Source organism: Linderina pennispora, assembly GCF_002104995.1.
Source record: "Linderina pennispora strain ATCC 12442 chromosome Unknown DL89scaffold_6, whole genome shotgun sequence".
In the NCBI taxonomy this organism is placed as follows: domain Eukaryota; kingdom Fungi; phylum Kickxellomycota; class Kickxellomycetes; order Kickxellales; family Kickxellaceae; genus Linderina; species Linderina pennispora.
Genome location: NW_024468254.1, coordinates 1 through 1005402, shown reverse-complemented (window position 1 = coordinate 1005402; position 1005402 = coordinate 1). Strand labels below are relative to the sequence as shown.

General features: G+C 55.4%; 448 protein-coding genes and 4 non-coding genes across 452 annotated transcripts in view; 233 read left to right on the top strand and 219 right to left on the bottom strand.

Moving 5' to 3' along the window:
- Window positions 1-471, bottom strand: part of DL89DRAFT_267516 (uncharacterized protein) — a 1100-nt gene extending 629 nt beyond the window's left edge. Inside the window, exon 1 of the mRNA XM_040887531.1 lies at window positions 1-471. This exon is cut by the window's left edge and continues 629 nt beyond it. Coding sequence (XP_040743940.1) covers window positions 1-444 — 444 coding nt within the window. The 5' untranslated portion in view covers window positions 445-471.
- On the bottom strand, window positions 439-1719 carry DL89DRAFT_267514 (geranylgeranyl pyrophosphate synthase). The gene is made up of 3 exons (XM_040887530.1): window positions 1629-1719; window positions 1391-1545; window positions 439-1264 (listed from the first exon to the last, which is right to left on the bottom strand). Exons 1-3 carry the CDS (start codon window positions 1665-1667, stop codon window positions 559-561), a joined length of 900 nt encoding a protein of 299 aa, XP_040743939.1. The 5' UTR covers window positions 1668-1719; the 3' UTR covers window positions 439-558.
- A 152-nt stretch (window positions 1720-1871) lies between these two features.
- On the bottom strand, window positions 1872-3445 carry DL89DRAFT_267513 (pseudouridine synthase). The gene has a single exon (XM_040887529.1). It carries the CDS (start codon window positions 3322-3324, stop codon window positions 1912-1914), a length of 1413 nt encoding a protein of 470 aa, XP_040743938.1. The 5' UTR covers window positions 3325-3445; the 3' UTR covers window positions 1872-1911.
- A 147-nt stretch (window positions 3446-3592) lies between these two features.
- DL89DRAFT_155130 (deoxyribose-phosphate aldolase) lies at window positions 3593-4652 on the top strand. Its single transcript, XM_040883610.1, has one exon. The coding sequence runs from the start codon at window positions 3809-3811 to the stop codon at window positions 4535-4537; it is 729 nt and encodes a 242-aa protein (XP_040743937.1). The 5' UTR covers window positions 3593-3808; the 3' UTR covers window positions 4538-4652.
- A 292-nt stretch (window positions 4653-4944) lies between these two features.
- On the top strand, window positions 4945-5847 carry DL89DRAFT_204730 (uncharacterized protein; the record flags this gene model as incomplete). Its single annotated transcript, XM_040884055.1, has 1 exon — window positions 4945-5847. A coding segment is annotated over one exon (903 nt), but the record flags the coding sequence as incomplete, so codon positions are not given.
- Window positions 5848-6083: 236 nt separating this feature from the next.
- Window positions 6084-6574, top strand: DL89DRAFT_267511 (uncharacterized protein). The gene has a single exon (XM_040887528.1). It carries the CDS (start codon window positions 6101-6103, stop codon window positions 6458-6460), a length of 360 nt encoding a protein of 119 aa, XP_040743935.1. The 5' UTR covers window positions 6084-6100; the 3' UTR covers window positions 6461-6574.
- Window positions 6575-8169: 1595 nt separating this feature from the next.
- DL89DRAFT_267510 (uncharacterized protein) lies at window positions 8170-10906 on the bottom strand. Its single transcript, XM_040887527.1, has 2 exons — window positions 10581-10906; window positions 8170-10503 (listed from the first exon to the last, which is right to left on the bottom strand). Exons 1-2 carry the CDS (start codon window positions 10846-10848, stop codon window positions 8186-8188), a joined length of 2586 nt encoding a protein of 861 aa, XP_040743934.1. The 5' UTR covers window positions 10849-10906; the 3' UTR covers window positions 8170-8185.
- A 39-nt stretch (window positions 10907-10945) lies between these two features.
- DL89DRAFT_155121 (uncharacterized protein) lies at window positions 10946-11585 on the top strand. Its single transcript, XM_040883609.1, has one exon. It carries the CDS (start codon window positions 11157-11159, stop codon window positions 11544-11546), a length of 390 nt encoding a protein of 129 aa, XP_040743933.1. The 5' UTR covers window positions 10946-11156; the 3' UTR covers window positions 11547-11585.
- Window positions 11572-14241, bottom strand: DL89DRAFT_267509 (uncharacterized protein). Its single transcript, XM_040887526.1, has 2 exons — window positions 13941-14241; window positions 11572-13853 (listed from the first exon to the last, which is right to left on the bottom strand). The coding sequence occupies exons 1-2, from the start codon at window positions 14170-14172 to the stop codon at window positions 11626-11628; spliced, it is 2460 nt and encodes an 819-aa protein (XP_040743932.1). The 5' UTR covers window positions 14173-14241; the 3' UTR covers window positions 11572-11625.
- A 474-nt stretch (window positions 14242-14715) lies between these two features.
- Window positions 14716-16749, bottom strand: DL89DRAFT_222924 (phosphoserine phosphatase serb; the record flags this gene model as incomplete). The annotated part of the gene is made up of 2 exons (XM_040884611.1): window positions 14716-16116; window positions 16168-16749. The coding sequence occupies 2 exons, from the start codon at window positions 16747-16749 to the stop codon at window positions 14716-14718; spliced, it is 1983 nt and encodes a 660-aa protein (XP_040743931.1).
- Window positions 16750-18688: 1939 nt separating this feature from the next.
- On the top strand, window positions 18689-23101 carry DL89DRAFT_155059 (DNA/RNA polymerase). The gene is made up of 4 exons (XM_040883607.1): window positions 18689-19023; window positions 19214-19234; window positions 19599-19701; window positions 19864-23101. The coding sequence occupies exons 1-4, from the start codon at window positions 18945-18947 to the stop codon at window positions 22934-22936; spliced, it is 3276 nt and encodes a 1091-aa protein (XP_040743930.1). The 5' UTR covers window positions 18689-18944; the 3' UTR covers window positions 22937-23101.
- A 554-nt stretch (window positions 23102-23655) lies between these two features.
- Window positions 23656-25874, top strand: DL89DRAFT_267506 (uncharacterized protein). Its single transcript, XM_040887525.1, has one exon. The coding sequence runs from the start codon at window positions 23819-23821 to the stop codon at window positions 25766-25768; it is 1950 nt and encodes a 649-aa protein (XP_040743929.1). The 5' UTR covers window positions 23656-23818; the 3' UTR covers window positions 25769-25874.
- Window positions 25875-25986: 112 nt separating this feature from the next.
- On the top strand, window positions 25987-27047 carry DL89DRAFT_316421 (uncharacterized protein). The gene has a single exon (XM_040891067.1). The coding sequence runs from the start codon at window positions 26132-26134 to the stop codon at window positions 27002-27004; it is 873 nt and encodes a 290-aa protein (XP_040743928.1). The 5' UTR covers window positions 25987-26131; the 3' UTR covers window positions 27005-27047.
- A 38-nt stretch (window positions 27048-27085) lies between these two features.
- DL89DRAFT_154925 (actin-related protein 6) lies at window positions 27086-28591 on the top strand. Its single transcript, XM_040883605.1, has one exon. The coding sequence runs from the start codon at window positions 27150-27152 to the stop codon at window positions 28383-28385; it is 1236 nt and encodes a 411-aa protein (XP_040743927.1). The 5' UTR covers window positions 27086-27149; the 3' UTR covers window positions 28386-28591.
- A 205-nt stretch (window positions 28592-28796) lies between these two features.
- Window positions 28797-30245, top strand: DL89DRAFT_222800 (WD40 repeat-like protein; the record flags this gene model as incomplete). The annotated part of the gene is made up of 3 exons (XM_040884603.1): window positions 28797-28929; window positions 29049-29184; window positions 29567-30245. 3 exons carry the CDS (start codon window positions 28797-28799, stop codon window positions 30243-30245), a joined length of 948 nt encoding a protein of 315 aa, XP_040743926.1.
- Window positions 30246-30482: 237 nt separating this feature from the next.
- On the top strand, window positions 30483-31213 carry DL89DRAFT_223385 (protein-tyrosine phosphatase; the record flags this gene model as incomplete). Its single annotated transcript, XM_040884637.1, has 2 exons — window positions 30483-30893; window positions 31004-31213. 2 exons carry the CDS (start codon window positions 30483-30485, stop codon window positions 31211-31213), a joined length of 621 nt encoding a protein of 206 aa, XP_040743925.1.
- An 835-nt stretch (window positions 31214-32048) lies between these two features.
- DL89DRAFT_292933 (uncharacterized protein) lies at window positions 32049-33448 on the top strand (the record flags this gene model as incomplete). The annotated part of the gene is made up of 2 exons (XM_040890353.1): window positions 32049-32226; window positions 32709-33448. 2 exons carry the CDS (start codon window positions 32049-32051, stop codon window positions 33446-33448), a joined length of 918 nt encoding a protein of 305 aa, XP_040743924.1.
- A 1080-nt stretch (window positions 33449-34528) lies between these two features.
- On the bottom strand, window positions 34529-34684 carry DL89DRAFT_217960 (uncharacterized protein; the record flags this gene model as incomplete). The annotated part of the gene is made up of 1 exon (XM_040884342.1): window positions 34529-34684. A coding segment is annotated over one exon (156 nt), but the record flags the coding sequence as incomplete, so codon positions are not given.
- Window positions 34685-36255: 1571 nt separating this feature from the next.
- DL89DRAFT_267500 (uncharacterized protein) lies at window positions 36256-37314 on the top strand. Its single transcript, XM_040887524.1, has one exon. The coding sequence runs from the start codon at window positions 36380-36382 to the stop codon at window positions 37124-37126; it is 747 nt and encodes a 248-aa protein (XP_040743922.1). The 5' UTR covers window positions 36256-36379; the 3' UTR covers window positions 37127-37314.
- Window positions 37315-38933: 1619 nt separating this feature from the next.
- DL89DRAFT_154847 (uncharacterized protein) lies at window positions 38934-39601 on the top strand. Its single transcript, XM_040883603.1, has one exon. The coding sequence runs from the start codon at window positions 39190-39192 to the stop codon at window positions 39535-39537; it is 348 nt and encodes a 115-aa protein (XP_040743921.1). The 5' UTR covers window positions 38934-39189; the 3' UTR covers window positions 39538-39601.
- Window positions 39602-39623: 22 nt separating this feature from the next.
- On the bottom strand, window positions 39624-40423 carry DL89DRAFT_267499 (DUF602-domain-containing protein). Its single transcript, XM_040887523.1, has one exon. It carries the CDS (start codon window positions 40381-40383, stop codon window positions 39667-39669), a length of 717 nt encoding a protein of 238 aa, XP_040743920.1. The 5' UTR covers window positions 40384-40423; the 3' UTR covers window positions 39624-39666.
- A 79-nt stretch (window positions 40424-40502) lies between these two features.
- On the bottom strand, window positions 40503-42428 carry DL89DRAFT_154871 (GMP synthase). Its single transcript, XM_040883604.1, has one exon. The coding sequence runs from the start codon at window positions 42234-42236 to the stop codon at window positions 40623-40625; it is 1614 nt and encodes a 537-aa protein (XP_040743919.1). The 5' UTR covers window positions 42237-42428; the 3' UTR covers window positions 40503-40622.
- Window positions 42429-42601: 173 nt separating this feature from the next.
- DL89DRAFT_274891 (Frataxin) lies at window positions 42602-43231 on the bottom strand (the record flags this gene model as incomplete). Its single annotated transcript, XM_040889239.1, has 2 exons — window positions 42602-42939; window positions 43219-43231. 2 exons carry the CDS (start codon window positions 43229-43231, stop codon window positions 42602-42604), a joined length of 351 nt encoding a protein of 116 aa, XP_040743918.1.
- Window positions 43232-43308: 77 nt separating this feature from the next.
- On the top strand, window positions 43309-45518 carry DL89DRAFT_267497 (PXA-domain-containing protein). The gene has a single exon (XM_040887522.1). It carries the CDS (start codon window positions 43494-43496, stop codon window positions 45474-45476), a length of 1983 nt encoding a protein of 660 aa, XP_040743917.1. The 5' UTR covers window positions 43309-43493; the 3' UTR covers window positions 45477-45518.
- A 3874-nt stretch (window positions 45519-49392) lies between these two features.
- Window positions 49393-50769, bottom strand: DL89DRAFT_154836 (uncharacterized protein). The gene has a single exon (XM_040883602.1). The coding sequence runs from the start codon at window positions 50536-50538 to the stop codon at window positions 49462-49464; it is 1077 nt and encodes a 358-aa protein (XP_040743916.1). The 5' UTR covers window positions 50539-50769; the 3' UTR covers window positions 49393-49461.
- A 1277-nt stretch (window positions 50770-52046) lies between these two features.
- DL89DRAFT_292926 (uncharacterized protein) lies at window positions 52047-54887 on the top strand (the record flags this gene model as incomplete). Its single annotated transcript, XM_040890352.1, has 4 exons — window positions 52047-52136; window positions 53083-53268; window positions 53346-53447; window positions 53577-54887. The coding sequence occupies 4 exons, from the start codon at window positions 52047-52049 to the stop codon at window positions 54885-54887; spliced, it is 1689 nt and encodes a 562-aa protein (XP_040743915.1).
- A 242-nt stretch (window positions 54888-55129) lies between these two features.
- Window positions 55130-56038, top strand: DL89DRAFT_257532 (D-aminoacid aminotransferase-like PLP-dependent enzyme; the record flags this gene model as incomplete). The annotated part of the gene is made up of 1 exon (XM_040885538.1): window positions 55130-56038. One exon carries the CDS (start codon window positions 55130-55132, stop codon window positions 56036-56038), a length of 909 nt encoding a protein of 302 aa, XP_040743914.1.
- Window positions 56039-56211: 173 nt separating this feature from the next.
- Window positions 56212-57661, top strand: DL89DRAFT_267491 (uncharacterized protein). Its single transcript, XM_040887521.1, has one exon. The coding sequence runs from the start codon at window positions 56321-56323 to the stop codon at window positions 57485-57487; it is 1167 nt and encodes a 388-aa protein (XP_040743913.1). The 5' UTR covers window positions 56212-56320; the 3' UTR covers window positions 57488-57661.
- A 417-nt stretch (window positions 57662-58078) lies between these two features.
- On the top strand, window positions 58079-58604 carry DL89DRAFT_267490 (uncharacterized protein). Its single transcript, XM_040887520.1, has one exon. It carries the CDS (start codon window positions 58093-58095, stop codon window positions 58333-58335), a length of 243 nt encoding a protein of 80 aa, XP_040743912.1. The 5' UTR covers window positions 58079-58092; the 3' UTR covers window positions 58336-58604.
- Window positions 58605-60615: 2011 nt separating this feature from the next.
- On the bottom strand, window positions 60616-61862 carry DL89DRAFT_267489 (uncharacterized protein). Its single transcript, XM_040887519.1, has one exon. The coding sequence runs from the start codon at window positions 61757-61759 to the stop codon at window positions 60668-60670; it is 1092 nt and encodes a 363-aa protein (XP_040743911.1). The 5' UTR covers window positions 61760-61862; the 3' UTR covers window positions 60616-60667.
- Window positions 61863-62604: 742 nt separating this feature from the next.
- Window positions 62605-63486, top strand: DL89DRAFT_267488 (uncharacterized protein). The gene has a single exon (XM_040887518.1). It carries the CDS (start codon window positions 62689-62691, stop codon window positions 63469-63471), a length of 783 nt encoding a protein of 260 aa, XP_040743910.1. The 5' UTR covers window positions 62605-62688; the 3' UTR covers window positions 63472-63486.
- Window positions 63486-65411, bottom strand: DL89DRAFT_267487 (alpha/beta-hydrolase). Its single transcript, XM_040887517.1, has 2 exons — window positions 65240-65411; window positions 63486-65147 (listed from the first exon to the last, which is right to left on the bottom strand). The coding sequence occupies exons 1-2, from the start codon at window positions 65329-65331 to the stop codon at window positions 63545-63547; spliced, it is 1695 nt and encodes a 564-aa protein (XP_040743909.1). The 5' UTR covers window positions 65332-65411; the 3' UTR covers window positions 63486-63544.
- Window positions 65355-67255, bottom strand: DL89DRAFT_267486 (alpha/beta-hydrolase). The gene has a single exon (XM_040887516.1). It carries the CDS (start codon window positions 67224-67226, stop codon window positions 65565-65567), a length of 1662 nt encoding a protein of 553 aa, XP_040743908.1. The 5' UTR covers window positions 67227-67255; the 3' UTR covers window positions 65355-65564.
- Window positions 67256-68512: 1257 nt separating this feature from the next.
- DL89DRAFT_257526 (uncharacterized protein) lies at window positions 68513-70411 on the top strand (the record flags this gene model as incomplete). Its single annotated transcript, XM_040885537.1, has 1 exon — window positions 68513-70411. The coding sequence occupies one exon, from the start codon at window positions 68513-68515 to the stop codon at window positions 70409-70411; it is 1899 nt and encodes a 632-aa protein (XP_040743907.1).
- Window positions 70412-70685: 274 nt separating this feature from the next.
- Window positions 70686-71863, top strand: DL89DRAFT_322661 (L domain-like protein; the record flags this gene model as incomplete). Its single annotated transcript, XM_040891349.1, has 3 exons — window positions 70686-71372; window positions 71430-71507; window positions 71536-71863. 3 exons carry the CDS (start codon window positions 70686-70688, stop codon window positions 71596-71598), a joined length of 828 nt encoding a protein of 275 aa, XP_040743906.1. The 3' UTR covers window positions 71599-71863.
- A 2-nt stretch (window positions 71864-71865) lies between these two features.
- DL89DRAFT_267484 (uncharacterized protein) lies at window positions 71866-72764 on the bottom strand. Its single transcript, XM_040887515.1, has one exon. The coding sequence runs from the start codon at window positions 72726-72728 to the stop codon at window positions 71958-71960; it is 771 nt and encodes a 256-aa protein (XP_040743905.1). The 5' UTR covers window positions 72729-72764; the 3' UTR covers window positions 71866-71957.
- A 2769-nt stretch (window positions 72765-75533) lies between these two features.
- On the top strand, window positions 75534-76140 carry DL89DRAFT_267483 (uncharacterized protein). Its single transcript, XM_040887514.1, has one exon. The coding sequence runs from the start codon at window positions 75580-75582 to the stop codon at window positions 76111-76113; it is 534 nt and encodes a 177-aa protein (XP_040743904.1). The 5' UTR covers window positions 75534-75579; the 3' UTR covers window positions 76114-76140.
- Window positions 76141-76952: 812 nt separating this feature from the next.
- On the top strand, window positions 76953-79750 carry DL89DRAFT_283829 (uncharacterized protein). The gene is made up of 2 exons (XM_040889755.1): window positions 76953-77271; window positions 77352-79750. The coding sequence occupies exons 1-2, from the start codon at window positions 77004-77006 to the stop codon at window positions 79709-79711; spliced, it is 2628 nt and encodes an 875-aa protein (XP_040743903.1). The 5' UTR covers window positions 76953-77003; the 3' UTR covers window positions 79712-79750.
- A 415-nt stretch (window positions 79751-80165) lies between these two features.
- DL89DRAFT_235195 (Brix-domain-containing protein) lies at window positions 80166-81376 on the top strand. Its single transcript, XM_040884958.1, has 2 exons — window positions 80166-80222; window positions 80294-81376. Exons 1-2 carry the CDS (start codon window positions 80209-80211, stop codon window positions 81195-81197), a joined length of 918 nt encoding a protein of 305 aa, XP_040743902.1. The 5' UTR covers window positions 80166-80208; the 3' UTR covers window positions 81198-81376.
- A 245-nt stretch (window positions 81377-81621) lies between these two features.
- DL89DRAFT_222897 (uroporphyrin-III C-m) lies at window positions 81622-83151 on the top strand (the record flags this gene model as incomplete). The annotated part of the gene is made up of 2 exons (XM_040884608.1): window positions 81622-82302; window positions 82336-83151. 2 exons carry the CDS (start codon window positions 81622-81624, stop codon window positions 83149-83151), a joined length of 1497 nt encoding a protein of 498 aa, XP_040743901.1.
- Window positions 83152-83427: 276 nt separating this feature from the next.
- Window positions 83428-84390, top strand: DL89DRAFT_257519 (uncharacterized protein; the record flags this gene model as incomplete). The annotated part of the gene is made up of 1 exon (XM_040885536.1): window positions 83428-84390. The coding sequence occupies one exon, from the start codon at window positions 83428-83430 to the stop codon at window positions 84388-84390; it is 963 nt and encodes a 320-aa protein (XP_040743900.1).
- A 186-nt stretch (window positions 84391-84576) lies between these two features.
- On the top strand, window positions 84577-85029 carry DL89DRAFT_292914 (uncharacterized protein; the record flags this gene model as incomplete). The annotated part of the gene is made up of 1 exon (XM_040890351.1): window positions 84577-85029. The coding sequence occupies one exon, from the start codon at window positions 84577-84579 to the stop codon at window positions 85027-85029; it is 453 nt and encodes a 150-aa protein (XP_040743899.1).
- A 79-nt stretch (window positions 85030-85108) lies between these two features.
- On the top strand, window positions 85109-85637 carry DL89DRAFT_154619 (uncharacterized protein). Its single transcript, XM_040883600.1, has one exon. The coding sequence runs from the start codon at window positions 85149-85151 to the stop codon at window positions 85464-85466; it is 318 nt and encodes a 105-aa protein (XP_040743898.1). The 5' UTR covers window positions 85109-85148; the 3' UTR covers window positions 85467-85637.
- Window positions 85638-85807: 170 nt separating this feature from the next.
- DL89DRAFT_283825 (L-aminoadipate-semialdehyde dehydrogenase) lies at window positions 85808-90423 on the top strand (the record flags this gene model as incomplete). The annotated part of the gene is made up of 1 exon (XM_040889754.1): window positions 85808-90423. The coding sequence occupies one exon, from the start codon at window positions 85808-85810 to the stop codon at window positions 90023-90025; it is 4218 nt and encodes a 1405-aa protein (XP_040743897.1). The 3' UTR covers window positions 90026-90423.
- On the bottom strand, window positions 89884-90423 carry DL89DRAFT_267480 (uncharacterized protein). Its single transcript, XM_040887513.1, has one exon. The coding sequence runs from the start codon at window positions 90316-90318 to the stop codon at window positions 90055-90057; it is 264 nt and encodes an 87-aa protein (XP_040743896.1). The 5' UTR covers window positions 90319-90423; the 3' UTR covers window positions 89884-90054.
- An 899-nt stretch (window positions 90424-91322) lies between these two features.
- Window positions 91323-91850, top strand: DL89DRAFT_267479 (uncharacterized protein; the record flags this gene model as incomplete). The annotated part of the gene is made up of 1 exon (XM_040887512.1): window positions 91323-91850. A coding segment is annotated over exon 1 (278 nt), but the record flags the coding sequence as incomplete, so codon positions are not given.
- Window positions 91851-92993: 1143 nt separating this feature from the next.
- DL89DRAFT_235181 (P-loop containing nucleoside triphosphate hydrolase protein) lies at window positions 92994-95252 on the bottom strand. Its single transcript, XM_040884957.1, has one exon. The coding sequence runs from the start codon at window positions 95166-95168 to the stop codon at window positions 93171-93173; it is 1998 nt and encodes a 665-aa protein (XP_040743894.1). The 5' UTR covers window positions 95169-95252; the 3' UTR covers window positions 92994-93170.
- Window positions 95253-95590: 338 nt separating this feature from the next.
- On the top strand, window positions 95591-97480 carry DL89DRAFT_267477 (PIN domain-like protein). Its single transcript, XM_040887511.1, has 2 exons — window positions 95591-97297; window positions 97365-97480. Exons 1-2 carry the CDS (start codon window positions 95664-95666, stop codon window positions 97369-97371), a joined length of 1641 nt encoding a protein of 546 aa, XP_040743893.1. The 5' UTR covers window positions 95591-95663; the 3' UTR covers window positions 97372-97480.
- Window positions 97481-97580: 100 nt separating this feature from the next.
- Window positions 97581-102498, top strand: DL89DRAFT_154588 (uncharacterized protein). Its single transcript, XM_040883599.1, has one exon. It carries the CDS (start codon window positions 97860-97862, stop codon window positions 102447-102449), a length of 4590 nt encoding a protein of 1529 aa, XP_040743892.1. The 5' UTR covers window positions 97581-97859; the 3' UTR covers window positions 102450-102498.
- DL89DRAFT_267475 (uncharacterized protein) lies at window positions 102466-103353 on the bottom strand. The gene has a single exon (XM_040887510.1). The coding sequence runs from the start codon at window positions 103315-103317 to the stop codon at window positions 102547-102549; it is 771 nt and encodes a 256-aa protein (XP_040743891.1). The 5' UTR covers window positions 103318-103353; the 3' UTR covers window positions 102466-102546.
- Window positions 103354-107420: 4067 nt separating this feature from the next.
- DL89DRAFT_154556 (uncharacterized protein) lies at window positions 107421-108497 on the bottom strand. Its single transcript, XM_040883598.1, has one exon. It carries the CDS (start codon window positions 108326-108328, stop codon window positions 107567-107569), a length of 762 nt encoding a protein of 253 aa, XP_040743890.1. The 5' UTR covers window positions 108329-108497; the 3' UTR covers window positions 107421-107566.
- Window positions 108003-108954, top strand: DL89DRAFT_267472 (uncharacterized protein). The gene has a single exon (XM_040887509.1). The coding sequence runs from the start codon at window positions 108374-108376 to the stop codon at window positions 108929-108931; it is 558 nt and encodes a 185-aa protein (XP_040743889.1). The 5' UTR covers window positions 108003-108373; the 3' UTR covers window positions 108932-108954.
- Window positions 108955-109128: 174 nt separating this feature from the next.
- Window positions 109129-109838, bottom strand: DL89DRAFT_267471 (uncharacterized protein; the record flags this gene model as incomplete). The annotated part of the gene is made up of 1 exon (XM_040887508.1): window positions 109129-109838. The coding sequence occupies exon 1, from the start codon at window positions 109796-109798 to the stop codon at window positions 109130-109132; it is 669 nt and encodes a 222-aa protein (XP_040743888.1). The 5' UTR covers window positions 109799-109838.
- Window positions 109839-110330: 492 nt separating this feature from the next.
- On the bottom strand, window positions 110331-113211 carry DL89DRAFT_267470 (uncharacterized protein). The gene has a single exon (XM_040887507.1). It carries the CDS (start codon window positions 113178-113180, stop codon window positions 110358-110360), a length of 2823 nt encoding a protein of 940 aa, XP_040743887.1. The 5' UTR covers window positions 113181-113211; the 3' UTR covers window positions 110331-110357.
- Window positions 113212-114326: 1115 nt separating this feature from the next.
- Window positions 114327-115027, top strand: DL89DRAFT_267469 (RING/U-box). The gene has a single exon (XM_040887506.1). The coding sequence runs from the start codon at window positions 114583-114585 to the stop codon at window positions 114910-114912; it is 330 nt and encodes a 109-aa protein (XP_040743886.1). The 5' UTR covers window positions 114327-114582; the 3' UTR covers window positions 114913-115027.
- Window positions 115003-116394, bottom strand: DL89DRAFT_257509 (zf-C2HC5-domain-containing protein; the record flags this gene model as incomplete). The annotated part of the gene is made up of 1 exon (XM_040885535.1): window positions 115003-116394. The coding sequence occupies one exon, from the start codon at window positions 116392-116394 to the stop codon at window positions 115003-115005; it is 1392 nt and encodes a 463-aa protein (XP_040743885.1).
- Window positions 116395-116553: 159 nt separating this feature from the next.
- On the bottom strand, window positions 116554-117579 carry DL89DRAFT_257508 (uncharacterized protein; the record flags this gene model as incomplete). Its single annotated transcript, XM_040885534.1, has 1 exon — window positions 116554-117579. One exon carries the CDS (start codon window positions 117577-117579, stop codon window positions 116554-116556), a length of 1026 nt encoding a protein of 341 aa, XP_040743884.1.
- Window positions 117580-117988: 409 nt separating this feature from the next.
- DL89DRAFT_267467 (histidyl-tRNA synthetase) lies at window positions 117989-119514 on the top strand. Its single transcript, XM_040887505.1, has one exon. The coding sequence runs from the start codon at window positions 118026-118028 to the stop codon at window positions 119445-119447; it is 1422 nt and encodes a 473-aa protein (XP_040743883.1). The 5' UTR covers window positions 117989-118025; the 3' UTR covers window positions 119448-119514.
- A 24-nt stretch (window positions 119515-119538) lies between these two features.
- DL89DRAFT_267466 (uncharacterized protein) lies at window positions 119539-120350 on the bottom strand. The gene has a single exon (XM_040887504.1). The coding sequence runs from the start codon at window positions 120312-120314 to the stop codon at window positions 119544-119546; it is 771 nt and encodes a 256-aa protein (XP_040743882.1). The 5' UTR covers window positions 120315-120350; the 3' UTR covers window positions 119539-119543.
- Window positions 120351-123896: 3546 nt separating this feature from the next.
- DL89DRAFT_154512 (uncharacterized protein) lies at window positions 123897-124408 on the bottom strand. The gene has a single exon (XM_040883597.1). It carries the CDS (start codon window positions 124355-124357, stop codon window positions 124025-124027), a length of 333 nt encoding a protein of 110 aa, XP_040743881.1. The 5' UTR covers window positions 124358-124408; the 3' UTR covers window positions 123897-124024.
- Window positions 124409-124950: 542 nt separating this feature from the next.
- DL89DRAFT_154507 (uncharacterized protein) lies at window positions 124951-127576 on the top strand. The gene has a single exon (XM_040883596.1). The coding sequence runs from the start codon at window positions 124991-124993 to the stop codon at window positions 127289-127291; it is 2301 nt and encodes a 766-aa protein (XP_040743880.1). The 5' UTR covers window positions 124951-124990; the 3' UTR covers window positions 127292-127576.
- A 548-nt stretch (window positions 127577-128124) lies between these two features.
- On the top strand, window positions 128125-129076 carry DL89DRAFT_267465 (uncharacterized protein). Its single transcript, XM_040887503.1, has one exon. It carries the CDS (start codon window positions 128496-128498, stop codon window positions 129051-129053), a length of 558 nt encoding a protein of 185 aa, XP_040743879.1. The 5' UTR covers window positions 128125-128495; the 3' UTR covers window positions 129054-129076.
- Window positions 129076-130518, bottom strand: DL89DRAFT_267464 (AAA-domain-containing protein; the record flags this gene model as incomplete). Its single annotated transcript, XM_040887502.1, has 1 exon — window positions 129076-130518. The coding sequence occupies exon 1, from the start codon at window positions 130491-130493 to the stop codon at window positions 129078-129080; it is 1416 nt and encodes a 471-aa protein (XP_040743878.1). The 5' UTR covers window positions 130494-130518.
- Window positions 130519-130772: 254 nt separating this feature from the next.
- Window positions 130773-132072, top strand: DL89DRAFT_267463 (NAD(P)-binding protein). Its single transcript, XM_040887501.1, has one exon. It carries the CDS (start codon window positions 130931-130933, stop codon window positions 131867-131869), a length of 939 nt encoding a protein of 312 aa, XP_040743877.1. The 5' UTR covers window positions 130773-130930; the 3' UTR covers window positions 131870-132072.
- DL89DRAFT_223470 (phosphatidylserine decarboxylase) lies at window positions 131936-133228 on the bottom strand (the record flags this gene model as incomplete). The annotated part of the gene is made up of 1 exon (XM_040884639.1): window positions 131936-133228. The coding sequence occupies one exon, from the start codon at window positions 133226-133228 to the stop codon at window positions 131936-131938; it is 1293 nt and encodes a 430-aa protein (XP_040743876.1).
- Window positions 133229-133641: 413 nt separating this feature from the next.
- DL89DRAFT_154260 (ARM repeat-containing protein) lies at window positions 133642-136855 on the top strand. Its single transcript, XM_040883593.1, has 2 exons — window positions 133642-134075; window positions 134157-136855. The coding sequence occupies exons 1-2, from the start codon at window positions 134021-134023 to the stop codon at window positions 136565-136567; spliced, it is 2466 nt and encodes an 821-aa protein (XP_040743875.1). The 5' UTR covers window positions 133642-134020; the 3' UTR covers window positions 136568-136855.
- Window position 136856: 1 nt separating this feature from the next.
- On the top strand, window positions 136857-138872 carry DL89DRAFT_154449 (tryptophan synthase beta subunit-like PLP-dependent enzyme). The gene has a single exon (XM_040883595.1). The coding sequence runs from the start codon at window positions 136937-136939 to the stop codon at window positions 138452-138454; it is 1518 nt and encodes a 505-aa protein (XP_040743874.1). The 5' UTR covers window positions 136857-136936; the 3' UTR covers window positions 138455-138872.
- Window positions 138613-138999, bottom strand: DL89DRAFT_267460 (uncharacterized protein; the record flags this gene model as incomplete). Its single annotated transcript, XM_040887500.1, has 2 exons — window positions 138910-138999; window positions 138613-138757 (listed from the first exon to the last, which is right to left on the bottom strand). The coding sequence occupies exons 1-2, from the start codon at window positions 138984-138986 to the stop codon at window positions 138613-138615; spliced, it is 222 nt and encodes a 73-aa protein (XP_040743873.1). The 5' UTR covers window positions 138987-138999.
- A 300-nt stretch (window positions 139000-139299) lies between these two features.
- DL89DRAFT_223075 (carbon-nitrogen hydrolase) lies at window positions 139300-140151 on the top strand (the record flags this gene model as incomplete). The annotated part of the gene is made up of 1 exon (XM_040884621.1): window positions 139300-140151. The coding sequence occupies one exon, from the start codon at window positions 139300-139302 to the stop codon at window positions 140149-140151; it is 852 nt and encodes a 283-aa protein (XP_040743872.1).
- A 136-nt stretch (window positions 140152-140287) lies between these two features.
- Window positions 140288-141133, top strand: DL89DRAFT_292890 (Nit protein 2; the record flags this gene model as incomplete). Its single annotated transcript, XM_040890350.1, has 1 exon — window positions 140288-141133. The coding sequence occupies one exon, from the start codon at window positions 140288-140290 to the stop codon at window positions 141131-141133; it is 846 nt and encodes a 281-aa protein (XP_040743871.1).
- A 137-nt stretch (window positions 141134-141270) lies between these two features.
- DL89DRAFT_292889 (carbon-nitrogen hydrolase) lies at window positions 141271-142158 on the top strand (the record flags this gene model as incomplete). Its single annotated transcript, XM_040890349.1, has 1 exon — window positions 141271-142158. One exon carries the CDS (start codon window positions 141271-141273, stop codon window positions 142156-142158), a length of 888 nt encoding a protein of 295 aa, XP_040743870.1.
- Window positions 142159-142238: 80 nt separating this feature from the next.
- DL89DRAFT_154413 (nucleic acid-binding protein) lies at window positions 142239-143830 on the top strand. Its single transcript, XM_040883594.1, has 2 exons — window positions 142239-142321; window positions 142391-143830. Exons 1-2 carry the CDS (start codon window positions 142315-142317, stop codon window positions 143347-143349), a joined length of 966 nt encoding a protein of 321 aa, XP_040743869.1. The 5' UTR covers window positions 142239-142314; the 3' UTR covers window positions 143350-143830.
- Window positions 143831-143875: 45 nt separating this feature from the next.
- Window positions 143876-144863, top strand: DL89DRAFT_267458 (uncharacterized protein). Its single transcript, XM_040887499.1, has 2 exons — window positions 143876-144112; window positions 144516-144863. The coding sequence occupies exons 1-2, from the start codon at window positions 143968-143970 to the stop codon at window positions 144788-144790; spliced, it is 420 nt and encodes a 139-aa protein (XP_040743868.1). The 5' UTR covers window positions 143876-143967; the 3' UTR covers window positions 144791-144863.
- A 2566-nt stretch (window positions 144864-147429) lies between these two features.
- DL89DRAFT_267454 (glycoside hydrolase) lies at window positions 147430-149035 on the bottom strand. The gene has a single exon (XM_040887498.1). It carries the CDS (start codon window positions 148917-148919, stop codon window positions 147534-147536), a length of 1386 nt encoding a protein of 461 aa, XP_040743867.1. The 5' UTR covers window positions 148920-149035; the 3' UTR covers window positions 147430-147533.
- A 1470-nt stretch (window positions 149036-150505) lies between these two features.
- On the bottom strand, window positions 150506-151612 carry DL89DRAFT_202497 (glycoside hydrolase; the record flags this gene model as incomplete). Its single annotated transcript, XM_040883999.1, has 1 exon — window positions 150506-151612. A coding segment is annotated over one exon (1107 nt), but the record flags the coding sequence as incomplete, so codon positions are not given.
- A 2697-nt stretch (window positions 151613-154309) lies between these two features.
- DL89DRAFT_223381 (glycoside hydrolase) lies at window positions 154310-155197 on the bottom strand (the record flags this gene model as incomplete). The annotated part of the gene is made up of 1 exon (XM_040884636.1): window positions 154310-155197. A coding segment is annotated over one exon (888 nt), but the record flags the coding sequence as incomplete, so codon positions are not given.
- A 943-nt stretch (window positions 155198-156140) lies between these two features.
- On the bottom strand, window positions 156141-158029 carry DL89DRAFT_267453 (glycoside hydrolase). Its single transcript, XM_040887497.1, has one exon. It carries the CDS (start codon window positions 157933-157935, stop codon window positions 156250-156252), a length of 1686 nt encoding a protein of 561 aa, XP_040743864.1. The 5' UTR covers window positions 157936-158029; the 3' UTR covers window positions 156141-156249.
- A 1658-nt stretch (window positions 158030-159687) lies between these two features.
- On the bottom strand, window positions 159688-161337 carry DL89DRAFT_223484 (uncharacterized protein; the record flags this gene model as incomplete). Its single annotated transcript, XM_040884640.1, has 1 exon — window positions 159688-161337. A coding segment is annotated over one exon (1650 nt), but the record flags the coding sequence as incomplete, so codon positions are not given.
- A 291-nt stretch (window positions 161338-161628) lies between these two features.
- On the top strand, window positions 161629-162342 carry DL89DRAFT_154124 (uncharacterized protein). The gene has a single exon (XM_040883592.1). It carries the CDS (start codon window positions 161735-161737, stop codon window positions 162317-162319), a length of 585 nt encoding a protein of 194 aa, XP_040743862.1. The 5' UTR covers window positions 161629-161734; the 3' UTR covers window positions 162320-162342.
- A 659-nt stretch (window positions 162343-163001) lies between these two features.
- DL89DRAFT_283800 (MFS general substrate transporter) lies at window positions 163002-164768 on the top strand (the record flags this gene model as incomplete). The annotated part of the gene is made up of 1 exon (XM_040889753.1): window positions 163002-164768. One exon carries the CDS (start codon window positions 163002-163004, stop codon window positions 164766-164768), a length of 1767 nt encoding a protein of 588 aa, XP_040743861.1.
- A 15-nt stretch (window positions 164769-164783) lies between these two features.
- Window positions 164784-165620, bottom strand: DL89DRAFT_235130 (thiamine pyrophosphokinase). Its single transcript, XM_040884956.1, has one exon. It carries the CDS (start codon window positions 165540-165542, stop codon window positions 164853-164855), a length of 690 nt encoding a protein of 229 aa, XP_040743860.1. The 5' UTR covers window positions 165543-165620; the 3' UTR covers window positions 164784-164852.
- DL89DRAFT_154121 (uncharacterized protein) lies at window positions 165191-168769 on the bottom strand. Its single transcript, XM_040883591.1, has 2 exons — window positions 166117-168769; window positions 165191-165613 (listed from the first exon to the last, which is right to left on the bottom strand). Coding segments are annotated over exons 1-2 (2466 nt in total). The 5' UTR covers window positions 168582-168769; the 3' UTR covers window positions 165191-165612.
- Window positions 168770-170910: 2141 nt separating this feature from the next.
- DL89DRAFT_223027 (chitinase) lies at window positions 170911-171810 on the top strand (the record flags this gene model as incomplete). Its single annotated transcript, XM_040884616.1, has 1 exon — window positions 170911-171810. A coding segment is annotated over one exon (900 nt), but the record flags the coding sequence as incomplete, so codon positions are not given.
- Window positions 171811-172941: 1131 nt separating this feature from the next.
- On the bottom strand, window positions 172942-174205 carry DL89DRAFT_322621 (uncharacterized protein; the record flags this gene model as incomplete). The annotated part of the gene is made up of 3 exons (XM_040891348.1): window positions 174163-174205; window positions 174015-174093; window positions 172942-173933 (listed from the first exon to the last, which is right to left on the bottom strand). Coding segments are annotated over exons 1-3 (1104 nt in total), but the record flags the coding sequence as incomplete, so codon positions are not given.
- Window positions 174206-174603: 398 nt separating this feature from the next.
- Window positions 174604-182038, top strand: DL89DRAFT_267445 (ATP-dependent DNA ligase). Its single transcript, XM_040887496.1, has 12 exons — window positions 174604-174883; window positions 175011-175379; window positions 175533-175589; window positions 175866-175962; window positions 176158-176400; window positions 176522-176598; window positions 176873-176958; window positions 178295-178851; window positions 179231-179375; window positions 180231-180316; window positions 181210-181560; window positions 181639-182038. Exons 1-12 carry the CDS (start codon window positions 174630-174632, stop codon window positions 182002-182004), a joined length of 2688 nt encoding a protein of 895 aa, XP_040743856.1. The 5' UTR covers window positions 174604-174629; the 3' UTR covers window positions 182005-182038.
- Window positions 182039-182771: 733 nt separating this feature from the next.
- Window positions 182772-183383, bottom strand: DL89DRAFT_153959 (uncharacterized protein). The gene has a single exon (XM_040883589.1). It carries the CDS (start codon window positions 183170-183172, stop codon window positions 182831-182833), a length of 342 nt encoding a protein of 113 aa, XP_040743855.1. The 5' UTR covers window positions 183173-183383; the 3' UTR covers window positions 182772-182830.
- Window positions 183384-184860: 1477 nt separating this feature from the next.
- DL89DRAFT_257482 (zinc-coordinating transcription factor SFP1) lies at window positions 184861-186585 on the top strand (the record flags this gene model as incomplete). Its single annotated transcript, XM_040885533.1, has 1 exon — window positions 184861-186585. One exon carries the CDS (start codon window positions 184861-184863, stop codon window positions 186583-186585), a length of 1725 nt encoding a protein of 574 aa, XP_040743854.1.
- A 1788-nt stretch (window positions 186586-188373) lies between these two features.
- Window positions 188374-194990, top strand: DL89DRAFT_235123 (uncharacterized protein). The gene is made up of 9 exons (XM_040884955.1): window positions 188374-188838; window positions 189289-190023; window positions 190093-190176; window positions 190255-190444; window positions 190490-191066; window positions 191202-191496; window positions 191584-191720; window positions 191973-193896; window positions 193951-194990. Exons 1-9 carry the CDS (start codon window positions 188389-188391, stop codon window positions 194578-194580), a joined length of 5022 nt encoding a protein of 1673 aa, XP_040743853.1. The 5' UTR covers window positions 188374-188388; the 3' UTR covers window positions 194581-194990.
- DL89DRAFT_316362 (uncharacterized protein) lies at window positions 194814-195688 on the top strand (the record flags this gene model as incomplete). Its single annotated transcript, XM_040891066.1, has 1 exon — window positions 194814-195688. The coding sequence occupies exon 1, from the start codon at window positions 195107-195109 to the stop codon at window positions 195686-195688; it is 582 nt and encodes a 193-aa protein (XP_040743852.1). The 5' UTR covers window positions 194814-195106.
- Window positions 195689-196015: 327 nt separating this feature from the next.
- DL89DRAFT_316360 (FAD/FMN-binding oxidoreductase) lies at window positions 196016-197245 on the bottom strand (the record flags this gene model as incomplete). The annotated part of the gene is made up of 1 exon (XM_040891065.1): window positions 196016-197245. The coding sequence occupies one exon, from the start codon at window positions 197243-197245 to the stop codon at window positions 196016-196018; it is 1230 nt and encodes a 409-aa protein (XP_040743851.1).
- Window positions 197246-198101: 856 nt separating this feature from the next.
- On the top strand, window positions 198102-198967 carry DL89DRAFT_257478 (uncharacterized protein; the record flags this gene model as incomplete). The annotated part of the gene is made up of 2 exons (XM_040885532.1): window positions 198102-198233; window positions 198326-198967. 2 exons carry the CDS (start codon window positions 198102-198104, stop codon window positions 198965-198967), a joined length of 774 nt encoding a protein of 257 aa, XP_040743850.1.
- Window positions 198968-198981: 14 nt separating this feature from the next.
- DL89DRAFT_153945 (uncharacterized protein) lies at window positions 198982-200198 on the bottom strand. Its single transcript, XM_040883587.1, has one exon. The coding sequence runs from the start codon at window positions 199941-199943 to the stop codon at window positions 199218-199220; it is 726 nt and encodes a 241-aa protein (XP_040743849.1). The 5' UTR covers window positions 199944-200198; the 3' UTR covers window positions 198982-199217.
- Window positions 200199-203851: 3653 nt separating this feature from the next.
- DL89DRAFT_316354 (uncharacterized protein) lies at window positions 203852-205414 on the bottom strand. Its single transcript, XM_040891064.1, has one exon. The coding sequence runs from the start codon at window positions 205041-205043 to the stop codon at window positions 204168-204170; it is 876 nt and encodes a 291-aa protein (XP_040743848.1). The 5' UTR covers window positions 205044-205414; the 3' UTR covers window positions 203852-204167.
- Window positions 205415-205867: 453 nt separating this feature from the next.
- DL89DRAFT_267428 (alpha/beta-hydrolase) lies at window positions 205868-206875 on the bottom strand. Its single transcript, XM_040887495.1, has one exon. It carries the CDS (start codon window positions 206810-206812, stop codon window positions 205985-205987), a length of 828 nt encoding a protein of 275 aa, XP_040743847.1. The 5' UTR covers window positions 206813-206875; the 3' UTR covers window positions 205868-205984.
- Window positions 206876-206897: 22 nt separating this feature from the next.
- On the bottom strand, window positions 206898-208056 carry DL89DRAFT_267427 (alpha/beta-hydrolase). Its single transcript, XM_040887494.1, has one exon. The coding sequence runs from the start codon at window positions 208029-208031 to the stop codon at window positions 207135-207137; it is 897 nt and encodes a 298-aa protein (XP_040743846.1). The 5' UTR covers window positions 208032-208056; the 3' UTR covers window positions 206898-207134.
- A 423-nt stretch (window positions 208057-208479) lies between these two features.
- DL89DRAFT_267426 (carbamoyl-phosphate synth) lies at window positions 208480-216096 on the bottom strand. Its single transcript, XM_040887493.1, has 2 exons — window positions 215532-216096; window positions 208480-215218 (listed from the first exon to the last, which is right to left on the bottom strand). The coding sequence occupies exons 1-2, from the start codon at window positions 215791-215793 to the stop codon at window positions 208533-208535; spliced, it is 6948 nt and encodes a 2315-aa protein (XP_040743845.1). The 5' UTR covers window positions 215794-216096; the 3' UTR covers window positions 208480-208532.
- Window positions 216097-217017: 921 nt separating this feature from the next.
- DL89DRAFT_153715 (hsp60-like protein) lies at window positions 217018-219288 on the bottom strand. The gene is made up of 2 exons (XM_040883583.1): window positions 218688-219288; window positions 217018-218595 (listed from the first exon to the last, which is right to left on the bottom strand). Exons 1-2 carry the CDS (start codon window positions 218975-218977, stop codon window positions 217155-217157), a joined length of 1731 nt encoding a protein of 576 aa, XP_040743844.1. The 5' UTR covers window positions 218978-219288; the 3' UTR covers window positions 217018-217154.
- A 1-nt stretch (window position 219289) lies between these two features.
- Window positions 219290-219854, top strand: DL89DRAFT_153733 (uncharacterized protein). Its single transcript, XM_040883584.1, has one exon. The coding sequence runs from the start codon at window positions 219384-219386 to the stop codon at window positions 219693-219695; it is 312 nt and encodes a 103-aa protein (XP_040743843.1). The 5' UTR covers window positions 219290-219383; the 3' UTR covers window positions 219696-219854.
- Window positions 219342-220482, bottom strand: DL89DRAFT_322613 (RAB18A, member ras oncogene family; the record flags this gene model as incomplete). Its single annotated transcript, XM_040891347.1, has 3 exons — window positions 219342-220142; window positions 220213-220271; window positions 220347-220482. The coding sequence occupies 3 exons, from the start codon at window positions 220480-220482 to the stop codon at window positions 219723-219725; spliced, it is 615 nt and encodes a 204-aa protein (XP_040743842.1). The 3' UTR covers window positions 219342-219722.
- Window positions 220483-220688: 206 nt separating this feature from the next.
- Window positions 220689-221704, bottom strand: DL89DRAFT_153841 (SCO1 protein). The gene has a single exon (XM_040883586.1). It carries the CDS (start codon window positions 221621-221623, stop codon window positions 220730-220732), a length of 894 nt encoding a protein of 297 aa, XP_040743841.1. The 5' UTR covers window positions 221624-221704; the 3' UTR covers window positions 220689-220729.
- DL89DRAFT_153712 (uncharacterized protein) lies at window positions 221704-224145 on the bottom strand. Its single transcript, XM_040883582.1, has one exon. The coding sequence runs from the start codon at window positions 224020-224022 to the stop codon at window positions 221785-221787; it is 2238 nt and encodes a 745-aa protein (XP_040743840.1). The 5' UTR covers window positions 224023-224145; the 3' UTR covers window positions 221704-221784.
- Window positions 224146-227306: 3161 nt separating this feature from the next.
- DL89DRAFT_153704 (uncharacterized protein) lies at window positions 227307-227946 on the bottom strand. The gene has a single exon (XM_040883581.1). The coding sequence runs from the start codon at window positions 227858-227860 to the stop codon at window positions 227510-227512; it is 351 nt and encodes a 116-aa protein (XP_040743839.1). The 5' UTR covers window positions 227861-227946; the 3' UTR covers window positions 227307-227509.
- Window positions 227947-231029: 3083 nt separating this feature from the next.
- DL89DRAFT_267421 (uncharacterized protein) lies at window positions 231030-233496 on the top strand. The gene has a single exon (XM_040887492.1). The coding sequence runs from the start codon at window positions 231452-231454 to the stop codon at window positions 233033-233035; it is 1584 nt and encodes a 527-aa protein (XP_040743838.1). The 5' UTR covers window positions 231030-231451; the 3' UTR covers window positions 233036-233496.
- Window positions 233497-233525: 29 nt separating this feature from the next.
- On the bottom strand, window positions 233526-236843 carry DL89DRAFT_267416 (TIP49-domain-containing protein). The gene is made up of 5 exons (XM_040887491.1): window positions 236772-236843; window positions 236138-236688; window positions 235954-236047; window positions 235547-235765; window positions 233526-234177 (listed from the first exon to the last, which is right to left on the bottom strand). The coding sequence occupies exons 1-5, from the start codon at window positions 236772-236774 to the stop codon at window positions 233623-233625; spliced, it is 1422 nt and encodes a 473-aa protein (XP_040743837.1). The 5' UTR covers window positions 236775-236843; the 3' UTR covers window positions 233526-233622.
- A 309-nt stretch (window positions 236844-237152) lies between these two features.
- DL89DRAFT_292860 (uncharacterized protein) lies at window positions 237153-237734 on the bottom strand (the record flags this gene model as incomplete). The annotated part of the gene is made up of 1 exon (XM_040890348.1): window positions 237153-237734. One exon carries the CDS (start codon window positions 237732-237734, stop codon window positions 237153-237155), a length of 582 nt encoding a protein of 193 aa, XP_040743836.1.
- A 387-nt stretch (window positions 237735-238121) lies between these two features.
- DL89DRAFT_267415 (trypsin-like serine protease) lies at window positions 238122-239161 on the bottom strand. The gene has a single exon (XM_040887490.1). It carries the CDS (start codon window positions 239093-239095, stop codon window positions 238136-238138), a length of 960 nt encoding a protein of 319 aa, XP_040743835.1. The 5' UTR covers window positions 239096-239161; the 3' UTR covers window positions 238122-238135.
- A 498-nt stretch (window positions 239162-239659) lies between these two features.
- Window positions 239660-240758, bottom strand: DL89DRAFT_283780 (ribosomal protein S10). Its single transcript, XM_040889752.1, has 2 exons — window positions 240673-240758; window positions 239660-240563 (listed from the first exon to the last, which is right to left on the bottom strand). Exons 1-2 carry the CDS (start codon window positions 240697-240699, stop codon window positions 239709-239711), a joined length of 882 nt encoding a protein of 293 aa, XP_040743834.1. The 5' UTR covers window positions 240700-240758; the 3' UTR covers window positions 239660-239708.
- A 198-nt stretch (window positions 240759-240956) lies between these two features.
- On the top strand, window positions 240957-244310 carry DL89DRAFT_267413 (CBF-domain-containing protein). The gene is made up of 2 exons (XM_040887489.1): window positions 240957-241061; window positions 241137-244310. The coding sequence occupies exons 1-2, from the start codon at window positions 241029-241031 to the stop codon at window positions 244239-244241; spliced, it is 3138 nt and encodes a 1045-aa protein (XP_040743833.1). The 5' UTR covers window positions 240957-241028; the 3' UTR covers window positions 244242-244310.
- An 8-nt stretch (window positions 244311-244318) lies between these two features.
- On the top strand, window positions 244319-246050 carry DL89DRAFT_267412 (RNA-binding domain-containing protein). Its single transcript, XM_040887488.1, has one exon. The coding sequence runs from the start codon at window positions 244729-244731 to the stop codon at window positions 245788-245790; it is 1062 nt and encodes a 353-aa protein (XP_040743832.1). The 5' UTR covers window positions 244319-244728; the 3' UTR covers window positions 245791-246050.
- An 11-nt stretch (window positions 246051-246061) lies between these two features.
- On the bottom strand, window positions 246062-247839 carry DL89DRAFT_153615 (FAD/FMN-binding oxidoreductase). Its single transcript, XM_040883580.1, has one exon. The coding sequence runs from the start codon at window positions 247760-247762 to the stop codon at window positions 246524-246526; it is 1239 nt and encodes a 412-aa protein (XP_040743831.1). The 5' UTR covers window positions 247763-247839; the 3' UTR covers window positions 246062-246523.
- A 2434-nt stretch (window positions 247840-250273) lies between these two features.
- DL89DRAFT_222930 (uncharacterized protein) lies at window positions 250274-251774 on the bottom strand (the record flags this gene model as incomplete). Its single annotated transcript, XM_040884612.1, has 2 exons — window positions 250274-251434; window positions 251514-251774. Coding segments are annotated over 2 exons (1422 nt in total), but the record flags the coding sequence as incomplete, so codon positions are not given.
- Window positions 251775-251964: 190 nt separating this feature from the next.
- DL89DRAFT_267410 (amidase signature enzyme) lies at window positions 251965-253518 on the bottom strand. The gene has a single exon (XM_040887487.1). It carries the CDS (start codon window positions 253200-253202, stop codon window positions 252036-252038), a length of 1167 nt encoding a protein of 388 aa, XP_040743829.1. The 5' UTR covers window positions 253203-253518; the 3' UTR covers window positions 251965-252035.
- Window positions 253519-253826: 308 nt separating this feature from the next.
- On the top strand, window positions 253827-258704 carry DL89DRAFT_153603 (uncharacterized protein). The gene has a single exon (XM_040883579.1). The coding sequence runs from the start codon at window positions 253881-253883 to the stop codon at window positions 258630-258632; it is 4752 nt and encodes a 1583-aa protein (XP_040743828.1). The 5' UTR covers window positions 253827-253880; the 3' UTR covers window positions 258633-258704.
- A 1017-nt stretch (window positions 258705-259721) lies between these two features.
- On the top strand, window positions 259722-260879 carry DL89DRAFT_274864 (P-loop containing nucleoside triphosphate hydrolase protein; the record flags this gene model as incomplete). Its single annotated transcript, XM_040889238.1, has 1 exon — window positions 259722-260879. The coding sequence occupies one exon, from the start codon at window positions 259722-259724 to the stop codon at window positions 260877-260879; it is 1158 nt and encodes a 385-aa protein (XP_040743827.1).
- A 186-nt stretch (window positions 260880-261065) lies between these two features.
- Window positions 261066-261647, top strand: DL89DRAFT_292850 (uncharacterized protein; the record flags this gene model as incomplete). The annotated part of the gene is made up of 1 exon (XM_040890347.1): window positions 261066-261647. The coding sequence occupies one exon, from the start codon at window positions 261066-261068 to the stop codon at window positions 261645-261647; it is 582 nt and encodes a 193-aa protein (XP_040743826.1).
- Window positions 261648-261974: 327 nt separating this feature from the next.
- DL89DRAFT_316336 (NADH:flavin oxidoreductase/NADH oxidase) lies at window positions 261975-263354 on the bottom strand (the record flags this gene model as incomplete). The annotated part of the gene is made up of 2 exons (XM_040891063.1): window positions 263113-263354; window positions 261975-263091 (listed from the first exon to the last, which is right to left on the bottom strand). The coding sequence occupies exons 1-2, from the start codon at window positions 263211-263213 to the stop codon at window positions 261975-261977; spliced, it is 1218 nt and encodes a 405-aa protein (XP_040743825.1). The 5' UTR covers window positions 263214-263354.
- Window positions 263355-263690: 336 nt separating this feature from the next.
- Window positions 263691-264382, bottom strand: DL89DRAFT_267408 (uncharacterized protein). The gene has a single exon (XM_040887486.1). It carries the CDS (start codon window positions 264145-264147, stop codon window positions 263959-263961), a length of 189 nt encoding a protein of 62 aa, XP_040743824.1. The 5' UTR covers window positions 264148-264382; the 3' UTR covers window positions 263691-263958.
- Window positions 264383-265099: 717 nt separating this feature from the next.
- DL89DRAFT_223277 (mitochondrial carrier) lies at window positions 265100-266498 on the bottom strand (the record flags this gene model as incomplete). Its single annotated transcript, XM_040884632.1, has 3 exons — window positions 265100-265790; window positions 265933-266016; window positions 266347-266498. The coding sequence occupies 3 exons, from the start codon at window positions 266496-266498 to the stop codon at window positions 265100-265102; spliced, it is 927 nt and encodes a 308-aa protein (XP_040743823.1).
- A 531-nt stretch (window positions 266499-267029) lies between these two features.
- DL89DRAFT_292847 (WD40 repeat-like protein) lies at window positions 267030-268463 on the top strand (the record flags this gene model as incomplete). The annotated part of the gene is made up of 1 exon (XM_040890346.1): window positions 267030-268463. The coding sequence occupies one exon, from the start codon at window positions 267030-267032 to the stop codon at window positions 268461-268463; it is 1434 nt and encodes a 477-aa protein (XP_040743822.1).
- A 467-nt stretch (window positions 268464-268930) lies between these two features.
- DL89DRAFT_257453 (uncharacterized protein) lies at window positions 268931-271645 on the top strand (the record flags this gene model as incomplete). The annotated part of the gene is made up of 3 exons (XM_040885531.1): window positions 268931-269090; window positions 269276-269575; window positions 269823-271645. 3 exons carry the CDS (start codon window positions 268931-268933, stop codon window positions 271643-271645), a joined length of 2283 nt encoding a protein of 760 aa, XP_040743821.1.
- A 5113-nt stretch (window positions 271646-276758) lies between these two features.
- On the top strand, window positions 276759-278223 carry DL89DRAFT_153526 (uncharacterized protein). The gene has a single exon (XM_040883578.1). It carries the CDS (start codon window positions 276979-276981, stop codon window positions 278197-278199), a length of 1221 nt encoding a protein of 406 aa, XP_040743820.1. The 5' UTR covers window positions 276759-276978; the 3' UTR covers window positions 278200-278223.
- A 1846-nt stretch (window positions 278224-280069) lies between these two features.
- Window positions 280070-280738, top strand: DL89DRAFT_292844 (uncharacterized protein; the record flags this gene model as incomplete). The annotated part of the gene is made up of 1 exon (XM_040890345.1): window positions 280070-280738. The coding sequence occupies one exon, from the start codon at window positions 280070-280072 to the stop codon at window positions 280736-280738; it is 669 nt and encodes a 222-aa protein (XP_040743819.1).
- Window positions 280739-282977: 2239 nt separating this feature from the next.
- DL89DRAFT_267400 (hydroxyacid oxidase-like protein 1) lies at window positions 282978-284385 on the top strand. Its single transcript, XM_040887485.1, has one exon. It carries the CDS (start codon window positions 283078-283080, stop codon window positions 284275-284277), a length of 1200 nt encoding a protein of 399 aa, XP_040743818.1. The 5' UTR covers window positions 282978-283077; the 3' UTR covers window positions 284278-284385.
- A 1824-nt stretch (window positions 284386-286209) lies between these two features.
- Window positions 286210-286878, bottom strand: DL89DRAFT_292842 (uncharacterized protein; the record flags this gene model as incomplete). The annotated part of the gene is made up of 1 exon (XM_040890344.1): window positions 286210-286878. The coding sequence occupies one exon, from the start codon at window positions 286876-286878 to the stop codon at window positions 286210-286212; it is 669 nt and encodes a 222-aa protein (XP_040743817.1).
- A 966-nt stretch (window positions 286879-287844) lies between these two features.
- Window positions 287845-288450, top strand: DL89DRAFT_223166 (uncharacterized protein; the record flags this gene model as incomplete). The annotated part of the gene is made up of 1 exon (XM_040884626.1): window positions 287845-288450. One exon carries the CDS (start codon window positions 287845-287847, stop codon window positions 288448-288450), a length of 606 nt encoding a protein of 201 aa, XP_040743816.1.
- Window positions 288451-288623: 173 nt separating this feature from the next.
- Window positions 288624-289233, top strand: DL89DRAFT_322593 (uncharacterized protein). Its single transcript, XM_040891346.1, has one exon. The coding sequence runs from the start codon at window positions 288667-288669 to the stop codon at window positions 289204-289206; it is 540 nt and encodes a 179-aa protein (XP_040743815.1). The 5' UTR covers window positions 288624-288666; the 3' UTR covers window positions 289207-289233.
- Window positions 289234-289367: 134 nt separating this feature from the next.
- On the bottom strand, window positions 289368-289793 carry DL89DRAFT_204439 (DUF846-domain-containing protein; the record flags this gene model as incomplete). Its single annotated transcript, XM_040884046.1, has 1 exon — window positions 289368-289793. A coding segment is annotated over one exon (426 nt), but the record flags the coding sequence as incomplete, so codon positions are not given.
- Window positions 289794-290183: 390 nt separating this feature from the next.
- DL89DRAFT_322591 (uncharacterized protein) lies at window positions 290184-291117 on the bottom strand (the record flags this gene model as incomplete). Its single annotated transcript, XM_040891345.1, has 2 exons — window positions 290184-290974; window positions 291074-291117. 2 exons carry the CDS (start codon window positions 291115-291117, stop codon window positions 290206-290208), a joined length of 813 nt encoding a protein of 270 aa, XP_040743813.1. The 3' UTR covers window positions 290184-290205.
- A 1189-nt stretch (window positions 291118-292306) lies between these two features.
- Window positions 292307-294073, top strand: DL89DRAFT_257445 (uncharacterized protein; the record flags this gene model as incomplete). The annotated part of the gene is made up of 1 exon (XM_040885530.1): window positions 292307-294073. The coding sequence occupies one exon, from the start codon at window positions 292307-292309 to the stop codon at window positions 294071-294073; it is 1767 nt and encodes a 588-aa protein (XP_040743812.1).
- DL89DRAFT_267396 (uncharacterized protein) lies at window positions 294057-294606 on the bottom strand. Its single transcript, XM_040887484.1, has one exon. The coding sequence runs from the start codon at window positions 294553-294555 to the stop codon at window positions 294118-294120; it is 438 nt and encodes a 145-aa protein (XP_040743811.1). The 5' UTR covers window positions 294556-294606; the 3' UTR covers window positions 294057-294117.
- A 749-nt stretch (window positions 294607-295355) lies between these two features.
- DL89DRAFT_267395 (uncharacterized protein) lies at window positions 295356-299206 on the top strand. The gene has a single exon (XM_040887483.1). The coding sequence runs from the start codon at window positions 295759-295761 to the stop codon at window positions 298738-298740; it is 2982 nt and encodes a 993-aa protein (XP_040743810.1). The 5' UTR covers window positions 295356-295758; the 3' UTR covers window positions 298741-299206.
- A 2129-nt stretch (window positions 299207-301335) lies between these two features.
- DL89DRAFT_153351 (uncharacterized protein) lies at window positions 301336-301802 on the top strand. The gene has a single exon (XM_040883577.1). The coding sequence runs from the start codon at window positions 301496-301498 to the stop codon at window positions 301769-301771; it is 276 nt and encodes a 91-aa protein (XP_040743809.1). The 5' UTR covers window positions 301336-301495; the 3' UTR covers window positions 301772-301802.
- On the bottom strand, window positions 301426-302527 carry DL89DRAFT_267383 (uncharacterized protein). The gene has a single exon (XM_040887482.1). It carries the CDS (start codon window positions 302520-302522, stop codon window positions 301833-301835), a length of 690 nt encoding a protein of 229 aa, XP_040743808.1. The 5' UTR covers window positions 302523-302527; the 3' UTR covers window positions 301426-301832.
- A 503-nt stretch (window positions 302528-303030) lies between these two features.
- On the bottom strand, window positions 303031-304582 carry DL89DRAFT_267382 (14-3-3 family protein epsilon). The gene is made up of 4 exons (XM_040887481.1): window positions 304515-304582; window positions 304381-304404; window positions 304159-304201; window positions 303031-303788 (listed from the first exon to the last, which is right to left on the bottom strand). Exons 1-4 carry the CDS (start codon window positions 304533-304535, stop codon window positions 303058-303060), a joined length of 819 nt encoding a protein of 272 aa, XP_040743807.1. The 5' UTR covers window positions 304536-304582; the 3' UTR covers window positions 303031-303057.
- Window positions 304583-304825: 243 nt separating this feature from the next.
- Window positions 304826-305364, top strand: DL89DRAFT_267380 (Prefoldin alpha subunit). The gene has a single exon (XM_040887480.1). It carries the CDS (start codon window positions 304842-304844, stop codon window positions 305322-305324), a length of 483 nt encoding a protein of 160 aa, XP_040743806.1. The 5' UTR covers window positions 304826-304841; the 3' UTR covers window positions 305325-305364.
- On the bottom strand, window positions 305305-307184 carry DL89DRAFT_267379 (notchless-like protein). The gene has a single exon (XM_040887479.1). It carries the CDS (start codon window positions 306814-306816, stop codon window positions 305371-305373), a length of 1446 nt encoding a protein of 481 aa, XP_040743805.1. The 5' UTR covers window positions 306817-307184; the 3' UTR covers window positions 305305-305370.
- Window positions 307185-307362: 178 nt separating this feature from the next.
- Window positions 307363-307930, bottom strand: DL89DRAFT_153294 (uncharacterized protein). Its single transcript, XM_040883576.1, has one exon. It carries the CDS (start codon window positions 307734-307736, stop codon window positions 307404-307406), a length of 333 nt encoding a protein of 110 aa, XP_040743804.1. The 5' UTR covers window positions 307737-307930; the 3' UTR covers window positions 307363-307403.
- Window positions 307931-308749: 819 nt separating this feature from the next.
- Window positions 308750-312244, top strand: DL89DRAFT_223047 (splicing factor 3B subunit 1; the record flags this gene model as incomplete). Its single annotated transcript, XM_040884618.1, has 1 exon — window positions 308750-312244. One exon carries the CDS (start codon window positions 308750-308752, stop codon window positions 312242-312244), a length of 3495 nt encoding a protein of 1164 aa, XP_040743803.1.
- A 3015-nt stretch (window positions 312245-315259) lies between these two features.
- Window positions 315260-317381, bottom strand: DL89DRAFT_153286 (uncharacterized protein). Its single transcript, XM_040883575.1, has 3 exons — window positions 317190-317381; window positions 315645-316970; window positions 315260-315571 (listed from the first exon to the last, which is right to left on the bottom strand). The coding sequence occupies exons 1-3, from the start codon at window positions 317190-317192 to the stop codon at window positions 315380-315382; spliced, it is 1521 nt and encodes a 506-aa protein (XP_040743802.1). The 5' UTR covers window positions 317193-317381; the 3' UTR covers window positions 315260-315379.
- Window positions 317368-319497, bottom strand: DL89DRAFT_267378 (P-loop containing nucleoside triphosphate hydrolase protein). The gene has a single exon (XM_040887478.1). It carries the CDS (start codon window positions 319451-319453, stop codon window positions 317528-317530), a length of 1926 nt encoding a protein of 641 aa, XP_040743801.1. The 5' UTR covers window positions 319454-319497; the 3' UTR covers window positions 317368-317527.
- Window positions 319498-320258: 761 nt separating this feature from the next.
- Window positions 320259-322023, bottom strand: DL89DRAFT_267377 (lysyl-tRNA synthetase). Its single transcript, XM_040887477.1, has one exon. It carries the CDS (start codon window positions 321987-321989, stop codon window positions 320376-320378), a length of 1614 nt encoding a protein of 537 aa, XP_040743800.1. The 5' UTR covers window positions 321990-322023; the 3' UTR covers window positions 320259-320375.
- A 407-nt stretch (window positions 322024-322430) lies between these two features.
- DL89DRAFT_153143 (uncharacterized protein) lies at window positions 322431-322875 on the bottom strand. The gene has a single exon (XM_040883572.1). It carries the CDS (start codon window positions 322687-322689, stop codon window positions 322441-322443), a length of 249 nt encoding a protein of 82 aa, XP_040743799.1. The 5' UTR covers window positions 322690-322875; the 3' UTR covers window positions 322431-322440.
- A 514-nt stretch (window positions 322876-323389) lies between these two features.
- On the bottom strand, window positions 323390-324340 carry DL89DRAFT_153188 (uncharacterized protein). The gene is made up of 3 exons (XM_040883573.1): window positions 324058-324340; window positions 323758-323979; window positions 323390-323683 (listed from the first exon to the last, which is right to left on the bottom strand). The coding sequence occupies exons 1-3, from the start codon at window positions 324244-324246 to the stop codon at window positions 323585-323587; spliced, it is 510 nt and encodes a 169-aa protein (XP_040743798.1). The 5' UTR covers window positions 324247-324340; the 3' UTR covers window positions 323390-323584.
- A 767-nt stretch (window positions 324341-325107) lies between these two features.
- DL89DRAFT_153130 (programmed cell death protein 5-like protein) lies at window positions 325108-325981 on the bottom strand. Its single transcript, XM_040883571.1, has 2 exons — window positions 325521-325981; window positions 325108-325451 (listed from the first exon to the last, which is right to left on the bottom strand). Exons 1-2 carry the CDS (start codon window positions 325647-325649, stop codon window positions 325197-325199), a joined length of 384 nt encoding a protein of 127 aa, XP_040743797.1. The 5' UTR covers window positions 325650-325981; the 3' UTR covers window positions 325108-325196.
- On the top strand, window positions 325979-327628 carry DL89DRAFT_267372 (uncharacterized protein). Its single transcript, XM_040887476.1, has one exon. The coding sequence runs from the start codon at window positions 326143-326145 to the stop codon at window positions 327583-327585; it is 1443 nt and encodes a 480-aa protein (XP_040743796.1). The 5' UTR covers window positions 325979-326142; the 3' UTR covers window positions 327586-327628.
- A 1919-nt stretch (window positions 327629-329547) lies between these two features.
- On the top strand, window positions 329548-329871 carry DL89DRAFT_217948 (uncharacterized protein; the record flags this gene model as incomplete). Its single annotated transcript, XM_040884341.1, has 1 exon — window positions 329548-329871. A coding segment is annotated over one exon (324 nt), but the record flags the coding sequence as incomplete, so codon positions are not given.
- A 154-nt stretch (window positions 329872-330025) lies between these two features.
- On the top strand, window positions 330026-331888 carry DL89DRAFT_153124 (uncharacterized protein). The gene is made up of 2 exons (XM_040883570.1): window positions 330026-331616; window positions 331825-331888. Exon 1 carries the CDS (start codon window positions 330144-330146, stop codon window positions 331398-331400), a length of 1257 nt encoding a protein of 418 aa, XP_040743794.1. The 5' UTR covers window positions 330026-330143; the 3' UTR covers window positions 331401-331616; window positions 331825-331888.
- DL89DRAFT_267369 (uncharacterized protein) lies at window positions 331377-332146 on the bottom strand. Its single transcript, XM_040887475.1, has one exon. The coding sequence runs from the start codon at window positions 331866-331868 to the stop codon at window positions 331440-331442; it is 429 nt and encodes a 142-aa protein (XP_040743793.1). The 5' UTR covers window positions 331869-332146; the 3' UTR covers window positions 331377-331439.
- A 458-nt stretch (window positions 332147-332604) lies between these two features.
- DL89DRAFT_267368 (uncharacterized protein) lies at window positions 332605-333731 on the top strand. The gene is made up of 2 exons (XM_040887474.1): window positions 332605-332660; window positions 333178-333731. Exons 1-2 carry the CDS (start codon window positions 332649-332651, stop codon window positions 333622-333624), a joined length of 459 nt encoding a protein of 152 aa, XP_040743792.1. The 5' UTR covers window positions 332605-332648; the 3' UTR covers window positions 333625-333731.
- Window positions 333732-333814: 83 nt separating this feature from the next.
- Window positions 333815-335498, bottom strand: DL89DRAFT_283749 (transcriptional adaptor 2; the record flags this gene model as incomplete). The annotated part of the gene is given in 4 exon segments (XM_040889751.1): window positions 333815-335140; window positions 335160-335183; window positions 335231-335397; window positions 335483-335498. 4 exon segments carry the CDS (start codon window positions 335496-335498, stop codon window positions 333815-333817), a joined length of 1533 nt encoding a protein of 510 aa, XP_040743791.1.
- Window positions 335499-335717: 219 nt separating this feature from the next.
- Window positions 335718-336218, top strand: DL89DRAFT_267367 (4A/4B type thioredoxin-like protein). Its single transcript, XM_040887473.1, has one exon. It carries the CDS (start codon window positions 335746-335748, stop codon window positions 336172-336174), a length of 429 nt encoding a protein of 142 aa, XP_040743790.1. The 5' UTR covers window positions 335718-335745; the 3' UTR covers window positions 336175-336218.
- Window positions 336219-336264: 46 nt separating this feature from the next.
- DL89DRAFT_267366 (uncharacterized protein) lies at window positions 336265-336832 on the top strand. Its single transcript, XM_040887472.1, has 2 exons — window positions 336265-336489; window positions 336562-336832. Exons 1-2 carry the CDS (start codon window positions 336285-336287, stop codon window positions 336783-336785), a joined length of 429 nt encoding a protein of 142 aa, XP_040743789.1. The 5' UTR covers window positions 336265-336284; the 3' UTR covers window positions 336786-336832.
- Window positions 336833-337731: 899 nt separating this feature from the next.
- DL89DRAFT_267365 (uncharacterized protein) lies at window positions 337732-339102 on the top strand. Its single transcript, XM_040887471.1, has one exon. It carries the CDS (start codon window positions 337815-337817, stop codon window positions 339054-339056), a length of 1242 nt encoding a protein of 413 aa, XP_040743788.1. The 5' UTR covers window positions 337732-337814; the 3' UTR covers window positions 339057-339102.
- Window positions 339103-340419: 1317 nt separating this feature from the next.
- On the bottom strand, window positions 340420-343325 carry DL89DRAFT_267362 (uncharacterized protein). The gene has a single exon (XM_040887470.1). It carries the CDS (start codon window positions 342962-342964, stop codon window positions 340787-340789), a length of 2178 nt encoding a protein of 725 aa, XP_040743787.1. The 5' UTR covers window positions 342965-343325; the 3' UTR covers window positions 340420-340786.
- Window positions 343326-343556: 231 nt separating this feature from the next.
- DL89DRAFT_267361 (uncharacterized protein) lies at window positions 343557-346446 on the top strand. The gene has a single exon (XM_040887469.1). It carries the CDS (start codon window positions 343583-343585, stop codon window positions 346298-346300), a length of 2718 nt encoding a protein of 905 aa, XP_040743786.1. The 5' UTR covers window positions 343557-343582; the 3' UTR covers window positions 346301-346446.
- Window positions 346447-346474: 28 nt separating this feature from the next.
- DL89DRAFT_316307 (uncharacterized protein) lies at window positions 346475-348101 on the top strand. The gene has a single exon (XM_040891062.1). The coding sequence runs from the start codon at window positions 346497-346499 to the stop codon at window positions 347859-347861; it is 1365 nt and encodes a 454-aa protein (XP_040743785.1). The 5' UTR covers window positions 346475-346496; the 3' UTR covers window positions 347862-348101.
- Window positions 348102-349771: 1670 nt separating this feature from the next.
- On the top strand, window positions 349772-351973 carry DL89DRAFT_223213 (DNA/RNA polymerase; the record flags this gene model as incomplete). The annotated part of the gene is made up of 2 exons (XM_040884627.1): window positions 349772-351412; window positions 351572-351973. Coding segments are annotated over 2 exons (2043 nt in total), but the record flags the coding sequence as incomplete, so codon positions are not given.
- A 1870-nt stretch (window positions 351974-353843) lies between these two features.
- On the bottom strand, window positions 353844-355847 carry DL89DRAFT_152914 (uncharacterized protein). Its single transcript, XM_040883565.1, has one exon. It carries the CDS (start codon window positions 355737-355739, stop codon window positions 353886-353888), a length of 1854 nt encoding a protein of 617 aa, XP_040743783.1. The 5' UTR covers window positions 355740-355847; the 3' UTR covers window positions 353844-353885.
- A 95-nt stretch (window positions 355848-355942) lies between these two features.
- On the bottom strand, window positions 355943-356655 carry DL89DRAFT_267358 (uncharacterized protein). The gene has a single exon (XM_040887468.1). The coding sequence runs from the start codon at window positions 356342-356344 to the stop codon at window positions 356096-356098; it is 249 nt and encodes an 82-aa protein (XP_040743782.1). The 5' UTR covers window positions 356345-356655; the 3' UTR covers window positions 355943-356095.
- Window positions 356656-357199: 544 nt separating this feature from the next.
- On the top strand, window positions 357200-358659 carry DL89DRAFT_152977 (uncharacterized protein). Its single transcript, XM_040883567.1, has 4 exons — window positions 357200-357628; window positions 357707-358133; window positions 358352-358369; window positions 358470-358659. Exons 1-4 carry the CDS (start codon window positions 357385-357387, stop codon window positions 358546-358548), a joined length of 768 nt encoding a protein of 255 aa, XP_040743781.1. The 5' UTR covers window positions 357200-357384; the 3' UTR covers window positions 358549-358659.
- Window positions 358660-360269: 1610 nt separating this feature from the next.
- Window positions 360270-362355, bottom strand: DL89DRAFT_283738 (uncharacterized protein). The gene has a single exon (XM_040889750.1). It carries the CDS (start codon window positions 362307-362309, stop codon window positions 360354-360356), a length of 1956 nt encoding a protein of 651 aa, XP_040743780.1. The 5' UTR covers window positions 362310-362355; the 3' UTR covers window positions 360270-360353.
- Window positions 362356-363003: 648 nt separating this feature from the next.
- DL89DRAFT_267356 (translation initiation factor eIF2 subunit gamma) lies at window positions 363004-364957 on the top strand. Its single transcript, XM_040887467.1, has 2 exons — window positions 363004-363105; window positions 363473-364957. The coding sequence occupies exon 2, from the start codon at window positions 363501-363503 to the stop codon at window positions 364863-364865; it is 1365 nt and encodes a 454-aa protein (XP_040743779.1). The 5' UTR covers window positions 363004-363105; window positions 363473-363500; the 3' UTR covers window positions 364866-364957.
- A 288-nt stretch (window positions 364958-365245) lies between these two features.
- DL89DRAFT_267355 (uncharacterized protein) lies at window positions 365246-368238 on the top strand. Its single transcript, XM_040887466.1, has one exon. The coding sequence runs from the start codon at window positions 365475-365477 to the stop codon at window positions 368061-368063; it is 2589 nt and encodes an 862-aa protein (XP_040743778.1). The 5' UTR covers window positions 365246-365474; the 3' UTR covers window positions 368064-368238.
- Window positions 368239-368893: 655 nt separating this feature from the next.
- On the top strand, window positions 368894-374065 carry DL89DRAFT_292805 (uncharacterized protein; the record flags this gene model as incomplete). Its single annotated transcript, XM_040890343.1, has 1 exon — window positions 368894-374065. The coding sequence occupies one exon, from the start codon at window positions 368894-368896 to the stop codon at window positions 374063-374065; it is 5172 nt and encodes a 1723-aa protein (XP_040743777.1).
- A 200-nt stretch (window positions 374066-374265) lies between these two features.
- DL89DRAFT_152741 (uncharacterized protein) lies at window positions 374266-375098 on the bottom strand. Its single transcript, XM_040883564.1, has one exon. It carries the CDS (start codon window positions 375033-375035, stop codon window positions 374466-374468), a length of 570 nt encoding a protein of 189 aa, XP_040743776.1. The 5' UTR covers window positions 375036-375098; the 3' UTR covers window positions 374266-374465.
- Window positions 375099-375235: 137 nt separating this feature from the next.
- On the top strand, window positions 375236-379038 carry DL89DRAFT_267353 (uncharacterized protein). Its single transcript, XM_040887465.1, has 2 exons — window positions 375236-375567; window positions 375648-379038. The coding sequence occupies exons 1-2, from the start codon at window positions 375316-375318 to the stop codon at window positions 378555-378557; spliced, it is 3162 nt and encodes a 1053-aa protein (XP_040743775.1). The 5' UTR covers window positions 375236-375315; the 3' UTR covers window positions 378558-379038.
- Window positions 378549-379708, bottom strand: DL89DRAFT_267352 (DUF1226-domain-containing protein). The gene has a single exon (XM_040887464.1). It carries the CDS (start codon window positions 379627-379629, stop codon window positions 378607-378609), a length of 1023 nt encoding a protein of 340 aa, XP_040743774.1. The 5' UTR covers window positions 379630-379708; the 3' UTR covers window positions 378549-378606.
- A 1719-nt stretch (window positions 379709-381427) lies between these two features.
- Window positions 381428-384037, bottom strand: DL89DRAFT_257411 (uncharacterized protein; the record flags this gene model as incomplete). Its single annotated transcript, XM_040885529.1, has 1 exon — window positions 381428-384037. One exon carries the CDS (start codon window positions 384035-384037, stop codon window positions 381428-381430), a length of 2610 nt encoding a protein of 869 aa, XP_040743773.1.
- Window positions 384038-384649: 612 nt separating this feature from the next.
- Window positions 384650-385150, bottom strand: DL89DRAFT_316303 (uncharacterized protein; the record flags this gene model as incomplete). Its single annotated transcript, XM_040891061.1, has 1 exon — window positions 384650-385150. One exon carries the CDS (start codon window positions 385148-385150, stop codon window positions 384650-384652), a length of 501 nt encoding a protein of 166 aa, XP_040743772.1.
- A 671-nt stretch (window positions 385151-385821) lies between these two features.
- DL89DRAFT_267350 (uncharacterized protein) lies at window positions 385822-386555 on the bottom strand. The gene is made up of 2 exons (XM_040887463.1): window positions 386510-386555; window positions 385822-386304 (listed from the first exon to the last, which is right to left on the bottom strand). The coding sequence occupies exon 2, from the start codon at window positions 386296-386298 to the stop codon at window positions 385957-385959; it is 342 nt and encodes a 113-aa protein (XP_040743771.1). The 5' UTR covers window positions 386299-386304; window positions 386510-386555; the 3' UTR covers window positions 385822-385956.
- Window positions 386556-386626: 71 nt separating this feature from the next.
- Window positions 386627-387686, top strand: DL89DRAFT_316301 (uncharacterized protein; the record flags this gene model as incomplete). The annotated part of the gene is made up of 1 exon (XM_040891060.1): window positions 386627-387686. A coding segment is annotated over one exon (870 nt), but the record flags the coding sequence as incomplete, so codon positions are not given.
- Window positions 387687-388377: 691 nt separating this feature from the next.
- DL89DRAFT_152692 (uncharacterized protein) lies at window positions 388378-389672 on the top strand. Its single transcript, XM_040883563.1, has one exon. It carries the CDS (start codon window positions 388641-388643, stop codon window positions 389319-389321), a length of 681 nt encoding a protein of 226 aa, XP_040743769.1. The 5' UTR covers window positions 388378-388640; the 3' UTR covers window positions 389322-389672.
- On the top strand, window positions 389624-391165 carry DL89DRAFT_152665 (elongation of fatty acids protein-like protein). The gene is made up of 2 exons (XM_040883562.1): window positions 389624-390485; window positions 390698-391165. Exons 1-2 carry the CDS (start codon window positions 389925-389927, stop codon window positions 391082-391084), a joined length of 948 nt encoding a protein of 315 aa, XP_040743768.1. The 5' UTR covers window positions 389624-389924; the 3' UTR covers window positions 391085-391165.
- Window positions 391166-397866: 6701 nt separating this feature from the next.
- On the bottom strand, window positions 397867-398342 carry DL89DRAFT_152627 (uncharacterized protein). The gene has a single exon (XM_040883561.1). The coding sequence runs from the start codon at window positions 398187-398189 to the stop codon at window positions 397917-397919; it is 273 nt and encodes a 90-aa protein (XP_040743767.1). The 5' UTR covers window positions 398190-398342; the 3' UTR covers window positions 397867-397916.
- Window positions 398343-399385: 1043 nt separating this feature from the next.
- DL89DRAFT_152577 (Pkinase-domain-containing protein) lies at window positions 399386-403803 on the top strand. Its single transcript, XM_040883560.1, has 5 exons — window positions 399386-400078; window positions 400157-400240; window positions 400486-400704; window positions 401051-401736; window positions 402064-403803. The coding sequence occupies exons 1-5, from the start codon at window positions 399851-399853 to the stop codon at window positions 403796-403798; spliced, it is 2952 nt and encodes a 983-aa protein (XP_040743766.1). The 5' UTR covers window positions 399386-399850; the 3' UTR covers window positions 403799-403803.
- A 2337-nt stretch (window positions 403804-406140) lies between these two features.
- DL89DRAFT_246173 (4-hydroxyphenylpyruvate dioxygenase) lies at window positions 406141-407395 on the top strand (the record flags this gene model as incomplete). The annotated part of the gene is made up of 1 exon (XM_040885105.1): window positions 406141-407395. Exon 1 carries the CDS (start codon window positions 406253-406255, stop codon window positions 407393-407395), a length of 1143 nt encoding a protein of 380 aa, XP_040743765.1. The 5' UTR covers window positions 406141-406252.
- Window positions 407396-408390: 995 nt separating this feature from the next.
- DL89DRAFT_152551 (uncharacterized protein) lies at window positions 408391-409018 on the bottom strand. Its single transcript, XM_040883558.1, has one exon. It carries the CDS (start codon window positions 408852-408854, stop codon window positions 408510-408512), a length of 345 nt encoding a protein of 114 aa, XP_040743764.1. The 5' UTR covers window positions 408855-409018; the 3' UTR covers window positions 408391-408509.
- Window positions 409019-409030: 12 nt separating this feature from the next.
- DL89DRAFT_267345 (uncharacterized protein) lies at window positions 409031-410388 on the top strand. Its single transcript, XM_040887462.1, has one exon. It carries the CDS (start codon window positions 409072-409074, stop codon window positions 410347-410349), a length of 1278 nt encoding a protein of 425 aa, XP_040743763.1. The 5' UTR covers window positions 409031-409071; the 3' UTR covers window positions 410350-410388.
- Window positions 410389-410414: 26 nt separating this feature from the next.
- On the top strand, window positions 410415-411378 carry DL89DRAFT_152558 (uncharacterized protein). The gene has a single exon (XM_040883559.1). It carries the CDS (start codon window positions 410590-410592, stop codon window positions 411358-411360), a length of 771 nt encoding a protein of 256 aa, XP_040743762.1. The 5' UTR covers window positions 410415-410589; the 3' UTR covers window positions 411361-411378.
- On the bottom strand, window positions 411356-412335 carry DL89DRAFT_267344 (chorismate mutase). Its single transcript, XM_040887461.1, has one exon. The coding sequence runs from the start codon at window positions 412242-412244 to the stop codon at window positions 411396-411398; it is 849 nt and encodes a 282-aa protein (XP_040743761.1). The 5' UTR covers window positions 412245-412335; the 3' UTR covers window positions 411356-411395.
- A 429-nt stretch (window positions 412336-412764) lies between these two features.
- Window positions 412765-414168, top strand: DL89DRAFT_267343 (P60-like protein). Its single transcript, XM_040887460.1, has one exon. The coding sequence runs from the start codon at window positions 412814-412816 to the stop codon at window positions 414113-414115; it is 1302 nt and encodes a 433-aa protein (XP_040743760.1). The 5' UTR covers window positions 412765-412813; the 3' UTR covers window positions 414116-414168.
- A 73-nt stretch (window positions 414169-414241) lies between these two features.
- DL89DRAFT_267342 (uncharacterized protein) lies at window positions 414242-415101 on the top strand. The gene is made up of 2 exons (XM_040887459.1): window positions 414242-414478; window positions 414546-415101. The coding sequence occupies exons 1-2, from the start codon at window positions 414289-414291 to the stop codon at window positions 415052-415054; spliced, it is 699 nt and encodes a 232-aa protein (XP_040743759.1). The 5' UTR covers window positions 414242-414288; the 3' UTR covers window positions 415055-415101.
- A 1265-nt stretch (window positions 415102-416366) lies between these two features.
- DL89DRAFT_207586 (CRAL/TRIO domain-containing protein) lies at window positions 416367-417035 on the top strand (the record flags this gene model as incomplete). Its single annotated transcript, XM_040884119.1, has 1 exon — window positions 416367-417035. A coding segment is annotated over one exon (669 nt), but the record flags the coding sequence as incomplete, so codon positions are not given.
- A 56-nt stretch (window positions 417036-417091) lies between these two features.
- On the bottom strand, window positions 417092-419011 carry DL89DRAFT_267341 (kinase-like protein). The gene has a single exon (XM_040887458.1). It carries the CDS (start codon window positions 418967-418969, stop codon window positions 417173-417175), a length of 1797 nt encoding a protein of 598 aa, XP_040743757.1. The 5' UTR covers window positions 418970-419011; the 3' UTR covers window positions 417092-417172.
- A 593-nt stretch (window positions 419012-419604) lies between these two features.
- On the top strand, window positions 419605-420258 carry DL89DRAFT_292786 (uncharacterized protein; the record flags this gene model as incomplete). The annotated part of the gene is made up of 1 exon (XM_040890342.1): window positions 419605-420258. The coding sequence occupies one exon, from the start codon at window positions 419605-419607 to the stop codon at window positions 420256-420258; it is 654 nt and encodes a 217-aa protein (XP_040743756.1).
- Window positions 420259-420268: 10 nt separating this feature from the next.
- On the bottom strand, window positions 420269-422780 carry DL89DRAFT_152405 (uncharacterized protein). Its single transcript, XM_040883556.1, has one exon. It carries the CDS (start codon window positions 422704-422706, stop codon window positions 420280-420282), a length of 2427 nt encoding a protein of 808 aa, XP_040743755.1. The 5' UTR covers window positions 422707-422780; the 3' UTR covers window positions 420269-420279.
- Window positions 422781-423611: 831 nt separating this feature from the next.
- Window positions 423612-425846, bottom strand: DL89DRAFT_152428 (uncharacterized protein). Its single transcript, XM_040883557.1, has one exon. It carries the CDS (start codon window positions 425697-425699, stop codon window positions 423759-423761), a length of 1941 nt encoding a protein of 646 aa, XP_040743754.1. The 5' UTR covers window positions 425700-425846; the 3' UTR covers window positions 423612-423758.
- On the bottom strand, window positions 425826-427866 carry DL89DRAFT_257392 (uncharacterized protein; the record flags this gene model as incomplete). Its single annotated transcript, XM_040885528.1, has 2 exons — window positions 425826-427763; window positions 427861-427866. The coding sequence occupies 2 exons, from the start codon at window positions 427864-427866 to the stop codon at window positions 425826-425828; spliced, it is 1944 nt and encodes a 647-aa protein (XP_040743753.1).
- Window positions 427867-428872: 1006 nt separating this feature from the next.
- Window positions 428873-430121, top strand: DL89DRAFT_283714 (uncharacterized protein). Its single transcript, XM_040889749.1, has one exon. The coding sequence runs from the start codon at window positions 428939-428941 to the stop codon at window positions 430103-430105; it is 1167 nt and encodes a 388-aa protein (XP_040743752.1). The 5' UTR covers window positions 428873-428938; the 3' UTR covers window positions 430106-430121.
- Window positions 430122-430283: 162 nt separating this feature from the next.
- Window positions 430284-432603, bottom strand: DL89DRAFT_267337 (heat shock protein Hsp90:ATP-binding region, ATPase-like protein). The gene has a single exon (XM_040887457.1). The coding sequence runs from the start codon at window positions 432567-432569 to the stop codon at window positions 430497-430499; it is 2073 nt and encodes a 690-aa protein (XP_040743751.1). The 5' UTR covers window positions 432570-432603; the 3' UTR covers window positions 430284-430496.
- Window positions 432604-433964: 1361 nt separating this feature from the next.
- On the top strand, window positions 433965-439359 carry DL89DRAFT_283712 (uncharacterized protein). Its single transcript, XM_040889748.1, has 4 exons — window positions 433965-434336; window positions 434470-434496; window positions 434656-434734; window positions 435115-439359. The coding sequence occupies exons 1-4, from the start codon at window positions 434240-434242 to the stop codon at window positions 439268-439270; spliced, it is 4359 nt and encodes a 1452-aa protein (XP_040743750.1). The 5' UTR covers window positions 433965-434239; the 3' UTR covers window positions 439271-439359.
- Window positions 439360-441829: 2470 nt separating this feature from the next.
- DL89DRAFT_246151 (Aldo/keto reductase) lies at window positions 441830-442896 on the top strand (the record flags this gene model as incomplete). Its single annotated transcript, XM_040885103.1, has 1 exon — window positions 441830-442896. The coding sequence occupies one exon, from the start codon at window positions 441830-441832 to the stop codon at window positions 442748-442750; it is 921 nt and encodes a 306-aa protein (XP_040743749.1). The 3' UTR covers window positions 442751-442896.
- Window positions 442897-443403: 507 nt separating this feature from the next.
- DL89DRAFT_267332 (uncharacterized protein) lies at window positions 443404-446307 on the bottom strand. The gene is made up of 10 exons (XM_040887456.1): window positions 446186-446307; window positions 445924-446097; window positions 445473-445858; window positions 445297-445371; window positions 445192-445207; window positions 445026-445108; window positions 444798-444938; window positions 444474-444706; window positions 443545-444393; window positions 443404-443471 (listed from the first exon to the last, which is right to left on the bottom strand). The coding sequence occupies exons 1-10, from the start codon at window positions 446283-446285 to the stop codon at window positions 443441-443443; spliced, it is 2088 nt and encodes a 695-aa protein (XP_040743748.1). The 5' UTR covers window positions 446286-446307; the 3' UTR covers window positions 443404-443440.
- Window positions 446308-446526: 219 nt separating this feature from the next.
- DL89DRAFT_322535 (uncharacterized protein) lies at window positions 446527-448358 on the top strand. Its single transcript, XM_040891344.1, has 2 exons — window positions 446527-447059; window positions 448008-448358. Exons 1-2 carry the CDS (start codon window positions 446605-446607, stop codon window positions 448306-448308), a joined length of 756 nt encoding a protein of 251 aa, XP_040743747.1. The 5' UTR covers window positions 446527-446604; the 3' UTR covers window positions 448309-448358.
- Window positions 448359-449281: 923 nt separating this feature from the next.
- On the top strand, window positions 449282-451038 carry DL89DRAFT_152225 (regulator of G protein signaling superfamily). The gene is made up of 2 exons (XM_040883553.1): window positions 449282-449817; window positions 449923-451038. Exons 1-2 carry the CDS (start codon window positions 449563-449565, stop codon window positions 450937-450939), a joined length of 1272 nt encoding a protein of 423 aa, XP_040743746.1. The 5' UTR covers window positions 449282-449562; the 3' UTR covers window positions 450940-451038.
- Window positions 451039-451281: 243 nt separating this feature from the next.
- DL89DRAFT_292774 (uncharacterized protein) lies at window positions 451282-452256 on the top strand (the record flags this gene model as incomplete). The annotated part of the gene is made up of 1 exon (XM_040890341.1): window positions 451282-452256. The coding sequence occupies one exon, from the start codon at window positions 451282-451284 to the stop codon at window positions 452254-452256; it is 975 nt and encodes a 324-aa protein (XP_040743745.1).
- Window positions 452257-452591: 335 nt separating this feature from the next.
- On the top strand, window positions 452592-453077 carry DL89DRAFT_292773 (uncharacterized protein; the record flags this gene model as incomplete). Its single annotated transcript, XM_040890340.1, has 1 exon — window positions 452592-453077. The coding sequence occupies one exon, from the start codon at window positions 452592-452594 to the stop codon at window positions 453075-453077; it is 486 nt and encodes a 161-aa protein (XP_040743744.1).
- Window positions 452941-454168, top strand: DL89DRAFT_152245 (uncharacterized protein). Its single transcript, XM_040883555.1, has one exon. It carries the CDS (start codon window positions 453196-453198, stop codon window positions 454093-454095), a length of 900 nt encoding a protein of 299 aa, XP_040743743.1. The 5' UTR covers window positions 452941-453195; the 3' UTR covers window positions 454096-454168.
- A 344-nt stretch (window positions 454169-454512) lies between these two features.
- Window positions 454513-454818, top strand: DL89DRAFT_202851 (sulfhydryl oxidase; the record flags this gene model as incomplete). The annotated part of the gene is made up of 1 exon (XM_040884008.1): window positions 454513-454818. A coding segment is annotated over one exon (306 nt), but the record flags the coding sequence as incomplete, so codon positions are not given.
- Window positions 454819-454880: 62 nt separating this feature from the next.
- On the bottom strand, window positions 454881-455267 carry DL89DRAFT_257381 (peptide methionine sulfoxide reductase B2, chloroplastic; the record flags this gene model as incomplete). Its single annotated transcript, XM_040885527.1, has 1 exon — window positions 454881-455267. One exon carries the CDS (start codon window positions 455265-455267, stop codon window positions 454881-454883), a length of 387 nt encoding a protein of 128 aa, XP_040743741.1.
- Window positions 455268-457295: 2028 nt separating this feature from the next.
- Window positions 457296-458375, top strand: DL89DRAFT_207486 (MFS general substrate transporter; the record flags this gene model as incomplete). The annotated part of the gene is made up of 1 exon (XM_040884117.1): window positions 457296-458375. A coding segment is annotated over one exon (1080 nt), but the record flags the coding sequence as incomplete, so codon positions are not given.
- A 575-nt stretch (window positions 458376-458950) lies between these two features.
- Window positions 458951-460306, top strand: DL89DRAFT_223035 (MFS general substrate transporter; the record flags this gene model as incomplete). Its single annotated transcript, XM_040884617.1, has 1 exon — window positions 458951-460306. One exon carries the CDS (start codon window positions 458951-458953, stop codon window positions 460304-460306), a length of 1356 nt encoding a protein of 451 aa, XP_040743739.1.
- A 220-nt stretch (window positions 460307-460526) lies between these two features.
- DL89DRAFT_267326 (uncharacterized protein) lies at window positions 460527-462602 on the top strand. The gene has a single exon (XM_040887455.1). The coding sequence runs from the start codon at window positions 460556-460558 to the stop codon at window positions 462575-462577; it is 2022 nt and encodes a 673-aa protein (XP_040743738.1). The 5' UTR covers window positions 460527-460555; the 3' UTR covers window positions 462578-462602.
- Window positions 462603-462811: 209 nt separating this feature from the next.
- Window positions 462812-464300, top strand: DL89DRAFT_267324 (flavo-binding protein, variant). Its single transcript, XM_040887454.1, has one exon. It carries the CDS (start codon window positions 462915-462917, stop codon window positions 464241-464243), a length of 1329 nt encoding a protein of 442 aa, XP_040743737.1. The 5' UTR covers window positions 462812-462914; the 3' UTR covers window positions 464244-464300.
- A 138-nt stretch (window positions 464301-464438) lies between these two features.
- DL89DRAFT_267323 (uncharacterized protein) lies at window positions 464439-466892 on the top strand. The gene has a single exon (XM_040887453.1). The coding sequence runs from the start codon at window positions 464465-464467 to the stop codon at window positions 466652-466654; it is 2190 nt and encodes a 729-aa protein (XP_040743736.1). The 5' UTR covers window positions 464439-464464; the 3' UTR covers window positions 466655-466892.
- Window positions 466656-468008, bottom strand: DL89DRAFT_257375 (uncharacterized protein; the record flags this gene model as incomplete). The annotated part of the gene is made up of 1 exon (XM_040885526.1): window positions 466656-468008. The coding sequence occupies one exon, from the start codon at window positions 468006-468008 to the stop codon at window positions 466656-466658; it is 1353 nt and encodes a 450-aa protein (XP_040743735.1).
- A 566-nt stretch (window positions 468009-468574) lies between these two features.
- On the top strand, window positions 468575-469246 carry DL89DRAFT_267322 (uncharacterized protein). The gene has a single exon (XM_040887452.1). The coding sequence runs from the start codon at window positions 468921-468923 to the stop codon at window positions 469089-469091; it is 171 nt and encodes a 56-aa protein (XP_040743734.1). The 5' UTR covers window positions 468575-468920; the 3' UTR covers window positions 469092-469246.
- A 460-nt stretch (window positions 469247-469706) lies between these two features.
- DL89DRAFT_267321 (proteasome subunit beta type-7) lies at window positions 469707-470645 on the top strand. The gene has a single exon (XM_040887451.1). The coding sequence runs from the start codon at window positions 469821-469823 to the stop codon at window positions 470625-470627; it is 807 nt and encodes a 268-aa protein (XP_040743733.1). The 5' UTR covers window positions 469707-469820; the 3' UTR covers window positions 470628-470645.
- Window positions 470646-470849: 204 nt separating this feature from the next.
- On the top strand, window positions 470850-471782 carry DL89DRAFT_257373 (serine/threonine-protein phosphatase 2A activator-like protein; the record flags this gene model as incomplete). The annotated part of the gene is made up of 1 exon (XM_040885525.1): window positions 470850-471782. The coding sequence occupies one exon, from the start codon at window positions 470850-470852 to the stop codon at window positions 471780-471782; it is 933 nt and encodes a 310-aa protein (XP_040743732.1).
- Window positions 471783-472710: 928 nt separating this feature from the next.
- DL89DRAFT_257372 (beta-tubulin) lies at window positions 472711-474190 on the top strand (the record flags this gene model as incomplete). Its single annotated transcript, XM_040885524.1, has 2 exons — window positions 472711-472738; window positions 472830-474190. The coding sequence occupies 2 exons, from the start codon at window positions 472711-472713 to the stop codon at window positions 474188-474190; spliced, it is 1389 nt and encodes a 462-aa protein (XP_040743731.1).
- Window positions 474191-474758: 568 nt separating this feature from the next.
- Window positions 474759-476475, top strand: DL89DRAFT_267318 (PLP-dependent transferase). The gene has a single exon (XM_040887450.1). It carries the CDS (start codon window positions 474872-474874, stop codon window positions 476264-476266), a length of 1395 nt encoding a protein of 464 aa, XP_040743730.1. The 5' UTR covers window positions 474759-474871; the 3' UTR covers window positions 476267-476475.
- DL89DRAFT_152020 (uncharacterized protein) lies at window positions 476451-477724 on the bottom strand. Its single transcript, XM_040883550.1, has one exon. It carries the CDS (start codon window positions 477474-477476, stop codon window positions 476634-476636), a length of 843 nt encoding a protein of 280 aa, XP_040743729.1. The 5' UTR covers window positions 477477-477724; the 3' UTR covers window positions 476451-476633.
- A 1082-nt stretch (window positions 477725-478806) lies between these two features.
- Window positions 478807-480075, bottom strand: DL89DRAFT_202079 (mannosyltransferase; the record flags this gene model as incomplete). The annotated part of the gene is made up of 1 exon (XM_040883993.1): window positions 478807-480075. A coding segment is annotated over one exon (1269 nt), but the record flags the coding sequence as incomplete, so codon positions are not given.
- A 411-nt stretch (window positions 480076-480486) lies between these two features.
- Window positions 480487-480986, top strand: DL89DRAFT_267316 (cytochrome b-c1 complex subunit 8). Its single transcript, XM_040887449.1, has one exon. The coding sequence runs from the start codon at window positions 480646-480648 to the stop codon at window positions 480913-480915; it is 270 nt and encodes an 89-aa protein (XP_040743727.1). The 5' UTR covers window positions 480487-480645; the 3' UTR covers window positions 480916-480986.
- An 88-nt stretch (window positions 480987-481074) lies between these two features.
- Window positions 481075-482144, top strand: DL89DRAFT_267315 (Aldo/keto reductase). Its single transcript, XM_040887448.1, has one exon. It carries the CDS (start codon window positions 481103-481105, stop codon window positions 481997-481999), a length of 897 nt encoding a protein of 298 aa, XP_040743726.1. The 5' UTR covers window positions 481075-481102; the 3' UTR covers window positions 482000-482144.
- A 1460-nt stretch (window positions 482145-483604) lies between these two features.
- Window positions 483605-485270, top strand: DL89DRAFT_267314 (MFS general substrate transporter). The gene has a single exon (XM_040887447.1). It carries the CDS (start codon window positions 483741-483743, stop codon window positions 485226-485228), a length of 1488 nt encoding a protein of 495 aa, XP_040743725.1. The 5' UTR covers window positions 483605-483740; the 3' UTR covers window positions 485229-485270.
- A 292-nt stretch (window positions 485271-485562) lies between these two features.
- On the top strand, window positions 485563-487129 carry DL89DRAFT_267313 (MFS general substrate transporter). Its single transcript, XM_040887446.1, has one exon. It carries the CDS (start codon window positions 485720-485722, stop codon window positions 487085-487087), a length of 1368 nt encoding a protein of 455 aa, XP_040743724.1. The 5' UTR covers window positions 485563-485719; the 3' UTR covers window positions 487088-487129.
- Window positions 487130-488248: 1119 nt separating this feature from the next.
- Window positions 488249-489118, top strand: DL89DRAFT_267312 (MFS general substrate transporter). Its single transcript, XM_040887445.1, has one exon. It carries the CDS (start codon window positions 488353-488355, stop codon window positions 489094-489096), a length of 744 nt encoding a protein of 247 aa, XP_040743723.1. The 5' UTR covers window positions 488249-488352; the 3' UTR covers window positions 489097-489118.
- A 1-nt stretch (window position 489119) lies between these two features.
- Window positions 489120-490489, bottom strand: DL89DRAFT_151989 (uncharacterized protein). The gene has a single exon (XM_040883548.1). The coding sequence runs from the start codon at window positions 490163-490165 to the stop codon at window positions 489143-489145; it is 1023 nt and encodes a 340-aa protein (XP_040743722.1). The 5' UTR covers window positions 490166-490489; the 3' UTR covers window positions 489120-489142.
- A 323-nt stretch (window positions 490490-490812) lies between these two features.
- On the top strand, window positions 490813-493704 carry DL89DRAFT_316283 (uncharacterized protein; the record flags this gene model as incomplete). Its single annotated transcript, XM_040891059.1, has 2 exons — window positions 490813-491051; window positions 491127-493704. The coding sequence occupies 2 exons, from the start codon at window positions 490813-490815 to the stop codon at window positions 493351-493353; spliced, it is 2466 nt and encodes an 821-aa protein (XP_040743721.1). The 3' UTR covers window positions 493354-493704.
- Window positions 493367-494099, bottom strand: DL89DRAFT_267310 (uncharacterized protein). Its single transcript, XM_040887444.1, has 2 exons — window positions 493993-494099; window positions 493367-493914 (listed from the first exon to the last, which is right to left on the bottom strand). The coding sequence occupies exons 1-2, from the start codon at window positions 494058-494060 to the stop codon at window positions 493374-493376; spliced, it is 609 nt and encodes a 202-aa protein (XP_040743720.1). The 5' UTR covers window positions 494061-494099; the 3' UTR covers window positions 493367-493373.
- Window positions 494100-494173: 74 nt separating this feature from the next.
- DL89DRAFT_246104 (acetyl-CoA c-acetyltransferase, cytosolic enzyme) lies at window positions 494174-495534 on the bottom strand (the record flags this gene model as incomplete). The annotated part of the gene is made up of 2 exons (XM_040885102.1): window positions 495495-495534; window positions 494174-495411 (listed from the first exon to the last, which is right to left on the bottom strand). Exons 1-2 carry the CDS (start codon window positions 495514-495516, stop codon window positions 494174-494176), a joined length of 1260 nt encoding a protein of 419 aa, XP_040743719.1. The 5' UTR covers window positions 495517-495534.
- DL89DRAFT_316271 (S-formylglutathione hydrol) lies at window positions 495386-496600 on the bottom strand (the record flags this gene model as incomplete). Its single annotated transcript, XM_040891058.1, has 1 exon — window positions 495386-496600. One exon carries the CDS (start codon window positions 496598-496600, stop codon window positions 495737-495739), a length of 864 nt encoding a protein of 287 aa, XP_040743718.1. The 3' UTR covers window positions 495386-495736.
- DL89DRAFT_267309 (uncharacterized protein) lies at window positions 496382-498209 on the top strand. Its single transcript, XM_040887443.1, has one exon. The coding sequence runs from the start codon at window positions 496805-496807 to the stop codon at window positions 498158-498160; it is 1356 nt and encodes a 451-aa protein (XP_040743717.1). The 5' UTR covers window positions 496382-496804; the 3' UTR covers window positions 498161-498209.
- A 24-nt stretch (window positions 498210-498233) lies between these two features.
- Window positions 498234-499561, bottom strand: DL89DRAFT_151893 (uncharacterized protein). Its single transcript, XM_040883547.1, has one exon. The coding sequence runs from the start codon at window positions 499360-499362 to the stop codon at window positions 498307-498309; it is 1056 nt and encodes a 351-aa protein (XP_040743716.1). The 5' UTR covers window positions 499363-499561; the 3' UTR covers window positions 498234-498306.
- DL89DRAFT_222823 (uncharacterized protein) lies at window positions 499501-501975 on the bottom strand (the record flags this gene model as incomplete). The annotated part of the gene is made up of 1 exon (XM_040884605.1): window positions 499501-501975. The coding sequence occupies one exon, from the start codon at window positions 501973-501975 to the stop codon at window positions 499501-499503; it is 2475 nt and encodes an 824-aa protein (XP_040743715.1).
- A 1737-nt stretch (window positions 501976-503712) lies between these two features.
- Window positions 503713-504272, bottom strand: DL89DRAFT_267307 (uncharacterized protein). The gene has a single exon (XM_040887442.1). It carries the CDS (start codon window positions 504138-504140, stop codon window positions 503844-503846), a length of 297 nt encoding a protein of 98 aa, XP_040743714.1. The 5' UTR covers window positions 504141-504272; the 3' UTR covers window positions 503713-503843.
- A 1602-nt stretch (window positions 504273-505874) lies between these two features.
- Window positions 505875-506347, top strand: DL89DRAFT_212807 (uncharacterized protein; the record flags this gene model as incomplete). The annotated part of the gene is made up of 2 exons (XM_040884233.1): window positions 505875-506030; window positions 506213-506347. Coding segments are annotated over 2 exons (291 nt in total), but the record flags the coding sequence as incomplete, so codon positions are not given.
- Window positions 506348-507010: 663 nt separating this feature from the next.
- On the top strand, window positions 507011-507904 carry DL89DRAFT_222909 (kinase-like protein; the record flags this gene model as incomplete). The annotated part of the gene is made up of 1 exon (XM_040884609.1): window positions 507011-507904. A coding segment is annotated over one exon (894 nt), but the record flags the coding sequence as incomplete, so codon positions are not given.
- Window positions 507905-510106: 2202 nt separating this feature from the next.
- Window positions 510107-512081, top strand: DL89DRAFT_267305 (uncharacterized protein). Its single transcript, XM_040887441.1, has 3 exons — window positions 510107-510178; window positions 510343-510572; window positions 510673-512081. Exons 1-3 carry the CDS (start codon window positions 510118-510120, stop codon window positions 511630-511632), a joined length of 1251 nt encoding a protein of 416 aa, XP_040743711.1. The 5' UTR covers window positions 510107-510117; the 3' UTR covers window positions 511633-512081.
- A 40-nt stretch (window positions 512082-512121) lies between these two features.
- DL89DRAFT_267304 (uncharacterized protein) lies at window positions 512122-515777 on the top strand. Its single transcript, XM_040887440.1, has one exon. It carries the CDS (start codon window positions 512615-512617, stop codon window positions 515612-515614), a length of 3000 nt encoding a protein of 999 aa, XP_040743710.1. The 5' UTR covers window positions 512122-512614; the 3' UTR covers window positions 515615-515777.
- Window positions 515778-516012: 235 nt separating this feature from the next.
- DL89DRAFT_234921 (P-loop containing nucleoside triphosphate hydrolase protein) lies at window positions 516013-518668 on the bottom strand (the record flags this gene model as incomplete). The annotated part of the gene is made up of 2 exons (XM_040884953.1): window positions 516968-518668; window positions 516013-516346 (listed from the first exon to the last, which is right to left on the bottom strand). Coding segments are annotated over exons 1-2 (1758 nt in total), but the record flags the coding sequence as incomplete, so codon positions are not given.
- Window positions 518669-518902: 234 nt separating this feature from the next.
- Window positions 518903-519396, top strand: DL89DRAFT_267302 (putative RING-box protein 1A). The gene has a single exon (XM_040887439.1). The coding sequence runs from the start codon at window positions 518962-518964 to the stop codon at window positions 519301-519303; it is 342 nt and encodes a 113-aa protein (XP_040743708.1). The 5' UTR covers window positions 518903-518961; the 3' UTR covers window positions 519304-519396.
- Window positions 518917-520336, bottom strand: DL89DRAFT_267301 (TPR-like protein). Its single transcript, XM_040887438.1, has one exon. The coding sequence runs from the start codon at window positions 520237-520239 to the stop codon at window positions 519379-519381; it is 861 nt and encodes a 286-aa protein (XP_040743707.1). The 5' UTR covers window positions 520240-520336; the 3' UTR covers window positions 518917-519378.
- A 437-nt stretch (window positions 520337-520773) lies between these two features.
- DL89DRAFT_274823 (putative 5-3 exonuclease) lies at window positions 520774-521672 on the top strand (the record flags this gene model as incomplete). The annotated part of the gene is made up of 2 exons (XM_040889237.1): window positions 520774-521519; window positions 521639-521672. The coding sequence occupies 2 exons, from the start codon at window positions 520774-520776 to the stop codon at window positions 521670-521672; spliced, it is 780 nt and encodes a 259-aa protein (XP_040743706.1).
- A 4394-nt stretch (window positions 521673-526066) lies between these two features.
- Window positions 526067-526757, bottom strand: DL89DRAFT_151758 (uncharacterized protein). The gene has a single exon (XM_040883546.1). The coding sequence runs from the start codon at window positions 526525-526527 to the stop codon at window positions 526162-526164; it is 366 nt and encodes a 121-aa protein (XP_040743705.1). The 5' UTR covers window positions 526528-526757; the 3' UTR covers window positions 526067-526161.
- A 52-nt stretch (window positions 526758-526809) lies between these two features.
- On the top strand, window positions 526810-528535 carry DL89DRAFT_267299 (cytochrome P450). The gene has a single exon (XM_040887437.1). It carries the CDS (start codon window positions 526883-526885, stop codon window positions 528476-528478), a length of 1596 nt encoding a protein of 531 aa, XP_040743704.1. The 5' UTR covers window positions 526810-526882; the 3' UTR covers window positions 528479-528535.
- A 598-nt stretch (window positions 528536-529133) lies between these two features.
- On the top strand, window positions 529134-530130 carry DL89DRAFT_267298 (uncharacterized protein; the record flags this gene model as incomplete). Its single annotated transcript, XM_040887436.1, has 2 exons — window positions 529134-529416; window positions 529781-530130. Coding segments are annotated over exons 1-2 (323 nt in total), but the record flags the coding sequence as incomplete, so codon positions are not given.
- A 2757-nt stretch (window positions 530131-532887) lies between these two features.
- On the top strand, window positions 532888-536284 carry DL89DRAFT_246079 (heavy metal translocatin; the record flags this gene model as incomplete). Its single annotated transcript, XM_040885101.1, has 3 exons — window positions 532888-534867; window positions 534916-535794; window positions 535888-536284. Exons 1-3 carry the CDS (start codon window positions 533297-533299, stop codon window positions 536282-536284), a joined length of 2847 nt encoding a protein of 948 aa, XP_040743702.1. The 5' UTR covers window positions 532888-533296.
- A 426-nt stretch (window positions 536285-536710) lies between these two features.
- DL89DRAFT_267290 (uncharacterized protein) lies at window positions 536711-537928 on the top strand. The gene has a single exon (XM_040887435.1). It carries the CDS (start codon window positions 536734-536736, stop codon window positions 537865-537867), a length of 1134 nt encoding a protein of 377 aa, XP_040743701.1. The 5' UTR covers window positions 536711-536733; the 3' UTR covers window positions 537868-537928.
- Window positions 537929-538682: 754 nt separating this feature from the next.
- Window positions 538683-541136, bottom strand: DL89DRAFT_283669 (uncharacterized protein). The gene is made up of 2 exons (XM_040889746.1): window positions 541013-541136; window positions 538683-540935 (listed from the first exon to the last, which is right to left on the bottom strand). The coding sequence occupies exon 2, from the start codon at window positions 540901-540903 to the stop codon at window positions 538792-538794; it is 2112 nt and encodes a 703-aa protein (XP_040743700.1). The 5' UTR covers window positions 540904-540935; window positions 541013-541136; the 3' UTR covers window positions 538683-538791.
- On the bottom strand, window positions 540750-541200 carry DL89DRAFT_267289 (uncharacterized protein). Its single transcript, XM_040887434.1, has one exon. The coding sequence runs from the start codon at window positions 541152-541154 to the stop codon at window positions 540936-540938; it is 219 nt and encodes a 72-aa protein (XP_040743699.1). The 5' UTR covers window positions 541155-541200; the 3' UTR covers window positions 540750-540935.
- Window positions 541201-541722: 522 nt separating this feature from the next.
- DL89DRAFT_267288 (Aldo/keto reductase) lies at window positions 541723-542921 on the top strand. The gene has a single exon (XM_040887433.1). It carries the CDS (start codon window positions 541754-541756, stop codon window positions 542672-542674), a length of 921 nt encoding a protein of 306 aa, XP_040743698.1. The 5' UTR covers window positions 541723-541753; the 3' UTR covers window positions 542675-542921.
- Window positions 542922-543006: 85 nt separating this feature from the next.
- On the top strand, window positions 543007-543852 carry DL89DRAFT_292736 (Aldo/keto reductase; the record flags this gene model as incomplete). Its single annotated transcript, XM_040890339.1, has 1 exon — window positions 543007-543852. One exon carries the CDS (start codon window positions 543007-543009, stop codon window positions 543850-543852), a length of 846 nt encoding a protein of 281 aa, XP_040743697.1.
- A 177-nt stretch (window positions 543853-544029) lies between these two features.
- On the top strand, window positions 544030-547416 carry DL89DRAFT_151663 (uncharacterized protein). The gene is made up of 2 exons (XM_040883544.1): window positions 544030-544259; window positions 544334-547416. Exons 1-2 carry the CDS (start codon window positions 544098-544100, stop codon window positions 547346-547348), a joined length of 3177 nt encoding a protein of 1058 aa, XP_040743696.1. The 5' UTR covers window positions 544030-544097; the 3' UTR covers window positions 547349-547416.
- A 259-nt stretch (window positions 547417-547675) lies between these two features.
- DL89DRAFT_292734 (uncharacterized protein) lies at window positions 547676-549076 on the bottom strand (the record flags this gene model as incomplete). The annotated part of the gene is made up of 1 exon (XM_040890338.1): window positions 547676-549076. The coding sequence occupies one exon, from the start codon at window positions 549074-549076 to the stop codon at window positions 547676-547678; it is 1401 nt and encodes a 466-aa protein (XP_040743695.1).
- Window positions 549077-554025: 4949 nt separating this feature from the next.
- DL89DRAFT_257342 (uncharacterized protein) lies at window positions 554026-555996 on the top strand (the record flags this gene model as incomplete). The annotated part of the gene is made up of 1 exon (XM_040885523.1): window positions 554026-555996. One exon carries the CDS (start codon window positions 554026-554028, stop codon window positions 555994-555996), a length of 1971 nt encoding a protein of 656 aa, XP_040743694.1.
- Window positions 555997-556708: 712 nt separating this feature from the next.
- Window positions 556709-558435, top strand: DL89DRAFT_151448 (uncharacterized protein). Its single transcript, XM_040883542.1, has one exon. It carries the CDS (start codon window positions 556810-556812, stop codon window positions 558406-558408), a length of 1599 nt encoding a protein of 532 aa, XP_040743693.1. The 5' UTR covers window positions 556709-556809; the 3' UTR covers window positions 558409-558435.
- A 512-nt stretch (window positions 558436-558947) lies between these two features.
- Window positions 558948-560319, top strand: DL89DRAFT_267283 (uncharacterized protein). The gene has a single exon (XM_040887432.1). It carries the CDS (start codon window positions 559002-559004, stop codon window positions 560223-560225), a length of 1224 nt encoding a protein of 407 aa, XP_040743692.1. The 5' UTR covers window positions 558948-559001; the 3' UTR covers window positions 560226-560319.
- Window positions 560320-561250: 931 nt separating this feature from the next.
- Window positions 561251-562808, top strand: DL89DRAFT_267282 (uncharacterized protein). Its single transcript, XM_040887431.1, has one exon. It carries the CDS (start codon window positions 561501-561503, stop codon window positions 562719-562721), a length of 1221 nt encoding a protein of 406 aa, XP_040743691.1. The 5' UTR covers window positions 561251-561500; the 3' UTR covers window positions 562722-562808.
- Window positions 562809-562878: 70 nt separating this feature from the next.
- Window positions 562879-564115, bottom strand: DL89DRAFT_267281 (aquaporin-like protein). Its single transcript, XM_040887430.1, has one exon. The coding sequence runs from the start codon at window positions 563928-563930 to the stop codon at window positions 562977-562979; it is 954 nt and encodes a 317-aa protein (XP_040743690.1). The 5' UTR covers window positions 563931-564115; the 3' UTR covers window positions 562879-562976.
- Window positions 564116-564750: 635 nt separating this feature from the next.
- DL89DRAFT_203982 (cytochrome b5) lies at window positions 564751-565134 on the bottom strand (the record flags this gene model as incomplete). Its single annotated transcript, XM_040884038.1, has 1 exon — window positions 564751-565134. A coding segment is annotated over one exon (384 nt), but the record flags the coding sequence as incomplete, so codon positions are not given.
- Window positions 565135-565596: 462 nt separating this feature from the next.
- Window positions 565597-567243, top strand: DL89DRAFT_267279 (RuvB-like 1). Its single transcript, XM_040887429.1, has one exon. The coding sequence runs from the start codon at window positions 565674-565676 to the stop codon at window positions 567039-567041; it is 1368 nt and encodes a 455-aa protein (XP_040743688.1). The 5' UTR covers window positions 565597-565673; the 3' UTR covers window positions 567042-567243.
- Window positions 567046-567793, bottom strand: DL89DRAFT_267278 (vacuolar ATP synthase). Its single transcript, XM_040887428.1, has 4 exons — window positions 567666-567793; window positions 567480-567561; window positions 567317-567399; window positions 567046-567243 (listed from the first exon to the last, which is right to left on the bottom strand). The coding sequence occupies exons 1-4, from the start codon at window positions 567717-567719 to the stop codon at window positions 567103-567105; spliced, it is 360 nt and encodes a 119-aa protein (XP_040743687.1). The 5' UTR covers window positions 567720-567793; the 3' UTR covers window positions 567046-567102.
- Window positions 567794-567957: 164 nt separating this feature from the next.
- Window positions 567958-568747, top strand: DL89DRAFT_267277 (haloacid dehalogenase-like hydrolase domain-containing 1). Its single transcript, XM_040887427.1, has one exon. The coding sequence runs from the start codon at window positions 568007-568009 to the stop codon at window positions 568709-568711; it is 705 nt and encodes a 234-aa protein (XP_040743686.1). The 5' UTR covers window positions 567958-568006; the 3' UTR covers window positions 568712-568747.
- An 8-nt stretch (window positions 568748-568755) lies between these two features.
- Window positions 568756-570555, bottom strand: DL89DRAFT_292724 (uncharacterized protein; the record flags this gene model as incomplete). Its single annotated transcript, XM_040890337.1, has 1 exon — window positions 568756-570555. The coding sequence occupies one exon, from the start codon at window positions 570553-570555 to the stop codon at window positions 568756-568758; it is 1800 nt and encodes a 599-aa protein (XP_040743685.1).
- A 532-nt stretch (window positions 570556-571087) lies between these two features.
- Window positions 571088-575527, bottom strand: DL89DRAFT_257332 (uncharacterized protein; the record flags this gene model as incomplete). Its single annotated transcript, XM_040885522.1, has 1 exon — window positions 571088-575527. One exon carries the CDS (start codon window positions 575525-575527, stop codon window positions 571088-571090), a length of 4440 nt encoding a protein of 1479 aa, XP_040743684.1.
- Window positions 575528-575646: 119 nt separating this feature from the next.
- Window positions 575647-580084, bottom strand: DL89DRAFT_151344 (uncharacterized protein). Its single transcript, XM_040883541.1, has 2 exons — window positions 579979-580084; window positions 575647-579868 (listed from the first exon to the last, which is right to left on the bottom strand). The coding sequence occupies exon 2, from the start codon at window positions 579861-579863 to the stop codon at window positions 575766-575768; it is 4098 nt and encodes a 1365-aa protein (XP_040743683.1). The 5' UTR covers window positions 579864-579868; window positions 579979-580084; the 3' UTR covers window positions 575647-575765.
- DL89DRAFT_267274 (uncharacterized protein) lies at window positions 580084-581100 on the bottom strand. The gene has a single exon (XM_040887426.1). It carries the CDS (start codon window positions 580982-580984, stop codon window positions 580196-580198), a length of 789 nt encoding a protein of 262 aa, XP_040743682.1. The 5' UTR covers window positions 580985-581100; the 3' UTR covers window positions 580084-580195.
- A 182-nt stretch (window positions 581101-581282) lies between these two features.
- On the top strand, window positions 581283-582258 carry DL89DRAFT_267273 (30S ribosomal protein S8e). The gene has a single exon (XM_040887425.1). It carries the CDS (start codon window positions 581334-581336, stop codon window positions 582114-582116), a length of 783 nt encoding a protein of 260 aa, XP_040743681.1. The 5' UTR covers window positions 581283-581333; the 3' UTR covers window positions 582117-582258.
- Window positions 582259-583690: 1432 nt separating this feature from the next.
- On the top strand, window positions 583691-584512 carry DL89DRAFT_204051 (L domain-like protein; the record flags this gene model as incomplete). The annotated part of the gene is made up of 2 exons (XM_040884040.1): window positions 583691-584122; window positions 584258-584512. Coding segments are annotated over 2 exons (687 nt in total), but the record flags the coding sequence as incomplete, so codon positions are not given.
- A 534-nt stretch (window positions 584513-585046) lies between these two features.
- Window positions 585047-585688, bottom strand: DL89DRAFT_292719 (uncharacterized protein; the record flags this gene model as incomplete). Its single annotated transcript, XM_040890336.1, has 1 exon — window positions 585047-585688. One exon carries the CDS (start codon window positions 585686-585688, stop codon window positions 585047-585049), a length of 642 nt encoding a protein of 213 aa, XP_040743679.1.
- Window positions 585689-585981: 293 nt separating this feature from the next.
- Window positions 585982-587584, bottom strand: DL89DRAFT_151303 (cell division control protein). Its single transcript, XM_040883540.1, has 2 exons — window positions 586886-587584; window positions 585982-586747 (listed from the first exon to the last, which is right to left on the bottom strand). Exons 1-2 carry the CDS (start codon window positions 587365-587367, stop codon window positions 586045-586047), a joined length of 1185 nt encoding a protein of 394 aa, XP_040743678.1. The 5' UTR covers window positions 587368-587584; the 3' UTR covers window positions 585982-586044.
- Window positions 587585-588407: 823 nt separating this feature from the next.
- DL89DRAFT_267269 (phosphoglycerate mutase-like protein) lies at window positions 588408-589292 on the bottom strand. The gene has a single exon (XM_040887424.1). It carries the CDS (start codon window positions 589251-589253, stop codon window positions 588450-588452), a length of 804 nt encoding a protein of 267 aa, XP_040743677.1. The 5' UTR covers window positions 589254-589292; the 3' UTR covers window positions 588408-588449.
- A 267-nt stretch (window positions 589293-589559) lies between these two features.
- DL89DRAFT_267268 (putative arginine--tRNA ligase, cytoplasmic) lies at window positions 589560-591492 on the top strand. Its single transcript, XM_040887423.1, has one exon. It carries the CDS (start codon window positions 589715-589717, stop codon window positions 591410-591412), a length of 1698 nt encoding a protein of 565 aa, XP_040743676.1. The 5' UTR covers window positions 589560-589714; the 3' UTR covers window positions 591413-591492.
- Window positions 591493-592589: 1097 nt separating this feature from the next.
- DL89DRAFT_267263 (ubiquitin-like protein) lies at window positions 592590-593543 on the bottom strand. Its single transcript, XM_040887422.1, has 2 exons — window positions 593033-593543; window positions 592590-592900 (listed from the first exon to the last, which is right to left on the bottom strand). The coding sequence occupies exons 1-2, from the start codon at window positions 593135-593137 to the stop codon at window positions 592688-592690; spliced, it is 318 nt and encodes a 105-aa protein (XP_040743675.1). The 5' UTR covers window positions 593138-593543; the 3' UTR covers window positions 592590-592687.
- On the bottom strand, window positions 593427-595280 carry DL89DRAFT_151282 (Tudor/PWWP/MBT). Its single transcript, XM_040883537.1, has 3 exons — window positions 595101-595280; window positions 594903-594993; window positions 593427-594729 (listed from the first exon to the last, which is right to left on the bottom strand). Exons 1-3 carry the CDS (start codon window positions 595177-595179, stop codon window positions 593589-593591), a joined length of 1311 nt encoding a protein of 436 aa, XP_040743674.1. The 5' UTR covers window positions 595180-595280; the 3' UTR covers window positions 593427-593588.
- A 670-nt stretch (window positions 595281-595950) lies between these two features.
- DL89DRAFT_267261 (L30e-like protein) lies at window positions 595951-597207 on the top strand. Its single transcript, XM_040887421.1, has 3 exons — window positions 595951-595975; window positions 596535-596640; window positions 596769-597207. The coding sequence occupies exons 1-3, from the start codon at window positions 595955-595957 to the stop codon at window positions 596969-596971; spliced, it is 330 nt and encodes a 109-aa protein (XP_040743673.1). The 5' UTR covers window positions 595951-595954; the 3' UTR covers window positions 596972-597207.
- Window positions 597208-597771: 564 nt separating this feature from the next.
- On the top strand, window positions 597772-600549 carry DL89DRAFT_322473 (Dbl homology domain-containing protein). The gene is made up of 2 exons (XM_040891343.1): window positions 597772-598285; window positions 598480-600549. The coding sequence occupies exons 1-2, from the start codon at window positions 598157-598159 to the stop codon at window positions 600487-600489; spliced, it is 2139 nt and encodes a 712-aa protein (XP_040743672.1). The 5' UTR covers window positions 597772-598156; the 3' UTR covers window positions 600490-600549.
- A 350-nt stretch (window positions 600550-600899) lies between these two features.
- DL89DRAFT_267260 (uncharacterized protein) lies at window positions 600900-602119 on the bottom strand. Its single transcript, XM_040887420.1, has one exon. The coding sequence runs from the start codon at window positions 602067-602069 to the stop codon at window positions 600963-600965; it is 1107 nt and encodes a 368-aa protein (XP_040743671.1). The 5' UTR covers window positions 602070-602119; the 3' UTR covers window positions 600900-600962.
- An 832-nt stretch (window positions 602120-602951) lies between these two features.
- On the bottom strand, window positions 602952-603379 carry DL89DRAFT_151187 (uncharacterized protein). The gene has a single exon (XM_040883535.1). The coding sequence runs from the start codon at window positions 603321-603323 to the stop codon at window positions 603000-603002; it is 324 nt and encodes a 107-aa protein (XP_040743670.1). The 5' UTR covers window positions 603324-603379; the 3' UTR covers window positions 602952-602999.
- A 3292-nt stretch (window positions 603380-606671) lies between these two features.
- On the bottom strand, window positions 606672-607570 carry DL89DRAFT_322471 (uncharacterized protein; the record flags this gene model as incomplete). Its single annotated transcript, XM_040891342.1, has 2 exons — window positions 607386-607570; window positions 606672-607260 (listed from the first exon to the last, which is right to left on the bottom strand). The coding sequence occupies exons 1-2, from the start codon at window positions 607559-607561 to the stop codon at window positions 606672-606674; spliced, it is 765 nt and encodes a 254-aa protein (XP_040743669.1). The 5' UTR covers window positions 607562-607570.
- A 171-nt stretch (window positions 607571-607741) lies between these two features.
- DL89DRAFT_151151 (oxoglutarate dehydrogenase, E1 component) lies at window positions 607742-611305 on the top strand. The gene has a single exon (XM_040883534.1). The coding sequence runs from the start codon at window positions 608022-608024 to the stop codon at window positions 611157-611159; it is 3138 nt and encodes a 1045-aa protein (XP_040743668.1). The 5' UTR covers window positions 607742-608021; the 3' UTR covers window positions 611160-611305.
- DL89DRAFT_151148 (uncharacterized protein) lies at window positions 611230-612396 on the bottom strand. Its single transcript, XM_040883533.1, has 3 exons — window positions 612367-612396; window positions 611455-612202; window positions 611230-611360 (listed from the first exon to the last, which is right to left on the bottom strand). The coding sequence occupies exons 2-3, from the start codon at window positions 612135-612137 to the stop codon at window positions 611300-611302; spliced, it is 744 nt and encodes a 247-aa protein (XP_040743667.1). The 5' UTR covers window positions 612138-612202; window positions 612367-612396; the 3' UTR covers window positions 611230-611299.
- An 86-nt stretch (window positions 612397-612482) lies between these two features.
- On the top strand, window positions 612483-615239 carry DL89DRAFT_292707 (exocyst complex component Sec10; the record flags this gene model as incomplete). The annotated part of the gene is made up of 2 exons (XM_040890335.1): window positions 612483-612498; window positions 612661-615239. 2 exons carry the CDS (start codon window positions 612483-612485, stop codon window positions 615237-615239), a joined length of 2595 nt encoding a protein of 864 aa, XP_040743666.1.
- Window positions 615240-615609: 370 nt separating this feature from the next.
- Window positions 615610-617347, top strand: DL89DRAFT_274804 (putative tubulin beta chain; the record flags this gene model as incomplete). Its single annotated transcript, XM_040889236.1, has 2 exons — window positions 615610-616140; window positions 616490-617347. 2 exons carry the CDS (start codon window positions 615610-615612, stop codon window positions 617345-617347), a joined length of 1389 nt encoding a protein of 462 aa, XP_040743665.1.
- An 892-nt stretch (window positions 617348-618239) lies between these two features.
- On the top strand, window positions 618240-618551 carry DL89DRAFT_222980 (Bromodomain-containing protein; the record flags this gene model as incomplete). Its single annotated transcript, XM_040884615.1, has 1 exon — window positions 618240-618551. A coding segment is annotated over one exon (312 nt), but the record flags the coding sequence as incomplete, so codon positions are not given.
- A 3412-nt stretch (window positions 618552-621963) lies between these two features.
- DL89DRAFT_267255 (3-isopropylmalate dehydrogenase) lies at window positions 621964-625566 on the top strand. Its single transcript, XM_040887419.1, has one exon. The coding sequence runs from the start codon at window positions 622109-622111 to the stop codon at window positions 625388-625390; it is 3282 nt and encodes a 1093-aa protein (XP_040743663.1). The 5' UTR covers window positions 621964-622108; the 3' UTR covers window positions 625391-625566.
- Window positions 625567-626786: 1220 nt separating this feature from the next.
- On the top strand, window positions 626787-631615 carry DL89DRAFT_283636 (uncharacterized protein). Its single transcript, XM_040889745.1, has 2 exons — window positions 626787-627028; window positions 627158-631615. The coding sequence occupies exon 2, from the start codon at window positions 627180-627182 to the stop codon at window positions 631563-631565; it is 4386 nt and encodes a 1461-aa protein (XP_040743662.1). The 5' UTR covers window positions 626787-627028; window positions 627158-627179; the 3' UTR covers window positions 631566-631615.
- A 193-nt stretch (window positions 631616-631808) lies between these two features.
- Window positions 631809-633778, top strand: DL89DRAFT_150781 (peptidyl-prolyl cis-trans isomerase cyp15). Its single transcript, XM_040883530.1, has one exon. It carries the CDS (start codon window positions 631889-631891, stop codon window positions 633755-633757), a length of 1869 nt encoding a protein of 622 aa, XP_040743661.1. The 5' UTR covers window positions 631809-631888; the 3' UTR covers window positions 633758-633778.
- Window positions 633779-633799: 21 nt separating this feature from the next.
- On the bottom strand, window positions 633800-634342 carry DL89DRAFT_292701 (uncharacterized protein; the record flags this gene model as incomplete). Its single annotated transcript, XM_040890334.1, has 1 exon — window positions 633800-634342. One exon carries the CDS (start codon window positions 634340-634342, stop codon window positions 633800-633802), a length of 543 nt encoding a protein of 180 aa, XP_040743660.1.
- Window positions 634343-634483: 141 nt separating this feature from the next.
- Window positions 634484-636969, top strand: DL89DRAFT_150929 (uncharacterized protein). Its single transcript, XM_040883531.1, has 6 exons — window positions 634484-635017; window positions 635171-635435; window positions 635556-635649; window positions 635775-635864; window positions 635979-636044; window positions 636472-636969. Exons 1-6 carry the CDS (start codon window positions 634624-634626, stop codon window positions 636670-636672), a joined length of 1110 nt encoding a protein of 369 aa, XP_040743659.1. The 5' UTR covers window positions 634484-634623; the 3' UTR covers window positions 636673-636969.
- A 2206-nt stretch (window positions 636970-639175) lies between these two features.
- Window positions 639176-639958, top strand: DL89DRAFT_210945 (kinase-like protein; the record flags this gene model as incomplete). The annotated part of the gene is made up of 1 exon (XM_040884195.1): window positions 639176-639958. A coding segment is annotated over one exon (783 nt), but the record flags the coding sequence as incomplete, so codon positions are not given.
- A 1829-nt stretch (window positions 639959-641787) lies between these two features.
- DL89DRAFT_267248 (uncharacterized protein) lies at window positions 641788-642997 on the bottom strand. The gene has a single exon (XM_040887418.1). The coding sequence runs from the start codon at window positions 642963-642965 to the stop codon at window positions 641994-641996; it is 972 nt and encodes a 323-aa protein (XP_040743657.1). The 5' UTR covers window positions 642966-642997; the 3' UTR covers window positions 641788-641993.
- Window positions 642998-643167: 170 nt separating this feature from the next.
- DL89DRAFT_267247 (CRAL/TRIO domain-containing protein) lies at window positions 643168-644577 on the bottom strand. Its single transcript, XM_040887417.1, has one exon. It carries the CDS (start codon window positions 644542-644544, stop codon window positions 643285-643287), a length of 1260 nt encoding a protein of 419 aa, XP_040743656.1. The 5' UTR covers window positions 644545-644577; the 3' UTR covers window positions 643168-643284.
- A 349-nt stretch (window positions 644578-644926) lies between these two features.
- DL89DRAFT_257306 (uncharacterized protein) lies at window positions 644927-648758 on the bottom strand (the record flags this gene model as incomplete). Its single annotated transcript, XM_040885521.1, has 2 exons — window positions 644927-646351; window positions 646380-648758. 2 exons carry the CDS (start codon window positions 648756-648758, stop codon window positions 644927-644929), a joined length of 3804 nt encoding a protein of 1267 aa, XP_040743655.1.
- An 828-nt stretch (window positions 648759-649586) lies between these two features.
- On the top strand, window positions 649587-650975 carry DL89DRAFT_257305 (ArfGap-domain-containing protein; the record flags this gene model as incomplete). The annotated part of the gene is made up of 2 exons (XM_040885520.1): window positions 649587-649646; window positions 649746-650975. 2 exons carry the CDS (start codon window positions 649587-649589, stop codon window positions 650973-650975), a joined length of 1290 nt encoding a protein of 429 aa, XP_040743654.1.
- Window positions 650976-651764: 789 nt separating this feature from the next.
- DL89DRAFT_292694 (uncharacterized protein) lies at window positions 651765-654578 on the bottom strand (the record flags this gene model as incomplete). Its single annotated transcript, XM_040890333.1, has 1 exon — window positions 651765-654578. The coding sequence occupies one exon, from the start codon at window positions 654576-654578 to the stop codon at window positions 651765-651767; it is 2814 nt and encodes a 937-aa protein (XP_040743653.1).
- A 96-nt stretch (window positions 654579-654674) lies between these two features.
- On the top strand, window positions 654675-655539 carry DL89DRAFT_150720 (uncharacterized protein). The gene has a single exon (XM_040883529.1). It carries the CDS (start codon window positions 654772-654774, stop codon window positions 655387-655389), a length of 618 nt encoding a protein of 205 aa, XP_040743652.1. The 5' UTR covers window positions 654675-654771; the 3' UTR covers window positions 655390-655539.
- A 169-nt stretch (window positions 655540-655708) lies between these two features.
- On the top strand, window positions 655709-656359 carry DL89DRAFT_216268 (HsKin17 protein; the record flags this gene model as incomplete). The annotated part of the gene is made up of 1 exon (XM_040884309.1): window positions 655709-656359. A coding segment is annotated over one exon (651 nt), but the record flags the coding sequence as incomplete, so codon positions are not given.
- Window positions 656360-656733: 374 nt separating this feature from the next.
- Window positions 656734-657948, bottom strand: DL89DRAFT_222967 (uncharacterized protein; the record flags this gene model as incomplete). The annotated part of the gene is made up of 2 exons (XM_040884614.1): window positions 656734-656992; window positions 657113-657948. 2 exons carry the CDS (start codon window positions 657946-657948, stop codon window positions 656734-656736), a joined length of 1095 nt encoding a protein of 364 aa, XP_040743650.1.
- On the bottom strand, window positions 657839-659038 carry DL89DRAFT_316235 (Mis12-domain-containing protein; the record flags this gene model as incomplete). The annotated part of the gene is made up of 1 exon (XM_040891057.1): window positions 657839-659038. One exon carries the CDS (start codon window positions 659036-659038, stop codon window positions 658124-658126), a length of 915 nt encoding a protein of 304 aa, XP_040743649.1. The 3' UTR covers window positions 657839-658123.
- A 185-nt stretch (window positions 659039-659223) lies between these two features.
- DL89DRAFT_257300 (uncharacterized protein) lies at window positions 659224-660463 on the bottom strand (the record flags this gene model as incomplete). Its single annotated transcript, XM_040885519.1, has 2 exons — window positions 659224-660260; window positions 660337-660463. 2 exons carry the CDS (start codon window positions 660461-660463, stop codon window positions 659224-659226), a joined length of 1164 nt encoding a protein of 387 aa, XP_040743648.1.
- A 948-nt stretch (window positions 660464-661411) lies between these two features.
- On the top strand, window positions 661412-664430 carry DL89DRAFT_150673 (uncharacterized protein). The gene has a single exon (XM_040883527.1). The coding sequence runs from the start codon at window positions 661492-661494 to the stop codon at window positions 664324-664326; it is 2835 nt and encodes a 944-aa protein (XP_040743647.1). The 5' UTR covers window positions 661412-661491; the 3' UTR covers window positions 664327-664430.
- Window positions 664329-666796, top strand: DL89DRAFT_150690 (uncharacterized protein). The gene has a single exon (XM_040883528.1). It carries the CDS (start codon window positions 664451-664453, stop codon window positions 666737-666739), a length of 2289 nt encoding a protein of 762 aa, XP_040743646.1. The 5' UTR covers window positions 664329-664450; the 3' UTR covers window positions 666740-666796.
- Window positions 666797-667342: 546 nt separating this feature from the next.
- On the top strand, window positions 667343-668175 carry DL89DRAFT_267242 (uncharacterized protein). Its single transcript, XM_040887416.1, has one exon. The coding sequence runs from the start codon at window positions 667451-667453 to the stop codon at window positions 667679-667681; it is 231 nt and encodes a 76-aa protein (XP_040743645.1). The 5' UTR covers window positions 667343-667450; the 3' UTR covers window positions 667682-668175.
- Window positions 668176-669011: 836 nt separating this feature from the next.
- DL89DRAFT_267241 (uncharacterized protein) lies at window positions 669012-671392 on the top strand. The gene is made up of 2 exons (XM_040887415.1): window positions 669012-670138; window positions 670433-671392. Exons 1-2 carry the CDS (start codon window positions 669432-669434, stop codon window positions 671322-671324), a joined length of 1599 nt encoding a protein of 532 aa, XP_040743644.1. The 5' UTR covers window positions 669012-669431; the 3' UTR covers window positions 671325-671392.
- Window positions 671393-671744: 352 nt separating this feature from the next.
- On the top strand, window positions 671745-673241 carry DL89DRAFT_257296 (uncharacterized protein; the record flags this gene model as incomplete). Its single annotated transcript, XM_040885518.1, has 1 exon — window positions 671745-673241. One exon carries the CDS (start codon window positions 671745-671747, stop codon window positions 673239-673241), a length of 1497 nt encoding a protein of 498 aa, XP_040743643.1.
- Window positions 673242-673318: 77 nt separating this feature from the next.
- DL89DRAFT_292685 (uncharacterized protein) lies at window positions 673319-676581 on the bottom strand (the record flags this gene model as incomplete). The annotated part of the gene is made up of 4 exons (XM_040890332.1): window positions 673319-673333; window positions 673378-675138; window positions 675196-675426; window positions 676105-676581. 4 exons carry the CDS (start codon window positions 676579-676581, stop codon window positions 673319-673321), a joined length of 2484 nt encoding a protein of 827 aa, XP_040743642.1.
- Window positions 676582-678150: 1569 nt separating this feature from the next.
- On the top strand, window positions 678151-679470 carry DL89DRAFT_223104 (glycoside hydrolase family 20 protein; the record flags this gene model as incomplete). Its single annotated transcript, XM_040884623.1, has 1 exon — window positions 678151-679470. The coding sequence occupies one exon, from the start codon at window positions 678151-678153 to the stop codon at window positions 679468-679470; it is 1320 nt and encodes a 439-aa protein (XP_040743641.1).
- Window positions 679471-681157: 1687 nt separating this feature from the next.
- Window positions 681158-683045, top strand: DL89DRAFT_267239 (uncharacterized protein). The gene has a single exon (XM_040887414.1). It carries the CDS (start codon window positions 681332-681334, stop codon window positions 682964-682966), a length of 1635 nt encoding a protein of 544 aa, XP_040743640.1. The 5' UTR covers window positions 681158-681331; the 3' UTR covers window positions 682967-683045.
- A 1163-nt stretch (window positions 683046-684208) lies between these two features.
- Window positions 684209-685973, top strand: DL89DRAFT_267238 (uncharacterized protein). Its single transcript, XM_040887413.1, has one exon. The coding sequence runs from the start codon at window positions 684308-684310 to the stop codon at window positions 685940-685942; it is 1635 nt and encodes a 544-aa protein (XP_040743639.1). The 5' UTR covers window positions 684209-684307; the 3' UTR covers window positions 685943-685973.
- A 1384-nt stretch (window positions 685974-687357) lies between these two features.
- DL89DRAFT_267236 (beta-hexosaminidase-like protein) lies at window positions 687358-689016 on the top strand. Its single transcript, XM_040887412.1, has one exon. It carries the CDS (start codon window positions 687378-687380, stop codon window positions 689010-689012), a length of 1635 nt encoding a protein of 544 aa, XP_040743638.1. The 5' UTR covers window positions 687358-687377; the 3' UTR covers window positions 689013-689016.
- A 1390-nt stretch (window positions 689017-690406) lies between these two features.
- On the top strand, window positions 690407-692236 carry DL89DRAFT_234812 (uncharacterized protein). Its single transcript, XM_040884952.1, has one exon. It carries the CDS (start codon window positions 690508-690510, stop codon window positions 692149-692151), a length of 1644 nt encoding a protein of 547 aa, XP_040743637.1. The 5' UTR covers window positions 690407-690507; the 3' UTR covers window positions 692152-692236.
- Window positions 692237-692573: 337 nt separating this feature from the next.
- On the bottom strand, window positions 692574-694853 carry DL89DRAFT_267233 (uncharacterized protein). The gene has a single exon (XM_040887411.1). It carries the CDS (start codon window positions 694420-694422, stop codon window positions 692728-692730), a length of 1695 nt encoding a protein of 564 aa, XP_040743636.1. The 5' UTR covers window positions 694423-694853; the 3' UTR covers window positions 692574-692727.
- Window positions 694854-695338: 485 nt separating this feature from the next.
- On the bottom strand, window positions 695339-696878 carry DL89DRAFT_267232 (uncharacterized protein). The gene has a single exon (XM_040887410.1). The coding sequence runs from the start codon at window positions 696810-696812 to the stop codon at window positions 695346-695348; it is 1467 nt and encodes a 488-aa protein (XP_040743635.1). The 5' UTR covers window positions 696813-696878; the 3' UTR covers window positions 695339-695345.
- Window positions 696879-697114: 236 nt separating this feature from the next.
- Window positions 697115-698926, bottom strand: DL89DRAFT_267231 (NAD(P)-binding protein). The gene is made up of 2 exons (XM_040887409.1): window positions 698299-698926; window positions 697115-698193 (listed from the first exon to the last, which is right to left on the bottom strand). The coding sequence occupies exons 1-2, from the start codon at window positions 698460-698462 to the stop codon at window positions 697266-697268; spliced, it is 1092 nt and encodes a 363-aa protein (XP_040743634.1). The 5' UTR covers window positions 698463-698926; the 3' UTR covers window positions 697115-697265.
- Window positions 698927-699545: 619 nt separating this feature from the next.
- On the top strand, window positions 699546-700721 carry DL89DRAFT_223048 (2-amino-3-ketobutyrate coenzyme A ligase; the record flags this gene model as incomplete). Its single annotated transcript, XM_040884619.1, has 1 exon — window positions 699546-700721. One exon carries the CDS (start codon window positions 699546-699548, stop codon window positions 700719-700721), a length of 1176 nt encoding a protein of 391 aa, XP_040743633.1.
- Window positions 700654-702327, bottom strand: DL89DRAFT_150551 (uncharacterized protein). The gene has a single exon (XM_040883526.1). The coding sequence runs from the start codon at window positions 702180-702182 to the stop codon at window positions 700734-700736; it is 1449 nt and encodes a 482-aa protein (XP_040743632.1). The 5' UTR covers window positions 702183-702327; the 3' UTR covers window positions 700654-700733.
- A 145-nt stretch (window positions 702328-702472) lies between these two features.
- On the bottom strand, window positions 702473-703930 carry DL89DRAFT_292675 (uncharacterized protein; the record flags this gene model as incomplete). The annotated part of the gene is made up of 1 exon (XM_040890331.1): window positions 702473-703930. The coding sequence occupies one exon, from the start codon at window positions 703928-703930 to the stop codon at window positions 702473-702475; it is 1458 nt and encodes a 485-aa protein (XP_040743631.1).
- A 461-nt stretch (window positions 703931-704391) lies between these two features.
- Window positions 704392-705751, bottom strand: DL89DRAFT_267228 (uncharacterized protein). Its single transcript, XM_040887408.1, has one exon. It carries the CDS (start codon window positions 705724-705726, stop codon window positions 704410-704412), a length of 1317 nt encoding a protein of 438 aa, XP_040743630.1. The 5' UTR covers window positions 705727-705751; the 3' UTR covers window positions 704392-704409.
- A 547-nt stretch (window positions 705752-706298) lies between these two features.
- Window positions 706299-709457, bottom strand: DL89DRAFT_234803 (Coatomer, gamma subunit; the record flags this gene model as incomplete). Its single annotated transcript, XM_040884951.1, has 2 exons — window positions 709231-709457; window positions 706299-709117 (listed from the first exon to the last, which is right to left on the bottom strand). The coding sequence occupies exons 1-2, from the start codon at window positions 709256-709258 to the stop codon at window positions 706302-706304; spliced, it is 2844 nt and encodes a 947-aa protein (XP_040743629.1). The 5' UTR covers window positions 709259-709457.
- Window positions 709458-710857: 1400 nt separating this feature from the next.
- DL89DRAFT_267226 (MFS general substrate transporter) lies at window positions 710858-712635 on the bottom strand. Its single transcript, XM_040887407.1, has one exon. The coding sequence runs from the start codon at window positions 712555-712557 to the stop codon at window positions 710932-710934; it is 1626 nt and encodes a 541-aa protein (XP_040743628.1). The 5' UTR covers window positions 712558-712635; the 3' UTR covers window positions 710858-710931.
- Window positions 712636-713824: 1189 nt separating this feature from the next.
- On the bottom strand, window positions 713825-715273 carry DL89DRAFT_292671 (MFS general substrate transporter; the record flags this gene model as incomplete). The annotated part of the gene is made up of 1 exon (XM_040890330.1): window positions 713825-715273. The coding sequence occupies one exon, from the start codon at window positions 715271-715273 to the stop codon at window positions 713825-713827; it is 1449 nt and encodes a 482-aa protein (XP_040743627.1).
- An 892-nt stretch (window positions 715274-716165) lies between these two features.
- On the top strand, window positions 716166-718445 carry DL89DRAFT_257279 (uncharacterized protein; the record flags this gene model as incomplete). The annotated part of the gene is made up of 1 exon (XM_040885517.1): window positions 716166-718445. One exon carries the CDS (start codon window positions 716166-716168, stop codon window positions 718443-718445), a length of 2280 nt encoding a protein of 759 aa, XP_040743626.1.
- Window positions 718446-718451: 6 nt separating this feature from the next.
- Window positions 718452-719234, bottom strand: DL89DRAFT_316225 (N-acetyltransferase 9; the record flags this gene model as incomplete). The annotated part of the gene is made up of 1 exon (XM_040891056.1): window positions 718452-719234. The coding sequence occupies exon 1, from the start codon at window positions 719052-719054 to the stop codon at window positions 718452-718454; it is 603 nt and encodes a 200-aa protein (XP_040743625.1). The 5' UTR covers window positions 719055-719234.
- A 100-nt stretch (window positions 719235-719334) lies between these two features.
- DL89DRAFT_245966 (beta subunit of phenylalanyl-tRNA synthetase) lies at window positions 719335-721154 on the top strand (the record flags this gene model as incomplete). Its single annotated transcript, XM_040885100.1, has 2 exons — window positions 719335-719454; window positions 719532-721154. The coding sequence occupies 2 exons, from the start codon at window positions 719335-719337 to the stop codon at window positions 721152-721154; spliced, it is 1743 nt and encodes a 580-aa protein (XP_040743624.1).
- A 60-nt stretch (window positions 721155-721214) lies between these two features.
- DL89DRAFT_245964 (glycoside hydrolase family 15 protein) lies at window positions 721215-723332 on the bottom strand (the record flags this gene model as incomplete). The annotated part of the gene is made up of 2 exons (XM_040885099.1): window positions 721215-722725; window positions 722885-723332. The coding sequence occupies 2 exons, from the start codon at window positions 723330-723332 to the stop codon at window positions 721215-721217; spliced, it is 1959 nt and encodes a 652-aa protein (XP_040743623.1).
- An 841-nt stretch (window positions 723333-724173) lies between these two features.
- Window positions 724174-726332, bottom strand: DL89DRAFT_267223 (MFS general substrate transporter). The gene has a single exon (XM_040887406.1). It carries the CDS (start codon window positions 726145-726147, stop codon window positions 724219-724221), a length of 1929 nt encoding a protein of 642 aa, XP_040743622.1. The 5' UTR covers window positions 726148-726332; the 3' UTR covers window positions 724174-724218.
- A 916-nt stretch (window positions 726333-727248) lies between these two features.
- On the top strand, window positions 727249-728906 carry DL89DRAFT_267222 (uncharacterized protein). The gene has a single exon (XM_040887405.1). It carries the CDS (start codon window positions 727385-727387, stop codon window positions 728768-728770), a length of 1386 nt encoding a protein of 461 aa, XP_040743621.1. The 5' UTR covers window positions 727249-727384; the 3' UTR covers window positions 728771-728906.
- A 42-nt stretch (window positions 728907-728948) lies between these two features.
- Window positions 728949-731710, top strand: DL89DRAFT_267221 (tRNase Z). Its single transcript, XM_040887404.1, has one exon. The coding sequence runs from the start codon at window positions 729140-729142 to the stop codon at window positions 731633-731635; it is 2496 nt and encodes an 831-aa protein (XP_040743620.1). The 5' UTR covers window positions 728949-729139; the 3' UTR covers window positions 731636-731710.
- A 95-nt stretch (window positions 731711-731805) lies between these two features.
- DL89DRAFT_283601 (uncharacterized protein) lies at window positions 731806-732250 on the top strand (the record flags this gene model as incomplete). Its single annotated transcript, XM_040889744.1, has 1 exon — window positions 731806-732250. A coding segment is annotated over one exon (445 nt), but the record flags the coding sequence as incomplete, so codon positions are not given.
- A 35-nt stretch (window positions 732251-732285) lies between these two features.
- Window positions 732286-732942, bottom strand: DL89DRAFT_223284 (Ribulose-phosphate 3-epimerase; the record flags this gene model as incomplete). The annotated part of the gene is made up of 1 exon (XM_040884633.1): window positions 732286-732942. The coding sequence occupies one exon, from the start codon at window positions 732940-732942 to the stop codon at window positions 732286-732288; it is 657 nt and encodes a 218-aa protein (XP_040743618.1).
- A 631-nt stretch (window positions 732943-733573) lies between these two features.
- On the bottom strand, window positions 733574-734452 carry DL89DRAFT_223265 (eukaryotic type KH-domain (KH-domain type I); the record flags this gene model as incomplete). The annotated part of the gene is made up of 1 exon (XM_040884631.1): window positions 733574-734452. A coding segment is annotated over one exon (879 nt), but the record flags the coding sequence as incomplete, so codon positions are not given.
- Window positions 734453-734785: 333 nt separating this feature from the next.
- Window positions 734786-735118, bottom strand: DL89DRAFT_292660 (uncharacterized protein; the record flags this gene model as incomplete). Its single annotated transcript, XM_040890329.1, has 1 exon — window positions 734786-735118. The coding sequence occupies one exon, from the start codon at window positions 735116-735118 to the stop codon at window positions 734786-734788; it is 333 nt and encodes a 110-aa protein (XP_040743616.1).
- Window positions 735119-738965: 3847 nt separating this feature from the next.
- On the bottom strand, window positions 738966-739229 carry DL89DRAFT_222769 (putative ribosomal protein S25; the record flags this gene model as incomplete). Its single annotated transcript, XM_040884601.1, has 1 exon — window positions 738966-739229. A coding segment is annotated over one exon (264 nt), but the record flags the coding sequence as incomplete, so codon positions are not given.
- A 573-nt stretch (window positions 739230-739802) lies between these two features.
- On the bottom strand, window positions 739803-741985 carry DL89DRAFT_267218 (uncharacterized protein). Its single transcript, XM_040887403.1, has 3 exons — window positions 741747-741985; window positions 741280-741470; window positions 739803-741128 (listed from the first exon to the last, which is right to left on the bottom strand). The coding sequence occupies exons 1-3, from the start codon at window positions 741922-741924 to the stop codon at window positions 739845-739847; spliced, it is 1653 nt and encodes a 550-aa protein (XP_040743614.1). The 5' UTR covers window positions 741925-741985; the 3' UTR covers window positions 739803-739844.
- Window positions 741986-742868: 883 nt separating this feature from the next.
- DL89DRAFT_267217 (WD40 repeat-like protein) lies at window positions 742869-744926 on the top strand. The gene has a single exon (XM_040887402.1). It carries the CDS (start codon window positions 743301-743303, stop codon window positions 744858-744860), a length of 1560 nt encoding a protein of 519 aa, XP_040743613.1. The 5' UTR covers window positions 742869-743300; the 3' UTR covers window positions 744861-744926.
- On the bottom strand, window positions 744926-745231 carry DL89DRAFT_292656 (uncharacterized protein; the record flags this gene model as incomplete). The annotated part of the gene is made up of 1 exon (XM_040890328.1): window positions 744926-745231. The coding sequence occupies one exon, from the start codon at window positions 745229-745231 to the stop codon at window positions 744926-744928; it is 306 nt and encodes a 101-aa protein (XP_040743612.1).
- Window positions 745232-745395: 164 nt separating this feature from the next.
- Window positions 745396-746709, bottom strand: DL89DRAFT_223296 (YVTN repeat-like/Quino protein amine dehydrogenase; the record flags this gene model as incomplete). Its single annotated transcript, XM_040884634.1, has 1 exon — window positions 745396-746709. The coding sequence occupies one exon, from the start codon at window positions 746707-746709 to the stop codon at window positions 745396-745398; it is 1314 nt and encodes a 437-aa protein (XP_040743611.1).
- Window positions 746710-746750: 41 nt separating this feature from the next.
- On the bottom strand, window positions 746751-750451 carry DL89DRAFT_267214 (uncharacterized protein). Its single transcript, XM_040887401.1, has one exon. The coding sequence runs from the start codon at window positions 750299-750301 to the stop codon at window positions 746837-746839; it is 3465 nt and encodes a 1154-aa protein (XP_040743610.1). The 5' UTR covers window positions 750302-750451; the 3' UTR covers window positions 746751-746836.
- Window positions 750452-750967: 516 nt separating this feature from the next.
- On the top strand, window positions 750968-751501 carry DL89DRAFT_267212 (uncharacterized protein). The gene is made up of 2 exons (XM_040887400.1): window positions 750968-751073; window positions 751195-751501. The coding sequence occupies exons 1-2, from the start codon at window positions 751038-751040 to the stop codon at window positions 751435-751437; spliced, it is 279 nt and encodes a 92-aa protein (XP_040743609.1). The 5' UTR covers window positions 750968-751037; the 3' UTR covers window positions 751438-751501.
- Window positions 751502-751531: 30 nt separating this feature from the next.
- DL89DRAFT_257266 (uncharacterized protein) lies at window positions 751532-752239 on the bottom strand (the record flags this gene model as incomplete). The annotated part of the gene is made up of 1 exon (XM_040885516.1): window positions 751532-752239. The coding sequence occupies one exon, from the start codon at window positions 752237-752239 to the stop codon at window positions 751532-751534; it is 708 nt and encodes a 235-aa protein (XP_040743608.1).
- Window positions 752240-752504: 265 nt separating this feature from the next.
- Window positions 752505-753021, top strand: DL89DRAFT_267209 (uncharacterized protein). Its single transcript, XM_040887399.1, has one exon. The coding sequence runs from the start codon at window positions 752612-752614 to the stop codon at window positions 752903-752905; it is 294 nt and encodes a 97-aa protein (XP_040743607.1). The 5' UTR covers window positions 752505-752611; the 3' UTR covers window positions 752906-753021.
- Window positions 752602-754501, bottom strand: DL89DRAFT_267208 (DUF1613-domain-containing protein). Its single transcript, XM_040887398.1, has one exon. The coding sequence runs from the start codon at window positions 754478-754480 to the stop codon at window positions 753014-753016; it is 1467 nt and encodes a 488-aa protein (XP_040743606.1). The 5' UTR covers window positions 754481-754501; the 3' UTR covers window positions 752602-753013.
- Window positions 754502-754630: 129 nt separating this feature from the next.
- DL89DRAFT_267207 (MFS general substrate transporter) lies at window positions 754631-756474 on the bottom strand. The gene has a single exon (XM_040887397.1). The coding sequence runs from the start codon at window positions 756351-756353 to the stop codon at window positions 754734-754736; it is 1620 nt and encodes a 539-aa protein (XP_040743605.1). The 5' UTR covers window positions 756354-756474; the 3' UTR covers window positions 754631-754733.
- Window positions 756475-757031: 557 nt separating this feature from the next.
- Window positions 757032-757708, bottom strand: DL89DRAFT_149753 (uncharacterized protein). The gene has a single exon (XM_040883523.1). The coding sequence runs from the start codon at window positions 757552-757554 to the stop codon at window positions 757168-757170; it is 387 nt and encodes a 128-aa protein (XP_040743604.1). The 5' UTR covers window positions 757555-757708; the 3' UTR covers window positions 757032-757167.
- Window positions 757569-758369, bottom strand: DL89DRAFT_222835 (PhyH-domain-containing protein; the record flags this gene model as incomplete). Its single annotated transcript, XM_040884606.1, has 1 exon — window positions 757569-758369. The coding sequence occupies one exon, from the start codon at window positions 758367-758369 to the stop codon at window positions 757569-757571; it is 801 nt and encodes a 266-aa protein (XP_040743603.1).
- A 938-nt stretch (window positions 758370-759307) lies between these two features.
- DL89DRAFT_267204 (succinate dehydrogenase and fumarate r) lies at window positions 759308-760823 on the top strand. Its single transcript, XM_040887396.1, has 2 exons — window positions 759308-759751; window positions 759931-760823. The coding sequence occupies exons 1-2, from the start codon at window positions 759707-759709 to the stop codon at window positions 760705-760707; spliced, it is 822 nt and encodes a 273-aa protein (XP_040743602.1). The 5' UTR covers window positions 759308-759706; the 3' UTR covers window positions 760708-760823.
- Window positions 760824-760833: 10 nt separating this feature from the next.
- Window positions 760834-766701, bottom strand: DL89DRAFT_257261 (WD40 repeat-like protein; the record flags this gene model as incomplete). Its single annotated transcript, XM_040885515.1, has 4 exons — window positions 760834-761807; window positions 761900-761920; window positions 761950-762002; window positions 762131-766701. The coding sequence occupies 4 exons, from the start codon at window positions 766699-766701 to the stop codon at window positions 760834-760836; spliced, it is 5619 nt and encodes a 1872-aa protein (XP_040743601.1).
- A 540-nt stretch (window positions 766702-767241) lies between these two features.
- On the bottom strand, window positions 767242-767886 carry DL89DRAFT_257260 (nucleotide-diphospho-sugar transferase; the record flags this gene model as incomplete). Its single annotated transcript, XM_040885514.1, has 1 exon — window positions 767242-767886. One exon carries the CDS (start codon window positions 767884-767886, stop codon window positions 767242-767244), a length of 645 nt encoding a protein of 214 aa, XP_040743600.1.
- Window positions 767887-769555: 1669 nt separating this feature from the next.
- Window positions 769556-771040, top strand: DL89DRAFT_283587 (nucleotide-diphospho-sugar transferase; the record flags this gene model as incomplete). Its single annotated transcript, XM_040889743.1, has 3 exons — window positions 769556-770298; window positions 770456-770938; window positions 770976-771040. Exons 1-3 carry the CDS (start codon window positions 769689-769691, stop codon window positions 771038-771040), a joined length of 1158 nt encoding a protein of 385 aa, XP_040743599.1. The 5' UTR covers window positions 769556-769688.
- On the bottom strand, window positions 770996-775274 carry DL89DRAFT_149910 (uncharacterized protein). The gene has a single exon (XM_040883525.1). The coding sequence runs from the start codon at window positions 774808-774810 to the stop codon at window positions 771100-771102; it is 3711 nt and encodes a 1236-aa protein (XP_040743598.1). The 5' UTR covers window positions 774811-775274; the 3' UTR covers window positions 770996-771099.
- Window positions 775275-775959: 685 nt separating this feature from the next.
- Window positions 775960-776301, bottom strand: DL89DRAFT_257257 (uncharacterized protein; the record flags this gene model as incomplete). The annotated part of the gene is made up of 1 exon (XM_040885513.1): window positions 775960-776301. One exon carries the CDS (start codon window positions 776299-776301, stop codon window positions 775960-775962), a length of 342 nt encoding a protein of 113 aa, XP_040743597.1.
- Window positions 776302-778628: 2327 nt separating this feature from the next.
- DL89DRAFT_316187 (uncharacterized protein) lies at window positions 778629-780233 on the bottom strand (the record flags this gene model as incomplete). Its single annotated transcript, XM_040891055.1, has 2 exons — window positions 778629-779852; window positions 779877-780233. 2 exons carry the CDS (start codon window positions 780231-780233, stop codon window positions 778629-778631), a joined length of 1581 nt encoding a protein of 526 aa, XP_040743596.1.
- Window positions 780234-782217: 1984 nt separating this feature from the next.
- DL89DRAFT_149271 (hsp83-like protein) lies at window positions 782218-784628 on the top strand. The gene has a single exon (XM_040883520.1). The coding sequence runs from the start codon at window positions 782395-782397 to the stop codon at window positions 784504-784506; it is 2112 nt and encodes a 703-aa protein (XP_040743595.1). The 5' UTR covers window positions 782218-782394; the 3' UTR covers window positions 784507-784628.
- Window positions 784311-789070, top strand: DL89DRAFT_149562 (WD40 repeat-like protein). Its single transcript, XM_040883521.1, has 2 exons — window positions 784311-785007; window positions 785087-789070. The coding sequence occupies exons 1-2, from the start codon at window positions 784750-784752 to the stop codon at window positions 788819-788821; spliced, it is 3993 nt and encodes a 1330-aa protein (XP_040743594.1). The 5' UTR covers window positions 784311-784749; the 3' UTR covers window positions 788822-789070.
- Window positions 789071-789732: 662 nt separating this feature from the next.
- DL89DRAFT_206780 (asparaginase-domain-containing protein) lies at window positions 789733-791868 on the top strand (the record flags this gene model as incomplete). Its single annotated transcript, XM_040884101.1, has 3 exons — window positions 789733-789972; window positions 790144-791295; window positions 791362-791868. Coding segments are annotated over 3 exons (1899 nt in total), but the record flags the coding sequence as incomplete, so codon positions are not given.
- A 768-nt stretch (window positions 791869-792636) lies between these two features.
- DL89DRAFT_149258 (uncharacterized protein) lies at window positions 792637-793298 on the top strand. The gene has a single exon (XM_040883519.1). The coding sequence runs from the start codon at window positions 792699-792701 to the stop codon at window positions 793182-793184; it is 486 nt and encodes a 161-aa protein (XP_040743592.1). The 5' UTR covers window positions 792637-792698; the 3' UTR covers window positions 793185-793298.
- A 1-nt stretch (window position 793299) lies between these two features.
- DL89DRAFT_149600 (uncharacterized protein) lies at window positions 793300-794283 on the top strand. The gene has a single exon (XM_040883522.1). It carries the CDS (start codon window positions 793364-793366, stop codon window positions 794210-794212), a length of 849 nt encoding a protein of 282 aa, XP_040743591.1. The 5' UTR covers window positions 793300-793363; the 3' UTR covers window positions 794213-794283.
- On the bottom strand, window positions 794284-795924 carry DL89DRAFT_223226 (uncharacterized protein; the record flags this gene model as incomplete). The annotated part of the gene is made up of 1 exon (XM_040884628.1): window positions 794284-795924. The coding sequence occupies one exon, from the start codon at window positions 795922-795924 to the stop codon at window positions 794284-794286; it is 1641 nt and encodes a 546-aa protein (XP_040743590.1).
- Window positions 795925-796200: 276 nt separating this feature from the next.
- DL89DRAFT_267192 (Ap2 clathrin Adaptor core with Cd4 Dileucine peptide Rmeikrllse Q To E mutant) lies at window positions 796201-798560 on the top strand. Its single transcript, XM_040887395.1, has one exon. The coding sequence runs from the start codon at window positions 796606-796608 to the stop codon at window positions 798493-798495; it is 1890 nt and encodes a 629-aa protein (XP_040743589.1). The 5' UTR covers window positions 796201-796605; the 3' UTR covers window positions 798496-798560.
- On the bottom strand, window positions 798411-799859 carry DL89DRAFT_267191 (DNA primase small subunit). Its single transcript, XM_040887394.1, has one exon. The coding sequence runs from the start codon at window positions 799801-799803 to the stop codon at window positions 798559-798561; it is 1245 nt and encodes a 414-aa protein (XP_040743588.1). The 5' UTR covers window positions 799804-799859; the 3' UTR covers window positions 798411-798558.
- A 370-nt stretch (window positions 799860-800229) lies between these two features.
- Window positions 800230-803644, top strand: DL89DRAFT_322402 (uncharacterized protein; the record flags this gene model as incomplete). The annotated part of the gene is made up of 4 exons (XM_040891341.1): window positions 800230-801453; window positions 801778-801918; window positions 803015-803134; window positions 803546-803644. The coding sequence occupies 4 exons, from the start codon at window positions 800230-800232 to the stop codon at window positions 803642-803644; spliced, it is 1584 nt and encodes a 527-aa protein (XP_040743587.1).
- Window positions 803645-804575: 931 nt separating this feature from the next.
- DL89DRAFT_267189 (MFS general substrate transporter) lies at window positions 804576-806311 on the top strand. The gene has a single exon (XM_040887393.1). The coding sequence runs from the start codon at window positions 804623-804625 to the stop codon at window positions 806282-806284; it is 1662 nt and encodes a 553-aa protein (XP_040743586.1). The 5' UTR covers window positions 804576-804622; the 3' UTR covers window positions 806285-806311.
- Window positions 806312-806356: 45 nt separating this feature from the next.
- Window positions 806357-806967, bottom strand: DL89DRAFT_316181 (uncharacterized protein; the record flags this gene model as incomplete). The annotated part of the gene is made up of 1 exon (XM_040891054.1): window positions 806357-806967. The coding sequence occupies one exon, from the start codon at window positions 806965-806967 to the stop codon at window positions 806479-806481; it is 489 nt and encodes a 162-aa protein (XP_040743585.1). The 3' UTR covers window positions 806357-806478.
- An 839-nt stretch (window positions 806968-807806) lies between these two features.
- On the bottom strand, window positions 807807-808627 carry DL89DRAFT_149198 (uncharacterized protein). The gene has a single exon (XM_040883518.1). It carries the CDS (start codon window positions 808527-808529, stop codon window positions 807828-807830), a length of 702 nt encoding a protein of 233 aa, XP_040743584.1. The 5' UTR covers window positions 808530-808627; the 3' UTR covers window positions 807807-807827.
- A 77-nt stretch (window positions 808628-808704) lies between these two features.
- Window positions 808705-811238, bottom strand: DL89DRAFT_267187 (uncharacterized protein). Its single transcript, XM_040887392.1, has one exon. The coding sequence runs from the start codon at window positions 810842-810844 to the stop codon at window positions 808754-808756; it is 2091 nt and encodes a 696-aa protein (XP_040743583.1). The 5' UTR covers window positions 810845-811238; the 3' UTR covers window positions 808705-808753.
- A 1081-nt stretch (window positions 811239-812319) lies between these two features.
- On the top strand, window positions 812320-813402 carry DL89DRAFT_292631 (WD40 repeat-like protein; the record flags this gene model as incomplete). The annotated part of the gene is made up of 1 exon (XM_040890326.1): window positions 812320-813402. One exon carries the CDS (start codon window positions 812320-812322, stop codon window positions 813400-813402), a length of 1083 nt encoding a protein of 360 aa, XP_040743582.1.
- Window positions 813238-815566, bottom strand: DL89DRAFT_149194 (kinase-like protein). Its single transcript, XM_040883517.1, has one exon. The coding sequence runs from the start codon at window positions 815211-815213 to the stop codon at window positions 813438-813440; it is 1776 nt and encodes a 591-aa protein (XP_040743581.1). The 5' UTR covers window positions 815214-815566; the 3' UTR covers window positions 813238-813437.
- Window positions 815475-817412, top strand: DL89DRAFT_267184 (NTF2-domain-containing protein). Its single transcript, XM_040887391.1, has 2 exons — window positions 815475-815555; window positions 815874-817412. Exon 2 carries the CDS (start codon window positions 815920-815922, stop codon window positions 817345-817347), a length of 1428 nt encoding a protein of 475 aa, XP_040743580.1. The 5' UTR covers window positions 815475-815555; window positions 815874-815919; the 3' UTR covers window positions 817348-817412.
- A 200-nt stretch (window positions 817413-817612) lies between these two features.
- DL89DRAFT_149192 (uncharacterized protein) lies at window positions 817613-818369 on the top strand. Its single transcript, XM_040883516.1, has one exon. It carries the CDS (start codon window positions 817879-817881, stop codon window positions 818347-818349), a length of 471 nt encoding a protein of 156 aa, XP_040743579.1. The 5' UTR covers window positions 817613-817878; the 3' UTR covers window positions 818350-818369.
- Window positions 818370-820169: 1800 nt separating this feature from the next.
- Window positions 820170-821595, top strand: DL89DRAFT_283569 (uncharacterized protein; the record flags this gene model as incomplete). Its single annotated transcript, XM_040889742.1, has 2 exons — window positions 820170-820745; window positions 821132-821595. Coding segments are annotated over exons 1-2 (591 nt in total), but the record flags the coding sequence as incomplete, so codon positions are not given.
- A 424-nt stretch (window positions 821596-822019) lies between these two features.
- On the top strand, window positions 822020-822493 carry DL89DRAFT_257238 (uncharacterized protein; the record flags this gene model as incomplete). Its single annotated transcript, XM_040885512.1, has 1 exon — window positions 822020-822493. One exon carries the CDS (start codon window positions 822020-822022, stop codon window positions 822491-822493), a length of 474 nt encoding a protein of 157 aa, XP_040743577.1.
- Window positions 822494-822935: 442 nt separating this feature from the next.
- Window positions 822936-823654, top strand: DL89DRAFT_316175 (uncharacterized protein; the record flags this gene model as incomplete). Its single annotated transcript, XM_040891053.1, has 1 exon — window positions 822936-823654. A coding segment is annotated over one exon (513 nt), but the record flags the coding sequence as incomplete, so codon positions are not given.
- An 865-nt stretch (window positions 823655-824519) lies between these two features.
- On the top strand, window positions 824520-825002 carry DL89DRAFT_257236 (uncharacterized protein; the record flags this gene model as incomplete). Its single annotated transcript, XM_040885511.1, has 1 exon — window positions 824520-825002. One exon carries the CDS (start codon window positions 824520-824522, stop codon window positions 825000-825002), a length of 483 nt encoding a protein of 160 aa, XP_040743575.1.
- A 949-nt stretch (window positions 825003-825951) lies between these two features.
- On the top strand, window positions 825952-827190 carry DL89DRAFT_267178 (uncharacterized protein). Its single transcript, XM_040887390.1, has one exon. The coding sequence runs from the start codon at window positions 826206-826208 to the stop codon at window positions 827001-827003; it is 798 nt and encodes a 265-aa protein (XP_040743574.1). The 5' UTR covers window positions 825952-826205; the 3' UTR covers window positions 827004-827190.
- On the bottom strand, window positions 827151-828817 carry DL89DRAFT_267177 (cell division/GTP binding protein). Its single transcript, XM_040887389.1, has 2 exons — window positions 828537-828817; window positions 827151-828286 (listed from the first exon to the last, which is right to left on the bottom strand). The coding sequence occupies exons 1-2, from the start codon at window positions 828655-828657 to the stop codon at window positions 827418-827420; spliced, it is 990 nt and encodes a 329-aa protein (XP_040743573.1). The 5' UTR covers window positions 828658-828817; the 3' UTR covers window positions 827151-827417.
- A 204-nt stretch (window positions 828818-829021) lies between these two features.
- On the bottom strand, window positions 829022-830260 carry DL89DRAFT_292625 (PIN domain-like protein; the record flags this gene model as incomplete). Its single annotated transcript, XM_040890325.1, has 1 exon — window positions 829022-830260. One exon carries the CDS (start codon window positions 830258-830260, stop codon window positions 829022-829024), a length of 1239 nt encoding a protein of 412 aa, XP_040743572.1.
- Window positions 830261-830814: 554 nt separating this feature from the next.
- On the bottom strand, window positions 830815-831597 carry DL89DRAFT_215484 (uncharacterized protein; the record flags this gene model as incomplete). The annotated part of the gene is made up of 1 exon (XM_040884286.1): window positions 830815-831597. A coding segment is annotated over one exon (783 nt), but the record flags the coding sequence as incomplete, so codon positions are not given.
- Window positions 831598-832198: 601 nt separating this feature from the next.
- Window positions 832199-833266, bottom strand: DL89DRAFT_222950 (Pkinase-domain-containing protein; the record flags this gene model as incomplete). Its single annotated transcript, XM_040884613.1, has 1 exon — window positions 832199-833266. One exon carries the CDS (start codon window positions 833264-833266, stop codon window positions 832199-832201), a length of 1068 nt encoding a protein of 355 aa, XP_040743570.1.
- Window positions 833267-833722: 456 nt separating this feature from the next.
- Window positions 833723-834278, top strand: DL89DRAFT_149113 (uncharacterized protein). Its single transcript, XM_040883515.1, has one exon. It carries the CDS (start codon window positions 833910-833912, stop codon window positions 834192-834194), a length of 285 nt encoding a protein of 94 aa, XP_040743569.1. The 5' UTR covers window positions 833723-833909; the 3' UTR covers window positions 834195-834278.
- A 710-nt stretch (window positions 834279-834988) lies between these two features.
- Window positions 834989-837153, bottom strand: DL89DRAFT_316165 (uncharacterized protein). The gene has a single exon (XM_040891052.1). It carries the CDS (start codon window positions 836718-836720, stop codon window positions 835167-835169), a length of 1554 nt encoding a protein of 517 aa, XP_040743568.1. The 5' UTR covers window positions 836721-837153; the 3' UTR covers window positions 834989-835166.
- A 199-nt stretch (window positions 837154-837352) lies between these two features.
- On the top strand, window positions 837353-837757 carry DL89DRAFT_223311 (40S ribosomal protein S12; the record flags this gene model as incomplete). The annotated part of the gene is made up of 1 exon (XM_040884635.1): window positions 837353-837757. A coding segment is annotated over one exon (405 nt), but the record flags the coding sequence as incomplete, so codon positions are not given.
- A 2-nt stretch (window positions 837758-837759) lies between these two features.
- DL89DRAFT_267172 (anthranilate synthase component I) lies at window positions 837760-839732 on the bottom strand. The gene is made up of 2 exons (XM_040887388.1): window positions 839606-839732; window positions 837760-839502 (listed from the first exon to the last, which is right to left on the bottom strand). The coding sequence occupies exons 1-2, from the start codon at window positions 839615-839617 to the stop codon at window positions 838003-838005; spliced, it is 1512 nt and encodes a 503-aa protein (XP_040743566.1). The 5' UTR covers window positions 839618-839732; the 3' UTR covers window positions 837760-838002.
- Window positions 839733-839937: 205 nt separating this feature from the next.
- Window positions 839938-841343, bottom strand: DL89DRAFT_267171 (Bystin-domain-containing protein). The gene has a single exon (XM_040887387.1). The coding sequence runs from the start codon at window positions 841291-841293 to the stop codon at window positions 839989-839991; it is 1305 nt and encodes a 434-aa protein (XP_040743565.1). The 5' UTR covers window positions 841294-841343; the 3' UTR covers window positions 839938-839988.
- Window positions 841344-841393: 50 nt separating this feature from the next.
- Window positions 841394-843610, bottom strand: DL89DRAFT_267170 (uncharacterized protein). The gene is made up of 3 exons (XM_040887386.1): window positions 843225-843610; window positions 843010-843102; window positions 841394-842624 (listed from the first exon to the last, which is right to left on the bottom strand). Exons 1-3 carry the CDS (start codon window positions 843516-843518, stop codon window positions 841470-841472), a joined length of 1542 nt encoding a protein of 513 aa, XP_040743564.1. The 5' UTR covers window positions 843519-843610; the 3' UTR covers window positions 841394-841469.
- Window positions 843611-843821: 211 nt separating this feature from the next.
- On the top strand, window positions 843822-844439 carry DL89DRAFT_245896 (50S ribosomal protein L13; the record flags this gene model as incomplete). The annotated part of the gene is made up of 2 exons (XM_040885098.1): window positions 843822-843912; window positions 843999-844439. Exons 1-2 carry the CDS (start codon window positions 843892-843894, stop codon window positions 844437-844439), a joined length of 462 nt encoding a protein of 153 aa, XP_040743563.1. The 5' UTR covers window positions 843822-843891.
- A 46-nt stretch (window positions 844440-844485) lies between these two features.
- On the bottom strand, window positions 844486-845208 carry DL89DRAFT_148957 (uncharacterized protein). Its single transcript, XM_040883513.1, has 2 exons — window positions 845025-845208; window positions 844486-844925 (listed from the first exon to the last, which is right to left on the bottom strand). The coding sequence occupies exons 1-2, from the start codon at window positions 845103-845105 to the stop codon at window positions 844533-844535; spliced, it is 474 nt and encodes a 157-aa protein (XP_040743562.1). The 5' UTR covers window positions 845106-845208; the 3' UTR covers window positions 844486-844532.
- Window positions 845209-845311: 103 nt separating this feature from the next.
- On the bottom strand, window positions 845312-848896 carry DL89DRAFT_257222 (uncharacterized protein; the record flags this gene model as incomplete). Its single annotated transcript, XM_040885510.1, has 1 exon — window positions 845312-848896. The coding sequence occupies one exon, from the start codon at window positions 848894-848896 to the stop codon at window positions 845312-845314; it is 3585 nt and encodes a 1194-aa protein (XP_040743561.1).
- Window positions 848897-849320: 424 nt separating this feature from the next.
- DL89DRAFT_257221 (uncharacterized protein) lies at window positions 849321-849626 on the bottom strand (the record flags this gene model as incomplete). The annotated part of the gene is made up of 1 exon (XM_040885509.1): window positions 849321-849626. One exon carries the CDS (start codon window positions 849624-849626, stop codon window positions 849321-849323), a length of 306 nt encoding a protein of 101 aa, XP_040743560.1.
- A 328-nt stretch (window positions 849627-849954) lies between these two features.
- DL89DRAFT_257220 (uncharacterized protein) lies at window positions 849955-850875 on the bottom strand (the record flags this gene model as incomplete). The annotated part of the gene is made up of 1 exon (XM_040885508.1): window positions 849955-850875. The coding sequence occupies one exon, from the start codon at window positions 850873-850875 to the stop codon at window positions 849955-849957; it is 921 nt and encodes a 306-aa protein (XP_040743559.1).
- On the bottom strand, window positions 850782-852123 carry DL89DRAFT_148851 (uncharacterized protein). The gene has a single exon (XM_040883511.1). It carries the CDS (start codon window positions 852053-852055, stop codon window positions 851015-851017), a length of 1041 nt encoding a protein of 346 aa, XP_040743558.1. The 5' UTR covers window positions 852056-852123; the 3' UTR covers window positions 850782-851014.
- Window position 852124: 1 nt separating this feature from the next.
- On the top strand, window positions 852125-853050 carry DL89DRAFT_148862 (30S ribosomal protein S17). Its single transcript, XM_040883512.1, has one exon. It carries the CDS (start codon window positions 852463-852465, stop codon window positions 852739-852741), a length of 279 nt encoding a protein of 92 aa, XP_040743557.1. The 5' UTR covers window positions 852125-852462; the 3' UTR covers window positions 852742-853050.
- A 782-nt stretch (window positions 853051-853832) lies between these two features.
- Window positions 853833-853906, bottom strand: DL89DRAFT_t66. The gene has a single exon. It is a non-coding gene; the product is annotated as a tRNA-Val (tRNA).
- A 754-nt stretch (window positions 853907-854660) lies between these two features.
- On the top strand, window positions 854661-855203 carry DL89DRAFT_148842 (uncharacterized protein). The gene has a single exon (XM_040883510.1). It carries the CDS (start codon window positions 854689-854691, stop codon window positions 855190-855192), a length of 504 nt encoding a protein of 167 aa, XP_040743556.1. The 5' UTR covers window positions 854661-854688; the 3' UTR covers window positions 855193-855203.
- Window positions 855204-856225: 1022 nt separating this feature from the next.
- Window positions 856226-857102, bottom strand: DL89DRAFT_292612 (uncharacterized protein; the record flags this gene model as incomplete). The annotated part of the gene is made up of 2 exons (XM_040890324.1): window positions 856226-856238; window positions 856270-857102. The coding sequence occupies 2 exons, from the start codon at window positions 857100-857102 to the stop codon at window positions 856226-856228; spliced, it is 846 nt and encodes a 281-aa protein (XP_040743555.1).
- Window positions 857103-857183: 81 nt separating this feature from the next.
- On the bottom strand, window positions 857184-858041 carry DL89DRAFT_223236 (diphthine synthase; the record flags this gene model as incomplete). The annotated part of the gene is made up of 1 exon (XM_040884629.1): window positions 857184-858041. One exon carries the CDS (start codon window positions 858039-858041, stop codon window positions 857184-857186), a length of 858 nt encoding a protein of 285 aa, XP_040743554.1.
- Window positions 858042-858222: 181 nt separating this feature from the next.
- On the top strand, window positions 858223-860006 carry DL89DRAFT_267163 (N2,N2-dimethylguanosine tRNA methyltransferase). Its single transcript, XM_040887385.1, has one exon. It carries the CDS (start codon window positions 858321-858323, stop codon window positions 859902-859904), a length of 1584 nt encoding a protein of 527 aa, XP_040743553.1. The 5' UTR covers window positions 858223-858320; the 3' UTR covers window positions 859905-860006.
- Window positions 860007-860026: 20 nt separating this feature from the next.
- Window positions 860027-860985, top strand: DL89DRAFT_292609 (uncharacterized protein; the record flags this gene model as incomplete). Its single annotated transcript, XM_040890323.1, has 2 exons — window positions 860027-860559; window positions 860655-860985. The coding sequence occupies 2 exons, from the start codon at window positions 860027-860029 to the stop codon at window positions 860983-860985; spliced, it is 864 nt and encodes a 287-aa protein (XP_040743552.1).
- DL89DRAFT_267161 (Clavaminate synthase-like protein) lies at window positions 860978-863027 on the bottom strand. The gene has a single exon (XM_040887384.1). The coding sequence runs from the start codon at window positions 862946-862948 to the stop codon at window positions 861002-861004; it is 1947 nt and encodes a 648-aa protein (XP_040743551.1). The 5' UTR covers window positions 862949-863027; the 3' UTR covers window positions 860978-861001.
- A 2290-nt stretch (window positions 863028-865317) lies between these two features.
- Window positions 865318-867912, bottom strand: DL89DRAFT_316153 (uncharacterized protein; the record flags this gene model as incomplete). The annotated part of the gene is made up of 1 exon (XM_040891051.1): window positions 865318-867912. The coding sequence occupies one exon, from the start codon at window positions 867910-867912 to the stop codon at window positions 865318-865320; it is 2595 nt and encodes an 864-aa protein (XP_040743550.1).
- Window positions 867913-868524: 612 nt separating this feature from the next.
- DL89DRAFT_322376 (uncharacterized protein) lies at window positions 868525-869028 on the bottom strand (the record flags this gene model as incomplete). The annotated part of the gene is made up of 1 exon (XM_040891340.1): window positions 868525-869028. The coding sequence occupies one exon, from the start codon at window positions 869026-869028 to the stop codon at window positions 868525-868527; it is 504 nt and encodes a 167-aa protein (XP_040743549.1).
- A 782-nt stretch (window positions 869029-869810) lies between these two features.
- Window positions 869811-869884, top strand: DL89DRAFT_t71. Its single transcript has one exon. It is a non-coding gene; the product is annotated as a tRNA-Val (tRNA).
- Window positions 869885-870426: 542 nt separating this feature from the next.
- DL89DRAFT_283547 (uncharacterized protein) lies at window positions 870427-871189 on the top strand (the record flags this gene model as incomplete). Its single annotated transcript, XM_040889741.1, has 2 exons — window positions 870427-871123; window positions 871185-871189. Exons 1-2 carry the CDS (start codon window positions 870481-870483, stop codon window positions 871187-871189), a joined length of 648 nt encoding a protein of 215 aa, XP_040743548.1. The 5' UTR covers window positions 870427-870480.
- A 146-nt stretch (window positions 871190-871335) lies between these two features.
- Window positions 871336-872559, bottom strand: DL89DRAFT_245876 (putative PEP8-vacuolar protein sorting/targeting protein). Its single transcript, XM_040885097.1, has 3 exons — window positions 872512-872559; window positions 872280-872423; window positions 871336-872208 (listed from the first exon to the last, which is right to left on the bottom strand). The coding sequence occupies exons 1-3, from the start codon at window positions 872521-872523 to the stop codon at window positions 871414-871416; spliced, it is 951 nt and encodes a 316-aa protein (XP_040743547.1). The 5' UTR covers window positions 872524-872559; the 3' UTR covers window positions 871336-871413.
- Window positions 872560-873159: 600 nt separating this feature from the next.
- On the top strand, window positions 873160-875284 carry DL89DRAFT_267159 (uncharacterized protein). The gene is made up of 2 exons (XM_040887383.1): window positions 873160-874133; window positions 874205-875284. Exons 1-2 carry the CDS (start codon window positions 873218-873220, stop codon window positions 875236-875238), a joined length of 1950 nt encoding a protein of 649 aa, XP_040743546.1. The 5' UTR covers window positions 873160-873217; the 3' UTR covers window positions 875239-875284.
- A 437-nt stretch (window positions 875285-875721) lies between these two features.
- DL89DRAFT_267158 (DUF625-domain-containing protein) lies at window positions 875722-879477 on the top strand. Its single transcript, XM_040887382.1, has 5 exons — window positions 875722-876026; window positions 876106-876202; window positions 876399-876480; window positions 876603-876637; window positions 876845-879477. The coding sequence occupies exons 1-5, from the start codon at window positions 875922-875924 to the stop codon at window positions 879415-879417; spliced, it is 2892 nt and encodes a 963-aa protein (XP_040743545.1). The 5' UTR covers window positions 875722-875921; the 3' UTR covers window positions 879418-879477.
- Window positions 879418-881137, bottom strand: DL89DRAFT_267157 (Rft-1-domain-containing protein). Its single transcript, XM_040887381.1, has one exon. The coding sequence runs from the start codon at window positions 881099-881101 to the stop codon at window positions 879473-879475; it is 1629 nt and encodes a 542-aa protein (XP_040743544.1). The 5' UTR covers window positions 881102-881137; the 3' UTR covers window positions 879418-879472.
- Window positions 881138-881357: 220 nt separating this feature from the next.
- On the top strand, window positions 881358-883107 carry DL89DRAFT_234695 (uncharacterized protein; the record flags this gene model as incomplete). The annotated part of the gene is made up of 3 exons (XM_040884950.1): window positions 881358-881794; window positions 881879-882338; window positions 882390-883107. Coding segments are annotated over exons 1-3 (1428 nt in total), but the record flags the coding sequence as incomplete, so codon positions are not given.
- On the bottom strand, window positions 883062-884218 carry DL89DRAFT_267155 (TPR-like protein). The gene has a single exon (XM_040887380.1). The coding sequence runs from the start codon at window positions 884187-884189 to the stop codon at window positions 883401-883403; it is 789 nt and encodes a 262-aa protein (XP_040743542.1). The 5' UTR covers window positions 884190-884218; the 3' UTR covers window positions 883062-883400.
- Window positions 884219-884354: 136 nt separating this feature from the next.
- DL89DRAFT_267154 (RecF/RecN/SMC protein) lies at window positions 884355-888507 on the top strand. The gene is made up of 2 exons (XM_040887379.1): window positions 884355-884666; window positions 884763-888507. The coding sequence occupies exons 1-2, from the start codon at window positions 884430-884432 to the stop codon at window positions 888468-888470; spliced, it is 3945 nt and encodes a 1314-aa protein (XP_040743541.1). The 5' UTR covers window positions 884355-884429; the 3' UTR covers window positions 888471-888507.
- Window positions 888490-889313, bottom strand: DL89DRAFT_148730 (orotate phosphoribosyltransferase). The gene has a single exon (XM_040883509.1). It carries the CDS (start codon window positions 889174-889176, stop codon window positions 888508-888510), a length of 669 nt encoding a protein of 222 aa, XP_040743540.1. The 5' UTR covers window positions 889177-889313; the 3' UTR covers window positions 888490-888507.
- A 136-nt stretch (window positions 889314-889449) lies between these two features.
- On the bottom strand, window positions 889450-890811 carry DL89DRAFT_222923 (MFS general substrate transporter; the record flags this gene model as incomplete). Its single annotated transcript, XM_040884610.1, has 1 exon — window positions 889450-890811. One exon carries the CDS (start codon window positions 890809-890811, stop codon window positions 889450-889452), a length of 1362 nt encoding a protein of 453 aa, XP_040743539.1.
- Window positions 890812-891458: 647 nt separating this feature from the next.
- DL89DRAFT_316151 (MFS general substrate transporter) lies at window positions 891459-892896 on the bottom strand. Its single transcript, XM_040891050.1, has one exon. The coding sequence runs from the start codon at window positions 892885-892887 to the stop codon at window positions 891577-891579; it is 1311 nt and encodes a 436-aa protein (XP_040743538.1). The 5' UTR covers window positions 892888-892896; the 3' UTR covers window positions 891459-891576.
- A 1506-nt stretch (window positions 892897-894402) lies between these two features.
- On the bottom strand, window positions 894403-895327 carry DL89DRAFT_267151 (Aldo/keto reductase; the record flags this gene model as incomplete). The annotated part of the gene is made up of 1 exon (XM_040887378.1): window positions 894403-895327. Exon 1 carries the CDS (start codon window positions 895297-895299, stop codon window positions 894403-894405), a length of 897 nt encoding a protein of 298 aa, XP_040743537.1. The 5' UTR covers window positions 895300-895327.
- Window positions 895328-895415: 88 nt separating this feature from the next.
- On the bottom strand, window positions 895416-895915 carry DL89DRAFT_267150 (cytochrome b-c1 complex subunit 8). The gene has a single exon (XM_040887377.1). The coding sequence runs from the start codon at window positions 895754-895756 to the stop codon at window positions 895487-895489; it is 270 nt and encodes an 89-aa protein (XP_040743536.1). The 5' UTR covers window positions 895757-895915; the 3' UTR covers window positions 895416-895486.
- Window positions 895916-896326: 411 nt separating this feature from the next.
- On the top strand, window positions 896327-897595 carry DL89DRAFT_208920 (mannosyltransferase; the record flags this gene model as incomplete). The annotated part of the gene is made up of 1 exon (XM_040884151.1): window positions 896327-897595. A coding segment is annotated over one exon (1269 nt), but the record flags the coding sequence as incomplete, so codon positions are not given.
- Window positions 897596-898562: 967 nt separating this feature from the next.
- Window positions 898563-899741, top strand: DL89DRAFT_283535 (uncharacterized protein; the record flags this gene model as incomplete). The annotated part of the gene is made up of 2 exons (XM_040889740.1): window positions 898563-898658; window positions 898857-899741. 2 exons carry the CDS (start codon window positions 898563-898565, stop codon window positions 899739-899741), a joined length of 981 nt encoding a protein of 326 aa, XP_040743534.1.
- A 2874-nt stretch (window positions 899742-902615) lies between these two features.
- On the top strand, window positions 902616-902687 carry DL89DRAFT_t72. Its single transcript has one exon. It is a non-coding gene; the product is annotated as a tRNA-Met (tRNA).
- A 1946-nt stretch (window positions 902688-904633) lies between these two features.
- On the top strand, window positions 904634-905553 carry DL89DRAFT_316145 (uncharacterized protein; the record flags this gene model as incomplete). Its single annotated transcript, XM_040891049.1, has 3 exons — window positions 904634-904687; window positions 904871-904988; window positions 905051-905553. 3 exons carry the CDS (start codon window positions 904634-904636, stop codon window positions 905485-905487), a joined length of 609 nt encoding a protein of 202 aa, XP_040743533.1. The 3' UTR covers window positions 905488-905553.
- Window positions 905554-905638: 85 nt separating this feature from the next.
- DL89DRAFT_267139 (CHAP-domain-containing protein) lies at window positions 905639-906517 on the bottom strand. The gene has a single exon (XM_040887376.1). The coding sequence runs from the start codon at window positions 906458-906460 to the stop codon at window positions 905693-905695; it is 768 nt and encodes a 255-aa protein (XP_040743532.1). The 5' UTR covers window positions 906461-906517; the 3' UTR covers window positions 905639-905692.
- A 504-nt stretch (window positions 906518-907021) lies between these two features.
- Window positions 907022-907093, bottom strand: DL89DRAFT_t65. Its single transcript has one exon. It is a non-coding gene; the product is annotated as a tRNA-Trp (tRNA).
- Window positions 907094-909952: 2859 nt separating this feature from the next.
- On the top strand, window positions 909953-911283 carry DL89DRAFT_316141 (uncharacterized protein; the record flags this gene model as incomplete). The annotated part of the gene is made up of 1 exon (XM_040891048.1): window positions 909953-911283. Exon 1 carries the CDS (start codon window positions 910366-910368, stop codon window positions 911281-911283), a length of 918 nt encoding a protein of 305 aa, XP_040743531.1. The 5' UTR covers window positions 909953-910365.
- Window positions 911284-912035: 752 nt separating this feature from the next.
- DL89DRAFT_267125 (nucleoside diphosphate kinase) lies at window positions 912036-912767 on the bottom strand. Its single transcript, XM_040887375.1, has one exon. It carries the CDS (start codon window positions 912722-912724, stop codon window positions 912224-912226), a length of 501 nt encoding a protein of 166 aa, XP_040743530.1. The 5' UTR covers window positions 912725-912767; the 3' UTR covers window positions 912036-912223.
- Window positions 912768-912789: 22 nt separating this feature from the next.
- DL89DRAFT_148670 (uncharacterized protein) lies at window positions 912790-914008 on the bottom strand. Its single transcript, XM_040883508.1, has one exon. The coding sequence runs from the start codon at window positions 913593-913595 to the stop codon at window positions 912858-912860; it is 738 nt and encodes a 245-aa protein (XP_040743529.1). The 5' UTR covers window positions 913596-914008; the 3' UTR covers window positions 912790-912857.
- A 249-nt stretch (window positions 914009-914257) lies between these two features.
- Window positions 914258-919747, bottom strand: DL89DRAFT_223130 (phospholipid-translocating P-type ATPase; the record flags this gene model as incomplete). The annotated part of the gene is made up of 7 exons (XM_040884624.1): window positions 914258-915316; window positions 915374-915544; window positions 916043-916477; window positions 916883-917014; window positions 917096-917480; window positions 917922-918802; window positions 919400-919747. The coding sequence occupies 7 exons, from the start codon at window positions 919745-919747 to the stop codon at window positions 914258-914260; spliced, it is 3411 nt and encodes a 1136-aa protein (XP_040743528.1).
- Window positions 919748-921668: 1921 nt separating this feature from the next.
- On the bottom strand, window positions 921669-922128 carry DL89DRAFT_267122 (uncharacterized protein; the record flags this gene model as incomplete). Its single annotated transcript, XM_040887374.1, has 1 exon — window positions 921669-922128. A coding segment is annotated over one exon (407 nt), but the record flags the coding sequence as incomplete, so codon positions are not given.
- A 384-nt stretch (window positions 922129-922512) lies between these two features.
- On the top strand, window positions 922513-923249 carry DL89DRAFT_267121 (vacuolar-sorting protein SNF8). The gene has a single exon (XM_040887373.1). The coding sequence runs from the start codon at window positions 922532-922534 to the stop codon at window positions 923219-923221; it is 690 nt and encodes a 229-aa protein (XP_040743526.1). The 5' UTR covers window positions 922513-922531; the 3' UTR covers window positions 923222-923249.
- Window positions 923218-924696, bottom strand: DL89DRAFT_267120 (uncharacterized protein). Its single transcript, XM_040887372.1, has one exon. It carries the CDS (start codon window positions 924508-924510, stop codon window positions 923449-923451), a length of 1062 nt encoding a protein of 353 aa, XP_040743525.1. The 5' UTR covers window positions 924511-924696; the 3' UTR covers window positions 923218-923448.
- Window positions 924697-929031: 4335 nt separating this feature from the next.
- On the bottom strand, window positions 929032-929498 carry DL89DRAFT_267114 (uncharacterized protein). The gene has a single exon (XM_040887371.1). The coding sequence runs from the start codon at window positions 929459-929461 to the stop codon at window positions 929132-929134; it is 330 nt and encodes a 109-aa protein (XP_040743524.1). The 5' UTR covers window positions 929462-929498; the 3' UTR covers window positions 929032-929131.
- A 1635-nt stretch (window positions 929499-931133) lies between these two features.
- Window positions 931134-931780, bottom strand: DL89DRAFT_267113 (uncharacterized protein). The gene has a single exon (XM_040887370.1). It carries the CDS (start codon window positions 931712-931714, stop codon window positions 931262-931264), a length of 453 nt encoding a protein of 150 aa, XP_040743523.1. The 5' UTR covers window positions 931715-931780; the 3' UTR covers window positions 931134-931261.
- A 159-nt stretch (window positions 931781-931939) lies between these two features.
- On the bottom strand, window positions 931940-932587 carry DL89DRAFT_148633 (uncharacterized protein). Its single transcript, XM_040883507.1, has one exon. The coding sequence runs from the start codon at window positions 932541-932543 to the stop codon at window positions 932166-932168; it is 378 nt and encodes a 125-aa protein (XP_040743522.1). The 5' UTR covers window positions 932544-932587; the 3' UTR covers window positions 931940-932165.
- Window positions 932588-933061: 474 nt separating this feature from the next.
- Window positions 933062-934314, bottom strand: DL89DRAFT_267112 (uncharacterized protein). The gene has a single exon (XM_040887369.1). It carries the CDS (start codon window positions 934185-934187, stop codon window positions 933144-933146), a length of 1044 nt encoding a protein of 347 aa, XP_040743521.1. The 5' UTR covers window positions 934188-934314; the 3' UTR covers window positions 933062-933143.
- A 436-nt stretch (window positions 934315-934750) lies between these two features.
- DL89DRAFT_245834 (Rpr2-domain-containing protein) lies at window positions 934751-935328 on the top strand. The gene has a single exon (XM_040885096.1). It carries the CDS (start codon window positions 934820-934822, stop codon window positions 935219-935221), a length of 402 nt encoding a protein of 133 aa, XP_040743520.1. The 5' UTR covers window positions 934751-934819; the 3' UTR covers window positions 935222-935328.
- A 398-nt stretch (window positions 935329-935726) lies between these two features.
- On the bottom strand, window positions 935727-936626 carry DL89DRAFT_218875 (FAD/NAD(P)-binding domain-containing protein; the record flags this gene model as incomplete). Its single annotated transcript, XM_040884359.1, has 1 exon — window positions 935727-936626. A coding segment is annotated over one exon (900 nt), but the record flags the coding sequence as incomplete, so codon positions are not given.
- Window positions 936627-938307: 1681 nt separating this feature from the next.
- DL89DRAFT_257185 (uncharacterized protein) lies at window positions 938308-939591 on the bottom strand (the record flags this gene model as incomplete). The annotated part of the gene is made up of 1 exon (XM_040885506.1): window positions 938308-939591. The coding sequence occupies one exon, from the start codon at window positions 939589-939591 to the stop codon at window positions 938308-938310; it is 1284 nt and encodes a 427-aa protein (XP_040743518.1).
- A 2430-nt stretch (window positions 939592-942021) lies between these two features.
- Window positions 942022-945990, top strand: DL89DRAFT_234659 (P-loop containing nucleoside triphosphate hydrolase protein). Its single transcript, XM_040884948.1, has 2 exons — window positions 942022-943918; window positions 944000-945990. The coding sequence occupies exons 1-2, from the start codon at window positions 942067-942069 to the stop codon at window positions 945952-945954; spliced, it is 3807 nt and encodes a 1268-aa protein (XP_040743517.1). The 5' UTR covers window positions 942022-942066; the 3' UTR covers window positions 945955-945990.
- A 238-nt stretch (window positions 945991-946228) lies between these two features.
- On the top strand, window positions 946229-949201 carry DL89DRAFT_267111 (uncharacterized protein). The gene has a single exon (XM_040887368.1). The coding sequence runs from the start codon at window positions 946270-946272 to the stop codon at window positions 949168-949170; it is 2901 nt and encodes a 966-aa protein (XP_040743516.1). The 5' UTR covers window positions 946229-946269; the 3' UTR covers window positions 949171-949201.
- Window positions 949202-949416: 215 nt separating this feature from the next.
- On the top strand, window positions 949417-949906 carry DL89DRAFT_267110 (DNA directed RNA polymerase II polypeptide D-like protein). Its single transcript, XM_040887367.1, has one exon. It carries the CDS (start codon window positions 949457-949459, stop codon window positions 949877-949879), a length of 423 nt encoding a protein of 140 aa, XP_040743515.1. The 5' UTR covers window positions 949417-949456; the 3' UTR covers window positions 949880-949906.
- Window positions 949907-949913: 7 nt separating this feature from the next.
- DL89DRAFT_283520 (glycogen debranching enzyme) lies at window positions 949914-954800 on the bottom strand (the record flags this gene model as incomplete). The annotated part of the gene is made up of 2 exons (XM_040889739.1): window positions 954655-954800; window positions 949914-954539 (listed from the first exon to the last, which is right to left on the bottom strand). Exons 1-2 carry the CDS (start codon window positions 954757-954759, stop codon window positions 949914-949916), a joined length of 4731 nt encoding a protein of 1576 aa, XP_040743514.1. The 5' UTR covers window positions 954760-954800.
- Window positions 954801-955500: 700 nt separating this feature from the next.
- On the top strand, window positions 955501-956397 carry DL89DRAFT_267108 (ribosomal protein L22). Its single transcript, XM_040887366.1, has one exon. The coding sequence runs from the start codon at window positions 955683-955685 to the stop codon at window positions 956352-956354; it is 672 nt and encodes a 223-aa protein (XP_040743513.1). The 5' UTR covers window positions 955501-955682; the 3' UTR covers window positions 956355-956397.
- DL89DRAFT_267107 (pre-mRNA-splicing factor RSE1) lies at window positions 956361-959970 on the bottom strand. The gene has a single exon (XM_040887365.1). The coding sequence runs from the start codon at window positions 959948-959950 to the stop codon at window positions 956375-956377; it is 3576 nt and encodes a 1191-aa protein (XP_040743512.1). The 5' UTR covers window positions 959951-959970; the 3' UTR covers window positions 956361-956374.
- A 191-nt stretch (window positions 959971-960161) lies between these two features.
- DL89DRAFT_245817 (RPB5 subunit of DNA-directed RNA polymerase) lies at window positions 960162-961024 on the top strand. Its single transcript, XM_040885095.1, has 2 exons — window positions 960162-960278; window positions 960376-961024. The coding sequence occupies exons 1-2, from the start codon at window positions 960204-960206 to the stop codon at window positions 960925-960927; spliced, it is 627 nt and encodes a 208-aa protein (XP_040743511.1). The 5' UTR covers window positions 960162-960203; the 3' UTR covers window positions 960928-961024.
- Window positions 960642-962397, bottom strand: DL89DRAFT_148577 (uncharacterized protein). The gene has a single exon (XM_040883506.1). The coding sequence runs from the start codon at window positions 962352-962354 to the stop codon at window positions 960981-960983; it is 1374 nt and encodes a 457-aa protein (XP_040743510.1). The 5' UTR covers window positions 962355-962397; the 3' UTR covers window positions 960642-960980.
- Window positions 962398-967243: 4846 nt separating this feature from the next.
- On the top strand, window positions 967244-968839 carry DL89DRAFT_267105 (uncharacterized protein). Its single transcript, XM_040887364.1, has one exon. It carries the CDS (start codon window positions 967264-967266, stop codon window positions 968776-968778), a length of 1515 nt encoding a protein of 504 aa, XP_040743509.1. The 5' UTR covers window positions 967244-967263; the 3' UTR covers window positions 968779-968839.
- A 4246-nt stretch (window positions 968840-973085) lies between these two features.
- Window positions 973086-973361, bottom strand: DL89DRAFT_218746 (uncharacterized protein; the record flags this gene model as incomplete). Its single annotated transcript, XM_040884355.1, has 1 exon — window positions 973086-973361. A coding segment is annotated over one exon (276 nt), but the record flags the coding sequence as incomplete, so codon positions are not given.
- A 401-nt stretch (window positions 973362-973762) lies between these two features.
- On the top strand, window positions 973763-974651 carry DL89DRAFT_267103 (uncharacterized protein). The gene is made up of 2 exons (XM_040887363.1): window positions 973763-973872; window positions 973983-974651. The coding sequence occupies exons 1-2, from the start codon at window positions 973803-973805 to the stop codon at window positions 974579-974581; spliced, it is 669 nt and encodes a 222-aa protein (XP_040743507.1). The 5' UTR covers window positions 973763-973802; the 3' UTR covers window positions 974582-974651.
- Window positions 974652-974840: 189 nt separating this feature from the next.
- DL89DRAFT_148516 (uncharacterized protein) lies at window positions 974841-976679 on the top strand. Its single transcript, XM_040883504.1, has one exon. It carries the CDS (start codon window positions 974865-974867, stop codon window positions 976632-976634), a length of 1770 nt encoding a protein of 589 aa, XP_040743506.1. The 5' UTR covers window positions 974841-974864; the 3' UTR covers window positions 976635-976679.
- DL89DRAFT_267101 (Endonuclease/exonuclease/phosphatase) lies at window positions 976629-978027 on the bottom strand. Its single transcript, XM_040887362.1, has one exon. The coding sequence runs from the start codon at window positions 977949-977951 to the stop codon at window positions 976725-976727; it is 1227 nt and encodes a 408-aa protein (XP_040743505.1). The 5' UTR covers window positions 977952-978027; the 3' UTR covers window positions 976629-976724.
- A 294-nt stretch (window positions 978028-978321) lies between these two features.
- Window positions 978322-979861, top strand: DL89DRAFT_316115 (L-gulono-gamma-lactone oxidase; the record flags this gene model as incomplete). The annotated part of the gene is made up of 1 exon (XM_040891047.1): window positions 978322-979861. The coding sequence occupies exon 1, from the start codon at window positions 978389-978391 to the stop codon at window positions 979859-979861; it is 1473 nt and encodes a 490-aa protein (XP_040743504.1). The 5' UTR covers window positions 978322-978388.
- Window positions 979808-981905, top strand: DL89DRAFT_148520 (uncharacterized protein). Its single transcript, XM_040883505.1, has one exon. The coding sequence runs from the start codon at window positions 979981-979983 to the stop codon at window positions 981628-981630; it is 1650 nt and encodes a 549-aa protein (XP_040743503.1). The 5' UTR covers window positions 979808-979980; the 3' UTR covers window positions 981631-981905.
- Window positions 981906-981939: 34 nt separating this feature from the next.
- Window positions 981940-982750, top strand: DL89DRAFT_316111 (uncharacterized protein; the record flags this gene model as incomplete). The annotated part of the gene is made up of 2 exons (XM_040891046.1): window positions 981940-982446; window positions 982499-982750. 2 exons carry the CDS (start codon window positions 981940-981942, stop codon window positions 982748-982750), a joined length of 759 nt encoding a protein of 252 aa, XP_040743502.1.
- Window positions 982751-983447: 697 nt separating this feature from the next.
- On the top strand, window positions 983448-985105 carry DL89DRAFT_274761 (uncharacterized protein; the record flags this gene model as incomplete). Its single annotated transcript, XM_040889235.1, has 2 exons — window positions 983448-983546; window positions 983687-985105. 2 exons carry the CDS (start codon window positions 983448-983450, stop codon window positions 985103-985105), a joined length of 1518 nt encoding a protein of 505 aa, XP_040743501.1.
- On the bottom strand, window positions 985080-985979 carry DL89DRAFT_267099 (cob(I)yrinic acid a,c-diamide adenosyltransferase, mitochondrial-like protein). The gene has a single exon (XM_040887361.1). The coding sequence runs from the start codon at window positions 985919-985921 to the stop codon at window positions 985175-985177; it is 747 nt and encodes a 248-aa protein (XP_040743500.1). The 5' UTR covers window positions 985922-985979; the 3' UTR covers window positions 985080-985174.
- Window positions 985980-986153: 174 nt separating this feature from the next.
- Window positions 986154-988129, bottom strand: DL89DRAFT_283507 (ARM repeat-containing protein). Its single transcript, XM_040889738.1, has 5 exons — window positions 987948-988129; window positions 987755-987816; window positions 987425-987685; window positions 987313-987372; window positions 986154-987239 (listed from the first exon to the last, which is right to left on the bottom strand). The coding sequence occupies exons 1-5, from the start codon at window positions 988099-988101 to the stop codon at window positions 986259-986261; spliced, it is 1518 nt and encodes a 505-aa protein (XP_040743499.1). The 5' UTR covers window positions 988102-988129; the 3' UTR covers window positions 986154-986258.
- Window positions 988130-989215: 1086 nt separating this feature from the next.
- DL89DRAFT_322337 (lysozyme-like protein) lies at window positions 989216-990270 on the top strand (the record flags this gene model as incomplete). Its single annotated transcript, XM_040891339.1, has 3 exons — window positions 989216-989224; window positions 989259-989412; window positions 989515-990270. 3 exons carry the CDS (start codon window positions 989216-989218, stop codon window positions 990207-990209), a joined length of 858 nt encoding a protein of 285 aa, XP_040743498.1. The 3' UTR covers window positions 990210-990270.
- Window positions 990271-990382: 112 nt separating this feature from the next.
- Window positions 990383-991236, top strand: DL89DRAFT_267097 (uncharacterized protein). Its single transcript, XM_040887360.1, has one exon. The coding sequence runs from the start codon at window positions 990388-990390 to the stop codon at window positions 991111-991113; it is 726 nt and encodes a 241-aa protein (XP_040743497.1). The 5' UTR covers window positions 990383-990387; the 3' UTR covers window positions 991114-991236.
- DL89DRAFT_148402 (uncharacterized protein) lies at window positions 991120-991971 on the bottom strand. The gene has a single exon (XM_040883503.1). The coding sequence runs from the start codon at window positions 991850-991852 to the stop codon at window positions 991127-991129; it is 726 nt and encodes a 241-aa protein (XP_040743496.1). The 5' UTR covers window positions 991853-991971; the 3' UTR covers window positions 991120-991126.
- A 426-nt stretch (window positions 991972-992397) lies between these two features.
- On the top strand, window positions 992398-993474 carry DL89DRAFT_212590 (Diphthamide synthesis; the record flags this gene model as incomplete). The annotated part of the gene is made up of 1 exon (XM_040884224.1): window positions 992398-993474. A coding segment is annotated over one exon (1077 nt), but the record flags the coding sequence as incomplete, so codon positions are not given.
- Window positions 993475-994194: 720 nt separating this feature from the next.
- DL89DRAFT_257161 (DUF21-domain-containing protein) lies at window positions 994195-996097 on the bottom strand (the record flags this gene model as incomplete). Its single annotated transcript, XM_040885505.1, has 2 exons — window positions 994195-995798; window positions 995896-996097. 2 exons carry the CDS (start codon window positions 996095-996097, stop codon window positions 994195-994197), a joined length of 1806 nt encoding a protein of 601 aa, XP_040743494.1.
- Window positions 996098-999705: 3608 nt separating this feature from the next.
- On the top strand, window positions 999706-1005402 carry DL89DRAFT_267094 (uncharacterized protein; the record flags this gene model as incomplete). Its single annotated transcript, XM_040887359.1, has 1 exon — window positions 999706-1005402. A coding segment is annotated over one exon (5697 nt), but the record flags the coding sequence as incomplete, so codon positions are not given.

The window sequence follows — 1005402 nt, the reverse complement described above, 5'->3', positions numbered from 1 at the left end:
CTCCAGGTATTCTCTTCTGTCCTCACCAGGTCTTAGTTGCTGCAAGTACCGCCTTGCCCACGTGGCTTCAGACCGCGACAAAATGCCCTTGCCAAAGCTACCATGCGTCCACAGCACCGGCTGGTTATTTGCCCATACCCAGAGATCGGTAACTATGTCGCCGTCACGGACTATGTGGATGGTTGCGTTTAGTCGGTACGGCATCTGGCATGGCCAAAGGAGATTGGGTGGCAGTGAGTTGTGTATGCGGTTGGCGAGATGCGACAGGAGAGGCAGCCGCGCAAGCAGCCGCCGGATGAATTGGAATATGCTGCTGGCTCGTGTACCAGCAAAGGCCATCGATAGCTTGCTAATCATGGTGCCAACCCGTGGCAGAATTGCCGGCGCCCTGTGTTCTGGCAGCAGCACAGCCTTGCGTTTCTTCGCCTTCTTCAGTTCAGCCATTGTATATAAGTTATACTAGTAAATTAAAAGGAGAAAGATACCGAGATGCGCACTACCTGCCACCCGCCTTTAAAATTACATGTCTAGCCACATGCCCTATACTATATGGGAAGGTTAGTGGAACGGCGCGCTCAGCTTCTGCATCAGGTCCTCCAGCAGCTGGTTCCCGCCGTGGGCCTTGATCTCCTCTTCGATCTTGTGCTCCAGCTCTATCAAATATTGCTTCGTGTACTCGAACGACCCTGCCTTGTCCATCAGCGACACGGCGTATTTCTTGACATTGTCGTCGTTTGTTTTCTGCCGCAGGATGCTCATCATGATCTCTCCGTCCTCGCCGTGTGTAATGGCATGGACGATGACAAACGAAAACTTGCCCTCGGTCAGGTCCTCGCAGTACCCCTTGTTGTTTGAGTAGTCGGAAGACTGCAGGTTCATGTAGTCATCACGGATCTGGAAATACGCGCCAATGAGGTTCACCAAATCCGTGAAGTCCTTTGGCATGTCGCTGCTCTCTTGCATCAGCTTGACTGCGAGACGGAACAGGCCGCCGGTCTTGTGCGACACCATCTCGAGGTAGTCCGACTCGCTCGGGCACGTCAGTGTGTCGCGCCAGTACAGGTCCATGCCCTGGCCGCGGTGCAGGTTCAAGAGCTCGTCGGTGAATATCTCGACCGCCTTGGGATTCTGCAGCTTCAAAACCTCGGACAGAGCAATAAAGTACACGTAATTGGCCGTATTGATCGCCATTGGCACGCCGTATATCTTGTGTGTCACCGGGACGCCTCGCCGCAGGTCAGAGTTGTCCTCGACGTCATCAATCCTATATAGTGCGGCAGTATTTGTGGTAATGGTGGTAATGGTGGTGGTGATGTGTGGCTGGTTATTAAAAGGCTGTATATCATCTGGCAGTGCGTGGACTGGAATTTCATCTGGTAGTGATACGCACATTAAGCTCGCCGTATGAAGCATTCGCACAATGCTCGAAATCGCCTGCTCCTTGGCTGTGTCCAGATGCAGCCAGCTATTGAACGCCTTGATCATTACCGAGCGAATCTCCTTTCCGGGAACCTGGCTCAGGTATTCGTACGGTGCCAGTAGCGTCTAAAACAAAGCAGTTAGTGCACAGGGTCGTGGAGCTGTGGGGTAGCGGGTGTGGGCTATTTTCGGTACTCTGGGCGCCGTACCTTTTCCATGCTGGAGACCTTTCCGGGTGTGGAGTCCATGAATTGTTGTGGTGAGTGAAATTGTGTGGAATTAGTATAAAATGGAGATGAGCGAAAAAGAAAGACAAGTGACAGAGCACACCCTGCCAAGTCTGTTCGCTAATGGGCGATGCCACGACACACCCTCGCTGCCAGGCGATCACACCTAGCCGATTACTGCATTAATTTCCGTTCGGTATATCACGCGGGCATTTGTGAAATGGATGGCTTGTGCATGCAAATTTATTGCGGGACACTCAAATATTTAACCGTCGTTGGCATCGCCCTCCTCGTCAGACGATTCGCCGCCGTTGCGCGCTCCGGCTCTGTCGCCCTTCCATTTTGTTGCCATGCCCATGTTGTCCGCACCTGGCACAATAACAGCCGACTCGGGAATCGTGCCCTCCTCATTAATGTACGTGAACTGCTCTGGCGACAGCTCAACGTTCTGCACCCAGTTGTCGAACACCATCTCGTCCCGCTCGGTGCGTGTGATGTTGTCGTAGATGAACTTTTGCTTGAATGCGTCAATCTCCTCCTGGTACGGCTCAAACACGATTGGGTCCTTGTACTCCTGCTTCTGCTTGGCCACACGCTGGCTGAACGCATCAAACACTGGCCGCTCCAGCAGCAGGCCGAGTCCTGGCGCCTTCGGCACATTCACGCGTGGTCCGTCAAACAAAGCATCAATAAGCGTCAGCGGCGTGCTGGTCCGGACCATCATGATCACTAGGCCCACCATCTTGCGGATCTGGTGCAGCATGAATGACTGGCCCTGCACCTTCAGGCTGAGCCACTCGCCGCCATCGATGACCATCGGATCCGAGACCGTGAACGACATAATGAAGCGCTTCGAGTTCGACGCCGTGCACCCGCGCGTCACCGTGAAATTGCGGAAGTCGTGTGTGCCCTTGTACTTGGCGAACGCCTGGCGCGTCATCTCCAGCTGCTCGGGCGTGATCCGGTACGCGCGCTTCTCCTCCATCTCCTCCTTGGTCGACTCTATCACCTCGCGCTCACCGTATGCCACAGTCTTTGCAATCTCAGCGTTGCGCGCCGACGGCGGCATAAACACATATGTCGGCAGCAGGTACTCGTAGACGCGCGAGTCGCACATGGTCTTTGCGTTGAACGACCGGATCACCCGCACATACCCCCACACGCGGATCTGCTCCGGCAGCTTCTCATTGACCTTGCTCACGATTTTGGGATCCTCAATAATCATCTTTAGCGATACCACCTGGCCCGCAGCATGCACGCCCTTGTCAGTGCGTGCTGCGCGCTGGAACTGCACCTTCTTCTGGTCGCCAGCGTTATCCGGTGATACAGCGCCGGCATCCACCAGGGCGCGGAACAGGTCACCTTCGATCGTCTTTGCGTTGTGGTTCACCTGCATGCCCTGGTATCCGGTTCCGCAGAAGCCCATCAGCAAAGCGACTTTGCGCTTCGGCTGCCGCGGCTCGCTGCTGGTAGACTGCCGAGGTGCTCCGCTGGCCTCGTACTCGGCGGCGCGGTCGACGCGCACCTTCTTGGCGTACTCGCGCCGGTCTTTGCATGTCTGGGCGCGGTTGTTCTTGCGCTTTGGCGGCTCAGGAGCGTCGACCGAAGGCTGTGCCTCGGGCTGCTCTGCTTCCGTGGGCTGGGCAACGGGATCGGCGGCTGTGGGCGTCTCAGGCATACTGAACAGTGAAGAGTATCTGGCGTGGAATAGTGGTGCGGATCGAGCTGCTGCGAGACGGGGTGTCAGGAGTCCGAGAGAAAACATACAGCCAAATTAGAGAGGGGCTGGGAGAAGAAAAGAAACGGCGCAATGGGCAGTGAAATTCAAACCTCCAAAAAAAACACGGAAAAACCCGTGGCGCTTGATTGGTGGCCTAATCGGAGATTAGCGTGGATCCACATGCAACCGCCGCACCTCAACAGACGACGGATGATGGTCAAGATGCATGTTCAAAACTCCCCACACTCCCCTAGAGGCACCGGGTAGAGCCTAGCCGAACGGCAATCCTGTCTGTAGTCTTGGAGTAGGGGCTGATAGGCATGCTACACAAAAAGAGAAGCTGGCCACGCTCAGACAGCTATAAAAAGGGCCACCCTTCCCGGCCCCCAGGCTGTTGCCCGATGTAACCTTTTTTTCTTTTCTACACCAAGGCTTTTCAACAATGTCGCTGCCCGCCAACCCCACTTTCGACAACCTGACGCCCGAGATGGTGGCCAAGACCATCGACCACGCGCTGCTCAAGCCCGAGATGACTGTCGACGAGGTGCTCGCCGGCTGCCAGCTCTGCGCCAAATACAACACTGCCAGCGTCTGCGTCAAGCCCTGCGACGTCAAGCTGGCCGCCGATGCCCTGCGCGGCACCACCGTGGACGTGGGCACGGTGATCGGCTTCCCGCACGGCAACACGCCCTCCTCTGTGAAGACTTTCGAGGCCCTGCAGGCGATCGAGGACGGCGCTGTCGAGCTCGACATGGTGCTCAACATTGGCCATCTCAAGTCCGGCCGCCACGACGAGATCCGTGACGAGATCCGCAGCCTGACCAGCGCGGCCAAGGCCAAGATGCCCGAGGTTGTGATCAAGGTCATCTTCGAGTGCTCGCTGCTCACCGATGAGGAGAAGGTTGTTGCATGCAAGCTGACGGAGGAGGCTGGTGCCGATTACGTCAAGACGTCCACGGGATTCAGCACTGGCGGTGCGACCATCCCGGATCTGAAGCTGATGCGGGCGAACACGACCAAGGGCAAGACGTTCGTCAAGGCGTCGGGTGGCGTGCGCACGCTGGATTACCTGATCGAGTGCTTGCAGGCTGGTGCTGACCGGATTGGTGCCTCGGCTACTGACCAGATCATCGACGATATGCGGGCACGCAAGGCTGCCGCGCAGCAGTAGCCACGCTTCTAATGTTTGCCATCTAATAAGACCACTCTCTCTTGCACAGGATGCTAGACGCCCCCCTGCAGACGGCGTGAACCCCCTGCAGACGGCGTGGACCCCCTACACAGTTCACTGAGTCAGGTTTTTGAAGAGAACCCCCCCCCGACCAAGCAGAGAATATCGTCCAGAAACCGGATCTCGCTGGTGGGGGTTGAGCTCAGATCGACAGAATAGCTGGGTACGCAATGACCACTTTCCGGGCCATCATTAACGCCAAAACGTGGTCAGCGCAGGGCGAAAAGGTCTCCTCTCCCTGCACTTTCGTGTTTTGTTTTTCTAAAGTCTCTCTCCATCACAATCACACTCATTTTTCACATTTACAGCCCCAAATGTCGACTGCCGCTACCAGCAATTCGCGCATCGATCGCTTCATGAAGAATGTGCGTCAGAGCCTAAAGGAAGCCAACTACTACGAGGGCCACCAGGAGCTGCGTGCTATTGCCAGCCGCCTGGTCAAGCAGAAGAAGCATGAGCGCGCCATACAGCTCCTGTACCTGGGCGCGCTGGAGCTCTGCCAGTACCACCAGTGGGGCAGTGTCGCTGACTTGACCACGTACATGATCAACATCTACATTGACGAGAAGATGCCAGTGACGGTGGAGAGCAAGGAGCGCGTGTACGACATCTTCGAGAAGCTCGCGACAGCAACGGAGTACTACCCGCGCGTGTACGAGACAGCCATCCAGTGGTCGATTGCGGCTGACCGGCAGGCGGGTGTGGCAGAGAGCGTAGGCGACACGCAGATGCACCATTTCCTGGGGTGCATTCTGCGCGGCAATGCGCGGTACACGGACGCCGAGCAACACCTGCTTGTGGGCACACCGGAGAGCCCCGCAGTGCTCGGCAACATGCTGTTTGAGTGGGCGTCGCGCACGTCCTGCGCTGACTATGGGCTGTTTGCTGCCCGCGGAGTGCTGCGCTACTTGGCCATCGGGTGGTATGAGGCCGCGGTGTCGTGCTGGAAGGCATTTGCTGGAAGGCTGGCACAGGCCCTGCCGGATCGCGTCCAGGAGCGCTCGGAGGCGGTGACCAAGATCGGCCCAGTGTACCACGTGCAGGGCCATGAGCTGGCCAACTTTGTGCAGCTCTTGCTGCTGGCAGTCGAGCGGTCGGATGGCAAGCCGTCGTCGCAGGCTGCGCGTGTTCTGGCGGAGCTGCGCCAACAGTACGTGCCGCTATTTGGCGAGAATGCCCAGACTGCCAGCGAGCTGATCGATGCGGTTGCTGCCAAGTTCTTTGGTGTGGTTGTCCAGAAGCAGCAGTCGCTGTTTGACATCGTCAATTCGCTGTTTGCTCCCCCTGCCCCGACGAACCGCGCGGTGACTGGCCCCGAGTCCATGGATCTCGAGTAGACAGGTAGTTAGAAGCCACCCTTGAAGTAACCAACCCTACCCAAAGAATAAATAAACGCCGGCTCTGCAATGCCATAAACCGGTACATTGATGGTGCCAGCAGATGTTGATATTGGGCGCAGCTGCAAAAAAATGTAAGCGCAGCATTTGTATTTTTCTGTCTTCCATGTCCCAAGTCGAGTTTATCTACAGCAAGCACCGGCTGCGCGAGTTCTGCCTAATCGAAACACAGGGCTCTCTTGAAACAGATGCCCCTGCTGGCCTGCGCGCCCAACAGCGGTTTGGCGAAATCCAGCGCAATGCGGACGGCTCTGTGAAGATGGTTATCGGTATCCACCATGCAAACGGCTCGGTCGTCAAGCTAAAGAACCCGTTGGCAGTTGTGCGCAAGAGACCAGCGGAAGAAAATGATGGCTCGGCTGATATCCAGTACGATATTGTGGCAGTGCTCAAGGAGAAGTTTTTGTTCAAGTCGCGGCCCGATGTGGTCTTGCAAAGAGAGATCCTGAACTTGCCGACTGTATGAGGTTTTTGCTGGGTGTCGATATTGCAAAATAAAATATATCACATGTATGCTGCTGCATATACTGGCCATTGTCGTTAGAATATAGCTCATGTGCGCGAATGGGTAACAAGGTATAGCCGGTGGCAACTGTGTGATTTAAAGGGCAATGAAGCAAGTATGTGGAGGAAGCGCTTGTGCTGGGCCATGCCAAGTTCAAATGTCGCCCCTTGAATCGACTGAGGGCGTCTCCCTCACACCTTCAATCTTCAATGGCTGTGAACTCTTTGCATCAGCTGTCATTTTACTTGGCACCAATGCAGAACTCGGGATCCTGAAACCTATCTGTTAATTCGCTCGGCCAATTCTGTAAAGAGCTTTAGAAATCTTCAATAATATCTGAAATGTACTACCCAACACGGGCTGGAGATACTGAAAGAATCTGTATGATGCCGTTTTGTTTTTTCAACCTCGGCATGTGCTTTTTGTTACCACGCAACCATGCCTCTTATACTCATAGCTTGACCGCCTAATCTTCCTGGGCAACAGGTTGATATCAGAGTGTATTTAAGGTTTGATACCATCATCAGCCTGCATGCTTTGCAAAAACTAAGCAACTAGGTATAGTGGGGTTATCCTTTTCCATTCCCTAGCTTTCTTTTTGATTTTGGATATTTCTATATTAGTTGCCCCTTTTAAAAAAAAGCAGATACATCCAAACTTCATTGCTGCACATCGTAAAGCCCTACAGAAAACACCTGTCGACTCGACGTAGCCGAACTGTCAGGCTTGACTTTCACTACAGCAAATGTGCTGCTGTAGTCAATGTCCCACTGAAGTTCAATGCTGTCGAAGGAGCGGTTGTCGCTGACACCCTGTGCGTACAGGCCAATATCAACACGCCGCTGGTCGTCCCTGCCTTGTGGACCAGTGTCAACATTCTTGAAGGGCAAAATGTGACGATAGTCGGCAGACTGCTGCTTTTCGGCCATGCTCTCAGGAACGCACATATAGCTATGGATGTGCTCCACAATGAGCAGGGCCAGCTGCTATATCGGAATGTAGATCCTGGTTACGAGGATCCTACCAGAAGTCAAGTCGCCGATCTAGCCTTTGACACATTTGAATGTATCACTGACCGGGTAACATGCAAATGTTGAAATTATAGGGGCTCTGTTTTGGAATGAGAATAGAGGTTTGACTAAGGATTTCAAATGCAATTAGCACGATAATATATGAAAAAGAGAAGAAAAGCCAGGACTCTTGAGCACTGGCCTCTTGATTCTCTCCAGGTAAAATACTGCAGCATCTGTTTGATAGAAGCGATGTGCTAAAGGGCAGAATGCCACTGTGTGCGTCGGAGATATGAGGTTGTACCCTTATCATCCGCATCTGAGTCACTGCACCTGCTATTATGCACCTGGCTGGGTCCTAGAACATCGGCATGAATCCTTGCACCAATATTCGCTGGCTTGGGCATGCAACACTACATTCATGCTCCTACTTGAGTGCTCTGCTACTGGTATGTGATACCAGATGTTGATATTCAAGCCCAAATCGGTCTCATTCTGACTATATATCTAAACCCCTGTCATTGTTAGCCTTGTAGCTTTCAGAGTGCGCTTGACTGATCACTAGGATTACAGGTTCGAAGTATATCAACATCCGGTCGCTTGACCTTACCCGGTCTCAATGCATAGTACTAATGTAGATTTAGATATCAAAGATAATGTATTAAGTTGAAATTGATTATAGTTTACTCCTTGAACTCTTCCAGGCCTCGGTCATCGTCTTCAACAGTGCTGTGGTGATCTCGCTCTTCTTCTCCAAGCGCTCCTTGAATGGGTTACGCTTTATACCCATTTTTCTATTTATCTGAAGCTCCGAGCCTCTGTAACGACTCCCATCGCACGTGCCATCCTTACGCAGGTTCGCATTTTGGAACAAATCCATATAGAGATCTTCCGCCAGGTTTTGCAGGACATCAATATCCTTGACGAGGTGGAAGTTTTCTGTGATCCTGCCACTGATAGTACTAAGAGTGCGTAAATGGTCCTTTTTGTAATCACCAATATCATCCGCAGATCCAGTACGCCAGCGATTGATTGGTAGTTCCCTCAGTTCCTCAGATGACCGCCTGCTATCTGGAGCAAAGCCTTTTGTAGCGCACCAGCAGATCAGGTATATCAGCGACTCCCAATCGTCCAGAGCAGTTCGCTCCACATCTGATTTGGCAAGGTTGTTGATGCTCATAAATGGGATCGTTCCTCGTGTCTCCAAGTTCGGCCCTTGCGAACCACTCAGATCGAGTGCGCAATCAAAGTCGATGAGCAGTCCGCGCGCCGGTTTGCCCTCCTCACGCACGACAAGAATATTGTTGCTTGAAATGTCCCGGTGGAGGATGTTGCACCGATTCAGCAGCTCCGAGTGGCAGCGCATGGCATCGCCCAGAACAGCAATGAACTCATGTACTGACTCGACCGTGCTGAGCGACTCGCCGATCGGTGACATGGCCAACCGCTTGTGCGCGCGGAACGGAATTGCAGCTCCAGCCGGCATGCGCAATGAAAACAATGGACCCAGTATGCGCTTCATGCTGTCCTCGAAGACCTCGCCATTGGAATCGATATGGACTCTGCCGCCAGCATCAAGCTTGGGATAGACCAAGTCCTCGACATCTGACTGCGCCAGCTCTGTGGTGATCCGGTGCATAATCTGCACCTCGTCTCGCTTGTCATGGACAGGATCCTCCTCTGCCTCCGGCCACGCGTCTTTCAGAACAAACTTGGGTGTGATGCCGCCACCAGTGGGTTTCTCGTCTGTCACCAAATAGCACCTCGTACGCCGTCCAAACATACCATCCGCTGCCAGTAGCACCTTGTCGAAGTAGTACGTTTTTGTTGTTGCAGGGCTCGACGATTTTTCTGCTGCATCAGGACACTCGACGGTCCAGCATTTGTGCTCAGGGTTCCAGAGGATACCTCTGTCATACCCGAGTTGGTCTTTCTCGCACAGTGCAAAGTTAGCCAGCAGCTCGACAAACTGCCGACGACCGGCTGCTGTTGTCATGTCGAGAGCGCTCGATGAAAAAGCCGCGTCGTTGGAAAACAGGCACACTCGCACCTCATTGTCGCACACGGTCAGACCCCAAGCGAAGCGTCTGTTGGGCTGATTCCTGTAGATGCTGCGTGTCCTCTGCATCAGCTGCGCGTAAGCCTTGTCAACTGTGCGCCGGGTCTTGCCGGATCGAGCTTCAATAAGGGCCACCATATTTTTGCTGTGAAAGTCAGTCAGTAGCTCGATACCTGTAAGTGCGTGCTGAAACTTGATGCCTGCCTCAAACTCCGAAGCGTCGGTATTGCCGCTGGACTGGGGTCTAGGACGGGTGCATGGAAGTAGCTGATAGTAACTCTCAAGATATCTGCTGAAAGGGCCCGTATCCAACGCACGAATGAGGGTGTCGATGTGTTGAACGACAAACAGAATGAATGACATGGCTGATTCATGTATCTTCTTCGCCGTGTGTATGTCGTCATCGTCGAGGCTGTCTGTAGATGTAGCCAGTGGTGGGCGAACCCACTCCTCAAACGCTGCAAGAGCGCTGTCTGTTGACCCGCGCTTCTCGTCTTTCGCCTTGTTATATGCTGCAATGTCGAACAGTGTATGTTGCTGCTGCTGCTGGCAGGTGGTGATATCGCAAGCAAGTTCTCTGAGAGTATCCTGGATATCATCGACGCTGCTTGCTGCACTGCCAGTGACTAGGCTGAGCCGGCGCTCCAGCTCCAATGCGACCTGAGTCGACACCAGGTCTGCCAGTTTGCTTGTCATGGTATTCCTCGACTTTACACTGTCAAATACGCCGTTGGCATCACGGATCAGTCGTTCCTTGGCCCAGTGGTCGGCTTCGGTCAACACCTCGTCTTTGTTATTCCACCACTCCATACCTTGGCTCAGCTGGGTGTTCATGTTCGGCGTGTTGCCCCTCATCATGGCCATTATTTTGTCGCTCCAGCTATTTGAGGACTGGTCTAGTGCCCGGACCCAGCGGCCATTAGGGTAAATGGATGCTATACCAGAATCTGCACAGTTAGCAAATGTGCATGTCATAAGCGTACCATAGTAGCAAGGTCCACTATGCGCTTACCTCTTGCGCTCTCACCCTTTTGTGTCTTCTTTGCTGGTGGTTGTGCCGAGTAGTCGTCGTCATCTGATTCAGAGTTCGAGCGCGACCGCTTGGTGCCAATGCAGACTGTGTTGCTAGAGGAGCGTGCCTTCTTTGGTGGCGAGAACTTGCTAACTGGCGATGAAATGGAGCTAGAGAATTTGCGCTTGATACCCGTAGCGGCTGGCTTGCTGGCGGCAGGAGCTGACAGAGTCCAGGAAAGCTCGGCAATATTGTTGCAGGTAGTCATGGTCGACTGATAAATTACAATGCGAATGTGTTCAAATGCAGGAGAATGTGTATGTCTTAATGCAAAGCTAAGAGAAACAAAAGCTGTAGGCAGCAGCTCTGGAGTGGTTTAAGAGCTGGAGCGAGCAATCACCATTGGCTGCAGCGTGTTTACTGCCTGGGGTTTTTCTGCAGAGACTGTTTACGAAAAGGCGCTTGAGCAGATCCGATTTAATCGGCTCCCGCATTTTAAGCACTGCTTCAGAGATTGGGAGTGTGGCGCTGGCTGCATCAGTATGCTTGCATTCAGCGACGGCTCTGCAGATTCGAATGAGGAGCCGGCTCGCAGAAATGCAATGGGTTCTGAGCCAACTACTTCATAACAGGATCAAGACAGTCGGGCGAGACAAGGGAGCGCTTAGGGCTTGTGCTGAGCATGCATGGGCAAAGTTCATATGTGCATGTGAAGGAGGGCACATACTTGTGTCACTACAATGTTCCCTTTCTTCACTTCTAGAGTGTACCAATAACCCATCTATTTTTGACCCATCAATGGCTCATTTGCTGCAAAGTAGGAATTTGGCTGGTGTTTCCTATAAACTAGCGATATGCCCATGCTGTCTAAATGCGATGATCACTCGAAGACCCTTTGAGGCATATCAATATGACGGCCACCTTTTACTTTGGGTCCACAGTGCTATATTGCCGCTTGCTTATTAAATTGCAGCCGTAGTGTAGATGTAGTGTGTTTTATAGTGACAAATGAAGTGATTGAAAATATTTACTTGTTGCCTTGAGACTATGCAATGCAAATGTTCCGTGAGCTCTTCCAGGCTTCGGTCATCGTCTTCAACAGTGCTGTGGTGATCTCGCTCTTCTTCTCCAAGCGCTCCTTGAATGGGTTACGCTTTATACCCATTTTTCTATTTATCTGAAGCTCCGAGCCTCTGTAACGACTCCCATCGCACGTGCCATCCTTACGCAGGTTCGCATTTTGGAACAAATCCATATAGATATCCTCCACCAGGGTTTGCAGGACATCAATATCCTTGACGAGGTGGAAGTATTCAATGATCTTACCGCCGATAGAATTAAGAGTGTCCAAATTATTCCTCTTGGCTTCACCGATTTCCTTAGGAGTTCCGTTTCGCCACTTGCTGATTGCCAAGCCCCTCATACTCGCGGGGTGTCGCCTATCTTTCTTATCCCTGCAAATCCCAATCGTTGCGTACCAGCAGATTAGGTAGACCAGCGACTCCCAGTCGTCCAACTCTGTCTGCTCGACGTCTGACGCAAGCAAGCGGTTGATGCTTGCATATGGGAGCGCACCTGTCTGCTCGCTGCGTACTGGTGCTCGGACCTGTCCGACCTCCAGGGCACTGTCAAAGTCGATGAGTAGCCCGCGCACTGGCTTTCCTTCCTCACGCACTACAAGGATGTTGCTGTCAGTGATGCAACGATGGAGGATGCTGCACCGCTTCAGGATCTCCGAGTGACAGCGCATCGCGTCACCGAGAACCACTATGAGCTCGTGCACTGACTCTACGTGCTTCAGTGGTTTTCCAATGTTGTCCATGATGACACGCGTGTGTACGCGGAACGGAATTGCGCCTCCATCTGGTTTGCGCAGCGAAAACAGCGAGCCCAGTATGTTCTTCACATTGTCCTCGAAGACCTCGCCGTTGGCATCGATGTGGACTCGGTCGCCAGCATGGAGCTTGGGATAGACTAGGTCCTCGACATCCGACTGCGCCAACTCTGTAGCGATATGGTGCATGAACCTGATTTCGCTCCGCTTGTCCTGGGCAGGATCCTCCTCAGCCTCCGGCCACGCATCCTTCAGAATGAACTTGGGTGCAATGCCGTTGCCAGTGGGTTTCTCGTCTGTCACCAAAAAGCATCGCCTGTGCCGACCGAAGAGCTCGTCCGCACTGGACAGGAGCTGCTTGTCAGAGTAGTACGTTTTCACTGTTGTGGTGCCCGACGACTTGCCCGCAGTGTCGGGACCTTCGATGGCCCAGCAATTGTGCTCAGGGCGCCAGCGGATCGTTGGGTCGTAGCCCAGCTGATCAACCTCGCACAGCGAAAAGTTGACGAGAAGCTCGACGAACTGCCGACGACCAGCTGCTGTTGTTATGTCGATGGCACTGGACGAAAAGACGACATCGTTGGAAAACAGACATGTGCGCACCTCATTTCCGCACATTGTGATGCCCCAGATGAAGCGGCGATTTGGCTGCATCGCATATATGTTTCTGCTGTAAAGCAGCAATTGAGCAAGCGCCTGCCGGACCGATGCAGCCAAACTGTCAGGCTTGACTTCAATCACAGCAAATGTGCTGCTGTAGTCAATGTCCTGCTGGACCTCAACGCTGTCAAAGGAGAAGTCGTCGCTGACACCCTGTGCGTACAGGCCAATGTCAACACGCCGCTGGTCGTCCTTGCCTTGTGGACCGGTGTCGACGTTCTTGAAGGGAAGGATTCGGCAATAGTCTTGCAGCAGGCGGCCAAGATCACGGTCCTTCTGACGGTCTTCGACTTGACCGTCGATCTCGCGCATGGAAAACAGTAAGAATTGCTGAATCGGGAAATACGTTTTAGTCTCAGCGACCTTCCCTTTTTTCAGCAGTCTAAGCCAGTTGCTGACTTCCTCCAGGGGGTCCTTTGTCGCATATCTCGGCTGGTGCTGCTGCAAATTCGGCAAGCTGGCAGCAGGAATAGGCTCACCCCCTGCACCACCGGCCGGTCCAGCGCTAAGGCGGTTCTCCAGCTCTGCTGAAACATGTGCAGTGATGTCGCTCGCAACACTACGCAGTGCCACCGAGCGTGGGCGGCAGAATTCGAAAACGCTATCCTCATTCTCGACCACACGACCTTTGGCGAACACCATACTCTCGGTGTCCCTCTCAGCCGTGTGATCCGACTGGACCATGGACATGTTGGAGAAGACAGTCGCGTTTGTTGTCTTCTGAACAAATGGACTGTTCTCCAACACGCCGGTGAGCCTCGCCTTTTTCGACTCTGCATCTATAACGGTTGAGTTACAGTTATTAGGTTAGACTTCATGTGGTTGTTGCCTTGTACCTGCTGCTATGTGTATATATGCACACGTACCTTTGTTCTGGTATCTCCTTTGAAAATACGGCGACTGATCCAATGTTGTTGCCGAAATACCCTCATAAGTATAGGATGCCAATGTCCGTTTACATGTCGGAGTAACAAAGCTGTCCAGAGGAAATGATTTTTGGGTATTGCTCTGCCGAGGTGTTTGCTGCGGACTACTCGGTTGAAGTGTTTGCTGTGGACTGTCTGGTTGAGATGGCTGGTGTTGGCTATCCTCTGTCATCTTTGCCTGAGTAGTGGTCGGTGAAAAATGAGTTTGCGTGGATAGAGAGGAAAAAGGACAGGAAAGAGCGCAGTAAAGACGGTGGGCGGTTCAGGTCAACAAGAGGGAGTGCTGGCATTTGTTCAGCCTGCCTGAACTAAGAAAAACAGTGTTCCATTGTTGCAAATGAGCTGCTCAAGCACCCCTGGGTGGCGTTGGAGTCGTCCAGAGATGGTCAAAACGGCTATATGCGCCGCTGTTGCAAATAAGATTAAATTTAGGGTTAGGAAATCAGCCAAGATGCTGTTTCTACATATCGGAACACACTAGGTGTAACCTTGGTGGGCCTACATGCTAAAAATGATATCCACATGAAGACTTCAGTGCATGTGAATGCCTGCAGTGCTTCTGCATGTCCCTTGGTTTCTTGGTGTTCTTAACTGCGCTTTATGTGTCTGGCACGCCACTGTAGAATACTCTACAGAGCCTTGTGTCCGTCGATATTTCGAGTGTGTATATTAGAGTATTATCGAAAGAAAATAGAAGCTCCACCTATCGCCTTCATTATCCGACCAGCTGGAGTTCGGCAGCCTCACTCTGCGAGTAGCCCATCAGATACAATACATTCGCCAGGCTCTTTTGGTTGATCCGGGCACGTGCTTCCTGCTGCACCTTGGGCTTCGCATTGAACGCAACCCCCAGGCTAGCCTTGCCGAGCATGAGCAGGTCATTGGCACCGTCGCCAACAGCAACAACCTGGTCGATGGCAATGCCTTCGGCCTGGGCAATAACCTCAAGGAGTTCTGACTTCCGGACCGCATCGACAATCGGTCCCACGGTCCGACCCGTCAGCCGCTTCCCGTCAGTGCTGACCTCCAGCTGGTTGGCAAAGGCATAGTCTAATCCGAGCTCGTTCCTGACGTACTTTGCCAGCGGAATGAACCCGCCAGAGATGACCGCCAGCTTGAATCCGGCATTCTTCAGCGCACGGCACAGGTAGTGCGCGCCTTCTGTAAACACCAGCTGCCGCTTGACCTCCTCTAGTGCCTCAATCGGCGTGTCCTTGAGCAGCGCAACCCGACGGCGCAGCGACTCTTTGAAGTCGATCTCTCCACGCATCGCACTCTCAGTAATGGCCGACACCTCCTCTTCGATGCCGGTGGCACGCGCAATCTCGTCAATGACCTCCTGCTGGATCAGCGTCGAGTCCATGTCAAACACGACCAGGCGCTTCTGTCTGCGGAACACATTGTCGGGCTGCAGAGCCACATCAGTCTGGAATCCGGTGCTCAGAGTGAACAGCTCGGCCTTCATCTCCTCCAGCGACAGAGTGTCAGGCACGCTGAGGCGGAACTCGACGCACATCAGCTCCGAGTGCTTGTCCAGCCGGCGCATCTGCTCGACGCTGATCTTCTTCTTCAGCAGCCATTTAAGCCAGGCGCTCAGGAACTCGGGTCCCAGCCCGCGCTCGTTCAGCACTGTGGCAATGTACTTGACACGCTGCGCATACGGAGCCTCGTCCAGCTTGTACTCTGACTGCCCACTCAGCACCGATGCCTTGAGTCGCGCGTTCTGCACATCAAACGTCAGGGTTCCGTCCCACTTTTGCGCAGTCTCGGCCAAGTCGCTGAACAGGTCGACGTCGCCGTTGTGCAGATGCACAAGAACGCCAAACGTCACATCGTGGTGCAGCCGCGAGAGCGAAAAGTCGATGATCTGGCAGTTGTGCTTGGACAGGCAGCCCAGCACTCCGCCAATGATGTCGGTGCCGTGCGGGCCACGCAGCGAGATCATGACTGTCTGCGTTTCATGCAGCAGATCGACCAGTGGGCTGAGCTTGGGCGAGATGTTGATGCCAAACGACGTATTGGGCAGTCCGGACGGCGTTTCGACCCGGGTGGAGGTTGTCGAATCGGTGCGCCCGCCATTGAGGACCGCTGGTAATGTGCCAGGATGTGTCCGAGACTCGACTGCAGCTGCCAGGGCATCAGACGAACTGCCGCCCTCCTGCTCCACCAGCAATGTAGCCAGCTGGTTCATCAGCTCCGGCTTCAGACGCAGCAGGGAAGTGGAAACCACAAACGACAGCTGCGAGGTACGCATCAGGTAGGGCTCGCGGATCTGCAGGCCAGACCACTTGTCGTGCTTCTTCAGCGCCTTGGCAATGGCAGTGAAGTTCAGGAACACAAAGCGCTCCAGCAGCAGCAGGTCCTTCAGCGCATCTTCGCACTCGGCAATTGTTGTCTTCTGCATTGGATCCAGCACCCGGTTGATCCGCTCCTTGGTCGCGTCCTTGATCTTGACAAAGAACGAGTTGATCCGCTCGATGTCGGCATCCAGCATCTTGACAAATGCGGGTGTCAGCTGGGTGACCTTCTCCAGGCGCTGGTGCAGCATGGCGTCGAACGAAGGCTCGGAATCGGAGCCCGGTGACCACTGGAAGACGTGTGTGCGCGGGAACGAGCTTGACAGGTGCACGTTGCAGCCGACCATGCGCGTCTTCAGAAACGCCTTCAGTGCATCGTATTCAATAAAGTGTGGCTGCCACTCGTCCGGGAACGCCGTCTTTTGCTGATTCAGGTAATTGCCGTATTTCATGATAGAGCAGAATAATATGCGTGAAACTGAAGAGAAAGAGTGGAAATAATAAGAATGCTAGCGCTAGGTGCGGGAGAGCTGAGGGAACAGAGATAGGTCCTCCTGTTCTTTATCAGCTGTCTCTCCCCACCACCTGGGCTTGGAGCGGGTGGGCGGGGCGAGTCAACTGGTGCTCTTCGGAGATTAAACCTCGAATAGAACGGCCGGGAGCGAGCTCGTTTTGGTGAGTAATGAAGCCCCTTTGCCCCATTTTCCAGCACTGATCACGCTAGATAACGGGCTGACCGGTATCATTCATTTCGCAAGCCCAGAGAGTTTGCCCAGCATCCAGCAAACAATGAAGCACACATTGGTACCTGCGTTTTGTGTGTGACCAAGCTCGATGGCTCTTTCATCTACATGTCTACAACAGAGCGCCGAGGCAAGTTTTAGTGATCGTTTATAAACCAGCATGCTTAATGCGGCCGCATGCGGGCAGGATGATTCGCAGCCAGCGACAGCAACGATACTGCTGCTGGTAGGCATGTAAACCAGTTCGGAGCTTGGTATGTAAAATGCACACTCGGAGCAGGGTTTCGTTGCCGGATCTACTACATCTATTCGTTCTTTCAGGTTGCCAGATCGACAGCGGTTGTCAGTCACGTTGACATGATCACTATTTCCGATGATCCAGTTAAAGAGCTTGCCAGAGGTGCATCATAGGCGGAGTTGCCGAAGCTGTCTCCAATGCTTTCGACCTGCCCGTCTAAGCCTCAGCACCGCTCAGCCAAAATAAAGCCCACTGCTGTGGAACACACCCCTCAGCGCCGTCCAAACGCCGCGGCTATCCGATCAAGGTAACCCGTACTGCAAGCACCAGAACTTCCCCAGCAGTAGTCTGAGACAACTACCCATCCGACATCCTAGAGAAACTCCATTCTTTTAGACAGAAGTATTCAAGCAGCAACACTTTTCTGTTCGTTTTCTCTATCACACGCAGCTAACTCGCATTTGTTTATGGCTGCATGCTTTTTGATGTGGGTGCTGTCAGGGCTGGCGGGTGTGGGCTAGCTTTCCCTAGAAGATATACGGCAGGCTCTCTATTGGCATCCGGAGAAGGTAGCTCCAGTTTAGCCCCAGGGTCGATAGAGAGGGTTGGTATAGCCGTATTCCCAATGTACTCGGTCAGCAATGGCCAGGATCTGGTTGAGCCACGGCACGTGATGGATCTTTTGGATGTCCTGTATTTGTGGCTGGGTCTCGTCAAAGCTGGCTCAGCTCGCTGCGATCCGCTTCTGGGCCGGATCCAATCGCCGGTACCACTGAAGGTTGTTTTCAGTCTCAGAATTCATCAGACTGCGCCACCATGAATCGGGAGGAAAATGGGTCATTGGGCTGATAACAGCTGTGTGGATTCCGCCCGTGTTCTTTGAAGCCGCTGAGACATATGCCACGCTGGCCATATCGGCCAAAAGTGCCGATTGTTGCTAACTCCCAGCAGCCGCGCCCTTGTTCCCGCTGTATACAATAGCCGGAGTCATAATTGCATGGGTCTATGCCTGGTACCGTGTCTGGCAAGATGTACCACCTCGAAATGATCTACGGCACCATGTCAAGCACATCCAAGGCGGGTGTGTTCTGGCTCCATGTGCTGCTCAGGGTTCGTACTCCGATCAGCTGCTTGTAAAAACTCACAGAGCAAGCGAGGATCTGCCTGCCCTGGTGACTGACCAGAACGGTTGGCGGCCGTGAGTCTAATTTGTGCAGCGCAAGAAACACCCAGCGCAGACCCAATCGGGCAATGCAGTGCCGGAGCCAGAACATCCATCAACCTCAGACACACATGTGTGGGTGTAGCAGGCAGCCCTGGTTGGCAAGCTCGGAAAAGTGCGGTGGACAAAAACTGATCATTTAAAGCGTGCTCCTTTTCCCCCCTTCTCAGCATTTTTTATTTCGGCAGGCTGCACCTTTGGCTAGTTGGTTTTCCTCTCTACAGGCTTGTTTTTCCTACCTAATTGTACAAGGCCCGCCCGAATTCCCTGTTGCTTCTTCGCTGCGCGCTTTTTCTAATTACTCTTTGGTGGCCGACAAAGACGGCGTTTTCCTCCCCATTTTATACACGGGAAGCTTTATTCGTTTAGCTCGGTTATCATAGTACTCCTCCCGGCACACACTCTCAGAGCTCTATCCTGGCGGAACTGAATGCAGAGGCGACAATGACTGTCTCGGCCGCACACCGCCAGCTAATAGTACAGGAGCTGGCACGGCAGCAGGCCATCGTGCACATCGACCTGGGTAAGTCCTAAGCAAGAGACACAAGCTCTCCCCCAGCACATAGGGGGCCCTGGTGCAGAGAGCAAGTGCGACAGCAGCGATTTTTATTTCCAGGAACATACAAAAGCACCACCACCATAGGCGCAAATACTAACGATAACCTTGTTTTCTGTGCATTTTATTCTGTGTTCTCTTTGGGCCTTTTTCATAGACTGTTTCTATTGTCAAGTTGGTAAGTTTCTCCGTCGCCCGCGCCGTTGTATCATCGGGAAAGAATAGGCATGAGTGAGGACAATTTTTTTCGCTTCTCCTCTCCCCATTGCCAGCACAGGTTGCGCCATGCCAGTAGCAAATTTTCCCATCCTTGCTTTTCTGATTTCTGCTGCCTCCTCTCTCCTCTGCATCACCAAGCCGCGATTAAAAACGGCATTTTTGGGCCCTGGCGAGGAAGGTGGAGGGAGGCACACATGCGGGTGGTTATATTGGGGAGGAGAGTCAAGTTCCATTGAGAGTGGGCGCTTTTGAAAGAACATGAGCTGGTGCTAATCGTATGTACATCATCCGCCTCTTTTTATTTTGCTTTTCCACCTTGTTAGAACAGTTGCGGCTGGGGCTGAGTCCGGAAATCCCTCTGGCGGTCCAGCAGTGGCAAGGCCTGATTGCCGTAAACTACCCAGCGCGAGAGCGGGGGGTGCAAAGGTAAGTGGACAACAACACAAACACCACCCATGTTGGGGATGTTGCGTAGTGCCGAACCAGCCCCCGGGCTGTGCTGGTAGACGGGACGCTAGCGCGGTGGAACCCGGTGATGATACTTTCGTGCTCACACAGCGGGTTCGCAGCCCTCTTATCTTTTGGTAGACACGATTCGGCAAGCGATGCGCGCAAAAAATGCCCTGAAATAAAGCTGATACATGTCGCCACGTTCGCCGAGGGTACACAGCCGGCGTACCATCCGAATCCGTCGGTCAGTACACACAAGGTCAGCTTGGACGCATACCGACACGCCAGCCGCGACATCATGGCTATGCTGAAGGAGATGTGTCCAACAATGTCCAAGGCGAGCATTGACGAGGCGTACTTGGATGTGTCAGCGATCGTCCAGGAGCGGATATTACAGGACTTTGATCGCGGGATGATCGAGTGGATGAGGGGAGATGGTACCCCATCTGCAGCGGAGACAGACACAGAAGACGAGCTGCCTTTACCGATACCGGCTGTGCGGTGGACAACTGTGTCGCGCAAAGGCAAGGAGAGGGACACAGAAGGCACAGCAAATGCATCCGGTGCAACAGAGTTTGGCGTGCTAGTTGGAGAGGCAGGGAGCGTCAGCTTTGGATGGAACGACTTGCAGCTCCGGTATGCTGCGGAATTCGCTGGCAACGTGCGCGCCAGGGTGTTCAGGGAGCTTGGATATCGGAGCTCTGCTGGGATTGCTCACAACAAGATGTTGGCCAAAATCGGCAGCGCGCTGCACAAGCCGAACCAGCAAACCGTGCTGCGGGCGTCTCAGATTGCCGAGTTCATGCACACGTTCGAGCTGTCAAAGATCCCATCGATGGGAGGCAAGTTTGGCTCGGTAGTTGGGAGTGTGCTCGATGCACACACTGCTGGTGATGTGCTCACGTACTCGCTGGATCAGCTGGAGCTCAAGCTCGGCAGGGAGCGCGCTGAGCACCTGTACCGGGTTTGCCAAGGAGTCGATGACAGCGAAGTAGCAGAGAACAAAGAGCAGCAGTCGCTGCAGTCAACCAAGAACTTTGGGCGGTTTCCAGTCCGCGACATGGCTCACCTGGAGCGGTGGCTCTCGATGAACGGTATGGAGCTCTGGATGCGTGTCATGGAGGAGTGGGAAACGAACAAGCGCTGGCCCCGGTCGTTGGGCATCAACTATACCACCGTTGGATGCAAGACGCGCTCCAAGACAGTTGGATTCCCGCTACGCCACCTGCAGAGCGCGCAGACCTCGCCGGATGCGGTAGTCAATGCTGCCAGGGCCTGCCTTGTACAGATCGCCAGCCCAGCCCAGGCAAGTGGCGGCAGCGGCGGTATGATGGCTGTTGACACACGGGCTGAGAGCCCAGGTCTGTTTCCGCTCGCCAGCTTCTCCCTGCAAGCCAAGGGGTTCCAGCGCGAGCTGTCAGGGGCGTCTGTCATGGACAAATGGCTGTCGCGGTCAGCTGTTGGTAAGCGCGTGCAGCCAGCTGTTGCGCGCACAGGTCAAATTTGCGGACCCATGTCCAGCACAATATCAAAGAGCTCGCCTCCGACGTCAGAATCTGAGCCGGGTGACGGCGACGAAGGTGACTGGAACAACCCTGGCTATGGCCACTCCGATACCAGCGACAGCGACTCAGATGATCAAGCAAATGACGGGCCCATGATGGCGCTGGCCGGTCACGGATTGCCACAGTTCCAAGCAGTCTCTATGCAAGGAATGATGCTGCCGCCGTCTATGGCTGGCATGCACATTGCACAAACACATAGTAATCTACACCCACATCACCAACCACAGCAGCAGCAGCATCACCAATACCCAATTCACCATCAAGCAGCCATATATGGTGCTGCCGCGCATATGGCCAGCACCGAGGCATCGTCGTCGGCGTCCACTCCCCCACTTGTTCCCAGCCGAAGCTATGGCAACCGCCGGCTCCACGGCGGATCCGATCCCAATCTACCCATGCTGAACCCAGGCAGCCACCATGCGCCGCGGCTTGCAGGACGCCCACCTGGGCTGGCATATGGCGATGTGGCTGAGGATAGCCATGAAAACAGTTCTGGCTATTATTCATCGGAGTCCGATACGTCGTTCCTGAAGACGCCGCCAGAGAGCGGAGACGAGGAAGGAGAAGAAGAAGTTGACGATGTGACCAACGAGCCGGCTGATGGTGAAGCCAATGGTGCTGGCGGCCAAGCAGAGGCAGGTGTGCATGTCCATGAAACCCACAGTGCACCGCTGCGACGGAGGCCGCAGAACCCACCTGCATCCTCCAGCACAGGCAGCAACAGCGTCAGTCAAAGTCGGCGTCCAAGTATTGGTGCACGGCACACAATGCAGAACCAGTCGGCATCCAACTTGTCGACAGCCACAGGGTATACCGCCGACAGTGCCGGGGGCGACAACGAGGGTGGGCCGCCAAGCAGCGGTCGGTCGACAGTGTCATCACGGCGGCGCACAGGTGTATATATTCAGCCACACGTCGACACGTCGAGTGTATCCCGGTATGGCGAAGGCTACCACCACATGGACATTGACAAGAATGAGGACGGCAGCCTCGAGGTTGCTAGGCCCACACCGTCGACGCCATCTCACCAGCATCCAAGCGACCTGCTGATTCCGGCACTGATCTCTGTGTCGCGGCGCAAGCGCGATGTGCAGATCTTCCAGCACTTCAATCCGGTCGACAAGCCCGACGGTATGATCAGGTGGGAGGAGCATGACTCTGGCGCCAGCACCAAGACAAAGAGCGGCCAGGGATCGGGCACTGCCACGCACTCGCGCAACAACAGCGTTTTGCAAGGACCAGCAGAAGCCTCGTTCATGGCCACAGTGCGCAGCCGGCTCGAGCAGACCAAGGCTGCGCAGCAAGATATCGCCGAGGGCGTGCTTGATCTGGCCGCCAATGCCATGAATGACTCGCTGTCGGCGTCGAAGACTGAGATGCGGATCCGGTGCCCGCGGTGTCCGCCGACTGCATCTACCGTGACGCTGTCCGAGTGGGATACGCACGGCGACTGGCATGTAGCGCGCGATCTGCAGGCGCGTGAGCTTCGTAATGAGGATGTATCGGAGGAGTTCCGCCGCGCCTTCAACATGGATAGCGAGTCGGGTAGCGAGAAGCCGCCGCTCAAGCGCACGAAGCGCAGCGCCGAAAGTGCTGCCAGCACAGCAGGCCGGCGCCAGCAGTCGCTGCTGGAGGCGTGGAAGTGAAGTGCTAATTGTGTAAAAAAATTTGTAGGCTTCTTCACTTTTCTCTTTGCTGGCCCGCACGGCACGTTCATCTTGTACCTCAATTGCAAAGCACATTTCCTGCATCTTTAGCCGCATCATCTGAGGTCAGGCGACATGCCTTCAGCATATGTGTGGTGTAAACAATACGCACTTTCTGCCTCGTGTAAAAAGGGGGGACAGGAAGGCGCAGCATGCCCAATACCACGCTGAAATATCGGGCAAAGATTGCGGATTTCGCTCTTTGGGCCACGCACGAGAAGCATTAGCGGATAAGCCATGTCCTGTTGATGCTTCAGAGATACAGCAATTTACAGGGGAGAAGTACTGCTACACGGCATGAAACACCAGCACAATATTGCCAAATGCATTCCACCACCTTGCCCTGCAAAGGTCGAGAAGAATAACTGCCGTGCGTTAAAGTTTACCAGCCATGACCCATTCCTGCAGGGTGCAGATTTGTTTGACATGGCGCTGAGAAAGCAGCCGGGACAAAATGGCATGATAAGCCTGACGGTCCTGGATAGATGTGCCCTTCATCCAATGTGGTTGCAACCTCTCATGGATCATGGTCACAGGTTCGTGCTGTTGGCCTGCTTGTCCATGCCGGTCCCATGGACAGGGAGAGGGACAGTCGCAATCAATTTAAAGAACCGGGTCACACGGACCTTGTATGCAGAGCAGGTATTAAAAGTGCGGATGAGCGGGTGTCGCAAAACAAAAGAGCATTGCAGGAAAAGGCGCAGTTGAAGCGATAGGCAGCGAGGAGAGATAACAGACAGGTACAAAAGCAACATGTGCTGGGCAGCCTTAACAGCAGCTGGCACAACACCGACATTGCCACTGCTTTTCCTTCCATCTACCATGGTTCAACTCTCTATATCATCCATCCTGGCCCTGGCCCTGGCCATGGCACCGGCAGCCATCTCAGTTGCAGCTGGTGGACACTCAGGCATCCAGCTCTTTGCACCATCGCTCAGCGGCAGGCCAACATTCACCGTCTACAGCAACCCTGTCCAAGTCAGTTCATCGGGTTCATCATCTGCCAATATCGGAAGCCTGAATAGCGACCTCAAGTCCAAGGTGACCATTGCCACGGAGTACCTAGCCCAGAAACACAACATCCGCACTTCCTCAATGAGCATCACCGATGCCTACACCGATGGGTCTACCGGAATAACCCATGTCTACCTGCGCCAGGTCATTGGCGGCGCACCTGTAGCAAACGGACTGGCCAATGTCAACATGGATTCTCAAGGGCGTGTCATCTCTTCTGGGCAGTCGTTTGCGGCAGACGATGGAAAATTAATGTCCAGACGCAGTGCAGGATCGCTTGCTGCGCGCGCCTCGGAAACTGCCACGCTTAAGACCGCATTGAAGGGACTAGCCGACTACATCAAGACATCGATCAGCGACACCGATCTGGGGAAGCTATCGATTGCTGCATCGTCCAGTCTAGTGCAGGGCGGATCAGGCTATGTCATCAGCCAGATGCCCAGCTCGGTTTCTTCCACAGGCACGTCTACTGCATCCCGGTCGATGATCCAGAGCCCTGACGGCACGCTCACAAACACATGGCATATTGTCTTGGAGCAGCCCAATCACTGGTGGAGCGCACACGTCAACGCAGCTACGGGCAAGGTCGAAGCAATCAACGACTGGGTTGCTAGCCTGGAGTCCTTCAATGTCTACCCGCGCAACATCAACACCCCAGCCGACGGAGATCGATGTGTGGTAACCAACCCAGCCAACTCTGTTGCTAGTCCCAAGGGGTGGGTGACTGGTGGCACAACAGTTGGCAACAATGTCTGGGCACAGAACAACCCCACTGGCGGCAGCACGTGGAAGAACAACCACCGCCCTAGTGCGCCCAACAACAGCTTCGATTTCCCACTTGACCTGAGCCAGCAGCCCTCCAGCTATGTCGATTCGGCAATCACGCAGCTGTTCTATTCAGTCAACACCATGCACGACCTGGCGTACCTGTATGGATTCGATGAGGCAGCGGGAAATTTCCAGGATGTCAACTTCAGCGGTCAGGGGGCCAGCGGCGACGGCGTCATTGCGAATGCCCAGGATGGGTCGGGTGTCGACAATGCCAATTTTGCTACACCCCCAGATGGCGAGCGCCCTCAGATGCGCATGTACGTGTGGACAGAAACCACGCCTGAGCGCGATGGCGATCTAGAGCAGGACATCGTTGCGCACGAGTTCACCCACGGCATCTCAAATCGCCTAACGGGTGGCCCATCCAACACCGACTGCCTCGGCTGGGGAGAGCCCGGAGGAATGGGTGAGGGGTGGAGCGACACTGTGGCTCTGCTGCTCCGCATCAAGCCTGGACACACTCGCTCGCTTGACATGCTGATGGGCGAATATGTGTACGGCAAAGGCATCCGGAACTACCCGTACTCGACCTCGACCAGCACAAACCCCAACACATTTAACATGCTCAATGATCCAGACTACCAGGAGGTGCACGCTATCGGGGAAGTGTGGGCTGAGATGCTCTACGAGGTCATCTGGAATCTTATCGACGCGAACGGCATTGCCGAGGACCTGTTCTCGCACGATCTGAGCAAAGGCAACTCGGTTGCGCTCCAGATTCTCCTGGATGGCATGAAGCTGCAGCCCTGCAGCCCAACTTTCATTGATGCGCGCAACGCGATAATTCAGGCCGAGAAGAACCTGACCGGTGGCAAGAACATGTGTGCGGTTTGGAAGGGCTTTGCTAAGCGTGGACTCGGCTACCATGCATCTGGTGGGAACGGTGCTACCTATAAAGAGGATTTTACTCTCCCGAGTGGATGCTGAATGCTGATACTAGCCAATTTCGTTTAAACTACCTCTTCCAGATATCTAATCGATAGTATTATTTAAATATTCAACCCCTAGGTAGAACTTGTTTAAAATGAATGCCACCCACAAGATATGGATTTTTAGTGTACTGAGCACTACAGCCACTTAGCTGGGTCTCAAATACATGCTAGCAACTGCTGATAACGCTGTTGCTGGCTACATCGGATATGATATGTGAATCGCATCGATTGGTGATGCTGTCCATGTACTTCTCATCCATCTTGTATCATGTTTGCAAATACAATAAGATGAGGGCATCGTGGCACTCAGTCTACTCTGAACAGCCCCATTTACACACTATTCCAACCCACTACAGACATGATGCCCCCATCTTCGGTTGCCAGGAGCAGTGCAGTTAAAGACAACATCACCATCAAATATCTGAGGCATTTGCTCAACACAAGGCACTCGTTGGACAAGTATCGCCAGGATTTTCTGCCGCACGTCCACCGCGAAATCATGAACCAGTTTGTGGAGGAGAAGACAAGAGGACGGCTGTCAAAAGAAATGACAGAGTCCATCAGCAGAGGCATGGACGAGATCAGCAACTCCATCAGCAACGTTGACGCATCAGCTCAGCGCATCACCGACGAGCTGGCGAGAATCATTGACCTGTTCGCCTCAGCCATCTCGATTCCGACGGTGAACTCAAAGGCAATGGCTGATATCCGTGAGGACTGCGATTTCCTCATGATCAAGAAACAGTCCTTTGACCTGGTGAAATTTGCCATGGATCCGTCGGGGTATATTGAGCGCTTCTTGCCGATGAGTCTGGATGAGATGCTCTCAGAGCACGATCGCTGGCGCACATTTTTATACCATTGCGTTCCGCCCCTGATCAAGTACTTCATTCTAATCGAGCTTGCGACGGTTATTAGCTGGAACAGGGCCAAGGGAAAGTTTGACGCAGCTTTCCGCTGCCCGGTCGCTGCGATTAAGCTATATGAGGAGAGGGTGAGTGCCACCTGTGCTGAGGACTACAGTGAGCTTATGAATTTGTGCGTTACATTTTCGAGCGAAGGGAGCAAAAAGCGCAAGTGCCATCTTCGATACCTCGCTGTAGCCTGCAACAGAAGGCACCAGTCTATGATTGTTGACGGTCTGTGGGAGAAGCAGGTCAAGGACATGTCCACATTCAACTTTCTGGAGCTCAGCTCGACACTGTCGGCTGCATCAGATATGCTTGACTGAATCCCGCCATCGTAGCCCATTTTCTCCTTTTTCGGATCAGTCGTATTAATGGTACACGCTATAATTTCCAGAAACCAACAGTTTTTTTTTGATGTCATGTAATATCGTCGCCTGTCTGTATAGTTTACACTGTTTATTCTGACGTATGAGACGGACACTGGTGCTTGACAACGGGTCGCATGCCATAAAGGGCGGATATGCTAGTAGCGACAGCGATGCTGGCCCGCGAGTGATTCCAAACACAGTGACACGGACGAAGCGAACAAAGCGAGTCTACGTGGCCGATCTAATCGACAAGAGCTCAGACCTGTCGGGACTGTACTACCGCTCGCCGTTTGAGCGCGGGTACCTAGTGCGATGGGACGCTGAGATTGCCGTGTGGGACCGCATATTCAGCAACGATGTGATCGGGTGTACACCGACAGACACCGACCTGATAGTCACCGAACCTGTGTTCAATTTCCGGCCAATCCAGCGGACCATGGACGAGATCCTGTTCGAGGAGTACCGGTTTCCGTCACTGATCCGCACCACAGCGACCAAGCTGGCCACCATTGGGGCAGCCGATGTCATTTATGGCGACACCAAGGAGCCGGACTGCGTGCTGGTAGTTGATGTCGGCCATGCATTCACATATGTGGTCCCGTATGTCAACGGGAAGCAAGTATCGGCAGGGGTGCGGCGGCTAGACATTGGCGGGCGCATCCTGACAAACTACCTGAAAGAAACCGTGTCGTTCCGGTACTGGGACATGATGGATGAGACGTACATCATGAACGCAGTCAAAGAGAAGTGCTGCTTTGTGTCGCAGGATTTCTACCGCGACCTGGAGACGGCGCGCGGGTGCAGTGGTGGACGCGGAGTGCGCAGCAACCCGCTGGGTCTGGAGTACGTGCTCCCCGACTTTACACACTCGAAGCAAGGGTTCATCAGGGGCCGGGGCGGCGACGTCGAGCAGCTCATGAGCGACACGCAGATCCTTCCGCTGTGCAACGAGCGGTTCGCCATTCCTGAAGCGCTCTTCCATCCGGCGGACATTGGGCTTGAGCAGGGCGGGCTTCACGAGACAGTCATCCAGGCGGTCAATGCCTGCCCAGAGGCGACGCGTGGCGTCCTGCTGTCGAACATTCTGCTGGTGGGTGGCACTGCAGCGCTGCCGGGGCTGGAGCAGCGGCTGCAGAGCGAGGTCCAGGCACTGGCTCCGTGCCGGGTCCAGGTGACGGCTCCACAGCACCCGGCGCTGCAGGCGTGGCAGGGCGGACGGGCCCTGGCGCGGGGAACTGCAGCGGCGGCGGGTCGTGGCGATTGGCGATTGACCCGCGAGCAGTACGAGGAGATTGGCCCTGATCGCGCTGTTGCCCATTTCGAAGGCTTCGATTAATTGACAAGAGCGCCCGCTCTATTTGCATCCCGGTCTCGCTCACATCTGGGCAACCACAGCGGGCCGTGGAAAGAGGACGAAAAAGTTTTTCCTGGCAAATCCTCCAAAGAAATCCCTGGGCAAAGGCGCAAGTGCGCGCCCTTCTCTGGAAAATTTTTTTTTGGCATAGTTGCGTCTTCTCTTCTCTTTCTGTCCGCCTTGCCAATTCCCCTCTTCCTTTTTAGAGTCATTTTGACGTCTCCTCTTCATTTAGGCATAACTTCACTTTCTATTTCTCTCTTTTGGCTTTGAACGACTTTATTCATTTACTTTTTTCTCTAACGACCAAACATTCACACTATTATTCCAGCAATACCTTTTCCACACATATTGGCCACCGACACCACCATTGCTACTGCCCTCACCCCAACCATGCCGTCTGCTACTGCGCTCTCTACACAACAGATCCCTCTGACGTGCTCTGGCCACACCCGGCCCGTGGTCCAGCTGAGCTTCTCGGATATCATTCCTGGAAACCACTACATGCTTATCAGCGCTTGCAAAGGTAAGGCAAGCCGGCTTGTGCCTGGCTGACCGAGGAGAGAGACTGCCGCAGCTCATTTCGGCCCGCATATTCACATGAGACAAAGTAACAACCGCATATTCCCCATGGTGCACGCATAGATGGCAAGCCGATCTTGCGCGATGGAGCGACTGGCGACTGGCTCGGCACGTTTGTCGGGCACAAGGGCGCCGTATGGAGCGCAATGCTGAACGCTGACACGTCGCGCGCTGTCACTGCGTCCGCCGACTACACCTCGTAAGTACACTCAATCGCCAGCACTTCTGGGCCAGCGTGGATGCGGGAGCGAATGCAGACCACAGCCCGATCCATTATATTCAGCGTGAAGCATATTCCCCCCAAACATGCTTGAGGCGCCACCCTTTTGGCATCTTAGGCTCCTGGACAGCCTCAGTATCTAGCTGGGATATAGGGGCAACCGTGTGTTCGTGGCATTCGGTTGCGGATGCTGTCACTTGGTGCTATTCAATCCCTCGCACTCACCGAGGGAAGAGGATAGCTGCCTGCCGCTGACCTCTGTTTTGTTGATGCGGAACAATAGCGTTTGCCACAACAACAAAAGGCGACGCCACTCAAACACTGTCACAGCTAACCAGCGAGATCCCCCCCCGCTTTGTAGCAAGGTCTGGAATGCATTCACCGGCGAGGAGATCGTGTCTCTGGCGCACAACCACATTGTGAAGAGCGCCGATTTCGTGGACGCCGGCAACACGGTGGTGACCGGCGGGCAGGACAAGCAGGTGCGGCTCTTTGACCTCGCACGGCCCGACTCCCCGACCGTCGTGGCATCGCACGAGTCGGCGGTGCGCAGTGTGCGGTGGGCCAAGAACCACAGCATGGCTGTCAGTGCCGACGACCGGCATGTGCAGTTCATCGATCTGCGGTCCTCAGCAGTAGTCAGGACCATCGATGTGCCCGACGCCATCGCCAACATCTCACTGACTGGCGACGGAAAGCTGCTGTCGTGCGCTGCTGGCAAGCGCATCCTGGCATGGGACGTCGACTCGCTCAAAGTGGTCAAGGACATCACGGTGGACTATGACGTATCAACCGCGGCTGTCAACCCGCAACGCACGCGGATCGTCACGGGCGGAAAGTCAGACTTGCTGATCCGCAGCTACGATTTTGCGACCGAGAAGCAGCTGGAGACGCACAAGGGCCATCATGGGCCGGTCCATGACGCCTGCTTCAGCCCCGATGGCGAGATCTATGCGACGGGGTCCGAGGACGGAACCGTGCGCCTGTGGCAGTCGAACCCTGGCACCGCCTATGGCCTGTGGCAGCTGAGGAAGATCTGAGCTGGCGGCGAGAGCCTGTCGCAGAAACATAAAATACTAGCTCTTTTGCTTATGTACTCTCATGTCCTTTATTTTAAAAGGATGCAATCTACCTGGCCGCCAGCTTGGGCGTGCTCGCACAACCATAAAACTAGCGCCTTCAGTCTGCTGGTACAAATTTAGAAGCGGTTGACAAATTTGGCTGGCTTTCCCAATCTTTCATCTGACTCTGCACATCCACACATACCACCTTTCCGCATGAAAGAATACCCCGAATACTTTGTCGAGGTGCCCGAGGCCTTCGCAATCGTCGAGGACAGCGTGTACCGCTGCAGCGGGGTGCTGACGCAGAACCAGATAAAGTACCTGGACACGCTGAATCTGAAGACAGTCGTTATTCTGTCGGTCGAGGGCCCATCGCGGCTGTTTGCGCAGTACGTCCGGCGGCGCGGTATCCAAAAGCTGCATCTGGGAATGACCAGGTGGCAATCGAACCTGGGATGGAAACCCGTCAGCGAGGAGCTGATCAAGGAGGCCCTGCAGAGCGTGCTGGACAAAAAAACCCACCCGCTGCTTATCGTGTGCTCCTCGGGGGTCAGGGAAACCGGGACGCTGGTCGGCTGCCTGCGCAAGCTGCAGCACTGGAACTTCAACTCGATTGTCTACGAGGTAAGAGGCGCGAATTGGCAACTGTATGGTCGCTGGGAATTGTCTGCGTTGTATTAATGAGGCGGGTTCGCCCCCTGCCACGTGCGCTTCTTTATCTGTCACATCGGTAGTACCGAAGCTTTGCTGGCGGGAAAGGCAAGTATGCGCAGGAGCTGTTCATTGAGCTGTTCGACACCGACCTGGTGACGCTGCCCAGCGACTTGCCCGACTGGTTCGTGCACGGCCAGCAGATGTGGGAGGATGAGCAGCGCCAGCGCTTTGAGCTCATGCAGGCAGAGGCCCAGGAATGCACTGAGCCAAGCAACTTATTGGCCGGATAATTCAGGGCAGGCGCCTGCTGCAAGTGCATGTCGCGCTCGGCATCCCGCCCACCGCCAGGCCGGCCCACATGCTGTCCGTGGTACGGCGTGAGGCACGCGCCAGCCCTTCCAGATCTCCTGGTCGCCCATCCCTGAGTCCGGCGGTATGCAGAGCCGCAATATGCGCTTATTGGCGGGTGCGGCCGGGGGAGGGTGGCCGAACCCTGTTTCTTCCCAAGCGTCATAGCGCGAATCCGCCATGGTTCTTTGGCTGGGATACTGTTTGGCTCGCACGCCCTCCCGCCGCTTTTTTTGCTGCTATCGCGGGCAAATCAGCTGGTCCAGTCATCGAATGTGCACATGCCGGTGATTGCGGGCTTCACCCCTGGCCGTGCTTGCCTGTGAAGTGCGACGTAAGTGGTAAATTGTTGTGGTTGCATCCCCACGTGGCTGGCCTGGCAGTGCAGAGGGCCGCATAGCAAGCAAGCTCGCAGCACTCGCGTCGCAGCAGCACATCTGGCGGAGGGATTAGCCTTGGCTAGGAGCAGGGGCAGAGGAAGCGAGTGAGGTCATCCAACGATGTAGAATTCTGGTTTCCCAAGAACAGCGGCGCCTTTTCCTGCCCTTTCTCATATAAATGGCCTGGCTGGGCGCTGCGGTCGTGTACGGCGTTTCCCAAAGGTCACGAAGGGACAAACTCTTAGCAATTACTTCAATAGCCTACTTTCTGAACGCAGCCTTTATTGGACGCCATTATTTCTTCGCTAGCTTCTTCTCGCTTCTCGCCTTTTTTGCCTCCAGCTTGAACTCCAAACTTGCCTTACCCAATTCCTTATATACCAACCTTTTGCAGACAATGGCTATCTCCGCAGCTTTCGGTATGGGTGTCGTCGGCGCCAACCACGGCGCTAGTGCGCGCCGCCCGACGTCACTGCTCGGCTCGCCCCGCCCTGGAGCCCACCTGCAGCCGAGCCGCACGAGCCGGCTTGCTGCGGCAGGCATCGGCTCTGACGTTGCAGCCCCTGCGAGCAATGGTAAGCGAGTTTATATCTATTGCGAATTGGCTGCATGCCGACATAGAGCCTTTTCATTGTTCTTCCAATTGTGCAGCCCGCACTGTGAAGCTGCAGAGAGGCGCGGGGACATGACAGGCTTTCGCCTAACGTGCTTCAGTGAGACATAGTGTGTGCACCTTTGTGCACTGCCCGCTCTGAGCTCGTCATGATGATAATGGTGGATGCCGGGGGGTCGCTTTACTACTTTCCTTGCCAATATGTGGTGGTGGCGAGGCCCATCATGGCTTTGCTGTGGCCTATTCCACAAAACAGAGCTGCATTGGCCAGCCGCAATTTTCTCACCTGCTGTCGTCACCTCTGCATTTCGGGACATATCTACAGGGCAACAACTACGTCTCACTCACGCTTCCTTTAGTCGCATTTTTAAACCCAGTACTGCCCTTCATTGATACTTGCACATTACTAAACCCATCTAATGCTCCCGCACACTTCTCCGCTAGATACCGCTGCCGACGACGGCAGCGAATCAGCCAACCCACCGGCCGAGGTTTCCGCCGCATTCACCACCCCATCGGGCTTCCATTTCAAGCACCCACTGGTCTCGTCGATCCTGCAAAACGACGCCATGGCCAAGCAGTGCGAGTTCACGCTTGTCAGCGACGCCAAGGCCAGCGGCCTCAAGGTCCCTGGCACGCCGCCAAAGGCCGGGGGCCAGGCACGCACGCCCAATTCGCCAGCCATCGGCGGGCTGCGGCGGCTAATGAAGCGTGCGCACACACCCGCCGGCCTCGTAACGCACTACGAGGACCGTCTGCGCGCATTCCTGGCGCTGGACGCTGCGCAGGAAAGGCCCGACGACGAGTGCCCGGACGACTGGCAGGTTATTGACCAGGAAGAGGCGATGTTCACTCCAGTTGGCCGTGACCTGCTGCTCGAGGACGACGATATCGTGGTGCTGAATCAGGCGCTGGTGGCTGCGCAGCGGCAGGGAGCGGCACGTCCGTCGCCGGCTATTGCGGCAGGCGTCAGGCACAGCTTGGTTGCCCAGTGGAGGATCCCTGATAGCTTTGCCCGCCTGATTGTCCACACCATGTGCCGGTACTACGGCCTGGTGTCGTTCAGCGAGACCGCTGAGGACGGCGCCAGTGTGCTGCATATCTGCCATCCGCATTTCTTCAAGGACGGCGAGCCGGTTATTGCCCCCGATGCAACCTTTGCTCAGTTTTTGTACAGTCAGTAACTCACCCCCATTCCCACATGTATTTTCTTGCCCCCTTCACATATAACCCCCACATTACCATATAGCAAACGCCGGTATATTTATGTTGCTCTTTCAAGATGCTGCTTTGCCATCCATAGCAGCGCTTGCTTTCCTTTTTGCACTATTTGCAGCCGCAACAAAAAAATAAATAAATAAATGCACAACCAGCGTTGCACGGCCGATGATGCACAACATGGCAATGCCACGTCAGCCATCGCACCGGCCGACAGCAAGAGTAGCTCTGGCGCTGAGCCAACGGAAACATCGAGCAAAGGCCCGCAGTGTCTGTGGGCAAAGCACGCGACAGTCGATCTCTGAAGATACGGGCAAGAGTTAATGCCACGTTTGAGGCTACGCCTGAAGATTATTCTAGACCACTTGGAATCAACTACATGTGTTCCGCTGATATTGTGAGCACTAGACCAGCCGAGAAGGAGGAATCTGTCATAGCGACTGCACGCACTGCCTTTGTTTCCTGAGTTCATGGCGGGTGCCGCGATATCAACAGAGATAAGGGGTGGCATTTCTCATGGCATGGCATTCTCGCTTGTGTTTTTGTAGGGTTTGCCGATTAGACCGCCGTCTGTGCGCGGCAACGATAGTCATACCAGGAGCTGCAGCATTTTCCAGCGTAATGCTCCTAAATTCAGGCTGCTTTAGAGAATAAACAATTTCTTCGTAACAAGCTGTTCTGCAGGCTTTCTGCATAGAGCAGACCTTGAGTAAGCGCAAGACTCGTAGACCTTTAGCTTATCACTATAACCTTCACTGGCTGTGAAGCTGCTGGACGTTCATAACCTATTTACCGTTACAACAAGGAAGGGAACTAATTAGACTCGCTAGACCCGGCTCGGCGTGGGCCGGTCAGCAAGTAGAAAATGGTGGCGCTATAACCTGTCCATGCGGTAGGTGCTCGACGGTCGTGACGCCTGTACCATCACAGAGGAGCGGGAAGTTGTGCGTAGGTGGGGCAAACGGGAACACCGCGTACGGGTGCATGTACACCACATGAGTCTTGGGCTTGCGGTTGTTGCGCGACAATATGTAGCCTTCCTCATGGATCTTCATATGCCGGCGAAGGTTGCTCCGGACTGAAAAGGATTTTCCACATCCAGGGAACACACAGTCATGCGGTTTCTCGCCAGTATGTGTGAACATGTGTGTTCTCAGCGACGACGGGCGAGTAAAGGTCTTCTTGCAAATCTCGCACGGGTAGTTTGATGGCTGAGACGTGAGCGAGGAGTCAGAAGATTCGGCATTCCCAGTCAACGTGGCGTCCGCCCCGTCGTTGTTCGCGGTGTTTACATTGGCCTTGCGCCTTCTCGCCGGCACTTTTTTAACTGCTGGTGCTATTGGCACCCCAGCACTCACGCCAGGAGCGTCATTGATAAATGTCAATGGCGTAGGTGGGAAATCGACGGGCTCGGTAATCGACGACAGCGATGCTGAGGGGACGGGTGCAGGTGGGTACCAGTTGAACATGGCCATGTCGGGAAAGTTTCCAGACACCATGCTGGCTGCGGTGCCAGGGAGCGCAGCACAGTTGATGTCGGGGAGTGGGTCAGTGGCAAGTCCACTGTTTTGCTGTTGCAGCTGTAGCGGCGGCTGCTGTGGTGGCTGCTGCTGCGGTGGCGGCACAGCTGGTGACAGTCCAGGTGTAAATAATGGCATACACGTGCTTGGCACCGACGACTGTGGCCGCATCGTGGGTGCCGATGCGCGACGTAGTAACTCCTTTCCCGGTGCTGCAGATGATGCAGCACCTGAGCCAGGAAAGTCATCGATGATTACCAGCGGCGTGTGCGGGAAATTGGCAACCTCTGTAATCGACGACAGCGATGACGAAGGGACGGGCGCAGGTGGGGACCAGTTGAACATAGCCATGTCCGGAAAGTTTCCAGACACCATGCTGGCTGCGGTGCCAGGGAGCGCAGCACAATTGGTGGCGGCGAGTGAGTCAGCGGCAAGTCCATTATTCTGCTGTTGCAACTGTAGCGGAGGCGGCGGTGGGGGTGGCTGCTGCTGTTGTTGCTGCGGTACAGCTGGTGACAACCCAGGTGTAAACAGTGGCATGCCTGTGCTTGCTATTGATGAGTGCGACGGCACGATGGGTGCCGATGAGCGGCGGAACAAGCTGGCTATCAGTGCTGCCTGCTGGAGTGTGCTTGCGTCACCGATCGCTTGGGAGTCCATGAGAAAATCTACATTGTCCCAGTCGTGTTGGTGCGGTGAGGGCGGTTCCGAGTAGTTGGGATTAGCGTTGTAGTTGGGGAAGATAAGCTTCAGTAGCTCTTCCATTTCGGGTGCCAGGATTTTAGACATGGTATTTACAGTGGTTAGGGCAAATATAAGGCACAGGATGAGACTGGGATGATGCAGGAAAAAACAGGTTGTGTGGTTTCTGAAACTAGAGAATATTGAAAAAGTTGAGATGATGTGCAGCCGAAAGGAAACAGTGGAGGTTCCTGTGCACATTTATGTACACCCCTCCTGCTTCTTGGTATGCTTGATGTCTTTCAAGAACAGCAAATGGCAGCACCCACTAGTGCCAATGGCAGCTATATGACTGCTTGGTGCCAAGTCTATATTTGCGCAAATCTGTTTTCGCCACTTTTTCTGGGAAATTCTTACCTTGATTTCTTTTCAAAGTGCGGGGAGGCGCGGGGGTGTGGGGGAAATTGGTGGTGCCAATGTTGCAGGACGGATCTGGTGACTGTTGGCGCAGAGAAGTCGAGGAGAAAGAGGGACCAGCAACTGTGGAGCCCTCGGTGCCAATCTTGGGGGAGGTGCGGGAAAGGCGGACGGACAGTGCAGATGACAAATGTACACGCTACAATGCATTAGGTCGTACTAAGTTTAGTAGCAAGGATGGCAGGGTTCTATGTCAAGGATTGTCGTCTGGTATAAACAATGGAGCTGCCGCTGGCGAAAGGAGGGGTGTGGCGGATGCAAGTAAGACGGGTTCACTTTCAGCATCCGAGGCGGGGACACGAGCGAACATCAGCAATTATCTGCGGTTGGGCAACTGATGTCGGAACTGTTCAGCGAAGCGGGGAATGCCTGTGCACGCCACGATTCATGGCGCCAAGGCATAGAATATCACACGCATATTGCCAGGCACTCCCTCTGACGAAGGCTGACGCTTCGGCAATGCCGGCAACGGCCAATGTACAATATATCAGCTGCCAGCGATTGAGTCGCCATTCGGAGTTACGATGGCGCGCCATTTGGCAGCCAGCAGCCAGCGGACTATTTTCAACGCCTGCCTTTGGATTGGTGCTTTCCGAGAGACACGATTCAGCAAAGACAGGAGTTGCTGGCTGGATACTCGAAGAGGGTCTCCATCATACTTCAGAGAACACCATCGCTCTTTACAACAAGAACAGCCCTGGCAACTTGCACTTACCTTCAAACCGATGGACTCGGGATACCTTCTGCTCGCAGCACGCCAAGAAAGTGGAAAATAAAAGTAGGGAAGCTATATTTTGGAAAGGCAGGAAAAGTGCAACTGCTAAAATTAGTTTTATTCGGCATCCAGGATTGAAGCAGAGTAGACAAGCCGAGCGAGGATATACGCGGCTTATCAACCTAGACCAGCAGCTGCGGTGCTTTCTGTATTTACCTGGAGGCCGAGAAATACACGGATGTGCCCTTTGATGATGTTGGCGGGTGGCGAACCAAATACAAATAGTGTAGTCTTCCGAGCAAATTTAATGCACGGGGTTTGAATATGGACGGCGGTGAATTCGCTGTGTTCTGCTCCAACAAATACAAGGGGTCCGAAATATTACCACAGGCTCTTTGTACTAGAAATGGACAGTCCAAGTCTGGATGCAAGGGCGGGAAAACAAAAAATAAAATAAAATGGCCACCAGCACTTGCTAAACAGCACTAAGGCAGAGGGTTGTCAACAAGCTACGGGATGAGCAGCTTAAACTGACATGTGTCCGCACAGTCGATAGAGATGACAAAAGATGTATGAAAGACAGCGGGTGAATAAGGCGGTGTTGTGACAAAATAGTGGATATCTGGGAAGCAGCGGGCTTCTGATCTCGCTGTTCACAAAAGGAAGGCAAGAGGTATTGAGTAAATAAGGATTGTGTGGAAGGCGGTTGTAAGGGATAGGGGATAAGAGAATTGGGACCAGTCTCCCCCGAACTGGGAGGGTGCGCGCTGGGGACTTTAAATAGCTCCTTGAATCTCAAACTGCCGCCGTGCTGAATCAGGACTGGAGCGGCAGCGCTGCTCCTTCAGACCAATTGACGCTGCATATACGCACGCTGCTGCTTATTTTATGTTTTCTTAGCGAATCCATTTCCGGAGCGCGTGAGCAAACCACCTGGGTGCAGCTCATATTTTTCTACCAATATCGCCCGCCTTCATCTGCATTGTAGAGACATCCTGCGCGACATGCTCTTATTGTGAAGAGGTGAGGGCCGGCACGGCGCTAGCAGCGCCCACATTAAGCAACGGCTCAAGGGGCTGTGACTGAATAAGGCCCCCGTGCCCAAGCCACAGCTGAGTTTGTTACAAATACCCTATCCCCCTACCCACCGCCATTTGTAGCTCCTGGCGCTGCATCCGAGAGAGCCTTTTGGATCGCACGTATGGCGTTTCCGGATGACAAGGGCTCCTCGCCGGCACTACCAGCCCCTCTCATTCAGGGCTACTCCCGAAGGCTCTATCTAGCTGGAGATGCCCAGATGTCGCTTGCCATCAGCAGGTCCGTGGAACCATGGTGCTGAGCAGGACCAGGGATAGGGGGATTTCATGCCCTGCGCGCCAACAATCGCGCAGGCGGCGGCTTGTGATTCCTCCAGCGGCCTGCCCGACTGGATTAAAGGTGCTCTCAGTGTCTGGTGCTCTCTACAGCAGCCAGCACCCCCTCACCTTCACTCTCCAATCCAGGCAGACACTTTTCGATTTAACCTAATATGGAAGCATCTGCGTTGCCAGCGTGTAGACAGGCGAGAGCGTGCAAGTCACCCGAAACCTCCAATGACAAGGTTGCCAAGCACTTTATGCAGGCTGCGAGCTCAACCCGAGACATGCATAAAGAGGTACACACTGCAGCTATTCTCTCTCCGTTCTCCTGTGCTCAAACTGGAAAAACAAGCACTGCTGGATGGGGCTGAGTCCTTGAGCAAGACTGGGGTCCTGGCTGGCTGTGCTGTGTCTACTTTGGACCTGACTCAAGCCTCTTCTTAGCCCGTTGCTTCTTTGCTGCCATGGGCGCCGGATGCACCAGGACGACTGTTGCGCTGGCCATAGCCGTTATCCGGAGCCGGAGCAGCAGATGGCGATTCCATTCGCGGACTCCCGCCATTGTCAGCTGGACAACATTCTGGTTCCTAGATTGACCTGCGCCTGCACTTGCTGTCGTTGGTTGTCGTTGTGACATGTGGCCCATCCGGATAATGGCCGCGTATGTGATTGTCCTCCAACTCGCACCCACAGTGTGTGCCTTGCAGCCCCAATGGCAGAGCAGCCTTGCGCCAGAAGGACCTGTGTCTACACAGGCAATGCTCTCTGGCTGGCTATCCAGCGTCGATACCGGATGACAATTGGCTCAACGTACCAGCCCGTGCAGTACCAAAAGCCAGACACCCAAATCGCTATGTAAGCAGAGCAGCGAAAGGAATCGTTGGAGGGAGGAAATAAGCAGCCTCGCTTGGACTGCCAACCAACTGTGGACAGACTGCGGCATTAATCGCAAATGCATGGCAAAAACGCGACAGGCTCCTCGGGGCCCGGGTTTGGCGATGCCTGGGTCTTTACCGAGGTACCCGCACCAGCTGCCCGTGTTGTTGGCTTCTCCTTGCCCCGGCCATGTTTGTGCTTGGCAGCTCGATTTTTGTAGCCATTTATGGCCATGTCCGCGAGTATGGTCGGCCCATTGTCTCCACAGAACAAACAAGAGGCGCCGAGATAATTATGCATATCTAGTGTGCCCCTCTTGCCATGAAGCATCCCGTGATGCTTCTAATGATTATCACTGCCAATGTCCATTTGTGACATGTCCATTTTCTGCTGATCCTCTGCTGGTGCTGATGCCACCTGCTGATTGATGTATGCGAAGGGCCCGTAGGACTGGAGCTGCAATGGCCCGCAGATCTGCCCCGTGACAGCTAAGCAGCAGCCCCTACTGCGGCTAGGCACAAAACGATTATATTAAAAAAAACCCACTGGGCAAAGAGCTACGCCTTTGATTTCCGGGCCTTGGCAGCCCTGCTTGCATCCAGCGACAGTCCATTGCCTGGCAGAGCGCCAGTGCCATCATCCAGCACCGCCCGCTTGCGCTTGGATCTATTTTTGGATTTCTTCGCCTTCTCCTCCGACTTGCGCTCCCCCATGCGCTCCCTCAGCGCATCCAGCACGCCCTCATCCAGCGAGTTGACAGGAACCACGTCGCGCTCCACAAACGGCTGTGCGCACACCGGGCACCCAGTCGACTTCCCCGCCATCTCCTTGCGCGCCATAGCAGCGAACACACATCCGCACGTCCAAATGAACTCGAACTGCGTATGCCCGTTCATCTCCTTCATGCTGATCGGACAGACAAACGGTGCTGGCTGCTGTGTGTCAAACGACAAAATCGATGTTTTGGTGGCCTGCTTGCTGGTGGAATTGGGTTTGAGCGTCAGCGTTGCCACGTCTTTCAGGGATTTGATATGGGCGCAGATCGACTGGGTGTCGCCAAATGAGCTCTTGTCGAGGAGGTAATTGAGGACTGCGTCCTTGTTGTACAGGCGGCCGAGGGCGTCGCCAACAATCGGGGTGTTCAGCGGCTGCTTCGAGAGCGCACAGTAGTAGAACATGGCTTGTAGCTGAGCGGCTCTGTCTGCAGTCTCGCTTTTTTGCTTTTCTTTGACCATCTCGCTACGGCGAGGAATGCTGCCGCCGTCGTTTCCCATGATGGAGCTAAGAATACGGTATGCAATGTGCTGTGGATATTCTGATAGGCTGCGCAGCAATTTTGTCTCCTACAGGCCACGTGTCCCCGAATTGGTAGTTACATGTAGCTTGTGGGTAGCCGAGAGAAAAAAACATGCATAGCCTGCCTCTGAAAGTTGTATATTACAATGACGGAAACGTGTATATTTAGAACACTCTTCTCTTCTAAAACGCCAGGACATGGCTCATTATCTGCTATTTACTCGAACTCGATGGTGCTGGGGGGCTTGGAGCTGACGTCATACAGGACGCGGTTGACGCCCTGGACCTCGTTGATGATGCGGTTGCTGATGCGCTTCAGCACGTCATACGGCATCTGGAACCAGTCGGCGGTCATAAAGTCCTGGGACTCGACGGCACGCAGGGCAATGACCTGCTCGTAGGTGCGCTGGTCGCCCATGACACCGACCGAGCGGACAGGGAGCAGAGCGGCGTAGGCCTGCGAGATCTGGCGGTACAGACCGGCCTTCTTGATCTCCTCAATGTAGATGTGGTCGGCGCGGCGGGCAATCTCGACCTGCGACGGGGTAACCTCGCCCAGAACGCGGATGGCAATGCCGGGTCCGGGGAACGGGTGGCGCCAGACCAGATCGTCAGGAATGTCGAGCAGGGAGCCCAGGGCACGGACCTCGTCCTTGAACAGCTCGCGCAGGGGCTCAATGAGCTTCAGGCGCATGTCCTCAAGCAGACCGCCGACATTGTGGTGCGACTTGATCGTGGCCGACGGGCCCTTGAACGAAATGCTCTCGATGACATCGGGGTACAGGGTACCCTGGAGCAGCCACTCGATCGCACCCTCGCCGCGCTCGCGGGTCATGGCGTCAATCTTGTGCGACTCGGCCTCGAACACCTCGATGAAGGTGTTGCCGATGATCTTGCGCTTGCGCTCGGGGTCGGTGACGCCCTTCAGGCGGCCCAGGAACAGATCGGCAGCGTCGGCGACAGTCAGGTTGATGCCAAGGTTGTCGGCCAGGGTCTTCTTGACCTGGGCGCACTCGTTCAGGCGCATAACACCGTTGTCAACCAGGACAGCGTGGAAACGGTCGCCAATGGCGCGCTTCATCAGCACAGCAGCGACAGTCGAGTCAACACCGCCAGAGACAGCGCCGATAACCGAGCCAGTCGGGCCAACAAGAGCGCGGATGCGCTCAAGCTCCTTGTCGATGAACGACGACATGGTCCACGAGGCGTTGCACTGGCAGATGCCAATGACAAAGTTGCGCAGGAGGATGGTTCCGTCGACGCTGTGGGTGACCTCGGGGTGGAACTGGATACCGTAGATCGGGCGGTCCTTGTGGGCGACGGCGGCGTACTCGCTGGTCGCGGTCGAGCCAATGACGACAAAGTCCTGGGGCGGGCTCTCGAGATGGTCGCCGTGGCTCATCCACACGTTGGTCGGCGACGGCATGTCCTTGAGGAGGGCAGTCGAGTGGTGGCCCTCCTGCGGGTGCAGCTGCAGCTCGGCGTGGCCGTACTCGCGCTTGACGGCCAGGCTGGTCTCACCGCCGAGGTTGCGCGCGATCTCCTGCAGACCGTAGCAGATGCCGAGGATGGGGACGCCCAGATCAAAGACGGCCGGGTCGACGTGCGGCGCACCCTCGTCGGTGATCGAGAACGGGCTGCCCGACAGAACAATACCCTTGGGCTTGAACTTGAGATCAGCAATCTTCTGCGTGCACGGAAGCAGCTCGCAGTAGACACCAGCCTCGCGGATGCGGCGGGTAATGAGATGCGAGTACTGCGATCCGAAGTCCAGAATCAGGACGGTATCGTACATGTTAGCGACCTGGGCCGCGACCTCGATAGGAGCCATGGTGAAGGAGTGTCAGAGAAAAAAGAGCGTGGGGTGAGTAAACTCTGCGTAAAGCTGGGCGGGCTTATTCTTACAAAACTTTGCGACCGAAATACAAAGAGTCGAAGCAAAAGAGTACGGGAAATATACGACACAAAGCGCAAGATCAGTAGAATGCAGAGAAGACCTTTGTTACTCCCTGGGAACAATCGCGCCGGGCTTGAATAGTCAACGCTCGAAAAAATTTTTGCGAAAACTGACTCATTTTTTATTCGCAGATAATTCCTGATCCAGCCACCTGTCAATGCGCGGCTCGGCTCATGCAGATCAGCTCAGTCAAGGAAATTGGCGGCCATGGCATACATGGTTGTCAGCAGCTCCTGTTTCTAATTAATCGGAAGCTCTATGTCAATGCCCAGGGCGTCCGACAGCTCCCGTGTGAGCAGGGTGCCCAGGCTCTCGTCCTTGTGTCGGCAGAACCATGCGTCGCTTGTGGCATCGAAATCGTACCGCTCAGGCCCGCTGAATGGCGACGACAGCCAGATCTGCTTGTTGGGCGGCTGCTTGTTGATCACATACGTGCCCTTGTCGCCCAGCCGCAGGGTCAGCACACCGCTCGAGTACTCGACATCGTATTCTGGGAGATCGATCTCGTCCCCAGTATCCTCGAGAAACTCGGTCAGCCTGTCCATAGCGTCGGACGATACGCGGTAGTAGTCGCTATCTGACAGCTCACTACACAGCTCCACAGTATGATTTCTGCTTTAGTAACTCAGGTGGCGCTATGGCGAGCAGCTGGAATGATCTCAACCTATGCATGTCCGGCGCTCTTACCTCATTCTGAAGGCACCAGATGCAAAGCTACTGGTGCTAAAGGTGTGGCGGGTGATTTGTGAGGGCTGGGTACGCGAGATCACTGCTGCTGCAGACGTCGCGGGCACGGTCTGGACCAGACCCCGGCCCCGCCGCACACCAGCAGCAAGAATTCGAGAAATGTGCACACGAGCAAGCGACATGATAAAGTCTGAATTGAAAAAGTGGCGAGAGAAATAATGGCCAGCAAGGAGAAAAGGCGCTGCGACAAGCAGCAAAACAGCTGGCTACGACATATCTATTCGCGCGCAGGCATCACGCAATTGTGGTGGCTGATGATTACTGATCATCACCACCCATGTGTTCTGATTAAAAAGTAATCCAAGGCAGCGCTATAGTGGGGTGTGACGTGCAGTATTTTTCTTTCCTTCACCCTCACCTTGACAATTTCCATTCAGCATTGCAATGTCGCTTGGAACCCGGCAGCGAGCGGCGAGCAGCAGCACTAACAACAACATCATCAGTAGCAACCCAGCGCCAGCAAGCACCGGGAATGTTGGCATTTCGCGCACGCCAACCCACCCGTCGCCACCCAGCACAATAGCCGAGAGTCTGCGCTCATATTGGACCTCCAGACGGGGGCAGCGGCGAGGAACCGACGCTCAGGACCAGCACCTGCTGCGGCAGCTCTACAAGAGTCCCCGCACAGGTACGCGGGCCATGCACAGCGGCAACTCCCGGGTCTATGTGCAGTCCTCCCCGCGTGTCAACGAGTCCGTTGGCAGGCTCTTCGCGCTCATCATCCGCGACTTTGTGCAGGAATGGTATGGAAAAATAACCGACGACCGGGAATTCACCGGCGAGGTTGCCCAGCAGCTGGTTCTGGTTGTCAATGAGATCGAGCGGCGCGTGCGCAAAGTCGACTGGGTGCAGTTTATACTGTTCGAGGTGCCAGATATTGTGAATCTGCATGTGAGCGATGCACACCAGTGTGAAGCGCGCCTGGGGACCGTTTATGCAGGACGTGGGACGTCGATCGAGGAAATGTTTCAGAATATGCAGCCGCACGTTGCGCTGAGCTCGGCAGCCGACTCGGAACTGGCGTACCTGCGACACCTGGCGCAGGAGCTGCTGGGTGTGTTCATGCCGCCGGAAGCGCACAACGACGAGGTTGTGTTCCATCTGCTGCGCGAGATCCTGGCGTGCGCGGTTCTTCGCAATGTTGTCGATGCTGTGTCGGATCCGAGCACGCTGAACGAGGGCATCATTCGGGGTCTTGGGCGGTACTCCAGCAACCCGTACTTTAACCAGGCCGACATGAGCCGGTATGTGACCCAGCCCATGGGTGTCGAGGACGAGTCGCAGCGGCCGCATGGCGAGGGCCGAGATTCGAAGGATGCCCAACTACAGGATCCAAGCTCGCCCAACGCCTCGGTAGAGACGATGCTGCACGATGCCCAGACGTCTGAAATCAAAGCCGCCAGCCCTCGCAGCCCTCGCAATGCGCTGCTGCACCGGAGCAGAGCTGCTGTGCCTGGATCACCGAGGTTGTCAGCGGATGTAGATAGCCGGAGCAGCCTGGATAGCCGCATCCTTGGTTCAGTGGGCTCTGCACCGCAATCGCCACAGGCGACGCCTGCAGAGGCAAGCGAGGGAACGAGCCCAGAGCCTGCAGCGCCTGCGACCATCCCCAGCACAATTGCAGCGACTACGGCAGGTTTGTCGGAGAAGCTGGGCAGCCAGCTGAGCTTTGCATCGCGGTGGCTTCTGCGCGACCTGTTTTCGCAGGTGCGGTGGGAGGGGTGGAAGAACAACACCTTCCGTGGGCTCGTGTACCTGCACCTGATTATCACACAGGCCTTCAGCCGCATGTTCTCGGTGTTCTCCGAGTACACCTTTTCGCTGAACCAGCTGTGGCAGGCCGACACGATCCAGGCCAGCTACCGGGGCGCAATAGAGCCGATCCTAGCGCTGGCAAACACGGTTCTGTGGTTTGACCGGTACAACCACTGGGTGTGGGCGCAGTTTCTGTTTTACATTTTCCCTCTGGTGAACATTCTGGCGGGCGTGGCAATCGACCGGACGCTGGTCAAGGTGGTCGGGCTTCTTATCAGTGAACAGCAGATTGCGATGTACGTGGATCTGCTGGTTGCGAATCTGTGGAAGCCCGAGGAGGGCGGCAAGTTCAAGACTAGCAACAGGCCGTACAAGACGCTGGATCAGCAGGAGATGCTGAAGAAGGATGCTGCTGATCTGGTTGCAGAGCTGATGCCCTATATCGCATCCAGGTTCTTCTACGGCCAGTCGGATGCCGAGCGGCTGCTGGCGGCACAGAGGATCCTGGATCCATTCGAGAACCGCCAGCTCAACAAGCACCTGGTGTACAATATCCTGGACTCGGTCGTGGGCAAGATCGCGCCCGAGCTCAAGGAGAAGCCCACAGTGTGATGCGCTGATAGAAGTAATATTAATGGTAATGCTGAACCCTGTGTGTACTTGTATCGGATCGATAAGCCCAAGCGGGTCATGCCACTTCCGCAGCTGGGCTTTCCATGTGGTCAGGCAGGCGGCGGTGTGCCCGGTCATGCCGATTTCTCCTTCGGGGGTTGGATCCTCGGTGCATTGCTCTGGGCTGCTGGATTGCACTCTTCTCCCGTGCCAGATCGGCTCATACTCGGGCGAGGTGCACGGTTCTCACTACTATATCTCCTGACATGTTGCTCGGGAGGCAGGTACTCTAGAGCGTCTGCCTATGCGCATGTGAGGGCTATTTGTTGGCGAGCCACGCCATTTCTGCCCTATCACCAGCGTCCACAGCAAGAAGCGCAACCATGCAGCATGCCGATTGGAAAGAGAAAAAGAGGCCAATCCTGCACATCTGTAGATGCTTCTTTGCAAGCGATATCCAGCAAACCCTTATATCGTGGGCTTCTGGAAATCGCCAGTGAGGAACACCCTCTCACAGTCCACTACGCCAAATAGTGCAGCTGCCAACAACGCCGGATCAAAGCGTCTTTCCACAGGGGGTTTTGAGCACCCAGGATGTAGAAGAGTCAGAGGTGTCTGCCCAGACAATGGTACCGCGGGAGGGGCTCTACCAGCAGTCGCGGGCATTGTTGCACACGATGCATTCCGGCCTACACCGCCGTTGTTCTGGTTCCCAGGCGGTCAGACGCGCCAGATGCATGGCTGCCGCCGGCACGCGTAAAGTGGTGTTGGGACAGAGTATAGTGATATTAAAAGAAGGTTGGGCATGGGAACGGGGGAGGTAAGGCCAGGGCACCCAGATCTGAGCTCGCACATTGTCGTTTCTAGGTTGCATCCTGCCCACCAACCTGTTTGGCAAAGGACGTTCTGCGAGACAAGCAGCCTGCATGCCCAGAGCCTCACCCCTTCTCGAATCAGCACACACGGCACCCAGCAAAGGTGGAGACAAAAATAATTGCATCTGCTGCATCGAGAGTCCCCGTGATCAGAAAGCTTGCATGGGGGGGAGGATGGCCAAGCGTGGGCCTGTATGAATCGAGGCAGCAGCAAAGAGACAACCCCCCTTTTGCGTTTTATGAGCTCACAGTGGCCGTGCGCAGCTTTGCAGCCGCAAGAGGGAAAACAAGCGGCAAACTGCACAGCAGAGACCGAGTTCGCAGCATCGCCTGCGTGTGCACGCATGATGTCCGCCTCCCCCTCCTCCTTCCACACCACATTGTCGCTGACTTTAATGGGTATTTTTGCAGGTTCCCGGGCTGGAAAATATGCGATCTGTGACCCCCCATCAACCAACATACATGGCCAACACGATGCACAGCGACGCGCTTGCAGTATGCTTTTTTGCTGGGCACTAGCGCGGAGCCCCGGCTATTCATTCCTTGTGCGACCCATGCGCTTAATTCCTCTTTTGTCCAAAGAATCTTCTCGGTCTTTGTAAGCAAATTGGGAAGACACGCCTACCCGCTGATGAGCATCGCGCCTAGCCGTGCGCACACTGCATCCTGCGGCTGCTCGTGCTCGTCCCTATTCTCGCCCGCCATGAGAAAAAGGGCAAGGGCTTGGAGATGATTGACAAACAGGCACGAAGGAAAAAGTGCAGTCGATCTCTCGTATTTTTTGTCCGAAGAGATGGCGAGCATTTTCTGGCGGACACCCCCCTGGTCGTTCGCAGTTGGAATTGTCAAACACAGAATGCCATCGCGCTCTTTACAATTGATGGTGAATTCGTATTGCGCAATAAGGGAGGCGGTAGTTGGATACGCCAGTCACCATTATACACAAAGAACCTGTCGTAGGGCTTTTCCACCAGAGCCATTTCTGATAACTGCCTCGAGAGGGCGTGGGTTCGTGTGCTGCCAAGGAGCCAGGGGGATGCCGGCAGTCAGCGACGTATATTTTTAGCCAAACAATGGCGTTCATTATTTCTCAAACAGATCAGGCCGATGTCTTTCCGGGGGCGATAAAAGGTACACTCAGCATACATATCGGCGCATGTATGCCAGCGGAGACGGCAATAAACAGCGTAAACAAACATATGAATGGATCCCAGCTTTCAGAATTGATGGCCGGATGCCAATTGAGATGCCGGGGACATTATGTCTGTATTCAGGTTACGGAGAATGGGCTTTGTCAAGACCGAATAACCCGGATATTGCGCATTCTCCAGCAAGCCACGCGACTGGAGCCAGCACCACCCTCATTCACTTTTATGAATGCGGGGCGGCACAGACGTAAAGGACCAGCCCAGCCATTCCCGGGAACAAGCCTCGTTCATGGCTGAGCGCAAGTGATGGCCGCTAAGAAATGCATGGCAAATCAGCATTTTAATTCCACAAGGCGCAACTGCCAAAAGAAAAATGGGCTTTTCCCGTTCGCCACATTGTGAATGTGTTCATTAGCGCCATTCGCGCTTCTCTCTCTGGGCGCTCTCTATTAGCCATTGAAAGCAGAGCCCAAATGGCACATTCCAAAAACAAGCCCGCTCCAGTCACACCCGGTACCAGAAACCTGACTTGTTGTTTCCTTCGGCTGGCGCACAGGACACCTCGTTAATGTGTCAGCTGGGACTTGCTTCTGGAGCTCGGGCGGGCAAGAAAACTCGCAGCGCATCCTCATCGATGAGATTGCGTTTTAGGTGATCCTTCTGGCTACAAAAGAAAGAACCTAGTGCCGAGGCGTCCACAAGGGAGAGGAAGGTGGCCGCATGTGATGATTGTCTGGGAGGGGGAGAAGGGCCGTCCGTTTTTCCCAGACTCGCGAAAAGACAAAAACACGGGCTGCGACGGCGACGGGAAGATGGCACTAGGGCGGGATCTGCTGGTGTGAGCGGACCAGTCGGCGGTGTCCTTTTTAGGGGCAGCAGCTCATTCTGCTATCGATGCAAGTCACCATAGGACACATCATGCCGGACGGATCGGGCCGCGCAGGGGGCTATCTGCAGAACAGATCACGGCCCAAACTCAACCCTGCCTATTTTTGTGCAGTCTCACACTACACTGCACTACGTATTGTATGGAGGGAATCACAATGGGTACGAGGCAGGATCAGCGACAGAAAAAGGGCGAGGAGGGCAAGGAGAACCAGCGACGCAGGACACGTTCTTTATCCTGTCCTGAGGGGGTGGGGATCAGCGCAGCACCCCAAGTCTCTCGGCGAGGGCGGAGAAAAGGGGGAATAGTGTGGAGTTGGGACGGTTTCGCGGCTGGCTGCGTATGCTGTGTATCGATTTACTCGACGATAGAGCTGGCAAAAAAAAAAAAGAGGACAAAAAGGCCCCGATCCTTGAGCAAATCGCCGGAATAGCGGCTATAAATGGAAAAGCCCGGTCATGACGACAGCCAAGAACCCCATGACACGATCCACGCTACAGGCCAAGACATGGTGGTTGGGGGTGGTTGCCATAGTCAAAAGCGCATTGTATGTCCGGCACCACCATCGCGCTCCTTGCGCATGTCCAGATCATACCACCCTTGCCCACAGTCGATTCAGTCCCCCCATATCCGCGTCTCAGTCAGCTACATCGTGTCGGCCGTATCCAGGACGAGTATCTGCGTCGATACATTGCTCTTCTCAGAGCATGGCAGCACTTGGGACGGAATGCTTCTCTGCCGCAGGCACCGTTCGGCAGCTGCTGTAGGGGATCCGTCAGGTGCCCTGTGCAGCCCCGGTGGCAGCAGCAGCACCCAGTCCGATCCCGGCGAAAAGAGCAGTAAAAGGGGAGTGCGCTCAGAAAAACTCACACACCATACCTCTACATGTCACGCGGCTACATGCAAAGGTAAGCGGGACTGGGTTGAGCAGTGGTAAAAAAGGACGGAAATAGTATTACATGGAAAAGACAATAAGAAAGGTAAAACAAGCGCCGGGCCGCCTGCAGTCGAGGTGGGGAGGGGTGGCGGGCCAGCAGCACGGACAAGTAAGAAGTACAAGATAAGTGTAAGAGGGGTTATACGTGGCGGAAGTGGGCGGCGGACTGGACGCTGGCCGAGCAGCGCTTGCAGACGACGGCGCCGCCCGTCGCGATCTCGGTCTTCATCGGCACATAGCAGCAGCTGGCGCAGTAGACCTTGCCCTTCTTGTAGCGCAGGCCGCACGAGTTGCAGAGGTTCATGCCGTCGATCCACCCGGGCCGCCAGCACGGGGTCTCCTTGACCCCACATGACACGCAGCACCGCCGCCCGCCGCTGCTATTTGCGCGCTTGGCCGGCGACGTTGCACGCTCCTCGCGCTTGCGCTTGGCAGTCTTGGGCGGCTTGGCAGCCTGCTCAGGCTCTGCCGACCCTTCGATATCAACGACCTCGTCGTCGTGCGCCAGGATCGCCCCCACCGAATGCCGCCGGTGCACTGCTGCCATGCTGGCCAGGCCGGCCACCGCCGCCGCCGCCTCGTGCTCAGACAGCTCCGAGCGCGACCGCCCCGACGTCCTCACCGCCGAGTCGGCCATAGGCGAGCCCGAGGGCGCCCGCAGGCCGGTGCGCTTGGCCTGCTCCGGGCGCGCGGTGCGGCGGGGCGCGCGGATGCGGCGCTCGGCTGGGGGACGCGGCGTGGTCTCGTGCGCATCACTCTCGCTACCCGACTGGCACATTGCCTGCTGGATCAGCGCCAGGTGGTCGCGCAGGTCGCTCAGCAGCTCCGGGTAGTGCAGCACGTTGGTGGCCGACGGCTTGTGCACTGCCGGCTGCTTCACGCTGGCCTCCACGTGCGACGACAGCGGATCGGCTGCCGCTGCCGCCGCAAGCAAAGCTGCTCCCGTGGCCTTGGCGCCGTCGCTCAAGGGCGGCAGCCCCGCAGCCGACGGCCACAGGTCCATTGCCGATGATTCGGCCACCGCCTCAATCGGCGAGCCCGACGCCTGGTGCGGCAAGACAGATGGGTCCTGCAGGGGGACGCTGATCTTGTCGGGGAACCGGAACACCACGCCCGGCGCCTCCAGCATGTCCCGGCGGCACGGCGACCGCATCGGGATCCCCTTGCGCTTGTGCCGTGGTGCGACGGCAAGATGTGTGTATGTGGTAGCCATCATTTATAGCTGTTTGTGTAATGTGTGTCAAGAGGTTATATCGGTAAAAAAAAAAAGCTCAACAAGAAATAACCAAGAGTTTGATGTGGTGTCCTGAAGTATCAAAGAGAGGGAAAGGCTGGTGTGGAGCTAAGGACGATTTGGATATGTAAAAAGAAGCAAAAGCAAGAGTAGAGAAGAGGTAAGAAAGGTCGGCATCAGCTAGAACTCCCCCGAGACCTTTATACTCGCCCATCGGTCAAGAATAAAAAGGGCAGAAAGAAATAAATCCTTCCCGTCCGCACTCACGCATCGCATCAAGCCAAGTGACGAGAAAAATATTCGGATGGCGAACACCACCCCCGGGCAACACACCCAGGGGGCGGGTGACCATCCCCGGCACATAACCGGGAACCCTTTTATTAATGCTTCTGATGTCGTAGCTCGCTCGATCAGCCAATCAGCGCGCAAACGAGAAACACCGCCTTCATGCTGCTTGGGATTTCGATGCCAGCTTTCGCCTCGAGGGAGGGAGGAAATCACAGCCATGCGTTTTTCCCTTTGGCCTGTTCCATGTATGTGCAAAAAGGACGGCCAGGACGGATCAAAGACTGCTCTTCCTGCAAAAGGGATCGCAATTGACGGCAAGGGGAGCACTGAACCACAGCGCGTTCTCGAATATTTTCTCAGTCACAGTACTGCCTTCTCACACCAACCCTTTTCTCTTTCTGATCCAGGCAGTAGAGACGTCAACAGATCAGAACGTGGGCAGGACTTGCCTGGCAGAAGGCGAATCAGACGCGGCCTGTTTAGGCCGTGGTGTTTATGACGCTGATCCGCGCAGCTTCTTGTCCCGGCCTGGCACCCATCGCCTATAGTTTACCAAAGCGGAGGTTTGTGCTAAGGTCCCAGCCACACAACAGCAAACCGACACTGCCCAAAGGAACACAGCGATGGAGGAACGAAAAATAAATGGAAAAAAGGTTCGCATAATTATTGCTGGGATGTGGCGTGACGCCGCAAAAACTCCTTCTCCTCTTCGCACTTCATTTATGTGAGGTAGTAGTAAACGGGCAAAAATAAGGCTTCCCTCAGTGCAGCCCGGGCTGCTACATCTCCTGGATTCAATCCCACTAGCGCATAGTGGGTAGCTCAGTTGTCCAGACGATACCTGGGACTGAACTGCTTGAGAGGAGATCCCCTGTCCCACGGATGTCCTTTTTCGCAGGTTCGGGCCGAGGAGCTCACTTGACGGGGGATTCTGCATGGTACTCTCCAATGATCCCGCATTATCGCCGTTTTGTGTAAACAGTCCGACTAGTGGTTGGGAGCGACAGCGGTCCGCCCAGTTTTTCGCAGGAACGGAGGGGCACATGGCAGCTCCGGTTTATTGTCGCAATTTATGTTTGTTGGCTCCTCAGAAACAGTTGTCGATCGCCTAATAAAACGAACAGGAGACGATCGCAGATTCCATTCGCTGGCTGGCCCTTATTCAATGAACGCTATAGCCATTTCGCATTTGGCTCTACAGAATGAGCAATGCTGGCCGTGGCCAGCTGACCGCAGGCATGTCTCGCGCTGCCTTTGCGCTCCAGAACGGCCAGGAGCAGAGTGCACAGCGTGTAGGATCAATTAGGTAATCTGATTCTGGAAAGCGGGCAGGCAGCTGGCTCGCGGGGAAGGAGGCACGCGCTAGCCGTGCTTTGTCAATATGCAAATACACCATTGTCATGTCCATGTCAGCTGACAAGGTGATGTGCCATGTGCCGGATGCGATCCATCCAGGTAAACACTGGTGTGATATCCGCTTTTGGGCAGGCGCCTGTATGGACTGCTGATGGATGTTGCTACCTCGAGACGGGGGCGGCTAGCAAAGAGCAGGATGTCACATTGGTGGTTCTAGGAGATGGGCACCCAGCCACCCCGGACTATTTCGCGCAGGAGCACTTTTTAGGCACATTCCTATGCTGTGCAACTATCGATAGCAATAGTGGTTAATTGGATATGGTTTTATGTTTACCGTTAATAAAGCGGCGGTTTTGTTGCATTCTGGTGCAACAAGAAGGCAATGGCATTGAGGAAGAAACGCAGATGTACTTGTGAGCTAACTTACTGCACACCTTGTGGTACCCATTGAGCTGGACGAAAGAAAAAACCAACAATTGAGCCAAAGAAGCCTTGTGCATTTTCCTCCTTTTACGAAACAGCATCCCTGAAAAAATCAGCTCTCTTTTTCCACACTTTTCTCTTTTATTCACGATATTTATTTCAGCCTTCGAAAGCCTTTTTCTTTGCATTTCTCGAGACGAAGGAAAAAGGAATTCGACACTTTTTGCGCATTGCAGTCGGGATAGTATTGGTTTGCCCCGTCACTGTAAACGGTCAAAGCGCAGCATAGGCTTGATTTTAGTTGAGCCACACGGTTTGCAGCAGGGGACACACGAGCCATGGGAGGCAAGTAGACAGGCAAAGTCGGCATGGGCAGGGTGCTGCATAATTGGATATGCGCAGCTAAACTGGGGGCGGTTCTTTTGGTTAGGCAAGCATGTCCGACGGAAGGGCCGGCAGCGGAGTCTGTTTTCGATGACCACGGTGAGCGAGTACGAGCTGCTGGATAGCGGCAGGATTCGGACTGGGTTCGACCCAATGCGGCTGTCGCTGGATCCGCCGGTGGGTGATGATGTCAGCAATGAGTCGAAGGACCAGCCAGGGCAGGATGTGCCATCGCTAGAGCTCTTGGCCGAGATGATCAAGGTAGAGAAGGCATATGGGATGTGGCTGTAGACATGCCATGCATTAGCTAAACGCGCTCATTTTGGCAGCCCCAGTAGGAGGAGATTCGGCAGGCATCGGGGCTGAAGCAGGCGCTGGACAAGGTCGGGATTGAGCTGGGTGGAATGGAGGAGCGGGTATTGAATCTGCCAACACCGGATGTAAGTTTCCCGATAGTTTACTGCCAAGGGGTCGAGTGTCGGGTGCAGTTGGGCGTGCGCGAAACAATAGTCTGAACTCATTTTCTACTGTCCTGTTGTGATTAGGCGGCTCGCACACATGGGGGCGAGAAACGTGCAAAACGTGCAAAGAAGCAGGTGCGGTTTACTGTCCCAGACGACGTGCGGTTTCGCTGGCTCGGGATCTTCCAGGCACCCGAAGCAGCGCAGGACCCAGATGAGCAGCAGGAAGTACTGGCGGGGGAAACTACGCCGAGCAACGAGGCAGCAGATGCGAATTCCGAAACCAGCGCACCCGAAGCACGGGGCGATCTGCAGGTGCAGCAAGTGCAGGACGAGGCACCGCCAACAGCCGACTCTCCCCACCGGATCAGGCGGGTTTCTGCCATGGCAGCAGCTACAGTGAGGGAGGCGGGGCGACAGGAGACTAGCAAGGAGGAAACCATGCAGGGAACTGGGCAGTACCCGTTGGCGTCAAATTCGTCAATCGAGGCAGTGTACGGGGGGTCGCGGCCTGATACGCGCGAAGCAGTGGTAGCGGCAGAGGAGCCATCGCACAAGGATACTGCTGCTCTTGACAGTAGCAAGTTTGCGACGATTTCAGGGCGGACTAGCCGCAAGATAAGCGCACATCTGTTTGGCGAGCAGGCGGCAGCGGACGAATCACTGGCCGGGCAGCAGACTGCTGAATCCAGAGTGCACATCCCTAAACGGTACTCGGTATCGCCTGCCCACAAGAGCACAGACAACGGGGCCCAGTTCCCCGTGCAGGCACCAGAGCCCACGGCCCCTGAGCTGCCAATATCGATCCGGCGCAGATCAATTGACGGACCGCTGCGGGACGAGCCGGAAGAAACACGGCAGCGGCGGCGAGCCGAGACAGAGCCGCACAATGAGCACGCGGGGATTTTGCGGCGGGTGACAGTCTCGGCGTCGCACCGGCGGGAGCAGCTGACAGACGGACTGCGCGAGGGCACCAAGGGGTTCCTTCGGACGCATCTGCGGTCGGCGTCGCAGCGGGACGAAGGCCAGCGGATGGACTCGGGGGTGCGGCAGGACTCGCCGCCCATGCCCATGTACAGGCACTCGCGCAGGAGCGACACACGGTCGCTGGAGTCGCGGCCGTCGAGCGACCAGGAGAGTAGCGCTCCATCGTCACTGGGCGAACGGAGCCGCAGCAATGCATCACGTGGGTCGTCGGCGTCGTCGCAGGTGCCGCCGGTGCCGCGCCATGTGCTGGCCAGGATCGGTAGGCGCGGCACCGAGAGTGACGGCGAGTCGCCGCCGATGCCGCGCCTGCCCGAGCCGCCAATGCATGGCCCATATGACGAGGCGGTCGAGTATGGGCGGCGGCGGTCGCGCAAGAGCCGGCGCGCGTCGCTGATGGTCACAATCAACCACATGCTTGGGAAAAGCAAGTGATTTGTGATCCATCACAGCGTGTCTCCCTTGGGTGAGCCGTGGGGAGCCTGTACTACCTGGGTGGGGCTGCGGGCAGGTTGGGCAGGAAAGCGCCCAGTGGCGCGATTCGCCGCGTATTGGTATTTCTTTTACTTGTCAGCCCACTTACTGCCTGAGCCCCTTTGATAGCTTTTTTTCCTCTATATTATTAACCTCGCTCTTCGTTTATGCTTCTCGGTCGCTTGCGTACGTTCCGGCACAACATGGCAATCGCAGCAACACAACTGACGCCCACAGCGGCCGTGCATGGATTGAGCGCAACAGCAGGCGTGCAGTCGCTGGTGGTGACCTACGACTTTGCAAGCCAGCGGGTGACGAGCCACGCGAGTGCCCTCGGCAGCAGGGAATTTATGCTGCGCGGCGGCCACGGCATCTACACAAGCATGCGGACCGTACATCAGCGCCGCGTGTTTCTCTTCGACGACCACCTGAAGCGCCTGGCCAAGTCTGCGCAGAACCTGCACCACTCGGGCCGCTGGGACTCTGGCTTCTGGCAGACGCTGCTGGTGCCCCTGGTGCGTCGCGGGCTGGACGAGTTCTGGGGCACCGGCGAGCGCAAAATCACCGTGCTAATTGACGAGACCCGGGTGGCCTTGCAGGTCGAGCAACTGCACGTACCGCATGGCTCGTGCTCGGTGCAATTCGCCATGGGCAAGCGCAGCAACCCCGAGATCAAGGCCCTCGACTGGGTGCACCAGCGTGCGCGCCTGGAGGCGCTGATTGAGCCGCCGGTCAACGAGGTTGTGTTGGAGGACGGCTCGCGGTTCTACGAGGGGCTGTCGTCCAACTTCTTTGCCACCCGGCCGTGCAGTGAGTCAAGGTTCGGGCTGGAGCTGGTCTCGGCGCCTTTGGACAGTGTTCTGCTGGGCACAGTCATGAAGAGCGTCCTGGATGTATGTAAGCAGGACGGCATTAGTGTTGCTTATGAGCCTGATGTGGAATTGGAGCGGTGGAGCGGCGCCTTTGTGACGTCGACGTCGCGCCTGGTCTTGCCAGTCTCGCGTATTGTCATGCCGGACGGCACCGCTGTGGAGCTGGTCGTGGACCCGCTGGTCGACCACCTGAGGAATCGGATTCTGGAGCTCGCTGTGTCGCGATCCGTCGAGATATGAATGTTATTTTTAGCCTGCTGCATCCTTTATCAACAAGAAACAAGCCTTTCTTCACGCTACGGCCAAACTTATTTTTAAATATACATGATAGATTCTTTTTGATGTTGAAAATCCGCACAGAACCCCATGTCACTCGTGCCGATCTTTCCTGTCAGGCAACCGGCAAACGTCGCCTCTTACCGGCCCTCTTCTGCCTTCTATTCCCCACACTACATTGCTGTTTTTCCCTCTCTTGCAATTATATAGCCTGCACCCTATCACTCTACCCGTAACCACCCAAAAATGATGTTGTCTGAGACTCCATCACCTACCACCGAGCTGACTACGGTGTTCAAGTACGGGGACATGCCGTCAGTCGCACTGAGCACGCGCGCAGTGACTGTCACCACCCACAGCGAAGACTCAATGGACGCCACTACCCGCATAGAAGACGTTCCATCAATCGACCAGGTGCCGCTAAATTCTGATGCGCTAACAGTGAAGCGCACCATCATCTACGACGAAATGGTTGCCTACGAAATGCAGCAGCAGCCGTCGAAAAGCGATGGCCGCCAGATCTACCAGGTGTGCGGCCGCACCATCGAAAACAAGCAAAAGTTTCCGTTCGAGCAGTTCACCAACTGCCTGCGCATCGCAGCCACGTACATGGCGCAGAACATCGCCTACCATGGCGGCCAGGAGCTGGAGAAGTACAGCGACATTGGGTTTTGGTCGCCACGGGTCAAGCTCCTCTATGCCCAGGGCATGGAGGCCTACGAGGCGATATGCAATGATGAGACCAATGCTGACCCGAGCATGCTCAACGACGAGGTTTTTGTGTGCGCCCAAGTGTCGGTGCGGCCCTTCGCCTTCTCCATGCGCTTCTGCTCCTTCCCGTTCTCCGCCATGGCCACCTGCCAGGTGCGCGTCTGCAAGGGCACCCGGCCCGAGTCGTTCCTGCGCGACGTCCAGCTTGCCAACGACACACATGGCCTGGGCCGCCTGATTACCCCACCAATCTCCGATGTCGTGCTTTTGCATCCAGAGACCCAGCGCCTGAGCGAAGGATTGCTGTCCAATTTCTTTGTCACCCGCTACGTGCCGCCTCCGGCCAAGACCCGCGACGGCATGCTGCATGCGGCTGACCGCACCAGGTTTGTCAACTACCATTTGATCTGCGCTCCCCTGGCCACTATCCATCAGGGAAAGATCCTGGATGTTATCTGGAAAATCTGCCAGCGCGATTCGATTCAGGTATCGTTTGGCGCGCCGATCTTGGCCGAGGGACTGGCTGGCAAGTGGTCTGGCGCGTTCATTGTCAATACCACATATGCTCTGCTGCCTATTGACACTATGTACTTGACGGACCGCCGCCATACAAAGGTCGAGTTTGGCACCTGTCCCCTGGTCACGCATCTGCAGACAGCCGTGTTCAAGATGCTCAATGATATCGACCCAGCCTTCCTGTAGCCACTCTCTCTTTTTCGTTCGGGAACTTGTTCATGCCTGCGTCCATGTTCAATATTACTTATATAGAGTGCATGAGCCCGCCGTTACCTCTCAAGGATTTCTATTCATGGACAGACGGACTAGTATTTCAAAATAGCTGAAGATGATTTCCAATGTCTATTTTTTTGCGTATCCTACAAACTTTGAAGCCAAGGATGGTCTTCCAAGACTTTCCGATGATAATATTGACATGCGCTTCGGTGGCCGTGATGGTGCTGACGAGCAAATCTCACAGCAAATCTCATTTTAGAAAACAAACCTTCTGCCAGGTCGTATGTATGTGGGCCTTTATGTTTGTGGCTTGATGCTATGAAGCACTTCTTGGCTATTGATATGACTGGATTGATGGTACAGTATCTAGCTCGATTTTCGACAGAAATGTAAACATGGCCGCAAACATGCAACTTTTGTATACAATACTATTATGTTCTTGAAACCAAACAATACCAAAGAATTAGATTCTAGATGCATGGGGCTGTGGCTGGTTGCAAGGAATCTGCTGCTATACTCCGCTTTTATATTTGATCTGTTCACAATATATACTATTTATTCCTGCCAGACAAGCAATGGCTATTTCTCTTTCTTTTGGTCTACTATATGAAGTGGGAAAAGCAGCCTTCATCCTTGTATCCTTTATTTCTGCTCTTTCGGCAACTATCAAACTGACGGATTGCGAGTACGGCTGTGTGAGGAAAGATTGGAAAGAGGGCCATGGCGATCTTGAAGAAACAATTATACCTTCTCAAGATCAATATACCAACGAGCAGATAGCAAAGATTGCAGCAGTACTATTGAAAGAGATGGGATAGAAAACCACCTTGTTGATGAGCCTAACAAGTCATACGCAGAGGGTACATTTCTCTTCCTTTCAGACTCGGGCCGTAATCGGCTTTTTTTTAGAAGCTGCAGAATGAACAAGCAGCAAAATATTTAATGTTATGCCGCTAGGGTGGTTCCGACTCACCCAAGGCGGATTACTCACTGAAAGTGGCGCAGCTTTATCCAGGGCCGTATGCGGCTTAGATGAGGGCTCAGTATGTGCACTCGGCGCTTGCTTAAATACCCCTTGCTGGCTCCTAGCAGCAGGGATTCCTTCTGGTTTTTCCAATATATTTTTGTGAATGCTTACTTTTGGTTTTATCAGCACATTTATAATCATCACTAGGAGAACACGCTACCTAGTTTCCTCTTCCCTGACATTTGACCTAGGTCGTTTTAGGCACGCACCATATTATTTAAGTATATTTTGTGGGCTATGATGAGTACTGACAGAAGAAAGGCACCTGGCACCACACATATCCCCAAGTACTACCTTGGGCACTTTTGTTTTCAAGTGAACTGTACATATATTGCACACAAAGGTGATTTACACATGCCCTCACCAATCGTTCTGTTATAAACTAAGTCCAGTGCAGTATTGAGAGTATTATGCAATAACATGTATCTTTTCCAGTATGCTTAGAGGCACTGGTGCTGTATCCCACATGTACTTTCATCATGAGACCTGAATTTACAGATGATATATATTTGTGGTGCTAGGTGCCTTTCTTCTGTCAGTACTCATCATAGCCCACAAAATATACTTAAATAATATGGTGCATGCCTAAAACGACCTAGGTCAAATGTCAGGGAAGAGGAAACTAGGTAGCGTGTTCTCCTAGTGATGATTATAAATGTGCTGATAAAACCAAAAGTAAGTGTTCACAAAAATATATTGGAAAAACCAGAAGGAATCCCTGCTGCTAGGAGCCAGCAAGGAGTATTTAAGCAAGCACCAAGTGCACATACTGAGACCTCATCTAAGCCGCGTATGGCCCTGGATAAAGCTGCGCCACTTTCAGTAAGTAATCCGCCTTGGGTGAGTCGGAACCACCCTAGCGGCATGACATATAGATAGACAAAATACTAGTGTAAGAAAGGAATGACGATGGTAGATGAGGAACATATGACAGCCAGTTGAGCTACCTGTATTTATAGCCACAGGACATTCCTATATACAAGGTTTTATATTCTACAACTGCTTGTCTGCCCATCCACTAGAGCGTCCTTGATTGATTGAAAGGCTTCACCCTCTTTTGCACTCCACCACAAGAATGCACGACTTCCTTGCAAGCACACGACACTTTGTTTTCTCATCCAGGCATTTTCTCGCATATACACATTCATCCTTCACATTATGCCAGCACCAAACAGCTTTGGATGCTCAGAAGGACCACCCTCAGAAACCTGTGCAAGAGATATTATGAGAAGGGGGATAGTATGCAATTCAGAGTACAGAAAATTACAGCCAATATCATTCATCATCAGGAACACGACATGTATTAATTCACTCCAAAAATAATATGATCCTTCAATCCAACTCTTCACCCACCCACTTGACTCGAGGCCAGGTTACTTGGCAGCATCACTCCTGCGCTCCTGTTTAGTGTCAGCTTTACCGATCTCTCACATCACTGTGATCCTTCAATACAGTTATCAAATGGCAGCATTTGAAGGGAACTGCTCTTGAAAAAATATCTCACATCTACAAACTACTAAATTCTAGCCAGTGTTGGCAAGTATTTTTCTTCGCAGATGGTGCCTTTGCACGGGCTTTATTAGCCGCTCTTCCTTTCTTTTGTGGGTACTATCATGGCCCCTTCCAAACTAGACCAGCTCTACTGGTGCAAGCTGTGCCGTTAAGGCAGACTGTGGGGTATTGACATATATCTCGGTTCCTATAATTACACCATCACAGGTGACTGCCTGTCTCTCCTCTGACTTCGTGTTGGAGTCAACTAGTAGGCTCGACCACCAAAGTGGCTGGTGTGCTACTAGTTGGATGAAGAGGAGATGTGTTTCCCAAGAAGGCAACATGATTACACATTTTTGATATCATCGTAAAAAAACACCTTTACTATCCCTCGTACTCAATCATCTCGAAATGTGTGAAGCCAAGGAACAACCAGTGTACTCGCGAACTAGATGTTTGGGTTGAAGAAATCCTCACTCTAGCACGTACAATATCTCTGGCAGATGGTATACGTCCTCTGCTTAGTGGCACAAGCCTCTAAAGACACATGCATGACTGTATTCTAGACCCCTAGCATCTCTCGCAGTAATATTGTGTAAGACAGTTTTGTTGTTGCTACAGGACGTTATTTATATAATTTGTCTCGGCCCCTTGTTGCCTGCTGTGATCGAGAACTCAGAGTCAGACATGCTCTCAATGTGCGGATAATAAGCAATATCCATGACTGAACCGATATACTTGGACTCGGAATTGCCGCGGTGGGTTGACTTATCGTCTCCATGGGTAATAGAGTCTGTATCATCGAAACCATACAGCTCTTTGTACCCGCTGCCTGCGTTCATATGCCGTGCTGACAATGACTCCTGGTGAATAAGGTCAATTATTCTGCATAGCGTTTCCTGACGATGGAAGATGTGTCCGTAGATGGGCGGGCCTAGTACCTGCCACATGTAAGCGTTAAAGAATAGCGTATTGCACACTGCCAAGGTAATGCGTGTCCAGGCGAGTGCCATATAGCTGAGCGCCAGCATCGTGATATTGAAGGTCAGCAGCATGGTGAATATCGAGAGCATCCAAAACGAGAGCCTGAACTCGTTGAACGCTTTGGGAATGTGGCGCATCCGGTAGTATAGCGCCCAGGCAACGACAACCAGGGCCATAGCATATGCAAATATGAAGTGCAAATAGGCGGGTACCACCTTGCACACAGCTATGCCATCGCTGGTCGTGGTCAAAGCCGCAATGCTTTTGCTTGATATGGTTTGGCCGACAATGCTAGTCACAAATGCAGGGAGCCAGAGTATCAGCAGCGGCCAGTAAAGGAACACAATGCGCTTGACAGTCGATTCTTTGTATGTGCGCTGATTGCGTGAGACAAATATGCGGTAAAAAATAATCATTCGCATGCATATCAGGGAGAAAAACACGCCAATACCCAGTGTTAGTGTGACCCACGATACCCAGGCAAAGCACTGTGAGAGGATAGGCCCGTCGAACCCAAGCATCCCCAGCGATAGACAGAGGCCGATATTGAGTACCATGCATCCGAAGCCCATCCCGGCACTGAACGCTACCTGTTTGCACCGTATGGGGAGGTATGACCGGTATATCAGGGCGTAGAGCATTAGGGGGACGTTGAGCAGGTTGATTCCGCAGATTACATAAAATACGATGTGCTCAGCCTCAGAGGCGGGCTGGTACTCTTGAGCTCCACGGGCCATTATCGGGTCGTCAAATGTAAAGGGAATATACAAGAGGTATAAATAGGAATGATAGACAATGCGGGATTATTACAGAGAAATGAAGGAGGAATGTAGGTAGTAGGCGACTGGCAGTCGGCAGCATCCATGAATGGTCCGCGTGCCATTTATATATGGTATTTGTCACTCGACGGATGTGTGGGGAGGGGAATAGATTTTCATTAGGCTGAGGAGGGCTGCAGAAAGAATAGAGGGTGGCCCAGAGCTCGCATCACAACATGTCGAAAACAGGATGGCGCTCTGCATTCTACAAAACAACTGCACTAAGAATCCTCCTTCCATCTGTGAATTGAATATCCGGAAAGCGGGGGAGGGAGGAGCGTGAATCCCGCCAAGTTGCTGTGTTCTATTTTCGACATTGAACCCAGGGACATTTCAATACCAGAGACCGCTATGGCACTTAATGACAATCCATACATCCACCCGGTTTCTCAGCGTCGCTGATTTCTTTGTTGCGCGTCTGGGAATGTGTGCCAATGGGCAGATGGTGGGTTTGTCATCTGCAAGAAAGCAGACAGGACTGCCCCTTGTTTGGTAGTGGGACGAGTGTGGGATTGCAGGTACGATCGCTGCAGGCGACTCGTTGCCCCTCGCCATGCGTGGTGTAGCTACTGTGGGCGACATTCATAGAGGCTGCACCGCGCATGTAAGACATGTCGTCAATCGTCACATGAGCATCTTGGTTATTGATCAGATTGGAAAGTAATCGATCATGAACTTCTCGACGTGGACCAATGGCCGCACCCTGAGCCAGGCTAGTGGTGGCGGCGGCAAGAATGGCAGCCAGAAATAGCGTGCTTGAGCTGTGTTTCCTTTTTCCCTTGCGATTCCACAAATCACTTTCAATTTGCAACTCTTCCCATCGCTTCATCAACCAAAGAAACTCAACAATGGCGTCGGGAACCGGAATGCTCCTGGTCTACATCTTCGGCTGGGGAATCGTGTTTGGCACGTTCGTGCACTACTACCACAAGCGCAAGGCGCAGTCGCTGGCGAAGCTCGAGGCCTGGTACCCAACGCACCCGGAGCGCGACATCTTCTACTCGCTGGTGACACTGCGCAAGTCGTCTCCGGAGCAAGTGACGGATGCGGTGCTGAAGTCGGCGCTCCTGCGTCGTGCCATGACGGACATCATGCGGGCAGTCGAGATCCAGACCAACAAGCAGACACTGACGAACCTGGTGAAGTCTGGAGCGATTTCGGAGGAGCTGCAGCACCAATTTACGGCGGCTGAGGCGGAGCTGGAGGCAGAGATGCTGAGCGTGGTGCAGGAGGCCGAGCGGCTGCAGCAGGGGTGGGGGAACGGGATTTTCCAGGCGGCGTCGGAGATGGTCAATAACACGAGGCTCCGGGAGCTGCGCGAGGAGATGACGCGGCTGAACTTTGAGGCAGCGAACTGCCAGCGCAGCATCATGATGGAGGAGATGGGCGAGGAGGAGAGGCAGAAGGCGCTGACGCAGGGCACCCCTGAGAACGAGAAGCTGGTCAAGAACGACGTGCTTTTGAGCAGCATCTTCAATCTGCCGATTGGCGAGGCCATGAATGCGGCGGCAGCGGCGCATGCGCGCAAGGTCAAGGCCGAGGAGGAGGAGGAGGCAGCCAAGAAGGCGGCTGGTGAGGCGAAGGCGGAGGAGAGCCCCAATGAGGCCGAGGCTCCCGCCACTGAGGCATAGAATTTGGGTGATTTGGTCAATGAAAGTTTGTTTTCGTATTTTACCAAGCTTACAGAAATCTGGTGTGGGTGCATCACTGGCGACGGCGGGATGATGGCTCCGCCACGACCGTATCAGCTCTGTCGTCATCGTCGTCAGGGCTCGACGCAGTATCATCGTCCAGCAGTAGCCCCTCGACATCCACGCTCGAGCGGCCTTGCTGCTTGAAGGTGAACTCGCTCATCATAAATGCCTCGTCGAGCTCGTCGTCATGCAGGCGCCGGCCAGTGACCATCGGGTCATCCAGGCGCTGGATCCCGCGGCGCTCATGCCACCAGGCAAACAGCTGCTTGCGGCGCAAAAAGCACAGCGCAAACGACAGCACAGTGAATAGCAGCATGCCGAGGAAGGCCCAGCGCAGGACATGCGAATCCTGGGCGGGCTCGACAGTAGGCAGAGTGACCTTGCCCTCACCGGAGCGGAAGCTGGACTCAAATTGCAGATTGCTGGCCGAAGCATTGGTGAACACGGTGAAGAGATCAAGGATTTCGCGCGGCTTGTCGACGCCCACCATATGCGACGCATTGAGGATGCGGGCGTATGTCAGCCCGCGGTCGGCCCTCACGGTCCCAGCCACGTCCTGCGCCACGGTCCAGTTCGTTGCCTCGGCGGATTTCGAGAACCCCTGGGCGCCGGCCCACGTCAGATTCCCAATCATCCACTCGATGCCAATGTGGTTGCACAGGAAATCCTCGTCGCCGACAAACATCAGCACCGGCACCTTGTCGAGGATGTGCGGCAATAGATCAACAGCTGGCGGCGAATTGTCGTCGCGCAGAACCGTGTTCACCTGCGAATTGCACTCGGTCCACACTGCCGGGGCAGCGCCTTCGCGGATGTTCAGCGCCTTCTGCACGTCCTTGCGGTTCAGGTAGTCGGTATACATGTGGACCTCGGGCGGCCAGTTCATGCCGCACGACGGCTGGGTGTCGGTCAGCCTCAGATCGTACATGTTGTAGCATTGGTCGGCCGCCGGGCCGCCCTCGGTGATGAATATCTCGGGGATCTGCTCGCACATATTGACATGCACGGGCTGCGGCGCCTTGTTATACAGCTTCGTGCACTCGTCCATGCCGGCCAGCATCTTCTTCTGCACATCATTCGTCAGCAGGTGCTTCTCGCGCAGAATGTCCACGTACGACATGTACATGGTGTGCGGATCAACCCACCCGTTGCCTATCATGACTCCGGCCAGCGGCATCTTCTTTTTGATCATTGCCGACGCTAGGTACGGCAGGTATGTGCCGGCCTCGGACTCGCCCGAAATGTACAGCTGCTTGTCCTTGTAGGCCGGGAACACTGTGTAGAATTTGTCGAAGAAGCCAACCAGCGTCTCGGTCGCGTTCTTGAACGACGTCTCGTAGTTGTCGGCTGGCGCTGTGCTGAAGCCTGTGCCGAATGGCTGGTCCACGTACAGAACGTCGAATTGCTGCGACAGGCTGTAGTCGCGGAACTCGAGCTTGTTGGAACCAGCAAACTTATACGGCCCGTTCTCCATGAACACGCCGTCCAGGCTGGTGCACCCGGGCCCGCCGTTGAGCCAGAGGATGAACTTGTCCTTGTTTTGCGTGTTGGTGGTGTTGGTCACGAGCCAAAAGAACATCTGATTCTTGCCGTCGTCACTGAGCGGGAGCTGGCTAAATGGATAAATACCGAGTCTGGTGCTGAGCATTCAGGAACTGCTGCACCCAATTCATGCGTCGCCAAAGGGGGCGGTGAGTGTTCTTACCCGCTGTATTGCTTCAAAGAGTCAAACTCGCGGCCGCTCTGCAGCGGGAGGCCATGCATGACAAAGTCGTCCATTTTCGAGCTGTCGGCCATTTCCTCTGTCCAAATCGCTGCAAGCGTGGATAAAATATAGTGTATTTATAGAAGTAAAAAGGAGGTCACGGAGGAGAGAGGGATGCTGCCAGGAACCCAGAAAACCTGTTCTCCGTAGACACATTAGTGGGGAGAGCGGGAGAATAAAAATGGAGCCAGCAGGCTCTACGGCTTCCCAGCCACAGGATGGGACAAGCACTGTTGATAAAGCCGGAAAAAAGCACATGGGGTGCTCACTGTGGCGTATCGTCGTCTACAAACTTCCACAGCCCGCAGTCGACGCAGTCGCGATCCTCGGGCTCCAGCTCCGGCAGGGTCTCCTCGGGATCATACAGGCCCCACGGCTCGAACACCATGTAGATGACCTCGTTGATGCGGTGGTGGCGGATGTCCAGGCGCCAGTCACGGCGGGCAACCGTGTCAAAGACCATCATGCGGCCGTTGTGGCATTTGGACTCGAGTGCGTATCCGGCATAGTAGCAGCTGGATGTGCGGCCGGTGCACACGCCCATGAACACCGGGTCGGCGGTGTTACCGACATGGAACAGCGGCATGCGCTCCATCACCATGGCTGGCGGCTGCGGAAGGTGCAGGCGCTTCGACGGCATCATGTCGCCGACGGCTTCGAAGCCAACAGCCGGAAGCCCAAAAGTCAGCCCCAGCATGGCTGCAACAGAGCCACCCAGCGAGTGCCCGGTCAGGATGATGTCGGCATCAGGGTAGCGCTGCACCACATCCATGAAAATCTGCGAGGCCGCAAAGAAGTAGTTGTCGGCGACCTCGTCACTCAGATTCTCCTGCAGGCAGTTGGCGTTGCACTTGAACCCCGACATGTGGCAGTCACAGACCGTCGACCATGAAAAGTCGACATACCCGCAGCAGCACGAAAACAGACGGTTGTCGTTGTACTTGTCCTTGGCCGATGTCTCGGAACCGCCACCCAGGAAGAACGTCGACGACGTGCCCTTGAACGAAATCACCACCGTCGAGTTCTTTGCGTCGGCAAACACGTGGCCGCGCAGCCCGTCGCTGGCCCACCCGAACGAGTCGTGAGTATCCCACCGGTCGCCCAGCTGCTCCCACGTATCAGAGGTCGTCGGCTGGTACGCATTCGCCGCCATGCGCGCCAGGCTCAGCAGCGTCGGCTTGTGGGTAATGTTGGGCACGCGCAGCCCGTCTTCCACATAATATTCCCACTTGTCCCTGGCGGGGTCAGGCGGCGGATAATCGTCGTCATCAGAATCATCGTCGCCATTGTCCTGCGCCGCAAAGCGGTTGTTAAAGTAATAATCCTCAAAGGCCACGCCGCGCTCGGGCGTTGCCGACCAGTAGCTGTGCTGCCTGCCATGTGCGCTCGACAAGTACTGATTGCGCAGTCCATTCAGCAGTCGGCCCGTTCCAGTCGCATGCACCTTTTCGCCCACGCCTGCCATCTGCACAATCTTCATTGGCGCCGCCGCCTGCGAGCGTTCGAACGTGATCGCATGCTGTGGCTCCTTGCTCGCCACTCCCAGCATATGCCCCATGTAGCCTGTCGCTGGCTTTGTCCAGCGGGCAAGCCGATGCGGGAACGTGTAGCCGCGGCTATGTGCCTGCGATGCCTGGTCCTCGTACCACGCATGCAACGCCAGGCGACCCTCCTTTGTGCCCTGTGCGTACAGGGATGTCAGCGATGATGGTGGCTGCGGAGTCGACTGCATAAACACTTCGCGCAGCTCAAGCACCGGCTCTGTTGGCTTCGTGGGCTCACTTGGTGTTACCCGAATCGGGTATCCGAGGTACGCGTTCACCAGATACAGCACCAGCCCAGGCACCAGCACCTTGGCCGCCGTCCATGCGCGACTCGGCGGCTTTGGCTGCGCCGGCCCATCCAGGTGTTCGTCGCGTTTGCCCATTTCGTCGTGGAAAAAAGTCTAAAGCGTAGTGGGTCTCCCAAATAAGTGCGGTCAAAAGTACAGAGCACTGGTGTGATGGGAAGAGCTGGAAGCTTGCGTGTGAACGAAAGGTAAAACAGCTTCGTCAGAGCTCGTCACGTGGGTTGGCCAATTTCCGCACACGGCAAACAATTAATTTCATTCGCACCACATTGATTCGCAAATTAAGCTTCGCCAGATCCCGGGCAGGCGGGAGCTGCAGTGCCTTTGGGCCGCTGGTTCACAGTCCGCAACGCGCGCCCGGAACCATGCGGTCCACGAGCATCGCTGTGTGGCCAAATCCCCCTTAGCACAGAAAAGTCGCAGCACATCTCCTCATGGTGCACGGGGATTTGCTGGGCTTCGCTGGTCAGCCAAGAGGATCACACGAAACTGCATTGACCACAAAAAGTCGATGTCCTTTTTTCACAAGCCAAAAGGTGTACTTAAAGAGCAGATGCACAGCCAGGGACTCTCGAGCAAGGGACGAGCTCGACATGAGGGGTTCCAGTTGATAGGGAAAAGGAGAGGATAAGCATGTGCGCTTACATAGGCGCGCGTGTAGAATTTCTGATGGGAATTTTTGTGTGCCCTCGAGGTTGCTTCGCAGGAGCACAGCCGGCGCGGTTGCACAGATTGATTAATGCCGTTCGTCCAGCCATCCTCCCCCTTTCAACGGTAATCAGTAGGGGGACCGTCTTCTATTTTCTAGCATTGCGCTGCCCACACAGCCGATATACACCAGACCGCTATGTGGACCGGACAGAAGGAGCAACAACTACGACGGCCGATTGGCCAAACCAAAATATGGCGAATGTCGAAGACAGATAAGTTTAGAAACCGGCTGTTTCCATTTGATCGCAAAGAGCGCGAAAAAAGCAGGCAAGTCTTGCCGATCCTTGCCTTGGATGCGCGTGAATAGCGGGGAGAGAGCCACTTCACGCAACAGGCCCCCTTCCACCCCCAAAACGGGCCAGGCAACACGATGACTGTATGCGCTAAAATTTTGTTTACGCACGCGCATTTGCTGTGGTTGGCAAAAGCACAGGCAGTGCAGCCAGGTACAGTCAAGGAACTCGGCCCTGCTGGGCGCACCCTCCTCTTCTCTCCTATCACTTATTTCCTCGCCTATTAATTATTCTAACCCTTTCTACCCCTTATTTCATTAACCTTATCATACACCGCCCCTTGAACAACCATCCACCCTATTAGCCCCGTGCTTTGTATTGCTTTCTAACCCGGACCTGCACAAATACCCAATAAAAATCATGTTGCGCACAGACACTGGCGTCGACCGATCATCAGTACGACAGAGCTGGGGCAGCGACGAGCGGTTCCATAGCAGCTCATCGACCAACAGCAGTAATTCGAGCAGCCACAGAGAGTCGCGCGGGCTGTGGGGGCGACTACGTAAAAAGTCGTCCGTTAACTTTGGCAAACGTACAAATGGCTCCAAGGTCAACAGCAGCCCAAGCCACAGCGCATCGTCAGTGAGTTTGACCTCCAGCAAATCGCACGTCTCCAACAGCACGCCCGATAGCGGCCAGGAGACGTGCCACAGTGACGGCGCCCTGACGCCAGTCAACATTGGCCCGCCGACCACGCTGGGCGAAAAAGCCGACACGGCATCAATTATCAACAAGCACTTGTCACTTGGTGGGCCCAGCATCAGTGCGCGGCACCGCAGCATCTCGGCACAGGTCGACCTCCAGCCGGTGCGGACAAACTCGCTTAGCATCAAACGCCCCGGAACAGCCGACCCAACCATGCGGGTCTCTGTAGATGCAGTGCGGAAAACCGGCGGCATGCCCAGCTACAGCATGGACTTGCCGTGGGGCAGCCGCCCAAGTGCAGACACCCTCTACGACGCCGATGTCAGTGCAGAATCGATCCGGCGCACGCTGGGCGCGTACACGGGGAAGAGTGAGAGCAAAAGCAAGCCGTTGTTTCGCACGCTGCTGTTGCGCTCGCAGAAGCCAGCTGCGGCGAATGGCAATGCTGCCGATACCGCCGCGGTCATGGGACTCGAGCGCATATCGGAAGATGAGGGCGAGGATGCCAGATACTCGGCCACCTTCACCGGAAACCTTGGCCCAATAGACGAGCCAGCCATGCAGCAGCGCGCCCGTGGATATTCGCGCCCAACAAAATACACTCCTGCCAGGAGCACGCCAGCTGCGCATGCTGACTCAGGGCCTGCCAGCAAGCGCTTTTCAGAAAACAGCGGGTCAACCTTGTTTAGCAGCGAGACGCTGGCATCTTCGACTGCTGACCAGAACCGCCCAAACGAATCCCAGTCGTTCTGGCCAAAGGGCGACCGCCGCAGCATCGTCAGCATCACCCAGCAGCTGCCGCCGCTCGATACTGTCTCGCGCCCGCCTAGCAGCAGCCACCACCACACAAGGTCCGGACTGGAGTCGTATTCAAACCGCCTCCCATCGCCTACCCGCGAGAACCCGCCCAATCTGATACCGATGGTACATGGGCGCGTCTCAGCGACGATGCAGAATGGCCGGCCAATCGACAACGATATGATGCTTGACCCCGTGGTTTTCCGCAACACCTTCTTCAACGCCCGCGCCGCCAGTGACACCGACAATCTGAAGCGCAAGCTCAAGAGCCGCGTGTCAGCTCTACGCAAAGTGCCGTCAGACGAGTCCCTGTACAACCCCGCTGAGGACCCCGCCAGCAAGGTGCGGTTCGACACCAATGTTGCCTTCTTACCTGACTACGAGTCTGCCGACGACCCTACCGACTCTGGTGTTGTGGAGGACATTGCTTCGCCGACCGTGCCCGACTACGACCCGTCGCCCGAAATAGCTGTGGCAGTTGTGTCAAAACAAAAACATCAGCCAGCGTCGATCGCCATCAATCAACCAGGCAGCCAACCAGACGACAACATGGCGAAGACTGGCCTCCAAATCACAATGTGCCCCGATACGCGGGTTGGCGAGCTAGAGAAGGAGCTACAGGCACTGAAAGCTACTGTTTCGGTGCTGCAGAACCAGAACGATCTGCTAGTCGAGCTCGTCAAGAGAGACCCGATCGATGATACACCAGAGACTGTACGCTTGCATATGCGCACCATTGAGCTTGAGAACCAGTGGCTAAGGCGGGAGCTGTCGCACGCGAGGAGGCTGTGCAAACAGGCGGGGCCTGACAGCTAATTTTATCTTCCCTTCGCACCACCTCTACCATGTCTACGTGGCATGCTCATGTCTATATGACCAAGCAGGGATGCCGGTACATTCCTTTCGCTCTATATTTATGATTCCCCACAACCCCCACGATCCATATGTACCCTCTCTCTCTCTCGACCCGTGTTTTTCAGCCTTTTCGAGTTCCGCTGATTATTTTTTGTCTCTAATAACCTCTGTCTCTACCACCAGTTCCAGCTCTGATACATACATGCTATTTGCACACCTTATATAAAAAGTAAAGATGCAGGCAGACAACCGAGCAGAAAAACGCGAAGTGCAGCGCCACATGTGGTCGCCGTATCCCGAGCACTTCCTAACGCTCTGGGCTATGGCGCCCTCGTCTGATCCGCCGCCCACACACCTCGACAGCATACGCCAGCAGCGCGAAAAGAAGAACAAGCGGCAGCAGCACTGGCAGCTAACCCGCGACTTTACGAAATCGGACTCGGCGCGCGGCAAAACAACGAGCCTGCCAGCCATGCACCGACTGAATCTGGCCAACCAGTCAATCTGCCGCCTGACAATCCCGCGAACTGCGATCCAGTACATGGATTACCTGGTCGAGCTCCGCATGCCACAGAACAATCTGCGCGAACTGCCTGCTGCACTGTTCGACCTGCCATGCCTGGAGACCCTGAACCTGGAGAACAACTGTCTCGAGAATCTCGGCCACCTGTGGCCAAAATTAAAAAACCTGCGTGTGCTGTTCCTAGCAGGGAACTTTATCCGTGCCTTACCAAAGGAGCTCGGGCAGATGGAGAGGCTGTTCTTTTTGGATGTCTCAGATAACTCTGGTCTGGGATTCTTGCCAGGAGACCTGCTGGATGCGCCAGCGCTGCACCGGCTGATAGTCGACAAGTGCAGTTTTGAAATGGCCGACCGGCTCATTGGCGAGGAGGAGTGGATCGGTATAGATGATGCTGTGCGCGTACCGAGCCTCTCTTCACTGTGTATGCAGGCTGTTTGCCGGTGCATTGGTGCTGAGGGCGGGGAGCTCGAATCGCTGGTTGCTGCTCAGTGCGACGAAATCAAATCCCATCCAGCGGCTTATGCTGCCGGCTCCGTTCTTGTCCGCGAGCTCAGCCGTGCAGATGAGCTCCCGAAATGCACAGCATGTGGTGGACCGGTTTATACACAGGCATTTACATACCTAAGATTGGCAAATGGCTGGCCCTTGCCGTTCATTTGGTACTGCTGCTCAGCAAAATGTCAATCAGAAGCACTTGAACAACCGATTCCTAAAAAGCTTGTATACGATAATCTCTCGCTCAAAGAATAGGTGTTTCACTAATGATTGGCACTGACAACTAGATGCGAGTGCCCAATCAACCGGACGCGATAACGACTGTCATCCTCTCAAATGCCAATATTAGCAATAGCGTATCCGTCATCGTGTTCTGGAAGCGAATTAAATAAAAGTGGTCCAATTAAATCACATCAAACTAATTGACTTGCATCGCGGCCATTCTAACTGTGCTACCCCTGTTGCAATTAAAATACAACGAATGTTATGCTATGTTGACTTTTTGCTATCCTCAGGCACTGCTGTGCTATTGTTGAATGTCCACCGGGGAACGCCTGGTGGCAGCTGTGTGTGCGCCGGCAGCCTGAATGGCGGAAACGGCGTGTATGTCTCTGGCGAAATCGGCTCGTCTCCAGACTTGTCGAAGCTGACTCTGTCGTTCCTCAGCAGCTCGACCACCTGCTCGTTCAGGTTCTCTCGGTCCAGGCTCGCAAACTGTGCCTTCTCCTCGTCGGCTAGCAGCGCCTTTGCTCGCCGTGACAGCTCCAGCTGCCGGTCATTCCACGCCTGCACATACTTTGCATACACCTCTCTTGCATCCTGCAGCCGCGCCTCAATCGTCGATCCGCTGCTGTCTGCCAGCGTCGGTGTTGGCAGTGGTCCCAGGTCTGGTGCATTTCTAGTTGGATCCAGGTAATTGTCGGCGACGCTGGCCAGGTATGCCAGGTTGGTCTGCAGCCGGTTCTGGTACATGATCAGCTGCGGGTCGTCCATCAGGCTGTTGTTCTGGTACTCTTGGCAGAGCCTGATCAGCTCGCTGTTGATGTTCAGGACCATCTGGATGATGCTGGTCTTGAGACGCGGCAGGTACGGCTGCTCCTGGCCATCGTCCACCTGCTGCGCTGTTTGCGAACGGGCTTTGGGGGTGAATGTCCGGGTGCTGGTGGGCTGCTGCTGCTGGTCGTCGGAGGAGTTGTCGTCCTCGAGCGTTACCTCGATGTCGCTGTCTTTTCCGGTGTCGCTGTGCAGGTAGCCGTCCATGCCTGGGTTTAAGGTTGTGGTAGTGGTGAGAGATAAAGCGGCTGGCAGACACGCGCTGTGAGAAAGGGTACACAATATATCCCCTGGCGGTGCATGGCAGATTTTGGGCTGTGAGGCATTCGTGTAAACAGATGCTGGAGGAGCCGCATCCCACTCCCATTTTGCAGGCAGCCAGTGGCACGTCTCTCGGGGAGTAGTCGGTAGCATGTTTCGATCTACGCAGATGCTGTAGTGCTTGCTGGATGTGCGATCAGCATATGGAAATACACACGTAAATCGTTGCACGATAGAACTTGCGTTTGCCCAATGCGTCCGGCTGGCACTTGACTGATCGCACAACTCTAACTACACTTGTTGCCGAAGTTGTGCATGTAGCCGCAGCCATGGGCCATTCCAGGACTGCTCCTGCGCCACCCAGCAGCCCTTGATCAGAGCTTTTTGCAACAAGCGAAGGAGCAGCTCTTGTGCCAGAAATCCAGGAATAGTGCGAGCCTTCCTTACTTTTGCAGCTGGCATTTTTACTGAGCTGCGCATTTTCAGAAACTTTTCGTTTATTATATATCGCTGTTACTACTATTATCGATAGTGTAGAACATGCCTTTCGACACACCTCCGCCATCGAAGCGTAGGCAGGAGGTGGCCCCCAGCGCCCCAAAGAAGCGCAAGCCGACAGCTGTGCTGACCGCACAGGACCGCTCACCGGTGCCGCTCAACCTTGGTGACGCATATAGCCGCCATCTCCTCGACGGCACCACTCGCCTGAGCACCATCGCAGAAGACTCGATCCTGGACAGCCCCATTTCGGCATTCCCAGTCAGCGATCCCCGCACGCCTGACCATCACAACAATGCGCACGCTATTGCGGAACACCCGGCTGCCGAAGGTGACATGTCCGCATTACCGGTCTCACAGCTCACCACACCGGTCCGCTCCAGCACGGAGCGCCGTATCGCTGAAAATCCACCTTGCGACAAGAAACCGGCCCTGTTCCACTCGCCGCCTGTCACCAAGCTCACGAAGGCTAAGAAAAGCGGTAAGTGCATTCAAGCGGGTATCGACTTGAGCACCAGAGTTGGCCAGGTACTGACAAACAACATCTATGCCGCTTTTGCCTGTAGATGCGCCAGTGAACCCAGCCATCGTCAAGAACAGCAAGCAGACCCCCGTCAAGTCCACGGCGAACAACTCGACTGTACAGTCGAACAAGGTGATGTCGCCGAGCGATCTCAAGGCAGAGAGGGACAAGGAGGCATCCCTCTGGGTCAGCGAGTGTCTTCTCGGCGACATCGACGCTGTTCTTGGCCTCCTCCACCCCCGTACCAAGGACAAGGCTGACCTGGCAGCCGAGATCACAGACCACATTTCGGCAGAGCTTGAGTGCCACCTCGATGTGGCCAACGACATGGCGGCCAACCGTACAGGCGCAGCAACTGTCCATCCCAGCACGCGGCAGGGGCAGCAGCAGCCACTACCCATCAGCGACTCCCACCCGCCACCAGTGCCAGCACCTAGCCCCGACACTCAGGCTATGGTCGAGTCGCTCAATGAGTGGATATCCTCCACTCATGCAGTCAGATCGACCGCTGGAGCATCAGGCCGCGCAGAGCGGAAGATGTACCTGCCGATCCAGCAGTTCTCGCTATTTGTAGCAAAGAACGAGGACAGTTTTGTCCGCGCACAAGCAGGAAGCAGCGCGAAGTGCGATGCAGTGCATCGTCGGCACATCCTGCCATATCAGATATACGACTGCGCGCCTGTCGGAAAGGACGATGATCGGCGGGTGGATATCGGGCTGGCCACCCGCGAGCTCAGCCACAAGAACAAGGCCGTGGCACTAGTAGAAGATCCTGTCGACTACAGCGACATGCTCGCTGTGGTCGAGGTGAAGCCCGGCAAGACCCCAGCGCTGGTGCGCCAGGCACATGCGCAGCTGCTTCTGTACAGCCGAAACATGTACTCCAGCCAGGACTGGCGCCGCTTCCTCTGGGGCATATCAATCTGCGACACCGAGGTGCGGATATGCCTGTTGTCGAACGACAGGGTCTTTGCATCCAAACCCATTGACGTCGCCACACCAGACGGCCGCACCAAGTTCATCGAGGTGCTGGTGCACTTTTCACTGTGCGATTTCGACCAGCTTGGCTTCGACACGACGATTGACTGGAGCTTCGAGCACAAGTGCTGGATGATCGAGGGCCCGAGCACCAGCGGCAGGTCGTCAGGCAGCGCCACCACAGCCTATTACTGCGACCAGACCCTGTTCAGCGCGGATAATCTGTTTGGGCCACATAGGCGCTGCTTCCTGGCCAGCGACCATCCGCCTGTAAATGGGACTGTTGAGCCAAAGTTCCTTATCAAGGACACATGGCCCGAGGTCGAAGGCGGTCTAGCCAGTGGCCGCAACGAGATCAGAGACGCGGTTACGGATCCGGAAATCATAGTGCCCAGACTCCATGGCTGGTGCAACGTTTGCATCCAGGTGGACGGCAAGGTGCTGGAGGACAACGCGAGAAATGTACTCGGGCCACTATTCAACCACACTGGGCCGGAAGGAAAGCCTATCCCATTCCGCGTTCACACACGGGTGGTGATGAGGGCTGTCGGATTCCCCCTAAAATCGGTCACCTCGGTCCACGACTTCATCGTTGTGTTGGGTGATGCAATGCGCAGCCATGCTGAAATCCTCAATAGGTGCGGCATTCTCCATCGGAACATATGCGATGAGACGATTCTTGCAGTGGCAGATGAAAATGGGCAGTTGCGCGGGCTGCTGTTTGATTTCGACAACGCACTGAAAGTAGAGGAGGAGCGGAGGTTTATACGCAGTGGGCAGATTGGAGTGCTCCCATTTATGAGCATCAACACCCTTTCAGGATTCGATGTGGAGCGGTCAGTGTTGGATGACTGGGAATCGCTGATATATCTCATATGCTGGTTCGCCACCATCGGAATCTGCAGAGAGAAAGCTGACAGGCGATCGTTGGAAGAGCTTGAGGACCTAGAAGTCAGACAATGGAGAAGGGGATCGGCTAAGGAAGTATCAAAAGTAAAGGTGAAACATCTCAGCGAACTCAAAGATTTTGGGTATTATATCCTGGACTACTTCCACTCCGACAATGACATTGAGACACTCCAAGATCTAACCGAGGACCTTTACAAGGCTCTGTTCCAAAATCCGTATCTGCGAAAGGACACTCGGTGCGATGGCAGCCGCTATAAAGGCACCATACCAGTTAGGATCAGAGGTGAGGAGAAGAAATCGGATCCATTCAAGGAGCGGTTAACCAAAAAGAGCGAAATCGCCGCAGCCCTACTTGAGACGATGACACAAGCATGGAAGGATTCGATGAGCACCATTCGCAACCAGCGCAAACCATCACCATAGTATTTTTTCTGCTGTACACTATGCGTCATTACCTATTTCGTACTCGCATAAAGAGTATCATCACAAAACACACATTGCAAGGACAAGGGCAAGCACATGTTGTGCATTTGGCGTAGATGCCAGTAGATATTAGCATGACACCGTTTAATGTGCCTGCTCTGAATATGCAGCCCCAGTATTATATGCACTTAGTGTCAGGCAAGCAGCACACACGCGTAGCAGAAGTAATAGTGGTCAGCATTGGTGCCATCATCAGACAGTCGGCAATGGCAGGCTGCGTGGCCGCAACAGAAAATAATTGACAGTTTCAAGTATGCCGTCACCAAGAGTCTACATGGCAAGCCGGGACATCCGATACAAGGAGAGTGGGATAATGAAGAAGAGGCCGACGAGAGCCTGCTGTTGTGCGCACATCCGCATTCATTCCCATGTGTCCACGCACTTGTTCCATATCAGCCCAGTACGTGCATCGGAGTCCGCTTGCCTCGTCTCGACTGGTGTGTCTGATATCGGTTGTCTCGGGTTTGTAGTGTGCTACTCTGCTCTGCTTTCGCTGTTTGGATAGGATCCGGCTCTCCATGCGAGCCTGTAGAGCCGCCGCTGAATGCAGGCATACTGATGCAGCCAGCGCCACATCCATGATCGGCGATGCGGTGCTTCAGATGCGGGACCCGATCAAATCGGATCTGCTCAAGCGCCTTTTCGTAAACAACAGTTCCAGAGCGCAGAAAAATCCCAGGCAGTAAACACGCTGCAGCCAATGGCGATGGCTCGCCTCAGCCCTTAAACCACTCCAGAGCTGCTGTCCACAGCCCTTGTCTCTCCATTTCGCCTTAGCCCTTCAACCTCCTGCATTTGAGCCCATTCCCCTTGTAATTTATCAGTCGCCCATGACTACCTGCAACATTCCCGCTGAACTTTCTCGGACTCTGCCAGCCCCTACCGCCGGCAAGCCAGCCGCTACGGGCGCCAAGCGCAAGCTCGATAGCTCCATTTCATCGCCAGCTAGCAAGTTCTCGCCGCCAAAGAAGGCACGCTCCTCCAGCAACACAGTCTGCATTGGCACTAAGCGGTCGCGCTCGGATTCTGCGGCAAATACCGATGCCGATGACAGTGTGCCACCGGCAAAGAAGACTAGCTGCATATGCTTTAGTGGATGTAAGTGCCGGGCCAGCATCACCAGAACGGCAGCCAAGCAGCACCGCTACTTACTAACCTGCATTACCTCAACGCTGTAGGTGCCCGGCCTCCTCCAGGATACAAGAGGAAGGTAATGGCACACTCCTCGTATTACTCTTCCGACACAGCGGTCCCACCGGCAAAGAACGCAGGCTCTAGTGCGGGTATTGAGTCGGACGAGCAAACGATTTGGTGGGACAACAAATACGAAGAGCTGGCCGAAGCCGACTACTGGGTCAAGGAGCGACTTATCCGTGACGCCGACGCAGTGTTCGACATTGTAGAGCCGAGAATCACTACGACACGCAGGCTGGCCAGGCTGGTCTCGGCTCAGGTCGCACTGGAGCTGGAGGACCGGCTCAACACAGTCGACAACAGTGCAGCGAGCAGCGTCGACGATATCCAGGATGCTTTCAGAGAACTTGCTTGCGATATAGGCACCTGTCAGCAGCAGCAACAACAAGAGCAGCAGCAGGCGCTATTCGACATTGCAGGATACAGCAGAGCAAAGGACGAGAGCCGTGAGTCAACCGACAGTTCATTCGCGAGCCTTGAGCAGTGGATTTGCCCAACGCCGGCCACGCCTACTGATAGCGCTAATGGGAACAGCACACGTACGGCAGAACAGATACTGGAGTCAGCCATGTCGCTCATCCTATTTGTCTCCCGCCACACTGACACCTTCGTGCGTGCACTGGATACAGACACCTTTGGCAGGCACCTCGAAGACTACCGCCACATACTTCCATGCGTCAGCTCAGATCGCGAGTGCAGCGATGCTGCCGAATTTCTGGCAAGCGAGGCAGGCATCAAGGCGCAAGGCCCACATAGCAGCATCGAACTCGTCAGTGGGTTCAGCTACAGCGACGCACTAGCTCTTATCGTGGCTCGGACTGACAAGACTCGGCGCACGGTTGACAAGGCTTATGCGCAGCTGATGCAGAGCACACGCAACATCTACAAGCGCCACCACTTCAGACGGTTCGCCTGGGGTCTGACCGTGTGTGACAACGAGGTGCGAGTGTGCCTGCTCTCCAATGACGCAGTCTTCTCGTCCATTGTCCTGGACATCACAGCAGCAGCCGGTCGTCGGCAGTTCGTCGAGCTGCTGGTCAACTTTGCACTGTGCGAGGAGGACCAGCTCGGAAGTGACCCGTCCATTTACTGGGATGCTGAAGCCAACTGCTGGGCCATTGACTGTCCCGACACAGCAGACATGGCATCACGCCCTGTAGCCACAAAAACGTACTACTTCGACAAGGTGCTGCTGGGAGCGGACGGCCTGTTTGGCCGGCATACGAGGTGCTATTTGGTGACAGACGAGGAGCCTACTGGCGGCGGAATTACTCCCAAGTTTGTGATAAAGGATGCATGGCCGGAGGCTGAGGAGGACCGTGTCGATGACAAACGGGACGAGGTGTCGCTTCTGCACAGAATCACCACAGAGCTGGCACAATCGGACGTCGAGGACCTGGTCTATCCCAGGCTCGATGCCGGTGGCCGTGTCTACATCGGCACAGGCAGAGGCATGTTTGAGGACCAGTCGAGCCACATCCTGGGCTCGCTGTTCTCGCTGCGCAAGCCGGATGGCACTGCAATACCGTTCCGCGCACACAAGCGGTTGGCCATGTCCCCGATTGGCGACTCGCTCGATACGGTCGAATCAGTGGATGAGTTTATCGTCGTTCTGGGGGATGCCATGCGCTGCCACTCGGAGGTGGTGAGTCGGTGCAGCATCCTCCACCGCGACATTTCAAGCAACAACATCCTTGTCGTGCGCGAGGAAGGCAAACCGGCGCGCGGACTGCTTATCGACTTTGACTGCGCACTCGATCTGAGCGATTCGCGAGGGCCGAACCTGGAGACGCGAGGGACAATCCCGTTTATGAGCATCAACAACCTTCTCCGGTCAGACGTGGAGCGATCAGTGCTGGACGACTGGGAGTCGCTTATCTACCTAATCTGCTGGCACGGCACCATCGGAATCTGCAGAGAGAAAGCTACTAGGCGATCACTGGAAGAGCTTGAGGACCTGGAAGTCGGACGCTGGAGAAGTGGGGCGGCTAAAGAAGCAGGGAGAGAAAAAAAGTTCCATCTAAGCAACTTTAATGGCTTTGATGTCGATATCCTGGACCACTTTCATTCTGACGAAAATATCAGAATCCTTAAAGACCTAACTGAAGACCTTTACAAGGCTCTGTTCCAAAATCCGAATCTGCGAAAGGACACTCGGTGCGATGGCAGCCGCTATAAAGGCACCATACCAGATAGGATCAAAGGAGTGAAGGAAAAGCCAGATCCATTCAAGGAGCGGCTAACCAAAAAGAGTGAAATCACCGCAGCACTACTTGAGGTGATTACAAAAGCATGGAAGGATTCGATGAGCGCCATTCGCAATCAGCATGGCCAGACAATCTAACATTTACATAACATACTCATTCAATATTATATAATTTTGAGGCTTGTTGCTGTTACTAGTCGTATGGGATTACTATATTTACAGTGCAATATTGCATAGTATATATTGGTGACTGGCATCGCTGACTCAACATCAGTATCTAGGTAGGTTCATCCTAACTACAACTTCAGGTATCACAAACAAGCCATGTCTCGTAAGACAATTTTACATGCATAGACAAATGGCATGTATCTGTTGGTAGTTAGACTAATGCATTTCTCTCTGATCACCAAATGGCGCAAGCATGTGTGAATGTATGTAAAAGCATATGGCAATGGCGCATATTGGAGTGCTGTTTCCCACGTGACGAAGTGGTGATCACTGTAATCTATCTAGTCTATGATCACCGCACTTTTTTTTTTGCTTTTTTACAACGATTTTTTCTTGTTCTGGTTTTGCAGAACCACTGTCTTTTCTCAGCTTTCCGTTCCACACAATTCGACATATCCTACACCAAAATGCTCCTGCAACCGTAAGTTGGCAAGGCGACAGTAGCCAGCACACCAAAGAGATATTAACTAAAGAGATATACGCATGTGATAGCAAAGCAAAGAATGCGCGCTCGAAGCGGTTTCTGACGAACCGGGCGCCGAAGGTGGTGGAGAACGCAAAGACGGCGATATTTGTGCGCGGCAGTACAACGAGCCAGGTGATCCTGGACACGCTAAAGGACCTGTACGCGCTGAAGAAGCCCGAGGCGATCAATTTCACAAAGAAGAACGAGATGCATCCGTTTGACGACGAGACGGGGATCGAGTTTTTTGCGCGCAAGAACGACAGCTCGCTGTTCGCCGTGGGCATGCACTCGAAAAAGCGGCCGCACAACCTGATCCTGGGCCGCACGTTCAACTTCCAGATCATGGATATGATCGAGCTGGGCGTGGAGCGGTGCACGCCGATGCGCGAGTTCCGCACGCAAGCGTGCGCTATTGGCATGAAGCCCCTGATGGTGTTCAATGGGGAGGCGTTTGGAACCGACCCGCAGCTGGTGCGGCTGAAGAGCATTCTGCTGGACTTCTTCCGCGGTGAGGACGCAGACATGGTGTCGCTGAAGGGGCTGGAGTACGTGATTACGGTGACGGCTGGGCCGGCGGGCGCCAATGGCGAGACGGGGCTGGTGTTTTTCCGGGCGTACACGACGCAGCTGAAGAAGTCGGGGGTGCGGCAGCCGCGCGTGGAGCTCGAGGAGATGGGCCCGGCGCTGGATCTGCGGGTCAGGCGCGTGCGGCAGCCGGCCGAGGACATGTGGAAGCAGGCGTGCAAGGTGCCCAAGGAGCTGAAGCAGGTCAAGGTCAAGAATATCTCGCGGGACGGACTTGGCGACAAGTACGGGCGGATCCACCTGGGCAAGCAGGACATTAACAAGATCCAGACGCGCAAGGTCAAGGCGCTGAAGAAGAAGCTGGACGACCGCCCGGCCAAGAAGCAGAAGACAGCTGCTGAGTAGGCCTTGTAGGAGGTGATTTCTTAATCAAGCTTCGCATGCATGGACGGATGTCCCACATCCGCGCTGGCATGCGAGGGAGGAGTATTAACAGGTAGCATTCGAAATCTGTTGTGAATCATACCGATGAAGCCCAGGAAAACAGGCCGGAGCTCAACAGAATAAAAAGCGCTCAATCAGCTAGAGATCGCAGGGGGATCCAATGGACGGTGCAGAAGATGGCGCAATACGTGTGATCTTCCAGCTGCGCGGGACAGCAGGCTGCCTTCCGCCATTTTTTTTCACTGATGAGAAATCAGCTTTGACCCTGGTACCTGAGCGTAGCAGATAAAAGGGCCTAGGCGCACCCCCACACAGCGAGCACACCACAACTCTCCTTCCACAGCAACTCAGCAGCAGCGATTCCTTATATCTTACAGCACTAATAATGACAGAATCATTTCGCGATCCCCAGGGCGGCGGCTCCCTGATCCTGGCGTGGCAGGTAAAGAACAAGACAGTGCTGATCGTCGGCGGCGGCGTGGTGGCAGCCGGGCGTGTATTCAATGCACTGGAGGCCGATGCGCGTGTGACGGTGGTGGCACCGGAGCTGAACCCGGAGCTACAGTACCGAGTGGGCAAGTCGCAGATCACATGGCATCAGCGCTCCTTCCAGACGTCGGATCTGGACACAGCCGACATGGTTCTGACGGCAATCGACGACCACGCCGAGTCGCAGCGGATCGTCTCAGAGTGCAAGGCGCGGCGAATTCCAGTGAATGCGGCTGATATCAATGACCTGTGCGATTTCTGGTTCATGTCGACGCACCGCGACCACTCAGTGCAGATCGCGGTGAGCACAAACTCGAAGGCGCCGCGGCTGGCAAACCGGATCCGGCGGCAGATCGCGGCGGCATTGCCAAGGGGCACAGGCAAGGCGGTGGAGCAGATTGGGCGGCTGCGCAAGCGGATCCGCGAGGCAGACCCGGAGCCGCAGAACAGCAAACGGCGGATGACGTGGTTGACGCAGCTATGCGACTACTGGCCGGTGGAGCAGCTGGCACGACTGGATTCGGACAACATCGACAGCCTGCTAGACGCCTACATTGACAACAAGGATCCGACAAGCGTCGGACTATCGCTGCAGCCGCCGTCATCTGAGTCGTCGCGGATCCCCAGCCCAGAATTGCGCACGGGGAGCCAGGGGAAGCTGGTATTGGTGGGTGCGGGCGTCGGCGACCCCGAGCTGCTGACGGTACGGGCGCACCGGGCGCTGAAGGAGGCCGACATCGTGCTGGCTGACAAGCTGATTCCCGAGGCGGTGCTTGGTCTGATCGAGTGCGAAATCTACACGGCGCGCAAGTTCCCGGGCGCTGCCACCGAGGCACAGGAGGACCTGTACCGGCGCGGCGTCGAGGAGCTGGCCAAGGGCAAGAACGTGGTGCGGCTGAAGCAAGGCGATCCGTTCGTGTACGGGCGCGGCGGTGAGGAAGTGCTGTATTTCCGCAAGTGCGGGTACGAGCCCGAGGTGGTGCCAGGATTGACGAGCGCAATCACAGGGCCGGGGCTGTGCGGCATCCCGGTGACGCATCGCGGCGTGGCCGACCAGGTGCTGGTCTTGTCGGGCGCCAACCGCCACGGCGACCTACCGAGCATCCCAGAGTTCCTGGCCACGCGCACGCTGGTGATCCTGATGTCGGTCAAGCGCCTGAAGGACATTGTCGGGTTGCTGGGCAGCGCAGGCTACCCGCAGGATCTGCCGCTGGCAATTGTCGAGCGCGCCGGGTGCTCCGACCAGCGCACGGTACGTGGGACGGTGCAGACGATCGTTGGAATCATCGAGCGCGTGGGGCATAATCCGCCGGGCCTGATTGTGGTCGGTCATGCCGTCAATGTGCTGTCGGATAAGGCGATCGAGGACCGGTTCCTGGATGCGTCGACGCTCGGGCTCTATGCGGACGAGACAGGCAGGCAGTAGAAACACGTGCATCCAATCACACCGCGATCAGATTTTTCGCGTGGATAATTTCACAACGTTTCCTATTGTGCTTTTTGAAAAGCTCCTGTTTCTTCTTCCTTTCGTTGCCGTTTCTCAATTTAAATATTTATTCCTTTTTTCTTCTTTCTGAGCTAATGTAAGCGAGGGGAAGAGCAAAACCAGACGTGCTTCAACACAACACAAAAGCGATAAAAACGAAAGGCAATCCACGTTCTAATCTACATCCCCATTTGACCTGTTGTCGGAAAAACAAAAATGGACCATCCACGTAGGCCGCACGCAGACAGCCCAGGATCCACGGCGGAGCACCGCGACACGTACTCTGGGGATGCGTCGATGCGCGACTCATCGCGCTCGCGCTCACGCAGTCGCTCGTACTCGCGCTCGCGCTCACGTTCGCGTTCACGTTCGCGTTCGCGTTCACGCTCGTATTCGCGTTCGTATTCACCGCCGCCGCCGCGTACGGGCCGGTCGCGCAGCCGCAGCTACACGCCGAGCCGGTCGCCAAGTCGGTCGCGGAGCCGGTCGCGGAGCCGGGCGCGGAGCCAGTCGCGGCAGCGCTCGCCAAGCCGCTCCCCAAGACACTCGGCGAGCCGCTCGCCCTCGCCCTCGCCCTCGCGCTCCGTGCCTCTAGTGGTGGTCTCGGGACTGACAGAGAAGATCACCAAGGAGCACATCCAGGAGCTGTTCAGCGCATACGGTTCCCCCTTGGATGTGCGGATGTGGCGTCGGCAGCGCAAAAGGCATGGACGCCAGGAGCTGCATGCCAAGGCGTTCATTAACTACGCGAAGCTGGAGGAGGCAGTGCTGGCAGCGGAGAAAATGAACGGCGCGGTGATCGACGAGGTTACGGTCGAGGTGCGCCAGGATATGGATGATGGCGGGTGGAAGAAGCGCCAGAATAAGCGCAAGCGCCAGGGGCAGCGCCCGGAGGGCAGACGTAAGCGCGGCGGGCGTAGGCGCGATCGCCGGAGTGGCGCACGCAGGCGGTCGCGGTCGGCTGACCGGTGGCAGCCGGAGCGCAGGTACCGATCCCCGTCGCCGTATCGCAGACGGTCGCGTGGCAGACGGTCGCCGGTCAGGTCGCGGTCGCCGTACGGGCGCCGGGCCGGATCCAGGTACGACCGGTACCACAGCAGGTCGCCTTCTCCCCGGTACAGCAGATACCGCAGCAGCCGGTACTCCCGCAGTCGCTCGGTCTCCCGTGGCAGGAGGTAAGGCGTTAGGCTTTTTTCTGTTTCGTTTCATACTGGTTGCTTAATAAAGGCTTGCAAGCTTTTAATTAGCCACCGCGCACCCTTTTTTACTTTCTTTTTTACCTTTTTTTTTTCGGAGCCCACTATCAGTTTCTGGGCTTTTCCTATCTTTTTCCTCTCTTCAATTTGCAACAAGATTCTTTCCATCATGTTCCTCCGCTCGCTATTGACAAAGTCGCTCACATTGCGCACATTGCAGCCCATGCGCGTGCAGTCGGGCATGCGCTGGTTCTCGCAGACACTTCCGGCACGCTCGATCCCGGGCTTTGACGCCAACAACCCGACGCTGCGCAAGATCCAGCAGAACCCGCGGGTGATGGCGGCAATGGTCGAGGCGATGCAGCTTCTGCAGCAGCGCGGGCTGATTGATCCGACAAACCCGAAGCCGCCTGGGTTCATGAAGCTAATGCAGATCATGGGCGACCCCGAGGTGAAGGCCAAGTTCATGGAGGTGCAGAAGGTGTTGAAGGAAGAGGGGATCCAGTTTTCGCCGTCGGATCTGTCGGCGTTCATGGGTGCGCGCGACCAGTTCATGGCCAAGGAAGAGGCGCCCCAGGAGGGCGTGCTGAAAAAGTTCGCCAGCAAGTTTAGGAAAGAATAAGCGGATTACGATAATATATTTGAACGGCAGCCATAACGTGGTGCATCCGATGCGGGTGAAGGTGCGGGTTCATTGCGTGAGTTTCTTGGGAGGCCGCTGCAAGTTTAGGCTGTATCATAATGGAGTTTCGCGATCGTGACGGGTATTTCCACCAGGATGTGTTTCGGGTGCTTGGGCGGGCCACGGGCTCTGAGCCACATGCACTGACGTATAATGCAATTGGCGGTATGCAGTTTGTGGATGAGGATGGGATTTCGGAAACGTCGTCAGAGACGTCGACCGAGTCGAGTGTGTCGCAGGCGCCGTCGTTTGATCTGGACGCCGAGTGGGAAGACGCCAAGCAGGTGCTGTACACGACGTTTGTTGGATTCATGCTGCCGTTTGTGTTCCGGTACGTGGGCCGGCGGCTAACGTTTGCAGGTAAGCTTGGGAAATAGCCAGCGGGGGTGGTGTTTCAATGTGGGGGCAAGCTGTTGACTAACCTAATTGCCACTTTCGGTAGTGTGGAAGCGCTTTCTGACCGGGTATTTTAAGTGAGTAAACTCCTTTTCCATTTTTGAGGAGTGACTCACAAAATCCCAGGCCGCGCTCCCAGAGGTGTGTCACATTCGTGCAAAAAACTTGGTCCAGGCGCTTAAATCCGGCTAGCGTTTAAAGGTCCGATATGGCAGGACAGTACATCCAGGTGCGCACATTTGTTTAATTTTTTTTCCTCTTTCGCTTTATCTCACTGAAGCCAAAAAATACCATTTCAGTTTTTATTTTGAAAAGTGCAAGCATGCCTATTATCACTACAGTATCAACTCCGGCCACATCACTTGCCAACATCGCTGATCTGCCCGAGCGCCTGACAAGATGGCAGACGCGGCTGTCTAGCCCAACCGAGCTGCAGCTGCCGACCGACTACCCGCGCCCAATGCCGCTCAAGGTCGTTGAGGCAGTGGATACGTTTGAGCTGCCAGCTGCCAGCAGCCTGTCCGTGCTGCAGGTGTCGCTGGGACTGCAGCAGATGCAGGAGGAGAAGGGCGAGAAGCCGACAGCCAGCCCGTTCTCAGTTCTTTTGGCGGCATTTGCAGTGCTGCTGCACCGGTATACTGCTGAGGAGGACATAGTGGTGGGCAGCTCGAGCGAGACGCTGAACCCGCTGGTGCTGCGGTTAGATGTCAAGGCCGAGAATTCGTTTGTAGACGTGCTGCATATGGTGGAGCGCGTGTCGCAGGAGGCAGCGGCCGACGAGGTGCCGTTCCCGGCGCTGATGGCGGCAATGGCAGAAGGCGTGGAGGATGCAAATGCGGCGCCAGCGCTATTCCGCGTGCGGTTCTTCAACCAGGCAGACACGGACTCGGAGACACTGCAGAAGACAATCACGGCGGCCACGGATCTGACGGTCCTGATCCGGCAGAAGACCACGGCGTCGCTGCGGCAGCTGCACCCGGCCATTGAGCTGCAGCTGACGTACAACCAGATCCTGTTCTCTCCGCAGCGCATTGCGCATATGGTCTCGCAGCTGCAGATGGTGCTAGCCACGGCTGCCGATACAGTCGCGCATGCGCAGGCCGGGCATGCACTGCAGTCGGAGCACCAGGTGGGCCGCATGAACATTGTCTCGGAGCTCGACTGCCAAGTGTGTCCCAGCCCGCGCGCTGACCTGCACTGGGGGCAGTTCCCGGGCAGCGTCACCGAGATTTTCGCCCGCAACGCTGCAGCCCACCCGGACCGCCGCTTTGTGGTCGAGAGCGTTTTGCGCGCCGAGGGCGGCAGGGACCGGCTGGTGGCACGTGAGTTCACGTATGCGCAGATTCTGCGCGCAGCCCGCATCCTGAGCCGCACGCTGCGCGACGGCGGCGTCCAGCGCGAGGACGTGGTGATTGTATATGCGTACCGTGGGGTGGATCTGGTGGTGGCCATTCTCGGCGTGCTGATGGCCGGGGCTACCTACAGCGTCGTGGATCCGGCCTATCCGCCCGCGCGCCAGAACATCTACTTGTCGGTGGCCCAGCCGCGTGGGTTGGTAGTGCTGCGCCATGCGGGCGAGCTGCCCGATGAGGTCAAGCAGTATGTGGCCGATGAGCTCGATGTAGTGTGCACCGTACCGGCTCTCGAGCTGCTGGACTCGGGCGACCTGCGCGGCTCTGATGCCATCGAGCAGGCAGCTGCGACAGTCGATGCCTCGGACGACGTCAGTGCCGACATTGTGCCTGTGGGTCACGACTCGATCGGTACGCTGTCGTTCACCAGTGGCAGCACAGGCATCCCCAAGGGCGTGCGCGGGCGGCACTACTCGCTGACGCACTTTTACCCGTGGATGTCGCAGGAGTTCCAGCTGGGCTGTGATGACCGGTTCACGATGCTGTCGGGCATCGCCCATGACCCGATCCAGCGCGACGTGTTCACGCCGGTGTTCTTTGGCGCCGAGCTGCATATCCCCACCAGCGAGGATATCGGGATTCCGGGGCAGCTGGCGCAGTGGATGGCCGACCACGCAATCACCGTCACGCACCTAACGCCGGCCATGGGGCAGCTGCTGTCGGCCAACGCGACTAGCACCATTCCGTCGCTGAAGAATGCGTTCTTTGTCGGCGACCTGCTGACGAAGCGCGACTGCCACCGACTGCAGAGCCTGGCCGACAACTGCCGCATCGTCAACATGTACGGCACTACTGAAACACAGCGTGCTGTGTCGTACTGCCCAATCCCACCACACAGTGCCAGCCCTGGTTTCCTGGCTGCCGCCAAGGATGTCATCCCCGCCGGTCGCGGTATGGCTGACGTGCAGCTGCTGGTGGTCAACAAGCACGGCAGCGGTGGGCTGTGTGCTGTTGGTGAGGTTGGCGAGATCTACGTGCGTAGTGGTGGTTTGGCCGAGGGCTACCTGCGTCTGCCTGATGCTACCGCTGAGAAGTTTGTGCCCAACTGGTTTGCTGCTGCACCGCCAGCTGGAGACGCAGCACCCTTCTACCATGGCGCGCGTGACCGCATGTATCGCACCGGCGATCTTGGGCGGTACCGGCCCGACGGCGACGTCGAGTGCATCGGGCGCATCGACGACCAAGTCAAGATCCGCGGGTTCCGCATCGAGCTGGGCGAGATCAACAACATGCTGTCACAGCACCCGCGCATCCGCGCCAACGTGACGCTGGTGCGTCGCGACAAGTACGAGGAAAAGACGCTGGTGGCCTATATTGTGCCCAGCGAGGACGAGCAGAAGCGCTCCGACGACCCGGGCCGCCACACGCTGATCAAGGACATCCGCGACTACCTCAAGCAGAAGCTGCCCACGTACGCCGTGCCCGCGGTCTTTGTGCCCATGAAGAAGCTGCCACTGACTCCCAACGGCAAGATCGACAAGGCCGCTCTGCCCTTCCCCGACACGCCGCTGTTCCGCACTGGCCCTGCTGACGAGTCGAGCCGCATTGAAATCGCCAATGCCTCGCGCACCGAGCAGGCGCTGGCGCACATCTGGACCGAGCTGCTCGAGCTGCCGCACGAGACCCCGCTGGAGCTCGACTCCAACTTCTTCGACGTCGGCGGCCACTCCATCATGGCCACGCGCATGGTGTTCCGTGTCCGCAAGGAATTCGCCATTGACGCGCCGCTCGGCCTCGTCTTCAAGTGCCCCACGCTACGGGCTATGGCCGCTGCCATTGACAGCCTGCAGGGCGAGCTGCAGCTCGACGACGCTCATGACGAGGGCGCCCCTGAGCAGCCCGACTATGCCGCTGACCTGGCACAGCTTGTGCCTGAGATCCCCAAGCTCACCGGCGACTTTGTCTTCCCGCCGTCGCTAGTCAGCGCCGATGGTGCGCCGACGTTCTTCCTGACCGGCGCCACTGGCTTCCTGGGCGCCTTTGTGCTGGCGGAGCTGCTGCACCGCCATCCGAATTCTCATGTGATATGCCTCACCCGCGCGCGCTCTGCCGACCTCGCCATGGACCGCGTCAAGGCCGCTGCCGTGGCCAACCTCGTCTGGCATGACTCGTGGACAACGCGCGTGCGTGCCGTGGTGGGCGATCTTGGCCAGCCGCGGCTCGGCCTGAGCGACAGCGACTGGGATCTGTGCTGCGAGCAGACCGACGCTATCGTGCATAACGGCGCGCTGGTCCACTGGGTGTATCCGTACGAGAAGCTGCGGGCGCCCAATGTGCTCAGCACTCTGGAGGTCATGAAGTTGGCTGTAGCCCACCACACCAAGCCCACGGTGTTTGTCTCCAGCACATCCGCCTTGGATACCGACCACTACGTGCGTCTGGGTGAGGCCAACTCCGCCGGCGTGCGCGAGTCGGACGATCTCGAGGGCTCGCGCACTGGTCTGACCACCGGTTACGGCCAGTCAAAGTGGGTCAGCGAGAAGCTTCTGATGCAGGCGCGTCTGCAGGGTCTGCCGGTGACCATTGTGCGGCCCGGCTACGTGCTCGGCCACTCCACCACTGGTGCCACCAACACCGACGATTTCATCTGGCGCCTGGCCAAGGGCTGCGTGGAGCTCAAGGAGTCGCCGGTCATGAGCAATGTCGTCAATCTGTGCTCCGTCGACTATGTCGCGCATGTAGTCGTCGAGGCCATTTCGCAGGAGCGCGCGCTCGCCCACATTGTCTACCATGTTTTCAATAACGAGCGCTTCCGCTTCCAGAGCATGTTCGATCTGCTGCGCATCTACGGCTACCAGATCAAGGACGTCGAGTACATGCGCTGGCGCGCGTATTTGATGGAGTACACGCTCTCCAACAATGACTCGGCGCTGTTCCCGCTGCTGCACTATGTCCTGGACGACCTACCCACATCCACCAAGAGCCCCGACCTCGACGACTCGCATACCCAGGAACTGCTCTCTGGCACCGGTGTCGTCTGCAAGAAGATGAGCCACCTGTTTGGCCTCTACATCGCCTACTTGGTCAAGGCCGGCTACTTGCCCGAGCCCAGCGCCGATGCCGAGCGCCCATTGCCCGAGCTCGACATTGAGATCCGCGGCCTGGTCTCGCGCTCCAACCACAACTAAAAATGCTTTCATTCAATATACCCAAAATTCTATTTCACTTTGCGCAGCCTGCTCGCTTGCTCGTACGCGGCCTCCTTTTGCTTCTCCATTGCGCGCAGTTGCTCAAAGTAGTTGGCCCATGAGTCCGGGCAGCGCTTGAACATTGCTTCGCGCAGCTCTTGGCATAGGGTGCCGGCTGTCGCCGGATCCCCGATCTTGTGCTGATCAAGGCATGCCAGGTACTCGTCACGCTTGCTGTGGCATAGCTTGCGCTCTTTGCGTGTCGGAACGGGCGGATTCGAGGAGTCTGACATAATACAGCGAGTAAAAAATGAAGTTGTTTTGTGGAGATAAGAAACGACACTGGTCTTTTTTCGATCTCCGCTGCGGATAGCAAATTGGTATAAACAGTAGTTGTGGGTTCAGTGTGAAGCTATACCAAACGAGCTGTTACATTGCAGCACTCAATCTATATCCTCGCCTTTGCAGTTTTAAATGCTAAAGATATTATGTGTCAATATGTTTAGCCATGAGCCGTATGCCCGTCGGCCCAACTCCAATGATTACCATGCTCGTTTCTTCCTCTATGATTCTTGTTAGCCAGTGAGCCAACAGTACTACCATCTGCTCTTTTATGCAGCTCGGCGTTTCATATTGGCACATTTTTGCTGTTGCTGCGATATGCAATCTGGGTATGTAGTGCTAAGGGTCATTGCGAGGCCTATAGTTAGAGATGGGGATTGCAAAACTTAGCAACAGAAGGGAAATGGGAGAGGGAAGCCACTTGAGAAAAGGAACCGGTCCATCTGGCACAGAATGAACGCATACGACCTTATAAAGGTCCAACTGGATCATACAGGTTCAGCCATGATAGATCTAGAACCAAAGCCATAGCGCCAGTGATATGACATAGAGGGGGAAAGAAGGCAGGCTAGATAGCTGCTGATAAAGAAGCTAGAAAGGTGCCGCCTATGTGGTGGCAATGGCACTACAGTTTATGTGGTGACTCCAGCTGGTTTCACTACGATGTTGTGTTATCCACATCTGCATCTTGCCTGTTAAACCCCTAGGCTACTGAGGCATTCGTAATTCTTTCAACTTGTCTTTATTGTACTCCTAATACCAAACTGATGTGGCTATTAACTACCACGCCAGCTAGTGCTGGGTTGCAGAAATTCAAGCATTAATAGCTACTTTTAGTTTCTTGAAGATATTAGTAAGCTTTTCAATTTCAGCAGCGGGGTGGGATGCGTGTAGTTGCCATAATGTGCTCTGTCGATATTCCACTTCTTGCTGTACGCGTAGCAATAGTATATCAATTTGACATCTTTTCCTTTCATCATGATATTCTGTCCACTGTCGAAAGCACTTTTCCATCAAAGTATTCCGAGACCAGGCCATCGACTATGACTCTGAGGTACTCCTGTGTGTATGCGTGCCTGGGTAGGAATTTCAACCCTACCCCTGCTTCAAGAATGAGAGCCGTCGCCTTATCTCCACTGCAGGCATGTTTCACAAAGACATCTCTCCCTTAGTATTCAGCCTTAAAGGTGAGAGTGCCGTTATGACAACGCAGAAGCTTGTTCTTCAGGTCTTCTTTAATGATGTGATTGCGAATATTTCCCTTGGGGTACCTGTGTTCAATGACGCTCATGACGTATATCTTCAGCATTACAAGCCGGCTGCCAAAGCCAACCATCCTGCCTTCCGAGTCAATTATCGTTCTCATTATGTTAGTCGTGGAAGCGTGTGTCCAGTAGAATATGGGGCGCTGCTAAATGCTGAGTAGTTTGGAGAACAGGGAACGGGAAATAATAAATGTTGTTGGATTAGTAATGAAGACTGGAGAGTTGAAGGCTACCATTCCAAGGAGAGTTCAAACATCAACGACTGGCATAGGTATACTGATCCGGGAAATAAAGTCTTAAGGATTGGCATTCAGCTATGAAGGAATCTCCGTCCAGAGTCCGGGATCCTCGTGGGGGCTGTAGCAACACCCTTACGCTCACCATGTCAAAAACCAGCTGCACCCTGTCGAAGGGCACGTGTAGAAAACTGATTTAGTGGGCATGGCCTACCTTGTCAACGAGGGGTTACAACATGGTAAAAACCAAACGAGCATCTATTGTGAAATTACCGTAAGCTAGTAAGTACCGTCTTAATTGGCGTTTTGCGTCAGACGCAGCACTAACAGAATGATAAGGTACAAAACTGAGAGGAGAAGGAGCAGCAGCAGCAGCAGCAGCAATCGCTGTATGTTGCGCTCATACGCCGTCCACACGCTCTGCACCTGTCAAAGAGCGGGGAGTAGCATTTTCATCTTGCTGGTTGGAGAAGCGAGCACTAGCACTGCATTCTTGATTGTTGACCAAAGATGCTAACACTTGGTTGGCCGCATAAAACAATGCTGATTTCCTCAGCACCGGCAACCAACCGTACATTTCCTTGCCAGAACAGCAACTTCAGCAGAGTAAAGTACCAGGTATAACACGTCCTGCCCTTAAAACGGACACAGAAATCAGGTATCATTCAATTTTTTTTACAACCGAGAAGAATTGGCGACGGAGGTTGCGCACTGAAAGCATCAATGGATCATGAGTGATTACTTTTCACAGGGAGACGAGTGTAAACAAGCCTGTATGGACTGGAATGATAAAAAAGTATGCTAAGGACTTATGATTCTGTGACTGCTCTGGGAACGAATACATATGAATGTTTGGATCCGTTTATGGTGATGCAAGTGTTGTCGATTCCTGGATGCTAACATGTAATATGAAACTGCATATTATGTCACGACATCGAGAGTATCCCACGAATCATCAATGATTTCAGAGGCTCGATGATCTTTATTTATGTTGCATATGTGAATACTGAACACCTATCCGCAAGGCAATCCATGGTCATGTTAGGGCTAACCAACCCACTCCCTATATGCCACCTCTCATATGTGGTGCGCATTGGTGCGTATCGGTGTGTATTGGTGTACATTTGATTGATATGCATTTGCAGTTGTCCTTTTACTGCGCGCTGCTCGCATATACGGTGTCGTTGGAAATGACTGCTTTTGCAAAGACACCCTCATCTACCACCAAGGGTAGTATTGATTTTGGCATGCTTAATATCAATAATCTTGATGTATTTGAAAGCATAGAGATTAATATAGATATCAGTTAAAATCAACACCTTCAATTGACTGGATGTACTCGTCAACACCGTTCTCAAGCAATGTGAGGTTGCCATCAACCAGCGAGTACACATCATCAGCAGTCTCGCGCACAAAGTGACGGTCATGGGAAATCAGAACAACAGCACCCTCGAACTCGTTAATCGCATTGATAAGGCCCTCGACAGCGTACATGTCTAGATGGTTGGTGACCTCATCAAGCAGCAGCAGGTGCGGCCGCGAATACAGCATCAGCGCCATAGCCATGCGAGCGCGCTGGCCACCGCTGAGGGTGCAGATTGGCCGGATAGCCAGGTCGCCGCTGAGCTCAAATGAGCCGAGCCAGCGGCGGATCTCGCCCTCCTTGACCGACGGATTGTCACGCATCAGCATCTTCAGACCCGAGTCCTGGACATTGGTCAGCTCGTCGACGAAGTGCTGTGTGTAGTGGCCAATCCGCAGACGCGCATGCTGCTCGACAGTGCCCTTGGTTGGAGCCAGGTCGCGGGTGATGACATTGACCAGAGTCGATTTTCCGCAGCCGTTAAGACCAAGCACGGCAACGCGCTCGCCCATCAGAATGTTGAGGTTAATGTTGCGGGTAACATCCTTGCTGCCAGCTTTGTAGGCAAATGATACGCTGTTGAGTGTGACCAAGGGCGCCGTGTTTCGCATCGTCTCGGGCTGTGGGATGCTAAAGTCGACCTCTTTCTCAGCCTTATCCAAATCTATGGTCCTCCGCATTGTATCGTGGTATCCAGCCCAGTACGAGATCTTGAAGCGGGTTCCATCTTCGTTCTTGTCTGGACCTAGGCGCTCAAGCTTCTTCTTGCGCGAAGCAACCTGGCCCAGGACCTTGGAGTCGTTGGTTGCACGAGCATGCTTCATAAAGCCCTCGATGGACTTTTCGATCTGCTGGCGGCGCCGGTCCAAGGCGGCGACCTGGCGCTCCTTCTTCTTGCGCAGCTCGCCCTCGGCCATCTCAAACTCATCGTAGTTGCCCGGGTGGTAAGTGAGCTTCTTGTCTTTGAAGCGGATGATCTCCTGCGAGATAGCGTTGAGGAATTCGCGGTCGTGCGACACACATACGATGGTAATGTCGGTCAGCGACTTTAAGTAGTCTTGCAGCCAGGCAATGGCGCCAATGTCCAAATGGTTGGTGCACTCGTCGAGCAGCATGATATCGGGCTCGAGGAACATGGCTTTGGCCAATGCGACACGCATACGCCAACCGCCGGAAAGGAAGCTGACTGGGCTATCTTGCTGCTCTTCTGAAACGTCAAGATCGGCCAGGATGGCACGCGCGCGGGCCTCGGCGGTGCTAGCGCCCATCTCGTCGAGCTCAGCATACAGGGTAGTAAGCACGTCGGCAGCTACATCACTGTCGTTCTTGCCCTTGGTGTAGAGCTGGCTACGGATCTCGCCTAGCATGTTGTGCTCAGCCTTGAGAGCAATCGCGCGGGCAGTTTTACCGCGTTGACCGCTGCGAATAGTTGCAATGGTCTGTGCCTGCGTGATGCGCTCGGTGGCGATACGCGCAATGTACTTGTCCAGTGCTGAGTTTAACCCCACAGGATCAGCAACGGCTGCCTCAAGGGCTTGCACATCATTGACGCGCTTCTGGCGCTCAACGTCGGCTGCCAAAACAGCCTCAAGCACAGTGGTGCTGGTTTCGAGCACATCGAGCTGCTGCACGTAGAGAGTGCGGATGTTCTCTGGGAAGCCGATAAGCGTCTTGTTGCCAATAGCGTTCAGCAGCGTCGACTTTCCGACTCCGTTGCGCCCGATAAAGCCGTAATGGTAGCCAGCCTTGAACCACAGGCGGCTGTCAACCAGCATATCAACGTCGCCAATGGTCAGGTGGACGTTGCGCAGGTCGACGTCCTTGGAAAGCGTCACCACAGTCTCGTTGTGGAACCGCGACTGCTGCGAGTAGGCGCGAACAGGCGGGAACTCGATTGGTTTCCGCCTTTCCTTCTTAATAGGCTTGGTCTGGATCATTCAGAGGGGTAGCGAGGGAATGTACCGGTATAAATGGCAGGGGCGAAAGGGAATCTGGGAGGAAACAGGTATTGCAAGTAGAGGATAAAGCGGAGAGTAGAAGCAGGAGTCGGGTTATGTCTTGGACAGCGTTTTATAGCTGAGGTCTGATTGTTATTGCCGACTGCCGCAGCAGGCAGGATGCCGAAGGTGCAATGGTGCAAGTGCACTAAATGTCAACAAGAGGCGGGTGGTCATATGGACTGCGGCCACTCAGCAGCAGTATCCACAGCACCTTGGTGGTGCCGCTGCTGGCAATATAGCGATCTCCAAATTAGGTGCACGGATCATATGATCATGGATCGCGACACTCGCGACACTCACGACAGCGCGTTCGGCTGAGAAGCATGCGCAGAGGCTCTCCACAGCAATCTAAAGCCACAGTTTTCCCTGCTCTATCTTTGCTCCTCCCTATTTACACTGTCTTGAGAATTTTTTTATAAACACAGGTACGCCATGGGAATATCCGGACTACTGCCGCTGCTGCGCGAAACCCAGGAGAAAGGCCACATCGAGCAGTTCGCTGGGCAGACAGTGGGCATCGACTCTTATATATGGCTATACCGCGGCGCATTTTCGTGCGCAGCAGACCTGGCGCTGGGCAAGCCGACGACCAAGTATATCGCCCACTTTATGAGCCGAGCCAAGATGCTCCGTCACTACAACGTCGAACCTCTGTTTGTGTTTGACGGCGGACTTCTGCCGTCGAAGGAGTGCACAGAGCTGGAGCGGCAGCGGAACCGCAAAGAGCGCCGCGAGAAGGGAATGAAGCTGTGGGGCCAGAGCAAGAAGAAGGCTGCGTTTGATCTGTTTCAGCGGTCACTGGAGGTGACGCCGCAGATGGTGCGGTGTGTGGTTGACGAGCTGAAGAAGCACGGGTTCAAGTATGTGGTGGCGCCATACGAGGCGGATGCGCAGCTGGCGTACTTGGAGTCGCAGGGCGTGATCTCGGCGGCAGTGTCGGAGGACTCGGATCTGATTGTATTTGGGTGCCAGAAGATTATCCTGAAGATGGACCAGTACGGCGATGCAGTGATGTTTGACCGGAGCAAGATGGATGCGGTGACGGCGGTGGACGTGAAGGGCTGGGATAAGGACCGGATCCGCGGGATGTGCATTTTGTCGGGATGCGACTACCTGCCTTCAGTGCCAGGCATTGGACTGAAGAAGGCACACAGGTACATGGCGCGGTCAACAGATCTGGCGATGGCAGTTAGGCTGATGCGCAATGAGGGGTGCAAGGTGCCCGACGGGTACAAAAAGGAGGTGCGTAGAGCCGAACTGACGTTCCTGTACCAGCGCGTGTTCGATCCACGGTCGCGCACTATGGTCCATGTCACCAAAGTTGACGAGAGCACACCGCCGCTGGATGAGATGCCGTTCATCGGCAAGCTGCTTGAGCCTGCTATCGTGCGGGACATAGCTGACTGCTTGATTGATCCGATCTCCCTGGACCGGTTCGCGCAAGGTGCAAAATCGCTCTCTTCTCCGATGGCACCCACAGCAGGATCCACATCGGCCCATTTTGAATCGCTGTCTACGTCCGAAAAGCCGCGGCCTGGCACACTGGTGTCGTTCTGGGCCAATCCAAAGGTGCAAATGACGCCCACGACTCCAGCAACCGCGAGTGCTGCTGGATGCGAGCTGGAGGTGCAGGTCAAGTTCCGTGGCAAAACTGCCGACAATTCGCTGGCGGTGCGCACACAGACGCACAGCAAGTTCTTTGGCAAAAAGACTGAGCCTGCTACGGTGGAACCCCCGGCTGCAGGATCAGAGACAGTGGATCTCACAAAAGACGAGACAGCAGAATTTGTGCAGCCAGAAACGCCCAAGGCAAAGGCTATTGATGAAGAATGTTCGCAGACGCTGACGATCATCGCAGAGACGGCCGACACACCGCAGACATTGCTGCCAGCCGAGTCGCAGGCAACGGAGGTTGAGAGCGCGTCGCAGGAGATGGATGCTGGGTGCCTGGCCAGCTCGCTTTTTGCCAAGTTTGGATACAGAGAGGCGAAAGTGCCGAACCACGCTGTGACGCCAAGATACAGACAAGGTAACGGCAGGCTTTTGAAGCCAAAGAGGCGCAGAAAGTGAGTATGTTGTATATTCTTTTCGCATAGGACTGCATTTGTAGTTTGCTAACAGAGCTGTATATAGGGTCTAAGCGCAATATTGGCGAGCAGCTGTCGGGCCTGCGTCGCGGGCACGCGAGTCGCAGCGCCGGGTCGCCGATCTCGCCGCCGAGCCTGTCGCCACTGGCCATCCAGCAAAAGTCGTCGCTGACGCAGCTGCGCGAGCGCGTGTCGCCGTTCAAGCGCAAGTGCCCGTCCATGCCAGCACACACCACGCCAACGAAGCGGCCTGCGACACTTGTGCAGCCGCTGGTAGACGACATTGTTGATGAATACGAGAGCGACAAGGAGAACCAGGTTGCAGTTCGCGCGTAGAAGCTTGTTGTTTGGTTAGGAATGCCGCTTGGAAATCCACGTTTTTGATCACAAGGCTATGCCGGGCAATTCTTCTGCTGTGCTTCCGCGCCAGTGACGGAATTCGACTTTCAGCACCGCATTGCACATTTTTCACATTCATTTTCCACTAGTTCGCCTTCACTTCCAATTTCCCGAATCCCTTGCTTTCCGCATTCTTTCTGAAATGTCTGAATCGAAGAAGGCGCAGATACGCACAGGACGACGCGGTGCAGGGTTGAATTCCACAGTAGCGCCAGTGGCCCCCAAACCACGGCCAGCACCGAGCAAACCAAACAGCGGTGGGCGGCGTGGCAAGCAAAAGCCAGAGCCTCTGCCAGCTATCCCTGACAGCCCAGGCAGCGCAATGGAGTTTGGGCTACTCCCTAGCAGGTCGCAGTCATCGCGAGCAGACGCGCAGGAATCACAGGCCCTGGCCAATATGCTATCAGACGGCGATATGCCCCTGGTTCTTGTGGCCGATAGCAACTCGCACATGAACCCGGCTGCCGAAGGCACCCATGAGCCCGAGAAGCGGCGGGCGCTGTCTGGTGGAAACGAGCCAGATTCTGTCCAGACGCCAGCCAAGCAGGTGCTAGTACAGCGGCCACGTAGCACAACTACAACACCGTTTGGCGGGCGCAAGAGAGGCATATTCACAAGGCCTGAAGGTGTGCAGCGCGCCGCAACCACACAGACTTACGCACCGCACAGCAGCAGTGTTAGCCCGACGGGCGGTGATACAAGCACATGGCAGCGTAATCACTCGGAGAATGAGCGGCCTGTAGTTACAAGGTCGGTATCTGGTCAGGAGCAGGCTGCGGTTGGTACAGACACACGGGCGGTGCAGTCGGCAACAGCCGCACATTTCCATATTGCCAGTGGCAATGTGCTTAACGACGCACAGAAACGGGTACCACGGCTGTCGAAGCGCGACAGCTCGATGACGGCCAGCACCGTGGAGATCCCCGAGAGCCTTGCGTCAAGCTTATCGACAGATCGATCGATGGCGTCCAACTCAGTAGGCCAGCAAAACTCTCGCTCAGAGGTGTTTTCGCCCACCAGCACGCTGCGTAGGACCGAGAGCGACGTAGTGATACCATCAGAGGGCACCCGGGGCACCCAGGTGAAGCCCAAGGTCTCTTCGTCGGTGTTTTCGCAGTCAAAGGCTGCTGGCCGGTCGAAGCGCGGTGGTAGCGGCGGGGATCTGCGCACCAGCGAGTTCAAAGGGGCAGCGAAGCCAGCAGCCAGCGGAGGCGTGTTTGGCAGCAAACAGCGTGCGAACACAGGCGAGCAGCTGCAGACTTCGGGCCATGACTCGGCCGATTTGGTGATCAACACGTCTCATAGCGGGCCTTCGGAGGCATCGAGTATGTTCTTGTCGCCAGGACCTGACCAGGGCTTTGGTGTTCCGCGAAATCGGCTTGCAGCAACACAGCGCAAGGGCGGACACGGCGCTATGACAGAGAGATCGGCAGAGGACTATCCAGGCCAGAATGGGGCTGACGGAAAGCGGGTATGGCTGTATACACCGCCAACGCAGCCTACAGCCATGGATCTTATTTTGTCAGGTGCAGCTGCCAACAACCCCCGCCAGGGATCGGCTCAGCAGGGCTCAGGTGAAGCCAGATCGGCACGTATGCCTAGTACTCAGAACGACTCACCGAATGAGACTAGCCAGCAGCTTATCAGCAAGCTATCCGGCACATCCGCTACGGCGCAGGGCGCCTCGGCTGGTGGAAAAGTGCATTACCGCCGCGACAGTGCCACGCGACAGTCGTCAGCCATGTCTGGATCAACACTGTTTGGAACCACTGGGCGAGTGACCAGTGCCGGTCGTATCGATCGCGATCACAGCGACCTTGCCGATGCCCACAGCACCGACAGCGCTCAGGCATCCAGCGGAGGGCAGCAGCTGCTCAGTCCCTGGGCGTTCACGCCAACGCGTGGGCACAAGAAGACCTTGGTGTTTGAGCAGCCATGGCGCTGGAACGCGGTAGCCCCGAGTCCCAACAAACAGCCAATCTGCGCAGTGGCTGGGCACGATGGGCTGGTGCTTTTGCGCATGGGCCCCGATCAGATCACGCAGGAGGCGCACATGGCAATGGGCCGCCGGTGGAACATGAGCATGGATTTCAAAGATGTCATTTGGCGGCCGTCAGAGTACATCACCACTGGCTCGAATGACGGAACTGTGACGATCTGGGACCCTGAGCGCCGCACAGACCAGTTTGTGCGCAAATTCTCCGACTACTCGCGTCCCGTCAACCGTCTGACACCGAAACCAGATAACCCGTATTTCGTGTATGCGGCATACAGCGACGGCTATATTGTCGGCTGGGATGTGCGCGCATCTGACCGCAATTCTGGCACCCGGCTGACTGGGTCGCTGACCGCACAGGATATCGATTGTACACCCAGCGACGCGTCAAAGATTGCGGCAATCACGCAAGAGGGACGACTTCTCGTCTGGGATGATCGCAAGCCGACAACGCCGTACCTGAACTTTGATGCGCATCCGGCATACCGTGGGCAGTGCATTGCGTGGCACCCGAACGGCCGATTTATCGGCAGTGGCGGCAGCGACCAAGCAATCAAGGTCTGGGATATCACTACGGCGCCGAAAAAGTTCAGCGTATCCCCGTTCTGCGCAATCCGCACTTTGGCGCATGTGCATAAGCTGCAGTGGCGACCGGGCCACGACACACAGTTGTCGTCGTGTGCACTGTCATCCGATATCCGCTTCCAGGTCTGGGACATGCACAATCCGAACCACAGCTTGATGTTCCATGACCGCCACAAGGGTGCCATCAGCGGGTTTACATGGTACGACGATGACGTTGTATGGTCCAGCACTCGTGAGGGCGATGTCGTTCAGTGTGATATGCAGAACGATGCTGTGTTCACAGCTGGCCTGATGGGCAATACAGTCGCTGAGTTCAGCTCCCAGCACCACTTGGCGGTGGCAACCGGCGAGTTCTTCCAGCGTAGAAGCAGTTGCATTGAGCATATCATGGTCGACGTCTCTGCGACGCAGAAGCGCCAAGGCGTGGTCCAAAAACCCGGCGGCAGCGCCTCGGGACAGTCTACATTTAGCGGTTCAGCCAACCCGTTGCTAGCGGGGATCAAAAACTCGGGCAAAATGTCGTTGGAACTGTTAAAGTACCAGACCAATCTCCCCCAAGCCTTCTTGGATGAACACGTTCTTGACCACAAGCTGACTGGCGAGCCCAATGCAATGGCGTACTTGGCGCGTACATACCGCTTTGACCCGGATGAGTTCTCCGCGTGCTGCGAGCACAACGCCAAAATATCCAGTGCGCGGTTCCCTGAGATCTCAAGGTTCTGGCGCTTTTTGTCTACAATGCTTGGCGATTCACTGCCGCTCAAGCCACGCAAGCGCTCAGGCAAGTCCCGCAAAAAGGGGACCAGCGATCTGCAGTCCGAGCGCCAACTCAGTAGCGTCGGCAGCCAGTCCTCGCGGGTGCGTCGCGCGTGGTTGCGGTCTAATCTCTCCGAGTCTATCAGCCGCGCCAGCTCGAGCGTGTTCCTAAGTCGATCTGTCATTGACAGTTTGCCTGATGGGGGCGACGGATCCAGCGATGGCGAATACCACATGCCCTCGACTTTAATGCCACAGGCGCCTTCGATTTTGCAGTCTGGCAGGACGTCACCAGCATCGTTCTCTGCTCTTTTCCAATCGCCATCCAACAGGAGTATTAGCCGCGGCAGCGAGACACGGTTTAGCGAGATCTCAGAAACATTAAAGCATGCAAAGGCCAACCGCCTGCTGCCCGCAGTTATGTTGCAGAGCGAAGGTAGGGAGACGATGTCCAGATCAATTCCAAATCTGCAGCATATCATGTCTGTCTCGACACGGCCCAGTAACACCCCGTCGCCGCTTGCCCGGCCGCTAGCGCACTCAATGTCTAGCCCCTCTGCAGACGATATGGCGCTGCATATTACGCAAAACAGCAATGCGCTCCGACCGAATAGCGTTGTGCGCAGCAGGACCACCGGCAGCATAGGCTTGCCATCGCGTGCTACCGAACTGTTGCCGCTGACATCGGCTTCAGCGCAACCGCAAGAACGTGCGCAGTTTTTCTTTGCAGACACAGCAGATATCCCATCAGGCGTCGCAACTCCCAATCTTGCCCTTGTCGCTTCTGGCGCTGTTTTGCCAGACGCCGCTCCTACGGTGGCACCAGCAGCCAATGGTGTGCAAACAGCAGCCAAGCTGAATATCCGCACGCAACGGTATGCAACCAAAAAGGAACTTCGGCTTGTTGCAGATTCATGCCAGTACTACGCTGACAAGGGCGACGTGCAAACTGCCGTGACCGTAGCTCTGCTGATGCGCGGCTTTATTCGAATCCACAAATGGCGTGCCGCTGAGAACTGGATGCTGGCGTACATTGACCAGCTCGACCAGCAGCGAGAATTCGAGGCAGCGACCATGATTGCGCTAGAGTCCCCGTTCAAGTCTGTCCGCGATGCCATAGAGACACGCAACACCGTTGGTATCGAATGCTGCCACTGCCGATCCACATTGATGCAGCTACCAGACACGGGCTTGGCACTGTGTGTTGAGTGCAAACGCGCTTCCACTCAGTGTGCGGTGTGCCAGGAACCTGTCATTGGTAGATTCGTGTGGTGTCAAGGATGCGGCCATGGTGGTCATGCAGACCATTTCCATGAGTGGTTTGACGACCTGGATCAGACCGAATGTCCATCTGGATGTGGCCATGCCTGCAATCTGGTCCCAGGCGTTAGCTAAAAATGCGGTCTGGTAGAATCACATCAAACTAATCGACTTGCATCGTGGCCATTCTAACTGTGCTATCCGTCGCAATTAAAATACAACGAATGTTATGCTATGTTGACCTTTTGCTATCCTCAGGCACTGCTGTGCTATTGTTGAATGTCCACCGGGGAACGCCTGGTGGCAGCTGTGTGTGCGCCGGCAGCCTGAATGGCGGAAACGGCGTGTATGTCTCTGGCGAAATCGGCTCGTCTCCAGACTTGTCGAAGCTGACTCTGTCGTTCCTCAGCAGCTCGACCACCTGCTCGTTCAGGTTCTCTCGGTCCAGGCTCGCAAACTGTGCCTTCTCTTCGTCGGCCAGCAGCGCCTTTGCTCGCCGTGACAGCTCCAGCTGCCGGTCATTCCACGCCTGCACATACTTTGCATATACCTCTCTTGCATCCTGCAGCCGCGCCTCAATCGTCGATCTGCTGCTGTCTGCCAGCGTCGGTGTTGGCAGTGGTCCCAGGTCTGGTGCATTTCTGGTTGGATCCAGGTAATTGTCGGCGACGCTGGCCAGGTACGCCAGGTTGGTCTGCAGCCGGTTCTGGTACATGATCAGCTGCGGGTCGTCCATCAGGCTGTTGTTCTGGTACTCTTGGCAGAGCCTGATCAGCTCGCTGTTGATGTTCAGGACCATCTGGATGATGCTGGTCTTGAGACGCGGCAGGTACGGCTGCTCCTGGCCATCGTCCACCTGCTGCGCTGTTTGCGAACGGGCTTTGGGGGTGAATGTCCGGGTGCTGGTGGGCTGCTGCTGCTGGTCGTCGTCGGAGTTGTCATCCTCGAGCGTTACCTCGATGTCGCTGTCTTTTCCGGTGTCGCTGTGCAGGTAGCCGTCCATGTCTGGGTTTAAGGTTGTGGTAGTGGTGAGAGATAAAGCGGCTAGCAGACACGCGCTGTGAGAAAGGGTGCACAATATATCCCCTGGCGGTGCATGGCAGATTTTGGGCTGTGAGGCATTCGTGTAAACAGATGCTGGAGGAGCCGCATCCCACTCCCATTTTGCAGGCAGCCAGTGGCACGCCTCTCGGGGAGTAGTCGGTAGCATGTTTCGATCTACGCAGATGCTGTAGTGCTTGCTGGGTGTGCGATCAGCATATGGAAATACACACGTAAATCGTTGCACGGCAGAACTTGCATTCGCCCAATGTGTCCGGCTGGCACTTGACTGATCGCACAACTCTAACTACACTTGTTGCCGAAGTTGTGCATGTAGCCGCAGCCATGGGCCATTCCAGGACTGCTCCTGCGCCACCCAGCAACCCTTGGGCAGAGCTTTTTGCAACAAGCGAAGGAATGATTCATATTAGCCATATCATGCTCAAGTGTTTTAGGAATCACAACGAACCCAAGATAATAAATACCCAAGCGAACAGAGTTGCGGATAGGATCCTTTTCAGATTCACTATACCTTTGATTTTATAGCCTTAGTTCATTTGATGCACATCTCTCAATCACAGACTAGCTAACAGTCAGAACACCATGTAGTTGCTATTTGGTTACAGCTATGATTTTATTGCTAACAAATACTCCACAAAACCAGGAATAGTGCGGATCCTCCTTGTTTTCACAGTCGACATTTTTACAGAACAGCGCATTTTTAGAGACTTCTCGTTCGAGTTATATACCACTGTTACTACTACTATCGATAGTGTAACACATGCCTTTCAACACACCTCCATCATCGAAGCGTAGGGATGAGGTGCCACTCAGTGCTCCAAAGAAGTGCAAGCCGACAGCTGTGCTGACCGCACACGACTGCTCACCGGTGCCGTTCAACCTTGATGACGCATATAGCCGCCATCTCCTTGACGGCTCCACTTGACTTTTTGTAAATACCGGTTTGGTTGTGAGTAAATAAGAATGGAATATATTTCTGGAATTCTGAAGAAACAAAAGTGGAGAGGACTTGAGAGGCTGCTATAAGCGGCCATCTCTCATCAGAGGTTACAAGTCCTCATCAAAGCTTTCTGTCGATACCAAGGGGTTAGCAGGCTAGGTGTTTGGTGCTTAGACATTGGTTGGCTGTTCCTTGGAATCATCGGAGCTTGCTGTCATCGGCTTGGCTCCACTCGCCTGAGAACAATCGCAGAAGATTCGATCCTGGACAGCCCCATTTCGGCATTCCCAGCCAGCGATCCCCGCACGCCTGACCATCACAACAATGCGCACGCTATTGCGGAACACCCGGCTGCCGAAGGTGACATGTCCGCACTACCGGTCTCACAGCTCACCACACCGGTCCGCTCCAGCACGGAGCGCCGTATCGCTGAAAATCCACCTTGCGACAAGAAACCGGCCCTGTTCCACTCGCCGCCTGTCACCAAGCTCACGAAGGCTAAGAAAAGCGGTAAGTGCATTCAAGCGGATATCGACATGAGCACCAGAGTTGGCCAGGTACTGACAAAAAACATCTATGCCGCTTTTGCCTGTAGATGCGCCAGTGAATCCAACCATTGTCAAGAACAGCAAGCAAACCCCCGTCAAGTCCACGGCGAACAACTCGACTGTACAGTCGAACAAGGTGATGTCGCCGAGCGATCTCAAGGCAGAGAGGGACAAGGAGGCATCCCTCTGGGTCAGCGAGTGTCTTCTCGGCGGCATCGACGCTGTTCTTGGCCTCCTCCACCCCCGCACCAAGGACAAGGCTGACCTGGCAGCCGAGATCACAGACCACATTTCGGCAGAGCTTGAGTGCCACCTCGATGTGGCCAACGACATGGCGGCCAACCGTACAGGCGCAGCAACTGGCCATCCCAGCACGCGGCCTGGGCAGCAGCAGCCACTACCCATCAGCGACTCCCACCCACTACCAGTGCTAACACCTAGCCCCGACACTCAGGCTATGGTCGAGTCGCTCAATGAGTGGATATCCTCCACTCATGCAGCCAGATCGACCGCTGGAGCATCAGGCCGCGCAGAGCGGAAGATGTACCTGCCGATCCAGCAGTTCTCGCTATTCGTAGCAAAGAACGAGGACAGTTTTGTCCGTGCGCAGGCAGGAGACAACGCGAAGTGCGATGCAGTGCATCGTCGGCACATCCTGCCATATCAGATATACGACTGCGCACCTGTCGGAAAGGACGATGACCGGCGGGTGGATATCGGGCTGGCCACTCGCGAGCTCAGCCACAAGAACAAGGCCGTGGCACTAGTAGAAGATCCTGTCGACTACAGCGACATGCTCGCTGTGGTCGAGGTGAAGCCCGGCAAGACCCCAGCGCTGGTGCGCCAGGCACATGCGCAGCTGCTTCTGTGCAGCCGAAACATGTACTCCAGCCAGGACTGGCGCCGCTTCCTCTGGGGCATGTCAGTCTGCGACACCGAGGTGCGGATATGCCTGTTGTCGAACGACAGGGTCTTTGCATCCAAACCCATTGACGTCGCCACACCAGACGGCCGCACCAAGTTCATCGAGGTGCTGGTGCACTTTTCACTGTGCGATTTCGACCAGCTTGGCTTCGACACGACGATTGACTGGTGCTTCGAGCACAAGTGCTGGATGATCGAGGGCCCGAGCACCAGCGGCAGGTCGTCAGGCAGCGCCACCACAACCTATTACTGCGACCAGACCCTGTTCAGCGCGGATAATCTGTTTGGGCCACATAGGCGCTGCTTCCTGGCCAGCGACCATCCGCCTGTAAATGGGACTGTTGAGCCAAAGTTCCTTATCAAGGACGCATGGCCCGAGGTCGAAGGCGGTCTAGCCAGTGGCCGCAGCGAGATCGATTTCCTGAACGAGATCAGAGACGCGGTTACGGATCCGGAAATCATAGTGCCCAGACTCCATGGCTGGTGCAACGTTTGCATCCAGGTGGACGGTAAGGTGCTGGAGGACAACACGAGAAATGTACTCGGGCCACTATTCAACCACACTGGGCCGGAAGGGAAGCCTATCCCATTCCGCGTTCACACACGGGTGGTGATGAGGGCTGTCGGATTCCCCCTAAAGTCTGTCACCTCGGTCCACGACTTCATCGTTGTGTTGGGCGATGCAATGCGCAGCCATGCTGAAATCCTCAATAGGTGCGGCATTCTCCATCGGAACATATGCGATGAGACGATTCTTGCAGTGGCAGATGAAAATGGGCAGATGCGCGGGCTGCTGTTTGATTTCGACAACGCACTGAAAGTAGAGGAGGAGCGGAGGTTTATACGCAGTGGGCAGATTGGAGTGCTCCCATTTATGAGCATCAACACCCTTTCAGGATTCGATGTGGAGCGGTCAGTGCTAGATGACTGGGAGTCGCTGATATATCTCATATGCTGGTTCGCCACCATCGGAATCTGCAGAGAGAAAGCTGACAGGCGATCGTTGGATGAGCTTGAGAATTTGGATATCAGAAACTGGAGAAGGGGATCGGCTAAGGAAGTATCAAAAGTAAAGGAAGACCATATGTTCAGCAGCACTATCCTCGACAACAAAATCCTGGACCACTTCCATTTTGTTGAAGATGTCGGAATCCTTAAAGACCTAACTGAGGACCTTTACATGGACCTGTTCCAAAATCCGAATCTGCGAAAGGACACTCGGTGCGACGGCAGCCGTTATAAAGGCACAATGGATGTAAAGGTCAGAGGTGAGAAGGAAAAGCCAGATCCATTCAAGGAGCGGCTAACCAAAAAGAGCGAAATCGCCGCAGCCCTACTTGAGACGATGACACAGGCATGGAGGACCTCGAAAAGCAAGCTTTAGACATATTCTCTGAAATATAATACATTCATTGTATCCTTCTTCACCCCAGAACGGCAGCCTGCATCTCGTTCATTATAGCCATTTCCGGGTTTACTTGCGAGTACTGCATTTAGATACGAAGGACAAATGCCGATATATGCCGAGTTGGCATGTAAAGGCTCATGGCAGACACTCATTATACACAAACCATGAGTGGATACTTGCAATGACCTGGGAGGGTCACTGACTTGGCACGGCATGTGTGAATGCCACCATGAAAATGCGATGCCGCTTGTTCGCGGCTCGGGGGGTTTGACAGGCTGTTAAAATGCACAAGCATGTTCTTTGCAGAGCAGGCGGATAGCGACTGCTGCCAGTTGCAAGCGGGGAGGGAAAGACAGCCCCGCACATCCTTTTAGCAAGTGCATATTCGGCAAAGCGCCTTCTCCCGAGAAGCACACGGCGGACAGACAAGTATGCACCAGGTGCTTAAACTGATGGTGCACCGTGTATTCTGCGGGTGGGAGGAGAGCAGCATATGCGTCAGCGCTCTTGCAGGGGTGCTCTGAGTACTCTCTGACAGCCAAGAGACACCGTCCTCCTCCTCAGAGCACTTTCTTCTCTCCTTTGTGTATCGATGCGTAGTCCGCTGGTTAGTTCTGGGTAGTGCAGTCTGGATTTGTTCTGTATAGCGCACTGTTCGCCTGTTGTTTGCCGCCTCTCCGCAGATTGCGAGCCAGCTTCCTTCCCTCCAGTGTCGTCTGCCTTCCACTCTGTCGTCACCATTCTGCGAGTAGCTACTGCGGCCATGCTGGCTTTTGTCCTTTTGCAGCGGCTGTATCCTGGGCTGGGTCCCAGATTGTGTCTCGCAGCCACTGGGGTTTGGATATGTAGCGGGTCTCGGTCGAGGTTTACGGTTAGGTCCAGGTGGCCAACGTCCATCTGCGGCTGCAGTGGCTGGTGGCAGTGTGCATGCCGATGGTGGAGCAGGTGAGTGACATCGACCAACACTCGGGGGTAGGGAGATGCTCAAGTGTGTTAGGCTGTCGCAAATGGCGCACGAACAGTGCGCTGTGCAGATGGATAGCGCTACATTGAGTATGGCAATAAATATAGGACCATGCCATCTACATCCGCTGGGGACTGCGAAAACACGCGCCTTGAGACCCGGCTCCATAGTTGGCCGCTTTGTGGTGCTGCTGTAATATTCTGGGCCATATCCATGGGAGCCTCGCAAGGCGCGTTGTATTTCACCCTCGCCTCAGCCATGCCCAACCCCATCGTTTTCTTCGACATCACCATCGGCGGCAAGGACGTCGGGCGGATCAAGATGGAGCTGTTCGCCGACAAGGTGCCCAGGACAGCCGAGAACTTCCGCCAGCTCTGCACCGGCGAGCATCGGGTAAACCACGCTCCGCAGGGGTACAAGGGCAGTCCGTTCCACCGCATCATCAAGGGGTTCATGGCACAGGGTGGCGACTTTGTCAAGGGCAACGGCACGGGGCGCACGTCAATCTACGGCGACAAGTTTGCCGACGAGAGCTTCGAGCTCAAGCACACAGGTCCTGGTCTGCTGTCAATGGCCAACAGCGGCGAAAACACGAACGGGTGCCAGTTCTTCATCACGCTTGCCGAGGCGCCGTGGCTCGATGGCAAGCATGTGGTGGTTGGGAAGCTTGTGGATGGGCTGCTGACGCTGCGCAAGATCGAGAACGTGCCGACTGGACGAGACAACAAGCCCACGCTGCCGGTGCTCATATCAGAGTGCGGTGAGATGTAAACGATATTCCAACTGTAGAGCCGTGTATTTCTTTGGAAAAAATAAAGACACTTGCCAGACTAGTTGCAATAGCCGTACAATCTGACCTTTGAATTCCTGCAATCCACTAGAGATATCCTGAACTAAGAAGGAGTCAAAGCTAATATGGCTACAAAATCAAGATGTATATTGATCCAGTCACAGGATATCTTTGGCTAGTTATTTCTTGTCTTTAGGAGAAGCCGAGCGGCGCTTTTCTGATGGATCTTGGGGGCTAGTACGCGATGTATTTGCTCTAACTGCATCATCAGAGATAACCAAGTTAGCAATATCTGCTGCAGAGGGAGTCCTGGCGATAGTAGGATTTGCTGTCGAGGACTCGACAACAGATTTCGGTTTGGGGCCGCGCTTCTTTTTGGCTCGTCGCTTGCATGTAATTTTCAGCTTCAAACAGTTTTCGCAAGGATTCCCACCGTCACAGCGTGTCCGCGCTATGTGGCAATACTCGCATGCTTGCTTGCATCGTTGCTTACGGAAGTGGCCGAACTTGGGCTGTTGAGTGCGAGATACCAAAGAGTCCTCACTTGATTCCATTGGTGCAATCGGCTTGAGATGCAGGGTTAGCGTTGACTTCACCTGGTCGGCCGAAGTGGTTGAGATACCATATACAAACTTTTTCGATGCGTCTGGCTCTGGCTTTTTCGTTTCACCTTGTCGAAGACGCAGTAGAGCAAGGGCAGCAGTGCTCTTATTCTTAATTCCTGGTGAGCCGGTGTCCTTTGGATTACTCTCTCCTTTTGATCGAGTTCCCAGCGAGGGTTGTAGCAGAGTATCTTCCTGGTCTATGACGGAGCCCCCACGCCTATTTGATGGCTCTTCGTCGCCCATGTGCTGGTGAAAATAATTATAGGCAATTAGAAAGAGAACGCTACCGAAATAAAATTGAAATATAGTAGATAAGGGATATAGTATAAAACAGAGTCTGCAGGTTATCTGGCCACGCAAGCTGGCTAGTCCTCCCCTGCCAGCACCGCCTCTCGTACTCTCAGCTAGCGGTGTCCGATCCGTCGACATTCAAGCAGGACTATTCCAATGGATCCCCCGCCAAGTTTCCCAAGAATCCCCCACCAGCTAGCCGTTCCACAAAAACACGCGCAAATCTTTCCGAATTGCGCTTCCGTTTGCCAGCGGGCCGGGAGACATGTTGTGCTGTTCAGGCTGCGCCAGAGTGAACAACAATGTCCATTTGAAAGGGCAGCAAGTTTGTATATACGCCACAAATGCCATGTCTTGGATACCGCATTGCTGGGGAAAGGTCTTTCTGATGAGGCCGACAATCGCCTCGTTGGTGGCTGTTTAGTTGCCGGGTAGATATTGTGCTGGCAAGTAGATGCCAAAATAATTGCAATTGTGTATCTATCTGGACATAGACGTGCTAAGGTTATTTTTAAATAGTGAGAAACGACAGCTGCTCTGTTGCAACTGCTGCCTCGTCAATGTTCATTAGCTTGAGTGTCTTGATAAGAACGCCAATGTTCCAAACTGCTGTCATTTTTTGCAATGTCGTCCAAAGTATCTTGATGTTTCCTAGCACACGTTTCAGCTCGTTGTCCCATGCCGACAGCAACATCTCTGTATCGTCGGCCTCACCCAGCGCCTTTTTACACCTACGAAGTTGGTGGAGCAGCACGCCTAACGCAACAACAATCCCCAGACCAACCGTCAACTCGAATCGACTATCAGGCACGTCTTTCTCCCGGTCCAGACAGCAGGCAAAATCGTGCGAGCACTCAACGCACTCCCTTATCGAATCCAGCTGGATATCCTCGGCCAACAGCCCCTGGCCCCAGATCTTGCCAAAGGCAATGTTTAGAATCATGCGCAAAATCTTCTCTTGAGGATCAATTGGTGAGCTGAGAGATGGTTCAAGCTCGCTTGGCCGCTCATACTCGTCAAAGAAGGAGCGGCGATTCGACGAATGGAGCGCAACGGTAATCATGCACGCGAGGCTCTTGAGGGAAAGATATCGTGAGCGCAAGACGCATATGCGGTGGTCAGATGTGCCGAATATTTTTGCGCGTTCGATGTCAAAGCTGGTGTCCAGAAGGTGCTGAGGTGTTTCTGCGCGCTTGGACAGCCTCTGCACGTAGTCCGCGTACCTTTTGAATACTGGGTCGTCGGAGATAAGGTGCCCCTTGCGGTCGATCGCATAGACCAAATGGCCGGATTCCGGGATAGGTCCAAGATACTCAATTGCAGGCATGGGTCGTTCAAGGATCGTTTCCAGTCCCTTGCTCTCTGACCGCGCTGTACGCGTATCGTGCAGGAAGTGGGTAACACGTCCAAGGATAATATTGTACTCGCAGAGCAGTGCGAATGAGTGAGAAAGTGCACCGCTGATTACAACCTGGGTTTCTCTCTGCATTGGTATGCTGCCTGCCACATCCATAGTCGCAGACCCAACTGACTTCCCTGCTGCTGGCAGTGCTGCTGCTGCTGCTGCTGCTGCTGATGATGATGATGATGATGATAATGTCGCTTCTGCTGATAAGGTCGCTGCTGCTTCTCCCTCTACCGCGCTTGTCATAGTTGGATCCGCCAAATCCTGCTCCGCGACAGCTTCGTTTTGTTGTTGAGGCGAGGGAGGCGTGAAATCAACGTCAATCCAGTCGGAATCAGCACAAGGGCAGCGCACAGACACAATTGACTCGGGGATACTGGTCCGCCAGCCCTGAAACGAAGAGATGAGAAACTCGTTCTGGTACGCTGACCAGAAAATGCGCCGTTTGGTCTCAACCTCAACCCACTCGTCCCAGGAGGCTGGCCTCCGCGTCCGGTACAAATCTACTTCGTGCCAATCGAACCGGAGCATAAGGCAAGAGAGAGAGGCAAAAATCGCTGCACATGCATCCCTACGCTGGCATGAGACCTCAACTAACGCAAGCAATAGCAAAATCTGCATGGTTTCAATGGTTGGCTCCTGAAGTCTGAACAGGATCTGGGACTTGACGCGAGCCGCTAATGCTTCAACGTCAACGTTCCGTCCATAGTCGGCATTCAAGTAGTTTGACGTTCGCGCTTTGAGAATGTCAATTAGCAAGGGGTCGACTTCGTTCGCTACAATGCCGCGGATAAATGTGGAGGGGTGGAAGATCGGACCGTACGCGTAGAGATATTCAAAGTACGCTAAGACCGCCTCGCGCGTTTCGGGCTCGACCTTGTCGGAGTAAAACTCCTTCATCAGATCGCCCGCCGGCGGTGCGCTGAAGGCAGCGGTGGGTGGCTCCTCAGCAGCATTTGGTGGGTTTGCTGGTGGGACCTCAATAGACTGTGGAATGCCCTCCTCAGGGGATGCCGAGCGACGCAAGCTCACCGACTCGGGTGTGCTGGCTCGCGATATACCAACACTGCTGCCTCCATCTTCGCTGGCCACAATCAAGTTTTGAATGTCAGCTGCCGACCCCGTTCTACTACCGTAACTTAGAGGTGCTGTTGAGTTGCCAGGCGGTTTCTGCTGCTGCTGCTCCGAATCGACTGGTGCTGCTGCTGCCTTGGGTTTTGGTCCACGCTTCTTTTTGGTCCTCCACTGGCAGCGCACGTCCTGCTTGATGCAGTTATCGCATGGGTCGCCACCCTCACACTTGATACGCCTGGTGTGGCAATAGTCACATGCCTGCTTGCGACGCTGCTTCCGATACTGCCCAAAGGTTGGATCATATGCGTGACGCGTCGTCAGAGGGGAGTTTGGCCGCTGGGGAGCAATGGGCGGCAGGAGCTGAGCAGCAGGCCGCAATGGCATGTTGGTTATCCTGTACCTGGATACTGGCCCAAAAGAGTACGGTTGAAATCTATATGCGACCGTTGGGTTGACGTCAAGGCGAACAGGCCTAGCGTCGTATGACTGGCCAGTGCTACTAGCTGCAGGTGATTGCGGCATGCTCGTGCTACGTGGTCCCTGATAAGGAAGCTGCGCCATATCTGGGCGTTGGTCGCCTGGGTGGTCAAGAGTCTCCCGCACACGCTCTCGCCCAGAGTCGTGCTGGCTCTGTCGCAGGTGCAGCAATGCGATTGCCGCGCTGCTATTTGGCCTGGCCATGTGCTCCCCGATCGCGGGTTCGGCTGCTACTGGCGCTGGCACTGATGAAGTGCTTATGCTGCCAGGCGATCCGCCATCGCTCGCACTATTATTCTCCGATGTGCTACGCACCTCTTGACCAGACGCAGTCTTCTCTGCGCCCTGCTCGCCCTGGCGGGGTGTCTCTTTGGCCATTTTGTCGTATGAAAACTAGGAGACAATTGGGAAATACTGTATTGCTGGCGAATATTAAAAATAGACGATGAAAAAGCATAGAGCAGGTGAAAGCGTGCCTTTACTGAAGCCGCTGTATATTCCAAGCGCAATCTCTTTTTTCTTCGTAATATCCTGGACGCACTCTGTCTGTTCCCCCCCACCGGTATACAGCAAAGGATGAACAGTGCCATGGGATTGCCAGTTTGCACGCCCTGAAAGCCGGCCCCAGCCAGTCATTTTGCACAGAAAGCAGGTGGCAATCGTTTCCGAATTGCGCTGCCGGGCCAAAACAGTGAGTGCCAAAAACATGAGCTGGCCAACACTGCGGGCGCGCAGAGTGAGGGGCATTAGGACAAACAAATGTCTATTGACTACCTTGGCTGGCCGCCGAGCGCGCCACAGGATTGTTTGGCCATTATCCCTTTGGCCGGCCAAAGGTAAGGGCATGGCGGTACGAGATGTGCACTGCCCCTTGCCAGCAATGGGTGCTCTTCCGCTGGTAGTGGAGGGTGGGGCAGCCAGCAGTATTAGCAGCGCACGATGCGACTGCAGCGATAAGGGTTTGAACATTCGTTACCGTGTGCAACCCCATTTTTTCCGTATCAGGCGCCCAGGGGTGGCAGGCTCTCTTATGAACTCCTGTGAGCTCTTATGAACTGCCTTCAGCCAGGCTGCCTCTGCAGATCGCAGGCCAATCGCTGGCGGATTGTGCGACGAATATGAAAGAGAACGCTATGCTGACTAAACAAGCTGGACTCTTCATAATTTGCAGTGCTGACATTTGCTATTTTGTCGGGAGCGTGGTAATGTGTATAGATCCACGTTGATATATGCGCCCCAATCATACCCACGCACCCACGTACCAATCACGCAATGTGCATCTGCGCAATAGCTCGATTGATAGCCAAGTGAAATGTCTCTCCGCCATGCTCATGCTGGAGAGCAGGGGTTATCAGACACTACAGCAGCAGGTAGCGCGTGTCAGAAAGATCCATTGCACAGGCTTTGGGTAGGACAATCATACGCGACTTCCCAAACTTCACTAGCTACACCCCAAAAAACCCACAGTAGAATCATGTGTGCCTAACAAAACGATGCCACAGCAAGTCACAGAATACCTGTGTACATGTTCGTATTTTTTGGTCTGATAATTGGAGTGGCATGCTATGCTGGTGCCCATGTCGAATGCTGAAGTGGAGCATACACAGGGGAATGCAGGCTAATGGAAGCAGGCAGAGCAGGTGGGTGCGCTCGCACTCTATTTGGTAAAGGCAGCGAGAGATGGCTAAGTTGTCGTACGAGACTATACAGGAGTCAGGTTAAAAATAGCAGGCTCCGGATCACCGACCCAAATTGGACGCACTAGCCAGTGTGTTTATAAATGGCACAGACACCCAATCAGCGCCCTTTTGGCTCTGCTTCATCGCTCGTTTCCCTTTGCAACATTTTCATCATGAAGGTCAAGATCAAGGACTGGAAGGCAGTCGCTGGATGGAGGTGGGATGTCCCCGACGACGATGTGTGTGGGATCTGCCGCGCTCCGTTTGACGCATGCTGCCCGTCGTGCAAGATCCCTGGGGACGACTGCCCGCTGATCTGGGGTGAATGCACACACGTTTTCCATATGCACTGTTTGCTCAAGTGGCTTGGGACAGAGAGCAGCCAGCAGCAGTGCCCGATGGACCGGCGGCCATGGGTCACTGCCAGCTGACAGCATGCAGCTACTGCAAAGAGGTCGAACCAAGAAAGCATTGACTGGGGTTTGGAAGACGCTATACATGTCTGCATTTCAGAAAATTGTTCAATATATCTCGTCAGTCACGTCGTTCTGGATTCGCATGCTCTGTTTCCGCCGCTCCATCTGCTGGGCAGCAGACAGCGGCTCGGGGACCTTGGCCTGGGGCTTCACACCGCGCCTCCCCTTTTTGCTGGCAGCCTGACCGGCAAATGCCAGAACAAACCTGGGTTCTGCTGCGCCTTGAAGCAGCGGGTTGTGAGCAAACGATCCACCGGTTTTGGCCTCCCTTGGCTTGGAAACGCTAGGTGCGGGTGCCTGAACAGGCGGTTTATCCAACGGGTCCATTCCATGGTCTTCGTTTGCCAGGGTGACAGTGTTGTCGCCAAAGTTGAGGTGCAGAACGCGCATACCGCGGCGCAACCGCGACTCGCGCTCCTGCTGTGCCTCCAGCCTCGCCTGGGCCTGCTTCTCTGCTTCGATTTTCTCCTGTGGCGACATCCACCGGCCAACAGCAAACGGATCAAAGTCTGACGACTGATCTATAAGCCGCGACCGCTGCGCCGCTGTTCTGTCATACTCCAGGAGCCGCTCCTTCCGTCTCATCGCCTTGACCCAGGATTCGGCCTGCCGCTGTGCTACTGGGTCGGCTGCGCTAGCATTGATTCCTAAAGCCTCGAATGCTGCGGCCAGGTACTCCTCCTCTGTCAATGTCTGACCACCAGCTATTGGCGTCTGAGCCATGCTGGCGCTGGCTGCTGCAGGCTTCTTGGTCTCTGTATCCCACAGCATTTCGGCCTCATGTGTGCCTATGCCACCGCCAGCCTTCATGCTGTACAGCATGCCGCGCGAGGGTAGCTTGGGCGCCGACTTGGGCGAATTGCCAGAATCCTCGTCTGCGCCCTGTGCGCGCCGCAGCAGCATCTTCATGTGCTGCTGGAGCTGTTGGTCAGGGCTCTCCACATCGTTGCCGCAGAACATGCACGGACCAGGCCCCTCGAGCTCGCAGATAATATGCCCACAGGACAGGCAGTTGGTAAACAAGGCGTGTTCGGATGCCTGGCATTCGCACTTGGTGCGCTTGCGGTTGGCTAGCTTCTGCTTTCGCTCCTCTTCAGCCTTGCGCTGGCGCTCCTGCTCCTGCCGCTCGCGCTTCAGCTGTCGCCGAGACTTTTGCTCAGGCTCCATACCAGCGGCTGGTGGGAGATCAGGCTCTGGTGTGTTCGTGCCAGCGGTTGCCTGGGCATAATTAACTAGCGGCGCTGGCTCGGGTTCGCCCGGGGGCGCCTTGTCCTCGGCCGGAAATCGCTTGGCAATAAGGTCAAAGGCAAAATCTAGAGCCAGCGGCGATTCGCCAAGCATGTCGAGCAATTGGCCCTGTAGTTCTGCCGGGCTGGCCAGGCCCGCCAAGAACTCCGCCAGCGGTCTAGCATCGCCCTCAGTCGCGCCGATAATCATCGCGACCTGCTTCGCCGCCCACGTAGTCTCTGCGTCTGTCAGTGCATGCGGCATTGTGACCTTGTTTTTTTGAATGAGGCGAGGGAAATTAAATACAAATCGCAATTCAAAAGTGGAAGAAAAAGAGGTCCTGGACCGCTCCTGGCCGCAGCCTGGCACTTACTCCCACAGCAGCTTGACCATATGTGTGCGATCTTCGCGGAAGCGTTTGGCCAGCTTCTTGCCAAAGACCTCGTACATGGCCTGCACAACGAACTCTGGATTCCACTGGCGCTCTCGCGCAAACTCGGTGAGCTGGTTCCGCAGGTCATCCTCTGTGATTGCGCTCTGGTCGCCCTTGCTCTGCGTGTACAGGTAGCACAGCAGCTGCGCCGACAGCACTCGGCCCGATGCCGACATGGCCGCCGCCGACAGCCGCCGACTTGCTCTGCGTGCGTCTAGCGATTCGACATCCTCATTAGCAACACTGTCGATGGTGTTGGCAAACACCTGGTCCAGGTACCCGTTGGTCACGTCCACCGCGTCTGAGTTGCTGATGATCTCGGTCAGCTTGGACACGTATGCATCGCGTATGTCATGCAGCGACGCGTCGTCGCCTTTGACGCCCTCCAGCGCGACCCGCAAGTCATTGGCCATGCGCTCCGAGTGCTCGACTGCCGTCAGCGGCCGCTTCTTGCGGTACATCTCCTTGCGCGTCTCCAGCATCCGCCGCTTGTTGGCAAACTCGGCCGTGAGCTGCTCGAGCTCCTTCCGCTTAGCCTTGAGCTGCGACATCGCTTGCTCCTCGCTCTCCTGACTAACTGCCACCTCCATGCGCAAATACGAGATATCCTTCTCGATCAATTCCAGCCCTGCAGTCTGTTCCTCCGTCTGCTGCTCCATCTCCTGGCGCCGGGCAACGGTGTCATCAAGTTCTTTCTCCAGCTGTGGGATCTTGGTCAGCCGCTGTTTGATCCGCGGTATCACCGCGAGCCTTTTCGCTTCGCTAGCTAGCTCTTCTTTGCGAAGGGCAAAGTCGTGGTAACTATTGGCGACCTGGTTGAGCCGCTCATTGACATCGGGCAGTTGGCACAGGTCGGCCAGGTCCACTGTCTTGTCGTAGAACTCTTCAAACGCCCGTGCGTCTAGCTCCTTGTCGCCCTCGACTCCTAGGTTCGCGTGCTGCACCCCGATACGCGACAGCATATCCTCGTATACCCCCTTGGTGGCCGGCGCGACAAGCTTGGCTTCCTGCGGCTCGGCGTCGCGCACAATAAACGAAGGAAGCGTGTCGGGCTCGAATTTGTGTTGTACACCAAGCGCCGACAAATTGTACCGCGGCCGGGACATGTCAAGCGCACATAGCTCACCAGCAGTCGAATCGAGCTTTCTGATAAGCGAGGACCGAATCGGCATGTTCGTTGAATAGTGTTGAGAATTGAAGGAAAGGTCTGAGCTGTGCACAGCCCGCCCGAAAGTGGCGAGCACAGGCAGAGCTGTGTTTACTTGACGCCTTGTGATTAGGCCATGCCATGTTGGAGATCAGATCACTGGTTGCAGCCATGCAAAAACCACATCACCACTTGCAGCGGTATCTGCGATCGCAGCGTCTCTTCCGCTCCGCAACCAGCTATTTCTAATTTCCAACAGCTATGCAGTCAATTCGGGCGTGGAAGGCAGCGGGTGTCTCGCATGTTGCCTCGTCTATGCGCTACTACTCCATGAGGCGTGATGCCGTCCGCCCAGTACGCGGTATGGTTGATCGACTCGGGCTTGCCTACCGCAAGTACGAGCAGATCACCGATGCTGGACGCAAGGCTGTCGAGTCCTTCGGGTTCCAGCCGATCACAACGCCTATTCTCGAATACTCCTCGATATTCGAGCGGTCTCTGGGGCAGGACTCGGATGTGGTCGGGAAGGAGCTGTACAAGTTCCAGGACTCGAGCAGCGACTGGATGACCATGCGTCCCGAGGGCACAGCAGCCGTGGTGCGCGCTGTGATCCATAATGCGCTGACAGCGAGCTTGCCGCAGAAACTATACTACTCAGGGCCCATGTTCCGCCATGAGCGGCCGCAGAAAGGCCGACTGCGTCAGTTTGAACAGTTCGGGGTAGAGGTGATCGGTATCTCGCATCCGGCTTCTGATGTTGAGTGCATCGAGTCAGCATGGAACTTTTTGAACAGTCTTCCTCTTGCAGGCGACCTGGAGCTGCAGATAAACACCATCGGCGATGCGGAATCGCGAATGGCATACCGCCAAGGACTGACCGCCTATTTGAGCGACTTCAAGGAGGACTTGTCTGAAGACAGCCGGAGGAGGCTCACAACCAATCCGCTCCGGATCTTGGACTCGAAGGACGAGAATGACAAGAAGATTCTGCTCCGTGCACCGAAGCTGGCCACATACATGAGCGACAATTCGCGCGATCACTTTAATTATGTCTGCAGGGGGCTTGAGGCCTTGGGTATTCCGTACAAAGTCAACGACAAGCTCGTGCGCGGCCTCGATTACTACCAGCACACGGTATGGGAGGTGGTCTGCAATTCACAGGGCTTGGGCAAATCGCAGGCAACGATTCTGGCTGGCGGCCGGTATGATGGGCTGGTCGAAACGATGGGTGGACCAAAGCTGCCTGGGATCGGCTGGGCTGCCGGAATTGATCGCCTGGCGCTTCTTGTTGCTGACCAAAAGGTTCAGCTTCCGCCAGCGCCTATCCCCGTCCTGATAATTCGGAATGGCACCCAGACCGAAGGCTCTGAACTGAACAAGCACACCATTGATCAGTCACTGTACAATTATGCTATGAAGGTTGCGCAGGTCATTCGCCAGAAGCACAAATCGTTCGTGTACCATCCCATCATCAATCCTCAAAAGAAGGTCGTGAGCAGCATAGCGTCACACCCACCAGTCTCGAAGCAGTTGGCGCATGTGCTTGGAGCCGATCTTATACCGCAAAAGGTTGTTCTCGTGGGTGGCGATGAAATGGAGAGTTCATCTGTAGTTTTGCGCGACACAGAAACAAAAAAGCAGACCAAGATGAGCCTGGACGAGGTCTTGACTGCTTTGTCGTAGATTTGTCGCTTGATAATAATAATTCAGTCATGTGGTTGGGTCGACATTACAATCAGTGTCAATAAATGCCTACTACTCAGACATATTGACTTTATATTACGCTGACTTTTTGCTATCCTCAGGCACTGCTGTGCTATTGTTGAATGTCCACCGGGGAACGCCTGGTGGCAGCTGTGTGTGCGCCGGCAGCCTGAATGGCGGAAACGGCGTGTATGTCTCTGGCGAAATCGGCTCGTCTCCAGACTTGTCGAAGCTGACTCTGTCGTTCCTCAGCAGCTCGACCACCTGCTCGTTCAGGTTCTCTCGGTCCAGGCTCGCAAACTGTGCCTTCTCTTCGTCGGCCAGCAGCGCCTTTGCTCGCCGTGACAGCTCCAGCTGCCGGTCATTCCACGCCTGCACATACTTTGCATACACCTCTCTTGCATCCTGCAGCCGCGCCTCAATCGTCGATCTGCTGCTGTCTGCCAGCGTCGGTGTTGGCAGTGGTCCCAGGTCTGGTGCATTTCTGGTTGGATCCAGGTAATTGTCGGCGACGCTGGCCAGGTACGCCAGGTTGGTCTGCAGCCGGTTCTGGTACATGATCAGCTGCGGGTCGTCCATCAGGCTGTTGTTCTGGTACTCTTGGCAGAGCCTGATCAGCTCGCTGTTGATGTTCAGGACCATCTGGATGATGCTGGTCTTGAGACGCGGCAGGTACGGCTGCTCCTGGCCATCGTCCACCTGCTGCGCTGTTTGCGAACGGGCTTTGGGGGTGAATGTCCGGGTGCTGGTGGGCTGCTGCTGCTGGTCGTCGGAGGAGTTGTCATCCTCGAGCGTTACCTCGATGTCGCTGTCTTTTCCGGTGTCGCTGTGCAGGTAGCCGTCCATGTCTGGGTTTAAGGTTGTGGTAGTGGTGAGAGATAAAGCGGCTGGCAGACGCGCGCCGGGAGAAAGGGTGCACAATATATCCCCTGGCGGTGCATGGCAGATTTTGGGCTGTGAGGCATTCGTGTAAACAGATGCTGGAGGAGCCGCATCCCACTCCCATTTTGCAGGCAGCCAGTGGCACGTCTCTCGGGGAGTAGTCGGTAGCATGTTTCGATCTACGCAGATGCTGTAGTGCTTGCTGGATGTGCGATCAGCATATGGAAATACACATGTAGATCGTTGCACGGTAGAACTTGCGTTCGCCCAATGCGTCCGGCTGGCATTTGACTGATCACACAACTCTAACTACACTTGTTGCCGAAGTTGTGCATGCAGCCGCAGCCATGGGCCATTCCAGGACTGCTCCTGCGCCACCCAGCAGCTCTTGATCAGAGCTTTTTGCAACAAGCGAAGGAGCAGCTCTTGTGCCAGAAATCCAGGAATAGTGCGAGCCTTCCTTACTTTTGCAGCTGGCATTTTTACTGAGCTGCGCATTTTCAGAAACTTTTCGTTTATTATATATCGCTGTTACTACTATTATCAATAGTGTAGCACATGCCTTTCGACACACCTCCGCCATCGAAGCGTAGGCAGGAGGTGGCTCCCAGCGCCCCAAAGAAGCGCAAGCCGACAGCTGTGCTGACCGCACATGACCGCTCACCGGTGCCGTTCAACCTTGATGACGCATATAGCCGCCATCTCCTCGACGGCACCACTCGCCTGAGCACCATCGCAGAAGACTCGATCCTGGACAGCCCCATTTCGGCATTCCCAGTCAGCGATCCCCGCACGCCTGACCATCACAACAATGCGCACGCTATTGCGGAACACCCGGCTGCCGAAGGTGACATGTCCGCACTACCGGTCTCACAGCTCACCACACCGGTCCGCTCCAGCACGGAGCGCCGTATCGCTGAAAATCCACCTTGCGACAAGAAACCGGCCCTGTTCCACTCGCCGCCTGTCACCAAGCTCACGAAGGCTAAGAAAAGCGGTAAGTGCATTCAAGCGGATATCGACCTGAGCACCAGAGTTGGCCAGGTACTGACAAACAACATCTATGCCGCTTTTGCCTGTAGATGCGCCAGTGAACCCAACCATCGTCAAGAACAGCAAGCAGACCCCCGTCAAGTCCACGGCGAACAACTCGACTGTACAGTCGAACAAGGTGATGTCGCCGAGCGATCTCAAGGCAGAGAGGGACAAGGAGGCATCCCTCTGGGTCAGCGAGTGCCTTCTCGGCGACATCGACGCTGTTCTTGGCCTCCTCCACCCCCGCACCAAGGACAAGGCTGACCTGGCAGCCGAGATCACAGACCACATTTCGGCGGAGCTTGAGTGCCACCTCGGTGTGGCCAACGACATGGCGGCCAACCGCACAGGCGCAGCAACTGGCCATCCCAGCACGCGGCCGGGGCAGCCTCAGCCACCACCCACCAGCGACTCCCACCCGCCACCAGTGCCAGCACCTAGCTCTGACACTCAGGCTATGGTCGAGTCGCTCAATGAGTGGATCTCCTCCACTCATGCAGCCAGATCGACCGCTGGAGCATCAGGCCGCGCAGAGCGGAAGATGTACCTGCCGATCCAGCAGTTCTCGCTATTCGTAGCAAAGAGCGAGGACAGTTTTGTCCGCGCACAAGCAGGAAGCAGCGCGAAGTGCGATGCAGTGCATCGTCGGCACATCCTGCCATATCAGATATACGACTGCGCACCTGTCGGAAAGGACGATGACCGGCGGGTGGATATCGGGCTGGCCACCCGCGAGCTCAGCCACAAGAACAAGGCCGTGGCACTAGTAGAAGATCCTGTCGACTACAGCGACATGCTCGCTGTGGTCGAGGTGAAGCCCGGCAAGACCCCAGCGCTGGTGCGCCAGGCACATGCGCAGCTGCTTCTGTACAGCCGAAACATGTACTCCAGCCAGGACTGGCGCCGCTTCCTCTGGGGCATGTCAATCTGCGACACCGAGGTGCGGATATGCCTGTTGTCGAACGACAGGGTCTTTGCATCCAAGCCCATTGACGTCGCCACACCAGACGGCCGCACCAAGTTCATCGAGGTGCTGGTGCACTTTTCACTGTGCGATTTCGACCAGCTTGGCTTCGACACGACGATTGACTGGAGCTTCGAGCACAAGTGCTGGATGATCGAGGGCCCGAGCACCAGCGGCAGGTCGTCAGGCAGCGCCACCACAGCCTATTACTGCGACCAGACCCTGTTCAGCGCGGATAATCTGTTTGGGCCACATAGGCGCTGCTTCTTGGCCAGCGACCATCCGCCTGTAAATGGGACTGTCGAGCCAAAGTTCCTTATCAAGGACGCATGGCCCGAGGTCGAAGGCGGTCTAGCCAGTGGCCGCAGCGAGATCGATTTCCTGAACGAGATCAGAGACGCGGTTACGGATCCGGAAATCATAGTGCCCAGACTCCATGGCTGGTGCAACGTTTGCATCCAGGTGGACGGTAAGATGCTGGAGGACAACACGAGAAATGTACTCGGGCCACTATTCAACCACACTGGGCCGGAAGGAAAGCCTGTCCCATTCCGCGTTCACACACGGGTGGTGATGAGGGCTGTCGGATTCCCCCTAAAGTCTGTCACCTCGGTCCACGACTTCATCGTTGTGTTGGGCGATGCAATGCGCAGCCATGCTGAAATCCTCAATAGGTGCGGCATTCTCCATCGGAACATATGCGATGAGACGATTCTTGCAGTGGCAGATGAAAATGGGCAGTTGCGCGGGCTGCTGTTTGATTTCGACAACGCACTGAAAGTAGAGGAGGAGCGGAGGTTTATACGCAGTGGGCAGATTGGAGTGCTCCCATTTATGAGCATCAACACCCTTTCAGGATTCGATGTGGAGCGGTCAGTGCTAGATGACTGGGAGTCGCTGATATATCTCATATGCTGGTTCGCCACCATCGGAATCTGCAGAGAGAAAGCTGACAGGCGATCGTTGGATGAGCTTGAGAATTTGGATATCAGAAACTGGAGAAGGGGATCGGCTAAGGAAGTATCAAAAGTAAAGGAAGACCATATGTTCAGCAGCACTATCCTCGACAACAAAATCCTGGACCACTTCCATTTTGTTGAAGATGTCGGAATCCTTAAAGACCTAACTGAGGACCTTTACATGGACCTGTTCCAAAATCCGAATCTGCGAAAGGACACTCGGTGCGACGGCAGCCGTTATAAAGGCACAATGGATGTAAAGGTCAGAGGTGAGAAGAAGAAATCGGATCCATTCAAGGAGCGGCTAACCAAAAAGAGCGAAATCGCCGCAGTACTACTTGAGACGATGACACAGGCATGGAAGGATTCGATGAGCACCATTCGCAACCAGCACAAACCATCACCATAGCATTTTCTCTGCTGTACACTATGCATCATTTTTGATCTTGTACTCGCTTAAAGAGTATCATCACAAAACACACATTGCAAGGACAAGGGCAAGCACATGTTGTGCATTTGGTGTAGATGCCAGTAGATATTAGCATGACACCGTTTAATGTGCCTGCTCTGAATATGCAGCCCCAGTATTATATGCACTTAGTGTCAGGCAAGCAGCACACACGCGTAGCAGAAGCAATAGTGGTCAGCATTGGTGCCATCATCAGACAGTCGGCAATGGCAGGCTGCGTGGCCGCAACAGAAAATAATTGACAGTTTCAAGTATGCCGTCGCCAAGAGTCTACATGGCAAGCCGGGACATCCGATACAAGGAAAATGTGATAATGAAGAAGGGGCCGACGAGAGCTTGCTGTTGTGCGCACATCCGCATTCATTCCCATGTGTCCACGCACTTGTTCCATATCAGCCCAGTACGTGCATCGGAGTCCGCTTGCCTCGTCTCGACTGGTGTGTCTGATATCGGTTGTCTCGGGTTTGTAGTGTGCTGCTCTGCTCTGCTTTCGCTGGTTGGATACGAGCCGGCTCTCCATGCGAGCCTGTAGAGCCGCCGCTGAATGCAGGCGTACCGATGCAGCCAGCGCCACATCCATGATCGGCGATGCGGTGCTTCAGATGCGGGACCCGATCAAATCGGATCTGCTCAAGCGCCTTTTCGTAAACAACAGTTCCAGAGCGCAGAAAAATCCCAGGCAGTAAACACGCTGCAGCCAATGGCGGTGGCTCGCCTCAGCCCTTAAACCACTCCAGAGCTGCTGTCCACAGCCCTTGTCTCTCCATTTCGCCTTAGCCCTTCAACCTCCTGCATTTGAGCCCATTCCCCTTGTAATTTATCAGTCGCCCATGACTACCTGCAACATTCCCGCTGAGCTTTCTCGGACTCTGCCAGCCCCTACCGCCGGCAAGCCAGCCGCTACGGGCGCCAAGCGCAAGCTCGATAGCTCCATTTCATCGCCAGCTGGCAAGTTCTCGCCGCCAAAGAAGGCACGCTCCTCCAGCAACACAGTCTGCATTGGCACTAAGCGGTCGCGCTCGGATTCTGCGGCAAATACCGATGCCGATGACAGTGTGCCACCGGCAAAGAAGACTAGCTGCATATGCTTTAGTGGATGTAAGTGCCGGGCCAGCATCACCAGAACGGCAGCCAAGCAGCACCGCTACTTACTAACCTGCATTACCTCAACGCTGTAGGTGCCCGGCCTCCTCCAGGATACAGGAGGAAGGTAATGGCACACTCCTCGTATTACTCTTCCGACACAGCGGTCCCACCGGCAAAGAACGCAGGCTCTAGTGCGGGTATTGAGTCGGACGAGCAAACGATTTGGTGGGACAACAAATACGAAGAGCTGGCCGAAGCCGACTACTGGGTCAAGGAGCGACTTATCCGTGACGCCGATGCAGTGTTCGACATTGTAGAGCCGAGAATCGCTACGACACGCAGGCTGGCCAGGCTGGTCTCGGCTCAGGTCGCACTGGAGCTGGAGCACCGGCTCAACACAGTCGACAGCAGTGCAGCGAGCAGCGTCGACGATATCCAGGATGCTCTCAGAGAACTTGCTTGCGATATAGGCACCTGTCAGCAGCAGCAACAACAAGAGCAACAGCAGGCGCTATTCGACATTGCAGGATACAGCAGAGCAAAGGACGAGAGCCGTGAGTCAACCGACAGTTCATTCGCGAGCCTTGAGCAGTGGATTCGCCCAACGCCGGCCACGCCTACTGATAGCGCTAATGGGAACAGCACACGTACGGCAGAACAGATACTGAAGTCAGCCATGTCGCTCATCCTATTTGTCTCCCGCCACACTGACACCTTCGTGCGTGCACTGGATACAGACACCTTTGGCAGGCACCTCGAAGACTACCGCCACATACTTCCATGCGTCAGCTCAGATCGCGAGTGCAGCGATGCTGCCGAATGTCTGGCAAGCGAGGCAGGCATCAAGACGCAAGGCCCACATAGCAGCATCGAACTCGTCAGTGGCTTCAGCTACAGCGACGCACTAGCTCTTATCGTGGCTCGGTCTGACAAGACTCGGCGCACGGTTGACAAGGCTTATGCGCAGCTGATGCAGAGCACACGCAACATCTACAAGTGCCACCACTTCAGACGGTTCGCCTGGGGTCTGACCGTGTGTGACAACGAGGTGCGAGTGTGCCTGCTCTCCAATGACGCAGTCTTCTCGTCCAGTGTCCTGGATATCACAGCAGCAGCCGGTCGTCGGCAGTTCGTCGAGCTGCTGGTCAACTTTGCACTGTGCGAGGAGGACCAGCTCGGAAGCGACCCGTCCATTTACTGGGATGCTGAAGCCAACTGCTGGGCCATTGACTGTCCCGACACAGCAGACATGGCATCACGCCCTGTAGCCACAAAAACGTACTACTTCGACAAGGTGCTGCTGGGAGCGGACGGCCTGTTTGGCCGGCATACGAGGTGCTATTTGGTGACAGACGAGGAGCCCACTGGCGGCGGAATTACTCCCAAGTTTGTGATAAAGGATGCATGGCCGGAGGCTGAGGAGGACCGTGTCGATGACAAACGGGACGAGGTGTCGCTTCTGCACAGAATCACCACAGAGCTGGCACAGTCGGACGTCGAGGACCTGGTCTATCCCAGGCTCGATGCCGGTGGCCGTGTCTACATCGGCACAGGCAGAGGCATGTTTGAGGACCAGTCGAGCCACATCCTGGGCTCGCTGTTCTCGCTGCACAAGCCGGATGGCACTGCAATACCGTTCCGCGCGCACAAGCGGTTGGCCATGTCCCCGATTGGCGACTCGCTCGATACGGTCGAGTCAGTGGATGAGTTTATCGTCGTTCTGGGGGATGCCATGCGCTGCCACTCGGAGGTGGTGAGTCGGTGCAGCATCCTCCACCGCGACATTTCAAGCAACAACATCCTTGTCGTGCGCGAGGAAGGCAAACCGGCGCGCGGACTGCTTATCGACTTTGACTGCGCACTCGATCTGAGCGATTCGCGAGGGCCGAACCTGGAGACGCGAGGGACAATCCCGTTTATGAGCATCAACAACCTTCTCCGGTCAGACGTGGAGCGATCAGCGCTGGACGACTGGGAGTCGCTTATCTACCTAATCTGCTGGCACGGCACCATCGGAATCTGCAGAGAGAAAGCTGACAGGCGATCACTGGAAGAACTTGAGGACCTGGAAGTCGGACGCTGGAGAAGTGGGGCAGCTAGAGAAGCAGGTGAAGTAAAGGAGAATCATATGTTCAGCAGCACTATCCTCGACAACAAAATCCTGGACCACTTCCATTTTGTTGAAGATGTCGGAATCCTTAAAGACCTAACTGAGGACCTTTACAAGGCTCTGTTCCAAAATCCGAATCTGCGAAAGGATGCTCGGTGCGACGGCAGCCGTTATAAAGGCACGATGCCAGTTAGGATCAGAGGAGTGAAGGAAAAACCAGATCCATTCAAGGAGCGGCTAACCAAAAAGAGCGAAATCGCCGCAGCCCTACTTGAGACGATGACACAGGCATGGAGGACCTCGAAAAGCAAGCTTTAGACATATTCACTGAAATATATTACATTCATTGCATCCTTCTTCACCCCAGAATGGCAGCCTGCATCTCGTTCATTATAGCCCTTTCCGAGTTTACTTGCGAGTACTGCATTTAGATACGAAGGACAAATGCCGATATATGCCGAGTTGGCATGTAAAGCCTCATGGCAGACACTCAATATACACAAACCATGAGTGGATACTTGCAATGACCTGGCAAGAGGGTCACTGATTTGGCTCGGCATGTGTGAATGCCACCATGAAAATGCGATGCCGCTTGTTCGCGGCTCGGGGGGTTTGACAGGTTGTTAAAATGCACAAGCATGTTCTTTGCAGAGCAGGCGGATGGCGACTGCTGCCAGTTGCAAGCGGGGAGGGAAAGACAGCCCCGCGCATCCTTTTAGCAAGTGTATACTCGGCAAAGCGCCTTCTCCCGAGAAGCACACGGCGGACAGACAAGTATGCACCATGTGCTTAAACTGATGCTGCACCGTGTATTCTGCGGGTGGGAGGAGAGCAGCACATGCGTCAGCGCTCTTGCAGGGGTGCTCTGAGTACTCCCTGACAGCCAATAGATACCGTCCTCCTCCTTAGAGCACTTTCTTCTCTCCTTTTTGTATCGATGCGTAGTCCACTGGTTAGTTCTGGATAGTGCAGCCTGGCTTTGTTCTGTATAGCGCACTGTTCGCCTGTTGTTTGCCGCCTCTCCGCAGATTGCGAGCCAGCTTCCTTCCCTCCAGTGTCGTCTGCCTTCCACTCTGTCGTCACCATTCTGCGAGTAGCTACTGCAGCCATGTTGGCTTTTGTCCTTTTGCAGCGGCTGTATCCTGGGCTGGGTCCCAGATTGTGTCTCGCAGCCACTGGGGTTTGGGTATGTAGCGGGTCTCGGTCGAGGTTTACGGTTAGGTCCAGGTGGGCAACGTCCATCTGCGGCTGCAGTGGCTGGTGGCAGTGTGCATGCCGATGGTGGAGCAGGTGAGTGACATCGACCAACACCCGGGGGTAGGGAGATGCTCAAGTGTGTTAGGCTGTCGCAAATGGCGCACGAACAGTGCGCTGTGCAGATGGATAGCGCTACATTGAGTATGGCAATAAATATAGGACCATGCCATCTACATCCGCTGGGGACTGCGAAAACACGCGCCTTGAGACCCGGCTCCATAGTTGGCCGCTTTGTGGTGCTGCTGTAATATTCTGGGCCATATCCATGGGAGCCTCGCAAGGCGCGTTGTATTTCACCCTCGCCTCAGCCATGCCCAACCCCATCGTTTTCTTCGACATCACCATCGGCGGCAAGGACGTCGGGCGGATCAAGATGGAGCTGTTCGCCGACAAGGTGCCCAGGACAGCCGAGAACTTCCGCCAGCTCTGCACCGGCGAGCATCGGGTAAACCACGCTCCGCAGGGGTACAAGGGCAGTCCGTTCCACCGCATCATCAAGGGGTTCATGGCACAGGGTGGCGACTTTGTCAAGGGCAACGGCACGGGGCGCACGTCAATCTACGGCGACAAGTTTGCCGACGAGAGCTTCGAGCTCAAGCACACAGGTCCTGGTCTGCTGTCAATGGCCAACAGCGGCGAAAACACGAACGGGTGCCAGTTCTTCATCACGCTTGCCGAGGCGCCGTGGCTCGATGGCAAGCATGTGGTGTTTGGGAAGCTTGTGGATGGGCTGCTGACGCTGCGCAAGATCGAGAACGTGCCGACTGGACGAGACAACAAGCCCACGCTGCCGGTGCTCATATCGGAGTGCGGTGAGATGTAAGCCATATTCCAACTGTAGAGCCGTTTATTTCTTTGAAAACAAGATATTTGCTGGATTCATCGCCGAAAGTGATGCCTCAAAGTCTTCTTTGGAAATATCTGCAGACCCTCGCTGGATTGCTGAGTAGCAGGCGCCGCGCACCAGGGCCTTGATCTCTGCACCGCTTAGGCTGTTGTTGGCTAGCCATTCCAGCGTAGTGCTTTTGTTGCTAATTGACAAGTGCCTTGTAGACCGCCTGAGGATATCCAGCCTGCTCGCGTAGTCAGGTCTTGGAATATGAATCTTCTTGTCCAGCCTTCCTGACCTAAGAATAGACGAGTCCATGAGTTCCGGAGCATTCGTCGCCGCTAGAATCATCACATTCGCGTCCTCAGGAATACTATCCAGCTCTAGAAACAGCTGTGAAATCAATTTCTTCCCGACCTCGCCTGCCTGCTCGCGCGACCCGAAGATTGCCTCGATCTCGTCCAGGAACAAAATGCTGGGCATGCGCACCGCGCTCTCAAACACGCTGGCTAGTGCCTTCTCCGACTCGCCCACCTCGCCCTTGATCAAGTCTGGGATGGCCACCAGGATAAAGTTCGCCGACACTTCGTGCGCAATGGCCCGAGCAATCATTGTCTTGCCAGTTCCCGGCGGGCCGTGAAGCAAAACGCCGCGCGGTGGGCGGATCCCGAGACGCCGGAACCGATCGCGGTAGCGCAATGGCCAGATAATCGATTCCTGGATTTCGTTGATCACGTTGCTGAGCCCGCCGATGTCCTCCCAGCGCACGCCTGCGGACTCTACAACGGCCATCGGCAGCTTTCTGTTTTTCTGCATGGCAGACAAATCGGCAAATAGCTCACCAGCGACCTTGCCATGGGTTGCCTCCACGAGCTGGGCAATATCCGCTGGAGGCAGGTTGTGCTTTGCGTACCACTGGCATAGCTGTAGGCGCTCGGTCTTTCCGGGCGGTAATAGCCGGATATGGTCGTCGACAATGCAGCGAAGCGATACTGAGACCCTGTCGGGATAGCGCGATGTCATGGCGACACAGCACATAGGCATGGATTTGGACTTTTGGACAAACGCCTCGACCAAGCACCCGTAGATACCGCAGAATAATTCTGGATCAACGATCCATACCAGCACTGGCTGGGTGTGCGGGACACTAGCGAAGATGCGACGCAGGGCGCTGTGCTGGCCGCCGTGGGCGATTACACGACCAAGGTTAACTTTGATGATTTTGCAGGCTAGCTTTTCGGCAAGAGTTGTGAGCAGAAGCGATTTCCCGATTCCGGACTGACCGGAGAGCAGGACTGAGTGGGAGACGAGCTCACCGGGCACGGTGTTTTCGATTTTGCCGCTGAGGAATTGGAGCAGGCGCTGGCCGCTCTCTCCAAATCCAGCGACCAGGCGCGTTGTGGTATCGTCCAGTGGTTGGGTGGTTGGTGGCATTATAACTGAAAGTAGTTCGAGACTGACGGCTGTTCCTAAAAGGGGAATTAGCACAGCGTGGACTGGCCATGATTGATATGTGGGATGCAAGTTATGGACATCATATTATAGCCAATGCCGCTGATGAACTACATTCCAAGCTACAGCTTATATCACAGCTCGTTGATTGTGCCATTGCAGTGGCTGTCCATTATGCCTCTTCACGGGATACTGGTGTGGTGGTTGTTTGTACACTTGGCATGTGCGAGCCCTGGGTGTAGGGCTGGCATGCATGAGTCGATCCTTTCCTCTTTACAAAGCCTTTCTTTTTGTCAGCGACGTAGGCCATAGATGCTCATGTGGTAGTGTTGGCGAACAGTGAACACCCTGCATTCATAGTCTAGAAAGATAAAAATGACCTTCTTTGCCTCCACTACCACACTGATATACTATTATTCATGGCAACCCACGGAATTAAACGTCTCGCTATCGCCGGTGCCACTGGCACGCTCGGCCAACTCATCATCCAGGAGTTGAGTCAGCGTGCACCGGGGCTCCACACTACGCTACTGGCGCGCGAGGGTAGCGAAGTGCAGGCCCGCTTGCTCACAGCCGGCATGCAACAGTTCTCCGTGCGCACTGTGGACTACGAGTTGGATGGCGAACGCGACCTCATCGCAACCCTCGCCGGCCACGATGCAGTGCTGTCGTTGATAGGCGGCGCAGGACAGGATACCGCACAGGTAGCCCTGATTCACGCGGCAGCTCGGGCCCGTGTCAGGTACTTTTTGCCGTCAGAATTCTGCTTGGACACACGCATAGGCATGAACCTAATTGTCAGTAGCTATGAAGTCAAGCGCAAGATTCGTGATGATCTGATGGTGACCGGAATGAGGAGCATCTTCATTATGTGCGGGTTTTTCACCGATACCTTCCTTTCTGCCGACTTTGGCTGGGATCTTGACAGCCACACCGTACTGGTGCCGGGCGATGGCGAGGGACTATGCTCGTTTATTGACAAGGAGGATGTTGCGAAATACACGGTAGAGGTGATCAAGCGTGCAGAGGCGTTCATGGGTGAGGAGTGGGTCAAGGACCTGCGGTTTGCCACTGCCACGCTCTCCTACAACGATCTTATTCAGATGGGCAATGAGGCCACGGGCAGGGAACTTGCGGTCACTTATGTTTCGCAGGAGGATGTTGAGCACACCTTGATGCGGGACATCCAAAGGACCGGTAGTGGAGCGAATAGCAAGGCCGTGCAGATGCAGTTGGCCATCATGAACGGTTGCGCGCAGCTCGATACTGCAGGTTTTGCGCTATCCAACAGACTGTTTCCGGAGGTGGTGCCGGCGTCAGTCAGCTTGAGCCTCAGGGCGATATTTGCCCGCCAGTAAGCCAGCTTGTCAAGAGGCACAGTTAATGGAATAATAAAAATGGACGATTCAAACTATCGAGCGTATCTAGCTTGTGTATCCCAGGGCCTGGCCCATCTTCACACTCTGGCCAGGAGAGACATTGAAGGTGAAGGACTCGGGGGCCTCAAACACTAACACAACCGTCGAGCCCAGCCTGAACCCGCCGACCTCCTGCCCGCTGGCCAGCGGCACGCCGCCTAGCTTCTGGCTCAGGCCCTTGTAGCTGAGCTGCGAGAAGCTGCCAGGCAGCAGCTTCTGCTCCTTGAGGTTGGTGCGCAGCTCCTTGTCGAAGTTGATGACCACGGAGCCGACATTGGTCGCGCCCACAGCAGTCATAGACATGAACCCGTGGCGCCAGCGGCCAAGCAGCGCGACACGCTCGTTGAGGACAAAGAGGTTCTGGATGGTCCGCGCGATGTAGGGGCTGACCGAGTACAGCTCGCCAGCAAAGTGGCGGCGGGCCTCGACGACCCAGTTGGCGGGCGAGTGGAAGCGGTGGTAGTCGCCGGGCGCCAGGTAGATGACGCAGAAGCACAGTTTGCCGGTAGGGTCGCGGCCCAGCGACTGGGCGGCTGGCACCAGAGCGTCCTTGCTACCAATCATCTCATCCAGCGAGTACGGGATGCCGTTGACCACGGCGAACTGCTCGTCGGTGGCTGCATTGTTGGCGTTGGCATGGTCAGCATCCACCATGGTCTGCTCAGTGATGCCAGCGTGGCCATGCGTAGCCGGCACGTCGGGCGCACCCAGGAACGCATCCAGGCTGTATGTCATGCCCTTGACCTGCTCGACCTTGCGCTGCTCGACCACGCCATAGTGCAGGATCTTGCCATCCGACGGCGACACCACCGCAGCCTGCGCATCCACCGGCCGTGCGCCGTCGCACAGCTCGCGGTAGAAGAATGTGGCCAGGTTCGGGTAGTTGCGCAGCTCCGGATCCTTCATCTCGCCCAGGCTGCAGCCAAACACCCATGCATACAGGCGCAGCAGCGGTGTGCGCAGCGGACCCGGGATCTCCAGCTCGTTGAACGACCCAAACAGCCGCGACATTGCCTTCAGTGGCAGCGCCGAGAGCACGTGCAGCTGCCACGGCCCGGCTACTGCCACACCATGCACTGCCTGCTGCTGGCGCTTCTGGTCCTCAGCCAGATCCGTCTCGATGTGGTACAGGCGCTGGAATGCTATGTATGTGAGGCCGACACCGACCGGGATCCAGTACCATGTCTTGGAGTCGCCCGAGTCCTTCGACTGTTGCTGCCTTGTCGAGTACTGCCGGAGCTGGGCGCTGGCAAACGGCCGCTGCAGAAGCGGTCGCCGCCAAGCGCTGCCAGCCGCCATGCGAAGCGAGCCGCGCGCTAGAACTGAATTCATTGGGCTAATTGAGATTTTCGTTTCCTTCTGTTATCTAAATCACCCAGAGACAAGAGTAGGAGGTCGTGACTGGATCGGATCCCTGAGTGAACGGGAAAATCAGTGGCCCTAGCCCCTCCCGCTTCCAACGCCAGTGTTGCACCGCAATAAAAATGCTTGGTCATTTGTATTTGGTTGAAAAAAAGGGTATGGCGTCTACTGGTTCTTCTTCTGCTTGAGTGTCGGCATGGTCTTTGGCGTCTGGATCGAAGCCATCCACGAGATGCCAACGCTAATGAGCACCACAAACAGGAGCCCGACAATAAGGCCCGAGACGAGTCCGGGCGTCACCCAGTCTGTGAAGAACGTATCCTCGTCGAACGGCGCCTTTGTGACCGAGGTCGATGTGACTGCTGTGGTGGTCGCCGTCGAAACCAGCGACGTCAAGGACAGTGTGCTGCTGCTGCTGCTGGACATGATGTAGGAGGGGGTTAGACACGCAAATTGTAAAGGTGAGCTGTGCTTGGGCAGGTTGGCAGGCAGGCGCTGCTTGGTTCAGGCGCTGCTTGGTTCAGGAGCAGTGTCGCGGACCAGGATCAGCAGCGATCTTATCACCGAATCAGCCAGGCTGAGTTTTCCTGGAAACTTTTCGCTTGTTGACAGCGCTGGCTGCCGTTCCCGCCCTTCTCAGACCTCGCTATTATTTTTCTTCCACATTCACCCCACTCCCCTCTTATTCAAACGCGCGTTCAATTTCAAAACTACTTATTTCACTGCAGTATGGATTTCTCAGGAAGACTCGGAGGCCGCCCGCGTGGACGAGGACCCCGCGGAGGTAAAGTATTGCAGAGACTGCCTGACTTGGCCTGGGCTTTATGTTCTACGTCATACTAAGCTACGCAACCCCCTTTTTTAGACGTTGACGAGTTTGGCCGTGACCGTCGCTCGCGCCCGCACAACAGAAAGCCGTACGAGCGGCCCGGGCGCGGCGGCCGCGGCCATAGCGCTGGGATTCCGATCCAGGACGAGTCGCGGGACATTGAGAAGCGGCTGTCGTCGCTGATCATCAAGGTGGGCGACAAGAACCTGCCGACAATGCAGAACAACCTGGACGCACTGAGCGTGGTGCTGGAGAAGGACTACGTGAAGCACGAGGCGACAGTCATGAAGACGATCCGGCAGTGCATCCTGGAGCTGCCGTGGAAGGTGTCCGTCTACACGACGCTGGTGGGCCTGCTGAACGCGAAGAACAGCGAGACGGGCAAGCGGGTGGTGGCTATGATGCACGGCGTGCTGAAGAAGAACCTGGAGGCGGGCGACTGGGCGTCGGTGAAGGTGCTGATGCGGTTCTTTGCACTGCTGGTGAACACCAATGCAATTGCGCCGGGTACCCTGGTGGCGATGCTCGACGCGTTCCTGCAGCCAGTGATTGAGGCGGGCGGCTCTGGTGTGGTCGTGTCGGCGAGGAACAACTGCTTTGTGTATATCGTCATGTCGACGCTGCTGTGGGCGGGCGGCGCGCTGAAGGAGACAGCAGCCGCTGACCTCGAGCGCATCTCGGCGATTGTCGGCAAGTACGTGGAGCAGTTGAGCGAGAGCAGCAAGAACAACACAATCACGACAGTGCTGCACGATGCGCCGGCCAACGGCACCAACGTGCTGCCATACCTGCTGGATGTGCTGCAGGCTATGGCCAGCAGCAACTGGGAGGTCAGCATTGTGGTCGCGGCATACGAGCCGTTCCTCAACGATTTTTCGTCGGCGACGTCGCACGAGCTGCCGCTGCTGGAGATGCCCGTCGACCTGGCGCCGTCAAAGTACTACACGCCGTCGCAGCTGGTGCAGCTGGTGCCGAGCCCCGCAGAGCAGGCAGTGAACAAGTACCTGCTGCAGGACTTTATCTCGGACACGGTCATGCAGCTGGAGGGCAACCGCAAGGACTGTGCCAAGTACCTGATGCAGATCCACGAGCTGTGCAACGAGGGCGTGGTGACGACGATCACATCGCAGGCATCGCCCGATGAGGCCGACCCGCAGAGCGCGCTGGTGTTTGAGTACCTGGTGTCGGAGGTTCTGTTTAGCTTCCTGCTGCAGCTCCCCACTGGCCTGTACCGCGAGATGTACTACACGTCGCTGGCGATCGAGCTGCGCAAGGCTGAGCCGCAGATCTACCCGGCGGTGTTTAGCACGACAGTGGAGAACGTGTTTGAGCGGCTGGTGAACATGGACGTGGAGTGCCTGAACCGGCTGTCGAACTGGCTGGCAGTGTACATCAGCAACTTTGGGTTCCAGTGGGACTGGGACAAGTGGGAGGCAGTGGCGGAGGACGAGGCAGGCACGCCCAAGCGCTGCTTCCTGGAGGAGACGCTGCTGAAGATCATCCGGCTGTCGTACCTGGACCGCGTCAAGCAGCTGCTGCCCGAGTCATGCCAGACGCTGATCCCAGCGCGGGTGCCGACGCAGAACTTCAAATTCACGGTGCAGGCGATGGACGAGCGCACGCGCGCGGTCTCGGTGGCTGTGGGCGTGTGTCTGAAGAACAAGGGCACGGCGGACCAGGCGCTGGCGATCCTCGACGAGCACTACACGCAGTGGACGGACGTGGACGATGCGGCGCGGCGCTCATTGGCGCGCGAGATGCTGGTGGAGCACGTGCTGCTTTTGGGCAGCAAGACGTTCAGCCACATGCTGAGCGCAATCGAGCGGTTCCTGCCAGCGTTGCAAAAGTTCGGCGACACGGCCGAAGCGAAGCTGCAGATTGCCAAGGTCACCGAGGACTTTTGGCTGCGCAACCACCAGTTCTTCGCCATCACGATCGACAAGCTGTTCAACTACCGTGTGATTGATCCGTCGACGATTGTCGAGCTGGTGTTCGACGCGTCGCACGTGGGCAAGTGGCACCGGTTCCACTACTGGGAGATCCTACAGAACACGGTCAACAAGGTCAACATCCGCATTGCGCAGCTGCAGGACCGCCTGGAGGCTGCGCGCCAGCCGGCCGCGGGCGACGATGGTCTGGCGGGTGACGGCATGGTGGACACCGAGGCCGTGGGGCAGATTGAGGCGTCGCTGGCGCAGATGGTGCAGGAGCAGCGGGACGTGGTGGTGCTGGCGATCCAGCGCTTTGTGCAGCTGCTGGGGTCGGAGCAGGGCACGGCGTCGGCGGTGGACCGGGCGTGGCTGATGGGCCGGTTCAAGGAATTTGTGCGGTCGTACCGCTACCAGGTGGCAGAGGCGGCGACCACGCTGGAGAACATTGTGTTCACGCCGGACGTCAGCGACGAGCTGCGCCAGGTGTACACTGATGTGCGCGCCATCACGCTCTAGCCTGCTTTTCTCTTTCTGGATCACTTTCTCTTTTAAAGGCATCATTCCACCCGCACTGTCTAACCTCAGGGTTCACGATAGCCGCCTCTAATCCTCCCATGCACGCGGCCGGCTGAATCGATCCTACTTGCCGGATCTACTGAGGCCAAAAGGCGCGCGGTTTATCCCCTCCGGTCGCCAATAGGTGAATCATCAGTGCGACACAGCGATAACAGCTGTGACTGAGTGCGACACAGCGCATTCAAACAAAAAAATATTAAAGGCACGAGGCAAAGACATCGGCGATACGGCGGCGCCCACACCAGAATCATTCTTTTTCCTCTTCTTTCCCCCCAAGAATTTCACATTAATCAATTTTTTCAACACAATATGCTGTATCGTTCGACTCGTGGACAGTCCAAGGGCCAGGGCTTCGAGAGCGTCGTTCTCGAGGGCCTCGCCGCTGACGGCGGCCTGTATATTCCCGAGACGCTGCCCTCGCTGCCGTCCGACTGGCAGACGGCGTGGGCGAAGCTGTCATTTTCCGAGCTAGCGACAGAGCTGATCTCGCTGTTTGTCGGCTCTGATATCTCGCGCGCAGAGCTGTCTGATCTGGTGCACCGGTCGTACGCGACCTTCGATACGCCGGAGGTGACGCCGCTGGTGGGCCTTGACGGCAAGACGCACATCCTGGAGCTGTTCCACGGCCCGACGTACGCGTTCAAGGACGTGGCGCTGCAGTTCCTGGGGAACCTGTTTGAGTTCTTCCTTGAGCGGCGCAACGCACAGAAGGCGGCAGGCGAGCCTGACCACAAGATCACGGTGGTGGGCGCGACCAGCGGCGACACGGGCAGTGCGGCGATCTACGGGCTGCGCGGGAAGAAGAACGTGTCGGTGTTTATTCTGCACCCGGAGGGCCGTGTGTCGCCGATCCAGGAGGCGCAGATGACGACGGTGCTGGACGCAAACGTGCACAACGTGTCGATCGCCGGCACGTTCGACGACTGCCAGGACATCGTCAAGCAGCTGTTTGGCCGCGCGGACTTCAAGAAGCAGCACTCGCTGGGCGCCATCAACTCGATCAACTGGGCGCGCATTCTGGCGCAGATCACCTACTACTTCCATGCGTACTTTGCGCTGGTGCGCCAGGGCAATGCTGAGCCCAAGCCGGTGTTCGTCGTGCCGTCAGGCAACTTTGGCGACATCCTGGCTGGCTTCTATGCGCGCTCGCTCGGCCTGCCCGTAGGCAAGCTGGCGATTGCCACGAATGCCAACGACATCCTCGACCGCTTCCTGCGCTCGGGCAAGTACGAGAAGAACAGCGCGCAGGGCGTGCTTGCCACGCCGTCGCCCGCCATGGACATTCTGGTGTCGTCCAACTTTGAGCGCTTCCTGTGGTACCTAGCCCGCGACAACGAGGTTGTTGGTACCGAGGCCGAGCGCGCTGATCTCGCCGGCGCCACCATTGCTCAGTGGATGGATGAGCTGCGGGCATCCGGCAGCTTCGCCGTGTCGCCCAAAGCCCTGGAGGCCGCCCGGGCTGTGTTCTGGTCGGGCCGCTGCAGCGACGCCGACACATACACGACCATCGCCAAGTACTACGCCAAGACGCCGTCCTACCTGCTGGACCCGCATACTGCGGTCGGCGTGTATGTGGCCGAGACGCTGGCCGAGGACATCGCGCAGCTCGGCAGCCCCGATGTCGTCTGTCTGTCCACGGCACACCCGGCCAAGTTCTCCGAGGCCGTGCTCAAGGCCGTCCACGACGACGGCAAGTCGCTGGACTTTGAGTCGATTCTGCCGCCGCCCTTCGTCGGCCTGCTCGGCAAGCCCCGTCGCTGCGAGCACTGCGAGAACTCGGCCGATGCTGTCGCCCAGCTTATTGTCGCCAAGGCTGCCAGCCAGTAATTGAAAAATTCTTTAGAGGGAACAACGCAATCATCACTGGTTTTGAGGTGTCTCACACCACGACCATCTCCATCTATGTAGCATGGCATGCCATGTAGGATAACGAAGCAGAATGCTATTTCGAAAACGAAAAAGGACACGATAAAAGAATGGATAGTTTACTTGGCCTCCTCCTCGACCTTCCAGTACCAGCCGAGGACCGGAGTCTTCTGCAGAATGCTCGACTTGATCGTGGGCACCTGCGACAGAATGAACAGGGCCGTCAGACCAGTGACCGCACCCCAGCGGGCGCTCGAGCCAAGCCTACATCAGAAAAAAGATAGCCGAATAGTTAGCTCCGTGGCTCTCGTTCAGCGCGCGAGTTCGCTTGCTCCCCCGGCCCTCGCAGCTCCGTGTTATCTCCTCTCGCCGCATAGACACCTCAGCCGCTCGATTGTTGCAAACAGAAAACTTACCAGTAGCGGGCAGACTCGGCAGAGTAGCCAGCGACGTTAGCGCGGAACTTGGGCGAAATGGGAGCCGGGCGGACCATGTTTGCTTTGTATGATTGAGGAAAAATATAAAATCGGAATCGAAAAAGAGGACAAAATGCAAAACTGAATTCGAATTATCTTGCCGCGACTACTGTTAGCGCTGCTGGCTGAGACTGAGCCCTCCAAGCGTATGAATAATCGCAAATCTGGGGCTTATCTCGTTGAGATGGTGATTGGGATTTACACCACGAGTATTAGATCAGTTCCGTGTGCGATGCTGCCGACCTGATGCTGAGTTGGCCAAAGGCCAACGTCACGCGCCCTTGCTCTAACTATCTGGTCTGCACTTTACTCTTTAGAATTCACACGCAAATGTCGCTGAAACTCGCCCTTGTCCAGCTCGCGGTCGGCGCGCAGAAGGCGGTCAACCTGGCCAACGCGCGCGCCAAGGTCCTGGAGGCAGCCAAAGCCGGCGCCAACATCGTCGTTCTGCCCGAGTGCTTCAACTCGCCCTACGGGACGCAGTACTTTGCCCAGTACGCCGAGGAGATCGATGCTGCGCAGCCTAGCGAAAGCCTGCAGGAGCTGTCGAAGATGGCCCGCGACGGCAACATCTTCCTGGTGGGCGGCTCGATTCCCGAGCGCGACTCTGGGCATCTGTTCAACACATGCACGGTGTGGAACCCCCAGGGCGAGCTGATCGCCAAGCACCGCAAGGTGCATCTGTTCGACATCGACTTTCCGGGCCGCATCGTGTTCAAGGAGAGCGATGTGCTGAAGCCCGGCAACGCACTGACGGACTTTGCGACGCCCTGGGGCAGGTTTGGTGTTGGCATCTGCTACGACATGCGGTTCCCGGAGCTGGCCATGATTGCGGCGCGTCGCGGCTGCGTGGGCATGATCTACCCAGGTGCCTTCAATATGACCACCGGCCCCATGCACTGGGAGCTGCTTTTGCGCGCACGAGCCATGGACAACCAGGTCTTTGTCGCCGGGTGCTCGCCAGCACGGGATACCAGCGCTACCTACCATGCCTGGGGCCACTCGACCATTGTCGACCCGTTCGCCAGGGTCATTGCTACTACTGAGGACTCGCAGGATATTGTCTATGCCGACCTGGACCTGGAGCTGATCAAGGAGGTGCGCCAGTCGGTTCCCATCTACGCCCAGCGCCGCTTCGACGTCTACAAGGATGTTGCTGCGGCCAAAAAGGAAGTGAGCTGAAAAACATATGTGAACTGACATTTGGCTTGCGTCACTCCCTGATTAGTTTGCTTCCCGCATCCCCGCCAAGCACTGCTTCCTTTTTTTACTGTACTCCAATAGTTCTGCTTCAAGTCCATTCTGTTGCATTTGAGAAATGGTATCTGTAAACATTGCCCTGGCTCAGCTCAGAGTCTCCGATTCCAAGACGTCAAACTTCAAGCGTGCCCGCGAAATGGTCCTTGAGGCTAGCCACAGGGGAGCCCAGATCGTGGTGCTCCCTGAGAGCTTCTATACGCCCATGGGCTCCAGCGACTGCGCAGCCTACGCCGAGCTCATCGACGGCAAGCAGCTGGGCGAAGCCGCACAGGCCCTGTCGGACATGGCCAAGGCAGCCAAGGTGTTTCTGGTGGGCGGGAGCATCTACGAAAAGAGCGCCCAGGGCCCGGCCATCTTCAACACGTGCACGGTGTGGAACCCCGAAGGCGAGCTGATCCTGAAGCACCGCAAGGTCCACCCGTACGCGCAATACCACGACGGCCACTTGACCGGCGAAGTCGACGCAATCACCGCAGGCAGAGATATCAGCGAGTTTGCAACGCCCTGGGGCAAGTTCGGCGTAGCCGTCTGCAATGACGTGCGGTATGCGGAAATGGCCATGGTGTCGGCCCGCAATGGCTGCGTAGGCATGATCTATGCCGCTGCGCATCCGGCCGGCCGGTGGGCGGCGCACTGGGAGATTCTGCTGCGCGCGCGGGCCCTGGACAACCTGGTTTTTGTCGCTGGCTGCAATCCGGCCAAGGATACTAACGCTGGGTTTGTGCCGTGCGGACAGTCGATGGTGGTGAGTCCGGTGGCCGAGACCGTGGCTGCGGCTGGTGATGGCGAGGAGCTGGTGATTGCTGAGATGGACCTGGACCTGATCCAGGCGGCCAGGAACGAATTCCCGCTGTACCGCCAGCGCCGCTTCGACGTCTACAGGGATGTTACTGCGGCCAACTAGTATTCAGAGTGTTTCTTCCCACGACCGCTTCCCATTTCTTGCCTCAACCGACACATGCATTCATTTGTGTTTGCATTGCCCAGCACTATATTGCAGACACTTTTGAATACATATCGCTGGAATTATTTTATGCTACAATGGTATCGGTGAAGCTTGCCCTGGTCCAACTGAGAACGGTCAAGGATAAGACAAAGAACCTTGAGCGCGCACGCGAGCTGGTGCTCCAAGCGGCTTCCCAGGGTGCCCAAATCGTGCTTCTGCCCGAGACCTTCAACATGACATACTGCATCGAGGACTACGAGCAATTTGCCGAGCACATAGACGGCCTCGGCGAAACCACCCAAGCGCTGTCTCGCATGGCAAAAGACGCGCAGCTGTATCTGGTTGGCGGGTCGATTCTTGAGCGCCGCACCAATGCCGACAACACAACCTCCATCTACAACACAGTCACTGTGTGGAATCCCGATGGCCAGCTGGTTGCGAGGCAAAGCAAAATGCACATGTTCGCGGTAGATTACAATGGGCTGTACGAAAACGAGGGCGATATTTTGACCGCTGGAAATGGCATTGGCGAGTTCTCGACGCCCTGGGGGCAGTTTGCCTTTGCCGTGTGCTTTGACTGCAGGTTTGCTGAGCTTGCCATGATTGCTGCGCGCAGGGGCTGCGTGGGCATGCTCTACCCCGCTGCATTCACCAAGGGCAGCGGTGAATTGCATTGGGAGCTCATTATGCGCGCGCGGGCTGTCGACAATCTGTTCTTTGTTGCTGGCTGCAATCCGGCTTTTGACGTCCAGTCGAGCTATCATGCCTGTGGGCACTCCATGGTGATTGATCCGTTCGCAAGAACCGTGGCTGCGGCTGCCTATGGTGAAGAGGTTGTTGTTGCTGACCTGGACCTGGCCCTCATTGACGAGGCACGTCGATCAATACCGGTCTACTCGCAGCGCCGGTTCGACGTGTATCCGGATGTGGCGCAGCAGCCCACCAGCGCTGACGGCCACAGGCTGATCGATCAAGAGCTGTAATTCGGATCAACGCCTCACGGTTTTTTGCTTGCCGGCAACGCGTAGACGCGTGTGGGCAGTGTGTGCCGTAACAAGCCTGCGCAAAGCGCCTACTTCTTTTTCCCTTTTGCTTTTTTTTTTTTCAAACAAATCACACAATCCAGCTGAAGCTAAATTATGTCAGGCAAGTTGCGCAGTCGGCAAGGACCTTTATGCATGAAAGGAGCTGTATGCTAAACTCTTTTACCCATAGGCTTTAACAACCAGTATGGCAATTCGGGCGGGTTCAACAACCCCAGTGGCGACTACAGCTATGGCGGCGGCAGCGGACAGGGCTTCGCTTTCAGCAACACAGACGGCGGCAACAAGGGTGCGGGTTGGATGAGCAGCAACGTTGGCGATGACGACACGAAGACGCGCGGCGGATACCAGAACCAGTCGCTGCGTCCAGTCACGATCAAGCAGCTCCTGGACATCCCGGTGGTCAACACTGACATGCCGATAGTGCTGGACGGCGAGGAGATCAAGCAGGTAACATTTGTAGGCGTGATCCGCACTATCACCCCACAGGCTATCAACATTACCTATGGGATCGAGGACGGCACCGGCCTGATTGACCTGCGCGTGTGGAACAGCGACAATGCCCAGGACGACAACGACGCCGACATGGAGGGCGAGGATGGCGTGCAGACCATGCGTGCCGACCCGAAGCTGGTTATCGGCCACTATGCGCGCGTGTACGGCGAGCTCAAGTTCTTCAACGGCAAGCGCCACGTCAACGTCCACCGCATCCGGCCCGTCACTGACCACAACGAGGTGACCTACCACGGCATGGAGGCCGTGTATGTGCATCTGACCAAGGTCAACGGCCCGCCGCCCGCCCTGGGTGCCGGCCCCGTGAAGCCCGCTGGCCATGGTGGCGTCACGGACTTTATGCAGAACTCGATGTACTCGGCGCCGGGCGCGGCGGGTGGTAGTGGAATGGCCAGCGACATTGGTGGCCTTAACCCGGTTCAGATGGCTATTATTGCATCTATTAAGACCCACAGCACCTCTCCCGATGGCGTGCCGATTCAGACCATCAAGCAGGTGCTGTCGGGCAAGTACCAGCCTCAGCTGGTTGTCCAAGCCATCGATGTGCTTGTCGCCGACGGCCATCTGTACAACACCATCGATGAGACATATGTGCAGGCTACTGACGGCAGCATGTGAGGGTGAAGGTGTCTTTATAGAAAGCGTTTCAGACGTGTGCTGCGCAAAGTAATACATTCTCCACTTTCTGAACTCTCTTTTCAAGACAGCGGCTCCGGCACAGCCGTCTCATTGACATGCCTGCAGAGCCCACTTGGTGGGGGAGTGGAGCTGTGTGCGAGGTGCAAGGTCTGCCAACAGGTGGCTCGCTCAGATTGGTGGGACCACTTTTTGAACCGCCCTCGGTGCAACCACGGCGAAACAATAGCTGCTTCCTGGATGCCCCTTTGCCGCTGTGTCCCGCGACGGTGCCGGACGATGCCGCCCCAGCGCCGTGGACCGCCAGCTGCACGCCGTTTCTACACCACCAGGCTGACTCCCCTCGTTTCGAAGCCTCAGTGGCGCGCTGCACCACAGGGTGAGGGACAATGGATATTTTTGGGCCTACAGCGATCTCAAGGAACTGGCCAGTTTTCCTCCTTTTCATTTTACTAAAGTCGCCAGCACCGATTTTTTTCCCTCTTGCTCTTACCAACTGTCTTGCAATTTCTACTCTTTTTCTTCTCTGACCTTTTTTTGCTGAGCAAAGACAAGCTCCCGTGCTACTTGTTGTATTTATCCTCCCAGCCGATAGCGAATATGGTGCTTATGAAGTTTACGACCCCGGAGCGTGTATGCTACGACGACAGCAACACCGACCGCACATTCTTTGTCGTCGCACGGCCTGGAACCACCTCGCAGTGGCGCACCAAGCCCAGCACCAGCCTTGACGACGTTATTCAGTGTAAGTAGAGCCATCCATGTAGCCCCTGGGTGCTGCTATGTAGGAGAGGTCCTGTCTGGCGCTTGAACATGGGGGTGTAGGCAGGGGTGAAGACAGGTGGTCAATCATGTCTGAGCAGCGTCCTCGTGAGAGTGAATGGGGCCACCAGCATTTTTTCGCACTCTTTTCGGCTATCTTTATAGCGCATGCACCCCCGCCTGCTAAGGCTCGGCTCCGTCTGCCTTTCCCTCTCCCTTTTTTGCGCCATTGTGATTCTGTGTAGAGTCATGCCTGACAAACATTTGCTCGCAGCAGCTTGTTTTTTAACGCAACTGACAAGCAGGGGATGGTGGCTCACTACAATCTCCCTGGGCCTCCAGCATTAATCTACTAAACTGCATTTACGTGGGTTTTGTTTACATAGATCATGATGTGTTCAGCTTCCGGCGCGGCTCGGGCGAGATGGCGCGTGTAGCTTCGAATGACGACCTGCAGCAGGCATTCAAAACCACAGACATCGACACGGTCATTAAGAGCGTTTTGGCGGCTGGCGACGTGAAGTGCAGGGAGTTTGAGCTCGACGTCGACACCCAGGCGACCACCGCTGCGAATGCCGCCACCGCCGCTGCCTCAGCTGCCACTGAGAGCATCAGCAACTACGTATCGTCTATTTGGGGCGGCTGGGGTGCGTCCAAGTAGAAAGCTGAACCGGGGGGGGGTGATATTTCTTCAAGCAAGACTCGGTCTTGCACTCTATCGTTTCTTGCTGTCAAAGTGAATGTTCAAATCAAAATCGACTTTTTTTATCACTTGCTCTAGTAGAAAATGCCAGGAGTATGTGCTAGCGCACGTACAGCTCCACTGCACAAAGCACACAGGCAGGAGATCAGTGCTCCTCATCTCTCTCCCACCCTTGTTTAGGTAGCCTGCAGCCACGCAGAAAACAAATGCTGAATGGTGTTTGCGGATGCCACACGCCCTTCAGAGGTTCTTTATGCGACAATAAGGCACACGGCACGCACAGTTTTATTGAAAACAGTTTTAATGGGCAAAATGAAGAGAAAAACCTGCTTGTTGCATTAATTGCTAGACATGTCAGGCGTTTGCAGAGGAGACACTCAACTCAGGCGGAGCCAAGGAGATGTAAATTAGCGGTGGTATTTTGTTGGCCGTGTGTGAAAGAAAGGAAAGATGATGAGTGAAAGGAATCCAAGCAGCGATACTGTTGCGTATACAAAGGAGAGCTTGGGCGATGGAGACAAATATACATGGCGCCTATGGATCGCTTACTTCTAGTAATGCGGCTGCGTTCCGACCTCCTCGAGGCCACCGTCGGTGGTAACAACTACCACCGAAAAGTCAAACTTGACCATTTTTCACACGAATATATGTTTGTGTGGCGGAAGATGCCAGGCTGATGTTCAGGATAGCTCGACAATTGCAGGCTGTACAAGTGGCTGTGGCGCTGCGCTGACTGTGCGGTGCTTGATCGACGAGTTTTTGTAAACGGAAAATTTGTGGTCAGACCTGAACCGTGTTTATTTGGATATACGGAAACTGCGAGATGAGCGCAATGGAAAGGTTGGAAAATAGCAAGGAAAGAAGAAAAGCTTGTGCGTGTCTAGTTTGGGGAGGTGCGCTGTCCCTGGTCAATTTATACGTTCCTCGACAAGAAAAAGCAAATGACCTTGGGACGTGAAATCGACTATTTCAAATTATTTTTGGTTTTTTGGACATGTCATGCCGTGAACGTTTTATAAGAATCGGAATCTCATGTCATCCCCTCCGCTTGCCTCACCCAATTTGACTCAGTACAAGAGTGACAATGATTTTTATTATAATCGGCTGCAGAATGCCTTGAAGTCCAAACATGAACAATGAGGGGGTGGTTCATGGGGTGGGTCTGAGATGGGCAATAAATTGCTCTTCTTCTTCTCAACGCGCTGCAGCACGTATTTGCTGTTACCAAGCTGCTGGCAATCTGTTGTCAGTTGTCGCTCTTTTTTCTTCGGCTGTATGTTGCTGGCATCAGTTTTTCCTATTAATAAACTCTTTACATTTACATCGTCTACATTGCATCACTTGCTATTCAGCTGACCAGGACAAAATACTGGGGTGTACGTCGACGTATTTCACGTCTGAGCAAGGGAACCGATGTGATTTCTAATCTGAGTCCTGCCAATTCTCGGAATTAGCAGGTTAATGACCCCAGTCAAGCGACAGCTACCAGGGCCCCCATTTTCCACATGCCGGCCCTATTTCCTCCCAACGTACCTCCACATCAAGTGTAGGGAGCTCTTTCGCCAGAGTTTGCTACAAGACCATGGACAGAACAATGAGCGTAAAGGGCGATCACCGAGCAAGTGCTTTTACGCGATGCAAGCCATGGTGTGCTGGCTCGCTGAGGTGGAATGAGTACCGTTTTTTGTCCAGGAGCCAATGGGTCTATGGCACCGGCTGCCGGTCCCAACAGGAGGATTGCCAATAGCACTTGCGAATAGACTGGATATGAATGTGCTGTCCGTCCTTCAGCTGAGTGGATTGGCAATGGGGCAATAAAGAGCCATGTTGGTTTCCTGCAGCTATCCACAATACCAGCATGCCACCATGCCGTCTTCAATAGATGCACACCACGACTTTCGCAGGAGTTTACAAGGCTGCCATACCCGAACCGTACCATGCAGAACAAAGTTGCATCAGTAAATCTTATTTTACAAAATGGAGTGAGGACGCTAGACGCCTATTTCAGTGGGCGAGCGGCTGAGAATATCGAGTAAAGATAGTAGGCAAACGCATTCGTGTTTACAATAGATTATACAGCTCAGGGGTTTACCGCTTTAGAGGCTTGGCTCGCCCAACTCCGCCGGAGTGGTTGGAGCGGAGTTCTAATTTTATTTTGCACTACAAATGAGATTTGTGTTGTGTGCGTCCTCATTAATACAATGAGCTTCGCACAATTAGCAATAGCGCACAATTAATGCATCTCAGAATTGAGCGCTCGCATTCAACGTGCAGCGGCTAGAGACATTATTATCGATCCCCCGAATGCCCAAAAATGGCACAATGTTCTTTTCTAACTCTTTGGGTCAATTGCCAGAATAACATGGCTGTTTACAATTGCTCAATGCATCACTCTTTGTGGGTGTTGGGATTTACTGGCAATACCTTCAGGGCGTGCAGGTCCTGCCCCCTATCCAAGCGGGAGTGGATCTCAAAGTACAAAGGGATTGGCGTGGATGCTGGCTGCAAAAGCTGTTCAGATTTTTGTACAATACATGACAAAGAAGGAGACATAAGCCTTGATTAAAATAAAAAGAGCCTGTCAATATCTCTATTGTGCTCATCAACATTAGGTCTACGTGGACATTGCATGTGGGGTTTGCGTAAGGTATCCTTGCATTATATTATGCCTCTTGTAGATGCTAAGCACTTGCAGGCTACATCAGGTGCTAGTGAACTTGGCTGAGCTGGTATCGGGCAGAGCATAATCGCCAGAGAAAGTACCAGTGATCTTGAAGATCGCTGCCATGTTCTTGGCCTTCTCCGCTGCCGGATCAGACTTGATAGTCACAGTGTTGCCACTGACGCTGACAGTACCACGGCTAGACGAGTCCACGGTCTGACCAGCAGGAAGAGTGAACGAAATCGACCAGTGTCCAGAGAAGGCATTCTGCAGGGTCGCCACCTTGACAACAGTCGAGTACTTGTTGTCAACGATGTCACCAGCGACAAACTCAGCACGAGTAGCCACGTTGCCAGCAGCCTTGACAGGCTTGGGACGCAGATTCGGCTTGGTAATCTTGCTGACCTCTACAGGATCAGCACGTCTCTGCAGAATGTTCATCTCATGATCAAGGAGAGCAAGAGCAGAGCGCTTCATTGCTGATCCACAGCTGCCACCCGAATCCAGCATCGAGCGGATTGAGCCAGCAAGTCCACTAGTACGGGCTTGGCTGACATCCCAGGTCATAATTCCACCAAGGCTCGAGTACTTGCTACGAACGTCGCTGTAGATGGTTTGAAGCGTACCAGCATCCACATAACCTGAGCTGGCAGCAGATGGGCCGCCTGGAGCACCAATATAGATCTTGACATTCTTGTTGACCGACACAGTCTTGGCCCAGTTGTCCCAGTCAGCATAGTTGAACCACGAGGGGTAGGCATTGAGACCGCAGTAGTTGTTGTAGAACTGGACGTAGACCATGTCGAACCAAGCATTGTTCATCACGGAACCAAGGTAGGCATCAGGATACGGGCACTGAGGAGCAGCCGCGATGTAGTACTTCTTGCTTGAGTCAGAGGCATAGTGCGAGCGCATGCGGTCAATGAACGCTTTGTACCCAGTCGCACCACCACCTTCGATATCGAGATCAATGCCATCAAGAACGGCATCATCGAACGGACGCTGAGAATCGGTACCCTTGAAGAACTTGTTCCAGACGGTGTCGGCAAAAGTGGTGGCCTCAGAGTCACTCGAAAATCCATAGGCACCCGAAGCGCCACCCATGGAAAGGACGACAGCCTTCCCCTTGGACTGGCACAGCTTAATATCCTTTGCCATATCGGGACAGTGGAGCAGAGTGCTGTCGGGGAAGGTCGTCTCACAGGCATTGGCAAAGTTGAGGAGGAGGTTAGGGAAGCCGTTCATGAACGACAGAACGATGACATCTTCAGTTGCATCCTGGCAGTAGGTGCCGAGGGACTTTTGGTTGCGTGCAGAGTTCTGGCCGTAGTATGAAGCGTAGTTGCTGTTGCAACTAACATCAAATGCTGCAGCACTTGCAAAGACAGCCGTGATGACCATTAGAATACTGGTAGATAGCCTCATAGTTGAGAAGGACGTAGTCAGACAAGCAATGAAGGATTGATGATGAAGGTAATTTGGAGAAACCGGCTCCGAGGTAATTATCGTAGATAATTTTAATACAAGGTATGAAGAAGAAACAGTACGAGGATGCTGGGAAATACCCGAAGGAGGTGAGGAATCTGCTTCCTTTTATATCCAGATGAAGGTATCGAAAAATATGCTCCATATCCAGCAGATTCATGTTGTTTACAAGGAGAAGACCAGCCTATCACCGCTATGAACCATGTGAATTGCCTTCTCACATGTCAACAGCCTAGCGGCACCACTTTGCCCCTCGATATTAAATTTTGGACCGAACCGCGCATAGGTGGCAATGTGACTTGATAGATGCGCGGACATAGCTGCATAGTTGTCTGCCCGATGTCGTCATAATTGCTGGATATAGTCCCCGCCTCTTCAACCGACATGTTGACCGAGCGCAGGCATACCAATGTCCGAGAAATGCAACCTAAATTGGTGGATCATTCGGCATGGAAATCAAGAGCACATGGACAACGGTTTCCGCAAAAGACTATAGTCCAGCTTCCTAGTGTTCATGTCCACACGTCCATCACTCCTTGGTGGTGCATGCATCCATTGAGTATAGCCTGTAGTAGGGTTTAGAGGCACTAGTACTATAGCGACATATTCTGCTTTATATACCTACGACCCGGCAGCCTTCAAGAATCCTGCCCAGCACACAGATTATTGTCTAGTCATGTGTGGTGCTAATTATACAGTGTCGACAAGCACAGGTGGAAAGCTGGGATCATCGACATATATGCACAGTTTGCATGGTGCATATGGTGGATTTACGTGTAGGACTAGAACTAAGCGTAAATTATGACAGGAATTTCCACGTTAAACGACTCTGAAGGCTGGCAGCAATTGTCTTTCTCTCAAACACTTTGAGCTTGCAAAGTGGAAAACCTCATTTGAATCAATTACTTAATAGGTATAAGGATGCGCTTATAATTAGCAATGGCCCACCTCTTGAGTGGACAGAAAAGGGAGTTGGATATATAGTTGCTCTTAAAGATAACAGATGCAGTGTCAGGCAGCATGTACTAGCCAGAGAACATGCCAGTAAGCTTGATGATAGTGGCCATGTTCTTGGCCTTCTCCGCTGCCGGATCAGACTTGATAGTCACGGTGTTGCCGCTGACGCTGACAGTACCACGGCTGGACGAGTCCACAGTCTGACCAGTAGGAAGAGTGAACGAAATTGACCAGTTTCCAGAGAAGGCATTCTTCAGGGTTGCCACCTTGACAACAGTCGAGTACTTGTTGTCAACGATGTCGCCAGCGACAAACTCAGCACGGGTAGCCACGTTGCCAGCAGCCTTGACAGGCTTGGGACGCAGGTTGGGCTTGGTAATCTTGCTGACCTTGACCAGATCCTGGCGCTTGCGCAGGGTGGTGCCTGATACAGAGCAGCCAGTAGTTGGACGGCCATTAGACCAGTCGCAGGTGGCTGTGTTTCCACTGAGGTAGCAGTAAGTCCCCGAAGCGCATGACCGCACGATCCACTTGCCGTTATCGCAGATAGCAAAACTGGAGCCATTGCACCCTTGCTGGTTACCAGTGCAGGCACCACCATTAACCGGGCATGTCCCAGTGGACGTCGATGTAGGCTGAGCAGACGAAGTGGTGCTGGTAGTTGTGATGGGTGTGGCAGTCGAGGATGTGACTGGGGGCTGAGAGGTGGTTGATGTAGTCGATGTACTAATAGGCGGCAGAGTGGAAGATGTTCCACCACCAGGTGAGCTGCAGGAGCCACCTGAGTTGAGCATCGAGCGAATTGAGCCAGCAAGTCCGCTAGCACGACCCTGGCTGACATCCCAGGTCATAATTCCACCAAGGCTCGAGTACTTGCTACGAACATCGTTGTAAATGGTTTGTAGTGTGCTTGCGCTGACATAACCTGAGCTGGCAGCAGATGGGCCGCCTGGAGCGCCAATGAAGATCTTGACATTCTTGTTGACCGACACAGTCTTGGCCCAGTTGTCCCAGTCAGCATAGTTGAACCACGAGGGGTAGGCATTGAGACCGCAGTAGTTGTTGTAGAACTGGACGTAGACCATGTCGAACCAAGCGTTGTTCATCACGGAACCAAGGTAGGCATCAGGATACGGGCACTGGGGAGCAGCCGCGATGTAATACTGCTTACTCGAGTCAGTTGCATAGTATGAACGCATGCGGTCAATGAACGCTTTGTACCCAGTCGCGCCACCACCCTCGATATCGAGATCAATGCCATCAAGAACAGCATCATCGAACGGACGCTGAGAATCGGTACCCTTGAAGAACTTGTTCCAGACGGTGTCAGCAAAGGCGGTAGCCTGTGCATCGCTGGAAAATCCATAGGCGCCCGAAGCGCCACCCATGGAAAGGACGACAGCCTTACCCTGAGATTGGCAGTACTTGATATCAGCAGCCATGCTAGGGCAATGCAGCAGAGTGCTGCCAGGGAAGGTCGTCTCACAGGCATTGGCAAAGTTGAGGAGGATGTTAGGGAAACCGTTCATGAAGGCAAGAACAATGACATCTTCAGTCGCATCCTGGCAGTAGGTGCCGAGGGACTTCTGGGATCCAGCAGAGTTCTGGCCGTAGTATGAGGCGTAGTTGCTGTTACAGTTGACGTTGAACGCCACAGCGCTAGATGCTAGCGACAACGCGAGTAAGCTGGCTGGAATCTTCATTTAGAAGTAGTTGCAGGCAGGAAAGCGTAATAAGACTGATGGCGGGAAATGGCGATTGAGACCGGCTCAAGATATTAAAATAAGGGAGTTACCAAAGTGCGGTTGATGTTGGAAATAATGATGGAAGCGAAGCCAACAATGATCCGTTTTATAGCATTTCTAGTGGCATTTTTTCCTCTACTTGGAATATATTTCGATGAAGCACCAGCCTGGATAGTAAGGTTGAAGTGTGCTTCGGGGCATTTCTGTTATTTTCTTCATTATTTTGTTTCTTGTTCAAGCTTGTTTTGAACAACCTTAGACCAAACAAATAAGTTGGATTTTAGCCAGATGCTCGAGAGCACGTAAGGAAGGGGAGCATACCTCACCTTCAAGCTTGACGGACCGGAGAAGGTTGATCACAGGGGAACCTGCCTGACCGCGGAGCATGTGCAGTCAGATGACTAGCACACATTTGATTTTGCAAAGCTGGCTTCCAACAGCTTTTGCTGGTATGGTCTTGCAAGTATGCTGCTGCTACTGCTGAATTCTCCATGTACCAGCATTTGTTCCATCAATGCAAATGAGTGAGTAGCGGCAGACGGCGCTTCGGGCTGTCTAGCATTAATAGCATTTATGCAGCAAAGCAATCGATTGAATGTGAAGTATGCTTGGTTCGAGTAGAAGGTGCATGCATCGACCAGGGCACGAGCAAGACTGGAACCAGAACACTGATGGACAGGTCCGTAGTTTGCAAATACGGTTAGTTGATGCAGTTGCAAATGGGACCGAGTAGCATATTTTATGGCTGTTTCCCTCTTGGCTTGTTTGTTTTCTGTCTAGCACTTGGTATAATTCCTTCTCACACGGCTGTGCCGGCCAATATCCTGATTGGTTGGTGTGGCTATTTAATTGAACCAATGAGTAGAGCTACAATGAAAAGGTACTTGCCGCCTTGATTTATGACAAGCGAGGGGAAGCTCTTGCCGGCATCTGCTCTGCTGCCAGCGCTTGCTGTAGCTATAGCATGTCCTTCCAGCCACCACACACTCTCCACCGCATCTCAGTGCCAATTTTGGAATTCGGCAGCACATCATGCAGCAGGTGCAGCCCCAATATGTATGAGTATGCACTTTGTGATGTGCATGTATTAAGTTTAGGTCACACTGCCCACCATGCGGACGGGCATATGCAGATGCCGAGCCATACCAAAAGTTGGTTTGGGATGCATCAAAATGGGCCGCGGTTCGGTGGCTAGTGCATGTGATGCAGAAGATGAGAAAAGTATATATAAATTGATTACAGGAATTTTCAGCTACTGGTAAAGATGGCCGAGGAAGTATCTGGTAGTACATAGTCTCCAGTGAATGACCCGGTAATCTTGAAAGTCGCAGCCATGTTCTTTGGCTCCTCTGCGACTGGATTAGATGTGATTGTCACGGTGCTGTTGGCGACGTTGAGATTGCCACGGCTGGTCCACTCGACGGTCTGGTTGGCAGGCAGTGTGAACGCAATCGACCAATTCCCAGAGAAGGGGCTCCAAAGGGTAGATACCTTTACGACAGTGGAGTATGTGCTGTTTGTGAGATCGCCAGCAACAAACTCGATGCGGGTTGAGACATTGCCTTCGACCAGGAGAGGTTTTGGCAGCAGGTATGGCACAGTAAGTGCTTCCACCTTAGCCTCATCCAAGCGCTTGTGCAAGGGGTTGGATGAGATTGCACAAGTATCTGTAGGACGCCCATTAGCCCAATCACACATCGCAGTGTTACCGTTCATGAAGCAGAAAGTTCCTGAGGCGCACGGGCGAACCGCCCAGCGGCCGTTATCGCAAACAGCAAAGGCCTGTCCACTGCACCCTTGCTGGCCTGCAGAGCACTTACCACCGCTAACAGGACAATCACTGCTGTTTGTAGGTGATGGCTCTGCTGTGGAAGAAGAGCCGGATGTGGCACTGGTGCTGGCGCTGGTACTGCCAGCAGGGATTGATGAAGTTGGCGTCTGGGAAGTAGTCATCGAGGCATCGGGCATCGAAGATGTGATGGAGCTTGCCATAGGTGTAGAGGTTGATGAACTCTGCTGAGTGGGCAACAGCGTGTCATGTGTGATGGTCGATGGTGCCGATGACGATGGGAGCTCGGATGCGGCCGGTGATGTAGTAGATGCAGTAGATTCAGGGGTAGCTGCAGTAGTGGTAGTAAACGCGCCACCCGGCAATTCGCACCTGTCTGTTGGGCGACCATTAGACCAGTCACACATGGCCACACCGCTGTGAAGATAACAGTATGTTCCAGCAACACACGCACGAACCACCCACCTCCCATTGTCACACATGGCATAGTTAGATCCGGCGCATCCTTGCTGGGTTCCGGTGCACGGGGCGCCATTAACAGGGCAATCGCTGCCGATGGTAGGGGATGGGCCAGCTGAGGACGAAGCGGTGGAAGTGGTACTCAGAGCTGAAGACGTTTCAGATTGTGAGGACCCAATAGCCGAACTCTCAGTGAACGACGAAAAGGCAGGAATACTGGAAGTATAAGTAGCAATGGTAGGGCCACTTGATGCAGCTGAGGTAGTAGTCATACTAGCTGTAGCCGAGGTAATGTCCAAGGTGCTGGAGGTGGTGGATCCGCCACCCGGTGAATCGCAGCTTCCACTAGCATCAAGCATAGAGCGAATAGAAGAAGCAATACTGTTAGTACGCGCTTGGCTGATATCCCAGGTCATAATTCCACCAAGGCTTGGGTACTTGCTACGAACGTCGTTGTAGATGGTCTGCAGCGTGCTTGCATCAACATAGCCCGAACCAGCAGCCGAAGGAGATCCAGGGGCACCAATGAAGATTTTGACGTCCTTGTTAACAGCACTGTTCTTGGCCCAGTTGTCCCAGTCGCCAAAGTTGAACCAGGTCGGGTATGCGTTGAGGCCGCAGTAGTTGTTGTAGAATTGCACGAATACCATGTCGAACCAAGCTGAGTTCAAGGCCGATCCGATCCATGCATCAGGGAACGGGCACTGAGGAGCAGCCGCGATGTAATACTCCTTGCTTGGATCTGACGCATAGTGTGAGCGCAGCTGGTTGATGAAAGCTGCATATCCATAGGTGCTACCACCCTCAATATCGAGATCAATGCCATCAAGAACAGCATCATCGAACGGACGCTGAGAATCGGTACCCTTGAAAAACTTGTTCCAGACGGTGTCGGCAAAGGCAGCAGCCTCAGAGTCACTCGAAAATCCGTAGGCACCCGAGGCACCACCCATGGAAAGGACGACAGCCTTACCCTGAGATTGGCAGTACTTGATATCAGCAGCCATGCTAGGGCAATGCAGCAGAGTGCTGCCAGGGAAGGTCGTCTCACAGGCATTGGCAAAGTTGAGGAGGACGTTAGGGAAGCTGTTCATGAACGACAGGACGATGACATCCTCAGTCGCATCCTGGCAGTAGGTGCCGAGGGACTTCTGGGATCCAGCAGAGTTCTGGCCGTAGTATGAAACGTAGTTGCTATTACAGTTGATATTAAAGGCAGCTGCAACTGCTGTGAGGGCAGCAGGAATTATACAAGACGAGACTTTCATTGTGCAGCGAGGTATGTGAGGTGATGGCCAGAAGATAGGGAATATGAAAGTTGTGAGTCCATGATGACATGGAGAATGCAGCAATGCGCGATCAATATATAAGGCGTTTAGGAGCGGATCCATTATCTCCTGGGTGAGTGGCAGTCCACCTGGAACCGGCACGAGTGAGGCTTTCTGGCCTAACATAACTACTAATCAGCACTATGTATTCGACCTCTCCAATTGTAGCAAGACAAGTGCGTTGTTAACCTGTATAGTCTTGCCTGCCCTGTCTTGACCATCGTGGCTCTATCGCTTGTGAGAGGTTTAGAAAGGTGCGATTGTATTCATACCTGGATTCCTAAGACAATAGTCCTGCTGTGATCTGCAATTGTTGTACATGCACTGAGACTAGTCTCCAAACTCTTGCACTCGGGCAGCTAATAGTCGGAAATTGCCAGTCAGCTAACATGAAACCGGATAGGGGTTGCAGATAGATGAGACCGCATAAAATAATCAAGCAGCTTTCCAAAACCTGGTTCCGCTGAACCTATCCCAGACTGCCATTACAAGGTTGCACAGTCCTGATTCCAACACAAATGGTAGGGGGCCGGAGGTGTAGTGCGGAACAGCTTTGAAGTACGCATGGGGAAAATAGCTGCAGAGATAAAGTCCTGCCACCAAATATCCGCAGCCCGTTGTCGCCACTGGTCTAATACATGAATCCTAGTGACCACCCCGAGATCACCCCGTCCTTGGCACAGCCATATGTGTAAACCAATCTTCCACTCTGCTAGGCCAGTATGCAGTCTAATCGCCTCCTCAACCACGCAGCCTGCCTAGCATTACAGCAATGCATTATTCTATTCACAATGTGCCCGTGTGATCAACCTAAATGAATCTGATATCATGTGGAAGGCCATGCACCCACATCAAATATACACGCTTGCTCACGTGCCTCCTCTTATCAGTCACATTCGTGAGCACAAATAATCTTGGCGAGATATATTGAGCAGGAGCCTTGTAAATGTGCAACATTGTTTTCAACGGAAGTTGAGTCGGAAAAAAGGCGCTTAGCTGCTGGTGAACTTGGCCGAGCCGGTGTCGGGCAGAACATAATCGCCAGAGAAAGTACCAGTGATCTTGAAGATCGCTGCCATGTTCTTGGCCTTCTCCGCTGCCGGATCAGACTTGATAGTCACAGTGTTGCCGCTCACGCTGACAGTACCACGGCTGGACGTGTCCACGGTCTGACCAGCAGGAAGAGTGAACGAAATCGACCAGTTTCCAGAGAAGGCATTCTGCAGGGTCGCCACCTTGACAACAGTCGAGTACTTGTTGTCAACGATGTCGCCAGCGACAAACTCAGCACGGGTAGCCACGTTGCCAGCAGCCTTGACAGGCTTGGGACGCAGGTTGGGCTTGGTAATCTTGCTGACCTTGACCAGATCCTGGCGCTTGCGCAGGGTGGTGCCTGATACAGAGCAGCCAGTAGTTGGACGGCCATTAGACCAGTCGCAGGTAGCCGTGTTTCCACTGAGGTAGCAGTAAGTTCCTGAAGCGCACGACTGTACGATCCACTTGCCGTTGTTGCAGATAGCAAAGCTGGAGCCACTGCATCCTTGCTGGTTACCAGTGCAGGGACCGCCATTAACCGGGCATATCGGAAGTGACGTCGATGTAGGCTGAGCAGACGAAGTGGTGCTGGTGCTGGTGCTGGTGCTGGTGCTGGTGCTGGTGCTGGGTGCAGGAGTCGAGGTGGCAGTCTTGGTAGAAGTCGTAGTAGGGGTCAGAGTGGAGGTACCGCCACCAGGCGAGCCACAGGTGCCACCGCTATTGAGGAACGCCCGGATAGCTGGGCCTAGACCACTAGTGCGATGCTGGCTGATATCCCAGGTCATAATTCCACCAAGGCTCGAGTACTTGCTACGAACATCGTTGTAAATGTTCTGTAGCGTGCCTGCGCTGACATAACCTGAGCTGGCACCAGACGGGCCGCCTGGAGCACCAATATAGATCTTGACATTCTTGTTGACCGACACAGTCTTGGCCCAGTTGTCCCAGTCAGCATAGTTGAACCACGAGGGGTAGGCATTGAGACCGCAGTAGTTGTTGTAGAACTGGACGTAGACCATGTCGAACCAAGCGTTGTTCATCACGGAACCAAGGTAGGCATCAGGATACGGGCACTGGGGAGCAGCCGCGATGTAGTACTTCTTGCTTGAGTCAGAGGCATAGTGCGAGCGCATGCGGTCAATGAACGCCTTGTACCCAGTTGCGCCACCACCCTCGATATCGAGATCAATGCCATCAAGAACAGCATCATCGAACGGACGCTGATCGGCTGTACCCTTGAAGAACATATTCCAAACAGTATCAGCAAAGGTGGTAGCCTGTGCATCGCTGGAGAATCCATAGGAACCCGCGGCACCACCCATGGAAAGGACGACAGCCTTCCCCTTGGACTGGCAGTACTTGATATCAGCAGCCATGTTCGGGCAATGCAGCAGAGTGCTGCCAGGGAAGGTCGTCTCACAGGCATTGGCAAAGTTGAGGAGGACGTTAGGGAAACCGTTCATGAAGGCAAGAACGATAAGATCCTCAGTCGCGTCCTGGCAGTAGGTGCCGAGGGACTGCTGGGTGCGCGCAGAGTTCTGACCATAGTATGAAACAAAGTTATTGTTGCAGGTGACGTCAAAGGCTGCGGCGCTCCCGGCTGCAACCGCGATGGTAGCGAGGATTCCAGTTGAGAGCTTCATCCTTATTAAGAGTATGACGGAGGTCTATTAGAGAGCCAGCTCTTTGGATTATAACAGATGTTATCGAAGAAAGTGAGATGGGAATCTAGAGAGGCTTGGTTGTTGTTGGCTGGGAGTTAGTCAGCCCGAGACTGGTGCCTTTTATATCCTGCCGGGATGCGAACGCCGTGGAGGGCGGGAAGAGGCATGACAACGATGTGAAAAACACCAGTATACGTGACGCCCTCTTTCTGCCAACTGCGTTGTAGGATCATTAGCGGCCGGTATGTGACAGGGCACGAGGTATGCCGCCACCTTTCTTTTTTTTTTTTTCAGACACTCCATTCTCCCTAGAATTTGTCCGCATCAAATGTCTTGGCTGCAACGAGTAGCTTGTTGCATCCAGATCAATAAACAGATACATACCAGTTCTTTGTATGTTTCAGCAACTGCGGGAGTAGATCCTAGTGCCGACAGCAAGCGGTCCGGGTTCAGCTGTTGAGATTGGCAACAACGTGATTCAGAATGCATGCAAGAAATAAATGCACGCAAAGCGGTTTATGCTTGTTCGCAATAAGAAAGCGGGTAGTGAATCCCCTCAGGCATGTGTACCTGCTGTTCCACTTTTGGAAAGAGCCAGGAGAATGTTATGAGCCCGAAGGTTTCTTTTAGGGACCGAAGCAGGTTTCGGACCATTTCGTGGACGGACTTGATACGCAGAATGTTCTTGAGTACATGCATGGCGGGGCTCCCGAAATTGCCAACGTGACTACCCCGATGCATAGGTTTTCTAGAATGCTTGGTCTAGCATTAATCAATAGGTAAATAAGCTGCTGGTGCACTTCGCCAAAGCATATAGCGCATGTCCATTTGCGCGCTGCATATCTACATATGCGATTTGAAAGGGAAAGCACGTACTCTTTTTGCCAAGCGTTATGTGAAAAGTATATTGCTGCTGAGCATTCACGCATCCTGGAGCATGTGCTTCGCGCAGCCCGCTCCAAGGAGTACCGAGAAAAGCTGCGAGAAACCAGAATTCAACAAGAAAAGGTAAATCGCTTCCCACGTCTACAAACAAGTCAAACCGTTCTAATCCTCTGTTTAATGTCGGGAAAAGCCTCCACAAACAAGCAATTACCGGTTCTATTGTTATCTCCAATTTGCAGCAGTCTAGTCCATGAACTTGCTCAGACCCGCCTCGAACGCCAGCGTGACAGGAATGACAGACCATCCCTGAGGGCAATTTAGCGGAAGATCCGCATTGTGTTCGCCGAAAACCACCTTGAGCATGGCATTGGACTGCACCGCCTTCGCGTCCTTGGCGACACACAGTGTGATGTGTGGAACTGCATTGATAGCCCGCAGCGTTGTCTCCGAGCCATTGCCCGCGACAATCGCCTTAGGAACAGATGCCTGGGTGGCCATACGCTTGACCCGAAGTGCCATCACATTGCCATCGCACACAATGTAGTCGGCAGTGCACGAAACCGACACGGGCTTCTTCTGAGCAGACAGCTGGTGGTAGGCATCATAAATCTCCTTGCCAGCCCGCTTGGTATCCCCAATATGTGCCAGAGTGATGTGCTTCGGCCGGTCGTGGCCACCAGACTCCAAAAGTTGCCTGCAGAGAGCCCAGTCGGCGCTGGGGTTCTTTTCCATATACCCGTGGAGCCAATCGTCGATATTCACATCGTTCGGGGTCAAGCCAAGGAACACCGGCTTGCGCTCCTTGTTTTTCACCTTACCCACCACCTTTTTCACAGTGGGCTTAAACGTGAGAGCCTCGTTCAGCGCCGCGTCGATTTCATCCTCGCTCGGCCTCTGCAGCATCTCCGGGAACATCTCACACATGGTGTCGATGACTGCGCGCAAATTTGTGCTTGAGTCAGCCATCGGATCCAGCTCAATGACGTGCTCAATCAGTCCGTCCGCCTCAGAATCAGCATCAATGGGTCGGAACTCGCGCACGAAATTTCGCATGATGCTGCGGAACTGCGGCGTACCCTTGGGCGTCAGCGACTGGTGCCCCTCGCCACGCGCAATGACGCGGTTGGATGTGTTTTGCAGAATCCTGTCGGCTGGAGCATCCTCATGGCTCCACTGCATGGCCACGATCCGGCAGTTGGGCAGCTCCTCGCGAATGGCCTCGGTCAGCGACTGGCGCAGCACCGGCATGTGGTTGTTGCGGTCGGCCACCACAAAGTCATGGCTGTCAAACTCGTTCAGGATTGCGCGATGGAAGGCGCCCCGCGCGTTTTTCTTGGCAGTGATGTTGTCGTTCTGCACGTGACCGAATCCGAACAGCCTGGATAGCGCCAGCGACACCGTAGTCTTGCCGCAGCCGATAGTGGCCACGGGCACCAGAAGCACAGACTTTCGGCCGCCCACAGCCTCAAACACATCGGCGTCGGAGCCACCGGATCTGCGGTGAGCCTCGAGGAAGCGTGTGCGCGCAGCAATGATGCCCTGCTGCTTGCCAAAGCTCTCAAACTGCTCCGGATGCTCCTTGATCTGATTTTTGACCCACGCCGCATAGAGCTTGCTTAGGGCATATGAGGTGCGGTACGGCTTGTCATGCAGTATGCGGTTGGTGATCTCGCGCCACTCACGAAACATCAGATATGGCTCGTCGTACTTTATCTTGAACATAAACGGACGCTCGCTGTCATGCATCCTGCACCGCACAACGAATCCCTCGATGGCCCGGCCATCCAGCACCCGGTCGTTGCGCACCTTGTCAGCCATGGCGCGGGCCTCCCCGATAGTGTCGAATACAAAATACTTTGTCTCCATAAACCCAAACTCCCTGGCTACCCTGGTCACCTCCTCGCTGGGCCACGTCCACAGGTCAACAGAGTTGCGGTTGATCCCGTGCAAATACAGCCCGCGCATCCGCTCGGGGTACTCGAGGATATGCTCCTCGAACGAATCGTCGCACAGCTCAAACACCGCGGTCGCGTTGTTCTCGGCCAGGAACGCTGCGAATTCCTCAGGCGTCCGGTTGGCCCGCTCCAGATGCCGGTGCATCCACTGCATGCCAACTTCAGCATGCGGGACGTTGACCGAATGCTTGCTTGTTACCAGCAGGCTTTTGCCGTCGTTAAGCCCGGCGGCAAGGTTCAGGCACCCGTTCTCCTTGACCGTCAGCTCGTACGGTCCGCGCGTGTTCGCCTCGATCCACCCCCACTTTGTCTGTTTCACTTCACCCACATTGAAGAACTTGTTGTACCCGCGCGCAACAATTGTCTTGTTGTCAGTGCCGGTGGTGAATAGGCCGCGCGCCTGCGTTGGCAGGGGACACGGGTCCTTCTTGTACAGGAACTCTGTGCACTTCCAGCTCGCCAGCTCACTGCCCTGATAGTCGTGCTTGGTGCTGCGCACAATACGCTTGGAGGCTGGCGTCACTGAGGCTAGCTCCTCCATCTTTTTCATTAGCTGCCGGACCTCATACTGTTCCTCCTCCAAAGCGAGTCCGAAAATTGTGTCGTCCTTTGTGCGGTCCATGGTGTGTGGGATAGATAGGGAGATAGCGCGTCTAGAGTGTCCAGCTGGCTGTTGTATGGGCTTAAGTAGATGGTGAAATCCTTGCCGCAGCAGCAAACCGCGCATTTACAACAGCGAAAAATGGAATACTATTGAAGAAAACACTGAAAACAGCGAGAAAAAAAAGCTATTCACAAGCAAACCAAAACTGCGGTCCCTTAATTTCTTACTGTCAGCTCGGCTCACTGGTGAGCTAGAACCCGGGATACGTCACCGCTCAGGTCGACGCCAAAGCATTCCTGCTCTGCTCCTTGCCACAATTTAGACACTAGTTACAATGACAACCCCACTGCAGCACACGCAAGAACTACTGAAGCAAAAGGATGCCCTCGAGAGCGAGCTGCGAGACCTCGAGTTACAGCTACGCACCCACGGCGTGACCCGCACAGAAGCACTGGTGGATACGGACGGGTTTCCCCGCGCCGACATCGATGTCACCAGCATCCGGCAGATCCGCACCTCGCTCATATACAAGCAAAACGACCTGAAGGCACTCATGGCCGAAATAGAAGCCTCGCTGCTGGTCCTGCACCAAAACACAAGATCCGAGCCCAGCGAGTCAGCAGATCCCCCACGCCGCCGTGCGTTTGCGCGGGTCAATACAATTGCGCCCAATTCGCCTGCAGCAGATGCCGGACTGAAGGTGGGAGATGCCATTATCAGCTTTGGATCGGCCAATGCACTTAACCATGAGAGGCTGCAGCGGCTCGCGAGAATTTGCTCAGAGAGCGAGGGGCTCGAGGTCGGCGTGCAGGTGGAGAGGGTTGTCGATGGGCGGCCCACCGTGGTGAACCTGATGCTGACGCCCAGGCGCGGGTGGGGCGGCGCCGGCCTTCTTGGCTGCCATGTTGTGCCAATCTAACATTTGATAAAAAGGTCTTGGCAACAACAATGTCTGATATAGGACATTTATATGGAGGCGGAAACTGAATGGTAAAACAGGGCAGGATGCCCAGGTAACAGGTTTTTTTTACATGACTCGCCCTTCATGGCCGTGCTTTTTGGACATGGGGTCAGCAGGGGGTCATTGTATTTGTAAGCCACTGAACGAATTTCCATGCAATTCTCTTGCCCGGTGACTGCATTGCTGGCCAACATCTGCCAGGTGGAGAAGTCCGAGCAGCGAGATTATGCTAACAGCCTAACCGCAGCAGCTCCTCTATAGGAAAATTGGTTTTTCCTGTACGGCTGATCTTCGCTCCATCTCGGTGTTCTACTGCCGAACACAGCTCTACGTCCTTCCGACACGGTATGTGTTCCCAATAAGAGCATGTAGATTTGTAGGCAAGAAGCGCTGGTATTCTCCGCTTTTAGATGCGGTGATAATCATGCTGACCAAGTGTTGGCGGTTCTATTTGTCGACAAGGCAGCATTGCTGGTGTGTGCTCCTCTCGGGAAGATTTCTTGGCAGCAAGCGACTGGTAGCAAACCTGCTGGATCGCGAGGTATAAAAGGTGTGCAGCTTTGTGGCTCTTCTCTGCCATCTGTAGCATCATCCTGAAAGCGGTTCTCCAATTTTAATGTCTATTTTTCAATCCAGCACGATGGCAAGCGCGGAATCAGATGCTCCCAGGGGCCTGGGAGTTGCAAGCAGCTCACACGACCTTACATCGCACACTAGCATCAGCAGCAACGACAGGACTGCAGACAAGGCTGATGCCCCCGAAAAAGAGGAGCTGAACGTAGAAACCACCGTGGATGTCCCAAATGGCTTAGAGAAAGAAGTCAATGAGCGTGGCGAAGACATTTCTGCCAGCGGCAACAAGTCCATGCTGTCGGCGATGCCAAAACAGAGGCAAATCATGACGTTCTTTGCGCTGGCACTGGCTGTTTTCATTGCCTCTCTCGACCAAACCATCGTGGCTAGCTCAATGCCGGCAATCGCCGAGCACTTCAATGCTCTGTCGTCAGTAAACTGGATCGCCACCAGCTTCCTCCTGGCCTCAACCGCACTCCAGCCTCTGTATGGCCGCCTCTCCGACATCTTTGGCCGTATTGAGACACTGATGGTCGGCCTTATGATATTCTTAGTCGGCTCCGCCGTGTCAGGCGCTGCCACCAGCATCAACATGCTCATCGCCGGCCGTGCCGTACAAGGCCTGGGTGCGAGCTCCCTGATCTCCCTTGTCATGGTCATTGTATCCGATATTACGATTGAGCGCGACCGCGGCAAGTTTGCCAGCGTGTTTAGCTCTGTCTGGGCAATTTCGTCTGTGCTCGGCCCAGTACTGGGCGGCGTGTTCACAGAGTCGAGCGCGGGCTGGCGCTGGGTGTTTTATTTCTCGCTGCCTGTCGGAGCTGTTGCCGGCGTCGTTATCTTTGTCTTCTTGAATCTTCCGAGACCACGCGGGTCGCTGATGCAGAAGCTGAAGCGGGTGGATTTTATCGGAATCGTCGTTCTGATCGCTGGTGTTGTGATGTTCCTGCTGGCGCTGAACTTTGGCGGCAAAGACTACCCGTGGGTGTCCGCACCCGTGCTCTGCCTGCTGCTGATCGGTCTGGCTGTCATCGGCGCGTTTGTCGTTGTTGAGTGGAAGCTCCCTGCCGAGCCCATCATGCCAATGCGGTTGTTCCAGAACCGCAACGTTGGCCTTCTGCTCACCCTCAACCTGTTCATGGGCGGTGCATTGTTTGGCCCGACGTTCTACATCCCCATCTACTTTAGCGTGGTTCAGAATGCCGGAGCCATCTCCTCCGGTCTCCACCTGCTGCCATTTATGTTGCCGATCAGCGCCATGTCCATCTCCTGCGGATACTTTACTGCCAAGACTGGCCGGTACCGGGAGCAAATATGGATCGGTAGCGCAATCCTGACGCTTGGTCTCGGGCTGCTGGCGTTGCTTGATGAGCACTCGTCGCTAGGGAAGAGCATCGGCATCCTGATTGTGAGCGGCCTGGGCATTGGCATGTGCATTCAAACATCCATGATAGGCGTGCAGACTGCCACTGAGCCCAGGGACATGGCCACAGCCACCACTATGTTTGTGTCGCTGCGCACGCTCGGGGGCACGATCGGGCTGGCTATTTTCCAGACTGTGCTTCAAAACACACTCAAGTCGCAGATGAAAAAGGTCGCTACTCAGTTCCCAGAGTTTGCCAAGCTCATTGCCGCAGCTGTCGACAACCAGACCGTCATCTACAGCGACAGTGTGCCGGTGGAGCTAAAGCAGGCCATGATCAGTGCATACACACACGCGCTACGACCTGTCTTCTACTCGATGATTCCATTTGGAGCCCTGATGCTCGTCTGCGCACTACTTTGCAAGCATATTCCGCTGAGGACACGCATGACAAAAACCATCTCCGAGTAAATCTCAGGCTTAGAACCACTACGTACATATATGCCACATGATAATTCGTTCCTTCTAAATAGCACTATTCTAAACACCGTATCTCTACATTGGCCTGAACTCTGACGTCCACACGACTGGCCGCGATGTCTCAATATACACCTCTGGATCGTCAATGATGTTGGATGTGCTCATCAGCCCCTCGAACGTTGACGGGAAGTGGTCCAGATTCCACCGCAGACCGCTGGTCGTCAGCACAGCCTCTCCTGCCAACGGCAAGATCCCACACGTTGGGCCGTCGACCTCCTTATTAACCTCGATCTTGCTCTTGCCTTCAGGCAAAACGAACGTGAGGTTCTCAGTCGAAATCACAAGAATGTCGCGGTTCGTGTGCTCGTTCACCAGAACCTTCAAGGCATGCAGCGTGTGGTCAAGCCGCCCATTGATACCGCCAAACACCACAACCACGCATTTCTTTGGATCCTGGCCAGCCCGTAGTCCGGTGTCGAGGTACTTTAGGCTCTTCATGAAGTCGGTCGAGTCCTGGTCACTGTAGTGCTGGATCACGGATCCTTTGCTGGAATAAAACGCCCGCGGCCCTGCTTCCAGCGAATCCAGGTCGCCAACAACTACATCCGGAATATACTTGTCCAGTGTCCCTGTGCGCTTGCCAAAGCTGTACAGCTGGTTGCCGCCACCGTCCACACATAGCTTGTAGGTTGCGCGCTGCCACAGTGCCGGGAACAGGGGCGTGTCGCTGTGTGGGATCGGCTGGTTCAGGATCACGAGTGCCATTTCATCGTAGCCGGCCAGGGCTCCGTCCTTGGGGTAGAGCACGTAGCTGCCCGGAAACTCGCGACATTCGTCTACTGCTGCGGTCATTGTACAAATTGGCAATTCAAAGTGGATTAAAATGAAGGCTGGGGAATGGGGATAAAGAGAAAAGCTAACTGCTTGGATTCCCCGCATATTGCACACCAAATCAGGGAACTGCTTTTAATGCGGTAAAATATGTACGCTTAGAAAGTAACGGGTGTACGAAGAGCGACCCTGGAGGCAGGCCCTATGGCCTTTTATAGCCACATCGGCCGGATGTCGGGAGACCAATAAAGAGAGCCAGAGAGAGAGATATGGACGTCGTAGCGGCAAGACCCCGGATCAGTACTGGAGGCTCGTCGCACGGCCAATGGTTGAGCATGTTGGCACGCTATTTGTAACCTCATCCTTGCCATTTTAGACTGTGGAGGTGGTCAGCAGCGGCACACTTAGCGACTTTGGTACTGCCTGAGCCCACACTTCAGATCGGCTTTCCTGCTGTGCACTTGGAATATCGAATATATATGGACTTTGTACAATATAAATTCCTTACCACTCGTCATCAGCAATAAGCCGCCCAATCTCTTGGTTGATGGCCGTGACCCACTGCTCCATCTCCGCACTCGTGCGCGCCTTATACACCCCAATGCGGCGGCGCATGCTCGACACCATGCCAATTGCACCCATGCGTTTAATCCCGTCATGCCTGTCATCGACATTGACCTTGATGCTATCGCCTACCCGATACGCACCAGGCTTGGTGGTGTCGACAGGCTTGCTAGATTTGCGCGCCGAATCAGCCGACTTGCGCGAGGCCTCGCTTGATTTGCGCGACGTTTCTCCCGATTTGCGCGAGGTCTCGCTCGACATCCTTGATGGTTTCCGCGGGGCACTGTTTGGCGATGACAGCATGGCATCTGCAGATCTCCGGCTCTGGTGTGTTGGACTGCTCGATGATGATGACGGCTGCAGCATCTGATGCAGCTCGTCATCAGACGACATCTCGCTCTCCGTGCTCAGCAACACCTCGGGGACAGCCATAGCGTTCTTGTTGCTGGAGCGCAGGATCCGTGGGATATAGATTGGCCGCCACAAGGTGAAGATACAATCCTGCACTAGCTCATGCGACACGACCCCATCGACAAAGATCCGGTCCGCTAGCCGCAGCCCATTGTGGTTGCCGATGTCGGTCATCACCCACGGCTCGCACATAATGTCATCCGTAGATAGATCGTCCACGAAACGACTCAGCACGTAGCACCGGCGCAGCGACAGAGAGCGCGACTTGGCAAACAGCAGGCGCCCCTTCGAGCTGCGTATCTGAAAATCGTCTTCGGATGGCTCGTCGGCGTCTTCTGCCAGTATCTTCGTGGTCGGCAGCGTGTCTTTGTACAAGTCGACCTGGTTGGGGTTCTCGCTCTTCATCCGGTCCGAAAACAGCGACTGAGCCCCGATGGTGTATGCCTTTGGGAAGTCATATTCGATCAGACGGCCGCGTGTCAGAATACAAAACACCTTGCGCATGCCTTGGTGCCGGTGTCGTTTCCTGTACAATACACCTGCCATGATGACGTCGCGGCACCCCAGAGCAAGACATGCATGCCACACAGCGCGATCAGCCCACGCCTGCTCGTCGTTCCAGTCCGGCATGTCTTTCTCGCGGCTCCGGCGGCCCTGTAGCGCGTAGTTGAGCGTGCACACCTGGCTGCGCACCAATGCATCGGCAAGCCGCCGGTGTAGCCAGTAGTCGCGCAGATCAGTCAGCCGCTTGACCCACTCGTGCATGCATTCCTCGCTGGCTGTCCACAGCACTACTGAGGCGCCCGCCCGGGTCACAATCTTGAATTTGCACGCTGCCTGGCGGGCTCGCTTAGATCGCAGAAACCCAAGCTTCTTGCTCTTCTGCTTGTCGCCAAACTTGCATCGCATCCGGCTGTCCAAAGAGTGCCGGCTTGGTGCCTCGGAGCCTTGACGGGAGCCGCCGGTATTGTCGGTGTCGTCCACATCGTCCTCCTGGTTATACGGTATAATATGTTCGACATCTATGATATCAATCATGTACTTGGCCAGACTGATCTGCTTTGGGCACGACCGCATGTCAGGGTGGTAGTGCCGGACAACTGGCTCGCCCTCGCTGACATTGGACTGCGCCGACATGAACGACTTTGTCGGAATTGTTGTCAGACCAATGTTCTCCTCGTCGTCCACTGCTTGCACAGGGTCATCACAGGCATTGAGCGACACGTCCAGGTACCGCGATGCACGCGGTGCATGGATAAAGAACAGAAAGCTGCTGTGTGATGTCATCAATGTCGGGCGGTACACCACCATTTCGGTTCGCCGCTGCTTATCACGCTTGAGCATCACAAATCCCTCGACTGCCAGTGGCTCGGCAACCCGCGTCTCATCGACATCGACGGAGTCTGGATAATGCTCGAGGATACGCATCTCCAAGGTGTGTGTATCCTCGAGCATCTGCGGGCCAACAACCATCTCATTAGCGGTGCTGGCCAGCGAATCGGCCTGGCCAATTGCGCCGGTACTTGGCATCACCCACTCAAGCCGGTCAAACCGCCGCCACGCCATGCCAATTGTCAGTAAGCCCATGTTCTCTGCATTAATCCACTCGCGTATCCGCAGCCCAACGACCGGATCGTTGAGCAGTGCATTGACCACGTCTCGCCGCACATGCCACACAGTCGTCGTCTCGCACCGCCACTGCCGCTTCAGCGCGTTGTCGTCAATGTCGGCTGTCAGCGACCGAGACAGCTCCGAGTTGTGACGCCCGAGCTTGACCTGCACTTTGATTCCGAGTTCAGGGATATTTACCATGACCGAGTCAGGCGCCGGCTGCGCTGCCAACGATACTGGGCCCAGGAAGCTATAGGGGAACAGTTCGCGACCGATCATCAGCAGCCGGCCAATCTCGCGGTACCAGGCACACGCAATCTGCGGGCTGGGAAACTTGATAACGACCACCCGCACGCTGCCTTCCTTGGAGTCACCATCATCCTCCATATCCTCGTTGGTGGTCCTCTGTGGCGCCTTGGGCTCCTTCGCCCTCTTGCCCTTTGACTTTTTGCGGTCAATCTTTTTCCGGCTGTAGTATGTGATAGCAATAGAAAAGTCCAGCGTCGAGAACAGTGATATGCGCGGCGCCACAGAGATAAACGGCGGAAAGAACACTTGCACAGTCGGCTTCTTCGATGATGTTAGGTAGAACAGCAACCCGCGCTTGGTCAATGCCAACCACATCTCCGTCCACTCTTGCGAACTCTGTCGGTACTTGCGGCACGTTGCCTCGTTGTACTTGCTCGCAAAGGCGCTCGGCGACGCCCGCTCGCGACGCACCACAGCACGCGACGACAGAATCACCGCCGTCTCTGATACCTGTGCATGCTGGTGATAGTACGCCTTGACCTTTGCTGCCATAGCCCGCCCCTGCGCCCACCGCGAAACCCCATGTGATCCATGAGTTGCCTCACGCATCAAGGGTGCGCCTGTCGGCGGCGACACTCCACGATAAACCTCCGCCGCCCTTGACCTCTCGCTGCTCCACAGTGATTCAGGTGGTGCCGGTGCGGTTGTCTCGTCGCCGAGCTGTGACTGCCATGTAACTGACCTCGCACGCTTGGTTACAGCGATCCGACGCAACGATGACGGCCCTAGCGCTCTGGGTGCGGGCTCAGTTGAATGGTGCTTTGCAGCAGCTGATTCGACTTCCTGCGAGTCAGCAGTCGGCGGCGGCGGCTGCGACTCAGTCAGTGACAATCTTGACATGTCTTCATCTGGGACAGGGGGCTATGATCCCTGTCTGCAGTGGCAAGTGCTGCATTGACATGTTCCACTGATGTGTCTGACTGGCTGTGCGAGTGGCGCTTGCGGCGAAACAGACCCTTTATCATACTAAGGCTACCCTTGCGCTGAGTCTTTTCCTCCGGCGACAGAGACGGCGGTGCCGATTGCGCAGGCGCCTGGTATAGTCCAAGGGCATTGACGTTGTTTTGCCTCTGCTGGCGTTGCCTCGGCAGCGAGTCGATGCTGGCGCTCCTCTCGCCGCACTGTGACCCATCGCGCTGCCCGCTGTCAGCCACTATCTCTGACTCTACTTCTGACATTGACCAGACCGACCCGTGCGCATCGCTCGAATCCGAAAGGCTCTCCATCGATGATAGCGACTCTATCGACCTGTTGTTCTTGCGTAGCGACCCAAACATGTTATTGCTGTTGTGGCCAGACCCTGCCGAATGCGTCTGCCGCCGCCTGATCTTCTCCTGCCCGTTGCTCTTGCGTCCTTCTAGTTTGTCTGCTGTCTTTACCCACCACCGCTGGTGCCCCATCATCCAGTTGGTCGCAATCGGCCCGATAAACACCCGCACTGGCCGCCGGCTCTTGTCCGCACTGCAGTGGTTGCTACACGCTAGCTCATAGTCCCGAAACACTGTGTCGCGCGTAGGCTCGTCGGGAAGGCATATGGGCCGAAACGGATGCTTGTGGACAATACCACCCGAGAGCGAGAACGCCCGTCCGTGCGAGTCGACTGTCTGCTCGCGGTGATATTCGTCGATGGCGATGGGGGTCTGACGGTCAAGTTGTGGCGGCGAATGGTTAATTTTGTTGCTCATTCTTCCGCAGAGAAATTAGAACTGGAGTGCCAAAGAAGCCATTAAGCGAGAGTAGAAATTAGAGCAGGGATAGAGTGCTGGAGGGACAGTAGCTGAAGATTACTGGTGTGGAGAGGAGAAAAGCCGCTCTTTTCTTGAACGAAACGGGCCAAACCTGCTGTTTGCGCTGGGGGCAGCCCGGCTTTTTTTTTTGGGTCACCATTTTCGATCACAGGCTGTGGCAGGTTTGTTTACTCATGCCACAGTAGCACGACACCAGGCCAGAGTCGAGACTCCAGCCTCCATTGCTCAAGGCGCCAAAATGCGGGCCGCTCGCCAATGAATTGAAGCTACAGCTCATGTACAATCTGATGCGCAGGTGTCATCGATGTTTGAGGGAGGCGAGCAGAGCTTCCCTTGTGAACTCAGTGGCGGCCCTCTGGATTGATACCCACGCATGCATGCATGTGCAAATGGGACTCTCCAGCCAGTCGTGCATCTCCCTCGCTCGAATGCCAGCATCAGCAGATTGAACCAGACAGGCGCATACTACGCAGCAGCCATCATCTTCGCTACCGCTATTTATGCCAGGCATGCTGTCTGTATATATTCACCCCGGCATTCCTCGCTTCCAAACATTTTCTCCTGACATAAACCACAAGCTGTGCATTCATTTCCCTAGTTTCCATTTTCGCCTTCGCCTGCACAAGTCCACCTGCAATCTACCAGCCGGTCATTAGGTCATGGGGTTTGCCAGGCTAATATACGTAGCGCTTTTCTGTCCATCCCTCATTTCGCCCACCACGGCGTTCGACCTCTCTTGCAACACAAACTATGTATCATACTACGGACAGAATTCAGCGCGCAATCAGAAATCCTTAGGCGCCTACTGCCAAGACGCCATTGAAGATGTCATTGTGCTGTCCTTTATGGATGGCTTTCCAAACATCGACTTGAACTTTGCTAACGCATGCGAGACGACATTCGACAGCAGCCACATTCTGCACTGTCCAAACATGGCTGCTGATATAAAGTCCTGCCAGTCAGGAGGTAAGGTGGTGCTGCTGTCGCTTGGTGGGGCGTCTGGTGCGTACAGTTTCTCGAGCGACGAGGATGGGAGAGGTTTTGCCGAGACTGTCTGGAACAAGTTCTTTAGGGGCTCTGATCCTCAGCGCCCCTTCGATGATGCTGTTCTTGACGGCATTGATCTTGATATTGAAGGCGGCAGCACCACGGGATATGCTGCCTTTATTGAGCAGCTGCGCTCGCACTACAAATCGGATCCAAGCAAGAGATATTACATTGCATCAGCACCACAATGCCCATTCCCAGACGCATATCTTGGCCCCGTTCTAAACTCTGCCTGGTTCGACATGGTGTTTGTCCAGTTCTACAACAACTACTGCAGCCTCAATGCGTTTCCCAACTGGTTCAATTTCAACGACTGGGATAACTGGGCCAAGACCCAGTCTGTGAACAAGGGTGTCAAAGTATTCATTGGCGCCCCCGGTGCATCATCTGCCGCGTCATACGGATATGTCGATGGAGCCACATTGCAGAGAATATACGAGTCTGTGCGAGCAACCTACTCGAGCCTTGGTGGCGTCATGACCTGGGACGTCAGTCAAGCACGCACTAGTGGCCTTGCGGGCTCAATCCGTGCATTCCTTGATAACAGCGGCCACTGCAATACCAGTTTGACAACATCTGAGAGCTCGTTGGCTGATACCAGCTCGGTATATACAGCATCAAGTGAAACTCAGGCTGCACCCCACTCATTGCAGACCAGTCCAGAAACTGAGGTGACAAACACGACAACTGTAAGCAAAACAGCACCTGAGGTCCCATCCACATCCAAAACACGCACCATGACACTCAAGGTGCCCAAGACCAGCGGGTCCTCCACAAGCAGCTCGACAGCATCCACCGAGAACCAGCTAGGCACGACATCTAGCTCAACCAAAAATCATCTGTGGGGATGGTCAAAAGCAACCTCACACAGCAAGACCAGCGCTCAATCATCTACGCCTCTGACTAGCAAGCAGTCCACACATGGTCTTCCGACAGACTCTGTCTCATCAAGCGTGCTCCCAATCAGCACACCAGATGCACCCGCCAGTCCAGCAGACTCGAGCTGCCCAGTCGAAGGCACCCACTGTGACGCCTTCAGCCAAGCATGTACGCTAACAGGCTACGCGCTGTGTGTCCGTGGTAAATGGGCGCTCTATCCCTGTGTCTCGGGAACTGCTTGCTACCTGTTCGGAGCCTCAGCTGCCTGCGATTGGCGTAACACCAATGAAAAGCCAACCTGCACGGTGTCCTCGGCCGAGCAATTTGCACATATCACCAGGCCGAAAGCTCCGCTGGCCAGATCCAAGGCGTGGACGCTGTGGCATTTCCCAGTAGTGGACAAGCAGGGCGTCAAGGCAAGAGTCGAATTCTTGGCCAACCATATTCGCGACGGGCACTACCAGGCACTGATCAAGCTGACGTCACTGGAGGACCCGATCCCAGACAACTGGATGTTACGGTTTGAGCTGCCCTCTGGCCAGACTCTGGAGAATGCCAACGGTGGAGCAGTTTCCACAGCCAACTCGACAGTGACCATACATGCTGATGACAAGTTCAAGTTTAACAGACAGAGCCGAATGTCGGTAGCCATTGGTGTCAGCGGCCAATACAGCGGCGGCTACGTCGTTCCTGATCTGTCAACGGCACTTATTGCCCAGCACCAGCGTACATTTTGATAGTTTTATTTTCTTTATTCAACCAGACTAATCGACGGCACCTTTACATCAGCAGCAGCATCTTCCCTGTTCGGGTTTTGCTTGCTAGCTTCGTCCTCGCTGCGGAATCGTCTCTGCAGCATCGCAACCTCTGCAGCCATGAACTCCCAGGGCTCAGTCTCTGTAGACATCTGCAGCACAACACAGAGCAGAAAAAACACCCGTCGCTCAGCTCTATGAATATGTGCCTTCTTTAGATGGCCCCGATCTACAGAAGGCATGGCCAGTAGAGTGCCTAGGAGAGCATGGGTATCGGACACCATGGAGGCAATGTACCTAGGGCCCAAGTACATGCTGAGCACGTCGTCGAGCATGGCGCATTTCTTGCTGCACGGCATGCCCTCATCGATATTGCAGAGTCCAACAACCAGCGCCTCGTGCGCATTAGTGTAGATATCTGCCTCTTTGCTGGAAAGCAGCGGCGATACCGTTACCAGGTCCTGGAATGCATCAGCGATATTCTTGCCGCGTGAGTCTCCGTTGAGATGGCGCATCATGTACGCATATGCAAGCGCTAGCTGTGCTATCTGGTACAGGACACTGGGGTGGACCTTTTTGGCCAGCGACTGCACAGGCACAGCACATTCTGATATTTCAGGGATAGTGGCAGTAACCTGATAATCGTCTTGGCCAACTTCAACGACACCAGGCTTATCGCTCTGCTGCCACCAAGGAACCCATGCTGGTAGCACGTTCGCCAGATCGCCTTGGTCGACAAGCTTGAGAAACTCCTGTCGCTCGTCCTCACTCATTCGCTTCCAGATATCATCAACCGAGGCATTATCCAAATTCAGTCCTTCCATCCTCTCTGCGATATCCTCCCCCTCCTGCTCGTCGCTGTCTGCGTCCTCCAATGTTCCTTGGTGGTATTGCTGCAAAAGCTCATGCATCTTCTTCTTGACATCGTCGTCTGCCTGGCGGGTCTTGAGCTCGTCGGCAACTTGCGCCTGATAGAACGACTCTGTGCACTCAGAGTGCCTCTAGAATTTGCTGATACATGCTATCGTTAGCCTGATGCTATTACCTAGAGGGGGCTGTAGGATTATGACCATCGCTCTTACCTGGTCGCGGTAACATGCCAGGGAGCAGTAGGCAATGTGGCACTTGGGACAGCTGTATTTTGCGCGTAGTTTTCCGCAGCTACAAGAGTATTAAAGGAACTGAGCAGGCTGTTTCGAGGTCTATATACTTTTGTTAGCGCTCACTTACATTTGGCACCCTTTGCGATCGTGCTTTTGCTCCATGCTTCGATTCTAAACAACTTTTATACAGCCCTTCAAAACAAATACGCCAGTTCAATCGGCCATGCCAAGTTTGGCAGGTTTGGGACCACGATATGGGCATGCTATAGTGAGGCATTTCGGGACTAGGTCATCGCCAATTTCTTTAGTATACCACTTCTAAATTCCAATATTTCACATTGGCTGGAGTCTGCCTCTGGTATAAGGGCCAGCAGCAGCCATCCTGGTTTCTGGGTATCTCCGCAGCCACACACTTTAATCCTCTGATCTGATCTCCGATCTTTAGATAGATGTCGACGCACTGATTTTTACGCAGCACAGCTTCTGCTTGGAAAAAATAAAATCAAGGACCGATTGTATAAGAACTGCCCAGGAACGCGTCTGCGAAATTGCTGTACAGTTCTTTCCTCCAACATTTTGCTTTCAACGTACTTAATGCAACAGCGAATTGGTCGTCTAGCACTCAGCACTTTTTACTTCCGCAGCTACCAAAGCCTAATTACAACTTCACTTGGTTGTCTTTGCCCTCCCTCCATTTGCAGCATTCGCGCGCAGTTTGCTTTCGACTTTCCGCAGCCACAACAACAGCGGCGCCAGTTTTGTATTAGCTCAGCTAATCCCATATTCCTGCAACACCAGTTGTTCTACCCGAGAAATATCCGCAGCATGAAACAGCATAGAGACATCACGTACGTAGAGCACCATCACCTGTTGAACTGCTTCGGCAATCGGTCAAGACACTAGTCTGCATGGCCATGTCTAGATTCGTGGAGTGGTGATGGACATGCCAGGCTAACACCAGTGTTCAGCATGTAGTTCGTTCTTTGGAGGCATGGCCAAGAAGGGCGTCAACAAGAGTAATGTGAAGAAGCCGGAGACCGGTTCTCCAGGGGCGAGCATGGAGCCGGCCTTGGAGCCATCTGACAGCGATGATGTTTCGATGGCTGAGGGCAAGGAGGAGGAGGAGAAATCAGCCAGTTCGCCCAAGCAGGATAGCACCAGGTCCAAGCGCCGGATTGTTGAGTCAGACAGTGACACCGAGATGACTGAGGTCAAGCCCGCAAAGACGAGCAGATCGAACAAACCCACGAAGGCGGCGTCAGGTGGTAGCTCACCGAGCAAGAAGGCGGTCAAGAAAAAGCCCGCAGCTCAGATGGGGCTGATTGCGACCAAGGATGGTGAAATGTAAGTGGGGTGGCAATGACAAGGCTGCGAGTGCTATGACCCGCGCTGTTTATGTATTTGCTGTCACGCCAGCAAGCAGGTGCCACACAAAGATGGCTATGCAGATATCCTGCGATGTTGACTGACTGTATGCATATATGCCGTGCAACGTAGGGTGCCGTTTTCGGAGCTATGCAAGGTCCTGGAAGCGATCGAGGCGGTCTCGGGCAGGTAGGCTTTGTTGTGCATTTCTTCAGTTCGTCCGCCGATTAGCAGGCCGTGACTGGTGCACCGGTGGGGACATTGGGCAATACTGAGTGAGAAATCTCCGATTCGCAGTGTGGATGCGATGCTCACTGAGAGCCACTTTTACTCTGGGGCACGGAGCGGGTGATATTATTTTGGACGTCCGATGTCAGACCACAGGTCTAGAACAGCCTTTGCAATGCCAGAAGCGACTCTATTAGCTAACTGCCACGAAGCACGCGGTTCCGACTGGTCTTGTAGGCTTGAGATTACGGCCAAGCTGAGGGACTTTTTGATCCAAGTCATGGCCGCCGGCGAAGAGCAGCTTTCTCACGTGGTTATGCTCTGTATGGCGAAGGTAAGCTGGCTGTACAGGGGAGTTTGTCGGCGTGGGCCCCTCGCGAGGGACAGGTGGAGACACGCTGGTAATGGTCTGGCTGTGAAGCCGAGAACCACCCCTCCCCCGAGTACGCCGGGAATTCACGTCTTGCATATCCGTCTGCTACTAATTATAGCCGCGTGTGCGTAACCGGTGCATTGGCAGAATATGTAGGTCGCCCCAGACTATGAAGGCATCGAGCTTGGCATCGGCGAATCGATTCTGCTCAAGGCCATTGCCACGGCGACAGGGCGGCAGCTGCCCAAAGTGAAGGAGGACCACAGGAAGCTTGGTGATCTGGGTGCGGTTGTCGTGGCTAGCAAGTCCAACCAGCGGCTCATGTTCAAGCCAAAGCCGCTGACGGTAACCAAGGTGTTCACGTCGTTCAAGGAGATTGCCATGACCAGTGGTGCCAATGTGAGTAGATGCACCCAGAGTGCCCCACCCGCTAATCCCGCTGTGGTTAGAATGGCCCTGCAGTACCCAAACCCATGCGAATGCGTGATGCTGATAAGCGAATGGGTGCTCTGACATGTAGACTGTGCAGAAGAAACAGAGCCAGATCGCCGGTCTGCTGGCGTCGTGCTCCGACATTGAGGGCAAGTTCCTGATCCGGTAAGTACAACAGCGGCAGCTGATGCCCAGCCAATATGCACACAAGCAGACGCCCACGCAGCAGCATCGCTCTGTCTCACTTGGCCGCTCTATGCTCTGCATTGTGTGTGCGGGTTCATTGTAGTGGGTTGTTTGGAATTCCCGTCTGCTGAAACCGGCATTTATTTGCTGGTCCTAGTATTCTAGAATTTAGATTCCAATAATTCTACTCTGGATTGCTTTCAGCTAATGGGCGTTGAGCTGCCCTGGTGTTTTGCTTGATTCCTGCCTATAGGTCGCTCGAAGGAAAGCTTCGCATTGGTCTTGCCGAGAGCACGGTGCAAACTGCGCTGGCGCAGGCGGCCCTCATTTACGAAGAAGGTAAGAAAGCGCTGCCAGCAAGACATGTCATAGCTGCTGCAGCGCATGTGTGCGTGACTGCATAGGTCAAAATATGCCCGATCCGCCACCAACCCCCATATATGCCTGGCGATATGCGCACTGAGACTTTGAAGCAGATGGGCTGTCGCCCCCTGTTTCAGCAGCACACTGTCGCTCTGCAGGAAAAAGAGCAGCATGAGTGTGGCAGAAAATACAGCTGTGGGTTTATTCACCGCGCACACTTCTTGCCAGTCTGCATCTGGCTCCAGTCAGCCCCGGCCACAGGCCAGTTCCGCTCACCATGTGAAGGCATGCCTTTCTGTGCTTTATCGCTGATCTGCCACACGCCTTCCAGCCACCGTATATTGAAACTGTCCTTTCACATGGCCAGTTCCTAGCTGCCAACACATATCTTGACTCGTCGCCGTGGGAGGCTATTGTCGCTGCTTGTCCTACCCTGGCCTTGGTGCTGGGTGCTTTATTTCCACCCCTGCCGAGCTTTTGATTGGCTGACCGGATATCCAGTCTCTGCCGGCCAATCGTAGCATGTTACCACCATCTGTAACCCAAGTTTTAATGACGCCCAAACAAGCAATCAGTGCAACCACTGCGCTGTCAAGTGGAGACACAGCGCCAACATGTACCCCGTGTTGACTACAGCATTGAAGTTGCGTTGCGGTCGGCTATTTTAGGGAGCAACTGCGCGCCGGTAGCATTTGTGCGTCTCGCTACTGCTAGTGCTGGGAGAGATAGTTGCATGTTAGCGCACCGCGCTTGTGTGAGGATGTGGCCGACATTGTAGCTGTGGTGGTATATCAGCTGCATACTGTACCACACCTCTGGTTGTGGGGAGGAGGTCGCTCTGGTCCCAAAAACTGGCGCTTATGATACTCATGTGTTGGCGCTTTTCTTGTCAGTGTGGATGGGAATTGGATCCAATCCGCTGCTTGGCTTGGCGAAGCGACCTGTGTGCCCGATCTTGATTCCGATCCATATTCCCGTTTTGATGCTGTGTGTCACAGAAAACGATGATATTGACACGGTGTACTGAGTGTGCAGAACCATCGCATCTTAGAAAGGTTCCCACTGCGTTGCCTACCAGTGAGCGAACGGGTGCTATAGCGCCACTGATGTGGTTCTCTATATCGACTGTCCCAGTATATGCCTGCGGTACCAGCACCCCACTGCATGCAAGACGGGCGCTTATCAATCTGGCGTATCAATAATCTCCGCAGAGGAGCGGGACAGCATTGCCAAAATGAGCTATTATGAATATCGCCTTTTTTTTTTTTTCGCTTTGCTGACTGTTGGGTGTGCGCATATTTCTTTGTGGTAGGCGAGGACGCGGACTTGACGCCCAGCGATTTCCAGAAAGCGACCGAAAGCCTGAAGCAGGTGCTCAGCGAGTACCCTGTGTACAGCTCTGTGATCTCGGCGATGTACAAGCATGGGATGAGCAACGTGCATAAGCACTGTATGCTGACGCCGATGCTCCCAGTGAAGCCGATGCTGGCCAAGATCGAGAAGGATGCCAGCGACATCCTGGGGCGGTTTGACGGGGTCGCGTTCACCTGCGAGTACAAGTACGATGGCGAGCGTAGCCAGATCCACTACTCGCAGGAGGCGGACTTGGGCCAGTGCATGATCTATAGCCGGAACTCGGAGAACAACACCAACAAGTACATGGACATTGCGGGATCTGCCAAGGAGTTTGCCAATGCGGGCGTCACGTCGTTCATCCTGGACTGCGAGGCCGTGGGGTGGGATCTGGAGACCGGCAAGATTCTGTCGTTCCAGACGCTCAGCTCGCGCAAGCGCAAGGTGGCCGACGAGTCGGAGATCAAGGTCCGCGTGTGCTGCTTCGTGTTTGATTTGCTCTACCTGAACGGCGAGGTAGGTTGGATGAATAGTGGTGCTTGGGATGATGCACTGATTTTTTGTTTGTTTCTTGCATGTGTTGCATGTCGTCGCCCCCAACATATGCACGTCTGCATATGCGGGAATGTTGGAGGCCCGAGCGAGCATAATGCCGGGGGGCATCATGTGTTTAGCCCGTGCATGCGCGAAAAGGGACCGCTGTTTGTGCTGCGTGTTCACCGCACTTTTGCTATGTGAAGAAAAAAGAAAACCTGCCGTGGGTGGGCACCATTGTTGGCCGAGCATCTGTGCGGTAGGGCCATTCTGGGATTCTTATTCTCGTGCAGATTGATCGAGCAAGGCTGGATCTGCCAAGCATGCGCAACAGGCACGCTCAAAAGCACCATTACTGTAGGCCCTGATCCAGCAGCCGCTAAGGCGACGCCGCGAGCTGCTGCTGCTGCACTTTACGCCCGTGGAAAACAAGTTCCAGTTTGCTGTGTCCAAGGACTGCTCGGCGGTTGAAGACATGCAGGAATTCCTGGAGAAGAGCATTGAAGGTATGTAGCACCGCACCTCCGCCCATTGTGGTCGAGGCTGAACTGAAGATTGGCATATGCGCAGCCTCCCCTCCCCTCCCTGTTTTCTGCGCATTTTTCTTGTGACTGGGACTACATGCGGGAACCGCAGTAGACATGGTGAAGAAAGCACCTATGCAACCACCCCCTCCACCCCTCCCCCTTAGACATTGCGTGGGTACTGCGCTTCTATGGCTCTTCATGTGAGCATTTTTCACAACACGTACTGAAGGGCAGTACTGGATATTTGCCCAAACGTTGGCTGATAATTTCATACCGGCCATTCATTTGAACAACGCGCTTTCTTGTGCCGCATCCTAGAAACCAGTTGTTGCTGGAGCGATACTGCCCGGCATCTACAAACATTGTGGAATGCGCATGCAGCAGCGCTACTGCGTGGCCGGGGCGCGTTGGGTGACGGCTGCTTATCATGTCGCGATATGATGGGCGGGCAGCCCTTGGCACGGAAGACCGCATTTCCGGCATAAGCACCGGGCTGGAATTCTCCTTTTGATCTGCTGGTCTCACGCTCTGGGTGCGGTCCACGGTTGGTGTGCCTCCCCCATAGCACCCACAGCCCACAGTCCACACGACAGAACAGCAGCTTATTAATACCCTAGCGTGGATCCGATTGGGGAGAGGCCTTTGACGCATTTCACCCGAGAGGCGCGACTTTACGGTAATGGATGCGTATTTGGAGGATGTCCGCAGATTCGGGGACGACGGGTGGGGAGTCTTGGGAGCTGCCTTGAGCTATTTTTTGGCTGTGCGGACCTTTTTTACCGCGGCAATCGGTACTAATGCTTTTTGGGGCGGGTGATGGTGCACGCACTGTAGATAACTGCGAAGGCCTGATGATAAAATCCCTTGACGGAAACTCTGCGACTTACGAACCGTCGAAGCGGTCGCTGAACTGGCTCAAGGTATGTTGACCGGTGTGATCCGGTATGCAATGCACACGTATGCACAGGCGGTCAATCAGCAAACCGCTGGTCTGTTTTTTTTCCCATCGATCTGTGCATATTTGCCTAGTGCTGGCCCCTTTCTGCGGGGCGCCTTGCTGGCAGTCCAGATGGCGGTCCCCAGTCTCTCGTATTGCAGATTCAACGGACGCCATGCGTTTGTCTGTGCAGAAAGAGCCGATTATCTCAGAAGGCACATTTGCAGCGGCGGCTGAGGTGTCCAGCCACACTCCTACCGCCACGCTTACCCAGCAAAGGATGAGTCGGCGGGTTCTATTTGCTGGTTCATGCGGTGCGGGTGGATTCTGCAAGAAGTTGCACTTTTCCACAGAGGATTGGAGGGGGTGCAAGTCGGGAGGCTGGTGGCGGTTGGGGTGGCCCATGGGATTGGCAGCATATCCATGTCCATCACATTTTTTCGGCGAGCCAGGGGACGTGGGATTTGCAAGCTGGGCAGATCACTTCGTGGAGTCTGTTTTTACCACACAAACATGCTTTTGATGTGGGACGGAGCGAAGTCATCCGCTGCTTTTCTCGGATTGTGCGGCCTCATGCTTTCACGCGGATGGCCATAGCCATGTATCATACATGCCGACATGGCAAATCAGAGATGGACAGCGTCGCCAAATGAAGCTGTGTTTTTGGATAAGCGAGGTGGGGTGCTGCATGCTGCACCTTCCTAATTTGCTCTCCCTTGGAACAGCGACGAGAGGGAGAAAAGTGCTCTGAATAGTGTTGCTGCTTGCCAATCGCGTGTTTAAAGTGCCACTCTCGCAAGCTGCCCAGATGCGAATGAGGTCTGCACTGCATCATGGCCCCCTGCTGAAATTCCCCGATGGTTTTGCTGTGTGTAGCTCAAGAAGGACTACGTGGACGGGCTGGGCGATTCGCTCGATTTGGTGGTGATTGGTGCGTACTACGGCAAGGGCAAGCGTGTGGGTGCGTACGGCGCGTACCTCCTGGCGTGCTACGATCCAGAGCGCGAGGAGTACCAGACCATCTGCAAGATTGGGACCGGGTTCAGCGACGCGGACCTAGAGGCACATAAGGCGCAGCTGGACCAGAACCGGATCGAAGCGCCAAAGTCGTACTATGCGTTTTCGGATAAAACGAAGCCAGACGTGTGGTTCGAGCCGGCGCAGGTGTGGGAGGTGAAGGCAGCCGATCTGTCGCTGTCGCCGATCTACCAGGCAGCATATGGCGAGGCAAGTATAGTGGGGGTTGTTTCGAAGGGGAGAGGGTGGTTTGTGCAGCACGCTAAAAACCGGCTGTTGACTTTCTAGATCAGCGAGAGCAAGGGCATTTCGCTGCGCTTCCCGCGATTCCTCAGAGTGCGCGAGGACAAGGGCCCTGACGCAGCCACGTCGAGCTCTCAGGTAAGTTGTTTGCTATTTTTGCCCAGTGTGGCATGTGGGTTGGGTTGTTTCGGGAAGACGGCAGCATTCATTTCTGAGCACCGCGCATGGCTTCGCGATTGTCTGAGAAATTCTGTTCAGTTTGTTCGTGAGGCTGCCGTCTCGCGGCATTGTCTGGTGGCCGCTGTCAATCACGATGGCAGCAGCTGGGTCAGATGTGCACTGTGCCCGTTATCCCTAACACCGTCCGCTAACCCGCAGCCAGCCCGAAATGCATCCCTCCCTCATTTGTAGGTTGCCGAAATGTACGAGAACCAGAAGATCAACGGGTAGATGGCATGTCCGGTTTGGGAAATAAATAAACCTGGCTGACAGCAGGAATTTGATGTTTGAACTGCATTCATGTGCATAAGTGACTTTCTTCCTAGGCCGCAGTTCTGGCGTCCATATTGTGTGATAGGCCGAACAATTTGCAGACACTCTTTTCCTCCCCCTGGGATTCGCCTTGCCCGAGGTGTGCATGTATTGGATGCCCGGCGTGTTTTGGGGGATGAGGGGATTCTATTAGCAATGCTAGGCAGGGTGGCTTATAACCGCTTCGTGGCATAACCCGGCCATTCCTAAACAGGCAGCAATTTGGCGCTTGCTAGCGGATCTTCACAGTGCAATATATGCATTCTCTGCCTGGCGTGCATAAACGAGGACAAGCAGCGACGCGGGCGACCTCGCGGGCGGGCTGGCTGGATGGCTGACTACCCTGTCCAAAAGCGGGAATGGTGGATTAGGCTATGCATACATTACAAGAACGGGACATATGGAGCAGGTGCTCGTACGACATGTAGCGTTGGGGGAGGGGCGAGTGATGGCATTGGACGGTTGAATTCAGAAATTAAAAGCACATCCCGTCGAGGAGACGCGCACATCGCTGCTCATCCCACACGCCCCGCCATCGCCGTCACCATCGCCGCCGTCCCAGCGGTGGGCGCTAGAAAAAGACGCTAATCGGCTTGTGATATTAGCCCCTGTGCGAAGGTGGAGTTAAGCCCCGAAGCTTGTTTGGATCGTCTCAATTGCCGGGATTGTGTTGGGGGCCTGGCATACCGGGTCTTGAGGATCCCTTCTAGTGTGAACATTTCAGCGTGTGGAGAGGTGGGCCTGGGTGAAATAGGGCTGTGTGGAGAACATGGGGAAGGGCGCCGATTCGGCGAGCGCTGGCTGGAGGACCTGTGCGGGCATGGGAGAGAGGACGCGTGGAGGGGACGGGGCGCACATGCAGCGCATCGAGGGCCATATTCCCCCCGACGCAAAGTGCCCACAGCCGAACAATCTGCCAGCACAAGCTGGTTCGGCAGCTACAGGCTGCAATTGCGAACAGCCTTGGCCAGCGCCTCCCCTGCTGATGCGCAGCACCCCGCCTGCCCAAATGCTCCTGGTGCGGTACCAGAGCTAGCCTAGGCAGCATTCAGTCTTGGCTGCTTATTGCTGGCTCTCCATCCCGGTGTCGCCCCTCCCCCGCATACGCGCACGCAATGCAGCACTGGGCCTGTGTCCCATGCACGGCTTCTTCACCTTGTCGCATAGCTGGCATGTGCTCCTCGCCGCTGTCCCCGCATACGCAGATTCTGCTGGGTGGCCTGTGATGGCACCACTCTTGGCTCACCAGTGGGCCGTTTCTCGAGTCTCGCTTGCTGTGCGTCTGGCCGGCGCTGGCTTGCTCACGGCACAGCGGCCTGCCATGCGATACGGCCCCGACCACTCAGCAGCACCTTGGCAGGAACAGAGACGACAGAGCTTCAGCAGCCAAAAAGAAAAGCCACAGTAGAGTACCTCGCCGGGTCGCCAACCCACCCCCCAGAGGCCAGTAAGAAACACGCAGGGGGGTGTTACTGCCAGTGTTGCAACCCCCCCTCTGCGCGGGCAAGGTCGGCCCTTGTTCTGGTTTTTGTTTTCTGGCGGCGAGCGGGCGTGTGGAGGCAGCCAGGTTTTGGCCCACCCGCCCACCACGATTTCTCGCTGAGGCCTAGATAATGTCGCCTAGCAGGAACGCTAGAAAATATAAAGCCCATGGCTAGCGCGTATCCAGCCCCTTCCGACATCGTTCATTCTACTTCTCTTACTTTTTCCACCTTCTCCCCCTCGCCGCTCGTTTTTGTGTGTTGACCTTTTTTATAACTCCTTTTCTGCGCATACTCCTAATCGCCTCTTCTCTTTGAGCACCTTTTCTCTTTGAGCACGTCCACTTTCGTCCTTGTATCTTATCTTAATCTCTTCCGCCTTTGAACCTGTTGATAGACATAAAACGGCTCTAGTCACAACATGTCCTTGCGAATGTCACAGCACACCACCACATCGCCCTTCACATTTTCGCCGTCTACGGCGTCTGCCGGCGCTTCCCGCCTAGAGTATGTATACCAGCCCTCCCTGTTCCAACATTCTTGCTAGAGCCAGGCCCATCTCTGATGAAAGCCCCATCGCCGGTTTCACATCAGCGACATTGTCGCTGTCTGGTTTTACTGGCTCCTCAGCCCCCGTCGTGGAATAATCGTGTCTGCCTTGCTTGTTTTGTCTGGCGCGCGCTTGGGATCATACAAGGGCCTATGCTCGTCGTCATGGTCGCACACGAAGGCCCGCGATCTTAACTCTTTGTGCTGTCGTCTCACTTCAGCCCTTATGTCAATCAGCTACAAAAAAGCTGTGCGACGTAGCAGCTGGAATATACCGCCGTCTGGGCTTTCCTATTGATTTACTGGCTCGCCGCCCGCTGGGTGTGTCCCCCTCTTCTGCTCTTTGGGATGCGACTCGCTGGTTTGTTTTTGGGGAACGAAATAGAAAAAATGGCCCATAGGGGGATTTGCACTCTTTAGCCAGAGCACTTTTTGGCCGATTTGCCTGCCTGCCACTGCTCCTTAAAAGGCTTGGTGTGGGCGACGGGCCGCCTTCTCCTGCTGATTCTGCAGCTTCATACATCCCAGTCCTCCTCTCCTGCGTGTGCGCTCTTTTATATTCTCCACCTTCGTTTCCCCCCTCCCGGTTTCTACCTGGCTATATTTATTCCCACTTGGATTTTCTCTCACCTTTCCTCCCCCGGCTGTCTCCCTATTACCAACCAACCCATCTGTTTCTAATATCCTCCTTTTCTCCTCTATTACTATGATGGTAAAACAAAATAGGCTTCTTGAGCTTCCCGCAATCGGCGTCCCCTCCACATCTCACATCTCACAGCAGCCACAGCAGCAGCCACCCATGGTCGACGAGGACTTTTACTATCCTCGCGACCTTGAGGCCAGCTTCTGCCGTGACTTCAGCTGCTGCGGCCTTGTGCTCAACGACCTGCACGACCTCCTCCAGCACTACGAGGAGTGTCATGTGCGGTTTGAGGACGACGAGGCTCAGGCCGATCTTGCAGATGACTGCTTCTTTGACGACGAGTGGGCGTCGGCTGACTGCTTGGTTGATGCGCCAGCGGCCACTGATTTGTCAGGTTTCGGGCTGACCCTGGAGCAGCAGCTGATTCTCAATGCTGCGACCACAGCTACAAACACAGCCGTGTGCTCGCCGGCCCTGAGCCCTGTGGCAGCCCCCGGCGACATCTCCTCGATCTCCCCCAAGGTCACCACCGGTGCCTCCCACAGCACAGCCTCGTCGGCCCGCAACACGCCGCCGCTGTCGCCTTCCCACACCGCCTCGTCGTCGGCCATCAGCTCGCCGCAAGAGACCTCGCTGTCGTACCCCTCCATCGATGCCGCCCTGGCTGGCGGACGGAAACGCGGTGCGATCGCTGATAGCGAGTGCACAGCCGCAGGGGCCATGAAGAAGCAGGCCACGCTGGGCGGAGCAAAGCCCGTCACGACGTCTGTGGACCTGTCGTTTGCAAGCACAGCCCTGGGCTTGTACGACGACGACATTATTGCAGCCCTGGCGTCTGCCACCGATCCTCTGTTCCTGTCCTCGGTAGCTGCTGCCGCTGCTGGCCAGGACGACAGCGACAATGCCAAGCACGCAAACAATGCCGCTGCTGCTGCGGTTGCTGCAAGCACCACGCTGGCCCAGGCCGCCAGTGCTGCGGTCGCTGCTGTTGCCTGTGACGACTCTGACGACGAGGTCCACCTGCCGCCCAGCGTCACCGCCGCGATGGCTGGCGCCGTTGCTGCTGCTGCTGCTGCCAAGGCCCACGGTCTGCTGCCGCGCGACGACAAGCCCTACCGGTGTCCGGTATCGGGCTGCGACAAGGCCTACAAGAACCCCAACGGGCTCAAGTACCACAATCTGCACGGCCACTGCAGCATGGGCGAGGAGGCGCTTGGCGTGTCAAAGCCCTACAAGTGCCGTGTGCCCGATTGCTACAAGGCGTACAAGAACCTCAACGGGCTCAAGTACCATGTCCAGCACGCCCACTGCGCCATGATTCCGTCAATCCGGGACCTGCCCCCCAATGCCACGCCCGCTGAGGTTGCTGCCGCTGTCGCTGCTGCTGCTGCCGCTGCTGCTGCTGCCGCATCCAACCACAGCAATGCTGCTCCTGCCCCTGCCGCCCGTCTGCCCCCTGCCAAGCCTGTGGGTGTCCCGGCCCACCACCCGCCTGCGCCCCAGAGACCAGTCCCCAGCACCGTGCGTGGCCCTGCCATGCCCCAGAACGGCTCGCGGCCCGCACCGGTCTTCCGCACCCCCCAGCAGCAGCAGCTGCCGCAGCGCCGGCCCATGGCCACGCCTGCCGGTCCCCGGCCCATGGCCCGCCCGCTGAACTCTGCGCTGCCGCCGCGCGCCCCGGCAATGGCCGCCAAATCGGTGGCTCCGGCCCCTCGTGCTGCTGCCCCACAGCAGCCGCGCCAGCCGCAACAGCAGGTTCGGGCACCCGCTGCGACTGCCTCGTGCTAAGCCATCCGCGGGCTGTGCTTCCTCGCCCGCACTGGCAGCACCCCAAAAAAAGATATCCATCTCTGTACAAAATCTCGTTCCGTTTCCTCTAACCCGAAGGGGGGTCTGGCTCTTGGGCGCGGGCTCTCTTTGTCCCTTGCCCATGGCGAGGAAGAGGACCCGGCCATATCGTGCGCATTTCGGAGGCTAAACAAAATTATTTCTGTTGCTTGGTGTCTTTTTTTTTTTTCTTCACTGTATTTTCACTTCTTTTAGCTTCTCCAAAATATTTCAATTTTTCATTATTATCCTCTATCTGAAAGTTTGGTGCTGTGCACTGTTTCCAGCAGCATGGGGGCGCTGGCCGGGCCAGGCTCTGGAGAGAGTCTCGGAAAGGGATGGCCAGGGCGCGCTCCACGCTACAAATCAGAAAAGGTGCATGACCTCCACACCTGCCTGGCTATGCGGGGGTGGGCAGGCAGCAGGGGCTGGTGCGCACTCCGACAAATAATCAGCTGTAGGGCCGATATTTGCCAACATCCGATAAACAGGAAACCCCTCCTTCTAGTATGCTATGTGAAATTAGGCAGTTACCTATATAGCAGTAGCACGTTTCCCCATATTTCGGCGGCCCTGCTGCTACAAGGGCCAGCGTCAACAACTCAACATCAACAACATACCATTGCCGGCTTCCCGACCTTTGAGCAAAGCAGCATCTCAGCTTTCACGGATCAACCGCAAACTAATCTTCACTCCTGCCTCGTGTAACAGAAACGCAGCCTTTTCCCCGCTGGTAACACTGTTTGAAACTGTCGCGCCTAGACGGCATTCTGCCCGCTTTGGGCCGCTTTGCTGGGGATTTGTTCTGCATTTGTGGGATCACATAATCCACTCTCCGTGGCATGCCCTACACATCTTGGCGTCGTAAGTTACGGGTGCCTGCTACCCGAAGCCCATCCATTTTTCAGTTGCTCTATTGTTTATTTGTACCCCTGTTGCTGCATCTATCTTACACACAATCACTCCTTTACCAATAATATCCGGATTACAAACAGAGCCCTGATGACCGCCGATTTCGATCGTTCCGGCGACCTGGCAGGGCCCGTGCCCACGACACTGCACCTACTACTCTCGGCCATGTATGGCTTCTTCAGGTCGCTGCTGGACGCCCTGGTCCACGCCTGCTTGCGGATATCAATGCCGCCAACTGTCCAGTTCATTGACTCGCCGGCGTTTGGTATTTTCGGTCAGCTAAATGACGCTGGAACCGCCTTCCGCCGGTCCATCTCGCGGTGTGGCTCGTCAATTGCGCGACCCAATGTTAGTGGAATCCCCCGGATCGTGCATGACGAGCATGGGGGCGACGGATGGAGCCAAGTAGTCAGTCAACGGAGGATATCGAAGATGTTCGTTGACCAGTACGCTACCGGCATGATTAGCCAGATTGCAGAGGCAAGGCGGCAGTCGCTGCCTGTGCCGAGCTTGTCACCTGGCAGCAGTCGGCCGAGCAGCCGGGCAAGCAGTGTCGGGTCAAGAGACCGCAGCCTGAGTGTGCAGGAGGAAAACGGGCGGGAGACTAGAGCAAATTTGCTGCTGGTGCCAGAGGCAGCGGCACAGCCAGGCACCCGGAAGCGCGCGCTGGGCGAGGGTGCAGGGCCCACTGGGCTACTGGCGCCAAATACCCCGGCAGTGCCAAGCGAACACGGGTTGGACTCGGACGCAGACTCGGCGCGCTGGGCTCCAGAAGGCATGGCACAGCTCGCGCAGTATTCCCTGGAATGCAAGCCAGGCAGTTCACAGGACTTGGGTCTGCGCGGACACTCCATGGGCATATTCTCGCCGACGAACCTGGTACGTGTCTGGCTGGCACGCTTGTTCTCGCACCGCCTCACCAGCTGTCTAATGACGGCCTTGCTGCTGGCGTATTTTTGCGTGTGCGCGTCCGAGAACCTCGACAGCCCCGAGCCCCACGGCCTGGTCGATTCGTGGCCAAGGGCTATTCGCAGCACCCTGTTTTTTGTGTTCACCATGGAGATGATGGCACGTATCATCGTCACGGGCTTCTTGTTTGACCAACAGCTCACACCGACTGATTTCTACGTTAACATCGTGGGCAAGATACCAGCGGTCAGGTGGCTCTGGAAGCCAAAGGACAAGACTGAGCAGCAAGGCCGGCCCTGTGGGAGGCGGCGGCGCAGACATAGGCGCAGGCAATCGCAGCACAGCAGCAGACCCAGTGCCCCAATGGTGCCACAGAAGCCGCCTAGGCTGCAGGTCCCCGAAAGCCCCAATCAGGCCGACGCTGCCTTGGGAGATCGACAGCAAACCGCTGGCGACGCGGCCACCACTCAGGGAACCCGCCTGTCGCCTAGTGTCATTCCTTCGTCGACATCCCGGTCATCGTATACAGTATCGACAATCTCTGGCATCATCCATGACATTGCCGTGCATCGCACCCCCAACACGCGCATTCGTCGCGAATCGCCAAATCCGTCGACTCCGCCCGGGTCACCTGAGTGGTCTGACGAGGAGCCGGCGCAGAACGGCCATAGGCGGCTTCGGCGCCATCGTGATCGCAGCCCCAGTGTCAGCGATGGGAATGCGAGTCCATATGACGGGTATAGCTCCGGCAGCAACCACCTGTCGCGTCGCCAGTCAATCACCAGCAACGAATCTCTATACGGGTCTACTGGGGTGTTGCGCGAGACACCATGCCAGTACGAGTATAAAGGCAATGCGCATGTATCAGGGCCAATGCGGCCATTTCTCCGGCACACGTACAACCGGCTCGACCTGGTCTCGCTGGTTGCCTTCTGGGTTGCTGCAGCAATCTCGTCCACGCACAGACACAAAGAAGTGATCACGCTTCTTGACGCCCTGGCTGCGATCCGCTTCGTGCGCTTCATGAGCCTGACGCCTGGGTCGTACTCTGTCATCGGTTCGCTCAAGCGTAGTGCGCCAATGCTCGGCAAAGTGTCGCTCTATATGGGCTTTTTCTTCCTGCTGTTCGCATGCTTGGGCGTGACAATCTTCCGCGGCGCATTCTCCCGCCGGTGCATCTCAGCAGCCACGCTGGAGTCGGCCGTGCCGGAGCGCTACTGCTGCAGCTACATGGAGAATGGCCGACGCCAGCCGTATTTGGTCGGTTCCGGTACTCCGACAGTGAATCAGTCGCCGCGCGCATATGCGTGTCCACAGGGCCAGATTTGCATGACCGTTGGCAACCCGTCGAACAGTCTGATGAACTACGACAATATTTTTGCCTCTGCCGTGCAGGTATTTATTGTCGCATCAGCGCAGGGCTGGGCAGACATTATGTACATTGTCATGGACTCGATCTCGTATGTTTCATCCGTCTACTTTGTCTCGTGCGTCATGATCATCCAGCTGTGGCTCATCAACCTGTTCGTCGCTGTCACCAACGAGGCATTTGCAAAGATCCGTGAAGAGGCCGACCGCGTGCGTATCATTGAGGGGCCAAACCCTGTGGCAGGTGTCAAGAGGCTGCTGCAGCCAATCCTGGGGCAGTGCAAGCTCGGGAAGGAGCCCGTGCCTGCGTGGAGACGCCTGACACCCGAGGAAGTTGAGCGTGCAGGTGGATGGCGGAACCGCGTGCGGGCACGATGGATTCGGCTCCGTGCTACGCTGCACAGGTGGATGGTGCCGGTGGCCAAATGGACGGGATTCCAGGGAACCCAGGATTTCTGGTGCTTTCTGGTCATTGTCGACATTTACTACAAGGTTGTCTGGCGTGTCGACAAGTCGGACCACACGGTCGCATCCTACCAGACAATCTCAAAGGTGGCCTCGGCCATGTTTGGCGTCGAAATTGTCGTACGCATGGCGCGCGCATGGCGCATTTGCCCGAAGCCGCGGACCGGTATAAACTACATTTACAACACGCTGATGCTTGACGGCAGGCCAGTGCTCAATATCGTCGACTCCATTATCGCCGTAGCTGATATTATCATGGAGTTTGGCCGCTTTTCGGACTCACAGGCCCACCGCATCATGTACGTGTTTTCGTCACTACGCACGTACCGCCTGATTGAGAACTTTCCAAAGACACGCGCCTTGATGCATAAGATCAAGGGGTCGATACCCGGTCTGCTCAACGTCATGGTGACCATTGGCCTGACAATTTGCCTGGGCGCCGCTATCTCAATGCAGCTGATCGGTGGATATGTGCCGGCAGAAGACGACGACGGCAGTTTTATCCAGATGCGGTACAACACATATCCACACGCACTGCTATCCACATATCAGCTGTTTTCGGGCGCCGACTGGACTGACCTGCTGTGGGAGGCAACTGGCCAGATGCAGGACAAGAATGAGAATTGGCTCGTGGCCATCTACATGTGCGCCTTCTACTACTTCACAAACTACATTCTGCTGAACATGATGATCGCCCTGATCATGGACAACTTTGAGACCAGCGAGAAGGAGAAACGCATTCGCCAGCTCGCAGAGTTCCACAACTCGCTAACCCGCACAACCGCCAGGTACAAGCGCAGCATCGTCAGTCGCTGGAACCCGTACTTGTACATCACGCCCAACTCAGCGTATGCGGATGCCCACAACGTCTCAAAGTCCCTGGCTAAGCCGGCGTCGCACCAGAAGGACAAGGACAAGGACAGCGACGATAACAACGATGATGCTGTGCGGCAGCCAGTCATCGACAAAGGCAAGGGCGTCGACCATGAGGGCTGCGGTACGGGCGTGTCGTCGGAGATCATGATCGATGTCGGCAGCAGTTCCAGCGAATTGCGGTCGCGCGGTGGACGCAGATCTGGCAGCGGGGTTAGTTCTACCGGAGTCTTGCGGTCGCCGCGGATCAGCATTTCACAGAGTGGCAACAGGTTGGAGGTCGGTGGTATGCAGGGCATCTTGTTTGGCAAATCGTCGGCGGAGCAGCGCATTGTCGCACAAGAAGTCAGCGATATCCCCCACTCACCGATCACCCCGGACCAGCGCAGCGTGGATGGTGGCGAGAGTGATTCGGATCGGGCTGCCGCCGAGCGGTGGGAGACTGCCCGGCGTGAATTCGAGTCTGCACACCCGACGTACAACAAGTCGCTGTTTCTGTTTGCGCCTGATAGCATGTTCCGCCAAATATGCTACATGCTGGACACTGGCTTTCGGTTCTCCGAGGATGCGTTTGGTGACGATACAGCATTGTGTGAGGCTTCAAAGTTCAGCACTACCTTTGGGAGTAACTCAGATGCGGTTGACACGACGGGTACACTGTCTAGCCAGGCAGACAAAGAGGATGATGCAGGTGAGAACGAGAAGACCGGCGTGCATGGACCGATCTGCTACCCACCACCACTCAAGCGCTCACACCGGGCAACGACTGTGCCGCGGATGCTATGGCAGCAAAAGGATGGCGCAAACCGCCGTCCTGCAAGCTTCAGAACGACACCTAAATACTGGCGCTGGGCGCACTATGCGTGGGAGGCTCTCGGCTTCGCGGTCACCATTTTATCGATCATGGTTCTGTGTATCGACACACCCATTAGGCGCAAGCATATCATGGACTCGGGTCAGATGGGGCAGTTCTCGTGGTTCTTCTTCACAACCATGGCGCTTGGCATATTCTGCACGATTGAGATTGCCATCAAAGCAGTTGCTCATGGGTTTGTGCTGGCACCGCATGCCTGTATGAAGTCCCCATGGAACATCATTGACTTGCTCGTGTCTGTGTCGCTCTTCGTCAGCCTACACACACTGGTCGGTGGATCCAATATGACGCGGTTTATTCGGTTTCTGCGGTCGCTGCGGTCTCTCCGGCTGATCAGCAAATTCAAGGATGCGCGGGATGCCTTCAACAACCTGCTGGTGGGCAGTGCCGCACGCATCATTGTGGCTCTGTGGATCATGCTGCTGCTCTTGATTCCATGCGCGATCCTGGCGCACAACATGTGGTACGACATGCTGTTTGCCTGCAACGACGACAGCGTTGACGGGCGCGTTGGGTGCATTGGCGAATATTTTGACTCGGACTTGGGAATTCTGATTCCGCGGATCTGGGAAAACCCGCGCAACTACAATTTTGACACATTTGGCAGTGCGCTCAGCATATTGTTCACAGCCATTTCGAACGAGGGCTGGACCGACGTTATGAGCAATACCATGGCAATCCGCGGAATCGACCTGCAGCCGCGCCCAAATCACTCGTGGTGGAATTCGCTCTGGTGGGTTGCATACATATTCTTTGCCACGATATTCATCCTCTACATCTTCATTGGCATAATCGTCGCTAGCTACACGCAGCGCACAGGCACTGCGTTTCTCACTACCGAACAGCGACGCTGGCTTGATCTGAAGATCCAACTGCGCGGAACTCACCCGCCAACACTGCCTCGGACACTGCAGAAAAAGGGATTTCGCCGGTGGTGCTTTATGGCGTCGATCAAGACCAATACCTGGTATTCGCGCACCCTCACAGCTGCCGCGCTGGCAAACTGCGTCGTTCTACTGACAGTGTACCGCGACCGCTCAGCTGAGATAGACAAGGTTCAAAAGTGCTTCAGGTACGCGTCGTACATTGTGTTTGTGCTGGACTTTGGCATCAACATGGTCGGTATGGGCGTGCGCGCAACATTGCGCAATGCAAACTACCAGCTGCTGATTCTGTGTGGGCTCATTATCATACTGTTCGAGTTCATGTTCACGACCCTTGGCGCTGCATCTTTGGGCTCTGTGATGCTGCTCTACAAGCTCATGTTGATTTCCGACACGCTCAACGAGCTGACACGCATGATTATCGGCGGCTTCCGACCGATCCTGATTCTGTTCTGGGTCTGGATGGTTATGACTTTAATCTTCACTCTTTTGACGGTTGAGCTGTGGGGGCTGACGCGCGCTGGGCCGGAGACATCAGCACATGCAAATTTCTGGTCGTTCTTGCCGGCATTCCTGACCCTGCTGCGATTCAGTTACGGCGAGAATTGGAACTACCTGATCACCGACCTGCAGGTTCAGTATCCGCACTGTGTCCAGTCTTATAACGGCAGCTATCTGCAAACGGACTGTGGGCAAACGGGCCTGACATACCTGATCTTCTTCACATACAACCTGGTGTCCATGTACATCTTTGTCAATGTGTTTATTGGCGTGGTCACAGACAACTTCCAGTACTGCTACCAGTCCTCATCGTCATACAAGCTCCTGACCCGCCAAGAGATCCGCCAGTTCCGCGTTACATGGTGGCGGTTCGATCCGGAGGGCACCGGGTATATTCCACGCGAGAAATATGCTGCCTTCTTTAGTAAGCTGAAGCCACCGTTCAATGTTGGCATGTATGGCGATCGGCTTAAACTTAAGCATCTGGTCAAGGCGCTGAAGCGGCCGCCACATGGCAAAGACAAGGTTGTGCACGTCGAGATCGACCGCGTGCGGTACACACACGGCAATTTCGATGCCTACACACATCCCGGCCACGACAACGAGCCCCTACAGTACGACCTGAACATCACTGAGCTTGAGCACTGCCTACAACATGCTGACCCCTACCAGATGATGTTGAATCGGCGTGAGTTCAACCGGATCTACCAAGAGGCGTTGCTGATAGATGACCCGAAGCGTGGCATGGGCTTCACCCAGATGCTGGTATTCCTGGCACGCAAAAAAATGGTTGACCCTGCGACAGCATTTCTGGTCGAAGAGACGCTTCGGTACAACGATCTTGCCGAACAGGTCGACGAGGTTTTGCGTCAAAAGTTTGTTGAGGACGTCATCATTTCATCTGTGCGTCGCCGCAAGTTTCTGACCGCCATGAAGCTGCATCGCAGCCTACAGGGATTGCAGAGCCGCAAGCAGTCGCTGAGAGTCCCGATATCCATGCCTCATCCAACTCTGCACCAAGCCGAAGATGGCCCGCCTATTCCACTTGTCCGTGTACATCAGCCTGAACTGCAGGTGGATACAACGGGAATACAGCGCTCGACTATATCAAACTGTGAGCCACTCTCCCCTCCGGCTGTCTATCTCTTTGTCACCGGACCCGGCACCTGAGAGGCTAGACACGCAGTTCGTAGTCTCCAGATCTACGTCGACTACACTAGAACAGTCAGTAAGGAAGAATGAGTGTGGCTCACAAGCTTCCCATTCGTCGAGTTTGCCAAGCGTCGTGGGCTTGCGGTCAAGTCCTGGGGTTGGCCCAGCAATCGGGTCGCCAGATCTGCTGCCACTTCCTTCATTGACTGGTTATCAAATAGGGAGCCCAGATCAACGACAAGGGCCTCCTTGTCAGCAGCGCGATGATAATACACCACCCCACACTAGATCCCGCAACGGATCCCTTCCCAAGTGACAGAGTACTACGTTTTACCATACACACAATTGTTGATATAAGCTGAGGGTTTAAACATCGAGGGTCCTTATGAAGTCTCATTTACAAGGCAATAAAGAGCGTCTCGTGTCTGCATATAAAAGGAGTGCAATCCAGACAGCCATGGAGAGCCTCAGCATCAGCAAGCACTAGTCCTGCCTTTCTCTCAATATACTTCTCTCTGCTACTCTGTCAATTCTCAACTGCATCATGAAGTTCACTGCCATTGCCTTCCTTGCCTCAGCCGCTCTTGCCCAGCAGCAGCAGGGTCCCGTGCACCGCATGCAGGATGTCCTGCCAACCCCACCTGCCACCAACATTGCCCCGCAGTTCGAGATGCCAGGCATCCAGCCCAACATTCCGGTTCCCAACGTCGAGGCAACTGAGCCCATGCAGTCTGCTGTGGCCCGCCTGGCTTCGTTCTTTGACTTTTCGCACATTTCGGGCGAGAGCACTGACACGCCGACGGTTGTCACCCATGTGTTTGATCCGGCTACGGGCAGGTTCACCCACCTGTCGTACAATGTGGTGCAGAACGGCAACGCGTACTATGTGCCGGTGTGCAGCGTCGACTCGATTGTGCAGGCTGGGTCGTCGGCTGTTCCAGCCAGCGATAGCTGCCAGTACGGCATCCAGCTGATGCCGGTGCCGCGCAATGCGGCCAGCGTGATGCTCAGGGCCATGCGCATGGTACTCAGGCTACTTGCACGCGTTCCGAGACTGCTGCCTGTGATTCTGGGTGGCCAGCCTGGTGCTGGCGAGTACACCTTTGCGGACCAGCCACAGATGTAGGATGTGGGTACTAGCTTTTTACCACATGCTGTTTGGCAGACACTCTGCACTTCCATACTGCCTCAATAAATGTTGTCCCTTGAGATCGCTTATACAAAATAATGCCTGTGCAAAGTATGCGGCTGCTGGCTGGAATTCTAGCCTGCTGCATGGCAGATTACCTATCGAATGAAGCGTATTGAGAACACCGTGCAGTTGCAATCCAAAAAGGCTGATATGGCTATTTTTCTGTGCCGTTTCTCAGAAATACAACAAGTATATGTAAGCCTAGTACCCCAATATATGGCTGAACTGATGTTATCTATTGTATTCAATGATATGCTGAGTTTAAATAAATGAGTAGCGAGTTTTAGGGCGTCCACGCTCGTACTGATCGTTCCACTTGACAAACACACCCAGCCTCTGGGCAGCCTTCAGCGCAAATGTCGGGTCACGGAGGAATTCGCGGCCTGCAAAAATAGCATCAGCCTTGTCCTGCTCCAGGATGTCGTTGGCCTGCTCCCCGTCAGTGATGATACCTACAGCACCGACAAGAACGCCAGGAGCACCATTCTTGACCTCAGTCGCAAGAGGCACCTGGTATCCACGACCGACAGGAATCTTTTGGCGCGTATCATTGCCAGCTGACGAGCAGTCAACAAGGTCAACGCCCTCCTGGTACAGGATCTCAGCTAGCTTAATGCTGTCCTGTGTAGTCCAGCCACCCTCAACCCACTCAGTGGTGGAGAACCGTATAAACAGGGGCTTCTCAGCAGGCCACACCTTGCGCACGCGCTGGACAGTCTCAATTGCAAACCGGGTGCGGTTCTCGAACGAGCCACCGTACTTGTCGGTGCGGTGGTTGGACAGCGGCGAGTTAAAGGAGCTGATCAGGCAGCCGTGAGCACTGTGAATTTCGATAAAATCGAATCCGGCCTTGTCAGCGCGCACAGCAGCATCAGCGAACGCCTGCTGGACAGTTTCGATCTGCCCAAGCGTCATCTCTTTCGGTTCCCAATGGTTATCATCGTAGGCAAGTGCAGATGGACCGTAGACGTCCTCGGGCCAGCCACCCTCGTCGACTGAGGTGCGGAAACTCGGACGCTTGCCATACTGGCTGAGTGGAATGGTGCTGGCCTTGCGGCCAGCGTGCGCTAGCTGGATTCCTACTGCAGCACCAAAGTAGTGCTCGTAGTCGACAATACGCCTGAGGCCGGTGATATGCTCGTCCTTCCAGACACCGAGGCATTTGGGAGTGAGGCGGCCCTCGGGCAGAACTCCTGTAGCTTCAATGAGAACGGCACCCGCGCCGTGCATGGCAAACTGGCCGTAGCGCGCCAGATGGAAGTCGTTGATGAACCCATCCTCTGCAGAATACATGCACATGGGGCTGACCCACAGGCGGTTCTTGAACGTGGTGCTGCGGATTTTCAATGGCTGGAAGAGCTTTGGCAGCGGGTTTGGGCTCGTTTCTGAAGTAGCAAACCCCTGCTTGATCTCCGAAGAGGTAGGCTCAATAGGAGTTCCAGGCGACGGATCCTGGTCAAGTAAGAATGCGACAGTATTCAGAACAGCCATTGCTTAACAGGAGGGGGTTTCAGTTTATGAGCAGAGAACATGGAGAGGAAGCAGGCCGGGCTGTCGTATTGATACCATTCAATGGACTAGCAAATGAGCCGTTCGTCTTTATAAGCGCAGTTCTTGGAGATTCTCTAGTATTTCTACACCTAGGAGTGACATGGATACCAATGGTGTTTGAGGCGGCATCCGATCTATGATTATGACACGGGCGCTGCATGCTGCATAGCTCTCAACTCATGGTATTAAAATGTGGTGGCCCAGGCCGGCTGTAGTCTCACGAGCAAGCCATTGCATCACTAGGTTTCCTGAAGATATAAATATTGCGTTCAGGTAAGGAGGTGCTTTAGGCTCAGCTTTACGCGTCACCAAAGGAGAATGTGATCTGACTGGTACAAAAACCCCATTGAACCAGGCAGATGTGAGGAGTATGCTACGCGGTAGTGACTTTGTTGGCGTTTCTTATCTCAAAAGAGCCAGCACACTGGCCATGTGACCCTGCATTGCACCTGTCCAGCGGCGCTTTGGGCAGGCTGAGCCATGGATAGACAAATGTGGCTGGCCAGCACACCACGCAGAGATCCTGGCCACCGGGTCGACGGTCTACAAGGAATTGCCACACGTGCTCTTCACATATTCTCCGACCTCTCGAAGAGCCACTGCTCCTGATGGCGCAATGACCACCCTGCCGATCCCGGCGAGAAAAAAATTCTTGACTCGGGGATGCATCTGTGCTGCGTTGGGCAGCCACCGGTTCAGCAGAAAAGCATCAAGAGTCGCTGAGACGTTTTGCCTTTCCCTCCACATTTTCACCAGGCTAATTTTCCACTCTATTCCGCATTTCAAGCCTACGGCAATGGTTGCAAACAGCGCTCTCTACGACACGCTTCTTACCCAGCTCTCGCAGCTCAGTCCTCTGCGGGCCTTCGAGGCCGACGCCAAAGTTCCGGCTGGTGCGCGCTATCCGCCTCAGCACTGCGATTTCAAGGTAAGGAACCCACTTAGAAATCACCTTGGAGCGAAATCTTGTCCTGGAAAGAGTCGGCGGCCTACTAATTTTGCAACATATTTTATTTTTAGATGCCTCCTGTTGACGCTGCTGCCACCCTTCCGCCTGAGGAGCGCGAGGACTACTTCTCGCTCACGTTCAAGACACTCAAGGCTCCGGTGCGCAAATTCACCCTGCACACGTCATCGATTCGTACGGTTGCACAGGTGAAGCGCCACCTCTCGCGGGTGTCAAACATCCCTGTCTCGACGATGCGCCTGGTCCTGGGTGGCAAGGGCCTGGTGGACTCGAAGCTCATCGGCGACTATCCGATTCAGAGCGACTCGGTGATCCAGATTATTTCGCGGCCAGCGGGCAGCGCCGATCCAGATGCAGACAAGGCCACTGAGGTGGTAGCAGCCGACGAAGCGAACCCTCTGTCGAGTGTGCTGGAGAAGGAGGACGATGGCTCCCGCTCCCGCCCGACCAGCATCGTTGCCAGCGCCGTTAGCAATAAGCAGACGGTGGAGGCTCAGAGCACCGTCGATGGACACGAAAGCGACGATGAGAGTGACGATGAAGCCGAGGTTATGACAGAGCTGACCAAGGACCGGCTGAAGCAGGACAATGGTGCTTTCAGGAACGAGCTGCGCCAGCTTGTTAGCCGCCAGTTTGGTGCCAGCCAGGCGACATCAGTCAACAGGTTGCTTGACTCGTACTTTGCATCTCTCTAACCATCTTATGCGTTTAGTGGACAGGGTGCGAATGACTTTGTCACTGCCAGCACTTGCAAAGTGCTATGTCCTAGTCTATTCTAGTCGGCCAAGTGTCCATCTCACATAGAACCCAACTAGATCAAAGCCCAGATCCTTCTCAGAGTGGATGTCGTGGTACTTTCCATCTTTGACTTTATTGGATGTTTTGTCCAGGTTCTCTGGCAGATTGTCATGGAGTCTGCGTGTGCCCTCAACGCTTGTAATCACATCAAACTTGGAGTGTACCAAGTAAACTGGTGTGCTGAACCTGCGAGCACCCCCAGATAAGCCTCTGTTCAAACAGGACGACATCAGATACCGTGCCAGCAGTGCAGCTCCAGATGAAATCCTTGCAGGTGTTTGATCTCTTCGATGCGTCCTGGTTGCTGGTCAGCATATGTACTTCATCAGCAATTGGTACTAGGGCGTTTTGTCGAGTCCGCCATCCCAGTACTGCAGCATGGCCTCCGCCATTTCTGCCATGGCATTGCCTAGAGCCATTGACGGTGCCTGAGCAATTACTCCTCTTACCAGCCCATCCTTGTTGTGCCATGCAGTAGTTCAGCAGGTTGTGCCTACCCATGGAGTGTCCAAAGAGAAGGTGTGGGATCCCGCCGATGCTGACAAGTTTGTTGAACTCTTCAATATCATGTGCAACAACACCCATGCCTCTACTATCACCCAGGCCACCGTTGCGCATACCGGTCTTGCCACAGCCACGCTGGTCAAAACCAAACACCTGGATTCCATTTCTAGCAAACTGGTGGGATAGGCTGCTGTACAGCCCAGTGCAACCACCAAGGCCATGGACAATTGTCATCACTGCGAGCGGAGGCTGGATATCAGGCTTGTATACTCGTGTGTAGAACTCGCAACCATTAAACACTACCCAGCTAGAGGATTCTTTTATAGGAGCATCATGCGATATATATTCAGCAGCGCTCTCGAAAACCATGACGGGTGGGGTACACGCAATCAATCTAGTTCAGATGTAAAATGATGAGGCTTGGTTTTTATGAGCCCAACTTCGTGCCTAGCAACTTTTAAAATCCACTACTATATCACATGCGGCCTGGCAATGCGGTAGGAGCATGCGTTTGCCAATGGACCCTAGTATGTTCCTTGTATACATGATGGACAACAGACATTGAAGCTAGTGGATTCATTATAATATTCTGCTGGCAATATTGGCGGTGAAGATTAATGGGATAAACATCTGCTGCTACCTTTGGTTCAAACATTTATTCAAAGTTTTCGATAAGCGGTGAATTTGCGGTGTTTTAATGTTAGGACACGAAATAGGTGTTAGATTGCAATTACTAGTTACTTATTGTTGCACAATATGTGTGTTGGAGGATTCTACAGGCATAGCCACCGTTTGCGCAATTTACTCCATTGCTGCTTTATTATTTAAATTTCAATCTGCCCGATCTGAATGGGCGCTCCGGGAGTCTGTAGATGGTCGTTTTCGTTTCCGTTCTGGAGGTTGTTCATGCTAACATCAAACAGGTCGCCAACAAACTCCTCGAAGGCTTCGATGGCACCAGTGACCTGGCGGACGTGCTTGCTCTTGTTCTTTTTCACATCGGAATGGCCGCTCTTATGGCCGCTATTATGCGGCTGGTGCGCAGTGGGCGTAGGAAGAACTACTAGACCATGTCCCATGCTACCTGAAAAGGACGTACTGGTGGCAAGTGGGTTGCAGCACAGCCACCGGGTGAGTCTATAAATAAGGCCAACTATACCGCTTGCCTCTTGTTTCTAGCTCACAAACTCTGAACGTTCCCCAGCCAATATATTTACGTACTAGAAATATCTGCTCGCGATGCGAGCTCGGCTGCTAGTCAGCATGGGTTGACACGTCGATAAGGGCATCACGGCGAACCGGTCATTTGAACGTGTCGGATGGTTGTTGGTGCAATGTCGATCATGGACATCTCCCATCTTGATGGCCTGCTCAGCGTAGGTGCTTCAGCGCTGGCTCGCTGCTGCTGGCAACAGAATCGCCTGCTGCTGCACGCCTCTTGCGCGGGTTCTTTGTTGCAGGGGTGGTGCCAGAAGTATCGGCAGCAATGGCCGTAAAGCGACGGAACCGTTCAGGAATACTGCCTGAGTCACAGAGTGACTGGAAAATGAGTCTGAAGTTTAGAACTGCTGCGAGGTCGCGGTTCAAGAGCCGAGACGAATAGGCTCGCCTGTATTGTGCCATGGCCCGCTTACATGACTCGCTTGTACAGCGGAGAAGGCCATGGCACTTCACAGTTGGGTTCTTCGATCTCTGGTAGGGCCGCGGATTGGGAACATGCCGGAATGTCTGCAGTGACTTATCGCAGCAGAACGGGCACACCGACGATGTCCGGAATTCGTCGATCAGATAGACTTCAAAGCCATGGTGCTTGAACTTGTCGCGCCATCCCTTGCCACGAATCGGCGCATGGTGCCGGGCCATCGGCGCACTCCAATTGCCCATGATCAGCACTGGGTCTGGACCGAACTTGCTCCGGAGTTTCGCGGCAAGCCTGTGGTCTGCACGGGCCTGGTTCATGAATGAATCAAGGCGCAGCTTGCGGTGAAGCGGGTACACCTTGGGACTGGTCCCGACACCCGGATGGGCCTTCCAGCGCCTCTGATGCTGCTTGTTTGACTTAGTGGGCTGCTGCTCTAGTAGCCTTCGCGCTGTCATCGTGTTGGCATAAAATGGTGCTAGGACACACCGCACAGATGCACGGGCAGCAACGTAGGCACGGAATTTTGCTGGGCTAAGGGTCCGGCAGCAGTGCTTGGAAAGCTCTGCCTCTGCTCTGCGGACAGCATCTTCTGGGACTTGATCCTTTGTAGCCCGACGAATCCTGTCATAGTGGCGCAGCTTGAGCTCCTTATTGTGCTGCTGCCGTGTGTAGCGGTAGAGCATTCTCTCACCCTCTTTCCCATTGCTGCTATTTTCGTGCATCATGTATAGCAAATCGCCCCGACCTGGATCGATGAATACACAGCGGCCTTTCAGATTCTGCAGCTCTGGCTTTGGGATCTGGTGGATATAGCGACAGTCAGCTATAGTACTGCCTCCCACAGCATCACCTCCTGCAACATCGCCTGTAGCATCGCCTGTAGCATCGCCTGTAGCATCGCCTGTAGCATCGCCTCCCACAGAATTGCCTCCCGCAGCATCGCCTCCCGCAGCATCGCCTCCTGCACCATCAGCATCTACTGCACCATCAGCCTTGGATATCTTGTCTTGTAACAGAATGCATATCGTTACACCATCTGTTGTCGCCATTCCGTGGAATTTTCTATCACCATGCGCCTTAAATGGCTTTGATGTTAGATCTGCGACCCGGCCCCATACATCCCACACAGGTTGTGTGATCCCTTGGACCGGGTCGTGTGCACAGACTGGGGGTGCTGATGCATATGCATTGTTAAGTGCTGCAACAGTGTCTGCTGCTGCCGCCGATGCAGCAGCAAGTGAATCAGCCACTACTGCTGCAGTTGCTGCAGTGGCCTCTGTTTCATCTGATGGCATCTTCGCTGCTTCGCGTGCAGCCTTCTTGGCCAATTTTTCGCCCTTTTCTGCTGCTTTCCTTGCCTCTGTTGCTGCCCTCTTTGCTGCGTTGATCTTGGTAACCTCCTCACGTGTTTTCGAAACAAACACCTGCTTGATTATTTGCTTGTCTAAGCGCACATGGCCTGGGATCCATGATGTCTGCAGAGGCAAGCATTGGGGGGAGACTTGCCAAGCTGCTCATTCTCAATAAGCTGGCATAGGCGAATGTATGCATGCAGATGCTTAAGTGGATTTACCTTGGCATCATAGTATCGGCTGTCTTTGGCGAATCTGTACTTGGCATCATAGGCATTAAGGACTGGTGCCAGCTTGTTGTAGATTGCAAGCATCGGTGGGGTGAGCACACTGAGATCAGGGTGCCTAGAGGCAACTGCCTGGCGGAGCTTCTGTGCAGGTGTATAAATACACACTTGGCATGCATTATTGAACTCAGCCTTGGACACATTGCCCATTGTACTGTGCAGTGTGGTTTTGCGGCTGCGAATATCAATCAATTTGGCCAGAATCTGCTGTAGGCAACTGCCATAGTGCAACACAATGTTGCTCTTGTATGCTGTCATCAGCTTGGTATCCACGTATGTTGCTACTTGATTCATGTCGCATATGCCATGTAGCTCGATATCGCCATTATGTAATAGATAATCATAAATATGGTATCTAACTACATCACCGAAATCTGCGCTCGACAGTTCTGACCTGTCCTTCCGGTTGACGAAATCCTCGGCAGATATGACAGTCTTCACCTTCAGGTTGCGATAAATAAATAAATAAATGGAACGAAAAAACCCCTTTTTCACAAATATTGCAGGGTCAAAGGCATCATCGTCAGCTAGTTGATGGAGTAATATCCATCGTGCAAGCATGTATGTATGCTCTTTGATGATATTGACGCTGTGTACAAATTGCTCTAGGCGGGGCAACATAGAATCACGGAAGCCAATACCACCAAGTGATGTCTTTATGACAGTAGTGCTGCGGATAATATCCATTTGAGAAATCCAATAGGCAAAGTAAGAAGAGAAATGATGCTGTTCAGTTTTGCTTTATTGCGTGTGCATAGCATTAAGAACTTTTTATTAAAGATTTTCTGGCTTGCATGGTTCTTGGGGCCCTTAGCACTGATATAGTCTCTTGAATCAGTCTATACATACTGGGTCCGTTGTGACCCAAATACTACCGCTTACGCATGTTCATAAGACAAATTAACTTATAAAATAAACCCACAAATATTGCATAACCACCAGAAGAGCTATATGGCCTTATTCAATAGGTGCTCATGAATGAATATCCTAAGGGTGTTGCGCAGCCGGTGATGACCACCATGATGACGCCATAGAAGTTATCAGGTCGACCGATACTGAGAGCTGCTCTTGCGCTGAACCAATGGAGATATCCAGTAGAGACCTGTGACCACTACAATAACAACTCGTCACCCTGGTTTCACCGGTGAGGTCAGATGCCGCACAAGATCAAAAGGAGTTTACAGAGCAAGTCACTCAAACCCGTGTTGAAGCTTAAGAGTTTTTTTTTTAACCAATTCAAAAGGTTCTAGCGGACGGTCGGACGCTTTTTGGACTATAAAATCTTATATATAGGTAAAGATATTTTCGCATATTACCCCGTGTGATCGGTGAAGAGGAAGCCGTGGCATCCAACACAGTCTTCGCCAATCTGACGAGCCTTCTTGCCCTTTCCGTCTCCCTTTCTATGCTTCTTGCCATGCCTTTTCTTGCCATGCCTTTTCTTGCCATGCCTTTTCTTGCCATGACCCTTCTTGCCCTTGCGGTGCTTCTTGTGTGAGGTAGCTGATGAAGTGGGATCTTCAGTAGCGTTTTCAGGCGTACTCTCAACAGAATCGATGTCAAAGGTATCAGAGGCCATATCCGCCTCGCCAAAGATATCAGAGAAGGATTCAGTATCGACAGGGATATCGGCATCTTCGCTGGCACCTTCAGTCTCGTCCTCGGCAGGCTGAGGAGCCTTCTTGTCATTCCCCTTCTTCTTGCTATGGCCCTTGTCGTGTTTCTTGTCATTCTTTTTGCCGCTCTTGTCATGTTCCTTTTGTGAGGTGGCTGAGGAGGTGGTGTCCTCAACTGAGCCATTGAGAGAATCACCATTGGGGTTGACATTGTCAACAGATGCCATATCATTGCTTTCGATATCATCAGGAAGAGAGTCGGCATCTTGGGTATCCTCAGAGGCATCGGTGCTCATATCATCTTCGGCAATATCATCTTCAGCGACCTGGCGGACATTGATCCTGTTTTGTAAATGGTACGACCAAGGAGTAGGGATAGCGCCGAAATGGCGGTAGGTGGTAGAATACAGATGGTGACCACTAAGGGTAGAAGAATAGGCATAGTGGGGAGCAGACGAGGTGTGGTGGACGACAGGCTGACTTTTCGATTGGTGGTTAGGTGCGTGGTTGATGGGAGCTGCAGCAGCAAGTGCGACACAGAGGACAAGTGGGGCAGAAATGATGGTGCCCATTGTTTTAAATTTGAAAGTTGGTGTTGTGTTTGTGGAGTTGATGCATTTGGTGATTCAGATGCAAGTGTAGACGCTAGAGTGAGATGTAGTTGTTGATGGAAACGGGGAATACTCTGGTGTCGCGTCTAGCTTATTTATACATCGCCTGACATGCGATGCTGGTAGAAACGTCTATCTCGCCTCAAGAGTATCGTGGTGAAGATGGAATTCTGATATCATAAAATGAAAAGATGCACTGCATACCAAAAAGTGCCAATCTTGGCATTGTCGCGATCCTACTTAAGGGTCACGAGCTTCGTCTAATCGTCCAGGCACAAATCAATTAATAGGGGCAATTAATATTATTAAACAAGAAGAGATGGCTCCTACCCGGGTTACCCCTAGAGTGGTCCGGTGTCTACTTTATAGTCCTAACTCTTATGGCCTAGCCTGGGTGATGAATCGGTCTCACCATCTGTGATCGGCTGGGTCGCAAAAGTATTGGCCTTGAGTGACTGTGGTGTGATCACCACAGCATGACTCAGTTTCCTTTGAACTGTTCCATGCTTCGCTGCCTGCCAAGCAAAATGATATCCTCAAATATACAAGAAGGATATCACATGTTGTCTATGTTTAGTTGTCAGGTATGCGCAGAGTCAATCTTGGTGCCAATTTACGCACCAGCAGCCATGTCAATCAGTTCTAAAATTGCAACCAAATGATCCATGGCATCCGCTTGCATGGTCCGAAAATACCCGCCAAGCTGGATCTCTGGACCAAGTCCTAGAAGCATGTTGCGTCAAATCGCCGCTCAAGAAACATCTGCCACAAGCAAGCACCTCTGGTTCTCCTTTGTTGGATGTATTGAAAGTATAGTTGGCTATGCAGGCTATACAGCCCATCTAGCTATCCCTCTCCACGCGCGACAGAATCCACTGTGTGTATTCATCGATTAGCTCTAGCTAAAGTCCAACCGCACAGTTAAGCACATGGAAAGGGCAGTTCTCAATTATCTTGAGCTTCTTGTCAAGATCATCGGGCAGACCAGCAAAGAACTTTCTCGTGGCATTCGGATCCGTGATAGTGTCACCATCCCCATGTATCAGCAGCACTGGCGTGGTGAAATCAGGCGCGCGAGCAGTAATGCGAGGGCCTAAAGTATACATATCGACCAAAGTACCCAAGGCAGAGTAGCCTAAATTGCGGTCGTTGCTTTCCCACCGCTTCAAAGACTCTTGGTTATTACAAAGCGTCTCTGGTGTGGATTTGTAACTTCTCTTGACCTTGCGGTTGGCAGAGTCTACTTCACAGCTCTTGACATCCTCATCACTCGGTAATAGGAACCCCAAACTCTTCAGTCCAGGAACTTGTGATATGATACCGGCGATATGACGATCCTGGTTGTAGAGCAGGCAGTAGTTGAGAACGTGCATGCCTCCCATCGAGATGCCAAACATGAAATGTTTCACACCGTCGATCATAGCAAGGCTGTTCATGGCAGCGATATCCTTGACAACGTTGTCCATACCGCCATTGTCTCCCAAGTCACTGGCCTTGCTCCCAGACTTGCCAAATCCACGCTGGTCGAACCCAAAGAACTGAATTCCAGCACGTGCAAGGTATGAAGCCATTGCTCTGTAGTTGTCAACTTGGTCACCTAATCCATGCATGAACAGCAGGGTGGCCTTGGGTGGCTGGATTGCGGACTTGAATAGGCGAGTATAGAATTGGTAGCCGTTAGCTGTGACCCACTTGGTCTCTTCCTCGACAATTTGTTCTGGGATGACCATAGTTGCAGCAGCTGTTGGATGCTTTTAGACTAGTAAGAAGAAAAATAGAAAAAGTGAAATGTATTTCTACGCAGTATTTGGAGTAGAGAGCGGCTAGCGCAATTGGCCCATGTCCACACACCACCTTGCATTGTTTGCATTGTATTCTCGCAGCCACCTGTTAGGCACAATAGTGCAATATACGGTGTGTGACATTGTTATGTAGGCTAGAAAGTAGACTTGGCTTTTTAGATCCGTGGTGGCATGATACAAGGGACACCGAAAGCGCTGAGGCATGCTCATTCAGCTGCAATTACTAAGGTGTCTATAGCAAACAGGATGCTCAACGCACAGCACCAGAACAGTCAGCATGCGCCAGAATCCACTGTGTATACAGCTCAAACAGCTCTGGTGCGATATCCTCCTGGAACTGGATTTCGTGGAACGGACAGTCCTCGTAGATCTTAATCCTCTTGTCCAGCGCTTCAGGCAGATGTGCAAAGAACGCCTTGGATCCCTGGGCATCGGCGGCGAGATCGCCATCGCCATGGGCAATAAACACCGGAACTTCGAACTTGGGCGCATGTTCGATAACCCGGCGGCCGAAGTTACTGACGTCAGCCATGGTCCCGACAGTGCAAAAATCGATCATATCCGCATCAGTGGCCAGTCTTGCTAACTCCTTCTGGTTGTCGGTCAGGTACTCAGTTTTGATATTAGTCTTGCGGATAACGCTGCGGTCAAAGTCACCCGACCTGAAGGTCTCAATGGCTTCGGGCGCCAGCATCAGCGCCTTCGCAGGCTGCAATGCAGGCGACTGTGCAATCACCGCTGCAACATGCCCGTCATTATTGTGGAACGAGCAAAAGTTCAGCACATTCAGACCGCCCATTGAGTGGCCAAGGAGGAAATGCCTAATGCCATCCACGCTGACAAGACGGTTCATGGCGGCGATATCTGTAGCGACTGTGGCAATTCCAGAGTTGTCGCCTAGGTCGTTATTTCGTTTTCCAGTTTTGCCGAAGCCGCGCTGGTCAAAGCCGAGGACCTGGATCCCGGCGCAAGCGAAATGGCGCGCAAGGTCGGCGTACCGGTCGACGTGCTCTCCCAGCCCGTGCACGATTGTCAGCGTCGCCTTGGGTGGCTGCACTGCAGGCTTGTACAGGTGCGTGTAGAACTGGTAGTTGTTGACCGTGACCCAGTCGACTACCTCATCAACGTGCTGGTGGTTGCTACTCATGGTTGGCTGTGGTGCTGGGAAAGAGGAACTCAGGAAAGATAGTGTAAAAATAACTAGTCTACTATTCCCTAGGTGTGGAGAAGCCTCGTTTTATAGTTACTGCTGGCCACGTGTCTTTTATCAGTCAGCGACACTACAGTGGCTTGCAGTACTACCAGCTGGAGGGCAGGAAAGCGGGGCTGAAACACGGCTGCTCGAGGTTATTGCAGCGCTCCGCACACCAGCCTATGCATTCTGCAAGTCTGTCTGGGTGTCTCCCGTGCGCTGTGGCAGGACAGAACATTCTCTGCTTTCTGGCATGACCACATTCTCCTGAGGACAATCCGCCAGGAGGCAGGCTGCAGCCCATGTACATGCATAGAAAATCACGCACAGCCCTTCTGGCACATGAAAAGGGTGTCTAGAAGCCGGAGACTCGGTAACAAATGCCGTCCACCCCCCTCGGTAATTTAAAAAGTGAAGAAAATCCATTTGAAGAGAAAGAAGAGGCAGAAAAGCAGCTTAGAAGCTCTTGCTCAGAACAAGGGCCAGCAGAGCCATACGCACAAACATGCCATACTGCATCTGGCGGAAGTAGGCAGCGCGCTGGTCGGTGTCGACCTCAGGGGCAATCTCAGTGACACGCGGCAGCGGGTGCATGACAATCATGTTGCGCTTGCACTTGCGCATGACGCTGTTGTCGATGATGAAGGCACTCTTGACAGCGTCGTAGGCAGCCTCGCTCTCGAAGCGCTCCTTCTGCACGCGGGTCACATACAGGACATCGGTCTTGGCCAAAACCTCGTCGGTCAGCTCATTGTACTCGTTCTGGACGACGTAGGGCGCACGCAGGGCAATGTCGCGCTTGATCGACTCGGGCATGCCCAGGGACGCGGGCGAGACGTAGTTGAGGGTGATGTTCTTGTACTGGCTGATGATGCGGGACAGCGAGTGGACAGTGCGGCCATTCTTCAGGTCGCCAACCAGAGTGATGACCAGGCCGTTGACAGTGCCGAGCTCCTCGCGGATCGTGAAGGTGTCGAGCATGGCCTGCGACGGGTGCTCGCCGATACCGTCACCGGCGTTGATCAGCGGCACATTGGCGAAGCGGGCTGCGCCCTGGACCGATCCGGGCTGCGGGTGACGCAGCGTGATGATGTCGGCGTACGAACCAAAGGTGCGGATAGTGTCCTCGAGGGTCTCGCCCTTGGCGACCGATGACGTCTCCGAGTTGGCTGTGAAGACCTGGCCGCCCAGACGCAGCATGGCAGCCTGGAACGACGACGAGGTGCGCGACGAGGGCTCGTAGAACACAGCAGCCATCACGCGGCCCTTGAGGATCGGCAGCTGGCCCGAGCGCTGCACGGCCGTGCGCATCTCCTGGGCCACAGCGAACAGCAGATGGAAGTCTTCACGGGTGAACTGGCGGACGCTCAGCACATGCTTCATGTAGAACGGGTTGACGTTGCCGTGGCGGGCGAGCACGTCGGCAAGACGGTTCTCGCGCAGCGGGCGCTCGATGGCGCCCTTGACCAGAGCCGAGCTGGCCAGGTCGATGGCAGTCGGGGCAGTCGGGCTCAGGGCCTCGGCCTCCTCGCTAGCCTCAGCATCAGCCGGCGCACCAGCAAGGTGCTTGGGGACCGGCGACATCGGCCCAGCAGCGATGTCGCGCGAAGCACCGGCGGTGCTGACAGCGAGCATACCCGCAGACGCACCCTGAGCCAGCTGCTTGCTGCTGGGGCCTGAGCTCATGGTACGCAGGACGTAGCCCAGATCGCGGCCCATGGGCTCGGCAGTGGCGTCGTAGAACTTGCCATCAAGGAACACCGTCTTGCCACGCATGACCACGCGGTGGACCACGCAGCGCACCGGCTTGGTGGCCAGGTCGGCGAACCACTTAAGGTCGTCGGAGGTGGCCGGCACATGGGCCAGGCGGTCCTGGTGGATCTCGACGTAGGTCTCGGGCTGCTCAGGCAGGCCGAAGATGCGGCGCGGCGCCTTGCAGAAGCGCTCAACAATGTCGCTCGACTGGAGCCTGCCCTCGGCAACGGCCGTGTACAGCAGCGGCAGCGCAATCTGGTAGCCAACAGCACCAGCGTTGACGCCCTCAGCACCCAGGGCCTTGAGTACCTGGGCCGGCAGAACGCCGATGGTGAAGCAGTCAATGGCCGACAGCTTGCTCCACAGCGGATCCACATCCTTGGACAGACCCTCGATGGCCGGCAGGCGGTCGGCGAACAGAGCGTAGACCGACATGTCGCAAGTGACGTTCAGACCGCGGGTGCGGCTGAGATCGATCAGCTCCAGGTCGTCGGCCGAGCGCACATCCGTGATGTGGATCTGACGGTTGAACAGCGAGGCCAGTAGCAGAGTCGATGCCAGGTCGTTGCCCGATGCGTTGGTGATGATGGCCGAGCCCTGAGGCCACGACTTGAAGTGCTCCGACACGGTCGCGTACTTGTCGACGTGCGCCGACTGCGACTTGTCAAAGGACACGAACAGGATGGGCGCATCGGCACTCAGAGCAGCAGCGGAGGCCGGGTTCGCGTCGGTGGCAGCAACCTCGACAACGTAGTCGGCGTACGAGTGGCCGCGACCGGCGGTCTTGACCTTGGCGACCTGCTTGTCGCTGGTGGCAGCCGCACCGTCGGCAGTGTGGGCGCTGACGCCCAGCATCGTGAATCCGCCGCAGATCGCTGCGCGAGTGGACTCGGTGATCGCATCGCTAGTGGCGCTGGGCAGCAGGGCAGAGATGTTGACCAGACCCGGCAGCACAGTGGTACGGTGCGAGGTGATGTAGTCGACGTTCTCAATCTCCCACTTGTCGACAACGAACCGCGCCAGGGCCTCGATGAACATCTTGGCGCACTTGACGTTGGTGATCAGAGGCACCGAGAAGTCAATGGCCATACGACGGCTGCGGTATCCGTTGCTGACGTAGCTGGCCGGGCGGCGGAAGCGGTTCTTGGACGGCAGGTTGATGTACAGGTCGATCTTGGTGTTCGACAGGTACTCCTGCAGGCTGTAGCCCTCGCGAGCCTTGTCGGCCTCGAGCGCAATCACGCTGATGCCGTGCTCCTGAAGGAAATCGGCGGTACCGGGCGTGGCAAACAGCTGGAAGCCGCTCTCAAACAGCCGCTGGACCGAAGGCAGCATCTCGACCTTCTCCTTGTACGAACCGATCGAAAGCAAGATGTTCTTCTTGGGCAGCTGGAAGCCAGTGGCCAGCATGGCCTTCAGGTATGCATCGTACTTGTCGCGGCCGAACGCGGCGACCTCACCGGTCGACGCCATCTCGACACCGAGGATCGGGTCGGCACCCTGCAGGCGCGAGAAGCTGAACTGCGGCACCTTGACACCGACATAGTCGAGGCGCTTGCCGCGGTTCGGGTACGGCGTGATTGGCAGGCCGAGCATGACCTTGGTGGCCATCTCAATCAGGTCAACGCCGGTGACCTTGGACACGAACGGGAACGAGCGGGCAGCACGCACATTGCACTCAATGACCTTGATCTCGTTGTTCTTGGCCATGAACTGGATGTTGTAGGGACCAGTAACACGCAGTGCCTGGCCAATGGCGGCAGTGGCCTCACCGATCTTGCGCACGGTGACCGGGTCGAGATCCTGCGGCGGCTGCACGAGAGTGGCATCGCCAGAGTGCACACCGGCGTTCTCAACGTGCTCCGAGACGCAGTGCATGACCAGCTTGCCATCGAGGGCAACGGCGTCGACATCGATCTCCTTGGCCTCCTCAATGAACTTGGTGATGACGACCGGGTGGTCGCGCGACACCGTGGCTGCCTCGTTCAGGTATGACTTGAGATCGCCAGCAGTCGAGACCACGTTCATGGCGGCACCGGAGAGCACATACGAGGGACGCACCAGCACAGGGAAGCCAACGTCAGCGCAGAACTCCTCGGCGTCCTCGAACTGGGTCAGCTCACGCCACTCGGGCTGGTCGATGCCGATCTGGTCCAGCATGCGCGAGAACTTGTAGCGGTTCTCGGCGCCGTCAATGTTCTCCGGGCTAGTACCGAAGATCTTGACCTTGTTGCGGTGCAGACCAAGCGCGATGTTGTTCGGCGCCTGGCCGCCCATGCTGATGATGACACCAGCGGATGTCTCAGCCTCGTAGATGTCCATGATGCGCTCGAGCGTGATGTTCGAGAAGTACAGGCGGTCCGCCTCGTCGTAGTCAGTGGACACCGTCTCGGGGTTGTAGTTGACCATGATGGTCTTGAACTTGTTCTCGCGCAGCGTGCGGATTGCGCGCACTGCACACCAGTCGAACTCGACCGACGAACCAATGCGGTACACGCCCGAGCCCAGCACCATGACGCCGTTGTCGACAAACTTGACGTCATGCTCCGACGCGTTGTACGTAATGTACAGGTAGTTGGTGAAGGCGGGGAACTCGGCCGCAACCGTGTCGATCTGCTTGACAAACGGCGTGATGTGGTAGCCGGTACGCGTGTTGCGCACCTGCATCTCGTTACGCTTGGTCAGCTGCGCGATACCGTTGTCCGAGAAGCCCTGCTGCTTGGCGTGGAGCAGCAGCGGGCGCGGGATGGTCTGGTCAGCCGAGTAGGTGGCCAGGCGGCGCTCGGTCTCGACCATGCTGCGCAGCTTGCACAGGAACCACTTGTCGATAGCAGTCAGGCTGTGGATCTCCTCAACAGTGTAGCCCATGTGCAGGGCGTTGGCGATGGCAAACACACGCAGATCGGTGGGCTTGGTCAGCTCCTCCTCAATGGCCTCCTTGGTCTCGGGCACGTAGCTGCTGCGGCAGAAGCCGTCAAAGCTGGTGTCGACCGAGCGGATGGCCTCCTGGATGGTCTCCTCGAAGGTGCGGCCAATAGCCATGACCTCGCCGACCGACTTCATGGCCGACGACAGGTTCTTGCTGACGCGGTCAAACTTCTTCAGATCCCAGCGCGGGATCTTGACCACAATGTAGTCGAGGCTGGGCTCGAAGCAGGCGGTGGTCTCCTTGGTCACGCTGTTGCGGATCTCGTTGAGCGGAATCTCGAGACCGAGCTTGGCCGCAACAAACGCCAGCGGGTAGCCCGTGGCCTTGGACGCCAGCGCCGAACTGCGGCTGAGACGCGCGTTGACCTCAATGATGCAGTACTCGCGGCTGTGCGGGTTCAGCGCATACTGGATGTTGCATTCACCGACGACACCCAGGTGGCGGATCACGTTTACTGCGGTGGTACGCAGCATCTGGTAGTCCTCGTCGCTGAGCGTCTGGCTGGGAGCAACGACAATCGAGTCACCAGTGTGGATGCCCAGCGGGTCAAAGTTCTCCATGTTGCACACGGTGATGCAGTTGTCCTGCGCATCGCGGACGACCTCGTACTCGACCTCCTTCCAGCCCTTCATGCTGCGCTCAACCAGCACCTGCGGCGACGCGGCAAAGGCCTTGCGGCACAGTGCGACCAGCTCCTCCTCGTTGGAGGCAAATCCAGAGCCCAGACCGCCAAGAGCATAGGCAGCACGCACAATCAGCGGGTAGCCGATGTCGTTGGCAGCGGCGATGGCCTCCTCAATGCTGATGGCCGCAGCAGACTTGGCGCACTTCTCGCCGATCTCGGACATGGCAGACGCGAACAACTCGCGGTCCTCAGTAACCATGATAGTATCAATCGATGTGCCCAGAACCTGGACACCCAGGTCCTCGAACTCGTCCTTCAGGCTGACACCGATGCTGAGCGCAGTCTGGCCACCGAACGTGCAGTAGATACCGTCGGGGCGCTCGTGCTTGATGACCTTGCGCACGCAGTCGGGCGTGACAGGCAGGAAGTAGCACTTGTCGGCGAGACCCTTGGACGTCTGGATGGTGGCAATGTTCGGGTTGATCAGGATCGTATAGATGCCCTCCTCCTTCAGCGCCTTGATGGCCTGCGAACCCGAGTAGTCGAACTCACCGGCCTGGCCAATGCTGAGACCGCCCGAGCCCAGAACGAGCACCTTGCGGATGCGGCGGCCCTTGACGATGCGCCCACTCTTGTCGGTGTCATTGGCCAGCTCCTTCTCCCACTGCTCGCGCTGCTGGCGGCGGGCCTGTGCAGCCTCGGCGCCCGGGAACTCGACAGGGCCAGCGACCTTGCCGGTCTCCAGGCAGCGCTTGATGGTGCTGATGAAAATATCAAACAGAATCTCGGTGTCGCGCGGGCCGGGGTTGGACTCGGGGTGGAACTGCACCGAGAAGTACGGCAGATCGGTGTGGTAGATACCCTCGTTGGTGCCGTCGTTGGCGTTGACGAACAGCTCCTTGATGGTGGCAGGCAGCGTGTCCGCCTTGACCGCGTAGCCGTGGTTCTGCGACGTGATGTAGCAGCGGCTGGTGAGCATGTCCGTGCACGGGATGTTCTGGCCACGGTTACCGTACTTCAGCTTCTCGGTCTGGGCCCCCGACGCCAGCGCAAACACCTGGTGGCCGAGGCAGATACCAAAGATCGGGAACTTCTGGAGTGCCAGCGCCTGCTTGACACGCTCGATGGTGACCGTGATTGTGGTCGGGTCGCCGGGGCCGTTGGACAGGAACAGGCCGTCCATGTTGTCAGCCTCCTTCAGGAAGTCGTAGTCCCAGGGCACCACGAGCAGTTCGACGCCACGCTTGACGAAGCAGCGGATCTGGTTGTACTTCATGCCGATGTCGACGGCGACAACACGCACCGTGCGCCCATCGGGCCGCTTGATGGCCGTAGCCTCATCAGGCTTGTACAGCTTGGGCTCCTTGCACGACACGTCGGCGACCAGGTTGGTAGCGTTCGGGTCCACCCACGCCACGTTCTGGTACTCAGGCAGCACCTGCGCCGCCTCGTCGCCCGCCTCGGCAGTGTAGTTGTTGGTTCCGACAACAGAGGTCGGGAACAGGATCTTGCCCAGCATCACACCCTCCTCGCGGATGCGCTTGGTGATGGCGCGTGTGTCGACGCCGTAGATGGCGGGCACGCCCTCGCGCTTGAGCCAGTCGCCGAGGCTGGACTCGGCCAGGTGGTGCGAGAACTCAGCCGACGCCTGACCGACGACAAGGCCGGCGACGTGGATCTGGTTCGACTCAAAGTATGCAGGCAGATCCTTGAGCAGCGGATCGAGCTCAGTCTGGCTGGGTACACCGTAGTTGCCGATCAGCGGGTAGGTGAGCACCAGGATCTGGCCGCGATACGACGGGTCAGTCAGCGACTCGGGGTAGCCGACCATGCCTACGGATCGGGAAAAAGCCGCAAAAATTTTAGGCGACAGTGCTTATCTCAATCACAATGCTTCTTTGATAATAAAAATGCGCGCGATGGCAAGCTTTGGTAAGCTGCCCGAGCGCATGGGTATTTTTCCCAACAATAACGCTGGGACCTGGCCCCCAAAGAAAAGTTAATTTCGATGGGGTGGGATCGACTTTTGACACCCGCAAAAAGAGGGCAAAAAGACCACCATGCATGATCTGCGCAACGTCGAATTGCGCAGGGCGCAGCCCATATAGAAGGTCGCACCAGCAAGGGAGAGCACATGGCTACTTACCAGTCTGGAAGACGCATTCGCCAGAGACCGACTTGGCCTCAGCGCCGAACGAGTAGCCCTGCAGCAGGGCGCCGTCCTTGAGGGCCAGCGTGGCAATGGTAGGCTGTTGTGTGGAGTTCTCGATCTCCTCGGGCGACTTGGCGCCGCAGTTCGGGCCAAAGGTGGCGATGGCGGCTGTGCACGGAGGAACGATGGCAACCTCGGGAGTGGGCGATGCGGCCCGGGACTCCTGGACGTTGGTGGCGATCGGAACGGCAGGCATAGTGTCTTGAATTTTTGGGTTGAAGGTGTAGAAATAAACAGAGGCAAGAGAGGCGGGGGTGTATGCGACGACCTGGCTTTCTTGCTACGGGATTGGAAATTCTAGATCGCTTCCGGGATAGATGGAGGCAGGATGAATAATAATATACAGCGATAACGGGTGGTGTTGGTTGATGACCGAACAGAAAGACGAAGCTCTTGATTGTGTTCTTTTAAGCAGACGATCGATGATCTGAAACAGACACGTAAAGTCAAATACGTGTGGAATGTAAAAAGTTGCTCCGAAGCGATGGAAAAAGAAAAGGCTACCTCGGAGAAGGAACCAGGACGGAGGGTGAGGGCGCGGCGCCTGTCCTTTTATACCCGATCCTGCAGCCAAAAGCGCCCTTGCCAGCTGGTCCCCCCAACACTTTTTGTCTTCTCGCATTGTTATCTCTGCTGTGCGCTAAATAAAAATTTTACCACTGAACCGCCGTCATCCCCGGAGTGGGGGTGGACCTGGCTGCGAGCCAGAGGAGAGCGGACCGAGCTGAGCTGTCTACGCGAAAGCGGCGATCCCTTGGGGTGTATGCTCTTTTGCTGGCGATCGCAGGACTGCCATTGGCCTAAGCGAGCTCAACAGTTTTCTTGCTGTTTCAGATGGCTGCTGGCTGCCCTCTGCATTTGGATCTGGAGGCAGCGCAAGGCTACATGTCTCTAAAGCGACTCAGGGAAGCAAGTGCGCTTCTGGAGCCGGTGTGGTCCATATATAGCCGGGCACGTTGCACAATCAAAATCACATCTGCGAGCAGCTGGTTTCGTGGCATCTGTGCTCCGGCGAGAAAGCTGAGGATGAAAGCGACATTTGGTGAGAAAACTGGTTGTGTGGAGTAGTTCAGCTGCCAATTCGTCTGGAGTCCGCTACCTGCAGGCTGATACTGTGCCTGGACTCCGAGATGACTCTCAATCTTCAACAGAGCTCATGCATTGCAAGCCCTATTGGTGGGATTGACAGACAGCGGAGCGGAATGAATCCACTCACGACGTGCTATTGCTCTCAAAGACTCACTGGCCACCTGAGCCAGCAACAGCAGCAATATAGAATGCTGACATCACCGGCCTATATCGCTTGATCCGAATCGAAGTGGCTTGATCCCAGTAACTCCAACGCCGATGATACTACTACAGCTACCGTAGGAGAAAATATAGATATCGTGAGATTTATCGTGCTACGCCTACCCTCAGATCATCTGGCCATTCTTTGGTGCTGGTTTGGAGCGAGAATTTATATTCGAAGAAAACGTGTAGACAGAAACCAGAAACTTTTTGGGAGGATTCAGCGCGTGCAAGAGAGATAGCAAGATGCTAGACTAGTGTCCCCTTTTACATCATGCCACCCATGCCGCCCATGCCGCCCATGCCGCCCATCGGAGGAGCAGCAGCAGGAGGCTGAGGAGCATCGACGATCATGCACTCGGAGGTGGTCAGCAGCGACGACACACCCGAGGCGTCAAGCAGGGCAGTGCGGACGACCTTGAGCGGATCCAGAATGCCGCTCTTGATCATGTCAGTGTACTCGCCCTTGGCAGCATCGAAGCCGTAGTTGAACTCGGCCACGTCGTGCTCAAGGATCTTGCCAACGATGACGGCACCCTCGAGGCCGGCGTTATCGGCGATGGTGCGGGCAGGGCGGCGGATGGCCTCGCGCACAATGTTGATGCCAAGGTTCTGGTCAAAGTTGTCGGCCTTGAGCGAGTCGAGCTCGAGCGACGCCTTGAGCAGCGCAGTGCCGCCACCCGGCAGGATACCCTCCTCGACGGCTGCGCGCGTGGCGTTCAGGGCATCGACGAAGCGGTCCTTCTTCTCGCCGACCTCGACCTCCGAGGCACCGCCAACACGGATCACAGCCACACCACCCGACAGCTTGGCCAGGCGCTCCTGCAGCTTCTCCTTCTCGTACTCGGAGACGCTGGCATCGTTCATGGCCGAGCGGATCTGCTCGCAGCGCTGGTTGATGCGCTCCTTGTCGCCGGCGCCGTTAAGAATGAACGTGTCCTCCTTGGTCACCGTGACAGCACCGGTGGCGCCAAACATCTCGGAGCTGGCGTTCTCCAGCTTGATGTCGAGCTCCTCCGAGAACACCGAACCGTCGGTCAGGATGGCCAGGTCGCCCAGGATCGACTTGCGGTTGTCACCGAAGCCCGGCGCCTTGACAGCGCACACCTGCAGCTGGCCGCGGAGCTTGTTGAGGATGCAGGCGGCCAGGGCCTCACCATCGACGTCCTCGGCGATGATCAGCAGCGGGCGGCGCTGCTTGGCGGCGGTCTCGAGGGCCGGCAGGATGTCCTGCACCAGCGAGATCTTCTTCTCCGACAGCAGGATGATCGGGTTCTCGAACTCGACCTTCTGCGTCTTGGTGTCGGTGATGAAGTACGGCGAGATGTAGCCGCGGTCGAACCGCATGCCCTCGGTGATCTCAAGCTCGTCCGCGATCGTCTTGCCCTCCTTCACCGTGATGGCGCCCTCCTTGCCCACCTTCTCCATGGCGCGCGAGATCAGCTCGCCGATGTGGTGGTCGCCGTTGGCCGAGATCGTGGCCACCTGGGCAATCTCCTGGGTGGTCGTGATCGGCTTCGAGTGGCTCTTCAGGAACTCGACGACCTTCTCGACCGCCAGCTGCACGCCGCGACGCAGATCCTGCGGGTTGCAGCCAGCAGCAACGTTCTTCACACCCTCGCTGAAAATGCCGCGGGCAAGGACAGTGGCGGTGGTGGTGCCGTCACCAGCCTCCTCGTTAGCCTTGTTAGCGACGTCCTGGACCAGACTACAGCACGTGCAGATATCAGTACAACAAATCAGACGCCATAGCCGCTTACTGTAATGCGTTTTCCCCGCCTCCACCCCCTTGCTACTTACCGAGCACCCAGGTTCTCAAACTTGTCCTCGAGCGTGATGCTCTTGGCGACAGTGACACCGTCCTTGGTGATCTTGGGAGCGCCGAACGGCTGCTCGATCAGCACGTTGCGGCCCTTGGGGCCGAGAGTGACAGCGACAGCCTTGGCCAGCGTCTCGACACCGACAAGCAGCTTGTTGCGGCCCTCAATACCGAACAGAATCTCCTTGTGGCCAGAGTAGTTGCGGACAGCAGTCTTGGCCGTCTTGGAGGCCTTTGCGGCACGGGGAGCGATCTTGGAGAGAGTCGACATTTTTGCAAGTGGTTTAAAGTTAGCCAGAGAACAGGGTAGGGGAATAGGTGTACAGGAAAGTGTTTTGGAGAAGAAAAAGCAAACGAGGATGCGATGGGAGAGGACGGAGGGCCGCCGGGAGATAAACGCTGGCTCGGAGGGGCTCGAGCGATTGCGGTCTTGCACGCGGGGATGGGCGTGAGACTGGCTTTTCTCATTGGGAGGCACGCCCTGGTCCGAGCCGGATCATTATCGTAATCGTCGCCAATCTGGCCCGGGTGGCCCCTGCTCCGAGATCAGCGAGCCGGCTGGGGAATTTGCCAGAACCCCGCCGTATCTTTGGCTGCTTGGGCCTCTCTCATCTCTCGCACGCTCTGTATTTTTTCCTCGCTATTCCCGTTAGACCAAAAATCCACAATTCGCAACAATGTCGGCCGCCGCTAAGCGTATCATCCCCATGCTGGACCGCGTCCTGATCCAGCGCGTCAAGGCTGAGACGAAGACTGCCTCGGGCATTCTCCTTCCCGAGAAGGCCGTGGAGAAGCTCAACGAGGGCGTCGTCGTCGCGGTTGGCCCCGGCAACGTCACCAAGGAGGGCAAGAACATCCCCGTGGGTCTCGCCGAGGGCGACCGCGTCCTGCTCCCCTCGTACGGCGGCAGCCCCGTCAAGGTCAGCTCCAGCAAGGACGACGAATTCCTGCTGTACCGTGCCGAGGAGATCCTGGCCAAGCTCCAGTAATTACGTTTATTGCGAAAATAAAACCATCTAGCACCCGCAACCACCGTAGCCCGAGCTCACCGATTCGTCGACTGTCACTGTGTTGCGCCCTGGGGACCGGCGGATGGTGGGAGACTCTGCGATCTTGCTGACCAGCTCCTCCATCGCCTGCTGCACGCCGATCTTTGTCTTTGCACTGCACTCGAGGAACAGCGTCTGGTGCTTGCGTGCGTATTCAGCGCCCTCCTTGCGTGACACTGCCCGCTCCGCCTCCTTATCGATCTTGTTGCCAATAACCATCTTGACCACCTCGTCCTTGGTACAGTACGTGCTGAGCTCCTCAAACCACTCGTCGAGGTGGTCGAATGACTCGCGGCTGCACACATCGTAGACAAGGATCACACCCTGTGCCCCGCGGTAGTAGGAGGATGTGAGTGTCCTGAACCGCTCCTGCCCGGCAGTATCCCACTACAGCATAATATGGAATGTAAGCCTGCTCATAGTGTATGCAAGCGCCTGTTGAAATATGTAGCCTTACCAGCGTCAGTTTGTACCGTGTATCGTCCAGATCCAGCATCTTGACCTTGAAATCCACGCCTACAGTGCCCATGCCAGTCAGCTGTCTGCATCTTCACTAGTTGGCATCATAGCTGCATGCACCTGAATGCTTACCAATGGTCGCGCTGGCCTCGTCGGGTGGCAAAAAGTGGTCGTCAGTGAAGCGCAGCAGTATCGATGACTTCCCCACATTCGAGTCTCCAATAAGCAGAATTTTGAACGTTGCTGCAATTTCCGGGAGAGTGTCCATGATGTCGGTTCTAAAGCAAATGTAAATGTGTACGCGGCTAAAATGAAGGCAGGTCTGAGACTCCAGAAAAAAGAAAGACGAGTATCTTGGCAGAGTGGATGGTGACTTTTGGAGTCAGGTGCGAGCACAGCGGGAGGCGATAGTGACGTGTCATCACCTGACCTGACATGTGGACAATGCGCTTGGAGTTCTCAGAAACATGGCAGTTTCAGCCCTTTTATTGCCCAGAAACTCACTAGGATATTTATCACTTCTGGACGGTCCGGCCAGTCCCCAGGAACTGCGTGATCCGGTGCTCGATATCGCTGGCCATGCCCAAGGCCGACTTGTCCTTTCCGTACACATCGATAAACTGGCCATCGGGGTCCATGAAGTACGAAAAGATCGAGTGGTCCACCAGGTAGTCCTGGCCCTCCTCGACCTTTGGCGGCTTCGAAAAGTACACCCTAAACGCCTTGCACGCGCTGCGCACCTGGTCGACTGATCCAGTCAAGCCGATGAACTTGGGGTGGAACTCTGTCAGGTACTTTTTGATCGCCTCTGGCGAGTCGCGCTGCGGGTCGCACGTAATAAACACCGGCTGGATCGTATCCTTGGTGGCCGGGTTGCGGTCCAGGATCTCTAGTGCCTCGCCGATCTTGTCCAGCTCATCAGGACAGATATCCGGGCAGTGGCAGAATCCAAAGTAAATCAAGGCAAACTTGCCCTGCAGGTCCGCGTTTGTCAGCGGGTTGCCATCCTGGTTGGTGAGGGAGAATGGCCCGCCCACGTTCGGCTTGCCGACTGTCTGCTGCTCGCCGTGCTGCTTCTGTTTGCGCTCCTGCTGCACGCGCTCCTTGGTTACCGTGAAATAGTAGACAATACCGGCCGCCGTGGCCAGAAACAGGCTGATGCCGATCGGCGACAGCGGACCAGTCGCTGGTAGCAAGCTCTCCTTGGGCTTGTCGCTCTTCTCGGTTGTCTGCCCAGTGGTGCCCTTGGGCGGCTCGGTAGTAAGCAGCCGCCGGGCCACAATCGACTGACTGAATTTGCTGCTAATCGGCGCCCGGGCCATAGCAGTAGCGCCAACAAACGGCGATGTGCGGGCCAGCACTGGCGTTCTAAGTGCTGCCCTGCGCACGAGGGGGATAAGACCACGCATGTTGAAATGTCCTAAATTGAAGAGAAAAAAGCTTTGCGGAGCTGAGCAAGGCGGAGTCAGATCGGGATGGCTTTTGAGTTGCTGACAAAATAGCCGCAGATGAGGGGCCGATTTTTAGTATCTGCGTAAGCTGTAGAATTTGCGACGATAAAAAAAAGCACCTACTGCTCCTCTGGCGGGCAGATCAGCTTCTTGTACTCCTTGATGCCTTCGCCCGAGAACTTGGTGACCTTGCGGTCCGCGCACACCCACATCTCCGTGCACACCGAGTCAATAAAGCGCTCGTCGTGGGAGACCAGCACCACGCCGCCCTTGAACAGCTTCAGCGCGTTGGTCAGCGCATCAATCGACTCCATGTCAAGATGGTTGGTCGGCTCATCGAGCACCAAAAAGTGCGGGTTCTGGACTGCCAGGCCGGCAAACGTGACACGGCTCTTCTGGCCTCCCGACAGGGTGCGGATCTCCTGCAGACCGGTCATGCCCGAAATGCCAAAGGAGCCCAGGTGGCTGCGGTACTCCTCGTCGGTCTTGCCCGGGTACGTCTTCTTCAGGTGGCCCACGGCCGTCAGGCCCAGATCGAGCTGGTCGACATGGTGCTGCGAGAAATACGCAATTCTCAGGCGTCCGTGGCGGTGCACCATGCCTGTGGTCGGATCCAGCTTGCCGATCAGCAGCTTCAGCAGCGTGGTCTTACCGGCGCCGTTGGGACCAACAATAGCAACACGAGCATCCATCTGCATGTCAATGTTGACGTTCTCAAGGATCTTGCGCTCGCTGTTGTAGCCGAACGTGACCTCATCCATATACATAACCGGCGGCGAGATGGAGTCGGGATCCGGGAACGAGAACGTCACAATCTTGTCGTCCTCGGGCTTCTCGAGCTCCGGCAGCTTCTCAAGGATCTTGATTTTCATCTGCGCCTGGGCAGCACGGTTGGCATTATACCTCCAGCGGTCAATGTACTCCTGCAAGTGCTGGCGGTACGCCATCTGCGACTCGTACTCCTTGATCTGGTTCTTGCGCCGCTCCTCGCGCGTGTCCCAGAACGACTTGAAGTTGCCTCGGTAGTGGTCAAGCTGCTCCGAGTGCTGATGGATGATGTCGGTGGCGACCTCGTCCAAGAACTCTCGGTCGTGGGACACAACCAGCAGAGTACTGGTCCACGTGCGCAGGTACCGCTCGAGCCACACCACAGCCGGGATATCAAGCATGTTCGTCGGCTCATCGAGCAGAAGCAGATCGGGTTTGCAGAACAGAGCACGGGCCAGCGACAGACGCATGCGCCAACCTCCAGAGAAGCTCTTGGTCGGGCGCTGGAAGTCAACCGAGCCGAAGCCCAGACCATTGAGGATCTCGCCGGCCTTGGACTCGGCCTTGTCGGACTCGATGTCCTGCAGCTTGGTCATGATGCCGTTCAGACGGTCGCCCAGTTCGTTCTTCTTTGCCTCGATCTCCAGCTTGGTCATCTCCTCGCCGTTGTCATCGAGCGGTGCCGGGGCATCCAGCCGCTGCAGCTCCGCATTGACGTCCGCCTCGTCACGCAGCAGCTGCTCACGGAAGATATCAGCCTTGAGCACCGAGCGAATTGCAGGCGTGTCGTCACCAGCCATCTCCTGCTCGACAAACAAAATACTGATATACGTGGGCACTGCCAGCTCGCGGCGCGCAATGTTCCGCAAGAGTGTCGACTTTCCGATACCGTTGCGGCCGATAAGGCCGTAGCGACGGCCATACACAAGGTGGATGCTAGAGTTGGTGAGAATGCGCTTGCCAGCATACGAAATGTCAAAGTTGTCGACCTTGACATCCTTGATTTTGCCGCGGGTCGATGTGTAATCCAGAATCGGGTTCACCTTCATCAAAAGCTCGTCATCATCCATCGGGTTTTCCTCAATCAGCTTCGATGCCTCGTACAGCGACCGGTGCTCGCGCTTTTGCAGCTTGGCAGCAATGCGCGCCTCTGCCTTCTTCAGCTTCTTTGTGTCCACCTGGCTCGCCACCGAACGGCCCTTGGTGTGCGACAGGTCCGCAGGCCTGGTCTGCGCAAGGCGGGCCGCCTTGTCGATCTGTGCCAGCTGCGCCGCCATGTGTACGGGCGCTGCGAGCTTGGCCATCCCGGACCGTTTGGCCGGACCAGCCTTTTGCTCGATTTCGCTCAGCAACGCGGCAAACTTGACGCACAGATCCTCGACCTTGGATTCCTTGCCGCCGGCCTCCTCCAGCATCGGCCTGATCAGGTCTTCCACTGGATCTTCACCCACGTCCTTGTCGCCATTGCTGACTGCTGTCGCTGCGTCATTAAGATATCCCTGCACGTACTCGACAATGACCTCGTCGATGCCTGGCACATGGGTGTGCAGCAGCTTTTCAATCTGCTTCTGGTTCAGCAAGTCTGCCATTCTAAGATTTCCCGCTTGATTTATAACAATTAGTCACTGCAAATGCCAACAAAACTAGTGAGAAGCAAAAGTGAGAAGCCCCCGCGCCAGCCTGCGGCCACCCGAAATTTTTTCCCTCCAGAAATGCAGCCCACCTTGGAGATCGAGTCACAATCGCTGCGGCAGCTCGGCTCGCCGCGGAGAAGTAAATTGCGATTGACATCCACGAGCCGATCCAGCCTTTGGCAGTACTGACAGCAAGACTGCCCTATTTGTTTGGAGGCGACTGCTTCAACCACCAGCCCAGTAAGGCGCAGTGTAGAGAGAGGGATTCGATCCATTTATTGTAACGAAACCAGACGTCGGTTATAGACATGTATTGAAGAAATGAGATAATTTTATACAGGCTGCAAGTGGGACGGATACCATCTAGCAGCGATCGAAGGCGGTTGTGGTAATGGTAGAAAGGGACTGGGGCGAGTTGCCTAGGAAGCGAGACGAGGGGTGCAGAAAGGGAGTGGGAGCACCGATAGAGTGAATGCGGGTGCTCTTTTGGCGGTGGTGAGCGTGGGCTCATTTATGATCCAGCACTGCACGCCCATGCTTTGTCCTTCTAGTAGACGGCGCCGCAGATATCGCCCTTGGAGATGTTGCCGTCGTCCTCAATGAACAGAACGTCAAAAGTGTTGACGAAGGCGCTGATGCTGTTGCTGTTGGCGGGCATGGCTGAATGTCGATAGCAGGAAAGACGTAAATCGGAAGGCGCTAAAAAGGAAGCGGGCTGCGTTATTGTCAACGAAAAGGGAAGATGCTTTTGAGCGAACAGAAAAGAAGTGGGGGTTCCAAAGGGTGGAAGACAATATGTGGACAAAGGATGAATAAAATACCGTCATCGAGACTTTGGTGTCGGATTATATAGAGAATCTCCAACCAGGAAAAGGTCACCCAGGGTGCACTGCCCCCACGCACCCCCTTGCCTGTCACTAAGAAAAGCTGCCCAAGAAAGGACTAATTAAAAGCGGTTTGCATTAGTACGAGCAAAAGTGTACGCAGCCAGTCTCCTCCCGCATGGTTTGCTGGGTTCGCCCGCCCGCAAGTGCGTGCCCTCTCGGCGCGGCTCAGGAGCGAACAGGAACGCTTTGCATGTTCGCAACTTTTTAGCAATTTATGCATGGCAAAGGAAACCCGCGAAAATCGACGTGCATGTTATAAAGCGAATCGTGAATAACAGGCGTTCACGGTTGCTCATCCTCCTCCGCTCGGCGTACTCCCAGCGCGCACTAAGAGCTGAAGGAGGGATCCACTGGGCAGCAGGCAGAATGTGTGGCTTCACACACCGCCAAACATCAGAGCTGTTCCGTGAACGACCTGGATTTGCCTCTGGGTGCTCGCAAACACGCGCGCCACCAACGCAGTTCCAGTTGACGGCAGGGTTTGGCTGCGTGCGAGGCCAGTGCTGGTTGGGCAGGTCCTGGGTGTTTGCCACACAAACCGTTGAGCTTGTCGGTTGTGGAGTCGCCATGTGGCGGGAGAAGCGGGCAATCTTGCTTGGTGTTCGTTCGCTGTTTGAGCTCGGCCCGACTGTCGTTCACACAAAAACAGTGAGCCCTCTACTTTCGTCATGCAAAGATATGTCTGGGATTCAAACTTTCTTTTCAACCCCAGCGCCCTTTCTACGCCCTGTGATCTGCCCACGACCTGTGCCGCCCAGGTTTCTCGGCATAATGTAAAAAGGGCTGGCTGCATGGTACAAAGCCATTTGGGACAGCTTCCAACTGCATTTCCTCATGAGGAAATGGCCATGATATATGGCATCAGAAACCGTGCCGGAGAAACGCTGCATGCGTTGGCAGAACCCTCCCTTTGCCACAAAGGGCGCGTCCTTATACGCCGGGCCACCGATCACACATGGTCTTTCTACATGATGGTCCATCTTTGTGCCAAAGAGCCACTGGGTCTTTGTATTGGAGTCACTCGCATGCGGGAAGCATGTGTACCAAGCCCGTGTCCTCGGCATGCTACTGGCATGCTACTGGCATCCCTACTCCCCGCGGCACTCAGATCCTTGGTATTTGCACGTTTCTGTGCATTAGCCGTGCTATGCTGAGGGGATGCGGGACATGTCACACTTGCACTGGTGTTCTGTTTTCTTTCAAGCGCCGCAAAGGCATCCTTTGTATGTTCTGCAGATGCACTTGCTCATCGGTATGCACAGCTGCTGCCGTGAATGGCCCGAAACAAAAGCAAAGAACTGCATGGTTTCCTGAGGCCGAGCCGACTGACGTCTCTGCACAGGTGGTGCGCTCTCCATACAGCATGAGCGAGGCTGTGCCTTGGATGGGTTTGGCAGAGTGCGATGGGAATGCAGTCGTCAACTGCACGTATTATTTGTTTGTCCCCAGTTTTGCAATTTTCCAACTCATCTGCCATCAAATCTGCCAGCTTCAGCCCATGGGGGCATTTTCTGGCACAGAGAAACAAACCAGTTTGAGAGTAAAGCGACTTCTGCTCCTTGCAGCTAGTAAATGGGGATTACCGCCCTCTATGACCGTTTGAGATGCGGTAATCCCACCCGGGTTTGTTGCGATTAAGCCAGTGCTCACCAACTCCAATTTACAGCCTGTTGGAATCCGAACGTCCGCAACGCCAACTGCGAATGTCAGTGCCCACTGCCAATTACGCTGTGGATGCATGGTTGTCGCATTCACGGTCGCCAAAAAAGGAAAAATTAAAGCAGGTCTCAAATTACAGTGTTGCCGTCATGGTCGTCTCCCAAGGACCCCTTGCCCACTGATGGCACGGGGATTCGCACCGCGGTGCATAGTGACACGTATTTTTGCACACTAGCATGCACTCACATGACATGCACAGCTTTTTTGTTCTACACAAGATGGGAGGACCAATTTATGTAGTATGCGCCCTATGTGCCGAGCAGGTGCATGTTGATTTTCAACAATGTAGGTTTTCGTCCGAGTACAAGAGGACGGCGGAATATATGCGTGTGGCGAGAGAAAAATCGCCGACCCAACATTCCCACTGGAGAACCCATTGTCAAATGGGTGCGAATGCTGTCAAATGCATAGTGGTGGAGGTATGGTCATGAAGGAATACATGCAAGCACCTATTTATGGCGGAGTAGGAGGCAGCGGGCATGGTGGGAGCAGTTTTGACCATTTATGGACATATCGCTTTTTGCCTCGGGGTTGTCACTGCAGCGGCCATTCTAATTGATTTGAATGGTGTGCGCAGGAAGAACACCTTTGATTGTGAGAGGTGGCACTGCAAATTCTGATTTCTCTTCGGTCTCAACCTCAGCCACTCATCTTTTGGGTGCCAAGTCTCTACGAATTGAACTGCGTTATCAAGTGACCACCGGCGCCGATCAGCAAGTCTGGCCATCGGTTGGAGGATGGTGATCTGCCAATGCGAGACTGGCCGTGGACCACATCTCCCAGTTTCCGCCCTTGTATGCATACTGCGGTTTGTAGGGATCTGCTAGCTGGCCCTACTATTGTACCAGGATGGTCACGGTAATCGTTGCGTGGAAACGAGTAACCACAGTGATATCAGAAAATACCAAGCTGTCCAAGGGCAACGTACCAGGCAGCATGGAAACTCCTCTCGAGCATTTTAGCAGAGGTGCAATTGGTTCATCCAACGGCAAATCAGGCAGCTTACATATATTTGATCTGCAAAACCGCACCAAAATGCATATGGTGCGGGCTGAATCTGACGCGTCCAAACTCACAGTCGCAAACAATACAAGTGGAACTGCAACAGAGACATGGTAGTATACAGGGAATGATTTTCCGGTGATATGCCGCCCAAGTTTTTCTTGGGCTCGACGCGTGGAAATCATTAAGACAAGCAGCCTTGGCGGCTATGTTTAAAGCTGTAACATAACATGTCTGGCCAGTGAGCCATTTTTGGCATAGTGATCTCCCGCTCCTGGTTCAGTTATTCTGATGAGAGGGGTGTGGAGTAGTGCAGAGGATTTGTAGACACACTCTTCAATGAACAGAAGCCCGGCTGCCCGACAGCCCAGCAGCCCAGCAACACTCAGTCCGTCCGGCAAATTCCGTTCGCAGCACATATCTTTTAAAGTAATCTACTTGTCGACGGTATTCTGTGGGGTTTGCCAACTGGTTATAACTGGTTATCTATTCAACTCTGGAAGCATTATTACAGTGGTGTCTTGTGAGCGACCAAGGGCCATACTGTTTGATGCCACGTTGGTTTGGGTGCTCACTGGATAAAGCAGAAATCCTACCGATCCAACTGCTGCCTTTGGCAGAGCAGAAATGCTCCAGGCAGGATCTCAGTGAGCTGGAATACAGGTTTCCGCAGTGCCATTATTTCTGGGATTAAGAGTGCCAGCGCCACCGATTATATTACCTGATCAGTACCGCAGCACAGATGGTCCTGCTTTGTTTCTCTAAGGCAAGGGTGTCTGCCCACACATGAGATACCACGTTGGGGTTTACTCAGCGACACACAGGCTGTTGCCCACCTTGCAGCTGAGGGAGGGAACTCTGGTGATTGTCATTGAAGACATGCATTCAATGTTGTTAGTCAATTCGGATACGTGGATGGGCACCAGCTGTTTGTGTGCTAGCCTATCAACAGGCCACAATGTACGTTGCCGTACCCTCGCAGATTGACTAGCACACAGTACCTGTTTTCCTGTTTTCCTGTTTTACTATACTGCACACATGTTGCTACACAAAAATCGTCCGCTCCTTGATGTACAGGACTCGTTCAAAGTGGCGTAGCCCCACAAAGAGACCCATGCCTTTCGCCACACCATAGTGAGGCTGGTGAAGCATTCACCCGCATGTATGGGTGCATTATGAACGCACTACAAAGGAGAGGGGCTACAAAGAAACTCTGAATGTGCCGCTCGCGGTAGATCCCTCATAACACCTTGCATGGACTGTGGCGAAACCCAGCCCTCTCACTGTGGCGCGGATCCTCGCATGGACCGGCGTTCAATGTTGAACAATGCCCACCCGCCACACAAATATGCGTCTCGTGTGTGGCAAAAACAAGGGATGGCGGGAGAGGCAGTAAGTCACCAGGACAGCGGTCAATCGCGAACGTGTAGCTCAGCATTTCATGAATCAGGAGGGGGTGGGTTGTGTGTATTGATATAACAAACTTTTTCCTCATGTGGTCTGTTGCTCATTGGATTATCGGCGCGCACAGCAGCATTCGCCACATTCACAGTTTGCCACATTCGCAGTTTGCCACATTCGCAGTTCACAAGCGCCAGGGTATGGTGCGACATAAAAAAATCGAGAGCTGGGCAACTGCTGTGCGAACCAGGTGTTCTCGCTGTTCCACCTCCGATGTGGAAATTGCTGCAGAACACCACCATGCGCGTTCTTTGTATTCGTTGCCCATCGAAACGGGCTGCAAAAATAGCACCAGTTCTTGACGCCGTTCGGTCCGGTCCCCATGTCATACGCGTGCTTGCAATGGGCCGCACCCGTGCCGGGCTCGTTGGGCAGTAGTTGAATTATCCTGCTGCGCAAAAAGTATCCAAAAAGTTGGGACAATGGAGGGTTTAATTGGAAATTCAACCACTTATCCAGATCAGGCTGAGCCGCAAAATGAAGTAGCTGCGTGCTGTGTGATAGTACCCGAGCTCTGACTCGAATACGTCCTTGGCTGCAGCTCACAGCTCGCCTCACCACCGACAGCAGCCGAGGGATCTCCCCTTTTCTCATTTCCAGCACCACTGCCGTCATGTCCGGATATGTCGGCCTTCCTTGTCCGCAGGAGAGAGTGGATTAGCCACCTTATTTGTGGACGAGAAAAAACAACGCGCATCTACATTCCATTTTTAGAACAGCAAAAAGTAGGGAATGGCAAGCCGGTTTCTGAAATGGAGTGGGCTAATTGGCTGGAGGGACGCCAATCCCAGGTCGATAGCAGCCGGCATAATGTAAAAACTGCACAGCCGATGTGGGCTACGGGCTGGAGACCGCATCGTCCTTGCCAATCCGTTGTGCGCTCCGAACTTGTGCTGGGCCAAGCGAAGCGCGGACCAAATAGGCAGCGGGCCGGATGTGCGCACAGCATCCCACCACATCTGGGCACCAAGAAATACCTATTAATGGTTGGCAACATCATTGGCTGCGAACGCGACCGAATCCTCAATACGCGCTTTGGCGTGCACATGTTGGCCCGCAACTATTTCTAAACCCCTGCGCAACTAAAAATACTTACTACCAAGTAAGGTTCTACTTTCTATTTTTGTTGGAGCTGATTTCGGGGAAGAGCTTCGTCACAGCCCGCTACAAAGCTTGGCAGACCGCGACGGGTTGCAGGGTGTGGTCCTGCCCGAGAAAGTATCGAAATCAGTAGAATCTATGTACTGGTGGTAGCGGTGGTGGACTGGGAGCTGAATTGTTGCACATGTGCTGGACAGCAGACCATTCGGAGGGAGATCCATCGCCAAGCGGTCCTGCGGGCGTAAAAGACTGACAGCTCGACTGAGTAAGAGAGCGGGTGTGGGGCAGCGGCTGTACAGGCAGAGCACATCCGCCCTCACCATGTAGGCTGCAACAATCAACTGCATCTGCCGCGGCCGGAGGGAGCACTCGGCACCCACTTGCGCTTAATTGACTCTGCCCCGGGGGACTGCAGCCCGCCCCCGGGGGTCCGCTGACCCACCCCGTTCATAATCCAACCTCCCCTCCGACCCCTGTGAGTTTTGGGCGCTCTTCGCTTGAGTTGCAATTACTGGCAATCATTTCTTCTAACGGTCAGAGGGATGCCCGCGAACCCGTGCGGCACACCCCCTTGCCCCGCATTTTCCTCCTTGCTACGCACAGGATTCCTCTTGCCTGCTTGGCAGACGAAAAAAGAACTGGGGGATTTTTGCCAGTGTCATCGAGTTCGATACCTATTTTTCACTATTTTTCGGGCATGGCCACCTCACAGCATTTCCTTTTTGCCCTTTCTCCAAACGATTGCATATAATACCGCGGGTGTCCGCTTGCCTTCTCCTTCAAACTTTACAATTTTCCTCCCAGCAACCAACTCTTCATTTTTTCATCGCGATATCGCCACCGCGCTGCCCATTTCTTTTATTGTACAATCATAGCCAGCCGTAGCCAGCCTTGGTTTCTATTTGCCCAATAAGCACACCGCGCTCCTGGCCACACTCCTGCACCACCCAGCGTATTCCCTCCCTTTTTCGCACTATTAGCGCACTTGCCCGCATATCATCGCTCCACCACAGGCTATTGTAGCAAGCGTCTTATTGTACAATCACGCTTTGCCCTTTCTGCCCGCTCTGATCCTCCTTATTGCACAATAAGCAGCTGTCAGTCCTGTTCTTTTCGATACTCTTACACTATTGCATCGGGCCCCACTCGCCACAGCACTCGCCACTGCTGTCTCCGCTCAGCCACATCACAAGAACGCGTCTTTCAATTCTACAATGGACGGCCACCACTTTACATATGCAAGCGATCAAGCCGCCGGCCATACTGCCGCTGTCCCTTCAATGGGATTTGCGGGCATGGGAGGGGTCACAATGATGCCGCCCATGTCGCTCCCTCAGCCGTCAATGCACCACTACCAGCACCCGCCACAGCAGCACCTCCCCGGCGTCGCTGCTATAAATGGCAACTGCCTGCCGCCAGCTGGCCCTTCTTACCTCAAAACAACTCTCAACCTCCCTTGCTCTTCCAAAGTCATTAACCACCCGGAAAGCACCATTTACCGCTACAACGACACAACCGAGACCATGGAACAGAAGGTTCGCCAGTTCTATTCTGCCGACGGCACCTCGTTTATCGAGCACGTCCCTGGCCACTGCCTGGTGTTTATTCCCAACGGTGTCAACATTGACTATTTCATGCGCGAGATGAGGAAGGTGCGCGTCCCGCGTCCGCAGCGCAAGCCAAAGGAGAAGTCGAACAAACCGACCAACGCCTTTATCAAGTACCGCAACTTTAAGATTGTTGACCTCAAGGAGAAGCACCCTGAGATTAGCCAGACTGAGATTTCGCGCATGGCTGGCGAGTGCTGGAAGACAGAGAAGGAGGAGGTCAAGGCCCGCTTCCGCAAGCAGTACCTTGAGGAGAAGAAGATCTACGACGCCAACAAGTCCAACAAGCGCTCGCGCCTGGAGAGCGAGGCTGACTCGGAGACTGAGTCTCAGACTGAGGGCTCGCCTGGCCTCTCCACCTCTAGCCATCTTCAGCAGTCGACACCGAGCAACGCTAACACAACCAGTACCGCCGACCGGAGCGCTAACAATGGCTTCGGGCTCGGCCTTAGCAGCTTCGACGGTCCTATGGGCTTCAACCCGGGTCGCCGCCGCAGCCAGACACTGCCCTCCAACAGCTTCTCGCGGGCAGGTGCCAAGCGCCGCATCTCTCAGGAGCTGCGCAAGCATCTGGCTGGCAAGTCGAACGTCGCGTACGCCACTGCTGCTGCCACCGCCAACGCACAGAAGAACCACGCGCACCCCGAGTTCAACTTCACCAACGGGCCGCTGCACGAGAGCCCGGTCATGGCCGACGCTTCGCACAGCCCGTTCATGGCTGCCAGCATGTCGCCCATGCTGATGCCGCTCAACCCGGGCTTCCCCATCTCGGACTTCTCGACCCCGGCACTGAGCGCCGCTGCGTCCGCTGCGCCGATGACAGTCAACACTGCCGCCGGCTACGCCCACAGCGCCGACGGGTTTGAGGTGTTCTCGCCTGACCAGGAGGACATGGCTGCTGCTGCCGCCGCCAACAGCTGGAGCGACGCCGGGTTTGCCGCCAGCCTGAGCATGATGGCTACGTCGACTGTGGCCGCTGCTCCCATCAGCACGGCGCCCTTCATGGTCGACGCTGCTGCTGTCGCTGCCACAGCGGCCGGTGCTCTGGCCAACACTGGCTATGCCAGCATCTCCAGCGACATGGTGGGAAGCCTCACTGCTACCCCGCCGACCATCGCTGCAGTCAACACCTGGCCGATGCCCCAGAGCTTCAACTTGGTACCTGAGCAGTCATCCATACCTCCTCAGTAAGCGGCTGGAACGTGTCCCCCCGGACGCTTGATTAAGCTTATAGAACTCGCGTGTCTGTTGCACTCCTCACACCTCCCCACCATCATACACATTCCCCGTTCGACGGTTCCCGCCTCTGTACCATTTTCTCCTTCCTCGGCATTCGTATCTTTCTGCTTCATTTCCACACCTGCGATCCATTTTTTTGATTTGCTTCTATTTTTTATTTTGTAAAGTTCATATACACTCGTTTAAAAATAGCCAACCCCTCGTACATTGCAGCTGGCAGCCCTTGCCAAAGGCTTCGCTGCTGGTCTATCCGGCCCGGTTTACATCTGTAGAGCGCTTTACGTAAAGCAATTAATATTGTTGCATGTCGTATTTTTAGCTCGCTCCACCGTCGCGGGCTGCATTGGCATCCGAATGCCATTCTCGCGCACGCCCTTTCTGACAAAATAAAACAGGCTTATTGTCATCCACCTACTCATCGGCCAGCACATGCTCTCGATGCTGCAGTAAAACAAGTGTTGTTGCCATTAGCTCAGCAGGAAACAGACGGGCTAGAAATGAGAAAAGGCAGATCGCCAAAGTTGCTAATGGACTGGAATTTATTCCTGATCGACGACCATCTTCTCGGCGCCTGAGGCCGTGCTGGCACCATGGCTGCCGTCATTGGGGGCAATTTCGTTATACAGGTACTCGTCCTGGTACTCCTTCAGGTACTGCACCGAGCGCGCCTCATCCAAGAACAGCGAGTAGACACGCTTGATGTCGGCCACGTCGACCTTTGCCGCCTGGCGCTTCTGCGCAACAAGATGGCTGGTCGAAATCAGGTGGATGGCGTAGCGCAGTGATGTCTCCATGGCAACCTTGGTCAGGACACTCAGCGCATCCTCGGTCATGTCAACCTCCTCCTCGTCCGAGCGAATCTTGAGAATCTCACGCACCTCGGTTTCATTGTAGGGCTGCGTCGAAATGATCAGCAGGCGGTCCAAAAAGTCGATGGGGATTCCGTGCGGCGACTGGTAGTTGGTGCCACGGATTCGCGACATGCCGCGGTTCGATGCCATGATGACAATCGGAGCCATGCTGTCCTCCAGTGCTCGGTTGAGGTACGAGAAGCACTCCATGTCGAGCATATGTATCTCGTCGATGAACAGGACCTACGTAGTGCAAACAGCGCAGAGGCAGAAAAAAGGTAATATGATTAGCGCTACAGCGCATTAGGTTTGCATGTGAGTTTCAGACGGTGCAAGTACCAGAGCGCAATTGGCCACTGGAGACACGGTCTGCCAAAACATGCTATGCTATAGGAGGGAACTTGATCGGTCTGCCTTGGCTAAACAGCCCAACATCATGTATGAGCATGTATGCGCCTTGAGCGATCAGCCCCGCACCGCGGACTTTACATGGCAGAGCGCATACCCGATGTGGCCATGCATACACCAGATGGCACCCACATCAAAACAACAAGGATGTACAAGGAGGTTTGCTGGTGGAAGCGTCCATGGGGATGGTGAATCGCTTGTCCAGACCACTGCTGCCACACAGATATGAGGGGTAGGGTGTCTCCAAAACCGTCTGTAAAGATCTACGATCGCTGACACGGGCACCGACAGCTGGACGAGAGCAAAGAAGGAATGTGCACGATGCTGTTCAGAGCCCCGCCTCCCCCAACTAATACAGTATAATTTGTAAGCCGCGGTGCAAGACCGCAGGACCGATCAAAGCGGCCTGCTGCTGGCATTCGCAAGACGGATAGTTTATGTATGCCAAGAGCTGGAAGGGAGTTTGAAGCCGCACGTCCCATGGCAAAATAAATCAAGGCGTGAAGACGACCTAGGACTATCAGGGTGCAAGGCAATTAACATGCCCAGTGCTCACTAATTTCCTTTGGCTAATTCCTTTGTGCCCCGCTTAAACGCAAATGCAAAAATAAATGGCTGTCCAAACCACTGCCAAGAGCTGAATCCCATGCATATGCACGACATGGCGGGCTTCAATGAAGCAATTGAGCCAGCGAATGAGAAAATTCGTAGTCGGAGGAAGGGCACGAAAAAATGCGGCGTGCCAGCAGGTGGGATTTACGCTGGCAGAGCAGCGGGGAGACAGAAAACAAAAAAGCACACCCCAGGGTTCAAGCTGGATCGATTTTTGAGCAGCTGCGACAGCGTGAGGAAATAGTGTGCAACAGCGGCCGCATAGTTTGGATTGGCGACCGTCATCTCTGGCAATTTCCCAACGGGCATCAGCCAGTGGCAGCAGCGCCCATCCCCTCTTCTGAGCACATGCATATGTGTATGTGTGGGGGGATTTGGATCTCAGATAAATCAGTGTGCTACCAGCAATCCCACCAAGGGCACTCGAGGAAAAGTTTTGGCGTGTAGACCGAGCACTATTTTGTCAGAGGCATCCACAACACGCGCAAACCAAAAAGAATCGTCTGCAGTACAGCTGATTGCTGGCGATTTGCACAGGCGGCACTCCATGTTGGGCATGTAATATAAATCGAGCGATGTTGTAAATACTTACTCCTGGGACAATCTCGGCCTTGCCCTCCTCGCACCACTCTGAAACCTTTTGGTTGATTTGCTCCCGGACCTCAGGCTTGATTTCGCCAGTGTCGCCGGAGAACAGCGCCAAAAAGCCCTGCTGGCGACTGTTGATAACATCAATCTCGTGCATTGATACCGTGTGGACAGCTTCCTTGCGCGTCTGAAGCTCGCCTTCAGGACACTGCACAAACTTGACCTAAAAATAGACATACATCTAAGTATCCAGGCCACAAACATCACCACCTCCTGCGACACGGTTACACAGGAGAGAAGGTGCTCCGAAAAAAGAGCATCCATGATGCGCTTGACACATGAAATGTAGCTGCATAGGGGTAAATGCACCCCCAGGTGGAGCCGCGATCGACAGTGCGGAGGTGTACTTACTTCAGGTCCTGTCGCGTCAAAGTCCCGAGCCCGCGTGAATGACCGGCCGAGGCGGGTGATACGGCCCGTGGCCTTGTCGATTTGAATCACGTCTCTACAACATACACCAGCGAATCAGCAATCACGTGCACCTTTGGGTCTGCATGCCACTGACCTCATCGCCAGAAGCTGGCCTTCAACTTACCCGGCCATGACCTTTTCCTTGGTCAGCGAGTCGATCATCTTCTGGCCCAGCTCATAGATCGTTTCCATGTCTGTGGTCTTCAGCGTGAGCTTGCCGCTCTTCGGGCCAACGCCGGTGACAGAGCGGTCAATCTGGATCTCGACAACCTCGCCCTCGATGATCTCAGTCTCCTCCTTGATACGCACACCGATCGAACGCCGGAACGCCTGCGCCAACGCCTCCGTCTTCGACATCTCCAGCGAGAAAACTTCCGACGCAGCAATCGATGTGAAGGGGACGTCGCCCAGCTCCTGCGACATGGCCATGGCAATAGCCGTCTTTCCCGTACCCGGCCCTCCTGCCATCAAGACCGCGCGACCAGAGATCTTGCCCTGCTTGATAACCTTCACAATGACTCCGGCTGCCTTGCGCGCCTTGACCTGGCCAACCATGCCCTGGCTGGACGGGCGGCACTCCATTTTGTCGTCCAAACCAAGTCCGCGAATGTGCGAATGAGCGCCTGTACGCTCCAGCTTGCCAATGTCCGTAGACTTTGTAGTAATAATAGACTCCTACATTCCAAATGCAGCGTTTAGGTTAGCAGAAATGTTCCACCGCTGCCTCAGCTCCAATGTCTAGCACGCCGACTACACACCATTTTACGCGTTTCCTGTGAATTTGGCTGCAAGTAGAATGTGACTGAAAGGCTAAATGCGCGGCAAACAAGTGACCAGAAAAGCTATGAGACATGGAGACTGGTTGCGTAGTCTGAAATATTTTAGCAGACACTGAAAAAAAAGCATGGATCTGAAAATCAGATCTTCTGATTAGTTGGCTCATGGATGTGTTAAATGAAGAGGCAAGTGCATATCGCATGTCTATTACACAGGGTTTGCTAACAAAACTGGATCTATATATTCAGCATTTTACATTGTAGCATTTTTGTATATAGTTCAAGGGACAACATTTATTGAGGCAGTATGGAAGTGCAGAGTGTCTGCCAAACAGCATGTGGTAAAAAGCTAGTACCCACATCCTACATCTGTGGCTGGTCCGCAAAGGTGTACTCGCCAGCACCAGGCTGACCACCCAGAATCACAGGCAGCAGTCTCGGAACGCGTGCAAGTAGCCTGAGTACCATGCGCATGGCCCTGAGCATCACGCTGGCCGCATTGCGCGGCACCGGCATCAGCTGGATGCCGTATTGGCAGCTATCGCTGGCCGGAACAGCCGACGACCCAGCCTGCACGATCGAGTCGACGCTGCACACCGGCACATAGTACGCGTTGCCATTCTGCACCACATTGTACGACAGGTGGGTGAACCTGCCCGTAGCCGGATCAAACACATGGGTGACAACCGTCGGCGTGTCAGTGCTCTCGCCCGAAATGTGCGAAAAGTCAAAGAACGAAGCCAGGCGGGCCACAGCAGACTGCATGGGCTCAGTTGCCTCGACGTTGGGAACCGGAGTGTTGGGCTGGATGCCTGGCATCTCGAACTGCGGGGCAATGTTGGCGGCAGGTGGGGTTGGCAGGACATCCTGCATGCGGTGCACGGGACCCTGCTGCTGCTGGGCAAGAGCGGCTGAGGCAAGGAAGGCAATGGCAGTGAACTTCATGATGCAGTTGAGAATTGACAGAGTAGCAGAGAGAAGTGTATTGAGAGAAAGGCAGGACTAGTGCTTGCTGATGCTGAGGCTCTCCATGGCTGTCTGGATTGCACTCCTTTTATACTCTATTCAATATCCAGTCCGCCCCGCCCAGCGACAGAGTCCTGACCCAGATCGTACAGATCCATCAGCAAGTCAGGCACCAACAATCCTTTGGAACAAGGGGTCGGGACGCAGAGCCACAGTAATATCGTCTTCTGCCACACCCAAGCGCACCATCTGGTGCACGTCAAGCATGCTGGACTCTGCCAGGATACATCTGGTGGCACCCAGCTGCTCAATGTAGTTGTGAAATATTGCTTGAAGAGCATCAATATTGCATTTATTTTAGTATCTAATGAGTTATTGGATTAGTGGAATTTGTACGTAGGAATTCCAGTGACACTCGAAATAAAGCCTAAGTAGTAGTTAACGTGTGTATAGACGCCGAATCCATCATTCAACGCACAGGTTGGGTCGCCACTAAGGTTCGAGCCGTAGCTCGTAAGCCCTGCCAAATATTGGTTGCCATTAACATTGATGACAACGCCTGTACCCGAGTCACCCTGGCACGTATCGGAACCCAGCAATAGCCTATTCTCAGTACAGATCTGGGGGCCATTGCTAGACTGGTAGCCCCTAATGAACTGCTTGCAATCGTTACGGTTCCCGACAATGATTTCGGTCTGCTTGAGGCGGTTTGTGGTACTGTCGACATTTGGGTTAGTGCCTGACTGACCCCAGCCGAGCGCAGTGAGTCTGGTACCAGACGAGATGTTGCCGCCATAGATTTTGATCTGCTGCACACCCCCGTAGCCAACACCCAGGCTAGGTGTGATGATAATAGCAATATCATTGACGATTTCGTTCGGGTCAAACCGCGGGTGCACATAAACAGCAGTGGCCCGTACGTTTCGCTGTTTTGACTTTTCCACATTACCAATTCCGACACTGATATGGTTGGCACGGATGAGCGCGCCGCTATCGAGGTCCACGACGCAATGGGCTGCAGTCACGATAACGGTGTCGGCAATGATAGTGCCGCCGCAGAGGCCTGTGCCCCGTCCCCAGGTCAACTGGAGCGAGGCAAGGTAAGGGAACTGGCCGTCAGCTGCAAATGATCCGCCGATAATGCGCTCGTTGCCAGAGGAGGTTGGGCGTTCAGTCGCAGCAGCAGGCTCGCTGGCAGCCGAGTCGAGAGGAGCGAGTGACTGGGTATTGGATGGCTCGAACAGACTGCTTGCAAGGCTGCTGGGCATCTCGAGTTTAGGCACCGTAATTGCGGTCGCGAGCATGGCGAACCCGGCAATTGCAGAGGTGCTGACGATCATTATTGATTCTTGGCTTGAGCAGTAGAGGCTGACGGGTGTGTATGTTGGAGTGCTTGTGGAGGAAGGGCGATTGCTGTTTGCTGAGGCTAGTAGCGATCTACAGACCGCACCGATCTATATATATTCGATGTGCGCTGGTCTGTCCATTGGTAAGGCTGTGAGACATGTATCTGCAATGCACGGTTCTGGGCCAGGAACTTTTGTCCGAGTGCATGATGAAAGTGGTTGCATAGTGTGAATGGTGTCTCACATAACATCTTGCATACTTGGGGCTAGGAACTCTGCCCAGGAGTTTCACTCATTGGAAGCAGGAGCAGGGTATCACCAAAGCATGTTTAGATCCGCAAACAGCCTCAGCCAACCTACACGCAAGAAATGTGGACAGAAGCACCTCCTCATCGGTGTCAAACCAAGCACTGTTGCAAGCAGTTGAGTGCAGATCCCTGTAGAAAAGAGTGCTGCATCAAGACTCGCATATAGAGCTGGGTTGGTTCTTAGCACTCATTGCACGTCATGTGTTTGCGTACCGCCAAACCCGCCGCAGTGTGTTATCGATACTTTTATGCGCATGTAGCAGTCAAAGAAACGTGTTTGCATTTAGTGCATTTTTGGTCTACTTCTCGGCCTTGGAAGGGGTGCTTGGCTCAGTGCTAGCCTTGGCCTTCTTGGGCTTTTTGTTAACAGGCGGCCGGGTGCCCATGACAACGGTGCGGGTGATGTCCTCAATGTTAGCCTTCGGGTTGGTCTTCAGCTGGTTGATAACATCCTGCGCCATATTAGCAACATCTGACTTGCTGTAGACCGGCAGGTTGTTGTACGTGGTCCATAGCATGCGGCGACCACGCTTGACGACCTCCTGGGTGCGGTCGACAGCCTTCAGCTCCTCGGTGCTGATCTTGCGCGGATCGCGAGTCTGCATGTTCTTCTCAATCTGGGTAGCGTAGTCCAGCGACTCGTACTCAATGGCACGGTGCTTCATACCAATGCCAGCCGGGATGTTCTTGTCAATATACGCGATCCACTTCTTGACAACCTCGGGATCAGCATCACGCACCACCAGCACGCGCTTGTATGTGCGGCGCTCAAACACCTCCATCGACGACTTGTGGATGAACGGCGACTTCAGGACGGTCCAGCGGCGCGTCACTCGCGGCAGCCGGATCACTCCCGTGCACGGAATTCCCATGTGCTGCGCGGCCTTGCGGCAAAAGTCCATGTAGAAGTCAAGACGATGCAGCTGGAACGACTGGAATGCCACGCGGCAGACCGGGATGTTGTGCGGCATCGGCAGGATCGTTGGCTGCTTGAAGATCGCGTCCACGTCCTCGATCGGAATCGCCTTGGGTTTGACATGCACGTCCTGGCCGAGCACCTTTGTCAGAATCGAGGCATATGTGCTCGCCGCGCGCACCCCTGTCACCGGCGCGATCTTCGCTACTGTTGCCGCTGCCGAGCGAAATGCGGTGGCCTACAAGTATTAAACAGTTTAGCAAGCCAATTCAGCGCTGCTGCATGAGGAGCAGGCCCAGGCATAGCCGAATTTTGTCTCGGGTGCGCTGTCAGTGCCCAAGCCGTACCTGGCGGAGAATTGCTGACCGAATCATAGCGTTCCAAATGCAGCTGAATTTACAGAGAGTAATGGTTTGGAATTTGTGTAAGCAAAAAGTCTCGCTGTGCTCGATCGCTCTTTTCAGGCAGCGCCAAAGTGCTAAGAGGGCGAAAAAAATGGCGCTGATAACCCCTCACGATCCGGTGATTCCAATTGGGATCTGGATCAGCTACTGCGAGTTTTTTTTTGGGCTGCAAAAAAGCGGCCAAAAATTTTCGCAGTGGCAGCCGCGAAAACCAAGCTGTGTTGTTAGCGTTTCGCATATCCTCTCTCAATTTGTCGCTCACCTCTATACACATTTACATTTCAGGACTATTTGCAGATATGGGGAAGAACGGCAAGGGAAAGCTGGCCAAGGTAAGTCTCTGCTCGAGCGATCCCACGGTATGGCGTACGGAGCGGAAACTAACAGCAACAGCTTCTCTGCACTAGGGAACAAAGAAGGCAGCTACTGCGAAGGACAGCAGCAACAAGGATGATGGTCTGTGGGACGAGATCCAAAAGTTGGGCGGTGACAAGGCCGATCTCGACATGCTTGCTGATGTTGACACACCTGCGGGCTCGAAACACAGCAAGTCGGCAAAGAAGACAAAAAAGGGCGACGCTAGTGGGATCCAGGGCGATCTGAGCGCGTTCGCCAAGTCGCTTGGCCTGTCGACAGATGTACCAGAGTTCTCTGGGCTGACGGACAAAGAGCGGAAGGCGATGCAGGGCAAGAGCGAGAAGAAGGAAAAGAAGGCTAAGAAGGACGCGGCAAAGAAGGAGAAGCCACAGGCAGCCAGCCAGGACGACAGTAAGAAGACAAAGACGACCAAGAAGGAAAAGCCTAAGAAGGAGGCCCGGAAGGAGAAGAAGGAGGCTGCTGTTGCTGCTGCGACCACTGACAGCGATGACCTGGGTATTCCTGGGTTCAAGGTCAAGTCGGCCAAGGACTCGGCGCCGCTGTCAACGGTCCGGCGGCTTACCATCGACCCGAACCCTCAGTGGTTTGGTATTGCGCTGGACGACCTGGAGATTGCTGAAGACGCAGAAAAGCCAAGCGAGGAGATGGTGTTGCAAAAGTTCCAGTACGCCGAGGAGCTGCTTGATCGCGAAAACTCGCTGTACACGACCCAGGGGGCCGGTAAGAAGTCGATGTCAACGGCAGACAAATCGTTTGTGTCCAACATTCTGTCGTCGGGAACACTGACGGATCGGGTGTCAGCGCTGACGCTTATCGTGCAGGAGAGCCCGGTGCATGGTCTTGGATCACTCAACCAGCTGATGCAGATGGTCAAAAAGAACAACCGGCGCGAGGCCCTGCTAGCGGTTGCCAGTGTTAAGGATCTGATGGTCATCAACTTGCTGCCGTCGAACCGCAAGCTGCGGTACTTTGCTGACCAGCCGATCAGCGCTCGGGGCGTGACCAGCGCGCACTGGATTATGTGGGCGTTCGAGGACAAGCTGAAGCGGCACTACTTTGAGCTGATCCAGACCATGGAGGCCATGTCGTACGACCCGGTGGTCCATACGCGGCAGAACATGGTTACGTTCTTTGAGGACCTGCTGGAGCAGAAGCCCGAGCAGGAGAAGAACCTGCTGCGCTTGCTGGTCAACAAGCTTGGTGACAACGAGCGGCAGCTGGCAGCCCGCGCGTCGTACCTGATTCTGAAGCTGCTGAACGCGCACCCAAACATGAAGTTTATTGTGGTCAAAACCATCCAGGAGCTGCTGCTGACAAAGTCGTCGACCAAGGAGCGCGCGCAGTACTACACCATGATCACGCTCAACCAGATCATCCTGTCCTCCAAGGACGTGAACACAGCCAACCTGTTGCTTGAAGTGTACTTTATCTTCTTCAAGAAGCTGCTCAAGATCACCCAGGACAACGATGCTGCAGATGCTGCCGAGGCAGAGGCTGCTGGTCCTGACAGCGACAACGACGATGACGAGAAGAAGAAGGCCGGGGCCACTGCGCCACCCAAGAAGGAGAAGAAGGGCCGCGAGCAAAAGGTGTACATTGGGCAGAAGGCTCTGCGCAAGGCCAAGGAGGAGCTCGCGAAGAAGCATGCAGAAGAGGAGAAGTCGATGGACAACAAGCTCCTGGCGGCCATCCTGACCGGCGTCAACCGCGCGCTGCCGTTCGCCAAAATGGACGACGCAGTCATGGATCAGCATGTGGGAGTGATCTTCCAGATCGCCCACGCCGGTAACTTCAACACGGTGGTGCAGTCGCTGGTACTGCTGAACCACATTGCACGTCTTCGGCCGACCATCGCTGACCGGTTCTACCGCACCCTGTATGACTCGCTGCTGGACCCGCGGCTCGATGGCACGTCCAAGAAGGCCATGTATCTGAATGTCCTGTTCAAGGCCATGAAGGCCGACAGCGACACCAAGCGTGTCATGGCGTTCATCAAGCGCATCATGCAAGCGTGTCTACAGAACCAGGTCGAGTTCGCCTCGGGTGCACTGTTCCTGGTATCGCAGGTGCTGGCGCTCAACCCACAGCTCAACACGATGCTGACACAGCCCGAGGACCATGAGGACGCCGAGCACACATACGATCCGCTGAAGCGCGACCCGCGGTTTGCCAACGCGCAGGCCGGCTGCCTCTGGGAATCCGCGATGCTGGCGCACCACTACCACCCGTCGATCACGCACTCTATCAAGCAGGTGTTTGCTGGCGAGCAGGTGGCCGCTATCAGCAACCTGCACAACCACTCGCTGGCGCACTTCCTGGATCGTTTCGTGTTCCGCCGTCCCAAGGCGGAGGACTCGAAGAAGTCTTCTACCATGCGTGGCCAGTCGCTGATGCAGCCGTTTGTTGCCTCTTCGGAGAGCGCCGACTTTGAGCTCGGCGAGCATGGCGCACGCATTATGCGTGGCCATCTGCTGTCATCGAAGCGCGTCGGCGGCGTCATCGGCGGTCTTGATCTGACTTCGAAGAGGATTGCTGATCTGCAGAAATCTGATATGCCGGCCGACGAGCAGTTCTTCCTGCAGTTCTTCCAGACAAAGAAGGAGCGCATGGGCAAGCGTGTCAAGAAGTCAAAGCAGGAGGGCGAGAGCGGCCTGGCTGACGACAGCACTGGGTTTGCCAATGCCATGGGCGAGAATGCGGACGAGCTTGACGAGGATGAGGTCTGGAAGGCTATGACCTCGGGCATGCCGCGCACTGGCGAGGGCGACGAAGACGGCGAGGATGTTGACGAGGATGATGAAGATCTACTGGCTGCCCTGCAGGAGGATGAGGACGAGGGAGATGACGATGACGACATGGGCGAATCCGACAGTAACGATGAGGGCGAGGACAGCGCCGATCTGGATGAGGACCAGTCCGATGACGACGGATTCCCGACATTCGACGATGAGATGTCCGAGGCCAGCGACGACGGCGAGGTGTCTGATGAGCCTGCGTCCAAGGGCACCAAGCGCAAGGGCGACGACAGCGAGTCGGCCGACAAGAAAAAGAAGAAGAAGAAGGAGAAACTGCCCATGTTTGGCTCGTTCGAGGACTATGCCCACCTCATCGACAATGACGAGGGGCTGGAGTGAACGCAGCAGCTTATTCTTTTTTGACTCCACAGACTACTTTTTATTCCCGAAAATATACTTCATTCTACACCCTCGCATTTCTCTGTTGTTGCACGAATGCAAAAGCGAAAGGTCGCGGCAAAGCCACTGGGCCTTGGCCTGGCACTGAAGAAGGCGTCGGCACCGCTGAAGACAGCATCAACACCGCTGAAGGAGCTCCAGGGCGAATCGACAGGAAGTAAGCAAAATTGCCCAAGCAGGAAACACAGCCAGAGAATTCTGCCCGCATGCTGACCCTAACACTCATGCTTTCAAATGAGCAGACCACACACAGAAGCAAATAGCTCCAGCGAAGCCGCCAGTATTTACTGCAGACACCGACAGCGAGCAAGGCGCCGGTGAGGAGGAGGCTGGCAGACAGCAAAAGAAGAAGCGCAACCTGGACCTGTTCCTCGAGGAGCTCAAGCACACGCAGGAGCAGCGCGAGCACACAAAGTCCTTCGACGCCATGCAGTCCACGAACCTGTTCATCAGCAATGTCCACCCGACTACTGACGAGCAGCAGCTGAAGCAGGCGTTTATGCAGTTTGGAGAGATCGACAGCATCAAGATTATGTGGCCGCGGACACCTGAGGAGCACGAGCGTGGCCGCAACAACGCGTTCGTGTGCTTTTCTCTGCGCGCCCACGCAAGCCTGGCCCTCGAGGCCATGGACGGACAGGTCCTGGATGGCAACAAGCTGTGTGTGCGCTGGGGGAAGCCTGTGTCGAAGCTGGTCGCTGGCGCAGCGAAGGCAGCCAAGGAATCGGCTGGGGAGGAGCCTGAGAACCCGTTCAATGCCGTGCAGGACGAGGTCACAGTGCACCGGCCAAAGGACCCGGCGGTGCTGCGCACAATCCACTGGACCATCCAGCATGTGCTTCAGTACGGCACGCCATTCGAAGTAATGCTGATCAACCGTGGCGACCCGCGGCTGGCATTCCTGATCAACAGCCGGTCTGCCGAAGGCGTGTATTATCGCTGGCGCATGTACTCGCTTCTGAACGGCGACACCAAGGAGCGCTGGCGCACCAAAATGTTTGTCATGTATGACCAGGGTGGGCCTGTGTGGCAGCCGCCGCCCATCGTGCGTGACGTTTTGGGCTTGAGCCGAGTCGAGCGCGAGCAGCTGGTTGACGCCCTGAACCACGTCACCAACGAGCGTGGCAGTGTTGCCCATGCAATGAAGCTGGCCATCGAGTGTGCCAGCGCCTGGGAGGACGTCGTTGATGTTGTGACTCGCTCGCTGCTGGATGATGCCGCACCGTACATGAGCAAGTACGCCAGATTGCTGGTGGTCTCGGATATCTTGCACAACTGCTCAGAGCAGGGTGCGTGGCGGCTGAGGCAGGGGTTTGAGAAGGTGCTGGACCGCGTGTTTAGGCATCTGGCGGACGTTTATCGTGCAATTGAGGCGAGATTAAGGGCAGAGCACTTTCGCAAACTGGTACTGGCCGTGCTGGCGGTGTGGGAGGTGCGCATGGTCTTTCCACCGGATATGCTGCATGCATTCTCAAAGGGGTTCTTATAGATAGGCCTGATTAGCCTACACATGGAGCCAGCGTCGGCTGTATAGTCTAGAGAGCCAATTCTGGTGTGGCATACTTTGGACAGCAAATAAATGTTGGTTTCACCTGTGGCCAAGGAGCATGGCGATCTCATCGCATACCTGGCATTTCCACGCCGGATACGCTGGCCGCCTGGGAAAAGCCCGGCATTCAAGACTTGCCATCATCAGCAGTGTTTTGCAATAGTGGAATTGCGTGCTTGATAACAATAGCATGTTTAGAGACTCCCATCAATGGTATCGGTGTAACCTTTATTGTATTGCACAGCAATGTGTAAGCTGACTGCATTGTGGTTATATAATCAGCATTCATGACTGCATGCTGATGCTTAGGCAGCAAAGTGCGAGGATACAGAGCCTTCATCCGAAATAGGTGTGCGTCCATCTGCTGCTCGAACCCCCTTGCTGGCTCTAGAACTATAAGCATGGCCACACTAGCTATACAGGGGAGGTTTATGTCTTCGCTTTTGTATCTGGTGACGATTCCATTGTTTAGTGGTAGTACCGGGTGAATACGTTGACAGTGCATGATATGTTGCCTGTTTATCGATGTGTGAGGCAAAGTCACTCTCACAACCAGCCCGTTCATCTTGGGACCACACCCGCACTGTTTGAGCCTGCCGAATAGATAGCATAAAACGAATTGGATAGTTGTGTAATGCACATTTGTCTGCAAAAATGTGGGCTGCAAATATACTCAAACGAAGCTGTACTTGGTCTTGGGGCGGCCACGCTCGTACTGGTGCGGGTACTGCCCAAAGGCATTGAGCTCCAAAGCAGCGTTCAGCACAAAGTTCGGGTCACGCAGCAGCTGGCGACCCATGAACACCAGGTCGGCTGAGCCGCTGGCAACAATCTCGTTTGCCTGCTTCGCATCGGTGATTATGCCAACAGCACCCGACAGCATCCCAGGGGCGCCCTTGCGCACCGCCGTAGCAAACTGCACCTGGTAGCCAGGTGCCAGCGGGATCTTCTGCAGTGGGCTGTTGCCGGCAGTCGAGCAGTCGACCAGATCGACGCCCTGGGCCCTGAGGACCTTGGCGAGCTCGACTGTCTCCTCCTCGGTCCACCCGCCCGTGGGGACATCACTGCTAGGCGCAACCCAGTCGGTCGACGAGACGCGCACAAACAGCGGCTTGTGTTCTGGCCACGTCTTGCGCACCTTCTGCGCAGTCTCGACCAGGAAGCGAATGCGGTTCTCGAACGACCCGCCGTATGCGTCCGTGCGCTTGTTGGAAATCGGCGACAGGAATTCTTGGATCAGATACCCGTGGGCGCCATGCAGCTCAACCACATCGAAGCCAGCCTTGTCGGCACGGACCGCCGCATCGACAAAGTTCTGCTGCACACGCTGGATATCTGCCAGGGTCATCTCGCGCGGCACAAAGCTGCGCTCGTCGAAGGGGATGGCTGACGGGCCAATAATGTCCTTGGGCCAGCCGCCCTTGGTTTCGTCGAGATTGTATCCCTGCGACTTGATCAGCCATGGCGGCGACGTGCTGGCCTTGCGGCCGGCGTGCGCCAGCTGGATGCCGACCAGCGCCTTGTTCGCGTGCGCAAAGGCAACTACCTCGCGCAGCTTCTCGATGTGCTCGTCCTTCCAGATGCCAAGGCAGTTGGGCGTGATGCGGCCCTCAGGGGCAACGCCCGTGGCCTCCATGATCATAAGGGATACGCCGCGCATGGCGAGCTGGCCGACGTGCACCAGGTGGAAGTTGGTCGCAAAGCCGTCTACCGACGAGTACATGCACATCGGGCTGACAACAACCCGATTCTTGAGCTCAGTGCCGCGGATCTTCAGGGGCGTGAATAGCGCCGGTGTCGTCTCAGACTGCGACGACGCGAATCCCTGCTTGATCTCAGAGTCAGTTGGCTGCACGGCTGCGCCGGGTCCACGGTCTGCCTGCGGCTGGTAAAAATCGTGAGGGTTAGACATAATGTTTGGATTTGCAGTGTGTGGGCAATGGGCGAGATAAATGAAAGAGGCAAGGAGTGGCGGTCCCACGCTCCAGATGTGCGCTGGTTTTTATACGCGGGCCGCTGACTCGCAGCAGCAAATCGTATTTTATAGTGATTACAAATGATCGAACCGTTATCACTGCGAGTCGGGGCGACTCGGGCACGCATAAGCGCCTTGTCCCGGTTCGGAGTTCCACGCTGCACGAGCACTGCCCACAGACCGAACTTAATGGTAACTCTGGAGGTCCCCCTTTTGGCTGCCTGCGCCGTGAACCAGCGGTATCCATCCAGAAGTGGGCTCTGCTTTTTCTGAGGGGGTTCACGACCCTTTGGCTGGTGAGGGCGTCGGCATCGCAGCACCGGAAGGGTCGATTAGGTTCGGCGAAGGCGACAGGGATTGCTTGGCACCCGGGCGCAGCATCCCACGGATTTTGTTGCCCTGCAGGTGTTCGGGCGACGTTCACTCATCGTCGCTGATATCAGACAGACTACTGAGATCACTTGGACTGTCGTCGCTGCTGTCGTCGCTGCTGCCATCGGCTACACTGGCAAGCTGCCCTTCGTCGTCCTCGTCGTTCTCGTCATCCTCGTCATCTTCGTCATCGTCAGACGTGATGACGTTACGGCGCTGCCGCTTGGCCTGGCGCTTCTGCAGCCGTGTCATTGGTCGCCGCCGCTTAGCTGGGGCACCAGGGCCTAAGGGCCTCTCGGCTGCAGGCGTCTTCTTTGGCGGCATGGTCTTGGCAGCGGGCTTTGCCTGCTCAGGCTCTTCTTCCATGGGATCAGGCGCAGGCTCAGGCGCAGGCTCCGGCGACTTGGATTTCTGCCTGGGTGGTGGCGACTCTACAGGCACGGGTTCTGGTTCAGCCTGTATCACACACGCCTGCTCGAAAATCTCACACAGCCCAATCCTCAAGCCAAACCGGCTTATCCACATGGCGACAAGCCCGCCGATGCCTGGCTCGCCCGCCAGAGCTCGAATTCCGCCCACCAGGTCTTCGCGCCGCGACCGGGCCCACGCCGTCATCACTGAGCCACACAGGTCTGCAGCATCGTCTCCCTGCACGTGCTTTTGCACCAACACAGCCAGGATCTCTTTGGTGGGCGGGACAGACCGAAGCAGCGACAGCAGCCCATTTGCCGCCTCGCTGTTCATCGATGGATCGAGCTCATGCGTCAGCAACAGCGTCCGCGCAATCTTCCGAACTGCCACCGAATCGCCAGCCAGCTCACCAGCCACCAGCTGCCACAGACATACTTGCTCAAATGCATCGTACTCGGTCGTGCCGCAGATGGCAGGGGCTGCACGGTCGCCAAACAGCCGCAGCTCGCCCCTGGCCATCAGCATGTTGAGCCGATAGACCTGCGGCTGGTCGATCATGGCCACAACGCTCTTGACAATAATGCGGTTGCCAGGGAACTCGGCCGGGAATGCCTTGTAGATGCATGGCAAAACGTTGTAGAACAGCATATTGAACCGTTCCTGCAGTAGCCGCATATCGCGCGCCAATGCTGCCTGCAGCGTGCCCTTGGCGTACCGGCCAACGTAGTCCCTGTACAGCTGCGGACGCTTTGCATCGTTCACCGCGTATAATAGCCAGCGGAAGCCGATGTCGGGGATAGCGGTGGTAAGCTGGATTAGCAGGTCGAGCAGCCGGTCACGCGACATTGGCGCACGGTCCATGTACGATGCAACAACAGCAAACAGGGTATGTAGGATGTCATGCTCGACTGACTCCAGGTCGCCTGACTCGATTAGCTCTGCGCTGGTTTCGATGTCCTCAGGCTCAAAATTCTCCAGTGAGTATGCAAGCACGTTGCTGACAGCCTTGACAGGTGCCTCCGACTGTGCAAACACTTCGATAATCTCGCCGATAGCCGCCGATGCCTTTTCGGTTTCGTTGTTGCGGAAATTGGTGGCAAAATCCTTCAACGTAGTTCCAAACAGCCATAGCGACGGGTTCTCCAGCGCCTGCTCACCAGTTGGCAGCAAACCGCTGTCCGAATCGGTGTCCGTGTCGTCGATATCGGGAATCATTTCGACGCTTTCCAGATCCTCTGACTCGCTGTCATCGCACTCCATGGCTTCAGGGGGTTTCTCGATACTGCTGCCGTTTGTAGTTACTGGCCCTGGCTGTGAAACAACTGCAGACTCGAATGTCTGGGTAGGCAGCTCGTCCGAGAACATCTGCGAGACCGGATCCAGCGGCAATTGTAGTGGTGGTGGTGGTGCCAGCGGCAGTTCCGGTTCGAATGCGGATTTTGGAGGCTGGGCCATCGAACTTGAGACTGGGCTGATAGGAGGCGATGGGCTTGCAAGCGGCGCTGGGACGGTTGCGGGCTGTGTAGATTCTGTATTCAGCGCCAGGGGTTCAATTCCATTTCCAAACTCGGCATCTTCAACCATGTCAATATCAGCACCGGTGTCGAGCGCCATGGGGTCTGAATCAAACGCATTCTGCTGTAAGCCGGATTGTGCTGGGACCAGGCTAGGGAACAGTACCTGCATCTGCTTACGCGTTGCCTCGTCAACCTTTGGGTGCTCGTATATTGGCAGCAGCGACGGAATCACGCCCTTTTCGACAGCATCCTGCATGGTCAGACTGATGGATCTGCGGATCGCGGGAGCCAGAGTCGGGCAGTACGCATCGGCAGTGAATCCCAAAAACTCAATGAACGTCACCGTCAGATGCGTGTACCTGTCGAGCGACCGCGCCATGATCAGCACTCCGGGCTCAATGTTCATGATGCTATCGACCTGCGGATCGTAGAACAACCAGTCGTAGAATAGTGCCAGTTTGGCGTTGGCCGCAACGACCTGCGAGCGAATAAGGCGTAGAATGGCACCTAGTAAGACATACCGCGGCAGGATGTTGGAAGCCAGCAGGGCGTTTGACGGATGGAATACGCCGCAGATGTACCGGATCAAATCGCAATATAGCGACTCGGACTCGGGGGTGGCTAGGAAGCGCTGCGAGAACCACGTCATGTTTCTGAAGAACGTATTTGACGGCAGCTTCTCCAGCATGAACAGCAGCTTTGCCTCCATGTCGTATGTGAGGCGGTTGGCCAGAAACACGCGGGGCGTGGGCACGCGCAATAGCTGCTCGATGCCGGTGAAGTGCGGGCTGATCTGCTGCGGGCGCTGCAGGAAGTCGTGCCAGAGCGCCTTGAATTTATCGTGTTTTGCTACGTCCTGCAGAACCCGGACAAGGTCGCGTCCGATCATTGAGCATTCGGTGAACTTGTCGCGAATCAGTCGCACCACCAGATCGCACTCGCGGGCGCACAGGTCCGGTACCCGGCTGTGGTCTAGAATGAGCCGCCCGAAGGCGTACACAATTGTGGCAATGAGCACTGGGGACCGCATGACCCAGTCCATGTTGGACTCAATTAGATGCAAGGTGTTGCGGCACAGCTTGATGTTCCCGGGAGTCACGTCGCCGCTGCGGATCTGCCGCGTCAGAAATATCAAGATCTGATCGATGCCCGATGTGTTGGTTTTGATAAGCTCGCTGAGGAACCAGAAGAGCTGCTTCAGAACGTCGCCACGGACCAGGCGGAACCGCAGATACGTGACTACGTGCTGCAGCCGACTGACGGCATGGACGAATCCGTCGCGCGATACAATGCTTAGGTTGCGGAAGTACTAACAATGATTAAAGGAGATTGAGTAAACAATGTGTGGTTCTGGGGGAGGACGGCCTGTCCGCTGTGTTTGTACTTACAGTGCTGCCCTCGCTGGGCTCGGTTAGAATCCCGTATACTAGTCCGTTGACCAGATTGCAGTGGCTCTGCATGCTTTCCGAAGCCTTCTGCTGCAGCGTGTCGTGCACCTCGGAGCCAGACCGGTTGGCCAGCAGGGCGCGCAGCGCATGGAAGTTGTCGACAAGCTCCTGCTGCCAGGGCTCGGGCACGTCGATGGGCTCGAGGTTAAACAGCTGCGGTGGTGGAGGCAACGGCGACGTATCAGTACTAGGGTCAGCCATGTCGAATACTACTAGTGAATGTGAATTGCCTGCGCATGTAAGGCCGGGGTGGGCTGAAAAGGAAGAAAAAGAGAAAGCAGAGCGAGCGGGGGTTTGTAATTTTCTAGGACTCTCCACAGGGCTGGACTGCTCGGAGGAAGAGGAAAGCACTGCGACATGGAAGGCAGCACTCAGCGCCTTTTATACCCTGCGGGAAGTGAGATTTTTCTTCTAAAACAAGAACGGCAAAGTAATCAAATGTGATTTTGAGTCGCAAGATAATTAGCTGCAGAGTCTGCTCGCAGTCTCGAGCAGGAATTCGTCATCGCCGTATTGTGCCACCAGCTGCAGCCCGACCGGGAGCCCGTTTTTGGATACGCCCGCGGGGACCGAGACCGCCGGAATTCCCGCCAGGCTGGCTGGGACCGTCATGACATCGTTGACATACGCCTCAACGCGGCTTTCCTCGCTGCTCCCATCCAGCTTCGGCGCCGGGCCAATGGCGGTCGGGAACAAAAGCGCATCGACGCCTTCGCCCCTGGAGCGATTGCCTGAGTGCATGGCGTTCGGCAGGGCAAAAGCCGCGTCAAAGTCCTGCTGAATCAGCCGGCGGAGCTTCTGCGCTGGTGCGTAGAACTGCTGACAGGCAGCCGACGTCATCACGTACGTGCCAAGCAGAATCCGCCGCTGCACCTCGTCGCCGAACCCCTCGGAGCGCGTATTAGCGTATTTCTGCGATGCATTGGTGGCCTCGTTCGGCGGCTGCTCAGAAGACCTCCGGCCGTAGCGGATTCCGTCGTACCGCGCAAGGTTGGAGGATGCCTCGGCCAGCGCAATCGTGTAGTAGACGGGCAGGGCGCTTTTGGTGTGCGGCAGTGAGACACTGACGATGTCGGCGCCCAGAGATGCGAGCCGGTCGGCGCCAGAACGCCATGCATCCACGGTGGTATCGGACAGCTCGTCAACCCAGTACTCGGCTGGAATGCCGATGCAGATTCCCGACAATGGCTTGTTGACGCTGCTGGCGGGTGGGCGGGCCTGTGCAACGAGTCGGTCAATCCGGCTGCGCACCTGCTGGGTCATGCAGGTCATGTCTCGGGCATCGGACACTGACACGGCCTGGAATGCAGCCCGGACGTCGTCAACAGTCCGTCCCAACACGCCAACAGTGTCCAGCGAACTGCCATATGCAACCAGCCCGTGGCGCGAAATGCGCCCGTACGTGGGCTTGAAGCCGACCACGCCGCACCAGGCAGCCGGCAGCCGGACCGACCCGCCGGTGTCCGATCCCAGCGCAATACGGCACTGGCCAGCGGCGACTGCTGCAGCACTGCCGCCACTACTGCCACCGGCCGCCCGGGGCCCTGGGTCATCAGAGGCAGCGGCAGGGTTGACGGTCGGCCCGTGGATGCTGAAAATGGTCTTGGAGCCCATGCCAAACTCGTCCATGTTTGTTTTTCCGGCAACCGTGGCCCCGGCTGACTCCAGCAGCGACACTGCAGTGGCTGTATATGGGGACTTGTATGTCGACAGCGCCCCTGATGCGCATGTGGTGGGGCCCTCTGTGGTTGCGATATTGAGCTTGACACCCACACTCCATCCGCTTAGCGGACCATGGCTGCTAGCCGACGCATTAGCATGGGAAACGAATGCGTTAAGCGCAGCGGTTGATTTTGTTCGGCCCAAGCAGTGCTTGCTGGCTTGCAGCCCGAGGCGCGTTCTAGAACGAGTAAGTAGCAGTGACATGTGGATATCTAGAAGTGAGTGCAACGCTCAAGCCAGGGATTTTTTTGGCCCGACCACTAGCACGGGCCGTGAACCACTAGGTTCCAGTGCTGCAGATATGGGGGGTATGGCGGAGGTGCATCTCGCCACTGTTTTTCGAGCAGCCTATGCCCTATCTAGAGCACATTTCTGTCTTGCGTAGAGTGCAGGCACAGCCCAGTTTGCTGCGCTGTGCATGTGCTATGTGAAAAAGAAGAGGGTGCAGGAACGGTTGCTGTTAGTGCTGGCTGCGTCACCCACGATCCTGATTACCGAGCCCAGCCATTTTTTCCCTCACCTCCCTTTTGCCTCTTGTTACTTTTAGTTTCCCAATTTTATTTCACAATTCGACCCTACAGCAGGATGGACCAAATCGGCGAATTTATAGTCAGTCTGCAGTCGCTTCTGGACAACCCGAGCACACCACGGGACGCGCTGGTCAGCGCGATCCAGCCGGCAAACCGCGACTTTCTCGCCAACGCTCTGGCAGTAGCGACATTAAGCTGGCCCACCCGCACCCACCTGGAGCTTGTGAAGATTGTTCTCAGCATCCCGCAACCTGAGGTGCCGCTGGAGCAGATTCTTGCTGACCCAACAACCAGTCACGAGCCCCAGCCATTCTTTGGCAGCATATACTTTGAACAGCTACGCGAACGCCTGCTGCGTATGCCTATCCAGACCCTAGCCATGAGCGACGGCGCGTGGCTCAAGAACATCGGGTTCAGCATCGAGGCGACAATATTACAGGTCGGCCAGCGTATCAGCGCACTGGAGAAGGCAGACCAGCAGTCGCGAGTAGACGAGGCACGCCTGGGACAGGATCTGAGCCGACTGCGGGTGTACTGTGCGCATATTCTGGGCCACGGCATTATCGACGGTGCTCATTGGCGGGCAATTGCACAGATGGTCTTTGCCATGTTCCATGTGCTGCCATGGTCAGCACGAGTGATGAGCAGCCAGGGCGGCGAGATCGATCTGGTGGTTGCCCGACTGGTTGTGCAGTACGAGAGCTGGCTGCAGATTGTCAAGCAGATATTCGAAAACCACGGGCCGGCACTATGCCACCGCATGCCCACGGTCATTGAGGATCCGGCGTCGCGGCAGTTCACGTGGGGAATTCCAACACTACACTCGGTAGCTGCCACCGAAGTACTGCGAAATTTCGTTGTGCGACGCACTCTGCTGCGCACGCCCACGGTGTATGTTCCAGATAATGTCATGGGTGAGCAGGAGCTGCAGGGAATCGAGTGGGTGGCGGCTCCTGAGCGGATGCAAGAGCTGGAGCAAAGGCTCGAGCAGCTTGAGCAGACGATCATGGGCCAGATCATCACACAGGACGCAACAGCCGTGTACGGCATGATGACAGAACTTCACCACCTTCTGCAGATTCTCGGCGGCATCAGCGGCTATGACTCGGAGCTGGTGGTTCCCGGCTCAGAGCAGTGCGTCGCAGCCAGCTTGGCCCGCGCGTGCGCTGGCCTGGCGCCCATTCTTGGCTTCGAAGTCAGCGTATTATCGTCGGCGATGGATATGAGCAAGCTGGTTGCATGTCTCAACAGCATGAATGCCACAGCCATGAGCGGCTGCTACATGGCGTTGCTGGGTCAGTTCCCGCAGACCACCGGCGTGCATGCCATGTACGCAGAGGCGCTGACAGTGCGCATTGCCACAACCGTGCTTAACCTCGATGTCAGCTGGGCCGACCTTGGCCTGAATCTGTCGCCAATGCTCATCGATGGTATCACCCCAGGTCTGGCTTCGCGTATTACACGCACACTGCGCGTCATGTCAGCCATGCTCGATACATTCTCGCTGATCACATCTGTGCCAGCAGAGTCAGGCGAGCTGGTCACCGCGCTGGGCCAGCTGATGCAGTACCCGTTCATGGCCAGGACATACGGCGAAAGTCTGGCCAGTGTGGTTCGTGAAGCCACTGCTGGAACCAGTGAGTCTAAATTTGGCCTCTGGATGGTCGGTCTGTGCGAGATGGCCGTGCTTAACAAAGCCATGTTTGACCAGGCATGGCTATATCATAAGATACAGACTGCAGTAGATTCGGTGGCCATGTTTTGCGTTTCGGCAGCAAGCACCAGCAGCATGGTGCCAATTGTGAGCCTGGTGGCCGATCTGAATATCAGTCAGTGGCAGGCACTGGATGCGACCAAGCTGGGCGGCAACTCAATGCTCTCGATTCTTATGACGCTGCCCCAGCGGCTGGCTGAGCACGCCCAGGTACAGATCAGCAACAGCTGGGTCGTTCAGTGGTGCGTCACCATAGCGCTGTGCCGCCCGACTAGCGCATGTCTGGCCTATGCCTTGGCAGTGCAATTGCTCGACATTGCGCAGAAGTCGACCAAGCCTGACAATCGCGGTGGTTTTGACGTGGCATTGCGGCAAGATGGTGTAGAGGCGCTGAAGGCGACATCCAGCTGGTTTAGCAGCGGCGATATGCGAATGTGGGGCGACCGGCTGCTGTTTATGCCGGCTATTGCCAAGGACAAGCAGAACGGGCTGACGCTTGCACAATCGCGGCTGGAGGGAGCGCTGGCAATCCTGCTGTCCAGCACTGATGCGGAGTTGGCACAGACGATCGGTGTGCCTGTGCAGCCGCTTACTACCCAAGATATGCGGCAGGTTGCAGGGTTCTTGAGGGGGTATGTCAACAACGCCTCCGATCTTGTCCCAGAGTTTGCCGCATTGCTGTCGCAGTCGCCAGTAGTCCCGCAGCAGCAACAGCAGCAACAGCAGCAACAGCAGCAGCAGCAGCAACAGAAATCACGTAGTCAACAGCCAGAGAGAAATCCGTTCGAGACGCCAAATATTTTGGCAGCAGTCCCGACTGGCTCTGCTCCTGCGCCGGATCTGTGCAACGTGACCCAGTCAGCCAAGACGTGGCGTCGCAATACCTCGCGGCTGAGCTTTGCCGAATCGCGAAAGTACATCCAGTCGCTGGTCGCGGCCTGCTACCCGTCCCCGCACAAGCACTACCTGGACATTGTCATGGTTGAGTTCATGTCCACTGAGCCGGTCGTCGGGCCGGAGCTTGTGATCGGGTCAATCGCCGACCACATGTTTAACAACAGCATCGTGTATGGGCGGCGGGAGAGTCCGTTCTCCACAATACGCGGCATGTTTGTCGCTATTGAGCCCGAGGAGGAGGAAGAGCAGCCAGCTGCTGCTGTCACAGGCGAGCCTGTGTTCAATGCTGTGGTGGGCGGGCGGGTGCGGAAGGATGCCGGAGGCCAGGAGCTTAGCGTGCGCAGCAAGCGCTACGAGCCGACAGTCCGTGCACCAGTCGCCTGCAACCGCGTGCTGCAGATGCTGACGGCGCTCAGATACGGGCAGAGTTTTAGCGAGACGCCAATTTACAGCTGGCTGACAGATGTGCTGGACAAGACGCCCGAGAGTGTGCTGAAGACGTACTTTGGGTCGCTGTTTGGCAGCAGGCCCAATTTCTCGCAAGACTTTCCGACTGAGCCCGACTGGCCGCGCAAGGCAAAGACCCTGGTGAATATGTGGTCTCACGACCCCCGGCTGGAGGGCCGGTTGATGACACACGTCACTGGGTGTATGGTCCTGTCGCAAGCCATTGAGCGCGGTACCTGGGTGACATTGCTGACCGACTGGCCGCCAGCTACGTGCGATCTGATCCGCAGCCAGTTTACCATGCGCAAGACATCGCGGCGCCAGGCCGAGCTGGTCCATGCCATGTTGCAGCACCCGGTCAACACGGCATCGCCCAGAAAACACCCGGTATGGATACTGGCAGAACTGACAGCCAGCAGCCCCGACCGACTTACCTTTGCAAATGCACGGGACTGGTTCGTCGTGCATGTGCTGCCGGTGATTCTCAGCGAGTGGCCGAGCAACGAGAATGCGCGCGCTTTGCTGTGTCAGCTTGTGTCGTCGGTGGATTTGCTGTACATGGCGGTGCCCTGGATTGATGTAGCTACCAGCTTGGTGCAGAATATGCCCATGAGCAACGGCCCGGCGGTGGCATTCTCGCCGCGCCTGGCAAAAGACAAGTTTGTCGCATATCTGTCGCCGTTGGCGCGGGTCCTGCTATCAATTGCCGATTACACGCTTGGCAGAGCCATCTCGACGGTCGAGAATACCACGGAGCCTGAGGAGACAGAGAATGACGGTGACGACGACGACAGCAGCGAGAATAACGAGCGTGCATTTGGCTGGGACATACTGCAGCAGAGCCTGGGCGCTTACCTGATGAATGGTAGGAAGGCTTACCTGGAGGACTCGTTGGATGCCATGCTGGATGTGTATACGCACACTGGCTCCGCCGATCTGCGGAGGACGATCGAGAAGGTGCTAATGGCAGTGTGTAGCAAAGACGCGCACATGTTGAACACGTCTCTGTGTCGAGTATTCGCCAAGCGGCCTCTTGATATCTCGACTCTCCATAACCTGCGGCCCAAGGAGGCTGCCGAAGACGCAAAGCCGGCATCCACTGATCCCGACCCCGAGTTCAAGCCTGCCGGTGAGCTGTTTCCGCTGGCAAAGACTATCTTTGACACTGCAGTGCATGCAGATGCCCTGAACACGGCAAAGCTCGTGGAAAGCATGCTGTGGGCAGTGGCCGAGGAGCCCGATGTCCGGCGCAACCTGATTGCTCTGAAGCCCCGGCTGATTCCCAAGGACCAGCGCCCGCAGCCGACCCCCAACGTATCGCATGAGGCCGTGTTTGCCACAACCTCGGGCAGCCTCCACATCACGGTTGAGGCGCGGGCCTCGGCAGCGGCCTATGCACTCGAGCGCAACGTGAGCATTCTGAACCTGCTTCTGCCAGCCGTGAGCATGGATGACCCGTGCTGGCACACAGTGGTTGCGTACTGGGCACATTCCAGGCTGTTTTTGGCTGGAGTAATGACGGGCATTTGCGACTCGATGCGGCAGTTCACCACACTGGGCGTGGTCAGGGAGCTGTTTGCTGCGCTGTGGAAGCAGACCGGAGATGGCGAGCTGGTCGTCGAGGGAGTCGCAGTGAAGCGCGTGTGGACCGCGGTCAATTTCTATCCGCTGGCTCAGCGTCTAAGCAATCAGGTCAGCGAGGAGTACACCACATGGGAGGCGGTTCAGGAGATTGCCAGCCGCACCTGAGCCAGGGACCAGCGGCTCCAATATTTTCCTAATAAAAACGCATTTCGACTTTCTGTTTGTGTTACTTTTACTTTTTTTTTGCATTTGCTTTAATTCACAAACAAAATGCCACCGCTGTTGCACCAGAACAAGCTTGCCACAAAGCTCGCCAAGGGCGTCAAGCAGTCGCAGCAGCCGTCCAAGCGCAAGCGTGCCTACATCGACGACGACGCCGACGATGTCGAGGTATCCTGGGGCGCGCCCATCGGCAGCGTCTCCTCCAGCACAGTGACGCGTCGCGCAACGCGGCACAACGGGCTGTCGAACAAGCAGTACTACAAGTCGGTGGTGGTCAACGAAAACACATACGAGATCGGCCAGGCGGTCAAGGTGCGCGGTGCCAGCGACGACTCATTCCTGGCGATCATATTCAAGCTGTTTGAGAGCGAGGTGGGAGAAAAGCAGGTGGTCCTGCGCTGGCTTTTACGGCCCGCCGAAGTCATCCTCAATGGCCGGCTGGCGACGGCGGAGAACGAGGTGTTTTACTCGAATGCTGACGATCTGGTCGAGCCTGATGTGATTTTGGCTCCGCTCGATGTTGGCTCAGAAGCAGGCCAGTATGTTTGTCGCCGCTATTTTAATGAACAGACGGCTGAGGTGGGCGATCTCCACTGGAATACCTTTTACGGAGACAAGCGGCTGCTGGACGAATCCGTCGACCAGGCGATGTTTAGACCAAGGCAGATGAAGTCGAAGGAGGCGACCAAGAAGGCTGTGGCCGCCAAGCGCGCCAGATCAAATATCCAGACTAAGTCGCGGAAGCCGGCCACGCGGAAACGGGCTGCCTCGATCAATGATGTGAGTGACGACGATATGGATGAGGAATTTGATGAAGCAAGCGATGAGGAAGAAGAGGAGGAAGAGGAGGAAGAGGTTGCGAAACCAACGAGGCGTAGGCACAAGCCGCAAGCACCTGCGGCAGCATCCAGGACATCTAAGCGCAAGCTGCGTCTGCAGGATATCCAGCCGACAGGTGCTGTAGCTGCCACCCTGGCCAAGCGCGCAGCACGGCCAACACATACCCGACTAGCTGACCGGGATGGCGCGAGCATGTACGAGATTGCTCGCCAGCGCCTGCATGTCTCTGCTGTGCCTGATACCCTGCCTTGCCGCGAAGATGAGTTTGCCGAAATCTACGGCCACTTGTATACGGCGATCGAGGAGCGCACCAGCATGTGCATGTACATATCGGGAGTGCCGGGCACCGGCAAGACTGCGACGGTGCGCGAGGCTATCCGCACCCTGCAGGAGAGTGCCGAGGAAGGCGATCTCCCGCAGTTCCAGTTCGTCGAGCTGAATGGCATGAAGATGACCGAGCCGCAGCAAGCATACACGCAGCTGTGGCAGGCTATAACGGGGAGCAAGGTGACGCCAAAGCACGCTGCACAGCTGCTCGAGTCGCATTTCAGCACGCCCAGTCCGCGCCGCCATGCCTACGTGGTGCTGATGGACGAGCTGGATCTGCTTGTGACAAAGTCGCAGTCGGTCATGTACAATTTCTTCGACTGGCCGCACCGCGCCCACGCCAAGCTGATCGTCATCGCCATTGCCAACACCATGGATCTGCCGGAACGCATGCTCCACCACAAGGTGTCGAGCCGCCTGGGGCTAACGCGCATCAATTTCCAGCCGTACTCGCACACCCAGCTGTTTACCATCGTCGAGTCGAGGCTTCAGGGGTGCCAGGCGTTCGATCCGGATGCTGTGGAGCTGTGTGCTAGAAAGATTAGCGCCGTGTCGGGTGATGCAAGGCGAGCGCTGGATGTCTGTCGGAGGGCCGTGGAGATGGTCGAGGCCGAGTGGCGGACATCAAGGGGCACGGAGAAGCTTGTCACCATGATGGTCATCAACCGTGCGGTCAAGGAGATGTATGCGTCCGGTCATGTCGCCTTTATCCAGAATGCTGCCACTCAGCAGAAGATGTTTTTGGTTGCGTTGCGCGCTGCTATCCGCAAGGCCGGAGTCCCCGAGGTGTCGTTGGGCGATGTTGCCTATACGCACCGCCAGCTGTGCAAGTTGCATAACATGGCCATTTTGTCTGTGGACCAGGTCGCGACTGTGTGTGCGCAGCTGGGTGCCACCAGATGTATCCTGGCAGAGTCCAGCATGCTTGATGTGCACCAGATGGTGCGCTTGGGTGTGGCAGAAGACGATATTACTGTGGCTCTGCGTCCCGACCCCTTGTTCCAAAGGATTGTTGGTGCCTGACCTGCTGATGGATCTGTACGATCTGGGTGAGGACTCTGTCGCTGGGCGGGGCGGACTGGATATTGAATAGAGTATAAAAGGAGTGCAATCCAGACAGCCATGGAGAGCTTCAGCATCAGCAAGCACTAGTCCTGCCTTTCTCTCAATACACTTCTCTCTGCTACTCTGTCAATTCTCATCTGCATCATGAAACTCGCTGCCATTGCCTTCCTTGCCTCGGCCGCTCTTGCCCAGCAGCAGCAGGGTCCCGTGCAGCGCATGCAGGATGTCCTGCCAACCCCGCCTGCCGCCAACATTGCCCCGCAGTTCGAAATGCCAGGCATCCAGCCCAACATTCCGGTTCCCAACGTCGAGGCAACTGAGCCCATGCAGTCTGCTGTGGCCCGCCTGGCTTCGTTCTTTGACTTTTCGCACATTTCGGGCGAGAACACTGACACGCCGACGGTTGTCACCCATGTGTTTGATCCGGCTACGGGCAGGTTCACCCACCTGTCGTACAATGTGGTGCAGAACGGCAACGCGTACTATGTGCCGGTGTGCAGCGTCGACTCGATTGTGCAGGCTGGGTCGTCGGCTATTCCGGCCAGCGATAGCTGCCAATACGGCATCCAGCTGATGCCGGTGCCGCGCAATGCGGCCAGCGTGATGCTCAGGGCCATGCGCATGGTACTCAGGCTACTTGCACGCGTTCCGAGACTGCTGCCTGTGATTCTGGGTGGTCAGCCTGGTGCTAGTGCGTACACCTTTGCGGACCAGCCACAGATGTAGGATGTGGGTACTAGCTTTTTACCACATGCTGTTTGGCAGACACTCTGCACTTCCATACTGCCTCAATAAATGTTGTCCCTTGAGATCGTTTATACAAAATAATGCCTGTGCAAAGTATGCGGCTGCTGGCTGGAATTCTAGCCTGCTGCATGGCAGACTACCTATCGAATGGGGCGTATTGAGAACACCGCGCAGTTGCAATCCAAAAAGGCTGATATGGCTATTTTTCTGTGCCGTTTCTCAGAAATACAACAAGTATATGTAAGCCTAGTACCCCAATATATGGCTGAACTGATGTTATTTATTATATTCAATGATATGCTGAGTTTAAATAAATGAGTGGCGAGTTTTAGGGCGTCCACGCTCGTACTGATCGTTCCACTTGACAAACACACCCAGCCTCTGGGCAGCCTTCAGCGCAAATGTCGGGTCACGGAGGAATTCGTGGCCTGCAAAAATAGCATCAGCCTTGTCCTGCTCCAGGATGTCGTTGGCCTGCTCCCCGTCAGTGATGATACCTACAGCACCGACAAGAACGCCAGGAGCACCATTCTTGACCTCAGTCGCAAGAGGCACCTGGTATCCACGACCGACAGGAATCTTTTGGCGCGTATCATTGCCAGCTGACGAGCAGTCAACAAGGTCAACGCCCTCCTGGTACAGGATCTCAGCTAGCTTAATGCTGTCCTGTGTAGTCCAGCCACCCTCAACCCACTCAGTGGTGGAGAACCGTATAAACAGGGGCTTCTCAGCAAGCCACACATTGCGCACGCGCTGGACAGTCTCAACTGCAAACCGGGTGCGGTTCTCGAACGAGCCACCGTACTTGTCGGTGCGGTGGTTGGACAGCGGCGAGTTAAAGGAGCTGATCAGGCAGCCGTGAGCACTGTGAATCTCGATAAAATCGAATCCGGCCTTGTCAGCGCGCACAGCAGCATCAGCGAACGCCTGCTGGACAGTTTCGATCTGCCCAAGCGTCATCTCTTTCGGCTCCCAATGGTTATCATCGTAGGCAAGTGCAGATGGACCGTAGACGTCCTCGGGCCAGCCACCCTCGTCGACTGAGGCGCGGAAACTCGGACGCTTGCCATACTGGCTGAGTGGAATGGTGCTGGCCTTGCGGCCAGCGTGCGCTAGCTGGATTCTTACTGCAGCACCAAAGTAGTGCTCGTAGTCGACAATACGCCTGAGGCCGGTGATATGCTCGTCCTTCCAGACACCGAGGCATTTGGGAGTGAGGCGGCCCTCGGGCAGAACTCCTGTAGCCTCAATGAGAACGGCACCCGCGCCGTGCATGGCAAACTGGCCGTAGCGCGCCAGATGGAAGTCGTTGATGAACCCATCCTCTGCAGAATACATGCACATGGGGCTGACCCACAGGCGGTTCTTGAACGTGGTGCTGCGGATTTTCAATGGCTGGAAGAGCTTTGGCAGCGGGTTTGGGCTCGTTTCTGAAGTAGCAAACCCCTGCTTGATCTCCGAAGAAGTAGGCTCAATAGGAGTTCCAGGCGACGGATCCTGGGTGAGCATGTATGTGGTGGCAGTGGTGGCAGTCGGGGCAGGCATTGTTTGAAAGAGCTGCGTGATAGAGTAGTTCAGATTATAGAAAATACAGAGAATGTACGTTGCAGTGTTGATAATGACGTTGCGATGGTGGTAGGTCGGAGTAGATGATGCTTTTATAGGTAATAACGTTGGGTATCATTAGTAATCCCACTGCCTAAGGTGATATGTACAGAGTGACAAAAGCACGATGTACTGTGGTCACTCGGCTAGGACACAATCTGGTGAGCCACGGAACTGCAGTGCAACAAAAAATGGGAATCACGACTACAACGGTAGCAAAAGTAGCCAGTATGCTACACCACTCATTTCCGCGACTCTCAGCAATGGGGTAAATTCACATCAACAAGAGAACGCAGGTTGGCACCTTCTGTTAATCGCATGTAGATACTCCATTACATAGAAGCAATTGATGAAATTCACAGAGCTAATTTGTCAGCTGTGATCGCCACGTCAGGACAATTGCTCAATGTTGGGAAGTGGTGATCACGTCATGTTTATTACTAAACCACACCCCATTGTGGAGATGACGCTGGTCGAATGGACCATAGTTGATATTGAGAGACAAAGGTTTGTGATAGAACCATTCTCTGTTTATTGCCTGGTTATGTGGAGGATGCACCCATCTACTCTCAGCTCTCAAGACTGGCAAAGTTGCTATGCTCCTCGCTCAAGACTATTTACCTTGAGGTGCTCATATGTCTAGCAAATCCGCAATGTTTGCGGCGATGTTGAGGAATCCAGCCAGCTAGGATACCGTTTCCTTCATAAAATCCACAGCTCTTGGCCAGAGATTAAGCGGATATGTTGGCGCCAGAATTCCGCACGAAAAACGGAATAAAATTGTAATTCCCAATCTACACCTTTGCCCACAGTCCTGGTTGTTGGGGTAGATATTTGTCATTGCAGGTTCTGTATTGTCGTGTGTCTGCGACATCTGGGCTTGAAGCTCTGAATCGAGCCTCTGAGTTGGCCGATAAGCCGATGCTCTAATGATTACTGGTGCTTGGGGATTGCTGCCCCACCCAATGTTCTATATATGGGCCATATGTATGCTGGGCTCTTCCATGGCCGTGCATAAGTGCCCAACGATGGCTAATGTCATCGTTGTTGCTGTGCTGTGCGGAATAAAATCTTTCTATATATCATCTAAATTGTTGATGATGTACAAGAAGTGCAAAGAACTAAGAGAACCAATCCAATCGATGGCTGGTGAGGTGACTTTATATCTGTGACTATTTTTTATTTTATTTTGGGACACCACTATGACAATACCTGTTGTTTCAAGTGCACATAAGGGTGTGAATGCAGAATGAATTGAATTGTGTTGGTATGGAAAATGAAATGTGGAGGATACCCTCTGTCTTTTTATAGAAGGTAGTGTGTCGGCACATTACCCAGTATCTCCTAGCTAGTTATTGTAGTAGAGCTCCCCCAACCCCTTCGACTTGTGTTGTAGAGAGTCAATAGCGGTCAGCCAAAGCCAAGCACTGCTCATTAAACCCACTCACGCAAGCACCGCAAACGAGAAAGAAATAAGATGAAAGAAGCGTATTTTTGACCAGCGACGACGATTACAAGAAACTTGTGTTTCTTGTAGAAAGAGGAAAACGCAAGGTGCAAAAGAGCATCGGTACAGCTTTCCAAATGTCTGTGATTCAGATGCTGGCTGGGCAAAGCAGGTATTAATAATCACAGTTGTCTTCAACTTGAGAACATCAGCAGCGAGCCGTTTCTGGATACCCAAGAAAAATAGCTGAGTGCAGCTGGTCGTTTCAGTATGGCTTCTGTGACGTCTAAGAACTTCTCAGTGTGAAAAGTGATATCTATAAGTGATAACTGGAGAAGACAGGTAGAAAATTACACATCACGAAAAGCGCACGCTCTGGCTACGCCTTCATTTCAGTCTTACTGGCTGTACTCTTTGCGTTATTTCTCAGCACCCACTCATACAACGTAAATACCAGCGACGCCTGGATGCCCTTCCTCAGAACACGCAGCGAGATGCCCCTGAAGAATCCCAAAAACGACTCCTCTCGTGCAATCTTCACAAACGCCTGCATCACGCTCGTGTACTCGCTCGGACGCACCTGCATCCGGGTCTTCACCAGATCAAACGGCTGGGTTATGTACGATGCTGTCAGTCCACTAATGACACCCGCACCCATGGTGACCGTGGTCTCGGCCAACTTGATATTCTGCTTGGCCGCCCATGCGCGCTCGCGCTGCTTTGTAGCCTCGTACAAAAGCATGTAGAGTCCGGCGTACGGTGCATCTCGGATGGCCGTTGGCACTGCTCCCACAAAAAACCCGCGCAAACCCTGCGTGCGCCACATATCACGCAAAGCGTCCAGTATGCCGTGGTACTTGTACAGATTGCTCTCATACCGCACCTTGAGCACCGTCCCGGGCATCAGCAGGAATCCAGCAAAGGCCCGCGATGAGGCGCCGACCAGCATGTTGCTCGAAGGACTGAGCTTGGTGCGTGTCGGATCGTGGTGCACGCGTCGTTCGAGCGCCATGCATGCATTCCGTGTGTGATTCAGAAAGTAAAAGTAGAGCGAGGTTCCAGGTGCGTTTCTAAGGATATTTGCGGATTAGGCCATGGATCAGTGGGCGGGGGTTTGTCTGGGGGTGACAAAATGTGGGGTGGTTACTGCAGGTGTTATCCAGACTCGATGCTTAGCATCAGAAAATCCAGGGATCCAAGAACTATGCTTACCTAATGAGTGTCGGGATGGTGCCGCGCCACAGCCCGCGCACGCCGTCTTGCGCTACAACAGCCTGCGCTGATTTCAAAATCGAGCTACACCCAAGACAGTACATATCAGCACACGTGGTCAGCAATACCTGTGCCCATGATGGTGATGAGGAGTTACGCTGCATGAGCCATGCGTCAAACAAATTCCTGCATATCGCTTATAGTTCACGGCAACACGCAGTAGGCTACGAACAACAACCACCCCCGCCAACTTGCCCATCTGCCAATGGTCGGTAATATATCTCAGAAGGCGAAATGATATGCATGCCGTTACGCTTGCTCTATGTCGCCACCGCCATCACTCTGGTGCATTTGCAAGGCTCTCGAGAAAGAATAGGGCTACTGCGCAAAATTTGATTCATTTCCAGCCCTTACCTTTGTCGGAGAACCATGGCCTGCTGTGTGTAGCTCTGCTGCATTCGTGTCTTTAGCAGGTCAAACGGCTGGAGTAGGACGCATGATGTGACGCCCGAGAGCGCTCCCGCGCCCAGGTGCACAAACGATCCGCTCTTCTTGCCGTCGTCCATCGTCTTTGCTTCTCTGGTGGTATGTGTGCGTGGGTGAAGATAGAGCGCGTCTCTTTTATAGAGGTTGGTATAAATTTGTATAGGAAAGGCTGGAATGAGGAGGGGCAAATTGGTCGGTCGGTGGAGCAAGCAGGGAAAATATAGTTTTGTGGGTGGGGTGTCTGGCAGAGTGGAGAGGAGAGAGAACACAGCATCGAATCTTTCATCAGCACCATGCTTTTGTCTGCAGCGCGGGAAAAAAATTTTGAAGATAAAAAACTCCACACATCTGGCGAGATCAGACAGGTGGGTCCATCAAGTTGCAACAACGCCTGTAGCTCACGGAGAGAAAACAACCACATCCCCGCCCACAGCCCATGGCGCATACAGACCCGCTGCATCTACAGCGGCAATGCAGTGCTGCCTGTCAGCAAATTACCCACAAGCACTCGTGTACCCGCCAGCTCTGATGGGCAAACAAATCAGCGCACGCTGCCTGAAGCGAGGTGCATCTTACGCATATCACCATTTGCACACATCACGAGGAAGCCCATGCCCAACGCATCACGGAAAAGACGGCGCCGACAGCAAACAGGCAACCAGACAGGCGGGCCCGTGGCTTCGTCATCATCATCATCACCACCACCACCGCTATCAGCCGCAGCAACACCAGCACCGCCACGGGCGATTCCGGGGTTTGTGTACGACGCAGAGAAGAAGCGGTACTTTCCTATCACTAGCAGAGCAGCAAATGCAGTTGAGCAACGTGCTGAGCAGCGTGAAAAACAGCGGGTGGAGCGTATCGCCCGAAAGCAACAGCAAGAAAAGAAGCGGCATAGCAGTATGTCGCAGTGGTCACGACCCGCTATACTACGGCACCGAGCAGCGTTAGCGGTGCCAGCAACAGCTGCCAACTGCTGGCTGCGGTTCGCAGGCATGCAGGCAACCCGGCAGGTCAGACACCACAACCAGCGGTCTCCGATCACCGCTCTGTTTGCGTCAACGGTGCCGAATGGCAGTACGATACTGTATGTGGGCAGGCGCAACGGTGCAGTGACACCCATGGGGCTGACAGCAGAAGGCGAGGTGGACAGCGCCTTTAGAGACATGGTGCTCAATGGTCCAGTCACCAGTATCCAGGAGCTGCGGCCCAGCGCGTTGCTGCTCGCAGCCATGGGAAACTCGAACTCGGCTGGCGGGCTCACCGTCTACAACACCAACACTGCAGACGCTGCCGAGCACCTTCCCCTCTCGCACACGTACCCCGATGCCTCTGTGTTTTGTGCAAGCAGGCTCACCGACGCAGCCTCTAATCGTGTAGCCGTTGGTCTCACCGAAAAGGCAGTCGTCAGCACGGTCTCCAGCACGCGGATTCACGATATCTTCGATGCCACCACAGGCTCGGATATCCTAAGCACATGTTTTCTTGATAACAAGTCTCTGTTTGCGTGCGGCGGGCGCGATGGGCGGATCCGGCTTTTCGACCTACGGCTTAACGCCAAGAAGCAGAGCCGCACGCGTGGACTGCTCTCCTCAGACGACGTTCGGCACGCATCGTGCGTCTATGCAGTCAGCTTCTGTCAGGATCTGCTGGTAACTGCTGGCACCGACAACGCGGTCCGGCTCTGGGATATCCGGATGCCAAAGGCATGGGACGAGAGCATGATGTACAGCCAGCAGCGCCAGTCGGTGCTGGCCGTGCACCAGCGGCCCACTGTGCAGAATGTGGGTACCATATCGTGCCAAACGCGTGCAGCGGTGGGGCTGGGCCTATGGGCACACAACGATGTCATTGCGGCCGCCAGTGTGGACAACATAGTCCAGCTATGGCGGCTGCCAGGCGCCGAGCCGCTGTGTTCGTTTTCACTGCCTGCTGCTGGCGGTCCCTGCACAGCAATCCATGTAGGGTTTTCCCAGTGGTCTGTGCCGACCACATTTGCGGCCCAGGGCGACAACGTGTTCGTTTTTTCGCACCGGCCAGCGTGACACCGCTGTTCCTTGGCAAGCGGCACCCCTGCGGTTACACACCTCGGTCTGGCACAAAACCCGCATGGCTGCGTGGACCAACGAACAGGCCCAGTTCCTTAGCCATCTCTCTCCGCCTTGTCTTCCCCAACCCCTGTTCCCTCTCAACGACCAAACGCAGGCTACTGCCATCGAAATTGTTTATATTTTCAAAACTTGTTCGCTGCCAGAATAGCGGCGTCTAGGCCTGCTCGGCCGAGGAGCGGATCTACGAGGTGGGCTAATTAATTGCTTCCCCAGCCCAAGCCAAGCAATTTGGGGAGAGGCGAGCATTTGCGTCTGGCTTCTTGCTCGTTTTGTCTCCGTCTCCGTCTTTTCCTCTCTTGCTCGCTCGCTCGCTCGATATCTTAATATTTTTCCTAGTTCCTTAATATCCCTATTTTTCTTGTAGAAAATACCTAGTCCCCTGTTCCCACTTTATACTAATAATGCCCGGTGCGCCAGATATGATCGATGCCATTGACGGAACGGGTTTTGATGACAGTGTGCTGCTCATGAAAGGCCAGGCGAGCCTGTACTCGTCGCAGGGGCTGCTCAGCGGCATACTGTCGCTGTACCGCGACCGGGCAGTGTGGAAGGAGACGTCAAGTAAGTGTACCTAATCATTTCTGGGCAATAGAACCTACGCTCTAGTGCATCGGTTTCATGTGACGGCAAAGCAATACCGATCTACCGCGCTCTACAATGCACCACGCATACAGGTTGCGGAAACACAAACAAACCGGGGATTGTCTACGATAAGCACAGCCCAATTATGCTCTGCTGAACCACAGTTCTAACATCTCGGCCTGTACCCGTAGACCGGTCATCAAACATGCTGACGATTTCAACGGACGTGATGTTTGGTGCCACGCTGTCGCCGACCAACAAGTTCAAGTTCAAGTCGTTCGAATCAGCATCGGAGACGAACCTGAAGATTGAGTCGTCGACGCATTTCACTGTGTACACAATCATGGCCCGCGAGAAGGGCAAGCGGCCGCTGTGCGATACGTGGACATTCATGGTCGAGAGCGAGGAGGAAAGCGCCACCTGGGTCAGCCTACTGCGCTGCGCAATCCATCCCAACATCAACGGTAAGTAAACTAGTCACTTCTCTTACTGCCTCTGCTGGGTGGGGGCGAGCAGTGCTTGACCAACGGCGGCAGTACGAGCTTGGCCATTGTGGGCGCCATGCAGGGCACCGTTGCTGCTGCTGTTGTTTTGGCGAGCTATTCTCAGCAAACTGTCTGCCGACCTCATGCGATTGACCAAAGCCAGCATGCCGGAGAGTTTTTCTTCCCACAAAAAAGCAGTCACTGATGGCCCGCATTATCGTTCTAGATCGCAACGTCAACGTTCTGGTACTGCTGAACCCCGTGTCGGGCAAGCGGAAGGCGATCAAAATCTTTGAGACCATTGTCAAGCCTATCTTTGAAATCGGCGGTACGCCCTACACGCTGAAGCTGACAGAGTCAGCAAACTATGCGACGGATCTCCTAAAGAACGAGGATTTGTCGTCCTATAGCTCCATTGTATCGGTCAGTGGCGACGGTCTCTTGCACGAGATCCTCAACGGGTTCCTGCAGCGCGCTGACTGGCCAAAGTACCAGTCGCTGCCGCTGGCCGTGATTCCTGCAGGCACTGGAAATGGACTGGCCAAGTCCCTCGACTGCATCTGGCCCGAGCAGGCTGCAGTGGCCGTAGTCAAGGCGGAGGTGCGACCATTGGACATCATGAGTGCGACGCTGGGCAGCGGTCGCACCGAATACTGCTTTTTGTCAATGACGTGGGGGCTGACAGCCGACATTGATATTGAGTCGGAGCGCATGCGGTGGGCAGGTGCTGCGCGACTCGACCTGTACGGCACCATCCGGCTGATGAACCTGCGGTACTACGGCGGCCGCCTACACTACCTGCCTGCATACGAAAACGACGAGGGCCCCGCAATGGCTGCATCGAGCGGAAACTACACTGCGGGCACCAGTGCGGCATCATCGATGGCCAATATTTTGGCTGAGCGTAACAACCACGGAACAGATGATGCGTGGGGGCTGCCGCCACCCAGCTTTTCGTCCCCGCTGATTCGCAATTCGCCAAAGCAACTCCCGAAGCCGCTGTCACCACAGGTACAGCCTGCAGTGACACTGCGCCCGACGCTGACAGGCGGAATCCAGCTGCCGGTCCAAGACGGCACACTGCCGCCGCGCTGGAAGACCGTTGAGGGGCCGTTTGTACAGGTGATTGCCACGAATGTGCCATGGCTAGCGCCCAACTTCCTGGCGTCCAAACACGCGCGCATCGCCGACGGTATGATTGACCTGGTGTATTCGGGTGCTGCTAGCAAGTGGCAACTGATTCCGTACATGGCAAACTCGGCCAAGGAAGACTATCTGAACAAGGGCGAGGGAATTGAGCACGTAAAGGTGCGTGCCTTCATACTGGAGCCCAACGGCCTGCGCACCACCAGCAAGAGCCCTGAGACCCACCATGCCGTGCAGCACCCAGACACAGCCACCGGCAGCATCCGGTCCAAGTCCCTGTCCCCCCGGTTCGACTCGATCCGCTCATCGTTCAGCTACCGCAGCAAAAAGTCCGGCGGCTCGCAGGTCACCGTCCCGGCCCGTGTCCGCAGCCAGAACTACGCTGCGTACCACACCGCCAGCGGCCGCAATAGCTCGCTGATGGCCCAGGGCTTGAAGCAGCATGACCAGGAGGACAGCAGCCGGAAGCTGGCCGTTCCATCACCTGCTGCCTTTTCCATGCGCTCGAGCACGGCAATTGCACAGATGGCAGTCGAGGACCGCACGCCACTGCCGGACTTTGACGATGACACAGCGGATGTGGTCCGGCATGCACAGTCGGAGCAGCGCGAGCTGGAAAGCCCCGCATCCCCCGAGGTTGATGGCAGTGCTGTGGAAAAAATGAGCGGTGGGTGCCGGCTTGTTGGCGAGCACGGAATTGTGGATCTTGATGGCGAGGTTGTCGAGTTGGGACCGGTGAAGATTGAGGCATTGCCAAATCTGGTCCGCATTATCAGTCCGCCGTGGCTGAACGAGGACCGGTCGAATCGCACCATGGCGATGCCGGCTATGAAGGCGCCCGAGCTGATCCGCGGCACGCTGTCCCGCGAGGGCTCGTTCCTGAGCTTTGCCTCAGCGAAGTGAGAGGACCCCCAGATGCCATATGCGCCATATTTTTCCCACCATTTAAGCCAATCGCTACTTTGTTCTCCATTCGTGCTCTGTATTGTCTTGCTTTGTGCAATTGCAGCTTTGTAGCGTTTTAAGCTATCAAGCTTCAGCAGTTTCCGAGTCAGATAGGAGGCTCACGTGTATGTCTGCTGCATATGAAGGGTGTATGCGAGCGTTCCATGTCTCTTGTCTTTGTACAATGGCAGAAACAGGGACAGACGGAGTCGTGAATACATAATTGGAGAATACGGAGTTGGGTTCTCTGAATGCCGCTTATTCGTGAAACATATACACGAGACTGCTGTATGTACTGGAGCTTGCAGGACATCATGAATTCGACAAAACTGGTCAATCGCTGGAAAATAAAAGTACAGTTTTCAGGAACTTTATGATAATACGTCTAATTGGCCTTATACATATACGCTTCTTGTGTCGAAATACGACAGCGAGGATGGCTCAAGTCTCAGGCGCGTACCTGTTCATCTGATGGAGCAAGTTGCTACATGAAAACTCGGCCATTGCACAGCATGTTTGTTTGGCAAATCCCCGGATCCATACGTGCCCAACCCGATAAGAATTTGTCACTCCGAGCGCAAATATATGCCTTGTGCTCCCAAGATGACACAGCTTGCCTTCATGGTCTCCCCCAAAACGGCTTGTCGATGCCGAGCAAACGGGCAGCAGAAGGATAAACAATGGTGTGTTCGGTGCTGCACCAAATGGCATGGAGAAACATCTGCTGGAATACCCGTCGCCGTGACCATTGTGCCGGGAGTTTCTTTAGCGGCGACTTGGCATGTGAAAGCATACATGTTTGAACGTCTTGGCGCAAGACATTGTTTAGAGACAATGTATCGGGCTAATGCCTCGGCAGTCTGGTCCCCCACCATACTATACATAGCCCAGAGCGTCCAAGAGACGCTTGTCTTGCTAGCTTTGCGGTCCTCAGATCGATAGGTGCAGGAATTTCGCGCACTGCGAACAGCCACTATTGTGAGAGTGGGAAACCACAGGGAGGCAATGTGGAACAGATCCCACCGCATCTGCCTCTCTCATCCCTTGCAAAAAAATTCACCGCCCTCTAAAATTTGTGATTGGCGGTTCTATTCTTTTTTTGCTCAGTTCCTGGCTCTTGTAAAATGCAAACAATGGATCCTGGGCAAACGTGTTTTCGAAATAGGGACTCCAATTTGCACAATAAAGAATAGCGCTCAAGTGCGAACATTGAGCACGGGCTTCCAGGACCGGAAGTGGTGCAGCCAGCAGATCTGTACTGCGGGAGCGCTGTCCCAAACACCAGTCTCCACCGGCCTGCCTATGCTTCGACCGCAAAGCAGCTTCCATCGAGCCAAGAGCCAAGCCGGACACCACAGTGGTTTATCTGACAGCATCGGCGGCCGATACGTGCTGAGTTTCAAGCCGATACTCTCCTCTGGCCGATTGGCCGCCACCAGTGTTTGACTCCATAGGCGGCAAGTCCGTTTGAGTAAGTGTGTCGCGGGGCCCTGCGATCGCCGACTTTTTGCTGAAAGGCGCGGTGCGGATGGCGGACGTGATACCGCAAGGAGCGCATGCGATGCCAGCCTGCGATCTTGGTGTGTGGATCCGAAAAAGTCAACAACTCCCCTTTGGCAGATCCTGCTGGGTACACGACGCATACCTTGCCCACATTCCTGCCCTGGCCTTGCCGAATGACCCTCTCCGCCCCCTTTTCCCTTCTGATGCAGAGCAAAAGCAGGCGGAAGATCCCAATATGCTTGCCATAGCAATCATCCGTTGCTGTTTTGGGGCAACGGGAGTCAAGTGTGTGAGAGCCTAGTATACCGAAAGCAACGCGTCTAATTCAGACAAGACACCATCATGACGCGGCGCCGTGTAAAACAACCCGCAGCATGCAACTTATATTGGAGAGTGATTGACTGTACATGGGTGGACCTATCCGCAATTCGCGGCTGTGCTGGCCGCCCCTCCTTGCCACCTTTCCCGAGAGTTAAGCAGAAAAGACCTTGGTCATGGACAAAGACAGCGTGCCCCATTCTGTCGGACACGCTGGCTCTTCCGGACGGAAGCATGTTTTTCTAATGCAAATCGCCATTCACTCGCACAGAAAATATCCGTGCTGGCGCTGTGTAGCCACCCCGCGTTTTGTTTGTTAGCAACAGGAAGCAGCAGGCGAATGAGTAACGGGCATGCCCCGATTTGAATACCTCGGGATTACACTCGGTGTTGCAGAAAGACTTGGTTTGAAGAACAAACACTATCGCTGGGACTGCCATACCCGGCTGCCCACGCCTGCCACGGTAAGCGTCGATCCTGGCTGGACATTTGGCCGTCAAGAACATCAGCCGATAGGATGATGCATCCACTTTGTGTCAATCGGTAGAGCAGCACTCCCTCCCTCCCTCGCATATACCTCTATCCTTCCTCCCCCACTATTGCTACATGCTCAAGTGCAGTGGGAAAGAGGGAGGGGGCTAAAATCAGTGCTAAAATCAGTACTAAAATCAGTGCTCCAATCATTGTCCCCTTGGGGGCACTGTCGCTTGGATGGCACAGGATGCACCGAGGTTGGAGTGCGAAAAGTACTAGGTCAACAGTGTGGGGCAGGTCGTGTGCCGGGTGTGGATCATTGCACAGCCGGTGCCAGGTTCAGTAACGGCAGTGTGTGACGAAATGACTGCACGCACAAGGGATCCTAGCTCCATGCGTAACCCTTGTCTTGCCATCCCACCCTAATCTACCTCAAATTGGTCACACATCCGCCCCACGCCGTCCCTTTCCGCCCCACACCGTCCCTTTCCGTCCCTCTCCGTCATGCTGTCGGCCAAAGGATTTGTGCTAGAACAACCCAAAAAAAGTGCGAATGGAAATTTCCCAGGCACCGATGGTGGTTTGCTTGCCCAGATATGCCGTACGGCATTAGTGCCAGCAGGCAGCGATCCGGCTTTCTTCATGCCATGGCTCTGAGGCTGGTACGAAGATGCAGTGTCCTGAGAGAAGCGCAATAAATCTGCAGAATGCAGCATGCCAACAGCTCCTGGATCTGATGTGGACAATACGTTGGATGAGATCGCCTAACGCTTTTCGACATGGATCATCTTTTTGCGGCCTTCCTCACAAATCAACCTTACCCGACGATGGTGGGGAACGCATGCTGCACAAGCAGTTGCAGGCACACTTGTGCAGATCACCCGTGGGGAATGAGCCTTGGTCATTGCTGGGCATTCCTCCTCACCAGTGACTCGAATTTAGCCAGTTGATCCACGTCACAGGTGAGCGCTGTTCTATATTTGCACACATCTTGTAATTGCAATACCTGACCTGGTTGCTCTACGTTGCAGTCGGCCAAACCATCACTGTGTAGCAGGTCCCTGACCTGGTCACAAAAGCGCACTGTGACGAATAGATCCAACTGGCAGGTGTGAGTCTGCACCGCCCCCAAAGTAAACAATCAAGATACATTCAAGATCCCAGACTCCGTGTGTACGAGAATTGGCTTGGTGCTTCGCCGACATGTTTACAAGCCTGCCCCTTCCAGATCACTGTTGTGTAATCCACGTGGAGGTAGCATGCCGTAGAGCTCCTATTATCTGGTGTGTTTCCAGGCATCCCCACCATTTATCTTCGTCAGAGAGTGACATCATGGCAGATATGAGCACTGCCAACAAGGTGGGTGCTGCACGTAGAAGAAATGGGAATCTGTGGTATGGTTGGAGGCTATTAATACACTGCATTTACCGGCCATCCTTCGGTCCCCATCAAACATACGCACTCCCGCAATCAAGCAACAGCAAATCTAGCCTAGGCTAGCAATTACTGATCCTGCTGTTGGAAAGAGCGTCTTACGCATTGTGAGGGCAGGTCTTTTGGCCACCCGGCTCAGCCTTGTCACAGGACTCGGGAAATCGCATTGATATTCGAATATATTTGGAACAGCTCGGGCGACACTACGCGTCAACAATCTTATCACAGCGAGTATACAAGCCGTTTCTGTGACCTTTCTGTCAACATTCAGCTCCACCGACGCACCGTTCAACAGCAGTCTTAATTTTTTGGTGAAGTGATCGACAGTATTTTGTTTCGAAAAAGAAGAAAACAATGCTCCAATGACAATGGCACACAAACTGGGTCAGACTTGTCATGGGTGATTGCAGGGTGCCCAAACACCCCATGGCTACCCCCAGGGGTGGGTGCCGGATGCTGGAACCCTCGCCTTTGCATGTGCTTGGACGCGCACCTCCGGAAGATTGATTCAGCAGGCTCGCCTTTATATTTCAACACAGGGACCACTCTCGGGCAGCTTCTCGCTCTCCATTCCACATTCCATACCCACCACCTCTTCTCCACACCCCTTCAAGCCTCAGCACCTTCAATCAGCACCACCTGTCAATTTACTTACAAGGTAACTAGACAGTCTGCATTTTTATGTCTGTAGCTGCTTTCCTGGCTGGGAGATATACACGGCACAGATCATTTGGCCCTTTGGTCAATCGCTAGAATTATTTTTACATTCGCTTTGTACCCTGCTTTCGGCTGTGCCGCCCATCACCAACACGCGCTTTTGGCGGCCCAGCTCCTCGCTGAGCTGCGTATTTAGAAAGGTCTTACCACGCATCTCGCTTCTTTCTCCCGGGAGCAGCAGCCGTTTTCTTTTTGGCTTGCTGATTGCACTGGTCTCAGGCGACCGCAGACCCACGCGTAGCCCAAAATGTCGGGTGCGCCCAAAGAAGGCTGGGTTGACAGGCAGATTCAGTTATCTGTCGGCCAGTCATCAAGACTGTAATTGTAAAGGCGCCTAAAATACATGGGTGGGGAGGGGTGGTCTTTGTAGCCCACAAAGGGCCCATTTTTATTGCTTGCCCCATGTCAGCCTGCTTCCGTATTTTTTATCTCAAGGCCTGTCCATCCGTCTTGAACCTTGGCCCTCCTCTCCCACCAGCCCACGCAAATCCCCCACCGCTGTGATTCCAGCCTTTCTCGTGCAGAGCGCCGAAAAAATTCTTTCGGCATTTTCTCCCCTTTTTGTTTACATTTCTCAGAACCCGCTTAGACTGGGCCGCCCTTTGCCTGCAGAAGGGTATATATTTAGGCCGCCCTTCCCCATCTTTCCAAATTTCTTTTCTTCCTTATCCCACTCACATACACATTATATTTCCTGCATTTTCTGGCATTTCGCATCACACACTACTATTTTTGCTGTTTGTCACTTTGCAACAATCAGCCCCACACCATCCATTACTCATCACCCACATCTCCATTCTTATAGCACTCTTTGCATCCACACCATCCACACCACTACTCTAATAATGGCCAGTATCGCTAGCATGCTTATCGACGGGACCTCTGCCTCCAGCACCCGCGGCTCTCCGTCCTTCTCTCGCGGCTCTACGCCTGCCAGCCTCTATGGCAGCGAGGTCGACCTTGCCATGGCCGGCAGCACCGGCTCTTCGCCGGTTCTGTCGTCGACGATGCCCACCCATCACCACCCCTACGGCCACCGGATGACGTCGCCCGACGCATCTTCGGCCGCACTGGTCTCAGCCAACCGGCGCCGCAAGATCCTTACCTCCCGTCCCCCCAACTCATTCATTCTCTACCGGTCTGACAAGCTGCGCGAGCTCATCCAGAAGTACCCCGAGCTCAAGCAGACAGACATCAGCAAGATGTGCGCTGAGAACTGGAAGAACGAGACCCCCGAGGTCAAGGACCACTACCGCCAAAAGCAGCAGGAGGCCAAGACCAAGTTCCTGTCCGAGCAGGCTATTGAAGTACAGAAGCTCAGCGGCAACACGGACAAGGCTGCTATCAAGAAGATCCAGCCAACCAACACCTTCATCCGTTACCGCACGGAGATGAAGAAGAAGCTGGCGAAGCAGTTTGCCCAGATGAACCAGAAGGACGTTTCACGCGCCTGCGGTCTCATGTGGAGAAGCGAGCCCGAGCACGTCAAGATGCGCTACCGCCAGTCGTACAACCAGGAGAAGCGCGACTTCGAGCGCCTCTGCATGACCTCTGCCATGGAGCCCTCGGCGGAAGCCCGCGCCGTCCTGGCGTCGGTTCTTGCCCAGGGCTCTGGCGCTGCGCCCGTCTCGGTGCCTGCGCCTCACCCGATTGTCACCACAAACTTGCGCGAGCAGCAGCGCCGCATCTCGGACTGCACCGTCGGCGGCTCGTTCTCTGCCCCAGTCTCGCCACCCCAGCCTGCGCCCGCCTTCCTGATGCCGCGCGAGGCCCGGGCCTCCACCGAGAGCCCGCGTCTGCACAATGCCACCGTCCACTCCGCCCCGTACAATGCCGAGCGCGTCTCGCTGCCCTCATGCGCCGAGCTGCTCAGCATGGCCAACCAGTCCATGGCCCGGGATCCCCGCGTGCGCAAGATCTCGGCTCCCCTGCCTCCCCCCTCGCACTTTGCCCATGGTAGCCGCTCTGCCCCCCACCCTGCCCACAGCTACGATTCGTGGCAAATGCGCCATGTGAACCACAGCGATGGCTACTACCAGTCGGTGCCCCACCCGTACATGCACTAAGAAGGGACTGTGGTTCGCAGCCCTGGCGGGCTGGCATTACCCGCGGTGCTATTCACATGGCAATCTCGAGGGGTTCTTGGGATTTGCCTTGCAAAAATCGGCTTGTTCTTGCTTCGCACTTGCTGTCAATTTTCTGTACTTTTTTATCTCTGCAATCCAACATTCAAAAAACAATTCACACTGCTCCCCACACTGGCGTTCTGAGTAGATGCACGCCATGCCAGCCCTAGCAGAAGGATTCACCATATTTCACCTCATGTTGGCTCGGCCTCCCGCATCGGTGCTAAAAATAGCCTGGCATTTAGGTCGGCGATTGGCTTCCCCCATGCGCTTTCCCCAAGCGCCAGCCGTTTCCACAGCGTAGCCAAGCAAAGTGGGCAATCGCTGGCTGATGCGTCCGCATGTTCAAGCCCTCGCCCTTTTAAAAATAGCCCTTGGCCGTGATTTCATTTGCTGCATTCTGGGCTGTCCAATGCCACTGTGACTGAGAGAGGAAGTGGCCGAATCGCGAAGCTATTACATACAGCACCGCGCTCAACAATATGCTGTGGTGCAACCGAGAACCAAGTTTAAATATAGTCATTTGGCAAAAAGGCAAAAGTGGATTGGCGATACCGCATGGGCTTTTAGGCATAGAGATGCGTGATAGCAAATAGGCACAGAAAGGCTGTCTTTCCACGAACAATAGATGGGTATGTGCCAAGTCTTTCCACGACGCGCGTTTCCTTCAACTCCTAATGCAAAAAGTGCTACTGCATGTCAGACGTCTTGGCAATCCTTTACCAGTTTTTGTCACAAGGCAGTTACCTCACAAGCTCCATCTTCAGCTGAGTGACATGCAGCTTTATCATGAGCCAAAGCCATGGACAATACACAGGCATGTCGACAATGTTCACATATCTAGCAGCGGATTTGCGTCTCCAAACTTCTCCCTGACAAGTACATAGTCGCAGTATGAAAAATGGACCGGATTTGCATCCAGTGCATAAACACGTGTTGCTGGGGTTGCCGTGCCAACATAGCAAGCTGTTGGTATTCTACACATTAGTATTCCATTGTGTGCCAGCCGTAGTCAATATTTGTTCATGAGTTGTCTGCCTGAAAATCTGAACCGAAGCTAATCCGACTTCTCTTTGATTCGCTCGATCCCGTATCTACATCTACAAGTTACATTGTGGAACAAGAGTGCTCTGTGGAAGATATTTGTCTATACTTCCAACTGCCTATTGGTTTTTGTCTGGTTCAGTTGCCTGACAGGTATTGTGAAGCTTGCTAGTGTGTTGTGCAGCTAAATACTACGTCTATCGAGCACCAGAATCTGCCAGGCAGATAAATACACACATGCTCTGTGCTTCCCCACGACAATGTAGACAGCACCGGATAAATTGCCTTGCTGTAAGGCTGCTGTGGTTACAGCATAATTTATCACATCTGTTGCCATTCTTCCGGAGGTTGACTCAGGGGCTGAGTTGGCAAGAAGGTTGGGCTGGGCCATTGGATGTGCGAGGACCTGGCTCTCATGGTGATGCAACCCATGCACCAAACTGCACCACTGGGCTCCTTGCTGTCTGTCTGTCTGTCTGTCTGTCTGTCTGCCTTTCTGTCTCTACGCTAGATGCCGGCTTGTCTGAACATCGCCAGTGCTCACCGACCTGACTGCCACCATCTGCTATGCTCGGCACCTATTTCCTCGAGCTTATTTTCTCACCACCTTTTCTGCCATCTTCTCTGCGATTGATCATCATTTAGTTCTGGTGTCATATGCCTCGACAAGCTTGCCGGCACACTGAGGCGGCAGCTGCGACCTTAAATTGCGACTGTTGTGACTGGCAGCCTCTGAAACAAATGTCTTTTCTTTATTCTCACAAACATGATTTCCACACATCCCAATGGCCACCACGTCGCAGCACTGGATGCTGCTGTTATGTGTGATCCGACCAAGATCCTCTGTATCCGTCAAGCATGCAGCAAGCCCATCGACAACATTTCTGGAAGCGGCGGCAGCAGCAGTGACAGGGACACCGACAACTCCGTGTACTGCTCGCCAGCCTGTCTCTACTCTGACGCACTCGATCGCCACCGCCGCCAGTCATCAGCACTCGGCAGCCCATCCTACCTCAACGCAAGCGTCAGGACCGATGACTCATTGCAGCTGCAACTGCAGAAGCAGCAGCAGCAGCCACCGTCACCGCCGCACATCTCCACGTCGCTGCTGATCCGCCGTGGCATTGATCCGTGGGCAGCACCCGACGACATTGCGCTGCGCCAGATCGTGGGCCGCATGCTGGCCGAGGCACTGGCAGTGCATGTGGCCTCGCCAAGCAATGCCGAGAACAGCTGGGCGATCGAGAACGAGGCATACCGCCTGTCGTACCACAGCGCCTACACAGCCGATGCCATGAGCGCCAGCAGGCAGTACTACCAGCACATAAGCATGGTGCTTGTAAGCCGCCTTCGTGCTGAGGGTGCCCTGGTCCACCTGCTGGCTGCTGGGCACATGCCGCCGGATATTCTGTGCCGCCACCTGGCGTGCGGGTAGGTGGGCAAGAGGCACAGGCCAGGTTTCATTTTTTTTTCTGTGCTCTCGAAAAACTCCAGCCAATGAAACGGCGCTTGCCATAACTCTGATTGTGCGCCTGGCTGTGGCCCGCAGGCTTAAATTGCAGCACGACAGGTTCGCCCTGCGGGCGGGGCTTCCCCCTTTTTCCCTTATCCTTATGCACGGGTTTTTCGCCTGTCAGTGAAGTTCCGACTGAGACGGTGAGTTGCTTTTACGCAAACTATTCAATACCCATTCCTCGGCTGGCTGCCCCTCTGGGGCGGTAGGCTGAGGAAATTTTTGTATGCCCCCGAGGGCAGCCCTTCCACCCACACCAGCTATCACAACAAAAGCAATGCGAGAGACGCTCCAGCACATGCACCACGGGGCATCGCAAGCACGCCTTTGCAGCTGTTGGAGAGCTGCCTGTCTAATGTGTGTATCTGTGCACTCCATGCCATGACTGCTGGCTGCTCAGAGTGTTAACCCCGTGTTGCTATTAGGACTATACAAGCAAAAGGCACATGTTTGAACGTGTGCTGAGTGTCTCTAGTGTCGCGCAGCCACTATCAATATCGACATAGGCAATAGACTAACTCGTGCACTAAATGCAGCAATAGCATACGCTTTTTTATATTATTTATGTTTTACAGGTGTTAGTGCCAAAACAGTTATTTTATTCCCATGCCATGACAATGACACAGTCTTGTTCTAATGCTACTGGTACTCTAGTGCTCGACTGTTGGCAAGCAGTGCTTTAAAGTCTGTGTATATGAATAGGATTTTGACTTATGAGCTGTGCTAGCTATTTGCTATATTATAACTAGGTTTCTTTAGTCATAGTCACAGACGCACTCAAAATATTGCAGATGGTTATAGACACCTTGCCTATTCTAGGTGTCTCTACTCATGAGCCTGGCACATTCTCATATATATAAAGTGCGCTTGCCAGTCGGGGTTTAACTGCTACTGCATTTTACGTACGAATTTTCTATCTGGAAATGTTTCACTGCCTATGAAGTATGGATAGTAGTGGCAGCATCACACCTTTTGCTTTACTTTGGCACATATAAGTGGTCCTCATTCTTATACCGTGCGCTGAGCATTCACAACTACCCACACGATCCGTGGCTATTTTAATGGTGTGGGTGGCAGTACTGAAGGTTTGGGTCAGTAGGACATTCTGATGGACATTATGACGCTGAACAACATGACGCAGGAAACATCAGCCAACTGAGCGAGATTCGTGAAGAGTATGATGAGAGGAATATTCACCGCTACAGACGAGATATCGGTGGATTGAGTGCTCAGTACCATGAGAATTTCGATTGGAAAGTCTTAGATGAAGAATCAAAAATAAGCAGTGGTGTACTCAGTGGTGACATACTGACAGAAATTATCACGCTGGAAGTCGAAGACAACTAGCAGGAAGAGTCAAACATGGAAAATACCTTTTGTATCGATGTCATTTACATTGGAATTAGCTTACTGGGACCTGGAAGCAGGCAACAGCAAGGATCCGGTTTGAATGAGAATAACGAGCGATGCCTTAGGGATACCACAGAACTAACACCCATCTCCTGCAAAACTGGCTCGGATGCTACATTTATCAAGGCACCAGTACTGTGTGTGGAAGGCTCAATAGTGGGTGACTCAGATGTTCTGCTGGAATCCATGAAAACCTGGTATTGTTATTTCCGCAATGAGCCTGCAGGCCCTAACCATATTTAGCTGCCAACAACCGTCAGGCTTTGGCAGCGGATAGTTAATGACCACACAATCTCTTCGTGAAAAGTATGGTACTGGTTACCAGCCTTGCTTACTAGAGTAGGCCATTCCTGTGACCGTTACTCAACATACCTAACATTTCATAAATATAAATATTGTGCTAATTTCACAAAATATGTGAAGCTGATGCATTGATAACACAGCGTGTCACTATGTTACAGGCGGAGCTTTAGTCACCAGCTTTATTTACAACCAACTAGTTATTTGTTCAATGCTTCTGGTCTGTGCTTTTCACGGAAGTGTCAAATGGTCCATGGACTACAAAACTGCCCGTGTGTCATGTGACGTGTTGATTGCACAGGGATTCACAGCGAATGTGACTCTCCCTTCAGCCGTTTTTTTATTGCTTACTCGTTTTCTAGTAATGTGCCTTAGGACTAGGGATTCAGCCCTCATGGAAATAGTGGCATGCGAGGACAATTATGCGTGTGTATCTTCCCACCACCATTCACATTGTTTGCACATTTATAAATCCCACTGGAAGGTTTTATGATAGCGCTTTCTCCTTACTTTTAACACCTCTTCTGATAGCCCACTATCTGCAAGACAGCATGGAGTTCACAAACAGCCCAGTGTGCATCAAGGACCTCGAACATATCGCCAGTAAGGTGATGCACCCCAGTGCTTTAAGCTACTACAATTCTGGAGCTGACGACGAGCAAACCAAGCTGGATAACATCGCAGCATTCGACAAGTACCGCATCCATCCACGCATACTTCGCAACGTCACCGCCATCTCAACTGAGACAACCATACTTGGCCAGCAAATAGCTACTCCTCTAGGTATTGCACCCTGTGCCATGCACATGCTTGCGCATCCTGCTGGCGAGCTGGCGACGTCACGGGCAGCTGCGCAGCATGGTGGAGTGATGATTCTGTCAACGCTATCTACCATCGCCTTGGAGAGAGTTATTGCAGAAGGCAACTCAGACATGCAATACTGGATGCAGCTGTATGTACTCAGTGACTGGTCTATCACAGAGAAGATTGTTCAGCGGTCCGAGCGTGCAGGTTTCAAGGCGCTTGTGCTAACAGTGGATATGCCAATCTTGGGTCGGCGCCGGGACGACATTCGAACCAGGTTCATTCCACCGCCACACATACACTTGGAAAACTTCTTTGACCCAGAATCTGCCAGCAACTCGGAAGGAGCTGCGCCAAGCACGTACAACGACGTGCCAGAACTTTTACTCGCAGCTAGTGTTGCAGGTGGAAACCCAGCTGTGACCTGGGACAATGTAATCCCGTGGCTAAAGTCCATCACCAAACTTCCTATCATTCTCAAAGGTATCTTGACCGCGGAGGACACCAAGCTTGCCATTAGCTACGGGTGTGCAGGCGTCATTGTGTCCAACCACGGTGGTCGCCAGCTTGATGGTACCCTGGCCAGTATCGATGCATTGCCGCATGTTGTTGAAGCAGCAGAGGATAAGATCGAAGTATACATGGACGGTGGTGTGCGAAAGGGGTCCGATATATTCAAGGCTCTGGCATTAGGTGCGCGCGCTGTATTTGTCGCTCGCCCTGTGCTTTGGGGCTTGGCATATGATGGGGAGGCAGGAGCTAAGCAAGCGTTAGATCTGTTGCAGAACGAGCTGAAGTTGACCATGATGCTGTCTGGGACACGTACCATTCAGGAAATCGATGATTCATATGTCTTGGAGCCAGTAACCCAGTGGATTCAGAGTTCTGTCCGCCGTCAGAAACGTGCAAACCACAACGATATTGAGGAGCTTAAAAGTAAGCTATAGCTAACTGCTTCTATTTATGCTACCATTGCGCTTGAGGTATGCTAGGAATGAACGCTACAAAGTTAGGATTTGTCTTAGTGGGTTTTAATAAACATTCCAAAAATAATGCAAAAGCTCGCTGACAACGAGTGTTGGATAGCTACTATAACCGTTCAACTTGCTCATCCATTTGAGCCTGCGGGAACGACTCAGCCGGCTCTAAACCAAAACGCCTAAGCTCTGACAGATTGGGCCCCGTCTCTTCAGAGACTATATGCATAAAACACCATTCCTGTATTGGGTCAACCATAGAGACTGTTCGGTGCTGAAGGAGAGCAAGTTGATTAAGAAGTGTTCGAGTTATAGAGAAAAATAGATATGGATAGAAACCTGTAAGTAGTGCCAATACTGTTCTGCACCAAATGTGAGATAAAAGTACCTGTTCTATTTCTCTTTAGTCCCTAGTATGAAGTATGATAAATGTCTGGAAGAGGGTGGTGTCTATGGCTTGGGCAAATACAAGGAGGAATTTGCTAGATCTCTTAACAAGAAAGCACAGAAATACGGCCGGGTGTTGACATTAAACCTCTCATATTCCTCACCTCAAATATATTTGATACTCTATTGTCCATCCAGGATAGACTATTCACCCGTCAGATAATCCCCTTGAAACCCCTACATTCACCTGAATCATGAGGTAGCCTCCTTGCCAGTGTACTGGCTGCGAGCTTCTAACACAATTTTTATGTACCGGCGGCTTCAAACCTCATTGAGCAAAAGAATGTTTCAAATTTAGAATGACGTTAAATTCTTTTGATATCCATCTCGACGTCCTCAGAGGTGCGCATAGCCATGGGCTGCCCTAGTAGAATCGATCATCCTTAGATTTTAAGGGAGAGACGTCAACTTTGAGTCTTTCAGTTTCCTTAAAGTGCATTTTTTTTGCTTACGACTCTGAAGTTAATGTCGAGGGTGGTATCCGAAATACAGTGAAAGCAGAGGCGCCATACAACATGATGTGCACTTTCATGTACACCACGAATCGTCCTAGTCATATGAGGATTGCGCATATGGCTCAGTTTTGCAGCTGCTCCAAATATGCTAGAATACTTTGGACACATGACAACGAGTCGATGTCACTGCGGTTACACCAGCTGAGAACGTGATATAGCAGGTCGTGAGGGAGAGCCTCTATTGTCCTTCTTGTCATAAAAGTGAGATGAAGGTGTTGAAAAATAAAATAGCTGAGGGAGCCTTATTGCTGCAGATACACGCACATGTTCGGTACCGCGTCTTTTGCTAATAACCAGCAAATGGCCGCAGTTGAAGCGTATTTACAGCTGGATATGAAAATTGACTATCAGCTTACTCTATACATTCGCATAAAGATACATAAACATAAACAAGGTGTCGCATATCCCCAAGGTGTTAGGGTGAATTTTTTATAGCCCTAATAGCAACACGGGGTTAACACTCTGAGCAGCCAGCAGTCATGGCATGGAGTGCACAGATACACACATTAGACAGGCAGCTCTCCAACAGCTGCAAAGGCGTGCTTGCGATGCCCCGTGGTGCATGTGCTGGAGCGTCTCTCGCATTGCTTTTGTTGTGATAGCTGGTGTGGGTGGAAGGGCTGCCCTCGGGGGCATACAAAAATTTCCTCAGCCTACCGCCCCAGAGGGGCAGCCAGCCGAGGAATGGGTATTGAATAGTTTGCGTAAAAGCAACTCACCGTCTCAGTCGGAACTTCACTGACAGGCGAAAAACCCGTGCATAAGGATAAGGGAAAAAGGGGGAAGCCCCGCCCGCAGGGCGAACCTGTCGTGCTGCAATTTAAGCCTGCGGGCCACAGCCAGGCGCACAATCAGAGTTATGGCAAGCGCCGTTTCATTGGCTGGAGTTTTTCGAGAGCACAGAAAAAAAAATGAAACCTGGCCTGTGCCTCTTGCCCACCTACCCGCACGCCAGGTGGCGGCACAGAATATCCGGCGGCATGTGCCCAGCAGCCAGCAGGTGGACCAGGGCACCCTCAGCACGAAGGCGGCTTACAAGCACCATGCTTATGTGCTGGTAGTACTGCCTGCTGGCGCTCATGGCATCGGCTGTGTAGGCGCTGTGGTACGACAGGCGGTATGCCTCGTTCTCGATCGCCCAGCTGTTCTCGGCATTGCTTGGCGAGGCCACATGCACTGCCAGTGCCTCGGCCAGCATGCGGCCCACGATCTGGCGCAGCGCAATGTCGTCGGGTGCTGCCCACGGATCAATGCCACGGCGGATCAGCAGCGACGTGGAGATGTGCGGCGGTGACGGTGGCTGCTGCTGCTGCTTCTGCAGTTGCAGCTGCAATGAGTCATCGGTCCTGACGCTTGCGTTGAGGTAGGATGGGCTGCCGAGTGCTGATGACTGGCGGCGGTGGCGATCGAGTGCGTCAGAGTAGAGACAGGCTGGCGAGCAGTACACGGAGTTGTCGGTGTCCCTGTCACTGCTGCTGCCGCCGCTTCCAGAAATGTTGTCGATGGGCTTGCTGCATGCTTGACGGATACAGAGGATCTTGGTCGGATCACACATAACAGCAGCATCCAGTGCTGCGACGTGGTGGCCATTGGGATGTGTGGAAATCATGTTTGTGAGAATAAAGAAAAGACATTTGTTTCAGAGGCTGCCAGTCACAACAGTCGCAATTTAAGGTCGCAGCTGCCGCCTCAGTGTGCCGGCAAGCTTGTCGAGGCATATGACACCAGAACTAAATGATGATCAATCGCAGAGAAGATGGCAGAAAAGGTGGTGAGAAAATAAGCTCGAGGAAATAGGTGCCGAGCATAGCAGATGGTGGCAGTCAGGTTGGCGAGCGCTGGCGATGTTCAGATAAGCCGGCATCTAGCGTAGAGACAGAAAGGCAGACAGACAGACAGACAGACAGATAGCAAGGAGCCCAGTGGTGCAGTTTGGTGCATGGGTTGCATCACCATGAGAGCCAGGTCCTCGCACATCCAATGGCCCAGCCCAACCTTCTTGCCAACTCAGCCCCTGAGTCAACCTCCGGAAGAATGGCAACAGATGTGATAAATTATGCTGTAACCACAGCAGCCTTACAGCAAGGCAATTTATCCGGTGCTGTCTACATTGTCGTGGGGAAGCACAGAGCATGTGTGTATTTATCTGCCTGGCAGATTCTGGTGCTCGATAGACGTAGTATTTAGCTGCACCACGCACTGGCAAGCTTCACAAAATATTTCTGGCAGAACCTCGCTTGCATATATTATGATCAGAGTATGAAGATTAGCGATTGAATCAGCCCAGCGACCAATGAGGTGTAGCAGCGTCAGCCAGGAGCGGCTCTTGAAAAACACAGCTTGAGCACGCCGCGGTCTTTGCCTCACTAGCACTCACCAACAGCGAACAGACAGGACCGACTTGCAACTCAGCTGGCAAGCAAATTCGTTTTTGCACATCTCTGACCTTACATCTTCCCCCATCTCAGTTCATTGGATAGATTCCTCCTCTTTTCTTATTATTCACTGCAATTATAGGAACACATCAAAAGTAGCAATGAAGTCGACGGTTATGTTTGCGCTGCTGGCGCTGCTCATGGCAGTGGCCACGGCAATTGAGTTTGATTTGACGGCTGGACATGACGGCACGCACGATCGGCGGTGCCTGTCGCAGTGGCTGCCGAAGGGCGTTCATGTGAAGGTAGTGACGAAGGTGCTGCCTGGATTCCCGGGACAGGCGCTGAACATGGAGATCCACGACGACAGCCCGCACATGAACCAGTACGGAGCGCGCAAGCACGTGGACGACGTGGTGTTCCGGTTCGACACGCAGGCGCACGCCAACGTGATTGTGTGCTTCCAGAACGTGCTGGACGCGGGCCAGGCGCCGGACGGGCGGGCGCTGACGGTGCAGTTCAAGATGCAGTCGGGCGCGGACGCGGAGGATTTCGGCAAGCTGCAGAGCGAGCAGAAGCTCAAGCCGATGGAGATCGAGCTGAGGCGGCTGGCGATGCACTTGGAGGACGTGCAGGATGAGCTGCAGTATCTGAAGCAGCGCGAGAGCTCGTTCAGAGACTCGAACGAGCATATGAATGCGCGTGTCAAGAACTTTGGCTTATTCTCGATCGCCGTGCTTATCGGCGTTGCAGTGTACCAGGTGCTGTCGCTGCGCCGGTTCTTCCACCAGAAGAAGCTGATTTGAAGGGGGAGTAATGAGGGCACATCGTATCGACATCAATAAATATCATTCGATTACACTGCAGCATCGATGTGGTCATCCAGTATATCGCTGTGTTGGCCATAAGGGCTGTGACTCGCAGCTCAGAGGTGTTCCTGATGACTTGCGGCTATGAGTGTAAGAGTTTGGGAGATCATCGCATATCCTGTCGTTTCTTTTTTTGATACTGTCTAAACACCAATGTCACAGCAGTACGCAGAGGTGCCCAAGGAGCCAGAGTACGAGGCAGCACCAGACAATGTTTCCGAGGGGCCCCTGACAGGCTCAGTAGACGACCGCATTCCGTCGCCGCCGACGCCTCCACACCTGCGCGGATTCCCCTCAATTCCCGGTATCAGTCAGGACCCAATGCAGCCGCCAGCACCCAATGCAGTCTCGGACATGCGCGCCTACATTGCGGCGACGCAGCGGCAGCTAGAATCGCCCGACCTATTTGATCCGCGTCACGGCGGCTACAAGAACAGCTTCAAGCATCCGGTGGAGCCGCAAAAGAAATGGTGGCAGAGGGTGCCGTCATGGAGCAGCGTGTTGCGGTTCACGGCCCTGTACATGGTGCTGCCGTTCATTACCGGCGTAATGGCCGGCATGGGCGAAATCTTCGCCAACGAGCTGATGTTCCGGTGGGGATGGAGGGGCGCAAGGCCGCTCATGGTCAAGAACCGTGACAACCGCGTCTTCCCGGTCGCTGACAAGCCAGGTGCAGATTTTAATGTTGACTGAAAAAAAAGAAGCGAGGAATAGAAACATAAAAGACATTAGCCGCGGCTGAACAGCCTGCCCACGACACCATTGGAGAGCGCATTCGACACCAGGCCGCCCATCAGACCGCCCATCAGGCCCGTGTTGCCGCCAGCGAGCTGGTTCCAGCGCTTCTTCTGGTCCTTGTCACAGCGCTGGTAGCCGATCAGGTTGGCCGAGCTCAGCAGCACGGCAATAATGACAATAAGTAGCCATTGGAACCTTAGGCTGAAAAAGGCCACGATGGCCAGAAGCGACCACACCACGGGCGTCACATATAGCACACCCCAGAACATGCGCGAGTCGCTTGCATTCACCGGGAACGACGGATCGCGCGACTCGAATATCCACTCGTTCGTGCCGTCCTCGCGCACCTCGTTCCACCACCGCAGTCCCACCAGCAGCCGCCCCGAGATGTTCTTCACGGTCCAAAAGTCCACCGCCAGCGTCAGCACGCACAGGACAAAGATGAGAATGAAATTGTCGGTGAAGAAATTGCCCAGCAGGTACAGCGCCAGGGCTCCGCTCTTGAACAGAATCAGGAACAGCAGCGCAATGGGATGGCTCGACACCTGGAACACGTTTTGCTGCTCGGCTGGTTGCTGGCCGGCTGGCGTATCCACCTGCACATTCAGGGCGCTCGAGTACCCGCCGTTGTTATTGTTGCTCATTGCGTGTAAGGAAGCGAGGGGGTGGGAGGAGGTAATGCGAAATTGAGAAATGAGATGGGTTGCGGAATACAAAGAAAAAAGCAGGCAGGCAGAGCGGTGTGGACTGAGGCGCCACAGCGGGCTTTTAAAAGAGCCCATCGGGGACTTGGCAGAGGGACTATTTTCCAGGGCTGAGCATGTGGAGCTTAGCACAACCACGCAGAATCTTTTATGACTTTGTGTATAGAAAAAGAGGAGAGTCGGGGGTGGAAGAGGGCAATGTACATGTCGAGGGCTGCAGCTTGGAGGCGCAGAGGGAGCGCTGCCTCGGCTATTCGTTGGAGCTGTTGTAGGCAAACTGGCGGTCCTCGGCGGGGGCGGGCGGCGACGTGTCGGTGCGTGGCTCATGGCCGGGCTCGACCCACCGCTGCATGGTGTATTTGGCGCAGCGGCCGGCGTTTTCGAGCTCCTGGATAGCCTTGGTGATGCCCAGATTGCTGAGGCCGTACATCTGCGGGCCGCTGGCATGTGTCTTGACGCCGACGCCGTTGGCCATCAGGATATCGAGGATCTGCTTCCAGACGCCGCTGGAGGAGCTGGCGCGGAAGGGCTCGTCGGGCATGTCGGCAGCGGTGACCTGGAATACGGGCAGTTCGCCGCCATCGAGGATTTCGGATGTGTAGACGCAGCGGGCACTGGCATCTTTGATACTGGGGCAGACGCGGGTGCTGCGGAAGCCCACGGTCCAGATGTACCGCACGGTGTGGTAAGCCTCGCGGTCCCACACGACGCGGCCCAGGTCGTGGATGCGCACCTCATCTTGGCCCTTGCCGATGACGATCGGGAAGACCACGCGGCCGCTGCTGTCGCGCTCCAGCGGCTCGATCGGCTTCGGGTCGCTGCGGTCGTCACGCTTGCCCTGCCGCCGCCGCCGCTTCGTCAGGCGCGATGCGTCAGACAGCGCGGCCACGTCGCGCTTACGGCGGCTGCGCTGTGTGTCGTCGTCGTCGTGGCGGGTCAAATCGGGCAGCCGCCCACCATTGTGTGCGCTGCCGCGCCACCCCGCCTCGTTTTCCGAGTGCATGCAGTCGTCGTCCGAGCTATCGTTGCATCAATGGAATGTCAATGTTTTGGACTGGAACAAGAACATAGAAAAAGAAAAGCAAACAGACGCAGTAAAATTATAAATGCGTGCTTACCTTGAGAGATCTTCGTCGACTTCCGGATAGGCCTCCGAGATCATGTCGAGTAATTGCCTATATCAAATGCATGAATATTTGTCCCCGCTTGGAACCACCTCAGCGCACGCGCCATCCAGGCACGCATTGCAAGGGATCCCCGAGAGACACGCATACGCAACGGCCTGGTTAGCATGCAGCGAATGGCGGTGCTGACACCCAGGTCTTTCCACAAAAACAGACACATACAGCGATACTTACTCGTTCTCAATGCGTGCGGTCTGGATTTTGTTTTTGATGCTGTCGTAGTTTTTCAGCAGCTCCGAACGTCTCTACAAGATGTGGGCATAGAAAATTCTGAACTCAGCGTGCACGCGCCAGCAAACACTGACATGGGTATTGGTATTGTTCCGCCAGGCCGGGAGACATGCTGTGGGCTATCTTACCTCCAGAGCCAGCTTGACCTTGTTTGTCAAGTCGCCGGCTATTTCTCTATATGACAGCATTTTTAAAATGAGTTGCGGCAGAATCTAAAGAGCAGAAAAATAATAAGAGGTATAAAATATCAAGGGGGAAGAGGAGAAAAATCGCAAAAGGAGAGATGAAAAGGACGGGGACAGGAAAAAAAGTACTGCGTGCCAGAAAAAACAGCTCAGCAAGGCAACGCCAAACAAAAAATGAGGGGCAGAGGGGAAAAATCATTGCGTTGAACAGAGCACAGCTTGGCGACCTCTCAGTCATACAGGCCCAGGGACTTCCGCCCAGTAACGCCTCCAAAAGGGAATTGAAAACATCGGCGACTGGGGGAGGAAATAGCACGAACACTAGTTTCTAGATTTTACTCATTGGCGGCCCTTTTTCAAGCAAAGCTGCCGACGATCAAATTGACTCCTTTCCCCTTATTTACCCACACTCTGGTGGACGAGCAGCCTGGTGACAATAAAAAGCCTTGACTCCAGTAGAAAGACCCGCAAGAGCCAGTGTTTGCAGCGGGGCGCCAGCACGTCTGCATGGAGGGCAGATAGGCCAGGACCGTGGGCAGGCCCCTTTCCAGATGAAAATGGTTGAGCAGTCGTGTAGAACGGAATATTTTACGCAAACGTATTCAGAGAGCAGCGATTGGCCGGCACGTGAACGCTCCATACCTCGCTGATTCGCAAAATTATTTCCCCGAAAGTAGAAGTTTTGGCAGCACTATTTGGTTGAGGGTATCAGGGTTATATCCCGTTTATATCTACATCGATTGTTTTGAAAATGGATTCTTCGCAGACCGATGTTAGCAAGCTGCTCGATGTGCTCAAAGGCCAAATGCCGGGGCAGAAGGTGTCAGCCGAGGCGATGGCTGCGCAGAAGCAAGCGCGAGACAGCACAGGCATGGATGTTGACGAGCAGGCCAGCGCGGCGATCTGGCAAGTGCCTGCCAACGTCGGATCAGACCTGACCAAGCCGTTTGTGCTGGGATCTATCTTGCCAATGTGGGACACGCTGGACGAGACGCAGAAGCTGAACATTCTGCTGGGCATTGCACACGTGGGCGTGGGCAAAATGCATGCAGCGCAGGCGGAAGCGCGGCGCGTATCGGCGCTGGCCAAATCGGACGCATCCAGCGACTGGGTACGTACATTAGGCAGCACAATCGGCGACGTCGGAGTGACGGGCAGGTTGAACGACCTGGAGACGCTGGGCGACCCAGTGCAGGCGGAGATTGAGAAGAGCGTCGCGCAGATGGCCGACAGCCTGGAGGCCCAGCAGCTGGCGCTGTCGACCGAGGCATTGAGCTACGTCAGCCCGCAGGTGGCTGCGGAAATGGCGCCTGAGCACATCCGGTACATGTACGGCGTGCCGCCTACCGAGGAGGAGGTGGCGCGGATCACCGAGACCGCATCCAGGCTAAAGATCACCATCAAGAAGCCCGTCTCGCGACGCCCGTCAGCACTGCCCACGCTCAGTCGTCGCGAATCGTCTGCCGATGCCATGAGTCCGGCCGCAAGCAACCCGGAGCTGGCGGACTTTTCGGACCTGTTTGGTGACGAGCCCGAGCAGGATCGGCCCGCGGGCGCGCCTGCACGGTATCTGACGGTCAAAACCTCGCATCAGGCCGACCACGCCGGACGGCTGGCGCGTCTACTGGCGGCCGCCGATGAGGCCGACGGGTCAGCGCTCCATGGCGACAAGGCGCGGCGGCCAAGCGGTCCCGCCGGCCGACCAGCGGGGGTTGGCGTGCGGCCCACACCGGGCAGTCCTGCCGGCCGACCAACCGGTGCTGGTGTGCGGCCCACACCGGGCGGCCACGCTGGAGCTCGGCCCGCCAACAAGCTCGGGATCCTGGCCCCGCGGCGCCGTGCAGCCCCATCCAACACCGCACTGCCGGCCAGCGGGCTGGACAGCGCGCGACGTGGGGCTGGCACAGGCACACCCGGGTACCAGGCACCGAAGCGCATTCAGATGGTGACGGTGGACGAGTCGACCACTATGATGCAGGCACGTGATACCACCCTGAAGGAGCGCCGCGAGCGCCTAGCCGAGGAGCGCGAAGCCAAGCGGCGTCAGCGGGAAGAGGAGCGCGAGGAGAAGCGTCGCCTGCGTGAGGAAAAACGCCAGGCTGCTGCCGAGGCCCGCGCCCACCAGCCCAAGCGCCCCCGCCGCAACAGCAGCGCGAGCCGCGACGCCGAACCGCACGCATCGCACGAGAGCGGCGAGGCATCGGCCAGCGACGATTCTGCAGGCGAGCCGCCAGCCGCTCAGCCCGACTACCGCATGTTCGCTGGCAATGACGACCAGGTGCGCGCAGTCTACGCCGAGACCAACGCGCTGACTGACGAGAACCGCCTGATCATGTTCAACTTTTTCAACAATCTGCCGCCGCCGCCCGGCGTCGTTGGCGAAATGGACATTGTGCTCAACCAGAAGGAGATCCCCGACGCACAGCACCCGGGCAAGGTGTGCCAGGAGCTGATGGTGCTGCAAGCCGACATTTCCAAGGGCGAATGGCGCAAGCTCCGCCGCATCCGCCGCTTATGATAACTTGTTCAACCACTGCTTCTGAAAGAAAAAATCTACTTGTTCTACAGATACTCCCAGATCCTGTTGCCCGGTGTCTCGGTCGGCACCCGCATCTGCCGCGGGAATGTCGTGTTGGCCTCGCGCACACACGCGCCCTCAAACAGCCGCATGTCTGCTGCCTCCAGCCGCTGGTACGCTGCCTCCATTGCCTGGAACTTGCGCTCCCGCTCCTCCCGCCGGTTCCGGCTCGCCTCCATGCGGTGGATCTTGTCCGCCCGCAGAATCGTCGCATGCCGCTCCATGTCCTCGCTGCTCATTTCCGGCAGCGCCCGCGGCGAGTCCGTGAACAGCACCTTCTTCATGAGGTCGTACCGCGGATCCGCCGAATTGTGCGTCGGCCGCCCGTCCATATTCTGCTTCATCGCCTTGGTCACCGCCTGCTTGCGCAAAACCCCCACGCGTGTGCGTGTGCTCAGGAGCGCCCGTGTCGAGAAATTCATTGTGTTTTGTTTGGTTTTGCCGATTTTGTGAGGAAGGAAATTTGTAGAAACGAACAAGCGCAAAAAAATAGAAATTGCTGCGATCCAAGATAAAATTGCCTATTCCCAGTCTAGCTCGCTTGATTGCGGCTCGGCTCGAAATGGCTCGGCGCCCTTCTAATACCAGGCTACAGGATTCGCTTGCCCAGTATTTACATGCCACTCTCTCTAAAAGCCATTAGACAACAAAACATAGCCCATCGCAGAGGACAGTTGATGGCGCTGTCGCTACGATTATTGCAACACATGTCATATTTTGTATTATAATCATTGCATCATGTATCCTATTCGCCTGCTACTTATAGTATAGGCCATGTATTACGAACAAGCAAGGTATGTACGCTTTATAAAGGGTTTACACATATTTCCTTCCTTTGAACGCCTACGATCCGCATTACTAACAGTTGTCTCTAGGCTGCCATTATAGCACACATCGCCAACATTCTTAATCAGCCACACTTGGGCAAGCTTTGTTCAGCCTTTTCTGTAGGTCAGCAAGGGTGTACCATGTTTCCAGTGTATGTTTGGTGCTGGTCGTGGCCCCAGTGACGAGGTAGCAAGGAAAAAGCACTCAAGCAGAAGCGAGCCGACATGTGGGTAATAGGGTTTATATAAATGAGGAAGGCCAAGCAGGGATAGGAAGAGAGCCAGGAAGAAATCCAGGTGTCCAGCGCCTACTGACTGAACTGAGCGCAGTCGGAGAAAAACAGAAGAGCCCTGCGCCAGGCCCTGTTCCCAGTCTGCACACTCCTTTACGCTAACGATTTTAGTCGCTTTTCAGGGACTGGCGGCCGTGTCGCTGTGTGCACGACACCACCATTGCTGCCATCCCAGCTCGGCACAGGCTTGTGTGTGTTAGTGAGGATCCAGGGTGGTGCTTGGGTGCTGGCGCTATGCCTGGCCCAGGCAGTCCTCATTTCTTCTGCACCTGTGGAGCCACCTATGGCCGACTACTGTGGTTGGACTGCCAGCCTGTGCCTACAGCGGCCGCTTTACCGGTGCGCTCTAAACAATGACCTCCAGCCGCTTCCCGATTTTCTGCGCTTTTTGTTGCTTCACCTGGCTTGTTTCCCAGCGCTCTCCAGCCATTCCGCTTGCTTGTATTTTTTGTTATTTTTTTGACTTTGGCTTTTGGCATTTAGCATTTGGCAGCAACACACCTGAATGGACCCAGACAGCAAACAGCTCCTGCGACCCACGCAGGTGCTCGACAGTTTCGATGTGTACGAGACACGCACAAGTCTGTACTTTGTTGGGTCGAACGAGTCGTCAGGGTACTACCGGGTAATGCGCATAGACCGGACGACAAAGAACACCAACGAAATGGTAGTCGACAACGGGACAGTCTACACCAAAGAGACGATTGCGCCAGTGGTTGCAGATATCCGGGCCAAGCCGGCCAAGCTTCTGGTAGGCGGGGTGTGCGGGATGCTAGGGCTGGTGCGGTTCACCAAGGGCTTCTACGTCTCGGTGGTGACGCGCCGCAAGCCTGTAGCGCTTCTGGGTGGGCACTACGTGTACCACGTCGAAGACACACGGCTGCTGAGCGTAGCTAGCCGACCCGAGCGGTCGGAGGCAGAGGACCGGCACATCCGCACGTTCCGCAACGTCGACCTCACGAAGAACTTTTACTACAGCCACACATACGACATCACGCACACGCTGCAGCGCAACGTGAGGATGGCACAGGGGGCCGGAAAGGAAAAGCCCAGCTACAACGGTATGTTTGTGTGGAACTACCAGCTGATCTGCAATGCCACGTACTTGAACGTCAAGCCCGAGTGGACGATTGCGCTGGTGCATGGGTACGTCGACCAGTCGCGGCTGGCAATCCTTGGTCGCGATGTGTTCGTGACCCTGGTGGCCAGGCGGTCGCGCGTGTTTGCCGGCGTGCGGTACCTGAAGCGCGGCGTCAATGGGCGCGGGTTCGTGGCTAACGATGTCGAGACCGAGCAGATTGTCAGCACTATGGAGCTGACATCGTTTGACCAGCCATTTGGCGAGCCATTCTCGAACCCGTACTTTACGTCGTACGTGCAACACCGCGGCTCGATTCCGCTGTTCTGGTCGCAGGACACTTCGGGGATGGTGCCGAAGCCGCCGATCGAGATCAATGTGCGTGATCCGTACTTTGTCGAGGCTGGGCGGCATTTCGACAGCCTGTTCCAGCGCTACGGCACGCCGGTTATTGTGCTGAATCTGATAAAGATCAAGGAGCGCACAAAGCGCGAGTCGCGGCTGGGCGAAGAGTTCTCGGAGGGGCTGCGATATCTGAACCAGTTTCTGCCCAAGGGCCGCAAGATCCGGTATGTGGCCTGGGACATGTCGCGTGCTAAGAAGAACCGTGAGGAGGACGTGCTGGCCATCCTTGAGGTCATTGCCGAGGAAACCCTGGCGCTGACCGGATTCTTCCACAACGGACCCGAGCTGTACTCGAATTTCATCAAGAGGCGCGACGCCGGAGATGAGCGCGAGTTTCGGCAGTCGGTGCGGTGGCAGACTGGTATTGTGCGCAGCAACTGTATCGACTGTTTGGACCGCACGAACGCGGCGCAAAGCATCATCGGCAAGGTGGTGTTGGCACACCAGCTGTATGAGCTGGGCCAGATCGACGAGCCGCACTTGTCGTTCAACACCGACGCCGCCATGATTATCGAGGAGATGTACCACGACTTGGGCGACACTATTGCGCTGCAGTATGGCGGCTCGCACCTTGTCAACACAGTACAGACCTACAGACGGAACAACAACTGGCGCAGCCATTCCAGGGACGTTGTTGAGGCACTTCGCAGGTACTACTCAAATTCGTTGCTGGATATGGAGCGCCAGGAGGCAATCACCATGTTCCTTGAGCGCTCACTACTGGAGGAGTGCAAGGGAGATGACTGCGTCGGTGCCAACAACCTCAGTCCGCTGGGCAGCCCGATTGCAAACCAGGTCAGCACGCTGACAACCTCGCAGTGGTGGACTACACTCGGCGATGAAGGCATGGATGAAGCTGGGAAGGAAAAGGCAGATTCACTTGAAAAGGACAGCAAGGACGACACATCGCACCGGGACGACTATTGGAACGAGTACTATCGGCCTCACGAGTACACATCTCTGGACAGCCTGTTCGTGGGGAATCTGAACAGCACCGCTTCGCTGCACCCAAACATGGACATCCAGAACATGCCAAGCCCATTTGTTGACCGCAGTGCAAAGACAGCACGCACCTATAGTCATGTTCGGCGCGTGCAGCAGGAGCCCCAGTGGCTCAAGTCTGAGACCGACGAGTACACCGATCCGACACGCGTGTCACGACAGGAGATATACGACAAGCTGTGCGCCAAGACTGTGCAGCCACAGGTGATCCTGCCCATAGGGGTCGGCGGCTGGATCACCGACGGAGTCAGTAGCCCGCTGCAGGAGCCGCAGGTCAGCCGGCAGGAGCTGGAGGAATACAAGAAATACGTGCATCAATTTGACGACCTGAAGAAGTGGATCGTGCTGCCATCAACCAAGCTGTATGCTGACGTACACAACGCTGGCGTGCGCACACCTGAGCGGGGCTCAGCCAAGAGCCCGGCCCATGCCGAGCCGCCAGCCACCACCAGCAAAATAAAAATGGACACAGGCGGCCTGGGCGTACTGGCTCTGGAGCGGCAGCGGTCGCAGACGCCGACACCAGGTATGCAGGCACACTCGCTGATGTCTCTGTCTGCCACTCTGCCGGCCCGTCCTGGCAGCCGCAAGATCACGCCGTTGGAGATTCTGCAGAGGTCACCCAGTCTGCGTGCCAGCGGGCGGCAGCGTGCCAACACATCCTCGGCAGAGCGTGGGTCGCTGTGGGGGCTGTGGCCCAATGTGCCATCGCTGGGCAGCAAGCGCAGCAGCCTTGTGGGCCAGCAGGGCTCGGGCGGAGGAGACTTTGCAGCCATGCTGCAGCGCCGGGCGTCGCATGGGCAGCTGGCGAAGCACGATCGTAGCAGATCGCTGGATTTTGCCAACGCATCATCACTGCCGCCGCGGCAGCCGGCGTTTGGGCAGCACGATGAGAAGAACGAGGCAGTGGTTACTGAGCCACGGGTCAGTGAGGCTGATTTGCGTGTGTACCAAGAATATGTCAAGATGCGCAAGGCGTTTCAGGGTCAGCTGCGCATTTGATGATATCGCTTGCTGCTCCATACTTGAAGTCAGGGGGCATATTGGGTATATAGATGGGGACTACCATATTTTTACGGCACATAATAAGCTACATGTGCTCTTATCTCTCTGCTCCATGCTGCCCAACTTTCGCGCCATTTTTGCCTCTTTCCGGACTGCCGAGGAAGAGCGGTCGTACCGCAACACCGCCATCCTCAAGTTTGCCTGCTTTGTCGCCATGTGCGCTGCCATGAGCGTGGTATCTGGCAACTACAAGCTGCGTTTAAAATCTCTGCCATGACACGTCTACTGCAGCTGCTACATCTTCTACACCTATGTCCTTCCCAATAAAGCGTGTGCTTGGCGATATCTTTACCTATATCTTTACCTATATATAAGATTTTATAATCTAAAAAGTGTCCGACCGTCTGCTAGAATCTTTTTAATTGATTAAAAGATAAACCTCTTAAGCTTCAACACAGGTTTAGGTGACTTGCTCCGTAAACTCCTTTTTGATCTTGTGCGGCATCTGACCTCATCGGTGAAACCAGGGTGACAAGTTGTTATTGTAGTGGTCACAGGTCTCCACTATATATCTCCATTGGTTCAGCGCAAGAGCTGCTCTCATTGTCGGTCGGCCTGATAACCTTCATGGTGTCATCATGGTGGTCATCACCGGCTGCGCAACACTCTTAGGATATTCATTCATGAGCACCTATTGAATAAGGCCATATGGCTCTTCTGGTGGTCATGCAATATTTGTAGGTTTATTTTATAAATTAATTTGTCTTATGAACATGCGTAAGCGGCAGTATTTGAGCCACAATGGACCCAGTCTGTATAGACTGATTCAAGAGACTGTATCAGTGCTAAGGGCCCCAAGAACTATGCAAGCCAGATAATTTTTAATAAAAATGTTCTTAATGCTATGCATACGCAATAAAGCAAAACTGAACAGCATCATTTCTCTTCTTACTTGCCTATTGAACTTCTCAAATGAACATTACCCGCAGCACTACTGTCATAAAGACATCACTTGGTGGTATTGGCTTCCGTGATTCTATGTTGCCCTGCCTAGAGCAATTTGCATACAGCGCCAATATCATCAAAGAGCATACATACATGCTTGCACGATGGATACTACTCCATCAACTAGCTGACGATGATGCTTTTGACCCTGCAACATTTGTGAAAAAGGGTTTTTTCGTTTTATTTATTTATTCATTTATCGCAACCTAAAGGCGAAGACTGTCATATCTGCCGAGGATTTCGTCAACCGGAAGGACAAGTCAGAACTGTCGAGCGCAGATTTCGGTGATGTAGTTAGATACCATATTTATGATTATCTATTGCATAATGGCGATATCGAGCTACATGGTGTACGTGAAATGAATCAAGTAGCAACATACGTGGATACCGAGCTGATGACAGCATACAAGAACAACATTGTGCTGCACTATGGCAGTTGCCTACAGCGGATTCTGGCCAAATTGATTGATATTCGCAGCCGCAAAAACACACTGCGCAGTACAATGGGCAATGTGTCTAAGGCTGAGTTCAATAATGCATGTCAAGTGTATATTTATACACCTGCACAGAAGCTCCGCCAGGCAGTTGCCTCTAGGCACCCTGATCTCAGTGTGCTCACCCCACCAATGCTTACAATCTACAACAAGCTGGCACCAGTCCTTAATGCCTATGATGCCAAGTACAGATTCGCCAAAGACAGCCGATACTATGATGCCAAGGTAAATCCACTTAAGCATCTGCGTGCATACATTCGCCTATGCCGGCTTATTGAGAATGAGCAACTTGGCAAGTCTTCTCCCCAATGCTTGCCTCTGCGGACATCATGGATCCCAGGCCATGTGCGCTTAGACAAGCAAGTAATCAAGCAGGTGTTTATTTCAAAAACACGTGAGCAGCTTACCGAGATCAGCGAGGCAAAGAGGGCAGCAACAGAGGCAAGGAAAGCAGCAGAAAAGGGCAAAAAATTGGCCAAGAAGGCTGCACGCGAAGCAGCGAAGATGCCATCAGATGCAACAGAGGCCACTGCAGCAGACATTCCGGCATGTTCCCAACTCGCGGCCCTACCAGAGATCGAAGAACCCAGCTGTGAAGTGCCATGGCCTTCTCCGCTGTACAAGTGAGTCATGTAAGCGGGCCATGGCACAATACAGGCGAGCCTATTCGTCTCGGCTCTTGAACCGCGATCTCGCAGCAGTTCTAAACTTCAGACTCATTTTCCAGTCACTCTGTGATTCAGGCAGTATTCCTGAACGGTTCCGTCGCTTTACAGCCATTGCTGCCAATGCTTCTGGCACCGCCCCTGAAACAAAGAACCCGCGCAAGAGGCGTGCAGCAGCAGGCGATTCTGTTGCCAGCAGCAGCGAGCCAGCGCTGAAGCGCCTACGCTGAGCAGGCCATCAAGATGGGAGATGTCCGTGATCGCCATTGCACCAACAACCACCCGACACGTTCAAATGACCGGTTCGCCGTGATGCCCTTATCGACGTGTCAACCCATGCTGACTAGCAGCCGAGCTCGCATCGCGAGCAGAGCAATTCTGGTATGAGGCGACAACTGACAGCATGCACATTAGCATTTAATCAAGGCAGGCCGCGTGATTAGGCCCGGATCGCCATCGCAGAATTGGCGTGCCGCGTCAGCCTCTCCCTTTAAAGGTCTGGCACCGTCTTTTCACGACAGCTACACTGCGCAAGCACAGCTTCTTTTCAATTCAAGTATCTTGTCTATTTGCCCTTTCTTTTACACAATGTCCACAATGCAGACGTCGAACAGCAAGCCCGCCGAGCAGCAGGCCCCGGCCAACGCGACACAGAAGCTGCCGACCACGGGCGCATTGGAGGAGGATGACGAGTTTGAGGAGTTTGAGGTCGAGGACTGGTCGCCTGACGCCGAGGATAAGGAAGACGCGACGCTGTGGGACGACAACTGGGACGACGACGACCTCGAGGACGACTTTTCCAACCAGCTGCGCGTAGAACTGGCCAAGGGCTCGCAGCCCGAGGCCATGGCAGTGTCAAACTAGACAGGGAGAAGAAAAGAAATTTATTGGGGAAAAAAAAGCCGAGTTGTCAAATAAAAGCAAATTAGTTCTTGGAGAGCCGGATCGGCGCATAGCAGTAGTTGGAGCCCTTGTAGACGCCGTCGGTGATGAACAGGTCGCGGCGGTCGAATCCCATGGTGACGTGGGGCCAGAAGGCCTCGGGCTGGAACAGCGCGCCCTCTCCGCCGCGCTTGCGGAACAGCTTGTAGATGTCCTGGCGGATAGCCAGCAGGTCGCCGTGCACGTCGGCGACCACCAGCGAGTACAGCGTGAACTGGCCCTTGTCGGCATCAGAGGCGGGGGTCGGCAGGCTGGCCTTGAACCGGCCCAGGCACACGGGTCTCAGGCGCGCCGACTGGATGCGCCGGGCCTTGGCGATGGCCTCGATTTCCTGGATGGTGATGCCGGCGGGCTTCAGCACCTGGTCGAACTCGGGCGGCGTCACCACGGTGATGTGGGCCTCGCCGCGCGACTTGAGCGTCTTCTCGGTTGCGTTCACCTGGTCAAAGAGCTTCTTGAATGGAGCAAAGTCCAGCGTCTGCTGCAGATACGAGCCGAAGGGTGCGTTGGCGGAGTGGTTGGCGAACGGAACCGAGCGCGCGTCCAGCGCAGTGCGGGCCAGTGTGTAGGTGGGCGCATCAGCACCGTACACGATGTCGCTGTTGCTGTCGCGGCCATAGGCAGGCGTGAGTGCAGCCAGGGCGCAGGCGATGGTGACGAAGAGCTTGGTCATGGCGGGCGAAGAAGGGGCAGACGGGCAGACAGGCGGAGATAGAGAAAGAGTGTTGTTTCTGAAAGAGCAAAAGACGACTATTATATACAATTGGGGATGGGTTGCTGTTGTAGTAGAGGGGGGACGAAGTGCGCTTTTGGCGCACCGGTTTGTACATCCCGCTGCACTAGATGCAAGCAGCGGCAGACGACTGGGTCAGCCCAGCAGCGAATTATGTTTATCTCTGGCTGACATGATGCTGCCACGTGCAATTGACAGCGTGAGAACTGGCTAGAGCCGACTGTTGGCGAAAGTTGGGCTGATTTTTCCATCGAAACTGCAAATGAACCGCGATTTCGTCGATATCTGGCGGCTGGGGAATGTGCAAGCAGGCTATGTAAGCTGCATCTGGCAAATCGATAGACGACTTTGTTGTCAAGGTGGAAAAGAGTTATAAAGACGGAAAGGGGGGAGAGAGTTTTTACTAAGAAGGGTGTGTGTGGGGGTAACGCCTTCCAGATTAAGCAAACACTGATAGGGGGGACATTTGGTGTCCTTACTCCTTGTCCTCGACGGCAGTCTCAGCAGCCTCGGCGGCCTTGTCCTCATCGGCAGCGGCAGCCTCGGCCTTGTTCTCCTCCTCGTTGAGGTCAGAGGTCCACAGGGTCAGGTTGTCCCGGAGCAGCTGCATGATCAGGGTCGAATCCTTGTACGACTCCTCGGACAGGCTGTCGAGCTCCGAGATAGCGGCATCGAAGGCACCCTTGGCCAGACTGCAGGCCTGGGTGGGCGAGTTGGCGATCTCGTAGTAGAACACTGAGAAGTTGAGGGCCAGACCCAGGCGGATGGGGTGGGTGGGCGGCAGCTTCTCGCCGGCAACATCAGAGGCCTTCTGGTACGAGACCTGGGCGGCATCGGCGGCAGCCTTGCGGGGCTCGTCCTGCTGGAACTCGGCCAGGTAGCGGTAGTAGTCGCCCTCCATCTTGTAGTAGAAGATCTTGGACTCGGGCTCCTCGGCGGTGGTGAGCAGGTTCTCCTTCAGCACGGCCAGGATGTCGTTGCACACCTCCTGCAGCTCCTTCTCAATGTTGGCGCGGTAGGCCTTGATCTTCTCGACCTGGGCGTCGTTGCCGCGCGAGTGCTCCTTGTTCTCGATCGACGAGACAATGCGCCACGAGGCACGGCGAGCACCGATCACGTTCTTGTAGGCGACCGACAGCAGGTTGCGCTCCTCGACCGTCAGATCGGAGCCGAGCTTGGCCACAGCCTTCATGTACTGGACCATCTCTACATCAGGAAAAATGAATAGCATGCAGATTAGGTGTCATGTGAATCATTCCAGCTTCATGCAGCAAAAAAAATTTCATCCCCGCACAGTCTCTGTGACTCTCGGCCGCAGAAAGAACCCCTCCTCCTCTCCACAGAGGCACAGCCTGACCACCCCAACAAAAAATTGCTGTGGCCCTCAGGCGAGCGCGCGGGCAATGAGAACGAAGACGCAAGCGCAGCACGCTGGAAGCCAAGAGTAGACAGCGGGGCGGGGCCGCGCTGAGGATTTTCCCAGCCGACACCAACACCACGCGTCTTTATATTACAAGCTCAGCATGGCCAGCAGCAAGGAGATGGCAGGGATTGAGCCAAAAAAAGAAAAACTTACCGTCGTAGCGCTCAGCCTGCTCGGCGAGCTTGGCCATGTAGACCTACAAGCAGCAGCAACAAACAAGGAGATTCAGCACAGGGTCAAGGAAGTGGAGCTTACCGCTGCTGGACACCAGGCACCACGAGGGCTGCTGCTCATCATGTGCTGCGCGCGGGTCCCGCTTCTTGAACTAGCTCCACACATGGTCGTGGAAGCGCAGGCGTGTTTTGCTAAACTTACCAGAGTGTCGCGGCCAAGGCCCTCCTACACACCAGAACAAAAAAGTAGAAAAGCGAGATGAGCTACACGCGCGGTCATTTCGCAGATGTGTCAAGTGGGCAGCCAATTCAGGCTGCTGAATCACTACTACTTACGGTGCTGATGGTGCTGGACATGTTTTTCAGAATGGTGGGTAGGGAGTAAATAAAAAAGAATCGAGTTTGGAATGTGCTCAGAAAATGTACTTTTCAGAAAAAGAAGCGGAGGAGAGATTTGTCGTCGCGAACAGAACGAAAAAGAAAAACAACACGCCCACAGTGGATGGGGGAGTTCGAAAAATGCGTGATCCCAGGATCGGCTGGAAGTATTGAGAACAGCTTTTGGGGACCATAACATGTCGGGTTAGCATTACCTGAGGAGAGCAGTCCGACACGCGCTTTGCCCACATTATTCACACTCAGACTTTCCCGCTTTCCACAACCATGGCCACCGCTAACCCGAAAACGCAGACCATCAGCCTGGAGGACATGCCGCTGCCGCAGCTGCACAAGCTCAAGGCGCAGTTTGAGGAGGAGATCGGCGAGCTGACCACGGCGTTCACGCAGATGAAGCAGGCACAGGCCACGTTCCGCGAGTGCAAGAGCTGCGTCGAGTCCATGACCGCTGACAACATGGACAAGACCATCATGGTGCCCCTGACCAACTCGCTGTACGTTCCCGGCAAGCTGAGCAACATCGACAGCGTCGTAGTCGATGCAGGCACCGGCTACTACATCGAAAAGTCGGTCGGTGATGCGGCCCAGTACTACGACGCCAAGGCCGAGTTTGTGCAAGGCAACGCCAAGAAGATCCAGGAGACCATCGAGCAGAAACAGACCAGCTTCCGCGGTCTGCTGGAGATCATCCAGTTCAAGATGACGCAGCAGCAACGTCAGCAGCAACAGCAGCAGGCTGCTTCCAAATAATCATATCCTAAATCAAAAAAAATTATATTTGAACTTGGACCCCTTCTCAGTTCTTCCACAGCTTGAGCACCCGATCCTTGCCGCCGCTGGCAACGCGGTCGCCGCCCGGAGACCAGTCGACGGTGAAGACCTCGTCCGAGTGGCCGGGCAGCTCCAGCTTCATCTTCTTTGTCCGCAGATCCCAGATCTTGAGCGTGCTGTCCTTGCTGGCACTGAGCAGCATGCGGCTGTCGGCCGACCAGCACACCTGGTACACAGCGGCCACGTGCCCGCGCAGCGAGGCAATGAACTTGCCTGTCTTGCCGTCCCACAACTTGACGCTGTTGTCAAACGACGCGCTCGCGACCAGCCGCCCATCGGGGCTGAAGCTGACGTGGTTGACCACCTTCTGATGGCCCGTCATGCGAGACACCGGCTTGTTGCTGGCCAGCGGCTCCCACAGGAACATGGTAAAGTCGTCGGATCCCGACACCAGGCGCTCGGGACCCTTGCCCTTGGCCTCGTTGTAGCGCTTCAGCGCCTTCTTCTGTGCCTCGTCCTCGTCGGCTGGCGCCCGCGCCGTGTGGTCAAAGGCGCCCGTGCGCAGCACAAAGTCGGTGCTGAACGCCAGCGTGTTGACCCAGTGCGCGTGGCCCGTCAGCGTCTTGTACAGACTGCCGTCGGTGTTCCAGATCTTGATCGTCTTGTCCTGCGAGCTCGTGTAGATGCGCCCGTCACCACCCCACCGCACGCATGTGACTGCCGCCGTGTGTCCGGCCAGCGTGAACAGGCAGCGCCGGAGCGCTGTGTCCCACACGCGCACTGTGCCGTCCTTGGACGAGCTGGCAAGCCGGTTAGCCTTGGGGTTCAGATGCAGCGGCTCCCATGCCAGCGACGTGATCCACTTCTTGTGGCCGGTCAGAGGTCCGCCGAGCGGCTTACCGGTGTGCGGGTCCCACAGCCGAACCGTGTTGTCCATGCTTCCCGATGCCAGGGTCTGCGCATTGGGCGCCCATGCAATCGACAGCACCCAGTTCTTGTGGCCCGTGCATGTAAACTGCGGGGTCTCGGTGGCCAGATCCCAGATACGCACTGTTGTGTCGCCCGATCCACTGGCCAGCTGCCGCCCGTCGGGGCTGAAGCTGACAGACAGCACAGCCTCAGTATGCCCAGTCATGCTTGACGAGCACCGCGTCACGGCGCGCACCTTGAAGAACGCCTGCGGCTGGTACACAATCACCAACGTCTCCTCAGCCGACTTCTGCGCCCCCTCAAGAATGTCCTTCTGCACGCTACGTGCAATCTCTGTGCCGTCGACATAGAACGAGTAGGGCCGTGTCTCCTCGTTCTCAAGCAGCTTGTTGATCAGGAAACTCAGCTGCTCCGATGTCACATCCGACGGCAGGCTGAGCGGCGGGCCGGTCTTGTCACCGTCTGCCGTCTGGAACTGCGCCAATACTGTGGTCGCCTCCGGCTGTGTTGTCGTCGTCGTCGTCTTCTCTGCGTCGGCCATTTTAAAAGTTGTAGAGAGGTAAAGAGGCTGTAGCACTGGAAGTGGAGAGCCGGTCGAGCTTTATGAAAAACCATTTTTTTCTGGCGAGGGTGGTGATCGAGTAAAATCAGTGATCAAGCGGTTGTCCAAAACTGGAAGCACCAAACATATAGCGCACCACCCGGTAGTACCCTGACGACTCGTTCGACCCAACAAAGTACAGACTTGTGCGTGTCTTGTACACATCGAAACTGTCGAGCACCTGCGTGGGTCGCAGGAGCTGTTTGCTGTCTGGGTCCATTCAGGTGTGTTGCTGCCAAATGCTAAATGCCAAAAGCCAAAGTCAAAAAAATAACAAAAAAAATACAAGCAAGCGGAATGGCTGGAGAGCGCTGGGAAACAAGCCAAGTGAAGCAACAAAAAGCGCAGAAAATCGGGAAGCGGCTGGAGGTTATTGTTTAGAGCGCACCGGTAAAGCGGCCGTTGTAGGCACAGGCTGGCAGTCCAACCACAGTAGTCGGCCATAGGTGGCTCCACAGGTGCAGAAGAAAGGAGGACTGCCTGGGCCAGGCATAGCACCAGCACCCAAGCACCACCCTGGATCCTCACTAACACACACAAGCCTGTGCTGAGCTGGGATGGCAGCAATGGTGGTGTCGTGCACACAGCGACACGGCCGCCAGTCCCTGAAAAGCGACTAAAATCGTTAGCGTAAAGGAGTGTGCAGACTGGGAACAGGGCCTGGCACAGGACTCACCATGCTGATGATCAGAAAATGCGGATGGGCTGAATAATGGAAAGGGCCATTCGCATTTTTGCGCACTTTTACACATGCATTTCAATGTACGTTGGTGAGAATGCACTGCTAGGCTGGCAACACTTGCAACATCTGCCAGGGATATTCCCTTAAATAGCCTCGCCCCTCCTATATACCTCCCCATCTACACCCACATGCCAGTACAAAGTTATTTTGCACTGTTCCAATCCCAACATATCACAATGCAACACCATCCACCGTCTGTCCAGCCAGATATCTTTTTCCACTCCTGTCCAGGTTACGCTGCCAAGTCTGCTTCGACTCAGAGCCCGACTACAACAACAGGCAGGGGCACGAGTATGCTATCACTTTCTCCAAGTGCAGCAGGACTGGGAACTATCCCACTGAATGGCAGTCAAACGTCAAGGTGCTTTTCAGGCTCTGGGGCGAGAAGGGTCTTCTTTTATCTGCGAGTGTCTATTACAACGAGGTAGGTGGAATGGTAGTTTGTGAACCAATGGCACATGCAGAGGATAGATGGGGTTATGAAGAGGGATATAGCCGATGATGGTTTAAATGTTTCCATCACATTCAAAATGGTTTGCTACTTGGGGTCTTATTAGTAGAGTAGAATTTGCGATAGCAAAAAAGAAATGAGTATAATGTCGAATATTTGTAGAAAGCAAAAGAGACCATGCAGATATAAAAAGGTGTGCCGGATACAGCAATTAAATGTCTGCATGCTGTTGACTGGTTTGGCCATTTAATGATGTTCTGTGACATTGGCAGAAATAGAGTGGTTGTGTATACCACGTGGCAATGTAGTTGGCTCGATAACACCGGATGATGTCGAGCAGACTGTGTACGAGACATGGGGGGGTGGCGAATGTAAAAGCTGGGCGTGGCAAGATTCACGTCACCAACGATATTACAAAGGGCATTGGGTTCGCTTTGTACTATAAATTTCGATTTTCTCTGATTTGATTGAGCCAAAAATATAGCGACCCATTAGTGCTGAGAAGCAGCTGCAGCGAAGTCATTGGCAGAGTAAGGCTGGTTTTGGGTTTTTTTTTCTTTGCAAAACACTCTACCACATATTTTAGTTTTCTTATTCAGCCAGCGTACAGAGTAAGACGTGTACAAATGGATCAAGATTTAAAAGCGCAGCTAGCAGAGGAGCGCAAGCGTCGGCAGGAGATGCAGGGAGCACAGAAGCTGACGGCTGAGATTAAATACGATACGGACCTGTATGAGACGGGCGACAAGCTCAGCGACTACGACCAGACAATGGAAATAAACAGCACTGGCGACGCGGTGCAGGTGAAGCCAGGGCGGTTCGGATACACAGCACCGCAGGCATTCATTGACGAGCTGCGGGGCGCCGAGCCGGCCGAGAGCGCAGACCCATTCAAGGAGCTGCAGCGTTCGCGCGGCATCAGCCGGATCATTGCCGACAACGAGAGCGAGTACGAGAAGCGGCGGCACGGGCGGAGCGTGGGTGGCGCGGAAACGGAGTCGTATGCGGAGACACTGAAAAGAGCACAGCTGGAGAACGAAAAGGCAGAGCTAATAAGCAAGATCCAGAAGGCGGAGCAGGAGGCAGGCGAGAAGTCACAGCGCAAGCGCAGGTGGGACCAGACGCCAGCGCATGTGGAGGCGACGCCGGGCGGGAGCACAAAGCGGCGCAACCGGTGGGACGAGACGCCCAAGGTTGCTGGAGGGTTTGATGAGACGCCCAGGGTTTCTGGAGGGTTCGGTGAGACGCCGCGGCGGTCGCGGTGGGACGAGACGCCCAAAGTAAGCGGGTTCGGCGAGACGCCCAAGGTTTCTGGAGGGTTCGGCGAGACGCCGCGGCGGTCGCGGTGGGACGAGACCCCGGCGGCCACGCAGATAGGCGAGTCAAAGGCAGGCGGGGCGGCGGCGGCGGCGCTGGTGGAGGACCCGCGCAACGCATATATGAGTGACGACGAACTTGACGCGCTGCTGCCGAGCGAGGGATATACGATCATGGAGGCGCCGTCGTCGTATGTGCCGATCCGCACGCCAGCACGCAAGCTGATGGCAACGCCGGGGCCCATGCAGGGGACGGGCGGGTTCCATATCCCCGAGGCCGGCAGCAGCGTGCAGGTGGAGGCGGAGCTGACGCGGGAGGTGCCGGGGATCGGGGCGCTGCCGTTCTTCAAGCAGGACGACATGCAGCACTTTGGCAAGCTGCTGGACGGGCAGAGCGAGGAGGAGATGGACGCGGAGGAGAAGAAGGAGCGGGAGATCCTGCGGCTGCTGCTGAAGATCAAGAACGGGACGCCGGCGATGCGCAAGGTGGCGATGCGGCAGATGGCGGAGCGGGCGCGCGGGTACGGGGCGGCGGCGATATTCAACCAGATCCTGCCGCTGTTCCTGGCGGCGTCGCTGGAGGAGCAGGAGCGGCACCTGCTGGTGAAGGTGGTTGACCGGGTGATGATGCGGCTGGGGCCGCTGGTGCGGCCGTTTGTGCGGCGGCTGCTGACGGTGATCGAGCCGATGCTGGTGTCGGCCGACAGCTACGCGCGGGCTGAGGGCAGCGAGATCATCAGCAACCTGAGCAAGGCTGCGGGGCTGGCGGCGATGGTTGCGACGATGCGGCCGGACATCGACCACGCAGACGAGTATGTGCGGAACGCAACATCGCGGGCATTCGCAGTGGTTGCGTCGGCGCTGGGGATACCGGCGGTGCTGCCGTTTGTGCGGGCGGTGTGCGGCAGCAAGAAGTCGTGGCAGGCGCGGCACACGGGCATGCGCATAGTGCAGCAGACGGCTGAGGTGGTGGGGGCCGGGGTGCTGCCGCACCTGCGGGGGCTGGTGGGGTGCGTGGCGGCTGGGCTGGGCGACGAGCAGCAGCGCGTGCGGTCGGCGTCGGCGCTGGCGCTGGCGGCGCTGGCGGAGGCATCGGCGCCGTATGGCATCGAGGCCTTCGACGAGGTGGTGAAGCCGCTGTGGCAGGGCATCCGGCAGCACCGCGGGCGCGGGCTGGCCGCGTTCCTCAAGGCGATCGGGTTTGTGATTCCGCTGATGGACGCCGAGTACGCGGGGTACTACACGCGCGAGGTGCTGCCGGTGCTGGTGCGCGAGTTCCAGGCGCCCGACGATGCAATGAAGACGGTGGTGCTGCGTGTGGTGCGGCAGTGCGTGGGTGCGGGCGGCGTGGATGCCGCGCTGGTGCGGGCTGAGGTGGTGCCGCCGTTCTTTGCCGCGTTCTGGGTGCGGCGCCTGGCGCTGGACCGGCGGAGCGCGCGGCACGTGATCGAGACCACCGTGGAGCTGGCAGCCAAGGTGGGCGGGCGTGACGTGGTGGCGCGCCTGGTGGGCGACCTGAAGGACGAGGCCGAGGCGCTGCGGCGGATGGCGATGCAGGCGGTGACGCAGATAGCGGCCGCCCACGGCGTGCTGGACGTGGACGGGCGGCTGGAGGAGCAGCTGGTGGACGGGGTGCTGTATGCGTTCCAGGAGCAGGGCGAGGCGGACCACGTGATGCTGGACGGGTTCGGGGCTGTGGTTGGCGGGCTGGGCGAGCGGGCGAAGCCGTACCTGCAGCAGATCACATCGGCGCTGCTGTGGCGCCTGAATAACCAGAGCCCGGCCACGCGGCAGCAGGCAGCTGACGCCGTGGCCCGCATAGCAGCGGTGATGCGTGTGTGTGGCGAGGACGAGCTGCTGGGGCGCATCGGCACAATGCTGTACGAGTACCTGGGCGAGGAGTACCCGGAGGTCCTGGGGTCGATTCTGGGGGCGCTGCGGGCTGTGGTGGATGTGATCGGAGTGACCGACATGCGGCCGCCCATCGGCGACCTGCTGCCGCGCCTGACGCCGATCCTGAAGAACCGCCACGAGAAGGTCCAGGAGAACTGCATCGACCTTGTGGGCCGCATCGCCGACCGCGGGGCTGAGTTTGTGCCGGCGCGCGAGTGGATGCGCAGCTGCTTCAGTCTGCTGGACCTGCTGCATGCACACAAGAAGGCGATCCGCCGCGCCGCAGTCAGCACATTCGGATACATAGCCAAGGCGATCGGGCCGCAGGATGTGCTGGCCACGCTGCTGAACAACCTGAAGGTGCAGGACCGCCAGAACCGCGTCTGCACCACTGTGGCCATTGCCATTGTGGCCGAGACCTGTGCTCCGTTCACCGTGCTGCCGGTGCTGCTGAACGAGTACCGCGTGCCGGAGCTCAACGTGCAGAACGGAGTCCTCAAGTCGGTGGCCTTTCTGTTCGAGTACATTGGCTCCATGGGCCGCGACTACGTCAATGCCGTGGCCCCGCTGCTGGAGGATGCGCTGGTCGACCGCGACCTGGTCCACCGCCAGCAGGCCGCCGCCGCCATCTCCCACATGGCGCTGGGCGTGGCCGGCACTGCCAACGAGGAGCCCGTGCTGCATCTGCTCAATCTGCTGTGGCCCAATGTCTTTGAGACCAGCCCGCACTCGATCCTGGCCGTGCTGCAGGGCATCGAGTCGTCGCGCCTGTGCCTGGGCGCTGGCCGCATCATGATGTATACGCTGCAGGGCCTGTTCCACCCTGCCCGCAAGGTCCGCGAGGTCTACTGGCGCATCTACAACATGATGTACATTGGCGCCCAGCCGGCCATGGTGGCCTTCTACCCGGCCATCGACGAGCCAGCCAGCAGCTATGCACGGAGCGAGCTTGACTATATTCTCTGATGGTGGAAAACAAAAATAAACAGTGTATTTGAAGACCGATTCTTTAATTGCTGGGCGCCGGTCGCGGGCCCGGCGTCGTGCTCCCGGAGGCGGGTGCCCGGGCCTGCTGCTGCTTTGCTGGGGGGTTCGGCGTGCTAGCGCGCGACACTGGGTTCGATGACGCAGTGCTAGTGCTGGGCTGTGCCGGCCGCACTATCCTGTTGGGCGGCGGCGGCCGTCTGGCCTGCTGCTGTGGCGGATTGCCCGCCGGCCTCACAGCACCGGCTGGCCGTGGTGCTGCATTCGGCCTGGCCACCGGCGGCCGGGCTCCCGGAGGGGGTCGGGCGGGACGAGCAGCCGGCCTCACATTCTGCTTATTGGGCGGCTGCTGCGGGCGAGAGCTGGGCGTCATGGGCGTCAGGCCGCCGGTGGGCCGCGGTGCCGGAGCCTTGCCGGCCTGCGGCCCCACTGGTCGCGGCTGCTGGGCAGCGGCATGGGCCGGCATGGGCGGGCGGCTGGCTGGGGCGCTGGAATTGGCTGCCTCGTTAGCACTGGTTATCTGGGCAATCAATGCCTGCGCCTGCTGCTGCGTCATGCCCGCCGCCGTGGCCGCCGCCATCAGCATCACCTGCTGCTGCGACTGCTGCGGTGCTGGCGGTGGGCGCGCGGGCGGCTGCGGCGACATGGCTGGGAATCCGCCCGTGTTCAGCAGCGGCGTCTGCATTGCCGGCGAGCCCGGGCCTGAAGCCGCCGGCGCCTGGCTGATCATCACGGGGCTGGAGGTCGGCTGCGACGCCGCCAGCGTAAACGGCCGCTGCTGCTGCTGCTGCTGGACCTGCTGAGTTTGCTGGGCTTGCTGCTGCTGGGCCTGCTGCTGCTGGGCCTGCTGCATTGCCTGGCGGATCCGCAGCAGCTGCAGTTGCGTGATGTTCGGCTGCTGCCCTGCCACCTGCTGCAGAGCTGGCTGCTGCTGGGTCCGGAGTGCCGCTGCCAGCGCCGCCTGATCCATCGCTGGTGCCTGCTGCTGCTGCGGTGCCTGCTGGGCTTGGCCTGCCGCCATCTTCAGCATCTGCTGGTTCTTCAGGATCTGTGCCGCCAGGATCTGCTGAGTCAGTGCGTTCTGGTTCATTCCTGCCAGACCCGCCGCCCCGTTACCACCGTTTGCCACCATCTGCTGCTGCAGCGCCTGCAGCATCGCCTGCTGGTTGAGCATCGGCCGCCCATTACCAAGCTGTCCTGCCGCTGCTGCCGCTGCTGCTGCCGCCAACTGCTGTTGCTGTTGTTGTTGCTGTTGTTGCTGTTGCTGTTGTTGCTGTTGCTGCTGCTGCTGTTGCAGCTGGTGGATCGCCAGCAGATTCATCCGCTTCTGCGTCGACAGCTGCGCCAATTGATGTGGGAACAGCCCCGACAGGTACTGTGTGAACTGTGGATGGTTATTCAGTTGTTGTTGCTGTTGCTGCTGCTGCTGTTGCTGCTGGGCTTGTTGCTGGGCTTGTTGCTGTGCCTGCTGCTGTGCCTGCTTGATCTGGAGCGCCACCAGCGCCTGCATCTGCGCTGGCGTAAATGCCCCCGCCGGCTGCGGCGACCCGCCATTCGCCAGCCCCACCACCATCGCCGGGTTCGCCGGCTGCATCAGCGGCGTGCCATGGTCGCTCAATAGGCTGGGCGACGATTGCAGCCCGGCCTTCCCGCCGCCTGGCGACGTCCCAGTGTTGCTCGGAATCCCTGCCGCGTTAAGCTGCGGCGCATTCATTTGCGGTGACATCGGCGTCGGCGATGCCATCGGTGGCTGCGTCGCCGGGCGCGGCACCGGTGCCGCCATCTGTTGTTGCTGCTGTTGCTGCTGCTGTTGCTGTTGCTGTTGCGACAGTTGCTGGATCAGCGCCTGCCGCTGCTGCGCCGTCAGTATGTTGGCCCCCGGCGTCGCCGGGCGCTGCACCGGTGGCCGCGCCGGGTTCTGCTGCTGCTGCTGCTGCGCACGTGCTGCCAGCGCTGCTGCCAGGCCCGGCGGGATGTTCGGTCGCGGCCCGCCGGCGCGCGCCTGCAGCACTGCCTGGATCTGCTCGGGCGTCAGCCTCAGCTGCTGGCCTTGCTGCTGCAGGTGCATCTGCAGTTGCTGCTGCAGCAGCTGTGTCTGCTGTGGGGTCAGCGGTCGCGGCCGGCCCTGCGCCAGCATACTCTGCAGCGCCGCCATCTGCCGGCTGGCTGGTACGCCCTGCATGCGCGCGCCCAGCGCCCGCTGCTGCTGCTGCTGCTGCATGGCCAGCGAGGCGACTGTCGCTGTCGCCTGCCGCTGCTCCATGAACATCTGCTGGAACTTGCGGTCTTGCTCGAACTTGTGCCGCGCCAGCTCCACCGGCGTTGGCACGTGCTGTGCGCTACCTGTCCGCTTTGGCTCGCGGGCCGGTACCGGCTGCGGCTTCGGCGCTGCCTCGCGCTTCTTCTTCGACTCCCCCACGAGCCGGAACGCCTCGCCGTGCGCCACCTGGCTGTTCGCCAACTGCATTGCCGACAGCGGCTCTGCCGTCGGCTGGACTGTCAGCCCGTGCGCCCACCGGTTCAGCCGCCGCGGCCCATAGTCCCGCTCGTCATACCCGGTCTGCACCGATGCGCGGTCCAGCGCAAAGTCGTCCTTGATCGCCGCCCACCGCTCGTAGCACACCCGTGCTGACAATGCCCGCCCACCATACAGCCCTCCCGCATGGTTGAACGTCGCGGCGATCAGCCCCCAGTTGCCTGTGTACTGCTGGATGATCTTGGCCAGCCCCCGGTCCCGCTCTGCGGTCCACTCAAACACCGCCTGCCCCGGGCACGCGTCGCTCGCCGCCTGCTGCGCTGCTGTGTCTACCCCCGGGACCACCCCTGCCGCATGGCTGTTGCGCGGTGCCTTGTTCGCCTGTGTGAACATCGGCAGTAGCGGTGGCGCCATCAGGTTACGCGTAAACACAGACCGCACGTGCTGCTGCCCTTCGCTGTGTCCTGCCCCGCCCGACGCCATCCTCGCCAGCTCGTACCACTCTAGCACGCTGTCCTGATCCATGTCGTCGTCATCTGACTCGACTCCAAAGTCCGGCCACATCGTCTTGCAGATCGGCACCACCGGTGACGCGTCCAGGATGTCACAGTACGGCTCGTCCCACGCCGGCCCGTACGGCACTACCGACCGCAGCATCTGCAGCGAGAATATGCTGTCTCCCAGAATCTCCTCAATGCCTTCCGTGTCCGGCATCTGCGCCAGGATCTGGTACACCGACAGAGCGCTCTCGTAGATGTCCATGCTGGCTGGCACCACGTGGTCGCTGCCGCCCACATCCGGCGTGCCTGCATCCTTGTCTTCTGCCGACATGTCTGTGCGCAGCATGTCCATCATCGGCTTGTCGTCGCTGCTCTCGTCACCGTCTGCCTCGCCTTCTGTCGATGCCTGTGGCTCCGCTCCGCTCTCAGTCTTCACCACCACCTCCTCCTCAATTTCAGGCTTCTGGTCTGCACTCGGGTCGGTGCTCGACTCTGCTCCCTTGGTATCGGGGCTTGTGCTGTCCTCGGCTTCAGCTACTGGCTGTGGCTCTGACATCTCAACATCTCCCACGCCCACTGCTGCCGGCGTTGACTGTGATTGCTGCTCCGATGCGTCTTCCGATTTGCACTCCACTTCTGCATCCTTTTCATCGCTCTGCGTCTCGGACTGCTCAACCGACTGTTCTGCTGATTGTTCTTCGGACTGCTGCTGCTGCTGTTCCTGCGCGGTAGCCTGTGACTCATCGGCTTCTGCCATCATCTCGACATCTCCCGACCCCGGAGTCTCTTGGATAGCCTCACTTTCGCCATCCTGCTCCCCGGACTCGCCGCTCTCCAGCTTGTCTTCAGGCACTCGCCGCTCAAATGCCCGACGCGCCCGCCGCCCATTAACTGTATACAGCGATTTGTCTTTGGCCATATGGTACTCCACCACCCACTCTGCCACTGCTTTAGCCATCGCCTGCCGCCACTTGCGCTCCTCGGCGAAATCACAATGCATCCACACGCACTCATCCAGCAAATAGTCCCAGTGCGCCTTGGTGCGGGCCGGCGCCCGGTGCTTGCGTGGCTGCCAGAACGACCATTTGCCTGCTTTCTTCAGCTCCTCAATTCGCTCCATCACCCGCACCCGTATCAGCTCCTCCTGCGCTAGCTCCCAGTCCTGCGTCGACACAAATTTCCTCGACTTTTGCAGAACCTCGTACAATGGCTGCTTCTGCGCCTGCTGCTGCCAGCTGTACGCATTCGCGCTGTTGCAGTTGATGTCCTCCAGCTGCTCCTGGTACACCCGATACAATGCGCTGCTCTCAATCATCTCTGCCGTCTGCGGTGCGTACTGCTGCTGCACCTCTGCCGTCGCCACCGGTACCAGGTCTGACATGAACACCACGTCGTCCGGGTGCACCACCCCGTCGTCTCCCATTTCCTCTTCGACTACGTCCATGTCTGTGTTCTGTGCCGACTCTGCCATTTGTCTCCAGCTGTCCTCGCCCTCGTCGCGTGCCCTGGCGAGCGCCTTCTGCGGGTCCTCTGTGTATATCTTGTAAAAGTTCTCAAACTCGCTGCGCATCGCTGCGCTGTCGAATAGTCTGTCGGCTGTTTTGTCCATTGCTGCTACCACGTCCTTGTCTCTTGCATGCGTCCAGAAATACACCTCGCGTAAGAGTGCTCGCCGACTGTCTACTAACTGCGTGTGCTGCTGCGATCCTGCGTCTGCGCTATTATCACTGTTCTAGTTTATATGAAATGCAATAATTCCAAAACAGAAGAGAAAGTTGCAATATCAGTATGGCGATGTCGAATATCTAACAATAGTGCTGTTTGCAGCAGCGCCTCCCCCTCCCCGTTTCCCACACCTACACGCCTTCCCTATTATAGCATCAAAGGGAACACGACTGCCAGCCTTCCAATACGCTAAACTGGAAATGCAGCCAACGCACGCGAACTTTACCATGGCTTATTAAAGTGTGCTGCAGTGTCGCCGCCGGTGAATACTAAAAACGAGAAATTCAAGGGATGCACACGCGCAATGTCCTGGAACCAAATTGCAAATGCTAAATTTTGAATTGGAAATGCGCGAATAAAGTTTAAAAGTAATGAAAAATTGAAGCTGAAATTACGAAATTTGAGGGCTGGAAAGCTGCAATTTGACAACGAAATGGGAGACAAAAAAATCTAAAGGCGGCTTCGCATGAACAGCGAGCCGAGCCGAGATGATGCCATATGGAAGTAGACTCCTAGGCGGGCGAAAAAATAATGCGCTGAGTTTAGTTCACGACCCCTTGTCTATCAGTAATCGTCGCCGCGACCATCCGATCTCCTCTGTGCTGCCTGCTGAGCACGCCTCTCCTGCGCCAGCTTGGGGCAGTCCAGGATGCGATGGCCAAGACCACCACAGAACGCACACCCAACACTGGTGTCCAGCGACCCATCAGCGAGCCGGTACTTGTCAGTCGGGTCGTGAATCGTCATCAGCGCTGGCGGCACGCGCTGCTTGGCCTCAATCAGCAAATGCTTCAGGTCAAGCAAGACCTGCTCTGACGAATTATTGTTGATGAATGTGGTGGCAACTCCGGTTTTTCCGGCACGCCCCGTACGCCCGATCCGATGGGTGTAGTTCTCGATCTCCTTGGGCAGATCAAAGTTGATGACGTGCTTGATCTCGGGGAAGTCAATACCCTTGGACGCAACGTCGGTGGCAATGAGCACGTCCTTCTTGCCCTCGCGATACGACCGCATCGCATACTCGCGCTCCTCCTGGTCCTTGCCGCCGTGAATCGCAACTGCCTCCACGCCTTTGAGAAGAAGGTACTCGAGGATGTCGTCCACATCGTTCTTGTTCTCGGCGAAAATCACAACCGGCGGCGCCGTCTTCTGCAGGCACTCGAGCAGATACATAATGCGCATCTCAGGCTTGACCCACTCGACCTCTTGGATAATGTCCATGTTGGCTGCTCCAGCGCGACTGACATTGACCACCACTGGCCGGACCAGCGACGACTGCGCAAAGTCCTGGATCTTGCGCGGCATCGTGGCCGAGAACAGCAGCGTCTGCCGCTGGTACTTGAAGTACGACACAATGTCGCGCACCTCTTCCTCGAACCCGACATCAATCATCCGGTCCGCCTCGTCCATGCACATGTACTTGCACAGATCTAGGTTGATCTTGCGCCGCTTCAGCATGTCCTGCAGCCGTCCAGGCGTGGCCACCACCATATGCACTCCCTTGTCGAGCGTGTACTGCTGGTCCTGCATCGATATTCCGCCGATTGCTAGCACTGCGCGTAGCTCGGGGAACCCGCCTTTGACCAGTGCCTCCGACATTGCCAGCAGACCCTCGTATGTTTGCCGAGCCAGCTCACGCGACGGGCACACAATCAGGCCAATCGGTCCCTCGCCCTTGACGAGCCCCATCCTGCACTCCTCCTGCAGCGCCAGCATTATTAGCGGCAGCGAGAATGCCAGCGTCTTGCCGGTACCAGTGCTGGCAATACCAATCATGTCTCGCCCACTCAGAGCTACCGGCAGTCCCTGCATCTGGATCGTCGATGGTTCAGTAATGCCCTTAGCTACCAGGTAGTCCAGTATAGGCTGCGGGAATCGCATTGCCTTGAATGTGAATAGGGGCGGTGGGATATCCTCACCGTCGACAATAATATGGTACAGTTTCCGGCGCTCCAGCACCTCCTCCTGCGTCAGGGCCCTGTGCCGAGCCAACGGCCGCCATGTTGACTTCATCGACTCCAAATAAACCACGCCCTTGGCGATCTCGGCTGCCGACGCCAGCTGCTTTTTCCGCGCGATCGCTTCAAGCAATGCTTTCTCTTGCTCGCGCTGCTTTTCCTCCTCAGTCTTGTCGTCAATCAAGTGCTTTCGCCGCAGGTCGGCAATTTGGTCTACCAGACTGACACCAGCCTGTGGACCAAGCATACCACTGGGCGTGCTGTTCTCGTTTGAATCAGAGTGCTCCGCCTCGTTATCAGAGCCGCGCCCTTCGTCTTGCGGTTCGGAATACCGCAGCCTTTTCCGGATACCCTCGATCTTTTCCAGACGCCGCTGCTTGACTGGAATGTACTCCTCCGGCTTGTCCTCGGGTCCAAGGAGGTCGTCGAGGTTCAAACCAAGATCATCCCCTTTTTCCTCAGCATCCAGCTCTCTCCGGCGTCGGCGGTATTCTTCACGAACTTTTTCGATATCTTCGGCTGAGTCACCCATTTGTGAAGCACTACTGTGGTCTGTTTATATATGACAAAGCTAAGCAGTTGGATATGGACGGCAGCAGAATAATGATACTTTGACCAGATGAACCTTTATATGGAGCACATTCATTATGGGCGTCTAGATCCTGTTACAAACAATAACACTGACTCATGGATAGGCGAATATTGTCTGACTCAAGGATAACAGCCCAGCGCTGACAGGCTGCAACCCTAGAGTGAGCAATGTCGGTTTAGGTTAGCTCGGCAGCAGCTTCTGGCCTGGTTCAGGCCACTTGATGGCAAGTTCTTTTGATTTAGCACGGTCTGGCTCGACATCGAAGAGTGAAAGTTCGTTGGGCAGGGTGGGTCGGTGTTGCTCTCGGATGCACCAGTGCTGATTGACCCAGTGCTGATTGACCCAGTGCTGTGAAGCAGCAAAACTGAGGCGTGTGGCGGTGAGTCTGGAGCACCATCTGATGGTGCAATATCTGGCGGTGACAATTCTGTAGTTGCCTGTGGTCTTTCTGAAATACTACGATTGTCGACGTAAACATATGGATTGGGCCAGTTGCCTGTGCCACCAGAGAAGCTGGCTGGACTGGCATCAACTGTCTGGCTTAGGAAAATAGCACCGCAAAGCAGGGCTGGGCTCTACGCCACCCCTAGGCTGTTTACATGCTTGTTGCTGGCCATTAAGGGAATAAATGAAACTGCCAAGTGAGATGGTAAATTAAAGGAAAGCTCCCAAAAGAATCCACCGCCACCCGACTCCACTTGCAATTTGGCATTACAGCAGATCGCACTCGAAGTGTAGGATGCATGTCCAATGATACATTAGCTGCTGATGTACACTTCATGTATTGGCAGCATTGACACAATATGTAAGAGGGCTCTGGCTGGCTGCACTCATTTCAAACGGGAGTTTTAAATAATAGATGCTACTTGGAGTCGTTCTTCATGACAGGGAACGCAATAGTTTCGCGCAGATGCCGTACCCCTGCCAACAACGCAACCACCCGATCAACACCCATCCCCCATCCGCCAGTCGGTGGCAAGGCAAACTCCAGCGCATCACAGAACGCTTGGTCCATCTCTGGCACTTCCTCATCACCGGCCGCGCGTTCAGTGGCCTGTACCATGAACTTAGCGCGCTGCTCATTCGGATTATTCAGCTCCTCGTACGCATTGACCAGCTCCTTGCCGTTGACAAACAGCTCAAAACGGGCAGAGACCTGGGCCGAATCGTCGGTGCACTTTGAAAGCGGGCTCATGATGGATGGGTGGCCGATGAGGAACGTGGGCTGCTGGCACAGCGGTTCAATGTAGTGGCCGATCAGACGGTCGAGCAGACGCGGGACCGTATGCGGCTGCGGCGCCGACAGGTTGTTTTTGGCCAGCAGGTCCAGTAGCTGCGGGAGCGCATCGGGGCTGGAGAAGTCATTGGGCAAGCCCGGCAGCTTATCCCTCAGAAACTGGGTTACATCAATGCGCCTGAATGGCTTGCCGAGATCGACCTGGATCTCGTTGCCGCTGATCGTGCTGACAGCTGTGACGGCTGTCTCGCCTGTGACAGCATGTGCCATGCCGCGCAGCATCTCCTCCGTCATGGCCATCAGGTCATCAAGGGTCGCGTATGTCTGGTAGAACTCACAGGTGGTAAACTCGGGGTTGTGGTCTGCATCGACGCCCTCGTTCCTAAACTGCTTACCGATCTCGTATACGCGATCCATGCCGCCGATTACAAGCTGCTTCAGGAACAACTCAGGCGCGACGCGCATAAACATGCGAGAGTTGCCAAAGGCAGCGGCAGTCGTGACAAAGGGCTTGGCCGAAGCACCGCCCACATTCGGGGACAGCACGGGTGTCTCGACTTCGGTGAAGTCGCGCGTGTCCAGATAGGACCGGATGTACTTTAGGACCTTTGCACGAGTCACCAGGTTATGCTTGGCCTGCGGGTTGACCAGCAGATCCACATGGCGGTTCCTGAACCTCTTTTGTGTGTCTGTCAGACCGGACCGCACCGGAATCGTGTGGAAGCACGGCGCTAGCAGCTCCAGATGGCAGGTCACGAACACGCTGGTCTCGCCGGTATTTGTTTTGCCGATGAACCCCGAGGCTCTGACAATATCGCCCGGTAGCAGGGCTCTGTTGAGGCCGCGGAAATCTTCGTCGCCCACGTACCTGGCCTGCGAGGCTACAAGCTGCACAGTATGGCCGTCCTGTTCGATGTCAAAGAAAAACAGCTTCTTGCTAGCTTCGCGCTTGCTCCTGACCCGTCCCTGCACGGTGACCTGAACGTTGGGCAGCTTGGCGCCTTCTTCCAGTGCGTGGCCGTATTGTGACTGCAGGACCTTTTGGGAGACCACTGGGTAGCCTTCAGGAGCCGCTGTGTAGCGTGGGTAGGCAGGCAGGTTGAGTGTTTGGAAAGTCTGCTCACGCTGTGCCTTTATTGGCCGTTTGTCGGAACTGGCCAGGGTCGACATTTGCAGGCGGCAGGCGAATGGGCGCAGGTTCCGAGAGCCTTTGAGAGCTAAGGTGAGCGAGCGGTTCATAGTGGCGGAAAGTGCGGGCGGGTGGGTAAGTGAAGATAAGAAGCCCGGCCTGTGCTTAGCCCTCGTCATCCCTCATTGAGTGGGAAAAACGGATATCAAGCGGCACCGGCTGATTTTTTTGCGTGCTTGATAGGCGAGGCGATCAGCACAGGGGAATTTTTGGACCAGTGGTCCAAATTTGGCAATATCCGGAGATGACATATAACTCTGACACCAGATGTGGGTTGCTGATGGAGATATCCCATCACATATGCGCAGTGAACCATCGCATGGACCTGCGAGCGAGCCTTGCTGGCTCGCACCGACAAACACTCGCATACGTGGGCTAATAAACAAAAGCACAGTGTGGATGCATCGTCAGCGCGCTGCTTGACTGCAAAATGTTCAAGTGCGTTTCATTACAAGAGGAATATTGGAAGAGGGAAAAGATAAAGGAGAAAAGATATGGAGCCTAGGCTGTGCCCCTGGCGTTCTTGGGGTTCTCCTTGGCGTTGGCCCACAGCTGCGCAACCTTCTTGAAGGCCTCCTTGTGGGTGACGCCGGGGTTGCTCTGCTTGAACTTGGGCAGCTGGTCCTTCATGAACTTGTTGTACGCGCTGACCTTTTTACCGCCGCCGACAGTGCCCGGAGCGGCCTTCGCAGGCTTGGAGACCTTGCCAGACTTGGTGGTGGCAGTGGAGCTCTTGGATACGCGAGGCATGGCTGGAAGAAAAAAGAGGATATGTGTGTTTTTAGATACTATTAGGAGCCCAGATGTAAAGGGAATAAGGAGAGTTTGGATTTGAGGAAAAAACCGCTCGAAATGTGGGCGCGGTGCTTATATAGTCAACTGAGCAGGCAGGCAAAGCTAGGCGATGAGGCCAATAAGCGATTCACATTTTTCGAAACAAGCCTGAGGGCCCAGCAACTGTATTAATGGTGGAGCTTTTTTGGGCGCCCTAGCCGCCTGCCCGCATGACCATATGTTTTCCCCTTGTCGCTGGGCCACCTTGGCTGGCATTTTTCTACGCTCGAGCTTTTCCTCGCAGTGAACGCGCACCGCCGCTCCTTGGCCGACGCGTTCCCTGCTGCTCTAGGGCTGGCTGCCCGGCGAGCCGTAGCGGCGCCTCCTACCCCGCTGCAGCAGCCAAAGCTTGGAGGTGCAGAGTTTGGTGGACGCGCGTTCCTTCGGACAATATCTGGGCATTAGGACAGGGGGGTTGGTAAAAGAAATCAATTGTTGTTTCAAGGCCAACGTGCCCATTGGGCCACCATGACTGCTGCCTCGATTCGATTTTTTCCTTGCTGCAAAAACAGTTGGAAAAACAGGGTGGTAGGTGCCGCGCCCCGCCGCACTCTGTCTATGATGCCTGGCGCGCTTTTCTCCCAAGCCTATTAGTAGGAAAATGCGCGCTGGTGCTTTTTCCTGGTACTTCAAGCTGGCGGGCCCTATGCCATGGGCTGTTCTGGCTTTCTAGCTCTGTACGGTGCCAGGCCAATTGCTCCCTGGGAACGCCGGCGCCTGGCTCACTGGTTCTGGGAGCTCGCTGGTTGCCAGGGATCGCCCAATGGCCCAGAGACCCTGCTGCCAATGGAAGGGAGTCAAGCCATGGGGCTTAGAGACTCTGAAGGACCTGGGCTCGTGCTGCCGAGGCAGCAGCGAACGGGGCCGTGAAGAATGCGGCGACGTCCAGGGCCATCTCACGAGCCACCACCTACCGGGGCATGCAAATGGGTCGTTAGATCAGCGCTGACAATGGATGAGCATTCTGTGCCAAGGCCGACTTACCTGCTGAGTCTCAAGACCACGGTTGCTCGCAATACCAAATAGGTTTGCCAGCAGGGAGCCAGGGAACGCATCGCTGGCCGTGGCAAAGACCGCGAGCCATGCCGCAGCCATTTCCTCTTGTGGGCTCTGGCGCGCGCGCACCACAACCCGCCACATCGCGCGCAGCGAGCCGGAGGATTCCCCGAACGCCTCGCCAATCCCGCCGGTCGCCTCATCGAACGCCTACATGGGGGACGGCTTTAGGAATTCGCCTTTGTTTTGTTTGGAGGGGGCATTGTTGATAAATATCCGGAACCTTACATGCTGAGTCTCGCTGGTGACGTAGGTGTGGCACAATGCCCTCCACAAGTCGGCTAGCCGATGGTCCCGAGTAACAGCCAGCAGACGGCCAACATCTCGCAGGAGCTGTTTAGTCAGGTCGGCACTGGCAAACACCCTGTGGAGGACAGCTCTTTCCCGTACATGGCCTTTCCCTTGGTCCTGCAGCATCTGCACAAGCTACATGAAAGGATATGCATAATATCAGCCTTTGTGCATTGCATGCTTGCACATTGCCCCAATAAGACAGCCCAGTACTTGCCATTGCCGCACGCACAGCCTCCAACCGACTCCACAGCCTACCAGTACAAGCGCACTTAGTGTCATTCTGGCATTGCATGTGCCGCATTGCTTTCCCCTTACCTTTGTGCATGACTCGGCGGTGCGGCATCCAGAATCGCCAGTCCATGGCGGATTGCAAGCGCATGCTGCTCCAGCACACCCCACGCACCACTGTCCATGTGCGGGAGCAGTTCTGCCAACACCTGCGTCTGGCCTTCCTCGCTGCACACGGTGAACGCCTCATCCCATGCACGCTTCCGTCTGGCACTCCCCCATCCGCCTTTTTGCCTATCCATGAGCCCCAGGAGTCTCTGCAGCGCGATTCGCGGACCACCACGGGCCGCCAGGGCCTTGCCGCCAGCCTGCACGGTCTCCACTGGCCTGCAGTGCCGCAGCAGCGACCGGGTTACTTTTGATAGCCATCTGGATGCTGCCTGGTTGGAGTATACGCCAGAAGCATGTGCCTTGCTGTATTCGAGCGCAGCACCAATGACAGCCTGGCTCAGCTCGTCGTCCAGCGCAATGTGCCGGGAGCAGGATAGTGTTGTGAGGACTGGGCCAGCCTCTGGGTGCATTTTCGCGCACTCGTAGGCGCTGCGGCACGTTGAAAACTGCACCCGCCATGTGGTCAGCATTTGCACCAGAGAGGCTTTGTTCGCGCACCGGTCGCTTCGCCGATCCTCGGCACAGAAGGCGATGAAGCAGGCTATTATATCGTCAGTCATCATGGAGGAGTAGAGAAGAACAAAGTTCCCCTAGCACATTTGTCTCCCGCGATCTCGGGCTTTATTCAAAAACCACAACGTTACATGCAAAGCCTTATAGGATCCCGAATCAACTCAGAAGTCGTACTCCTCGTCATCGCTGTCGTCCATAGCGTCCTTCCGGCTGTATGTGATGGTTGTCTCGGCAGCCGTCTCGGCATTGAGCTCCTCCAGCATGCCCTTCAGATCCTCCTCAGTGACCTTTTTGCGGATCTGACCCATCTTGGCCATCCGCATCAGCATGCCCTCGATGGCGCTTGCCCGCTCCGGCCGAACCAGCGCAATGCGTCCGATGCGCTCGCGAGCCTCGTTGGTGAGAATTTGCGACAACTACTGTCCACACATAAGTATCAGCGTTGTCAAATCGGGCCAGCGCATCTCCTTCAAGTGGCCACTTACCATCGTCTGCCGCGCCTCCTCCTCCTGCCGCCTCTGCGCATCGGCCTCGGCGTTGCTGCTGCTGCCCTGTCCACCCTGCAGCTCGGCCATGCGGCGCGCTCTGATTGCCTCGAGTTCGGAATCGGCCATGTTGAATTATAGAAGGAAAATAGCTTGTGATAAAAGCAGTGTAAAGTCGCAAAAAAATAATGACGACGCCTCACAGCTGGGCTTGGAGCAAAAACAGCCCCCCGACTCGGCTCGGCTTGTGGTCAAACTGCTCTTATGTGTGGCTGAGCCCGCCTTGCACAGACAGTGGTAGAAAGAGCGCAGTGCTTCGCTGAAGGCAGTGCGGCTGCACTCTTCGCTGCTCTTTCATGGGAATGATCGGCCATTGTCACCCCATCCACCACCCTTTCGGAGACCCTCTCTCAACGGAATCTCTCTCCGCCAGTGAATCTGGCCGAAACTACCTAATCTTCACAAGATAGCGAAAAAATAGCCTGCTCAACAATTTTCGCAGCACATCCTCGCATATATATGCACATCCCACTCGCTAGTGCCCGCCTCCATTACTAAGCTTCTCTTTTCCCCTCCTGACTTTTTCATCTATTATTTGTAGCTTCGAGAGAATTTCCTAGCAATGCGTCCTCTTGTCTTCGCCCTCCTGCTTGTCGCGCAGCAGAGTCTTGTGGGCACTGCGCATGCCGCCTGCACGCTCGACAAAGTCGAAACAATAACAACGCCGGGTTTCACAATCGATACCAAGGACGACCACCAGGTGGTTGAGGACACCATCAACAAGATAAAGTACGGACTGTTCTGCGAGAACCAGCCGTCAAACGTCGACGGCATTGACAGGTGGTTCAAGATCCCAGTCAAAAGTGTGGGAATCCGCACCCCCATTGGGTCGGGCTTCCTCGAGGCCCTGGGAAAGACCTCCACGCTGAAGGCTGCGGCATCGCCATCCAGCCTGACAAACCCATGCATCGCAAATGTGGGCTCCCTGACTGACCTGACGTCGACCAGCGCGACCGACGCCAAGCTGGATGTGGTGTTTTCGAATAAGGAGGAGGATACCGACGGGAAATTGTCGGTGCGGGTGCCGTCAGATGACTCGCTGACGCCGCTGCAGCTGGCCGAGTGGGTGGTGTTCGTCGGCGCGTTTTTCAACGAGGCAAAAAACGCCGCAGCGCTGTTCAAGCAAATCAAGAGTGCATACGAATGCCATACCGGAAACATGAAGCACCTGAAGAACCCACCCCATGCGTACTGGGTGCAGTACCAGAAGACCGGCGACGAGAAGCACTACCAATTTTTGACCAATGCGTACGAGAAGAACATGCTGGCGGATGCCGGTGCCACGAACAACACCAAGGAGGCGCCGTCTCCCGATACCGACATAGACAAGTTCCAGAGCGCCGTCGAAGACGCTGAGGCCGTCTTTGATCAGACAGAGCTGACCAAGGATGGAAAGAAGATCTCGGAATGGCTGGAGAACTTTGGATATAAGGATGCGCCCAACTCCAAGGCTGCATTCTTGAAGCAGCGCGAAATCTACCGCAAGGACGGATACAGGAACAAGAACGGCAACAGCAACTTCCCTGAATTCGCTCTGGTCCGGCCTGACCTCGTGCTGCAGGACTTTATCAGCATTCTGGAGCCCGAGTACAACAAAAGCTACACGGCTACCTGGCTGTGGAAGCTCGGCAGCACCACAGAGTCCACCACGATCATTGGGCCCGACAACTACGACTGCAAAGCCCCTTGGATGGCCACAGTCCCAACGTGCTCGCCACGTACTGACTTCACTGGCGAGACTGACAACAAGTCCAAGGGCAGTGGGAAGGACAGCGAAAAGGACAGCACCAGCGAGGGTAACGACAAGGAGAAGAAGTCAGGCAGCGGCCGGACCGGCAAGATCGTCGGCGGCATCATCGGCGCCATCGTTCTGATTGCCCTGGGCTTCGTGGCTATGCACTACTACAACCGCCACCGCCAGCAGACGCGCCTCCGGGGCCTGTCGGCCGGCGGCTACGGCGAGAGCATTGGCCTGCAAAACGCCAGCAGCTACAATCGCGTTTAATTTAATATTTTGTGCGTAATTTAATACAGAGCTTGTTCTAAGGACGCTTGCGGCCCTGGACAGTCCGCCCGATGCGCGTGCGGTAGAACAGATATCGGTACAGCATATGCACCAGGTCCTTGGTCAGCACGTATGCGCACCCGCCGATTACTGCCCTGTGGAAGTGTCCCAGCCCGCGGCCCTTCAGGAATGGCAGCTTTCCGAGCCACTTGCCGCAGAACGCTGAGATCATCGGCAGCAGCAGCGACTCGGTCAGCATGCGGTTGAACGGCATGCCGTTGATAAAGAAGTGGGCGTTCAGCCTGAATCTGCGATCCCGGGCGTCTTGCTCTCCCTCCTGCACGGCTGCAGGCCTCCCGAACTCAAACTGCCTGAGCTCCACCGCCGACACCTCCTTTGGCAGCTGGCTCTCCCAGTGCCTCTCAATCCGCCCAAGCGTATGCTTCCACAGCAGATTATACACCGTGCACACCACCGGCATTGCGGTCAGAACCATAGGTGGCGACGGCACTCTCTGCATGGAGAGGATTTGCTTGGAGAGTGGTGACGTCAGCAGGAGCATTGAGGATAGCGGCAAGGTCGCGGATTTGCCGTGGAAGCGCGTCCAGATGAGCGTCAGCGGGATCATGGGCAGCCAGAGCCACTTGCTCTGGCCCGTGCGGCCTGTGCGGCTCAGAATCTGTGCAGCGTCAGCCGAGCCATACACCGTCATCACTGTGTGCGCGCCGTGTGCTGTGAAGGCCACTACCAGCGCCATGCTGCCAAAGCCGGCGAGGCAGAGGGGTATCATCTTGTCAACAAGGTCCATCACGTAGTTGAGGCCCTCAAACACTTTGGACTGCCACTGCACCATCTGGTACGGCGTGTTGCACTGCGGACAGCGAATCTACGTAGGCATGTGTTAGCTGTATGTATGCGCTGGCGGCCACTAGGCATGTCTCGTATTTAACTTACCACGCCGGTGCGGCTCCGTCCCTCGCTCTCGCCAATCCAGTGCAGGAGGCAGTCTTCATGGCACACGAGCGAGCACTTGCATGGATACACCCACTCGCCCTTTCCCGAGACAATGTCCTCGAAGCATATCCAGCAGCGCTCGGGCTCCGCTGCTATGCTGGAATTGTCCGTCATTGTGGTAGCAGCAAAAAAATAGAAGAGCGAAAAATGACAAGGATACTAAGGCGCAAGCACGAAAAGTGTCATGCGAACCATTTCATGGCCATTCGCCCTTTTGTTTGCGCCGCAAAGCCCACTCTTTGCAGCCGACTAGCTGGCAAAGCCAGACATCGCAAGGCGCTCTCCTATTTCTCACTTCCTCGCTACCCTTAACCGGAATGGCTGCTCTGGCAGTGCCTGTTTCGGGAATGGACAGTGCCTGCAGCCCGCCCTTTTCGAGGAAGCTGGTTGCCATCCAGGCTCTATCGGGCCCTTGCGCTTGCACAGCCCTGGCGCGTGTCACTGTGCCATGGCATAAACAGCTGTCTCAAGGCGCTGGATTTGGCGAGCAGTCATAACTGACTCCTTGGCCAAATATTGCTGCCAATTTCCTGGTCATAATGCCTGCAGCGTCACAACCACCACTGCCTCGCATTCAAAGGCTGTGACAGCCAGACACACCGTGCTGGCCAGACATTAAGTTCCAGTTGCTATTGAAGGACCACCCGGGGGCAGTCCAGTTCGCCAACGGCCTGCCTAGCACCACAGTCGATGGCATTCTGCAGATTTTAAGCGGAAGCCCAGTCACGGGATTTGGCAGCAGCCTAGAAATCTGACAGTGGTGCAGATTGGCTCTTGACTTCAAATGCCCGTGCTGCTTTGTCATCCCTCACTCTTGGTTCTGCAATCCGCTATCTTTTCGATTTTGCATCCTTTTCGACTACAATGTTTGCTCTCCGCTCGTCGTCCTCGCTTCTGCGCACCGTGCGCCCCGCCCTTGCTGCCCGCCTCTATGCGACCAAGCCCGATGTCTCGTTCGAGGAGCTGCGCAAAATCATCCATGGTGTCACCAACACCGACTACGTGCTCATTGATGTGCGCGAGCCCCACGAGGTCGCCAACGGCAAGGTGCCCACAGCCACCAACATTCCGCTCGGCGAGGTTGCTGATGCATTTGCCCTGTCCAAGGATCTGTTCAAGAGCAAGTATGGCATTGAGAAGCCGACCGGCAAGCAGGAGACTATCTTTTACTGCCGCTCGGGCGTGCGCAGCCAGAAGGCCATCGATGCTGTCGAGAAGGCGCACTCGGCGGAGCTGGTTACCCGCAACTACCGCGGCTCGTGGCTGAACTACTCGGAGAACGCCCTGGGCAACAAGAGCCTGACTGAGTAGCTGCTTTATCTTCCGTTAAATACCAGCCTTTCCTGTGCGTGACGATAACGCCATATCCGGCGAACTGCAGACGTGTTGGATCGGCCGATCCGCGTTGATCGATTACAGTCATGATCAGCCCGCGCGCGTTGCCGCAGATTTGACGCGTGCAGCTGTGCTGAACGAAAGCTGGGTTCAAGTGCGCCCTTGTTCCTTACTCTTTGTCTTGCTTTTTTCCACAGTTTTCTTTGAAAATGACCAGCGCAACAGAGGTGCTGCACCTGCTCGTGATGCAGGATGCCGAGACTGTCACGTACCGCCGTCTCAGCCGCGAGCTCAGCGTGCACGTCAACGAAGCAAAGTCCCTGATGTACGACTACTACACGAAAAAGCTGGGCTCATGCCACGCATCGTTCCTGGTGTCGGGCACCGAAAAGTCTGGCAAATCGTCACGCTTGCTGGTAAAGATTGTTTCAGAGGACGAGCTGGCAGACGCTAAGCAGGGGCTGAGCAATGTGTCATCGCATATCTACTCGCTGGAGCGTAAAAGGGCGGACCGGGAGATGTTGGTTGCGTCCAATTTGGCTGCGGGGAGCATCCGTGAGATGGCTGATCTAAGTGCTGTTCGCAATGGCTATATCACGCAGAATGAGCGTGGGGCGAGTGCAGTGTTTGCAAAGCCAGCAACTGCCTCGACGCCAAAGGAGGTCAAAAAGGAGAAGGAGGAGCTGGCTAGCAAGGAGCCAAACGACGTTGTTATGGAGGACCGAACTCAGCCGGCCAAGAAGGCTGCCACATCGTTCTTTGGTCGGCAGACTGCAAACAAGCCAGCGGAGAAGCGGGAAATGAAGAAGGAGATCAAGAGGGAACCGAAGCACCCGGAGTCAGCGAAGCAGGAGATCGCTGCTAAGAGCAAGGCCAAGCCCACACGGCCCAGTTCTGGCGGTAGCAGGCCGGCAAAGAAGCCCTCTCCCCCTGCCATCGAGCCGCCCAGTTCACCCGCAAGTAAGCTAGGGCGGATGCGTGTCGAGGACATGTTTGACGACGACGACGACGACGACGACGACGATTTCGAGGATACCCGCAAGAAGGAGCCAGAGCCCATAGCACAATCCGAATCCGAGCCGGAGCCGGCACCAGCCACTATCCCATCGGAGCAGACGCGCAATGAAGCACAGAACGACATGGACATAGATAGCCCTGAAGATCCAGTGAAGGAGGAACCGACAGAGGTACCCCCAGCGAGTGGTGGCCGCAGAGTGCGCAAGCGCAGAAAGGTATCGCGGGTCAAGCACACGAAGAACAGCAGCGGCATGTTGGTCTCGGAAACCGTCGACGGCTGGGAGTCGTATTCCGAGTCCGAGCCCGAGATGCCTAGCAAGCCTGTACGCAGACCTGCGGCAGCGGCAGCAGCAGCGGACCCAGAAGACACAGCGGCCAAGCCCAAGAAGGGAAAGGGCAAGCCGGCGGTGAACCAGCGCTCGCTGCTGAGTTTCTTTGGCAAAAAGTGATTTTTCTTATAAACAACATTGGAAACAAAAAATACAAGTCTATCGACCGAACGTCACTGCCTTCGGGTCCAGCGGCAAGCCGGTGGCCGGGTCAATGCCGTTGCTTCGCATGACAATCTGCTGGCGAATCAGCCGGGCTTTGTCGAACGACACGCCTCTGGTCTCCATGATATGCCGCACCTCGTCGCTGTCCAGACCGGGCCGCTCATCGCCGTCGTCGATGTTGACGCTTATGTCGAAGTTGTGGCTGCTGAGCCCATCGGCGTAGTCCTGCTCAAACCCACTGATGCTGTCGCCGCTTCCACCAAGTATCGGCCGGCCGCGGCTCCGGAACCGCGCTAGTCGCATGCTAAGCCTGGACCGGCCCATGAAGAGCCCGAAAAAGTACCAGAGTGCGACGACGGTCATGGCTATCAGCGCCCAGAATATGTAGTCGGTCGAGGTTCTTGTCGGCGCGTCGTCATCCATATTTTATGTTAGCGAGTGAATGCGAGTGCTGAATTGAGGAAAGGTGCAAAGTAGGGATAGCGGAAAGGCAAAGGCGCAGTCGAATGCGTGTTTTGGTGACAGTTCCCTGCCGCTAATATTTACTGTTACCGCCGCCATCTGCAAGCCAAATAAATCACGGTTCGCAGCCAAGACTTGCGCGTCTGTTGACAGCGGAGCAACACCCAACGTGTCTTGGCATTCGACGCCTTTTGCTCTGGGGCCGCTTTGTTGGTAGGCAGGACATGATGCTGTTGCTCGCAGCAGAAAGTTGAGGATATCATGGCATGCCGCGCTACCGACATGTGGTGGCTGGCACCATCAACGTCACATCCACAGCACTCCTCGCCAAATATGGCAAAGCAGCCCTCGCACGCTCAAGGTATCCACAGCGCCTGCGATCGGCCCGCTGCGATCAGCTCTGGGCGTGCACCCTACAGTGCGCACACGTGATTCATGATCCGCCAGATCGTGATCATTGGCCCGCGGCGTGGCCCTGGCAATTAGCCCCCCAGCCGTTGCTCGCGATTTTTGTGCTGGCTCGGCTTGGTGCTGGATCGCTCGGCTCTAGGAAAAAATCTGTCGCCTGTAGGCGAAATTTTTCAGAGTGGAAGGGGGGGCCATGCTTGGGGTGCTGCTGGCAGCAGAGGGATCTATGAAAAGTATTTGCCAAACGCGCAAAGCTGTAGGTACCTTCTTTTTCTCCTTGTTAGGACTATATATTTGACCCACCTTTCACAAAGGCCAGAACAAGAAATCACCATGTCCGAGCAGGTGCGTATTGCAAATTGGTTTCATGAGTGTTGTAGAGCCGCCATTTAGCGTGAATGTGAGGGTCGCCTTACGGATCGTGGTCCAATTTGAACCAGACTGGGAGCAGAAGCAGCAGCGAGCGGGCAGTTTCCTTTGGCGAGCAGCAAACAGGCAGACACGAGTGGTTGCCCTGCGAAGGCGCAGTGGGAGTGGCTGTGGACTGGTGTGCAGCTGCTGGGGTCGACAAACGTCGCTGGCGTTTTCAAAGCGGCTAGTGGAAAATTTTTCAGCTGCTCGACCGATTTGAGAAATCAAAGGCTTCGGTCCTGAATTCCGCGAAACGGAGCAGCCCCTCTGACGCTGCCGCTGCCGCCTGTCTGGCTGTCTGCTCTTTACGGTCCAGCGATCTAGCCGCCCAGTTGGCTCTGCTGGTGGCGACCCCGGACGTGGGCATAGAGAGCATGTTTCTGGACATACTCGATCACCAACGAGCACCAACGAGCACCAAACACTAACTCTCAAATGCTACTCTGTGTAGACTGAGCGTTCGTTCCAGAAGCAGGAGGCTGTCTTCCTTAACGCCAAGACCGTTAGCAAGAAGAACAACCGTTGGTACAAGGACATCGGTCTGGGTTTCAAGACCCCGACTGAGGCCATCGAGGGTACCTACATCGACAAGAAGTGCCCGTTCACTGGCAACGTCAGCATCCGCGGCCGCATTCTGTCCGGTGTTGTTGTCTCGACCAAGATGAAGCGCACCATCATCATCCGCCGTGACTACCTGCACTTCATCCCCAAGTACCAGCGTTACGAGAAGCGCCACAAGAACCTGGCCGCTCACCTCTCGCCCGCCTTCATCGGCGTCGAGGCCGGTGACAGCGTTACCGTTGGTCAGTGCCGCCCCCTGTCCAAGACTGTCCGCTTCAACGTGATCAAGCACCAGAAGAAGGTCGTCAAGGGCTCGAAGCAGTTCCAGAAGTTCTAAATTTCTAACGTGTTTGCTTGACATTGTCTTTTTTCTCGTTTCTTTTGGAATACAAAGAAGCTAAAAGAGCGTCTTTATGTGGGCTCTCGCTTGAACATTATAGCATGCACGCTGGGGATGTGATGTGATGTGATGTGTTGTTATACATTGGCAGGTTACGGAAAGCGGGTTCGGGGGCACTATGTAGAAGTCAGGAAGTGCTGGCTACAGTGCTCGCTGCAGCGAGGCCGTTGATGGCAGGCGCAGCAGAAGCAGCTGCACTTGCAGGCTCAGTTGCAGCAGCTGCAGCAGGCTCTGCCGACTCGGCAGAGGCAGCCGTAGCGGCCGTGTCCACAGGCGCGAGCTTGGCAGCGGCAGCACGTGCAGCAGTAGCCAGCACCTCAGCAGCCTGCTCCGGCGTCTTGATCCACCCGCTATCGACAAAAAAGTCGTATATCCGGTTGGTTGTCGCTGGATCGATCTTGACGAGCTCCCGCGCCTGGCGCCTCTTCAGCGATCCCCGTCGCGCATACTCTGACAGCAGCGTCTCCTTGACCACCAGGTAGGGTCTGGGGAACACCTGGAGCTTCTGGCACATGGCCTTCTCGCTCTTGGTCAGCAGCTCCACGCCCTCGGCGCTCTCGATGTCGGGTGACGCCTGGTTGGGCTTGCGCGCGCCGTGATAATGGCCGGCCTTGTGCTGCTCAGGCCCCGACTCCCGCACAGCCCGAGCCGCCGCGATCCTATGCAGCCGCTCGAGCAGATGTGCGCTGTCGCGCAGTGTGTTTGCGCGCCGCGACAGCCTTTGCGACCGCTCCACCTCGTACTGCGATCCATCCTCGAGCGTGGTGATACCATTGCGGCGCCACTCCTGCAGCTGCGCAATGCGATGTCGCAGCGTCTGCTCGTTCAAAAGACCCGTCGATAACTCATTGAAATCCTCGCGCGTCTGCATCCTCGCAAGAACCTTGCTTTTGTTCAAGATATCGCGCTCGTCTTTCGGCCGCTTCTTCTCAGCTGCCTGCGTCTTGCGGTACTCGAGCAGACCGCGATCGAATATGAAGTTCTTGTATCGGACACGCCGATCAAGGCGGCTGTTGTAAATGGCAAGGACGATAAGCTTCAGCTCCACCTCCTCGGGCGAGTCATCGTCGTTGAACACCATGTCCTTAACAACCTGCTCGGCCTCATTCTCCACCTCAGTTTCAAACTCCAGCCGCCCGGGCATGTACCCAATGATCTCGTGGTTGCTGGGCTGCGACGACAGCACTTTGCTCTTGTTCGGATTCGACTTGAGCCGCTTCTCAAACGCGGTGCGCGCAAACTTCACGCTGAACGTCTTGTTCATGTCCGGCATGGGCCAGTCTTCCGAGGCCACGTAGACGTCCTTGTAATGTTGCTCGCACTCCTCCTTCGTCTTGGTGCCAACGTGCTCGGCCGCGTCCCGCCAGTTGCCCATGCCAAACTGCCGCAGTCCGTCGATGAGTAGCAGCTCTTCGTCCGCAGACCAGTCTTCGGTGAAAATCGGGAACCGGTGCTTTGTCTACTGTGCTCACTTGCTCTATCAGCTGCCAAGCTCTCTACGCAATGGTGTGTGTACGCGCCGAGCCTGTGTGTGTGTACTTACCACGATACGGTATGAATGCGTTTTCTTGTGTCGACCTATCTCGATACCCTTGGCAAAGCATGCCGCACAGAGATCAAACTCTTCAAACTTTTCGCACTCGTGGCACCGGATACGCACGCTATCGGACACGTTCACCTGGCAGTTGTCGCAATGGTACATTTGGCCCGCTATACGTCCAAAAAAAAGGCAAATTATCAGTGCATTTCCAATGTAGTTCTCGCTTCGCCTCTTTACTCTTGCTTCAGCACATACCTTCTTCTACAGCCATCGCGTCTTGCTTCCTCTTGGTGCTTCCTTCTGGCATTATGTGGGAGAATGGTGCAGCGCGAAATGAGCAATGGTAGAAAAGAGGGGTTTGAGGAAAGGCAAAAAGGGGGCTAAACGTGGGACTAGAGAAAAAGCTGGCCTGCCCAAAATTCATACATCCACTTCTCACGGGTCGACTTGTGGTAGAGTCATGGTGGCCACGTCCAAGCCCATGAAAATATTTGGTCCTCAGCTACCTTGTGTATACCATGTCGTATTTTATTCCGCACTTGACAAACGGCTGGCAGGTGGACCAGGCAATCCTGTCTGAGGAAGAGCGGGTCGTGATGATCCGGTTCGGCCACGACTGGGACCAGCAGTGCATGATCATGGACGAGACGCTGTACCGGATCGCGGACAAGGTCAAAAACTTTGCTGTCGTCTATCTGGTTGACATCACCGAGGTCCCCGACTTTAACACGATGTACGAGCTGTACGACCCGTGCACACTCATGTTCTTTTACCGAAACAAGCACATCATGATTGATCTGGGTACGGGCAACAACAACAAGGTCAACTGGCCGATCGAGGACGAGCAGGAGCTCATTGACCTGGCCGAGGTTGTGTACAGAGGTGCACACAAGGGCAAGGGTCTGGTGGTATCACCCAAGGACTACTCCACAAAATACAAGTACTGAGGTGCGTTTAGAAATATATAATAGCCCATATGGCTGCAAAAACGGTATAATTGTTGAATGGAAACGAGTAGAGCAATGCAGAGCATGTCATGCGTATATTACAGCCAATAATGATATTCACTCGTCAGCAGCGATTTCTGAGACTCTCGGAGACAGCGTACTTGACCGTTCATATTTACCTGCAGGAAGCTAACGTCGCATGGTTCACTGATGCCCTGTTCCAAGAGCTGCTGCAGGCAGTCAAGCCCAAACTCAAGCAGAAGGCCGCTGAACTCAGGGAGAACAAAAATCCGGCTGCCAGCATTTACAAAAATAGTAGGTACACAAACACCTCTCACGAATGCACCTCCAGCCTTGCTACTAATGCGCAGGCTATCTTCTGTATAGGCGCATTGCAGGTCGCCTTTTACGTCGACAGGCTCGAGTCGTCTGGCCATCTGCTGGTGCAGGAGCCCCTGGTCAAGTCAGAGTCGCCTGACGCCAGCCAGCACCTGTTCAGCTACCAGCCACTGCGCAGGACCGCCAATGTGCTTGTTCTTGTGCCCGAGCCGTTCGACGCCAACAACCAAATCGAGCTACCGAAGGTTCTAAACGTGCAAGTCGAGCCATAGTAATAGATATGTCAAGGTTACAATTCTGAAAATATGCAATAGCGGGGATCATAGCCTCATTAGAGCGAGTTAGCCGTGAGGCGATTAGGCAGGGCGATCCTGTGCGGAATAGCCTGGACAAGTAGGAGCTGATCTGGATGATGCAAGCACCATCGGAAAACGCACCATCCTTATCCCACAGCCCATCTTTAATTGCAGCAAGGCAAGGGCGACCCCACATGCAGCACTGCCAGCACGCAATATGTATCTGGGCGACGATGCGGGCGGGGAATAATACCAGCGATATCCCGGCTCTTCGATGTTTTATGAGCCTTCCTGCGTGGCTCGCGAAATCGCATTCCTGGTGCACTTCATAGGCCCATCCAGGCAGATGCCGGAGGAGGCTTACAAAGACAAGCGCTAGTGGTGGATTGGTGGGAAAGCACACCATCTGGCTGACCAAAAAAAGGTGTGAGCAAATGCAGTGATCGCACAAGACATGCATGGCTCCCACCTCCATTTTCACAACGCCTTCGGGGCTCTTTATTGCGAGTGGGGAGGGGCTTGGCCCCAGACAATGTTACAGCTGTTGTGATACACCAGCTGTGTTGCCCAAAGATCTATAGATCCCAGCATGCTATCGTACGATGTTCGGCGGGCTGTAGGCCAAGTCTAGCACCCCGGTTCCTGGACAGCACGCGCTAGGCGTGTGAAAGTGATACGTGAAGGAGACGGTATCACCAGCCCAAATGTCACCATTCCTCATTGATCTCCAACAAAATAATTGGGCGCTTTCATGCGTCGAGCACGCCATCGCTGAGTGATGCGACTGGATAATTTTCTGCCTTCTTTTTGCCCCTGATGAGGGGCAAATAATTTTTTCCCCTTTCGCAGCCTGAAAAAAGGGGGGGACCAAAGCCAGACATGCCAGGTATAAAGCCTCACCCCCTCTCCAGGGGCGTCCGCTCCGAGCTAACCCCTATTTTTTGGCTCCTAATTTCCTTAGAATACTTGCGCATCTCTTCCCTATTCTTTTAGTTATTGATAGACATGCTCCCATCTGTCAAGGAGCTGCTGGTGCTCAGCGATCGCACAATGCTCGGTACCTCACCGCCACCACAGCAGCAGCACCCTGTTCCACCGAATGTGCTGCCAGCGCTTTCAGCACCACCACATGTGCCTAGGGTCAGCAGCCCACCAACCCCAGAAATGTCCACCGCTAATAGCAAATTCTACAGTGTGCCTGTTAAAGGCATGGCGGCGTCAATAACGCTGGTACCCGTATGCCAAAAGCAGCGGCCAGGGCGCAAGGCCGACAGCAGCAGCCGGTACACGAGCAGCCCGGGTGCACGCAACTACCGGTGCGGTATGCAAAGCTGCGCTGCTTCGTTCAAGAGACCTGAGCACCTGAAGCGGCATATGCTGACCCACACGCAAATCCGGCCCTTCAAGTGTACGGCAGGTGGGTGCGGAAAGCGATTCAGTCGGCGTGATAATTACATAACCCACTGTAAAAAGCACGAAACCTCGGAGTCGGCCTCCGAGGGCAGCTCGGGGAAGCGGAGCCGGTACAGTAGCGAGTCTGTGCAGAGCTCAGTAGGCAACACGCCGAGGTCGTCGCCAGAGCCCCGGCCGTCGAGCATCTTCAGCCTGCTCAATAACGAGGCAGAGCACGAAACGCACAGTGGCGGGGTAACAATTAGTAAGCACACAAGCAACAATGGCGCGATCACTACTGCCAGTGATGCCACCCCCTGGGCTGCTGATGGGCAATCGGCAAGCCAGCCATCTCCACAATCTTCCGCATCACACACAGCAAGTCGGCAGCAGCAGCAGCAGCAGCCGTCTGCCACTCCCAGCCTGCCGCCACTGGAGTTGCTGGCTTACGCCTCGTCACGCACCGAAACTGTCCGTCCCTCGACACCAGGCCAGTCTGTGCATCTGCCATCCATTGCCCATTTTTCTTCGCCATCGCCTACATCCTCTCAAAGCAGCCCTGCAGCTACACATCGAGTCGAGACCTCAGTGGTCACTGTGCAGGGGTCGACGCAGGAGCCAATGGTTACAACAGCGTCCACAACCATTGTCGGCGGCGACCCAGCGAAGCCGTTCATGTGCTCGTTGTGCAATGCTCGATTTGGCCGCCTCGAGCACGTCAAGCGCCACCATATGGTGCATACGAATGAGCGCCCATTCTCCTGTCCGACCTGCAAAAAGACATTTGCACGGAAGGACAACATGATCCAGCATGTCCGCGCCCACGAACGCAAGAAGGCACCATCCACTCTGTAAATTTTAACCATCAAACTGTGCCTCTTGAATATATGGCATTTCGACGTTTACATTCGTCTCCAAAGTGATCACAATGCATTCTTGGAAATGTACACCATTTGATAGTGAGTATTGGTCTCTCCAGCATTTATAAATACTTTTCAATGTGTTATATTGTTGTTGCCAGCGGTCCCAGTGGCCATTAGATCTTAACCGCAAAACACCAAGTCTTTGGCTTTGATTTTTACGGTTGTCTTCTCTCTGTCTATGATGCATCGATTGCCAACGCTTTTGAGCTCCCGCTAGCTCTTGGTATTTGCCGTTATGTACCAGAAGCATATGCCAGAGCACGCAGGGCGGCATAAAAAGAACTACGGCGATAGTTCTGGACTTTTCTCCTTCGCTTTTGTTTTGAGGCTTTATACTGCGTTCTTCAAATATCCAATATAGGCATCTTGTATGAAGATTGTTATACTCTGTCGTTTGATAACAGGCATACGCGCATTTCAGTGTCGCAGATAGTTGAATCCCAGAGGAAGCAGTGCTAGTGCTGGTTTTTATGTGTTGCAGCTATACAGGGGCAGCTACGCATACGCCAGGCTTTGCTCTGAGCACAGAGGGCATGTCGCTGTAGTCGACAGGATCTTTTACCAGTGCCACGACCTTGTTCTTGTGGGTAAGTTCGTGGGTGGCCAGTCCGATATCCAGCCGCCAGCCATCGTCCTTCCCGACAGGTGCGCAGTCGTATATTTGATACGGCAGGGTGTGCCAACGATGTACTGCGTGGCAATTTACCTTGCTTCCTGCTTGCGCGCGGACAAAACTGTCCTCATTCTTGGTTACGAGTAGCGAGAACTGCTGAATGGACGGGTACATTTTCTGCTCTGCCTAGCCTGATGCATCCGGCAGCCATCTCAGCCTTATCTTTGGCGCAAGGCTTGGGGACATTAAAACAGTGTGGACGCCGTCAAGAAGACACTTGCTGACTTCAAGGGATGCCACCTTATCCCTTTCCGTCTCGAGGTCACTTGGCGAAATCACCTTGTTCGAATGTACGGTCGAATTCTTTGCTGTGAGCTTGACGGGAGATATAATCGTGGTGCCTGGCGACGCTTGAGGAACTCGCTGGGGCATCTACAGATAAATGGCGGTTATGATCTTGTTAGCACGTAGCCAACTCCAGTGCTCAGGTCGATATCTGTTTGGATGTACTTGCTATTTCTCTTGTTTTTTTTTTGTCATACTGTGAGGGACAATGTAATTTTCATTTTAACCTCTGAGCACCGGCTCCCTCTGACGCCACCATGGGCCAGGCTGCTGGAGAAAGAGGGCTAGAAATGTTGTGTTACTCTTGGAGTAGATAAGAATATTTCCATTTTGAAAGCTGAAGAGGAATGAAAAGAGAATGCTCGTCTCAGCCGCTGTGCTGCAGTTGGAAAGAGTGAACAAAGCAGCCTCACAAGCCTATGATGCAGTTGATTGTTTGGCACGTAGTTCAGTTTTAGGTTTCTTCTGTAGATGCAAGTTTCGAGGCCTCTTCGTATCTAGGCCTGCTACTTCTCGTGCCAGCTGTGTACAAGGTCACAGGTGAATTCCTGTCTCTTCCTCGGACCGCATGTTGGGTTTAGCTGGTGCACCCAACTACCGGATGGCTAGTGTTCTAGTAGCTGACGGTTACTCACACGGCGGTTCTACGCACTCGAATTATCTACAAAAATGCTATTTTTCTACTAGATTCACTGTCGAAATCGCTAAACGTTCGCCTCAGGAGCACCGGCAGACGTGGTGGGTTCCTTCGAAATCGGTGCAGCGGTGATACTGCTGCCAGCAACCTTTTGGGGCAGCGCCAGCCCAGCAGTGGCAGCTGCGATGTCTGGCGATGTCGCTGCTGCGCCGCTAGTCACAATGGAGCTGAAAAAGTCTGCCATTGATGGGTCGATAGCCGATGCGTCTTCGTGCAGCGCTCCATCTATTGCCGACACACCCGTCGCATTCTCCAGCGCATTGAGCAGCAGCTTGGTGTACTCGTCGTCCATGGCCGGTGGCTGCGCAGCCGTGCTACCAGTGGCTGCATAGGCACTGGTTTCCGGCGCAGAGTTGTCGGCTGCGTTTGGGTCGACAAAGTCCAGGAATGGTGTGCTGCCAGCGTTGATGTCAGGGGTCGGCACATTAACAATCCCGCTGCCGACGGTACTGTTGTCGCCAGTGCCCGCAGTGAGTAAGGGCACAGTGTTTCCGCCGCCGTTGATCACTGCAAACAGTCGCTGCAGAGCGGCCAGCTGGTCAGGGGAATACTCTGCCTTGGCAACCGACGACAGCAGGTTCGGATCCAGGCCATCAAGCGATGGTGCGCTCGAAAAGGTGCTGGCGGTGCTTACAGTTTGGCCAAGCGGGGCAGTTTGCAGGTACCCGCTTGCTGCCGCTGCAGCCGTCTGCGGGCTGAAGGCACTGGCGACATTGGGGTGGGCAGCACTGGCAGCAAGCAGCGACGAGCCGCTATTACCAGCAAGCGTCGACGCCAGCGTACTCAGAACCTCGGGTGTCAGCAGCGACTGTGCCAGCGTATCATCCAGTGACCCATGGGACACGCCCTGGCCCGCTGCATTCGCCGTGGCTGCCGACGGCACAAAGCTGCCTGCTGAGCCAATGGGCTGGACTGAGCTGGCAGTATTCGCTACCGGTTGCCGAGGAATAGCGGCCGCTGCCTGCTGCGCATCGGCTGCCGAAATGAGGTGCTGCGTCAGCGAGGTCAAGCTATGACCCAGCATGTCGACCTCCCGCTGCAGCTGCTCGATCGACTTTGTGTTGGCCTTCATCCGCTGGTACGCGTTGCTGTTTTGCGACACCGGCACAAGCGCGTTATTCGCTATCGCATTCACCGATGACGAGCTCGGCGGGCGTGGTGGACCGAAAGTAGCCCGTGGGTTGGCCACTTTTCGGGCAGTCGTTGGCGCCACTGAGCCGGATTCAGGCGTCTGCTGCCGCGGCGTTCCTTCCTTTGACGTTCTGCGCTGAGCCACACGCTCAGCTGGCGACGGTGGGGTAGAGCCGACCTCGTAGATCCTGCCTGTCCGCGATGCGGTGCTATCAGCTCTCATGCGCTTATGCGGTGGCTCCTGTTGCCCACGCTGCGCCTGCTGCAGATCAGAGTCCAGCATGTCTGTAAAGTCGGACGTGTGCGAAAAACCTGCTGCTTTACTGTTGCCTGGATTCGGCAGCAGACGACGCATGCCTGTTTGAAGCTCCAGGTGCTGCGAGTCGGCCTTGAACACGGTCGCCAGGAAGCGCAGGATCTTGTCAATGGTCTCCTGGTGCTGTTTGTAGCGCTCCTGCGTCGCTGCTGCCTCCATCCACAGGGCCTGGTTGTCTTCCTGCAGATGCTTAATGTCCGTGCTGATGGTCATTTGGTGGTCGCGAATGACTTGTATCTCCTTCAGAATTTTGGCCAAGTTGACTGGCGGTGCTCGCGATGCACGCTGGCGGCTTGGAATCGCGTGTACTGAGGCTGTGCTCCTTGCAGCACTCGCTGACCCACTGGTGCTGCTGACTGGCGCCACTACTTCGTCTTTCTCCTCGGCCTCTGCAGTCCGCTCTGGATCGGCCTGTGCTGACTCTGCATGCTCGCTGTCCCTGCTGCCCTTTTTGCGTCGGATGAAATGCAGCAGGTCCGGCTGTCCGCGCTGGAAATTCTCGTTGCTAAACTCCCAGCTCTCCGCATCCGGGCTGTCCGCCAGCAGCCCACCCTGCTGCAAATGGGGTACCTTGTGGAACCCGTACATATTGAGCTGCCTGACAAAGCTCGAGAAGTTGTTGTGCTTGAAGAACCGCGGCAGTACCTGCTTAGCAAAGTCTTCGTGCTGCGCAACAATAAATGAATTGCCATCGTCGGACCAGCGGATGAGATCGTCGCTGGCTACATCGTCCACCATGTTGTATAGCTTGTTCAGAAACGGGGTCACCGTCACGTTGCGGTGGATGTTTGTTATGCGGCGCGGTGTATCTCTAATCATTGCTGGTGTGTGTATGCGCTGTGCGGGGTCCTTCAATAAAAACGGCCGAAGGGTCGAGGGTAGAGGTCAAAGCACGAAATTCCGTTATGCAAAGGATAGGCTTCAGAAACCAGGGGATAGAAAAAACGAGGATGTGGAGGTTTCGACCTGCGGAACGGAGCAAGTTAAAAATGCTCTGGTTGTTTCGAGTTGTGTAGGTAGCAGAGCCAGAAATAAACGAGTAGACTTTGAGGGAATAAAAGTATGTGAAATGGGCGAAGAGAAAGGTGTCAGGAAGAACAGGACGCAGAAAGACAGCGTGTCAGGACAAAAAAATAGTGCGCTTTAGTGGTTTTTGGGAACTTCAACAACACCAGCAAAAAATTTACACTAGTCGGTTCATCAACCTGCTGCAACCTCGCTTGCTATGATGAGCCACTAGATCGAGCCGCGACTCCATCGGGGCTGTGTTCGGCTGGGATTTGGCATCTGAGCTGCAAACCCCGTACTGCTTGCTGGTCTTCGCCTCTCCAACGCATTTTCATTTCTGCATTGCCAATGTCGTCACATGTGTACTTCCTCATAGACAGGCGCGCTGTCGGCCACTCCCAGAGCGCCGTGGGCACAGTCCTCGCCCAGATACTCGTATACCTGGCGGCGCAGCACCAGCGCATATCATGGAACTACGAGCTGGTTGACCTAGAGTCGCGCCCCAAGCCCACCACCGCACAGCACAAGCGCAGCGTGCGTGAACGTAAAGCGATTGATGTCGAAACCGTCGACAAATTCCTTGCAGAAATGCACCAAATGCCCAACGACAGCCTGCCAGCACCGGTCTGCGCACCAATCGAGACACTGCATGCACGTCTCATGTGTCTCGAGGCTGATGTCGAGTGGGGAGATCCAGCAACAATGCGGTCACCGGCACGTAACAACCAGACGCGGACATGGACCGACCCGTCGCGCATCAATGAGTCCATGTCGGTACAAAAATACATGATTGTTGTTGGCTCCGCACCTGGATCGCTGGCGGCATTACGTGACTTTGTGCGCGGACCTGCTATGCACACCGAGTCCCAGGATGATGTGTCGCTGATCGAACAGCTGACGGAGCTGCGCGACGGGGTCATTGGCAAGGGCCTGTGGGAGAGCTATGCGAGAAAACGCGTCGGCATCACCTTTGTGAGCATGGCGCCAAAGCGAGCCATCCCAGGCATGGATCCAGTCGACATACTGATTGAGAGCGTGTTTGAAAGCTGCTTCGAGTCGCTTGGTGGCTGTGTGGTGCCGATCACCAGTCTTCTGGTTCGCGGGCTGCCATTTGCTGCTGCGTTTTCGCTGTGGCATCGTCGCCGCACGTACCCGAGCTGGAGCCGCAAGTTTGCGCGCGAGGTATCCGCAGTCATTGACCGATTTTCTGACGATGTTGACGAGGAGCCGCATAGGGAGTGGTCGCTGGCAATGGATGGAGCGCAAACAACCGTGCAGCTGCGGCAGCTGCCGGTTCCTGAGCGACAATGGTTGACTGAGGGTCGTCTCCATCGGAGGTACGATCTGGCAGAGATGGTAGCAGCTGTCAGTGACTATAAACAGGCATATATAGCGAAAGACGGTGATAGCGGCTGCAGATCAGTGCTGACAGCGATTGGAACAGCTCCCTTGAGCGTGTGGCTGCGGATTGTCCGTGCAGTAGGTACCGTGCCTCCGATCTACTGCAATATCGACAAGGGGCAGCTGCCAAAATGTTCGATCACTATCTGCCGCTGCTCTGTACCAGCTGCCCCTGAGCCAACAAAAAGCTGGGCGCTCTTTCAGCCGGCTGCTGCTGTGCAGTCATACCCTTTGGCATTGGTTGTACCGGTTTCAAACCATACTGCCGCGATCTATTATATCAGCGACATAGCCTATGCGCATATCTCTGACATCATATCGGAATATGACGAACAGCGTTTTGTTGATCCCACCGACCCGCCATCCGGTCACTTTGAACCATCGTGGATGGAGAGCTGGTGCTGGAAAGATACCGCCTATGACTTTCCTGTCCAGGGGCTGGACAGATGTTCAGTGGACGTGGGATTCCACGAATCGCAATTCGACTGCTCGCTGCTCGGGTCAAAAGACATTGCCAGTGCACTGTCTAGCCCCGTGCATGTGCAGAACCCGACTGACAGGGATGATCCAGATATACAGTCTTGGGGATCAGCAGACGTGGATAATGCGGATACACGCATAACTTCACTCGAGATGTGGTATTCGAACGTATACCTAAAGACTGTCACTGACACAAGCCTGGCCTTTGATCGGGTTCTCGACACCTTGGAGCCGCTCTGTCTCTCAGACGATGGTGACAAGTCATCGACATTAAACCGGTTCGCGCATGACATTCTTCTGACTAGCACTGACATTGGCGACTTTTTTGTGACAGGCAGGAGTGGTAGCTTCGACAACGCATTCCAGGAGATGCGTATTAATGTGGCCAAGGAGATCCCTGACAACAGTACGCAGCAGCAGTACTCGTGGCAACTGCAAGAATGCCGGGTTCAGATCCTCCTGCACCTGTTTGTCTTGGACTATGCCCGGTCCCACAACAAGGATTTGGTCAACGGGCACACGCGCGAGACGCTGCTGGAGGCACTGCGCGATCTGGTCGATCAGCTCTGCATTTGGGCATCGCTTGATGATGTACCTATTTCGCCGATTTCTAGCACCACCAGCACTACTGGCAACCTGTCGAGGTCTGACTCGCTGTCATCTATTGTAATCGATGCGCCTAATGACCTGGCCGGCGCCTTTATCAGCAGCCCGTGCATGGCACAGTTCGACGACACCTTGTGTGATGTTCTAGAGGAGCTGCGGATCCAGTGCGGCTGGGTGCCAGCTGATCGAACCGATGGTGCCCAGGCCACGCCTGTGGCCATGTCGCCAGATAGCAAGCGGCGCAAAGGCACTCCGCGGCGGCTGCGGAGCGGCCATTCGATGCCAAAGTCTGAAGTCATTGTGTTGCAGCGGCAAAACAAGGTGCAGGCAGGCATTTCAGGTCGCCGTTTGGCGCGACACCTCGACGAACTGATCAGCAGCAAAAAGCCAAAGCTTGAAGAGGCAGTGGCCAGCGAGCCCCGGCCGAGTAGTTCAGCTGATGGATCCGGGCGCCTGCAGGCAGCTCGTAAGCTGCCATCGCATCTGCTGAGGAAGATCAAGAGCGAGGTGGTATCGACAGCACAACGCGCTCCATCTGCCAGCCATATTCCCAATGCACAAACGCGCGCCAAAAGATAGACAGTAATTGCAAATGATAGTATATCCTATGCTGTTCATTTGTACAAAGCCATATCTGCAGACAAGTTATAAAGCGTTACTGCAGAGAGTTGTAAATGAAGTAGCATGCTTGTGTAACGAAGCTGCAAGTGCATTCTATGCAACAGGGCATTCAATGCGGATGCTACCTCTGTTCTACATACATATCTTTTTAGCCATGTCCCAAAGCAATGAAAGCAGTGAAGCCAGATACTCGGCAACAGACAACCTGTCGTTCATGTACCAGTTGTACTGCTCGTACATGATACTGTTCAAGAACGATGGAGGTATTGACGACTTCATGCCGCTGCCGGTGCTGAAGCGCGGCCTGGAACTTTTAGTACGCAAACACTATCCGCCAGTTGCCGGATGGTTTGATGTCCAAGGCTTGGAGATTGATGTGGTGTATTACAGTGACAAGTTCAATGACCCGCCGTTCACCAGCCAAACATTGGACATCAGCTATGATGAAGCGGCGAGACATGTTTCTGAGAGTAACGAGGAAATGTTCGTGCCCAAGGCGCCATCAGGCGTGATTTCGTCGGAGAACAAAAACATACCAATGTTCTTGGCAAAAGCCACGTACTTGACAAGCAACCAGGGAATGGTGCTTGGAGTGAACTATCACCACTCACTGATGGACGGGGCGTCGTTCTGGAATTTCATGCATAATTGGGCATATCTATGCAACCGGCTGTCGCGGGGGGATTCCGAGATCGAGGAGCTGCCGTCGCAGCCAACATTTGGGTTTCCCGACATCAGCCGCTTCGAAGACACCTCAAAGGTATTTGACCACACTGAGTACATCACCACAGACCCCGACAGCCATACATTGGAGCTATTGCCAGGCGAAGACAAGATAAAGGAGAATAGACTGGTTGTGTCGTTTTCTCAGCAGCAAGAGCTACGCAAACTGGCAAAGCAGCATGGTGTGTCGTTCCACGTTATCTTGTGTGCGATATTGTGGAAAGAGTTGAATACTTTGCGCCTACAGGCAAAGCCAGCGATAGCAGATGACGTATCCCAGTATACATGCGCAGTAAACCCACGCCAGGCCCTGGGGATGCCCAGTGCTTTGTGTGCTAGTGCCGTAATCAACGTAGCTGAGCGCTGCACAGTCTCGCAGGTTGCCGAAATGGACCTGGGCCAAATCGCCGCACGTATCCAGCAGACTCTGGCACGGGTGACACCGGCGTACATGTGCAGCTCACACAAATACCTGCGTGCATTAAAGGAGCAGGAGCTCGACAATGCTAGACATGGGCGTGCGGGCAAGCGGACCATGTTCTCGTATATCCACCCGGCAGCAGTCAAGTGCACAGTTTCGTCGAGCCGCACATTCCCTATTTACAAGCTGGATTTTGGCTCGGGCAGCCCTGAATATGTGCGGCCGCCGTATTTGCCGTTTGATGGGTGCGTGAGGTTCTGGCCAGGCCCACCCAGCAGCGACAGCGGCGCCGACCTGGAGCTGTATATTTCGCAACCCGAAAACATCGACCTGGGGCGGTCGGACATGCTCAGACCATTTATTGGAGAGTATTGATGGCAGGCGTTCCTGATCAGGCGCGCACAGTCTGGTGTTGGGGGAATCAGGTATCGGATCAAGGATTGGTCGGAATCTCGCAGCAAACAACCCACACATTTTTTTCTTCTAAAGCCGTGCTTATGCAGAGATCGAGTCAAAAAAAAAAAGTTTTCTCTTCACCCCGCTCTTCGTTTATCTTTAGCTCTATCCCTTTGTGACAGGTTCCTTATTTCGATACTTCTTATTGCACCTTCTATTGCTTCTTGTGTCAGCGGCAGCCTGAGGCATTTACGAGACCTTCACTCCTGCATTCCGTGTATTTCAGCTGGGAAACTTTAGACCTTTTCGGACCGCTTCAGCGACCTATATACAAGCAATACTACCTTAAAAGACGTGCCATGAGCCAACTCTTGTTACGGGCGATCCGATCCAACAGCGGATCGCAGAGTAGCAGGGCGCTGTTTTCTCGACAACCCCTAGCCATGCGGTCACTGCGCACAGTTGCGCTACCATCACTACCATCACCATACATTCATGCACGGCTACAGGCGCACAAGCAAGCATCAACACATATTCGGGGGTTTAGCCAACAGGTGGCGTTGCGGCTGCAGCAACAGCAGCAGCAGCAAGAGCAGAGCGAAAAGTCCGAAGCAGTGGTGGCACTAGACGATAGCAATTCGCTGTTTGCACCGGCTAACAAAGGCCTGATTGCACTGAACGATATGCGCGAGGACACAGAGATGCTGCACTACCTGCAGACGGGGAAATCGCTGACAGAGCAATTGTCGATGATGCAGGCGTGTCTGATAAACGGCAACGCAGACCGGGCGCAGCGGATTCTGATAGGCCTGTACAGGCTGTACCCAGAAGCCATGCACGAGGTAGTGGACGTGTCGATTCACAACGAGATCATCGGCGGGCTTCTGGCAGCCAAGCCGCGGCCGCTGACGACGGAGGCATTGCTGTGGTACGACCAGATGGAGCGGCACTACAAGGTCGAGCCCAACACCAACACGTTTGCAATCCTGATCGGCGGGTTCGTGCGGTTCGATATGCGCAATGTCGCGGTGGTGCTGATGCAAGAGATGCTGCGTGGCGGGCACAACTTCCGTGATCTACTACTCAGCTCATATCTGTCGGACAGCGATATCGACAAGATCAAGGAGGTGGCGCGTGGGATCTTGAGCGAGAACCAGGAGAATGTGGATGTTGCAGCCAAGTTGCTCGATGCCGTCAAGGATGCCGAGCAGCGTTTGAACCAGATCTCAGAAGAGTCGGGTGTCGACCTGAACAGGACAGCGGAAAATAGCGACATGCTGCTGACAGTCGACAGCGACAAGACAAAATCTTCGGGGCTCGCCTCGACCGGTGTGCTGGGCATCCAGCAGCTGCAGGGTGTGCTGCAGTCGCTGAGTTGCAACGATCTCGAGGGATATAACCTGCAGCTGCGGCTGGAGCGCGACACGTACGACGTGGCGCTGGCGCGATTCAAAGAGATCAACAGCCAGCGTGGCGACCCACTGCTATCGACTGATCTGAGTCGACTCAAGAAGGTATCAGCGGACTGGCTGCCGCAGCTCGAGCTGCTGATTGAGGAGGAGCAGGCGCGGTGCGAGAAGGCGATGGAGGACCACAGCGACCACGCACGGGCGCAGTACGGGCGGTTCTTGCTGCAGCTGGATGCTCCAAAGCTGGCGGTGATCACAATCCTCGAGGTGCTGCGCATCCAGGCTACCGACCACAAGGATTATGCAGCCGACGCGTCAGTCAAGATCAACGGCGTCAAGACGGTGTCGCTGGTGACAAATCTGGCCACAGCTGTGCACAATGAGATCCGGTTCGAGAACATGAAGAAGCGCACGAACAGGCATATCGCTGGCCGCAACGTATCGGTGGCCAAGCTGGCGTCATCAGGCAAGCTGTTCAACATGACAGTGCGGCGGGCACAGGCATCTCTGGCTCGCGACAGCGCGACACAGGCGTGGCTCGACTCGTGGGATATCCCAACCAAGACACGGATCGGCTCGCTTCTGCTGTCGATGCTGATCGAGGCAGCGCGGGTGCCCGAGCAGTACCGCGACGAGAGCACAGACCAGCTCTTGACGCGGCCGGTGCCAGCGTTCACGCACTCGTATGTGATGCTGAAGGGTCGCAAGTACGGTGTGGTGGTGCCGCACGGGTCGCTGCGGGAGATGTTCCGCCAAGACTCGCTCATCAGCGTTGTCAACGCGCGATACCTTCCGATGCTGGTGCCACCGCGGCCATGGCTGACATATAACTCTGGTGGGTACCTGACACAAAACGAGCCGTGCATGCGCATGAAGGAGAGCGGTGAGCAGCTGCGGTATCTGAAGAAGGCATCGAACGAGGACCGGCTCACGACGCTGCTGGCGGGGCTCGACTCGCTGGGTCTGACCAAGTGGTCGATCAACAAGCCGGTGTTTGAGGCCGTGCGCAAGGTGTGGAATTCGGGGCGTGAGATTGCCGAGATCCCGCCAAGCACCTACGATGTGCCGGAGCCGACAAAGCCTGAGGACTACGAAACGAACGCGCAGGCCAAGCTCAAGTACTCTGTCGAGATGAAGGAATGGACCAACGGGCGTGCCAACCAGCACTCGCAGCGCTGCGACTGTAACTATAAAGTCGAGATTGCCCGGGCGTTCCTGGACCACCCAATGTACTTCCCGCACAACATGGACTTCCGCGGACGCGCGTACCCGATACCGCCGCACTTCAACCACCTGGGCAACGACCTGTGCCGCGGTCTTCTCCTGTTCCACGAGGGCCGCGAGCTGACGGAGCGCGGGATGTACTGGCTGCGCATCCATCTGGCCAACCTGTGCGGCAAGGATAAGCTGTCGCACCAGGACCGGCTGCAGTTTGTCGAGGACAACCTGGCCAAAATCATGGAATCCGCCGATGATCCGGTCCCGGAGGCGTTCCTGCATGGGGACGAGGGGGTAGAGCGGCCGTGGTGGCTCGAGGCCGAGGATCCGTGGCAGGCGCTGGCTGCGTGCATTGAGCTGACCAGTGCGCTGCGGTCGCCGGACCCCGCCAAGTATGTCAGCCATCTGCACGTGCACCAGGACGGTACGTGCAACGGTCTGCAGCACTACGCGGCGATGGGCCGCGACACCAAAGGTGCGCAAGAGGTCAATCTGGTGCCCAGCGGGAGCCCGCAGGATGTGTATTCTGGAATCCTGCGTGTGGTCGAGCGCCGAGTCAACGAGGATGCCGAGCAGGGCGTCGAGGAAGCGCTGCTGTTGCAGGGCCAGCTCACACGCAAGATCGTGAAGCAGACAGTCATGACCAACGTGTATGGCGTGACACTGATTGGTGCCAAGGAGCAGATCGCAGCGCGACTGCGCGAGGTCAAGGACGAGCATGGGCAGCACGCGTTTGATGTGCTGAAGGTGTCCAAGCTGGCGATGTATGTGGCGAAGAAGATTTTCGAGTCGCTGGGCGAGATGTTCACGCAGGCGCAGCAAATCCAGAACTGGCTCAACGAGTCGGCGCGGCGGATTGCTAAGAGTATGCCAGCGTCGGCGCTAGCAGCATGGCGCAGCATGGTGCTGGAGAACAAGGATGCGAAGGAGAAGTTCCGCGAGGCGATGATGGACGCGAAGGCCAACGACCGGGTACTGGACTCCACGCAGATCATGGAGCTGCGGCCGGATCTCGGCCCGGGAGCTATGCGGCGGCGGCGCCTCAACGACCTAGCCACCAAGCCGATGACGACAGTCGTGTGGACGACGCCGCTGGGCCTGACGGTTGTGCAGCCGTACCGCCGGCTGGTTACGCGCAACGTGGCCACCAGCCTGCAGCACATCGCCGTGCAGGACGCCAACATGCCAGCGCCAGTCAACTCGCAGAAGCAGAAGACGGCGTTCCCGCCGAACTTTGTGCATTCGCTGGATGCCTCGCACATGATCCTGTCGGCCATCGAGTGCAAGAAGGCGGACCTTGTCTTTGCATCGGTGCACGACTCGTACTGGACGCACGCGTGCGATGTCGACAAAATGAATATGATTCTGCGGGACCAGTTTGTGCAGCTGCACACGCGCGACATCATGGGCAGTCTGAAGAGCGAGTTTGAGGAGCGCTACAAGGACAACAAGATGCCGGTTGTGTGCTGGGAGTACGTCACCAAGGATGTGTTTGACCAAGGCGGCAAGATCCGCACCCGGCGTCGCGGTGCCCGCAAGCAGATCCGCCAGGAGCAGGAGAAGATGGTGGATCGCGAGCTGGCCGCCCACCATCTGTCGCTGTGCGGCGAGGACGAGGCACCGAAGGCGCTGACGCCTGAGCAGCAGCAGGTCGCAATCGATGCTGCCAAGCGTCGCGAGACGGTCGTCGCTAATCTGTCGGCGGTCGATATGGCGGAGGTTGTTGAGATTGACCCCAAGACCGATATGCTTGCAGCCATGCGCCAGGCCGACAACATCGCGTACACGCGCAGCCTCAACATCAGCCACATCGAGAAGGACATCAGAGCAGCCAAGGCGGCCCACAAGGCGAAGGTGTCGGAGCTGCGGGCGCTGGCCAGGAAGGTCTCCGCCAAGAGCGAGCCTAGAATGAAGGCGGATGAGGCTGCTAAGGAGGCTGAGCCTGCGAACAAGTCCAAGGAGGAGCTAACCAAGGAGATCGAGCAGCTGAAGGCGCAGCTGGCCAGGGACATCAGCAAGATCGAGAAAAAGTACGAGGTAGACTTTGAGCCGCAGACGATCATGGTGTATCCGGAAGACACGCCGGACCTGTACAGGCGTGTGACGGAGATGATCAAGGAAGGCGAGCTGGCGGGGCATCTGGTGCAGCGCACCGAGTGGGTCGACATCAAGTTTGACGACCTGCCGGAGCACGGCGACTTCAAGATCGAGGAGGTGCTTAGCAGCCCCTATTTTTTCAGCTGAACATCTGCTACTTACAGTCGCAAGGGTGGGGCTATAAACCATGCAGCAGCCGATCTTACCATTGGCCGCATGCTGGTCGGCCCGATCCCAATGCTGGCCATGCTCTTTCAATATAAGTGTTAACCAGCGGATGAACGGTGCCAATGCTCATGCTGGTTTTGCCTATTCGGGGTGCATCTTGATATTGTTTTGCGGTATCGCATGCCTCATAGACTGTTCCACTACATGAAATCCCCTTTCAAGTAATGCCCGTTGAACTGTGGATCCGTGTGCCGATATCCGCAGTTCTTCGAGTTCTTTTTTAACTGCAACGGCTGTCTCTAGCCCCTTTTTAGTTACTTTATGAACAAGGGAATTTTTGGCGCGCTCCGAAAGTTTGTGTGGCTGGCCGTCTTTTGGAGGTTCCCTGTCTGGAAAGGTACGACTTGCTATACGCTTCACTGTCATATGGCTAATCCCTAGCCCTTTCGCAATCTTTCTGTAGCTTTCACCTGTCGTAAGGCGCTGAATAACATTGTGTTTGGTATCTTTTCTAATTGCTTTCGTGTTGATGGCAAGTAAAAAAGAGGCATATGTTGGGTGGCTACGTAGAGCAACCGATTCGAGATGTGCTGGACGCAACTAGCTTCTGGCATTCTTCACCATCACCAAAGTCGAATAAGACTTTTATATCTCATTGTTTAATGTGTGGCAATGCATATGCAGATGTAAAACACCACTATCTATGCGCCCAGACACGCATTATGCATGGAATGTGGAAACCATGCTGGATGCTTGTGCAGCTTTCAAACGGTACATTTCATGTGTCGATTTGTTGTAAATGAGCTAAAATGGAGCGTGTGGAAGCAAAATGCAAATCAGTACTCCTAGCTCTCTGGCAACATCTTCACAGGAGATGAGAGGAAACATATCGTAGCCTTGACTTCTGTGTGTGCTGTGTTTCGGTGTCTGAGAGTGTAGAACGGTACAAAAGGGGTCACGGCGTTCCTTTCTTCTCTCCAAGAATAACATTGGCCAGGTATCTTCTGCTCTTACCCAGCCGGTGTTGCGTGGCTCTTTTGACTCCTCTGCAGCACACAGCCGAACTGGCTCTAGTGTCAAACAAAATGTACAATTTCAACCAGAAAGACGTCTATTTGGTGTTCTCGATCGCCTTAGTGTTCAGCCCCCATTCGAGCATGGTGGTAACCACGGCCTGGTGGTCGCGGGCGCGATCCAGCTCGTTGGTCAGATCAATGGCCATGCGGAACAGGAAGTTTGTTGTGCGGCGGTGCATGTCGACTTCGGGCGGGCACCCAGCCGGGTACATGCGCTTCTGGTGGTAGCAGTAGCGGTTGAACTCGCGCAGTGCCAGCTTGGGCTTGTCCAGCATGCGGTACGCACGCATCACGGCGTTGGTGGTCTGGATGTTCGGGCAAAATGCCTTGTTGCGGATATCGTCGGTACGCACGTTGTGCTCGCGCAGCTGCTCGGCGTAGAACCGGATGCAGTCACGTGGCCGGAACACCACCACGTTGAGATCCTTGACGGTTTTGACGTCATCGGGAATCCCTGGCAGGCCCGTGTTTGCTTCGCTAAGCTGCACCCGCTCAGCCATGTCCTGGTCGTGCAGATCTGCCTCTGTAAATGGCGTGGAGTCCATGGGTTTCGGCACTGCCTGCTTGTTTTTAGCGATGACGCGCTGCGCCAGAGTGTTGAGGAGGCGCTTCTTGGGCGTGAACATGCAGGCGGTGATGAGTTTTGTGTAGATGTGTTCGCTGAACGGCACACCATCCTGGAGCATCATGCGGTGGATCTCCCAGAGCTGGTCGATGTTTTTGCGCTTGGCGTAGAACCTGACGAACCACGTGTACGCCTGCTGCGTGGGCGGCAGGTAGCAGTTGCTGCGCAGCTCGTCCAGCAGCTCCTTGGCGAACTGCCCCTTGCCGCGGATCAGATGCATGCGGATCAGCGACTCGTAGAGCGACCGCAGGTATAGGAAGAACGCCTGCCGCGTATCGCTCAGCGCCAGGGGGATTTTCACGTTGTCCTCATATTCGCTGGCCTCGGAGAAGGTGCGTGTGTCTTTGGGAATCTGGTAGACTAGGAGTTTGCGCAGATCAGCCAGGACATTGCTGAGTTTGCGGAGCGCAATATGCCCGTGGGCGCGTGCTGCCGCGAACCGCGCTGCTTTGATGCCCTCCGTATATGGTATTGAGTCCATCGACGTCGATGAGAGCAGGGCGCTGAGGAGGTTGAATTCTCCGGCACGCCGGGCGGCTCTGATCAGACACTTTTGGATCTGCATACTGGGCTCGATGTTGCGTCCCAGCATCTCGTCGTAGTACTTGGTCAGCCTGCTCAGATCTGACAACGAGCTGGCAAACGGGTCGCTAAACAGCGCTGCATACGTGTGCACATTTGCTGCTACCTTTGGGCCATACATGTTCGAGTCCATGTTCCGTTTGATCTTGTCTGCCAGGTCGCGTCTGCCCTCCGCCAGGTGGATCCGGATTAGCTCGTTGAACGCCCACGTGGTCGTAAATCTCATACCCTTCTCCTCGCACACACGCACGACCGTCTTCAGCCGCCGGAGTATCACCGGGTCGCGCTCAAAGTGGTACTGCTGGTTCATTATCTGCATTATCCGGATCACATCGTACTCGGTAACCTTGTGCCATTCTGCCTGCGAAAGAATCCCGTTGAATCCCTTCCACACCTCGTTGGCGTCAGTGCGCCGCAGTGCCTTGTACATGTAGTACCGCTGTGTGTTCTCTGACGGACCGGTGATTCCCGGTCCCCAGCACTGACCGGTCAGCGCCAGATCGTCCTCTTTGCGGTAGTCACGCAGATCAAAGCCAGTGCACTCTTTTGGCGGCGCCGGGTCGAGCGTGTGCTGCCTGTTGTTCCATGTGCTGGCTGGTGGTCGTCGCGCGTTGAGGCCACGCCGCATGCTGCCGTGGAAGTGTCGGCAGAGCCTGCCCGCGCACCGCGCCTTGAATTGCATAAGCAAAGGCCAAGGGATAAGGGCAAGTAAGGGAAAGGGCCAAATACTTGGGTCTATACGCCAGCTAGCTTTTACAATAGTTCAGGGTGTCGAATTCCCCTTCCACTACTGCCGTCACGAAAGTGAAGAATGCTGTAGAATGAAAAATGCGAAAAATTTGCAGTGCTGCTCTGTTGAGAAAAAAAGAAGCGCAGAGTGAGCGTGGGCTTAGAAAATCTAGATAAGGCCAGTTTTGATGCTGGAGCCAAAGACCACCAGGATATCCTCACAAAAATTTCTCCCCCTGCTCCTCCCCTTGCGCATTTCAGACGCCTGCTGCTGGTCCCCCTCGGGCCTGCTTATGCATACGCCCGGTGTCAGCGCATGAGCTGGCACTTTTTCAGCGCATCGCCTAGATCTGATCTCATCACAGGAACCGTGGCCAGACAGGTCGGGATGTTCTCGGGCTGCTCCGTCCACAGATAGTAGGGAATGCCCTGCTGCTTGAGATTGTCTGCCATCTTGAGCAGCGAGTTTTCGTTCTTGGTCTCCAGCGTTACCTTGTGCATCGAGTCGAGGCTGGTGGCGTAGTCCCTGACCCGCTCGTCCTCGCGATACTTCCACATTACCGCCGTGGCGGCGTGGCATCCCTGGCTCACCACACTACATCGAGCAACTCGTGGGTTAGATTATGACTGAGCATAGTTCGATCTGCTCCCGAGCTAGGAGGCATGTTTATCCGGGTTACATTGCCGCCTAACTCATTTCTTCCGATGTTACCTTCCGAGTGGCCAATTCAGAACCTAAGGCATGTACGACTGGTTAATTGATGTTCCGCACGTCATAGTGACCAGCGTATGGTGTGGGCTGTACCTTGATGAGGTCCTTTCGGATTACGACAAACATTGTGCGTGCTTCGGCCATGTGTATGTGTGCTAAGAGGAGTGCTATCAGGGCAGTGCTTTTTGGAAGGCGGTATAGCTGATCCGCAAGCGCAATGGACCATTTCCCCCCGACGCATCTGGACGACGCGGATATGGGGAACACGGGAATGCCAGCGCGGAGGATACGCGCCAGGTGCGACGCAGCATTTCGTCATCTGCGCCAATGCAGGTGCGTCGGAGAATGCCCGCCGATCGCAATCCGCCATGGCTGCGAAGCGATGCAGGCTGTCGACAGAAGGTCGGGAACTGGGTCCGGCTTCGACAGACATTGAGTGACCGAGTCATCGAGATGAGCCAATCAACCTGCGCCGAACAATGGAGCACTGGATTCGGCCGTCCACGCAAGCACATCCTGTTCCTCAAGAACGCGTTTTCTGACGGTGATAGCTGGTGTTGGCCGACGAAAGCAGCGTCCTCGTCTTCTCTTCGAATTTAACTTTTTTCTCTTCTGAAACCACATTTCATTTTTCTCTCCTTAGCGTTGGAAAAAAATTTTATACCCCTCACATTTCAAGGACTTGGAGTAGTAACGGTAGCAGACGAAAGCTTGTTTTTCTGAATCTGCCTCCCCCGACTGCTTTCTTTTGTATCGAATTACGCGACAAGCTGAACCAAAACTCTCTGTAAAACCTCCTCTCGACTTCAAGCAAGCCCAGCATCCACAGCCTTCTCAAGCACTATTATCTATATATCTCTGCCTCAAGAACTAAAAAGAGCAAACAATGAGCGCGGCCCATTCAAACACACATCAGTCATCCTTTAGCTCTCGCGGCAAATTCCCGCGCAGCGGCAACGCCCGCTCTTCGGCAGACGAGTCGAGCGAGTTCAAGGCCCTTCGCAGCAAGTACTCGAGCAGCCTCAAGACGCTTCGCGAAATGTTCCCAGACTGGTCAGATGCCGACCTGATTTACGCCCTTCAGGAAGCCGACGGAAACCTCGAGATCACTATTGCACACATTGCTGAAGGTAAGCAGCCAGAATTTCATTTTCCATCTTTGCCCATTTTGCAGGCTGGTCACTAACCTCGTCGTCGCCCAACACTAGGCTTTGCTCCGCAGTGGGGAGAGGTCAAGTCGCGCAAGGATAAGCGCCAGGCATACAAGCAGCAGCACGAGGAAAACACCCGGCCCTACGAGAAGAGCTACGTGCCTCGCCCTGCGTCGTTCCGCGGAGGCGTCCGTGGCGGTGCCGCTCGTGGCAGCCGTGGCAGCTACTCGAACGCGGCTGGATCCACTCGTCCGAAGCCTGCGCAGCCGGATAGCAAGCCGCAGTCGTCTGGAGAGAGCAACAGTGCCGCTGGATGGAACATGGAGCCGTCGTCTTCGGAGCACAAGGATTCGAGCAGCGGGTGGGACGTCTCTGGTACGCCTGCCAAGCCGTCGATGCCGGCCACCAAGCCTGCTGCTGCCCCTGCCCCTGCACCCGTTTCCTCGAAGCCTGCACCCATGTCCTGGGCCAGCATTGCGAAAAAGTAAGTTTTATCGCCAGACAACGCTGGCAGCTAATTCAGGTTTACTATACCTGAGGCACTTGCGATCGCACGTGGGGCTCGCGTGCAAACAGCCCTCAGCGGTACCAGAACACGCCTATTTGGTTGCCTCAGGTCCTTGCATGTGTGGCGCATTGCTGTTTCGGGGGGTGGAGAATAATTGCCGCTGAATTTTATGTTTACCTTTTGTACCACTGTAGGGGAGCTAAGCAAGCAGAGCCCGCTGCGGCTCCTGCCGCTCCAAAGGAGAAGGCTGTTGAGTCAGCTCCCCAAAAGTCAGAGACAACCTCAGAGAACGCCAAACCAGAGGAGGAGGAGGAGCCCGCTGCTGCTGAGCCCGAACCCACAGCAGAGGAGACAAAGGAGCTGGAACCCGCAGCAGAGGAGACTCCTGTAGAGACAACGGAGCCAGAGGTCCCCAAGGCCACAGAGGAGGAGACCGAGGAGACTGAGGAGACTGAGACAACAGAAAATCCCACATCCGAATCGCAGCCCGAGCCTGCCCAGGAGACGAAACCCGAGACACAGCAGGCGCAGGAGGAAGTGACCACCCCAGTATCTCTGCCCAAGCGGCCCACATCCAATTCGCGGCGACTCAACCAGGATGCTGCCGTCGTCATGCCCACCGGCGCTGCAACCATCGAGCGGATCGGTATGCAGTTTGGCAGCTTCAACATTGGTGGTGTCGAGGTCGCAGACACAAAGCCCGCTGCCACCGAAACCCCTGCTGCCCAGCCTGAGGCTAAGGAGCCCGCTGTCGTCACCGCTGCTCCTGCTGCCGCTGCCCCTGCCGCGCCCGCTGCTGCTGCCGCTGCCCCTGCGGCTGCTGCTATTCCCGAGGCATCGGCCACCGCCCACCAGGGCCCTCTGACCACATACCTCCAGCAGCAACAGCAGCAGCAACAGCAGCAGGCTCAGCCGCACAGTGGTGCCGCTGTCAGCCAGATGCCTCTTCCCAACGACTACGGAGCCGCGCTCTACGGTGGAGTCGATGCTCAGCGCTCGATGATGGGCTTCTATGACAGCTACGGCTACGGCCAGTTTGCTGGCATGAACAAGGACGACAGCGCTGCTGCCGCTGCCACTGCCACCGCTGCTGGATCGCAGCCGGCAACCACTGCTGCTGCCTCTGGCGCGGCCAACAACCTGTCGCAGGCTGGCCTGTTCCCCCAGCAGATGCCGCAGCCGTTTGGCATGAACCCGGCCGCCATGCCGTACTACAGCCCGTACTACTACAGCATGATGCAGCCCGGAGGCCAGTTCCCGAACCCGGCCGCCTTTGGTAACAACCCCGCGCTGGCTGCCGCCTATGGCCAGCCGTTCATGAAGCAGGGTATGTTCCCCATGTACCCCGGTGCCGCTGGTGCCCAGCAGCCCGCTCAGCAGCACCAGCCGTCGTCGCAGGGCCAGCAGAACGCTGGCCAGACCCAGCAGCAATCGCAGAAGCCTGCCGGTGCTGGTGCCCAGGGCAACGCGGCCTACAGCAACCTCAACGCCCAGAAGGCGGGCCACCCGTACAGCCACTACGGCGCGAACGTGGGCGGATTCGCCGGCTACGAGCAGGATCCGGCCAGCCTGGCGAACAGCATGCAGCAGCAACAGCAGCAATTTGGTCTGGGTGGCGGAATTCCAGGCATCTTCTCGTCGACGAAGGGCTCCGCTGGTGCCAAGGACGCAGGTGCCAAGACTGCACAGCCAGCGGGAACCGCCGCTGCCGAGATTGGCGGTACTACGTACTACAACAACCCCCAGCAGACTGCTGGCTACCCTGCCCAGCTCAACAACGCATATGCGCAGCAGGGCTATGGCCACCACCAGCAGGCGTACTACCCGTATGCTCAGACCCAGCAGTACCAGCAGCCGCACATGTACCAGCAGCCCCAGCAGGCACAGCAGCCCCAGCAGCAGCCCCAGCAGCAGCAGGGCCACCCAGGTGCTGGCAAGCAGTACTGGGAGCAGAAGTAAACGGCTTTAATATGTAGCATCACTCAGCTCTTGGTGACACCTAAATTTGAATTATCTTGTATTGACTAGACCCGCAGTGCGTGGCATGTGCGATCCAGATATTGAAATGGTATTATGCAGAAACACACATGTGAGCGAGCCCCAGAACATAGCCAGGGTCACACTTTGAAGCATCAGCACCCATGGCACGACCCCTGCGAATCGTTCATTCCGCAGCCGAACTCTGAACGGAGTCTTTTAATTTGACGCAGGCATGCATGCTCTTTTGAGGGCCTTGACTGCGTCGGCATCCATGAACTGCGCAGCAGCTACAAGATCGTGACTTTCGCGAGAAACGCGGCCATTATACATGTCGTTTGTGATGTTCGTTCCGTCAACGACGAACAAATAGTCGTACATGGCGTTGAGCACGCACTTTAGATTGGTGGGGCAATCGCCTATCCCGAACCAAGACAGATATTCGTCCTTGTACTCTAGCGCTGCGGTTCGATGAAGTGCCATTTCATCATCATCCAAAACTTCCAAGGGGTCCACAGCCAGCTCATAGCCTTGCCTTTCTATCTGCAGCTTCATCAGGATATCCAGCACAACGTAGAATAGCGACTCGATGTCGTCATGGAGTCCACGCTTCTTGCTGGCAAGGAGTATCTGGATACTCATATATCGAGCCGTCCCGACAAAGGGGTCGTGGAGCCGCTCCACTTGTGATACCTCGCTGGCATTGAAGAGCCACTGCCTGCATGCATTTACATGCGCTTCCTGGTTGACAGCATCGACCAACGGCCTAGAGCACCCCCAGTCGATGATGTATGCCTTCTGCCCTTTTATCGTGATGTTCCCTCTGGAGATGTCTCTATGCAATACACCTGCAGAATATGCTTTGGCCAGGCATGATGACACTTGGCGGGCTATGCCGATGATAGTATCCACTGTTGCTTCTTCAGAAGGCTGCGGAGCTTTGTCAAAGCAATCGTACAGCGACCATCCACAGTCCTCGACAACAAGAAACTCCATGCGGTAGCCACACAGGTCCTCGACCAAGACACCGCCGCAATATACCTCGGGAATCGGGCCCACGCCCTGTTGGCTGAGAATATCATAGGCGGCGCCTTCTGGAAACTGTCCAGCAGGCGTCCACGAAATCTTCATAACAGCAGCATCTCCACCATATTGGCCCCGGATGACGTGGCACAAGCGGCCACGTAGGCTCCCGGCACTCTGGATGAGATCCTCAATGATAAACGCGTCTGGGGTGTATATTGGAACAGCGGACAGTTTGTAGACGCTGGTTGCCTTTGTGAATGCCAGCCCAGAATCATTGGTTGAAATGTTGCAGACGTGCCCGATTTCTGAAGGCGGAGAGGAAGCCAGAAACCAGAGCCGCTGAAGCACTAGATCCACATCACTGAGGTCACTCCAATCGGGCTGCAGCGTATAATATCCAATGTCCCCAAGCTCGACACAGTACCATTTGTCGCGAGTAAACAGCAGTAGTTTCAGATTCAAGACACTGAGGAACAGGACAGGAACAAACTGGCGTGTCGGCTGCAGACGCCACACGTTGAGGACGCGCCTGCCGATCCGCTCAAGTACGCTATCCGGCAGTAGTCCCAAATATTTGCCCAGATCACATTCAACTAGTATCAGCGCTGAAGAATAGTCGTACCTGCAGGATTCCTTGGAGCAAAACATCAAATTTGTATTCCCGTCAGCACCAGCAGCCTCGTCAGTCTGGAAATCAACAAGGTCAGGCAACAGGCCGGCACCGAGTCGTTTTGAAATTGCGCTGGCTGCAGACTCCCTCATGCGATTCCAGACTCTCTCAAAGCACATAGACAGCAGTACCTTGGAAAATCTCAGCTGCACGCCGTCAGAACTGCTGAACAGCTCACTCTCATCACTGAGAAATACCGGAAGGTCGCTTAGAATGTCGGCAAATTTTCCTTTTGAAGCAGCCATGCTTTGCTCAAGGGTACCGTCTGGCCAGAACTTGCTAGCTATGCCCTCCATGTCAAATGAGTAGTCCCCGTGGCCAACAAGCTCGCTCGAATACTCACTGAAACAGCCTGTAAACTCAGGCTCCTCACCACTTGTGTTGTTTTCGGTGTGATAGTCTGTAGTATGTGCCGGAGTGGTGGACAGCGGCGATGGGAGTAGGTTGGAAGAGTCCTGGGCGCTGGGCAGAGTATGCATACTCACGTTTGTAGCAGGTAACGAATATGCGAATGGATGAGTCACGTAGAGGAAACAAAAAGCAGGCGGCAGACATGAGCCCTTGGAAAGAATGCGCCATCCCTGTGTGCTCGAGTTTATAGTACACAAACATGGCTGATCTCGATCTAGCTATTCCTGCCAAAGCAAAAAAGTCAAATTTGATTGACGGTATGTAACTAGGAAGTTGGCATTTGCATTATAGCATGGCCAATCTATATGGCGACTTCCCACACGTGGTAACCAACGTTTGTCCTAATCAATAGTGCCATCCATATACTTGTATACATATATCGATCCATGTGTGCTGCTATTCACTGGCCAGTCAAACTGCTGCTGAAATGCTGTGCATTGGCGAGTAAACAGCCAGTATGAGTTATGCATATGGATATGCAATTCAGTATTCTTAATTGTGATATCACTTCTCAGATCGCATACTCTTATTTGCGGTACCGGTGACTTGCATGTCCCCCTTCAGAGCCAAGTTGGTCATGCAGATATCGGTGCCATCTTGCTCGAACATAAAACCGCACTGCCTTTCTTGTGCTGGGTACGTCACATGTGCAGCAATGTCTCCGCTCACATCTTAGATCTGCTGATCGTGTGATCACAAGCTCCTTGGCCATTTAGGGCGTGGAGGCGTGATGAAAAATTTTAGACTTGCCAGCTAGGGTCGCGGATGCACTGAGCGAAATTTCAACTGCAGCTCAATTGGCCTTTTCTGTTTTGCTCGCCAGAATACTTATACTTAGTGCCCTTCTTCTATATAGTTATAAGAGTAAGTCGTCGTGATGAGCCCTTCATTCCATTGCGGGTCGATTCTGGGGACTAGCAGGCGGTCGCATTGCCCCATCCGGGACCGAATTCAGAGAGAATCAACAAAACTGGCAGACCGTGCTTGCTTCGCTAGGAATCAGTTTGGTGCGGCTGTCAAATGGGGAGAGCGATTTCAGCTAGCCGAATTAGGCCAGGTGTCTGTTCAATCTAATGGCACGCCTGTCCAATTTGCTGGCTGCTCTGGGTGGCAGACTGCATTCCTATGCGTCTACTACCGCTACTGACAGCCTGCACAGGGGTCTCAGGAGGCCGCTTTGACCGCAGCCCATATTGCCGATGTGACTAACCATCCTGCCTACCCTATGTAGACGTGACATCGACAGAGTAAATAGAAAAATGACCGACGCCAGCGTTACAGTAGACCCGACGACATTGACCCCGACCTCGATTGAGGTCATGGCTAACCAGGCCACCATCAACATCGGTACCATTGGACATGTGGCCCACGGAAAGTCGACGCTTGTTAAGGCCATTTCGGGCGTGCAGACTGTTCGTTTCAAGAACGAGCTGGAGCGTAATATTACCATCAAGCTGGGCTACGCCAACGCCAAGATCTACAAGTGCGACAGCCCCGACTGCCCACGCCCCGGCTGCTACAAGTCGTACGGTTCGAGCAAGGAGGTCGAGTTCCCGTGTGAGCGCGTGGGCTGCACTGGAACCATGAAACTGATGCGCCATGTGTCGTTCGTCGATTGTCCGGGACACGACATTCTTATGGCTGTCATGCTTAACGGAGCTGCAGTGATGGACGCCGCCATGCTGCTGGTTGCCGCCAACGAGTCGTGCCCGCAGCCGCAGACGTCGGAGCACCTGGCTGCGGTAGAGATCATGCAGCTGCAGAACATCATCATCCTGCAGAACAAGGTTGATCTGATCAAGGAGGACCAGGCGATTGAGCACCACCAGCAGATCTGCAAGTTCACGAAGGGCACCATCGCCGCCAACGCCCCCATCGTGCCCATCTCGGCGCAGCTCAAATTCAACATTGACGCTGTGGTGGAGAACATTGTCAAGCGCATTCCGATCCCGGTGCGCGACTTCTCCTCGGACCCGCACCTGATTGTCATTCGCTCGTTCGATGTCAACAAGCCCGGAGCCGAGATCGACGAGCTCAAGGGCGGTGTTGCCGGTGGCAGTATCCTGAAGGGCGTGCTCAAGCTGGGCGACGAGATTGAGATCCGGCCTGGTCTTGTGCGCAAGGAGGGCTCCTCACAGATCACTGTGCGCCCGATCCACTCGCGCATCCTGACGCTGAACACCGAAGCGAACCACCTCAAGTTCGCCGTGCCCGGTGGTCTCATTGGTGTCGGAACCATGGTCGACCCTGCGCTGTGCCGTGCCGATCGCCTGGTCGGCCAGGTCCTGGGTCACGTGGGCAAGCTGCCCAAGGTGTACATTGAGCTCGAGATCAACTACTTCCTGCTGCGCCGCCTGCTGGGTGTCAAGACCGACGACAAGAAGCAGGCCAAGGTGTCGAAGCTGTCCAAGAGCGAGGTCATTCTGGTCAACATTGGCTCGACCTCGGTTGGTGCGCGCGTCACCGGTGTCAAGAGCGACCTGGCCAAGCTTGTGCTGTCGAACCCGTCGTGCACAGAGATTGGCGAGAAGATTGCCATGAGCCGGCGTATCGACAAGCACTGGCGTCTCATCGGCTGGGCCAAGATCATGAAGGGCAAGGTGTACGAGCTCGAGCAGAACTAGGAATAAAATGCCGTTTCATCCAAGTGATTATTAGTGACTGTTTCGTAGGAGGCGCGTTTTATTCTTCCAAAACAAAAATCGAAGACTTGCACATTTTTTCAAAAACCGGACGCGCCTCCGACGCGTTTCTCTGTTCTGGTCACGCTTTTTGGTTTATTTTTCCCGACACCATTTGGCATACCGTCTGCCGGCCCCAAGCGCGCAACCGCACCAGCGCTATCTTGGCTCCATCTACCAAGCGCTGAAGACGCAGGTCGTTCCGTTCCTGTAGACCGCAGACACAGGTAAGAGGCACTTTGCTCGCCTCTGGATCGCAGCATCAGCACAAATCATCCCCCTTGGGGAGGGGCGCGCTGTATTGTTCGGACCAGACTCACTTTGAACCACGACAAGAATTTTTAGCCATATTTCTCCTTCTAATTTCCGACACCATTTCCCGCCTAGCCTTTCCATTCTCACTCGAATTTCTCACTCGTCCTCCTCCGCCGCCGCCGCCGCCGCCACCTCCTCTCACACCTACTCATAGTAATTAAAATAATGGACAGCGTGTATACGGCAGTGTACTCGGGCATTCCGGTGTACGAAATGATATGCCGAAGCATCGCGGTCATGAGACGACACTCGGATTCCTGGCTCAATGCAACACAGATCCTCAAGGTGGCGGGCATTGAAAAGGGACGGCGGACAAAAATCCTAGAGCGCGAGGTGCTGAACGGCGAACACAACAAAATACAGGGTGGCTATGGCAAGTACCAGGGAACATGGGTGCCGTATGCCCGCGGCGTGCAGCTGTGCCAGCAGTATGGCGTCTACGACTTTATGCGGCCGATCCTGGAGCACGACCCGACCGAGTCTGGCACGCGGCCAGACCGCACACCGACCAAGGCAGAGGTGCGCAAGCGCCTGCGCGACAGCAGCCAGCAGCGAAGCTCGTCAGTCCACGGCTTGCCGTCATCGGTGCGCCGGGACCGCGTGCCAGACTCGGCCAGCACCAAGCGATTCAAACCCAGCTCGAGCAATGCCACCTCGCCGATTAATTCGGAGCTGGGCGGGTCGCTGTTTGGAGCGCCGCAGGTGTTTACGCCGCACGCCGATGCTGTGGCAAATGGCTCTGTCACATCGTACCGCAATTTGCCATACAATAGCTCACCGGCAGTCAGGCCCGGAGGCAGCAGCATTGGCCGTGGCGGGTATCAGACGCACAATGAAGAGGCATCGTCTGCGACGGTGACCGACTCTGATGTGCTGGGCAATGGCGTCCGAGTGGAGCAGGACCGCATGCTGCTGATGAACATCTTCCTTAAGGAAGACCAGAGCTTTATTCCCGAGTGGCTGTCGCAGGTTGACGAGGCCGATGATGCAGTGGATCTGTCGACCAAGGTGAACGTCAACCTGGTTATCGATGACCAAGGCCACACGGCTGTGCATTGGGCAGCAGCCCTGGCACGCACACACGTACTGGATCTGCTCTTGTTCCACGGCGCCAATGCGCGCAAGGTTAACTACGAGGGCGAGTCGGCGCTGGTGCGCGCAGTGCAGGTCACCAACAACTACGAAAACCAGACGTTCATGGAGCTGCTGGAGCTGCTGCACGACACTATCCCGCTCACCGACAAGCAGAACCGCACTGTGCTTCACCACATATCGCTGGCGGCTGGCATTGATGGGCGTGAGAAGGCGGCCAGATACTATGCCGACTGTCTGCTGCAGTGGATTGCAGGGCTCGCCGACGGATACCAGGTTGACGGCGCAGACACTAATGTCAAGCAGGAAATTAGCAGCGACTTGCAGCCGCCGTCGCCCAGCCGAACCACCGCTGGTAACCAGAAAACAACCAAAACTAGCCTGGACTCTACTGTGGCCAGTGAGGCGTCCAGTCAGCAGACGGCTACTGATATGCACTTTGCGACGCCGCGCCAGCAGCCAAAAGCTCAAGCTCCGGTGAGTGACCAGAACAGCATCCCAATCTCTGGTATTGCTGCTGCCCGCAGCGCCGATTTCGCTGCGTTCCTGAATCTGCAGGATACCAACGGCGATACTGCTCTGAACCTGGCTGCGCGCATCGGCGACCGCACCATGATCCGCCTCTTGTTAAATGCCGGTGCTTCGCCTACTATCGCCAACAGGGTCGGTCTGCGCCCGCTGGACTTTGGCGCGGACAAGATTGCCGCTGGCGATGCTGAGCTGGATCCGCTGGGCGATTCGAATGGCATGCTGGAGGATATTGTCTCACTGTCCCCTTCAAATCGCTCAGCTACACATGGGCCGTTTAGCAGCACACCGTTGGCAGCCCCACAGACACCGATCCGCACCGCTATGCGCACCACAGGCAAGAACCTTCTTGCGTCCCTGATGGGCAGCGAGGCTTCGTATGGGCCACCCACAAACGGCCTGGCCAATCTGGACGACAGCGATGACGTGTGGTCGCCATCGTCGGCACAGCTGCGGATCCACGAATCGGTGCAGACCATCCAGCAGCTGATGACTGAGATGGAGTCTGATTTTTCGGGGGAGATGCGCATCAAGCAGGAGCGCCTGGACGGGATCAAGCTGCAGCTACGCAAAACAACCATCGAGCTAGCCAAGGCGCGCGAGACCATTTATCACCTGCACTCGAAGACATCGCAGCTGGGCGAGGTCAAGGCGCGTGTCGAGTACCTGGAGGAGACGCTGTTGCGCGAGACCGCTGCTGTGCGTGAAGCTATCAGCGCACTGCCGCCCAGTTCAAAGCCGCGTCTGGATCTGGAGAAGCTACTGGACACGCTGCTCAACAGTCCTGAGAATGCACCGGAGCCACACATGATTCTGCCGCTGGTGCCCGGCGGAAAGGCCGACGATGAATTGGAGGAGCTGGAGAAGGACCCGGCGAAAATGCGCGCGGCCGTTGAGCGTCTGCGGGTGGCAAACCAGGTGTACGCCCGGCGTGACGCTTTGCTGCGCGAGCGTGTCGAAGCCTTGCGCAAGCGGGCGGATGTTTCCGAGCGCGAGCGGCAGTACCGCCAGATCATTGCGTCGTGCTGCGAGATATCAGTTGCCGATGTTGATGTGTGGATTGATCGGCTCATCTCAGCCGTCAATGCCAACACGGAGCAGGACAACGCGCTGCCCGACGGCGGAGAGCTGAACTCGACGGTTGCTGCTGCTGCCGCCGCGGTAGCAGCAGCATCTACAGCCAAAAAGCAGCAGCAGCCGACTTAGACATGGTCACGTGTGTCCGAGTCAGCCAATCTGCGCTGCAATGGCTTTTCTGAGCAAGCTTGCTTGAAAACAGCGCATAGGGGCGAGCGTTCCTCCCTTTTCTCGCTCTTTTGGCTCATTCAATTTATTTGACTTTTTTTATTTCTGTACCAATTCGATACCTAGTCATTCGCAACCCAGTGCAGAAACACTCTAATTCCAACCACCTATTCCGTTCCCTTCTACGCACACGGAGCAAAAGTCCATTGCGTAGCAATACCTTTCAGTTTGAAACTAAAGTAAGCGTTACATTCAATTCACGGCCACGCCTTGGCTGCAGCACTGGTCGCTCTTCTTCCCAGCAGGGCCTTTTGCGCACCGACACACCTGTGCGTATGCAGGTGGCATATGTGCTAGGGCTACTGATGCTCGGGGGTGGTCAGCTTGCAAGAGCCTGCCGCGCATATGCTGGAAGGGTGCCACACGCTATGGGTGCTTCATATTCACAGGTTCTGTGCAGCAAACTGTGAATCATGCAGCACCTTCCATCCCTTCCATCCAATACCCACGCAGTACCATCCAGTCTTGGGCCCAGTATTACATTTCTTGCCTGCGCACGGTGGTTCCGGATACTCCCTTATTCGGCCATTGAATGTCAGAGTGACACTCTGCTGGCGGCGCTGCATGGGAGGAGGCAGGTGGTTGCAGAATGCCCGGGGCACCAAAGGTTCCTGAACTGTGATATATCTGCAGGCTGACGCATACTTGAGCCACCTTTTTCTTTCGAATTTACCCACTGTCTCTCACTAGACACTCCCAGCTTTTTTAGGATTCGAAGGCGCGAATTTTAGATGGGCTCCAATTCAAAGCGCCGAAACAGCGGCGCAGCTAACGGTGGCGCTTCACGCAGCACAGTTGAGACGGCACCAAAGCAGAGCCAGAGCACCATGCAGCCGGCGCGCACGTCTGTGCCGCCTCCCAACAGCAGCATGTCAGGCGACTGCAACGAAGGCAAGATACCGAAGGGTCCTCCGGTGTTCGGGCCAGAGCCGCCACCAGAGCTGGCACTGGCGCGGGCAGCAGCAGCAGCAGTTGCTGCAGCTTCAAAGGGGTCTCAGACCAGGTCCTTGCATCGGACCAGCCTACAGCTGGGTCTGGTAGACCCAAGCAACCCCAGCGCCAAAGAAGTCACCATCGGCGTTGGTATCGGCCCGCACAGTGGACGAGTCATGGGAGGAGCCGAGTCTCTTGCACAATCGGAAGCGGAGGCGGCAAAGTACTGGCAGGAGCGGATTGCCGAGGTCATATCGAAGCCCGAATTGCTGCTGAAGCATGTACAGGCAGGGACCATGTCAATGTCAATGTCGCCGTCTCTGGTCGACAGCGCCTCGTTCAGCACCGATGCACCAGACTCAATGCTGGCCGCAGCGTCCCAGCTCACGTCTGAACTGTCAGAACTGCTGGCACACAACCCAAATCGCTTTGGCTTGGAGATGATTGAGTCCTCGGCTGCACTGGCGCCGCAGTTGGAAATGGTACATCGGTTCCAGGATATGGTCGACAGCAACCCACAGGCCGTGCCCAGTGCGCTGGTGGCTGCAGCTGCAGCGATGCGGTCTGGGTCAAGTGGGTCTTCGGTTGACGCCGCCAGTATCCGGAAGGCCACAGTAAGCAGACCTACACCAGAGCAGAGGCTGACAACCGAACCAGTCGAGCCGAGATCCAGCAATGGCGGGTTATCAGCAGAGGCGGCTACAAAGGGTCCGGCGTACGCGGGGTTTGACTGGCTAACAGAAGAAGACACCTCGGGTCCTGTTGGTACGTTCCAGGGGTTTTACTCTGACGATGACCTGAGCCACGAGTCGGAAACAGAAAGTGCGGCTAAAGGCTCTAATCCACCCAAGGCGCCCAAGAAGAAGAGCAAGAAGAAGAAGAAGAAGGCGAAGGGCAAGGAATCGGTGCGCGAGGATCAGGTTGACCAGAGGTTTACTAAACCGCCACAACCGGCAGCCGATGAGCCAGCAGCCCTGGCTGGCCAACACCCTGATGCCCAGACGCAGTCCCGAGCCCGAATGCCGCCTGGTGTTCCAAAAGCACCTGTGGCCATGTCAAACTCGACGTCGCAGATCATTCAAAAGCTGTCAGCGGATCCCAAGGTGCTTGAGAACACAAAGGCGATCTGGAACAGCGACCGCATCGAGGAACAACGACAGGTGCGCAAGTACTGGCTGTCGCTGAACGAGGTCGAGCGGCGGGCATTTGTGCTGATTGAGAAGGAGGTGGTTATGTCGCGCGTGCGCGAGCACCAGAACTTTTCGTGCAACTGCAACTCGTGCACGCGCAAGCGAGAGGCCATTGAGCATGAGCTGGACTGCCTGTATGACTGCTACTATGAGGAGCTCGAGGTGAGCGTTCGGCGAGAGAAGATGCGCCTGTCGGTGCTGGAGGCAAAGCGCACGGCCAGCGGATATTTCAACTCGGTCATCGACCGAATGGTTGATTTGGCGTTCAACGAGGTCGAGCCCAGCCAACGATCAGCGCGCATGAAGGTCGACTATCGCCGCGAGATTCAGGAGAGCTTTCACCGGAGTGCGGCAGCAGGCCGGAATCCATACATTCTCCAGCCGCTAATCGGCGATGATGCAGCAGAAAGTGACAATTCAGGGAATCCGATGACGATGAAGGCGTGGAAGACCCTCGAGTCAAGCGGCTATGTAGACCAGTGGACTGAAATTATTATGGAGCTATATACCCGCAAGACGGAGTACCAGCGCGAGTTTGGCGACAAGTCGCCGCTCGACGAGGATAACAGCGAAGACCCGCTCGACAACAACGATCTGTTCTACACTGACAACCTGCTGAGCCCGATCGAGTCGTTCCCAGCCGACAGCAAAAAGTTCTTTGATATGATGGAACGCCTGGCAGACTACCGGATGCGTCGCGAGGATGCGCTGCTCGATAATGCTGCTGATTCTGAACCGCGTCCCAAGGCTGGGTGCGAAGAGATGACATCCCAAGATCACCACCACCACCACCATCACCACCACCACCATCATCATCATCGCCACAACCACGACCACGGCCATGATCACGACCACGACCACGATCACAGCCACAGCCACAGTCACAGCCACAGCCGCAACCGGCGTGATTCTCAGGGGAGCCTATCGCGCCGCTGTCCCGACTGCCATGGTGAGATCAGCGATTCTGAAGACCGGCGAGCGTACTCTGACGCCGAAGGCCATTCGTCTGCTTACCGTGCTCGGCGACGCGGCCGCTCGTCATCGTCACACGCGCGCCATTCCCATGCCCCGTACAAGGTGCACGGACCGCGCTCTGCCGACATTGATGATGTAATTTCTGATGAGGGGTTAGAGGATGAGGAGGAGGATGACGACGATGATGATGACGACGACGACGAAGACGACCTGTTAGACGAGGAAGATGACGATCTTGATGACGATGATGACGACGACGATGACGACGACGATGACGACGACGACGACGATCTCGAGTCGCTTGACCCTGACCGTGCTGAGGAGCAGGCAGAGGAGGGCCGGCGAGTGTTTCAGCTCTTTGCAGCCAGGTTGTTTGAGCAGCGAGTCATCAACTCTTACCGAGACCGGGTTGCACGGGAGCGACAGAAGCAGCTGATTCAAGAGCTCGAGGAGGAGGAGAACCGGTCCAAGGCGAAAGAGAAGCGCAAGCAGAAGAAGAAGGAGCGCGAAAAGGAGAAGAAGCGCAATTTGCAGCAGAAGAAGGAAGAGGAGCGGCTGGCGCGTGAGAAACAGCAAAAGGCTGAGCTGGAGCGCAAGCGGGCAGCTGAGGAGAAGCGCCGTCAGGAGCGCGAGAAGAAGAAGCGTGAGGAGGAAGCCAGGATCCGCAGGGCTCAGGAGGAGCGCAACCGGAAGATCCTCGAGCAGGCAGACCGGCGCTTGGAGCGTGAACGCCAGGAGAAGCTGCAGCGCGAGCAGGAGCAGCTAGTGAAGCTGCAGCGTGAGCGTGAGGAGCGCGAGCGCAAGGAGAAAGAGCGACTGGAACACAAGGGGAAAGCAAACGCCAAGGCGATAGCTGATGCAGCGACTGCGGCGGCGGCTGCTGAGGAGGAGGAGAAGGAGGAGGAGGAGAAGAAGCTAGCCAAGGACCACGAAATGGAGGCTGAGCAGAAGCAGGTGGAGGAAGCAGCCAAGACCAAGGCAGCTGATATTGCTGGTATTGCTGATATTGTTAAGCAGAAGCAAGCGGAGGAGACTGAGGTCCCAGCGCAGGTGCCAGTGCAGGCTGCTGCTGCTTTCGAGCAACCGGTAGTGCCTGCTGTGCCTGCTGTGCCTGCTGTGCCTGCTGTGCCTGTTGTTCCGCTGGCAGAGCCCGTTGCGGCAGTCCCTGTTCGGCCCGAGATGCTGACCACCCCGCTGTCGGCAATCTTGCCTGCTGTTCCTGTCATGGCCATGCCCCAAGCAGTACCGCCACCAGGCATGTTCAGTAGCCCAAGCATGCAGCCATTGGACAACATGAGCCGGACACCAATTATAAGCACTGCGCCCAGCTACCCGCTGGCGCAGACACCGCGGCAGATGATGCATTCGTTCGAGCCCATTGCTCCACAGCCGCACATCCCGTTCTCGTCACCCAGTGCACGCGGGCGCGCAAACAGCGGCTCGCAGGTGTTCTCTGGTGCAACGGCTCTGCTGTCATCGCCTGTTGTATCTACACTGTCTGCGTCCGCATCTGCATCCGCAGCTCGGCCGCCAGCCAGCGAATATGACGCTGAGATCTTGTCGATCGTGGGCAAGGTCATGGGATCCCGCACGTTGCAGGACGAGCTCACTGATGGTCTCGAGTGGCGTGCTGAACCTGACAGCTTCATGGGCGGCAGTGGCCGGCTGGCAGCTCCACCCAAGAGTAGCCTGGCAACGACGTTTGGGCTGGGCAGCAGCCCAGCCGCTGGGTCGTCGGCCACCGACCTCTCAGCTCGGCGCAACTCGATGCCGATGCATCGTGCATCTAGCGAGAGTCGGATCGCAACGCTGGCTCCTGGCGGCAGTCGTGGCAGTCTGTCGCTAGACATTGATATCGAGGCTGTGTACAAGGCGTACTGTGCTCTGGAGAAGTTCCGGCGGGATGCCAACAGCCTGGTGGGCAGCAGCTATCACCCGGTGTCTGAGATTGCCCAGATGCATGGGAAGCTGAGTGAGAGCGAAGTGTGGGGCATCTGTGCCAAATATTCCCGGGCCAACCCATCAGCATGCATGCTAGACCACAGCACGCACTCAGTTATGTTCTCGGGAGAATCCCCCGAGCACCAGGCAGCGCTTGTGGCGGCAACGGCAACAGCGCCGACGCCGGTCTCTGGTGCTACACTGCCACTTCACCTTTCGTCCGCCCTCCCGCCTCTAGGTATGTCCAGCAGCAGCATGTCGCAGTTTGGCGTAGAACCGCGGTCAACGCCTACCTCGCAGCTGTCCATCATCACCGAGGACATGCTGAGTGCGTTTAGTCTGCAGACAGCGCAGACCAACAGCCCAATACAGATGCCGCAGCAGCCATCGCAGCTGCAGGCACGGTCACCTATGCTTGGCCATAACGCAGCGCTGCTTCAGAACAGCACTGCTGGCGGTCTCCTGTCGGGTAGCCGTGTCCAGCCGCAGTCGCTGACACTGCCGCAGACACCTACACGGCCGCTGATCCCATCGCCGCTGCTTGGTCAGCAGCAGCATCAGCATCAGCAGGCATTGGGTAGTGGATATGTTGCTGTTGCTCAGCCCACCACGGCGTCCATGTACTTTAATCCGCTGATGGTGCCTGGGGCAGCACTGCAGCAGCAGCATTCGCAGCCACCGCTCAGCGCACCAATCCTCGGGCAGGGTGGGCAGTACCCCCCGACTCAGCTGGGGATGGGTGGTATCCGCAACGGAGCGGGGCTGTTCGGGATGCCGTATCCTCAGCATCAGCATCAACATCAGCAACAGCAGCAACAGCTGCAGATGCTCCAGCAGAACCTTCAACAGCAGCAGCTGCGCTAGGTGTCAGCCCACCCTAGCTAGTTCTGCTTTAGCTTGGTGTAGTGTCAACACGCAGCCTGTTTTTTTCTTGGTCTTTGGCAAGCGGAACGTGGATGTGGCCGGAAATCATTGCACATGGCTGGGTTTAGGGAACAGTGGCGGGGTTTTTGTTCGTGGCCCAAGTGGGATGATTTAAAAGGTCGCACAGCCAGGACTGGTTTTGACCTTATCTTTCCACGACACCACCACAGCAAGCACCTTTTCCTTTTCTTCAACTTTGAATTCCACACACACTTTTCGTAACTTCAAATCACTAGCTCCAAATACTTTCAGCAACAACGTAAGTACGGCTGGGCCTAGGGATGACGGCATTTCCTGTTTTAGCATAAGACGGGTGGTTTTTGGATGGTGGCCTGGAGTTTCATGGCGGCGGGGGCGAGGTGTGATGTCGAAGATCCAGGCTTACGAAAGATCCGGGCTGGCAGCGCAGGTCTTGGCACTGGTATATATATGGGGAGCAGCCCAGGAAGCGCTGCTTTCCGAGACCCTGTATTTGCACACTATTGACCAGAAACGTTTTCCAACAGATATTTTTGTATTGTAAGGGCTCCTGCAAAGCTGTTTTTGAGACCATGGCCAGATCCAGGGCACAGGCTAATAGGATAGATTCTTCTGTAGGATGCTTCGTACTACTATCCAGCGCCAGAGCCGTTTGACCAACTCCCTCAAGACTGCAATGATTCCGACAGCGCGCTACACGACTGACCGGTTCCAGGAGCGCGAGGCGGCGTCGGAGAACCAGTACATGCGCAAGCGCGAGGCGGAGAAGCTGAAGGCGCTGAAGGCGCAGCTGGACAAGGCTAAGCAGGAGGTGGAGGAGCTGCAGAGCAAGATCGATAACCACCACAAGGAGGCGGCCAAGGAGGCCAAGAGCGAGTAGATTAGGCTGGGTATCCCGTGTTCTTTTGAATGAATAACATGAATCTGCCATCTGGCGGGCCCTGCTTGGGACGTTTGCTACTGCGGTTCAGCGGAAAACGTGGCAGAATTGAAGCAGTGCGGCGCTGCTGTCACGTGTGGTTAGGCATCACAAAGTATGAGGCAGAGCTGTGGCTATGCGAGCACTCGCATCTGGCTTGCATAGGGCGGGACGAGGGCCAGGAATGATGGAGCCGCGTGCTCACGATGTTCCTTCTTCCCCTCTCTCCTCCTCTTCTATACTCTAGCACTACCAGACACAGACCTATTCGCATTATTATTATTTCAAGACCATGGACAAGCATATGTCGTATTTGCAGAAGCACGCTAGCGTGACAAAGTCGCGCATCAGCAACTTTCTGGCGGACAACCAGTGGAAGGATGTGAACATCCAGGCCAGTTTGTACGAGCAGCGCGCCAGTGGGGCACCGCACGTCAGGCTGGAGGTGTGGTCGGCGTCGGGGCTCGAGCGGCCGACGTTTGCGGAGGCGGTCAAGCACGAGTTCAAGGAGACCAGCGTGGGCGAGTCGTTTGGGCCATCATGGGTAAGTAGACGAATGCGCAACGTCATCGTCGCACATGGCCCACGTGGCCAGCACGCTAATCAACGATAGTCGTATTGTAGTCGACGCACTGGTTCAAGGTTTCGCTGCAGATTCCCGAGTCGTTTGCGGGCAAGCACGTGCGGCTGCTGTTTGACTCGAGCAGCGAGGGAATGGTGTGGACGGCAGACGGGCAGCCGCTGCAGGGCCTGACGGGCGGCGGGGGTGGCAACCACCATGTGGACTACGTGGTGGCAGACCGGGCCACGGGTGGGGCAACGCAGACGCTGTTTGTGGAAGTGGCCTGCAATGGCCTGTTTGGCAACGGTGACTACACGATTGGACCGCCGCATGTAGACCGGCGGTTTGCGCTGGCGACGGTGGAGCTCGTGGTGCCGCGGGCCGAGGCGTGGGGGTTGTACCACGACCTGACGGTGATTGCGCAGATGGCCGACAAGCTGCCGCAGGACTCGCCGCGCGCATGGGCGGCGCTGGCAGCAGCCAATGCCATTGTCAATGCGTTTGAGGCTAGAGACGCAGCAACGCTGGGGGCGGCGCGCGGGATAGCCAGCGAGTTCCTGGCGGCTACGGGCGGGCAGGGCAACCACCAGGTGTATGCCATCGGCAACTGCCATATCGACACGGCGTGGCTGTGGCCGTACGACGAGACGAAGCGAAAGATTGCCCGTAGCTGGGCGACGCAGCTGGACTACATGGAGCGGTTCCCCGAGTACAAATTTGCTGCCAGCCAGGCACAGCAGTTTGCTTGGCTCAAGGAGCTGTACCCGGGGCTGTTCAAGCGCGTGCAGGCCAAGGTCAAGTCGGGGCAGTTCATTCCGATCGGAGCGACTTGGGTCGAGATGGACTGCAACCTGCCGTCGGGCGAGTCGCTGGCACGGCAGTTCCTCCTGGGGCAGCGCTTCTTCCGCGAGCACTTTGGCGAGACGTGCCAGGTGTTCTGGCTGCCCGACACCTTTGGGTACTCGTCGCAGCTGCCACAGATTGTGCGGCAGTCTGGGGCCAAGTACTTCTTCACGCAGAAGCTGTCGTGGAACAACATCAACAAGTTCCCGCACACGACATTCCGGTGGGTGGGGCTGGATGGTAGCCATGTCCTGACACACATGGCGCCGGCTGAGACATACACGGCACAGGCCACGGCCAGCGAGCTGATCGACAGCGTCAAGCGGCACCGCGACCTGGCGTACTCCAACGAGAGCCTGTATCTGTACGGCAATGGCGACGGCGGCGGTGGTCCGCTGGAGGCCATGCTGGAGCGCCTGCGTCGCATGGGTGACGTCGACGGGCTGCCACGTGTCAAGCACTGTCACCCTAACGAGTTCTATGACCATGTCGAGAAGAGCGCCAAGCAGCTGGTGTCATGGAAGGGCGAGCTGTACTTTGAGCTGCACCGCGGCACTTATACGTCGCAGGCGGCCACCAAGAAATTCAACCGCCAGGCCGAGTTCCTGCTGCGCGACGTCGAACTCCTCAGCGCCATGGCCGCCCGCAGCCCTGCCAGCGCCTTTGCGTACCCGGCCAGCGAGCTGACGCGTCTGTGGCAGCTGGTGTGTCTGAACCAATTCCACGACGTCATCCCCGGCTCCAGCATCGAGATGGTGTATGAGGACAGCGACAAGATCTACAACGACGTCATTGCCTCAGCCAAGAGTCTGAAGGAGCGCGCGCTGACAGCGCTCTTTGCCTCGCCAGCCAGCGAGCCCTCGGGCGTCGTGTTTGTCAACACCACTGCGTGGCCACGCACTGAGATCGTGGCCGTGCCGCAGCTCAGCGCAGGCACTGCTGGCGTGCAGCAGGCCAGCAGCCGGGGCGGCGCTCTGGTGGTGGCAGCCAACATTGCCGGCGTCGGCGCCAGCGTCGTCGATTTAGCCGCGCAGGCCGAGGTGGTGCCGGTGACAGCGTTCATCGACAAGGCCGGAAATGCAGTGCTGGAGAACCTGTATGTGACTGCGACTATCTCGCCGCAGGGCCAGCTAGTGAGCCTGCGCGACCGCCACGCTGAGCGCGAGCTGATCCCAGCTGGCGCCAAGGGCAATGTGTTTGAGCTGTATGACGACGTTCCCCTGTTCTGGGATGCCTGGGATATCGAAATCTACAACCTTGAAAAGTATGTCGAGCTACCGGGTGCAAAGCTGGCTATCGTCGACGAGGGCCCGCTGATGGCGACGGTCTCGATTGAAGTGCCCATCAGCGACGGCAGCTCCATCCGCCAGTGGGTGTCGCTGAGCGCAACGTCGCCGCGCCTGGACTTTTCTACCGACGCTGAGTGGCACGAGAGCCGCAAATGCCTCAAGGTGTCGTTCACCTGGGACATCCACAACGACATGGCCACGTATGAGACCCAGTACGGCGTTGTGCAGCGCCCCACCCACCGCAACACGTCGTGGGACATGGCCAAGTTTGAGGTCTGCGCCCACAAGTTCGCCGATCTTTCAGAGTTCGGCTACGGTGTGGCGCTGCTTAATGACTGCAAGTACGGCCACGCAACGCTCGAGAACACCATGACGCTGACGCTGCTGCGCAGCCCCAAGGCTCCCGACGCCCACTGCGATATGGGCCACCACACCTTCCGCTACGCCGTCTTCCCGCACCAGGGCTCCTTCAACGAGTCAGCTGTTGTCCAGGAGGCCTACCAGTTCAATGTGCCACTGGTCCAGCTGCCCGTCGATGTCGCTGCCGCCAGCGTAGCCAGCACCCCGTACTTTGGCGTTGCTGGCGCCCCCAATGTCGTCCTGGACACCGTCAAGGCTGCTGAGGACGACGCGGCTTCGGTCGTTGTGCGTCTCTACGAAGCGTATGGCGGCCATGCAAAGGCCACCCTCACCACTGCCCTCAATGTCAAGAGCGCCCACCTCACCAATATCCTCGAGGAGAATGCTGCGAGCCTTGATGTCCTGAGCACCGGCTCTCAGAAATCCATGACTATCAACTTTACGCCTTTCCAGGTTGTCACTCTCAAGCTCTCCCTCTAACATCTTATGTTTTCTTACTGGAACAGGTTTTTTCTTCACATAATATCAATTAGCTTGGCACTGCTTGTCTGCGTCGAAGAGACCCGGATTTGCTAGTGCCTGCCCCTGCATCTGCCTCCGGGACCATCTGCTCCTCAACCACAGCACTGCTGGGCCCATCGTCTTGGACCAGCTCAACATTCAACTCTGGGATTTCCACGCCTTCGCCCTTCCTGCTCGCCTCTGCCTTGGTCTCTGCGATCCTCTGCGCTGCGGGTGATGGCGTCAACGACCGCATACCCCCCACCTCCTCTCGCTGTCCCTGGCGCGACCTTGTGTAAGCCTCCAGCACCGACCAGGCAACTGCTGTGAACGCCAACTGCCACACAACCGCCAGAGCCACAAACAAAACTGCTGTGGGCGTGCGCCAGTAGAACATCCAGTATCTTAGGCCCGAGAACTCTGCCATAATGACAATCCGTGCCTTATATACCTGCACCGGCCGACTCAGCGCCACCCTGGCCACAGTGATGGGAGCAAACCGCCGATCATACATGCCTTCCATTAGCCGCACATCCAGCACCGTCTTCTCATGCATCCAGCCCAGCGCTAGCGGCACTGCGCGCACCGCCGTCTGCATGACCTTGACCAGCGACGACCGGTACGGCAGGATTGCCGGTCGGCTGGCCGTGTGCACCGGTGTGCCGCTGCGGTCGCACAGCTCCACGGTGACCATGAAGTTGCCCAGTTGCTCGTTCGCCTCCGAGGTCGGCACGTCGAGGTGCAATGCGACCGAGTATGCCTGCGACGTCGACAAAAGCTTGTAGTTGGCCGCGGGCACCAGATCCACTACCGCCGACGTATTGTGCTTGTGGTACTGCATGTGCACTGCCGACTCGTGCAGCAGCTGCGGCACGTACAGTCGGTAGAATATGCTGTAGAGCACGATCGATGACACCAGTACTGCGAGCAAGGCGCTGACTGCCAGCACGCCTTTGACTGCCAGCGAGATCCCCGTGTCTGCAGAGACCCACCGCGGAATATCATATCCGAAGACCCGTGTGTGCTGCTCTTCTGCCTCTGTGTCCGTCATTTTATGAAATTCAAGCCTCTATGAATGTGAATGTTTTGAACTAAAGTGCAAGCGAGCAAAAAAAATACTAAAAACAAATAGTAGAGCAGAGATAGCTGCCGTTTGTCGGGCCATGTGAAACGTCACCTACCAAAGCGTGTTGGTAATGATCAAAAGTCATGTGAATATTTGTGATACCTCCAGCCAACCGAGACGATTCCTGCTCGCTTGGTGCCAGCAATCGCCTTTTGCAGAATCCTAGACCGGCCATACAGGATCGTTGGCTATGTTGTATCCTGTCTTTTGCCACTCCTGTGCTGCCCCAGCTTCATATCTCAAGGAGAGTGCCAGTGTCAGTAGCTAGACCAGACTAAGGTACCTACCATCTTACGTAGCCCAGCAAATCATAAAACCTTCAAGCCATGCTATGTGATAACCCTTCAACATGTCTGTGACAATATTTCTTGTCTGATCAAAGCCAATCGGCATTTACTTGTTATACGCTATGTTACGTGCTGATCCAACTTGTCTTTCTTTTATTCGGTTCACGTTTGTGACATGTTCAGTAATTGAACGCGCGTACCAGACCATACAACAAACAGCACCACTCACTAATACACTAGGTACTCCAATTTTCAGCAGCTCTTGTGTACACTGCACAGTTACTGTTCTAGAGCATGCACCACCCAGTGCCTTTGGCAGCAATGAAACAGCTGATGTTGCTTTGCTCGATGAGCGCAGTATACTGTTCATGAGCTGAGCCGTGAGCCTTGGTCCGTTTTTGCCATCACTCGCCGTCTTCGAATTGTGCAGTCGCGTCTGGCTTAAAAACATGGTCCTTTGGTCGTCTGGAAATGGTGCAAGAAAAACATATTTTCTCTTCTTTTTGCTCTTTTCTATTTTGCAATGCTTTCCACATATCAATTTTCACCTAGCATGTTCACCATCATCCGTTAGTAAGAGCTTTGCAGTTTTGGCGCAACTGGGTCTACAGCTCTATCATCCAGAGTCTTTAAGCATACTCAGCAGTAGCATATCTAGCCACATCTCATTTGCTTACATGTAGCTCGACACCAGCATGCAAGATATCAGGAAACTCCGGCAAGTAGCAGCTACTGCCCCACGCAAGGCAAATTGTGCAAGAATCTGGAAACCGGGGGGCTCGGGTATGAACAAGCGTGCTGCGCGTAATATTGGGGAACCACTGACACCTCCTTTCTCTCCTCATCACAACACAACCCCGATCCTACCTGCTGCTTGCATAGCCATCGAGCGGATCAAGAAGCCCCTGAGCCACAGCTCCAATGAAACAAATAAAATTCCTGCTGGTTTTTGTCTTCAGCTATATGAACACGAATCCAAAAAAGAACCACGACAAGGATACGCACAGTTGGAAGCAGACGCTTGGTATGCCTGGTGATAACTAGCATGTCCATTCATATCATTGTTCATAAATACCACAGCATCTTGAAAACCAATATCCTTGCTGCGTTTGTCGGGGGTGTATGTGAAATGTAGAGTTTTGGAAAGCTGCATTTTTACTGATGAGCCTGCTGTGGGGCGTTCGTTGGCGGCTGATTTGCCATCCATAGCGTCAGCTGCCATGCTGAAGTCAGGGACGGCCACATCGGGTGCGCAACAAATTGGTTTCCACAGAAAAATGCAATGTCGGCGATGCGTGTGGATATCTCATAACGACCCATCCATGCCTGTGATTTTCTGTTGGTGTCGTTGATCTATGTGTCTTTGTACAAACCGCTCAGCGGCTTAAGATTTTACCATTTACAGCGGTGGCGATGCCTCGTTCGACAGATTGTTTTCAGATGGCTTCACCATTGAGCACAGCTGTCCAGAGCCTTTTGTCCTCTTGGATCGCCTCATCTGTCGCATCTATGTAACTCATCGCCAGATCCAGCAGCTTGGGCTTGTACCTGTCTGGTCGCGCTGGGTCCTGCACCAGCAGTACATTATATACCCGCGGGTCGTTGTGCACCACGCCGCGCTCATGAAGCTTAGCCAGGCTGTTCAGGATATCACTCTTGACAGACAAGGGCAGTGCTGCAACCAAATGCTCGCGATATACCGTCATGGTGTTGGCTTGTAGCGCATCCTGCAGGAACTCGAGTTCCAGTGCCAAGTACAGCACGCCATTGATCTCCAATACACCGTAGTTGTACAGGGTTGGCAGCTCGGTGCCTTGCAGGTCCCTCAGATAGTCATACACCCTAGTCTCCTGGACGATCTCTTCCAGAATCCTGTCCTCCGTCTGCAGAGGGCACAACTTTAGCGCGACATGCCTATTGTTGTGCCAGGCTTCGTGCACATACCCGCTGCGGCCGTATCCGAGCTGCCGTCCCAGTGTGAAATGCCCTGTCAGCGGGCGCCAGTTCTCCACGACGCATGCCCAGATGCCCTGGGTCACATAGCCATCGTCTGTGGATTGCCTCGCTTGCAGCGTTGAGTCAGTCGCCATGTCAGTCTGCTCCGGCGCATGCTGATTCACAACCGCATTCCCACACCATACATCCGTGTGCAGGAAGAGAGGCTGGAAGGCGAACGTCGACTGCTGCTTGCACTGCACAGCCAGGACAGCCATATCCTGTCCCTTGGTGGTAGATCCATTACCAGGTATACTGCGTCGGCCCAGCGACTTTCTATGCACCTTGCCTGGAATGCTGTACACCATGGTGCCACTCTTATATGGAGTCCTGGATACATGACTGGGAGGCGACATCAATGGGTTGGTCTTGTCGACAGCCTGGTCCATCTCCATGTACTGGTCGGGGTTGTCTTGCATGTCTCTGACAGCGTCACTGAGCATACCGACAATCACCACAGCGATGTGAGGTGAGTTGTTGTTGGCATGGAAGCATGACGACACATTGATGTAGCACGCAGGTGTGGCCTGGGCTGGACTGCCAGTAGTCTGATTATCGACAATATTGCCACTGGATCCAGTCGACACAGCAGTGTGCTGAGTCTCGGTGAGCGAGCCCTGAGACTCCATGTCACTATCGACGTACTCGCAGACCCACGACTCGTTGAACGTCGAGCAGTACCCAAACTTTCGATTGATCAGCCGTGGGTCAGGAACCTGCGGACACGTCAGCCTGCCATCCCGCGCATAGCAATATGTCTGGTGGATCAGCTTCGCGCCATGCCCAATGCTAGCGAATCCAGCGTCTTCAAGTGCCTTTCCTGACTCCTCATCCACGCGGACCCTCGAATCGCCCATCTCTGACCGTATGCCAGTCGTCTGTGGCCGAGTGCGGTACGGCATCTTGAACTCAAGTGCAATATAGGTGTGTAGCATTCTACCCTTGACGTTGGCTTTGAGGTATGCAAAGTAGTCAGCATGGCAGGCTGGATTACCGGGTACAAACTCAATCGAGGCGCCATGGACAACCTCCGGGAAGAGATCGAGCACGCGGCTGAAAATCTCGTTTTCAAAGAACTTGCCAATACAGTGCTCGTTCAGCAGGATGCGCGGGTGGAATCCCTGGTTAATCGGGGCATGCGGCAGTGCAAAACGACGTGTGTGCAGGTGCGGACGGGTCTCGAGGAGATGGTTGTTGAGGCGGATCGCGTTCTGTCGTCTCTCAGAGTCGTGCTTGATTGGGGGAAGCGCAAGGCACGAGTTGACAATACGGAGTGCAGGGCGAGTATTCTGGGGTGCGATGAGAGGCTCGATCGGCCCCAGCACAAGGTTGTCTACTTGAAGGAATAAATGCATGTTAGCGAAACAGTTTGTTGAGCTATCAGGTTTCTTTACAGAAGTGCACTTACTGGCTGCCGTGATGCTGGCTGGTTCTCCGCCGCTGATTGCCAACAGCGTATTGACTCGTTCGATAGACTCATCAACAGCTTTCTGCGCATCCTGAACAGCTTTCTGCGCATCCTGAACAGTTTTCTGCGCATTTGAAAGCTCTATTTCATGCCTAATGGCGTTCTGAACAGACTCGCACTTGAGGTCGAGTTTGTCAATCTCCTTCCACAGGTTCTCGGCGTCGGGGTTATCATTCAAGCGAGCCATGACCATCTCACGCCTCTTGTCGAAACGCTCATACTCGCGCTCAAGGAGTGCTATGCTTTTAGAGTTATCTTCCACAGATACCGGCAAGTCCGTGGTACGAGCCGTTTTGAGGTCTTGGTAGTCACTGATGGCCCTACGAACAACAGCAACTGCGACAATAACACCACCCTCTATCAGCTTACGGTCGGGCCTCATGTGAAGTTGTTTGGCCCAACCATGGAAAAATGCTTCGTACCCGATAGGAGGAGGAAGGTTGTCCAGCAAGTTACCGTCAGTGCCTGCATCTGGTGTCTCTTCGTTTGTAGCAGTTGCAAAGCTCTCGATTGTGCGCCTACGCTTGCTCGGTCTGGCTGACTTGCCGTCGCTCTCTAGGTAGTGAGGATATTTGAAGCCCATTTGTTAAACAGTGCGAATAATGTGTTTGTATGAACAACGTAGAAGCAAAGTTTTTTTCTGGGAGGAGAGCAGGAACCTACTTTTGCGGCCACGACTGGCTTTAACGGTCATGATGTGAAGTTCTATATCTAGCAATGTTGGTGATGGCATCAGTGGCTGTCTATTACCCATCATATCATCCACTTGCCGATTGCAGGATTTTGTCGGCAGAACTTGCCTTTTTGCTGGCCGTTTCTTCTAGCAGAATTGTGTTGGTAGAATGGTAGGTGAAAAGCGGCGGATTGAGACAATGGGCACCGATACCACCAGCCACATCGCTGTTTATATACAGGAGTCGATGGTATTCGCTCTCTGCATCATCAAGAAACGTAAACATAGCCTGGTGTATAGTGCTAATGTATCATTTGCCAGACATGGTGTGCTTGCAGGCATCACGAATTTCATGATGGGTTGGCTGAGGATTCCTAGTTGGCAGGCATAAATCAGTATAATCGCCAGGCTACTTCATTAATCAGAAACAGTTTACGTAGAACGATTGAGCTTAAGGATGAAGTATTTATTCTAAGTGTAGACTCACAATGTCAGAAAGTTGGGAGGATCGTGAGAACTGAGTTAGCCAGAGATAAAGTTGTTGGTGCTGGAGTGGACAACATCATTTGCCTGGTTGGCGTTGACGTTGTTGGTATACAGGGTATTCTCGCTGAAGTTAGCGCGGTTTGAAGCACGATCGAACTCGCTGTTGAACGAGCTCAGGAATGGGAATCCCCAGCCCCAGCTGCCATATCCACCATATCCACCATATCCACCATATCCACCGTATCCCCACTGGCGCTTGCGGAAGCTGTTGAAGGTGTTGGTGTTGGAATGAACAGCATCGTTTGCCTGGTTTGCATTGAGGCTGTTGGTATACAGCGTGTTCTCGTTGAAGTTGGCACGGCTGGAGGCACTGTCAAACTCGCTATTAAACGCACTCACAAATGGAAAGCCCCAGCCCCAGCCCCAACCGTACTGGCGACGAACGAGCTCGGCCATAGGAGTAGGCACAGCATTGACTGACGGTGCAAATGCAGCCAGGGAGACGAGGGCAAGAATCGGGGTGCAAGCGTTGACCATGGTAGACAGAAGATAAGTTGTAGTATTGATGTTGAAGCAGGTGTATGCTGATGCCGAGTAGATGCAAGGAGCAGCGTGTTGGCTGCCGCTTTTATAGTCAAGAGCGATATAGCATCTGTATGCATCCAGCGATCCATCATGGAATACTGCTGATGCCAGGTTTAGACATGACAAGTGACATGCATCTGCTCAAACAGGCCATGCATGTTTTCTGTTGTCCTATGCACCAAAAGAATCGACCAGCGTCTGCTAGCTGCAGGGACGCCATTGATCGAGCTAGTAACAGGGTCTTGGCTGGAATCTAGAAGCACCCTCGAAATGCCAACAAAAGAAACGCTTGCCCATTGCATTAGTCGGCCGGAGATTGGTATTGCCCTTCTTTGAAGCCATTCTATGATGCCCTTCATTTTAATGAGCCCCTTGTGCGCTAGCTCTGCCGGCCCAGCTATACCAAGCATACCTTGCCCCGATTGCTAAATTGAGAAGATTGTCTCCAGGGATGCAGCCCAAGACAACGTAGTCCGATGCACCAATGAAGTCCTCCGCCAGACCTTCAATCGTCCCGGAATAGCAATTTACAAAAAAGCGGTCCACCATTGTTCGCATGTCGTCTGCTCCAGAGGCAGCGGAGGAAACAACCGCGACAATCGGCCCTGCCGGTCCACAAGGTCTTGCGATAGTAGATTTTACATTTAGAGAAAAGAGAAAGAGGCGAATCGAGAAAAAGTACCAAATACTAGAGTAGTAGACGTGCACAAGAAGGAAGTGGGTCGGGGATTTTTGGGGTGTGGTGTTCTGCTTCCAGCTTAGTCGCTCTCGTCCGAATCCTTCTTGGCGTCGTACTCGGCCTTCTCAGTAGCGTACCGCTCCTTGTCAGCCTCAGCCTTCTTGATGTACGGGGCCTTGCCGTCGTCCGACAGCTTGCTCCACTCGGCACCCAGGAACTTGCCGATCTCGCCAAAAGTGGCATCGGGGTTTTCCTTGCGGACACGGTCACGGTTGGCCTGCGAGTACATCATGTAGGCGGACAGGGCGCGCTTGGGGGCGTTCGGGTCCTTCTTGGTGCGCTTGGTGCGCTTCTTGGTGTCGGCAGCGGCGGCCTTGCGGGAGGCCTTGGACTCAGTAGCGGAGGACTTGACACGAGGCATTGTTGGCTACATGGGGATACAAAAAGTCGGAGTTAGGACCATGGCGGGCTCAAAGTGACGCAGATGACCAAAGTGACGCCGGATGTGACCGAGGCCCAATACGACGCACGCGACGGAGCAGACAGGCGCTGATGCGAGCGATGGGAGCCTGCGCAGGCGTCGGCCGGCTCGGGAGGGTGCCCTAGGGCCGGGGGTGACGACGGAGCCTTACCTTTTATGTTCAAAAAATGTTTACGCTTATAAGAGTAAAAATGTGAGGGGGAAATAAAGGCAGAGGAATTTATGAGGGAAGCAGGCGCGAGCGGGTGGGAGGCGGGCGGCGTGGGCTTTAAGGCGTGGCCAGCGCGAAAAATGGGGAGCAAATGGTTTGGCGCCTCTGAGCCAGATTGCTCAGCGAGGCAGCGTGAACACGCAAAAAAATTTTCTGCCTTTATTTCGCCCCAGGCATCAGCGCAAACGATTGGCTCCCTGCCCTATGCGTGTGCTGATGTCGATTCTGGAGCAAGCCAGGCGGTGCCGCTGGATTTTTGGACCCCTGCGCGTTCCACTAGCCGCTTGTCCGCCTATCGCTGGGCGCGCTGCCCCGCCTGATGTTTTCTCGCACCAGCCAAGCAGCCCAGTCTTTGCGCATATTTTTCCTTTTGGCGGCGGCCCTTTGGCTAAGCGGGCGGTGCCAACCACTGCTGCAGGCCTTGGCAGTCCTGTTTCAAGCGTGCGCCGGAGGATTGCTGTAAGCGGCAGCTGTGTTTTGGACTGTCCGGAAAGCGGAAGAGGGAGTTTCAGTGCTTGTTTTTACTGCTGCTGCAGAGGCTGGGCTTTTTCTTCCAAGCCCTCACCCTTCCCCGCCGCCGCTGCTTGCTGCTACTATGTCCGCTCGGGCGGCTTCCCAACCATTTTCTGCCATCAGAGCCTGATTGCTGCCTGCTATTTTTTGCGGCTCTCCTGTGACGCTGGCCCTCCAATGCCTAAGCCGCTGCCGTGGGCTGCTGCCATGGCCAGGCATGGCGCACTGCGAGGACTACGAGCATTATCGCAGTGCCTCCGGCCTGCACAAAAACAGCAGCATGCGGCTGTCACCAGACAATCCAATGTTTGGTATCCGCTACCATGGAGCATTCGCCATGTCGGCAAGCCTGCGAATTGCCGGTCGGGATGCATGCACGGCGGGGAACGCTTGTTCGATGTGGTCGCTGGATAGCGACACGTACTGCTCACTAAATACGGCAAGCAAAAGAGCAAAGGACTACTCGCCATTCCATATAGCTGCCAACATTGGTTCCGGCATGATGGCTGGTCGCATCATCGCAGAGCACCTCGGTAGCACGCAGCATGCTTACGTTCAGGGTACGCCAAGCATCTGGCACTTGTGTCGTGATAAGGGAGTATGAGCTGTTTCGAGTGCACCGCCAGTGCCGAAGCAGTGGTGCCTGATGTCACAAACGGTGCCAGGGTGCCCACTATTTGCTGCATTTGGGGTGAGTGCATTACGCCAGGACACATGCCCGAGGCACAGCCGCTACATGTAACAGATGCCACGGAGCCTGAGCATATCTGCCAGACATCCTCCATCACGATGCACGCGCTGGCCCAGCCTGCACCTCGTTTGGACACGCATCGGCATATCTGCACGTCGAACGGGTTCTGCAGCAAGTGTTGTTGCTATGCGGAAATCAGATCAGATCAGGCTTTGGCGATGCGGCAGAGCGGGCCGAATTTCTCCGCCATTTTTCTTTGGCGCTTTGCTGCCCACAGTTCTACCGCTGCCCTGTGCGGCTGGCCAAAACAGAGGGGAAGTGCCCAGCTAGCGCCAGCTTAATTTGTTGGGTGCCTGCACGTCGATCGATACCACCACATCACGTCTCACACATGTCTGTATACACTACGAGTACACACCACCTACGCTGTGCTGCGGATACGCTTCCTATAATAGAGCTGGCCGAGCGTCTAGCAATCACTGGCTGTGTGAATCCTGGCGTGCTCTCCGCAATATTTATATCAGTATTTGTTTCTATGTCACAGAATCCAGAAGATAGCTTTGCCCGCTTTGTTCATCCGGCCGCGGCGTCTGGGCCGTATTCTGTGTGGCCGCGGCATAGACCGATGATGCGTCACGGACCGGGGCGTGCATTGGCGCCAAATCAGCCGATCGATGTCTCCAAAGTGCACCCCGCATCGGTGGTCACCACTTTCATTCCGCAGCAGCAGCATCAGCAGCGGGCGCTGCCTAACCCGACTGCGCCAAGGGCCAAGCTGTGAAAAAGGAAGATGCTTCTATTCCAGTGACTCGCTTTTTTAAATTGCTCTCAGCTGGTCGGGTCACGCCTGGCTGTTCACAAATATAAATGCCTGTTTATGTTCTTGTTCGCCGCAGCCTGACACTCTACCTTCTTCTTTTCTTTTCTATTATTTCTATACTTCACAATAAAGTACTCACCGTGTTTTATACCATGTCTAACAGACGCAGCACCCCCGCTGGTACTAGATACCGTGATAGCATTGCTATTATCTCGACGCGCGGGCCCTCCGTGGTCTCGTCGTCGCTGTTGGCACCCCAGTCGCGGCTACGCCGCGCATCGCTGCCTGCCCGCAACCCATGCGCCGGGCTATACAGCGATGGGCCTGAGAGCGACGTAGACGACGTAGGCGCCCATTCGGGCCAGTCGGGTGCCGACAGCGACCTGTCGTCGTTACTTGTAACCTACATCAGCGGTGGACGTGATATCACCAGCGTGCGAGACGGGCTGATTAAGAACCCCGAGGCACGGTGTCTGGTCGAGTTCTACAGCGACGGCGGGCGGCAGCCGTGCATAATGACGCTGCGCGAGGACGGCTTTGTCTGGAACCAAGAGATATTCCTCAACCGCTGGTCGAGCCAGTACGAGTCAGTCGCACGGCGCAACCCGTTCATGCAGAAGATGAGCAACTCCATCGCCGAGGAGTCGCTGGGGGATGGCGAGCTCATGGCGATCGACAACATCAACGTCCACGAGATATTTCCCGAGGATTGCCCCCGGCTCTTCTAGATAGCTACTCTGCCACTTTGTAACATGACCATATGTATTCTCGACTTTGCCATATCCGCTGAAACACCCAGCTGGGCAGGCTGAGGTGCGGAGCCGAGCTCTGGCGGTGGGGCAGGGCCTCCGTTTGCACCAGGACGATCGCCTCACCTGACCGACCCAATCAGAACACAGACCGTCGCCAGAGGTTCTGAAAAAACTTTCAGATGCTTGTTAGGTGTTTACCGCTGGTGGAGGCGTGGCTTTTCTTCTCTACTTCGCTCGCATATTTGCTCCTCGCGTCTAGTTCCTCGCTTCTATAACTACCTCCTCCCTCCGCCTTATATTTCTTTGTAGCGTGGCCACCCTCTCCTCCCCTCTCCGAGAAGTAGACAAGCGGGGCAGATTTCATTTCGTTATATATCGTTTGCCACACGCCGCCTTTTCCCGCAAGGAGCAAGCTTCTTTTTCCTGCTCCATCGCTCTCGACCTGTCTCTCCCCTAGTATTTGTTCCCTGCTCGAAGTGTTCAACTTGCAGACACGCGGCTCTTTTGTGCATCTCTTTTTGCATTCCCGAGAGAAACAGAAATTCACACTCGTAAACAAGCAACGTTAGCGCGAATATAATGGCCGAAGTCAATCCATTCTCTCTATCCGGCACCCAGCACTCGCAACACTGGCCGTCGCTGGTCAGCCCCGACTGGTGGCTCAACAAGGCATTCATCGCGGTGACAGGACAGCCCAAGTCGGCGTGGCGCTGGGCTCCCGGCACGACCAGCTTCTCGACGCAGCGCACGGTTCTGACGGGCGTGGTGCTGTACCTGGCGATGGTGTTTGGCGGACAGGCGATCATGAAGAAGGTGGCCAAGCCGATCCGCTTGAAGCGCTTCACGCAGCTGCACAACCTCGCGCTGACGCTGATCTCAGGCTTCTTGCTGCTTGCCTTCATGGAGCAATGCCTGACAGCATGGCGCCAGAACGGCTTCTTCTTCACAATCTGTGGTGCCGAGTCGTGGACGCAGCCGATGGAGATCCTGTACTACTTGAATTACATGACAAAGTGGCTCGAGTTTGTCGATACCGTGCTGCTGGTGCTCAAGAAGAAGAACCTCGAGTTCCTGCACTACTACCATCACTCGCTGACCATGGTGCTGTGCTTCGAGGAACTTCTGGGACGTGTGTCTGTGGTAAGTATTATTGGGTGTTACTAGGACTCGGCGATGCATTGCATGGGGGAGGGGGCAGAGGATTGTAAGCAGTTGCATGTAATACTCGACATATCGCCGCCCTACTGCTCGCGATGTTCATATCATTTCATGATTTCATGCATGCATTACTGCCGGCATCCACCTTCTGCAACACATGCTGCTAATTTACGCGCTGCTTGCGCTACATATAGGCCTGGATTATCTGCTCAATCAACCTGCTCGTGCACGTTATCATGTACTACTACTACTTCCTTGCGTCGTGCGGCAAGAAGGTGTGGTGGAAGGAGATTGTCACAACCCTGCAGATTGTGCAGTTTGTGGTTGACCTTGGCCTGTGCTATTTCTGCCTGTACACCCACGTTACCTTCCACGCCGTTGTGCCGCTGCCGAGCGTTGGCGCCGACTGCCGCGGAACCCGCCTGGCCGCCTACTACGGCTGTGTTCTGCTGTCGTCATACCTGCTGCTGTTTGTCCAGTTCTTCATCAAGACGTACATCAAGGGCGAGACCGGTAGCCATCTCGGATTCCGCCCGCTCAACTACAAGCAGGAGGGCGAGAAGACCCAGAAGACCGAGTAATGCCAGGGATACCCCTTTTGCGAATTCCTTAACTTTCATTATCGTTCCCTTTCACTAGCCTTTTCGATCTCTGACTTTTCAAATCTGCGACTCTGAACAAGCACTGCGTCGAAATAGTTTTGTTTTCCCCAATACACATGCCAAAAAAAGAAGTCTCGTGGCTATATCCTGAGCAGGTCATCCGGGACGCCCAGGCCAGGACCGTACGTCTGCACCATCTGCATGATGCGCTGGGACATGCGGGCCACCAGCGACCGCAGATCTACAGTCCCCAGCACAGCCCGTGTCTCCTCAGCCTGCACATCGCGCAGCCCACCCACCAATCGGCTGACCCACCCGGCCAACACTCGTTTCACTGAGCTGTCAGCTGCACTGGCTCTTGCGCTGCGTGCCACTGCCTCCAATGCGAAGTCAGCCATGCTGGTGGCCAGTGCTGCACGCTGATCGTAATCAGCCGCGGCACGTATTACGTGGCCGAGCCGGTCATCCCGCAGCAGACCGTTGGAGTCAACAATGCGACGGTCCAGCGGCAGACCGACAAACACCGCCAGTGGGCCTGTGGCCTGGTGCTTGTCCAGCCACCGCAGCTGCGCTGCCAGCCGGTGCACATGTGCAGTCAGTCGCAGATCACACGCCGCTGAAAACCAAATATCCTTCAACGCGCCGACCCACTGCTGCACGGGCTGGCTCAGTGCCAGCAAGTGGTTGACCATCTCGACTGCAAACACTGTCAAGACTAGCCGCCGCCCGGGCCTGTCTGGAACAAGGTGCAGGCTATCGCGGCCAAACTCGTCCAGGAAGCTCTCCCATGTGCGCTTGCCAGCATCTACGCAGGCAGACACCATGCGAACCAGCAGCTGTGTGTGCACCACTAACTCCTGGCTGTTGTGCCGTAGTGCCCGCGAATATCCGCCGCCCAGTGTCGAAAACATGCCGACAATCCGTCGCCGCACGGCGGGAATGTACCTCTCGTCGAGCAGCTCCACCAGCTTGGTATCTATGGCAGCAAATGATGCCAGCCGCTCCTTTCTCTCAGCCTCCTCGGCCGCTGCAATCAGCTCCATCGTATCGTACATTTCAAAGTCCAGCTGGCTGTCGTCGTGACCCGAGATGGAGTTTTGACAGGCATCAAGCAGCTCGGCCGATGGCCCGGGTTTCTCACCCGCGTTGGTATCACCCGATAGTGCTTCAGACCGCTGGTCAGTAGCCCCAGATACTGCCTGCTGCCGGAAATCCAGGATGTCTGATATCCGACGCACGATCGAGACATGCATGTCTGCTGGCATATTGCTACTGATATCCAGTGCCACCAGGCGCACGACCACCGGGCATTGGAAGACTGCATGCATGAATAGCAGCAGCGTCGGTGTATGAGTAGAAATAGTGGCGCTAGCAAGCACACGGCTCATGTACATTAGCGCCTGATCAGCCAGCGCCCATAGCGAGCCTGTCTCGCGCTGCTCTCGTGCGCCACCTGCACACTCATCGAGCACGTCACCAACAAATTTCGCCCAGCCTTGCGCAGCCATCACCATGGCGCTGTAGTAATCAACGGTGTCCTTCTGCAGCTGGCCGTTGTCGCTCGACAGCAGCAAATCGACCACATGGACTGTGTTCCCACGCACCTCGACGCATTGCATCAAGTTACCAAGGATGATTGCTGATGCAGCCGACCATGCCTCAAAATAAACGCGACGGGCCACCATGCTGGTTGTTTCGCGGAACTTTAGCAGCGCCTGGAACTGTGTGAACAGGCGAGTGGCCCGCACTACATCGCTGGGCAGTGCGTGCAAAAAGAACAAAAACACCGAGTAATAGTTGGCGAGCGTCGACAGATGCATATCGGATGACGCGCTATCAAACGTCAGCAGCCGTGTCGGTAGTAGCTTGGATACCAGCGAGCGCACATCACGCATGGTACGCCGGTACTGTTTTGATGCGGGCGCCAGCTCCAGTAATCGCGCAACCCATGACCCCATTGACACATCTAAAGCCTTCAACCACAGCAAAGTGCATGTGTCGGAAGGACTGCTACGGTGCGCGATCTGGCCCGAGTACCTGGTGAAGAAGCGCGGCAGCGAGGGAGGAGGCTCAATAGCCAGCGACCGGAACTTGCGCGCCTCGAGAAACCGATACATTGCCACATACAACGAACTGTCGACATTGACATCGACAGAATATGCGGTCACGATGCTGTGCACGCGGAAGAATGCCTGGCGTGCTGCAACCTCGTCGGCTGGTTTCAGCTGCTGTTCTGTCGACAAACTGTGCCTGATTGCTCCTGCCAGCTGCTTCTCGACTGCGATCTCGAGCAACTGAACCAGCGGTCGGCCACAGAACGCCGCTGTGCGTGGGGCAGCAACGCCATCGGCATTGATCTGTGTCAGTGGTAGCAAAAAGAACAGAGCCGACCATGTGTTCCATGCCAGCTGTTGGTCGGTCCTGGTGTTGAGTGAGCACACCCGATTGACGGCCGCCCAGACTCCAGATGCTGGAGGCTGCGCATTCACATAAGGGCTCGAGTGCTCGTCCCAAATCGACTGTGCCAGCGCTTGGTCTGGTGAGTCAGTGCTGCTGGTGCAGGGATTGACGAACAGCTGGATCAACGCAACCCACACCTCCTTCGCTGGTCCCAGATGCCCAGACCCGCTGCGTGCTTGCGCCTCGAGACTCAGCAGCCGCACCAGAACCAGCATGCAGTTGTCGATCTCCGCACGGAACCGCTCGCTGGTCCACCGCGAGTCCAAATCGTCGTCGTCGCCCACTGCTTGTGGACCCATGTTCCCAATGTCGCTTCGCCACCCAGAAAACATCAGGGATATCTGGGAAAGGCAGACAAGAAATGCCAGGCACATGGTTGACGCCAACGTCATGTTGGCATCGTCGCCAGAAGAAAGATTGTCAAGCTTAACCAGGCAGGCTGGTACAAAATCAGCCATCCGGTTCGCAATGGTAGACAGCGCCGCAGCCGACCGATGCAGTGACACTAGATATGTCTGGGCGAAATCAATCCACCGGAATACATGCGCCGTGGCACCATCATTGCTGGACCCGATCAGTACCTCGGAGCCCGCTTCCAATGACTCGTACCAGATTGTGAATAGGGTCTCGAAAGCCTGCACAAAATCAGCGGCTGAGGATGACAAGTCCACTGCCAGGATATCGCTGTAGCTGAATTCGGCCGACGCACCAGGAGCAAGCACCGGTTCTGTGACGCCATTTGCTAGTATGACTTGGGCCTGGGATGAAAGAGCGAATCCCTGCTGCCACGCGCGGTGGATACGCCGAATGCCACCCTGGCTGATCCATGCATCGTTTCTGAACCGTGTGCCCGAGTCAAGCGGCTGTGGGAGATCAATACTGCCTGCCATGCCACCAAATGCAAGTGGGCCATACACTGGCGCAGCCTCCTCAGCAGACAAGGCATCTGCCGAATGCATGCCAAGATGACCTGTAGCACGCTTGGACGCAGCACTATGCCCAGTGTTTATTCGCACCGGTGTCCGTTTCCGATGCAATTGATGTCGACTAGCGGTGTGTCTACTGCCCGATCTAGCCATGCCACGGAGAGTGCTGGTGGTGTGCCGGTTCGGCAAACGACGTGGCTGCTGCTTTGATATCCGGTCTATCACTGCATCTAGCCTGCTAAATCCACTGCTGCACCCACTTGTGCCCACTCGACTGACGCCAGGCATCAGAGTGCCCAATATTCTGGTTTGCCGCCGGCGCGGTTTCTGCACAGACGGACCCTGCCCATTATGCACAGGCTCGTCGTCGAACACAAACTCTGCTCTCGATGCAGCCGGTACTCCAGGAACCGTGTGGCTTCCAGATACGCGAGTGTAGTTTTTGCGTGCTGTATGCTGGTGGCGGCGGGTAGCAGAGCTATGCCTGGATCGAACAGGGCGAGATGTGCCAGATGATCTTGAGCGCGAATCCATGTTGAACTGGCCGATAAAGCTACAAACTTGCGCCGAATTTGCAGACTTTTGCACATTCGATGCTGACTTGTACAGAGACCCAAGTGGGGGCGGCAGCTGGAACATTCGAGACACCGTACTTTGCTCACCATCACTAGCGCCAACTTCGCTGCCAGACGAGCTGACTGCAGCAAACTCGTCCATCACCCCGCTCAAACCCTTTGCACCACTCGGGTCTATCGGCATTGAACCAGCAACAGTACCGCGCCGCCAATCGCTAGTACGTAGCCTTTGGGACCCAACAATACGCCGCGCACTTGTACGCCTGGATTTGGCCCACCTATGTGCCTCTGTGCTGCGACGGGTGCCACCAAGCCCAGAAACAGAGTTGTCTTCGATCGCCTCGGGCTCATCATCGTCACTAATGAGAACCAACGGCCGATCAAGTTCAGTAAGCCTTGACGCACTGGTATGCGCGCTAGGCCAGTCGTCCCCTGTCCAGTCAGCAAGCTGGTTGTTCTCAAGCTCAACGTCACTGGTGTCCACATCGTCCATGAAGTGCACCCGCCGGATATCCATCATCCCGAGCCGCCATGTAGCCAGAATGCTCTGCGCAACGTCGTTTTCCTCCGCATCCTCATCCATACGCGGCGCGATTGAAATGATTTTCTTGCCAGGATCATCAGGATGGCGCTTGGCGCGTATTCTGCGGCGTCGCGACTCTCGGGCAGCAACTCGAAGGAAATCAGGGGCTCGGTCTGCAGGATCGGTTATCACCAGTGGTGGGTACTGCCACTCGAATACATCCATAAAGTTGAATGAGTAGTGGGGACGTCTAGAGCTGGGTGGGGCAGTCCGACTTTGGGTCTGCTGAGGGTGGCTCATATCCGATGGTGGCGGATCGGAGAACATGTCAGCAATCATGCTAGTGTCAATATTGGCATGGTGCTCATCTTTCTCCAACCGATGCGGATTATCCAGGTGCAGCTCATTGCCAGCACCATCCTCGTGAGTCGAGGTGTTTGGACTAGAGTCTATCCGGCGTGCTCGGGCGCTGCCCATCCCTCGCTCTCCTCTGGCTTTCCAACGGCTAACTTCTTCGCTAATCTCGCGGTCCTTGTCTCGGTCGAAATCGCGCATGAATGAGAACGGCAGAATGCCCCGGATCTTACTGCGAGAGAGCTGGTTTAGCATGCGGGCCTTTGAAGTCGGTAATTCATTAGCTGATGACTGGTCGTCTGAAGACTCAGCCATGGTAGCAGTATGTCGCCCGCGCACCAGCCGGCGTCCGCGCCGCCGAGACTGGCTGTTGTGTGGCTCGATTTTGCTATTGACTGGCGGCTGATCTTCTGAAACCGACGCTTCCAAGTCAGGCGCCAAGTCTCTGTCTTCGGCAAACGACAGAGATGATAGCGCCGTGCTGAGATATGCATTTTGCACGTCAGCCTGTGGTGAACCACTTGAGATGCGCGGTAGTGAGACATCATTTAACGGCAATATCTGGCTACTCTCACTGCCTGCGTCCGATCCATCATCATCGATATCAGCTCTTCTCGGCCCAAGCAGCGAGGCAACGCTAGGCAACCAATCAATAGCTGGGCGTGATGCACTCGGCGATGGCTGTGTCAGTGACCTCGATAAAGCCGTAGTCCCAGTATCCTTTCTCCGGCGCTTTCGCATCCCGCCCTGTACTCTCGGGCGTCGACGGTGGAGTGTGTGCCCATATGCATGCACCGCAGGATGGTGTGTCCTAAGCTGCACGTCTTCTACCTCTGGCGACAGGACCACCTGAGACGCGCCAAGCTCGGGACTCTTAAGCTCTGAAACACCGGGGATGTAGTCGTCGTCTTCAGAATCATCCTGGTTGAACTGGCTACTGTTGCGGTTGTTGAATCGAGTATTGAATACCCCATCCTGGAACATGGAAAGATCGCGACGCTTGCTGTCTGCCGAGTGCAACTCGCCTGGGTCAATCCACACAAGCTTTGTATATGGGTGCAGATTCTTCTCGTGGCGGCGGCGGAATGGATATATGTGGCGTGGTGCAGAGCCTGGCTTGCTGCTGTCGTCGTTGAGATTCCCTGTCTCCCTAGGAATGCCTAATGGAACAAAATGTCAGTGCTGTGTCTTTTGAGTGCCTAGGGCGATTGACCGGCTGCATATGTGGTCGCCTTCTCACCTGTCTTTGCTTGCTGGTGTGGAACGGGGCCACGACTGAGGAATTGTGGATTCCATAGCGGGAGTGGCTCTGCTGCTTGATCTTTGTTGCTGTCATTGCTGTTGTTATTGTTGCCGTCGTCGTCGCTACTGTCTCTGTGGTGTAAAAAGCTGATGACTCGTTTTCGCATTCGGTCAGAGTGGTCGATGATCCGCAGCATGTCTACAGGATCCGAGTCGTCACCTGAAGCATAGCCGACGGGGGGCCCAGCTGCCGACAGCTGTGGCAAGTGTCGTGAGCTGGTGCTGTTGCTGGGCTGTGCATTGGTGGGCCTCTTCGAATCGAGTATTGGCGAGGAAGACAAATGCAGCGACATTTAGATAAATTCGAGTATAGTACACACGCAGAAATAAATACAAAACTTTTGGAGACAAGAAAAAGACGCGCTAAGCGCTACCTCGACGCGTTTTGGGCTCTACATAAGGAATCGCGCCAGCCGCATCTGACTTGGAAATGCTGCGCAAAAAACCCAACTGTGGTGAGCTGCGGCTCGATGGAGAGCCGGGAGCCGCTACTCTTGATCGCGGACTGTTTAGCAGGCTGGACCGGCCCGCCAATCTCCGAGCGACGATTTCCGCAACCACTGGCAGGCTAAGATTCGAGCAGTTCAAAATGACAAAATGAGCGATCGCCTCTACTGTGCATGGAGCGGATTACATGAAGCTGCAGCATTCAGGTTTCCGGGTATGCTCAATTATTCTAAGCAGCTAGTATTGCGTGCAATAAGGAGCAGGGGAGGTGGAAGAGACAAGGATTGGTTACTTGGATAAATATTTTTTGCAGCGCCAATTAGCCGAGCCAAGTGTGCCGCTGTAGCTATCTGAAGATTCAATTTCTGGCAGACAAAACCCAATGCCGACGGCGGCGCCAGCTCAACCATGATAATCATCACCAATGCCGACGGTGACGACGATAACAGCAGCGACGGTGGCGGTAGCGGCAACAGTGACAACATCGCTACGCGCATCGATTGGTGCCAATCTGTTGTTGATTTGTCTTTGTAGCATTTCTGCTCATGTCACGGACATGATGTGGGACACATAAGGAAGGTGGATTCGCATACGGCCAATGTTGTCACAGCGCCCGGCAGCGGCGTCCCCAGGTGTTGGAGCAGTAACGTAATGAGCGGCGGAGTTGGAGAACGTGCTTGGTGGTTAGAGAGGGCAGTGAGGGTGCGACTGCTATAGTGTCGGAGTGCACACAAGCGGCCTCCGAAAATAGAATTGGCTGGGTACGCCTTGAGGAGGTAAAAATAAACGAGTAAAACGCACTGTCAACAACAACAAAACAAATGAGATTCGCCTACACTTCCCCTAGTGTCTCTTGGACGAGGGAAGCGCCAGCGAATCTCGTCGCTCCCTTGCTTGAAGTTGGGCAATCGCTTCGTGTTTACACCCCGACGATCGCATCTGGCAATGGAATAGGCGGTCTGGATGGAGGTTGCCAGCGCTGTCGCCAAAAAGCACCATAGGCGCCTGGGACAGAGAGGAGCCAAGGGCATAAGGGACAAGGCAGGCAGGCAGGCCAGCTAGGCAGGGAAATGGTGGATCTCTTCTTTGCCCCTCTACACATACACAGTCTTGTTATATTAATGTTTTCTTTTTCTCCAAAGACCCAATTTGCCCTTTGAATCTGTTCCTGCTCCCTTCTCCTTTCCCCCTTTATTTTTCGGTTACTTTTTGTCGGTTACACACTCCAGGAACCCTATCCGATAGACTGGGCTTTGTGCTCATTAACCCCCCTCTCTCCACATCTGCTCGATACGGTCAGCGGTTCCGTTACACACTTAATTTCCCTTCTCTCGCAAAGGTAAGGTGCGTCGGGGGCAGACGACACCCAGGAGTGCCTTGCTGTTCAGGCGCTCAGCGACGGCATGTGCTTCGCTGGTACTAGCACTGGTGTTTTTGTTGTTATTGCTGCTCGAGTCCGCACACAAGTAGCGCTCTCAATAATTCATGCATACAATTAAGCGATGCAGCTGTTGTTGTTATTTCTATTAAAGCAGCAGCTGGCGAAAGGAAAACGGGGAGAGGTTCATGCGTTCATCCTCGCAACCCTTTTTCTACAGAGCGAAGGCAGCTCGTCCCCGCTGCCACCCAGCCAGCACCAGTACTCTACCGGGCCCTCCTTGCCCTCTTGCTTATCTGCGTAGGATCCCGCCATGACCCATGGCTGCTGGTACATGTCTGTGGGCAATTGCCTCCCTCCATCGGGTGTAGGGCAGAGCGGGCGATTGTTGCAAATGTGAAAAAGGAACCTCGTATATGGAAAATGGTGGTTCTTGTTCCCTGTTTCCTCTTCGCTTTATTGTGTCGGACACCGAAGCAAAAGCGCACTAAGCCAGCTTTTCCAGCCCTTTTGGCCACCCACCCAGTCTGACCATTAGCTCGCCTTTTTTTTTTTTTGCTTTCTGGCTCTTGGCGATGTATGTGTCGCTTGTTTCGCTGTCCTATCCGGCGGGATCACCGCTATTTTTAATTTGACTTGTTCCTTTTGGTGGTCGCTGCATACTGTTTTTCTTCTTTTCAAAGCTCCGTTGCCATTTTCTACTCTTTTTCCCTGTCCTTGTCCCCTCCTTGTTTGACGCGCCTTCCACCAGCCCTCCGTGCTAACTCCCCTTTCACTGATATGCCTTTTTGCGACGGGCTAATGGTAGCAACCACCGCGGCGACAGCAACAGCGACGAATATGAGCCAGGCTGCAATGTCGGCATCGAAGACAGCAGGCCGCGCGTCGTCCAGCGGCAGACGGAAGCCCAAGAGCAACTTTTTCGGCCCGTACCTGCTACTGCAGACTATTGGCGAGGGCGAGTTTGCCAAGGTCAAGCTGGCCCTGCACAGAGACACTGGCGAGGAGGTAGGTGCCATCATCAGCAGTCACGCCCGTGAGCGTCACACATGGTGCATGTGCTAATGCGTGGTGGACATGGTGTAGGTCGCTGTCAAGCTCATTAAGAAGGAGAGCATCGACACAGAAGTGAAGCTGTCCAAAATCAAGCGGGAGATTGCTGCACTCAAGGTAAGGAATATGCACCGAAGCGGCGCACCCAGCACACCTCACTTTCTCGGCATGCAGCCTGTTGAGATCGCGCACATGCCACCCGTTTTATTGGTTCGGGCTCTGCAGCCAAAACAACAACAACAAAAACGAGAGGATCTACTTGCTTTGAGTCCCTCTCAGGCAGCCCGAGAATGGCAGGTTGCACGGCAATTGCCCCCTTAATGACAAGCACGGCAGGCTAACCACCGGTTACGTGTTGATAGGCGGCCAACCATCCGTATATCGTACGGCTGTGCGACATTATCGAGACCGAAAAGTACATTGGGATTGTCATCGAATACGCGTCAGGCGGCGAGCTGTTTGACCACATTTTGGCGCATCGCCAGCTGAAGGAGCAGGACGCATGCCGTCTGTTCTCGCAGCTCATTGCTGGCGTCAGCTACTTGCATGCAAAGCATATTGTCCACCGCGACCTCAAACTTGTAAGTATCCCACTCACATTATGCCCTGGTGAGAAAGCCACTCGTCACTGGTTCTCTTGTTGGTCCTCGATGGTCCCCCTCAATTATGCCGGGCTCTTCAAGTATTGCGTAAAACTCCGCGCGGCACACAGCCACACCAATGGGCCATTGTTCCAAAAGCAAGCTGTAAACATTGCAGCTATCCAAGCGTGGACGATGTGGGGTTGTGTGCGGGCGGACGGGCTGTGCACTCAGCCTATTTCAGGAACAGAAGGCGCTAATAACAAGCATGCGGCTGTCCAGTTACTGCGTGGCGCAAAGCATAAACAAAACCTGCTGCTTAGCTAACACTGCAAACGCCGTTTAGGAGAACCTGTTGCTCGACCGTAACCGCAACATTAAGATCACGGATTTCGGGTTCGCGAACCAGTTCAAAGGCCCTGGCGATGACCTGATGTCTACGAGCTGCGGCTCGCCGTGCTACGCTGCGCCTGAGCTGGTGGTTTCGGATGGCCCGTACGTGGGCACAGCGGTCGATATCTGGTCGTGCGGTGTGATTCTGTACGCAATGCTTGCAGGGTATCTGCCATTCGATGACGACCCCTCCAACCCCGACGGCGACAACATCAACCAGCTGTACAAGTACATTCTGTCCACGCCGCTTGTGTTCCCCGAGCACGTCAGCGCCTTGGCTCGTGACCTGCTGCGGCGCATGCTTGTTCCCAACCCAGCAAAGCGCGCAAATTTAGAGGAAATCAAGGCGCACGAGTGGCTACGGCCCGGGCAGAGCTACTTCCGCGGGCCAGCTTTCGAGGAGGTGTCGGCAGCGGGCAACACTGGCGCCAACAATGGCCGCGATGCCGACGCACCGCAGGTTGTGCCTGGGAACACCAGCAAGAACACGCCGGCAGTGCCTGACCTCGAGGCCAAGCAGTCGAAGCGGCACACCATCCAGGTCGACTACGCAGCGCTGCCAGCCCATATCACGCAGGGCGACCACGACATCGCCGATGAGATGCCGCAGGAGTCTGCGCCAACGCCGGAGATGGTTGCGCGGGCACGGGCTGCAGCCCAGGCTGCGCTGATGGGCGAGAAGTACGAGCCGCAGCCAACCTCTGGCGAGCCAGCGTCAGGAGTCAGCACAGCGTCGACCAAGACCCAGACGCTGTCGGACACTGAGGCTGACGACACTGACAACGCGCCGGCAGTTCCGACCAGCCAGCCGCAGGTGCCAGCAGCCAGTAATGGCGACAAGTATGGCTCCACCCGCCATACCCGCCGCCCGTCGGTGCAGCAACGGCCGCGGCCAACGTCGATGTTTGCTTCGACTGACATGCAGATCGACATCCCCGACGAGCTCACCATGCCTCCGCCCATCAGCGCGGTCATGAAGATGGCTCAGGGCGGCCTGTCATCTGCGTCGTCGATCGAAGGGGGCGTGTCGCAGAAGAGCGGCAAGTCAAAGTCCTCCAAGGTGCGCCCCGTCACCATGGGTCCCGACCAGTATGGCCCCGGCACTAACCGTGATTCAGGCGTATCGATGGTTGGCCAGCGCAGCCGCAGCAACAGCGCGAGCCCCGCCCACACGTCCAGCCGTCCTGGAACCAGCGCTGGCGACAGCCTTCACAATGGCTCACACCGTGGCCGGTCTCGCATCCCTGAGATCCCGCCCATCCTGCCTATCAACAGCACCACTGGCGAAGAACTCGGCATTGGCATTGGTGCCGGTATCGCATCGCACGTCCCGCGCCACGTCGAGGATGTGCTGTTCCCCGACAGCCCGACCACCGTCCAGTCGCCGCGCCCCCCTACCACCAACAGCCGGGCAGCCCGTGTCAAGAGCTGGTTTAACCGCCGCGCATCGCGCCGTATTGGCGGTGTACACGGCTTCGACCAGCCGCTGTCGATTGGCTCAGTCCTGTCGTCCGAGAAGCGCGAGCAGCCCGAGATCCTGCAGCACATGCGTGTGCACCGTGGTGTCATCGACCCGGATGCGCTGAGCGAGCTGCCGCCCGACGTGCTGTTTTCGCATGTGCTCAGCACCCTCGACGAGCTGGGCTTTACTGTCCTCAAGACCGAGGGCCTCAAGATCCGCGTCCTGCGCCCGCGTCGCCAGGCGGCAATTGCAGCTCTGCCGCCGCTAGAGGACGCACCGGCGCACACACGTACCTCATCAACCTTTGTACCTGGACTACGCGCGCGCAACGGCGGACCGGCTGAGGGACCGCGTCGCAGCTCAGTGCCGGTCGTGTCGCCCCTGAGCGATGACAGACCCGAGTGGACCATGGCCAACAAGCGTGCGACGATCATGGCGCCGGGCCAGCTGGATCGCGAGTCGCGGCACAACTTTGCGCGCTCAGACAAGTCCAGGCGGTCGTCGCGCACGCTGGGCCAGGCGCTGACATCTGTGCGGCGGTTCTTTGGCGGCTCGGGTATCAAATCCAAGCGCTGGCTCTCGTCTATCTCCCATTCAACCAAGGACGCTGCTGATCCAGCCGCTGATTCGCAGGCGAAGACTGGCCGTCCGCGCAGCGGATCCACCGCGTCAGCCTCAAAGGGCCTGGGTATCACTGTCAGTGCTGGGAGTGAATCGCCTCACCGCCGGTCCATGTCTGAGTCGTCGCCGTATCTGAGCGCGGCGGTCATCCGCGACCAGGTTAACGGGGCAGCGCCCAACAGCTTGTCGGTGGTCCCCGAGGACTGCGAGGCGCCGCCGACACCAATCGAGGCGACCTTGAGCGGTCTGTCACACCAGGCGCAGATCCCGTCGTCGCCGTTCTCGCATACTGCGTCATTCGCATCCGGTGCTAACACACCGTTCACCAATCCGTTCCAGCCCGAGCCAACGGCACCATACGGGTCATCGCAGGTGGACAACGGCGAGGAGGTGCAGCTGGCTGTCGAGGTGTGCAAGATCAAGAACCTGAACAACTTCTTCATTGTGCATCTGTCCAGGCGCAAGGGCAACGTGTGGGCGTACAAGCACTTGTACCATCTGATCATGGAGCGCCTGGCGCTGCGGTCCAACGATCACCAGCATTTTGGCAACCAGCAGACGGGGGCGCGGTCGGCGTACCAGAAGCAGCGCCAGTCCATGGCCATTGCTGCCGTCTAGCTATAAACTGTTAAACTAATAACCCTTCTTCCGTTTCTACCTCTATATTTCCTGCATTATTCTCAAATCTATAAACGTAGTATGCTTCATCCCTGCGATTAGTCATGGTGCCATGGTGCCATGGTGGATGTCAGTGCTGATGGTATTGGAGAGCACTGGTTGATGGCTGTAAACTACTGGAAGGCTAGGTGATTGATAGCAGCTCGCACCAATGGTTTTGCAATCCTTGCTGTCCCCTCAGCCTTGAAAAGCCCCTATCATGCTGGTCGCCAGACATGCATTTGGCCTAGTCCTTGCGACTGCTGACACGCCGATGCATGTTTGGTAGCTATTCTGCTGTTGGTACTAGACTTGTGGTGCTCGTGATGCGAGCTCGGCTAGCTAGTAAGGTGTAAACTGTCGACAATGTGTCAGGGAATCTACCGCGGAGCTTCACAGCCTAAAGCCAATACAGCAACTGCCCGAAAAAAAAATTAAAAGCACAAGAATTCACTCTTGCTAAGGGCTTGCTTTGAGCGGCTTGCTTGCTTGCAGTCTGAGTGGCAGCAGAGCCATTGGGAGCAGGGCCAGCAGCGAGACTTTACAACAACCTTGTCTGTCTGGCACAGCAGGAATTATATGCCCGCGAAGTGAGCCCGATGCAACCCGCCTGTAGGTATAGCGATTTTTATTGCGGGAGATTGCAAAGCAGCGGTGAGTTTTCGTCCCACTGTCAAGGACAGGTGATTCTTGTGTTGTAAAATATATCCGTTAAGCGGTCGTTAAAGAATTCTGGTCGCCGACGCACATCGCCGAATCGGGCCCCGCATCAGGGCATGCCGCAAGAGTTTAGCTTCCATATATCCCCCCTCTACATTCTGTTGTTTGAGTATGCATGATGTGTTGGTCAGCAAGCCAACGGCTCCAAGTCTGAGCGCCGAGGATGCAGAAGCTGACCGATTCATTTATTTGGTTACTGGACCTACAAAATATGAAGGAGCCGAGACGAATACTGCTTTGGTATATGGCTCCAGGTTCGATTTTGCCAATACCTTTAAAATGTATATTTGACACGCTAAGATTTGAATCAGTCGGCTAAAAGAGAGAATGCTGTTTTTTAGGTGTTCGCAGTGCGAGTCACGCATACTCGTTGTGAGACTCAAAGGAGCGTGAGTCCTATTAGTCAATGAAAGTGCTCTAGCGGACGGCTGGACACATTTTGGACTATAGACCCGTGTATGTGGGAAAGGTATATACAGCGCCGCTAAGGCACTGGTGGTGTTTTGGAATACGAGTGGCTAGACCCATGCATGCCTTTAACATGAACTGCAACAGGAAAACTGAATATAAACCGATGCTGTGTATGTCCCATTCCTTCTTGTCCACCTGGCCTGCTTGGTAGGCGCTTGGGTGAGGAGCCAGACGCTGTGTCAAAGGTGAGCGCCGCTTGCACCTCGGTGCTCAGCTAAATCCAGCTAAGAGGATCTGTACTGATCTGATCTGTATAGATAACGCAGCGACTTCTTTGGCCCAAAAAGGAAGGTGGTATTAAGAGCCGAGCGCCGAGTTGAGGTGTTGGATTGGATATTTACGGCCATTGGACTGTGGGGTCTGGGTGCGTGAGAACTGCAGCTTGTCTTCACTGGTGCCGGTTCGGTTCGCATGCGGGCAGGCATGGCTAGCACTTGACCCATGTGTGTCGGCGATGGGCTGGCCATGTGCAGAGATGCCGGCGCCGTGTCTCGCCTCACGTGGTGCGTCGTCTGTGCTGCCGGCGAGGTTGGCGTTGCGGCCTATCCCTTTTTCCTGTTTTGCTTTTTTACCACGCCACCTTCGAATACTTCAACTCTGGGGACGCTCGGGTCATGTGGCCAGAAAGCCACCCTGGCACCTGCTGCAAGCTGCCCATGACTGTGAGAAAAAAGATCAGTTTCTTTACAAAAACTGAGATCTAGAGGGCTGGTAGATACTGTATCGCCTGCGCAGGCTCCCAGCTTGCCAGCACGGCTGCTATCTTATCTTGCTGATGTCCGCAGGAGGGGAAAGGCCATGAGCTTGTCTGTGTGGCGATCTTAGCCGATCCAAGGAACCTCTTTGATGACTATCCGTGGGAACTTTGTTGAGGTAGATCGCAACCATCCGCCATCCCTTGTGCCTCCTTGTCCGCCCGCCTGCCCACTGTTGGCGGCCAATGCCATTTGCGCAGGTGCGCGTGAGAAATTTCGCTGCTGCCGCTATTTGGGCATGTGGCCCCTGTTGCAGCAGAGAGGAAGGAGGAGGGCCGGATGCCTCCCAAACAGGTACTTAAGCACCTCCCGCGTCGCACCCTCTGCCTCGCTTTTCTCCTTGTTCTCCAACTCTCACTCACATTTTCCATACTCTTCTTGGACTCTTGGATCTATCACTCTGCTTTCAAGCACAGCCCCAGCTCTACCTTAACCGTCTGTTTTTAAGCCTGCCCACTTTCCAGTGACTATGACCTCCTATGTCGACAAAGGAATCAAGCCCGTCGTGAACTATGAAGCGTTCCACCACATGGCCTTCTGGGTCGGGAACGCCAAGCAAGCAGCTGCCTACTACATCACCCACTTTGGGTTCCACTACATTGGATACCAGGGACTCGAGACCGGTCACCGCGAAGTTGCCTCGCACGTCGTCGGCAACGGTGATCTCCGCTTCATGTTCCAGTCTGCCCTGCGCCCGGGCAACCAGGAGATGGCCGACTTCCTCGGTCTGCACGGCGACGGCGTCAAGAACGTCGCATTCTCGGTCGATGATGCGCGCGAGTGCTACCGTCTGGCCGTGTCCAAGGGTGCCGAGTCGATCCGCGAGCCGTGGGTCGAGTCTGACGAGGACGGCGAGGTTGTCATGGCGACCATCCGCGTGTACGGCGACACGGACCACACGTTCGTGCAGGCCGCCAACTACAAGGGCGCGTTCCTGCCGGGCTTCCGCGCCACCACCAGCTTCCAGGCGCTCAACGACGTGCTGCCGCCTGTGCCTGTGGCCTTCATCGACCACTGCGTCTCGAACCAGCCCGATAACATGATGGTTGAGATCACCGAGCGCTACGAGAAGATGCTCGGGTTCCACCGCTTCTGGTCGGTCGACGACAAGGACATCCACACCGAGTACAGCTCGCTGCGCTCGATTGTCATGGCCGAGTGGAACGAGAAGGTCAAGATGCCCATCAACGAGCCTGCCAAGGGTCTTCGCAAGAGCCAGATCGACGAGTACATTGAGTTCTACGGCGGCCCTGGCATCCAGCACATTGCCGTGCGCACCGACGACATCATCACCGCCGTGTCCAACATGAAGAAGCGCGGTGCTGAGTTCCTGTACACGCCCAAGACCTACTACGACGACCTGCGCGAGCGCCTGAAGAAGAGCAAGGTCACGATCACCGAGGATATTGATATGCTCGAGAAGCTTCACATCCTTGTCGACTTTGACGACCAGGGCTATCTGCTGCAGATCTTCACCAAGCCTGTCGAGGACAGACCCACTGTGTTTTTGGAGTTCATCCAGCGCCACAACCACCAGGGCTTCGGTGCTGGCAACTTTGGCCAGCTGTTCAAGGCCATTGAGCGCGAGCAGGAGCTGCGCGGCAACCTGTAAGGCTCTGGCTTTGCCCGAGGGTGGGTCTTTCTTGTGACAGGAGCAAACTTTTTTAGTTTCTGTACAAAGCAATTTTATTCGCACTTTCACTATCATGAGGCATCTATGACTGCCATTTCGAACGCCAAGGTGTGTGTCATCTGGGATGTAGGCCGGACCCGTTGATGGATCAAATGTGTGATCACGCAGGTCCAGCCGCAGGCGCCAATCCCATGCACAGGAGTTTTGGACAGAGCTAAAAATAGCACTGGTTTGTATAATTATCTTTCCTGGACCGCTTCCCGGACCATGTTACCGAAGGCGATCTGCCTTGGCGCTGATGCTGGAAAACAGACGGCATTGCCTACTGCTTTGTGGGGGAGCATAGCGGGAAGCCCACCACATACGACCGCACTTGATGAAGCGCCGAGCAGGCGCACATGGTGCCTTAGCAAATGTGTATATAAATGGCCGATTTCTCCGCATCCCGCGCCAGGCCAGATTTTGAACAGCATCGCGTGGATGATCCCTGCGCGCACTAGCGATTGAGGGGAAGGCAACATCTCTGCCGAGCTAATAATAGTAGCCATGGCCTCGGCCGCTGAATCGCACTAGTCAATGCCCCTCATTTCAAAGGCAAAGTATGCACAGCAACAGCATACATTGGTGTGGCGAAAGTGCTTTATGCTTGAGAAGCGCTGCAGTGGCGCGCACAGCCCGACAAGCCCCAGAGATTGGGCCAATTGCAGCTGTGCAGTCAGAGAGCACATTGTACGTCGTGCATTTTGCTGCATGGGCTGATGTGGCGGATGGCCTTTGCCTGCGCAAGAGAACTTGGTACATAGCAAAGCGCCTAGCTGCATCAGCAGGTTTATCGGGCTCGCTGAGAGGATTGCCTGCGCCAAGAGGGGAGTGGGCTAGGGCTGTATAAAAAAAACCAGCAGGCAGAGAATACGTGGCAGTAATACGGTGTTTACCAAATTCTATGCCCCACATTCTCTCCGAGCCATTGCGCACTCAAGCTAGGGAATGGTCTTTGCACCACCCTCCCCAGATCGTCGACACAATCCCTATGTTAGCAAACATGGTCCCCCCTCGCAGGGAAAACAAATGCAACAACAATCCCTGCTGAAACTCAAACATTGGCACCCAGAAACAGGATGCATCGCTGATCAGACACGCGCTGGAAAAAAGAGAGCAAAAATAGCACACCGGTGGACAGCAGGAGCTGCTGGGCTGCACGTCCGGCCGGACCATCTGCTACCACAACAGGTATTGTGCACTCTGGACCGGGCTTGTGCCGTTTGGAGAGCCGGGAAAAGAATGCCCATTGTCCACGTCTTTGGCGATTCTGTGCTGCTGGCCCTAAAAAAGACCAAGGTCTCTGCTCAGTGGGGGGACGACGGGCTGAGGCGAATGAAAGCAGTGCTTTCAGCTTGTGTACCCATGTCAGTGTGCCCCTCCTCTCCTGCGCATGCATCTTTCCTCGCCTGGTCGTCGTGCCCGACAATTTGCGGCATGGTGATTGCAGTCCTATCTCTTTCGAGACGACCGCAAAAACCTCCAGTCACTTCCTCTAGCTCCCCAATTTATTCTCGATCGGTCTATTTATTGACGCCAAAGGGGCATACCGTGCATTTTTCCCCTCTCTTTTCCCTTCCCTTCCCCATCCTTTTATACACTTTCATTTTTAAACCATGTCTACTACCGGCTTTTTGCAAACTCTCTGGGACCGGATCCCGAACGCCTCCAGCAAACATGCATTTGGCGCCCAGGCCATGCACAAGGAGGCGGTGGTTCCAGAGTTCCCGACACGCATCAGCAAGCGCAAGCAGTCGCGGCCACAGCGGTCGCCGCATGCCATTGCGCTCGAATCGACGCCGACTGATTCGCTGCCTGCGCACGGCATGCAGCTTGGCAAATCGCGGCGACTCTCGCTCGACCAAGTGTCGGCATCCGTGACGGCCAAGCACATCCTCGGCATTAAGCCCCATCCGCTATACACTGAGCCGCAGAGCCGGGCATTCCGGCTGACATTCTCTGACGAGTACTCGCGCAACCCGCATGCGTACGTGCAGGCCCTCCTGGATATTGAGCAAAATAGCGCACAGCCAGGCGCCAAGCCGCATGGGGCGCGGAATCGCCGGAATAACTCGTCGCGTACGCGACACACTGAAAAGTACCGGGTGCCAAATCGACGCAGCCGCACACGGTTCCACAACCTGCAGCTGGAGCAGACCATTTCGGGCGCACACTCTGAAAACGACGACTCGAATTCCATGGTGTCTGCTAGCGACGTCAATGATCTGACTGACTCGGAAATGCACACGCGCGGGTGCACCAGCCACCTCAGCGTGGCCACACGGCAAAGCAAGTCGCCGGGGATCGGCGCTGCCGGGACACCCCTGAACGAGTCGGATCACGAGTCGGTCACAAGCCATCCAGCCAGCCGCAGCAAGCAGTTGTCGCCGACAGTGCCTGACAGCGCCATTGTTGATCTGCCACAGGGATCGCCCAGCGACTCTCCTGCGGTTTCGGCCTCAGAGTCGCCGGTGCTGGCTGAGCTACCCAGCTCTGACAACATGCCATCATATGTGCGGGCCGGGCAGATGTTTGTCGATGGCGACATGTCAGTGATCACGCCGCTCGCCGAAAAGTCCACCGTAAAGTGGACAAAGGCCGACCCAATCGACGTCACCGACAAGCCTATGGTTGGCAGCCTTGCTGCTGCCGAGCGGCATTGCTGCTCAGTCCTGCGCATTCTGCCAGAGCAGTACCTGACTATCAAGCACACGCTGCTGCGCGAGGGCAAGAACCGCAATCCTGGCTCATTCAAGAAGCGGGATGCGCAGAAGCTGTGCCGAATCGATGTCAACAAGACGAGCAAAATATACGAGTGGTATGTCAGCATGGGGTGGCTACCGAATGGCACTGGTATCTATGCCATTCCGCCGTCGCTGGCCCAGATCGACTAGGTCAATTTAAATAAAAGCACGCATTTTTGACGTATTTCCCTCAATCAGTATCCCATCCAACCAGATAGACCACACGTGATACTCTGCTGGTGGACATGTCACAAGCGAGGGCAATGCTCTTGGCGGTGTTTTGAACCACATCCCTCAGCTCTCCCTTGCCTTGTCCTCTACTACCGAATTGCCTCTTACGACATTTACATCCCATTCTTCTAACGCACCTACTTCTCTAATTCACGAAAAATGTCCGACTACAGTCCACTCGACGACCACGCGCCCTCGTCGCCGCAGCAGCACCCGCACCAAAGCAAGGAGGAGCACAGCACATCGAGCTACCCGTCGCACCCATACTCGTCGGGATATGGCAGCTCATACACGTCATACCAGAACCAGTCGGTATCGCAGGTGATCGAAGTTTCACCACCTGCGGCCGGCGGGTACTCGGGGTACGGCGAGCCATCGGCAGGGCCCTCGACGTTCAGCTCGCAGGAGGGCGGGCAGCGAGTTAGCCGATACGAGACGTCGCTGTCGCTTCGGTACGACGTCGAGGCAGCGCTGGCATACGCGCTGGGTATGTTTTCAGGTAAGCTCCAGGGTTCTGCGCTGCCTATATGGCTCGCAGTTTTTCTTTCTGCAAGGTGGCTTGAAGGGAACCTTATTAGAACACAAATGCCTGCTAAAAGGGCCATTTCGGTCCCAACCCTCTCTCCCTCTCCCTCGCTTCCATTGTGCCGGGGTGACACAATTGTAGGTGCTTTCCTGCTGGTCTTTGAACGGAAAAACGACTATGTGCGGTTCCACGCATGGCAGTCGGCGCTGTTCTCTGTCGGCGCGGTTCTGCTACTGATCGTGCTGGCGCTGGTCTCGAGTTTCTTGTACTGGGTCACTCTGCTGGCGACTATCGGATGTCTTGGGTACATGGCACGGCGGGCGTATATTGATGGTGCCATTTTTGAGCGATTCGCTCTGCCGTATGTCGGCCAGATTGCAATGCAGTTTGTTGATGAGGAGTAGAGTTTTGTCTATTTCGCAGTGAAAAATAAAGTATCCTAGTCGAGCCGGTGCAGCAGGTACTCGACCTCGACCTCCTTGGTCAGCGGGATCACGTAGTCGCGGTACAGCGAGACGACCAGGTCGTAGTCGACACGCGACTTGGCGCGATCTGGGCTGTCGGGATCGTCGCAGATGTTGCACACCGACGTGCATGAGCTGTTGCCCGGGGCATTGGGCGTAGAATTGTCAATAGCCGACGACAGATCCTGGCCGTATATCAGCGCTTTCACCTTCAGGCGCTTGAGCAGCTGCTCCTCGACCTTCTCGTTCGTCAGCAGCTCCATCAACTTGTCGCGGTTCTTCTCCTTGATGTGTTTCACATACTCCTCATGGGTGCTCGGGTCCTGGAACTTGGATTCGGCCACAAACTTGCCATAGTGAATCCGGCGCGACAGTGCCTGCAGGCACTCGATGTCTCTGGTGGCCGAGCTTCCGTAGTTCTTGTCGTCTCCAACGGCTGTAATGCCGGGCACCACAGTGTTCACATACACATCGAAGATCTCATCGTTAATGTTGATATGCTCGGGATCGACGAGCACTGGCGGGTAGTCGAGCGGCGGAAGGATCGGGTCCGGCAGGTTGCTGGTGAACGGATATTCGTCGGGACTCTGGTACCGGCGTACCTTTGCGTGCACCTGCTCGACTTCCTTCAGGAACCATGTCAGGAAGGATCCAGAGTATCCGTCCTTGAATTGCATGGCGCCAGCCTTGTACACAGCGTTGTTGTGTTTGAACTGTGAGCGCTCAATCAGAGCGAAAATGATTGTGTCCTCGAGACGCACCAGCGTGTTGCGCAGCTCGCTGAGCGTCGGCGCCTTGCCAAGAATCAAGAGATTGGTAGACATTGAGAAAGATAATAGTAGGTGGAAGACGAAGAAGAGGAGGAAAGAGTGCATGGGGGAGCAAATGATGCTCTAGAACCAGCCTAGTTCGTCGTCGTCGTCGTTCCTTAAAAAACTTTTATTGCCGCGCTAGGACATTTGAGCGCAAACAGATGTGCCGTCCAATCGGGCGCCGATGTGACTCATGAATGGTATGAGGGATGTAGACATACATTTTACAAGGCCAGGCCCAGCCAGCGCCTCGGAGCAGGTGCTGGGTTCCTCGCGCGGCCATGGCTGCCGTGGAGGGGAGTCTGTGGCTCTGGAGCAGAACAATGCCGGGGGTTTGCATGCTATGCGGGACAGTGACTGCTGCCAAGGCGCCTCGGGAATTGCTCCAGCCCCGTTCTCGGTGCTCTTCGGCCACTGGCTAATTTGCCGATCCGGGCCAGGGATGATTGCGCCTGATCTGATTCCCCCGGCGAGATCTGCACCTGGAAAACCAAAAATTATTTTTTCTTCCTTGTTGCAGCCTGCCTTCCAATTGACACATACGCCTTTATTTTTCCTCAACCAGCTTATATCATTAACCAATGTCGACAGTGGCTACAAAGAAAGTGCAGGGTGGGCGCAAGGGCAAGCGCTCCTGGCGCAAGAATATCGATCTGGGCGATGTCGAGCAGGGGCTGGAGGAGCTGCGGGAGGAGGAGCGCGAGGGTGGATCGGCGGTCCAGGACCGGCAGGACACGGACCTGTTCGTAGTGGACATTGCTGGCGACGCCAAGACAAAGCGCAAGATGCAGGAGAAGAAGCTGAAGATGGACGAAATCCTGGGCCGCCGGTCGAGCGTGCCGGTCCCCGTGCTTGGCAAGAAGCTGAGCGAGGAGCGGCGGAAGCGCCATGCCATGCGCGATCTCAAGCAACAACTAAAGAAGGCCGCTGGGTTCGTTGACGGGCGGAAAACACGCACTGAGAAAATCGCACTGCAGAAAACTGGCAAATACGACATCTGGGACGAAGCACCCAAGGGCGACAATAAGGTGAAGAGCCTTGAGTCCCGTAAGAGATTGAAGCACTTGAGTGAGCTGCCTGCAGTGGTTGTTGCCCACCCGGGCGCGTCATATCGGCCCGACAAGAAGACGCACGGCGAGCTGGTGGCCAAGGCTGGGCGCGATGAGCTGCTCAAGCACCGTGTCGTCGAGAAGCACAAGGAGGCAGGGAACATCCGGAGTGTCAGCGTCATGGACAGTATCCTTGAGCGCGCCGAGATTATTGCCCAGGATCTGCAAGCACAGGAGGAGGAGAAGCGGAAGGCCGAGGCCGAGGCAGAGGCAGAGGGTGTGTCCGCCGACGACAGCGGTAGCGATCTCAGTGACAGCGACGAGGAGTCTGCGCCTGAGCTCATCGAGCAGTCTGAGAGCGAGGAGGAGGATGAGGATGCCAAGACTACGTCCAAGGATCCGAAGCGCAAGACCCGTGCCACGCGCAACCGCGAGCGCCGCGAGTCGCAGAAGCGCGTCGAGCAGGCTGTTGCCAAGCGCCTGAAGGAGGAGGCGCGCCAGCTGGCTATCGCCAAGAAGCTGCACAAGAGAACTGACAAGCAGGTCGAGGAGGCGGAAAAGGTCGCCGAGCTTAAGCGCAAGAAGGCTCAGGAGAAGGCGCTGAAGCCGCGCAAGAAGATTGGAAAGTATCGTGTGCCTGATCTGCCCGAGGCTGTCAAGCTGGTGGAGGAGCTGCCTGGATCGCTGAGAGATCTGAAGCCCGAGAGCAATGCCTTTACAGAGAGCTACAACTCGCTGCTCCGGCGCAACATGACCGAGCCCCGCAAGCGCGTCGACCAGAAGAAGGCCAAGTACAAGCTGACAGAAAAGTGGAGCTACAAGGACTGGCAGTGAAGCGTGTTCTCTGCAGCTTGTCGTGTTTCCGGAATAAAATCAGAAATCAATCCCTCTGGATCTGTGATCAGCAGAAAAAAACCCTTCTAAAAGCAGCAGCAGAACCTTGATGGCTTTTTCTCCTGCATTCCACACCCGCTTTCAGCCCCTACATTATATACAATTCTATTGCAATGACACGCGTCGCCAAGCCTGCGCCCAAGAGACCCGACGAGGGCACCAAAGAGTTCAAGCCGAAGCCGCTGATGCTCAAAAAGTCTGAGATTGAGCAGATCAAGCGCAAGCAGCAGCAGGAGCAGCGCGGCAAGCGGCAGCGCGGGCCCGACGACAGCACAACTGACACATCCAAGCGGCAACGTTCCGGTAGGTATCCCAATGGCACGGTAGCCAATGCGTACCCTGATGCATATCACTGATCGACTTCATATAGAGAACGCAAAGTCAAAGCGGTCGGAGAAGCGGAAGGAGCTGCGGAAGCAGCAAAAGGAGAAGAACTTCACGTGCTTTCTGTGTCGGCAAAAGGGCCACAGCGTCAAGAACTGCCCAAAATCGCAGGACGCAGCCGTCGGCATCTGCTACCACTGCGGATCCGATGACCACACGACGAAGAACTGCCCGACGCCTGGAAAGACCTTCCCCTATGCCATCTGCTTTGTGTGCGGCGACACCGGCCACCTCTCGTCCAAGTGCGCGAAAAACGAGCGCGGGCTGTATCCGGACGGGGGGTGCTGCGCGTACTGCGGATCGACAGAGCACCTGAAGAAAGACTGCAAGCCAACGCAGAACAAGGAGCTGGCCCAGACTATCGGAACCGTGGATGCCTCGCAAGGCGGCGATGACGATGATGTGTTTGTAGCATTGAAGCGCCAGCAGCAGGACAAGACCGCCACAGCCAAGCCTGTTCAAAAGAAGGCAGCGAAAAAGGTGGTCAACTTTTGAGAGAGGCAGTACATGAAAGAGCGCTTAATAAAAGGGTCCGAATTCTGATGACGCCGCCTGGCAAACAAAAGCGCTTGGGCATGTGGCGACAGTCCACTGCTCATGCAGCTCCAGCAAAAAAGAAAAACTGCATATGTGGCCTCGATTGCATCCTGAGCCTCGATCGCCTTTGCAAGGCAGAGAGTCGGCTGACTAAACATACAGACTTTGCAGTGCGGAATTTCTGTGCAGACGGTAGTGCACGCGGACTTTGGGCAAAATGGCTGCTGTTTGGGACCCAATCCCTGCTTCCCGAAGCAATGCCGCCGCCGCCGCCTCTTAAAAGCCAACCATGGCGTCTGCAAAGCCCATCATGTAGTGCGTGCCTTTGGGTTCCAAGGTCTCTTTTCTCCTTTGCTTCCCTGCGGTTCTCTTGTTTTCCTTTTCCTACATTGCTTCTGTGACTGGCATCGTCAATGTAAGTTGGCTGTGGTTCGGCAGCGGTGTTCGTACCACTTGTGACCGCCAGGGGCGCCCTACTTCTCCACGGCCTGTGCGCGCAGACCAGTAATGGGGGCGGGTCTTGGCAAACCGACCGAAAGTGTCTTGGCAGAAGAATGCGCGGTCCGGAAACCCAGAAGCTTCATGGATGCCGCCTCCCAATATCCTGACCTGTAGTCTCTGGTCCATGCCCGAGATAACCAGGGAGCTTCTTCGCGTCACATCCGTACCCTTCTGTTGTTCCATCTGTTCTGCCTGCCAGTGTACGCGCTGGTGCGGGCGGAAATCTTTTTCCCTTCCGCCCCTGCCCCCAATCCCCTGTAATTTTTTCTGCTTTTTTCCGGGATATATGCCAAAACCGGATCGACCATCCCATGTCCGTCCGCCTTCCTGTCCGCACACAGCCCATGTTTCCGAGACAGCCCACACACTCCTTCACGCACACGCGATTATAAATACGAAGCTAAAAGAAGCCCTGTTCCCCGACACCCATAGCCACGTTGTAGAACCTCGCACTCAGTCCATCTTGCACACCCCGACGATACACACAATGCGCTCTCTCTTTGGATTTCACAAGGCCGAGGACGTCGAATCGGCCAAGGCCAGCGAAAAGTCATCTCTGGCGGATGGCGCAAGCTCGGAGCTCCCGCCCGTCTTCCACTGCACCAGCATCGACGGCCCGCTGCAGACAATCAAGCCTCTGGAGGGCAATGAGAAGAAGGTCCTCGAGCGACTCAAGAAGGAGATCCCGGATCTGATCAAGGACCTGCCCGAAGTCGACGCCGAGTCGAAAAAGTACATTGACGAGGCTGTGCCGCTCAACATCGAGCAGTGGCTAACCGACGAGTGCATTGCAAGATATGTGCGGGCGCGCAAGGGCGTTTACGAGGATACGCGGAGGGCGCTGCGCAAGACCATCGAGTGGCGCGCACAGACGCGGCCGGACGCACTGCGGCCGGACGTTGTGGAGATCGAAAACAAGACAGGCAAAATGTACTTTAACGGATTCGACAAGTTCTCGCGCCCCGTCATCTACATGTACAATCACCGGCAGAACACAAAGGAGCCCGACAACCAGATCCGCTGGGTCATATACACCCTCGAGATGGCCATCCGCAACATGCCAAAGGGCGTTGAAAAGGTATCTCTGGCCATCGACGCGTCGCACTGGGGGTTCTCCAACAGCGTCTCGATTGGCACGGCAAAGAAATTCCTGGATGTCCTCGCCAACCACTACCCGGAGCGCCTTGGCCGCGCAGTCATCTTCCGCCCGCCAAAGTTCTTCACTGCGTTCTACAGCCTTGTCTCGCCATTCATCGACCCAGTAACCAAGGCGAAGGTCGCCTTTGTCAACCCTGATTCCGCTGACACCAAGCCGCAGGCCGACTCGCACAGCGCATGGGTTGCCATCGAGGACTGCTTCGTGCGCGACAAGCTTGAGGTCGACTGCTACGGCGATTGGCCATTCAGGTACAGCCACGGCGTTTACTGGAATGCCATCGAGGCCGAGTTCGCTGAGCACAAGGCCACCATGCAAGCGCAGTCGAAAGAATAGACCCAAATTTATATAGCACCCAAACATTTTATAGCACCCAAACATTTTACAGCATCTCGTGCGTGGGACACCACGAATGTACCTTATTTTATCTTCGGCGTTGCAAAGAACGGATGCTGCAGTGCTTCGTCGGGCGTGATCCGCTTTTCTGGGCTGAGCTCGAGGCACCGATCCAGCAGCTGCGCAAACCGCAGCGCTGTCTGGATCTCTTCGGCCGCTGAATCCGACGGCGTCGCCGACAAAACCCTCGACTTGATATCCTTAGTGGGCTTTGTGAATGCCATGCGCTGCGTCGTGGTTCGGTTCGAGACCTTGTCCGTCGAACGGCTAACAAAGTCCATCATGCTGCCGCCGTTGTCCTCAAAGTGCTGTTGCCACAGCTGCCCGCGCCTAAGCACTCGGCTGGAGAAGTGACCGCGCGCTTCCATCATCAGCCTCAGCATCTCGTTGTTGTTGCGTCCCGGAAACATGATCTTGCCTGTGTATAGCTCAAACAGCGTCACGCCCAGCGACCACATATCAATGGCGTAGTCGTAGGGCATGCCAAGGATGATCTCGGGTGCTCGGTAGAACCGGCTGACCAGGTACGGCGTGATTTCGTTCTCCTCGACATCGCACGCCGACCCCAGGTCACCCAGCTTAGCCACACTGCGCTGCTCGGACACAAAACAGTTATCGGGCTTGAGATCGCCGTGCAGCACACGGTTCTTGCGCAGGTGATCTAGTGCCAGCATCAGCTGCATACCGTATACGCGCACTGCCTGCAGACTCAGTCCAGAGTCGCGTCCAAACTTGCGCACCACCTCGCGCAGATTCATGCCCAGTAGCTCAAAGCACAGACATAGGTGGTTGCGGTGCATAAAGCTCCCCAGAAGCCGGACCACATGGCTCCTACCGGTCTTGTCCGTCTCATGGAGCCGCTCAAGAATCTGCTGCTCCTTGATACCAGCCTGTTGCATAATCTCGTTGCTGCGGATGAGCTTGATTGCCACCGGCTTGTTGTCGTTCTCAATATCGAGCGCCTTTACAACTGAGCTAAACACGCCCTGTCCAAGGAATGACTGCACCAGGTACCTGCCGTCCAGCTTTTCGCCAATAATAATCTGGTAGTACCCATCGGCGTCATCCCAGTTGTCGGCCATCGCCGTAGTCACCGCTGCTGAGATAGCGCCTGATTTGGGCACATTGCTGCTGGTATCGACCGCATCGTCATCAGCAAACATGTCGAAATCGTCGTCGCTGTCGTCCTTAGCAGGAATATCCCGCCTTGCGGCCGCGGCAGTCTGCTTCGCTGCTATTCTGTGGCGCACATCGTCCTCATTCGAGTCACGGTCTGGGCTGTAGTCTGCCGCGGATAGTCCTTCGCTATTGGGTGCTGCTTTTGCATTCGTCTTCTCCAGCAAAAATCCTGAATCCTCAGCTACACTAGCATCTGGCCTAGAGCCTCTAATATGGCTATCAGGGTCATGAGCGTCAGAGTTTTCAAATTTTAGCAAAATTTCGCGACGACGCTTGCGCCTCTCTTCAAGAAACCTCTCATCTTCGTCATCGTTGTCTCGCAACAGAGCATCAATATCAATGTCTTCTTCGTCAGCAGTCGCCTCATTGGCGGCTCCTGTATTTACCGTTGCTCTTTTGTCGTCAACCTTTGCTGCCTTGCTATCCAGGGTGCTCGATCTGGGTTTATCGCCTGGCACGTAAACCTTTTCAGGACTGCGCTGGCGCTTGCTGGTACGAGTCAGTGGGCTGGGCGTCTCCTTCTCAGCAGCGACTGTACGTGCTAGAAGCGCACTGTGTGCCAAGCGACGGCCGCTTGGTCGAGAGGGCTCGATTATCTCACCGTCCTCCTCTGCGTACTGGTGGTTGTTCAAGGCGCCCATTGTAAGAGAAATGCGTAAGTGGTTAATTGTTTAAGTGCGGAGCAGAAATGTGTGACGACGAAGTAAATGAAAACGCAGTCATTTTGGCTCTGGCTGGCAACATGGAAATTTTGATGATCATCGATTGTGATTATCTGAATTAAATCTATTCATGCAGTGCACTCCCGTTTGGGATATATGACTGCAATGTCTGCCATTGACCTGCTAGCCATTGCCATGCAGTGGCGCACCATGTACTCGAATGTTGGAGATGTATTGGGTATATCGGCAGAATGTTGCACGGACTAAATAAACCCCTGCTATCGCTATAGCACCGCTGTAACAAAAATTGCGAAATAGGGATGGAGTTGAACCATATTATGTAGTGGTGCGCTATTTTTGTTTTATGCTTGTAGAAGTATGTATTTGCCAGCTTCTTTTGCCTTTTTAAACGCCCTTTTATTTGTACACACATAATGGCACCCCCAACACGTAGAAACCCACTTCAAACACCACGGACAGTGTCGCGTACAACCTCAACATTAGCAAAGACACAACGTACGGTGCCACCAAAGACGCCTCAGCGGACACAGACAAAACGGTCCAGTCGCTCCCACCACACCGACCCTTTCACACAACAGCTCGACCTCGCTACAATGGCAGGCATGCGAATCGATGCTGAATCTGTTATCAGCGATGTCCAGTTGGCGAACCAGACTGCAATGGCGCATATTGCTGACAGCAGTTACAGCTCCGACGACGATCTAAGCGATAGCGAGGCAAAGCAGGCAGAGAAGCTGTACCGTGAAATTGCGGATAGACTGACAGAGATTGGCAAGCAGCTGCACGAACAATGGCTAAAAGACAGTGAACGCGACTATTCTGAAAATGGGTCAGTGCTCGACCAGGAAATCGTCGGTCGGAAGCTTGAAGAGCTCAAGATGTTTGCCGAGCACTTGCGAAAGGCTGGCAAGAACCGGGCAGGCCTGCTGGCACGCATAGCAGAGCCCCTGGCCAAAGACCACTGGCTGGTGGAGCCTGAATTCCACCAGCAGTTTGTCGATACGTTCCGCACAATAAGCAGCCTTGTCAGCAACCTGCCAAGAATCGCAGAGGCGGCGTCAGCAGCAAGTCACAGCTCGGAGTTTCTGGAGCTGAAGGCCGCCGAGGGTGAGGAGCAAACACGGACGCGGCAGATCGCACAGATCGAGAGACTGATCCACCAAGTCGAGCAGGCAAACGAATGGCTGAAGTCGGATGCACAGGACGGATTTGTGCTTACGAGTTTTGTTTCGGATAGTGCTCAATAAAAGCCTGTATTGAAATTCATTTCACTGTGGGCTGTCTTGGAGACGAGTGAAGTCACCGCGCCGGTTGACCAGCTGCTGAACCTCCTTGAACGACAGGTGTTTGATCCCAAGCTTTTTCAGCAGCAGACCGGCTTCCGTTTTATCAGACGACGAGTCGCGGATTATCGGTCCCCATTCCTCCAGCGGCACCGGCATTGTGGACTCTCCCGTCGGAGACACGTCGGTGGCCGATAAATCGCAAGCTAAAGCTAGAGCGCATTCCTTTGCCTTGACCAGAGTGCGGCTGTGGAGTGCTGTTGATGGCATGGTGCTTGGCTTGGCTGAGGTAAGGATATGCGAGATAGCGTTGACATCCTTGAGGAGGCGGTGCCCGCCAAGGGCATTGAATTGATGCGCAGTTGCAACTTTTTGTACCAGGAAGCCGTCCAGCTCCTCTGCTAACGAACGCATGATCCGGATCCGAGCCGCCGCGGGCACAAGTGTCTTGATCCGGCCAATAGTAGCTGACAGCTCGCGCAAAAAGTTGCTCAGCTCAGGCGACAAATCGGCTGTTGCCATATTGTCTTCTGTATCTGGCGCCCAGCTGTTGGCTTTGCGATATGCCCGCAGCTGGCTCACTGCCTCCTTGTTTAAAGCACGGCTCATTAGATCGCTGATTCGCTGGCGCAATTCACGTAGTGTCGCTACTGAGCGCTCCCAGATTCCGCCGTCCAGCCACTCGTCATTATCTGTCCACTCGCCGTCGTCTGCTGCGTCCAAAATCTCCTGATCTGCCTCGCCCCACATATCCACTGACTCACGCCAGTCTCTCGGATCTGCATTCAAGTCCTGCACGGCTGCATACCGGCACACTGCTGCCCACATGTCGACAAACACTGTCGAGTTGTTCCACTCGTCGGCTGCTTCCTCAACATACCACACAGCTTGGTACCAGGCTGCAAGGCGCCGCAGCTGTGCAAACAGAGGCGATTGGGTCTGGTTGACCCCGGTGTTATCGCGCATAAACGCCAGAGATATGCGGTTAAACTCGTCAATCTCAGCCTCGATATCCTCGACAAACGCGATGACTATTGGGAACTGCGTTGTGGCCAGCATCTCCAATTGCTGCATGCAGCTGGGAAGCATTGAGTACCGCTCCGTAATGTTCTCGACCAGCTGCACAACACGCTCCGACACATGCGACGGCTTGGCATCCTCGGGCCCAAACATTTCATCGTCATATGCCAGTTCAAAGGCACTGGGGTCGCGAATTGCCTCCATATATGAGTCAGACGCATTGACGCGCTCAGCCTCGATCCATGCGCCAAACACATCGCTGTCGCTGGTAAACTCGTTCAAAACACTCGGCCCGTCATAGAAATACACATCGCGTAGGGTCGTGTCAAAGTCGCGCAGCTCGCGAACCACATGGGCAATAATCAGGCCGTTATCCAGATAGGCCTGCTTGTCAAGCATCAGCTTGCGCTGCACAATCGGCGTCACCAGGCGAATAAGCTCATTGCGCACGTCTAGATGGGCCATGGATACGCTGTCATAGAGCTGTTGGACGTGGGTCTCAAGGAATGGCACAGTGTTGCGCAGCATCACAAGCAGCTGCGAGAGCCACCACTCGGGCTTCTCGGCGCGGTTCGTCTGGCGGTTGCCTTCGAAATGGTAGCGCATGCGGATATCAATAGCCTGGGCTATGTGTTGCAAGGGTAATGGTGCTGAGGAATCCGTACGCAGCTCCAGACTATGCATACTCAGGACGCTGGCCGATTCGCTGGCAATGCGATCCAGGGTCAGCAAATTGGAGAATGCAGCACTGAACGTAGCCAGGGCGCTGCCTGTTGCATTCATCTTGCCCGGCCACCCAAATTTGCCCAGGGCCTCGCTTTGGCTATCGGATGCAGCCTTGTCGATATCATGCCAAATGCCACGCACGGTGTCCTTCAGGTTCTCCAGCAGATGCTTCGGGACCTGTGTGCCATTTGAGCGCCTACCAAGGATCCCAAGTATTTGCTGGAACGCGGCCAATGCTCCTTGCATGTTTGCCGGAATCGCCTTTGCCGCCTGGTCCCTTACTGTCTCAACTTCGACCACGGCGTCGATGTATGTCTTGGCCCGCTGCAGCTTTTTGTATGTATGGAGCTCGTCGGCCAGGACGCTGACCAGCGCCATAGCCTCCGACTTGTCGGCAAAGTGCTCTGGCAATTCTGTGTCGGTGACAAGGGTGCCGCGTACAGCGAGCAGGTCGGTGGATTTGTTGCGTGCATTGGCGATAATTGCCCGGGACTCGGCGGTCAGTGATGCGGTTATGCGTTTGGCCTGCTGCAGTTCGTTTTGCAGCAATTTGTGTGTGAGCTCTTCTTCCTGTAGTAGCTCATTTAGTAGCTCTAACGAGTCGACGGTCGCAAACTGGCTGTCCAGGAAAGACCGGACAGCAGCGTTGGAATCAGGGGAAATCATTGGAGATGAATGCAGAGTCAAAAAGGGTGACGCTTTTTCCTTCTGGCACAGTTACTGCTAGTAAATGCAGCTCGAGACTACCAGCCTCAACCAAGTGCATTTTTCCTCTGCCAAAGACATCTATTTTTTTTTTCGTAACCTTTCCGTACCAGCGCAAATGGAGAAGGAGATTTTTGCGGCTGTACCAAGAGCGCATAGGTAAGAAGCATACACACAACTGCACCGCACCCACCGTACATACAGCAGACGCGCAGTACCAAACACACACTTTGCGCTTTCTAGACAAATACAACGAGGTGTTCAGCGACGTGTCCCGCGACATCGACCAGCTGAAAGTTTCGCAGCAAGAGCTCGCACGGCTTCGCTGGGCCAACAGCCGGCTCACAGCACAAGTTGCCGACCTGCGCTCCAACATCGCCGACCTGAACCGCAGCTTGATAATCGAGCGGCAGACCCACCTGAACTCGGTTGCCGAAAACGACCGACTACGTATCCGGGAGCACGAGCTCGAGCGTCACATCCATGATCTCACTACCGCCAGCGAGGGCAGGAGTTCGAATGGTGGCGAACAAAGGAGCACAGAGGAGTTGGACATAGAGAACGAGACGTTGAGGCTGACGGTGGAGACGATGCGGATACAGATGCAGGAACATAAGACCAACAGCAGCGAGATCGTTGACGGGCTGATGGCAGAGTTCAAGGCATTCAGAGAGACGGCGGCGAAGGAGGCGGCGGAGAGGGAGGCGAGGGCTGGACATGTGGAGGCGGAATTGGAGCGTGTCAAGGATCTATATAGAGAGAATCTGAGGGACCTGGTTGCGGCGCGGAAGACAGCGCTGGACAGCAAGCATAGCGTGAAGCAGGAGAGCCTGCTGCTGAGGGCAGAGATCCTGGCACTGCAGCGGCAGCTCGAGGCGGAAATTGAAAAGTCCAAATTCTTGGAAACGACACCAGCGCCGGTCCGAGATTACGCGATGTGCAACGATGACACTGAACAGCAGCCACGGCGATGGTAGCATGATAGAGAACTGTATTTCATACACATAAAGACACTACTCGTCCCACATGGACTGGATCCGGCGCTGGATGTCTTTTGGCCGGTACTTGAACACATGGGCAACATCCGGGGCACCTTTGTCGGGGATCTGCTTCAGGAAGCCCTCGTATGTAGGCAGAATAGCCTCAATGGCGTCACTGATCAGCACCGCACGCACATCGGCGTCAAACACCTCAAACGACCTGTGGCCACGCAAGATATCCTCGAACTCGCGATTGAACAGGCTCAGCTTCTCGCCGGTGCTCAGCGACGCTGACATAAACGAGTTGGTGGGAGAGGTCCATGTGACAGCATACGGCTTACGGCTGCTCTCAATGCGCGCCTCGATGCGCGTCAGCGGCGAGCGGCCGACCAGGTCGCCTAGCCCCAGGGCCTGGCCCTCGCTGCCCGAGTTCATGGTGTCACGGAGAGCGCGGGCCAGGTAGCTGTAGTTGTTGATCAGGAAAACGTACTCGAGTCCAGCGCGCTTCATCTGCTTGCTGGCCTGCTCGATGGTGCCAGCCAAAGCATCAATCACGTCACGGAGGTAGTGCTGGAACACGGCCAGCCCGTCGTTGGGATCGCCGGCCGGCTGGCTGGCGCCAGTGATGCCCGGCAGCGGAGTACGTGCCCAATGGCCGTCGCCCAGGGGAACAATCAGGGCAATGAGCAGGTCCTTGTACAGAATCAGGTAGTTGAGAAAAGTCAGCGTGTTGAACACCAGCTCGTGGACGCCGCCAGTCTGCTTCTGGCCGATGCTGTCGCGCGACGGATTGCGCAGCAGCGTAATGAGGGCAGCAAAGCACTTGTTGAGCGGCGTTTGCAAGCGGGCCAGAAGCTTGGAGAAGGCATTGCGCTGGCTAGTGCTCTGGGCAAACAGCGCGTCAATGGCACCCTCGGTGTCCAGCAGGCGGCCGTAGATATCCAGAGCCTGCAGGATCTCGTAGAGCGGCGCACTGGCGAAATACGCGGTCATCTTGTCGCCTGTGTTCAGGTAGGATTCGAAAGGCCGGCCGACGGTCATCTGGAAGGTTTCCTGGCTGATGATGGTGGGCATGATCTGGCGCACCAGATCGCGCTCAGCCTCAAATAGCTTGACAATGTTGGCAGTGTACTGCACGAACGGCGATGTGCCGGTCTCGTACCAGTTCTCGTTGCGCATAGAGCAGAAGCGCGACTCGGCGGAGCTGCTCTGGCCAGCGCCCGGCCCGGCTGCGTAGCCCTGCTGTGCCATGGCCTTGTTTGAGCCGTCGACGCTGTTGCTCTTGATGTGCAGCATGCACATGTCGCTGAACTGCGCCAGCGACTTTTGCAGGTGGCGGGTGCGGATGCTGGCATAGGTCTTTGTCAGCTTCAGATCGTAGCTGACCTCGTCGTTGACCAGATTCAGGTACGTGGCCAGCATGCTGAGCAGCTTGACGGTGTCGGTGGGGAAGGTCGGGATCTCGGTCGCGCTGGTGTATGCCGCGGGGTCCACGCCGCCCGACTGCTGCTTGAGCCACTGGCTGAACAGCTGCGACAGGTTGCCTAGGCCAATCTTCAGCAGCTCGTGGATCTCCCGGCGGCTCTGCTTCGCCGAATCCAGGTCGAGCCGGCCCAGCGCGTCATTGGCGTCCTTTAGGCGGTTGATTGAGTCCAGGTACGGCAGCAGCTCGCTGTTGTCGGGGCCGGCGCGGATGGTCTCGGACTCGTCGGCGGCCACATTGAAGAACAGGAGGATGTCGTCCAGCGTGCCGATGGACTTTTCGACGTTGTCGTAGAGGCGGGTGAACTTTTGCGTCGACTTGTAGATGGGCGCTATCACCCGGCCCAGGTTTTTTAGGCGCGTGTCGAAGAGCTCCAGTAGCTGCGTTGTTTTGTCGGCCAGGTTGTCCATTTGCTCAAGGCTGTCGCGCAGGAATTCCAGCTCGGCCTCTTCCTCGGCATCATCTTGCAGGAAATTGTCATTGGTTGTCATAGCGAAAAAGAAGTAAAAAAAAGTTGCGAAAAGAGGGAGGAAAGCTGGAGAGGGGGAAAGGTGTCGATGTCACTGGCAGCAGCAATGTTGAGGTATTTGAAAAGCAGGGGAAAAGAGGGAAAGAGATTAGGCTAGTTTCTTCGTGGTGGGCCAGCTCTTGTCGATCTCATCGTTCCTGAGCTCGGCCTTGGCATCGGCGCTGGAGAACAGGCGGTCGAGCAGCGGCAGCGACATGGATGCATTCGCGCGCATGATGTCGGGGCGGTACGGATACGCCGACAGCCTGGGCCAGTTCAGCAGCTCAGCCGTGTGCGATGCCATGATGATGCGCACGACCAGCACCAGCACCAGCAGCCAGCTGTTAGTGAAAACAATGTTGGGCCAAGCAAACAAGCTGCCACCGCGCGGGTAGAAGAAGGCAAATCCCAGCATGAACAGACACAGGTAGACGGCGCCCACCAGCGTCTTGCTCTCGAGGGTCTGGTCGTCAGCAAACGGACTCGCAGTCCGGTCCACCTCCACGTGGCCCAGCAGCAGATCGATACCGTCCTGGCGCTCGCCGTCAAAGAAGTTGCCGCGCACGTACCGCTCGATAGAGTTCCGGCCGTCCTGCAGCGCGCCCAGCGGCGTGCGCTCGCCGGTCCGCGTGAAGTCAGTCTTGAGGGCGCCGGTGCCCGAGTACGCACAGCTGACAGCGTCGGCGTTGTCGGCCCATACGTTGCGCAGCATCGACTGGAACGCCGGGAACGCGTCGATGGCGTCGGTGGCGCCGAACACGCCAACATCGCGCAGCTGCTTGGTCAGCACGCTGCGCGCAAACTCGGTCTGGACCACGTTGGTGCGGTCCAGGCAGTCCATGCAGTTTGTGCGCACCACGCCCTGCTGCACGGTCTCAGGCTCGCCCTGCTTGGCCTTGAATGAGCCAAACCGGGTCATGTACTCGGCCAACTCGTTGGTGAGCAGGCTGAGGCGGTCGTAGCGCATCTTGCTGCACTCCTTGTGGAAGTCAAAGTGCGTGTAGTGGTAGTGCGGGCTCTTGAACTCCTGCGACAGCCGCGCAAACGCATCGCCCATGGGCTTCTCGTACTTCTTCTTGTTGACCAGATTGACTGCCACCACAGCACCATACATAGCGATGGTGCTGTTGAGGTGCTTGTCGAAGCGCTCGCGACTGCCGTCGACATCAACCTTGAGTGCTGGCACGTATTTCATGTTGATGACCTGCGCCCAGGCCACGGGGATCGAGCCGCGAATCTGCACGTACGCGAGCTGCAGTCCAGCCAGCTCCGGCGATCCGCTGGTGGCCGCAAAGTCGACAATTTGCTCGGTCTCGGCAAAGTTCGACACATTGCCGTCGACATCGGCGCCGCGCGAAAAGTACCGCGTTCCCTGGCGCTTGCGGCCGCGTCTCGTCACCAGCACGTAGTTGAACTGCGTGCCACGGATGCTGACGGGCTTGCACTCGAAGAATCCGTGTATCACCGGCAAGACAAACACACTGCCCTGCGCGCGGCCCTGCACCGCTGCAATAATTGGCTGTGCCAGGAACTTTGTGTAGAAGAACTCATCGCTGGCTGTCTCGTACAGGCCCGGCTGCCCGCCCAGTCGCTGCTTCTCCAGCTGCTGCCGCTGCAGCGAGCTGGTCAGGTCGTAGTCGTACGAGAAATAGAACGACTTGGCTGCTAGCGCCTCGCTCAGCAGCTTCAGGTACCGCGCCTCGTCGAATGCCGCCGTGCCCGACACCTGGTATGCATCGCTGGCTGCCTTGATGACCTTGGTCTCTGACACGCGGAACACTGTCGAGCCGCCAATCGACCCCACTGCCTCACGCCCGGTTATCACCACCAAGTATGCCCCGCGCAGGAGGTTGATCACGCCAAGTATCCCGTGCGCCGTGAACGTCCGCTGCGGTGTTGCACTGAATGCTGCCGACGCGCTGGTCTCCTCCAGCCGCACCACGCCGCTCGCGCGGTCAATGGCCAGGTGCTCTGCGTCCGCTCCCCGCGTCGCCTCGACCGTCACTGTGCTTGGATAGAACGATATTTTGAACGACTGCTGTGCTGTCTACAATTTTAAAAGGGAAGCCCTGTGTTTAGCTCTGTGCTGCAAGAGGTCCATGTCGCTGTAAAGGTCCAAGCCGCTGTTCATTGTGTTAACGCACCACCATCTTTGTATACAAATTCCGAGTTGTAGAAATGAAAATAATGTCAGGCGGAAAAAAGCGCCAGAAGCTGATGACGCCAATTTCACGCTTCGCAGATTATGCCTGTTGCCCCTCAGCAACCGCCGACGAGCCGCCATTGGACCAAAAAAATCAAAACCCGAGCCGGATCATGCATGTTCTGGCTCGCTCCTAGCCTCATGTCCTGGCCACACAGATACTGCGCATGCGTATCGCTACGCCTTTTCATCAACAACGTTTGCAATTAACGGCTTCGCCAAGCAGTAACCGAGTACAAATGTTGTGCAGTCTAGCCTTAACGCACATCCGCGCCCCGACTCTTTTTCAAGACCCGAGTCCAAAGCCAGCAGAACCGCTCCTCGGCTGAACGCATTGTGCTTGCCGGGATCCTATTGTTCCCTTTGGACAAGCGTATATTTAGCGCTGGGTATCCGATCCACAGTGCTATTAATAGTCTAGGCATCTGGTGCTAGGCTGCTCAGAGCCTATTCATCAAGCGATCAAGGCGCTGTCGTTGTTGTTGTTTTGAATCTGCATCCGACATGCCAAGCTCCAGACCTCCCGTCCGAGGGGCCGGGAATCCTGCGATTTGTTTTTGAGATGACTCGTAACTCGCGGACAGGCTCCGACGCTAGCGCTACTGAGACTACAGCAACAGAATCGCACGGTGCTGTCGATCGCCCCCAGTCGTCATACTTGAGACACTGAGGGATTTAGAAGAAAAGTGGGCGGTCCTCACAATACATCTTGATTGGCCTGCCCATCACGCTCTCCCCGCCCTTTGGCCTGCGGGCCGCGCATTGCCCAAAGTGGTCTTTTGGGCAGTCCATTTTTGAGCTAAAAATGGCAGCCTTTTTTCGCCTCTCTTTCTTCCTCCCCACCTTTCCGAGTCTGTATTCGCCGGCTTTATATAAATCCCTCCCTCTTCTCCCTGTCGCCTTTGCCAAACGCCTTCCTCACTTCCCTTCTTACCCCTCCCCTCCTTTTATTCCTTTTTCATTTAAACGCGCTTTAGCTTGTTCAGGCAACAGGCCAAAAAATACTCGATATTAAGAAAATGCATTTCTCTTCCTCCGTTCTCGCTGCCACCGCCCTTGTCGCCAGCTGTGCTGGTCACGGTATACTGAACAGCCCGCCGCCGCGTGGAAACAAGAAGTGGTACGGCACGTGCTCGGCGGGTTCCGGCTGCAAGGGCCCGTGCGACAGCGCCAAGGCCGATGCGCCGTTCAACGACATTTATGTGCCAAAGAAGTACATTAAGCGCGGGTCGGAGCTGACGGTCGGCTGGGACCGACTGAACCACCCAGGTGGATTCGTGCGTCTGGCTATGGTTCCTTTCAACCAGTCGGACAGCTGGAGTGCGTTCAACGAGAACGTGCTCAAGTACACCTGCTACGAGACGAACTGCGGACCGTCTGACCCGAACCACAATTCCTTCGGGCACCTGAACGGCCCTGGCAACGCGCCGTGCAGCACCAAGGTGACAGTGCCAAAGAACATCCCGGACAACACCGCAGTGACGCTGCAGTGGATCTGGTATGGCGGTGGCATCTACTACGGTGAGAAGGACACGTCCTTTGGCGAGTACTACGGGTGCTCGGATATGATTGTGGCGGGCGGTGAGTTCGCGGACGCCAAGCCCGAGGCCACCTTCCAGGGCGGCGATGTAACCTACCCGAACACCGATACCTGCAAGTACTGGGGTTCGAACAAGGTCGGCGACTGCAACTTTGGCGACAGGTACCCGAGCCCCAAGGAGGGTGACCTGCTGTCGCAGTCCCTGGAGCCGTGCATGCGCGGTCCCGAGAAGCAGGGCAAGCCTGCCGGTATCTCTGGCTCGTCGCCGGCTTACCCCATCGTCCCGCATGCTGCTGCTGTTAATGCCCCAGTTGCGTCCTCGTCGGCTGCCGCTCCGGCTACCACTGAGGCTGCCCCTGCGTATTCATCGGAGGCTGCTTCTGCCTCTTCATCGAACGCTGCTTCTGCCTCTTCATCGGAGGCTGCTCCTGCTTATTCATCGGAAGCTGCTCCTGCCTCTTCGTCCGAGGCTGCCCCGGCCACTTCTGAGGCTGCTCCCGCTACCTCAGCGTCTGCTCCCGCTGACAACTACTCGACTGTTGCTGGGGAGACCACCTCCGCTCCGGTCTCGCCCGCCACCAGCAACAGCCCCATTGCCAGCGCCTCGGCCAGCAAGTGCATTCCTCGCCCGACTGCTGCTTACTAACGATATGTATAACGTCTCTTTCTGAATGTTGACATTCTTCTGAACGAATACAATCTTTTTTACTCAACATCCCGCTAAATGTTCCTCCTCGCAATATCCACAAACCGCTGCCAGCTATTGATGTTTGCTAGTTGCCCGTTTCCTGGCTATTATTGCATCGATCTGTCTGGCGCGGTCGCTCCCCAACAGACGCAGAAACTGTGGTTTTGGCTTCTGTGTTGTGATCTGCATGGCCTACCTCGTGTATGGATTATTGCTCAGCAAACATTGTCAGATGCGCTCTTTGTTACTTGCGCCCTGAGAAGGGCTTGGGAGGACGCGCTTCAATTGTAGGCTGAATTCAAGCATTCACCAGGACCTCAGCATTGTAGATTTATAGTTCAGAGATTGTCTACTTGTTGACAGTGGCAGCCAGAATCTCGTTGAGCTGCTTGATCATGGTCCGCGGGTCGTCCATGATACCCGCAGTAATCAGCGCATTGTCCAGCAGCTGCTTTGTGACCTTGGCCGCCAGCTCCTCGTCTGTACTCTTCAGGCCGAACAGACCCTTGATGATCGGGTCCCGCGGGTTGATCTCCAGATTGCACGGCGTCACGGGCAGCGGCATGTCAGTGCCACCGGCCATCATCTTCATCATGCGGCGCACGGCCGGCGACTCGAAATCCGTGACCACCGCCGGATACGTCATGAACCGGTCGGCCACCTTGACCTCCTTGACCGGCATGCCAAGCTTGCCAAACATCCACGCCGTCAGCTCGTTCGACTGCTCCTCAGACAGCGCCTCGGCGGAGCCCTCAGTCTTGGCGTCCTCGGCATTCCACTTCTTGAGCACTGCGGCGGCGTCCTCCGAGTCAACAGACACGAGCCGCTTGCCCTTGAAGTTCTGCAGACGACCCATCACAAACTCGTCCAGCGGGTGGTGCAGGAACAGGACCTCGGCGCCGTGCTGCTTGAACGGCTCGTAGTACGGGCTGTCCTCGCCCAGGCGCCGGTTCGGCGTGCAGAAAAAGTAAATGTGCTCCTGGTCCTCGGGCATCCGCGCGACGTAGTCCTCGAGCGCAACCAGCTTGCCGGCCTCCTCCTTCGACGTCTCGAAGCGCAGCAGCTTCGCAATCTCAGCCTGGTTGGCCACATCCTGGCACACACCCTCCTTGATGTAGGCACCAAAGGTCTTGGAGAAATCAGCAAACTTGGCCTCGTCCCGCCGAGCCTCCTCCTGGAGCCACTTGATGATGCGGCCGGTGACAATTGACTTGAGGCGGTTGATCACAGGGCCGTTCTGCAGCAGCTCGCGCGACAGGTTCAGGGGCAGATCCTCAGAGTCCACCACGCCCTGCACAAACCGCAGCCAGTCGGGCAACAGGCTCTCGGCATTGGCCATGATCAGCACCTTGCGCGAATACAGGCTGACGCCAGGCTTGACCCGCTCAAAGCCCATGGCCTCCGGATCCTTGGTCGGCGCATACAGGATGCTGCGGATTGACAGTGGCGCATCGGCCTTGTACACCAATGTGTACAGCGGCTGGTCCAGGTTGCGTGAGATGAACCGGTAAAAGTCGGTGTGCTCCTCCTCGCTGATCTCATTCTTGCCCTTGGTCCACAGTGCCTCGACTGTGTTGACCTTCTCGCCGTTGACCGAGATCGGGAATCCGACAAAGTTGCTGTACTTGCAGATGATCTTTTCCAGATTGCCCTTATCCAGGTACTCGTTGGCGTCCTCCTTGACATGGATCACGATTTTTGTGCCCACATCAACGTTCTCGGCCGCCTTCAGTGTGTAGGAGCCGAGTCCGTCCGACTCCCACTTGTATCCCTGGCTACCGGGCTGCGCTGAGCGCGTAAACACCGTGATCTTGTCACCGATCATAAATGCTGAGTAGAAGCCAACGCCAAACTGGCCAACAATCGTGTTAGCCATGTCCTTGGTATCCTGGCCTTCCTGCATCTTCTCGATATACGCCTTGGAGCCCGACCGCGCGATTGTGCCCAGGTTCTCCTTCAGCTCCTCGGCGCTCATGCCAATGCCCGAGTCCTGGAACGTGATGGTCTTGGCGTCCGCGTCCACCGAAATATCGATCGCCAGCGGCTTGTCGGTTTGCACATCCTGCGACGTGACCTGCAAGTGCCGCAGCTTCTCCAGCGCATCAGATGCATTCGAGATCAGCTCACGCACAAACACCTCGCGCTGCGAATACAGCGAATGCGCGACAATGTGCAGGAGCTTCTTTGTTTCGGCCTTGAACTCGTGCGTCTCGCCCACCTCGGTTTCTGTCGAGTAGCTGCGCATCGCGGTGAAGCGAGGGCGAGCAATGGCGCTGATCGCCGGTGTGCTGGCCGTACGCAGATGCTTGGCTGAGGCCAAGGTCGCCATGGCTGCGGCGAGTGTGCCGCGTGGCTGCGATGTGCTGAGGGCGCGGGTTGCAGCAAGGCGGAGAGCGGGTGTACGGAGCGAGAGCTGGCGCATTTTGAAAAGGAAATTCGGAACAGTTAAAGGAAAGCAAAGGCAGAGACGTGATAATGGTTTGGAGCAGGATCCAGCAGGCGATCGAGGGGCTTCATACGTGGCGATTACGGTAATTACAGACTGTTGTTTGATCATCGTATCTGCCAGTTAACTCAAGAGATTAATGCTGCCGTTGCTGCAGAGGACCAGCCATCCAGAAACTATGCCAGCGGCAGTGAGTTCGCACCTCGGCTGCCTTCGCCTCAGCTCCACCGGGTCGTGCCTCTTGTTCAAGTCTAAGAACCTTGGCTGCATACGCGTGCGCTGCTTGGATCGGCCAGGATCTGTGCCAAGAGCAGTGCCTTGAATGCTGTGCATGTTTGCCGGGTTGACGATTACGTGCTTCTACACAAGCATCGTCTCTTTTGCAGTTCGCCCGTGGTGCGTCCAAGAATAGCAGCCTGCTACTTTTCCGTTTCTGGCGTAGCATTTCAACAATCAACAATGGGCTTGCTCCCATTGGAACAGTATGGCGTGCACAAGATGCACATTGATGACCTAGGTGTCGACAGGCGCTACTGCGTAAAGCAAACTAACTCTACTGCCAAACTATACCGCTTTTTTACTTGCCACTCCACCCATGTCAGCAGACCCACTAGTGGTCTCGACAAGTAGGGCTCTCCCTCGCTATAATACTCGATGTCCGTATGTCAGCAACTCTATTAACTGATAATCTGCCACGATCAACATCCTCGCCAGCAAGCTGATGCGAGCTGGAGGCAGCCTAGTCACGTCACGATTAGGCTGAGTCTCGGAGGCTGCATTCTCTGCTGGTGCCCAAAATTGCAATCCTGGGTAAAGGCGCAAGATTGCTGAGAGAATTCTCATAGGCTCGCGAATGCATCCTGGGGACATTCTCGGAAAACAGCCTTTGTGATGGATCTGAATTCGGTCTGAAAAAAGAGAGCTCGCACTGACATGCTCCATCACATCGGAGGGAGGACGGGGACGCCGCCTTGTGCTTGTTTGGATAGCCCGGTATCAGAACTGGGACTATTTGCGGTCAGATCTTTTTTCAGCGAGCAGACAATGTACGGTTGCCTATCAGCACATGGCGCGGACCGGCCTTGTAAACAAAACCATCTGTCAAAACGGTTTCAATCCACAGCGCCTAAAATGGAAATGAGCACCAACACCGAAGCTGTGTATGTTTCAACACCCATTGCTGATTTCTTTTGGCATCCCCTCTTGCGTGCAATAGAGCGCTCGCTGGTACATGCATGCTGGCAGCAGCAGCTATGCGGCAATCGTAGGGTACTCCGCACGTTTATTTGCTCCTCCACTCAAATACCTCCGTGGTTCAGGATTTTTAGAAACAACTGCTTCCACAAAATTCATACTATTGCTAGTCCGTCCCCCACCTCGCCTTTCTTTTCTAAAACCCATTTTCCCTCTACTTTTTTCTCTTCTCGCCTTGTTCAAGACTACCACTGGCGAAAAGCTCTGGTTTTGGTATTATCTCTCACCTCCCTTTTTGTTTTTCCCACACACTTGTTATTCGCTGTTATTCGCATAGTCATTTGGCCACCTCCTTTGCAATTCACGTTTTTATTAGTCAGGGTTCTGCGCATAGAGCCCGCTCGTTATTGGCACAGCTGCATTCTAGTTGCGGACAGACACACAGCGGTTAAATGATTGCGCCCGAAGGAATTCGCGACGGCCGGTACTTTGCCCAGGCGCTGTACACGTTTGCAGGCGAGGGCGTCGAGGACCTGCCGTTCAAGAAAGGTAAGGCCGCAACGGCGCAGGACCGTAAGCCGCAGCTGAGGACTCTATGGCCACCAATCCAGCACAGTGCCGATGCTGGCGACTGCTCTTTCATATCTAATACCTCTTTTTGCGACAACTGGCGTGCGTGTAGGCGATGTTATCGAGGTGCTCGATTGTGGTAGGTGCACTTGGCGCAAACAATCACGCGTGGAGGAATCACCATTCTGCCATATATAGCCATGCTGTGGTTATGAGGGGTTGGGCCGGCTAGGAGATGGCAACAATGGATATAGGTGTGCTAAGCTTGGTGAATCCTTCTGTGCTTTATATACTGTAGCGGACGCGAACTGGTGGCGTGGACGGATTCTAAACACCGACGAGGACGGCCTGTTCCCGGCATGCCTGGTCAAGTTTGCGTAAGTATTCAGAGCCAGCGCTTGGCACAGAAGGAGAAAATGGACATGGGTGGGGGATAGTCGTCTGCGTCGCTGGACTGCATTCTTGGCGGCATAGGGCGAGGAGCTGTGTAGCTCTTTGGTCTATTCATACCACGGAGCAGAATCGTCCAGCATTACTGCCCTTTGTCCCTGGAATAGTCTAATAGCCACCAACACCAAAGCGCGGAGGGGTGAGCGTAGCAGGTTACTGCGGCTCACGCTCTTTTTCTGTAGAGGGATGTCTCGTGTGGAGCTGACCCGGTCGCTCATTCTTACACATCGTGCGCGGGGGCGCATGTGTGGGAGGCAAAAAGTGTACATAATCTGACCTTCTAATACCGCTTCCGCGTCTACTGTAGGGATGAGGCAACTACGCAAGAGGCGATAAAGACGGCAGAGCGGCTGGCGCGACTGCGGGATGTGCTGACTCCGGCACATATGCGGGACGCAGGCAGCAGCGGTGCGGGGTCACATAATGAGCCCAACGGCAACACGGACAGTGCAGGGTCACTGGAATCTCTTCTCTTGAACCTCGCAGACAACGAGCAGCAAGTCCAGCAGCAAAGGATCCAATCGCAGATGCCTCGCCAGCCAACACGCATGAAGCTGCTGTACGAGGACCACACACAGCCTGGCCAGGCCCCACGCAGTGCTAGCCCCATGACCCAGTACCAGAATGCAGCGCCGTCGCCGCAGAAACAGCAGCAGCCGCAGTACCTGAATGGCCCAGCACCACAGCAGTATTACCAGCAACATCAGTTCCCTATGGCACAGACCGGGCTGTGGCAGGTATCGCGCACCAACTCTCAAATGTCGACGATACAGAGCGGGACTGAGTTCAACGTATCGTTTGAAAGCATGCGTGAGGCAACTGTGCGCGCTGAGGAGGCGGCTGCTACCAATCGGCCGTCGAGCAGCCTGCTGCATGGGCCGCGGGCAATGCCTAGAGCCGAGTCGCTGCGGGCACGGGCAGACTCATCGCTCAGATCCGACGACGGCGCGTATCGCGCAGCATACGGTGTTCCTGCGCCACAGGATGGGTACAGCCAGCCGGTGCAGGCGTCGTATGCATCAATGTATTCGCATGGCGGGATGGCGAGCTCTATTGACACGTCGTCGGTGTCTATGGCATCGCTGACGACAAACACAGTGGATCCCAATAGCCTGGACCTGCGTGGCGAGTCGCGGGTTGACAAGATTCCGTCACCAGCAGAGGATGCACCGCGTTCCAAGCGACACGAGGCCGAGTATCTGTTTGAGGACTCTGATGAGGAGCGCCCCCAAGCAATGCTGTCGCCGGCCTCGGAAGGCTCAAACAGATTCTCATCGTATGTATCCACATCGTCCAGCGAGTCGACTGAGTCGACGCGGTCCAAACGACTACCAATGATCCCCGCATCAAAGAACAGCTCGGTTGTCAGTGATGTATCAGTGGGCGTCAAGGGGTCTGAAGAGAACGGAATGCTGCACCGGAGCTGGTTCAGCAGCACTGACAGCATCAATCTGGTTGGGGGAGGAGGACTGCGGGCCACGGCTGAACACAACGACAGCGAGTCGCATAAGCCGAAGGCAACAAAGAATAAGGCTCGAATCCGCCCGAATGCTGGCAGCGTGCGTATAGTCCAGACCCCTGTGGAGAAGCCTAAAGCAGCGCACGAGGCACTATATAATGGCAACTATGACACGCGCTATGATCTTGCCTCTGATTTCCAGCGCCAGATGAATTTCTCTATTGATACTCCTACCCTCAGCGACACAAACGACCTGCACCGCAGCCAGAGCACTATCCAGACCATTGCGTACTCACAGGGTACCGTTACATCAATCCAGCCACCACAGCAACCGCAGCAGCAACCGCAGCAATCAGGTCTGCCAGTTCCTCCACAGCCTGTCTCGCAGGTGCAGCAGCCACAAACGATGCGCCCGCAGTCGCAGGTCTCGCAGTTCCCACAGCAGATACCGGTGCTCCAATCTCCGATAGTGTACATGTATCAGCTGCCAGATGGCACAATGATGGGGATGGACCAGCATGGCAACCAAATACCGCTGGTGCCCACGGTGGATCATGAGGGACGGCCATTCTCATCGTTCCAGATGCAGCCCCCTCTGATGCAGTACCCAGCGCAGCAGCCGATGACACAGTATGTGGATCCAGTTACAGGCATGCCAATCAGCAACTATCAGACCGTGCCATCGCAACCGGTCAGCGCAGCAGGGTTCTACAACCAGCAGCAGATGCAGCGCCCGACGAGTAGCGTGACGCCTGTGTCTATGGAACCTGCATTCATGCAACAGCAGCAACCTCCACAGTATCAACAGCAGCAGCAGCAATCACAGCAGCAATCACAGCAGCAAGGTACGGCGACACCTGAGGCTAGCACGCAGCTTGCTGGTTTAGATACATATGGCCGCCCACGCAGCCACACAGCTGGCCCGCAACTGACAACAGCGCCTGCAGCTGCCAGCCCGCAAGGCACAATGATGCCTGGCGCCGCACAGGGCATAGTTCAGGATAGACTACAGCAGCAAACACCTACTTTGCAACAGCGACCAAGTCGTGCAGCATCAATAGCTACATCCACAATGCCGGAGTTGGCTCAGAGCGCTCCTTCCAGCCAAGCAACTACCACACCAGCTGCGGATCAAATGCGCCCAGCATCTTTTGGAAGCAGTCCCGCGCGTGGGTCAACGCTGATGCCATCGAGGTCGTCAGTGCAGATGCGCACGCCGACGGCTACTCCCGGCCAGAGCGACACAGTGAAATCCGATAACACCCAGCGACCGCGCGGCCCGCCCACCCCTACCGGCATGCAGGGCACATTCTCATCGGCACCGTCTGGTACGTTTGCACGACGCGACGGCGCAATGTCGCCGTTCCCTGCCAACATTGGGCCGTCACAGTCGCCAACATACATGAATGACCCAATGTACAGACCCCATTCCCGCACGCACTCGTCAGCTAGTGCCGGTATTCCTGATGGGTTTGTGACACAGCTAGACGAACGCGTAACTGGGTCGCTGCCTGCCAACGTGACCCCGATCAACTTTGTCAAGATGGCCAAGCCCGTGTTCAAGTTTGGTGGCACCGTGTCGCATCCGCAGATGACTAACTGGTCCAAGGTGGACCGCCAGGTAGCAATGATTAAAACCGGCTCCAGCAAGGTCAGTGCCGAGGCACTGGCCACGCAGCATGTGGGGCGACCGTTTAACACGCCGATTGAGCGGGTGCGCGCCGTCTTCATGTGGATCGCGACTAACGTGCAGTATGACACCAGTCCACCGCCTGAAAACTCGGACGAGTACGAGCAGCAAGAGCTGCCCAGCATTGTGGTGCAGCGCAAGCGGTCGCGTGGTGCCGGGTATGCGTACCTGTTCAAGGCCATGATGGACGCTCTGGGCATTGAGTGCCAGACCATCAGTGGATACATGCGACAGCCACTTGACAGTTACCGTGGAGCTGTACTGCCGGTTCCGAATCATGTATGGAACTCGGTATGTCTTGACGGCGAGTACAGGCTGGTGGACACAGCATGTGCAGCGCGCTCGCATATCATGAATCTGACCACAAAAACTGACACGTGGTTTTTCTTGGCAACGCCCAAGGAGCTCATCTACACACACTATCCGTCCCAGCCTGAGCTGCAGTACCTGGACCCTGTGGTGCCGCTGCCGATTTTCTGGATGCTGCCGTATGTGCGGCCGGCGTTTTTCCAGAGCAAAGTGAAGCTACTGAACCTGCCGCATGTCCCGCGAATCGAGCTGAAGGACGAGGAAGTTCGGCCACTGGTGCTATGTCTGCGCGACTCGACGTTGTCTGTGTTTGCCGAGGTCGAGTTGCATGACAGCAATGGTAGCGGGCGCATTGTCGCCCGACAACCACTGCTGGCACAGTGCGTTGACTACCGCGGCCAGCGCATGGTCAAGATCCTGGTGGGTGTACGCAGCCAAGACGTGCGCGGCCTAGTGAAGGTGTACTGTGGCACGCGTCTGGCATTGCAGCCGAAGCGTGCGTCCGACGGGCCGATGCCTGCGTCGCCAAGAACGGCACAGAAGCTGCTGGGATTCCTGCATAACAAGGAAAAGCGGTCGGCTACAGGCGCTGACTATTCGCGCATCAAGGATGTCGATGAAGAAGGCAGCATCAAGACCATTGCCACGTCAAAGACATATCCGCTTGCGTGTATGTTCCCGGTGGTGCATACGGGACGGCCATGTGTAGCGCCGTTCGTGCAGCCAAATGCAGCGACTCCCAACGAGTTTTACATCAAGGAGCCGGCCGAGGGCGAGTTCCGGCTGGGCGAGTCTGTGTACTTCCATTTGGTGCCTGTCGGCGACGACCGCCTGTTCCACCTGCAGCTGCGCAGCCCCAGCGGTCAGCAGCAAAAGTTTGTGTATCAGCCAAAGGACCAGGGGTACATCCTGCGGCACACGGTCAAGGAGCGCGGGGCATGGATAATCATGTACCATACTGACACCGATGGGTGGTTACCGATCGCTTCGTATAGCTGCCTGTGATATACCAGCCCCTTCACCCTCTTTCTTCTCCATGCATCATTTACAATATATTCACAGCAAGTTGCGAGTTCAACTACACTGGCTTGGCGATGTTTTGCTGTCAATTCTCAGTCGATTTACCATATAATCCCCAGCCGTATTGATTTAGTGATGATGATTTTTGAACGAGTTTCGATTTCTAGACTGAGGAAACAAGTAGACTGCGCTCTCTAGGCAGGCCACAGTTTCTTGCTTCTATTCATTGTCCCACCTCCATATCTACTGCTGTTTCTTTCATGGTAATATATATTTCATATGCATAATAGCTCGGCGCAAACCCTCTCAAGTGAAGATCAGTCCCATTGGGACACCAGAGTCTACCAACACACCAGCATCAGTCGTTAAAGCGAGATGTGATAATTATTATCCAAGACTCAAGGTCATCAAGTCGTCGCAAAAGGCAAAGAGATCTCTAAAGCCTAGCACAAATGATGGCGAAACCCTCCAGATGCCGACAGAGAACAAAAAGCAAAGCCTGACATAAGGGGTACCTGTCACAGCTCAGAAATGGCCTGGAGAGGACATTTCTGGCTCAATGGTATTGATGGATTGGGCGCAGTCATCAAGCCAAAGAACCTGACTGTGGTTGGTGCTACGCACAAAATCATTGCCAGAATAGCCAGTAGAATGGAGAATACCTTGCAAGTGCTTGTGAGTCCCAGCAAGAGCAGATGTAGCTGGCGTTGACGGGCTATCAGATTCGCATCTGAATGCAGCCAGACCCACCCATGCCTAAATTCAGCACAGCACAGCACAGACAATAAAGATGAGAAGCTGATAGCTGGACATTACACTGATTTTCTGTTGTTCCTTCTCCATGGAGTTAACAGTGACAGCAGCAATAGGGTGAGCTAACATGAAATTGGAGTTGCTGGAAAAATTGCACGAGAATCTCTTCTTGCATCAGAAAACCTAGTCGTGAGATATGTAAGCCCAGAGGCAATAGAACAAACTGATGAGTGGAATGAACACAGTATGGACTTGGAGCAGATGTTAACCAAAACTCTCAATGACATGACTGCCATCCGGAGCTTTTCCGAAAGTGCTCATTAGTGCATTTTTACTTCAGGATAAATATAGTAGGCAGTCTTTACCATGCACCACATCTGCTCAAATAACAAGTATGTTATATTCACATCACATGGAGGTAAAGCACTATGATTATGATAATTATAGTGGTGATTATTATTATTATTATGTTGCACTTGTCCAAAGATATGTTTCGTACCCAGCGATGTCAAGACCGACGTGGTGGTTTCAACTGACCCAGCGCGAACCAACGAAAACTTCTCATCAGCGCAACAGAATACCATATCATCAGAGTTTAAGGCATGATCAATCACAGCCTGTTTTCCCGGCTTCGCCAATGCGCCATGTCTGAGCTACGGCGATGATTAAAATGATTCCACACAACATTTGCAGTTTCCACTTTGTTCTCTTCCGCTTTGAAGTTGCATTTTAGTATTCCACAACTTTTTAAAACCACAGAGCAAAAATAGAGAATGTATATACCTCAGCACAGCATCTTTAACCTCCTGCAGACACTCCGCTATATCTGCCTCCCCCCGCCCTTTCCGTTCCTCTTGGATATCTGATAGATCCCTCGACGTGTTGGACAGTGCGCCAGCGCTCTGCGACGAGTGCTTCGAGGGTGTGAATCCGTATGTCATGCTGTGGCTACTAGCAGTCCCGCCTACTTGACTTATTTGATAGAAATCATCAATATTAAATGTTTGTGGTCGCTAATGCATGTAGAATATTTCTGCTTTAAATAGATACTTTTACTCGACGCCCGTGTGTTTTGCTTTTTAGTTTCGGGTGTTGCTGGTGGCTGGCTGGTCTTGTTGCCAGCGCCTTGTATATTAGTGTTGGTGCGTTTGCGCTTTGAGCCCGACAGGGGGTGTGATGGGCCGATAGTCATTGCAAAAGAGGTGGAGAATGCAGGGGTTGAAAATGCTGAATGAGTGAAGAAAAAAGTGCAAATATCCAGCAGCCCTTTGTTGACTGAATGGCCAGCCCAATCATGTCTGGCTGCGCATAAAATTAAATTCACCCTATGAATACATCGCCAATCACAAGATCAGTCTGGGATCAAATGTTTAGGCTGTTGACATATTCGGCAGTGAGGCAGGTGCCAAGACCATATAGTATTTCCGAGAATATCAGCGCTTTTTTGTAGTCGGAATTGTATCGGAGGGGATAGAAGTTGCTAGGATTTGTAATCTTGTGTATGCTGAGATATCAAACAAGCAATCCTCTCACTGGCATGGCTTGTGGCCGCAACATAATGGAACCCGCATGCTTTACCGTTCCTTAAAACCTAGGCTCAACCGATGCTCAGAGTATTTCAAAAAGGGTGACAGTTCCGATGCATGTCGGTGGATGAGGGGAATCCTAGTGAGGTCTAGATGATGTGCCTCCACCATGCCAGGGTATAAAACCCCAAGTGCCAGGCTACAGGTGTCTGCCAATCCCAGAAACCAATAAATTCTGAACCTGCCAACTCACCAATCTCTAGCCATGTCGTCGCCTGCTACTTCAGCCCAGTCGTTCACCCTCAACACGGGTGCCAAGATGCCCGCCATCGGTCTCGGGACCTGGCGTTCTGAGCCTGGACTTGTCGCCAAGGCAGTCGAGGAGGCGATCTGTGCCGGATACCGGCACATTGATGGAGCGTGGATCTACCGCAACGAACCCGAGGTCGGTGAGGGAATCCGCAACAGCGGCGTACCTAGATCCGAGCTGTTTGTCACGACCAAGCTCTGGAACACGTTCCATAAGCCCGAGGATGTTGCCAAGGGTCTCGATGAATCTCTGAGGAACCTTGGCCTGGACTATGTCGACATGTACCTCATGCACTCAACGCTCAGCATCACGCTGCCAGACAAGCCATACGAGGGCATCCCGGAGTGCGACCCCCAGGTAGACTTTGTCGAGACATACAAGGCCATGGAGAAGCTGCTGGAGACGGGCAAGACCAGGGCCATTGGTGTGTCGAACTTTTCGCAGGCCAATCTCGAGCGTCTGCTGGCTAACACCTCGGTCGTGCCGGCTACGAACCAAGTCGAATTGCATCCGTATCTGCCGCAGCCCAAGCTCGTCGAGTTCTGCAAGGCCAACAGGATCCTGGTGACGGCTTATTCGCCACTGGGCTCCACTGCTGAGTTCAATCTGCGCGATGACCCAGTAATTACCGAAATTGCCAAGGCGCGCAATGTCACGCCGTCACAGGTACTGCTTGCTTGGGGTGTTAAGCGCGGGACGGTCGTCATCCCCAAGTCGACTAACAAAGAGCGCATTATCGAGAACTTCCATCTGGCAGGCATTACCGATGAGGACTTTGCCAAGATCAACGCCATCACCCACCGGGCGCGGTTTGCCGAACCAGGCAACTTCTTTGGCAAAGCGTACCAGGGCATGTTCGGCTTCGAGGAGGCATGAGTAGCGTCTGCCAGCTATGTATCATGCTGCTAGGGTTGTTCAGTCACATCCGAGACGGCTTACTCACTGAGAATGGCGCAGCTTTGTCCAGGGCCATGCGCGGCTTAGCTATGGGCTCCGTATGCGCACTCAGCGTTCGCTTAAATACCATTTGCTGGCACCTAGTAGCGGGGATTCCGCATGGGTTTTCCAATATATACTTGTGAACGTTTAAAATCTGCTTGATCAGCACACATAGTTTTACTACTAGGAACACATGCTATCTAATACATACCTCCCAGATATCTTGACCAAAATCTTTTCTAGGCACTTACCGTTATTCTCTTTATTATTTGTGGACTGCCATGAGCGCCGATAGAAGGAAGGCTTCTGGTTCTACATATGTTGTTTCTGAAATGTATCATCTGTTGGCCCCAGAGTGCCGATACCCTCCAACGCCACCATGGTCAATCCAAACACGTCTATAATCAAATTCCAGGAGACCACCTGGCCCCTCACTTCTTTTCAGTCACCGTTTGGCTTGCTTGTTTCAAATGTGAACTTGAGAGCATTTATTACCATATCAGGTTAAGTATTTGTCTAAACCCCTCCTCACTAGTCAGTTCGATTTTATTCATTCCTGACACAGACTCATCTAAACAGCTACTTGATCACTCTGGCTGGCTGTTGCAGCTAGAGACACGGTATCCTTCATAACCAGGCTATTTGAGCGAGTGATCGCCTACAGCGTGACAAATGTAAGTATTCAGCAACAGCAACAGCAACAACAGTGTATGTGAATATGCATAACCTACCTGCCATGTGCGCAGAATCCTGCAAACCGGCACCGAGCCAAGTCGCGTACCAGAGCCGTGCACTCACAGTGTGACAGCGGATCGTTGAATTTTATTGCTCCGCGGCACGCAATCGACTTTAGGGATTCAGCGATTAGTGGTGGAACGTTAGCCAGCGCTGGCCACCCGTCCGCAGCCTCCAAATCTGGTTCCGCCGGCTGGCTATGCTGCTGACTGGCTGACAAAGCCCGCACGCCTCTAGCGCTGTGCAGCGGCCGCCACTGTGAAATTGCGATCACCAGCTCCTTCGCATATCTGTCGACTCGTCGCATGTCACCAGTGAACCGTGACACTAGCACAGTCGGAGCACATTCGATCACCACATGCGATTCTACCATATCTTGTGGATCCCGTCTTCCATCCTCACTGATAATGAAACCAAGTCTCTTGAACTTGTCGGCCTGCGACAGCGCTGTGTCACAGTCATGCCGGCTGAGTACAACCTGCACCGGTGGCATGAGCAGAGTAATGCCCTCCACATGAGCAATTGTATCTCTGACACCCAGTCCGGATATTTGAGCCAGTGCCGCGCTCAGGCTACTATAAAAGTGCTCAAGTCTGATGCGCTCGTCAGCCGCATGCTGGTCAATGGCCAGCAACACTCCATTTGACTGGCACATGATAAACTTGTTGTCCGCCTGTCCGATGACTGCTGCTGCCTGTAGCACTGCTTGTGGATCGGCCACATCAAGGTTGCCGTTGTCCATGTCAAGTGCAAGCGATTTTGCCTTTGGAATTGGCCTGCGGCCATGCCAGTCGTCCTCATGCGACACATACGGTGGTTGTCGCAGACTGGGCATCAGTGGGAACCTACAGATCACGCGCTATTTAGTGAATAAAGGCAGGACTGTTTTGCACGGCTGTCCGTCGATCCTAGCAACTTTACATACCTAGGGCGTAGCAGGCTCTGCGACTGTGTTTGTGGCCGCGACGACACAGACTCGCCACGAGCAGTGCCTTCCGCCAAATCAGTGCCTAGACTGTCGTCAGCCTTACGTTTCGTACGTGGTGGTGTGTCAATTCCATCAATGATGTACTTCATTTGTGCGTCTGTCACCAGCGAATACTTCCGTAGGAACTTTAAACAGGCCATGACAACGAGGCGCTTCATTTCGGGTGTCACCTACAACAGAATCAACCAATACAAATTCGATGTTTGGAAGCTATGAATTGTTTGGCTCGGTGTTCTGGATATAACAATGCGCTCTACTTACAGATGGGTTTTTTCGCTCCGCCCACACATCAAGCGAACCACTGCCGCCAGTGGTCTCTGATTTTGTTGTTATCATTAGCACAAACACGGGGTATTGCGCCCGCAAATCGCCGGCCGACCTGGAATCAATAGCAGGGTTTTCCTACACTGACACGGTTTGCATGAGGCATATGCTATTGGGACTATCAATGCTAAGGATTGATCCGTCCTTTTGAAGCTGCTTGCTTACCTGGCTTGTATATTGACTATTGCTAAACACGGACTCGGCCACGGCTGCCAGCGCAGGTATTGCATTTGGCGCACGGTCAACAACTACAGCAAATAGTCATAGTTTTAGCTGCCGTTTGAAATTACCCGGGCGACAGTGTAGGGAAAATATATATCATGCTACTTACATATATATTGGATTCGCTACATGGCCGTTATAGGAAGTTTAACCAAGCCAATGAGGTCAAATGATCGACATTGCACCCAAACACAGATCAGGGCATCTTACTTACAGATAGAGCAGGCTTCCTTGACACTGATCCCCGGAGCAAGTATCGTCCGAACTCCATAGAAATGAAATCGAGATCCTACACAACAAAGGTTAGGAATTCGTCAGCAGAAAATTGCATGAAAATATGTGGTGGTACGCTGGAAAAACACTGCGTTGGCCAATACGGCATTTACTTGCCTGTGCAACGCGCGGCCCATATATTTGTGCAACGCGGTGGCTCAGGGACCGAGTGCTGTTCCAGTGCAGAATTGTTGACCCGCTCCCCTCATTGACCAGCCGCAGCGAGATCTCTGGGTCAGCCAGTGCGCAGCTCAAGAGTCGCGCCCGTAGAGTGTCCAGGACTCTCCTGGTGGATTCCTGCATGATCTGTCGTCTCACTGGGTAGCTGCCAAATATGTTTTGCACCCGCACTGTGGTGTTGCTGAATTCTGATTCTGCTGCTTGCTGGACTCGGCTGCAGAGAAGCTGGCGTTCGTTGCGAACAAGGCATCTCATGTATGTGTTTGCACGCGTGCTACGGCTGGTCACGTCGATCAACCCAATGTTTGAGATGTTGGCCAGAGCTATAAAAATAAGTTTGTCAGCCTATAGCATAGCGAGATTGCAAGGCTGTGCTAACAACTGGTACCTTCTCCACGAAAGCCACGTGTGTTGCGATCGGCAAAGAGCTTGGACGTGTGATACCTTCGGCCGATGCTTTGCATTCCAATGGCGTCGATTCCACAGCCATTGTCCTGAACTGAAGCGGAGAACTGAGGCAAGTTGATGCAAATAACGATGCGAGTTGCAGAAGCATCAATGCCTACATGTAACCAATAAAGGCGGATAAGTAGTTGAAAGCCAGATTTTGCTTGTGTCACAGGCGAAAGAGGGGCGTAGCGAGTACGTACTGTTGTAGACTAGCTCTAGCACGACATCACAAATATCGGTTATCGACGCTCCTGAACGCACCAAGCGAATGCATCTGTCTGGGAGTTGCTGGATACTCATGCTGTTGGAGGTGGGGTGTGTGAATAGGCAGGAATGGAGGGAAAGCAGCAGATGGAGCGGGTTAGATGGTCGATACCCTGGGCGAGGATATAGCAGGGGCATTGCCCACCAATCACCAAGGCTCGTATGGGAGATCAAATCAGCAATTAAGCTCTCGAGATATGGCTGATCTGTGCGCTTGTAGAAAAAATTGAGAAATTCAAGTCCAAATTATTGCAATGCAAGCAGCGGGGGTTATCTCGCTGCTTGTCTTTTTGGCTCAGTCAGCACTCTCATTAGCTCAAATCCACCTCGCTCAATTCTAAAATCCGCTATAAAAATGTACAAGAAACCCTCGACCGCGCGGCAAATTCAGCACGTTTACGAGAAGCTCTTGGACGCTAAGCTGCGCGATAAGGCACCCGCCTGGCTGAAGGCAATGCAGAATACGCCAGCATCGGCGAGCCTGGTGCGCGATCCGTCGTATTTTTCGACCAAGGGTCAGCTGCCATTTGAGAAGACCAAGGCGGCGGCGGCTGGATCGGAGGCGATCGGACAGGTGTCGCGGGCGCTGCCAGTTGGCTGTGTGGCGATCAACCACCGGAAGCGCAATCTGAAGACGCGCAGCCCGAAGCCGCCCAAGATCGAGTTCCCGGAGGACTCGCTGCGTCGCGAGTTTTACAAGCGGCATCCGTTTGAGCTGCTGCGCCCGCGCATCGTCATGGAGCCAAATGGCAGAACGGAGACCAACTGGAGCCGGCTGAGCAGCGGCTCGAGCCAGGTCACTGGCGAGCAGTAAGTAGAGACATGCCGTTCCTCCCCAACAATGCGGCTATTGTGGGATTTTGTGTGTACTGTGTGCGGTTGACGAGAGCGTGTCTGGACGGCTGGGCATTGTGCGGTTTACCATGCTTTGGAAGCAGAGGCTTCCCTGGGATTCGAGCTACAATGGATGGCTCGGCACACTATGTTTCAGGCTGCATTGTGCACGTCTAGCCGGAGGTGTGCGAGCGGTATCCACATGCAGCAGTAATTTGCGTGTGCCTGTGTTCAGCACACCCTCGCTCCATGAGCCTGTCCGTCGCTTGTGTCGGATTGATTTTGGGGAGAAAATGGTGATGGACATTCTGTGTGTGGCTCGTGTCATTCGACGAGCGCGGTATTGTTCCTAGAAGCGAAGGAATGCCCCTTTTTGGCATTCTAATGTTCGTATGATGTGTGCTTTCCACTGCTTCCATTGCGGCACAAAGAGGGAGGGAGAATGGGGGGAGGAGTCATTTCTGCCGCCACCCATTCAAGCCACGCATAACTGTGTGCAAAGGAGGGAGAGGCCGCAGAGCAGCAAAGCGCATTGTAGCCAGCCGCGCAGTAGACTGGGCAAAGCTATTCAGGCTCTTTTGGCGTGCGCGCTGATTTTGGGTTGAGCCTGGAAAGGCGCAACGGCGAGTCTGGCACGCCCTCGCTGCATCTGTTGATGCGGCCTCCGTTTGTAGCTGCAATAGTGCTATTCTGGGCTGAGTTGGCTTTATTTTAGTGTGAACGACAGCTGGCATATGCATTATTTGCTGTGTGGTTCACTGTCGAAAAGGAGTGCCTGCTTGTTGAATTGACGCGGCATATCCGAATATGGCAGCTGGTCCACAAAGAGACGCGGCATGTCTTTGGAGCGATCCACACAATATGCTGAATGACAGCGTTGCATCCGGTTTATTTTTCAACTAAGCACTGCTTGGCAACACGTAGGGTTATCCGGTACCAGCACTACCTGATGGAGGCCGAGGGCCTGAGCAAGCAGGAGGCGTACTCCAAGGCCACAGACGAGTTCTACAAGGTGCGGGCGCGCGAGGAGATGGAGGCCAAGATTGCGGCGCAGGAGGCCAAGGCGTACGGAGCGCGTCCACTGGACAAGCCGTACAGCACGCACCAGCTGGCCATGGAGGACCGCGAGATCCGCAAGAGCACGCAGATTATCCAGCAGCGCCAAGAGGAGCAGCGCATGCGCAGCGTGACGACAGAGAAGATGTTTGCGGGCGAGTCGGCCTGAAAAGGCTCCCCTTTCTTAAACAATAAACGTACACCAATGTGTATTGGCGGTGTAGGAAAAGCACATGTCTGCATTCATGTATTTGTGGACCTGTGTCTCCTTTGAGATGTACAAAGGGGAGGGGCGGGACGAGAGACAATACCGTGGGTCTGCTGCTTGCATTCAAAGAGCAGTGTCTCGGCTGTCGCAGGCAAGTAATTCAAGGGGGTTTTTTCTTGCGTATGCATGGAGTGAAGGGATGCGTACAAGGCATCTTGGACAGGCCGAGGATGTGCACATGCATGTCAGGATTCCTAGACGAGGTGCATCCAGGACACAAGAAACCAAACACTGGACTCTTGGAGGGGGATGATCGCGAACACTATATTGAATTCGCAGTCTCCGATGTGGGGCTGTTTGTAAAAAGAGCAAGTATGAATCTCAGTCGATCACAACATCTCAAGCTGTGCGGCCTAGATGCTGCTAGAACTGGCTGTTGGTATTGAGGCTATTGAAGCGGGTGCTTGATGGAATGGAGACTTGGAGCGCTGATCTTCAGGGCATAATAGCGAGAAGGTTGGGGGATGGAGGGGTGTCAGACACTGCAGATCTGCGGGCGATGAGGGAGTGGGTTTTTGCCACCAGGTGTGGCGGGCGAGAAAAGTAGCAAGGGCAGCGGGCAGTAGGTTCTGGGCGAAATAACCATCTGGCATTCATTTAGACTAGGATCCCTTACGGCGTTTCTTTTGTTGGGCGGGCTTGTATGACCTGGAATCCTGCAACTGCTGGAAGAAAAAGAGCGGGGTGGTATGGCCCTCGGGTAACGGCACCCCCCGGCTGTTGTTCTCTGGTGATACGGGTACTGTTCATGCGCGCCGGTTATTGTTATTCCTAGGAAAACCTCGCTACACAGGCAAGGACAAAAGTTTGCGGGTGTCGAGGTTCCTTTTGCCAGCAGACAGCGAACAGGGGAAATTGGAAGATGGGTGCCAACAAAGAATTCGGGTGTTAGTGGTGCAAATCCCACAGAGATTAAAGCGCTGTGGCCGCCTCTTGGGCCACGCTTGCACACGCCACACCCGCCACAGGTTTTTCGTCGCTTTATATTGAGGACAATTGGGCCACCCCCTCCCCTCCTCGTCCAACTTTCCTCTAGCCTTTTTTCTTCACCTTTTCTCTTTCCAAAGAAAATACCTTTTTTCCTCGCTATATCTTATATCCCCTGTATAGAAGCAGCCGTGTAGGCGACTTTCCCACCTATTGCATAGCTTTCTTATGGCAGATAATATCCTGACACTGACATCGCTTGACGATGCCATTTCCGGAGTGCAGCAGGCACCGGCACGGCCACTGAGTGGCCGCAGAAACAAATCTTCAGATGATGTGGGCGGGCTGTGCGAGCGGGACTCAACACAGACCCGGTTGCACCAGCGCACAGCATCAGCATCCTCGCTGTCTGGAAGCACAAAAACAGAGGTGGTTCCGCAGACCAACAGCCTAAGGATAGGCATCAGGCGGCGGATGACGCAGGCCGGCGACGTGGTGGTGCCGCCACCGCTGATGGTTGCCCGCTCGGCGACCACTGGATTGCCGTACATGACATACACGACTGGCCCCACAACAGCACCGGCACAGCCCGGCAGCACAGCAGGGTTTCCGAGCGAGACCGACGCGGGATTGCGGCCGCGCAAGCGCAGCCTGTCAGTGGGTGGTGAGAATGTGTGTCGGGACTTTTTTGCGCGGCAAATCGAGCAGTACGGGCTGCAGGCGCTGCTGGGGTCGCCGGTAGGCGTGTGTCACTTCCTGGCATCGACCATTGCGGGGTTCAGCCCCGAGAACCTGCTGTTCTACCTGGAGGCCGAGCACTTTCGCACGGCAGTGTTTCCTGACGCCGAGATGCGGGCGCGGTATGCGCGCGGGCTGTACCGGTCGTTCATCTCGCATGCGGCGCCGCTAGAAATCAACATCAACCACAGCATGCGCACGCAGGTCACAAACGTGCTGCGCTCAGGTGCACCGGTCTCGCAGGTGCTGTTCCAGGAGACCCAGAGCCACACATACTCGCTGCTGGAGCAGGAGTTTGCTGCCTTCCGCCAGCGTCCCGCCTACGACCGTATGCTGGCCGAGCTGACTGCCGGCCGCAAGGACGCAGGCCAGCGTGCTGTCGCTGCACTCTACGATGCCCTGGCGTCCACCTACAATGTTCACCGCCTGGCGCCTGGCAAGCACCGCCTGGTGGCCTCGGAGTGCCCGGCGTTTGTCAAGTTCGCCGACATGGAGCTGACCAGCAGCGACCTGCGCGTGGCTCTACCGGCGTGGCTCTGCCGCACCACCGTGCGTCTGCTGGATGTGGCCATGCCCGAGTCGCCCGAGGAAGCGAGCCGGCTCCAAAGCGCCGACGCTCAGCAGGCGCTGTCATTCTCGCGTCCGTCGGTCTCCGCTCCAGCACCCTCGCCGCGTGTGCATCTGGCGCGCAAGACGTCGGCAGCCGCTGCCTACGGCACTGAGAAGAAGGCCAGCAAGCAGAAATCGTTCCAGCGCCTGCGTACTCGCTTCCAGAGCGATGCTGCTGAGACGGAGGTACCACGGTCGCCGCCCACGAAGCCGCGGTGGGTTGCAACGCTGCTGGGCTCGCGTCGTCGCAAGGCGTGAGCTTTGTTACTGAAAATACTCTCTCCCCTGTCTATACCATCTACTAAGCCTGCTTATCCTTTTTAATTAGACCTAGCATTATTACTCTTCTTTCCACCCTACAGCCTGCATTCATACATCTCTTTACGCAAAGACACCCATTCATGAATCGTGAACATCCGCAGGCGAGGCACTCGCACATCCTGCATCCTGCTGCATATGTATGTCTGGGCCAGGTGGCAAACCGGCTCGGCTCATCGGCTCGGAGCCGCTGCTCAACTGGCTGTTCGTCTGGCCCCAATAAAAAAATTATTTTTCGATTTCACTGCTTCCGCTCGCGTATTGTTTTTTGTACCTACTGAAATGACGTCCAGATTGCCTCCCGATCTGCTGCAGCTCTTCACACCGCGGCCGCAGCTCAAACACCTGGAGCCGCTGGACCGCGCACCCGACGACAGACCGCGGCCGCAAATAACAGGGTTGGGCGCGTACATGTCGGAGCTGCAGCACGCGCCAAAGTTCGAGTATGTGGAGACCCCACAGGAGCGCAAGCAGCGGCGGAAGAAGGAGCGGGCGACCCAGGCACGCGAGACGATAGCGCGCGAGAGCATCCGATGGAACCCGCACCTGAATGTGCATGCGACCGATGACCCGTACAAGACCATAATAGTAGCGCGCCTGAACTACGACACTACCGAGGATGACCTGCGCAAGGAGTTCGAGCCGTACGGCGAAATTGTGTCAGTGCGTATGGTGAACGACACCGAGGGCAATTTCCGCGGCTACGCCTTCATTGAGTACAAGCATGAGGCTGATATGCGCGAGGCTTTCAATGCTGCCGACGGCATGCGCATCCTGGGCCGTCGCATCGTCGTCGATGTCGAGCGCGGCCGCACCGTCAAGGGCTGGGCTCCGCGCAGATTCGGCGGCGGCCTGGGCGGTACACGTGTGGGCGGTAAGGATACGAACCAGAAGGACCCTGGTCGCTTTGACCCTGCCATGCCGCCTGAGCCCGAGCGCAAGTACGAGCCCAGAAATCGGGACCGCCTTGCGCGCACCCGCGACTCGGCCGACCAGTACCGCGGGAGGGCCTACCAGTCGTCCAGGAGCGCTGGGTATGAGGGACGCGATCGGGATAGGAGCCGCGGCAGGGACTATGATAGAAGGGATCGTGGATATGATAGGGACCGCGAGAGAGACCGGAGAAGAGATAGCGATAGGGACCGGGACCGTGGAAGGCGCGAGTCGCGGTACCGGAGTCGGTCCCCAGCCTCGCGATCCTCGCGCCGCGACCGATCGGGCGACCGTGGGTCATCGTATCATAGCCGTCGCTACTAGGTATTGCTTTGCTCCCTTTTTTGCTGCTGTTTCGTAAGTGTACCCTTCCCCCTTTTCTTCTTGCCTCCCTATATCCTTTTCTTATACTCCTTCCGCGGTGTGCACCGCTCTGTCTGCGTGAGCCAAACAGGGCGACAAGTTAGCAGGTTTAATCTTCTTTTGCTGAGGTAACGTATACAAATTTTACAGGCTGAACCGAAAATGCAGTGAAACCGCGAAAAGGTAAGTAAAGGATCGTTTGATGTTTGCCACTGGGCTGCCCTGGTTGACTCTTTTCTTCGTTTTTCTTGCTCTGTCGCCTTTTCGCAATATTCTTCAAGCAAATAAATTTCATAATGAGTCGTCCTATTTTGCCAGTGAACCGGTATGTCGAACGCAAAGCCGTCAAGGAGGGGACGTGCTTCATCTGTGGATACTTTACGCCAAGCATATTTGTCACGGAGAACGATGCGCCTCGCGACTGGTTCTTCGTGTGTCCAAAGCACACCACTGAAACGAGCTTCTGCACGCTTATCGAGGGGGGGCAAGTACCAGAGCCCGCACAGGACGTGGACGGGATGAAGGAGCCAGAGGTGAAGAAAAAGGAGAAGTCGGACGGCAAGGACGCAAAGGACGAAACCAAAAAGGGCAGCGAAAGGGAGGAAGACTCAAAGTCGCCCACGCCGCCCCCTGCGCCGGCTGCTCCCACGCGCAAGGTCTATACGCTGCACCGCGACTACATGTACTTGCGCCAGCGCCCGTTTATCCAGCGGTGGGAGAAAGAACAGGCCGACCTGCTGGCCCAGCGCCTGCCCAGCGTGCCCAAGCACAGACCATCCTGAGTCCCATGACGTGGTCACTCCCGTTGAATCAACAGTACTCTACATTGGAGCAGGCAGTTCGGGTATCCTGCCAACAAGTTTTTACGCTGCGCTCCAATACATCCCTCTCCTTTCTGTAATGTCCAAACAACCGCCAGCAAAGAAGCCCGCCAAACTTGTGTCGACGTCGGGCGTCAAAGTACAGCGATACTTCCCTGGGAAGGCGCCGGAGCTCGACGTTGACCTGTCCGATGACGACGAGCCGCAGGAGCAGCCGCTGCAGCCGTCCAAAATCACGATCCGTGCGCCTGCAGATGTTTCTGATGCTGAGTCTGACGACCAGTCGAAGCGGCTGTTGCAGGAGCGGCTGAGGGCACGGCAGATGGCCGATGCGGACAGCCAGGAGTCAAGTAGCAGCAGCAGCGATGAGGAAGACGAGATCCGGGCGACAGAGGCGCGGCGGCGAGCGGCTATGCGCCGCCAGACACAGAGCAGCGCTGAGTCCGGTGAGGACGACGAGTCCAGCGGAGAAGACGAATCTAGTGGGGAAGATGAGTCCAGCGAAGACGACGGGTATGCCACCCGCCCGCTATTCAAGCCGGTCTTTGTGCCTAAATCGCAGCGTCAGGCACCCGAGGTCATGCCCGACCCCCACCCAGACGATGCCGATCTGCTGGAGAAGAAAAAGCAGGAGCGCCGCCAGGAGTCTGTGCGCCGCGCCGCCGAGCAGGCCAAGCACGACCGGGAGGCACCGGAAATCGAGACAAACGACATTTCGGCCATCGATGACACTGACGATCTGGATCCGGCTGCGGAGTTTGAGGCATGGAAACTGCGCGAGCTGCTGCGGATCAAGCGCGACAAGGAGGAGCGGGAGCTGGCGGATCTGGAGGAGCTAGAGCAGGAGCGACTCAGGAACATGACTGAGGAGGAGAAGCAGAGGCTGGGGTTGGAGCGGGAGAGGAGGCAGCAGATTGAGAAGCTTAGGGCCAAGGACGACGAGGTGCGGACCAAGGGCGCCTTTTTCCAGGCCGAGTGATTAGCCGTAATCGTCTCTTGGCATTTGTCATCGCTGGCCATATAACAACCCCTGGGTGGACCGCGATCTGTTGAACCATCAGTCGTCTATTTGCTTCCTAGAAACTTTTTTGCTGTCCAACTTGTGCATTTTTCTCAGTCAGAATTTCAAATGGCAGACAAAGACAGCAACCCTCTGGCTATGTTCAGCGCTATGAGCGGTGGATCGAAGGGCGATGCAAAGGATGCAAAGGATGCAAAGGATGCAAAGAAGCCCTGCCGGGTTTGCGACTCATTCAAGACTTGGCGGCGAAAGGACGCAAAGAAGCATGCCAAAGAGCACGATGCAAAGAGCGCTGGCGCCGCTGCCGCCGCCGGTGGCCTTGCCTCCTCGGCCTCCTCAGTCTCTTCGGTCACCACTGCTGTCTCCGACGACAGCTGCCCGCCAGACTCGCAGATCCTGGGTCGCGCAACCTGGACGTTCCTGCACACCATGGCCGCCTACTACCCGGAGAAGGCGGAGGCGAAACAGCAAGAGATGATGACCAGTCTGCTCACCAGCTTCTCACACTTCTACCCGTGCGGGCGATGCGCGTCACACCTGCGCCAGGAGATGGCAAAGCGGCCACCGCCAGTCGACACGCGCTACAACCTGTCCCAGTGGCTCTGCCGCACGCATAATAAGGTCAACGTAATGCTAGGCAAGGACGAGTTTGACTGCAGCAAGATTGACGAGCGCTGGCGTGACGGGCCCAGCGACGGCCGCTGCAGCTGGGCACAGGACGTGGAGTATTAAGACCAATATATTTAGTGGAACTTTAGGCTGATGCTGTTGACACAGTGCCGCTCGTCTGTGGGCGTCTTGTAGCCCTCGCCCTTGAATACGTGGCCCAGGTGCGAGTCGCAGTTGGCGCAGACTATCTCAGTGCGCACCATGCCTAGTGATCGGTCCTCGTTGCGCTTGACTGCGCCAGGAATTGCGTCAAAGAACGCCGGCCAGCCGCACCCCGAGTCGAACTTTGTCGCGGACTTGTAGAGCGGCGCGTTGCAGGCGCCGCAATGGTACACTCCCGTGTCGAACTTTTTGTTGTACTCGCCTGTGCCTGGCGCCTCGGTTCCCTTCTGCCGTAGGACACGGAATTGCTCAGGGGACAGAATCGCCTGCCATTCGCTCTCGCTCTTGCTTGCAGTCATTCTGGAAAACCTGGTGGTATGGAAAGAGGTGTGCTGAGAATAGAGCAAAGAAAGGCGTGGTAAAATGCGTTTCATTTTTAAAAGAAAAGAAAAAGAAAAGAGAAAGCACCCTGTTGGCATCGCATAGATTGCTAGAGGTTTCAAAAGATCAAGCACTGTGCCTAGTCCTGAAACTCGCCAAGACGCTTGGCAAGTGCCAATATCAAGCAGACAATGCACATGCGATGTTGCACACGATAGCAATAAACCCAGGCATCTGCATATGGATATCACTTGATCAATACATAGCAATTTACAGACTGCCCAAGCACATTTGGTTCTTGAGCCCCTTGCCATGGTTTGAAATGTTGCTGCTGCTCGAGGCATGGGAGGTTTGTGGCCTGCGGCTTACCACCGGCCCATTTATAGCCATCCTTATGTATTTGTCAGTTCTAGCATATAAGCACTGTTTCTCTTTTCAGAATGCATAGAATGCAGCGCTTTCTGAGAAACATCTCAAGATGTGATAGCTGTTCTAGACTCTTGTTGCTCGTTTTATAGCATTGCTACTCAATATGCCACTCTATTTTATATACTGCAGACCCAAAAGATGACCGATATGGAACCCCACACTCGTATACAGCCGTGACAACCCAGCTTCAAACGGAATTTTCACTATCCCAGGACGTGTTATTGTATAAGGAAACTGCTGGAGAGGATATCGCTATTCCAGATAGCAACAGCCACATGAATAGTGAATTCGTTTGGTGTTTAGCAAGAGTACTACCTAAACAACTTGTACAAGGACTGTTAACCTTGGGGATGGGACAAGTGTTTATGAGCGTGCATGTGAGCAAAATAAAAGGTGAAACAAGATTGACTGAAGGGAAAGGGGAGGGTCCGGTCGGCCTGAGGTCTGATTTTATGTGGTTTGGTTGTTGGCATGGTGACGTGTGGGAGTGGATCGGCACTCCAATGTCAACAATACATGCTCACAGCTGCCGTCGAGGAGCCAGGGATGAAGTTGACTGCATCGAATATCGTATTGCTGTTTAATTCCGGTACCACTATTGGGCGCTTTCTGTCTGGGTCTATAGTGGATGTACTCAGCCCACTCAACACCAACTTGGCGGCAAATGGTCTGATATGCATCCTGGTATTTGTCTTTCTATAAGGTATCAAGACGACTGCTGGGTACTACATCTTCATTACCATCTACGGTACACTGGTATCATTATATTTAGCTATCAATGCGCATACCTTGACCAGCGAATTTGGTTCTCAGGCTATTGTCTCGGCAATCGGATTGAACACCGTATGCTTTGGTATTGGCACGCTCATCGGAGTTCTAATACAAATTGCTCTCTTCAAGAAATACAATCGTCCTCACAATAGGTTCACACCAGTGGCTGTATGGGCTGGTATATGCTTTGCCCTGGTATCGGTATGCTATGCCATTCTTCGCATCCTGCCAGTCAGAAAACATAACAGTTTTCACTTTTCAAAGACACAGTTGGTAGTATTATGAGCATTATACAGGCATAACCAATGCTGCCTGTAAGATAGATTAGGGCTACAGCCAATATGTTATTCTACCATTGTACAATATTTCCTGATAACCAAATGTGTCATGGTATACGAATGGACACTTTGGAATACCAGCTGGCCATCATAAATTATGAATCCCTTCTCCTTAATTTGTGGTGTTGTCCTCAGCCCGAAGCGTTAAAAGGCCAGTGGCGGTGGCTTTCAAAGTCCCCGCATATAGTGAACTAGACTCAGAGCTGCAATATTTTGTCAACAGAATCTTCCTCTTCAGCGCCTATCCCATTTTGTGCCTTTTAGTACATATCTTATATTGCGTAGTATACTAGTTTCGTATAGGCTAACAACCTAACTATGAACATGACCGAAGCCTCACTCGGAGGCTCAGATGTCGCAATATCACCAAAAACAACATGTTCGCTATCTCAAGATGCGCTGACAGACAGCACTGCGACTAAAATAGTGTCTACACAGTCAGAAATTGATGGCGCTATCGAGCTTGCACCTCCCGATAGTACGTATGCCTGGTTCATTGTGGTTGCAGCGTTTTTAAACCTAGCAACCACCATGGGAACGCTGAATTCGTTCGGTGTTTACCAAGAATACTACCTGAACGACCTGTACAAGAACGACTCGGCAGGAGTCATTGCATGGATATCGACTCTCAACATATTCTGTACGTTCTTTGGATCGGTCGTGACAGGGAAGCTGACAGACGAGTTTGGGTTCCGCATTACATGCCTTGCGGGTGCAATTATTTGCGGCGTAGCTCTGATTTTGGCATCGTTCACGCACACGGTTTGGCAGCTGATGTTAACCCAAGACATTATGCTTGGGCTTGGTACCTCGTTGGTATTCTCTCCTTCCATGTCGGTTGTCGCTCAGTGGAACGTCAAACATCGCATTCTGGCAACAGGGATCGCGGTTTCAGGTGGTGGCGTAGGGGGAATGATCATCTCAAACGCCACACGAAGGATGATTGATGGTATTGGCTATTGCTGGTCGCTGCGCGTGCTGGGGCTACTTGTTACCGCAATCAGCGGTTCGGCATCGCTAGTCTACAAACGTCGAATGTCTGCACCCAAAACTGGAAATAGCGCATTGCTATTTAATCTGTTTAGGGACCCACGCTTCCTTTGCATTAATGCTGCTCTCATGTTCTTGGACTTTGCGTTTTACGAACCAATGCTGTACATGCCCACAGCAGCCGTTAATGAAACCGGACTAAAGACGACAGCCTCGAATATCGTGCTAGTATTTAATGCTGGCACAGCTGCTGGCCGTGTTCTGTCTGGACCTATAGCGGATTTGCTCGGCCCACACAATACTAACTTGGCGGCAAATAGTCTGATATGTGTTTTGATATTTGTTTTTATGCAGGGGGTCAAGACGATTGCTGGGTATTACGCGTTCATTTCCCTGTATGGCATACTCTGCACATTGTATCTGGCCATCAATGTGCACATCCTGGCTGACGAGTTTGGCACCCAGGCTATTGCCACTGCAGTCGGATTGAACACCGCGTGCTCTGGAGTTGGCTCACTGGTTGGGAACCCAGTGCTAGGTGCCCTTTACGAGAATTACGATCGTCCTCATGACAGATTCACGGCAGTGACAGTGTGGGCTGGTATGAGCTACGCCGTTGTGACATTGTGTTATGCTGCTCTACGCTTTGTGGTCGCCAGAAAACACAGCTATCCTCACTTTTCAAAGATGTAGAGTCTTCTAATATATTTCTGGTATCAACCCATGAAACATGCTTAAAATTAGCTATATATCAAGGAACCCACTCATCAAGAGCATACCAGTAGATATCATGGTAGAAAGTAAAACTATGGATTCTTCAATGCTGGTGCTACTACCTTACTTTATTTGAATAATATTTACCACTGCGCAACCAAGCCTGTATAATCCAGAAACGGCTGTCTACTGACTATCCACTCCTAACAAATCATTTATATAAATGAAAACCTTGAAGCGTAACATTTTGTCTGGTCCAAAACGAATGCATCCAAAAGCTTGTGAAATTTAGCTTCAGGAGTCACTGCACCCACCGTTCAACTTCAGATTGCATATACTGCCGCCTTTATATCCCTCACAATATTTACTATATTTATTGTATTATGACTCTTATTAGCACACCCGACACTGTCTCTCTGATGAGCTACGAGATACACATCAAAACCAAGTCCAGCAGCAGTCATTTGCATGATCAGGATTCACTCACAGACAAAGGTGCAGCTGAGGAAGAGCATGCGGGAAATTGTTCTCATAGCAGCGATGAAATAGTTGAATTCGCGCCCCCTGATGCCAAATACGCGTGGTTCATTGCTGCCGCTTCATTCTGTAATATGGCATCTGCCATCGGCATACAAAACGCCTTTGGGGTATACCAAGAGTATTACCTAAACGACCTGTACCGGGACGACTCTGCGGTTGCTATCTCCTGGATATCAACATTGAGCACATTCTGCATGTGCTTCGGGTCAATTGTGACGGGCAAACTAACCGACAAGTTTGGGTTCCGTATCACCTGTTTTGCAGGAGCGATAATGTGTGGCGTGGCATTGATTCTTGCGTCATTTGCACATACACTATGGCAGCTGATTCTTGCGCAGGGTATCATGCTTGGATTGGGATCAGCCCTCATCCTCTCTCCATCCATGTCAATCGTTGCTCAGTGGCATGTCAAACATCGGATTCTGGCAACAGGCATCGCTGTATCGGGGTGTGGACTCGGAGGAATGGTACTGACGGGGGCAGCTCAGATTATGATGGGTAATATCGGCTACCGCTGGTCGCTGCGCGTGCTGGGGCTGCTTGTTGCTTCAGTGAGCGGATCCATGTCTCTCATCTATAAGCGTCGTGTTTCTGCATCAAGGAACAGTAACACAAAACTTCTCTATTCCCTATGCAAAGATGTGCGATTCCTATGTATTAGTAGTGCCGTTACACTTGTCAACATGGGAGGCTATGAGCCGACTCTTTACGTGCCAACAGCTGTTGCCATGGGGGGTGGGTCTAGGGCAACCTCGTCAGATATTGTTTTGATGCTCAACGCAGGTATAGCGGCTGGATGCATTTTATCTAGCCCCCTTTCAGCTGTGCTCGGCCCTCTCACTGCCAACATGCTATCGAACATTATATCTTTTGTTCTGATATTTGTATTCCTGCAAGGGGTCAAGACAATTGCAGGCTACTTTGTGTTTAGTGCCATGTTTGGTGCTTTATCATCAATCTATCTGGCAATTAACACGGATATTCTGGCGAAAGAATTCGGCACACATGTCATTGCTACATCAGCTGGGTTGAGCATGGCGTGCTGTGGGATTGGCGTGCTTATTGGAATTCCAGTGCAGGGCACCCTTTACGAAACCTATGACCGCCCGCTCAATAGGTTTACAGCTGTGACTGCATGGGCTGGCGCATGCTTTGCGTTAGCATCTGTGTGCTATACAGCATTGCGCATCATAGTTGTTCGCAGGACCAAGGTCTCTTTCTTTTCCAAGGTATGAATATTCAATACAGACTTTAGTCAAAGCAATGCAGCTGGTAGTTCAGTGTTACGCATATTGCTGTAGAGGTAGGCTCCAATGTGTTTGAGGGTTTTAGACATGCGTCATGCCGAACCGATTACAATTATAATTGATCACAGGACAGGATTACCAGTACCTAGAGCTTTTTCGATTGCCATTTCTTCAAAAAAAATTTGAACTGGCTGTCTTTAACTCGTATATTTTTACGCACCTTTACATTACAGAAAAATGCCCAAGGCATCGAAGAAGAAGCAGAGAAAGGCAGAGGACTTTAAGAAGGTCAAGCTGAAGGTCGGCAAAAAGAAGGCACCGCCGACTAATGCGACCGACACGTCGTTCACGTCAAAGTCGATCACGCTCGGAGCCCAATCGATTACGGCTGACAAGACAGCAGCTCTGACAAACTCGCGCAAACTGACGCTCAAGGATGTGCTGACACAGATGCGGCATTATAGTGCAGTGAATCGCAAGGACGCAGTCCTGGGCCTGACCGATTTTCTGTCGCTCCACCCAGAGGTACTGAACACAGAGCTTGGATCGATTGTCGACGGGACAGTGAAGCTAATCGTGGATAATGAACCGGCGGTGCGCAGGGTATTGCTGAAGCTTTACTCGACATATCTGCCTGATATCCCGCGACGCGAATTGGCGCCGTTCATGCCGTTGATGGTCATTTTCACTTGTTCGGGCATGACGCATATTCTGGACGATATCCGATCCGACGCAGTAAAGTTCCTGAACCTGCTGATTGAGCTGGCTCCGCAAGACCTGTCGCAGTATGCATCAAAAATTCTGCCCAATTTCTTCAGCCTGCTGGAAACCAGCACGCAGTCTAATGAAGAAGCGCGAGGCTCGGCATCGCTGAATTCGCGGGCTAGTCTACTGACCAAGGGAAATCGGCTTGATATTATGCGTAGCTGCTATAACTACCTGAAAGCCTACACAGATCCGCTGCTCAGAAGCGACGATCCACTCGGGTTTATGTCGCCAGATGTGCAGGACCCATCCCACCAAAGCAGAGATGATGAGGAACACCACTCGTGGCAGTACCCAGACAGCAGCCTGTACTTCTATCCAAATACGCCGGCGCCCTTTGCGCATCTTAATCTGTTTGGCGAAAGTGTCGGAGTCGGTGCGTTGTCTGATGCAACCAGCGGCGATGCCAATGCGGCGATTCGGGCGCAGAGCAAGGAGGCATTTACGAGGCTGTTCCAGTTCCTGCAAGCGACATGGATGGAGTCGTCGACCATGTTTGGTACGAACCAGATTTCAGACGACCAGTCGCTGGATCTGTGCGGATTTGTGATGCGGATTCTACGGACACTATGGCAGGCATCGTACCAGGACGGCATTCCGCTCGCCGACACGCAGCTGTTTGCGTTTGCGCGGCAATGCATGGTGCATTTCCCATTTGGCGGTGCTTATGTTGGCAACAGTGTAGTCGAAGAGTCGCTGCTGGCGATGAACATCAGGGTGTGCGAACTGGTTGCGCTGCTCAGGTCGGGTGCAGCCGAGAGTTCCAACGAGAAGGCGGTGGCCGAGGTCGGCAAGTGGACCAAGCGCTGCGTCAAGTTCATTCTCGCCACGCTCGGATTCAAGCTGGGCAAGACGCAGGTTCAGGTCAGCGCTTCGTTCCGGCACGAGCACTTTGTCGAGCTGCTGCCGGTGGTCTGGCGCTTGGTGCACGGCGGCAACAACAAGTATGCCGATAAGCTGCTAGTGGCCGTGATCCACTATGCCGACGTGTGCCCGTTAGCGTCAGCCAACAAGACGCTGTGCATCCGGTTCCTGCGATCCATCATCGAGATCCAGTGGTCCAGGGCTTCTACAGACCGTGTTGTTGTGGGCACGCAGGGCCAGCTATCGGGGATGCTGGCGGGCTGGGCGCTGGGTCTGCCTAAGCTGCTGTGGCAGCTGCGCGACAAGAATTTTGCTGCCAGTCGGGCGGCCATTGAGACGCTGCGGCTTATTAACCAGCGCACCAGGCTGCTGGATGCGCAGCAGGTCGACACACTGCAGTCCAGCCTAGTGACGCTGTTCTGCGTGACAGTGCCAAGCAAGGGGACGGTGTTTGGGCCGTTCAAGCAGTACCCGAGTGATCTACAGTGCGCGGTTCTTGAGACAGTCCACTACTGCCCGCGGCGATCGGAGAGGCTGGCACAAGCCATGCAAGCGTGCCAAGATGGCATTGCGGGCGGCAGAGTCAAAGCCCTGCTTGACGAGCTCGTGGCCGCGCCTGCCGTGTGCTGACTAAAAAAGAGAGAATCAATAAAATAACCGGTTCTTGGATGCAGCAGAGTAGTGGTTCTGGTTGGGTTCGCCATAGAAAGGGCCGATGGCGCCATCGCCGAGCCAGGGGAGACGGCCTGCAAGCAGCCATAGCCGAGTCAGCCAGGGAACAGCTGCTCTACGCTACAATGATCAACCCCACCTCCGCTGTGATTTTGGACCTTTTTGGGGGGATTCAGGCCTTGCTGTGCAGCGCTGAGAGGTTTAAAAGGCAGTCCCTATCTCCCCGCGCATGCCGTCAGCCTAATTTCCACCGAATCTCTCTTCCTTGTCCATTTCCCAAATCGAATTGCTCAGTATGTTTGCTGCTACGAAGCTCGCCACACGCTCCGCGTTCCGCCACAACTGGGTGCGGTTCTCATCTACTGCTGCCGCCGCATCGTCCTACAAGCTTGTTGTTGTGGGCGGCGGTGCCGCTGGCCTGGCTGTGTCCTCGACGCTGGCGCAGAAGCTGGGAAAGAACGAGGTGGCAGTGATTGAGCCGTCCGCCGTGCACTACCAGCAGCCGCTGTTTACCTTTGTCGGTGGCGGCCTCAAGGACTTCAGCGAGACCCACCGGCCGATGGGTGAGCTGATCGACGGGAATGCCAAGTGGATCCAGCAGGCCGCGGCCGAGATCGACCCGGAGGCCAACACGGTGACTCTGGCCGACGGCTCCAAGGTGTCGTATGATTACCTGGTGGTCGCAGCGGGCATTGAGCTGAACTTTGGCGGCATCAAGGGTCTGGAGCAGGCGATTGGCAAGAACGGCGTTGCAAGCAACTACTCGCCGCAGTATGTGGAGAAAACGCACGAGTTCCTGCAGAATGTCCAGGGCGGCAATGCGCTGTTCACAATGCCGGCGACCCCGATCAAGTGCGCTGGTGCGCCGCAGAAGATTGCGTATCTGGCCGACGAGATGTTCCGCGAGAAGGGCATCCGCGACAAGGTCAACGTTAACTACTACACCGCCCTGGGCAAGATCTTCGCCATCGACAAGTATGCTAACGCGATGAACGGAATTGCCAAGAGCCGCGACGTCAATGTCAACCTGTTCCACGATCTGGTCGAGGTCGATGGCGCCAACAAGAAGGCTACCTTCAAGGTGCTCGGCAGCGGCCCCAATGCCGGCGAGACCGTCACTGTCCCGTACGAGTTCCTGCACGTCACTCCGCCGATGAAGCCCTTCGACTTCATCAAGAACAGCAAGATCGCCAATGCTGCCGGCTATGTCGATGTCAACCAGGCCACGCTGCAGCACAACAAGTACTCCAACGTGTACTCGCTTGGTGACTGCTCGTCGCTGCCGACCTCCAAGACTGCCGCTGCCGCCGCTGCCCAGTCGCACGTGCTCAAGCAGAACCTGCTGAACCAGATCCAGGGCAAGGACGTCCCTGCTGTCGAGTACAACGGCTATACTTCGTGCCCACTGGTCACTGGCAAGCACAAGCTGGTGCTGGCCGAGTTCTCTGGCTACACCGGTACTCCGCACGAGACCTTCTTCTTCAACCAGGCCAACGAGCACGCCTTCTCGTACTGGCTCACCGCCGAGGCTCTGCCCTCGGTCTACTGGAACTCGATGGTCAAGGGCACCTGGAAGGGTCCTTCGACTATCCGCAAGCTGACCAACCCGGCCAACGCCAACTAAACTGTTTTTGCCCTTCGTGTCTCTAGTTGTTTTCAAATTTATATCGTTCCGCATTCATGTGGTGTCGCATGTGGGGGTGCCTATGTTGTGGACAGGAGTGTGTGCTGTTGTACCATATCTCGATCAGAATGTGCGACTGGTATATTTTCCGATCCATTGATTTTTAATAGGCATGTGCCCCACGATGCGATGCGCGCTAGATATTAACCACTACACAATTTATGCATACGAACGGCGACGACGAGCGACCCGCCCTTGGGTTTGACGATAGTTCTGACGAAGAGGCGTACAATGAGGCAAAGCTGCTGTCTCAGCGCCGCGGCCAGAAGACTAGGGAAGAGCAGATGCTTGGCGTTTGGGCTGAAGGTGCTGCCGATTCTGACCAAGCAATGCACCGCATCTCCCACATCAACCCTCTAAAACCAGTTGGGTTCGTACCTGGTGGAAGCACTGAAGACATGGATGTAGTCGACCCGTTAGAAGATGCACCTGGTGTAGAAAAGCAGTCTACTACCACGGAAACAAGGCACACAAGACCATCACCCACGAAAGGAAAGGACACAGCAGACACCACAGACGATTCCTCGAGCGAGTCAAGTAGCAGGGATTCATCCAGCGATTCATCCAGCGACCCTGAATCGAGCGACGAAGAGGAGGTGGCCAAGAAGCCGGTGCGCGCCGCGCCGAGCAAGGATTTTGGCAAGTTTGCCAATTCCACAGTCTGGTCAATGATGGAAAAGATGGGCTACAAGCACGGCGAGGGCCTGGGAAAGCACGGCGAGGGCCGCATCGAGCCTGTCGAAGTGACATTGCGGCGGGCTGGCGAGGGAATCTCGTACAGTGGCAGCGAAAGGCCACAGAGCGAGAAACCTAGACACAAGCCGCAGGCTAAAGGCCGGGGCTCGAGGCCGCAGAGTGGAACGTCAACGCCACGTGCTGACGGACACAGGGTGGGTCCACGCAAGAAGACACAGTACAAGACCTTGGATGAGCTGCAAGCGACGACCGAGCAGACATTCAGAGATATCTTTGTTGATATGACGACGAACACAGAGGTTGGATCGATGGCTGAACTGGCAGCAAAGAGGCCCGATGTCAAGGCAAAGGATAAGCTGGCAAATGAAGTGCGGCTAGGGCTCGATCTGGCGCTGAGCCGGCAGGATTCGCTGGTGCGCGAAAAGGAGATTGAGAGGAGGCGGCTGGCAGGACTGCAGCAGGAGATGCAGGCATTGACTTTAGGCACTGCTCAGCGGAAGGCAAGAATCGACCATCTGCGGGCAATGAAGGAGGGAGTCGCAAGCGTGCTCAGCGTGTCTAGCGAGACAAGTGTCGAGTCGGCAGAGTTGGCAGCGGATGATCTAGCGGAACTATTTATGGCGCACGAGCGTATATATGAGACGGCCAGGCATGCGCAAGAGACCAGCGGGTTCGACGTGTGGACAGAGCTGTCGCTGGAGAAGATTGTGACCAGCACACTCTATAGCCACTATACCCGGATATTCCGAGCCTGGGAGCCGACTGGCCATCCAGAGCTGATTGCCCGCATAGTCAGCCCGATACTAAGATACACATCGGTTAATGAGGCTGATTCGCTGGCTGAGGAGATGACACCGGTCGAGTCGCTGCTTAACCGGACGGCAGTGCCGCGTCTAAGGCAGTTTTTGCACAGCCAGTGGGACCCGCTGACCGACGATCTGGTACAAATCCTTGATGGGCTGCCACCAGTACTTGTGCAAGTTGTTGCTGACGACATTTCTACGGTTCTACAGCAGTTTGTCGACAATATCAGCCCTCGGCTGATCATGGAGCGGTATCGACAGATGCAGGATAAGCCTTCTGACGACCGAGCTGCAGCACTCGCCGACCTACGCATTGACCGCATTTTGCTCCCTTGGCTGCCATTGATTCATGACCACGACGCTCTGCTGACAGCCATCCGCAGCAAGCTGTGCACAGCCTTGGACAAGTGGACACCATCCAAGGAGAACAATAGTGATATCATGGCGCTAGTGTCGCCGTGGATGGAGGTTTTCGATGGCAAAGATTTGCGCAGGCTAAGCACAAAGGTGTCATCACGGCTCGAGGACATGCTGCGTGCAGAGTTCCGGTTTGATGCGCAGAGGCAGGTCGTCTGGCCATTCAAGGTTGTGCTAAAGTGGCATTCGCTCTTGCCGTTTGCACCGTGGTTTGCAGTGGTGCGCAGAGGTGTTCTCAATGGCTTTATAGACTACTTGCGTAGGTGGTTGTCAGATCCAGGAGCCAATTACGCCGAGATCGCCGACTGGTACTGGGCCTGGAAGAGCCTGTACCCGCAGGAGATCTTTGAGCGGAGTGAGGTACAGCAAGAGTTCCGCAAGCCGCTGGTGTATATGTCTTACGCAATGTCATTACGGGGGTCAACACAAGAATAAATCACGGCTCTATGCCTCCATCAGGCTTCTTTGTGTGCTTCTCCAGCTCCTCCAGCTCAGGGTCTGTAATGAGACGCTGCACGCTGCCAAGTCTCTTTGCCAGCGCGTCGGCGTGGCGTCTGCACTGTCTGATCGGTAGACCCATTTCGCGCGAAATGCCCACCCAGTCATTGCGGTACCGGGTGATGGCCGATACCAGCTTATCCATGGTCTCTGATGACATTCGGCCGCCTGCGCCTAGGCCAGAAGCATTGCCGAGCCGTGCAAACGATTGAACATAACCAGCCCTGCGGGACCCTGGCGGGTAGTACTTCATTAGAGCCAGGATATACGGCCCCAGAGGACCGGCTTTCCCAGGAAACGTAACCTTCACCAGCTCTCCGTCCTTGTCGTAGTACCCGTTGCTGTCTGTGGGCCGCATTGCAGAGCGGCCGTCAAAATCTTGGATCATGCTTAGCGGATCGATTGAAAGCATGTCTGTTTTGTACCTTTGCTCGAGAGTGCACCAGTTCCGATAGGCGTTGTACAGCTGCTTCCAGGTATAGCCAGGAAACTTCTTCGTCCACTCGATCCAGCGTTTGGTGTCCTGTGTGCGCACGAACTTGACGAGCCGGACAATGTCCTCGCGTGTCATCTCTGAAGCCACCTGCGATTTTGCTGACCTGTTCAGCGCGAACCACTTCGATACGCACTGGGCCGGTGTCCGGGGGCCGACTTGGCTGGAAACAAAGTTCCAAAAGTAGCGTGGCGGTGTGTTCTTCGAGAACAGTAGCCAAGGCTCGTCCTTTTCGCACTGCTCAACTACGTCTGGCTGGTCAGCTACGGTCTCTATGCATTTTATCGTCTGCCGCAGCCGCTGCTCCTCGTCTGGCGTCCAGTGCCAGAGAGCAATACCGTCAAATCTTACAGCACTCGGGACCCTGCCCTGCCTCGGTATCAGCGTCTTTGTCCACCTCGCCTGGCATTGGCGCGGTGTCCGTCCCGTCCCTACCTCCTCTGCCACCATGACCCACCACCCATACTCCTGGGGGCTGATGTCTCGGGCCATCAAACTTGTAATGGCCCTGGCAAGCTTTGCGTCCTCGGCCTTAGTCCACATGCTGCGCGTCATGGGCTGCAGGCTTTCCCAGCGTCTTCGGACGTGCATGGCTTTGCCTTTGAGGCTGAGAGCGGTGGCGATCCTGGTCCACGCGTGGCCGTGCTCGGCGACTAGTTGTTGCAGTGTTTCATCCATCTCCTTTGTCCATTTGATGCGCTGCCTGGTCAGCGTCGTCATGCAGCGGAAGGGGGTATGCGCGACAATTCTCTGGAATACCGAGGGAGCGCCAAATACGGGCTTTATAAAGTGCGTCATTCTGATTGCACCAGTGTGGTCGCGTGGACTCTTTGGGCAGGACGGTAGGGGTGGGCGAAGGGAAAATATGCAGCAATGCAGGACATCAACAGCGATGGCTGCGGAAAGGCTGGCATGAAAGTTTCCAGGTATTTTTGGCCAGAGCCAAGAGTATGGAGCACACTGGGGTGGATTGCTAATTGCGGTCGCGGGTACCAAAAATACGAAGATTACCAGCGGTTAAGCCTGTTTTCGTGCTGGGCGGGGGCTGGTGCACGCCATGCTGCCTGGCACGCCTGCAACGGCACAGAAAGATTTCGTGTCGAAAATGGTTTACATTAGCAGGTTGGCTACGGTGGATAGAAGAGGGATAGCGTCATGCCGGCAGTGGCATGGACGGCCACATGAGGGCCATAACGAGTGCTGTATGTGCCAAATATGCCTGCCACCTAGCAGCAACAGGCGAAAAAGGAGGGCATGTGTGTTATGAACGGGCATGTCAGATGACGTGCGATATACGCCTCACACTCTGTCGCAAGTAGGAGAATCTAATGCACCTCTGTGGTCATTACTCCACCGCCGCCGCCATTGGGCACCCCTTTTAAATACCTTTCTGTGCTCCGTTTATAAGCCGCAGAGTAAATTTGGCAGCCAGGTTGGCCATTTGCTGGTTAGGCTGATGGAAGGACCCGAAGGTGCTGCCGCATGGTGTCGTCAGTTGTGAAGGACACATTGTAGAATCGCTTGCCTCAACTGTCCCTCCGCCTATGTCCCACGTTTGACAATATAAAGGCACACCGGCACGCCCCTTCGGACATTCTCCTATCTTCCAAAGCAGCATTTTCGTTCTTTTTGTCAGATTCGTTTACAGTGCAAATCAAGAATATACAGTCCTCCAAATACATAAAAGCCGGCATATACAGCCTACAAAGCATGTGCAGCCACTACGTTTGCAAGTCTTGCAGCTACTACATCACCACAATATTTTGCGACGGCTACGAGAAAGCCGGGGTCTGCACCGGCGCGTACCAGGACTCGGTAACCCAGCGCTGTCTCGACTGCTACTCCAAATACATGCGGCAGTCACCGCGGGCCGTCAGATAATGCCAACCAGGTGTCCATCATTGTACTACTAGCCAACCACCCCCTATGCTAAGTCTCGTTTAACCATGAAAAGGGCATCGCTAATATATAATGTGTCTAGTACATTTACAAAGCCGGGTTCTGCCAGGCAACTGTGATTGAAACAAATGTAAAAGTGTCTAGCGCGACGGATAGTCAGAGGTAGGCGGTGGCGGCTGCCGGCTGAAGACCGACGGATAAGCCGACATGAAAGCAACGGATATGTCAAACATGCGTTCGCCAAGCCCAACCACGAAGCCCAGCACGCGGCGGTGGTTCTTGTCACCGACGATACCGGTGTTCAGCATCAGCCCTGTCGAGCGGCGGATGCCAGACAGGATCATTGAGATCAGAACGATGTCGAACGAGGCATGCACAAGAGTTCCTACGAGACCCATGTTGAATTTGCGATGTGGAATGTGGTGCTAAAAAAGTGAATGGAGGAAGGCGTGGTGCAGGGTGGCATTGTTTCAGGGCAAGCGTCTTGCCACCAGAAAAAAATGCGAGCCGCATCGCGAGCCGACTCGCTAGCCAAGCTGACCAGTGACGCGGCTTGTTGGTTGACTTTCAGCGCTGCAGGTCCACGTAATCGCCGTCGCCGCGCGCCTTTCCTGCCTTTCCTGCCTTTCCATTTCTCACATTCGAGACCTTTCTTACTCTGACAAGCACCTTTTCCACTTTGCAATTACACATACCAGACAGACTACGAGAATGGCACCCTCGATGGAGAGCACGACCGGATTCAAGTTTGACAATGTGAGGCGGAATCAGCTTCTGGGCGACAAGGGCTACAAGGTTCCGACAGCAACAAAGACGGGAACAACCATCGTCGGGCTTATTTTCCGCGACGGCGTGATCCTGGGTGCCGACACGCGCGCGACTGCTGGCCCTATTGTTGCCGACAAGAACTGCGAAAAGATCCACTACCTAGCGCCGAACATGTACTGCTGTGGTGCAGGTACTGCGGCGGACACAGAGTTTACAACCAACATGATCAGTTCGCAGCTGGCGCTGCACTCGCTGAGCACTGGGCGTGAGGCGCGTGTGGTGACCGCAATGACGATGCTGAAGCAATACCTGTTCAAGTACCAGGGCCACATTGGCGCCGCGCTGGTGCTGGGCGGATACGACGTGGGTGGCCCGCATCTGTTTACGATATACCCGCACGGGTCTACCGATAAGCTGCCGTATGTGACGATGGGCTCAGGATCGCTGGCGGCGATGTCAGTGTTTGAGTCGCGCTGGCGCCAGGGCATGTCGCGCGAGGAGGGGATTGAGCTGGTGAAGGATGCCATCGAGGCGGGTATCTTCAATGACATGGGCTCTGGTTCGAACGTCGATGTGTGCGTGATCACCAAGGGCAATACCGAGTACCTGCGCAACTATGCCAGGCCCAACGAGCGCGTCGAGAAGGAGCAATCCTACAAGTTCCCGGCCGGAACCACCGAGTTTATTGTCCCGCGCCCGGCTGGTGTTGCTGCTGGCGAGGAGTCGACAGCAATGGACACCTCTGCCTAATTGTCTTTAACATGTCTTTCACTCAGTCGTTCAGTATTCGTTAGGAAATGGTATCAATATCAGGACGGTGTTGCCAAATAGGAGAAAGTGGATGTGCTGGCCAACCCACAACGTCGGGTCTGCTGCGTCTTGCCAGAGGCAGGCTAGCAGCTGGTGCCGGCCGCTGGGTATCCCGTATTTCCACATTACTGCTCTCGGGACATAGCAAGATATCACCACACAATGTCTGAAGGTACCAGCAGCATTCAGACGGCAGCAAATGGGTTTGTAGCGCCAAGACGTGCAATCCTGGACCCAAAAGACATGCCTAGGTGGCAAAAGTCGTCTGCATACACTGAGATTTCTGGATTCATTGAGCAGCTCAGCAGCTGCGTCGAGAACAAGCTGATTTCGTCCGATTACCCAGTGTCAGCGCATATCCAAGCGGTTTGCCAACTGCTGGACACTGCTGAGAGCTGGATCAAGCTGTTCCCGCCCGACACAACATCGTCGCAGCGGTTTGGCAACCGGTCGTTCCGGCGGTGGGAGGAGGAGCTACGGGCGCAGGCACCGAAATTGCTGCACCAGATGCTGCCTGAGCCGGCGCAGGAGGCTGTCATCGAGCTGGTGCCGTATCTGAGCGAGTCGTTTGGCAACGCCACCCGCATTGACTACGGGTCAGGGCACGAGCTGTCGTTCGTGGTGTGGCTCATGTGTCTGTGCAAGCTTGGGTTCCTAGAACCAGCGGACTCTGCCGCAATAGTGCTGGTGGTGTTTGTGCGGTACCTGCAGCTGTGCCAGCAGCTGCAGCGCACGTACAACCTGGAGCCGGCCGGTAGCCACGGCGTGTGGGGCCTTGACGACTACCAGTTTCTGCCGTTCTATTTTGGCAGCGCTCAGCTCATTGGCACCCAAACGACGCCGGCCATGGGGCTGGATCCCGGTCTGATCGCAGAGAAGGCCAGTGAGTACCTGTATCTGCAGGGCATCCGGTTCATCATGGAGATGAAGAAGGGCCCGTTCTTTGAGCATTCGCGGCAGCTGTACGACATCTCGGGCGTGCCGCGGTGGCAGAAGGTCAACCAGGGCCTGGGAAAGATGTACCAGGTTGAGGTGCTGGGCAAGTTCCCGGTGGTCCAGCACCTGGTGTTCGGATCGCTGTTTTCGATGGACTAGGCTTCATGTGCCTCTTCAATGCAAGCTCTTTACTGCCCATGAGCAGACGAATATGCTGTCGTGCTGGCGGGCTATCACTAGCCCGTGTTTTGCTGCAGGTGGCGGGTTGGGAACACAGCACTGTTTACGTTTTCTCGAGCCGCAAAGTGCGACAGATCAGCTTTTTTTTTTTTCGACGGCCCCTCACCCGACGGCCGAGGGGTCAACATTTTCCTCTTCCTCTCTGCAGCCAAGTGGTGGCGAAAATAGGTGCAACCCAAAAAATTCTGTTTTCTCTTCCTCTCTTCTCTAATTGCTTCTCGTTTTCAGCTACCCAATCTACCCCTATATACGTAAGTATTCTGTCTTGCCTTCTTCGAATTGCGCTTGGCAGCAGGCTCTTGCCCCCTGCTTGCCTCCTCTAGCGCAGACGCTGCTCTCTGCTAGCCACCTTTACCCGCATGTTGGCCGTGTGCGATTCGGAGATTTGAAGCTCTAATTCACAATTTGCGAGGGCTGTGCCATTAGCCAGCTTGGCCCAGGGTGGCGGGTGAAAAATTTTACCTTTTGTGCATAGGCGTGCTTGCTGCCGAATTACATCTCAGCTGTCCTCGCAATTTCATGCAGGGAGTTGTCGGTCCCTGGCCAGCATACGCTTGACCTGCTTGATTAGTGTCTGTAAGGGCCTTTTTCATTCTCAGCCCCTGGAGGATCCGCCCAAGGCAATAACAACCACAACAACAACTGGCGATGGTAGCAGAGCGGCGGAGCAATAGGAAAGAGGCTCTTATCGCAGAGTAAAGCCCGAGCTGTCTTTCGTTTGTTTACACTTTTTTTATTTACTAACCGCTGTTTTTTCTAACCCACTCCCTGGCCCCTTGTGGCTGGCTGGCTGGCTGACTTTCAAAAATAGTTGGGAAAATTTTAATCCAGTTCGCGACAGTCAACCATGAGAGAAATTCTTACGCTTCAGTTCGGTAAGTAGCAACATCAACACCGGGCGCTTGCAGAGGGCGGTTTGGCCTGCATGGCGTCCAGACTCTAATCTGCCTTTCGTTCTGCATTTAGGTCAGTGCGGTAACCAGGTCGGCGTTGCTTTCTGGGAGAAGATCATCCAGGAGCACGGCATCACCCCCGAGGGTCTGTACACCGGCAACAACCCGCAGCAGATCGAGCGCGCTAATGTCTACTTCACAGAGGCCCAGGGCGGCCGCTATGTTCCTCGCGTGATTGCCTGCGATCTGGAGCCTGGAGTTCTCGACACGATCAGACAGAGCAAGTACGGCGGTCTGTTCCGTCCCGACAGCATGATCAACGCTGCCAGCGGTGCCGGCAACAACTGGGCCAAGGGCTTCTACACAGAGGGTGCTGAGCTCCTGGACCAGGTCCTGGACACCATCCGCCAGGACGTCGAGCGGTGCGATCTGCTCTCGGGCTTCCAGCTCTGCCACTCCATTGCTGGCGGAACCGGTTCCGGCATGGGTTCGCTTATGCTCCAGAAGGTCCGCGAGGAGTACCCCGACCGCATGATGTCGACGTTCACCGTCGTCCCCGCCGCCAGCTCGTCGGACGCCGTTGTTGAGCCGTACAACTCGGTGCTCTCGATCCACCACCTGATTGAGAACTCGGACATGACCTTCTGCCTTGACAACCAGGCTCTGGGCAACATCTGCCTTAACGTCATGAAGAAGCCGCTGCCTACCCTGGGCGACCTCAACAGCCTCGTCGCCAACGTCATGTCGGGCGTCACGACCTCGCTGCGCTTCCCTGGTCAGCTCAACGCCGATCTGCGCAAGCTTGCTGTCAACATGGTGCCGTTCCCGCGCCTGCACTTCCTGATGTCCGGCTTTGCTCCTCTGACCTCCACCCAGGTCCAGAGCTACCGCCACGTCACCGTCCCCGACCTGTGCCAGCAGATCTACAGCACCAACAACATGATGGTTGACGTCGACCCGCGCCACGGCCGCTACCTCACCTGCGCTGCCATGTTCCGCGGTAAGGTCTCGGTCAAGGAGTGCGAGGACACCATCTGGAACTACGCCGAGAAGAACGCCAGCTCGTTCGTCGAGTGGATCCCGAACTCGACCCAGATCGCTGTGTGCGACATTCCGGCCATTGACAGCAAGCTGTCGGCCACCTTCCTCGGCAACAACACTGCCATCCAGGAGACCTTCAACCGCGTTGGTGAGCAGTTCAGCAAGCTGTTCAGGCGCAAGGCCTTCCTGCACTGGTTCACCGATGAGGGCATGGACGAGATGGAGTTCACTGAGGCCGAGAGCAACCTGAACGACCTGATCAACGAGTACCAGCAGTACCAGGAGGCCGGCGTCGAGGAGGAGTACGGCTACGAGGACGACGAGCCCATGTACGGCGACCAGCCCGCGGATGAGGTGATGGCTGAGCACCCCGTGGAGGGCGATGATTACTAAGTAGTCAACCATATAATCTTTCCCAGCTTCCATTAAAAGACCCATGGCATCAGAGATGCTTTGCTGATGCCCACCTCTTTGCCGAGTTCCTTTTTCATTGCATGCTGTCGATTTGTGATTGGTGTCGTGCTGTGGGCACTAGGTCCTTGACGGGGTGATGATGTGGTCTGCATGTAGTGCATATCAAAGGCATCTTTGGATACCCGGGTGACTGGAGTGCACCGTGCGTCAGGGATAGACCATCGTCGTCTGGACAGATCTGCATGTCCGTTGCCACGCGCTATGCTTTTCCAAGCCTGAGTACATTACCAATGGCACTGCACCAAGGGCTGCCTCTGCATTCTACATTGCCACTCGTCAAACACAGGGCAAGGGCATTTATCCTGCGCCATCCCCTCCGTCGATGCTCCCCTCCTAGCTTATCTTGCCCATGGCTATCGTCCTCTGCCTCGCCTAGAAGGTGTGGGAAATGAGGCAATGTTGAGGATAAATTTGCACACCGAGCTGCTGCGTGGGATTGGCAACGCTGCACAGCTGGGGAATTGCTGCTCTTTTGTCAGTCACCATCCGCAAGAATAACGCATAAATATCGCATAAATATCGCAGATATCGCTTCTCCGCGCCGTGACCTCCGCCTTTTCTCTCTTTTCTCTCCAACCACCTTCTCTCCTCCATTCCTGGATGTATCAGCTTCGCAGGCTTCTTTCTGCTTCACCTGTCTCTACTCGCTTGCCTTTGCTTCGTACAACCGCAATTTCAGCTCGCATGACTACGTCGGCCGCACCCTCGACTCGCAAGGCGACCCCCAAGCCCTCGCCCGTGTACGCAAAGACTGAGCTAGATGTCTGGACGCTCATGAACCAAGTCTCCGCGTCCGTAGGCGCCGTGAACCTCGGTCAGGGCTACATGAGCTTCCCGCCCAAGGATTTTATCAAGCGTGCTGCGCAAGAAGCTCTGAACGAGAACACACACAACCAGTATGCACCACCACGCGGGCGGCCTGGCCTGCTCGAGCAGCTGGGCAGCCGGTTCACTGATCGATTTGGGCGCTCTATTGATCCGAGCAAAGAGGTGAGCGTGCACGCTGGTGCGAACGAGGCGCTGCTGTCAGTGTTTACCGCATTCCTGGAGCACGGTAAAGACCAGGAGGTTATTCTGATGGAACCCGCGTTCGACCAATACACGCCCAACGTTATCATGGCGGGAGGCAAGCCCGTGTACGTGCCGCTGCGGGTGATGTCCGATAAGGACCCGCGCGAGAGCGTGATTTCAAGCGACGACTGGAAGCTCGACCTGGCCGAGTTCGAGGCAGCAATTACCGATAAGACGCGGATCGTGGTGCTCAATACCCCGCACAACCCCGTCGGCAAGGTGTTTTCGCGCGAGGAGCTGGCACAGATTGGTGCTATCGCCGAGAAGCACAACCTGCTGATTGTCGCTGATGAGGTGTACGAGCATCTGACGTACGGTGTCGAGCACGTCTCTATTGCGACCCTACCTGGCATGTGGGAGCGCACCGTCACTGTGGGATCTGCCGGCAAGCTGTTTGGCGTCACTGGCTGGCGCGTCGGATGGGCTGTGGGACCCGAGGAGTTTATAAGCGCGACATTGTCAGCACACACCCGGATCGTGTTCACCAGCAACACACCGCTGCAGGAGGGTGTTGCGTCGGCGTTCCGTCAGTCGCCGGAGCATGACTTCTTCGAAGTGCAGCGCAAGGAGTACGAGGCGCGCCGGAACCGGTTGATGGGGGTATTTGATGATATTGGCCTGCCCTATGTGGTGCCGAAGGGTGCCTACTACCTGCTGGTCAATGCTGCCAAGCTCAAGATCCCCGACGACTTTGAGTTCCCTGACTTTATCATCGAGCGCGGCGAGAACTTCAAGCTTGTGTACTTCTTCATCAAGTACTTTGGTGTCTCGGGGATCCCGCCCACCGAGTTCTACTCTGCCCCACACAAGGAGCTCGCAAATGACTATGTGCGCTTTGCATTCTGCAAAACCGATGAGGGCCTTGAGGAGGCTGCTGTGTGTCTGCAGAAGATCAAGAAATATCTGGAGGAGACCTCCGGCTGAGTAGCAGATGCCTGGAAAGCTCTAGACCACTACATGTCCAATGTATTTACTTTCTGCATTTTGTATCTAGCGGCAGAAGATGCTAGCTGGCAGTGTGGCATGTTGACTCATCATCGGTAATGTATTTGCGAAACTTGTTGACAAAAAAGGTTGTACGCAGTTCAGGCGTGAGGCACCAAGGCAATAAAAAATATAGATCTGAGCAGCGCTGCTGGTCATCAACGTAAAAGTGACAAATATGTGGGAGAAATGTACAAAACAAGGAGTTGGCGTGTTTGGTTGATACGTAGGAAAGTGCCAGATGTGTCAGACACAGGGGGCAGGGTATGTGGTCGGAGTGCGAGGAGAATAGGTTCAAGTCATACAGTCAAGCCATTGCGCTGCTGCCGTTCATCAGCGATCCGCCGCTGCTGCTACTGTCATGCATGGCCGGGCTCAGCGACGAGCGGCCACTGCCAGGCGACGTCTCCCCCGACCCGTTGCTGAGGCCGCTGTTGCAGCTGCGTCCCAGGCCAGCGTGCTGGGCGTACATGCGGCGGGCCTCCTCGATTCCGTGCTGCCGCGGCAGGTTCAGAAGCGCACTGGCACCGGGGTGCTGGTGCGCCATGTGGCCGTCGCGCGCCTGCTGCGCCAAGAACGAGCGCGGCAGCGACGAGCGCGACTCGCTGGTGGCCGAGCTGCTGAGCGGGAACCCGTGGCCCATGGGCGTGAACCGCGGGCTGGGACGCATGTGCGCCACAGCGTACTCTGCAAACTCGAGCGGGTCGATCTGCGAGCTGCGGTTGCGCGACCGCGACGGGCGGATCGGGATCCCCTGCCCAGCCGACATCTGCACTGATGTGCGGCGGTGCCTGAGCGCGTGTGTCTGCGAGTAGCTGCCCGCGTTGGCTGGAGCTGGCAGCATCTGTTCGTGGTGCGCCTGCCTGGGCAGCGACCAGCCGCTGCGCATCTCGGGAATCGGCGAACCCACGCCAATGTCGGCGCCAACCATGTTGGGCGACACGATCTCGATGGCCTCCATCAGATTGCGCACATGGTCCAGGTCGACGTTGGCCACCGAGCTCCGGCTCCGCCGGGCATTGGGCAGCCAGACCCCGCTGCCGTCAACGGCAGGTGAATGTCCACCGCGCATACTGGCGACGCTAATTGCAGGCGAGCCTGGCTCAGACGGGCGGCGCGGCGAGATGGTTTCCTTGACCACCGCCGCCATCAGGCGCGAGACGGTGCGGCTTGCCGGGTCCAGCGCTTCGACGAACTGCTCGAGCTGGATGTTGGCACCCTAGAGGACAAAGGCCCAAAGACAAACAGACACAGGCGTTAGTGAGCACGGTAGCCAACAGGAACAATACCCAGCTCCCATGGGAGGACCGGTGTGTTTATCGTAATCTGCAGTACTCCGCTGGGCTTTCCGCCAAAGGAGCGGAGAGCAATCTCTGGAAATTGCCTGTTGAAAACCTCGCCGAGACCAGCCACTTACATTTGCTTCGTTGAGCTCAGCGATTGAGTGTTCGAGGGCGATCTTGAGCTTGCGGAGGAGCTCTCCATCCAGCGATTCCTCGGTCCATTTGCCCATCTCTGTGTGCTAGGCGACAGAGCAGGAGTGTGGTGGAATCCAAAGAGACTGCAGAAAAATTCTTAGGCGACCCAAGGGCGCACGAGGCTGGCGACTTCCCGGAGCGCAGTGAGCTGTGACCAAGTGTGGGGTAATGCCGCAAAAAACTCTTTTTCACGGCTTGGCAAGTCAGTGCACAGTTGCTTCCTTCTGGTGGCTCCTTCTGGTGGCTGTGGCGGGGGAGGATATTAATGTGTTGTTTGTGGCTCCTCTGTTTCGCAGAGGAACTGGAGGGCGCGGCAGCAAACGGGCACAAGAATTCCTTTCTATCCTGAGACTGGGTTTATCGAACGACTTCACAGAGGCAATGCAGGGCCTGGAGTCGAGCTCGGTATACAGCACAGATTATCGTGGCTCCCGCGTTGACTCGCTTGAGCTGGAAGACAAAAGGAGGGATGGGGGAAGCACGTTATGTCGGCGGCCAGGGAGGGGAGGTTGGGAACCAGTGCAGGGCAGAGGGCGGTAGTAACAGCTGTTGAGCAAAGGCGAAAGTAACAAGCGTTGGAATGTCTGGAGCGAATGGGAGTTTTGGAGAAAAATAGAAACTGTTTGCGAGGAATACTTTGGAGGAGAGAGAGGCCACTGCGCGCGGCTTTTCTCCGGGCGTCTTTCAAGCGAGGGCGTGGGGAGTGTAAAAGCAAGAGCGCGGCCTGTCTGGCCGCCAGCGAGCCGCTGCCAATAGAACGTGACCGGAGCGCAGCGCCCACAGCGATTACTGCGTGTCCACACCTGCCAAAACAGGGCTCGTTTTCTGCTCGCTGCTGCTGCTTCTGGGAGGGTGCGCTTTAAAAGTGCGAGGGGTAGAAAATTTTTTACCAGGGCTTGTAGCCGGACAAAGAGAAAATTTTTTAGCGACTCAGCAAAAATGACGGCATCGCCGAATAGGAGCCGACACAGATACTACCCTTCCGCGACGCTTCACACTCGCTCAGGCGGGCGGCAAAAAGTTGCTGAACAGGACAACGCCGACCAGCCCGTAGCCGATAAAGTACGTCAGCACCGCACGCTGCACCAGCCGGTTGCCGGAGCTGACCAGGTGTGCAGCGAACCAGAACACCGGCGGCACGCTGGAGAAAAACCGGGTTATGACCTGGACGTGCATCGTTGTGGTGGCCACGCACAGCAGCAGCGCCCACAGATACATGTGCGGCAGCAGATCGTCGCCGAAATAGGCCATGTGCAGCGAGTGCGTGCGTACCGAGCGCTTGCGCTCCTGGCTCGATCGCCATCCGAGGGTCAGGATCCGGGACACATCGTGCCGCGAGTAGGCCCAGAGACCAGCTGCCGACAGGCCAGCCATCGGAAGTGCGAGCAGAAAGTTGGGAATCTGCTGCACAGTGTAGTAGCGCAGGAACCCGACATTCCAGTACTCGTCCTGCACGAAGCTGTAGAGGAGCGGCAGCGTGCTGCTGCAGTACCTGCGCGGTGTAACAGAGCCATTCATGCAGAATTCGCGATACCCGTATATCTGGAACGCCATAAATCCGAGTGACGAAATGAGAACCAGCGCTAGCGCTTTGACCATCTGCAGCGCAATAACAGCAGCCCGCCTCGGCAGCGCCAGTGTTTTGCTGCTCCACGCCTCGCTCATGACCACCATGTCCCACACGATGAACCCAGAGTATAAAGCACCGTTTGACCGGCACAGCGAGCTCAGGCAGAGCCATAGCGACGCCTCGGCGTGCTTTTGCTCAGTGGTCCTCAAGATTGCAGTGAATACAAGCCAGGCAAACAGGCTCTCGGTGTAAATAGCCGACATGAACATGTTGGACGGCGCTAGCACAAACAGCAGCGCTGCGATGTACGCCAGGGACTCGTTCTTCAGGGTCCTGCAGCCCAGCTTGTATAGCGCTACTGCCGCAAGCACAAATGCCAGGTTGCAGACGACGAGGCCGGCGATGGTCAGCGACAGCTGCCGATCGACCACCAGATGCAGCGGCGCCAGTACCGTGCTGTCCAGCAGACGCATCAGCATCGGCAGCAGCGGGAAGAAGGCGTGCTCCTGCTCAAACACATAGCCCGATTCCGAGATGTGCAAAAAGTAGAACGAGTCCCACCGGACCACCACTTGCGCCACCGCACGCAGTAGCTGCTGGATATGAGTTGATGCGCGCGGCAGGATCAAAAACACGGATGTGTCATAGTCGTCGTATATTGCGTTTGCAGCGATTCCTAGGGTGAGCGCCACCAGTCGCGACAGAGCGGCATACCGGGCCACGCTCCACCGACGGTCATTCACTACAGTCGCTGTCTGCGTTGTTGGTGCGGGCATTAGGGGTGTATGAAAGAGGGCTTGGAAAGGCACAGATGGTCTGCGACATTCGCCCGCTCCACGGCTCTGCATAATGTGCCTGCAGTAGATCAGGAGCCGCGTATGGGGCTTTGGGCAGCATATGGCGGTAGCTAATACGGCTCCATATTGCCAGGGCATGCTACCAGCTAGCTGCGACCATCTCCCCACCGTCAGTTATGATCCCCGGCCGGTACAAAGTGCGGGCAAAGAGCAGCCGGTGTGGGCCCAGCGGCGAGTCTCCATGCCCACAGCCAGCCAGCCAGCCCAGAGTCCAAGCGGACAGCGGGATACGATCACCCGATCAGATTGTGATCAGCGAGATAAGATGTGTGCTGGTGGAATTATTGGTGCCTCAGGCAGTGCAGCCAAAGTGCGACCGTGGCCCAAAGAGGCGCGAAATTCAAATCGCGAATTGGCAAAGCGATTTCAGCTTCACTCTCTCCCAATCGACATTAAATCCAAATTCAGCAAAACATGGGCGGACACGGTTACTCTGGATGGTGGGGCGCTATGGGCGGCCCCAAGCAGCGCGGCATCGTCACGTACCAGCTCTCGCCGTACGAGATGAAGGCCAACGCGCACCTTATCAGCAAGGGCACCCACAACTTCTTCCGCCGCACCAGCGCCCAGCTCGGCTACATTCTGCCGGCGGTGTTCCTGTTCTGGGGCGTGACGCACTTTGGCAAGAAGAGGCACGAGTTCATCAACAGCAAGGCTGGCCACGCTGCGGGCCACAGCCACTAAGGCTCCCGGCTATGAGCGACATATACGTTTTTCCGACTTGTTTTCTTTTATACATCCTTGACACAGCTTTAGCCATGCAACATGCAGCCATAAGAAGGCACGGCAGCCTATGTCGTCTAATATTAGGCTGATTCAGTGACTGGAGAAAATACTGTTGGTATTGCTTTCATTTATCTTCCTATTCGTCATGTCTATCCACAAAACTGTGAAGCTCGCAAATGGGCTGGCAATGCCATCGCTTGGGCTCGGCACCTGGCAGCAGCGCGATGCTGATGTTGTGAAACGGGTTGTTGGCCAGGCGCTTTCTACAGGATATCAGCTAATCGATACAGCGAGCGTTTATCGTAATGAAGCGGCAATTGGCGACATGTTGACTGAGATATTCAATGGACCTGGTTCGACGATCCAGCGCAAGGACATCTGGATTACGAGCAAGCTTGCACCCACGCAGCAGGGGTACGAGAAAGCCAAACAGGCAGTCCTCGATTCGCTTGAGAAACTGCAGACCGACTACATCGATCTGTATCTGATTCACTGGCCTGGCGCGTCAAGGCTAAAGCCTGACAGTCCCAAGCATCGCGAGATGCGTGCGGGGAGCTGGCGTGCACTGGAGGAGCTCTATGAGCAGGGAAAAGTTCGATCGATCGGCGTCAGCAACTTTACTACACGACATCTCGACGAGATGAAGGAGTATGCTAAGATACAGCCGATGGTCAACCAGTGCGAGATGCACCCGCTGTGCCAGCAAACAGAACTTTTACAGTACTGCGCGCAGAACAGCATTGCATTCACTGCCTATGCTAGCTTGGGTGAGGGAGCACTGGTCAACGGCGATGTCAAATTGCCACAGCTGGACGCAGTTGCCGCGCGGCGCCCTGACCTAACCCCAGCCCAGATTCTGCTGATGTGGGGACTACAAAAGGGTGTAGCAGTAATTCCCAAGGCGTCAAGCGCCGGGCGCATCCAGGAGAATTTCGACGTATTGGCAAAGGCCGAGCTCAGTGCGCAGGATGTCACAGACCTCGATGGTATTGGCAATAAGCCCGAAAAGCACTTTTGCTGGCATGCGGGGCACATTGCATGATTGCCCATGCCGCTGCTGCCGGTGTCAGAACACATCTCGGTGATGGCGTATCCCAGAGTGCGGCCCCTTCTTCATTCGAACCCAATTCTACAACCAAGCAATTGCAATATTTTAAATGAAGTTTTATAATGGCATTCAGTACTGCAACCTTACACGGAGCTGGTGCATGCAGCGGAAATTAAGGTATGCTCGCGCCCTGGCACGTTTAGGTTCCAGCTGCCACAGGCATGCAGGAGAATCCGCAGGCGACCAGCCAGATGGCGCCCCCTGAAGGGCGTTATTAGCGAACTGCATTTTCTCTGACACAGCATGAGATTTTGCAATTTGCTCGGTGCTGCGAAACACCAGCTGCAGGCATACCGCCGGATCTGGCGATTTCAGGGGATGCTGCTGCTGCCAGGAGCATTCTATACTTCTGGTTGACGCATCCAGAATATCTGCCATATTTGGTCCTGGATTCAGCAGCTGGCCAGGCCCGAGCAAATGCGCCTGGTTCTACTATTTGATAGCGCTTCCTTGGCCATCTGCGAAAAACGCCAGCGGAATATGCCCACAAGCGGGTGCACTTCAGGGGGAGATCACTCACGCAGTTTATAAACCCATCGCTTCGAGTGTTTCGGTGGTTGCCAACGCTTTTTAACCTGTCACTATGCCCAGAAAGTTTTGCCCCAGATCCACGGAAGTTCTACCGGGTAAACGATGTGCCATCTGCAACTTCGAAGGCCATCCTGGTTCTACAAAGCATCGTCCATGGGAATCGCATTTCTCGGGAGCACTTTCTCCCATGCACAAGATATTTTGGTGAAGGCAAATGGCTCACTATCACAGGGGCTGACCCGGTGAGCTCGGTGCACCGTCCGTCTCGTCATAGGATCTTGATGATGACAGTTTGGCCGAAGACAGGCCCTGCCCGGTATGCCCACCGCTGCCCGTTTACGGGGGAAGGGGAGAGCGAGCGCGATTGGAAGCACTGATCGTTTTGGCCGATATTACCAATACTGGATATTGAAATTGGCTGCGCTCATATTGCGAGTGGTCTGGGCAGACGGAAAGTGGCGCTCTCTCATTCGAGCCATTCACCCGACACCTGCTGCTGTCACCCGCCAACAAAAAGCGCGACATCACAGCATGGCGATGGTTTGAGTGCCTGGCGAGCAAGCGGTTCTGGCCCGGCCATTGAGACTCCTCGCCACCTCGCACAGAGCTTCTCGTGGTCCAGCGATCGGCACAGGGCTGTGGTTGGCGGCGCCTGCATACCCTTAGGAAAAGCGGACTTCGTTTCTGTGACTCTTTGAGAAAACTACGATTTCCTAACTCCGAGATGGAGAACCGTGCCACAACATGGCAGCATCGCCCATGAAAAGATTGCCACCGTGCTGCCCCTATCTATAGGCCACTCTCTCCTGCCTACCCCCGGTTGCCATCTCTAACAGGCTCGGCCACGGGTGCCGAGGCACTACGGGCTCCCAAAAAGAAGCTGGATTAGTAATGGCAGAAGGAGTGCAGATGGGTTTCCAAGGATGGGCACGTCTAGGCAGGCCCAAGCCAGCAGATATATAACGCTGGGCTCTGGAACAGGAATGGGCACTATAGCCAAGCCAACTGAACGCAGTTCATTTCCCTCCTCCTTCATAAGGGCCACCACTCCCTGCTGCTTAATTAATTTCCCATCCACAGCCCCTACTTTATTATTGCCACACATACTGTAATATATCTACGCCTGCCATTAATTTTATCAGTCATGCTGCCCGAAAGCAATAGTTATGCCACCAGTGACCCCCGTGGTCTCACACAGCCGCCCACAGCGGTGGCATCGGTCCACTCCCAAGACCGCAGCTCCAACTACAGCCACTCGTCCTCTAAAACTCCACACAGCAGCGATGTGGAAAAAGGATTCGTTGACGAGTGTTTATCCGTCGACAAGCAGTCTATAAATGATAGCCCCGGAGTAGAGCACAGTCGGTCTACGCCTGACGAGAAGTCAGATGCACCCGCCGGCGATCCTGTCATCGAATATGCGCCTGCAGATACTGGATACGCCTGGGTTATTGTCGTGTGCGCTGGGTTCTGCCTCATGTGCACCGTTGGTGTGGTCAACGCATTTGGAGTCTTTTCCACCCACTACCTCAACTTCATTTTCCCGACAGAATCTGCATCAAACATCGCTTGGATCGGTACTATGTTGTCACTGTTCATGCTGGGTGGCTCTGTAACTACCGGCCCACTCACAGACCGATTTGGTTTCCGGACTGTCGCCTTAGCCGGCGCAGTAATCTGCTTCTTGGCCCTTCTCCTTGCCTCCTTTGCCAATGCTCTGTGGCAGCTTGTCTTGACTCAGGGCATCCTGTTTGGCATCGGCGCCGCCTGCATCTTTTCGCCGTCAGTGTCGCTTGTTGCACAGTGGCACACCAAGAGCCGTCCCCTGGCAACTGGTCTTGCAGTTGCTGGTAGCGGTGCCGGCGGCATGATCTTCACCGAAGTCACACAAAGGCTGATGACAGCCATCGGCCACAAATGGACCCTCCGCGTGCTTGCCTTGATTATCTTTGTTATTGCTGGCTCTGCCAGCATGTTCTACAAGCGCAGAGTTTCAGTGCCTCGTGGTGGAACCGATTTCCGCAGCATGGTCAATGACCCTCGGCTCATCATTGTTGGGCTATCTGGGTTCTTTGTCAACGTCAGCTACTTTATTCCGTGGTACTACCTTCCAACGGCTGCGCTCAAAATTGGAGAGACCAAGCAGGCAGCCAACAACCTGGTGCTGTTTATGAATGCTGGAAGCACGGTTGGCCGGGTTGTAGCGGCCTTTGTTGCTATTGCCATGGGGCCAATCAACAGCATTTCCGCTGCATATATCATCTGCGCCGTACTGGTGCTTATAGTTATGCTGGCGGTCAAGAGCATGGTTGGCTACATCGTGCTGTCAGTCATCTATGGCGGTCTATCTGCCAGCTTCATCTCGATTATGCCTCTTATTCTGACAACCTTCTTTGGCGCCCAGGGTGTGACAACCGCAATGGGCATCATGAACATGTATTGCTCGATCGGTGTCTTGATTGGAAATCCGTCGCAGGGTGCAATCTATCAGAAATTCGATCGCCCACACGACTCGTTCACAGCCATTGCCATATGGGGCTTTGTTGGGCTTGCCCTTGCAGGTATAAGCTACATCATGCTCAAGGTACTCGTTATTCGCGGCACTGAGAAGCGTATCTGGTCCAAGATGTAAACGTTTCTCATATATTCTCTATCCCAATAACAACACTCAAACTACACATGCGCTGAGCTTGCTGAGTGCTATGAATCATCAATTCTGGCATGCATACAAAACAAATGCTTGCAGCCGCCCGCGGGTGGGGTTCGGCGCAGTAAACGCCGACCACCCGTTGTTCCCATGGCTATTATGTTGTATCCAAGTTGAATATCCAAAGGAGACGAAAGGTGGCCACCGTGAATTATGAGTCACGGCGAAATCCCCTAGTTGGAGGCGACATTATCACGGAAATTGCTTGAAGAATGTGACATCCGGTCGGCAAGTCCATGGACTCCCAATAAATATATTCCTTTCTTCAGTCGGGATATCCGAAAAGCATAAATAGCGACGACAGACCACACCACCAGGGTTTCTATGTTCTCTTCAACCACCATCTTTGGAAGCTTTTGTCATATCCCTATTGGTACCTCCTCACGGTTCTGATTCGAATAATGGATAGAATCAACATGCCAAGCACCGACGCTACGGCGAATGAGTCTATAACTGCCGCAGCTACACCTAACAGCACCTACCTTCAATCACAAGACCCAGAAGCAACCAAAGGCATCACTGCTGAAAGGACTGACGCCGCAAGCATCGACGACGTCATTGAATTCGCTCCTCCCGACACCAAATATGCCTGGTTCATTGTGGCTGCTGCCTTTTGCAACCTAACAACCACCATGGGAACGCTGAATTCGTTCGGTGTTTACCAAGAATACTACTTGAACGACCTGTACAAGAACGACTCGGCAGTAGTCATTGCATGGGTGTCAACCCTCATCTCATTCTGCATGTTCTTTGGATCGGTCGTGACAGGGAAGCTGACAGACGAGTTTGGGTTCCGCATTACATGCCTTGCGGGTGCAATTATTTGCGGTGTGGCACTGATTTTGGCATCATTCACGCACACGGTTTGGCAGCTGATGTTGACCCAGGGCATCATGCTTGGGCTCGGCGCTTCGTTCATATTCTCTCCTTCTATGTCAATCGTTGCTCAGTGGCACGTCAAACATCGTATTCTGGCAACAGGGATTGCTGTTTCAGGTGGCGGCGTCGGGGGGATGGTCTTCTCGGAGGCAGCACATCAAATGATGAATAGCATCGGCTATCGCTGGTCGCTGCGCGTGCTTGGGCTAGTTATTGCCGCAATCAGCGGCTCAGTTTCACTGGTGTATAAGCCCCGAGTGTCGGTTCCAAAGAGCGGGAATGCCAGGCTGCTGTATATGCTGTGTAAAGACCCGCGTTTCCTTTGCATTGGTGGTGCTGTCACACTCATTAACATGGGGTACTTTGAGCCACTTCTTTATGTGCCAACAGCCGCCGTCAAGGAAACTGGAATGAGGTCGACGGCATCAAACATTGTACTGGTATTTAATGCTGGGACGACAATTGGACGTATACTTTCCGGTCCAATCTCGGCAGTGCTTGGCCCCCTCAATGCTAATCTGGCGTCTAATGTCCTATCGTTCATTCTGATATTCGTCCTACTGCAAGGCGTCAAGACGATCGCAGCTTACTATACGTTCAGTGTTATTTTCGGCGCCATATCCACACTGTATCTGGCAATCAATGCGCACATCATGGCCAATGAGTTTGGCGCGCATGTTATTGCTTCGTCAGTTGGTCTGAGCATGGCGTGCTGTGGAATCGGCGTTCTCATTGGGAATCCAGTGCAAGGTGCTCTGTACGAAAACTATGATCGTCCTCACGATAAGTTCACGGCTGTGACTGCGTGGGCTGGTGCATGTTTTGCATTGGCGTCTGTGTGCTATGCTATACTTCGCATTCTGGCTGTTAGAAAGCGTAAGCGCTCCTATTTTTCAAAGATGTAGCCACCGGTACAATAAATTTGCCTGCTACTATTCGCAATACAATACAGCACACCAAATTCTTGTCCGTAGCTGGTTGTGCGCTAATACATGTTTGTGCATAGTTTAAAGGTATATGCTAGCGAGCATCTCTACTAGATATAATGTTTAGGATGAGGATATAAATCAGATTAACCTATTCAACTATTGGCCGTACGACGAGCCACCACTGCTGATCCAGGGTTTGGCTGCTGAGGTGTTCATAACTCTCCCTAGTTCTCTTTACACATGAGGCACTTGCGGAGTATCTGTTCCAATTTATCATTCGTTTTGCGGCAAGAAATAAAACCACTAGCCGCCGGTTCTAACTTTCCTTTCTTCTGTTGGCACAGCCTTTGAGATATCCTCTGGCCTAGACCTGCTACATCCAGTGCTAGCTGTGTATATAGCATCACGGATAACGCTTTTCTTTAACCTAACTGCGCGTTGAGCTTAGCTAGTGTGCCCATCCACCTTGTGGCTGGCGAACTACTAGGTAGACTGATACACATGATACCTGAGAAGGAGTTACCACTGGGCCACCATTACTATATTTAAAAGGGTCACTTACGCGCCTCCTTGCCAATTGAACTATCCGCTTATAGCTTGACCACCTCCAAATCACACTTTCTTCAAGTAACACCAAATATCCAGCTGCCTGATAGTGACATAAATATATGTATGAACTAAAAGATACCAATTCAAGTCGCGTCGCTTTGGGCGAAGCTGCACATTTACAGGCAGAAGAACTGCCAGTCGATGATATTACCGAGTTCGCTCCTCCCGATACCAAATATGCCTGGTTCGTTGTGGCTGCAGCGTTCTGTAATCTTGCAATAGTCTTAGGCACACTGGAGTCGTTCCCTGTCTATCAGGTATATTATTTGAACGACCTGTACAAGGATACCTCTGCTGCATCTATAGCATGGATATCATCACTTGTTGCATTCTTTGCATCATTTGGGTCGGTCGTGACAGGGAAGCTGACAGATAGATTTGGGTTCCGCATTACATGCCTTGCGGGTGCAATTATTTGCAGTGTGGCACTGACTTTGGCATCGTTCACGCACACGGTTTGGCAGTTGATGCTGACCCAGGGCATCATGCTTGGGCTCGGTGCTTCGTTCATTTTTGCTCCCTCTATGTCAATCGTTGCTCAGTGGCACGTCAAACATCGAATCCTGGCAACGGGAATAACAGTTTCGGGTGGCAATATAGGGGGCATGATCTTGACTGAGCTGGTGCATATAATGCTGGGTAGCATCGGCTACCGCTGGTCGCTGCGCGTACTGGGGCTACTTGTTGCTGCAATTGGCGGTTCTGCGTCATTGGTTTATAAGCCCCGAGTGTCGGTTCCAAAGAGCGGGAATGCCAGGCTGCTGTATATGCTGTGTAAAGACCCGCGTTTTCTGTGTGTTTGTAGTGCTGTCACACTCATCAGAATGGGGTACTTCGAACCAGTCCTTTATGTGCCAACAGCCGCTGCTAAGGAAACCGGAATGAAATCAACTGCATCGAATATTGTACTGGTATTTAATGCTGGGACGACAATTGGACGTATACTTTCCGGTCCAATTTCGGCTGTACTTGGCCCTCACAACACCAACCTGTTGGCAAATATCCTGGCATCACTTGTGATATTTGTGTTTCTGTTAGTGGTCAAAACAGCGGCTGGGTACTACGCCTTCAGTGTGATTTTCAGTATCCTCTCGTCCCTATATTTGGCTATCAATACGCACATAGCGGCAAACGAGTTTGGCACGCATGCCATTGCTTCATCAGTAGGGCTTACCATAGCGTTCTCTGGAATCGGTGTGCTTATCGGTATCCCAGTACAGGGCGCTCTATACGAAAAATATGATCGTCCCAATGATAGGATTACAGCCGTTTCTGTATGGGCTGGCATATGCTATGCCTCTGTGTCTATGTGTTATGCTATCTTGCGTAGTTTGGTCGCCAGAAAACAGAGTGGCTCATATTTTTCAAAGATGTAGCCGGTATTTTATAATGCATTTCAGGAGTAAGGATAGCAATATATATTCAGTCATATCTGTGACTTTGCCAGGCGCTGTCATATCCGCTGGTCTCTGCCTCAGACGAAATGAGCTCTTCAAGCGACATGTATCCCGAGCCCACATCACAATCACCATCTATGGGTGTTCCTCCTCGACACACCCGTCGCAACCGCAGAGTCTGGGCAGGCTGTAGCAGCAAAATAGCCCCGTCCTCGGACCCACTGCCCATGATCTCGACCTTGATACATTTCTGCTGCTGTATAGGATCCGGCATATGGCCAGTAGTAGAGATATTACCCAGGAGCATATCCAATGTCACAAAGGCAACATCTGGACTGCTTGCAATTTTCTGCAAAAATTCGCCTGCTTTCAGGACATCGGCAGGCGCGACATGCGTCAGAAACGATGTGCCCTGCAGGTCGCTGGCGTCCTTGTTGATGATCTGCTCAATGCTGTTTGTCACAAATAAAATATCAGGGCCCAGCGGCGCCAAACCATTGGAGGGTTGCAGATTATCTAGGATCACACACGACTGTACAGGCACGGGCGATCTCTGGGCACCGTGCCCTGGCGCAGAATTCGCGGCGCCCGGTACCTGGCTGTCTAGCTCCATGCCTTCATTGTGGATGGCCTGCTGGATTTGGCGCATAGTGGTCTGGCGCGCCTCGTCTTCAGCGGCGAAGCGGAAGCGGCGCACACGCCCGCGCTCGCGCTCGAGCATGTGCTCGTAGATTGGATGGTAGGAGCCGACCATAAAGTGGATGCTGTCGCAGATAAAGGAGATTATGCGGATCACAAATGGGTCGGTGTTGGGGATGGGGCCGTACATGGTAATGTAGCCGACAGTGATGTTGTCGGAGGTCCGGCTGGCAAACTTGTCTGTATATGATATGGCGCAGTCAGATGTCAAGAAGTCGTTGATTGGGCGGCCGATGCACTCGCTGGGTTCGTGGTCGATGATGTTCTTTGCGTTGGAGGAAACGTAGAGCATGCGCATCTCGCTGGATGTGTCGTGGACAGCGATCCAGCTGCCAGGGCGCCGAGGCATAGTTTAGAGCTGAGGAGACGTTCTTGCTAGCAACTGTAAGAGATGTATAATGTGTAATTGCTGTTCTCTAAGCAATGAAAAGAAATAAGAGTGAACAGGGGGTCTGGCTGGCGTTGTGCGACTGCTAAGCGAGCTTATCTACCCCAGGTGAAAATATAGACCGGTCTAGAAGAAGAAGCAAGAGAGGGCCATGGAAGAGGGGAGATCGAACCGCTACCAATGGTAGAGAATGAGTTCTGTAACCACTATGATTTTCGGACGGATCATTCAGTTACAGGGAAGGTGTAGCCAGTGAGTGGAGAGTCAGTCGTTGGAGGGCTCATTATGGTGAGCGCGCTCTGTCTCCCTCCCCACTGAATACCACTGGGAAAAGATGAGAGATGGGGCGAGAGGATGCCGATTGGCTTGCCCGGCGCTATGATCGGTGCATAGCCGTCGCTGCCGAGGGCGTTTTTTTTTTTTTTTTGGCACGCTGAAAATCTGGACCATCTGATCAAGAAAGCGAAATCATCCGGAGAAAAAAACGAGGTTGGCGATTTCAGAGTGAACGCGTCTTGGTATCCTTTTGCTGCTTCGCAATTATATATATTTTCCAATTCAGTCTGCATACAGGGAGAAAGGGGGCAAATGCCAAGTTCAACACCGGCATGGCACTCCGAAGATACTTTAGCGCACATGGCAGGCTGCTGACGGGGCTCTTGCAGCCCCAGGCAAAGCTTGGGCAGAGTGGTTCTCGGCATATTCAGACGAATATTAAGCATGGGATGGTGGCGAGTATATGCCAAAGGGCTGGTGTGCAGCTGGCACAAACAGCCAGACGAAATGCGCAGGCTACCGAAGGTAGTGACGACAGCAGAGTCGGGCGTGTGCAGCTATTTATGAACAGGTAAAGGGACTGAAGTAAAAATAACGCATTTGCCGTTTGCTTCACATGTATTTTTGTTGCTGACGATAATCGGAGTGGGAAAAATGCCTCCGATCTTTTATCCATTAGTTTTAAACACCAAGTGGGCTGCAGGGGCCAGCAGCATTGGTCCAGCGAGTTCGTGCGGTCGATGGGGCGGAAGAGCGCAGTAGTTGCAAAGTTCGGGCTGGTGCCTGGGGCATTTCTCTACAACCACCTGGCAGAGACGCCAGAGGAGCCATGCGCGCTGGATCAGAAGATAGGTGGCGAGCCGGGGTGGCAGCCACAGCGGCGATCGGCACTGCAGGGTGGGCAGATGCGCGTGGGTTGGCAGACCGCGGGCAGTGCGGGTCGTTTCGGGCAGATGCGCAGGCTTCACGTGACAGGACGACGGTTAGATTCGCACAAGTGCGAGGTGTGTGGCGGACGCTCCGGGGACAGCAGGGCAGCAGAAGAAGCCAAAAAGCGGCTGCAGATCGCGGCGCCATCGCAGCAAAAGGCGCTCCCGGAGCCAGGACTCGATGCGCTGTTCTTCTACCAGACGTCGTCGCGGCAGGAGATTCTGCAGTCGGTCAGCGGGTTCTTCCCGCGATTGCGGATGCGTCTGCGGCGGGTGATGAAGGGGTCGTATGCAAAGCGCAAGTGGACGGTGGACGATGTGTTTGCGCTGGCGTCGTGGGTGCTGATGTCGCAGGCGATGCTGCTTCTGGTGGGCACGACAACCACGGTGTCGGTGGTGCTATGGCTGCTGAACCGGCTGCAATACCAGGAGTGGATAGCGCGGCGGCTCAGCGAGTGGGTATCGGCGGGGCTCGGGATCACGGTGTCGTTTGAGTCGGCGATAGTGCCGGCGTGGCGGCACGGGGCGATCCGGCTGACCAACGTCAAGGTTAGGTGCGGGCCCGAGCACGGGGTGGGCGGCGATAGCAACTTCACAATGTACGATCTGCGCGTGGATCAGATTGACGTGACGCTGTCGCTGTGGCGGTGGATGGACGGGCGCGGGCTGCTGCGGGCGTGTGCCGTACGCGGGGTGCGCGGGGTGGTGGACCGGCGTCACGTGTGGTGGGACCCGGAAATCGACTACAGCCGCAGCGAGGCGCGGGCAGCGCGCATGCCGGGACAGTTCGATCTGGACGGACTGGAGATCGAGGACATGCTGCTGACGGTGCATCCGTGGCAGGGGTTCCGGGCTATCACGTGCTCGATATACTCAGCCAGCCTGCCGCGGTTCCGGGACAGCTGGCTGCTGTACGACATGCTGAATGCCAATTCGATCGTGGGGATGTTCGACGGCAGCCTGTTCACGGTGCACCAGGCGCACCAGCAGGGGCATGTGGGCAGCAGCTTCTTCCGGCAGCAGCAGCGGCAGGCGCGGGCGGCGTCTGGGGCTGGCCGGCGGTCGACGCACGTGCAGATCGACAATCTCAACGTAGACCATATCAGCGCAGGCGCCGAGGGCCCGATCGGGTGGATCACGTCGGGGCGGCTCAATGTGTCGGCGCTGATAGACTTCCCGGCGGGCGGCGCAGGCGGCAGCGACTCGGTGCGGGTGATCCGGCAGCTGGTGGACGATCTAAGCGACAGCATCGATGTGGTGATTCTGCCCAGCACGCCCGACTGGTCGCAGCCCGAGCAGTCGACCAACGCGCTGGTCCGCACACTATACTATCTGGACATGGTCGACTCGCCGCTGGCGCAGGGAGTGCATGAGCTGATGGCGCGGCGGGCCGAGCGCGAGTCGCAGCGGCGGCTTGAGCGGCAGCGGCGACGCACGGCAGCGTGGAGCCGGCCGATGGAGCCGCTGGCAGCGCACCAGACAGGCACAGGGTTGCGGCTGGCGGCTGGCGAGGATGCGGGGGCGGTGCTGGTGGATCTGCAGGTGGAGTTCAATGACATCCGCACGTCGCTGCCACTCAGCACACCACAGCTGGGCGGCAATGCGCTGGTGTCGTCGGTGCTGGTGCGGCCGGTGGTTGCATACATGAACGCTCACCGCACATCGCTGCCCATGCGCTGCCAGCTGCGGCTTGCCAAGGACGATTTTGCTGGGGCCTGGAGCTTCTGGGACTCGGGGGCTGACGATCTGATGACGCAGGGCATCGGCGCGGCGTTTGCGCAGCTGGCGTATGACGACCGCGAGCGCAGCCGCCGCATCAAGCTGGTGGGCTGGTGGAGTATGGTCGCAGTCGCGCGGCAGCTGGCGCGGCTGGTCGAGTTCATTGGCGGGCAGCGCAGTTTCTTCCACTTCCTGGGGCTGGCGCCCGAGACCGACCGCGTGTAGCGGGGAGGAGAGAGAAAAAATCAGTTTATTTGATTTGGCGGGCATTGCAGCGCTCCAGCCAGGTACTTTGTCAGGTTATCGGATGTGGCCTTTAGCAGACCCAGCGGCGCCGTGGTCTTGCTCAGCAAAAACAGCCGCAGTGCACCTAGCCGCGTCACGGCCACGCGGCCAAACTCGCATTCAACCAGAATCATGGCCAGCTCGTTGGTGCTTGCTGCCGCCGCTGCCACTTCGTCGTCCTCCTCGTCCATCTCAGCCTTGCTCTCGATCAGGCTGGCCATGTTCTCGTACCCCTGCCACAAGCTGGCAGCAATGGCCAGGTCGTCGTCGAGCTGCTCGCGCGCGCTGAGCCGTGGCGAGCTGTCCACCAGATCGTCGTTGAGCGACGACGTGATGGAGCCGCTCGGGCTGGCGGGCTTTGACATAGACAAGACATCGGACTGCGATGCCCCTGCCAGGTACGAGGCTGTGGTGCGGATGCTGCTGGTGCGCAGGCTGCTGATGCTAAAGTCCCGTTCGGCCGAGGCATGGGCGAGCACGACGCCGTCCTCATTGAACACACTACAGCGAAAGAATCTGAGTCGGGTGTGCGTTTTTTTTGCTTTTTGCGAAATTGCAGCAGGTGGTTGTAGAACTTACGCGCACACGCAGATGTCCTTGGTCAGGGCCTGCTCCAGTATCCGCCTGAGGTTTTTTGAGCGAAGCATTTGTATTAAAAAAAGGTTAGAATTTAAAAATGAAAGGGCTTGGAGAAGACAGAGGGGCCGGGAAGGGGGCCAGGAGGTTCAGACACTTCTGGCTGGGGGTTCCACGTGACGGATTAAATGCGCTCGATGATCAGGGCCGAAGCGCCGCCGCCGCCATTGCACACGGCAGCAGCACCGCGACGGGCGTCGTTCTGGGTCAGCACGGTGGTCAGTGCCACCACAATGCGGGCGCCCGAGCACCCGAGCGGATGGCCGATACCCACGGCGCCGCCGTTGACGTTGACGCGGTCGGCCGGGAAGTCCAGCAGCCGCGTATTGGCAATGCCCACCACCGAAAACGCCTCATTGAACTCGACAAAGTCCAAAAAGTCTGCCGGCTTCGCACCCTCCTTGTCGCTAGCGCCGGCGGTCGCCTTCGCCAGGGCCTTGCGCACGGCCGGCGCCGGGGAGGTCGTGAAGCGCTCGGGCGCCTGCTCGGCCTCGCCCGACGCGGCCACGCGGAACACCGGCTGCACCGCCAGATCCACAGCACCGCTGTCCACCAGCTTCTGCAGGTACACGCCCGACACCACCACCAGGGCGGCGGCGCCGTCCGACAGCGACGACGCGTTGCCGGCAGTCACCGATCCCGACCCGTCGGGGCCCGGGAAGGCCGCGCGCAGCTTGCGCAGCTTCTCGGCATTGAACTTGGCCGGCTCCTCGTCGGCCGTCACCTGCACCGGCGGGCGCCCGCGGCCCTGCGGCACCTCCACCGCGACAATCTCGTTGGCAAACCGCCCCGTGGCCGCCGCCTCGATCGCCTTCTGGTACGACGCCACGGCGAAATCATCCTGGTCCTCGCGCGTCGCCTGGTACTCGGCCGCCGTGCTCTCGGCCGCATACCCCATGGCCTTGTGGTTGTAGGCGTCCAGCAAGCCGTCGGTCTCCAGACCGTCCACCAGGGACTGCGCGCCGAATTTGCCGCCGAACCGCGCCGATGGCATGTAGTACGGCACGTTGCTCATGCTCTCGGCGCCCACAGCCACCGCCACATGGGCATCGCCCAGACGGATCGACTGCGCGGCCAAAGTCACCGCCTTCATGCCCGACGCGCACACCTTGTTGACTGTCGTGCCCACCACCTTGGATGCGTCGCAGCCTGCCCCCAGCGCTACCTGCCGCGCCGGGTTCTGCCCCAGGTTGGCGCTCATCACGTTGCCCAGGTAGATCTCCTCGACCTCGCTGGCTGCAACGCCGCTCTTGGCCAGCGCTCCCTTGAGCGCCACCACGCCCAGCTGCACGGCGCTGAGCTTGGCCAGGGTGCCGCCGAACGCTCCGACGGGCGTGCGTGCTCCGCCCACGATGAAAGCATCTACAAAGGGTTGCGATGCATCCGACTGAGTGTGAGCATAAAAGAAAAAATGCAGCAACCAAACGTTGCGGAATTTCACCTACCAGTCGAGTTAATCTGAACCATTTGTTATTTTATCTCTGGAGTAGTATGAAGAGGATACAAGTGAAGAAGAGGAGCGAAGAGCGCCCCCCCCCCAGCGTTGGGCTCTAAACAAACGGGAGCCATTGCGCTGGAAAGTTTGAAGAGATTTTCCACCCGTCCCAGGGCGCTTTGTGCTATTCGGCTGGCTCCTTGGCCGAAAAAAAACACTATGACCTGGCAGTTTTTTGTTGTTTTTCCGCCCTTACTGCTTGAGATGCTTGGCATGGAACTCGATGTGGCTCTCCATGAACGACTGCACGAACCAATAGCTGTGGTCGTAGCCCGGCTGGACGCGGTTCTCAAGCACCACGTTGCGGCGGCTGCTCTCGGTGGCAATGACAAAGTGGGACGGCTGCAGCTGCTTTGACTTGTAGAACGGGTCGTCGGCGCCCTGGTCGATCAGAATCGGCAGCCTTTCGCCCTCGTACTGCTTGACGAGCTCAGTGGCATCATACCGGGCCCACAGCTCCTCGTCCTTGCCCAGATACTCGGTGAACTGCTTGCGCCCCCACTCGCTGGTGGACGGGTGGCAGATGGGCGCAAAGCCCGAGACACTGCGGTAATGGCCCGGGTTCCTCAGCGCCAACATCAGCGCCCCGTGCCCGCCCATCGAATGCCCAAACACCGACGTGCGCAGGGCGTCGACGGCAAAATGCTCCTTGACCAGGTCCTGCAGTTCCTGATGCACGTACGTGTACATGTTGTAGTGTCTGGACCATTTCTCCTGCGTGGCGTCGACGTAGAAGCCGGCGCCGGTGCCCAGCTCCCAGTCGTCGGATTCGCCTGGGATCCCGCAGCTGCGCGGGCTGGTGTCGGGCGTCACCAGGGCGATCTGGTGCTTGGACAGGTGGGCCAGGGCTCCGCCCTTTGTGATCATGTTGTCTTCGTTGCAGGTGAGGCCCGAGAGATAGTACAGAACGGGCACCTTTTCTTTGCCCGTGAGCGCTGCGTCCGGAAGGTAAATGTTGAACGTCATTTTGCTTTGCGTTGCTGTCGATTGGTGCATGTACTTGTGCACTTCGCCATGGAAGCACCGGCTCTTGGAAACAAGCTCAGGGGCTGTCATTTTGTTATTTTCCTGTGTAGAATTCAAGCGTATAAAAAGCAGCGAGATAACCGAATCGAAAGAGAAAGGGCGTCGGGGGTTTCTTTCACAGCAACGGCCATCCGCTGTGTTTTTTTGCGTGTGATCAGTGTCGTCACACGCTCTCCCCTCCTTGGCCCTCATTCTCCTGATTTCGACTTTTTTTGTGAATTTCTTTTTTCTACAATGACAGACACAGGCACGCCGGAAGCAGAGGAGCACCACCACAATGACAGCGACCAGCACTCCGAGCTAGACGCCGCCATAACCTTCAAAACCACCGCGCTCGCCGACCACACAGCCGACCACACAGCCGACCACACAGCCGACCTCGCCACCGACTCGTACCTGACAGCAAACCTGCGCAACCACGTCGTCAACACGCTGCGCGAATGGTATGTGCTGGCCACCGACAGCATCAGCACATTGCTGGAGGGCCGGGTGCTCTCGCCGCAGCCAACCGACCTCTGGCTGCTGGGCCGGCGGTACGAGCTCACACCAGCCACCAGCGAGCCGGAGCCGGAGCCGGAGCCCGGCTGGCTGACGAATGCGTATCCGGAGGCGGTTCTGGCAGACTTCCGGCGGCTCATCTGGTGCACGTACCGGTCGCAGTACCCGCCAATTGCACCCTCGGCCTTCACCAGCGATGCCGGCTGGGGCTGTATGCTGCGGGCCGGCCAGACGCTCCTGGCACAGGCCCTGCAGTTGCATTACTTCGGCCGCGACTGGGCATTCGACTGGGGGGACGAAGAGAAGCAGACAAAGTACGTGAGCATTGTGCGGCAGTTCTTCGACGACTTTGCGCCCAGCAGCGTGTTCTCGATCCACCGCATGGCGTCGCGCGGCAAGCAGCGCGAGGGCAAGGATATCGGCCAGTGGTTCGGGCCCTTTGGTACCGCCGCCGTCATCCGCGAACTGGCCATGGACGCACAGCACGAGCTGCGCATCTACACGACCACCGACGGCGTCGTCCATCTGGCCGACCTCTGCCAAGACGACTTCCAGCCGACGCTGATTCTGGCCGCGTCAATGCTGGGCACCGACCACATCAACCCGCTCTACTACCCGTTCATCCAGGCCGCCCTGACGCTGCCGCAGTCCGCGGGCATCGCCGGCGGCCGCCCCAGCTCCGCCCTGTATTTCGCCGGCTTCTCGGGCGACGAGCTCGTCTACCTCGACCCGCACTACACGCGCCCGGCGGTCGCCCGCCGCCCCGACGACCACTACAGCCAGAGCGACCTGGAGTCGTATAGCTGCGATTCCCCACGCCGCATCCCCCTGCCGCGCATCGACCCCTGCATGGTCTTTGGCTTCTACTGCCGCGACCTCACTGAGCTCATCGACCTGCGTGCTCGCATCGACATGCTGGCCGATGAGGGCATGCTCGCCATTGTCTCGTTTGACAACGACTTCTCGCCCGCCCAGCCCAACGTGCTGCCAGAGTCCGACGGCCCGGAGGACGCCGGAGGCCCCAGCGACGCCAGCGAGGTCGTGCTCGACCCTGACTCAGCCAGCGATGAAGAGTGGGTCACCGATCTCTAGTGCTTGTCTATTTTTCGTTTTTGCTACATTATATTTCAAGCTTTCCTAATGCGCACACATGCACTGGCAGCAGAATATAGACCCCGTAAGTGTCCGGCAAGTCACCCTAGCCGGCCCACTATATACACAGACATCCCCTCCGGCTCTCACAGCGTCTGGCTGCTCAGCCGCGCCCGCTTGTCCACATGGCGGAAGTTGGCTGCCGGGAACATCTCCTGGATGCGCTGCCTCGCCCCGCCTTGCCTCGCCTCGCTGCGCGGCCTGCCCGACTTGTGCTCCTGCGCCTGCGTTTTCTGCGCAACCAGCCGCTGCAGGTTCTCCTCGGCCTGCCGGCTCTGCTCCGCCTTGTGCATGCGCATTACAAACACGTCCTGCGACCGCTGCGGCAGCACCGCCGTGCGCTTGTACGTGTGCGGGCACGGCAGCCGCGGGCAGTGGGCAGGCACGTGGCCGGGCAGCTGCCGCGCCGGCAGCAGCATCGCGTCGATATCCTCCAGCTGCCGCGCCAGCTGCTCGCCGCTCTCATCCCTCTCCTCGGCCTCCTCCTCCTTCTCCTCCTCGGCCTCTTCTTTGCCCGGCATGGGCTCCGCCGGCGTCTCAAACACATCGTCCTCGTCCTCATCATCCTCGATCATCCGGTCCTCGCCAAACGTCACCGTCCGCTCCGTGCCAGCTGCCGCCGTCTCTTCTGCGGCCGCCTCAGCGGCCTGGCGCTCGGCGTCGGCGCGCTCACGCGCTGCCTGCTCTGCCGCCGCCGCCGCCGCCCGGATCTTGTCCTTCTTGTGCTCCACCACCTGCCGCAGAACAGCCTCGGCGCGGTCGGACGAGAATTCGCCCGAATATGTCCCCTCCGTCCCCAGCCGTGCGGCTGCCTGGCGCAGCTGCTGGACCAGTGCTCTCTGGTGCGCTGGCCGCTCCCGCTCCATGTGCTGGAGGAGGGCACTGACTGTCACGTGCCGCTGCTCCAGCGCCCGCCCCACGTCGTTCATGTTCGGCCGTGTGCGTGTCGCATGCTCGCCGTACGCATGCGCCTGCGTGAACAGACTCTGCATGTATAGAATCCCCACATCGCACAAGGCGTCCAGCGCAAACCCGCTGGTTGAATCGTACCCGGCCGAGCGCACCAGAACTGTCGCTGCCCGCTTCATGTACTGCCGCTTTATCTGGTCCAGGTCGACCTTTGAACTTTGTGTCGGCGGCATTTTGTCAGAGTAGTGGAGCAACAACAAAGGAATAAATAAATTTTGTGAATTTTATGAAACAGAAAAAGAACAGCCAAAAATTAAAAAAAAAAAATTGATTTTCATGCTTGTAGACTGCTTCAATTTTTTCTTCCCTTCTCACTGCGCGGTGAACGCATATGCCGTGATCGTGCTCATGCCCTGCGCCGAGTATGCCAGCGCCAGCCTCGTAAACGCCAGCATCTTTGCCGGATCCTGCACGCACAGCTCGTCGAACTTTCGCTTCGACAGCTCCCACAGCGTCACGTCGCCGTCTGTCACCACCGTCGTCGAGTAGTTCCGCCCCGTCACCAGCGCCAGCTCGCCCAGTGTCGTCCCTGGCAGAATCGACTCGATCGCCTCCGTCTTTTCCGTGTCTATGTCAACATACACCCGCAGCGTGCCCGCCTCCACCACATACATGCCCGCTGGCGCCGTGTCGGCCACCCACACGTGGTGGTGCGGCCCCACCCGCTTGCGCTGGAAGTGCGGCGCGATAAACTCCAGCACCTCCTCCAGCGACTGGTCTGTCTCCAGATCCTGGAACGCCTGCATCAGCAGTGGGAGCGCTGGCGCTGGCTTGACTGCGTTGCGGGGCGTCCCAGCCCCCGACGACTGCTTCTGCTCTGCGCCCGCCTTGCTGACAAGCGTGTCCTTGCGCATCATCGCCTGCGACGCCTCGGTCACCATGGCCTGCCGCGGCGACGTGCCGTACACATCATACTCCTCCGGACCCGGCGCCGTTACAAACGAGTAGACCGCTGGTACATCCCCGCCGCCCATCGCTGCCTGATGCATGTAGTAGTACTGCAGCAGCACGTTCTCGCACCACTCTAGCGCCTCGTTCAGCGATGGCGACGTCTGCACATACTCCGACACATCGTCGCTCCACACTCCCGCCACTCGCAGCGCCTGTCCCACCTCCGACGCCTGCGCTACGCCCGCAATCACCATGTAGATCTCGCGCGACTCGAGCAGCCGCCGCACGCGGATAAACGCCTCCGCCGCGCTAAAGTCCATCCCCGTCACCAGCGCAAAATCAAGCACCAGGAACCGGATCGGGTTCTCCTCCCACTGCCGCTGGTCCAGCAGCTTACGGATATACGCCTCCACCCCATTGATCGTGCCAAAGAACATGAACCCTTGCAGCCGCATCACCTGGATCTGCTGGCACACCTCGTCCAGGAAATGCCGCTGCCGGTACAGCCGCCGCACCGTGCTGCGCACCGCCGAGCCCGTGTACGCCTTGCGCAGCGCCGACCGCCGGCTGTACAGCAGAATAAAGAAGAAGCACGCCAGGAGAATGCCCAGGAAGATGCCCTCGTTGAACCCGATCCCTGCCATTGCCACCACAATCAGGACGATCGTCGCATACTCGATGCGGTTGACCACACCGATCGTGTCGACCATTGCCTCCTTCATCAGCTCCAGCCCAAGATGGAAGATCAGCGCTCCCACCACCATCGTCGGGATGTACCCGATAATCGTGGGTCCTGCAAAGAAAATACCCACCGTTCCCACTCCCAGCATCATCCCCGCCAAGTTGCTGTCGCCGCCCGACCGAATAAACAGCAGGCTGTTCGAATACACCAGGTAGTTTTGGAACGATCCCAGCAGGCCAGACAGGCAGTTTGAGATTCCGTGTGCCACCAGCTCGCGGTTGGTGTCCACCTTGTCGGCATTCGTCGAGACTGCAAGCGCCGGAACATTGATCGGCACATGCAGGATGCTGAAGAACGCTAGTCCCAGCATCGTTGGCACCGTCAGCCAGACCGTGTACCAGTCTGTGTTGCCAAAGTCGAACAGCGTGTAGAAGTGGTAGAACGGTACTCCAGCGTCAGGCATCTGGAACACCCACCCTGTCTCCCGCAGCAAGTCCATCGGCAGGCCCAGGGCCGAGGCGATGCCGTAGAACACTACCGGAACAAACATGAAAAACAGCGGCACGAACAGCGGGGTGGTGAACCGGTGGTTGAGCACACGCAGCAAGATCGCCACGCCCAGACTGCTGGTCCACAAACCCAGCGTGTTCGGCACCACGAACAGCTCCTTGATCACCTCCCACGACAGCGTCAGCTTCAGGTGCGAGGTCACCTCTATGCCAGTCTGGAACAGGAAGTACCCAACGCCGCCAATGCACCCGACCAAGATATGCCGGGGGAAGAAGTCTACCAGCGACCCAAGCTTCAACAGGCCCAGCAAGAAGAACACTGCTCCAGTTATGATCGAGCTGATCGCGTAGCTGACCAGCGTCGTGGCTACGATTCGCTCCGGCTGGTCCGCGCTGATGTTGCCGACAACGACGTCGCACATGGCGTACAAAAACGGGATTGCCTCAACCAGCATGCACCCGTTAGCACCGCGGAACCCACTGGCGCCTGAAGAAAACACAAACTGAGACACCGCCGTGCTCAGCATGAACATCGAGAATCCGATCGGCCCAAACTTGTCAAACACTGGAAGCGACACCGGGAACGCAATCAGGCCGTACGACAGGCCGTCGAGAACATTCAAAATCAGACCCAGCACCACCGCCGGAATATACTGCAACGGCCAGGTGATCAGATCCACCAGCGCATGCCCGCGCCGCTGCATGTGTGCAAACCCATCCTCAGCATGGGCCTCACCAGACGGGTACGTATCTTGCGAAAGAAGCCGTGTGTGCTCCGTTGAGTCGGCTGCAGAGAGCTTCGGCGACGTCGCCTCGTGCCTCGACTGCGTGCCAACGCTTCCGTAACGAGCCGATGGTGGTGGCACAATGCCCACGGATGCACGCTGCGGCATCTTCGCATTCTTCGGCACGCGCTCAGCAGCGTCCCCCCAGTAGTTGGGATCGATCGGAGGAAGCCGGCCATCCTCTTCCATCCGCATTGCGTTGGCAGGCAGCAGCGCCGGCGGCGACCGCTCCCTCAGCATCTGCGCCAAGTTGCCCGTCCCAGGACGCGCCTCCGCCAGAATCTGCTCGATTGACGCCCGGTCGTCCGTGCTGCTGCGCCGGCTGATGCCCCCCATGGCGTCACCAAACGTTATTGACCCGCCGCGCCGCCCGGGAATCGACTCGCGCAGGTTAGGGTGCAGCTCGAGGTTGCTCAGAAGCATCGTGCGGTCGCGGATCGACCCGGATGTCTGCGAGTACTGCGTGCTTGCTGGGTCCACGTTGGGACGGTTGGCCGCCATTGGGACTCCGTAGATCGACCGTGTGCCGATGCCGCGCCGTGTGAAATCGGTTGGCGCCAGATGAGATGCGTCGCTCTGCACTGACGAACCAAGCTCAATGTCGTGCTCGCCGCTCCTGGCATCAGCACCGCCACCGACTGTGCTACGCCGTCTTGGAAAGTTAGGCATGTATCGTTTTTAGATAAGACGAAGCAAAAAATTAATGAAAAGCCAGTGGATTGCAGAGATGAAAAACGAACGAGACTGATTAAAAAGCAATAGAACAGGTTCGAGAAGAAGAAAACGTCCCACTCTGGCCCTAGTACAGGATTCGGAAGCTGTGCTGTTTACAAAGCGACAGAAAAGTTGGGTGGAAGTGAAGAGGAGGTTTTGGGGAGGGAACTGGTGACGAGATCGATAAGGCGAGGGGGCCGCCGCACGGACGGCCTTTTATACTTTCCCCTCCAAACTTGCTTGAACGCTATTCTCCCAAGCCGCACCGGCACCATGTCCAGCTTGCGAGATCAACAATCAGTCCATTATATCCTCCGCCTGCTACACCCCAAAACGGGCCGAACGGCAATCCAAAACGCATGATTGTCACAGGAAGCACGGCCGCTGGTGACGCAGCGACAGATGAGCAAAATCCAGAGAATCAGAAAGGAAATCTCTACAGCTCTCCCCACCACCGCTCTCCAAGGTGTGAACGTGAAATGTTCGGGCGAGTCAGGGCTGCTAGCTGGCCACGCTATCGCGATGACAGCACGCGCAGGTTGCATGTCATATGCAGAATGCATCTTGGTCCTAATGCCTCTTGGTCCTGACCGATGGTGCAATTCGGTCTGCGGATTTGCGTGCAGATCTATGGGCTTTATGTGGACGCCGTGCTATAGTGCAGTCTTCACAAGATTGGGCACGATGCTGAACAAAGTTCCAGCCCGATATCCATCTCCCTGGCTATAGGTGGATATCGGGGCGTGATATTGTTCCAGTTCCTCCTACTCAGCCAGAAAAATAAGCATGGCCCAAGCAGCTGGTGTGTGTAACTCATCGTGCTAACTCCGCAAGCCGGCCAGCGTCACCGAAGGAGCGCCTCCCAGAGCCAGAATACGATTGCCCAGAACAAGTTGCAACTCCATAGTCAGACCATGGGATTCGAGGATGGAGAAAGGGGGGAAGTATTGTCCAAAAGTCAGCGATAATTTACTGCTACTGCATATTTAAAAAGATGCTGGTATTTGAAACTACATTTGCTAAAGACATGCCACTACCAACATGCCACTGCCTTGCCACCAGAGCTGGCTCAATCAGGGCTTGGAAAAGCTTGTGCTGCTGAATCCTGGGTGCCTTGATCCATGCCAGGTCTGGTCCGCCACTGAATTCAACGTGCTTGAGGCTAGGGCAAAGTGCTGATAGCAGGAAGGGGATTTCCCCTCAGCCGTGTGGATATAGCCATCATTTACACAGAGATTGAGAATACAAAGCTGGTGGGATAGCGGGAAAAGGCAAGCGCTGCTCTGGACCATAAACCCCATGTCCGAGCATACACAGCCAGCATGCATGGCAAACAGCCCCACGCTTGTCAAGGCATTCTTTGACGTCATAGTGCCAGGCACTATAGAGCTAACAGCGTTAGTATCCTGTGGCGGCCAATGTTTATCACTGTCACAGATAAAGCATCTGGTGTTATCAAAACAAGTGCCTGGATGTGGTCCTGATTCAATCGTGAGGCGAAGATATGGTAGGAGTTTGATAAGCATCGCAGCATGAAAAATGTCAAAATGGAGGCTTCTGGCATCAAGCACGCGAAGCAACGGAGCAAGAATTGGGACAGTCTCCACACTCATAGTTGTACGGGTAGATGTCGCATAAAGAAGCACAACACTCATAGTATCTCTCCTAGAATAAAATAGTTTTCCTAGAGTCTCCCAGGAATGCGGAGCATCAGAGCTATGAGCGTCTCTACCAATACTCTGTAATGCAGGGTGACTGCCAATGTCAAACATACCCTTGTTGATCAGACCGTTAAGGGCGTCTTGATCAGCTGCAAAGTCAATATGACGAAATGTCTCTGCGTTGCTTCTGAATACAGCGCCATTTGCAAATGGATATGACGATGGGAATTTGAGCATTTCAGGCATTGGGAACAGTACTCCAGGAGGTGATGTTTAAATTATTGCCTCTGTCACTTGAGGTGCTGCTTCCGAAGCAAGGATGTGAAACTTGAAGACACACTCCAACGGTAGCGGAAGTAGCGTATGGAAATACAACTCTACCAAACTGAGCAGCTGTGTCGCCGTTTGGAGTCAATGAGCTGAAGATATCTTCCAAGCACCTGTATATCACCATGCTCCTCACTTTGGGAATCGAGCTCGTCTCACTGACTGTGCCATTGTCGCTACGCACATCCTCCTTCTTGCATGACTTGCAATCACTAGACTGGGCTGGACACTGGAATCCCTCAATGTAGATTAGCGTCCTCGTATAGCCACACCAGTACCTGCACGCCTCCATGGGCAGATGATTTTGACATTCACATTTTGGAGAATAGAGAATATATCCACCATGAAGACACCTCATTATATTGCTGCTCACCACATACTGAAGAATATTTTCAAGCACAGGCTCAGGGGTGTTTGGAGTGCAAAGCTCCATGGCTGGAATGAATGTTGAGGCAAATGGAACGAAGAAGGGGGACTGCCATGCTACCCAGTGGGTATGTCCTGCAGCCTAAGCACTGTTCTTGGCTGGTGTCTAGCGATGTAGCTGCTGGTCGGTTGCTGACGGGCTGGAGCTATCCATACCTAGCTTCGGTGATCCAAGCAACTCCATGCCCCTGATCGGGTGATTAAATACTGGACCGGACCAGGAACAGCCAGAATTAGGAATGGCGATGCACACATATGCGCACTATTGGCAGCTGCAAAGCGAGCCAGGCTCGCAGGCGTGCCTATTCAGGAATTGAAATAGCGGTAATCCAGAGAGAGCCTGTTAGCTAGTCCCTTTTTGCCTCTCTTTTGTACAAAGCGTCACTGCTCCCTAATTTTTATACTCTACGCGACACGTCTTGTTTAGTCCTTTCCTTCACCGACAAAACTCCAGCCCTATTTTTTGTATTCTACCAACACCCTACCCCTAAACTAAAAGTGGCGACGTGCATTAGTGGCTAATATCTGCATACGTCTACTTTGCGCACGCTGCATTTCAGACGCGCGCTGCACATAAACCAAATGTCGAAAGTCCTGACAAGTAAGGCTACTCCGCAGCTGACAGACTTCCGGCCTGAGCAGCTGCTGGGGCAGCTGAAGGCCGAGCAGCGGACGCGTAACGACGACGCAGCAGTGCAGTTCATCCATGCAGTGCTAGGAATAGAGCTTGACGCTGCGGCATTGAACGACAGCTTGCGAGACGGCGTCGTGCTATGCCAGCTCATCAATGCGCTATGCCCCGGTGTTGTCAAGCGCATCAACACAAAGAGCCTGCCGTTCGCACAGGTAAGACCGTGAAGAAAGCTGTGTCTGGTCTGGCTTTTATTTTGTTACGACATGACCAGACCGGTCATCGTATAGCAGGGGATTTGCGCTACCATGGCACAAGGATACAACCTTTTTACACACACTCCCCAAACCATTGTCCATTACTGACCCTTTCGCAATCCATTGTGGATCCTCTGTAGATGGAAAACATCAGCAACTTTTTGGAGGCGGCTGGCAAGCTGGGCTTACAAAGCACAGACCTGTTCCAGACCGTGGACCTATACGAGGCCAAAAACATGCCGCGGGTCATCATGACGCTGTTGACCATTGCGCGCGTGGTGGCCGGCATCCCGCTCAATTCACACCGCAAGTCGGTTGACTTGACACAGCGGTCGTCCAGCGACGCATGGAACTCAACAGCGACACTGGGCATGCGGCCAGCACTGTTCAGTCCACGGGACGCAAAGAATGCGCAAAAGAGCGGGCCAGCACTGCGCTCCAAGCTCGATATTCCACAAGCAAAGGCCACAGCACATGCGAAACCTACAGCCACCCATGTGCATGCTGACTCCCGCAGGATGCGTACCGACCGGCGACGGTCAAAGCGGCGCAGCGCAACGACTCTGTTCCTTGCCGAGACCATCAGGCCCACTTCAGCAGCTATTGGCCGTGCATCGAACAACAGCCGAGCGCAAACAAAAAATGTTAGCAAGAATTTGGCCATTGTTGAACCTGTTTCCGGAAACGGGCAGGTTGGGCGCGTGCCCTCGGAACCGCAGGCTGGTGGCGCAGGCCGGCAGCAGCCATCGCGGAAGCCGTCTGGAGCACGCAAGGAGCGCGTGGCCAATCTTTCCAAGACTCTGGTGCGGTCCGATGTACCTGACCCATCGGTTCTAGCTGAGCCTGCTGCCAGCGAGGAGAGGTCGTCGCCGCCGCCAAACGAAGACAACGATCAGGCGATGGACACACTGACACGGAATCCAAATGACGCGCCAGATATGCCTGACAAACAGCAGTCCGACGACACCGACCTGCCGGCGCCAGTGCCACGGCCACGCAGGCGCGCTAACGGCAGTGAGCCGCAAAAGGAGCGGCTGACAGTATACTCGGAGGCAGCACAGCGTCTGACAAACTACCAGCTCGGCAACTGCATTGGACGTGGACAGTTTGGCGCCGTGTACCGAGCGCTGGACCTGGAGACCGGGCAGATGGTCGCTGTCAAGCAAATATCGATAGAAGGGCAGAATGCGGATGATATGGAGGACGTCATGGGTGAGGTTGACCTGCTAAAGTCGCTGTCGAGCCCGCGCATTGTGCGCTATCATGGCTTTGTCAAGACCGACACGCACTTGAACCTGGTCATGGAGTACGTCGAGAACGGGTCGCTGAGCGCTACGCTCAAGTCATTTGGCTCTTTCCCTGAGAAGCTGGTGCTGGCCTACGTGGTAAAGATTATCCAGGGTCTGTCCTATCTGCACGCGCGCGATGTGGTGCACTGCGACCTGAAGGCGTGCAATATCCTGACTACAAAGAAGGGCAACACCAAACTAACAGATTTCGGTGTGTCGCTGAATCTGAAGCTGCGCAAGCCTGGCGACGAGTCGGTTGTTGCTGGCACACCATACTGGATGGCGCCTGAAATCATCATGCTGGATGGCGCCTGCCGGGCATCGGATATCTGGAGTCTTGGGTGCACAATCATCGAGCTGCTGACTGGCAAGCCTCCCTATGCCGATTTGATGCAGATGCAGGCTATGTACCGCATCGTTGAGGACGAACTCCCGCCGATTCCCGAGGGTATCTCCGAAGAGCTCAAGGACTTTTTGATGCAGTGCTTCAAGAAAGACCCGAAGGAGCGGCCCACTGCCCCGCAGTTGATGGAGCACAAGTGGACTGCGCAGTATCGCTCGAACCGCCGCGAGATGAAGATGCTGCGTCGGACATGCAGCCGCAAAATGACTGCTGTCATGGCCAACAAGCTGGCGGACCTGGACTACCCTACGTTTAATGCGGCAGTGCTAAACAAGCATCCGATGATGAATAGGCATGGCGGTGATATCGACGTCCCGGAGACGATCAAAGAGCTTGATGACGATGATGACGATGACGATGACGACGATGAGGGCGATGAGGAGGAGGGCAGTGACTCGTCGGATGTTGACGAGCAGATGGAGCCCAGGACCCTGCGGCCATCCGATACGCTGGTTGTGGATACAAGCCATCCGCCTTCTCTAGAAGAGGAGCGGTCGCTGTTGCTGGAAACGCCGACTGGTACCATTGGCAAGGAGAGCGACTACTACCCAGACACTCTGCCACGGCCAGGCAGCATCATGGATTTTGAGGACACGCTCAGCGACACAGCATCGATCCAGAGCGGCGATGAGACAGATATGTCGCCGACGACATTCCAAGGGCCCCGTGTCAAGCAGCACCGGCTGCGCACGATCCTCTGTGACGCACAGGCGACCTGCCAGATTTGCCACAAGGCATTGACGGGCGCCTTTATCCAGTGCTCTTCCTGCAAGATCCGGTGCCACGATGCATGCGCGCCCAAGCTACAGCCGTGCTCGTCGATGCGCATGTCGCGCTTCCTGTTCCCAGCGAACCGCAAGTCGTCGAAGCGCTTCGAGAGCCGCTCGCCGAACCTGCGCCTGCGTGCACGTCGTGTCAGCAACGGCTCTGGCAGATCCGCAAAGACTGCGGCGGCCATAAACATGCCCAGTATGCCGGATGTGTTTGGCTCGATCAAGTCGCGTGCCGATAGCGCATTTGGCTCGTCCAGCAGCTCGCTGAATATGGCCAAGATCAGCTCGTCGATTCTGCGCTTGAATGCCGTCACCGATGGGTTTGATGGGGTAATGAGCGTGTATGACATTCCGCACCGGCCAAAAGCCCAGTCGTTTGTCGCTGGAGGCGGAGACTCGGGGTGGGAGACTGACGAGACCCAGGAGGTGGGGCCGCAGCAGCACCGGGCGCCCATGGGCCAGTCCATTGCCCAGCACCCCTTGCCACAGACCCCTGTCAGACCGCGGGCTACTGGACAAATGCAGCCTCGGCCCAACTCAATCGCCGTCGTTGAGCAGCCGCGCGCAGCCTGGCCGCAGCCACAGCAGCCAATGCGCGTCAGCATTCCGGCCAAGCGCACCGATGCAGGACATGGCCCGTTCTCGGCCCCGCTGGGCGCTAACCAGACTTCGCCGGTTCCTGTACCGCGGGCAGGAACGGCAGGGCAGATGCCAAAGTATTTTGCACCGCTGTCGGCTGCGGGAGCTATGCAGCCGCTGTCCGAGTCCCTGCCGCAGCCGCACCCTCTGGGCCGTATGCGTGCGTTCACAGCATCGCTGGAGAACCTCAGCGGCGGTGGCAGTGGCAGCAAGGGCCGCGCGGGTACATCGTTCTTGGAGCGCATCAAGCACCCGCTGCGCAGCACCACGTCATCGGAGCTCAAGGCCGTGGCAGGGTTCAGCCCGGGCGCGGCGCAGCGTGCCAAGCGTCTGCAGTTTGGCAGCAATGCGTCGGTCAGCGACCTGGCATCGGTCACTACCAGCGAGATGTTCTCCAGGAGCGAGGTCGGCCTGCCGCTGGCCGAAAACCAGTGCTTGGCGCTGACTGGGCGCGCTCTGAAGCACACGCGGTTGCGCAGAAAGGACAAGGACTGCATTGTGATGTGAGCAGTGTGACAAATAGCTTTTATGCGGCTCTTGGGGCCTAATTTCGAGGAACACAGATCCAAGTTAACGCACTGTGGCCGGCGAAATGCATGAGAAATCACAGGTGTTGTGACCACAAGAGAGAGAGGGGAGAGAAAGAAGTCGGCTTGTATGTTGACATCGTTTTCGTCTGCAGCCGTTTCTAAAATTTTTGCCCCTCTCTTCTTGGCAATATCGATAATTTTCTTTTATACTAATAATTTTCTCTCTCCCTCTCTATCATTCCACTCACTGCGAATAGAGCTTATTCTGTTCGCGTATCCAGCAGTACTTTTCACTTCTGTAATAGACGCACAAACACATAGAGGAACATGGTTCGGCGCGCTACAGGGCCGGGCTTCCGCCGGCGGTCGAAACGGACACGGTCCAGAGCCAGAACATGGTCGCAGGGCGATATGAGGAGCAGAAGCAGAAGCAGGGCCGACAGCTTGGCCTCCAGCACCAAGAGCCTGGGAGGTAAAGACACAGATGCGTAGCCTGGAGATAGCGGTGGTATCCCTGTGGGGGGAGGCAGGCAGCGCGGGGCTTTGTTTCGAGACATCTGTCAAATTCGGACTGCATTGCGGCATGTGGGGAAGCCTACCTAACTAAACAAACATGCGATTCCATCCCAGACGTAGATATACCAGCTCCGGCGGCAGATGATGGCCAGTCGGTGAAGGCACAGCTGGAGAGCCTGACGTTTTTCACATCGCCGTTCAAAGTGTCCTACTACTCGACGCTGTACCTGCAGCAGCGGCTGCGCAACACTGCCGGGTACATTGTGCAGTACCCACGTACGCTGGCTTACTCGATAGCCCTGGGGAGCATCTACACTGCGCTGCACTTTATAGGCGGTCCGCATGTTGAGGTAAGGGACAATGCTGGGCAAACCATTAGCGTAAACAGCAAACTCAACACTTGGCAGACTTGCAACTCAGCAATCCCCTCGCTTCCCCCAACTCAAGTAGGTGTTTCAGCGGATCGACGGCTGGGTAGCGTGGCATTCGTACTGGGTGATGCTGGGGGTTTTGTCGTCAATCGGACTGGGCGCCGGGCTGCACACCTTTGTGCTGTTCCTCGGGCCACACATTGCGCGAGTGACGCTGACAGCGTACGAGTGCGGGAACACCAGCTTTGCTGTCAATGGACCCGTGGCGTTCCAGTGTTCTCCGCAGGCGGCAGTAGCATCGGTCACCTTTACGCGCATCCTGAGCAAAGTCATCTCAGAGAGCCTTTGCTGGGGAGCAGGCACGGCTATTGGCGAGCTCCCGCCGTACTTCATTGCGCGTGCGGCATCTGCGGCTGGCCAGGGAGACGGCGAGTACGAGCGGCTGAAGCGTCTGGCGGCTACGGGTGCCTCGTTGCCGCTGAAGGACCGGGCACTGCTGAGCATCTACGAGCTGTTGCGGCGGTTCGGGTTCTCGGGCATCCTGCTGTTTGCAGCGATCCCAAACCCGCTGTTTGACCTGGCTGGCATCACATGCGGGCACTTCCAGGTACCGTTCTGGACCTTCTTTGGCGCGACGTTCCTGGGCAAGTCGTTTGTAAAATCCACCATCCAGACCACAGTGGTGATTACCGCGTTCAGCAAAGAGATGATCGCGATGGTGCTGGCGTTCCTACGCAACGTGAGCCCCTGGGCGCATGATCTAGCCGAGCACGTGCTGCACCAGCAGGCAGTGGCATTTGGCAGCGGCCATGGGGCTGGCAAGAGCAATGGTGAGGGCGATGGCGGGGACTCGTCGGTGTCGCTGATCGGGTCGGTGTGGAACACGTGCGTGGCCATCATGCTGATTTACTTTGTGGTCAGCACCCTCGAGACGTTTGCGCAGTCGCACCTGGCCGAGGTCAAGAGCTGGGGCCAGAACCAGCTGGCACGCGTGGGTAGTCGCCAAAAGCATGTCACTGTGGACGACGACAGCGAGTGAAGCCAGGGCTCGGTTAAATGTGCCAGCTGGGCTGGATCTATATAGTGCTCTTTGAATGCCCTGTCCTGGAGTTTAATCAATGGGCATGTCTGGTGCGTATTTGTACTACTCTCGCTGCTATAGACATATGCAGCCCATGGAATTATGTATCAATACCTTGAACGGAATGCAGCAGAGAGGGCTGGGAGAACAGTCGATGTGGGTAGGCGCAGAACAGTAAATGCGAGGGCATATGGCGCTGATATCATAGTATACCTGTCGGCAAGATTTCACTATACAGCCGCTGGAGGCCATTCCCAATTATCGTCTAGGCATGTCGGTTTAAATGGGCCTGTCTGCTACGCCGGCCACTGCTCCGCCTCGTAGAAGACGACAGAGGATGCCGGGGGTGGCCGGAGTCCCAAAAGCGCTGCAGCGCGAACAGGGCTGTATTCACTGGTGGGCGAGTTCTAGTGCACATTCCTCCTCTCTCAATCCCACCGCTTGATGGAAAAAGCTGCCGGGTGTTTTTCGCGGCAGGAAAAGTTTATTTTCGACTGCACTATTTTCTCCTCTGCGTTGACTTTTTTAATGTAAATTTTGCCCTCATTTCTTATTCCCTTCTTTCTTCTATTCTCTCATTTCTCTACTTCAGTCCCAGTTTTCTTGACGGCGAGAGACCTAGGAAAAGGAAAAAGGAAGTACCGGAGGATAAATGTCGAAGCTTCCTCGCAACCACAGCGGAGGCACAATTCGGCCACCCAGCACTGGGATGACGCTGTCGCGCGTGCACGCCGATTTCAATGAGCATTCGTCTGGGCTGCCTACCCTTGCCCAGCGCTCAGGCACAGTTGGTCGGCGCGCAACACTCTCTAGCAGCACATTCATGGTACCGGCCGAGAATTCGTCTCCGACACCCAACCGAGCATCTGGAATTCCAGGCACTCTGTCACGAGCATCACACGGCAGCAGCGGGGCTGGCAGCCCAACCTCAGGGCTGCCCATGGCGCACGGGCTGATGACGCCAGGGCATTCGGCGGGTGTGAAGGAGCCTGTAGCACGCGGCGGGACGATTGCCCGTCCGTTCAGCCAGCAGAATGCACCTGTGCATGCAAAGGACTTGTTTGCGGGTAATAGTGCTGCACCAGCAAAGCCGGCCACGCCGTTGAATCGTGGCCACGCGCTCCGCAAAACCATTGAGGGATCGCCCATAGCTAGCAATGCTGACCGGCCACAGTCGCCACTGGGCGTGCGTGTCGGCGACCCCGTATTCATCCCGTCCATGTCACTCAGCGGCACGCTGCGCTTCCTGGGTGCGATTGACGGGAAGCAGGGGACGTGGGCTGGTGTTGAGCTCGATGAACAAGGGAAGGGGAAGAACGACGGCAGTGCTGGAGGCAAGGCGTACTTTAGCTGCCCTCCTAAAACGGGGCTGTTTCTGGTGCATTCCAAGGTCGAGCCCCAGCCCAGCCCCACTGGCGCCCTTGCCGAGCAGCCCAAGCCGCATGCGCAGGAAGCAGCTGCCTCGCCAAAGACGCCTAGTGTGATGTCTGGTCGTGCAAGCAGGCTGGCTGCCATGTCGACGAACATGAAGCGGGCGGCGATCATCCGCGGTCCTGGGGCCACCAAAAGTCACGCAAAGCCCGCGCAACAGCCTGCCACAATTCGCCGCCCAACACTGACTCGACCTGGAGCCTCAGCTATCGACACGGCTCGCCCGCGCGCACCCTCCACCATTCGTCGCAACACCAGCCAGCGTACAGGCACGCCGTCTCCGTCGCGCCCCACGTCCAGCACGCCAACGTCATCGCTGGGAGACCCAAACCCAAGCTCTCCACGTCCGCGCATTGCGCCCAACCGCGTCACATCGCCCGATAGCAGCACTGGTCTCGGCCGCCGCCGCACTGCACTCAAGCCGCCGCAGCCATTGACCAGCGATGATGGCAGCGCGAAGAATGTGCCTACTGGAAACGAACTTGAGCGGATGCGGCTGCGCATCGATATGCTGGAGGCTGAGAACCGCGTGCTTCGGCTCAAGAACGAGCATGGGAAGGCGCACCTGGCGGCTGGGCAGATGCTGGCTCGCGACCTGGCTCTGGTTTCGCCTGACAGTGCCAGCCCGCCCAATTCCAAGGGTCATGGAATGGGAAAGAATCGCACAGCGCACGATAACTTGACATGGCAGCTGCGCGAGGAGCGAGAGATGCGCGATCGGGAGCGTGAGGCGAGCCAGCTGCAGATCACTGAACTCGAGCGCCAGATCAAGGAGCTCAGCGAATCTCCGCCGCCGAGTGATCTGGCCAATGCTCAGTCCAGCGCCGAGCTGGAACCGCTGAAGGCACAAATCGCTGACCTCGAGGAGAAGCTTGCCAATGCTATGCAGCAGCACACTGCAGCAGCCGATCAGCTGGCGGAATCAGCCTCCTCTCTCGACACGCTGCATGAGCAAGTGTCGGCCAAGGACCATGATATTGCGGTACTGACGAGCAAGTTTGATCGCACGGCGGCAGAGCTAGCACGCACTACGCAAAAGTACACCGAGCTCATGCAGGAGCAGGAGCAGCGCAACGCAACCGATGTCATTGAGGAATCGGAACATGTGGAGAAGCTCACGAAGCAGGTCGATAGCCTGCGCCGCGCACTGTCTGCCGCTGAGGATCAGGCGCATGGCGCAAACTCTGAGCTGCATGACGTTCGCCAGGCGAAGGCAATGACAGATGCTGAGCTGACAAAGCTACAGACAGCATATTCCCAGCTGGAGAGCAGGACGGCTGGGTTCGATGCGCAGGCCAAGCAGCTGGGGGCGTTCCGCGATTGCCTCGAGCACATTACCAAAGCCGTGCCGACGCACCTCCCCGGTTCCGAGCTTGACGAGTCTTCGGACATCAGCGTCCGTGCGCAGCATCTTGTCGACCAGCTTGCGGATTTGGCCGAATCCACCTCAACACGCGTTGGTGAGCTGACCAGCGCAGCTGAGGCCACTGCGGCACGCATTGCCGAGCTTGAGCAAGAGCTGGAGGCTGCCAAGCAGCCCGCTCCTGGTGGTGACGTCGACAGCGATGCTGAGAGCAACGGCTCTTCAGTGAGCCCCGCCGCCCACATCAAGACCCTTCGCGCCCGCGTCGCCGAGCTCGAAACAATGAACGATGAGCTGATCACCGAGCGAGTGCAGTTCCTCGACGAGCAGCGTCTGGTCAACGACTACCTGGAGAAGCTCGAGTCCGAAAGCAACCGCCTCGTCGAGGACATCGAGCAGCTGACTGCCGAGAACCAGCGTCTTGTCGAGGACCTGCGTGCGGTCAGTCTGCAGAACAGCACGGTGTCGCTCGACATGACGCAGGTGGACAAGAAGCTGTCGCACCAGTCGGGCGAGTCCAACGCCGAGGAGGACGGCGGGCAGCAGCAGCAGCAGCAGCCAGTCGATAACAGCAGCGAGTGGAGTGCGCAGCTCGAGTCTCTGCGCGCCTCGCACCGTGCTGAGGTCGCCACGCTGAAGTCACAGCTGGTCGAGCTCGAGAAGCGCAAGAACGCCGAGAGCAAGAAGCTGCACGACGAGATCAGCTCGCTGGAGAATCTCATCGAGGACAAGATCTTTAGCGAAGAAGACTTCACCAACCGGATCAACGAGCTCACTGACGAAGTCGACCGCTTGCAGCGCGAGATCCAGCGGCTCCGCCAGGGCGGCGGCAGCGGCGGCAGCAGCGGCAGCGGCAGCAGCAGTACAAAGGCAAAGAGCCCGTTGCCAGCACAGGACGCAGACACTCTCGCTGCCTCGATCTCTGCCTCAGTCGACCTAAACGACGATCTTGGTGATAGCGAGGAGTACTGCGATGTGTGCGATGAGCACGGCCACAGCATTGCCGACTGTCCACTGATGGCGACTCCGTCCGACCTGTTCAAGCAGGAGGCAAAGACCGACAGCTCCCGCATGTACTGCGACAATTGCGAGGCCTTCACCGACCACTGGACATCAGACTGCCCGCACGACGACGAGACCTTCTAGGCACTGCTCCCCTGTCTCGCGCCCTGTTTATTGTTATCACTAATAGTGTTTCCCACACGCTACATCCACCACCTTGGCGTGCTCTGGCAAGTTGCAGTGCTATGTAGGCGATGTTTATTTAAAAGTCATTTACTGGCTAAGCGCAATAAATGGTGAAAGAGTTTTTAGTTGATGCCCATGCTGGACAGAGCACACCATGGCAGTGGTTTAGGTGTTAATTACCATCCGCTGCCGCCGCTGTACGAGTCGCCGCCGCTGCGACCACCGCCGTAGCCGCCGCTGCCGCCATAGCTGCTGCCGCCACCACCGTAGCCGCCACCGCCATAGCCGCCGTTGCTGCGGCCGCCATAGCCGCCGCCGCCGCCGCCATAGCCTCCACGGCCGCGACCGCCGCGGTATCCGCCACGGAATCCACCGCGGCCGCCAAAGCCTCCGCCACGGCCACCCCAGCGACCGCTGCCTCCGCCGCGCCGGCTGTAGTAGGCCATGTCCTCGAGCTCCTTCGGGATATCCTGCTTGGCCTCAGTCAGAATGTGGTGCAGGTCCTTGGCCGACCGCTTGTTGTCAGTCGTGAAGAACGTGACGGCGGTACCAGTGGCACCAGCACGGCCGGTACGGCCAATCCGGTGCACATAGTCCTCGACGTTGGTCGGGAAGTCGTAGTTGATGACAAACTTGACATCCTTGATATCTACGTGTATGGAAGCGAGACGAGCAATTAGGTTGGATGAGCTGGATCAGCTGCAGACACATCGCGGATACGCCCCAGACAATACACAGAAGGCACAGCACATGCACGCGCAGGCACGCTCCGGCATCTAGCGCCCGAGACATGCCACCCGTCGCACACACCAGAATGCGGTCGCTGCTGACTTACCGAGTCTAATCCAGATCGCAATGCGCAACAAAACAAGTCGCCATCTCCCATTTTTGTAATGTAAACTCGTGCCCCGCCATTCACTGTGCGCGCGCTCTCAGAACGAGAGAATCAGCGCAGAATGAAGAAATAGCGGGCCGCTGGAACCAGCAGCATCGCCCCAAAAATAAAAACACCGTAAAACAAACCACGAGCACAGCATTCCGAGTGTGTGCTCCCAATTAAAGCAATTACGGCATCGATATGTTGTTGGGCGGCGAGGTGGTTGGGTTATTGAGAGCCAGTTCCGTGCAGCTCCCAGGAATCAACCAACCACTGCGCTTAGAGCAATGAAAACAAAATGAGCGTTGAGAGGGCGGCTCGCGCAAAGCATAAAAAGATAGACCACATCAAGCCAGGCCACCAGCAAAAACAAACAGGCAAAACAAACAGCAACAAAACGGCACCAGGCAGACATAGCAAGCACAATGTAATACTTTGCCCTGTGCAGTGACTTACCGAGTCCACGGGACGCGACGTCCGTGGCGACCATGATCGGGCTACGGCCCGAGCGGAACTCGCTGATAACCCAGTCACGCTCGTTCTGCGACTTGTCGCCGTGAATAGCGAGGGCGGGGAAGCCGTCCTGGCGCAGGTTGCGGGTGATCTCGTCGGCGTTGCGCTTGGTCATCGAGAAAATGATGGTCTTGTTCTCGCGCTGGTCCATGATCTTCTCGATGTGGCGCGCCAGGCGGGTGCGCTTGTCGCTCTCGGGAATGACCTCGACGATCTGCTTGATGTTGTGCGAGGCTGCGAGGTCGAGCGACCCGATGGTGACCTGGATGTAGTCCTTGAGGAAGTCGCGCGCCAGCTGCTGCACCTCCTTGGGCCATGTGGCCGACCACATCAGCGTCTGGCGGTCGGGGCGGATCTGGTCGACGATCTTGCGGATCTGGGGCTCGAAACCCATGTCGAGCATGCGGTCAGCCTCGTCGAGGACAAGGTATGTGACGCGGCGCAGGTTGGTGGCTTGGATCTGGAGCATGTCGATGAGACGACCCGGCGTGGCAATGCAGATCTCGACACCACGGCGCAGGTCGCGGATCTGAGGACCGCGCGAGACACCACCGTAGACGCAGGTGTTGCGGATGCGAGACGAGGAGCCGTACTTGTTGCACTCGTTCTGGATCTGCACAGCCAGCTCACGGGTGGGAGCCAGAATGAGCACGACGGGGCCGTCGCCGGGCTGGAGCAGAGGCTGGGCGTTGATGTGCACAATGCCAGGCAGAGTGTACGCCAGGGTCTTGCCCGAACCGGTCTGGGCAATGCCAACCATGTCGCGGCCAGACAGAGCCATGGGCCAGCCCTGCGACTGAATGGGCGTGGGCTTGTCAAAGCCGAGCTTCTTGATCTCGGTCAGGACATAGTCGGGAAGCTGGGCCTCGTCGAATGTGGTGATGGGCTTGGGGATATCGTCGCCCATGATGGTCATCTCGAACTCCTTGCGGTACTGCTCGACATCCTCGCTGGAGCGAGCAGCGACCTGCGGGTCCTCCTTGTAGAAGTTCTTCTCAAAGGTGGGCAGAGACAGGTTGTCCCAGTCGGGCTTGACCAGCTCCTGAGGCTCCATACGCGGGAAGCGTCCCTGGCCGCCATAGCCACCACGGCCGCCGCGGCCGCCGTAACCACCGCCATAGCCGCCGCTGCGACCGCCGCCATAGTCACGGCGACCACCGTCATTGTAGCTGCTGCCGCCACGGCCATAGTCGCTGGAGCCGCCACCGTACTCCTTGCGGTCACGACGGCTGCTGTCGTCGTAGCTGCGGTAGCTGCCGCGGTCGCCACGGCCAGAGCTGCCGCCCCAGCCGTTGCCGCTGCCGCCGCCGCCGTTGGAGTTATCCCAGCCGCTGTTCTCAGGCATTTGCTATTCTTGTATGGGGGTGGAGATTGGGTGGAAACTTTTGCTCGGTACCGCTCTTGCAGACGGGATCTCTTTTCTTTCCTTTGATACTAGTGTGCGAGTGTGATGTGAACAAGTGGTGTACACAAAAGATCGCACGCGCAAGGGGGGAAAGTGGGCGATGAAGTAGAACTCGATAAGACTGTAGAACGACCTTGAGAAAAGAAGTCGTCTGTGGGTGGGAAACCAGGTGTGTAAGAGCAGGAACAGGAGCAAAAAGAGCTTGCAGAGGAGAAAGAGAAGGGGCGGGTTTGAGAACGCACCCAGTGTCAGTTATATCCAAGTCACTGAAAAAAACGCAAATTTTTATTTCAACAAAGCTTTTTCAGAGCATCGGTTTTTTTGGGGGAATAGATGGCTCGATGCATGATTCCGGCTCGCCAGTCCTGCGAGCCGAGCGACCCGACGCCAGCCTTGGCCGCTGCAGTGCGTGGAGGCCATTACGTCTCTTGCCTCAAAACGAAAGTGACAACTAGCAATTATTATTTCTTCGTATTCCTGGTACTTTTAGCAAATCCCCCGACACAGACTATGGCTGACATGGACGTAGACTCGCCTGCCGCCAGCGGCACTGCCACGCCGACCGCCGGCAAGACCGCGCGCCCGCGCATTGAAATCAAGAAGTGGAATGCGGTTGCGCTGTGGGCGTGGGACATGGAGACGGATACGTGTGCGATCTGCCGCAACAACAACATGGAGCTGTGCATTGAGTGCCAGGCGAACCAGGACTCGGCCAACAGCGAGAACTGCACGGTGGCATGGGGAATCTGCAACCACGCGTTCCACTTCCACTGCATCTCGCGCTGGCTCAAGAACCGGCAGGCGTGCCCGCTGGACAACAGAGAGTGGGAGTACCAGAAGTACGGCCGCTAGGCCAGCGGTGTCGCCACTGTGTAGTAGTCAAGTTGTTCATGCTGTTTTTCACTCATTAAAAAAGCTCTCCCAGGCCTATGTCAGGTCCTCCTCGTTTGCGGTGATGGTGTGCTTGATGCGCAGCAGAATGGTGGTCTTCCAGTTGTCAAGCGTCGACATCTGGTCGAACTCGGCAACGTGGTCGGTGAAGCCCTGCATGTCCTCGTTCTCGGCGTCGGCAATCAGATTGTCGAGCAGCTTGCACTCGCGCGTGTTGACAAAGCCCATGTCCAGGTCCTTGTAGTGCTCGAGCGCCTTGCGGGCGCCAATGGTGTCTGCAGTCGCCAGGCGGCACAGGCCGGCCTTGAGGAAGTAGTCCTTGATTGACCACTTGGTGAGCTGGTTGTCGACGCTGGCCTCGGCTATCCGCTCAAAGATGTCGATAGCACGCTCGTACTTCTCGAGCTGCGCGGCAAAGGCGGCGACCTTGAGCAGGCAGCCGTTGGCCAGGGCATTTGAGTCCTCGCTGGCGTACCAGTCGGCGGCCAGCTGGTAGGCCTCCATGGCGTTCTCCAGGTCGGCCAGATCGGACTCGTACAGCTGCGCGACCTCCTTCTGGTGCGATGCGGCAGCGTGGAACCGCCCGTTCTCTGTCAGCAAAGCAATGGCGCGCTTGAGCGCCTGCACCGCCTCCTGGGGGTAGTTTTTCTTGAAGCTCTTGGCGGCGGAAATGAAGCGCTGGGCGGCGTCGTTCCGCTCATTGCACTTTAGCGACATGTCTGCTGCCCGGCTCATGGCCTCGCCGGCCTCGCGCATCTGCTTGGCGAGCTTGAATTGGTTTGCGGCCTGCTCATACAGCTCGCCAGCCTCCTCGTATTTGTGGCCGCCGAACCAGCCCTTGTGCTCGGCCTTCTTGTTGGCCTGCGCCAGCAGGTCCTGTGCTTTCCGGTCCGACATTATGCTCTAGGAAGTGGGGGTAATAGGATAAATTGCAGATGATGGAGGTGGAAACAAAAGAGGTCATGGAATTGTCTGAAAGCACTCCAGGCCTGACGGAGGGCGTGTGACGCACGTTTTCCTTTGTTTGCCTCAAGCCCAGGCTTGTATGCCAGCCGATTTGCCCTGGCCGACCGCAGTGAAGTCGCGTAAAAAAATTCAGCTGGCCGCTGGGGTGTGGGGCGGCTGCTGATGGCACCCCGTCGCCAGCCCTCTTTCTCCTCCACAGCCCACAGATATTATCTACATTTCGCTCTGCTCCATCCAGTGCTATTGGCAAAAACGCAACAAGCTCCCGCGCACGCGCAACAACCACGTCCTCAACCCCCCATTACCCTCTACGCGCCAAAAGTAGAGCGACTCTTGACCAACAGCCTAGCTGCCTACTAAAGAGTACTTCCAATCCCTCCTTCGCTCCCAAAGGAAGTATTCACACTTACCTGAACGCTTCGGGCAGAAAGATATTTTATTTTATTACTTGCACTATTTGAAAGCATGGGCATTCCAAAGTTCTTCCGCTGGCTGGGCGGGCGGTACCCGCTCATTTGCGAGCGCGTCAAGGACGACAACATCCCCGAGTTCGACAACCTGTATCTGGATATGAACGGCATTATCCACAACTGCACGCATCCCAAGGACGGGAATGCACCGGCGCCCAAGACGGACGAGGAGCGGTTCCTGGCGATCTTCAACTACATTGACTTCTTGTTCAGCAAGATCCGGCCGCAGAAGGTGTTCTTCCTGGCGATTGACGGTGTGGCGCCGCGGGCCAAGATGAACGAGCAGCGGGCGCGGCGGTTCCGCACTGCCAGGGACCTGCAGCAGGACTACGAGAAGAAGCAGAAGGAGCAGCACAAGGCGGGCGAGAAGCCGGCTGTGGACCAGGCGGAGTACGATGTGGACGCGTTTGACCCGACGTGCATCACGCCCGGAACCGAGTTCATGAGCAAGCTGACGGAGGCGCTGCGCTACTACGTCAACAAGCGCATCTCGGAGGACGTCGACTGGCGCAAGCCCAAGGTGATCCTCAGCGCACCCAACGTGCCGGGCGAGGGCGAGCACAAGATCATGGACTTCATCCGGTTCTCGCGCGCGCAGCCCGGGTACCGCGCCAACACGCGGCACTGCCTGTACGGATTGGACGCCGACCTGATCATGCTCGGCCTGCTGAGCCACGAGCCGCACGTGTCGCTGCTGCGCGAGGAGGTGCTGTTTGGCCCGGCGTCGCGCACCGCTTCGGCGTCGGCCGACCCGGCTATGCAGCATTTCTACCTGCTGCATCTGTCGCTGCTGCGCGACTACCTGGACCACGAGTTCAGCGGGCTGACCGAGCAGCTGGGCCGCTCGCCGCAGTACGCAGCCCTGGAGCGCGGTACACCCGCGACCGCAGTTGACCGCAGCGCCGACCAGAACGCGTTTGACCTGGAGCGCATCATCGACGACTACATTCTGATGAACATGCTTGTGGGTAACGATTTCCTGCCCAACCTGCCCATGCTGGCCATCAACACCGGCGCGCTCAACTTTATGTTCGCAGTGTATCTGCGCATTCGGCCGCAGCTGGGCGGGTACCTGCACGACAACGGCATCCTGAACCTGGAGCGGCTTGAGGTGTTTCTGAGGGAGGTGGCCAAGGCCGAGGTGGACTCGTTCAAGCTCGAGGTGGCCAACCACGACTGGTTCCGTGTGTACAAGGCCAAGGCCAAGAGGCAGGGCATTGACGTCGAGGCCGGCAGCGTCATCAAGAAGGATGCGCGGAGGAAGAAAGGCAAGGGCGGCAGGAGACACGGCATGGACGAGGAGCTTGGGTTCGTGGAGGAGCACGACGACAGCCTCTTTGGCGAGGTCACACTGCCGATCAAGGACGGCAAGATGGTGCTGTCCAAGAGCCATATGCTGATGATTGACCTGATCCGCAAATTCGCGATCCACGCGCTGCCCAAGGTGGCCAAGAACAGGAGCAAGGTGCAGATCCAGTATCTCCCCGGGCCCGCAACACCGCTGGATAGCGTGCTGGTCGCTGAGCTCGCTGCGGCGCTGAGTCTGCATGTGGGCCACGAGTACGCCTCGGACGGCTCGATGTCGCTGTACGTGGCAGCGGGTGACGAGAAGGCCATTGCCAAGCTCGAGCTCGAGGACACAGAGACCACAGGCACCAGCACGCCGAGCTTCTTTGCGACCCCCAAGGGAGCCGCACCGTTCGCGGCTCTCGAGGCGCTCGGCTCGCTGGAGGACGCCAGCCTGGACGACAGCAGCGAGGACGGCTACGCGAAGCACAAGGATGACGCGTTCTTGGCTGACTTCCTCGAAAACGTGTCCGATCCCACCGACGAGGTGGCTGTTGGCATGTACGTCAACGAGTGCCTGGAGAACTTTTCCGACGTGATTGTTGTCAGCGACAGCGATATCGACATGTATACGCGCAAGGGTGATGAGAGCGAGTTCTGGCAGCGCTTCGAGATGTGGAAGGCCAACTACTACAAGACCAAGCTGGGATTGGACTACGCGATCCCGGGCCCCGCGTGCGACGATGAGTCGCTGGCGTCGTCGTCGAATGGGCAAAAGTTCCGGGCGCCGCCCAGCGTGGTCACGCCAATGTGCCAGGCGTACATCCAGACGCTGCAGTGGGTGCTGCTGTACTACTACCACGGGTGCCAGTCGTGGTCGTGGTACTACCCGTACCACTATGCGCCCAGCATCAGTGACCTGTGTGCCGGGCTGGCCAGCTACCGCAAGGAGAGCTTCCCCAAGGACGAGCCGTACACGCCGTACGAGCAGCTTATGTGCGTGCTGCCGCCCTACAGCCGGCACCTGCTGCCGTCGGCGCTACGCCCGCTGATGGTGGATGTGGACAGCCCCATCCTCGATCTGTTCCCAGAGTCGTTTGAGCTCGACATGAACGGTAAGACCGCGGTGTGGGAGGCCGTGGTGCTGATCGATTTTGCTGATATCGACCGCATCCGTGCTGCCATGGCCACCAAGCTGCCGCTGCTGGTCGAGGAGGAGCAGATCCGCAATGCGCGCGGCAAGAACATGGTGTACTCGTATGCGCCGCTGGAGGGTGACGACGACGCCGACGACGTGCCAGAGTATCCCCCGCCCGCCAAGCTCAAGTTCCCCGCCATCCGCCCGCTGCGCAGCAAAGGTATGATCTTCATCATGCCATCGCTCAAGCCGCGCAACGGCCAGGAGACGCTGGCGTTGATCCACGGGCTGGTCCCCGGCTCCACCACGCGCTCGCGCCTGCGTCCCGGCTTCCCGTCGCTGTTCACGGCGCCGCACGCGGCAAAGCCCGCGTTCAACCAGACCCAAATCTTCGGCTCCCCCTACACCGAAATGTCGATGGTCCTGACGCTGCAGTGCGCCAAGCCGCTGGACTACGAGACCACAGCCAGCGATCTGGCGCAGGAGCTGCTCAACGGCAAGCGCGCCAAGGGCATGTACCGCCCGCGCAGGCTGTTTGTCGACTGGCCGTATCTGCACGACGCGGTCCTGGTCGGCGTGTCTGACGCCAACGGCATGTATACGATCGACGCGCAGGGCACCAACATCATCCACATCAACCGCAGCGACCCGGCCAACCACTCGCTCTGGAGGGGCAAGTACACTGGCATCATGCATGTGTTCAAGTCGCAGGCTGCCGTTGATCTGTCCGAGACTCCGCAGCTGCTGCTGCACGTGCTGCCGCTGCGCGCCATGAAGCTCTACTCCGACGGCTCGCTGATACGCGACTACGGCTTCCCCACAAACACACACCATGCGCGCAGCACCACGCCCTGGGCCGACGTCGCTGTATGGGACGAGCTGGGCGTCGTCAGCCGCCCGGCTGCCATGGCCTCGTTCGACCTCAACGGCAGTTGGGTCAACAACCCGCGCTTCTCCGAGCACGAGCCGCTTCCCATCGACAAGGCGCTGCCGCTCAAGGAGCGCGTGTTCTTCCTGGGCCGCACCTCGCTGTTCGGATCTCCTGGCAAGGTCGTCAGCCATGCCAGCGACAGCAGCGGCAATTCGGTCGGTGTCGATGTGCAGCTGATCGTCAACACAAACGAGCGCGCAATCAAGGGCGAGAACTTCCTGGGCGTCAATGTCCTGGACCACTACCGCCAGGCCGGCTACGAGCGCTACCGCCCGTCGTACGTCGTGGCCCGCGAGCTCGGTATTTCGCCACTGGTGCTCTCGCGCGTGACCTCCAAGATGCTGTTGCTTGACACGACCGGCAAGGACTCGCGCGTCCATGCCGGTCTGGACCTCAAGTTCGAAGCCAAGCGCATTAAAGTTGTCGGCTACACCAAGCGCAGCGCCAACGGCTGGATGTACTCAGACAGCGCTGCCCAGCTTGTGTGGAAGTACAAGCAGGACTTCCCGCAGCTGTTCCGCGAGCTTGAAAACGGCGCCGACATGCCAGATGTGCGCGAAGCTCTGCTGACGCGCGACCAGCGCAGCGGCTCGCCTAAAGAGGTCAGCGCGCTGGTCGCTGCCGAGCTCAAGCGCCTGAAGGCCTGGCTGCGCACCAATGCGGACCGCACTGTGCTTGTGCAGGTGCCGATCGAGTCCGACCTTCTCTCGCGCACTCAGATTGATTCGCTGGCTGCCGAGCGCGACGCCCACCACCCGCAGCAGACGCGTAAGGTCATAGTACGCAACGTCCGCCGCGATGCCGTCCTGCGTCCGGCCGATGTCTTCCACCGCCTCATGCAGCAGACGCTGAAGGTCGGCCACCGCGTTGTCTTCGTAGCCGATCGCGACAGCACTGTACCGCTAGGCGCCAAGGGCTACATTGTTGGTATCCACGCCCGTCGCTCTGAATCGCCCTCGACCGACCGCAACGCAGCGCGCGCGCCCGCCAACCGCAACAGCCGCCACATGGACCACGTCCTCCAGGAGGGCCTGCCAGCCGACCGCATCCACTTGGTCGAGGTCATGTTCGACAAGCCCTTCTTCGACGGGACCACCCTCGAGTACCGCTGCCCGGCCGGCCGCGGCGCTCTGGTCAAGCCCTTCCAGATCCTCAACCTGACCAGCTGGGACCTGGCGCAAGCCATCCAGCCGCCAAGCGCCAAGCCGCGCACCGTCGATGCCATCATGCCCACACCCGACGCTGTGCTCAAGAAGCAGGTCCTCGATAACGCCAACTCCACCATGGCCGCCATCAGCAAGGGCAGGCAGCTGATTCACAACGCTGCGTCGCGCGGCGCGTCCGTCCGCGTCCCCGAGGCCAAGCCCGCGCCCTGGGCTCCGCCTGCGCAGGAACCATCTGCCAACCCGATCATGGCGCAGCTCCTGAAGGCAAAGCAGCAGAAGGCGCCCGTGGCCTTTGGTTCCTTCGAGGCCGACGACAACAAGCGCGCCAAGAATATCATCAACACTCTGCTGACCGGCAGCATGGCCACCATGACCATTGCGGACGGCAAGGTCGAAACCACCAATGCTCCGCCCCCGCCGCCCCAGCGCCAGGTTGTCGTCGAGGAAGAGTATCTCAGCGACAGCATGGATGAGGACGAGCCGAGGTCGCCTACGGCACCCAACCAAAAGCCCAACCCCCAGTCGCACCAGTTCTACTACGACTACTCGAGCGAGAGCCGCGGCAGAGGTCGTGGCGGACGCGGTGGTCGTGGCGGCCGTGGCCGTGGTGGGCGTGGTAGTCGTGGTGGACGCGGTCGCGGTCGTGGCGGCATTGGGCATGCCCCCCAGTAGAAATGCTCCAGCTTCGCTACGGAAATTGTGATAAGCGACATGTCCAGTGTTTTGATACCCGCAGGGCTGTTCGGTCTTTCACATCGCAGCATCGAGCTTGGCTCTCGCACATACTCCATTGAGCTGGTCCCTCTTCTCTTTCACTACGTTGCTAAACATTGGCTGGGTGGCATTCAAACTCGCATGCAATTAGCTGCTAATCCATTTTGCCATCAGATTATCTCTTTGACCCAGCGGGCATGTATCATGACATTCAACTCGAGGCTTATGGCGATCAATCCGCCAACAGATGCGAGTGGGGCAGCAAATAGTGGGCTCTGCAGCGTTTTTGGAGGTTTCCAAGAGAGGCAATATGTGACGTGTATGCATGTGCAACACGCATCTTCCTCGCAAAAGGCCACAATAAAGCACAGCGCATAATATGATTGCACAGTCGATGCACGACAACATTGCATGGATAATTTCATCTTGCAGCGACACGCACAACTCCTGCCATTTCCCCTTGGTATCTCTACCGTGCCATATCCATATTAGATTTAGATGATACATGACCATCACTGCATGGATGTGTTTGGCAGGGAGACTCAGGCGGGGTCGAGCGTTTTTCCCAATAAGGCAAAGAGTTCACAGGGCTTCAGCTGCGAGTTCCCAAAGTGTGATTGCTTCTGGCCAACGAGCAATCTTGTGGTATCTAGGATTTTTTATTACTTTTTTCAGATCACCCTGAGCCAATATATATAGCTCACCTCTCTTCAGCTTGGCCAAGTATAAAGCAAGTTGTATCCTGGCCGCCGCTCTCTTGGATAGATTGTCAGCCTTTCCTCTCCCACTCCCTCGCGCAATTCCATCTAGCGCTCTCATCTCCATTGCCTCGTCATCTTTTATCCTCTGTTTTTCTTTCAACCTACTAATGGCCGGCGTCATCAGCAAGCTCATTGAGGAAATAGACTGGCGCGACCAACTGGCGCAGGTCCTCGCGCTTGCCGAGTCAATTGGATACAGAAAGCTTGCCGCTGGGGCAGTTGCAGGCTATGTGTCGTGGAAAATCATCTACGCCTCGTTCTTCTCGCCGCTACGCAGCATTCCAGGACCGTTCTTGGCACGTCTGACAGGCTTGCGCTCAGAGTACATTGCGGCTGCCGGCAAAACCGGCCACTATGCCGAATCTGAGTACGAGAAATACGGCGACATTTATGTGCACGGGCCCAATGCTGTCAGCATATCCAATCCAAGCGACTGCCGCACCCTCCTGGGCTCACACGCTTTCATAAAATCCGATTTTTACAAGAGCGTCGACATCTTGGGCGTCCACAATATCTTTTCCACGCGCGACCCACTGTTCAACCAAATGCGCCGCCGCCAGGTTGGCCCGTCGTTCACTGCTGGCTACCTTGCTAAGATGGAGGGCAAGATTATCCAGCACGGCACGCTGTCGCTGAAGACCAAGTGGGATGGCGTGATTGCAAAGGCCGAGCAGGATGGCACAGACGCCATCATCAACATCAATAACGACCTGCTGTTCACAACGTTTGACGTTACTGGTGCGCTTGCCTTTGGCCGCAACTTTAATGCACTGAAGAACAACGACCCAACCATCATTGAGTGGGTGGCGGACGCGGTCATGTACTTTGGTCTGATCACCAACGTCCCTGCCCTCCTCTACTTCCCATTCAATCTTTTTGTGCGCCGTCTGAAGCACCATCTTTTGTGCCTGGCTGACTTTAGCCAGGAGTCTGTCGATCACCGAAAAAACCTGCTTGCCCAGGGTGAAGAGAAGCCTGGTGACCTGCTGGCTGCATTCATGGACGCGGTTGATCCTGAATCCAAGATCCGAATGAGCCATACTGAGCTACTGGCCGAAATGGTTATTACCCTTATGGCCGGCTCCGAAACCTCGTCCAACACCATCATGTGGACGATGCACCTCCTCATGCTTTACCCAGAGTGCTACAAGCGCGTCGTTGATGAGGTACGCTCCACCTTTGATAAGGACCACACAATCAGATATAACGAGGGTCGCCAGAATCTTCCCTACTTGGAGGCTGTGCTCTACGAAAGTATGAGAGTGAGGCCGGTGGCCAGCGGGAATTGGCCGCGGGTTGTGCCCAGGGGCGGAGCCACATTCCAGGGGCATTTCCTTCCTGCAGGCACCATCGTCATTGCAAACTTCTCAGGCGTCAGTCGCCACAAGGACACTTGGGAAGATCCATACCGCTTCATCCCTGAGCGCTTCCTGGACAACGAAGCTGTCAAGCGCCGCATCTTCGCCTTCAGCACTGGAGTGCGCATCTGTCCTGGAAGAAACCTGGCATGGATGGAGATGGTCACAATCCTTGCGAACATGCTCAAGGATTACGACTTTAAGCTACCTGACGGTGCGGCATTTGGCCCAGAGATCTGCGATGAGAACGGCTTGCCTAAGCTCATGGCCATGAAGCATTTCATTGTTGCACAGCCGCTGAATGGCGAACATGATGCGCGCCTTATTATCACAAAGGCAAACTAGTCGTGCTTGGTTGATTTGTTCTGTATGGTTATGGATAAAGGAACCTTTACCTCTTTACCTATATATCTTTACCTATATATAAGATTTTATAGTTCAAAAAGTGTCCGACCGTCCGCTAGAACCTTTTAAATTGGTTAAAAGATAAACCCCTTAAGCTTCAACACGAGTTTGGGTGACTTGCTCTGTAAACTCCTTTTGATCTTGTGCGGCATCTGACCTCATCGGTGAAACCAGGGCGACAAGCTGATATTGTAATGGTCACAGGTCTCCACTAGATATCTCCATTGGTTCAGCGCAAGAGCTGCTCTCATTGTCGGTCGGCCTGATAACTTCCATGGCGTCATCATGGTGGTCATCACCGGCTGCGCAACACTTAGGATATTTATTTATGAGCACCTATTGAATAGGGCCATATAGCTCTTCTAGCGGCCATGCAATATTTGTGGGTTTATTTTATAAATTAATTTGTCTTATGAACATGCGTAAGCGGTAGTATTTGGGCCACAATGGACCCAGTCTGTATAGACTGATTCAAGAGACTGTATCAGTGCTAAGGGCCCCAAGAACCATGCAAGCCAGATAATCTTTAATAAAAAGTTCTTAATGCTATGCATACGCAATACAGCAAAGCTGAACAGCATCATTTCTCTTCTTACTTGCCTATTGAACTTCTCAAATGGATATTACCTGCAGTACTACTATCATAAAGACATCACTTGGTGGTATTGGCTTCCGTGATTCTATGTTGCCCCGCTTAGAGCAATTTGTACATAGCGTCAATATCATTAAAGAGCATACATACATGCTTGCACGATGGATATTACTCCATCAACTAGCTGACGATGATACCTTTGACCCTGCAACATTTGTGAAAAAGGGATTCTTTCGTTCCATTTATTTATTCATTTATCACAACCTGAAGGCGAAGGCTGTCATATGTGGTGCCAGGTGCCTTTCTTCTGTCAGCACTCATCATAGCCCACAAAATATACTTCAATAATATGGTGCGTGCCTAAAACGACCTAGGTCAATAGTCAGGGAAGAGGAAACTAGGTAGCGTGTTCTCCTAGTGATGATTGTAAATGTGCTGATAAAACCAAAAGTAAGCGTTCACAAAAATATATTGGAAAAACCAGAAGGAATCCCTGCTGCTAGGAGCCAGCAAGGGGTATTTAAGCAAGCACCGAGTGCGCATACTGAGCCCTCATCTAAGCCGCGTATGGCCCTGGATAAAGCTACGCCACTCTCAGTGAGTAATCCGCCTTGGGTGAGTCGGAACCACCCTAGCGGCATGACACATATCTGCCGAGGATTTCATTAACCAGAAGGACAGGCCAGAACTGTTAAGCGCAGATTTCTGTGATGTAATTAGATACCACATTTATGATTATCTATTGCATAATGGCGATATCGAGCTACATGGCGTGCGCGAAATGAATCAGGTAGCGACATATGTGGATACTGAGCTGATGACAGCATACAAGAACAACATTGTGTTGCAGTATGGCACTGGCTTACAGCGGATTCTGACCAAATTGATTGATACTCGCAGCCGCAAAAACACACTGCACAGTACAATGGGCAATGTGTCCAAGGCTGAGTTCAATAACGCATGTCAAGTGTGTATTTATACACCTGCACAGAAGCCCCGCAAAGCAGTTGCCTCTAGGCACCCTGATCTCAGCATGCTCACTCCACCGATGCTTGCAATCTACAACAAGCTGGCACCAGTCCTTAATGCCTATGATGCCAAGTACAGATTCGCCAAAGACAGCCAATACTATGATGCCAAGGCAAATCCACTTAAGCATCTGCATGCATATATTTGCCTATGCCAGCTTATTGAGAATGAGCAGCTTGGCAAGTCTCCTCCCCAATGCTTGCCTCTGCGGACATCATGGATCCCAGGCCATGTGCGCTTAGACAAGCAAATAATCAAGCAGGTGTTTATTTCGAAAACACGTGAGCAGGTTACCAAGATCAACGCAGCAAAGAGGGCAGCAACAGAGGCAAGGGAAGCAGCAGAAAAGGGCGAAAAATTGGCCAAGAAGGCTGCACGCGAAGCAGCAAAGATGCCATCTGATGAAACAGAGGCCACCACAGCAACTGCAGCAGTAGCGGCTGATTTACTTGCTGCTGCATCGGCGGCAGCAGCAGACACTGTTGCAGCACTTAGCAATGCATATGCACCAGCACCCCCAGTCTGTGTACACGACCTGGTCCAAGGGATTACACAATCTGTGTGGGATGTGTGGGGCCGGGTCGCAGATCTAACATCAAAGCAATTTAAGGCGCATGGTGATAGAAAATACCACGGAATGGTGACAACAGATGGTGTAGCGATATGCATTTTGCTACAAGACAAGATATTCAAGGCTGATGGTGCAGTAGATGTTGATGGTGCAGGAGGCAATGCTGCAGGAGGCAGTTCTGTGGGGGGCGATGCTGCGGGGGCGATGTTGTGGGAGGCAATACCATAACTGACTGTCGCTATATCCACCAGATCCCACAGCCAGAGCTGCAAAATCTGAAAGGCCGATGTGTATTCATCGATCCAGATCGGGGCGATTTACTGTATATGATGCACGAAAATAGCAGCAATGGGAAAGAGGGTGAAAAAAAATGCTCTACCGCTACACACGACAGCAGCGCAATAAGGAGCTCAAGCTGCGCCACTATGACAGGATTCGTCGGGCTACAAAGGATCAAGTCCCAGAAGATGCTGTCCGCAGAGCAGAGGCTGAGCTTTCCAAGCACTGCTGCCGGACCCTTAGCCCAGCAAAATTCCATGCCTACGTTGCTGCCCGTGCATCTGTGCGGTGTATCCTAGCACCGTTTTATGCCAGCACGATGACAGCGTGAAGGTTACCAGAGCAGCAACTCACTAAGTCAAACAAGCAGCACCAGAGGTGCTGGAAGGCCCATCCGGGTGTCGGGACCAGTCCTAAGGTGTACCTGCTTCATCGCAAGCTGCACCTTGATTCATTCATGAGCCAGGCCCGTGCAGACCACAGGCGGGCCTATTCATCTCGGCTCTTGAACTGCGATCTCGCAGCAGTTCTAAACTTCAGACTCGTTTTCCAGTCACTCTGTGATTCAGGTGATATTCCTATATGGCTCCGCCGTTCTACGGCCATTGCTGCCAATGCTTCTGGCACCACTCCGGCTACAAAGAACCCGCGCAAAAGGTGTGCAGCAGCAGCAGGCGATTCTGCTGCCAGCAGCAGCGAGCCAGCGCTGAAGCGCCTACGCTGAGCAGGCCATCAAGATGGGAGATGTCCATGATCGCCATTGAACCAACAACTATCCGACACGTTCAAATGACCGGTTCGCCGTGATGCTCTTATCGACATGTCAACCCATGCTGACTAGCAGCCGAGCTCGCATCGCGAGCAGAGTATTTCTAGTATTAAAATTACAGTGGCGCACTTGTCAGATTCATCTGATATTCTAGGGATGCTGAACTGCGAAAAGCTTCATATATGAGACCGTGGGCAGGGAGATAGAGATATACCTAGTTTAATGGCCTTCCAGGCCTGTTAGATTGCTGCCAGATATAGGAATAGCCATCGCATAGTTGGAGGAAAGGCTTACAAGATGTGCACTGTTCTGGAGAAGTCATGCATCAAGGCACAAGACTGAGTCTGGTTCACAGAATCAATAGCTGTGGATGACTTGTTTGTGGTTTGTCGTGGCTCTGAGGGCAAAATAAAGGAGCAAAGAACATCAGCAACTGCAGAGGAGCAAGAGCTGGTCTACCAGACCACTGGTGTTGTGCCTGTCTTGTCTGACATATCCCTCTTTGTGTCTTTTCTGTTTGCGGTACTTCTTTATGCCAGGGTGCATGCGCTGCTGGCTGTGTATTCCAGGTGCTAGGAGAGCTGACCTTCTTTTAGGCCACAATATAGTGTTTGCATTTGCCTGTTGCGTCAGTTCCGCTACATTGCTGTTGCCCAGAACAAGTACTGAGGCAATATTGCCCAGGGTGGAGACAATGGATTTGCAGTATATGAGGGGGCGGAGCTGGTCACAGGGAGACGCACATTCAAGGGAGGTGCTACTTCCCTGTGTCCCAGCGGACTGAGCAGGGAAAAATCGCTCACCTGCATCATGTGGGTCGTTTGGCGAGAGGCACACGCATTCTGCGCTGAGCAAACCGGCGGCGAAAACCGCTCAGCTTCAGGATCTGCAGGCGCTCGGTGCGAATTCCATGCTTTCTGTTGGTGGGCAATAATGGCTCAATTCCTTCTGGCAGCACAGACTCTAGAAACCAGGGGCATGTGCATACCTGGCTTTGCAACATCACAATGGTGCCATTTAGCAAGCCATTCACACAGCATAATTGCAAACCCGCTATATATACGGACGGGTAGTCCCAGCATCCAACACCATCTCCGCTACACACGCTTTGTATTTCCTCATTCACCAGCCCTTCCTTACACGGTGGCTTCTACTTGTATATTCGCAGCAGCACTACCCAAAAAATCATCGCGGTCGCCGTATATTCCCTACGCACCTGCCCTATTGACCATTCGGCAACACCCACTATTCGTCCGCCTTGCTTCCTGTCTAATCGAAACGGCGCAGCAATTGTACGCACGCCACTCTTCTGTGCCTATCTCTAAAAACTCTGTACCCCAGACTGCGCTCCTCGACGAGAGTATTCGACGCAGCTGTCTATAAATCACCCAAGGCTTCCTTCCATCCAGACTAGGCGAGGTGCAAGGGCTTTGCCTATTTCTGCAGATCTACTGCTTTCAACAGCAACTACACCGACTATTGTACCTTACATACACCCCCGCTACAACCCACTCCACCATGTCACTCAAGTCAGACAAGCAAACTATCGACTTCCGCTACAGCAGCAGCAGCAGCACTGCGGCTCCAGACTCGGTGGACCATCATGCCGAGACACAGCCCGAGACCGAAACAGTACTGAGCGTCACTGGCATGACATGCGCGTCGTGCGTCAACAGCATTGAAGGACACATTGGCAGCTTTGACGGCGCCGTCAGCATCAGCGTCGATCTGATGACAGCACAGGCGACAGTGCGGCACTACACACACGCCTTGCCCGTTGCCGACCTCTGCACAGCCATCGAGGACATGGGTTATGATGCAGCCGTGCTGAGCACCAAGACACTGGCTCCTGTCAGCGATGCCACGAAGGCTGACGCCAAGGCAATCCTCGGCGAGAGCGCAGTCGAGTCGTGGTTCAATGTCGAGGGCATGACGTGCGGGTCGTGCGTAGCGACCATCACATCTCTGCTCAATGACCTGCCGGGCGTGGAGGCTGCCGATGTGCAGCTTCTCACAGCACAGGCAATGGTCAAGCACATTCCGCGTGAGATTGGCGTGCGCGAGATTGCCGATGCCCTGACGGATGCCGGGTATCCAGCGACGCCGCTGGATGGGGCAGACTCGAGCAGCGCAGCTGATCCGTCGACAATGGCCCTGCGGAACCTCGAGAAGCACCGGAGGCAGGCCATGCTGCGCTTCCTGTGGTCGCTGGTGTTTGCCATCCCCATGCTCATCATCTCCATGATCATTGACATGGCGCTGCCGTCGTCGAACCCTGTGGCAAAGGCATTCCACCGCAAGGTGTTCCAGAAGTACTCGGTCTCGGTCATCTGCACCTTCTTCATCGCCACAGCCACGCAGTTCACGCTCGGCCTGTTCTTCTACAAGCACGCATACAAGTCGCTGGTGCGTGCCAAGACTGCCAACATGGATGTGCTGATTGCGCTGGGCACCACCGCCGCCTACGCTGGCTCGATCATCAGCGTGGTCTTGCAGCAGGGTGCTGGCGAGCAGTTCTTTGAAACCGCTGTGTTCCTGATGACGTTTGTGTTCCTCGGCCGCTGGCTCGAGGCAATCGCCAAGGGCCGCACTGTCGGCGCTGTTGAGGCCCTGGTGAAGATGCAGCCCGACGACGCCCTGCTGGTCAAGCCCGGAGCCAAGGACGGTGCCGACGACTTTGCCACGATCAGCTCGCGCCAGATCCAGCTCGGCGACCTGCTGCAAGTCAACAACGGCATGCGCGTGCCGTGCGATGGTGTGATCGTCCGCGGCAACACCGAGATCGACGAGTCGCTGCTGACTGGCGAGTCGCTGCCGGTGGCCAAGGGCGAGGGGTCGGCAGTGACCGGCGGCACGCTGAACCTGTCGCAGTCGGTGCGGATGCGCGCAACAGCCATCAACGAGTCGTCGACGCTGGCGCGGATCGTCAAGCTGGTGCGGGACGCGCAGTCGAGCAAGCCGCAGATCCAGGAGGTTGCCGACCGGGTGGCCAACCGGTTTGTGCCGCTGGTCGTCCTGGCGTCGGTGCTGGTGTTCTTTGTCTGGCTCATCATCGGTGCCACGGGGAATATCAAGGCCGACTGGTTGGCGTCGAAGCTCATGGGCGGACTGGGCGGCAAGCTCTCGCACACCGACAGCATGGGACATATGGACGATGCACCGCCGATGAAGTACCCGATCTTTGCGCTCCTCAATGCCATCAGCGTGCTGGTCATTGCGTGTCCGTGCGCGCTGGGACTGGCAGCGCCGACAGCGATCATGGTTGGCACGGGGCTGGCCGCTCGCATGGGCATTCTGGTCAAGGGCGGCGGTGCTACGATGGAGGCTGCGAGCAAGATCGACATCGTCGCATTCGACAAGACCGGCACCCTGACCATTGGCAAGCCCGCAGTCTCGGACCACTTTATCGAGCAGTCGCGCGCTGAGGTAATTTCGGGCTGGCTCTATGCACACATTGTCGAGATCGAGTCGCTGAGCAGCCATCCGCTGGCCGCCGCCATTTGTGCGTATATCCGCGAGCACACGCAGTCGGACTCGGTGCGTGCGCAGCTGCTTGAGCACCAGGAGCTGCCTGGCCGCGGCATGCAGGCGACTGTCGAGCTCCCAGCAGAGATTGCCCACGCGCTTGGCTGGACTGGAGTTACCACTGCCCATCTGCTTGTTGGCAAGGAGGCGTGGGCCAAGGAGGAGGGCTGCCTGATGGACGTCCCCATGGGCACACGCGCGCAGTGGGCCTCCAGTGGCTACACATCGGTTGCTGTTGCATTGGTGCCAGTTGGCCGCAGCATGCGCGGCAAGGTCGTCGCAGCCTTTGCGCTGTCCGACCAGGTGCGTCCGGAGTCGCGCGAGGTTGTGCGCCAGCTGAAGCGTCGCGGAATCGAGGTCTGGATGATCTCCGGCGACCAGCAGGCGGCGGCCAATGCCATTGCAGCACAGCTAGGCATCGACCATGTCATGGCCGGCGTTCTGCCCGATCAGAAGTCTGAGACCATCCGCACGCTGCAGCGCCGTGGCAAGTCGGCCGATGATGCGAGCGAGAGCGACTTCAAGGAGGGGCAGTCTGTGAAGCCTACGTCGTCAGTTGCTGCTCGCCTGTTTGGTCGCCTGAGGGGACCACAGAAGCGCCCGTTTGCCAAGGTCGCCATGGTCGGCGATGGAATCAACGACGCGCCGGCGCTGGCGCAGGCTGATGTCGGAATTGCTGTGGGGTCAGGCACGGCTGCTGCTATGGAGACGGCGCCGGCGCTGCTGATGCGGCCGACGCTGCTCTCGCTGCTGACACTGCTCGACCTGTCCCGCATTGTGTTCCGCCGCGTCAAGCTCAACTTTGTGTGGGCGTCCATGTACAATATCGTGTGCATTCCGATCGCAGCAGGCATCCTGTACCCAGCCATCAACCGCGGACTGCCACCAGTTATCGCTGGTCTCCTGATGATTGCCAGCAGCCTGACGGTCATGATGAGCAGCCTGTCGCTGAAGCTCTTCCGCGAACCAAAGTACAACTGAAAATATCTTTATTACTTATCCTGTTAGTCAATGTAGTCCATTGCTTTTGCTTTTTGCTTTTTGCTTTGAGCCGGCCTGTGGTTAGAGATGGCCTTTCCAGTGCCCTGGGACTTCTTGTTGCCCCTGCACCCCATGCACTTCTTGTCGTCCACACCCATGCCACCCTGCCAGAAGGCATTGCCGCCACCGGCTCTCTTCACGACCTGACCGCCGCGCCCAGCACACGCCAGGCAAATCGATATTCACGGCTTTTGGCAGCGTTTGGAGCGGAGAAAGTCCGAGTGCTTTGGAGGGTAGGATTTGCATCCCCAACTATTCACCTGAAATGCCTCGCACTGATCCTCCTGTTTCTGCGCAGCCACTGGCCTGGATTTTGGCTATAAAGGTCCGCAGCATCTGGAGTCTCTCTCATTTCCCTCACACCCATCTCCTTTCTCTGTTTTGGAAACATGCCACCTCACTGGAGTATCCGCGCCTACGTCCCGAAGCATGTCAACCGGGACAGCATTGTCAAGTGCTTCGCCGACAAGAGCACCGAGTTCATCGATGTGGCGACCGAGCAGGAGGCTGTTGACATCGAGGCGGCTAACAAGGACCCGTTCTTAGTCTTTGAAGAGGACCACTTTATCTTCCACAACTCACCCGAAGGAACAGTCGAGTGCAGCTACTGGTCCAGGAACTGTATTACTCAGCTGGCTCACCCAAACTACGTTGGCATCTGGAATAGATGCACTCGCGAGCAGGATGGATTGAAGACAGCTACAAACCCGGCAGTTGTCTATTTCGTCCCGACCGGCTCCTCCATTGATCCCCCTAGTGAGCCAGTTGAAATCACCAGCGTTCTGGTTTACTACGACATTATTGATCTCGGGGATTTCGTGCAGACTGTTAAAAGGATGGTCAGCTGTTTCCAAGGACTGTTTGTCGTGGCATATGACAACAAGTTCAAGTGTGTTGAGGCGGAGGATACTGACAACAGCATGGATGTCAGTGTGGATCGTATAGGCAATTTCCTCTTAAAAGCTTGGAATAAGCCAGAGTATATTAGAAAGTGCGCGAAGCAAGCGCATTTTCTGAAGGAGCATGGTCTCAAGCGTCTACCTGACGGACAGTTTAGACTCAAAGACTATCTCGGTAACGAAGTTGTTGATGGCGAGCGGTTTCGGCTGACCAGAGATATCAATAGCTACCATTCGTACTACGCGGACGAAAATCGGCATGATGAGGAACCAAACTATTCAGGAATGGACATGTCAGATGGCTTTCTAATGATGTACCCAGGTGATGACTCGATCTTTACCAGCGAGACAATCGACGACATTGTCTATCTCAAGTTCGATAACGAGTACCTCTACTGCCAGGAAGGTAGTGATTTTGAGATAGAGCTTACACCAGAGCTCCCAGAGAAGGAAGAGCGGCTGCATTTGCAGCACAACGGCACCGCACTGATCCTGGCCCGCTGGGATATGTCTGGATATGCTATTGAGGATTGGCTTGATCACAGAGGATACATAAACTTCGAATATTCGGATTCACGGTGGAAATGGGTCGATCCATTAGATCTCCATCTTGTCAAGTTATAAAGTAGTTGGTTGGGCTGTAGCACCCAAGTAAAAGAGAATATATTGGAAAAGGAGACAGACCAAGGCAGTCTTGAAGAGATTAATAGGGAGTTGGCGAAAAAAAAAAAAAAAGGAAGCAGAGAGAATAGACCGGTGACTGGACCGATTCGAGAATAAAAGGAAGAATAGGAAAAGGGTGAGGAGAAGTAATCTAATTTTCTGATAAGTTCTGGCACCACTATGGCAACGAAGAAGCCGCGCAAGAGAGCTCCTGCAGCTTCACGCGATTCTGCTGGCCAGCAGTGGCGAACCAGCGCGGAAACACCCGCAGTGAGCAAGCCATCAAGATGGGAGATGTCCATGATTGTGATTGCATCAGCAACCATCCGACATGTTCAAATGACCAGTTCGCCATGATGCTCTTATCGACATGTCAATCCATGCTGACTAGCAGCCGAGCTCGCATCGCAAGCAGAGCAATTCTAGTAAAGAAATAAATGGTAATGCCAGGTTTATGTTGCAACAGCATGCAAGCTCATTGAATGATAGTGTCCAATCTCAGTGTGCCAGCATACTCAGACGCTACCTTGAGCCCTATCTTGAATGCATATGCACCTGAGCTCAAGGCTGTCAGTCGGTCCCCTTAGCCATTCCTTCCTATACATCTCTCATTCCAGGGTTTCCCTTATGTTGGCACTGGTGTGTCGAACCATTCCTGCGCCACCATACCAACAACCAAACCACATAGCACAGGGCCAGGATCAGCCGATCCCCTCTCACCTCCTTTTCTTTAGTTTGTTTTCGCCAATATTTCCAGCTAGTCTACACATACGTTCGTAAATACCTACCCCATATCTGAAGGCTACCACCTTAAGCACATGACCTCTTATTCACAGGCTAGCAATAATATTGGATGCAAGTTACAATAAAGCCCGAAAGAATGATCTAGTTAGTCGAAGTCTTCCGAGCAGCATCTCCCAGTATCTTCAAGAGGCATGCCGAGATGCTCTCAACAATATCTTTGTCCCTGGCCCTCTCGAAAAACGGGTCAATATCCTTCTGATCTAGATACGACTCAAAATCACCATCTTCAGGCTCTGGCGGATCCATAGTGCTAGCCCCACAGATATTTGGAATGCTGATATCGCTGTCAATGAGCGCGGAACGGAGCTGCTGTACAAGAGTATGAAGGTACTTGCATCCAGGGATACCTGGGTGGAACTTTTTGGCAATTTGACTTGCAAAGAGCTTTTTCGAGTGGAGATGGCCACGCTTCGCTTCTGTAATTGCCTCAGTACTTCCTGTCCTCCACCTGTTAATCTGCAGCGCATCCTGGAATTCATCGGCTCTCTTATACTCGTCGTTGACCCAGAACGTTCCGATCCAGCAAAGTAGATAGAGCATCGACTCCCAGTCGTCGAGCGCCGTCCGTGGAGCATCGGAAGCCAATAGGTTGTTAACGCTCATGAAAGGGAGCGTGCCAGTGCGATCCTTGTGTGCCGTCTGTCCCTCGATACTCATATCCAGTGCATAATCAAAGTCGATCAGCATCCCGCGTTGCCGGCCATCCTTCTCGACTAGCAGGATGTTGCTGTCAGATATGTCGCGATGCAGGATATTGCAGTGCTTGACTAAGGCTGAGTGAAACTGCATCACATCGGCAGCGACCTGAATGAGCTCATTAGCTGACTCGAGGCCACTCAGGTCGCGGCCGACGGGGGTCATGACGATAACCTTATGGGCGCGGAAGCAGATGTCGGAGAAGCTCTCAGACAGTGGCGCCTTGAGGATATGCTTGGTATTGTCGCTGGTGACAGCACCTTCGCCGTTGACATAGGTAATACGACCACCTATCATGACTTCTGGGTAGATCAAGTCGTCGCTCTCCTTCATGCCGCAGAGCTCCGTGTCAAACTTGCGCATCATCGCCACCTCATCGCGGACGTCGTCCTTCTCTGATTCGGTAGCCCGTGACCACGCGTCCTTGATTGCGACTCTCTCCACATTCTCCTCGTTGGAATCGCTCGTCCAAGGGTCCGTCGGTGATGCAATGAAGCAGCGAGTGTGCCGCCCAAACAGTCGCTCAGCTCGCACCGGTATGTCAGTGACGTAGTACTCCTTGCGATCGTCACCGTCATGGCAGATGATCTTCCATTTGCCACTACCCAGCTCCACGAAATTGGAGTCGTACCCGAGCTGGTGTGTTTCACACAGCGAGAACCTGACCAGCAGCTGGACAAACGAGTGGCGACCAGAAGGGCTGCCCAAATCCATATCTGGCGTCCGGAAAACGTCGTCATTGGTGAACAGATACGCGCAGGCAGTCTTGTTGCATAGGGTCAATCCCCATGCGAAACGACGATTCGGCTGGTTAAAGTAGAGCTGCCGCGTTTGGTAGAATAGCTGCCGCTGCGCTTCCAGCTCGTGCCTCTCGCTGCGCTTGGCCTCAATGATCGCTAGAGCATCGCTATACGACGGCCGCTTAGGCACTTTATCAAGATCGCTGTCGATGAGGCGAGTAATGAACATCATGTCAGGTCTGGTTCTGTCATCCGAGTCGCCTGCCTTCCGATCCGGGCTCTCGACTGGAAGCACTAAGCGGGAGGCAGTAAGAGGATGCGCGGGTAGTTTATGCTTGACACAGTGAGCAACGAACCAAACCAGCGCATTTTTTGGCTTGTACATCAGGGACTCACGGGGAGGTGGGCTAGACTCAGAGAGCCACGCCATAAATGACACTGCTAGGTTCATCAGCGTATCGTGGAACTCCTTGTCTTCCCTGGTACACAAATCTTGCGGCATGGCGTCACCACGTATGTACCGCTCAAGCAACTCGGCTGTGAATATCACCAGCTCATCGGACAGGCTGTCGTTCATCGGGTTCTCCGGTTTCACCACATCGTGCACAGTATCCCTCGCCTCCCGCAGGCGCTCTGCTACATCCGCCTCCGCTTGTCCTTTCCGTTCCTCTTGGATCTCTGATAGATCCCTCGACGTGTTGGACAGTGCGCCAGCGCTCTGCGACGAGTGCTTCGAGGGTGTGAATCCGTATGTCATGCTGTGGCTACTAGCAGTCCCGCCTACTCGACCTATTTGATAGAAATCATCAATATTAAATGCTTGTGGTCGCTAATGCATGTAAAATATTTCTGCTTTAAATACATACTTTTGCTCGACGTCCGTGTGTTTTGCTTTTTAGTTTCGGGTGTTGCTGGTGGCTGGCTGGTCTTTTTGCCAGCGCCTTGTATATTAGTGTTGGTGCGTTTGCGCTTTGAGCCTGACAGGGGGTGTGATGGGCCGATAGTCATTGCAAAAGAGGTGGAGAATGCAGGGGTTGAAAATGCTGAATGAGTGAAGAAAAAAGTGCAAATATCCAGCAGCCCTTTGTTGACTGAATGGCCAGCCCAATCATGTCTGGCTGCGCATAAAATTAAATTCACCCTATGAATACATCGCCAATCACAAGATCAGTCTGGGATCAAATGTTTAGGCTGTTGACATATTCGGCAGTGAGGCAGGTGCCAAGACCGTATAGTATTTCCGAGAATATCAGCGCTTTTTTGTAGTCGGAATTGTATCGGAGGGGATAGAAGTTGCTAGGATTTGTAATCTTGTGTATGCTGAGACATCAAACAAGTAATCCTCTCACTGTCATGGCTTGTGGCCGCAACATAATGGAACCCGCATGCTTTACTGTTCCTTAAAACCTAGGCTCAACCGATGCTCAGAGTATTTCAAAAAGGGTGACAGTTCCGATGCATGTCGGTGGATGAGGGGAATCCTAGTGAGGTCTAGATGATGTGCCTCCACCATGCCAGGGTATAAAACCCCAAGCGCCAGGCCACAGGTGTCTGCCAATCCCAGAAACCAACAAATTCTGAACCTGCCAACTCGCCAATCTCTAGCCATGTCGTCGCCTGCTACTTCAGCCCAGTCGTTCACCCTCAACACGGGTGCCAAGATGCCCGCCATCGGTCTCGGGACCTGGCGTTCTGAGCCTGGACTTGTCGCCAAGGCAGTTGAGGAGGCGATCCGTGCCGGATACCGGCATATTGACGGAGCGTGGATGTACCGCAACGAATCCGAGGTTGGCGAGGGAATCCGCAACAGTGGCGTACCTAGATCCGAGCTGTTTGTCACGACCAAGCTCTGGAACACGTTCCATAAGCCCGAGGATGTTGCCAAGGGTCTCGATGAATCTCTGAGGGACCTTGGCCTGGACTATGTCGACATGTATCTCATGCACTCAACGCTCAGCATCACGCTGCCAGACAAGCCATACGAGGGTATCCCGGAGTGCGACCCCCAGGTAGACTTTGTCGAGACATACAAGGCCATGGAGAAGCTGCTGGAGACGGGCAAGACCAGGGCCATTGGTGTGTCGAACTTTTCGCAGGCCAACCTCGAGCGTCTGCTGGCTAACACCTCGGTCGTGCCGGATACGAACCAAGTCGAATTGCACCCGTATCTGCCGCAGCCCAAGCTCGTCGAGTTCTGCAAGGCCAACAGGATCCTGGTGACGGCTTATTCGCCACTGGGCTCCACTGCTGAGTTCAATCTGCGCGATGACCCAGTAATTACCGAAATTGCCAAGGCGCGCAATGTCACGCCGTCACAGGTACTGCTTGCTTGGGGTGTTAAGCGCGGGACGGTCGTCATCCCCAAGTCGACTAACAAAGAGCGCATTATCGAGAACTTCCATCTGGCAGGCATTACCGATGAGGACTTTGCCAAGATCAACGCCATCACCCACCGGGCGCGGTTTGCCGAACCAGGAAACTTCTATGGCAAAGCGTACCAGGGCATGTTCGGCTTCGAGGAGGCGTAAAAAGCACCTTGCATTATCTGAGTATATCACCAATCATGATGCACCGATCTTGAGGAGATAATGGCCGCATGATATCACGCTACATATGCAGCAATAGTGGGGAGTTGGGTATGGTCCAGAGCACGGTCCAGAGCACGGTCCCTCCCCTTGCCCTTGATGACGTAGACGCATATTTTCCCGCTAGTTTCATTCTGAGACATTTGGTGTATAGTCCTCCGAAGCATGCCTCCCTTGCTTCCCTTTTGCTAATAATGGTAGAGTCTACGTACACCCACGCACATTTTGTTTTGAACACAGGGGCAAGGTTCCCCGCAGTTGGGCTTGGAACCGGCATGGGCGGACCTGAAGAGGCGACACACGCGGTTGAGGAAGCTATCAAAGCTGGATACCGCCAGTTCGATACAGCAATCATATACGGCAGCGAGCCATATGTTGGTGAGGGGATCCGGCGCAGCGGCGTGCCTCGATCCGAGGTATTTGTTACGACCAAGCTCTGGAATACACACCACAGGGCTGAAGATGTTCCCAAGGCACTTGGCGAGTCATTGAAGAGCCTGGGCATGGAGTATGTGGATCTGTATTTGATGCACTGGCCACTGTCGGTGGTGTCTGAGAACGAGCGCAGCTCGAAGGGTGGGTTAATTGATGCCAAAATCGACTACATTGATACCTACAGAGCGATGGAGAAGCTGCTCGACACTGGCAAGGTCAAGGCAATCGGGGTGTCAAATTTCACAATCTCGCATCTGAAGCGCCTAATGACCAATACAGGAATCGTACCGGCCATCAACCAGATCGAGCTGCACCCGTACCTTCCGCAGCCTGAGCTGGTCGAATTCTGCAAGTCCAAAGGCATCGTGCCGACTGCGTACTCACCGCTGGGGTCGACGGACAAGCTCCGTATTTTAGAAGATCCCGTAGTCAACGCCATTGCCAAGGAGCATGGAGCGACGGCAGCGCAGGTTCTCATTGCATGGGGCGTGGGTCGCGGGTATGCGGTCATTCCGCGGTCTCTGCACACAGAGCGCATCATCAATAATTTTACTCCAATTGAGCTGAGCAATGACGATGTTGGCCGAATCAGCGCAATCCAGCAGCGTGGACGGGTCGCAGATCCGGTGGCGGACTGGGGCGAGCAGTTCCAGTGGGTGTTCAATGGGGTGGAGCCCAGCAAGTAGATGCATACAGACATCCCCACGCCATTGTCATTCAATATGCTCTGAGTCATCATCCTCGCTCGTCATATATGCGTGCGTGCGCTAGCTAGAAGTGAATCATTTTTTTTTCTGGTGGTGGGCAAAAGAATTCTTGATCTCGACGTAAAAAATTTTTCTCCTCTCTAAACGACTTTTTTCTTTGTAGAATTTGGAGAAAAAACCCCCACTGAGCATTTATTATTCTAATCCATTTGCAAAAAGAAACAATGGCGCTTGACAACGAACAGACCAGCACGCCGCCGGCGCCCGCTACGCCGAACAACGGCAACGAGGCGTCCAAGGCCAAGAACGAGGCCAAGAACGAGGCCAAACGCAAGGCCAAGATGGAGAAGTTCCTGGCCAAGCAGGCTGCGCTGGCTGCTAAGAAGGTAAGAATCGTTGGTCTCGCACTATGGTCTGTCTACACGCGCAGCAATACAGCTCAAGTGGAGCCCATGTGTAGGACGCAGCAAAGGACAAGGTGGCGGCTCCCAAGAAGGAGAAGGAGCCCAAGGTGGCCAAGGCTAAGCCCGCGTTTGTGAACACGACGCCGGCGGGCGAGAAGAAGGACATGAGCCAGGCGATGGCGGACAGCTACGAGCCAGAGGCTGTGGAGGCCGCGTGGTACTCGTGGTGGGAGAAGGAGGGCTTCTTTACGCCGGAGGAGCTCGACAAGCCGAACCCCAAGGGGCGGTTTGTGATGGCGACGCCGCCGCCCAACGTCACGGGAAAGCTGCACATTGGGCATGCGCTGTTCATTTCGATCCAAGATTCGCTGGTGCGGTGGAACCGGATGCGCGGCGTGACGACGCTGTTCATCCCGGGCGCCGACCACGCTGGCATTGCCACGCAGGCAGTGGTGGAGAAGCAGCTGTGGAAGAACAGCCAGCTGACCAAGTACGATCTGGGCCGTGACAAGTTTGTTGACAAGGTGTGGGACTGGAAGAACGAGTACGGCGACAAGATCATGAATCAGATCCGGCGGCTTGGCAGCTCCTACGACTGGACGCGCGAGCGGTTCACGCTGGACGATATCCTGTCCCGTGCCACGCGCGAGACGTTCTGCCGGCTGTTCAACGACGGGATTATCTACCGGTCCAGCCGCCTGGTCAACTGGTGCCATGTGCTCAACACAGCGCTGTCGAACCTCGAGGTTGAGAACAAGGAGCTGCCAGGCCGCATGCTGATGACCGTGCCTGGATACCCGGCGCAGGAGAAGTTCGAGTTCGGTGTGCTGGTGCACTTTGCGTATCCGGTCGAGGACAGCGACGAGCGCATTGTGGTGGCCACCACGCGTATCGAGACCATGCTGGGTGACTCGGCCATTGCTGTTCACCCCAACGACGAGCGCTACAAGCACCTGCACGGAAAGTTTGTTGTGCACCCGTTCAACGGCCGGCGCATCCCGATCATCACCGATGGCGAGGCGGTCGACATGGAGTTCGGTACTGGAGCCGTCAAGATGACGCCAGCGCACGACCACAACGATTACAAGGTCGGCAAGCGCCACGGGCTGGAGTTCATCAACATCCTCAACGACGACGGCACCATGAACGAGAACGCCGGGCCTTACGCCGGTATGCGGCGGTTCCACGTGCGGCGGCAGATCATCGATGATCTCAAGGCTAAGGGCTTGTACGTCGATACCACCGACAACCCGATGACGGTGCCGATCTGCACGCGGTCGGGCGACATCATTGAGCCGCTAATGAAGCCGCAGTGGTGGGTGCGCTGCAAGGGCCTGGCCGAGCCGGCCATGGAGGCGGTGCGCTCGGGCAAGCTGGACATCACGCCGATGACGTCGGAGAAGGAGTGGTTCCGCTGGCTGGAGAACATCCAGGACTGGTGCATTTCCCGCCAGCTGTGGTGGGGCCACCGCATCCCTGCGTACTTTGTGCGCATCGAGGGCCAGAACAACGACACCAGCAGCTCCGAGTACTGGGTTGTGGGTCACAACGAGGCCGAGGCCCGCCAGCGCGCCGAGGAGAAGTTCCCGGGCACCAAGTTCACGCTGGAGCAGGACCCGGATGTGCTCGACACATGGTTCTCGTCAGGCCTGTGGCCATTTGCGGTGCTGGGATGGCCCGACAAGACATCCGACATGGAGAAGTACTACCCGACGCAGCTGCTGGAGACCGGCTGGGACATTCTGTTCTTCTGGGTTGCGCGCATGGTGATGCTGGGCATCTATGTGACCGGCGAGGTGCCGTTCAGCAAGGTGTTCTGCCACGCCATGGTGCGCGATGCTCAGGGCCGCAAGATGTCCAAGTCTCTGGGCAACGTCATCGACCCGATCGATGTCATCCAGGGCATCTCGCTGGCCGACCTGCACGCCCAGCTCGAGAACGGCAACCTGGACCCGCGCGAGGTCGTCAAGGCCAAGAAGGGACAGACTGCCGACTTCCCCGACGGCATCCCCGAGTGCGGCACCGACGCCCTGCGCTTCACCCTGTGCGCCTACACGTCGGCGGGTCGTGACGTCAACCTCAACGTGCTGCGCGTCGATGGCTACCGCAAGTTCTGCAACAAGCTGTGGAACGCGACGCGCTTTGCGCTGATGAAGCTGGGAGACGACTTCAAGCCGCGCGCCGAGATGGGACTGGGCGGCGCCGAGTCGCTGGCCGAGCGCTGGATTCTGCACAAGCTCAACATTGCTGCGCGCGATGTCAACGCTGGCCTGGCCGAGATGAACTTCATGGCTGCCACTACCGCCGTCTACAGCTTCTGGCTGTACGATCTGTGCGATGTCTACATTGAGTACATCAAGCCCATCACCACGCCCGAGGCCGACGCCGACGCCCGCCGCTCTGCCCAGGAGACCCTGTACACGTGCCTGGAGCAGGGGCTCAAGCTGCTCCACCCCTTCATGCCCTTCGTCACCGAGGAGCTGTGGCAGCGCCTGCCGCATCGCGCCAGCGAGACCAGCCGTACCATTTGCCTGGCCGAGTTCCCCGAGCCGCATGCCGAGTATGAGAGCCCCCAGGCCGAGCGCGACTTTGACCTGGTCATGTCCATCGTCAAGGCTGGGCGCTCGCTGGTGACGGATTACCACGTAACCTCCAAGGCCACCATCTACATTGCCCCGACCACCGCCGCTGCCCACGCACTGGCCACCTCCGAGGCCCCCGGCATCTGCACCCTGATCAAGGGCTGCTCAGAGGTCATTGCGCTGCAGCCCGCCGAGGCCGTGCCTGCAGGCTGTGCCGTGCTGTCGGTCAACGACGAGGTTGCCGTGCACCTGATGGTCCGTGGCCGCGTCGACATTGACCAGGAGATCAAGAAGATTGAGCAGAAGATCGCCAAGGCCGACAAGGCCCGCGAAGCCCTGCTTAGCAAGACCAACATTGCCGACTACATCGACCGTGTCCCCACCGATGTGCGCGAGCAGAACGAAACCAAGCTCAGCAACTACACTGCTGAGATTGAGGCGCTGGGTCTGGCCATCAAGACCTTCCTGTCCCTGAAGGGCAGCGACTAGACTTTTTTCTTTGCCAATTGACTCGCTTTTGACAGTCTAAATGCACACAATGCCGTATTTTGGTGATAGTGCCGTGTGTATTGTTGTCCAGGTGACCAGCGAGAATTGGCCGTTGTGCAAGGAAAAAGGGTATTGTACTGCTTTCTGTTTTCTGTTATTTTTGTCTGATGGGCCGGCTCTGCCTGGAAGAGTTACTGCTCAGTAGACCTAGGACTTGTGCCTGCCCTGAGCGCACCGTCCCTGATACCACCCTTAGTCCCTGCTTCCCAAAAAAAAAAAAGTACTGACACAAGAATATCACTAGCAGTTTTTTGTCCATGTCAGCTGCTACCACGGCCGGCGCTTCTGATCCATGTCGTCCATGGCCGCATCGCCACCAGCATCCGGCGGCACCCTTGACATGTCCTGCTGCGAATGCGGAAAATGCGACTGCTGTGACGGATCCACATTCTGTGGGCTGGTGGGCAGCGACGACGCAATAGACATTGTCAGCTCGCGCATCGACGGCAGCATCTGCGAGCTGCCGCTCGGGTTCGGCGTGTGCGGCCCCGGCATGCCTGCTGGACGGAACGGCGGTGTGCTTGTCGCCCGATACTCGCTGGCAGCTCCTGAATCCACGCGCAGCGGCAGCTTGCGGTCCGCCACATCTGCCTGAGCGGGAGGGCCGGCTGCTGTTTTGTGGAACTGCGATGCATCGCCAGCGCATGTCGGCGATCGCGGCTGCGACAGCGAATGGTGGTGCTGGAACCCCGACCGTGTGAACCCGGCCGAGCTGCTCGCGTACAGCGGCCCCGCAACTGCCTGCTTCGCCTGGTGCTTGGGCTCATTTGGTGACGGCGGCGACCGGTTATGCCGCACATGTGCGCTGTGGTGCGCCAGGTGCTGTGCTGCTGTGTGCCGCCCCGGGTGGTGTGCTGCCGGCCGATTGAATGTCGGCCGCGGGGCTGCTGACGCAAACCCAGTTGATGCCATATGCGGCTGTGGTGAGAATGACTGATGCCCTGCCGCCGCCGCACCCATACTGGAGGCTGCCCCATACGCTCGCGGGTACTCGTACTGATAGCCAGCTGCCTCGGGACGCCCTTGGTACGCGTATGCGTGTCGTGGCGGCGGTGGCCGCACCGGTTCCTGCGAAATCGGCATGTGTGGGCCCACTGGTATCATTGACCCCACATTGGGCGTCAGCGGTCCGCTAGGGGAGAAGGATGTCGGCCGGACCGATGGTGACGGAGACCCTGACGCCAGCCGGCTGCGCAGCCGTGCATTCTCGTGTCGCAGCTCCTGGATCTGCCCCTGCATCTCAAAGTTCGCCTTCTGAAGCTCCATGTACGCTGCCTCAAGCTTGTCGTATCGTCGCGCCTTGTCCTCCAGGCTCGTCACGTACTTTTCGCGCCGCAGCCGGAACGCCCGCTGCGCTGCGCGGTTCTGCGCTGCCCGCTTCGAGCTGTTCACACTGCGTCGTTTGGCTGCTGCTTCCGCCTGCTGTTGATCCGAGCCGCCGTCCTGCGCATTGTCGGAGATGGATTGTGACGCGCTTGGGTTGAGCCCCTCATACATTCCCAGGTGTGTGACGCTGGAAGACGCCGCCGCCGCCGTGCTGCTTGTTGTGGGTATTGTTGGCGACGGCGACTGCGATGTTGCCCGCGCGAGCATCGAGTGCTGTCGGTGCTGTGTTGCTGTTATTGTCAAGTTTTGGTGTGTTGCTGACGAATGCCCCCGGTAGTCCATGTTCTGCCCCGGGCCCGGAATGAAAGTGGTGGTCTTGGATATGCACCCACACCCAGTGCGAGGTAAATATAGAAAAGGAGCCTGATAGAAACCTGCTAGAAACCCGTGTGAAAAGTAGCGGTCCCAGTTCTGTTTAACACGCCTTTTGCATATGTCTAAAGGGGGGATGAGAATGGGTAAAGCTGATTGACCTCCTCCGACGTGCAAGAAAGGAAGGAGAGATGTCTACAAGTAGGATAGGATGAAAAAGGAGAACGAAGAAATCAATTAGGAAATATGGATGACTTGGTCCGTGAATATGCAAAGCAAGAGCATGCAAGAACACAGTAGCAGTGATAGAGATTGTACAGGAGAAGTGAAATAGAAGGAGGAGGAAAGAAAGAGAAATATAAAGTGTCGAGGAATAGTACAGCAAGTAAAAGCAAGCTGTGTAAAGGGAGGCAAGGAGGGAGAGGGTGTGGGTTTTAGGCCAGGTGCGTTTTTTTTTGGGAAAATAGTATTACATCGTCTCTCCCTCACCATCGGGAGGAGGGGGTTGGTTTTGTTTTCGCAATGCTTTTGAGACTCTGAGAATAAACGGACAAGGCTGTGGGTTGTGGCAAGGGGAGGGGATGCTAGCCTAATGACCAAAGAGGGTGGGTCGCATTGCGCTTCAGGAGAAAAGTAGTATGTTGCAATTGGGGCAAGCCTACTACCAAGTAGGACGCGACAATGCTAGAGTGGCCTATATACCATCGATATGGTAACGGCCCATCAATTCCCAGTCCCAAGAAAGCAGCCAAATCTCCTCTCCCGAGGATAGCTCTTCCTGCAACACATGCCCTCTAGCAAAGACTGGTCCCAAACGTAGAACTGGGAGCTAGGCAAGGAGTGGGGCCACCAAGAGTGCGCCGTGTTTTCTAGTCGTCAAACAAACGAGCGATGTGCCATAGGATTGTAGGTGGCGAATTTGGGGATGAAGGCGGGTTCTAACTGTGGAAGCAGGAGCGGGACTATTTGCCTCATTATCGCTCCTCCTGGCTATCCATAGAGCCCGCGCCATTGTTCGCCATGGCTTGTTCGCCGTGCTGCCTGCCGTGGATGCAGATTGGTGGTGCTCGCCATTATCTCGAAATAGGGATGCGTGTAGCTGACAGAAAATGGATATAATGTTTTCTAGGGACATCCACATAGCCACATGTGCCACCAGGGGATATTACATGGGGATCGTGTCGCCAATGGGATACCACTGCCCGGCCTCTCCTTTGCTTACTAGCGCCATGGCTGCTATACCAAAGACACTGTGGATAGGATTTTGGCAGTAGCGTGGGCTGTAATGCGGAAGCGCAAAGTTTGTATGGGCGGGGGAGTGAAAACCCAAGGCATGGCTAGGCAAAGAGCGGACAAACGCTCTGAGTAGGCCGCGAGTCTAGACAGCCACTGCTACCAGAGCGGGAATTGAAAATGCAACCATACGCTTCTACAACCAATTACTTGGAAAGTGGCCCAGGGGAAGCAAGTGCCTTTGGGGAGGTGAACCAGAACAACAATCGCGCATGGTGGATGGTGGACAAGAGGCAAGGATGACAAGGATGGCGGCGATAATATGAAGGCACCAACATCATGCCACTGCAACAAGAAGCAAAAAGGCATGGCGGGTATTTACACTGCTGCAATGTGGCAAGTAGCACGCCTGGGCTGTATGCAAACACCAGGGAAAGACCGAGGAGAGGCGGATGGCGGATGGCTGAAATGGCGCAGCACTATTTGCCTGGGTGCGTATTGCGAGGCGCAGCGCCAATGGCGAAAGAGTTTCAGAAAAGGGCAGGCCAGTGCTAGCACCGAAATCCGGATCAGACACTGGGGGAGGAGAGCGATATTATGTCCGCCCGCACTGCGCTGCAGCCATCTACAGCGGCGTCCTCGCCCACTTGCTGGCTGGCTGCAATAGCTGCCGATTGTGCGAAGCTGCACGCCTCTCTGATTGGCATTTGGAATGGGTGTTTGTCACTGTGCATTTAAACGGCAGAGGAGAATGGGCCAGGTGGCCACTGCGAATACAACACAAATCGTACATGCAAATGTACAGCAAGCCTGGTGGCAACATCATAGAGGACAAACTGTTTGCTATCAATTGCTTCTCCTTTCTGGAATGGAAGGGAGCCAATCCCGCATTCCGTGATGTGCGTGCGTTTGTGTTTGCGCAGCTAGAGCGAGGCTGGCCATAATAAATAACCTTTTTGTTTGCCAGAGAGGGACTGGTCATAGGTTATGGTAACGGTGGCAGTCGTGGTGGTGGCAGCTGTGGTGGTGGTAGTGGTTGTGGCAAGTATATATAGTCGGGTGGACGTGAAAACAAACACCCACATGTCAACAAATCCGCCCAGGCGTGGCGGAACACCGCTTATTGTTGCAGTGGCCAAGATCGGAAAGTACGATGGTTACCTTTTGGATGTTTTGCTGTTGTTGTTTTGGCCTGTGGACCAAGGTTGCTGCACGCGAGTTCCTTTTGAGCGAGTCGTATCTGAGCGTTACAGGTGACTACCCTTTTGTCAAGAAAAACGGGTATGGTCAATGTGAGCAAATCTGTCTACGCGTGCAAAAAGGGAACGGCTGTATGCGCGGTGTTTCCGACAAATGCGTTTGCTGTGACTGCGTGGAGTAGACTGCAAGTGTGCGAAAGAAAAACCTTGCCAGCTAGGATATTCTGTATGCGTGCCGTCTGAGGGCTTTTTTCCGCACTGTCGCTTTTTGTCGCTCTCTCTGCAGATAGGCAGGCTAGCGCAGAGGCGATGCTGCTTTACTGCGTGTTGCCAAGGATATCTGCCAAGTCTTTTAGTCGCGAGACCCTTGCAACGTACTCTGAGGATATCGCGGGCTATTATATGTGTCTGTGCGCCGGCCAGGTGTCAGAAAAGGGAAAAGGAGCGAGTGGTGTAGAAATATGCGAAGAATTGAGATAAACAGAGAAGGGAAGGGAGGGAAAAAGATAATGAGCGTATGTGCACCCGTTGTTTCCTTTTTGAAGGTCTCCCCAGAGCTGTAGTGACCTAGCTTGCGGCGCTGAGAGGGGGTGGTAACGTTGGGTATAAAAAAAGCCGAACCGGCGAGCAAAGAAGCAATTAAAAAAGATGAAAAGTGGAAAAGGAACACCGATGTGATATTTAGGTCCGAAAACAAAAAAATTAAAGCTATGCGAAGGAAAAATCAGAGATGCAACTCCCCTTGGTGTCTGGGGGTTTAATTAGCTCCATGCACGCATCGGCTCAGCGGCTATTCTCCACGGCTGTCACCGGAGCGCTGGTGTCTGGGTCCGGAGCCTGAGCCGCTTTGTGGTTCCACAGCTGGTGCAACGCGCACCTGGAGGACCCGCCTGGCATTACTAAGCTACCAACACGGCCGTCGCCTCGAATTACAAACTTCTTGAGGCTGCGATTGCCCCCTTCTGACAACCTCTGAGTATTAGCGCTGCTGCTTTTCGGGGAGCACAGGGATATGCGGGCTTGCTGCCTTTTGCGGATTTAGTTTTGCCCTTGCCCTGAAATCGACATCCATTGGATGCTCCAGCAGCGCGCTGCTGTGCGATCTAACCATTCCGTGCGAGATTTGCCCGAATGCCAAGATATTCCAGCCATTTATTCTAGAGCAAACGAATGCTCCTTGCGCTGATTTCTTCTCAGACCAAGTATGCACGTGCAAATCCAGGCATCTGAACGCGGACCGCCGTCTATCGTTCAATCGTGACCAAGGGTGTGGGGACGGGGCTTGCAGCGGACAACCCAGACATGTGGTCTCGGAGTCGCCTGCACCTCGCACAGAGGACTCTAGCCAAACCGACCTCTCGCCCTGGCGCTTGGGACCACCAGATACCCACGGCCGGCGTTTTAGCCAACCCTACTGTCTATCGATCGGACACTGATCATGGCATGCAGAATGCAGACACTCCGCCGCAGCGCTCCTGCTGGTGTCTATCGCCTTGGGGCTTGTCAACGCCGACACCAATGACTCAGCGCGCTAGACCAATGGAGAATCGAGGCTCGAGATCACTCTGATCCCTCGGACCATCTGTGCCACATACAATGTTCGCCCGATGGCTACCCCGTGGTTACGTCTGCCTCACGTGAAACTTGGCTGATTTGTCAGCAATGGTGCGCGGAGGTAGCTTGCAGCAGTGATCAACGAGATCAGCAATCAATCCCAACCGGCCAGCAGTTGCTAGCGGGCCGTGCTCGGCCAGTTACCGGGAAGCTGTTGCACACTTGGCACCGGTTTACAAAGATGAAGTAGGCCGGGGCTCAACCCCCGCTTCATTGCCGTTCAGCCTATTCATACGCACGTCATTGTCGTGTCCGGTTTCCCCTTTCCTTTACACACAGCCGTGCTGGGCAGACAGCTAGAAAGAGCGCCTATAAAAACAGCACCTTTCTGTGTGACAGCAGTGAACCGCATGGACCGCATGGACCACATTGCGAGCCGCATTGCGAACTGCAGCTACAGCCCATGCTGGTGCGCTGGTCCCTCGGAGATACCTGCCAAAAGCCAGAGCTGGAGCAGCGGTATTTTTAACACCGCAGCTCTCTTTCTCTGGTATCAAACACAGACGCGCTTCTATAAATAGCCCAGCTGATCGCCGCCTTTGTTCACTACTAGCCGCGCCTGCCAGGATGCATGCTTAAGCAATCATTCGCCTTCCAGGGACGGTCGTTGATATAATCCATGCACTTGTTTGCTATTGCTGCTCCCTCTCCCTTCTGACAACCCGTCAGACAACCGGAAATCAACTAACCCAGCATGCATGAGCTGAAGTTTTTTTCTCTCGGGGAGGATGTGTGTATCTTGTTGTCAAGTGCTCTGATTTCTCCCTCCTTCTTTCCCACATCCTAACACCCCCCATTATTGCACTCACATCATTTCTACGTCTCTGTATTAGTAGTAGGCAGTCATAGCAACGCATAGCATACAGCCGCGCAATGGTTTTCAAACTGAAAAGCAAGCACGCCAGCACCCCCACAGCGCTGCCATCGTTCAAGCCATTCGCCTCGCTAAAGACCTCGCCAGTGAGCACAGCTCCTGCCGCAGTAAACGAGCAATCACCCGAGGAGTTTGAAACAACATGGTTTGGCGCACCGGTCTTCGACATTGGTTTCTGGTACGACAAAGGCGGCATGGACAAGGTGCGCGAGAAGCGCGAGGAGCTCATGGACGGCATTGAGGTTCTCGTCCTCACATACAGCACCGCGAGCAGCACCGATTGGGACTGGCACTCGCTCGCGCTTGGATGGCCCAACGTGCACACCATCGACATTGAGTGTGACGTGTGCAATGTGGAGACCGACCAGCACACCACGCGCTGGCTGCGTATCATCCAGGACCAGACGCTGTTCCCGTGCGCCCACACATACAGGCTGACTGCACGTTGGGCCGGCTTCAGCGAGGTCTTTGAGCACCCAATTGGCGGCGGGCAGATGGGCAGCGAGCGCCAAGCGCGCTTGGCGCTACTCAGGCACCTGCCCCCGCATATCACGCACCACGAGTCCGAGCTCCTGTTTCTCAAATACCGGCTTTTGTTTCTGACCGCCGTCTCGTTCGACATGGGGGAGATTGAAAAGACACCGCAAGGCTCGCGCTGCATGTATACGTACCTGAACATACTGCTGAAAACGGACGTCTTGGGACCAAAGACCCTCAAACTCAACAGTGCCAAGGCACAAGGCATTCGGACACTTCTTGAGACAATCAACCGCAATGAGCAGAGGCTAAACTACCCGCTGTTGCGCTCGGTGACAGACTCTACTGCGCTGCAGTTTTCGTTGCGCCAGCTTACCCTCGACATGCGCAAACTGACCGATGGTAAAACAGGCATCCAGTTCTGCGCTGCGCACTTTCCCAAGCTCGAATCGCTCATTATCCGCCACAGCCCCGACCTCACCGGCTCCCAGGACCAGTACATGGAGCTGGGCGTGCTGTTCAGCCTGCCGTGGAAGTCGCTGGTTGAGCTGCAGCTGCCGTTCATCACCGACTCCCTGTCCAGGAGGCTGCGTGACAAATGCCCGGCGTTGCAATTTCTGGTTGTCAGGCCAGAGCCACGGTACGAGCGCTGGCCAGAATACTCTAAGCTGTTCACGCCGACAGGGTTGCGACAGCTGGCCCGCCAATGGCTCGGACTAAAGCAGCTGATCGTCAACTACGCATTCCGCAACTACGCAGTGGATACAAACACCGACATGTCGCTTGCTGTCCGCCGCGGAACGATATCCAAGGGCCCCACCAGCGGCACATTCTCGCGCGCGAGTCTCTCAGCAGCTACTGGAACCCGGTCCATTGTGTCAGCGGCATCGGAATTGGCCTCTCTTGCAAACTCGATGATTCCAGGGCCAGCGTCTGCTGAATCATTTACTGTGCAGCATGCCAGCAACAACATCCGCGTCCTGAGCCTCCCATACCTGCAGCTAACCTTTGCCACGGCGTTCAAGCTGCTTGAGGACCTGCCGCATCTGCGCATATTCGAATTCATGTCGATGTCCGAGAAGAGCGAGTCGCCGCCAGCGTCCATCTCGGCAGGCACATTCCGCCGGCTCACGTCGCTTCAGGATGCGATGGCGCCAAAGAAGCTGTTTGACGTCGATGCACTGACCAAGAACCGCATCAAGGCCCGGAAGCCCCCACTGGAGAACCTGATCTTGCACGACGCCTGCAACGAGGACTACCTGCATCGCGGGTGGATCGACCTGCTCAACTTGTTGGCCCAGCTGGCGACGGTCACATTCGTCACCATCAACAGCGACGATATCGGGATTGCCAATCGCATTACGCAAAACTGCCGTCGCTATGACGCAAATTTCGTCGCAGAGTGCGAGGACCGAACCCAGAGCTACAGGACATGCGAGGCATTCGCCAAATCCTGGTCAAAGGTCGGGGGCATGTACTGGGGCGGAAGCTAAACTGTAATTTAATGCTGAAATGAAAGCGCGTGCATGTACAGAACGTGTGCCAGAGTGAACAGCACTGGAAGAGTTGCAGATGCTTGTACTAAAGCGCTGTCCTGATGGTACAGTGCGCCCATTGACGCTGCGTAGTTTGCAGATGCATTCTCTGCAGGTAGCGCCCAGTATGGCTCCAGCTACCTTGAGGCCATCGGATTGCGTTTATAACGCGTCCATGCACGGGTGCCCTGGGGATTGCCAGGCTGTGGCGGCTGCATGTGACGGGGCGCACCATGCGGCAGGCACCGCCGTCAGCCGGAGACGGTTGGGCTAGGCGCCACCGGAGTGCCTGCTACACACAAATGGGGCCATGGCGCGGATCCCAGCATTGTCCGTCCCGGGCATTGTTCACCCACGGCGTTGCGCGGGCAAGCGATGTGAAACACTTGTGGAACTATCGACATGTCCATTTCAGCTTTCCACATCCACTGCCACATCACATTGTCTGCTCCGAGCTGAATGTACATTCATCTGCAAACGGCGGGGAGTGCAGCGAAAAAAACGTGCCTGCTGCCTATGCGTGCCAGATGAAGCTGCTTGTCTCAACCAGAACGATGGCAAGGCGATGAATGCCATATAATATCTCGTTCAGGTGGACGGTTTCACTTTTTGGTCTTTCGATATCTTGCTCCGCTTTTTTCTTTCTTCCATCACCCCACACCTATTGGCATAACCTACACACCTTGTATCCCACACCACTGGGCTATACACTAGTCGCACTCTTTTTCTCTTCCTTGCTCATTTTCATTTGTAATTTTTTTTGCCAGCAATATGCGCCAAATAGCACTCGTAATATGCTTTGTGCTGCTACACTCTGTGTTTGCTGCCAGAGTTGTTCTCAACTGGGATATCACAGAAGTACACATGGACAGAGTCGGGTCTGGCGTCAGGCGCTCGATCGGTGTCAACAACTCCGCAGTGATTCCGCCTATCCTGGCGACCTTAAATGACATGCTTGTTATCAATGTCAAAAACTCGCTGGACGAGGGGACATCTCTGCACATACATGGGTACATATACAATGGCACCAGCTATTTCGACGGCGCGCAGATGGTTTGCGGCTGCAGCATCGCACCAAAGAGCACATTTACCTACGAAATCCCAATGGAGCAGGCAGGCACGTTCTGGATTCACGGCCACTCAAACCACCACAATGTCGAGGGGCTGCGGGCACCGCTGGTAGTGCAGAGCCCGGTCGATCCGTATTCTGGCCGAAAAGAGCTACTGGTTGCCTTTGAGGACTGGTTTGCAGCGCCCGTGGCCATGCGTGCTAACGCGACATTCGCCAAGCTGAACCCAAAAGCCACAGACTTCCCAGACGGAATCATCAACGGCGCCGACGCGCGGCAAGCAGGCAAGCTCCGGCTCGCACCGGGCCAGGAGTACCGCCTCCGCCTCGTCAACATGGCATCAGCCATGTGGTTTGATTTTGCCATTGACGGACACGACATGCTGGTGATCGAGGTTGATGGGGTATTGACAGAAGCCGCCCCTGTGCGCTCCGTGCAGCTGGCTCCGGCGCAGCGTGTATCAGTGCTGATCCGGGCCAAGCCCACGGCTGCATGGAACTACAGATACAGGGTCAAGATGTACTCGCTGCCAGAGTGCGCCAACACGCGCTACTACAGCGGCCGTGTGGAATACGCTGCTATCGCCCCAGTGTTTACTGGACCTTCCGCCAATGCACCGGAATTCAGCGATATTCATTTGGTGCCGCTTATCCGCGAGCCGCTTATTGTGCCCGAGCGCTCTGTACGACTGGAGGTCGGGGCTGGCATGTTCTCCAATGGGCTCACGATGCATTTTATAAACAATGTTACCTATGCATTGCCCAAGGTTCCCTCGCTGTACACCGCGCTAACCACCGGCACCCTAGCGCGGGACCCGCGCGTCTACGGCCCGCAATCAAACGCCCTGGTGCTGCGTAGCTTTGAGAGGATTGAGCTCTACATGGTGAACTACGGGCCGCTGGCGCATCCGATGCATCTCCATGGGCACGCGTTCCAGGTCGTCGAGTACGGCTTCACCAATGGCACAAGGGCTGTTGAGCGGCCAAGGTCGCCGTGGCCGATGCGGCGAGACACGGTCACGCTGGGACCATTCCAGTATGTGGCGATCCGGTTCCAGGCTGACAACCCGGGCATGTGGGTCCTGCATTGCCACAACGACCGCGACCACTACGGCGGCATGAGCATGCTGATAGCCGAGGCACCTGAAGTATTGCAGCTGACCCCGGACATGCCGCCATCGATTAGCAACCAGTGCACAAGCCAGGGGATCAAGATCGCTGGCAATGCGGCCGGTAACGATGGCCTTGATATGCGTGGTTTGCCCCCCGCTCCTGTTCTCATACACCCTGTATCACATTGACATAAACAGCCCCAGGCGCCCAATATATTTCTAAGCGACTTGCACTCATGCGTTCAGATGCAGGCGAACATGAGAGCTGCCCTTGAGCAATACAGCCGTAGCGCAGTCCCAAGCCTCTTCGTTAAACGTGGAGGTTTGGGACCTTGAATTCTGAGTGGCCAGGGCCCGATCGAACCACTTTTTTCCCATTCGACTGAGCGCAGCTTCATCTGCGCCGATAGCTGAAGTATGCTGTCCGAACAGCCAGCACGCATCAGGGGAAGATCCGGAATGGGCCGGAATGGCGGACAGTGCAACTGGAGCTTTCCAGCGCTGGACATGGTAGGCTAATAGGATAGTGAATCATCCTGGCTCGCCACTAAAGCCAGCTATGCTGCTCGGAGAAGTGATCAGAGTGGTATATCCCCACCGCCGCGCGTGGTATAGACACAGGCAGGGCACAACCACAGTCCACAGCGCAGCCGTCGCCAAGGGAGTAGACAAGCCGAGACTATAAATGCAGTGCGATGGTACCAGCCGGCAATCCAGAGTCGAAGCCGTCTCCTACCTCATTTTCTTTCCTGCTTGCCCTTGCGCGTTATCTTTCTTCCACAATGCTGGCATCTGCCATTGAACGCCCTACCTACAAGCGCGGCAAGGTGCCGCCTGAAACCCGGCCGCTGCTGCAGAGAATCCACTGGGTGCACGTCACTCTTCTCTTGTCTACACCGCTGTTGGCGCTGTATGGCGCTATGACCACAGATCTCCAGACCAAGACGCTGGTGCTGATGGTGGTTGTGTATCTGATCTCCGGCCTTGGCATCACCGCCGGCTACCATCGCCTGTGGTCGCATGTGTCGTACGAAGCCTCATATCCGCTCCAGGTATTCCTTGCTCTAGCAGGCTCTGCTGCTGTCCAAGGGTCGATTTTCTGGTGGTCGCGGGACCACCGCGTTCACCACCGGTACACCGACACAACGCGCGACCCGTACAATGCGCTCGAGGGCTTCTGGCACTCGCACATGGGCTGGATGCTGGTCAAGAAGGACCGTCGTCGTCTTGGATATGCTGACACGTCGGACCTGAAGTCAAACCCGCTCGTCCGCTGGCAGCACAAGTACTACCCGCTCTTGGTTCTGACCCTGGGCGTGGCCATCCCAACCGCCATTGCTGGCCTTGGCTGGGGAGACTGGCGCGGCGGGTTCTTCTACGCGACTGTCCTGCGCATGGTTGTCCTTCACCATGCTACCTTCTGCATCAACTCGCTGGCACATACCATCGGTCGCCAGACGTACGACGATGCCCAGACTGCTCGCGACTCGTGGATCACTGCTCTGGTGACCATGGGCGAGGGCTACCACAACTTCCACCACCAGTTCCCGAACGATTACCGCAACGCCATCCGCTTCTACCAGTACGATCCGACCAAGTGGTTCATCCGCGCCATGTCGACACTTGGCCTCGCTTACGATCTCAAAACATTCCCGTCCAACGAGATCGAGAAGGGGTTCATTGCCATGCGTATGAAGGAGCTGAGGCAGCGTGAGGCGCGCGTCAACTACGGCGTGCCCGCAGAGAAGCTTCCACTCATGACCGAATCAGAGTTCCTGGGCAAGGTCAGGGATAGCAAGAAGCAGTGGATGGTCATTGAGGGCTACGTCTACGACGTCGCCTCGTTCATCCACGACCATCCGGGTGGCAAGGGCCTGATCAAGAGCGGCGTTGGCAAGGACATGACCGAGGCCTTCAACGGCGGTGTCTACCAGCACCACAATGCTGCGCGCAACCTGATGAACACATCGCTGCGCATCGCCCGCCTTGCTCCCCGGGTCAACTAGACATCTGTGCGTTCCACCATCTGAAAATGCATATATCCTGCCTTCAGTTGCATGGAGTCGTGAGTTCCTGGGGCGTCGATCATCGCCATCCCAGAGGAAATGTAAAATCGTTTATTTTTTACCATTTTACGAAATGCCGGCGGGTTGGGAGCGGGGTACTTATCATCCACTTGGAAAACTTCCACGTTTTTGTGCTGGAGATATGCCATGACAAACCTGGCATAAAAAGCGGAGAAGGGGCAAGCAGCGCAGTAGGCTGGCCTTTCTTCCACTGGCAGTAGCGGCTGAGACTGCTATTGTGCTTTTGCGTGCGTCTGCGGGCCAATCGCAGCCAGCATTGCTGGAATGTTGGCAAATAGACGGCATGCGCCCCACAGTGCAATTGTCCAGTGCAAGCGCATCTGGCTTTCTGCGGGAACACAGGATACTCGGCGATAAGGAACATGCGAGTGCATTGCTGAAAATATTTGCCTGTTGTTTCATAATAGTCTCAATCGATAGCCCTCTGAATGGGGGCGGTGTTGCATCTTGCCAACACCGGCTTTCACAGGCGCAGTGCGCTGGAATGGCCTTGTGGACATGTTCTGCACGCATCTGTGAAATAAGCAACCGCCTCCTTCCCCGATGGTATCAGCCCAAACTGCCCACCCAAAAGCAGTGGAATAGGCAGAAAAACGGGCGCTCACGGGGCAAACTAAAGAGCGAGGATCTTCATTTTCGCAATCGGCTGGAAATATCGAGTCCAATCGATTCGCTTTTGGGGGAGCAGAGCGAGGCTGGTGTGGGTAAAACAAATTGCTTGGAGGCTGGCTGGGAAGCTGGCTGAGAGGCTGGCTGGGAAACTGGCGGGCTGGCTCTGCCCAGCCAATTGTACTGCACACCAGCTCTGGCGGCCGTTATCAACGGTGCAAAGGGCTGCTTGTTCCCGCAACCCGAGTATAAAAGCCCAGCCCCAGCCGGCTGCGACTGCTTTTCCTCCTCTTGGCTCGCTATTCTTGCTGCTGTTTCTATTGCTCCTCCTTTGCGCTCTTTTTTGAATTCGCCTGCAACCTTTTGCTTTCTGAAGAAGCGCGCCTGCGAATTGCTTACAAAGCCTCGATATTTACCGCTGTTTGCTGACTGGTCCCGCCGTGCTGTTACCACTCGCTTGCACACTCTTGTGACTGTTGAGTAGCTAGCACTTTGAGACCATCTGGCAGCGCCGACGGCATCCGCTTCAGAATCGCATCCGAACGAGATTTTAGACACAAGAATAAGCACGACGCAGACTCGAAGATGACCGGCGGCAAGTACATTGAGCGGCCGACCTACAAGCGGGAGAAGATGCCGCCAGAGACCCGGCCTTTGCTTGAGCGCCTCCACTGGGTTCACATCATTCTTCTCTCGACCACGCCCCTGATTGCACTTTACGGCATTCTCACGACTCCGCTGATTCTGAAGACTCTGGCCTGGGGTATCGCCTATTACATGTTTGCCGGTTTCGGTATTACCGCTGGCTACCATCGTCTGTGGGCCCACACCGCCTACTCGGCCTCGTATCCGCTCCAGGTGTTCCTGGCCTTTGCCGGCTCTGCCGCTGTCCAGGGATCGATTTTCTGGTGGGCTCGCGACCACCGCGTTCACCACAGGTACACCGACACTCCCCAGGACCCGTATGACGCGCTTCAGGGCTTCTGGCACTCGCACATGGGCTGGATGCTGGTCAAGAAGGACCGCCGCCGCCTGGGCTATGCTGACACATCGGACCTGAAGACCGACCCTCTTATCCGCTGGCAGCACAAGTACTATCCGCTCCTGGTCCTGCTGTTTGGTGTTCTGATCCCGATGTCGGTTGCTGGCTTTGGCTGGGGAGACTGGCGCGGCGGGTTCTTCTACGCGACTGTCCTGCGCATGGTTGTCCTTCACCATGCTACCTTCTGTGTCAACTCGCTGGCTCACACTCTTGGCCGCCACACCTACGACGATGTCCAGACTGCTCGCGACTCGTGGATCACTGCTCTGGTGACCATGGGCGAGGGCTACCACAACTTCCACCACCAGTTCCCGAACGACTACCGCAACGCCATCCGCTTCTACCAGTACGATCCGACCAAGTGGTTCATCCGTGCTATGTCGCTCTTTGGCCTGTCCTACGACCTCAAGACGTTCCCGTCCAACGAGATTGAGAAGGGCTTTATCCAGATGCGCATGCAGGAGCTTGAGCGCAAGCGCGTCAAGCTGTCGTTTGGTACTCCGGTCTCCAAGCTCCCGGTCTTCACCGAGGCTGAGTTCCTGGAGGGCGTCAAGAAGAACCACAAGCAGTGGATGGTTGTTGAGGGCTACGTCTACGACGTCGCCTCGTTCATCAACGACCACCCCGGAGGCAAGGCCCTGATCAAGGGCGGTATTGGCAAGGACATGACCGAGGCCTTCAACGGCGGTGTCTACCAGCACCACAACTCGGCCCGCAACCTGATGAACACCTCCCTCCGCATTGGTGTCCTGCAGCGTCTCTGAGCCGTATTAACGACCATTCATTTTTTATAGATGCGTACATGTTTGCCCTCTTGTTTTTAACGGCCAACAATATAGCAGCAAAGCATCGTGTAAATTGTTCATATATCGATACATAACATGAATCTCAAACAGCACATTCCAATTTAGTAGAGATATTGATCGAATGAAAGCATTAGCGAAGGAAGGAAACTACCATGAAGTATAAGGCTAATGGGGACTGGCACTGGTGCTTGGCCACTACTGAGCGCAAGACAGCTAATCAAGCTCGATTGCGCGGCGCTCGTCCTCTGGCATGTCGTCGAGCTTGGTTCTCTTGGATACAATGAAGAACTCGTAGAGAAGCGCGCCGATAGGACCACCAGCTAGCGGCGCGGCAACAGGCACCCATGTGTACGACCCGTGCGCTGTGAATACACGGGCTCCGTACCAGATCGCAGCTGCACAGCGTGGACCAAGGTCGCGTGCTGGGTTGAACGAGTAGCCCGTCGGGTACCCGATACCAATGGCCAGACCGGTCAGCAGCAGGCCAATTGCAATTGGGGTGCACGACCTGGCAGGGAAGTTGTTGGCGTCTGTGATGGCAAACACGCCCAAGACTAGCAGCCCAGTACCGACCGACTCACTAAGAAACGCGGCTCCATTGCCAATAAATGGCCTGGCAAAATTTCCAAAGGCGCCGGCAGTGCCGAACGGGCCAGAGATCTGGCGGTTGTAGCCATCAAATGGGTCAAGCGAGTGTGCAAAGCACGCATATGCCAAAAGGGCACCGACGAAGGCACCAGCGAACTCGGCTAAAAAGTAGAATGGGACCTGGATCCATGGAAGACCACGGAAGGCGGCGAAGGCTAGTGCCACAGCAGGATTCAGCATGGCACCGGAGACACCACCTGCAACAAAGACCCCGAGCATGAGGCCGATGCCCCAGCCAAGGGCTGCCGAGAGCCATGCCGATTCGCTGTTACTAGTCATGACCGCGTACGTGAGGTTGGAGCCGCATCCGACAAGCACGAATACAGCGGTTCCAAAGAACTCTGCAAAGTACGGGGACACGAACATACGCAGCCGGTTGATGAACGTGTCCTTCATGGCCCGCTGATCGGCATACTCGATCTCCTCTCCGGCCTTACTCGGCGTCGACCTGCTCAGCAAGCTGCTGCGGCTTGTTTTGCCCTCCGATATTGCGCGGGATGGCGAGGCATATGACGACATTTTTGTGGAGAAGTGGGGGGTGGAGAGCCGCGGACTTCACTAAAGGATAGGATAATGGCTAATTGCAGAGTGTGGGGTTGCAGCAAGTACCTGCAGACAATAATGTGCCAGGTGTAATATATGAAATGGATAAATAATAAAACGTGATGAATGCCGAGCAAATAGATAAATGAATAAGGTTGAAGGAGACTAGGGTAGAGAGCTAGGGATAGTACTTTTGGTGCTGCAGCCTGTGTGCAGGCGTGTGCCCATTTAAGCAGGCTATGGCTCGCCCAGTAAACTCGGTTCCTTACCAGGTTCTAGGCTCTGCCGTCTGTTACAGAGCAACTCTGGCCACTAACGCAAGCACATGAGCATGATCGGATAGCCACTCATATCCGCACTCTCCTAAACTCAGATCCCTTACCATGTACCAGAATGTTTGAGCGGCGTAAGAAGGAGCAGGCCGTACACCTGTTTTAGCCGTGTGTTGTGTGGGGGAGAATTTGTGTTTGAGTCACCGGCGAGTCTATTAATGGACGCATTTTAATGATGCAATTCACCAAAATTCTGGTCTAGATCTCCATACAAGATGAAAAAAGGACCACCGCTTGAAGTATTGTCGCGATTCCCAGTACAGCTAGGCAGTTCAGATAGTTCAGACAGTTCAGACAGAGGGCCTCTGGTCTGAGCCATTTTCGGGCTGCTGACCAACCACCGCTCCGAACTACTACCTGGGTACACATGCATATATTCAGAAAGCCCGGGAAACAGTATGGCGGTTAACGCTCAAACCAAAATGTCTGGGGGTTTACTCGCTATTGCTGTGGACAAGACCCTTGGGTTTGGGTTTGGCGTCATCGCATGGCAGTGGGATGGGTGATTTCGGATCAATTGGCTGCAGCTTGACAGTGCCAACCTTGACGTACCGCTGATGGTTGTCAAAGAAACTATGCCAGCCCTCGATTCCTGCCAGTTCGCGCTCGCTCAGCCCACGAGTATCATGCGTGAGATGATCTTCCCTCGACAGGCAGTTGGTGCCAAACGCACGCGACGAGTCGCGGCCCGCAAAGATATGGTAGGTGCTGCCAGGCCCGTAGAACCCCCAGCCATCAGTAACATCGTAGACGTCACCCTTGACCGCAAGAAGCAGCGGCAGGTCGGGGTTTGAGCCGTTGTACATGGCAAGCTCGCTCTGCGTGTATACGTGTTGGGTGCGCGGGATGTAGTTGCGGTAGTTTGTCCATTTGCTCTGGTACCCCCACAGGAACGTCTCGGTGATCAGGTAGGAGAGGCAGAAGTTGAGCCCCGCCAGGGTCAGCACGATGCGCCCAACGATCTTCCAGTAGGCTACATGCTCAGCGCGCCTTGATGCGCTCTTGGGTACAGTGCGTTGGCGCTTGAGCTCGGGCTGGATGTCCGAGTCCACAGGCGTGTTGGTTCCGTGCTTGCGCTGCTTGAGCTCGTTGTCGGCCATGGCAATTGCAGGGGTTGTGAAATGCGAAGAGAGAAAGAGCAAAGGTGCGATCATCTCACAATATCAGCGCCAAGGGGCTTGTGTTCCGCTGTTGTCGTCAATGGCATCCCAACTCGGCTAGATCCATTGAGCGCCCGGATCACGCAATTGGCACAGCCGGCCTTTTGCGTCAACCTCTTTTTCACAAAAAATTTGACGCAGTCTTTGGCCCCACTACGTTTCCATATACTTGTTGAATTTCTCCCCCTTACTTTCAGACTGCTCTTGTGCACATTCAAACAGCGACCATGCAAATCGAAGAAGTGAAAAGCACTGGCAAGGAACAGCGCGTCGCGACACACTCCCACATTCGCGGACTTGGCCTCAAGCCCGAGGGCACGGCAGAGGCAGTTGCTGCCGGGTTTGTCGGCCAGGAGACCGCCCGCGAGGCTGCTGGAATCGTTGTTGACCTGATCAAGGCCAAGCGGTTTGCTGGTCGCGCTGTACTGATCGCTGGAGCTCCGGGCAGCGGCAAGAGCGCTATTGCGTATGCCATCTCACAGGAGCTGGGCCCGCGCGTGCCGTTCTGCCCGATGACCGGCAGCGAGGTGTACTCGAGCGAGGTGAAGAAGACAGAGGTTCTAATGGAGAATTTCCGGCGGGCAATCAGCCTGCGCGTCAAGGAGACGAAGGAGGTATACGAGGGCGAGGTCACCGAGATTACGCCCGAGGAGACGGAGAACCCACTGGGTGGATATGGCAAGACAATCTCGCATGTGGTGGTGGGCCTGAAGACGGCCAAGGGCACGAAGCAGCTGCGGCTGGACCCGAGCATCTACGAGAGCCTGCTCAAGGAGAAGGTGTCTGTGGGCGACGTCATCTACATTGAAGCCAACACGGGCTCGGTGAAGCGCGTGGGCAGATCCGACGCGTTTGCAACCGAATACGACCTGGAGGCCGATGAATACGTGCCGCTACCCAAGGGCGATGTGCACAAGAAGCGCGAGGTCATCCAGGACGTGACGCTGCACGATCTCGACGTGGCCAACGCCAAGCCGCAGGGTGGCCAGGATATTGTGTCGATGATGAGCCAGCTTATGAAGCCGCGCAAGACCGAGATCACCGACAAGATGCGCCAGGAAATCAACAAGGCCGTCAACAAGTACATTGAGCAGGGCACAGCCGAGCTTGTCCCCGGTGTCCTCTTCATCGACGAGGTGCACATGCTTGATATTGAGTGCTTCACGTACCTGAACCGCGCGCTCGAGTCCAACATCTCGCCCATCGTCGTGCTGGCATCGAACCGCGGCATCTGCACTATCCGCGGCACCGAGGACCTGCGCGCGCCGCACGGAATCCCACGCGACCTGCTGGACCGCATGCTGATTGTGCGCACCGCACCGTACACGCAGAGCGAGACCCAGATCATCCTCGATATCAGAGCCAAGACCGAGGGGCTCAAGGTTGCCCAGGATGCGCTCGAGTACGCCGCTGAGGTTGGTGTCAAGTCATCGCTGCGTTACGCCATCCAGCTGCTGACGCCGGCCAACGTCATGGCCCAGATCCACGGCCGGGATGAGATTCACAAGGAGGACATGCTCGAGACAGGCGACCTGTTCTTTGACGCAAAAAAGTCGGTGGCGATTGTGCAGGCTACCGAGTCGCTGTTCCTCTAAAGTCACTGTAGCGCTGACAAGAAACCATATATTCTTTTTGCAAAGTGTGAGAAAGAGTTGCTTATTCGCCAAACAGCAGCTGCACGCGCTTCAGTACCGAGTCCTTGGACGGATCGTACGGGTGGTCTTTGGATGGGATCTCGAGCACTGTCGGGAACGCTGCACTGTATTCGTCCAGGATACCGCGGATGTACTCGGCGATCTACAACAGAGCCGGACTTTAGTATATGTATCAAACAAGATGAAGAGAGCATACACTCAACATGACTACGTACGTGCTGGTTGATAAGGATGATGGCGATATCTTTGCGCTGCGTGAATGATGTGAATGTCTCCTCGATCTGCTCCTGCGTGGTCTCTACACACCCAAACTGGCCCGTCAGTTAGTGATGCCGGAGCCGCAACTGGGGGCTGCGATGATGCGGTGCTGCTACTTACTCGAGGTAACGACCATGAAGTTTGCCCGCTGGTGCGCGTCAATATCGCCAATGCCCGCCAGCAGCAAGCCGGTAATCGTGTCCTACATAAGAGTGCACTGGTCTTAGCTGCCTGAGCGCAATGAAGCAAGACCGCTGAGCCAGCGAATTTCAGCACAGCTCCTAATCTCGCTGCCCAAGAACCCACCTCATCGCCAATGGCGGCAATCAGAGTCCTGCCCTTGCCCGTGTTCTGCGACATGGTGTTCGAATTGGAAAGAAATTAATAGCGGGAGCGAATACTACGAGGATAACCTGGAAATAGTGAGGTTCCAGTTGACGGGAGTGGGCAACACGCACACTGCATGCAGCCTGCCGACAGTCGGCTCACTATAGCCATCTGGGCAGTTGGCTCCCTTCGGCTCGTGCAGCGCGGACCAGTAAAATAGCATGGCTTCTAATGTGTGTCGTGGACCATTTGCTCCTCTGCTTTGTATTATCAAAAGCCGTCTACTTCCAAGCACTTGCTCTTTTCTGTACACTGCAACCATGTCTGCCCAGCCCTCAATCAAGGCGTGCATCTTCGATATGGACGGGCTTCTGCTCGACACCGAGTCGATCTACTCGGAGGTCACCAACAGAATCCTCGCGCCGTATGGCAAGACCTTCCCGCTTGCGACCAAGCTCAAGATGATGGGCCGTGACGTCCGCACCGCCACCAACATTCTCCTCGAGGACCTGCAGCTGCCGCTGACCTTTGACGAGTACAACTCGCAGGCCCTGGCCCTCAAGCAGCAGCTGTTTGGCGAGGCTGAGCTCATGCCCGGCGTCGAGAAGCTGCTTAGGCACCTGAGCAAGCACAAGATCCCAATCGCCGTCGCCACCAGTTCTGCCCGCCCCATGTTCGATCTCAAGACTGGGAAGCACCAGGACCTGTTTGCCTTGTTCCAGGGGAACATCACCTGCGGAGACGATCCGGCCATTGAGCATGCGAAGCCTGCGCCCGATCTGTTCCTGACCGCCATGAAGCGCTTGGGCAAGGGTCTTACATCTGCTGATTGCCTGGTATTTGAAGACGCCTCGAATGGTATCGCGGCCGCAACCAATGCCAAGATGAGCTCGATCTGGGTCCATGACATGCGGTTCTCGCCAGACGGATCCGTGCCCGAGGGCATCCACGGTGCCACCGAGCGTGTTACGACGCTGGTCGACTTTGACCCAGCAAAGTATGGCCTGCCACGGTATGACAGCTAGAGTGCCTCTCGACGTTTAGAACCGAATGCAGACATTTAAAAAGTTTAACTGGCCAGTGGTGCCAGCGACGCCAGGCTGCTGTTGAAATCTGGCCGCTTGCGATAGCTTGCATATACATCGGTGCACAGCAAAAATAGGACTTCGTCCTTGGCCCGATCGAGAATCGACAGCAAGACGTTGTTTTTTTGGAGCGCCGTGTGTACGTCATCGACGATGTACGCTGGCACATTGATTGCCGTGTGGGAAGACTTGCTAAAGTATTTGGACACAAGGCTGGAGAACGCAATTTTGACCGCCTCAGGGAACTGCGATGTTCGGTCGACAACCCCAGGCGGCAGCAGCATCATTGCAGAGTCAAAAATCCCGACCGTCACAGGCGTCTGACACGGCCCATGCAAGGTGCTGTTGCTACTACCGCGACTCGCTGGCGGCAGCAGTACTGAGGCAGGCGCCAGCAGCAGCGACTTTTCAAACCTGCTCTTTGGGGGTGCTGTGACACTAGGCACCTGCTCTGCCGACACTGCTATTTCTGCCTCAAGCGACCTGGGCTGCTCCTTATCCCGCTGCTGGCAACGGCTTGCTGACCCATGCAGCAGATGTGGCGTTCGTGCATGCCTTAGGGCATCGATTGTTTGGAACTTTAGCGCCTGGTAGTCGTCGAGGAATGCAGTAAGTGCCGAGCAATAGTAGCGTGCAGAAAACGACAAGAACCGCATTCGCTGATCGCTGTCCTCTAAAACCATGTGGAATTCACGATATAGTGCTGTGTATACACTGCGGCGGACCCGGGCTCCACGGAAGTTGTTCGATATGCCTTTGGATGACGGTCGGTTCTTCATCTTCTCGTGGTATTCCTTGGCGCAAACCAATGGCCAGATCACCGACGAAATGTGCGCTATCAGCATCCATATCCAGATGAAAAACAGCTCCGACAGCATTGTGCGGAGCCGCTGGAACACTGTCTGCCACAGAATATACACCGCCGACCCCAGAATCGCCGTTCCTATACACAGCAGCAAATCGCTACGCGCGCCGTACGGATCGTTGATTTGCCACATGGCCACTGCCAATGCTGGAAGCACGCCACCAACCAGTGCGATAGCGATAGCGTAAGCGGGCCACAGCTCCCAGCCAGCACGATCGCAGACGCTGGTGTTTATCGAGAACCGATTCGACTGTGTATTGGTGATCATCGCATATATCACCAATACACAGCCAAATGCACACAAGTACAATCCCAGCACCCTGTCGGTGACAAATCGGTTGTATCGGCTCTGATGCAATATCGCATTGCATGCCTCATGGTTGTACGGCAGACTCGACACAGAATTGCGGCTGGGGCACTCAAACTCGGACCACGCATCCACTGTCATGCCCGTGTCAGGCCGCTGCCCCTCGTCATCAAAGCGGCTCCCCGTGCCTGGCCTCCTTATTGCTGTCGGCGGTCTGCAGCCTGCCTTCTTGCAGCACGTGGAGGTGTCGCGTGCCGATCTGTACAGCACAAGGCGCTGCACAGATCGCGCAACCAGCGCTCCAATCCACGGCAGAACACCAATATACACAGCCCACAGCTTGGCCGCACATGGGTAGTTCTGTAGCGCGGATGCCGCTAGACAGACCACGCCTGCCAGTAGGCCAGCAGTAGCCTGGCAGGTTATTAGAACTGCAGACCGCTTGGCTATAAACATGTCGTGGCGCTTCAGATACCGGTGCAGGAGCATCACCATAGACACCAGGCATACTATCACATATATACCGAGCACTAGTAGCAGGATCACCTCGCGTACCTTGGCGCCATGGGAGCTGATGGCCGGCTGGTGAGCTGCCTGTGTGGTGGATTCCATAATAGCAAATAGAGGACTGTGGATGTGGGAGAGAATGCGTATTTGTAGTGTTTGCAAGAACAGGAATGGGATAGAGGACTGGTGCTGTAAAGGGCAGGAGGCAGAGAGGGAGGAAAAAGAAGGACAGGATGAAAACATGTCTGCAGAATCGGAGAGCTATGCACATCGCCTTTCCCTGGCTCATTTAGCCAGCATGGTCACGGCAGTTCATCTCACAACAATTGCTGAAAGAAACCTGCAACTTTGTCATCCCGGGAGCTGCTCTGCATTGCCCGTTTTACATCGGAATGGCAAGTGCGCCACATGAACAATTGCGGGAGACCTGCAACACGGAATTTCCTGTGTTTCCAAGACATTGGCAGATCTTGCTGCTCTGGGGGCAGGAAGAGCAGGTGAGAAAGTATCAATTGCACCATTCCAAAACCGAGTTCCAAATATTAGGCCCGCCATATTGGGAACTCATAAAAAGACAAAACATGGTTCAAGACATTGTCATGGATTTAGGTTTTCAGTTTTCTGTACATTCTGACATCTAGGGCTCCAGTTCATCGGCCAAGTACGCGTTGGAGCACACGTCAAACGACTTGGGGTCTCGCTTGACAGCCGACAGCACATGAAGCGGATTCATCATCAACAGCCGGCTATCGCCACCGCCATCCTCGGGTGGGGTTTCCGAAGACTTGCTCTGCTGCTGCCCAACCACAGCCGCTCGGTTCTGGCGCATCGCTCGGTCCGACGCACCAATCAAGTCCCGCATGAACAGCTTTGCGACATCAAGCAGCAGGCGGCCCACCACCAGACGCTGGTCCAGCGCCTCGCCAAACGCCTCGTCGCTCGAGTTTGGCAGCTGCACCCATGAGCCCGAGGCAGCTGCGCTCTCAGAGCCCGCTTTTCCACCTGCCCGTGGCTTGGCCAGATCTGCCTCCAGAAATCGCGATGCAGGCGCACATCGCAATTTCAGGGGCCGCAGAGTCGACCAGATCCAGTCGATCTCCATATCGTTGACTGCATTAGCATCAGCGGTATCCATGTCGCGCTCGTCATCGGTGTCTTCATTGCCGTCATCGTTGTCATAGGATGGGGCAGTGGCCTTCTGGTCCTCGTCCTTGTGCTCTGGCTTGGCTGCCTGGTCCTCGCTCTGTCGCTCGCTCTGGTTGTCCGAGTTAAACTGGCGCAATAGCCCAGCAATCTTTGCAATGTTCTCATCCACAAAGCCAGCATGGCCGTGCGGCGACGACGGACGCGACGGCAGCGGTGTGGCAGCGTTGGAATACGCGGCAGCATCGTCGTCGATCATCAGCATTGCGTCTTCATCCTCCTCCTCAGTCGCATCCCACCCTTGTGGCAGCTTCGCCAGTGCATTTGCCGCCGCCGATATCGTCGAGACAGAGGTTGCTGCAAGATTCTCGCATTGGTCGCTGCAGTATGAGATTGGCGGCAGAGTGCTACCAGCATCCATGACCAGCTCGCCGTTGCGCACAATGAACCGTGGGTCGTCGCGCGACTCCAGTGCCCCGCATCCATGGCAGAAGAACCGGTACCTAGGGACCGTCGCTGGTCGGGACTGTATATCGCCCCCATGGTTTCTGTGTTTAGCCAGCTGCTCAAGCCGCTCGGCCTCTTTTGCACCAGCAGTCGCCATGTACGCGTAGGCAGAGTCCGCCAGATACACCTTCTCCTCGGTACTGCTCAGTGCTGGCATCGGGACAAACCCATTGCTGCGCAACCACCGTTTCAGCGACCACGCATACTCTGCCTTGTGTGGTCCACGCTCCTTGTCAGCCCGAAGCGGCTTTGTAATATTACTCTTCAGCCACAGGCTCAGCATATCGGCGCTCTGCTGGTGCTGCTTGGTGGCTGCCGCTCGAACTGATTTAAGAACATCCTCGGTAGCTTTGGAATCGACTCCGGCCGCAGTTAGAATCGCTTGGAACGACCTTACGACCCGCTCAGATAAGCCGGTGGCAGCGACAGAGGCAGAGGACTCAGCCGGTGTATTTACAGAGCCTCCACTAGCGCCCAGGACCTCAGCAATCCCTGCCGACCTCAGTGTAGCCATCAGGGCGCGGTTCCGATGGGCTTCGGCAGCTAGACGCCTGCCTAACGGCCACGACTCTCTCCAGATCTCGCTCGTGACGGCAACTCCCCACGTCCACCTTTCGATAATCTTAGGTGACACCAGCTCGAGGATCTGCTCTGGAACCTCGGGCTGTTTTGCATCATGTGGCAGTGCATCGGCCAGCACCAGTGGGAACACCCGACACAGTTCAGCAAACAGCTGCTGTAGCAACGGGTTCGATGGTGGTGGCGGCAGTGGTTCTGGCTCATTGCTGAGCACTGCCGAATCGCCAGTAGCTAGTCCGCGTCGATCGATCTCGAAATCAATAGGCTTCTCGGCGCCCAGCACCGTGTTGCCAGACCAGTCGTTGTCCAGCTTGAGCAAGTGGATCAGGTCGACTGGCTTGTTGCGCTTGTCGACAAAAAAGATCTGGACACGCACCGGAAACTCGCCCCAGCCCCACCGCGTAAGCTCGAACTTTGGTTGTGACAGATCAACAATGTCGTCTGGCCGGTACGACGGGTGCAGAAACACCCGCACGCGCTTCACATACTGCTCGATCGGCTGCTCGCCGGGCTTGTTGCGCAGGTAGATTGTCCACTTGTGTGTGCTGTTTTCCTTGCCCGCTGGCCGGGCTTCTGGCTCAAAATACCGGGACGTGTTGCCCAGCATGACTCTACGAATGACGTGGAACCGGGTGTCGCCCAGGGGTGCTGGTGCATTCTCTGCAGATGCAGCAACAGCAACAGCAGTGGCTCTGGACTTTGCTGATCCGGCCTTGGATCTCTGCTGCTTGTTGCTGTGTCTATCAGCTTGACTGTCCGAGTCACTGTCGTCATCGCTACTCTCGACGTCGGGTACACGCGGCTTGTTGATGAACTCAAGTGCATCGGTGATGCTGTTCTTCTGCTCGGCATTCAGATTAGCCGAGAGCACCGAGAGCTGTGACTCCTTGAGTGGCGCCTGGGACCCAGTGGCTCGGCTCACCTTGGGATGCTCGTCACTGTCCTCGTCAGAGCCCAAGTCGTCCACAACGCCACACACAGAAATCGCCTCTTCAGAGTTAGGAAATTCCAGTCCGTGCTGCAGCCTTGAATGGTTCAGGAAGCTCTGCATGCTGGCAAACTCGTCACGTCGGCAGTCCAGACAGACCATGCGCACAGTCTGCCCGTCGTTTCGCCGTGCATACAAGGTGCCGCTCGGATCCATCATGTACTGTGCTGCCTGTGCTGCGGCTCGCCGCGGCCGTTGCCGGTACGAATAGCCGCTGCTTGGCGGCAATGCATTCCGCACGGGGTACTGGCCGCGATTACCCGACGACTCCATCATCTCATGGAAGTAGCTGTAGTATCCATCGGCCGTATTTGTCGATGCGATCTGGCCCTGCTGCTCCTCGAACTGTTGTGATCGGATTGCGCTCTCGATGACGCTTAGCATGGCCTCGCTCTGCTGCAGACGCTCGGTGATGGTGTTGATCTCCTTCTGCTTCAAGTAGAGCTCCAAATCCAGCTGCTCGCGCAGAATGCACTCCACTCGTGTCCTTGCCTTATCGTCCCAGTCGGTAGGACACACTCGCTTGGCACGAGATGGCTCTGGTGCAGGCTCCGCAGGACGCTTCTTCGACGGTGGTCCTGGTCGAGACTCAGGCTGTTGCGAATGCTGACTAATCTGGCCAGCTACCCTTATTATCGGCTGCTTTTTCTCGGTTGGCTCTGGCCGACTTTTCGGTGTTGGTGCAGGATGCCCAGGCTGGCCACTCGTTTGCTTGGCCGTGATCACTACTGGCTGCTGCTCCGATCCCGATTTCTGCTTGCCGCCCAGCTGTCTTGGAGGAGGCTGAGACTTGCTATTTGCTTGCTCGGCGGCTTTTGCTACCGGCTGTCGAAGCGGCTCGTTATCAGGCTTTGGTGCTGTAGCTGCCTCTTTTGGCGCTGTCAGCTTAATGGGAGCCTGGTCTCGAGAGTTTGGGGACAGAGGATTCAGAGCCGATGTCTGTACTGGCCTCAAAGGCTGCTGTTGTGTTGGCCGCGCAGAAACCTGTCCCGGTGTCTTTGGTGGCGGCGACAGTGGTCGTACTGGCTTCGGGGCCTGTTGTTGTGATATCCTCTGTGGTGACAACGGCGAATGCCGCTGGGTTGGCTTCGGTGGCGGTTGAACCGGTGCTTGGGCAGGGGATCGCGGGACCGGCCGATATACTGGTGGGTTAAGTTCCTGCTTCATTATGACTTTGGTCGGATCATTCTGGGGCCTCAGGGTTGGATTCGCTGGCCGCTGTGTTGTTGGCTGACTCCTTGGCCGTGAGATCGGTCGCTGGCTGGGACTCAGTACCGGCCTTTGCGAGTGATTCGGTGATGGCCGCGGCGGCGACTGAGCATCCGATCTCTGGATTGGCTGCTGCGGTGAGGACTCAGCTGGCCACGACCCCTGCTTCTGTGGTGGCTGTGCTACACGTTGGGTCGCCGGTGAGGCTGGTCGCAGTGCGTGTGCCTGAATCGGCCGTGGCGAGGAACTCTGCACAGGTCTCTGTGTTGGCGGCCGCCCACCACGCGCTACATTCTGTTGCTGAGGCGGGCTCTGTATTGTCCGTGCTGCTGGCGGTCGAATTGGACTATGCATTGGCAGTCCCAAAGGCTTTGCTGGCCGTGAGCTGGTCTGTGGTGGCAATGGCCGTGGCCTGGTTTGCTGGCTGGGCTGCTGAGGCAGGTGCTGTGGTGGCCGGAAAGGTCTTGGCGGTGTATGCTGCGTTACTGGTGGACGTTGACCAATCTGCTGCTGGTGTGGTGGCTGTGGTTTCTGTACTGGCTGTGGCTGTTGCAATCCTGGCAGCGCTGGTCCGTGAAGAGCCGGCCGCGGCACTGGCCTCTGCTGTGGTGGCCGCGGCGGACTGCCAGCCGGTGGAGCTCCACTATTCATCTAGTTTCCACCGCCCTAGGCTGTGTAGTATAAGTGAATTAGCAAAAGTAAACTAGAGAGCACTCTAAATGCGACGCCAAGGTGGAAAAGTCGAGCAAAAGAGCAAAAGAAGGACCACGCCGGACACGCCGACAACGCACTTCAAATTTTCGTGTTTCATTGATGGGATCCTGATAATCAAATCAGCATTGTATTTTTAGGCTGGCAGCTTGGACGTCGCTTTGTTTTTTCTTGGATCTCACAAAAAGTAGCGGTTGTACGCCTGGATCAGCACACGCTCGCCACTACCGCGGCCAACACGCACACCACTCAGCTTCTCCCGCTCCAGCGAGAACAGACAGTCCCGCACAGTGACCGTCAGCGGCGTCGATAGAGACGTCGGGCGATGCGACAGCAAAGGAGGCGGAAGCCGCTGGCTCCGGAATCCAGACGGCGAATCGACATGCGCTGTGCTGTCTGGCGTCGCGGCCTCCTGACCACCAGGGGTATCCACGCCCGAGAACGTGCGCTTGTGGCCAGCAATGGAGATTTCCAGCGGCATTGGCTTTCCTGAGCTGCTGCCCGTCGGCAGGGCAGTGGTGCTTTGCGCACGATGCAGGTCCGACGCCTTGACGCCGTCCAAATCGTCCTTGGCTGACAGCTGCGGTGAGCGGGTGCTCATTCGCGACGGCGTGGCCTTGGCAGACGACGCGTTGGCCAGCCATGCCGGCGTTGCCGCGTTCATCCACGATTTGCGCACGCCGCCAGCGGCCCGCAGCGCTGTCAGGTTGCTAATTTTGTTGCGCAGGTCGTCAGGCATGTTCTTGCTCGTGTATGACGGTGTCTCGGCTCCATCGTCCTTCTTCTTCTGCCGCTTGATCGCCGAAGCAGGCCGCGGCGGCTCGCCATTCTCGCTCGGTCCAGACTGGGGCACAGCCTCGGCTGCATTGCCACCACTGACATTACCGCCTTCAGCACCGCCGTCGGCTGCGTCAGAGTCCTTCTGGGCGTCACCCTCAGGCTGTTGGTGCTCAATCAGATTGCGCTGCTCGCGATCATGCAGCTCCTGCTCACGCCGCTCCTCGCGGATCCTGTCGACGCGCTCCAGCACACTCAGCTGCTTCTTCACGTCCAGGTTCGGCGTGATCTTGTACAGCGGAAGGCGCGTCAGTGGATCTAATGGCGGCGGCGGCAGCGTCTGTGTGCGCGTGCGATGGTATGCTGCTGCTGACACGAGCTCCATGAAAGTCCGCAGCCGATCATGCAGCGCACATGATAGATACGGGGCCACATCCGAGGACACCGCGCTGATATGCGCGTTCTTGCACGCCTTGGCAATCAGCTTCTCAAGCACATTGCGGTCGGCAAAATCGACGGGCTTTGAGCGCTCACGCGTAATATCCACCCCATCAATGCTGTAGGTAAGCACAGCCGGGGTGTCGTCGTCAATGTGCATTGGCGCGTCGCTGTAGCTGTGTGGCATTTGGCCATGGAGGAATACGTCAGATTCTTCGCGCAGATCGACGCCAGCGTAGCCAATGACGTCGTCTATCGAGAACATATCTCCGCCAGACCCGCCGCCGGTACCCGAGCGCTCCTTTTCGCGCTTCTCCCTGGGCCTGCGTGCCTGCTGCGGCTTGGGCGATGACCGCTCCCTTGTCTTGTTGCGGTCGTCGTCACTGTCCGAAGCATCATCGTTGGTTGCCATTGTGCTGGTGCGGCTAGCAGGCACCCGTGAGGCGACGCGGGAGGATGAGGTTGCAGCCATGTCCACATAGACATCGGGTAGATCGTCGCCCATCTGGTTCGCCGACCATCCGGCCGTCAGATCGGTGTTGGCTCCTCCGCGCGACCCGCTGATTGATGAAACCGTGTCGAGTGATAGCAGCGGTCCAGCCAGCGCAAGCTGCGTTGCCAGCGTGTCGATGTTGGGCTCGGGTCCCGGCGCGTCGCCTGTCTTTGCCCGCTTCCCACTACCGCGCGGCGCTGGCGAATCAGATCTACGCGAGTCAGCAGCCCGCTTTTTCCCCTTGCTCCCCTCGCCATCAGCCTTGGCCTTGCCGGCGCTGCCCTTTTTCTTGCGCTCAGGCTTGGGGCTGGCCGCACGCGAGCCAGGTTCTGAAGCCAGCGGTGTGGAGCCATGCTCCTGCTTCACCTGAGGCTGCTGCTGACCCTGCTGCCGACGCACGATCAGGCTCTGAAGGCTACTAATCTGCATCAATTTCTTTGAGCGCTCCTCGTCTGGGATGTTGGCATTGGGTCCGGTTCTGTCATTCAGCGCAGCAGTGTAGGCATTCAGCTGGTTGCTCAGCAGGGTAAGCTGCTGGTGAGGAATGGATGGAAAAGTGATGATGGTGCGGAACCGGGAAATCAGATCGTCAAAATTGTGTGCCTGCGCTGGGACTCCAGGATTCAGCCCAATGGGCATCTGGGGCATCGGGTGCTGCGTGGGCGCTATGCCGCTCTGCATCGCCAACGGCATCATATTTGGCATGCCGGGCTGGCCAGCGTTTCCTTGCTGTTGCTGCCGGTTTAGAAGCAACTGCTGCATCATCTGAAGGTTCTGACCACCATCGGGGCTGTGCATCGAGAGCACCGGTGAAATTGCTGTCCCAGACATAGCCTGCTGCATCGGAGCCGGCGACGACGACGACATGGGACCGCTCATTTGCATTCCAGGTCGGCTGATCGAGACCCCAAGCGGGTTCTGCGGCCCAACGCCCATCTGCGCCTGGGGGCGAACCAGCCCAACTGGCCGCATCTGGCTCTGCGCCTGCTGAGTCATCTGGGAAGGAGCCTGAGGCCGTGGCTGCGTCCGATTCTGCGTCACAGCCACCAAATCACTGAACCGTGCACCCAGCATCTCCTGCGCCTGCTGCAAAAACACCTGTGGCGGAATCGCGCCGGTCTGGAACCCGCGCAGAAGCTCTGCAAGTCGCTCCTGTCGGTCTGCTGGCAGACTCCGCATAACATCAGTAAGCCATGAGGTCATATCCGACGCACCGCCAGCATTCGGCGGCCGGTTAGGTGGTCTACCCACAGGGCGCGCCAGTGGATGCTGCTGCTGTTGAGGGTGCGGCGGGCGACCTTGCTGCTGGTGCGGCGTCTGCATTCGACGTTGCTGTTGCTGTTGCTGCTGCGGATGTGGTCTCTGTTGCTGGGGCCTGTTCTGGTTGACTGGAGAACCAGAGCGAGGACTGCCAGCCGGGGATGCCGAATCACGCGGTCCACGGTTGGCTCCTGCAGGTCCATGATGCGGACGTGGTCTCATAGTCGGCCGGTTTCCAGGAACTGCCATTTGCGGGCGCTGCTGGGAACGCTGCCCTTGGCTGGTAGCCGACAGTGCCGGTGAGCTGCTCGGTGAGCTGTTAAAGGACATATTCGGCCGTACTCCACCCTGCATCGCCTGTTGCTGCTGCTGCATCTGTTGTTGATACTGCTGTGCGCCTGGTGGAGGTCTGCGGGCTGTGTTTGGTGCGGTGGGCCGTTGAGGACGAGCAGGACTCGGTCTGAATTGCGGCTGCTGTGCCGGACGCTGGCTTTGAACAGCAACTGAGGCAGAGGACGATGTCTGGTGAGTTCTCTGAGCTGCCTGTCCACCACTTACCGACGGCGTCGACGGGGTAGACGACGGGTTAAGATGAGGAGTCCGCATTGGCGTTGTACTCGCAGTGTTCAGCGCTGCTGCCCTCGGCACACCAGCTCCACCAAGCCCCATCAATGCCGGAGAGGTCGGCATCGATATCGGGCCGCTACGCACCGGCTGGTTAACATTTACCGTGACTGACGGATGCGGCGATGGCGTGGCCGGCGAGGCACTAACATTCGGCTGCACCTGAGGACGCACGCCCCCGATGTTAGGCATGGGTGTCGAGTGTGGCGGCGGCGGCGACATCAGAGATGCCGTTGAGGGGCCCAGGTCGATTCCCAGATCCCGGCTGAGCGCCAGCAGCGAGTCAGTCCCGGCGACGGGCGACGCAGCTGACATGGGAACGCTCTTTGACAGATCCACCCCAATGCTGTCAAGCAGCTTGTTGATCTCGTCATTTGTCACTTTTGGTGTATCTGTCGCCGTTGTTCCCAGCGATTTCATGAGCTGGTCGAGGTCCGCGTCCAGTGGCAGCGCTGTCGTGGAGCTTGCTGTGGCGTCGCTGGTCGATGGCAGAAGCGAGCTGCTGGAGGGTAGCAGCGATGACAGATCAAGCGGCGCCTGCGATGTTCCTGTAGCCAGAAGTGAACTGCTGCTGGCACTGCCCGCTCCATCCAGTCTGCTCAAGATCGAGAGTAGCGGCGACTCGGCCGCCGATGTGCTGCTCGTAAAATTGCTACCGTTTACACCTTGCTTGTCGCCTGACATTCTGACTATATATGCACGTCCATATGTCGTTAGCGGCAGGCTGCCAACACGCAATAATGACCATACCCTGTATCGCCTATGCCAGCGCTGGTAATTTGTTCATTTTGATAGTTACCTAAATAATATTCGGTTGTGTTCTATGGTATTCTGGCGTGTGTGCTGTATGCGAGATTGGGCAGGATGCACTCCTTCGGTATTTGGTATACACAGCAATGTATTTGTGCCAGGTATGCCAACAATATAAAGGAAACAATGACACCAGCTAGTACAAAAATTTTTACTGGCGCCCACAATCCAGCGCTGGCAATATGTACACGCTAGGACTGTACAGTTTATTGGGGGTTGGTGTGGTCACGTGCATTTCGCAGCGCACGCGCATGTGATTCAAGAACCTTGTGCCAGCGATGGTCAACGAGCTGCTGCTGCCGGTCCTGCAGCGTCAGGTTCGTCTCGGCAGATTCGCGCGCAGCTACAGTCTCACAATGCAGGTCCTTGAGGTTCCTGATCTGCTTCTCGCGTTCGGCAGCGTTGGACGACAGCTCATAATGGCCGGCCACATGGCTCCTGCTCGTCGACAGCAGCAGATGTTCCTCGTCCGAAGCGTCTGAGGAAGAGATGTCGTCGCTGCTGCTTCCAGCTTGATACTGCCCCGCCTGGCTGCGTGGGACCATGCGTGTGCGGCCAAACTCGTCAATGATCTCAACCAGCTCATCGCCGCGCTCCTCCGCCCTCCGGCGCTTCCGCTCCAGTAAGTGGCTGTACTGCTTGCTCAAAAAATCGACCGAGCTCTCCTCCATGATCCGCGCAGCCGTGTCCTCGTCCAGGCCGTCTGCGGTCCGCCCAGTGCTGAGCATGTCGTAGATCCGTGCCTTCTTCTCCATGTTGGCTCGGATCCGCGCGCTTACCTCGCCTGGGCTCTGCTCCTGCAGCTCTAGCATGTCTTTCAAGGCGCGCTGCTGAACGCCCTCGTTCTGTGCATCCCAAGCGGAACTGCGCTTTTCGGAAGCCCTGGCGCGGCTGCCGGCAGCCCCTTTGCTCTCATCGACCGCTCGCTCGAGCTCTGCGCGCAAATTCAGCGCGGCCGTGGCTCCAACCGCTAGCTTTTCGGTCTTCTTTGGCATTGGAGGGTGGGTGTGCAGACTCACGTCCGCTCCAAAAATTGAGCAAAAAAATCCAAGGTTTTTACAGCAAACGACAAGCTCAGTAGAGACTTCACTGCAATGCCACTTGCTCCCTGGACACGAACAGAGAAATCCACACCCCACTGGCCGGCCCGCAGGCTTTTGCCTAGGGCGGCACGGGTTGCAGGCAGAATTATGGCCGCTGCTGAATCTGTGGAATCACAATCAAGCGATCCGAATCAAGCAGGAAAAAAATGGTCAACTTTTTTATTTTTCAGTCACGCTACTGTAGCTGGCCCTCTCGTCCTCTAGCCAGTATTTTCTTCATTTAACTTCACATTCAACCTCCATGCCGCAGAACGAGTATATTGAGGAGTCGATCAAGCGCCACGGACGGCGGCTTGACCACGCCGAGCGCAAGCGCAAGCGTGAGGCCCGCCAGGTCCACAAGGACGCGGCGTTTGCGCAAAAGGTGCACGGCCTGAAGGCCAAGCTGTACAACAAGAAGCGGCACTCGGAGAAGATCCAGATGAAGAAGACGCTAAAGATGCACGACGAGAAGAACGCCAAACAAAAGACGGACGACGCTGTGCCCGATGGCGCCGTGCCTGCATACCTGCTCGATCGCGAGGGCCAGCAGCGCGCCAAGGTGCTCAGCAATATGCTGAAGCAGAAGCGGAAGGAGAAGGCCGGCAAGTGGAATGTGCCGCTGCCCAAGGTCCGCGGCATTGCCGAGGACGAGATGTTCAAGGTTGTCAAGACAGGAAAGTCGAAGAGCAAGTCGTGGAAGCGCATGGTGACGAAGCCGACGTTTGTGGGAGACGGCTTCACGCGGAAGCCGCCAAAGTACGAGCGCTTTATTCGCCCTATGGCGCTGCGCTACAAGAAGGCCAATGTCACACATCCCGAGCTCAAGGCCACCTTCCAGCTGCCGATCATTGGCGTCAAGAAGAACCCGCAGAGCCCGATGTACACGCAGCTGGGCGTGCTGACCAAGGGTACGATTATCGAGGTCAATGTCGCCGAGCTGGGCTTGGTCACCACCGGCGGAAAGGTGCTGTGGGGCAAGTACGCTCAGATCACAAACAACCCGGAGAACGACGGCTGCATCAACGCTCTTCTCTTGGTCTAAGACCGACCTGTTTTCTAAATATACTGCCATTCGTTGTCAATCGTGAAGGCATCAGCTGCGAGGTGGTGAGGGAGGATCATTTTCGATACCAAAGATGCTAGCTAAATTTTGCCGACGATCGCTGCTGGGCGCATTTTCTTTGGCACAAAGCCAATATCGAACGGTTTATATATGATGGTGAACCTTGGGTGCAAACATGCCGCGATACATGGCGCTGGGCTCGGCAAAAGCCGACAGGTTGCGTTCGAAAAGTCATGACGCAAGTATTTTCCTTTCCGGTGGTGCCGTGGGTCCGTCAACAGCCGACGACCAGCACGTACAAATAGAGCCTAGTAAATAGAGCCTAGTAAACAGAACCGTATGGCGGTAGTGCTTGCATTGGAGGCGCCCAGCACGGGAACATAGCCATAGAGCGGAGCCAGCCAAGCGCTGCGATTCGCCAGGTTCTTTGGGCTCGCAGCTATTCTTCCGCCACTAGGCGCGCTTACGTCCAGTCAGCATCTTCAGGAACCCGACCACCTGAGCACGCTTTCACGCAAGAGTGAGTACCTGCCAGTATTGACCGAGATTTGCGTGAAAGCGCCAATGGACGACAGGATAACACCGCCACACTTGCAAATACACCAGACGCATGGGCTGCTGAAACGGCCATTCTGTCAAACATTTCGAACGTCAAGGAGACGTAGGGTTCAGAGGGCGAGGGGGGGCGGGGAAGGGATTCACACTGGGTGGCAACCAGTTCATGTTGGCCTGCAAAGGAGATTCTGAATTTTTTTAGTTTGATGCTGCAGCCATGTCTTGGGAAAAAGATATAAATACTCAGATACCCGCGTTTCGTCGCTTTTTGCTTGGCTCGCGAACCCCTTCCTTCTCTTGTTTTTCCTTTGGCATCGCAGCTAGGTCCTTTTTCTACTCTGTCGGCCTCGTCTAGCATCTATTCGCATCTCGGCCATAGCTCCATCCCGCAGTGATCGCTTGCATCCACTCTACATACTCTATTTTTCCCTTGGCAACGCAAAATGGTGCTTTTGTTTAGCAAGACAAAGCATGGTGTCCAAAAGAACGCGGCTGCTGTGCAGTCCACATCACAGCTGCCTTTGCAGCAGCATCCCATCGATGTAGTCATCGGTATGTCACATCAGGTCGGCGGCGGGGGCCGTTCCAGCTCCGAAGGCAGTGCCACGGAGCGCCGCATGTCTATTGCCGTGCAGTGCGACAGCCTCCCCCCATCCATCGACGACACTCAGCCACCGCGCCAGATGCAGCCAATCTCGCTCGCTGCCAAACCGGAAACAGGAGAGACAACCATGCATGCAAGCAGCATGTGGTTGAGCAGGACTACACAGACACCCAAAGCTGATAGTGTAGGAGGCGCAACACAGGGTAGCAAATCCGGATGTGGATTAGCAGACACCAGCAGACAGTCGGGATCGGCAACAGGCCCAGCCTCTAGCAGACATCAGGCAGTACACATCTCGAGACTCGAGCTCATAGACGGCGTCGTGGATCTCTCGCAGCGGAATCTCTCCAGCCTACTACCGCGCATCGCAATGTACTCGCTCAATATCACTGTGCTGGACTTGTCGGGGAACCAGCTCACGATATTGCCTGAGGAAATCGGGCATCTGAAGCAGCTGCGGGAGCTGAATGTGGCGAGCAATAGGCTGACCTCTGTGCCGGCCACCATCACACACTGCCAGGAGCTGCGCACATTCAATGCAAGCGGTAACCAGCTTGACACACTGCCGAGCTCAATGCGCCATATGCACTCGCTGCGCACAGTCGATGCATCACGGAACGCACTGTCCACTGTGCCGATGTGCCTGTGGCAGCTTCCTAATATCGACAGCATGAATCTCTCAGGAAACCCGATCACAGCACTGCCGGCCCGCATGTTCTTGCCAGACGGCACAATGGCGCCAAACACAAGCAGGCAGATAGCCCTGACTCTGGATGGCTGCCCGCTGGGCCAGGGGCTCTTGGACCATATTGAGCGGCCCTCTCAGGTGCTCAAGTCGCGGTACAAGTACGGGGTCATCAGTGAGGAGGGTATTTCAGAGACCGAGCACTGCACCAGGTGTGACAAGACTGGCAGCTGCCCAATGCAGACACACCATCTGTCTGCACAGGCCACCAGGAAGGTACCGTCGCTGGTCGACACCATCATCTGCCGACTGGCCAACAGCGATGCCGGATACATCGGCAACCTGCCCGAGCACCTGCAGCACAGACTGGACAGCCTGATGGTGTGCGACTTTTGCCACAAGCTGTACCCAGAAGGCGCTGGTGTCCGGCGCTGGCACCTGTTGTACCGGAACAAGACTGTGTGGCCCGTCGAGTACAACTTTTGCCAGCCGCACTGGAGCACAGAGAAGCAGCGCGTTGCCTCGCTCTTTGGCCCTCGCAAATTCAGCTGCAAGCAGCCGTACTACCAGGCGAAGAGCGCTGCCATTGCCCGCACCACCGCAAAGTTGGAGGTTTCCCGTCCACTAGCATCACAAAACTCGTCGACATCATCGCTTTCGCTGTACAAGAGCCCGATGTTCTCTGTGCCCAGCGCATCTCAGGCGCAGCTCTCGTCCTCATATGGCAGTATGTCTACCGCAGTGGAGGGGCGGAAACGGCCGTCACTGCGCCAAGGGATCCGCAGGCTGATAGGCAGCCTCAAGGGCAAGACACAGGCAGCAGACCAGCTTGAGTCTGTGCAGCAGATTGGCGTTCCGAAAGCGACTCTCGCCGAATGCCATGGCGCGGGCTCAGGCCATATCCGCTCAGGGTCAACAGCAGACACAATCACCGAGGGCAGCATGCTCGACGCCCCAGAGTCGGTGTGGATGCACTTTGAGGACGACGTCCCAGCGCTCCCAGTACTTGAGGCCCAGTAAGATAACTCGTGTTCTCGAACCAAATGCAAAGAATCTGTACACATCTCAATTTTTTTTGTGGTTCATTTTGCGGATCTTGCCCAGCAAGTCGGTGATCTGGTTCGCCAGCACTGGCTGGCCCTTGGACGTCCGCGCATTGTGCTTCTTGCGCAGCACCTTGCGGTCATGCTCGTACTTGTTGCGCCGCTTGGTTGCCTGCTTGATCTCCTTCTCGCGCTGCTCGCGCTCCTCCTGCTTCCGCGCCATCTCTTTCTCGCGTGCGTCCAGGATCTTTTGGTACGGGTTCGTCCGCGGCTTGCGCTTCTCAGCCGACGGTGCTTTGCCAGCCGCCTTGCCAGCCGACTTGTCCGTCTTCTTGTCTACAATTTTGGCGCTGACGCTTTTGCCGGTAAACAGGCTGAATCCTGCCTCCTCCTCCTTGCTGTCGCTCTCCTGGGCGGGCATTTTTTCTTTGTCGTCCTCCTTGCCGTCCTCGCTGTCCTTCAGCAGGCCCTTATAGTATTCGCTCTGCTCAGTGACGTCGTCCTTGACCGTCTTGTAAAACTTGCGCTTGACGTGCGCCTTCTGGTTGCGCTCAATCCGCTGCTTGATAATCTTGCCCTTGTATGCGTGCTGTGTGCGGCTCTCGAAGCCCATCGATCGGGGCATCGGCCGCCGTTCTGCGTTTGTGTTGCTGTCTTTGCCCATTGCGAGTATATGTGTATGGAATGCAGGTTCAAGAAGGAGCAGAGGAGCAAAACGCGCCGCTGTGCTGGGATGGGCGTTTTAAAATTTTTGGGTGATTACGGATCGACTAAACACGCGTGGGATCAAGGATGCCCATGCCACCAGGTCCCAGAGGCGGACAGCACCCCGTGTCTTCCCAAAGACCGACATAGCGGTGCTGGTAGAGGTGAATTCTCCGTGTTGCTGTTTTAAAATATGAAGAGATTAAGAGTGTGTTTGAAGAGGGAGAAGGGGGAGGTGGGTGGTTTGGGGAACTGTGCAAGACACCGAGGGGAGTGCAATGCGAGAGATGCGGCGGCTCGCGTCAAATACGAAATCTACTTGCGGAAGAACTTGGTGTTGGGCGACCCAGAGTTCTGGATGGCCTCGATCTCGCTCTCGAGCTGCTTGACCAGGTTGTGCTCCTGCTCGAGGTCCTTGTTCAAGCGGTCGCGCTCGGCAATCAGCTTCTGCTCCCACTGCCTGAAGCGGTTCTCCTCCAGCTTGACCTTCTCGGTGAAGCGCTTGCGCAGCGCCTCCTCCTCGTCGCGGAACTTCTTGTTGTCGGCCTTCCTGGGCTTGGGCTCACCAAACTTGCGTGTCTTCATCTGCGTCGTGCGGTACTTGTCGTAGTGGATCTCCTCGGTCGTCGAGATCAGGTCCAGCATGTGCGTGCGGATCAGCAGGCTGCGCAGCTTCTTGAAGTCGCAGTGCTGGTCGTTCTCGACCTCGGCCACACCCCACGGGTACTGGCGGCCCTTGACGCGGCGGCCGTCCTCGGTCTTGACCTCCTGGTCGCTGCCGATGATCGCAAACGGCATCGCAGCCACAATCTCCTTGTTGCGCTGGGTCGAATGCTCGTCCTCGCTGTCCACGGGCGGCTGGTACACGCGGATGTTCTGAGCGTCAATCACGTCCATCACCCGCTTCTTGAACTGCCGCAGCGCGGCCGGCGACAGTGTGTCGGCCTTGGCAATGACCGGGATCAGGTTGACGCGAGCACCGATCGCCTTCATCGCGCGCACATCCAGTGGCTTGAGACTACACCACAACAAGCGTCATTCAAAACAAAGGCCGCGGTCAGTACAACAAAAACATCCACAAAGCGTTGAGGAAGCCTGGGCCAGAGGCCGTGTGGCGTCAAAATAAAGCACAATACGCGCCAATTTCCAAACTTACGTGTGGCCGTTCGGGCGGATAAAGTACAGGCAGGCGTGGACGCGCATGTCGACGATGCCCTTGCGCACCGGCTGCTGCTCCTGGCGCAGATACTGCTCGTACTGGTTCTCGATGAAATCAACCACCGGCAGCCAGCAGTCGTTGTTGTCCACATAGTCGCCGAACCCCGGCGTGTCGACGACGTTCAGCTTGACGCTGAACATCTTCTCCTCAAGCTCCGCCTTGTGGATGTTGATGTCGACCGTCTTATCGAGCTGCTTCTTGCGGCGCGTCGCGTCGTCGATCGGCTCGATGAGCTCGGTCGTTAGGAGCGTGTTGATGAACGTCGTCTTGCCCGTGCCGGACTCGCCAACGGCCATCAGCGAAAAGTTTGTGCCCTTCTTGGTCACAATCTTGTGCAGCTGGTTCGGCAGATTGGCAATTCCAATGCCTCCGTTGGCGGGTTGCGGCTTGGGTGCTCCGAGGGCGTCAGCGTTAGACATTTTTTAAAGGGGGAGTGGAAGAGATTGCAGGTCGGGAATGAGAGAAAAGTGATGTGGAATAGAGGAGAAAAATAAGGTGCAGGAATGAGAAACAAAAAAGAGCTACAAAACGGAGAGGCAAGCAGTGTGCTGGTGTGTGTTAGTTTCGGAAACAGCCAGGCAGGCCAAACAACGGTTTCATTGGGCAGCAAGCCAGTCCAAACAGCTTTTTTGCCAAAGTAAAGTCGGCGATCACAGGCGGGCCAGCGTTTCCTTTTTCTTTTTCAAAACAGAAACGGGCATTCTCGCCGTGGCTCTTGTGCCGCTGCTGCCGGTTGCACCGGCGCTGGAGTGGCGGAGGCGAAGCCAGGGCGGGAATATTGGGCGATGAAAAAGCCTCGCACAGCACAACCATCGACCCCTTCGTATTGTCACCCGAGATGTGTCCCTGCTAGGGCCAAAACGTCACGACAGATCCCCTCGGGCATCGCAAGCCGCTTGTTGTGGAAAGGGGCAGCGAGACGCGAATGTCGATTGTAGAAACGAACTGTAAACAATACTTACGTGCGTATACCGTTTATTCCTGTGTGTTGACGAACAGCTGCTGTACTGTAGCAAGACAGCGGTGTATTAGAGATGCAAAGTGGGGAAATATTATAGAAATGCTAGCGGAGACAAAAGGAGTGAAACAGAAACGAGCGCTGCTTGGGCAGATGGCAATGCTGCCTGCTGCCCGAGCGCGGGCTACTGTGAACACACAGATGCAAAATAAGCCCTTGGTCTCCACCTCCAGAAAACGTTGTTGCGCGCTTGCTCTGCATTCTCGCCAAGCACAGCGCATAGTTCACTACTGCACACATCCATTCCGGCCTGCTCTCCATACACAATAAGCGAGGGGCGGGGAGGGTGCGGTCCTCAAACTTGGCAACACGCCTGTTTATATCGGCAGTTTCAGAATTGCTCGTCCTTTTTTAGCCAGCCGCATCTATGCGGAGAATGTCTATCTCCACACATCTCTGACACGACGGTGTACTCCTCCCTCTCCTCCGTTTCCATATTGAAATGGGTTTATTTCAAAAGGAGTCGTGTACCGATTATGCTAATTACATGTGTTTAAGCACCACATTGCCACCCTGGTCGCTGACAAACCGGATGCGCTCCTCCTGCGGGTTGCGGTTGGTCAGGCTGGTTGCGCTTGACACGCGTGAAACAACGTCGTCGGGCATATGCGATGTGCTGTTGACCTCTCCCGGAACAAACCGGTACTGCGCCATTACCCCGCCCTCTCGGCAGTAGGGCGACGGCTCAGCAAACACCAGCACCTCATTGACAGCCGCCTTCTTCTGCTTGTACTTTAGCATCGTGTCCAGCGACCCATCGATCAGCCACGCCATGAGGATCTGGATCAACCGCGAGTGCACAACCACACACACGTGCCGCCGTCCCTTCGCCACTGCGTCATCCACAATCTGCTGCAGCCGTGGCAGTGCGCGCTGTGCACAGGTCTTCGGTGACTCACCGCGCTCACCAGGCGCCTTGACCTCGGCCAGGTGCTGGCGGTCCCATTGTTTGATCAGGTCGTTGTAGCCGGCTGTGACATGCATGCCCTCGAGATCGCCAAACTCGAGCTCGTTGAGCTCGTCAAAGTGCTCAAACGGCACCCCGGTGTGGTACTGGGCTACGGCTGCGCCGGTCTCAATTGCGCGCTTGGACGTCGATGTCACTATCCAGTCCACCGGAGCCTTCTGAAACCGCAAACCCACGTGCACTGCCTGTTGCCGCCCGCGCTCGTTGAGCGGCGGGTCGATGCGCTTACCTTGCACGCAGTTGCGCCGGTTGACCTCGGTCTCGCCGTGTCGGATAAAGTAGATGGTGGTCTGCGGGTGCGCGGGTCCTGTATCTGACATGGCCGTGCTGCTGAAAATATGGAAAGCTGGAAAGCTGAAGTGGCTGGGAGGAAAAAATGAAATCATTCAGAAGCTGCTTGTCCGCCCGAAAAATCTCTGTGATGTAATCTGGCCACCACGCCCCCAAAAAATACAAGCCAGTGACCCCGATCACCAGATGTGATTCCGGGATCAATTCTTGAGTCACTACCCGAAATTTTTTTTCGCACGTTAGCTGAAAATTCAAGCTGCGGTGGACCACAGGATCAAAGAAATCGGGTATATCGCTGGCGGCAAAAGGGCGTGTCGACTCACCAACTCTTTGCCTTTCCTACAACTCATTTCCCTGTGCCATACACGCAATTCACTTAAAACTGGCATTCCTTGGTCGGATATTCAGAGCAGTACCCCCCACATTCCGCTATTTCAGTACAACACCAGCCGTTCTACGAGGGTACCAAGTCAACACACGAGAAACAAAAATGCTTGACGAATTCAAAGCTTCCATTGCTAAGCAGCTCGCTGAGCTGTCCGGCGTCTCGACAGACGTGATTCTGCCCGCCATTGACGTGCCCAAGGCCACCACCCACGGCGATCTTGCCATTGCCGTGCCGCGCCTGCGCCTGAAGGGCAACCCGGCGCAGTTCGCCAACGAGTGGGCCGAGAAGTACCAGCCTGACGAGTTTGTCACGGGCGCCGTGGCCACCGGCCCGTACCTGAACTTCCGCATCGAGCGCAACATGTTCACGCGCAAGGTCCTGAGCGCCGTGTACAAGGAGGGCACCAAGTATGGCTTCAACGAGTCGGGCGAGGGCAAGCACGTCGTGGTCGAGTTCAGCTCGCCCAACATTGCCAAGCCGTTCCACGCTGGCCATCTGCGCAGCACCATTATTGGTAACTTCATCGTCAACCTGTACCGTGCCAACGGCTGGAAGGCCACATCGATGAACTATCTCGGTGACTGGGGTAAGCAGTACGGTCTGCTTGCCGTTGGCTTTGGCAAGTACGGCTCGGAGGAGAAGCTGGTTGCCGATCCCATCCAGCACCTGTACGAGGTGTACGTCGCCGTCAACGCCGATGCCAAGGAGAACCCTGCCATCGACGATGAAGCCCGCGCCTACTTCAAGAAGATGGAGGATGGCGACCAGGAGACCCTCTCCCTGTGGCAGCGCTTCCGCGACCTCAGCATTGCCAAGTACAAGGATACGTATGCGCGCCTTGGCCTGCAGTTTGACGTGTACTCGGGCGAGTCGCAGGTCACTGAGGGCATGCACCGCGCCATGAAGATGCTCGAGGACTTTGGTCTGCTTGAGGAGTCTGAGGGCGCCAAGATCATCGATCTGGAGAAGCACAAGAAGCACCTGGGCAAGGCTGTCGTGCAGAAGAAGGACGGCACCACGCTGTATCTGACCCGTGATATCGGCGCTGCCCTCGAGCGCATCGATACCTACAACTTTGACAAGATCGTCTATGTCGTCTCGTCGCAGCAGGATTTGCATCTCAAGCAGCTGTTCAAGACGCTGGAGCTGCTCAAGGTGCCGTACGCCGACCGCTTCCAGCACATCAACTACGGTCTGGTCAAGGGCATGAGCACCCGCAAGGGCACTGTTGTGTTCCTCGACGACATGCTGCGCGAGAGCGCTGATAACATGCACGCCGTGATGAAGGAGAACGAGGCCAAGTATGCCCAGGTCCCCGAGCCCGAGCAGACTGCCGCCACGCTCGGTCTGTCGGCCATTGTGGTCCAGGACATGTCTGCGCGCCGCATCAAGGACTACGACTTCAACTGGGACCGCATCCTGTCCTTTGAGGGCACCACCGGCCCGTACCTGCAGTACGCCCATGCCCGTCTGTGCTCGATGGAGCGCCGTGCCGCCGTCAAGGTCAACCCCGACGCCGACATCACGCTGCTGACCGAGCCCGCCGCCCAGGAGCTCGTCGACCTCGTCTCGCGCTACCCGGACCTGCTTGCCACGACCCTCCAGCAGCTCGAGCCGTGCTCCATTGTGCAGTACCTGTTCAAGCTTAGCCATGCCGTGTCGGTCGCCTGGGAGTCGCTGTGGGTCCACAACCAGCCCACCGAGATCGCCGAGGCCCGTCTGCTCATGTACTGGAGCGCCCGTACTGTTCTGGGCAACGGCCTCACTCTGATCGGCCTCACTCCCGTCGAGCGCATGTAAAAATCGTTTGGTTTTATGTTTATCAGTCGTTCAACCTAAAACAAGTACACTCACAGCCCTGTTTTTGTCGACTGCGTGGGTATGCTCTTCCTCCTGCTGGTGCTGGCATATGCGCTGAACAAAATCTTTACCTTTTTCTAAGATTTTATAGTCCAGAGGTGTCTGACCATCTGCTATAATGTCTTTTTTTTTTTTTTAGCTGGCTGAGAGTTCACGCTCTCTTGAGCCCCACAGCGAGTATGCGTGACTCGCTCTCTGGACTCCTAACAACAGTACTCTCTCTTTTAGCCGACAGATTCAGGTCCCAAAGCGCCAAGTAGACATCTTAAAAGCACTAGTAAATTGAACTCAGAATCTTATATCAAAGCGCTATTCGACTTGGCTCCTTCACATTTTGTAGGTCCAGCAGTCCAATAAACAAATGACTCAACGTCTGCATCCTCGGCGCTCAGACTTGGAGCCATTGGCTTGCCGCGAAACTCCGGAGCAAGTTCGGTCCAGATCCGGTGCTGAGCATGGGCAATTGGAGTGCGCCAATGGCCCGGCACCATGCGCCGATTCGTGGCAAGGGATGGCGCGACAAGTTCAAGCACCATGGCTTTGAAGTCTATCTGATCGGCGAATTCCGGACATCATCGATGTGCCCGTTCTGCTGCGAAAAGTCGCTGCAGACATTCCGGCATGTTCCCAACCTGCGGCCCTACCAGAGATCGAAGAACCCAACTGTGAAGTGCCATGGCCTTCTCCGCTGTACAAGCGAGTCATGTAAGCGGGCCATGGCACAATACAGGCGAGCCTATTCGTCTCGGCTCTTGAACCGCGATCTCGCAGCAGTTCTAAACTTCAGACTCGTTTTCCAGTCACTCTGTGATTCAGGCAGTATTCCTGAACGGTTCCGTCGCTTTACGGCCATTGCTGCCGATGCTTCTGGCACCACACTGGCAACAAAGAGGCCGCGCAAGAGGCGTACAGCAGCAGGCGATTCTGTTGCCAGCAGCAGCGAGCCAGCGCTGAAGCGCCTGCGCTGAGCAGGCCATCAAGATGGGAGATGTCCAAGATCACCATTGCACCAACAACCATCCGACACGTTCAAATGACCGGTTCGCCGTGATGCTCTTATCGACATGTCAACCCATGTTGACTACCAGCCGAGCTCGCATCGCGAGCAGAGTATTTCTAGTACTGAGTATGATACTTGATATTGATGTGATGTTTCGACAACAAAGCCGAACCAGTGTTTAAGAAAAAAAAAATGTGCGCTTTTTGCTGCGGAATTCACAGAGACCCGCCAATCTGCTCCATCATGGCGTCGATCGAGTCGCCGTCCTCAAGGTCCAGCTCTTCAGGCGTGTTGTCGCCAGTAATGCGCTGGCCATCCACCAGGAAGCGCACCGAGCCGAGCGTCTGCCCCGAGCGGCTGCAGTATGCTTGCATCAGCTTCGACAGCTTTGTCTTGCGCTTAATCTTGAACATGACCTCCGAGCCATCCTACGCAGAGCACAGCAGAACTTAGCTATACAGTCGAGAGAAATCACTGTGGAATGCTGTAGAACACAGCAGCCACTCGGAATTGTGGCCAAACAGCCTGTAGCAGCTGAACAAAAAGGCTTTGGGACTTACCGGTCCAACAACCTTCAGGTTGACGTGGTCCTCGCTGGTGGCATCGGGCTTCAGGTCGGGCTTGGCCTCGGAGGCAGCAGGAGGGTTGGAAGCGTCGTCGGGCATTGCGGTTGATTCTGCAAATAAAGAGCAAATAAAACTGAAATTTGTAGCAGAGACCAGAAAGAAAAGGCGACTTGCCCAAGCCAACTTTTTCGCCCAGAGTGTTCGCAGACGCTTCCCCAGCCCGCATAAGACTTTTGGGACAGTACCTGCGTCATGTCCTTGGCGGATCTGCCACGATCAGATCAATTCTACTTCCCACACGAGCCAGTGAGCGATGTCTGCTCAACAGCGGCATGGCTGGCTGCCAAGTGGATGTATTACATTACTAGCGGTCTCTCCGAAATGAGACAAGCAGCGGTGGACTCGTGTAGAGGCGAGTCTGCATCGTGAGCGCGGGACTTTCACCTCCTAGCTTCAAAAACAACTATTTTTCTGTCAAAGATAGAGGGAGGCACCAAAAAAGTTCTATTTCACTGTGAGGGCGGGTGGAGGAATGCTGCGCATGCAGCTCTTATGATGAGCCATTGGTGGCTGCCACTGCGCTGGCAGATGGCTCAGCATCATCTGCCTTGGGGTCACGAGCCTCGGGCGCCGCAGCTGCCTCCAAGTTTGAAGTCTTCTCCGCCGTCTTTCTGGGCTCTTCTCCTGCCCCGCCCAGCTCCGACACTGGCGCCGATGTTTTCCTCACAGGCGATGGCGACTCTGGAGCGCTCGGCTCCAGCGAGCCCTCGCGCCGCTTGACTATCAGCTGCCGCCACTTCTCTGCTAGCCGCCGCGCGCGGCCCTTGAAATCGTACTTGTCCTCTGGCGCGTCGGGCAGCCGGTCGGACCCGCCGATAATGCGCATCACCTTGCCCATCTTCGTCTCCTGGATCAGCTCCAGCGTCATGTCAAAGTCCTCTAGCTTCTTAAACACCTCGTTCACCTGCGACAGATCGTCCGGGACCGACCCCTTGATGATTGTCTTTTGCAGCCGGTGTCGCAGCTGCATCAGCAGGTGGTACGCCTTGCCACGCTCCTTTGCCCGCGGATGGCCCTTACCGCTCCGGTCCGATCTGCCATCTTCCTTCGACGCCGAGTGGCTGCCCGACCGATTCCGGGAGCCGCCATGGGGCTCGGGCGTCTGGCGCGAGCTCGGCGAGTGCTTTGTGTCGTCGTGGTCGCTGCTGCCGTTGCCGTTGCTGGTGTCCATGGGCGACTCGCTTCCAATCTTTGACGTGGCCCGTGATGACGTGCGCGGCCGCTTTGGTGTTGACATGGCTGCGGCAGCGTCGTCTTCGGCGTCAGACACGGCCTCCATATTGCCACCAGCAGCGGCGCTGGTGGCTGCGCTGGACCGCTTGGTCCCTGACGCTGCCCGCTTCGACGTCGAGTTTCGCCGGGCTCGGCTGGTGGTGGATTGCTTGCGCTTCGCGGACCGCCGCAACTCGGTCTCGTCGGCCGAGGCCATCTCCGCGTCTTCGTCTTCGTCCTCGTCGCTATCAGTGGCGTTGATGGCCGCGCTGCGCCGCATGATTTCCTCTGCGAGCGACGGGTCCTGCGCCTGCTTCAGCGCATCGGCAAACGAGGGGTCTTTCCGGTTCTTCGCCTTGCTGCCATACTTTGCCAGGTTCTGGTCGTAGGGTTCTAGGTTCTCTGGGGTAATCCAGGCGCTACAGGTGAAACGGAAAGAGGGCATATGTCGTCAGTGGGATTGTGGCTGCTCCGCATGTCGGCTGCGTTCTTGAAAAGGGAAAATAAGCCGTCTCTCCACAGCAAGAGTGCATCTTCTAGAGGCTGGCTTTCGCGCTGACATCAACAATAGCAGCAGACGCCGGTTACTTACTAGTCCAAGGAGCCGTAAAAGAGGACCGGGTAGAAGCGCCCGCTCCGTGGTTTGCTGTCGATCACCTCGTCGGACAGATCGGCCTCCCGCTCTATCTACATTTGTCAAGCAAGGGGGAACAGCTCTCATTAGTGCCCAGAAGTACGCTTGCCTCATCCAGCCAGCGTGCGTTGCTGGCACACTGCTCCACAGCGCAACTTACCCGTGAGGGCCACCAAGGGTAGCCTTTCAGTTTTGCCCAGCACAGAGTTCCTGGCTCGTAGCTACTCAGCACCATTTATAGTCGAATAAAGCAGACCTCCTCGGGGAGCGTTATAGTAATACAGTCGCGCGCCTGTTCCCGGCGTGTGCGCTCGCGTGTGTATGTGCGTGTATGTGTGGTTTTTGACGGTAGTTCGTAGCGTTGCGCCCACCGCAGTCCCCAGAAAGACAAACCACAGGGCTGGCGAAGTAGAGAGAGAAGCGAAATTGAGACCGTGCTCAAAATAAATAAAAGCGTTTGGACAGAAAAAGAAGAAAAAAAAGAATATTTTGAAAAGGTGGGGAAAAAGGCTGAGTCTCACAGCACGCGAAATTCTTCCAGAGGCGATAAACTTTTTTGTTGTCACTTACAGCTTTGCTTGTGTGCTGCAGGACGCTGCTGGATTGCCTGCACCCCCGACCCGCGAATCTCGCCCTCGACTTTTCTGTGGCCGAGAATCGCTGATCACGCACAGAATTACGGGATTCTGGCCAGAGAGGGCAGGCCAATGGCACCCAGCACACGCGATTTCCCCAGTGGGCACGTGAGTAAAGTTTTCCGTGGCTGGGGACCGCGCACCCCGGCGAGCTGATCCCGCGAGCCGAGCCACCGGGGGGGCGAAAAATTCACAGCCTGTGCAGCCCGGCACTTATTTTTTGCGAGTGGGGCAAAATTTTTCAAAGGCCTTGCCCGGCGCGGCTTGGGCGCAAGAACTAAGTAGCGTCTTGTGAGGGGGCAAAAACGAGGCACCTCCTTTTTCCCTCTGTCTGCACTCTGCCGAGAAGAGAATTTCAACACATTAATAGTTGCAATGGCCCCCACGAAGAAGTCCGTAAGTGTCTCCATGTATATAGCCAGGTGCTATGCTGCTTCGAATCGGGGCGAAATCGGGCGTGGTGCCGCTGCTGGATTGGAAGAAAAAAGCTACTAGCGGGAGGCCTCTTGGGCGATAATGGCGGGACGGGCCGTTGGCAGCGAGTACACCTGGGGTGCTGCCTCCCTTTCTCCCGTACTTTGGTCGTGGAAGCAGGCTGTCTATTTTGCTGCTGCTTCAAGCGGGAAAAGTCTGCGTTTTGGCGCTGGTGCTTAGTAGCCCTGGGTTTGTTCCTCTCTTCCAAACTGAAATGGGAGGGGCGGTGCCACGGCGGTCCATTGCTGGGTCGCTCGCTACCGCCAACATGGCGGCAACCGGAGGCCGGCCATGCAAATTCGCAAAGTTTTTCCCGCTGCTTCCAATCAGCAAATCGGCGGCCCGCGCCTTGAGATAAAGCGCGAACGATCCTGCCCCCACCGTCCCATCGCCGGCGGACTGGCGCCTGTGGGCTTTGGATCTACTAACTCTGTATTCTTCATATGTGCTAATGCTGCTGTCTGGTTTGCGTGTGCTGTAGAAGTCCTCCAGCGAGTCGATCAACTCCCGCCTGGCTCTCGTCATGAAGAGCGGCAAGTCGTCGCTTGGCTACAAGTCGACCCTCAAGAGCCTGCGCTCTGGCAAGTGTAAGTATCCCAGAAGAAGCGGTGCGGTGGAGCGATCTGCCTGGCAGACTGATTTTTTGTTTGCGCTGACGGACAGCAACGGAAGGTGTGGATGCTAATGGGTTGCTGATGTGAATTCTGTCCTGTAGCGAAGCTGGTCATCATCTCGGGCAACACTCCCCCTCTGCGCAAGTCGGAGATCGAGTACTACGCCATGCTCGCCAAGACCAACGTCCACCACTTCAACGGCAACAACATCGACCTGGGCACTGCCTGCGGTAAGTACTTCCGCGTCGGCACCCTGTCGATTACCGATGCTGGTGACTCGGATATCCTCAAGACCGAGGCCTAAACGGACGTGAAAAACACAGGATCAAGGCGCGTCCGGTTTCTTTAATGGCACTTTTCAGCCCTGTCATCGCCCTCTTTCGCTCTCCTCCCGGCGCTCTGTGCCGGGGTAGGGGGGAGGGGGAGGAAGCGGGCCGCCTTCGTTTTAAATTTTTCATATCTTTACTGTAGTTTGTCTTTCTCTTTGTTTCTTGATCCCAAGGACACTAAATGAAAAGGAAGCGCAGGCTATGGCTCAGCACAACATCTATTTCAGTGTTGAAATGGAGGAAGGACATGTCTTGGGTGGAATGGCGGGTGCTACTTGCTTTTGCTCCGTAACGGGCAGTTACTAGCACGATTTTGTGGAAGTGCTGGTGTGGTCTCAGACGGCATACTGCGCTTTTTGGGTGCTGCACGCCTGCGGCGTCGTGTCCGACCACTGCCCCTGCGGGTAACAAAAAGGAGCAGCAGCCGGCTGGAGTGACTCCTGCGGGGCGTTCAGACAGAGCAGGGTTTCATCTGGGCTATGTCTTGGGCAGGCCAGTAGAGGCTCTGGCGACAGAGGGAGAGCATAGTAGGAAGGCTAGTGCAAGCACTGCAGGAATAGTTCCTGCGGCAGCAGTTGCAGAGCAGCTTGGTGTGGCGAGGCTGTGCAGAAGAGGTAGCAGGTTCCAAATGCGCGTCACTATTTTTGAAGTTTTGCGTTGTCCTGGGTGTCGAAAGGGGAGACCGGGGAGGGGGATTTTCAGGCAACGACGCAGCCCATTGCCTCGCGTCAGTCTCTTTCTTTTTTTCTCCTCTCCGGCCCTCTCTGTCTTTTAGTTTTTTTGGACACGCCTTGTATTCATGACTTCACTGCGCTCGAGCATTATACACCCTGCCTACCATACGCCTGCGTTGGAATCGTGCTGCTTCAAGTAAAGCAGCCATTTTTATCATCACCACTTTGCGTCGTTTCTATTTTGCCTGTCTGCCTCCCCAAAAAGCGGTCTTTGGACGGCTGTTTACATCTTACATCATATATCGGCAGAGCGGTGGGGACTGCTTCCCTTAACTTCTCCTTCCATTCCGTTCTCCGCCTCCCTTGCGTTCTCTTCTTATACATAGACAACGCAATACGCAAGCTTTTGTACTCTTTTGCGACATAAAGCAGCTCTGTTCATTCAGACCGATCTCGTGCTCAGAGGCGCTGCTATTCTAAAAAAAGATGGCGACATATAGTAGCTCAGAGAACAATCAGACCGTGGATCGCATGCTTCGGCAGCGGTCCAAGATTGCAGCAGAGATTCTGGAGACGGAGCGCACCTATGTTGAGGGACTGGGGCTGATAGAGAAGGTAAGTCTTGCAGAGGACTGAGATTGTTTACATTTTTCCGTGGATATTTTTGTTGCACAAAATGGCGGTCCCTAGGATGCGTGGATGCAGAGCGTGGGGGGATCTGTGCTGGCTTCGTTCTGGGAAATCAAGGGCAGCACAGACATTGGGAATAATGAAGCGTGGTAATCAACAATGCGGGCTGGAATGTGTAGATATACATCAACCCGCTGCTGGCATCGGCGCAGACAGCGGCACCGATTCTGACACGCAAGGAGATGCGGCAGCTGTTTGCAAACTTTGCAGATATCATAGCGCTGAGCAGAGAGCTGCTGCTGCAGCTGGAGGCGCGGCTGGGGGACGGGCAGTGGGATGGGGCAACGGGCCAGGTGGGCGACATATTTGTGCGGATGGCGCCGTTCCTGAAAATGTACTCGCTGTACCTGCGCAACTTCCGCAGCGGCCTCGCGTCAATCAGCCAATGGCTCAGCTCGAACCGCGCGTTTGCCGAGTTCCTGCAGCGCGGCAACGCAGCGCCCGAGAGCCGCGGGCTGAGCTTCCAGAGCTACCTGCTTTTGCCCGTGCAGCGGATCCCGCGGTACCGGCTTTTGCTGGACGATCTGCTGCGCAACACACCGGCAGAGCACGTGGACTATGCGAGCATCACCGATGCGCTGCAGACAGTCGAGTCGGTGGCGGCGTTTGTCGATGCGACAATCCAGGAACATGAGATGACGCTGGAGATGCTGGAGATCCAGCGCGCGCTGGGGCTCAAGGAGCCACTGCTGGCACCGGGACGGCGGCTGGTGCGGGCGGGCAGACTGACGAAGATCTGCCGCAGGAGCCACCAGCAGCGGCAGTTTTATCTGTTCAGCGACATGCTGCTGTACGCGGGCGGCAGCGACTCGTCGGGGCACCGGCGCGTGCCGCTGGAGGACTGCAAGGTCATGGATGTGCCGGATACCAGCACATGCGCCCACCAGTTCACCATCATCAGCCGCGCCAAGTCGTTTGTGGTCTATGCGGCCACAGGCGCCGATAAGGCCGCATGGCTGGAGGCGCTGGCGGGCGCCATCACTGAGCGGCGGGCGGCACGTGACACGCTGCAGATGGATCGGTCGCTGCGTCGGCGGCTGCTGCGGGCCCGGCGCGCAACGATGCTGCAGTTCCCGCGCGTGGCTGAGAGCTTCAGTGCGCCGGTCTGGGCGCCCGATTCCAGCGCCGCGCACTGCTACATCTGCTTCCGCGCGTTTGCGCTGCTGGTGCGGCGTCACCACTGCCGCGCCTGCGGCCAGCTGGTGTGCCACGCGTGCTCGCGCAAGAGCATCGTCTTCGTGGCCGACGACATGCAGCCCAGCGAGGCCCGCGCCTGCGACCAGTGCATTGCACGTATGTTCGGCCGCGGTGCTCTCGAGTCACCACCTGGGTCGGTTCGCAACCGCCACAGCCTCGATCCCTCGGCCTTGCTCAGCACCCTGGCTGCGCTTGCTGGCAGTGCCAGTCCGCCACGTCTGGAGCCACGACTCGAGATTACTGAGCCGCCACGCCTGGAGCCGCGGCCGATCGGCCCGCCTGCGGCCCTGGCTGCGGCCTTTGCGGAGTCGCCGGTAGCGTGTCCGCGCAACGCTTCAATGTGCTCTGACGGCTGCGCGTGCATAGCCGGCTCGTTGCCTGCGCACCACCGCACCTCGGCCGACAGCAGCGCTGGTTGGGACCTGTTTGGCGCATCCGTGCGCACGACTTTGTTTTGCGGCGGCTCGCCGCCCTCGACACTGTCGCGGAACCGCATCTCGATCATCTCGTCGTCATGCTCGACTGTCGTGTCGGAGCCCATGGGGCGCTATCGGAAGCCGCGTCGTCCCGTGGTGCTCAGCGAGGAGCCGCCTGATTTCCAGCCACGAGCGACCCTGGTCAGCCCGCTGGCGCCACCCGAGCTGACACTGGCCATGGCCGAGACCAGCGCTGTGCGTGCGCGCGCTGACACTAATGCCACATTGTGCGCGCTGTGCCATGGCGGCTTTGCGGCGCTCGAATCGCAGCACCAGTGCCATGTGTGCCGTGCTCTGGTGTGCCCGCGGTGCATTAACCGCCAGCTGCCTGTGCCCGGCGACACCCATACCGATGCGCTGGTGTGCGATTCGTGCGTGAGCTGCCGGGACGACTGCATTAAGCTGTTCCCGCTCATGTCGCCGCAAGCCGCTTCTGACTCTGCCAAATGGGTCTGAAATTCCTGTGCACCTTTACTCATTCATCCATTTCCTCTTTATATGCTGTTACTCAATTCCATCGATTCAGATATAAGCCATGACACCACCATACGAACCGACAGCCAATGTCGCCTGGCCATATGCCCGCTGCTGTTTGTGTTCATATCGTGATCTACCTTAAAACGTGATGTTGCTATTACGTACCTCTGTGGTACTGCTAAATTGGTGTGGATGGGAATTAATTGCAGTATTTTCAAGGGACTATGCTTTATACAGGAGAGGAAAGATTAAGGATGCACTGCGCAGCCTGCTGTGAGGCCCTTGCTGGCGCCTGATTCACCATCTATAGAGCCAGCTAATATGTGAGAGTCAACTGCGACCAACTCTGCATGGCATTTCCAACTGTATACTGCACTAAACCTTCCAAGGCCGCAACTACGCAAATGATATATTTGGTGTTCAGACAGATCAAAAATCGGGATGACGTTTATTTATATCTTGACAAGCCGAGTTCGCAGCAGGCGAGCATAACGGTTATCTTTCCAGTCGCTGTCAATCATAATAGTTGCAGAGGAGCCGTCATCCCATTCGAAGGTAGCGAATTCCGATGTATCCCACCTGGAGAAAAGGATATCCGTGCCATCATAGCTTATCTGAAGGCGGTCTGACCGTTCAGGTAGCTCTGGGGATAGGTTTATATGGTTATTATTATCATCAGAGCAATGTAGGTACTGGTCACTGCACTTCAGATAGAGAATACCATCGATCATCTCGCAAGTGAACGGGTCACAGTCATTTTTAGAATAGACCATGAGTTCATCCTCAAGAAATGAAAGACAGTAATCATCGAACTCTTGGATGTACTTGTCTTCTTCACATATGACATCCAATGAAAACGCTTCGCCGTCGCGAACCTCGATTCCGTCTGCATCCCTCAGTCTGAATTCTCCGTTTGGTAGGCGTTTGGACCACTGCTCCTCTTCAACCAGCCAGTCTTCTTCCTCGAACCGCTTAATAGCGCCAGCATCTCTCCTCACTGCTGGTAAAAATATGAATTTGAGGAAGCTTGAGAGCGTGTAGCTGTTTTCCGGGTTGTTGGAATCGAAGCACTGCTCGATTCCATCTTCATACACGACAAAAAAGTGGTTGCAGCACCCATCTGCGCCCCTGGCTGCCTCTGCAAACCTTCTTGTGTCTTTCTCGCTATAACGAATCAAAGCCGTGTTGCAGCTCGACCAACCTTCAATAATGTCATCTTTACACTTTTCGTGGATAAAGTAGACGGCTGGTGGTTCAGGATATAGCTTGAGGCCATCTTGCTCCTGAAGACTAGACCACACGTCTGGGTTATTGGAGTGATGCCTCGCCATAAAGGTAATGTAGTTCCGGGAGATATAGTCGCACTTTAACGGACCGCCAGGAACATTGTAGACCGTGAAGTGACCTTTCTCCAGCACAATGAAAGGCGTCCCGTATTCGCTCTGCTGCTCGATAGCCTGCTGCTCGCTTTCAACATCAGTGAACGGCCTTAGCATATCAATGATGCAAGGACGGATAGTATCGCGGTCAACGTGGACCGGAAGGTAGGTTGAAGCCATATCAGGGATATAGAGGAATGTAGGTGCAGAGTAGAGAATGGGCAAGTATGCAGAAGCAAGCGGGAATCCCAGGTCTTTTACAGCTAACCTTGGCAGCTGAATGGCTGCGGAGTGTTTGTTTTTGGTGGATTCAAAGAACTGAGATTTTCATGCAAGCCCCCTTATCATAAGCACTGCAAAGTGGGTTGTTTCATTGGCCTGTGGTTTTCTAGCTGAACCTGTATTGGAAAGACCGCATCTGGTCCTTTATCATATATCAAGCAGGACGCATGTATGGAACATGTTGGTGCAGCATTTTGCACCGGGGCATCCGGCATACAAACATTCTCTTTGCGAGTCAGGGCAACCTCATGCCTGGGGACTCCACACTGGCTTCGACGACGCAGCCAGAGTCGGTAGGCATGGATGCAAGTTCAGGCGTGGGCGCTCTGGCATGCTGCCGTTCATGAATATCAACAGGTTCGAAGGCGTGATGGTTCACTCACACTCACAACTCGGCAACTGGGAGTCGCTGCTGTATTTGGTGTGCTGGCTCGGGACGTTTGGAATCAACTCGGATTGAGCTACGAAGGATGCCGCCTGCGAGTAGCCCATCAGCAAATGGCAGCAAAATAAGGCGAGGTAGTATGTTGGTTTCAGAGTATGGTGTTGCGAGTATGTCGAAATGGCTTTGATATAGCCGATTGCTTGCTGCATTGCTCCACTTTGCTAATATCCATTGCATACGCAGACGGGTGGCTCTCGTTGGCGCCTGACCCGATGCTCTCAAAGCTAGTCTCTGTGGCGATGTCGGAGACCACGGCCTCAGGCGCACAACACGACAGCAGGTATATTGGCCACACATTAGTTGCTGAATGGGGGAGAAATTGTTATCAGCTACCCCCATGACCCACAGAGCCACATGTGGCATTTGCGGTACGAAGCTGTTGTTTAATAGGTCACCCGCACAGAATTTGGATGTTGCCAGTTGCTGGTTTCACTACACCAATCACGCATTGTGTTTGGGCAGTTAGATGAGTGGCGCCCATTGCTTGGGCACAGTAAGTGGCATGGGTGACGAAATGTAGGAAGGCAAATGGTACATATCAGAATGGCGAAGGAGGGACGAGGCGTGGGTCGATGATATTCGGTTTGTGGCCAGTGTCCATTTGGCACTGGTGGCATTTTGCGCTGTGACGGACGAGGGTTGGTAGGCAAATACTGCAACCATAGACAGGCGGGCGGTGATGCTAGTAGGGAAAGCCAGTGCTCCATCAGAGGCAATCGGACCTTGGCATTCTGGGCTATCCCAGGGGGCGGGTCAACCCCAGGGCCCGCTGCGGACCAGATCGGCGCACACAGACACAGGCACGCCTTGCTGCTGTAAAAAAAATCAAAATCAAAAGCAAAAGCAAAACAAAAATGCAATTCCAGCAGCTAAGCCTGGGGCAGGAAAATGGTCGGCCGAGAGTGCGCATCACAGACTTTTTCTTTTATTTTTCAGCGCCTATAAAGGAGTGGCATCGCTTGCGCCTTCACAGCCTCGCCAGGCCCTTTTTCTTTACTTCTACCTTTTTCATTTCCAAATTCGCTGTTTCCGCACACCTTATATTCGTGACCAATCTCTCCAGCTCTTGCAGAGAATGAAGTTTGGCAAATATCTAGAGGCCGAGCAGGTTCCCGAGTGGGAGAAGATGTACGTCGACTACAAGCATCTGAAGCGGCGTATAAAGGAGATTGCGGCGGCACAGGAGCGCAACCGCAAGTCGCAGAGGGGTGACGAACACGTCTCGCTGCTCAAACGCGCATCGACATACCTGGGCTACGACAGCTTCAATCTGGACCACCATGCCAGCCACACCCACGACGAGTCGTCGGGGGTAGACTACCGCAGGACGCCGGCTCAGGGCCCCGGGTACGGCAGCTGCACAACCAAAGACTGTACCCGGTGCCAGCATTTCAGCCGCGTCGTGTCGGCAACACCACAAATAGCAATTGGCATGTCGGCTGGCAACTCGGGCAATGTGTCGAGCACGCCGGTGGAGCTGGCGCACGGAGCCAATATCAAGATCCCGCTGTCGGCACAGGACTCGTTTACCGAGACGATTCGGCGGCGGCGCGGGTCGGTATCTCCTCGTGGAAGCGGGTCTATGTCGACAGGTAAGCTTAACTCCGAATATAGTGCGGTGGGGGTGGGGGATAGGCGCCATAGCGCTGGGGTGGGTCACAACAATGGGTCAGCCTGCATGACAATCTGCAATCCCGAGTCCAAAACAGAAGCGATGGTGACTCGGAGTCCGATGCTGCCTCGACGTCATTTCCTGCATCGCGGCTGCCACGGCCAAGTATCTGCCGGGCCAGGGCTCCTCCCGTTTGCCTCAATATGCATGCTGCACTTTGCAAGCGCAGGAGCCGCATATACGCCCAATTGATTTGCACCTGTATGGCGGTCGTATATCCGTGCAGGCTCAGTGGCAGGTATGCGGGGGACGGTAGTATCGAGCCAGCACCTCTCCACAGCTACACGTGGGCTCCATTTCCCAGAGTGCTTCCCCATCCATTGCGTGCTTCATAGTGTGGCGGTGGGGTCATTCTACTCAAATAAACCCGATACGTGTATATTAATAGCCTCATTTGCCTGTAGAAGCCTTCAAGAAGGAGTTGGGTGTGCGGATCGAGGAAGAGCAGGAGTTCTTTGCCGAGATGGAGCACGAGCTGGCCAAGGTGAACGACTTTTTCCGGCAAAAGCAAGACCTGTTCCACTCGCGCTTTGACAATATCATTGAGCAGCAGCGGATGCTCGATGAGATGGTCGGCGAGGAAGCCGAGGCAGCGACCCTGCATTCGCCGCCTAAGGGCCATGAGCAGGTATCGGGATCGGGCAGCAAACTGCGCAGACTGACAGCGCTCAGCAGCGCGTCAGACGGTAACCCGCCTGGCCCTAGCGCTCCACTGCGCGCTGCCAAAAGCAAAATCAAACGCGCAATGCTGGAGCTGTACCGTGGCATTGAGATGCTCAAGAACTACCGCATCCTGTGCTACACGGCGTTCATCAAGGCGCTGAAAAAGTACCAAAAGACAGCAAAGTGGTGCGATGGGACAGACTACTTTTTGGACAGGGTCGATGGCTGCTACATGGCGACATCGCCCGACCTCAACATGCTGGCGCGCGAGCTCGAGGGCATGTACATCGAGCGGCACGCCGGCGGGTCGCGCTCCAAGGGCATGGACACACTGCGCATCAACACGTCAGGCACCTCCAGAGACAACCAGGGGTCGACGTTCCGCAGCGGCCTACTGCTGGGCACCTCGTTCCCTCTGATTATTCGTGCAATCTACGAGTCCAATCTGATCTCGAACGAGGACCGGGTACCGTACCATCGCGAGCTGCTGCAGATATACGGCGGGATCTTCTTGGTGCTGCTGTTCTTGCTGCTGTTCTCGCTCAACATGACCGCGTGGGTGCGTGCACACATCAACTACCGGTTTATCTTTGAGGTCGATCCGCGCGACAACCTGGACGCCTGGCAGTTCCTCGAGATGTCGTCATGGTTCTTCTTTATTGCCAGCTGTGTGATCTGGACAAACTTTGCCCTTCACATCGACAACAATTCGTATATCTGCCTCTACGTCCTGCTGGGCCTGCTTATTGGCATGTTCGTTATGCCGGTGCGCGTCTTCTACTGGTCGTCGCGGCGCTGGATGCTGAAGTCTTTGAGCCGCATATTCCTGTCAGGGGCATACAGCGTAGAGTTCCGCGATTTCTTCCTTGGAGATGAGATGTGCAGTCTGACGTACACGTTCTCGATGGTGCTGCTGTTCAGCTGTGCCAGCGCCAACAAGTGGACGGACCTGGGCGAAAGGTGCAACACGACGCAGTGGTGGTCGAACGCGGCCTTTCTGATGATCCCCAACCTGCTTCGCCTGCTGCAGTGTATCCGCCGGTATGTCGATTCAGGTGATGCATTCCCACATCTGGCCAATGGAGCCAAGTACTCGTCAACTATTCTGACGGTCTGGCTGGCGTCGGCGCACCGTATCCATGGCGGCACGGCGTGGGACTCTATGTGGGTGGTCAGCGCAATCGCCAACTCGTGCTTCACGTCTCTGTGGGATCTGCTCATGGATTGGGGCCTGTTTGAGTCCGGCAGCAAGCACCGGTTCCTGCGGTCGGAGCTAAAGTTCGACCACGTCTGGATATACTATGTGGCGATAGTGATGGATGTGATTCTGCGGTTCGCGTGGATCACGCAGATCTCGCCGACGTTCTTCTCGTTTGGACATGCAGTGCACACGTCGACGGTGGCCTATGTGGCCGCGGTGCTCGAGGTAGTGCGTCGTATCTCGTGGAACTTTTTGCGGGTGGAGAACGAGCACATCAGCAACTGTGGACAGTTCAGAGCCACTACCGACATCCCACTGCCGTTCTCGAGACCGCGTGGGCAGACCACAGGGTCGGATGCTGACCAGATGCGCAACGAGTTCGAGTCGTACTCAGTGGTCAAGGTTCCGCCTGCCACCAGCACACTGCACAAAAAGACCGACGACGATGACGACGACGACGAGTAGAGCATAGACGACTCTTTAATTTCATTCTCTTGAATACACCATATAGAAACTGCCCTACTTTGACGACATGAAGGCGCTGACCGCCTGGCCCCATGCAAACGTCTCGCAGCACTTACAGCAGCGGCCAGTCCCAGGCACCAAGTGATCGTCACTGCTGGTGACGTCGTTTCGGGCCACGCATACCAGGTGCCACGCGGCTCCGCACGCCCTGCACGCGCCCCACGGCCGGGATTCGGTCAGCCTGTGATTGCAGGCTGCGCACAGTTCGCCTGGAGCAGGGGCGCCCAGGTACGTGCCAGGCTGCTGGCACTGCTCGAACGTCAGCGGGATATCCGCAAAGTCAACGGAAATGTGTCCTGGCAGGGTGCTCGGCATTCGACTCAGGAGATCTGTGTGGAGGTCGGCGCTCGGACAGACAACTTTCAGTGGCCAGAACCTGAACGGTGCGATAGCCAGCAGCGCGCACAGCGTCGTGAGCTTTGTGTCCAGTGTATTCTGGGCCCTGCCGTATACCACACGACGCAGCGTGTCTGGGATTGCATCCATGGTGGCGTGGCGCGATCTGTCGGGGTGCTGCCACGCCCACTCGAGCTGCAGCGCTGCTGACTTGCTGGCGAACCCGTGTACGATCAGAACCATCTCCCTAGCTGATGGGACTGCTTAAGTGACTGTTAAAGGCGCTGTTGGGAATAGCCCGATAGGGAAGGTCTGCGAGTTGCCAAATCCAGGAAAATAATCTGGTGGACTTCCACCACTGTTTGGTCTTACCAGGGACGCCGGTTCCGGGTTGACATGGCACCAGCAGTAACCTCGCCGTTGTGCTGGCGCAGGCGGCGCACCGGGTCGGGCGTCGAGCCAACGTATGCGTAGTTGCGGGATCCGGGCTTCAGCGAGCGCAGCAGGTAGCAGCAATAGAAGGTGCAGTGCGTGTCGATATCTTGCATCTCGAGAGGGGGCAGAGCGCATGTGCTGCTCGCACGCCATCGTCGTCTGCAGCAGAGCAAGGTGTCTGTATAGTGGCACGCGGTGGGTTTTGGGGGAGCAAGGCGCGGTAAAGGCTATTGCCGGAATCGCTTAGCGTTATCATAATGAGAAAAAAGTTTTTCCAGATACGCACGAGCCGCCCCCATGCCACCTCACGCTTAGGAAGCGCCTGATGGCTGGGGCTAAGGAGGATCTGCGCTAAAAGGCTGGCGGAGAAAAAGCGAGGACTCGCATTGTGTGAGCGCCAGCCAGGAGCAGAATCCTCCGAAAGGAAGGACGCACCGTTTATCGCCCCTGCCTTATAAGCGGGCTGCCAGCCCTCTAGACATCAGCCCGCCAAACTTGCTCTCCCTTATCTCTATCCTTTTTTCCACCTCTATTCAGTTTTTTCTTATTCTCCTAACGGACAAGATACTCATAATGGCCAGCTTACTCAGGGCTGCTCGTAACCAAGCCGTCCGCCAGCGCGCGGCCGCCGGTCTGCTGTCTCGCAGCGCCGCTACTCTGTCGGTGCGTGCCCCAGCCGCGCTGTCAGCTCACATCGCCAGCGTGCGGTACAAGTCGACGGCCAGCGGCCCGCCGCACCCGAGCGAGTCGTTCCTGTCGGGCAACGTGGCACCGTATATTGACGAAATGTACGAGGCATACGTACGGGATCCGAATTCAGTGCACGCGAGCTGGCGTGCGTATTTCAAGAACGTCGACAGCGGACTCAAGCCCGGGCAGGCGTTCCAGACCCCTCCCGACCTGATCGCCTCGACTGCGATTAACCCCGCCAGCGACACTGCTTCGAATCTGTCGAGTCTGCGTGGCAGTCCCGAAATTGTCGACCATCTCAAGGTGCAGCTGATGGCACGTGCCTACCAGGTGCGCGGCCATCACCTGGCCAAGCTGGACCCGCTGGGGATCCAGACGCCCGAGCGGTTGAACGTGTCGGCGAACGAGCTGCACCCGAGCTACTACGGCTTCACCGAGAAGGACATGGACCGCAAGTTCACGCTGGGTCCCGGCGTGCTGCAGAACTTTGCCAAGGCCGGGTACAAGGAGATGACGCTGCGCGATATTGTGGCCAAGCTCGAGCAGGTGTACTGCGGGTCGCTGGGCGTCGAGTACACGCACATTGCGGACCGCGGCGAGTGCGACTGGATCCGCGAGCGCTTCGAGGTGCCGAACCGCTTCAACTTTGCCAAGGAGCAGAAGGCGCGCATCGTGGACCGTCTGATCTGGGGCAGCAGCTTCGAGAAGTTTGCGTCCACCAAGTGGCCCAGCCAGAAGCGCTTCGGCCTCGAGGGCTGCGAGTCCATGATTCCGGGTCTGAAGGAGCTCATCGATACGTCGGTCGACCTTGGCGTCGAGTCCATCGTCATGGGCATGGCTCACCGTGGCCGTCTCAACGTGCTCAGCAACGTCGTGCGCAAGCCGAACGAGTCGATCTTCTGCGAGTTCTCGGGTGAGCTCGAGCCCAGCAAGGAGGGCTCCGGCGACGCCAAGTACCACATGGGCATGAACTTTGACCGCCCGACTCCCAACGGCAAGCGCGTGCACCTGTCGCTGCTGGCCAACCCGTCGCACCTGGAGACCACCGACCCGGTGGTGCTGGGCAAGACGCGCGCGCTGCAGCTGTACACCAACGACACTGAGCGCCACCGCACCATGCCGCTGCTCATCCACGGCGATGCTGCGTTCGCTGCCCAGGGCGTGGTCTACGAGACCATGGGCTTCGCCGACCTCCCCGGTTACGCCACTGGTGGTACTGTCCACGTGATTGTCAACAACCAGATCGGCTTCACCACCGACCCGCGGTTCGCGCGCTCGACCCAGCACCCGTCCGAGGTGGCCAAGTCGGTCGGTGCTCCGATCGTGCACGTCAACGCCGACGACACCGAGTCCGTAGTGTTTGCGTTTATGTTCGCGGCCGAGTGGCGCCAGACCTTCCACAAGGACATCGTCATTGATCTTGTGGGCTACCGCCGCCACGGCCACAACGAGGCCGATCAGCCGTCGTTCACGCAGCCGCTGATGTACAAGAAGATCAAGCAGCAGCGCCCGGTGCTGGATCAGTACGTGGACCAGCTGATTGCCGAGGGCACCTTCACCAAGGCCGAGATCGACGACATGAAGGCGCGTGTGTGGAGCATCCTCGACGAGTCGTACAAGAACAGCAAGGACTACAAGCCGTCCAGCACCGAGTGGCTGTCGTCGGCCTGGCCTGGATTCAAGTCGCTGGCGGAGCTGGCGACCGAGGTCACGCCGTCGTACCCGACCGGCGCGCCCGAGAACGTGGTCGAGCATGTGGCCAAGTTCATTTCGACCGTGCCGTCCGACTTCAACCTGCACCCGCTGCTGAAGAAGATCTTCAAGGCGCGCGCGGATGCGCTCGAGAGCGGCAAGGGCATCGACTGGGCCGCCGCCGAAGCGCTGGCCTTTGGCACGCTGCTGCTGGAGGGCAAGCACGTGCGTCTCAGTGGCCAGGATGTCGAGCGCGGCACGTTCTCGCACCGCCACGCAGTGCTGCATGACCAGGCCAACGAGCGCCAGTACGTGCAGCTCAACAACCTGAGCCCGACGCAGGCGCCGTTCTCGGTCAGCAACTCGTCGCTGTCAGAGTACGGTGTGCTGGGCTACGAGCTCGGCTACTCGCTGGCGAACCCGAACGCGCTGGTGATGTGGGAGGCGCAGTTTGGTGACTTTGCCAACACGGCCCAGGTGATCATCGACCAGTACCTGGCTGCGGGCGAGAAGAAGTGGCTGCAGCGCACGGGCCTGACCATGCTCCTGCCGCACGGCTTCGACGGCCAGGGCTCTGAGCACTCGTCTGCGCGCCTCGAGCGCTACCTGCAGCTGTGCGACGAGCACCCGTACATCTTCCCGTCGGCCGAGAAGCTGTCGCGCCAGCACCAGGACTGCAACATGCAGGTCGTGTATCCGACCACCCCGGCCAACTACTTCCATGTGCTGCGTCGCCAGGTGTACCGCGACTACCGCAAGCCGCTGGTGGTGATGACGTCGAAGAAGCAGCTGCGGTTCCCGCTGTGCAAGTCGTCGCTGGACGAGATGTTGGGCAACACGTTCTTCCAGCGGTACATCCCCGAGCCGCACCCGACCGAGGGCGAGTTCACGCTGGTCGAGCCCGAGAAGATCCGCACGCACATTCTGTGCACAGGCCAGGTGTACTACACGCTCCTGCAGGCGCGCGAGCTGAACAACGTGCGCGACGTGGCGATCTCGCGTGTCGAGCAGCTGCACCCGTTCCCGTGGGACCTGGTGCGCGACCACATCGAGAAGTACCCCAACTGCGAGTTTGTGTGGGCGCAGGAGGAGCCGCTGAACATGGGCTCGTGGGCGCACATTGAGCCGCGTCTGCGCACCATCTTCAACAACACCGAGAACCACGCCGGCAAGGCCATCCGCTATGCGGGCCGCGACCCGTCGGGACCGGTCGCTACTGGTAACCACAAGCAGCACGTGTTTGAGGAGTGGGCGTTCACGTCGCAGGCGCTGTTCGGCGAGGCACGGAAACCGGTCGATGTTGTGTCGGGTGTGCCCAAGTGGGAGTAGATTCCAGTTCAAAATGTCTCTTTTTCAGACGAGTCCTTTGTTTCTTGGCTGCTCTTGTAGAAGCTGTGCTAGCCTTTTTTCCTATCCATTCATTTTCCCCCTTTACAAAATGCAAACCATTCAACAATTTATTTGCTTGGTTACAGATATCTGTTCCAGTCCTGGTTGGGTGGCAGGTCGATATCGGGATCTGGATCGCCGCTACATATGGTCATCCGTGATGGCTGAGATGGCATAGTTGTATATAAACATGGTGATGATGATGCTTGAACGAGATGGCATTGCTCTGCTTTACCTGAAGGCACCCCCGCTGCTCCCGCCGCTGCCGAACCCATCACCGAACCCACCGCCAAACCCACCTCTGGCACCGCCTCCAAATCTCCCGCCAGGTCTCGCCGGCCCAGAAGCACCGCCAAATGGCCCAATCGGGTCGAAGCGTGCCCCTGCCGGAACGGCACCAGGGGGAAGGAAACTTGGCCCCGCGGGAATCCTCTCCTCCCGCGACTGCTCGCCTCTGAACATCGAGTGTCCAGGTCCAACAACCATGCCACCGCTCGCCGGATCGCCCAAGCGACCGCCTAGCGGTTCCAGGTCATTGCGCCCAATCTCCAGCGGGTTCCCTGGGCCCCTTCCCGGCGTAGCCGCAGACCCGAACGCACCAGAGGGCTGCTCCTGGCGGCTGGGGCCCGAACGAGATTCGGCTTGGAAGGCTAGGGCGTGGTGCTTGATGTCGACAGGCTCTTCTTCGGTGGGGATGATCTTGCGGACGATATCATCGACCACCGTGCTTGTGAGCTGCGCGAGTGCATCACCCGATACCACGGCCTCCACCTGCTTTTGAAACTCACCCTGGCTGTTGCAGTTGAGCTTGAGCGGGAACGCCGTGCCCTCGGTGATGTATCGGGCTGTGTTGAGCTGTGCCATGTGGACAACAGGCTCGCCCCTTTCCTCGGCAGGCACGACTGCGGCAAACACCATCAGCTTGCCCGCAATGTCAGTCCACTTGACCTCGACCTGTCGTCCGTCTTTAACTTTGAACTTGGCTACATGTGTGTTGTTTGGGAGACCCGGCGAGAGCCAGTGGTCAGATTTGGTGGGCGAAAAGTCGTGTGCGTGCAGGACAGCCTCGCTCAGGGCGGCGACGAGGTCTGGCGCAGTTGCGACAGTGTTGTTGCCAATAAGTGTTCTAGCCTTGTCGATAATAAACATTCTGTCAAATAAAGGATGGTGAAAAAACTGTGCAGAGGAGAAAAGCGCACCAGAGCAGCGAGCACGCGCCTTGGCAGCACTCATCAACACTTGCTCACTTTTGCCAGCAGCTTGATGCGAGCCGAACGACGTCATCACACACATGCTTGGCAAGGCACACAAAAAATAGCGAGCCGGCATGAGCAGCTTTCGAATTTCACACTGGCACTGCATTCACCTTTCCCAGCTTTCATCCCCCCTACAATTTGTAATTTTCCACTGCTGTAAACTCCACTCCTATTCACAATGGCAGAGTTCACCGACCCATCTCGGGCATTCGGACTGCCCGAGGGCTATTTTACACAGGAGGAGTTTTCGGCAACCGACTTTATCGAGCAGCTTTCGCGTGTGGACCTCGAGTTTGCCAAAAAGAACTCCTCGCTCGAGCCCAAGCCGTTTATCCGCACCTTCGAGCGCGCCCTCGAAAAGCTCCTGGGCTCGCAGGCAGAGCTGTCCTCGACGATATCGCAGCTGGAGCGGTCGACCAAGGCGTACTCTGACGACCACCGCAAGAAGATGGCGCGGCTGAAGCAGACATTTGTCACTGTGGGCAGCAGCTTCGAGCGGCTGGAAACGCAGATCAGTGAGGTCGGCAGCAACACAATCCGCATTGGCGAGGAGCTGGATACGGTGGCCAAGGAGAAGGACCGTGCAGAGGCCATCAAGGAGCTGGTCGGGTTCTATGCGGAGCTGAATGAGGGGAACACAGCGCGGCTCGATGCCCTGCTGGACGGCGGGTCAGAGGGGCTGATGAATGTTGCGCACACGCTGCGTCGGCTGAATACGGTGGTCATTGACAACGAGTATAGCGCGCCGAGCGAGTCGACGGCAAAGCGGCAGATTGAGATCTACTCGGAGAACTTTGAGAAGATGATGCTGGAGAACTTTGAGCATGCGTACAAAGATAACGACGTGCACAATATGAAGACTGCGGCGCGCACACTGGATGCGTTCAATGGCGGAGTGTCGGTGGTCAAGGCTTACATTAACCAGCACCCGTTCTTTGTGGCCAGTATGGTCAGCCAGGCGCAGGACTCGATCGCCGATGCCAGCTATGCGTCGATGCAGGGCATTTCGGACATCAATGCGCCGCCACCACCGCCCGACCGCTGGCTTGAGCAGCTTTATGACGACACACGCAAGATGATGTTCAAGGACTGGACAGTCATCTCTGAGGTGTTCCCGAGGCCCGTTGAGGTCATGCAGCAGCTCCTGAAGCGCGTGTTTGAGCAGACTATTCAGAGCTACCTGGAAACGCTGCTGGGCCGTGCTGAGCGCCAGTCGAAGCTAGCATTCCTGCGCGTTTTGTCATCGGCACATCTGGCTACGCGCAAACTGATCGAGGACCTGCAGACGTTCGATGCTGAGACCATTACACCAGCGGTGACTGTCCTTGAGTCTGCACGCCAGTCTGGCAACGGCATGCAGGGGCTGCTTGATATGCCGGCAACCTCACAGACTGCTGCCACAGAGTTTTCACGCCGCAAGACACGTAAGCAGCCGAGCAAGGGGCGAAATGGTGCGGCCAACAATATGGAGTATGATGACGAGTACGAGGACGAGGACGAGCAGGATGCTGGAGCCAGGGCGCGCCTTGGAGCCGCAAAGTCTGGGCTTAGCTCGGCAATGGCCATTGCAGCACTGATTGGTCGCGGGGAGAGCGAGAGCGCGGCCTCTGGGCTGCTCCACGAGTTCCTGAACCGGTGCTGCGACGACCTGTTCGAGTCATACATTGCTGGCGACAACTACATCAACGCAGAGCGTATTCACTTCCGTGATGCCGTGCGCCAGGCGCTACAGCCGTTTGTCAGGGCTCGCGAGGAGCGCCAGACAGCCGCGCGTGGCAATGCGTTCTTGGGTATATTCACCAGCGTGCCGCTGGGATCCGCCAACACGGACAAGCAGCAGGCCGAGTCCCACGGAACCGTTACAATCGGCACTGCGAGCTTCTTGCTGCAGATCCATGCTGAGACTGTGGCGCGTGCCATCGAGCTCGAGAGCGGCAGTGCAGTGTCTGATGCAGTCGCTGAGCTGTTCAGCGTGCTCATCTCGCTGATCGGCGACAGCTACGTGTTCCCAGCGCTCGACGACGTAGCCGAGAGCCTGCAAGACCTGCGCCAGGAGCCCGACCTGCGCACATTCGGCGTGATCCACGTCTCCAACGTCGTGACGCGCCTCCTGCAGGTGCACTTTGAGCGCATCGTGCTTCCCTACGTGGGCACCAACTCTCACCTGTACCGCGACCTAGTTGGCGACAAGAACCACCTGATGTCGCGTGTCGAGACCAGCCTCAACTTCATCGCCAACAAACTGGTTAGCGCGTGTGTGCAGTGGATCGCCAGCATTTTGAACCGGCAGCGGCGGTCGGATTTCAAGCCAGCCGAAGACGATGCTGCCAGCTTCCACATGGGCACACAGTCATGCAACCAGTGCACCGACTTTTTGGCGCATGTCGCCGATGCCTGCCGCGCCAACATGGACCGGGAGAACCGCGAGCGCGTGCTCGGCGATATTGGCTCGGCGCTGTACCGCATGCTGATGGAGCACTTCAAGAAGTTCATCATCAGTGTGTCCGGTGGGCTGGTACTGCTGCGCGATGTGGCGCGGTACCGCGAAACAATCGATCGGTTCGAGATCCCAGCGCTGTCGGACCGCTTCATTGTGCTGCAGGAGATTAGCAATATTTTCGTCGTCAGCTCCAACTCGCTAAAGTCGCTGCTCGAGGATGGCACGCTGGCGCACGTTGACCGACAGACGTTCCAGGCCTTTGTCCAGAGGCGCGAGGACTACCGCTTGTCGCCAGATGTCAAGCGCCATGTGGCGACGCTGTGAGCTTGCTGCTGCCTTTTTGCCCGGCGAGCCGCGGTCCGAGCATGCAGCTCGAGCCACAGGCAGCCAATCGCAGCCTGTGTTTACGATTTTCGTCCAAAGCTGCGATCACTGGAGCGGTGCCGCCTATTTGTTTTATCAGAGCCTCATACAATGCGCTGGCGCGCAGAACCACCCACCGCCGCTGGGACTGGCCGCGCGTGTGCGGCAGCGAGTGGCCCTCTCGCCTCCCCTCCCTGTGCTAGCACACAAGAAGCTTGTTGTTTATTATTTGCTCGTTGCACACATATTTTTCTTGTCCTTTCTCGGTGAGAATAGCTAAAAGTACCTTTCCCCTCGCCTATTCTGTACCTGTTTTAACCATCTAGCCAAAATGCGCGAAATCATTCACATCCAGACCGGCCAGTGCGGTAACCAGATTGGTTCTGCGTTCTGGGAGACGCTGACGGCCGAGCACTCGATTCAGGGAGACGGCACGTGGAACGGCAGCCCCGAGAACAAGCAGACGCAGCTTGAGCGCATTGACGTGTACTTCAACGAGGCCGCCGGCGGTCGCTACGTGCCGCGCGCGGTGCTGGTGGACCTGGAGCCCGGAACCCTGGTTGATATCCGCGAGCAGCGTCTCGGCGGGCTGTTCCGCCCGGACAACTTTGTCAACGGGCAGAGCGGCGCTGGCAACGTGTGGGCCAAGGGCCACTACACGGAGGGAGCAGAGCTTGTCGACCAGGTGCTGGATGTTGTGCGCAAGGAGGCAGAGAACTCGGACTCGCTGCAGGGCTTCCAGTTCACCCACTCGCTGGGCGGCGGTACCGGCTCCGGTATGGGCACGCTGCTGCTGTCCAAGATCCGCGAGGAGTACCCGGACCGCATGATGACCACTTTCTCGGTTGTTCCGTCCCCCAAGGTACCGTATACAGTTCAATGTGGTTTTGTTTGTTTCTGTTGCTATGGTCTGGGTGGCGCATAGCGTTTATGAGGCGCTTTTTGTTCATGTGCTGGCACATTATTGAAGTCTGGAACAGCCAGAGCATGCCATGAGCGCGTGCGTATGTGCAAGCTGCAGGCGTAGCTACTCTGGCGTCGAAGAAAAATAAGCAAGGCAATCGCTGTGAGGGGGCTCTTCCGTAGGCCCGAAAACCGGCTCGCGAATGTTTACATTTTCCTGCCGTCGTTGCCTTGGTGGCCCAATCACCGCTTACCGTGACCAAACCCAGAAGCTGACACTCGAGCTGCAATCTTCATTTTCACTTTAGGTCTCCGATGCTGTCGTCGAGCCGTACAACGCTACGCTCTCGGTGCACCAGCTGGTGGAGAACTCGGACATGGCCTTCTGCATTGACAACGAGGCCCTGTACGATATCTGCCAGGGCACGCTCAAGCTGCCGAGCCCGGCGTACGAGGACCTGAACAACCTGGTGTCGATGGTGATGTCGGGAGTCACGACCTCGCTGCGCTTCCCTGGACAGCTGAACGCTGACCTGCGCAAGATGGCGGTCAACCTGGTGCCTTTCCCGCGCCTGCACTTCTTCATGGTCGGGTTTGCTCCTCTGGGCAACGCCAAGAGCGCGGCGTTCCGGCGCACCACGGTGCAGGATCTCACCCAGCAGCTGTTCTCATCGAAGAACATGATGGCGGCGTCCGACCCTCGTCAGGGCCGGTACCTGGCAGCGGCAGCGATCTACCGCGGCAAGGTGTCGACGAACGACGTCGAGGAGCAGGTTCTGTCGATGCAGGAGAAGAACCCGGGATACTTTGTCGAGTGGATTCCGAACAACGTCAAGGTTGCGGTGTGCGACATCCCGCCCAAGGGCCTGGACATGTCGGCCACGTTCATTGGCAACAACACGTGCATCCAGCAGCTGTTCCGCCGTGTCAACGAGCAGTTCTCGGTGATGTTCAGGCGCAAGGCCTTCCTGCACTGGTACACTGACGAGGGCATGGACGAGATGGAGTTCACTGAGGCCGAGAGCAACATGAACGACCTGATCAACGAGTACCAGCAGTACCAGGAGGCCGGCGTCGAGGAGGAGGATTACGACGGCTACGAGGACGACGCTGCCATGGACGGCGGTGCGTACGACCAGCCCATGGAGGGCGAGTACGAGCAGTAAGCGCTAGGTCCTTTTCCCTTTTATTGACACTTTTGGCCCCGACTAATTCAAGCAAGAAATGTTTCTGTTCAGCAGCTGTTTGTGTGATGATGGGACGGGTTCCGATTTGCCTGGCTTTATGCGGTGGAAGCGTGTGGCCGAAATCTTTCGCGTTTTGTATTGGCAAAAAGAAAAAATTGCATTTTTGCTTGTTTGCGCAAAGCTTGGAGAAACTTTCAAACCGCATATTTTTTGCTGGAGCCCTCAAGGACGAACGTGAACCATGAGCGACTGGGACAACTCGTCGGGTAAGTGTCTGCAGTGGTGTGGCTCGCTTGCTTCTCTTTTTGCCGTGTGTATTCCTGTGCATTGAAATGAGCGGTTTGTGTTCTTAGATTTCAGACAGCGGCGCGCAATCGACGACTACGAGTCAGGGTCGGACGGGCTTGATACGCCCTCAACGGTTGCGCAGCCGTCCAAGATCCGGCTCTCGCTGAAGCTCGGCTCGCTACGGCAGACGGCAGACTACGAGCAGGTGCGCTCAGCACCGGCAGCGCCGACAGCGCCAGCAGACTACGACCCATACGGATACTACGACGACTACGACGAGGACGTGGATATCGGCGAGCCGTCGCGCGCGGTGGAGACAGCCACGCCCAAAATCAAGCTGAAGCTGTCGTTCAAGAAGCCGGCGTGGTCGCAGGGCGTGCGGGGTGCAGGCAGCACGGTACCGACCAGCCCAACTGACAGCATCGGCTCGTATACATCGCGGCCGCGGTACTCGCCGTCGGTGCAGAGTGGGCCGCCCAGCGATAATGAGAGTTTCGAGAACCGGACGGTGAGTGAGGCTCCGGTGCCGAAGCGCCGTGGGCGGCCGCCGAAGAACGGGCGGAAGAAACAGCGGACTGCGTATATGGTGCGCCGGCCGCCGGGCAATGCGCCGACCACGACGGTGTCTCTGCGGAGCTCGCTGGAGCGGCTAATCACGCGGATCAAGAAGCGCGACTCGTACGGGTTCTTCCTGGACCCGGTGGACACGACTGTGATCACAGACTACCTGTCGGTGATCGACGAGCCGATGGATCTGGGCACAATGCAGAGCAAGGTGGAGCGCAATGCATACTATAGCATCGACGAATTCCGGCGCGACCTGCTGCTGGTGTGCGACAATGCACGCAAATATAACGGTGCTGGGTCTATCTACGCGACTTCTGCCGATCGCGTACAGGACTATGCCGTGCAGGCCATTGAGCGCGAGACCGTCAAGCTGGAGCGCGTCGGCATGGCGTCGATGCCCGCCGGTGCAGCATGCGAAGAGCCGGTGCGCGCGCGTTCGGCGACGCCCGGCTGGGACGCTCACGAGGAGCGCGGCGAGCACCGCCGCAGCTCACGGCTCCGGTGGCGATCGTCGGCTGATGCCACAGCTCCAGCCGCCATGCAGTTGACTCCGGCCGCTATTACTGACAACTTCCGGTGGACGCACGCGGCACGACGCCGGGCAAAGCGGCAGTCGGATGTGCCACGACATGTGATCCTCGAATCGCAGGTCAAGGTCTCGGTGCTGCCCGACGGCAGCGTCGACCCTGCAGGCTTCGAGGAGGACACAGCCCACGTGCCGTTCTTGCTGGGGCCGGTCGAGCCGCCGCGGCTGGCAGCAGTCAAGCGGCCAAGCGGTGCGCACCAGCCGCCGGCGCCGTACAGCCACGGGTTCTACCACCCGCAAGCAACCTTCCTGGACTTTGGCCATATAAGCAGCCTGCATGGGGCAATCAGGCACGACAGAATAGACGGTATGCTACCGGCACTCCACGCCGATGCGACCGGGCTGGCATACTGGAACAGCATTAGCGAGTTCGTCGATGGTGCAGGCGACGAGGCTGTCGAGTATGCAGCCAAGGTAATCGACCATTTGACACATGGTGCTCACGCAGTAGCGCGCAGCACAGTCAACCATATCATGCAGCGGGAGCCAGCCGCTGCGCTGAGCGAGTCCGAGCTCGGGCCGGTGGATGTGCCACGTCTGGTCAGCTGGCTGGACGCGCAGGAGGAGCGCGACCATTTATATGCCGGCCGCGTGCAGGCGCTGACGCAGCCGATCCGGCTCCGGGATCTGCCATCGACATCAGCCGAGGTGTCGTCGCGGCTGTCGGACGCTGAGCGCCGGGACATTTCGACCAAGGTGACGCAGAACCTACAGGCAGCAGCCAAGTCTGAGGACCAGCGGACAGCCCTTCATGACTCGCTGCGGAACGACATTCATTTGCTGGCTGAGCAGCTGTGTCTGGAGAAGCTGGGCTCGACTGCGCCTGATACGCTGGTGCCGGCGCTGCTGCCAATGCAGCAGGGCGTGGCAGGTCGGCCGCGCCAAATGTCGAATGCACCGCCGATGCTCCCGCGCGTATCGTCGGCGTCGGCAGTTGCTGGGGTGAATGGCAGCGCAAGGCGGAGCGAGCGGTCGATGTCAATGGTCAATGTGCACTCGGCGTCGCTGGCATCTGCCGTGCAGTCTGACATCATGCGTGGCCTCAGTGAAGACGATTAATCCAATATATGCAACCAGGATCCAGTGTGATCAATACCCCTCGCATGTGCGCAACATGTATTGATGTCAGCGCGTAATCATGCTCTGATATCATTATGAGCTTTCCATCACATAAAAGCAAGGCTCGTATCGCCATGCTGCCCTCCTTTTTTTCCTTCAGCCTTCTTTTACTATTTTTAAACATCTTAAAACAAGCTAGTTATTGGCAGAATGAACTCGACCACTCTGCCGAGCTCTTCCTCCTTGAATTAGCTGATGTTCCCCACACGTACTCTGCACACCGTACTGCCAAAGACGAACATCGCACCAACCAAGAGTTTGTTGAATATTGTAATAGGCATCATAACACGCGAGATCTGCGGTATGCTATTTGCATGACTTTATCAGCGAGCTGTTCCAAGAACTTCAGATTGGTGGGAGTCAGAACATTTTTGGTCTTAAACTCGACAACAAATGCCATATTCCCCTATGTGTACCTGGGACATACCCTGTTACCCTCTTGGTAGCCAAGGAGTTCGGTGGAATGTACTCCCTAATCGGGCTTCAACCCCAACCTGTCCGGAACCGTAACACTCTGGTAGCCTTTCCTTGCTAATTCTGAATGCTAAATGGTTTCCAGCTACTGCAGGAAATCGTCGTAAAACGCGTCTACAAACTCCACCAGCTGGCTTTCGCTTCCTGCATAAGCTCCCGGATGTGCCAAGGTATTGTCCGGCGTTTCCAGTGTGGTAAATGTCCGATCCAGCAGATCATCAATGTCCCGAGCATGTTGCTCACTAAACTCAGTAAAAAGAAACAGAGGGGAAGAAAAGTGATGGCATGGCGCTATGAACCTTGCTTACACGTATCTTGTAGGACTCTCTTGGTATCAGCACACCATCTAGTGCTGATATCAACAATAGCTCCTTACCAGCTCAATATACACAATATTGGGTGGTCAGGTCTATTATCTACTCTACACTCGAAAGCCATACGTTCAGACATTATTGCTATAATGGCTACGCAGTGAGCATATATGTCGGATGATAAGACAGCAGCCAACACTGGCTAACAACACAGGTACTGTTGACATTGGAATTATTGACATTCGGGGTCCGGAGTCCCCCTGCGCCACCATAGACAAGGCCGAAACGCATATGTACAAAGGCCCAGACAGACGACCAGCGTTCCTTCTTCCCCTCAGTCAATTTGAAAAGTTATTTTTCCATATATTCTATAACCACTCATTCCCCAAGTTAACACAGGCAATATCAAGTCATGCAGGCACAGCACCAGTAGCCGAACTTCCTCATCCTTCAGCTCGATTTGCGGGATATACAGCAGGTTCAGTAGCTTCACTTTGCTCTGGAAAAACACCGGCCACACATACGGCAGCATCCAGAAAATCGGCAGCGGTACCATGTGGTAACATTGAGACAGGAAGGTGCTTACTAGTTTTGTAAAAATAGAACGACAAACGCTTGCTGAAAAGAAAGACGGAGGGGACTAGCTGACCTTCTGTAACCTAAATGTACATGTACTCGGTCTAGGACTATGATGGCGTCAGAGTGCGTCTGTACTTTGGTGGCCAACGCCCTGTTCTTGTCTGTGGTCGATTCAGCAGGAACGAGCCATCTCCTGGCCCCACCGCTGCAGTGTGCATGTACAGCACAGCCTAACGCGGTGTTCGGGCAGTGCGGGACAACATATTATCCGGGCTCAGGAGCAAGCCGGGCCGAGAAGGACTCTACCTCAGGATTCTGAGACCAGCGGGAGCGATCGGCCGACCCAGGAAGGAAAGAGATGGTGATTACTGCAGCAGCTGGCCAATCGCCTGTGGTCTGGACCCAACGGAGCGCCTGTTCAGTCTTTTGATTGTCACGTGGAGTCCTTTAAGTACCCGGTCGGTGTGAGCATCGTGCTCCTGGCAAGAATACGAGTCATCTTGAGCCTTTTGCACCGACGGCACTTCAAAATGTAAGAAAAGCCTAGTGGATCTTGACAGTGACTCATTGTCCCAGCGGTGGACCCCGGTCCGCGTTCGGTGGAATAGTTTTGCCAACAATCTATAAAAGATGGCCACTTCGCTAAGCCCTCAAGCAGGCACTGTCTTTGCTGATATAAAACCACTCATCTTATCTCATTCTTTACTACGGCTTTTCTTCTCCGTCATCTGTATTTAAAGTAAACTTGCAATCATTTTGCTTCTCTTTCCAAAACACTGCCCCTTCTAACACACCAAGACTCTTCAAACAAAAAACATGTCAAAGACATTCAAGGTTGTTGTCCTGGCCGGTGACGGCGTTGGACCCGAGGTCACTGCTGAGGCCGTCAAGGTGCTCAAGGCTGTCACTTCCATCCGCTCGCGCACCGGCGGAGCCAAGATCGAGTTCTCCGAACACAGGTTTGGCGGGAGCGCCATCGATGCAACAGGGTCACCGTTCCCCGACGAGACACGTGTTGCGTGCGAGAACGCCGACGCGATTCTGCTGGGTGCGGTTGGCGGGCCCCAGTGGCCGACTCCTGGCGGCCCGCGGCCCGAGCAGGGCCTGCTCGATCTGCGGAAATCGCTGGATCTGTTCGCCAACATCCGGCCGATGAGCTTCCCGGCTGACACGCTGATGAGCGCATCGCCGCTCAAGGAGGATCTGGTGCGCGGAGCCGAGTTCACTCTGCTTCGCGAGCTGGTGGGCGGAATCTACTTTGGCAAGCGTGGCGAGGAGGACAGCGAGGGCAAGGCATACGACACCATGGAGTACTCTGTGCCCGAGGTTGAGCGCATTGCGCGCCTGGCTGGTGTGCTGGCATCCAAATCGCGGCCGGCGCAGACAATTCACTCGATTGACAAGGCCAACGTGCTGGCAACGTCGCGTCTGTGGCGCCGCGTGGTGACCGACGTCATCACCCGCGAGTTCCCCAAGGTCAAGCTGGTGCACCACCTTGTGGATTCGGCATCGATGCTGATGGTCAAGAGCCCACGCGCGCTGAACGGCGTTGTGCTGACCGAGAACATGTTTGGCGACATCCTGTCGGATGAGGCATCGGTGATCCCCGGTTCGCTGGGCCTGCTGCCCTCGGCGTCGCTCAACTCTGTGCCCGTGGCCGGCAAGCCGTGCCGCGGACTGTACGAGCCGATCCACGGCTCTGCTCCCGACATCGCTGGACAGGGTATCGCCAACCCAGTGGGCACCATCCTCAGTGCAGCCATGATGCTGCGCTACTCGTTCGGACTGGAGCGCGAGGCCAACATCATTGAGCTTGCTGTGCGGCGCGTGCTCGACGACGACCAGCTCAACGGCTGGAACATCCGGTCCAAGGACCTGGGCGGCAGCGCATCGACTGCCGAGATCGGTGACGCCGTCGTGCGTGCGGTGACGCCGTACGCTGAGGGTCTCAACGTCGAGGACCGCGCGGTGCAGCGCCCGCTGCTGCTGGAGCGTCCCGTAGGTCGTCGAGGCATGACCCTGTGCGAGAAGATCATCGCGCACCATGCGATCGGTCTGGCAGCGCCTGGTGACGTCAAGCCTGGCGACATGGTGTGCGTGGGCGTTGACTGGACGATCGCGTCTGAGATCACGTGGAAGGGCATGGACAAGACGTACAACTCGATGGGCAGGCCGGGCATCAACCGTAACGACCGGTTCTGGCTGGCAGTGGACCACACTGTGGATCCGCGCATCATGAACCAGCCCAAGCCGAAGGACCTGTTCTCGACGTCGGCTGCGTTCGCTGAAGAGGCGCACCTGGTCGATTTCTACCGCCCCAACTACACCATCCTGCACACCGAGTTCTACCGCGAGCGTGCCCAGCCCAGCCAGCTGGTGATTGGTGCCGACTCGCACACATGCTCGGGCGGTGCTGTCGGCGCACTCTCGATCGGTATGGGTGCCGCTGATGTTGTCATGCCGCTGGTGACAGGTGAGACCTGGCTGCAGGTGCCTGAGACGGTGGAGATCCGCTTCGTCAATGCCCCGCCGTTCGGTATTGGCGGCAAGGACATCATCCTCGACGTGCTGCGTCAGCTGAAGCGCAACACCGTCGCGTTCGAGCGCGCTGTCGAGTACACTGGCCCGGGTCTGAAGTACATGAGCTGTGATGCGCGGTTCGCGTGCGCCAACATGGCCACCGAGTTTGGCGGCATTGCCGGTGTCTTTGAGGCTGACGAGATCACTGCCGCGTACATCGCCAAGCGCAAGAGTCCCGAGTACAAGAAGCAGTCGCTGTTCTTCCGTGCCGACGAGGACGCGCAGTACGCCGAGTCGCATATCATTGATCTGTCGCAGGTCGACTCGCTGGTGGCTCTGCACCCGAGCCCCGACAATGTAGTGCACGTTGACCAGGTCAAGATGGACCTGGACGGCTGCTTCATCGGCGCCTGTACCACGGCCGAGGAGGACCTGATTCTCGGTGCGCTGGTGCTGGAGGCTGGTCTCAAGAAGGGCCTGGTGCCTGTGTCCGGCGCCAACCGCCGTGTCACCCCCGGCTCAGTCCCGATTCTGGCGAAGCTGCGCCGTCTGGGTCTCGTCGACGTGTACGAGCGCGCCGGCTTCATTGTTGGTGCCCCTGGCTGCTCGTACTGCCTCGGCATTGCGGCCGACGTGGCCGGCGACGGCGAGGTGTGGCTCAGCTCGCAGAACCGTAACTTCAAGAACCGCATGGGCGCTGGCTCGATTGCTAACCTTGCGTCGGCGGCCACGGTTGCTGCGTCATCATTCGCCATGAAGGTGACCAACCCGCGCGAGCTGCTGGACATGATCGACCGCGAGCGCTACGCGAAGATGCTGGACCTGTGGATGGACAAGGGCGAGGAGATTGTTGTGTCCGAGCCGAACCCGGTGCTGGAGGAGGCGCGTGGCGAGACCATCCAGTCGCGCAACACCGAGGGCACTGGGGCGAACGCCGCCGTGGAGGGCGAGTCGGAGCCGATCGACAAGTCGAGCATGATCACCGGCAAGGTGCAGCGCTTCGGCGACAACATCGACACTGACGCGATCATCCCCGCGCCGTTCATGCCGGGTGTGTCGGATGAGGACCTCGGTACGCACTGCTTCCAGTACTTCCGCCCCGAGTTCCGCGAGAAGGTCGCCCAGGGCTTCGACATCATTGTTGCTGGCATTGGCTTTGGTTCCGGCTCGTCGCGCGAGGAGGCTCCGCGTGCCATCAAGGGCGCCAACGTCAAGGCTGTCATTGCCAAGTCGTACGCCTTCATCTACCAGCGCAACCAGCCGAACATGGCTCTTCTGGGCATTGTCCTCAAGGACGAGAAGTTCTACGAGCTTGCGCAGGAGGGCGCCGAGGTGTCCATTGACCTGCCGAACCGCAAGATCTACTGCGGCGGCAAGGCCTTCAGCTTCGTGCTGTCGACCATGGAGGAGCGTCTGATTCTGGGCGGCGGTGTCACCGAGATGTACAAGAAGTACGGCAACCTGCTCTTCCGCGCTGCCATTGCCGCTGACCCTGAGTCAGTGCTCAAGAACGCCGGCGCCTGCGGTAAGCCCACGTCGTGCGGCGATGCCGAGGCCAAGGACCAGCTTGCCTGGTAACCTGTTTTTTCTCTCTCGACTTCCGACTTCCAAATATATGCAGTATCCAATCAGCACGTGCTCCCGTGCCCGTGGGTGAGGTGACAGTACATCCTTCAGCAGTCCGGGTTCTAGGAGCTTCTTGCTTTTGCATCCTCAGTAATTTTACGAGCTAAACACAATTTTCTTTAAAATGGACGCCGAATTGAAGCGCAAGCGCCTGGCCACAAGCATCGTTGACTACTTGGACAAGGCTATCAGCGAGAGCCTCGTGTCGTCCGATGGCGCCGAGAGCCTGGAGGTGGCCAAGCAGTGCATCGTGGATGCCTTTGAGCTCGAAGACGCCTCCCCGGAGCTCTCCATCAAGCCCATCACGCTCGACAAGGTCTTTGATGTGTACTTGAACACGCAGGCGAAGCTGTCCAGCACCGAGAAGCCTGCTGCGCCTGCTGCTGCTGCGCCGGCTGGTCCGTCCGAGGACGACAAGAAGCGCGCCGAGGCGCTGAAGGCCGAGGGCAACGCGCTGGTAGTGCAGAAGAACTTTGCCGAGGCCATCACCAAGTACACCGAGGCCATCGCGATAGTGGACAACAACGCTGTGTACTACGGGAACCGCGCGGCGGCACACAGCCAGGCGGGCGACCACGCGAGCGCCGTCAGCGACGCCAAGAAGGCACTGGAGGTCGACCCCAAGTACAGCAAGGGGTATTCGCGGCTGGGGCTGGCGCACTACGGCCTGGGCGAGTACAAGGAGGCGGTCGATGCATACACGAAGGGCCTGGAGCTGGATCCGGAGAACAAGGTTATGCAGAGCGCGCTGGCGACGGCCAAGGGAAAGATCACCGAGGAGAGCGCTGTTGAGCAGCCTGCAGAGCGGTCGGCCGGCGGCGCTGGCAGTGGCCCGGGCGGGTTTGATTTGGGGTCGCTGATGAGCAACCCGGCGCTGATGGGCATGGCGCAGAACATGATGGCGAACGGCGGGCTGGAGCGGCTGATGAGCAACCCGGCGATTTCGCGCATGGCCGAGAACTACCGCAGCAACGGGCAGATGCCGAGTATGTCGGAGATGATGAGCAACCCAGATATCATGAACATGGCGCGTGAGTTTGGCGGCCCGGGTGGTGCTGGAGGAGCCGGAGGAGCCGGTGCTGGGGGCGCCGGGGGATCCAACCCGCTTGCTGGCCTCATGAACAACCCCGATCTGATGAACATGGCTCAGCAGTTCATGGGTGGTGCCAACCGGAACAACAGCAGCGGCGGCGGCAACACGCAGTAGGCTGGCGCATCGGACCGAGGAGTAATTCTTAATCACCTGTGATCCAAAGTAAATCTATATGAACACCGATTTTTTGAATGATAATGATGCGATGCAAAGAGCAAAAAATTATGCGGCGACTCGTACCTTAGCTTTCGCATTTCTACATACCGCTGCTCATTTACCAACACAGTTTCTTTTTGCCAGACCCGGAAGCGTTTTGCGCGAAACGATACCCATACCGTATCTGTATTTGGCTGCCTCTTGCATATTTGTCGGCGGTTTAAAATAGCTGCAAACGAGGGAGCGCCCACTGCGCGGTAGTGAATTCGAACTGAATTAGCGTCTTTGCACAGACAGCACTGTGCGATAAAGTCTGCATAGACCAGAGGAACGCAAAGAAGGTAAGCACGGTCTCCAGCCAAAAGCCCGATCCTGTGATCCTCGTGAAACTCTGGAGCCGCGATCTGCGCAAGCAATCTTGGTCTGACGCTAAGCCTGCATCTTTCTCGGACACAAGTTGATATTTGTAGAGTACTCTCATCCGGCCGGTATATGCTGCGGTACACACAAAAGGCAGCCGTGGCCCTCAGGCGAAGGGCACAACAGCGGTGGCCACTTCAGTGCATATTCCAGCAGCCCGCGTATGCATGTCGGATCAGATCGGCTCCACGGCACAGCTTTTCGACATGTTCGCGAGTAGATCAGCATAAGGATGCACGAGAGAGCAGAAGGAGCGGGGAATTGGAGAAGCTGCTTTTGCGTGGCGACAGCCCGTTTCTGACAAAGTTCTACCAGCTCCTGCCGCCCACCCAGCAGCACGCATTGCGGCGGTTCAGCGACGTGCTTCAACGCCAGACATCAACTGGCCAGCACATATACTCCCTGTATCAGACATTGCGCAGCCAGAACCTGCATCGGTATCTGACAGTCCGCGCCATGCAGCGGGTGCTGTCTAGTGTTGTTAATGACCGATCGATTAGAAGCGTGCGGTCGGAGGACCTGGTATCAGCGATTGTACTAGAGCTGCTTGGCAACTATTCAGACCTTGGTTTCACACCCAGCATCGACGACTATGCGTGTTTGGTTCGGGCGCTGGCGCAGGAGGCTGGAAGAGAGAAGGATGCATTGAAGCTGCTGGACGATCTGGTCGATACTTCAGACATTGCACCGTTCTTGGCGTCGGTGCGAAAACGGCGCGGAAAATATCTGCTGTCCACCGACGTTATTCCGTCAGAGGCCGAGATTGAGCGCATCGAGCAATCGCTTTTGAACGAACAGCAGAAACGCGAGACGAACGCCAGAGACGCGAGTGGAGAGAAAAGTATCGAGAGCGACATCCTCAAGGCAGAGCAGGCGAATATCGAGAATCTGAAGAGCGGCGGCGAACTTGACCGCGTGCAGCTGCTGGTCATTGAGGAGCGGCAGAAGCGGCGACAGCGGCAGGAAGCTGGCAAGGAGCGGAAGCCACTTCCTGTCTCCCGGACACTGTATCATATGGCGATGCTAGGGTTTGCGCAGATATACCACGTTCGTGGAGTAATGGAGGTACTGAGCCGGATGCTCGAGACGTCGACGCAGGTGCCGTACCGGGTTGCCCGCCACCTGATGCCCAACAAGCAGACCTGGGAAATCGTCAGCGAAGTGCTGACACGGCAGCGCGACAGGCCGTACTTTGTCAAAACATGGATCGAGTTTCTGAGTCGCGGCGCACGGCCGCCGACCACACTGACACGCGACCTTGTGCGATTGCTAGTGCGCCAGGCGTGTGTTGAGCAGGCGGTCTGGGTGATGCGCATTAGCCGGTGCTTGCCGGACCGCGGCGAGGACATGCCAAAAGCGCCATATTCGGCCGATCATATTCCCTGGGAACTAAAGGTGCAGATCATGTATGTAGCATCCGCCCTGGAGGCTGCCACCTCTTTCGACACCATGTCTCTGTCGCGTGAAGATGCGATGCGGCAAGGAATGGCTGCAGCGCAGCTCCCACTACGGGCAAAGCCCGATCCGGTCGTCTACGCACATCTGATCGGCGGTGCTGTGCGGCTCAAGAACGAGAAGCTCTCCGAGCACCTGTTCAAGGAGATGGTCGATGAGGGCGTGGTGCCTGAGGATACCACATACGGGCAGCTGGCGAAGCTCTATGCCGAAAACGGGCAGATCCAGCGCGTGTTTTTGATTGCCCGTGACCTGCTTGTTCGCCGCCATGCAATGGTGCTCAGTCAGAACCAGGACCATGGGGTGCACATGTCGTCATCAGCAAAGGTCAGATACCGGGAGAATATCCGCAAGCAGACAAACGGGCTGCAGGCTGATATCGAGTGCATTGCACCGCTGTTGCAGTACTACATACGTGGGGGCCGGGAGTCTGAGGCACTGATGTTGCTCCGCAGCTGGGATCGTTCATATGGCGACAGGGTCCCAGTGGAGAAGCTGGCAAGGGCGCTGCTGCAGGTGTACTCGGAGCCAAGTGATTCGGCAACAATTGATGCAATGGTGAAGCGGCTAATGGATAGGCTTACAGGCCACAAGGAGGCCGGAGAAGCAGAATCGGAGGCACACATTCCGAGCAGCGAGACAGTTGGTGAAACGCAGGTGGCCTACGGACAGGACTTCCCTGGAACACTGGAGACATATGCGCTGATGCTCAAGACACACATCAAGGCGAAGAATCTGCCAGGTGTGATACGGGTGATGAGGGAGATGGCGAGCAAGGGCATTGTGCCGCAATACCCGATGCTTGAGCAGATAATGCAGGCGACACTGCGCGAGCAAGCTCTTGATCTGTTCGACACCATTCACGCGTACGTGCGAGAGACCTTGCAGCAGCCGCTGTCATTGCCTCTGTACGCCCAGTGGATGCGCACGCTGGTCAATCACGGCGACGTAGTAGGTGTGCAAGCTGCATTTGACGAGCTGCTGGAGATGGGCCAGTTCCCAACGCAGAAGCATTACACCCTGCTGGTGCAGGCGTACGCGTACAATGGCTGGGTGGACCGCGCAGTGTCAATCATCGACAACCTGCGCAAGCCGCATAGCATGGTGCGGCCCGGGCTCAACCTCAACATTGCCATTATCGAGGCACATGTCGCTGGCGGCAATCTGGAGCAGGCGCAGGCTGAGCTGCGCTATCTGCTCGACAACACGCTTCTGCCAACGAGCAAGATCCCAGCACGGCCGTTCAACTACTTGATCATCGGCCACCTGCACCATGGCGACGGGCGCAGGGCAATGCACATGTACGAGTCGATGCTGCGTCTGGGTGTCAAGCCTGATGTTTATACATTTGCGATCCTGATGCACTCGTATGCGCTGTCCAAGGACGTTGACAACTGCACGCGCGTGTTCAACGAGATGATACGTGTTGGAATCGCACCCGATCTCGTAATCTACACCATCCTGATCTGCGCCTTTGGGGTGGCTAGACGTGTGGGCAGCGCCGAGCTTGTGTTCAACCAAGTCGCGCAGGAGCAGGAATGGGCGCAGAAGCAGCGTGAGTCGCTGGCTGGGCGCACAGCCAATGGCGAGGACCCGCTGGAAATTTACACTGAGGACCCAGGCCGGTCCGACTGGCCCGAGCTGCTCGATATGGCGGAGACAGGGGCAGACCAGCGCATGGAGGAGATGCGCTCGCGCAGCTTCTACAACCTGGACCCCATCATCTACATTGCGATGCTGAAAGTGTACTGTCGCGGACACCGGCCGCTGCGCGCGCTGGCGACCTGGGACCGGTTCATCCAGAACTTCCCCATCGCACGGTGGAACCCGCGTCGCGGTGGCATTCTGTCAAAGTCTTTGAGCTACACAGCACAGTTCCATCAGCCCGCCTGGACGTTGCTGCTGCGCACAGCGGGCAAATCGATTGGCGCCCAGCGCGCTTTGAAGAAGAGGCAGACGCTAGTGCAGTATTTCTTCGAGCCCCTGTACCCGGAGCAGATGAAGGCTGTGCTTGACGAGCGCCACCGGATGAAGCTGTATCAGCCAGGCGTCTACGATGTGGATACTGGACCGGCTAATGTGCGCAAGTATATGGCGAACATGGCTTATCGGGCGCAGATTGTCAGTAGCATCGAGAACGAGCTGGACCAGCTCATCAGCCACGCATACAAGTTCTTCGTGAAGCACCGGTATACCGTCCCCCATGTTGCATTCAATCCAGTAGAGGCATTCACGGATTTTGGCTATTGGCTGCCCGAGGGAGTCGACAAGACCGAGGTTGTAGAGGCAGCGGTAGCCCTGGATAGCAAGTCTGAGGCTGAACGGCCGGTAGGTGAGGCCGAGAAACAGCCAGAAAATAAGCCAGAATCCGCAATTGACCATGATAGCAGTACGCAGGAGACGGCGCAGAGCATTGCAGACATTATCATGCGGCAATGGAACCATCTCGAGACGGCTGGCTTCAACTTCAACAACATCCATATGTGCGAGTATCTTTCGTGCATGCTGCTTGGTCGCAAGTACGCTGAGCTCACTCGCATCCTGTCTCTGGTAGAGCCTGCCGGTCCTCCTGCCGGTCCCTCGACAGCATATCGGTACCGGAGCCTCGAGCTTCCCTGGTACATGACCAACCTGCTTCTGCGGCAAATCGACGTTGTGCGCAAGCTCCTAATGGCCGAGCGCGACCGCCGCATCGCCCTTGACTGCCTGCTAAACATCGACAGCGAATTAGGCGCCGAGCTCTGCACTTTTTCTGCGTATCCTCTGGCCGAGCAAGCGCGGACTGACGACGAGCTTCAGGTGATGCGTGAGCGCCGCCAGGTACATAAGGAGCGCGAGATTGCATGGGCTGCGGAGCTCCGGAGTCTGGATGACGTAGCCAAGAAATGGCTGCCGCTGGTAGTTGAAGGTGTGCTTCAGGAGAGGCTGCAGAAGGCGAGTTTGAGGATCGCGTTTGCCCACGAAGGAGTGCAAGGAACTGTCAATAGCCACAAGATAGAATAAAGATCTGCTGCTATGTTTACCACTGATCATGACAGTTATTATATGGCTCGTTGAAACACTTGCCTTAGGCGTAATATACTACATCCAACATTGCAGCACTTTCGCACTCGTGGTATAGGTCACACGTCTTCGTTGCCCTTAATAGATTGGGGTATTGGCCAAGCTTCACGTTCGTGCGATATCACCGCCACCTTGACCATAACTCACGATGTAGATAATAAAGTAGTGCATCGGAAAAGTAGCCACAAAATAGCGGCAATTGTTTCGGTTGCTGCTCTAGGATTCCCCTCTGGTTCAAACTCTCGCCACACTTTCTTGCAACCATGGTGGACAGCTCAAAGAAGCGCACACGCGACTCGACAGACAGTTCCAATGACGGATCGGGCTCTCGTAACTCGCCCCCGCCTGCGTCAAAGCGGCGCGTGGCACCCCGACCCCAGGATGCTGAACTACTGCGCCATCTGCCGAACTCCGAGATGTACGAACGGTCATACATGCATCGCGACGCACTGGACCATGTTGTCGTGACTGCAACGGACTTTGTCATAACAACATCCGTCGACGGGCATGTGAAGTTTTGGAAGAAGAGCTCTGACAAGGGGATCGAATTTGTCAAGCACTTCCGCGCGCACATGGAGGCGGCAGTGGCAGTTTCGGCTTCGGTGGACGGCAAGATGTTTGCCACGGCATCGACCGATCGGCAAGTCAAGGTGTTCGATGTGGTGAATTTTGACATGATCGGGATTATTTCTGTGGACTGCATGCCACTGGCGCTGTGCTGGATCAGGGACCCGCTGGACCAGTCGACGTGCATTGCTGTATCGGACAGCGACAGCCCGAACATTTACATATATGATCCGTATGCGGGGCCGGAGCCTAAGCGAATTGTGAAGGGCGTGCACCGCAAGCCAGTCAGCCTGATGGCGTACAACCCGGTGGCCGAGTGTGTGGTGTCTGTGGATACAGGCGGTATGGTAGAGTACTGGACGGTCGAGGAGCCGCACACGTTGCCGGCGCTCGTTGAGTTCGAGCTCAAGTCGCAAACCAATCTATATGAGTTCAAGAAACGCAAGTGTACGCCCAACAGCCTGACGTTCTCGCCCGATTTTGAGCTTTTCGCCTGCACAAGCACTGACGATGCAATCGTGCGTGTATTCCGATTCAGTACTGGCAAGCTGTACCGAACATATGACGAGTCAATAGCAGCAGCCAGCAAGGTGCAGAGCGAAGGCGGTGGTGATGACAGATTCAAATTGGACGGAATGGAGTTTGGCCGGCGCATGGCTGTCGAGAACGAGGTGCTCAAGTCTGAAGCCGGACGGCACATGAATGCAGTGTTTGACGAGAGCAGCCGCTTCATAATCTATGGCTCCTTGCTGGGGATAAAGATCGTGGATCTGGCAACTAACCGGGTGGCAGCAGTTCTGGGGAAATCGGAGCCGCACCGGTTTGTCAACATGGCACTGATCCAAGGAACACACGAGCCATTAGCATCACGAGTCGACCTGGTGGCGGCATCCAACCCAGGCGGCAGCAAAAGGGATACCATTGGAGACCCGACGCTGTTCTGCACAGCGTTCAAGCGCAATCGGTTTTTTATGTTCACTCGCGGCGAGCCTGACTATGACTCGCGCGATGTGTTCAATGAGCGGCCAACACGCGAAGAAGCCTCGCTGGCGATCGAATCGGCGGCACGCAACAAGCAGCAGAAGGCTGCAAAGTCTGCAGTCATCCGGACAACCCTCGGCGACATCCACATGCGTCTTTTCCCCGAGTACGCGCCCAAGGCCGTGGAGAACTTTGCGACGCACGCCAAAGACGGATACTACAACAGTGTCATTTTCCACCGTGTGATCAAGCGGTTCATGGTCCAGACCGGCGACCCGCTTGGAGACGGCACCGGCGGTGAGTCGATCTGGGGCAGCAGCTTCGAGGATGAGTTCACGCCGATGCTAAGACACGACAAGCCGTTCACGGTCAGCATGGCAAACTCGGGCCCCAGCACCAATGGGTCCCAGTTCTTTATAACCACAGTCGAGGAAGCGCCGTGGCTCGATGACAAGCACACGGTGTTTGGGAGGGTCACCAAGGGCACCGACGTCGTGCACCAAATTGAAGAGGCCAAGACCGACAAGAACGACAAACCGTTCGACGACATCAGCATCATGAACATCCAGATCAACTATGACTGAGTCTTTTTATGTTACAAATTAAGATCGTATTCCAAAAGAAAGCTACGCGGATATCTTGTCTGCCAGCTCCATGGACGCCTCCAGCTTCTTTTGCTCCTGCGCCAGCACCCTGCGCTGCTGCTCCAAGTGCTCAATCGCTGCCCTGTTCTCTGTCTCCATTCCTGCCAGCTTTGCCTTCAAACGCTCCAGCTCCCGCTTCTTGATCGCCTTTGCCCTCGACCTGTTGACAGCCTCTGGCGACAAGTCCGCGACAGGCTCCACTCCCGCGTCCCACCGCTTCGCCGCATCAGCGACCAGGCTGTCGAGGTCTGCCAGCTTGCTCGCCATCGCGTACTGCATCAGAATCGCCTGGAAGTCCCCATTGGCGGAGTTGCGCAGGTACGAGCTGATCTGTTCGTGGCTGTCGGCGAGCTTGGTTGGAATTTCTTTGGCCAGCTGCGGGAAGATTTCTTGCAGGTCCTCAAGCCGGAATGTGTCGACCACTGAGGAGAGCGAGCGGTCGAGGACCGAGAGCAGCTTGCGGTAGCGTACGCTGTCGGGTACCTGCGGCTTGGTGTCGGTCATTTCGATGTCTTTGTCGGCCATTTTGCATGCAATTGAAGAGGTGCGATTGAGAATCAGCGTGGAGCTAGGCAAAGGAAAAGGAAAAGGAAAAGGAAAAAAAGCGCTTCGAGCTTTCAGCTACCATTGGTGAAAGTGAGAAGAGTAAACACTGCCCTGTGATTGGATGCATGCGGCCCTGCCATACTGCTGGCGCTGGCCTGCTCAGGAATACACCCAGGAGCAGCGGCTGGCAGTGATGCCCAGGGACCACGTATTCTCCACACAGTATCCTGCACCATTTCACCGTCACTCTATCTGAAACCATGTCATCGAAGGATACTGGAGGAGCTGTGCCAAAGTTTCCGAAGCGCGCAGACTTTGGCGCCGATGCGCGGGTGCGGCAGGTGGCCGAGACTGAAAAATACATTTTCACCGACCCTTCCGACGGCATGGAGTACGAGTACAGCGAGGACAACAGCGCGTGGTTCCCAGTATGGAACGCGCAGCTTGTCGAACAGCAGCAGTCGGCATACGGGAAAGCCGAAGAAGCTGAGCCGGCAGCGGACAGGGGCAAAAAGCGGAAAACTGAGAGGCCAGCCCGAGCGAGACGTGAGAACACTACAGTGTACGTGTCGGGTCTGCCAAAGGACACGACTGAGAAAGAGGTGGCCGAGTTCTTTGCGCAGTGCGGAGCGATCCTGCCGGATTTGCTGACAAGTAAGTTGCTGTTCTTTTACGTTAATGTGTGTGCTTGGCAACGCTAGGTCATCGGCGATATACCGATATGGAAACAAGATAGATCCGTGTGCATGGCGATTCCATCCATATAGTCCATTGCCAGTGCAGCTATGTTAAAGTAAGCACAATTAGACGAGCCTCGTGTGAAGCTGTATCGGACCAAGGGGGGCGAGCTGAAGGGAGACGGCTTGGTCACGTACTTCAAGGCGGCATCGGTGGAGTTGGCGGTGGAGATTCTGGACGATTCGCCTTTCCGGCTTACAGACACTGAGCGGATCCACATCGAACCAGCACAGTTCAAGGAGCGCGATGCTGAGGACGATGGTGCGAAGGAGGCGCCAAAGCGGCCACGACTGGATCCAAAGCTGGTGCAGAAGAAGCTAAGCAAGCTCGAAAGGTACAGTGGCGGCAGTGCTCGGCAAATGTGCTGCAGATGCAAATCATCCCATGATCCCCTGTGTGGCACTTACGACCATCCAGTTTTTTTTTTTTTGGCTGCAACTCTCTTTCGTGCTAGAAAACTCGATTGGTACGAGGGCGGCGAAGAGATCGCAGAGCGGTACAAGCGCACGGTGATTCTCAAGCACATGTTCACGGTACAGGAGTTGGAGGTAAGCCCATTCGTGGATGGCCTTTGTGCACAAAGCCCAACGGCTGCCACAGCCAGCGGAGTTTCTGTGGCTGCGTGCGCTGGGCAATATATTTGCTGCGGCTAAATTTCCACTCACATGGGTAGGAGGACGTGACGCTACTGCTGGACTTGGCGGAAGATGTCCGCGAGGAGTGTGAGAAGCTGGGCACGGTGTCGAGTGTCAAGGTCTACGATGTAAGTAATGGAGTCCGAGCACAATTGGGTATATATACCCAACATGGCACACATGCATTAATTGAGTTTTAACCCCCCCCATTTTGGCCCGGGGCTACTCCTTGTGCGCTTTAGAAATCCGAAGAGGGCGTGATCTCGGTTAAGTTCAAGGATGAGCTGTCGGCCAAGGCCTGTGTCAAAGTAAGTATATTGCCGGCTTCTATTTATATCCTGATTCACCCCGCCTGCACCACCGTTGCATAATAGCCCAGCAAAAACAGGTGCTGCCAGACTGCAATTGCGCAGATTGGAGCCCTGTGTAGTAAAAGCCAGAGTAGGGACGGGTTGCCACCTGGTGGCGATATCTTGGGAAATGGGAACTGTCTTTGGGGGAGGCATCCGAATCGCACATCAGTAGATACCAAGCGATAACCTGGCTTGGGGAAAGGGACGTGTGTTTGATGGTTGGCGGGTTAAAAAGCAAACAGCAGTTTGGGTTACTGCTGCTAAGCCTACTGCTGTGCATTACCACGAACGTTTGGAGGGCCAGGCGGGTTTATTTTCTTTCCAGCGCAGTATCTGACAAATACCTTCTCCCCCTTTTGCTTTGCAATCCCGACTGACCTAGACGATGAACGGCCGGTTCTTTGCGGGCCGTCAGGTCGAAGCAGCGATCTACGACGGGCACACGCGCTACAAAAGCTCGGCAAAGAGGGCGGCAGCAGACGATGACGGGCACGATGACCACGACAATGGCAATGGCAGCAACGAGGATCAAGAGCGGATGGACAAGTACGCTGAATGGCTGGAGTCGCAAGAGGCTCCGTAATTTTTTGCTCGGGGTAGCAATGCGATAATCGACACCAATGTACATATGTGATGCATATGGGGGCATGACGCATCTGCGAATAGCCCACCACTGCCCGGAGACACAGTGGCAATGGGTCTGTTTGTCCTTTGGCCATAGTGGCAAAGTCAATCGCGAACGCGGAGTAAGCAGCATATATGCTGCTTCCCCACCTGTTTTTTCTCAACAAGGTGCGGTCATTGTCCCCTGGTACACAATCACATCAATATATGCGTGTTGCAAAAGAAAAAGGAACTGCCGCTTGGCCACGCATTGCGCGGTGCAGCCAGGGGACGGCGTAGAGTGGATTGCAGGGCATAGAGCAGGATCATCAGCCATAGGCCGACTCTAGCATGTGCGGGTGCGTACTTGCCGCCGTCAGCGGGCAGCGTCGGGGGCTTTCCTCTGCACTGGATATAAAAGGCAGGGGCAGGGGGATTCCGCTCTTGGATTCCGCTTGTTCTTCGACTTTAGCCACGCTCCCTTTCCTCGCTCCGCGCTCCCCCGTCTCCTCGCCCGCCGGCCTGAGCATTCAGTAACTCGACCTTTTCTGATCGGCAAAACAGCCTTCTCGCATTTTTTGGCCGAGCATCCAAATCTCCCCGAAACTACATCACGCATTGTCCTCACAAAGAAACCGTCGTGCGCCAGACAGGCGCACCTGCCAATCTCTTCCTCGTTCTCTTGCTCGCTCACGGCTTGCTTCTTCAAGTTTTCCTTTTAATAACTCTTTTATTATTTCTGAGACATTGCTTGCTTTTTACTCCCCTCCATCATTGATATTACTACGTATTTGTACTTTTCTCACACCCTCCCACTCACGCTGAAACTCGTCGAGCGCAGTTTTCTGTCCGCCCAGACCTATTCCTGCACACCTTGTTTATCCCTTGACCTTCCAAATTAGGCATTTAGCCTGCCATTCAAGCGGCACCAGCGCGTCCCTTTTTCTTCTGTTCCTTACCCACCCTACCTTAATATTCATCTACCTTTTCACGCACCAGCACCAGCACCGGCATCAGCATTCATCCATTCCGCAGGACGATTCGATAATGACCACAACCGCTGGCATCCGACCAAAGAGTAGCGTAAGTAGCGTTTCGCATTCGTGCATTGCAAGCGATCAAGTATAGTACACGGAACCAGCGGCATCCATTCTTGGCCCGCATTCACTGGAACGCGCTCTCCACTATATCCCCGTCTATTTGGCTGACTTGTTACTTCATGGAACTGGGACTTCTATTTATATGCCAGACTGGATTATTTGGGCCAAAAAGCCCAACTGATTCGCACCCGAGCTGGCGCTTTTATTTTTCATCGCCTTTGTTGGCCTGACCCATGTTGTCCCCAAAAACCGAGCGGGTAGCACCCGACCACATGGTGCCTTCATGGTGAGGAGCATTCAGAACCAGGCAGCCTCGTTCGCTCTTCCTCCTTCTCCTTAGCTGACCCTTCTCTGCCCTGCAATTATTTTCTGCTCTCCACTTATCTGGGCGAAGGCGCCATTGCATTCACCGCTGTAAGCTACACCCTGCTGTTGCTGTTGTTGCTAGATGCCCCGCTCTTGCTGCCTGCTGTTGGCAGGCCGGCCCCCTCGTGGTTTATGGCGCTCTCGGTCCTGGCTGTCGATATAATTGCCGATTAATATGCCCACCATTCTAGCCCGCAACCAGGCACGTCACTCTGCTGCCCGGACTTGCGGGGCGCATCGTGCCGCTCTATTCTACACACCCACTTTCCACAGCTGTATGCGCACCCCCAGGCCCAAACTGCTGTGCTTCATTTGCTTTACCTAGCCTGGGGTTTTGTGTAAGCCAACCGAGCGATTTTTATTCCCAACCGGTCGGCCTTCTTAATACCCAGTGCTCCATGCTTCTTTTCTCCGATTGCTGCATTTCCAGCACCAGCGCAATTCATAGCACCAATTTGTTTTTGCTCCTTTCTACACACGCACACAACAACACACCTTCCCCATTTGCTCCAAACGAAGCGATTGACCGCCATTATCTCATACACGTCGTCGCCTTTTCGGTGCCAACGGAAACCCAATCCTCATCCTATTTTCAGTGCCGCTGCTTTCTCCCCTCTGCTAATTTTCATCCCCCATTGTTTTTGCATATTCTAGTATCAGCACTCCGAGCCGCCCGAGATTGCCGCTGCGAATCATATGCAGAAGCGTCGCTCCTTGGCTCCCGTACAGTTAAACAGATTCATTCCAGACCACGCCGGCGCCAACGCAGCCGATCCATACCACCTCGCGCGCAACGCGAGCAACGGCCAGCGACGTGAGACAATAGGCGCCACCAACGCCCGGCCATTGACAGCCCACGGACAACTACAGACCCCCACTACGGCAGCAGCAAACCAGAATACCAACATGCCCGCGTCGAACCAGCTACGGCCCGGTGGTGCCCCCCCCAAAAGCAGCTCATCGCGCCGCGACCTGGGCCGGCACCTGGGCAGCCGCAGCGGCCCAAAGGAGCAGCGCATTGGTGACTTCATCATCAAACAGACCCTCGGCAAGGGAACGTTCAGCAAGGTCTGCATGGCTGAGCACCGCACGACCAAGCAAAAATTCGCGCTCAAATTCATCAAGCCCAAGTCGCCGCAGGGTGGCAGCCCCGACAAGCACAACATCCGCGTCGAGCGCGAGATCAAGCTACTGTCGCTGCTTTACCACCCGCACATTGTGCGCCTCTACGACGTTGTGCAGACGGCAAAGTTCACCATGATCGTGATGGAGCACAACAGCGGCGGCGAGCTGCTGCAGTACATCCGCAAGCGCGGGCGACTGCACGAGAATGAAGCCCGCGTGTTCTTCCGTCAGATTGTCAGCGCCATGGACTACACGCACCGCAACTGCATCATCCACCGCGACCTGAAGCTGGAGAACGTGATGCTGGATAGCGAGAACCGGATACGCATTATCGACTACGGCTTTGCCAACACATTCAATTGGGACAAACAGCTCGAAACATTCTGCGGGTCACCATTCTACGCTGCGCCCGAGATGGTCAACGGCATCAAATACACTGGACCCGAGGTCGATATCTGGAGTATGGGCGTGATTCTGTTCTTTATGCTCTGCGGCCGCACCCCGTTCGAGGGCGAGAACCTGAAGGAGATCTACGACAAAATTTCGCGCGGCCGCTTCACCACACCGCCATTCCTGAGCAAGGACGCCCAGGACCTGCTCCAGCAGATGCTGACCGTGCGCCCGGCCCAGCGGATCTCGATGAAGGGCATTGTCGAGCACCCCTGGACGAACAAGGATGCAGAGGGCACTGTCAACAATCACCTGCCTCAGCGGCCCAGCGTTGTGCTGCAGCCCAACGAGCTCTCGCTAAAGAAGATGACTGTGTACAACTACAAGACCGAGGACGTGGTCCGGGCGCTGGCCCACAGCGACACAGCGCTGACACCCATGGTGTGCATCTACCATCTGATTGAGGAGTCTCGTCGGCGCAAGATCACAAAGCAGTCGCGCAAGAGCAACGCCACGGCGCCCACCACCGCGACACCCGCAGGAGTTAGCAACGACTCGGCGTACGGGAGCGGCAGCCCCGGCACATCGACAGCGCCAGGTATTGCTGTCGACACATCTCGGCCCACATCGCGCAGCCGCCACAGCTATGTTCCTGGGTACTCTGGTGGGGACTCATCGAGCCCAACAGGGCGCACACCAAATGGGCCCTCGTTTAGTGGTGACGCGCAGCAGCAGCCACAGCACGGCAGCGGAAATCCGGGCAAATCATTACCGCAGCCAGGCGCATACCAGGCGCAGCAACAGCAGCAGCAGCAGCAGCAACCGCAGACCAACCCGTTCCTGGCACCCAAAGAATCGGCAAACGCCATGCAGGCTGCTGCCCTCGAATCGCCATCATTCGGTGCCACTAGCCAGTACGGACCACCCAGAATGCGCAAGAGCAGCATTGGCAGTGCGCAGATCTCGGTGGGCAGCTCACTCAATCTGGAGTCGTCGTCGCCGTTCCTGCAGGATGACAAGCGCACAAGCTGGTCGTCTAGGCTGTTTGCCAAAGTGCGCAAATCAATGCCGTTCTTAAAAAATCGCCGGTCGCAGATCCTCAACGATATACCGCCAATGCAGCAGTCCCAGATGCCTGACCAGAACCGCAAGCGCATGAGCTTCTTCCAGCAGCCGCTTAAGCGCTTCAGCGTGGCGCCCTCGCAGACATCGCTCAATGGGCAGGCGCCGCAGAAGGGCCGCATTGCCAGCTATTACCCGTCAGACCAGCACCCGGTTCCCAAGCTGCCGCAGGGCTCGCCGCAGCGGCCCATGACGGGCCAGTCGCATATAGCATCGCATGGCCAGACCCACCAGCTGCTTGGCAGCCGCCCTGCCACAGCGCACCCCGACCTGCACGTTACGCCGTCGTCTGATTCTCTGTCGCCGCCACCGCAGCAGCAAAATAGGCAGCAGCAGCGTCGCCAGACGGACTTTGGTCCGCAGATCAAAACGCAGCAGTCAACTCCAGCACGGCTCCTGTCGGCTGATGGGTACTCGAACAGCCGCAAGTCCGAGCCGCTGCGCGAGCCGCCGCTGGCCGAGAGCTCCAGCAACAACACCGGCGCTGACAATAGTAATGGGCAGAAAAAGCGGGCACAGCGGCCGCTGTCGGTGATGTCGTCGCGCCAGCTGACGCCCCTGCGGCTACACCCGACACAGAGTTTCCAGAGCTCGACTGGCGTGCCATCGCCATACTCGCCCAGCAACAACCACAGCAACAACAACGGCGGACCGCAGCTGCCGCCAGCGCTTACCACACGTGTGAGTACGTCGCATTCCATGTCGAGCAACGGCAGCGCGCCAGCCAAGTCGAACGTCAAGGGCCTGTTCAACCTGCGATTCACGATGCTGGGGCCGCTGGATGAGATCCGGCATCGGCTGGAGACTGTCATGAAGAACAAGCTGATACTATACCGCCAGACTGGCCCGTGCATATACGTGTGCGAGTACTCGCCGGTGCAGCAGGGCAAGAGCAAGGACAAGATGCGTTTTGATGTCCTCATCGAAGCCGTCCAGGGCCAGCTGCACACAGTCAAAATGAAGCGCTACTCGGGCAACTGGTTCGACTACAAGAAGCTTGTTGTGGCCCTGAACACAGAGGCCCTCAATGTCCAGCTGTGACTGCCTTAAAACTTTTACTTCCACAAACTTTTACACGAGTGTAGCATCCTATTACAGCCTAATGACCATACAACACCCGCACTAAAGCAAGGCAAGAGCTGCTGCTGGCGCATGCGATGGCGCAGGTGGCAAGCGCTGTGCATGGATCTGGCAGTGTTTACGAGTTCTCGACACATGCGTAGTGATACGCCTTGCTGGGCTCATCGGTCTTGATGTCGACCCCGCGCCAGATCGGCGGCAGGTACTGTGACGTCCGTGGGTCCATCTGCAGATGGCGGCTGCACACACAGCAGGTAGCGGAGAACAGATCCTTGAACAGGCTGAACCACAGCACGAGTCTGGCAAGTCTGAGCTCGATCGAGAACGCAGCGATCGAGAACCAGATGATATTGGCGTCGTGCGCGATCCGCAAGAACACATTGAACTTGGACCCTGGACCCAGCTCATCGCATCCGCACACCTGGATCGAAATGACCTGCAGCTCGCACGCCGACCCGTCAATCAGCTTCATCGATAGCGTCATCTGTGCAACTGTCGGAATGCTGACCACTAGCGAGCTCATCCGATCGACAACCGGTGTCACCCTGAACGTCAGTCCCGGGTGTGCCTCCTGCAGCTGCTCGATCTGCTCCTTTAGCTGATCGGCAGTCACACCGTCTCCAAACTCGCCCTCCTGCAGCCGCATCGCCGATGTCGCTAGCTCGCGCACGGGAGATGAAATCCGGTCGCTTAGCGCCCGGACATTCTGTGCCTCGGTCATTAGCCGCACGTACGGCGCATACTCGTCCAGGACCTTCTGGAGCTCTGGCGACAGTGTGCGCTCCCGCGGCTTACGCTCCAGACGTGTGAGCGCGTCGGCGTGCTGCGAGATCGTTGTCAGCATAGTGCGAAGTGCTGCCAGAGTGCCCTTGATGTCTGTAGTGGCCGCCTCGCTAACGGAACCATCCTTGCGGATCGATTTGACACCGGCCAGGTCTCCAAAGGCCTTGTAGACAGAGGCATGTGCGTCGTAGGCGTTCTCAACAAGCTGATCGATGCTGTTGAAAAGCTCATAAGCGGAACTGAGCTTTTGCTCGCAGATTGCCGAGGGTGTGTCGGCAGGCTGTGCTGTGGCCGCTGGCTTTGACATTGGTGCGGTGTGACAAGAGGTAACAATTGAACATAAAGCGCCGCAAACAGTTGTGGGGGCCGATCGCCTTTAAATGTATGTGTGTGTGGTGCATAGTTACACTTGTGGGCTAAATCACTGATGAATATCTTGATGGATTCTAGCGTTACAGAGCCTGGTGCAGTTTTATATATTTCTAGGTAAAATACTCTATCTGCATTGTTGTTGAGGGCCTTTTCAACAAGCACCACCAATCGAGCAGTCCAGCAGATGTTGAAATAGCGGGAAACCTGCATCCTGAGTGGCATAATCTAGGCTAGCTGGCAATATCGCTGGCGCCCTACATTTTCCCCTGGCGCTCAAGCAGGAAGCGCGAGCGGATGTACGGATCGAGCTCAATCACCGCTGAGTAAAGCCTGGCTGCCAATTTGTCACGGGCGGGGATATCACCATTGCTGCACCATGCCCGAGTTCCTGCCTCAAAGGCATCCACCGCATCCACAAACGCTTTCTCTGCAGCGACCCGTCCCTGGGTATCGAACATCTTCGCATTTTCCTCGCGAGTAGGATACTTGTATACCAAATCGACCTCGTTTCTGCCACCCATGTCGGACGAGATATGGTCATCGTCGATAAAGACGCGCAACTCGTCGAGGTTCCTGGTCATCTGGACTCGGCTAGTAGTCACCGGGTCGAGCAATTTCGATACAACCTTCCACACACCCGAGAACAGGCGTGAGTTGACATGCAGGATCAGCAGCTGGTACAGATCTGGGTAGTGAGTGCTGTGCTTGTCCAGTGAATCCTTCGAAGCATTGTAGTCGATGTTTGACATCCCAAACCCTGTCAGGTCGTTGATTATTAGCGTCTTCTTGCCACTAGCACGTGCAATTAGTGTGGTGCGTTCCAACAAGAAAATACTCCTCTTTTCCCAGACCTCATTGCATATTTCCTTTGGCGTGTATTTACGACTGCGCACCACGATTACTGGGCACCCTAGCTTGTCTTTTCCCGCTGTATAGTCCAAAGCACGCTCAAGGAAACGCAGGTTCTGGGTAGATTCCCCCTCCCACATCAGCCTGTCGATAGCATGGGTCGCGCGCCACTTGACAGTTGCAGCAACTGCGTCGAATGCCTTCTGCACATCCCAATCGTTAACAACCAGGTATCCAAGCAGGAGCGAGTCAGGGTGCCGGTGGGTCATCGCTGCCTGCCAGAATGCATTGCGAAACGACCGCTCGCTGGGCTTGTCTCCAAATAAGGGCTTGAAGCCCTTAGGAACTATAGCCTCGCGCTTGCCACTCAAATACAGATCATCGCTCACTGTCCTGTACCTGGCATCCTCGACGCGTCTCGTGTTGGCTGCATACCACGCAGTAAGTTCCTCGGGGGTGTCGTCAAGACATGCTTGCTTGCCGACTCCAAACGGGTCGTCCAACACAGGTATGGCTTTGCCCGAAGTGGTCTCAAAGTGGGCAAAGAGCTTAGACCACAGCTGCTTGAGTTTTTGCTCCTGCTCTTGGGTTAGATGACCGACTCTACCATCAACAATCGGAGTCCTTGTCTTGTAGCTATCTACGAGTGAATTTTTGGCCGACATCTGCAAACAACAATGTGAGATGCTGAATAGATGAGAAAGAGAGTTTGGGATGGTGAGCTTGTATTGCCTTCACAGGACTTTATAGTAATTGCCAGTTGACAGTTCACCAACGCAGCCATGCAGGGCGAATCCAGCCACATTCACTGCGGTGTTTCAGCCACAACAGCACATCAAGTGCTCAGAAGCAGGAGCCAAATAGGAAAGTCGAACTATCCGCCTATTCCAACATGAGCACCACCGCTGAGGAGCTACCCACCGCATACCGATGGCTTCACTGGAAAATACAGACACAGGATTGCACTGCATATGCACCTGGAATAAATCCTTTGCCGAGCATAGACATTGAAGTTTTAATATATTACAAAAGTAGCAAGTGCAGATGTCACCGTTGGTCGTAGCCTTGTGTATGGTATGTGGGGCCATCAATCGCCTCATGCAGATCGTACCTACCAACTGAATCCGGGCTGTACCTCTGGTCATACTGCAATGCGGTGGGTGGGAGTACAGGCAGATTATCATCCGAATATATGCTGACACCATCCTCTTCGCCTTCTATATCAGACCGGCCCTGCTGTTGAGCGTTGGGTTCTAGCTCAATAGGACTAGGATGCTCAAAGAATACTCGCGGCGAGGCAGCGAAGGGTTTGAATGCCGTCGAGACCTGTGGCGAGATTATCGGTGGCGTGCTCATCGTAGCTACCGTTCTAACACTGCTGCTAGCACTTGACCCCCTTAGCGGGCTTAGTATTGACCTTGTCAACGACGAGTAGCCTGACAGCCTATTGTAGCTGTGAGGACCAGTAAAAGTCAGCCGTGGTGTCATGTAGCCCCGGTAGAGACCCGTATTCATATTCACCGGCGACATGACGCGTGGCGACTCCATGAGCTGGTGTTGCCAGGCGATATTATCCAATACTGCACCCTCGTCCTCGTCCTCGTCCAATTCATCATCTTCATATTCTTCTTCATACTCCTCCTCATAGTCTACCTCCTCCTCATACGACTCCTCTTCCTCGTATTCGGCCAGATCCAGCTCGATATCCTCCTTTTCCAGCTCCTCCAAGAGTCTTGGTTCCTCTCCTTCAGCCTTTTGAATCCCAGCCCATGATCGCCGAAGAATCCTCATGTACTGCTCAATCCCAGTCGCAATGCGCTCTTCGCTGCCCGAATCTTCTGTGACAGCAGAGTCCGGAGAGTCATACTTTGGCACCATCGATCTCTTCCAAGGCCGCTGTGGGATCGTATATGTACCAGCTGACTTGTCGTAGACTGAATCGTGCTTGCGTTTTGGTGGTCTTGTTGCCTGTTGCGCCCGTTGAAAGAGAGTCTCAGTTGACAAGGGGCGCTGTTCATCGCTGTCCAAGATACTGACGGGTTCGACAGGTAGCCCTCCAGTCGGGTCGCCAAAGTCGCCAATGTGGACGGTATTGAGGCTGCGCAGTCTTCCGTTGTCTTCGATAATTTCGCCGGTCATGATATCGACAATGTCATCGTCGCAGTCGTGCTTGCTGTATTTTGCGTAAATTGCCTCAAATGTGTTGAGTAAGCGTCTATGGTTTGCCTGCCGCACATTGTCAAGGTCCTCATTGGACTGCTGAAGCGACATTGATGCGTTCGAAGAAAACAAATGGAGAAAAAGTCGAATTGTAAGGTACAGAGAAACGGTGGGCGAGAATAAATAAATAAATAAATAATAATCTGGAGCAGACAAGCGATGGGACACGCTGGCACCATCCAATTCCTTGTGATCGGCTGATTGACGATGCATATCACCAGCGAATCTTGACCGGCGCGTTCTTGCCCATGGCTGTGACATTGAACCGGGCGTTTCCGACCTGGATCTGGATGTTGGTGAACACGTCGACGTCGAGAGTACCGCCAATTGCCTTGCGGATGACATTCCACCCAATCGACGTCTCATTAGCAGTAATCAGCATCCGTGGTGTCGTCACATCTAAATCAAAGGGCAGCAAGAACCCATGCGACACCGATTCCGAGCCACCGCTCACTTGGCCCTCTGCCAAAAAGTCGTGCTCGAGTGTGCCCAGCGGAATGTCACCCTTGTAGTATCCAATAGCCTCGATGCTCTGGAGCCAGATGCTCGCCCCCGATACCGGGCTGTGTATCGTAGCCTCGGCAGTCATGCCAAACATGTGGAAGATGACTTCGCGCAGGGTCTCGCTGAGCTTGCTCTTGCCCAGGCCTCCTCCGTTTTTGAGCTTGGAAAGATCCACGCTAAATGTCTGTGTGAACTCGCGCAGCGAGGCCTCGAGCGGAGCGATTGTACTGCAGTTTGGGAATCCCTGAACAGTCAGTGAGATAGGCTTGCGCGCAGCGGTAACGTCCAAGAAGAACATCTGCTGCCGCGGATCATCGGGGTGGTTGATGAAGTCAGCAAACACAGTAATGCTGTTTGCTCCCCTGCTCACCTTTAGCTCCTTGAACCCCACGGTCGCAATGTGAAGCTCTGCATATTTGACCTTCAGGGCTAGGTCGGTGATATAAGCGCCATAGTTGAATGGGTTGGTTACTGCAAGGTCAATCTGGGCTCTGACCAGGTCTGTGCGTGTTTCGGTGATTTCAATTCGCGTCACATCGACCTCTGGTATCCGATGCCGCATGGAAGTGTCGACCTCAGGCTCCTCTGGCAGTTCAAATGTGTGGTTGACCATGGCATGGAAGGGCATTGCGTCAATGCGCAACCTGCCCAGCGACGTTTTCAGCATTATGTCTATCGTGCCGTTGACACCCCCGAGGATCTGCCTGTTGGCAATGGCGCGTTGGATAGCCTTTGTATACTGCTTCTCGTGGCCCTCAATGACATTTAGTCCGATCCGATCAAAGTCGCACAGCAGCATAAACGACATGGGCGACACCTGCTTAACACGGAACGGCTTCTGTGGCTGACCAAGCGTTGCAAACGCCTGCCGATTCTCGTCCACCAACTCGAGACTCGGTACAAGCGACTCGATCTCAATGCTGACGTTGGCGTTAGTTGGGTTCGGCAGCTCAACAACAGTTTGTCCAGAGATGCCGACCCACGGATTGAAGCTCTCCTGTGCACTCCAGTATGCATAGACCTTGCTCGCAATCACATCCCTGATCGCGGCGTCAAGCGATGGCAGTCGGACTGATCCGGGCACCATTCCAGTGCTTACCAGCTGTGGCGAATTGTGAAGAGCGCTACGCAGCCAGAGGGGCAAAGAATCGTAGGTGCCTGGGCTGGCACCCGATATCTGGATGTCGAAGTCTCGACCTGCGCCGATCAGTCGCGCCATGTTGGCCAGAGCTAACTCATGCTCGTCACCAGCGATCGGCCGGATATTGATGGCCACTGGGACAATTCCATAGCCTCCACGACCGACCGTGGTCGGTCCAGCCGTCACTCTGGCCACATCCACGTCGCTATACCTAGCTACCAATTCAACTGTGCCGATATCCGCTGCCACATCCATAGGTAGTTGAACATGTAGAACCGTGCGAGCTGTGATTCCCCCTTGCCTTGTGTCAGCCATGGGTCCATTGATATCGCTGACAGTAACGTTTACAGACATTTCTGGCAGCGCAAGATCCAGGCTACTGCGCGCATAAACTGTGGGCAGATATTTGCCAAATCCGCTTGTGTCTATTCGCACGCGCGCATCGACAGCGGCTCGACGGGTCGATAATGTACTGGCCACCAGGCGCGTCATCGCCGCTTGGTCAGTGACATGGAACACCTCGGAGAGAGACAGCGGCTTCATGCCAGACACGAGGATGTTCTCGGCTAGCACCCACCCGACATCTTGCTCCCCGTGTCTAACAGTGATGTTGGCCATGGGGACCACAAATTCTTGCTGGTTGATACCAGAAAAATGCAGCGTTGCGGCAAACCTCACTGTGTCGTCTGTTATGTCGATAAGCGTGGCGTCAACAAGCTCAGGCTCGATATTGCGCAGCATCAGATACATGCGCGGAATGTGGGCAATGATGTAGAGAATGTACATGCCAAATATAGCGCTGGCGACACCCAGCAATATACCGAGGAGATGTTTGACGTGGCGTGTAGCTGAATGCAGCATTTGCCGCCGAGTCAGCAGCGGCTCATCCTCGGCCTCGTTGCTGCCATCGTCGACTACATGGGCTTCTGCTTGTTCCTGCTCCTGCTCCTGCTCCAACAGCAGCTCCTGCTCCTCTGTCTCATGCTGCCTTCGTGTGTCTATAGTGTCAGCCATCAATAATGAGGGGGTGGCAATAATAAGTGTGTGCTATTATTTGTGGAGAAGAGGTGCAGCCCACCGCCGCTGCACGAGTGGCAGCAAAGTCACGTTTTCTGTGCACTGACTACTCTGAATCCAAACCGGTTAAAGCAGCTCGTGGCTCGAGTCAGCCATTCTGCTACTGTCGATGTCATGCTCTCGTTTCCAAGAGATGCTGCTTGCTTTTCTATTGCCAGCTCTGTTCAATTCAGCCGTCTGCACACTCCTTTCTTGCCCTCCCCCGAATCCCTTGCACTCTCAAGCACTGCACGAACGACCTCGCAGGGAAAGCCCAGCATGATCACCGACAACCAGCTCATGACTCTGACGAATTCGCTTGGATGCGCCGTCTTTGTGCTCATTGCCCTATTTTGCTTTATCTCGGTGTCGTCGGCAGAGTCAGCCAAGAAGCTCAAGAGCGAGTAGCCTCCCACTGTTGTACTATTCCCACCGCATTTTCCAGAGTTAATAAATTGAACCGCTGCCGAAATGCGTCTTTTGCCAAGTTTACAGGCCTGGCTGGCTTTTTGTACTGGCACGGCTTGATTGGCTGGCGTTTCCTTTGAGTGTGCTGGTGCCTCCTGGAAATCGGGTTTTTAGTCCACGCAGTTAACAAAACGTAGCACAGGCTGTGGAGGCGTTTCGGGTTCCTCATCTCTCCTCCACATTCTGCCTGCATTCAAAGCTTCCTTCTTCCGTTACTTCTCTCTTCCACTAAACCTACTTGTCTGGGTGTCAGAGTTGTACCAGCCGCCTTTATCTCTATTGCGTGTGATTTGTTAAGGACAGCCTCAAAAATTCAAAATGACAGACGCCAAGGTCAAGCGTGCATTGCTCGATCTGCAGCGCAAGGAGGGCAACAAGGTGAGTTAATACCATTGGACCCCGAAGACGTGTGGAGCGTAGCTGTGGTTTAGACGAAGCATGGCCCTGTACTGACGCAGCTCCTCCTAACACATATAGTCCTGTATGGACTGCGGTTCGCCGAACCCGCAGTGGGCGTCGGTATCGCTGGGAACGTTTTTCTGTCTCAACTGCTCAGGCCAGCACCGTGGCTTGGGCGTACACCTGAGCTTTGTGCGGTCGATCTCGATGGACAAATGGACAGCAGACCAGCTGAAGCGGATGGAGCTTGGCGGCAACGTTAAAGCACTGGCGTTCTTCAAAACGCAGCCTGATTACAAGGACGGTATGGCAATCAAGGACAAGTACAACAGCCGGTTTGCCGAGCTGTGGCGGCAAAAGCTGACTGCCGAATGCGAGGGCAAGGTATGGACTGCGCCGCCGCCTGGTGCTGTGCCCAGCCCGCAGATCCGCTCCAACACGTCATCGCCGATGCCCCGCAGCAACAGTGCAATGGGTGCACGCCGCAACTTGTCGGGTGTTAGCCCGAACCCGAACCTCAACAGTGCATTCGGCAACTCTCCGGCCAGCAGTGGCCAACAGACGCCTGATCTCGGAGGCACAATGGGCCAGAAGAAGCGCAACGAGGACTATTTTGCCTCTCTGGGTGCTACCAACGAGTCGCGTCGCGAGGATCTGCCACCGAGCCAGGGCGGAAAGTACAGTGGTTTCGGATCGTCGTCGTTCACGCCTAGCTCGGCGCGTTCGACCAGCCAGTCGGCGGGGATTGGCTCTTTCAACCCGCAGGATATCGTCAATGACCCGTCGGCTGCGCTCAACAAGGGGTGGTCGCTGTTGTCGATGGGTGCACAGACAGCTCTTAGCACACTCGGCACAGTGGCTGGTGCTATCAACGAGAACTATGTGAAGCCAGCGGCAGAGAGGATCCAGGACCCAAGCTTCCGTAACGATATGACTTCGTATGTGAGCACCATCGGCCTGAAGGTTGAGGAGACAGCAAACCGTGGGTTCACGTCGCTTTCCGAGTACATGCGTAATGGCCAGCAGAGTCAAGGCGGGTACTCGCAGGTGCCAACCTCGGGAGGTGCTGGGGTGCAGAGTAGCAACTACGGTGGTGATGACGACGCCGATTTCTTCGAGAAGGAGATGAGCCAAGGCAGCGGAACTCTGACACCAGCGGCCTCCACGAATAACCCGATTGCGCGCACTGCCAATGTCGTCAAGCGCTCGAACTCGCGGAACACACAGCTTTCTGGATCTGGCAACAACTCGACGACCAACCTGAAGAAGAAGTCGTCTGGATGGGACGACGAGTGGGATAACTTTTAGGGCGATGCTCTCGCTTCCTCCCATATGCTTTTATGCTTATATCATTCATATTCCAAATCTAGAGATGGCCCAACTCCACCAGAGCAGGACAAAAGTTGCTGCTGGCCGCGCAACAGTGGAAGCAACAGTAAGCAAAAGTGCCTTTCTTGCACAATCTCGCTTAGAACACAGTCGTTGCGGGGCTGCACACAATATTGTGCCACCTGAGCAGCAGACAAAATGCGCTAGTGCGTAGCTGGCAGCGTCAAATCACCAAGCCAGTGCCCCCGATACCCTTGGTAGCACTGCCTGGGAAGCATCCTCGTGAGGGATGTTTCTTGAGATTTCCGCTGGCTGCCCAGAAACCAGCAAGCAGACAGAGTGTGAGGCATTGGCAAGCAAGCCCAGGGTAGCGCAAACTTTTTTGGATTGAAAAAACATCTGGCGCATATCGGCTGGCAATCCCCAGACCACAAAGCCCTTTCATTCGGGACCACACCATGCGCACAGGGTCCAGTACTTTGTGTGGCCTGCCCACCTGCATACACCTGTCACTGGTCTATACTGCGCGCTATTCTGCCCCATGAGGGGTTTCTATTTCATTAATGGCTGATGCCGGCAATCGAGAAATGTAGCCTCTTGCTACATGTGTGCTCCTGGTGCCGCCTTGTTTGCTCTATATTCGTACTTGCATTTGGCTTTCCTTTTGGGGTACTGTATATTTTATACACCGCCAGACCCAGCGCAAAGGTACCACTATGGCCCAACAAATCTAACAGTCAAGCCACGCGTCGATACAGGCAACGGGACTCACAGGGAGAGCCCTGAGAACATGTCGGCGGCATTCGCTATCTCCTCAATCTGCATGACCCTGAGCAGCTGCTCCATGCCCTTGACGCCCCACATGAAGCCAAGATCCTGCAGCATGGTCCAGTAGCGCCTCAGCAGACGGCCGCAGTTGGAAACCTCAGCGAGCAGTGCGCGCTCATTGGGCGCGCCGTCACTGATCTTGCGCCTGCACATGCGTATCTGCCTCAGCAATACTGTGATGACCGTAAACAGGCAGAGTGGCATGACCTGGTCGCACCGGTCCATTGGGATATCGCTGTTGCGATCCAGATGCCTCTCCAGGTCATATGCCTCACGCACGCACACATTCCACGAGTCCTCGTTGACGTCGTACGCGCGCAGCCCGTCATTCCAGTTGTCCGCAAACGCCATGCCAAGCATCTCGCGGATCACCGTGTCCTCGATGCAGTCGCTCTTGGCTGGCGACGCACGGTCAGGCGCACCCGGGGTGCCGCGCGAGCTCATGCTCTCGGGGTCAAGGAAGAACGACGGGCGGTTACACTGGTGGAAGCCGATGATCATGGGCGTGAAGTAGCAGCGCAGGCAGAAGAAGCGCACACGCGTCAGGAATCGGCGGTGTGATAGGCTGCCAAACTCGGAGATGTCCCGCATGGGTGCGGCACCGGAGCGCAGCTTCTCGGCCGGCACCAGTCTGTCTCGCCATGCAAACAATGTATCACTGAGCCGGACAAACTCGGCATAGTCTGTCAATGTGCCGTTGCGCGCCAGTCGGGGCATATCCACTGGGTCGGGGCAATCCAGAAACTGGTACTGCGCCGTGTATGCGGGGTTTGACAGCTGCACCATGTTGTTGATCTTGACGTCCCACAGGAACCTGTTGAAGCGAGTGATGATTCGGGTTAGCTCCGTCATTTCAACAAACGCATATGACATGCAGCCAGTCTCGCTCAGATATTCCTCCGAGACTGCGGGGCTGTGCTGTGTCGGCCACTCTGTGATCTGCGGCACCGAGACGTCCTCCCACACAGGATCGCACCCGGGTGGCCAAATGTACAGACGAGACACGGGCAATGTCATCTGGCGGTCGGCAAGGTATCCCTGGTAGCTGTCGATCTGGTACGTTACCCAGTACGTGCGCCGCTTGATCTCCTGCTCGCACCACTCGTCCCACGGCATGCCCTCTGCACGCTTGTTGAGATCCATCATGTGCCAGCCCAGGCGAGTGATAAGACTGGTTGCCAGACATGTCAGCGAGTTGTACGAGATAAACTGCCCCTCGCCGCCGGCCAGGGATGCCATTATGACGACGGCCCGCACATAGTCGACAGTCGGCCTGTCCAGACCCAGTAGTAACCGCTCCTTGACGTCGGTCATCAGCTGCTCGACGTCAATGTGCTGGCCCGTGTGCTTGGACATGATGCGCGCCGTAGTCGCGCGCATCGAGTCGATCAGAATGGGGTCTATTTCGCCGTCGATGAGTCGCCGGATGAACGTGGCGGGGTGGAAGATGGGGCAGACGCCGTAAAAATAGTCAAAGTAGAAGGTGACGGCGTCGCGCGACTCCTTCGGAACTTTGTCTGAATGGAACTGGCGCATCAGCTCGTCAAACGGCATGGGCTCCCTTGACCGCCTGACGCTGATGGCCGGTAGTGAGGCTGTTACTGGGGGTGTCGACACCGCAGACCGTATAGCAGCAGCTCCACTATTGAGCGTTCCAGAGCTCTTGCTTTCATTCTCGCCAACGGCTGAGGTCGAGACGGTCAGCGCTGGCGACATGGTGTCTTGCTCGGACGAGGTCACTGCCGGGCTGTTTATGCCGATGCTGGTTGGGCTGGATATGGTGCTTGACTGCAGGAGGGGCTGGTTCGCAGCGTCCTTGGCATCTTCGGCGTCCTTCTGCCGCGGGGGTGTGCCGGTGGTCTTGGCTTTGGGCTTCGGCCCGCGCTTCTTCGTCTGCACCCACTGGCAGTCGATTCCATTGCGCAGGCAATTCATGCATGCGGGCCCGTCACCCTCACACTTTATTTTCTTCATGTGGCAGTGCAAGCACGCTTTAGATCGGCGCTGTCGTCGCCACGGGACCTGCTTCTGGTCACTATTCGAATCGCTGCTGGCAGTAGCTGACATAGATGCGTAGTAAGCGCTGGGTGTAGAGTACATGTGTGGGGGCAATGGTGGCGGCGGATGGTGGGGCATCGGCCCTGGGAACCCGTGCTGTGGGTACGGCCAGTAGCGATAGTCATACACTGAGTAGCCAGGCTGCACGCGAATAAGCCCTGGTGGATATACGACAGCACCGTGGTGCTGTGGCGCAGAGGGCAGGGTATTGTGTGGTGGTGGTACTGAGTATTGTGCGCCAAACGGCGGCGGCGGGGGAGGTATTTGTTGATGCTGCTGCTGCTGAAACGTGACCTGCTGTTGGCGATGATGCGGCGGGGGAGAAACAAGCATCGTCTGCCCTAATTGTTGCTGTTGCTGCTGCTGCAGTTGCTGCTGCTGCTGCTTTTGGTGCTGCTGTAGTGACTGCGGGGGCGACAGATGCTGTTGGCTCTCTGTATCCGTGACGGTAGGCACTGGTGTTTCTGCTGCTGCTGCTACTGAATGCAGGAGCGGCGTGTGCTGCTGGTTCTGCTGAGGTGCCATGTGTGCCTCGGGCTTCGTGCCGTGCGCCAGACCGCTGTCCGTCGAGTTTGTGCGTGGCGGATACGGCTTGTTTCCCGGGCGCTGCTGTGAATCATCGGCGTCGCCGGCGTCACCAGCGTCGGCCGAGGCACTGGTGTTGAGCAGCGAGCTAATACTCAGGTACTTCGTCATAGCCGATAATCAATGATAAAATAATAATGCTGAAAAGTGGTGCGGGCACGGGGGTGTAAAAATAGGGTGCAGAGCCAAAGTGGGTAAATAACAGAAAAATTGGAGGAAATGAGATTAAACAGCAAGCGCCAGTGCCCGGGGGTTAGAGCGTCAGACGCCCTCTGTCTTATAGCGAGATGCAAATATCGGCGATATGGCTCCTTACGGAAAAAATGGCAAGTGGTCCAACAGAAAGATTGTGAATGGTTACAGTGTTCTAGGTGAGAGAAAAATAAGCGCACAAACTGGTCGGGGGAGAGCCAAGGGAGTGCGAGAGGAAAAAGACAGGCCGATCACAACCCCTTATTCAGAGGCAGGATCGAGAAGAAGGAGCTGCAACCGGGAGCGAGGTGACAGCTTTTTGCTTTTACCCAGAGACAGAGGCAGCGCATGTGAAGGGGGATGGGGGAGTGTTCGTGACGCGCACACGCTAGACAATAAGAACTCATTCCGCCTGATATACATTTTTCCAGGCTGCCGCGGACGGCCATTGCTGAGCGCCGCGCCTTTATTCCCTCCCCAGCCTACCAGGCCCGCATTTACCAAGCCTTTTGCCGACAGCCGACGCGGTGGGAAATTGCGGGTGTCAAGGGTTTCTAGGCCGGAAGCACAAAGGCTGAATGCAGCGGATTATCAACGTGTTGCTCTGGGTTCATTATTTTCTTGCTGCTCGCAGGCAACAATGGCCTGCGCATGCCTGGCTTCCCAAATGGGGCAGAGTGAACACACCCTAGACAGATGGGTGAATGGGCGCCCCCTTGGCCGTTACTGAGGAGCGCCACCTGCCTGTGAGCCCCATTGCACCCACTATCCGCTGCCGCTCCAGATAGCAGTGGCCGGGCTGGCGAGGTTATCACGGATGCAGAATGAAGTATGTGCGTATACACGCATGGTTCTGCGGCATACCGCAAGGAGAAAGGGGAGGCTGAAATCCCCATAGGCACCTTTCACAGCGCCACCGTCTATTTCTCAAAGAGCCAGAAAAATTATGCGCGACTCGGCAGTGCATCGTTTATTTGTTTTCGTGCGCTTTTGCCGCCGTTTTCCATCTGCACACCGAGTCATTCGCATCCAGCTGCTTTCATTTGCTAATGGGCAAACACGAAGCACTTACGCCCAAAGCCATCGCCAACAGGATCAAGGCCAAGGGCCTGCAGAGGCTGCGGTGGTACTGCCAGATGTGCGAGAAACAATGCCGCGACCAAAACGGGTTCAAGTGCCATTGCCTGTCCGAATCGCACCAGCGGCAGATGGCCATATTCGCCGAGAACCCGAAGCGCTTCCTGGAGCAGTTCTCGCAGGAATTCGAGACCACATTTATCGCCACGCTGTCGCGGCGCTACGGCACCAAGCAGGTGCACGCCAACCAGGTGTACCAGGAGATTGTGGCCGACCGCCAGCACTTGCATATGAACGCGACAAAGTGGGCGACGCTGTCCGAGTTTGTCATGTACCTGGGCCGCGAGGGCAAGTGCAAGGTCGAGGAGACCGAGCGCGGGTGGTTTGTTCAGTGGATCGACAATAGTCCCGAGGCGCTGGCGCGCAAGGAGGCGATCCTGAAGAAAGAGCGGCAGGAGATGGACGACGAGCAGCTGGAGCACAGGCTGCTCAAGGAGCAGATTCGCCGGGCGCGCAAGGCGGAGGCCCCGGCCAGCACGGCCGAGGCGACGGGGCTGAAGCGCGACACCCAGCAGCCCATCAGGCTCTCGCTGAAACCCAAACTCGGAGCTGCAAAGCCAAGCGTGTTCAAAAAGCCGAGCGTGTCGCCGTTTGCCGCACTGCAGAACGCTAGCAAAGCCAACAGTGCGATGCAAACAAAGTCCGCTGGTGCTTCTACAAGGAAGTCCGCCAGCGCTGTTGAGTCGATTATGCGCCAGGAGCAGCGCAAAAAGGATGCAGCAGAGCAGCAGCAACACAATGGTAGGGCTCGGCTCCGTCCGCAAGCCAGATCACGCTCCCCCGACCCTGCCAGCCACCGAGACGCCCCGGTAATACGCGGGCGGAGCAGATCCCCGCAACGCCGGCGCCGGTAATTCTTCACTAATTTCCAATATAGCGGTAAGAGCGGAGAAGCATTTGCGAAGCCGGACAAGTATTAAGAAGCTAATAACAGTGGCTATTTGAGCTGGCTGGCCTGCCGCCGCGCCGTCGCGAGCTTGTTTCCGGTCCGATCTAGGTCCTGGTCCAGCTCTGACAGCAGCTGGTTCTGCAGATCAAGCTCGCTGCCGATCGCTATGCCCATCTCGCGCTGGCGCTGCAGCAGACGGCTAAAGTCCGTAACCACCAGATCCTGCTCCTTCATCCTGTCGGCCTGCAGCTGCAGGAGCCCCTGGTTGTCCAGCCCCCGCGTCTCGTTCGTCTCCTTCGGCGCGTTGCTGTTGCCAAAGATGCGTCTGGAGCGCGGTTGCGCGCGGCCATTGGCCTGGCCATTCGCCGAGCCGACACGCACCGGCATTGCGCCAGGCATGCTGTAGGATGTGCTGTTGAGCCCCGACCCAGCTCTGCCCAGTACCCGGGTCCCGCCATTGGCGTCGGCCGAGGCTCCGTCCAGCAGAGCCGCCTTGTCGCTGCTGCTGACAACGACGCCAGGCCCCAGCACCATGCGTGTCAGGTTGACCTTCTCCTCGCTCAGCCCGGCCAGCATGTCCTGGCGCCGCAGTAGCTCGCCCGCAGTCAGGCTCGGGCCAATCGCATCCAGCCCGCGCTCCAGATCCTTCAGTGCCTTCGCCAGATCGCCGAGCTTGCGCTTCGCCTGCAGCGTGCACTGGTGCGAAATCGACACCTCGTTGCGGGTCAGCGCGTTCTCGCGCTTCAGGATGCACTGCCGCACATCCCGCACCATCTGCTCGGCCCCACGCATGTCGTCCAGCCACGACGCTGCTGTGACCCAGCCGCTGTCGGCCTCCACGTCGCCCGAGCCCTTGCTCTTCACGTACCGTGCGCTCTTGCCGGCCGGCGCCAAGAACTTCTGCAGGCTCTGCGACATCCGCCACCGGGTATCCTCGCACGTGATCATGCTCTGCACAAACCGCTCCAGTCCGTGTCGCCGCTCCTCAATGAAGTCCAGCTGGCTCGATGCGCCCTTGCCTGGCGCTGGCGCTGTCAGCTTGCTGAACCACGAGGTCAGGGTCTTAGGTGGCAGGGCGACAGGCGGCGAGACGCCGGGGAATTCGCGGCTCAGGTCGTAGGCAAAGGCAACAAAGTCGTTGTAGCGGTGCCAGACTGTCCACGAGCGCACCGGGCCTTGCACCTGCAATGCGTACTCGACATGCGTGTCAGGCTCGGTGCGTGTCTCTACTGTCGGTATCTTTACGTAGCGGATTTGCTCCATATCGCGAAAGACTGTGCTGAAATTGTGCTGAAGCAGGAATGAACACTGTTGGTGCCAAAGTCAAGGTGTGTTTCAAATAGAAAGAAAAAACATCAACACGCTTCGCTTGCTCAGGTCAGCCAGCCACGGCATCAAACACCTGCACTCAAATTTCACCGTTTATTGATACTCTCTTCTACGCCTCCTGCTCCTGCTGCCCCTGCTCCCAGCGCGAGACCTGCATGTCTGTAAGCTTTGCTAGGTACACATCGCGACCGGCTGGCTCATTGATGGCGTCCATCTTGCTCAGCACATCCAGATCCAGCTGCTCGAGGATCTGTCTGAGCTGGTCAACCTTCTCGCGCACCGCAGCCACGCTCTCTGGACCCTCGCCCTTCAGCTCTCGGTTCGCAATCTCGCCAATATGGATCTGCTCGTTAAGCGATCTCAGCTTGACCACCCGCTTCTCGACCAGCGCCGTATCGCGCGCCAGCCTTGCCCGCATCATATTGTTGGCCACAATCTGTCGCCGCACGTCCCCCAGCTCCTTGTCCAGCAGCGCTTCGTCTGTGTACTCGTCGGGCGTATCCTGTGTGTGGTGCGGTAGCACAACGTGGTGCTCAAGGCCGGCTGGGATATTGAACAGGTTGCGCAGCGCGTAGAGCTCGAACTTGTCAAAGTTCTTGTCGACCGCGTGCTCCAGCATCGTCTCGGCTTTGTTGATCGCCTGGCTGGTTGCCTCGCCGCTGCCCTGCTCGGTCTCCACAAACTTGCACAGCGCATCGGTTGCCCGGTATATCGTCTCGTTCGCTGCGTTGATTATCTCGTCGATGAACGAGACTGGTAGGAATCCAAAGTGCTCAACTATCAGGCTCTGCGTCTTCTCGCTGGGCGGGTACACGCATTTGAACCGCGGCGACACGTGTCGGTCGGGCGCCGCTCCGCGTGGTGCACTGGGTGTTTCAGCCTGCAATGGCGCTGCGGCTGCTGAGCTGCTAGCTGTGCTGTCTACCTCCATAGTGCCTTCTGCTGCTGGCAGTGGCTGGGCTGTGCTCTGTGCAGTGGCTGCGGCAACTACTAGCTCGACATTGGACACGTCCACAGCAGACATTTCAAGAGAATTTAAAAAGGGCGAAAAAGAACTGGTGCAAAATGAAGAGACAACAGACGCGCTCAGCGCCTGAACAGCAGGCTCCACGAATTATATCTTGCGATCAACAGCACCAAGAACTCGGCCATTTTTCGCTTGGCTCTGGCAGTGGTATTCACGACATGAAGGCTTCAATAGAACTGTTATTACAGGGTCGCTTCGACCTTTTGGAACTCGGCTGGGCTGATAGCCTGCTGCGCGACCGCCGCAGAGCTCGCCACAATTGCCTGCGGGTTCTGCCCAGGCTTGATCACGCCGACGTAGTTGGCTGGGAACAGTCCCTCGCGCCCGTCCTGCGTCGACCCGCGCCACCACTCGCTGGGCTTGCCCCAGATATCCACCTTGCTCTGCACCGCAACCACGTCCCCGCGCTTGAAGCTCAGCTCCGCCTTGGACTCGCCATTAAAGTCGTACTGCGCCTGCGCAAACTCCATGCCTACCGCCCGCATATTCGGCGCCATCCCCGGCTGGGCACCGACATTCACTTGCTCTGCAGTCAGCCGCCGCTGCCGCGCAGCAATCGACCGAATCGCCTTTGTCATCAGGTAGGGCAGCCCAATAATGACAGCGAAGAACATGAGCAGCTTGCGCTTGCTGATGCGCGAGCGCTTCTCGTACTCGGCGAAATTGCCCGCATCCAGATCGCTCTTGTTGACGCTCATCGGCCTGCCTGTGGCCTTGGAGATCAGCTTGCGGAACCCGTCGTACGCAAATGTCGAGCCAACCGCACGCGTCAGCGAGTTGCGCAGCATGCCGAACTGGTCCATCACGCCCAGGACCGCCATGAAGGACGAGTGCGTAGCAAAGTATGTCGACTCAAGCATCCGCGCAAACCCGCCAAACGCGCCCACGAGAGACTCCACCAGCTGGAATGTGCTGCGTGTCGAGGCATCCAGCTTTTGCGTCAGCGACATTGGCCCCTGCTGGCCCATCTGGTTCATGCCGTACCCGTTCATGCCATACCCACCCATGCCATAGCCGCCCATGCCGTAACCGCCCATTCCGTAACCGCCCATCCCATAGCCGCCCATGCCGCCGTAGCCACCATAGCCGCCCATGCCATAGCTACCCATTCCGCCGTAGCCGCCGTAGCTGCCCATCCCGCCGTAGCTGCCCATACCCATGCTGTTATAGCCGCTGGCCATGGCTGGCTGTGGATTCGCCGTACCGCCACCCATCACACCTGTACACACAAAATGAGTTTAGCACCTGTTGGCTTCAGATCAGCGCCTCTGGCACACTGTGGTCTGGTCGCTTACCCGCATCTGTCGCTGATGTTGCAGGGAGCGCCGGCGCTGCTCCTTCTGCCGGCCCCACTGCTGTGCTGTCTGCCGAGGTAGCCAGTGCAGCCCCTCCCTGCTCCCAAGGCTTTGGTGGTGAGCTCATTGTATCGGTATGTAAAATAGTACAGAAAGATAGCGTCTAGACAAGAGTATTAAAATTAGAGCAGGTATTAGATGCGAAAGAGACGGTGAGACGTCCATGTGAAAACAGTGCGGCATGCTTGGGCTCCGGCGGCAAGATAAATGTAAAAATCGCGGCGCAATAAATGGCCCGCACTTTGCCAGCATAGTCACCAACCTCCGTGGTGGCTCGCCCGACTCGGCTCGAGATCATCAGGGAGTTGCCGTTGCTGGCAATATGTTCCTGGCAAAGCCGGTCGCGAGCCGTGAGCCACCTGTTCGCTGCGCAGCCACCGCAAGCGAAAGAGCAGGTCGGCGACATATAAAAGACAGTTTGCTGAAGAAAAAAAGGAGGGGGTTTGTCTTCCTTATCCTCTTCTCTACTAGCGATGTCTGCTGCAGATATATATTTCTCTATACTTAGCGCTACTGGCTGTGAGCTGGAAGATGGCGAATCCCAAGTCGTCCATTTCTCTCCTGTCGAGCACACTGGGCGCATTGTCGTTGCTGGGTCTGCAGTCACCGGTGCTAATGGCAACTACACGGACGGCGCCAACTTTTATATCAGCATTGAGGACAGCATTGCACACATCAAGACTGTAGACACGAATGAGTACTTGATATTCGGCAAGGGCAGCGAAAGTGTTGTGCTGTCTGACACCGCGCCCTGCAAAGAGAGCCGCATTCGCTTCCATTCGGACAGAGAGTTCTACTCTGTTATGACACTTTCGCGCTGGCACGATCCAGAGAGCAAAGTACGGGTCCAGAAGCACCCTGATGGACTCGGGTGCTTGAGCTTTAACAAGGAGGACCCAGAGTTCGTGTTCCAGTTCGCACCTGTGGAGGAATAGGTGCCCTGTCCTTGGATTAGTTGCACTATTCAGCCCACCTTGCATGCTGAGATTGACGACTTACACTTCAGACTTGTTTTCTATTAGTCCCTGCCTAGTCTCTCTTGCCTCTACTCTTTCCCCTTACTCACCCTATTTGTCATAATACATCTATCTAGACATGTCAGCAGCACTTCCCAATACTGCTTTCCCTTCAATTGTTGAAACAGCAGCAGGACTAAGCCCTGCTGCAGTTGTCGGTGCTGCAGCTGTCGGTGCTACAGTTGCTGCATTATCGACCGGGTCAGATGTAGGCAGCGACGGAGCATCTAGCAAAGACGCAAAGTCTGGTCCGGACATCACCCAGATGGACTTGCTAAGCGGTGTGCCCACTGTCATTGCTTTCATTTTCACCATTGCCCAAGCGACAACAACACCGCTGGATATAGCACGCCCAGCGCTGGACAGGTTTCTGAGATGGCTTGAGGACAGCATCAAGCAGGACTTTGACGTGTTTCTCTATTCATGCACCAAGGAGTGCCATACCTGCCGCTACGAACTCACGAAAGAGGCACTGCTCAAGCGGCTGAAGAAAAACACTGGCGTCAAAGGCATGCCCGGTTGCGTCGGGACCGATCTAGTTACTGTAGAAGATATAATGGGGATCATTCAGGACGGCAGCGGCGACACATTGCTTGAGCTGGCGCATATTGGCGGCTACACTGACATGGATAGCCTGCGTGGTGCTGTGTGCTTCAACAAGTATGTGCCCAAGCGGCTTCAGGTTATTGTGCTCTGGCAATGGATACATGTGCTTACCAGGCTGTTCATCTTTGACCTCTTGCCTGCAATCGGACGGTATACCTGGAGCACCATGAGATGGTTCGGCCGGTTGATTCGGAGCACAGAACGGAAGTTGAAGGACAAAAAGATCACTCCACGCAACGACAACCCCCGAGTCATCGACTACGAGATGCTGACGCTGGCAAAGCACCGGATTCGTGTCCAGCACCAGCCATGGGTCCGCTTCGGAACGTACTATCTACTGGCAGAGCTGTCGAAGAAGCCCGTTAGTTTTCGGTCTTGGGGCAAGGACGACCGCACCTCTAACCAGCGCTGTACCCAGCACCCAGCACTGTTTGAGCGAAGGCTGGTTTCCTTGATCACCACCGATGAATGCTCGGCGGCCCGGATGCTGTACGTGGTGTCACTGCTCAGCATCCGCACGATGCTTCTCTGTGGCGGCATCGCGTTTGTTCCTGCATACCTGATTATCGGCGCATTCACCAGGCTGTCCACACACCTTAGTGGCCCGATGCTCGAGGTGAACAACAGTGCCATCGATGACGTCTTCCATACTATGTATCAGCTCGAAACAAGAAGCAAAGAGAGTGAGGAGCGCCAGGCCCAGGGACGCGTTCAGGCGGCATACAGCTCAGTCTTGAAGAAGCTTCAGTCAGAGCTAGGCGATAAACTCCAGCGGTCCAGCGAGACAATCGTCTTGCTGAACCTGGCGCTCGCAGATATCAGCGATGAAGATGTAAAGCGTGCGTGGGGAATTATAAAAGGCAAGGATGCTGTAGGCACAGGGCAGGGCATCGGTGAGTCGCCTGCTGAAGCTCAGAGCACCGATGATGGCTTCAAAATCGCCGGAATTGGAACCGATGCCAAGTCATTCTGGTCGGTGTGCCAGCGCCAGGCCACGATTGGCAACGACATCCACGAGCTTCTCGAGAGCCTTCAGTCGTACGACATACAATGGGGCACGACAATATGGCTTCTCCAGCTGTTTCTTACAGCATACAAAGAGGTTACTAGTATGGTGGTAACAGACGATGGCGGCAGCCCCTGTAATTTGTCCCACGAATCTCCTAGCAAAATCCGTGGAATTGCCACTGCACTCTGCTATTCACCATTCCAGCCACTAATCCCTCAACTCTCTACGAATCCACAAACTTCACGTCACCAGCAGCAGCACCAGCAGCAGCAGCAGCAGAGCGAACACCAGCCCAGACCCCAGCGAAGAGGCCACCTGCATCTTTGGCATCGCCCAAATCAGAATAGGCAACAGGAACAACCGCAGCATGATGTAGCCCAGCAGAATACCCAAGCTGGGCAACCAAAGCCTACGCTAGGTGAACAAAAGGTGGCCAAAAGACAGATCCAGATGCCAAAGAAGCCTTCTAGCAAGGCTGGGTTTGAGCATGCCTTCTCCACAGGATGGTCACCACTGGATTCGGGCAACAAATCGCAACTCTTTCGCGCCCCACCTGCCTGGTGTACATGTACTGGGCACTGCACTGGACTCTGCACGCTGGTTGTCGAGGCATGCAAGATGTATATTTCGCCATCGCTATATCCATGGACCCCGTACGTGTTCACACAGCAGTTTGCCAGCTACACATCCGCAGGACCCAAAGGGAGTTCTGAGTTCTGGTCTGTTCCAGATTCGGTTCGCTTGCTATGCTCGACCAACATCGATGCCGTCAAGGGGCTCATAGGCAGGAATGACGGCTGGGGAAAGATATTGGACATTGCTCCAGATGACAGCATCAGAGTGAACCTTGGCGAACAGCCCCCACTTCTCAGAGCCGGTACGGTTGGCTCGACAATGGTGCGCGCCCTGTCGTTTTTGAAAACAGAACACACAAAACCTCCGCCAAACCCATTTGGGAGACTTCTCTACAGCAATGTCCCCAAGATACTTATCGCTTCGCGGGGTCGCATCTACGAATGGAGGTTTGGCAACGGCAGTGAAGGTACCAGCCATGACGCTGTCAACAAGATTCTGGGCGAAGTCAAGGGGTACTTCCTCAGTTCCAATTCCATTGCCATTGGCCATGTTGCGCCCCCTACAGACAGCAAGGAGACACCGCTCAAAGCGACATCCAGCCATAGCAGCCACCTTATGCTACGACACATCAACTACCATCGGCAGCTAAAGCGCTTCAGTGTTCCCTCAAAACCGCGCATGCCCCCGGCGGCTTGGCGCAGATTCGACCCACCAGGCACATAGGCGCCGGGTCATGCCAGCGACCAATCATTACACAACGATTGGCGTCTCCATTATTGTAGTTGTCAATTCATGCATGCTGGCCAGTCTGCATCCCTTTTGAGAACGTCCAAGGTCGCTACGCTATATGCAAGGCATGCCTTTCTCTTCTTTACCACTCGAGCTTCTTTATTATAACCTGAACCCCCAACACCCCTTGTGGCAGTACCTATTATATTCCACTTTCGACATGAACCAGCCTGAGGAGCCCAGCAGCAGGCAGATATCCGGATTCATTCAAGGGCTGGCGGCAAGCCTTGGGAGGACTGAGGTTCGGACCCAAACAGAAGCTCGCTTGCGCAGTGATAGCATTGTCCGCACAATCGACAAACTTAGTAGTACAAACATAGAGACTCCGAGCTACATTGCTGACCTGCCCGATATTAGACATCCTATTCCGGCTGGTGCCGCGGCGCCGACACTTTGTATGGTGACTCGGCTCGCAAGCATGAATGTGCTCAGAGCTGAAATTGATCACCACGTTTCCAGGGACCCAGGCCAACAGCAGTCTCGTAAGACTGACAATAGGCCGCTTTCTCGAGTTCGCGCAGGGATGCAAAGCACCCAGTTGACGCACAACCAAAAGATTTTTTCTGGTTGTAGCGGCAATGGGAAGAGCTACCTGATGCTCCAGATTGCAGCGCATATTATCCGGCAGTACAGCAACGCACGCGTGGTCTTTGTCAGGAACTGCAACGAATGGGCCAACTACAGAGGGTTTCTGGTCGACGGCCAGCCAGCAGCCGACTGGGGAGCCAAAATTGCGTACCTGGTGCAAGCAATGTTTGTCGGGTTCTACGGTGATGAGGGATTCAGCGAGATCTTCCAGAACATCGATGAGGTTTCGACAACCAATGTTCGCACATTTGCTGCAAAGCTTGCGAATGGATTGTTCAACTTCTGTATTGCCAGAAAGGCAGATGTCAGCAGTAACGGGAAAACGGCCAGTCTGCCACTCTGCCCTTTCTTTTTCTTTGACAACATCGATGCTGTGTTTGGACCTGCTGAAATCTCCAACCGTGATGTCCAGATCATCATTCACGAGCTCAAGAGCCAGGGGTTCTTTATCATTGGTGCGCCGCAGAACAACGCCTACATGGAACAGATGTCTGGCAGTACCCCGCTGTTTGTCCCAACCTTTATCCCGCGTGTACTGAAACAGGAGGAGGCATATGAGTATCTCAAACAGAGATATGACCTGGACCACTTGGACGATGATGACATGGAGAGAATCCAGACAGTGAAGCGGCACACTGATTTCTTCCCCGCAGAAATCGATGCTTTCTTGGAGATATTGGACAACAGCCCTGATGGTAGAGCGATCGGCAGATGGGCAGCCCCGGGTCCCAACGAACTGGATGTAATCACCCAACCGAACACAGGCAGCCCGGTATTCGACACCAACTATTTGAACCACCGATGTGCCGTATTCCGGGTCTATCATGCAATCCATGTGACGAGTGTGCCAGTAATTAAAGGAGGCGGAATCCCATTTGCTAACCATCCGCATGTTCAGCCTGCTAGTGATAGCACCGGCTACACCTTTTCATCGCCCCGGCGTGGATATTTTTCGTTCCACGAAGTGTTCCCTCGCGGCCAGGATCCGTTTAGCGATGTGGCAACCCTTTTTGGTGGGGATGAAGACGATAACGGGCGAGTTGCCTTTGCAGGCATTGTTTTCATGATCCGCAATGGTGCTAGGCTGGTTGGTCCTGCTCTTCGAGGGAACATACAGAATGCACCTGATCCGAACTTTGAGCGTATTCTACCCCAGCGCCTGGAGTCCAAGGCACCACAGACACACGACGAGATCCTCGATGCTAGAGATAGCTGGACCGGAGACGCGCGTGTACTCGCATTCTACGATACCTCGCTTAAGGCGAACGGCGTTAATGCAATGCGCGGCTTGGACTTTGTCCTATACACCGTAGGCGACCCCGCAGTCAGAATCGGGTTCTTCATCACAGCTATGGTCCCTTCAGCTATTGAGCTCCAGGATATCATCATCCATTGCACTGGGAAACTGATCAACTGGGATGAGCTACACACGAGGGATGTGAACGACTATAAATTCGCATCCAGGGACCGTATTGCGCTGGGCATCGCTGAGGCAGCCGAGACATACTATCGACTTTATAATGGAAGCAGCGTGTGCAATGTGTACTTGGTTACGAGCCATGAAGCAGCCCAGATTGATCCAAGCTACAAAACGAGGATGCTGTCACTCGCTCTCAGAAATTCGGATGTGACCGTCAATATCCAGCTGCGTGTCATCGATATCAGGGCTCTTGATGGAGGAAGGACCCGGTTCGACTTTCGTAGGTCCGCTGCCACAGGCCTATCGGCTGCTCAGGAGGCGGTGCCTGCCGCTGATTAGCTATCATCATAGTATGCTCCGCTGGTAATAAACAATTCAACCACCAATCCATATCCCTTTGAACTGCAAAACAAGCCGGCCTCCAGGGCGCAAATGCTCCTGCGTAGAACTAATTACCAAAACCTAGTGGAATGTGCCATGATTTTCTTCCACTGTTGTCTCAGTCTGCTCGCTCTGACTGCTACTCGGGCAGGGCAAAAGCAGCCAGCAGAGGCCTGTTGTAAAACAAAAAGCATGCGTGCGAGATGATCGTACAGTCTAACTACGCACAGTCTTGTCTGCACGTCACAGCCTTCCAGTTCCGTAATGGCGCCGACCTTGGTTTGCCAATGATGGCGCTGATTGCGCAACCAGCTGGTCTGTGGCAATGGGCTGTTATTTTGTTTCCAGACGCTCCAGTAAATGTGAGTGGGGCTAGTGCACAGTCTCGCCTGACTGAATGCTTTGGGCACTCGCGGCTAAACTAGCAGCAACCCCGCTTTACTTTTCCTGTTCTGTCGCACACATGCACAGCAGCTGCTGCTCCATACGGCTATGATCCCTTCGCTTGGTCACAAATGACGAGACAAGAAAGCAAATATGGCCCGCCACGTACGACCCTCTGCAGAACTCGCTTGTCTGGCATCTTATTTTTAAGGGCGCGGGGGCGGACATGATTGCCGATTTCGTTTTGTTTGCCTATGACGTTGGGATCTGCCTGGCCTCCGGCTAATGTATAGCCGCGCCTGGGGTGCCCGGCTACGCCAAGAGGCGATCTGCGGTCCGCTAATGCTCATGCACCCTTGCTGCCGTGCCCCTCGTTTATCGTTCCACGTTTTGCACGCTCTGGCTGCCATACCCCAGCCCATCAAGCTGCTTCGATCGCTTGCAGGAATCGTCGGCCAGAGATCGTCTTCGGCTGTCGAGAACAGCAGAAGCTTGTGCTACAGTCCCTCCCATTAGCCCACAGGCCCGCGGTATGTTGCAGTGCTTCTATATGCCGAAAATTAGCGCGGGTTCAGTGGGTGGACATGCATACATGCACTTAGCCATTCAGTAGATCGGCTGCATGCCTCCTACCCCGGCGTGTTGGGTGTGGCCCGGCAACCGCCGCTTGCAGCCTGGTCGATTGGTTGTGGCTAGTTCGGCATACATGGCCGAGCGACGAATGTGAAGGCAATGCTGCACGCACATCCAGGAGCAGTGCGGTCTTCAGCCATGCCAAACATCCAGTAGTGAGCGGTTTGCGCTGGCCCAAGGGTGAAAAGGAAAGGGGCTATATAGATCCAGCAAACGAGTCAGTGTGTGGACATGCTGCTCCGGTGGAGCTCGCTGATTCTGGTGCCGATGGAGGGAGTATGAAACATGCTCATAGTACCGGTTCAACCAGTTCGCGCTGACTGGGCGCTAGTATTGCTAGTGATGTACTGGCCAGTCACCAAATACAGGCTCTCTACACTGCTTATGTTCCACTGAGGTGTTAATTGCCAGCAAGCAGAAGACATCTCTCGCCTGGAGCGGTGAGTGGTCAGACGAATTCTTCTGGCATTCTGGGCGGCGTTCGTACCCGAAGGAAAGCGGCGATGACAGCGCGCCATGGCAGTCAAGTCGCACTCGGAAGAGAGGCCCTGGCAAGCATTGCAACACGTGCTGGTACCGCGGAGCAATGCCAGATGGAATTCGGACATTTCTTGGCGGCCCCGCGTAAACACGAGCAAACACCTTGGATATATTGAAGCAGCAAGGTATTAGGTTTGCAGGCAGACGTCGGATGAAACGACCCGAACAAGGCGGTACGTCCAGACGGGACGGTGATATGGCGAAGAACCACGCGAGACGCTTGAGCAATAAACAAGCTACGGGTGGGCCGCCGGTTTTCGCCCAGTCGGCAGAGGAGGCGATGCTGAATGGCACGCTTCCCTGTTTTGTCGATAGGGGGATATTTGCCTAGCTGAGCGATCAACAGAATTATTCGTGTAAGCGATCGCGGGTGCCAGTGTTGTCAGGCCACTCGTATCACGGTATTTTTAAAAATAAATGCGAATCGAATGTCGGACGGTTGGACGGGTTGATATTCCCCTTAGCAATTCCACCCAGTCAGGGGCGCGCGCACAGAACGCCTGCTGTTGGCAGAAAACCGCACGATAATTGCTTGACTGTGTAACCCGCCAAGGGCGTCTGCAACCCGCCTCTGCGACCCACCCCCCGGCGTTTGCGGCGTTGGAAGCGATATTTCGGGAGCATTTTTTCACCACTTTCAGAAAATCTCCCCACTTTTTTTCTCTCTAGATGGCAGGTAGGCAGTGCTAGGAGGCAAACCGGGCCACTTTTTCGCTGACCCTCCCCCTTTCCCGCTATTTTTCATGCTGAGGGATCGAAGAGAGGATAGGCATGCGCCCATGCACTGCGGGAGAATCAGGAAAAAGGGTGGACCAGAGAGATGTTTATAAGAAGCACACCATCCCAGGAATGAAGGTGTGGGCCGCAAAGCACTCCCAGCCAGTACACCCACACCAATACCACTTTTCTCCCTTGTATCTCTACCAGTTTTCGCTTTCTATGAAGCACCCCCAGTAAAAAGATAACATTATTATTCTACCTTCGCCTCCAGCCTCTCAAATATTAAGAGCACATCACCTTTACACTAGACATATCATAGTGCACTCTGTATTCCTCCCACACCCACCCCGTATATCACCCTGAATTCTTCTAAATGCAAGAAGTGGATCAGATGAGCACACTACCCAACATCGGCTTCATGCAGCAGTTCGCTGCATCGCGGGATCCTGCAGGCGGCGCTATTCCACAGCAGCCCATGGGTGGCAGTCCGATGCCGCCACCACAGCATTCGTCCATGCCGTCGACATACTCGCTCATGGGTGCTGAGCAGCACCACCACCAGCAGCAGTACCAACAACAGCAGAGCAACATCATGCTGCCGCCAATCCCACAGGCACAGCAGGGCATCCCCTCATTCAGCCTCAGCGCCGTCTCAGTGTCTCCGGCAATGAACCCAGCATCTGCGGGCACCGAGCTCAATGACCTCCAGTTCTCGCGCTCGCTGGTGTCCCCGACTATGCCGGCAGATCCCGCATCGGCTGGGATCTGCTCTGGACAGTCGCCCGGCAACCCGTATGCATTCGGCGGTACATCTCCCGCACACACACAGCAGCTGGATATCCAGGATCAGCAGCAGGTGCGTCTGGTCAACGTGTCTGCCGCCCAGTCGTACTCGCACCAGCCGACGACGCAAAGCTCCAGCATGGTGCTCAGCGGTCATTCAATCACATCTATGACAGCAGCGTCGCACCAGGTGGGCGGATCGGCGGGCACGCATGCAGCGCAGGGGCGTCCGCCGCGCAACAAGAACAAGTTCAAGCGCTTCCGCAACGCCTTCATCTACTTTGTCAACGACCAACGGTAAGTGACGAGGCCAATTAGCCCGTGATTCGCGCTGTGACACATTGCACGATCTTTTCTGCCTTTTGCCTTGCCTCGCCCTGCCTTGCTTTGCTTGTTGGTGTTTTTCTGCGTAGATCACGTAAAGGGTCTGTTTTAGATGCATAAATGTTGGGCAAAAGGGGGGGGGACAGCGGCGGGATACAAAATCAAGCGAGATGTCGCATATTCCATGTCCCCATCATATTTGTTTGTTTGTTACTAACTTTTTGTATTTTGCACCACCACCCTGCCACGTATACTTCCGCGATATAGAAATAAGGTTGATGACGAGACAAAAAAGCTCAAGAACCGCGAGTTCCTGCAGCTGATGAGCGCCCGGTGGAAGGCCATGCCCGAGGAGGAGCGGCGGCCGTATGTGCGCCTGGCCGAGGAGGACAAAAAGCGGTTCAACAACGACGTCAAGAAGTTTGGCAAGTACGAGTCGCGCCAGCGCCGCTACAACAAGTCGCGTTCTTTTGACAGCGGTGTGGCCAATCACCCGTGCAACTTTACCAACACTGGCCTCGCCAACACGTCTGCTGCCAACTACCTCTACAACGGCTATAATCGTTTGGCATCCAACCAGGCTGCTGCAGCTGCTGCCGCCGCCGCTGCTGCAGCTGCTGCCAACGGCCCGATGCCGCCCTTCTACGCTGGGCTCACTGCCAGCCCGGCTGCTGCTGCTGCCGCTGCCGCCGCCGCTGCAGCCAACTGGTCGGCTGGCGGCCGCCGTGCGTCACTGATCAGCCCAACTGGGGCTCCTACCGCGGCCACAAGCTACCAGCAGGCAGAAGCGCAAGCAGCCGCGAGCCAGCCGCTGCTCAGCCCTCCCGACACCCTCGGCCATCGCAACTCATTCTCGAGCAATGCTTCCAGCAATGACCTGAATGACATGAATTCGCCGTTCGGAGCCAATACGTACACGTGGCCAGCGGCATCGCAGGCGCAGATGGCACAGCAGGGTGGCTACTATGCGACTGGGTACCAGCAGCCGTCGCCCGGCCATGTGCAGGTGCCAACAGGCGCGCCGATCTCGCACGCACTGACAGAGCCCATGTTCTACGACACTGCTCGCCCGTACTCGGGGCCCAGCGATGCACAGCCACCGCAGCAGCTCCAGCAGCTTGACCCGCAGAGCCAGGAGCAGGTTATCCGGAACATGTGAGCACCCAATATCTTGTATCCAACCCCAGCACTATCCTCTTATCTTTACAGTCCTTCATTACATTACACTCTAATATAAATCAAACATACGCACTAAGCCATGAAGAGGCCGTGCACCCCTCTTTTATCCCCACTCCTCAGCTGCCTAGTGCAGCCCATGCAGTGGCGACGCCCGGTGTGTGCCAGGTGTAGAGGAGTGCAAGTGTATGTAGGTCATAGCCTTCATCAGTCAGTTGGAGTGCAGTGGGTGGTGGCACTGGCCATCCCCGGTGCCCAAAATTGCACACTGTCCATTTTAACCGAAATATGCTGAGCCATTTACTGCGGCAAAATGGATTCTATGTCCACTCTCGTACCCCTTGCTTTTCTATACAACAAATAACCAATGGAGCAGCCGCCGTCGCAGGCGCCACGCCGCACCATGCCTTCGCGCGCCATGTTTGCCGTCGAATACCCAGCTTACGTCAAAGACACCGAAAAGGCGATCTCGATGGTGGGCGGCCGCGAGAAGCTTGCAATGGACGTTACCGATGATTCCAAAACGGTCGAGCTACGCTTGCGTCCGCATGACCCAGCCTCACATCCACTCATGGGCGATGTGGTGACCACCCGCAACATCCTGTTCAAGGTCACCAAGCGCACCAAGAAATCGCAGCTAGGCAAGGCCAAATCAGAGCCGACCGTGACGGCCGATGCAGTCGCTGTTATTGACAAGACTGTGCGGTTCCGCCGTCTGGCAAACTTTCAGTTTCTTCCAGCCAAGGACGACCCGCTACTCAACTTCATGCAGAACATCGCATCGGTTGACTTGGAGGCAATCAAGCAGGTGTCCAGCGACGAGCATATGATGGCGGGGTCTGAGCTTGCCAGATGGCCAGTGCCAGCACCGCCGATCGATGTTGTTGGCTGGCCCATGCCTTTCGGCTACAAAGAGGAGTCGACAAGGCCTCCCAGGAGCGCGGGCTATGAGAACTACCTCTACTATGGCCTTGCAATCCAGTTCTCAGACAAGGCGGTGCCGGCAGGACCGACAGCAAAGATCATGGAGAAAATGAAGTCGGTGCCCCAGAAGCTGCAGGACTTTGCTCGCAGCGTGATGGACAAGTACCCGGTGATCAGCCGCAACGCCGTCGATGTCATGATGAGAGCTGAGCAGAACACCTCTATGCGTGCCAACATGGTCATGCCGCTGCGCGCTTACGTGATGCGCACCGGCCCCTGGCGCTCGTGCTGGATCCGCTACGGCTACGACCCGCGCACAGACCCTGAGTCCTACAAGTACCAGGTCCTGGATATGCGAACCATGGATCCCAAGAATTCGCAGGCAAACACCCGCAAAGCAAAGCAGGACGAGGATGTGGAGAAAAGGTCTGATACACCACGCAACGCGGTCAAAGCCAAAAGCTTCCTGTTCGACGAGGAGGCGGCACGCCATGGCTGCTCCGGTATCTACCAGGTCATGCATGTGACGGTGCCGCAGATCCAGCACCTGATCGAGTACCCGAACGGCAGGCGCAGGACGATATGCCAGGAGTCTGGCTGGTTCCATTACCCGCTCGTGCGCGCAATTCGCCTTGTGACAAACAACCTGAGGAAAATGCTGCTTGAAGACAAAGAGAGCCCGGTTGATATGATCAAGCTCAAGAAGGCGCTGCTGGCGGCCATCAAAAAGGAGGATGAGGAGATTACGCAGAAGGAGCTGCTGACCGAAAAGATGGAGAGCATCCGCACTGGCGTGGAATCAGAGAAGCTCAAAACCATGCGCAACACGCGTGTCGAGGAGCTGATGGGCGACCTGGCCATGGCGCAAAACGAGGAGGAGCAGGGTGGGGATGCCGGGTCCGATGCCGACGAGGTCAACTTCTACAATGACGACACATTCGACGACTTTGAGATCTACGGCGAGGAAAGCGACTAGCTTGCCGCCAGATGGCACATCACTGAATCAGCTTCAGCGCTTCAAGCACAGTCTGGAGCGATGTCGCTATAGCCGACTCACTGCTGCCACTGCTACCGCCCGGACCACCAGGTGCATTCGCAGCGGATCGCGTAACACTCAGCGATGGCGGTGACTCGGTGCTGCGCTGTCCGAGCAGGTGCGTCCGTCGACCACTGCCCGGTTCTGGCAGCCCAAAGGCAGCAGTTCCCAGACCACCGAGCAACTTCCCAAAGCGTTCGCTAATGGAGTCGGTCAACCGAATAAATCCTTCAATCCGTGAAACCACTGCAGCTGCCGATTGACCAGGCAAGTGCTGTAGGATGGCGCGGTGACTGCCAGGGCTGTCACGCATGAGGAATCCAAGCAGCACAGCCAAGTAGCCTGCTGCAACAAGGGCGTCTGACTGGCTCGAATCCGCCGGCGCCGCCATGGCGTGACACACTGCAAATGCTCGTGCCAACAGGCCGACCAGTGAGGTGCGGCTTGCGCACGCACATTCGGGATAGCATCGCGAGTCGAGCGGACAATGCGGGTTCTGAAACACGTAGCTGAAGTGCGTAGCCGTGGACGAGTCCGCGTCGACGATGTTGGTGAGCAGCGCGGCAGCAATTAGCAGAGTGTCGTAGCACAGATCGCCGAGATCCTTGGCAGTGGTTGAGCTGGAGTTGGCGGCTCCGGTTGATGCTGGATTGCTGCTGCTGGATTCCGTTTGGAGCATCCCATCTGCCATCGTACGCGATACAAACATGATGCTTTTGGACACCGCCTCGAGGCCATTCTGCCTGATAAACTGCGAGCAAAACTCGGTGCTGCTGTTGGACAGATTCACCAGAAGCTGCAGCACCAGAACCGCTGTTTCCAGCGCCTTGACAAGCGACTGGCCGCGGAGTCTGACAGACGATTGCTGGCATGCAGCCAGCAGTGACAGCATAGCCGGGACCACAGCCTTCTCGCCCAAGATCTCGTCCTGGTTTTCTCGGGATGCCGTTGCACTAAACTTGAGCAGTTCAAGTTCCAGAGAGACAGCTAGGCGCGACGGTAGCTGCGGATCGAGCTCGCGCCGAAAAGTGCACTTGTCGGCCTGCTGCCGATGGTTCGGCAATCCACGCAGGCTAGCTGGATGCTGTGACTCGTCGGGCAAGTCAAAGTCCATCCACATATCATCTCCATTTCGAAAATCTGCTGCTGCTGCTGCTGCAGCATTTCGGGCCGACACCTTGCTGACAAAAGAGTCGTCGAAGGGGGAGCCGTCAAGCGATCTGGCTGGCTGGCTGTTGATTTGTTTGACGAATGCCGGAATGCTCCGCGCAAATGTCCGCTCAACTATCAGTGCCAGGCACCCGGATTCATGCAGCTCCCCTCTCAGCAATTCCGCCATTGCTAGGTACGCAACATCATCGTCGCGCATGAAGCTACGCAGCGCAGCCAATACCAGATTGTATGTAGAAACAGCCAATATATCGTCAACCAAACCAAGCGCCCTTACAGTTTGGCAAATGGCTGTCACACACCGACACTGGCTGTCGCAGTCAAAGTCCGAGGGGTCTCGCTGCACCAGAATGTCGGCCTGGGCTGTTGCTTTCAGCACCTCGGCCACGATCTCAAGGATATGGTGGTCAAATACCAGCGACTGCATAACCTCGGGGTTCACGAATGCTGCTCGCACAAGCACCATCATCGACGCGGAGACAAGCGGACACTCGCGCACCCGCTGCATCGAACGGAGTAGCGTCGTGAGCCAGTGTATCGAGCCCAGCAACTCATCTCGGAACTCCTGCTGCCCCAGCCGCGCAGCCAGATCACCACATGCCGAAACCCGCATTGAGTCTGTCGATCCAATCCTCTGTAGAATGTCCCCGATCAGCCTGCGGAACGACTCGCTGCTCGCCGTCCGAGTACCCTCACCACTGTATGGGCTACTGTTGTGCCTTACAAGTGGATCCTGTGGAGACTTGTAGGCGCCAATTGCACCACCAGCCAACGCGCTGCTATCCTGATCGAGCAAAAGCAGGGGCCGCATGTTGAGAGATCGGCTACTACCACTGGGCCGCCGGAATTTGGATAGCTCGCTGCCATCATAATCGTCGTCGTCGCCGCTATCGTCGCTGCGAGGACGCCCGTATGTAAAAACGACATTATGGCTAAATGCCCGCGACTGCAGCCGCTTCAGTGACGCACTCGATGGCCCCTGTGCTTTCTCCAATATGTGCTGGTTACCGGTTTGTGCCTTTGGTGTGCTTCCGCCTGCATTCTCTTGTTTTCGGCTCCAGACATGTTTTTCTGAATCGCCAGTGTCGCTATCGCTGAGTCCGAGCACTATCTCTTTCTGGCTGACATCAGTCTGGCTTGCAGCAGATAGTGGCAGTGGCAGCAGCGGCGGCGATGACGTCGAGGACAGTGAATGGAAGTTGTCAAATTTGCGCCCACACACACTCCTACTGCGTTTGCTAGCGAAGCTGGGCAATACCGGGCTGCTGCCACGTACTTCACCCAAGCCCCATGGGTCATCGGGGATTCCAATGGGTTGCGAAGCCGATTGCGAGACAGAATTTTTCTCGGGCTGCCTGCCCCGTGTCCTTGCTCTTATTCGCGTCGGAGTAGCCTTTGCTACTGGGCCAGCAATCCCCATCTCAAGCCCAAGCTTCGTCTGTACACGGCGCCGTGGATTCTTGCTGCTATCAGCGGATCCCGCGACTGATACTGACTGTGGTAATTCAGGTTGGGTATGGCTCCGTACACGCTTTAGCTTTGCCGGAACTGCCTTCACAGCCTTGCTTATTGATGGGGACTTGGCCTGCTGCCGAGGTATTGCTGCCGACCGATTTCTCGTCCGAGATCCCACCTTAGCCTTGGCTTTGACCTTTGCCGCCTCCTCTGCGCTGACAAACATATCCGTGTTATCCAGCACGATCCTCTGCTGCTGATCAGTCTCCTTGCTATCTGTCACTGCCCTTTCAGGCTTTCCTCCAAGCACATCGCCAAGGTCCCATCTGTTTTTTGTCTGATCCAGGATTGACCGCGACGATGCAGACCCGCCAGGCGCATCGGTTGAATTTCCAGACGGAGTACTGCCCTGTGACCTTGTACTTTCGTAGAGCTGCTCCAGCCTAGACAGAGCGGAGTGTGCTGTTCTCCGGGCCCAAGTGCCTGTGCTTGTGCCTGCTGCCAGAGGCTCTCCGTCACTCTCTTCCACTGATGAATCTGACAAGTCAAGAGGCTGCGGCGTATCGCTGGACGGAGGCTTGCTGCTGCCCGACCCAAACGCGCTTCCAGGAGCCGATACACGACGCGCTGCCTGCGCTCTTCGCCCGTAGGTCATCCCCGACGTTCGCCGGCGTATATTTGAAAAGGGGTCTACCATGTCTAGAGGTTCATTGAAGGACCAGAATTTAGGTGAATTTTGGAGAGCTATCACTGAGGATATGAAAAACACAGCAAAGCACCAGAGCAGAGTTCATTTTCGTCCAGTGGTTGCGAATCGGGCGCGTGGAGCCAAGCCCACGCGTGCCCTTAAAAATCGAGCCACCGAGCCGCTTTGAGCCGATAGCCCAAATTGAATCCAGATCACAGCCCCAGCTGGTTCGGCTCATGGTCTGGGCCGAGTTTCAAGGGAGAGATCAGGCCTCGGGAACAGTCGGGCGTTTGCGACCATGGCCATGCTACAGTCAGTGAACCAGTGTGGCTACGATAGCTGCCATGTGGTGATACGTTCAGTAGGATTGCCTTATGCCGAATAAGCCAGAATGGCCAAACACTCGGCGGATTGTTCGCTCCCACCCGCACTCTAGAACAACGCTTCCTGAACATTCGGCTCTGGAAAAGTCAGGCATTGCCAGCACTGAGGCACGGACCAGTACATCCCGAGCCCCCGCCAAATTCTGCGGACATATCCTCACTGCTGTCCCCTCTGCTTCCATTCTCGGTCCGTGCGGAGGGCTTACCAATCTGGCAGGCAGCTGAAAAACAACAGCTGCCTGCCAGATTGGTATCTCATTCGGAAAGACAAGACCAGTCTCGAAGAGCCTTGATTTGGGTGTGGCCAGAGATCCACGCTATGTGATTAGCATTGTCACACCAAGTGGTGACCAGAAATAGAATGTACCCGCAGCGAAGCTGCAAACAGCTGCGTCAACACACAGTAAAGCAATCCTTTGGCAGGCTAAATGGTATCCCTTGCTCCCTCTTCTGACGGCAGCTGCTGGATCCACAGCGGTATAGTAGAAGGACATAAACACGGCCACTCACCTACAGCACCTTTATCACTGGATCCAGGCTAGAGACAGCGTTTGACGTGGATCTGCTTACGGTATGTCTGTATCGTGGGGCCAGTAGCAGCAGTGCGAGATGGATTCGCTCCGCGATCGTCGTGGAGAGCTTTTCCTCACCAGGGACACCTAAATCCTTTTATCATATGCAGAGCTGTGTATAAAACCACCCTAGGGGAATCGCCGACTAGACGCCAAATCGACAAAGCAATACCCGATATCGTCTTATTCCTCTTGAGCACGCCTTGCTGGATTTATTCCCATCTGTATTCTACACAGCCATGAAGATTACTGCTTCTGCTATCGGCCTCCTCGCCGCTATCCCGTCCGTCCTCGGCGTCTGGCCTCTTCCACGCACCCTCCAGGAGGGCAGCAACAACAGCCAAGTGTGGTGGGCCAGCATCTATGCCAACGGAACCGTCGGGCCAATCGTCAACAGCGCCATTGTGCGTTACCAGGATATCATCAACAAGGAAAGCTTCACAGCCCCGGAAAACTACAAGCAGGGCGTAGTTGAGACCAAGGGCACGTTCATGGGTCTCCAGGTGTCAGTTGAGGACACTGACGACACTCTCAGCCTCGAAACTGACGAATCATACACGCTCGATATCCCGACCGATGGTATGGCCAGCCTGAAGGCCAAGACGCCGTTCGGCGCCCTGCGCGGTCTTGAGACGTTCTCGCAGCTTGTCGTGGCTAACGGCCAATCTCGGGCGATCCAGAAGACGCCGCTGCATATCGAAGATAGGCCTTTCTTCCCGCACCGCGGTATCCTATTCGATACGTCGCGCAACTTTTACTCAGTCGAGTCGATTCTGCGCACTCTCGATGCCATGTCGTACAACAAGATGAATGTCTTCCACTGGCACATCGTCGATGCTCAGTCGTGGCCTGTTGAGTCCAAGACCTTCCCTGAGCTGCAAAAGAAGGGTGCCTACGCTGCGGATATGACTTACTCTTACGCTGACGTAAAGCGCATCATTCAGTATGCCAAGGAGCGTGGTATTCGTGTCATTCCTGAGTTTGATGTGCCAGGCCACACCTACATTGTTGGTGAGGTATTCCCTGAGCTGATGTCGTGCATGAACATGCAGCCAAACTGGGATCAGTATGCTGCTGAGCCTCCTAGTGGCCAGCTCAACATCGCCAAGCCTGAGACTGTCGAGTTCACCAACAAGCTGTTCAAGGAGTACACCGAGCTTTTCACTGACAATGTCTTCCACCTTGGCGGTGACGAGGTAAACCGCAAGTGCTGGAACGAGGATCCCGATGTCCAGAAGTACCTGGCTGCACACCCTGGTGAGGACGTCGAATCACTGCTTGTCAAATGGTATGCACAGGTCCACGACTACCTTGGATCGCTGAACCGCACTGCCTTCACTTGGGAGGAGACACTGTTCCATTCCAACTACACGCCCCCCATGGACACGATTGTGCAGACCTGGATCGACGAGCAGTCGATTCCCAAGACGGTTGCCAAGGGCTACCGCTCGATTGCGTCGCCTGCTAACTACTACTACCTCGACTGCGGACACGGTGCCTGGCTGTCGAACTGGGCTGCAGGTAACTCGTGGTGTGACCCGTTCAAGACCTGGATGAAGATCTACAGCTTCGACCCGTTGGCTAACATCACTGACCCGGCACAGCAAAAACTTGTCACTGGTGCTGAGGTCGCAATGTGGTCGGAGCAGAGCGATGAGATCACGATCGACAAGTACCTGTGGCCGCGTGCCGCTGCCATGGCCGAAACTGCTTGGTCTGGCAAGAAGGATGCCACTGGCCGTGTGCGCACCACCGAGGAGGTCGCGTCGCGCCTGCATGAGCAGCGCTTCCGCATGGTTGGCCGCGGTATTGGCGCTGAGCCCATGCAGCCCCTGTGGTGCGCTCGCAACCCAGGTCACTGCAACTTCCCCGATGCTGACAAGGCAGCGGTTCCCGCTTAAATGGCTTCTCACGTCCTTTCGTTTTAATTATCTAATTTTCTTCTAAACTCAGTACCAAGCAGCTATACCATCCGTTCACAGCATAAAAATCCCGGATGTAAAACAAGTTGAACAAAGATGGGTCGCTTTACTGGATACCCCCTCTGACACTAGAGCGTGTGGCAAGCAGCAAGCACTAGTGAAAGCTTGGTCTCTGGGCACCTCTCCGCATTCCAGTCCAGATATGACATCTCGGCTAGCTGGGGCATGCGCAAGGAGCAATGGCAATATAGGAACATCAAGTAGGCTGTCATTAGAAGCCGCCCCCCGTGCCCTTCTCAGGACGACGAATACCAGAAGGGGTGCCTGGCAGCCTTGTTCCTTAGACTGCATTCATACATATAGAAATGGCTGGCACTTGGATATAATATCACAACCATGTCATGTCGCCTTGGCTTGCAACAACGGCCAAATGCGAGGGAGCAATACAGACTGGAGCCCACCCATTTGCTGCTTATTGTTTAGATTGCCCCGCGCAAAATGGCCGACCTCCACCGACCTACCCCAAACAGCACGGGTCTTCCTGCGTTCATGGCCACTGTGATGGATGACCTGCTCCATGCGCTTTTTCTGTGCCGCGATATAGCGACAGCGCAGTTTGGTGACAAACAGACGAGCTGCAGCACGTGACAGCAGCTGGTGGGGAAGAGTGGGGATTGTCACTCAGCTGGCAATCTCTTCCTTTTCAGCCTTTTCTTGGATAAAGCTGCTACATCGTCTACTCGGACCAGATGGAAACCGCAAGGCATGCCAGGCAGGAAGAGAAGCCTGGTTTTCCACAACATCACAAGGTGGAAATCCCCCAGGTAGCGATGCTGGCAGGAACCTACCACACGTGTAGTCCAGCACTAGTGTTTGCAGCAATTCTGAAAAAGAAAAAATAAGCATGCCAACCAACAGTGCTGGGATTAGAGTTGTTGTCGATGAACTGGCACTAAATAAAGCATACTCGACCTCTATTTGGCTGAGCATTTTCGCTGGCGTCGAATTAACCAGGGGTAAAGCATGGATAAGAAATGGCCTGTCAAGCCATTTGCCCTGGCAGCTTGCAAGAATGGCATGAAAGCTGGGTGTGATCGACACACCACACGCCATTGCAGGCGTCTGTAGAATGGACACTGGGTGCCAAGAGCCAGTGGCTGCAAGCAAGGTGCAGGCTCTGGAGTGTCCCGGCATGTGCCCTCCGTGTTTGTGTTTGTCCGGTGAGGACATTATGAATGCATCTGCCGAAGAATACAGGTTTCGCAGCATTGCTAAAGGGGATTCGCCCCATCTCTGACTGGCAAGAAGTGAGAACTGGCGAGAAAACTGCTTTCCGCTGTTGCTTCCGAAAAACACTCTCTTACTGCTGGGTAGCATGAACCGAGTGCCTACGAACCCTGGCTCACAGCAGGAATAATGTGGCAGAAAAGGGGCCGATCGCACTGCCGTGGTGTGAATACCAGGCCGCGCAGGCTACATGGGAATGGAATTTGGATTATTGTTTTTGCTGCATGGCCCACCGGCACACATTTGTCGACGGAAGCAGCAAGCAAACATGGTGCTTCGCTGGTGAGGCCCTCTGCTGCCAGCCACCGAGTCCGTCTGCATTCCACACGCAATTGCCTTCTCATTATTCCACTATATAAAGCATCTGGCCGTCCCCATGGAGCGACATTGCTTTCCTCAGCACCACACCTGCCCTTTAATTCCCCTACCTCAGCTTTTCAACACTATCCAGCTTGTCTGACGCTACGTCTTTTGTTTCATACTTGCACTGCTATATCGGCTGAACCACTGCCTTCTTAATATTTATTCCGCAAAGAACAATCTCCACTTAGCCATGAAGATCACTGCATCTGTCATCAGCCTTCTTGCCGCCATTCCCGCTGCGCTTGCTGTCTGGCCTATCCCCCGCACGTTCAAGGAGGGCACTTCCAACAGCCAAGTCACCTATATGTCCATCTCTGTCCAGGGCAACGTTGGCGGCGTTGTGCGTGACGCTGTTAACCGCTACTCTGACCTCATCAACAAGGAGAGCTTCACGGCTCCTGAAGACTGGAACAAGGGTAGTGTCAAGACCAGCGGCAGTTTTGGCGGTCTGGTGGTCTCTGTTGAGAACAGCAGCGAGACCCTAGATCTTGGCACCGATGAGTCGTACACTCTCGATATCCCTGTCAGTGGCCAGGCTACCCTGAAGACAAAGACGCCGTACGGTGCTCTGCGCGGTCTTGAGACTCTCTCGCAGCTGGTTGTTGCCAACGGCAATGGTAAGGCAATTCGTAACACCCCTATCCATATTGAGGATTCGCCAGCATTCCCTCACCGCGGCCTGCTGTTTGACACGTCGCGCAACTACTACTCGATTGAGTCTATCAAGCGCACTCTTGATGCCATGTCGTACAACAAGATGAACGTGTTCCACTGGCACGTCGTGGACGCGCACTCATGGCCGATTGAGTCAAAGACCTACCCCGAACTGGCTCAGAAGGGTGCCTACGCTTCCAGCATGCAGTACTCGTATGGAGACGTCAAAGACCTAATCCAGTATGCCAAGAACCGCGGTATCCGTATCATTCCCGAGTTCGATGTTCCGGGCCACACCTACATTGTTGGTCAATCGCACCCGGAGATCATGTCGTGCCTGAACGTTCAGCCTGGGTGGGACAAGTTCGCTGCTGAGCCGCCCAGTGGCCAGCTCAACATCGCCAAGGAGGGGTCGATTGAGTTTGCCAAGAATATCTATAAGGAGTACGCTGCTCTGTTCCCTGACAGTGTTATCCATGTGGGCGGTGATGAGGTCAACATGCACTGCTGGGAGGCTGATCCTGATGTTCAGAAGTACCTGGCCGTCAACAAGAACGCAACTGTTGAGAGCCTGCTGCTCGACTGGTATGGCAAACTGCACGACTATGTTGGCAAGGATCTGAAGAAGACTGCATTCACCTGGGAGGAAACCCTGTTCCACCACCCGTTCAATGCCCCCAAGGACACAATTGTTCAGACCTGGATTGACCCGACTTCGGTTGCAAACACTGTTGCCAGGGGCTACCGTGCTGTTTCATCCATCTATTCGTACATGTACTTGGACTGCGGCCACGGTGCCTGGCTGACGAACTGGGACGGCAACTCATGGTGCGATCCGTTCAAGACCTGGATGCACGTCTACAACTACGATATTCTGGCCAACATCACCGACCCGGCGCAGCAGAAGTTGGTGCTTGGTAGCGAAGCTGCTATCTGGTCTGAGCAAACTGACGAGCATGCCATTGATCCCCGTATTTGGCCCCGTGCCGCAGCTGTCGCCGAAACCACCTGGTCTGGCAAGGCTGGTGCGGATGGCCATGTTCGTACCACTGGCGAGGTTGCTTCGCGTCTGCATGCCCAGCGCTACCGTATGGTTGGCCGTGGCATCAACGCCGAGCCTATGCAGCCGCTGTGGTGTGCTCGCCACCCGGGCCAGTGCAACCTCTCTTAGACGGGTGCATACTGGCGCTGCTATCTCTCAATAGCCCAATCCTCAGATTATCTAAATATACTTTTTCTGTATCAAGCGATTGCTTCATCGATAAACCCCATTGATATCAACAAGTGCATTCATTTTGAAGGAGCATAGAGAATGGTAATCGCTCCGTGGCTTTCCGTGTGCTTGCACGAAGCCATATACAACCCAGGAATTTGATATGTAAAGCAGAGTGCAGTTCAAGTGTATTTCTGCAGTGGATAATCCACAGCAAGGCCATTTTTATTGCCGTCTCCGAGTAAAGACATGGCGGCTGAAAAAAAGGCCGAGTGTTGAAAATGGATTGCCTTTTCAATTGACGCTGAAGAGTAGGTGCATATCCAAGCAAGTTGCCATGAGCATCCACACTGCTATGCCAGAAAGAATGTTCTGCAAACCTTATGTAGCCCCAGACCACATGAAGGCAGGATTTACTGACGCATCATGCACGCTGGGCCAACCTCAATCCCCGCAGACCCAGCGTATAAATCACCGCAAAAACCATTTATCAAACTGGGATTGAGCAAGACTGGGTGGCCTTACGTGAGCAGATGTAGGACGACACATGGCCGTTGCATGCTTAGTATATATAGCTTATGCCATATCTAAACGCAAATGCCACGTTGGTGACGTCATATGGCACAACTCCAGGAGAACGATATGTAGGCCATCAACATACTCTTGACTGTGCTATTCTGGTTGGACTGGCGGAACATAACCAGCCATGTGCGGCCATTCTATCAATGGTATGCAATGCATCGGCTCATTTATATGCAGCTGCAGGCCTTTCAGTGCCTCTGGAAATGTAGACGTTGATCTCCACAAAGGCACAAGAGGGCATAATGATCTGTTGTCATGCCATTCCAATAATCCGTGCACCACGCAGCATGGTCTTCGCGAGAATCCGATCTTCGGGCCGTTTCATGGCAATAGCAGCGGATATCAGCTGCTGCTCATATTGTTCCGGTCGACAGCAATCTGCATCGACCAAGGGGAGCGAACTACAAAGTGATCCACCTCTGCAATGGTGAATATGAGGCATGCTGCAGCTATGCCCATTGGACCATACCTTCTTTACTATGAAGAATTCTACAGAGCAACACGGCGACATTATAATCAAGGAGGCAATGTCCATTATGCTTTCTGGGGCCGAAATCTTCGTATAAAAGGGCTCTACAAGAGCAGCATCCTCCACAATCCTCACCACTGCTCTTCCTTGTTTTACATTGCTAGCCACGTCCTATTCTATTTCCGCCTCTACTTCCTCTTGCAAGTGCTCAACACACACTTTTCTTCTTAATCATACTTACTACCTCAATGAAGATCACCGCTTCTGCTATCGGCCTTCTCGCCGCTATCCCGTCTGTCCTCGGTGTCTGGCCTATCCCGCGTACGCTGAAGGAGGGTTCATCCAACAGCGAGGTCTGGTGGGTTGACATCAAGCCCTCAGGCACCGTCGGTCCGATTGTCGATAATGCAATTGTGCGCTATCAAGACCTGATCAACAAGGAGAGCTTCCAGAGCCCGGTCACCTGGGATGTTACCCAAGTATCCACTAGCGGCTCCTTTGGTGGCGTGTCTGTATCTGTTGAAAGCACTGATGAGACTCTGAACCTCGATACCGATGAGTCCTATACCCTCGATGTTCCTGTCAGCGGTCAGGCTACCCTGAAGGCAAAGACGCCGTACGGTGCTCTGCGTGGTCTTGAGACTCTCTCCCAGCTCGTTGTTACCAACGGAGCATCTAAGGCAATCCGCAACACTCCTATCCACATTGAGGATTCTCCTTTCTTCCCTCACCGTGGTCTGCAGATCGATACATCGCGCAACTACCTTCCAGTCAGCACTCTCAAGCGCACCATTGATGCCATGTCATACAACAAGATGAACGTGCTTCACTGGCACATCGTTGACGCTCAGTCGTGGCCCATTGAGTCCAAGACCTTCCCTGACCTTCAGAAGAATGGTGCTTACAGTGCAAAGGAGACCTACTCGCATGCTGAGGTTAGGGATCTCATCCAATATGCCAAGGAGCGTGGTGTCCGCATCATTCCTGAGTTTGATGTGCCAGGCCACACCTACATTGTCGGCAAGGCGCGCCCGGACCTGATGTCGTGCATGGATATCCAGCCCAACTGGGATCAGTATGCTGCTGAGCCTCCTAGTGGCCAGCTCAACATCGCCAAGCCTGAGACTATCGAGTTCACCAACAAGCTGGTCAAGGAGTACACAGGGCTCTTCACTGACAATGTCTTCCACCTTGGTGGTGACGAGGTCAACCGCAAGTGCTGGAAAGAGGATCCCGATGTCCAGAAGTACCTGGCTGCACACCCTGGTGAGGACGTCGAGTCGCTCCTGGCTAGCTGGTACTCGAAGGTCCACGAATACCTTGGATCGCTGAACCGTACTGCTTACACCTGGGAGGAGACACTGTTCCACAGCACATACGAGCCGCCTAAGGACACGATTGTGCAGACCTGGATCGACGAGCAGTCGATTCCCAAGACGGTTGCCAAGGGCTACCGCTCGGTTGCGTCGCCTGCTAACTACTACTACCTCGACTGCGGACACGGTGCCTGGCTGTCGAACTGGGCTGCAGGTAACTCGTGGTGTGACCCGTTCAAGACCTGGATGAAGATCTACAGCTTCGACCCGTTGGCTAACATCACTGACCCGGCGCAGCAGAAGCTTGTTCTTGGTGGTGAAGCCCTGCTGTGGGCTGAGCAGAGTGACGAGACTGTGCTCGACAGTCGCCTGTGGCCGCGTGCTGCAGCCATGGCCGAGACCACCTGGTCTGGTAAGAAGGATGCCACTGGCCATGTGCGCACCACCGAGGAGGTTGCGTCGCGCCTGCATGAGCAGCGCTTCCGCCTGGTTGGGCGTGGCATTTCTGCTGAGCCAATGCAGCCTGTCTGGTGTGTCCGTAACCCGGGCCACTGCAACCTGCCCTAAACAAGTAGATTCCAGCGTGATGTCTTGGAAACCCTATTCGGACCAAAAGTTTATAGCTTCACGCAATATACTCAGTGACTTCCCATTCCCAAATCCATCAGGCAATCTAGCTGCGCTGTCTCTTCGACTGTCGTGTTGTTTTTTTTTTTCATTTTTGCGTATTGCACCTACATCCCCAGTACATGCCTACGGACAACACCATGTGTGCTAATAAGGCAGCAAGTTAAGCAGGGAAGTACTCGCATACAGAATGACACGGCCACGAATTTTTTTGGAGCCAATGCTCATGTGTTCTCGGAGTAAAACCACAGTGGATACACGAGGACCAGATTTTCTGGGATTGTCGCCGCGCACCTTCCGTAAGAATACTCTTCAAGGAATAGAACTCGGGCTTCTTTAAATTATTGCCAGAAGAATCCTTTTATGTGCATGTGCATCCTCCGCCTGCATTGTTTATCGATTTTCTAGAAGGTCATGCATGTCAAGCCAACCTCAAGCCTTGCACATTGGAGGCAAGTAATGGCAATCAAGAGACGCGGGATATGTACCAGTCCAGGCCACAGCGGTCCAACATGATTAAGGAAGGCGACAGCGGGTATGTAATGAGCAGCTCATATACATAGGCTAGGAAATCCTTAGCTACATAGCATGCTCATTCAGCTACACTTGTAGAGGTAGTGCGTTATGGATATCTTTCTACTCTGCGTTCTTGGATTGTAATGTCGGCCACTTTTGCCGGGGTTCTCACCACTTGTGCTTATTGTCAATCATAGAAGGCCCGGTCAACATGTGCTGGCCTTCAGTTCCAGACATTCTAGACCATCCGTAATTACTAGAGTTGATCAACATACACTTGTACTGAAAAGGAGTACGGCCATATCCCTTATAGGAATTCTCAAAAGACGCCGCACGTATTTCTATGGAAACCGCTTTTCGGCCTATTTGGTGCCGGCTGTGGTGAAGGCAGACCACATTGCACTTGCTTCCAGCCAAAACAATTCTGTTAGATCACCAAGAGCCTCCAAGCGGATCTCTCACTACTGGTGCTCTTATCGCCAAATATTCTGCATATGCATTGGTCGGGCCATAAGCCGCTCATTGAAGTATATTCTAAGGAATATTCACGCTGAATTTCATGGCCAGAGAAAAGGTAGCAGCATACATATGAGAATGCAAAGGCGGAAACGCATTTCAGGCATGGCTTCATACAAATTTACAGTAGATTCTATGGAATCGTGCAAAGGGATATCAATTTTGCACCCTGTAGACGAAATGCTATATAAAGGCTCTTTTGCCAAACCCATTTACACATCTCTCATCATCATCAACACTCGCCTTGATACCCTCCTCTCGCTTCTAACCCCACCTCTTCTTTACACCCAAGCTAGTGCCGTGTTCACATAACCTTTTAATACTAATCCTACTTACTACCTCAATGAAGATCACCGCTTCTGCTATCGGCCTTCTCGCCGCCATCCCATCTGTCCTCGGTGTCTGGCCTATCCCGCGTACGCTGAAGGAGGGCTCGTCCAACAGTGAGGTCTGGTGGGTTAACATCAAGCCTTCGGGCAATGTTGGATCCATTGTCAGCAACGCCATCCAGCGTTACCAGGACCTGATCAACAAGGAGAGCTTCCAGAGCCCGGTCACCTGGAACGTGACGCAGGTCAAGACCAACGGCTCCTTTGGTGGCGTGTCTCTGTCTGTCGAGAGCACTGATGAGACTCTGAACCTCGATACCGATGAGTCCTATACCCTCGATGTCCCTGTCAGCGGCGAGGCTACCCTGAAGGCAAAGACGCCGTACGGTGCTCTGCGTGGTCTTGAGACTCTCTCCCAGCTCGTTGTTACCAACGGAGCATCTAAGGCAATCCGCAACACTCCTATCCACATTGAGGATTCTCCTTTCTTCCCTCACCGTGGTATTCAGCTTGACACCGCTCGTAACTACCTCCCTATCAGCGCCCTCAAGCGCACCATTGATGCCATGTCATACAACAAGCTGAATGTGCTCCACTGGCACATTGTTGATTCTCAGTCGTGGCCTGTTGAGTCCAAGACCTTCCCTGACCTTCAGAAGAATGGTGCTTACAGTGCAAAGGAGACCTACTCGCATGCTGAGGTTAGGGATCTCATCCAGTATGCCAAGGGCCGTGGTGTCCGCATCATTCCTGAGTTTGATGTGCCAGGCCACACCTACATTGTCGGCAAGGCGCGCCCGGACCTGATGTCGTGCATGAACATGCAGCCAAACTGGGATCAGTATGCTGCTGAGCCTCCTAGTGGCCAGCTCAACATCGCCAAGCCTGAGACTATCGAGTTCACCAACAAGCTGGTCAAGGAGTACACAGGGCTCTTCACTGACAACGTCTTCCACCTTGGTGGTGACGAGGTCAACCGCAAGTGCTGGAAAGAGGATCCCGATGTCCAGAAGTACCTGGCTGCACACCCTGGTGAGGACGTCGAGACACTCCTGGCTAGCTGGTACTCGAAGGTCCACGAATACCTTGGATCGCTGAACCGCACTGCCTACACCTGGGAGGAGACACTGTTCCACAGCACATACGAGCCGCCTAAGGACACGATTGTGCAGACCTGGATCGACGAGCAGTCGATTCCCAAGACGGTTTCCAAGGGCTACCGCTCGGTTGCATCGCCTGCCAGCTACTACTACCTCGACTGCGGACACGGTGCCTGGCTGTCGAACTGGGTTGCAGGTAACTCGTGGTGTGATCCGTTCAAGACCTGGATGAAGATCTACAGCTTCGATCCGCTCACCGGCATCACTGACCCGGCGCAGCAGAAGCTTGTTCTTGGTGGTGAGGTCCAGCTGTGGGCTGAGCAGAGTGACGAGACTGTGCTCGACAATCGCCTGTGGCCGCGTGCCGCAGCCATGGCCGAGACCACCTGGTCTGGCAAGAAGGATGCCACTGGCCGTGTGCGCACTACTGAGGAGGTCGCATCGCGCCTGCATGAGCAGCGCTTCCGCATGGTTGACCGTGGCATTTCTGCCGGGCCCATGCAGCCTGTCTGGTGTGTCCGTAACCCGGGCCACTGCAACCTACCCTAAACAAATCCAGCCTAGCACGATGTCTCTAACCTTTATGTATGACCAAAGACAATTTGTGAACCCTATACATCAACTCCTTTGCCGATTCCAGCTATTTAGGCAATCACGATTGCTACAAGTTGCAAATCCGCGGTTGCTACCATAACACTGCTTGGAAGTGGTTCGCGTAACTCTGGCACAGCCATTCGTGTTCATCCGCCATACATATGTGATCCATGGAGCTCAGTTTCCGTACTAAACTGGTATCTGCCCATACGAAGAGTGGAGCTGGAGCCAAAGAAACTAGTTTCCCCGAGTAAAGAAGCCAGTGCGGTGAAAGATCCAAGTTGAATATTTAGATCGCCGTCTGTGATTTCTATTTTAGGCGGGCATCAGCCAAGCATATCATCTGAATCGTCTTAAATCCTTGCCAAAAGCCGGCTTTCTGAATCGGACAGTACCCCAGAACACATGATGTAGTAATTTTCTTGCATTTATGCACACTGGGCCAACATCGCGGGTTGCAAATGCGGAGCTGATTATGTGTGTAACATTTGTCAAAAAGGGGTTTCAGGCAGGATTGTGACAGCCATGCACCAGGGACATGTGTGCCACTCCTGAGCATGATATGAACACCATATAGCCTATGAGCTACGACTGGTGGCTCAGCTACTTTTGTATCGCTGTGTATGCTCGTGTCAAGGGGGGTTAATTTACGTGAGGCCGTCTATTTGTCTGCAAAATAGCTGTCTTTTGAGGCGATGTGTGCGTGCTGTGCTTAGACCAATAGCAATCTGTCAGAACGGCAGCCAAAAGTGCTTGCATGCGGTTGCGGAAATTCCTGAGACTCCTTTATTGGGAATATAGATCTGCATGTATGCACTCGTGCAGGAGAGGTGTGTAGCTGTCAGCCGTTGTTTTCTGTGAATTCCAAAAAAAAATGCAGCATGTTCTTGGCATGACCAAGCGGAGCACTATGTCAATACGCAAATATATGCTGCGGTAAACTGCCGCAGCTGCTGCCATGAAACAGCCCGAGAACAGCTTCACACAAAGAGTGATATTACAAAGTATTACATGTCTGTTGTGACATGCTGGAAGTGTGTCTCGGTCCTAATGCGGACATTTGGTGGCATGGGAATCCAAGACATGCTGCATTGGCGTTCGCCGGGTCAGGATGCTTCTGACAAAGGAACATTTGTTTGGAATAATTGAAAGGTGATGTAGTGTTCGGGGCGGTGGCATGCAGGCCTGAGCGTTGAGCAAATGCCGCTTCTCCCACATGGTAGCTGGATCAACCGGTGGCATGTTTGACTGGACTTCAGAAGTAGCAGGGGCATATTCGGTATTCGCCGGGGAGAATCTTATATAAAGGCTCCGCTAATACGGCCCTTTTCACGGTCCTCACTACCAAACTTCCTTGCTTCGAATCTTTCCGTCTAATTCTGTTCTTCCTCTGCTTCTACCCAGTGTTCTACACTCCGTCCCTCTTAATATCTATTCCGCTCCATTTTCCATGAAGATTACTGCTTCTGCTATCGGCCTTCTCGCCGCCATCCCATCCGTCCTCGGTGTCTGGCCTATCCCGCGTACGCTGAAGGAGGGCTCGTCCAACAGCGAGGTCTGGTGGGTTAACATCAAGCCTTCGGGCAATGTTGGATCCATTGTCAGCAACGCCATCCAGCGTTACCAGGACCTGATCAACAAGGAGAGCTTCCAGAGCCCGGTCACCTGGAACGTGACGCAGGTCAAGACCAACGGCTCCTTTGGTGGCGTGTCTCTGTCTGTCGAGAGCACTGATGAGACTTTGAACCTCGATACCGATGAGTCTTATACCCTTGATGTTCCTGTCAGCGGCGAGGCTACCCTGAAGGCAAAGACGCCGTACGGTGCTCTGCGTGGTCTTGAGACTCTCTCCCAGCTCTTTGTTGCCAACGGCAACGGAAAGGCCATTCGCAACACCCCTATCCACATTGAGGATTCTCCTTTCTTCCCTCACCGTGGTCTGCAGATCGATACATCGCGCAACTACCTTCCAGTCAGCACTCTCAAGCGCACCATTGATGCCATGTCATACAACAAGATGAACGTGCTGCACTGGCACATCGTTGACGCTCAGTCGTGGCCTGTTGAGTCCAAGACCTTCCCTGACCTTCAGAAGAATGGTGCTTACAGTGCAAAGGAGACCTACTCGCATGCTGAGGTTAGGGATCTCATCCAGTATGCCAAGGGCCGTGGTATTCGTGTTATTCCTGAGTTTGATGTGCCAGGCCACACCTACATCGTCGGAAAGGCGCGCCCGGACCTGATGTCGTGCATGGATATCCAGCCCAACTGGGATCAGTATGCTGCTGAGCCTCCTAGTGGCCAGCTCAACATCGCCAAGCCTGAGACTATCGAGTTCACCAACAAGCTGGTCAAGGAGTACACAGGGCTCTTCACTGACAATGTCTTCCACATTGGTGGTGATGAGGTCAACCGCAAGTGCTGGAAAGAGGATCCCGATGTCCAGAAGTACCTGGCTGCACACCCTGGTGAGGACGTCGAGACACTCCTGGCTAGCTGGTACTCGAAGGTCCACGAATACCTTGGATCGCTGAACCGCACTGCTTACACCTGGGAGGAGACACTGTTCCACACGAAATACGAGCCGCCTAAGGATACGATTGTGCAGACCTGGATCGACGAGCAGTCGATTCCCAAGACGGTTGCCAAGGGCTACCGCTCGGTTGCGTCGCCTGCTAACTACTACTACCTCGACTGCGGACACGGTGCCTGGCTGTCGAACTGGTCCGCTGGTAACTCGTGGTGTGACCCGTTCAAGACCTGGATGAAGATGTATAGCTTCGACCCGTTGGCTAACATCACTGACCCGGCGCAGCAGAAGCTTGTTCTTGGTGGTGAAGCCCTGCTGTGGGCTGAGCAGAGCGACGAGATTGTGCTTGACGGTCGCCTGTGGCCGCGTGCTGCTGCTGTCGCCGAGACCACCTGGTCTGGCAAGAAGGATGCCAATGGCCATGTGCGCACTCCTGGTCAGGTCGCGGCGCGCCTGCATGAGCAGCGCTTCCGCATGGTTGGCCGTGGTATTGCTGCTGAGCCCATGCAGCCCCTGTGGTGTGTCCGTAACCCTGGCCACTGCAACCTCCCTATGCTTGATTAGGAACGCATCTAGCGTATTCGTTTATACGATAATTTTAGTCCCACTGATACTTGCAAATGAATATTGCTTCAGACATGCCCGTCTTGCTACGTCATCAACTAGCCTCGTTCCTATAATCTGAATAGGTATTGGTTTCCTTGCTGGTATTGTTTCAGTCCACTTGCATCCCTAAAAAATTAGATGCATAGAAAGGATTGCCAAACAAGCATGAGCAATACGGAAAACATGCCTTTTGACAGCTACTCTTTCTGTCTTCAACCAACAGTTTCCGGGTGAGAGCGCCAGGGATGACGTTGATGACCGCTTCCCACCCTTGACATCGCCTAGCTCACCTTGTTCACTGACATACTCTTTTTTGGCCCTCAAAGTACCATATACATTTTTACTATACGCACTGCAGCAGCATCTGCCAACATCCTTTATGCGGCAACAAACAAATATTCTGTTGACAAAAGGAACAGGAGAGAAAGCTAATAAAATTATAGGCAATGCACAGAGAGAAGAGGAGGGAATGAACAGAAGAGATAATGGTAGCTAAGAATATAGGTAAGGGATATGCAGCGCCATCGCAGCTGTTCACAGGTCATTCGGCACACGCTTAATGTGTTCTGGGATCCTGATACCGACCCGACGACAGGCACGCTCAAAGGCAGGTCTGATACCCCAGACACCGCTGTAGCGGTTGCCGCTAATTAACATCATCTGACGTCTACGGGTGTTGGCAAACCAGTACCTGAATTGGCTCGTTCTCTGGTTGTCGATATTCAGCTCGCTGTTGATGTGATCCTCTGGATACGGGTGGTGGATATTCGCGATAATCCACTTGTAATAAGCCTTGCGCTGTTTCGGCGTCGTCATGTGGCGAGAGCTGCTCTGCTGACCGTCGCTGTAAGGGGTGTTGTCAGCCCCCTCGTCGCGTGCTACCAGGTTCCTTCGGCCATCCTCTCTAAGCAAAGTGGGTCGAATAGGCTGGCCAGTGACAGTCCTGCCTGTATTATCCTCAAAGCTGGCTTGGGAATCGATTAGGGCGTCGCTGAATCCCGCCCCCAGCAGTTGGATGCTCTGGGCGTTGGTTGTTGCTGCCGGGGCCAGCGCAAAAAGGGGTGACCCATGAGTCGCAGGCGTGCCACCAAAGAGCGGCGAGCTTGGTACGCTCAGATCTGCGTTCCAGGCCACAGAAAGGGAGCCGGCAGTCAGGGCCTGGGGATCCAGCGTCTGTGTTTCTAGCTGGCCGCTCTGAGTTGGCCGCACGGCCTGGAGAATGCCTGCAGCGCGGCTCAAGAGAATGCGATTGTCCGCACGTATGGTGTCTGCAACAGGCACAGCTGTGTGTCCGGCATTTTCTCTCGGTAGGTGATAATGAGCGGCCGCTGTGCTAGCGGCCATGGGCGAAAGGAGGCCTGGCGAGGGCGATATGTGGGTGTCAGTCAGCGCAGGCGAGAGCGACGGCAGGCTGCGAGGGCTATGTGGTATATTGATGCGAGGGTAGAGGTGTCCTGTAGCTTGACCAACCTGCGGCGTCAAAAGAGGGATAGTGCCACGCTGCAGCCAGCCAAATTGGTCGGATAATTGTGAGTCTGCAACGTCTGTCTGAATGTTCAGCTCGGCGAAATTGGATTCGTCGCCTGTCACGCTGAGCTCGTGGGGACTGGCAGTGGCTGGTTGCACCGGGCTTGGCTGCTCCCAAGACATGGCGGTCAGGACGCCGTTGTTTGCAAACAGGTCGTTTGCAATAGCCTGCGAGCTAGCGTCCTGGCTACCCGGCAACTCGTTCAAGTACAGGAGGTTGCTGAACATGTTCAAAGGCACCATGGCCTCGGAGCCGTGTGGGGCTTGTATCCCAGCGCTCGTGTAGGGCACCAAGTCTCCAGCACTCGCCTGGAGTTCGTCAGAAGTGGATACTGAGATTGAAGGCACGCTGTACACTTGCGGGTTGGTGGAGCCTGGGGCAGATGTGGCTGCACTGATAGACAGAAGGAGGTCGGCTGGTGAGATGCAGTTGAGGGACGGCTGCTGGTGAGGCAGGGTGTGGAGGAAAGGAGAGGTGCTGGAGCCACCAGACAAAAGCGCCGCTGTGGTTGTTTGCTCGGAGTATGGTGCTAGCAGGGGAGTTGAAAGACTCGTACTGCCACTGGCTTGAGCTGTGTGCGAAAAGGCGCCTGCTGCAGAAGTTTGCTCGAACAGCATAGGGTCAGCGAAAGCCTGGTCCCCTTCTGAGGCGCCATTTGGCCACCTGGCTGGCGTTGTAGGTTCAGAGTCTGAAAATCTCATTTGGTTATGCTCTGTACCTGAAGCACGTTCGCTGAGTAACAGTATCGGAATTGCGACAAGAAAATATAGGGTAGTAAAAAAGAAGGCTTAGAAAATACTTTTTGCCTCTTTAGAGGGGCATTTCAAGTGTAGGAAATCCGACAGGTGGAAAAAGAGGGGGCGAGCAACGAAAACAAGAGTGCAGGCCAAAGGGGTTTAAATCTTAAAAACCTGGTGGGCTCACTCGCAACTCCCAAGGGTTGGTGCACAGCCAGCTCCACTTTCACCTTATTTTTTTCTTTTTGTTTTGCCGAAAAGCCGTTAAGAAATCAGCACCCCTCCGTTCCCAACAGAATCCGTTAGTTCTCTAATGCATCTAGGTGCCCGCTGATTTCTCCCGCTCTCCATCGCTGCTTTTCAAACTATCTCTCTTCACGGGTAGCTGGTTTTGTGGATGATGAGGCACCAAGAAGATGACGGAGCTGGAATCACTACATCCTCCTCCTCATGTGTTCACAGCGCCAAGAGCTCCTTGCAACGCCGGGGTTTGCTTGAAAGCGTATAGTGGCCGGCACTTCCCCCAACAGTTGCGGACATTGATGTTTCTAAACAGAAGACACGAGGAAGAGTACTTCTATTGGAAGCGATCATTTTTCGATGCAAGAACTTTCTTTTGAAAAACCCCGGGTGTTTTCGCAACAGATGTGAGGTGGGAACACGGCTGTGTGGCCCTGTGGCTGTCTGTTTTCTTGATTGACACCGGAAATGCGCCGCCCTGGAGACCGCAGCAAGATGACCTGTTTCCCTGCGCCCGTGGTGACCTTCTTCCATGGAACGGATACCTGCCTCTATGTACATGGCTTATGCCCATCACATGGCTGCTGCGCTTTCTTTTGTTTAAACAATTAACTTGACGAAACCTTGATCAACAGAATTACATGACATTAAATGATACCTGGAAAGCGGTGCATGACATCCACTACGAGCTGCCCAACCAATGAATTGCACCATGCAAACCACGACCTTGTATAGTCCTTCTCGTCATCCACGTTTACGGACTCGTGCATTAACCCAAGCCCCGTTGTTGACGATTTCAGAGTCTCCAAGCAGTCTTTCACCTCAGCAGCATCGCTCGAAGTCATCGCCTGCATAGCCACAGCCATCGGCCACACGCGCAGAAATCCGGTATGCGGGCTGCCGATTCCGCGGATATAACTGCCGGCAAAATACCACGGATTATCAATAGACAGTATCAGGCGACGTGTATTGGCGTAAATCGGGTCCTGTGCATCCACAAACCCTAGATACGGAAGCGAGAGGAGCGAGGGCCCGTTAGCATCATCCATAATCAGTGCCGACCCGTATCCATCGGTCTCGTATGCAAACACCCTGCCGTGTTTTGGATGCACCAATGTGCCGTATTCAAAGATGCCCTTACGGATCTCGTCAGAGAGCTGCTCCGCAGCTTGTGCCTGATCTGAATATATATTCAGTGTACGAAGCATCTCAGAGAGATTGGCAAGCTCCACAGACAGGAATGCGTTGGCGGGCACGAGGAACGGGAATATGGTTGCGTCGTCGGATGGGCGGAACAGCGTGCTCACCATGCCCGTATACCTGACAGGGTTCCCACGACCACCGCCAAACTGTGTCTCGGTGGCAGTATCTGTATTGCGCTTATATGCGACAGTCAACGGTGATAGTCTGCGGCCACCCAAAACCGTAGGCGCCTGCAGGAGCCTGGCAGCCCGCAGAATCTTCTGCACAGCGGCTACCCATGACGCACGGTTGATGAAGGAGGTATCTTTGGTCGCACGCCAGTACTGCGTCGAAATCTGCAGAAACGACGCCCACGAGTCAATCTCGAATTTAGCCTCAAACACAGTTTCATTATTGAACATTGGGAAGACCTCCAAGTCGATAGCAATCCCGTTGGGCGTAGGCTTCACGACCGAGAATTGTGGCGGCTGGAATGCGTTCCCATATACATCCTCCACCAGTTCCTCCGCCTGCAGATTGACCAGACCCAAGACCAGCCTCGCGATGTTCGTGTCCTGGGTAGCGTACGGCAGGTAGGGCAGCACCTGGTTGGCGCTGTCCCGTAGCCACTGTGCGGTGATGTCGCCGGTGATCAGGAAGCTGTACGCGGTGCCGTTGGTGCTCTGCCACGCGACCGTCGTGTCCAGGGTGTTTGGGAACACATTCGTGAACAGCTGCTTCCAGACGGGGTCGCGGATTCGCCCGACGGTGTCGTTGATCACATGCTCTATCACTGCGCTAGTGAAGGTGCGGCATTCGGGCGGTGGCCGCATTGCTGGAATGGCGCCGGTGCCATGGGGTGTGGAAGAATAGTCAGTGTAGGATACACATGAATCAGGGATTTCGCCAGCGGCTACCGTGGTGGCGGCCATTGCCAATGCAGTCAAAGTGATTGTCTTCATATATAGCATTTGCATGTGAGTGTAGAAGGGGCGTATGTTAAAATTGGGTGCTTGCGACTAGTCGGCAGGGGAAAGAGGTTGGTAAATGTTCGATATGTACGTAGCTGCTGTCTTGTTTTGTGTCGTTTGACAGCCCAAGCCACGTATAATATCAGCGAAAATTCGCACAACATTGCAGGCAGTAACCAACAATAGCACGCCGTTTTGTTGTTTTTGGCAGAATATGCTGGCCCGCGCATTGTCCCGAGGTTAGGACAGCTGAAACATATATGCCACAAAATCGTGTTGGTATTTAAAGAAAGCTTAGAGGAAAATGGTTGCGCCCGTGGTGGGTAAGCAGATAAAGAAGACACAGGCATGATATCATCACATCTCGGTAGGAATGCCCCTGAAGAGAAAAAATACACTATCTATTAGTAAATCTTACTGTGCCACGGCGGTTTCAGCGGCCATCTGCGACACGACCTGGTGGTTCTGGTATACAGGGGCGAGCTTCTTGAGCATCACGGCAACAATATCGGAGGTTTCGTACTGCGGGTTCCATGCCCAATCGCGGCGCGCGGCATTATCCTCCATCGAATGCGGCCAGGTCTCGGCAATCTGCTGGCGGAAGTCAGGATGGTAGTCCATCTTGAATTCGGACGAGAACTGCTTGCGGATTTCGTCGGCAATCTGAGCCGGCGTGAAGGCGCAGGCGTTGACGTTGTAGACACGCTGCGTCAGCGACTCCTCGGGGGCCTCCAGAAGCTGCATGGTACCGCGGATACAGTCGTCAATGTACATCATCGGCAGCATGGCGTCGTCCTTGAGGAAACACGTATAGCTGTTGTCCTTCAGCGCCGCGTGGAAAATATCAACGGCATAGTCGGTCGTGCCACCGCCGGGCGGCGTGTCGGCGGAAATGATGCCCGGGTAGCGCAGGCTGCGGAAGTCCACACCAAACTTTTCATTATAGTACTCGCCGAGCAGCTCCATGTGTACCTTGGTGATGCCGTAGATGGTGTTGGGCCGCATGATCGTGAAATCCGGTGTGTTGTCCTTGGGCGTGGTCGGGCCAAATGCCCCCATGGTGCTGGGCGACAGCAGCCGCAGCCTGTGGTTTTTGGCGACCTCCAGGACATTCTGGAAGCCGTTGATGTTGACGTCCAGGCCGAGCGCCGGGTTGCGCTCGCCGACGGCCGAGAGAACGGCCGAGAAATGCACCACCCAGTCGATGCCGTAGTCGACTACGAGCTTGTCCAGAGACTTGTAGTTCAGCACGTCGGCGTACACAAAGGGTCCGCTGTTGCGCTGCACGTCAGTCGGCTTCTTGATGTCGGAGGCGACGACGTTATCGCGGCCAAACTTTGCCCTACAGGAATAGCGCATGCACGTTTTAGCTTGCTCATGTACGTAGCATGCACAGGGGAATGTGGGGGGCAGAATGGGATCTGCAAGGCAAAAAATAGCAGCTTACCTGAGCGTGTTGACCATTGATGAGCCCAGCTGACCGAGGCTGCCGGTGACCAGGACACGGGGCGGGCGGGACGTAGCGTAGGTGCGCCGTACAGTGATGGGAGCAAGGCGTGAGAGCTGGGCAATCCGCGGCATGGCGCGTAATGTAGCTGTCGGAATAAGCATTTTGAGGGGGCGTGGGCTGGAAGGGAAAAGTTGCTAAGGGGAGGTGTAGATTGCGTTCAGTAAGAGGGCAGAAGAGGGCGATGCCAGGCGCTGGGGCCTTTTATAGACTCCAGCACCGGAGGGGAAATTGTTTGTCAGCTACATTTTTTTCCACCCGCCAGGCCACAGCGATAAAAAATTCAAAGCAGCTGTTTCACCCGCGATTCCGTATGCATTAGTAAATGCGCGGGCATCGTCTTTCTGGCCCCAGCGCCACTGCTGATTCGTCGAATATGGTGAGGTTCCAGTAGGCTTTTGCAGAAAATTCTCCTTATAGTAAGTGGAAGCCCCAGTGCGCAGATTGACCGGGATTGTTGCAGCGCGATACAAACCTGATCCAAGGAAATATGACGCGGTAAAGGGGTATTTGGCCGACGTGAGTCACTCAGGAACAGAAGGGGCAGTTTTCGAAAAAGATAAAAAACAATTTGGCGCGAGATGAAACCAGGGCGGGAAGGCCAGCTGTTTTATAAAAAAAAAAAAGAGCGACCCGATAGAAGCGGTTCTTTGAAATACAGGTGGGAAATTCCGACAGCGGCGGTGGTGGGAAAAAGATTTTTTGTTCGCTCGGGGCACAGGTCCAGCCTGCCTGTAATGGCAGCACTAGCGCTTTGCCTTTGCAGGCAGGCAGCTATGGCAGACGAGCGCTAAAGCGTGGGCCACTTTTATAAAATTCTAAAAGGGGCGAAAGCTTCTCACGCCCAAAAAAATAAACACGTTGTTTAGCAAAACACTGGCTCCCGGTCTGCCACATTCCCTGTTCCGCAACAGCAGCATTCTTTTATCCGGACAAAAGATGGGGGAGGCCCATTCCCGGCGGAGGTTCAGGATATGAGCAGTAGGTGAGCGTCCCTGAGCCAGCTTTTTTTTTTCTCTTGCAAACAAAACTCCCTCTCCGAACTGCTTTTTCTCTCCATCCAAAACCGAAACCATTTCTATACCATGCTAAAGGCGGCCCTCCAGCACACTTCCCGCTGCTACTCGACCAAGCGCGCAGCTCTGCCGGCGGCCTTTGAGGAGCGCATCACGCAGTCGCTTGACGGCATGCGCAAGGCGGGCACGTTCAAGACAGAGCGGGTGATCACGACTCCGCAGAGCTCCAGCATCCAGGTGGCATCCGGGTCGGGCAGCGTGCTGAATTTCTGCGCCAACAACTACCTGGGCCTGGCAGACCACCCCGCAGTGGTCCAGAAGGCGGACGAGTTCCTGCACCAGTGGGGCAACGGGCTGAGCTCCGTGCGGTTCATCTGCGGCACGCAGTCGATCCACAAGGACCTGGAGCAGCAGATTTCGGACTTTTACGGCAACGGCTCGGGCACCCGCGACACGATCCTGTATGCATCGTGCTTTGACGCCAATGCCGGGGTGTTCGAGTCCCTGCTGACCGAGAACGACGCGATCATCAGCGACTCGCTGAACCACGCATCGATCATCGATGGAGTCAGGCTCTGCAAGGCCAAGCGGTTCCGGTACGCCAACGGCGACGTGCAGGACCTCGAGCGGCAGCTGCAGAAGGCACAGGAGGCCGGGTGCCAGGTCAAGATGGTGGCCACCGACGGCGTGTTCTCCATGGACGGCGTGATTGCCCCGCTGCGCGAGATCTGCGATGTGGTGGAAAAGTACGACGCGGTCCTGTTTGTCGACGATGCCCATGCAACAGGCTTCCTGGGCAAGACCGGCCGCGGAACCGGCGAGTACTGGGATGTGGTGGACCGCATCCACCTGGTCAACTCGACGCTGGGCAAGGCGCTGGGCGGCGCCTCGGGCGGCTACACCACCGGACACCAGCTGCTGGTGTCGGCGCTGCGCAATACGTCGCGGCCGTACCTGTTCTCCAACACGCTGGCGCCGTCGGTGGTGGGTGCTGCCAGGGCTGCGATTGACCTGGTGGACAATCCGGCCACGCGCACGCCCCTGCTTGACCAGCTCTGGGGCAACGCCAAGCTGTTCCGCGACCGCATGTCGGCGGCTGGCTTCACGCTGGCGGGCAAGGACCACGCGATCATCCCTGTGATGCTGGGCGACGCGCGGCTGGCGTCGGACATGGCTGACCGGCTGCTGAAGCGCGGCATCTATGTCATTGGGTTCTCGTATCCGGTGGTGCCCAAGGACAGGGCGCGCATCCGCGTGCAGATCTCCGCCGCCCATTCCGTCGACCAGGTCAACCACGCTGTCGATGCTTTCATTGAGGTTGGCCGCGAGCTCAAGGTCATCAGCTAGGCTTTATTTGTCTCAGTTTATCAGCTCTGCAATGTCCATCCAGTAGCTGTTCTTCAGAATGTTCTGCATCACCGGCTTGTCGGCAGTGATGTACACTATCGCGTCCCTGTGCGAGTCGGGGCTGGAGAGAATGAAAACGATGTTTGGCACCAGCGTGGGCGCCGGACATGCCCATGTCGGCCGCCCGCTGCCAAAGTCCGCGTCATAGGCTCCAAACCGCGTCTGATTAGTAATCGAGATGAACCGGTTGTCCGATCCCAGCGCAACCAGCGCCCTCGCGAACGCTGTCGGGTGCTGCTTCCACACATCCAGGTACCCGCGCACATACTCCCCATCGGCATTGTCAACCAGCGACCTAATCACCCTGGTGATCTCCGCCAGATCACGGTCCGTCATGGCCACCTCGAGCTTGTCGAGCGGAATCTCGGCCACCGGCGAAATCAGGCCGTTGCCAATAAAGTTCTTGTCGGCAATGCCGATGCGGTGGCGGGCATCACAGACCACGTTTGCACGCAGATTGCCAGGCACCTGGCCGACCAGTGTGCTCAGTGCAGAGGAGATTGTGCCTAGAATGCCCTTGCCTGCGGAACTTTCGACGTCCTTCTGGCCCTTGGCTATGGCATGGCTGGCAAGCGACGCCAGGAGGTCGTTGTCGGAGACACGGCCCTCCACCACCTGCTTGACGCTGTCGCGCAGTCTGTCGAGCGACTCACCGGTGACCTTGAAGAAATGCCCTTCGCCATCTGCTGCTTCAATGCCCCTCTTGATCATCCACCCGCGCGTCGCATTGGATGTCCACGCCATCCACTCAGCCACTGCATTGAACTTTGCGTACATCCTGAGCGACACCGGGCCGATTGGCTTGCCCAGCTTTGGCAAGTTTTGTTCGATGATATTGCGGTCAGACGAGTAGCTGACCAGGGGTGCATCCGACCCCATGGCGCAAGTGCGTGCCCAGTCATTGATGAACCGGAAGAATCCGTATCCGTCCACCAGGCTGTGCAGTGTGCTGACTGCCATAACGACGCCTGAATTGTTGCCAAGTCGAGCTATATGCACCTGCAGGAGCTTGACCGAGCCGCTGTCGTCGGGCGTGACAACCAGCGACAGGCTGCGAGGCAGACATGCCTTCCATGAAGACCAGTGGAAGTTGGCCATCCTTATGTCTCCATAGCACACATTGCTGGACGACTCTTCAAACATTGGCGAGTTTAGATTATCTCTGTCCACGACGACTTGGTCTAGCCCGTATTGCTTCTCAACAAGATGTCCGAGAAACACCGGAAACCGCTCCAGTGCTACATACAAGCTGTCAGCAAGCCTCTCTGTGTGCATGAAGTCTTTGGATTTCTTTGTGTTCTCGTAGATGAACACGTAAGAGATCGCAATTGACGTCGACTGTGCATCAAGACTCGATAGCTGGATTGTTTGGTTCTGGATAGTCTCATGAAGGGCCTCCATTGCTGTAAGAATGCTGTAAGAATGCTCTAAAGGTGCCACCAAGATAAGGAAACCTCAACACGGACCTCTCAGAAGCACACTTGTCCACAGGTATTCTCTTCGACACTTCCCAACAAGCAATACAGTTGTCGTGCCGATCGCTAATTAACAAAAGCTCCACACAATGCATAATGCAAAATCCCCGCCAAGGAGCAACAGATTGCCAAAGCAATACCGATTTCGGCGAGGAACCATGGAACAGGGTGTACACAAAACAAGCAACGTAAAGACCATGCAGCGTGTTTAGATATTTAGTTGATGACCTCCACTACATCCATCCAGAACCGGTTCTCGAGCATGCGTTCCATGACTGGCTTCTCAGCAATCACATATGCAACGACATCCGTGGTTGACTCGGCACTGGGAAGAAGCACCGCGACCCCTGGCGCAAAAATCGGTGGTGGACACACCCACGCTGGCTGGCCATATCCAAAATCACTGTCGTACACATTGAATCGCGTAACATTGGTGATCGACAGCAAGTTGCGGTCAGCACCCGATGCAACCATCGACCGGGCAAACGCGGTCGGGTGTTTCTCATATGCATCCAAGTATCCGCGCACATACTGACCATCGATATTATCAACTGCAGACCGGACGCAGCGGGCACCGTGAGCCAGAGATTCGACAGTGATTTGCTCAGAGAGCCTGTCCAGAGGCATCTGCGCAATAGGCGCTACGACCGCATTCCCCATGTAGTTCTTGTCAAGAATGCCAACACGGCATCGTATATCGCACACAACAAATGACCCGAAATGCCTGGGCTTTTTGCCCACCATAAATTCCCACATTGATGAAATGGCTCCAGCCACCGCGCCCTGGGAGTTGATATCCGAGACCTCCTTTTGTGCACACGCGATAGTGTGGCAAATGAGCGATACCAACAGGTCGTTATTAGAAATGCGCGTGTGTTGAGGCACATGCTGCCTGACAGCACTCCGCAGTCTGTCTAGCGCATCGCCAGGAATGCGGAAGAAATGCGCCTCGCCGTCCGCTGCCTCAACCCCCTTTTTCAGCACCCAGCTGCGTGTCCGATGCGAAACCCATGCTAGCAGCTCAGCTACAGGATTGAATGCCGAAAAAATGTCGAAAACTGCCTTGTCGATAGGCTTGCGGTCTGCTGGAAGACTGTCAGCAATGACACTGCGATTGAGCAGGTACGCCACTGGCGAAGTGCTATCGCCTAATCTACAGGTACGGGACCAGACATTCATAAACGCAAAGAACCCGTGCCCATCCATGATGCTATGGAGTATGCTGACCGAGAGTATCACGCCAGAGTTGTCACGAAGCCGGGAGATATGGATCTGGAGCAGCCTTGCTTTGCTGCTGACATCATGATGGGTCACCAGCGACATTGCATTTGGCCGTTCTGGCGGCCACGACGTCCAGTGAAAATTGTTAGTTTTTATGTCATCATAGTGGACATCGCTGGCAGACTCTTCGAATGTCGGCAGATTCAAGTCATCCTTGTCAATTATGATCTCGTCCAGGCCGTACTGCTTCTCCTTCAAGTGACCGACGAGCACAGGGAACCGCTGCAGTGTAACATAAAGGCTGTGCTTCAGTTTGTCGGTGGGCATGAATTCTGCAGAGCTGTCGGAGTTGCCATATATGAACACAAGCGGGGCAGTCAGCGACGTAAACTGCGCGTCAATAGGTCCCAGCTGAATCGTCTCAGTCTGAATGCTATTTCCAAGTGTATCCATTTTGGACATACAGGCAGATTGACAGCTTTGGAAATAGCAGAAAAGTATGCTGCAGTCAGGAAGTGGCTGTATGAGAGAGATGTGGAATGAAGGCCGGCTGGGTGTTTTCACGCTGTTGTGTTGGTGAAATGTGGGGGTTTAGAAAAGGCGATAGTGCTGAAGAGTAGAAAGAGCGAAAAAAGGAAGAGCTGCCCGGATGTATCTCCAATGCGCGGTCATTTGTCCACTCCACCAGAGGCTCGATGATACCTCCATTGTGCAGGCTGCAGTGGGGGTCTCGTTAGCCCCTGACTTGCCGCCACCTGATTCAGCTGACATGTCGACGTCATGGACTATCGCAGCAGGCGCGCAACAAGCAGAAGAAACTCGTCAATCACGAAATTACGGGCATGCGGTTTCGCGGGTGGCGTGATATGATGGAAATATTCGTACATGACGAGATGTGGATATGTAGTGTTGATTCGACACAGAAAAATGTTTTACTGTATAAAGTCTCCGTCTGTTGCATATGACACAGGCTCCGGAAGTATAAACGGGCCGATTGGTGCTGCTCCAAAATTATACGACATGTTGCCGCCCGCATTGCCTTCTGTCTTGATACCCTGCAGCCGGCACTGCTCTCGAACAGAATCAGGTATCTTCAGCTGCTTCTGCATCAAATCTGGTGCCTCAACAAACACCATATCCATTCCAGCCCTCGCATGCCACGGGAAATGGCAATGCATAAGCCACACACCGGGGTTATCCGCACGGAACCGCAGTTTTACATACTCGCCCGACTCGACCTGCACTGTGTCTCTAGAAATTGGCTGTCCTCCAGGCGGAATCTGGCGGCGACTGGCTCCAGTAGTATCGGCTACCAGCCCCCGCTCAACAATCTGGAATTTGTGGCCATGCAAATGGATTGGGTGCGGCAGAAACGTCTGACTCCACACGAGTACCTCGATGACTTCCAGGTGCTTGAGCACGTAGGCGCTGCTCTGTGACCCATACACGATTGGATTCAGCACCATATCACCCATTGTCATAGCGGTCAGAATAGTGGGAACAAGTGGCGTCTGGAATGGTGCAAGGTTGAACGACTCGAAGCTAGCATTTTGCGCTGTAAAGCCGAATGTAGCGTTGAAGTAGAGCGAGCGGTCAGGTACCAGCACTGGCGAGTCGTCTAGAGGCACCCTATCCGAATACACAACCGTGCCATTCCCCACCATTGGTCTGAAGCCAGATTTCAGGGGGATGTAGGACTGAATCATGTTGAAGTGATACGAGTAATTTGTATCCGTCGCGTTCTTAGCTCTCACCAGAACGGAGTAGCGCTGACCAGAGGCAAGTCGGACGACATTGACTTTCTTTGGCTTTGTCAGCACACCGTCCACCTCTATAACTTCAATATCGTGGTTGTCAATGAAGAAGTCGACCAGTGGCATGCCCATCATAGCGACAAGCCGAATCCGATACGTCTTTCCTGGAACAAAGTTCATCGGTTTCAATTTCGCTCCGTTCTCTCCGTTCACCAAAAGACGCATTGACTGATCCACCGGCAAAGTTGCCCTGTTGGGCGCAGTCATGACGGCCATAGAGTCGTCAATAGTCTGTGTCGCCCACTCCTCAACCGCAAACAGAAACTCGCCGTCGTACTTGTAGCGTTCATTTGGGTCATGTACAACCAGTGGTGTGCGCAGCCCCTCGTTGCTTTGCTCTAGTGTGTGTCCGTGGATCCAGTATGTGCCGGACTGGCTAAGCACAATCTCGTATGTAAAGGTGGAACCAGGTGCAATGCCACACTCGGTGACCATACCGACGCCATCGTAATAGTTTGTATTGTTTTGGAATATGCCGTGCGCATGCAGTGATGTCGGTGCGTCCAGGGAGTTACGGATGTTCAAAACGAGGGTGTCGCCGAGTGCTGCATGCACTACTGGCAGAGGAAGTCTTCCATTGGCCCCAATTCCACGCTTTGGTGGTTCAGCCAGGCCGCGGTTGGTGTAGACATAGGTAATGTCCCAGTTGTGGATAACGGTTTTGGCTAGCACCAGGGGTGCAAAGACTAGCAGTAGCAGCTTGAATACGTACATTGTAAATATACTGAAAAGTTGAAATGTGGAGGCTGTGTGCTACATCCTTCCCGGGGGGTTAAGTGTGAGGCTACACTGCCATCCAGAGCTATCCACACAAAAAGGCTGTTTCTTGTCATCCATTCAAGCGCAACTGCCTGTGTATCCACAAAACATTGAACCATGCCACCAATTCACCACAAAAAACATGAAGGCTGCGTATATTGGATTGGGAAAACTGAAATGATTGGTTCCTGGGGGCTCAGACAGGGCAAAAGGGAGACCATAGGAAGCCCGAGGCTAACGCCGGTGGTGGCTTAGGCAATTGCTGACACAACGAGCTCACTAACAGAGGGCTCTTCGCAACGCACAGCAAGCTCCATTGTTACGCCAGCACCCTTCTGGTACGTCATACGCGCCCGAGCCACTGCCTTTGACTTTCCAAGCCATTTGCCGGTCAGCACAGCCTGGTGGGCGGCCTTGCTCTTGGGCGTCAGAGCACCCTCTAGCGGGCACATGCCGAGCAGCTCGACGACCTTCTCGGTGCACTCCTTGATGCTGTCAAAGTTGGACAGCGCAAAGGTCTCGACGGACTGCGCGTCCTCGCCCAGGGACTCCCACAGTGCGTGCGAATCGGGAATGTACGTGGCCTGCATAAAGTCGCCAGCATTGATCTCAGCAGCCTCCAGCGAGTACTCGTCCTCGAACCCATCGTCGTCCTCCTCAGGCTCGCCGGTGGCTGGGTCACACTCCTTGACAATGAATTTGAGCGTGCACGCAAACGACACCGCTGGGAAAGTCTCTGGGTCAAGGTGCTCAAACGCAACATAGGCGGTGGCGGGTTCATTGCACTTGAGCTCGGAAATGGGCACAACAACCACAGGCTGCAGGACGCCATCGATGTCCTCCTCAGGCTCCATAGCCACCTCGACCTGCTCCAGGACCTGCTCCGGGATAGTGTTGGTGATGTCAAACTGGAACACAATGTGGTTGCTATAGACATGCTTGATGCACTGCACACCATACTCGGTCTCAGCCTCGGTAAGGGCAGCGGGTGTCTGTGATGAGACCAGTGGCTGCTCGCCAAACGCAGCAAGCTCCGGGATCGCGTTGAGCTGGCTGGCATACTTGGCCTGCTGCTCGAAGATGTCAACGAATCCGGAGGAGGCGCCAGCATCATGGGCGGTGTCGGCCGACAAATCGCCCTTACCAGCTGCAGCCTTGCTGGACGTCGGTGTCTTGAGCGTGGTGCCGGTGAGCACGGCATCCATGGTCTCCTGGCGCTGGCGGTCGCGGGCCTCGACCTCCTGGGCACGCGAGATGCGCGGCACGTTGTCAAAGTTGAAGCTGCCCTTGAGCGCGGCTCCCGGATCAGCACAGTACTCGACCAGTTTGCGCTCCAGGACGGCCAGAGCAAAGGTGCTGTCATCGCGGATGTACTTGTCGCGCACACTCTCGTCGCCGGTCATGCGCAGCGCCCAGGCAGCTCGGTCACGGACTTCGTCGTCGCGGTCATCGAGGCAACGCTTGAGCAGAACACGGACTGAGCGCTGGAGCGAGGCGTCGCCGACAGTCGAGGCTCCAAACTTTGCCAGGGCATTGACAGCAGCAGCACGCACCACAGCGTTCTCGAGCACGACACGGTTATAGATGTGGCGGATGTATACGGTTGGGCGAGCAGTGTGCGGACCCTCCTCACCCAGGAAGTGGAGAACGCGCACCGACAGCTTGGTGAACTCGCAGTCCTCAATGAACTCGCAAAGGTGGGCCAGCGCAGTCTCCTTGCACTCGGGCACGTTTTTGGCCAGATCAACAATGGCCTCAATGGCAGAGCGCTTGAACTCGTAGCCCCCCTCGTCGCGCAGGACGCCCGACAGGAAGCCCAAGAACAGCGAGTGCTTTCCAGGGAACTTGCGGCAAAGGCTGCGGACGGCCTCGGCAACAATAATCTTGAACTCGTCACTGATCTCAGCCATGAATCCCTGCATCTGCTTCATCAGACGGTCCACCGACGCTTCGTTTCCGGTCTTTAGCAGCGTGGTGATCGCGAATGTTGCCACAGAGCGGTTCGAGTCGGTGATGAGGCCCTCCATGTCGACATTGCAAGGCTGCACAGCCTCCGGGTTGGTGCGCGCCAGGGCATTGAGAGTGCGGATGGCCGCAAACCGCACTGTGGCCTTGGGCGACGACAGGAACAGCTGCAGCGCGTTGACAGCGGGTGTAAGCTGCTTGGAAGTGACGTTTCTGAGGTGGCAGATGGCGCGCGCTGCTTCGAGGCTGACCATGTCTGAGCGGTGGCGAACCCACTCCTCAAGCAGCGTGGACAGCTGTGGTGCCAGACTAGGGTCGTCGTCCATAACACGCACTGCATAGCGGATCAGCAGAACATGCGCCATGTTGCTGCGCAACGTAGCAGCCGATCCACCCATCCAGCTGCCCTTGTTCTGGCCAGAGAATGTCTGCACCAGCTTCAGAACAGCCATGCGGTCGTGCTGGCGGATCGCGTACATGAGGCCCATCGCGTGGTACTGCACAATATTCGAGGTCGAAACTACCTGGTTCTGGTTCGTCGATGCGCCAAAGAATGATGATCCCTGTGACAAGGACTTGCCGTTGAGTGCCTCGTTAACCTCATTGCCCCAGCGCCGTACCACATCCTTAGCGTCACCAAACAGATGGAGCGAAGAGACCAGCGCAGCCGACGCAATCGACGGCGAGCGCTCGACAATCGCGGCCTTCAGGAACCGCTCGATTCCTGGCAGCATCGATGGATCGACGATCTTGCACAGCGCGCGGATCGCGTTGGCGCGGTAAGTGACTTCCGACTTGGGCTGCATGTCTTTCATCAAACTGCTCGTAACCATGATAACATCCTCGGAGATTGTCGACAGCTCCTTGATTGCCAGATACACCATCTGCCGCAGCGACATGTCCTTCGACTGGAACAGCTTCGTGATGCTGAAGAACAGCTCCGTGGCCTCTGTAGTCGACATCGTCTCGCCGCGGTATAGCAGGAAAATTATCTTTGCTAGCAGGATGCGCGACTGCCGCGGGCGGATGGGCGTCTCGTTAAACACGCGTGCCTCCTGCAGAACAGTCGAGCGGTCCAGGTGCAAAAGCGCTCCGAGCTCATCTACAACGGGATGCAATTTAGCAAGGCACATTTCAAGCATTTCTCCGGCGAGATGGGCCGAGGTAATTGCCAGCACGTTGTAAATGTGCCCGGCTGGCAAGCAAGCAACTTACCCGTGTCCTCGTCCTTTTTCCAGCTCATTGTGGTGTCCTCGATGAGATGTGCTTATAGCTGCTTCTTATTTCGATCAGTCCAGTACGCTACACGTTCTCTGCGACAGATTACAACTCGGGTGGGGGGAAATCGTAGGAGCAGACAGAAATGCAGGAATAAAATAGTCGAAAAATAAGCTGCAAATGCAAAACGCAGGTTTTGAGAAATATACCCTGACCAGCTGCTGTGCACAGCTGCGACAGCGCTCAAGGTCCGCCAGCAGGCAGTGACGAGTGACAGCCAGGCCAAATCATCTGGCGTGTGCCTATTGGCCGATCAGCCTCCGTGATCTGCTGATCGCAGCTGGATATGCATACAAGGTGATAATGTGCCATTTTTCACCAACATGGGAGTGCTGGTGTCGCTGCTGTTCACGCCAATGAGCCGTGTATCCACCAATGCGCGTATCGATTTCTGGATCGTCAGTGGGTAATATGTGTGCGGTATATATCGCTCGACCAGCCGAAATGTCCAAGTCCGAGTAGAGTGACGAGCAGGGACCATTGCCACTGCTCGCCACTATGCACAGCAGCATTATCATCTGCCGACTTGATTGGCTAGCGTGATCAGCCTGCCACAGATTGACTGTGGGTCAGTCTACAATCAGCAAGTCGTGAACCAGCACGGCGCAAGGGAGGGTCTTGTCGGCATATGCATGCATGTATCTATTGCTCCGCACCGGCAGCACCTGAATTGTGAGCATTTCTGGTTCCAGCCAACCGCTTTGATTCTGTGCGGAGTTTGGGGCAATGGCGACGCTATATTTTGAAGTGGCAAGTCAAACCAGAAGATGTTTCGATTAGATGGCGAACATGCCACCTTCCTTACGTTGAACATTGGAGTTTTCTCACGCATACCCTCGTCTCCCTAATGCAGCCATGCATATTACAAGGGCAGAAAGGGGACGAGCTGTCCTATCTCTGACATGGCAAATACTATGCCCACTACATTCTGTTAGGTTGCATCCGAGTTAGCCTGAGCAAATCGGATGACAAAAGTGCTGGCCCCTCCCCGTAATGAAGAAATACACGGTTTTTCTGCGCAGTGGCAAGATGCTGGAAGCAAAAGAGGGCTGTCTGGAAGCATATTTAAAGGAATTCGAATCCGTTTGCTTCGTATCCGTTTGCTTTGTATCTCAACCACTCAGCCAACCAAATTCTCAGTGATAAACAGTACGCTTTTCTCCTCATCTCATTCCAACCTTGCGTCTCATCGACTATGAAGCCAACCATTTCCGTCCTTGCCATCAGCTTCTCTCTTCTCTCGACTGTCTACCCCATGCCTGCCCCTGATGCTGCCTCGGGCAAGCCGAGTATCGAAAACCCCTTTGATCCGTGTGGCTCAGTCAGGTGTGAGGGCAACTTTGTTTGCGTCAACGAGGACGTCATCTGTGTCCGTGCCCCGTGCTATCCGATCCCTATATGCAAGCTGGGGGGAGCCAAGGACAAGTAGTGCGCTGATCCGTCCGATCCATGCACTACACACACGTGCGAGGAAGGCTATATATGTGCCATCAAGAAATTCATTTGTGCCTGTGGCATCTTGGCTACCCAAATTTTCGAAAACTGACATCGAGCCACTTCCATTTGTGTAAACAGGAGACCTATCATCTGTGGTTCATGTATGTCCACTAATAAATATACTCCTATTAAAGTAGGCTGCTATTGAATTGTGACCTTCTTGACTGTGTTCAACCGCTTGTGCTCAATGAAGATTACAGTGAGGAAAAACAGGACAGAAAACGGAACCAAGGCAATAAATGCCGACCGCATCGATTTCATGAACACGTCGAGGATCTGGTTGAAAACGTCCACCGGTAGGTCAAGCTGGTGTATAAGCGACTGGTTATATGAGACCTGGGTGATCGCACTCGCATATTCAGGGAACCTTGCAATAGCGTTCGCGAATTCTGTTTTACGCTTGTTCTCACTGACTGAGCTCAGCACGGCCACTACAACCATGGAGCCAAGTGATCTCGTAAAAATGCACGCCGTAGTAGCCGTTGCCATGTCCTTGCCCTCTGCACCGACCTGTGCTGTGAGGATAAGTGTCTGGATGCAGGTACCGAAACCAAAGCCACAGATAATCATAAATCCGATCACTTCGCCAACATGCGATTCTCTGCCTAAGACAATAAGCAGCGAAGATCCAACCAAAAGACAGACACTGCCAAACCATAGACATTCCCGGTACCGTCCAGTCTTGGTAACAACGAGGCCAGTGAGCACGACAGCAACGCCTTCCGAAAGACTGAATGGGAGCGTGTATAGCCCCGAGGTGATTGGAGTCGTATTCTTGACTACTAGCGCCCACTGAGGAATGAAGATAAGAGGCGCATTAGTTACAGCGCCAAAGAACAGGTGGCCAAACACCGAAAGTGCAATGTTCCGTGTCTTGAACAGGTACATGGGTAGGATAGGCTCCTTGGCGTACTTGGCTTCGTAGAAAACGAACAGAGCCCCGATTAGCACTCCAAAGACGATGCAGCAGATGACACGTGCTGATGACCATGGGTACTGCTGTCCGCCCCACGAGAGCGCTAATAGCACTAGCACGATGCTGACCAGAGAAATGGCCGACCCACCAAAATCCACCCGGCCGAGCTTTTCTCTGCGCGTCCCGCTTGGCTTGGGTACGCGAAGGAAATAGAGGACGACCCCGCTGGCCACAGCGCTAATAGCGACGTTGAGCCAGAATGCGACACGCCAGGTGCTCAACTGGACAATAGCCCCGCCAATGATGACCGCAGCAGCTGATGCTAGCGACCAAGCTGATGATGAAAATCCCATCAGTTTCCCCCGCTCGCGTTCGGTAAACAAATCGCCAATGACCACGTTGACGATGGTGTACATGCCTGCGCTTCCAACTCCTTGTATTGCACGGCTAGCAATGAGCATGTCCATCGAGTTGGAGACTGCGCAGAGCAGCGAGCCGACAAGCAGGAAAAGGGCAGCAACAGTCATAGTGGGGACGCGTCCTGCAATGTCACTGCACTTTCCATAGATCGGCTGCATCGATGTCATGGTGATCAAGTAGCTGTTGATCAGCCAGTTGGCACGCTGCATGTCGTTGAAGTGTTCGGCAATAGGGTAGTATATAACGGCGTCCATCGTTGTGTAGATACCGATAAGGAACATGAGCAAGAATACGCCAAAGTAGGTTATACGAGCATCCCTTATTTGCCCGGTGGCATCATCGCCCAGTTCAGTCTTTCCCTCTCCACTCGCAGGTGGTGGAGCAGTGCTAGTATTTCCTGGTGTATCGGATTTCGATAGCGTCTTCTCCATTCTCCTAGTACTAAAGGTATGAAGAATAGTGTAAGCAAAACTTGATGGCGGAGATAGTGAAGATTGGGCAGAGATTGAATGCAGCAAGCTTTCATGAGCCAAGCCTTGTCCACTTGCTGATGGGGAACAATGATCGTCCACTTAGCATATTTTGGCTCGTCCAAAAGACGATACGTGTCCATTGTGCAATACTCCATGTCGCGTCACAGCATGCAATAGCAAATTACAGATTGCCTGCAACTGCATCCGCAGCTAATATTGCGTGCCGGCAGTCCTGTATATGCAGGCGTGCAACTGACCACTAGGCTATTCCTTAGGATTCCTTGTTCTTGCTAAACTCAACAGACGCTTTCATCCCAATGCTTCTCCCTGTGAAGAGTAAGGGATCCAATGCCTGTACAAGAAGGGCGAAACAACTCTCAATAATCAGCTCAACAGAAAATGGCTAGGCAATATATCTCTACACCAGAAAACCTGGACTAGCCATGCTGGCATTCTTCCTAGCAGTTTTTAGACAGATGCCACACTTGTCACCCCTGCCCCCCTGGGTTTCATTTGGAATTGCGAATTGCTACCTATAATGTAGGCCTGTGCCTCTGTTGCGCATTCATGATATAAAAGATTGTAATGAATATACTCAGACGTGGTTGTCAAATGCGGACAACTGGGTCTTCAAGCAAGACCACCTAGGTCAGATCGTTGGTGAAGAGTGCTCAATGCATGTGAAGGTATGTGGGTGAGCAAAGGTTCACAGGTGTAAAGTGAAACTAATAGCCCCTAAAACAACATGATCAAACTGCAGCAGCCAAGCAGCCTAACACTCTTCTCCCGCACCATCCACATTGACAGTTTACGCTCCCTGGGGTCTACCGTTCTATCGCCTCCCCAAACATATGCTCCGTGGGCTCTTTGTCCGTTGAACCAGTATATTCCGTAGGCAGCCACTGCAGTTCCTGAGTCTGCTCCGCACTGATGCTCTACATCTTCACAGCTAGCATGCCAATGCGCCTCAGCTCACAGACAAAACAGCATCCCTTCCATTATGAAATATAGCATTGCCTTTCATTACCGAATAGCAATGTCGGGTATTGCTGGTATGGAGGCAGAAAGCCAGGCACTCCGACAGATATCCTAAACATCACCATATCCTGACTGCAGAGTAGCTGCCTAATGCTATCACAACTAGCCTTGTCTATGCAGTGCATTGCCGTAGGATTGAACAGTTTGTGAAGGATGGTTTATATGCTATGAACCCAAGCAGATCTGCCTATTGAATCGTGACCTTTTTGACCGTGCTCAGTCTCTTGTGCTCGATAAACAGCACTATCAGTAAAAATATAACTGCAAAAGGAACCAAGGCAATAAAAGCGGAGCGCATCGACTTCATGAACACATCCATGACGCGGTTATAGACATCATCCGGCAGGGCAAGCTTGTGAATCAATGACTGGTTCTTAGCTATCCTTGCTATCGAGTCGGCGTAGTCGGGAAACAGAGCCATGACCTTGGCAAACTCTGTTTTGCGTTTATTTTCGCTGACTGAGCTCAGCACAGCAACCACAACCATATTTCCCACGGAGCGGATAAAAAGACACGCAGCAGTTGTTGCTGCGGAGTCCTTGCCCTCTGCGCAAACCTGCGCTGTGAGAAGGAGCGTCTGGATGCACGCACCAAAGCCAACTCCATAGAGGACCATAAACCCAACAACTTTGCCCGAGCTAGAATTCCCGTCCAGAGTTATCAGCAATGAAGCTGCAACAAGCAAACATACACTGCCAAACCATAGACACTCCCGGTACCGCCCAGTCTTGGTAACAGCGAGGCCAATGAGCCCGACTACGATCCCCTCGGCTATGCTCATAGGAATTGTGTAAAGAGATGATGTTAAAGGCGTCGTATTCTTGACTACCAGCGCCCACTGAGGAATGAAGATAAGGGGGGCGTAGACAACCGCGCCATAGAACAGGTGACCAAACACCGAAAGTGCAATGTTCCGTGTCTTGAACAGGTACATGGGTAGGATAGGCTCCTTGGCGTACTTGGCTTCGTAGAAAACGAACAGAGCCCCGATTAGCACTCCAAAGACGATGCAGCAGATGACACGTGCTGATGACCACGGATACTGCTGTCCGCCCCACGAGAGCGCCAGTAGCACTAGCACGATGCTGACCAGAGAAATGGCCGACCCACCAAAGTCCACCCGGCCGAGCTTTTCTCTGCGCGTCCCGCTTGGCTTGGGTACGCGAATAGTGGTGAGAATGACTCCGCCAGCGAGAACACTAGTTGTGAGATTGAGCCAAAATGCCACCCGCCATTTTCCCTTTTCCGCAAGCACGCCGCCAATTACTGCACCAGATGCAGCAGAGAGAGACCAGGCTGACGACGAGTATCCCATCAGCTTACCTCGTTTGCGTTCAGCATATAGGTCAACAATGACCACGTTGACGATGGTGAACAGTCCCGCAGTCCCTAAACCCTGTATTGAGCGACATGCAATGAGCATGTCCATCGAGTTGGAGACTGCGCAGAGCAGCGAGCCGATAAATAGGAACATAACTGCAGCGGCCAAGATAGGGACACGTCCGACAATATCACTGCACTTCCCATAGATGGGCTGCATTGATGCCGAAGTAATGAGATAGCTGTTGACAATCCAGGATGCGCGCTGCATGTCGTTGAAATGCTCTGCAACCGGGATATAAATGACCGAGTCCATGGTAGAATAAATACCAAACAGGAAATTCAAAATGGTCACTCCGACAAATGTTATCTGAGTGTTTCTATCGAGTTCACTGTTGGTATGATTGGCGTGTTGCTCGGTGGTGGTAGCAGTGGTAGCAGTGGTAGTGATAGAAAAGCATGCGCTAGCGATATGTCTCTCCTCATTGGATTGGGTACTGTCCATCGCTTGACTTGTAGTCTGGATATCTAAACGAGATTTTGTAGTGGACAAATAAAGATGGCTAGGTATAAATAAGGAGAAGGAGCAGTGGCAAGCAACCAGAGGTGCTGGGGCCCATGACCTCAACTTCAGGGCATTCTCAGGCGCCACTTTATTCCACGCTGCAGCTGTGTGAATACTCCCCAGAGAACCACGCCGACAGGTATAGAAAACGTAAAACGCTGCTTGACTCTTGAACGCTGCGTATACATACTGGTGCTCTCCCGGTGCTGGGACAACCGTCATAGATGTGGAAAAGACACCTGCTGAAACATCCAGGGGCCATGCAGACTCGCAGCCAGGGGAGCCATCATCTGACGACAACTTGCGAGAAGAAAAACGCGCCACTGTGGTGTACCAACAATAGGGTGTTATATACGCTCCCTTGTTTCCTTATTGTGAGATTTAACACATACATAGGCACAGAACTACAACACAGCAATGCCAGCATGTATAAAGCTATGTGTATAGGAAATGTTGCCACGGCAGGATATGGAGCTTAATCTGTGCCCACTATCGATTCTGTTGGGTGATCAGCGCATAATCAGGCACGCCGCGTGACAGAGGCGCAGCAAACGCGCCTTCATCAGCGCATCAGCCAAAGGCATTCTTTCCTGGTCTTTCACCAACTCTTTACCAATTCACAAGCATTCAATTGAGCATAGTAATGGCCAATAAGCGCAGAAAGACAGGCAGAATTCCTGACAAAGCAGCCGTGGTAATGGCAACCGAGCCTGACACAGACGAGTGGGGGCCGCCCAGGGATGAAATAGGCGCTACGCTGACACAGGTGCTGCGCCGATCCCAGCGTACACCAAAGAAAGGCACGCCAGTGAAGAAGACCACAGCGAGCATGGCTGCGCCCCGAAGGCAGAAGGCAAGGGTGGTTCGGCCACCGATTCCGCCTGGCGATCAAGTGGGTACCAGGTCGATGGAAAGGCGGCCGAAGCAACCTGAGGTGTTAGACTCTGACATCCGTGGTTCGATTGAGGTCATGGTTGAAAAGGCAAAGCCTGCCGACACCTCAGGGCCGGCAGACTCGCTGGAACCGGACTCTAGACAGAAGGATCTAGCTATTGTAAATTCAGATGTTGAGCAGCAAGGCACTCCGACTCCAGATCAACAGAAGGCGCTGCCGCAGGACACAGAAGCACCAGAACCTGACAGCAGGCACCAGGAGGAAACCGAGACGAGATCCCTGCAAGGCGTAGACGGCGTAGCAGCAATGTTTGATGAAGATGAACCCACTATTTCAGACAGATCCGGCGCTGCTGCGGAAAAGACAGTGGCTGAACACACTACCATTAGTGTCGATGACGACAGCATAGATGCAGAACCACCGAAATCGCCAGCACCCAAGAGCCAAGCGATGACAAATATCAACAATGATACTGATGATCTTGACAATGACGATGTGTTTATGGACCAAGAGAGCGCGCAAAACTACCGGCGACTGATGGCGAAGGAGCGGCGGAAACGGCGAGCATCTCGGCTGGCTCAGAGGACTGCCCAGAATCCAGTGCCGCGCCGCGTAGTCGGCATACCCCAATCCAATATCAGCAGCTTTTCAGAGGAAGACATGCCTGCGGATCCGCTCAATGCACCGAGTAGTCTCAGGAAGACAAGGGCTCGAAGCCAGCGGCTGTTGATTAGCGATTCCGAGGACACTGGTGGCGAGGATCCGAGTGATATTTTGGATTCACAGGCGGTGTTGAGTCGCCGGCTGCGGCCAAAGGGCGAGGCTGCCAACAGGTTTGAGCTGGCGCAGCAGAAGATGCACGAGATCTCGTACGACACTGAGTCTGATGACAATGGCGTCGACAGCATTGGCGAGTTTGAGTCGCAGGAGCGGGTGGCAGTTGATGCGGTTGAGTCAGACTCTGACATCAACACCAAGCGCGTGGCCAGAGCGCTGATTATCCACGATACAAGTGACGAAGAGGATGACTTTGTGTTGGAGCCTGAGGAAGAAGCAGCGCCGGCAGTTCCACCGCAGAACATTGACAAGGTGAACAAGTTCCTGGGCATGTTTGAGTCACGCAGACGAAAGCAGATGCAGAGCAGGCTGCAGCAGTCGACGACCCGACGACAAGCAGGCGCCTGGAGCAGGCCCAAGGCCTCTTTTGGCGCTCTGGGCGAGGAGATCATTGATGACTCTGACGACGATGCTGATCTGGCCGATTTTATTGTTGATGACGACGACGGCGACGACATCAACGCCAACGAGCACGCAGCACGTGTCACGCTGGATGATCGGGTGCGTGATGCAGTTGCGCAGATGCCAGAGGAGTTCAGCCAGCTCGATTTGCCAACATCGTTCAAGACCTATGTCCAATACCTCGTGCACTGGATCTGCAATGGGCGCAAGGCGCCAGGTTTCAGCGACGACGAGTCCCGGTACTTCTTTTTGGGCTATGTCACAGTCAACCGCGCACTGGAGACGCTGGAGCAGAGCCTAGTGTCGAGCACTGCATGGCTGGACAGCTTCCGGGACGACCTCAGCAGCTACCCAAACATCGCTGTGTCCCGGATTGCCGGCGTCCCAGGGTGCGAAGCATGCCATTTCCGCGATAACCGCACCGCGACATTCTGCATAATGTTCTCAGGCACGCCGTACCAGCGGGACATTCTGGTGCCGCCGAACCGGGCAGTGCCTAACGACGGCAGCGTTGTGTCCATCGACTCTGAAGAAGAAGTGGAAGGCCGGCCGGTCGAGTACAATGTCGGCCGAGTGTGCAAGAGCCGGGCGCAGCTGTACCACGAGCTGCACCACTACTTTTACAGCTTGTCGTACATGGTTGAGGCTGATCTGGCACAGCTTGCCATCGGCGATGATCGTGACGCTGAGGAGCTGGTTGTGCTGCTGGAGCAGAGGCGATGCATTGAGAGGCACTACTTTGGGTTCAAGGAGCTACTGGAGCGGTCCAAGCACGGCTTTGCATCATAGCTTTTTTTATTCGGGTTTCCGGTACTCTACGCGCCTGGCGCTCTTGGTCCACTCGGCCAGCTGGTGCACCAGCTCGTCAGACACCTTGCGGCGCAGCGTGACCTCCTGGAAGACCTTTGACCGCTCGGTCTCGACAAATCCGAATGTGGATTCGAAGATGTGGATGCTGGCAGCATTGGAGTCCTTGATGCGCACCACCAGGTCGTCGACCTTGGCGTCGTTGACGGCGTAGTGCATCATCAGCTTCAGGACCTCGGTGGCAATGCCCTTGCCCGTGTACGCTTCCTCGGCGACCATGACCTCGAGCTCGGCCTCGTGCGGGTTGTCGGTGTTGTTGAGGTAGAAGTTGACGTCGCCGATCATGCGCTCGTTGTTGTAGAGGTCGCTGTCTGCCTGCCTGTCAAGGATGATAAAGGTGCATTTGTCGGAGTCGGTGCGCCAGGACTTTTGCATGGCGTATTCCTCCTCGATCGACAGGGGCTCCGAGGCCGTCATCTCCTGCAGATACGGCGACTTCATCCACTCGTGGTAGCGGGGGACGTGGGCGGCCTCGTAGGGCACGAGGATGACCTTGTCGCCGATAATGGCCAGGTGCTCGTTTGCGCGCATTGCTTGGAAACGAAAAATAAAAACTGCTGGATTTTAGCACCAGAGAGAGGAAAAAAATTGGCTGGCGGAAGTGAATCATTTCTGACTTCTTGTTGCGGCTTGAACGGCTCGCCCCCTCCCCAACCAGCAGCAAGGCGAGGAAAAAATCGGCGTGGTTCAGACCGAGGCGACAACGGGCTACGAAGGGCTGGACGAGAGCACCACGTTCTTCTTTCTGCTTCCTTGCTACCAACACTATTTTACCACACCGTTTTTCTCTTTGTCTGGATTCGCTGCCGCCATGCCGACGATTAACATTGACAAGCAAGATTTGTTCGAGTACCTGGGCAACAAGTATAACACGGACCAGTTCCGCGAGTTGTGCTTTGAGTTTGGAATTGAGCTCGAGGAGGACGTAAGTGTTGGCAAATACGCAGACAGGGCATATAGGGAGGGGGGTTTTGCTAACGCAAAAAGCAGCTGCTGTAGACGTCTGAGGAGGGCGAGCTTGCCGAGGGCGAGCGCGCGCAGCTCAAGATCGATATTCCGGCGAACCGCTACGATCTGCTGTGCTTCGAGGGTCTGTCGCGCGCCCTGGGCGTGTTCCTGGGGCAGGAGAAGACGCCCAAGTACACGGTCGTGCCTGTGTCGAAGCCGGCCCGGATCACGGTCGCACCCGAGTGCTCTCAGATCCGGCCGCTGGTGGTGGGTGCGATTCTGCGCAACGTGACATTGACGCAGGAGCGGTACCAGTCGTTCATTGATCTGCAGGACAAGCTGCACAACAACATTTGCCGCAAGCGCACGCTGGTGTCGGTTGGCACGCACGACCTGGACACGGTGGAGGGCCCGTTCACGTACGAGGCCCGTAAGCCGTCAGACATCAAGTTTGTGCCGCTGAACCAGACGGAGGAGATGGACGGGAACCGCGTGATCGAGTTCTACGAGAACGACCTGCACATCCGCAAGTTCCTGCATATCATCCGCGACTCGCCGGTGTTCCCGGTCATCTACGACAAGAACCGCACGGTGATGTCGCTGCCGCCGCTGATCAACAGCCAGCACAGCAAGATCACGCTTGACACGAAGAACGTCTTCATTGAGATCACGGCCACCGACATGACCAAGGTGAATGTGGTGCTAAACATCCTGCTGACCATGTTCAGCGGGTACTGCGAGAAGCCGTTCACGGTGGAGCCCGTCGAGGTCGTGTACCCGGACGGCACGTCGTATGTGTACCCGGATATTTCGGCGCGCACCATGACGACCACGTCCGAGTACCTCAACGGCATTGTTGGGATCGCGCAGTCGGACGACGAGATCGTCGAGCTGCTGAAGAAGATGTCGCTGGAGGCCACGGCCAAGGACGGCGAGATCTCGGTGGAGCTGCCGCCGACGCGGCCGGACATTCTGCAGGAGTGCGATATCGCCGAGGACCTGGGCGTGGCCTTTGGGTACAACAAGATTCCGCGCACGCAGAACAACGCGGCGACCGTGGGCAAGGCGTTCCCGCTCAACAAGCTGTCGGATCTGATCCGCAAGGAGGTGGCGATGGCCGGGTGGACCGAGGCGCTGACGCTCAGCCTGTGCTCGCACGACGAGAACTTCAAGCAGCTCAGGCGCGTGGACAATGGCGACGAGGCGGTGGTGTTGGAGAACCCGAAGACGTTCGAGTACCAGGTGTGCCGCTCGACGCTGCTGCCGGGTCTGCTCAAGACTATTCGCGAGAACAAGAAGCACGCGATTCCGTACAAGCTCTTTGAGGTCTCGGATGTCGTGTTCAAGGACGCGACCCGCGACCGCGGAGCCACCAACCAGCGCCGGCTGTGCGCGCTGTTCTCGAGCCACTCGGCCCAGTTCGAGGTCATCCAGGGTCTGCTGGATACCGTGATGGTGTCGCTGAATGTGCCGCACTCCAAGGAGGGCAAGGGCTACTGGCTGAGCGAGAGCGACCTGCCGACGTACCTGCCGGGACGCTGCGCCGACGTCATGTACCGGAGCGAGGAGGGCAAGGTTGTGAGGCTGGGCGCCATTGGTGTGCTGCATCCCGAGGTGCTGGTGAACTTTGAGCTGGATTACCCGGTGTCAACCTTTGAAATTAACGTTGAAGAGTTCCTCTAAATAAAGTCCATATGGCCGGCCAATATGCCATACGGTTCTTTTTATGAGATAAGTGGGTATTTAGTTGTGCACTTTCTTTAGCTCCCGATCGACGTTGAATGCAGCCGAGATCAGCGCAATGTGCGTGAATGCCTGCGGGAAGTTGCCCAGGTGCTTGCCGGCCTTGTCGATTTCCTCAGAGAACAGCCCGACGTGGTTCCCGTACGTGATCATCTCCTCGACGATGACCTGCGACTTGTACAGCATCGTCTTGTTCGCCGGGCTCGCGCGCGCCAACGCCTCGGCCAGCCAGAACGTGCACAGCGAAAACGCGCCCTCCTCGCCCGACAGCCCGTCGTCGGTCTCGATGGCATTGTATCTGAACACCAGGTTGTTCGCCGACAGCCCGCCCTTGTGCGGCGGCAGCATGATGCGGTTGAGGGTGCTGACAAAGCGCGGGTCGGTGGCCGCGCAAAAGAACACCAGCGGCATGGCCAGCACCGCAGCATCAAGCATCTCCTTGTGCTCGTAGCTCTGCGTGAATATGCGCATCTCCGGATTCCACGCATGCTGCATGATCTCCTCGTAGATTTTGTCGCGCGTCCTGCTCCACAGCGCCTGGTCGGGGCACGGGAAATCGCGCTTGTCCACCAGCCGCAGGCCGCGGTCGACAGCCACCCAGCACTGCACCTTGGAGTACGTGAAGTGCTGGCGCTGGCCGCGCACCTCCCAGATCCCCATGTCGGGCTGGTCGTAGTTGTTGCAGACATAGGTCACCAGAGTGCGCACCTCCACCCAGTCATCGTAGGAAAGCGGATTCGCGTACTTGTTGTACAGGTAGATGGCATCCAGGAGCTCGCCGTAGATGTCCAGCTGGATGTGGTCGGCAGCGCCATTGCCGATACGCACAGGAGCACATTCGCGGTAGCCCTCGAGGTGCGGCAGGATCAGCTCGGGCATCTCGCGGCCGCCGCGCAGCGTGTACATTATCTGCAGGCTCCCGTCGGGGTTCTTCTTTTCGCGGCACAGCATGCTGACAAACTCCATGTATTTCTTGGCCTCGGTGGTCAGGCCCAGGCGCATGAAGGCGTACATGGTGAAGGCTGAGTCGCGCACCCACGTGAACCGGTAGTCCCAGTTCCGTCCCGAGTCGCCAATGGCCTCGGGCAACGAAAAGGACGGTGCTGCCACCACGGCGCCAGTCGGCTCGTACGTCAGCAGCTTCAGCATCAGTGCACTGCGCTCGACGTGCTCGAGCCACCGCCCGCTGTACTTGCACTTGCGGATCCACATTAGCCAGTACATCAGCGTGTCCTCCAGCAGCTCGTCCAGCAGTGGCATCGACAGGGGTGGGTCAATGAAGTCCGTGTTGGGCTCCGGCTGCGTGCGGAAAATGAACGTCACACGCTGACCCTCTTGGAGCCGGAACTTGGCCTGCACGCCCTGGCCCAGCCCGTTTGGGTTATCCACCGGCTGCCAGTCAAAGCCCATGCCGTGGCAGCCGGCGCTGGCGCCCACAACGTACCGCAGGTCCATTGGGTGGACTGCAGTCTGCGCTGCCACATCCTCGGCATTCTCCATATGGTCGTGCTCTGGGTGGGGCAGCTTCTCGGGCGTAAACACCACTGTCTGCGGCCCCACATACGACTCGGACTGGTTGCCGGTCATGTCCCAGTGCAAAAAGATCGACTGGAAGATGCTCTCCTGCGCCTCTGCTGGTCGCTTCGGCGGATTGTCCATCCGGATCACACCAGTATCGTCGATATGCATTTTGTGCTTGGCACGTGCATAGTCGAAGGCCGGAAAGCACTCAGCGCTGAACTCGAGCTCACCGCGGATCACGTCGACCGAGCGGATCAGCCAGGGAAGCATCACGCTGTGGCTGCGCGACCCGGGCTTCGGCCGATGCATGTAGTCGGTGACCTGGCCGACCCCGGCTTCGCTCAGAAACTTGGTCACCAGGACATTGGAGAACGGCAGGTACTGCTGCTTGCTCGACATGTCGGGGGTCGTTGGCGTGATGGAGAAGTGCCCGCCCTTGGTCTTGTCCAGCATCCGGCAGAACACCGACGGACTGTCAAACTCGGGCCAGCAGAGAAAGTCCACTGAGCCGTCGAGGCCCACCAGCGCCGTGGTGTGCATGTTGCCGATGATGCCGTAGTTTTCGATCGGCAGATACCCGTTCAGGGGCTTGCGCATGACCGAGGAGAGCTTGGTCTCATCGTCGAATGAGTCAGAGGAGGAACACCTCATTGATAAGTAAGAAGGGTAGATGCAAAAAAGTGGATGCGAGTAATGCCTTTTCTTTCGCAATGCGAGAAGTGGAAACAAGAGTGCCTGTCTTGGAGGAAGAGGGCAGTCGAGAGCTTTATCAATGCGCAAGAGAGGCTAGGCCAGCTGAATGCACGCATGGATTCTCCGCGACATATGCCTGAGCAGCCCACCACTACACTACAGGACACGCTGGTCACACAAGGTAGCAAGACATTCTGGGCACGGAGCAACAGCAAAAAAATCACGCGACCTCCAAGAGCACATCAAGGGGGGCGGATCAGTTGGGCAGACAAGGCACACTGCAGAAATGCCCTCTTCGAGGCTTGCATTGAGATACAGGCGCTTCCCACGGTTGGCGAACTGAGGGGTGCCAGCTGATCGAAAGCAAGCATAGGTCAATGCGCACCTGCTTGAACAGATCAGCAGGCCTGGGACAGAGATGCTGAAGCGCTGCACCAACAGAGACAATGGTTGCTGGGGTCCCCGAGAGACAAAGGCAGCAGAGAACAAGAGGGGCAGGCAGGATTCCGAGGGAGCGAGACAGGCGATACACAGGGTGGCAGTGCCGCAGCAAAGTCGGGTGAGGGGGCAGAGGGTACCAGACAACCAACGGGGAATAAGGACCAAAAATGGCCGAGGCGGCAGCATTGTAGAACCCCCAGCTAGGTACTCACTAACGCCGTCGATCTTGCTGGGCCCTGCTGGTGGTAGATACATCCTGTTCAAGACCGAAATGGCACGAGACTCGCCCCTGATTGACTTGCACTGATGTTGTATTTTAAAAAAACGCACAAAGAAACACGCAAAAAAGCTACTCATTGTCACTAGCAGACGCCAATAGCGCGCATGACAAGTACATGCGCCAGACCGTAGCGACCTCTTCTCTGGAGACAATCTCCAGACGCCATTTGCCCACAACCAGACAGCGACGGCGGGGCGGGGTGGAGCACACCAGCTGCACGCACGAGCCGCGGGCCGGCGACGAAACCGACAGCTTCGCTGCGCTCTCGACATAATCAAAGGCCTCGGCGGGCTTCTCCATAACCGACATGCCGTCCTGCGCAAAGACCGTCGGCAGCTCCGTGTCCATTGCTGGCAGCGCTGCGCTCAGAAACTCATAGTCGTGCAGGCCGCGCTGGAAGGGATTGCCAGCCAGTCTGATCAAGTAGCCGGCGGCGAAGTGGCAGAATATCTGCTGGTGGACGCGCGGGAACAGGCGCTGGCGCGGCGACACGCGCACGCAAAGAAGGATCAGCCAGCCGGCCAAAAGGAGCGACAGGATCCAGTACAGGTTGATTACGTAGACGCGGGGGTCCTCCAGCGTGTAGCCCGCAGAGTGCGTCAGCATATTGACTATGCCGGTGTAGGTCAGGCCGCCGCCGATTGCCGCCACAGACCAGCCGGTCAGAATGACGCCGTGGCAGGCAGACATGTTGGTAGCACCGAACATATCTGCCAACGTGGCCGGGATGACGCCGACGCCGCCGCCGTAGCAGAGCGTGGCCAGCCAGACCAGCACGACGAACGGCCAGAATGCGAGCCTGGGCATGATCACAATCAGACAGGCGACTATGGAAATCTGCAAAGTGATAATGAACAGGAACGTGCGGCGGCGGCCGAACCAGTCCGATGCCCAGCCGAAGAACAGCCGGCCGAAGGCATTGAATGCACCCTCGATGGTCACCAGAGATGCCACGGGCATTTCGGTCCGGCCATGGAACATGTTGCTGGTCATGCTGGCCATATTCGAGATGATCACGACGCCGAACACCAGGTTCACAAAGAACGCCGCCCACAGGCACCAAAAGTCCGCCGATGACAGGGCGTCGGCCAAGGGGATTACCAGGACGGGGTCGCCGGAGCTCGACCCCACGGTGACTGTTTGCCCGCCAACCGTCGCCGTCTTGCCCTTGATTGTCTGCTGCACGCTGTGCCTTTTGCACCGCACATCTGTCATTGACTGGTTAGCCATGTCGGCCGCCACCCCGGGCAGATTGTAGTTGGGTGGCGGCGGCCGCATAACCAAGGCACATAGGACCATCACAGTGAGGTTGATTATGCCCAGGATAATAAACACGGTCGGGATGCTGAAGCGCTTGATAAGCTGCGTGTTGATGTTGCTGAAGGCCATTGAGCCGCTGCCGAATCCGCTGACTGCCAGCCCGGACGCAAAGCCGCGCGCATTCGGGTACCACTGGATCACAGCGTCAATAGTGGCCACATAGCCTACTCCCAGGCCAATGCCGCCGATGAACCCGTAGCCGAAATACAACATGCCGATATCCTTGCAGAACAGCCCCAGTGCGGCCGTGCAATGCCCGGCGAAAAATAACGCCGCGCCCAGGAGCGCGCACATCTTGGGCGAGTGCGACTCGATCCAGGGCCCAAAGGCTGCGCCTGAGGCGCCCAGCATGCCCAGCGCAATATAGAAGGTTATCTGGGCTCGGTTCGCCTCCGCGTCGCCGTACATGTGCTTGTCTATGGGCTTGTTGAAGATCGACCAGGCGTACAGGGACCCGAGGCAGAACTGGCTGAGCACTGCCAGCGGGATGATCATCCAGGCACGGCACTGCACGCGCCCAAAGAGAATGTACGAGTCGCTGCGGATCTCTCCAGGCGTACGGATGTACTCTGTGTGCGAGTAGTATTGGATTAGCACCTCCCAGAATGTCCGGCATTTGTCTGTCCGCGGCGTTGTGTCAAACACCGCGTCCGATGCGAGTTCATCGATTAGGCGCATTTGGCGTTAGCAAGTAGCTTGAGAAATAGATGCTAGAAATAATAAAAAGTGGTTCATGCAAATGTTACCTGGAGGATCTCTGCGGTTTCGCAGAATTGGTTCGAAACCCGCTCTTCGGCTCCTTGTCTTGTAATAGAACCCCCTCGGTTCATCAGCGACAACAAGGACGGGAGGCAGCAGTGGGCTGAATTCTTGGCCCAGGAAGACCGAATAATGCATGCCACGGGCACCATCCACAAAATATATGTCTGCCTGCAACCTCAATAAGTAAGAACCACAAAACCATGGCCCTATTGTCGGGCAAGGCACCTTGGTGCAACATATGTCCTGTAAGCCACGCACAGCACCTTGTAGCTCGTCAGGGTGGCGCCTCGGGTTATTTCTTTCTTGGACAGTGTTGACATGAGCCGGAGGGGGACAAAGGAGAAGGCGAAATGGGCCCAGCCGTTCCTGACCCAGGACATTCATGAATGGGGGATTTTGTGCGGACTGCAAGGTAAAATAAGCAGGCGCATATGTCGCAAGCTGAGCAGGTATTATATTGGGCAAGCATTGAAATTGCGCTATTGTTGAATGATCCTGGTGAACCCGCAGTGTAAACAAAAAAATCAAAACAGCGACATTTCGACAGTCCCAAGCCCATTTCGGCTGGACATATTGGGCATATCTGTGCTGCATGAAAAAATGGCAACGAAATCGCAAAATATCCTATGTCTGATCATACTGCAGGCTTTATATAATTAGATCAGGCTGGCAGTGGCTCCTGGACAGGGAAAAGGTTTTTCTGGGGAGGTGTTCCCTGTGCATATGCTATCTACGCATTTGCCACACAGTGTCTCTGGCATTATGCTCGGGCTAGCTTCGGATTGTCTAAAAGCTTTTTTTCACATTTTTCCACCATATTGTCAAAATGAAGAAGAGAATGATCTGCCCAATGTGGCCAAATATTTCAAGGAGGCACTTGTATGCATATTGTCAGGGGAGAGAACGAACAGCACAGCTGTTGTTGTCAGGAACATCTCAGGGCAAAAAAAGGGAGGGCAGGCAAACTGTAAATAAAAGGGGCCTCTGTCCATGCCTTCCGGGGCAGCCCGGGCAAGAGAGTTTCTATTTTATTTTTCAAAGGAAAAACAAGGAGCAGCACCCTTTCCCCCTTCCTGTGCTTTTTCTTTATCTACATCACTAATATATCAACACATACATTATCACAAGGGCACGAATAGTAATGAACACGCCAATGTCGCCGACACACGGCTTTCCCTCCACCAACGCACCACTAACGCCCTTGCAAAGGTCGTCGCTGAAGGCGGACCCGCACCCACACGCATTCACAGAAGACGATTTGCACGACATCCACGCAAAGCTGCGGGCACGCGACCCGCCACAGCAAACAGACCTGGACCACGATCTCCTGCGCAGCACGTACTACGGGCGACGCCTCTACCCGACGTTCGACCCGTCACATCTGCACGCCTGCCCGATGCGGTTCATCCGGCAATTCGAATACACGGCGCAGCACAACAACCTGCCGGTGAAGGCATGGGCCAAACGGCTAAACGCCTGTCTGCACGGGGCGGCAGCCGACTGGGCGTTCGACGAGCAGCCGCTGGAAGTCCCGGTGATGGCGTGGGAGAAGCGCAAAAGGCAGTTCCTCGACTGGGCGCTATTGCCGGCGGAGCAGGAGGTGAGGAGGCAGAGGCTGATTAGGTTTTTCCAGACCGAAGGGGATCTTAGCAGCGACTTTGCCAAGGCATTCGAGGAGCATGCGGTGGGGCTGAGGGATTACCGCGAGGACGTGTGGGTCAGGAAATGCGTGGCGAATATGCGGCCGGCGGTGAGGACGGCGCTGGCCGAGATGTTCCCCGAGGCGATGCCGGCCAGATTCAGGGACCTGCGCGACGCATTGTATGCGGCCGACTGGGACCTGTATGAGGTGGCCAGTGCGCCATTAAAGGTCGCCCGGGAGCCAAGCCGCAGCAGCATGTGCTCGGACCTGCGTCTCTCGGGAGCGCTGACGCCCAGCAATATGCGCGTGCGCCGCCAGACCAGCTCGCCAAGCTCGTCGGCCAGCCTGGGCGTGGCCGAACTAATCCGCATGCTGGCAAGGCTCTCGGAAAAGGAGCGCGCCTTGATCATGGTAGCGCTGGAGCGCATGTCGTTTATTGACGAGGCCAGCGAGCAGCGCAGCCGGCATCTGACCACCCCGCGGCCATCGACATCGCCCAGGCAGTCCATTTCCAATCGCCACAACAGCGCCGAAAGTAGCCTAAAGTACGGCGACCTGGAGCTCGCCAGCCCGGGACTGCGTGGCCGCTCGAATGTGTCGCGTGCGGCCACGCAGATTAGGCTGCGGACAAGGCCGATGACGTCGATGGAGTCGCGGCCGAGCCGGGTGGTTGCCAGTAGCCAGGAAAAGATTGCCAGGCAGGTGAGCACCCGGCGCAGCGACTCGGCACTGACGTCGCGGTCGGTTCACGTGGAAGATGAGTTTTGCCGCGAGTCGGCAGACGTAGATATAAAGTCACCGGAATTCACCGTGCTGCAGCAGAATGTCGCGCCCAGTGCGCGGCGCGAACGGTTTCGGTTCATCCGCAAGATTTCTAATATCCTCACGCATCAGTAGCAACAATAAAGCACATGGTTTCTGTGACATCTCCTTGATGGACTGCCAGGCCAGCATTAAGATGATTTTTTTTGGCTTTGGTGGTTCGGCTCTCATCGATCAAGAAATTTTTTTCTACCTTTTCCATCAACATCATCAGCAAAAAAAAAATCAGACCGACTGCCTTTCCTGCTCTTGTATCTTTTCTTTGTGAGCATTATCTTACGCACTATTATTTTACAGCACCAAGCGACCAGAGGCGGCAAGAGTTTGGGACCGGAGCAACATAAGGAAAGCAGTTTTCGCAGCTAAATGCGCGTTTGGATTCGGCGGCTGGGCCACGACATAAGCAGACACACACGCAGTATCCACACCAGCACCACACTTGCCATGAAGTGGAGCATCCAAATCGTCAGCCCCGCCACGCACACGACCTCAGCGACGTCGGTGCTGGTGCATTTCGACAAGGGCCGCTATCTGTTCAACTGCGGCGAGGGCGTGCAGCGGCTGAGCTTCGAGAACAAACTGCGGCTGAGCCGGCTGGGCAACATTTTCCTGACACGCGTCCACTGGGAGGCCATGGGCGGACTGCCCGGCATGCTCCTGACGCTGGCAGACGGCGGCACGCAGAACCTGCGGGTCAGCGGCGGACCCAACCTGGCCCATGCCCTGGCAGCCACCCGGCACTTCATTCTGCGCGGGAATATGGGCGTCAGCGCCAACGAAATGCGGTCGCCCAATGATGTGTTCCAGGACGACAACCTCAAGGTCAGGGCGGTGCATGTATACCCGGCCCACTACACGCCGCGGGCCCAGGAGCTGGCCATTGACGAGTCCAACGACATGCAGATAAGGCACCAGCTGATTGCCCGCGCATTCGGCAAGCCGCAGGCAGAGCAGCAGACGGGCCGCCGCAAAACCCCGCTGGTGCAGCAGAAAAAGGGCTACTATAAGAAATGCTCGGGCGGCGAGATCGAGCAGCGCCTGGCCGACGAGCCGGGGCAGAAGCGCGCGCGGTCGCCGGAGCAGCGCACCCGACATATCTCGGAAACCAGCCTGCCCGCAGCCACGCCCACCGAGGCTGCGCTCTGCTACATCTGCGAGGGCCCTGAGGTGCCAGGCAAATTCGATGTCAAGGCTGCGCAGGCCCTGGGCTTGCGGCCCGGCCCACTGTACGGGCGGCTGCAGCGCGGCGAGACCGTCGAGGGACCGAATGGACCGATCCGCCCGGAGCAGTGCGTCGGCGCGACACGCCCGGGCCGTGTTTTCGCGATCATCGAATGCCCAAGCCCGGCGTACATTGAAAGCGTCACTAATAACCAGCAGCTGCTGGCGTTGCAGGGGAGCGAGCGGCTGCTGGTGGTGGTGCATGCGCTGGGTGCAGGCGTGGCGACGGACGCGCGGTACCGGCAGTGGGCGGGTGGGTTCGCAAAGCACGTGCAGCATATGGTCAGTGCTCCGGAGGTGGTCCCCGATGGCAATCCGTTCCAGCGCCATCTGCGCGTCCAGGCGGCCATGGCGGCGGTGGATCCGCTTGCCTATGTGCTGCCAATGAGCAGCGGGACGGCCGAGCTGCCGCTGGATGCGTTTCTGCAAGGGAAGAATGTCGTGCGGGCGCAGAGCCTGCTGCGGTTCGAGGTCGAGCCGCGTCCGCGCCTGGTCACCGACGATGTGCCGGAGCTGCGCACGCCCGAGGCGATGCTGGCCAGTGCCCAGGCCGGCACCCTGTATGCTGGCGAGCCGAATGACGAGGCGCCCACGACGAGCCCGACAGAAGTGCAGGGCAGGGAGTCAGGCCTGGTGGTGTGTCCGATCGGCACCGGGTCGTCGGTGCCCAGCATCTACCGCAACGTCAGCGCCAATATCCTGGACGTGCCCGGCTACGGCGGCGTGGTGCTGGACTGCGGCGAGTCGACAGTGGCACAGCTCAAGCGGTTCCTGGGCCACCAGCGCCTTAACCCGCACAATCGCCGCATTCCCAAGACCTTTGAGCAGTTCGTGCAGTCGCTGCGCCTGCTGTACATCTCGCACATGCACGCCGACCACCACCTAGGCGCCATCCTGCTCCTGCACGAGTGGGCCAGGCTCTCGGAGCCGTCCAAGCGGCTCACAGTGCTGGCGCCGGCTCGGTTCCATGCCTGGCTCAACGACTTTGCTGGCGTGCAGCCGCTGGGCCTGGAGCGCATTGACTTCATTGACTGCCAGGACGCACGCATTGACGGGCGGTCCTCCGCGGCCCGCGCGCTGCTAGGCCAGGCCAAGGCTGCGCTGGGGCTGACGGAGCTGGCCACGTGCGGCGTGGTCCACTGCCCGTGGGCATACGGCCTGGCCATGACGCACCAGTCGGGCTGGCGGCTGGTGTATTCGGGCGACACGCGGCCATGCAAGAGCCTGGTAGACCTGGGCCGGCGCACGCCGGTGACAGTGCTTTTGCATGAGGCGACGCACTCGGACGATCTGCTGGAGGACGCGATAGCCAAGCGCCACACGACGGTCAGCGAGGCCGTGGCCATGGCTGTAGCCATGCAGGCAGAGAACCTGCTGATGACGCATTTCAGCCAGCGGTGTCTGGCGCTGCCGCGGTGGAGCGCCCCGGCTATCTGCAGTGCCAGTGTGCCGCGGCTCGGCCCGCTGGTGGATGGCCCGGCGCCTGTGGATTACGAGGGGACGCAGGAGCTGCTGGGCAACCTGAACATTGCCTCGGCCTTTGATATGTCAGCCTACGGCCCCGCCGATATCGCCAGATATAGGAAGAATGCCGCGAAGTTGCGTCAGGTCTTGCGTAACGAGATCCGCGCCCTGGCTGCTGAGGAGGCCGAGGATGTCGATGAGGAGGATCCTAAGAGTCCGCCCAAAAAGACGACCGCGAACAAGCTGCAAAAATAGACACTCCATGCACTTTGATCACAAATCACATATGGCTTTTTTTGTTTCCTGTAAAAAAAACACACCCAATGCCCCCGTTCATATTGGCGTCAGCTACCATGCATATAAAGCCCCTATGCAGCCCGCACATGTATTCCAGGGAATTTATACACCTTCTTTCACCCAGAGACAATGCTTGCTGCAATTTCTCCTGCCGTGCGCTTTGCCTTCATCGCCGCCTGCATGCTCATGCTGGCCGACTACATCAACTCAGGCCCCCCGAAAGTCTGCTCCGACATCCACTGCACCTGCCCCTGCCACGACGACCCGCCATCTGATACATGTACATGCCCAATGCACTGCAATTATCGCGAGAACATCTGGCTGCGCGTTAACGAGATCCGCAAATTGGTTCGCCCGCCGCTTACACGCAGCGTATATGTGGCGACTGACTCTCCCGAGCCTGCTGATGCCTGGCAGACCAGAGAGGAACTTGAAAACCGGCACCAGCGCATGCTCGAGACCATCCAGTCCTACGAGAACACCATCGCCAGCCTGCGCAAAGATCTCTACGAGATCCACTCCCAGTACTGCGACCTCTACGACGCCTACATAGACACGAGCCTGCAAGACTAAAACCAAAAAGATTTTATTTAAAAAAACTTTCTAGTCTACTGTGCCTCGTTGATGGTCTTGCGGAACAGCGCAATGACCTCCTCCGGCGCCTTGGCCTTGAAAATAGACGACCCTGCGACAATCACATTGGCGCCGGCCTTGGCCGCCACCGCAATGTTTTCGGGCGCCAGTCCGCCGTCCACCTCAATGTCCAGGTCCGGGAACCGCTTCCGCAGCTTCTCCACCTTCTCCATGCACTCGCCCATAAATGCCTGTCCGCCGAACCCAGGCTCCACCGTCATCACCAGCACCTGGTCCACCAGTCCTGCGTACTCGTATGCATCCTCGATGGATGTCCCAGGCTTGATCGCCAGGCCGGCCTTCATCCCGCGTTCATGCACGCGCTCAATCAATGCCTTGACGTCTTTGGCAACCTCGATGTGGAAGCAGAACAGATCCGCTCCGGCCTCGGCAAAATCATCCACCCACCTCTCCGGCTCAGACACCATCAGGTGGCAGTCCAGGAAGCCCTTGGTGTGCGGCCGCAGGCTCTTGATTATCGGCGCTCCCAGCGTCAGGTTCGGCACAAAATGCCCGTCCATGACATCCATGTGCAGGTAGTCGGCGCCCAGGCTGAGCATGCGCTCGCACTCATCGGCGAGCTTGGCGAAATCGCCAGACAGAAGCGACGGCGCAATCTTGGCAACGACCATTTTTCTAGAGCAAATAAGAGCAGTGGAAAGTTGTAGAAAAAGTAAAAGTGGAAGAGAAGAGAAGGAAAAAAAGCTGTGTGATTCATTGAACCACAAGATTGGCCGATAAAGATCCTGCAAAGATTCACTCATCGCCAGGAGGAGGGGGCGGTGGGGGCGACGCTGGTGGTGGTGGTGGTGGAGGAGGTTGCTCGTCGGCTGGCGGTGGTGGTGGAGGAGGTTGCTCGTCGGCTGGCGGTGGTGGTGGAGCATTAGCTGGAGGCGGCGGTGGAGCATTGGTTGGAGGCGGAGCCTGCTGGTATCCGTTCGCACCATAGTAATAGTCGTACTGCTGCGCGGCCGGCGCCTGGTAATACTGAGCATATCCGCCCTGACTGCCATCCCATTGTGCATTCTGCTGCACCGATCCATATCCTTGGTACGCCGGCTGCCCGTGCGAAGACCGATTGCGAAGCCATGGCGGCGTCGACGGCGGCTGCGGTGGCCGGTAACTCGGCGATAACCGCACCGGCGGTGGTGGACCGGCGGGAAGCGGTGGCGGCGTAGCAGTTCGTGATCCGCTGTCGGGGTTCCGCGTCCACGGCGCCGGCTGCTGCTGGGCGCTGCTGGGCGCGCTCGGCCTGGGCACGTCCTCGCCCAGCTCGGCCATCAGGTTCAGGTACTCCGAGTTGAGCTGCTGGTCGCGCTCTCTGGCCTGCTCCAGCGCCGCCGGGTCATGGCGCTGCGTGCAGTCACGTGCAATATGACCCTTGCCACCGCACACGCGGCAGACAAGACTCACTGTTACGTTTTTCTGCTCCGGGCACTCCCACCGCCGGTGGCCCAGCGCCCCGCAGTTGGTACATGCCTGGCCCTCGTCGTCACGCAGAGTTCCGTTGAGTGCCGCCAGCTCGCGCAGCTGATTGCGCTTCAGGTCGTTGTGGCCTTCGGGTGTCACGCACGCCTTCTGGATGATCTCCTGGACAATCCGCACGCCCTTCCGCACCTTCTCCTCGCTGTCGGCTTGCACCAGGCAATGCAGGTCCTCATCAGCTCCCGGAATATGCATGTCGTCGCGTCGCTTCCCCTCCTTGATCGACCCGCGCCCGCGAATCGAGATCTTGGTGCCCGAGTCACCCTCGATCTTCTTCAGCGTGTTGCCACGCGGGCCAATCAGCAAGCCGATGAAGTTCAGCCCAGGGTTCTCCTCCACCGGAATAAACACCTTCTCTGAGTGCTTCGACTTCTTCTTGTAGTCAGCCGGCGGCCGGTAGCTGGCGTCCCGCCGCAGCTGCTCTTCAACCAGCAGCCCGCGCTCCTCCTCCAGACGCTTGCGGTACCGTGCCTCGCGCGTGTTCGTGCGCTTGCCCTCGGCATTGTATGTTGGCGGCGGCGACGGCGACCGCTGCCCATCCTGGGGTACCACGTCGTTGGTTTTCAGCTTGCGCGTGATTTCGTCGATTCGCACCACTGCCGCGTAGCCCTCTACCTGTTCCTTCGTCATCGCCCCTGCCAGCGCCGTTGCTGCCATTGGCGCCGCCGATTCCACTGCTCCCCACCGGTTACGCCGCCGCCGCTTGCGCTCCCCGCCGTCATCCGCCGCGACCGGCGCTGGTGCCACCGGTACTGGCCCGCTGTCGGCCTTTTTCTGCGGCAGAATCGAGCTGGCCACCAGCTGTGCCCGCTCAATGGCTGCCTGCAGGTCTATTTTGACTGTCTTCTCGCTGCCTTCTGTCACGTCGCGTGCTGCGCCCAGCGGGACGCTATTTGTGCCTGTCGGCCTCCAGCTCATTCTTTTCAAGTAAAGAATTAAAAGTATTTGTGTAATTTGCAAGCAATAAAGGAGAAAAGGCTTGATCACAATCTAGTCGTCCAGATCCACGCTGTATGCGCTGTACATGTCCTTGACCAGCTTTCCCTGGACATCTGCTAGCTTGCCGAACAGAATCTGCCCAGCATCCTTGATGTCGTTGTACCGGTGCAGCCGCTCAATGTGCGCGTCCGTCAGCCCCCGTGCTTTCTCGACTCCAATGCCGTTTGCCAGCAGCGCGTCGCGTTTTTCTTTCTGAGCCCTAAGCTCCTTCTGCAGCACATCGATGGTGTCCCGGAGCTCGCTCTTGCGGTCGCCCTGCGATGCCAGCCCTCTGGTGTCGGCAGCCAGGGGCCTGCGCTTGCCCTTTGTTGGTGAGTCGCTCATGATGAATTGACACCCACTGGCCAGGCGGCATTCTGCCAGCCTGAACAAAAATAGTGCTGGGCTGATTACGCGTGATTATTGGAGAGCCACCATGCGACTCTGGATTTTGGAGCCGAGCCGGCGAAGAAAAATTTTATCTCCCGCATCCGATCCAGAGCCCACTATAAAGCCCGCCTGCCGCCCGGCGGCTATCCGTCGACGCTCCTTGTCTCTGCTTCTCCACCACACATTCATCTACTCTTTAGTGCTTCGCGTACGTATCCGCTCTTGCCTCTGCTGCTTTTTGTCGCACTCCAGAAGGGTGATTATAAAACTGAACACTGAATTTGTCGCAGGAGACTTAATCATCGCTCCTTCGCTTGACAGCTATGTCGACCATTAACCTTTACAGAAATTCCTCTTTTATGACTTTTTATCCTTTGAACCCGCACATGGGTCTGTGCCACCACTGCGTTGTCCACTAAATCGATCCCGTTTATCGCTATAGACTCACGAAAGGTACACCATCGCCCTTCTTCAGGTTGCTCTTTCCCTTGTGAAAGCTACTGCCCTTGCCCTGATGATACTCTTTACCACCTTATTATGAGTCATACGTGATTATACACAAAACATGCATCACCATCTGAGCTCCCCTACCCACACACCCAGTGGATGTGGCCTCGGATCGCAATCAGACTTATTTGCTAAACTTGCTTTTTTGCTTGGAGTTAGGTTATAACCTCTTAGGCACCCGTTCAGGGCTCCGGTGTGGCAGCACGCGGCCGACTTGAGTGGTATGTATTGGAATCCCCTTGTGCTTCCTTTCTTGATTTGAAATGATGACCAAACTTAGTTCAGTTCTGCTACCGATGCAAGCGTGACGATAACTACCATATCTTACCAATATTACCCTGACCCTTCAAATCACGCCCCTCTGTTCTTAACCTACTATACTATGCAATGACACTGGCAACTAAACATCATATGTTTCTCTGCTTTAGGTATCAAGGTAATGTAAAATATTTTTTGTATATTTTTCACGAATAAACCAGAAATTACCCAAACCTCTCAGACCTAATCCATCGGTTGTGCCATCTCCGACTGGCAAATGCTACATGTACTGGATGGGTGTGTGTGGTAGCAGCGTGTTTGCACTTTCGGTGCCTGGTTCCTGAAACACTATCAGGTCTCGTCCACTAGCATTTATTCCCATCATGTTACCCCTTTCTGCAAAAAAAAATGGATATTTACTACCACTGATCAAACCGCAATGGACCTAGCGATATGCCTTCTTGACCAAAAGAGCTTTTACATTCCTGGTGCGGTCCAATCTGACTTGTTTGCGAAGCTGAGCCTGAATAGTCTGCTATACCTTGGACAAGCAACTATCAGACTGACTGGTGACATGCTACATACAAGTTGTCATCATCATCATAGCCCTCATTGAATTGCAAATGGGCGAAATCGAGTCTTAAAACAAGAGCACCTTGGTGGTCAGAACGCTGAATGATCATGCTGAAGGTATGCGAGGACATGTAGGCAAACTATGATTTGGTGATATGAAATGAAATAAACAGCCTCTTGACTCAATACCTTTAAATCGTGGCTGCTCAACAGTCCAGCATCCTGAGAGCGCGGAGTCACTCAATCCGGCACGATGGTGATTTACCAAAGTAATGGTGGATGTGGCCCAGCTACCGTTCGTCGAAGGTGGGCGAGACGACGTGGGGTTCGACCGTCAGGTAATGCGTCGTGACGATGGGACATGTGATTTGGGTCTCGGTCAGATTGGTCTCGTATAGTGAAAACAGCCATTGGAGCAGAGGGCTGGGTGCATTAAGGTCATAGATATCAAACACATCTAGGAATGTGCTGGTGGGTGACATGCTGTGTCACCAAAGTGACGTTTGGGATGTGCTCAGTGAATATCTCCATAGCCATGCGCAGATATTCATTCGGGTGATGTATGTGCACGTCTGAACAATTGCAGCCTGGCTAGCAGGAATCGTCGTCCGAGAGCTTGGGCTTGTTGAACATGCCACCGCCGACAAACTTGATAGACTTGACATCGGTCTAGTTCTTATGCTGGTAGAGTAGTTCATTGAGTAGCTCGACGATAGGAATCAGGCACTTGCATTTGTTGTCCATGATGACGACGATTTTTCTATGGCATCCACCTTCCGTATGTCCTTTCTGGCCCGAACATTACTGTGCCACCTTTTGCGGTGGCCGCCGGTACCGTCGCATGGTCCTGTCATGCGGTGCTCAATAACCAGAGTGTTGACAGAAGAGTCAGGAATCCGCTTGGTCCACCGCGTGCTGAACTTGGAGAGGTTTGTTGCCTGTCTGAGCCGTAGCTATTTTTGAACTGTGGTATCTCATTGCCATTCATTGCATGGGCAAAGATTTTTTCCAGGACGGTGTTTGGAACCTTATCGAAACAAGTAAATATATAGTCAGCTGGAGGTGGCATTTGTGAGCTGAAGAGTAGATAAACTGCCGAGAATAGAGAACGAACGAAACTCCATTGTGGAGGGTAGGCGCTAGTTAGCATATCTTTTTGATATGTGGTACTGTCTGTTGGCAGGATTTCATTGCCATATATTCTCCACTCCCAAGTGCAGCTATTATAGCTATCTTGGGGAAAGTTACAGCCATTGTAGTACATAGTCAGGTTGCATGTCGGCCGCAGGACATGTCACAGGGAAGGTAGGCTGCGGTGGGATGATGGAGTGAAAGAAGCAGCAGCAGCGCCAAAATGCCAGTGCTTCTGGTATGCTTTGCAGGTTTGTGTCCGAAAACTTGACAACGGTTGTGACCTCTTGCTGCAGCCAAGCATATCAACTGGGTACAGTGGATGGGAGTAGACGTCATAATGCTTGCATCCTGCGAGCGCAGGGGGCCGTGATATTCTGACATTCTGTGGTTTTTACTTATTTCTTCCATTGTGTCGAGGAACAGGAGGGAGAAAGAGGGCATAATTACATAGGGGCAGTATATAGAAGCCCAGGAAAAGGGAGCCAGGTGAATGACAGAGCCAGGAAGGACACAGGCTTCTGTCTCTTCGTAGACTTGGTACTCGCAGAGAGGAGCTATGCACTAGGCACGGTGTCCTGTTCACACTCGCCGTTGCGCAAGCGACTCTGATTTGGTTTGTGACGACTGGCATTTGATTTCAAAGTCCTTTCCCTGGAATCTGTTTTAGCTCATAGAGCGTGTTAATCTTTTCTCTCTCTTTGACACTCGCAACCCAGGTACCGGCTCGCAAGACAGCCCTTGGATGAACACAGGGCGGGTAGCATATGCCAGGCTATGCAGCGTTCTGACAGCGCAAGTACACCAGTGTCCAGTTCTATATTATCACCTGCTAAAAATCCCTAGCTGGTCCAAGTGTGGGCAAGGCCACGGAAGCTGCGGGACCAGCTCGCGGCGGACGCGCTCTATCAAATGGCTGCAGCTGTGTCTGTATAGCGAGATGCGCTCCAGCGATGGTATCAGCGATGCGACAACAAGTATTTGCTCGATGACCTGCCAGCCAGTGTAGCCTTTGTAGTGCACCACCCGGAGATTTGACAGTCTCGATAAAACCGGCTGCGCGGACCCTCCAAAGACTCTCTCGATGTCGCTCCGCTGAAGGTGCCGCCCGTTCCTATACTCTTGTCCATTGTTTCCCAAGGCGATATATAGCGTCTTGGTGGAGGCGCATTCCACCAGAGCCCGTATTACAATCCCTTCAAAACAGATGATGTACGTCAAAACATACCAAGGCCACACAGGCATGACATGCACACTGCTTCCACGTCGTATGCCTTGCAAATGCTCAAAAATTTGCTTTTTATATTCGACAAGAAGGTTAAAAACAAACTCTTTAGGCCTCAGTGGCAACAGCAGCGGTAGCGCGGGTGTAGATCAGCTGCGAGTTGTGAGCAGAGATCAGGCGGATGGAACCGCGGGTCTCGAGCTCGCGCAGAGCACGGCGGGCAAGCGAGCCGTTGATGCGCAGACGGTCGACAAGAACCGACGGGGTGATCAGCTTGTAGGCGGGGACCTCCTTCTCCAGCTTGGCGAGGGTGGCAGCGTCGAAGATCACGGCGTTGTTGGCCTTGTCCTGGACCTTACCCTTGGACCACTTCTTCTTGTTCTTCGAACCCGCGGACGACTTAGCAGCAGCAGCCTAAACAAATTAAAAACAGGTGTGGAATTGAGTGGTGCGTTCGGTTGTTGCCATTGCGCGGTTGCTGCTCAGGCAGCGAATTAGGGATTGCTGCGCCTTGTTCATAAACGCGTGGCCGGGGCTGAGAGGGATGCGCTTGCGAATTGTCAGACTTTGGCAACGACGCGAGGATTCACCAGACTGGAATTCATGCGAATTCCCGCCATATTCCAAATTCAAATTGTCTCTTCGTCTCCGAATTTCGTCCCTTGGCCAAAAATAGTCCGGCCATGTCGTCTGGTTTATACCAAAAAGCCAGAGTTGCCTCCCACATGGCGCGCATCCATCATCCCCGGCCCCGCCGAATACATCCATTGCGGCCCGCCGAATCCACGATGGATCTTTACCATTTTTTCAAGTGTGTTTTAAAAAAGCAGAGCTTAATTGAGAAAGGCTGTGCCTCTGTCTCCGCCGAGCGGCGCGTGCTTTGGGCTTCCCCCACCCCACCCCACCCACAAATTGCGAGCCCCACAGATCAGCCTCAGGTCCAGATTACATCTGACTAAATCTATTATCAATAATCACATGATTCTATTAATGGGCAAACGTTGAGGCTGGCGGATGGCCAATCTCGTGGTCCTCCTCGTCGTCAAACTCGTCCTGGTGCGAGCGCTCGAGCACTGCCTTCTGGCGCTCGCGCAGGCTCTCGCTGATGCGCTTGTGGGTGCGCACGGCGACGCGGTCCTCGCGGGCGGCCAACTCCTGGTGCTCCTGGCGCCGCGCGTTCTCGGCCAGCGCCTTGTTCTGGCCGGCTATGATCCAGCGCTGCGAGGACATCTCGACGAGCCGGCTGATGGCGCGCTGGAAGGCAAACACCTCTTCCTCGCCAGCATAGGTGGAGACGGCGGAGAACTTGTCGGCGGACTGGATGGCGTCGGTGGGCGTGGGCAGGGTGGCGGCGCGCGAGCTCTGGAAGTCGCTCATTTCGGCGTGGCCAGTAAAGAGCGTGTAGATGTCGGATTCGGAGCTCATGATCAGCACGCAGTGCGCCTCGTACAGGGCATCAATCAGAGTGATGAACCGGCGGGCCTCGTTGCGGTCCGACATGTGCATGACGGGCACGTCGGTCAGAAACACGGCCTTGTAGTGCTTCGCCAGCTCAATGTAGTCGGCAGCGCTGTGCGCGTCCTTGCACAGCTGCGCAAACGTGAACCGCGCGACACCGTTGGCCGAGGCTGGGACGTTGAGCGTGCGGCCGAGGAAGCGCAGCGGCTGGTTCGTTGCCACCGGGGCACTCTCCGAAGCCAGGCCAAACAGGGCATGCATGACCTTGTTGGTGTCGGCAGTGATCGGCGAAAAGTACACAGACCCGGACTCCTGCGCAATCTTGCGGTAGTCCGTGCCCGAGTCGAGCGAGACCACCTCGCAGCGCTGCTTCAGCAGCTCAATGCACGGCAGGAAGCTCTCGCGCTGGATTCCGTTTTTGTACAGCTCGTCTGGATGCCGGTTCGACGTGGTTACAATTACCACGCCGTTGTGGAACAGCTCCGTGACCAGGCGCCGCAGGACCATCGCGTCGGCAATGTCGGTGACCTGGAACTCGTCGAAACACAGCACGTAGGCGTCGGAGGCCAACTCGCGGGCTATTGTTGGAACTGGGTCGTCTGTGGACTTGTGTGTGCGCTTGAATGTGTTGATGCGCGCATGCACGTCAAGCATGAATGCATGGAAGTGGATCCGCCGCTTCTTTTCTGTCGGAACCGTGTCATAAAACAAGTCCATCGTGGTCGTCTTGCCTGTCCCGACATCGCCATATATGTACAGCCCCCTGGGCGTGCCTTGCGGCATTCCGGTATTTGTGCTGCCCCTTTGGAAAAGCTATGTGTGGAAAATATTAGTCATGTGTTTGCATGTCGCGAACTTTGGGGTGTCGTTCGGCGATGTCCGGAAGCACGCACGAGAGCAGATGTGCGTTTCAGGAACAATACTTGCCAAGGTCTCCTCCTTTTTACATGGCCCGCATGCTTACCTTCCAGAAATACCCCGCAGCCGGCTTTTGCTCGCCCACTGGCGCTGGAGAGTAGCCCAGAAGCTCCTGATAAAGGCGCTCGAGCCTGGAGACTATCGATCGCTGGAAACTGTCGTCAATGAACTGGCCGACCTCGACCATGTGCCTATACTCGCTTACAGGCCCGTGTGTGTTGTCTGCATTATCGTGCTCTACTGAAACAAGCTGTTGTATCAGCAAAGCAGGTTCTCAATAGAAAAAGTTCAGCCGTGCCTACCCCTCCCCAAAATTCTGCGTCAGTGCAGCCACAGCCATCTGTTCCCATGCGCACAAAGGAAGAGGCTGCAATGACCGCTTTCCAGAGCGGATGCACAGCGAGAGAAAAAAGATAGGAGAATAAGAAAAAAACACGAAACTCTCCGATACGTGCCGATCGGCTCGTGGGCTTGAGAGCAGGTCACGTAGAAAAGATGCCAGCAAACACCTACCTTTGACGGCAGCAACAGCGGGCGCTGCTGAGCGGTTTACAGACGAATGTAATTTTCTTGCCGTGAGCAGCGGCCTGTGCGCAGGCAATGCGAGTCGTCTGGGCGCAGTGTCCAGGCACAGCAGATGCCTGGACGTCAGTCTATAGGTGAGCGGCCTGAGCGCGGCTGAGCGGTACATACTGTGTATAAAACTGAAATATGAGAGGGAAAAGGAAAGTAAAAAGCGCAAAACCCAAAAAAGGAGCAGGAGAGAATTCAAAGGTGTCCAGCGAAGGCCTTTAAATATCTTTGGCATTAAACAGCGTGTTTCTGTTTTGGGGGGTGGCTCGGGTGTTTGCACCCCCTCCTGTGGCCAGCAGTGGGGAGGCTGATAAGGTGCTCGCTTAATAGCTGCTGTGTATCTCGCACATGACACGTCAGTGCGACTGCTGGAATATTGCTCACCGTTCTGTGAGAAAATCATTTCACCCGGAGATACCGCTTGTTCGTATGGCCCGTGCTCTCCAATGCGGGGGAGCAAGAATTTTCTTCCCCTCGCGCGTACGCACAGCCCGCATATGGCCTTTATTTGCTGGCAGTTGCAATGCAATATTTTCACACGATCGAAAGGGAAAAAATAGCAAGGCAGCATGGGGGCGGTATTCAGGAGGGTCCGACGCATGAAAGTTCTAGCGAGCGGACTCATCAGGCTAGGAAGCGGAGATGCCTGCGACCCGGAATTTGGTGCGGGATGCCGCATTTGATAGCGGGTTCCCACCGGCTTGTAGCGAAGCGGGCATGCCATCTTATGCCCGGGTGCATATAGCGGATGTCCTCCATTGCTGTGGCAGATACCATGCGAATGTAGGCGGGCCGGATACATGCATGATGGCGATAAGGCAAGGGTCCGGGTCGGAAAAACAAAAAGCATCAACAAAGCTTGTCCTGGTCCGAGCCCCTAGGCTTCGAGATCCGCGGAAATCTAATTATCAGTCCTCATCAGCGCCAGCGGATTTGGGGTGGCTGCGTCTGTGGGTACATGCTAGGGAAGGCAGCAGCATGCAGCTTGGCAAGGAGGCACACTCAGTATAAAAATAGCCCTGAAGCTTGGCGCCAGTGCACATGCTGTTGTTCTCTTGGTGTCGTCACTGACCTCGGCTCTCTTCATCTCATCTCAATTTCCACCAGCTCATTACTTTTTTCCCCCAAGGAGAAAACATGTCCTTTGTTCAGAGTAAGCGTCCAACAGCCTGCATAGACTGTGCGTAAGGGGGTGGAGCAGCAGTGTCTAAACCACAGAAACTTCTTGTCCTAGAAGAATATTTTGCACCGAACCCGACCACGGCGCGCGGACAGGCCGTGCGGCTGACAGCGGACCCCGCCGGCGAGCGGTTCGTGTACGCCAGCGGCAAGACTATCGTTATCCGGTCGCTCGCGGATCCGTCGCAGGCAAGCGAGTACACGGAGCACCTAGCGGCGACAACGGTGGCGCGGTTCTCCCCGTCGGGCTACTACGTGGCATCAGGCGATGTGTCCGGCAACGTGCGGATCTGGGACTCGGTGAATGCCGAGCATATGTTGAAGAGCGAGTTCCGGCCGATCTCGGGGCGCATCAGCGACATTGGGTGGGACGGCGACAGCCAGCGCGTGTTGGCGGTAGGCGATGGCAAGGAGCGATTCGGACACGTGTTCTCGTTCGATTCGGGTAACTCGCTGGGCTCGATTGACGGGCACAGCAAGCCGATCAATGCGTGCAGCATGCGGCAGAGCCGGCCGATGCGTGCAGTCACCTGTTCGGATGACGGTACGTGTGTGTTCTTCCACGGCCCGCCGTTCAAGTTTGACAAGACGCTGAAGGACCACACGGGGTTCGTCAATGACGTGCGGTATGCGCCCGGCGACGCGTATTTTGCCAGCGTGGGCTCGGACAAGAAGATCTTCCTGTACGATGGCAAGACCGGCGACCTGGTGCGGCAGGTGGCTGCGGACTGCCAGGACGCGCATACGGGGTCGATCTATGCAGTATCATGGAGCCCCGACGGTAAGTTCCTTGTGACGTCGTCGGGTGACCGCACGTGCAAGTTCTGGGATATCGAGGCCGACAAGCTCGTGCATACCGTCGCGGTTGGCAAGGGCTCGACAGCGCCCGACCACCAGCAGGTCGGTAATGTGTGGGCAGGCTCGCACATCATTTCGCTGTCGCTGTCAGGCGACATCAACGTGCTGAGTCTCGAGTCGCCTGAGCCTGTGCACGTGGTCACCGGCCACCAGAAGGCCATCACAGGCGCAGCGCTGACACCGTCGCATGTACTGTACACGGGCAGCTATGACGGCAAGGTTTGTGCCTGGGACTTTGGCTCTGACGCGCCGGGAATTGCAGCCAACGTCTCTGGTACGATGGCCAACGGGCAGATCAGGGCCATGGCAGCTGCGGCCGATTCGCGCGTGGCAGTCGGGTTCCTCAACGACTCGGTACAGTTCGTCAGCAATGCGCAGCTCGCGGGCGGCTCCTCGATCGGACTGGGGGCAGCACCCCGCTCATTGGCAATCTCCAGCAGCGGCGACGCGATCGTCGCAGTGCTCGAGAACGACGATCTGGTTGTGGCACGCAATGGACACGCTGCCAAGGTCGCTGTGGCCGAGACGCCATCGCTGCCCAGGGCCGCTGCCATCACACCCTCGAACGGACTGGTCGCTGTGGGCTTCCAGGACGGCTCGGTGCGCACCTACAAGCTCGACGGCTCGGCGTTGGTATTCACGGGTGCAGTGGTGACGCGCAACAGCCGCGAGATCACGGCGCTGCGATTCTCGCCCACCGGCGACCTGCTGGCGATCGGCGATGCCGGCGGTAAGATCATGCTGGTCAATGCGGCATCGGGCGATCTCGTGACGTCGCGCTGGGCATTCCACACCGCGCGCATCTACTCGATCGCCTGGGCTCCCGATGGCGCGCACGCCGTGTCGGGCAGCTTGGACGGACACGTGATCGTCTGGAATGTCGCCGCGCCCATGAAGAAGATCCACATCCGCAACGTCCACCTGGGCGGCGTAGCCGCCGTCGCGTTCCTCTCGAACGACTCGATCGCTAGCACTGGCGCCGACGGCAGCGTCAAGGTCTTTGATCTGACGTATTAAATGGAGGAGTATTATTTCATTTCACTTTCTGCAAAATAAACAAAAAAGCACTGGTGTCTTCTATATCACGACAAGAAATACAGGCTGGCCACGATGCTCAGCAATGTCAGGGCGGCTGCCATGGCGAATATGATGAACCGGAACTTGGGCTCCAGGTCGCCCAGGCGGTACCATTTGATAAGCTGCATCTGCACAGCGGCGAACAGAACCACGCATACGCCCAGTAGCGCATGTAGGGCTACGCCGGTCTGCACGCCCCGCACCAGCGACAGCGTCAGCATCAGCACCGCAACCGCGACAGTGTACACACTGCCGAACCGCTCGATCACCAGGTCGCGCCGGCTGGTCCCGCCAAACAAGGGCTCGTCCATAATGTGAATTTGCGAAGAAAAAACAAGATATAAAGAACAAGTGGGGAAGTATCGGCTGAGAACCAAAATGCAGCCCAAGCAAGAGGAAAAGAGAGAGAAAATCGCACTATTTCTAAAGCGCGAAGACCGAAAAAAACAAAGTGAATTTCCCCCTCAGCTCCCTTTTAGGCTGGCAGCTGCGCCAAGCAAAACAGTCCCCGGGATAATACCGCCAAGCTATCGCCATTAGGATTCCACCGGATGCCCAACGCCAGGGCATTGGCAGCCGGCACCTCGCACACCATACATCCCTTGGCGTCCTTCCACAGGTAGACACTGGACGATCCCGTGACCACTGCCAGTACCGACTCCACCGGGCTCCACCGGAACTCACGCACCGCCAGCTGCATCTGCACCACCGCCACACACCGCATGCGGTCGGTCCGCCACACCCACACGCAGTTCGGCATGGTCTCGTCGCGCGTCGCCAGAAACACTCCGTCGGCGCTGAATGCCGCCGAGACGCCTTGCCGGCTTCCCACCCGGTGGATATCTGCTGGCACATATTTCTGCACCTTACCCTGCACCAGATCGAACCGCGTGCGCCGCCGCGCCGCCGGGCTGCCCAGCGCCTTGGCCTGCTGCGCCAATGGCACATCGACGTCGACTTCTAGGAACACGTCGGCTGATGATGGCGGAATGCGGCGGTGCTCCAGCGTGGCGATGCTCCGCCACGTCAGGTCGTTCAGCATCCGGATCTTGCGGTCCAGCCCGCACACCGCCAGGAGCTCGCCCGCCGGCGCCCACACTGCGCGACCCACGCCCAGCCCAGAATCCGCCAATGCACGCTTCATGATGCCGATTGCATTCAGTACCACGACCGAGAAGGTCGCGGGCATGTCCCAGGCACACAGGTGGAGGCCGTCGGGCGACCATGTGACGCCCACACAGTCCACCATGTCCTCCAGCGGGATCTCACGCGCCATCTCCCACGTCCCCACACCATATATGCCAATGTAGTCGCGGTAGTCGTGACGCTGCACCAGCGCCATGTACGTGCCCTCGGGGTGGAATGCCAGGCTCGCCCACCCTGATTTTGGGTGCTGGATGTACCGCCGCGCGCTGCCGTCCAGTGCCCAGATCGACAGCCGCAGCTCCAGCTCGCTCAGCGTCAGAATGTGCCGCGCATCCGGGGACCACTGCGCGCGCGTCACCTGTGCTGCCTCATCGATGATGCTGCAGCGCCACTGCTCGTCCTCTAGCGACCACACATCGACGCGGTTCTGCGCATAGGATGCGGTCAGAATATACTGCGAGTCGCTCGACCACGCCACGTCCTGGATGGCCGAGTATTCGCATGCGTATACGCGCTGGATCCGCTTCGGGCTCTCCGAGTCGCGTACTATCAGCCGGTGCTCCACGGCCATGGCCACGTACTGTCCGTCGGGCGAAAACGACACGAGCGAACTGCTCTGCTTGTACAGCTCAGAAAACTCCATGTCGCTGCTGCCTGTACGTAAAAGAGAAAAACAAGGGTTGGTTGACGTTTGGTGAATTGAAAAAGAAAAATGTAAAGCAGAAAAGTAAACAACTGGAGGGGAACAGTGATCCGGGAATCTGATCCTTTTACTTGGGCAGCCACTTTTCGGTCCGGAGCTTCTCCGCCGCAGTCTTGTACTTTTGCGCTGCCGCCGAGTCCCTGACGCTGTCGATCAGCGCGGTCCACTCGGCGGTCTCGAATGCCGTGCGGGCCGGCTTCCGGAACGCCTCGCACTTGGCCACATGACGCAGGGTGCCAACCGAGTGCTTGACGATCTCGGCAAACCGCCCCGCCTCCACAGTCTTCGCATCCTCAGTAGGCATAGCCACCGATGCCAGCACCGCCGCAAGCGCACTCTGCATTGCTCCCACCAGCTCGGTGGCCAGCGGCACAGCTGTCTTCTGGCCCGCCTCCTCGGCCAGCCGCTGGGCGCTCTGGGCCGTCAGCGCAGCGAGCTCAAACACGTGGGCCTGGCGGAACGTGTTGATGGCAGCGCCGGGCTTGCCGAACTCGGCCACAGCGGCGGTGGCCAGCTTCCAGGGCACTGCCAGCTGGGCAGCGTGCAGCTTGGCTGCCAGCGGCTGGAAGAACGGCGTCTGCAGTTGCGAAGCCTTGCGGCCAAAGAAGTCGCGCTGAGCAGCGGCGTAGCACTCGCTGACCAGCTTCTCGCCGGGCTTGCCGTGGGTGTCGATCACGGCACGTGATACGAACGCCGACAGGGCGCCCAGCGTGCGCAGCTGCGCCAAATCGCCTGCCCGCATGGCCCACTTGTGGGCAATCTCGAGCACACTGGCCGCCGTCTCCATGGGGAACTCCTGCGGGAACTCTCCGGCACCGCGGCGGTCAAGCATAGCCATGATGCGCTCGTAGATTGGGCGGTTGCGCGAGTCGCGTGTGATGCTCTTGGCCTGCCGCACAAGCTCCAGCAGCAACGTCATCACGAACGCGTGCTGCGGCTGGCGCGCCATGAACACGTCGGCCAGGTCCAAGACGCGCAGCTTGAAGTTGGCAAACGAAATCTTGAGGTTGCGCGCATCCGCCTTCTCCTGCTTCTTGATGGCAAAGATCTCCGCCAGCTTGTCGTCGAACACCGTCATCTGCTCGTCATCGAACTCCTCCCCCTCCGAGCCGCTGGCTGCATCGTCGCGAACCACACCGTCGCCCAGTGCCTCCTCGATCTTGCGACGCAGCTCCTCGTCGACGGCTTCGATCTGCTCCGGTGCAATTGCGTCCTCGTCTTCATCCTCCTCAGGCTCCTCGTCCTCCTCACCGGCGCCCATGGCCAGGTCGTCGGCAATCTCCATCTCCGTCTCAATATTGCCGCCGTCCTCACCGCCCATGCCCTCGCGCGCCCGGATCACGCCCAGAATCGACTCTAGCGCATCCTCTGTCAGCATGCCAGTGAACGGAGCAAACACCTGCACGCACAGCTTCCGCACCGCCGCCGACTCCTTGGTCATCAGGCTGATCAGAATATCCGTCAGCACCTCCACCGGCATCGGCTCCCCTTCCTCCTCGGCCTTGGCTGCCGCCCGCGTCTTGCGCTTGGGCAGAGTCTTCTTCTTGGCCCCGTCAAGCGCCGGCACAAGCTTTTCGTAGCACTCGCGCAGCTCGCCCAGCGCATCCATGTACTCACTCGCGTCGTTGGCGGAGTTGGTCAGCACCGCCAAAAGGCAGATGTTGGCGATCAGGAGCTCAAGGGCCCGGAACCGCAGCGCATTGTCCATGTTGCTCTTGGCCTGCTGCGCGGTCTTGGCCGATATCGCCTTCAGGTCCTTCAGCGTCGCCTCCACCTCCGGCAGCACCTCGTCAAAGTTCGCAATGAACGGACGCGTGACGTACTGCTTCGCCGCAGCCACTATGCGTGTCAGCGCTGCTGTGGCCCAGACGGTCCCGTCACGTGCGCAGCCCACTCCCAGCCGCCGCGAATCGCCGCTCTCCTCGCCTGTCTGGCGGTTGAGATCGCCGACGAACTGCAGCAGATCGGTGGCGCACTGCGCGCGGTTATTGGCTGAGATCCGCGGAACCGGCGCCTCAGGGCACTCTGGAATGGTCTTGGATGCATCAAACACCTCGAGCGACGCATGGACTGCCAGGAAGTTCAGTACATTGCGCACAACCTCGTCGGTGTTGTCGGCCTTGGCAATGCGTACCACACGAACCATCTGCATGATCGCCCACTGCCGCTGCTTCTCGGCTGTCCGCGTGTTGAGCTCCTCGGCCTCCTCGCCGTCCTTACCCGGTGCCTCCGGGTTGATGTACAGCTTCTGGAGATATGTGACGTAGTCGGTGATGGCGCTTGCGTCCAGCTTCGCCACAATGCGGTTAGTCACCATTGCACTAAGTGTGCTGCCGCTGTTGCTGCCTGTGCTGTTCTTGTGGCTCAACAGGTGCGTCAGCATTGCAAATCCGACCTTGCTGTCGGCCTCCGCCGCCCTGACCAGCTTCTCGGCTGTGCGCGCCCCGACCTTGGCCAGCGGCGTGTTTTTCTTGACCGACACGTTTTCCGACATGCACCGCACCAGATTGGGCGTCATCAGCGTCGGGATCATCGCCTGGCTCATGTGCGGCAGCACGCGGTCTAGCAGCAGGAATCCCCAGTACCGCTTGAACTGCGATCCGCCCGGAGCAAACAGCCGCCCATCAACCACCGCATCCCACAGCTGCGCAAAGCCTGCCACATGCGTGCGCTCCGCACCGCGTGCCTGGCCAAAGTACAAATCGAGGATCTCATCCCATACCGTGTGCAGCTGCGGGTGCCAGCTCGAGAACAGCGCCGGGTTGTCGCTCGACGACTCGCTCAGGATGCTTGCCAGCTTGCCCATGTTCTCGCGGCACAGCAGGTGAGCGCCATGCCACTTGGGGAATGCCGTGTGCCAGTCGAACTCTGGGAATGCACGCCGCAGCCGCAGCGCCAGCAGAAGCTCGTCCGGCGTCTCCACCATGCCCTTGTTCAAGGCAATCCCCACAAGCTGCGCAATCAGCGAGTCGCGGTCCTCGTGAGCCGCCAGAACAGGCACCAGCGACGCCATCGTCACATAGCAAATCTCGCGGCAGTAAGTCTTTTTCGCCCCGATCTGCGTCAGCTCCACCACAATCCGCTTGATATCCGCTGCCGTCGTGCTTGCTGGGCGTGCCAACGCCCCGGACTGCACCAGCGCCATGATACCAAACACCCGCCCGAACCGCATGTCCCGCTGCTCCTGCCCCTTCATGCTGCTTGTCGCCGCGCAGTGCTTCCACAGCAGATCCAGTACCACCTTCGACGAAATGCACGGCACCCGCGCCAGCAGCTCTGTCAGCGCCAGCGAGAACCCTTGCCGCGCCCCGTCGCGCGGACTCGCCAGGCCCTTGATCAGACGCTTGATCGCGTATGCCACGTCCGACGCGCATATCCGACCCAGATCCTCCTCCGTCGCCGCCACCTCTGTGCTCGCCGGCATTGCCGCCTGGAACTCGCACAGAGATGTGATCAGCTGCGCCGCCGCCGCAACGCGCTTGCTCTCATCCAGCGACGCGAGGTCCCAGTAAAAGTTTAGCGTGGTCGACATTTCTGCTAAAACAAACCTTTGTTCACCTCTTGTAATATATAGATCTGTGCTTTTTATATGATATGGAACGGCTTGACAAAAAACGCACGTCCCGTTGTCAATTCCAGACAAAAGTGTGTATAATATGAAACGGGGGATATGAGGTTAGAAAGAGGCGGTCAAGAGAAGAGGAAAGCTGGAAACCCCCTCGACCAGCGCACTTTTTTTTTGCTCCACTGATCACCGATACAAAAAATTTTCTTTTTTCGCTAATGAGCCGATCAGCTAGTAGCCACGGATCATCCCACAGCGGCCAGCGGGCAAAGGGGCATCCTGTCAGCCCCGCTGGCAGAAAAGGTGCCACAGACCTTGGCTGCATATCGGCTCGCATGTACGCATGCTCCCTCCAGCTGTCTTCGGCCCAATACATAACCTCGCCCATGCTCGTCCTATACATCATTGCTGGCCTGACTCATACACTTGGCCTGGCAGCCGCTGCTTCTGTAGACGCCTCTGTCAGACACCAATGCCCCTATTGCCGACTCGGCTCGATTTCAAAAGCTCCTGCTCCTTCCCTCTCCATCCCCAAAATTTGCTCTGCAGTCAGCTCGGCGCGCTTGCTAAATCTTTAGTGTTATCTTCGCCGGTTTTTGTGCCAGCTGTATCAAGCGCATATTTTCTGCCCACTTTTTTTTTTCCTTTCCTAGCTAGTCGCGATTTCTATATTTCTTCTTCTTTTCCTCATACAGCCCTAACAATGTCGCAAGTTCGCCAGGTTTCGTCGCTCTTCAAGGTAACGTTTCGCTGACGGGCTTTTTTCTGGTCGTGGACCTGAATCGCACCCCTGTAAATTGGACAAGTGCCGGAAGGGCGAGTATTTAGTGACTGCTAATGTTTGAATTTGGCTGAGGTAGATTTCCCGCTGGGTCGCTCTGGGCGGTGGTCTCACATACGGTTACGTGCACTCCTGCACTCTGCGCAACGATGCCGAGACGAAGCGGATCAACGACAAGTACGCCCACCAGCTCACGCTTATTGAGGAGGCGAAGAAGAAGTTCGCCGAGAAGAACTCGTCGGGCAGCACCGAGTCGTTCAACTTCGAGGACCCGAACTTTGACGCCGACAAGTGGTTCAAGCACATTGAGTCCAAGTACTAGATATTCCCCTCCAACAAATAAATCTCGAAATGGTTGAACCTGCAGCGTTTAACTCTTTTCTAAACCTCCTGTGTGTCTGGTTTGCAGAATGCCTTTAAAAGTCGACCGGATCCTCGTCCAGGCCCAGCCACTCGTACAGCTCGTCGATTTCGTTCGCCTTGAATGCGTCGTCGTAGCACCCCTTGAACTCGCCGTCGACGTGGATCTGCGGGATGGTCATGTTGCCCAGCGACTTGACCTTCATCCGCCGCTTCGCCACCTGGTCCGCGGCAATGCACACAAAATCGTACTCGATCTCGTTCGCATCCAGCATGAGGAACAGATCCTTTATCTGCTTCTTGTAGATGCGGTTGCCCGACACCGTCGAGCCGAACACGCGCACACGCGGCTTCTCCTCGGCAACAGGGGCGGGCCCGTCGTCCTTGTCGGGGAGCTCCTCTTTGGGGGATTCTTCCTTAGCCGGGACCTCTTCCTTGGGAGACGCTTCGATCTTGGTGGAGTCCACTTCAGCAGGAACCTCTTCTTTAGGAGACCCCGTCTCAGGAGACTCTTGACGAGCCTCCTCAGCCTTGGGAGACTCCTTCGCAGCACCCTTGCCCTCATCCTTCTTCTCCCCAGCTGTCTCCTCTTCTTCCTTAGCAGGCGCAGAGGGATCCTCGAGAACCGCTGTGACCTCAGTCACGGCTGGCATGGCTGCGAGCTTCTCGGTCAGCTCCTCAATGTCAGCATTTGCGGTGGCTACCCCATCTGCTGGCTGCTTCTCGGCAACAGTATGCACGGCCTTGTCCTCAACAGACGTCATTTCTAGATGATGCGTAGTAATTTTACAAGAAGGGGTTATGCACAACAAATATGGAATAGCAGTGAACGTAACGAAACAGAGCAAAAGAAACGTTGGCTGGCCAGGAGAAGCAAAAACAGGTCGCCGCTGCTTGTCAGAGCGCCTTGGGCGTGGCTCCTGAAAAATAAGATCCCAAATCACGAAAATAATGCGCTGTTGGCTGGTGAAGCTTTCGCCAGGCTGCCTCCGCCGCCATGGCCTGTTTAAAAAACTCCTTTTAACCCATCTCCGTCCAGTCTTTTTGTTTTTCCTTGTGCACATTGCCTTGCCCCCTTGCTTCATTCCTCACTTTTTTTCTGTACATAACTACTTCACGTCCCTTCCCTCAAAAATATGAGCACACAGGCTATTGTCGATAGGATCGCTCGGAAGAAGCAGGAGCTGGCGGCGCTGAGGCGGATACAGGCGCTGTCGGAGTCCACAGACGCACATTGTATGGAACTCAACCGGCAAATGAGCAAAGTAGTCCAGCAGTATGCAGCCATGCTGGCCATTGCCAAAGGCTGGTCAAACGCCTTTGAGAGCGCAGTGCTGGTGGATGTCCCGCAGTCCACCAACGCTGACGACGATTCGGAGCAGCCAGAGAGCGTCATTCGGATACCGGTCGAGAGCGACGGCCAGCAGTGAGAGAACGAAAAGCACCCTTTCTCGCAGCTCAGCACACCATACTAGCATTTATTTCTTCTTAGCGCCCCCATGTGTCCCTCCCGAATATACTCCAGCCATATATGGCATCTACTCTACGCTTGCCTCGAGCTTGCGCTTGCGCGATTTTTCCAGGCGGATCTCGTTCTTGACCGAGTCTGGCACTCTGGCAACAAACGCATTCTTTCCATCCTGAATCATTTGATCGACCTCGCCCATGTCCGCCTTGCCAGTGCGCGAGCGGCCAACCAGAGCCACATTCTTGGTTGACGGGATGCGTAGAAATTCCTTCTCTGCCACAAACCCACACGTGCCCATGATCCTCGAGATGTGCTCGACGTATGCGTGGTACTTGCTCTGGCCAGCCACAGTCGCAAAGTTCATTTTCTTGCCCGACAGGTCATGTGGACAGCATGGAATCACCACAAACTTTGTCTTGGGCGACTTGGCCGCTATCAGCGGGATCCAGGGGACCAGCTCGTCGGCGTGGTTGCCGATGATCCAGTCAGCGTCCGCAGTGTAGTCGAACGGCTCGAGCGTCGAAACACGCAGGTCAACAGTAGGCTTGAAAGCACTCCACACCTTGCGCGAGCACTGGTCGACACCGTGGCCCTTGAATCCTTCCGCTGCCAGCAGGCTGACAAGGAGCCCGTTGCCGCATCCCAGATCAACAAACGACGGGCTGCCTTTACCTGGCTCCTGGGCCCACAGGCAGATGAGCCAGCTGGCAATGGCGATATCCTCAAACACGAATTTGCGCGGATCGGTCTGCTCTGGCCAGTTCTTCACCCAGTAATCGGCATACTTGCCCTTCAGCTCCTGGTACTTTGCTATATACGCCTCGTGGTCAACCAGCACGTCGTGCACCTGCCGCTTCTGGTATCCAAGCCGTGCAGTCGCTGTCCACTTGTACAGCTTTTTGACCATGTCCTTCCAGATCCCCTTGTGCTTTTTCGTTGCCACCGTCGCCCCTGTCTCCAGCTCCTGCACCAAGACTGCCAGCTGCCACGGGGCATGATCCGCTCCGCCATCACTGCTTGTGGTGGGCTCGAGGTACCCGAACGCAAACTCGCTGACCTTGGGATAGTAGAACGGAATGTCAGCTGCAGACTGAGTGCGTGGGATGAACCTTGCAAGTACATCATTACAGACACGGACCACCACGACCTCTTCCTTCAGCGGCTTGTCCTTGTCCAATCGCTTTGGATGCAGAGTACGGTGGGTCCGGCTGATTTCTTCAATTCCCTCGCCCAGCCACAGTTCGTCGGTGGTACCGCACGGCTGCTCGTCCAGGACCTCAGTGCGCTGGACGGGTGGGATCAGGATTTCAGCCTCGCTTGTCCACCTTGCTACTACGCCCAGGAAATCGCTGTCCTCAGTGTCTTCGATATCAGCTGTGGCCAGTACTCGCCAGGTGGCGCCGCCGATCTGCATTTCCTTGACAGCGTCAAAGTAGTACGTGGGCTGGAATTTCGCAAATGCTGCCACGCGCTGCGCCTCCAGAGTTGTATCAGTTGCCTCTGCGCCGAGTATAGCCTTGGTATCTGTCTTACCCATCGTCAAATGCAGAAAAGTGTCTATTCCATATCTACTCTGGTTAGACGCCGCCATGATCATATGATAGCGCCCAACAGGATATACTTTTACTGTGCTACTATGGATCCATGATCATTTGTGCTGCTACACCTTATCTGGCTGGCAAGTGTGAAAATATTAATATTAAAGTAATTTTAGAGACATTGCATGTGGGCACTGAGTCAGCACATCCTGGAAAATAAAAGATCTGTGTTGACAGACCCCACCTATGCCTTCACGCTTTTGTAGCCTTCTCAGCAGCCTCTCGCTTCATGATCTCCTTCTGCTCGGCAGCAGTTCCCGCCATCTCCTCGAGCGTACGACCGCGACCCTCGACACCAAAGAAGTACCAGGGAATCGAGATCAGGACACCCAGACCAAAGAATCCACAGGTGACACCCAGAGCACCGCCAACGTTCTGTCCGCCGCCCGTGTTCTCAAACACTGTGACAAGAATGCGCGGTGCGACCGCTCCAGCAATCCGGCCAAAGGCAACAGCAATGCCGACACCTGATGCACGCAGCTCCGTCGGGAAGATCTCAGTGAAGGTCGGGTACGCTGTAATCCACGCGAACGTGTATCCGACCTGGTAGAAGCAATAGGCACCCAGCACGTTGTTTCCGCTGCCAGAGTTGGCTGCTGGCAGCAGAGTCGCGCACCCGATGATGGCCAAAATGTAGTTGCATGGAATGAAGATCTTGCGGTTGACCTTGTCCATCAGGTACGCGCACAGCAATCCCGCTGGCAGTGTCGTGAGGTTGGCCATTGCGTAGAAGAACGGCATGCGCTTGTCGGGGATGTTTACCATAGGCAACAGCGCCAGAGACAAAAAGTTGCTCATGCCGTAGTCACCAAACGCCTGGGAGAGGTTGAGGATGGCGGCGAATGCGCAGCGGAACGGGTACCGGATCACGCACTGGATCACGGTGAGGTTCTTGATCTTGGAGCCAACCCGCTGCAAGAAAGGACGGTTATCAACAAAGGTCTTCTTTGCCTGAACCGCATCGGCCAAAGCAAGATCTTCCACGCTGACGCGTGTGTCGGTCAGCGGCTGCTTGGCTATGGCCTCGATCTCACTGACCAGCTTGATTGCCTCCTCGTACCGCCCCTGGGTGATCAGCCAGCGCGGCGACTCGGGCAGCTTTGTACGCGCCCACAGAACGAACAGAGCAGCAAGGGCGCCAATTGCCATGCCGACACGCCATCCGACATTATCGGACGTGTGGTTGACAAGCGGGATTTGAATTGCAGACGACAGCAGAGCGCCGACTGCCCAGGTGGACATGACAAAGGTGTTTACAGTACCGCGGTACCGGGCAGGGATGAACTCGGAGATGGTCGAGTTGACAGCAGTGTACTCGGCAGCAACACCGATGGCTGTGAAGAACCGGAATGCGAGGAACATAGGGAAGTTGGCCGAGGCGGCTGTAATGACAGTGAACAGCGAGTACATGCAGAGCGTGCCGATGAACGATTTTTTGCGACCAAATCTATCAGCGAATGAGCCGAAACCAAGGGCACCGACCATGGCGCCTGCCATCCACACCATGGTGATGTTGGTTGCATCCTTGCTGGTCACACCAAAGTGGTGCTTGAGCAGACTCATGACACCGGACACAATGGAGGTCTCGAAGGCATCGAGAGCCCAGCCAGTGCCGAGAATGAAGGTGACCTGTGTGTGCCAGCGCGACCACTTGAGCTGATCGAGACGCTGGGCGACAGTGAGTGGAGGATCGGAAAACTCGCTGGTCTTCACACTGTCGTCACTGCTCTTGGTGGTGTCCACATTTTCCTTGTGAACGTCTGACTCTGACGATGCCGGCGGTGGCGACGCCTTGCTTTTGAAGAACCACATCCTGCTTTCTCTCCGTTTTAAGAATGTTCCTGCGATATCAAGTAGACTAGGACGTGCGTGGCAAATGTTAACGCAGACGGAGAACAGTAATTAGAAAGGCGTGATCCAAAGGATTCGAGAGCTTCGTGGTTCGAATGTTGAAAGGAAGAAGCACTGTCGGTAAAACTGACCCGTTTATATACCTGTCAGAGCTAAAGGACTGATTTCAAGAACCGGCATACTTGAGTGCTACTAGCTACTATCAGCCTTGCTTAGGTGTCTGGTGACTGCCGCATGCATAGAGGATGTGTGTAGGCTGGCAATGAACGAGGTAGACGAACCCGACCACGTTTTGCCAGCAGTGGCTTTACCCGTGTAGAAGAGAGCAATGAAGATGCTGTGGCCGATATGCAAAGGAGTGCTGCAGACCACCGTGGCAAAATGCTAGCGACGAAAAACTGGTTGGCCAGCAAGGACGTCCCTCCCAAACAACGAATCTCCTTCTCTGACGTTACGCACGAGGGGTACCGAAAGGACCAACAGCACCTATGCTCATCTTGCATCTGCCCTATTGCTAAAACGGCTAGGGGTATCGGGCTCGAAGATGCTCGCTCACCACCGATGCAAGCTGCTGCAGTGCAAAACACACACTACAGCACCTAGTGTGTCAGGGGGTGATGTAGATTTTGCGCGCCCAAGAACGTGCTCCTTTTCATTGCAGGAGAGTGAAGGCTACTGCTGGATAAACAACACACTACATTTCCCAAGGATTGTAAATCTCTCCAAAAATTGTAAATCCTCCCGAACGGTGAAATCCATTGATCCAATATCAGTCTTAGCGAGATGGAGTGACTTCAACTGAGGAAGAACGGTGCTGGTCGCTGAATGAACGTGTCTGGATCCATTGGCATTGTCGACTGGAGATGTGCACATACAAAACCCTGCTGCTCGGTACATTCTGGAACAGATCCGAGAACGGATGGATTGTCGGGAGAGGCGGGTCAGTGGACACTGGGCCCGGAATAACAATGAGAAGCCTTTGCCTAGTAGCACCGTACATGCCACATGCACTGCCACAGCCATCTCTACTGTATATGCAAGACATTGCTGATAACAGCAGATGCACTTTCTTTAAACAAGCGTCTTTTATTGTGGCTGGCATGAGATAACGGCAAGGGCCGAGGTTCAGAAAGAGGTAGAAGAAGATTGAATGCAACGCCATGCATCTCTCGGCGTCTACAGAATGGGGTTGGCAAAGTTGTAAACCTTGGCTCCCTCGCTGTAGTCCTTGCCCTTCTCACGCTCGTTCAGCGGCGGGAAGCGGACCCGCTTGTCGGCATAGTACGCCTCGCGGTTGTCGCCCTCACTTGCCGGATTGTACGTCATGTACAGGTTGGCACGGCTGACATTGGACTTGTTCTCACCCGACACATGGGCCAGGTACGACCCAAAGACAAGAATGTCGCCGGAGTTGCATTCCACAGGAATCCACTCCTGCTTGCTGACCCACTCCTCCTTTATAGATCCATCTTCATGGTGTGGCAGAATCGTGCCTCCCTGCTGGCTGCCGGGCACAACATGCAGACACCCGTTCTCGATATACGAGCCATCGACAGTGAATAGTACGGTGATGTGGCTGGCAGGGCCAATGTGCGTGAAAGCAGGCGCATCCTGGTGCGGCTTGAACCCCTGGCCGCCAGGCAGCTTGGCGTTGATCTTCTCCTTGAACAGAACGTATGGCTCGCCGGTCAGCTGCTCCAGAACCGACATGACCTTCTTGCTGGTGACGACTTCGCGGATGAAATCGTTGTAAGGCGTAAAGTTTTCGGTGCGGCAAAGCTGCATCTTCTGTGTCGCTGGGTTCATCTCGTAGTAGTTCATCCACTTCCCGGGCGTGTCAGGCCAGGACTGCACCTTGCGCACCTCCTTGACCAGCTGCTCTGCCTCGTCAGCAGCAATCATGTCGGTGATCTTGAGGAAGCCATCCTTGTAGTAGGAATCGATTTGCTCCTGAGTCAGAGGGAATTCGTAAACCATGGTTAAATAGCAGAGGAAATGCTGTGTTTGAGAATTTGTCGTTTGAGCTACTGGGCTTTTTGTAGTGCGTATCAGGCAGGGGCACTGGCTTTTATATTGCCGCCCCCTCCTCTGCCTGCGGAAGGCTGCTGGCTCGACAGGTGGTTGGGATCGCACTCCGCACCTGTGCTCAGACAGCGCTGGCATTGGGCTGATAGCACCCCCTCTTCTCCCTGGAGCATGTGGCCAGCTAATAAATAGAACCATGAACTTTTATTATCTCCTGTGCAGCCCATCCCGGAAACCACAACGCACCAGAGTGTCTTACAAGCGGGCGCAGTTCTAGGGTTGGGGGTGAGAGATGGTGTGCCCAAGTGTGTCAAGCATAGCATCCATATCGCCAAGAATCTGCCAAACGTGCTGCCTTACCTCTCACCGGCACTAGCGAGGGCACGAGGATCGTGAAAAAAAAAATCCGGCAGGGTGACAGACTCAGTAATTAGCATGAAAAGGGGCGGTTGTCTGTCACGCTACATATTGGCTTGTTTGCAGCAGTCATGGTGGTGATGCTGACGTGCGTCAGGCTGGCAAGGTGCAGCGCGTCTTGGGTGATCAATGTGCTGCGGGTTTCAGGTGCACGGGCATCCCTCAGAAAAACGCATCGATGGCAGGCATACATGGGTCTGCATAGCTCAGGGCCAAAGCAAACCCAATTGTTCTTTGCGGAATGTCCGCACAGGTTCGGGTCTCGGCAGATCACCCTGGTACGTGCAGGTGCAGGTTCAGATCCAGATGCACAAAAGATCTTTGGCCGATGGATCCGTGCCAGGGCTCCATTCGAGCCGAGCCGGAGCCGACCCGCGGTGATGAGCCGCAGGACCGTGCATATCAAAACTCTCCGATAGGCCGAACCAGTTCAGCATGGTATTCCAGCCAGTTTTTTTTTTTTTTTTTTTTCGCAGGAAGAGCATATTCCGGCCGGGGTGCAGCTTCTTTTTCTCACAGTCACTGAGCAATATATAGCCTCGGGTGCAGTTACGTGTAGACGGCAGATGGCTGGCACAGACTGACCGGCGAAGGCAAGCGTGACGAGACGGGCTGCTTTTATTTTTGTTTTGCCAGCCGGGTTTCGTCATGCGTATTCGGAAGAGCACCCACACGGGCGATCTATACTGTCGGAGGTTTTTGTGACAGGCAAAAAATGGGCCCGGGCCCCTTAGCCGAATGTTTCCGATCTTATCTTTTGTGAACGCTTATCACTGGCCTTGCCACTTTGCTTTTCTCCTGTGTTTGCTCTAATTTACACTTTTATTCAACACGCTTTTTTATTCACATTGGCCGCCTCTTTCAAATCAGCCATGGCTCTCAACCTGACTCTGCGCTCCGCCTGGAACTCGCCCTCGGTAAGCGTCGACTCGTCGGAGCGCTTTTTCAGCCAACAGAAAGCCTGTCTCCTCGGGTGCTTGTTTCTTGCTGCCCAAATCCCAAATGGCGAATTCGCCGTAATTGCCAAGCGAGATGTGCGCACGCAAGCCAATATTCCTGCAAAGATAGTGAAGCTAATAGCCGTCTCCCTCTGTAGATGAAGGGCCTTGCCCTGCGCGGTATCACCACGACAGCAGCTTCGCGCATGGCGGCGCAGAAGCCCGACAACCTCAAGAAGTTCAAGATCTACCGGTGGAACCCGGACACGCCTGCCGAGCAGCCTCGCATGCAGGAGTACGAGCTGAACCTGAGCCAGTGTGGACCCATGGTGCTGGACGCGCTGATTAAGATCAAGAACGAGGTCGACCCGACCCTGACATTCAGGCGGTCGTGCCGTGAGGGTATTTGCGGGTCGTGCGCGATGAACATTGACGGGCGCAACACGCTGGCATGCATCACGCACATCCCGAAGGACGAGCCGTCGAAGGATATGATGATCTACCCGCTGCCGCATATGTTTGTGGTCAAGGACCTGGTGCCTGACATGACCTACTTCTACAAGCAGTATGCATCGATCCAGCCGTGGCTGCAGCGCACCGAGGTGCCCGAGAACAAGGAGATTCTGCAGTCGCCAGAGGAGCGCAAGAAGCTCGACGGTCTGTACGAGTGCATTCTGTGCGCCTGCTGCTCCACCTCGTGCCCGTCGTACTGGTGGAACCAGGATGTGTACCTGGGCCCGTCGGTTCTGTTGCAGGCGTACCGCTGGATGGCTGACTCGCGCGACCAGAGCCTGCCTGAGCGCCTGTCCAAGATGGAGAACACCTTCAGCGTCTATCGCTGCCACACTATCATGAACTGCACACGGACCTGCCCCAAGCACCTGAACCCGGGCAAGGCCATTGCCGAGATCAAGAAGCTGCTGGCCAAGAACTAAGAAGCATACCGGTTCTGCATGCCACCAGCCGCTGTCTTCTCCGGACACTTTCAGCAACAAACACCCTGCATTTTGTCCTGAGTGCCCAGTTACTGAATACACACATCTCTTGTTTCTACATGGAGTCTATTCAGCAAATGTGTATATGCCAATTTTTGCATCCTGTCCAACATAGATGTCCGACGACTCGTGGGCAATGGCCAGCGTGTCAGGCTTCGACACCAGACCAGCAGCAGCTACCAGCGGTGGGTCCTCATCCAAGACCACCTGCATCTGGTCTCCAGCATCCACGACGTTCGGTTCTACAATCTCATCGGCGTCCCACACCTTCAGCATGCAGTCCAGCCCGGCCGTCACCAGCCGGTCGGGATTCGATGGCACAAACTGCATGTCGGAGATCGAGTATCCATGGCAGTCGAGCCAGCATACCGAGCGACCCGCAGCCTGATCAAAGCACATGATGCGGCCATCCGCATGACCAGAGACAATTGGACTACCCTCGAACGGCGCAAACAGCAAGGCGTAAACGAATGGCGGGTTGATCGACTTTCCTGAGCTGCCGTTTTCCAGGACCGTCGACAGTCTCTGTGCAATCCCCTCGCTGGCCATATCCCACACAAGAACCTGCTTGTCGAACCCGCCAGACGCGACTTTCAGATCGTCTGGGTGGAATGCAACGCACGATGCCATCGCCGCATGCCCGCCTGTGAACCTGGCGACAGTTCCTTCGTCGCAGTCAACAACGCCCAAATGCCCGTCTTCGTCGACGAATGCCACAAAGTCCCCACGTGTATCAATCGCCTCGACCTGCCCAATGTCAACGTGTGCTACAAACTTTGCTGCTTGCCCAACCACACCCAGGGCGCGGCTGTCGTATACAAACAAGTCGCTGCCACTAGACACAACTAGGCCGTGCTCGCCGATAAACTGCACAGCTGAGATTTCAGTTGCGAATCCGCGGATGCCTTTGACGGCGCGGCTGGTCCGTTGGTCCCAGACGCGGCAGGTTCTGTCTTCAGATCCTGAGAACAGAGCGTCAGTTCCTTGAAGCGTACCAGATGCAAGCGACGTGATCTGTGCCTGATGGCCATTCAAGCTGCCTGTTTTCTACGTTGCAATCCCGCCCGGTATGATACAATTAGTACTTTGGGTGATGGACCTGTATGCAATGCAGCATTGCCGTTATACTTACTATTAGCGACATATCCCGAGGCTGAATTCTAATATAGTTGGCGCACTGACTGGGCCATTTGCCAGTCATGCGGGCCCCATTCTGTATCAGCACGCTGGTACAACTATGGATCATCTGCAAACTTGCAATTCGTTACATTCTTGCGTTTCAATTGAAAAGTAGAGGCATCAAAAAGGGAATAGACAATCTTGTAGAATTCATGTCGTTCAGGCACCACTGGTGCTCGCTCACTTAGTACTCGGATCCACCAGCACTGTCACCTTATCGGCAGCAGTGGGCACTTCGGTATCAGGCACCTCAGGCTGCAAGCTGACTGCAGAAACGTCCTTGGGGTATGCCCTGCCCATAGACAGCTGCAGCTCATCGTGCGGGGTTAGCGCGTCGAGGCATCTACCAGAAACTGTTGCCGTATCTTCTTCACGATCCACCAAGATCTCAGCAGCGTCAATATTGCTTCCCTTGGACACTGGAGGTGTAATAAGCTGCTGTGCCCTATCCACATTGTCTGCCGCAACCATCTCACGATTCGGCTTCCTGACAGGACTGGTGCTGTCACGCCAGTGCATCCAGGCAGCAAGGTCCTCGGATGAAATGTCATGCGACATCTCGACAACAGACTTGCGGCGTGCTGGCGCGTGTGGAGTCGACGACCCCGACTTGCTCGGCTTCATCGCGCGCGACCAGAACCGCTGCTGGATCTCCATGTCGCTGGTGTCGGCTTCAGAGTCATTGATTGTCTCGAACTCGCGGTCCATCAGGTTGGGGAAACTCAGAGAGCTGCGCTTGCGCAGACGGGGTGGTTGCTGCTCAGGAGGAGTAATGGCGGGGATCGAGATGGGCACGCCGTCGGTGGTCTCGGGGAGGCCAGGCTCTTCAGGTTCACTGGCAGAGGCAGCTTCTTCTGTATTAACCTCAGGCGCCAGTTCCTCTTCGTCAGCTTCATCAGCATTATCCTCTTCATTGCAGGCCATTGCAGCATCTGTCACCGGCATTGCCCCTTCCACCTTGATCTCCTCAGCCTCGTCTTCAGCCTTGGTCGCAGCCGGCGTTTCGGGTGCACTGTCCTCGACAACGACGACAGAGACTTCGGTGTTGACCTCCGACTGGACATCCACTTCAGCATGCTTGTTGGCCTTTGGTGCCTGTGGTGTGTTGCTTCCGCTCGAGCCTGCCGGGCGGACTGATGCCCGCGTTGGTGGCCCTCCCTTTATGATCCGCAGCCACTGGGCGTCAAGTGACTGGTCATCATCGTTCGGGAATGGCTCGTCATCCTCATCGCCCCAGTTGATACGCGGTCGCATCTTTTGCTTCCCAGGTGTCTCGCCCAATCCCGACGAGCGGGTATGGCCAAATTTACTATCGCCGCCGTCCGATCCACCCGCTGCCAGCGGCAGTGTCATGCTCTCAGCCGACACGCCTTCCTTTTTCACCGGCTTTTCTGCTGACTTCTCTGACGACTCGACTTTGCCCTTGTTTTCGTCGTTAGCATTGACTTTGCCAAGAAGGCCACGCGGGTACGGTGTTGGGACACGTCCAATAGCAGACTTGAAGTAGCGCGCAGTGCTGTCCTCATCGCCACCCTTGTCGTCATCCTCGTCTTCAGACGATGATGACGTAAGGAACACTGGTTTGGCTGGTTTTTTCAGCTTACGAGGGTCAGCGCGGGGGACGGGCGACACAACGGTTGCAGCCTGGGCACTGTTGTGAGTTGCAATCTTGCGCAGAGCGCTGAACGACCGGCTGCGTGACGGCACGCGCGACGACCGCGATCCAGTGCCAGAAGCCTTGGCCGAATCGTCGGAAGGTGAGGGCTTTTGTAATCCCTCACCGCTGCCGCCGCTGCTACTATGCCCAATCAGCAGGCTACCAGTAGTGTTGCCTGCAGGTGCCAGTGGTGATGTGGGTGCGTGGTACCGCGCATTCTCCATTGCCAGACGCGGGCTGCTCTTGCTCCGGCGCTTTAGCGTCAGGCCGGTGTCGCCCCGCTTTCCATGCTTGGTTGGGCTCTCGCCAACTGAAGTCTCAAGCGACATGGGCACTGGGGCATTCGGTGACAGGGTGGTGTAGCTCGGCCGAGTAGTGGTCTCGGCAGACAGGCGGCGACCCTGGGGACGGCTAGCTGGAACAGGCAGCATTTCCTCCTCAGGCTGTTGCTGCTGGAACGTAGCTGGGTCAGCGATGCTAAATGCTGAAGGGCGACGATAGCTTCCAAACCCAGTTGACCCTGCCGTAGACTTGAGCCTGATAGTCGGCGTGGGCGGGGACCTCAAATCGATCTTTTCTGACTGCACCTCATCCCAGCCCTCGCTTGCCCGACGGTCCTGCTGGACTTCGCCAATATGTGCAACCTCGTCCTGCCGGCGCTGGTTCATCTCGATGTCAATGAGCTGGCGGTGCAGCTTCCAGTAGCGGGCATCAGCTTCGGCAAACTGGTCGATATGGTCCATGCTGGCTGTCCGGTTGACCATTTGCGGAATCCCGCGCAGGCTGCCGGGCTGCTGTTGCACGAAGCTTGAGCGACGGGAGATAGTCGGCTCTTCGTAGTTCACCGGCTGTCTCAAAATAGTGACATTGGCATCCTCGCTATCGGCAAGAACCGTGCCATTTGTCGTGTTGGGGTTGCAATACGCATGCACATCATGCTGAATGTCTTGCTGAGTGGTACCTACACCAGTACCATGCTCCGCTGGCATGACAAACTGCGAGCCACCGGGACCGCCAGCCGGCGTAGCTGGGCCCGGCTGGGTGGGCATCTGTGGCATCTGCTGCTGTTGCTGCTGTTGCTGTGCGGCCCCGCCAATATCAAGCGTTGAGCTCAGGGTAAACCGGTAGACAGTGCGCTCACCTTTCGAGTCTTCAGCCTCACACGACACGGTGGTCTCGAGTCTGATTGCGTCTGTGCCGCGCTCAAACCTGGGCACACCGTGCTCAAGGCGCTCGACATCAATGCCGTCGATCTGCGAGTGGAGCTTGCGAGCAACCACTGCCTCGTGCCAGCGCTGCAGGAACTGGCCTGCAGCATCGCGCGCATTGGACTCAGTGGCCACACCCTCCTTGAACTGCATACCGCCGGGCGCCTGCGGGATACCACCATCCTCGGAGCGGTTGCGCTGGCGCACATGGCTGATCTTCCACGGCGTCTCAGCCGGCAGCTGGCTGCTATCGATCTGATCCATGACATGTGGAACCGCGTACTCGGCTGCTGGTGGAGCACCTCCCCATGCTGCAGCAGCCACAGCAGCTCCAGGCTGGGAGTGACCCAGGATTGGATCGGTGGTGGCATGTGGAGTCTCCATTGGTGCACGCACCCGCTGAGCCCATGCACGGCGCCGTGCTTGTTCCTCACTTGACTCCCAGATCGCGACCGGGTTGACGATGATGGGTGTCTTGGGTTGCGGGTAGTAGAGCGGAGAATCACCGCTGCGGCTGCTGTGGTCTATGCTCTGAGTTTGGCTCGGGCTGCGCTGGTGCTGGCCACCCTGGCCATACTGTGGCCCAGCATTGCTGCTGCCTGAGTCATGGTACCACTGTTGCTCGCCGTTGTAGCCTTCATGACCCCCTTGGTATTGGTGATGGTGGTGGCCAATATTGTGCATGCTGTGCGAGCGCTGATGTGGCTCGGTGTACTGCTCACCACTTGGCCATTGCTGCTGGTGCCCCTGGTATTCTTGGCGATGCTCGTGGTGCCGTGGCTGCTGGTAGTACTCCGAGCGATGGTGCTGATGATGGTAGTGGTTCTGCAGTTGTTTCTGCTGATGGTGGTATTCTTGCTGTCGAGGACGGTACTGAGGCTCCATCACAACCTGCGACGCTTCATACAGGTTCTGGTGGGGTAGGAGCGACCTTGGCACAAACTCTTGCTCCTGGTGCTGATGGCCCAGTTCCTGAAGGGGGAACACATAGCCGCTGCTAATCGGCTGCTGGTGCTGGTCAATATGGCGCTCGACAAATGACTGGTCGTATGAGTGCGGCTGATACTCGTCGTGGTGCATCCACCCCTCGCGCGCGACGTCCTCCCATGGGCGCTGTGAGCTCATCCACTCTGGCGCACCCTGGGGCTTGGGCTGCTCGTAATGCTGCTGGTATGTGTCAGCAACTACGCCATGCTGCTGGCTGCTATCATCACTAGAGCTGCGAACAAATAACTCAGAGATCTGTCTGTATGCTTGCTGCTCAGGCTGTGGCAATTTGCCGTGACTCTGGTCATCGGAGGACGTGGGGTGTTGCTGCGGCTGGTCGTGCTGCACTTGCTGCTCATGGCTGGGATGCTGCTCATGGCTGTGGTGCTGCTCTTTCTGTGGTTCCTGCTGGAAGCCATCGCTAGCTTGGGCGGGTGTGTCGATATGACCGGCAAGATACGCATAGTCAAAGGGATGCACACGGTCATTCGCCCATGACCAGTCCTTGTCCCAGTCTGGCACTTCGTCGGTGGGCTGGTGCTCAGGCTCGGCATGTGCCCTGTCATCGTTACCAGGCTGGTGCTGCTGATGTCTCGGCACATCAGATATACCATGTCCAGTCTGCTGCTGAGGGACGTCGGCTTGCGGGGGTGGGGTGAGCGGCTCAGTGATATGGTGGTACCCTTTGCCCATGGCCAGATCCTTGTCGAACGGGCCCTTCCAGTACCGCCATCCAGATACATGCTCGTCGTGGATATGCCACCACAGCATCACCAGCTGGCGCCACCGCTCGGAGACTTGGGCATCGGCAACCAGGCCGCCGCCAGGCGTGCGGTTCCAGTGCCACGGCTTCGACAAGCCAATGAAGTGCACAACCCGGACGTCATGGCCGAATCGCTGCATCGCAGGCTCGTAAGTGTAGTAGACATTGGCTGTTGCGTTGTACAGGAACGGCAGGCGGCGGTAGGGCGCCGAGGCCGACCAGTCTGAAAACTGTTCGTTCAGCAGGCCCTGGTCAGCACCTATAGATAAAGCAAGTTGGGGAGAACAGCGGATAATTCAGTGCGATTGCCACTGTTGCATGTTTGTTCGCTTGCCGCGGGAGATGTTCAAAGCGATGAACACTTTGTCATCCACGCCCAACAGAGGATCGCTGGACCAGCGCAGCAGAGAGCGCGCAAGACATGCCTGCTCGCTCAACAGGTTGCCCTGGTGCTGCGTATGCAGGCTGGCGAGAGCGGCCAGGAAGCAGCACAGCCGCATGCTCTGCAGCGGGGAGGGGGCAGAGGATTAGGGTGCGTTGTCACTCACATCCACAGACAGCACACACCTCAGGGCACGGTGATGTGTGGCTCGCCCGCGATTGTCCTGTGTTGCCAATGTGGACGTGGCATTGAGTAGTAGAAAATCACACACGCGCCAGCATTCCCCGCAAGGCGCAATTTACGGCTGCAGGCCGGCAGACATGGCTCGGGAGAGCATGGGAGATGTACAAACACGAACAAAATAGCATGGAATCTTACCGTCAAAGCTGGCGCCTGTAGTCGCCGCGCGCTGAATAAGCTGCCTGTGGCACTGGTAGCCTGGTGCGACCACCAGAACACCCGAGTTGAAGCAGTCAGGCCATCCAGTGTCCGGCGACGCGGCCACCAGACCGCCGTCGTTCCAGTCAGCCATCGATTCCCGCCAACTGTAGAACCGGTCAAACACATCATCGATCGACTGGCGCACAAGCGTGTCGGCATCTAGGTAGCACAGGGCGTCCCATGCGCCAAACAGCGCCGGATCCCACAGCTGGATCTTGGTTAGAGTGCTGCGCAGATCAGGCCTCCCGAGCACCGACAGCCCGCGGTGGTCGTCCGAGAGCTGCAGATCGGTCTTGATCACGCCGTCAAAGTGCTCGTGCAGGCGCAGCAGGGACTGTGGAGAGAGAGTGCTTGGTGTGGCCAGGCACAGAATGTTGTGGCCCGTGAGTGTGCGCCGCAGCGAATGCAGGAGAACTAGCGCTCCATCCACGTACCCGTCGCTGGTCACAAGCGTCACGTATGCGAACCGTCCGGCCGTGCGAGCCTCTTGGACGCTGCTCATTATCTGTGGTAAATCAAAGGAACTGGTCTATCCAGCGGGGCAAAATGCGTATGGGTGACGTAACAAGCTACAAAAGGGCGTGCCCGAGGGAGTGAGTAGGTTTGCGTTATCTCTCTGCTGCCTCGTGTGTTTGCTCCCAGCTACCGGCTACGGAGCGGACAAATAAGGTTTGTTGCTGTAGTGAATTGCAAATTAGAGTTTACAAAGAAAAAGGCCCAGCGAGGGGTGGAATAGCTGAAAAATAGAAACGGATGGCCGGTATTAGAGAGAGCGGTGTGGGGGAGAGAAAAGACCAGAAAGAGAAAAGGCGTGAAGGAATGAATGGATAGAAAGGCACAGGCGAAAATATCCTCGGCAGATTTGGTGTGTTGCGGGAGAGGGAGCATGGTTGCCCTGAAGAGTGGAGTGGAGTGGAGAGACAGGGACAAGGCAGGCGATGCAGATGGACGCGGCCCAGCGCGCATTCAGCGAACAAAGCGAATGGAACTAAATAAGCTCTGGTGCAACCGGCCATGCTCCTCCCGCCATGCCCCAGGCGCATCCGCCGAGGCGCGCTGATAAAAATCTCGGCTCCAGCAGAGGGAGCCCTGCGCGGAGCCAGTGCGGCTGATTGTCGCCCAAGGCGAGGCTTGGGTCCTGCTTGTTTTAGATATGCCCGCTACCCTAAGCTACGCTCTTGCCACACACATCTCTCCAGGACCGGGCCCAGCACATACGGACGCAGGCGCACATGTCTGCCTGAGGATCCCTTGGGAGAGCCCACCAGGCAATCTGCGCTGGTTGAGACAAAATGTACATTACCTTTTGTGGGGCCAAGAGTGAAAAAATAAAGTGAATAGTTGCCAGCACTGGCAAAAGGCAAGAAGGACTAACAAACACAGAAGGGCGTAGAGAGAAACAGAATGGGGGTGCGAGGAGTAGAAAGGAGAGAAGCAGCAGGACCAGGTTGTGCTGCTTGGAGCTCAGGCGGCCCATTCGGCTTACGTGCGGTGACCGCCAGATGGGGGAAGGAGGATCACACACCATTGTTGGTCTGCTCACGAACCCAGGAAGCACACTAGGGACAGCAGCCCGTCTTTGAGCAACACCCGCGCATTTCCTGCCAGCCCGGCAATTTCACTGCACCACTCTCTGCGGTCTCCTCGGGTCCAGGAACATCCACGGTCTGGTGCCGTTGGGGATACGATGTTTCTGGATGGAGAGCTCCACCGAGGGAGCGATGTCAGCACCGGCAGGATAGCGCTGGTATTGGCCGAAAATGCCCAGCAATCGATCCGCCGCGCTGGCACTGCATGTAGAGGGCGCTCCTCTGTCACTGAGTTGGAAACAGAAAATAGCCTCTGCAGGCTGTTGATGTTTTCTACTTGTTGCGAGAAGATCCGAGTCGGGTGGTTTTGCAAAGGCGGGATGCGCCCACCCAGTCGCTGTCGCCTCATTTCCTCCAAAAGTGTCTATCAGTGAGTGACTGGGAGGGCAGGTGATGGAGTCCCTGGATGAGCACCAGTCAGCACAATTGCGAGATCTCGGCTGATAGCACGCTGCGGATAATGCCCATCAAGCGACACCTGCATCCCCCGCCTATTGCTGCACACCATGTGCAATGTGCGATGTCACTGCGCAATAGCGTCAACAGCCGTGGTTTAAATGTACTATTTCCCTTGTCGCAGTTGATCTATCCATATTCCCCCAGACGGAGCACTTCGGGGACGCCTTCACAGTCCTTCCTTCGGGTTAAAGGAAAATGCGCTGGCGGGCCAATGGCCTGAAACATCTCTCCTCCACGAATCCAACCAGTGCTAATAATGTCTGCATTTGCCACGCTCCTCACCACTGACTCATATCTCCAAGGCGCACTGGTGCTCGCTGCCTCGCTGCGCGCAACCAGCACCAAACATGCCATCATCTGTCTTGTCGCCGACGGCCAGCTCTCCAAGTCTACACTCGACCGCCTTGCAGGTGCCTTTGACCAGGTTGTGCCTGTGCCGCTCCTGGATACCCAAGACAAGCGCAGCCTGGCGCTTCTGGGCCGCCCGGATCTTGGCTCCACGGTGACCAAGCTTGGTGTCTGGGGGCTTACCAGCTATGAGCGCATCGCGTTCTTGGATGCCGACACACTGGTTCTGCAATCAATCGATGAGCTGCTGGATGGGCCAAAGGAGGAAGAGTATAGGCCAAACGGCGGAATGAGGAACCAGGGGCTGCTGGCCGCGGCGCCTGATCTCGGGTGGCCCGACTGCTTCAATTCGGGTGTGTTCGTTGCAAAGCCGGCAGAGCAGACGCACAAGGGCCTGCTCGACATGCTTATCACTCAAGGATCTTTCGATGGTAACGTATTGACGTGTATTATTTGGCGCTGCGCTACCCCCTCCCCAAAAGCGATGAACATTCATCCCCTCCCCAACGAGGATGCAGGTTTGGCGAGACTGATGCAATGCGCAATTGCTGGATACATGCATTTCGCCCGCACGCCATGTTCGATTGTTCACACATGCTCACCAAAAGGCCAATCACCACTCACATCTGCGGATCCCTTTTTTCCTCGGTTTTCTACCGCAAATCCTGCTTTTAGGCGGCGACCAGGGCCTTCTCAACGCGTATTTCGCCGACTGGAGCCGGGCAGACCCGACACGCCGCCTGCCCTTTGCGTTCAACACCACATCCACCAGCTTCTACACATACGCGCCCGCGTTCAGGCGTTTCTCGGACGACGTCCGGGTTGTGCATTTTATCGGCCCAAACAAGCCCTGGACATGGCTCCGCGCCGCCAACGGGTCCATTGACGCTGGCTCTGCCACCGACAACACAGAGCTGGTTGAGAAGTGGTGGAGTGTCCATGACCAGTATGTGGCGGAGTGGTCGCCTGAAAGAGAAGCATACGACAAGTGGCAGGCGTTTTCGGCCGAGGGATACCATCAGGATATCAGCAGCGAACAGACTGTGGACCTATCGTCATCTACCAGCACCGGGTCACACCATATGCTCGACAACGCGTGGAAGCGAAATGATAGACCGCCAGCTGATATTCGCGTCGATGCCTCCAGCACAGAGTGGGGTGCATTTGTCCCCGCCAGCGACTTTGTGCTGCCAAGGTCGGGCTCGTCCTCAAGGCGCTCGAGCAACGACAGGTTGGCAGCCATCGCCAATAAACACATAGTAATTAATGCTGTTGGAATCTAATAGTCTACATTGCTAGATTTTTGTAACAGGGTGTCGCTATGTTGGATCTAGAGCAGTGCTGTCGCTCGACTTTGCCATGTATGCCTTGATTGCCTCGATGGTCTGCATATCAGGCACCACTCCAGCCGCTCCCATCTCGCGCAGCATTTCAGCCATGTGCGTACGCTCGTCGGCAGCCATCAGCCGCCGCAGCAGCGCCGAGTACATCCAGGTTTCGCCCGTGCGCCCATGGCCATGCATGGCCTTGAGCAGCATCAGAGCCTCGCGGTATCGCCCGGCATCGGCGTAGTGCTGGATGACAACAGCAAAATGCATTGGCGTCCGCCTGACCTGCGACAGTCCACGGTACCGGTCGTCCTGAGCCCCTAGGTTCTGGCTCTTTGTTGTGTCCTCCAGCGCCCGGAACACGCTCAATGCCCCTTGCACGTCACCAGACTTGAGCCGGAGCCGGATCCACATTAGTGCTGTGACCTCGTCATGAACATGACCTTGGGCCAGCATATCACTAATCAGCTTCTCGGCGTACTCGGTCTTGCCGGCGTTTGCGCATGCTTGGAGCATGGTCGTGTAGGTGAACTTGTCCGGCGTGCACCCTTGGTACTGCATGTCGCCAAATAGCGACAGAACCTTGTCCAGACACGTATCATAGAACTGCTCGGTCACCTGCTGTCGGTAACCGGTATCGACAGCCATGCTTGTAGACGGCGCAAGCAGTGGCGGCGACAGGCCGACGTAGCAATGCATGAATGCGTTGATCAGCGGAGTATTGACCTGGATCCCTAGCGCCCTGACAGTGCTAGCTACCTCATCAATCCCTGCAATCGACCCGTACCGCGCACACCCACGTGCCACCGCAACATAGTGCTGGATGCTCTGCTGGTCGGAGCTCAAGGTTTTCAATAGCCCCAGACAGCGCTTGTACCCGCCCGGTGGCGACGACGACGCCAGTGCCAGCATGCAGCTGGTCAGCAGGTTAGGCGAAATCCCAATGCTGATCGCGCGGTAGATGTTCCGCTCCAGCGCCTCGATCAGGAACCGCGAACTAAACTTGCAGGGTGCTTTGGATCCCAGCCGGCCATTCGCGTCTGTCCATGTATCGACAATTGCTGAAATCGCCGCCTCGCAAACGCGCTTCCTTACTCTCACCCGCTGGTCGTAGAGAACCGTCAGGGCCTGGTCAGCAACGGCAGCGCGCCACGGCGACTCCTTGACGCTCATCAGAAGCACCATCATCATCTTGTTTGGATCCTCGCTGCAGTCGCCCACCACCTGCACCATGCGGCACATCGTCTGGACATCGTGCTCGCCCAGTGAATTAAGCACCCGCTTCCACATGCCGAGCGGCCGCCTGATCTTGACCAGTGCTCGGGTCACCCACTCAAAGTCCGCCATGCTGCGCTCCATGGCACACCGGCTGAAGAATTTCTCGGCAACATCGTCGGCGATCTGATCGAGCGTGTGCGTGCGAGAAAGGTACCGCAGGAAATTGGCCAGATCGGTCACCGTCGACTCCTGTGCAAGGTACCGGCAGTACAGGTTGATGGCGACCGTTGTCAGCGGGATGTTGTTTTGCACCACATGGCTGATCAGTGCCCGCGACCTGTCAGCCTGCTGGTGGTTGACATAGAACTCGATCAGCGTACTGTACGGCAGCTGTGCTCGCTTGATCGGCAGCTTAGCCAGCCTGTCGAAGACCTCGTGCGCTACTCTAATCCCGCTCTGCAGAATCACCAGCCGCATCATGCGCCGGAGCGTCTTATCGTCGATGCTAACCATGCTTAGGTCTGACTGCGATAGCCACTCGATGAGCTCCATGAACACTGGCATTGCCCTGCCTGGCTTGCTGCTGCTGATATACAGCTGAGTCGCTGTTGACAGCATGTCTATACTCCTTGGCATTCCCATCGCGCTGAATTGCTCGTATACCTGAATCGCTTTGTCGCGTCCCGAATGCAGCCAAATATGCCGCACAATATCGCGGAACAAACGAAACGACGGTGTAAACCCTTGCTTAACCATGTCCTCCACATAATTAATAAGAACCTCGGGGTTGCCTGCCACCGTGGGGCTATACATAGCCGCCTCCAATTTGGCGTTCTCCAGAGAATTGGTTGCGGGGAAGCCAGCAAAATCTACGATCTCGGTTACACGCCCCTGCTCCCCCACATGGCACAGCGCGCGAACAATATGAGGAACCAAGTCGGCCGAATCCTTGGCTGCCCGACTCAACACAGCCACTCTATCAGTGTCTCGCCGCCGCATCGCATTCAGCAGCAGCACTTTGCGTAGTTCGTTGTCTGGCTGAAGACTCAACAGCCGCAATCTCGACAAAAGCCCGTCAAACATCGAATCCTGGCCCGACTCGTGGTACCCCCTGAGCATACAAATGAAAAAGTCCATGCCAGGCGTGTACCCCCAGCTCTTCATGTCCGCAGTGACATCGCTGAGCACCATTGGTGCATTAGTCTCTGCCGACATGACACACGCAGTCGCAAGCGTGCAGAATGCACGGTACTCTGGCTTGATGTGCCGCGTCCGCATATCCTGGAACAGCTCAAATGCTCGGGCCGGATTCCTCATCAGCGTATACTCGGCCAGCAGAATACTGTACATACGTGGCGTCGCCTCGCCTCTAGATACCAGCTGATTAAAGATCTCGCGTCCCTCGCGCTGCCGCGAACCCCGGAACAGCGCGTAACACATGCTCCAGTCTATAGGTGCTTTGTTCGGGTACATTTCCGATCCGAGTGCGTCGACGTAGCACCTTTGTGAATCCGCAATTGATCCCAGTAGCGCGTATGTGCTGATCAGCACCGCATGCGGAGTGTGGAACAGTGCCGGGTATGTTTCTAAATCCCGCTCAACCTGCTTCAAGCACTGAATCCCAAAAATCGTCCCCATTGATCCACACATGTCGACCACACGGGTCATGTCAGTCTTTGTAATGTCCTCTAACCGATCGCCATCGACCAATGCCCGGTATGTTTTCCAAGTAGCCATCGGATCTGCCTTTGTCAAGAGCTGCAATCGCAGTTTCGCCAGATCTGGAGTTGCTGCGTCCCGGATCCCTTCAATAAGCGATACCAACTGCGGTTGTTGTGTAGGTCCAATGTGGGCTGCAGTGTCTGCAAATACTGGTGACTGATCCAGGGGAGTATGGTGGTGTCGCAAGTCCAGGCTTGCACATATCCGCTGCACCATGGCGACTTCGTCCTCAGTCAGGCTCCGGTGTCTATCTATGTTGCCCAAAATCTCCGACAGTCGCTGCAGCGCTCTCGTCGTGTCCTTATCTTGCACCATCAGCTCTATCAACATCCGCGCTGTTGTTGGTGACAAGGCTGATCTGCCAGTGCTATTATCGCCCGCGATTCGCCGGTACAGGCCCCACAGCGCCTCGCGCTGGATCGGCGATCCGGACTGCGCCAGCGAGCGCATGCTGTCTAACAACCGCCCTTCGCCTGTCTGTCTGTATCCAGTGCTATAACGAGCTGGCCTTGCCCGAAAGACGGCTTTTGGCAGCTGCCGGCGAACATGCTGCCATGGGGTCGCTAGCGGCATGCCAGAATTTCTCGTGAGTACTATGCGTAAAAGTAGTGAACCCGCACGGCCGCGAATTGTTTGTAATGTAGGTGAGCTGGGCGGCCGGCTGAAAGTGGAACCAGGGTTGAATTTGAGGATTACAAAAAGAAATTGGGCAAAAAAAAGGCGAAGACGGAGGTTGAGCCCGGACACCGCTATCTTGGCCATGCAAGTGCCTGGTGGAAATCGGTGTGCAAGCCCGGCTAATCCGATGATCGGTAACCAGCTGATCTGCAATCCAAGCCTTAGAGTCAGCTAGCTTGCCATCCTCGTGTGGATCCAAAGCATCTGCAGACTGTGTCTCTTGAAATTTGTGTAAGGGGAGGGCTGTCGGAGGCATATGGAGGCCTGGATGGAACCATGAGCGAATCCAAACAGGTACTATGAGCCGTCCAAGGGTGTTGCTATAGCCAACACCGGCGGATTGTTGACTCCAGTCGACTGATACAGCCTACCGCAGCAGGCCCAAGCAAAACGCTGGGCCAGAATGCGGCGATAAATCCCACAGAAATCGCTCACCAGGGAGCAGGGGCACTGGGCGTCGACCAGAAAATCCACCAGGACGTTGGCCATGATGTTGGAAAACGCTGTCTGCGGCGATACATTGCCACAATAATAACTGCGGCGCGGGGTGTTTCACCAAGTGTGATGTTTATGGTCGCCAGGGCAGGGCAGGTGGCAAATCGCTGCTGAGATACTGCCCTGGTGCCAGATCTTTGGAGGAAACCTACTGCGCGCGCTATGCCAGAGCGGCAGTAACATTTAGTATGCCGCCCTGCTGTCTTGAAGCATCTTCAGAGTCCTGTACGGTGTAGACAAAGCACCTCGTAACGCCTTGAAACACAAAGAAAATCGATTGCATCTGATGGTGAGCTGTTCGCATTCCCCAACAGCAGCTGGAGGATCATGATCGATTAAGGAAATCGAATCTAGTACGCAGGCTGTGACTGGGCCTGTCTGATCACGGCAGACAGTTCACAGCGATATCTGCTAGTGGCGGCGTGCTGGTGGCAACACCATACACACTTTACTATTCAGTTAAAAACATTAAAAATCACAAGATACGGAGAATGCCACGTATTTACTCAAGTCAGGATGAAGCTGCTCGCTGGCAGTATGCTTACACTGGAGATTTGGAATCGGTCCTGTCACTCTCCTTGGAAATCTTGCACTCAAGAAACCTGCTGTTGTGCTAATAAGGGGGTGTGGATAAGTTTGGATTTCAAAACTAAAGAAAAAGGAAAAGAGAAAGGAAAACTAGTAATGCCACGCATTAGCCTTTTTGAAGATTCCGTTGCAGTGCGACGTCTGACCTCATCAGTGAAACCGAGGTGGAAAGCTGTGATTGTAGTGGTCACAAGTCTCCGCTGGATATCTCCATTGGTTCAGCGCGAGAGCTGCTCTCGTTGTCGGTCGACTCGATAACTTCCATGGCATCATCATGGCAGTCATCGTCGACCGCGCAACACTGCCAATCAGGTTCTGAACCGCCTTGTCATGCCCTTTGCTGTTGATATCCGGCCCATCCCAGACGTCTGTTGCAACACTGCTGTGACCAATACTCGAATGGCCAAAATCAATGAGACGCAGAGTGTCGTCCTCATTTACAGCGATATTAAACTTGTTGATGTTGCTGTGGACAACACCTTTCGCATGCATGCAAGGCACAATTCTGTGCAGCTCATCACTGGCTCATTCGATCTTGTGGCACAGGCTTAGTCTGGGGCAGTGGCCATCAAGAATCCGCAGAATTTCCCATTTGCCACATTCTCTCTACACCGACTCGGTGATTGCAGACCCAAGTAGTTGATGAAGTAGATATTTGCGTATCCCCCACATATCCCTCATATACGATCAGCTGTGGCAGTTTTCTTGCGTCACTGGTATCACAGTAATAGTAAAATATCGAATCCTTGCCCAGGTGGCCCTGCTGGATGCTTCCGCAGGAGTTTCGCTAGGTGCCTCCGCAGGGATTCTCGCTGGGTATTGCAGCAGAGGTCCCGCTAGATGCCTCTGCAGGATTATCCGCAGGTGATTCCTTTTGTGACTCAGTCCTTTATGACCAGTGAACTTTGATATCATACATTATGACTACGAACCCATCCGTGCCATCACAATTCCAGTCAGCGCTGCATAGCATTTGCAAGCTAATGTGCAGCGCTTTTCTTGAGCTCATCTCTGATCCTTGCCTGACGCTAGGGGTGCCACAGGGCACGCTGAGTACATTTCTTGAAGAGCTGATTCGTCAAATTGTCGATCCTGCATTGAAGCCGGGCAAACATAGAGTGTGTCATTTCTGCGACAGAGAGCAGCTGTGCAAGGGACTCAATGCGCTTATCATCAAGCTTCAGGACAAGGCTGACCAGACTGGTATGCTTTATCATTGACACAGCTTATTTTGTGGGGCCTCTCGGAGCGTGTGCCCAACGTGCCACCAGCCGGTGTTAACAAGAGTTGCCAGGGGTTCGGCGATATGACGATGTAAGTTCTCTACCAGATGTCCAAGTCTCTGCCCAACAACACTGAACACTAAACACCAATTTTGCTGTGCCATGTTTATGAAGCAGATGCTGACATGTACTGTGGAATTCCCAATCAATGTTTCAGTAACCTTTGTGAAAATGCATATTCGACAAGCTGCGTAGCAGACCAGGGTCAAGATGATACAAGCATAAAAGCAACTGTCTGTTACAGGTTCGTGATTGCCACTATCCATAGTGCAAAATGCAAAGAATTCGAGTAGAAATATCAGAAATACCTGGAAATATGTAATGGATACCTGCCAAAGTATTTCCATCATTAACATTGCTACAATACAATGACATGGCAAATATGAAGCACAGTTTCACGCTAGGTAATACATGCTTAGATATAAAGTGCTTGTAATCGCCTTTGGTGATGGTTGTAACCCAATGAAACAGAAACTTCAGCAAGCTAACCCAATGTGCTGAATTTAAGATCACTACCCTTATCTGGACCAAATTTAGGTCTAGCTATATCACTGAGACAAAGCATGTTCAACGAGTTATTAGAGATCATATTAGGCGAATTCCTAGCTAGTACCTATTAGCAAAGAATAATGTTTACAAAAGTGATACGGAAACTAAATACACCAACTTTGTCCTCAGTTTCTCTGAGTTTCTATATAGTCTTTTCGACTCGTCCACACTCTGCACCCAACTAGCAGGCGCATTTCACCAAGTGCCCCTACAATGTGATTTCCATAAATGTGTTTCCTTTCTCCTTCAGTCATAAGAGTAGTATAGTGCATCTATGAATTGTCATTTCAGTAATTGTTTTATTTGTCACGCTGCTTATTAAATTAGTAAAAAAACATTCTGGCATATCCTTCTTCAGAAATTTGCAGTATATATCGACCTTAAGAGTTTTATCTTCATAGTTGCTGGTTCTTACATTAGCATTGGCAACCAGCAGTTTGTACAGTCATGATACGATGGTGTATATATATCGCAGCTGTCTAGAGTGCACACTAGCCATGCTAAAAGCACCCTTCACATAAATAGGGTTGTGACTATAAAAGTATCGTGTAGATGCTGCAATACCTCAGAGGTTATCCATGTTAATTACAAGAAGGCTATTTCATAAGATTCATTTGGTGCTTATGATTGCAATAATCTAACAAGCCATTACAGAAAGGATAACTGATGCTACATATAGCCAATTACAAACTGCATTAGTACAAAATAAACTGGCAACTTGAGGTTTGAGGATTGCAATTTCATGTTGTAAGGTTCAGATACTTTGGCACAGTTTACCATCTATTAACGTTGCACCTTTGCAATGAAAACATTAGTCTAACAGAAGGACATTCGATTATTTCTCCTCATCCTTTTCTTATCCTCGATTCTTTCTTTTATTCTCAGATCGGTCCAGTCATCGGTCTGGCTCTCTCTCCTCTTTTTCTTACTTGCTCACTACTATTTCTTTAAGACTGCCTTGATCTGTCTTTTCCCAATATATTCTCTTTACTTGGGTGCTACAGCCCGACCCAACTCGAGTAACTCACAGTATGGTGATATGGCATAGGCAGGGCTAGTATTGCTGTCAGTGCGCCTTCTCTTCAGCGGTGGAAGCACATTGTTGCTGATGTTGCCGTAAGATTGGCTATTGATGTGGGTGTTGCTGACCGAGGGCATATTAATTCTGGCAGTGCTAGTTGAAGGCGTGGTGGTTGCCTTGTGGGTAATTGCCGGTAAAATAGATCTCTGCACAGCAGCTGGCATAGCACGCTGGATCCTGATTGGGCTAATTCCAACATCCATGTGGCTCATGGAGTTGCACCAGATCCGTAGGTGCTGCAAGCGAGGCAGCATCCATAGGATATCCACGGTATCGTCAACAGTAACTGTATGCAGCGTGATGTAAAAGATACGGAGGTTGTACAGGCGGATATTGTCGGGCACTACATAACGCGCACCGATAACGTACAGTTCCTCGACATCAGAGTCGGCGGTGAACAAATGCACGGTTTCTTCCTTAATCGTATTAGCTATTCTGTTACCACTAGGGATACCGGCAGCAATAGTCGCTGATCTGGCGTGCTGGATCACGTTCGCGGTGACACGGTGGAGTTCCCTGTAGTTCTCTGCAATCCGCAACGTAGAAAGCGCTGGCGAGCCGAACAGTGTGTAGAGATCGGTGTATATCTGCGTAGAATCTCCGACTGATAAGTCCCTGAGCTTCAGAAAAGCGAGGTTACTGAGATTGACAGTGCCAGTCAAACCAGGGTCAGATTTGCTCCATACCGGATCATCACTAATTGTTGTGATCGTTAATGACGCCAAGTTTTCGGTGGGAAGAGGCGGCATCGACATGTCAGTTAGAGGGTACATTGCGTAATAGTCCATACGGAGATTTCGGGTATTGTTTCCAAGCACTGGGAATTCTTCTTCTGGGAATGGCGGCATGAGCTCTACGTCAGTGGCCTGTGCCAGATACTGGAGCTGCAGCTCCGAGCACAGTCTGAGAAGTCCGAAAACATAGTCTCCATCGGCGCCGTGTTCTGCCCATTCTCCAGTCAGCTCGCAGAACTTCAGAGACTTGACGTTTCGCAGGTGGGTTCTGAAGAGGAGGCATGTGTCACGGATAATCGCGCGCTGTTCGTCAGGCGACTGGAGTGTGCTACCGGCGAAGAAGCCAAGCCCATGAACCTCGACAATTTCAACTGAAGTCCACACAGCTGAACCGAACTGGAGCTACTGCAGGATCTCCACCAACTTGAGTGGGCACTGAACGGCATTCCGCATAACTATTTGAAGGCATCGCGTCTCCTCTGCCTTGCCAGCACGCAGACATTCAGGTATGTTGGAATACCAATTGTGGCTCATCACTTGTGTTGGTGGAGTGATACTCGGGTCATACTGAGGGGTACGTGGGATATAGACTGTCTTGTAGAGTAGCTGCTGGACAGCCCTGTAGAAGTTGCTATTGAGGGCTGCTATAGACTGCAGCCAGCGGTATCCGCTGCCGCCTGGAGTTTTGGTGAATTTCTCCCCTGCAAGCAGCGATAGAATAGGTATGAGGATGTCTGGTGAGAGACTGTTCGCGCTCGCCAGCTTGCTGGTGTTCATGGTATTTAATTGATAAATAGTTCTGCTCTGGTGCAAAAGTGGATGGAGTTTACTAAGATGATGTAAAAAGTTTGCAAAGAAAAGTGTTGTGAAGAAAAAAACCACGTTGCCTGTTGGTTGCCTATTTATCCCTGAGGTTTGAAATAGAGAATTTCTGGGTATCTCCACACAAATTACATAGGTTTTTGCTTCCCTCATTATGAAAAGTGGGCATCATCTATACTGCCACCCAATATATTCCACAAATACTCGCCAAAACGGCCACCATATCAACCTTCTTTTTCCTAATTTGCATGTTGGCAGGCGTAGTGATGCTCACAAGACATGAAAAAGCAAGTCTAAAAGGAGATTGGCAAGCCATGGCAGCTGGGACAATGGGTGCCAGCCTGCAAGCAAGCGATGCATGTCATCCCCTATGTTGCTTCTCCGCTCTCTCGCTCTCGCTGACCCAGGTTGCCTTGACAGGAACACATTCGTTCATGAACAGCACATTTAATTGATTTTTCTCGGCGCTCTTGGCTTTGGAAATCGCCTGTCCATTTTTGACACAGCCTACCAGCCATATGTCTTTGCTGTTTTGGCGCTGTCTATTGCGGTGCTGCATATAGCCCGATGACAGAGCATTGTTTACATTTGGTAATAGCTTGGCCACCCGGCAGCCACCTAATGTTCGGGAATGATTCATCTTAAGCAAGCAGCTGGTAAAATAATACAGGTCTAAGGCTGAACATCCTGCCATCTGTAATGTTGAATAGTATAGTCTCTAAATACTCGAAGGGGATTGTCATATGAACCCTGCCGCTCAACCACCAAGTAGAGCACGCTCAGTTAAATAATCAGGGCTCTTTTCGTATGGTTCATCCTTGGCGTATCACACCTTCTGCCATACAAAGCTGCAGGAATAAGGGTGCCTCTTGGCGGAAAATGAAGCAGCAACTGCTGGACAAGCCAGCATTCAGCCACAGAAGCTGTGCCCAGGATGACGAACGCTGGCCTCTCAACTCTTTGCCATAGCCGACATTGCAATGTCAATCTCGGTGTGCAAAAGGGATGGGGTGGCCAGCTATGCCACAGCAAAAATAGCAAGTCCAAAGTCCCGGCCGTACTCTGGCAGAGGGCAACAGGCATGCATTCGCAGTTGAGGGAGACAACAACATTTGTAAGGGAATCATAGTCATGTATGAACATTGAATTTGCTTTCTGGGTGTGGCCTGAACTGCCTTTGTCCTAGGCAGCAAGGAAGGAGAAGTAGCCGTGAACAGGAGGACAAGTGATAGAAAACTAGCGACACTTCTAGCACGGCCATCTACAGTCCGCCACTCAGCAGGCATGTTGGTATGGAGTCTTGGCCACATTATGCATGCCCTACATAGAGAGTTGGGTTAGCTTGTACATTTGCGCTGGATCCACACACTAGAATGTGAGTGGTAGCTTAGTGGCGTTGCCAGGGCAACATGGTGCTGAGCAATCAGCCAGTAATGCCTTCACACGCTGGTACAAGGTCTGCGGAGGGATCATGGAGGGTAGCTTGTGTCCGAACTGGAGCATGGTTCTGGTGGAGCATACACAGAAATGAGACTCGCTGAGGGGTCGGGTTTGATTGCTGCGGGTTAATAGGGCTAAGGCTGGTTACCGCCCTGACTGTGCTGGTCAGCTCTAGAACACCTCTTTTTAAAGCGCATTTCACGCTTCCGGCCCTCACTCTCCATACCTATTTTCTGGGCGCATTCAGCACTATGTTACAAACGCTCAGGCATCTTTGGGCAAAGTAGACCTCGCTGAGCGCGGTCAGCTGTGAGAAGGGCCTTCACTCCCCTGTGCCACTGGCGCTAAAAGCCAAAAGCATAGTGTGGGCACTCCTTCCTGATGAGGCGTTATTGTTGTCTCGGCTGCGGTTCGGCTCGGTTCACAGGACCGCCTCAGTGAGAGATGAAATCCGACTTTGGCCACTTGTGGACTAGCATTTGCTAGAAAGTTGGCTTGAGGTTTTTAGAAACTCGTAGAACTTTTTTATTTTCTGGGCCAGCCCCTCCTCCTCATCATTTTAGGCGTCAACACCGCATAAAAGGGAAGGCTGCTGCTTGGGCACACCTCTGCTCCACTCGCAAAATTTTCTTCCTCATTTTTTATTCACCCACCCGTACATTTTTTCTAACCAGCCATGTCTGAGACCTTCAACTTCCAGGCTGAGATCTCTCAGCTGATGAGCCTCATCGTCAACGCTGTCTACCAGAACAAGGAAATTTTCCTGCGTGAGCTCATCTCGAACGCCAGCGATGCCCTGGACAAGATCCGCTACCAGTCGCTGACTGACCCGTCGGTCCTGGACACCGGCAAGGAGCTCAAGATCACGATTATCCCGGACGCCGCCAACAAGGTCCTGGTCATCCGCGATAGCGGTATCGGTATGACCAAGGCCGACCTCATCAACAACCTGGGAACCATTGCCAAGTCGGGCACCAAGGCCTTCATGGAGATGGTCCAGGAGACCAAGGACGCGTCGATGATCGGTCAGTTCGGTGTCGGTTTCTACTCGGCATACCTGGTCGCCGACGAGGTCGAGGTTATTTCGAAGCACAACGACGACGAGCAGTACATCTGGCGCTCGAGCGCGGGACAGAACTTCACTGTCACCCGCGACACTGTCAACGAGCCTCTGGGCCGCGGTACCGAGATCCGCCTGCACCTCAAGGAGGACCAGGGCGAGTACCTCGAGGAGCGCCGCATCAAGGAGGTCGTGAAGAAGCACTCCGAGTTCATCTCGTACCCCATCCACCTCATCTTCCAGAAGGAGGTCGAGAAGGAGGTGCCCGTCGACGACGCCGAGGAGGTTGACGCCGACGAGGAGAAGGACGAGGGCAAGGCCAAGATTGAGGAGGTCGAGGACGACGACGAGGCTGAGAAGAAGCCCAAGACCAAGAAGGTCAAGGAGAACGAGACGGTCGACGAGGAGCTGAACCAGACCAAGCCCATCTGGACCCGCAACCCCGACACGATCGAGAAGGACGAGTACAACGCGTTCTACAAGTCGCTGACCAACGACTGGGAGGACCCGCTCGCCGTCAAGCACTTCTCGGTTGAGGGCCAGCTCGAGTTCCGCTCGATCCTGTTCACCCCGTGCCGCGCGCCGTTCGACATGTTTGAGGGCAAGAAGAAGCGCAACAACATCAAGCTGTACGTGCGCCGCGTGTTCATCATGGACGACTGCGAGGAGCTGATCCCCGAGTGGCTCAGCTTTGTCAAGGGTATCGTCGATTCGGAGGACCTGCCGCTCAACCTGTCGCGTGAGGTGCTGCAGCAGAACAAGATCCTGAAGGTCATCCGCAAGAACCTGGTCAAGAAGTGCATTGACATGTTCAACGAGATCGCCGAGGACAAGGACAACTTCAACAAGTTCTACGAGGCGTTCAGCAAGAACATCAAGCTGGGTATCCACGAGGACTCGCAGAACCGCGCCAAGCTGGCCGAGTTCCTGCGCTACTACTCGACCAAGTCGACCGACGAGCCCACCTCGCTCAAGGACTACGTCACCCGCATGCCCGAGAAGCAGAAGTACATCTACTACATCACCGGCGAGTCGCGCCAGGCGGTCGAGAGCTCGCCGTTCCTGGAGGTGCTGAAGCGCAAGGGCTACGAGGTCCTGTTCCTGGTCGACCCGATCGACGAGTACTCTGTCCAGCAGCTCAAGGACTACGAGGGCAAGGAGCTCAAGTCGGTCACCAAGGAGGGCCTGGAGCTCGAGGATGACGAGGAGGAGAAGAAGCGCTTCGAGGAGCAGAAGAAGGAGCTCGAGCCGCTGTGCTCGACCATCAAGGAGATCCTTGGCGAGAAGGTCGAGAAGGTCATTGTCACCGACATGATCTCGGAGTCGCCGTGCGTCATCCTGACCGGCCAGTTCGGCTGGACGGCCAACATGGAGCGCATCATGAAGTCGCAGGCCCTGCGTGACTCGGGCGGCATGTCGGCGTACATGGCCTCGAAGCGCACTCTGGGCATCCAGCCGACCCACCCCATCATCCGCGAGCTCAAGACCAAGGTCGAGGCTGACAAGAACGACAAGACGGTCCGCGACCTGGTCCAGCTCATGTTCGAGTCGTCGCTGCTGGCCTCGGGCTTCTCGCTTGAGGACCCGTCGCAGTTCTCGAACCGCATCTACCGCATGATCAAGCTCGGCCTCAGCCTCGACGATGACGAGGAGGCCGTTGCCGGCGAGGGCACCGACGCTCCTGCTCTGGAGGAGGTGACCGAGTCGAACATGGAGGAGATCGACTAAACTGCCCAAAACGCCTTTCTTACATTATCCCTTGATGTCTTCTAAAAATAGTATCTCGATATCTGGCAGCGATGGTGCATCATGTCCCGGTTAGAACAGCCGGCTACCTGCTGGTCACTTGCGATGCTGGCGCAAAGCTGGCATGCCTTCCCTCAACTACCAAGCAGAAAGGATAATTGCCGTCTTGCTGAAAAAATTTCAGTCTATTAATAGGGCAGTGTCTAGAGCTCTGCTCCCAGGCGTATGCGCCTTCGACGTCACAGCTTGCTGCTGCCGGCGACAGCGGCGGCGGCGACGATGGCAGAGCGATCTGGTGACAGCACGCAGTTGAGGTGCTTTCTCGCGCGCCCTCTCCTCTTTTCTCTTCTCCACGTTAAACCATTCTGCCTTATTTTCTATTCCAGTCGCTTCTCTCGCCAAGAGCATTCTAAAATTCAAATGAACAGCCGCAAAAAGCACAGATACAGCATTTTCTCAGACAAGGACCTGCGGGTCGTCAAGGTAAGTTGTCACTGGCGCTTTGCGGTGGGTGGGAACCGGACCCTGACACGCGGCAGCCACGCTAACATCCCTGTAATAGGACAGGTACATCGACCCGCGAGTGGATGTGACGGCAGTGACGTCTGAGCCGACGCAGAAGCTGCTGGCAGTCGGCTACAGCAACGGCAGCATCAAGCTGTTCTCCCCCAAATACCCGTCGGCCAGCCGCCTGCAGACAAAGCGCACTGACGGAATCCAATTCCTCTGCTTTGTGCCAAACACACCGGCGCTGGCGGCCATCGACACCCAGGGCGTCCTGTGGGCATTCGACACAGACACGCTGAGCGTGTGCTACGCGTACAAGCTGCCGAGCCTGCCCACAGCCATGTCGGTTCTGCAGGGCACGGGCTGGCTGATGGTGGGCAGCGAGAACGGGCGCGTGTACTTTGTGGATCTGGCCAACGGCAAGAAATCCGACTACTCGATTGCCTGCTATGCGCTGTCGCCCAACATCCCCGTGGCCAGCGTCGAGTCGCACCCGCTTGACAGCGACCGCATCCTGGTTGCGTATGCGGATGGCGGGTGCATCGTGTGGGAGCTGCGGGGGTTTGAGGCAAGCGAGAAGGAGTCGATCAAGGAGGGGTTTGTTTTTGACCACCCCAGCAGCCTGAAGCGCTCGGTGCGTGTGCCGTCGGGCATCATGGAGCCGGGCTCGTCGGCGATGCCGCGGGTGGGCAGCGTGCAGCTGGTGGAGCCGCGGTTGACGGGTGCCAGCTGGGCGCCGTCTGGCAGCCAGTTTGCAGCAGTGTACGACAACGGCGTCGTGTGTGTGTTCAGCATCGGCGACGGGCCGCAGCCGGCGGTGGCGCGAACGATCGAGCACGCTGATATCCTGGCCGGTCAGATCAGCAACCGGGACATCAGCGCTCCTCTGCGGTGTCTGGGTAACGTGCGGTGGTGCACCCACGCCCACCTGAACCAGTCGTTCCTGGTGGTGTGCTCGGGGTCGTCGGTCACGTTCAAGCAGCTCGTGCATACCCTGGCCACGGGCGACCAGGCTGGCCACATCAAGAGTGGGCGTGATGTGCGGCCCCTTGAGCGCTACGAGATCGACTCGTCGATGATGGCATTGGCACCGCTGCCGCTGCGGTCGCCATGGCGCAGCGGTAATGACGGCGTCCATGGCCTTGCCATTACTATTGGGCGGCCCAGCGCTGTGCGCGTGCTGACCGTCGACTCGGCCCTGCGGATTGCTCGGTCAACCAGGCTGCCGGGCGAGCTCTCATGGTGCTCGACGCCTGCAACGGTCGCGCGTAGTGCCAAGGGCACGCTCAACCTGTCCCTGTTTGATGCGCTGCCAAACACCATTGGCGACGGTCTGTTTGGACCGGATGGCGGCGCGTCGGAGCGCGGACTGTCGCCAGGCGACATGACCAATGGGCTGAGCCAGCTTTTATGCTGTGCTGACACGTCTGGGCATGTGTCGCTGTGGTGCTCGTACTCGCACGACCTCGAGCGATGCATTGGGGTGTGCATGAACTACAAGTACGTGGCGAGGCTGCTGGGCATCGAAGGTGAGATCACGTCGATGGATCTATACGCAAGCAGCGGAATGTTGGCCGTGGGTACTGGTAGCGGCGAGACGCTACTGTGTGTGATTACTGAGGATCCGCGCATCGTGCTGTCAAAGAAGCAAACGCCGCTCGAGGAGCTGCGGGAGCTATCGCTGGTGTACTACCTGGATGCACAAGTCATGATTGATCAGGCCATGAAGGCCAGCATCCAGGAAGAAGACGAGGAGGAGCTGCAGCTGACCACCGATGAGACAGTGTCGCCGTCGGAGACTGTGTCCAAGCCGTCTGATACTAGCGAAGGGTCTATGAAAGAAAACGACAGGGCGTGCAAAGAGCAAGATGAGGCCCTTGACCAGCAAGACAAGGCGCAGGAGCCCGATGGAGGTACCCAAGAGCTAATTGATATCCCGCTTTCGCCTGCGAGTTCCAAGCACAGCTCCACCACCAGCTCTCGCCGTAGCTCCAGGCGCAGCTCGCTCTTGAACAGCGCCACCGGGCTGGGCTCGCGCATGACCCTGCATGTCCGGCAGCGGTCCGGGTCCCTGCACGAGGGCCGACTCACCCGCCGCCTGTCAAAGTTTGTTGGCCGCCACACCTCCCTCCCTGGCGAACTGCCTGAAGAGGACAAACTCGCTGGAATTGTTGCTGCCGGACTTGGCGCTGTTGACGAGTCGCAGGAGCTGGGCAGCGGTCTGGCGGCTGCAATGGGAATGCCGTCGCGGCCCATGGTGATTGACAGCACGGTTTGGGCAGCACGGCGCACCAGGATCAACACGGAGATGTCAGAAATGGTCCATGGGCTGCGGTTCTCGGCGACTGAGCGCGAGATGGTGTCTGACATTGGGTTGCCAAACAAGCCAACCAGAGCAAACATGCCGAATAGCCCATTGGGATCGGACGACTCGCCCATGTCGCCTGGGCTGGAGCAACAGACGCCGGTGATTCTGCCGTTCATGCTTGCGCGGTTCCACAAGCGGCGCATCATCGATGTCATCGCTGGCTACGATGGTGTCGTGGCAGTTATATACGAAGGCGGGGTCGTGGTAGTTGTCGACTGCGTGAATCAAGCTGTGCTTCTGGCGGACAACCTGAATTTCGAGCCACAGGCAGACCAAAATGTGCGCGATATCTTTGGCATGGCCAACCTGGGCAAAAAGACAACCAAGATCCCAGAGCATATCACTGCCGCCAATATTGTGCGGCTGCCGGTCCGCGCCAGCGGCAGCAAGGAGGCGGCGGGCAGCTCAGGTGCTGGGAGCGACGATCATCTGATTATTGGCACATCGCGCGGCAACGTGTCGCTTTACTCAATCTACGGCACGCTGCCGCCGCAGGCCAAGCAGTGGGCGGGTAGTGGTGAGATCATCTACCTGGAGGTCGCAAGCCTGGAGCCGTCTGTTCTGGAGGAGGACCCAGAGCTGCCACCCCACCTGCTGATTGTGGCCACGCGCAAGCAGATCACGAGCCATGCAGGCTTCACATCGCTGCCCCTGGCGACGCATTCGGCGCCAGTCGGCAGCCAGTTCGTCAAGGTGCGTGCAGTCAAGCTGCACACGGGCTGGCACGGGCTTGTGGCCATCGACAGCCACGGCAATGCGTCACTTCTGTCAATCCACAATCTGAGCTGCGATGCCACGCATGCAATCCCGGGCGCCAAGGAGATGATCGGCAGCTGTGATATCCAAATCAACTCGCACGGACACATTTCGTTGCTTGGCCCGCATGCGCTGCTGCTGCAGGCATCGGTGGTGGATGGGTTCAGTGTTGGTGCCGGGTTTGACGATTCTACTGGCCGCTCGATGTTCGACCAGACTGCCAAGGCCCCAGAGCGGCCGGTGCGGCCAGCATCGCTGGCGTCATGGTTTGGTAGCATGGTGGCCACGCCTAAAACCCCTGAGGAGGTCAGCGGAATGCTCGACAGCCACCACCGCGACTTGCTGCGGATGGGCGGCACTCAGCCCGGTGCCCGTCTGCACAAGCCCCCAGCGGCCCTAGGCCGCACATCTACTGTGCACTCGGCCAGCGGTCGACCAGCAGGTAATCGCAAAGGGCTGGGCCGGTCAGCAACGATACACGGAGCGACAGACACGGCAGGGTTCTCGCAGACGCGCAATATGATGGAGAAGCGCGGACAGATGCTGGAGGATTTGGGGCAGAAGATGGAGCGGAACGCGCAGCAGTCAGCAAGCTTCCTGCAGGAAATCAAGGCGTACAATGCGCAGCAGGAGGCTAACAAGAAGAAGCGGTTTGGGCTGTTCTGAAAGCTTTATATTTAAAAGTGCTTAATATGACATCATTAGGTGGCGACTGCAATAGCCTCATTGAATTGTTCTGTTCTGTAATTCCGGGCTACAGTCATTGGCTATATGATTGGTGACGACGCCTGGCCCGGCTGCCACGCAATACACACAATGTATCTTTTGTCGACAGCGATACAGTATTAGATGTGTACGTATGCTTGCCTCTCGTTCTAGTTTTCCGTTGTAGGTATAGGCTTCAAGACCTCTCCCAACCTAGGCTGGGCACACCAAGTGCCAGCAGTGGACACAGTACCACTAGTGAATGCTTGTATCTGACCCGGCTGCATGGTGGGTTTAGCTCGCTGTCCCAACCACTTCGGCGGTTGGCGAGTTGCATGTTGAAACTAATTGGCACACATGCGCACATATCATGCCAAATACTATTGCTTGGATTTCCGCATGTTGGGCAGATGACTAGTTGGCTAGTAGATGGAAGGATGTGATTCATCTGGAAAGTCATGCATTCACACGACGGCAGGACATGGCAATCAACCCCGGGTCAGTGCGCTTGTCGGCTGTGTGTGGCAGGTTTTGCTGAAGCAGCTACATTTGTCTGCAAAAAACTCCCCTCTGTCGTGGGAAACCCACTCAACATTTTCGTCAGTGTAGATTGGGTTAGAAAACACTATAGTCGCCTGTTGCTCCTACCCCGCATTTCTTTTGTTTGGCGCATAGCTTCTCGGAGCACTAGCGGTTTTACTTCCCTGTGCCCTTTTTGGTTCTCTTTTTTGTTAATAGTAATAATGAGCTCGAATTCGGAATCACGGCCACACTCGCCACAGAACGCCAGCATCGCAGCACACCACTACAGTGAGACGGCAGACTTCCAGCGCATGTGCGCACAGCACGAGGAGGCGCTCACGCAGGGCGTCTCCAAAGTGCTTGTGATTTACACTGGCGGGACGATCGGCATGAAGCACGACGACGTGCTCGGCTACCATCCGGTCAAAGGCTACCTGCCGGAGAGGCTGCGGTCAATCGGGCGGTTCCACGATCCAAACGGCTTTGACGACTTTGACCTGGAGTTCCAGCGCACCGGCATGCACACCGGCAATACACGCGCAGCGCCAACGGGCAGGAAAAGCGGCAATGCTTCGGGCATGGCGTCCAGGGTTCTGGTGGAGCAGGCGAGGATGCGGCTCAAGGAATTGAAGCGCGGGCAGAGCCGGCCGAATAGCACGGCAGAGGACCAGCCGGTGGAGAGGCTCGAGGGATTGCGTCTGGTTGACGAGCCGGAGAAGACCGAGGAGCCGGATACGGCAGGCGGGCCGGATAGTCAGCAGCAGGGGCTTTCAGTTTCGGGTCCTGACAGCTCGGATCCGCGCGGCACGGGCACGCCCGGGCGGCTGTCAGAATGGCTGATCACGCCCCGATCGATGTATGGGCGGCGCGTGCAGTACTGCTTCCTGGAGTACGACCCGCTGCTCGACTCGTGCAACATGGACATGACCGACTGGGTGCGGATTGTCACGGACATCGAAAAGTTCTACTACATGTTCGATGCCTTCATCATCCTGCATGGCACCGATACAATGGCATACACAGCGGGTGCGCTGAGCTTCATGCTGCAGAACCTGGGCAAGTCGGTGATAGTGACCGGCTCGCAGGTGCCCATCGCCGAGGTGCGTAACGACGGCATCGAGAACTTCCTCGGGGCGCTGACGGTCGCTGGGCATTTTGTGATTCCAGAGGTAACGCTGTATTTCAGCAACAAGCTGTTCCGCGGCAACCGGTGCGTGAAAATCGATGCGATGGACTTTGAGGCCTTTGGATCCCCGAATCTGGCGCCGCTGGTCAAGGTGGGCGTGGACATTGAGGTCAACTGGCCCGAGGTCCTGCGGCCCAACTGCATCATGCCGTTCTGCGCCCACAAGCAGATGAACTGCAATGTGGCCACTCTGCGGCTGTTTCCAGGCATCTCGGCTGCCGCCATCCGCGCGTTCCTGGCACCGCCCATCCAGGGAATTGTCCTGGAGACCTTTGGCGCTGGCAATGCCCCCGACACGAGGCCCAATATCCTCGAGGCCCTGGCCGAGGCCAGCGAGCGCGGTGTGGTTATCGTCAATGTCACGCAGTGCCAGCGCGGCAACGTGTCGGATCTGTATGCGACAGCTCGTGGCCTGACCAACGCCCGGGTGGTGCCTGGCCGCGACATGACGTCAGAATGCGCTCTGACCAAGCTCAGCTACCTGCTGGGCCGCGGCTTCTCACCAGACAAGTGCCGGGACATGCTGAGCCGCAGCCTGCGCGGTGAGCTGACCATTGTGCAATCGCACAAGCGCCCGATTTTCTCCTCCGGCCACGTGCGCTCCAACACCTTTGCGCAGTTCGTCGCCCGCCAGATCCTCGACGAGACCCAGGCCAACGAGGCTGACCTGGAGCCGCCGGCCATGCCAATGTCGCCCAGTATTGGCTCCAGCGAGTCGGATCTACCCGTGGTCGCCCGCACCCAGTCGGAGGCCGAGTCACGCCGCCGCCGCAGCCCAATGCAGTCGCGCGAGACAGTGACTGAGCGCGCGTCCATCTACCGGTCGTTCTTTCCTGTTCTGCTGTGTACGGCGGCGGCAACCGGCGATTTGCAGGGGATGTACCTTCTGGAATCAGCATCAAATAATTTCCTGGAAGTCACGTGCTATGACTACACCGGCCAGACGCCTCTGCACTGCGCGGTGCGCGCTGGCCAGCTGCCGTGCGCGCGCTTTCTGCTGAAGCGCGGCGCCAGCGTGCATGTGCTGAGCCGCATGGGTCATACACCCCTGTTTGCAGCCATCCTGTCGCGCCATCCCGAGATGGTCCAGTTGCTTGTAAATGCCGGAGCGCATTTCAGCGACGCCGAGACCAAGGACCTGATGGTGAGCATGCAGAATGCGGTGACGCGTGGGGATATTGAGTTTGTCAAGCTGGCGGTACGTGCGGGGTTCAACCTTGACTGCACTGACTACGAGGGCCGCACTGTGCTGTTCTTTGCTGTTATTGCTGGTCAGGTCGAGATTGTCCAGTATTTGCTGCTGCTGCCAAACATTACCGTCGAAATCTGGGACCAGTGGGGGTACAGTCCTTTGGACTATGTGCTGCGCAAGCTGGATCTGTGGCGTGAGATGGGTGCGCCGCACGAGGACAGCGTCAATGATATGCAGCTCATTTGCAATCTGTTTTACGAGAGTCTTGCTGCCAGCACGAGTGATGGCGAGCCATCCTAGGCATCTCCCGAAATAAAACCGTATTTTGCTGATGCTTAATGGGAGGAAGGCCGTGTGGCTGCTATAGCTGACGCGAATTCCCCTGAGGATGTATTTGATTCTCATCTGGTCCATGTACGGCAGGGAACAACCTCGGCTTGAGCTTTTTTCAAATATGTCAACCACCACTATACCTTATTGATTGCTATGTCTAAGCAAGCCTTATCTATCTATTTGCAATAATGGTGGTGGCAGTCATGGATATGGCCAAGGTATTAAGAGGCGCTTGGCTGACTGACCACTGAATGAAATATCTTTTGTCGCCATGGCCGGCCGCCCAAAAGACACTATTCTCAAGACGATAGCTTATTCCTAGTCGTAGTTGGTGTATTTGTAAATACCCATTGTCCAACAGTATTACTCAAGCCATAGCTTATATGCCACATTTATTAGGACATAGGCATATATCTAAACTATTCTGTGACCCTATTAAGAAGTCGCTATGTGGTTAAGCATTCCCTGTTGTTTCGCCAGCCCACCAACCCTTGGCATAAATGGTAGCTCCGCACTTCACCTCCTAATACCTCTGATTAATACAAAATACAGCTTTCCCTTACATTTTGCAGTGCTATCAGCTATTATCCCCTCCCCTCAGAAACATGAAGTTTGTCTACCTCGCTACCCTCGCACTTGCTGTGGCGGCGCTCGCCAATCCTGGGTCGTACTATCCCCTCCAAACCTATTCCGGGTACTCACCCAACAACCACGGCGACCCATCCTACATGTTGCCTAGTAAGGAACTAGTCAGCTTTAACAACCCTACTCCAGTCGTGCTACCTACCAAGCCTACTTCCACCCCCACAGCCACATCCACTTCCTCAACCTCATATGACTACAGCTATGAGATCGATCTGTCGGGCTTCAATAGCAAAATCACACACTTTTTCGTCAGCTACTCGGACCCATGGGTTTCTGGGGGTGTAGGTGTCGGCAGTGTATTGCCAAAACCCACCCCGCCACCTCCTCCCACTCTGGGCGTCATTTGCGACAGGAGTTTCCCGGGCCTGCTGGCTGGCATAGGACTCGACCTGGGCTTGCGCTTGAACCTCTCCCTGATCGGCATCAACGCCTGTATCGGTCTCTGAAGCAGATCTACAATGCTGCCTGGAATTAATCTAATACTCTTGAACAATCACCGACGCGAACCGGACCTTTTTCCAGCAGTTTTTGTCGCCCACTTGGCTCACGTTCCTTTGACGTGGTTTCTCTTGGCTGCGCTTTAGTTTCTCTCATTCTTTAAAGTGCTCTATATATTCACATCACTATGCCTGATATTGATATCGAGTCACTCAAAGCAGCGTGCTACGAGGTCGTAAGCACCGGCGATGTCGATAAGCTAACCGACCGCATCATCCGCCGCACCCTCGAAAAGCGCTTCGATCTCGAGGAAAAATACCTCGACCAGTCTCCCTACAAGCAGCTCTTGAAGGAGACAGCAACCGAGGCCGTTACAGAAATAGTCACGAACCGGAATATCACCACACAGAACGAATCGGACCGCGAGTCCGCAGCAGCGGAGGAAAGTGACATGTCCGAGGTCTTTGATGACGAGCCTGCCGCGCACAAGCGCAAGGCCCCGTCGCCCAGCACCGCGTCAAAGCGCGCCAAGACAGCCCCAGCGCCAGTTTCCAAGAGTAGCGCAACAACAATTGCCAATTTGAAAAACTATATTGGCAAGTGCGGCGTGCGCAAGGTGTGGGCAAAGGAGCTGAGTGGTATGAATGGCGCGCAGCAGGTGCGGCACCTGAAGGAATTGTTGGTTGAGCTTGGCGTGGAGGGGCGGCCGACGCTGGACAAGTGCAGGAAGGTCAGGCAGAGGCGCGAGATTCAGGCGGAGCTTGCCGAAATGGATACGCAGAATATTATTGACGAGAAGGAGCTGGCGCCAGTTGAGGCAGTGAGGGGCAGGAGAGCTGCAGCCAGGAGAGAGGTCAAGTATTCATTGGAGAGTGACGAGGAGGGTGATGCAGTGTCGCAGGGCGAGGGCGGCCGTGGGGAGGAGGAAGAGGAGGTTGCAGATAGCGAGGAGTCGGAGGCATATACAGAATCAGAGAGTGAGGATGGGGATGGCGCGGAGGATGGGTTTGCTGACAGTAACGACGACGAAGAGTAGCTGCTTCGTATATATTTACCACTACAAAACTGAATGTGCATTTCTTTTTCCACATCATGAAGATCATGTATTTAACGGATTATACCATCTGGTGACACAAGTAATAGGTCCGAGCTGCGCGGTGCGCCGGCAATATTGTATCCCATGTTACCGACCACATTTCCTGTGGTTTTAATGCCTTGCCGCCTGCACTGGCTGACAACTGACTGTGGGACCTTGATCCTCTGCTGCATGACGTCTAGTGCCTCAACAAACACCATCATCAAGCCCCTAACAGCATGTATAGCCACATGGCAGTGGAACATCCAAATGCCAGGGTTATCTGCACGGAATCGGACAATTGCGTACTCTCCGTTGATGAGAAAGATCGTGTCTCTGGTGACTGGCGACTGTCCTGGCTTGACCTCGCGGTGATACTTTCCTGTGGTGTCGTTGACGAGTCCGCGGGCAACCACCTGGAAGTTGTGGCCGTGGAGATGTAATGGGTGGGGAACGTCTCTGGTCTGATATAGCAGCAGCTCCACAACCTCGAGGTGCTTCAGTACGTGTGCGTTTGTTTGCGGACCATACATGAACGGGTTCAATGACCTGTGACCAAGTGTCAGCGCGCTGAACATTGTTGGCACAAGCGGCTCCATAAATTCCACATTATTGAATGTATCCTTGTAGACATTCTGCACCGAGTAACCGATTGTCGCGTTAAGAAACAGAGAGCGGTCAGGAATAAGCAGCGGTGACTCGTCCAGAGACTCCAGAGACACCTCGTCGAACGGCTCAGACAGTATGGATTCAACCGGCGCCAGCTCCGCGTCCTCTGCATAGACCACTGTTCCGTTGTACAGTGGTTGAACGAACCCGGGGGGAATCGGCGAGAAATAGTGTGTCACGCTGACATGGTAAGCATAGTTGCTGGCCAGGGACTGCTTGGCTCTAACTAGCACGGAGACGCGCTGTCCAGGGTTGATCCGGACAGCCTGCATGGGTCTGCGTTTGGTCAACGCACCGTCGACTTCGATAACATCCAAGGTATGTTGGTTGATGGAGAACTCTACCATGAGCATGTTCTGCATTGCCAGCAGTCGGATCCTATATGTCTTTCCGGGTGAGAAGTGCATTGGCGGGGTGTAGTTGGCACTGGCTCCATTCACAAGTGTCAGCGGCAGCGGCTTTTTCCGGAACTCGGTGAGGTTTACATCATCCATCAGTGGCTTTAGTTCTCCGATCGTCGATATCGACCAGTCTTCGAAAGCAAACAGGTATTCGCCGTCGTACGTATACGGCTCGTCGGGGTCGTCGATGATGAGTGGAGTGCGCAAGCCATCGAAATTTTGCTCGGCCGTGTGTCCGTGAGTCCAGTATGTTCCTGCCTGGTTGAGCGGGATCTCGTAGGTGAAGTCGGTCCCCGGTGCAATAGAGCATTCGGTGACCATGCCAGCACCATCATAGTAGTTGGTATTGTTCTGGAATATGCCGTGGGCATGCAGAGAGGTAGGCACATCAAGCGAGTTGTGGACATGCAGAACTAGCATGTCGCCTTTGGATGCACGAACTACCGGCAGTGGAAATGTCCTGTTGACTGCTATGCCAAGCTTTGGCTTCTGGTCAAAACCGCGGCTCGTGGTCACATAGGTGATGTCCCAGTTGTGAACAACACGCTTGGCGAATGCTGTCCACAGTGTGGCTAGTAGTAGTAGAGGTATAAGAAATTGCATGCGAAACTGCTGTAGAGTACGATACTGGGGATGGCAGGAGGAAAATACAGGCGACCGCAACGAGCAGGCAAACGCAGCCAGCTTTACTTTGGTTGCTCAGGGAAAGCAGCTGCAATACCCACGCCATTTGTTGGAATATACTTCTAAAATATAGTCTTGCGAACGCCCCTATCCATGCACCCATTGTCAGGCGGTATTTGCCCTTCGCACTACATTGAACTCTCATGGCATTGTAATATCGAACATGGCGGATGTGCTACGGCGAGCCGCCGCTTTCCTGTTTTGGAAGTCTGCTTGTGGCATACCTATGTGACAAACGAGTGCTTGACACCTGCTATATTGGTCTGGACTTGTCGCCATGGTGTAGTATCTCTGTATTGTACCTTGGGAAGCCAGTGTTCGTATACGCCATGAATGCAAGGGGCGCAGTAGCAGCCACTGGCCTGGCCTGATCAAATCACACGACTAATCTGCGTTGCGGCGGAGTTGCAGGGAGCCGTCATCAGTCGCGCGCATAGCCCTCATTTTCAGGGCAACTACGCAGCAAGCACAGCCTTCTCTTCACTCTGTGGCATCCTCTTTTCTCTATTAGCAAGCCAGACAGAAACATAGCGAACGAGTGGAATTTAGAGCAAGATGATGAATGCAGCGATTCAGACAAACATTGCACGGCTTCAAATTATGAAGGCCAAGGTGCTGGCAGCACTGCGCAAGGGTGAAAACTACGAGCTGAAGACAGAACTGAACAGCGAATACAGGGAGAGGCGGAAGGAGGCGGTGCGGCGAGTAATTGCCAACATGACAGTGGGCAAGGACGTCAGCGGACTATTCACAGATGTGCTGAAGAACATGCAGACGGACGATTTGGAAATCAAAAAGCTCATTTACCTGTACCTAATTAACTACGCCAAAACGCAGCCCGACCTGGTCATTCTCGCAGTCAACACGTTCGTCAAGGACACCGAGGACAGCAACCCGTTGATCCGCGCGCTGGCCATCCGCACCATGGGCTGCCTGCATGTGCCTGAGGTGCTGGACTATCTGTGCGACCCGTTGCGCACCTGCCTGAAGGACCCGAACCCATATGTGCGCAAGACGGCGGTGATGTGTGTGGCCAAGGTGTTTGAGCTGAATGCGGCAGTGGCGGAGGAGAACGGGTTCGTGGATGCGGTGCGCGAGTCGCTGTCGGACTCGAATTCGATGGTGGTGGCCAATGTGGTTTCGGCACTGGCGGAGATGAACGAGATGGAGGGCGGGCGCGGCATCTGGCGGCTGGATACATCTACAGTCGGAAAGCTGCTGACAGCTGTCAATGAGTGCACCGAGTGGGGCCAGATTGCGATCCTCGAGGCGCTGGTTGACTACAGGCCGCAGGACGAGAAGGAGGCAGAGAACATCTGCGAGCGTCTGCTGCCGCGGCTGCAGCATGCCAACGGTAGCGTGGTGTTGTCGACGGTGCGGCTGCTGCTGACATACGAAAAGTACGTGAAGCGGGCGGACCTGCTGCAGCAGTTCTCAAAGAAGATGGTGCCGCCGCTGGTCACACTGTTGTCGTCAGAGCCCGAGATCCAGTACGTGGCGCTGCGCAACATCAACCTGATCCTGCAGCGCCAGCCGAAGCTGCTGAGCAAGGAGATCCGCGTGTTCTTCTGCAAATACAACGACCCGGTGTACGTCAAGTACGAGAAGCTGGATGTGCTCGTGCGTATCTGCTCGGAGCGCAACGTCGAGCCGCTGCTCAATGAGCTCAAAGAGTACGCGAAGGAGGTCGATGTCGACTTTGTGCGCCATGCTGTCCAGGCCATCAGCCGGCTCGCAATCAAGTACGACTCGGCAGCCGAGCGCGCTGTCAAGGTGCTGACGGACCTTATCAGCACCAAGGTCGAGTACGTGGTCCAGGAGAGCATGATCGTGCTCAAGGATATTTTCCGCCGGTACCCCCAGCGCTTCGACGGCGTGATTGCCACGCTGTGCGAGTACATCGACATAGTAGACAAGCCCGAGGCTATGGCAGCGCTGATCTGGATCATCGGCGAGTACTCGGAGCACATCACCAACGTCGGCAACGTGCTGTCGGGCATGTTTGAGGGGTTCCTGGAGCAGGAGGACGAGAGCGTGCAGCTGGCCCTGGTCAACGCGGCTGTCAAGTACTTCCTGAAGAGCCCGCAGCAGGGCCAGGCGCTGGTGCTCAAGGCACTGCAGACGGCCACTGAAAAGTGTGCCAACCCGGATGTGCGCGACCGCGCATATATCTACTGGCGCCTGCTGTCGGCCGATCCAGAGGCTGCGCGGTCGGTTGCGCTGGTGGACAAGCCGCCGGTCGAGCTGGAGAACGTCAATCTGCCGGACTCGCTGCTGCAGGAGCTGGTGAAGGAGCTCGGGTGCGTATCGTCGGTGCTGCAGAAGCCCGCCAGGCTGTTCGTGTATAAGCGCGCCGAGAAGGCTGGGCTCCCGCGCCATGCCGAGACTGTGGGCAGCGAGGCTGATGAGGAGACCACGACAAGCGAGGCTGCCGCCGGGGGCGTCGACACCACCAACGAGGGCGAGCCGGAGTTGCTGATCTCGTTCTAGCATTTTGCCATTCTTTTTATCCATTTTTCGAGTTAATTTTTGAACACACCCACATAGTCCATGTCAAAAGTCCAGGCTGCCCGCCATCGCCACGTCCGCCTCGTTGCCAGGGTCCAGCGTCTGGACAAAGTCATCAAACACATCGACATACTCGCCTAGCGATGTTTCCGCGTACTCCTTCCCCTTGGTGGCGCCGGTCGCCTCGTTGACCTCGCGCAGCAGCTGCGCCAATGTAGGCACAGCAAGCGGGTCAAACGAGTCAAAGTCGTCTGCTGCAATCGGCGTGCACACTCTGCCGGTGCCCGGGTGGATACAGAACGGGCTCTTGAGCAAGTGGTTCATATGCGTGGTGACATTCTCGTCGAGCCGCGGATACGCATACTGCAGCATCATGTCCCTCTCAAACATGGTCAGCGCAAACTTGCCCTTCTGCTTGGCGGCCCGGCGGTCCACGGCGTCGATCAGATCAGACCACTTTTCCGACGATGTGCGGTCCGGCCGCTTCTGCCACTGCGTGTCGAGCGTCTGCCGCAGATCCTCATCGGGCAGCGCCGCCAGCACCTTGAGCCAGCGGTCGCGCGTCAGCAGGATCTCCTGCTCGCCCAGCACCACGTCCTCAAAGTAGTCCTCGATGATATCCAGCGAGCGCACGACATGCGGGTGGTTTGCTGTGCGCGACGACAGGTTCACTTTCTTGCCTTGCTCGGCACCGCCACGGATCAGCGACAGGTACCCAGAGATCGCTCGCCTCCCCTGGTCATCCAGCTGCCGCGCCCGCTCATCGCACACCCAGCAATGCACGCCGCGCCGCCCCGAATACACCCACAGCAGCTTCTCGAACCCAAAGTCCTCGCGCAGCGCTGCGTCCACAATCCGCATTGCTATGGCCATGAACTTCCAGCACTTGCTGCAGATGCTGCCCCCCTGGCAGCACGTCCGCACCTCGTCGTAGTCCGTCATGTCAATATCAAACACCAGCTCCTTCTCGACCGGCTTGAACACGCCCGGCTGCAGCGACTTGGCGTGCTTGGGCTGCGCCGTGAATACTGCGCCAATCTCAAAGCGTGTCGGGATCAACCGCGCCAGCTCGCGCTGGAACTCCTCGCAGTCCTTGAATGACTGGTACCGGATGTAGATGCCGTCGCGGATTGTGAACGCAAACTCGCGGTGCGTGAACGTCATGGACGAGGACTGCGCCTTGTAATTCAGCCAGCTGTAGAATTGCCTGTGCGGGAACAGCCGCTGGTAGAACTGCCCCAGCGTCATAGGCGACACTTCGATAGCGCTGTCGTCGGTTGAGGTATCCATTTCTGTCTGCCAAGGTCTTGAAATTAAGCGAAGGAATTCGAAGCGAGGGAGCAAGGCTGCAGGCGGCTGACAGCGCGTTCTACGCGTGAAATTTGTTTTCTCCAGAAAAACGCGACTCGCCTGCTGGCTCGACTCGCATTTTGGGTGCTCTGAACCCAGGAACTTGCCGTTAGCCACGCGAGTTTATGGACCCGCGGCATATCCAGGACTGAAGCCAACACACCGGCACTCTGGCTGCACTTGCCAGCAGACTACTGGCTCTCAGCTCCATAGATTTGCCCTGCTGTTATATGAACCGACGAAGATCTTTCCTAATGGGCGCCACTGGCCCTGCCGGCTTTGTTGCGCTGCCGCCCCTCGCTTCATCCTATTCTTCCTCCTCTTTCCTCGCTTTGACTGCCAATACCTCTATTATTACACATTTCTATGTCCCCTATCCACAGTGCCCAGCACCTGCCTGAAGGTCTCATCGACTGTATCCTTGATTACCTGCTGGTGCACGCACCCGAGCTGATCACCAAAAGCTACCGCGGGCTCCAGCTACGAGAATGCTTCTACTACACTATCCACCCAACCATGAGGCAATTCTCAAATTTCTTACCGATCCTTGGCCTATGCAGGAGCTGGCGGAATGCTGCCTCCAAGCACGCTTACAGCCATGTCATGATCGATATGGGCTTTGGGTCACAGGGGCGCTGGTCCTTACCGAAAACCCCGACGCTGTCGCTTGCTGCCGAGAACTCCAAGAGCAGTCTGGCTAAAGCAGTCACCATATATGTCGGGCTCCATCAGATTGTCAATGGCCGGGCAGAGGCAGCGCTTTCTCGAGCACCGCTTGAGGATGCAGGTTTTTCGAATGTCACACAGGTGCGACTTCTTGTGAGAAGCTACTCGGATCCTGAGGGCAACCTCGCAGACGAGACCAGCTGCAACTCTGATGCCCTGAGGCTCCGTGAGCGCATCCTCAGCTTGTTTCCGAACGTCCAGGTTACAGACCATTCCGAATACGAGGACTGGGCGAATATCAGCAGTCGATTCATGGCCAAGGGCTTCAAAACAAGCGTCGAGTTTGCAGACGAAGGTTCATACTACTGCCAATGGAAGATGCTCAATATGCTCATGCCGGGAACTGGCCTCACCCATATATCGCTCACAGGCCAGCGATATAACTCTGCAGGCGCCATTGAGCTTGTGCGCCGCAATGCCAACACGCTATCATGTATCAGCTTGTTCTGGTTCTACCCTACCCACTTCCGCCTGCTAATCGAGAGTGAGGATGGATCGAACACATTTATCTACCCGCATGTTGAGCGTCTAGCCATCTACATTCCCATGTTTTCATGGCTAGCTACCTCTACATATACACCACCATCATGTGTGCCGTTTCCCCGGCTCAAGCATCTTGTGTGCCAAGATCGCCAGCCGTATGACACAGATATACTCTTCCGCGGCAACAGTGCAACACTAGAAACCGTCGCCATCGGGCTGGATATCACAGAAACGGGGTTTTTCCATGGCTCATCATTCCCTTATGAATCGCAACCAAAGTTGGACTACGTACATGTGTCGCTGTTCTGGGTCAGATTTACAAACGACCGGCGGGTGTTTACGACAGAGACAAAGCAGAATTCTATTCGGAGTGTGCTGCAGGTAGCGAGGTGTTCAAAAAGTCTAGTGGTTAGCCTGGCTAGCGGTGGGTGCAAGCTGGATATTTCTTTCAACGAGCTGTTCAAAGAAATTCAGAGGTTTTCTGGGTTTGAACGTCTCGAGACACTGAATCTTTCGTGCATTCAGGCGTCTCCAAAACAGTTACTAGTGCTACTCAGGTACATTCCAACTGTCAAGAAACTATATATCGCCTTGGGAAACAATGGACAAGAGTATAGGAACGGGCGGCACCTTCAGCAGAGCGACATCGAGAGAGTCTTTGGAGGGTCCGCGCAGCCGGTTTTATCGAGACTGTCAAATCTCCAGGTGGTGCGCTACAAAGGCTACACTGGCTGGCAGGTCATCGAGCAAATACTTGTTGTCGCATCGCTGATACCATCGCTGGAGCGCATCTCGCTATACAGACACAGCTGCAGCCATTTGATAGAGCGCGTCCGCCGCGAGCTGGTTCCGCAGCTTCCGTGGCCTTGCCCACACTTGGACCAGCTAGGGATTTTTAGCAGGTGATAATATAGAACTGGACACTGGTGTACTTGTGCTGTCAGAACGCTGCATAGCCTGGCATATGCCATCCGCCCTGTGTTCATCCAAGGGCTGTCTTGCGAGCCGGTACCTGGGTTGCGAGTGTCAAAGAGAGAGAAAAGATTAACACGCTCTATGAGCTAAAACAGATTCCAGGGAAAGGACTTTGAAATCAAATGCCAGTCGTCACAAACCAAATCAGAGTCGCTTGCGCAACGACGAGTGTGAACAGGACACCGTGCCTAGTGCATAGCTCCTCTCTGCGAGTACCAAGTCTACGAAGAGACAGAAGCCTGTATCCTTCCTGGCTCTGTCATTCACCTGGCTCCCTTTTCCTCGGCTTCTATACACTGCTCCTATGTAATTATGCCCTCTTTCTCCCTCCTGTTCCTCGATACAATGGAAGAAATAAGTAAAAACCACAGAATGTCAGAATATCACGGCCCCCTGCACTCGCAGGATGCAGGCATTATGACGTCTACTCCCACCCCCTGTACCCAGTTGATATGCTTGGCTGCAGCAAGAGGACACAGCCGTAGTCAAGTTTTCGGACACAAACCTGCAAAGCATACCAGAAGCACTGGCATTTTGGCGCTGCTGCTGCTTCTTTCACTCCATCATCCCACCGCAGCCTACCTTCCCTGTGACATGTCCTGCGGCCGACATGCAACCTGACTATGTACTACAATGGCTGTAACTTTCCCCAAGATGGCTATAATAGCTGCACTTGGGAGTGGAGAATATATGGCAATGAAATCCTGCCAACAGACAGTACCACATATCAAAAAGATATGCTAACTAGCGCCTACCCTCCACAATGGAGTTTCGTTCGTTCTCTATTCTCGGCAGTTTATCTACTCTTCAGCTCACAAATGCCACCTCCAGCTGACTATATATTTACTTGTTTCGATAAGGTTCCAAACAGCATCCTGGAAAAGATCTTTGCCCATGCAATGAATGACAATGAGATAACACAGTTCAAAAATAGCTACGGCTCAGACAGGCAACAAACCTCTCCAAGTCCAGCACGCGGTGGACCAAGCGGATTCCTGACTCTTCTGTCAACACTCTGGTGATTGAGCACCGCATGACAGGACCATGCGACGGCACCGGCGGCCACCGCAAAAAGTGGCACAGCAATGTTCGGGCCAGAAAAGACATATGGAAGGTGGATGCCATAGAAAAATCGTCGTCATCATGGACAACAAATGCAAGTGCCTGATTCCTATCGTCGACCTACTCAATGAACTACTCTACCAGCATAAGAACTAGACCGATGTCAAGTCTATCAAGTTTGTCGGCGGTGGCATGTTCAACAAGCCCAATCTCTCGGATGACGATTCCTGCCAGCCAGGCTGCAGTTGTTCAGACGTGCACATACATCACCCGAATGAATATCTGCGCATGGCTATGGAGATATTCACTGAGCACTTCCCAAACGTCACTTTGGTGACACAGCATGTCACCCACCAGCACATTCCTAGATGTGTTTGATATCTATGACCTTAATGCACCCAGCCCTCTGCTCCAATGGCTGTTTTCACTATACGAGACCAATCTGACCGAGACCCAAATCACATGTCCCATCGTCACGACGCATTACCTGACGGTCGAACCCCACGTCGTCTCGCCCACCTTCGACGAACGGTAGCTGGGCCACATCCACCATTACTTTGGTAAATCACCATCGTGCCGGGTTGAGTGACTCCGCGCTCTCAGGATGCTGGACTGTTGAGCAGCCACGATTTAAGGGTATTGGGTCAAGAGGCTGTTTATTTCATTTCATATCACCAAATCATAGTTTGCCTACATGTCCTCGCATACCTTCAGCATGATCATTCAGCGCTCTGACCACCAAGGTGCTCTTGTTTTAAGATTCGATTTCGCCCATTTACAATTTAATGAGGGCTATGATGATGATGACAACTTGTATGTAGCATGTCACCAGTCAGTCTGATAGTTGCTTGTCCAAGGTATAGCAGGCTATTTAGGCTCAGCTTTGCAAACAAGTCAGATTGGACCGCACCAGGAATGTAAAAGCTCTTTTGGTCCAGAAGGCATATCGCTAGGTCCATTGCGGGTTGATCAGTGGTGGCAAGTTAAGCTCTTTCTCAGCCAAGAGCCAGAACGTCTATATTTTGCAGAAAGTAGTGCTGTGAAGAGAACAAATACTGGTGTATATTATATCTGAACGGTGAATGCGATAAATATTCTGCCAATTGTTGGGATGACAAGGAAACTAGCACTGCTCAGATACACCTGATATCCAGAAGCTGACACTTTCCATAGCGCAGTACCTGCTTTAGTAAGCCAGGGGTTTAGAAACGCCGTGGATGTTACTGCTGCTCGCCAGGAATTGTCAGCACGACATCTTGTGTTTGTGGCGACAGGCTACTCTCTATTGTTTTGAGAAATAACAACTATTAAATGTGAATTCCCTCAATGCTGCCAGCACAATTGGTGTTGCAGAACAGATAATATGCTGATCCCTCTCTCAGCCAGCCACTGTTTTCGCTTTGTGGGAAGTGGCACCAGTAGTGCTCTTTGCAATTTCCAGCCAGTGTACCTGCACTCTTTTCTGCGCTACACCTTATTCTTTATACCACTATATACACCTATTTTTTTAATCATGAGGGACTCCGACGTATCACAGACACAGTCGCCCGCTACAACATCAGGAAACACCAGTGCCACCTGCCTCTCTGTGACCATAGAGCAGTTGGTCGAGCACAGCAATGGTACTACCATAGAGCAGCCGGCTGATGAGGAGAAGAGTATGGATACACGCCTAACATACGTTGGCGCATTCGTCCTAATGTTCGCAGTCGGACTGAACACGGCACTCGATGGAATTGTATACTTTCCTATTGCACAACACTTCAACGACATTCAGCGGGCAAGCTGGATAGTCAACAGCTACCTCATTACCACTACAGCCCTACAGCCTATCTACGGAAAGTGCAGCGATATAGTTGGGCGCGTGCCCATCCTGGCATTATCGGTAATCTTCATGTTCATTGGCTCTCTGCTGAGCGGCGTTTCTTCGTCGATGGACATGATTATTGTAAGTCGTGCCATCCAAGGAATAGGCGGTGCCGGCATGTACACCCTGGTAAATATTATCATCGCTGACCTGTTTCCTGAGCGCAAACGGGGGGAGCTGATGAGCTACTCCTCGGCATCGTGGTCCTTTGCGTCTGCAGCAGGAACGATTATCGGCGGGGCTATCGTGGAGAAGAGTACTTGGCGTGTTGTTTTCTGGGTCAATGTAGCCACCAGTGTACTGTCTGGAGCGGTTATTGCCACCATCATGCGCTTGCCCAAGCCAAGCGGGACGCGCAGAGAAAAGCTGGATCGTGTTGACTTTGGCGGGTCAGTCATTTCGCTGGCCAGCATCGTGCTAGTGCTACTAGCGCTCTCGTGGGGCGGACAGCAGTACCCGTGGTCATCGGCACGCGTAATCTCCTGCATCGTTGTGGGCGTTGCCATAGGGATTCTGTTCGTTTATTACGAAGCCAACCATCCCAAGGAGCCGATTCTGCCCATGTACCTGTTCAAGACGCGCAATGTCGCACTGGCGGTGCTTGGACATCTGGTATTTGGAGCAGTTACCTACGCACCGCTTATTTTCATTCCACAGTGGGCGCTGGTAGTCAAGAATACGACACCAATAACATCTGGGCTATACACGATGCCGCTTCCAATCGCCGAGGGATTCGCAGTCGTTATTGCTGGCGTACTGGTCACTAGATTTGGCCGCTACCGCGAATGCTTGTGGTTTGGCGGAACCTGCTTGCTCGTGGCAGCAACGCTTCTTATTACCCTCCATCGGAATACACATTCTGCAGAGGTCATAGGCATCATGGTTCTCTATGGAATTGGGTTTGGTGCGTGTATCCAGACGCTGATATTGACAGCACAGGTTGGTGCAGCAGGAAGGGACTCGGCAACGGTGACTACCGCATGTCTGTTCATGCGATCATTAGGCGGCATGATCGTGGTGGCTGTTATGAGCACAGTTAGTGAAAACAAGCGCAAGACGGAGTTTGCCAAGGTCATGGCTCTGTTTCCCAACTACGCCGATTCGATAGCAAGGATATCCAAGAGCCAGTCGCTTATCCATAGGATTGCTCTGCCAGATGAAGTGTTCCACCGAATCGTCGAGGTGTTTATGAAGTCGATGCGCTCCGCCTTTACAGCCTTGGTTCCGTTTTCTGTGCTATTTTTCCTGGCGGTGTTGTTTGTTGAGCACAAGCGACTGAACACAGTCAAGAAAATCACAATTCAATAAACTGGCAGAGGTTGCTGCTAAAGGATATGCCAATACCGTGTTGAAAGATCTGCACTGCAGGTAGGAGAAATGCGGCACTTGCCTTCATTGCGAGGAAGAGATTTATTAACATTCACAGCAATCTTCACTATGAAGATTTTTCGCGTCAGAAAATGAGCGAGTAGTCTGGGGGATTTGGTATGAAGGTAGAGAATTTAAGCAGCAACACAGTTTGCAACCGGGTAGCACGGCGCGCGGATGCAGGTCACCTGCTGGTTGACGCACCGGAGACTGCCCTCACACTTGTGCGATGCACAGGGGTTGTTGAGGTCACCGTCCTTGTCCTTGGTCTCAGGCTTGACGCACGAGGGGATCGGGTAGCATGGCTCGCGGATGCAAGTCACCTGCTGGTTGACGCACATGAGGTTGTTCTCGCACTTGTGCGATGCACAGGGGTTGTTGAGGTCGCCGTCCTTGTCCTTGATCTCAGGCTTGACGCACGAGGGGATCGGGTAGCATGGCTCGCGGATGCAAGTCACCTGCTGGTTGACGCACACGAGGTTGTTCTTGCACTTGTATGAGCCGCAGGGGTTGTTCAGATCGCCATCTTTGTCATTGACCTGTGCAGCGTCAAAGGCAGGCAGGGCAGAGGCAGCAGACAGAAGAGTGAGGCCGATGGCGAAGACGGAGATAGCGAGCTTCATTTCGATTTTTTGTTTCCCGACGGAGAGTAGTGGATATGAGCAGGGGGATTCTGTTGTCTTTTGGTGAGGAGGATGTTGGTGAATGGCTTAGGAAACGGGAGCAGTCTGGATCCCTTTATATATGGCCTGAGTGTTTGCTTGTACACAATGGAGTATGGCGCAGACCCCCTTTTCTGATAGCAAGCGGCAAAAGCGGACGGCTGCGTATGTGGTTTGTCTTGGGGAAGGGACCATCTCTCTCCTCGTACCATTTGCCCACGTCGAATCGTACACAGCCCAACTGGCAAAGCCGGAGATGCTTTTTAGAACATACCAAAAAGATCTCCCAGTTTCCCCCCTTTTACCCCCTACAATATGCATGCTCGCTTAGAACAGGGGCGAGGATGTGCGTGAGAGAGTTCCCAATACAACATGTAGGGACCGCAGGGCATCGGAGGTCTCCGTCCGCTCCTCCGGACATTGCATGCCCTACCCCAACGCCGCACCGAGCTGCAATGACTGGTTGGGACCAGGCCATGGCCACCATGCACATGCAACTGTTGCCGCGCAACAATTGCACACATGTATTTGCCGGCATATCCCTCCCCTGCCCTGTGCTGACGCATAATCAGTGGTGCGCAACATGGCTCACAGTCGCACTGTGGCAAAAAAATGCTTTCTCGCCCCAAACAAGTCTGCAGACTGCAATATCGTGTGCATCATGGCGAGCAGCTGTCGATGGGTCCCTACCCGTCACCCTGCTCGGATTTTGGCGTCCAAGTCGGCGGCAGCGCCAGCTTATCGGCTGCTTCAGGCCAGGCCCCACGTGCACTGCTTAATCCACAGCATGATTATTGGGTCAGAACGTCTAGGAAATCTAGCTAGTGGCCGGGGTACTCGCGGCGCACGGCATTGAGTAGGACCGCTTGGATTGCTCGCATCATGTCGCGGATTCCCTGGGCCTCGTCCCGGGTCAGCACCTTGTTGGCCACGGCGGGGTCAGACAGCCGCTGCTCCCACTCCATCAGCGCCTGCTTCTCAGTCGTGCTAAGCTTCAGCCCCTTGGACTCCATCGAATTGCACAGGCTGATGTCATACGTCATGCAGCCTGCCTGCTGGTACATTTTGCGCGATACAAGCCACATTTCCTTCTTGATCCCGTTGAGCTGGTCTGCCTCCGACTGTGTCAGGAACAGTGGGTCCTTTGTCGACACACTGGGTGTCTCCTTGGGCGAATCCTCGTGGTGCTGTACGCTAGTGGACTCGACATCATTTGCTACCCTGCTGCTTCCATTGGAGTCCGACGACTGTTCCTCGGCGGCTGCCTCGGATGCGCTCGCATCGTATGTCGACACAATGTACCGCATGCGTGCCTGCAGGTGCGCTGTGAAGAAGCGGGTCTTATAATACAGCTCCTGGTGGTCCTGGCGCTCGGGCGCAAACGTGCGCAGCGCAAGTGTACTGAACATCGAGGTCACGGCCTTTTCCAGGTCCTCTGCTTCCTGCGCAGTAGTGTTCGCTGGCTGCGCCACAGCAGCCAGGAGCAGCAGGGACAGCGCTAAAAGTCGTAGTAGGAGCCTCATTTCTCAGGAATGCACAAACAAATAAATAAGGGAGGGGAAAAAAGCGAAAAAGGTGGAGACGAAAGAGCCAAGGAGCAAGGATTTGCTGGCTGGCCTAAAAATACGCCAGGCATTTCGTGCTACTACTGGCCTGTATATTAAAAGCGGGCCACGCGTTGAACTTGCCAAAAGCAGGATTCAGGACTGGTAGTGCATTTAACTGGGGAGCTAAGAGAAGAGCAAGACTATCTAGAAGTGGACCCGCGGCGCTTGAACCAGTTGAACCTAGCCGGCGGCCGAGCCGACGATGACGACGCAGCACTGTTGTGCTCGTCACCGCTGACATTGCTTTTTTTAGTCTTCAGCGATGCGTTGTGCTGCAGATCCAGGGTCGATTCGTAGCCCGACGAGACCTGTCTTCGCCGCTGCTCCTCATCCTCCTTGACATACTTGTCGATGCTCAGCGGCACCCACTTTAGCGGCTTGGCAGGGACCGGCGGCTCAGCACTTTTGGGCTCCCCGCCATCGACCTGGCTGACCATGAACTCGCTCAGTGACTGCTGCTTGCCAACGCTGGGGGTGGAGGCGATGCTAGCGCATTCGTCAATGGTCAGTGCGGTGTTGCGGCGCGGCGCCGGCGGCTCAGCGGGCCGCATATTGACATGGGATCGGGACTCGGTCAGCGAGTGCGTGCGGCGGGCGCCGATGATGATGCGGGACTGGCCGGTGATCTGGACTCCTGCGATGCTGTTGAAGGCAACGGCCCACCTGTGGCCCTCGTCGTGGTCGTCGATCATCAGACGCACGAGCTCACGCGAGTCTGGCAGCAAGCCGAAGGTGCTGCCGTACTGCTCGATTGCCTTCTGCGCGGCTGTGGCCAGAATGTCAGTGCACTGGATGCGAGAATCATCGGCCCCTGGCATTGACGTCGCGTGCGGGAGGTCGCGCAGTGCCTGCGAGTCAGGGCCAAACACACGCAAAAGATAGCGGCCGTTCCACGAGATAGCCTCGACAGTGACTGAGGCTGGATCCAGAGATATTGCAAACTCACACACGTCAATGAGCTTCTCGTCCGGAATGCCGTCCGAGGCGTCTGCCTGCAGAAACCCGTAAAGTGCCGTGGGCAGCACCACGCAGTAGCGGCGCCGGAACCCGTAGCCGTCAGGAGCCTTCCGGTTGACATAGCCCTCGTGGCGGTCTGTGGGCGGGCGCTGGCTCTGTGGCGACATCACATTGTTGTGGAGCGTGGGGCCGGGCGGATTTGACGAATCTGATGACATTGATACTGGTACGTGGCTGTTGTTGCTTGTGGCGCTGATACTGGCGCTACCGCTTGTGCTGCAGCCAATGCCCATGCCGCCCGCGCCACCGCCACCTGCCCCGCCCGAGATCGTGTGGCGCAACGATTTCCGCCACATGTCGTAGTCAAACGCAGTGCACGTGCGGAACGAATGCGTCTGCTTTGTGTTGACCTGCGACGAGGCCACCGTCAGCTGCACCACCAGCACTCCGCCGTCGCCGGCAATATTGATCTGGCTCAGCGTGTCGACCAGCGTCGCCATGCTGGGCGTGTCTTTGGACTTGGGCCAGCTGTGTCCGTCCTGGTCGCTGAGCCGGAACCCATGCGACAAGTCCATGGTCACATCCGCCTCAGCCTGGCCCTTCTTGCGGTACAGCCGCAGAATGCGGTTACGGAACACTGCCCACTTGAGCTGCCACGTGCTGGCAACGCCGTCCGACTGCAGGTAGTGGATGTAGCCCTCGACGTACGAGAATTTGAACTCGTGCGGCTGCAGCGGGATAAAGTCCACCACATGCTGGAGCTCTAGTACCTCTCCCTTGCGCAACGGGTACGTGTTCAGCATCTCCATTGCCTCGAGCCAGTGCCCTGCCGACGTCCAGAATAGCCCATACTGCTCGCGGAACTGTGTCTGACTCTGCGGCTGCCCAAACCCCATGGCGCTGCCGGCCTTGCCCTTGTCGTCCACCGATGCCCGCTGATCACTACCGCCTATCAACTCGCCAGTTGCCTCGTTTGCCAGCATCGTCTGCTGCCAGATGTTAAACCGAAGCATGCAGATGTCGCGTGCCTGCGTCACTGTGATTCCAGGAGGAAATGTCACCTTTCGCCACATGTCCTTGGCCACATACCGCACATGCAGCGTGATGCTGGTGGTCGCACCCATTCCCATCGGAGGCGCCTCTGGTGCCTCTGGTGCCCGGACAGGCGACGACTTGGATAGCGATCCGGTGTAGGGCGAGAACGCTGTGCGGTTATCCACCTTCTGTCCTCCGAGGAGCGACGAGAACGGGTTGTGTGTCGGAAGAATTGGCATATTGCTGGAGAAATTGCTAGTTGGCTTTGCGTGCCCGTTGATGATATTGGTCAGATCTTCTGGTATCGTGAATATTCCAGCAAGAGACGGCTCGACCATTCGGCAATCTGAAAAGAGTGGGAGATGGTGGGGAAACGTATTAGGCAAAATAAAAAGTATACAGGAAATGTAGAATATTAGAAACGGATACTTCGCGGCTAAAAAAGAATGGAAATGAAGGCGGGCAAGCACCACCAGCTGTCCGGCTAAATGTTATTTATATAACAGAGGAAATAGTTACAAGATGAAATGGTGAAGCAAAGGGTGTGCGCTTTTCTTTCTGGTGGGAAACGACTGTGAGGGAAAAGGGAAGGCAAGGGCAGAGTAAATGTAGAATGGCGAGCGGGCAAATCCTTCTCTTACTCACATTCAACCAAACTTGAACAAGCCTTCTATATAAAAACAACGGACCAGCCATGCGCCTCCTCTATGCTGGCTTGCTCCGCCTCAAATGGCATTTCTGCAAAACAACCATGCTTGCTTCTCCTTTCCATCGCAGCCGTGCCCATCCAGCAATTTCTTATCCTCCGAGGCTTTCTGCAGCCTCCGCATCCCAGGCCCAACAATCCGTCCAGCGACATTTGCACGGGTTATTGATTCAGGCGTCCTGTATGCACCCGCCCGTGGTGCGCAACGGCAACGGCACAACAACAATACGTATACCTCCTATTAGAGTGGCTTTTGCTCGCTGGTTTATGCGCTGATTTCCGAATGCGATTCAACCGTTCTCCCGTTTGCCCGTCGCAAGAGAGACAAAAATGCGCGAGCGTCGGTGTTGCTCCCAAGCCACCTGCTGCTGTTTTCACCTTTCCCATTGCACCCACCATACCCAATGCAAGTAGATCCTTATATTCAGCTACATAGCTTGTGATAGACTGTGCATATAAACCACGGCAGATCGGCCCAGTACCGAATGGGGAAGCCCGAGATGAGCAAATGATAGGCGCACTGCAGTGTACAATAACCATTGCTGACAGCGAGTGGAATACTGCTTCAGCGACATCAGGCTGAAGCAAGCACGCTGCCTGTTGTTCCCGGCTGTCTGCGCCACACCGAATCCGTATTGGTTCCTCGCCAGTGGAGCAACTGCATCTGGATCCAGTTCAGACACCAGGTACACAGCCAGCCAGAGAGCGGTCTGCCGGCGCAATCCCCGGCTCGCGCACACCAGCTCAGATACATAGCAGCATGGGGATGCAGCTCGAGAGCGACGGGAGGCCCCATCCCGAATGTGCGCAGCCCCAGTCCCTCTGTGCCCTCAGTGCCAGCCGACATTCGGGCTGGAGTAATCGCCGATCATCTGATCAAGTTGGGCTCCAAAATTTTCGACTTCCCAGCCACCACACGACTTGCGCACCTAGTGCGGGTTCATGGGTTCGCGGATTCCTCTCGTCTCACCATTTGCGCATTCAAATTCTCCTTCCTGCTCTCTCGAAATGTCGCGGATTCCCGTCACCAGCACGCCGTCGCTGCTGCCCAAGCTGCATCTACAGCACTCGGCCTTCTTTGATCTCGGCAGCGATGTGTACATCTTCGAAACGCTTCGGACAACGGCCGGGATCGCAGTGTCGGCATCAAACAACAGCATCAAGCTCTACGACCCACAGACACTGATGCCGGCGGCCACGAACACGTACCATTCAGACAGAGTAACGCAGATCAAGGCGCGGCCAAACATGCTGTTGAGCAGCTCGTTCGACCAGCAGGTGGCCATCTGGGATCTGCGGCAGAGCTTTGGGCGCCCAGCCATGAGCTTCCGCGCCAATTCGCCGGTTCTGAGCTTTGACATGTCGCTGGACGAGAAGATGCTTGTCGGAGGCACAAAGCTGGACGATGATCTGCAGGCCACCGTCTGCTTCTGGGATATACACGCAGGGAAGCTGGCCAAAGTGTTTGAGGAGTCGCACAGCGATGACATCACCAACATCCAGTGCCACCCGGGGAACGCCAAGCAGCTGCTGTCGGGATCATCAGATGGCCTGGTGTGCACATATGACGTGTCGCAGTTCGATGAGGATGAGGCGTTGCAGTTTGTGGCCAACATTGGTGCATCGGTCTCGCAGTGCGGGTTCTTTGGCCCAGACGCGCAGTTCATCTATGCGCAGAGCGATATGGAGACATTACAGCTGTGGACAAGCGATGCGACGATGCTAGCCGATTTTGGCGACGTGCGGGATGTGGTCCAAGCAGGTGTGCCCATCGACTATGTGATTGGATGCCGGTACGACCCGGTGCAGCAGCGACTGTACTTGCTGGGAGGCTCGAACTCGGGCGACGTGCATGTTATGCATGTTGGTGCTGGGTCGTTTGAGCATGTGCAGGTTCTCTCGGGCGGCCACGGTGATATCGTAAGAGGGTTTGACTGGGATGCCGCTGGCGGTTGGGCTGTGTCTGGAGGCGAGGATGGCCGCCTGAGCTTGTGGTCGACCGAGAAGCCCAGCACACCAGTAGTGATGCCGTCACGCAATGCCGAGGGGTCGAAAAAGTCGGCCGGCGGACGCAGATTCAACCCTTACTAGCAGTGGCAATCGATAATATAGAATGGCTTTACCACCTAATACGCATACACGCCTTGGAAGAACGGATGTCTGAGTGCCTCGCTGGCTGTAAGCCTCTCCTCTGGATCGTATTCGAGCAGTGCATCAACTAGAGAAACAAAATCATCGTCATCCACGCGGAGCGAGTACTTGAGCCACCGGCATCTGAGGTGCGGGTCCCAGTCCAGGCTGCTTTTGATTCCCCGCGCAGATAGATCATATAGTCGGCCTGGTGCTGCTGCTGTCGCAAGGCCAACCCCCGGCCTGGCGCCCCACGACTTTGCCAGATTTCTGTAGACAGGCGATGCACTGTATATGCGGGCAGGCGGTGGGCCGCGCAGCTTCCACATGCTTCGGATTAAGCCACGGTTATCCATATCGGTAAACAAGGACCTCCCGAGCCACAGCTCGCACAATATGCACGCGATCGACCACATATCGATGGCCCTGCCAAACGGCTGCTGGTACACAACCTCGGGTGCCCGGAACCACACGGTCTGGATCTCGAATGTTTTGTAGTACTCGGCAACGTCGTCATCGCTGACTGCATTTCCGAAATCAATCAGCTTGACACGCAGACTGCTGTTGTCGATACAGATGACATTGGTAGACTTGATGTCTGCATGGATCAGCGAGTTGCTGTGCATGTGCGCCAAAGCCATCAGCAGCTGACGGCCAACCGCCTGAATCATGCCCATATGGACCTGCTTTGCAACTACCTCGTCGTTTGTTGCATATATCTCTTTGACTCGAGCTGGAAATGCCTCGTTCAGGGTCTTGCCAAGCAAGGGCTCCATCACTATACAGACCTGGGCGTCTGGCGCCTCACGGATTGTGATTGTCGAGCTGCTCTCTGTGCCGGACTCGTCCAGCGATTCCATCCTACTAGCACTAAATGCGCTGTCACCCTCACCCCTGTGCTGGCTTTCCGAGTAGCTACTTTCTGGCATTTGCGACGGGGATCTGAATATGTCGAATGCGCGCACAATCGGGACCCTGGACTTTGGATCCATGCGGTTGAGCAAGGAGATGACGTGGTAATCAGACAGGCCTATCAGCCCATCGCGACTGTTCATGCGTTTGATCGTCACAAGCCGCGTGCAGTCGCGCTTCTTGCCCATCCGGTCAATGAAAAGATCTGCTGCCAAAAAGACCTCGCTGAAAGCCCCCTCGCCAAGCTTCCCCACTATGACGTACCGGTTGAACCACACCTCACCGTACTCCTTAGGCTGTGTGTTTTCTGAGCTGTCATTTGCCGGCTGCATGGTGCCAGCGTGGCTGCTATGTGAGCGGGTCTTGTTGCCACATGCGTCACCATTGCTGACGCCGGCGTTGTCGCTGCGGTCATCGACCCGAACGCGCTCGAACGCGCTTCTCAGCTGGGTTTCTGCGTGGCTACTGCTGATCCGCACTTTCTTAGCCCGTGCACTATTAGGGCTCGTGAGCCTGGCGGCGTCACCAGTTGGCATTGGTGGGCCGTTTTTACTGCGCACCCTCTTTCTAGTCGATCGTGCTGCTCTCTGGCTGATTGTGTCGCCGCCTCCAGCTGCATCCTTGCCAGCCGAGAATGCATGCTCGCACCCAGGTACGCGCGGATCCTCAGTATCAATGCTGCGGCTGCTCTGTGTGTGCGTTGATGCTGTTACTGGCGACGCAGAGGAACCGGCCATGCCTGCCGCAACGCCACCCTCTAAACGCGCACCAATGCTGTCGTACAGCCGTGTCAGCCCAAGTGTAGCCATCGCCGTAAGGTCATACACCCGCAGTGACGCGAGACTCGCCATCGGTGCCATTTAGGAACAGCGGAATAAATACAGATGCGAAAAGGAGTACAGAGCAAAGAGGCGCAGGACAGCGATGTCCACGCAAAGAACAACCAAACAGCTGCAGCGAAGAGAAAGGCTAAATGCTAGCCGGTTTCGAGCCACAACAATCGAAAATTTGATCACGCCAGCCCCTGCGTGTATTTTCTCTCGCGAGCTTGCCCGTCTCCGGTGCCAGAGTTTCGCGATTAGTGAGAGCTTGAGCACCAGGTGCCCGTGTTCGACGTTCTTCTTTTTCTTCCAACTTTCCTCACTGTCTCCCTCGCCTGCTTGCTTTTTGTGCTGCGAATTCATACCCTCTTTCCGAACAAAGTAGGTCTCCGCCTCCTGTGCTCCACCATACCGTATTCACTTCGGGTGGACGACTTGTAGCCGTTGCAATTTGGCGGCTGCTTTCTCTTATTTCTCGCGTGCATCAGCTGCAATCCAATTCGCCTGGCCTTGTTGCTCTTCCAGCCCTTGCTCGGGAGGACGGGTGCGACCAACCGTGTGCACCCACCACAAGGCCGGCTGAATGCGTTGGCTGCCAGAGAGCTGAAATTTACGCTGCCTTGTGCGGTCCGAATCTAAGGCAGACTCATGTTTACGGCTGGCAACAACTAACACCTCCTTTGCTACGGCATACAATAGGTTTTCACTACTGTTAGCCGGGTTTTTAGCGATTAAACAACGAACGATGACCTCCACTCAGCCCGCAGTTAACGGCACCGCCAACGAGGGCGATGGCCAGACGATCGGCGCCTACGAAGTCGGCTGGATGTTTGCTCAGGAGTACTACACAATCATGAACAAGGACCCGAGCAAGCTCCACTGCTTCTACAACGCCAAGTCGATGCTTATCCACGGCGACGAGGGCAAAATGCTCAAGCAGGCCAACGGCCTGCAGGAGATTAGCGCTGCCATTGCGAGCCAGAAATTCTCCAACTGCAAGATCCACGTTAGCAACGTTGACATCATGTCTGCGATCAAGGGGAATATCGTTATTCAGGTCATTGGCGAGATGTCCAACGATGGTCAGGCGTCGCGGAGGTTTGCCCAGACATTCCTGTTGGCCGAGCAGGTCGGTGGCTACTATGTTCACAACGACATTCTGCGTTACCTGAAGGAGGAGGAGGACGTCGAGGATGAGGTCGAGCAGGCTGAGGAGGTCAAGGAGACCATTAAGGAGGAAGCGCCCAAGGCCGAGACCAATGGCCCTGGTGAGGCCGAGGCTGCTGCCCCTGCCGTTGAGGAGGCCACGAAGGTCGAGGAGGCCCCGGTCGTTGAGGAGAAGAAGCCGGCTGAGGAGAAGTCTGAGAAGAAGGCCGAGAAGAAGGCCGAGAAGAAGGAGGAGCCCGTTGCAGAGAAGCCCCAACCCGAGGCTGCCGTTGCTGCTGCTGAGCCCAAGAAGCCGGCCACATCGTCGAAGCCTGTCGCCGAGTCGAAGCCTGCGGCTGAGCCCAAGCCTGCCCAGGCTGCTGCCCCCGCCAAGCCTAAGGCTCAGCAGCAAGAGAAGCCCGCCTCTGCTTCCAAGCCTGCTCCTGCCCCCGCTCCTGCTCCCAAGCCCACGACCTGGGCTGGCCTTGCCGCTGTTGGCAGCAACAAGTGGGGCAACTCTATGGCCAAGGTTGAGGGTACTGTTGCGCCTGCCGCCCCAGTCTCGGGCGGCGCTGCGCCTGCCGCTGCCGCTAGCTCTGATGTGTCGCGTGTCAGCACCCCGGCGTCCAACGTCGGTGCCGGTGGTCGCAGCCGTCGCGAGAATGTCCCTTCGGCTTTCTTGAAGAACCTGCCCCGCGAGGTCCCCGTGCAGGCCATCAAGGCTGCCTTCCGGGACATTGGCGCCCCGCTCGTCTTTGTCGACTTTATGCCCAAGAACTCTGCTGTTGCCGAGTTCAGCTCGGAGGAGATCAAGCAGAAGGCCCTGAGCAAGCGCTCGATCGTCATCAACGGCGCGACCATCTCTATTGAGGAGCGTCGTCAGCCGCGCCAGAACAGCGGCCGTCGCGATACTGGCAAGCAGTCCCCTGCCCCACGTGCTGGATCCGGCGAGTTTGAGCAGGTCGGATCGGGTCGTGGATCCCGCAGCCGCAATGCTGGCAACAGGGCGCGGGCTGGCAAGCAGTAAAAACCCTCACCATTCTGGCAACCAAAACGCATAGAGCACTGAACACAAAAATATCAATATTTCGTCACCATTCACCCGCACGGATAGCTTGGGATATGGCGACATTTGCCCTACCAATGCTCACAAACCGAAGGAGATGTGGAAATGCTGCGCTTCTGGCAGCGAAGCAACCCATTTATAAAGCCGGCATGGCCAACAACATGGCAGAAAAGCCTGTTTACCGCAGCCACCAGGCGTATTTCCTGGGTGTCACTGAACCCAGTGAGCCTGAAAGAGTCCGCTGGACAGCCTTGAACTATAGTGAAAGCCTGCCTAGATCTGATTCGCTGCGATGCGAGCAATTTACTAGGTGCACAACGCGGCTCCTGGCTGGTATTGCTACTGAGCATGACATATTTGGCGAGCATGGTTCATGACCATGGACGCAACATACGCTTTCTTTTATACTGGCAGGCTGCTTCAAACTCTTGTTTTACCTGACCTAGCCTGCTATTCAGAGTTTTTGAGCTAAACACCAATACTACCGAAGCGATGCATTCATGCACATCTTTCCAGCAACCGACCATATCGAGCGGTCTGGCACTAGAAAAATGCACCACACATCAGGCATATGCCATCCGGTACAGAGCCAACGGCATCACTCATTTCGGCACCCTTCATTTTAACAGCGTTGTCGGCGGTATTGTATTCCACCCGCTCACCCAGGAAGCTACCGAAACGTCTGTTATCGAAAAGATGAGATTGTTTGACATGCTTCACAATAGGCCGCCATGCCAGCATTCTGTTGTGTATTTAGGAAGGTTTAGCAGTGCAGAAATAGAACTTGCCAGCAAGTACACGCTGAAACGTATGGCAGGTGGTTTAGGCAGTGTTCCGTCGGGCACGTGTTCGCATTGGTGCCAGACATACACAGGCATTCTCTCGTGGGTTCTGATTGAACTCTGGACAGGCCGCTCCCTGCTAGGAGAGTCGTTTGATGGTAGGCTTTATCGCAGCAACTAGGCGTACTACCTCGAGGATATAATGAACCGGACTCACTTCTTTTAACTTCAGACATATGTCTCTATTGAATCTCCTACCTAAGCTCATCCTTACTCATTCCGCTTTATGCGCTGACCAAATATACGGCGAGCAACTCAACAGTACTGCACGACATACTTTCTGATAGTACAGTGGATGTAGAGTCCTCAAGCGAGCCGGACTCAATTGACAATGGAATCACTATGACGAAAGAACTGGTATTAAACTACCGAACCCTACCCTATGTTTTTGCATTCAAGTACATCTTGGATAGCTGCATCCACTGTGCCATCCTCGTATTCCATGGGCTGGACCACGGACAAGTATATTACCCAATATCCCAAGCCATTACCTCCAGCTCGTTTGTATCCAAAACTCTTTTCCAGGAAATACCTGACCACCCACAGCACTCTCTTAACCAGGCCATATTTCTTGAGTGGTTTGATGCTGATACTAATATTGATGCCGTAGAGCTTGCCAGTCGCCAAATTCTAGATACATATATGCACATAAGGATGATAATGAGAGGGGCCGATTTCCATTGATGCTGGACCTACACTCGGTATACTGTGCGGGCACTGTGATATCTATCTTGTGTGGTTGTTTTATGAGATTCCCAGAAAAGCCCTTGTTCACCACTCACCGCTCGCAATTTTTGAGCCTGAGTGATGTGGGAATCAAAGTAGCTATAATGTACTGGTGTGTAGAACGCTTCTTCTGCCAACTTTGGATGCCTTTCCTCATTATTTCTTGTGATATTTTGGTGCTTTTATTGCTATGAGCGTTTCTGAGGAGCCCCCATTTACAAGTTTCACGGAGTTCAATGTGAGGTGCAAGAAAGGCACTTTCCAGATCTATGCTGTGAAGTTCGTTCTGGACGGCCAGGAACACGCAGGGCTAGTCCACTTTAATAACGTGTACGGAGGTGCCTTGTACCATGTGCGTAGCCAAATAGCCACAGAGCGGTCACAAATCACCCGGGCGTGGTTCTCTGAGTTGCTACTACAGCACCCTACGGCAGAATTCAAGGGATATTTTCTCGGTATTGTCCATGAAGCGGATATCGAAGTAGCGTGCCGCCATGCAACCAAGATCCTGTCTGCGCGACCGTTCGAAGCACCTCCTGGTCAGCTCCCTCACTGGTGCATGCCATACACGAAATGCATGGTCTACATACTATTCAGGTTAGCCGATTCTCGGTCGTTCTTTAGTGGCTCAGCACAGCCGAAAAACATGTGGTTGTAGCTATTTCTTTCTTGGGATGGGTGGATATATAACATTTCATTTACATGTTTGCTTGTTGCAGACTCAGGCGCCAATATCGGTACTTATTGTAGCACTCCCACCGCACCAATGCACCCATTAAACTTTCTCATCTGCCCACTACACTGCCAGCCTAGAGATGCGTCTGGAATCGCTGTACATACCAAGTGGTACACTCGTTGAGAAGTAGAGTTTGCTGCTGACTCAGTTCTTCATCGCCACACAGATGCCACTGGCTGGGAAAATCGCTGCCCCGAGTAGCACGGGTGCGCTCCGCTCACACTCAATGTGGCTAAACTGTTTTTTGCGAAAATTCCCAAGCGATCCCTTTTTCGGCAGTATTGGAAGGTCCCTCTGTGCCTGCTGGTGGCAATGCCCAGTGACAGCCAGGCTTGTCTAACTACGCCACCCGAGTTTGCACCAAATAGCCCTTTTAGGGACATCCCCTTTGTTTAGTGGATGTTCCAACCATGCCAGCTGAAAGGGTTTTCCCGAGAGCAGTGCTTTCAGCAAGCAAGGTATCCACACAGGGCCATTCTCTTTTCCTCCGTTTTTTACTTCGAACCTGGTTATTCATATACGCTCCTTAATCTCTCCATGTCCCATTAATCAAATGCAGAACCACATACACTCGGAGCACATCAGATTCACACCAGCCCTGGCAGCCAGATACGCTCGCACCCATGCTACATTTGTTGTGAAGTTCAGAGCACTCGGCCAGAACTTGTTTGGGATCCTGAGCTTCCATGAATGTGCGGGAAATATCTGGGCCGCACAACCTAATGAGACTGATGGTATGCCCATCATATCACTCTGGCACCTCTCTGAAATGCTAAACACGGCTGAAGAGACAATTCACTGGATAATCTACATTGGCGAGACAAGCCAACACGCTCTTGGGACGACTACCGCTACCTGGCTGACTCAAATAGCAAACGAAAATGATAATCTAACTCTGCAGCAAATAAATCGCTGGTACGCGCAAAATGTCACTATCTGGCTTGCTGGCGAGAACAGGTCTGACAACTTTGACTGGGTATTCAACTGACTCAACTAGGTATTCGCCCGGCTGTATAGGCAACGGCAAAGTTCTTTCCTGTTTTATTGCCTACAAGGTAAGCAGTGCATTACGCTTTCAATAAAATAGCTGTAACTAGATGAGTATAGAACTCCCATGATCCAGGTATTCGTTTGGGTACAAGCACGCCCCTCATGTCGACCAGCACCTCAGCTGAGTTCTAGCTCTCACTCCCAGAGCTTTTTAGTGCTTGATTGTACACAGATGGCGATTTCCAAGACACTTGCATCTATGCACAATGTATGGAGTTGTCTGGTATGCCCTTTACTGAGCTGATGGCATCACGCAAACCCGCACAAAGATTACTAGCTGTTGCAAATATAAACTGGCACGACACCTGGACTAGATACTACAGTAACCGCGCCATGCCACTTGTCTCTGCCAACTTCCCTATTTTGCTACTCACTCGAAGTTTGTATGTAGTCAATGGCGATTCGAAACAACAGCACCTGCGCCAGCCTTACTACCTTTACGCCTGAGTTGTTGGTATCATTAGTAGGCTCGTATAACGCCTATGCCGTACGGTTTCTGCTCGGGAAGGAGAACCACATGGGGATATTGCACTTTGGCGACACAGCACCTGAGATTCTATACCACCCATGCTCGCAGCCTCTTACCCACGATGCGATCATCTCACGGGACTCGCTGCTTGAAATAATGCTGCGTACGCAGTACAGGACCAATGTTTCGGTGTTTTTGGGCAAGTTTCCAACAGCAAAAGTGGAGTCTCTGGCGTTGATAGTTATACGCAGTCTCGCGTATACGACCCCGATTAATCCAGAGAATATGCTCTATCATTGGTGTGGGAGGTTTACAGTCGAGCTGGTAAAGCATTTGTGTGGACATGCAGTTGAGCATACTCTCTCAGCTGCAAACCTAGTTGACAGTACGTTTTATCCATAGCTGGAATATTAGTTTAATAATAACAGTATTTGGTATGCACAGCAGATGCTCTACATGCTTAGAGGATTATAACTTCGGTATCCAGGCATCCGTAATATCTGTGCTTTAGCCCGTACTTGGACCAGTGGAATTCCTGTCAGGCGAAGTCATCAGCTTTGAGAACCCTTTTCATGAAGGAGGCATTATCACTACTAAAAATGGTATGTAGCGGAACGCAATGCTCTCTGGACATTCTTATCGAGACCCACACAGCTGATGCCATCAGTTGGCAACTCAATAACTAGTGGATTCATCCAGTGGCTGGTATATAGCCAAGCTGGCCTAGATATGTTTTCTAGCATTTTCTGCTCCTGTTATTCTTGCTGCCCTGCTTTTCGTTTCTAGTAGTTGAACTATCAAAAGCCCACCATGTTTTTAATTTCCTCAACTGGAATCCAGCTTTACAGCATCACTGCCGACTTCCTTGTCCTGTCGACAAACTCGCTATACACTTATGCTGTTATATTCCAGATTGGTGACGAACCGCACTATGGTATACTCCATTTTGATAGAACAGGGACAGGCACCCTGTACCACCCCGAGTCGCAACCGCTGAACAGAGAATCCACCGTCTCCAAAAAGCCGTTGCTTGAAGCCATGGCTAACAACCAGTACAAGGGCTGTGCCGGGGTTCTTCTAGGGAAGTATACTGCTCTTGAGATCGATAGCCTCGTAAGTGTCGCTATTGATATACTTTCTAAAATGGCCCTGATAAACCCGCTACGGTGCGTGTGTCACTGGTGTGGACAGTTTACCATCGAGGCGACCAAGCAATTATGCGGACATACAGTCGGGAAAACCTTGTGTGGTGCAAAACTTACCGACACCAAGCGCCCCCTATAGCCAGAATATATGAAAAAAGTATCGCCGATTCTATCCACATGCAGCGCCTAGCGCATCTGTAACTAAATAAATACCTGGATCATCGGGATATCATAATTTGCCGCAAGTTATATTGCCATTGATGCCATATAAATGATAGATTTATTCTTGGATCACCAATAGTTTCATATTTTGTTGAGTCGATTGCCTCGTAGCATATCGATTCCTTCTTCTTTAACTATTTCATTCTTGGCTAGTATCTCAAGTATCTTCAATCCAACCCTCTTTCGAGCTCTAGAAGCGCTCGTATCTCTACGCTACAACAATAAACGCATGGATGTTATTCCCTTAATGCTAGGCAGCCCATTTGTATGGTCCATTTTGTGACTGTGCTCGCACCTACTGGAGACCGTAGCCACATCTTGAGGCGGCTTTGCTCCTCCACACCGAGGCACGATTCAGCCACTACAGCAAAAAAAGCTTTTGTGATGAATGTGGAGGGTGGCAAGCACCATCGAATATACTACGCTTTTTGCTCAGTGCAGGTGATATCTTGAGTATAAATAGTGGCAACTTTCTCCAAATTCTAACGTTCTCTAACCCCCTTTTTGCTTCAGGAACAGTTTATTGCGATTCAACTATCCTTTTACTATGCTTGCTGATGATAGCCACAGCTTCACCATCTGGAATGGCGGCTCTGTTCCTCGCCCCTACAATGGAGGCGGTGTTTATGCAATCAAGGTCGAGTTACTTAACCGTATTATGTTTGGGGTGCTGCACCTGCATGAAAGCGGCACCAGCGTTGTCTGGCGTCTCGGTGAATCCCGTTGGCCGCTCATGCCCCATGTGTCATATGAGGCGTTGGATACATTCCTCAACGATCCTGGACTCAGCTATGTTCGAGCCGTCCATGCTGGCCAGTTTTCAGAGCAGCAGATGGGCGAAGCCCGAGATGCTGCACTTCGGAAGATGCTGAAAGGTGCCTGGTCGCAGAAACTTGCAGACTTGGAGGAGATTTTTGCAGCGGCCATGCTAGATATTCTTTGCAACGGTGACACCGAGAGCGAGGAATCCTCGGTGCATGAGGAAAAGTCTATGTGCAAATGCATTTTTCAATAAGTTCAACCCGCCAGCATATTTGTAAAGCGATCTGCGCGCGCTACATGTGCCATCTCATCGCTTCTTTGATCATGCTTGCCGCCAAATATGAGCTAATAAACGCGACCCATGTTTAAACGCGATTTTCTGGATTTGTTTAGACGGAGATGTCAGCTAGAAACATATGGCCATGACTGCCATCATGGCCCAGCTGATACTTGCTCCACTGCTGCTGTTGGCCATTTCTTCCTAAATCTCCACCAAATGACAATAATTGACTATGTTTCACCATCAAACTATCCCATATGCCATCATAAGACATGACCGAATACATTCATAGTACACTGCTATGCCTTACAACGCATTTGTCCTTCTGTATGCCATCGGATCGCGTCTTGAATATTGGATTGTCCATTTTGGGAGCAACGGGCGTGGAGCAGTTCGCCTCATTCCCAACTACCTCTCGAAGTGGGATCTTAGAGTTGCTGTGGTATACGCTGGCCATCATGTTATAAGTCTTGCTGTGTGACCAATTCAGTCGATCTACTTCGACAAGTTTGCCCTGGAGAGTATATTACGCATGAGTGACATGCCGCCGTCAAAGCGAAAAGGCGGATTTTGCCTATTTTCCTCAACTACTTGTTTGCGAAAGACATGGTGCGTAGGCTCACGAACAAGCTGCTGTCTGCATTGTTTAGTGAGCCAGAGCCTACTATCTCCAATATTTTGTAGGATGTTAGCTTGGTATGAAAACTAGATGCGCATTAAGAAATAAAACTGACTTTCGGATAGCAACTCAATGCTTCGATATACATGTAGCAACAAGCTTAGTAAATCATACTCCAAACCATGCCATTGATGGCTTTTGGGGATATGTCCAGCTGATGTGCCTGCGGGATGCCTCCTTCTCTCATCCCAGTCATCATTCAATAATATTCTGTCTAGCCAAATGCCTCAGGTAACATTCCTTCCTCCTCATATTGAGGAGTTATTAGATAGCGAAATTGTGACAGAATTCAATATCCAGTCGCTCGATCAGTACAGACACTGCATGTCAGTGTATGTCCTTCGATTCAAGGAAGATAGGACCTGGGGATATGCGATATCGCATTTCTGCGACACATGCACCAAGACAGTATCATTCCCGGATTACTGTGCAGAGGATAATACGTGTATAACCAAGACCGTGGGTATGGATACTCTTCTTGAGGCCACGTTTATTACTGATGTGAAGGGAATATCGCTCGGTCCATTTGGTTGCGAAGAGCTCAGGGAGTGTGTTGGCGAGGTCTGCAGCGAACTGGGCGGGTTGGGAGCTGATATGAAGTTTGCAGAGCTATGCGCAGAATATACAGCTAGGGTAGTGAAGAAGCTGCAGAATCCGAAATACTGGAATGGGTTTATGAGAAGCATTCCTTCTAATGACCGGTAATATCGTACGCTATGAGTTGCTAGCAAAAGCTTGTTTAAATGGACAACTGCAAACAACTCCTACAGAGGACATGTGGATATCAGAATTCTAGCAAGGCACTGTTGAGGCCACCTTTATCTTTCCTGAGTGAATGTAAAATGCAGTTTCCCCATCATTCGCTCCCCTGTATCCTGTCTGCCTCCCTATTACATAGCGTATTACCAAGATGCAATAATGGAGCACAGCCCAACCCATCCAAGGGTCCATCTGCATGAGTCCGAGATAGCAGACGTATCTGCGTTAAAAGTCAAAGCAGAGGAAGGACGGTTCTACGGGGTAGTGCACAGTAGAGAGGACAGTGAGCGGGTAATGTGTATGCCGCAAGGCGCTGTTAGGTCGGATATGCGTCTGCAAGCAAGGCAATTACACGAGATTATTACGAGACCGAATGTCCTGAGGCATATAGCAGCGTTCCTAGGGTGGCGGTCGGTATGCGCAGTGACAAGAGCTATGACGTTATATGGCCGGAGTGCTAGCAATGGACTCGGATCCTGAGTTTCATGTGTGGAGCAGACTGTTTGCAGAATACATGACGAGCGCGCTGACGGACGAGGTCTTGGACTAGCTTCTTGCAGGCACATGACGATCATATCGCCTTCCATTCGGCTCTTCAGCGCCAAGGCTACGGTGGATCCATGGGAGAGGGTTCAATAGTATGAAAACATCGGCTCCGAGGTATAAAGATGGGGCAAGGTGTGCTGGCCACGGTAGGGAGAGGATCGCTATCTTAAGGCTATGTCGCATCTGGCATGCTGTACGCGAAATACACAGGAGCGGACTCTGCAGCACCTCTGGACTGGGTTGGGAAGCGTAATGCAGCATGGCTTGACTTGCAGGCAATCATTGGTAATTTTTTATCGCGGAAACAACACCATGCGTGGATGGCATGCAGATCTGCTTGATGAGCAATCTCGACTTCACATAAAACAAAAACCCCGGGCTGCCGTCCAGACGTTTCTACGCCTGGGTGGAAAGTAACACTGACAGAAAAAGAGCCTTGACTGCTGGGCAGATCGCATTGGGGGAGCGGGCAGCTGCAACCTGGCAGCGAGGCATACGCACACCATAAAATGCGGTGCATCAGGCCAGCCCTCCTGGTACTGCTCTGCAGGAACTCCATTAACTCGTTGCCATTTTCATATCTCCATAAAATCAGATTTCATCATGGACGAGCTCGACGTGTATGGCAAGATTCTGTTCTTTTTCCAGGTCTCAGCAATCGTGATATTCGTCGGCACGCTGCTCGCGGGGTCGCCGTACGGCAGCCAGATAAAGGAGCCGCCCAAATACACAGTGCATGGCAAATGGGGGTGGTTTGTCATGGAGATTGTATCGCCAGTCGTGCTTATCGCCGCGTACCTGTCGCCGACCATGCTTGGGGTATTTGCGCCGCAGCCCGTCCAGACGTCCGCTGCCGGCAATTTATTTGTGCTGCTCTGGGTCATGCACTACGTGAACCGGGCGATCGTCTACCCGCTGCGCGCACCGTCGCGCAAGCCACTGCCGCTGGACACGGTTGTCCAGGCAGTCATTTTCAATTCAATCAACGGGTATCTTGCCGGACGCCACTTCTCGGTGGTGCATCCGGAGCAGTACCTGGGCAACTATCTAATGGGCCATCCGGTAAGGTGTCTTGCAGGCCTGGGCTTGTTCGCGGCCGGTATGTACGGCAACATCTACCATGACGGGGTGCTGATGGAGCTTAGGCGCAGCGGCAAAACTACCGGGTATGCGGTGCCCACGGGCGGGCTGTTCAGGTGGGTGTCGTGTCCGCACTACCTGTCTGAGGCTGTCGAGTGGCTGGGCCTGGCATTGGCGTCTGGGTCGCCGGCGGTCCTCACGTTTGCACTCAACACCATGGCAAATCTGTTTGCCCGCGCAGTGCATGTGCACAGGTGGTACCAGGGCCGGTTCGAGGACTACCCGAGGAACCGCAAGGCGGTGATTCCGTATCTGCTTTGATATAGCTTTATTCTTCTTAAGAGTGGTTGAAAGGGGTGGGAGGAGAATTGGAGAGTAAGAAAATGAAGAGTGATACGTCTGGTCGTGAAGGGAGGTGGGAGAGGATGCTGGGTGTGTGGGGGCTTAGCTGTCGAATCCCTCGTCAGTGCGGGTCTCGGCAAACTCGGCCTTTTCGGGGTTCGCCTTCCTATGCTCGCGCACGCAAGTTAGTGGCATCATGGTCGCATGTGATGTGGTGTGGGTGTGTGCATGCAATTTTTGAAGGTTTTGTTCCAGACAAAGTTAAAACTGAACAGAATTGAGACTTGCCTGCCCTGATCTGCCGCAGGCAGGGGAGGGGGAGAGCTGGAGGAAACAAAAAATGACGGAGGGCTGTGGAGAGGATATCAAAGGGGGAAGGTGGAATGTGTGGACTTACTCTTGGCTCTTGCCTGCAGCGGCGTCCTGCTCGTCATCCTGCTCTTCGTCGTCCTCGGCCTCGCCAAAGCCGCCAACCTCGAGCTTGCGCGTGCGGTAGTTCTCGTACAGCACGTCCTCGGTGAAGTTGATCATATCGGCAATGTGCGAGTTCAGCAGGATGTAGCGCAGCAGCGCAAAATCGCACTGCGATTCGTCGTCAATCTCGATGGTGCCCCACGGATAGCGGCGCACACGCACCGATCCGTACTCGTTATCCAGGACCTCGTCGCACGTCACCACAGAAAACGGCATCAGGCCCATGATCTCGCGGTTCTCCTCCAGGGCCTCCGTGTCCGAGTCATCCCAGCAGAAATTATACACCGGCAGCTTGTAGTACTCCAGGTCCCGCGTGATGTTCTGCTTGAACACCGCCAGCTCCTCCACCGTCAGCGTGTCCGCCCGGCCGATCACCGGCAGAATGTTCACATACTCGCCCAGCCGGCGCATCAGCTCGATGTCCAACTCGCGCAGCGAGTGGCCCGTCGGCGCAATGAAATAGATCAGCGCGTGGATCCGGTGGTCGCGGTACCGGCGGTTGCGCTTGATCCGGCTCTCCTCCACCAGAACCTCATCGAATTGCGCCTCAATGTAGTCCTGCAGCTGCTTGAAGCACCCGGTGTTGTCCAGCCCATCGCCGAACCCCGGCGTGTCAATCACTGTCAGGCTGATGCGCGTGCCCTCCTCCTCCAGCGTCACCTCGTATGTGTCAAACTTCATCGGGTCGGCAATGTGCGCGGTCTCGGGGTTCGGCGCCTCGGGGGGAGGCACAACCTCGCGCTCGCACAGCGTGTTGAGGAACGTGCGTCTGCCCAGACCAGACTGGCCTACAAAGCAGACAGAAAAACATAAACATAAACATAAACAACAGGTCGGGAGAGGCCCAGGAACAATACAGTAAAACATTTCACCCCCTTTCTTGATGCGAAAAATACACAAGAGGCGTTTTTCAAAACAGCCAGGCATGTTGTGCTGTTTGTTCCTTTCCGAGAGATTGGAAAACGACGGGAAAAGTAGCAAGGCAGTTGGGATCCGGCCAAACGTGCGCTCGCCCGCAATAAGGTTTGCGTTACTTACCAACAAGCATGATGTTGTAGGTCATGCCGCGCTTCTCGGACTTGTGCCGGTAACTGCTCGGGCGAGGAGTCGCCATGCGCGAACTGCCGACGCTGTTAATTGAGGGGGCAGATGGGGCCATTTTCTTGAGGGAAAATTAAAAAGACGGGTAAATTGGAAATAGTAGATTGGAAAAAGAAGGGCAAAGGGGTGAAGAGAGAAGTGGTAAACAACAAAAAGAATTATTAGAGTGTACGGATTTATTTTGGAACGGGCAGAACACAGGTCTTGAGAGTTGCAAGATTAGTGAGGAAGCAAGAGCAAAAAATTGGGTGTCCAAGTGATCGCCGCCCTTATAGCTCTCCGAGCCCACAACAACAACAAAGCCAGCCAACCCCAGCCAAGCCCCCTTCATATGGCGACCAGCCCAGCTCCATTAGACCCAGAGGGCGCCACCGTCCTGGGCACCAGCAGGAAAGAAAAACGACACATACTGGGCAGCAATGCTAGAACAGTGCACCAGCCGCAAACGGATCCAGCCCAGCGGCCTGGCCCGCCAGCAGGCGCACGCCAAACAGCCTCTGCAGGCGGTCCAGCTCGGCTCGGTCTGCCGACCGCGGACGGACCTCCTCCCTGGTGCTGAACGGCAGCTTGACATTTCTCCCAAAGATCTCCCGCGCCAGCTGGTAATCAAAGCCGTCGCGCTGTCGGTAGGTGCCCGACTCCAGGATCTGCTCGATGGTGCCGAACTTTTTAATGAGCTTCAGCGCCGTGACCGGGCCGACACGCTCCAGTGTCGACGCAAAATCCGTGCCACACAGAATACATAGGTCGCGGAACTGGTGCATATCTTTGAGTCCCAGCCCGGCAATTGCCTGCTGCACATCCATCACTAGCACGTCCTGGCCAGGCGTATAGAAGCTGCGCACCAGGCGGCCACCAAACGCCAGCACGTCCAGGTCCTCAGTACACACAGCGTCGGCCACGCCGCCCTTTACCAGCGCCGCACACATGCTCTCGCTCTCCGCGTCCTCCACCGTATATGCAGCATAGCCGAGCGCCCGCACCAGCTGCCGGCACTCATCAACGTGCTGTCTTGTTAGCGGCTCGGCACGCCGTGCCAGCACATCGAGCCGTTCGCTCGAAAGCTGAGCCAGCAGCTCCAGCGCATTGTGCTCGGGCAGATCATCGGCAGAAACTGCCGAGTCGCCCATCTGGAACAGCATTGTTTTGGCAGCCTCCTGCTCCAGCACATCCAAGCGTGCATCCACCGTATGTCCAGCCATTATCTCCCTTGCAAGCCCCTCTTGTAGCCACTCCACCGCCCGTGATTTCTCCCATGATTCCGCCGAGATTTCGCCCGGCATGTCCTCCAGAACCGCAATGCCGATTTCCTGCATGGTGCGGATGCGCTGCTGCCGTGCCTGCGCGCGCTCGTACTCCTGCTGCAGGCGGATGCGGTCCTGGCGGCGCTTCTGGAGCTCGCGCTCTTTGCCGCGCGCGCGTGTGGCACCATCAAATATAAATATAGGGGTGATATCTAGCGAATGCATATATGTGGCCAGGTCGTAGATGCCCTGGATGTGCCGTGATTGCGGTGACGGCGAAGGGCTGCGGAAGAAGCGCTGGATGAAAATGCTCGTGTCGACTGCCAATGTCCAGCCAGACAGTGTACATGGCGAAATTGTTGAAATGCTGGCAGGCGCAAAGCGCGCGAGCAGTGGCGTGAGACCCTTGACCCCCATGGATGGAAAATAAAAAATCAGGCTGATTGGAACGATCATATTTAGGGAGAATATGGCGGAAGAGTCAAAAACATGGCCCATGCTAGCATTGTAATGGGTGCAACAAAATGAAGATGTAATGTACAAGTTCTGGCGAGATTAGCCACGAGAGGACGAAGCCTGCCCCCTAGAACGCACAGATAAACGGCCGTATGCGACAGAGATGCAAATTGTTTCCTCAGGTTCATTCTTTTACCTTATACAAACACGTCAAAAATGGCTTGATATTTTTGTTACAGGAGAATCAGTGCCTGGTGTGCCAGGTCGTTACTGAGACCCGCAACAGCACGCAGCAACTCAAGCCTAGCCCACTCATACACGTTGGCTAGCCGGCTTGCCAGTACTGGCGCATATTTTTTGCTGCCCACATCCACCAGCACTGTGAACGCAAGCGCTTCCTCCGGATCCTTGACCAGCTCTGGGCCAAACACCGGCGCCACCTGCAGTCGGTCCTCCTGTGAATCGCGCACCAGTCCGCGGTGCTCGATCTCTGGATCAAAGCTGCAAAACACGGGATGCTGGGCGATGCGCCTCAGACAGTCTTCCATGGGGAACCACTTGAATGTGGTCACATCTAGGAGCTCTGCTGGCCGCCAGTGTTTCTTGTATGCCATCTTTGGACACGACGGGATAAAATAGCCCATATAGTAGTACTGGAGCGTCGGCATATGCATGTGCATTTGCTTGGCCAGCATGAGCTCGCGCATCGCACTGTACGTGCCCGGCGACAGGTGCGCAAACGCCGGGTCGTAGAAGAAATACACCGACGAGATGCACTTTGGCAGCACATCCAGCACGCCCACACCCATCAGCCGCCCGTCAATATAGTAGCACTGGTGGAACGACCCCATCCGCTCCTTGTTTTCCAGTGGCGAGTTGCACAGGAACCGGCGGAACCCCGCCCGCGTCGTATCCGTCTCGTGATGCACCTGGGTCTGGTATTTCTCAAACACGCAGTATTTCTCTTCGCTGAACTCGGCCGGCCCCAGTCGCACATCCAGTGAGTGCAACTGCCCGCCACGGAACATCATCCGGTCCGGATTGTCGGCTACGGGCACACCAAGGTAATTGCGCCAGCGCCGTGCTAATTTCCTATCCGAACTACTGGGCTGGAACTCCAGTGCACGCGTGCGGATTGTGTAGTACGGGCAGCACGAGTCGCTCATATCGGTCAGGTACAGGAGCGAGCCGGACCGCCGCCAGCCGCGATCCACCAGCAGCTGGTAATCGCTGCATGACAGAGTGCGTGCGCGCAGGGCGAAAAACCGCGACCCCGAGTCAGTCCGGCAGTACCCGCAATGCTCACGCTCTTGCATGCCCAGAATCCGCAGTACCGATTCAGACGACGCCACCATGCCGGAACTCATTGTATTGTGCGCCTCACTAATAAGTTAGTAGAGAACGATCTATGCAGAAGAACAAGATAAAAAGCAAGGCTGTGCGGGAAAAAGGGACAGTGACTATTGTCAAATCGACAAGGGGACAAAGGTCGCGCGCATACCGGGCGGTAGTTGTCAATAGAGAAGTGCGCCTGGTATTATTCGGCCCTTTTCAAGCGAGATAAACAGTGCAACCTTGCCCATTGGGAAGACAGCAAGCCTTCCGGCCTATTTCTCGTCAATTGCTCTCCCTTCAGGTTTTATTTAGAAAACCCGCACTTCCGCTGAGCACAGTTTCCAGGAAGTAGCTTGTCGGCATGAGACCCCCCACTGATGTATGTAAGGATAATACCCGGGAATGTTCCACATGCTGGCGCATGGAATGTCCCGCCATGCATGATGCCGTCACAGAATCAAAATAGGCCTAACCCCCTGGAATGCCAAGACAGCTAAGAGAAACAGAAAGGAAACAGTAGAATTATACACAGAAAAAGAAAAACAGAAAGAAAAAACATACAGGTTAGAGCTGGCGCGCGCTGCGGGCCTGGGCGCGCAGACGCCGCGAGTTCTTGCGCTCCTCGTACTCCTCGGTGTAGTGGTAGTGGCAGCCGCCGCCCTCGACATGGCCGTCCCTGCAGACAGCCATATGCTGCAGCACATCGGTCTTCAGCACCTCGTCCATGGTGGGCCGCATAGCCGGGTCGGGGCTCAGCATCTTCTGCAGCAGCTGGCGCGTCCGCACATCAAACTTCTTGAAGCCCTCGTAGTCGCGGCCCGCACGCACAGCGTCGAGGAAGCGCTTGAAGTTGGGGTCGTCATCCTTGGCGACACGCCACGGAATGCCATTGTAGACCATGGTGTAGAAGACAATGGCCGCCGACCACACATCCACCTTGCGTCCGTCATACGACTTGGCCGAGAACATCTCTGGCGCAATATACGGCTCGGAGCCGCACAGCCCGCGCGACTTGTGGACGCTGTCCTCCCAGGCCACGCGGAACACGTCGGCCACGCCAAAGTCGGTGATCTTCAGCGTGCTGTGGTCATCCAGGAGCATGTTCTCAGCCTTGATGTCGCGGTGGCAGACACCCACCGAATGCAGGTGAGCGATTCCGCGACACATCTGCTTGAAGCAGCACTCGTGCTCGCCCATGCCCATGGTGCCGTCGCGAATCACCGTGTACAGGTCGCCGCCCGGGCACAGCTCCATGACCTGGCACCAGTTCTTCTGCGGATCCTGGATCAGATCAAGCGTGCTCACCACGTTCGCGTGATGCACACTCGACGAAATGCAGTACTCGGACGTCAGCTTCTTGATGTACTCGCGCTCCGTCTCGTTCGCCCGCTGCTTGCGGAACCGCTTGATTGCGTATGTCTGCGGCCCGTCCCGGTGCTGCTTGTACGCAACCCGCACCACCGCCGTCGCCCCGCGCCCAATACATTCGCGCGAGCACACGCCGTACTTTTGCTCGAACGTCGTCGACGTCTCCGAGCCCCGCCGGTGGTGCGTCGCCGAGGACGTCACTGATGCGGGCGGCGATGAGCGCTTCGTGCTGGGCGCCTTGCTGCTGCCCAGGAACCGCTGCATCAGGCTTGGCTTCTTTTCCACGCGCGGCGCGCTAGTCAGCTCCTGCGCGATCGCGTCGCTCTTCTTGGGCGACACTGGGGCTGCCCCCGTGAGATTCAGCTTTTGCATATTGGCTGTGGTTATTTTCAGGTCCTGCTGCGGCTCCATTGCCTCGTTGCAGAGCGTGTGCTCGGAATGCCGGCTGCTATTGGATGTGTGACGGCGCACGTCTGGTGTTCCCTCTACAAGGCTGGGAGACGACTGCTGGGGGATTGCTGCTATCGCTGACATAGCGTGATGTTACAATAGGAGGAAGAGAGTGGCTGGGTGTTATAAAATGTCGTCGAGTATGGACGGTATCATCTAGAAACGAGTTTCGGCTCTTGAGAGATGAGAGATGAGAGAACTGCTCGCTTGGAAAAAAAGACGTACTACAAACCCCCACTACGACGGGGGGGAAACGCCTCGCCTTTTCTATGCGGCCGCGCACTGCCAGCAAACTTTTTTCCTTCTCCCCAAAAATGATTTTTCACTGTGGGGTGGGTGATGTCGGGCGGAATGGGCGGGTTGAAACAATTTCTGAACCCATCCCCCCGACTACCTGTCCAATCCGCACGAGCCCGCTAGCCCTGCTTTTTCTGTTGGCTGCTAGGCCCTGCACGTGATGCCGCTCAGATGCCCAACCTCTTGCTGGGGAGACGCCTTTGCAAAAAAAACCGGCCCATATACGCCGACATCAGTCGGCACTATATGTTGCCAGCGCCCTCAGCTCCATCCACTTTGCGATGGCTTCATGCGTGCTACCCTTGCTCCACAAAAAGCCCGGGTGTTGGGCTGGCCTCTGGCCTGGCCCAAAGGCCCAGGGGCTAAACAGAAAACAAAAATGTGCTTGCTGGCCTTCGGCTGGGTGACATTTTTTGCATGCTGTGGCAGATCCCCACACGAATAGCTCTTTTCCATCAAACTGATTTTTCTTTTGGTTAGAGCTGAAAAAAATGCCTTTTGAAACTCATGCCCCTGGCTCATTATCGCTCCTCGCCCCAAAAAGTGCCAAATATGTCAGCACTGGAGGGGGCATGGTTTGACATGGCCTGAGACACAGCTCGTTCGGGCTCCCACAGTCGGCAAATGGCCACTTTTGCGCCAATCGGCTACAATACCGGAGCACCAGCAACAAGGCATATACAAAGGCAACAATTAGCAGACCAGATGCATGATGGGCCACATGAGCTCGACCTCGAGATCACAACATCTCTGGCTTCATGCCATCGAAGCAAGGGGGCAAAGCACAGCGCGCAGCTTTCAAGGGGGGTGGGTTTTTGGTTTGGGAGCAAAAAAGTACGTCTAACAAAGGCGAGGGCGTAGATCTCCAATTTTGTGAACACCATGCCTCGACGAACAGGGGATCTCAGCAATCCTTCCCCCATGTGCAGACGCGGATAGACGGGGAGAGTTGCTTTTTGCCTCTGCAACTGGCCTGAACTCGGCACGCGCGAAATGTTCGGGTTCGCCTTACAAAGCAATAAACACGCGCGACCGCGTGGAGATGGAATCGCTGCTGTCATACACCAGCGTCACCGATCAAGGCGTGGGGAGTGGCTTTTTATCGGCGTCACTATCCCATTGTCATAATGTAGGGGGTGTCAAAGCACTAAATTTCGGATGACAAAAAACGTCAGCCTGCACATTGCCCCCTATTTTCAGCTATTCATGGGATGTGCTCATCTGCAGCAGCAGCATGCTGCATGTAAAAAAGATAATGAGGGGGTAAATTTAGCAGCTATCATGCAATGCACATCGGATGCAAACTACGCAGCACTGAGAGAAAAAAACAAGGCATTGCGGCACTGGAAGCCCGCAGCAATAGACAGGGAGATGTAAGGCGCATCCAGCAACAGCATCCCCCTACATAGTGGCATGCTCATGCCAGGTACGAGAACTCGCGGAGCGCCGGAGCGCCGACCTCGCTCGCATAGTATGGCTCCATCTCGGCGTCCCGGTACGCGTGGAAGTTGTGGATATGCGTGTGCCACGGCGTCTCGTAGGCACCCTCCTCCATGCAGTCGTCGCATAAATCCACCGTCTGAGCGCCGTGGCAGTCCTGGCAGTGCCAGCGGATGCCGACGATTGGCTCAGCCGAGCAGGAGTCGCAGCGGTACCCCAAATGCACAGCCTTGGCGCTCTGCAGCGCCGGGGTTTGGAACTGCGGCCCGGGAGTGCTGGGAACCCCGTCAGCCGCAGCTGCAGTGCTGCCAGTCACACTGGACGTGCCCGCAGCAACCCCACTGGACTCCCCTGCAGCATATCCGCCATCATCGCTCGCATAGTCGTCGTCCTCGGAGCTTGTGAAGTCAACGTCGCGGGGCCTGCGCGGTGGGCGGGGTTCGTCACGTGCATCACCCCACTGCGACGTGTCGGGGGCGCGTCCTGGCACCGGCAGGCCAGCCTTGGCAAGCTTAATGAAGTACTTTTGCACGCGGCTGGCGACCTGGCGCATGGTGCGGGTTCCCAGGGCCTCGGAGATTTTGCGCCAGCGGTTGTTGGCCACCTCCTCCTCGGGGAACTCGCCCAGCAGCTGCTCCAGCCGCTGCTGCTCGGCGTCCGACCATGGCACGTTGAAGCTGGCTGGCCGCGCCCCGCCCTCGACCCGCCGCGTCGGCCCACGGGCCCGAGCCTTCGTCCCCAGCGCCTGCGACAGCCGCTTGCGCTCCGTCGGTCCGCCGGGCTTCGGTGGCCGCCCGCGCTTGCGCTTCACCGGCGGCGGTGCTGCTGCCTCCGGTGACGCCGATCGCTCGGACGCCTGCCGCCGGAATTCAGCCAGCATCTGCGGTGTCAGCGTTTTCTGCCCTCGTGACTTGTCAGTATTTCCATCATCGGTCGCTGTGTTTGTTGCCGTCGTGCTCGGTTGCACCCTGGGCGCTGGTGCCGCTGGTGCCACTGGTGTCACTGGTGTCGCTACAGGGGCCGGAGATGCGGTTGGCGTCGCCCGCACCGACGGCGCCGCCGTCACTGCCATTCGTGACACGCCGACCAGCGACGGCTGCCGTGACACGCGCGCACTGGATCGCGCGGACCACGCCATACGCCCGTTGCGCGGCCGTGTCACCACTCGCTCGTGACCGTCTCCTGAGCGCACGGTTGTCATGTATGTTTGCAGAGAAACTGGGTCTGCGCAGCTCAAATACGGCTCCATGTGGACGCTCGGCACCTCACCTACTGTCTGCGGTGCTGGCGCCTTGGGTCCCGTGTTCGCCACCAGCGCTGTGACATATTGTGCAGGGTCACGCAATGCCGAGGCCCTCAGCGCCTCCAGCTGCTGCATGTCGCTTTTGGCACGCGTCAGCTGGCTTCGTAGCACCTCGATTGCCCGATATACCAGCATGTACTCCATGTTGTTGTTCAGCACGTCCGTCTGATCTGCTGCAGCAGGCTGTGACGTATTTGGTGCCGGTGATAAGCTCTCGTCGCCACCCATTGTTGTATATCACGTTTTTGCTGGGCTGTGTTGCTATGGCTTGTGCATTTGCGAAAATAATAGGAAGGGTTGAAGAAGCGATCTTTTAGAGAGGAAAATGGCCACCAGCGCGTGCATGCATTCCAGGTGGGAAGGGAAAAAATCGGCACGTCAACAACAAAAAAAGCTGATCAGAAATCTAATGGCTTGATCCAGGTCCAGCCATCAAAACCTTACGCGTTGCCTCGCGCTCGAGAGGTTGGATTCTTTCTCTCTCGAAAACTTCGATTTATCTCACACCATGTAAGTTTCGCTGCTGCGACATGCTGCCCGGAGGGGACTGAGCACGCCACGAAGGATGCACTCGAAAGGAATCGGAAACATCCAGATGGATACAACGCTCGCTAATTTCGAATTCGCCAAAATGCTGTAGTGAGGATTTCTGCAGGCCGTTTATTCCGTCCGCTTCAACGAATTTTTGACCCCCTTTACCGTAACCAAACGAACGATTAAAAATGGCTTCTGAAGGGTAAGTAGCGAGCCCAGCTTTTTTAAGGACGCAAATTCCACCCCAGCTATTTGCCGAGAAAAACCTTTGGCTCAAATATCCCGAACTGCTTTAATGTAGAGATGTTGTGGCTGTTGCCGCCCCCGAGACCGTCGAGGTCCCCGCTGACGCCGCCAAGGGCGCCCTTACCGTTGAGGAGGCTCTCCAGATCGTGATCAAGAAGGCTCTGGTCCACGACGGCCTTGTCCGTGGTGCCCGCGAGGCCATCAAGGCCCTGGACCGCCGTGACGCCGAGCTGTGCGTTCTGTGCGAGACCACCGAGGAGGCCGGCATCGTCGCCCTTGTCGAGGCTCTCTGCAACGAGCACAAGATCCGCCTGATCAAGGTCTCCGACTCGAAGAAGCTCGGTGAGATGGCCGGTCTCTGCAAGATCGACCGTGAGGGTAACGCCCGCAAGGTCGTTGGCTGCTCCGTCGTCGTCGTCCGCAAGTGGGGCGAGGAGTCCGAGGCTCGCAACGTCCTGCTCGAGCACTTTGGCGCCGCTCAGTAAACAGCTTTTCTATCGAGCTTTTTGACTCTTGCTTTTGAATGAAACCAAGACATTGCTGACTACACCAAGCCAAAAAGCGCATGCGTCATGCCGTGGATCATGTGTTTGTTGGTCGTGTACACTAAACCACCCCGCCATGCCCTCTGCCGACATTGCTATGCTGCTACCCTCGTCCTTGGCAGCCCGATTGTTTTCCTAGCACTTTATTTGTGAATGACCTTTGATCAGTCGACTGTTCACACCCTCTACTTTTGCGCCTGCTGGAGCGCATAGTGGTACTTTTCGGCCTCGCCAATCGTGGTGATGTTGGACATGGCCTTGTTCAGCGTCTCCTGCCACTCGCTCTCGGGCACCGAGTCGTGCACAACTCCTGCGCCCACCTGGATATACGCATTGCCGTCCTTGAACACCATGGTGCGAATGCCGATGCACGTGTCGAGGTCGCCCGAGTACCCGAAATGCCCAATGGCTCCGCCGTAGATGCCGCGACGCTCCTTCTCCTGCTCGTAGATCAGCTGCACCGCCCTGACCTTGGGCGCACCCGACAGCGTGCCTGCCGGCAGAATCGACCTGAACGCGTCAAACCCAGTCATGCCCTCGCGCAGCTCCCCAGACAGGTTGCTGACAATATGCATGACGTGCGAGAACCGCTCGACGACCATCAGCTTGTCGGCCGTGACGCTGTCGGGCTTGCACACGCGGTTCAGGTCGTTGCGGCCCAGATCCACCAGCATCACATGCTCCGCCCGTTCCTTCTCGTCCTTGAGAAGCTCGTCCGCCAGCGCATTGTCCTCCTCCTCAGTCTTGCCGCGCTTGCGCGTGCCTGCAATCGGATGGTTATATACCTGGCCGTTGTTGACCCGCGCCAGCATCTCGGGCGACGCCCCGACCACCTGGAACCCGTCAAAGTCAAAATAGAACATATACGGCGCCGGGTTCACCGTCCGCAGGTACCGGTAGGCATTGAACGGGTTGAGGGTCGTCGGCCGTGTGATGCGCTGCGCCGGCACCGCCTGGATAATATCGCCCTTGACAATGTGCTTCTTCAGCTCCAGCACCATCTCCTTGTATCCCTCGGCGCCCGTGTTCGACACCCACTCGTTGCCAAGCTCAATCGGCGGCTGCTCCGGGAACGGCACCGGCATGTCGTCAAACAGGACGCTGATTGTCCTACCAATCTGCTCCGACGCCGCAGCGTAGAGCTCCGCCAGCTGCGCGTCCGTCGCCGCGTCGGGCACACGAATATGCGCAATCACCTTGAGCTGCTTGTACAGATGGTCGAACGCCACCACCGAGTCGCAGAACAAAAAGATCGAGTCCGGCAGCCCAATCGGGTCGGTCAGCTCGCATGCCGTCCGCGGCTCAAAGTACTGCACGCAGTCGTACGAAATATACCCGAATGCCCCGCCCGTTGCCGAACCGCGCGGCAGCCCTGGCACCTGCACATACCGCACACTGTTCAGCTCCTTCTCCAGAGGCACCAATGGGTCGCCGGTGATGTTCTCGGCCCGCCCCGTCTTCATTACTTTGTACGGGTTTGCTCCAATAAACGAGTACCGTCCGATGCTCTCGCCTCCGACCGCTGATTCCAGCAGAAACGAGTATTTGCTGCCCTGCGCCAGCTTCAGATACGCCGTCACTGGCGTGTGAAGGTCAGAGGGCACGTCCTGGTACACAGGGATGAAGTTGCCGCTGGTCTTTTGCAGAAGCGCTTTGACGTCGTCAAGCGACGGCTTGGTTTCAAACTATAAAAAAGGAAATAGGCATGATCGCTGTTAGTGATAGTGTTGGGACAAGTGGGAGCTATGAGCACAGCACCTGTGCTTTTTTGGTTCCGAATTCGCTTACCAGGCTGGACATTTCTTGCACGGTGTGAAATAGACTTTGTAAAGAGAGCGGGGAAAACGAAATCGAGTAAAGAAGAAAAAGCGCTGTCTGTCGTCAGCACAGAGCAAGGAATAAAAGAGACCTGGGCTGGCGCTACAGAGTCAGCAAAACGCCGATGTATTGTTGACTGACTCACTAACAATACTAGGCAAATTTCCTGTTCCCTGTTTGGAATGGCGGTGATAGCATCACCACTGCTGCTGGCTCTGGCTTCCAAATTGCCAGGCCATTGTGCATCCCATCAGCTGCCACTATCCTCTAGGTGTTTGCACATGACAGCGCCACATACATGCGATGTATCTTGAACTAGTATTTAGAAAACAGAAACCCGAGAAACAAATGCTCTATTGCATCTCAACATCCATGCCCTCAGGTGCCACCAGCAGCTCACCACGGCACACCGAGTTGAGCAGCTCCCTGCGGATCTCCTCGGAAATGCCCTCATGGTACTGCGTCTTGAGCACGCTCAGCAGCGCCTCCTTCTGCTCGGGCGTCAGATCCGCCTTGTACCGCTGCACAAACACCAAGAACGACTGGTGCCAGAGCACCGGCAGCTCACGCTTATCCTGCTTGAACCGCAGGAAGTGGAAGACCAGCGAGTCAACGACCTTGTACGGCAGAGCATACTTTTTGTCGAGCAGAATGCGAATAAACACCGACGCAGGGCCCGTGTAGTCCATCTCCGCCAGGTGCAGCAGCGCGGCAGCCGAGTGCAGAACCGGCACCGACACCTTGACCAGGACAGAGCCGATAATCACGGCCTCGCGCAGCGTGCATGACCCGGACTCGCACAGCGGGAACAAAATGCCCTTGAAGAACGCCGCCGGCTTATACAGCGCCTTCTTCAGCGCCATGTACAGGTGGTAGTTGAGCTTGCGGTTCTCGGCAATGTCGTCGCGCACGCGGTCGAGAATAACAAAGTTCAGGAACTTTTGTGCCTGCTTCGGCTTCATGTTCGACACAAACAGCCGCGTCGCCTGGAAAGTCGCCTGCGGCGTCCAGTTCTCCGGCTGCGTCAGATACAGCACCTCCTCCCAGTTGCGGATCGACGAGATGATCTTGAATGCCTTGGGCACGGCGCCCGACCGGTACCGGCTCAGAAGCTCGCCGATCTTGCTGTACACCTGCACAATCTTCGGGTCCAGCCCCCGCGGCGTCGGCCGCTGCGCCTCAGACTCATCCATGGCAGCTGTGCCCGCCGTCTTGGCCTCCTCGTGCTGCTTGATCTTCGCCATGATCATGTCTGCCAGGTTCTGCCGCTCGCGCGGTGCTTCCGGCATGAACCTCTCAAAGATCGCCGCATCCTCGCCCTCAAGCTCCTCCTCCTCATACTCGTACACCTCCTCATCCTCCTCCTCCAGGACCTCGTCGTCGTCGGACTCGAGATCACGCGCGTCGTCCTCGGGGAAATCCTCGTAGTCGCTGGCATCTGATCCCTCATCGAGCTCCTCCTGCTGCTCGCGAGCAATCTTTAGAATGCGCTGAGATGTCTTCGGGTCCACATACCCGGACGTGTTCTCCTTTTGCAAGCGCCGCTGCTCGCGCTCTGCGTATTTGGTGCGGCCCTTGGACGTGAGCTGTTTGTCTGCATGCAGCTCCGCCAGCAGCGGATCGTGGCGGGTCTTCTTCTTGCCAGTGACCTTGGGCATTGTCTGCAGTCTTGTAAGAAATTTGGAAAAGGGGGTGAGGTGGTTTTTTTTGCTGAGCCAAAAGCAACACCTGTGGGCATCAAGCGGTGGATGAGCAAAAAAAGTGAATATTTTTTGTATTTATGATCTGATCTGCTAAACAAATCTGATGCACCAAAGCCAAGCCCGCACAGGAATTACGACGTGGCCATGGCGACCCTGGGCACTGACTCCACATAGAACGGCCCGTTGTTGACGTACTTTTGCAGACGCTTGTAGGTCTCCTCATCAAACGACGCCTTGGCCTCCGTCGCCGCTGCCAGCGACTCAATGGCCGAGTACTGCCACTGCTGCACAGTCTTGCCGCGTGACGGGTCGCGGGTCAGCAGGAAGCCCAAAATGTTCTGCACGCTGGCGATCTCCCGCACGCCCCACGCATGGGAAGCCATCTTTTGGATCACAGCAAACGCCGCAATGCACGACTCCTCGAACCCCTTCATGATCTCCTTGACCAGACTTGACAGGAATTTGCCGTCGCACAGGCGCATGTACAGGTCAAAGCACGCCTGCGATGCTGTCTCGGTGGGCGCCTGCGAGTGGCCGAAAATGCACGCAATCGTCTTCAGGCACTCGATGCGCAGATCGCCAGTCGACGAGTTGTAGAGAGATGCCAGCGCTGCCAGGGCCTTGTCCTCCTTGGCTAGGTACTCGAGTGCCGCTGGGTTGTTGCCGATTGCGCCCAGGCAGTTGATGGCGGTCACTGTCGAGTCGTACCGACTATGCGAGTGCTCCTCGATGATCTCCCTGATCACTGTCGCAACTGGGTACTTCTCCAGGAACTGCTGCGGATCCAAGCCCTTGGCATCAACCATGCGTGCAAACAACTTCAAGCTCGCTGTGCGCAGCAACGACCCTGTTACACCCTCATCTGTTGTATCGCTTAGGTTCTCCAGCGCCTTCTGGAATACCCCCTGCTCGTCCATGTACTCGAACGGCGCTGTGGTGGCACAGATATCCGGCAGCTGTTCGTAAAAGTTCATGATAACGAGGATGTCCTTTGATCTACCCTCGTTCATAAACATATCGACGATGCCTTCCTGCTTAAAGAACTCGAACGCGCTGTCGCTGCCGCCCACTGCCGCTACGATCACGTCGTATGTGCGAAACCGCTCCTCCTCCTTGCCTGCAAGCAGCTTCCTGACCCCCTTCATGCTCTCATCTGTGAATAGATAGTCCATTCCCTGGGGACACCGGCACAAATGCGCCAGTACTCGCTTGGTCAGCTTGATCGACTCGCTGTCCTGCTTTCCTGCCAGACACTTCCAGATATGCGGGCCATATGACGGCGAAAACTATATGGGTAGTAAGCCATTGGAATGTGAGTTGAGAATTGCGGCGTTTTTTTATTTTCTGCTTCGTTCTTCTGGACTACCCAATGCGGATATTGAAGCAATTATTACCGGCATGCGAATAAGGACATGTTGCATTTTTACAAGGAAGCAAGGGAAGAGCCGCCACCCAGTCATTGGTCGCGATATTAAGGAGGAAGAGAAGGGGAGCCCATAGGCCACCCCGTCGTCTGCATTAGCTCCTTCCTGGTTGCCAAAACGGCAAATATTTGCCAGACAAGCCCAGCGTATTGTCATATGCATGGCCCTTATTTGCCGCCTTGCTGATTAAATGGAAAACGAACAGAAGGGTCTGCGGCGCAGCTCAGCATTCAGCGCAGGTACTTACTGGATCGGTGGACAGGTCGCACTTGAGGAACTGATTCAGCACCAAGCACTTGACGTCGGGGTGCGGGTGGTCGAGTCCCTGGATAATGTACTCCTACCAAAACAAACACAGGTTAGAGCCGTGGGCCTTGAAAATATGTAAACAAGACAATTTCGCGTTACACCAGAAAATCACAAACAACAACAACTGGATCGTCCTAGAAAGAAAAAACTTACCTCGAACGTCTGGTGAACCATCGACCATGTCACTGGCCTGAGCAGCTGGCCCGTGAGCTCCGACACGATCACGATCAGCCTATTGTCTGGCGCTGCGAGCAGCGAGAATAGCGCAGAGAACGGGATGTTGCTCAGCGTCGCCTCAAACACCTCGAGGAACGGGCCTGCCTTTAGCTGCCGGTTCAAAAGGTCAAACGAATCGCGCAGCCCCTGGATAACATCGGGCGTCGGCTCGCTCTGCAGCAAGGAACATATCCGCTTGATTGTCTCTTCGTATGGCTTTAGCTCGCTCATTTGGTGTATAGACCGGGTTTAAGAAAAAGAGAGGGATGTAGAAAGAAAGTAACAGTAAAATGATGTGGAGGGAGGGAAAAAGAATGGCAGAGCGTCAGGCGGGTGGCAGCGGCAAAATGAAACAATTTATACAAGCCCAACTGCTGACGTGCCCTGCTGCAAAGCGCAAAGGAAAGCGTGTGGCGGTGAACACCGAAATTTCCAGAGGCAAAAATTCTTGAGGCGAAATTTGGCGCGGATCAAAGATCGTGCATGAGATTAGGCAGAGCCAGGATTCTTGCTGTAATCTACAGGCTGCTCCGCTTTTTTTTTCTCCCTGTAGAAATCTTTTCAGCTCCTTCAATTCAGACCCGCACATACACACAGACCCGCAATGTCCACGGCTATTGGAAACGTAGGTTCCGCTGGCAGAACATGCAGAGCACGCAATTTCGCAGCTGAATTCACCCCCGCTAACCTCCCTCCCCTCCTCTGATATAGACCGCTCTTGCGTACGCCCGCGTCTGGCACCTGGTCGACGCTAAGGGCATGGTTCTGGGCCGCCTGGGCTCTCAGATCGCGCAGACGCTGATGGGCAAGCACAAGCCCATCTACGATCCGGCATCGGACTGCGGCGACTACGTCGTGGTGATCAACGCAAAGCACATTGAGGTGACGGGTCGCAAGCGCGAGCAGAAGCTGTACCGGCACCACACGCAGTACATGGGCGGCCTGAAGGAGATTCCGTTCGATAAGCTGCAGGAGAAGAACCCATCCAAGATCATCGAGAAGGCGGTGTCGGGCATGCTGCCAAAGAACCGCCTGCGCAAGGTGCGGCTGGAGCGCCTACTGGTGTTCCCTGACGCCGAGCATCCGTACGCCGAAAACATCATTAAGCGGTACGACACCAAGATCCCGCTGGCTACACAGTCTATTGAATAAGCGCAAAATAGCATTTGTCTGAATATACACCACATTGCAGAGGCCACGTTCTGTTGTTGAGGATACACATATATTGGATAGGCATGGTCTGATCTAGTCCAGGTCCATCTGCTTGGACGACTCGGCGGCCTTCTGCACCTCCTTGGTCTTGAGGGCGGGTGTCGACACAAGGTGGATGTTCTTTTGGATCTCGCGGATGTTCTCGGCTCTCTCGCGCTCCTTGTTGCCCGCCATGCGCTGCTTGAAGAACGCGCGCTCGCGACGTGCCCGGATCTCCTGCACCCGCTTCATGGCCTTGATCGTCGTCGCCATCAGGTCGCGGTCGTAGCGCACCGGAACGTTCCGCCGCTTCTCAAACTCGAACGTCGAGTCAATCGCCATCTCCTTGCCCGCCGCCTTGCGGAACGCCTTCGTCCAGCGCACCTTGCGAGGGTTCCGCTTCATCTTGAAGTTCTTGTGACACTTTGAGCGACAGAACCGGAAGGACTATTACAAACGTGATATGCGCTGCTTTAGCAGAGACCGGCTTTTTGCATATGTGGAACCCACTCGGTGCTGTGGTGGTGGTGGTGGTGGTGGCCTTACCTTGCCGTCATTGCGGACAAACATCGTTCCGTGGCCCGGGTACACCGTCGACGAGCAGAAATAGCACTTCTCAAGACGCATTGCTGTGTGTGTATGTGTGAATAAAGGTCTGTGTGAATTGAGCGAGAAGCGAAAAGAGAGTACCAGCAAAATGCTCGTCTCATAAAAAACCTAAGAAAAAAAAAAAAAGTCGGCCCAAATCATGTAATCGTGAATCCCGTCCTCTGATCATGAGGATATTTATTGGCCAGCAGGCTTGATTTCAAGATTCAAAAAAGGAAGAGCACTCAGTGGTGGTGGTGCTTGGCAAAGTTTGGCGTAAAGTCGTTGACAAACTCAAACTCGTCGTGGCCGTTGTCACTAGCCGATGGGTGGAATGGACTGCCGCCGGACGGCGGTCCCGAGGGCACGTAGAACGGTGTCGTTGGATCAGACTGGCGGGTCGAGCTTACCAGGCGGTTCAGACGGTCCGTCGACGCCAAAAACTCGCGGACGCTCGAGTGCTCGGACATCGCATCGGGGGCGCTTGCGTGGCCCGGAGAGTCGGCCATTGGCGGCGCCGATGGCTGCAGCGACGGGTGGGACGGCGCAAAAGTGAACGGTGGCGACGTCAGCAGGTCGACGTTCGTGAACGGACGAGAGGGGCTGGCGGCGGGGTAGCCTTTGATCGGCGTCTCCGACATGCTGGGTGCAGAGGTGATGTCGAACGGCTGCTTGTCGCTGGCGTTCTGCTTGGCCTGAATCTCCTTGATTGACGAATCCAGACGCTGGATCTCCTTCATCAGGTCGGCACTGATCTGGACGAACGTGTTGGTCAGGCTGGCGATGCTCTCGCTGGTGGACAGCTGCTCGGAGGGGGCAGCCGATGCGATCTTGGGTGCCTCAGGAACAGTGCGCTCATCCTTGGTCTCCGGCTCTGCGGCCACGTCAATCACAACAGCATCCTCATCATCATCAGCATCTGCAGCCACAGAGACGATACCAGAGGTGGTTTCGGACACGACCTCAGAAGCAGTCTTGGATGCAGTCTCAGAAGCAGACTTGGACGCAGTCTCAGATGCAGCTACAGACTCAGACGTGGTCGTAGAAGCAACCTCGACATCCTTGCCCTTGTAGTCGATCTTGGGAGGGCAGATTGCAAGCCTCGGGAACGAGTCGGCAGCAGGAGAGGCATTGGAAACCTCGGCACCTTCTCCCTCGTACTCGATCTTGGGAGGGCAGATCGCGAGCTGCGGGATCAAGTCGGCGGCAGGAGAAGCACTGGCAACCTCAGGCACCACGATTGAGCACCACAGACCAGATCCAAAGTAATTGCCAGTGGGCGTCATCAGGCGCCACTTGCTGATGTACTTGCCAGGCATCTCGGGTGCCACGAGGTCGACAGCAACGCCAACCTGCTCGTAGCACTTGCCAACAATGACCGCGACAGCCTTCTTGCCGCCAGGGATCATGGGCTCGCCGTCCATGTGGACCAGCATGGTGCCCTGCGGCCACTCGTGCTCGCTCATGTTGGCCACGCTCCAGATCTTGACGAACGGCTCGCCAGCGCCAACAGTGGTGCCGTCGGGAATCGTCACATCCTCGACAAAGTGGGCGGCGTACTTTGTGGTCTCGCTGATCCTCGGTGCCACTGCAGTAGCAGCAGCCTCAGGCTCTTTGGACGAAACACCCTCCTTCTTGCCCTCCTTGTCTTCAGGGAGGTCGCTAGTGGCCACCGTGGTGACAGTCTGACCAGCTGACGTGCCCTTGAGACTAACGGCAGCGACAGCAGTGGCAGCAGCAGCAGCAGCAGATGCAGCGTTCCACCTGGCGGTAGCCTCCTTGGCGGTAGTTGGCATAGAGGGCGCACGCTCCAAAGCAGCCCTGCTGGGGGAGTCAACGTGAAGCTTCAGCGGCCTATACACCTGGGACAGCATCGGAACACGGCTGGGTACCACGGAGGGGTTGCGGATCTTGACAAAAATGTGCGACTCGTCGTGGCTGGTCTTGGCCTCGCACTTCTCACACAGGTCAAAGTCACTGCAGTTGCCGCACTTGTAGCGCACGCCAGTCACCAGGTCGCCGCACGAGTCGCAGAGCACACCGGGGTGCACCACCTGGACGCTGGCAGAGTCTGTTGACATGCCACGCTCGACCGAGGGAGTGATGTTGGTCTGCTGCTGCTTCTCCTCGCTCGAGATGGCCAGGCCATGACGACGCGCCTCCTCAGCATTGTCGGTGACGTAGGTACCGTCTGCGGCCATAGGCGGAAGCGGTGGCATCGTGCAGTTCACTGGGGTAACCCGCGGGGGTGGGCAGCGTGTAGGGCCGCCCCAGCCGAAGCCCCAGTTATCTCTAATGGGAGCAAACAGCTGGTTCCACTTAGGCATCGGGTGCGGTGGCGGCGGCGGCGGCGGATGCGCAGGAGGGTTGAACTGGCACGGCGGTGGTGGTGGTGGCAGGGGCGGCAGGCCAAGAGAGCCAGGCGACTGCCCGGGTGGGCAACGGAAGTCGTGACGATGATGGCTGGGTCTGCCTGGGAACGGCGGCACATGTGGGGTGTGCTTGGCATGCTTCCGACACGCTTCCTGCTGCTCCTGACAAGCCTTGCGGGACGAGTCCCTCATGCGCCAATGTTCAGCAGCGGCATGGAAATGAGTGTGATCATGGAAGCCATGGGGGCTGTGTTGGAAGGGGCGCGGCCCATAGTGGCCATGACGCTTGTGGTGGTGCGGCTTGTGGTGGTGCGGCGGATGTGCTGGCGGACCGAAATGGATAAAGCCATGACCTGGGTGTACCTTTGTCACATTCCGGTAGCAGCCGTCGCACAGATCGTAGTTCTTGCAGCGGGTGCACTTGTGACGAATCCCAGTGATTGAACTCTCGCATCCGTCACACACGACAGACGCGATGCCGTCATTGGCACGTGAGGTCTCGCTGGTCGAGGCCACAGTCTGCTTGTCATCAGCCGGCGTGTCCTCCACAGCCACCTTCCTGGATGGCTCGGGCGCGCTTGTCGGAGCCAGGGCATTGGCCGGAATACACAGCGCTGCGTAGTCGTGGTCGTGCTCAGATATCTTGTCCGAGGCAACACACTTGCTGCACACATGGAAATCCTTGCAGTGGAGGCAGCAGTAGATAGGCGGCGCCGCAGTGCTGCCGCACAGGTTGCACGAGTAGCCAACCGAGCCGTACGGGAACGTTGCGGTCTCAGCATAGTACAGAGCCTTGAGCTTATGCTCGTGCGTGGTGCCCTTGGCGCAGTCATTGCAGACATCAAACGACGGGCACTCGGTGCAGTTCCATCTCAGCCCGACGACTGGCTTGCTGCAGTCGTCGCACACAATGTAGTGGCCCTTGGCGATGGTGCTCTTGTCAATGGCCCATGCCACCATGCGGTGGGTGCCCTTGACCTCCGTGCTGTCCTTGCACGTGTTGCACAGGCGATGGTCGGCGCAGCTGATGCAGACCCAGAGGACGTCGGCGGCCGCCTTCTTGCACTTGCTGCATTCGTTACGCGTGCCGATCTTGTTCAGCCCAGTTGGCCCGGCATGTGCTGGAGAGTGGGCCTGCGCCTCTTCGGGCTCCAGAGGGACGTTGGGTGGAGAGGCGTAGCTGTGTGGGCCAGCCCCCATAGCCGAAGCTACCAAGGTAGCTGTTGCCGAGGGCCGGTTGCTACTGTGAGCCGTGGTCATGTGTGCATGCACACCAGGACCGCGCGGATTGGGCGAGTACCCGAGGGCGTTGTAGACGCTCTCCCAGGCCTTCTTCAGGTCGCGAGACACGCGGGCCTGGGCATCATTGGTCGCGCTGCTGATTACTGCCTCGAGCTCAGCTATCTTGGCGTCGAGTTGCTCAGCAGCGGTGGTGAGCTGGCTAGGTCCAAACGACATGGTGAGTACTGACGTAGGCCTAGAAATCAATAAATAATAAAGGCGTTGTTTGGGTTAGAGAGAAAAAAGGGTTCTGCTTCAGAAAAGAGCGAAACAAATATGAAGAATTAAAAATGCGGGTGGGAAAGAGAAAAAGCTGGAGGAGGAGCGGTGGATACCATGCCGGATGCTGCGGGTTTAAATAGCCATCTGGCTCTTGGCAAAGACGACAAGTCATGTGCTGCCAGTCAGACTCGGCGAGTGGTATCGGCGAGTGAGCTAAAAGCAAGCGTCTGATTTTCCACCCACCCCTCAGACCCGCTGTGCGCCCAAAGCTCCTGTGGCTGCGCACAGCCGCCAAGCCCAGGGAATTACGTGTCACGCAATGTTTGCGAACCATCTGGAAGCCAAATGTGTGTATATTGGGAATAACAGCATGCACTCTTTAGATCTCGCTCATGAACTCCTCGATCTCCCCGGGCCCCCGCGCAGAAGCCGCCTTGGCCGATGCAGCTGTCGGCTCGCCGTTCATCTCGACCATCTTCTCCAGCTCCCTGGCCTCCGACAGGATACGAGGTAGATCAGCCGACAGGTTCGTCTCAATATTGACCACTACTGTAGCTGTCGCGGACTCGCCGGCGACTGGCCTTGGGCTAGGTGTCGCTACTCCCACGGAGGTCGGCAGCGCTGCGGCCTGTGCATAGCTAGCCAGGCACAGCACGGCGATCAGCATAAAGTTGAGGGCGTTCATTCTCAGATGTCTTAGAGTGTGCGAAATTGGAACGGAAGGGTGAAACATAAATATGCCAACAAGACTGGGGTCCTCCAATGCAAAGTGCCAGGTAGGGCTATATATGCCTCCCGAACGCTGCTGCTTCCAGACAGTGAACTCGCTTACCCAAAAGAAGGGCTGCCTAGACCCTCAGCTGCAATTTTGCTGATGCTGCTGTTGCTGTTGCTGTGGAGCTACCGCAACCACAACGCTGTGCCGGGAATTCTCCACACAACCATATAGCACCGCACACACATTCCCCAAATATTGCCGTAGTAGTAAAATACTCGAGCATTACTTTGGCTAATCAGCCCTCTCCAGCCCCGCCTCCATGCCAACGTTGCCTGTCAAACGTGCCTCCCTTGCGTTTGCTCTTGCCATAGGCCGATGTGTAGACGATGCCCTCGCTGTCGAAGAATTTCCGAAGCATCCAGCGGTCACACTGCACGCTGGCATTTACAGCCTGGTACACACGCTCAAAGTCGAGCACCTTGTAGCAGAGGACGTCTTCGAATATGCCTGTGCTACTGCGGATAAATGCTCGCAGTCTGCTGTGCAGCGACTCGACTTTATTCTGGACCCTGGACGTTCCCTCACCGCTACTGTTAGAGTGGTCTTTATGCATCCGCTCCCAGATCTGGGTCAGCTGGTGAACCAAAAGCCGTTTGGATGTATTGGTCCGCAGTCCGTACATCTCGGCCATTTCCTTCAGGTCTTCAAGGTTCATTTGCGCATAGTTTGGACACTGGGCTGGTCTGCTGCGGCTGGCATTGGTTTGGGAGGGCTGGTCTTGCTGCTGTATGGCAGCAACTGTGGCTTCAACTGGAGGACCCGTCTCTGTTGGGTGTATTGTCTCCGTGGGCTGGCGTGGTATAAGGTTATCAAGCGAATCCAGACTTGACGACGAGGCAATTGACCCGCTTGGCTGGCGCAGACCGGCGCCACAGGTGGCAGCCAGTCCAGACTGGCTACTAGCAGATTGACCTCCGGCCTCAGAGCTACGTGCGCTCTGTGATGACAGAACGATAGCCCTTTCAGACATATCCCTCTGCGACGACTCTACCCATCTTGCGCACTGCAACGCTGACTTTTGCCGCTGAAACCCTTCGCGAGCCAGCCTCAGTATCTGCATATACGCTGCCTGCAACGACTCCTCAGTAATGTCGCTGCTGCTGCTCTTTCCGCTATTATGTAATGCTGCTTCTAATATTAACATGTTCTCGACCATGCCTCCGATACAGTCCCCCACATTGCCGTGGTGCGAGTGCCGCATCTACAGCGTCATAAATTGGCATTTATAATCACCCCCTCCCCACACGTGCTCCAGTTAATATATGGACCTCCATAAAAATGTAATATCGCGCACATCACTCTGGCTCCTTGCCTTTGTCTTTGCCTTTACGCTTGCGTCTACCTACATTGTAAGCTCTGAAGATTGGACAGTCCTCGTGGTCTGACGTCATCGATGCTGACAGACCCCACAGTCCGCCGCTCTCCTTTGAGGTGGTGTTACGAGGCGACTCCGCAGGCTTTGGCGACACTATCCCAAGCTCCTCATCCAAGTATGCCAAGGCCACAGCTCGCTGGCGAATGTAGTCCTGAGCGTCGGCACATGCCAGGACATCGGATCTTTCCAACCGCGCAGCTTTTTTGTCCTTGGACTCGCGCTTCTTTGCCGGATACTCTGACACTACACTGTCTGAAATGTTACGTTTCAGGGATAACGACAGCGCCTTTGCTGCAATCAAGTCTTCATCTAGCTCGTCCATAAACTCTTGCTGTTTTTTTGTCAGCCGGTTTATGGTTATTCGTGACTGGCGCTTAGGGACAGTGATGCGAGTCGGTTGAAAGTCGTCGTCGCCTGGGATCTCGTATGCAAAGGATTTTGTGGTATGCTGATATGAAGGACTCCCCTGCTCGACTGCCATTTGGCCAGAACCGGTATGCTGGTTAACCCATCCGTCTATTGTTCGTGGTTTCTTCGCCTGAGCTTGCTTTGGCTTTTCGGGTGGCAGGTTGAGACTGCTGCTACTGTCCAGCGAGTCCTTGAACACGTCGATTAGACTGTATAGGTCTGTTGCTGAAACACCGTATCGTGCTGCGCACTGCTTGGCATGCGATATCCGTGACGGGTCACGAAACGGCCACCCCTTGCCGCACACAGGGCAGTCTGCCAGCCGCCTGAAGGTGTCAGCATACTGGTCAAGCTCGATCTCTGGGTGCTGCTCGACGATTTTTCGCGAAACGTGCTCTGCTGAAGGACCCGAGCTATCCAGCTCCAAGCAGCTCTCTGTATGTGCAGTCCGGGCCGCCAAATCCCAGTCAGAAAAGTCCTTGCCGCAGAGTGGACAGCCAACCTTTGCATTGGGTTCACTCAGCTCAGAGCCGCTCATTCCATGAAACGACATTTCAGAAAAATAAAATAAAATAGCTCACAAGAGAATAAAGAAAATCCCGGCTCACCCCATAGTCTGGCGGATATGCATCAGGTGGGGTCTTGATGGAGTCCGGTGTGGGTCAGCTTCACGAAAACCTCAGAATCAAATGGTCACCGAACTTAACCGGGAGCTGCCGAGACCCCTCTTGGGGCCTTCGCCTCGCATCTCTTTCCGTTGACGAGACCTATACGAATGCAAAAGCCTTTATCCACACCGCTTGTCTCCATTCCAGTAGATACTGTGGCACTTTACCTTAGGCAACAAACCAACACCAAAAAATTAGCAATAGCGAAGATCAAGAGCGCTTTCCACACGCTTGCTCCTCTGTTCTGCAAATATCTCGCATTTCGCTTTTTATATCCCAATTCACATTCAAAATGAGACACAATTTCATCGGTATGGTCGTCAGCGCCGCCCGGCCCAAGACTGTCAAGGTCCGTGTGCCGAAGCGCGTCATGAACCACCATGTCCAGAAGGAGCTGCTCGTCCACAAGAACTACCTGGCCCACGACGAGCTCAGCCAATGCACCATCGGCGATGTTGTGCGTATTGAGCACTGCCGGAAGGTTAGCCGCCACAAGTCGTTCGCTATTGCCGAGATCGTGCGGCCGGCCAAGACCTGGACCGATCCTGAGACCGGCGAGGTTCACCACTAGAAGCCATTTTGATCTGTAGCGAAATACACGACTTGCTAGCCTTTTTTTTATCGTCAGCCGCTGAGGCTGGTCTGTGATCACAACTGCTGATTTGGATCAGCGACATGATTAGCCACCATGAGTGCGCCTTATCAAAGCCTGTATTTTAGCGCGGAACAGGCGCACCTTGGCAGGCAGCCCGTGCCTGTGACTGTTGGCCAATTCGAAATTGCACCCTGCTCTCAACTCTTTCATTCCCAAATTCCGAAAAAGCGCTTACTCTTTCATTTCAATTTTTCGAATCGGAGAAAATGTTCGCCCTTGCCGCCATCCGCAACCAGGTACGCACGCTTGCGCATTGCAGCTTATTTCTCAGACAGAAGGGAACCGTACAGGATTCAGCACAATCACTAAACCGAATTGTTGGGAGGCACTCTCAACCCCTATTTTGCTCCATGTAGACCGCCAGCCGTGCTGCTGTCCGCGCTTTCTCTGTCTCCAGCGCCTCGAAGAAGGGTACGTGTACATATAACATTGATCGGCAGGCAGAGCAGCCGTAATCGGTCAAACATGACAGCTGATATAGAAGAATCTGCATGTAGACTTCCTCCAGGACCTGTACCTCAAGGAGATCCGCGACTACAAGCCCAGCAAGGTAAGGATTCCAGATTATAAGGCTTGGTGACAAGCACAGGATATCTAGCGAGAGCAGGCCATTGCTCACGCAAGCCCTTTTGATGTAGGCTGCCAAGGCTGATGTCACGACCAAGGAGTTTGTTGCGCCCAAGGCCCCGGTCGCGCCGCAGAACGACGTCAACGTCGATGCCGACCTGAAGACGTACGAGCAGACGGGCACTCTGTCGCAGTAGGGTGTTTGTTGGCAGTAGTTGCGCTACGAAGCACATACGTGATTCTTTTTTCTCGAAATACATATGTTTGACATACGCTGCACGAGGCAAAAAGGGCAAGAGGTATATTGCATACGGTCAGATGAGGAGGGTGTGCTTTCATGCCAAAAACGAAAAGCAGGACCCCCCCATAGTGGGTGGGCACGGCACATCCCAACGCGCGCAGGCATAAAAGGAGCGGCAGAGGGGCAGGAAGCAAAAGGATGATTTCTGCCGGGTTCGAACCGGCGACCGTCTGCGTGTTAGGCAGACGTGATAACCAACTACACCAAGAAATCACGTGACATCAGCACCGGATCTGCCGATCCAACTAGTTCACCACGCTTGTTGGTAGCGGTCTCAGAAAGCCATACATGAACCAAATTGCCTGTGCAACAGCCAATTTTCGACGACATCTGGGCTGCTGGAGAGCTATGCCCCGAGGTGTAATAACAAAAACTGCTATCCACAATGTGACAAATACCACATTACTGCCACACACCAAACTAGTCTTATTCCGATGACATGTGTGATCCCAATGGAATTGTTCTGGGTAATGAACTAGCCCGCAATATCTCTGCGCTGGCATGCATTCCTTGCCTGCACACTCACAAAAGTAGGCCTGGTACGCAGCACTGTTGCTTTAGCTCATCTTCCTCATAACTACCAGGACTCCAACAATGCCAATCCTGGAAGAATAGATCCTTACGGCTACACTGTACTCCATACCTAGGCGCACAATGTTGGAGCAGAGGCATATTGTGCTAAGATAATACCTATCGCTAGGTACATCCTTGCCCGATATATTTGTGTTCTTTAGCTCCCTCGCGTACTCAGCATCTCTTTCAATACATGCCATGCCCCAGCTGCCCAATCAAGTGATTGCTACTTGTCATATTTGCTCTTGGCGTTCATATACATCTTGCGATCTATCAGGCAGCAGTGATGAAGCCGCCTTGCTCCACATTATAAAAGCAGCAGCCAACATCCAGCTTCCTACACTTACTCAGTATCAGCATCAGTATCAGAACCAGCATCCACTTGCTTCAACACCAATATTGCAGCCCATCTTCTGTCCACCATGGTCAACACTTGCACCCCGATTCTTGCTCTCGTCTCCCTGGCTGCCTTTGCACCGCCAGCCAATGCTGTACCTACTCCTATGCCCGAGATCGCTCGTCGCCAGTACGGTTGGGGCTGGGGCTTTCCATTTGTGAGCGTGCTTAATACCGAGTTTGACAGTGCCTCCAACCGTGCCAACTTCAACGAGAACACTCTGTATACCAACAGCCTCAGCGCAAACCAGGTAAATGATGCTGTTCATTCCAACACCAACACCTTCAACAGCTTCCGCAAGCGCCAGTGGGGATACGGTGGATACGGTGGATACGGTGGATATGGCAGATATGGTGGATATGGCGGCTGGGGCTGGGGATTCCCATTCCTGAGCTCGTTCAACAGCGAGTTCGATCGTGCTTCAAACCGCGCTAACTTTAGTGAGAATACTCTGTATACCAACAACATCAACGCCAACCAGGCAAATGATGCTGTCCACTCCAACACCAACAACTTCATCTCTGGCTAACTCAGTTCTTACGATCCTTACAACTTTCTGACATTGTGAGTCTACACTTAGAATAAATACTTCATCTTTAAGCTCAAGCGCTATATGTATAGTAATACTATTATGTGAACTCCCCAGTATTGCTACAGGTAATTATCTTGAAGACACACGCTCTTAGGTTTAAGCAACACCATGAACCATTGCATTAAGAAATCATACTCTCTTTCAACTATTGGGATTGTTTATCAGAATATGAAATGTGTATTGCAGAGCTATTTTACTTCACTGAATTTAACGCCGCTCAGACGATTATTAAGCTCCCTGAATCCTTTACGTTTGAGCAGTTTGTTCGCCAGTTCTTCGAAGTTTGAAACCTGGCGATCCAGGGATACAACAGCACGCTTCACCGATGGGATGAGCGTACATAGCAAGACTATCCTTTCTGCCATATGGTTGAAGTTCATGCCAAAGAGCGACACAACACGCAGCAAGTACAGCCTTCGAGCATTGACTGGGTAGTTCTCAGAGTGTGCCTGTTGAATAACATCCGCGCTGATTCTCTGGCGGGTGTTCAGTGGATCTTCGTGTGCTAACATCAGCGATAGGCGTGCAAGGTTCGGCAGCGATGTGACAAGCTGAATCACATCAATGTAAGTGAGCGGTGTAGATATGAGGTCCAGGATCTGTAGAGTCTGTGCTACTAACGACTCGCGAGCGATTCTTAGTATTGCACCATAGTCCGTGGTGTATTCGACATCGAGCTCAATACGCTCAATAGTAGCTGAAATTTTGAATGCTAGTGCAATGGTCTGCTCTGCAATCTCCTCCCCGTTGTTATTGCTTCTACCTCTCCAGTAAAAACTGACATCTTTCAGACCTATGTAATCGGTGATATCGTCAAGAGCCTCGACAAGATGGGCTGTTACCGGAAGGGCTAAGCGGACCAATGTCTTTTTGTTGCCTCTAAGCAGGCAGTCGTTGGAGAAAGGGTATATACCAGTGCAGGCCAGATCTATCAGAGATGGGAATGGTGTTGATAAGGGAGAAGGAAATGTCATCGCGTCGAGCTTGGTCTTGACGAAAAGCTCGAGCTTCCACACGTGTGGGTATACAACCGGGTTCCCAGTCGGGTCCTGTATTAGCTTCAAACACGCCGTTATATCGATGTTGACAAGGTGAATACACTCCAGCGACTGAGAGTTTCTGCGCACAAGCTCCATTTGTGCATCTGTATACTGGTCAGAGCGGAACATGATGTGCTTGAGGTTAGACTTCGGTAGCAGATCCTGTTCGTAGATACCATGCGAAAGGTCGATGATTGAAACTCCGCTTGACAGCTTGCAGATGGCAGGGATCATGTCCACCAGGTCTTCCCGCTGCGGTGCATACTCGTAGCAGCCAATGTAGAACAGGTGGTCCCGGACATTTGGAAACAGCCTGGTGATGGCCGCTGAAAATCTTGCCACATTTTCCGCCATTGTGCCGCTGTCCATGGTTCTTGGATACATGTTGTCGTTGAGAACAACAAGCAGCTGAGTGGCACTAGAGAACTGTGTGCCAGCAAAGTGAGTACTGGAAAATAGAGTCGCTGCTGCGCCATCTAGGACACGGCTGTACGGAAGTTCTACATGGGCAATCTTTACCAGTCCAGCAGTACCTGCCTTAACAGCAGTTGTCAGGCCGGGCAGCATATGCGTATGGTCGTGAAGGTCCAAAAGCTCGTCGTCCATCAGCACTAGCGCTTCCTGGTAGAACAGAGCCCTAGAATACACCCTCCAGTCACGACAGACAGCCAGGAACGGGAGAAAACTGCGGTTCAGACAGCATAGCTTAGTACCAATACGGTGTCCTATGGCCCGCTCCACGCCGGACGCATATTCAATGATGGGCTCCAGGATAGAGGGCGGCAGAGTCTGAGCTGGTGAAGGCATAGTAGTAATAAAGTATTCCAGAGTGCAAAGGAGAAGGGGAGGAGAAAAAGGGCGTCCGCCATCTATTACTTGAAAATACTTTTAATTGTCAATGTTGTAGTCGCGCTTGAGAACCATGTTCAAGTGCTCCAGGTCCACAGCATTCTCGCGCAGAATCTCGGCCTCAAGAAGGTGCAGACGGCTGCCAACAAGAACAAGCGAGTGCAGGGGCTTGCCAAAGTCAACATCAACGAGCTGCTGCAGAGTGCCAGCACGGATAATCTGGTCGTCCGACCCCAGGCGCGAAACACCGACAGCCAGGGTGTCGGCAGTATAGGCCTTCTCTCCACGCTTGTCCTCAATTTCAAGCATCTGCTCAGCAGCCTGGTTAACAGTCATGTATCTGGGAGGCTCATAGATCAGACGGCCGCGGGCCATGTTCTCGATGCTCTGCTCCTTGACCTTGATATCCAGCAGGCACAGGGTGTGCAAGCCAATGTCGGAGTTCTCCTTTACACGGTCGTACCAGCTGTCGGGGCGCCAGGTCTCGGTGAAGAACACCATCGAGATGGTCTGGCCAAAGCTGTAGAGCTGCAGACCAGTCGCGCCGATGGCATTCATGATGCTGGCGTTGTGAATCGACTTTACTGGGATGCCGAGCTCGTGGGCGCGGATGACCAGATCGGTGTGGGTAGTGGCGCCAAACGGATCGCCGACAACCAGAAACGACACATTAACATTGGCAGCATCGCGCAGAATCTCGTCGCTGTTGGACTCCACCATCTCGCGGTCAGCAATGATCACGTCCTTGCCGTAGAAGGCCTCGAGCTTCTCCTTCTCGACCATCAGGATGCTGGTGTAGCCCTCGAGGTACACGCGCTCGGACGACTTGACCGCCTCGAGGCCCTTCACAGTGATGTCATGCTCGTCAGAGAGTCCCAGACCGACAATGTACAGCATTTCTCAATACAGGCTGAATTTGAAGAAAACTAAAGGTGAAGATGGACCCAGACTGCCGTCGCAAGGTGAATAGTTTTTAGCGGCCAGCGGCGTTGATCGCCGGTGATCGATCAAGGCAGCTCCTTAAAAAGTTTGCTATTTGTGCTGGCCCATTCTGGCCGCTCCCTCCTGCTCTTTCGCTTTCCGGTCTCACCGCTTTTCTGTTGTATGGCGCTTCGCGTATTCAATTTGACGCGACCTTCCACTCGTTCCATCACCCGCAGTATTCACATTTCAACAATGGCTTCTGACGCACCCGTGTACAACATCGAGGACTATCAGGAGGTTAAGGAGGGTCAGGCGACGATCCTGTTCCCGAAGCGCAACGAGGTGTTCTACAACCCAGTGCAGCAGTTCAACCGTGACATGTCGATCGCAGGTATCAAGACGTGGCGTGACATTATGAAGGAGGAGAAGATGGGCCGGTACAACAAGTCGACGCGGCCGGGCAAGGTAGCACCCAAGACCACAATCAAGATACTGGAGGCTCTGGCAGCTTCTGGGCTGCGGTCCGTGCGGTACGCCAAAGAAATCGATGGCATTGATTATATTCTGACCAACGATCTTTTGGCAGACGCGGTAGAGTCGATTAAGCGCAACGTGCATTTCAATGGACTGAGTCAGGATCTGGTGCGCGCAAACCAGGGCGATGCAGTGTCAGTGATGTATGCTCAGCGTGACACAGACCGGTTTGACGTGGTTGACCTGGATCCCTATGGGTCGGCGGCGCCGTTCATAGATGCTGCTATCCAGGCAGTCAACAAGGGCGGGCTGATCTGTGTGACGTGTACGGACCTGGCAATTCTGGCCAGCAACAACCACCCAGAGACGTGTTTTGCCAAGTACGGCGGCAGCCCGCTACGCAGCGAGTTTGGTCATGAGCTGGCACTGCGCTTGGTCATTAATAGCCTACAGCAGGCAGCAAACCGGCACAAGCGGTACATTGAGCCCCTGCTGTCGTGCAGCATTGATTTCTACGTGCGCATCTTTGTGCGTGTACACGACAAGCCGATTCTGGTCAAGGACGTGGCTTCCAAGACCGGCCTAGTGTACCACTGCAAGTCGTGCAGCGATTTCACGACGCAGACGTTTGGACACCAGGAGAAGGGCAAGGGTGATATGATCAAATACACGGTCTCTGACGGCCCGACTGTGGGCCAGCGGTGCGGAAGCTGTGGCTCGCGACAGGAGATTGGTGGCCCGTGCTGGCTTGGCCCACTCCACAACAAGGACTTTGTGCAGCGTATGTATGACAGCGTCAAGCAGGGGACGCCCAAGGTGTTTGGCACGCAGCCGCGTATGGAGGGCATGCTGAAGGTCATTCTGGAGGAACTCAACGATGTGCCCTTCCACTACTCGCTGCCGCAGCTGTGTGCAGCTGTGCGTGCTTCGAGCCCGCCGCTGGCTAAAATCAACTCGGCAATCCTTAACGCTGGCTACCGCGTTTCTGGGTCGCACACCAAGCAATCGTCGATCAAGACCGATGCGCCATCGCATGTCGTCTGGGACATCATCCGTGCCCACGTCAAGGAAGCCGGTAGGTCCACCAAGATTGTCGAGGGATCAACCGCTGACAAGATCCTTGCTAAGGACATTACCACCGATATCAACTTCAAGACGCACAAGGATGCGAACCCCGAGTCCCGCCGGATCAAGCTGGTGCGGTACCAGATCAACCCTGAGAAGAACTGGGGACCCAAGGCGAGGCACACAGAGACACCTAAGAAAGGAAATAAGGGCGCGGCGAAGCGCAAGCAGGCTGAACCCAAGGAAGAGCAGCCCACGGAAGAGGAGCCCAAGAAGCCCAAGACGGCCGAAGAGTAAGGCATGCAACCTCTCCCAAAAGCCAGCGCCATCATCTCGCTGGTCCAAAAAGGAAACTATTCAGATTTTTAAAAAATGAGAATATTCATTTTTCGCAAGCTTCTCCCTTCAACACCTTCGCCATGGAACCTATTGCAGCTACTGAACCAGTGCCTGCCGTTGACATTGCAATTGTGGACAACCTGGCTGCAACAATAAGCGCCGTAATTAAGCCACAGCCCGAGTCGGTCATCGATGCAACAGCGCACAAAATCAACGCCCTATGCGACCAGATTGAGGAGCTCGCCAACACTATTGTCAGCAGCTGCCAGCAAGACCGCGTCGAGGACATTGGCGACCACCACAGCCTCTTGCAGGCAAGCACCGGCGCGTTTTCGCGGCTGCGCTCACTCAATCGTACGCTCTACGAAGAGCAGACGTCGGTTGGTAGTAAGGTCAATGGGCTGAAGACCAAGGTGGACAGGCTGGCGCTGGACCTGGAGAATGTTCGGCGCGAGCAGACGTTCATCCATAGAGAGATTACATCGACGCAAAAGCTGGAGACCATTTACCAGAACATTCCGATCATTTCAGAAGACGAGTTTAGGGAGACTGCGCCTGAGGAGTTCCTGAAGGACACGGAAAATCCACACACGCTGATGCTCAACCGACTGAGGTTTGAAATTAAGCAGCGAGAGATGTAAGAATCCCGCACTGGAGCCATGTGTATACACTTTGCCGACTATTTACTGACACCAATTATTCTTGTAGGCTGATGGAGGAGAAGAAGAAGGTCAAGGCCGTGCGCGATGAGCTGAGAGTCGGCAAGCGCAAGCGCAACGACCACCTTGAGGAAATCGATAGCCAGCTGCGCAAGCATGTCGGCGGTATCATCAAGCTCAGCAAGAAGCTCTGTGGTGAAACGACCCAGAAACCCGAGGACGAGTCCCAGCCCACTCCTGGCAGCGCTACTGAGGAGGGCGAAGAGGGCGAAGAGGGCGAAGAGGGCGAGGACGATACGGAGCATGAGGCAAAGCGCAGCCACATAGCGCAGAGTATCCGGGACACTGACCCATCGCGCATTGGCACTCCTCGGATTTAGGTCTTTATTCTGTATCTTAAAACTTCATTTTTAGCCGCTCTGCTATGCGCTGCCGCGTACTTTTTGCCCTGCCTAGTGACCCAAACTTGGATTTTACCGATCTGGCTCGTTGGCTTGTCGTGTTTGCTTTGCGTTTTCTGGAGTTCCGGCTGTCGTCGTCCGATGAGACAATAAAACTGCCTGCGCCTGAGGATGCCGACGATGAGTAATCCTCTTCATCGCTGACTTCTGTGCCGCTCTCCTCGTGGTCGCTGGATTCCGAATCCTTGCCTTGTCCCGTGCCCAATACTGCTACCAGCTCATCGCCATTGCCGGTGTCTGATGCTGTGCCGCTGCTGGCAACTCGCCGCATTAGTCGATGCCGCGAGGCTCTGCTACGCTTGCCGAGCCCTTTATTCTTTAAGCGGATCTTGGCGATAGACTTGTCGGTGCCATCAGCCACACTCGGATTCCGCGAACGCTTGGGCCGGGTCGCCAGAAGCAGCGAGCCACGCGACATTCCTGGCCGGATCCACCGGAAATGGCTGCCCTCGCGCAACTGTGGCTCTCGATTCGTCCACTCTTCTGGCAGCATGCGTGAGCTGAGCACTGGCTCCACCGACTCTAGCAGTCTTGCCAGATACTTGCGAAGCGCCATCTTGTCGCCAACAATCTTGGAAATCTCGTCATCGCAGGATTCATCGACAAGCTTGTCGCTGAGGAACGATGCGAGCACAAACACACCTTCTAGCTCCTCAGTCGTCCACTTCGCCTTTGACGAGGAATCCAGCTTGGTCCATGTCTTTGTCAACGACTCAACCAGATACCGGCACAGCTTGAGGAAAAACGGGAAGCGGTAGCGCGTGGGCACTTTTGTGCGTGCCTCGAGCTTATACAGACCGATGTGCGTGTTGAGGCTCTGCATGACCAGAAAATTGCCGCCTATGACAACTGTATCGGTTGGCGTAAAGACTGCATGGATCCAGCCTGCCGGAATAAACAGCGTATTGCCGGGCTCCAATCTTACCTCAAAGCACTGCTTGACATGCTCGGCAAAGAAACTGACTGCCTGGTCGGGCGACTTGCTCCAGCTCTCGAATTTGCGTATATTCGACGGCGACGGCGGTACAAGATAGAACACCTTTTCGCCTGATAGCACGTGGTAGTATACCCAGGTTGCGCTAAAGTCAATATGGAAGTCGGTATAAGCATCGGCCACGCTCATCAGGCAGTATGTTTTGACCTTCGGAAACTTGCTCGGCTTGCGCTTATTTTCGGGCCAGTAGTTGTCGACCAAATCAAGCTCGTCGACGATTGCTGGTCGCCGAATCATGTCTCCCAGCGGCGTACCAGACACTTCTAAGCTGATGACGTTCAATACACGCCGCCTATCGGTGCTATGAAAGTACTCCGCCCACTCGCCCAGCGTCCACCCGCTGAGCTCCTCCTGCGTCAGCACATCCATGACACTGACGCTTGTCTCTTCTCCGATAATCCTCGCAATATCTTTCACAGTCGTATCTCGTCCAGGCATCTGTATTCTCAGGCCATCAGGATTATCAACAATAAATGGATCGTTGGTATCACGATGCCTAATCCAATCCGCTGTAACCGTGTGCCCATTCTCCAGGTGTTCAAACTCGTCCTCAGCGAATTCATGTGCGTCAATGCGTAGCAAGTACTGATTGAACGTCGCTGGTTGTCCATCGTTGAGCTTCGTGTAATCAACGTTGGCGTGGCTACGGTTAGATCGGCGCAGAGCCGGGCCATTGTATGAGCTGGGGCCATGCTGCTCGACGCACTTGTGGCAATGGTACTTGTCGATACGCTCGCATTCAGATGCAGATATCCCAACACACACCCCATGGTACCATTCCAAGCAGATGTCGCACATCACCCATGTTTCGTATGCTGGCAAATCAATAGGCGCGTCCTCGCAGCATAGTTTGCATTCCTGTGGCTCATCTGAATCGCTGCTAGACATGCTAGAAACTGGAGTAATTGAGTATAGAATGTATAAGCCGGGGTGGGCCAAAAAGAAGAGTACTGAGTTTGTCTGCAATGGTAGTGTGGGGATTATTTTTTCGGCCGCCGACATAGTGGGTAATGGATCTGCGTGCAAACATCACACCCTTGTGGGTACGAAACCACTATTATAGTTGCCCAATCATTTCACCTAATTACCTACTAAACAGGCCGTAGCAGGATTTCGTCAGCACAGTGGGGATAGTTCATTGACAGGATATATGGCAATAGCCAGGGATTCACAACAAGGCTGCCCAGAGACTTCAGGTATACTTATTACTTGGGATTGCATTGCCAATATGTGACATACATTTAGTAGACATATAATTTAATGCGTCGTAGTTGTGCTAGGATCACTATAGCAAGACGTCTAGATGTAGATTGTTAAAGAGTCCCTACAGCACAGAACCAACCGTGTAGTACTGTTTAATAAAGGTGCTTAGTAGAGGTTATTGTCAGTATAGATGGTATTATGTCACCTTAGGATGCACTATCATGTGTACTCAACAGTGAGAATAGGTGCGAGCTTGAAGACAAAATTTGAAGTATGCCAGGAATTATGAGAAGAATGAAAGGCACGATATCGATATATGCGCCCGTGAGCTGCACAGCAGACTCGCTGCAGATCACTGGAGCCAGAGTGATAGTGCGTCATATTTAGCATCGAAAATGCACAGCCAGATCAAATATCAAAATTTACCATTTGCCAATACATCATGAAGATAGTCAGTTACTAAAATGCTGGCAAATGTTATTTTTGCAGAATCCTAGACCGGCCATACAGGACTGTTGGCTATGTTGTATCCTGTCTTATGCCGCTCATGTGCTGCCCCAGCTTCATATCTCATCGAGAGTGTCAGTGTCGGTAGCTAGACTAGACTAAGGTACCTACCATCTTACGTAGCCCAGCAAATCATAAAACCATCAAGCCATGCTATGTGATGACCCTTCAACATGTCTGTGACAATATTTCTTGTCTGATCAAAGCCAATCGGCATTTACTTGTTATATGCTATGTTACGTGCTGATCCAACTTGTCTTTCTTTTATTCGGTTCACGTTTGTGACATGTTCAGTAATTGAACGCGTGTACCAGACCATACAACAAACAGCACCACTCACTAATACACTAGGTACCTCAACTTTCAGCAGCTCTTGTGTACACCGCACAGTTACTGTTCTAGAGCATGCACCACCCAGTGCCTTTGGCAGCAATGAAACAGCTGATGTTGCTTTGCTCGATGAGCGCAGTATACTGTTCATGAACTGAACCGTGAGCCTTGGTCCGTTTTTGCCATCACTCGCCGTCTTTGAATTGTGCAGTCGCGTCTGGCTTAAAAACATGGTCCTTTGGTTGTCTGGAAATGGTGCAAGAAAAACATATTTTCTCTTCTTTTTGCTCTTTTCTATTTTGCAATGCTTTCCACATATCAATTTTCACCTAGCATGTTCACCATCATCCGTTAGTAAGAGTTTTGCAGTTTTGGTGCAACTGGGTCTACAGCTCTATCACCCAGAGTCTTTAAGCATACTCAGCAGTAGCATATCTAGCCACATCTCATTTGCTTACATGTAGCTCGACACCAGCATGCAAGATATCAGGAAACTCCGGCAAGTAGCAGCTACTGCCCCACGCAAGGCAAATTGTGCAAGAATCTGGAAACCGGGGGGCTCGCGTATGAACAAGCGTGCTGCGCGTAATATTGGGGAACCACTGACACCTCCTTTCTCTCCTCATCACAACACAACCCCGATCCTACCTGCTGCTTGCATAGCCATCGAGCGGATCAAGAAGCCCCTGAGCCACAGCTCCAATGAAACAGATAAAATTCCTGCTGGTTTTTGTCTTCAGCTATATGAGCACGAATCCTAAAAAGAACCATGACAAGGATACGCACAGTTGAAAGCAGACGCTTGGTATGCCTGGTGATAACTAGCATGTCCATTCATCTCATTGTTCATAAATACCACAGCATCTTGAAAACCAATATCATTGCTGCGTTTGTCGGGGGTGTTTGTGAAATGTAGAGTTTTGGAAAGCTGCATTTTTACTGATGAGCCTGCTGTGGGGCGTTCGTTGGCGGCTGATTTGCCATCCATAGCGTCAGCTGCCATGCTGAAGTCAGGGACGGCCACATCGGGTGCGCAACAAATTGGTTTCCACAGAAAAATGCAATGCCGGCGATGCGTGTGGATATCTCATAACGACCCATCCATGCCTGTGATTTTCTGTTGGTGTCGTTGATCTATGTGTCTTTGTACAAACCGCTCAGCGGCTTAAGATTTTGCCATTTACAGCGGTGACGATGCCTCGTTCGACAGAATGTTTTCAGATGGCTTCACCATTGAGCACAGCTGTCCAGAGCCTTTTGTCCTCTTGGATCGCCTCATCTGTCGCATCTATGTAACTCATCGCCAGATCCAGCAGCTTGGGCTTGTACCTGTCTGGTCGCGCTAGGTCCTGCACCAGCAGTACATTATATACCCGCGGGTCGTTGTGCACCACGCCGCGCTCATGAAGCTTAGCCAGGCTGTTCAGGATATCACTCTTGACTGACAAGGGTAGTGCTGCAACCAAATGCTCGCGATATACCGACATGGTGTTGGCTTGTAGCGCATCCTGCAGGAACTCGAGTTCCAGTGCCAAGTACAGCACGCCATTGATCTCCAATACACCGTAGTTGTACAGGGTTGGCAGCTCGGTGCCTTGCAGGTCCCTCAGATAGTCATACACCCTAGTCTCCTGGACGATCTCTTCCAGAATCCTGCCCTCCGTCTGCAGAGGGCACAACTTTAGCGCGACATGCCTATTGTTGTGCCAGGCTTCGTGAACATACCCGCTGCGGCCGTATCCGAGCTGCCGTCCCAGTGTGAAATGCCCTGTCAGCGGGCGCCAGTTCTCCACGACACATGCCCAGATTCCCTGGGTCACACAGCCATCGTCTGTGGATTGCCTCGCTTGCAGCGTTGAGTCAGTCGCCATGTCAGTCTGCTCCGGCGCATGCTGATTCACAACCGCATTCCCACACCATACATCCGTGTGCAGGAAGAGAGGCTGGAAGGCGAACGTCGACTGCTGCTTGCACTGTATAGCCAGGACAGCCATATCCTGTCCCTTGGTGGTAGATCCATTACCAGGTATGCTGCGTCGGCCCAGCGACCTTCTATGCACCTTGCCTGGAATGCTGTACACCATGGTGCCACTCTTATATGGAGTCCTGGATACATGACTGGGAGGCGACATCAATGGGTTGGTCTTGTCGACAGCCTGGTCCATCTCCATGTACTGGTCGGGGTTGTCTTGCATGTCTCTGACAGCGTCACTGAGCATACCGACAATCACCACAGCGATGTGAGGTGAGTTGTTGTTGGCATGGAAGCATGACGACACATTGATGTAGCACGCAGGTGTGGCCTGGGTTGGACTGCCAGTAGTCTGATTATCGACAATACTGCCACTGGATCCAGTCGACACAGCAGTGTGCTGAGTCTCGGTGAGCGAGCCCTGAGACTCCATGTCACTATCGACATACTCGCAGACCCATGACTCGTTGAACGTCGAGCAGTACCCGAACTTTCGGTTGATCAGCCGTGGGTCAGGAACCTGCGGACACGTCAGCCTGCCATCCCGCGCATAGCAATATGTCTGGTGGATCAGCTTCGCGCCATGCGCAATGCTAGCGAATCCAGCGTCTTCGAGTGCCTTTCCTGACTCCCCATCCACGCGGACCCTTGAATCGCCCATCTCTGACCGTATGCCAGTCGTCTGTGGCCGAGTGCGGTACGGCATCTTGAACTCAAGTGCAATATAGGTGTGTAGCATTCTACCCTTGACGTTGGCTTTGAGGTATGCAAAGTAGTCAGCATGGCAGGCTGGATTACCGGGTACAAACTCAATCGAGGCACCATGGACAACCTCCGGGAAGAGATCGAGCACGCGGCTGAAAATCTCGTTTTCAAAGAACTTGCCAATACAGTGCTCGTTCAGCAGGATGCGCGGGTGGAATCCCTGGTTAATCGGGGCATGCGGCAGTGCAAAACGACGTGTGTGCAGGTGCGGACGGGTCTCAAGGAGATGGTTGTTGAGACGGATCGCGTTCTGTCGTCTCTCAGCGTCATGCTTGATTGGGGGAAGCGCAAGGCACGAGTTGACAATACGGAGTGCAGGGCGAGTGTTCTGGGGTGCGATGAGAGGCTCGATCGGCCCTAGCACAAGGTTGTCTACTTGAAGGAATAAGTACATGTTAGCGAAACAGTTTGTTGAGCTATCAGGTTTCTTTACAGAAGTGCACTTACTGGCTGCCGTGATGCTGGCTAGTTCTCCACCGCTGATTGCCAACAGCGTATTGACTCGTTCGATAGACTCGTCAACAGCTTTCTGCGCATCCTCCTGTAATTGTTGTGCACGCTGGTTGGCAGACTCTATTTTTCTATCGATCGCTTTCTGAACAGACTCGCACTTGAGGTCGAGTTTGTCAATCTCCTTCCACAGGTTCTCGGCGTCGGGGTTATCATTCAAGCGAGCCATGACCATCTCACGCCTCTTGTCGAAACGCTCATACTCGCGCTCAAGGAGTGCTATGCTTTTAGAGTTATCTTCCACAGATACCGGCAAGTCCGTGGTACGAGCCGTTTTGAGGTCTTGGTAGTCACTGATGGCCTTACGAACAACAGCAACTGCGACAATAACGCCACCCTCTATCAGCTTACGGTCGGGCCTCATGTGAAGTTGTTTGGCCCAACCATGGAAAAATGCTTCGTACCCGATAGGAGGAGGAAGGTTGTCCAGCAAGTTACCGTCAGTGCCTGCATCTGGTGTCTCTTCGTTTGTAGCAGTTGCAAAGCTCTCGATTGTGCGCCTACGCTTGCTCGGTCTGGCTGACTTGCCGTCGTTCTCTAGGTAGTGAGGATATTTGAAGCCCATTTGTTAGACAGTGCGAATAATGTGTTTGTATGAACAACGTAGAAGCAAAGTTTTTTTCTGGGAGGAGAGCAGGAACCTACTTTTGCGGCCACGACTGGCTTTAACGGTCATGGTGTGAAGCTCTATATCTAGCAATGTTGGTGATGGCATCAGTGGCTGTCTATTACCCATCATATCATCCACTTGCCGATTGCAGGATTTTGCCGGCAGAACTTGCCTTTTTGCTGGCCGTTTCTTCTAGCAGAATTGTGTTGGTAGAATGGTAGGTGAAAAGCGGCAGATTGAGACAATGGGCACCGATACCACCAGCCACATCGCTGTTTATATACGGGAGTCGATGGTATTCGCTCTCTGCATCATCAAGAAACGTAAACATAGCCTGGTGTATAGTGCTAATGTATCATTTGCCAAACATGGTGTGCTTGCAGGCATCACGAATTTCATGATGGGTTGGCTGAGGGTTCCTAGTTGGCAGGCATAAATCAGTATAATCGCCGGGCTACTTCATTAATCAGAAACAGTTTACGTAGAACGATTGAGCTCAAGGATGAAGTATTTATTCTAAGTGTAGACTCACAATGTCAGAAAGTTGTAAGGATCGTAAGAACTGAGTTAGCCAGAGATGAAGTTGTTGGTGTTGGAGTGGACAGCATCATTTGCCTGGTTGGCGTTGATGTTGTTGGTATACAGAGTATTCTCACTAAAGTTAGCGCGGTTTGAAGCACGATCGAACTCGCTGTTGAACGAGCTCAGGAATGGGAATCCCCAGCCCCAGCCGCCATATCCACCATATCTGCCATATCCACCGTATCCACCGTATCCACCGTATCCCCACTGGCGCTTGCGGAAGCTGTTGAAGGTGTTGGTGTTGGAATGAACAGCATCATTTACCTGGTTTGCGCTGAGGCTGTTGGTATACAGAGTGTTCTCGTTGAAGTTGGCACGGTTGGAGGCACTGTCAAACTCGGTATTAAGCACGCTCACAAATGGAAAGCCCCAGCCCCAACCGTACTGGCGACGAGCGATCTCGGGCATAGGAGTAGGTACAGCATTGGCTGGCGGTGCAAAGGCAGCCAGGGAGACGAGAGCAAGAATCGGGGTGCAAGTGTTGACCATGGTGGACAGAAGATGGGCTGCAATATTGGTGTTGAAGCAAGTGGATGCTGGTTCTGATACTGATGCTGATACTGAGTAAGTGTAGGAAGCTGGATGTTGGCTGCTGCTTTTATAATGTGGAGCAAGGCGGCTTCATCACTGCTGCCTGATAGATCGCAAGATGTATATGAACGCCAAGAGCAAATATGACAAGTAGCAATCACTTGATTGGGCAGCTGGGGCATGGCATGTATTGAAAGAGATGCTGAGTACGCGAGGGAGCTAAAGAACACAAATATATCGGGCAAGGATGTACCTAGCGATAGGTATTATCTTAGCACAATATGCCTCTGCTCCAACATTGTGCGCCTAGGTATGGAGTACAGTGTAGCCGTAAGGATCTATTCTTCCAGGATTGGCATTGTTGGAGTCCTGGTAGTTATGAGGAAGATGAGCTAAAGCAACAGTGCTGCGTACCAGGCCTACTTTTGTGAGTGTGCAGGCAAGGAATGCATGCCAGCGCAGAGATATTGCGGGCTAGTTCATTACCCAGAACAATTCCATTGGGATCACACATGTCATCGGAATAAGACTAGTTTGGTGTGTGGCAGTAATGTGGTATTTGTCACATTGTGGATAGCAGTTTTTGTTATTACACCTCGGGGCATAGCTCTCCAGCAGCCCAGATGTCGTCGAAAATTGGCTGTTGCACAGGCAATTTGGTTCATGTATGGCTTTCTGAGACCGCTACCAACAAGCGTGGTGAACTAGTTGGATCGGCAGATCCGGTGCTGATGTCACGTGATTTCTTGGTGTAGTTGGTTATCACGTCTGCCTAACACGCAGACGGTCGCCGGTTCGAACCCGGCAGAAATCATCCTTTTGCTTCCTGCCCCTCTGCCGCTCCTTTTATGCCTGCGCGCGTTGGGATGTGCCGTGCCCACCCACTATGGGGGGGTCCTGCTTTTCGTTTTTGGCATGAAAGCACACCCTCCTCATCTGACCGTATGCAATATACCTCTTGCCCTTTTTGCCTCGTGCAGCGTATGTCAAACATATGTATTTCGAGAAAAAAGAATCACGTATGTGCTTCGTAGCGCAACTACTGCCAACAAACACCCTACTGCGACAGAGTGCCCGTCTGCTCGTACGTCTTCAGGTCGGCATCGACGTTGACGTCGTTCTGCGGCGCGACCGGGGCCTTGGGCGCAACAAACTCCTTGGTCGTGACATCAGCCTTGGCAGCCTACATCAAAAGGGCTTGCGTGAGCAATGGCCTGCTCTCGCTAGATATCCTGTGCTTGTCACCAAGCCTTATAATCTGGAATCCTTACCTTGCTGGGCTTGCAGTGGCCACCAGCTCGAGTCTGCCTGGAATCAATTTTTCAAAATTTTATAAACAATCAGCCCTATTACAATAATTTCTGCCAGCTGTGTTTTTCTTCTCCGCTTATTCATGATCGTATCTGTCTAATGTTCCGCTCTGCGTTTACTTCAACATTCAAATCGCGGTTTGCGAATCTGACACGTCAGGGTTCGCGACAGACGCGCGGCTATGCCAGGCGGCTGGGTGCAGACGATTCTATTGCCGAGGCTGAGTGGCGCAGCCAGCTCTACTCATGGAAGACACTCGGCCTGTGCACGATCCCCCTTATTGCCTTTGGCCTGGGGACATGGCAAGTTCAGCGGCTCCAGTGGAAGCTGGCGCTACTGGACGAGGTGAACGATAAGATGCACCGCAGCCCAATTGCGTTCCCGCTGCGAGTGACAGAGTCGGAGATCGAGCGCAACGAGTACCGGCGAGTGATCGTGCACGGGCACTTTGACTATGCGCATGAAATGCTGGTGGGGCCAAGACTGTATGAGGGCGAGCCTGGGTTTATCGTGGTGACGCCCCTTGTGCGCGAGGACGGGTCGAAGGTACTAGTGAATCGCGGATGGATCAAGAGGGAGCTGAGAGACCCAAAGACGCGGCCAGAATCGCAGCCAGAGGGAGCTGTGACGCTTGTTGCATTTGTGCGGAAGGCACCAGGCAAAAATCGCTTTACGCCAGAGCCCAAGCCCGAGAGCAACGAGTGGTATAACATTGATGTGGAGCAGATGGCAAAGCACGCGGGTACACAGCAGGTGCTGCTCGAGTCGATCCAGCCCGAGTCCATGTCGGTGATCATGACCAGCCTAAAGAACGGCGTGCCGCTGGGCGTGCCGTCGCAGGTGGACATCAGAAACAACCATCTACAATATCTGCTCACCTGGTACATTCTGGCCGCAATCACCAGCGGAATGCTTTTTTACCGCCTGCGCAAGCCCAGCAGCGCAGCCGAGACCGTCAAGAAACTGCGTAGCCGGACCGGTGGCTTCCTGCAGTGAAGGATAGGCTTTATAGAACATTAGGAAGGAAAAGTACTAGTCGTTGTTGACAAATGTCTCGGCGTCGTTCTCATTGGCGTTGTCTTCCTTCGAGTTTTTCCGGTACAGTGTTATTTCCTGCTGCTTGAAGTACCGCCTGTTTTCCTCGTCAATCAGCACCAGGTTCAGGTAGTATCTGGTGGAGAACTTCTTGTTGACGTCGCGGTACGTGGGCGTCAAGTCGAACCCGCCAAGGAATAGTCGGATCGGGATGGTCTCACCGCGTACGGGCGCGCCATCCATGATCTCAAACTTGGTGATGGTCTCGCTCTCGTTGTACTGGTTAGGTGCGGCCCCAGTGGTCTCGCGGCGGATAATCGACAGCTCCATGTGCTTGATCTTGATGCGCACCAGCAGGAAATAGATCTTGCCAACAATGACGTCCTTCAGATGGTACTTCGACTTGTTGTACTCAAACTCAATGTGCAGGCAGTCCTCGATGCCGACCTCCATGCGAATTGAGCTATTGACCTCGGGTGGGATGCGGTACGAGTACACCCACAGGTCCTTGCTCTGTGTAATCACGCCCACGCGCTTCGAGACTGTCGCCTGGATAAAGTAGCGCAGCTTCACATTGATCCCCTGGTAGCTCTCATACTGCTTCTCGACGTTCTTGAACTCAAAGTTATACATGGCTGTGGTGGACAACTCCGCCGGCGCCGCCAGTTCCTGCACCAGAGACACAAACTCGTAGTGATTGCCACGATCGTAGAACATCTCGATACACCCAATGAACTGCACCTTGATGCCATAGTGCTCCAGCTGCTTTCCCTCGTGAACACGCACAACCACCTATCGGCAAAAGGCGCTGCTTTAGTGTCTTGCCAAGACAGAATGCACGCTCATGTAAGTGATTCGCTTACCTTGCCCGATATCGACTCGCCGTCAAAGTACAGCGGCGCCTTCTCGCGCTTGTCCTTGCCTACGCGGTATTCGACCTGCTGACGCTCATCTTCACCGCTCAGAATTATATTGACATCCGCAACCGGCCCAAACCCAAATAGACTCTACACAATGACACAGTTGAGTGCTTGCTATCTCCATGGTTCTCTATTGTCAGCAGCTCCTGTGCTGTGGAGTGGTGCATCGCCTTACCGCTAACGCCATGTGAAAGTATAAAAAACGCCCAAATGAGAAAAAAACTGAATACCAAAAAGTGCCTGCAGCGCTTAGTAAAAACACAGGCCACTATTCTTTTTCCCAAAGCCCGCTGCTGCCCGCCTCCTGCATGCCCAAATTTGAACCCGGTGATGACGCAAACCGTAATGTGATTAAGCCGAACCGTCTCCCGCCAAAATGCCGACTGATTGTTTTCCGTCGATGCGGCTCCAGCATCAGCTATCTCAGCTGCGGTGCTCGTACTGCTTATATATTCAGCTGCTACGATTGATAAAGCGTATATAGTAGATGTACTGCCCGCTCTTTCATACCGAGCCGTAGCACCGACAGGCAACCATATGCCCTTTGGCAGCGCTCGCTTTATCTATTATTTCATGGCCGGTTGCCATGCATTTGGTGCTCTTTCCAAGCACCCGCAGCCCACATTCCTTCTTATCCATCGACGACATTATGCAGTGCCTACTGCTGTAGTGTATTAGCGATTTAATTGCTATCGAAATAACCCTAGCACTGTTTTTCTGTTCTAGTATCCAGCCGCACCTGTCGCCGAGCCAGTCCATGTCCAGAGACAAAAAGACTGCACAATTACCCGATACCAGTTTCATATCATCTTCTCTCCACCTTGTCTGTTTCGCTCGTTTCAATATCTTCCACACACATCTCCATAAAAGTTACATAGCACATGAGAGTCTCGACTGCATTCCTGCTTCTGGCGTGCTCATTTGTGCGTGCTCAAGATAGCAGCGCTCCTTCTGAAGCCGACAGCATCTCTGCCGCAGCTCTCGAGGATCCAGCACCATCGCCTAGTGCTGACTCTGTAGAGCCACTCTTCGATTTTGACCTCGCTCCATACAATGTTGCGTTTGGGATTGTCGCCGAAGCGCTCGCGCGGTTGGCTGACACTGGCGAGCCATTAGACATTCCGCTGCCACTTGTTGGCCCTGGCTACTACCTTGAGATCATGGTCAGGTCGCCCAAGAACAATGGTGGTGTTCCGTTCAGCCAAATCAATGCTGTGAGTATTGAGGGCGGCTTGGGCATACCAAAGACCCAGATCGAGATCATCTTGCCAGGCGATTCTACAGCGCACCAAACCATCATGGTTCCAGGACCATCAGAGCAGGACTCTGATAGCGAGGGACCTACATCGACAGATGAAGTGCCTGCTCCTACGGACGAAGCACCCACTTCTACGGATGAGGTTCCGGCTCCCACGGACGAGGTACCATCCCCTGAAGAGTCAACTCCAGCTATTTCTGTTTCCATTCCTAGCCCTGCCCCTACAGATTCTTCCCCTTCTGCCACATCTCCTACCGATACGGCTGGTACAGATTCTGCCCCTAATGGCTCTGCCCCTACTGCTAACCCAGAACCTACTTCTGACGAACCTTCTGCTATCGGGTCGCCTGCTGAGTCCGATAGTGTGCCCGAAGCCTCATCAGATGAGATTCCACCACCTACTTCTGGCGAAGCACCCACCGAAGTTCCTCCTGTAAATGCCACACCTATGCCCAACCCCGAAGCAAGCGCCTCTAGTCAGATCCAGGAAGTCTTTAGCGAGCTCTCACGCAGTGGCATCTTCTCCGAGCAGTCTTCAGGTAAGTACGCATATAATACTTCGTCTCTAGTCTTACAGAGTATGCAGACTAACGCGCAATGATATCTATAGGCTTTCTTGCCATAGGCGCCGTCGGATCCTGGCCATATCCGTCAGGAATTCTCGCTGCATCTACAGTACCAGCACCCTCTACTGATGCTCCACTACAAACTACAGCCATTCCAGAGAGTCCAATCCTAGGCAGCTCACAGGCATCCGCAATTGAGAGTGGTGGTATGGCGGGATTCATGGGCAATGTGCTCAGCATTTCAGCCGGATCCATCTCTCAGTCTTTTTCCATTGGGTTTTCTTTCGGGAGCCCAGCTCCTACCGCGGGCGCTGTTGCACCTACAGTGAGTGGCTCGTCTGAGATACCAGCTGAGATGGCGGCTCTGCCAATGGACAGTATGGCAGCTGTGTCATCAGCAGCTCCGCCAATGGGTGATATGGGGGCATCTACAGCAGGTGCTGAAGACCATCCAGCTGACGCTGAGGCACCACCTGCACCTGACGCCGATGCACTTGTTTCTGGCACCACTGATCTCATTGGGAACCTACTCGGCCAGGTTCCACCTAGCGATGCACCTGCCGATGATGTCACTACTGCAACTGTCCCTGAAGCTCTTGCTACCGGTTCTGCTCCTCTTTCAGCCGCTGAAGCTGCTAGCACTCAAGCACCCGCTGCCGATGGTAAGCAAGCACCCATCGCCAGTGATGAGGCACCTGCTGCCGAGTCCCCGGCTGCCATAGATGCACTGCAGACAGAGACAGCGGCTCTACCGTCGGGTGATTCTAGCGCTGTGAGTTCTGCCCCCGATGCCATAGACAACCTATTCGGTGCATCGCCCGCTGGCAGCAGCTCCGAGGCATCAGCTGACACAGCAGCAGCACCCACCCCAGCGCCAGCAGCTGAGGACGCAGCAGCGGCTGTGCAGACAATCAACATCTTGAGTGCCACCAACGACGATGCACTAGAAGCCAGCATTGATGCTGTCATCCACAGCGTTATTGGCGATTACAAGACCGAGTCTGTGCCCAAGGCAGCTGTCGGCTTTGCCCTGATTCACCCGCGTCGCGAAGTCGTTGTCATGGGCGAGCGCATCTAAAATCACTATTTTCATTTCCAGTTACTGCTTCATTTCAATACCGTCCCTGTCACTATTACTCCTGCATGATGATTACACACGTCGCCCGTGCTGGGTTGGATGCATCATGCACCATCCATACACGTCCGAAATTGCACGCTATCAGCCACCCTGCCCAGTCATGGGATCGGCGCAGTATTTGTATGTTCCTGAGTCTGTGCCAATCCAAAAGAGTGAGAAATAATTAGTCAAGCCATTTGCATATGCTGTCTTGTTCAACATCGCCTCCGGTACTCCAGTGGCATTGGTAGTGGGGCTATCTTTAGAGCAGTCAATCCGCGCCTCCACTCCGCCTGTGTCCTGCCAGCAGAATAATAGAGCCCAAAGTTTATCGAGAGAGATGGCTGCGAGAGGCTGTGGCTCTGGGAAATTGTTATCCAATCGAATCTACCAAAGAAGAAAAAACGCGCCTTCGGGAGAGCACAGCTTTCTCCCTCTTCGCTCCGCAGAAAAATATCCTCTTTTTGGCTTTACTCCTCAGTAATTTCAGGTTTGGCTCCATTTTTCGTCTCTTCTTTGTACGAGGGGCCAATTTACACTCTATTCTCAGTCCACTATTTTCCTCTTAAAAAGATAACGGGTAACCATATTCCAGCTCACCATTTTAAAAATATACGCACCGGCTGCAAGAGTCTCTATCGGCGATGACTACCACCGATTCGCAAGTGAGAGTCAAAGTATACGAGCTCGAGCACGGTACAAATTGGGTTGACAAAGGCACTGGGTTCTGCACATTGGAGGACTACCAGGTAAGGCGATGCTTTTGGGGGCGCGCAGACACCGAGAATACCCAAACCTGAACTAAGTATACCTGCTGCCAATTTGTAGGGCGTTTTGCATCTCAATGTCGCTTCCGAGGAAGGGCCCAGCCGGCTATTGCTAGACTGCGTCGTGCAGCGAGGCGAGGTGTACCAGCAGCAGGAAGGTATGTATCCAGCAGCAGCGCTGAGCGCTATCTTGGAAACGTGGGAAGAGGTGGAGCTCGATACAACGCAAAACAGGCGCCTCAGTGCAAATAAGGCGCCCTCTCGCTGCCTTCCCCATCTCCCCCTCCCCCATCTCTGCACCGCATGCCCCTTGTTACTAAGCTTCTTACCGCCATTGTATGCATTCCCGTGTAGCTACGCTGATTGTGTGGACAGAGCCGACCGGCGAGGACCTTGCGCTGAGCTTTCAGGAACCTGAAGGGTGCATGTCGATACTGTAAGTATCCGCAGTTCGCTGCCTGTACTCCCCCATCATCTCCGTATTCCGCAGTGGCCTGCCACTATTAAGTGATTTGCACGCATTGCTGATGGCGGTGCTTGCGCTTACCTTGCATGTAGAAACCAAATAACCGAGTTTGAGAACGCAATGAACGGTAAGTTCTACCCAGTCGCTTCTTGTTTGCTCTACTGCCTTGATCGAGGAAAAGCGGGTGTGGGTGGTCATGAATGAATTTGCAGCTGAAAAGCATTGTACATATGATGCCTGACTGCATATGCCACCCCCTCTCACGCCCCTCCCCCAAAGTAGCGTCATGCTACTTAATCGTCGTGGCCACCGCTAATTCCTACATTTTCCGTAGACAGTGCGCTTGGCGACAGCTTTCCCCACCCCGATTTGGTCCTGCCCAAGCCAGCAATGGGGTCGCTAAAGGAGATCGAGGCGGCGATTATCGAGGCCGGGCATTCGATATACCATCGAGACAAACTGGTGTCATTTCTGGTTAACAACAACTACTTCGAACAGCTGCGGGAGCTGCATGAGACGTGCGAGGATCTGGATGCGACTGAAGAGCTACGTCACATCTTCGACATCATGCAGCGCATCATTCTGCTCAACGACTCGTCAGTGCTCGAGTGTATAGTGCGCGATGGCAACATTCTGGCTGTAGCTGGTATGCTCGAGTACGAGCCGCAGCACTCCGTGGAGCGTGGTACATACCGCAACTTTCTGCGCGACAACTCCCGGTTCAAACAGGTAGTACCGATCCCGGATCCAGCAATGGAAGCCAAAATCCACCAGACTTTCCGGCTGCAGTACCTAAAAGACGTTGTGTTGCCACGGATCCTGGACGAAGGCACGCTGACCATCATCAACTCGCTCATATTCTTCAACCACATCGAGATTGCCAACTACTTCCAGCAGAACCATGCCTTTCTCAAAGATCTGTTCGACATTCTGCACGAGTCGGACGATCCAGAGCGGCGACGCAACGTAGTGCTGTTTGTACGCCAGTTCTGCACAATAGCCAAGAACCTGCCCATCAACTACCGGATCGGGCTCTACCGCACCCTGAGCCAGCACGGCCTGTTCACCATTTTCGAGTTTTCGTTACAGGATGAGGACCAATCACTGCGCATGTCGGGTGCTGACGTACTGATGACGGTTCTGGAGCAGGACCGCGCCCTTGTGCGTTCCTATGTACTAGCGCAGATTAGCCAACAGCGCGAGGGCACAACACTGCTGAGTCTTATCATCCAGGGCACCCGCAAGGACATTGGCTCACCGATCCAGGTGCAGTGCTGCGAAATGCTGCGTATGATTCTTGACACCATGCCGCCGCCTAGCGAGAGCTTCGGCATGCAGCCAGACATTGGAATCGGCGGACAAGCAGATCGCGAGACAGACGCGTTCCTGCGCCTATTTTACGAAAAATATGCGTTCGACGCCATGGAGCCACTGCTGTGTTTGACTGCCACCGACATTGTCAAAATCGACGTCCACGACAAGCGCGCCAATATGCTGTTGTTTCTGTGCGATCTCCTGTCGTTCATGGTCAGGCAGCACTCGTATCAGGCGCGGTACTTTGTGTTTTCGTCGGGCATCTCCAAGCCCATCAGCAATATGCTGTCGGCGAAGCCAAAGTATCTGCGGCTGGCAGCCCTGCGGTTCATCCGTACGTGCGTTGGCATGTGCGATGAACTATACAACAAGCAGCTGGTTGGCCAGCGCCTGCTCGACCCAATTGTCGAGCTGTTTGTTGAGTCGTCGAGGCGCGATAATCTGATCACATCGGCATGCCGCGAGCTGTTCAAGTTTATCGCCAACCACAAAATCGCGGATCTACTGTCACATTTCGTCACAGTGCACGCAACGGCACTGGCCAAGGTACCGGCGACACTTGAGCATCTGAAGCACACTTACGAGGAGTACCTGGAAGACGTTGAGCAGGAAAAGAACGGTGGGACCACGACACCCACAGTGAAGCACAGCGGGCGCATGTCTGTGTCGATTAACATGTTGGCTGGCAGAGAGGCAGAGTCAGCGACTGAGTCCAGCGGCAACGATGTCGGTGGATTGTGGAAGAGCAACGCCACTGATGCCGTGGAGGAGGCGTATTTTGACGATATTGACGACGACGCCGAGACAGCAGCAGACACGACAAAGGCAAAGCCGGCGAGGAGCCCAATCCTCTCGGCACCGTCAAACAGCAACGGCGCCATGGGCAGCGGCGGGGACCCTGAAATCGACATGGCTGATATTGGGATCCGGTCACCATTGTCCAGCAAGTCGCCGCTCATTGCCGATACTGACCATCCAGACCGCTCCCCTCTGGTTGCCGAAGTCGGCAGCTCCAAACAAAGCCCGCTTCTAGCTCCACGGTCCCCTAAGCCGTTCCGACCGCGCAATCTCAGCAGCGGGTCGACTGACTCGAAAGATGCTGACACTGACTCTGTTGACTCTGAGGCTGAATCCAGCGGCGATTCCGACGGATTCCATCGGATATCCATGTCAGATGCGTTCCCCGACAGCAAGCTGATCAACCGCAAGATGGCGTCAAAGCCCCTGCTGCGCCGCAGCGACTCATCGATCAAGATCGTGATGACTTCACGGCCCAACTCCCTGGTCAATGGCGACGCAAACGGCGTGCACAAATCGCCGTTTGGCAAGCGCCCGCATTCTTCAGGGGGCAGCAATGGTACAGCACCCAAAAAGATCGGGCTCGCTAATGGCACAGGGCATGGCTTGAGTAAGGCGGACAAGGAGCGGCCAACTGCTGCCAGTGAGATGGCGGCCGACGGGCTGGCAGCGGCAACAAAACTGGCAGCTGCCACTACGTGTGCACAGGACTCGGCTCCAATAGGTCTTGTGTCAAAGTCTGCTGGACCCGAGAGCCCAGCACCACCTAAAAAGGCCAAGACTGCGTCGACATAGTGGGGCACTTGGTGCGTCTTTGTATGGTGAAATATAAAGTGTGTAAGGCTATATTCTAGTCGGTCTTGAGCTTGTCCACATTGCCAGATTTCAGATCCTGCACGGCTCCAATGAACTTGCGCTCGTACTTCCATATAGTGGCCAGGACAGCCAGCCCAAGGAGTCCGCCAACTCCTAGTGACATCAGCCGCATGAGCAGCGTGTCCTTACCGGCATAGGACTGTGTGATAATGATTGCCAGTGCAGAGCCGGCGCATGCGAGGATTACATTGCGGTGAGGCAGCATTTCGGATATTTTTGGTCCTGGCAAGCGCTTTGACTGGAACCACTGCTTGATGAACTTTGCGCAATACGCGATCCGCATCGCCATATTTCCCATGTTCGCCGCGACAATACCAGCACTGCCAAACTGCAGAACCGACAGGGCCTGCACCGAGAAGATCGCATACGTAACGGTGCAGACAATCATCCACGCGTTTGCCTGCACTAGCTGGGTGCGATCAGCAACCGAATGCACGAATGCCTCGAGGAAGCCGTTCACGCCCATCAGTGGCAGGTACAGGCAATACATGACCATGGCAGCAGAGGTTGCTTTGTCGTTCTGGCCTAGCAGCGCTAGTAATGTCGGTGAGTACAGTGTGCCGAATACAACCAGGATTGCGCCCAGCAAGAACTGGAACTTGCCCAGGATATCTAGCACTCGTCGAGCAAGCTTTGCGTTCTCAATAGGCGATCCATTGGACTGGCGCGAGAACATGGCGCGGGAGGCCTCTTCCAGAGGAAGGAAGATTATGCGGGCTGGAATCGATCCGTAGTTTGTCACCAGCGCGAATGTGCCCTTGACGGCATCGGATGCGTGCATGGCCAGAATCATATTGTCGCCTTGCGTCAAAAAGTGCTTGAGCAGGGACTGGCCAGCAAAAGTCACAGCCATGCTGCGGGTCTCGGGCATGACAAAATACCCGGCACTGGACTTTCTGGGCACATAGCAGTGCCAGACCCGGTACTCTAGCTCGCACGACATGTACCATGCATATGCGGCCAATATAGTCAGGGCATATGCCATCTGACCAGCAGCAAATGCAACCAGCGAGAACGGGTTGTCGTCATCCACAGCCATCTGGCGGCCAATAATAAGTAGCATGGCGACAGTGGCGCACCGCGCAGCTACCGCAATGCCCTCGCACTTGGCTTGCACCTTAAACAGGACTCGCGCCCTTGATAGGACATACAAAGGCTCCACGCAGAGCTCAACCCACGCCGCGACAATATAAATAACCATGGCCATTCTCCGCTCATTATTCGATCCACGGGCATATACCAGATATGCACAGTCTGCCATTACCATGCCTATGGCAATGGGCACCAACGATGCATTAATCAGGAGCTGGTCCTTGGCCCCAGGCTTGCGCTGAGTGCTGCGTGTTGGCGGATCCGAGGTGGTGCGCAATAGGGCATTGCGCATGCCTTCACGCGAGAGAAACAGCAGCGTAGCCAGCAGTAGCTCAAAATCTACCGAGGCCACGCCGAACGACTCGATGCCGGCTAGCCTGACGATAACGATGTTCATGGCGAATGTGGCTAGCTTGGTAAAGAGCTGGAGACCCATCAGGTACTGTGCGCCTGCAAACGCAGACCCGGTCGTCACTGGCTCCTCTGCCCGCTCGCTTACTTGGTTAGCCATGAGTGAAGAAAAAAGAGGTAGATAACCAAGGGGATGGTAGAGCACTCTTGGGAGTCCGTAGAGCGGGCGTGGGCGAGCCAGAAAACTGCAGGCGTGGGCGAGCAGCGACTATGGCACACACGCAAGACTCTTTGCAAGTGGTAAGGGGAGTTTTTCGGCTAAAACCGCACGTGATTCTGCCACAACGCTTGATTCTGAACGCGCTTGGCCGAGCCTGACAGGGCCAGCCTTTCCGTTCATCGCTTTTTTTGCTGTACTTGTCCAAATTTATTTACTCGACATCACGCTCCCTTTTTGTGCGCAAAAGACGTCGACAGACCTATCTCCTTTCTCAAAGACAGCACCGGCTCTCCATTCGCAATCAATTGTACTATTGAAGGCTCGAATCCACAACCTCTTTTTTTATTTCGCGCGCTGTCGAAGAATCAGCGAAAGCAATTGAAATGGTCGAGGGGTTTATACAGTTCTCCTTGAGCGAGGTGCAGCGGACGAGCATTATTGGCGCACTGACAGCACATGGCGACGGGTCGGTCAAGGTGCCTTCTCTAAGCGAACTACAGCAGCTGCAGGAGGAGCTGGAACGCATTGTGCAGAGAACCACGGCGCGCAGCACACAGCTGGAGAAGGCGCAGCTACAGTTCAATGCCTTGAGAGACAAGGATGCGGCACGGGCCCATGAGCCGCGGGGCAAAGGTAAGGGATTGCAGCAAAGCCTTGCTGGCATCTGCTGGGTCGATGGAGATTGCAAGATCTAACAGGTAGGACACCGGTTTGTAGATATCACACATGGAATTAGCCAGGCAGCAGCGTCAACGTCGACACCAAGCCCAGACCATCCGGCGAGCAAGCGCGTAAAGTTGGAAGTGCAGGCACCAAAGCCAGAGCCGCCTGCACCGGAGGTAGATCAGGTAGAAGAGGAAAGCAGTGTCATCAGCAGCGGCACGATCAACCCAGCCGGGGTGGGCAACGGCAAGAGGGTTGAGAGCAAAGACACGGGCTCACCGGTGCCGCCCAAGGCAAAGCACAGTGCAGGCACACCGGTGCAGGATGACTTTTCGCGCGTGAAGATCCCGAACCAAGTGCCAATCCACCAGTTCTGGACCTCTCTGGACCCGTACTTCCGGGCCATCACCGACGAAGACTTGGCATACCTGGAAAGCACGCCTGACGACCAGGAGAGCTATGTCATTCCGAAGCTGGGGCGGTTCTATGCGTACAAGTGGGCAGAGGAGGAGGTGTCGCACTTCCCTGACCATATGCAGACTGGCAAAACTAAGCATATCGCCAGCGCGCTGCTGAAGGCAGAGTCGCGGGGGAAAGTCATGCCGGAAAAGTCCTTCGCTGGTACTGATCTCGTGAACTCGGATATGTCTCTCAATTCAGCCCGGCTCGCACCGCTCACTGAGCGCATCATTTCAGCACTGGTAGTCGAGCAACTGCTCTCTGGCGACGACAAAACAGACGGCAGCGGCAAAGTCAAAAGCGAAGACCCAGCTACGAATCATGCTGGCAGTCGCTCTGATGATGGAGCGAGCGACGCTGGCGATGATCTTCGACAGCTGTCGTCGAGCGGCGATGCGGTCCCACTGGAGGAGCGGCTCAAGCGCGAGCTGCGGTACATTGGCATTCTGGACGACGATGATGTGAACTGGTCGGATCGCGAGGACGACGAAGTATGTGTTACATTGCGCTCGCTGCAGCGGCAATTGCATGAGCAGGTCAAGCTAAACAAGGCAAGGAAGGAGCGGCTGCTGCCTATTGCCAAAGAGTACATTGGGTACCAGGAATACACGCAGGTGATTGAAGAGCTCGACAAGCAGGTCGAGCAGAGCTACGTGAAGCGACATAGGCTGACAAAGTCGCGCAAGCGCAAGAGTGCGTCGGTGAAGCCTGTTGCGCTGTCAGACAATGCTGTCAATGCGATGGACCGGCGGCGGCGCGTTATTCAGGCCATTGGGCATCTGTTCCCGGCCGAAAAGTTTGCCTTGCCAACCCAGTCCATATTCGAAGGCATCCCACCGAATCCCAATCTTGATATTAAATAAGTTTTATGGCACCAGTCGCTCCTGTTCTAAACGTGTAGTTTATTGTCTCTAATGGCTGTTTCTGATAGTAGTATCTGAAGTGTGGGGCGACTTTCCATCATCCAATTCAAATAGGACCATGCTAAGTGTGGTGTAGATGGGCTGAATGTATGCGCTGATATCCTCGTGCTTATGGCACTACTACTGTAAAACATCTTGGCACAGCATACGCGTCGGTCCAATGTTCTTTGTTTCGGTTGTATATGTGGTTAGGCTTAAGCATACATCTTTGATAATGCACTGACATCCATATTCTTGGCTGCAAGCCATGCCAGAATATCGTGGATCCGGCTCTTGTCAGCGCTGTCCAAGAATAGACATGCAAGGCTGAACCTTGCGACCTTGGGAAAGGCTGAGAGAACATCGGCTGCAAATGCCACATCCCCGTACTCATTCCGAGCAACCTCAATAGCACTAATCGCTGTTGAGAGGTTTTCTGCTTCCAGCGATGCCCGGAACAAACTGGGAAGATCGCTAGCGTTGACCAACTTCAGCAGCTTGTAAATATCGCCTGGCGAGTTGCGATGTTCGCGCCACATTCTTTCGAAATCCTGTGCACTGCCAGGCACACCCACCGGAGATGGCCTGGGCTTTATCTCCGTGTGATCCCTTGCCACCGCTGTCCTTTCTGCCGGTATCCTGCCGCTGAGCTGGCGGAGGTCCTCTGCTAACGCCATGTTTGCCGGCTCAATCTTCAGCGCGGCTTCTAGATCACACTTGGCTTCCTCAAGCAATCCCAAACGGCTCCTTGCTACTCCGCGTCGCCATAGCGCTTTGATGTTCGTTGTGTCTAGCTGCAGTGCCAGTGAGCAATCGTCGGCTGCCTGTCTGTACTTGCCGAGCCTGAGTTGCGTCATCGCTCGGTTGATAAAGTACACAGGGTTGCTGGGGTCGGCAGCAATTGCATCTGTGTACTGCGCTACTGCTGAATCGTAGTTGCCGCTCCTGAAGGCAGCGTTTCCTTTGGCCTTGAACTGCTCAGCTAGATCCCTGTCTGGCTGCATCATTAGTGATAAAACTGGATATGTGGAAGGAGGCCTGTGGCGAAGCTTCCCACCTAAAATGCACGACGATATCGCCAATCAAGGCGTATATGCTAGTATGGGGCCGGGGCGTTTCTATTTACAATTAGCACCTGCGCCAATCAGCGAGGCGGCGGTGGGCGTGTTTGCTTTTTCTTTCGCTCTTTTCCTATTCATGCTTTCTAGCATACTTTAAATTTATATTCCTTATTTTTAGCTTCAATGGAGCAGACCGACGTTTCAATGGAGGGACAGAACGAGACAGCCGAGAACATGGTGCTGGAGACGCTGGCCCTGGAGTCAAATGACGCCGTTGTGCCGCTGATTAGTTCGACGCCCAGACGCCCAATACAGCGACCAATCTTTGAGAAGCGCAAGCCGCGGCTCATTATAACGCAAATGATTCTTGAGGACTTCAAATCGTACGCTGGCACCCAAGTAATTGGGCCCTTCCACAGGGTAAGCACGGGAGGGACAGAAAACACGCGGGATAAGTGGGCAGAGGCGATGCATGGGTATGGTCTTGCTGCTGAAGAAACTGTTTATATGGTGTAGTCGTTTTCAGCCATCGTAGGGCCCAACGGCTCGGGCAAGTCGAATGTCATTGATGCTCTGCTGTTTGTGTTTGGGTACCGCGCAAACAAGATCCGGCAAGGCAAGCTCTCTGAGCTGATCCACAGCTCCAAGCACGGCGGCAACCCGCACCAGTGCTCGGTCGAAGTGCATTTCCGCGAAATTCTTGATAATGAGGACGGCACGGCCTCGGAAGATATCCCCGGCAGCGAGCTGGTTGTATCGCGGGTGGCTACGAAAAGCAACCAGAGCCGGTACCTGCTCAACGGTGTGCAAAGCACATACACGGAGGTGACGAATCTGCTGCGCAGCAAGGGCATTGACCTGGACCACAAGCGGTTTTTGATCCTGCAGGGCGAGGTGGAGAACATTTCGCAGATGAAGCCCAAGGGGCAGACCGATAGCGAAGTCGGCTTGCTCGAGTACCTGGAGGACATTATTGGCACGGCCACATACAAGAGCCAGATCGAGGAGGCACGCAAGCGCGTTGATGAGTTCAATGGGCTGCGGTCCGAGAGGCTGCAGCGCGTCAAGATTGTCGAGCGGGAGAAGGACAGCCTGGAGAGCCGCAAGAACGAAGCCGTCGAGTTTGTCAAGGCCGAGAACGCACTGACGCGCAAAAAGGCGGTGCTGTTCCAGAAGCGGCTACACGAGTGCAAAGCAAAGTTCGACAAGACCAAGGCCAAGTTCGACAAGGTGCTGGCTGACCTCAATGCCGAGCAGCAGCGCCAGGCCGAGTTCCGCAGCCAGACAAAGTCACTGGAGGAATCGCGCGACCAAACCACAAAGGAGTGCGAGGTGCTGGAACGCAAGGCCAAGGAGGTCGCCAGCGAGCTGTCCAAGTTTGAGCGCGAGGAGGTGCAGCTGCAGGTCAACCGCAAGCATATCACAGGCAAGCTCAAAAAATTCAAGGACTCGGGTGACAAGGACTCGCACAATATCAACAGCCTGAAGAACACGCTCAACACGCTCGAACACGACATGGAGAGCGGACGCATGGAGTTGGCGGATCTGGAGGAGCGGTTGGTGGAGGCTCGGGCGGAGCTGGAGCAGATCAGCGAGGGGCTGCGCGGCAAGACCGACATGTTCACGGTCCAGATCGAGGAGAAGCAGAAGGAGTTGGCCCCATGGAGGCAGAGGATTAGCGCGCACCAGTCGCGGCTCGATATTGCCCAGACGGAACTCGCTGTGCTGAACGACAAGTTCAGCGCATCCGGTAAGCATCTGGAGCAGGCCAAGCACGAGCTCCGGAGGCTGCGCGAGATGCGCGTCGAGAAGGCACAGTTTGCCGAGTCCAAGGTGGAGGAGCTGGCCCGCATCAACGAGCAGCTGGAGGAGTCGGACAAGGGCATCCAGAAGAACGAAGGGCGCTTCCAGGTCCTGCGCGACGCCCTGGGTGACGCGCGGCGCCGGGAGGAGGAGGCGAGGGCGGCGCTGAACGCAACTGAGAGCCAGGGCAAGGTGCTCAAGGCGATCCTGCAGCAGCGCGACAACGGCTCGATCGCTGGCATCTACGGGCGGCTCGGCTCTCTGGGGACAATCAGCGAAAAGTACGACGTGGCGATCTCATCGTCGTGCGGTGGCGGGCTGGACAACATTGTGGTGCAGACGGTCAAGGCCGGGCAGCAGTGCGTCGAGTATCTGCGCAAGCACAACGTGGGCCGCGCGCGCTTTGTGATTCTTGACACGCTGCGCAAATTCAACCTGGAACCGATCCACACGCCCGAGGACGTCCCGCGGCTGTTCGACCTGGTCAAGGCGTCGGATCCAAAGTTCCGCCCAGCGTTCTACCACGCCATGAGCGACACGCTGGTGGCCAAGGACATGGACCAGGCGCGACGCATCGCTTACGGCAAGCGGCGGCACCGCGTCGTCACGCTCGACGGAAACGTACTGGAGACCTCGGGGACTATGTCGGGAGGCGGCAACCGCGTGGCTCGCGGCGCCATGAGCTCCAAGCCCATGCAGGGCGACGTCACCATGCAGAGCATCGCGAAGCTGACGGCCGCGCGCGAGTCGGCCGAGCTCGACTACAACGAGCAGCATGCAGCGCTGCGCAAGCTGCAGGAAAAGCACAAGACGCTGCAGCGCCAGTACGATGACCTCGAGGCGCTGCTGCCGCGACTCGAGATCGAGCTCAAGTCTGTCGACGACCAGGTGCAGATGGCGAAGAAGCGCGCGCGCGACCTGCAGGAGACCCAGGGCAAGCCCGGCGAGGCCGACCTGGCACTCAAGGCCAAAATCGACCAGAAGATTACCAACGAGCAGGGCTGCATTGCCGAGCTCCACGACCAGTGCTCAACTATCGAGGCTGATATCAAGGAGCTGCAGGAAAAGATCATGCAGGCAGGCGGGATCCGCCTGCGCGCGCAAAAGTCCAAGGTCGACGGGCTCCAGGACCGCATCAAAACATGCAACGACGAGCTGTCGAAGTGGCAGGTCGCCCAAGCAAAGTCTAGCAAGGAGCTGCAGCGCATTGAGCGAACCAACTCGGGCCGCGACGACCAGGTGGCCGAGCTCGAGAGCCAGCTGGCCACGGTCACTAAGGAGATTGAGGCTAAGAGCATGGTTGCCATTGAGGTTAAGCAGCGCTGCGAGCAGGCACGTGCGCTGCTGGAGACAAAGCGCGAGGAGTTGGAGCAGGTCAAGGAGGAGCTGGACTCCAAGATGGAAGAGTACAATGAGATGCGCACCAAGGAAGCGTCGATGAAGCGCAAGGTCGACGATGCAGAGCGCATGGTGGCAGAGAGCACGCGAGCGGTCAGTTACTGGAGCAGCGAGCTCGAGCACCTGGCGCTGCATCCGATCAACCTGGACGAGATCGAGGATCTGGACCGTGACGAGCCAACGAGCCAGCCAGCCAATGTCGAGCACGCGGACGATGAGGTCGAGGATATGGATGTTGATGGAGAGGAGCACATGCAGCCTAACAGCGCCGAGGCAGCCCTGCCGCAGCTGGCGCCCGAGGAGCTCGATGATGTCGATGCTGCGGCACTGGAGGCCCAGATCGAACAGGCCGAGGCCCAGCTGCAGCGCACGCGCCCCAACCTCAGCGTGCTGACCGAGTACGTGCGGCGAGCGCGCGAGTTCAAGAAGCGCATGGGCGAGCTTGATCAGATTACGCAGCAGCGCGACGGCGCCCAGAGCCAGATGGACCACCTGCGCACGCGCCGCCTGGAGGAGTTCATGACTGGCTTCAACATCATCTCGTACAAGCTCAAGGAGATGTATCAGATGATTACACTTGGGGGCAATGCCGAGCTGGAGCTCGTTGACTCGCTGGATCCGTTCTCCGAGGGCCTGGTCTTCAGCGTGATGCCGCCCAAGAAGTCGTGGAAGAACATCTCCCACTTGTCGGGCGGCGAGAAGACCCTGAGCTCGCTTGCGCTGGTGTTTGCGCTGCATCAGTACAAGCCCACGCCACTCTACGTCATGGACGAGATTGATGCTGCCCTGGACTTCCGTAACGTGTCCATCGTCGCAAACTACATCAAGGAGCGCACCCGCGATGCCCAGTTTGTTATCATCAGCCTGCGCAACAACATGTTTGAGCTGGCTGACCGCCTGGTTGGCATCTACAAGACCGACAACCGCACAAAGTCGATTGCGCTGGACACAGCACACACCGCTGGCGCTCTGCACGACGACAGCCCCACCGCCGAACCAGCAGCCTCGACGACGGTCCAGTAAAAATTTTTCTTATCTCTTTAAAAAAAATTCAAAGTCCCTAGTCGTACTTTGCTCCATACTGGTTGCGGTACTCCTGCATGGCCTCCAGCATCTCGGCCTGCTCGCCGCCCTTCTCCTCCAGGTACTCGACGACGCTGTCCAGAGTAACAACAGCGGTGACTGGAATGCCAAACTCGTTCTGGATCTCCTGGATGGCCGACAGATCGCTGTTCTTGCCCTTCTCCTGCCGGTCAATGGCGACGACGATGCCAGCCGGGTTCGCGCCTGCCTGCTTGATGATTTCGATGCTCTCGCGGATCGCTGTGCCCGCGGTAATCACGTCGTCAATAATCAGAATGTTGCCCTTGAGCGGCGACCCCACGATGCTGCCTCCTTCGCCATGATCCTTCTTCTCCTTGCGGTTGAACGAGTACGGCACGTCCCGCGCTGCTTCGCCGGTCGCCAGCGCAATGACCGTCGCCGCCGACAGCGGAATGCCCTTGTATGCTGGGCCAAAAATAACGTCGTACTTTAGATCCTTGCGCGCTGTGATCGCTGACGCATAGTACCCACCGATCTTGGCCAGCACCGACCCGCTGTTGAACTTGCCCGCGTTGAAAAAGTAGGGCGACTGCCGGCCGCTCTTGAGAGTGAACTGCCCGAATGTGAGGACGTTGTTGGCAATGGCGAACTCGATGAACTCGCGCTGGTACGGCTGGAGAGGCATGGCTTGAAAAAGTACTGGAGGGAGTGTGCTCTAAAAAAAAAAAAGAGATGGTGCTCTTTACTCGATACCTTTATTAGTGAAAAGTAGCAAAGTGGAGGAGAGTTTGCTAATCGGGCGGATCCAGCCAGACGGGCCGTCAAATACTGCCTAAAAATAAAGCAAAAAACCCCCCCGCTCGCTGCCTCTTCTCAGCCCCCAACCTGAACCTAGCTGTAGCCGTGCGCGATTTCTAACACCAATAGGTTTTGTACAGAAATGCCCAAACTGCAGTTTTCACAGCCTCGACCAGATGCGCTTGGGCGTGCCGCGGATAATGATAACTTTGAGCATGAGGTAACTGCCCGAGGCCAGCGCCAGCCCGACGAAGCCCCAGATTGCAATGGCTGTGAACGAGTGGTACGGCCGGTCGAACCGCTGGTAGACGGCTCCCTGCGACGGGTTCCCAATCAGCACCCCAACCGCGCACCACAGATTGACGATCCCCATCGCCGTTGTAACTGCCTGCACACCAAAGATATTCGTCAGCACCAGCGGCGCAATGGACACGCAGCTGGCGGACAGCCCGCCAAACACAACGCTGAGCACCACGTAGCCAGCCATTGACCGGACTACCACCATGATCACCAGCGTCAGCACCGAGCACACAAGGTATGCCAGTGCCACGCTGTTGATGGGCCCGACCATAACCGCCGCGTAGGCTGCAAGCACGCGCCCCACTGTGCTGCTGGCATTCATGTAAAGCACCAGCTTGTTCGATGACTGCGTGGTCTCGCCAATCTCCAACGCCGCGGTCGGGAGGTAGTACCAGGGGACAAAATACCCCGCATAGACGAACAGCCCGGCGAGCCCAACCACGATCAGTCGAGGGTCAGTGACGATGGCCCGGAAGTCAATGCCGCCGCGCGGCACTGAGATCCGCCGCTTGTAGAACGAGCCAGAGATCCCACTAATTCCCACGAGCATCAGCGCCAATGCACGCAGTGTCCACCGGTATCCGATGGTGTCCATCATCCGCTGCGTCAGCTCGGTGAAAATCATGCCCCCAGCTCCGCTACCAGCCACCGTCAGACCCGTGGCAATGGCCCTGTATCGGATATGCCACTGCGCTGGCAGCGAGATTGATGGCGAAAAGATAAGAGATGCCCCAATACCAAACAGGATACCTTGCGTCAGGACTAGCTGCCAGAGCTGCGTAGTGAACGATGCTAGAACCAGTGCGATGCAGCAAATGACGGTGCCAGTGAGCGCGACCTTGCGGAACCCAAAGCGGTCTGTCAACGGGCCGGTGGTAACGGAGCCACCTAGCATCACCGCTGACACCATGGTTCCAATCCACGCTACGCTGGCTGCTGACTCGTGCGCATAGATGTAGTTGATGTAGTAGGTTGTAAACACACCAAAACTGTTGACGATTCCCAGCGTGCACATCAGATTGAATGCCGCGCAGGTAACAATGATCCAGCCGTACCTGGAATCAGCCGGTGCATACTCGACTATCTGATCGTCAGAAATCTTGACTGCTTGGTTGCCCACAGCGCCATTGTCCACTACACTTGTCCCAGCCTTCTTTGCAGGGGGATCTTGGTCAAAGTTGCTGATGCGCGAGAGAGACGACTGAGACGGCAAAGCGCTCATTTCAAAGCCTTCCTGGGTTGGGTCTGGCCTGGCTGATTCGGAGCGCATGTTTAGAAATATTTAGCTTGATAGTCGAGATATTGGACGAGGAAAGGCGGCTGCGATTTTTCGTTTGCGACATGGCGGCGGTGGCGGCAAGTTGTCCATCTGCTCCTGCCTTTATAGCTGAATCCCACGCCCTATGTTACACGGTAGGATGTATTGCGTGAAAAGACGAGGATTTTCCTCTTGCGCTGTTGCGGGATACATTTGGCAGGCAATATCGAAGAATAGAGTATGACTGAGCACGGTAATGTCACCGAGTACCAATGCTCACACCCAGCTGAGACTGCTTTTGTCCACTGTGGTACCGAGGCAGAAAATTTTTCAAACTTGTACTTTAGTTGCTGCTGCAAAGATTTGCCAACCCTTCGTGGGAACGCTGTACCCAAAGTCTTCGCTTCCAAACGTAGAATGCTGGCCAGGGACTGGCTTTTTGTGGGATCAGACAACATTCGTCCTTTTTTGGCCACTGAAGTTTCCCTGCTTTTTCGCGTGTGCGCGCGGAATTCCCACATTTTAATTCTCCGGCCTACCCATTCTTATCATGCATCCAGCAGACAATGTGGTGACCGAGTCAACACTGGCAGGTGCAGCCTCGTTGGATGTGCGGCAATTATGACTAGCGCCATGTATAATGTCAGCAGAATGTATTGTGGCCGGGGAATTTAAATTATGAAAATCTATGCATGTCTGTTGCTTCTGGCACAGCGGGGAAGCCCCCCATCACAGCCTTGACAGGTACGACTTTTTTGTTCCTCGAACAAGCAGCACCTTGAGAATGCCGTACCAGACAATGCCTAAGAATAGTCCAGAGCACCCCAGGAGCGTAATGGCCATGAACGACTTGTGTGGCCGGTCGTAGGCTTGATACACCGCGCCCTGAGACGGGTTTCCAATAAGGATTCCAATTGAGCCCCACATATTCATGATGCCCATGGCCGTAGTCACTGCCTGAGGTCCGAATATACCGGCAAGGACAACAGGCGGAAGTGCAAACTGACTCGATGAGAACGCACCGTAAATGAAAGCCAAGGCTGTATATGCTGCCATTGTCTTTGCAGCGAGCATGACAGTGAGGAACATGACTACGCAGATGATATACGCGACAATGAGTGTGTTGACCGGCCCAATTGCAGTGGCAAGGAATGCCGTGAACAGCCGACCCACCGTAGTTCCTGCGTTCATATAAATGACCAGGTAGCTAACCTGTTGGTTGCTCTGTCCAATATCCAGAGCCGCAGTGGGCAGGTAGAACCATGGAACGAAATACCCAATACAAATGAACAGTGCAGCAAGCCCTGCGGCAATCAACCGCCTGTCCAGCATGATTGCCTTGAAGTCATTGCCACCAGGGGGCACCGACACACGCCGCTTGTAGAACAAGCTAGCAGTGCCGCTGATGCAGAAGATAAGCAGTGCTGATATGCGCAGCGTCCACTGGAGCCCAACAGACTCCATCAGCCTTTGCGTGACTTCAGTGAAGATCATGCCACCGACTCCAGCACCTGCCACAGCGATTCCAGTGGCTAGTGCGCGCCGCTTTGTATGCCATTGTGCTGGCAATGACATTGACATCGAAAACATCAGGGTGGCGCCGAGGCCAAACAGGACGCCCTGCGTCAGGATTGCAAACCAGAGTGGCTTGGCAAACGATGATATCAGCAGCGCAGACGAGCTAATGATTGCACCTGCTAGCGAGACATTGCGGAACCCAAAGCGGTCGGTTAGCGGGCCAGACATCACAGAGCCACCAAACGAGATCACCTGTCTGGTTGTCCCGATCCATGCAATGTCGGCTGCCGACTTGTCAGGGTAGATGTAGTTCAGGTAGTATGTAGAGTACACCCCAAATGAGTTGAAGATTCCAATCGTGCACATTAGATTGAATGCCGCGCAGGCAACAATAACCCATCCGTATGCCGAATCTGCTGGTGCATACTCGACGATGGTATCGGTAGAGCCGTTATCCGAGAGCTGACCATCTTGAGTGACGGAGGAACTTGCAGTAGTAGCAGCTTCGACTTGTTTCTCCATACTATGGCTATATTTATTGAGGGAACAGAGAGGGTGTTTGATGAGTAGCAGTAGGTAGAAGATGGAGAGCGCCTCACCTTTTTATATGACGGAGTTTCTTTGAACGTAGTTGCAGGCGTTGAAGCGCGCAAATAGCAGGAGGATTTACTGGTGACCAGTCTTCGAATCTTCATCAAGATTCACATTAGCGGAGAATATCCTTTAAAAGTTGTCAATGCATGGACTGAGCGTTGAGCTAAGATTTTCAGGTGATGCAAAACGGCAATATTCTTGCAACCCCTTGTAAAAACTGTGTCAAGAGAACAATATTGGCCGTGCCTTGTTGGGGGAAGGCTCAACTGCCATATAAGTGATCCTATGTGTTAGCAATCATACGAATGGGTGCTTATCGGCATGTATGGAGGAAAGGATGTGTAAGATCAGTTGAGGAGAAAGGACGGACTGCCAGAGCTAACAAGAGCCACACGGACGTGCAGACAACTGAAACATCATCTAGCGACGGCCTGTGAACAGAAGGCACACGACCGCAAGGAGACTTCCGAACTGCGGCTAAGGTTGCTGCAGGACAACACATACGGCGCCCTGGCGATGGCAAACATACTCTTGTGTCCGTAGTATTTACACTATATTGAAGATTATATAGTCCCAAGGTGTCAAATATATCGTAATAGCATTTCAAAAAAAAAAAAACTCGAACCTGGAACTATATATTAAAGCGCTATTCGTCGTAGTTCCTTCGCATTTTGTAGGTACAGTAATTCAATAAAAGAGCAACTCAAATTTCGCACTCTCGACGCTCAGACTTGGAACCGTTGGCTTGCTGGCTAACACATCCTGCATATAAAAACGGTCCCCCCTGTGCTGCTCGCCTCTTCTTATTCCCCACCCCTTTCTACACGCTCTGACCCTTTACAAACCCACCCTTTACATTCCGCTATTTAACCTTTGCAGCTGCCAGCCACGACATACTCTGATGCGGGACTCGACTCAACGATCTATATCGGCAACCACTCGATGGATGCATCTGATTATACAATCATCTCCTGCCTTGGATAGTGGGATGAAACCTCACCGCTGCTCTGCAACTTTCTGCAATAAAATATCGCTACACCTACAAGCAGGCTGCATCGAGCTCACCTTGTGGAAACATACATCCTGTTGTGCCAGACAGGTAAAGGTCTTGCAAGGTTTCGCTACTGAGCCTGCTCCAGATGACTATGCTACGACCCAGACTGCAGGCAAGCAAGCAAGCAGGTAAGCAAAGAAGCCCTCAGCTGCTGCCAGCAATGGTGAACCAAAGCAGCAACGCCAGCCCTGATCATGGCCGTAGCAGGTGTAAATTCTTTTTTAATTTTCTGGGCTGCTGCTACATCGGGCTTAGGCTATGAAACCCTATGGCAGGGTCTTTGCCACATTATTGACTGTCTAAACCTTGCTGACTAGCTGTGCTCGCATCGTGAGTGCCATAAGTCTGGTATTTACAAATGAAGAGCCTGATGGTGACTACTTCATCTACTATGCAATGTGCTCTGCATGCCAGCAAAAGTGCTTTTCGGGCTTATTGTCAATACCATCGAGGTCTGTGACATCCTGCGCACTGAGCTCGGCCTTTGCCAATACGTCGAAATTCTCCTGGATGCGCCCGGCGCTTGACGCCTTGGGAATTACTGCTACACCCTTTTGTAGTCCCCACATCAGCAGAATCTGGGCTGGGGTTAGGTCAGGGCGCCGCGCGGCAACTGCGTCCAGCTGTGGCAATTTGACATCGCCGTTGACCAGTGCTCCCTCGCCCAGGCTAGCATAGGCAGTGAATGCAATGCTGTTCTGCGCGCAGTACTGTAAAAGTTCTGGTTGCTGGCACAGCGGGTGCATCTCGCACTGGTTGACCATCGGCTGTATCTTAGCATACTCCTTCATCTCGTCGAGATGTCGTGTAGTAAAGTTGCTGACGCCGATCGAGCGAACTTTTCCCTGCTCATAGAGCTCCTCCAGTGCACGCCAGCTCCCCGCACGCATCTCGCGATGCTTGGGACTGTCAGGCTTTAGCCTTGACGCGCCAGGCCAGTGAATCAGATACAGATCGGTGTAGTCGGTCTGCAGTTTCTTGAGCGAATCGAGGACTGCCTGCTTGGCTTTCTCGTACCCCTGCTGCGTGGGTGCAAGCTTGCTCATAATCCAGATGTCCTTGCGCTGAATCGCCGAACCGGGTTTATTGAATATCTCAGTCAATATGTCACCAATTGCCGCTTCATTGTGATAACCATTTGCTGTGTCGATTAGCTGATATCCTGTAGAAAGCGCCTGGCCAACAACCCGTTTCACAACATCAGCATCGCGCTGCTGCCAGGTGCCGAGCCCAAGCGATGGCATTGCCAGCCCATTTGCGAGCTTCACAGTTTTGTGGATAGACATGACGAATAGGAAGATAAATGAAAGCAATACCAACAGTATTTTCTCCAGTCATTGAATCAGCCTAATATTAGACGATATAGGCTGCCATGCCTTCTTATGGCTGCATGTTGCATGGCTAAAGCTGTGTCAAGGATGTATAAAAGAAAACAAGTCGGAAAAACGTATATGTCGCTCATAGCCGGGAGCCTTAGTGGCTGTGGCCCGCAGCGTGGCCAGCCTTGCTGTTGATGAACTCGTGCCTCTTCTTGCCAAAGTGCGTCACGCCCCAGAACAGGAACACCGCCGGCAGAATGTAGCCGAGCTGGGCGCTGGTGCGGCGGAAGAAGTTGTGGGTGCCCTTGCTGATAAGGTGCGCGTTGGCCTTCATCTCGTACGGCGAGAGCTGGTACGTGACGATGCCGCGCTGCTTGGGGCCGCCCATAGCGCCCCACCATCCAGAGTAACCGTGTCCGCCCATGTTTTGCTGAATTTGGATTTAATGTCGATTGGGAGAGAGTGAAGCTGAAATCGCTTTGCCAATTCGCGATTTGAATTTCGCGCCTCTTTGGGCCACGGTCGCACTTTGGCTGCACTGCCTGAGGCACCAATAATTCCACCAGCACACATCTTATCTCGCTGATCACAATTTGATCGGGTGATCGTATCCCGCTGTCCGCTTGGACTCTGGGCTGGCTGGCTGGCTGTGGGCATGGAGACTCGCCGCTGGGCCCACACCGGCTGCTCTTTGCCCGCACTTTGTACTGGCCGGGGATCATAACTGACGGTGGGGAGATGGTCGCAGCTAGCTGGTAGCATGCCCTGGCAATATGGAGCCGTATTAGCTACCGCCATATGCTGCCCAAAGCCCCATACGCGGCTCCTGATCTACTGCAGGCACATTATGCAGAGCCGTGGAGCGGGCGAATGTCGCAGACCATCTGTGCCCTTCCAAGCCTTCTTTCATACACCCCTAATGCCCGCACCAACAACGCAGACAGCGACTGTAGTGAATGACCGTCGGTGGAGCGTGGCCCGGTATGCCGCTCTGTCGCGACTGGTGGCGCTCACCCTAGGAATCGCTGCAAACGCAATATACGACGACTATGACACATCCGTGTTTTTGATCCTGCCGCGCGCATCAACTCATATCCAGCAGCTACTGCGTGCGGTGGCGCAAGTGGTGGTCCGGTGGGACTCGTTCTACTTTTTGCACATCTCGGAATCGGGCTATGTGTTTGAGCAGGAGCACGCCTTCTTCCCGCTGCTGCCGGGGCTGATGCGTCTGCTGGACAGCACGGTACTGGCGCCGCTGCATCTGGTGGTCGATCGGCAGCTGTCGCTGACCATCGCCGGCCTCGTCGTCTGCAACCTGGCATTTGTGCTTGCGGCAGTAGCGCTATACAAGCTGGGCTGCAGGACCCTGAAGAACGAGTCCCTGGCGTACATCGCAGCGCTGCTGTTTGTGCTAGCGCCGTCCAACATGTTCATGTCGGCTATTTACACCGAGAGCCTGTTTGCCTGGCTTGTATTCACTGCAATCTTGAGGACCACCGAGCAAAAGCACGCCGAGGCGTCGCTATGGCTCTGCCTGAGCTCGCTGTGCCGGTCAAACGGTGCTTTATACTCTGGGTTCATCGTGTGGGACATGGTGGTCATGAGCGAGGCGTGGAGCAGCAAAACACTGGCGCTGCCGAGGCGGGCTGCTGTTATTGCGCTGCAGATGGTCAAAGCGCTAGCGCTGGTTCTCATTTCGTCACTCGGATTTATGGCGTTCCAGATATACGGGTATCGCGAATTCTGCATGAATGGCTCTGTTACACCGCGCAGGTACTGCAGCAGCACGCTGCCGCTCCTCTACAGCTTCGTGCAGGACGAGTACTGGAATGTCGGGTTCCTGCGCTACTACACTGTGCAGCAGATTCCCAACTTTCTGCTCGCACTTCCGATGGCTGGCCTGTCGGCAGCTGGTCTCTGGGCCTACTCGCGGCACGATGTGTCCCGGATCCTGACCCTCGGATGGCGATCGAGCCAGGAGCGCAAGCGCTCGGTACGCACGCACTCGCTGCACATGGCCTATTTCGGCGACGATCTGCTGCCGCACATGTATCTGTGGGCGCTGCTGCTGTGCGTGGCCACCACAACGATGCACGTCCAGGTCATAACCCGGTTTTTCTCCAGCGTGCCGCCGGTGTTCTGGTTCGCTGCACACCTGGTCAGCTCCGGCAACCGGCTGGTACAGCGTGCGGTGCTGACGTACTTTATCGGCTACGGGCTGGTCGGCGTTGTCCTGTTCAGCAACTTTTTGCCGCCCGCCTGAGCGAGTGTGAAGCGTCGCGGAAGCGTAGTATTTGTGTCGGCTCCTATTCGGCGATGCCGTCATTTTTGCTGAGTCGCTAAAAAATTTTCTCTTTGTCCGGCTACAAGCCCTGGTAAAAAATTTTCTACCCCTCGCGCTTTTAAAGCGCACCCTCCCAGAAGCAGCAGCAGCGAGCAGAAAACGAGCCCTGTTTTGGCAGGTGTGGACACGCAGTAATCGCTGTGGGCGCTGCGCTCCGGTCACGTTCTATTGGCAGCGGCTCGCTGGCGGCCAGACAGGCCGCGCTCTTGCTTTTACACTCCCCACGCCCTCGCTTGAAAGACGCCCGGAGAAAAGCCGCGCGCAGTGGCCTCTCTCTCCTCCAAAGTATTCCTCGCAAACAGTTTCTATTTTTCTCCAAAACTCCCATTCGCTCCAGACATTCCAACGCTTGTTACTTTCGCCTTTGCTCAACAGCTGTTACTACCGCCCTCTGCCCTGCACTGGTTCCCAACCTCCCCTCCCTGGCCGCCAACATAACGTGCTTCCCCCATCCCTCCTTTTGTCTTCCAGCTCAAGCGAGTCAACGCGGGAGCCACGATAATCTGTGCTGTATACCGAGCTCGACTCCAGGCCCTGCATTGCCTCTGTGAAGTCGTTCGATAAACCCAGTCTCAGGATAGAAAGGAATTCTTGTGCCCGTTTGCTGCCGCGCCCTCCAGTTCCTCTGCGAAACAGAGGAGCCACAAACAACACATTAATATCCTCCCCCGCCACAGCCACCAGAAGGAGCCACCAGAAGGAAGCAACTGTGCACTGACTTGCCAAGCCGTGAAAAAGAGTTTTTTGCGGCATTACCCCACACTTGGTCACAGCTCACTGCGCTCCGGGAAGTCGCCAGCCTCGTGCGCCCTTGGGTCGCCTAAGAATATTTCTGCAGTCTCTTTGGATTCCACCACACTCCTGCTCTGTCGCCTAGCACACAGAGATGGGCAAATGGACCGAGGAATCGCTGGATGGAGAGCTCCTCCGCAAGCTCAAGATCGCCCTCGAACACTCAATCGCTGAGCTCAACGAAGCAAATGTAAGTGGCTGGTCTCGGCGAGGTTTTCAACAGGCAATTTCCAGAGATTGCTCTCCGCTCCTTTGGCGGAAAGCCCAGCGGAGTACTGCAGATTACGATAAACACACCGGTCCTCCCATGGGAGCTGGGTATTGTTCCTGTTGGCTAACATGCCCACTAACGCCTGTGTCTGTTTGTCTTTGGGCCTTTGTCCTCTAGGGAGCCAACATCCAGCTCGAGCAGTTCGTCGAAGCGCTGGACCCGGCAAGCCGCACCGTCTCGCGCCTGATGGCGGCGGTGGTCAAGGAAACCATCTCGCCGCGCCGCCCGTCTGAGCCAGGCTCGCCTGCAATTAGCGTCGCCAGCATGCGCGGTGGACATTCACCTGCCGTTGACGGCAGCGGGGTCTGGCTGCCCAATGCCCGGCGGAGCCGAAGCTCGGTGGCCAACGTCGACCTGGACCATGTGCGCAATCTGATGGAGGCCATCGAGATCGTGTCGCCCAACATGGTTGGCGCCGACATTGGCGTGGGTTCGCCGATTCCCGAGATGCGCAGCGGCTGGTCGCTGCCCAGGCAGGCGCACCACGAGCAGATGCTGCCAGCTCCAGCCAACGCGGGCAGCTACTCGCAGACACACGCGCTCAGGCACCGCCGCACATCAGTGCAGATGTCGGCTGGGCAGGGGATCCCGATCCGCCCGTCGCGGTCGCGCAACCGCAGCTCGCAGATCGACCCGCTCGAGTTTGCAGAGTACGCTGTGGCGCACATGCGTCCCAGCCCACGGTTCACGCCCATGGGCCACGGGTTCCCGCTCAGCAGCTCGGCCACCAGCGAGTCGCGCTCGTCGCTGCCGCGCTCGTTCTTGGCGCAGCAGGCGCGCGACGGCCACATGGCGCACCAGCACCCCGGTGCCAGTGCGCTTCTGAACCTGCCGCGGCAGCACGGGATCGAGGAGGCCCGCCGCATGTACGCCCAGCACGCTGGCCTGGGACGCAGCTGCAACAGCGGCCTCAGCAACGGGTCGGGGGAGACGTCGCCTGGCAGTGGCCGCTCGTCGCTGAGCCCGGCCATGCATGACAGTAGCAGCAGCGCAATGGCTTGACTGTATGACTTGAACCTATTCTCCTCGCACTCCGACCACATACCCTGCCCCCTGTGTCTGACACATCTGGCACTTTCCTACGTATCAACCAAACACGCCAATTCCTTATTTTGTACATTTCTCCCACAAATCACAGTATGGACTATGTAATTCAGCACGCAATATAAAATATCTATGAATAATCATGTGCTCAATATTGCTTTGAATTACCCACCGTTTCGCTTATGTATGTGCTAGAACTGCTCTACTCGCGATGCGAACTCGGCTGCTAATCAGCATGGGTTGGCACGTCGATAAAAGCATCACGGCGAACCGATCATTTGAACGTGTCGGATGGTTGTTGGTGCAATGGCGGTCATGGACATCTCCCATCTTGATGGCCTGCTCATCGCAAGCGCTTCAGCGCTGGTTCGCTGCTGCTGGCAGCAGAATAGCCTGCTGCTGCTGCACGCCTCTTGCGCGGCCTCTTTGTTGCCAGAGTGGTGCCAGAAGCATTGGCAGCAATGGCCGTAGAACGACGGAACCGTCCAGGAATACTGCCTGAATCACAGAGTGACTGGAAAATGAGTCTGAAGTTTAGAACTGCTGCGAGATCGCGGTTCAAGAGCCGAGACGAATAGGCTCGCCTGTATTGCGCCATGGTCCGCTTACATGACTCGCTTGTACAGCGGAGAAGGCCATGGCACTTCACAGTTGGGTTCTTCGATCTCTGGTAGGGCCGCGGGTTGGGAACATGCGGGAATGTCTGCTGCTACTGCTGCAGTTGCTGCAGCGGCCTCTGTTTCATCTGATGGCATCTTTGCTGCTTCGTGTGCAGCCTTCTTGGCCAATTTTCACCATTTTCTGCTGCTTTCCTTGCCTCTGTTGCTACCCGCTTTGCTGCGTTGACCTCTGTAACCTGCTCACGTGTTTTCGAAATAAACACCTGCTTGATTATTTGCTTGTCTAAGCGCACATGGCCTGGGATCCATGATGTCCGCAGAGGCAAGCATTGGGGGGAGACTTGCCAAGCTGCTCATTCTCGATAAGCTGGCATAGGCGAATGTATGCACGCAGATGCTTGAGTGGATTTACCTTGGCATCATAGTATCGGCTGTCTTTGGCGAATCTGTACTTGGCATCATAGGCATTAAGGACTGGTGCCAGCTTGTTGTAGATCGCAAGCATCGGTGGGGTGAGCACACTGAGATCAGGGTGCCTAGAGGCAACTGCCTGGCGGAGCTTCTGTGCAGGTGTATAAACACACATTTGACATGCATTATTGAACTCGGCCTTGGACACATTGCCCATTGTGCTGTGCTGTGTGTTTTTGCGGCTGCGAATATCAATCAATTTGGCCAGAATCCGCTGTAGGCAAGTGCCATAGTGCAACACAATGTTGTTCTTGTATGCTGTCATCAGCTCGGTATCCATGTATGTTGCTACTTGATTCATGTCGCATACACCATGTAGCTCGATATTGCCATTATGTAATAGATAGGCATAAATATGATATCTAATTACATCACCGAAATCTGCATTCGACAGCTCTGGCCTGTCCTTCCGGTTGACGAAATCCTTGGCAGATATGGTCGCATCTGCCTTCAGGTTGTGATAAATGAATACATAAAACGTAAGAATCCCTTTTTCACAAGTATTGAAGGGTCAAAAGCATCATCGTCAGCTAGTTGATGGAGTAATATCCATCGTGCAAGCATGTATGTATGCTCTTTGATGATAATGACGCTGTGTACAAATTGCTCTAGGCGGGGCAACATAGAATCACGGAAGCCAATACCACCAAGTGATGTCTTTATGACAGTAGTGCTGCGGGTAATATTCATTTGAGAAATTCAATAGGCAAGTAAGAAGAGAAATGATGCTGCTCAGTTTTGCTGTATTGCAGATGCATAGCATTAAGAACTCTTTATTAAAAGTTATCTGGCTTGCATGGTTCTTAGGGCCCTTAGCACTGATACAGTCTCTTGAATCAGTCTATACAGACTGGGTCCATTGTGGCCCAAATACTACCGCTTACGCATGTTCATAAGACAAATTAATTTATAAAATAAACCCACAAATATTGCATAACCACCAGAAGAGCTATATAGCCTTATTCAATAGGTGCTCATAGATAAATATCCTAAAAGTGTTGCGCAGCTAGTGATGACCACCATGATGACGCCATGGAAGTTATCAGGCCGACCGACAATGAGAGCAGCTCTTGCGCTGAACCAATGGAGATATCTAGTAGAGACCTGTGACCACTACAATAACAACTTGTCGCCCTGGTTTCACCGATGAGGTCAGATGCCGCACAAGATCAAAAGGAGTTTACAGAGCAAGTCATCCAAACTCACTTTGAGGTTTAAAAGTTTTATCTTTTAACCAAATAAAAAGTTTCTAGCGGACGGTCGGATACTTTTTAGACTATAAAATCTTATATATAGGTAAAGATACAGCCAAGCATATAAAGATACAGCCAAGCATATTTGAAACAAACCACAAGACAAAGGCATTAGCAGAGCCAGGTGATAGAGAATTAATAACCGATTCATTGATGAGCATCAGAGGCAATATAATCTATGCACCACATTACATGCCCCACAGCTAGAAACAGACTCCCCACCATTTCTCCCCATGTTAGACCCTGTTGACATTATTATTAGTCTGGTAGGTCTGCTTCCTAATCTTTCCTATATTTTTATGATAGCTGATACAAAAATGCAGTGTATGAACAGGTATTAGTTGATGGCTAGGACATCGTTCTCCCTTTGGGGAGAAGGTGAAGACTGTTCAGACACCGCTTCAACTACGTGTGACAAAGCAGAGTCACATGGCGGGCATTATCAATATTATGTACATATTTTTTTGCAGACATCTCAGAGTTTGGAAAGCATCATAGCGCAGAGGAAGCGCGCAGGGCTCATAACCCTGAGGTCCCAAGATCGAAACTTGGTGATGCTAGCTGTTTTTTGCTCTGAGGTTGAGGTTGGCGGATCGAGCCTTGGGTGAGCCATTAAAGACAGCTATTTTAATTAGCCACTGCCAGTAAAGGGTAGCATATTATTTTGCCTAGTTGGCATTGCCACCGCATACATTGTTGCTTGAATGCAGAACTGGCGCCATTGCCATATTAGCAATTGCTGCAATGTGTGGCCCGAAACCCAGCCCTTGCTGCTGAATAGAAAAGTCCCAAATAGAATAGCATATTTTTACCCAATATTCCACCAAGAATATTAGTTCATTCGAAATCCAGAAAAGCTCTTTGCTCTTGCTTCTTAAGCACGCATCTAAAATATATTTGCTCTTTATTCTTCATACTCGCCTTTCTCTCTTTTTATATGCGCACCATCACCCTGATATCCCGTAGCACTGTAGCCTTGGCTACCCCATTGGCTGTGCGGCAGGGTGGTGGAGATAGTGGTGGAGTGTTTCTGAGCTCTCAAATAATCTTATCGATAGTGGTGACAGCGGTGGCTCAATCACTGGTAGGCAATAGGTTGCAGAATCACTTGCCAGTTGTTAGTTTATTGGAGACTAAATTTTCACCAAATAGCAGCTCGTCATATAAAGGAAACTGCATCTTCAACAACCTTGTAATATCTTCAAACCTGGGTAATAATTATGGATCCACCCAGCTCCGACTGTGACAGCCACAGTAATATTGGAACCATGGTGCCACTCTGCCATTCCCTTCCTACATACCTCTAAGTATTTTCAAAGCGAAGGTATTTTATGATAATGTAGACTCATTCGAGCGACTAGATCTACAAATGTTTTGGCAGGTCATGAGAGGTAGCTAACACTACTAATTGTCGAACGCTCATCGGATATCTACCACGTGTAGCTAATATCAGCTAGTCATTAAAGCTGAGATAAAAAAAAGAATATTCAGCTCAATGCAACCAGTGCACTGAGTGCAAAGTATTCTAACCTGCAGCTGTGGTCTCTGATAGAAAAATGTATACCTCTAGTGTGTTCGAGAGGCGGCTTTTGTAGTATAAAATATGCGCACAGCCCGAAGGAGCAGATCAGTGCATATGTGCATATGACCCATGCCAATATAATAATTGCGCTTTGCAATACCTTGGCTAATTGCCCCCTTATAGAAAACAGTGCCACCGTGTAGGCGATAAAACGATTCCCATCAAACACCCGGTATCATACGACCACAATATTCTCCAAATGACATCGTTGTGCATTGTTGCAGGAAATCGACTGCTTTAGGAATGCGGAAGATATTACGAAAATTGGCGCAGGAGCGCAAATTTGCTCTCACAGCACGCCAATTAATACCACTGGTCAAAATGGAGGCCGTACATATGTTAATCCTGTGTTGGGCATAAGCAGAAATACTCATAGACGGAAACCCGCATGCTCTGAATTGAAAGATTCTGGCACCTAAATGTGGTTAATGGTATGAGCAAATCGTATCCGGAAAAATCACAGAATGGGGTCTCAGGTAAGACTGACAGAACAGCAACAGTGCTTGCGTGTGCGTGGAGGTATATGTGTAGTTCCAATTTAAAGGGGAGGGGCAGATGGCCCAGGTGTACTTCTTTTAAAAGGAATACAGCTATAGGTCACTCTTGCACATGGTTCAATTTTCATCCTTTCTCCTGGTTTTTCTTATCCTCATCTAATTATATTGCATAAAAGCGCTAGATACTATTATCACAAATGAAAACCGATCCAGTTGATGCACTAGACACCGCAGCAATTATAGTTGGATCGGTGCTCTACACCTGTACATCAGTGCTTGTTGCATACGCATGGCTTCACCACAGATACTTGCCGCTACGGGCAAAGAATCTGAATCTCGCAACACTAATGCTTTTTTGTGGTATACTCTGGTTTATTGCCGATATCCCAACTAATGGTCACATCATCATTACTGGAGCATGGTCAAAATGCAAAGCCTGGCATCTGTGGGTGCGGCTGATTTTCGGCTATTCGTTCTCTATGTGCGTACTGGCACGGCTATACGCCCTGCACTGTGTGTTTATGCTTCATCGCCCGTTCCGCGGGTTTGCGGTCATGACTCCTATTATGTGTGGTGGTGCGGTTCTAATTATTTATTGTTTGGTTGGCCAGCTCATTCCCGGCAGACTTACCATCGAATACATTGTGGAAACACAAATCTGCAGATATGCAACTCCGTTCCTGGCCACAAATATCGCACTTCTGTGGATAATTTGGGTGTTCATTCTATTCTACATGATCAAAAATCCGCGGCATCCACGCCAGTTTCAACGAGTGGCGCGAGTCTGTCATCATTTTTGTTCTTACGCTGGTATCGCTATTGCAGACCACGATCACACCTGCAGTCCACACGGACTATACGCGGATCCAGGCCATGCGTGTAGCTGCTACCTGGATCGACTTTACCAACGGGAATTTGACAATCTGGATTATTCTGGCGCCACCTTTGTATCAGTGTCTGTTCCACCGCGACAAATATCTGCAGATGTGGCTGAGAAAGCTTGAGCGTGATGGGCTGAAGCACGCGTACGACATTTCTGACAAGCATAGACCAAACGATGAATTTTACCCGCCTCCGCCGGACAGCGACATGAGCTCATACCAGTTTCCGCTTCGGGGAGAGAAGCTGCCAGGTCCTCAAACTCGGGTGGCCACACAGTATGGCGATGTATACGGACTTGGACAAGAGCGCACCACACTAACACTGAACCGAACAGTGTTTAGTAACTCATTTGATTCTTTAACCGATGGAGGTGTTGACAGTCCTAGAAGGCTTGTTTAGGAAATAGTCAATATTTATTAAAATACTCACAGTGGATGTGCTCAAATCTAACTGTATCTAATGCAAATACATGCCACAGGTCGATGATAGGACCAAGAAATCAGACACGCTTTGGATGTCTACCATATGAATAATTCTAACGTTGTAAACAGATGATATATGGTGCTTTATGTGCTGCTAAGGTACTATTGAACAATTTCTTTTACTATTTGAGGTGGATATAGTTGAATGAGCTCTTGGGAACAGTACGTGTGCCGTACGTGTGGCGCTTGTAGTTGTACTCCTCAATAGTGACCATGTCCCCAGAAACCTTGGCGACCCACACAACATGTCCGAACTTGCTGCCACGATCGGTCTGGCCCACAGCTCCCGGCTTAGGCGTGTTATTTACAGTGACGCCTGAGGCACGCGCCGCATCGTCCCACTGGTTGGCATTGCCCCAAGCATTGCCCTTGTAGCGGTTGTGGAAGTTGATTCCCAGACGCGAGTTGATGCGCCAGGCAACGAAGCTGACACACTGGCACGAGTAGTACCGCCATTTGTCGACGATGTCGCATCTTCCCTTGTACGGGTAGTCGTCGGCCATTGGACCTGCGGACCCCGATTCACCACCGCCACCGGTGTTTCCGCTGTCGTTGCCTCCACCAGTAGTACCACCATCAGTGTTGCCTCCGCCAGCAGACTCGCATTTGCCAACGACATAGCCACTGGTGCCTGTTTTAATATAGTAGTCAGCGACATAGCAGCCATGCTGTGTCTTGCCCCAGAGTGATCCGCCCTTGATAACTTCGCCAGAAGCCTGGCACGAAAGGGTGACATCATCGCCAGTGTTGTATGTGCGGGCAACGCTGTTACTGGTTCCCGGACCAGTGCGACAGTTGACACCATTGCCCTTGATGGCATAGCCAGAGACAAGCTGTGACGAAGCGAGGAGGGTAGAAACGCTGAGCGTGACGATAGCCGAGAACTTCATTTGGGAGTATAAGCAAGTATATTTTTTGTTGAAATGATTTTTGTTGGTATGGTTTGGAAGTCTTTTGAAAGGATGCCAGTGGGGGTTTTATATCCGCCACCAGTGCACCGTCGGACCATCTATTTTTGGAATAGCATCTTTGTTGCGATGGATCCTAGAGAACCTGCTTACTTCAAGTAATACAGTCCCTATCGACCGGTTTCTGCAAAAGAGGAGCTAGCCAAAAGCCTGATCTGTATTCAGCAGAAAGGAGAGAATGTAAAAGGACACTTGTTCTAAGGAACTTCATGACAGTTCTATTTTTGGACATGCATAAAGAAGTATCAGACCGGTTTATCCATCAAGGCAGCGCATGCATGCATCAATTTTGCATGCCATGCAATTCTATGACTACGCTGATTAGTTTATTTTTAGGTCACAATCCCTCACAGCGACAGAAACCCCTGCTAAGCATGCTGCCATAAGCAGTTATTTATAGTCCATCTCGTTAAGATTTGCTGGTTTCAGCCTATGACCGAAATAATGAATAGATTATCAATGGCAAAATAACAAAAAGAAACGTGGGGCCTGCAGGAGTCGAACCAACAACCTTTCGCTCTGGAGGCGAACGCGCTACCATTGCGCCAAGGCCCCGCGCAGTAGTTGCACTCGCGGAATCTGAAACTCCGCCACAAAAAATCAGTACAGATGAGCATTCGAGCGCGTCACCCCAGAGGGGCGTCTAATATCTATACTGTCACAGCCCCACTAGATATCTCCATTGGTTCAGCACAAGAGCTGCTCTCATTGTCGGTCGGCCTGATAACTTCCATGGCGTCATCATGGTGGTCATCACTAGCTGCGCAACACTTTTAGGATATTTATCTATGAGCACCTATTGAATAAGGCTATATAGCTCTTCTGGTGGTTATGCAATATTTGTGGGTTTATTTTATAAATTAATTTGTCTTATGAACATGCGTAAGCGGTAGTATTTGGGCCACAATGGACCCAGTCTGTATAGACTGATTCAAGAGACTGTATCAGTGCTAAGGGCCCTAAGAACCATGCAAGCCAGATAACTTTTAATAAAGAGTTCTTAATGCTATGCATCTGCAATACAGCAAAACTGAGCAGCATCATTTCTCTTCTTACTTGCCTATTGAATTTCTCAAATGAATATTACCCGCAGCACTACTGTCATAAAGACATCACTTGGTGGTATTGGCTTCCGTGATTCTATGTTGCCCCGCCTAGAGCAATTTGTACACAGCGTCATTATCATCAAAGAGCATACATACATGCTTGCACGATGGATATTACTCCATCAACTAGCTGACGATGATGCTTTTGACCCTTCAATACTTGTGAAAAAGGGATTCTTACGTTTTATGTATTCATTTATCACAACCTGAAGGCAGATGCGACCATATCTGCCAAGGATTTCGTCAACCGGAAGGACAGGCCAGAGCTGTCGAATGCAGATTTCGGTGATGTAATTAGATATCATATTTATGCCTATCTATTACATAATGGCAATATCGAGCTACATGGTGTATGCGACATGAATCAAGTAGCAACATACATGGATACCGAGCTGATGACAGCATACAAGAACAACATTGTGTTGCACTATGGCACTTGCCTACAGCGGATTCTGGCCAAATTGATTGATATTCGCAGCCGCAAAAACACACAGCACAGCACAATGGGCAATGTGTCCAAGGCCGAGTTCAATAATGCATGTCAAATGTGTGTTTATACACCTGCACAGAAGCTCCGCCAGGCAGTTGCCTCTAGGCACCCTGATCTCAGTGTGCTCACCCCACCGATGCTTGCGATCTACAACAAGCTGGCACCAGTCCTTAATGCCTATGATGCCAAGTACAGATTCGCCAAAGACAGCCGATACTATGATGCCAAGGTAAATCCACTCAAGCATCTGCGTGCATACATTCGCCTATGCCAGCTTATCGAGAATGAGCAGCTTGGCAAGTCTCCCCCCAATGCTTGCCTCTGCGGACATCATGGATCCCAGGCCATGTGCGCTTAGACAAGCAAATAATCAAGCAGGTGTTTATTTCGAAAACACGTGAGCAGGTTACAGAGGTCAACGCAGCAAAGCGGGTAGCAACAGAGGCAAGGAAAGCAGCAGAAAATGGTGAAAATTGGCCAAGAAGGCTGCACACGAAGCAGCAAAGATGCCATCAGATGAAACAGAGGCCGCTGCAGCAACTGCAGCAGTAGCAGCAGACATTCCCGCATGTTCCCAACCCGCGGCCCTACCAGAGATCGAAGAACCCAACTGTGAAGTGCCATGGCCTTCTCCGCTGTACAAGCGAGTCATGTAAGCGGACCATGGCGCAATACAGGCGAGCCTATTCGTCTCGGCTCTTGAACCGCGATCTCGCAGCAGTTCTAAACTTCAGACTCATTTTCCAGTCACTCTGTGATTCAGGCAGTATTCCTGGACGGTTCCGTCGTTCTACGGCCATTGCTGCCAATGCTTCTGGCACCACTCTGGCAACAAAGAGGCCGCGCAAGAGGCGTGCAGCAGCAGCAGGCTATTCTGCTGCCAGCAGCAGCGAACCAGCGCTGAAGCGCTTGCGATGAGCAGGCCATCAAGATGGGAGATGTCCATGACCGCCATTGCACCAACAACCATCCGACACGTTCAAATGATCGGTTCGCCGTGATGCTTTTATCGACGTGCCAACCCATGCTGATTAGCAGCCGAGTTCGCATCGCAAGCAGAGTATTTCTAGTAGCTCGGTAAAGATCATCACACCTGCCCGGTTCCACACAGACGAGGTTTGGCCGGAGTCGTATTCAGCAGCTATAATCTGCTTTATTGGTCCGAAAGCTCACAAGCCAAGCCGACAATCATGTCGAAAAAAGAGGGGAGGAATGGTAAACGCGAACCCGCATATTATTGCAATGTCGATTATTTTTCAGACGTTAGCTTGCAACATTGACACAAGCGATTGTCTATGAAGTGTGATGTGCGTTCATGTTTCCTTTTTGGATGTGCAGTTAATATTACAATTGCTTGTATCATATCCAGGTGGAGCGTTTCCTAGTTGGCTGAAATGTGCGTTTTTCTTTTTTAGCCAACCGTGCTGGGTGAGGAAATGGCACCCTGGTAATGCTTGATCTATTCATTGTTGGTTCCTTTTCAATAGGGAATGGGGGAAAGGACTCCGCATTTCGAACAGACACGAAACAGGTTTTCAGAACATTCCACAGCTCAATGCGTGCATGTACTGGTCACTAATAGTGAGATGTGCAAGTGATGGACTGGTGATTCTCTGTTATTTCCTGAGCTCAATAAGCAAATCGCTAATTTGCAACATGCCTGAGCGGTGATTCGCGAGCTCAGATGGTGGTGAAGTATGAGTCCGCTCGCTGGCGGTGTCTCCTAGCCGAGTGCCCGTGAGTGAACCAATGTGGCTCCTCCCACTGAGAACAGGGAGGAGACACTGGCTTTCTTTTCAACATCGCTTTGTTTTTATTTTATCTTTTGCTTCAAGGATTTGCTCAAAGGGCGACACGCCGGTGGCCGATGATATCCCGGGACTCCCACTGCTAGGCCATTAGCTGTGGCTTGCAATAGTGCGACTAAGAGATGCAGAAAGAGATGGAGGCAGGAGAGCAACAGTGGATCAGCTGTGGCAGGAGATAGAAAAGGATTCGTAGTGTCGGTGTATGGCACTCCACTGGCACAGCATTGAGCACGCTTGCCAGGATCACCTGCATGAGTCGCCTCTGCCCAGCCACAGTCGTGGTGGAGGGGGTCCACAACTCCAGTATAAAAGGCTGTGGGTGTGGCAAGTGCCTTCATCTAGCAGTAGTGTCTTGGACTCCATTATTTTTCTACAAATCCATTACATTTATTCCTGTTTCACGCTAGCCTCTTTATTTGTCTTATGAGAGCGGATGAGCATATAAAACAACGATCTCAAGCTACCACCACTGCGCTACCACCACAAGACATGTCTGCTACCATCTTCGACTACAACCCCAACATCTTCTTGCCGACAGCATTTGAAATCTCCCCTGATGCCTCGCTTCCGATGAATTTTGCAACCATGCAGCTTTCCACGCCGCCTGGGATATCTGAGACCCAGCTGAGTGTATATGCACAGATAGCTCGCATGGCTCATCTGACAGCTTTCCACACTGGTCTAAATGGCGACGTAACTCTGCCGACAATGTCGCCATCGCTAATGACACCTCTGGTTCCGCTGTTCAACCGCCGCATATCGTCGTCATCAGCCGCGCCACGCCTGATGTCTCCGCCAGCCTCGGGGATAATGCCTGGACTACAGGACGGTGTAGTGTTCAGCGATATCCCATTTGCCTTCTCACCAATAATCAGCGCAGCAGCCACCAACCCAGTACTTGTCCCGCCGGTTTCTCCTACAGCTGCCACATTCACCAGACGCCGCCGCAACGCCATCCTCGTTAGCCGGCCGGCTGGTGCCCACAGACCGTGCAGTCCAGAGAAGAAGAGAATGAAGAAGTTGTCGCCGTCGCCATCATCGCCATCACCACCGCTCTCTGGACAGCGCCGGATGTGCAGAGAGCATAGCAGGAGCCCTGGTCCGTACGAATATGGCAGGATTGGTTCACGTGTGTACACGCAGGAGGTGAGCAATGTTCTCAACGAGTGGCTGGATGCGCACAAGGACGATCCGTATCCGTCGGCCGGAGCCAAGCGGCAGCTGATGCGCGAAACCGGGCTGACAAAGATGCAGCTCAAGAACTGGTTCTGCAACGTGCGCCGCCGCAAGCTATCGGGCGCTATCAAGCGGTCGCGCTCGACCAAAAAGACTACTCAGTGAACTCAACGACAACATGCATACTGCTTGCATCGTGCAGTTATTTGCTACAACGCAGCATTCTGTTTTGTTCTGTCATTTTTATTTTGTACCATTTAAAATACCGACTTACGCACCGTCTTCATCACCTGTCTCACATGCTATCGCCATTACTCTTTTGCGCAGCACCATAACCAAAATAGCAAGTGCCTAATTATAGATTGCGGTGTCTGACCCAATCTGTTGGTGGAGGGGGCTCAGATCCCGGTAATGTGCGCAAAAAATAATGGGCTGTTCCTAAAAATACTCAGGCGTGTATGCCGCTTGCACATGAAGGTCCGTCGAGTATGCCCCAAAGCAAAATAAAACGCCAAGCGTCAAGAGATAGAAAGGAGCTAGAGGCAAGAGCTAGTGGCCAGCTCGAAAGATATCAACTTCTATAAAAAAAATTAGGGAGGCGCTGTTGGTAGTCGATTTGCGCAAATTGGAACGGCAATGACAACCGATGCGGATGTATAGGGGATAAATATCACCGTTGTTTAAAAATGATAGATCGCATGCATGCTGCAGCCTGGCCCAACGTGCAACATGATCTCCCTGAGGCACAGGGGATAACGGCGGTGGCGGTGGAGGTCATGTATAAATATCCTGGCCGCTGCAGAGCAGAGCAGTCCAAATGCCGTTCGCTTTTTCCTGGTCCACATCGCCCCCTTCGTCCCCTTCTCCGTTTCACCGACCATATCCTCGTATTTATACTGCTTTCTTGTACATTTGTATTCCCCTTTTTCTTATTCTCATTATACATATCGCTTTACAACCTTCCCTGGCGATAGACATGTGCCATTCATTTCTCTCAAAGCTGCGCCTGGACGCCGCCCGGATATTCTTCGTGTGCTCATACTGCAGCAAAACGTACTCGTCCTACGAGGAGTGGCAAGAGCACACGGCGCTCGCACACCAAAACTCATTTCCGTACTGACCCTAGCCACTGGTCGACCATTGCGTCGCCGAAAACAAACCTTAGCTCGCGCTCCGCCGACTGCATCGAGTCGGACCCGTGAAACGAATTGCGGGTGTCGGTCAGGCCGAAACGCGCACGTAGGGACGCCGGCTGCGCCAGACGCATGCGCACTGGGTGTGTCAGGCCAAGCATGGCGCGCCAGTCGGCGATTGCGTGCGGTCCGCGCAGAGCCATCGCCAGGATCGGCCCACTGGTCATGTAGCCGACCAGGCGGCCAAAGAAGAAACGGCCCTGGTGTTCGCTGTAGAATTGTGTGGCGCGCGCAGTCGTCCAAAAGTCTGTTTTCTGGTGGATGATCGATAGTGCTGGGTTTGCTGATATCTCGTGTATGATCTGCTGTACTGCGGACGGGTTTGCGAGCAGGTCGGGCTTGAGCAGGGCCAGTGTTAGCTGGGGCTGTGCCGAGACTGCCTTGGTCGATAGAGTCCGAATTGCACAGCTCATTTGATTTTAATGTAATATGATAAGAAGTAATATTCGACAACAATAATGTAGTGACTTTTTTTATAAAAGGAAAACGAATCTGTAAATTTTTTTAGAGGTACCCATTGCCGTTTCTTTTGGGAAACCCGCTCTTTCACGCCTGACGATCAGCCGATCGCCTCGATACCACTTGGTACTCGCCGTTCGACAGAGTCTGTCCAATGGAACCGATCTCAAACTCCTCGTCAGCACCATCCACGTCTTTATGCAGCTTGTTGCGTTTTAAGTACGAGATATGGAATCCAATTGCGATGCTCACCACAGTGACTACGAGCGCCAGCACTCCTAGCATTATCGGCAGGTCCCACGTGTTCTCAGTTGCTCCCGGCTCGGTCTGTTTCCTGCATACGCGGATAGTAGTAAACAGCGGCAGAATCAGCATCAAAATAGTCAACGGAACCGACGCCAGCCCCCACACTGCGGCGGCAGCGATCGGATTCCGGATCCGTTGCCGCAGGAATGCCCGCCAGGACGCCAGCCTCTCCATATCGTCGTCGAGCAAAAGATATCCATAGGGAACGCACAGCGCTGCCACGACACGGGCAAACAGAGGCACGGTGCACGCAATTACCTTGACGGTCGGCCCGCTCACCAGAGCTACTGATTCGTCGCGGTGGATGATGGCAATGGGCACGAATAGCAGCCAGCCAATGATGGGGAGAAATGCGTTTGTGCGGCTGATGAGCCAGAACCGGTGGTTGCTAAACTGGCGCAAAGGCACCGAGTAGCAGAGCCATGCAAAGAAAACAGGGATCCAGAGCGCCTGCAAGGGGCGGTCGTGCGGCGGCCAAAAGTTGTCTGCCATCCAGCGCTTAATCATGCCTGCGTCCATGCTTGTGGATTACGTAATTGGGAGAGTCGGAGGGAAGGGAGGATAGCAGAAGGAGGTTGCCAGGGATTAATGGGCGGGCTTTTTCTGAGGATACGAGGAAGGAAGAAGGCGTATTTGGAGGGTCGTGTGTCCGTGAAAGGGAGGGAATCTTGTATTCAGGGAGGGAGCTGGGTGGCGTGGAGATGGATAAGACACAGTGGCATGTAGGGAGGCTACGCAGGCCATATAAATGGTGCTCACCAGGAGCAAACACGAGCAGGAAACCAAACAGCACCGCAAGTCACATACGTCGGACGTCTTGGCGCAAAGTTACAAGCAGTGCCCGATGATCTTGTATAAAAAAATTACTTGGCAGCATGCTGAATAATATGCACTCCTTTCGCCAAGAGCGTGAGAAGTCTCTGTTTAAACTAGGGAACTCCGGGCATGAGTAACATCCAGGAACATCCTGGCACCTTGGCAAAGGGGAAAATTACTCGAAATGTACCTTGCCTGTCTTCTTTGCCAAGTACTCTAAAGTGATCCGAAAAAAACCTGACTATGCAATGCATGGGGCGCCAAGTAGACAAGATGGTCTCAAAAAGGTGTAAATCGTAAACAACACAGATAAGAATAAACGGTCTCAACAACAATAAAAAAAAAGCCTGAACCGGTCCCTGGTTTCAGTTAATATGCGAATGCTGGCGTCGATGCCCGCCACCACTGGACCAGAACTTGCCTCTGCTGGCCCACCCCGCGCAATTTCTGGCCTTGCGCTTTTCTCTCTCTGTCCTCTGCTCAAACGATACCCACGCCATGATCCGGTTCTCCACGGGGTCTCTGACGCTATAGACAAGGTTGACCAGCACGTTCAGGCACACGGCGATGGCGGTGAAGATAATCCACTGGAACCAAAACACGGCCTTGCTCATCAGGAAGGTAAACACGCCCAGCACATAGTAGCCCTCGGACGGGCCGGACGGGTAGATGTGGCTGAGAACGCCGTTCCACCCGAACCACAGCACCAGCGTCAAAATCACGCCGATATGCGTAAACACCACCCACCGGCGCACGTCGATATAGGCGATCTTGACGGTCGCTATCAGAACCATGGTGCCGTAAACGACCAGGCTGTTGGTGTACTGGTCGTTGGTGGACATGTCGTGGCCCAAATTCAGGCGTGTCGCAAACGGGAAGAGCGAGGCCACGATCGAGTGCAGGAAGCCGATAAACACGACCTTGCGCAAAAACAGCGGCACAGTAAACAGGTGGTTCGCAGGCCCCATGTCCTTGTACAATTCCGGGTACGTCAGCAGGGTCTGCGGCTGCAGATCCTGCTCGAAAATGCCGACCACCAGCACCGGCAGGATGGAAAACAGCGTGTTGTACATGGACAGCGTCCAGCTCTCAAACAAAGACGTGCCCGAGAAGCCCGTGTAGAACTGGAAGATCAGCTGGGTGACGTAGAACGCCATGCACTTGTAGAAGGTGCCCATGACAAAGGTCGACACGCGCACGTAGCTCCACCGGCCGTGCACCAGCAAGAGCTTTTGCAGGAAGCGGAACTGCGCAATCGAAAAGTCGGCTGCCCGGCTCGCCTGTAGGCCCTCCTGGCCCGCAATGCCAATGCCGACATGGGCCTCCTGGATCATGGCGATGTCGTTGCCGCCGTCGCCGATCGCCAGCGTGACCATAAAGTCGTCGTTGTTGTGATGCAGCAGGTTTGCCAGCGGATTCCGGCTCTTCTTGCGCGTCTGCTCGTCGCAGCCACCCTCGCACCGCACGCGCATGTTGTGCACGATCAGGGCCTTTTGCGCTGGGCTGACGCGCGAGCACACCACGGCATCGCACAGTGTGCCCAGCGACAAGAACCTGTCCAGCAGCTCCGGGTGCTTCTCGAGCTCCGCCAGCGTCTCGCCATCGACCACCACCGCCAGCGACGCGTCTGAGTTCAGCTTGCCATTGTCGGGCTCCAGCAGCGGCTGCTGCTGCTTCGCCTGACGTACAGCCGTTGCTCCGGATGTCCGCCCAATGGCGGAGTCAGAAATCTGGTCTGCTCCGCCAACCACAGTGGTCGGGGTGCCCTCGTGGTCAGCAGAGACCGGTGACTCCAGATACTCCCTCTGCTTCCCCGCTGGGCCGTCATCTGTGGTGTCCCACACTGGCGCCTGCAGTGTCGCGTGCTGGGCGTTCAGTGGGGCGCCCACAGCAAAATCGATATCGTCGTCATCGTCGCCCTGCTGCTTTTCAAGCACAGCGGGCTGCTTCTCGCGCCGCCGTCTCCTCATAGCGCCGCCATCGCGGAAGGCCCGGAAGACATCCAGCTTCGATCCAAAGGTCTTGAGTCCACGCATCATCTTCTGCATACGCGTGCGGCGCTCGAACCGCTCATCGGTGGACTCGGGCAGGCGCTGGGCAACATCTAGGGCCTGGCACAAAACTTTCTCCAGGCGCTCGTACTCGCTGACCCCCTGCATGACCAGCAGCAGCATCTTGCCCGAGTGCTGCTCGACCGTGTCGGCATCAAGCCGAGTCACCTCCACGGTGTCGGTGTCGATGAGCCGGCACGACTTTGCGATATTGATGGCGGTCTCGACCTTGTCGCCGGTCAGCATCCACACACGGATGCCAGCCCGGCGGAGCTTGAAGATGGTCTCGGGCACGCCGTCCTGCAGCCGGTCCTCGATGGCCGAGACACCGGTAAGCAAAAGGTCGTTCTCGATCTCCTCGCACGCCAGCTCGACTTGCGCCTGGCGGTTGGCCAGAGCCGTGGTTGCCGTCAGGTACTTGAGATGCCAGGCTTCGTAGACTTGCGGCTGGATCTCCTTGTGGGCATACACTAGCGTCCGCAGGCCCTCGGTCGAAAACTGGTGCAGGGCCTCCAGCGACCGCGCCCGTGCCCACTCCTCCTCCTCCCGCGTCGGCGTCACAAACGACTGCGGGATCTCCGGCTGCCCCTGGTCCATCACATTGACGCTGCTGGCAATGCTGTCGCGCGAGTCCCGCAGAACCCCAAACACATTCTGGTGCGTCGGATAGTCGATCTCGTCGGCTGACAGATGGTCGCCAAATAGCCCGGGCGGTGTAATATCGCTTTCCTCGCCCAGCCGCGACGCTGTCCGCCGCGCCTGCACCGGCGTGCTGACCAGGGCAGATTTGAGGAACTTGTCGATGTCGGCATTGCTGGCCTGCGACGACGTGCGCGAATGCAGGTAGGCGGCGCTGGGCCGCGACAGCGTGCGCTTCAGCGGGTAGCCAGCCGGCTTTGGCATAAACGACTGGGAACTGCTCGGGTCCGACACAAGCACGCCGGGCTCCACCAGCCGCGGCCACAGTGCGGAATCAGCACCCTTGGACACCATGACAATGCGGCCGTCCGGACACCGGTAGATCACCGACATGCGCTTGCGGGCACTCGAGAACTCCAGCACATCCAGAACCTCGTAGTTGCCCAGCCGGTCGGTTGGGTCGGGCGCCGGAACGCCGCGATCGAAGCTGGCATCAAGCTCGCCGCCACCCACCAGGGCGTTGAAATCTCGCATCCGCTCCGACGCTACCACGCGCAGCTGCACCAGGGGCCCGGCGCGGTTGTTCATCACGTAACCAAGCTCGGCCGCCGCCGCCACCAGCGCCTTCTCGTCAGGTGATGTCGCCTGGTAACCGGTGATTCGGCCGGTCAGCGGATCGCGGTCTGGCTGCACCGTGTGACACAGCGCCATGCTCCGCAGGAACCACTCGGCGCGGCTGCGGAACACCTGCGTTGGCGGCGCGCTCTCCATGATCTCACGCGACGACGGCAGAAGCTGCAAGTCGGACACCGGCGCGTCGTCCTTGGCTCGCGTGTGTTGCCGCGGGTCGTCGTCCGAGGAGATAATCAGGTCCGGATCCGACTCTGGCGTCCCCTGGCTCTCGACATCTGCATCATCAGACGTATCGGTCTGGTGGTCCAGCAGCGTCTCCGTCTCAAGGACAGTCGCGGGGGTGGCACTCGAGTAGTTGAACGACAGCGGCGTGTTGGGCCGCGACAGCGAATCCTCGGCGGTGGGCGATCTTAATACAGAAGCCGACAGCCCGCGTGAATGCTGGCTCAGACTCGAGCTCTGCCCGCTGTTCAGCCGATTAGTCACCGCGAGCTGCTGGAGCGTGCGTGACATTGTCGGATGTCCAGGCAGACTCTGCTGCCGCCGATGGTGCTGTTGCTGGTGCAGTCTCTGCGTGCGCAGTACTGGCGACATCGACCGGTCCCCGTTTCTGGGTGAGCCGTCGTTGCTGTTATTTGGCTGGGGCGTGGCATTCTTCTTTCTGGTCGGTTGCAGGCGGTCGAGATCTATATGCAGATACGAAAACCCAGCAACCATGACAGCGCGCAGCTTCATGATGTTCTCTGTCAGCGTACCGGTCTTGTCGGAGAACACATAGCGCACCATGCCCAAGTCCTCGTTAATCGCTGTTGTGCGGGCCTCCGCATGCGTGTCGGTCTCGGCATGGTACATGTCGACGTCTTGCTGGATGAACCAGCACTGGAAAATCTTGACTGCCTCCAGGGTCACGTACAGCGAGATCGGAATCAGCGCATTCATCATGACAATGTACCCAAAGACCAGCGCCGTGGCCGGCATACGCATGTGGTTCAGGTACCAGTGCCCATGGCGCTTTTTGTTGTTCCAGTGGATGCCCAGCGCCGAGAACACAAAACACAGGGCCAGCAGAAGCAGAAACACCAGCACCACGATGCGGTTCGTGATCCGCTGCACCTGCGGCGCCTTGGTGCGGATATTCCGGGTCGCATTCAGCCGCAGCCGCGTCTGCTCGCCCGAATACACTACCTGGGCATACACATATGCGGTATTGCGCAGAACCGAGCCGCGCAGAAGCAGCTGGTTGGGCGTCAGCGCATAGCGCTCACCGTTGACCTCCATGAACCCTTCAAAGTTGTACAGCTCGGCCGACGGCGGCTCCACATAGGTGAAGGCATTGAAGGCCGCCAGCTGCTCGGCTGTCTGGATCTGCGAGTTGGTCGCCTCCAGCGCCTGCTTCTGCTTCAGCGTGGTCTCACCGTCCAGTGCTGCTGTCTCAACAAAGCACGTGCCGTCGAATCCCGTCGACGCAATCACCACGCAGTCAGCGGGAATCCACTCGTCCTTGACAATCATCAGCATGTCGCCAACTTGGACGTCCTCCCACTTTTTGCGCTTCCACCGGCAGCTCATGTTGTCGGGCAGGGGGTTCTCAGGCAGCTCGTCGTCACCGATGGCCGACTGCTCCTCAACCACGTCGTTGAAGGCTACTGTTGGACCGGTGCGCTTCGGCGGCGGCTGGACCGGCAATGCAGGCATGCTGAGGTCAGTGCCAGGCGTCATTGATATCCTCGACAGACCGCGGCGATGCGAAAACGGCGTGTGTATGGCGCTGCCCTCCAGGATGGCCTCTAGATCCTCGTCCCCGTCCTCGTCCTCGTTGTCCCTCCGGGTATTATGGTTGTTGGTCGTCTGGTTGCTGCGCCAGCTGCGAAGGCTGATGACTCCCTTGTTCAGGCGCGCTCTTAGTGTCTCCTCATTTCGCAGCTCCTCCTCGTCGTCCGAGTCCTCGAGCTCGCGCTGCTTCCGCCGCTTCTCTGCCAGCCGCGACACAACCGCTTCCTTCACCGTCGACCCTATCCGCAGAGTCGAGCCGGCAATGCGCTTTGCCCTATCCAGCGTCGACCGCCCCAGCTCATGGATGCTCTGCGAGCTGCGCATGCGGAAGCTGTGGATGCTGTGCGACCCGCGGTGCCGCAAATCCCGCAGCCGGAACGTCAGCCGCTGCTCCTTGTCATGTATTTTGACTTTCAGTACGCGCGTGCGCTGCGTGTTTTCTGCGTGATCCATGCGGTGTCGCCGCAGGTCATCGAACCCCTCATGTGCTATCGACAGGCTGACAAACACACACAGCGGTAATAGCGTGCTCCACCGGCCCGTAGTCGACCACCCGGGAACCTGCTGCAGCGCTGCGATAAACAGAAAATACACGTTGGCCACCTTGGAAAACTGAGCCGCCAGCTGGGCCGGCAGGAATGTCAGCACGTTGTAGCGCGCGGTCGAAATTGCGTTTTTCGGGTAGTCGTACGAAACCTCGTAGTGCACTCGCTTGGTCAGCGATGCGGGCACCGTAATGACCTCGTCCGGGTACCGCATGCGCTGGCGGAACGAATGCCCACCCATCCAGTCATCTGACACAGGGTCCAGAAAAAACCCTGGGGTGGGAATCGTAATCACCGAGTCAGCCGCCGCCTGCTGTTGCTGTAGAGCCTCGTTGTCGTCAACGTCCGTAGCCGCTGACACACCGCCCTCCATGCTGTGAACTGGCGACAGCATATCTCCCAGCTGCGAGTATCTGCGGGACTCCGACGAGCCTTGCGCTGCATCTCCAACCGACGCCCCGCGCGATGGAATCTTGCCCAGGTGCGAGATCTCCATCGACAGCCGCTTCAATCCTGCCAGAGCGCCGCTGCCAGATCCGTATTCGCGCGACCCGTGGCGCGACAGCCCTGTGGGGATTGACCCGTGGCTGTATCGTCGCGCCCGTCTTGCCCGCACCGCTGCCCGATCACGCACAGCCTCCACAAAGCCACGGGACGTCTGCTCAGCCACCTCCTCGTGCTGATGCTGCCGCTGGTATGCCCGCGGATCCACCATGCGCAGGACTCGTGCCGTCACGCTGCGCAGCCGCCCATAGTGAGGCACTTTGGTCATTTTCCCGCCCTTCGCCATCTCTGCTGCTGTTGCTGTTGCTGGTGTCTGCGGGAACCGTGTCGCCCCACCCGATGTTGGTGATGGCGGCATGCTCTGCGATCCGCCCAGGTTCTGGGTGCGGAGCCGTGTGTCTATCGGAGGCAGGTCAATCGGCCCGCGCATCGAGGTGCGTCGTGCTGCAGATGTGCTGTTCTGCGTGGCTCGCCGGCGCGGAAGCTCTCGCAGCTCCATCGAAGTGGGCCTGCTGCTGCCGCTGCCGCCAGGTAACCCCATGGTTGATTTTTGGTGTGCTTGGTTGCTTGCTAATGAGACAAATGCAATGCTAATAATACGAATATCAGGCGCAATAATAGAAGAAAATCTGGGGTGGGGGTGAGAAGAAAAAAAGCACAGCTGATTGATGGCAAGTGTGGTGGCGGAGAAGAGGGGGGAATTCTTTGGGCCGCGCGCTTTGTCCCTCGTCGCATTTTTTCTCTTTGGTCAGTCAGGCTTTTTTTATATTACTGACCACTGGCACTGCCGGCCGGTAGAGTGGAGTAAAAAATCTCGTTTTTGTCGAGGACCACACACTATTCCGCCCATCTCCTCGGTGTGACAGGCAGTTGCAGGAACAGGATTAAAATCCCTCTCCGCCAATTCCTATTTGCGGAAGGCACAACAGACAACGGTGATAAGGTGGTTTTTGCTTTAATATCTCTACCAAGCCGGCGCCCAGACCTCGCCCATGCATATATTGCGCCTGCCCGATGCTCGCGATCGGCCAATATTTGCTTCCGCCCCATGATCTGTGATGCTCCCCGACATACCCAGTCAACAGCGACCACCAGAAGATCTGGGAGGTGCGAGTGCATCACCGAGAAACTGCCCGCCCCTTCCACACAGAGCAGTGCCGCCAGATCTTGCCTGGGCCGAGGCCGTCAACCCTCTCCCGCAGCTTCTTGGGGAGGCTTCATGCATTCGCACCATCGGAGTTTTAGCACCTTGCGCGTACTGTCTGAACGGCAAGGGGGTGCGCGGAGACATGAGCTAGTTGATACATGCCAAGGCTGGGCGTGTGACCGCCACGCTCCCCTCCCCCAATACTCGCACTGTTTACTCGGCAAATCTCATTGTCGGTATACACTGCTGAATGGACATGATGGGCCAGTATTTAAAGTACGCAGTGCATCCGGGCACAAACAGCAGCACTCAGCCCCTCGCCGAGATGTCACAAACAGCATGTGCCATGTGTATTTGCCGGGTGATGATGGCATGCATGGGACAGTCGTACACACAGCCCAGTTGCGCCCAATCCACCCCTAAAATAAACGCGCCCCGTCACGCGCCCACCTCCCCTCCAGCTACATCATCCATACGCCAGCCCGAACAATACGAAATCAACCTGTTGAAACCTGAGAAATCTAATCAATTGCTCGCCTATGCTGACGCCTCCTCGACAGAGTCCTGGATTGTCCTGGTTGCCACTCCGCCAAGCTCCTCCTTCAGCCCGTTGCCCGGGTAGAAAGCCCTGACCGCAACCGGCTCTGGGCGGGTCTTTGAAATCACATAATACACCGTGCCAATGGTGCCGATGACGCCCAGCCACATCTTGGTCACGCGCTTCCACCCTGGCGACGCATACCGCGTCGGCGCCCACATGTTGAAGATCTCGTCCTGCTCTAGAATCGGCTCGCCAAAGTTGCGCCGCATCTGCCGGTCCCACCACCCGCGCTGGGGCCGGTCCTCCGCGAACCGCTGTGGCAGATTCGGGTAATCGCCGATTTGAGGCTCAGGGTCAACATACAGCTTAGCCTTGTACTGCGACTGGAAGCGCACGCCCATCAGGGCCTGGCGCGCCGGCTGTACGGTACGAATAAGTGCGCGGTTCATTTGTCGAAATATAGAGGGTTAGAAATGATGTGTAGAGAAGAATCAGCTGCCGAAAATTAAAAGAGGACTGTCTGAATTCCACCACCCGCCAGAAAACAATCTCTAGAGATCATAGATAGCGCTGCCAATTCGAGAATCTCGCCTGCAGAGACCCCGGATTACTGATCAGCAGAATCAGCGACAGCAATCAAGCCCAGCCACGTGCTTTGAAGGCAAGTGTGGTGTGACGTCTGGGGTTTGCAGCTGAGGCTGCTGCTTTTTTTCCGGGTTGGTCTGTACTACCACCACCTCAGCATTTCTCTACTTCCACCATCATACACAATGCGGCGCGGAGTAGGAGTCGGCGGGCTCCGGCGAATGGAAGCCGAGCGCGCAGCACTCTCCAGCAAAGGCACAGAGCTCGCCCAGCGGGAGATTTCAAAGCTTCAGGAGCAAATCACGGTAATGCGCAACAACCTCGAGGAATTCGTGCGCGACCACCAGAAGGACATCAGGTCGAACCCCGTGTTCCGCGTGCAAGTCCAGCGTATGTGCCAGGTAATAGGAATCGACCCTCTGGCCTCGCGCAAGGGCTACCTGGCCGAGCTCCTGGGTGTTGGCGACTTTTACTGCGAGCTTGGCATCCAGATTATTGACGTGTGTGTGGCCACACGGGCCCTCAATGGTGGCCTGATTGAGGTCGAGGAGCTGCGACGGCGACTCGAGAAGCGGAGGATACGTGGCAGCGAGCCGGTCATCGAAGAAGACATCAAGCGTGCAATCAAGCAGCTAGCGCCGCTGCATGGCGGGTACCGGATTGTGAGCTTTGGTGACAGGAAGATGGTGAAGAGCGTTGGACGGGAGCTGAACTTGGATCAGACCACTGTGCTTGGTCTGGCCGTGCGTGGCCACTTCACACTGCAGGATGTGCAGAGCGGGTTGGGGTGGGACACAGACAGGATACAGACATGCGTGGACGATATGCTTCGGACAGGCATTGTGTGGGTCGATGAGGGCACCAAGGAGACCGAATACTGGGTTCCTGCGTTTAGTATAAAGAGCATGTAATATGTGAACAACAATTCCTTTTATTTTTTTCGCAGTGGTTCAACCACTAGACGTACATAGCATTAAGATGGAGGACAGGGCTCGGGAAGGAAGAGAAAGTATGCGATGCTCTACAGCGCTAAATTCTCTGCTAACCCGGAAAAGATGTCCAAATGTTCCACGAGGTCCGTAGCAAAGGAGAGGACGTTAGGGCATGTGCAGACAAAGACGCATCACGCATTCATGCCTTAGACCCAGTCACAGACGATGCTGTCGCCGTTGGCCTTGCACTTGGTCTCACCGGGGCAGCTAGTGACGGTGTCCCAGACACCCCAGACGCAGGTCTGGAAGCCAGAGCCATCAGCCGCGCACCGCATAGCACCGTGCGTGCAGGCACCGCCGGCAGGCTGGGTGGGGATGGGAGCAGCAGTGGTAGGGCCAGGACCAGGGGCAGCAGTGGTGGGCGGGACAGGGGTGGCAGTCGGGGCAGGTCTAACCGAGGACGTCACAGCCGGGGCGCTGGAGGTCGGGACAGGGGCCGGGGCCGACGGGGTGTGGCCGACCGGGGGAGCGACCGAGGTGTACGACGGAGCAGCCGAGGTGTACGACGGGGCAGCCGACGACGACGGAACCGGAGCGGGGCCAGTAGAGCCGTTACCAGTAACGGTGATCTGCTTGGCGTTCTTGTAGTGCTCAAGACCGGTGTCGTAGTTGCCGTTGAACTCGGGGATGGTCGGGTAGCCGTTGTGGTTGGCAATGGTGAGCTCCTTGCCAGTGAACGACTTGGACGAGCCCTTGATGGCGACATCAGCACAGTTGCTGTAGAACTCGCGGTTGCCGATGGCGTTGACCCAGGTCCACTGGAACACAGCCTTGTCGGAGCTCGGCAGATCGGTGGGCAGGTTGAACGTGTAGCTCGTCACCTGAGGAGTGTTGCTCGACGAGGGGCCGTTGAAGAAGCAGTACTTGAGCTCCTGGTGGACAACAACGAATGTCTTGCCGCCGTCGTACGACAGAGAGAACTCGCAGTGACCGCCACCGTGGGCAGCCGCGCCAGTCGGGTCAAACTTGACAGTGACCGACTGACCGGCAGTCCATGTCTCAACCGGGGTGTCGTACGGGGTCGTGTACTTGCACAGCGGCTGGCTGGCGCCCAGGGGAGCGTTCAGGTTGTAGTCGACCGACTGGCCCGCCGGGGGAGCAGGGCAGTTCTCGCCGTGCGGGGTCCACCGGGTGCACGGCTTAACCAGGGCCATGTGAGCGGTGGCCGTGGCAACAAGAGCAGCGATAGTAGAGATCTTGAAGAACATTATGTAATGTGATGTGGGGGACAGATGCGTAAGAAAGGTGGTTGTTTTGTATAGCTAGCTGTTTTTCAGGAGGATGAAACGTAGTGAACTGAATACGACCGGCGTAAACGTAGACACAAGCTGAGGGTATACGGGATGCGAAAAGGGGGTGGTAAAAAGAATGAACGAGGTTGTTAAAGAAAAAATCCATTCCGCCAGAAGGACCGGTTCGTGCTCTATTTAAGCTGCTCGCCTGCCTCCATCTCTGCCTTTTGCACATCCCCCGGCCAGGGCACATACTGGCCGCCATCTCTCTGCCAGTGAGGCATGAGCTATTTAGCAGCTGCAGCGGCCTGCCGTTTAGGATCTCGAACTGACATCGAAAGGGAAAACCTCGTGGCCAATGGGCCCCAACACACTCCAAAAAGCGCTCAAACATCGCATTCCTGTGTTGCGCTTTTTCGGCGTCAGGAATAGAAAGCGTCCTTGGAGGATGGCTGGGAGTGTGGAAAACGATGCATGCAAATCCCTGTTGCCGCCATTTGGAAGGCGATGTCATCTACCAGAAGACGGACTTGCATTTCCCAGCAAGCCAGACTGGCGCCGCTGCCAATTGCTGCTGTGCCTTTGTCAGCCTGCGCAGCGGTCTGCGGCGACCCACCCGCAGCTGGCCCACACAAAAATCGCTCAAATGCACCGCTGCAACCTTGGCAGCGGGCGCAAGAGATGTCAACCAGTGAGAGGGAAAGTGGTCCAAAAATAGGACGCTAGGGACGATGTGTTTGCTCCGCTCCCCGGCCTTATTGCAGATCCTCCTCTCATTTCGTCCTGGCACAAAGACACACCCTAGCCCCTCGATCGCTTCTCGCACGCTTGCCGGCTAACCCCCTGCTTCAAGAAAATCAAGACGCTGCCCGACGCACTGCGCAGTGGCGGTGGCCGCATTCTTGCCGGGTGTATGCTGTGCTTGCTAGCTCCTGTTGCAGTGCATCTGGGCCATGGTCAGCTTCTTGCGGGCTATGTGGCCACTGACATGTCGACTGACTCGGCTTTCGTGGAGACCCTTGCCTGGCCTGGTTTGCTGCTTGTTTATCACGCAAATGAGCGACTTCTGCATCGGTCTGCCGCCCACGCGGTCCCGCCAATATCCAAACAAATGGGTCCTTCTGGCCACCAATCTCGTCTCACCTATTGCTGTGGATTTTCTACTTTTTGGCAACCTCGCGACGTCTTTTGTGCGTCCACGGGGTGGATTAGGAGCCAATCCCAAACAAGCCCCTCAAAAACACTGCTTCACGACTCCTTTAACGAGCCCAGTCGGTTGATTCCCTTTTCTGCCAATGTAAACAACTCAGATACTGCTCCTCACAAACGACATCGCGCTTGTTATCGGAGTTATGCACAGGATATGTTGGGGATACGATATGTGAGAAGGCACGGCCCCTGCTCTTTGCACGCTGGTCCACATGGCGGTTTCATTATCTGGCATTCAGCCCACCCTGCCATGCGAACGCCTTTGCTATGTTCTGAAGAGAAAAGGGGCATTGCCGAATTCTGATCTGCCTCGGGCCCCGCAAAAGTACCCGCACTGGCCTCCGTGTTGCTGTTCTCTTGTTTGTAGTTTCATGGCAGCATACGAGCTCATTCCGACTCTACGTATTTGGGAATCGCATGGTAGCCCGACCCTCTTTTAACGCAAACAGACCCGAAAAGCGCACATCCTGCTTTTTCTGCAGCTCAGGCAAACCCATCTTCCACAATAGGCCACCTCCGCTAGCCGAAGCGCTATCGCTATGCCTGTGCTCGGGCAATATCAACACTGTTGATGTTTCTTTTATGGCTGCAGTTCAGTAAGCGAGCAGAATTGCGGGCTGGACACATGGCCATTTGAGCATACGTTATTGTCGTCAGTTCCTAGTAATATATACCGGCTGGGTTCAGCATTGGGCGAACTCCTGATTGATTACCGGCTGCTGGATCAGCTCATGCTTATGCACCACACATGCGCTACACGCTTGTGCATGAGCATGGTGTTGTCTCCTTTTGGTCAACTCAGTGCACTGCCCTCCTTCCCTTTCGGCCAATTTACATTTGTTTTTTGTGCACTCAATGCTTGCATTTATTGGCGGCTAGGCTTTCGACGTTGCCGATTCTATTGCCCGGCAACTGGGGCAGGTTTTCTGGCGCCTGTATGTGTGAAGTATGAGCTCACACCGTTAATATAGTTACTTCAGGAGCGGTGTTGTGCATATACGCCTTGTTTCCTCCTCCTCAAAGTCACTTTATCTACTTTTGTTACCTTCTTAGGTTCCATGTATCGATGGCAATTATGGCGCAAATAGGGTCATTGGAATGCCTCGTGCTTCGCTTCCTCATGTATTTGGGACCAAGGGTATTTTGTTTCGCCTGTCTCATGCCCGCATCGGTGCTCGTGCTTCTACTTTCGCCATTTGGATTGAAGAGATACAATGTGTTTGTCGCCACCAGATTAAGCAGATTAGCGTATATCACTATTGGCACGTTTTACATGCTATTCATCCAATGGGATTCAGGAAATACTTGGGGGCTGGTCAAGTGCACTCTCATGGGTTTGGTTGTATTCGCGAGAAATACCAGCATTAGGGTTGACATGTGGAAAGGGAGGTCAACCAAATTGCCGCTTTTTGCTAATAGGTTTCTCAATATATATGGCGCCGAGCTGAAAAGATACACTAATAGCCACCTACTTGCAATGTGGCAGGTCCATCACACTATGTCTGCCATTATGCATCCTATGAGAGGGTCAGTTATACTCACTGCTTCCTACGATATGTATCTACGGAGCACTAGCAAGAAAAGTCTATTTAGCGGCATATTTCATGTTGTAGGTCTAGAGCACACGGTGGGTGGCGTAGGGCATGAGAAAAAACGAACAAGAAATGAGTAGCGAAAAAACCTTATATGCGAATATGCGTGTAATTTTAGTTTATAGTCAGAACAAATATTCGAACAATAATGTATCGGTCCAAGAATATGCTAGCAGCATAAGCAAAGTATCAATAGAAAGCAACAAAGTCAAGTATTATATTGATGTAAAGAAAGCGGAAGAGAAGAAGGAAAGAGGAGGCGAGCACAAAGGTTTTATACCGTTGCTCAGGTGGCAGAGCCAAAAAGAAAAAAAGACAACAGGATGAAAGACTATGTAGTTCACAGTAATCGGATCTTGAGATTCTAATATTTCAGCTGACACCATTCCCATGCACCCTATCGCTGTCATTAATCTATCTGTTAACCTGGGGAATGAGTGGTTACAGAATATATGGAAAATAATGACTTTTCAAAAATTGACTGAGGGGAAGAAGGAAGGCTGGTCGTCTATCTGGGCCTTTGTACGTATGCGTTTCAGTCTTGTCTATGGTGGCGCAGGGGGACTCCGGACCCCGAATGTCAACACTATCGTTTCCAATTCGGCTGGTAGTTCAATAAAGCCACTAGCACGTGGGAGCCTTTGACAGAATATATCGGCTCGACCTGGAAGAGTCCGTACAAAGCAAATAGACGATATAGAGTGAAAAGTAAATTCGTTTGGTGGATATAAGGACGGCGAATATAAGCAACTTTGCCGTAATATCGGTCGAGGTTCATGCAAGGCATCTTGAAATAGTGTTGCCAGCAGCAATATTCAGAATCAATGGTGGGAATGCGCCAGACATCTTCATAAGCCATGCATCACTCAGGTTTGCGGGCAGCATTGACTTGCCACCAAGAAGGGAAGACAGTGTAGCCAGCTGATTAGCATTCAGGTAGAGGGGCCAGAGGGAGCAGGGTGTCGGTGTTAGCTTTGATTGTGGGTCAGTTCTTATTGACACACTGCATTGTAGCAGGTGAAGTCCAGACAATACAAGCAAAGACAGGTGAGACGAGAGTGGTAAGGAGAAGGAGGGTCTTGGTGAACAGCGTGATGGAGAGAGCGTCCTTAACTAGATAAGAAATATCTAGTTGTTATTGAGAAATTCTTGTTTGTGGTGTATATCAGTGTGCAAGTATGTTCGGATACAGCAAGTAACGGCTTTTGTAGCTTTTTATAACTGCTGGATTGGGATATGTGAAATACGAGAGCAGCCAGCTCAGTGCATCTTCACAGAATACGACCGAGTATCTGGCCGGTATAACGGGGTCGGGCATACGTTAGTGATTGCTGTCGCCGATCAATACCGTCGTATGTCTGCGTCTTTGTCTGCAAAGCGGAAGCAGGTTGCCACGAGATAAATATAGAAGTTCTATCGCAGCACATGGCAACCGCAATAATAATATGCTACCTTTCTAGTAATGTGTTTGGGTTTGAGCAATTTAGGTACCCTCCTTTGCTGCGTTGATGCCAGTCAAGGAAGCCCTGTCCCCCGATGCGAGCAAATTCGATGGCCGACAAGCGATCTGTTGTGAGAGATGTGTCATAAGATGCTTAAGGCAGTTGGAAGATGTGAGTACCAAGAAAATTCACTCGCTGGCACAGGCTTCAATACTAGCTAGCAAAAAGGTTATGATATCCAATTTGAAAATTTGCTCAAACAAACCTACAAAGAGTGGGCTTAATAGTAGAGCGGAATTATGGTAGAATCGGCCCTGGGCAACCGGTGCTCTGTGCAAATGTGCCAGGCTAAAATTAAGTGGAGGTGGCCAGGCAGGCATTGATGATGTCACCAGCAATAACGTCCAGGAGCGAGGGCGGAATAGCGCCAGGCAGCTGATGAAGCCACGCGTCGGTGGGGTTGGAGGGCAGAGTCGACTGGCCCGACAGCAGGGATGACAGGGAGGCCAGCTGCTCGGGGGTCAGGAGCAGAGGAGCCGAAGGGATGAGCGGGTCAGCCTTTGCCTTGATTTCAGCCCAGTGCTGCTTGGCACAGGCGAGGGTAGCGGGTGAGGTCCAGTCGATATCAGCGAGGGCAGCCGAGGCAAGGGCAGCGATGGAAACAAAGATCTTAGTGAACTGCATGGTGGAGGTTATTCTTGGGTAGACAGCGAAGAGTAGCTTGGGTGTGTGTTTATGACAATTTGGAATTGGGGAGTGGAGGACTGGTCTTATATACCTGCTAGCCCACCAAGTCCAGAGCAAGGCAATAGCAGCCATGGTCCATTCACCCTATGGCTCGGGGACGCACCGCTTACAAATTTGCAACACAGCTGCAAGATGGCACAGTGCACAAAGAATTGTGCAAATATCTGCTATCCTAAAGAGAATTGCACAGTTGGCTGATGCTTAGGACAGATTTACCATATACAAAGGATGAGGGCAACCTGTCTTGGGAAACTCCAATATAGATCCACCAGTGCATGCAAAAAGATTGGATAAAACTTGAATTGGACAAGCTTCATGTCTATTCACGCTCACTCGCATCGACTTTTTGGCACAGAGCGGATTGCAAATAAGTTATACAAAGTCCAATACTTCTCACCAGCACATTGGTGACTTGGCCCTACGGATGGAGACCACCACAACAGACAGGCATTCCCCGAATGCCGCTGCGCGCGAACTGGATTCATTGCAACTTGCATTCAGGTATATAGGTTGCGTTGTCCAGCTGCTCCACACTTGGCCAGGACTGTCCTCGTGTCATTCCGGTCTGTCCCTTATATGCAGCTTCACGAGATATGGTCGTTGGACAAAGACCAGACGAGTAGAATTTCCCGCAGAGACCAATTTGCCTTTATGCACCGAAAAATCCATATAGAAAACTGCTTGCGTGGTCGCTGCGCCTACCGCTTTCAGTACTCCAGGCATGTAAATTAGCCTATAGTAAGTACCTGCCCACGGCTCAAGTCATCAGCACAGCATGCCTGAGCTGCTGGAGTTAGCTCCATGCTCCGGGTCACCAATATAACGCGTTATTTTAGGGGAAACAGATGCTCTGAGCTTTTGAAATTAAAACCATATAGTGTAACTTCATCCGGCACCAAGCTTGTGCCGAATTCGAATGTACTGTCAGAGAAAAGGAAGCAAATAGCAGAGGTACTCAGCCCAGGAACAGTGTGCCATTAATTTCCACTCTTGTACGAGCGTCAATGCAGGTTGTAGTAAAAGTGAATAATAGCAGGTCGCTGATATTATTTAGGACATTGACCCAAGGCTTGCAAGGACGACCCAGTCCAAGAGGTAGGCTTCAGACAGCAAGCTGCGAACCGTGGCCGGCTTGATGTTGTTGAGGATATAGCCACTTTTGCAAGCAGTACAAAGCAGTTGCTTTATTGGCCACTGTCCGCTGCTTGATACAGCGTGTCCCTTTGGATTGTCACACGAAATGCACCGACATGAGAAATACATAGCAATGGTAAAGGGTGTGCGAGTTTGTAGGATTATCTGCAGCCAAAAGGATTCCCTACATCGGCAAGCAGGAGGTGGAGTATTCAGAGTCCGAAGAAGGCAGGAATTCCCGCACACGCTTTTCTTTGCAGGTATACGCAAACGGAATACCCTGGGAAATGCGGATTGGGGTTAGGAGATGAGAGGAAATATGCATTTCGCAGTTCATGGGAGATAGCATAGCGAACTACACTCGCTTTCGCATTGAGTAATATCATGTCTGGCAATGTACACACAGCCATTAAATAAATCGACATGCATGATCTGAGCTGGGTAACGGTCGATAAGCACTTGTTTTGAACAGGACTATTATTCGAATTGCACAATGTGTGGGGCAGCTTAGGCATTAGCCAGACACTCCTATCTAGTAGACCTTCTTGAACAGAGCTTTATCACACATGAAGGCATGTGGCTAGAGGTTAGCGGCATGGCTATCTAGTGGCCGCACTTGGGAGGAGCCGTCGAGGTAGGGGTGGGCGCGTTGGTAGTGGGAGCAGGCGCCGTGGTGGTGGTACCAGGAGCCTTGGTGGTAGGAGCAGGTGCCGAGGTGGTAGAGGCAGGGGGCACATAGGTAGCCAGGCAGTTGGTGATGATGGTACCGCTGACAAGGTTCAGAACGCTGGGCGGGATGGCGTTGGGCAGCTCCAGGAGCCACGCGTCGGTGGGGTTGGAGGGCATGGTTGACTGGCCCGAAAGAAGCGACGACAGCTTAGCACGCTGCTCGGGAGTCAGAAGCAGACCAGCCGAAGGAAGCAGGGGGTCAGCCTTTGCCTTGATCTCAGCCCAGTGCTGCTTGGCACAGGCGAGAGTAGCGGGTGAGGTCCAGTCGATGGCACCGAAGGCCGAAGCAACGAGAGCGGTAACAGCGATAAGGCTCTTGAACTGCATTGTGGATTTGTTGTTCGAGGGGTGGGTACTAGAGGGAATTAGGAGAAAGATGTGGGTAGAAAAGTATACAGGTTCTGAAATTGACTAGGCCGTTGGTGGTGGGCCGGCAATATCGGTATTTATATGCCTCCCGTATGGAATGACGGTGCATCTGGAAAGGCAAGGATCATGCAAACAAATGTGTATTCCACGGCTCCACCGGCGATTCTGTTGTCGATTGTTCTGCTCATCGCTGCCTGGAGATGACTCGATCGAGAGGCAATCCGGTTTGCGAAGCTGGTCCACTCCGTTCACATGGGATTGCTTGGCCAACCACATAAAACGAGATATTTTTGTGGATAATTTAGAACGAAAGACAAGCGGAGGAAGCAGTGGCCATACACTGCTGGCACGGACTGGTGCATTTCTATGAAAAAGCCTGTACTATGCAGGTTTTCGTTCGCACACATATTCACACCCATTCGCATAGTGCGATTTGAAACTGCCGGTGCGAGGTTGGTGGGAAATGCTCAGCATCCAAATGCTGTGCCATTTTTGGTTGCTGCTCAGGGATGTGACATGGCCATCCTTGGCTAGGTGATGGTAATTGGTGAATGAATACTGACAGCCCCGGCATACCAAAGTCAGAAAAAGGACGCGGGATCCGCACTATCCAAGCAATCGTACAATGCGAAAGGATTCTTGGCTGCCAAAATACATTGCTGGCCAGCTGTCTCAGAAAGAACCTGGCAGGCCAGAGACCGCTTTGTGCGCGTGTCGTCCACTGGGCTTGCACCACTGCGGAAGTATGCATATTCACAAGCTGAAATGGCAAGGGTACACAAGACATCGATTTCCAAGAGGATTGCCAGTAGAAAACCGGTTGTAGCCCAATAAGCAAAGTGGTGGATCCATTCAAGCTCAAGACCAAGCCGAAACGGATTCAGCGCTATACGGCATATAGCACATAAAGGGGGAGCCCCTTCTAGTCCATCCCGATGGCGTAGGCGCCATGCCACACAAATTCCGCACGGGCAATATCCCAACGCAGTGTCATCTTTCCACTCAACAATACGCAGGTGCATGTGCCAGGCGCGTATCCCAAACTGGCATTCCTTGCCCCTACTCTGGCCATCTGCACACTATTCTCTGCAGAGAATTCCAGCGCAAGCAACAGCATATCTCGATTTTGTCTGCAGGCCAGTCCTCAACGAACGTGAAATCAACTCGATAGCCATGCCCTGTCCCTGAGTCCGTAGCCAAGCACTGCATTTCCTCTGGTATCAAGTAGGCAGAGTCTGCTTGTATGAAACGACGGGTCAGGTGGGCATTTGAGACTTCTAAAAATGGGCATGCAGAGGCAATCAGCAGCGAATGCTCGTTGCACACTGCAGCTGAGCTGGCCTTCACATAAGAGCATTTGCCCATGGAGTAAAATTTATATTTTCGTCTAGACCAGCTGACAGCGCTTAATAGGAGTTGGAGGAACTGAGGTGTATAGAGGCACTGCGACCGGCGCTGTGCTATAGAGCGGAGTGGCAACCGGTGCCACAGAACTTGCAGTCTGATGTCCACCATCAACAAGGGCTACGGGGTGTAGCACACTTGGCACAGATGGGACAGGGGGGGTAGTAGGCATGGCAGCAGGTGCGATTGGGGCGGGTGCAGCAACAGGGACAGCAGCAGGGGCAGGTCTTGCACTAGGTGCCCCAGCAGGGGGGCTGGCCACAACAGGCACTCCATGATACCCGGCCGGCGGGTTCGGGTTGGCAGCAGCAGCAGAAGCCGAAACAGCATACGCCCCACTAATGCCCGGTCCAACCGTAACATTCGGCGCATTGTTGTAAAGCTCCAGCCCAGTCTCGTAGTTGCCATTGAACTCTGGAATGGTCGGGAACCCGGGGTAGTTGGCGATGGTCATTTGCTTTGCAGTGTATGCGTTTGATGAGCCTCCCTTGATCGCGATGTCGGCACAGTTGTGATACAGTTCGCGGTTGCCCGATGCGTTGACCCAGCTCCATGAGAACACCACACGATCAGAGCTTGGCAGATTGCTGGGCAGGGTGAACGTATAGCTAAGGACGCTTGCATCGTTGACCTGGCCTGTGGGTTTTGAGCCGACAAAGCAGTAACGCAGCTCCTGGTGGATAACAGCAAAGGTCTTGCCGTTATCGTACGAGACAGAGAACTCGCAGTGACCTCCAGAGTGGACCGCGGCGTGAGGGCGGAAATGGACCGTGACGGGCTGGCCAGCAGTCCACGTCGCAACTGGCGTGTCATAGGGGGTTGTGTTCTTGCATAGCGGTTGCGAGCTGTCTGGAGAGCCGATCGGTGCGTTAATGTTGTAGTCGAGTGACTGTCCGGCAGGAACCGGCGGGCAGTGATCGCAGAATGGCGTGTACCGAACGCATGGGCTGATCATTGATGCATGTGCGGCCACAAATCCTGTGAAGCACAGAATAGATGCGGCAAGCGAGGCAACCGGCCGGTACATCTTGTAGTGTCTTGTAATCGTTCGTCAGGCAAGGGCGGCAAAGTTGGAGCTGGTGCACGATCCAGTCGTGGTGTTAAGCAAGGGCAGAGATACAGGCAAGCCGTCAGCGAATGAGCAAGGAGTTGATTGAAGCTGGATACGCGTCTTGGCAATAATCCATGTGGTGCTTTTATATCTGCCACAAGGTGCAGCCCGCTACAGCCTGGTCTATCTATAGTACCGGTGCAGTACCCGCCACACAATCGGTGGGCTGGCCTGAATTGCAGTTTTCGGGCAGTAGGGCACATTATAAGCAATAAAGGCCGTCAGGTTTCATTGTGTCCTGCGCCGAAACCAAATGAATGCCGATTGTCCTTTCCGAAATGGCAGTCAAGACAGCTTGTGTGCTGCTGCTACTGGCAATGGAAGCATAATGCTATCCGCTATCCGCGGAAACAGTCCTGTGCAAAGCCAAGGCTGCCGAAGGAAAATGGCTTCTGACATCATCGCATAATATGCAAGAAGGGAATGTGTATATTTGGAAAAAATACCACAGTTGGAAATAAAATGCTGCAGCCACGGTTCGCAACGTTTTACTACTATTTCCTGTTTCATTGTGCTGGTTATTTTAAACTCCCCAACCACCGACGCACATGGGAAAAGCCAAGGAGCCGAAAAGTGGTGTGCTGCCACAGCGCGAGACGTACGAGCGGATGAACTTTCTCTACCAGTCGGCCCAGTTCTACGCACAGCTCAGCCAAAATTCCAACCCGGAGACCTCGCTTCTGCCTCTGGCCCGGTTCTACAGCAAGGAAATGCGCTCGATTGCCCGGAAGAGCGTGTCGCGTCTGAGCCCGCATTTGAAACGCGGGATCTGCAAGGTGTGCAGCACTCCGCTGCTTCCGGGAATCTCATGCACGAAGCGGGCCAGCCGTGGTGCCAGGAGACCGCGGGTGACCACCACATGCACATACTGCGGTACGCACAAGTCACTGCCGAGCAATCCAGACTATGTGCTGTTTGTCGACAGACCAGAGCACAAGACAATACATTAGCAAGATGCTTGGCTCCACTCAAGGTGCACATTGGCGATTGACAGCCAAAGGAACATTAGTTAGTAGGTGACACTTTATGAGAATGGAAGCACCCTTGCACAAGGCAGACGCAACAAGCTAGATGAGTGGTAAAGGGGGAATGCGATACTTTAGGATATGCTGGGCACAAACTACAGCACACCGGGAACTAGTAGTTCAGGAGCTTGACAGCCTTGCCTATCATATAGTCGCGACCTTTTTTAGATCGGGTGGCAAGATCACCAAAGCGCAGCCCCCAGGCTTCAGTGACACCACGCTTTTTCCCGAGCGGTACGACGATATTGTTCCGCGTGTAAAAGTAAGGCAATAAGTGCGCATGCGTCAGTGCTTCGTGGCCAGCCTGCACAGAAAGCCTGACGCGGCTGTCGAATCCGTTGTCCATCATGAGGCGAATGTTAATGACAGCGAGTTTCGCCTGCGCACATGCCTTGGCCACATATTTCTCAGAGTCCGGCAGCGTGTTGCAGTCGCCGATGGCAAAGATGTGCGGGTACAGGTCATCGTCCAGCTGTAGCGTGGGGCGTACGTGAATCCGGTTGCGTACGGCGTCTACCAGCGGGCGCTCCCAGTTTGAAGGCGCTAGTGTCGACATATAGCACGTTTCAGGCCGCCCGCCAGTAGTCCAGATAGCCAGATCGCACTCAATGGTCTTGCCACTCTTTGTAGTAAATACCTGCAGGGCATCAGGCGTCACGAAGTTTCTTGGCGAGTTAGGCGAAGGCATCACGGTCTCGCCCAACATCAGACGCACGCCCATGCGCGTGAGCTTTTTCTCGGCAGACGACGCAAAGCTGTCAGCAAGATCCCCGTTCAGCAAATGCTTGCGGTTATGGCCGATTGTCAATGTCTTGTCTGGATAGTGGTCGGCAATCTCTCCACACAGCCCAACACCAACAGCACCGCCGCCAACCACCAGGATTCGCTTTGCGCGCTGGATCGATGCTCTCATTGATGCAAACAGCTCCTGCGCCTCATGGTAGTGTGTCGACTGTACCACAGGCAGCGAATGGTACTGCGAACCCGTTGACAAAATCAGGTAGTCAAAGAAGATCCGCTGTCCGCTTTCCAGGTCGATGAACCGGCCGTGGGCCTGTGCGAGCGTGCCTTGGATAAACGTGTGGCTGGCATTGGGGATGCCAGCGGTTGAGAACATGCGGTCGTATGGAATGCACATGCGCTGTGCATAAGATGGATCAACCATACCACGGATGGCTCCTGTGATGTGGAAGTAGTGTGCGCGCCGCTCTACCAGGGTAACCCGCAGGTTCGGATAGTCGCTCTGTACTAGGTTAAGCAGTGTACGGATAGCCTTGACGCCGGCCCATGATCCGCCAACCACAACAACGTTAATCTCGCGCGCGGACATGTGTATCTGAAGCTACTACTAATGTCGCTAGGAGGGAAGCGCGTGAGGAGAGGTGGCAAATATGTGCGTAGGAGGTATAGGTAGAGGAAGCCTATTTCTATATATCCAGCTAGGATTACAGTGGTCGGAAGAGGGTATGTAGCAGATAATGTAAGAGGGAAAGCGGCAGGAGGGAGAACAGAATGCGAAGAGAGGTAGTCGGTTCTGATAAGGAGCCATGGATATATTTATAAGACTGATGTGGGAAGAGGATCAGACGACGCATCTCCAGCAAGCTGCATAATGGCCCGAAGGCGCAGTGTCGCCTGGAAAAAGCAGGTATACTGTAAAATAGGAAAAATGCCGGGTCCTTCTGCTTTTGGCAGAGCATTCAGTAGGCAATCCTGGCATGCAAAGGTCCAAAGTAATCATAATGAATGACAAGATGCGACACGAGATAAACGAAGACGATCATCGTCCCAAAAAGATAAGCTGAGTGAACTGTATGTAATATGCGTTGGTTTGAAATGCTGACTGAAGGGGTTGAGCTGGTGATTCAGTTTTGCGTCTAGTCTCGGAGGCATCGCACTCCCAATAGAGGCAATGGCGCTGGCAATAATTGTCCTCCACTTTTCTTGTCAGGACGGTGTCTGAAAGCGTTGCTAGGCGGCGTTTGTGGCCGAGTAGATCCTAGTAAATTTACCTCTGTAGTTTCTATTCGTGCAGACGTTGCCATCATCCTGGCACTGCGTAGTAAAGCAATAGGAAAAGCCTTGCTGTGAGCGCCGTATGGATCTCCATCGAAACCGACTTTCCTTTGCATAGGCGTTCTTTGTAGCATTTGTACGATCACCCATCCTGCAACTGCCCGCAATCTCGGCTCTCACGAACTATCTTGTACCCCACTCTGGCAATGCACTATTTTTACCGCCGTTGAATTGCACCTCTGAACAAGTGATTGGAGCAATGGGGTGGATCTGAGCCTGCATTGCTGCGGCTGTCATCCATTAATACAAATATCACTTCTCTGAAAACACTAACAGCGTAAGCAGTCTATATCAGTCGCTTTTATGGTCTCAGGTGTATAGCTTAGGTATCCCTACCACCTCCGCACGTTTGACTCCAAGCTTATCTGTGAACATATTTAGTAACTATTGGCATTTCAAATAGCAATGACTTCCATTGTGGACAGCAATACATAGTGAGGATACAGCTGCATGAGTAGGAGAAGCAGTTTGGCAAAAGCAAAACTACGACAGGTGCGCTCTATAATTGCTTGCTGATCTGTAAATGGCTGTAGGTGAAGACCGGGTCAGCCAAGGTTTGCAAATCACATTCACGCCTAAATTCCAAATCCAACCACACTTGCCGTTCTGTGATGGAAGCATACGCTTCGCCAACAAAAATCCGCACTTTGCCGGTCTTTTGTAGTCTATAAACAAATATTCCGAATGTGACAGCATATCTTCGATATATAGCGCGAGTGGATTTCGTGATACATCATGAATGTTTAACAATTCTAAAATAATGTGTCTGTATTGCTGTCGGGTGGTCTTTGTTATTGGTTCTTTACAATGTGAGATTGAAATCCACGTAGTATGATATCTAAATAAGGTTCATGAGTATTTTATATACGAATATGCTTTTTTATTGAACGATGAGATAGAATATACAAACCATCACAAGTTTACAAACGAGGGGTTTAGTAATACTCCTGGACCGCAAGGCGGGAGCCATCTATGCTGCCCAAGCCCCAGCTAACAGGAAAGGGGCGCTTCAGGCTAGTGTAGCTGATTCCGCGCTGGTTGTTGTAGATCGCAGCATCAAGACCAGCGCCAACACCAGTACCAATCAGTTCAACACCCAAGTCACCCAGGAAGTCCTTGGTGCGGTCACTGAGGTGAGGACGGCGGCGGCCGCCCTTGCGGCTGCGTTGGTTGTTGACAGCGTAGTCGAGACCCGCCTCTACGCCGGTGCCAACAACCTCAACAGCAGCATCACTCAGGAAGTCCTTGGTGCGATCACTGAGATGAGGGCGGCGACGACCGCCCTTGCGGCTGCGCTGGTTGTCCCCCTCCTCAAAGTCCTCCTCAAAGTCTTCGTTGTCATACTCAACGCTGCGCTTGTTGTAGATAGCGGCGTTAAGACCAGTCTCCACACCAGTACCGATTAGCTCAACTCCTAGGTCACCCAGGAAGTCCTTGGTGCGGTCACTGAGATGAGGGCGGCGACGACCACCCTTGCGGCTGCGCTGGTTGTTGACAGCGTAGTCAAGACCCGCCTCTACGCCAGTGCCAACAACCTCAACAGCAGCATCACTCAGGAAGTCCTTGGTGCGATCACTGAGATGAGGACGGCGACGACCGCCCTTGCGGCCGCGCTGGTTGTCGTCCTCCTCAAAGTCCTCCCCAAAGTCTTCATTATCATTCTCAACGCTGCGCTTGTTGTAGATAGCGGCGTTAAGACCTGCCTCTACGCCGGTGCCAATAACCTCAACAGCAACATCGCCTAGGAAGTCCTTGGTGCGGTCACTGAGATGAGGGCGGCGGCGACCACCCTTGCGGCTGCGCTGGTTGTTGTAGATAGCGGCGTTAAGACCAGTCTCCACACCAGTGCCAGTTAGCCCAACTCCTAGGTCACCCAGGAAGTCCTTGGTGCGGTCGCTGATGCGGCGACGACCACCCTTGCGGCTGCGCTGGTTGTTGACAGCATAGTCAAGACCCGCTTCTACGCCGGTGCCAACAACCTCAACAGCAGCATCACTCAGGAAATCCTTGGTGCGATCACTGAGATGAGGACGGCGACGACCGCCCTTGCGGCCGCGCTGGTTGGCATCATTAAAGTCGTCAGCGGCCTCAACAAGCGGCTCAACAAGTCCGCCGGTTTGGTCGTTAGGGAGAGTCAGGTCGTTGTCAACAGGACCAGCCTGGTTGGCGGCGGCAGAAGCAGCGAGGATGGCGAAGGCAGTAGCGAGAGTAAAGCGCATTGTTGTTGATTTTCAAAGATGAAATGAAGTGCAAAGTGCTGTTTGGAATGGGGTATTTGACTTGAAAGTGCTTGAAAGTGATGGTTGTGATTGTGATGATGATGTGGAACCAAGATGAAATAGCCATGGTGGGCTGGCTTTATATGCGTTGAATGGACGCTTAGGATATCTTTTAGTCGAACGAATTCTGGACTCTGGATTTTTCGCACTGAGGAGATTGCTAATTTTAGCTAGACAAATGCGTCGTAGTAGAGGCTGCAAAAGAAATAGATAATAATAGATGTAGAAAATATGCCGATCACTTCTTGGTATGCGCACCAAGGATATCCTCAATACGCGCATCGGCTGCCTGACAGCAGCTCATACATAGGCTCTTAGAAAGCATCGTAAAGGCCGAGGTGAAGGAGATTACCATAAATGGACAAAGTGTGCAAATCTGGTTTATCTAGGCATTATCAATTATGAGGATTCTAAAAATAAGAATGTCTGAAATGACACAAAGCACAAAGAAATCTCGATATCTTCTAGAAGACTTGATCCCAGAAGACATGGCCGCAACGGCTTACTAGACAGCTAATAGGGAGAGTTGCTGGCATGGGATGCTGTGTAGTTGCCAGGCGCTAAAAAGCGTGCAATAGTTGGCGCGAATGAACGCATAGAAGTTGCTTTATGTTGCTGATTTCTTTGGCAGCTTGAACTGAGCCGGCTCGAAGCATCAGTGGGGCGGTAAGGGGAGGTCCTCATTGTGATCTTCACATTAGCAAGTAGTTCGCCAACCACTTGGTGGTTGGGCCTAGCAGTTAAACCCAGCGCGCAGTTGGGTCAAAGGCAAGCATTCACCCATGATACTGTATACGCAGCTGGGTCAGAAAAATATCTATATTCAGATACAGCACATTGTACCTAGGCTTTGTCGCGTTGGTGTATCATTCTGCTTTTGCTTCCAGAATTGCCCACTGGCAGCGATTCTGATACTAGTTCAAGCTCCCTGCTGCTTCAAACCTGGCACCGTCGGATGTAGCCTTCTATAGCCACATCGGCCAGATGTCGGGAGAGCAAGAAAGAAGACGAGTTACGAGGACCCTAGTGGCCAGATCATGGATCAGTACTGGGGGGCTTGTCACACAGCCAATGGCTGAGGTGGCTGACACTTGTTTTGCAATCGAGCTGATTATTCAACTGCGCGAGAATTCAACGCTCCGACCGTGCCGAGGGCTGCACAGTCACAGGAGATGATCAGCATGGGGGTGGGGTCGGGGGCACGATTTCATGTTTGTTGGGAAAAAAAAACTAGTGTCTAAATCTCAAGAAGGGTTTAGCCCAGCAGCACTCTCCCCCAGCCAACTTCAATAATTTTTTCTCCATTCTCCACGCATTTCATACAAAATATTTTCTTCTACAGATATTGCTAGCATGCAAGTGTGGTTGCGAACGATTCAACCTGCCGGGCTGTTATGCGTAGCAGGCGCATCGCTCGCCCAGCTAATGCATATATCAGAGATCTACGTGCTCGGCGATCTACAAGAAACCTGCGGACAGACAGCGCACTGGTCCCTCTCCAACGACTGTCTTAGACGCGGCTTCATACTGCCTGCCATCGTGCTCGCCACAGTATGCTTACAGGGGTTTACGTGTGCCTGGCAGCGCATGTACAGAGCAGCGTCAGAACCAACCGCCGCCCTGCGCCGACCCAGTGGCAAAGCCATCGTATATGATCGGCGCGCAGCCCAAGGCGCTGCAGTGGTGGTGGCAGGGGTTGCACAGCTCAGCAGCCTTGCCGTATGGCAGTATGCCGATAGCAGTATGCTGGCGCTCAGCCAGCTGTTTGCATCGCTGCTGGTTCTTTTATGCGCAGCATCGTGTCTGGCCAAGTACCTGAATAGCGACCGGCTCTCCGTTACCGGCTTGTTTCCGCATCAGGTCGCTGTGCTTGTCTTTATGCAGTGCATTGTTGGATTAGCAGAGGTGTATTTTGCACTATTCACGGAGGCCCATGCGGACGTCCCTGTGTGGGGCAAGGAAGCCGCATTGGCGATCCAAGCGCTGGTGGTCTCAGTGGCCATCAGCACATTGCTGCTAGTTTTCTTGCTGTGCGTGCAGCGCCGCGCACTGTATGTTCGGCCAGATGCGTGCGATTCGGAAGGCGTAGCCGGCAGGAGAGGTGACTCGGGCGATACTCCACTGACATCTGCGCGCAGCGTGCGGATAGCGCAGCTTGTTGACTCGCCCGAGCACAGCGTGTCGTGGCTCGGCTCACTATTGTTTGCCTGGCCTGCTGAGATTCTGCGCAAGGGTGCTGCAATGCAGCTCACTGAGCTCGATCTGTACAATACGCAGGATATCGAAGACCCGATCGAATCTTGGGGCAAGTTCCAGGCCCACCGCAGTGCCGGATGCACGCTGACTGTGGCTTTGCTTTGGACATTCTGGCGCGAGCTGGCGCAGCAGGCGGTTCTGTCGGTAGTCGGGTGTCTCATGCGGTTCGCGGTGCCGTTCTTTTTGCAGCGGATCCTGCGCACCATCGAAAGAGCGGATAAGCAGCCAGTGCATATGCGAATTGCATATCTGGATGCGATAGGCATTCTTGTGTTTGCCGTGGCCGAGTCGATTGTGTCGGCGCGTGTCATGTGGACTGGCCGGTGCATCGGCATCCGCGTGAAATCCCTACTGGTAGCTGTATTGTCGGCCAAGACGCTTGAGAGACGTGCCAACGGGGGCGCCTTGGCAGAAGATGGTAGTGAGCAGGACGATTCGAATGAGGCCAGCGACGGGAAGATCATGAATCTGCTGACGGCCGATTTCCAGGCAATCACCGAAATGGCCGCTTACCTGGATGCCCTGCTCTCGATGCCGCTGCTGCTCTGCATAGGCATCTGGTACATGTACCAGCTGCTGGGCGTCTCGGCTCTTGTCGGCGTGGCGGTGATTCTAGCATACTCGCAGTTATCAAAGCGCCTGTTTGGACATCTGGGAAAGATCGAGGACGACCTGGCGAGTCTGAGCGACCGACGCGTGGCGGCAGTCTCGGAGGTGGTCCAGGGCATCAAGGCAGTGAAGCTGTTTGGTTGGGAGCAGGCGTTCCTGGCGCGCATTAAGGAGAAGCGCACAGCACAGCTAAATGTGCTGTGGCGGGTGCTGCTGGTATGGGCAGCGATTTTCCCGGTCGGCATGCTGGCGCCGATGCTCGTCCTTTTGTCGATTTTCGCCACATATGTGGTGTGGTTCGGCAACTCGCTGACAGCCGAGCTGGCATTCACCTCCATTACCGTGTTCCAGATCACCGAGATTGTCTTCGAGCACTTCCCGACCATCATGAGCGGTACCGTCACTGGGTACGTGTCGCTGCGCCGCGTCGATGCGTATCTGGGGCAGCCGCAGGTGCAGAGCCTGCAGGATCGTATACAAAAGCCACAAGCGGATGGCGAGCTCGGGTTTATTAACGCTGATTTGGTCTGGGATGTTGCTGCTAAAACCAAAGATCGCTGTGAAACCGAAACTTCGCCGCTGCTCGCCTCATCGCCCGCATACGGCTCTCTGGATGCCCCTACGGCAGCTGGTCTAATCACCCACTCGCTGCACAATATCTCTGTCATGTTCCCACCTGGTGGTCTGACGGTCATTGCTGGGCCGACTGGCAGCGGCAAGACATCGCTGCTGTCAGCCCTAATCGGCGAAATGACATTAGTGCGTGGTGCGATCCAGCTGCCGACGGTTAATCCGCGGCACATCAATGGTAATACTGCGGATATGTATGGCGATATCCTCGAGTTGTCGGAGCAGTGCCTGGCGATCCGCGATATCGCGTATGTGGCGCAAGAAGCCTGGCTGCGCAACGCTACTATACGCGAAAACATCCTCTTTGGCGAGCCGTACAGCCAGCAGCGCTACGAGGAGGTGTTGCGGGTCTGCGCACTGAAACCCGATCTGCGGATCCTGGCAGCCGGCGACCAGACTGAGATTGGCGAACGTGGCGTGACATTGTCTGGCGGGCAGAAGCAGCGCGTGGCATTGGCACGTGCCATCTACTCGGCCCGCCGGATCCTGCTAATAGACGACTGCCTGGCAGCCGTCGATGCGCACACAGCCAAGCACATATTGATGGAGTGTCTGCTGAGCACCACGCCGCTGATGCAAGGCCGCACGTGCGTGCTGGTCACCCACCATGTAGCACTATGTGTACCGCGCGCCCAATATATGGTGGTGATGCAGGAAGGCCGCGTGGTCGTGCAGGGACATCCGCAGGAGCTGCTGGATTCCGGCAGACTCGCAGGCCTGGAAATCGATGGCCTGGAGTCGCCGCACATCAGCACGCCGGCCAGTTCCACCAGTTTGATTGACCGGGCTGGGGATTCAGTAGCCCGCCAGCTCGAGGCTGTCGGCGACCAGATGCCAGAGGACGAGTATACAGAGCGGCGGCACCTGCTGGCTGAGCAGAATGGTGGCCGTGCGGGTGCTGAGGAGGGAGCGCTGATCGAGGAGGAGGAGCGCGAATCGGGGTCGGTCAAGCTGGGCGTGTGGGTATCGTATTTCAGGGCGTGCGGGTCGGTGTGGTTCTGGGCTGCCATGCTTGGGTTCCTTGCTGCTGCACAGACAATGCAGGTCTTTCAGGTATACTGGATTCGCCTCTGGATCACCTCGACCACAAACCCGGCTGACACTGGCAATGCGCACTCGTCGGTGTTCTGGCTGGCCATGTACTGCGGTATTGGCACCAGCGCGGCATTGCTAAAGTACGCGTACATGTACATTTCGTCGGCGGGCTCTCTGCGGGCATCTCAGACGATCCATGCAAAGCTTGTGCGCAGCATCGTCCACGCGGTGCCGCGGTTCTTCGATACCACACCCCTGGGACGCATAGTGAATCGATTCGCACGTGACATGACCCTGATTGACGAGAACGCCATGGATAATATCGCCTGGTGGTTGATGGACACGGCTGGCGTGCTGGCCGTCTTTGCCATCATCATTGCAGTCACGCCTGCGTTCATTCTTGTTGCTGTGGGCATCTCGTTTGTGTACATGTCAATCGCATACTACTACCTGGCGGCGTCGCGCGAGCTCAAGCGGCTCGAGTCGACCAGCATGTCGCCGCTGATGTCGCTGTTCGGCGAGATGATCCAGGGCACTGCATCGATCCGGGCATTCGGTGCCCAGAAATACTATATCCGCGAGGCATTGACGCGGATATCGGCTCATTGCCGGCCATTCTACCTTGTGTGGGCGACCAACCGCTGGCTGTCGCTGCGTGTCGACTGGGCAGGCGCCCTGGTGTCGTTCACATGCATTGTCTTGGCCCTGGCCAATATGCAGAGCGTGGATGCGGCGCTGGCTGGGTTTGTGTTGTCGTATGCGCTGACATTCTCGGACCGCATGATCTGGGTGATCCGTAGCTACGCAATCAACGAGCTCAACATGAATGCGGTCGAACGCATCAACCAGTACATGGGTGTGGAGCAGGAGGCCGAAACGCAGGGGGGCATTGGCAGCGCCAGTCCGGAGTGGCCACGCAGTGGCGATCTGCGCGTCGAGGACCTGGCTATTGAGTATGTGCCGGGTGTGCCGGTCCTGCACGGCATTTCGTTTGCGGTCAACAGCGGCGAGAAAATCGGCGTGGTCGGGCGCACCGGTGCCGGAAAGTCGTCGCTGTCGCTGGCGCTGCTGCGGCTGATTGAAGCCACACATGGCAGGATTGTGCTGGACGGTATTGATATCGCCCATGTTGGCTTGGAGGATTTGCGCCGCAGTGTCACGATCATTCCACAGGACCCGGTGCTATTCAATGGCTCGATCCGGTTCAACCTCGACCCGTTCAGCGAGTACCCGGATGCGCTCATCTGGGACGCCCTGAAGCGCGCGCACCTCGTCCACGACGGCAGCCCTAGTAACTCGTCGGTCAGCCTTGGTGAGTCGTCTATGGAACACATGGCTGGAGTGTTTACCAGCCTTGACGCAGAAATCAAGGAGCACGGGATGAACCTGTCGCAGGGCCAGCGGCAGCTGGTTGCGCTGGCGCGCGCGCTGATAAGACGCTCAAAGGTGATTGTCATGGATGAGGCGACGGCGTCGGTGGATTTTGACACGGACAAGCGGATCCAGCGCACGATCCGTGGATCCGAGTTTTCCCAGTCGACGCTGCTGTGCGTGGCACACCGTTTGCGCACAATCATAGACTATGATCGCGTCTTGGTGCTCGACCAGGGAAGGATTGCCGAGTTCGGCACCCCATACGACCTGCTGCAGAAGGAAGGAGGTGCGTTCAGGGCGCTGTGTCAGCGCAGCAACGAGTTCGAGTACCTGGCTGAGGCTTGCCGGCAGCCCACAGGAGGTGAAAATCGAGAAGCAGCAGCACTGCGTCAGGAATAGGGATAGTGTCTCATCCCCCATGGTTGCGGCATATGTTTAGAACCATGCGGACATCCGCAAATAAAAGTCTTTTAAGTGGACAGCAGTTGCGGTTTTGAGATAGCAAGAAAGGAGAGGAGAGATTGTTGGGAGTCCAGTTTGTGCACTGTGCACCTCGCAGCGGAGAGAGGGATATGAATTTGTGACTATTTTTTTACTCGTCGCCTGAGCAGTTTAAATAGGGAAGAAATAAGCGCGACCGCCAACACACCATGTTCTATTTGCTTCATATCTTGCCGACCCTGTTATTTTCCCCTCAGTACACTAATGCTAATAATGCCATTTCAGCGGCAGAAAAAGCTATTGCACAGACTTGCTGTGGTCGCCAAGGACCGGCTGGCTGTTTACATTGCGCTGGCCAAGGAATGGCTGGGTACCGAGCGCACACACAACGTGATCAAGGCACTGGTGTCGTGCCTGATCGCCACATTGCTGATCACAATCGCGCCCGTGCGGCAGGCGCTGGGGCCGTACGGCTTCAATGTACTGGTGGTAGCCGGGTGGACGCACGGCGGCACGACCATTGGGGCGCACATAGAACTGCAGGCGCAGCAGCTGCTGGTCAGCGCCAGCGTCTGGGCATACATGGCATTGGCGCAGCTGCTGGTGTTTGGCGTGGCCAGCATCCCGGCAGGCAGCCTGGAGACGCGAGTCTACGGCACCCGTGCAGTATTGCTGGCAGTGTTTTGCTTCCTGATCGCCCTGGTAAATGCATATGTCCCGCGCCTCAGCGTACCGGTCAAGCTCAATGTGATCGCGCCGCTCTCGGCACTGACCATTTTCCCGGCGCAAGATACACTACATTTCCCAACCATGCCGTCGATAATATACGCGCAGCTTCTGGGCGTGGGGATTTCGCTTGTGGTTAATCTCTTGGTCTTGCCGAGCACGTCCAGCTGCCAGCTGGCGCAGTGCCTAGAGGATCTGGCTGGAGAGATGGCCGAGTGCTGTGGATTGGCCGGGCGTCATATTGATGGGCTGGCGTTTGCGCTTACCGGACAGGCGGTGGAGCGTGCCAGGGAGCGTCGGCGGGCGGTGCGTGCGGCAGCGACGCGGCTGGCCGAGGCTACGGGCAGTGTCCGGTATGAGGTGCTGATTGGCGTGTTTTCGCAGGCCGACTACCAGGCAATCTTCATTGAAGCCAATAAGGCTGCTGCGTCATTTGGAGCGCTCTGCCTGCCGTTCGAGATTGACCAGACTGTGGTCCGCGAGCTGTGCAAGACCGGAGCTGGCTCATTTGATTTTGGCTCCCAGAACCGGGACCCGTCCGAACGCATTGTGCAGGCTATCCGCGAGCTCCTGGGAGAACACCAGGCGACAGTTGCGAAAATGGCCAGGGCAATGGCGGATATACACGGGCGGTCGGCTGCGCAGGAGATTTGCCGCATTATTTGCCGGTGGGTTGGGGCGTCAAGACCCGCGGGCTTGGACTTGCTGGACTTGCTGGAAGTGGCCCGTCACCTGGACGATCGGGCCGCGCATTTCGAGCGCCTGGTCACTGCCACCATCGCGCAGATTCCCGAGCACCAGATCCTGCAGGACGACCTGTGGTACATGCACCACACGATCCTTCTGTCGCTTGCTGGCGTGTTGCGCGAAAATTCCCAGCGCACCAGCTGTCTGCTGCGCACTATCGGTGGAATTCAGAGCAGGCGCCAGGGCATCGGCCGCGTGTGGGTGCCGAGACTCAGCTGGGAATGGCTGGTGCGTGGCACAGAGAACCTGGCCAGCCACATCCAGGATATCGATCACCTGCAAACGGCGTTCGAGAAATCCGCCAGCATCGACCATGCAGAGCCCGTGACGGGACACAGCCAGCAGCCGGGTGGAGTGTGGGCCCGGACCATGCAGTGCCTGGGCAATGTGGATGCCTGGCTGCACAAGCGCAAGGTGCAGTATGCGCTAAAGTTCACTGTCGCTGCAATGGTATGCGCCATTTGGGCGTTCCTCTCATTCAGCCACGCCTGGTACGTGCGGAACAACTGCCACTGGGCCGTCATCTGCATTGCCTTTGTCTTCAACATCTCCATAGGTGCTACCACCAGCGCCTGCCTCAAGCGCCTGCTCGCCACATGTCTGGCTGGCGCCTGGGCCATCGCCGCCTGGGAAATCAGCCTCAAGGGCGCCAGCCCACCCTTGGCTGTGCTGTCTACCATGGTGCTCTGCTGTGCCTGCATTGGTGCCCAGTTCTACGCTGGCCGGTCTGGCCTGGCGCCCATAGCTCCGGTGATGCTAATCGCCTACGCGGCAGTCTTTTGTGCCGCCTACTATGAGAAAAACGACGGCCAGCCGGGCATCAGCGGTGAGCGGCTCGGGTGGCATCGCATCGTCGTCAATACCATCGGCATTGCCTTTGCCATGCTTGTCTCAGCCGTTTTGATGCCGTGCCGCGCACGCGTGGTGCTGCTGGAGCGCCTGGCCGAGCTGCTGCACCTCAGCAGCCGCATCGCCCAGACCACCACATTTATGCATGCTGCTGGCGCCGACCACCCGGCTGCCTACCGGTGTGCCCACTCTCGCCTGGTGCATTTCCTGCAGAGATCGCGCGTGCTGATTGCGCGCAGCAGGGCACTTCACGTGACTGCCCAGTCCGAGCCCAACTTGGCCCCTGCCCGTGGCATCGCCGCCTGCCGCCAGCTCATCGATCTGCTCGAGACGCAGCTCGAGTGGCAGATGTACGCGCTCTCAGCCCACGAGCGCATCGGCCGGGAGGCCGTGACCTGTGCGGTACGCGGCTCACTGGGTGTCCGCCAAGATATCCTGGGCGCCTTCGCCTGCTTCAACTACATTGTCGCGGCTGCCCTTGCCAGCAATCGGCCGCTGCCCGAGTTCCTGCCGGACATCCGCACCGCCCGCCTGCAGAGCCTCGAGATTGTGCGCCAGGCACTGAGGGCTGAGCCTGGGTTTGGTGCTACTGCGCTGTGCCGCCTCAGCGTCGGCGTGTGGCATTTGGCTGCGGGCCAGTCGGGCATTCTGCGCCTGGCGCGCGATGTCGTTGGCTCTGAAGCTGACTTGCTGCCAGATGTTGTCGACCGTATGGCACTAGTGATGGAGTCTGGCGGCGACCCCGACGCTACTCCCGTCAACTCCCCGCTGCTTGCCACATTCAACCACCCTGCACCACACCCAATGCAATGGTTTGCCCACCAGCATGCCCGCCACAACCTCAAACTCTAGGGCCTGATCAGACAAGCCATTAGCATATTTGTATATTGAGTTAAAGAACAAAGCTGAGGAAACAATCTGTATGTCTGTCGCATGTGGCCTTTTATCTGCGTGTTCTGAGGGCGAGCTTCGTTCCCTTGTGGCTGATCTCACGTGAGCCCGTACACTGCATCGTGCTTTTGTGATGCCATAATCGAGCCCACTTGAAATACCCTTTTGAAGCATGCACGTGCATTTTTTCCCGCACGTCCTCATATAAGCGCACCTTTTTGTTTGTCTTCGCTATTTTATACACATCATGAATGTCCCCAAACGCCGCCGCAACTTTGGTCTGACCGACGACGAGGACGCAGCCAAGCTCAAGCTGGGCGAGGACTTCCAATACGCCGACTGCCTGCTGATCTCCGAGGTCCGAATTCTGCTAGAGGCGCAGTACGACACAAAGAAGGAGGACAAGACCATCACCGGCGTCTACGAAAAGACCCTCGACTATGTGCAAAAGTTCTCGCGCTACACGAACCGCGACACCGTCAAGGAGGTCCGGGCGCTGCTGAAGACATCCAACCTGGAGCCATTCGAGTGTGCGCAGCTGGGGAACCTGTGCTGCAATGACTACGAGGAGGCCAAGGCGCTGATTCCAAGCACCGCCGCTAAGATTGACGACGAGGTCATGGACTCGCTGCTGAAGCAGATGGACAGCCTGAAAAAGTACCAGAGCTAATAAAAAAGGTTAATGTATTTTCAACACACATTGCTTACTGCACAATGTCCGAGAGCTCAATGAGTCGGTGCACCTTCTGCTCGAGGTCCATCATGCGCTGCAGCGCCATCAGCAGACACGCCGAGCTCCACGCCTGCGTCTCGCACGAGTCCCTGCAGTATGAGCCATCGCGGTTTGTCAGCTCGGGCAGCCCCGCATACGGCGCATTGGCAATGTGGTGCTTCAGCGCAACCATGTGGGCGTGCAGCTCGTGGAAGATCGTGCGAAGCGCATGTGTCGCCTTGCCGCCCGTCGAGCGCTGGTTGACAGCATGCCGCATGAACTCCAGCTGCGCTGCCAGGTAGTACCCGGTCGGCCACAGCCACTCGGGACCCTGGTGGTAGTTGATCCCGTGGGCTACCAGCGCATCATCCGAGTCGTTCGAGTTGTCATAATCCGGCCGGTACCGCATGTCCGACGGATCCAGCGTCCGCATCCCCAGCGGTCCCGACAGCACCGCCCGCATTTTGTGCAGACACACCAGTGCATGGCCTGTATCAAACAGCTCCGGCGCAACCACCATCGCCACCGCAATGTTGGGTCGGAACTGGTAGTCCGCCCACGCCTGGGTCGAGCCGTACGTGTCGCGGTAGATGCCACGCCGGTTCACCAGCGCGGTGTCCACGTGGTACTCAGCATCGTCAGCTGCGCTCAGCGGCACCCAGAAGTGCTTTTCGAAGCTGCGCTGCACCAGCGCATCCCACTCGGCATACGTGACACGCTTCCCCGAGCTGGTCGTCACGCCCTCGAACGGGAACCGCTCCATCTCATGCAGCGACGACACCCACCGCAGCGCTGACTTTTGCAGCCCGACAATTTCAATGTCAGCGCCGTCGCGGGGAGTACCCGGCACCCCGCGGATCCCTGCCTTGTCTGACGAGCCCATCTTGTCCATCCATGTGCCGCAGTTCCACTGGTTGCCGCCCGACACAAACCCTGTGCTGGCAAAGTCAACCGAGACTTCGATGTCGAATCCGGCGTCGCGCATGTGCTCGTCCAGCCGCGGACCCGCATTCCACTCGCGGAACCGGATCCCCTGCGCGTGCCGCTGCAGGATCTCTTGGATCAGCTCGGCCACGGTGCTGGTCGTCGAGAACGCCTGGTCGCTGTCAAACTCTACAAACGTCTCACCGTCAGGGAACCGCCGCGCCACCGGCTCGTCCAGCAGCTCCAGCCCGTTGTCTGCATGGTTGCAGTACGTCTGCACTGCCTGCAGCCAGAACCACGTCGCATCACGTGCGTTGTACCGCGGATACCGCCCCGAGTCCAGCAGGTTCGGGATCAGCCCGTGCTTCAGCGTGCTGCCAAACGCCAGGATATGCTCACGTGCCTCCTGATGCCGCCCAGTCACAAGCAGCAGGCCCTCCAGCGCAATGAACACATCGCGGCCCCAGCACCGCATGTGGTGCGTCGAAAAGTGTGCCAGCCCTGCGCTCATCGACGTGCGCGCCTTGTCCTGGCACACCGGCCGCAGCGCCGCGCTGTTGACGTGTCCGACAAGCTGAACCGATGTCAGCGCCAGCTCACGCGTGAACCGCGAGCTGCTGATGACGTCGCCAGGCATCAGCGCCAGCGCCCGCCGGATCAGCGCGCAATATGCCGTATGCACCGTCAGCGCAAAGTACCGCGGCATCAAAAAGTTCGGCACCCGCTTGACCAGCGCCCAGCGCTCCTCGAACCACGCCGCCAGAATCGCCAGCGGGGCGTGGTACTCGGTGTAGGCATGCAGCCGCCGCACCACGTAGTCCAGCGCCCACGTGCCCTGTCGCAGGTGCCCACACAGCGGATGCCCCAGGTCGTTGTTGGGGATGATATGCCGCAGGTGCGTGTGCCAGCCTTGCAGTCCGCAGTAAGGCAGCGGTCCCAGTCCTGGCACGTCGTATACCCCTTCGCCAATCGTGTCGCGCTCCTCCGCGTCGCACCGGTACAGCGCTGCATTGAGCGCTGCCAGATCAAGCCGCGCTACCGCATCGTCGGCGCTGGTGCGGATCTTCCAGTCAAGGTTAGGCTTGAAATCAACCAGCTGCGTCCGCACCACCAGCACGCTACCAGGGCCAAAGTCCTTGGGCAGCCGCAGCTCAGTGTACATCCCGTGCTCGTCCTCGCGCTCAAACACCCCCGGCGCATCCAGCTTTTCCAGCGTGCTGGGCAGCCCATGGATGAGCCCGTCGTCGCTGTTGCCCTCGCCGTTGCTGCCGCCGCTGCCCGGCCGCAGCCGGTACGCAAACTCGGGATGGACCGCGGTTCCATACAGCCGCGGGTTCTCAAAGTGCGAGTTCTCCGACGCTCCCCTGAATGCGCAGTGGGCCACCATCAGCACGCCATGCCGGGTCACGGGATGCATCCGCTGTACCGTCACAAACTCGTTCTCGTGGTGCACGTGCACCTCCTGGAACTGGGCCATCTCCGCATGCAGCTGGTTGAGCTTGGCCTTGGCCTCCCCCAGCCCGACGCTGAGCGGATCCTCCAGCGGAGCATACTGCCGCGACTCATGGACAATGTTGAGCAGCTCTGGGTACAGCTCGTCGTAGCCCCTGTTGCTGCCTGTAGCGCAGGCGGTCATTGCTACTATCGCCGCATTCGGCAGCGCATCCTGCATTGTGCGCTTCTGCGCCGGCACCTCGTTGTCATGCGTGCAGTCGAAGAATATCGCATGCGGCAGCGACGCACTCAGCGGCGCCACTATGCCATCCACGCGAGTGCCGCCATGCTCGTCGTCTGTGAAGAACCCCGGCTCACCAAGGCAGTCCACCGCCAGCGAACCGACCGGTCGCCCGCCGTGCCGGTGCGCCAGACGCGACATCTCATGCGAGTCCCACGCCTGCATCGCCTCGCGGATCAGCGAGTTGATGCCCAGCCGCTGCACAAAGATCTGGTCCGTGGCTTCTGACCCAGTGAACAGCTCGGCGATCACATACAGATCCGGTTTGACCTTGCGCGCCTGGTCAAGCAGGTACTCCGCGAGCTCAATCGGCGTGCTGTGGCAGTTGTCGATGCGGAACCCGTGGAACGCCTTGGCCATCGACAGCGTGTACTGCCGCATGTGCTCCCACAGCCACGGGTTGTCTGACGCCTGCGTTCCGTAGTTGAGCTTGACACAGTCGCCCCACACAATCACCTCGCGCTGCAGATACGCCTTGGACTGCGGCCCGGCAAAGTTATCCAGCGGATTCCCGCCCCAGATCCACCCGTTGTTGGCCAGGTGGTACAGGTCCTCATTGACCTTTCCCGCGCCCGAATCCCCGCCACGTGGCGTGACTGTAGTGAACAGGGGGTCAACAATCTTGAAATCGTCGTCCACGGGCTTGCCAAACTTCCAGCTGCCGCGGTCCAGCCGCTCGTACTTTACGCGCTCCCCGACATTCTTGCGGATCCGGGCCACGTCGCTGTCGTACTCGCGATAGTACGGCAGGTTTATCAGATCAAGCAGCCGCCGCAGCTGCTCTAGGCCCTGCTTCTTGTCGTTGCCGTTCAGCAGCCGCAGCACCGCCACCGCGCGCTCGCTGTCGATCGTGCGTCCGTGCCGAGTACTCAGCGTGTGCGGGTCGTTGTTGATCACAAACGTCTGCAGCCACTCGTTGCGCTCGTCGCCCTGCAGCTCTGTTGCTTTGGCAATGTCGTCTGCCGACATCTCAACCCCAGCCTTGTCCCACGCATCCGATACCGCCTGCACCGTGCCCTCCACATCCACCACATAAAACTCCCACAGCTTCAATGGCTGGATCACGTGTGTGTTGACCCCCTCCATGAGGCTGTCCACTTGCGCCACCGTGCTGACCATGCGGTCAAATCCGTACTCGGGCAGGTTCTTCGAGAACTCGCACAGCTTGGCATCCAGCTCGTATGCGCTGCGCAGGTGCGGCGAGTTGACCAGGTTGAATCCTGCCTCGGGGTGATCGCACAGCCACTCGGAGTTGTACGCCGTGTGGTTCCATACCATGTCCGTGATCCCCAGCAGATGGTGCTTGTGGTGCATCTCCAGGCAGACCGTGCGCAGCCGCTGGTCCTTCTCCTCCTTGCTCAGCTTCTCGCCCTCAAACAGGTCGTCAGAGAGCTCCAGCTGGTTGTACAGCGAGTACGGCGAGTCCGACCCGCCCCGCTGCTGCATCGGAATGAAATGCAGCATGTTGTACCCCATCTTGCTGCTGTTCGCAAGGTGCTTGCTCCAGCCCTTCATGGGCCCCAGCCACTTGGGGCTGACCGACTGCAGCGCTATGCCATCCAGCGCCAGGTGCTGCCCTCCCAGCGTCAGCTGTGGGTCAACCAAAAAGTATGACGTCGGGGTGCGACGGTCCTTGAACACACGGTACACGCGCTCCAGTGTCGGAACCTCGTCGCTGTCGCACGAAATGCAGTCCGTATAGTCACTCTCTTCGTCATCCACGCTCTTATACGTCACGTAGTACTGATACGGTCCTGGCCGCTGGATGCGGAACTCGCAGATGAGCTCGGTCGAGTTGTTGAAGTTGAACCGCTTCGAGTGGAACTTGGTCCGCACATAGTCCGACCCATCCAGCGGATAGTTCGTGTGCAGAACCGCATCAATCGACGCCGTTGAGCCGATCAGGATACGAAACCGCACTGCGCACGACTGGTTCAGCACTGAAGGAATCCTGATAAACTACGCTTTGGTGCAATGCTTGGTGTTTCGTCAGTAACGGCCATCCTATCCTAGCCTATCCTGCCCCCTCCCCAACGCCATTGGACATGTGTCTTGCGTCAGGCTGGATACATACCGATTTGTCATGGGGCGTGGTGCCGTCCTCGTTCAGGTCCAGGTTCCACACCATGAATGGCGGGTGCTCTGGCTCAACAGGCGTAGAGAATCTCGATACACTCATCGTGAAGGAGTTTAGAGTGTTTGATGAAGTAAGTTGAGGATAGAATAGTACAAATTATACCGATGGGCTTGCTTGAATAAAGAAGACAGAGAGCAAAGTTGGTAGTGATTCTGAAGAAAAGAGCGCACACCAGGGCGACCCCGCGCAGCCGGCCATTTATCCTATGCGATCCTGTGCCATCGATACCAGCCTTGTGCCAAAAGAACACCCCTCGTCCTTCTTGCCCTGCCCAGTACATGCGCGGTGGAGGTGCCCTTCCTTGTAGGTCAGCCGATTGGAATGGCCCGAGGACTCCAAAAGGAGGGAGATGTCCACTGCGCGTGCGAGTGTGCCGCATACACCTGCTCGTTTCCTGCAGAACGTTCAATGCTGCCCAGTCCTTCCCCCAATCCTGTGGAGAGCTAGTCGGCCCCACTGCCCAAGAGAGGAAGCACAGGTCCAAAACAGGAATCGTCTGCGCGCTGTCTGTCGTCCTTGCACCCGTGCCAGTGGTCGAGGATTCCTTTCCACATTTCCGCCGCATCGGACGATAGCGACCAATGCACGGTGCTGGCGCCCATCGGCATCGGGATATGAAACTGCCGCCCAATCTAATCGCAGAATCACGATCAATGCCTCAAAATTGTTCGTTTTGATAAGCAGGCGTGATCAGCCCGCTTGAGCCAGTGCAGACCCTCGCGTACATTTTTTGCACCTGTGCATTCGTTCAATTCGCATTCTCTTTATTTTCCATACCCCCCTTTACGCTATCATGTTTGGACTTGCAAAGGCGTTCGGTCGTCTGAATGTGGCCGCAGGTGTGACAAAGAGCGTGTACACGGCGAGGTAATTTGAACCCCACCCCTGTTCTGGTGATTGTAAGCGCCCCTGCAACAAGCGACAATGAGCCTAATGCTCCTTCCCCTTCTTTGTATTCTAGCGCCATGAGCCGGCTCCACACCACCGCGCAACGGTACCAGCAGAGCAGCAAGCCGCCGACAGCCGATCAGACAGCCTCATCAGCGTTCGACATTGCCGAGGAAGCCAGCGGATCGGGCTCCGCAACCGCCAGCGAGTACCGTATTGTCAGCGCCGGTAAGGGCCAGGGAACAGTCAAGATCCGCGAGTACGAGTACAGCACTGCCAACTTCCACGTGAGCCCGCAGAAGCTGCGTATGATCGGCAACCAGATCACTGGTCTGTCGGTGACCGAGGCCATCCGCCAGATGCAGTTCTCGGCAAAGAAGGCGTCCGACCGCATCAAGCACTCGCTGGTGTGGGCTCGCAAGAACGCCATTTTCCAAAAGGGCATGAACCCGGACAACATGTACATCAAGCAGGCCCGGGTCGGCAAGGGCCAGTTCCGCAAGCGCCTGGACCCGAAGGCCCGTGGTCGCTTCGGTGTCATCCATATCCCGTATGCCCACATGAAGTACGTGTTCTGGGAGAAGATGCCTGAGGCCAAGCCTGAGCCCCGCAATGTCATGGAGAAGGCGCTGCTGGCTGGCGATCTGCCCCGGCGGAAGATCAAGGGCTTCAAGCTCACCAAGCGCGTGTGGACGCCGCTCAACGAGACCAAGCCGGTGTACAATGCCAAGCAGTTCTACAACTGGTAGAGAATAGCACCTTTTTATTCCTAAAACGCAAATAGAGATCTCATATCTTCGATTTTCTTGCAGATATCCTGCTGCGTGCGATCAAGCTCATCAGAGATCGCCTCGCGCGTCTCGTGATCCAGTGTAAAGTACCGCTCGCAGAGATCGCCGTCCACCACACACCGCACAGGCACGACTGCAGACCGGTACGACTGGTGGTCCCGGCCCGAGATTGGCGGCGCTCGCTCGCGCATCAGCTGCTCCAGCTTCTGGAACAGCGTCACGTCGCTCTGACTGACAAACGGCACAGCCACCTGCACAGACCCAAGCAAAGTCGTATACAGAATCACCTCCCGCCCGCCAGCCGCCAATGCACACGTCTCAATGGATGTAATGATGTCGCCAGTGTGGTACTCGACAACGGAGCTCCACCGGTTTGCCGCTCCACCCAGCCTTGGCTTCTCGTAGATCAGACGATTGCCCGTCGGATCCGTCTGCAGCGACCTTGACACGGATTCGGGTGCACGCACACCAAACAAATTGCCAAACTTGTCGCCAGCAACCACCGTGTCTCCGTCGCCCAGAGCATGCATGCACGTAATGTACCGTGGCAAGGTGTCATCGAGGATGACATGGAAATTGTGCGTGTTCTGATTAAACGTCACAAGCTGCACCGACTCCTGCACGTCGCCAATAAACAGCTGCGAGGGCTCGGACGGGTGCGGACGGATCACGCTAACCAGCCGCGGGGCGACCACGCTCTGCGCCTTCTTCAGCAGCCGCTTGATCCCGAGATCATACAGACGCAGCACGCGGCCAAGCCCCACCACCAGCATGCCATTGAACGCTGCCAGCGCCTGCGGGATCTCATCAACGACAGTTGCGTGCAAAAGCTCCAGCTGCGTACCTTCGTTGATCCACCGGTAGATGCGAATCGACGCATCGCTGCACGCACGCGGCTTCAACGTCATGTTGCGCGCACAGCCAACTGCCACGAACTTTTCGTCAGGATGGCTCGCAAATGTCACTGTGGCCATCGATACCGCTACCTGGTTGTCTGTGAGCTCGATGATCTGCGTGCTCTCGCCGTCGAATGGATTCAGAACCCGAATCAGCGACGCCCACATGCCTGATCTGGATCTGACCAGACCAAACTGCTCCGGCGGCAAGACCGCGCTTTCCGCCTCCTCTTCACTATCCACAACACCACGAGCAAGCAGCTCCTGCCTGAACTGGGTCGCCGAGTAGTGCCCATGCTCTGCCTCGATGATCACAAAGTGCTTCGACGCGTCGTTCAGGATAAAGTCGCGTGGCGTATACGTCAGCCCAATCGTCGCTTGGTTCAGCACGGAATCGAGCCGATCCAGTGTCAGGATCCGCAGAGTGTTCTCGACCACAGCGACGATCCCCTCAGGACACTGATCTGAGCTGAACGATGACGCATATGTCAGTGCATCATACGACAGCGGGGTAGTGCGTAGCCTTCCTTGGTGCACGTGGCTGATCCATGGCGCTGTCGAAAGCGCCACAACTGCCTCCTCACCACGCACCTTTATTGTGCACAGCTGCACTGCCTGGCTGCCCAGGAACTGCATCCGCGAATCCTCAATTTCGCCCGATACATCGTCAATAGACGCCCGCATCTGCAGGCCGTTGCGCAGCCCCACATACAGTGTCAGTGTCTCCATCTGGCTGACGATGGCCACAGACTGCGCACACTCAGCAACCGCCTGCATGCTCAGTGGCTCGAGACAGCGCTGTGGATCAAGCGAAAAGATCCTCACTGTGTCGTCCTCGCACCCAACCGCCAGGAACGACGCATTCCGCTGGCCCTCAGCAACAGGTGACAGCGCCAAACACGTCGCATCGCTGCCGATAGCCAGTCGCTCGTCGTACTCGCGCAGCGTGCCAGTCTGCAAATCGAGCTCAAAGTATATCGCCTGGCCGCCGGAACGAGCCAGCGTTACAACAACCTGCCGTGAGTTTGCTGCGCTGCTTGAAATCTCGCGGTTCTGTGGCGGCTGCCATTCGTTTACCCGCCCATCAGGAAGGATGTGGCGCACGGCCCGTGGCGTAACCTGTAGCAGTGCTCCACCATCGAGTCGGTGCAGACACAGGGTTGGTGATGATGTAAGGAATCCTGAATCGGTGACTTCCTCGACTTCCTCCCCTACCGACAGCACCAGCGTAGCGTCCAAGAAGCTCACCACAATGTACTCGTCATGCTCGTCATTGATGTTGCGCCGGACCGTCCACACGGCCTGCGGATTACCCGGGAGCTCTGAGACTGCCAACTCTGCCACTTCGAGCCCGTGACGCACTACCTTCAGCGATGAGCGCGCTCCTTGCCCGCACAGCGAGTAGATCTGCGGCATCTGTTCACCTGTCAGATTCAGCACCTTGCTCTTGAGCATCGGGCACAGGCTGTCGATCTCATCGACCATGGCCAGGCTGGCCATCTCATGCGGCTGGAAGTATACCAGCTCGTCGTTCTCCTCAGTACTCGTGTACTCAACCATGTCGACCTCATCGCCCAGGTTCTCAAACTGGTACAGCTGGTGGCTGCCGCTCTCTGACGCCGCAAACAGAAACCCAGCGCGCAGGATCCCAATGCTAGCACACCTTGGGATCGTGTCAAAGTACTTTATCGTCAGCCGCTCGACAGCATCCTCGGCGAAGTCAACCGTAATCTTGTACAGATCGCCGTCCTCGCTCTGCGCCAGAATGAAGAACGCCGTTTTAGTGCGGTGCACAGCGCTAGCCACAATCATTAGCCCGCGGCCCGTGTCCTCAAGCGGGTTGACTCGCCGTGGAATCGGCACCCGGTGTTCCCGAGCCGCCTCCAGGTTGTGCTTGTATTCAATGAACCCTTCGGAGCACACCAGCACACCAGATGGCCCGTCGCTACTGCCTGGCAGCGCAATCAGCTTGTTGGCTGTCTTGCTGATCGGTGTGCTCCACTTGCGCACAACATGGTTCAGCCCAAGATCAAGCTCATAGTACACCAAGAGCTTCTCTGCCTCTGCATCCGGATCGTGGTCGGTGTCGCCGTAGTTGGTCTCTATTGTCGCAAACACCGGGTTCTCGTAGCCAACATCAACGCCGACAATGTCAAAGCAGATTGACTGGGCCTTGTTGGCCTCAAGCGGCGATCCCATCATCACATTGCCTTCTGTATCACGGCTGATAATGTACACGAGCCTGGCACGCTCAACACTGCCCACCATGACTGCTCGCCCGCGCGGGTCGCTGGCAACATACTGGCCCGGTATAATCCGCCGGAGCCCGGTGCGTCCATATTCGTGATACTGGAGCGTCTTAAACCTGTTCTCCTTAGTGTCAAACTCGAGTACAGCCGCTGCTCCTGTGTCGGAGCCGAGCACAACATAGTCCTTAGTGCTGCCGGTCAGTCGGAATGGCGCAATGCTGCGGATACGGCAGAACAGGTCCTCCGAGTATATCACCGACAGCTTGCCTGTGTTCGTGTCCGCCTTCCACAGCTCCAGCCGTTGCTGCCGCGCTACCACTACCTCCTGCTGCTTGGTGCCCATGAAATGGCCCAGAATCGCAGCGCTGATTGTCGTTGGCGCCTGCAGAGAGAGGTTATATAAGAACATTTGTTGTGAAAATAGCGCTCCTGAAAATGGGTGAAGGCAAAAGACAGGTATAAAACGCGCAAGAGCGCCTCGCTCACGTAGTTGACTGAGCTGATTCGCGCGAGCCGACCGAGAAAAATTTACGAATGAGTCGCAATGGTCTTTCCTACACTTTTTGCGAGGTGCGAGCTGAACTTTTTTTTTTTTCTCCTCTTGGTCAAGCTCGATTGCCCTTGCTGTTTTCACTTTTTCTACATACACAAAATTCGAGGCCATGGACGTTGACGCGCGCGAAATCACCCGTCTGTGGAGGGTCTACCGTACTGTGCACCAAATGTGCTCTGCTCGTGTAAGTAGCAAGGAGAACAGCGCTGAATGGGCCGACAGCGCAACCTGCACTGGGTGCTTGCGATACTTATTGCTCATGTCTGTATACCAATTTCTAGGGCTACCTGGTCTCACACCGCGATATTGACCGTGATCTGGAGTCGTTCCGCTCAGAGTTTGCGCCGGCTGGAAAAGTGGATCGTAACCGGCTAACGTTTGTTGTGCAGAAGCGCGACGACCCCGCGAGCCAGATGTTCCTGTTCTTCCCGGAGGACAAGTCGGTAGGCATCAAGCCGATCAAGCAGTACATCAACAAGATGGCTAACGAGTCTGTGACGCGCGGCATTGTGATCTTCCGCAAGTCGCTGACGCCCTCAGCCAACAAGCTGATGTCGCAGGTCACTGGAAAGTACCGCATGGAGGCCTTCGATGAGGCCAACCTGCTGGTCAACATTACTGAGCACGAGCTTGTGCCGCAGCACAAGGTCTTGAGCGATGAGGAGAAGAAGGGCATTTTGAAGCGCTATCGCCTGAAGGAGACCCAGCTGCCGCGCATTAGCAACGATGACCCCGTTGCCAGATACTACGGTCTCACGCGTGGCCAGGTCGTCCAGATCATCCGTGCTTCGGAGACTGCTGGCCGCTATGTCACCTACCGTCTCTGCATGTAAAACTGGATGTTGGATAAATAAAGCCTGCTGCTCGATGTTTCATTAAACCCACGCTACGAAAAGTCATGCAAGAACCGATCGATCTCGAACCTCACACTGCGAGCGACGGCCCGGATCGTCTCTAGGCTGACGTTGCACTTGCAGTTGATGCTGTCAAGCCGATCGCCGGCCGAGACCTTTGTCAGCAGCCGCAACGTAATCAGCGAGGCCATCTGCGTCTGCACGTCGACAGAACTGTCAACCGGCTCGGCGATGATGCTGTAGAATATTGCCAGCATGCGCTCAATACCAAATGACTTTGGTCCCAGCAACTGCTGTCGATTACTGCTGCCCAGCGAGTCGTCTGCACTTGTCTTGTGTCTGCGCCGCTTGCTGGCGTTTCCTTTGCCGCGTGAAAAGAACTGCACATCCAGACGCGATGGGTTGTAGGACGCCAAGTACGCTGAGATCAGCAAGAACTTTGTGTAGTATGGCAGATCCAGTCCGTCGCCGACCTCCGCCATGCCGTATATGGAGTTGGTGATATCGTCTGGGTTTGTCTTGGCTGACGCCTTGACGGAATTGCGTTGCCATTCCGAAGTTGAGATCTCTCGTAGATACAGCTTGTCTGTGGCCGCGACAAAGTACGGCTGGCAGAGCTTGAAGAGCCGGGCAAACTCGTTCCGTGTTGCCTGGCCCTCAAACACCGGCTGCACAAACTTTGGATACAGCAGGGCTACTAGGTGCCGCAGCTCGCTCAGATCGACGCAATTCCGATGGAATACTTCATACACTGCATCCACGAATGTCAAGAAGAACTCGCGCGGCTCATCATCAGGACAGTCCGAGGCCAGGATCTCCAGGACGTGCTGCTTGGTATAATACGAAAAGTACACCTGTATCGGGTCAACCGCCCCGCCGTGCCGTGGCCGAAACTTGTCCCACACGACATTTGAAATCATCACCACAGAGACCTGCGCGCCTGTCAGCTCCGACAGCCGCAGCAGCACCGTCAGCAGCATCGGCCCGCGATCGCGCAGCCGCTCAGCCTGGTCCAGCACAATATAATGTGTTCCTCTCCTGCCTTTCAGCATAGTCCGTGCATGGGCTACAAAATCAACCGAGGTATCGCTTTTGGCCACATTGGCATATTTGTTCTCTCGGTTCGGGACATGGCCCGCCCATGCATTCAGCACGCGCTCAAACAGTAGCCGCGACGTAAAACACTCCACGCAGTTGACCAGCGCATACTGCTGGCCTGCTGGGTCATACTGTGCAAACAGCTCTCGCACGATCGTGCTCTTGCCCGTTGCGCTCGGTCCGTAAACAAAGATGCCTGGCGGGGACGGATCCTCAGGTTCTCCAAGCAGTGATAGAAGCAGGTCAAGCTCACCGTCGCGCCCTGGGAACTGCTTGCGCAGCCTTCTGCCCAGTGCGTCCACGTCCATGTCAAAGTACTGTTTATTAAATGTAAAAGGTAAATAAAATTCGCAGAGAACAAGAGCGAAACTGCGTAGTAGAGCCAAGGTAGGTGCTCAAAAAACGACTCCGATTCGGCTCGTTTCTGATTTACGCAGCTCGTTTTTTGCTACGACTCGACGATGGTGGTACGTTTGCTTCAAAGTTTGGGCGGATGCCAGGGGCGGTTGTTCGTCTGGCTGCAGAGCAAACGGCACCCAATCGCTGGTGCCGCTCCGACATAGCCCACTCGCTATGCCCTTCCTCTAGGTGGTGGTAATTTATACTGCGGCAAGCTTACTAATGAGCAGTTTAACGAGCCAATGCCAATTTGGCAATAAGCACATCCCTATACCACTCCACTCACCCCAAGCGTGACATCCATAGCGCCACACCTGTATGAAAGCCACGCCGACCTAGTTCTGTGTTTCTGCCGACAAGCGCCTGCTGCTGTTTCTGATTTCTGAAAAAGTAATTCTTTTTGTGGTCGGCTGATGTGTCAAGGTACAATGCGCGATCAACGCCAGACCGCTAGCATTCATTCCTCACAACCAGTCCACCTTCTGGTCTGGCAAATAGAAACGATGCATGTCGCTCCTTTATTAGAGGTTTATTGACAGGAGCAGATAGGATTCGTTTCAAACGCGCAAGGGTAATGGTTTGCTGTACCCTTGAACAGACATATGTACCAAAGGAACAGCCTTTTACGAGGTACCGGCATTTACAACCAAATGTTCTACTTCCGAAATCTGAGTACTGGTGTCCAGACTTAAAGTCAAACAGAGCTTGAACTCGCATTCTTCTCCGATATGAACGCCATTGTTCTACCATATATTTGGGGAGCCATAAGGCACACGAGCTACACACATATGTCGTTGCGACAACAGGAAGGATGCAGGCTAGCTGTAATGGTGCGGAGGTGGCTTTTGCGACAACAGGAGGGATAGCGAGTAAGAGCAGTATTTGCATACCCCATTGCATGACGAGATATATGGCAACGGCAGCCACACCAGTTTGTAGTGCTTTCAGCCAAAACCCCTCTCCATATCCACTCACTACACCGTCCTTAGTTGCCTCGGGGAGAAGAGGGCAAGCGTTTCGACGAATCGACGCGCTAGTTGGTGCTGTTACATGGATGCAGTGGACAGTAGAACCCCTTTCTTCCTATTTGTAGAAAAACGCAGTATTAGCTTGTTCGCAGCCAGACACAAGAAATTGTGGCTGGCACGGCACGCAGGGGTATGCTTCTGTTGTCTGGCCACTCGCTTTCTCTCCCCAAAAGGCTGTGAAAGCGGGGAGAGCCACCAGCGCCACGGCAATATGCCTGCTTGGATCCTTGGCCATGCTATTGCTGCTAGAAGAGTAATGTGTAGGAGTATGCTGTCGAGGATCTAGGGCCAAATGCCTTGTACAAAGTATGATAGCTACAGTTTGCACAGGCAACTAGAATAGCCATTTGGGCTATCAATAGCATGTGTCCGTCTTTGTCATTAATTGTTGTTTTCTTATTTCATGGCCAACAAAACGACAGGGGAAAGAGAAACTCGAGCGACATTTCGACTATGCAAGTGGTGGTTGGGTCAATGATCCCATGTGCTACTGCGCACTGACGACAGCGAATAAAGCGCCGGTGTATTTCATGACAAAAATAAAGGCGCATTTTGATGCAACTCTTGTGATATCGCAACATGCTCATTTCGCCTTTGTAAAATAATTTCGCCGGTAACCGTGCACCATGATGAAAAGTCAACGTTCTGAGTGACCGCCAGGTGGTATTAGCAATTGGCCTCTGCTAATAGACCCACGGTTCACATTCGCCCGCAATCTGGAAGGGAGGGAGCAGATGCAGGATTATGAATGGCAAAGGAACCATGACCAGCAGAGGTCCCTTATCCTGATTTTTCCGTTTCAGCATCAATTCAGCATCGCCACCGTTGTCTAGCTTCGAATACACTTGTGTCCTTCCTCATCGTTGTTTTGCGGGACATAAAGCAGTTGTGCCATTTTCCGGCCAGAAATAAAAAAAGTGGAGATGGCAGCATCCTCCCGCTACATTCTTTTGGGGAGGGAGGCAGATGTTTGCAATGATGCTGAATCGCCAGACCGAGCAGCCTACCAGCGTGGTTTGCTTCGATATTATTGTCGTCCAAGTGTTGTTTTAGGGAGGAGAGGGAGGAGAATGACCATTCGTCCAGGCGAATCCCGACACGAAAGACCCAACGATAACAATTAGCTGAAGGAAAAGGGGGACATGCTATTCAATTAAGCATGAACAAAGTGCTTTCTGCCAATTGAAAATAGGGGAGGGGTAGAACTGGAGGGTATCTTACCATTTCTCTGCCATTAAGCTTCATATTTGCGTACCGCTATATGGTCCATTGACCTGCGTATGGCGGTATTGCAGCAGATTTTTTCCGCCAAACCTTTTTGCTTAAAGGAATTCCCAACGGCATATTCATATGCACTTGGTTTTAGATCGGTATAAAAGTAGCACTTGCCCGTTTCCAAGGCGTTGCGATTTCTTGATAAAGACCTGTTCCGGTATCTCAGAACGATTTTCTCTTTCTTGTTTTATTTCCCTTGCGGAGCAGCACCTAATAGCCACATTGCCTCCCCGCTCACCTTGATCCGCTGCCTTACGCTCCCTCATTTCCCTTCCTTGTATCTATTTTTCTCACCAGGTCGCCATACACATATCCCCCGCGCAATAGCTGACGCAGCGTATTCGGTTTTGGCAACAGCTCCTAAAAATATACGCATAGCAACATTTGCAGCTCGCCCACATTTGCAATCATTGCGACACGGCGTTCGTTGTCGTTTGGTAACGGGTGCTGCGTCTTTTTACTACAGAAGGACTCTTTGTATACTTCTCTCTCTCCTTTTCCCTTTTATTTTTTCGCATCTACGGCAATTACCATCCTCTGTTTTTCTCTCGCTTTTTTCTTCGCCGCGGCAAGCACACGACACGCTCAGTGGCAAACACAGCCTTTTGGCCCGCAATAGTGCCTTGCCCCTACGATCCGCGCCATATCGAAAAAGCGCCGGCGTAGCATAAAACCGTAGCGAATTCCTCGAAGACACCCGCGCATACCCGCATTTCAACCTCTGCCGGCTTCAGACTTTCACACGCGGTGGCAACATCTCATCCCCCAAAAGAGAGGCGCTGGATTACGTTCTTTTCCCCCTTCGTCGTCTCTTGCACCAGCCATTGCGATTCGCTGAATTCCACGCGTACTCCCCTTGACCGCTTCCCTTTTTCGCATTCTATTCGCATTTTCCCAGCTCTATCTTGCGCCCTACCTTACAGCCTGCAACCTGCACCGACGCAGAGCACGCTTCTCTTCCAACGTATATTTGTGTGGGTTCCATCATTCCCCTTTTTGAGTTACCCTGGGAGCAAAATTTCCATTTCAAACTAGCACCCAGCTCATATACTGTCCACACAATACTGCTTGGCCGTATCCATCTTTTCTCAGGCAGTGGACTGGACTCGCAACTCTGCTTGCATAGCTGGCACTCACTAGCTGCTTATTCTGCCATCTCGGCGACGAGGAAACGGCGTTTCGATTACAAATACGTTCATTATCTGCCTTCATCCTGGCTCGCTCCATTCTTCATTGCATCCTACCACCATTTCTTCATTTATTTTTCCATCACACGCCTGGCCAACCACCAGCTCACATACCCTCTTAATTTCGCACTTAGTTTTATCTTGGTTCTTCGCTGCCTTGACCCGAGCAACCCTTTTCCCGCTTCGTAGTTCAGACTCGATTTCCACCTTCTTTTTATCATCTGCGGAGCCAGTTTAATCTGCCTGTCGCCCGAGAGCGATATTGTTATTTCCACAATCCCTATTTTCTTCAAACACAGCGCTTAATAGCATTGCTGCAGCTTTTATCTATCTCCCCTGTTTTTCAACTTATTTCCATTTCGGGATAAACACCATCTCATATTTCTAATTCTCTTCCCGGCCATCCTGGTAAACACAGACACTGTTATACCAGGCCAGTGTCATTCGGGGGTTCAACCTACTCACTTCTCAGAAAGTCGAGCTTCTTCCAGCTGTTTAGAGTTCGCAACTTGCTCTCCCCACGAGCACACCATCCCAGCACTGCTACTTTCTTTGTCTTATTTATACCCGGGCGCCGCTGAAGTTTACTTTCTTCGTGGGCCCATCTTTTCTTCAGTTCAACCTCCTGCTGCTACAAGACTTACTTCTATATTACTTCATTCCGCGCGTCACTAGTCGACTCATCCCCTACCAAAAAAGTGCAGGCATAAGCAATGAACCAGAATCCGTTTGCCTTCTTTTCTGCAGACCCCAACGGCTATGCTCCGCTGCCTGACCCCCTCGGCAACAACCCGTACCTCGACGCCCGTAGTGGAATGCTGCTGAAGGATGATTCACTCCACACATCATCAATGTCGCAGGCTTCGCATGAGACAGATTCAAACCCGTCGACTCCATCCAAGAGCAAAAAGTCCGAGCGGCGCACTCCCAAGAGCAAGGCCGAGGTGTCCGAGCGCATGCGCCGGTGGCGCGCTGAGAATGCCGAGAAGAACCGCCTCAACGACCTGCGCTGCCGCGTGTACCGTCAGGCGCGTCTGCGCTTTGGCAAGGACCCAACACCCGAGCGTGAGGCTTGGATCCAGTCAGAGATCTTCCGTCGCCTGGAGCGCCGCCGCCTACGTGAGGCTATGAAGGGCAACAATGGGTCGTGTCCAGCACCCACTGCTATTGCCAGCCCAGCTTCTGTGGCCATGGGACTTGGTGGCCATACTGCTGGCGGCCCAATTACCCGGTCAAGGAGCACCGTGCATCCGTTCCCGATCCACATGGCGGGCTCTGCAGGTGTCCCTGACCATGCTATGGGGTTCCCAGCGACACCCTATGCGATGATGATGGGCAACGGCACGCATGAGTCGCAGCAGCACAGCCAGCAGCAGCAGCAACACCACCACCACCAGCAACAGCACCATCATCAGCAGCATCACCATCAGGGCCAACAGCAAATGCACTACGGTCACCACCAGCAGCTCTCTCACCAACAGCAGCAACACCAGGCCCAACAGCAGTCGCACTTCCCTCAGCCGCATCAGTACCAGCACAATCAGCAGCAGGACGCGCATCATCACCAGTTATCGCACAACTTCATTGCTGGTGCCTCGGCTGCGCTGCCGCACACTGATATCTACGGCGGTTTCAAATTCATCAACCCGCTGTATCAAGGGCGGCTGCTGTCTCCGCAGACGAATGCCTCCCAACAGACTGCGCAGTCGCTCTACCCCACTCATCAGCATCAACACCAGCAGCATGTCGACCAGCAGCAACACCACCACCAGCAGCAGCAGCATCATCACAGCCAACAGCAGCAGCAAGCGCAGCAGCAGGCTGGCGCAAATTTTGCTGGCACAAACGGTGTCTCCGCACATACTGTGCCGTCACAGGTTAACCCCTCGAGCGCAGTTGCCGCTGCCGCAGTCGCTGCCGCTGCCGCTGCAGTTGCTGACCTCTCCAACCCCTTCCAGCTGCCGTCGGCTAATGGCACCGGAATGTATGGCTACTATTCCGAGTCGCTGCCGCCATGGGAAGCCTCAAACGGTAGTACAGAGCTATCCAATGGGCAGTCGCATTCGTCGCCGTCGACGCCGGTAGACAACACTGTAGTATCGCAGGCCCAGTACACTCTGCATGCGGTAGACAACCCTGTGTACCCGATAGACTCGGTGTCAGGGTCAACCGGACCGTCAGCCACGTCCTCCTCGTCAATGACCCCGGCAAGCATTATCAATCAGCCCATTGCCACGCCATCATCGGTTGCGCTACTCGACCCGTCATCTGTGTCGGTCGATACCGATAGTGCCAGCATCCTGACTGACATCAAGCGTGATGGCAGTGCCAACAGTGCCGATGCTGTGTCGAGCAGCCATGGGTCGACTTCCAGTGACCTGACAGCAGTTGTCTCGCAGCAGGCATCGTCATCATATCTGTACGGGTTCCAGCACGAATCTGCTGGCTCGCCATCCCTGAATGATGTCGCAAGCAACCTGTTCTCGCTGCGTCAGATGAGCGGAAACAATAGCCAGGAGGCTACCTCCCTTGACGAGCAGCGCAGCGAGGCTGCTGAAAAGCACAGTTCATTTGACGAAGTGTCCCCAGTCGACCGGTTAGCAGCAGTAGCAGCGGCGGCAGCCTCGGCGTCACAGGACCCCCCACAAATGAAGCAGGATGGTGTGTTATCGCCGAATCCGGCTGAGCTGATGCAGCAGAGCCAGGAGCAGCAAAGTGTGCAGCAGCAACAGGAGCAGCAGCAGGAGTCGCAAGCGGATGCCCACCGGCTCCGGCACAATCTGCTGCAGGGCTCATTCAATCTGGGCGTGGTGCCTGATAATGTCAATTTCAGCAATTACTAATACTCTCCTCATTTCTGCTTTTGCAAGCATCCGTTTCTATCTAAATATCTTAATATACAACCCTGATCTCCATGATCCTGATTACAGGCTGACTCTATATGTGGACCATGTATGTATGCCATATGTCTAGACATGCTGGTGCAACTCGGCAGTTTTGATATAGGCATACACTGCATGAAACCATTGGCAGAATGGTCGTTTATAAGCACTATAGGCTATCATTATTAGCATTGAGAGGTGCCATGTAGCTCCAAGTTTGCATGGCAAGACCCTTTATGCATGGCTCACTTTTATCTGCCAACTGGACATTTAGAGCATTGTCTATTGAAAGCAGGGGATGCAGATTATGTGCCTGAAATCTACAACTCTAGGGTAGCTGAGGGGGAAGGCGAGACCACGACCTGTCGCAGGGCACTCACCAACGATGTATCGTCAGCATGCTCCACAGCCTCAATACCAAAGTACACAGACCTCCAGGCGCTCTGCACTACCTTGTCGACCAAAGCGCTGTCTGGTCTGGTCTGACTGCAAGCAAATGCGCGGGCTGAGCTGACCCAGTCATCAATTAGATTATGGATGGCTTGGGCGTCGCGCTCATTGACAACCGGCGATGACGCTGCGGAAGCGCCCATGCCTGTACTCTGCACAGCCGACGGCGCACCGGTTGCACCAGGGGCATGTGGCAGCTGCCTAGACGCGCGCCGCCGGGGCTCTGCTGGCGTGGCCGGTGGCTGAGAGTTGGCGCCCGGCGACGATACGGCTGAGGGGCGCTGCAGATTAGGAGGCACGCCGGCGTAGCGCAACACCCATGAGCGAACAAAGGCTGCATCAACCACGACCTGGTGGAACTCGGCTGCAGTCTCAAACACGACCGGCCGCAGGCGCACGGCCTCCAGGGCTGCCTTGATTATCTGCATTGCCAGGTGCGTCAGGATCTTACCGGCTGAGAGCGGGTTGATGCTGGTCGGGAAAATATCGACACGCTCGGCAAACAGGCGATCAATGTTTGACAATATGTGCGCGTGCAGATTCGAGCTGTATCCGCCAGACGACGTGTGGTGCATGTTGGTGTTGGCTGGGGAGCCCGATACGCCGAGCCGCAACGCATTAGCCCCGCTGAACGCCTGAGCATTGGCACGGTGCTGAGACCTGGCCGTCGGCTCGCATGACTCTTCGCCGATACGGCTAGTATCATGGGGCGACTCCAGGACGCTGAGCGTTGATGAGAAGATCGGGTCGTAGAACAGGGCGTTGGTGTCATCCTCAACCTGTTTCAGCCAGCGGCAGATGGTAAGCCACACCTCGCTGACACGGGTGATATGCAGAGAGCGGGCAGGCGCCATGGTTTTATCGAATGAGCGCTGCTCGAGCGACGTGGTCGAAAACCGCTTCTGCAACTCGTCGACCACAATTGCTGGCGAGTGCAAGTCGTAGGGGTGCATTTTGAGGTAGTCGGCCGAGATGTCCTGGCCCACAGTCATCACAAAGTGACGAACCAGCTTCTCGGCAACGCTGTGCCATTTGGCCGAGTGGTTGGCCTGGTGCGACTTCAGCAGACTGCCTCTGGCAGCATTGTTCCCCAGGCCACGTCGGCTCGTTGTGCTGGCCATGGAGTCAGCGCGTGCCATTGGTGTAGTGGTCAGCGAGTACAGTCTCTCAGCGCCAGGATCGCCGCTGGTATCGGGACGCGATGCAGTGAGCAGGTTGCTGACTGACGCATCTGCAGAGCCAAAATTACTCACATCACCGAGCCGTTTGCTGTGTCCGCCGGTTGATGCGTCGTCGGGCAGGATCGATATCCCTTGCTCACACAGCTGGTAGATGCTCTGTGTCAGCGTCAGCTCAAAGTCCACTGCGAACCGCGCCAGCAGAAGGCTGGCCACTGGGTCGTTAACAACGCTGATGCCGTACTGCGCCATTGGGGCTGCTGTGGTAACTTTCTCGACAAAAGCGCGAGTGCCAAACACTGGGTTCGCTAAAGTCGCATATAAGAACGAGTCGGGGATCCAGGAGCTCATCCACGTGTCCAGACAGCGGTCCAGCGTCTTGATGAATGCTTGGCGCAGCCGCGATGCGACTTGTGCCTGCAGATTGTTGCTACTTGGTCGCGGCATGGGCGTGCCAGAGCTTGTTGACGAGCCAATATCACCATCGTCGTCGTCATCGGCTTCATCATCATCGAGCATCTGGCTACTCTCAATGTCTAAATAGTGCTGCACAACGCACTCGAGCAGCGGGTTGACCCGTTCCAAAACCTGCTGAATCAGCCAGCTCTCGATATCAGCAAGAAACACGTGCAGCGGGGCATTCCGATTGACAGTATTGACGATCCAGGGCTTGTATCGGCGAACGCCGTTGCGGTACAAGGAGAACGACCGGCGCAACTGCTGGATTCCTGCAGTGGCTAGTGGCTGGTCATTGGTGGTCTTGCTGCCATCGTCCATGGTTTCCATGGCTTCGACATAGTTGCTTGAATGCGTGCGCTGATGGTGGAACTTGCGCTTGGCGATAGTCTTGCTTGCCGAAGCATTCTGTGAGCTGCGCTGCCCACCCGACAGGTGGAATGTGCTGGCACGGCTGATGCGGTTTGCGCTGACTGCCATCATCGGTGAATTGAGAGAGGGTGACAGGTTGCCAAACGCAGATGCTGAGTTTGGCCCATCGTTGTTCGACGACAGTGTCCGGACATGCATGAGTGCACGCATGTGGTGCGGCTGTGTCTGGATATGCGGCAAGGGCTGTGGTGCGGTGGTAGCAGAAACTGACGTGACGGCCGACTGATGCTGCTGCTGCTGCTGCTGCTGCTGTATGTCGCTCAGGATTTGGGAGGACCGGTCGCCTCCACCAGTCCAGCCACCAGAGACTGCAGACCCAGCCCTTTGGTGCTGCTGCTGCTGCTGGTGCGTGGCAACATCGCCCTGTGAGGTAGCGCTGCGAATGGATGAGTTACGACGGTGTCTACTAATACTAGCAGCACGCGGGATAGTACCAAACACACCGCCCCCGCCCCCAGTATTGCTGCCATTCGCCGACATCTGTGATGGGGTGGTCACAGCATTGGTTTCGAACGAGTCAACTAGCGGATCAAAGTAGTACTCGACACGCTCGAGCAAATCACGTACAATGGTATGCAGTGCGCCCTCAACCAGGTGCTCTTGCCAGCGGTTCACGATGCGCTGAATCGAGTCGTGTAGGCCGCCGATACGCGCCAAGATCGGGTACTTGTTGACACTTATTACTAGTTCGTCCAGCTGCTCCAGATACGGCTTGACGCTGTCTTCGGTGACGTCGTCGGGGAACCGAATAAGACTATCGATAATGAACTCGTACTCCTCGCTCCACTCGCCCATATGCTCTGCAAACTGCCGCTGTGCTGTGCTCAGTTCGCTTGCGCTCATCGCCTGCCATGCAACCACCAGCTGGTCCTTCTTGTTGCTGATGCTGAGCCTAGCCATTCCGTCAATAGTGTTCGTGGTATCTGAATCGGCGAGAGGCGAAAGCAGACCCACCACCGTTCCTTCTGTCGTGGCTTCCAGCAGCGACATGGTGCGACCCTGCGCCGAACTGCCAGTGTTAGAGCCGGCAGTGACTGCCGAGACATCTTTCAGCTTGTCAAGGATGCCGGTGCCAGTTGGAGACACAAACTGCGAGGCAAACCCAATCACTAGGCTGTTCCACACCGGCAGATACTGCTCGTTGAAGTGCGCGGTGCGGCTTTTCTGGCAGCTATGGATCTGGCTAGTCATTGGGGCCCCGGTGATCTTGGCAGCAGCGGCGACTGGCAGCGGCGCGCCGCTCGGATCCGGATCAACTGTGCCCATCATTTCGTGTGGCGTCTGCACCGCCGAATCGCACACAACCGGGTACACATACGATGCCGTAAGCGCTGCTTGTCGCAAATTGCGGTTCTTGGCACTCTGGATCTCCAAGTACTCACGCCATAGCTCGCCAACCTTTTCGGGCCTCAGCAGCGCCAACAAAGACGCGCACTCGGCTCCTTCGGAGACATCGGTGGCTGGGTCCCGCCAGCGGCTCCAGATTGTGTTTTCCACGCTGGCCATGATCTCCTTGCCGTCCTTTTCAACCGACGCAAACACGCCCAGCTGCCTGTAGTGCTCAAGCAGCGGCTGGGTCCGTGACCAGAGCCGTGCAGCCTCGACAAACTCGCCCTTGCCAATCGATTTGTTAAGCTGGTCTGGCAGTGCAAACAGGAACTGCAGCTTGCTCATCAGCCGGTGCTCTGCGTTGAGCCGCTGGATCGCTTCGCGCTTCTCGGCGAACTTTGAGTTGACGGTGTCTGTGCGCGTGGAAATCTCGTTGACTCGCTTGGTTAGCTTCTCCATCTCGGCATCCATGTAATCGGCATCCTCCTTCATCTTGCGGATCGTCTCGGTTGCGCTAATGAACTTGCTGTAGTTTTCATACACCATTGTTTTCATGTCTCCGTCGATATGCCTGATCTCGGTCACCAGCTCATTGTCTGCCTCCAGTAGTCCTGCTACGCCCTTATCGACCAGCAGCTTCTTCAGGTACTTTTTCGAGTCGAATGCAGCTGTGTCGATGTCTAGTGGATTCCTGACCCTCTGCACTGACACGTGCCGCCGTGACTTCTTTGCCGTCGACCTGGTGAGTGTGTCGCTCGGCGTGGGCGCGGCCAGCTCTACTTGCTGCCTCAGCGAGCTTGAGCTCTGTGGTTGTGTCGACGAGCGCGCTTGCGTCTTGTAGAACGCCCGCAGTTTCTCTCGCGCCTTCTGCTTGTCGACATCAGCACCTGCCTTGGGACTGCCTGACATTTTTGAATTGAGCCGATGTACAATGAGGACAAATATAAAAAAGTAGAGGTGCGGTGAGCAAGGGGAAGGCTGGCTGAGCCCGTTCGCCTTGACGATGACGACCTACGCGGCTCGCGAGCCGCATTGGCATCGCAGGGGCTCGGCTTTTGTTTGTATTTTGGGCTTGTCTGCGCCTTGCAGTGTTGTCTTCCTTCAGCTCTGTTCAAATTTACAACCAGTTCAATTGCTAGCATGCCGATATTCGATGGCAAACGCGCCTGGTTCTCGGCGAACGTTCCCGCTGCACATATCAGCGCCTGGGGTAAGTGACAGCCAGCTTCTCTACTGCCTCAGAGGTTGTATACTCTGGGCTCACAGGTGGACAGTAGGCAGGCTACTACTGCTGAAACTGCGCACACATATGCCTTGTAGTGGCTGACGGCGGGATACAGATCAGAGACATACGAAAGCCGGCCATTCAATACTACTTCAGCAATGCGCTGGACGACGAGGAGACCGTTGAGCTGATGCGGCGGCAAGAGAAGGTTGTTTACAAGTCTGCGTGGATCACAGACTCCTCGCTTTCCCGCACACGGCAGCCATTGGGCTCGTACACCCTGCAGGGATTCCGACAGTTGGACCGTCTGCTCAGCAGCCCAGTAGTGGAGCGGCACACGTCGGTGCGCGGCAATCACTCGCCATATGCGCGGCATTCCGCCGTTGTCGACCTGCAGTCGCAGTCACCGCCAGCAAACTTTTATGTATCTCCGCGACACATGCTTCAGCAGCCTAGACAATGGCGAGCAGCTCGCCGAGACGATATCTCGGAGACCCAGAGCATGCGCTCGCAGTCCAGCATGCGCTCGAACACAAGCTCCGTGCTCAGCAGCTATGGCCGCAGGCAGCGTGTCGTTAGTCGGTTTATTATACATGCCGATCAGCCGACCAGAAATTCGATTATGAGCGCTGCCGTGGACTTTACGCCCAACGAGCACGGGTTTGTCGCCTACAAGATCCCGAAGCTGGCGTAACCAGCGCTGATTTTGTGTATTTTTAGAAGCCCTGTGCTTGCCCAACAATGGAGTAGACTGGCGTGCATGCGTATCTTGTCAGAAGCTGCATATTTCTTGCACAAGTCCTTGGGATCATCTGTCCCAATGTTAAATGTAGTCTAAAAATGGCACAGGAATCCCTTCCATGTGGCTGTATTCGACCGCCAAACAATGGCAGGGCTTGGTGCGCATGCCGTATATAATGGCAGCGTCGCCTTGTCCCTGTACTTCCTCATATCCTTCCGCCACCCCTATATCTATCATGGAGGACCGTGTTATTCTTGTTATTTCGCAGACCTGGTTCCAGGTCATCATGGCTGTGGCCAACATGCTCATGTTCTTTATCGTGACCACGCTGGTGTCTGTTGCTGCGTCATGGTTTTCGGCCATCCAGTTCAGTCAGTTTGTAACATCAGGCGTCGGCTTGCTTATGGCGACCCCCCGCTGGACGCGTCACAAGAGTGCTGGGGTGTCGCTTCTCTACGTTGTTACATGTGCTGTCATTTGGGCTTCTTCGCATATCTCGATTTTGCTGCAAAAGGTCGGCAGCAACGGCGCAGTGATGGACAGCATTGGCACTGGGACCTCGTCACTCAATCCACTCAAGTACCAGTACAAGACAACCTCGCAGTGCAGCGAGCTGCTGGGCAATAGCCTGGCATGGTACAACTGCACAGACATCGCAGACCCGCGAAGGTTCCAAGTTGCCACGAGCCCCGTGAAAACGGCAGATCCTCGCTTCGATAGCCAGACAAGCCAGTGGAAGGCCGTACTAAACACGACAGCCAACGAAGAGGTGGTTATTGCTGGTGCGCCAGACTTCAGCAAGCTCTTTAACAAAACCGAAGCACTCTCGATATCTGCCAGCCACCTGACGACTGCCCGCTGGGACCTCGGGGGTTATATAACCGAGACGCCCAATGTTACATCGCCAGTCATGAACAGCACTGGCATGGAATACTTTTTAGCAACCACTGCGCAGTGGCAGCCGACATTCAACAACCCAAACCAAAACACCTCTGCATTGCTCAGCGCCATCCAGGCAACGGCCTCATATGATGGCTACATAATCTACTACAACATTGAGGTCAACAACACGCGTTTCGGAACACATGGCTCCAGCTGCAGTGCGACGACCTACGGCTCCATCTTTGACAAGTACAAGGATGCTATCAAGAATCCTAAAGTAAAGCCAGTCACCGGCGTCACAGGAACGGGGTTAACTGGGTCGCTGTACGATCTGGAATGGACGGCTACAAGCAGCGGATACAAGATCACTGTGGTGAGCATGAGCGAAAGCTGGCAGGGACCCGGATGTTGCCAGTACCTTGTGTGCGATGTTTATGCCTACGAGGCACAAGTCCGCTTTGTCATTGTCAAGACAAACAGCAAGGATTATGAAGACCGAAAATATAACGGCAGGTACAAGTCTCCGACGATCCAAAACACATTTCTGACACGGGAGGACTCGTATAACCGCGCCATCTCATTCTGCAACATGGACACGTACCATTTAGCTAACACCGAAGTGGAAGTCAAACGGAGGTGCGATTCGCAAAAGTTTTTCAGCAGCTTGGAGCAGTACCACGGCCTCTCGGACAGCATCTTTACATCCTCTGACCCTGCCAACATCACTTTCCAGGGCCAGAACATCAGGCTGAGGGAGGGATTTCGGATCCGGATATCTGGGGTTTCTGTCCTTGCTGCTATCGCTGCTCTGGCTCTTGTGTGCACGGTGCCGCGGTTCTTCATGTCCAGATTCACGCCATACACTAGCCATGCACTGGAGATTGTTGCTGCAACCACCACTGGGTCTGATAACAAGAGATATTCCTGCCTACAAACGCTGCCTGACATCGATGTCGCTCTGGATGGCGACCGCATGTCGGGCTACACCCTGGTGGTCAATAATGGCGAGGTCTGCACGCGGCATCGTGGCAGTGTTGAGCCTCTGCCTGCACCTGGAATGGGCCAGATATACCAGCAAAAGTCCACAGTTTCATTCGGGACCGGAGGGTCGTTGGCTACCTAGGCATACAGCATATGATGTATTAAACTGTATCTCCGTTGGAGCTGGCAAGTAGCGTGGACTAATTGAATTTGGAGATGCAAAATACACGACTCAAGGAAGACTAAACTCGAATTCGCCAGAGACGCCGTAGTGGTCGGAGATCTGGGTGAATGGCATGTCCGGCGTAAAGTTCGGAGTGACGCCGACGTCAATGACCTTGGCCACGACACCGTTCTTGTGCTTGTCGGCATCCGGGTTGTGCCACAGGATATAATCAATCGAGTGCATGACCTCGTTGTCGTGGCGCGTGGTCAGAATAGTCTCGCGCGGATGAACAGCACCGTCCTTGCCAACAATGGTATTGCCGAATGTGACTGGATGGTAGCCGAGCCGCTCGTACAGCGTGTCGTGGAGCTCGATGATGTCCTTGCCCTTAAAGTCGTCGGTGTTCTCGGGGCCTAGCAGCTTCGGATCAATGCCATAGCCGCGCAGAACCGACATCATCGCCGCACCCTCGTCGGATGTAGATACACCATCCTCTACTTCGCGCTCGTACTTGGCATTGCCGGGATCGGTCAAAACGTGGTCGCGCGAGTCGACATTGAAGTCGCCAGTCAAAATCACTGGCTCGCCAGCAGCACGCTCCTTGGGCAGTACGCGCTCGAGCATGTTGTGGAACTCGTGCAGCTGCAGCAGCCGGTGCTTGACGTCGGGCTGGGTGATGATAACCTCGCCATACGAGGCCTGTGTGTGCGTGGTGAAGACATGGGCGTGGGTCAGGGCCTCGCTGCTAGGCTTGTTGTCGTCGGTCTGCGAGTGGATTGCGATCTTGGCATACAGAACGCCCTTCTTGGGGATCCAGTCAGGGCCCATGCCGCGGGTGTACACCATCTCCTCGCTCTTGACGATCGGGAACCGGCTCAGAATGACAAGTCCGCCATCAATGGCAGCGTTCCACACAAACTGGCGGGTGTTGGCCACGTAAAACTTGTAGCCAAGTTTGTTGGCAGCAGCCAGCAGCCGGCTGCGGCGAGACGACGCAAACTCAAACATCTCCTGCAGACACACAACGTCGTAGTTGGGCAGAATGTGCTCAATGAGGTAGTCCAGCCGCCCATCCTTCCAATCGCTCTTGTTGTTCTTAACCAGCGGCGGCCGCATAAACATGTTCTGCGTCAGAACACGCAGCTTGGGCAGTGCGGTAGTCGTCATTAGCTTCAGTTCGGGAGCTGTCTTATAGTCGGCAAGCGTGACAGAATTTGGCGGCTGGTTGAATAAATTGAGATTGTACGCGCTGAAAACAGACACAACAAGAACGACAGCGGAAGCAAGATACATTTTCGAGTATTTGAGAAAAGAGGAAAGGACTTTCAAAACAAAACGGCGTTCAAATGCAGAGCTGAAAAAAAAAAAAACGCCGGACAGAATGCAAACGAGTGTCAGCTGCGAGCTCGCCAAATCCCAGAGCAAAGACAAATGCTGAAAATTCTAAACGAGCGCTAGAGAGTCGAAAGAGACCCCCGTTTTCCGCCATCGCCCACCAGCTGTTGCGGAGAGCAGAAGAATTGGTCCATGTCCGCCCAGCCCAAGCTCGATGGTGACGTCGTCGGCTGCCGAGTGCTTGGCAGATGACCTTTTGCCCATGCGCTGATAGCTTGGGCCAGTGGTTCCACAACCACCAGCTGCAGCGATGGCCGCCGTGGAATTGCTCTTTTGCTCTCTCCTTATCTCCTGCCCACTGCTTATTAGAATTTTTTTGGTCTGTTTATTGAACCATGGATCGATCAGGCAAGCGCGCCCAGTTTACGCCCGCAGAGCACAAGTTCCTGACCGGTCTGCGCACCGGGCCAGCCAACTTTGAGTTCAAGAACTGGGCAAACACATTCAGCTCAAAGCCAATGCTGTACCTGGCCCCGCAGACCGAGGGCGAAATCATCGAGCTTGTGCGCATCGCCAACAAGCACCGGCTTACAATCAAACCCATCGGCTGCGGACACTCGCCGTCAGACATTGCCTGCACCGATGCGCTGATGCTAAACATGGACAAGTTCAACCGCGTGCTGGCACACGATCCATATGCGTGTACGCTGACGGTCGAGGCGGGCGTGCGTCTGCACCAGCTGCACCAGATGCTGCACCAGCGCAACATGGCTCTGAGCACCCTGGGCAGTATCTCGGATCAGAGTATCGCTGGCGCCATCGCCACCGCCACCCACGGCACTGGAATGGACTACAGCGACCTCAGCGCTATGGTCATCGAATTAGTCATCATCGATGGGTCGGGCAACCGCCTGAAGTGCAGCACAGCCCAGAACAAGGACCTGTTTGATGCAGCCCGTTGCAGCCTGGGTGCACTGGGCATCATCACGCAGCTGACCCTGCAGTGCGAGCCAGCCTTCACTCTACATGCGGTGCAGACACCTGAGAACCTCGACAACATCCTCAACAACCTGAGCGAGGTCGTGTACTCGGCCGAGCACGTGCGGTTCTGGTGGTTCCCCCATACCGACTCGACTGTGGTCTGGCGTGCCAACCGCTCGTCGCTGCCACCACAGCCGTCACCCGAGTCGTTCTTGCGTGACCGCCTGTACGGCTTCCACTACTACCAGCTCCAGCTCTACAAGGCCCGCTTCAACCCTGACAGGATCCCAAAGCTAACCGAGGAGCACTTTAGCAACCGCTTTGACCGCAGGATCGAGTGGGTAGATGACAGCTTCAAGGTGTTCAACTTTGACTGTCTCTTCCCGCAGTATGTCAACGAGTGGGCTGTGCCGTGGGAGAATGCTGCCGAGGCCCTGCGCCAGCTGCGCATCTGGATCAATGCCCAGGCACGCGATCCCAAGGGCGTCCGTGTGCATTTCCCAGTCGAGGTGCGTTTTGTCAAGGAAAACGACGTCTGGCTCAGTCCTGCATACCAGCGTACCGTCTGTTACATTGGCGTCATTATGTACCGGCCCTACCACAAGGCAGTGCCGTACAAAAAATACTGGAAGGTCTACGAGGATATCATGCGCACCCTAGGTGGCCGCCCGCACTGGGCCAAGGCACACAAGATGTACTACTATGATTTGCTGGACGCATACCCCAAGTTCGCCGACTTTGCCAAGCTGCGCGCCCAGTGCGACCCGAACAACGTCTTTGTCAACGACTACATTGCACGCCATCTGCTTTCCCCCAGCGAGCAGGCAGATCTGCTAGCGGCTGGCGACACTTCATCCAAGATCACAGACGAGCAGCCCAAGCTCTAGGTGATGACCCAAAACCCCGATCTTGATGGCCAAAATGAAGGCCAACAGTTTGCCACTGCGAAATAATAGAAATATTTCACTCCTCGCTTTTAGTATCCTGTTTCTAGACGCAACTGACAATGAGCAGCACGAGCCTGGCCGACTTGAAAAGGAAGCAGCAGCTTCGAAAACAGCAGCAGCACAAGCAGAATAAGCGCAAGCGCGAGGCAGCAACGGCAACAGCAGCGGTAGTGCCTTCCCAGTCAACACTGGACAATCATTTTCACCGCTCCGCCTCTACTGGCCACAGCTCCAGCAGCCTGCCGAAGCGTCGCGACAAGCTGCACAACCATTTCCAACGCGCAACCTCTCTCAACCTCGCCTCAAGCATCCTGGCTGCGGCGCCCGAGACCAAGGCTCCATTTGCCACCGCTCCACCCAAGCTGAAGCAGAACCCATTCGACATCATCAATGAACTGGAGGCAGAGGAGAACGGCTTAATACTTGCTAGTGAATTGGGAAACATTGTGGTAGTCGGTGCAAGTGGAGACTTGTCGGATTCGGAGGATGACGGCGACGAAGGTGCCGACCCAGCGCTGGACCCGGTTGCGCTCGGCAGCGACGAGGAGATGTTTGAAAACGACCCCAGTCTCTACAAGGTCAGCACCCGGTCCTTGCCATTACATTCTAGTACCTTGATTCGGCAGACACCTCTGGGAGACGATGTGAACAGTAAGAGTCGGGGTATGAACTCGACTAGTCGGCAAAGCTCACATCCAGCAGCCAGAAGCGACTTGGCTCTCTCTCACACTGAGAAATACTCGTCCGACAAACCATTACAGACACTTTCGCTACGGACTCATGTATCAGCATCGTCTTCTCATCCGCTCAAGGAGCTAGAGCGACTCAAAGACGATGGGTCGCTCTTGAGCATGACATCACTTTGCAGCTCAGGCTCTGCCCCGCTGAATCTGTTGGCTGATGCACTGGTGTATTGGGAAATAATCGGCGCAACTGATCCGCGGCAGCAGGGCACACTGGAACAGCGGCCATCTGCCAGTATCGCATCAGCGGGCCAGATCCAGCAGGCATTCGTCTCGCTATTCCGACTGCAGCTGGAGGCGCCCGCAAAGTATCCCTTTATCTACCTGCAAACCCGCGACTACACAGCTGTCTTCCGCATGAACATCCTACCAGACACATCTGGAACTTACAGACGAGATGCGATTGTAAGCCAGTCATCACTGGGCTTGCGCAAGACATTGCATGCAGAAGGCGTGGAATTCTCCGTACCGCTAGCACCCAAGACCCAGGACTGGAGCGAGATTCCAGGGGCAATCAGCACAGGTACAGACACGCATTTCCTGCGCACAACTTTGTTTGACAAGACATGGAAGTCAGCCCTGCTGATCACCGATCCTGCCAGCGTCAACGGACTGTTCAGCCATTTGTACTCGTTGCCGCTGGGAGCGGCCAAGATATTTGCCAGCGGTCCGTTCCTCAATGCCACCATGCGCAGACAGACCGTGCGCATTTCGAGTGTTGTGAGTTATGAGGATGGGGTCGAGAAGATCCTAAACAAACTGGATATCAATGGCGTCATACTCCCAAATATGTGGAACACGATCTTGACATCGCTGGCAGAAGTCATTGCCGATGGTTTCCATGCCACATCAAAGGAGAGCGCAGATACTGCAAGCCTGACAATGCTGATAACAGCAGGACAGAACAATGCTGCGGCTAGACGGAGGGGTGTGACTTTTGCCGATGGCAAGTACACATATTCATGAACATTTATGTCGAATAACAAGCCACCGGTCGCTGTCAACTTGTATGCCAGCATCGCACTCACCCATGCCGGCTCATGAATCGTAACTAACGGATTGCGATTTAAGATGCGATGATTTATGAGTACTATATGGCCTTTGGTACTGTCCAGTATTCAGCGCTGGCACCCGCTGTGTCGCCGCTCACAAGTTTTTTTTACCAAGGTATATAAACCCCTGTATGTGAGGCATGCGCTAGCCTAGATAGAAATAACACCATTCCATCTAATTGCTTTTACAGCCCGTCTAAAACCTGCACTAGCCTACAACCAAATGAATGCTGTGTCGACCAGCCGCTTCTCGCTCAAAAGATTAGCCAGCCATGCTAGATCCTCCATCTGTCGCTACATGAACAGACTCGCAAGGCGCCACTTCTTTGAACCACACGCACAGCTGAGCGTAAAGAGCAGCAAGCACCCTATGCCCATTGAACCTACCATCCCCTCCAGTGAGTCTCCTCCTAGCCTGCCTGAGGTAGAAGGTGATTCTGGTAGTGATTCTAGCGACTTTTTGGAAACACTCACCAGGCTTTTCGACTTCACCCTTGTCAAAATGAAAAACGAAAAGAGATATGTGAACATGGACAACCTTGGACCCTCTGCCAATAGTTTTGATGACAATGATCTTGTTGAGGATACCCTTGTGCCCTTGATGCACACTGCTAAGCCATGCATCACAGCCATCATAGACATACCTGAGTCCATGCTGGCATTGCAGCCAGACGACGAGAAAGACCGTTGCAATGATGACGCGTATGAACTAGATAAGGACGACTTGGTGGTATTCGACAGATTCTGCTACAGCTACGGCATGTGGACTAAGGTGATGATAGAATAAGCAGCATATCTTGGGCTGGTACAAGGGTGTCAAGGACAGGTGCCTCTTGAGACGTGCTATCGAGTCCATGGATGACCTCTACCAGGCCATGATGAAAGACTATTCGGACTGCTTTGAAAAAGTATCAAAAGCAACGGGTGTTGATTTAGGCGAGTTTTATTTTACAGAGGATGCCAAGGCGATTTGTGCGCGCTTCTACGAGCTGACCGATGACTTTAAAGCGAGGCGTCGTGTGCACTGCTTTTAAGCTAGAGTGCAAACGAGTATTATCCTCTGTAGAAAGTTCAAATCGCCTTTAGTAAGTCAGAGCGATAAAACATTCGCTCCAAACTGTTACCTTCACCGATCCCTTCTTGTTTGTTGACCAACGAAACATGAATAAAACACTTGTCTAGCCGTAATAATCATTCACAATACTAGGCTAGACAAGATGCGCTGCAGAGAGCTCAGGTAGTTTGATTTCTGAACAAAAGCATTCGGAATCCACTCGGCAATCAGTGCACCTGGCACCTAGAGCTCACATCTCATTCCCCTGTGTTTCACATTGCTTTTATCCACATTTATTGAATAGGCCAATACATAATAATGATAATAATAATAATAATGATAACGGCATTCATCAATCGAAAACTAGCTCTATTCAATTTATTCCAAACCCCCCGTCAAAAGATGTTTACTCCTAATTCATGCTCGATAGTATACTGAGCACTGCTTCAGTGAGTCCAAGTGATAATAAATGTAGCTATTGGTTAGCTAGACGATGCTTGAACTTTCCTTTGGTCTTCACAACACTTGGGCATATGTGCTGGGTTGTAACAATACTGCTTTACAAAAAAGCCACTAGGAACGGCAGAGAATGGCCATTTAAAGCAGGCAATATAAATATGCGAATGCAAGTGAATGTAAGGCAGACTTGCAGACCTGAGTAGCATTTGCTGACCACCATGCAATATAAAACTTTGTACTATTCAACTGGCATTGTTCAGCATGCACTTGCTTTACCATCTTTCTACAGCTTTGCTGCACCCTCCAGCGTTGGTTTTGTGAGCACTGGCGTTGCAGCTGCAGTATATATAGCTTTGTCCTAGAAGCCTGATGCCCTATTCACTGATCTATTTGCTTATACAACTATACAAAAATGACACTTTCACTCGAGTTGCTATCAAAAAATGTGAAAAACGAGATAATCCCGTTGTGTACGCTAGACATGATGGCTGTAGCAACAAACATGTCGTACGTGTTCTTTTTCAACAACCAGGATAATGCTGCTGGTTTCATGGATAGCCATATCCTCAAGCAGGCATTGTACCGGACACTCGCACAGTTTCCAATACTGCTGGGCCATCTGCAGAAGGGAAGAAAGGGGCGTGTCAAGGTCGTAGTTGACAGAGAGAATATAAATGTCCCTATATACCGGGAGACAACCTGGAGCCAAACGCACTATACAGAATTACTTGAATCCCAGTTCGATTTCAAACTGTGGCCGGAACATCTTATGCCTGCTGATAGCTGCTTGCGGCCAGACCCACACACTAGAGATATCAAGCTGCTAAGCATATCTATTATGCGACTGAAGAGCAACAGCGGGGTGGCAGTCTGCATAAGCATACCGCACTATGTGATGGACGGATGTGGCTACTTTGAATTCGTTAATCAGTGGTCTGACGAGGCCAAGGCTATAGTCGAAGGCACATGCGCACCAAAGAGAGAGTTTCTTTTTGATAGATCGGTGGTAGACAGGTATCTCCCGCCGGAGCGAGCCGCCTTGCCTGCCCTTGTCGACAGCCTGTATGCTACCCGGTCGCCGTTCTTCGAGTATGTGGCACGTCTGCCACCGGTCTGGCGTGCCAGGTTCGTGATTTATATGAGAAGAAAGGAAACAATACGCGGGTGCCTGTTTCGTATGTCGCGAGATAAACTCGACTATCTCCATCAACTGGTGCGCCCGCATTTGCCTGAGGGAATGCGAATTTCTGATAATGACCTACTTATTGCTCTGTTTTCCATGGTTGCTGGGTACGCCATGCTCGGCGATGCGAAGGAGGTTATGCAGTTAAGGAGGGCAGCAGACAACCCAACCCGTGGGCTACTGGGAGAGCAGCTTATGTGCTTGCCATGCAACTTCCGGTCCCGCATAGGCATGTCAGATATCTGCTACACCGGCAACATGCAGTACCCAATTGGCTTCATCAATCCAATCGAGCATCTGCTAAAGCCAATCACTGGCGAAAGCCTGGCTGAAGTTGCTGCCAAGGCGCGACTGGCAGTGAAAGATGTTACGGCTGGAACAGTCGCATCGTTTGTCGAAACAATCAATTCGCAGCCGACATCCTATGCACGGCCAGTGGGCAATACGAAGCATTTCGCGCAGATTCTGGTTGTAACAAACCACATGACGCAAAAGATATATGAGACTGACTTTGGGTACGGCATGCCTGATATTGGCATACTATCACCAGTGTTTGCGCCTGCAGTGAACTTCATTGTTCCGTGCAAGCCGCCGAGCGCAGATGTGTACCTGCATATGACCTATGATCTCAAGGTCATGGAGAGAATCATTGAGAATAGGTTCTGGCAGTCACTCGTTCATCAGATTTATTAGACACAAGTGATGCCGCTATAGCCTCGTAAGCTCGTAGCATTCGGCCGAGTAGAGAAGAAAAAAGATACTTTACTTGTCAAACTCCGTGACGCGGCCCTTCTGGTGCACATAGATCTTTTCTGTAATATTCTGCTGCATAGCAGTCCAGCGCGCAGCGACAAACAAAAAGTCGCTGAGCCTGTTGACAAACATCATCGACTCCTTGTCAATATCATTCTTCAGCGGTACCAGCGTGCGCTCGGCACGCCGGCAGATGGTCCTCGCCACATGCAGAGTCGACGCAGCCAGGCCGCCCGATGGCAAAATGAACGAGCGGTGCACGGGCAGCCCAACAGACATCTCGTCAATCCACGCCTCCAGGTTTGTGCAGTGGAAGCCATCCGGATCAAACCGCGTGCGCTTGACCTTGGACTGCGATTTTGAGTTCACTGGCGTGGCCACGTTTGAGCCAACGTCCTGTAGCAAACACTGAATAGTCTCAAGTCTGGGTACCAGCGACTGGGCACTGGATCCCTCAAGATGGGCAATGGCCAGGCCAAGCATGGACGACAGCTCATCAGTGGTGCCCAGTGCCTCGAATACAGCATCATTCTTGCCACGCCGCTCGCCAGTGAATAGGGATGATGTGCCCTTGTCGCCTGTGCGCGTGTACACCTTGATAGTGGCCGGATAGCTCTTGACCTCGTCAGGCGATTTTATGGTGATCTTGTTCTTGTCGCCAAACAGCATACGGGTCGAGCTCAGCTGCATGGCACCGGGCAGCTGCCGCCTCGAGACTGTCAGCAGATTCCGCGCGGCCGTTCTGGTGGAAAACATGTGTGTCTGTGTGTATAATTAAGCAGGTAGCAGAGGGTATTGCAAAGACAAGATGGGCGGACAGAGGTGGGATTGATTGTGTGAACTTTCCCACCGGCAGTTTGTGATGTCTGCAAGTCGAGCCATGAGGATTAGCCAGCAGCTCGGCGATAGCCAAATGAGCTGCAAGACGATATGTGTCGACATTGGCAATACACTGCCTTGTAAACAGCGACTACCAGCAGGATGGTGTGCCATATGGCTGACCTTTTTATATAATACGAACGGCATAAAAATGAAAAAGATAAGTAAATAATTGCGACCGAGCCGCAGCCCCATGAACAGCAAAGACCAGGCTTCATTCCATCTTGGTGCTATCCTCGCCATAGTAGATGTCAATCAGCGCTGATCCAGTGGTCCTGACATCATCATCCTCAGAGACCGCCACAGCGTTTTCCAGCGCATCGATGCCGCCGGTCACATTCTTCAGCAGCTCCACGCCCTGTCTGTCCTTAATTTGGGTCAGCAATATCTGCAGGTACTGGGTGCCAAGCCGCACCAGCTCCTGGTCCTGGCTCTTAATAAACTCAACAAATGCCGAGACCAGGCGCTCGTTTGGCAGCTCCTCCAGGCGCTGGCCAGCAATGGCAATGTTGAGCAGGCTGAAGGCGGCTTCCTTGCGGATGTCAAAGTTCTGCGTCTCGACAATCTTGGTCAGCTCATCGACGATGCCAGCGCTGACAAAGGCGTCGATGTCGGGTTTGGTGGCGGTGACACTGGACAGCACCCACAGAGACTCCTTCTCCACGGCGCGCGAGTTGGAGGATTTGATGCAGCGCACAATAAGCGGCACAAACTGCGGCAGCCTGACGACTGCATGGGTCTGGGCATCAGTGCCGGCGACAATGTTGCCCAGGGTACGAATGATCGGAATCAGTGAGACATCGGGGGGATCAACCGTTCCAGCATAGTCTAGCAGCTGCTCGATAGCCCCAGATGCCAGGAGCTTATTGACCTGAGACTCGGAGCTCGATGCTGCCAGGTAGGCATAGACCCAGGAGATTTCCTTGACGCAGCCCTTGTCACTCTTGAACTTGGCCAGCTGGCTGGCCAGTGCAGTATGCAGGTTCAGAGCAAAGAGCTCGTCAAAGAACGAGTTGGGTCGGCGGGCCATGTTGGACAGGGCGAAGCATGCTGTCTGAAGGACCTTGCTGCTTGTGGTCGTGTCAGCGAGTTCGACAAGCGGCTTCAGAGCACCGCTGGCAAAGAGGTGCTCGCGCATCTCCTCGTTCTCAGCGGCCAAGTTCCCCAGAGTCCACACCGCCTGGTTGACCAGTTCCTATTGCGATTGAGGAAAAAGAGGCAGTATGCATACCCAGTGTGGATTAGAGCCGGGTTGTGGTGACTATTACCTGCAGTTTTGGATCGCCCTTCCCTTGACCTTGCCCCCAGACAACGCTGGCAGGCACTAACTGTTGCGAATCAACCCCAGAGGCTCTCACATATGTGCGTGCGGAAACTTACCAGGTTATCGCTGGAAATGAGAGTGATGAGGTGCGGCGTGGCCGGCAAGATTTTCTCCGCCAGCGCGCTCTCATTTGCAGCAATATTGGTAAGGCACCAGACGCTCAGAAGCTTCTCGTCGGTCTCGGTCGCGCTGATGAATTTCAGCAGTAGATCAATGCAGTCGCCGTGTGACACAAAGCGGCGCAGCTCCTCAGACGGGTGCTCAAGCTTGGTGCTGAGGTTCTTTAGGGAGTCCAGGCGCTCCCCCTTGTTGGTGCTCTACAAAGACCAAGGGGCTCAGCATATACGCAGACATAGTACTGGGCAACTGATTCTGTCGAGTCTTACCTTGAGCCCGCGGGTAATGATGGCCGTGTCGGACGGCGTAAACTCGTATTCGGATTCGGTCTCTACAAAGACAATTCAGCCGCCGGGTCGACAATCCAACTCTGGGCCTGGTTAGCACAGACAAGCCTCCCCCGTCACCGACCACGCATCGCTCATAATGACGTCGGCCAAAAGGCGGCAGCCAAGAGCTTACCGGAATCCTCGGTCAGACGGTAGCGCAGACGCTTGCCCATGAACAGCTGCTCGCGGTGGGAGCGGCGCAGCTGGGCTTCGTGCGAGAGCCGACGCTGGCGCACCTCCCTGCCGGTCGGCGTGTGCTTGTAGAGTTCCTTGAATCTGGGCTTCATTGTTTGATAAAGAAAAGGGTATGCTTGGTAAATGGGGAGGAGAAAGACGAGGGCAATAAACGCCCCCGGCCCCTCTTTTTCCTCTGGGCCCAGAATCTCCGTTCTTCTGCACAAACCCGGGCCGGCGTGTGCAAGGTGCTTGCTGTGCAACATGCATGCCCGGTCAGCTGGTCCATTCTACGGCTTTTTGGAAGGCTGCACACTCCCTAATCCTAAGATGGCTGATGACCGTATGCTGCCCCACTCATGAGGTTGTGGATTTTTCACTGCTTAGTGGTCTGTGCGGCATGTCGACCACTTGTTGCGAATCACCCCACCTCGGTCTGTACGTGATCGCATGTTGCTTGATAAATCTGGATCGCTGCATGTACCATCATGGATCATGTTTGGATCGTTCGTCACTGGCCAAATTGTTTATGTTGGTGGCGGGCGATGTTGATATACATGGATCAACATCCCCTCTGGCAACTACGTCAGCAGACTTCTACCCAAATTTGCTACATTGGAGCGCCAAGCAGCACGGTATTTGGCTGTTTATGATCGCCCGCCACAGGCTGCGCACGCATATTTGATGCTGCGGGGACAAATACCGCCAAAGTGTATGCGCAGCACGTTGAGGCTCCTCGATACTGTATTGATTCTTGGACCAACTACCGTCTTAACTGAAAGATCCACTGTAGATATCAAAAGTGTGCAATGTCCCCCCCCCCCAAGAATTTGCTTTGGTTCTGGTGGTAGTGCGTACTCTGCCAGATATGATCGGCGACCCGGCATCTATAAAAAGGGGCGAGGACCACTCGGCAAGTGGGTCTGATACCGGATCATCTTTCACTGCAGATTCTCCAGTTTGTCTAAACGACAGCCAGCGCTAACTCTTTCTATCGCCATCCTCAGTAGACAGTCCCTAAGCCATGGTTGCCTTCAACAACGTCATAGCAGTCATTGCAACTCTTCTGTGCACCAGCCAGCTGGCTGCAGCATCTCCTTACCCACAAGGTAACAACCGCTTCGCACGCCGTGCTGATCTGGTCACTATTGGTGGGGAGTGCAATGTGCAAAACGACCGTATCGGCTGTGCTGACAGAAAATCGCTTCTCTTCTGCGTGAACGGAAAATGGAGCGCGTTTGCTGAATGTACCCTTGGCACCATGTGCAAGGACGGCATGTGCGTCTACGAAGACACCAGCGGGAACACCACTCCTATTGAGCCCCAGCCTACCCCTACCACCACCATGAGCCACCTGTTTTCAGGCAGCGCCTCTACCCCTGACACCGCCATCAATAACCCAACTCCATCCAGCGACCCAGCCAGTATGTCCATCAAACCCACCCGTACCACCACAATTACCCTTACCACAACCACAAATATCTACACTCCCAAAGCAACCCCATCCTCTTTCACATCCTCTGTAGCTCCCTCATCGTCATCGTCCGGCAGCGGCGGCAGCGGCGGCGGCGGCGGCGGTGGCGGCGGCGGTTCCAACTTTGGCATCACTTGCGATAAGTTCAACAAGGCAGTCGTTGACGGAGGCAACGCGATCGGCCAGCGGTACCCTACCCCAAGCTCATCCCAGTGCTCGTCGTTCCTGAACGGCATGGTTTCCAAGGGCCACATTGCTAATGCGCGCGAGGCGGCTATGTTCCTGTCCAATATCCTCTGGGAGTCCGACGGACTGCGAGCCAAGGAAGAGTACGACTGCAAGTCACTGCCCGACTGGTGCGCCCAAAACTACAAGACTCCGAGTGATGTGCCTGGCCAGACCTACTGGGGCCGCGGATACATCCAACTGTCGTGGCACTACAACTATCTGGATGCCTCCAAGGGCCTGTTTGGCGACGACCGCCTGACAAAGAACACTGCTCAGGTCGCCAGTAACGAGGATCTAGCGTGGGGTGTCAGCTTCTGGTTCTGGAGCGACCGCGTCCGCTCGGACCCTGGTGTCCAGGCGGGCAAGTTTGGCGCCTCGATCAACAAGATCAACGGTGGGCTCGAGTGCAATGGCGGCGCTGCGGCTGACAAGGCCAGGAAGCGCTACGCGATGTACAAGGTCATTCTACCTCTGTTTGCACCCGGCGAGACACCAATTGAGAGCGGCTGCTACAACTAGACATTCCTCTGCTTGCTCTCTGTTTCCTTCTCTGTTTATAAAACGTATATACCTTGACCGCTAATATCTGGCTAACGAGTACCATATCCAGCCCAAATATGGTGGTCTGCCTAATAATCGAACATGCAGACTTGAAAGCAGACTAGGGCTGTTTAAGTTCTTTTCATAAATGATGTCGATGGCGCGCTTGAAAGTAATCGCAGTAGACTGTTCGCCTTTGTTAGCCCAAGAAGAGAAGACACAAGCGCTGTACAGCAAATACTTGCCATCCCAAGAGATCAAGACACTACAGCGTTTCCGCCAATTCCATGACAAAGCACGCTCGGCATTGGGGCGCATTCTGCTGCGCCAAACGCTCTTAGAGTACACTGCGAGTCCCGCCGCAACTCCGCGGGACTTTGTTATTGACGCCCAACCTGGACAGAAGCCCAGGCTCACCAATGCGTCTATTTGCCCAACAGTCAGCGACTTTAACATTGCCCATGATGGGTCGTGGATCGTGGTTGGAGTCACCGAAACTGGTCTTATCGGTGTCGACGTAGCTCAGGCCAGGCTCCACGGTGGAGAGAGTGCAGATGATTTAGCGACCATCTTTGCTTCGGAGCTCACGACTGATGAGCAGCAGTACTTGAAGTATAAAAGCCCAAACAAGCTGCTCGATTTCTACACCATATGGGCTGTCAAGGAGGCATACGTCAAGGCTACGGGCGAAGGGATATTGGGCGGCTTGACTCGGATCAATGTTGTCATGGAAAACGGCTGCCTTGTGGATACTGAGGTTGATGGGAAGCGGTGCCCGCTGGCAATCACCACCAGGGCTATTGACGATGGGCAATATATAATTGCTGTTGCCTGCGACCATGCCAGCGATATCCAAGTAGTTCCAGTTTGCAATTTATTGTAAGCTATGCCTAGTATTAGTAGCGTCTGGGTTTCTCATCAACTGAATTTCCACCACCGAACACGGTAATGTTCGGTGAGTCTGCATATATATCGATGCCCATATCATATTGTCCGTTGAACTCGTCGATATACGGTGTGTCGGGTCCGTAGTTTGCGATAACAGTGGCCTTTCCCGTATAATTTCCCGGCTGTCCGATGATTTTGATATCTGCACAGCTCATGAAAAACTCGCGATTTCCCTGGGCGTTTACCCAGGTCCACGCAAAGATGGCATGGTCGCTGCCCGGAAGATCATTAGGCAGCGTAAACGAGTAGTCCAGCACGTCCGGTATGTTGCTCCATGATGAGCTGGTAAAGAACAGATGCCGTAAGATCTCATGCACTACAACAAAGGTTGCTGCGTTGTCGTAGGATAGTGAGAACTGAGCGTGACCGCCGCCATGAGCAGCTTTGCCCTCCAAAGTGACGGTTGTCTTTTCGCCGGGTCTCCAGACTGCACTGGGTGCTGGGAATGGCTTAGTAAATTTGCAGAGCGGGTAAGTGATGTTCTGGTAGTTCCCAATTGGCTCAACCGGCGTATAGTCAGGCGATTCACCGTCAGGGAGTACCGGACAGTCTATCCCGTGTGCGCTGTATCGAGGGCAGGGATACTTTAATGCCATATGGGCAGACCCCGCGCCAAATGTCAGTAGGTATACAGCAAGTCGGAAAAACATCATTGCGAAAATGTAGGATGACATGAAAGGCAATGCTGTTCGTCCTCGCGTTGATCCGATGTAGGCTATTAAATGGCATGTATCGGCATATTACCATTTATTCATGTTCGGCTTCATGATCAATCGACAGGTGGCCGGGCCACGCAGCGCCGGCTGCGGCAGTAGCAGAATAGTTTGGCCAGTCAACAGCACCCACCAGCCTGCATCATGCCGAGATCACCACGATCAGATTGGTGATCACGCCCTTTTTATAATTGCTGGTGATGGCGTTCCGATCTCGAAGAATTTTTTCACCTCTTTTCCACTCTGCGACGAGCGCCTTTCCTTTGTCGCTACAGCTTTTTTTTTTTTTTTTTTCCTTTTTCCCATTTGGTCTATACTTCTGCCAAAACTATATACAGACAGAAAGCATGGCAGACAGCACAACTGAGAGCAGGTCCAGTCGGCCGCGGCGCAGGTTTGTGGGCAAGGGCAAGGGCAAGGCTGTGAAGGGAGAGCTGTCTATCGAGGACTCGCTTGCAGTGGCCCCTGTCGGCAAGGAGCGGCACACACATGAGACAGCCAACCACGTACCGCAGGATATCCTCAACGACAGCAGCCTGAACCAGGCGATTGGGCTGCTGCCGTCCAACTACAACTTTGAGATGCACAAGGCGGTGTGGCAGATCCGGCGACTGGGCGCGAAGCGCGTGGCCCTGCAGTTCCCTGAGGGCCTGATGATGTTTGCCTGTGCGATCTCGGACATCCTCGAGACATTCTGCCAGGTCGAAACCGTGATCATGGGCGATGTCACGTATGGTGCATGTTGCATTGACGACTTCACTGCGCTGGCGCTTGGATGCGACTTTCTAGTGCACTATGGCCATAGCTGTCTGGTGCCGGTCAATGTCACCAAGATCAAGACCATGTATGTGTTTGTGGATATCGGCATTGACACACAGCACTTTGTTGACACAGTCAAGAAGAATTTCGAGGCTGGCACGCGCATTGCACTAGTGGGGGTGATCCAGTTTGTCACAGCGCTGCAGACGTGCAAGCATGTGCTGGACGAGGTGTATCGTGTCACCATCCCTCAAGCAAAGCCATTGTCACCTGGTGAGCTGCTCGGGTGCACCTCGCCAAAGCTGAAGGACATTGACGTGATTGTGTTCCTGGGCGACGGGCGCTTCCATCTGGAGTCGATCATGATCCACAACCCCGAGATCCCGGCATACGCGTATGACCCGTACAACAAGAAGTTTACGCGCGAGCGCTACAGCCACGACGAGATGCACTCGCTGCGCAAGAACGCGATCGAGGCAGCCAAGCATGCAAAGAAGTTTGGGCTCATTCTCGGCACACTCGGCCGGCAGGGCAACCCGAAGGTGCTGGAGGAGCTGCAGGAGCGGCTGGCCGAACGCAAGATCGGCTACGAGACGGTGCTGCTGTCAGAGATCTTCCCAGGAAAGCTGGCGCAGTTTCCCGACATCGACTGCTGGGTGCAGATCGCGTGCCCGCGACTGTCGATTGACTGGGGCTATGCGTTCCCGAAGCCGCTGCTGACGCCGTACGAGGCCAACGTGGCACTGGATGCAGTCGAGTGGCAGGAGGCGTATCCCATGGACTTTTACTCGTTCGACTCGCTTGGCCCCTGGACGCCGAACTACCACAGCACTCTGGCTATCAGGCAGCGCGAGCGGGCCAAGAGGCAGCAGCAGGACGCACTGAAGGCGCTGGCGTAATCGGCAGCAGTTCATGTTTATTCAACAAAAAAGAAAAGGCAGCCTTGGATGCTATCGCGAATCGAGAGAGTTGGCAGAACTGACGTATATGGCCGCTTCCCATGGGCTGTGAGCGCCGACGGTTGCGAGTCAGGCTGAAGAGTACATGGCTAGGCGCAGTTTACCCGGATCCAGGCATCCGCTCGCCGGATAAACTCCTTCATGCGTACATCGGCCTCGCACCCGGGCTCGACGTCACCATCGTATTCCTGGAATAGGCTGGAGATGTTCTGGATGCCTTCGACGACCTCGTTGAGTGTGCCAGCAGTGATGTTCGCGAGTCGCTCGGCCGGATGGGCGGGTACTGGAATCTGGATTGCGACTCGATCACGAACCCTGGCCAGGCAGATGAACTCGGATGCGAGCACGTCATTGGCGTGCTTCAGGCTGTCTTTCTGGGGTTGCGAGAGGTTGTTGATGTGGACTATTGCCATTTTAAAATTCTGGTTTAGAATAGAAGGCTGCAGAAATAGAATAAAAAAGTACTCTTTTGAGATTGAGCGCCAGAGCGCAAGAGCGAGGGAGTACACAGAGGAGATCATCCTACGAGCATGTTGTTGAACCTAGACCGCGCTTGTGCGACGTCGCAATCAACATGCGCTTCATTTAGATCGATCGTGTATCCGAGTCATCGCTCAGCTCTCCTGACAGCAGCGCAGAGCGGCGACGACCCGACGACGGGCCATTGGCTACTGCGGGTCGCTCTCCATCAGGCACGCCTTCGATGTGGTTGTCCGATAGGGAGCTCGACGGCATTGACTGGGGCCTGAGCTCGTCATACTCGCCGGTCTCGGCCTCGGCATGTCGCCGCCTTGAGCTGAAAGCAAAGCCTCGGCGCTGCCTTCGCATGGAATCGTAGTCGCCAGAGCGCGGATTGGCGGGAATGTGGCGAGCCTTTTGTTGCGCACTGATGCTGTCGCCACTGGCAACAACAGCAGCGGCTGTGGCAGTAGCAGCAGCCACCAGTGAGGTTGTAGCATTGCCCATGTATGGCGTCGACGGGCCAGTCACTGCACGCACTACCTTGACGCGCTTGCGCATATCGACAAACACGTCCGTCTCGTCGATGATCTCCTCCTGGATAAGCTCCTCGATTACGTCCTCCAAGGTGATGATGCCGATGGGCACGTATGAGCCCAGGTCGTCGTCAGTCACCATATCCTGGTCGAAGATGCGGCCCGGGTCACCGACAATGTAGTTGGAGCGGCGACGGATAGCCGAGGGGGTAGCCGTGCTGCAGGGGCATGGCGTGGAGGCCGGATGTCTTCCATTGTCGTAGCCTGTGCTCTTGACACTCAGCAGGGGCGTTTTGCTTGTGGCCAGCGTTGTATCACTGCTCAAAGTTGGGGACGAGCGCAGAAGCGATGGCGGCGGCGGCGGCGGACCCATGACAACAGCCATATGACTGCCACCTTCCTGGAAGGCGTTGAGGATGTCGTAGAGGGAGATGTTGGGGGTGACCAGCGGCATCGTGGTGAGCTTGGCCTCCCGCACCTGCAGGGCGTCGTCGGGGTCGAGCAGAATCAGCGACTTCACCAGAAGCACGCCGACAATGTTGGTACGCTCGGTGTCGTAGACAGGCACTCGGCTGTGGCCACGACGCAGCATCTCAGTCATCAGCTTGCGGGTCAGGCGGGCGTTGATATCGACCATGTACACGTTGCTTAGATCTGTCATCACATCGACCACGAGCTTCTCGCTCAGCTCCAGCGCCCCGCGGATGATTGTGACCTCGTCATTGGACAGGTTTCCGCCGTGTGCTGTGTCACTCAGCAGAACCAGCTCCTTCAGCTCGGCCTTTTTGTATGTGACACCGTGGTCGGCTCCCAGCACAAAATCAAGCAGCATTGCGATCGGATAGCCCAGCGGCGATAGCGCATACTGCAGAATACGCACCGGGTAGGCAAAGAAGGCGCCGATGGCCAGGCCGTATCGCGCACATAGGGACTGGGGGATGATCTCACCAAACAGGACGATGGCTGCGGTCGACACAACGATGGCCGCTACTCCGCCACCCAGTATCGAGTCCATGACAATGGGCAGCGTTTCATTGATGATGGTGTTGCCCAGCAATAGCGTGACAAGCAGCCAGTGGCCGTTCTTGCGGATAGGCTGGATGCGTTGCGCATACATGCGCTCTGTCTCAGAACCCGAGGTGGCCAGAATGTGCAGGTTTGTCTCGTCCAGCGACATGAGGCCGAGCGTCAAGCCTAGATGGAACGATGCAGAATCTTTTTAGATGTGCACACCGCTGGTGCTGCAAGGGAAATCGGTGCATTGCCTGCTGCAAAAGAAAAGCACACTTACCTGCTAATAGCCCGCCCAGGAGGACCAGAACCACGCAGACGCCCACTCGAAAGTAAAAGTCTGGGGAGTCGGGCGGCACTGTGGGATCGCTGCCGGAGGCCTCGTCGCCCAGTGCTGCCAGTAGCCCTGGCGAATTCCGGTGCTCCCGCTGCTGAATTGGGGTCGCAGTCACTGCTGCACTGGCCAGCAGAGCTGCAGCCATAGCGCAGCACAGCCCAAGGCGACGGGGCTTTGTTCGTATAGAGGGCACCATGCCGCTTTGTGTCTAAAGAAAAATCAGTGGTGGCAAAAAAGCTGTGAGCGAAAACAAAAAGGGTGCAGGAGTTTAAAAACGAAGGTTGGAGCGCGATAGTGCATTGGCAGTAGTGCTGGCGCTGGTGGTATCCTGGCCACATGCCCCCACCCCATTCAAGGGGCTCGCTGAGACGAAGCCTCAACTCTTGTTTGAATCGCCCCCGGCGCTTTTTTTTTTTCTAGAAGCTGTGATGTCCTATGCTCCCAAGCAGTCGCCGCCAGCTGCGCTGCGCAGGTTTGGAGATGGATTGGTGCAGGATTTCGGTCCCCTTTTTGCCGCTCCCCAAAACGCATACCAATTCGGTCGCCCCGTGTCAGAGTCAAGCGCTGCTCCAGCAAGAATGATTTGCCGCTTGCGCCGCATTGTTGCCGGCAGTAGGACTGGTGCCGGTCCGTGGGAGATACCCGAAAAATTAAAGTTGCTTGAAAGCGGAGCTCTGCCAATTCTGCGGACGAGGCAGGCTGAGCGGCGAGGGGAGAGGCTTGGGGGATTAGCCCCGACGGGACCGCGTCTGTGAACCAGAGGACTGCTTCTAATTAGACAAGTGGACTTGCCTCGTGATCATTGCCAATAATCGATGGCTGCTGCTCCTTTTGAAAGGCGATTCCGGAAACGACGAGCTCGGATGGGACTTTCTAACCCCCTCGTGTGGGCGCGACGAGGGGCAAGGAGGAAAGATGGAGCGTCCGGTAGACAGAGCCAGACAGAGCCAGACAGAGCCAGCGGCAGACTTGGTTCAAGATAAACAATTGCATTCCTGGCAAAACGTACAACGGGCGGCGGCAGCGCTAATTGCGCGTCGATTGTTTCCTTGTCTAATCAAAACAAACTTGAACGTGGTGAGGCAGCTCGCACTTCGCGCGTGCGCGGCGGGCCGGGGGTGGGCCGACAGGCGTGAGCAGTATAATTCTTGCGCTCCCCTTCCTCGCTTTTTTGCGAAGCTGGCCCACTATTCGCACATATATTTTACCTCCTCCCCTTGCTTTGTGCCTTGTTGCGGCAGGTAGCCTTTTTTTTCCCTTTTCTGCTCCGTCCTTTTTTATTTTTCGCATATATTTTAGCCATTTTTCCATTCATTTTCCGTCCTTCTTTTGTTTTGCCCACATCAACCAGCACCACCACTCCACCTGGCCTTTCCATATTTCCAACTCCCGTCTAACACAGACCCTTTCTCATAGCTGTAAGTATTCTTTTCGGGCGGCAGCCTTGCTTAAAGACCGAGACTGGTAGCGCGGCAGTACCTTCCTGCACGTTCTCCACGCGTGTCACCACCCCTTCCACTCCCCCCACAGCCCCAGCCTCACCTTACCCACCAACCTGGGAAAGCAGGCTGAAAGCTTATTTCGTCTCTTGTTCTAGACAGGCTGCTCAGCAGTTGACCTTTATGTTTCTTTGTTTCTACCGATTACTAGATGGCATTTGGAAATGAGCGACCGCGGGATGAGACCGCGAAACCGAAAGGGACCAGGTCATTCACAGCTCTCGGGCAGAGCCTGCGTCGCGGACTGACAACAAAGAGGTCACAGGGCGGCGCGGCAAACAAGCAGCACCATGGACACCATTTGACCACCGGCGACGCGACCGGATACACACCATCACCGCTGTCACGGGGAACCACTGGTGGCGCCGCCGACATGGGCAGCAGCGTGTTCGGGACTGTGCGCCCCCACCGGATCGGTGGATCCGGCGCAGCTACGATGAGCGGTGGCAGCGTGGGCAGCGCCGGGCTGCTTCGCAAGACTATCTACGGATCTAAGGGAATGGCGACAATTGGAGGCAGTAGCAGCAGCGGCGGCGGCGGCAGCAACAACCACAGCAACAACAACAACAACAGCCATGGTACCAGTGGCTCACTAAACAATGCCTACGGCGGATCTGCTGGGTCGGCAGCGACAATTCATGGGCCGATCTCTCACTCGGCTGGAGGCCCTGGCGCCGGAGGCAGCAATGGATCTGGACACAGCAGCACGAGGCGAGGACACCACCAGGCACCAAATCTTGTCGATCTGTTTGCCAATCCATCGACGAACGGCAGCGGGCCGGACATGTCGCAGGTCGATATGTCGGCAGCAGTGTCAGCATCGGCAGGATCCAACGGCCACGGCACTCACAGTGACTTCAGCCCAAAGGCCATCGCCCAATCGACTCGCAGTAGCAGCGGCGCACCCAACATGATCACCAAGGAGGGGTACTTGAGCAAGAAGACTGACATCAACCCCAGCACATCCATTGCATCGGCTCTGTCGCGCGGGTGGAAGGTGTATCGCGTGGTTCTTAAGGGTGCCAAGCTGTTCTTCTACAAGCCGCCGTCCGAGAGCGAGTTGCGCGCCATGTTCCCCGAGGAGATTGCAGCGGCCGAGAACGAGTCGGTTGGCGGATACACGCGGCCGTCGATGTCAACGGTGTTTGATGACGGCCATGGCGGCGGAGCGTCAGGAATGCCGCTGACTCCAGGCGAGGTCGACTCTGGGTCGCGGGGGATTCTGTTTGAACCGGGAGTGCACGACGGCCAGATCACCGAGCCGCTGTGCGATCGCTACCTGTTTGGCGAATGCTTCACTGAGGTTGATCTGCGCACGCTCAAGTTCAAGCGCTACGTGTGCGTGCTAATTTTCGATGACACGCTGGTGGTGCTCAAGCGCCGCTGGGTAAGGCAGGGGATCGCATCCAGCTTCTTTGGTGCGGTCAGCAACAAGATGCGGTTTGGCAAGGGCTCGCGCTTAAAACAGCCGCAGCATCACACTGCCGACAACTCGTCGCTGGTCAGCGCCGAGCTGGGCATCCAGGGCAAGGGCTACTTCACCAAATGGAAGCACCACGCATCATACTCAATCAGCAATGCCGAGGCCATCGAGGCCGCCAGCTCGCGCTTCAGCATCAACCACTCGCCAGGGATGCTTGGCCACCTGGCGCAGAATAGCCAAACCAGCTCGGGGCGTGTCAGCCTGTACTCGATTGGAAACAGCTCCGTATCGTCAGTGATGACTCGCACATCAACAGTGTCGAAGGACTACTCGGGCGCACTGTCATCCGGTGCGGTACCGGGGTTCCAGATCTTTGTTGGGGGCAAGGAGCGCGTGGCACGCATGTTCGTCGCAACAACATCCGATGCCAAAAATAACTGGCTATCACGCTTTGCTGCCGCCAAAGCCAGCTATGCCCGGCGGCTGCGTCATCGCCCGCGTGAAAACATCAACCAGCGCCGTGGTTACGAGTCGTCGCGGCGACCCACAGCAACCGGAGCTGCCGGTGCTGGTGCTGGTGGTGACTTGGCTGGCACTGCTGGCAGCAAAGGCGGGCAGCATGCTGATGCTGCCAATGCTGATGATCGCGCTGGCGGAAAGCCGGCCAAGGACGCGCGCACCCGTCTCTACTGGGGCACGCAGCGGCACCCGGAGCTGGTGGTCGTGCCAGCCAGCGGCGCTGCTGATGGCTCCGCTAGCGCTGCTGTGGGGGGCGACGATCCCACCAATGTTGTTGTTGTGGGCGGCAGCAAGAGCGCGCTGGTGCATGAAATGGTGTTTTGCACCGCTCGCCCGCAGACCGCTGACGCAGCCGTGCAGACTCCATTTAGCCTGCAGCTGGCGGGCACATACCAGCACCTTATGACCACCGACGAACTCCTGCGCGAGCTCCAGCGCTACTCTGAACTTGTCATCCCAGAGCTGGAGCAGTATAATGAGCTGGTGGACAATCTGGCGGCGATCGTCACTGCGCTGGCCAATATTTATAGCTCCGCCTTTGACGCCAGCCAAATTGACATTTTGAGGGCAATCGTTGAAAAGGCCATCGCCAGCGACCAGGCCCACGCACGCACGGCGGAAAATCTCAACACTGCAATCAACCGCATGGTGCCCTTTGTGGCCGCTGCTGCCGCCGCCCCCACAAGCAAATCTGCTGAGGCAACCGTAGGCACAGCCAGGGGATTCGACCCGCCAAAGACACCGACTACGCCTGCAGCGAAGCTGCCGGGCATCGTCGAGGGGTCCAGCCCGCTGCGTGTGCGGTCCAAGACCCACCATGCCGAGCCAGAGCCCACGGTTCCACAGATCCCCACTGTGCCAGAGCTGATGCGCGTCGCAATCACGGGGCTGTCGCCGTCGCTTCTGCTCAAGGTATCGCCGCAAGAGTTTGCCCACCAGCTGTACCTGTTCCATAGCTCGCAGCTCGCAGCTTTCGACCCGAAACAGGCCGAGCTGTACAAGCCCGTGGCCCGCAGGCGCCAGCCCACCAATGCCCCTCCAACGCCGAGCCTGCTTACGGTCGGCGCAGCAAATGGCGATGCTGAGGCAGCCGGCAGTGCATCGTCGCCTCTATCGCCAATGGCTGGTCATAGCTTTGACAGCACTAGTGGCGCAGCTGCCTCAGCCACAGGCACCCAGAGCAGCGCATCGGAGACCGTCGACCCCGAGGCTGTGCTGGAAATGCAGCGTCAGCTAATGGTGTTCACACAGAGCGAGCCGCACTTTATCACACGCCTGGTGCACCAGCATCTGTTGGTCGAACTGCCACTGAACCGCCCTGCCCGCCGCAGCGCTCTGCTGCTGCACTGGGTGCGTATTGGTGAGGCGTGCCGTCTCATTGGCGATGCTGTCGGGTGGGCTGCGATTGCGATGGCTGTGACCATGTCACCTATTGCACGGCTGCGTGAGACCTGGCATGGCATTGCGCTGTCGTGGAAGGAGCTGATCGTGTCCAAGTGGGTACCCCTGCTGGTCGAATACGGTATCTACGAGACCGACATCGACTCGCCAAAGAGCAAGGCTCCGTCTGGCAAGGCGCTGATCATCAAGCCGCAGAGCGGCACGTCTCATGGATACCCCTATGCCGCCATCCCGTACTATGGCCCGATCCGCATGCATGTTGATCGCATTGGCCGCAAGCTACGCCGGCTGTATGACCCAGCCATTGTAAAGTCTAATGGCGGCGATGCAGCGGGCGGCGACAAGGTGCTCTTTGTTCACCACGGTCTGATGTTTGCTGCGGCTAAGGAGGCCGTAGATTCGATCCCAGCCAATGTCTTGGAACGGACTCGCAGCGTTATCCGGTCACGCGCCAGTACCATTTCGCTAGCCACCACTTCGCAGCAGCAGCAGCAACAACAGGGCAACTCGCCACCAAGTACTACCCCTCAGATCCATACCGACCCAGCAATGCTTGCGCACCCCTATCTGCACGAGTATCTGGTAAACATGGCTCTTAATCCGCTACTGCTCGGGGACGAGCTGGCTGATTCGGATGTGGTCGAGTATGATGTTCGCTTCCTGCTGTCCATCTCTCTGCAGTGTGAGCCATCAGTAGCCGACCAGTACCAGCAGCACCTGCAGGACGGAGATGAGGACGGCCAGGACAGAGCCACGGCTGCATCAGCACTACGCCAGGCGCCAGGGTCGATTCTTCCGCTGGTATGTCCCGAGATTGTTCCATCGACCAACATCCTGCAGTGGATTACGCCAGTAACCCGCACTCACGCACCACAGATTCCTATGCACTCAGTTAACCGCAACCCGAACGGATCAGGGCGCTCCGGTACCATTTCGCATATCGCCACTTCGTCCCCAGGCATCACTGGCGGCAGGCTGATGATGCCCGATTCGCCGATGGCCCGGCCGCAGAACACCACCAGCTCGCTGGCTCTCTCTGGACCCATGGCTAGCCCGTCGGCAATGGCCGGGAAGCGCAAGCCTTCTGGCGGCCCCGACACATCCGCAATCGAGAACGCTGCTATTGGCGCCATACCCCAGCCTATGGATCCGCAGGGACTGCGGCATAAGCGCAGCCGGTCATTCCCCACCAACGCTGTCAACATGCAGGTCGGTGAGGCCAGCAACGATGCCATGGCCTCGGGCTCCACCGGCGGCGAATTTGCCACTAGTTCTGAGGTGCACCCCCATTCCACTACCAGCATGATGGCATCAGCCTCGGAGGAGTCGGCACAAACAAATGGCAAGCATGAGCAGTCGTCGATCGGGGCTGTAGCAGCCAGCGACGTTAGCCACAACGACGCTCTCTACGCTGGAGCCACTCTCTACGCTGCGCACGGCGATCTAGCGCTCAAGGTGCTGCGTGTGCAGTACACCCATGTGCGTGACTCTGCAGCGCTAGTGCAGCCGGTGGGATTCGTTGTTGAGGTCCAGGGTGGAACCATCCCAATGCTCCTGGATCTCCTCATCAACGGTGTCGAGCAGCACTCGGCGACTCTGGCGGGCGAGAAGGGCCTGCGCGTGCAGTTCCCCGATGGCTCGACGCCCAAGCTGATGTTCAACCGCGATGTGTTCCAGCGGGCATTTATGGCGTCGTTCCGCCATTTCTGTATTGGGTTCGATGTGCTCGATGCTATGCGCAAGGCGCTCACCGCAACCAAGCACCGATCCTGGGATCAGGTGGAGCGGACGCTGGGCACGCTGCTAGACATTACCGAGAACTGGCTTGGCCAGCATTTCAGCGACTTTTTGGATGGCACTGCACTGCGCGAGGCGATGACCGACTTCTTGGTCTCGCTAGAAGCTGAAGTGCAGACAGCCCGGCCCAAGGACGACGCTGGCACCAATGCCAAGACAACTTGGGGCGAGCTTGCCGAGCGCTCGAGTGTGCTGCTGCCGGAGTTGATCACACAGATGCTATCACCCTCGGGCTACACTGAGCTGGAGCAGGTTTTGGAGCGCCGGCTGCAGTACGCGGTCAAGCGTGAGCGCAAGGACAGCATGCGCGGTGTCGACACAATGGTCCAGTCGCCCCTGTCGCTGCTCAGTCTGTCGGAACCGCACGAGGTGCTCGAGTCACTGAATCGCCTGGTGCAGACACACTTTGCACACTGCTCATTCAACGACTGGATTGTCACTTTCAGCCTGCTCGAGGTTCAGACCCATGCGCCGCTGCCATGGTATGCAAAGAAGCGCATCACCCAGGTGCCCAGTGAGGACGAGATTGTCGTTTCAGATATCTACCAGGTGCTGGAGCAGACCCAGCGACAGCGCATCTCGGCACAGGTGCATGACGTCTCGACGTCAATGAGCGGCGTCGGTGTCGGCAGTGTTGCTGCCAATACAGCCGAATCGTCGCTGGTACGCACGATGCCACACAGCATCCAGGTCATGCTGGAGCTGCATCGCACGATCCGCGGGTGGGTGATTCGCCAGATCGTCGACCCGAGCATCCCACTGTCGCAGCGTATCATTCGGATCCAGAAGTATCTGGCCATTGTTCGTATGTGCCGTCGCGACTCGCAGCTCTCGGCGTCACGCGTGTTTGGCGACCTGCTTAACGGATACATGCGCGAGGCCGGCATGATCCCTGAGCGCCAGCCCAGTTACCGCGTCAACTCAATCAAGAATGGCGCCTATGGCCGAGGCAGTGCTGGTGTCGGCCATGCAGGCAAGCGGGGCAAGCGCAAGGCAGCCCAGTCTCAGGTGCGCTATGTTCCGTCGTTCGTCGAGCGCGCCATTGCTAGCGCCCTCGTCAGTCCCGAGTCGCGACAGTATGTGCGCGCATGGAATGAAGTTGCTGTGGCCAACAACACCAAGCTGGAGTCCCTAGAGGCGATGCTACGTGGTGCACGTGATCTAACCCCTGCGGCGAAATCTAGCTCAATGGCTTCTGAGAGCGGGGTTGCTGCCGATGCCAATGAGCTTGGTCAGCAGAAAGCCCTGTCGCGGCGCCGGTCATACTCCAACCTTCCAGGCGATGAGATTGATCTGTCTGAAGACATGATGGCGCGTGCCGACTGCTTCGTCCCGTGTCTGGGCTGGCTGCTGGAGAACATGGTCAGCCTCTGTTACGACACACCGGACACGCTGGTTGGCGATGTGCGCTTGGTCAACATTGCGAAGCGGCATCGTGTCTTCATTATGCTTTGCGTGTGCGACCAGCTCGGGCAGCGTTGCCAGGAAGCCTTTGCGCTGCCAACCAAGACCCGCATTGACATTGGCCTACTGTCGAACCAGGTTGCCCAAACGCCAATCTCGCTTACCGAGATCAGGGCCCAGAGCTACCGAGAGTCCAACATGGCTGCCGAAGCATCAGGCGTACCCAGTGGACCGTCGGGATCGGCTGTGTCACCATTGGCCGGCAGCGGCTTGGCTGCATTTGGTTCTGACAGCTCGTTCTCGTTCACAGCTAGCGCTGGTGGTAATGGGCTGCCAGCGCCAAACAGCAGCCAGGCATCACGGTCCGGCGATACTGCAACCGCATCTATGAGGCATGCAGCGGGTGGGTTCTCGAAGCGGTCGATGGGCAACCTTCGCGGAGCCAACGACTCACGCGGGCAGTACCTGCGCAAGGCATCGAATGTGACGAACCTAGTTACGCACCCCACACCCGACCTCCCCAACGGCAACTTGTTTGGATCTCCGCCGGCCCCACCGCCGCGCTCGCTGACACAGCCAGACAGCCCCAGCGTCCACCAGCCTGGGTTTGGTGCTTCAGCAAACAGTGCTGGGCCGATCGGTGGTACGCCAGTGCAGTACCACCGACCATTCTCACGACTGGTCACCGATGAGATCGAAAAGGTGCGCCAGGAGGTGCGCGAGCGCGAGAAGCTCGAGCGCGAGCTGCGCGACCGCGAGCAGGCAATGGAGCGGCAGAAGCAGGAGCGCACCAAGATGCTGAAGCGCCAGCTCAAGGAGCAGCAGCAGCGCAGGGCCAAGAACGAGCCTCTGCTCAAGATGTCCAACCTTATGAGCAAGGTGGGCATCACTGTCCGCGACAGCTCAGTCGATGGCAGTGCATCCCACAAGGCAGGCACGCGCCACACGGCAGTCGCTGGCAATGTGGTGCATGCTGGCGCCGACAGCAGCAACCGCGACAGCCAAATGTCCACATCGAGTTCGATGCGCCCGCGCGGGCCGGCGCTGCCTAGCACCAAGCCGGCCAACGTGATCAACCTGATCAACTCAACCATCACCGTCGAGGAAGGCTACACAAAGCGCGACTTTGTCTTCCGAATTGTCACCGAGGAAGGCGGCCAGTACCTGCTGCAGGCGCCAGACATGGACCAGATGGAGGACTGGATCAACGGCATGCGCGATGCGGCCACTGAGGCTGCGGCCCGTCGTTTGACGCTATTTGTCGAGGAGGCAAAGAAGCGGTCCCACGGGGAACCAGGCGGTTCGTCTGGTGCATCCGCGGCTCCAAGCATGCCGGGCATGGGCGCTGAGTCTGATTTGAGCCAGCAACAGGTACCCAAGTCGCCACTCACCGAGACCAGCGCACGC

Coding starts and splice junctions, on each gene's coding strand:
- DL89DRAFT_267350 (XM_040887463.1), bottom strand. CDS start 386,298: ATGCCTCGTGTCAAGTCCTCCGCTACTGAGTCCAAGGCCTCCCGCAAG.
- DL89DRAFT_245876 (XM_040885097.1), bottom strand. Junction 872,209..872,279: donor GCGAGTCGATATCGGGCAAG/GTAAGCGAATCA, acceptor TTTTGCCGATAG/GTGGTTGTGCGTGTTCACGA.
- DL89DRAFT_267269 (XM_040887424.1), bottom strand. CDS start 589,253: ATGTCAGATACAGGACCCGCGCACCCGCAGACCACCATCTACTTTATC.
- DL89DRAFT_152627 (XM_040883561.1), bottom strand. CDS start 398,189: ATGCGCGTAGCGATGTTGTCACTGTTGCCGCTACCGCCACCGTCGCTG.
- DL89DRAFT_153603 (XM_040883579.1), top strand. CDS start 253,881: ATGGACCAAATCGGCGAATTTATAGTCAGTCTGCAGTCGCTTCTGGAC.
- DL89DRAFT_235130 (XM_040884956.1), bottom strand. CDS start 165,542: ATGGCACTCGTGATCCTGAACCAGCCGATCCCACACAGCGACACGCCC.
- DL89DRAFT_267283 (XM_040887432.1), top strand. CDS start 559,002: ATGCTGGCATCTGCCATTGAACGCCCTACCTACAAGCGCGGCAAGGTG.
- DL89DRAFT_267413 (XM_040887489.1), top strand. CDS start 241,029: ATGGGGAAGAACGGCAAGGGAAAGCTGGCCAAG. Junction 241,062..241,136: donor GCAAGGGAAAGCTGGCCAAG/GTAAGTCTCTGC, acceptor TCTCTGCACTAG/GGAACAAAGAAGGCAGCTAC.
- DL89DRAFT_267463 (XM_040887501.1), top strand. CDS start 130,931: ATGGCAACCCACGGAATTAAACGTCTCGCTATCGCCGGTGCCACTGGC.
- DL89DRAFT_151282 (XM_040883537.1), bottom strand. CDS start 595,179: ATGGTGCTGAGTAGCTACGAGCCAGGAACTCTGTGCTGGGCAAAACTG. Junction 594,994..595,100: donor TTGGTGGCCCTCACGGGTAA/GTTGCGCTGTGG, acceptor AAATGTAGATAG/AGCGGGAGGCCGATCTGTCC. Junction 594,730..594,902: donor TTTTACGGCTCCTTGGACTA/GTAAGTAACCGG, acceptor TTTCACCTGTAG/CGCCTGGATTACCCCAGAGA.
- DL89DRAFT_267111 (XM_040887368.1), top strand. CDS start 946,270: ATGCCATTTCAGCGGCAGAAAAAGCTATTGCACAGACTTGCTGTGGTC.
- DL89DRAFT_149753 (XM_040883523.1), bottom strand. CDS start 757,554: ATGGCGTTGCATTCAATCTTCTTCTACCTCTTTCTGAACCTCGGCCCT.
- DL89DRAFT_267412 (XM_040887488.1), top strand. CDS start 244,729: ATGCAGTCCACGAACCTGTTCATCAGCAATGTCCACCCGACTACTGAC.
- DL89DRAFT_267514 (XM_040887530.1), bottom strand. CDS start 1,667: ATGGACTCCACACCCGGAAAGGTCTCCAGCATGGAAAAG. Junction 1,546..1,628: donor AGGTCTCCAGCATGGAAAAG/GTACGGCGCCCA, acceptor GCTTTGTTTTAG/ACGCTACTGGCACCGTACGA. Junction 1,265..1,390: donor CTTCATACGGCGAGCTTAAT/GTGCGTATCACT, acceptor CGCACTATATAG/GATTGATGACGTCGAGGACA.
- DL89DRAFT_267383 (XM_040887482.1), bottom strand. CDS start 302,522: ATGACCAAGCTCTTCGTCACCATCGCCTGCGCCCTGGCTGCACTCACG.
- DL89DRAFT_149910 (XM_040883525.1), bottom strand. CDS start 774,810: ATGGCCAAGATAGCGGTGTCCGGGCTCAACCTCCGTCTTCGCCTTTTT.
- DL89DRAFT_267352 (XM_040887464.1), bottom strand. CDS start 379,629: ATGACGGACACAGAGGCAGAAGAGCAGCACACACGGGTCTTCGGATAT.
- DL89DRAFT_322535 (XM_040891344.1), top strand. CDS start 446,605: ATGTACAAGAAACCCTCGACCGCGCGGCAAATTCAGCACGTTTACGAG. Junction 447,060..448,007: donor AGCCAGGTCACTGGCGAGCA/GTAAGTAGAGAC, acceptor GGCAACACGTAG/GGTTATCCGGTACCAGCACT.
- DL89DRAFT_267105 (XM_040887364.1), top strand. CDS start 967,264: ATGATGGGCAACGGCACGCATGAGTCGCAGCAGCACAGCCAGCAGCAG.
- DL89DRAFT_267343 (XM_040887460.1), top strand. CDS start 412,814: ATGTCGACAGTGGCTACAAAGAAAGTGCAGGGTGGGCGCAAGGGCAAG.
- DL89DRAFT_267301 (XM_040887438.1), bottom strand. CDS start 520,239: ATGTCGGACCGGAAAGCACAGGACCTGCTGGCGCAGGCCAACAAGAAG.
- DL89DRAFT_149192 (XM_040883516.1), top strand. CDS start 817,879: ATGCATTCATGCACATCTTTCCAGCAACCGACCATATCGAGCGGTCTG.
- DL89DRAFT_267469 (XM_040887506.1), top strand. CDS start 114,583: ATGGCACAGACACCCAATCAGCGCCCTTTTGGCTCTGCTTCATCGCTC.
- DL89DRAFT_267261 (XM_040887421.1), top strand. CDS start 595,955: ATGGCCCCCACGAAGAAGTCC. Junction 595,976..596,534: donor TGGCCCCCACGAAGAAGTCC/GTAAGTGTCTCC, acceptor CGTGTGCTGTAG/AAGTCCTCCAGCGAGTCGAT. Junction 596,641..596,768: donor GAGCCTGCGCTCTGGCAAGT/GTAAGTATCCCA, acceptor TCTGTCCTGTAG/CGAAGCTGGTCATCATCTCG.
- DL89DRAFT_149258 (XM_040883519.1), top strand. CDS start 792,699: ATGAAGTTTGTCTACCTCGCTACCCTCGCACTTGCTGTGGCGGCGCTC.
- DL89DRAFT_154588 (XM_040883599.1), top strand. CDS start 97,860: ATGTCTGAATCGAAGAAGGCGCAGATACGCACAGGACGACGCGGTGCA.
- DL89DRAFT_148862 (XM_040883512.1), top strand. CDS start 852,463: ATGAGACACAATTTCATCGGTATGGTCGTCAGCGCCGCCCGGCCCAAG.
- DL89DRAFT_150551 (XM_040883526.1), bottom strand. CDS start 702,182: ATGGAGGCCCTTCATGAGACTATCCAGAACCAAACAATCCAGCTATCG.
- DL89DRAFT_267279 (XM_040887429.1), top strand. CDS start 565,674: ATGCAAATCGAAGAAGTGAAAAGCACTGGCAAGGAACAGCGCGTCGCG.
- DL89DRAFT_153294 (XM_040883576.1), bottom strand. CDS start 307,736: ATGGGGAGGTATATAGGAGGGGCGAGGCTATTTAAGGGAATATCCCTG.
- DL89DRAFT_316151 (XM_040891050.1), bottom strand. CDS start 892,887: ATGGAGAAACAAGTCGAAGCTGCTACTACTGCAAGTTCCTCCGTCACT.
- DL89DRAFT_322473 (XM_040891343.1), top strand. CDS start 598,157: ATGGCGACATATAGTAGCTCAGAGAACAATCAGACCGTGGATCGCATG. Junction 598,286..598,479: donor GACTGGGGCTGATAGAGAAG/GTAAGTCTTGCA, acceptor TGGAATGTGTAG/ATATACATCAACCCGCTGCT.
- DL89DRAFT_153130 (XM_040883571.1), bottom strand. CDS start 325,649: ATGGCCGATTCCGAACTCGAGGCAATCAGAGCGCGCCGCATGGCCGAG. Junction 325,452..325,520: donor AGGAGGCGCGGCAGACGATG/GTAAGTGGCCAC, acceptor TGTGGACAGTAG/TTGTCGCAAATTCTCACCAA.
- DL89DRAFT_151989 (XM_040883548.1), bottom strand. CDS start 490,165: ATGCCTCGGCGCCCTGGCAGCTGGATCGCTGTCCACGACACATCCAGC.
- DL89DRAFT_267170 (XM_040887386.1), bottom strand. CDS start 843,518: ATGAGCGAGCTAAAGCCATACGAAGAGACAATCAAGCGGATATGTTCC. Junction 843,103..843,224: donor TGGTTCACCAGACGTTCGAG/GTAAGTTTTTTC, acceptor TTGTTTTGGTAG/GAGTACATTATCCAGGGACT. Junction 842,625..843,009: donor GCGACCTGTCCACCGATCCA/GTAAGTACCTGC, acceptor CTACCCATATAG/TTTTCGCCGTCATATGGCCC.
- DL89DRAFT_151663 (XM_040883544.1), top strand. CDS start 544,098: ATGGCGCTTGACAACGAACAGACCAGCACGCCGCCGGCGCCCGCTACG. Junction 544,260..544,333: donor CTGCGCTGGCTGCTAAGAAG/GTAAGAATCGTT, acceptor GCCCATGTGTAG/GACGCAGCAAAGGACAAGGT.
- DL89DRAFT_151893 (XM_040883547.1), bottom strand. CDS start 499,362: ATGCCGCCGACACAAAGTTCAAAGGTCGACCTGGACCAGATAAAGCGG.
- DL89DRAFT_267322 (XM_040887452.1), top strand. CDS start 468,921: ATGTGCAGCCACTACGTTTGCAAGTCTTGCAGCTACTACATCACCACA.
- DL89DRAFT_150929 (XM_040883531.1), top strand. CDS start 634,624: ATGTCATCGAAGGATACTGGAGGAGCTGTGCCAAAGTTTCCGAAGCGC. Junction 635,018..635,170: donor CCTGCCGGATTTGCTGACAA/GTAAGTTGCTGT, acceptor AAGCACAATTAG/ACGAGCCTCGTGTGAAGCTG. Junction 635,436..635,555: donor AAGCTAAGCAAGCTCGAAAG/GTACAGTGGCGG, acceptor CTTTCGTGCTAG/AAAACTCGATTGGTACGAGG.
- DL89DRAFT_267458 (XM_040887499.1), top strand. CDS start 143,968: ATGGTGCTTATGAAGTTTACGACCCCGGAGCGTGTATGCTACGACGAC. Junction 144,113..144,515: donor CCTTGACGACGTTATTCAGT/GTAAGTAGAGCC, acceptor TTGTTTACATAG/ATCATGATGTGTTCAGCTTC.
- DL89DRAFT_154847 (XM_040883603.1), top strand. CDS start 39,190: ATGGCAAAAACGCGACAGGCTCCTCGGGGCCCGGGTTTGGCGATGCCT.
- DL89DRAFT_267467 (XM_040887505.1), top strand. CDS start 118,026: ATGCAGTCAATTCGGGCGTGGAAGGCAGCGGGTGTCTCGCATGTTGCC.
- DL89DRAFT_267488 (XM_040887518.1), top strand. CDS start 62,689: ATGGCGTCGGGAACCGGAATGCTCCTGGTCTACATCTTCGGCTGGGGA.
- DL89DRAFT_267221 (XM_040887404.1), top strand. CDS start 729,140: ATGAAGTGGAGCATCCAAATCGTCAGCCCCGCCACGCACACGACCTCA.
- DL89DRAFT_283669 (XM_040889746.1), bottom strand. CDS start 540,903: ATGACATACGGATTCACACCCTCGAAGCACTCGTCGCAGAGCGCTGGC.
- DL89DRAFT_267154 (XM_040887379.1), top strand. CDS start 884,430: ATGGAGCAGACCGACGTTTCAATGGAGGGACAGAACGAGACAGCCGAG. Junction 884,667..884,762: donor TAATTGGGCCCTTCCACAGG/GTAAGCACGGGA, acceptor TATATGGTGTAG/TCGTTTTCAGCCATCGTAGG.
- DL89DRAFT_267416 (XM_040887491.1), bottom strand. Junction 236,048..236,137: donor AAGGAAAAGGTCATGGCCGG/GTAAGTTGAAGG, acceptor TGTATGTTGTAG/AGACGTGATTCAAATCGACA. Junction 234,178..235,546: donor AGGCCGAGATTGTCCCAGGA/GTAAGTATTTAC, acceptor TGCACTACGTAG/GTCCTGTTCATCGACGAGAT.
- DL89DRAFT_267477 (XM_040887511.1), top strand. CDS start 95,664: ATGGGAATATCCGGACTACTGCCGCTGCTGCGCGAAACCCAGGAGAAA.
- DL89DRAFT_267344 (XM_040887461.1), bottom strand. CDS start 412,244: ATGTCTACCAATCTCTTGATTCTTGGCAAGGCGCCGACGCTCAGCGAG.
- DL89DRAFT_149562 (XM_040883521.1), top strand. CDS start 784,750: ATGCGCCTTCGACGTCACAGCTTGCTGCTGCCGGCGACAGCGGCGGCG. Junction 785,008..785,086: donor AGGACCTGCGGGTCGTCAAG/GTAAGTTGTCAC, acceptor TCCCTGTAATAG/GACAGGTACATCGACCCGCG.
- DL89DRAFT_150720 (XM_040883529.1), top strand. CDS start 654,772: ATGGCTCCTTACGGAAAAAATGGCAAGTGGTCCAACAGAAAGATTGTG.
- DL89DRAFT_267427 (XM_040887494.1), bottom strand. CDS start 208,031: ATGAGTAGCAACCACCAGCACGTTGATGAGGTAGTCGACTGGGTCACG.
- DL89DRAFT_267232 (XM_040887410.1), bottom strand. CDS start 696,812: ATGGCCGCCACCACGGTAGCCGCTGGCGAAATCCCTGATTCATGTGTA.
- DL89DRAFT_267222 (XM_040887405.1), top strand. CDS start 727,385: ATGTCGCCGACACACGGCTTTCCCTCCACCAACGCACCACTAACGCCC.
- DL89DRAFT_267108 (XM_040887366.1), top strand. CDS start 955,683: ATGAGCCGGCTCCACACCACCGCGCAACGGTACCAGCAGAGCAGCAAG.
- DL89DRAFT_150781 (XM_040883530.1), top strand. CDS start 631,889: ATGGTGGACAGCTCAAAGAAGCGCACACGCGACTCGACAGACAGTTCC.
- DL89DRAFT_267289 (XM_040887434.1), bottom strand. CDS start 541,154: ATGACTATCGGCCCATCACACCCCCTGTCAGGCTCAAAGCGCAAACGC.
- DL89DRAFT_283712 (XM_040889748.1), top strand. CDS start 434,240: ATGATTGCGCCCGAAGGAATTCGCGACGGCCGGTACTTTGCCCAGGCG. Junction 434,337..434,469: donor GGACCTGCCGTTCAAGAAAG/GTAAGGCCGCAA, acceptor GCGTGCGTGTAG/GCGATGTTATCGAGGTGCTC. Junction 434,735..435,114: donor GCATGCCTGGTCAAGTTTGC/GTAAGTATTCAG, acceptor CGTCTACTGTAG/GGATGAGGCAACTACGCAAG.
- DL89DRAFT_267377 (XM_040887477.1), bottom strand. CDS start 321,989: ATGAACCGCTCGCTCACCTTAGCTCTCAAAGGCTCTCGGAACCTGCGC.
- DL89DRAFT_267372 (XM_040887476.1), top strand. CDS start 326,143: ATGCGTCCTCTTGTCTTCGCCCTCCTGCTTGTCGCGCAGCAGAGTCTT.
- DL89DRAFT_267367 (XM_040887473.1), top strand. CDS start 335,746: ATGTCGTATTTTATTCCGCACTTGACAAACGGCTGGCAGGTGGACCAG.
- DL89DRAFT_267241 (XM_040887415.1), top strand. CDS start 669,432: ATGCAAGAAGTGGATCAGATGAGCACACTACCCAACATCGGCTTCATG. Junction 670,139..670,432: donor TACTTTGTCAACGACCAACG/GTAAGTGACGAG, acceptor TCCGCGATATAG/AAATAAGGTTGATGACGAGA.
- DL89DRAFT_152665 (XM_040883562.1), top strand. CDS start 389,925: ATGGCCGAAGTCAATCCATTCTCTCTATCCGGCACCCAGCACTCGCAA. Junction 390,486..390,697: donor TTCTGGGACGTGTGTCTGTG/GTAAGTATTATT, acceptor CGCTACATATAG/GCCTGGATTATCTGCTCAAT.
- DL89DRAFT_267155 (XM_040887380.1), bottom strand. CDS start 884,189: ATGCAGCCAGACAGGGATCTAGCTGAGCAGTTCAAGGCCAAAGGAAAC.
- DL89DRAFT_267466 (XM_040887504.1), bottom strand. CDS start 120,314: ATGGACGGCTACCTGCACAGCGACACCGGAAAAGACAGCGACATCGAG.
- DL89DRAFT_267187 (XM_040887392.1), bottom strand. CDS start 810,844: ATGCCAATTCTTCCGACACACAACCCGTTCTCGTCGCTCCTCGGAGGA.
- DL89DRAFT_267163 (XM_040887385.1), top strand. CDS start 858,321: ATGGCTTCTGACGCACCCGTGTACAACATCGAGGACTATCAGGAGGTT.
- DL89DRAFT_267415 (XM_040887490.1), bottom strand. CDS start 239,095: ATGATCGTCAGCACCTCTGCAATTGCCGGGTTCGCCATGCTCGCGACC.
- DL89DRAFT_267189 (XM_040887393.1), top strand. CDS start 804,623: ATGAGGGACTCCGACGTATCACAGACACAGTCGCCCGCTACAACATCA.
- DL89DRAFT_267097 (XM_040887360.1), top strand. CDS start 990,388: ATGGCGCGCTTGAAAGTAATCGCAGTAGACTGTTCGCCTTTGTTAGCC.
- DL89DRAFT_267157 (XM_040887381.1), bottom strand. CDS start 881,101: ATGGCTAACCAAGTAAGCGAGCGGGCAGAGGAGCCAGTGACGACCGGG.
- DL89DRAFT_154507 (XM_040883596.1), top strand. CDS start 124,991: ATGGCACACTCCTCGTATTACTCTTCCGACACAGCGGTCCCACCGGCA.
- DL89DRAFT_267273 (XM_040887425.1), top strand. CDS start 581,334: ATGCCGCAGAACGAGTATATTGAGGAGTCGATCAAGCGCCACGGACGG.
- DL89DRAFT_267218 (XM_040887403.1), bottom strand. CDS start 741,924: ATGTACCGCTCAGCCGCGCTCAGGCCGCTCACCTATAGACTGACGTCC. Junction 741,471..741,746: donor CGCTGTTGCTGCCGTCAAAG/GTAGGTGTTTGC, acceptor TTGTTTCAGTAG/AGCACGATAATGCAGACAAC. Junction 741,129..741,279: donor CTGCGGGGTATTTCTGGAAG/GTAAGCATGCGG, acceptor TTCCACACATAG/CTTTTCCAAAGGGGCAGCAC.
- DL89DRAFT_267305 (XM_040887441.1), top strand. CDS start 510,118: ATGAGGAGCAGAAGCAGAAGCAGGGCCGACAGCTTGGCCTCCAGCACC. Junction 510,179..510,342: donor CAGCACCAAGAGCCTGGGAG/GTAAAGACACAG, acceptor TCCCAGACGTAG/ATATACCAGCTCCGGCGGCA. Junction 510,573..510,672: donor TAGGCGGTCCGCATGTTGAG/GTAAGGGACAAT, acceptor CAACTCAAGTAG/GTGTTTCAGCGGATCGACGG.
- DL89DRAFT_267171 (XM_040887387.1), bottom strand. CDS start 841,293: ATGCCCAAGGTCACTGGCAAGAAGAAGACCCGCCACGATCCGCTGCTG.
- DL89DRAFT_151187 (XM_040883535.1), bottom strand. CDS start 603,323: ATGGAGCACTGGCTTTCCCTACTAGCATCACCGCCCGCCTGTCTATGG.
- DL89DRAFT_267341 (XM_040887458.1), bottom strand. CDS start 418,969: ATGGGCGCCTTGAACAACCACCAGTACGCAGAGGAGGACGGTGAGATA.
- DL89DRAFT_267379 (XM_040887479.1), bottom strand. CDS start 306,816: ATGGCCGACGCAGAGAAGACGACGACGACGACAACACAGCCGGAGGCG.
- DL89DRAFT_267110 (XM_040887367.1), top strand. CDS start 949,457: ATGAATGTCCCCAAACGCCGCCGCAACTTTGGTCTGACCGACGACGAG.
- DL89DRAFT_152692 (XM_040883563.1), top strand. CDS start 388,641: ATGCCTGTTTATGTTCTTGTTCGCCGCAGCCTGACACTCTACCTTCTT.
- DL89DRAFT_151344 (XM_040883541.1), bottom strand. CDS start 579,863: ATGTCAGGCGACAAGCAAGGTGTAAACGGTAGCAATTTTACGAGCAGC.
- DL89DRAFT_267324 (XM_040887454.1), top strand. CDS start 462,915: ATGTTTGCTGCTACGAAGCTCGCCACACGCTCCGCGTTCCGCCACAAC.
- DL89DRAFT_267326 (XM_040887455.1), top strand. CDS start 460,556: ATGCCCAAGGCATCGAAGAAGAAGCAGAGAAAGGCAGAGGACTTTAAG.
- DL89DRAFT_149600 (XM_040883522.1), top strand. CDS start 793,364: ATGCCTGATATTGATATCGAGTCACTCAAAGCAGCGTGCTACGAGGTC.
- DL89DRAFT_153959 (XM_040883589.1), bottom strand. CDS start 183,172: ATGCTGCCTAGGCTAGCTCTGGTACCGCACCAGGAGCATTTGGGCAGG.
- DL89DRAFT_152405 (XM_040883556.1), bottom strand. CDS start 422,706: ATGATTTCCCCTGATTCCAACGCTGCTGTCCGGTCTTTCCTGGACAGC.
- DL89DRAFT_267366 (XM_040887472.1), top strand. CDS start 336,285: ATGATATTCACTCGTCAGCAGCGATTTCTGAGACTCTCGGAGACAGCG. Junction 336,490..336,561: donor TGCCAGCATTTACAAAAATA/GTAGGTACACAA, acceptor TCTTCTGTATAG/GCGCATTGCAGGTCGCCTTT.
- DL89DRAFT_153143 (XM_040883572.1), bottom strand. CDS start 322,689: ATGCCTCGCGTATCCAAGAGCTCCACTGCCACCACCAAGTCTGGCAAG.
- DL89DRAFT_245817 (XM_040885095.1), top strand. CDS start 960,204: ATGGACGTTGACGCGCGCGAAATCACCCGTCTGTGGAGGGTCTACCGT. Junction 960,279..960,375: donor ACCAAATGTGCTCTGCTCGT/GTAAGTAGCAAG, acceptor ACCAATTTCTAG/GGCTACCTGGTCTCACACCG.
- DL89DRAFT_267150 (XM_040887377.1), bottom strand. CDS start 895,756: ATGGGCGGACACGGTTACTCTGGATGGTGGGGCGCTATGGGCGGCCCC.
- DL89DRAFT_322593 (XM_040891346.1), top strand. CDS start 288,667: ATGTCACAGCAGTACGCAGAGGTGCCCAAGGAGCCAGAGTACGAGGCA.
- DL89DRAFT_267255 (XM_040887419.1), top strand. CDS start 622,109: ATGTCAAAGACATTCAAGGTTGTTGTCCTGGCCGGTGACGGCGTTGGA.
- DL89DRAFT_150673 (XM_040883527.1), top strand. CDS start 661,492: ATGTCAGCAGCACTTCCCAATACTGCTTTCCCTTCAATTGTTGAAACA.
- DL89DRAFT_149113 (XM_040883515.1), top strand. CDS start 833,910: ATGCCGCTCAGATGCCCAACCTCTTGCTGGGGAGACGCCTTTGCAAAA.
- DL89DRAFT_267247 (XM_040887417.1), bottom strand. CDS start 644,544: ATGTCGGCCAAAAATTCACTCGTAGATAGCTACAAGACAAGGACTCCG.
- DL89DRAFT_267231 (XM_040887409.1), bottom strand. CDS start 698,462: ATGCTTATTCCGACAGCTACATTACGCGCCATGCCGCGGATTGCCCAG. Junction 698,194..698,298: donor TCAATGGTCAACACGCTCAG/GTAAGCTGCTAT, acceptor CTATTCCTGTAG/GGCAAAGTTTGGCCGCGATA.
- DL89DRAFT_151151 (XM_040883534.1), top strand. CDS start 608,022: ATGGCCAGCTTACTCAGGGCTGCTCGTAACCAAGCCGTCCGCCAGCGC.
- DL89DRAFT_267158 (XM_040887382.1), top strand. CDS start 875,922: ATGACTACCACCGATTCGCAAGTGAGAGTCAAAGTATACGAGCTCGAG. Junction 876,203..876,398: donor GGTGTACCAGCAGCAGGAAG/GTATGTATCCAG, acceptor ATTCCCGTGTAG/CTACGCTGATTGTGTGGACA. Junction 876,638..876,844: donor GTTTGAGAACGCAATGAACG/GTAAGTTCTACC, acceptor CATTTTCCGTAG/ACAGTGCGCTTGGCGACAGC.
- DL89DRAFT_151148 (XM_040883533.1), bottom strand. CDS start 612,137: ATGGTGTTTGCCGCAGTCGTGCCTGCCGAGGAAAGGGGCGAGCCTGTT. Junction 611,361..611,454: donor AGCAGCGGGGGTGCCTTCAG/GTAAAGCAGAGC, acceptor GACCATATGTAG/CGGCGATCCAGATCCCGATA.
- DL89DRAFT_267107 (XM_040887365.1), bottom strand. CDS start 959,950: ATGTTCTTATATAACCTCTCTCTGCAGGCGCCAACGACAATCAGCGCT.
- DL89DRAFT_267236 (XM_040887412.1), top strand. CDS start 687,378: ATGAAGATCACCGCTTCTGCTATCGGCCTTCTCGCCGCCATCCCATCT.
- DL89DRAFT_267486 (XM_040887516.1), bottom strand. CDS start 67,226: ATGGGCAAACGCGACGAACACCTGGATGGGCCGGCGCAGCCAAAGCCG.
- DL89DRAFT_154512 (XM_040883597.1), bottom strand. CDS start 124,357: ATGGATGTGGCGCTGGCTGCATCGGTACGCCTGCATTCAGCGGCGGCT.
- DL89DRAFT_152245 (XM_040883555.1), top strand. CDS start 453,196: ATGTCCAAACAACCGCCAGCAAAGAAGCCCGCCAAACTTGTGTCGACG.
- DL89DRAFT_154124 (XM_040883592.1), top strand. CDS start 161,735: ATGACAACCCCACTGCAGCACACGCAAGAACTACTGAAGCAAAAGGAT.
- DL89DRAFT_267277 (XM_040887427.1), top strand. CDS start 568,007: ATGTCTGCCCAGCCCTCAATCAAGGCGTGCATCTTCGATATGGACGGG.
- DL89DRAFT_267263 (XM_040887422.1), bottom strand. CDS start 593,137: ATGCCCGACGACGCTTCCAACCCTCCTGCTGCCTCCGAGGCCAAGCCC. Junction 592,901..593,032: donor ACCTGAAGGTTGTTGGACCG/GTAAGTCCCAAA, acceptor TGCTCTGCGTAG/GATGGCTCGGAGGTCATGTT.
- DL89DRAFT_267209 (XM_040887399.1), top strand. CDS start 752,612: ATGAGCACACAGGCTATTGTCGATAGGATCGCTCGGAAGAAGCAGGAG.
- DL89DRAFT_267178 (XM_040887390.1), top strand. CDS start 826,206: ATGGACGAGCTCGACGTGTATGGCAAGATTCTGTTCTTTTTCCAGGTC.
- DL89DRAFT_267369 (XM_040887475.1), bottom strand. CDS start 331,868: ATGGATGACGACGCGCCGACAAGAACCTCGACCGACTACATATTCTGG.
- DL89DRAFT_267497 (XM_040887522.1), top strand. CDS start 43,494: ATGTCGCTTGGAACCCGGCAGCGAGCGGCGAGCAGCAGCACTAACAAC.
- DL89DRAFT_154836 (XM_040883602.1), bottom strand. CDS start 50,538: ATGATGGCTACCACATACACACATCTTGCCGTCGCACCACGGCACAAG.
- DL89DRAFT_148516 (XM_040883504.1), top strand. CDS start 974,865: ATGGAGGACCGTGTTATTCTTGTTATTTCGCAGACCTGGTTCCAGGTC.
- DL89DRAFT_267159 (XM_040887383.1), top strand. CDS start 873,218: ATGAGAGTCTCGACTGCATTCCTGCTTCTGGCGTGCTCATTTGTGCGT. Junction 874,134..874,204: donor CTTCTCCGAGCAGTCTTCAG/GTAAGTACGCAT, acceptor TGATATCTATAG/GCTTTCTTGCCATAGGCGCC.
- DL89DRAFT_267310 (XM_040887444.1), bottom strand. CDS start 494,060: ATGCTTCGCTCAAAAAACCTCAGGCGGATACTGGAGCAGGCCCTGACC. Junction 493,915..493,992: donor AAGGACATCTGCGTGTGCGC/GTAAGTTCTACA, acceptor CTTTCGCTGTAG/TGTGTTCAATGAGGACGGCG.
- DL89DRAFT_148957 (XM_040883513.1), bottom strand. CDS start 845,105: ATGCGTCTTGAGAAGTGCTATTTCTGCTCGTCGACGGTGTACCCGGGC. Junction 844,926..845,024: donor TTGTCCGCAATGACGGCAAG/GTAAGGCCACCA, acceptor CGTTTGTAATAG/TCCTTCCGGTTCTGTCGCTC.
- DL89DRAFT_267355 (XM_040887466.1), top strand. CDS start 365,475: ATGAGACGACACTCGGATTCCTGGCTCAATGCAACACAGATCCTCAAG.
- DL89DRAFT_267239 (XM_040887414.1), top strand. CDS start 681,332: ATGAAGATCACTGCATCTGTCATCAGCCTTCTTGCCGCCATTCCCGCT.
- DL89DRAFT_267500 (XM_040887524.1), top strand. CDS start 36,380: ATGGAGCTGCCGCTGGCGAAAGGAGGGGTGTGGCGGATGCAAGTAAGA.
- DL89DRAFT_316165 (XM_040891052.1), bottom strand. CDS start 836,720: ATGGGTGGCGACGAGAGCTTATCACCGGCACCAAATACGTCACAGCCT.
- DL89DRAFT_283780 (XM_040889752.1), bottom strand. CDS start 240,699: ATGATTCGGTCAGCAATTCTCCGCCAG. Junction 240,564..240,672: donor GGTCAGCAATTCTCCGCCAG/GTACGGCTTGGG, acceptor TAATACTTGTAG/GCCACCGCATTTCGCTCGGC.
- DL89DRAFT_283636 (XM_040889745.1), top strand. CDS start 627,180: ATGCTGCGGTACACACAAAAGGCAGCCGTGGCCCTCAGGCGAAGGGCA.
- DL89DRAFT_234659 (XM_040884948.1), top strand. CDS start 942,067: ATGCGGTTCGCGGTGCCGTTCTTTTTGCAGCGGATCCTGCGCACCATC. Junction 943,919..943,999: donor CACGCCGGCCAGTTCCACCA/GTTTGATTGACC, acceptor ACGAGTATACAG/AGCGGCGGCACCTGCTGGCT.
- DL89DRAFT_152558 (XM_040883559.1), top strand. CDS start 410,590: ATGTCCGACTACAGTCCACTCGACGACCACGCGCCCTCGTCGCCGCAG.
- DL89DRAFT_267361 (XM_040887469.1), top strand. CDS start 343,583: ATGTCGTCACATGTGTACTTCCTCATAGACAGGCGCGCTGTCGGCCAC.
- DL89DRAFT_267233 (XM_040887411.1), bottom strand. CDS start 694,422: ATGAGATTTTCAGACTCTGAACCTACAACGCCAGCCAGGTGGCCAAAT.
- DL89DRAFT_267114 (XM_040887371.1), bottom strand. CDS start 929,461: ATGCAGTTCACTAAGATCTTTGTTTCCATCGCTGCCCTTGCCTCGGCT.
- DL89DRAFT_152428 (XM_040883557.1), bottom strand. CDS start 425,699: ATGACAACCAATGACAATTTCCTGCAAGATGATGCCGAGGAAGAGGCC.
- DL89DRAFT_283507 (XM_040889738.1), bottom strand. CDS start 988,101: ATGAAGCCCAGATTCAAGGAACTCTACAAGCACACGCCGACCGGCAGG. Junction 987,686..987,754: donor TCATTACCCGCGGGCTCAAG/GTAAGACTCGAC, acceptor TGGTCTTTGTAG/AGCACCAACAAGGGGGAGCG. Junction 987,373..987,424: donor TCATTTCCAGCGATAACCTG/GTAAGTTTCCGC, acceptor GATTCGCAACAG/TTAGTGCCTGCCAGCGTTGT.
- DL89DRAFT_267342 (XM_040887459.1), top strand. CDS start 414,289: ATGACACGCGTCGCCAAGCCTGCGCCCAAGAGACCCGACGAGGGCACC. Junction 414,479..414,545: donor ATCCAAGCGGCAACGTTCCG/GTAGGTATCCCA, acceptor GACTTCATATAG/AGAACGCAAAGTCAAAGCGG.
- DL89DRAFT_153615 (XM_040883580.1), bottom strand. CDS start 247,762: ATGTCTAACCCTCACGATTTTTACCAGCCGCAGGCAGACCGTGGACCC.
- DL89DRAFT_267204 (XM_040887396.1), top strand. CDS start 759,707: ATGGCTCTCAACCTGACTCTGCGCTCCGCCTGGAACTCGCCCTCG. Junction 759,752..759,930: donor CCGCCTGGAACTCGCCCTCG/GTAAGCGTCGAC, acceptor CTCCCTCTGTAG/ATGAAGGGCCTTGCCCTGCG.
- DL89DRAFT_148670 (XM_040883508.1), bottom strand. CDS start 913,595: ATGGACGCAGGCATGATTAAGCGCTGGATGGCAGACAACTTTTGGCCG.
- DL89DRAFT_154556 (XM_040883598.1), bottom strand. CDS start 108,328: ATGGAGCCGGGTCTCAAGGCGCGTGTTTTCGCAGTCCCCAGCGGATGT.
- DL89DRAFT_267421 (XM_040887492.1), top strand. CDS start 231,452: ATGGACGGCCACCACTTTACATATGCAAGCGATCAAGCCGCCGGCCAT.
- DL89DRAFT_267309 (XM_040887443.1), top strand. CDS start 496,805: ATGACAGACACAGGCACGCCGGAAGCAGAGGAGCACCACCACAATGAC.
- DL89DRAFT_267238 (XM_040887413.1), top strand. CDS start 684,308: ATGAAGATCACCGCTTCTGCTATCGGCCTTCTCGCCGCTATCCCGTCT.
- DL89DRAFT_316354 (XM_040891064.1), bottom strand. CDS start 205,043: ATGGGCACCATCATTTCTGCCCCACTTGTCCTCTGTGTCGCACTTGCT.
- DL89DRAFT_267511 (XM_040887528.1), top strand. CDS start 6,101: ATGTCCCAAGTCGAGTTTATCTACAGCAAGCACCGGCTGCGCGAGTTC.
- DL89DRAFT_267248 (XM_040887418.1), bottom strand. CDS start 642,965: ATGTCAAAGCCAGCGGCCACAGCACAGCCTGCCGACACACCCTCGGCA.
- DL89DRAFT_154619 (XM_040883600.1), top strand. CDS start 85,149: ATGGAGTTTCGCGATCGTGACGGGTATTTCCACCAGGATGTGTTTCGG.
- DL89DRAFT_267302 (XM_040887439.1), top strand. CDS start 518,962: ATGGCTGACATGGACGTAGACTCGCCTGCCGCCAGCGGCACTGCCACG.
- DL89DRAFT_267313 (XM_040887446.1), top strand. CDS start 485,720: ATGCCAAGCACCGACGCTACGGCGAATGAGTCTATAACTGCCGCAGCT.
- DL89DRAFT_267453 (XM_040887497.1), bottom strand. CDS start 157,935: ATGAAGCTCTCAACTGGAATCCTCGCTACCATCGCGGTTGCAGCCGGG.
- DL89DRAFT_267475 (XM_040887510.1), bottom strand. CDS start 103,317: ATGGACGGCTACCTGCACAGCGACACCGGAAAAGACAGCGACATCGAG.
- DL89DRAFT_267499 (XM_040887523.1), bottom strand. CDS start 40,383: ATGGGAAACGACGGCGGCAGCATTCCTCGCCGTAGCGAGATGGTCAAA.
- DL89DRAFT_153841 (XM_040883586.1), bottom strand. CDS start 221,623: ATGCGTGGTCTTATCCCCCTCGTGCGCAGGGCAGCACTTAGAACGCCA.
- DL89DRAFT_154121 (XM_040883591.1), bottom strand. CDS start 168,581: ATGGAGGATGATGGTGACTCCAAGGAAGGCAGCGTGCGGGTGGTCGTT.
- DL89DRAFT_267395 (XM_040887483.1), top strand. CDS start 295,759: ATGGACCCAGACAGCAAACAGCTCCTGCGACCCACGCAGGTGCTCGAC.
- DL89DRAFT_148520 (XM_040883505.1), top strand. CDS start 979,981: ATGAGCAGCACGAGCCTGGCCGACTTGAAAAGGAAGCAGCAGCTTCGA.
- DL89DRAFT_151758 (XM_040883546.1), bottom strand. CDS start 526,527: ATGGTCATGTATCATCTAAATCTAATATGGATATGGCACGGTAGAGAT.
- DL89DRAFT_235123 (XM_040884955.1), top strand. CDS start 188,389: ATGGGCATATTCTCGCCGACGAACCTGGTACGTGTCTGGCTGGCACGC. Junction 188,839..189,288: donor AGAAGCCGCCTAGGCTGCAG/GTCCCCGAAAGC, acceptor TGCCAGTACGAG/TATAAAGGCAATGCGCATGT. Junction 190,177..190,254: donor CAGGTGGATGGCGGAACCGC/GTGCGGGCACGA, acceptor ACGGGATTCCAG/GGAACCCAGGATTTCTGGTG.
- DL89DRAFT_235181 (XM_040884957.1), bottom strand. CDS start 95,168: ATGATCCAGACCAAGCCTATTAAGAAGGAAAGGCGGAAACCAATCGAG.
- DL89DRAFT_267480 (XM_040887513.1), bottom strand. CDS start 90,318: ATGTCAGACTCCTCGAATCCGCCCGTTCCGACACGCAAAGAGCGCAAG.
- DL89DRAFT_149194 (XM_040883517.1), bottom strand. CDS start 815,213: ATGGCACCGATGGCGAGTCTCGCGTCACTGCGGGTGTATGACCTTACG.
- DL89DRAFT_152914 (XM_040883565.1), bottom strand. CDS start 355,739: ATGCAATTCAAGGCGCGGTGCGCGGGCAGGCTCTGCCGACACTTCCAC.
- DL89DRAFT_153704 (XM_040883581.1), bottom strand. CDS start 227,860: ATGATTTCCACGCGTCGAGCCCAAGAAAAACTTGGGCGGCATATCACC.
- DL89DRAFT_267491 (XM_040887521.1), top strand. CDS start 56,321: ATGATGTTGTCTGAGACTCCATCACCTACCACCGAGCTGACTACGGTG.
- DL89DRAFT_267161 (XM_040887384.1), bottom strand. CDS start 862,948: ATGTCTAGCAGCGATTCAGATGAGCCACAGGAATGCAAACTATGCTGC.
- DL89DRAFT_316307 (XM_040891062.1), top strand. CDS start 346,497: ATGTCCCAAAGCAATGAAAGCAGTGAAGCCAGATACTCGGCAACAGAC.
- DL89DRAFT_267304 (XM_040887440.1), top strand. CDS start 512,615: ATGGCGCACGGGCTGATGACGCCAGGGCATTCGGCGGGTGTGAAGGAG.
- DL89DRAFT_267177 (XM_040887389.1), bottom strand. CDS start 828,657: ATGGCCCCATCTGCCCCCTCAATTAACAGCGTCGGCAGTTCGCGCATG. Junction 828,287..828,536: donor CTACAACATCATGCTTGTTG/GTAAGTAACGCA, acceptor TCTGCTTTGTAG/GCCAGTCTGGTCTGGGCAGA.
- DL89DRAFT_153188 (XM_040883573.1), bottom strand. CDS start 324,246: ATGCTGCAGGACCAAGGGAAAGGCCATGTACGGGAAAGAGCTGTCCTC. Junction 323,980..324,057: donor TCACCAGCGAGACTCAGCAT/GTAAGGTTCCGG, acceptor TCCCCCATGTAG/GCGTTCGATGAGGCGACCGG. Junction 323,684..323,757: donor GTGGTCTTGAGACTCAGCAG/GTAAGTCGGCCT, acceptor ATGCCCCGGTAG/GTGGTGGCTCGTGAGATGGC.
- DL89DRAFT_267299 (XM_040887437.1), top strand. CDS start 526,883: ATGGCCGGCGTCATCAGCAAGCTCATTGAGGAAATAGACTGGCGCGAC.
- DL89DRAFT_151448 (XM_040883542.1), top strand. CDS start 556,810: ATGCGCCAAATAGCACTCGTAATATGCTTTGTGCTGCTACACTCTGTG.
- DL89DRAFT_267112 (XM_040887369.1), bottom strand. CDS start 934,187: ATGTACCGGCCGGTTGCCTCGCTTGCCGCATCTATTCTGTGCTTCACA.
- DL89DRAFT_267281 (XM_040887430.1), bottom strand. CDS start 563,930: ATGTCGTCATATGCCTCGCCATCCCGCGCAATATCGGAGGGCAAAACA.
- DL89DRAFT_155059 (XM_040883607.1), top strand. CDS start 18,945: ATGACTGTCTCGGCCGCACACCGCCAGCTAATAGTACAGGAGCTGGCA. Junction 19,024..19,213: donor CATCGTGCACATCGACCTGG/GTAAGTCCTAAG, acceptor CCTTTTTCATAG/ACTGTTTCTATTGTCAAGTT. Junction 19,235..19,598: donor CTGTTTCTATTGTCAAGTTG/GTAAGTTTCTCC, acceptor CCACCTTGTTAG/AACAGTTGCGGCTGGGGCTG.
- DL89DRAFT_154871 (XM_040883604.1), bottom strand. CDS start 42,236: ATGGCTCCTATCGAGGTCGCGGCCCAGGTCGCTAACATGTACGATACC.
- DL89DRAFT_267214 (XM_040887401.1), bottom strand. CDS start 750,301: ATGTCGACCACGCTAAACTTTTACTGGGACCTCGCGTCGCTGGATGAG.
- DL89DRAFT_152977 (XM_040883567.1), top strand. CDS start 357,385: ATGAGCGCGGCCCATTCAAACACACATCAGTCATCCTTTAGCTCTCGC. Junction 357,629..357,706: donor TATTGCACACATTGCTGAAG/GTAAGCAGCCAG, acceptor GCCCAACACTAG/GCTTTGCTCCGCAGTGGGGA.
- DL89DRAFT_267268 (XM_040887423.1), top strand. CDS start 589,715: ATGCTTGACGAATTCAAAGCTTCCATTGCTAAGCAGCTCGCTGAGCTG.
- DL89DRAFT_267365 (XM_040887471.1), top strand. CDS start 337,815: ATGCTCCCATCTGTCAAGGAGCTGCTGGTGCTCAGCGATCGCACAATG.
- DL89DRAFT_153286 (XM_040883575.1), bottom strand. Junction 315,572..315,644: donor AGAGCGGAGCGGAGCCACAG/GCATCGACAGAA, acceptor TGCTGCGCACAG/ACATGTCGGCAGAAGACAAG.
- DL89DRAFT_316421 (XM_040891067.1), top strand. CDS start 26,132: ATGATGCCCCCATCTTCGGTTGCCAGGAGCAGTGCAGTTAAAGACAAC.
- DL89DRAFT_267428 (XM_040887495.1), bottom strand. CDS start 206,812: ATGGTCATCCCAGAACAAATTGTCGAGGAAGAGACCAAGTGGGTCACA.
- DL89DRAFT_267506 (XM_040887525.1), top strand. CDS start 23,819: ATGGTTCAACTCTCTATATCATCCATCCTGGCCCTGGCCCTGGCCATG.
- DL89DRAFT_267307 (XM_040887442.1), bottom strand. CDS start 504,140: ATGACGTCAAAGAATGCCTTGACAAGCGTGGGGCTGTTTGCCATGCAT.
- DL89DRAFT_267228 (XM_040887408.1), bottom strand. CDS start 705,726: ATGGTCACCGAGTGTGGCATTGCACCTGGTTCCACCTTTACATACGAG.
- DL89DRAFT_267382 (XM_040887481.1), bottom strand. CDS start 304,535: ATGTCCAGCACCATCAGCACC. Junction 304,202..304,380: donor GCCTTGGCCGCGACACTCTG/GTAAGTTTAGCA, acceptor TGCTGCTTGTAG/GTCTACATGGCCAAGCTCGC. Junction 303,789..304,158: donor GCAGGCTGAGCGCTACGACG/GTAAGTTTTTCT, acceptor TTCCTGATGTAG/AGATGGTCCAGTACATGAAG.
- DL89DRAFT_267191 (XM_040887394.1), bottom strand. CDS start 799,803: ATGGATACCTCAACCGACGACAGCGCTATCGAAGTGTCGCCTATGACG.
- DL89DRAFT_267099 (XM_040887361.1), bottom strand. CDS start 985,921: ATGTTTTCCACCAGAACGGCCGCGCGGAATCTGCTGACAGTCTCGAGG.
- DL89DRAFT_267290 (XM_040887435.1), top strand. CDS start 536,734: ATGCCACCTCACTGGAGTATCCGCGCCTACGTCCCGAAGCATGTCAAC.
- DL89DRAFT_267400 (XM_040887485.1), top strand. CDS start 283,078: ATGGAGTTCACAAACAGCCCAGTGTGCATCAAGGACCTCGAACATATC.
- DL89DRAFT_149198 (XM_040883518.1), bottom strand. CDS start 808,529: ATGAGGCTCCTACTACGACTTTTAGCGCTGTCCCTGCTGCTCCTGGCT.
- DL89DRAFT_154260 (XM_040883593.1), top strand. CDS start 134,021: ATGGATTTCTCAGGAAGACTCGGAGGCCGCCCGCGTGGACGAGGACCC. Junction 134,076..134,156: donor TGGACGAGGACCCCGCGGAG/GTAAAGTATTGC, acceptor CCCCTTTTTTAG/ACGTTGACGAGTTTGGCCGT.
- DL89DRAFT_283714 (XM_040889749.1), top strand. CDS start 428,939: ATGCATTTCTCTTCCTCCGTTCTCGCTGCCACCGCCCTTGTCGCCAGC.
- DL89DRAFT_267472 (XM_040887509.1), top strand. CDS start 108,374: ATGGGAGCCTCGCAAGGCGCGTTGTATTTCACCCTCGCCTCAGCCATG.
- DL89DRAFT_267323 (XM_040887453.1), top strand. CDS start 464,465: ATGCATACGAACGGCGACGACGAGCGACCCGCCCTTGGGTTTGACGAT.
- DL89DRAFT_153526 (XM_040883578.1), top strand. CDS start 276,979: ATGGCCAGTATCGCTAGCATGCTTATCGACGGGACCTCTGCCTCCAGC.
- DL89DRAFT_267103 (XM_040887363.1), top strand. CDS start 973,803: ATGCCGATATTCGATGGCAAACGCGCCTGGTTCTCGGCGAACGTTCCC. Junction 973,873..973,982: donor TGCACATATCAGCGCCTGGG/GTAAGTGACAGC, acceptor TATGCCTTGTAG/TGGCTGACGGCGGGATACAG.
- DL89DRAFT_267509 (XM_040887526.1), bottom strand. CDS start 14,172: ATGACAGAGGATAGCCAACACCAGCCATCTCAACCAGACAGTCCACAG. Junction 13,854..13,940: donor AAGGAGATACCAGAACAAAG/GTACGTGTGCAT, acceptor CAACCGTTATAG/ATGCAGAGTCGAAAAAGGCG.
- DL89DRAFT_148842 (XM_040883510.1), top strand. CDS start 854,689: ATGGTCAACACTTGCACCCCGATTCTTGCTCTCGTCTCCCTGGCTGCC.
- DL89DRAFT_267378 (XM_040887478.1), bottom strand. CDS start 319,453: ATGGGTGACTCAGCCGAAGATATCGAAAAAGTTCGTGAAGAATACCGC.
- DL89DRAFT_148402 (XM_040883503.1), bottom strand. CDS start 991,852: ATGTCATCCTACATTTTCGCAATGATGTTTTTCCGACTTGCTGTATAC.
- DL89DRAFT_267274 (XM_040887426.1), bottom strand. CDS start 580,984: ATGCCAAAGAAGACCGAAAAGCTAGCGGTTGGAGCCACGGCCGCGCTG.
- DL89DRAFT_152741 (XM_040883564.1), bottom strand. CDS start 375,035: ATGGCAGATTCATGTTATTCATTCAAAAGAACACGGGATACCCAGCCT.
- DL89DRAFT_267101 (XM_040887362.1), bottom strand. CDS start 977,951: ATGTATCTTGCTTCCGCTGTCGTTCTTGTTGTGTCTGTTTTCAGCGCG.
- DL89DRAFT_148851 (XM_040883511.1), bottom strand. CDS start 852,055: ATGTCGTTTCATGGAATGAGCGGCTCTGAGCTGAGTGAACCCAATGCA.
- DL89DRAFT_267484 (XM_040887515.1), bottom strand. CDS start 72,728: ATGGACGGCTACCTGCACAGCGACACCGGAAAAGACAGCGACATCGAG.
- DL89DRAFT_234812 (XM_040884952.1), top strand. CDS start 690,508: ATGAAGATTACTGCTTCTGCTATCGGCCTTCTCGCCGCCATCCCATCC.
- DL89DRAFT_283829 (XM_040889755.1), top strand. CDS start 77,004: ATGACTACCTGCAACATTCCCGCTGAACTTTCTCGGACTCTGCCAGCC. Junction 77,272..77,351: donor CTGCATATGCTTTAGTGGAT/GTAAGTGCCGGG, acceptor TCAACGCTGTAG/GTGCCCGGCCTCCTCCAGGA.
- DL89DRAFT_153712 (XM_040883582.1), bottom strand. CDS start 224,022: ATGGCAGACTTGCTGAACCAGAAGCAGATTGAAAAGCTGCTGCACACC.
- DL89DRAFT_151303 (XM_040883540.1), bottom strand. CDS start 587,367: ATGTCTAACGCTGACGCCCTCGGAGCACCCAAGCCGCAACCCGCCAAC. Junction 586,748..586,885: donor ATCCGCCCGAACGGCCACAC/GTAAGTTTGGAA, acceptor GTTGTGGTGTAG/TCTCAAGCCACTGGATGTGC.
- DL89DRAFT_153351 (XM_040883577.1), top strand. CDS start 301,496: ATGTCCACAATGCAGACGTCGAACAGCAAGCCCGCCGAGCAGCAGGCC.
- DL89DRAFT_153733 (XM_040883584.1), top strand. CDS start 219,384: ATGTCGGCCGCCGCTAAGCGTATCATCCCCATGCTGGACCGCGTCCTG.
- DL89DRAFT_153715 (XM_040883583.1), bottom strand. CDS start 218,977: ATGTCGACTCTCTCCAAGATCGCTCCCCGTGCCGCAAAGGCCTCCAAG. Junction 218,596..218,687: donor TTTGAGAACCTGGGTGCTCG/GTAAGTAGCAAG, acceptor CACGTGCTGTAG/TCTGGTCCAGGACGTCGCTA.
- DL89DRAFT_152577 (XM_040883560.1), top strand. CDS start 399,851: ATGCCTTTTTGCGACGGGCTAATGGTAGCAACCACCGCGGCGACAGCA. Junction 400,705..401,050: donor TCCACCGCGACCTCAAACTT/GTAAGTATCCCA, acceptor AACGCCGTTTAG/GAGAACCTGTTGCTCGACCG. Junction 401,737..402,063: donor CCAACGCCGGAGATGGTTGC/GCGGGCACGGGC, acceptor TCCGCCCATCAG/CGCGGTCATGAAGATGGCTC.
- DL89DRAFT_267513 (XM_040887529.1), bottom strand. CDS start 3,324: ATGCCTGAGACGCCCACAGCCGCCGATCCCGTTGCCCAGCCCACGGAA.
- DL89DRAFT_148577 (XM_040883506.1), bottom strand. CDS start 962,354: ATGGACGTGGACGCACTGGGCAGAAGGCTGCGCAAGCAGTTCCCAGGG.
- DL89DRAFT_152020 (XM_040883550.1), bottom strand. CDS start 477,476: ATGGCGGCGGTGGTCAAGGAAACCATCTCGCCGCGCCGCCCGTCTGAG.
- DL89DRAFT_267318 (XM_040887450.1), top strand. CDS start 474,872: ATGTATCAGCTTCGCAGGCTTCTTTCTGCTTCACCTGTCTCTACTCGC.
- DL89DRAFT_267345 (XM_040887462.1), top strand. CDS start 409,072: ATGTCTACTACCGGCTTTTTGCAAACTCTCTGGGACCGGATCCCGAAC.
- DL89DRAFT_152551 (XM_040883558.1), bottom strand. CDS start 408,854: ATGCATGCGCAGGAGAGGAGGGGCACACTGACATGGGTACACAAGCTG.
- DL89DRAFT_283738 (XM_040889750.1), bottom strand. CDS start 362,309: ATGCATACTCTGCCCAGCGCCCAGGACTCTTCCAACCTACTCCCATCG.
- DL89DRAFT_155121 (XM_040883609.1), top strand. CDS start 11,157: ATGAGGAGCCGGCTCGCAGAAATGCAATGGGTTCTGAGCCAACTACTT.
- DL89DRAFT_267121 (XM_040887373.1), top strand. CDS start 922,532: ATGGAAGCCGAGCGCGCAGCACTCTCCAGCAAAGGCACAGAGCTCGCC.
- DL89DRAFT_152225 (XM_040883553.1), top strand. CDS start 449,563: ATGGCAGATAATATCCTGACACTGACATCGCTTGACGATGCCATTTCC. Junction 449,818..449,922: donor TCAGGCGGCGGATGACGCAG/GCCGGCGACGTG, acceptor GCACCGGCACAG/CCCGGCAGCACAGCAGGGTT.
- DL89DRAFT_267470 (XM_040887507.1), bottom strand. CDS start 113,180: ATGGCCAAAGAGACACCCCGCCAGGGCGAGCAGGGCGCAGAGAAGACT.
- DL89DRAFT_267321 (XM_040887451.1), top strand. CDS start 469,821: ATGGCACCCTCGATGGAGAGCACGACCGGATTCAAGTTTGACAATGTG.
- DL89DRAFT_267489 (XM_040887519.1), bottom strand. CDS start 61,759: ATGGCCCGTGGAGCTCAAGAGTACCAGCCCGCCTCTGAGGCTGAGCAC.
- DL89DRAFT_267483 (XM_040887514.1), top strand. CDS start 75,580: ATGAGCATCAACACCCTTTCAGGATTCGATGTGGAGCGGTCAGTGTTG.
- DL89DRAFT_267207 (XM_040887397.1), bottom strand. CDS start 756,353: ATGTGGTTCTTCAAAAGCAAGGCGTCGCCACCGCCGGCATCGTCAGAG.
- DL89DRAFT_267212 (XM_040887400.1), top strand. CDS start 751,038: ATGTCGCAAGTTCGCCAGGTTTCGTCGCTCTTCAAG. Junction 751,074..751,194: donor AGGTTTCGTCGCTCTTCAAG/GTAACGTTTCGC, acceptor TGGCTGAGGTAG/ATTTCCCGCTGGGTCGCTCT.
- DL89DRAFT_149271 (XM_040883520.1), top strand. CDS start 782,395: ATGTCTGAGACCTTCAACTTCCAGGCTGAGATCTCTCAGCTGATGAGC.
- DL89DRAFT_267312 (XM_040887445.1), top strand. CDS start 488,353: ATGCTGGGTAGCATCGGCTACCGCTGGTCGCTGCGCGTACTGGGGCTA.
- DL89DRAFT_245834 (XM_040885096.1), top strand. CDS start 934,820: ATGGGAAAAGCCAAGGAGCCGAAAAGTGGTGTGCTGCCACAGCGCGAG.
- DL89DRAFT_154925 (XM_040883605.1), top strand. CDS start 27,150: ATGAGACGGACACTGGTGCTTGACAACGGGTCGCATGCCATAAAGGGC.
- DL89DRAFT_267288 (XM_040887433.1), top strand. CDS start 541,754: ATGTCGTCGCCTGCTACTTCAGCCCAGTCGTTCACCCTCAACACGGGT.
- DL89DRAFT_267226 (XM_040887407.1), bottom strand. CDS start 712,557: ATGGAGAAGACGCTATCGAAATCCGATACACCAGGAAATACTAGCACT.
- DL89DRAFT_267314 (XM_040887447.1), top strand. CDS start 483,741: ATGCTGCCCGAAAGCAATAGTTATGCCACCAGTGACCCCCGTGGTCTC.
- DL89DRAFT_267490 (XM_040887520.1), top strand. CDS start 58,093: ATGGCTATTTCTCTTTCTTTTGGTCTACTATATGAAGTGGGAAAAGCA.
- DL89DRAFT_267353 (XM_040887465.1), top strand. CDS start 375,316: ATGGACAAGCATATGTCGTATTTGCAGAAGCACGCTAGCGTGACAAAG. Junction 375,568..375,647: donor AGTCGTTTGGGCCATCATGG/GTAAGTAGACGA, acceptor GTCGTATTGTAG/TCGACGCACTGGTTCAAGGT.
- DL89DRAFT_267208 (XM_040887398.1), bottom strand. CDS start 754,480: ATGGGTAAGACAGATACCAAGGCTATACTCGGCGCAGAGGCAACTGAT.
- DL89DRAFT_267510 (XM_040887527.1), bottom strand. CDS start 10,848: ATGACTACCTGCAACAATATTGCCGAGCTTTCCTGGACTCTGTCAGCT. Junction 10,504..10,580: donor AAAGGGTGAGAGCGCAAGAG/GTAAGCGCATAG, acceptor ATTCTGGTATAG/CATCCATTTACCCTAATGGC.
- DL89DRAFT_148633 (XM_040883507.1), bottom strand. CDS start 932,543: ATGTCTTGTGTACCCTTGCCATTTCAGCTTGTGAATATGCATACTTCC.
- DL89DRAFT_267454 (XM_040887498.1), bottom strand. CDS start 148,919: ATGAGGCTATCTACCAGTATTCTAATGGTCATCACGGCTGTCTTTGCA.
- DL89DRAFT_267282 (XM_040887431.1), top strand. CDS start 561,501: ATGACCGGCGGCAAGTACATTGAGCGGCCGACCTACAAGCGGGAGAAG.
- DL89DRAFT_267380 (XM_040887480.1), top strand. CDS start 304,842: ATGGCCACCGCTAACCCGAAAACGCAGACCATCAGCCTGGAGGACATG.
- DL89DRAFT_267465 (XM_040887503.1), top strand. CDS start 128,496: ATGGGAGCCTCGCAAGGCGCGTTGTATTTCACCCTCGCCTCAGCCATG.
- DL89DRAFT_267316 (XM_040887449.1), top strand. CDS start 480,646: ATGGGCGGACACGGTTACTCTGGATGGTGGGGCGCTATGGGCGGCCCC.
- DL89DRAFT_150690 (XM_040883528.1), top strand. CDS start 664,451: ATGCAAGGCATGCCTTTCTCTTCTTTACCACTCGAGCTTCTTTATTAT.
- DL89DRAFT_267139 (XM_040887376.1), bottom strand. CDS start 906,460: ATGAAGTTCTCGGCTATCGTCACGCTCAGCGTTTCTACCCTCCTCGCT.
- DL89DRAFT_267120 (XM_040887372.1), bottom strand. CDS start 924,510: ATGTTCTTCAAGATCTCTACTATCGCTGCTCTTGTTGCCACGGCCACC.
- DL89DRAFT_267192 (XM_040887395.1), top strand. CDS start 796,606: ATGAAGGCCAAGGTGCTGGCAGCACTGCGCAAGGGTGAAAACTACGAG.
- DL89DRAFT_267410 (XM_040887487.1), bottom strand. CDS start 253,202: ATGGACGAGTTTGGCATGGGCTCCAAGACCATTTTCAGCATCCACGGG.
- DL89DRAFT_154449 (XM_040883595.1), top strand. CDS start 136,937: ATGCTGTATCGTTCGACTCGTGGACAGTCCAAGGGCCAGGGCTTCGAG.
- DL89DRAFT_267217 (XM_040887402.1), top strand. CDS start 743,301: ATGTTGAAGAGCGAGTTCCGGCCGATCTCGGGGCGCATCAGCGACATT.
- DL89DRAFT_267487 (XM_040887517.1), bottom strand. CDS start 65,331: ATGGCCGACAGCTCGAAAATGGACGACTTTGTCATGCATGGCCTCCCG. Junction 65,148..65,239: donor TCTTTGAAGCAATACAGCGG/GTAAGAACACTC, acceptor TTATCCATTTAG/CCAGCTCCCGCTCAGTGACG.
- DL89DRAFT_267362 (XM_040887470.1), bottom strand. CDS start 342,964: ATGGTGGACGATGTAGCCAGCGACGATCTCATCCGCTGGTCCGACGAT.
- DL89DRAFT_153124 (XM_040883570.1), top strand. CDS start 330,144: ATGACCAGCGCAACAGAGGTGCTGCACCTGCTCGTGATGCAGGATGCC.
- DL89DRAFT_153945 (XM_040883587.1), bottom strand. CDS start 199,943: ATGGTTTTCGAGAGCGCTGCTGAATATATATCGCATGATGCTCCTATA.
- DL89DRAFT_267356 (XM_040887467.1), top strand. CDS start 363,501: ATGACCGACGCCAGCGTTACAGTAGACCCGACGACATTGACCCCGACC.
- DL89DRAFT_267426 (XM_040887493.1), bottom strand. CDS start 215,793: ATGCCTGCCGTTCCGATCGCCACCAACGTCCAGGAGTCCCGGGCCGCA. Junction 215,219..215,531: donor CGAATGCGTCTTCCAGACTG/GTAAGTAGCCAT, acceptor CCCGATCCGTAG/GCATGGTCGGCTACCCCGAG.
- DL89DRAFT_267315 (XM_040887448.1), top strand. CDS start 481,103: ATGTCTATCCACAAAACTGTGAAGCTCGCAAATGGGCTGGCAATGCCA.
- DL89DRAFT_267184 (XM_040887391.1), top strand. CDS start 815,920: ATGACCTCCACTCAGCCCGCAGTTAACGGCACCGCCAACGAGGGCGAT.
- DL89DRAFT_267332 (XM_040887456.1), bottom strand. CDS start 446,285: ATGAGTATCCAGCAACTCCCAGACAGATGCATTCGCTTGGTGCGTTCA. Junction 445,372..445,472: donor ATGGGCCGCGCGTTGCACAG/GCAAGTAAATGC, acceptor TTTGTTGTGTAG/GATCTCGATTTCATTTCTAT. Junction 444,707..444,797: donor CGGAGCGAAAAAACCCATCT/GTAAGTAGAGCG, acceptor ATTCTGTTGTAG/GTGACACCCGAAATGAAGCG.
- DL89DRAFT_267260 (XM_040887420.1), bottom strand. CDS start 602,069: ATGGCTTCAACCTACCTTCCGGTCCACGTTGACCGCGATACTATCCGT.
- DL89DRAFT_267223 (XM_040887406.1), bottom strand. CDS start 726,147: ATGCGCCTAATCGATGAACTCGCATCGGACGCGGTGTTTGACACAACG.
- DL89DRAFT_267242 (XM_040887416.1), top strand. CDS start 667,451: ATGTATAGCCGCGCCTGGGGTGCCCGGCTACGCCAAGAGGCGATCTGC.
- DL89DRAFT_267337 (XM_040887457.1), bottom strand. CDS start 432,569: ATGCGCCAGCTCTCGCTCCGTACACCCGCTCTCCGCCTTGCTGCAACC.
- DL89DRAFT_155130 (XM_040883610.1), top strand. CDS start 3,809: ATGTCGCTGCCCGCCAACCCCACTTTCGACAACCTGACGCCCGAGATG.
- DL89DRAFT_267113 (XM_040887370.1), bottom strand. CDS start 931,714: ATGCAGTTCAAGAGCCTTATCGCTGTTACCGCTCTCGTTGCTTCGGCC.
- DL89DRAFT_148730 (XM_040883509.1), bottom strand. CDS start 889,176: ATGCCTCTCCAGCCGTACCAGCGCGAGTTCATCGAGTTCGCCATTGCC.
- DL89DRAFT_267278 (XM_040887428.1), bottom strand. CDS start 567,719: ATGTCGCAGAACACGGGCAAGGGCAGGACTCTGATTGCCGCCATTGGC. Junction 567,562..567,665: donor TTGCCGCCATTGGCGATGAG/GTGGGTTCTTGG, acceptor ACTCTTATGTAG/GACACGATTACCGGCTTGCT. Junction 567,244..567,316: donor TCATCCTTATCAACCAGCAC/GTACGTAGTCAT, acceptor GCTCTGTTGTAG/ATCGCCGAGTACATCCGCGG.
- DL89DRAFT_267445 (XM_040887496.1), top strand. CDS start 174,630: ATGCAACAGCGAATTGGTCGTCTAGCACTCAGCACTTTTTACTTCCGC. Junction 176,401..176,521: donor CCATGACCAGTGGTGCCAAT/GTGAGTAGATGC, acceptor TCTGACATGTAG/ACTGTGCAGAAGAAACAGAG. Junction 180,317..181,209: donor GGTCGCTGAACTGGCTCAAG/GTATGTTGACCG, acceptor TGCTGTGTGTAG/CTCAAGAAGGACTACGTGGA.
- DL89DRAFT_267408 (XM_040887486.1), bottom strand. CDS start 264,147: ATGTCGCAGACACACGACAATACAGAACCTGCAATGACAAATATCTAC.
- DL89DRAFT_267396 (XM_040887484.1), bottom strand. CDS start 294,555: ATGAATTTCTCGACACGGGCGCTCCTGAGCACACGCACACGCGTGGGG.
- DL89DRAFT_267125 (XM_040887375.1), bottom strand. CDS start 912,724: ATGAGCTGTGCAATTCGGACTCTATCGACCAAGGCAGTCTCGGCACAG.
- DL89DRAFT_267358 (XM_040887468.1), bottom strand. CDS start 356,344: ATGTGGAAGTATCGCGAGGACGAGCGGGTCAGGGACTACGCCACCAGC.